The 1,153,433-nt window shown below is 41.2% G+C and overlaps 2 protein-coding genes, 1 long non-coding RNA gene and 3 pseudogenes across 4 annotated transcripts; 4 read left to right on the forward strand and 2 right to left on the reverse strand.

The window, feature by feature from the left end:
- Positions 1-48,047: 48,047 nt before the first annotated feature.
- On the reverse strand, positions 48,048-248,564 carry LOC137283499 (kelch-like protein 3). Its single transcript, XM_067815032.1, has 12 exons — positions 248,382-248,564; positions 217,581-217,788; positions 201,564-201,792; positions 182,863-183,038; positions 173,166-173,262; positions 140,158-140,424; positions 139,773-139,890; positions 122,667-122,864; positions 108,090-108,191; positions 104,071-104,199; positions 80,996-81,136; positions 48,048-49,386 (listed from the first exon to the last, which is right to left on the reverse strand). The coding sequence occupies exons 2-12, from the start codon at positions 217,730-217,732 to the stop codon at positions 49,211-49,213; spliced, it is 1,785 nt and encodes a 594-aa protein (XP_067671133.1). The 5' UTR covers positions 217,733-217,788; positions 248,382-248,564; the 3' UTR covers positions 48,048-49,210.
- LOC137283222 (uncharacterized) lies at positions 193,461-195,782 on the forward strand (annotated as a pseudogene).
- A 66,995-nt stretch (positions 248,565-315,559) lies between the features above and the next one.
- LOC137283530 (cyclin-dependent kinase-like 2) lies at positions 315,560-882,055 on the forward strand. 2 transcript variants are annotated; one of them, XM_067815087.1, is made up of 16 exons: positions 315,560-315,826; positions 358,177-358,379; positions 375,423-375,617; positions 414,142-414,320; positions 447,290-447,402; positions 478,792-478,931; positions 484,064-484,336; positions 515,271-515,602; positions 540,897-541,117; positions 677,673-677,855; positions 730,402-730,521; positions 752,687-752,722; positions 793,230-793,405; positions 799,669-799,843; positions 833,226-833,308; positions 881,603-882,055. In XM_067815087.1, the coding sequence occupies exons 2-16, from the start codon at positions 358,212-358,214 to the stop codon at positions 881,711-881,713; spliced, it is 2,505 nt and encodes an 834-aa protein (XP_067671188.1). In that variant the 5' UTR covers positions 315,560-315,826; positions 358,177-358,211; the 3' UTR covers positions 881,714-882,055. The 2 variants fall into 2 exon arrangements, with proteins under 2 accessions (XP_067671188.1, XP_067671189.1); XM_067815088.1 differs by lacking the exon at positions 375,423-375,617.
- On the forward strand, positions 333,371-340,191 carry LOC137283531 (uncharacterized; annotated as a pseudogene).
- Positions 737,733-744,447, reverse strand: LOC137283223 (uncharacterized; annotated as a pseudogene).
- Positions 882,056-892,810: 10,755 nt separating the features above from the next.
- LOC137283532 (uncharacterized) lies at positions 892,811-896,035 on the forward strand. Its single transcript, XR_010956860.1, has 2 exons — positions 892,811-894,300; positions 894,847-896,035. It is a non-coding gene; the product is annotated as an uncharacterized lncRNA (long non-coding RNA).
- The last annotated feature ends 257,398 nt before the right edge of the window (positions 896,036-1,153,433 follow it).

Below are 1,153,433 nucleotides of genomic sequence, written 5' to 3' on the forward strand. Positions count from 1 at the left end.
TTGGTGATGGTCACCGACTGGCGCACGGCTCTGGCTCCTAATGGCTCTCTCAATCTTCTGAAAGGATCTAATTTTCTGCCGTACATTGTTATATATAAATGAAATATATTTTTAATACTAAATAATGGATGAAGACATACCTATGGATGATATGTGGGACGATAGTGCCCAGGCATTCAATGATGACCAGGAGACCTCATTCTCGCAAGGTGGCTCACTCATGGAGGGCGCCGTCGACGATTATTACAACGCAGTTGAAAATAAATCCAAACTCAAGCCGTTGGGAAGGAACTATTCCAGGTTTACCCTCGATAGCAATGGCACGCTGCGTTTGAAGGCTCACCCGGAGATCGATCTCGTGCATAAACGCACGAGAGAACCGCTTGCTTTATCAACACTGAGCAGTCGACATGGGAGTAACTTTGTCCGCGATGAACTAGGCTTCATAGATTACGGTGGCGCGCGACCTAAGCAGTATCCTCCGAAGTTAGTTCAAAGTCTGGAAGGCATCAGGGACGCCACATCGGATCAAAACATGACTTATGATATTGAAAAGGTGTTGGCCGACTACAAGAACAAGCCCTTCCCGGGTCTCGAAATTACCTTTCGGGAACTGAAGGGGTTGGACCTGTTGATGCAAACCATTCGTGGTCAGCTCTGGAAAAGCACGGCCAAAATGAGTGAGATAGACGACCACATCGCCTATGAAAAGGAAAAACTCGGTGAAACTGAGGACGAGTCTATGAAAGTCACCATCGAGGAACGAATACGTAATTTGGAAGATGAAAGGCAGACCTGGTTGGAGACAGCGTCCGGCTACAAAGAAAAGCTTAGATCCCAGACCAACCGTGTGCGGGAAACCATCAATCAAGTCCTCCACCGAGACACCACGTTAGCAGACAGGATTCGGATATTGTTCCGGGAGCAAGGGATCACCATCGCCAGCATTCTGACTGCATTGGGTTTCATCATATCAACCCTGGTGGTGTCACTGACAGGGCCTGCCGGCGGCGGAGTTCCCCCCACACCTGCCGGCGGCGGTGGGGTTAAAGACTGGATAAAAAAACTCGGGGAACGCCTAGCTAAACTAGCTGGTAAAGCCGCCGAAGCCCTTCCCGGCATCCTGGGTAGCATCGTCTCGTGGTTGTTGGGCGCTCTGGCTAAAACTGCCACGTGGCTCAGTCAAAACCTGTGGGCAGCCATCGTCGCCGTGGCGGGTCTGGTGTACGTAGCGGCTAAGAAATTTTTAACCAAATAAGTCCCAAAGCTACCCCACCAACCACCAGGGCCGTTTTATTATCAATATGATTGGAGGCCTGAATATGGGGGTGTGTGGGGGGTACCCCCACATGAACTTTAGACTCCGGGGGTGGCGCCACTATACCCGTTTCACGTGGTGGGATGTGTGGGATATAGGGGGTGTTAATATCGGGGTTGATACCCAACTTTTGATCCGCCGTGGCTATGACTATTTTGTTGTTATAACCCACCACTTTTTTTACTCTCAGTTGCATATCACTCGGAGCCATATACAGCCCCACGCCGAACACGTAATTGACTTTCGATCTGGCGTATTCTAACACGTTTTGGTAACGGTCGATGGCCCGCGGGAGATCAACTGGAGAATTGATAGCATCCTCAACGTTGGCAACGAACTGTTTCTGAGTGTCGTAAGCAGTTCCCTTACCGAGGATGTTGGAACGCGTCATCGACTGCGCACCCAACAGCGCCCACACGTACGTTCGAATCGAGTCGTTCAAGCGTATTGTACCAGCACGAGTGAATTCTTTCGATGTTTTTGAGATCATTTTAGTCCAGGCTGTGGCTGCATCAGGATTGGTTTGCTTTATACAGCTGACATGGATCTTTTCATTCGTTGTGGGGCCTGTAAATGTATGACGGTTTGGGTTGTATGAACCATCTGCAGAACCGGCCATATATGTTCCGGACCTGTAGAAGTACACGAGAACTATACCGAGACCATGGTTCACACCAGGAAGGCGAAAGTCTTTATTCGTTGGAATCTCAAACTCCCCACAAACACGTTCATAAGCGCGTTTATCATAGGGGTTATTCGTCATACTCCACGCTTTATCTTGGGGAAGAGGAGCACTTATTTCCTTCAATATTCGTCTCGTTTGATAATAAATATGAAACAAAATGACTACCTTACTCAGTTCATCTATACCGTAGTCTAGTGTCACACCCGACCCTGTCGTCGCACACCACACAGCAAAGTTGAGTTGGTTCTGCCAAAACTGCATTGGGTTTTGATTCCAGTTTACCACCGCCTGCGCGTTATTAACGGTCACGATATAGTTTTCAAAGATATTAATAAAGGTTGCTTTAAACCCCGTACTACCTACCACCACGATTTTCAAGTGGGCTAAGTCCATATTATAATATATAAATTATATATTATAATATGTACATAACACTTCCAGGAATAACGAGCGGTGAGGCCGTTCAGCTGACGCACGCGATCGATAATACGTCAGGCCAACTCGAAGTCGCACTCTGCGATATCACCTACCTACCGCAATGGACTAACATCAACGCCAGCAACAATAAGCTGTTCGTCAGTGGAACTCGCAGTCAGATAACTGACGGCTACTACAGCGTGTGCTCTCTAAACGACGAGGTCTTCAAACCCCTGGGAGCCGAACTCAAGATGAACGACTCAAACGGCACAGTGGTGTTAATCAACAACGGAAGAACCTCCTTGAGGCTCGGCCGACCATTAGCGAGGATACTCTGTATGTCTCCTGACGAGATAAAACCAACAACAACCGTCACAGGCACGAAGTTACCCGACCTAGTACCGTACCGAGAGCTGTACATTCATCTCGGTCAGGTGAGCACAACGTACAACATTCAAGGAGGTCACCCTTCCACTATACTGAGAGCAGTGCCGGTGAAAACTGAGAAATACAACGACGGTAGAACCGAGTCGTTTTCACCACGGCAGTATAAGAGATTAACCCAGGGCAACATACCTGAGCTGATAATATCGGTGTTAGATATAAATCATAATCCTGTAAATATAGGATACCTCAGCTTAACGCTTCATGTAAAATGACCAGCGCACAAGGGCCCGGAGTGAAAAAATGCGTCAATATCGGGATCTCCGACCTCGGAGACACGCGCGGTTTCGACGCTCCCGGAGTAGATGGTAAATTGTACGCCTTGCAACTGAAAAACAACATTTACAAACGCGTTGAAGTCCCCTCCGGTGGAACCCTAAATGATATAGTAGATACCACAAGAGCAAAAATCAACACTAAGTACGCCCTTGTCAACACCGGTAATAACTGGATAATATACCCATCGTTCGGGGGTAAACTGTTCGACTTAGACGATGTTGAGAGCACTACCGTCGCCCGAAACAAGCCATATATGCTCGTCTTCACCGAAGATGATAAGTGGGTGTTGTTACCCGATAACGACTGGTTTCTCAATATTAGGCTCGGCTCCCCCTACGTGTTTACTGATAACAAAGACAACCACCTAAACAAAGTCGTGAACAATGGAACCCTGCTCGTGGCTTACGTCCCAACTCAGAGACGTAGCGTAGTCGTCAGCCCACTCAACACTATGGCAGCCCACATGCTATCGAGTAAACCAGCCATACAAAACGTGACATTACAGTTGGTGTCTGAATTCGAAGGCGTGGTCAGTATACTAGAGAGTCTACCGGCAAACTCAACACTGATCATCAAAGTCTACCTAGGGGAACCATCGGGGAATGATGTCGAGATCGTGAAGGGGATCAAACTCGGGTGGGGGAAACGACACCAGTATCAAGTTTGCAACGTTTACGTGCGGGTGAGTGTCGGCTCCAACACCAGTCTGCAGGGGGTCAACGTGATCGTGGAAAACAAGATATCACTAACCAAGATCTTCCTGCCTGACAACATACACTTCATGGGTATGAAGTTCACCCCTGAATTATTATCAGAAAACCAGTTGGAAATTATATCGTAATAGTATAATAATGACCAGTCATCCCAACACTACGCTTAACGACCTAGGAGATACGGAGGGATTCGATCAGCCTGGTGAGGAAGATGAATTATATATCCTGCACTTCAAAGACAACGTGTACAGACGGGTGTCGTTATCAGATTTTAAAGAGCCCAAATGGCTGATCAACTTAACATTCGCCTCACCTTATATCACATTAAAAGAGGGGGTGGGAGGATTGGAGTTGGTCTCTAAGATTAGGAATAACGGTATCTGGCCCGGGATTTCATTCCGGAGAGTGAATTACGCATGATAACTCTTGGTATCGAAAAAAATATGTTAAAGTCTGTAGCAAAAAATAAATTAACATTTAGCAATAATACTTATAGCAGATATCTTGATAGAATATTAGTCCCTTTCACACTCATCATAGAAGTCTTCTTTTCCTATTTAGACAATGAAAACACCTCAAGAGTACACCAAATTTTACCCGGGGTGTCAATACACTGGTTTGACGAACACCTAGACCAATATTGTCGTATTGTTATACAACAGGATCACGCGGACCCTATAAACCGCTTAATAAGCCTCAGTGGGGTTTTTATTACAACAGGAAATTCTATTAGACTCTCACCTATTACCCTGACTAATAGTCTAGATCTTGTAGACTTCAAATTCATTAATAGACTTTTAACTGAAACCCAATTAAAATATCTTTCATAATATATATTATAGGATGGGTCTGTACCCAGTCGTAGAGGAAGTAGCGAAGACGCTGGAAACTGTAGATGGGTTCCGCTTGAGGCAGTTATGTGATGTGAAACGCCAACTAGAACAAGACCGTGACACGCGGAAAGCACTATGTAAAAAGTACCATAGAGCTTTCAATATCGTGGACGGGGCTGACACTACCCTTATGGTAACCAGCATGGGACTAGGGGCGGCAGGCGTTGGGTTGTTGGCTACCATCGTGGCCGCACCTATAGTGCTAGGTATTGAAATAACGGCTGGGGTGGCAGGGGTGTTAGGGTTGGCGCTTAAGTTAGTATCACGCAGACTGCATCGTAAGGCATTGAAACACGACGAGATCAGGGTTCTGGCCGAAGCAAAGCTCAACACAGTAAGTGGGCGTATTTCCACGGCACTCTCTGATAGTAAGATCTCAGAAGAGGAGTTTCGTTCAATCCTCTCTGAACTCACAAAATATAACGGAATGAAACAAGATATTCGGTCCAAATCTCGTAAGTCTGCTATCAGCGAGGACGAGAAAAAAAAGTACATAGAACAGGGGATACAAAAAGCCCAACAAGCCTTTATTATGAACACCAAAGAGATCATAGGCGGTTCACGTTAAACTGTTTCATTGATATAAACGTGACATAGGCACAGTGTTACCTCCAACACACGTTAAGTAGTAGGGGTAATAGTAGCAAGAGCTAAGGGCCCAACCAAGGCCTTATTTAATAAATAAGGCTTTGTAGAGACTTTTCTTGAAAGTGTTTTAAAACCCCCATTGTATATACTACTACTCAAGCAAGTCCATCTGGGTCAAATCCATCATTACAAAACCCATCACCAAAACACCTACATTCTCAGACAACCCCTACCTAGACACACTTATTACACGACTTATCACCGGCAACACCAACCTAAATTACAACCTACACGGACAAAACAGACACCCAGATGGACTCTGCCCACACTGCAAAACAAAAGAAACAATATCACACATACTCACCGAATGTAAACAACAACACACCAACATCATACAACTACACAACTCAATTCCACCAAAATACCACTATAACACACACCAACTACTCAACCCGGCTAACCCAAAACTCAATTTCAATGCTGTAGCAACCTTCATACTCAACTCCTCCATAGCACACAAAATCTAAAACCGAAAACTTTTCTCCACAATATCCTTCACCCACGACCGCCATCTTACCTCTCGCCTGTACCGTAAGCCACCTAACGGTCCCACAAGCCGGTGTTCGGTCGTCTTCTCCGACGTCCGCGCCCTGCCTCACTCAAACTCCCCCACCGTCAATCCGCTTACCCCCTCCCGCAGCCTCCCAAATTCCCAGCTCAGTTTTAACCTTTTTATCCATCCAAATCTCCCCCCTCTCTTTTTAAAATATTTTATTATATACAAACGATATATTTATACCAAAAACAATATATTTAAACAACATATTTATACCAAAAACACATTTTACCACCCACCACCATGTGTTACACACAACCTCACCACCACCCCCCAACCACTGTACATATACCACCCTAAATTCTTCACCCCCCACCCCAACCGCCCTCATCTACACTATATCTTACCATATACACCTATTTATATACCCAAAACATTTTAATCCCCACGTCCCAACATTTTATCCAGGCCACCAATCTTATCGCCATAACTTTTAACACCATAGGCCTAGGCCTTACCGTCCTTCTACCCCACCCCCATATTTCCAATTTGTTTTTCTTTTTTTACTCCCCTTATCTAACTTCATACAGCTTAACTGTATAACTCAACTTCACCCCATATGCTATACCATCCCCACCCACATTACCCACCCACCCCCTATCTCCCATACTGCTCCTCCCCCTCCCCCACCCCAACTTTATAACCAACTATCTACTTTCCCAACTTTCTAAACCTATATCAAAATTATAAATACCCTCCCTTCTTTATTTCGGCAACCTACCACCACGGTCCTCCAAATTCTCTAGGTTTACTCCCAACATTTATCATTTTTTAGGGTAGGTGGTTTAAATTCATTACCACTTTTCATCATTTAGTCACCCCCACCTACCCCGTCGGCGACATTGGCTAAGTGTTAGAAGCCGACGTAAAATCCATTGAAACTGAAACTGTCAAGTCACTCTGCATCTGAATAAACCTTGGAACGCTAGCAACTCTGATGTCATCATTATCCTGAATGCATCTGTTTTACTTTAAGGTAAGACATTTTTCATGGTTGTTTCTATGTTCGTTTTATTACGTGTTGAAAGTGTTTTGTGATTACTGTTTTAGATGTCGGTAACTTCAAATCATATATATTATTTTAGATGTTCGGCTAATAGACTTACGTTCATTGCTTTAGTTGTCGTTCAATATATTGTGAAATTGTTAAAAGGTTTGAAACCCCGGAAACATGTGTACACTTACACGTATGTAAAACTATTATGTATGTTGTATAACACTTGTATTGAAATGAGTACGGTGGTGCGTAAAGGCACTACAGTAAAAAATCTACAATACGTATAATAGTTAATGTTGCATTATTTTAAGCTGAGGTTACCAACAGAAATCTAATGTGTTGTCGTATGTTTGTGTATTGTATGTGCCATTCTGTAAACTTTAAAACATGTTCCAGCACGGTATTACACAAAAGTATATTGTCCAACGTATGTTGATGTTTTGACAAGTATAATGTTATGTATATGAGTACAAATGTTCATATCAGTTATTTGTAATAATGTACCTCATCATGTGTTCATATACATATGTATATTTAAATATATATATATAACTGAATTGAAATATTTATGTAATGTTTAAAACGTTGATGTTCTGCTAGGCTTGATAGATATGAAGATGGATATTATATGTTCAAGTCAATTGTAATATTGTATGATTGTTCTCATATCTTCATATATTGATTTGAATTGAAATGTTTATTAACCACTCTGCATCTGAATAAACCTTGGAACGCTAGCAATGTCATCATTATCCTGAATTCATCTGTTTTACTTTAAGGCGAAAAATCCGTGAGACAGCACGTGCTCATCTATGCGATGATGCTGTATATAGTTTTGTTGCTGTCGATGGCCTTGGGGCTTGTATGTTGTCTGTTGATGATCAAACTGGACTGACTGTGAGCGTTGATTATTCACTGGAGTGAAATACTGAATGTTCTGAAGTCCATGAAAAATGATAAAAGTCCTGGTATTGACGGATATCCAATAGAATTTTTACAATTTTTCTGGAATGATCTGGGTAAATGGATTCTCCGTTATATACATCAAACATTTTAAAATAACCACTTAACCCTAACCATGAACAGGGGGATAATAACCTGCATACCTAAGCAAGGTAAGGATAGAACACGGCTAAAACATTGGCGCCCTATATCCCCCCTAATCTCTGTGTAATTATTGCTTTTGTATCACTAATAGACTGAAATGTACGCTAGACTATTTCATACAAGATAACCAGACTGGTTTTATTCCAGGTAGGTGCAAAAGCAAAAATATAAGACTTCTGTATGACATCATTTTTGAGACAAGAAAACAAAATATCAAAGGTTTCTTGCTATTAATTGATTTTGAAAAGGCATTCGATACTGTTTCAAAACCTTTTTATTTATGCTGTCATGAAAACGTTTGGATTTGGCACAAATATACTAAAATGGATCACTCTTTTGACAAGTAACGCCACGTCATGTGTCATTCAAAACAGCCACCTGTAAGACTTTTTTTTCTAACTCAAGAGGCTGTCGACAAGGTGATCCAATTTCACCGTACCTCTTCCTCTTTGTTACTGAAATTTTTATGCATTATGATTCGTGAGAACAGAGAGGGTACTGTGTTCATATGTAAGGAATATAAATTAGGTCAATACGATGACGATACTCAACTTTTCTTGGATGGCACTGATACTAGTCTCAAGGCTGCTATAGACACACTGTCTCTATTTTATAAAATTTCAGGTTTGAAAATTAATGTGGAAAAAACTAAAGCAATATGGCTAGGACCTGTGGTCAACAGTAAGGATATCATCTACAGGGAATTCACGTTAGACTGGGTTTCTGAAAATTTTGAGGTTTTAGGTATATTTCTGAATGCCAACTTGAAAAAAAGACTGATTTCAATTTCGAAGATTTTAGGAAACTGGCAAAGAAGGAAGTTGACTCTTATGGGGAAAATTACTGTTATAAAAACTCTGGCTCTCTCGTCTCTGGTTCATATATTTACGGCTTTACCCAATCCACATGAAACGTTTATTAAAGACTTGGAGCAAAGGTTCTTCTCTTTTGTATGGAACGGAAAGCCAGGTAAAATAAAGAGATTAACGCTGAAAAAGACCATATGGAAGGAGGAACTATGATGACAGATATTACCTCTTTTATTGACTCACTCAAAATAGCCACCCTAAAAAGATCTTTATCGAGAGCTATCTGTAACAACCCCTGCAACATTCCTGTGAGATCTCTATTCCAGTTAGGAGCTAATTTTGATCAGTTCATGAAAGTGGATAACCCATATTGGCAAGATGTTTTTTCAGGCATGGAAGAAATACAGATCTTCTTTCAAAATTAATCCAGATGATTTCCAGAAAATACTTCATGAACCGCTATGACTGAATCATCAGTTTGCAGATTCCTCCTTTTTGATTTATAACTGGTTTAAAATGTGCGTGATATATGTGACTCTGACGGGTTTCGATCATTTAGTGAATTTAAAGCTAGATTCCCAGTTAAGGGTACCTTTTTAAATTATAATAGACTATTGAAAAAATATTCCCTGGACTTGGAGAACTACAATGAACAATCATAAAGTCGGAAACCAAAATCTTGGTATCAATGAAACGATTTTAACGTTGCTTACATCCTTTCAAGGTTGCAGAATCTTTTATGATAAGTTGATTAGAACTGATAAATTGCCTAAAGTTTGCAAGAAATGGGAAATTTTAACAAATATTTATACATCCTGAGACATTATTTTTTCTAAACTATAGAAAGTGTACAAAATACATTAAACTGTTAGATTTTCAGTATAGATTTATTCATAAAGTTATCTATACAAGAAAAGAACTGATAAAAATGAAGATAATAGGCAATGACTGCTGTACATTCTGTAAAAAAGAATCTGAAAACATTGTACATGTGTTTGCATCTTGTGACATCGTTCGGACCTTTTGGAATGACTTAAGTCTCTATATTAAGAATACTGTTAATATTAACATTTTATTCACAGATTTTGTAATATTATTAGGGATTATCCTTTTGTTAATAATATCATTCTTGCTGGAAAACGGTTCATATACCTAGCTGGTATAAATGAGAGAAAGCCTACTCTTGATAACTTTTTATGCGACTAATTATCGAAAGACACCTAGCCAGGAAAAATAACACTATGACAAATTTCCAGCAAAAATGGCCCACGGAATTAACACTACAACTGGCAACCTAGCTATTTGTATCTAGTGTGCAGTATATATTACCCACCGCATGTATCTTGGATATGTAAATGGTGCTAACTTCGGATGTAACTTCTTGCCCAGTGTACCTGTGATGTTTATGTCATGTTGGGTGAGTGAGTGAGTGAGTTTAGTTTACGCCGCACTCAGCAATATTCCATCTATATGGCGTCCGTCTGTACATAATCGAGTCTGGACCAGACAATCCAGTGATCAGCAACATGAGCATCGATCTGCGCAATTGGGAACCGATGACATGTGTCAACCAAGTCAGCGAGACTGACCACCCGATCCCGTTAGTCGCCTCTTACGACAAGCTGAGTCGCCCTTTATGACAAGCATGGGTTGCTGAAGGCCTATTCTACCCCGGGGCCTTCACGGGTCTTATGTCATGTTGGCCACGCCTATATTACACTATATTATTACATAAATGTCATGTAGCTTGAATGTACCTTTTCACTCAGGACGTTTTGAGAACTGCTTTTCATGTTTTGAATGTATTTTATTTGAATATGTATACAGAGCCATTATGAAATAGCAATATATTGTGATATTACCGTGTCAATACCTGTAGCATCCTCGTACATCTGTATTCGCACAAAATGGGAATTGCATTTGTGTAACAGCCTTTCTGAAATGAATATAGCTCATATGACTCTGGTGACACATGGTGCAATTATTGTTACAAATCTCCTGTACATCCGTATTCTTGTCTGAAGATGCAACTATGTAACTGCCTCACTGAAATGAATAAAATATTATTTTAAAAAAAGTATGTTAGAAGCTTGACATAGGATCGTTGACTTTCGAGTGATCCCGACAACAATGGGCTCTACTGGGATGGCATAGACAAACCCATCCCCTCGCCTCCCAGATCACCAAAATTGAAAAACAAAACCACATAGCCATTAACGAAGGGAACTAAACGATCGTACACAGAATCAGCTTAATGAACAGATGTAAGACAATCAATTTGTTCATAATCCAGAAAGGCGACAGGTATCACTACTCACTCTTAAAAAGTCTGAGTCTGTTGCACGACCAATCCAAACATGGGGGAAAAACAATTTTCTAAGAGATATCTGCATGGCTTCACGCGAACCAAAATGCAACCTGCTGGACTTGCACCAGGAGGATTGCCATGGTGTGGGACAGATGGCCCTTCGAATTGACATGCCTGATGAAAACAACCTTATGCCTTATGTCATCTACGCCAACTTAAAAGCCCTCATCAAAAACATTGACACCGTCGCTCCGTCCTTGGAAAAAAGTTTCATGTACAAAATGCGGGAATGCAAAACGTGCAGGTTCAGCTATGTGGTTGTTCAATGTGACAGACAAACGGATGCTCCCATGATCTAACAGAGTATTTCTCACATCCTTACGAAGTGAAGAGAAATCCATCAAGGAAACGCTGCGCACTGCTGTCACCATGCGAGCTCATGAGATATCAAGTCATTGTCATATGTGCCATAAACACATTAAATGGGATGTTGTGAGAGATCACTGCCATGTCACCAGTCAGTACGAAGCCACCACTCATCCCGTGAGCAAAACGAAGGTTACTAGCAACCTCAAACCCATCAAAATCCCTGTGATGTTTCACAATCTTTGTGGTTACGATTCCCACATACAGGCCCTTGCAAAGGCTGACAACAACCTAACATGCATCTCCAATAACATGGAAACGTAATCTCCTTCTCCTTAGATGGTCTTAAATTCATCAGTTCCTGCTGTCGTCGCTGGAAGATCTAGTGATGAGCAATGACTTCATCATAACCTGGCGATACATCAATACTGAGACTCGATCTCAGCTGCAGAGGAAGGGTGTCTACCCCTAAGAATACATGGATGGCTGGTCCAGGTTCGAAGAGACGCGATTACCTACATTCGACCTATTTTACAGCAACTTGACTGAGTCAGATATATCCCAGGACGATTACGCGCACGCCCTCAACATGTAGGACAAACTGGGCTGCAAGAATTTGGGCGGTGACCATGACCTGTACTTGCAACATGACGCGCTACTGATGGCCAATGTGTTGAGATATTCAGGAAAATGTGCCTGAAACAGTAGTGCCTAGACCATGCGTGGTATTTCTCTACTGATGGTCTCTCTTGGGAAGCTGTGTTGAAAATACCAGCTGAGGCTGAAACTGGTCACAGACTATGACATACACCTATTCATTGAGAAAGAGCTGCTAAGCATGGTTTTCATGACCTCCAAACAGTATGCGAAGGCCAGCAACAAGTATTCAAAACGCTACAACCTGAGCAAACCCACCAATGACATTATTTATCTCAACGCCAACAATACCTACGGCTGGACCATGAGACAGTATCTACCCACCTAGGGTTTTGAATGGGTTTCAAATGTTGACGTCACAAGCATTGCACCGAATTCAAACAAATGCTATATCCTTGAAGAGAACTTGACTATCACACTGAATTACACAAGTCACACAACAGTTATCTGCTTGCTCCTAAATAGTTGAAGGTCAAGTCAGACTACATGTCTGAATATCAACAAAACTTGCTGGGAATAACAAGCTTGCTATCATGGCAAAACTCATACCGAACGTGATAATATTCTCAGCAAAAATGAAAACTTGACACTCATTATTTTTCAAACAGTGTTTTGAAACTTTTCTTGAAAGAGTTCTTGTTGTGGTTATGGTTAAATCCATTGTCAAGGGCATTACGTCACACATTCATTCTACAGGTCGGGCCTATGTTGCAAGGGGGAGAGCACTGTATGCTAAAATCATGTATCCATGTCCCACAAGTCATGTGACCTATTGGTACATGTGCAATTGATCTCAGAGTAGAGTGTCATCTCAGAAAAACATGGTTTTATGGTTAATTATTTGTTAATTTACAATGCCACGACTGTCAAACATTCATCATGAACATGTCATTGGCATGCTGAGTACGTGAATGTCCGTCACTGATGTTGCAAAAAGGGTTATGGGATGCAGTCGACAGACCATCCATAATCTCCAGACACGTGTCCATCAAACTGGCACCACAGCTGACCGCCCTGGTCCTGGTCGACCACGTGTGACGTCACATGCAGAAGACCGACAGATTGTCTTACGTCATTTGCGTAATCGGTTTGTCACATCCACTGGGAATGTATTGTTTGGAGGTCGAGTGACTGCCCAAACCATTTGAAATCGCCTGTGCTCTGCTTGTCTTCATGCACGGCGACCATGTCGTGCACCAATTCTAACCCATTTCTATCGATGTCAACGTCTTCTCTGGGCACGATGGCACCTGAGGTGGACCCAGTGAGATTTGAATAGGGTTGTGTTTAGTGATGAATCAAGGTTCACATTAACCTTTGCTGATGGAAGGGTTAGGGTTTGGAGAAGACGAGGAGAACGCAATGCCCAGTGTTGCGTACAGGAAGTGGATCGATTTAGGGACGGTAGCGCTAAGGTTTGTGGTGCTATCAGCGGTCATGCTCGATCCCGACTCATTGTCACCTTGGGAAACCTTAATGCGGCAGCATACAGGGATCAGGTGCTCGTTCCAGAGCTTTTGCCATTTATGGCAGCTCATGGCCCAGGTCTGACTTTCCAAGAGGATAACGTCAGACCTCATACGGCCAATTTAACGAATTTCCCCAGGAACGCTGGCATCAGTATCATGTAGTGGCCCTCAAGGTCTCCCGACCTCAACCCCATAGAGCATGTGTGGGATGTGTTAGGCAGGCAGCTTTGTCAAGTAAGGAACCCTCCACAAAATTTGCAGGAGCTTGGTGCCATGTTGGTACAAATATGGCGGCTCATTCCCCAAGCTGTGTTCAGACGCATCATCCAATCCATGAGGAGACGTTGTATCATTGTATTACCCTGGGGAAAGTTTGGGCAAGGCTAAAGTTTCCCCACCTAGGCCCAAGTTTCTCCCTCTTTAACCTAGTATATTGTGTTCAGGGACAAGTTTCCCCGGGGAAGGTTTGCCTAGGGGGAAAGTTTGGTCTGTTACACAGGTACCATATGTTGGCAGCAGAGCCATTATAATATGCCTATGTTGTAATTTGTACCATGTTGGACGTTGGAATGTAGACCACATGTTGACTGTCGAGCAGTTAAATACAGTAATGTTGGAACATATACCATATGTTGTATTTAGAGACGTTACCATTTTGAAACTTTGAAATATATGCCATAATTAAGCTGCAAGCAATTATAACTTGGTAATGATGGGATTATCATTGGCAGTTATGATCTCGTATACAGAACATCCCAAATGTTTTGGTGGCAGAAATTTGGCAGAACATAATGAATTGCTAGTGCCTATGTTTATGTGATTTATGCTGCTTTTGTTAACTGAGGTGTTATAGAATTGGTGTAACAGCGGTAGAGGGTTTACAAGATGTAAAGAGATTTGGTGTGACAGTTGGAAGTAATCACTTGGACCAAACGTGTCCAAGGAATACTCATGCTAACGCAAGTAGGAAAGAAGTGATTTTCAAAGCCTTACACATTCACAAACACACTGATGGGGGAAACCTACTTTCCACATAATTAACTGATATCAGGTAAAGGTAAAGATGCCTCTGTTACAGAAGAGTATGAATTTAATTGTCCGAATCTTGGTTGTTATGTAACTTAAGTGTCATAATGTGTCTATACAATGCAGGAAAATAATTACACAGTTACAGTGATCATAGTGAAGATATTGCATGTTTATTTTACAATTTGTACAATACTTAATGCTCGAAAATCACAATCAGGCTTATGGTGTTAACACTTTCATCCACTGAAATAGAAATGTTAAAATAGAGACGTATTGATACAGATGGCAAGATTTCATCGTCATTTTTTTTGCATCACAATTGGTGCAACAATGTTTGACATGGATAACCTGCGGTAACCTGAATCTTCTTCTTCTTAGGATCAAGGTTCAAAATTCTCTAGTCTTGTATCATAGGAAAGGGGTAAGAATATTGATCTTATTAATCTTGAGATCACCTGATCTTGATAGAGTATAATATGTCTTGGACATTCTTTAAAACAGCATAAGTTAACCACAGTTACGTAAACAGACATGTTTCATCAGTTTGTTTCTATTTTTTTCAGCAAATATCAAAACATGTTGACAAGATAAATTCATGGAAACAGTTACACTTTTCATGCAAATCATAGCTTGTGGTGGAAAAAACTGAGGCCCATAACTTAAAACGAGTGTTTAAGAGTAAAAAGAAAATCCTGTGTATCCTGGAGTACTGTAAATTCTCATTATCAGTTCCGGATTTATGTGGTCAGTACACGTTGTGATATAAGATTTTGTATTTGTAAACAGGAAGTCATCTTCATTTCCCTCCTGTCACGATTTGGAAATCACAAACTTCAAGAAGTGTTTGTTCTTATAAAAACATGTTTCCTAGAAAAATTTGGATATCAATATGGAAATAAACCGTTAAAAAAAATAACTGTGAAAGCCCATTTCAGGTACAACTTTACATCAAATTTTCAGTGGTTTTAATTCAAAGTCTCCAAAGGGATGTAGAATATTCTTTCAATTCAAGAATAAGATTAATTTAACTTTTAATTGTTTGATGAAAAAAGACAAAAGCAGTCAAATGCGGAACATTTCCTGACAAAAACTTTAGCACAGTCAGACATGAACTTCAGTATTAGATCAGTATCAGCTGTTGGTGTAAACAATTCACCATCCTGTTTGTCCGGACTTTGGGTATCACAAATATTGATGTCATTGCGCACAATTGACCTGCGATGATAGTGATGTGTCAAATGCTGAAACATAAATGAAAAAGATGTGGAATCACAATTTGTCCCATCTTTTATCATTCAATTCTATCTATTAATATACAATTTATAGTTTCAATTTTTCAGATTATGCTATCTCACAACTTACACTTATCCCAGGGTTAGACAGTGGGCCACAATGACTTCCAGGGTGATCCTGAACAATGTAGTGTTTGGACACAACCTTCATACAAGACAAATGGATGCAGGTATGCTTCCCCTAAGCACAATTTACAAGCAACACCCCCCTCCCCCGTCACCCCTAATTAAAGTTTTTTTACAAGCATTCATCCAGTCCCTGCTTCAAGAAGGCAAGGGCTCCTCAGACACCAACCATGGGTAGATGAAAGAAAAGCAAACTTTTAACGTTAAAACTGACCCTCATTCCTGTACCTAAGTTAAGTCCAAGGATGAGCCTGACATCTTAATAGTCAGGACACAACGAAATCCACTGGAATTTGGGAACTTCTAGTTCTGAACCCATAATGATGAGAATAACAGACTGATATAAGTTCAAACTTTCATTCAGTATGTACAAGGAAACAGTAACGCATAAGCAGAAACGTCCTTTAACTGATTTGGTAGGCCTATGTAACAGACAGGTCTTGCAGGCAATGTGAAGAGAAGACAGCATCCAAACCCCAGAAGCAACCTTGCACAATGGATGCCAGGGAACAGTTGCTATGGAGGACTATAATCGATCCAAGCGCACAAGTTCCATTCCCATAAGGATTGGAGGCGACTAGAGGATGTAAACCTGGAAAAAGTGTAGGCCTGCAGGATCGTGGCAAACATCAAAAGGGCGAGTGGAGTCTGGGAATGTCAGTTTTGAAGCTGATGAAAAGGGTATGAGGAGGTGTTTCCAACTTGTCAAGGTCCCAAGACTGAGGATCTGAGATCAAAGACACAAACTTCGGTAGTTGGTGGTTGAACCTCGTGGCAAACGGGTCTATTTGGAGTTGTGATAACGGGTAGACCATCAATTGGAAGATGTGAAGAAGCAGCTTGCACTCAGATAGGCAGTTTGAACAGGACAAGGCACGGGTGATCACATTCTTTACTATGGGTATGTGTCTGGCTCTGGTGATGATGTTGAATGAGTCGATAAATAGTAGTGTTCAATTAGCCGAGCTACCACAACAGTATCGATGGAGTCCTGAATGTAGTAGGTTCAATGCATGGAGTCAGTTCACATTGTAAACAGACAGATAATGGTCATGCTATTGGAGATCTCGAGAAAAATTGGTTCGCCAAACTAAGTGAGGGTCTGCCAGAATGTTTGCAAAGTTGATGTAATGATAGGATGAAAAAAATAACAGCAATCCCGGGAACGTTTGTTAGGGAGAGGACAATAAAATTGGTGCCAGATGACCACCCAGACAAAACTGGAGTAACCTGTGAACTGAGGGCTTACTAAGAATGGCATCGTTCATCACCACTGGCAATTAAATGCTGGGATTGTTACGTGCGGGACCAAGACAAGTCTGTCATACTCCCTGTGATCATCAATATTCTCCAATACACAAACAGTTGTCTGCCATCTGCAAAAGTGACACTCAATACAACAGTAACAAATACCTGGACAATACAGTCTTTTTATGTTAGCTTGACCAGTCACAATCCATAAAATCCGTGCTAAGGGATGCTAGCTACTTGACGGCGCTTCCAACTTGTCAAGGTCCCAAGACTGAGGATCTGAGATCAAAGACACAAACTTCGGTAGTTGGTGGTTGATGTAAGGCAATTGGTATTTGAAAGAAGAACTGAATGATTTAAAAGGTATCAAATTTCAACTCACATTAAAGATGACACTAGAGAAACAACAGGGGAATGATGCAACACAACCTGATACTATCAACTCTTCTATTGACAGGTCATTCAAAAAAAATTGTGAATCACTAGAACGTTTCACTAATATGGGGTCTGGTTGGGTTACTGTTATGATTAATATAGTCTACATTGATATAGCAAACTATAAACCGTTGAGAGGTGGAACGTACTTACACCTGCCTAAGTATTTTAAGAACAAGCACGCTATGGTTAACGTTAAAAATTGTGGTAATGATTGTGGGAGGATAGCGGTAAGATCTGCTAAATTTCCTGCTGAACATCATTCTGACAGACTTTCCCGTTATCCGGAAGATGGTGGGATAAATTGGGAAGGTATAGATGAACCCACCCCTATATCTCAGTGGACAAAAGTTGAAAAACAGAACTTAGACAGACTTAGCCATAAACGTATTTGGTCACGAAGGTAATAACGTAATAGTGCACAGGATAAGCCCTTTAATGTATAAGGATGGTCGTAAAACGATCAATTCATTAATGACACAACAAGGTGAAAAGGTCAAGTGAGTTTATTTAGTACAACTATACAAGTTTACACAAGTACAATGTTCGAAATTTGTAGACTCAGTGGAAATCACAAAAACATATAACATTCATTTAACAGTTGGTGGTAATCCGGAGAACTTAGTGAGGTAATGTGACAATCCATTGAACAAGTCATTTCTTAGGTCCATTCCATGTTTTACAAAGAGAGATAATCTAAATATTGCATCGACATCGTTTGAGGATAAAATAGAAACAACCCCTATTTTACTCGTCTTAGATAGGAAGCGCTCTGGTATATATTTAGTTCGTAATTCAGCATAATAGGGACAGTCAAAAGTAAAATGTATTTCGTCTTCTATAGCAGAGTTACATAATGGACAAATTCTTTGCTTTCTTTCAAGTGATATGTTCCGTCTACAATTAATCATTAGTTTTGACAAGCCAAGTCTATATTTCATATATATATTTCTTAGGTTATTATTGGTTAAAACAGATAGATATTTTTCTGGTTCTAATAAAGTTTTAAACGTTTTGTACAGATCATAACGTGAACTGTTTTCTAAGTTAGATTGCCATCCTTGGTAGAACATATTTATTGCTACTTTACGGAAATCATTTAGAAATAGGTATAGATCGCCAACAGATTGATTTAGCCAAACAAACCCATAACCATGCGAAAATAGTAGTGTCCTTACATGCAAAACCCATGTAACCTTAACGATGCTATCTAGATGAGTAAGCATGTTTTAGGCTATTTTCGGAAGCCGATGTTCTGGCATATGGGTGATATTTAACCAGTATCTTAGACATTTTATTTGTGAATTTATATAAAGTGGGCATCTTCCACATTCTCCATATATCATGTTTTTTGGAGTTGCTAATCCAACACAAAGAAACTTTTTACATACCAGTAAGTGGATTCTTTCTATGCATTCAAATCTTTTGTAACCCCGACTTTGGATCCATATACAATAAAATTGGTTGTATTTGGGTGTCAAATAATTTGAAAAATATAACAGATGTAACAAGTCCAAGTTTATGCGAAATCAACATCATATTAAGTAAAGCTTGTTTTCCTCCTAGTACCAAGTCAGAAATGCATTTGTCCATATTTAGTGTTGAATTAAAAATTATACCAAGATATCTATAACCATTAACTACATTAATTCGTTGTCCATTTACGTACCATCTCTTTTCAAAAGTTAAAGGGCCTTCCTTTCTGAAAGCAATAATTTCCGTATTATCTAAATTTACAGATAAATTCCATTCTTTAGTGTATTTATCTAATACATTCAACTGATTTTGTAGGCCAATAACTGTATCAGAAGGTAAAATAACATCAGCAGCAAAAAGGAGCATAAGGATTTCTAGGATGTCGGGATACATCTGTACACCATGCTTACTGTTGCTTGAAATTTCATGATATAATTCGCTAATGAAAAACAAAAATAGAAGAGGACTCAATATGCATCCCTGACGTAAGCCGGAGACGGGCAATCGAAAAAGTCAGTAATGCCAAAGTCACAACGCACACATGATTTAATATTTGAATACATTCATTTTAATACATTAAACATTTTCCCTTGTGGCTCAGCCTTTTCCAAACGATACCATAATTTATAACGATCGACTGTATCAAAGTAACTAGACTACTCGATAAGAGGCCTGTAGACGCGATCTGTATGAAATCTGTTGTATCTCAGCCATCTGCAGCACCCACATGGGTGTGGGGTTCCCCATGAAAAAAGCAATTCCAGACTGAGCACGCGTTAGATATCTATACCAATGAGGTGAATACGAGGGAGACACCCGTAAGTGTGCGACAGATCGTGTCTGGTCTATGAAAACGTATATTATCAATCAGGTGGATATAAAAGCTGGGGAACCTAACCTGTACTTCCTGTAAATGGGCCGCGTAGAGTGTTCGTACGTGAGGAATTACGAATCATACCTTGATCTTAAACAGGCGTTTAACTTCTTTGATGTAGTCATTTTTTCTTTTCATAAATAAGCTGAAACCGCTTTCTATCAGCGCCATGCTCTTTGCATGACCTTTCACCCCTATACCAGACACTGAACATGTGTAATTGATACTATCTTTACGATGATCAGAACAATAACCCTGGGATTTGCTCATTTTACCACAAATTTCGTTTTTCCTCATAAGTACCCAGTTGCGAACGTGTCTCATTTTGTGATATACTAATATGTGTGATTATTCTAATTGTTTCATGATTAACACTGTCACCGCTAAACCAAGTATGACGAAGATCAATTCGCGATCTTTCTGACCCTCTGAAGGGGTGTAATACTGTGTCATGGTTGGTTCATTTAATGCTTCCAGTTGTTTACCCGTTAATATGTAGTATTCTTTCATATCTTCGTCAACGTCTGTGAAAGTTCTGACGGCACGGTTTTCGCGCTGGAGTTGATTATTGATAAAATCTAGTCTCTTCAAACGTCTCTTAGCGTATTCAGCCTGTGCGGCTTGTAGCTTTTCCGCACTTATGTTGCGTCGCTTTCTCTCCGCCTCTATCTCAGCCTCGTTTGACTCTCTCAATTATGGAAACAGGAAATTACCCCCTGAAAATGCTAGGGCATTCACTAGAGCCCCACCCATCATCATTGCTACCTTGTCATATACATTACTTTAAAATATTTTCAGGTATAATGCCTTTCTTTACAAGAACATCCTTGGTGGCCATTGCCATACCAATGTTCATAGTAAGCATAAACATATCTTGCATGTCAAAGTCGAGTTTTACAGTCGGTTGCTTGATGATCATTTTAGTCACCCGAGCGTACCCTACTACTAACCCGGAAACCACCGATGTGTGGTATGCGTCGTTAACGAACGTTTTCCCCTCAGACATAATACATATTATCATATATAATTATAATTATGACATAATAAGAGGGTCTATGGGGGACACCCTCATACCCCCACTAGGGGTGACTTGCGTTACAGGGGTGTGGGGTGAACCCACTGGTTGTGGTGTGCATGGGGTGTGGGGCTTGCCCTGCCGCAGGACATATAATGAAACAACAGCAGCAACTACACCACCTACGGCTATCCACAATGTTTAAGTATTTTTTCTGCCTGGCTATGGCGTTTCTTCAACCAGTCTCAACTCTTTTTGGGTTCTTCTTCTTGGTGACTTGCGTCACTGGTTCTGCAAAGGAGACATGCCGCCGGCTGTCCGTCTAGCTCTCCACCATCTGGCTGTCCGCACGACCTTCCATCTTGTATAATAGTATTGTTATTATTTGTTTTATTAAATTTAGGGTGAGGTTAGCAACTCAAAGTCAAGTGTGATACAAAACCTGTTCCCGTATGCTTCGGCGATTGCTTTTTCACAGTTCGGTAGTCTGGTTGTTTCTTCTGGTGTGAAGGCGTACCCGATACGTAAACCTATTCGATCTTTTGCTGCCCAATCCCTGGTATACATTGTTTTTGCGTTCTACCTCACTTTTCCACAGGTCTGTGTAACAGTAATATATATCGCTGTCGTCTATGCTAAGCACCTCGTTGCCGTTAATTTTTATAATGATTTTCTTGACTATAGCACGACCCATGTTATTCACTAGCTCGTTAGTCGAAGTCAAAGTGATGTTAAACGCCAATCGTGCCGTACCAGGTACTATGACGTCGTTATCAACCAAGTTTGGGAGTCTAACCAACAGTGTTTGCTTCTGGTCTGTCTTGCTGGGGTTGTTTGTAATAGTAACCAACTTGCGCACAGCTTTGACGCCTAGTGGCTCTCTTAATCTTCGAAAAGAATTTAGCTTTCTATCGTATGACGTTATATATTATCAATACTTAAAATAATATAATTTTAAAACTATGGATGATTTTGAGATGGAAATTGGTTTAAATTTCCAATGGGGGAACTGTACGGTCTAGTTGAAGCCGTGAAACGCGTACGCGGTGAACTCGTGAACAACATGGGAAAACTGAACGAACTCAAAGCTCGTGAAAAAACCAAACTCAGCAAAACGGAAGATGATGATATGAAGCGTCGTATCACGGAACGACAAAGCAATTTAGAAGATGAGAGACGCACGCGATTAGAATCTGCTTCCTCGAATCGTGAACAGCTTCGATCCCAGATCAGCCGCATACGAGAAACAATCAGTAGAAAACTGAGTGAGGATACAACTTTAGCCAACAGGATTCCTTTATTGTTCCTTAACCAAATAAGCTTGGGGATATCCCCACACCCCTGCTATGGAATTTTAAACCATATAAGACACAAGCCGACCGCGACACCTCCGACCCTCCGACAGCCAGCGCTGTTTTATAATCGACATGCCACTGGTTTAACACCTGCACAGCAGGTCGGCCGTGTGTTTGTTTAACCCTTGGCTCTGGTGGGGGCGCGACTTGCAGTTCCGCAGGATTTCTGGGGGTGTTCTAGTCTAGTGTCACACCCGACCCTGTCGTCGCACACCACACAGCGAAGCTGAGTTGGTTCTGCCAAAACTGCATCGGTTTTTGATTCCAGTTTACCACCGACTGTGCGTTATTGATGGTCATGATATAGTTTTTAAAGATATCAATAAATTCGGACTTATGCATGCCATTGATAACATGTCTGGCCAACTCGAAACAGCACTATGCGATATCACCTACTACCCGCGATGGATCGGAAATAAGAATAATCATAATGTGTTGACGTCAATAATTCACAAAACGCAATAGAAGATGGTTACTACAGCGTGTGTTCTCTCAACGATGAACTTAAAATAGACGACTCAAACGGAACAGTGATGCTAGGGCTGACATCACTTGCAATAGATCCTGGCCAGAGCATCAATGGTATGGATCTACCAGATCTAATTCCATACCACGAGCTATACGTTCATCTCGACCAGCTTAGCGCAACGGATAATATACAAAGTGAGCGTCCTTCCACGTTGTTGAGGGCCGTCCCGGTTAAAACAGAAAAATACAATGAGGGTCGCACTGAGTCATTTTCATCGCGTCAGTATAGAAAATTAACAAGAGGTATTGTTCCCGAATTAAGAGTATCGATTTTAGATACAAAAAATAATACTGTACTGTAAATATAGGGTACCTAAGCATAGCATTGCACATACAAAATGGCTAGTAATCAAGGACCAGGAATGCGAATAAAAAGATGTATTATTACAAGTTTATCAAACCTAGGTGATACTAGAGGGTTCGATGACACAGGAATAGATGGTAAAATATACGCTTTTAAGCTTGTAAACAACATTTACAGACGCGTTGAAGTTGCCGCCGCTTCTGGTGGTAATTTTAACCTAGATACATCAGGATCTGACATCAACACACGATATGATATAGTTCGCAACGATGCTGATGAATGGTTAATACGCCCATCATTTGGTGGTAAATTGTTTGATTTAGAAGACTTTGATAGGCCTACAATCCTTCAACAAAACAAACCATACCATCTAATACGCACTGACGACAAGTGGACAATGTTACCAGCTCAAATCAACTGGCTTCTCAACATAACACTATTTTCACCATACGTTTTCATAGAAAACAAAGACGTAAACAGTGGAATCATGCACGTGGCTTAAATCCCATCGCAAAGACACAGTGTAATTAATCATCACACCAATCTCGAATTGACCAGTCTTTAAGCTGTCATATAAGCCCAGGGATAACGCAGTATTACAGTTGATGTCTGAATTCGATGGTGTGACCACCCTCCTAGAAAACCTAGTGGATGGTACCATGCTGGGGACCCACAGCAGAGCGATATTGAGATCGTTAAAGGAGTCAAACTCCGGTGGGCTGAAAAATACCAGACACATATACCAGTCTGCAAGGTGTCACAGTGACAGTGGAAGACACTATATTTCTAACCAAGATTTTCCTGACCGAGCACGTCAGTTTTATTGGTATGAAGTTCATACATGAGGCATTACCAGAAAAACTATTGGAAACTATTTTCTAACAGTATTATATAAACAATGGCATACAATGTAACACTCGGTGATCTAGGAGACACAGAGGATTTCAATTTACTTGGTCAGGAAGACACCCCGTACATCTAATATTCTAAAGAGAGAGTATACAAATGAATGCCACTAGCAGATTTTAAAGAACCTGAATGGGTTAAAACAGGGAGCCTATATAGAGAGTGTTATAGAGTATCCCTGGTTAAAATAACACTAACCAACTCTTACATCATTCATAATCAAGTTGGTGACGTTTCCAAAGTTATTAACGGCATCCTTCTCACATACTTTATACCTGGAGAAGAATTTTCTATAAAAGTGTTATGAATACCAGATTACATTGGTGGCAACATGTTAGTCCCAGCCAACTCGGTGTGACCACCCTGTTTTTGTAACTCAATCGAATTCCAACGTGGTTATTATTTTTCACCTTGTGATGCAGGTCCATTTTGCATAAATCCACACACAACGCTAATTATAGACATATATCTCGCAGAGAGTCCCACCGACCCAATAAAACTTTTCGATGATTTTATAATAATTTGGTATAAAAAACACGAGAATAAACGTTGTCGAATCACAGTGAGACAAGGCATTTCACTATCAACAAGCCTCAATGGGATTCGTATTTTTAATCGCGGAGATTTTCATATCTCACCCATTTACCTATATAATAATTTAAACCTTATAGGCTTAAATATATCAATGAAAAATTAAATGACATATAATTAGTAGTATAGGGAATGGGGGTTCTGGCTCACTTTCAAGAAATGTCTCTACAAAGCCTTATTTACTAAATAAGGCTTTGGTGGGCCCCTTAGCTCTTGCTACTATTACCCCTACTACAAAAAAGTTGGCGGTAATTACTGTGCCTTGGTAGGAGGTAATACTGTGCCGTACGGTACGATCAATAATTCTTCTCTTACAAAACCCCTACCCGGCCCATCCCTCAAGTAGTACAAGTTAGGTTCGTTGGCTTTTATATCCACTTTATCTATGTTGTAAGTTTTGACTGACCATATAGGATCGGTGGCTCGTTTACGGCTATCGCCCTCGTGTTCCCCTATGTTATGTTTATATCGATGAAACAGTTTAACGTGAACCGCCTACGATCTCTTTGGTGTTCATAATAAAGGCTTGCTGGGCTTTTTGTATTCCCTGTTCTATGTACTTTTTTTTCTCGTCCTCGCTGATAGCAGACTTACGAGACTTGGATCGAATATCTTGTTTCATTCCGTTATATTTTTTGAGTTCAGATAGGATTGAACAAAACTCCTCTTCTGAGATCTTACTGTCAGAGAGTGCCGTGGAAATTCGCTCACTCACTGTGTTCAGCTTTGCTTCGGCCAGAACCCTGATCTCGTCGTGTTTCAATGCCTTACGATTAAGTCTGCGTGATACTAACTTAAGCGCCAACCCTACCAACCCTGTCACCCCAGCCGTTATTTCAATACCTAGCACTATAGGTGCAGCCACGATGGTAGCTAACAACCCAACGCCTGCCGCCCCTAGTCCCATGCTGGTTGCCATAAGGGTAGTGTCAACCCCGTCCACGATATTGAAAGCTCTATTGTACTTTTTACATAGTGCTTTCCGCGTGTCACGGTCTTGTTCTAGTTGACGTTTCACATCACATAACTGCCTCAAGCGGAACCCATCTACGGTTTCCAACGTCTTCGCTACTTCCTCTACGACTGGGTACAGACCCATCCTATAATATATATTTTGAAAGATATTTTAATTGGGTTTCAGTTAAAAATCTATTAATGAATTTAAAGTCTATAATTTCTAGACTATTAGTCAGGGTAATAGGTGAGAGGCTAATAAATTTTTCTGTTGTAATAAAAACCCCACTGAGGCTTGTAAAGTGGTTTATAGGACCCGTGGTATCCTGTTGTATAACAATACGGCAATATTTGCCTTTGTGTATGCTAAACCAGCTCATTAACACCTCGGGTAAAATTTGGTGTACTATTGGGGGGTCTCCATTGTCTGAATACTCAAAGAAGACTTCTATGATGAGTGTGAAAGGGGGGAATATTATTTCAGGATTACTAAATGTTAATTTATTTTCGAAGAAAGCCGATAACCCATTTTTGTAAGTTTTTATTAATCCCCTCTCCGGAATGAAATCCCCGGGCCAGATACCGTTGTTCCTAATCTTAGAGATACGCCCCGTATCTGCGTCTATTGTGATATAAGGTGAGGTGGGTGTTAAGTTGATCAGCCATTTGGGTTCTTTTAAATCTGATAACGACACCCGTCTGTACACGTTGTCTTTGAAGTGCAGGATGTAAAATTCATCTTCCTCACCAGGCTGATCGAATCCCTCCGTATCTCCCAGGTCGTTAAGTGTAGTGTTGGGATGATGACTGGTCATTATTATACTATTACGATATAATTTCCAACTGGTTTTCTGATAATAATTCAGGGGTTAACTTCATACCCATGAAGTGTATGTTGTCAGGCAGGAAGATATTGATTAGTGATATCTTATTTTCCACGATCACGTTGACCCCCTGCAGACTGGTCTTGGAGTCGACACCTATCCGCACGTAAACATTGCAAACTTGATACTGGTGTCGTTTCACCCACCCGAGTTTGATCCCCTTCACGATCTCGACCTCATTCACCGATGGTTCCCCTAGGTAGACTTTGATGATCAATGTTGAGTTTGCCGGTAGACTCTCTAGTATCTTGACCACGCCTTCGAATTCAGACACCAACTGCAATTTCACGTTTTGTATGGCCGGTTTACTCGATAGTATGTGGGCTGCTATAGTGTTGACTGGGCTGACGACTATGCTACGTCTCTGAGTTGGGACGTAAGCCACGAGCAGGGTTCCATTGTTCACGACTTTGTTTAGGTGGTTGTCTTTGTTATCCGTGAACACGTAAGGGGAGACGAGTCTAATATTGAGAAACCAGTTGTTATCGGGTAACAACACCCACTTGTCATCTTCGGTGAAGACGAGCATATATGGTTTGTTTTTGACGACGGTAGTGCTCTCAACATCGTCTAAGTCGAACAGTTTACCACCGAACGATGGGTATATTACCCAATTATTATCACCGGTGTTGACAAGGGTGTACTTAGTGTTGACTATTGCTCTTGTGGTATCTATCATATCACTTAGGGCTCCACCGGAGGGGATTTCAACGCGTTTGTAAATGTTGTTTTTCAGTTGCAAGGCGTACGATTTACCATCTACTCCGGGAGCGTCGAAACCGCGTGTGTCTCCGAGGTCGGAGATCCCAATATTAACGCATTTTTTCACTCCGGGCCCTTGTGCGCTGGTCATGTTACATGAAGTGTTAAGCTGAGGTATCCTATATTTACAGGATTATGATTTATATCTAACACCGATATTGTCAGCTCAGGTATGTTGCCCTGGGTTAATCTCTTATACTGCCGTGGTGAAAACGACTCGGTTCTACCGTCGTTGAATTTCTCAGTTTTCACCGGCACTGCTCTCAGTATAGTGGAAGGGTGACCTCCTTGAAGGTTATACGTTGTGCTCACCTGACCGAGATGAATGTACAGCTCTCGGTACGGTACTAGGTCGGGTAACTTCGTGCCTGTGACGGTTGTTGTTGGTTTTATCTCGTCAGGAGACATACCGAGTATCCTCGCTAATGGTCGGCCGAGCCTCAAGGAGGTTCTTCCGTTGTTGATTAACACCACTGTGCCGTTTGAGTCGTTCATCTTGAGTTCTGCTCCCAGGGGTTTGAAGACCTCGTCGTTTAGAGAGCACACGCTGTAGTAACCGTCAGTTATCTGACTGCGAGTTCCACTGACGAACAGCTTATTGTTGCTGATATTAATGTTAGTCCATTGCGGTAGGTAGGTGATATCGCAGAGTGCGACTTCGAGTTGACCTGACGTGTTATCGATCGCGTGCGTCAGCTGAACGGCCTCACCGCTCGTTATTCCTGGAAGTGTTATGTACATTTTAGAGTATATATACTCATTATATAATAGTTTTAAAATGTATTCCCCTGGTGTGTTTTACCCTAAACTGGATGTAGATTTCTCCCCCATGAAGATTGTGGTTGCTCCTGAGTTGTATTTCAATGCCCAGCTTTTAGATGTGTTCGATAAGTATAAGCTTTCGGTGACTAACATTGAGGCAGTCCACGCGTGGTTCAACAACCCTATGCAGTTCTGGCAGAATCAATTAAACTTTGCTGTGTGGTGCGCTACAACGGGGTGTGGTGTGACATTGACCGACACTCGGCGTGGACCGCTGAGTCAGTCTGTGTTCAAGTTCCACGTGTACTACCAGGTCAGACGTATCCTTAAAGAGATCAGCGCACCCCTCCCACAGGACAAAGCGTGGGACGCAACAAACAACCCGTACGATAGACGGGTCTACGAACGTATTTGCAACGAATTCGAAATAGACCCGAAGACGGATTGGCGTTTGCCGGGGCTGAACCACGGGTTGGGTATTCCTTACGCTCATGGGCTCTCGCCAAAAGCATTTGACAAACATATACTAACAAACTTTATGAAACGAAAAATGTTTAGTCCTGGGAATTTTTTCCGTGAATTAGATGAAATTGTTCCTAAACCTGCCAAATATGGACCACAACCAGTGAAAGATGCCAGTGATGATTTAGTGAGACGAGGTATACTTCGGCAGGACTTGGCTTTGTCGAGTAATGAATGGAGGGATGATCGTATGGACTTTAAAGGTGGTGTTGCTTTCACAATCCAGAAAGTGGAGCAGTCAACCGCAGACGGGTGGAAAATGTTCATGCTGGACACGTCGAAAGGATTCACTCGTGCCGGGATAGTCAGGTTGAACGACTCGATTCGAACGTACGTGTGGGCGCTGTTGGGTGCGCAGGCGCAAACGCGTTCCAACATTATCGGTAAGGGAACTGCTTTCGACACTCAGAAACAGTTCGTTGACAACGTTGAGGATACTATCAATTCTCCAGTTGATCTACCGCGGGCCATCGACCGTTACCAAAAAATGTTAGAAAACGCCAGATCGAAAGTCAATTACGTGTTCGGCGTGGGGTTGTACATGGCGCCGAGTGATATGCAACTGAGAATAAAAAAAGTGTTGAATTATAACAACAAAATAGTCATAGCCACGGCGGACCAAAAGTTGGGTATCAACCCCGATATTAACACCCCCCCTAGCCCACACACCCAACCACGTGAAACGGGTATAGTGGCGCCACCCCCGGAGCCTAAAGTTCATGTGTCCCCCACACACCCTCATGTGTATGTGGGGGTACCCCCCTATCAGCAGCATATTGATAATAAAACAGCCCTAGTGGTTGGTGGGGTAGCTTTGGGACTTATTTGGTTAAAGATTTCTTAGCCGCTACGTACACCAGACCCGCCACGGCGACGATGGCTGCCCACAGGTTTTGACTGAGCCACATGGCTGTTTTAGACAGAGCGCTCAACAACCACGAGACGATGCTACCCAGGATGCCGGGAAGGGCTTCGGCGGCTTTACCAGCCAGTTTAGCTAGGCGTTCCCCGAGTTTTTTTATCCAGTCTTTAACACCCCCACCGCCACTTGGAGTTCCCCCGCCGCCGGCAGGCCCCACAGGTGTTCCCCCTGTCAGTGACACCACCAGGGTTGATATGATGAAACCCAATGCAGTTAGAATGCTGGCGATGGTGATCCCTTGCTCCCGGAACAATATCCGAATCCTGTTGGCTAAAGTTGTATCCTCATTCAGTATTCTATCGATTGTTTCCCGAATACGACTGATCTGGGATCGAAGCTGTTCACGATTCGAGGAAGCGGCTTCCAATCGTGTACGTCTCTCGTCTTCTAAATCGCGTAGTCGTTCATTGATACGACGCTTCATATCATCGTTTTCAGTTTCGTTGAGTTTGGTTTTTTCCTTAGCGATGTGCTCATCGATTTCGTTCAGTTTCCCCATGTTGTTCACGAGTTCTCCACGCACGCGTTTCACGGCTTCGTCTAAGCCGTACAGTTCCCTTACCGGAAAGTCAAACCCCGGTAACGGTTTGTCCCAGTAGGTGCTCAACAGTTTTTCTATGCTGTCTGAGGCTTCTGTAGCACGCTGTGGTGTCATTTCATCTCTAGTGGTGAGGTGGGATCTGGTAGCTTGCAGATCTTCTTTAACGACCTTAGGTATTGCACCACCGTAATCATTCATGTTTAGATTTGTACGGATAAATTCGACACCATGGCGGCTGGCTAGAGTTGACAAGGCCAGTGGTTTTTTATTGCTCTTGTTAAAGAGGTCAACCCCTGGGTCAGACTTAAGACGTAGAACACCCTTTGTATCAATAAAAAAATTCTTATGGTATCGACCCTGTGGTTCAACGTAGTTTTTATCTCTTCTTAAACTTTCGTAATAATCATTTACCGTTGTTTCCAAGAGTTCTTGGTTCAATGGCGAACTAGTAAATGAGGTCTCCTGCTCATCATCGAATGCCTGGGCACTAGCGCCCGGTATCTCCGTCATATCTATATCTTCATCCATTAGTATTAAAAATATATTTCTTTTATATAACAATGTACGGCAGAAAATTAGATCCTTTCAGAAGATTGAGAGAGCCATTAGGCGCCAGAGCCGTGCGACAGTCGGTGACCATCACCAACAATCCCAGCAAGATAGACCAGAATCAAACTCTGCTGGTTAGATTTCCAAACCTTGGTGAGAATGACCTCATTGTACCAGGCACTGTTCGACTGGCGTTCAATATCACGTTGACCTCCGACAACGACAAACGCGAGCTAGTGCGGAACGTGGGTCGAGCTATCATCAAGAAAACGACCGTCAAGATCAGCGGTAACGAGGTGCTGAGCATCGACGACAGTGACGTGTTTCACTGCTACAGGGATCTCTGGAAAAGCGAGGGAGAACGAGTCAATGATGTGTACCAGGGCATCAGCAAATCAACCCGGGCGCGCATAGGGTACGTCTTCACGACAGACCAGCAAGACAAGCTATCGGACGGTGAAAAGGCCATCGCTCTAGCATACGGGAATCGATTCTGCGTGCCGCTCGACTTCGAGTTGCTCACGGGACACGCGCCGTTTTACCAGGCCGCGCTGGGTGATAGGCTCGAATACGAGCTCACGTTTAACGACTATAGCAAAGTAGTGCGTACGCCGAACGGTGATGAGGCCAGTTATGCCATAGACAACATCTCTCTGGAGGTCGACATGGTCACTAGCCCTGAGCTGGCCAGGCAGGTTCGAAGCCAGTACTCTGGGAAGATGGCTATCCTGTACGATCGCGTACTGAGGCATAGGTCAGTCGTGCGAGATAAGAGCGACACTGTGTGGAATATCAACCTGAACGTGCCGGCGCGATCGATGAAAGGTATCCTGGTCGTCCCCGTGGAGGATTACGATCCATTCCGGAGGGACAGCGAGAAGTTTTTCAACCCCGAGATTGAAAAGGTGGAAGTGACCATCGAGGGCGTGCCCAACCAGCTGTTCAGTCATGGTATGAGACCACACCAGCAGTGGGATGAGATAAAAAAGCTACCAGTGGGGGACTACATAACAAAGGACCTGGACCTCGGCTCCGTGCAGATCGGTGAATACCTGACCACCAAGTACGCCCTATGGTTGGACATGCGATCCACGGATGATGATAAACTGCACGGCAGCGGGCGTCGTATAGATAACGGCAGCGAAGGGATAACCATCCAGATTACTAAGAAGGCTCAAACCGCTGGTAAGTTGAAATTATATCTGTACGTTATTATGGACGCGCAACTTAATATAGACAATGGGAGATTCGTGCAAGCCATCTACTGATGGGGGGTACCCCCCCACACCCCCCAACAATAAACAGTCCCCCCACACCCCCCAGGGGTACCCACAACTACCCACTGACCCACACTGCGCCATAGTGTGCGGGCAGACTGGCTGTGGGAAGACCGTTTTCGTCTTGGATATGTTGGAGGGTTACTACAAGGATGTGTTCGATAACATCGTTATCATGTGCCCTACTCTGAGCATGAATAAAACGTACGCGCGACCTTGGGTGATGACGGACCCGGACGTACACAAAATCGACCCTGGAACACGCCTGCAGGACTGGTTGAAAGCTCTTCACGAGAAATTTAAAGGGGAACCGACGCTGTTCATACTGGACGACTGCAGCGCTAATCGCGAGATAACAAAAAAGAGAGACATGCTATCGTACCTGGCCTTCTCCGGCCGGCATGCAAATCACAGCGTCTGGGTGCTAACGCAGAAGTTCAACTCGGTGTTGAAAGACCTCAGGGAGCAGACGCGATGGGTGGCCTTATTTCACTGCAAGGATAGGGATTCGTTCGAGGAGTGTTTGAGAGAGAACGATGTGATGAGTAAATTAGAACGGGAACGGGTGAAGAAACAGCTCGCTGAAACTAAACACGCTAAGCTCGTTCTAAAAACCGACCAACCAGTAGCATATATAGTATGCTAAAGCTAAGCTAAAGCTAAGCAAAGCTAAGCAAAGCTAAGCTAAAGCTAAGCAAAGCTAAGCAAAGCTATGATATTTGAAGTATTTGTCGTGTGCAACTTAACCTTCATTTCTCTGTGTTTTGCCTGTATCGGGTATTATATAGTTAAAACTAAATCTTACTTGTTATATTATAAGATGGAGTGTGAGGAATTGCTCAAACAGTTGTCGTTGGAGGGTTCCTCCACTGGGGGTGTGGGGGATTCCCCCAAGCGAGAGAAACTGGTGGCGTTGGCTGTTGGCGGCAAAGCCAAACATTACTTTGGAGACTACACTCCGGATAAAATTAACAAAATGCCAGCCGAAGAAATCGATAAGCTGTACGCTAGATACGAGTCTCGGCTCGGAGCAGAAATGACAAAGACAATAGGATCGGCTATGACCCAGATATACACCGGTATTGTGTCACATTTCCTTCCCATTCCACCAGAGCGCCGACTTTACCTGTGGGAGGACCTCGAGAAAGACCCTTTTATCGAACACGCCGTGAGCTCTATCAGCTGCGGGCTGTACCACAAATATGGTATGTTGTTGGCTCCAGTGACGGCGGCGATTATCACGGCAAAACATTGTCAATTTGAGAGAAAGAATAATAATAATAGTATAGATGGATGCTGCACAGGAAACCCCAGTGGAGGAGACCCCACCCCCAACAGTGAGTCCCGAGGTGACGGTGGAGACCAGGGAACCAGTGGGGGAAGTGACCCCCACAGTAACCAGACAGAAGAATCCTAAGAGAGTAGCTGCCGGTAAAAAACGGTGGTGTAACCAACATAAAGTGACCAACCCAACCCGACTGTTGTTGGCTGTAGGTGTAACTGCTGCCTTGGCTATCTCGTGGTTATACGTGGGGGTACCCTCCCACAGTGAGCCACCACCCAACAGTGAGCCCCCCACCCCCATGGTAGACCCGCATATCATGTTATAATTTTAATATTTTATATCATATACATAATGTCTGAGGGGAAAACGTTCGTCAACGACGCATACCACGATACAGTGGTCGCCAGTCTAGCCGTAGGGTACGCTCGGTTGACTAAAATGGTGCTTAAACAACCAACTATCAAGCTAGATTTCAACCTGCAGGATATGGGTATGCTCATAATGAACCTTGGTATGGCGATGGCCACAAAAGACATCCTAGTAAAACAAGGAATAATACCTGATAATATAATGAAATAAATATAAGGATGGCCACGATAGCTATGATGGTTGGTGGGGCGTTAGTGAATGCCCTGGCATTTTCCGGGAGTAATTTCCTCTTCTCGAAACTACGAGATGGGGCTGAAATACAGGAAGAAAGGAAGCGACACGATCTAGCTACTGAGAAATTACAAAGAGCACAGGCTGAGTACGCTAAAAAACGTCTCCAGAGGATCGATTTTATTAACGAGCAACTCACGCGTGAAAACCATGCCGTTCAAACATTCAACGATGTCGATGAAGCAATGAAAGAATACTACCTACTAACTGGTAAACAATTGGAACCGCTAAATAAACCCACACTCGCTCAGTACTACACACCATCCAAGGGACAAATGAATCGTGAACTGGGCTTCATAGTGTTGGGTATAGCAGCTACTGCGTTGGTTGCTAAGCAATTAAACTAAAATACCTATATAAGTAAACATGAGACCCGCTCCATACCGATGCGAATATATACTTATGGGGAAGACCGAGGCCTGTGGTAGGAAATGCAGGAATCAGGGGTTCTGTTGTTTCCATATGGGAAGTCCTAACTACACGTGTTCTGTGTGTGGTATCGGGGTTAAAGGGCACTACTGTCTATGTAAAGCTCACGGAGCGAACGTAGTCAGACATCAACTCATCTACGAGAATAAAAAAGGCTACATAAAAGAACGTAGGCGACTGCTCAAGATAGCCACTTAAGGGTTACCTCCCCTTACTGTGAACCAATTAGACATTAGTTCTCTTAGGTGTAAACACGATGTCTACTGTAAGCGAGCTCAAGCGGGTCGCAAAACAGAGAGGTGTGATCGGGTATTCTCGAATGCGGAAGTCAGCATTGTTGAGATTACTAGGTTTAGAAGCCCCTCCTACGGTAAAACAATTAAAAGCTCAAGCAAAACAGCTTGGGCACACGGGTTATTCAAACCTGGGGAGAGCCGGGTTAACCGCATTGTTATCACATGCCCCCGTAGCACGTCCCACTGTAAAACAACTGAAAGCCGAGGCACACGATTTGGGTTTAGGCGGGTATTCCCGTATGAGAAAACCACAGCTTTTAGAATTATTATGGCAGAATAGAGCTATTGACCTACAGTTCGTGAGCACTGAGCGCGCTGTAGGCAACTATTTGAGAGGTTGGCGCATGCACGTTGATAGAAACATAGACATTACAGATATCAAGCCTCTGATAGCTGATAAGGTCAACCAGGAACTAAATAATCTAGGAAGTATCAAGTTTCAGATCACAGTGAAAATGTCGCTCGATAAGCAGGTTGGGAGTACCACTGAGTATGTTCAGCCTTACTTCCGAGGTCAACAAGAGGTCGTCACACATGCAGAGACCATTGACGCATCAATCGATACAAGTTTTCAGCAGATACGAGAATACCTAGAACGCTATACACACTTGGGGTCCGGGTGGGCTGTAGATAAAATCGATAATGTCTATCTAGACATAGCTAACTACGTGCCGTTCAGAGGCGGGTCATACCTAGCCTTGCCTCCCTACTATAGGAACAAACATGCCATAGTAAACGTTAAGAATAGAGGAAACGATTGCCTGAGGTTAGCTATCAGGTCAGCCATATTTCCAGCTGGCAAGAATTCAGATAGGCTTTCTAGCTATCCCCAAGACGATGGGCTTAATTGGGATGGTATAGATGAACCCACCCCAATATCCCAGATCACTAAAGTAGAAAAACAGAATAATCTGGCTATAAATGTCTTTGGGCACGAAGGTAACACAACAATAGTACACAGGGTCAGCCCGGTGAAGGATCGTCAAGTTATCAATATATTCATGATCCAGCGAGGTGAAAAGTATCACTACACATGGATAAAACATCTCAGCCGGTTGTTGCACGACCAATCGGCACACAGAGAAAAGACCCACTTCTGTGAACGATGCCTACACGGTTTCAGTCGAGCTGATTTATTAGAATCCCACCGGGATGATTGTCAAGGTGTGGGGCAGACGGCCATACGAGTCGACATGCCTAAGGAAGGTGAAAATATCCTAAAATTCAGTAACCACAAGAACCAAATGTCTGTACCTTATATTATATACGCCGACTTCGAAGCCTTAGTTGTGGGTGGGGATTCCCCCACACCCCCTAGTGGGGGTACCTTTACCCACAAGACACAAGAGCATAAAGCCTGTTCGTTTGGATACATTGTCGTCCGTTGTGACGGGGAAACGAAAGCTCCGGTAGTGTATAGGGGCCCTGACGCGGCTGAAAGGTTTCTAAAGTGTTTGCAGGAGGAAGAAAAAATTATTAGGAATACATTGTATAGAATCGCTCCCATGCGTATGACCCGAGCCGACAGGCTAGCTCACGCTAGTAGCACTAACTGTCACGTGTGTGAATCACCACTTAACGGTGATTCGGTGAGAGATCACTGTCACATAACTGGTAAGTATAGAGGCGCCGCTCACAACGCGTGCAACCTCAAGCTTAAAATCAACCCTAAGACAATAAACATCCCCGTTGTCTTTCACAACTTGAGAGGGTACGACTCACACTTGATCATGCAGGCCATCGCGAAAATCGATGGTAATATAACGTGCATCCCCAACAACATGGAGAGATACATCTCCTTCAGCTTAAACGGACTTAGGTTCATTGACTCGTTTCAGTTCCTCCTGTCGTCACTCGACAGTCTGGTCAAGGCCAACAATACCTTCCCTATCACCGATCGATACACAGACGCCGAGACTAGACCCCTGCTTATGAGGAAGGGTGTGTACCCCTATGAGTACATGGATAGTTGGGCCAAGTTCACCGAGACCAGACTACCTCCTATTGACTGCTTTTATAGCAAGCTGAATGAGGCGTCCGTCTCACGAGATGATTACTCGCACGCGACTAACGTATGGAATAAACTGGGTTGTAAGAACCTGGGTGATTATCACGACCTGTACTTGAGGACAGATGTACTGCTGTTAGCCGACGTGTTTGAAACGTTTCGGCAGACATGTTTAAAGCAGTATAAACTCGACCCCGCATGGTATTACACCAGCCCAGGTCTGTCATGGGACGCCTTGCTTAAAAAGACCGGAGTTAATTTGGAATTGCTCACAGATTACGACATGCACCTATTCATTGAGAAAGGCTTGCGAGGTGGTATTTCCATGGCATCCAAACGATACGCGAAAGCAAATAATCAATACGTGAAAGGTTACGATCCTAACAAACCAACCAATCACATTCTATACCTCGACGCAAACAACCTGTACGGCTGGGCCATGAGCCAGTATCTACCTACAGGGGGATTCGAATGGGTACCCCACGTTGATGTTATGGAGGTTGCACCAGATTCGAACAAAGGGTATATCCTCGAGGTTGACTTAGAGTATCCCAAGGAATTACACACATCGCACAACAGCTACCCCCTGGCCCCCGAACGTATGAGGGTTAACCCAGACTGGATGTCTGAGTACCAACATAACTTGTCAGGTGGGCGTGTGACAGACGTTGAAAAACTCGTGCCTAACTTAATGAATAAGACCAAGTACATCGTTCACTATCGCAACCTACAGCTGTACCTGTCGTTGGGTATGAGGCTGACCAAAATACACAGGGTGCTCATGTTCGACCAGAGCCCATGGATGGAGCCCTACATCAGAATGAACACAGACCTACGAAAAAAAGCCACCAGTGATTTTGAGAAAAATCTCTACAAACTCATGAACAACTCGGTGTTTGGTAAGACTATGGAGAACCTGAGGAAACGCGTGACCGTGAAGCTGGTTCGGTCGAGTGAGGAAGACAAGCTCAGGAGATTGATAGCCAATCCGGCATTCAACCGTAGTAAGATATTCACAGACAACCTGGTTGCCATACACATGAAGAAAAGTCACATAAAATTCAACCGGCCTGTTTACGTGGGGATGAGCATCCTCGATTTATCCAAACACCTGATGTACGACTTTTACTACAACGAGCTCAAGAAACAGTACGGCGACAGGTGTGAAGTGCTGTACACTGACACGGATTCCCTGCTGATGGAGATTCGAACTGAGGACGTGTACGAGGACATGAAAAAACACCTTGATTTATACGACACCAGCGATTACCCTAAGACCCATACCCTACACAGTACGGTAAATAAAATAGCCGAGTACATAGGTTTGAGACCTAAGATGTACTCCATACTGAAAGCCGACAATAGTGAGATCCGGAAGGCTAAGGGGGTTAAGAAGTATGTGGTGAAACAACACATCAAACACGCCAGATTCAAGGAAGCCCTGTTCAAGACCCGTACCTTTAGACATAAAATGAACACACTTAGAAGTGATGGACATAAGATATACGGACTGACTATAAACAAGACGTCCCTGTCGCCTATGGACACGAAACGTTGGATAGCTATTGATGGGATAAACACATACGCGTATGGACATGAAAAAATTTGAGGCTATTTACTACAGCCCGCGTGGGTACTGGAAAGGAGCTAGCGCAGTAGATAAGCTAGCTAAAATAGCGCGAGTACCCCCGGAGGAAGCCAAAGCGTGGCTTGAAAAACAAGCCCTGTGGCAGATCTATTTACCGGCACCACGCTACGTGCCTAGAAGGAGGTTCGGTATTAACATACCTAATAGCGTTCACCAGGCCCCACGACAAGAGGTACAAGTATGCCTTAACCGTAGTGGACGTAGCCAGTCGTTATAAGGAAGCCGAACCCTTGACCACGAAAGATTTGGCCCAGGTAGCCAGAGGATTCGAACGCATATACAAACGCAGTCCGCTGACGTGGCCAACAGAGCTGCAAGTTGACCCCGGACGGGAGTTCATGGGTGCCGTGTCACAACTGCTAGCCAAACACGATACAAAGGTCAGGCGTGGCACGGCCGGAGCCCATCGCAGCCAAGCCATAGTTGAGAGATTTAATAGGACTTTGGCTGAGCGCTTGTTCGGCTATCAGTATGCTAGGGAGATAACCACCCCTGGAAAACGATCGACTGAATGGGTCACGAGGTTACCCAAGGTGGTGTCGGCAATCAACCATGAAGTCACCCGTCTCACCGGTAAGAAACCGGCAGACGCTATCAAACTAAAATCAATAGTTGCAGAGTCGGCCGCTCCATTGCGTGGGAAGGAGAAACAGATACCAGATAGGGCCCTAGTGAGGTATCTATACCAGCCGGGGGAACACGAGGGCGATAGCCGTAAGCGAGCCACCGATCCTATATGGTCAGTCAAAACTTACAACATAGATAAAGTGGATATGAAAGCCGACGAACCTAACTTATACTACTTGAGGGGTGGGCCGGGTAGGGGTTTTGTAAGAGAAGAATTATTGATCGTACCGTACGGCACAGTATTACCTCCTACCAAGGCACAGTAATTACCGCCAACTTTTTTGTAGTAGGGGTAATAGTAGCAAGAGCTAAGGGGCCCACCAAAGCCTTATTTAGTAAATAAGGCTTTGTAGAGACATTTCTTGAAAGTGAGCCAGAACCCCCATTCCCTATACTACTTAATTAAAAACTAATTTATAAACTACATTACAGATAAACAGAATGGGGTTGTATCCAGCCGTAGACGAAGAAGGAAATATAAAAGGAAGTGCAGATGGATTTCGACTGAAACAGATATGTGCTGTGACCCAGTTATCCATTTAGACGTTTGCGTAGTAAATGTTATAGCCTGGCTCACTGTGTCCACTGTGAGCTTGTGTGAATGGGAGACGGGTTGTGTCATTTTGGGTTTAGTGTTTTGAATGGGGGTCTATATCTTTGTTATTGATATTAATTAGTAGTTTAATTAATGGGGGGAGGGGGGGGGTCCAAAACCCCCATTAATTATACTACTAGTAGTCTGTAGTAATAGAACTCGGTGAAGCATCGTAAAGTATTCCTGGATAATCATGATCGGTTTGGTGATTTGGCTCAGTGATGGAAAGTCTGGAACAGTACTATGGTACAGTTCGGTCAGAGGATCTGGCTGGGTTTAGTCATCTGGATTGGAGTTGTGAACTTGATCAGGGCTGTGATCTGAATCAGTTCTGTGACCACATCCTGTTTCATGATCTGGATCATTGATGTGATCTGGACCAGTCCAGTGAATGTGTTTGAATGAATTAATGGCCTGGTGATCTGGATCTTTGATGTGATCTAGATCGATCCATTGATCTGCTTTGGGACTGTGATGTGGATGCTTCTGGTGATCTGGATTGGAATTGTGATCATTAATGCAATCAGAGCTTGATTACTGATTTGATCTGGATTGGTTCGGTGAACACATCTCATTCACTGATATGGATTGGAGTTGTGAGCTGGATAGTTGATGTGATCTGGATTGGGGTTATGATATGGATCAGTTCAATGATCTGGATCAGGGTGATGATTTGGATCAGTGTGGTGATCTAGATCAACATGGTAATCTGGATCGTCGGTTGGGTGATCTAAATCAGTGTGATGAGTCATAATGCGAATCCCAATGACGCTGTTGCAGCCATCTCCATTCAGTTCAATGAAACAGGAGGGGACAGTTTCTAGAAAGGCTGTCGATGGTCAGTGGGAAAGGGATCGATGATCTAGATTACAATCAAGTTGATCAAAGAACTCTTGAAACTGTATTATGTAACGAGCACCAAGCAACTCGTAATCACAACTATGCATACAGACGGAGGCGAAGAAAGATGCACCTGTAAAAGGAGATGAAAGTATTTAGATAAATAAGAATCCAACAAAATGCCAGTAAAAACTGTTCCGATGAAGCAACTTTTGCACACTGAGACACAATCATAGGGCATTGTATTTTTGGACACTTGGCAGGAGTGGGGCCAGTTTCTGCAGGATTTCTGCCTCTGTCTGAAATATTTGCAAACATACGTCTTGAATTCATCCTCGTTTAGGATAGAGCAATGTATCACACTGTTTTCTCAATCACATTGTCCAAGTGGTAATTGAGAGACAAAAAGGTCTTCTTGCATTGAGCACGAAAACTTATTATGTTGACAGTAGATCTGGTCTCCCCATAATGTCAAGGTGAAATCTATCATCGTGTAAAGCAGGTCCCTGCTGTTGTGCAACAAGAGAGAATAATCATTCAGAGGTTGTCACATGATCAGTTCCCACAAGCAGAGCAGCATGACTGGCACATGCAGATGTCAAGAGAGGCTTGTGGGAAAAAGTTTACAGTCATTCCATTTATATTCGGTTTGCAGTGAAAACGTAATGAAGAATGTGTTCTTTATTCTTTATTGATCTTACAGTGTGATGACAAATGACATACTATAAGCAACCTTAGAGGATAAATTTGTATCTTTCTCATGTTGTCATTGCAATACATGATTTTAAAGGGGCACTGATCCAGAGCAATTTCCGTGGACTAGTTGTTGCTTTTGTAATTGATTTTCTCCCATGAGTACTCAAATGATATCCTTGAATTATTCTTGACTAGTTGTAACCTCTTTTGTGGCACCAGTATGTGCAGTTGACAGTGTAAGTATAGACTGATCAACAAAAATGAAATATTCTTTTACTCTGTTATCATGATAATGAAGATAGAAATATTACAAAGGAAAATGTTTTAAAGTTTAACCAGTTGCCAGTGGTAAAAATGGTAGGACTGAGAAATAATGTCATTGCACATCTTAATATTTTGCTCTATGATCCTAATAAATTTGTAATATTATCGTATTTGTATGCAGTTTAAAACTTAAAGAAAAGCACATGATCAGTGCATAGTGAATTTACAACGTGACTGTAATATCTAGACATTTTATAGACATTTTATACATTGCCCGTGTGAATCACTAGGTTGAACTTAACTCTTCACAGTGCAAAAGAAATGAATAAATCCCCAAAACATTAAAATGAAAACAGACTACAGTTATAGCAACAGTGCCAGGTTATTATCTTCATCAGGAAGTATCCATCAACATCCACATAACGAAATCATATGCCATTCATCTGCAACTGGTAAATTATCCAGTGCAATGTCACATGTCTTTCAAAAGTTTTTCACATATGAAAGTGATATTGTTTGTTTTTTCATGCTAGAGTATCATTAAGTCTCATTGATCCATCATTCCTAAAACAAGAGTCATAATGACATAAGGTATTTGTTTCTAATATCTGCATATAGTGCACATTCCAGAACAAGAGTCATCATAAGATGACATATCCCCCCACATATTTGAAAGGACAAGTCATCTGACAGTTACCTGATGTTTTCTTAGACTAAGTTTGAATTGTTTCCATGGAAATCAAGGTGAACATAAATGCCATATATCTGTAAACAGCAAATGGCACCACTTCATGATCTGTCTCATATATCTGCCAAGATCTGTTGAAAGATATCAAATGGTTTTCGAGTTGTGCTGTGGAAACGAAGCCTATCCCTCTATTTTCAGACTAAGTAAGAATTGTTTCAATGGAAACCAGGAAAAATAAAAATGCCAAAACATTGTAAATATCAAAAGGCACCACTTTGGGGTTTGCCACAAATATCTACCAAGTTTTGCTGACAGATATTAGGACCGAAAAAGCTCTTCATATATCTATCAACAAAATATTACATAGTTTTTGAGTTATACTCCGCATACAAAATGATTGAAGATGGGCGGAGGATAAAAAAAATAATTAGTTTTGCAATAATGAGCAATCAGTCCATGTACTGGCAGTAAATGTTTTGAATTAAAGACATTTTTCCTTTACCAAGGCACTTTATGTCAGGGTGTGTTCAGTACAGATCACTAAATCTAAGCACATTAACACTACCTTTGGACAAATACACTGTACAAGGTAAAAGTAATTTATCAATCAGTATGTTATCGGTTAATCCTTTGATCAATGTCTGTTTTTGTAACTCAGCTTATAATTTCTTAAAGCTTTTATATGCACATATCACATAATGTGTAAAACATTTGCCACATTAGACTGTAATTACAATGTTGAATATTTATTCCATACACAAGAAATGCCAAACAGGAACCTTTGTCGGGTGATGCTAGTGGTGTTATACCCGTTAAAATTTCATTAACTGACCATCAAACGAATGATGACAAATTACATCTGTAGGCTTAAACCATCAAACATGTGTTACAGCAAGGAAGTAGTAATTGTATTGTGTGCATTTTCAATTGCCTGAAGAAACACTGACACTATTTTGAGGATATGAACTGAACTTCATTGTTGCATAAGAAATACATAAGCATTTGCTGTGTACTTAAATAAGTATACATTGTTTTACTTAACTTGGTAAGTTTGGCAAAGTGGGTTGTTTGGCTCATAAATCCAAATAAATGAAAAGTGTTTTTACTATCATAGGTAATAAACATAATATTTTTAGATGATATGATTAAATATCGAGGTAAAAAGAAACACAGATTATACCATCAAGGCATTAGAAAATCTGAAAGAGATTACACTGCTGGGATACTTGCATACAATCACCCAAGAACTACCAGGGATATTTTCAAATAACGACATATGATGGAAACCCACCCTTCCTAACGTCCCACTGTTTAAGTTGAACACAGGCAAACTGTAGCGCAAATGTGGTTGTGCAGTGTAGAGAAGATGACCAGTCTTCATATATGCGAGCGAAGCGAGCAAAGCTTGGCAACACTCTGTTTAGCTGGAAGCTGGCAGGGGTAATGGAGGCGAAGAATGAACTGAATACCATGAGTGGCGCTTAAAATGTTGAATAAAACATATTTCACGTGAGTAATTATTAAATTTGCGGTTGCAAATCGGAGAGCACAACCTAGTGAGGAAATGGGAGTGTACCTTTGATGGTGGCGACATTTTATTTTGACACAAAAAATACTTTTTGAACCGAAGCGAGGGAAGTGTGTTGCCAACCTTTGCTCGCTCTCGTATATGAAGACTGGTCATCTTCTCTACGCTGCGCAACCCCACTTGCGCTACAGTGTGCTTGTGAGTTGAAGTAATTCTGCCTAGGTGGACCATAGCCCAGTCCCTGTGTCTGTCATGGTCAAGAGCAGGTTCTGACCAGCTTGCAGCTAGGTTTCTAAATGAGACTGCTGGCGAGAAACATTAATCACTCTGGATCAGTGCCTTCTTTCCATATTCATTAGCAAATCCTAAACAAGAGGAAGATGAAAGGAAGACAACTCCATATGGAAGACCAACATCCTGGAGCGCAGGAATAACACCTCTTTCACTCTGTGTTACGGACAAAAAAGATGGTCAGCATAACTGTCAGATGAGGCTAAATATATATCTACAGAATACTAAGATTCCTATTTTCTATAATTCTGTCCATAACCACAATGTTTGCAAGATTCAATATAGAATTTTACATAGTGAATGCAGTAACACACAAAAAGAAAATGCCTCTACAAGCCTCTTGAGCACTTCCAGGAAAATGACCTTCACTTTCAATCTCAGCTAGGGGCGGTGGGGTAGCCTAGTGGTTAAAGCCCGCTCATCACGCCGAAGACCCAGGTTCGATTCCCCGCATGGGTACAATGTGTGAAGCCCTTCTTCTGGTTTCCTCCGCTGTGATATTGATAGAATATTGCTAAAAGCAGTGTAAAACTAAACTCGCTCACTCACTCTCTGCCAAGTGAAGCCCATTTATGGTGTCCCATGCTGTGATATTGCAAAAAGCAGCGTACACTAAACTCACTCACTCATTCACAGCCATGAAAGACCTTGAAGTCTAGATAGCCTGCAATTATATGAAGTTTTCACAGCTTCATAATGCTCAGGATATTGTAGACACACATGCATTTTTTTCTGTACAACAGATCAGCTGACCTTGACCTTCAATGTCATCCAATCATATTTGCGTGTGAGTTTAGTTTTACACCATATGGCAATCATACGAGGGTTGGCTGAAAAGTTCTCAGCCTGAGTGGTTTTTCCCCACCAGGTAGAGACAGGTGTTTGCCACCAATGAGGACAATCATTTAGTGAATCATAGACACAAGAACTACAAACGTACTAATAGTTTTATCTCAACTACAGCTCTTTTGGTAAACCTACCCTCTGAAATCATCAGAAATGGACAAAACTGAATACAGGGCAGTCATCAAGTACTTGCAAAAGAAAGGGATGTCCCCAACACAGATACATGCTGACATGGTCTCCACTCTAGGGGATGATGCTCCTTCATTTTCCACAGTAAAGAAGTGGGCTGCAGAATTTAAGCGTGGCAGACAAAGCCTTGATGATGACCCACACTCAGGAAGGTCTTCAACAGCAACCACTCCAGAAAACATCACGCGAGTGCTCGATATGTTGATGGATGATCGACGATTGACTACTCGACATATTGCCAGTGTAGTGGGCATCTCTCATGAGAGGGTTGAGCATATTATCACCAACGAATTAGGAATGACTAAAGTTTCTGCAAGATGGGTGCCAAAGCTCTTGACAGCAGAACAGAAACGTGTCAGGTTCCAGACGTCCCTTGACAATTTGCGTCGTTTTGAAGCAGATCCCAATGATTTTGTGGCACGATTTGTAACCATGGATGAGACCTGGATACATCACTTTCAACCAGAAACAAAACTACAGTCAAAACAGTGGAAGCATCCTGATTCACCAGCTCCGAAGAAAGCCAAGTCTGTTCCTTCAGCTGGAAAGGTGATGGCATCAGTCTTTTGGGATTCCAGGGGTATTCTGCTCATTGATTATCTTGAAAAAGGTCAAACTATCAACGGCAGATACTATGCTGATCTACTGAACCAGTTGCGAGAAGCAATCAAAGCCAAACGACGAGGGATGATCGCTAAAGGTGTCCTCTTCCACCAAGACAATGCGCCTGTTCACAAATCGGTGGTGTCCATGTCAACAATCCGCGATTGTGGCTTTGAACTCATTGACCATCCTCCTTATTCACCTGATTTGGCTCCTTCTGACTTCCACCTGTTCCCCAAAATGAAAAAGGAACTCATCGGTCGCCATTTTGCAAGTAATGATGACGTCATTTCCGCTGTGACTGATTTTTTTAGGGTAGCAGAAGAAGATTTCTTCCTGACTGGGATTCGGGCCTTGCAGCATCGCTGGCAAAAGTGTGTGAACTTGGAAGGGGACTATGTAGAAAAATAAATTACAAATGTGGACTTTGTAACTTTTTTTCACAGTGAGGCTTAAAACTTTTCAGCCATCCCTCGTATATGCAGCATTACTTGTTACAAATTAGTGTTTTAAATGTAACATATAGCACTGCAAATACTAATACTGCCAATGAAAATACTGTAATAGGGTGCATTAAATCTTACTTTTGAATCCACTGATGATGCAGCTACTTTTAATAATGATTAAACACTTGAATATAGAGATGAGATTTCAATCATCAAAAATAATTTTCTGTTTTTAATTGTTTACAAAGGAATGAATATTGAGCCCAGAAAACAGAAACAGTTTTTGTCTTGAGTTCTGTTTGATTGACCAGTACCAGGAACTTACTAAAAGATTCTTATCTATAAGAAAGTGCTGCAGGGGCTATGTTTTGTATGGCACCTTAGGCATTTTAGAGTTAACAACGGGACCATCACAGGTTTATAATAGATTACATCTCTCCACAGAATGTTAACCTTTAACTTTAATACCAGGTATGAGACCCACTAAAAACAATTTGGGGAGTGCGTTTAGCATTACTCTGCTTTCAGCAATATTCCAGCAATATCTTGTCAGAGGACATCAGAATGAGCTTAACACATTGTACCCATAAAGAGAGTCAAACCCAGATTTTGGCATGATGAGCAAATGCTTCAACCACTAAGCTATCCCACTGTCCCTGAATAAAATTAAACTTTCCCTAATTTTAAACAAAGCATGTTAAACCTAAGGCATCCCATTACCAAGTATTGGCAGCTTATTCAAGTTACAAATTTCTAAAAATTGCATTTTAAACGATAATTAGTTTTCAATTAACGGCCTCCCAATATGACATTATTACATGTCATGGTTAAGTAGCAAGCTATAAAACACAGAAATGGGATCCAAATGAATCTCAGTCTCTCATCATCTATGCAGCAGAAGTAAAATGAGAATTAATAAATGAACGTTGACACAAAATGGTTCATTATTTCACCTCAAAGAGCGCTGAACACATTAATAAGTTTATCTGTGCAAGACTTCTTGATGACTACATAATAGTTTGTCCTGCATGACTTGTAATGTTATCCAATCATGAGTAAAATGCCTGAAGTTAATACACTGATATATCACGGATTAAATATGTGTGTTATGTGTGCATTTAAAAGTCTTTCATTTACATGTTACAATCTGTGATGTAAATGAAAACAGGGAAGAAATCACAAAGTGATGAATGTCTCTGGTAAAACCCAACAAAATCTTGCTGACAAACACAATACAATGAACACACTATCAAATGTTTCTCATGTGCAACTTTTTACAATGAATTGCATTGCCTTAGGCAATTCTGCAAAATATATGATTTACTATTCCAGTGTATCATTGAAAGATCAGATCAATATCAGTGTACACATAAAGTTAACATGTCAGGCAACCAAGCCTGTTGAGATCAGTTCCATTACCAAACAACAGGAGACTCATCTCCACAGCAGTCAGAACTGAGCCCAACCAAAACGCATCCAGGAAATGCACTTCAAAAGTGGCATCTGCTGTGCTCAAACACTTATATCACAATAGAGCTTTGTACAAATATATCACATTGAAACCTATTCAGACTGGATTTTTACAAAATGCCAAGACACACAATCGTTGTCTTAACGAAGTAAACACTTACTTCAGTAAAAATGTTTCAACAGCAAAAACTCCAATGGTCTGTCACACCAGACATTGACTTAATTCTTAGTTGGTCGCAATCATTAAATCAGGTGTAGCTACGGATAAACAGACATGTTGTGAATGCACAGATACGCAAATTGTAGACTCATCTATGAATGCTATTATCCGAGTATTTTTCACAGATAGTTTGTTTAGCAAAGAGGTTGTATCCCATTAGTCATATGCCCACTTCTCATATGGCTACTAGGCACAAGGTTATGAACCGGATTATTTAAGACAACAAGGGTCATGGTCCCTATGATACAATGACTCATCCTTTTTCCTTCTGTCAGATTGAACTGATATTCAACTTTGCATACCAATTGTTTTGAATGTGTTCTTAGAAAAGCTGGGGAAGAATATATTTCCATTTCTGATTCGAATTAAAGTATTATGCAGATTTTAGGAAATATTATTTTTAAAAGTTTGAGACTACTCACATAGATTATTTAAGAGTAATAACATAAGTACTGATCTAAGCTCGAAGAATTGTCCTGTATTGGTCATTATGGCAGGTTTAATAGAAGTAGAGTATGTCACTTCAAAGTGAGGGAAGGTTTTGTTTCAAGGTCATCTTGACAACAAGAACTCTATAAAGGAACACTGTATTCACTGGCTGTGCATCATGAAGGGTTGCAGTGGCAGAGGACAACTCATATCAATCATGTCAGTGGGATATTTGTATCCACCAGAGATCTAACTTCAGTGAATGGTGAAAACAAATAGTAGTATTTCAGTATGTGACCAAAGTACAGAAGAAATGTTTGGATGTGATGAAATGTTTTATATATTTATACTGCTAATGACATATTTCAATGCATGGAACCACCTCATCCTCAGTGACTAATCCTTATCCAAACATCTTTACCTGTAACTCGTTAACCTAATCAATACAAATCTGCACGCCAATCAGTTGAAACCTGTACATAAGTTGAAGCTTGTACATCAATCAATCGAAGCCTGTACATCAATTAATAGAACCCTGTATATCTTGTTACCCATTGTTATCTGTCTACTGTTGTGTGTATATATACTACAACCCTTTAGTTTTACCCTCACTTCACCTGAAGAAGAGACTAGGAGCTGTCTTGAAACGTTTTGACCTTGTATAATAAAGAAGTTGAACCATAAAGCATTTTTAGTTTAAAAATAATCCACCATGACATGATGCATACGTATATAAGACGTATGACTGATGGGGTGACATCTGCAAGAAGGACATGAGCAAATATACATGTACTTGACATAGGTGACAGAGCTCACTCTAACACAAGGTACACTTGTTTAGACTATAAAATTCTATTTACCAAAACTTCATATTAACACTTATTCTTCATAAAGACCTCAGTCAACACAAAATGGTGTGCCAAAGCATCATAGACACCCATGCAAATTTATATGACTCTGCTTCTCATTCAAATTCAGTTATAGTACAAATCATCTCATCTGTGTTTACAAGTAGTTCTCATGTGTTGTAAGCAGTGGTATATTGTTTCTTGTTCATCTCATCTGAGAAAGTAGGATGCTGATGATTTTATAATGATGATCCTGGTGAAGCTGCTGCTGCTGCATAAAGAGCTATAAGATGGGCTTGTCTATCACAGTAACCCCAGCATAACTTCTGCCTGTCATCATGCTTGATGGAAGCAATGTCCATGTGTTAGACTTCGGGTCAAAGCATTCCACAGAACCCAAATTTGAAGATCCATCATCTCCACCTACTACAAACAACTGTCCACCATTGGCCACCACACCTGCAACAGCACATGCAGATAAATAAGGTGAGTTTCAGTGCTATGGTACTTATATCAAGTCAACTTCCTCAAAAACAAAACAACATTTACAAAATTTGCTGCTAGTATTCACTTACTGGCATACTGTAAATCTAACATAGGTAACATAGTGTCCATATAAATGCAACCCCTCCCTTGTCCAAGCGCAAGAATATTAATCGATGTTCGTGTGAAGTGTACAGAGATGTAATACATTTCCTTAATCCAACATTACATTAAGGGGATAAAATGGTAAATAGAAACGCTTATTGACACTGTTTACATGTTAATTCTGTTGACAGGCTATGTCTGTTTCCCCTACTTCCCTGTGTTGTCGATTGTTGATTTCCTTTCAAACTCTCAGAAACAAAGCCCATCCCTCCATTTTGAGATTTAGTCTGAATTGTTTCCATAGAAACCAAGAACATTTTGGTCTAAAAATATTGAACGTTTTTTAGTTATGCTCCGGCAACAAAATGATTACAGACGGATGGACAGACAGATGAGGCATCAATTATATTCCCCCGCATTACATGTTGGGGGGGATAACTAGAGTCGTCAGAAGATGACATATCCCACCGGCCCCCACATATTTGAAAGGACAAATCATCTGAAGGTTACTTGATGTATTCTTAGATATAGTTTTCATGAATTCCATGGAAACAATTAAAAAAATAAATGCCATATATCTGTAAACAGGAAAAGGCACCGCTTCAAGATCTGTCTCATATATCTGCCAAGATCTGTTGAAAGATATCAAATGGTTTTCGAGTTGTGCTCCGGAAACGAAGCCTATCCCTCCATTTTGAGACTAAGTCAGAATCGTTTCCATGGAAACATAAGAAAATAATAAATCACAAAAAACCTGTAGATAGCAAATGGCACCACTTTGGGTTCTGATTGATATATCTACTGCATTTTGCAGAAGAAATATTGAACAGTTTTTGAGTTTTGCTCTGAAAATGAAGCCCACCCCATCATTATCTTTGTATTTTATTTCAGTAAAACTTGATGAAAAATTGTCCCAGCCAGCTGCTCCATGAGAGTGGGAAGCATATTTTCTCTCGAACCAAATAACCTATCTGAAAATTCATGTCCGTCTAAGATACTAGCAGAGGAAGGGTAACTGAATTATGTTGCTCCTCTTAAATTCCCATTGTAATATTACAAACAATGTGAACAAGACCACATCGAAGATCGTTTTGATATTTTATAAACACAGAGATTGAAAATATTGAAATGAATTTGCTCACTGATAATCCTTCCTAATGTATTTTTCTATGTGTACTTTGCTGTGGAATCCTGATTTACAAACTTCCACAATTCTGGACTTCATGAACTGCCAGCATTTATATTCAGGTATATAACACCACCATACCACAAAGAAGATCCAAGATAGTCTGCACTTGTACACTGACCCATCTTCCACAAATAGGAAACCTGTGATGCAAATTCTTTGAATAGAGGACGCACAGCTATCCAACTAATTAATAGGTTTGAAATAGAAGTACACTAAAGAAAATAAAACTTTAAATTAACTTATTAAACTGCTAATTACTAACGAATCTAAGGAGAAAAGCATTTTGTCAATAAAATTACATATGGACATTATTGCTTCTTAAACAATGGTAATCTTTGTTTATTAGATTTGAGACCATATCCCTGGAGGACAAAACACTAATTCTGATCTATTTCCTATTCTGACATACCTACTAGTGTTATGTGTTATGATACTAGTAATGTTCACTTTCAGAATGATTTTTTTCGTAAATATATTATTTTACAAATGTCTTAACTTATTAAGCCCAAGAGCCACTTCACTACTTAACACCTGGAACCCTGGGCTGTTTGCCTGGCTCCCTGTGGCGCGACTTATTAGGGTTATTCACGCCTGATATCCCTGGCTTGTTTCAGGGATTACAGGAAACTGTCTCGTCATACAAGCAAGTCCTGATTGTTTAACTGTGTTGTAATGATATACGTTGAAAGAAAGCAGGTGTGAATACATGTACATATAATATATGCAACTTTTTATGTATTTTATGGCACTTTCTCTTGTATACCTTCAATGGATTGTACATATCTATACTTCCTTAACATGTGTATGTATTCTTGGTATGCGAGACACGAGTCATACTTAAACAGATTGTCCCTCTCATATCATTGTGTGAGGTCAAATTGTACAAAACTATGTAAGTGGCAGTAAACAAGAATTTACATAATGCTTAATAATAATATGTTGCTAGTGTATACTGTACATATTAAGGAAAGTACGAATACGCTAGTCTGTGACTTACATGGAGCAGATTCACAGTTTGTAAATTTGGTTCATCTAGATTTACCGCAGAAAACATGTTATCATACGAACATACATATATACATGTTGTATAATGCTTACCCTTTGCACATATGTAAGACAAGGAGTCATGGGATGGGGCTTCAAAGTTCTCGAATGGAACATTTTGTATCTCAACTGTTCAATATAGAGGCTGATTTGTTATCTATGACCAATCGTATGACCAATGAGATACCTGTCACAGCGGAAATGGCACTAAACAGCTTGGATACAGATTGATTATTCACTAAATCGTTGACCAATTAATACGCTGGATTTCGGTCTTGTCAACTTTAGCTATCATGAAAAGTTTGTGTATTAATTGCGAACATACATAATCGTAATGATGCATGAAATGTACACACAGTACTTATAAGCGCTTTGGCGAGTTTATTTTTCCTCAGAGATCAAAAACATGTTATATTGTTTATCAATAAGTAAAAGAAAGCGATTGAAATAATAATAATAATGAGGGTATTTGTAATGCTCTGAATTCCACACCACAGAAGGTCATGCTAAGAGCGCTACAATCCGATTATTACCCCGGACAACCCAATCCAACCACTGAGTAGAGGCAGTATTTTTTTGCACACTGTTACGCATGAACATCATAATTCAAGTTCATGTATTATAGAATTCAACAAGAGTCATCAGAAGATGACATATCCCCCCCGGCCCCCACATGTTTGAAACGACAAATAATCTGGGAGTTACTCATTGTTTTTTAGACTTTAGAAGTTTGAATTGTTTCCATGGAATTCATGGAAATTATAAATGCCATATATCTGTAACCAGCAAAGTCACAATTTCAAGATCTGTCTCATATATCTGCCAAGATCTGTTGAAAGATATCAAATGGTTTTCGAGTTGTGCTGTGGAAACGAAGCCCATCACTCTATTTTGAGACTAAGTCAGAATTGTTTCAATGGAAACCAGGAAAAATAAAAATGCCAAAACATTGTAAATATCAAAAGGCACCACTTTGGGGTCTGCAACACATATCTGCCAAGTTTCACGGACAGATAGTAAGAAGTTTTTGAGTTCTGCTCCGGAAACAAAACACACCTCTCACTTTTGAGACTAGGTCCGAAACATTTCCATGGAAACCGAGAAAATAATACATCACAAAAACCTGTACATAGCAAAAGGCACCACTTCAGCTTCTGACTGATATATCTACCAAGTTTTGCAGAAAAATACTGAACGGTTTTTGAGTTCTGCTCCAGAAACAAAACACCCCTCTCACATTCGAGACTAGGTCCGAAACGTTTCCATGGAAACCGAGAAAATAATATATCACAAAAACCTATTGATAGCAAAAGGTACCACTTTAGGTTCTGACTGATAAATCAACCAAGTTTTGCAGAAAAATATTGAATGTTTTTTGAGTTCTGCTCCGGAAACGAAGCCCACCCCACCATAAGACTAACACCAAAATGTTCCGTGGAAAAACAAAAAAAATATAAATGCCAAAAATCTGTAAATAGCAAAAGGCACAACCATAGGCTGAGATTACTATATCTATCAAGTTTGGTCTAAAAATATTGAACTGTTTCTGAGTTATGCTCTGGAAACAAAATGATTACGGACGGACAGACAGATGGACGAACAGATGAAGCGTCAACTATATCCCCCCGCATTACATGCTGGGGGGATAAAAAGTGACACGATACTGAATTATTATACTGTATCCCCCCCAAATATATATGAAGATGGGCATGCCTATATTCATATTGAAAGCAAATGAGGTTCAGAAGATTATAGAGGGAGGCATGACTCCATAAAACAGGTTGTCCAAGATAAAACAGTTCATTAGTTTGTTTTACACTTGTCATGGTACAACCCTTTCCACAAGGGCGTAACTGGACATACATTCTAACAGAGGTTGTCATTTCGAGGCTGAAAGAGGTGTTCAAATATCTCATTACTCTTAACAAATGTACTAAAAGGTTTCAGTGTTGCAATAACACTGACGCATATATCATATTATGTTATGAGTCGATGCAAGAGTTATCACTTGATATTCGATTATGTAACATTATCAATTTTAGATTTTTGAAAAAATAAATAGTCGCAATACTGTTAGGTCTATATTAGTAACTTCGTTTAATTCAAATCTATACAAATATGAATGAGTGAGTGAGTTTAGTTTTACACCGCACTCAGCAATATTCCAACTATATGGCGGCAGTCTGTAAATAATCGTGTCTGGACCAGACAATCCAGTGATCAACAATATGAGCATCAGTCATAGCATTTGGGAATCGATGACATGTGTTAACCAAGTCAGCGAGTCTGCCCACCCGATGCCATCATCTCTTACAAGAATAGTCACCTTTTATGGCAAGCATAGGTTGTTGAAGGCCTATTCTACCTCGGGACCTTCATGGGTCCAAACATGGATGAATTACTGTATTGTTATTTATGTCTACGATTCATTATATAATATATTAAAAGGTAAATTCAAAGTATTCTACTCTGAATGCTTTGTATGTCCTTGACATTTTGCATTTTGTTTTATATTTAGTAGGTAGTACTTGCATTTAGAAGGTTTTGTAGCCTTCTCACTGTTAATTCAATCAACTGGCAAAAACAGTATTATAGTATTCACTACCAATGACGAGTAACACTAACCTCTGTAACAATATCTCATAATCCCCTTTCTCACTGACATGTGTTCATTTACATGTATAAGCCTTTGACATTGAGTAGCAATTGTTATCATAACACTTCACATACTTCTTCTAATTAACACAAAAGGTAAACCCTCTTGTAAGAAAAGCTAATCTTTGAGTGAGTGAGTTTAGTTTTATGCCGCACTCAGAGCAATATTCCCGTTATATGGCGGCGGTCTGTAAATAATTGAGTCTGGACCAGACAATCCAGTGATCAACAACATGAGCATCAATCTGCACAATTGGGAACTGATGACATGTGTCAACCAAGTCAGCAAACCTGACCACCTGATCCCATCATCTCTTACAAGCATAGTCACCTTTTATGGTAAGCATGGGTTGCTGAAGGCCTTTTCTACCCCAGGTCCTTCACAGGTCAGCTAATCTTTGATCAGAACTATTAAATTGATTGAAATAATAGGTACAGTAGGAGTTTTAGAAGTTAGACGCATATGTAAGTCTCTCGCTGAATGAATGGTGCTTTTTGTTCCCTCCCATACATGGTTCTCGGAACATGTAGGTATGCATCTTGTAGATCTGTGCTGGCTAGATAGTCTGCCAGTCAGATGAGGAGTCTTAGTTGAGAAGGATGTAACATCTTAAAATGTTCTGGCATCTGTAGAAACGTTTTGTTGAATTCCTTCATGTTGTAAATCAGTCCGAATTTCTCTCTGGAATTCTTCTTCTGTACTAGGAAAGTTGGTGAGTAAAAGCCGGGCGTTAGACTCTGTGGCTGTATTACTTCTACTGCTCCCTTCTGCAACATTGTTGATATAGCATCGGTCAACTTGTCTAGTGGATTGTCTGCGTAGATGATGGGAGTTGGTAGTTTTGTGAGCGAGGGTGTATCCTCCAGTGGAATCCTGTAGCCGTCTCGCACAATATTCATGACATAATTATCGTTGAGGATTCCCCAATTTTGCCAGTAGAGTTGAAGACGTCCACCCACTTGAGACAGTTGTATGGGAACAGCTGGGGGTGGAAGACTCAAGTCATTCCGAAACTGATCTTCAGTGTTTATTTCCTCCACCGTCCCTAGACGTTCTTCCTGACGTCTGAGAGCATTTACTTCCTCCATATGGGTGACGAAATGAAGAAGACAATTTCTCCCCTCTATCGTAGAATTTCTTGTCCCTCGCTCTTTGAAGCCTGGAGAACTTGGACTTGCTAGTGCAACGCTGATTTGTCTGTTTAAGGACAGAAGTCAAAGTGCTGATGGATTTGATCATCATAGCTTCCCTTGAATCTTGCATAACCAATCTTGCTATCTCTTCAATCCTCCCTCCAAACACAGTAGGTGCAGACCATGGGGCTTGATACAAAGACTTTGTGAAGTTTTCACTCCATGACACGGCAGACAGGAGCCCGTCTCCGAAGTAAATTAAGACCCGCAGTAGTAGAGGCTAGATGTTTGGACATAAACTATTGATCCCTCATCTGTGTGATAAGTGCAGACAGGATCATCCCTTCTTCGTCATTAGCAGGATTGCTAAATTTTGTAATTAGAGTCTCGTTGATGGCTCTAGATCGAGCTAATCCGAAGAAAGTTCATCTTGTAGTAGTGTCAAGTTGCGACAGCCTCTTGTCTTTTTCTTTATAAAATCTGCTGCAAGTTGAGTTGATGACTTTATAACCTTTGTCTACATCAGGTGCTCTGATGAATGGTTCCATGTCATGAAGAGGGAAACGACATGCATTCAATGGTGGCACATGTTGCTGTTGAAACTTGGTTGCCGTCTTGAATGCTTTAGATCTCAGGGATCGTAGATAAAGGAGCTATCGGCGGGAATGTTAATGTATCAATGTCATCATTCTTAATTTTACACGTGTTGAATTCATTGGAATCCTTAGATGGTGAAACAAGGTTTAAGCCATCTGTGACCCATGATGTGACTTCTGAATCCGAGAAGAGGGCTTCTTCCAGTGAGAACTCTCAGTGGTGACTAAGTTTGTTCTTCCTAGAGTAAGACGAATTCATAGATCGCCGAAGATCCCGACTGCATGAATTTAAGTCTGAAGGGGAGGATGACTGCATATGGCGCCTTCTATGAACAGGGAAGACTGAAGGAGACCTTCTCCATCGACAAGTCAATCCGAAAGTGCACTCATGCGAGCACAGGATGTCAGTCCCCCGAGTATAACTACTCATGCGAGTGGACTCTCTTGGCATGGGTGTGTCTTTCTCTGTACTGTGACCCGATGACCGGGACCTGGATCTTCTGGAGTGCGTGCATGCATACACCTCTTCGTCATCTTCCGACGTGAGTGCAGGTCTAGATGAATGATCTCGCTGATTCGTAGTCGACATAGTTGACGAGTGCAGTCATCTTTCTTCTTCCAACTGTCGTTCCATACAATTCATCATCTGCATTGTAAATTGTTGCATGAAGACGCCTACGTCGAATGCCTGCGATGCGTGCAGTGACAACTATGTTAAAGAGTTGTCTACGATGCCCAAGGTTGCAGTCGACATCTGTGATGTCTGCTGTAGATGAAAAGGGTTCTAAGGCATTGATGATACTGTCGGTGTCAATCTAGTTGCTGACGCACGTTGATTATGTTGATTGATGCCTTCACTCTGTATCATCAACAAAGCCTCATGAAAAAATTGGCATTCTTCTAGCGGGACAATCTCTCTGCCGAATGATTTCTTCATCAAAGAAGGATGATTCTGCGATGATCTTGAAGACGAGGACTTCAGCTTCGACGACTTAGATTTCTTGGCCTGAGACCTGCCTCACCAGACGGTCTCTTCTGAGTCTTAAGAGACGACTCGACCAACCCTGGACACAACCTCGGAGTTACGCTGGCATATCACTGGAATGAATCTCAGCATCAATAATTAAACGGTTACCCGATTTTATTTCACCAGATTCACCCCCTGGAACCACCTGCAGAGGTGCAGTGATGGGGTGACTGTCCGCCTGCATTTCATGAATGCACAGGTTCTGATGGTGATATATGGAAAGTTTCAAGTTGCTAGGTTAAACATGAAGAAAGCATTCATCAATTATCAGCAGAACACATCTTTTCACATAGACAAATACTTTTCAAATATATTTCCATTTTTCCTATGAATGACAAACAAAGTTAATATGTATCACCAGTAGTACCCTGTGTGAAAAGAGGAAGTCATTCAGATCAAAACTGAACAAGTTATTGTACAAAATGTAAACCTGATATTCAGTGAAGTGATCGTGGGAGTACAGTGAACACATAATTCAGTGAATGGATGTTTGGAGTATGCAGTGATTGGAAATTTCTGTACACTTTTCTTAAAATTTATAGAAAATATGAAAAAAGTAGGGTTTTCGATGTAGCAAAGTATATTTTCAGTTTCAGCAACATGAATGAGGGGATTAGGTGTGAATATTGACCTTCTATGGATGACTTTCCTGCAGATGTCAATCACTGTGTGCAGAAACACAGAGATTTGCAAATAGAGACAATGACCATAACACTTAATAAAAACAAAGGCAATAATTCATATTTACCAAGCGTACACGTATGACAATGTATATCAAACCAACTTGAGGGTACTAAAAAGACATTACCTACCTGCAAAAACTCTACCCATCTAAATCACTACCCATAGTACCTTAAGCCATAGCTAGTCCCCTATGCAAACCGCAAACCAGAGACACATGTGAAAATTTGTCAGTGATGTCATTTGGTGGAAATATGCGCCATACTCTGATAGATATCCAGAAGCACCGGTCGTCGACGTTTAAAGGCAGCCAGACTCTGCTGTAGGCGACTTGCATTTCGTCCACCACTTACACCACTAACACCACGTCACAGGCAACAAGCGCATTCGAGAGGAAGTAGACATCATGACCAGTGGTCTCGTGTGCTCTTTACAGATGAAAACAGATTCAATTTGTACGTCAAAGGTGGTCGGCAGGGGAGAAACAGACAAGGCATTGATTGTATCTCCTCTCCACCTCCCCAGGATAACAAACCCATGTAGCCACTTTTTAGCATACACACAATACAAGTTGTTCACTGTCCAGGAGGCGAACATGGGTTGATGTATCCTGGATGTTGGTTTATGTTCACTATGTTCATTTTGAATTATTTGAAGCAAGGGTACAGGACCTTTTGTAGCCATTGCTAGAATTTGCTAAGAAACCAAATTTAGAGTTATCTCCCTTCCATCGCATTTGCCAAAATCAGTATTTTCCGTATAACAAACGTGACTCATTGTAACTCGAGATAAAGAATTACTACGGCGAAGTACCAAATAAGCCCGGCATTCCTAGTGGCAGGAAAATGTTACGCACATGTAAGCGGATCCCATTGAGAATAACAGAAATGCGCTCAGCCAATCACAAAGCGACATCTAGGCGTGAAATGTGATAATAAACATTATGATGACACCCTTAGTTCTATCATTTCTAATAAACGTTTCTAGGCTTGTGTTAGGCTGTACATCAATTGACCCTTTATTAATGATGACTGTAGTCAGTTCGCTCAAAAGAGGACGATGAATTTTAATCGAACACGGAAATTGTTAAACATAGCATACTCAGTGAAACGCTGATTATAATCAAACCATCATACCAACACTGTGAGGATTTTTTCTCCTAAAAATAAACGTTGTTTATCATATTAAAATATTCAAAGTTCACTGTTTGTTACGAGGGAGGAGTGCAGAGAAAGGGACAGCCACGTGTTCGTGAAGCCCACCCACAAGTGCTGAGAGAGTAATGTTTTCATTAACGTGTGTTGTGCCGTCTCAATCTTTTCTCGCACAATAGCTGGGACTTTAATTTCTGATTCTATGCCAATGAAGCTTAGATCCAAACAATGTATTTCAGTCATCTTCACTTCTACATGGTCCAGGCGCATGTTTGAAAAAGCTGTACAATACTGATCACTGCAAGAAAAAATACGATCACTGCAAGCATGCACAGTGGGTGTGTTCAGTCATTGGAACCCAATCACTTCACGATCACATTTAGATAGATAAAATGAATATTATGCATTCAGTAAGGCAAAGATATCACATATATGTGGAAAAGTCTATCATTAACAATATTGGCTTATTGTAAAATCAAACCATTAGGAAATAAACTTAGTATTTGTCTACGTGAAAAAGATATGTTCTGTCGATAATCGATGATTATCATCATGTTTCATGTTTAACCTACCAGCTTGAAACTTTCTATTTACAACCACCACATCCTGTGCATTCATGAAATAATATTTCAACCATACCGTTCGTGTTTCACCAATGGGGACTAGATTTTTAACACCGATCATACATTCACCACCAAAACAAGCACGCAATCTCTGCAAACACAGTCGAACAGTCACCCCATCACTGCATTCTGCAGAACAGTGGTTCCATTGGGTGGATTTAGACGTGGCTTATGTGAGCCGACATTGCTTATCTCCAGCATGTATGTGAACACACTGTAAATATAATAAGAAGTCTGCTTCAGACAACTTTGCACAAAATTTACGAGTATGAGCAGAACAAGAACTGACTAAGTCTCAGTTGATGTAATACGTGTTAGAAGAAGGCATAATATTCACAAATTTGCATAAGAATAATATATATATACAAGCCAAAAACCGCATACAACACAAATTTAGTTAGAAAAACCAGAAGAATGAAAGACTTATTGCTGTGTACAGGACCCCGGGTGCTTCCAGCTGCCTTCATCGAGGGATAGGGAGAGAGTGAAGTATCATGGCCGATAAGCTGACCATGCGTTGGAAAGGGAGGTAATACTTGGGTGAGTGTGATTTTACGTCTGCTTCTTTTAGAATGGAACTTCAAGGGATTTCAGGTGTTCCACTTCCTTCGCCAGGAAGAGGAGATCAGCAATTAAGCATGAGTCAGGATAAGGAAAAATAAATAAAGTCATGCCATGTGACTCGATGCATGGCTCGATACACCATTTAGAAATTTCACTTGCGCATCCAAACTGCAAAGTGTAACCTCATACTTGCGGCCATATTTATACCTATTTGCACAATGTCCATGTTCATATTTTACTGTTAAAAACAGACTTCACTTGGGAAATACACTGATGATCCAAACTGTCTTGGAGCAATGATTACACTGATTTTATGAAGTAATATGAAATTATCATACCAGACCCAGAATAATTTTGTTGTAGTGATACTACAAATATGGAATGATAAGGAATATCAAAACTACAAGTGACAGATAATTAATTGTTGAGCAGGAGGTGCAACTTGTGTCAGTCTGAGGCATCAAGGTAATCATGTAAGGTGGCACCATGCAGGGACAAATAGATTTCTTTTCCTTAAGCTCTGTAATGAGTGTTTTTTCACTGTCCAGTTTCTAGCTATTTCATTAAGATTTCAATTTGGAATTTTTCATTGCCATATGTTTGTGGCAAATACATATATCAAATGCTTCCAGACCCTTAACAAAAGAGCTCAGTCCTTAGCATTTTGTTATTCAAAGAAGACTGTTCTTGACATTTCTTGTTTTATGATGGTTTAGTCTATTGAACACTAAATAATTGGAGTATATCATTATCAGACACTTCAGCAAACAGCAACAATTATTGAAAGTTCAATAGATTCATTTCATATTATGACATTGGTCCTAAACCCAGGAAAAGATAATAAGGTAGGACAATTTCTATTTACAGATTATGAGGCCTTTGTTGTTTCTTTTTTCATCAAATGATAACATTTTCTGAAAAATGTACTGTTACTGCAACAACATAAATGACATTAGTTAATTCACCCAACAAAGAGGTACTGTTGAAACATCTATCCATATATTTTATGGTATACATGTAGTTGTATTAAAGAATTATGTAAATTTGTCAGTTTCCAACATCACTGAAAGACATTAATTAAAAATTTTATTTATTTACACATTGCTAATGCATTGACAGATCCTGAGTGTCTTTCCCCATGACTATTTGTGAGAGAAAAATACTTGTCATATTATTAATATCAATTAACATATGAAAATATATGAAAAGGTTTAATGTTAATAACCAGCTATCAAACATAAAGCATTGAAAAATCTATCATAATTATTCAGCAAGAACGTTAATTTATTGCATAAAATTATGAATGTAATTCAACTTGTTCTGAAGTGAGACATATAATTTTTGCATACATGTAATATGAACACAGTATTTATTGCAGAGTCCTGAATTTCATGTGTAACTAAAACTGCAATTGTTAAAATTTAAATATTTTAGATATTTAAATACTTATGTTACCATAGGACTTATGCATACTAACCTCAAGCTTCGCTAGAAGAGATCAGACAGTCGTTAATTCACCATTCCCTAAATGGCTACCTCATGTAATCCATGAATGTTGTCATGGAAGTAATGTGATCTCCCCACTCTCGCAAGCGTGAACAATCTAAAATTCACTTTTACTGGCAACAGGAAGGTCCAAAGAGTCCAAAGTGGGGAGTAGCATCCAGCGTTGGGAGGGAGTCACCGCCCTATGGTAAGGTAAGTATTTAAATATCTAAAATATTTAGATTTTAACAAATTTTTAACTTACCTTACCATAGGTCTTATCCATATGGCTTTGACAGATGGATGGTGGTGTGGACTTCATAGGACCATCCTTCAGCAACCAGAGCACATGCACAGGAGACCTGGGAAATCAATGCCAACAGTCAAAGGACAGACCTGGAAACAAGACAAAGAGTAACCCAAGGGAACTCCTTAGAAAAACGCACCCTGAGGGTGAGGTTAATCTTAAGACCAACAGTAAGTAAACGTAATTACCTAATGGGCGGATGGCCGGGTAAGTTGCTGGGCAACCAACCAACGGACCAAAAGACTGTAGCCCCTCCATGTCCTCCACCGCCAAGTCCCTCAGGTAGTGGGAAGCGAAGATGGTCAACGACTTCCAAAAGCCACCCTCCATAATCTATGGCACTGTACAATTCCTATGGAGGGCCATGGTGGATGCCAACGCTTCTAATCTCATGTGGGTTGTTCGCCACTGGGTGAGGAAGATGCTTGGCATCATAAACCGCCAAAATCGTGGAGCGGAGCCATGAGGCTCACTTCTGCTTTGCAGTTAGATGAAAATGGGATGAACAGTCTATTGCGGGAATGTCTCTTAGAGACCGACTTCCTGATATAACATCTAAGTGCTCTAACGGGACACAACAGCTCCTCCTCCAAGTCATGTTGTCCCAAGACTGAAGATAAAGGAGGTATGGAGAACAGCCTGTCTGGCTGTCCCGGGAGCTGGTTCTTGGCTACAAAGTCCCACAAGAGACCCAGGTGGGCTCATCCATGCCTTAACTGCTCAAACCGAACCTGCATGACGTCCAGGGCATGAATTTCACTAACTCTAGCCACAGTAGCCAAGGCTAGTAGAAAGACTGTCTTTTTAGATAAAAGTTCAAAAGAGGCTTCCTCTAAAGGCTCATATGGAGTTGTTGCAGGACGATGTTGATATCCCAAGCTTGAGGACGAAACTTGACTTTCTGGTCCTCCAATTTGAAGGAATTGAGTAGTGCAATAAGCTGTGGTACCTTGGAGATCTGTTTATCTGCTTTAATCGCCAAGACGGAGTTCAGAGCCGACAGATAAGTCCCCAAGGTACTGCCTCTGAGATGCTTTGAGTTGCGGAGGAACAAGAGGAAGTTCGCCACAAACTGTGGAGAGGCTGTCATTGAGTCTTGGGATCTTTGAGCACAAAACCTCTCAAAAGAATGCCGCTTGTCATCATATAACGACCTGGTGGATACACGATGTGCACGCTATGACACTCACCACGCGCCAGGAGTAGCCCTTAGCTCTTAGAGCCTTCTGCAAATGACCCAGCCATGCAGATGTAATCTCAGCTGCCGGCTGTGTGGATGTCGGAGCAGGTGTGGCCAGTCTGGGAGCTGGAACGTCTCTCCGCTGGTGAGACATTGTAGGTCAGGAAACCACTGTCTGGCTGGCCACCAAGGTGTGACCAAAAGCAGTCTCAGGCTCTGCGTCTGCTTGATTTTGGCAACCACTTCTGATAGGAGGACTGGAGATGGGAACGCATAAGCATCCAGGCCTTCCCACGACAGGGATTATCGCGTCGTCTGTGGGCCTACGACGGTAGACACATACATCGGCAACCGCTGGTTGAAGCTGGTAGCGAAAAGGTCCACCAGGGGTCTCCTGTGATGCAGAGAGAGCTGGCGAAATACGTCTGGATGGAGCATCCACTCCATCTGGGATGGTTTGCCGGGATGTGACAGAGCGTCTGCTAGAATGTTCTTGCAGCCGGAGATGTGTCGAACAGCGACTGCAATTCCATTGCTGTCTAAAAGATCTGCTAACTGGATCATCTGGTCCAACAGTTGTTTGGATCTGGTCGTGCCCTGGTTCCGTATTACCCAAACGACTGTGGTGTTGTCTGATGGTACCAAGAGTTTGGTGTTCACTAGTGTTGGTAACCAGTAATGCACTGCCAAGATGACGGCATGCAGTTCTATGTTGTTGATGTGACACTGTCTTTCGGCGCCTGACCACAGCTCTGAGGTTGTCTGGCCGTTCAGGTGAGCAGGGATGTGTCCTCGAACAGCTCGTGGTCGTGGCTGAAGTCTCTCAAACAAACACCGGCGCAGACGTTCGATTCTACCGTCCACCACTGGCTGGAGGTACCCATGCAGGTGCAGAGGCAGAAGGAACGCTGACTTGAGGTCATTCTCTCGGATAAACGGCACCAGGAACCTCTGCAACTGCCGTAACATGAGACGTCCTCTGACAGTTAGATCTTGCGCCAACGTCAACAGACCTAACAGCGACTGCCACTCTCTGAGGGACAGGGGTTGAGATAACCTCGATCTGCGAAAGCGAGAATCTTCCGCCACCGATCGGGAGGGACTCTGACAAGATTAAAAAATAACCCTCCGATGAAGGTCAGCTCCTGATGTTGACAATCCATCCCGATTGATGTAACAGGGGGGGGGTGGAGAAGTCCAACTGTATGTGTAGCAACTGAGGATTGCAGTGGTTGAGAAGACAGTTGTCTATGTATGGATCGAAATCTACTCCCCTGAGATGGAGAAACATGCAGCGTGATCCGAGTGAAAAGCCACGGGGCCGTAGAAATTCCAAACGGAAGCACCCTCCACTGGTAGTCTTTCCATTGAAAACAAACCTCAGGTACTATCTGTGGTGAGGGAATATGGGGACGTGTAGATATGTGTCTTGTAGATCCAGACTGGCTAGCCAAGCTCCAGGTGACAATTTGGCTCGGATCTGTTCCACTGATGTCATCTGGAAATGTGGAGGTTCGGGTAGATATAGGCTGTTGAAGGTTGCCGTATTGTGGATCTTACGCATTTTGTTGGAATTTTCGGTACTAGGAAGATGGGAGAGTAGAACCCCGGGGAGAGATGAGGCTCCAGCACTGTCTCTATGGCTCTCTTTGTCAACAGAATATTGATGTTCGATGCTAGGAGAGCTTGTTAATCTTGCGAATACACACATGACTGGGGAGCGGAAGTCAGCAGTGGAGTCCCGATTAATGGCAGTTTGTAGCCGGACTTTAGGATCTTGCTCACGTATGGGTCCCCCAGGAATGACCAGTTGGCCCAGAAGACCCCTAGTCAACCACCTACTGGAGTCGTATGGATCGGTACAACTGGGGGTGGGAGGGGTAGGGGAGCTTGCCCCTTCCTCTTCCGTGCGCTGAGGAAGTATCCCGACCGCGTTCCTGTGGCTTGCACTGGGTGTCGGCATCCTTGACACGACTGCGCCCTCTACCAAAGGAGGAATGGATTGACTCCCTCCTTGGGATGTACCTTTTCTTTCCACTGCCTCTGGCTCTGCCACGAAAGGCCGATCCCAAAGCCAAATGTTGATAAGGCCACCTCTGTGTTACTTAGCTCCACATGTTGTTTATATACTGCGGGGATCCTGTCATCAAAAAGGAACTTGGAGGTGAAAGGCGCACGAAGTAACTGGTGCTTGAACTCCTCCTGCCAACTACAAGCATCCAGGAAACCAAATGTTGATCCAGGAAACCAGAGCGACGTACCGATATAGTCATGGCCAAGGCCGCCCGCAAATGACCCAGAAGATCATGGAGCACCTTACCCTGCCAAGCAAAGATTGTAGTCAGGTGGTCAATCCTTGAGGCATTATCCTTGGATAAGTCATCGGCGCCACCGATGTCGCAGAAGCCAGCACGGAAACTGGCTTCAGCATGCGTTAAGTTCAGAGTCAATGGCGGCCAACTTGGAGTCTTGTACCTTATAGGAAGACTGGGAAGAGCCCAACAAGCATTTAAGAGATTCGTCCTGGATAATCCGACCTCCTAGATCTAGATGCCTTAATCGTTGGGTTTAAGGATAGTTTAGCAAAATCCTCATCTAAAAGGGCCACGGTGTCTGCCACTATAGGATGCGGTGGGATGAGCAGCTCTGGAGACAAGTGGATAGCCGCTGGGTTGCTAGAGTCCGCCGAAGGAGAAGGGCAGTCTGGTAGACAGTCAGCGATCCATTCGAAGACTGCTGGTAAGGGTAAATAAGTCCCGTCTTCATTGCCGGCATCCCCTGCCTCCTCATCATAATCTGGGAAAAAAAACTGCTCTTCTAAATCTTCCCAAGAGACAGACGTTGACTTACGCCAATGAGTAGACGAGGGTGGTGCCGAGCACCCGACTCCTTAGATGAAACCCAAGATGGCTCAGGTGACCACGAGTGCCGAGACCTTGATGAGCACCAAGGAGATCTCGATGCCTACCCCTATTAGCAGAATGGGAATCCTCCTCCAAAAGGCTTTGTGGGGATCGTGAGACAGAGCGAGAACGCCGACGCTGACCGCGGTGCGGAGTCCAGGAGTGTGATTTAGACCGTGACCTGTGCCGCGAGCTCTTCATCTAACTGGCACTGTAAGATCTCCTCTCTGGATAAAGTGTGAGAGACTAGAGATACGATAAGGTGCTGACGCTGGTCCAGGATCGGGCGTTGGGATAGGTACAGGCGCTGGTATCGGGATAGATGCTAGCGTAGGCAACAGTGCTGGCATAGGTATGAGCCCTGGCGTAGTCATCGGCGCTGGTACAGGCAATGGTGCTGGCGTAGGCATAAGTCCAGGCGTTGGGATAGGTGCTGTCATCGGTAAAGGCACTGGCGTAGATGACGAGGTCTTGAAGCAGCGCCGGGCATCAAGAGAGCATGCAAAAGTCTCTGAACCTCCGGATGGGACAGGGCGTCAGGTTGGGACCAGTCCACACGCGCTGTACTTCAGGGGATGAACGAGCAGGAGTCACGGATGACCGCCCAAAACCCGGCGTCAGTACCAACGCTGAAAGCGGTGGCAGTTCAGGGCCGTCTGGTAACGAACCTAAAGATGAAGCTGGAGATGAGTAAAACACTTCCTCCTAACAGCCAAAAAAGTCTTAAAGTGTGTCACTGATAAGACTTCACAATAGCGGCAATGATCGTCAATGGAGCAGGCATTCGAAGCAAAATCCGGACACCAAGGGTGAGGATCTTTGGCCGAATTCTGCCCCTTGCAAATAGTGCAAAACTGATGAGTCATACACAGTTAACTGCAACAGACAATACATCCACACAATTGAGACAAGGCTAGGAGGAGCAAAAAAACACCCCTATACCAAAAATGCAGCACCAGCGCACCCCCACTATAAAGTAGGCATGCCCATGAGCTTGTGACAGCGAAGGGCAAACAACCAAAATGGATGCCTGCGCTACATCGCAATGTAACACGAAAAAACATATAAAAACAGTGAAACATGGCCAAAAATACCAACCGACATGGAAACCCACATGCAGGAAAGAAAAACCAGCAAATTATAATACCCCCACGGACATACAAAAATTTTCAAAATGTAAGTGTCATATTTACAAGCATTTACAACGATTGTAAAGGTGATGTTTACAAGGCTTGTACATTTTTGTAAATTTAGGAAGGATTTTACCACTACTTCTTTCAATTTTGAAATTTCTCAAGAATCCCCATGACTCTGTAGACTTACTATTTTATTATTTCTTTTGTTAGAGTTCTTACTGTTGATTTGCATAATGGATCTTGCATGTGACATATTTATTCATGAAAACTGAAGGAATAAGCCATATTTTGTATAGTCCATTTGTGGTTTTTATCAATGCAACTGCGTCTGAAGACATGACATGAAAGACATGAAAGTTGATGTGTGTGGCCAGCATTGACCTATATACCGAATACTTGTGCCTGTTAAAACAGATGACTTGCCTTTGTTCATCATTCCAAGCTCATTCCGGTGATTTTTACCACTCTACTCAGTGGGAGCTATATGCATTTATGTTGATGCGCATTAACGGTGATCATGCAACTGGCGTATTCACGAAATGTCATAAACATGTCAATAGATAATTGGTTGTGTTGTCCATATGTTCGGATTGGAGCAAATACTCAAATGAATTAATAAATCATTGTGTAACAAGATTTATATAATCATTTACAAGAAGTATGTTACAAAATATTTAAATGGTAAATGCGTACCGGTCTATCATTTCTTTGGTTATGTTTGGCGTACATAAATTTTTAATTTATCATTCATACATAAAACATGACATACATAACTGTACACTCTGCTTTGCATTTGGTAATTGCGTAAATATAAGAAATTCTTAAAATGCTACACAATCATACATCATCAGTGTCAATAGTGATAGTTCATTGCATACACAATTGACTCAACAAGATGGGAAAAAACTTTTCCATACTCTGTCATGGTCTTCCTTTCTGCTTGAAGATGTTTTTGTCTCTAGTCTATGATTACTTTGGTGAGCATCCATAATTTTACCATCAAGACACCAAAAATAATTATCTTACCAATAACATTCTCATAAATGCTCTATATTGATAAAAAATTACTTTGTTACCTCTATGTGTGGAATCTTTAGAAGGGGGAAGTCAGATGTAATACGTATATATATATGGTTAAAACATATTTAACCATGAAGACGAATGGATCGGCAAACTAGCTTGAAGCTTATGTTAATGCCTCTCTAATGCACTTTACAAAGGTAAATAAACCAAAGTTCTAATACAAGATTATCATTTGACAAACCACGAGGTTAATTCTTCAATCATATTTAGTATCAAATCTAGAAGAAGCAGTGAAGAGGTAGGCAGATCTAAAGATGCATAGATTATTAAGGTAGGATAATTCACTATTTCCATATAAGATTGTCTGTCTTTAAGCTGTACCCATGTTTGTAATTCAAATTTATATACATGTGTGACAACACATGCTGCATTTAAATTTTGTATTGTATGTTGTATGGTACCAGTGTTGATATAAACTGTAAAGCTGTTCACAATCCCATTTCATTTTTCTGAATAAAAAACAAACACAATAAATAAGCTAATAAAATTGAGATGTGTAAATCATTTCCTCTGCTGGTGATGGCCGTGTGGGAATAGTTAAATGACCAAACCCAGTTGATCATGCCTTATAATCCTCTTACTCTTCAAATAAACACTTGGCAATGAGGATACCACTAGTGGGATTATTTGGCTGATTTGGGTTAGTGTTTTGATAACGCTTAGTCTTGATGAACGATAGTCTATTTCAACAACATGGTCAATAGGTAAAATTCGTATTAAAGTGAGATACCTTTATTTACATGTTTCACAAACCGCTGTGTACACGTGCACTGTCCATTGTATTTCTTGTTCCAAAGCATACAATATAGGAACGCTCATTTAGCTTGTGACATGCGTTAACAAGAATTAATGATGTAGACTCACAGGGTATGTATGCTGGTGAATGTAAGCAGTTTGAGAAAGGGATTTTAATCAGTAACATCGGGACTGTTAACAGGTAATTCAAGGCAGATGAAATCAGCAGAAAAAAAGTGTCTGCGTGTCTGAAATGAGCAGAAAGTTGGAGAAGTTACAGAGAGGAAGAGCAACTCAAAGTAATTTGATGACCTTTTGAGATCTAAATAAGCATATGAACACCCGGTGGGAAAATGCAACTGATCATTGCACACCAACATACGGACATTTTTGCTATCGTGAATTTGAGACTTTACATCTACAAAGCCGTTCAGAATGTCTGTCAGCGATATTTCTTCAGAGAGAACATTCAGCTCAGGTGAGTAATATTGCAGATGACGCAAGTATATTATTTGTAAAACCAGTAAGGCAATCCTGATGATGCCATGTGTTCCTTCAGCAGCATGGTTGTTGAGAAATCTTACACTCAAGACTACCATATCATTTAGCAGGGAGCTCAATACACAGAGTCGTAGAGTATCCCTGCATGTATAATTAGTATAAGACTGAGTTTGGACGTATTCTTAGAGACGTAAAACGTTGTGTTTTATGTTTTTAAGAGATAGCTTTCATCAAAAACAACAATGATGGGGCAATACAGACTAATCCCAGAATTCTTGCATATACGTATTTTGGGTTCCCATATCACACATCATTATATGGATGGAATAGTGACTTTAATAAATATAAACCCATTTACTCACAAAACATATCCTTTTCAACATCCCTAAGGAATTTCAAAATCAAATTTAACACAAATATATTTTAAAAACTAAATTGATTGTTTATTTCTTTGTAAATGTTTGTAACGTTTTCAGACAAGGTATTCTTATACGATGTTGTATTAGCAGTAATATCGACTTTATTTAAGACTTTAGTTGTAATACCTGCTAGTCATTTTGTTAGGTTTTTCAAAATGCTAATTGTATTTTTACCATGAATCTACTTTCACAGGCAACTGTGAGGCAGGCTCTACGGAATGCTGAGTCTTTAAGATGAATGACCCTAAATCCACCACAGACGTAAGAATATACTTAATATGATTCAGATACAGTAACTGCATGAGTTTCAATGCATTGAACCATTCAACAAGTAAAACTTCAGGTGTTCCTACAATAACCTTGACATGAACTTATCTTCACTGTGCTGACAATAAATTTAGAATTGTATTTTTTCAGGTTGGTAACAGGACAGAATAAGGACATCTTGGATTATGCATGGGATTTTGCCAAGGCGGTTAAACATGTTATTCTGCATGCTGAGTTTCAAGGTATTGCAGTTCTGCTTAATGTTCTGTCCTACATGCATCAATGCACAACAAAAAATGAGCACAACCCACTGTCATATAAATATGAATGCTCATTTCTTGAGCTCCAAACGTAACTTTTGTTGCACAGTCATATTATGCAACAAAATGTGATGTTTATGGGCGATTTTGTTTAACCGTTTGAATTGGGTGCATGTGTTTATTGACGACTTCTTGTTATAATTCTGTAATCACTGTATAATATATGTCAGTTTTATTGAAACATAAAGTTTCTGTCAGGGTATTGTATTTTGTTTGTTGCAGTGGCTATGACAAGATGTTTGCAGACAAAAAAAGGAAACCGTCTCAAGAAAGAAAAACAACCAAAACAAACACAATGACGTCATGAGAAAATATTCCAGAAAAACTACAGTAAGTAAACATAAAAATCAATTTAACTAACTTACGAGAATCAAGAATTTGATTAAACTGTTTTAAGAGGATGCACGTAACTTGGCTTACCATCAATTAACAAGGAAGAAGGCATGTTAATTAATGCATCTTAACTGAGATGATATCAATTAACAAGCAATTAGGCCATGATAATTAAGGAACCTTTACTGACATGACTTGCTCATCAATGAACAAGGGATTAGGCCTTGTTATGTGTTGAGGCTTTGTTCAAGGCTGGGAGATACAGTAACAATCACCCCACAGTATTAATCCGTGTGATCTTTCAAAGGAGAAAAAGGTTGTACCATACAACACCTGTGTTTTAATGCACTAAATACACAAGTATCAATAATACTTGCTATGAGATTATGAGAATAACCATTGATTCTATTCTGCAAGTATAAATATATACATATATTATCATATTGGCTGTTTTCTTCAGAAATCGAGTTGAAGGGATACGACAGGCAGACCTCCCCAGCCATAAGAAAGCAAAATATGAACAAGCATTAAAGAAGGCACAATAGATGCCATCAGAGGAAAGGGATGTGATGAAGATGACATCAAATATTTTATCGTAAGGCCGAAAATAGAATCCAGGGAGCTGATGGTGGCAAAAAGGCTTGCAGATGCAATTTTTCAGAAAACTACAAGCCATTCCAAAGGCCAGACGTGTCTATGGACCACCATCAAAATGAATTTGCAACCATGAAGGACGATCTTTCATGGGTGAAAACTGAATATGGAATGTTGTAGGACGAGTGAGAATAGTTTTACGCCACGAAACAGGACACCAGAAACTGGCTTCATCCATTATGCCTATCTGGACAATCAGACCTGATCTTTGACATGATGAGCAAAAACTTTACTACAATGCTACCCCATTGTTTTTGATAGTATATTTGATAATAATGTGTAACATATTTTCTGTAAATTTGTAAATGGAATGTTTTTGGATGAAATTTAATCTTTCTCTTTCTTGTTGTAATTGATAATTCCTACCCAAAGGTAAATACACATCTATTGTAAGCTTGACACTGTCCATTTGTTTTGGGACAATTTAATTTCGCATGAAAGACGAGAGTATTATATAAGTGAAACAAATTCCGCATCATAGAATACCATTTCCATCAACAGTGCAGCATTGACCATGGAGCACTATCAAGTGAACATAAACTTTATTTCAATGTTATGATATGCTAAATTCCTTGTTCACACGTCATAAACCAAATTCAGCACATTACAACTTTCACCACCTAAACAACCCACTCCTTGGCGCATTATCATGATGATGACACTGCAAGATACCAAACCAGCCTACAACTACAAACAATTTCAAAATGTTTTTTTTATCCAATAGAGATGCAGCAGAGTACTAATTATAGCAAGGGAAATGGAAGCAATGTGTCTTGCCAAATCTCAAATATGGTTCCTATGCTATGTCAACAAAATGACAATGCACAAAGTTGAACGAAGGTCATTCTGTGTTTTTACAGGCACGAGGTGGATAAGAACTTGCTAGTATTTGGCGTTACCATTATTGATCACGAGATAAAAAATAAAAAAATGAAATATCAACATGTCAAATATTCCACCACTATTAGTAATAGTAACATATATTCCATTATATCAGTTCTGCTGTTTGTTAGAAAACAAATAAATAAAATCATAAGTGTATAATCGCGATTCAAAAGTGCAATATTTTGTACTTGGGCTTAGTTTCCTTGAAACCCAGTCATAGCTGGTGGATGTGCACTCAAGTGTAACTACGGCTACCGATTGGCTGCTTCATTTGCTGATACGCTGAGGGCTCATTGTATGTTCAGAAAGATGATGTGTTTGATGGGCATTTCAGAACTATGGCGAGTCACAAGAAAGTAAGATTCTCTATGGATAAAAACTTTTTGGATTGTATTTGATGCATTGTTTCAGTATGGATTGATATACCATTGTCAAAGAAAATCATACACACTATGTTGTTATCCATAAAGAATGTATGTAGATATGTTGGGTTTTGTATATCCATCTCTGAATTTGCATTTGATCCAATCAAAAATCATCTCAGTAGAGATGGTGAACTACTGGAAACTGTCCATTCGTCCATGTATGAGGGGATGTCAATAAGTTTTGAGCCTTGCATAGAAAAACACAAAATATTGGTATGAATCACATTTATTTTTCAACATAGTCCGCTTGTGAGTCAGGACACTTGTTCCATCTTTTCTGCCAGGCACTGATGCCATCTCTGTAGAAGGCGCAATTTTGGTCCTCAAACCAAGCCTCAGTAGCAGCAATAAGCTCATTATCATCCTGAAATCTACAACCATGCAAGTGTTCCTTGAGATTTGGGAACAGATGGTAATCACTTGGTGCCAGGTCTGGAGAGTAGGGGGGATGCGTCAAGATTTCTCCCCCGCATTCCTGGACAGCAGCGGCTGCAACACGAGATGTGTGTACTGGAGCAATGTCTTGATGTAGGAGAATACCACGTCTGATCTTGCCCCGGCGCTTCTCCTTGATTGACTGTCATACTTGCCTCAACAAGTTAGCGTAATATTCCCCATTCATTGTTCTTCCTTTTGGTAAGTAATCTATGTGGATGGTGACTTTGCTATCCCAGAAGACTGTTGCCATTACCTTCTGCACTGATCTGGAGGCTTTGAACTTTCTGGTCCTGGTAGAAGTGACATGTTTCCATTTCATGGATTCTTGTTTGCTCTCAGGATCATAGTGGTGGATCCAGGTTTCATCACAGGTTACTAGCCTAAAGTGGAAATCTTCTGGATTCTTGTTGTATCTGGTTAGCATGGAGTTGCTTATGGTGACCCTTGATTGCTTCATTTCATCTGTAAGCATTCTTGGCACCCGTCTTGTGCACACCTTAGACATGACGAGATGTTCATGAAGAATTGTCTCGATGGATCCATGTGAAATGCCTGTGGTCTCCTCTAACTCGTGGAGTGTGATTCGACGATATTCCAGCACAAGTCTATACACTGTCAATGTTTTCCTGACTAGTGCTTGTTGTTGGGCGACCTGGACGGAGGTCATCTTCAAGACTCTCTCTACCATGCTTAAATTCATTGACCCATCGTTTGATGGTAGCAGATGAAGGGGAAGACTTCCCATAAACTGCTGAAAGCTTTTCTTCAATGTTCTTCGCTGAGTTTCCTTCAAGAACTAAAACCTTAATTACTGCTCTATACTCAATTTTATTCATTTTCACTGCCGTGAGGGGGGTCTCTTTCTGTCAATGTGACCTGTTCAATAACTTCTGAGAGTAGGATACCAAAACTTATATATCACATCAGCTACACCCCAAGGTTCAATGTCGTACCACAAGCTGTTCCTGGGTATGAAAAATGCTCAAGGCTCAAAACTTATTGACATCCCCTCGTACGAAGCAGGACTTGAAACTGACAAGCGTTTGCAGCAGTCATCCGAGAAAAATGGATGTAGTTTCTTTGCAACCCACAGACATAAAAACATGTCATATGTACAAGTATCACACCTGACTAATTACATAATGTGGTAGAGACAGGGCTCAGGTGCATGAGTCATAACAATTTATTTTGTTTATGGTGTATCATCTGATAGGTGTTAAGTTTAAATTGCATGTAGTCAATGATTGAAGCTGTGTATTGCATATTGTCTTTAGCAGACAGGCAGGCAGACATATAGGTGTCAATATACCAGACATTAAGCTTTCTCTGTGACAGAGGCTGCTTACCACAATAAACAATTTTTTTTTTTATGTAACGAGTAGATGATTTACTTGTTTGAGTACACAACCAAGATTAGACTACTGCTCACGACCTCATGCTCCGGGCATGCATACTGTTTCAAACTCTGTGAACCTATTCATTGCGCATGCGTTATGGGCGCAGCACAGCACAGCTGTTGAAACAACTTCTTCCCCCAACGCTGGGGGAAATTTTGTGAATCGCATGAACTCCGATTTTGTGTTTTTTGTTTCATCACATATTTTTTCTTTATAGGTTGAAATGGCATTTTTTATGATTTGTTTCGGTAACTGCATACCGAAAGGTATCAGAATCTGCAAAGTTGTGTTTTCCTTTTCATGTGTCCTTTAACTCATTAAGCCCTGGAGCCGCTCCACTGCCCAACACCTGGCACCCCTCGTGACTGCCTGATTGCTGTGACGAGGCTAATTAGTGCTAATCATGCCTGATTTCCCTGGCAGGTCTCGGATATGACAGGAAACTGTCTAGTCTCACAAACAAGTACTGATTATTTAATTGTGTCATAAAGATGTAAATGGGAAAGAGGCCGACGTGAATACATATATACCAGCATTTCATGTAATTTATTACTTGTGTCATACCCCTGTCTCATACCCCTTTGCCAGTGTGTGCTGTATTTTTATCAACACCTACGCGGTCTTTGTACGTACGAGATGAACTCATATACAAATTCCTCCAGTCTCTCTCATCGTATGGACTGAATTATAATATATTATTTGTAATAGAGTTTAAAAAGAGGGGGTCTTGCATTATCATCGTCTATATTTTTTGCCAATACATTGCTCGTGCTTACTGACTATTTCAAGGAAAGTATCAATAGGTGTGTAAGTAACATGGAGCATATAGAGATTTATAGTTTGTCACTTTGTTCATCTGAACTTAACGCTGCAAAATCACCATTCATACACATACATATTGCAAGACACATTTATCAACACTCAACGTTAAACAAAGCTTCCCATCATGCGATGTGATAAAGTTTTCCGAATGTAACGTTTTATATCTCACTCATTATATTGGCTGATACTTTGACCAATCGTATCGTGAGAACCTGTCACATAGGAAGGGCAAGGTGATGGGGCGTGGCCTAAATTTCTGAAGAGCACGTTTGGACACTCAAAGTGATAGGGTAGAGATTGATTATTGGCTTTATCGCTGACCAATGGCTGTGTTGTGTTTCGGCTGTATCAACTATCATGCAACAATTTGTGTATTGTAAACATAACATGAGTTACTGTAATGGTGTATGAAAGAAACACATAAGACATATGGGTGTAGACTGACACTATGATGAGTGTATTCGTTCTCTGATGGTGAACACACGTCTTAGTATTTTGGAAATGTAAAAGAATAACGACTGAAATGCAACAATTGAAGAGAATGAGTGAATTTGGTTTTACGGCGATTTAGCTATATTCCAGCAGTATCGCGTGGGCTTCACACATTGTGCCCAACAACTGACAAGAATGGTATACGGTACCATTTGTACAACACAACTAGTGCATAAAGCATTATTGTCCTTGAAACAAGTCTTTATGGTAGGCCTCAAAACAGTCAACGCACAAAAACACATCACAGCTGGAACATCTGCATTTGATGTCTCGACGTTTGCCAGTCCGTTTCATTGTATGTAAGACATACTTAAACCAAATGATGTCCCTCTCATATCATTGTGAGAGATTAAATTGTTCAAAACATCTATGTCACTGGCAGTAAAGACGAATTTACGCACATGCATAATAATCTATGAAAGAAGTGTTTTCGCTGATACATTGCTAGTGTATATTGAATATTTTCAGGAAAGTACTAATAAGCGAGTCTGTGACTTACATATAACAGATTCAGTTCGTCGCTTTGGTTCATCTAGATTTAAGGCAGAAAATATACGAACATACATGTATACATATTGTATAATGCTATTCCTTGCACATACATAAGACAAAGGGTCGTGGGATGGGCGTCATCAAAGTTCCCGAATAGGACGTTTTGTATCTTAACTGTTCAATATAGTCCCTGATTTGTTATCTATTACCAATCGTATCATGAGATACCTGTCACATTAGAAATGACAGGTGATGGGGCGTGGGCTAAATTTCCGAAGAGTATGTTCGGTCACTAGACAGCTTGGATACAGATTGACGATTGGTTAGATCGTTGACCAATCGATATGCTAGATTTCGGCTTTATCAACTCTAGCTATCATGAAAAACTTTGTGTATCGTGAACATACATAATCGTAAGGATGCCTGAAATGTACACGTAGGACTAACAAGCACTTTGATGAGTTCATTTTTTTTTTTGAAGCGCTCAAAGCGCTACAATCCGATTATTTTTACCCCGGATAACCCAATCCAATCATTGAGTAGAGATAGTATTTATTTCCGTATACTTTTTGCGCACACTACTTGTACATGAAACATAATGGCTTGCTGAACATTTCAATATAATCTATACATTGTTACGAATAAATATCATAATTCAAGTACATGTATTATAGAATTCAAAAAAGTAACACGATACTGATTTATTGTGATGTATACACTTGTAGTTGAATCTCCCCAAATATTTATGAAGATGGGCATACTTATATTTGTTTCGAAAGCAAACTAGGTTCAGAAGATTGGCAATGGGCGTGACTCCACAAAACAGGTTGTCCAATGATGTAACAGCGCATAAATTTGTTTTACACTTGTCACTGGACAAAACTTTACCTGGACATGCATTCGACCAGAGTCTGTTATTTTGAGGTTGAAAAAGGTGTTCATATATTAAGTGTTGTCTGATTGAATGATTATACGCATCAATTCCGTAACTGATATATTATCCTCCTTTTATTGACGATAGATCTGATACACGTGATCATTACACAGGATAAGGTAATTACAGAGATCAAATACAAACGTTTCTTACACAATGCTTATGTAAATTGCATTGAAAAATCACATTTCAAATAAGCATGAAACAGCTTGAACAAAATACCCCAGTTACCATTGTATGGTTTATGTGTACTATATATGTATATTATGAGTAGATGCAAGAGTTATCACTTCATATTTGATTATGTATTATTGTAAAAAATCAATAGACGCAAATGAATTACATGTAGGTCTAAATTAGTAACTTGGTTTATTTCAAATCTACACGAGTGTAATACAGTATTGCTATTTATGTCTACGATTCATTATATGAACTATTACAACGAATGAATGAATGATTCAATTTAGAAGAAGGTTTTGTAACCTTGTCACCGTTAATTCAATCAATGTGCAAACATAGTATCTTAGTATTCACTCCCAATGACGAGTAACAAACACGTACCTCCTGTAACAACATCTCATAATCCCTTTTCTCGCAGACATGTGTTCATCTGCCTGTATAAGCCCCCGACATTGCAAGCAATTGTTATCAAAACACATTAATAGTTCTTCTGATTAACACAGAAAGTAACCTCTTTCGTAAGAAAGGCTAATCTTTGATCATTACTGCTAAATTGATTGAAATTATAGGTACAGTATGAATTTAAAATGTAAAAACCCCAATACGCAGCTCTCGCTGAATGAGAGGTGCTTTTCATAACCCCCAATATGCGGCTCTTGCTGAATAAGAGGTGCTTTTTATTACCCCCTATACGCGGCTCTCACTGTGAGAAGCTAATTAATTTGCCGCATATAAGAGGCTCTCGGCCTTAATGAGTTAAGAAAGTTTCGTTCCATGAGATACCCTATCAAAATAATACAACATATCAATAATGCCCTATGTTCCAGGGTGGGCAGTTCTCTCTGGAGGTCTTGATGTTTCTTTTTCTTTGGGAGCAGTGTCTGGCCAGCACTATGTTGCACCATGTTCAATTTATTAATTTGAATCTTAAGTCCAACATGAAATTTATCATCTCGAAAACGTTGGGGTGGGCTTTTGCGACGAGTTACTATAACCTCCCATGCCAACCTCAAACCTGCTATTTGTCCTGGGCACATTTCTGTCATGGGGTTCCATTCCTGAAGGTTATTGTTTAGTTATGTTAAATACAGCAGTATGTGTTAACTACAACTAGCCCATATACAAAAGGTGTAGTCCCATGAAGCCTAAAATTAATCAGTTAGGTAGGTACATTTCATAAGGCTTATGGGACTTCATGCCTCAATGATTTTATGGGATTATGGTGGATTGTTGCTGGACTGACCCACTATTGACCACAGAAAGGAAGAATCAACAGAAACAACAAAAATCAAATATGATTGTGGAATATTTCAAAAGGTGAATTCTTTTCTAAACAGCTTGTGCGTAGTGAAAGAAACACCCATGCATCTTCACTCCACCGAACACTGTAGTAAGAGCATCAGCATCCTACCCCTAACAGAGTTAGGAACAGTGAACAGTGGTCTGTCCCACTCTTATTTCATGCCCCAATTACCTCATTAATTATGTTGTGGGGTCAAACTGTAATTAGCCTTTGGGATTTATTTGGTGTGAATTTGAGGCCTTGCAAACCGTTTTACCATCACCCACCAGGTATCTCCCCTTGTGGATCTTTGCAAATGGTAAATGTCTTGTAAATATCATCTTTCCAAAATTGTAAATGTATTGTAAACGTCATCTTTACAAAAGATTTACAAGCTTGTAAATGTGAACTTTTTTTCCAGTGCATCATGCCGCACTCACACACGACATGGGCGAACCCACCCCGAAGTGAGAGAAAAAGACAACACGAGGTAGCAAGATAAATGCAGTTAAATAATACTTTAACTTAACATACACACCTAAGGGATACAAACCATACCTACCCATCAGGAAACAAATGAAGTTGAACCACAACGTAGGTAAACTTAAAGCGAAAAGAAGTAAAAGTGATTTTTGGATTGTTCACGCTTGCGAGATTTTGGAGATCACGTCACTTCCGTGACTACATTCGTGGATTACATGGGGTAGCCATTTAGGGAATGACGAATCAACAACTGTCTGATCTCTTCTAGCAAAGCTTGAGGTAATATGCATAAGACCTATGGTAAGGTAAGTTAAAAATATATATTCCAGTTTAAACAATATGTATCATGTAGTTGCTACTACACTACATTATCACAAAAAGAAAAGCATGAATGTTATTTTGAAAAACAAATGCCACGCCCAAATGCGTGCACTTGTTGTTGAGGCTGATGTTTGTGAACGTTGTTGCGTTGGACCATGTGAAAAAAAGGAGACAAGCATCAACATGCATCACAATTATGTTTGCTATCTTCATATTTGATGTACAATAAAGTAATGGGCCTAATATGAACAATCCCTGTCTGTCACAACACATTCGGTGACTTTTGCACTTACCAGAAAACAAATTAGGTTTCAAAATCTTAATTTTCGTCTGTACCTTGCCATACTAAACAGAAAATGATAAATGAAACGCTTGTAGAATGAGAAATTCTCCCTCTTTCGCCAGGACCTGGATTTCACCAGGCCTTACATGGAAAAGTCCTGTAAACTTTCTTCTGATCAAATTAGCTATATTTTATGTTGCGGTTGGACGTTTGAATAAAAGGGTGTTGTTACTTCACTCATATTTTGCTCAGATACTGTGCAGAGTAGGCCTTCAGATTGTGTTTTTTAAACTTGAAAACGTTTTAAAATGTGTGACAAACTTAAGAACATCTACCAGAAAAGGAAACAATATCCACCACATTATGTCTTAATGTTATATGTTGTGCTATTTTGGTAGAAACTAACTGAAATCAGTGTTTACATTGTGTCATGTTTTTTTTGACTAAAAACATTTAGCAGAATCCATAGTGCAGTTACAAGAATTGTCCGTGTTTGTTTAATGAGCGAAGTCTTAAACTGCTGTTTGTTGTCATCTAATTGGTAATGATTTTGCACGTGTGCAAAAGTTTGTAAATTTGAGCAGACGTAGGTTTTGTGAAGGATTCGACATTTAACTGATCGTGGTGAGGCCTATAGCATTTCTTGATCTGCCTCAATTTGTTTTATCTTGACCGTATTGGTTTTGTTGAAAGTGCACATCAAATTGCAGCAATATATATTATAGATGTGTAGCGAGTGTGAATGGCATAATTGGAAGCATATCACATCACATCGTTTGACCCCTGAAACAAGTCTGAGAAATCCGCAAAGCATACCTGGCCTGCTGTTTGGCCCAAATTGACGCATGCGCCGTTTTTGATTGACAGACTGGATTGGTCTTATTAATAACCATATGTTTGAATTAAAATTTGGGGTACATGTTTCTGATGAGTTTATCTTTCATACAGCAAATTATTGTGATTGTCTAGAATTCCCGCTTAACAGTCTCCAGAGTAGTGCATTATTCTGCAGAGCAAGCTGACCTTTCCCTGAACTGGGTGTCAACACAAACACACCTGCATTTCTCCTGCAGAGATGCATGTCACCAACTTGCTTCCACATGTTGTTTTCTGGATCATAAACTTCCACACTCTTCCTCACAAGAGGACCGTCGTGACCTCCTACAGCATACAGCAAGCCATCTACCACACCAACACCTACAAGAAAAAATGGAATATATTGATGAGTTTGGCTGTGTTTCTGCGTGGAACCATCAATTCTGAATCTCCAATACACCATGTCTTATTAATCTTGACTAAGAAAGAAAGGAATGATTGAAACAAAATTTTGAGGGATATATGAAGGCTGGATCTGATGCCAAAGTAGATCCTATATTTGTGATGACATCAATTCATTGAACTGTATCATACTGTAACACCATTATCAAACTATAGCTGCTACAGTTAATTTAGCTCAACAAATTGACAAAAGAACGAAAAATCAAACATAGTTAATGTAAACCAAACTCTTGTTAACTCTCACAATCTTCTTCTTCAGCCAGACATAGTACCATTGAGTATAATCAAATACCTGTCACATTTTGTTCTCATATTTTGGTCTCATCATCAAGAGAGGTATTAGGGATAAAAACTGATCACATACATTTTAGATGAATAAGCATACATCTCTTCCAGTGTGCTACTTTAACCCATCTGTTAAAATGGGTCCAACATTTCTACACCAGTATCACCTGTCTATGGAACCGAACTGATTATCAGTTCAGACCACAAGATAACAAGTTGATTTCACAAGATAAGTCATGGCCACGAGATAAGCCACAGCCACAAAATAATAGGTCAGTTAGGTCAAAATGTTTATTCAAAATTATGCAGTATGCAATAGATACATAGTTTTGTCAACTTTGATATTATATTCTTCATTTAATATTATATAGTAATAGTTCTGCTGAGCTATTTCAGGTAGGTGGCGCTGCCTGCTGTGGTGACATATTCAAAGAGCTCTGAGATATATTCTTGAGTTTTGCTGTTAAACTGAGTTTATATTTCCGAAGTTTTGAAGATTTAAATTAGTGCTCAAATGTTGTATATATCAAAATGAAAAAAGCAATGATCACTGGGTTAGTTAACAGGAATCACCTATTCCATCAGCTCTACTGCACAACATTATTTGACAATATTCAAGATGTTGGACATCTTCAGCATTTCTTTTTATGGTATGAACACAACAGCTCACATTTCCACACTTTCTCATTGGATTACAGCATGAAACTTGATTTACCAAAGGAAAGTTTCACAAATGATGCTAAAAGGCAGAAAAGAAGGGGCTGAGACAATGTGTACAAGTCAGGAAAACCTGCCCTCCACTACCTGCAGTAGTCCATTCCAATGTCCGATCTTTGAGGCAACAACTACCCAAAGTTGAAATAAGTATCAAATACTTGTATGAATATCATGATTTATGTTTACCACATTTCACTGAAATGTGTCTGAACGACAGAATCCCCAATGATGTGCCACTGATCCAGGGCTTCAAAGATCTTATCAGACTGGACAGGGACAGGTGCATTATGGGCAACAAAGTTGAAGGCAGAGTGTGCATATATACTGAGTCAAAAAAAGAAACTTCACATTCTTTCTTCAGAGCACTATAAAAGAACAAGAGATGGTAAGATGGTTAAATTGACATTATTTCATTGCTGAGATCTGAGATGTACTTGATACACCGACAGTGCCACAATCAGTTCCATTAGGGTACACCGCCATTCCAAAACATGGACATTCGGCATGTCAATTCACAAGAATACAAATTCAAAAACTTCTCAGTTCAATATTGTGTATGGCCACCCCGCGCATTCACCACTGCCAAACACTGTCTTCTCATTGATGGCCTGATGCTTGTGAACACGTGGTTTGGGATTCTGCGTCACTGCTATTGCAATTTAGCATCTACAAATTCTGAAGTTGGTTCCTAAGACTGCGAAGCCTTCTCCCAAGTGCATCCCAAACGTGCTCAATTGGATTAAGGTCAGAGGACTTCAATGGCCAGTCCATGACGTTGATTCCAGCATTTTGAAGGAAATTTTGTGTCAACATGGCGATATGCGGCTGAGCATTATCATGCTGGAACTGTAGACCTGGGCCATCAGCCACCATGAAAGGAACAAGTTCAGGGGTGAGCACCTGGTCATTGTAAGCAGCAGTTGTGAGGTTTCCATGGATGACCAGAAGTCAGTAACGGTTGTTCCCACAGAATGCAAAAGCAAATCCAGCAAATTCCTGGAATTGTGCGGGCATTGTTTTGGGTTTCTCACATGGGTCCGTGGTTTGATGTAGGAAAAACAGGGCTTTCCCAAAGTAGGAATTCCCATGTAGACATAAAGGAAGTATGGAAAGTATGGTCTTGTTGGCAGCCAAGACCAAAAAGCGTTTTGGTTTTGGATCGACAAGACTCATATATAGGGGCAGGAAACCATGCCGCTGCTGGTCAAAGAAGAAGTACTGGTACTGCCTCAAAAGGTGACTTGAGACTGATCAAAAGTAGCAATATCTGGTCGTTCATGACTTCTACAACCCCATGGGGAACATCGAGACTTGTATGAAACAAACTACAAATATATTGGTTACAACGACAACAAATGGAAGAAAAAGAAGAGAACCATTTTGATATCCAGAGGGTGGGGCGGCTGATGGAATCAACCTAAAGATAGGTCTACATTCCATCCTTCTATGGAACTTGGAGACCCCCAATACATTGCACTAGTTTGTGGTGAATGCAACTTCTTGTTCATCTTTATGCTTTGATTTAGGGACTCGTGTCGCAAACATGACATAGGCACTCATAAAATGTCCTCTATTTATGCCATTCTGATCACCTATTGCATTCTTGCACTTTTGAACTTTTGATAAGCATCTTAGAACATGAAATGTTTAGAGTCTGATGTTGAGTGTTCAGGCTGGTGGAATCAAACTAAAATGCCTTATGGTTCAACTTCTTTATTATGCAAGGTCACAATGCTTGGTTAGATCCTTTTCTGTTCGACCTACGACCTGTAACTTGTCAAAGGCTGTTTGATTTTTATGACCGGTAAGTGTCGATCATGACTTTACTTACATGTCTACACCCCGGCACGTGACGAAAGAGTGACAGTGCTGCTTTGTATACATGCAACAAACTTGGGATTCCTTGGAATATTGTTTCCATCACTTGGGACTTGATTGTGGCAAAGCTTTTTTTCAAAGTGTATGAACACAAATCTCCAGCAGTGACAGTCTTGCATTGAAGCTAGCATAGAGCAGTGGTTCTAGTGGTTCAACTTTTTTAATCTACTTTTGAATGATGCTACAGAACATGGAGTGTAAGTGGCATAAATTTGGTGTTTCGTCTGACCGTTATCTTGTGAATTTCCCCTTCTAAATGGAAACAATTATCTCATTTCCCAGGTAGGCAAATGTTTACTCACATTTTGCTGCATATTCTGTATTGATTGGGATGTATTTTTGACAAGGCTTTCTGATTTATAAGTTAGATATTGTTTGTTTATGTTTGGGGCGGTGTATTGTAATTGAGTGAGTGAGTGAGTTTAGTTTTACGCCACACTCAGCAATATTCAAGCTATATGGCGGCGGTCTGTAAATAATCGAGTCTGGACCAGACAATCCAGTGACCAACAACATGAGCATCGATCTGCACAATTGGGAACCGATGATAAGTGTCAACCAAGTCAGCGAGGCTGACCACCTGATCCCGTTAGTTGCCTTTTACGACAAGCATAGTCACCTTTTATGGCAAGCATGGGTTGCTGAAGGCCTATTCTACCCCGGGACCTTCACGGGTCATATTGTAATTGAGTTGGAATATTTTCCTAATAGATAGTAATATGACTTTCCCTCATACTTGCAGAGGAAAAAATCACATAATGTGCATGTTTTCAAATTTTAATAAATGTTTTGTAAGTATTTCGTTCCAATGGTAGTCAAGATGAAGTAGTGTGGCAGTGTTGTATATGTGCTTAGTGAAGCGCCGTGAAGTCAAACACATTTTCGATCCAAATTCAGTCTAAGTAAAGTTATCCTCAGTACTTTTCGTTACACTCCATTCGCGCACACCTTTCAAAGTTTTTATCATGAAAAGGTTCATTCATACCTGAACGATTCCAAATGCTACTTAGCGTACGCTTGTTTCTAGGTGATGCACACGGTGTACGTACAACCATGACAACGGTAAAAAAACTCACATTTATACTGAAGGTTATCTATCATGTGTAAATGTTAAGAAATTCAGAACAGCATTATCACGTTTTCGTTGCTCATCCCATGATTTATTGATTGAAAAGGGGAGATTTATGAATATAAAAAGAGAAGATAGACTATGTAAATGTTGCACTAACAATGCAATAGAAGACGAATATCATTTCCTTCTTGTCTGTCCAGCATTTGATACACTACGTAGAAAATATATGAAAGAATACTATTTTGTACATCCATCGATTGCCAAATTCTCTTCACTGTTGACGTGTTCAAATGAAAAGGTAATCCAAAATATTGCAATTTTTATTCACAAAGCTATGCTATCCAGACAATTCTTCTATAAATGATATGTATATGGAGTGCGCCCTACAAATGATATAAAGATATGTGTGATATCGAGAAGTGAGTGATTTAGCATGATACTATATTACATTTGCTAAAATGTCATGTATATGATTTGATATGCCATTATATATGATGTACAAGCTGATCTTTGACATATGATATATAGGATATGACGTGAGACGATGATATGATGTATTATGATATGGTATGATACTATTTCCGATGTGAGAACATATATGATACGACATGACATGACATGGTACCATCTGATATCATATGATCTAATATGACGTGATACAGCATTATATGGTATGATATGACTCCATGATATTATACTACTTTATATCATGAGTAGTATGATGTGTGTTTTATACTATAGGCCTGAGGCCTTTCAGTATTGAAATAAATAAACTAAACTAGACAACGGTAAGTAAACAGTCGCTGAAAATGGTGTTTGGGGCAATATTCAAGGATGTCATTTTGCAGAAATGTTAGCTAATGGTAACCATGTCAACAGAAACCCCAACACATAACTGCAGGTCAAACAATTGTGTTTTATGCAGATTTCTGTTTGTGTTGAGATCAGTGTCAGTGACCTGAATATTTTAAAAGTCCCTCAGATCCCTAAATAGTAGCCGTTGTCTGATTGGTTAAATCTATTTCACTATCTCGCATTTGATTGAGTGACCGATTGGACGGTCATTGGTTGCTCAAAGGTTACCTAACGCGACCTTCTACTAGGTTTTGTTAGACTCAGTGGTGGAGTGTAACGAAATACACTGAGACTAAGTTTACTTAGACTGGATCCAAATTGATACCATTTGATTTTTTTTTATTGAACAATCAAATTCAAACATTTCACGAAACCATGGTAGGAAACATGCCTTATCATGATCAAATTGCTGAAAAGCACATTCAGACAACTGCTTTTACTGTATAGTTGTGTTAACATTTAACCAATTTTAAGTTTTCAAAGTTAAATTAGTTTTACAAAACATCACTTCATGTGTAAACAGTGTGGTAGAGTCATATGTTTACATTATATTAATTTGTGTAAATGTGGTATCATTTTAAAATAGTTTGGTTGAGGCAGTTTTAATTGGAGTAGGTTTTTCATTAGAGTGTGTATGGTATTTGTCTCTAGCTGGACCTGGGTACTATTATGTCATTATGGGAGAACAGGGCGTTGCTTTTTGATTATAAACGTTTTATGTAGGATGTGATATTTGTTAAATATAGTTATATTAAAAATATCATTCTTGTTTAGGTTATAATATTAACATGTGATGTGAAGATAAGAATGTGTTTTATGAATAGTATGAGTCAAAAAGTGTGTATTTATAGGCATGATGCTCTTGTTTATTGCATCAAGATCACTGTCATAAGTGTACTTGTAATAACTGAAATATTTTATGAGATTCAGGTGACACACAAGCATGAGTACCTACACAACAGCCATCTTTGTCAGCCATATTTTATATCTGTTGCTGGTAAATGTAATGTGTGTACCATTGGAGATATCATATCATTTAATAACTGTTTATTGTATATATTTCTATGAATATCACAGTACACATAATGTTGTGCTGTAGGGTATATGTATATCATGTAGGTTTCTTTTATAGAGTTGATTACTTAGTTGTGTTATGTTATTTATAGATGGGACATGATGTGAGGGTCTCTTAGGGTAGACACCATACCATTACCACATATTTGGTATGTATTTTATCCTTTTAATGCATTTGTATGTCATATTATCATTGCTGCCAATATGTGTGGAAATGTATGTATTTTCTCCTATGACTAATACTTCCAGACTGCAATTAACTGATGTTTTTTGTGAACTGCATGTGTTTATTGATTGTCTACTTGTCTATGCAGTTCAGGTAATTTGTATTAGTATATTGTGATTGTTTTATTGATTATATTTACTAGCATGTTACAGGGTGGAAACCAAAATTATATATCTATATATCTCTATATATCTCTCTATCTATCTATAGACCCGTGAAGGTCCCTGGGTAGAATAGGCCTTCAGCAACCCATGCTTGCCATAAAAGGCGACTCAGCTTGTCGTAAGAGGCGACTAACGGGATCGGGTGGTCAGGCTCGCTGACTTGGTTGACGCGTGTCATCGGTTCCCATTTGCGCAGATCGATGCTCATGTTGTTGATCACTGGATTGTCTGGTCCTGACTCGATTATTTACAGACCGCCGCCATATAGCTGTAATATTGCTGAGTGTGGCGTAAAACTAAACTCACTCACTCACTCACTATCTATCTATCTATATATCTACATACTACCCACATGTAATTATTACAATGAAACCAGATACTATCAACTCTTCTATTGACAGATCATTTGGGAAAATTCTAGAAATACTAGAATGTTACACTAATAGGTGGTCTGGTTGGGTTGTTGATATGATTAATATGATCTACCTGGATGTCGCAAATTATGTGCCCTTAAGAAGAGGGAAATTTTTACCAACCCCTAAAAATTTCGCAAACGCGCTACGGTTAATATTCCAAATATTCAAGGGGAAAATTGTATGAGGATATTGTTAAGAATCACTTTTTCAGTTATCCGGTAGATGATGGTATCATATGGGATGGCATAGAGGAACCCACTCCTCTCTCTCAGTGCACAAAAAACAGAATTCAGATTTGGCTATAAATGTATTTGGGCATAAAGGGAATAAACTCATAGTCCACAGGATAAGTCCTTTATTGTATAAGGAAAAAGCTAATATATTTCTAATACAAGAAGGTGAACAATGTCACTACACACCCATAACACATTTCAGCCGCTTGGTGATGATTGTTGGGGTGTAGGGGAGACAGCCATATGGGTAGATATGCCGACCCAAAAAAACAATATCTTGAAATTTATCACAAAAATCAGATGCCAGTACTATATGTAGCCGTGTGTATGTTGGTTCGGCTCTGGGCTGCTGCTCAAGACGACACAAGGCAATGGTGGTGATAATGAAGATTTATTTAATGTGGAATGAAGCAGTTGCTGAGACAAGTCCTGGAAAATGAAATGAAGTTTCCACCTCAGCAGCAACCAGTGAAGTGAGGTGGGTAACCGGTGGCCAAAGCAAGTCAGGACAGAAGGCACAATAGCCAATAAGAACATAGGTAGCACATCAAAGGAAGTCTTTGATGTGTCCTATTAATAGAAAAGGGAAACTCCCAAAGAATGGGTTACCTGGCTAAAAGAGAGGAGGTGAAGGGAAATCCTTGTTGACACTCCAGAAACAGAACAAAAAGGTGAAGTTGTACAGAGGTGGCATTCAACGGCAAGACACAGACAACATGGAACAAATGAACATTGAACAGATAATGCTGTCTATGAAATATGTGATGAATGATGTTTATGAAGTATGTTGTGAATTACAGCATTAATAAAACGCTGCTACACATACATTATCTACGCAGACTTTGAAGCTATTAAACCAATCGATACAGTGGCCCAATCCCCTAATAAAAACTTCACACAAAAAAATCAAGAACACAAGGCGTGTGGGTTTGGATATGTGGTTGTTCGTTGTGATGGCCAAACTAACCCTCCCGTCATTTATAGAGGCCCAGACGTGGCCCTCTTGGGTTGCAACAAGATCCAGACCGGGAATTCAAGGGTGCCTTGTCACAAATGCTAGCCAAACAAAATGTCGAGATAAGAAGGGGTGCGGCTTTTGAACATCGAAGTCAAGAGATTCAACTGCTCCTTAGCCGAACGTTTGTTTGCACACCAATTGTTACGGTTAAGAATTTACCATCACAACAATTTAAGAAATCCCCTTGTGAACCAGCAAAACAGGACAAAGACAAGTCATAAACATTAAAAATTCTGGTATTATGCAATGAGAGCAAGGTATACATTGTCAATTTCACAAGTCAATATAACAATGCTGATTACAGATACAATTCAAGCGAGACAAAATCTAAGTCAGTGGGTCACATAATACAATATAGCAAACTCACTAAAGTCTTGGTGTGAGAGAGAATCAACTATGGCAGAATGTTAACACAGCGATGGTTGCGACAGCAGATAATGTAGATTCAGGAGTTGAAGGGATTTTAAGCTTTGGCAGTAACTCCAGCAAATATGAATGAGTAAGAGTGTCGCCCTCCGCGCGGCAACCAGCCTTTATATATATTTACTAAGTCATTTCCCGAAAGTTCAGGCACAAACGAACATCATCAACACTGTAGAATGCCCTAGAACAAGTCTCCCGGAAGTAGAAACATAGAAAACTAGGAGCAGATAAATTCCGGAAAACCAGAATGCTAACTGTTGACCAGCTATTAAAACGAAATGTGACCCATCATAGCTATTATTCAAAACACTAAATGTTGTGACACAATAATAATTATTACTGAATTAATAACAAAAATATACAGAAAATACACACTCGTAACACAATATTCACATGACTTGCAGTCTGCTGTCCTCAGGCCTGTAGGACATCCCCACTGGGCACCAAACACAGAATGGGTAGACTATTTGGTGGTGACTTGCAGTCGGCTGGCCACAGGGGTGTGAGGCGTCCCCACTGGACCCCCACCAGGCCAGTTGACGCAATCCTTATGAAATGCATTGTATCAGAGGCAGCAGCACCCCGTCGGAAAAAAGGAAAAAAATCCAGATCGCGATCTCATTAGATATTTATATCAACCAGGTGAATACGAGGGAGACACCCGTAATCATGCTACAGATCCTATCTGGTCTATGAAAACGTACAATATCGATCAAGTGGATGTCAAAGACGGGGAGCCTAACCTGTACTTCCTGGAAAATGGGCCGCATAGAGGATTCGTACGTGAGGAATTACAAATCATACCTTGATCTTAAACAAGCGTTTAACTTAGCTGAGGTAGTCTTTTTTTTCTTTTCCTCTCTGAAGGAGTGTAATATTGAGACAACATGGTTCATTTAATGGTTCAAGTTGTCTACCCGTTAAAATGTAGTATTCTTTCATAGCTTCATCAAAGTCTGTGAAAGTTCCAACAGCATGATTTTCACGCTGGAGTTGATAATTGATAAATTCTAGTGTCTTCATTCGTCTCATAGCATATTCAGCCTGTGCGGCCTGTAGTCTTTCTATAGCTATATATAATGCTAAGGCATTCACAAGAGCCCCACCAACCATCATTGCTACTGAGGCCATATTATATACCTTACTTTAAAATATTTTCAGGTATAATACCTTCCTTTACCAGAATGTCCTTGGTTGTCATCGCCATACCAAGGTTCATAGTAAACATAAAAATATCTTGCAGGTCAAAGTCGAGTTTTATAGTCGGTTGTTTTATAATCATTTTAGTCAATCGAGCGTATCCTACTGCTAATCCAGAAACCCCCAATGTGTGATATGAATTGTTAATGAATGATTTTCCCTCAGACATAATAATATATAAATGGAAATATATACTTTTAATTATAACATAACATGAGAGTCAATCTCCACTGGTTGTCTTATCCCCACCAGGTGTGTGGTGGTGTCTTGTTGCAGTCGGCTGTCCGCAGGACCCCCCACTGGCTGTGGGTATGTGGTATGGGGTGAAATTGCCTGACCGGCAGGTCTCCCCCACTTCAACATATATAATGAAACAGAAGCAGTGACTACTACACCACCCATAGCCACCCACATGTAATTATTATTTTTTTTGTGCCTGACTATGGCATTTTTTCTACCAGCTTCAACTCTTTTGGGGTACTTCTTCTGTGTAAATCTGGTTAATAGTAGAACCTATGACTATTGTCATCATGGCAACAAGTTGTGTCTCATACCTAGTGTATAATTTATTTACATCCTCGTTTGACATTTTCTGAATTTTATCAGCAGTGATATTATCACCGAAACATTCCTTTCCCTTACCACCCACGACCAGCGTTATCAGTCTGTTTTGCTGTTTGTTGTCCTTTTTTCCCTCTGCGACTAACATCTGCTCTAGTAATTCATCGCACTCCATTTTATAATATAGTTATCTAGTTTTTATTTTCAAAAATTAATATCCAACATACACTAAACACAGCAAGATAAAGGTTAGGTTACACACAACTAGAATTTAAAAAACTGGCATTACTAAAAATTACATGTACTAGAAAATTACTAAAACATTACTAAAAATTACTGAACTGAACTTATTATTATGATATCGTTCTCTCTCAAACACTCCTCGAACTAATCCCTGTCCTTGCAGTGAAATGCCACCCAAAGCATCTGCTCCCCCAAATCTTTCAAAACTCAGTTGAATTTTTGTGTCAACACCCATATGCTGTACTTTGCATGTCGGCCAGAGAAAGCTAGGTACGATAGCATGTCTCTCTTTTTTGTTATCTCTCTGTTAGTGCTGTAGTCATCCAGGATGAACAACGCCGGTTTTCCTTTAAATTGGATGTGAAACAATGTTAAATATTCTTGTAGCCGTGTCCCCAGGTTGACTCTGTGTACGTCAGGGGCCGTCATCACCCAAGCTCTATCCTTGTAAATCTTGTTCATGCCTATAGTAGGGCATAGGATAATGATTTTATCAAATACTTCCTTATAATATCCCTCCAACAAATCCAGTACAAAAACAGTCTTACCACAACCCATCTGTCCAAATATAACAGCGCAGTGTGGATCGTGGTGCAGATTTTGAATCTGCCTGGCAAGATTTGGACTAGTCACCATGTTGAACTCTAATGAGATGTTGTCGATCACATAACTGGCAGCCTGATTGTCACTGTCCGGCATATGAATAACTTTGCTGTAATCATTGAATATGAGTTCATATTCCAGCCTGTCGCCCAATGCGGCTTGGTAAAATGGCGTGTGCCCAGTCAGCAACTCAAAGTCTACAAAACCTATTCCCATACGCTTCAGCGATTGCTTTTTCACTATTCGGTATTTTGGATGTCTCATTGTCTGTGAAGGTGTCCCTGATATACACTGTTTTCACGTTCTCCCTCACTTTTCCATAGGTCTGTGTAACAGTAAAACACATCACTGTCGTCTATACTAAGCACCTCGTCGCTAATTTTTATGGTGGTCTTCTTGACTATAGCACGGCCCACATTATTCATGAGCCTGCATTTCTCATTGGTTGAATCCAACTTGATGTTAAATGTCAATCGTGACATGCCTGGCACTATGACATCGTTCTCACCCAAGTTTGGGAATCTAACCAACAGTACTTAGTTCTGGTCTATCTTGCTGGGGTAGATCGTAATAGTAACTGACTGGCGCACGGCTTTGATGCCTAATGGTTCTCTTAATCTTTGAAAAGGACTTAGCTTTCTACCGTATGACATTATATATTACTATTAAATATAAATATAATTACAAAACTAAGGATGATTTTGAGATGGATGATTTTGGAGCTGCTGCTCCTCCTGATGTCTATTACCATGAAAATACTTCGTTTATTGGTTCACAAGCGCGGGCCTATATGTTATAAACAGCAGTAAATTATTACGAAGGATTAAAAAGCGATAAAAACTATGTCAAGTCTCAGGGTTGAGACTATTCAAACTTTACGATAGATGATACAGGCATTCTACGTCTTAGGGATAACCCGGAGGTTGACCTCTTTAAAAAGCATACTAGAAAACCACTTGCCTTGTCAACTCTATCCAGTCGTTATGGTACTGAATTTACCCATGAAAAACTAAACATGTATGATTATGATGGTGCAAAACCTAAAATGGACCCGAAGGTTGTTCAAGATCTGCAAACCACACGATCAGAATTGATTAGGGTGGGGATAACCCAAGGTGACATTATACACCGTGTTACAGAAGCATCGGATAGCATTGAAAAACTGTTGAGTAAATACTGGGATAAACCATTACCAGGATTTGAATTTACAATGAGGGAACTGTACAGCCTAGACGAAGCCTTGAAACGCGTATGCGGAGAACTCGTGAACAACATGTGAAAACTGAACGAACTCGATAAGCACATAGCTCGGGAAAAAAACAAACTCTGCGAAACTGAAGACGATGATATGAAACGTCGTATCACGGAACGTTTTTTTATTGATTGTCTACTTGTCTATGCAGTTCAGGTAATTTGTATTAGTATATTGTGATTGTTTTATTGATTATATTTACTAGCATGTTACAGGGTGGAAACCAAAATTATATATCTATATATCTCTATATATCTCTCTATCTATCTATAGACCCGTGAAGGTCCCTGGGTAGAATAGGCCTTCAGCAACCCATGCTTGCCATAAAAGGCGACTCAGCTTGTTGTAAGAGGCGACTAACGGGATCGGGTGGTCAGGCTCGCTGACTTGGTTGACGCGTGTCATCGGTTCCCATTTGCGCAGATCGATGCTCATGTTGTTGATCACTGGATTGTCTGGTCCTGACTCGATTATTTACAGACCGCCGCCATATAGCTGTAATATTGCTGAGTGTGGCGTAAAACTAAACTCACTCACTCACTCACTATCTATCTATCTATATATCTACATACTACCCACATGTAATTATTACAATGAAACCAGATACTATCAACTCTTCTATTGACAGATCATTTGGGAAAATTCTAGAAATACTAGAATGTTACACTAATAGGTGGTCTGGTTGGGTTGTTGATATGATTAATATGATCTACCTGGATGTCGCAAATTATGTGCCCTTAAGAAGAGGGAAATTTTTACCAACCCCTAAAAATTTCGCAAACGCGCTACGGTTAATATTCCAAATATTCAAGGGGAAAATTGTATGAGGATATTGTTAAGAATCACTTTTTCAGTTATCCGGTAGATGATGGTATCATATGGGATGGCATAGAGGAACCCACTCCTCTCTCTCAGTGCACAAAAAACAGAATTCAGATTTGGCTATAAATGTATTTGGGCATAAAGGGAATAAACTCATAGTCCACAGGATAAGTCCTTTATTGTATAAGGAAAAAGCTAATATATTTCTAATACAAGAAGGTGAACAATGTCACTACACACCCATAACACATTTCAGCCGCTTGGTGATGATTGTTGGGGTGTAGGGGAGACAGCCATATGGGTAGATATGCCGACCCAAAAAAACAATATCTTGAAATTTATCACAAAAATCAGATGCCAGTACTATATGTAGCCGTGTGTATGTTGGTTCGGCTCTGGGCTGCTGCTCAAGACGACACAAGGCAATGGTGGTGATAATGAAGATTTATTTAATGTGGAATGAAGCAGTTGCTGAGACAAGTCCTGGAAAATGAAATGAAGTTTCCACCTCAGCAGCAACCAGTGAAGTGAGGTGGGTAACCGGTGGCCAAAGCAAGTCAGGACAGAAGGCACAATAGCCAATAAGAACATAGGTAGCACATCAAAGGAAGTCTTTGATGTGTCCTATTAATAGAAAAGGGAAACTCCCAAAGAATGGGTTACCTGGCTAAAAGAGAGGAGGTGAAGGGAAATCCTTGTTGACACTCCAGAAACAGAACAAAAAGGTGAAGTTGTACAGAGGTGGCATTCAACGGCAAGACACAGACAACATGGAACAAATGAACATTGAACAGATAATGCTGTCTATGAAATATGTGATGAATGATGTTTATGAAGTATGTTGTGAATTACAGCATTAATAAAACGCTGCTACACATACATTATCTACGCAGACTTTGAAGCTATTAAACCAATCGATACAGTGGCCCAATCCCCTAATAAAAACTTCACACAAAAAAATCAAGAACACAAGGCGTGTGGGTTTGGATATGTGGTTGTTCGTTGTGATGGCCAAACTAACCCTCCCGTCATTTATAGAGGCCCAGACGTGGCCCTCTTGGGTTGCAACAAGATCCAGACCGGGAATTCAAGGGTGCCTTGTCACAAATGCTAGCCAAACAAAATGTCGAGATAAGAAGGGGTGCGGCTTTTGAACATCGAAGTCAAGAGATTCAACTGCTCCTTAGCCGAACGTTTGTTTGCACACCAATTGTTACGGTTAAGAATTTACCATCACAACAATTTAAGAAATCCCCTTGTGAACCAGCAAAACAGGACAAAGACAAGTCATAAACATTAAAAATTCTGGTATTATGCAATGAGAGCAAGGTATACATTGTCAATTTCACAAGTCAATATAACAATGCTGATTACAGATACAATTCAAGCGAGACAAAATCTAAGTCAGTGGGTCACATAATACAATATAGCAAACTCACTAAAGTCTTGGTGTGAGAGAGAATCAACTATGGCAGAATGTTAACACAGCGATGGTTGCGACAGCAGATAATGTAGATTCAGGAGTTGAAGGGATTTTAAGCTTTGGCAGTAACTCCAGCAAATATGAATGAGTAAGAGTGTCGCCCTCCGCGCGGCAACCAGCCTTTATATATATTTACTAAGTCATTTCCCGAAAGTTCAGGCACAAACGAACATCATCAACACTGTAGAATGCCCTAGAACAAGTCTCCCGGAAGTAGAAACATAGAAAACTAGGAGCAGATAAATTCCGGAAAACCAGAATGCTAACTGTTGACCAGCTATTAAAACGAAATGTGACCCATCATAGCTATTATTCAAAACACTAAATGTTGTGACACAATAATAATTATTACTGAATTAATAACAAAAATATACAGAAAATACACACTCGTAACACAATATTCACATGACTTGCAGTCTGCTGTCCTCAGGCCTGTAGGACATCCCCACTGGGCACCAAACACAGAATGGGTAGACTATTTGGTGGTGACTTGCAGTCGGCTGGCCACAGGGGTGTGAGGCGTCCCCACTGGACCCCCACCAGGCCAGTTGACGCAATCCTTATGAAATGCATTGTATCAGAGGCAGCAGCACCCCGTCGGAAAAAAGGAAAAAAATCCAGATCGCGATCTCATTAGATATTTATATCAACCAGGTGAATACGAGGGAGACACCCGTAATCATGCTACAGATCCTATCTGGTCTATGAAAACGTACAATATCGATCAAGTGGATGTCAAAGACGGGGAGCCTAACCTGTACTTCCTGGAAAATGGGCCGCATAGAGGATTCGTACGTGAGGAATTACAACTCATACCTTGATCTTAAACAAGCGTTTAACTTAGCTGAGGTAGTCTTTTTTTTCTTTTCCTCTCTGAAGGAGTGTAATATTGAGACAACATGGTTCATTTAATGGTTCAAGTTGTCTACCCGTTAAAATGTAGTATTCTTTCATAGCTTCATCAAAGTCTGTGAAAGTTCCAACAGCATGATTTTCACGCTGGAGTTGATAATTGATAAATTCTAGTGTCTTCATTCGTCTCATAGCATATTCAGCCTGTGCGGCCTGTAGTCTTTCTATAGCTATATATAATGCTAAGGCATTCACAAGAGCCCCACCAACCATCATTGCTACTGAGGCCATATTATATACCTTACTTTAAAATATTTTCAGGTATAATACCTTCCTTTACCAGAATGTCCTTGGTTGTCATCGCCATACCAAGGTTCATAGTAAACATAAAAATATCTTGCAGGTCAAAGTCGAGTTTTATAGTCGGTTGTTTTATAATCATTTTAGTCAATCGAGCGTATCCTACTGCTAATCCAGAAACCCCCAATGTGTGGTATGAATTGTTAATGAATGATTTTCCCTCAGACATAATAATATATAAATGGAAATATATACTTTTAATTATAACATAACATGAGAGTCAATCTCCACTGGTTGTCTTATCCCCACCAGGTGTGTGGTGGTGTCTTGTTGCAGTCAGCTGTCCGCAGGACCCCCCACTGGCTGTGGGTATGTGGTATGGGGTGAAATTGCCTGACCGGCAGGTCTCCCCCACTTCAACATATATAATGAAACAGAAGCAGTGACTACTACACCACCCATAGCCACCCACATGTAATTATTATTTTTTTTGTGCCTGACTATGGCATTTTTTCTACCAGCTTCAACTCTTTTGGGGTACTTCTTCTGTGTAAATCTGGTTAATAGTAGAACCTATGACTATTGTCATCATGGCAACAAGTTGTGTCTCATACCTAGTGTATAATTTATTTACATCCTCGTTTGACATTTTCTGAATTTTATCAGCAGTGATATTATCACCGAAACATTCCTTTCCCTTACCACCCACGACCAGCGTTATCAGTCTGTTTTGCTGTTTGTTGTCCTTTTTTCCCTCTGCGACTAACATCTGCTCTAGTAATTCATCGCACTCCATTTTATAATATAGTTATCTAGTTTTTATTTTCAAAAATTAATATCCAACATACACTAAACACAGCAAGATAAAGGTTAGGTTACACACAACTAGAATTTAAAAAACTGGCATTACTAAAAATTACATGTACTAGAAAATTACTAAAACATTACTAAAAATTACTGAACTGAACTTATTATTATGATATCGTTCTCTCTCAAACACTCCTCGAACTAATCCCTGTCCTTGCAGTGAAATGCCACCCAAAGCATCTGCTCCCCCAAATCTTTCAAAACTCAGTTGAATTTTTGTGTCAACACCCATATGCTGTACTTTGCGTGTCGGCCAGAGAAAGCTAGGTACGATAGCATGTCTCTCTTTTTTGTTATCTCTCTGTTAGTGCTGTAGTCATCCAGGATGAACAACGCCGGTTTTCCTTTAAATTGGATGTGAAACAATGTTAAATATTCTTGTAGCCGTGTCCCCAGGTTGACTCTGTGTACGTCAGGGGCCGTCATCACCCAAGCTCTATCCTTGTAAATCTTGTTCATGCCTATAGTAGGGCATAGGATAATGATTTTATCAAATACTTCCTTATAATATCCCTCCAACAAATCCAGTACAAAAACAGTCTTACCACAACCCATCTGTCCAAATATAACAGCGCAGTGTGGATCGTGGTGCAGATTTTGAATCTGCCTGGCAAGATTTGGACTAGTCACCATGTTGAACTCTAATGAGATGTTGTCGATCACATAACTAGCAGCCTGATTGTCACTGTCCGGCATATGAATAACTTTGCTGTAATCATTGAATATGAGTTCATATTCCAGCCTGTCGCCCAATGCGGCTTGGTAAAATGGCGTGTGCCCAGTCAGCAACTCAAAGTCTACAAAACCTATTCCCATACGCTTCAGCGATTGCTTTTTCACTATTCGGTATTTTGGATGTCTCATTGTCTGTGAAGGTGTCCCTGATATACACTGTTTTCACGTTCTCCCTCACTTTTCCATAGGTCTGTGTAACAGTAAAACACATCACTGTCGTCTATACTAAGCACCTCGTCGCTAATTTTTATGGTGGTCTTCTTGACTATAGCACGGCCCACATTATTCATGAGCCTGCATTTCTCATTGGTTGAATCCAACTTGATGTTAAATGTCAATCGTGACATGCCTGGCACTATGACATCGTTCTCACCCAAGTTTGGGAATCTAACCAACAGTACTTAGTTCTGGTCTATCTTGCTGGGGTAGATCGTAATAGTAACTGACTGGCGCACGGCTTTGATGCCTAATGGTTCTCTTAATCTTTGAAAAGGACTTAGCTTTCTACCGTATGACATTATATATTACTATTAAATATAAATATAATTACAAAACTAAGGATGATTTTGAGATGGATGATTTTGGAGCTGCTGCTCCTCCTGATGTCTATTACCATGAAAATACTTCGTTTATTGGTTCACAAGCGCGGGCCTATATGTTATAAACAGCAGTAAATTATTACGAAGGATTAAAAAGCGATAAAAACTATGTCAAGTCTCAGGGTTGAGACTATTCAAACTTTACGATAGATGATACAGGCATTCTACGTCTTAGGGATAACCCGGAGGTTGACCTCTTTAAAAAGCATACTAGAAAACCACTTGCCTTGTCAACTCTATCCAGTCGTTATGGTACTGAATTTACCCATGAAAAACTAAACATGTATGATTATGATGGTGCAAAACCTAAAATGGACCCGAAGGTTGTTCAAGATCTGCAAACCACACGATCAGAATTGATTAGGGTGGGGATAACCCAAGGTGACATTATACACCGTGTTACAGAAGCATCGGATAGCATTGAAAAACTGTTGAGTAAATACTGGGATAAACCATTACCAGGATTTGAATTTACAATGAGGGAACTGTACAGCCTAGACGAAGCCTTGAAACGCGTATGCGGAGAACTCGTGAACAACATGTGAAAACTGAACGAACTCGATAAGCACATAGCTCGGGAAAAAAACAAACTCTGCGAAACTGAAGACGATGATATGAAACGTCGTATCACGGAACGAATTAGTAATTTAGAAGATGAGAGACGCACGCGATTGGAATCCGCTACCTCGAATCATGAACACCTGCGATCCCAGATCAACTGCATACAGGAAACAATTGACAGAATACTGAACGAGGATACCATGTCGGTGGAAACGATCCGAATATTATTCCGAGAGCAAGGCATCACCATTGCCAGCGTTCTGACAGCACTGGGTTTCATCATTTCATCATATCGCTGAGTGGGGGAACCCCCAAATCCCTAAGTGGAGTTCCACCACACTGCGTGCCAAGTGGTGATGCCAGAGACTGGATAAAAAAACATCTGACATCACTCGGAGAGGCACTGGCTAAACTCACGGATAAGGCTGCTGCCTGGTATCCTAGGAAGTTTCATATCATGACTGCTCAGCACACTGGGTGAAACTGTCACGTGGCTTGGCCAAAATCTGTGGGCATTCATCATTGCTGTCGCTGGGCTGGTGTACATTGCAGTTAGGAGATTTTTAGCCAAATGAGACACAAGCCGACCGCAACCCCTCCAAAAACCAGTGCTGTTTTACGAACAATGTGCTGCTGACTGGACACCTACACCCTGAGTCGGGGAAGGTGCCCCACACCACCAGTGGGAGACACCTCCACACCCCCTGGTTTAAACCTTGGCTCTCCACGCTGGGGAAGATTAGCACTTATTTCCTTCAAGATACGTCTCGTTTGGTCATAAACATGAAACAAGATGACTGCCTTACTCAGTTTGTCTATGCCATAGTCTAGTGTCCCACCCGACCCTGTTGTCGCACACCCCACAGCAAATTAGTGTTGGTTTTGCCAAAACTGCATTGGGTTTTGATTCCAGTTTACCACCATCTGTGCTTTACTGACTTGCATTATATATTTTCGAAGATATCAATACAAGAGTCATCAGAAGATGACATATCCCCCCGGCTCCCACATGTTTGAAACGACAAATAATCTGAGAGTTACTCACTGTTTTTTTAGACTTTAGAAGTTTGAATTGTTTCCATGGAATTCATGGAAATTATAAATGCCATATATCTGTAACCAGCAAAGTCACAATTTCAAGATCTGTCTCATATATCTGCCAAGATCTGTTGAAAGATATGAAATGGTTTTCAAGTTGTGCTCTGGGAATGAAACCCATCCCTCCATTTAGAGAGTAAGTCTGAAACGTTTCCATGGAAACTGAGAAAATAATACATCACAAAAACCTGTACATAGCAAAAGGCACCACTTCAGCTTCTGATTGATATATCTACAAAGTTTTGCAGAAAAATATTGAACGGTTTTTGAGTTCTGCTCCGAAAACGAAACACACCTATCACTTTTCAGACTATGTCTGAAACATTTCCATGGAAACCGAGAAAATAATAAATTACAAAAACCTGTAAATACCAAAACGCACCACTATAGGTTCAGATTGATATATCTACCAAGTTCTGCAGAAAAATATTGAATGGTTTTTGAGTTCTGCTCCGAAAACGAAGCCCATTCCTCCATTTTGAGACTGTCCAAAACATTTCCATGAAGCCGAGAATATAATATATCACAAAAGCCTGTAAATAGCAAAAGGCACCACTTCAGGTTCTTACTGATATATCTACCACGTTTTGCAGAAAAATATTTAATGGTTTTTGAGTTCTGCTCCGGAAACAAAGCCCACCCCACCATTAGACTAACACCAAAATGTTCCATGGAGAAACAAAAATAAAATATATGCCAAAATTCTGTAAATAGCAAAAGGCACAACCATATGCTGAGATTACTATATCTATCAAGTTTGGTCTAAAAATATTGAATGGTTGCTGAGTTATGCTCCGGAAACAAGATGATTACGGACGGACGGACGAGGCATCGACTATATCCCCCTGCATTACATGCCGGGGGGATAAGAAGCTGTTTTAAAACTCGTGCCATCCGCATTCACTGTGATTTTCATGTGTGTGAAGTAGGTGGTGTTCATGTAGTTGTTTTTTTTGACGATGTAATATTTCTGAGTTAAAGATATCAATTTTAGATACAAAAAACAACACTGTAAATAAAGGGTACCTAAGTGTAACACTACATATACAAAATGGCTAGTAATCAAGGACCAGGAATGCGAATAAAGAGATGTATTAATACAAGTTTATCACACCTAGGTGATACTAGAGGGTTTGATGACACAGTAATAGATGGTAAAATATATGCTTTTAAGCTTATGAACAGCATTTACAAACGAGTTGAAGTTCCCTCCGGGGTGTCTGGTAATACTTTTACCCTAGATACATAAGGATCTACCAGCAACACACGATACGATATAGTTTGCAACAAAGCAGATGAATGGAGAATACAACCATCGTTTGGTGGTAAATTTAGTGATTTAGAAGACTTTGATTGGCCAAAAGAGACTTATAAAGGCACACCGTACTACCTAATACGCTCTAGCAACAGCAACAAGTGGACGATGCTACCAACTCAAATCGACTGGCTTCTCAACATAACACTAATTTCCCCATACGTTTTCATGGAAAACAAAGACTACTTAAAGAAAGTCATAAACAATGGAATCCTGCTTATGGCTTATGTCCCATCACAAAGACGCAGTGTAACCATCACATCAGTCTCGAATACAGCAACTCGCATGCTTTCATGTAAACCTGGGGAGCCAGCAGCATTGCAGTTGGTTACTGAATTTGATGGTGTAACCACCCTCCTAGAAAACCTCTCAGAGAATACCACACTGGCCATGCAAGTCTTCCTAGGTGAACCACCACAGAGCGATATTGTGATTGTGAAAGGAATCAAACCCTGGTGGGTTAATGGGATTAGGAGCAGTAGGAGTTGGTTGTTGACAACAATTGTAGCCACACCAGTGGTGTTAGGACTTGAATTAGCAGCTGTAGTGATGGGAACAGTTGGGTCGGTGTTTAAATTTGCATCCCGCAAATTGAATCGTAAAGCAAAGAAACACGCTGAAATTAGAATTCTTGTGGTATCAAAATTAAACATGATAGACGATCACGTTTCCGCAGCACTCAATGACAATAAAATCTCAGAAAATGAGTTTCGCTTGATTCTACGTGAACTAGAAAAATACAACAAAATGAAAGAAGTGATTTGATCAAAGGCTCATAAAACATCTTCTATAAGCGAGGATGAGAAAAAACAGTATATAAAACAAGCCCAACAGACATTTATTACGAAAGCAAACACCCTAATAGAAGATACACATTAAACTTAAACTATTATTAGAGATCTGTTCACACCTATATAAAATAATGAACTAGTGGTGGGCTGAAAATATATCTTTAGCTGATGTTGAGCCTCTGATTGTTAACAAAGAATTAGGGCACGACATCTATCAGTTAAAGGTTAATGAAGATGTATTCAAAGAGTATTTTCTGACTGAATTCATTGTTGATAGTTTACATATGTGTATATCAGGGTACCTAAACCACATGATAAGACAAGAATACAACACTGAGCCCATAATTGATATAGTTACTATAAATATAGCACATGATTACTGATAAGGCTGTAACCAGCTCTCAGCCGACGCATCGCGCACTGTGTGACCCAGGTCTCATCAGGTATCGATCGTGCTATGCATTGGGTCTCGTTGCCATAGAGCTATTATGTGATCACAATGTTGATAACACAGGAGGGGCACTCTCACACTGAGAGAAGGCACTGACGCAGTCCCCTTTGGGAGAATGCGCCTTCCATCTTTCTTAAATTCTAATCTGTGGGGAACACCCCCACACCCACTATATGTTAATGATTTCTCTAATTGTGTGTCACTGTGTAACCAGCTCTCAGCCGTCGTGCACTGTGTGACCCAGCTCTCAAGCTGGTATCGATCCATTCACATTTAAAAATTTGTATAGTATAAGAAATAGGCCAGCCCACAGTGGGGTTTGCCCCCATAGTGGGCTTGTGTGAATGAAGACGGGCTGTGCCTTTTGCTTTGGAGTTTGTGAAAAGTGGGGTCTAGATCCATATTATTGATAAGTATAAGGCTAATATTGAGTGTGATTTAGAACCCCCATTAACAATACTACTCCTTTAAAGCGTAGTGTTACTGTTACGAAGTCACTGGGAGAAGTGGCTATTATTAGATACACTGGAGTTCCGAAATTGATGATTTTTAATGGCCAAAAGTGTGTGATATCTGTGCAAAACTTAATCAAGAAATATTGAACAGTCTTTCAATTGTACTAGTGAAATAAAAAGTGATGTTTGGAAGGACAGTAACCATACCTGTTTCCTACCACCACCACCCATTAACTCACACAATAACACACCTTCAGGTTACAAAAGTCTGTTGCAATAAAGTCAGATTCCTTCAAGTGCTCACCTGCTCCACTTCGGCGACAGGACATCTCAGCAACATGCATCCATGTATCAGTCAGTGGATTGTAACACTCAACAGAACTCAGACACTGACGGGAGGCTCCATCATAACCTCCAACAGCATACAGCAACCCTGGAAAATATGCCTAGACACTGTAGCTTATATAAAACAAATAGTTCCCAAATACTCTGGATCTCCTTGACACATAGTCAGAGTATATTACATAAACAGACTAGTATATGTAGTGGGTGTACAGATACCTAGGTACCTTTAATGGATTATTTTGTGGTTAATTCCATTCCCTCGTGGGGTATGAATACTGGGGTACCATAGGGGCTTAATTGTTGTCTAAATGTACTCATAATGGATAGTAATGACTTTATGGAAAGGGTCTGTCATAAACTCATTGAGGTCAGCTAAGGAGTAGGTTGAGTACAGTGTGGTCATTTCTCTGGTCTTAAGGGTAAAATCGACTAAAGCATCCATGAGAAATTGTAACTGTTCGGTATCCGACAGACCTAACCTATCACGCAGGGTTGTGAACAGATCTCGATTAATCACTCGATGTAGGGCTGAGCAAATTTCAACTTCATCGATGCCCACCCCGATGTGACTGAACAACCGTTTCTTGATCAATCTCCATATGATGATAAATATCAATATGGGATCAAATCTTTAATAATACCATATCACAGGGTACAACAAGCAGTTCCTCTCGCACATATTCCCTACCTGGTCTGTCTTTCAGGTAATACAAATTTACTAGAATTTGTACTTTACTAAGAAAGTGTAATCTCTTATATGACATATGTTACATTTGACCACTTTATAAATGGCATCGTGAAATCATAGCTTTCAGCCATGGGAGGTAATCAAAGGTGTACACAAAACCCGCAGTCTATACTATCATTTGTCCCAGTTTTGTGGACGTTGCGGGGGCTGAGCAGGTTAGGTAGCTGACTTTGAATGCTGGTGATTAGATGCCTGACGCTGAGGGTGCGGGTTCGAATCCCAGATGGGACTCAACTTTAAAAAGCACTAGAATTTGCACTTTTTTAAGAAAGTGTAATAACAAATATAACACATGGTAAAATACAAACAGGGCTCATCTTCTTTGATATTTGATATCTGGCTGATTCAGCCATCACAGCATCAGAACATACTTACCCTGTCGTATACAGAATGGGAGCATGGGATAAGGTTTTATCAACGGTCCAATTTTTACAAAATGTGAGTAAAATCGTCCAAACGGTGTGAGACATGGACTTTGAAGTGAGCATGGGGTTGGAAGGTTTTTGGTTGTTAAGATTTGAAGACAATTTTTTCCAACTGGACTTTGAAAAAAAGAGAAACAATCGGTGCTAGTTTGAGAGTTCTGTTGTTGAGTTCTTGTGGGTAGAACTCAAATATCCACTTCAGTTAAAGAGATCTTCTTTTTTTGGTGGTTGTTTCAGAGTCTGGGTTGTCTCTGAGTTGGGTTATGATTTGGCATTGTAGATCATTCTGCCATGATGTTCTGCATTGAAAAGAAGTGCAACAGGTTTGTCGCACTTGTGTGTGATATCAGCATAGTGTTCTGTTAGTTGGATTCTGAAACATCTTTTAGTTTCACCTACATATTGTTTCTGGCAGTGTTTGCATGTAGGATGGTGTACTACATTGCGGGATTGGAAAGTGTAGCTTCGTAATTTGAAGGTGTGACAGAACTTGTGAAAGTGTCACTATTGCTTAGTGTTTTGCAGATTTTGCAGTTTGCTTCTGTCACACGTATTGTCGACAAGCTTGACTGTCTGTTCACTGATTTGTGGTAGTTGTCTTGGATGGATTTGACTAAGTGATCCATGAGGGTTTTGTTTTTGTGATGAGCAGCAATATGTGGCGAGGGAAAAGTGTCTGAGCCACTTAAAAGATGCTGACGTTTTCTGGCAATGGCATTGAGTTCCATGTTCATGGGATTATAGTTGCTAACTAGAGTGAGTGAGTTTAGTTTTACGCCACATAAACAATATCAATGCTGTCCGGTGAATCCCTGCACCTAAGCACATCAATTGCCCAAAATGGCAAACGTTTGCAACAAGTGAAAAATCTATGTCCTTAATTACGTGAATCACCAATACTAATACATACTTTATTGAATGCAAAAGTTTCAAAATGGTACTATGAATTTACTTCTCTGATTATTTCATTTCTAAAACATATGACAACAGCAATCAACATTTTGCCATGGTGATGTCAGGTACTTGTATGAATATCCATCAGGTCACCATGAACTTGTCAGCGACATGTGGGTGAGTGTGGCAGGTATTTATATTGATGAATTTCATAATTCATTCTCGTTTATAATTATTTGTTTAACAGTCAAGATCATGAAACTGAAACATCATTTCATCAAGTAACTACCACATGATTGCCCGTACTTCAAACACGCCAATGCTGTAGCACTGATAATCGCACAACTGCGTTGGCAATTTACTTCATTCCAAGACAGACAGGCACATGATGTTGTGCTTTTCCCAGGAATGGGGGAGGGCCATGCGAGTTAAGAGTTGTTAACGTATTTTGCTACAAGATATTCTATTGTTTATAAAGAAACAAAGTCCCAATTGTTTCCTAGGAAACTGGGAAAAATAAGAATGACGCAAATTTGTAAACAGCAAAAGACACGACTTTGGGGTCTCACTCACATATCTGCCAAGTTTTGCAGAAAGTTATTAAGAAGTTTTCCAGTTGTGTTCCAGAAATGGAGTCCATCCCTCCTTTGAGACCAAGTACAAATTGGTTCCATGGAAACCAAGAAAAATAAAGATAAAAAAACATGTAAATAGTAAAAGACATCACTTCAAGGTCTGTCTCATATATCTGCTAAGATCTACTGAAAAGATATTAAGAAGTTTTCAAGCTGTGCTCTATAAACGAAGGTCATCCCTCCCCTTTGAGACAATGTCCGAATTGTTTCCATGGAAACCAAGAAAATGATAAATCACCAAACTTAACAAAAGGCACTTCTTTAGGGTCTGCCTAACATATCTGCCAGGTTTTGCAGAAAGATATTCAGAGGTTTTTGAGTTCTGATCAGGAAACGAAGCCCACCCCACCATCTGACTTAGTCTGAAGCGTTCCCATAGAAACCCAGAATAAAGTCACAAAATCATGGAATTAGCAAAAGGCACCACATTGGGGTCTGCAACACATATCTGGCAAGTTTTGCAGACAGATATTAAGAAATTTTTGAGTTGTGCTTCGGAAATGAAACAGTCATCTCACTTTTGATACAAAGTCCGAAACGTTGCCATGGTAACCAAGAAAAGAATAAAATAACAAAAACCTGTAAATAGCAAAAGGCACCAGATTAGGTTCTGATTGGTATCTCAACCAAGTTTTGCAGAAAAATGTTGAACATATTTTAGTTCTGCTCCTGAAATGAAGCCCATCCCTCCATTTTGAGCATTTCCATAAACATTTCCGGCACATTTCCATGGAAACTGAGAAAATAATAAATCGCAAAAAAATGTAAATAGCAAAAGGCACCACTTTGGGGTGTGCCACACATATCTACCAAGTTCTGCAGAAGATATTAAAAAGTTTTCGAGTCCTGCTCCGGAAACGAAGCCCATCCCACCATTAGACTAAGACCTAAACATTCCATGGAAAAAGAAAACAAACAAAAAAAACCGCCATAAATCTGTAAATAGCAAAGGGCTCAACCACAGGTTCAGATTATTATATCTATCAATTTGGGTCTAAAAATATTGAACGGTTTTTGAGTTATGTTCCGGAAACAAATTGATTATGGATGGACGGATAGGCGGATAGACAGAAGACAGACAAGACATCAACTATAACCCCTGCACTACATGCTGGGGGGGATAAAAAAGAGAACAGCCGCACCCATTCCACATCTCCTGTTTGCTTTCATATGGTGCCATTAATAGCAGGCATTGAGTTGTAACCTCCCATAATTAGGCACTCACTGACAAATGTTGGGGAGCCACTGATGGCTATTATAGGAATGCTTCACTCACCTCCAACTACACCCACTCCAACACTGCTCCGCCGTGTGCTCATTGGAGAAATCATGCGCCACTCTCCAGTCCCAGGATCAAAATACTCAGCACTATCTAGACCTGCAAAAACACAGTAAACTGACGTTATACCATTCAATAAATACTGGGCATTATATCTCTCACTTTGAAATTCCAGTAATATTACAATATAATCATATTACATTATAAAAGAATACTGTCACCTTCTAGTGTTACTGTACAAACATTAACCCCTCTCCTACACCGTCACATTCTAGTGTTACTGTACAAACATTTACCCCTCTCCTACACCGTCACATTCTAGTGTTACTGTACAAACATTAACCCCTCCCCTACACTGTCACATTCTAGTGTTACTGTTCAAACACAAGAGTAATCTGAAGATGATGTATCCTCCAGCCCCTACATAAATGAAAAGACAAATCATCTGACAGTCACTTAATGTTTTTTCAGACTAAGTTTGAATTGTTTCCATGGAAATCAAAAAAACTATGAAAAATCTGTAAACAGCACCACTTCAAGATCTGTCTCATATATCTGCCAAGACCTGTTGAAAGATATCAAATGATTTTCAAGTTGTGCTCCAGAAACAAAACAGATCCCTCCCTTTTGGACACCATGATAAATAACAAGACACCAGCTTAAAGCATCAAGAGTCATCAGAAGATGACATATCCCCCCCGGCACCCAACATATTTAAAAGGACAAATCATCTGAAGGTTACTTGATGTTTTTTTATGTTTTGAAGAGTTGATGTTTGAAGAGTTTCCATGGAAATCATGAAAAATATAAATGCCATATATCTGTAAACAGCAAAAGATCTGTCTTCATATATCTGCCAAGATCTGTTCACAGATATCACATGGTTTTCAAGTTGTGCTCTGGAAATGAAGTCAATCCCTCCCTTTTGAGACTAAGACCGAATTGTTTCCATGAAAACTGAGAAAAATAAAATTGACAAAACTTTGTTAATAGCAAAAGGCATCATTTTGTGGTCTGTCTCACATATCTGCCAAGATTTGCTGAAAGATATTAAATAGTTTTATAAAAAAAGCCCATCCCTCCATTTTGAGATTAAGTCAGAATTGCTACCATGGAAAATGTAATTTTCTGCATAAAATTGATATTTTATACTTATCCTGACTCATGCTTAATTGCTTATCTCGTCTTCCTGGGGAAGGTAGTGGAACACCTGAAATCCCTTCAAGTTCCCATCTAATAGAAGCGGAGGTAAAATTCACACTCACCCATGTATTACCTCCCCCCCCCCCATGCACATGGTCAGCTGACCGCCATGATACTTCACTCTCTCCTATAATCGCCCGACACGAGAATACAAGAATTCACATGTCTGTGAGGGGCGGATGGGAGCACTTTCGTCATGAGTCAGGATATTTACAAAATATCAATAATCTACTATTCAAGGATGAGTCGCCTTCTTCGCTGAAAATCCCTTTTTCCTGGCGTATGCCTCAAAACATTTCCACTTGTCTCCATAAAGTATGCAAGTGGATTTCCATAAGGTGACTGCTTTTGCTGTTCTCGCCGAATATCCTCTGCATTTCAAACAAGTCTTAATATGGTCCATACGTGAAGACAAAGTAACGATGGTTGGCCCTGCATTTGCTTTGTGTGGGGGTGGATGAGAAGCTTCTTCCACTCTGGTAATTGTAGTGTTGGTTGTCCTAGCTCTTCTATAACTGTTGGAAACCAATCTCTCATTGGCCAGTAGGGCACGACCCAAATCAGTTGTAACCTCTTCATTGGGGGAAACTCGTATGCGTTTAGTCCTTCCCATGGATTGCTGAGAGCGTCCCTTGCCCAGGCTAAGGGATCTGGTACTGGCAACGCAAAGGTTGTTGTCTGTTTGTTGCTTGACTGATTAGTTGAAACGCTTCCCGATGCAGCATCCATTCTCTTAGAGATGGCTGAAGAGGACGAGATAGGGCGTCTGCCATGACATTGCAGGCTCCTGGTATGTGACATGCTTTTACTTGAAGATTCAGACTGTCAACTAAAATGAACAGTTGAAACGTTAGGTATAGCAGAGATAGTGATCTCGTTGAACCTTGTTTATTTATGTAAAAAGCTACCTTTGATCTGTGTGGATCATTAATAACTTGTCTCTCAATGCTGTCGACCGATGGTGGATGGCATGAATGACCACTTTCATTTCCAGCTGTTTGATGTGAAGAGCCTGTTCCAGATTCCTGCTCTTCGTTCCAGATTCCTGCTGTTACCTCGTTTCCTAGATGAGTTCCCCATCCTTGTAGAGATGTGTCTACATAGAGGTGGTTGTTGAATACCACTCTACCATATAGGTTCCTGTGCAGACATTAGATCAGCGAATCCACCATATCAGAAAAGGCTTCAGGCTGTCTGGGAGTAGAATCTGTCCTCTGTTGTCGAGATGAAAAATCGTTGTAACTGCAGTATTCCTCTTCTGGTCATATCTTGCTCTGATGTGAGGAGACCTAGTAGACACTGCTATTGTCAAAGTGTTGACGGAGAGAGTAGAACTTGCGTTATCATTTCTTGAATCTTGACCCACCGGTCCTCCAGAACTACAATCTGATTCGACGCAGTGATAGTAGTAGGCGTCTTCGTCTGGTCATATCCTGAGGTGTTGTGAGCAGATCGAGTAGACATTATCACTGACATAGTGATAACGGAGAGAATAGAACTTGATCTAGTCATCGGCTTGAAATTCGACCCATCGATCCTGGGACAGCAATGAATCAAATCCTGAGGAGTTAGATTCTCAAGTCATTCGAGCTGAGTTAGTAGCCTGATAGAGAAGTCCAACTGCAGACTGAGTTGACTTCTCCCATTGATGAACTTATATGCCATGAAGATGCGTCATTCTTCGTGTTCAGATCATCAACGCTGCATGTGTTGACCTTCCAAGGAAGTCTATTTATAGCTGGTTGTCCGATCAGAAACTGACATTCATTGCTGCAAGCCTCCTGATAGGCAACGTTGAGTCTGCTGTAGAAGATATCTTTGCCGTCTGAACAATCAAAGGACACTGCAGACTGCTAAACTAGCGTGTAAACGACATCATTCCATCGTTGAATGACTGTAGGTCAAATGTAGACGACTACCTAACACTGGAAAAATAACATCACATACTGTGCAGGGTGTTGTCTCTCGAGGACCAATCAGATTGTAGATGAAACATCACTGGCTTTCTTTACAAGGCGTTGTCTCTCGGGGACCAATCAGATTGTAGACATGACATCACCGGTGTAGCAGATAACTGATCATCGTAAAATATTGTTCAAACGGTGATACCCTTTCTAGAATTTAGGCTTGTCTGTAACCATGCTGTTTGGTGAACATGTGTCTTGATGAGTAAAGCGCATGAAAAAAACTCCCACCTCTTAAAGCTGATGTAGATAGACTGTCTTCCAGGTAGATGTGTCAGAATTTTTCCACCAAAGATAATACCGTCATCCCTTGTGATCAAAAGTGTAGTTTGCAGTGGTATGTTGCAGTCATCATGAAGAATCTTTGTGACGTATTCATCGTTGAGAATTCCCGACTTCTTCCAGTCGAATTGATGACATTCACCCACTGGAGATGGTTGTATGGGAACGGCTGAGGGTGGAAAACTCTAGTTGTTCCGACCCTGATCTTCAATGTTTACCTCCTGGACACTGCGGTATTAAACTTCTTATCTCTCGTTCTCTGGACTCTGGAGAACTTGGACTTGTTAGTGCAATGCTGACTTGTCTGCTTGAGTTGTCCGTTGTCAAAAGGTCGATGGACTTGATCATCATGACTTCTCTAAAGTCTTGGGCAATCATCCTTGCTACTTCTTCAATCTTGTCAAGGTGAGACTAGGTGTTTGGACGTATATTGCTGATCCTTCCTCTGAGTGACGAAAGTTGACAGGAACATTCATTCTTCCTCGTTCACAGGATTGGAGAATTTGTCATGAGAGTCCAAATCGAGCCTGTCCGAATGTCCTCTATCTTGTAAGATCTTTGCGTCGACTGCTGATGATCTTGTATGCCTCATCTACATCTGGTGTTCTGACGGAGGGCTCCACATGGTGAAGAGGGAAGCGATGAGCTTTGAAAGGTGACATATGTTGTTGCTGAAACTTGGATGCTGACTTGAATGCCGTAGATAACTAAGTCCAGACCATTCATGGTCCACATTATGACTTCTGAGTCCGAAAATAGGGCTTCCTCCATTGACAAATCATGATGGTGTCTAACTTTGTTCTTCCTAGAGTAAGATGAATTCATAGATCGCCGACGATCCCGAGTGTGTGAGTCTAAGTCCAAAGGGGAGGATGACTGCATACGCTGTGTTCTGTTAATAGGGGAGACTGAAAAAGACCTTCTCCATTGACGAGTCCATCCACGAGTGCACTCACGCAAGCGCATGATGTCACTCACTCAACTACTCGTGCAAGTGCACTCACTGGGACTAAGTCTCAGTTGATGAAATATGTGTTAGAAAAAGGCATAATAATCACAAATTTGTATAATAATAATATATATATACCAGCCAAAAACCGCATACAACACAAATTTAGTTAGAAAAACCAAAAGAATGAAATACTTATCGCTGTATACTGGACTCTAGGTGCCTCCAGCCGCCCTAGGTCGGGCGATAGGGAGAAAGTGAAGTATCATGGCAGTCAGCTGACCATGTGCATGGGAGGGAAGGTAAAACATGGGAGGGGAGTGAGAATTTTACGTCTGCTTCTTTTAGAAGGGAGCTTGAAGGGATTTCAGGTGTTCCACTACCTTCCCCAGGAAGAGGAGATAAGCAATTAAGCATGAGTCATCAAAACCTTCAAATAACAAAAGGCACCACTTTAGAGTCTCCCTCACATATTTGCCAAGTTTTGCTGCCAGACATTAAGAAGTTTTTGAGTTCTTCTCTGGAGACGAAACTCATCCCTCCATTTTGAGACTGAGAAAATAATAAATCACAAAAACGTAGAGTAAGACCAAAATGTTCCATTGAAAAACAAAAAAAATAAAAATGCAAAGATCTGTAAATAGCAAAAGGCACAACCATAAGCTCAGATTATTATATCTATCAATTTAAAACTTGTTGATTGTGGTAAGCAGCCTCTGTCACAAAGAAAGCATGATGTCTGGTTTATTGACACCTATATGTCTGCCTGCCTGCTTGTTAAAGACAATATGCAATACACAGCTTCAAACATTGACCACAAACAATTTGAACTTAACACCTTAACTACATCCCTTTTTCGCCGATGACTGGATCTGATGGAAACTGGTGTAAACTCTTGTCAGTCCTGCTTTGGACACGGACAAATGACAGTTTCCAGCCACACGGTAGTTCACCATCTCTACTGAGATGATTTTTGACTGGATCAAATGCAAATTCAGAGAACATGTATCTATAAAACCCAACATCTCAATACACATTCTTTATGGATAACAACTTCTTCTAGTGTATATGATTTTGTTTGACAACGGTATATGACTCCACATTGAAACAACACATCAAGCACAATAAAAGCATACTGGTAGGGTTGAAGCATATTGGGGTAGAGATACAAGTACAGCTCGAGCTCAATTTGAGCTTGTCATTACCAGCATAGCATTTTTCACAGAGATGTTCCTTCAATTTGGGAAATAGGTGAACGTTGCTTGGGGTCAGGTCAGGTGAATATGGGGGATGAGGAAGTTCTTCAAAGCCACATAGCTGTACTGCAGCCAATTGAGAGGTGTGAGACGAAGCATTACACTAGAAAAAAAGTTCACCTTTACAAGCTTGGAAATCTCTTGTAAAGATGATGTTTACAAGACATTTACAAGCTTGGAAAGATGATTTTTACAAGACATTTACAACTTGTAAAGATCCACAAGGGGAGATAACTGGTGGGTGATGGTAAAACGGTCCGCAAGGCCTCAAATTCACACCTAATAAATCCCAAAGGCTAATTACAGTTTGACCCCTGGACATAATTAATGAGGTAATTGGGGCATGAAATGAGAGTGGGACAGACCACTGTTCAGTGGAGAGTGGTCACTCTGTTAGGGGTAGGATACTGATGCTCTTACCACAGTGTTCAGTGGAGTGAAGATGCATGGGTGTTTCTTTCACCATGCGAAAGCTGTTTAGAAAAGAATTCTGACTCAGTATCCCACTTATTTTGTGTTTGGGAACAGTGAATAACAATACCATAAACAATATCACCTGTCACCTGCGATAATATGCTAAATGATAGAGATTGTGTTGTGATAACATAACACATGACAGTATATGTTGCTATGAATCATGTGGTCGATCCAACTTTTACCAATAGTACCAGTGATACAGATGGGATAGGTCACCTTTTGAAATACTTTACAATCATATTTGATTTCTGTTGTTTCTGTTGATTCTTCCTTTCTGTGGTCAGCCAACAACAATCCACCATATCCCATAAAATCATTGAGGCATGAAGTCCAATAAGCCGAGTGAACTGTACCTAACTGACTAATTTTAGGCTTCGTGGGACTACACCTGATGTACATAGGCTAGTTGCAGTTAACACATACTGCTATATTTAACATAACTCAACAACAACCTTCAGGAATGGAACTCCATGACAGCAATGTGCCCTGGACAAATAACAGGTAAGAGGTTGGCATGGGAGGTTAAAGTAACTTGTTCGAAAAACCCATCCCAACGTTTTCGAGGTGATAAATTTCATGTTGGACTGGGGACGCAAATTAATAAACTGAACATGGTGCAACAAAGTGCTGGCCAGACACTGTCCCAAAGAAAAAGAAACATCAAGACCTCCAGAGAAAACTGCCCACCCTGGAGCATAGGGCATTATTGATATGTTGTATTATTTTGACAGGTTATCTCATGGAACGAAACTTTCTAAACGGTCACATAAAAAAGGAAAACACAACTTTGCAGATTCTGATACCTTTCAGTATGCAGTTACCGAAACAAATCATAGAAAATGCCAATTCAACCTATAAAGAAAAAAAAACGCGATGGAAAAAAAATCCGCGAATTCAGAGTTCAAGCGATTCACTAAATTTCACCCAGCGCTGGGGGAAGAAGTTGTTTCAACAGTTGTGCTGCGCATGCGCAGTGAATAGGTTCGCGGAGCTTGAAACAGTATGCATGCCCGGAGTATGAGGTCGTGAGCAGTAGTCTAATCTTGGTTGTGTACACAAACAAGTAAATAATCTACCCGTTACATAAAAAAAACCATGTTGATTGTAAGAAGCAGCCTCTATCACAGAGAAAGCTTAATGTCTGGTTTATTGACACCTATATGTATGGCTGCCTGACTGCTAAAGACAATATGCAATACACAGCTTCAATCATTGACCACATGCCATTTAAACTTAACACCTATCAGGCTATACGCCATAAACAAAATAAATTGATTGATGACTCATGCACCCGAGTCCTGTCTCAGCCACATTATGGAATAAAGCAGGTGTGATACTTGTACATATTACATGTTTTTTATGTCTCTGGGTTGCAAACAAACTACATCCGTTTTTCATGGATGACTGGATCTCACGGAAACTGGTGCAAATGCTTGTCAGTTTCAAGTCCTGCTTTGTTCTTGGACGAATGACAGTTTCCAGTAGTTCACCATCTCTACTGAGATGATTTTTTATTGGATCGAATGCAAATTCAGAGATTTACAAAACCCAACATCTCTACATACATTCTTTATGGATAACAACATAGTGTATATGATTTTGTTTGACAACGGTATATCAATCCATACTGAAACGATGCATCATATACAATACAAAAAGTTGATATCCACAAAGAATCTTACTTTCTTGTGACTCGAAATACTTCTAAAATGCCCATCAAATACATCTTTCTGAACACACTATGGGTCCCACCTTATGAGCACTCGGCGTATCAGCAAATGAAGCAGACAATCGGTTGCCGTCGTTAAACTTGAGTGCACATCCACCAGCTATGACTGTGTTTGGTCTCCCGCGGGCTTCCTTACGAGGGACGAAAGTCCAAGTACAACCAGGGATACTCTACAATACTCTATATAGGCTCCCTGGTACAACATATTGCACTTCTGAATCGCGATTGTACGCTTGTAATTTCATTTATTTTCTTACAAACAGCAGAACTGATATAATGGAATATATGTTACTAGTACTTATAGTGGTGGAATATTTGACATGTTGATATTTCATATGTTTTGGGTTTTTTATCTGATCAATACTAGTAAGTTCTTATCCACCTTGTGCCTGTAAAATACACAGAATGGCCTTCGTTCGGCTTTGTGCATTGTCATTTTATTCATATGGCATAGGAACCATATTTGAGGTGTGGCGAGTCACACTGCTTCCATTTCCCCCGCAACTCTACTGCATCTTTCTTGGATGAAAAATTGGATAAAAAAACATTTTGAAATTGTTTCTGCTGAGTTGTAGGCTGGTTTGACATCTTGCAGTGTCATCATCGCGATAATGCGCCGAGGAGTGGGTTGTTTAGGTGGTGAAAGTTGTAATGTGCTGAATTTGTTTCATGACGCATGAACAAGGAATTTAGCATATCATAACATTGAAATATATTTGGTGTTCGCTTGATAGTGCTCCGTGGTCAATACTGCAGTGTTGATGGAAATGGTATTCTATAATGCGGAATTTGTTTCACTTTTATAATACTCATGTCTTTCATGCGAATTAAATTACCCCAAAACAAATAGACAGTGTCAAGCTTACACTAGATATTTATTTACAGATTACAACAAGAAAGAGGAAGATTAAATTTCATACAAAAACATTCCATTTACAAATTTACGGAAAATATGTTACACATTATTATCAAATATACAATAAAAAACAATGGGGTAGCATTGTAGTTGTGCATTCTTTAATACTGGTTCATATTTTGCTTTCTTATGGCTGGGGAGGTCTGCCTGTCGCATCCCTTCGACTCGATTTCTGAAGAAAACAGTCAATATGATTATACTTGCATTAAGTGAATGGTAAACCAATGTGAAAATAGAATCAATGGTTATTCTCATAATCTCATAGCAAGTATTATTGATACTTGTGTATTTAGTGCATTAGAACACAGGTGTTGTATGGTACAACCTTTTTTCTCCTTTGAAAGATCACACAGATTAATATAGACTAACAGCTAGTCTCTGAAATGAACATATTTTACTGAAAAAACGTTCATAGTGAAAAAAATAATGAAATGGAGCCCTGAGACTTTCTTCATTTTCTGAAGCTAAGGAAATCTAGACTTGCCACATTTTCTAGAATTGTGTGGGCTTTTGTGGATATATATACTTCAGGGTCTGTACGACAGACTAGGATTAATACTGTGGGGTGATTGTTACTGTATCTCCCAGCCTTGAACAAAGCCTCAACACATAACAAGGCCTAATCCCTTGTTCATTGATGAGGAAGTCATGCCAGTAAGGGTTCATTAATTAACAAGGCCTAATGCCTTGATATCATCTCAGTTGAGATTCATCAATTAACATGCCTTCTTCCTTGTTAATTGATGGTAAACTAAGTTACGTAGTGCATCCTCTTAAAACAGTTTCATCTAATTCTTGATTCCAGAAAGCTAGTTAAATTGGTTTTCATGTTTACTTACTGTAGTTTTTCTGGAACATTTTCTCATGACATCACTGTGTTTGTTTTGGTTGTTTTTCTTTCTTGAGACGGTTTCCTTTTTTGTCTGCAAACGTCTTGTCATAGCCACTGCAACAAACAAGATACAATACACTGACAGAAACTTTATGTTTCAATAAAACTGACGTATATTATAGAGTGATTACAGAATTATAACAAGAAGTCGCCACCAAACACATGCAACCGATTCAAACGGTTGAACAAAATCGCCCATGAACATTACATTTTGTTGGATAATTTTATTGTGCAACAAAAGTCACGTTTGGAGCTCAAGAAATGAGCATTCTTATTTATATGACAGTAGGTTGTGCTCATTTTTTGTTGTGCACTGATGCACATAGGACAGAGCATTAAGCAGAACTGCAATACCTTGAAACTCAGCGTGCGGAATAACAGGGAGAGCTGCCTTAGCGTCCTTATTCTGTCCTGTTTCCAACCTGAAAAAATACAATTCAAAATTTATTGCCAGCACAATGAAGATAAATTCATGTCGAGGTTATTGTAGAAACACCAGAAGTTTTACTTGTTGAATGGTTTAATGCATTGAAACTCTTGCAGTTACTGTATTTAAATCATATTAAATTATATTCTTACATCTGTTGTGGATTTAGGGTCATTCCTCTTACAGAGTCAGCATTCCATAGAGCCTGCCTCACAGTTGTCTGTGAAAGTAGATTCATGGTAAAAATGCAATTAGCATTTTGAAAAACCTAACAAAATGACTAGCAGGTATTACAACTAAAGTCTTAAATAAAGTCGAATTACTGCTAATACAACATCGTATAAGAATTTCCTGTCTGAAAACGTTACAAACATTTACAAAGTGATAAACAATCAATTTAGTTTTTAAAATATATTTTAGTTAAATTTGATTTTGAAATGCCTCAGCGATTTTGAAAAGGATATATCTATTAAGGTCACTATTCCATCCATATAATGACTTGTGATATTGGAACCCAAAATACGTATATGCATGAATACAGCGATCAGTCTGTATTGCTTCGTTATTGTTGTTTTTGATGAAACCTATGTCTTAAAACATAAAACAGAACGTTTTACGTCTGTAAGAATACGTCCAAAATCAGTCTTATACTAATTATACATTATAATTGAAATTACACGCAACCGGTAATCCTTCAGCTCAACCACAAAAAACAGCTGGTGTTACCTGGGGAATATATTCCACCCCCATAGCCTGATTAAGTCCCAGGAAGGATATTTATGACATGTCGTAAACCTTTGATCAGCCAATTAGTCGGGCTGTTGTTCTCATATCGTGATTCAATATACTAAACACTTTCCTGAATGGCAGAGATACTCTACGACTCTGTGTATTGAGCTCCCTGCTAAATGATATGGTAGTCTTGTGTGAAAGATTTCTCAACAACCATGCTGCTGAAGGAATACATGGCGTCATCAGGATTGCCTTACTGATTTTACAAATAATATACTTGCGTCATCTGCAATATACTCACCTGAGCTGAATGTGCCCTCTGAAGAAATATCGCTGACAGACATTCTGAACAGCTTTGTAGATGTAAAGTCTTCAGCAAAAATGTCCGTATGTTGGTGTGCAATGATCAACTGCATTTTCCAAACGGGTGTTCATATATGTATTTAGATCTCAAAAGGTCATCAAATTACTTTGAGTTACTCTTCCTCTCTGTAACTTCTCCAACCAAGAAATACCATGGACAGTGCACGTGTACACAACGGTTTGTGAAACATGTGAATAAAGGTATGTCCCTTTAATATGAATTTTACCAATTGACCATGTTGTTGAAATAGACTACTGTTCATCAAGACTAAGCGTTATCAAAACACTAACTCATATCAACCAAATAATCCCACTAGTGATATCCTCTTTGGACTGAAGTTGTTTATTTGAAGAGTAAGAGGATTATAAGGCATGCTCAACTGGGTTTGGTCGTTTAACTATTCCCACACAGCCATCACCAGCAGAGGGAATGATTTACACATCTCATTTTTTGTGTTTAATTATTGTGTTTGTGTTTGTTTTTTATTGAAAAAAAAAATGAAATGGGTTGTGAACAGCTTTACAGTTTATATTGACACCGGTACCATACAACATACAATACAAAATTTAAATGCAGCATGTGTTGTCACACATGTATGTAAATTTGAATTACAAACACGGGTAAAGCTTGAAGACAATTTTATCTGGAAATAGTGAATTATCTGATCGTAATAATCTGTCCATCTTAAGATCTGCCTACCCCTTCGTCACTTCTTCTTTTAGATTTGATACTAAATATGATTGAAGAATTAACCTCGTGGTTTGTCATATGATAATCTTGAATTAGTACTTTGGTTTATTTACCTTTGTAAAGTGCATTCCACACATACAAACTAATTGTATAAATATTGAGCATTTATGAGAATGTTATTGGTAAGATAATTATTTTTGGTGTCTTGATAGTAAAATTATGGATGCTCACCGAAGTAACCATAGACTAAAGACAAAAAACATCTTCAAGCAGAAAGGAAGACCATGACAGAGTATGGAAAAGTTTTTTCCCATCTTGTTGAGTCAGTTGTGTATAAAGTGAACTATCACTGTTGACACTGATGATGTATGATTGTGTAGCACTTTAACAATTTCTTATATCTGCGAAAGTTACCAAATGCAAAACAGAGTGTACAGTTATGTAAGTTATGTTTTATGTATGAATGATAAATTAAAAAATTATGTACGCCGAACATAAACAAACAAATGATAGACCGGCACGCACCATTTAAATATTCTGTAACATACTTCTTGCAAATGATTATATAAATCTTGTTACACAATGATTTGTATTAATTCATTTGAGTATTTGCTCCAATCTACATGTACTGACATCACAACCAATTATCTACTGACATGTTTATGAGATTTCTTCAATACGCCAATTGCATAACACCGTTAATGAGCACCAACATAAAAGGTCTAGTGACAGGTGTTATTTAGAGAATGCATATAGTTCCCACGGAGTAGAGTGGTGAAATCACCGGAATGAGCTTGGGATGATGATCTCGAACAAAGGCAAGACATCTGTTTTAACAGTCACAAGTACTTGGTATATAGATCAATGCTGGCCGTACACATCAACTTTCATGTTTTCATGCACCAGACGCAGTTGCATTGATATAAAGCACAAATGGACTATACAAATTATGGCTTATTCCTTTCCATTATTCCATTCAGTTTTCATGAATAAATATGTCACATGCAAGATCTATTATACATATCAACAGTAAGAACTCTAACAGAACCAAAAAAAATAATAAATTAGTAAGTATACAGAGTCATGGGGATTCTTGAGAAATGGCAAAATTGAAAGAAGTAGTGGTAAAATCCTTCCTAAATTTACAAAAGTTTACAAGCCTTGTAAACATCACCTTTACAATCATTGTAAATGTTTGGAAATATGACATTTAAATTTTGTAAATTTTTGTAAATCACCATTTTTTTTCTTGTGATTGTCATGTAAAATCAGAAATCCAGCTCCCAACATCTCAAGCTGTACTCGCTGTGCCCCAATATGCTTCAAAGATTTATACAAACTCTATTGAAAAAAATTAAACATAGTTCCACCTAGGAGGATAAGAACTAAAATATATACTAGAGACAGTATTTCGGAAATGCCAGACATACTAGTTGCAATTATATATACCATTGTTCTTATCAATCAGTCAGTATCAGTTTTTAACACAGGATGCTGATTGTGTGAAGTTGTACTAATTTATAGAACTGATTGTTAGGACTGCAGACCGATAAATATCTTGCATTAAGCATCAACTTTTAAAAATGTACTGAAAGACAATATTTATGGGAATTTTTTTGCATCAGGTACAGTTGCACTAGAATGAAGCCGACATGTGGCTTGTTCTTACAGCTTGTTCTTACATTCCCATGTATAAAAAATATACTACTAACAAAAAGTAGGGGAACACATTAAAATGTTACAGTCACATATGAACTTATACATGATGTCAGTTTACACCCTAAGGCAAGTGCGAACATCTGTCTTCCACATGCACTAAGCTGCTGTTGCGTTTGGTTGTGGGAATCAAACATGGTGCTTGTGTGTCTTAGCACCCTTGTTTTTCGCTATTTCTGACAATGTTTCATTTCACTCAAACACAACGAATACTGAATCAATTGTTACAATGCATCTTCTGACATGTCGTTTAAAGTTAGCATGAAGCACACAAAAAGTTGCATTTAGATAGAGCTATAAAAGACCTCACCACATTTAAGTTTATATATGACCATAAAAATTTAGGGTGTTCCCATACTTTTTGTCTGTAGTATATGTTACTCACAAGAAGCATTATACATTTGTATAATGTGAACTCAAACAGAAGAAAAGATGCTTAAAATTGGAGAGACAATGAAACAGGGCCTGGGGATCCTTGGCAACAGTGGAGCTGCAAGAGGTAGCAGTAATATCCATCCTAAATTTACAAAAAATTACAAGCCTTGTAAATATCATCATTACCAGACTTGTTTAATTTTGTAAATCATCTTTTTTTCTTATGATAGGTAGCAACTGGAATCATGAGTGGTGGGAAATGACTTTGTATGTGATGTATGAGGCTGTATCACACATGGCTGGGTAATGTCATGTTCATGATGTGGATAAATATACGGTAACTGTCCTTACAATGAGTTCAAAATTTTAAGCTGACATGACCTTAAAGCTGAGTATGCAAATTTTTGTTCCCTTTTCAAAAACTAGTTGTGACATAAAGTCTTAGTGTAAAGTATAAGAAGAAACACTTCAAGTAATTGTTTCCGCTGTCAGTTAAACATTCATAATATATCCAGGATTTAATCCCGTGTCCATAAACCACATTGTAACACAGACCCATTCAATTTATGATCACATTTACCCTTTAAAAATATTATGCATACCTGTTGAGCCATCAAATCCTCCAACAGCATAGATATAGCCATTGAGAACAGCTACCCCAAGTGTGCTGCGACGTGCTTCCATGCTAGGGCATGATGTCCAGGTGTCCTTCACTGGGTCATACACATCTACTGTACGTACACGCAGCGATCCATTAAAACCACCCACTGCATAAACTTGACTGTTGAGAACAGCTACACCTACAAAACAGGAATGCAAACTTTGCAACTACCATTAAATGTTACTGGGTTAATAACAATAATGCAAACGTCCACACACTTTTAAAAGGTCAATGAGATGAAAAATATTGACTAAAAGAGTCAGTCATAGGCACTTTGAAACAGGTGTGTTCCAGCTTTTAACTTATAGGCTGAGAAAGATTCAGAGAGGTTGATTTTTAAGGTAAAGAGTTCCAAAGAGTTGGTGCAACATAGGAGAAAGCTCTTTTCCCATACAAACCTAGGTGGAATTTGGGAACTTGTGGTGGGAGCTGAGTCTAGGACCAGAGTGATCTTGAAGGAATATATTCTCTGATGAGTTCAGTGAGATATTCTGGTGGTTGATTGTGGAGAAAGCTGAAAGTGATGCAGGGAGGTTTGATTCCCTGTCGGTAGCCAATGTAAGGATTTGAGAATAGGAGAGATGTGATCAGATTTAGTCTTCAGAGAAATAAGTCTTGCAGCAGTATTCTTTACTTTCTGTAGTCTGGAGATAATGTGTTTTCTGAGGCCAATTAACAGTCCTTTGCAGTAGTCCATTCTGGATGGTACATGACTGACTAGGATATCTGACTAAGATGTGGGCATATTCTGCTGTGATTACTTCATGTTTCCTATGGATCTGAGATTTAAGTAAAATGCTTTGCATAATCTGTTGACATGTTCCTGCAGTGAAAGGTCTGCATCAATCCAAACTCTGAGGTCTTTCACAAGTCTGGATCTTAACACTTGTGCTGAACCAATTGTGACTTCATTTCTGAGATCAGTTTGGTGATGCTTTCTGCCAACAATGAGAACCTCTGTTTTTTTCCCATCATTGAGCTTTAATGTTTGGTTGTTTATCCATGATTTTATTCTGGTTGTGCAGAGTTCTAGTTGTTGGATGGCTGGTGATTGTAACACAGGTGACAAAGGGTTTAAAAGTTTAGAGCAAGACAAATAGAGAATTTTAAGCTGTCGATGACAGACTGAGGATGATTTGTATACATGAGAAAGAGGACTGTACCTAGGATGGAGCCCTGAGGTAAACCATGCGAAAGAAAGGTCTTGCTGAAGGTCTTGCAACTCATACAAGTTCACTCATGTCTGTCAGACAGGACTGAGGCTTGAAATAGTTTAAAATCTGCATATAAACTTTCCACTCATCCTTGTAAAATTGTACTTGCTCTTTACATCATGCATCACAATGAATGTAAGTTTAAATTACTTTATTTCAAAATGTTTGCTGGGAATAAAACTACAATAAACATTACTTACTTTGTCTTCTACACAGGTACACACTTAAGCCTTTGACAAAATTGAATGGGGGATCTTTTTGTTGGGAGGGGCAATAACTCTCCTTTTGAAATGATAAAAGCGACGATTTAACTTCTCGCTTCCAGTCTGGTTCCCGACTCAAAGTGTGCTGCGACAACTTGCTACATGTAAAGATATAACCCAGCAAACACGTTGCTGAGGTCACCTTCATTGAAAAAACGATCGTTTACAACGAAAAGTCATTATTGTACACGTTTTGCTTTTTGCTTTGATTTTTAGTTTAGAAAGGCATCGTTTGTTTAATTTCCAAATGTAGTATGAACTGACATAATAGAAGATCACAGGGAAAACGCCATGAAAAGTTGCTGTATTGTCACAGCATTTCCTACGACTGAACATGAGACAGAGCAAGTCTCGGGTGTCGTAGCATCTGTGAAATAATTAAAATTCTTTTTTATTCTTTGTAATTCTTTAACTATTGCCACATTAAAATCTTACAAATTGTTCCTATACTACCACCGATTGCAACATAAAAGAAAATCGGAGATACATCTCCGGCAAAAGAGTATTCCTTGGAAGTTCTTTATCGAGAATTTGTGATCATTACACATCCCTGACAATTGAAGAAATTACGTATAGAATGTGACTGTTAGTTAGAAACATAAATATTACGTTTTCAGCAGCAGTTCCTCACTAATCTGAATCCATTTTGGTTTAAAATTCTGACACTACTGTTTGTTTTTATAAGTATAATGCATCTATTATCCAAGCTGTTATTCTGTTGCATCAGAAAAACCAGTCATCATATCTTGAAATAAATATTTACCCCTTGTAAAATATGTCTACCAGTCAGTGTTGTGCGTCTTGTTACATTTGTGAATTTAGTGATTCAATTCTTATAAAAGTTTAAAGCTCTTAATATATTTACAGAGATTTCTCACAACGAGCATGATAAACTGGCGGGCAAATGAAAGTATAGGTTTTTAATAATATTACATTTTGTACATTTGTGACAAAATGTGATGACAGTTTGTATAATAATGACTGCCTAAGTTCCCATTTATGGTTTCTATTGACAAAACGCAACTTATGGTCGTCATTCTGGAAATATTCAAGAAAATGGTAGAACATGTACAGAAGTCCAATTTCATTAAATGCTCGTGCAGTAGTCCAGTATAAATTGACTTCTCCGATGCTGCAATATCACAGCAACTGAAAACACACAAAAAGGATGCCACGTTTGACCCAGGAAGAAAGAGAGAGAGCTGTTGGAATGGCACAGATGGTAGCAACACATGTGCAAATTGCGAGGACTTTCCATTGCTCACCCCTGACAGTGTCCAGACTTCTACAACGTCACTGGCAGACTGGTACAACTCGAGACAGGCCCCGTAGTGGCAGACCACATATAACAACGCCCCAAGAAGATCGCTATATTTGGAGAATTCATGTTGTACTGCCATTTTTATTAACTCAACCACAGGGCATTATTTTCCAACATGATAATGCGAGACCTCACACTGCAAGAGTAACACAAAGCTTTCTGCAGCAAAACAACGTTCATGTTTTACCCTGGCCTGCCTGCTCACCGGATATGAATCCTATTGAACACTTATGGGACAACTTGGACAGACAAATTAAACTTCGGAGACCTGTTCCACATGATCGTCAAGAGTTGCAACGCGCACTTACAGAAGAATGGCAACGGATACCTAATGACGTCATCAGACGATTGCCTATGTCAATGAGGAGACGTATCCGAGCCTGTATTGACGTGGCAGGAGGTCATACACATTACTGACAGTGACCATGCTTCATTGTAGTGTGCTACTGATATTTGGTGTAACGAGAGATTTCAACAAAATGTGCTAATTCAACCCTTGTGTGTTTACTGGGCCATTATGGCATAAATGCAAACACTAAAGTTCTCTGTTTTATGTTGAGAATATCATTAAACATCCCTGAATCCGATAAAATAATGTAAACTGAACTATTTTTGTTTGTCTTTGTGTTATATGTTGTGAAAGTGTACCTATACTTTCTTTTGCCCGCCAGTTTATAATTCTGACCACCCAAGAGGATGTGAATCATAACATGACATTTCATATCTTTCTTGTTATGGTAACATTAAATTGACAAAATATTTCTCATGACAGACCATGTACTACCTAACTTTAACTAACTTTCTGATTATCATTCAACAGTTCTAAAAGAAAACTTTAGCTTATGTCTGTTTGTTAGGAATAAACACAGAAAATGTGTTTATTATCAAACATATGTTTTTGATGATATAAATTTGAATTTAACCCGACAATTATTATGTGAAGATACGTTGATGCATTTATTTATATTATAACAAATAACAGTACAATGTACAAGGACTGAATAAAGTCATGCATGTGTAATGTAATAAATTTAAGTATACATACACCAGCATACAAAGAATCAGATAGATTTAGAACATTGCACAGTGCAAATACAATGTAAAGTGGGAAAAGATTTTGACTTTATTGATATATCTGTGTTGGAATTTGAAAAATCAATATAATGCAATAAAACAGAAAGAGTGAGGTCTAAAAAAAAATATGAGCTTTTCCTTGACTGTTACAATAATCTGATCATTATCATGATGATCAGATGTATTTAGACTCTGCAGAAAAATGTAAACCATTTGATGCTGACAACACTTAACAGTACCATTTATATTAGAGATTGAAATTTATTATCAACATAAATATATGTATTGTATAGTTGTGTAATGAAAAATAACATTTTGAAAGTGCCCTTGAATGTGTACTTAACCTAATGGTAGTTTTGCTTCGTACATTTAATAAATTAATATTTTAATATTATTTCCTTTGTTAAAACTTAAGAAAAACATATTAATTTATACACTTAATTGAGGATAATTAAAATGCAGTCATTGTAGAAATTTGCAACATTTTTATTTATTATCTATCTATACAGTGAATTAATATTTCATGCATCACAAACTGTTACAGACATAAAAAATTACAGTAGGGATTTTAGTTATGTCCAATTTATCGCATTTGCAAGTTGGCTACATGTGGGCAATAACTGCCATAATTCATCCGTTACTGTTATTTTACAATTACTTCACCATTGTTTCTCACTTTCCTCTGTACCTGCTAAGTATATGTATTGTCAGAAATCGCAATCCCATCATGAACGACCCAATAAAATTTATATAACAAGACTTTCAGTGTTTCACATTTTGCGCATTGCATCAACTCCCCACCTTAGTGAATTTCAAGAATGCAGATATATCAGCCGTAATACTAAGATGATTTGAATACATATACAATGAAAATACACTGCAGTTTTAAATGTGTGATACTGAGACATCTAGTGCCAGACGTAAAGTACTGACTGCAAAACGTCAACAAAACGACAAAACATGACCTGAAAATGATCAGCTGATTCCAACGACTCATTTCAAACTGCCATTTTCATACTTGCAATGTAAGCAGTCATGCCTATCCCAGGTGTATCATAGAATCATGGAATAAATATTTCGAGGCATAACACTTGATGTATCATCTTAAAAGGGAAAAGATATGCTGTCCATGCACCAGCGTGAACGTTCCCAGTGACGGTAAAGGCTACACTAGTTAACTGTCTCTAAATGTAATAGTAATATGTATGGTTCACATCGTGCATACGACATGCACTGTCAGTTTAAGTTTGGACCATTCGGATCAGTACACCTAGCAGATTAGAAAGGGAAGATAAATTCAAAAAGATAGCCCATTCGTTCAACATTTAAGATCACTGAACAGAAAAATGGTAAAACAAAGGGAAATACTTCAAGGACTCTACTCAACACTCATGGCAAACTCAGTCATCAATGCTGTTTGAACAGAAGGCTTTTGTTTTCCAGTGTCATTTGTTTATACTAAGTTTCCTTTTATCATCCAGTTTCACAAACATAATCTTTTTCCTCTCTACATCACCCTGATCAACAAGAAACTCCCAAATATCTCATATAGATGATTTGTTACCAGTGACATTTCAGCGTTAATAGCAACAGGCCACTTACAACATCAAAACTAGCTCTAGTTACTTCCTTTGGCTTTGCAATATTACATGCAGTTAGGATTTGAAATATTTGAGAAAACAAGCGGAGTACAAATTACCATAATGGAAACTGTAAACCCAACAAAGTATGAATTAGTGAACTTTTCTCATTCAAAACATCAATTATACCTTGCAAATGCATTGACACATTGTACTAAATGTAATGAGTGAATGAGTGAGTTTAGATTTATGCCGCACTCAGCAATATTCCAGCTATATGGCAGCGCTCAGTAAATAATCAAGTCTTGACCAGACAATCCAGTGATCAACAACATGAGCATCGATCTGCGCAATTGAGAACCGGTAACTTGTGTCAACCAAGTCAGCGAGCCTGACCACCTGATGTAACAAAGTATAAGCAGACGACAACCAGAGGTTTTCAAGGAACGACTTTTATTTTCTTCATAACATCAGCCGGCAGGTCGATCAGGGGCATCAGAGGCAGGGCGAGGCAGGCAGAAGCAGGAGGAGGCCCTCTCGGCGAACTGTACTGTACTTGGCGAGCGTCAGTTCATGTCTGCTGGAGTGTGGGGTCTGACCCCCTTTTATCCAGCTCATCCCCCGCTTTGATTGATACGAGGGGAAGAGGCAACTGGCATATGGTTCCACTCATCTGGCAGGTTGATCCAGGTAGCTGGCAGGTCGATCCATCCAGCTGGCAGCTTGATCCAGGTGGCTGACAGGTTGGTCTGCGTGACTCCACCACACCAATCTTGTCCCCCATTAGTGTCGGGCGAGACGTTGGTCTCTAATCCCTGATAGGGCAAGTCACGGTCAGCCGGATCGCAAGGCAGCATTCATGTCGCGCCTGGCCTACCCCCCATTGTGTTACATTTGCCCCTTTGTATTCTGAAATTTTTTGGCAGAAAAATTTCATTTCGTTTACATGGTTATATAGTCTTTGCGTTGTGTTTTCGGCCGGATACGTATGCTACAGTCCGTTATCACTGATCACAGTTCACACAATTTCTCATGCATTCCCACACTATAAACACTTTTGGGAATAAACCGAACACTGGTTGTCCATGAGTCCTTCCTTGGACCCCAGTTGGGACACAGCACAGTCTGGTTCATGTCACTGTCGTCGTTAGTTGGGGTTAGCCAGTCACATCCAGACTTGGGTAGAGCTGCCGCACTACGGTGGCTGTTCCCGTCCTGTCCGTCCTTCCGGGCACGAGTGGTGCAGAGGCTATCCGCTCCCTGTCGGTGGTAACCGCACCTTCCGTTTCAACAGGCACCAACTCAAACTCGGAAGTAGCATGGGTGTGTTTTCCCCTCCTAATTCTTTTGGCTAGCCAGGGTTTGATAATTTTGGAATAGACAGTAACTGACACCATTATCAGTGCAAGTGACAATGCTACCATGACAAAAGACCATAAATAATTCCCCGTCCCCATTTCCTCAACAGTATCCATTGACTCTAATTGCTCAACCAAGTGTCCCATTGGAATCTTATCGAGGTGTCTTAACTTCTTTGGTAATTTAACCCTTGTAAGATCAAACGTCCTTCCTCGTAGGGGTTCCAGCAAAAGCATTTCCGTTATATTCAATGTATTGACCAAGTTCAGGAATTTGTCCTCAACATTATATCTGCTCTCATTTTGATAATAGGGCAATAGAGTCATATAGTCATTTGATGCAGAACAGGACTTTTTTAACCTTATCACATCCAAGGGAGGTTGCGCCGTTAGGGCATGGGGTCGTCTGACGTCACTTTCACAAACTATGGTGAAGTCCAATTTAGTACGCGTTGCTATGACCCACTGTCCTGTAGCCAGGTATTCGGCTAGAGGTAGAATAGCCTGAGGCATCACTTCTGTCCTGCAGAATCTCTTTATCTTTTGCTCATTTTTCATAAAGAGGGCAACTATACATAAGTGACTGAAGTTTATGGGGTATGCAGGACTTTGAATTTGACAGTAACCGACCATACTGGCAGTACACTCCTGCTTTTCTGTTTCTTTCAATAGCATGTACTTAGTACGCTTAGCGTTCACTGCTATTAGTTCTGCCTCCAACTTGTATTTAGCTATAGAATTTTGGAAACCATTTTCAGTGCTGTGAATTTCATTGGCCAGGATAGGAATAGGTAGGTTATGGGCTCGATATATCTCTACATGACCATCTAGATCTAAGAGAGGTAGAGAGACAACTATAACTATCTTATTGTCATAAAGCACTGTTGTACACTTAAGGGTCCTATAGAAATTCCATAACTCGCTTTCGGGATCACCGGCTAACTTGAACCTTGGGGGGAGACGAATTTTTACCTCTTGTAAGATAGTTAGCAACTGCGTGGGCGTTATTGTGCTAGGCGACATATGGCCCAGGGATAGCATGTTTAATTGTAAATGAAGGTGTTCCAAATAAGTGGCAAAGTTTCCTATTGTTTGTCTTAGTTCCTCTATTACCAATTCTATTTGTAGATAAGTCTTAACAGCCCACTCAAGGCTGTCTATGCGTACTCGGAAATGGTTGGTGACATTCCGGATTGAGCTGTCAACTTGTTGTAAGCTATCTACTATATTATTTATGGCATGACGATTTTCCCCAATTTGGACTCTGGATACGTTCAGGATGGTTAATCCTTCCTGCACTACATGCGCTAAACGAGCTTGGTTAGTGGCTAACTTATGTACATTCCTTTTGATACTACCCAGGTCCTCGTCTGACACTGTTCCGAAAAGGAAACTCAACGCTTTCCCGACAAAGGGTAGAAGCGACCTTTTGGGCCTCGACAGGTGGTGATATTCCAAAAAGTTTTCCTGAAGATTACTTAACGTGATATTCAAACTATTTATTTCTTGATCCAGTTTTATGAACATGCCGTCTATTCCAGCATAAGCAGCACTATAGTTCTCGTTGATTACCTTATGAATAACTAATGCCACGTCTGCAATATCCATTTGACCTTTGGATAGATACATTTGGTAAGGTTTTAGGTCTATAACAAAGGTGATTAGCCACTTAGATCTGGTGGTTGTCACGTCATTCAACTTTTGAAATATGATATTTTCGAACATCATGGTACTACTGGCTAGACCAATACATACAAAAAGAATTAGGACACCCATAACGATTCTCTGAAAACACAGAGGATAACAGATTGGTCTCGCGAAATACATGAGTTATAATTAACAGCCAGAACGATTCCTTTATATATGTATATATGTATATATATATGTATGCATATGCAGGTTTTGGTCAGTTGTCATAAGAAATCGTCCAGTGAATAAACATATCTATATGGGCATGTACATGTGGCATTACTGATATGTACATTGCAGTCGTAGCTAACCACCTATTGTGGAGCCTTACAATAGTTGGGCTACAGCTTCTAGTAACTTCTTAACGTGGTTACCAGGCTTAGGTTTCTTATCCGCTTCACCTTTCATGGTGACAGGGTTGCTATTGACGACGTTCACCACATCTTCCTGATGTGAGCTATCAGTATACTGGTCAGAGTCATAACCCCTGGTTATTTCTAGTTCCTCCTCCCACGTTGCCTGTTCGTGGTCTTTCATAAACCTAAATGTAGAATCGCTGACGACCCCTGTGCTGGTTTGATAAGCTATCATTCTTTTGGGTTTGAACCTGAATTGGTCAATACTGAATATTTTTCTATGCCTTTTATCCATTCCTTATACCTCTTGGGGTCCCCATCAAAATTCCTAAGTACCGCCGATATTCCTTGAGTCCCGATTTTAGCTGATAAGTTAGCTAAGTGTCCTGAAATCTGGTTGGTCAAACCTTGTGAGAATTCACCTATCTCCTGGTTAGCCATCATGAATGTTGGAGAGTACTAACAAAAACCCTGTCTACTCACTCGTTTCTCGTTGGGCCAGTGTCCACGAAACAGCACTGTGTCTTTTCTTGTCGGCAGTCCTTTACTTTGATGAGGATCCGTGTCACGGCACCAGTTGAAGAACCCACTGCATAGCCTATACTTGTAACAAAGTATAAGCAGACGACAACCAGAGGTTTTCAAGGAACGACTTTTATTTTCTTCATAACATCAGCCGGCAGGTCGATCAGGGGCATCAGAGGCAGGGCGAGGCAGGCAGAAGCAGGAGGAGGCCCTCTCGGCGAACTGTACTGTACTTGGCGAGCGTCAGTTCATGTCTGCTGGAGTGTGGGGTCTGACCCCCTTTTATCCAGCTCATCCCCCGCTTTGATTGATACGAGGGGAAGAGGCAACTGGCATATGGTTCCACTCAGCTGGCAGGTTGATCCAGGTAGCTGGCAGGTCGATAAATCCAGCTGGCAGCTTGATCCAGGTGGCTGACAGGTTGGTCTGCGTGACCCCACCACACCAATCTTGTCCCCCATTAGTGTCGGGCGAGACGTTGGTCTCTAATCCCTGATAGGGCAAGTCACGGTCAGCCGGATCGCAAGGCAGCATTCATGTCGCGCCTGGCCTACCCCCCACTGTGTTACACTGATTCCATCACCTCTTACAAGCATAGTCACCTTTTACGGCAAGCATGGGTTGCTGAAGGCCTATTCTACCCCTGGACCTTCATGGGTCGTACTAAATGTAAGAATTGTTAAAACATTAGGTAAAATCAAAGTTTGCACCTCGTCTGTTTCATGTAATTTTCAGTATAGTGTATGTGATAAAATTACAAGTATTTCATCAAACCTGGAAATGACCTAATAACAACAAAAAATATCACTGAAGATGAAAAGTTAAAGACGATAAACGATCGGTAATCACCAGCAGGGAATTCCCTATAGCAAAACTTATTCTGATTTGACAGCAGTAACATTCAAGTTGTGATGATTTTTCTCATTGATTATTTTTTTTTCAAAGCAGCCAATCACAATATTTGAAGCCTTTAGGTTACAAAAGCCATGCAGCACGATATCTGTTTGCGGGTTAGTTTTCGAGGAAATTGAAAATACTGATGATTGGGAATGACAATGTTAACTTAAATTTATTGTTTTGAAAAATAGTCGAAACATATTTTACTCATCAATAGAAGTGGACAAATATGCAGCATTGCCTGAGTCAACTGCCCATCTGAGGTCCTTCATGGATCTAAGTAGAAGAGTTTTGGTTGAGTGATGTGGTCCATATGCAGACTGGAATTTACTTTGAATGTTATTTTGAGACAGATGATCCATGAGTCTCTTTGTAATTGCTCACTCAATAAGTTTGGACTGAATGTACTTAAGTGGGAACACAGATCAAGTTCCTGTGGTTGTCATTCCAGGATCAGCTGCAGCTGGCCCCTGTGAATACATGATTGTGCCCACAACAGCTCCATTCCTTGTACTTAAGAAGCATCCCTAATTGTATGAGCAGCTTGATGGTTACCTGTGCATGTGAAGATGAAGGACAACTGGATCTTGCTGGACTGCACATCTGTGAACCCTGGAGCATCCTGGTGAAATAGATTGGTGAATCGAGCCAGTTTTGTGATGCAAGTGAGCACGCGTAAGTGAACTCCTCCATTCACTAGATGTTCTATGACACTCCAAAATGATCTGGCCTGATGAACTGTTTCGGCGACAAGAATACAAACAGGCATTAGTGCCGAAACAACTATGTGGATCGATTAGTGATTCTGTGTGGATCAAAGGTCAAGGGAGGCCGTAGAAACCTGGGATGCATTAAATTTAACATCTACAACCACACTAGTACCACCTTGGGGATCAAACCAGGTGAAGGCAGCATCCCTAAAGGCTTTCGTACATCTTCTGAGAGGTACAAATCAGATGAACGTGCATAAAATCCTTGCGGTGTGAGCTGATGATCATGCCCCTCCAATCCTGTGCACCCTGTGCAGCCAGTTGCTCTCTTAAAGTGTGAACAGATCCTCTGGGATCCTTATGGCTTTTGGCAGTCCATGTAGTTTTTCCAGTCAGTGCAGTCCATGGAAACAGTTTCTGTTTCTCCACCTTTCAGTATGCTCTTTGTGGCCTGTGTGGCAGGTGTCTTTCCCAACTTGACATGAAATCCATTGAAAGTAGTAATGGTAAGTTAATATGAACGATATCACTGATAGTCGAATGCTCTTTGACTGGAACTACTGGAAGTTTCTAGAAACTGTTCTCAAAACCATTTTTTCTTAGATTGAAAAAATATCACTTAGGTATAATGAATCTGAAAAGAAAGGGAAACTTTGTTCAAACAGTCACAAAACTAGAAAAATTATTAACGGAACAAGTTTCCCTAACATGCAGGTGATACAGCGTTGTCTCTCGGGTTTAGGCCAATGATATCAGCTTAAGTGACGAATGCCTTTTATTGGATGCTATCTTGTATACAGTACATGAAGCACAGTTGCTTACTACCTCCTGCAAATTATCATTGAAATCAAGTGGTATGTATGCATTGCTGAAACTAAGACACTTGTCCATGCTTTTGTGACATTATGGCTTGATTATTGTAATTCATTGCTGTCTGGATCAATTCAACTATGTCTGCGCAAACTTCAGAAGGTACAGAACTTAGCGGCAAGATTGATAAAAGGAACATGCAGACATGAGCATATTACACCCATCTTATAAGGCTTCCAGAAACTGATGTTCGTGTTTAAAGCTCTTCACCGTCTAGCCCCTCTGCATCTGAAACAGCTGTGGTCGGCTTCTCTTCAACAGCTAAATGCAACCAAAACAAGACCGACACTCCACGGTGACAAGAATTTTGCCAAAGCAGAAAGCAGGCACTGCACTCTGTCATTCAAATGTGAAAATGTGACTTAAAATGGAAGTAGTTTTTGCGTCAAGTCGCACAGCAGTATTCCTGCTCTGTGACAGCGGCCTAAAACAAACCAGACAATCATGAGATCGATGGAGAATAAAAGACTCGTGAATTTTGGAATATCTGCTGTTTAGAGCTTCCGATGCTTTTAAATTAAGAAACACTGTGGGACAGTTTGAGTGTCTCTGATCATGCATTTCTCTTGTAGCTGACTCAAAATATATGTGTTACTAAGAAAGTTTGGTTCACAATATCCATGACCAAATAAACATTTGTTCACTTCATAACAAAATGTACTGACAGTTTATCCTTCATATACAGTTTGGGATGTCAGTGGAATACTGTCATCAGAGGTAATTCTATTAGCCCGCTTGACAACTCAAGCACTGACAGCTATTACCGGAAGAAGCAGGACTTGACTAGGTAAATAGTTCATTGGGAAATTACCCAGGAACAGTTGACCAAACTCAATCATGTCCAAAACACTGATGAAACATGGATCGTGACCCAAACTAAGAAGTGAGCACAAACAACACAAGTGCTAACCTTCGAGTTCAAAACAAGCTTCTTACACCTTTTCATACAAATGTGTCAATCAAACTGCTCATGTTTATTTTATAAAATTGATTGATTTATGAATCTCCTCGGTCACTAATATCTGCCGATCAGTTTCTTTTTAAAGCATTCAAAACTTGCTATTATTAGCTCTTTTCCAAACATTACATTGTTATACTCTTGATCTGCATTGAATGCCGAAACATTCTTGACAACTCTTGTACCATTTCAAACTTTATCCAGTAAGCGATAGTACTTTTAACATTTACCATGCGCATATTTTTTATGCATAAAGTACTCAAACATATCGCCATCTCAGCGATACCACCAAACTACGAGAGGAGAAACGCATGTGCCTGCACAAGAAATATATGCATAATCATGCGTCGGATAAGAAGAGACATGAAATGTCCAACCACTGTGTCTGTATTTAGGCAGCTTGAGGGATGGGTCCCAGTAAAGGTTTGAACAACAATTTAAATTGCAAAAATCAGATACAAACATGATCGTTATCTCTTGTTCAAAATGAGGGTTAAGTAGTTTATTCCCACACTTTTCCCGAGTGTATGAGCGATTACACCAATTGCCCCTTTAGAAAGGCCCCCTCATTAAACTGCTGGCGTATTAGCCCATTCACACATTAAATATCGGAACAGCTGTTACATACACAAAAGCACATATATTTATACATATATTACTCAACTGTGAACAGAACCATTGAACATGCAGACTATGGTGAATGGTGGTGTGTAGTCCTGCGTAAAGATCTCTAGCTTGTCTCCATGAAACAGCTCGAAAGAGTGATTGAATAGGCGGCCACAATCGTCACATGCTCAGTGAGGATAATCTCATGCAACTTTTCACACATTCCCTTGCGTATCCCTGGGCCGTGATATTAAGAAGTGCCTATTTTCTTAATCTGTCGAAATTTGTGGGTTTTCAGAGCCAGTATTATTTATCCTGACTGGTACATTCGTTCAAGCCTTTTCGCATGATTCCCGCTGTCGACTGCCTTGAGCTGTGACCGACTTTGTTTCGCACTCTTTTCTTTCATTTGGGGCACGTCTCAAATGTAGTTTTGATTGGTTAGTAAAAAACAAGCTCCGTCAGCTGCCAGATGGTGCATTTTAGCGACTCGACATGTCAAGATAGGCACAAAGTCTGGAAAGTTTGAAAGCCGTAGCTCTTGTATTTTGAGTGCAGCAGATTTTGAGAGTAAAGCAGTTGGGATTTTGCTTGAAAAACAGCACCATAAACTTGAATCCAAAATAGCGGCCAAACAGTGCATATTTATTAAGCAACTCAACCCGTCCAGGTGAAATTCTAAACATTTTGATTGCACATCTGCACAAGAAATCTGGAACTCGTAGGATCAGCAGAGATATTTGAAGTTGAAATTGAAAACAATTCATTAATTTTGATTTATCTCCCCTTTGCTATTGGCCCTACATCCTTGAGATTTTAATGGGGAATATCTACACCTCGATGGACATCTGCTTGATTTTTTTCAAGCGATTCTGTCCACTGGTGCTCTTTGTAGCTCTGGTACAAAATCCAGCGGAACAACAAATAATAATAATAACAATAATAAAAACACGAACGATTACAATAGGTCTCCTGCTTAGCAGCAAGGAGCCCTAAATATATTGATCTTCTCTAATCTAACAGTTATCATTCAAGTAATGAGCAGAATAACTTGCTTGTTTAAGTGTTAGAAGATACACCGAAACAATGCTCTCACTGTAGTTAAGAAGCTGTTCCTTCCCATACAGTTATCCATCCTTACTGCTTCTAAATGCCTCTCCAAGAAGTTGTCACCAAAGCAGCTTGTCCGAGTAGGTAACTGTAGATGAATGAGAAGTTAGTGCTGCCACCTCCAAGTCATGGTGAAAGGATGCAGATTGAAGTATCAACTACATGTATATGTTTCACAATGCTGAGCTGAAAACCTGGGAGACAGGCTATTAACATGATAGCCACTACCAATGCTGGCCTAGATGAGCTTGATTGCTGGCAAACTGCATTACACCTTCATCTTCTTCACTCTCTGGGATGGCTATAAATCTGTTTGATAGGCCCCTTCAGGTTACTGAAAGGTTTCAGGAACACTCACAAGGCTTCCTCTGTGATGTACTTTGGCCCAGGAATAACAGGGCAGGGACTGACTGGATGAGAACAAACAGAGAAGACACAATACCTTAATATTGTCAGTGATGATGGCAGGCTTATCATCTTATCCTGACCTTTCTTATTACTGCCAGGTCAGACTGCTTATATGCTGCAGGTGTCCACATCGTGAGACAAAGGAACATGGCATCTCCACACGATCCCAACACTTGCCATGTGGATCATGAGGGAACATAAGATTAACAAAAAAACCCAATATTTTTATCACCCAAGTGGGGTGGAAGCCGAAATATATTTGCTGCCTTTAGATTTAGCTTTCTTAAGGTGGATCAGCTTTGACAAAACCTGAGAAAATTTATAGAAACAGAGAAGAAGTAAACACATATACCCCTCTGTGCCACAGTTTCCTGTCAAGTAGAGAAAGCTCCACAGAATAGTGTTTGGGGAGACTACTATGAAGTAAAAGTAGGAAAGCACATGATGAATCATTTAAAAATACTATTTATTGGGGCTGGCTGACTTCTAGTTATTTTTAAAGTGTGTCAACTGTGCCCAGATTTTCGTATTGCTCTGAAAGGAGATTAGGTGGCTGTAATGGATCTGAACAGTTGGCTGTGAAGGAGCCTCAAAAACAGTGTAGGTTTGGAGAAAGGTGACACAGATGTAGACAAAATTGAGCTGTTTGATTGACTTGTTCCAACCCCATAAATAATGGCACAAACAGTGTTGACCGCAATGATCCTTTACTTTTTTGAACCCCATAGTTCTCATGACCAATTTTTAAACATTTCATAGTCAATGCAATATTTGTGAAAGTAATATTAAAAGATTTCCTTCACTTAATGCCTTATGATTTAAATTACATATGATTGTCACTTTACAAATTCAGAATAAAAGCTCATGTTTCCGATTATAAGCCCAGGCTTCCACCTGGTGTTGAAGTTCATTTGTCCATAACCCTATTTTGCTTACATAAGCCCTGTGCTTGCTTTCGGAGAAACCCTGGTACTGATTAGGCATGCCAGTGTTGTCCCAACCTTTATGGTGAACAGGCATCAACTGCTGTCCAATCTTTTATTGTGAACATTCATCTTTTGGTTGTTCTGACCTTCATGGTGAAGAAACATCCACCTGCTGTCTTGACCTTGATGGTTAAGAGCATCCTCTTGCTGTCTTGACCTTCATGGGAAACAAGCATCCTCCTTCTGTCTTGACCGTCCTAGTGAATAGGCATCCTCTTGCTATCTTCACCTTAATGGTAAACAAGCATCTTCCTGATGTCTTGACCTTCCTGGTGAATAAGCATCTTGCAGCTGTTTTGATTTTTATGGTGAATAAACATCCTCTTGCTGTCTTGACCTTTGTGGTGAACAACCATCCTCCTACTATCTTGACCTTCATGGTGAATAAGCATCCTACTGCTCTCTTGACCTGGTGAAACAGGCATCCCCTGGCTGTCCAGACCTTCATGATGAACAGGCATCTTCCTACTGTTCTGACCTTCATATTTTTTCAACTTGAATCAGTGTCCAGATCAAACAGAATATCAAGATAAACATACAGCACTATCAAGACTGAGAGTGAAACAACAGGTATCCTCTTACGAAACAGGTAGAAGCAACCCTTGAGGGTTGTGAAATAATTCTACATACTCTAGAAGACAACTGCCTTTGCAGCTCTCAGACTCATGGGTGTGTGGAAGAGAGAAGGTAACAAATTCCAACATTCGACTTTAGATAATGGTGACAAGCTAAATAGGGCTACAAGGCTCTAAGGCACTTTTGTGCTTTGAGCTGTTTAGTCAGCAATATTCCAGCTATATGATGGCAGTCTGTAAATGAACAATCCTGCGACTGACATTATGAGCATTGATCTACACAAATGGTACATAATCACATGCATAAACCACATGCATAAGTCAATGAGCATGACCACCCACTTCAGTTTGTCACTGGTGAAGAGAAGAAAAGTGCTGCATAAAGGCAATGCTTTCAAAGGTTCTATAGCACTTTGTTCCAGCACTAACACACATCTGCTCTGAGTGATAACATAGAAATGGAGGACAAATACACAGACTGTTGTATTGTTTTTAACAAAGGTAATCAATGAGCACTTAGAAGTTAATGAAAGGATGTTACACTTACCACAGCGACACCTTCTTGTGGGCATCTCAGCCAACTGAAACCATCTGTCATCCTGGAAGTCATAGCACTCGACACTACGAATTGCTTTAGGAGCCTGGCCCCCAATCACAAGTAGCACCTGAAAGGAAACTCAATGTACAATGTAACATCAACATCCCTGTCATAGTATCATAGATACAATATCATAGGAACAATTTCAAACAAAATGTAAACAAAATTGTGATGATAATTAACTGTAGAAATTTCATAGAGTAATCTTGTAAACGTAAACAAATTTCAACTTCTTCTACAGTGTCAGTTGGTTGTACAGCAGAGTTTCAACTAATTTGGAATTGTTCAAATGTGATAGGCCTGCAAAGACCACCCAGGAACACTGAGAGTATACCTTTGGCAATCCAATAGGATTTCTTGGTTGCGTTCGTGGAGTTTTGAACATAACCTTTTGGTCACTTTTGAGCAGATGATATTTCATAGCCTCAATGAGGAAGTCTTTGCATCTACTATTGGTCTTGACCAGTGGCTCCTCTTCAACCCTTTGTACCAAGTATTCCTGCGTCATTAGAGGCAGACGCACATGCTCCAGTAACTGCTCAACCAATCCCTGCCTTGACCCCAAGTCATGCTGTACCCATGACATAACAGCCTCAAACACCTAAAACAAGACATTTATGGCTGAAAAATGTTAGCAGACTGCTTTGTCTGTGTTCAGAGCTGTCCCCTTGAATCTGATGTAATTATACAGCACATATAACAAAATACTACATGCATGATATGCTCCATTCAAAGGGTGGCACTAACTCTTCAACGATTAACTGCCTATAACTAAAACCTTCAGAAATACAACAGCATGCTCTTGCTCGAACCAACCTTGCTTGGCTAAATGAAAGGTAGATACTATTGTCAAATTGTTGTAAATAACTATTTGACATTTTACATCAAACCTATAAAAGTGTACTCAAAAAAAAAAAAAAAAATGGGTGATAATTTGAACACCACTCACAGAGTCCTTTCAATCAAAAGTATACTTAGAAAATGAAACCTTCCTGTGAGATGAAATTTGTTAGTCTGTCATCATATATAAGAGTATTCAGGGGTCACATGAAAAAAAGTGTGCATGTACATGGTCAAACATCATCTCTGAATGTACTCAAAGATAAGAGGGGGCACATTTTGAGGGTCATAATCTGAGAGGGCATGTAACTCCTCACCTGACAAAATTTCATCTTACTGGTAAGGCTTGTATAATTTTCTAATTCTAACAACCAATCTCTTGCTAGAGTTGTCCCATGAGATGTCCTTAGCCATCTACTTTGTTTAAAAACTCCAATAATTGTTGAACAAGCTAAATAACAAATATCATCAACTACTAATAATCCTGATCATCAAATCGTGTAAAAATATGAGTAAAATCAATCTTAACAATTCCTAAGACGACATATCAATGTACTTGGATAAGAAGATTGAAGCTGCAAGAAGGTCCATCTAAAACATGTAGTTATCTAACTGGTAGTGATGGAGACATCCTCACAGCCATGCACAATGCAGCTTCACATTCACAAGTCTGTGATGAATAGATTTTTAGCTGATTTCTTAAATTTTCCTGTATTATGCCTTGATGCATTTAAATCAGATTTTATGTCTCAGGATGATATACTCCACAATTTCCTCAAAACATTTGCACTTCTGTCCTGTAAGATAGAAAAAGGGATGATGAAGGTTCATGCTTGCCAAAAGGGTCCATATAAATAACTGTGTTATAGCCTGAAAACTGAGATACTATCGAAACTGACTGAAAGAACTCACCACTTAGATGACCCCTTTCAATCATGACTGAAAGAACTCACCACTTAGATGACCCCTTTCAATCTGCATATCGCCAACAGCATAGCACTGAAACTGCGCTCTTCTGAGTGTTGAATGCTCCGACTTATGAGAGGAATCTAGCATTATATGTCTTGCTGGATCCTTGTGTAGCCTTTGACACAATACAGCATAGCATAATAATTTCCAGCCTCAACATTGGACTCCAGGGAACAGAAATGAGTTTTTTTAAGTCCCACTTCAATGATAGGCATCAGACATGCTTGTGAATTTATCAGAACCTGTTCTGCTGTCTATCAGAACCTGTTCTATTTACATGTGGGGTGCCACAAGGGTCTGGCCTTGGGCCGATCTTTTTTAGCTGTATACAAGACAGCTTGCTAGAATCATTGACTGACACCAGGTGGGATGTCACCACAATGCCAACAACTCAAGCAATCCTTTGTTCTCTCTGTTCTCAGGATATTACGTCAAACAACAAACTCAACTATGACAAAACTGGGTGCCTCGTAGTTGGATCCAGGCTGAGGTGGTCCAAGGATGATATTACTACCATACCAATTGGAAGCTGTCTCATTAAGGTAACAGATGTAGTTAAAGATCTATGTGTCCTTGATTCTGATTTATCTTTGGAGAACTAATACTAACTAATACTAATACTAACTCATCATCAGCTCAGGGCCCTTGCTCCCTCTACATGCAGCCCAGACAGTGAATGGGACTTCTGCCAGGAAACACTGCCTAGTTGAACCCATCAAAAACTTCTTGGAGAATATGAAGGCTCCCCTTCACTGCAGCCTTCTGCATCACAAGTGTCAAAAGGGCAGTATTCCCGGTGGAAGACCCGGGCACTCTCATCTGTGCAGGAGGTACCAAAACAAGGGCACCAAGAACAATGGCAAGTCTGATGACAGTGTACTTGGGATGCAAGCACGATGTTTCAAAGGCGAGGTTTGCATATTTTTCATGCATTTCCTGAATCTTGCCAGTTATGTGGCTGTCCAATGGGATAGGACATTCAATGATAAAAATAAATTCATTAGCTTTATCAAAAAGGACAAGATCAGGTTTGTTTTCTGGAATTCTTCTGTACATGGGCCTTTTTTATAGAAGTTGTTTCAACTGCATTTAGAAGTTGGTGTAATCAAACTAAATTATGGTTCAACTTCTTTATTATACAAGGTCATAACATTTCGAGACAGTTCCTAGTCTCTTCTTCAGGTGAAGTGAGGGTAAACTAAAGGAATGTAGTATATATACACACAACAGTAGACAGATAACAATGGGTAACAAGATATACAGGTTTCTATTAATTGATGTACAGGCTTCGATAGTTTTACCCTCACTTTTCCTGAAGAAGAGACTAGGAACTGTCTCGAAACGTTGTTACTTTGTATAATAAAGAAGTTGAACCATAAAGCGTTTTAGTCTTTTTTATAAAAGTTTGAAAGCATCATTTTCAATCACGCTCTGGGCATGTTCAGGGTCATATTGTAATGATTGTTTATTGAAATGACCTATAGCAAGCCTATACAGTCATTAGTGCGCACTAATTTCTTTATCTGAAATGGACCATAACCAGCAGGAAGGGTCATAATCTGTGACGTGGATGTTGATTGGACGTTCTAGTGGTGCCTCGCTTGTTGATTGTTAGTTTGGTGCATGAGCAAAATCACGCATGGCAGATTCCGGCACTGTTTCCTTGGGTTTTGAGAAGAGCAGACGTGACTTTTGAGACCTTCTGGTGTGTGATGGCCATGGCTACCCACCTGAGTTTGAGGGGTGATGTGGATTTTCATTTAGTAAATCTAATGAAGGGTATGTGTATAACGGCGCTGGTAAGACGGTTTGAAGTATAAATTGCTCACTGTAATTTCTTTACTGAGTTCGTATCATTGTGGCATAGTAAGGTTAATAAAGTTTTGCTACTTCTTTTGCCACATTCCTGCATTAGTTAATAAACACTGGGAAAATTAATTTCTGTTTTGCTTTTATTCATAGGTTAATTAGATGTTTATGGCTAAAAGGTAGTTACAGGCTGTGTCATTACGCTCCTTTCCAAACCTGTTTATTTATTGTAATGTAATGTGCCCTTCCTTGGCACACACAGTATATCTTGAAAGACATGATGGCATGACCTGTTGCTTTTACTACCATCTCCACCATGCTTGTTACTTTGACGCCGAGCTCCACCCATGGAACAACCCTGAATATGAGAACATGTCCAGTGCGTTATGGAAAATGATGCTTTCAAACTTCTTTGGAATAGGCTCATTTACAGTCTCAGAAGAATTCCACCTAACCAACCTGATCAATTTTGAACAAATTCATTTGCCTGAGGTGAGACCACATGTAAAACATGTGCTTTAATTTGTTGTAAGGCTGCACTTAAATCCCTGAAACTCTCAGGAGTCAAGCTACCAAACATGGTCATCCATCCAAGGACCCTCAGAGCCAAACAGTGATTAATTTTGTGGCCTGATCTCTATGCACAGGATCATGTGCCATCACACACAGAATTTCAATGATGTATCTTGCATAGGTTCATATGGATCACTCTGTAGAGACTGTAGAACTAGACCAGGGTTTTACACAGCTCCTCAAAACTGGGAGTACTGGGGACTCATAGCATATTTTTGGGGAGTCCAATTTCCAAATTTGGGAGTCAATCAAACTCACGTGCATAAAATCAATGATCATGGATGCTTCCAATTTGATAATGATTTTGTAATAATATAGTTACTTTCAATGTTATTAGAATAATGATAATAATGACAGCAATATCAGATGACTACACATCACCTTTCAGTACTGCATGTTATTCAGATTAAACAACAACATGATAAACTAGAGAAACTGACATAGTGACAATGGAGAATATTGTTATTCTCACGACTGATAAGTCAGATCAGCTCCTTCACCCATTCAACACAGTAGACCGGAAAAATGGCCTGGCACTAGTCATATCAAAATGATCACATCAAAATGATACACAATTTTCAGAACCTAACTAACCTATGATTCTTTTATCAAATCTATCACAATGTCTGAACATACTTGTTAAATTTCAGATAACTATATTATCAACAGGGTTAACATTATAAACCATTTTCTCAATGTTATTGAAAAATGAATCTCTCGGACACATGCTTAGGCAATGGGTCCACATCAAAGTGTCAAGGAGCAAAGTAACTATGTTTTGAGAATATAATTAAACAAAGTGAATAAAATGAAGAATAACATCAACAACAGTACTTATAAAAGTTGTCAAACATACATAAGAACTTACTATCTTTTTTGAGCGATCGTTTTAATGCTAAATTATATGCACGAAACATTTTTGTCACAGGTCATAACCAAGCATGATATGTCCACCTAGTTCCATAATATGTACGATAAGTTATGTTTTGCCTAACACGTTCAGAATAGTGAAATTTTACCCCAAACTTTCATCTGAACGTTTAAGTTTTTTCTTTTACGAGCACAATAGCCATTGCCTTGACTAATCATGATCCTTATAGCAGACTGAAGGCAACAAGTGTCATTAGAAACAAATTTTTATCCAATAAAATCACTTCTTCCAACAGCAAAAAAATACTCTAGGCAAGGGTACAATTATATTGCCATGTTTAGAGCTCTTGAATGACACCCGTCATCTAAAAAATCGCCTCACGTTATTCATACAAAGCCTCAAAAACCAAGATATTTCCTGTTGTTGCATCACATTAGCGAGCAGAAAGCCATTGAATTTGGGAAAAAGACAACCATACATATTATTTGAGATATCTCTTGTAAAATAATTTTCTAATATTGCGTCCATAAGGATGCACTGGATTTTAGTTTGGCAGTCCTTCATCCATTTCCTCCCTGAAAGACTATCCTCTGCAATAATCCTTTGTAGATGAATCCATGGATGTCACTGGCATAAGTCCTTCCTTCATCACAACCTCCAGGCTGGAAATAGGTAAATGCTGTAACCTTCCAATTCCAAAATGTCCATCAACAGTGGATTAATCGGCAGATTGTCCGTGTCAGTATGGTCCAGCAGCATAGACCCCTTAAGCCAACCAACAAATCACCATGACTACCCATGGTTACAGTAACCATCTGCTGATGTCAAGCCCGTATCTCAATACCAGCTACAGCTGGAGGCGTTTATCCTGTGCAAGTGGACTGAGGGAGGACCACCACATCAAACAGAATAATCTTATGCAGCGCCAATCAAGGGACTCAATTTGCCTCTGTCAGTTTGATAGTTTCACTTCGTTCCTTATTTCAAATCTGGAAAAGACTAACTAATGCAGGTGCTGTACATCCTGTATAAATGAAAAAACAAAACAAACAAGGCCATCATAGCTGAGAGGTCCAACTGACAGAAAGCTTTCGGACACCATGAATTTAGGCTAGAAAATTTAGAGTCTGATGATATGCAGCTAAACCTCAATATGGAAAGAATATCGAATGCTATTGTAAGCATATCCACCAATGTGATACTACTGACTGATACTGTTGAAACTTGAAGCAGAAACTTAAAAACACTTTCACTCTGTCTGAATGTCTTGTATGTGCCGCATACAGAAAAATCATGAATGGTTTCAAAGAACAATGCTGTGACGCATAGTCAAGGGAGAAACAAGTAACTGCATACTCCATTGGCATACCACTAGGGCTATGACTTAGCTGAAATAGGATTTCTATTTCTGTATCTTAGTGGATAAAGGCAACAATTATGCAGAAGGAACACATACACTATAATTCTCAGTTTTAATATAAGCATTCTCTCATATAAAGATCATTTCAAGGCATCAGTATTCGTAATCTGATAATGGTTGCCATTCAAAGTTATGGAAATTTAATGTAAACAAAAACTATTTTTGAATAAAATTCTTAACGAGTCATCAGAAGATGACATATGCCCTCACACCATCACCCGACTTATCTCAAATATCTGCCAAGTTTTGCAGAAAGATATTAAGAAGTTTTCAAGTCATACTTGGGAAATCGAGCCTATCCTTCCATTTTCAGATGGAAGGATGAATTTTTTCCATTCAAACAAACAAAAAAAAAGAAGACAAAAATCTGTAAATACCAAAAGGCACAACTTTGGGGTCTGCCTCACATACCAGCCAAGTTTTATTGAAAGATATTGGGAAGTTTTTGAGTTGTGCTCCAGAAACAAGGCCCATCCATCCATTTTGAGACTAAGTCCGAATTGTTAGCAAAATGGACCTGTTTAGGTTCTGACTGATATATCTAATAATAATAGGGGAATTTTATTCCCTGAACTGAACGTACATCACCCAGTTAGGACTGACCCCCCGAAGCTGGTTTTCTTACTGGGTTACAGCAAGACAAGAAGAATTCAATCTTTCACTTCCGCAGCCCAGTCAGCCTTCCTCCGGTAGTCAAACCAACCTTACTGGATATGGGACTTGCCCCAGGGGACAATGCCATGCCCATGTATGCTTACCTGACGGAGCAAAATCTACTAGATCAACTCCGGTGGCTAAAACATCTCATGCCCCGAGAGCCAGTTCAACCCACAACTGGTGCCCATCAGGAACCTTTGCAAGAGCAAAATGCTCAAGTGGCAGCAGACCCAAAACTTCTTATGGACGTCCGTGTCAACCTCTTTCTTCTTCCTGGTGGAAACTCTTCCGAGAAAGAGCCAATTGGCCCCGAAATTTTGGACACTCATTCTTCCTCTTCTTCAGTTGCAGACCTTACCGAAAATCCTGTGTACATTTTGTTTACATCTATTTATCAGGAAATTTGTGATTTACCTTTAGAGAAACGGAGGCCAGTTAAACAACTAAACATGTCTTTTCCCCCAAATGAAATTGATTTACTTAATGAAATTATCTCTCTAAAACACCCTGCAGACTGTTCATTACATGAAGTAAATTGTTGTGTCTATGCTGCCGCTCGAACTTTGGAGGAGCTTCACACAGTTTCCAAAGAAAAATCTCCCAATACTAAGAACAATAAACCAAGAAAAAAACGGTTTCAAGTAAAACTAACAGAAACTAGAAAATATATTTCCTGGATAGAGCTGTGCCTGAAATTAAGATCATCAGGGAATCCCATGTCTAAACGAAAATTAAAATTACAGTACAAGACAACAAAAGAAAAGGTACTTCTCCAAGTTGTCGATTCCCTCGAGGCAAAAATAAAAATGTGGACTGAAAGAAAGAAAAAATGGGAAAAGAAAAACAAATTTATCAAACAAAATAAACTATTTAGAAATAATGAAATGCAATTTTACAGGCAACTCAAGACAAGTGGTGTTGATGAGCATGACAAACAGCCTCCCATGGCTGCCAATGAAAGGTTCTGGAAACAGTTGTGGTCTGTACCCGGCAACTGTAACCTGGAGGAACCATGGGTCAGTGATTATGACCATGCAATGCATGAGAAAGTAACTAGGTCGTTTGTCTGTTACATCTCACCAGATTGCCTGAAGACTTTTAAAAAGAAGTCCAAATCTAATACAGCTCCAGGGCCTGATGGCATTCGAAACCAGTATTGGAAACTGTTTCCCTGTGTCCAAGCACCATTACTTCACGGTTTCAATTCTCTTGTGGATACAGGTGATGTTCCTCCGTGGTTTTGCAAAGGTTGCACAATACTTCTCCCAAAAAAAGGAGACTTGACTGCTCCCAAAAACTTCCGCCCTATCACATGTCTATATACTTAATACAAATTATTCACAGGGTGTTTAACGAACCTCGTGTCATCTTATTGCTCGTCCAATGAGATAATTTACAGAGAGCAGAAGGGGGAGAAGAAGGGATGTTGGGGGTGCAAGGATCAACTTCTTGTACAGAAAATGATTTTGGAAGAGGCTAAAACATATCATCACAACCTCTCCATGTGCTGGATTGACTACAAAAAAGCATATGACTCTGTCCCTCACGAATGGATTCTGAAGTCTCTTCAGTGTATCGACCTCCCTGAGCAACTACTTGATTTACTCAAGTCTTTAATGAGTTGCTGGTCGACTCAACTTGAGATGTATTGCCAAGGAGAGGTGCAGACTTCAGAATCTATTCCAATCAGAAGGGGAATTTTCCAGGGGGACTCCTTTAGTCCTTTGCTTTTTTTGTCTGTCTCTAATTCCTTTGAGTTTTCTGCTCAATAGGAAGGAGGGTTACCATCCCTGGCCTCCTCAGCACAGATCCCCAACACCTCTTTACTCATCTCCTCTACATGGATGACATCGAGCTCCTTGCCAAAGGAGAGACCAATTTGAAAGAACAGGTTCTCCTTGTCGAGTCCTTCTTTAATGATATTGGCATGACATTTGGACTCGACAAATGTAATACTCTTCATCTGAAACGTGGCAAGGTAACTAATGATGGATCGGTCAGGTTACAAGGGGGAGGAGTTATTGAGCATCTTGTGGAAGATCAGGCCTACACCTATCTTGGAATGCAAGTTCGAGACAAGCTCCAAAATGCCCAAATTCAACATAAACTTTGGGCCGAAAATAAATCTCGTTTGAAGAAAATCTGGAGCTCCCAGCTAAATGCTCGAAACAAGGTAAAAGCCACCAGTACTTTTGCTGTGCCAGTCCTCTCCTATTCCTTTGGAGTAGTTGATTGGACAAAACAAGACATCCAGGGTCTTGACTGCCTGACCAGAAGGATCATCACATACCAATCAATTCAGGAGAACAGGGTTTGATTAATGTGGAACCTCTTCATGACAGAATTTTTTTGTGTACTTTTGCACATACATGTATTTATTTATCAGATGATCCTCTGGTGATGCATGTCAAGACTCATGATGAAAGCAAGGAATTCCACAGCTATTTTAAACGTGCCAAGGTTGTTGGACACAATTTGAAATTTGAAATTGATTTTGTTGATGGCGATGTACTGCTGGATGGTACAGTGATGGGAGTAAACCAGGTGAAGTCCTTCACCAAGTCTGCTCAGAGTCGGTCCTTTGTGGAGAAGCTGTCTGAGAAGCCATTGCACAGAGTGTAATGCAGTGTGTGGAACAGAACAGCAATCCAAATGACTCCTTCGCCTGGATGAAGTCGGCTGGTCTCAAATGTGAAACTGAGGGCTTCCTTTTTGCTGCTCAGGACCAGTCACTTCCCATTCGCAATCGCCAGAATGTTATTCTTAAAGAAAATATCAATATGAAATGTCGTCTTTGCAATGAATTTACAGAGACTGTCCAACACCTTGTCAGTGGATGCCCTTCCTTGGCACAAACAGCATATCTTAAAAGACATGATGGCATGGCTCGCTGCTTTTACTATCGTCTCCGCCATGCCTGTGGCTTTGACCCCGAGGTCCATCCATGGTACGACCCCGAACATGTCCACGGCATCCTGGAAAATGACACCTATAAACTTCTCTGGAATAGGCCAATATACAGCCTGAGACGAATTCCAGCCAACAAACCTGATCTTGTCCTCTTTGATAAAACCAATGAAATTATTTACATCATAGAATTTTCTGTCCCTTTTGACAGCAATGTGATTGGCAAGATTCAAGAAAAGCATGATAAATATGCGGACCTCGCCTTTGAAATGTCTCGCTTGCATCCCAAGTACACTGTCGTCAGGCTCCCCATTGTTCTCGGTGCCCTTGGTTTGGTATCTCCTGATCTCTCGGCGCAGATCAGGAGAGTTCCCGGGTTCTCCACCGGGAGCACAGCGCTTCTGACAATCTGGGTAATGCAGAAGGCTGCAGTGTTGGGGAGCCTTCATATTCTCCGACAAATTCTTGGTGGGTTCGTCTAGGCAGCGTTTCCTGGGAGAAGTCCCATAAGCTGTCTGGGCTGCGTGTAGAGGGGGTGAGGGCCCTGAGCTGATGATGAGCTTGACCAGCCTGACTGTGCCAGGATCACCCGAACCCTCTCTGCTGCATATCAATCTTAATCTGAAAATAATAATAGTGGGTATTTGTAATCCAATGCTCGCTCAATGTATATATGACATTACTAATATAAAAAAGGAATATAATTAAAAAATGAAGAAAGATCTAAGAGAAGGCTATGGAGAAGTAATGGGTTTTTAGAAGGGACATGAAAGAATTCAGCAGTGATTCAGCACATTTGATGTCTGACGGCAAAGAATTCCAAATCAATGCAGCGGTGTAGGTAAAGGTCCTCTGACCATAGGAGACAAGTCTGACTTTAGGTACTGTAAGCAAGTGTAGCCAGTTTAGGAAAATGAGAGACGAAGTGATGTGATCTTGCTTAGATTTTAGACATACAATACAGGCAGCAGCATTTTGAATTGTTTGAGGTTTCTGTAATTGCACAGAGTTTAATCCAGCGTCGAGGCTATTGTAATAGTCAAGTCTAGAAAGCACAAGGGATCTCACTAAGGCATGGGCACAGTCTGTGGTGATGTATCGGCGGATTGAGCTAATGATTCTGAGGTGTTGATGGCAGACATTACATAGATGGTCGATGTAGGCCTCAAGCGAGAGATTAGAGTCTATGTATACACCAAGGTCCTTGGCAACAGAGCAGTGTTGAATGACAGAGAGGCTACCTTGACACCTGAGACTCCATGACAATCCATGCAGTTGCCTATGGCTGCCGGCTATCAATAGTTTGGTCTTACTGTCATTAAGTTGAAGCATCCTAGATGTCATCCATCTCTTTATGTCAGACACACAGTCATCCACCATCTGCACGTCTGCCAAAAGTGAGCTCCGTCTCAAGATGGAAGAGCTGGGTGTCATCTGCATATCCATAGTGGCTGCAACAGTGCTTGTTGATAACTGCTGGTAGCGAGTTCACATAAAGCAGGAATAGAATTGGCCCAAGGACCCTTGAGGAACTCCATGGGATAACTCAAGTCTTGATGAAGTAAGACTTAACTGACACTTCTTGACTCAGACTTCATAGATATGACTGAAACCACCTCAAAGCAGTTCCTTTCACTCCATCTTGCAGATTCAGGATTTCTAATAGCTGTGCGTGATCCACAGTGTCAAACGCTGCACTCAGATAAATTAAGACAAGGGCAACCAAATTCTCGGAATCCAGGATATTTCTCAAGTCATTCACTAATCTTAGGAGAAGAGTTTCATTGCTACAGCTTTTTCAACGAGTTTTGACAGAAATGGTCGATAGCTTTTCAGTTCTGAACAATCCAATTTGTTGTTTTTAATCAGAGGCTTGACTATTGCATTTTCAAAAATTGAGGAAATGTGCCAGTTGAAATACTTGTGTTTATGATATCTGATGACCAGGAGTAGACAATCTAAATGATCCACAACAAGCTGTGTTGGCATAAGGTTAGAGGCACAGGTAGTCTTATTTGACTGCATAAGGGATCCTACATCCAAAAAAGAAAAGGGGTTAAAATCAATGAGACGTCATCCCACCCTCTTGAGCCACTGTCCTGCAGAGTGCAGTGATGGGGTGACTGTCCGTCTGTGTTTGCAGTGATCACGTGCTTGTTTTGGTGGCGAATGTATGATTGATGTTAAAAATCTACTCACCATTTGTGAAACACGAACAGTATGGTTGAAATATTAGCATTTCACGAAAGTAATGGATGTGGTGGTTATAAATAGAAAGTTTCAAGTTAAGTTAAACATGAAAGAAGCTATCGTTGATTATCGACAGAACATATCTTTTCATGTAGACAAATACTAAGTTTATTTCCTAATTGTTTGATTTTACAGCATTTCAATGACCCTATATTGTTAATGATACACTTTTGCACATATATATGACGTCTTTACCCAACTGAATGCATAATATTCATTTTATCTATCAAAAAGTGATCGGGTTCCAATGACTGTACACCCACTGTGCATGCTTGCAGTGATCATATTTTTTCTTGCAGTGATCGGTATCGTACAGTCTTTTCAAACATGCGCCTGGACCATGTAGAAGTGAAGATGACTGAAATATATTATTTGGATCTAAGATTTATTGGCATAGAATCAGAAATTAAAGTCCCAGCTATTGTGCCAGAAAGGAATGAGACGGCACAACACACGTTAATGAAAAAATAACGACAGCACATCTTAATGAAAAAATAATGGCACAGCACAAGTAAATGAAAAAAATTACTTTCTTGGCACTTGTGTGCGTGCTTCACGAATGCATGGTTGTCCCTTTCTCTGCACTCCTCCCTCGTAACAGTGAAATGTGTGAATATTTTAATATGATAGATTGTTAAACAAAATCCTCACAGAGATGGTATGAAGGTTTGATTATGATCAGCATTTCACTGAGTATGCTATGTTTAACAGTTTCCGTATGTGTTAGATTGCAATTCATCCTCTTTTGAGCCAATCCAACTATAGTCGTCATTCATAAAGAGTCAAATGATGTATAGCCTAACACAAGCCTAGAAAAGTTAATTAGAAATGATAGAACTAAGAGTGTCATTATGTTTATTATCACACTTCATCATGTATGATATATGGAAACTAGCGATATTTTGCGAATGCGATGGAAGGGAGATAACTCTAAATTTGGTTTTCTTGGCAAAGTCTAGCAATGGCTACAAGTCTTGTACCCTTGCTTCAAACAATTCAAAATTAACATAGGGAACGTAAACAAACATCGAAGATACATCAACCCATGTTCACCTCCTGGCCAGCGAACAACTTGCATTGTGTGTATGCTAAAAAGTGACTACATGGGTTTGTTATCCTGGGGAGGTGGGGAGGACATACAATCAATGCCTAGTCTGTCCGACAACCTTGGACGTACAAACTGAATCTGTTTTCATCTGTAGAGAGCACATGAAACCACTGGCCATGACGTCTACTCCATCTCAAATGCGCTTGCCTGTGACATGGTGTTAGTGGTGGATGAAATGCAAGTCATCTACAGCAGAGTCCAGTTGCCTTTAAACATCGACGACCGGTGCTCCTGGATATCCTTACATTGTTAACATTGGAGTGTTCTAGTAGTATAGGGAATAGGGGTTCTAAAACACTTTCACAAAATGTCTCTACAAAGCCTTATTTACTAAATAAGGCTTTGGTTGGGCCATTAGCTCTTGCTACTATTACCCCTACTACAAAATTACTGTGCCTTGGTAGGAGGTAACACTGTGCCGTACGGTACGATCAATAATTCTTCTCTTACAAATCCCCTACCCGGCCCATCCCTCAAGTAGTACAAGTTAGGTTCGTCGGCTTTCATATCCACTTTATCTATGTTGTAAGTTTTGACTGACCATATAGGATCGGTGGCTCGCTTACGGCTATCGCCCTCGTGTTCCCCCGGCTGGTATAGATACCTCACTAGGGCCCTATCTGGTATCTGTTTCTCCTTCCCACGCAATGGAGCGGCCGACTCTGCAACTATTGATTTTAGTTTGATAGCGTCTGCCGGTTTCTTACCGGTGAGACGGGTGACTTCATGGTTGATTGCCGACACCACCTTGGGTAACCTCGTGACCCATTCAGTCGATCGTTTTCCAGGGGTGACCATCTCCCTAGCATACTGATGGCCGAACAAGCGCTCAGCCAAAGTCCTATTAAATCTCTCAACTATGGCTTGGCTGCGATGGGCTCCGGCCGTGCCACGCCTGACCTTTGTATCGTGTTTGGCTAGCAGTTGTGACACGGCACCCATGAACTCCCGTCCGGGGTCAACTTGCAGCTCTGTTGGCCACGTCAGCGGGCTGCGTTTGTATATGCGTTCAAATCCTCTGGCTACCTGGGCCGAATCTTTCGTGGTCAAGGGTTCGGCTTCCTTGTAACGACTGGCTACATCCACTACGGTTAAGGCATACTTGTACCTCTTGTCGTGGGGTAGGAACAGTAGGTCTGCCTGGTGAATGCTATTAGGTATGTTAATACCGAACCTCCTTCTAGGCACGTAGCGTGGTGCCGGCAAATAGATCTGCCACAGGGCTTGTTTTTCAAGCCACGCTTTGGCTTCCTCCGGGGGTACTCGCGCTAGTTTAGCTAGCTTATCTACTGCGCTAGCTCCTTTCCAGTACCCACGCGGGCTGTAGTAAATAGCCTCAAATTTTTTCATGTCCATACGCGTATGTGTTTATTCCATCAATAGCTATCCAACGTTTCGTGTCCATAGGTGATAGTGACGTCTTGTTTATAGTCAGTCCGTATATCTTATGCCCATCACTTCTAAGTGTGTTCATTTTATGTCTAAAGGTACGGGTCTTGAACAGGGCTTCCTTGAATCTGGCGTGTTTGATGTGTTGTTTCACCACATACTTCTTAACCCCCTTAGCCTTCCGGATCTCACTATTGTCGGCTTTCAGTATGGAGTACATCTTAGGTCTCAAACCTATGTACTCGGCTATGGGCGTGCCAGCACACTCGTCCTTCATCTTACCTAGGACCTTTTTATTTACCGTGCTGTGTAGGGTATGGGTCTTAGGGTAGTCGCTGGTGTCGTATAAATCGAGGTGTTTTTTCATGTCCTCGTACACGTCCTCGGTTCGAATCTCCATCAGCAGGGAATCCGTGTCAGTGTACAGCACTTCACACCTGTCGCCGTACTGTTTCTTGAGCTCGTTGTAGTAAAAGTCGTACATCAGGTGTTTGGATAAATCGAGGATGCTCATCCCCACGTAAACAGGCCGGTTGAATTTTATGTGGCTTTTCTTCATGTGTAGGGCAACCAGGTTGTCTGTGAATATCTTACTACGGTTGAATGCCGGACTGGCTATCAATTTCCTGAGCTTGTCTTCCTCACTAGATCTAACCAGCTTCACGGTTACGCGTTTCCTCAGGTTTTCCATAGTCTTACCAAACACCGAGTTATTCATGAGCTTGTAGAGATTTTTCTCAAAATCACTGGTGGCTTTTTTTCGTAGGTCTGTGTTCATTCTGATGTAGGGCTCCATCCATGGACTCTGGTCGAACATGAGCACCCTGTGTATTTTGGTCAGCCTCATACCCAACGACAGGTACAGCTGTAGGTTGCGATAGTGAACGATGTACTTGGTCTTATTCATTAAGTTAGGCACGAGTTTTTCAACGTCTGTCACACGCCCACCTGACAAGTTATGTTGGTACTCAGACATCCAGTCTGTGTTAACCCTCATACGTTCGGGTGCAAGGGGATAGCTGTTGTGCGATGTGTGTAATTCCTTGGGATACTCTAAGTCAACTTCGAGGATATACCCTTTGTTCGAATCTGGTGCAACCTCTATAACATCAACGTGGGGTACCCATTCGAATCCCCCTGTAGGTAGATACTGACTCATGGCCCAGCCGTACAGGTTGTTTGCGTCGAGGTAGAGAATGTGATTGGTTGGCTTGTTAGGATCGTAACCTTTCACGTATTGATTATTTGCTTTCGCGTATCGTTTGGATGCCATGGAAATACCACCTCGCAAGCCTTTCTCAATGAATAGGTGCATGTCGTAATCTGTGAGCAATTCCAAATTAACTCCGGTCTTTTTAAGCAAGGCGTCCCACGACAGACCTGGGCTGGTGTAATACCATGCGGGGTCGAGTTTATACTGCTTTAAACATGTCTGCCGAAACGTTTCAAACACGTCGGCTAACAGCAGTACATCTGTCCTCAAGTACAAGTCGTGATAATCGCCCAGGTTCTTACAACCCAGTTTATTCCATACGTTAATCGCGTGCGAGTAATCGTCTCGTGAGACGGACGCCTCATTCAGATTACTATAAAAACAGTCAATAGGAGGTAGTCTGGTCTCGGTGAACTTAGCCCAACTATCCATGTACTCATAGGGGTACACACCCTTCCTCATAAGCAGGGGTCTAGTCTCGGCGTCTGTGTATCGATCGGTGATAGGGAAGGTATTGTTGGCCTTGACCAGACTGTCGAGTGACGACAGGAGGAACTGAAACGAGTCAATGAACCTAAGTCCGTTTAAGCTGAAGGAGATGTATCTCTCCATGTTGTTGGGGATGCACGTTATATTACCATCGATTTTCGCGATGGCCTGCATGATCAAGTGTGAGTCGTACCCTCTCAAGTTGTGAAAGACAACGGGGATGTTTATTGTCTTAGGGTTGATTTTAAGCTTGAGGTTGCACGCGTTGTGAGCGGCGCCTCTATACTTACCAGTTATGTGGCAGTGATCTCTCACCGAATCACCGTTAAGTGGTGAGTCGCACACGTGACAGTTAGTGCTACTAGCGTGAGCTAGCCTGTCGGCTCGGGTCATACGCATGGGAGCGATTCTATACAATGCATTCCTAATAATTTTTTCTTCCTCCTGTAAACACGTTAGAAACCTTTCAGCCGCGTCAGGGCCCCTATACACTACCGGAGCTTTAGTTTCCCCGTCACAACGGACGACAATGTATCCAAACGAACAGGCTTTATGCTCTTGTGTCTTGTGGGTAAAGATACCCCCACTAGGGGGTGTGGGGGATTCCCCAACCACTAAGGCTTCGAAGTCGGCATATATAATATAAGGTACAGACATTTGGTTCTTGTGGTTACTGAATTTTAGGATATTTTCACCTTCCTTAGGCATTTCGACTCGTATGGCCGTCTGCCCCACACCTTGGCAATCATCCCGGTGGGATTCTAATAAATCAGCTCGACTGAAACCGTGTAGACATCGTTCACAGAAGTGGGTCTTTCCTTTGTATGCTGATTGGTCATACAACAGCCTGCTAAAGTGTTTTATCCATGTGTAGTGATACTTGTCACCTTTCTGGATCATGAATATATTGATAACTTGGCGATCCTTCACCGGGCTGACCCTGTGTACTATTGTTGTGTTACCTTCGTGCCCAAAGACATTTATAGCCAGATTATTCTGTTTTTCTACTTTAGTGATCTGAGATATGGGGGTGGGTTCATCTATACCATCCCAGTTGAGCCCATCGTCTTGGGGATAATTAGAAGGCCTGTTTGGATTAGTGTCAGCTGGAAATAAGGCTGACCTGATAGCTAACCTCAGGCAATCGTTTCCTCTATTCTTAACGTTTACTATGGCATGTTTGTTTCTATAGTAGGGAGGCAAGGCTAGGTATGACCCGCCTCTGAACGGCACGTAGTTAGCTATGTCTAGATAGACATTATCGATTTTATCTACAGCCCACCCGGACCCCAAGTGTGTGTAGCGTTCTAGGTATTCTCGTATCTGCTGAAAACTGGTATCGATTGATGCGTCAATGGTCTCTGCATGTGTGACGACCTCTTGTTTACCTCGGAAGTAAGGCTGAACATACTCAGTGACCCCTGTGGGGCCCCCAACTTGCTTATCGAGCGACATTTTCACTGTAATCTGAAACTTGATACTTCCTAGATTATTTAGTTCCTGGTTGACCTTATCAGCTATCAGAGGCTTGATATCTATAATGTCTATGTTTCTATCAACGTGCATGCGCCAACCTCTCAAATAATTACCTACGGCGTGCTCAGTGCGCACGAACTGTAGGTCAATAGCTCTATTCTGTCGTAATAATTCTACAAGCTGTGGTTTTCTCATACGGGAATACCCGCCTAAACCCAAATCGTGTGCCTCGGCTTTCAGTTGTTTTACAGTGGGAGGTTTTGCTACAGGGGCATGTGATAACAATGCGGTTAACCCGGCTCTCCCCAGGTTTGAATAACCCGTGTGTCCAAGCTGTTTTGCTTGAGCTTTTAATTGTTTTACTGTAGGAGGGGCTTCTAAACCTAGTAATCTCAACAATGCTGGCTTCCGCATTCGAGAATACCCGATAACACCTCTCTGTTTTGCGGCCCTCTTGAGCTCGCTTACAGTAGACATCGTGTTTACACCTAAGAGAACTAATGTCTAATTGGTTCACAGTAAGGGGAGGTAACTCTTAAGTGGCTATCTTGAGCAGTCGCCTACGTTCTTTTATGTAGCCTTTTTTATTCTCGTATATGAGTTGATGTCTGACTACGTTCGCTCCGTGAGCTTTACATAAACAGTAGTGCCCTTTAACCCCGATACCACACACAGAACACGTGTAGTTAGGACTTCCCATATGGAAACAACAGAACCCCTGATTCCTGCATTTCCTACCACAGGCCTCGGTCTTCCCCATAAGTATATATTCGCATCGGTATGGAGCGGGTCTCATGTTTACTTATATAGGTATTTTAGTTTAATTGCTTAGCAACCAACGCAGTAGCTGCTATACCCAACACTATGAAGCCCAGTTCACGATTCATTTGTCCCTTGGATGGTGTGTAGTACTGAGCGAGTGTGGGTTTATTGAGCGGTTCCAATTGTTTACCAGTTAGTAGATAGTATTCTTTCATTGCTTCATCGACATCGTTGAATGTTTTAATGGCATGGTTTTCACGCTGGAGTTGTTCGTTAATAAAATCGATCCTCTGGAGGCGTTTTTTAGCGTACTCGGCCTGTGCTCTTTGTAATTTCTCAGTAGCGAGATCGTGTCGCTTCCTTTCTTCCTGTATTTCAGCCGCGTGATCATCTCGTAGTTTCGAGAAGAGGTAATTACTCCCGGAAAATGCCAGGGCATTCACTAACGCCCCACCGACCATCATAGCTATCGTGGCCATCCCTATATTTATTTCATTATATTATCAGGTATTATTCCTTGTTTTACTAGGATGTCTTTTGTGGCCATCGCCATACCAAGGTTCATTATGAGCATACCCATATCCTGCAGGTTGAAATCTAGCTTGATAGTTGGTTGTTTAAGCACCATTTTAGTCAACCGAGCGTACCCTACGGCTAGACTAGCGACCACTGTGGCGTGGTATGCGTCGTTGACGAATGTTTTCCCCTCAGACATTATGTATATATAAAAATATTTTAAATTATAACATGATATGCGGGTCAATAGTGGGGCCTGCCGGCGGCGTGGGGGGTGGTGGCTCACTGTGGGAGGGTACCCCCACGTATAACCATGTTATAACCACGGCAGCAGTTACACCTACAGCCAACAACAGTTGGGTTGGGTTGGTCACTTTATGTTGGTTACACCACCGTTTTTTACCGGCAGCTACTCTCTTAGGATTCTTCTGTCTGGTTACTGTTGAAGTGGTCTCCACCGTCACCTCGGGACTCACTGTTTGGGGTGTGGGGGGTACCACCACTGGGGTCTCCTCCACTGGGGTTTCCTGTGCAGCATCCATCTATACTATTATTATTATTCTTTCTCTCAAATTGACAATGTTTTGCTGTGATAATCGCCGCCGTCACTGGAGCCAACAACATACCATATTTGTGGTACAACCCGCAGCTGATAGAGCTCACGGCGTGTTCGATAAAAGGGTCTTTCTCGAGGTCCTCCCACAGGTAAAGTCGGCGCTCTGGTGGAATGGGAAGGAAGTGTGATACAATACCGGTGTATATCTGGGCCATAGCCGATCCTATTGTCTTTGTCATTTCTGCTCCGAGCCGGGACTCGTATCTAGCGTACAGCTTATCGATTTCTTCGGCTGACATTTTGTTAATTTTATCTGGAGTGTAGTCTCCAAAGTAATGTTTGGCTTTGCCGCCAACAGCCAACGCCACCAGTTTCTCTCGCTTGGGGGAATCCCCAGTGGGGGAACCCTCCAACGACAATTGTTCGAGCAATTCCTCACACTCCATCTTATAATATAACAAGTAAGATTTAGTTTTAACTATATAATACCCGATACAAACAAAACACAGAGAAATGAAGGTTAAGTTGCACACGACAAATACTTCAAATATCATAGCTATGCTTAGCATTTGCTTAGCTTTGCTTAGCAAACTATATATGCTACTGGTTGGTCGGTTTTTAGAACGAGCTTAGCGTGTTTAGTTTCAGCGAGCTGTTTCTTCACCCGTTCCCGTTCTAATTTACTCATCACATCGTTCTCTCTCAAACACTCCTCGAACGAATCCCTATCCTTGCAGTGAAATAAGGCCACCCATCGCGTCTGCTCCCTGAGGTCTTTCAACACCGAGTTGAACTTCTGCGTTAGCACCCAGACGCTGTGATTTGCATGCCGGCCGGAGAAGGCCAGGTACGATAGCATGTCTCTCTTTTTTGTTATCTTGCGATTAGCGCTGCAGTCGTCCAGTATAAACAGCGTCGGTTCCCCTTTAAATTTCTCGTGAAGAGCTTTCAACCAGTCCTGCAGACGTGTTCCAGGGTCGATTTTGTGTACGTCCGGGTCCGTCATCACCCAAGGTCGCGCGTACGTTTTATTCATGCTCAGAGTAGGGCACATGATAACGATGTTATCGAACACACCCTTGTAGTAACCCTCCAACATATCCAACACGAAAACGGTCTTCCCACAGCCAGTCTGCCCGCACACTATGGCGCAGTGTGGGCCAGTGGGTAACCCCAGGGGGTACCCCCCATCAGTAGATGGCTTGCACGAATCTCCCATTGTCTATATTAAGTTGCGCGTCCATAATAACGTACAGATATAATTTCAACTTACCAGCGGTTTGAGCCTTCTTAGTAATCTGGATGGTTATCCCTTCGCTGCCGTTATCTATACGGCGCCCGCTACCGTGCAGTTTATCATCATCCGTGGATCGCATGTCCAACCATAGGGCGTACTTGGTGGTCAGGTATTCACCGATCTGCACGGAGCCGAGGTCCAGGTCCTTTGTTATGTAGTCCCCCACTGGTAGCTTTTTTATCTCATCCCACTGCTGGTGTGGCCTCATACCATGACTGAACAGCTGGTTGGGCACGCCCTCGATGGTCACTTCCACCTTTTCAATCTCGGGGTTGAAAAACTTCTCGCTGTCCCTCCGGAATGGCTCGTAATCCTCCACGGGGACGACCAGGATACCTTTCATCGATCGCGCCGGCACGTTCAGGTTGATATTCCACACAGTGTCGCTCTTATCTCGCATGACTGATCTATGCCTCAGTACGCGATCATACAGGATAGCCATCTTCCCAGAATACTGGCTTCGAACCTGCCTGGCCAGATCCGGGCTAGTGACCATGTCGAACTCCAGAGAGATGTTGTCTATGGCATAACTGGCCTCATCACCGTTCGGCGTACGAACTACTTTGCTATAGTCGTTAAACGTGAGCTCGTATTCGAGCCTATCACCCAGCGCGGCCTGGTAAAACGGCGCGTGTCCCGTGAGCAACTCGAAGTCGAGCGGCACGCAGAATCGATTCCCGTATGCTAGAGCGATGGCCTTTTCACCGTCCGATAGCTTGTCTTGCTGGTCTGTCGTGAAGACGTATCCTATGCGCGCCCGGGTTGATTTGCTGATACCCTGGTACACATCATTGACTCGTTCTCCCTCGCTTTTCCAGAGATCCCTGTAGCAGTGAAACACGTCGCTGTCGTCGATGCTCAGCACCTCGTTACCGCTGATCTTGACGGTCGTTTTCTTGATGATAGCTCGACCCACGTTCCGCACTAGCTCGCGTTTGTCGTTGTCGGAGGTCAACGTGATATTGAACGCCAGTCGAACAGTGCCTGGTACAATGAGGTCATTCTCACCAAGGTTTGGAAATCTAACCAGCAGAGTTTGATTCTGGTCTATCTTGCTGGGATTGTTGGTGATGGTCACCGACTGGCGCACGGCTCTGGCACCTAATGGCTCTCTCAATTTTCTGAAAGGATCTAATTTTCTGCCGTACATTGTTATATAAAAGAAATATATTTTTAATACTAATGGATGAAGACATACCTATGGATGATATGTGGGACGATAGTGCCCAGGCATTCAATGATGACCAGGAGACCTCATTCTCGCAAGGTGACGAGCTCCTTAAGGACGCCGTCGATGATTATTACAACGCAGTTGAAAATAAATCCAAACTCAAGCCGTTGGGAAGGAACTATTCCGATTTTACCCTCAGCAATGGCACGCTGCGTTTGAAGTCTCGCCCGGAGATCGATCTCATGAATAAACGCACTAGAGAACCGCTTGCTTTATCAACATTAGCCGGTAAACATGGAAGTCAGTTGGTCCAAGATGAACTAGGTTTCATAGATTACGGTGGCGCGCGACCTAAGCAGTATCCTCCGAAGTTAGTTCAAGGTCTGGAAGGCATCAGGGACGCCACATCAGATCAAAATATGACTTATGATATTAAAAAGGTGTTGGCCGACTACGAGAACAAACCATTCCCGGGGCTCGAATTTACCGTTCGGGAACTGCGGGGGTTGGATCTGACGATGCAAACCATTCGCGGACATCTCGCGAAAAGCACAGCCAAAATGAGTGAGATAGACGACCACATCGCCTATGAAAAGAAAAAACTCGGTGAAACTGAGGACGAGTCTATGAAAGCCACCATCGAGGAACGAATACGTAATTTGGAAGATGAAAAGCAGACCTGGCTGGAGACAGCATCCTCCTTCAAAGAAAAGCTTCGATCCCAGGTCAACCGTATACGGGAAACCATCAATCAAGTCCTCTACCGAGACACCACGTTAGCAGACAGGATTCGGATATTATTCCGGGAGCAAGGGATCACCATCGCCAGCATTCTGACTGCATTGGGTTTAATTATATCAACCCTGGTGGTGTCACTGGTGGGAGGAACCCCTGTGGGGCCTGGAGGGTGGGGGAGTTACCCCCACACCCCCTGGCGGTGGTGTTAAAGACTGGATTAAAAAACTCGGGGAAGGCCTAGCTAAACTGGCTGGTAAAGCCGCCGAAGCCCTTCCCGGCATCCTGGGTAGCATCGTCTCGTGGTTGTTGAGCGCTCTGTCTAAAACTGCCATGTGGCTCAGTCAAAACCTGTGGGCAGCCATAGTCGCCGTGGCGGGTCTGGTGTACGTAGCGGCTAAGAAATCTTTAACCAAATAAGTCCCAAAGTTACCCCACCAACCACTAGGGCTGTTTTATTATCAATATGCTGCTGATTGGAGGCCTGAATATGGGGGTGTGTGGGGGGTACCCCCACATGAACTTTAGGCTCCGGGGGTGGCTCCACTATACCCGTTTCACGTGGTGGGATGTGTGGGATATAGGGGGTGTTAATATCGGGGTTGATGCCCAACTTTTGGTCCGCCGTGGCTATGACTATTTTGTTGTTATAACCCACCACTTTTTTTACTCTCAGTTGCATATCACTCGGAGACATATACAGCCCCACACCGAACACGTAGTTAACTTTCGATCTGGCGTATTCTAACACGTTTTGGTAGCGTTCGATGGCCCGCGGGAGATCAACTGGAGAATTAATAGCATCCTCAACGTTGGCAACGAACTGTTTCTGAGCGTCGTAAGCAGTTCCCTTACCGATGATGTTGGAACGCGTTTGCGACTGCGCACCCAACAGCGACCACACATACGTTCGAATCGAGTCGTTCAAGCGTATTGTACCAGCACGAGTGAATCCTTTCGATGTGTCCAGCATGAACATTTTCCACCCGTCTGCGGTTGACTGCTCCACTTTCTGGACTGTGAAAGCAACACCACCTTTAAAGTTCATACGATCATCCCTCCATTCATTACTCGACAAAGCAAAGTCCGGGCGTAGTTTACCTTGTTTCAGTACAAGATCACTGAGTTCTTTCACTGATCGCACGCCATCAGAAGGAATACCCAACCCGTGGTTCGGCCCCGGCAAACGCCAATCCGTCTTCGGGTTTATTTCGAATTCATTACAAATACGTTCGTAGGCCCGTCTATCGTATGGGTTGTTTGTTGCGTTCCACGCTTTGTCCTGTGGGAGGGGGGCACTGATCTCTTTAAGGATACGTCTGACCTGGTAGTACACGTGGAACTTGAACACAGACTGACTCAGCGGTCCACGCTGAGAGTCGGCCAATGCCACACCACACCCCGTTGTAGCGCACCACACAGCAAAGTTGAATTGATTCTGCCAGAACTGCATAGGGTTGTTGAACCACGCGTGGACTGCCTCAATGTTAGTCACCATAAGCTTATACTTATCGAACACATCTAAAAGCTGGGCATTGAAATACAACTCAGGAGCAACCACGATCTTCATGGGGGAGAAATCTACATCCAGTTTAGGGTAAAACACACCAGGGGAATACATTTTAAAACTATTATATAAATAAATATATATGTAATATGTACATAACACTTCCAGGAATAACGAGCGGTGAGGCCGTTCAGCTGACGCACGCGATCGATAACACGTCAGGCCAACTCGAAGTCGCACTCTGCGATATCACCTACCTACCGCAATGGACTAACATTAATATCAGCAACAATAAGCTATTCGTTAGTGGAACTCGCAGTCAAATAACTGACGGCTACTACAGCGTGTGCTCGCTAAACGACGAGGTCTTCAAACCCCTGGGAGCCGAACTCAAGATGAACGACTCAAACGGCACAGTGGTGTTAATCAACAACGGAAGAACCTCATTGAGGCTAGGCCGACCATTAGCGAGGATACTCGGTATGTCTCCTGACGAGATAAAACCAACAACAACCGTCACAGGCACGAAGTTACCCGACCTAGTACCGTACCGAGAGCTGTACATTCATCTCGATCAGGTGAGCACAACGTATAACATTCAAGGAGGTCACCCTTCCACTATATTGAGAGCAGTGCCGGTGAAAACTGAGAAATTCAACGACGGTAGAACCGAGTCATTTTCACCACGGCAGTATAAGAGATTAACCCAGGGCAACATACCTGAGCTGACAATATCGGTGTTAGATATAAATCATAATCCTGTAAATATAGGATACCTCAGCTTAACGCTTCACGTAACATGACCAGCGCACAAGGGCCCGGAGTGAAAAAATGCGTCAATATCGGGATCTCCGACCTCGGAGACACGCGCGGTTTCGACGCTCCCGGAGTAGATGGTAAATCGTATGCCTTGCAACTGAAAAACAACATTTACAAACGCGTTGAAGTCACCTCCGGTGGAACCCTAAGTGATATAGTAGATACCACAAGAGCAACAGTCAACACTAAGTACTCCCTTGTCAACACCGGTGATAATAATTGGGTAATATACCCATCGTTCGGTGGTAAACTGTTCGACTTAGACGATGTTGAGAGCACTACCGTCGTCAAAAACAAACCATATATGCTCGTCTTCACCGAAGATGACAAGTGGGTGTTGCTACCCGATAACAAATGGTTTCTCAATATTAAACTCGTCTCCCCTTACGTGTTCACGGATAACAAAGACAACCACCTAAACAAAGTCGTGAACAATGGAACCCTGCTCGTGGCTTACGTCCCAACTCATAGACGTAGTATAGTCGTCAGCCCAGTCAACACTATAGCAGCCCACATGCTATCGAGTAAACCGGCCATGCAAAACGTGAAATTGCAGTTGGTGTCTGAATTCGAAGGCGTGGTCAAGATACTAGAGGATCTACCGGCAAACTCAACACTGTTCATCAAAGTCTACCTAGGGGAACCATCGGTGAATGATGTCGAGATCGTGAAGGGGATCAAACTCGGGTGGGGGAAACGACACCAGTTTCAAGTTTGCAACGTTTACGTGAGGGTGGGTGTCGACTCCAAGACCAGTCTGCAGGGGGTCAACGTGATCGTGGAAAACAAGATATCACTAATCAATATCTTCCTGCCTGACAACATACACTTCATGGGTATGAAGTTAACCCCTGAATTATTATCAGAAAACCAGTTGGAAATTATATCGTAATAGTATAATAATGACCAGTCATCACCCCAACACTACACTTAACGACCTTGGAGATACAGAGGGATTCGATCAGCCTGGTGAGGAAGATGAATTATACATCCTACAATTCAAAGACAACGTGTACAGACGGGTACCGTTACCAGATTTTAAAAAACCTAAATGGCTGATCAACTTAACACCCACCTCACCTTATATCACAATAGACGCAGATACGGGACGTATTTCTAAGATTAGGAATAACGGTATCTGGGTCGGGGATTTCATTCTGGAGAGGGGATTATTAAGAAGTAGAAAAAATGGGTTATCGGCTCCATTCGAAAATAAATTAACATTTAGTAATCCTGAAATAATATTCCCCCCTTTCACACTCATCATAGAAGTCTTCTTTGATTATTCAGACAATGGAGACCCCCCAATAGTACACCAAATTTTACCCGAGGTGTTAATACGCTGGTTTAGCATACACAAAGGCAAATATTGCCGTATTGTTATACAACAGGATACCACGGGTCCTATAAACCACTTGACAAGCCTCAGTGGGGTTTTTATTATAACAGAAAAATTTATTAGCCTCTCACCTATTACCCTGACTAATAGTCTAGAACTTATAGACTTTAAATTCATTAATAGATTTTTAACTGAACCCCAATTAAAATATCTTTCAAAATATATATTATAGGATGGGTCTGTACCCAGTCGTAGAGGAAGTAGCGAAGACGCTTGAAACCGTAGATGGGTTCCGCTTGAGGCAGTTATGTGATGTGAAACGTCAACTAGAACAAGACCGTGACACGCGGAAAGCACTATGTAAAAAGTATAATAGAGCTTTCAATATCGTGGACGGGGCTGACACTACCCTTATGGCAACCAGCATGGGACTAGGGGCGGCAGGCGTTGGGTTGTTGACTACCATCGTGGCTGCACCTATAGTGCTAGGTATTGAAATAACGGCTGGGGTGACAGGGTTGGTAGGGTTGGCGCTTAAGTTAGTATCACGCAGACTTAATCGTAAGGCATTGAAACATGACGAGATCAGGGTTCTGGCCGAAGCAAAGCTGAACACAGTGAGTGAGCGAATTTCCACGGCACTCTCTGACAGTAAGATCTCAGAAGAGGAGTTTCGTTCAATCCTATCTGAACTCACAAAATATAACGGAATGAAACAAGATATTCGGTCCAAGTCTCGTAAGTCTGCTATCAGCGAGGATGAGAAAAAAAAGTACATAGAACAGGGGATACAAAAAGCCCAACAAGCCTTTATTACGAACACCAAAGAGATCATAGGCGGTTCACGTTAAACTGTTTCATCGATATAAACATAACATAGGGGCGATAGCCGTAAGCGAGCCACCGATCCTATATGGTCAGTCAAAACTTACAACATAGATAAAGTGGATATAAAAGCCGACGAACCCAACTTGTACTACTTGAGGGATGGGCCGGGTAGGGGATTTGTAAGAGAAGAATTATTGATCGTACCGTACGGCACAGTGTTACCTCCTACCAAGGCACAGTAATTTTGTAGTAGGGGTAATAGTAGCAAGAGCTAATGGCCCAACCAAAGCCTTATTTAGTAAATAAGGCTTTGTAGAGACATTTTGTGAAAGTGTTTTAGAACCCCTATTCCCTATACTACTGTTCTGTTGGAAGATCTGCTGCGTTAAGGGATTGGTGTCATAACGCAGTGTTAATCATGTGCCAATCATCTAAGACTACTGACTAGTTAGAATTCTTGAAATCTCTGTCGCAGTCTACCAACAGCACCCTGACTCACATGAAAGTGGATAGCAACCTACTGCTGAATTTGACCAGGCCTATGGTCTGACACTCTCACAGTCCCTGAACAACATTATTTTCCTTACATCCTAGCTTCACTGCAATGCTAAAGTCCTAAATGAAGCAAGTCTAGATTTCCCCTGGTTTAGAACCCCTGGTCTCCCTGGGGCTCCTTTTCAATTGTATAATAGGTTTGTTGGTTGCCATCAAAATTTATGATTATCTATTCAGAGACTAAGCGTTAGTCTAGGTCCGACACCTTTCAGCAAGTGTCAACAAATGGATTTTCATGTCGACATTTTGAATAAAATGTGTGTCATTTGAAACAGAATGTATCGGACATTAAAGAAATAAATGTGTTTTTCATACTGTTAAAAACCCACTTGTATATGTTTGACACAAAACCAAAGATTTTACAACTTTTAAGAATTGTTACTAATAGCTTTAGCCTTCCTTCAACACCATTACTGTGGCGGTTGGGTATCCTAGAAGTTAAAGCGTTTGCTCTTCACGCCAAACACCCAGGCTCGATTTCCTACATGGGCAGAAGGTGTGATGCCCATTTCTGGTGTTCCCCAACTTGAAATTGCTGGAATATCACTAAGGGCGGCGTAAAACTAAATTCACAATACTGATATTGATGATACTAATGACATGTAATTCTATTAATATATTTGGGACTACAAATATCCCTGAATACGCCTTATGAAAATTATTCAGAGAATACTTAAATTGTACAAAAGTATGAATTGTTCTCTTTCCACGTCTCACATGATTGATTGTATTTTCTCCACATTGTGGAAACCTTCCCTGTCTACATGTTTGTCTGTGTGGTGACCACTGATCAGTTTTTTTTGTTTTTTTTATAATATTTGATTTATTTCAGTGAAGCAGTTACATAGTTACATCTTCAAACAAGAATATGAATGTACAAGAGATCTGTAACAATAATTGCATCATGTGTTACCCAAATCATATGAGCTATATACATTTCAGAAAGGCTGTTACACAAATGTAATTCCCATTATGTGCGAATATAGATGTACGAGGATGCTATAGCACTACTGGCATAATATACTTCTAAAACATGTAGACAGTCTTCATTTGGGCGAGGCGGTTACGTAATTACCTCAGTAATTGTATGGGAATATAGGTGTACATAGGTATTGACATGGCATTAGCGTAATATATTTCTATTTCATATATAATGGCTCTGTATACATATTCAAATAAAATACATTCAAGACATGACCACTGATCAGTTGGTCAACAACAAATCTCTGTGAGTAGTTGTAAGTCTGTTAATGGAAAGTCGAAGTATGGTGCATATTTCCGCCAAATGACATCACTGATCAATTTTCACACTTTGGCGATACATCCATGAGTCTCTGGTTCGCGGTTTGTATAGGGGAGAAGCTGTGGTTTAAGGTACTATGGGTAGAGATTTTGTGTTTTTGCAGATGTATAATATCTTTTTTGTACCCTCAAGTTGGTTTGATATACATTGTCATACGTGTACGCTTGGTAAATATGAATTATTGCCTTTGTTTTTATTAAGTGTTATGGTCATGTCTCTATTTTCAAATCTCCTTGTTTCTGCACACAGTGATTGACAACTGCAGAAATGTCATCCACAGAAAGGCAATATCCACACCTAATCCCCTCTTTGCTACATTGAAAACCCTATTTATTTCATATTTTTGATAAATTTTAATAAAAAGTGTACTGAAATTTCCAATCACTGCATATTCTGAATTTCTGAATTATGTGTTCACTGTACTCCTGCGATCACTTCACTGAATGTCAGGTTTACATTTTGCACAATAACTTGTTCAGTTTTGATCTGAATGACTTCCTCTTTTCACAGAGGGTACTGCTATTGATACATATTAACTCTATTTGTCATTCATAGGACAAATGGAGATATATTTGAAATAAAATCGGTACTTGTCTTCGTGAAAAGATATGTTCTGCCAATAATCGACGATTGCTTCTTTCATGTTTAACCTAGCAACTTGAAATTTTCTATATATCATCATCAGAACCTGTGTATTCGTGAAATGTTAATATTTAAATGATATTGTTTGCGTTTCGCAAATGGTGACTAGATTTTTAAAACCGATCTTACATTCGCAACCAAAACAAGCACACGATCACTGCAAATGCAGGCGGATATTCACCCCATCACTGCACCTCTGTAACACAGTGGTTCCAGGGGGTGCATCCTTGGAACACAGATTGTTGGTCGTGCTGCTGATCGGTGACACAACAGGACAGACATTGTCTGATATCCACGATCTTGTCTTTAAAGAACTCATTAAATGACTCTGCGAGAGCAACAGGATCCAAAATATCTGGAAGTATACCATATATACCCGCGTATAATGCATGTTTTTCATACCTACAATGAGGGTCAAGAAGGGGGGTTGCATTATACACAGGATATAAGATCTTATGTTTTTCCGAACTGTTTCACTTTCAGTTTCCACTGACGATGTCAACCTGCGTTTGATACCCATCCCAGCACTTCATAAGAAAACTTCACATTTAGTCAGAAATAACTGTTAATATCCGAAATAAAGACCATTTGTATCTCGTTTCCTTGTTTTTAACGTATATTCTCTGTAAATAATGTTGAAATGACCATCGATCCAGATTTACTGTTCTATTGTCTTTGAGACCATATTTCGAAGTAACTGATATATCTGAGTGTGTACAATTAGTTTAGTTTTCCTCCGATTCCGTTCAGCAAGGCACCTGAGACGTTTGACTTCATGTACAGCCTCATAAAACAAAGCACATCCTGGTTTGCGCATGAATGTTCCCTGTTTCACTGGAGTATGTTTATCCAGCACTGTACGGAGAGCGGTGTTGTATAGTTGAATCAAGCCAGTTGCATCACCCATATTGGACTCAGACGTGATGATCTGAGACAGGTTGGAGGAAAATACATCTTTATCAATAGTTTTAAGATTTCTGCATGATCAGATTGATTTCTCCATATTCAACACAGCAAACATAGCACGGTGGTCAGTTACACAGCATGGTGGACAGATATAAGTTTGTTACAAGCTAATCTAATATATGATCTGATATGTGGGTTGGTTGGCAAATGTACTGTTTAGGACCATGGGAAGACAAAAGTGATTTTACTTTCAGCACATCTGATTTCTTGTTATCATCAAAGTGCACATTGAAATCTCCAACATAAATAATGTTTTCCTTTCATGAAGATGCCCAAAGACAAGCAAGACAATTGTAGAAATCAGAATGACTAAGCTTGTTTCTGACAGAAGGTAGTGGGCGATATAGACATACAGCCCTTACGGTTGTATTGAAAGATGATATCTTGATATTGAGATGTTCAAAGGGGGATGCATAAACATCGAGAGATGCACCTGACTGCACACATAAACTGTTTCTATGGATCACAGCAAACACCACCGCCCCTTCCTGTCCGGGCTACATGTTTAAATGAATAGCCATCTGGTATCATATCAGATTCTAGCCCCTCATCACCACTATCATACAACCATGTTTCAGTCAGAAACAGCATATCCAGATTTTCATCTAAGATTAAGACTGCAATGCCTTTGGTTTTGTTTCTCACTGACTGAGAGTTAAATGGGGCAACATGAATGAACTTACAAGCAGGCTTTGGATGAACAATTATCAAATTTGATTTGTTGATGCCCCTTTGACTGAGCATGGTTGATTGGGAAGTCGATGACTGAAAAAAACTTTCGTACTTTGTTGCGGCCACCTCTTCAACCCCTCTCTGCCTTGTTCCTAACACACAGACCCATTTGTCTGACTGTGCTGTAGACAGACCATGGGAGCTTGCAGGGTGTTACATTAGGTGTGTTGTTTTTTTAGTCAACTGGGCTGCCAGGTCTAAATGACAGCAGCTTGTCCCTATTGTATGTCATCCTCTGCTTGATAGCCATTATGTCAGTGGAGTTCACTGGGAGGGTATAGCCAGCTTGGATGATCTCACTGTTATTAAACTGGTATCAACCAAGTTTTCCACAAAAATATTGAATGTTTCTTGAGTTATGCTCCGAAAACGAAGCACACCCCACCTTTAGACTAAGACCAAAACATTCCATGGAAATCAAGAAAAATAAAAAAGCCAAAAATCTGTAAATAGCAAAAGGCTCAACCTTAGGCTCAGTTTGTTATAGCTCCCAATTTTGGTCAAAAAATACTGAACAGTCTTTAAGTTCCGGAAAACAAAATGATCACTGATGGACAGACAACCAGACAAGTCCATGGCTATATCCCCCGCATTACATGCTGGCAGGATAAACATAAAGGTGAAAAAATCTGGAAATATCAAAGGGCACCATGTTAGGTGCTGTTTGATATGTGTGCCAATTTTTGTTGAAAAATATTGAATGGTTTTGGAGTTATGTGCTGGAAACAAAACGATTACATACGGACTGACAGATGGACAGAAGACGAGGAGTCGACCTTGTTCCCCCCCAATGTATTACATGCCGTGGGGATAAAAATGGATTAAAAACAAATCAACACACTCAACGAGCATTCTTTAACAAGAAGATGACATATCCCCCCCCCAGTCCCACATAGTTGAAAGGGCAACTCATCTGACAGTTACTTAATGTTTTTTAAAGACTATGTTTGAATTGTTTCCATGGAATTCATGTAAAATATAAATGCCATATATTTGTAATCAGAGAAACGTCACCATTTCAAGATCTGTTGAAAGATATGAAATGGTTTTCGAGTTGGCCTCTGGAAACGAATCAAATCCCTCCATTTTGAGACTAAGTCTGAAACGTGTCCATGGAAACCGAGAAAATAAGAAATCATAAAAATCTGTAAATAGAAAAAGGCACCACTTTAGCTTCTGATTGATATATCTACCAAGTTTTGCAGAAAAATATTGAATGTTTTTTTGAGTTTCTTCCGGAAACAAAATGATTACAGATGGACGGACAGACGAGGCGGCGACTATATGCGACTATTACATGTCGGGGGATAAAAACCCAAACAGTGTCATTACATGATTCAGTTTCAAACTTATTAATGGATTGTTGACGTTGTATTCTGATGTAATATGCATTCTGGTCACTGGGGAAAATACCTACTATACTGAAGAAAATATGGTAGCTAATAGACCACCCCTCATCTTGCATGATTTGTGTACCATTTGTACTCTGACCTTGCACATCCACAATTGCAATTTCATGGGACAACTTTAGCACAAGGAAGATCTATTCAGAACACCCATGAGGAATATCGAAGTCAATTCTCTTGTGATTTATCTATTACAGACACACTTCATGCACAAGAATAAAATGCTAGCCACATTACCTGTTCTTCTGAAGTAACTGTGAGCCTGTCACTGGAGATTAGTCGAGCTACCTGGTTCTCAGACAGAGAGAGAAACTCATCATAGTGCACCACCTCACTAAAGAAAACAAAAGAAATTTATATATACTTTGACAAACATATATATGATAGGTTTTTATTAAACATGGAAACACTACCTTCAAAGGACATATGTCCCATAAAAAAATCAACTCTATTCACTTCCTGCCTTCTGTCGAACACAAGAGTATCATGAGACCGTGGTCCAAGGTGTTGAGTCGGGTCACTGGACGATGCCGTGAAACAAGAGTCATCAAAAGATGACATATCCCCCCGGCCCTCACATATTTGAAAGGACAAATCACCTGACAGTTACTTAATGTTTTCTTAGACTGTCTGAATTGTTTCCATGGAAATAATAGAGAAAATAAATGCCATATATCTGTAAACAGCAAAAGGTACAACTTCAAGATCTGTCTCATATATCTGCCATGATCTGTTGAAATATATCAAATGGTTTTTAAGTTGTGCTCCAGAAATGAAGCCCATCCCTCTATTTTGAGACTAAGTCCGAAACGTTTGTATGGAAACCCAGATAATGATTAATCACAAAAACCTGTAAATAGAAAGAAGCACCACTTTGGGGTCTGCTACACATATCTACCAAGTTTTGCTGACGGATATTAAAAAGTTTTTGAGTTCTGCTCTAGAAACGAAACACACCTCTCACTTTTGAGTCTGAAACGGTTCCATGGAAACCAAGAAAATAATGGTGAGTGTGTGAGTTGATATTTAATGTCACATCGAAAATATTTCCGCCATATCCTGACGTGAACATTTAACACTGAAATGGAATATATGTGTATTATAAAAACGTGTCGACAAAGGACAGTAAAAGAACTAGAATATCACAATTAGCATTAAAACTAGCGTAGAAAGTTAAAACTAATGTCATTATATGGACAATACAGTATGAAAACAGGCTATAAATCACCAACAACTGAAAGTTGATCACCACACTAGGGACCATGGGGACTTACAGTACCTTTGCTACCGTCATAGACCCTAGTTGGATTTACACCATCCCTTCAGCTGCCGGCGAGTGTACGGAATGCTCACCAAAATTAATACAACAAAACTACTGTGTTTGAAAAGCCTGGTAAGTTTACATTGACTTGAAAGTTTTGGGACTTATGTACCCTAGGAGGACAATCATTTCACAATACTTCAACCCCCTTTGACGATACAGCTACTAACAATTCCAGTTACTAATCTGAACTGCCAATATTAAAACGCATCTATCTACAGAACATATTACTCAAAATTCAACAATGAAATCAATTGCCTTTCAAAAACCAATAATTAAATGAGCACTGACTGTGTTAAAAACATTCTTAATGGTTTTTACAATAAAATACTTATCCTTTGGATGGAGAATTCAACAGTGTCAAGCAGGATATGCTTGAACGTGACTCATCACAAGGGACACAAAATGGAAGATCCTCACCTTTTAACAGGTATGCATGAGTATATCTTGTATGGCCAATACATCGTCATAAAACAACTGCATCAAATCTGGACTGACAGCCCAAGTAGGCATAACCAATATACAATTTTATTTCATATAATTTATTTACACCTACTTGGGTGTCCTACTTCTTCTGCATCAGATCACTGGTGTAAGTTCTAATGCTAGCTTTGTAATCAGTGTGCTGTTACATGGTAACAGGGTTGTATGAGGGCCGTTTTTATTTACTTTGTTCCCAGTCAGGGCAATGCTGAGGAACCAAAATGTGAGTGAGTGAGTGAGTTTAGTTTTACGCCGCACTCAGCAATATTCAAGCTATATGACGGCGGTCTGTGAATAATCGTGTCTGGACCAGACAATCCAGTGATCAAGAACATGAGCATCGATCTGTGCAATTGGGAACCGATGACATCTGTCAAGCAAGTCAGCGAGGCTGACCACCCGATCCCATTAGTCGCCTCTTACGACAAGCACAGTCGCCTTTTATGGCAAGCATGGATTGCTAAAGGCCTATTCTACCCCGGAACCTTCACGGGTGAACCAAAATGTAAGTGTTTATGTTTTATATCATGCGTAAGTCATCAATGTAACTTTTCAGCCCTTGTTTATGTCATGACAATCTTTATTTTTGTGTAAAATATTGTTGTTGAAAAAGCATATGGTCTGTATCTGGCTACTCGTGTATGTTGTGAATAGGAACTCTCATATCAAATCTTAGATTTTTAACTGTCAACAACTAACAGTTCTTCTGGAGAGATGTTGTAATATTTTAATATTCTGGATTCTTCGTAGTTATGATGACTGATTGTTAGCACTGCATGCGTCCAATCTGGATTCCAACTTTACTGTCAAAACATGATTTGTATTTGTTCTTACTCTTACAGCTTCTTACTCTTTTGCTCTTAGAAAATAAAGTGAGTGAGTAAATTTAGTTTTACGCAGCACTCAGCAATATTCCAACTATATGGGGGTGGTCTGTGAATAATCGAGTCTGGACCAGACAATCCAGTGACCAACAACATGAGCATCGATCTGCGCAGTTGGGAACCGATGACATGTGTCAACCTGACCACCCGATCCTGTTAACCGCCTCTTATGACAAACACTTAGAAAATAAAGAGATAATGTTTGTGATGCCCGAGCTTCGGACATTACAATCAAAGTATGGAATAAGAAGTGTTGTGACAGATTTGCTGAGTGCTGCTTTGATCGGCCATCGTGTTACCAGAAATGCCTTCGTGGCTGGGTAACCAACAAAAGACATTGTCGTACTGGCCAGCAGCAAGATCATTATACAATTCAATGATTTAACTTATAAGGGCATGTTTCCAAGAAATATTTTTTATAGCCTGAAGGCAAGAAAGATAACCTGAATAGATTATATACTGTTTATGTTTAGGGTGTCTTTGAGCATATTTAAGAGCTGTTAATATGGCGTTAGCTTCAGCTGTAAAAATAGAGCTGTTTTCTGGTAATCTAGAAGATATTGCTCTGGATCCAATGACAGTGGCACAAGCCACTGCGCCACCGTCCTTGGACCCATCTTTAAATAATGATTTATAATGGTTATATTTATGTTTTAATTGACTATATTGTTGTTTATACTGTATTTCATTCGCTAATGATTTTTTAAATGTAGTAATGTTATGTAAACTTGTGGCCTAACCAATTGCCAGGGAGGAGAAGAAAGAAGTCGGGATGGGGCTATATTTTCCAGCTCAATGCCGCCAGCAGCAAGAAATGGCTTAATTCTGTGCCCAAGAGGTGGAACAAGAGAAGATTTCTTGTTGCACAAACCTTCATAAAGAGGATTAAAGAGACAGTGGAATGCAGGATTAGACTTGTTAGAATGTAACTTTGTAATATATTGTAAGGATAATTTTATACGGCATTGGGAAAGACATGGTTCATCTGCCTCGATATAGAGACTGTCAACATGAAAAGTTCTGAAGGATCCAAGACAAAGTCTCAGGCCTTCATGGTGGACAGAATCTAAAAGTTTCAGGCTGCTTTTGCAGGCTCCACCATATACGATGGAGCCATAATCAAGTTTTCAGCGGACCAGTGATCTACATAGGTGAAGGAGGATAGTTGATCCCCTCCCCACTTTGAATTAGAAACGACTTTTAATAAATCCAGCACCTTCAGGCATTTAGTTTTTAGGGATTTGATATGGGGGAGGAAAGTTATATGTGAGTCGAAAATCAGACCCAAGAACTTGATCTCCTTAACAACTTTGATGGGAGTGCCATTTAAAAACAGTTCAGGGTCTTTATGTGGTTTGTATTTTCTACTGAAATGTATACAATAGGTTTTCAACTTAGAAAATTTGAAGCTGTTTTCAAGATAGCACATATTTATTTTATTTAAGCACAACTGCAGTTGCGGCTAAATAGCATGCATATTTTTACCTCAACAAGAAATATTAAAATCATCCACAAAAAGTGATCCATCAAAGGAATCATTCAAAACCTTGGATAAAAATAAAATTGATCTTGATACTAAAATCTTGATACTAAAAAGTGTTACAGACAAAATAATGCCTTGTGGAACACCCTGATCCTGATTATAATGGTCAGACAGGATTGAACCCATTCAGACTTGAAACTGCCTTTCTTTTAAAAACTGTGATATAAAAAAGAGGTAAACGACCCCTTAAACTGAAGTCATGTAAATCCTTTAAAATGCCATGCTTCCAGGTTGTATCGTATGCTTTCTCGAGATCAAAGAAGATCGATACTGCATGTTGTTTATGTACCAGAGCATTTTTCGACAAAGGATTCTAGTCGTATCAGATGATCAGTGGTACTACGATTTTTTCCTGAAACACACTGAATATTTGTTTTAAGACTTTTGGTTTCAAGATACCATGTTAATCTATTGTTTACCATTCGCTCCATGGTTTTACAGACACAACTTGTTAAAGAGATTCGTCTGTAGTTAGACGGATCAGTATGATCACGGCAAGGCTTCAGAATAGGAACTACAATGGCATTATGCCAGGAAGGTGGGAAATGACCTGAAGTCCATATTTGATCAAAAATTTCTAAAAGGATTTCTAAACATGATTCAAGCAAATGCTTCAAAAGCTGATAGTGTATGTTATCAGCCCCTGTTGCTGTATCATGAGCTTGCTCAAGGGCGGTATGGAGCTCATGTAACGAAAATAATTCGTTATAACCTTCACCGTTGTCTGAGTTAAAATTGATTCTTTTCTGCTCCTGTTGTTTCTGATACTTTTGAAACTCAGGAACATAATTAGATGATGAAGAATGTTTGGCAAGTGTTTCATCAACTTTATTTGCTGTCATCTTTATTAGTTAATACATTATCACCATCCTCCAGATGTTGAACAGTAGATTTTGATCCTTTACCTTTTATCCTTTGGATCATTTTCCACACCTTTGAAATTGGTGTGCGAGAATTTATTAGGGAAATATAGTTCCTCCAAGACTGACGCTTATTCAGTTTAAAGGCATGTCTCGCCTTGGCATTGAAGATTTTAACTTTGTTTAAATTATGGATTGTCGTATGTTTGCGAGAATATTTTTTTTCAGATTTCTTCCTACTTTTTCTTGCCTGTCTACACTCATTATTAAGGCATGGTTTGCGAATGTGTGGAGTTGCAGAGGACTGTGGAATTGTTCTGCCATGTCATTTAGTAAATCTGAAAACAACTGTACAGGATCTTGAGTGTTCCTGAAAAGATCATGCTTCAAGGATTCAACACACAGCATTGCATATAATGACCAATCTGCCCTTGGGACGTTCCTTCTTGAGACAGGTGGATCATCACCAGGGTTGCTTGTTTTGAGAATGGTGGAGAAGTGATCACTCCCACAGAGGTCATCATAGAGCGTCCACTCAAATTCAGTATACAAGTTCGAATCGGTAAGTGACAGATCCAGGGAAGAATATGTTCCCATAGCTGGATGCAGATAAGTGGCTGAATTGTTGAAAATGCATAAATTATTATCAGATATGAATTCCTTATGGATTTTACCTTTAGTATTAGTGTGGGCACTTCCCTAAAGCGGACTGTGTCCGTTAAGGTCACCCATGATGATAAATGACTTTGGAAGTTGATCATATTGATTTTGAAGATCTGACTCTGATATTAGAAGACGGAGGGATATACAAGCTGCACAGAGTCAATGCAATATGCAGGGTAAGTTGAACACCTACAGTTAGAAGATTGGTACTAAGTGGAACAAGGCTGTGTATTATACCCTACCATACTAAGATAGAAGCACCTCCAGTTGGTCTATCTCCTGGGGGAGAAAAGGAATGATAATCTCTGTGTTGTCGTAAAGTGAAGTTATCTGTAGATTTTTAATGTCTCTTGTAGACATATGGCTGATGGTTGAAAATCTTGTATCAGCAATTGTATCTCACTGAAGTTATTTTTTAATCCTCTGCAATTCCAATGCATTCATGTAGACAACTGAGTCATGGCGTCTTAGTTGGTGATCTCTCTCGTGAATGTGAAGAGGTTATGCTTTTCCGCCTATCCTGTGAGGATGGAGTCACCTCCATAGCTAGAGGCCCAAATTAGTTTTCAAGAGGAACCTCTGGAACTATTGGGACAACAGGTAGTTTATTCCTATTAATTCTTTTTCCATTCTACTTTTTAGATTTATCAATGGCTGGTTGCAAAACAGTCGTTTGTGATGTCTCGGATTCAGTTTCATCAGTCTGAGAACAAGATGTAGATTGAATAACGGTGGCAGTAGGTATAGTGGCTGAAACTGAAGAGACGGGTGTTGCTGACTTGACACAAGACAAGTCAGTCTGAGATGCAGTAGAGGACACTACCACAGAGCTGCCGTAGCATAGGTAATGTTTGCAGGAGTAGAGGTTTGATTTAGCATTTTTTTTGGCATCCATGTACTAGACATTTTTCATGCATTTAGGTTTTAAAATCTGTGATTCACACGGGAACATGCCAGGATTTGGAAGAAGCAGGATGTGCACCATTACAGTTTGCACACTTGTAATTTTTCTCGCAGTCGGACCGCCATGAAAATCGCCACAACGATAACATACGACAGAGTTCCGGCACAACTGTGAGCCATGTTCAAAATGCTGCCATTTGTAACATTGGAGTGGATTGGGGATATACAGAACCACCCCGATACTGAAGTAACCTGCTTTGATAGATGTTTGAAGTGAAGAGCAAGAAAAGGTCAAGAGACAGGTATTGTTTTTTGTAATAATTTCCTCTTTCTTAAAGGTGAACCATTTCAGTGCTGAAACTCCCTGATCCTGTAACTCTAAAGTCCTCAGACATATCAGCAAGGCAATGTGCCCTGTCATGGATAGTGCCATGGCAAGAGGTGAATGTTTTATGTATAGAAACACGAACCTCTATATTTGCAAATGTTATGATGGATAACAAATTTAGAGAGTGTTGTTTTCGTAAATATTCCACCAAAAGTGAGCCACTACGGAGACGAGTAACATTTTCACCTCTCCGCATATACCAGATAAAGCCTTTGAAATGGCAAAAGGATTGAGTTTGAGAGGAAGAAAATCTGCAGCTTCTATCACATGAAACCAAGCCCATGAGTCCATATTTTTCTGAATTTGATCTGTGGTGAGATCTATTTTGTCAAAACGTCTTTTCTTTTCGTGACGAGATGAACCAGCTTGTTGTTGTGTCATGATGGAAGGAAAATAATTCGGCGTCCATGCTCTCCAGCCACCATGGAGTGTCAACAAGGACGTTGTCAAATAGCATCGGGTATGCTAGATGCTGACAACAGGGATACAAGGATAATATAGTCAAGGGAGTATGACACGAATAGCAACATTTGTATACCAAATTAAATGCCAGGGTGGTTATGCCCATGACAAGATATTGGACATGTGCTGAATTTGGAGGTCAACATTAGCAGATTGGCCTTCTGGCACAGGAATCTAGGCAATTTAATTATATTACATGATAGAACATACAAATTTAAAGTTATCAATAATTTAAACAGTACAAATCAAAATGTGCAAGACCAAAAATGATAGGTGACTGGGCAAATATAATCACTATGCACAAGGCTTGGCGTGACCAGCAGATTGGTTGAACTGGGGCCATTCAATCACCTGTCTAGGTGAAGTCAGGGCCAAAGTTATTGTGTTGAGCAACAGAAACACAGTTCCAGTCCCCTGTTACCCTCAACAACCAGGATCCCTTCCTCCACCAACTCAGGGCTGCAACCCACAGCAAACGGGTTGGAGGACCAAATATCCCCACGGGTCCACAACAGGGGTGAACGGCTCATAGCATTACCTAGCACCCACCACGAGGAGGTGGTCCTTCACCGGTGCCCGAGAAGATAATAAATCACGAAAAGGCAAAAAAGCAAAAGGCACCATGTCAGGTTCTGATTGATATATTTACCAAGTTTTGCGGAAAAATATTGAATTGTTTTTTATTTCTGCTTCGGAAACAAAACCTATCCCACCATCAGACTAACACCAAAAGGTTTCATTGAAAAAAAAAAAAAAAAAAAAAAAATGCCAAAAATCTGCAAAAAGCAAAAGGCACAACTATAGGTTCAGATTATTACATCTATCCATTTTGGTCTAAAAATATTGAACATTTTTTTAGTTCTGCTCCGTAAACAAAATGAGTATGGACGGGAGGACGGACGGACAGACAGACTGAGGCGTCGACTATAACCCCTAGGATTACACGCCAGGGGGATAATAAAAACTTTGTAAATAGCAAAAGGCAGGGGGGGATAATAAAAACTTTGTAAATAGCAAAAGGGCACCACTTTGTGGTCTGCATCAAATATCTGTCAAGTTTTGCTGAAAGATATTAAATAGCCCATCCCTCTATTTTGAGACTGAATCATTTCCATGGAAACTGGGAAAATGATAAATCAGAAAAATCTGTGAATAGCAGAAGGCACCACTTTGGGGTCTGTCTCACATATCTGGCAAGTTTTGCTGAAAGATACATGAAGAAGTTTTCGCGTTGTGCTCCGGAAACAAAGCTTATCCCTCCCTATTTAGACCAAGTCTGAATCGCTTCCATGGAAAAATGATAAATCACAAAAATTCACATAAAAATGGTTATATCTCTGAAATTAAGAACAACAGGATCATTCTGGCATCTTTCATTCGAACTGATTCCATACAAGTTACATGAATACCAGGTCACACTGGCAACATGTTAGCTTCAATCTCCTGTGGTTCATTCTTAAAGTTCGAATTACCCAGCTACCAACACGATTTTGTGATTATCAAATCAGATACCACATTCATCACAGAAGTCTGTCTCGGATACTATCATAATGGTTCAGACCCTTTATTTGGGTTGTAAATATTCTGGGAAGAAAGACACAAATACCAATGTTTTCATACAGCTAGGGCTGACACCATTAGTACAACTCGATGGGGTCTGTGCTTTAGTCCTAGATTCCCCCATAAGAGCCTCACATATTTTCCTGAACGATAATATAAGTCTTATAAACCTCAAATACATTGATGAAAAATTAACTCAAAAACAATCAAATTTATCTTATAATATATAACATATAAACACAGTATGGAACTGTACCCAGTGGTAGATGAAGTAGCAAAAACACAGGAAACACTGTAGACGAATTTCATTTGAGACAGTTTTGTGACAAAACAGCAGCTAGGACAAGACTGCGGCATATGGACAGCATTATGTAAGAAATGCCATAGAGCTTACAATTTCTGCAATGGGGTCAAAACCACCCTTAACGCAACCAGCATGGGATAAGAAGCGATAGGTGTCAGGTTGTTGACCACCATTGTAGCCGCACCTATAATGCTAAGCATTGAAATAACAGTGTCAGGGTTGGTGGGGGCTGGTGTTTAAGTTTGCACCTCGCAAATTACATCGTAAAGCACTGAAACATGACTAAAATTAGAACTCGCAAAATATTATATAAATAAACAGATAAAGCTTTACAGAGGCATTTGTCAAAAGTGATCTCGTACCCTCATCATATATACTGCCAAAAATACATGAAGGCTGTGATATTTTTATTTAATAGAAGCCACAAAGACAAATTAAACACAGAAATCTGTACTTTTTAAAATGTTTGAATATAATCATGATAAGCTCAGTGACAGGCACATTCCTGTCACCATTGTGCTCACTATACATCGATGAGGGGCCTTATGAAGTGTTGTACTCACGTGAAGTGTTGCTCTGTGTAGGTCTGAGCATAGTTATTTAGATCTGTGCATGCATGAAGATCAGCAAAGTCACGTATGCCCAGTGAGTTGGAAGGATGTAGCTGTGCCTGCAGGAACTCACAGCATGCTTCTCGCACTTCAGTCATCTGCAGGATGTTGGCTGCTGGCAGTAGAGTCTGAAAACATAAAGAGATGTGTCATTAACGTCAATTTATATTGCAGTTAGGGCTCAATATACCAGTTGTATACTTGTCATCTGGATATGGCCCATTCTTAATCATACAAACCAGTGGTTGATATAAGCTAAACTGGAAATTATTCGCCATGAAAGAATTATTTAGAGCTGCATTCATCCTCGATAATCTCCTGACCTAAATTACTGATTTTGATACAAGAAGAATGAGCATGTCTTTAATGGGAATGCAGAAGATTTGGCCAGTTTGGAAGCTTTAGATTTGGTTTTCCTGCAGTTGCCATCAAACACGTTTTTGATGGCCAGTAAGGCATGACAAAATTCAGTTTCAGATCCTTGTCAGCACAAACTTTTGTAAGGCTTTTAGAATGAGGAGTGATGATGGGAATATGTACGAGAACTTTCCAGGATACTGGAAGCACATTGATGGTTCATGCCAGTGAGATATGAAAGTAGTTATCTATTTGTTGCAAACAGGTCTATCAACAGACAACCTAGGTCCTTAACTACCAGTTGAAACACTTGTTTGCTTGTTTGTTCAACCAATAACTTAAAAGACCTTCATTGGACTGTTTATATATGATACTGTAATTTTTGCAATTACAGAAATGTATAGATGAGAACTAAAAAACATTCATAGCATTGATGAAACATACAACTTTATGGATTACAACTTCTTCTTTATTGCATTGAGTAACGTTTTGATGTAGATTCTTACATGGTGAGACATACATGGTATGTTGGAAAATGGTCCTGAGGGTTGGAGAGCTAGAGAAGATGCTTGGGTAGGATGGAAGTCCTACAGACTCTCTTGAGTCAAGCTATCAAACACGTTTACCCATCCATAGACTGTCCGAACTTAACTTCAACTGATTCATGATCTGAATTCTGTACACAGGACCTGCCAATGATTACATATTTGTCACTGATACAGAAATACTGTTTAAGAAATGTACCAAATTCTTTTCTTTTTGTAATGTTCACATAGAAAAATTGTAGAATCTTCCAGATAATCACTCCCTAAGCAGTAAAATGATACTTTTAAGAAGTATCTATGACAAGGTAAAGATGTGTGTTAGAAACAATAATAAATCTGACACCTATGAGAGCTAAATATAAGTAAGAATAGGTTGTATCTTGAGCCCTTGTTTATTTTTATTCTCTTTCAGTGAACTAACACTACAGATTCATGAGAACTTGTTCAAATGGTATTCAGTTACATGAAGATACAGTACAACTATATCTTTTATTATTTGCTGATGGTATCATTCTTTTTCTCTAAAACTATTTGTGGACTACAAGCAGCAATACAGAAGCACGCAAAATGAAAACAAACAGTAAATAAAGATAAAACTAAAATAATTGATTGAACAGTGGAGGTACACTTGCTGCAAGGAGAAATGGTATTACAAAGGTGAAATGTCAGAATAACTAGATCCTACAAATTCTTATTTATTTCACAAACCACCTACCATGGTCCTTACATGTCAGATATGCATCAATACAAGCAAAGAAAATACTAGTGCATATAATAACAACCAGTACTTCAGTCTCCCCATCTCAGCAAAAATATCCTTTGAAATAATCATTCTGACTGTCTGACTGACAATAACTTTGAAAGTAGTAAATTACTTGTTTAAGATTTTCCATTTTTATGATTTTGTTTGAAAGAAATGGAAAAGGTAATTGGGTCACAGATGTTAAAAATTGATTATACTCAGTAAGAAAAGTTTAGCAACAACCAATGAAACCATCCACAGAAAAAATAGAAATGAGGATATGAATCACTGCATCGTTTCACACTTTGCTTTGACCATTTTTTCATAACAAAACTTAAAGAAACAGTTGTGGCGTCAAAACGAAGAGGAAAGCCAGTGCACTATAAAGTTAGAGACTGGGTCGGTGAAATTCACCCATGCAAACAATAAAGGTCATTATCTAGCCTCATGTAGGAATGTCGAGTTTTGATTGGTCCACGTGACTCTGATAAAATACCATGTACATCCATCATGATCCGCCAGCGGGAGTATACTCCCGCTGCGAAAGTCATATCCTTCCGCTACGCCTCGGTGACGACGCGAGAAGTGAGAAAAGCGTGCATCGACAAGCCTTAAGTAACATACGGTGTATTGAGGTCAAACAATCAGCTGGTGTCAACATGGCAGCAAGTCGATTCGATGCGTGTTGTTTTGTTTTGATTTAGTGAAAACATTCAGCTAGATAAATGTGTTATCACATCGTGTCGAGGGAAATACAGGGTTTTATCAGTCCCTCGTAGGGTTGTATTCCCTCATAAGGTTGTATAATACAACCTTACTCGGGACTGATAAAACCCCATATTTCCCGAGACACGATGTGATAACTTATAGTATCAAGTATGTCAGCCTTCAGTTTGCTGTCCTGCCATATAAAGTTATCTCCTGATTATGATGGAGACATTGAGCAGGATCTGGTGCACTGGCAACTCTGTAGACATAAAATGTAACTATGGTGGACCTGAAAATATCTGGCCACCTGTCATAAGTTCATCCCAGCCCTCAGCATTTCAATAGTGTCATTTCTGACATTCCCCTGTGATGCCCCATTGTGTTAGAATCTTGTGAAATGTTTTTTTTTATCTGATAGTAATCATATACAGGACAGTAATCAGTTCGGATGTGTGCAATTGTTTTCAAAATGATTTTAAAGACTGAATTACTGCAAGTTAAATCACATGCAGTGTAGCCCAAAGGATGCACTTGCGTTTTGTACAGATCAATTTGGTGTGTTTGTACGATGTCACATGCTAGTTATTACCGATATTGTTAAACTTTTGCTAGTGAATATATTTTCTCCTGGTTTCAGTCATATAAGGCTAGAACAGGGCACTGACTCCCATCCAGATTTTCTCATACACGACACAAAAGTTACAAGATATGCATCTCCAGAATTGGCCTCACTATGACCTGTATCCAAAATGTTTAAACAATCTATAATGAAACCTATTTATCATCTCTGAATGTTAAGAAATACAGAATCATACTTGTAAAATTTCATTGCTCATCCCATGATTTGTTCATAGAAACAGATATACTGGAATAAAAAAAGACCATACAATATGTAGAATGTATGATTGATGACAAATATTTTCTTTGTGACTGTCCAGCCTACCCCACTTTGAGAAAGAACTATAATAAGAAATATTAACCTCACACACAACATCTGTAAAAATTGTCAATGTTCGTGCATCATGCCTTTATGTACCCTGTATTGCTAAATAATAGTATTGTCTGTACACTGTGGCCTATTATACACCGTAGCATCACGTGACCATACTGTGTGCCTAAAAAGTGTCTTGAGCGGTTTCGTACGGTGTCTTCAGTTTCGGTAGTTTCTTCTGCACGTGGGCCCCACGTAATACCACACAATTTTTACCACACAATTAAGTAGTTGTTTAATAATATTGTAATTATGTAGTAGTAGTGTCATGAGATGTAACCTGGAAAGTTACAAACCCCATAATGTAAATTTGTATATGTCTTGATGTTCAAGCGTTTCAAACAATCGACAATCAAACATTTGTCGTGGTGGGGAGGTTTGCATGTCTCAATGGCCCTTTGGGTTATGCCAGCTGGAACACAGGTTCCTGGCAGGGCTTTTCAACTACTTTGAGTACAGTGGCCCAGAAAAATCAATCATTCAAGCTGAATGATGTTAAGCACATGTCAACACTGCTATATGTGACATTGACATTGCACCCTGGCATCATGTATTGAACATGTCAAGAAGGTGGAGAAAGAGTACTGGCTCAAAGATGGCTTGAAGGAGCCAACAGTTAATCCAGTTGTCATGGACACATAAAATTATCATGAAAATATAAATATTAACTATCTATATGCTTAAAGCTATTAGAAATGCATTGCTTAATTAAGTTCTAACCAGTGGTAGGCTGATTAATGATTTAGTGTAAATATACTTTCTGTGTTCTTTAAATGCATTTCCACTTAGGTACTTCATAAACAAAATATGACATCAACATTACAAATTAAAAGATTTTATCTTAGGCATGCAATTACTATTGTTATCATAGCCATGGAATTATGATTAGTGTTATAATAATTATAATATTTAGATCTACGAATGATATTATTAATAACAGTTTATTAAGGTGAAATGAGATACGAATAATGACAGGATTAAATAATATAACAATTTTTATTAAATGTAATTTTTTATACTTACCTGGTAGAAAGCCTACATTGCCCGCTTGAGTGGCACTTAATCAATTCCTCTCATAACACATTCTACACAAAGTAGAGACACGAGGTCAACATACAGGTAAGTATAAAAAATGACATTTAATAAAAAATGTTATATTTTTTACATACTTATTAGGTAAGAAAGCCAACATTGCCCAGAATGGCACAGAGGCGGAGGGCTGAGATGCTAGACCTCGCCCGTGTGTCTCTACTTAAAGAAGGACCAAGAAACCCTGAAGGGAGCGACCTTGCGGAAGCATCCGTCCCCACACTAGAGGGTGAGCAGGACACGAACTGCTGCCCAGACACCTCCGCTAAGCAGCCTGGAAGCGGACGGCAACCCCAGAATGAAATCCCAACACGATAAAAGGCAGCACAACACCGAAGGATTGGAGATAAACAGCGGAAGTGTTTATTAGCACAAACAAAGGTGGGGAGCTGAGGTCCCCAGCATAGGACCTATCGAGAGGTGGAGGAATGTAGTCCTTTTAAGGAAGAGGAACACCGTGCTGACTCAAAGGGTGAGGAGCCCCCGTTCTTTGCTGATGCAGACCCTCCGTCTGCGGCCTCAAATCTCAGGAGGTCCGTCTGAAGAGCGTGAAGCTCCGATATTTGGGCCGCTGAGGCCATGGCCACTATAAAGATGGTTTTGACAATGACCCCGAGGAGGGGAGCCTCGTCCAGACTTGAGGTGTTCAAGGACCACCGCCAAATCCCACTCAGGATCCCTCGGCTTGCGTCGACCCTCCGCCTGTCGCAAAGACTTGATTAGTTCCCTCAGCACCAAAATGTCCAGTCCCGGCGACCTCTTCCTTACAACGGAGATGATAGCTGCCAGATTGGTGTTAATGGACGAGGCCTTCAGCCCTCTGACGTTGCGCAGGTGAACCAGATAGTCAGCTATCTGGGGCAGTGTGGCAAAATCCACCTCCACGCAGGTCCTCACAGGAGGTGGAAAAGGAGCCCCACTGTAAGTCGTACAGCTCTGTGAGGAAGCCAGGGCAGGGGCTACTTGCTTGGAGTATCCGCTCTTCCAGAGCCCCTTTTGAATACAAGCCAAACGTGCAGATCGAATACCTGAGGGTTTTCATGAACGCATCCACTTGGCTTGCTTAGGAGTAAGTCCCTCCGGAGAGGGATCTGAATAGGATCCTGCAGACAAAGTCTGTGAAGGTGAACGAAGCAGGATCGAGCGGGCCACACGGGAGCCACCAGTAGCAGTCTGATGGACTTGGTGGTCTGAAGTTTGGCCACTACCTGTGCTAGAATCACTGGTGGAGGGAAGGCATAAGCGTCCATCCCTTCCCATTCTAATCATAGTGCGTCGAGGGCCCAGGGCGCTGGGTCCGGCACTGGGGATACATAAATCGGGAGCTGGCAGTTCAGCCTAGAGGCAAACAGATCCAACATGGGCCTGCCGAACTGGAGACAGAGGGACTGAAATGTCCGCGGGTTCAGTTGCCACTTCGTTGAAGGAGGCATGTCCGGCCGGGAGAGAGCGTCTGCCAGGACGTTCTTGGCTCCTGGGATGTGAACTGCGCGGATGCTCTACCAGTTTGAACAGACGGAGTGTCAGGTCTAGGAGAGGAGTGGTTCTGGTTGAGCCTTGTCAGTTGATTGTCCAGGCTGCGACCAAGCTGTCCGTGTGGACCAGTAAGGTCTGGTGATTGAGGGGAACGGACCAGTGGCAGATGGCAAGCCAGTTGGCTTTGCACATTGATGTGTCGGTCCTTCTGGTCTGCTGACCAGGTACCTGCCATCTGGTCCGACCCCAAGTGAGCGCCCCATCCTTGGGTGGAGGTGTCCACAAAAAGGTGACTGGTCGGGGGAGGTATCCTTAGGGGAACTCCTCTGGGGACGTTGTTGTCCACCTGCCACAACGTGAGAAAGTGTCTGAGGTGAGGTGGGAGAGTTATAGGGTGAAGACAGTGGGTCTCCCTGACGTGCTTGTTGAGGATCACCTGAAGGGGTGGGAGCATCAGCCTCCCCCTGACGATCATGTCCTTGGCGCACATCAGGAGGCCCAGTATCCGCTGCCACTGCCTGAGGGAAAAGAGCTGTGATAGTGCACGAGTCATTAGGGATGCTAGCCTTGTCATCTGCTCCTTGGGTACAAAGGCCTTGAAGGCTTTTGTATCCAGTATGGCGCCTAGGCATTGGAGAGAGGTGATGGTACTAGATCCGACTTCTCCAGGTTCACTAACCACCCTCGGCGTCGGAGGATGTGGATGACGAGGTCCCGTTGCGCCTCGAGAATGGAGGGCAAAGGGTTGTGAGCGAACCCATTGTACCTGGAGTTCATGGAGGAACTGGACGATCACACGAGTGAATAGCCATGGGGCGGAGGAAATCCCGAACGGAAGGACATTCCATTGAAAGTGCCTGCACCCCCAGCATGAAACGGAGGTCACCAAGTGAACTGGGATGTGCAGGTACGCATCCTGGAGGTCAAGGGACAAGGGACTGATGGAATGGTCAAGAGTCAAAAATATGGTGGCTGTTCGAGGCAGGAGGAGTTGAACTCCTTCAGGTCGTGAATCAGCCGCCATTTCCCCGAGTTGCACTTGGACCTGACAAAAACAGGGAAATAGCACCCGGGAGTCAAATCCTGAAGGGGGATTTAATGAACTGCCACCTTGGAGATGACAGACTCCACCTGTTCTAAGGTGAGTTGGAACCTGAGCGAGTCCATCTGACGTTCCACTTGAGAGCTAGCTAGAGGGGCGGAGAGGAGATCGGGATGCGGAAGCCCCGCTCCAGGATCCGACACACAAACGGGTCTAGTCCTAGATGACACCAGTTCGGGACAAAGAGGCTCAGACGGCCGCCAACGGGCCCGTCGAGCGGAGGAAGGATAGGTGATGGAAAGACTGGTGGGCACAAGAGTCAATTCTTCTTGGGGGTCCACATACCCTTGGTCCATTTCCGGGGAGTGCCCTTGGTGGGGGTTTGGAAACCCTGGTTAGCCTGGCTGAGCTGGTTAGACTGGTTTGTGGGTCCTCGGCCACGACCTCCGAACCGAAAGTCCACCTTCCCCGTCTGCTTCCTAGGAGTGGACTGGTCCGCTGGAGGACCTCCCTGACGCTTGCGGGGGGTGGAGCCTGCGGAGGGTCCGCCACTTGCCATGATCCGATTGGTTAGATCCTACTGCTGAATCTCATGTCAAGTGCAGAGGGCTTCTGGGATCCCCCCCCCCGAACAAAGTGTTTGCGGACACTGAAGCATGACGGAGGGAATCCCTAATCTCCAGAGGGAGATTTGTACGCCCCAGGAAGCCTTCCTGTCTCAGGTTGATAATGGCGGCCGAAATCCTAGCAGCTGATAGGGTGACTTGTGCCACTCCACCGGAAAAAGCTCCAAATGCCCTATACAGAGGCTCCTCACTCTGCTCCATCCCCGCCTCCATTGGCAAAAGTGGCCATAGCTTGGCAGGAGTGAGCAACATAGTTGCTAAGCCCCACGATGGATCTAGCCTCCTTGTCCAAATGGATGAGGTGATTGTCTGACACCTTGTGGGGCACACCTGCAGATGCCACTCGAGAGATGTCCGCTTCCAAGGAGGAAGGATCTTGTGGAATGGGCGAATTCGCCACCTGAAGCCTAATCCTCTGTTTATCCAAGAGGAGCTGAGTGATAAGGTGACCTGGTCCGGAGGAGGTAACAGCCTCTTCAATTCCTTAGCAGCTGCTTCGAGGAAGCGGTGTGGAGGGTGAACCTTCCGAGAGGAGAGAACCGAGTCAGAACAGGACAGAAGGACTCTCCGCTCGCCCTGGACGCGGCAGAAGGTTGGTCCTCTACCTCTGCCAACACCACGCCAGTGTATTCGGCAATAGCCTCCAGCCTAGAAGCAGAGTCAGAGACTGGAGGGTTAGGTTCCGGAAGGGTAGGGTCGCTGTCCTCCCCGACCTCTTCCGGAAGGATGGGAATACGAGGAGGGTCTCTTATGTCAATGAAATCCCGAGGACGGGAGGACCTGGGAGAAGGAGAGGGAACAGGCGCCTGGAGCGGAGTGGAGCGGAGCGGAGTGGAGCGGAGGGTTCAGAGGAGCCTGATGGCTTGGACAGACCAAGGCGTTGGTCGAGGATGGATTCCACTAGCCCTTTAACTGAAAGTAGAAGTCTCTCCCTGTCACAAGACTTCTTCACATTTTTATCCTTCTTCCTCTCCTTCTCCTTCCTCATCTCCGGTGATACAGCCACATCCTCCCTCAGGACAGGCCGAAGAGGAGAGCAGGAATGGGAGTGAGAAACGCTCCTCTCTGGCATATACCTAATGGAGCCCGACTCAGTTCAGACTGAGTGTCGAACTCCTCTGCCTCCTCGGGAATAACTAACTCCTCAGAGACGGAGGGAGAAGGAGGACGGAGGTGGGAGGGATGCACCAATCATCTGGACGACGCCAAAGAAATGGGCGAACCTGTGGAAGGTGACGCCTTCTTCTGGTAAGCACTCACTCTTCTTAAGTACTGCCAGGTACTGACGAAAGTCCCGCTCAGATAGGACCTCGCGCGTAAGTGTTATCCGAGGCGCAGGGGCTCTTGCAAAGCCTACACAAGGTGTGAGGTCCCACTTAGCCGATTTCCGAGTGCCGCACTGAGTGCAGAAGGAGGCAAATACCATGGTGGAACGAACGAAAGGGTTCGCTACTAAGGGGAGACGTCTGTTTAAGCTCCAAGGAGGAGAGACGTGTAACAGGCGAAGGGTCCGATCAGACGGAAGGTTTGCCTATCTAAAGACAGAAGAACTGCCTAAGGAAGGATCCACCTAGGCGGATGGTCCGTCTGTCCTCCGCTACTCCGCACAGAGGCTGAGGGCGTTTGATAGCTAAGAGAACTAACGGAGGGTTCGCCTGTCCTCTGCCTCTCCATCAAGGCGGAAGGTCCGCCTATCCGCTAGCGAGGAAAGTGAAAGTCTGACAAGGGCTCGAGCACATGAGCCACACAAGCGCAAGCCGAGACACAATCGGGACGCCTGTGTCACACGTGCAAGAGGGACGTCAGCTGACGAGTGAAATTGTCAGCAGACCCACCAACAACAAGCAAGAACTAAAGAGAAATCTTCCTAGTCGCAGGTGACTAAAAGCCCCCGAAACTGACTAGAAGAGAGGGCCTAGTAGAAAGAGAGAAAGGTGCAAAAAACAACGTACACTACTTTATTCATGCACACAAGATAGAGCGGCCAAGCAACACATCCTGACTTGCTCGTCTGTAGTAAGGGAATGACGGGTACAGGTCATGTCGTGACCTGGGTGACCTACCACCCGTATGTTGACCTCGCGTCTCTACTTTGTGTAGACTTGTGTTAGGAGAGAAATTGATCAAGCAACACTCAAGTGGGCAATGTTGGCTTTCTTACCTGATAAGTATGTAAAAAATATATTTAAAATAGGAAATGACAAAGAAGGCCTGTGAGGTAGGAAATAATAAACAAGGACTGGGAGGTAGACGCAGGTATTCGGTAGCGGAGGAAATAAGTACTGAAGTAGGTCATTAGAGCTTGTTGGGGCAAGTTGAGAGGATTCACAGATAATGTACAGGGAAAATGACGGTACTATCAAGATGCAGCAACTTGTCCGCGGACCTCGGTACCAGTTCGTAGTATACCACAATACATACATGGTTAGGAGATAGAAAGCAAAAGGCCCCACATCAGGTTCAGATTGATATATCTACCAAGTTTTGCAGAAAAATATTGAACGGTTTTTGAGTTCTGCTCCGGAAACAAACCCACCCCACCATTAGACTAACACCAAAACGTTCCATGGAAAAACCAAAAAAATAAAAATGCCAAAAATTTGTAAATAGCAAAAGGCACAACCATAGGTTCAGATTATTATATCTATCAATTTTGGTCTAAAAATATTGAATGGCTTTTGAGTTGTGCTCCAGAAACAAAATGATTACGGACGGGCAGATGGCCAGACGAGGCGTCGACTATATCCCCCTGCATTACATACCAGGGGGAAAAAAAACGGGTCCACATGCATTTCATGCCAAGCTATACATGAAAAAAGCTGCTAAGGCTTGTTATTTCAGTTCAGTGAGGGTTGTTATCTCCCTTGAAAATGAACTCCCTCCCCCCGTTGCAACTCTTTTGTTCACTGAAACAATAACAAGGTAGTCAATCCTACATCCAGAGAGGCAAAATGGAGGACCTGTTACCAATGACATGGATGGAGTGAAAGAAAAAACTTCAAAGTCTGCTTATCGACACCATTGTTGTGTTTGCAGGAGAATCTAACTATTGTGTGAAGATCATGAATGAAAAAAGTGTCACACTTCACCTCTGTCCAGCAAAGAAGATCTTACAAAAGGCTTGGTTATGGTAAATACAAACTGTCAGTAAACAGTTTCAGTTCAGCGAAAAGAATGACAGATTATGTTCATCACATTTCAGTAATCGCAAATACATTGCTTCTAAAAGTTTGCAGACTGTATTTATCCCGAAATATGGATTTACTGAGTGACAAGATGAGAAAAAATGTTTTCCATAGCTACTTTTCCAAAAACCTTGGTCCCCAACATCTACACATTTGTATATATTTATTCAGACTAAATGCAATCAAAATCTCTAAACATATCAAGTAATGTAAAGATACTCTTTTCACTTTCAAAAAGCTGAAACAATATTTGCATTGGGTTGTTTGTTAATTTTTTATCTAAGATGTGAAATGACAAACTACTCTTTGTAAATCATGTTTCATTTTCAACCTGTGTTCAAGTTCTAAAATTACTGGTTTTATTCAGCATACATTACTTAATGTGTAATTCATTCAAATGTTTTACTTTACCAGTCATTTGTATGGAACATATCTAAACAGGTAGCAAATTCTGGCATTAATCACATGCTTCCTTTTTAGCAGGTAACTGAAGAGACGTTGAAGAAATCACTTTTCCTGAGAATGCACATTCTGATAATGATTCAAGTGTTCCTATTAATGACATCAGTGTATTCACATGTTGTGGATCTTTTCCACAGGCTTCAAGTATGCTCCACGACTACTGTGGACCAATGGGTACATTACATATAAGCATATGTGTCAATAAATATGAGCAAACATAGGAGTCATTCAGAGGATAAGTTCATTCAAGTGTGCAGACCGACAATACTAATACAGTTTCATTTGATTCTTGTCAGACTGACACAACCAATGAAATATTGACTTTTAGAAATGTGTGGATTCAAGTATGTAGACCTGACACAGCATTTGAGGACATATCACATTCCGATGATAAGTGTATGTTCTGCACGGGTATCTCTAACAGAAAAACATTTGAGGCACTTTTTGATGAAATGAATAATGTAGAGGAACATACACACAGAACTGGTAGTGGGGAGAGCAGTCGAAGGCCTCAGATTTTGAGGACTATTGATGAATTGTTTTTAATAGTTTTTGTTAATGCAAGACCACAAAACTCGCATCAACAGGGTTTATTATGCAGACTTCAGAAATTACAGTTTATACATGGCTGAGACAGAAGACAGACTTGACAGATGAGTTGAGTTGAGGTTCAGAAAACTACAACAAACAATAACTTTCAATGAAATTTGGAAAATGTACAAATTTCACAGTATATAAAATTAAATACTTCATTGGAATGATATGTGAATGCATGAGTCAAGAGCACAATATGCAAAATTAACAACAAATTTGCAAATAATTGTGTAAAATATGTTAACAGTTTTTGCACTAACCAATTGACATTTTGGCCTATAAAAATTTCAATGTAATTTAGACATTGCATAACCTAGCAATGAAAAGATACAGTACTCAAATGTGTGTCTGTACATAGTTCAGCTGACAGTCTCCTGGGTGACAACCAGGCAGTTTGGAGGTCCAATAAACACTGACAAGCATGTGCTCAAAATTGCATGAGCTTTGGAGAGGTCATGATGTGAACTTTGACTGATGTGACCTGTGAGCTTTGATATTACACATGAAGGGTAAGGCCACAGATCAGTGGAAATTTACTGGCCACATGTAAACATTTACACTTTTGAATGATAATTTGAATGGAAATGAACTTCAAATATTGACAAAGCGTTTTTGTTATTGGACCACCATGGATAAACTAATTAACACAAACTGTAACAGTTTAGAAAACAACTTCATTTTGTACAGTTTATACATTGAAATGTATGTAAAGAAATCTTGCATTTACAGTTTTCATGCGTTTGCAATTAGATCTACTTAATGAAGACTTAGGAGATAGACTTAAAGTTTCTAAATCCATCTGCAGTAACATTACTAATTATTGGATTTCATGCTGACATGTTAAGCTGTTGTTCCTTATTGCGTGGCTTTCAAAACATGTTGGTGAGCAGACAGTGCCAAACAAGTTCGAGATTAAATATTCTGATTGCAGAGTCATCATTGACTGTACTGAGATCTTTACAGAAACTTCACAATCACAATTTAATAAAACCCTTCTGGTATTATCACTTTTGTGTCTGATTTGTGGTCTGGGAGCATTACTAATGAACACTTGACAGAACAATGTGGAATTATGAGGAATTTTGAATATATGTGACAGTGGAGATTCAGTTGTGGCAGACAAGGGCTTATTCAGCTCAGATCTGATAATTCTAAGAGGCATGAAATTAATAATGGGACAGATCCAGATTTAAAAATAACAGGAGACCAAGTGGCTAATCTTAGAATTGATGTAGAGAGGTCAATGGAAAGGGTGTGCACTGTACTGGTAATGCCTATTACAATTGCAAAGTAGGCGTTAATTTGGAAAATTTGTGCTGCATTATCTTACTTGCAACCATCACTTGTTAATGTTGAAGAAGATCTACTAATGTGTTGTACTGTCATTGATCTCTGAAATGATAGATGTTACTGTTAGGCATGGTTTAAGCTTCTTGCTCCTTGTTGCAATTAACTGGGTTTTTTCTCTCTTTTTTGTGACTGATAACATGACAATGCAGTTATCTTGTGTAATGTAGACATGTCGATTTCCTTTGGTAGGCCTGAGGATGTAGATAGCAAACACTGAAATTATTCTGCTAAAACATTTAAGATAACAAGATAATCTCTTGATGCATGATGTTAGCTAAACTTGAGTAAATCAATCAGTGACATTGACTGAACAGGATATATACAGCAAATCTTGAGTGTCGTTGCAATGTCATTGTGGGCAGCAGCTGCCCATATTGAGACTTGTACAAATGTACCTGTATGTTGTCAACACGATCAAATAAATATGACAAGATGATAAAGTGAAGCTGGATTTTTATTTGTAAGTCTTCCTTTCTGTACTGTCAACAAGAATGGTTGTACATTCCCTTGAATGTTCACAAAATCTGTGGACATTTACCATCATTATACAGTTTTTCAAGTCTACTGGACCGTTTTCTGGATGTACATGGCTCCACATTTTCACACAATTTATGCAATCTGTGACCTCTTGGGACTCAATTTCCTCTTTTGTGGTCTGTTCCACTTGCACTGAGTAATTAACCAGCATGATATCCTCCTCCTTGTGAGACATATCTACAAGTGCATAAAAAAAGCTGCGATGTGGTTGCAGGCTTCACAGGTATCACAGTTTTCCTTGGATGGAATCAGTCTTCACTTGACATAACATTGGGAGTCATCAGTGTCAATTTCAATGTATGTGATGGTGTTTACGTGACAGTCTTTCATAAAACATTTATATTTCAATTGTTGTTTTACTTTGCCTTTGTTTGAGGGAATCAAAGGTTCTGCTCAAAACTAAATACAGTAGAACATGGATAGAATGAACTCCAAGGGACCAAGAAATTTAGTTTGCTATATCTGTTGTTCGTTATTCACATTTGACTGCCATCTTGGATTGTACAGATGTAGAGATAAGTATATGCTGAAGCTACAAATCTTTATTCTTGCAAACTGACATAATCTGTCAATCCAAGGGGTCCTAGTCAAAAGGGCTGCATGACAAAAGGGCCGCAAAATGAAAAAGTCAAAAGGGCCACAAGAAAGTCAAAAGGGCCGCAAACCCCTAGTCAAAAGGGACGCATCAAAAAGTCTAAAGGGCCGCATCAAAAAGTCAAAAGGGCCTCAGACTCCTAGTCAATATGGTCATATATAAATAAAATAATAATAATAAACTTCGGGCCGAGTATAAATCTCGTTTAAAGAAAATCTGCAGCTCCCAGCTAAATGCTCGAAACAAAGTCAAAGCCACCAATACTTTTGCTGTGCCAGTCCTCTCCTATTCCTTTGGAGTAGTTGATTGGACAAAACAAGACATCCAGGGTCTTGACCGCCTGACCAGAAGGATCATGTCTGATAACAGAGCACACCACCCTCGTTCCTCTCTTAATCGTTTATACATGCCCATCAATTCAGGAGGTCGGGGTTTGATTAATGTGGAAGATCTTCATGACAGAATTCTATTGTGCACTTTTGCACATATTTATTTATCAGATGATCCTCTGGTGATGCACGTCAAGACTCATGATGAAAGCAAAGAATTCCACAGCTACTTTAAGCGTGCCAAGGTTGTTGGACACAATTTGAAATTTGAAGTTGATTTTGTTGATGGCGATGTACTGCTGGACGGTACAGTGATGGGAGTAAACCAGGTGAAGTCTTTCACCAAGTCTGCCCAGAGTTGGTACTTTGTGGAGAAGCTGTCTGAGAAGCCATTGCACCGAGTGTACATGCAGTGTGTGGAACAGAACAGCAATCCAACCAACCGACTCCTTCGCCTGGATGAAGTCGGCTGGTCTCAAATGTGAAACTGAGGGCTTCCTTTTTGCTGCTCAGGACCAGTCACTTCCCACTCGCAATCGCCAGAATGTGTTTCTTAAAGAAAATATCAGTATGAAATGTCGTCGTTGCAATGAATTTACAGAGACTGTCCAACACCTTGTCAGTGGATGCCCTTCCTTGGCACAAACAGCATATCTTAAAAGACATGATGGCATGGCTCGCTGCTTTTACTATCGTCTCCGCCATGCCTGTGGCTTTGACTCCGAGGTCCATCCATGGTACGACCCCGAACATGTCCACGGCGTCCTGGAAAATGATGATTTTAAACTTCTCTGGAATAGGCCAATATACAGCCTGAGACGAATTCCAGCCAACAAACCTGATCTTGTCCTTTTTGATAAAACTAATGAAATTATTTATATCATTGAATTTTCTGTCCCTTTTGACAGCAATGTGATTGGCAAGATTCAGGAAAAGCATGATAAATATGCGGACCTCGCCTTTGAAATGTCTCGCTTGCATCCCAAGTACACTGGCTCCCCATTGCTCTCGGTGCCCTTGGTTTGGTACCTCCTGATCTCTTGGCGCAGATCAGGAGAGTGCCCGGGTTCTCCACCGGGAGCACAGCCCTTCTGACAATCTGGGTAATGCAGAAGGCTGCAGTGTTGGGGAGCCTCCATATTCTCTGGAAAGTTCTTGGTGGGTTTGACTAGGCAGTGTTTCCTGTGAGAAGTCCCATTTGCTGTCTGGGCTCCGTGTAGAGGGGGTGAGGGCCCTGAGCTGATGATGAGCTTGACCAGCCTGACTGTGCCAGGATCACCCAAACCCTCTCGGCTGTATTTCTATCTCAATCTGTAAAACATAATAACATAATAATAATATCAGAAAGAAAAAAATGACAAACAATATATTATGTAATGGTTATACATTTCACTTCAGTATCAAGACACTTCCCATTTATCATTATGATAAATATAATGTCAGGACTAGTACAGGACTAGTATGCACAAAATATACACCGTGTAGATGTAAAATATTATACAATGATAAGTTCGAAAAAGAAGTTATTATTATTTTATTTATATATGGCCCTATTGACTAGGAGTCTGAGGCCCTTTTGACTTTTTGATGTGTCCCTTTTGACTTGTTGATGCGTCCCTTTTGACTTGGGGTTTGCGGCCCTTTTGACTTTCTTGCGGCCCTTTTGACTTTTCTGGCCCTTTTGTCACGCGGCCCTTTTGACCCATTCCCAATCCAAGCACTAATGCAATTAAAATCTAAATGACCTAACCTAGATGCCAATTCACTTGCCTTAATCTGCAACATGGGACCATGTTTAAAAGAATGTTCTCACATCTAGCTCCTTGAAACCATTTGTAGACAGCATCTTCTACATCTTGGTGATTAGCAGCTCTTAACTTTTTGTGGGCGGGGGCCAAAATCAATAGACACAGATTTTGCAAAAATAGATTTGCGATTCTTAATGATGGAACTAAAATTGCATTTAGGAATTCCAAAGTCAAAAGCGATGTTTGTCTTAGATTTTTACACCTGAATCTACAGCCTGAATTATCTGAAGCTTGTTGTCAAAGGTGATACCTTTACGTCTGCGTGACATAATTATGCAAGTGAAATGAAGACCTGTATACCAGTCAAGCCTTTAAACACGATACGTTTGTTTTCTTAATTAATTAATGATCATCAAACAATGTTGATTTTCTGCCAACAAAGTTGATGTATACCACTGAGTGGCCAAGATGACACTGAGTGAGTTCGCTAATCAAGTTGACATTGAGTAGTGAGTTCACTAATCATGTCAGTAATTAGAACTTGGGGGTAGTGAATCAGTTTGCTATAGCCATTAATTCGCTACTTGTTATTCGCATTAAATTTTAATGATTTTACAAAAGCACTATTTACAGGACTTTTACTTTGTTTGCGATGTCCAAGTACGCGATATCCATGTTCTACTGTAGTTGTACAAATTATACAAACTTAATCGTAAAATTGGAATGTTCTCAACACTTGAATCCCACTTTTGTATATCTGACCCTTCATGAGGTAATAAATTGGGTCGCCTTGCTTTCTTGGTTCTCTCTGATGTCAACTTCCTGAATCCCGCTTAGAGGCCAAAGACCACATTTTCCAATTACGCACGCATGAATGAGAAACCCTGCCTTGTCACGCACAAGAAGTCTATCCAGGTCATTCATTATGCTTTGCTTACTTTCCGCCATTTTGACACAAATATTTTGCTCCCTTGAAGTGGGAAAAACAAGAGTCATCAGAAGATGACATATCCCCCCAGCCCCCACATATTTGAAATGACAAATCATTTGAAGATTACTTGATGTTTTCTTACATTAAGTTTGAATTGTTTCCATCGAAATCATGAAAAATATAAATGCCATATACCTGTAAACAGCAAAAGGCACCACTTCAAGATCTGTCTCATATATCTGCCAAGATCTGTTTAAAGATATGAAATGTTTTTGGAGTTGTGCTCTGGAAACGAAGCCCATCCCTCCATTTTGAGACAAAGTCAGAATTGTTTCCATGGAAAGCGGGAAAAATAAAAATGCCAAAAAGCACCACATTGCGGTCTGCCTCAGATATCTGCAGTTTTGCAGCAAAATATTGAACGGTATTTGAGCCGTGCTCCAGAAAGGAAGCCCATCCCTCCATTTTGAGAGTAAGTCCAATATTAAATCACAAAAAACTGTAAATAGCAAAAGGCACCACTCTGGGGTCTGCCACACTTATCTACCAAGTTTTGCAGAAAAAACATTGAACGGTTTTTGAGTTCTGCTCTGGAAACAAAGCCCATCTCTCCATTTTGAGACGAAGTCCAAAACATTTCCACGAAAACGGAGAAAATAATAAATCACAAAATCCTGTAAAGGTCACTTTGTGATCTGCCACACATATCCAACAGCTTTTGCTGACACATATTACAAAGTTTTTCAGATGTGCTCTGGAAGCGAAACACACTTCTCACTTTTGAGTCCGAAATGTTTCCATGGAAACCGAGAAAATAATAAATCACAAAAACATGTAAATAGCAAAGGGCACCACTTCAGGTTCTGATTGATATATCAACCAAGTTTTGCAGCAAAATATAGAATGGTTTCTGAGTACTGCTCCGGAAACAAAACACCTCTCTCACTTTTGAGACAATGTCCGAAACATTTCCATGGAAACCGAGAAAATAATAAATCACAAAAACCTGTAAATATCAATATAAATAATGAAAGAACATCCTATGGAAGTACCACAGTGGTTTTACTCACCTAGAAACAAACCCAATGTCAGAGGATATAACTGTGTATCGCTTGTGTGAGTTGTTGATGAGGCATATTTTGTTTCCACCTTACATGATTGTAATGAAGTCAGAAAATGTGTGATATTTTGTGATAAGGAGCAATTAACAATTTTCATGACCTACTAACATATTACAGTCATAACAATCCTAAGTTATGACAAACAGACTACTAGTTCACACAAAAGAGACTGGACAAAAGAAGCAATCTGCACACAATTAAATACACTTGTGTGACACTACATACCTGCACATTATCTTCAGTTACATGGATTTCTGAGGTGTAGACAAATTCGACAAGAAGGGATAATGCTTTTGGATCTATTTCTTGTAGAATGATGCGATTTGCTTTTGCTTCTGCCATCTCTCCAGTAAACATAGCATAGAAATATTGACTGCAGGAAGACAGGATTGCTTTGTGTGATGGAATCTCCACCGAGTCCACTACAAGCACAATGTCGCATAACAGTCCATGTCTGAAATAAAGTAAATTCATCTTAGTTTGTTATAACATCAAAATTATGTCAAAAGCAAAGGATTAGGACTATTGTAAAATAAACAAGCGTCATCAGAACATGACATATGCCCCGGCCCCCAAATGTTTGAAAGGACAAATAATCTGAGAGTTACTCGTTGTTATTTTAGACTAAGTTTGAATTGTTTCCATGGAATTCATGAAATTATAAATGCCATATATCTGTAAACAGCAAAGGCACAATTTCAAGATCTGTCTCATATATCTGCCAAGATATGTTGAAAGATATGAAATTGTTTTCGAGTTGTGCTCTGGAAACGAAGCCCACCCCTCCATTTTGAGACTAAGTCCTAAACATTTCCATGGAAACCAAGAAATTAATACATTACAAAATCCTTTCAAAACCAAAAGACATCACTTTGGGCTCTGCCACACATATCTAGAAAGCTTTACTAACAGATATTAAGAAGTTTTTGAGTTCTGCTCTGGAAATGAAACACACCTCTCACTTTTCAGACTATGTCCAAAACATTTCCATGGAAACCAAGAAAATGATAAATCACAAAAACCTGCACGTAGCAAAAGGAACCACATCAGGTTCTGATTGATATATCTACCAGGTTTTTGCCGAAAAATATTGAACGGTTTTTGAGTTTTGCTCCAGAAATGAAGCCCAGCCCACCATCAGACTAACACCAAAATGTTCCATGGAAAAACAAAAAAAATATAAATGCCAAAAATCTGTAAACAGCAAAAGGCACAACCATAGGCTGAGATTACTACATCTATCAAGTTTGGTCTAAAAATATTGAACGGTTTCTGAGTTATGCTCCAGAAACAAAATGATTACAGACGGAAAGATGGACGGACAGACGAGGCGTCGACTATATCACCCCGCATTACATGCTGGGGAGATAAAAAGATGTTTACACTGCACTCGAACACTGAAGTACTCTTATCCCAATTCCTTCATAAAATCAGAAATATAAAAGTTGTGCTCTGGGAAGGAAGCCATCCCTCCATTTTCAGACAAAGTCTTAAACGTTTCCATGGAAACTGAGAAAATAATAAATCATAAAAACCCGTACATAGCAAAAGGCACCAATTCAGCTTCTGACTGATATATCTACAAAGTTTTGCAGAAAAATATTCAACAGGCTTTTGAGTTGTGCTCTGGAAACGAAACACACCTCTAACTTTGGAGACTATGTCTGAAACATTTCCATGAAAACCAAGAAAATAATAAATCACAAAAACATGTAAATACCAAAACGCACCACTTCAGGTTCTGACTGATATATCTACCACGTTTTGCAGAAAAATATTGAACAGCTTTTCAGTTCTGCTCCGGAAACAAAACACACCTCTCACTTTTCAGACTACGTCTACCAAGTTTTGCTGATAGATATTAGGAACTTTTTGAGATGTGCTCCGGAAATTAAACACACCTCTCACATTTGAGACCAAGTCTGAATCGTTTCCATGGAAACCGAGAAAATGATAAATCACAAAAACCTGTAAATAGCAAAAGGCACCACTTCAGATTCTGATTGATATATCTACCAAGTTTTGCAGAAAAATATACAACTGTTTTTGAGTTCTGCTCCGGAAACGAAGCTCACCCCACCATAAGACCAACACTAAAATGTTCCATGGAAAAACAAAAAAATAAATAAAAATGCCAAATTCTGTAAATAGCAAAAGGCACAACTATAGGTTGAGATTGTTACATCTATCAAGTTTGGTCTAAAAATATTGAACGTTTTCTGAGTTCTGCTCCGGAAACAAAATTATGGACGGACAGACGAGGCGTCAACTATATCCCCCACATTACATGCCAGGGGAATAAAAATTGGCCTTTTGGGGAGGACCTCATCCAAAACACACTATTGTCTATACTACCGTGGGTGTGTATGCAAAATTTGAGCAAACTCGTCAGAATTATTTTCGAGCTATGGACTTTTAAGCGAGCACAGTGTAGGTCTGGGGAAAAGTCTTTTTCGGCTGAATTTTGAAACAAGAGTCATCAGAAGATGACATATTCCCCTGGCCTTCACATATATGAAAGGACAAATCATCTGACAGGTACTTGATGTTTCCTAAGATAAAGTTTGAATGGTTTCCATGGAAGTCATGAAAAATATAAATGCCATATGTCTGTAAACACCAAAAGGCACCACTTCAATATCTGTCTCATATATCTGCCAAGATCTGTTGAAAGATATAAAATGGTTTTGGAGTTGTGCTCTGGAAACGAAGCTCATCCCTCCATTTTGAGACTAATGGAATGGAAACCAGGAAAAATATAAATGCCAAAACATTGTAAATAGCAAAAGGCACAACTTTGTGGTCTGCCTCAAATATCTGCCAACTTTTGCTGTAAGATCCTGAATAGTTTTCGAGTTGTGCTCCGGAAACGAAGCCCATCTCTCCATTTTGAGACAAAGTCAGAAAATGATAAATCACGAAAGTCTGTAAATAGCAAAAGGCACAACTATACGTTGAGATAGTTAGATCTATCTATGAGGCGTTGACTACATCGCCTGACATTACATGCCGAGGGGATAAAAAGAGAGAAACATTGGTGTCAGTCGCACACGAGAGAGTGTTACCTTGAACGCATGGTGGGTGATGCATAAGGAACTGTGTCACTAGGTACGATCATCAACTCCACTGTGACGAACACTCTCTGAAGTCCGTCTTACAAGTGGTACAACTTGGGTTCACCGTCTTCAATGCTGACCAGGTCGACATTGTATGTTTTCATTGACCATATCGGATCGGTGGCACATTTTCTGCTGTCTCCTTTGTATACGTCCGGCTGGTATAAGTACCTAACACTGACAAAGTTGGGTAATGGTTTCTCTTCTGTTTTATAGCATTCTGTCGCCGCCGGTGATGATTTGACAGATTTCATTTTGAGGGCTTCAACGGGCATCTTGCCCAGGAGTCTGGTGACTTCATTGTCAATGGGGTTCACCACTCTCAGCAAGCATGTGACCCATTCTGTACTTCTGTTTCTGAGATCGATTAAATCCTGTGAGTACTGATGCGAGAGTACCTCAAGGATCTGTTCTAGGCCTGCTCTTGTTCAGAGTCTACATTCTACCAATCAGTGACATCACAAGAAGTCAGGGCCTCCAATTCCACTTGTACACGAATGACAATCAACTATGCGTTGATCGAAGCAATACATGCTCGCCATGGCATCCTACAACTGCAACTGGTTTGTACTGCCAATATAAGAGAATGGCTCTTACCTAAAGATAAACAACAGCAAAACCAAATGTTGAACTCTTGGATCCAAGCAAACAGTTTAAAAAACTCCAACCATCATCCTGTGTCAGAACCAGCAAATGCAAAGTACCGGTGTCAGCCAGTGCCAGAAACCTTCGGCCATCATGTCCATGGAACAGCAAGTTAACCACCTCTAAAAGGCCTGTTTCTTCCAAATTCGCACCATCAGCAAAAGTAAGGTACCTGCAGGACACAAGTACAACTGAACTCAGGATGTAAACTCTCGTCACTTCCCATCTTGACTACTCCAACACTCTCAGTTTCAACATCTCTGCCTCTCTTATGTCAGAACTTCAAAAAATTCAAAATGCAGCAGCTCAACTAATCTTGAGAACAAAAACGATCTGATATCTCCCCAGTTCACACATCTTCCCACTCGCTTCCCATCAAACAACACATCAGCTTCATCATGTTCCTGTTCACCTTTGTGACCATGAGTCATTAGCTTTTAAATGGGATGGAAGAGTTTTTAGATGGCGTGTTTTACCATTGGGTTAAGGAAGGATGACAATATATGGATGAAAAACCTTTTTATTACTACGAGAGCGACAGTTTGGTGTAGGTTTTACACCATTATCAAGCAAGTGATGCATGATAACGGTGCTAGAACCTACAAAGATGATGCTTGATAACGGTGTTAGAACCTACACGCACGCACGCACGCACGCACGCACGCACGCACGCACGCACGCACGCACGCACGCACGCACGCACGCACGCACGCACGCACGCACGCACGCACGCACGCACGCACGCACCTCCCAACTTCATGAAAACTCAAGGAAAAGGCTGGCAAGATTACAGAAATGAACAGAAACTTAAATTTAAAAAGTTTGGAGCATGTAACTTCATGTATGATGATAAAAATTGACAGAACATTTTACAGTATTCCATCATTTCAAACATTGGCACTGATTAGCTGGAACTGTTTCTTTTGTTGAATATTTTCCCAGGTTTTGTGAGATACCTTGCCCAGTCAGCACAACAAATGGATGTAGTGTATCTAAATGACTTTGTTTCTGTGATGGATGAAAAAAGATTATGCATTAATGGATTTAGATGGATAACAGAAAAGTCTTTGATAGTTTGCTGCTGTTTATTAAATAATTGATGAAAAAGAATTTATTTCATCCTGATTGAAAGAGTTGGTTGGGAATCTGAAGAAAAAATCAAAGATTATGATAATGTGTGAGGGGAGAAAATCTGTGATAAATTATGAATTGATCCAGCTATTGTTGCCATTCATGTTTTCATGTCAGAGGAATATATGTAACTCGATCATGATAAATACTACCCAATATATTTCCTATTTGCAATTTGCATCCTTTGAAAACTGTATTATAAATTCATCAGAATTAGAGTTTGGAGCTATTGTAAATGTGTCTATTAGACTTGAATTTGAATTAACTGAACTCCAGGTGTTTTTTATTTATTTGGGTTACTTGCTTGCTGTGGTGTGAATCCTGATATGTTAATCTGATAATATAACCTCCATAAAACAGTTTTCAGTTACAATGGTACAGAATAAATACATCAGATCTACAATACATCAATTCTGACAGTTGATTCAAATATTCCATATGCAGGTACCATAAGTTCATTAAGGTTACCTCCAATTCAGTCAAGAAAGAAATTGAAAAAATCATCCAGTTTTGTCTTGCACTTTGTGTCCAACTCATGTTGACTGAAATAAATATTTTCTTAATGATGACATGGCGATTCATTTTTCCCCTGTTACTGTAACATGCATGCAGTCATATCAGTTATGATATGTGCACATCACCATCACCAGTGTAAAACAAATGCATGAATAAATACGCAAAATAAGATTCAATAGGACAAAACATTTTAAACAGAAAATATCCCAAACAAATAATTTTATAGCATAAATAAACAATTTTGTTTGGTTCCAATCCATTCAAGGAGAGCTATCATAATAGCTCGGTAATATTAATTATAATTTTGATTACCCAGCTCAAGAAACCTCTGGGGCTTTATCATTATTCACATTGTTGAGGAGAAGTCAGGCGAGGTGTTTCCTGTAGTGCGCCTTGAATGTTCGAATAATTTGTTAATCTCACAATTGCAGAGTTATGACTAGCAGCATTGTCCACGTGACCTCATCTGCCTATCAGAGTGAGCAGCCAATCACTGAAGAGGTCAGACTTCATCCAGGCTTTAACGTTGAACCTGTAGCAAGCATACACCTCCAGATTGAAATCACTTCCGAAATATTGTGGTCTTCTTGATTTGCCAATAACAAACAGTTTTATCTCAACAGACCCAGTTGTATTAGCACACAGATCAACAGTTCTCTCTTTTGATCTTTTCGTTCCTCCAACTGCTTTCGAAGCCAAAGTATAACTTGGACCCAAATTGTAGAAAAGACCAGTCTCATCCAAGTTAAAAATGTCCTCATTATCAAAATTGTCCAAAACTTTCTTCAGGTCCACTCTCCTATTCACAACTGCATCTTTATCTGCACTAGCAGCCTTGTCTCAGTAATTCTTCTTTGAAATGTTATAATGAGACTTGAAATGTGACAGCCATCTCCGTGAATATGCGAAGTCCACAACATTTACCTTTTCTCTGATTTCTTTGGCCTTTTTTGTCAGAATTTGATCATTTACTGGCACATTTCGATTTCAAACATCGCTGAGCCACAGATAAACAGCTTGTCCAAGTTTCTGATGTTTCTCGAGTGTGATGAGTGCAAAGAATGATTTGGCGTGCCAAGCCATTTGTCTTTTTGCTTGATTACGTAGCCAACTGTCGACTTTCCAATCACATGTCCCAAAACTGGTCCAAAATGTTTGCTTATGTTTTCCAAGCTTACTTTGGGATTCAGTTCTTTGTAAAGACAAATCTCTTTCTTTTCCTTGGCTGTCACTGCACAGCGCTAGCATTTAGTAGGTTGACTAGCCATTGTTGACACCAACTGACTTGAATATTGACTCACAGCACTTGTATTGCTTTGACATCTTGACCGTTGGAACTCAGTGGTTAACTAGTGTCAGCTAGGCCTAATAATGACTACGAATACCTTGTGAACCGGTCATTAATCCGGATGAGCAGACCGTGTTTTGTGTCAAAACATGGGACTCACACGCTTCACCTCACATGGTCAGCAGTAGATCAAAGCTGTGTCCAGATATGCGAGTCAATTATGTGTTGATTTAGTTGGTTGGTTTGCAAAATATACCATCCAGAGACAGAAACTGATTATCCGTTATAGACAGTCACTGCTTTTTCTAAAAATTGACTGGGAGGCGAGGTTTCCAGATATCTGGCGTCCAGGTATCGGAGGTCTCACTGTATTTGAATCCAGGTCACGAAATATGTTGAGTCTTTCGCTTTGTTCATATGTTGATAAAGTAAACGAGAATGAGTTCCCTTGGTAATATATCCACTATCATGACTTCAGAGTAGGTTCCCTTCATAACTTCTGCGCAACATCGTGAACATTAACCTAGATTTTTAAGTCACATGACTTATCGTGATATTAAGTGAAGAACAGTAATTACTCTCCCTTGAATCCTTGGATATGCTTCAGAAAAGTATTTGTAACCCTCTCCCATTCCTCCACGATTTTCCTGGACTAATGGACAGTTCTGTAGTGTGCTGTTCAATGGAAATTTGAAACCAGGAAGTACAGACTGAGATTTGTCACCATTATGCAAATGTGTCCTTGTCCAATTCAACCTTGTTTTGGTACATATATGAATATTCATGAGGCCTTATTAAGAATGGGCTATAGCAATAAAGCCGTTGTTCATCCATATATTGTCATCCTTCCTCACTATTTCAACTTTTAAATGCCTTACAAAGAAGTCATTTGGGTTAAGGCCATGTTATTTCTTCCAATTCCTCAGATCTATAATCCAGAATCTTCACTCTGATGGCCTTAGATCCGTTGTTATTGTAGATGATTTTATACATATGATCAGATCATATAGTTGCTGATACTCTTGTAGATTTGTGTTCAAAAGTCAATTATGACACAATTACTTCAGATCCTTCTCAATGTGTGGAGAATTTCAGGTTTACAATACATGCAAATACTGAAACTGGTTTGGTTGAGAGCTAGTTTCACACTACTCAGTACCAGTGAAACTTTGTACTCCCTTCTGTCTCTTACATGTGATGCTGCAGATGAACTGCAGTGGTGGTTAGATTCCGTGAACAATATGTATTGCCAAGAAGTATAAAACATGACTGCTTAGATAATATAGGATGAGGTGGTACTCTTCTCATATCTAAGAAGACACTACCAAAATCTGGCAACCGGAGTTCAGACATTTGAAGCAAGTCATCCAACTTCAGGGAGCTGTTTGTTAAATTGATGGTGCTAATGCCTTTTATTCTGCACATTCACAGACTGTATATACATATTCTCACTGAAAACAGTTTGACTCGTCAACAAGGGGGGGGATCCCTCTTGCCCTGTACACTAAGCCTCATTCTTTTTCAGAAAAGTCCTCTTATGGGTACATATAAGCATTAAAATGTCCATTTCAAAATCCTTTAACAGGTGAACTTATTTGAGAGATATTATGAGAAAAAGTGTCCCCTAAGAACAGTAGAGTGACATCAGTCAGTTTATAATTATTGCTTTATTGTTTATATGTTTTCTGCTTTACAGTTCCTGCTAGTAAAACTGTCACAGGATGGTCATAAGGGGTGCCTCAGGTGTTCAATGATCAATGATGTTTATAACTGACGTCCTTGCGTTAATAGTTTCCAGTAACATTATGTTCTGTTACACACATCTGCGTTTCATATGTATACACACAACATGTTTCATGGTGACCAAAGTTGTGTTTTTTGCCTGGGATTAACACGCTTTTTTTCACGCATACAGATTTTATGTTTTTCACAAATCTGCTTCAGGCAGGGGATAATATTTGATGAAAGGTATGTAAGGTTGTAAGGAAATCCCATTTTACCCATTTTATCTTCCCCACCACCTACACCTCTGATACAAACAATATTGGTACACCAATAACAATTGATTTCATATCTATCTATATATGCTTATAGCAGTAGCGGACTTCGAGAAAGGAGATTGGTACTCAGACACAGCCTGAGCTTTGCACCTGTTACGGTACAGAGATCCCTGACGCTCATAGCTCATATCTCAGCTTGATGTCTATCAATGCTGGTGAGTGTGATGCTGTTCAATGTGACTGAGTTACTGATAAACATCAATGCTCCGAGGTCTACTTGTGCACACCAGGGGATCATTGCATTGCCAGGCTACTCCAATGTGTCTCAGGACCAGGATCAGACTCTATGAACTCTATGACTCTAGCACCAACCTGGGCTTTGGCCCCAGTACTAGACAGATCCTCAGCCAAGAAGCTGTTCAGGTAATGAAGCTGCTGATCACTTTGAGACTCCAAGGTCTACCCATGTACACCATGGGAACCCTGCATTGTCAAAATAACTCCAATGTGTCTCGCTGACCTGAGTACACATATTGGACAGAATGTCCGAATGAACCCAAAACATTCACACGAACATACCACTTGAACACTGTGGGTAGCGCTTCATGAAAACGCGCATCACGCGCAGACGCTTGCATCAGTGTGCACGGCCACTGGTGCAGGTAGAGTTTAGATGTTTTCGTTAGGGCAGCCACGCTGTCGGGGACTGTCTCGCATATAGTGCCAAATCAGGGCACAATTGTTAGAAGTCAGACAAAGACTTCAATTTAAACCACATGGTGGTTCAGTGGTCACATGAAGACCGTGTCGTGTATAGTGTCAAATTAGGACATGTTGGGGGATAGAAAGACGTTGAAACATTTCGCTGATTCAAAGGTATACAAGTAAAACTGCATGAACTTTGAAAAATGTTGAGTTATTTTTCCACTGCTGCTCAACACATATGGATATCTATGTATGTATGGGCATTTATATAGTGCTATAGGCAGTGTCTAACTATGCTCAGTGCATTTTTGGAATATTTATTTATGTCTTGGGATCAGGGTTTGAATATGAACTACTGAATTTCAGCTCTGTATATGCTCTGAACCTCCTGAGTAGCACTGACCCGTACTTTTGCACACTAGGAGTTCAGGTCTTGGTCTGATGTCTACAGACACTTTGACTAAGAGTGAGTGAGTGAATGAGTTTAGTTTTACGCCGCACTCAGCAATATTACAGCTAGATGGCGGCGGTCTGTAAGTAATCGAGTCTGTACCAGACAATCCAGTGATCAACAACATGAGCATCAATCTGCACAATTGGGAACCGATGACATGTGCCAACCATGTCACCATGTCTGACCACCTGATCCCGTTAGTCGCCTCTTACGACAAGCATAGTTGCCTTTTATGGTAAGCATGGGTTGCTGAAGGCCTATTCTACCCCGGGACCTTCACGGGTACTTTGACTAAGAAGTGTAACTGGCAAAACTTTTCCCAAGGAAGCTTTGGCCTAGGCCAGATCCTCAAAGTGGAAAGTTTATATCAGGTAAAAATGCCCTTGCTACACTGGGTATACCATCACCTCGACGCTCCGAGGTCTGTCTGAGTGCTAGAGTTACATTGATTTATCAGGCTACTCCTACGTGCCTGGAATTGAGGTTGAGACTGGAAGTTGATTTGAGCATCAGCTCTTTTCTCTACTTTTAACTTAACAATAATTAGGTTGACCAGTGAGACCTTGGGTGTTGTCCACAACAAAGGCCCAAACATTGGAGGTCCTCCCGGGGAAGCCTGCTTCAAAAATTTCAAAATATCAGTTATGGCTTCACAAACTTGGTTTCCGTTACAAAAAAGTAGGCTCAGAAAATAGACGTGCACTGTGCGAGAGGTCTGACATTGTTCAACTAAGAAACCAGTACTTACGCACAATTTGAAAGAAACATACAGAGGGTTACGAGCCTGTATATTTAGACGAGATATGGGTAAATGCTTCCGATACCACAGGGACACAATGGTTCGCTAGCGCCTCTTCAGAGTCCTGTGCCAGAAAATTACCACTTGGCAAGGGAGAGCAACTGATCCATGGTGGTTGCAAGAGTCAGGGATTCCAACCTGGCTGCTCCCTAGTCTTCATGGCAAAATCTAAAGACAACCGAGCTTATCCTTCCGAAATGAACGGGATGGTTTTCTTAGAATGGGTACAAAGTCAATTGGTACCATCACTGCCACCCAAACAGTCTGATTGTCATGGATAATGCTCCATGTCATAGCGTTCAAGTACCTAATACAAAGGCCCCAACATCTAACAGTAAGAAGGGGGACATGATAGAATGGTTGCAAAAAACAAAGCAATATTGTATCCAGAAAAAGCAACCAAACCTGTTCTGTATGACATCATAAAGTCAAATAAAACCACACCTGTCTTTAAGGTTGATGAGTACCTTACAGAACATGGTCATTCAGTTTTGGGATTGCCACCCTATCATTGCGATTTAAACCCAGTAGAATTCATTTGGGATATCATGAAATCGGATGTTGGCAGGCAAGATGTAACATTCAAACTTCGGGATGTACAGACGATTGTTCAACAGTCAATAGACACCATCACGCAGAAACATGGCAAAAGTGCGTTGAGAATGAAATAGAAAGACATTATTGGGAACAAAATGGACTGGACCATGCCACCATCAAGTCAGTCATCATCAGGGTAGACTCTGACGACAGTGACACCGATTCGGACAACAGCGTCTTCTGAAAGTGGCAACACCAACTCCCATTGAACATCTCAAGTGATAACCAGATTACAGCTTTTGATATGACCCCATCTTCACAACACACATTTGTTGATTACCTGGCTGTTCTACCAGCAAGTGCCCCATCCCACAAAATAGCCAAAGGTGACAAGAAAATGATGATCATTTGTTAAACAACTTTTTTATTCGGGTGTCCCAAATTATGAGACACATCATCAGAGTTGGTCTGTTGATTTCATGTGACTGTGCAAAATTTGGTTTTGTTGCACTTATTAGATTTTGTGGTAGTGAGCAATTCGTCGGTCTCAAATGGAATCAAACGGACTGTAAATGGTATCATTCTGCAAAGAAGTCTTGGAAGAAATGCCTTTCGACATTGAATGAGTCATTGCACAAGAAGGATAAATACCCAGAAATTCATCCTCCTTTTTTTTGTACTAACTGAACTCTCCAGCGAAAAAGCGATAATTGGATCAGTGCCAGCTTTGCCCCCATAAGATCATTACCAATCAACAAATCGACACCCGGAACTGAGAGAGTGAAGAACACCAACTTTCACCTCCCCTGAAATCAGATCTGAAGCCAGATTCACAAAATGGAGAGGAGCAGAAGAATTGCCACCTATATACTGAAGCAAAACATCTGAGTGCATCAGAGCAAGAGTCATCAGAAGATGACATATCACCCCGGCCCCCACATATTTGAAAGGACAAATCATCCGACAGTTACTTATTGTGTTTTTAGGTCTGCCACACATATCTACCAAATAACACTGACACATAATAAGAAGTTTTTGAGTTCTCCTCCGGAAACGAAACATACCCCTCACTTTTGAAACTAAGTACGAAACGTTTCCATGGAAAACGAGAAAATAATACATCACAAGATCCTGTACATAGCAAAAGGCACCACTTCAGGTTCTGACTGATATATCTACCAAGTTTTGCTGAAAAATATTCAACAGTTTTTGAGTTCTGCTCCGGAAACAAAACACACCTCTCACTTTTGAGACTATGTCCGAAACATTTCCATGGAAACCAAGAAAATAATACATCACAAAAACCTGTAACTACCAAAAGGCACCACTTTGGGGTCTGCCACACATATCTACCAAGTTTTACTGACAGATATTAAGAAGTTTTTGAGTTCTGCTCTGGAAACGGAACACACCTCTCACTTTTGAGAGTAAGTCCGAAAAAGTTACCATGGAAACTGATAAAATAATAAATCACAAAAGCCTGTAAGTAACAAAAGGCACCACTTTAGGTTCCGATTGATATATCTACCAAGTTTTGCAAAAAAAACATTGAATGGTTTTTGAGTTCTGCTCCGGAAACAAAGCCCATCCCTCCATTTTGAGACTAAGTCCAATACATTTCCATGGAAACCAAGAAAATAATAAATCACAAAAACCTGTAAATACCAAAAGGCACCACTTCAGCTTCTGACTGATATATCTACCAAGTTTTGGTGAAAAATATTGAATGGCTTTTCAGTTCTCCGGAAACGAAACATACCTCTCACTTTTGAGACTATGTCCGAAACGTTTTCACAAAAACCTGCATCTAGCAAAAGGCACCACTATAGGTTCTGATTGATGTATCTACCAAGTTTTGCAGAAAAATATTGAACGGTTTTTGAGTTCTGCTCCAGAAACGAAGCCCAGCCCACAATAAGACTAACACCAAAATGTTCCGTGGAAAAACAAAAAAATATAAATGCCAGAAATCTGTAAATAGAAAAAGGCACAACCATAGGCTGTGATTACTATATCTATCAAGTTTGGTCTCAAAATATTGAACGCTTTCTGAGTTATGCTCTGGAAACAAAATGATTATGGACGGGCGGACGGACGGACAGACGAGGCATCGACTATATCCCCCTGCATTACATGCCGGGGGGATAGTAAGCATCCTGAGCTTTTCCCTTCAAAACAGTTTGCAATAACATAGTCCATGACTCCCTAGGCCACTTGAGATTTGCAGTAACTTTCTCAAAGTATTTGTCTACTTCTTTCTCAATAAAAGGGGGTACAAGTCAAGCATGCCTTGCAATGTCAAATGAGGAAGAATCACAAACTTTCTCATTTCCCTTTCTCCTTTTTCTCTCTCTTTTTCTATTTCAATCCTTTTCAGTTCTATTTCTAATTTTTTTCATTTCCAACTGGTCTGAATATTCCTCTGGCACCATTTCCAAAACATCATCTTCAAAAATTCTCTCATCAATATAGTGATTCAACTTAGTTTTCAAAATCTGAAATTTCCTCATTGCAAGTTTGGCATCAAGTATGAGATATAAAGAAATTTGCAATAAATCTGATTTCCTCAACTGACTAATTGTCTCAGAGTCAGGGGACAATACAAATTTCTCGAGTTCAAACGCCATTTTGCTGGTTCCACAATTAACTTGTTGCAAAATTGCAAAAATTTGAAATAAATTTCACAAATGGTCTCAAAAGTCAAATGAATTCTATCCCGGACGAGCCCCCAATTTTGTTACAGTACATTCCTAACCGTGACAAAGTTATGACCACACAATCTTACAGATGTTCTAGACTTAAAATCTTAGCCTAAGGTAATCAGAACTCCACTGTAAGACAAACCATTCACTAAGACAAGGGTTATGTCTAGACAGGTTAATAAGCTGCTCTGATGAGGTAAACATGTCATCACCTACAGTAAAATAACATTATGCAAACACCAGTTGAGATTCGTTAAAGATCTAGCCCAGAGTAAGCAATCAAGCATCGAGTAAATGTGACAACAAGATTAATGCCACTTAGAATAGGATTAAAAGATTAAGTACTCCCCGTGTCTGGTCATTGAAGTTGTTCTGGTAGGACACAGCCCATTTTGTTTATTCTGTATTTCATTGGCTATTGTAGGTTACACCCATTTTTGCATCAGTCAGCAAATCATAATCTTTGTATTGTTTCAATTGCAGTTAAATAGTCTCAACCTCCATTTGTCCATCAGTAGGGTTTAGACTCCCAACACAGGTTAGATCTAGCCCTCAGCCAAGAGGGTTGTACCAACTCTCTGTGGCCACCCTTGTTATTCTATCTCTTGTAAATAAAATTGTAATTAGCTTCTTGTGACTTCGGACTCTTTGCTGAGTTAATTCCCCCAAGCAAACCAGCATGCCAGTAAGATAAGGGATTTCACTGGTACCCTCACCCTCACTTAGGACCAAGACCCATATCACAACAGTTGTCTAGCCCACCAAAGTTTATTCAGTTCACGATTTCAACTTTGCGCAATGCTGACAGTTCGCCTAGGTAGACTTGGATGACCAGCGTGGAATTCGCAGGCACATATACTTGGACATTGGCCAAATTGTTGAATTCCGAGACCACCTACAAACTCATCAACGCATCATGGGTGTTCTCAATAGCGTGTGGAATATTCTATTTCTCGACATTGCGCTGAGGATCATACTGCATCTTTGTGTAGGGGCGTAAGCCAAGAGCAGCGTTCCCTCATTCATGACTTTCGTTAAGTAGTGGTCTTTGTTTGGAGTGAAAATGAGGGGAGAGCCACACATGTCAATAATTCGATCAATTTGACTGGACAACAGCACCCATTGGTGAAGACATGCAGTCAACATCTTTTGGGTTTGCATTTGTGGAAGGCTTTTGTAGCAGACCCTTCTGTCTCATATATCTGCCAAGATCTGTTGAAAGATATGAAATGGTTTTTGAGTTGTGCCCTGGACACGAAGCCCATCCCTCCATTTTGAGACCAAGTCCGAACTGTTTCCATGGAAACCGGAAAAAATAAAAATGACAAAAGTTTGTAAATAGTTATGAAATGGTTTTTGAGTTGTGCCCTGGACACGAAGCCCATCCCTCCATTTTGAGACCAAGTCCGAACTGTTTCCATGGAAACCGGAAAAAATAAAAATGACAAAAGTTTGTAAATAGCAATAATTTGGGGTCTGCCTTAAATATCTGCCAAGTTTTGCTGAAATAGTTTTCGAGTTGTGCTCCGGAAACAAGGCCCTTTCCTCCATTTTGAGACGCAGTCCAAATTGTTTCCATGGAAATCCAGAAAATTATAAATCACAAAAACCTGTAAATAGCAAAAGGCACCACTTTGGGGTCTGCTACACATATCTAGAAAGTTTTACAGACAGATATGAGGAACTTTTTTACCTGTCCTCTGGAAACGAAACACACCTCTAACTTTTGAGCTATACTCTGGAAACAATGATTACGGATGGACAGACAGACGAGGTGTCGATTATATCTCCCCGCATTACAAAAATATGAAAATAGCAAAAGGCACCACTTTGTGGACTGCCTCAAATATCTGCCAAGTTTTGATGAAAGATATTAAGAAATTTATTGGTTGTGGTCTGGAAACGAAGCCCATACCACAAATCTGAGACAAAGTCAGAATCATTCCATGGAAACCCTGAAAATGATAAATCACAAAAATCTGTAAATAGCAAAAGGCATGATACAAATGTTGCATGTTTTTTTAGTTATGCTCAGGAAACAAAAAGATTACAGATGGACGAACAGAGACAGATGAAGCATTGACTATATTCCCCACATTACATGCTGGGGGGATAAAACATCTAAAATGCAGGATAGTAGAAATGTTGGTAAGCTGATAACTAGGGAATAGATGTGATCCAGTCAGTACTCAAAATCACTAAAAGCACACAGAGTTTCCGATACATCTTTGCTGTGAGTGAGAAAGACTATGCTTTAACTGTACAGCTGTATCATTCCAACAACATGGCATGGAACACAAAAAAATGACTGACTGCCTCAACCAATTAGCTACAAAAAGTGCATCATACTTGCGCATCTGATTGAGTGATTCAAATGCCTTCTGTGTGTGCTGGGGATGTCTGAATGCTGGGCGGTCCCGACCTGAAGCCAGGATCTTTGGCCTGACTGCACCATCCATGATGTGCTCTTGTTCAGATTCTGCCTCCAACAGGGCAGTCATGTGACCAGCAAATTTACTTCCCCTTTCAAAAGTTCCTTTGGATGTCAAAGAAGTATCTGAAGAAAAGAAACATGCTATACTATATTGGTACAGAAAGTCTATGATGAGGAAAAATATAACAATCAAACATTAAACCACATTTCCATACGACAAAAACCTCATTGTAATCTAGCAAAACTATACCCAATTCAGCTATACTAATGATCTTGAAAAAAAAACAATACATGCATAACAGATTTGTGGATGAACAACTTCTTCATTCAAGTGATGCAACATTTCAATACAGATTCTTGCATCATTGTCAAGCAAGAATCTGTATCAAAATATCACATCATCTGAATGGGCAATGTTTTTGTTGCAACTAACAAGATTCATCAGAAGATGACATATCCCCCTGCCCCTACATGTTTCAAAGGACAAATCATCTGATAGTAACTTGATGTTTTTTTAGACTAAGTTTGAATCATTTCCATGGAAATCATGAACAAGAGTCATTAAAAGATGACATATTCCCCGGACCCAACATGTTTGAAAGGACAAATTATCTGAAGGCTACTTGATGTTCTTTTAGACTAAGTTTGAACTGTTTCCATGGAAATCATGAAAAATATAAATGTCATATATCTGTAAGCAGCAAAAGGCACCACTTCTAGATCTGTCTCATATATCTGCCAAGAAAGATATTAAATAGTTTTCGAGTTGTGCTCCAGAAACGAAGCCTATCCCTCCATTTTGAGACTATGTCCAAAATGTTTCCATAGAAACTGAGAAAATATTAAATAAAACAAACTGTAAATAGCAAAAGGCACCACCTTAGGTTCTCACTGATATATCTACCACATTTTGCTGAAAAATATTGAACGGTTTTTGAGTTCTGCTGCGGAAACGAAGCCCATTCCTCCATTTTGAAACTAAGTCCAAAACATTTCCATGGAAAATGAGAAAATAATACGTCACAAAAACATGTACATAGCAAAAGGCACCACTTTGGGGTCTGCCACACATATCTACCAAGTTTTACACAAAAATATTGAACGGTTTTTGAGTTCTTCTCCGGAAATGTAGCCCGCCCCACCATTAGACTAACACCAAAATGTTCCATGGAAAACCAAAAAAAACGAAAATGCCAATAGGTTGAGATTATTATATCTATCAAGTTTGGTCTAAAAATATTGAACACTTTCTGAGTTATGCACCGGAAACAAAAGGACGGACAGACGGACGGACGGACGGACAGATGAGGCGTCGACTATATCCCCCCGCATTGCATGCCGAGGGGATAATAAAAATGCCAAAAATCTGTAGATAGCAAAAGGCACAACCATAGGTTCACATTATTATATCTATCAATTTAGGTCTAAAAATATTGAATGGTTTTTGAGTTATGCTCTGGAAACAAAATGATTGCAGACGGACAGGCAGACGAAGCGTCAACAATATTTCCCTGCATTACATGCCGGGGCGATAATGATATAAGCGATTGTCCAAATTCTCACTTCCAGTCTGGTTCCTGACTTAAAGTGCTCTGGAACAACTTGCAGAGCCAAGTAAATGCGTTGCCGTGGTCACCTTCATTGAAAAAAGAATCGTTTACTATGAAAAGCCATTAACTGACACGTTTTGCTTTGATTGTTAATTTGGAAAAGCATCTTTTGTTTTATTTCCAAACGCAGCATGAATTGACACGATAGGAGATAATGGGGAAAACTCCATGAAAAGCCGGTATATTGTCAGGGCATTTCCTGCGTCAGAACACAAGGCAGTAATTCTTTAACAATTGCAACATTAAAGTCTTACAAATAATTCCTGTATTACCACTGATCTCATTGTAAGACACATCACTGTCATTGATGCTCGACTCCTCATAGCCATTGATGTTGATGGTTGTTTTCTTGACTGATCTCAATGTGAGACAATGTAAGTCATCAGACCCCTACATATTTCAAGGGACCAAATCATCTGACAGTTACTTGAGATTTTTAGACTAAGTTTGAATTGTTTCCATGGAAATCAGAAACCAAGATGGCAAATCCCCCCGACCCCCACACATTTGAAGGGACCAAATCATCTGACAGTTACTTGAGGTTTTTTAGACTAAGTCTGAATCGTTTCCATGGAAATCATGAACAAGAGTCATCAGAAGATGACATATCCCCTCGACCCCTACATATTTCAAGGGACCAAATCATCTGACAGTTACTTGAGTTTTTTTAGACTAAGTTTGAATCATTTCCATGGAAGTCATGAAAAATAAAATTGCCACATATCTGGAAACAGCAAAAGGCACCACTTCAAGATCTGTCTCATATATCTGACATGATCTGTTGAAAGATATGAAATGGTTTCCGAGTTTTGCTCTGGAAAAGAAGCCTATCCCTCTATTTTGAGACTGAGTCAGATTTATTTCCATGGAAACCAGGAAAAGTAACAAGACTCATCAGAGAATGACATATCCCCTCGGCCCCCACCATATTTGAAAGGACAAATCATCCAATAGTTACTTATTTTGTTTTTAGACCAACTATGAATTGTTTCCATGGAATTCATGAAAAATATAAATGCCATATATCTGTAATCAGAAAAAGTCACCATTTCAAGATCTGTCTCGTATATATCTGCCAAGATCTTTTCAAAGATCTGAAATGGTTTTCGAGCTGTGCTCCGGAAACGAAGTCAGCAACATGTTCATGGAACTGAGAAAATAGTACATCAAAAAAAGGAAATAGCAAAAGGCACCACTTTGGGGTCTACCACACATATCTACCAAGTTTTACTAAAAGGCACCACTTTAGGTTCCGATTGATATATTTACCAAGCTTTGCTGGAAAATATTGAATGTTTTTTTAGTTCTCCTCCGGAAACGAAGCCCATACCTCCGTTTTAGACTAAGTCCAAAATGTGTCCATGGAAACAAAGAAAACGGTAAATCATAAAAACCTGTAAATAGCAAAAGGCACCACTTTGGGGTCTGCCACACATATCTACCAAGTTTTACACAAAAATATTGAACGGTTTTTGAGTTCTGCTCCGGAAATGAAGCCCATCCCTCCATTTGGAGAATAAGTCCGAAACGTTTCCATGGAAACTGAGAAAATAATAAATCACAAAAACATGCAAAATACCAAAAGGCACCACTATATGTCCTGATTGATATATCTACCAAGTTTTGCTGAAAAATATTGAATGGTTTTTGAGTTCTGTTCCGGAAACGAAGCACATCCCTCCATTTTGAGAGTAAGTCCGAAACATTTCCATGGAAACCGAGAAAATAATAAATCACAAAAACATGTAAATACCAAAAGGCACCACTATATGTCCTGATTGATATATCTACCAAGTTTTGCAGAAAAACATTGAATGGTTTTTGAGTTCTGCTCCAGAAACAAAGTACATCCCTCCAAAGTACAACGTCCGAAACGTTTCCATGGAAACCAAGAAAATAATAAATCACAAAAACATGTACATAGCAAAAGGCACCACTTCAGCTTCTGACTGATATATCTAGAAAGTTGTGCAGAAAAATGTTGAATGTTTTTTGAGTTCTGCTCCGGAAACGAAGCCCACCCCACCACAAGACTAACACTAAAATATAAATGCCAAAAATCTGTAAATAGCAAAAGGCACAACCATAGGCTGAGATTACTATATCCATCAAGTTTGGTCTAAAACGTGAACGGTTTCTGAGTTATGCTGACGGGCGGACAGACGAACAGACAGATGAGGCAGTGACTATATCCCCCCGAATTACATGCCAGAGGGATAATAAAACCTACAACCACTGTCACAGGCATGAAATTACCTGACCTCATTCTGTACCATGAACTGTGTACTCATCTCGATTAGCTGAGCACGATGGACAACATTTAAGGTGAGCACCCTTTCACGCTGCTGAGAGCTGGGCTGGTGAAAACGGAAAAGTAGAACAATGGCAGAACCAAAAGGTTTACAAATGCATGGATGTCCACGCCGTCAATGACGACGTTAACTTTGGTGACATCGTCAATACCACAGCACATGACAACAACACCTGGTACAATGCAGTAAACAATAAGGAGGACCAATGAAAGATATCCCCAGCCTTAAGCGGTAAGCTGTTCGTCCTAAACGATGTCAAGTGCTTGCTCATCGTTCGAAACAAGCAACAAGAAACCAGTCTGCATGAAGTCAGTCAGCATCAAATCAGATGCCACACTTGTCATAAATGTCCGTCTCAGAAGAGACCCTGAAAAGGGTTCAGAACTAGTACTTTTACATTCGTTTACTACACATTTGGGAGACATGAGCGGTGTCCAATGTCACCTTATCATCGTAAAAATACAGCCAAAATGGGGTTTTATATTCACCTCAGTAATAATAATTGTTGGTTTCTAGGTTTCATAAAATATCACTTCAAAACGATAATTTAGAATCTTCCTATATTCCTGTTTAATTCTGTTGACAGTTGAGGTATTCGACGTTATAGGTAGATTCTATGTGAAGATTGACTGTAATACAATCAATCCAACTTAAGTAAAGGCAGTCAGTCTCACATATGAATACATGTTCATGCTTCTACCATGACAATTACACTTTCAAAGTTAGAAATGGAATATCTAGTAAAAGGAAATGTAATTGATATCACTGGATACGTGTAAAATGATAATTTACCGTTTATATGCTGGAGTGTCGAAATGATGGTCCGGAGCATGGCGAATCGAAAACATGAGAAACACAAAACAGAATTATCTCCCTTTGAGAGCTACAAGAATGCAGAGTGCACACCGCTAAAATTTTGATAAAAAACAAACAAGAATAAATTCAAAATTCCTACAATAATATAATAATAATAATGCATATTTATATATGAGCGCCAATCTACTTCGACAGTCATGCTCAAGGTGCTACAGAGTCAAGTATGTACATATGTACGGAAGTGGTACTGGAGCACATTAAGGGAAACACTGCTGGAAGAAATGTGTTTTGAGTTTTGACTTGAACACGTCAAAATTGTCAACAGTTATGAGATTATACGAAGGAGAGTTCCGGAGAGTAGGAGCTGCATAGATGAAAGAACACTGTCCAAAAGTTTTCAGTCTAAAGCTGGGCACAGTGAGCAGGTCCTGGCTGTTGGAACGAAGATTGTGTGAATTATAGTATGATGATAACATGTTAGACATGTACTGAGAAGCAAGTAGGTCAAACACAGTATCTTGTGCTTGATCCTGGCTTTGACTGACAACTAGTGAAGCTCCTCCAGTACTGGGCTAATATGGCAGCGTTTAGGGAAATGATAAATGATGCAGGCGGGAGTGTTTTGGACTTTCTGGAGTCTGTCACAGAGTTTCTGTGGAATGCCAAACAATACACTGTTGCAATAATCCAATCTTCAAGTTATGAGGGCTCTGACCAAGGCATGGGTAGCATCCACTGAGAGATAGGGACGTATGTTACTGATAGAACGAAGATGAAAGTGACAGGTTTTTCAGATCTGAAAGACTTGAGCTTCCATTGAAAGTGAGGAGTCGACGACTATACCAAGATCTTTTGCAGTGGAACAGACAGGGACGACAGCATCAGCTACTGTCACAGATTTGGCAGGGATTTTAGACAGCAGGTGTTTGGATCCAATCGGAAGAGCTTCGGTCTTGGTGTCATTTAGTTTCAGCATATGGTAAACCTAGATAGGGTTTGTGTACATATAAATACACCTGTTAACCTCTCACTTATTTCCCTAAACAATAATCTGTACCTTATAAACTTCAAATACAATTCTCAAGAATTAAATGAAACACAATTAAAAAGTTTCTTATAACATATATATACACTGACACAGGATGGGACTGTACCAAGACTTAGAAGAAATAACGAAAACACTGGAAACTATAGATGGATTTCGTTTGAGACAATTATGTGACATAAAACATCAACTAGAGCAAGATCGTGACATACAGGCAGCATTATGTAAGAAATACCATACAGCTTTCAATTTAGTGGACAGGGCTGACACAACCCTTTTGGCAACCAATATGGGATAAGAAGTGATAGGTGTCGGGTTGTTGACCATCACTGTAGCCACACCTACAGGTTCCACTACACTATATCAATATCACATGCAGCCCGAGCAAGGACCGTATGGAAACAGCTCAAACAGACAGAGGCCTGTGACAGCTGTGATTGGATGAAATTGTGTAAGATGTGTATGTGTTTTAAAAGCACATCCACCCTGTTATTAAAACTGACCACAATTTTAAGTATTTAGTACTGTCATTTTTATCACCATGGGTTATGCTTATGTGTGAACATATATTTTGAAGTAGGTGACATTCAGTGCGGAGCTGGGGGTTGATGTGTTCCGCTTCCTGTGCTTGGCAAATGTGCCAGACAAGTTGGCCACAACTTGTGTTTTATTGTAGCTTAGAGGCCAGACTGTGCTCATGTGTACATGGAGTGGCTGTTGATAGCCTGGATATTTTTAAAAAAAATATAATGTTACTATAGAAGTCTGTGGGAAAATATTTGGTGTTGTGTAACCTTATAGTGCTAAGCATTGACATAACAGCTGGGATGTCAGGGTTGGTGGGGGTTGGTGGGGGTTGGTGATTAGAACTCTATCCGAAGCAAAGTTAACCCATTCAACACCATAGGCCAAGATGTCATGAGTTCCCTGACACCATAGGCCTGTATACCGGCCAGGTAGTAGTCGCATCAAAGTAACATATAATTTTCAGAACCTAACTAACATATGATTCTTTTATCAACTCTATCACTTTTCACTGTGTCTGAAAGCACTTATCAAATTTCAAATGATCAAATATTTTAGACAGGATTAGAATTATAATCCATTTTTCGCAATGTTTTTATAAAAATACAATTACCAGACACATGCTTCAGCAATATGTCTATTTCAAAGTTGTCAAAGAGTAAAATAACAATGTTTCAAGATGATAATGATAATGATGATAACAAATTGAAGAACCTCAAAAATACAATCAATAACAGCACTCATAAAAGATATCAAACGTACATCATAACTTACTATTTCCATCTTTTTCTTGAGCAATTGTGTGTAATGTAATTCAAGTGGCATCTCGGCTTTCGTTGCCTCAAACATCGTCTCGGACATGATGTTTAATGCTAAAATACATAACCTAGCATGGTATGTCCACTACATTCCATAATATATGTACAGGTGGTGATATTTGCGTAACACGTTCAGAATAGTGTGATTTTATCCAAAACTTTCACCTAACTCTCAAAGTTTCCATTTAGGATGTCGGCATCCATTGCAGCAACATGATTGGATGTCTTAGGTCATGTGTACGATTTTGACCAATCACACTCCTCATAGCAGAATGTGGCAGGAAAGCGTCATCAGAAACCAGTCTTTATCCAATAAAATTGCTCTTACAACTGTGAAAATACTCTTGATAAGGACACAGTGATAATGGTGATGCTCGGAGCTTTGGAACGATAACCACCATCAAACAAATTGCCTCAACTGTCACTCGTACGAAGCTTCCAAAACAGAGTTATTTCCTGTTGTTGCACATCGTTACAGAGCAGAAAGCCACTGACATTGGGAAATAGAGGACCATACATAATATTTTTTAATCTTTTTATTATAATGTTCCAATTACGTGAAAATTAAAATATCAATAGAGAAAGGTAAGGGGATACTAAGACATGTTTGTGGTTTTTCTGACCATTAAAAATGTGTAAGTTTGAATTTTCATTAAATATTAACTTATTTACATTGTAGTTGCATTATTTGAATAATATAATGAATAAAAAACATTCCATATTCATAAACAGAAGGATTATACCTTTCAAATGATGTATGACATGTAGTAGTATTAAGTATTTATGAGTTGACATTTCTTTTGATAAACACAGGCTTCATCTATGACCTCAGAGTCTCTGAGAACTCGGTGTCATGGTAGTAAATGCCTCTGGTTGATTGTTGAAAAACTTAAACACAATAGATGACTATATTTCAACAGACAGCATAATCTCGGAGGAAGAGTTTTGTTGAGTATTCTCTGAAAATATCGCAGAATGAAAGAAGGGTTTCGAACCAAGTCTCATTTAAAACACTGCCATCAGCGAAGACTAGAAAAAAAAAATACATAGAACATACAACAAGCCCAACAAGCCCTCATTACGAAAACCAAAGAAATCATAGGCAGTTCACATTAAATTGATTCACTCAGATCAACACAATCGAGTAACTAGGAAGTTGGCGGGGCGAGCAAAATGTGGTATACACACCAGTGGAAAGAGATATGAACCCGGTCTTTTGTCAGAAGTGATCTCATAATGCTATTGAATATACTACTAATGTTGTTCCCCATATGTCACAGCCATAATTCACGGTGCTGGAAACAAATGCGTGGAACAACTGATCAGCGCGAGACATAAAATGCTATTTCCGAAAGTTGGAAAACTGTACATTCATTGCTTTTAATCCTTTAGCGACTGGTGCCTTCAAACATATTTTACAGTTTACGTTCGATGATATAACATTTCCAAGATTGTTAAATTCATTAACAGTCTCCAGATTTTCCAAGAACCAACCAACAACAGAATCCAGACTTAGTCATCAACGTATTTGGACACAAAAGCAATAACATAATAGCACACAGGATAAGTCCTTTCTTGTATAAGGATTCTTGTAAAACGATCAATATATTAACAATCCAAGAAGTTGAAAAATATCACTACACGTTGATAAAGTATTTTAGTCGACTGTTGTGCGATCAATTGAAACACAGGGGGAAAAAACACTTTCGTGAAAGGTGCCTTCATGGGTTTTCTTGGGCCAAACTGCTCGATTCGCACAACGTTGCTTGCCTAGGTGTAAGGGAGAAAGCCATATGAATAGATATGCCAAGAGAAAACAACAACATCTTGAAATATATCAACCATGAAAATCAAATGCAAGTGCCATATATTCCCAACACTAACTTTGAAGCTATCAATAAACCAATCAATACCATAGCTCCATCCACTGATCAGAGTTTCACACAAAAAATGCAAGAGCACAAAGCGTGTGGGTTGGGATATGTGGTCATTCGTTGTGATTGTCAGACTAACCCTCCCATTATTTATATAGGTCCAGATGTGGCGGACAAATTTCTAAAGTGTTTACAACACGAGAAAACGATCAAGAAAAAACTGTACATCAATATACCAATGCGTATGATCCAAGCAGACAGAAAAGCCCAAAACAAAAGCACACATTGTCACTTGTGTGGTTAACCTCTGAATGGTGATCACTAGAGATCACTTTCACATTACTGGTGAATACAGAGGTGATTCACGCTTGATTATGCAAGCTATTTCATTCACACTTGATTATGCAAGCTATTTCATTTTCAAAGGTAAGAGGCAGCATATCCTGTATCCCCAACAATATGGAAAGATATATATCCTTTTTGCTAAATGGGTTGAGATTCATAGATAGTGTTCAGTTTCTGTTGTCGTCTCTAGACAGTTTGGTCAAGGCTAATAACCCAGACGACTTGGCTATAACCAATCATTACACAGAGGAGGCAACTTGAGCTCTGCTGCTATGTAGAAGCATCTACCCGCATGAATATATGGATGACTGGTCGAAGTTCAACGAGACACAGTTCCCTTGCACTCACCACTTCCATAGCAAACTGTCCGACGCGTCTATCAGACAATACGATTACAAACAAGCAAAAAATGTATGAGAAAAACTGGGTTGTAAGAATGTAGGGGATTACCATGATTTGTATTTGAAAACAGACATGCTATTGCTGGCCGATGCATTTGAGATATTCAGACAAGAGTCATCAGAAGATGACATATCACCCCGGCCCCCACATATTTGAAAGGAGAAATCATCCGACAGTTACTTATTATGTTTTTAGACCAAGTATGAATTGTTTCCATGGTATTCATGAAGAATATAAATGCCATATATCTGTAATCAGAAAAAGTCTCCATTTCAAGATCTGTCTGGTATATCTGCCGAGGTCTTTTGAAAGATATGAAATGGTTTTCAAGTTGTGCTCCGGAAATGAAGTCAGCAACAATAGCAAAAGGCACCACCTAAAGTTCTGATTGATATATCTACCAAGTTTTCCTGAACAATATTGAACGGTTTTTGAGTTCTGCTCTGGAAACGAAGCCCACCCCACCATTAGACTAACATCAAAATGTTCCATGGAAAAACACAAAAAACAAAAATGCCAAAATTCTGTAAATAGCAAATGACACAACTACAGGTTGAGACTATTATATCTATCAAGTTTGGTCTAAAAATATTGAACTTTTTGCTCCGGAAACAAAATGATTATGGACGGACAGGCGGACTGGCAGACGGACGGATGGACGGAGGGACAGACAGATGATGTGTCGACTATATCCCCCTGCATTACATGCCGGGAGGATGAAAAAAAGTATTCTATCAAAAAAGCAGACGACGCTGAAATAAGGAAGGCTAAATGGGAGAAAAAGAATGTGGTAAAACCACATATCAAACATACCCTCTACAAACAGACCATATTCAAGAAGAATACGTTCAAACACCAGATAAACAAGCTTCATAGCGACAGGCACAAGATATACGGGTTGACTATAAATAAGACGTCTTCATCACCGATGGATACAAAAACAATGGATAGCTCAAGATGATATCAAAACCTACGCTTACGGTCATAAAAAAAACTAAATTTACATATATATTTGATGGAGAAAATTTACTACAGTCCGTTTACCAAAATTAGCTAAAGCTGTACATGTTTCAGAAGAAAAAGCCAAAGCCTGGTTACAAAAACAAGCTATATGGCGAATCTAACTGCCAGCACCCAAATATATGCCGATGAGAAAATTCGGTATTCATACACCCAATCAATTTCACCAGGCAGACGTGTTGTTTCTTCCACACGACAGGGTGAGAGGTAAAACCTACAAGTATGCCCTGACAGTTGTAGACGTGGCCAGCCACTATAAGGAAGCCATTAACCATGGAAGACTTGGACCAAGTAGCACAAGCATTAAAGCGAATATACAAGCGCAGCCAGCTTATCTGGCCTGATTTATTGCAAGTCAATCCAGGCCAGGAATTCATGGGATCTGTGTCGGAACTGCTAGCCAAGCACAATGTAGAAGACACTGTGAGGTGGGCTCTCATCGAAGTCAAGTTACAGTCAAGAGATTCAATTACTCCATAACCGAACGGTTGTTTTCACACCAATATTCACATGATTCGGCAGAAACCTACCAACAGAAACCCTGAATGGGTAGAACAACTTCCACGGGTGGTTGACTTTATAGAGTAGAAGCAATCCATATGAATTCCATTGAATCAGAGCAAGCAGCACCACGTCATAAAAAGGATCAAAATTCCAGATCACATGTTTGTAAGATATTTATATCAACCTGGTGAATACAAGGGAGACACCTGTAAACATGCTACAGATCCTATCTGGTCTATGAAAATGTACAATATCAATCAAGTGGATATCAAAGACGGGGAACCTAACCTGAACTTCCTGGAAAATGACCACTTCAAGCGTCCAAGTGTTTTAACAGTTCAGGGCGAAAGTGTGCTTTATTACACTATACATGGTGGTAGAACGAACTGTATTTCTTAATTATTTACCAATGCATTGATAATAGTTTAGATATAATATTTTGATCTGTAAATAAATCAGTACTCACAGTATGTTTAACATCATGAACAGGTTGATATGACACTGTCACATTGTCAGTAGTGTTGACCCAAACACCTCCATGTTGGGATTCATGTTGGGCGATGGAGATATATAGTATGATGGCTTTTGAATAGTTCTCAACACCTGGCAATACATCCGTATCAAACATGACAGTTCTGATCACCTACAATTCAGGTATTCGTTATCTAAGGTATTTGACAACAACAAAGGACAGCAAAAGAAAATTCTACATGGTGAGCAACAACTAACATTAGGGAAATTTGAAAGATAAAGTTATTAACCTTATAAAAAATTTAACTTGCTAAGTTCAAGCACACAACAGTCATTAATTATTTCATTCCCAATCAGTCTGCAGTAAATAAACACTCAGTTACTCACACTGTCAAGATCAGTATTTTACTTCACACTGTAAAAGCTGCTTATGAACATGTAACGGATCAACTGAACACCTGTGGGTGGTTGGGGTCACAGAATGCATGTGGAGAACAGTTACAGTACATGTGGTTTCTTGCTGGAATCATGCCTCAATCAAGACGAGTCATGCCTCAATATGTTTCATAGATACAATTACTCAGTTTAAAGCAAAATGTTTAAACATGTTGTATACTTTTAGGTCTCATGGATAGGATTAAACATGTTTTAAGTTTTGATGTTGTTTATTCTGCACATAAATCTAGCTTTGCAAACACGGCCTGTGATTTGTATTTGGTACTTTTGCAAACGCAGTCTATGAAATGCATCTTGTGAATGCAGTCTGTAAAATGTGTTTTGTAGTTTTCTTACCTTGACACACAGTTTACAGTTCATGTTGTGGGTGTATATATGTTAACTTTCAGATACAGGTGATATCTTTTATTCAGGTACACTTGTAAAATCTGAATTTCACCTATACTGAGAATGTGTTATGATAACAAACAAAGATTCCTTGTAAGTAAGGAAGCATCGTATATGAGGGAAAGCATATGAAATTATATAATGAATATACTTGTGTTATTCCACTCCTGTTATGTGAATGACATGCACTGACTTGTACAGGAGTGAGATCAGTCCAATGGACACATGGTACCACAACAAGAAAGAAGAACAGTTGGATGGACTGATGAAGGTACAAGGAGGGGGTGAACAGTAGGAAAGACTAACATGACCGTGGTCATTAGTTAAATGAACTGAGTGTTAAACAGAATATTATAGACAGTTAATTGATTGTAGCTTATATTGCTAACAATGTAACATAGATATGATATGATATGATATAGGATATTTATATAGCGCACATATCCACCCTCTAATGCATGCTCAAGGCGCTGGTATTTTCCCCTTGATCACTGAATGTCAATCTCAACAGCACATTGTATTTTAATCTCAACTCCCTGGGGAGTATACACTTCTTGCTCCCACTTGGCGCCCTGATTTTATTGAGGCACTCTCATCCTAACGAGGTACAGTAGTATAGGGAATGGGGGTTCTAAAACACTTTCAAAAAAAGTCTCTACAACGCCTTATTTACTAACTAAGGCTTTAGTTGGGTCCTTAGCTCTTGCTACTATTACCCCTACTCTTAACGTGTGTTGGTAGGAGGTAACACTGTGCCGTACGGTACGATCAATAATTCTTCTCTTACAAACCCCCTACCCGGCCCATCCCTCAAGTAGTATAAGTTAGGTTCGTCGGCTTTCATATCCACTTTATCTATGTTGTAAGTTTTGACTGACCATATAGGATCGGTGGCTCGCTTACGGCTATCACCCTCGTGTTCCCCCGGCTGGTATAGATACCTCACTAGGGCCCTATCTGGTATCTGTTTCTCCTTCCCACGCAATGGAGCGGCCGACTCTGCAACTATTGATTTTAGTTTGATAGCGTCTGCCGGTTTCTTACCGGTGAGACGGGTGACTTCATGGTTGATTGCCGACACCACCTTGGGTAACCTCGTGACCCATTCAGTCGATCGTTTTCCAGGGGTGGCCATCTCCCTAGCATACTGATGGCCGAACAAGCGCTCAGCCAAAGTCCTATTAAATCTCTCAACTATGGCTTGGCTGCGATGGGCTCTGGCCGTGCCACGCCTGACCTTTGTATCGTGTTTGGCTAGCAGTTGTGACACGGCACCCATGAACTCCCGTCCGGGGTCAACTTGCAGCTCTGTTGGCCACGTCAGCGGGCTGCGTTTGTATATGCGTTCGAATCCTCTGGCTACCTGAGCCGAATCTTTCGTGGTCAAGGGTTCGGCTTCCTTGTAACGACTGGCTACGTCCACTACGGTTAAGGCATACTTGTACCTCTTGTCGTGGGGTAGGAACAGTAGGTCTGCCTGGTGAACGCTATTAGGTATGTTAATACCGAACCTCCTTCTAGGCACGTAGCGTGGTGCCGGCAAATAGATCTGCCACAGGGCTTGTTTTTCAAGCCACGCTTTGGCTTCCTCCGGGGGTACTCGCGCTATTTTAGCTAGCTTATCTACTGCGCTAGCTCCTTTCCAGTACCCACGCGGGCTGTAGTAAATAGCCTCAAATTTTTTCATGTCCATACGCGTATGTGTTTATCCCATCAATAGCTATCCAACGTTTCGTGTCCATAGGCGACAGGGACGTCTTGTTTATAGTCAGTCCGTATATCTTATGTCCATCACTTCTAAGTGTGTTCATTTTATGCCTAAAGGTACGGGTCTTGAACAGGGCTTCCTTGAATCTGGCGTGTTTGATGTGTTGTTTCACCACATACTTCTTAACCCCCTTAGCCTTCCGGATCTCACTATTGTCGGCTTTCAGTATGGAGTACATCTTAGGTCTCAAACCTATGTACTCGGCTATGGGCGTGCCAGCACACTCGTCCTTCATCTTACCTAGGACCTTTTTATTTACCGTACTGTGTATGGTATGGGTCTTAGGGTAGTCGCTGGTGTCGTATAAATCGAGGTGTTTTTTCATGTCCTCGTACACGTCCTCGGTTCGAATTTCTAACAGCAGTCAGTGTCAGTGTACAGCACTTCACACCTGTCGCCGTACTGTTTCTTGAGCTCGTTGTAGTAAAAGTCGTACATCAGGTGTTTGGATAAATCGAGGATGCTCATCCCCACGTAAACAGGCCGGTTGAATTTTATGTGGCTTTTCTTCATGTGTAGGGCAACCAGGTTGTCTGTGAATATCTTACTACGGTTGAATGCCGGACTGACTATCAATCTCCTGAGCTTGTCTTCCTCACTCGACCGAACCAGCTTCACGGTCACGCGTTTCCTCAGGTTCTCCATAGTCTTACCAAACACCGAGTTGTTCATGAGCTTGTAGAGATTTTTCTCAAAATCACTGGTGGCTTTTTTTCGTAGGTCTGTGTTCATTCTGATGTAGGGCTCCATCCATGGGCTCTGGTCGAACATGAGCACCCTGTGTATTTTGGCCAGCCTCATACCCAACGACAGGTACAGCTGTAGGTTGCGATAGTGAACGATGTACTTGGTCTTATTCATTAAGTTAGGAACGAGTTTTTCAACATCTGTCACACGCCCACCTAACAAGTTATGTTGGTACTCAGACATCCAGTCTGGGTTAACCCTCATACGTTCGGGGGCCAGGGGGTAGCTGTTGTGTGATGTGTGTAATTCCTTGGTATACTCTAAGTCAACCTCGAGGATATACCCTTTGTTCGAATCTGGTGCAACCCCCATAACATCAACGTGGGGTACCCATTCGAATCCCCCTGTAGGTAGATACTGGCTCATGGCCCAGCCGTACAGGTTGTTTGCGTCGAGGTAGAGAATGTGATTGGTTGGCTTGTTAGGATCGTAACCTTTCACGTATTGATTATTTGCTTTCGCGTATCGTTTGGATGCCATGGAAATCCCACCTCGCAAGCCTTTCTCAATGAATAGGTGCATGTCGTAATCTGTGAGCAATTCCAAATTAACTCCGGTCTTTTTAAGCAAGGCGTCCCACGACAGACCTGGGCTGGTGTAATACCATGCGGGGTCGAGTTTATACTGCTTGAAACACGTCCGCCTAAACGTCTCAAACACGTCGGCTAACAGCAGTACATCTGTCCTCAAGTACAGGTCGTGATAATCACCCAGGTTCTTACAACCCAGTTTATTCCATACGTTAGTCGCGTGCGAGTAATCATCTCGTGAGACGGACGCCTCATTCAGCTTGCTATAAAAGCAGTCAATAGGGGGTAGTCTGGTCTCGGTGAACTTGACCCAACTATCCATGTACTCATAGGGGTACACACCCTTCCTCATAAGCAGGGGTCTAGTCTCGGCGTCTGTGTATCGATCGGTGATAGGGAAGGTATTGTTGGCCTTGACCAGACTGTCGAGTGACGACAGGAGGAACTGAAACGAGTCAATGAACCTAAGTCCTTTTAAGCTGAAGGAGATGTATCTCTCCATGTTGTTGGGGATGCACGTTATATTACCATCGATTTTCGCGATGGCCTGCATGATCAAGTGTGAGTCGCACCCTCTCAAGTTGTGAAAGACAACGGGGATGTTTATTGTCTTAGGGTTGATTTTAAGCTTGAGGTTGCACGCGCTGTGAGCGGCGCCTCTATACTTACCAGTTATGTGGCAGTGATCTCTCACCGAATCACCGTTAAGTGGTGAGTCACACACGTGACAGTTAGTGCTACTAGCGTGAGCTAGCCTGTCGACTCGAGTCATACGCATGGGAGCGATTCTATACAATGCATTCCTAATAATTTTTTCTTCCTCCTGCAAACACTTTAGAAACCTTTCAGCCGCGTCAGGGCCCCTATACACTACCGGAGCTTTCGTTTCCCCGTCACAACGGACGACAATGTATCCAAACCCACAGGCTTTATGCTCTTGTGTTTTGTGGGTGACCAAGGCTTCGAAGTCGGCGTATATGATATAAGGCACAGACATTTGGTTCTTGTGGTTACCGAATTTTAGGATATTATCACCTTCCTTAGGCATGTCGACTCGTATGGCCGTCTGCCCCACATCTTGGCAATCCTCCCGGTGGGATTCTAATAAATCAGCTCGTGTGAAGCCATGTAGGCATCGTTCACAGAAGTGGGTCTTTTCTCTGTGTGCCGACTGGTCATACAACAGCCTGCTAAAGTGTTTTATCCATGTGTAGTGATACTTGTCACCTCGCTGGATCATGAATATATTGATAACTTGGCGATCCTTCACCCCGCTGACCCTGTGTACTATTGTTGTGTTACCTTCGTGTCCAAAGATATTTATAGCCAGATTATTCTGTTTTTCTACTTTAGTGATCTGGGATATGGGGGTGGGTTCATCTATACCATCCCAGTTGAGCCCATCATCCTGAGGATAATTAGAAGGCCTGTTCGGATTAGTGTCAGCTGGAAATAAGGCTGACCTGATAGCTAACCTCAGGCAATCGTTTCCTCTATTCTTAACGTTTACTATGGCATTTTTGTTCCTATAGTAGGGGGGCAAGGCTAGGTATGACCCGCCTCTGAACGGCACGTAGTTAGCTATATCTAGATATCTACTTCCTAGGTTATTTAGTTCCTGGTTGACCTTATCAGCTATCAGAGGCTTGATATCTGTAATGTCTATGTTTCTATCAACGTGCATGTGCCAACCTCTCAAATAGTTGCCTACAGCGAGCTCAGTGCGCACGAACTGTAGGTCAATAGCTCTATTCTGTCGTAATAATTCTAAAAGTTGTGGTTTCCTCATAAGGGAATACCCGCCTAAACCCAAATCGTGTGCCTCGGCTTTCAGTTGTTTTACAGTGGGACGTGCTACGGGGGGATGTGATAACAATTCGACTAACCCGGCTCTCCCCAGTTTTGAATAACCCGTGTATCCAAGCTGTTTTGCTTGAGCTTTTAATTGTTTTACCGTAGGGGCTTCTAAACCTAGTAATCTCAACAATGCTGACTTCCGCATTCGAGAATACCCGATCACACCTCTCTGTTTTGCGACCCGCTTAAGCTCGCGTACAGTAGTCATAGTGTTTACACCTAACATAACCAATGTCTAATTGGAGTCTATCTTGAGCAGTCGCCTACGTTCTTTTATGTAGCCCTTTTTATTCTCGTAGATGAGTTGATGTCTGACTACGTTCGCTCCGTGAGCTTTACATAGACAGTAGTGCCCTTTAACCCCGATACCACACACAGAACACGTGTAGTTAGGACTTCCCATATGGAAACAACAGAACCTAGTCCTGCATTTCCTACCACAGGCCTCGGTCTTCCCCATAAGTATGTATTCGCATCGGTATGGAGCGGGTCTCATGTTTACTTATATGGGTATTTAATTTAATTGCTTCGCAACCAACGCAGTAGCTGCTATACCCAACACTATGAAGCCCAGTTCACGATTCATTTGTCCCTTGGATGGTGTGTAGTACTGAGCGAGTGTGGGTTTATTGAGCGGTTCCAATCGTTTACCAGTTAGTAGGTAGTATTCTTTCATTGCTTCATCGACATCGTTGAATGTTTGAACGGCATGGTTTTCACGCTGGAGTTGTTCGTTAATAAAATCGATCCTCTGGAGGCGTTTTTTAGCGTACTCGGCCTGTGCCTTTTGTAATTTCTCAGTAGCGAGATCGTGCCGCTTCCTTTCTTCCTGTATTTCAGCCGCGTGGTCATCTCGTAGTTTCGAGAAGAGGAAATTACTCCCGGAAAATGCCAGGGCATTCACTAACGCCCCACCGACCATCATAGCTATCGTGGCCATCCTATATTTATTTCATTATATTTTCAGGTATTATCCCTTGTTTTACTAGGATGTCTTTTGTGGCCATCGCCATACCAAGGTTCATTATGAGCATACCCATATCCTGCAGGTTGAAATCTAGCTTGATAGTTGGTTGTTTAAACACCATTTTAGTCAACCGAGCGTACCCTACGGCTAGACTGGCAACCACTGTGGCGTGGTATGCGTTGTTGACGAACGTTTTCCCCTCAGACATTATGTATATGATATAAAAATATTTAAATTATAACATGATATGCGGGTCGACAGTGGGGGGTACCACCTCACTGTTGGGGGGTACCACCTCACTGTGGGAGGGTACCCCCACGTATAACCATGTTATAACCACGGCAGCGCCTACAGCCAACAACAGTCGGGGGTTGATAATTTTATGTTGGTTACACCACCGTTTTTTACCGGCAGCTACTCTCTTAGGATTCTTCTGCCTGGTTACTGTTGGGGGTTCCTGTGAAGGGGTCACTTCCCTCACCTCGGGAGGGGTCTCATGTGCAGCATCCATCTATACTATTATTATTATTTTTTCTCTCAAATTGACAATGCTTTGCCGTGATAATCGCCGCCGTCACTGGAGCCAACAACATGCCATATTTGTGGTACAGCTCGCAGCTGATAGAGCTCACGGCGTGTTCGATAAAAGGGTCTTTCTCGAGGTCTTCCCACAGGTAAAGTCGGCGCTCTGGTGGAATGGGAAGGAAGTATGACACAATAACGGTGTATATCTGGGTCATAGCCGATCCTATTGTCTTTGTCATTTCTGCTCCGAGCCGGGACTCGTATCTAGCGTACAGCTTATCGATTTCTTCGGCTGACATTTTGTGAATTTTATCCGGAGTGTAGTCTCCAAAGTAATGTTTGGCTTTGCCGCCAACAGCCAACGCCACCAGTTTCTCTCGCTTGTCATCATCCACTACCCCAGACAATTGTTCGAGCAATTCCTCACACTCCATCTTATAATATAACAAGTAAGATTTAGTTTTAACTATATAATACCCGATGCAGACAAAACACAGAGAAATGAAGGTTAAGTTGCACACGACAAACACTTCAAATATCATAGCTATACTTAGCATTTGCTTAGCTTTAGCTTAGCTTTGCTTAGCTTTGCTAAGCTTTGCTTAGCTTTAGCACACCCTATATGCTACTGGTTGGTCGGTCTTGAGCACGAGCTTAGCGTGTTTAGTTTCAGCGAGCTGTTTCTTCACCCGTTCCCGTTCTAATTTGCTCATCACATCGTTCTCTCTCAAACACTCCTCGAACGAATCCCTGTCCTTGCAGTGAAATAAGGCTACCCATCGCGTCTGCTCCCTGAGGTCTTTCAACACCGAGTTGAACTTCTGCGTTAGCACCCAGACGCTGTGATTTGCATGCCGGCCGGAGAAGGCCAGGTACGATAGCATGTCTCTCTTTTTTGTTATCTCGCGATTAGTGCTGCAGTCGTCCAGTATGAACAGCGTCGGTTCCCCTTTAAATTTCTCGTGAAGAGCTTTCAACCAGTCCTGCAGGCGTGTTCCAGGGTCGATTTTGTGTACGTCCGGGTCCGTCATCACCCAAGGTCGCGCGTACGTTTTATTCATGCTCAGAGTAGGGCACATGATAACGATGTTATCGAACACATCCTTGTAGTAACCCTCCAACATATCCAACACGAAAACGGTCTTCCCACAGCCAGTCTGCCCGCACACTATGGCGCAGTGTGGGTCAGTGGGGAGGTGGAGGTCAGTAGATGGCTTGCACGAATCTCCCATTGTCTATATTAAGTTGCGCGTCCATAATAACGTACAGATATAATTTCAACTTACCAGCGGTTTGAGCCTTCTTAGTAATCTGGATGGTTATCCCTTCGCTGCCGTTATCTATACGGCGCCCGCTACCATGCAGTTTATCATCATCCGTGGATCGCATGTCCAACCATAGGGCGTACTTGGTGGTCAGGTATTCACCGATCTGCACGGAGCCGAGGTCCAGGTCCTTTGTTATGTAATCCCCCACTGGTAGCTTTTTTATCTCATCCCACTGCTGGTGTGGTCTCATACCATGACTGAACAGCTGGTTGGGCACGCCCTCGATGGTCACTTCCACCTTTTCAATCTCGGGGTTGAAAAACTTCTCGCTGTCCCTCCGGAATGGTTCGTAATCCTCCACGGGGACGACCAGGATACCTTTCATCGATCGCGCCGGCACGTTCAGGTTGATATTCCACACAGTGTCGCTCTTATCTCGCACGACTGATCTATGCCTCAGTACGCGATCGTACAGGATAGCCATCTTCCCAGAGTACTGGCTTCGAACCTGCCTGGCCAGCTCCGGGCTAGTGACCATGTCGAACTCCAGAGAGATGTTGTCTATGGCATAACTGGCCTCATCACCGTTCGGCGTACGCACTACTTTGCTATAGTCGTTAAACGTGAGCTCGTATTCGAGCCTATCACCCAGCGCGGCCTGGTAAAACGGCGCGTGTCCCGTAAGCAACTCGAAGTCGAGCGGCACGCAGAATCGATTCCCGTATGCTCGTTCTCCCTCGCTTTTCCAGAGATCCCCGTAGCAGTGAAACACGTCGCTGTCGTCGATGCTCAGCACCTCGTTACCGCTGATCTTGACGGTCGTTTTCTTGATGATAGCTCGACCCACGTTCCGCACTAGCTCGCGTTTGTCGTTGTCGGAGGTCAACGTGATATTGAACGCCAGTCGAACAGTGCCTGGTACAATGAGGTCATTCTCACCAAGGTTTGGAAATCTAACCAGCAGAGTTTGATTCTGGTCTATCTTGCTGGGATTGTTGGTGATGGTCACCGACTGGCGCACGGCTCTGGCTCCTAATGGCTCTCTCAATCTTCTGAAAGGATCTAATTTTCTGCCGTACATTGTTATATATAAATGAAATATATTTTTAATACTAAATAATGGCTGAAGACATACCTATGATGGAGATGTGGGATGATACTATGGATGATACAGGGGCCGAGCAGGAGACCTCATTCTCGCTAGGTGACGCACTCATGAAGGAGGACGCCGTCGACGATTATTACAACGCAGTTGAAAATAAATCCAAACTCAAGCCGTTGGGAAGGGACTATTCCAGGTTTACCCTCGATAGCAATGGCACGCTGCGTTTGAAGGCTCACCCGGAGATCGATCTCGTGAATAAACGCACGAGAGAACCGCTTGCTTTATCAACACTGGGCAGTCGACATGGGAGTGACTTGATCCGCGATGAACTAGGTTTCATAGATTACGGTGGCGCGCGACCTAAGCTTCCTCCGAAGGTCCGTCAAGATCTGCAAGCTTATGATATTAAAAAGGTGTTGGCCGACTACGAGAACAAGCCCTTCCCGGGTTTCGAACTTACCTTTCGGGAACTGCGGGGGTTGGACCTGTTGATGCAAACCATTCGTGGTCAGCTCTGGAAAAGCACGGCCAAAGTGAGTGAGATAGACGGCCACATCGACTATGAAAAGGGCAAACTCGGTGAAACTGAGGACGAGTCTATGAAAGCCACCATCGAGGAACGAATACGTAATTTGGAAGAGGAAAGGCAGGTCTGGTTGGAGACAGCGTCCGGCTACAAAGAAAAGCTTCGATCCCAGACCAACCGTGTGCGGGAAACCATCAATCAAGTCCTCTACCGAGACACCACGTTAGCAGACAGGATTCGGATATTGTTCCGGGAGCAAGGGATCACCATCGCCAGCATTCTGACTGCATTGGGTTTCATCATATCAACCCTGGTGGTGTCACTGACAGGGGGTACTGTGGGGGGAACTCCCACACCCCCCGGCGGTGGTGTTAAAGACTGGATAAAAAAACTCAGGGAAGGCCTAGCTAAACTGGCTGGTAAAGCCGCCGAAGCCCTTCCCGGCATCCTGGGTAGCATCGTCTCGTGGTTGTTGGGTGCTCTGGCTAAAACTGCCACGTGGCTCAGTCAAAACCTGTGGGCAGCCATCGTCGCCGTGGCGGGTCTGGTGTACGTAGCGGCTAAGAAATTTTTAACCAAATAAGCCCCAAAGCTACCCCACCAACCACCAGGGCCGTTTTACTATCAATATGCTGCTGATTGGAGGCCTGAATATGAGGGGCCACCTCCTGTGGTGTTGGTTGAACTTTAGACTCCGGGGGCGGCGCCACTATACCCGTTTCACGTGGTGGGATGTGTGGGATATAGGGGGTGTTAATATCGGGGTTGATACCCAACTTTTGATCCGCCGTGGCTATGACTATTTTGTTGTTATAACCCACCACTTTTTTTACTCTCAGTTGCATATCACTCGGAGCCATGTACAGCCCCACGGCGAACACGTAGTTGACTTTCGATCTGGCGTATTCTAACACGTTTTGGTAGCGTTCGATGGCCCACGGGAGATCAACTGGAGAATTGATAGCATCCTCAACGTTGACAACGAACTGTTTCTGAGCGTCGTAAGCAGTTCCCTTACCGAGGATGTTGGAACGCGTCATCGACTGCGCACCCAACAGCGCCCACACGTACGTTCGAATCGAGTCGTTCAACCTGACTACCCTGGCATTAGTAAACCCTTTCGACGTGTCCAGCATGAACATTTTCCACCCGTCTGCGGTTGACTGCTCCACTTTCTGGACTGTGAAAGCAACACCACCTTTAAAGTTCATACGATCATCCCTCCATTCATTACTCGACAAAGCAAAGTCCTGGCGTAGTATATCTCGTTTCAGTAAATCATCACTGACTTCTTTCACTGGTCGCCCCCCATCATAAGGAATACCCAACCCGTGGTTCGGGCCCGGCAAACGCCAATCCGTCTTCGGGTTTATTTCGAATTCATTGCAAATACGTTCGTAGGCCCGTCTATCGTACGGGTTGTTTGTTGCGTCCCACGCTTTGTCCTGTGGGAGGGGGGCGCTGATCTCTTTAAGGATACGTCTGACCTGGTAGTACACGTGGAACTTGAACACAGACTGACTCAGCGGTCCACGCCGAGTGTCGGTCAATGTCACACCACACCCCGTTGTAGCGCACCACACGGCAAAGTTGAATTGATTCTGCCAGAACTGCATAGGGTTGTTGAACCAAGCGTGGACTGCCTTGACGTTAGTCACCGAAAGCTTATACTTATCGAACACATCTAAAAGCTGGGCATTGAAATACAACCCAGGAGCAACCACGATCTTCATGGGGGAGAAATCTACGTCCAGTTTAGGGTAAAACATTTGAAACTCTTATATAATGAGTATATATACTCTAACATGTACATAACACTTCCAGGAATAACGAGCGGTGAGGCCGTTCAGCTGACGCACGCGATCGATAACACGTCAGGCCAACTCGAAGTCGCACTCTGCGATATCACCTACCTACTGCAATGGACTAACATCAACGCCAGCAACAATAAGCTGTTCGTCAGTGGAACTCGCAGCCAGATAACTGACGGCTACTACAGCGTGTGCTCTCTAAACGACGAGGTCTTCAAACCCCTGGGAGACGAACTCAAGATGAACGACTCAAACGGTACAGTGGTGTTAATCAACAACGGAAGAAACCCCTTGAGGCTCGGCCGACCATTAGCGAGGATACTCGGTATGTCTCCTGACGAAATAAAACCAACAACAACCGTCACAGGCACGAAGTTACCCGATCTAGTACCGTACCGAGAGCTGTACATTCATCTCGGTCAGGTGAGCACAACGTACAACATTCAAGGAGGTCACCCTTCCACTATACTGAGAGCAGTGCCGTGAAAACTGAGAAATACAACGACGGTAGAACCGAGTCGTTTTCACCACGGCAGTATAAGAGATTAACCCAGGGCAACATACCTGAGCTGATAATATCGGTGTTAGATATAAATCATAATCCTGTAAATATAGGATACCTCAGCTTAACGCTTCATGTAAAATGACCAGCGCACAAGGACCCGGAGTGAAAAAATGCGTCAATATCGGGATCTCCGACCTCGGAGACACGCGCGGTTTCGACGCTCCCGGAGTAGATGGTAAATCGTACGCCTTGCAACTGAAAAACAACATTTACAAACGCGTTGAAGTCACCTCCGGTGGAACCCTAAGTGATATAGTAGATACCACAAGAGCAACAGTCAACACTAAGTACGCCCTTGTCAACACCGGTAATAACTGGATAATATACCCATCGTTCGGGGGTAAACTGTTCGACTTAGACGATGTTGAGAGCACTACCGTCGCCCGAAACAAGCCATATATGCTCGTCTTCACCGAAGATGACAAGTGGGTGTTGCTACCCGATAACGACTGGTTTCTCAATATTAGGCTCGGCTCCCCCTACGTGTTCACGGATAACAAAGACAACCACCTAAACAAAGTCGTGAACAATGGAACCCTGCTCGTGGCTTACGTCCCAACTCAGAGACGTAGCGTAGTCGTCAGCCCACTCGACACTATGGCAGCCCACATGCTATCGAGTAAACCGGCCATACAAAACGTGACATTGCAGTTGGTGTCTGAATTCGAAGGCGTGGTCAGTATACTAGAGAGTCTACCGGCAAACTCAACACTGATCATCAAAGTCTACCTAGGGGAACCATTGGGGAATGATGTCGAGATCGTGAAGGGAATCAAACTCGGGTGGGGGAAACGACACCAGTATCAAGTTTGCAACGTTTACGTGCGGGTGGGTGTCGGCTCCAACACCAGTCTGCAGGGGGTCAACGTGATCGTGGAAAACAAGATATCACTAACCAAGATCTTCCTACCTGACAACATACACTTCATGGGTATGAAGTTCACCCCTGAACTATTATCAGAAAACCAGTTGGAAATTATATCGTAATAGTATAATAATGACCAGTCATCGTCCCAACACTACGCTTAACGACCTAGGAGATACGGAGGGATTCGATCAGCCTGGTGAGGAAGACACCTTATATATCCTGCACTTCAAAGACAACGTGTACAGACTGGTGTCGTTATCAGATTTAAAAGAGCCCAAATGGCTGATCAACTTAACACTCGCCTCACCTTATATCACAATGGACGCAGATACGTGGCAGATCTCTAAGATTAGGAACAACGGTATCTGGTTCGGGGATTTCATTCCGGAGGAATCAGTACTCATGAAAACTACTGATACCGAAAAAAATAGGTTAAAGTCTGGAAAAAAAAAAAAATTAATATTTAGCAATAATCCTTATGGCATAGGTCTTGTTGATAGAATATTATCCCCTTTCACACTCATCATAGAAGTCTTCTTTTATTTAAACAATGAAAACACCTCAAGAGTACACCAATTTTTACCCGGGGTGTCAATACACTGGTATGACGAACACACAAACAAATATTGTCGTATTGTTATACAACAGGATACCCCCACGGGTCCTATAAACCGCTTAATAAGCCTCAGTGGGGTTTTTATTACAACAGGAAAGTCTATTAGCCTCTCACCTATTACCCTGAGTAGTAATCTAGAACTTGTAGACTTCAAATTCATTGATAGACTATTAACTGAAACCCAATTAAAATATCTTTCAAAATATATATTATAGGATGGGTCTGTACCCAGTCGTAGAGGAAGTAGCGAAGACGCTGGAAACCGTAGATGGGTTCCGCTTGAGGCAGTTATGTGATGTGAAACGCCAACTAGAACAAGACCGTGACACGCGGAAAGCACTATGTAAAAAGTACCATAGAGCTTTCAATATCTTGGACGGGGCTGACACTACCCTTATGACAACCAGCATGGGACTAGGGGCGGCAGGTGTTGGATTGTTAGCTACCATCGTGGCTACACCTATAGTGCTAGGAATTGAAATAACAGCTGGGGTGGCAGGGGTGTTAGGGTTGGCACTTAAGTTGATATCACGCAGACTGCATCGTAAGGCATTGAAACACGACGAGATCAGGGTTCTGGCCGAAGCAAAGCTCAACACAGTAAGTGGGCGTATTTCCACGGCACTCTCTGATAGTAAGATCTCAGAAGAGTAGTTTCGTTCAATCCTCTCTGAACTCACAAAATATAACGGAATGAAACAAGATATTCGGTCCAAGTCTCGTAAGTCTGCTATCAGCGAAGACGAGAAAAAAAAGTACATAGAACAAGGGATACAAAAAGCCCAGCAAGCCTTTATTACGAACACCAAAGAGATCATAGGCGGTTCACGTTAAACTGTTTCATCGATATAAACGTGACATAGGCCGGGTAGGGGGTTTGTAAGAGAAGAATTATTGATCGTACCGTACGGCACAGTGTTACCTCCTACCAACACACGTTAAGAGTAGGGGTAATAGTAGCAAGAGCTAAGGACCCAACCAAAGCCTTAGTTAGTAAATAAGGCGTTGTAGAGACTTTTTTTGAAAGTGTTTTAGAACCCCCATTCCCTATACTACTAGGTACCCATCTGCAACTGGGTGGACTGGGACATATAATCACAGTACTTTGTCCAAGTTTACTGCACATTGCTGTACCCGCAACTAGGTGTGTGCACGTATTTAAGTGGCCACCATCTGGTCATCTACCAACGGATTCATGGGTTCTTTCGAGTGCACAGGGTTGTGTGCTGTACACTAGGGGTTGTGACAACACAGAAAGAGTCTGCACATAATGCTGACTCAAAGGATTTTACACCTGATCACAGGTGGTCTCGATCCCGACACCTCAACCTCGCTGGATCACTAGTCTGGCGCCTTAGCCAGCTCGCCCACCGCGCCCCACATAGGACTTTTGCACTAGGATGAACTCATGTCCTATCAAACAAATTAACTTTAATTAAAAGCCTGCCTGTCTGCCCGCCCACCCACCCGATCGCAGGGATCGGGTGGTCAGGCTCGCTGACTTGGTTGGCGCATGTAAATTGCGCAGATCGATGCTCATGTTGCTGATCACTGAATTGTCTGGTCCAGACTCGATTATTTACAGACCGCCGCCATATAACTTTAATATTGCTGAGTGCGGCGTAAAACTAAACTCACTCACTCACTCACTTTACATAAAATCAGGGGCCGGCAAATGGACTGGAAACGCAAGTGGATAGCTAATTCAGTGTCATAACCACTTTTTCCCCCAGCGCTCGGGGAAATTTAGTGAATTATTTGAACTCTGATTTCGCAGGCTTTTTTTTTCATCATGTTTTTTTTCAACTTTACAGGCTGAATTTGCATTTTTGATGATTTGTTTCTGTAAGTGCATACCAAAAGGTATCTGAATCTGCAAAGTTGTGCTTTACGTTGCATGTGACCTTTAAGAGAAATAAATTGCGCTTCAGGAAATATTGAAATAACAAGGGACTTCCAGTCCCATACACTCTTTCAAAACACCATGTAACTAATAATATCTGTAAAGGCTAGCAAACAGTTAACATCAACACATGGCTGTATGGCTTGCACATTCGGTTTGAGTTTAACTCTCATAGCTTATCGCTTTTGTGATGTGTCAATGTGTGTAATACTACTGGCTAGCGACAAGTTATTGCCGCATACCAGTTATCGCCACTTTCTCTATATGGCGCATGCGCTGATCTGACTGTGTCAATTTCATTGTTTTTCCAAGAGGAATTTTCAGATAGATGTTGGATACCCTATAACCTTTCCATGGTTAGTAAACGAATATTCAAACCATCAGATAGAAGTTTGTTTTTCTCTAAAATGGTAATAGCGGGGTCGGGGGGATGTCACGTGATCGATAGGGTGGGACTGTAACTTAAAAAAAAAAGTCTTAAAAAGTTACACCGACGTGTAACTTGTGTTTCTAGTTACAAAGCAACATTTTCCTATATGGTTTTGTATAAAATTTCACATAAAAGATAAATACAACTGCACTTGAACATGTCCATGTTTTTGTCAATCTTTTTCTTCTTCTTACCAGGGATACTCAACAACTCTATATAGGCTCCCTGTTCTTACTGACATCTGACAACGGCTAATCTCAGTGGATTTCAGTCCTTGTCAGTTGAATTTGTGATGTACTTGCGTTGTGTGAATTTTAATTTAAAATACTTACCAGATTTGCATATTGTTTCAAAAGACTCAAACTAAAACAGATTCCATAATAATCATCCGGTTATTTCATTGAAACTTTGTCATAACAACGACCACAACAAAACACAACGAACCACTTAAGAACTTTTATTTGTTTTAGTTTAAAATAACATGAAACAGATACAAATCTTATTTAAAAATTATAATATCAACTGTATTTCTTTTATTTATTTTACAAACGCCTACCAATATACAGTAGAATGCTTTTTTAACGAACACGGATATAATGAACTGACGGCTATAGCAAACTGTTTTAAAAGTCCCGAATAAACCACTATATGTTATCATATAAAAAAGTCGTGAATAACGAATTCTCTATAACGAACTTACTCGCTATAGAGAACTGATTTGCAATCCCCACGTGTCCCGGGTAACACTAATTAACGGTGTGAATAACGAACTGAGTGAACTCAATCAGTGTCATTGCCAGTTAGCGATGCTCACTTGGAAATCCTTGACAGTTCCAGTTAACACTAATTAATGGTATGAATAGTCAATTGAGCAAATTCAATCAGTGTCAATTAGCAGTGCTCACTTTGAAATCTGACCAATAAGTTAGAAGTCAAAGCACACTCCAGTTTTTACACCCATGTGAAATTGTAGTTTGCATTATTAACCAATCAGATTGCCGGAGACCCTAAAGCCCATCGCTGACGACCTAGTTTTGTATACTTCTGGCACAGCAGCTCAGTCTTTGGCAATTTGATAGAAAACGACAAGTGCATCCCCTCAAAAGGCCTGTGTATATGCCTCGCACACACGAAACGTGGACAGAAGCTTTTGATACTCGTGAGACTTTTAAAATACGATACCACGATACATTCAATGACGAATGCATAGTGATGAGTGACCTGTGTAAGATTACTGACTTTGTAGTGAAAAGAACGTAATATGAATGAATGTACGAATACACTGAGTAGGAATGTGTTGTACTGCATTAGTGTGTTTTACTGTTCTACCAATGGATTTTCGCAAATAGCAAACTACGGATATAACGAACTATTTTTAGTGGTCCCTTGTAGTTCGCTATAAAAGTATTTTACTGTATTGCAATACATACGTGTTTTGTCTACAAAATTCACCAACAGTCAATACAAGTTAATATAAAGAGAATATATCTGTTGGTCCAAGATCAGAATATCAGTTAAGCTGCATGCTTAAAACTTAAACAATCTGGCGTGATTTACATTTTGGTTTCCTTTCACTAACACATATCCACAAACAAAATTTCAGTTCGATATGACAGGTAGAAACAATTCAATGAGGTGAATAAAACGTCCACAAAATCAGCTCATATCAGTATTCGTGCACTTTCAAATGAGAGTAGGGTTTGCTCTTTCAAATTTCAGTTTTAAAATAAAATATCATTAATGAAATGGGCTCAGGATGTCAAGGTTAGAAAGACAATTTAGTTTGAATTTTACGTATATTTGGTGAATAACGTGAACTATTCGAAAGTGGCGATAACTGTTTCTGTTAGTTGTTTGGAAAGCACAGTATGTACTACCGCGCTTCCTGTTGGAAGCGTAATAGAAAAACATGATCGGCGACTGTACACAAGCAGGACACATCGGTGAATAGCTAATCTATCACCATGAAAACTTCTATTTCATTTGGTTGAGGAAGTACTGGGGAAAACGTGAAAGACCGCTAAAATATGGCGATAACTGGTCGCTAGCCAATACAGATGTACACATTAGAAATTGCCATAGCCATGACATACATCAGTCAAAGTGTGGTCATTCTTGAAATGCTGAAAGCAAAATATAACAGAAATTTTGTATTTGCAGCTGAGATGATTCATGACACATGCAAAATAAACAAGATCAAATGAAAATTATGTTCAAGACAATTTTTCTAGCAGCACCAAACTGACAGTGTAAGTGTATGGAAACAGTGCACAGTAACGAATGCTTATGTCCACTGACCATACGTTTACATAAACTATTAATACCTGCATTGCTTATGATTATGAAATTTGCTGCTTTAAATGTCGAATTTTGTCAGTTTGTCACTCGCATCAGCAAATAATGAACAGAACTCACACCATAGCCTCTGATATTCGTGATATCTTCACAAAAAAAGCGTTAATGGCTATTACATGGTGAAGGGTGAGTCACAGAAGAGTGTCATTAATAACAATAATAATATTTGAGTTGAGGTATGCAGTTTGCGTGCCGATTATAAACGTTGGTAATGTGATCTATTATAGCAAATCAAAACAAATTCCACGGCACGAATCTCGTCCAATGTTATAATAATCTGTTCAACTTACGAGTCTATTGTCCTTGATATCACCAAGCGGGCCGTGCCGGATTTAGTTCAGACACCATTATCCAACGAATTAACAAACTTTTTCCGTCAGAAAAGCAAGCACAGTAATGAACAGCCGAAATGTTCAATCATAGTTGCCATCAATCAACAAGTTCTTTCCAATTTCTCAGGCAGCGGAAGCGATAGAGTTATCTACCCTTGGTTGTATTTGCTCAAATAATCATGTACTTCATTTCCAGGAACTACATGATGACCTTTTCGGGGTCGCCGTGTTGGGGATGGGGTGTGTCTTTTAAAGACAAAGGTACATTTGGTGTGTATCCTTGGTACGTTTTAAGCAACCCCAAACCAAGTCAGTAGAACTATACTGCTTAAAGAAACAAACATAATTCAATCACAAAATATATCAACATATGTCATATTTGGGATTTCACTTCCTCGGTAAAGTATAAATTCTATTACCTTTTAGGTTGAGTCCCATTCGGGATTCGAACCCGCACCCTCAGAGTCAGGCACCTAATCGCCAGCACACAAAGTCAGCAGCCAAACCCGCTCAGCCACCGCGAGGAAGTGAAATCCCAAATATGACATATGTTGCATTTGACCACTTCCTAAATGGCATCGTGTAATCACAAAATACATCATTCATATTTACATATAACGTACATTTCCGATTATGAAACTACAAATAAACAAAATAATAAGCATGCAATCGCAAATGAAAACTGGAGCATTTTGTAGTTAAGAAATACAGTTCCCTCTACCACCATGTATGGAATAATAAAGCACGCTTTCGCCCAGAACTATAAAGTTAAGGCACGAGAATGCGTGAGACCTGATTTCGGTTAGGGTCGACCAAAATAGGAAAACTTGCAACTATTAATCCGTGAGGCTATATAACATATAGATTGTAGATTATCCCTGCATTAATGAACAATGTGGTGGATATTGTTGCTTTCGCTCTTAGATATTCTTAAATTTGTCACACATTTTAGGATGTTTTCAAGTTTCAAAAGCACTATTTGAAGACCAACAATGCAATACAGTATCTATAAGGGAACAGGTCAAAATGGCTACACTGACTCTAGTCAAACTGACCACACAAAAAAGGTCAAAATGGCCACAACCCCAAGTAAAAATGACCATACCAAAATGTCAAAATGACCATGGAAAAAGGTCAAAATGACCGTACGTTATTTGTTTCATATTAATGAGCATTAAGTTGTTCTTTAAAAGGTTTCTGAATTGATACTTTGGGGTTGTTACTTACATAACATTTTGAGATTTATTTATCCTGTACTTTGAGATTTTCTTATAAATCCTCTCAATGCTACTGTGGAACCCATTCGACAGGAGTGCAGGATAATGACATCTCCAAATAAAACTTGCAACAATTATTCAGTGAGTCGGATTTATGTGTCATATGAATTATTTATGGAATGTACAAATTCTCAGCTTTATAAACATATAATCTTCAACATGCATAAGTACCTTAAAACGAAATGCCTCCGAATTAAAAATGTGATCGCCAAATTTCTCGGCACACGGTCGAAAATAACGGCCATTGTAAAGCAAAAGTCACTGTGTTCTGTAATCTGATTGGTTGAAAAATATGATCAAATGGTATTAAATTCCCGGAAACTGCAAGACTATTCACTGCGTATTGACCTCGCAAACAATAGACCGATCCAGTCTGTCAATCAAAGCTGGCGCATGCGTCGATTTCGGCCAGTCAGCAGGCCGGGCGCACATTGTGGATTTGTCAGACTTATTTCGGGGGTCAAACGAAGGCTCCGAAGCGATGAGCTTCGAATTATGCCGTTCACACTCGCAATATCTGTTATACATTGCTGCGATTTGATGAGTACCTTCAACAAACCTTTTTTTGGTGAAGACAAAAAAAGTGAGATTGATCAAGGAATGCGATAGGCCTCACGATCAGTTAATTGTCGTCAACGTCGTTCTGGAAACCTACGTCTGCTCGAAGTTGAGAATTTGCATGAATTTCCCCACTTTCGCACATGTGCAAAACCATTACCAGTTAGATGACAACAACTAGCAGTTTAAGGATTCGCAAGTGTCATAAACACGGATGTTTTTTGTGGCTACAAAACTGTTTTTGCTTATCGTTTTAGTCAATACTGGGCATTGGTTTGGTTAGACAATAAAGCTGAAACGAGACGGGCGAGAAGGCCGTGACACAATGTAAACAAATCTGATAGCGATGTGATTTCGGTTAGGGACGACCAACATGGTAAAACTTGTTACATTAAAAAACAATATGATAATATGGTTGCCTTCGATCTTAGATATTCTTAAATTTGTCACACATTTTATGATGTTGTCAAGTTTCAAAAGCACAATCTGAAGGGCTACTGTGCAGGACACTATCTGTTATTAGCTCAAAATATTTGAAGAGTAATATTTTTAATTCAAAGGAACAGTGTAAGCAGATGTTTATCACGCAATATCCAAAATATGAAAAGCATTTTAAATGAGTGTCTATAAAACCATGCCTTAAATATTTCGGAATTTCCATAAAGAGATGTGGATCGAGACGAAAAATATGCGAGAAGAATAGTCTAGTGACTTTCTGGAATATTGGAGGGAATTAAACAAAATTGTATTTCTTAACTAAGAGAATATTATTTGTTTCTAATTTTTGTTACAATATATTTTTTTTTCATGTAGGAGTGGTACATTTGTACACTTTAGGAAAAATACAGTCAGTAAAACTGTCATTTTAATTACTTCAATGGAAATGATAGCAAGATATCTTGTAAAAATCTTGCATCCTTTAGTAAACGTAGAAAGGTAATAAAATAAATAGTAATATAGTCAATTATAAGTATACCTAACTGAGTGACATATTCGATTCATGTGGTTCAAAAGCAGAAATAGGGATACTTAGACAAGACTAACAGACATGTCATGGCAGAGCAATAGCTTGGCTCTAGTTTCTTGGCTCCTTAGTAAATTAGTTTCTGCTTTAAGATGTTTAAAATATATATGTGTGTGTGTGTATGTATGTGACATATATAGACAGTGTGTATATATATAGACACACACACACACACACACACACACACACACATACATACATACATTTATATAATAATACACCCTGGTGAGGCATTATTCAGCCTTGTAACAGAAAAACTTACAAAATTACAGTTGACTATTCATGTATATTGGAAACACACATTCAACACAGATTTGATGTGATGCTTCTTAGAAATCACCAGCTTTTGAGGAGGTTACCAATGTTTCATGACAGAGCCAAAATGGTGTTTATTAAGATGGGTTCTGTTCAGGGATTTTATTGTTTCTGAAAGATGGGTCAGTGTACAGGTGCAGAGTGTATCTTGGATCTTCAGTGTTATGGTGGTTTTATGTACCTGAACATAAACGCTAGCAGTTCATGAAGTCCAGTATTGTGAAAGTTTGTAAATTAGGATTCCACAACAAAGTACACACAGAAAAATAAACTGAAGAGGATGATTAAAAAAATATATTTCCATATAATCAATGTCATTTAAGGATGGTGTACAGATTTCAAGACGGAAATTTTATAGAGATTTACTGAAGATTAGCTGCTGAATATTTGCTTCTGACTATGTTTCTACTAGTATGGAAATATTTTTCTGGTTTGTTACTCAAAGGTATAAACCCATGATTTCACATAGGTGATTGAACTAATTTGAACATCGGATAAGAGATCGAACTGAAGGCTCCTCGCGCAGTGTTGACAATCTATTTATAGATACCGAAACGATCTGCAACTTGAACATGTGGTTGTGATCCCGGTTTATTATAGAATTACGATGGGAGTCTAGAGGTAAAAAAACAAATAACACACTTCAGTTTCACTTCCCTGCTAGTATCTTAGACGGACGTGAAATGCCGGATAGATTAATTATTTCGAAAGAAAATACGCTTCCAACACGCAGCCGCTGGCCGAGACGATTTTTCATCGGTCATATAACTCATTTTCACTCGCTAATTACTGTCTGTCAAATAAGATATATTAAATATAAAATACGCAAAACTTTCCCCTTTAGATATCATTCATAAACTACGGATACTAAAGTACCACAAGCAGAATTCATCAACACCGTTCTCAATGTACATACGTTTCACCTGCGGTGACGCCATTGTCAGAGGTTGTACCCCTAAACGTCCAAAAACGGAGTGGGCGGGGCTTATCGGCCCGGACTGGATCGGTCTATTGTTTTGTCGAGTTATCAACAGTGGTGACGTCATTCAAATCCTATTGTGACGTAAAGTCAGAATGACGTCACAAATGAGCAACTCCAGACGCTACCATGGGAACCAGCTGAAACGGCCTGCTGATGACACTTCACTGCTGTACCGTAGTCGGTGGAAACGAATGCAGACAGTAAAACCCTTTGGTTTACTTTTGTGTTTACAATGTTCATAAACATCATGGCCTACCTTTAGAATACAGCACCACAAACGTTAAAGACACGCCATAATACTATTTTACGTAATTGCAGGTGATTTTGTTCAAAAGCACGTTCTTGAAACAATTAAGGATTGACTTTGTATTTCTTTCGTTGCATTGAAGTATGAAACTAAAAACCAATGTACAAACTGTAAACCAAGGTGCAAACTGTATGAATCCGCGTAGCGGTTTCTTACAAAAGTTTGCACATTGGTTTTTAGTTTCATACTTCAATGCAACGAAAGAAATAGAAAGTCAATCCTTATAATTAAATTCAGCAACAAATACTATACCCTGTCAACAATATTTTCTTTAAACATAATCAAATTCATCGAAAGAGATATCTTTGTTACCACCGATTAACATTTTCGGTGTAAGAATTCGGTAATGGCGTGACATGACTCAGGTGATCATTTACATAAAATGACACGCCTGCCAAACCCTTAGCCAATCAGCATAGAGCACCCCCAAACAACTGTCAATCAACCAAGCTAACATCGGTCGGCGAATCAGAGTGGAACAACTCAACGTGACGCGTCCCAGTATCGGCAAAGTTTCAAGTTCAAACGTTTGAATTACTACCTGCAAACTGAAAGAGACAGTTTGAAAAGTGAGAAATGGAAATGAAGCCCGATGATATGAAGTTAGTGGAACTGAGATTGTAGTATTTGCGCAAGTAGAAAGAGGCTGTGATGTGACTGGGATTGCGATGCCATGAACTGATGTTCCAACGTGCGCATGCTCTTGTCGAGGCGTTGCAACGTTATTAACGTTCACGGATAATTTTGAGTTGTTTGTTTTAGTTAACCACAATGTGTCACTTCCATGTTTACCCAAAGTTCATTAAGGTACCCGAGTGCAAGGGAATATGGCAAGCCGTTTTCACTTTTATTAAGGTATTATAGATATCTTGAATTGTTTTAAAGATATCTTAAACTGAATTGAAGATATCTTGAATTGAATTGAAGATATCTTGAATTGAATTGAAGATATCTCGAATTGAGATAATTATTGATAATTGATCACGAATTGAATTAAGGATATGTTGAATCATATTAATGATATCTTAAAAAGAATTAATGATATCTTGTTTTGAATTAGAGATATCCTGAAATTAATTGAAGATATCTCAAACAGAGAAAATATATTAAGGGATTACAGATATCTGAAATTGTTTTAAAGATATCTCGAATCGAATTGAAGATATCTTAAATTGCATTAGAGATATTTTGAAATAATTTAAAGATATCTTGAATAGATTCAATTTCAAGATATCTTCAAATACTTCCGGCTACATATCCTTAAATACTTCCGGTTCGGAAAATGGCTGGTGACCATGCATGTACACCTCGCACATGCCGAGAGCCGAGAAGCCGTCTTGTACTGTCAAGGCATGATCCTGCATCGCGGCCGAGAACACCGCTTTTGTACATCCAACCCAGATTCGTCGCTACATGGCCGAAATAATGCCAATGCGACGTAAAAAGTCACCACAACCCTCTTAAGATTCTCGTGGCCGACTACCCCTCGTATTTTCTCGTGACTTTCTAGAAATATTTCACGTAGGGTTTTGACTAAAACGTTGATATCGATGTACTCCCAGATATCATATTTTATGACCATGAATTTAGATAATAAGAGGCCGGTAAACCGTTCAATTCTTGTATCAACGGTAGCGAGGTGGCTTGCTGACATGTTGTGCGCATGCGCCAAGTTTCTATAGTCCGTTTCTGTATGTGTTCAGCATTGGCGGCACGCAATGCTAGCAAATATTCCCCAAAGTTAGATTTCAAAATCCAAGCAAACTTAAATTCACGATAAGCAATTCAATAGTAACTGTTATTACAGTCATGAAGTGCATTTCTCTGGACAGACTCACCGGGTGTTTACATTACAGTTTCACTGACCCGTGTGCCAAATCACAGAGCAATGTTCTAAAGAGCTGTGGTTGTGAGACAATATTTGTATATTAAAATTTGTACATTTAAATCAAAGCTGTTTAGACAATAAGAACCTGGGAATCCATTAGCTTTATCTCTAATATCAATATGTTTATACCTTTAACGGGAATCAGGTTAGATGTATACTAATCAACATACATATACAACGATCTGATTAAAATGTGCGTCAGAAAAAGACAAATATATTAACTTAAACATATACTCTATAGTGTGTGTGTGTGTGTGTGTGTGTGTGTGTGTGTGTGTGTGTGTGTGTGTGTGTGTGTGTGTGTGTGTGTGTGTGTGTGTGTGTTGTGTGGGTGGGTGTTGTGTGTGAGGGGAGTGTTACAATTGTATAAATCATTTATTGGCATCGTTACAAATGAAAACTGTCGTTAAAACTACTCATTTCGACATTTAAATGCCTTAAATCGACCTTTTTGACAAATTTTAGCTCGCGATTCAACCAATCGGAGGGGTGGCCTCCGTGAATTAATGTGATTTATACCTATGTGGGGCACTGTAGAATTCATGTACATTTCCGAGGATAAATTGTCTTGTTTACTGGTTTGTCTAAACACAATTTCTCAAACTGAATTTAACCCGTGACGACACGATTTTTGAAAAAAAAATGTAGCAGCGCCCAGTGGCTAACATCCGCCAGTCTGAGAATGAATGCCATTAAGGTGTATTTCCACCGAGTAACAAAATCTAAAGTACTTTCTGCTGGTAGTAAAATACGCATTTAATTGGTGTCCTATAGGATTTTGCAGGACAATGATTAAAATATAACAATTTCACTCTTGAAAGCGAGGTGAGTGTCAAACTCCCTTTGGTCATTAAGCATTTACTACAACTAGTTGGTACTTTTGTGTTTTTGTTGGTTTTTTTGTCGTGATCAAAAGAAATCTTAAACAGCATTTTCTATCTTTAAGCAAGGGAGGGTCCAGCCATCGGATTTAAAATATACCACGGGCTTCTTCAACGCTCGCTTCACAAACAACCAATTAAGCAGGAACTGCGGGTCCGACGGATGTTTGTGCATGTTGACACCGTCACCCGACCCCTGGTTTGAGGGCATAGGAATGATTGCATGTTTTTGTTGACGTCGAGAAATCAGCAAAATTACGGACTTGTTACACATTTTATATACATGTGTAAAGGTAACCGAAAACCCTTCCTTACATGACGTCACTATGGCAAGCCGTTTTCACTTTTATTAAGGTATTAAAGATATCTTGAATTGAATTAAAGATATCTTAAACTGAATTGAAGATATCTTGAATTGAATTGAAGATATCTTGAATTGAATTAAAGATATCTCGAATTGAGATAATTATTGATATCTCCAATGAAATTAAAGATATCTTGAATTGAATTAAGGACATGTTGAATCACATTAATGATATCTTAAAAAGAATTAATGATATCATGCATTGAAATAGAGATATCTTGAAATTAATTAAAGATATCTCAAATAGAGAAAATATGTTAAGGGATTACTGATATCTGAAATTGTTTTATAGATATCTCGAATCGAATTGAAGATATCTTAAACTGCATTAGAGATATCTTTAAATAGATTAAAGATATCTTGAACAGATTCAATTTCAAGATATCTTCAAATACTTCCGGCTACATATCCTCAAATACTTCCGGTTCGGAAAATGGCGGGTGACCATGCATGCACATCTCGCACATGCCGAGAGCCGAGAAGCAGTCTTGTACTGTCAAGACATGATCCTGCATCGCGGCCGAGAACACCACTTTTGTTCATCCTACCCAGATCCGTCGCTATATGGCCGAAATAATGCCAGTGCGACGTAAAAAGTCACCACAACCCTCTTCAGATTCTCGTGGCCGACTACCCCTCGTATTTTCTCGAGACGTTCTAGAAATATTTCCCGAGGGGTTTTGACTAAAACATTGATATCGATGTACTCCTAGATAATTTCCCTGTACATACATTTAACTGTCATATTTTATTACCATGAATTTAGATAATAATAGCCCGGTAAACCGTTCAGTTCTTGTATCAATGGTAGCGAGCTGGCTTGTTGACATGTTGTGCGCATGCCCCATGTTTCTATAGTCCATTTCTGTATGTGTTCAGCATTGGCGGCACGCAATGCTAGCAAATATTCCCCAGAGTTAGATTTCAAAATCCAGGCAAACTTAAATTCACGATAAGCAATTCAATAGTAACTGTTATTACAGTCATAAAGTACGTTTCTCTGGACAGACTCACCGGGTGTTTACATTACAGTATCACAGACCCGTGTTTCAAATGACAGGGCAATGTTCTAAAGAGCTGTGGTTGTGAGACAATATTTGTACTTCATTTAAATCAAAGCTGTTTCGACAATTAGAACTGGGGAATCCATTAGCTTTATCTCTAATATCAATATGTTTATACCTTGAATGGGAGTGTTACAATTGTATAAATCATTTACTGGCATCGTCACAAATGAAACCCGTCATTACAACTACTCATTTCGACATTTAAATGCCTTAAATCGACCTTTTTGACAAATTTGAACTCGCGATTCAACCAGTCGGAGGGGCGGCCTGATTTATTCCTATGTGGGTCACTGTAGAATTCATGTACATTTCCGAGGATAATTTGTCTGGTTTACTGGTTTGTCTAAACCCAATTGCTCAAATTGATTTTAACCCGTGACTCCACGATTTTTGAAAACAATGTAGCAGCGCCCAGTGACTAACATCCCCCAGTCTGAGAATAAATGCCATTAAGGTGTATTTCCACCCAGTAACAAAATCTAAATTACTTTCTACTGGAAGTAAAATACGTATTTAATCGGTGTCCTATAGGATTTTGCAGGACATTGATTAAAATATAACAATTTCACTCTTGAAAGCAAGGTGAGTGCCAAACTCCTTTTGGTCATTAAGCATTTACTACTACTAGTAAGTACTTTTTCTGGGTTTTTTTTTGTCGTGATCAAAACAAATCTTAAACAGCATTTTCTATCTTTAAGCAAGAGGGGGGTCTAGTCATCGGATTTAAAATATACCACGGGCTTCTTCAACGCTCGCTTCGCAAACAACCCACTAAGCAGGAACTGCGGGTCCTATGGATATTTGTGCATGGTGGCACCATCACCTGACCCCTGGTTTGAGGGCAAAGCAATGATTGCATGTTTTTGTTGACGTCGAGAAATCAGCAAAATTACGGACTTGTTACACATTTTATATACATGTGCAAAGCTAACCGAAAACCCTTCCTTACATGACGTCACAGCGGTTCGCTGCAGTGCTGTGGCGACAGATGTACGTAACCTGTTTGTGGTTTCGTTATAGCGGACAAGAATCAGACGACCTTTTGGCTACTTTTAATCACTCGGTATTAACTAACCACAAGTTTTTCAAAGAATGAATTTGGTGTTCCGCACAAAACTAACCAGAAGTCTTTTATATGTTAATGGTTAAAAGTGTATGTGAAAAAACGGCGAAAATGAATGCTCGAATGAACACTGCGCACCGCCACTGTAGAACACTATCAGAAACAGACTGTAAGAATGTGGCGCATTGCCACACGTGTTAGCTCGGTAGCGTTGATACAGGAACTGACTCAAAATACTAGGTAGAATCTGGGTAGAATTCATATAGGCGGTGTTTTCGGCCGCGATACAGGATCATATGTCTTGACTGCATCTCGGCTCTTGGCATGTAAGAGCTGTACATGCATGGTCACCAACCATTTCCAACCGGAAGTATTTACGGATATGTAGCCGGAAGTATTTGAAGATATCTTGACACCGTTACAATTAAAGATATCTATAATACATTTCAAGATATCTCTAATTCAATTCAAGATATCTTCAAATCAATTCAAGATATCTGTAAAACAATTTTAGATATCAGTAATAGCAAGAATTGAAGATATCAATAATTGAATTAGAGATATCTCTAATTGAATTGAAGATAACCGTAATACAATTGTGGATATGTACCGATCATTTCAAGATATCTAGAATTGAATTCCAGATATGTTGAATTGAATTCAAGATATCTTGAATTAATTTCTAATACAATTATGTACACTATGATCGTAATTGTTTTGCAGATATCTTTAAAACATATAGAGATATCACGAAATATTATCTTGATATCTCTATAACATTTTGAGATATCAATAATTCTATTTGGGATATGTAAAATTAATTAGAGATATCTTCAATAATTTACAGATATCTTTAAATCATTATTGATATCTTTAAATATAATGCTGATATCTTTAAAACAATTGAAGATATCTATAATTCCTGAATATATGTGAAAACGGCTTGCCATACGTCACAGCGGTTCGCTGCAGTGTTCTGGCGACAGATGTACGTAACCTGTTTGTGGTTTCGTTAGCGGGGAAGAGGGAAGCAGACGACTTTTTGGCTACTTTTAATCACTCGGTATTAACTAACCACAAGCTTTTCAAAGAATGAATTTGGTGTTCCGCACAAAACTAACCAGAAGTCTTTTATATGTTAATGGTTAAAAGCGTATAAAAACCACAGAAGTTTACTCGTTCTTTGAAAGTGAAAAACGGCGAAAATGAAAGCTCGAATGAACATTGCGCACCGCCACTGTAGAACACTATCAGAAACAGACTATAAAAATGTGGCGCATTGCCACATGTGTTAGGTCGCTAGCGATGATACAGGAACTGACTCAAAAAATTACGAGGGGTAATAGACCTCGAGAATGTGGGTAGAATTCATACAGGCGGTGTTTTCGGCCGCGATACAGGATCATGTCTTGACCGCATCTCGGCTCTCGGCATATAAGAGCTGTACATGCATGGTCACCAACCATTTCCAACCGGAAGTATTTACGGATATGTAGCCGGAAGTATTTGAAGATATCTTGAAACCGTTACAATTCAAGATATCTTTAATACATTTCAAGATATCTCTAATTCAAATCAAGATATCTTCAAATCAATTCAAGATATCTGTAAAACAATTTTAATATCAGTAATAGCAAGAATTGAAGATATCAATAATTGAATTAGAGATATCTCTAATTGAATTGAAGATATCTGTAATACATTTGTGGATATGTACCGATCATTTCAAGATATCTAGAATTGAATTCCAGATATGTTGAATTGAATTCAAGATTTCCTGAATTAATTTCTAATACAATCATGTACACCATGATCGTAATTGTTTTGCAGATATCTTGAAAGCATTTAGAGATATCACGAAATATCATCTTGATATCTCTATAACATTTTGAGATATCAGTAATTCTATTTTGGATATGTGAAATTAATCAGAGATATCTTCAATTATTTACAGATACCTTTAAATCATTAATGATATCTTTAAATATAATACAGATATCTTTAAAACAGTTGAAGATATCTGTAATTCCTGAATAAATGTGAAAACGGCTTGCCATAATGGAATTCCGCTCACTGATGTTTCATCTCTACCAGCCATGTCATTACAGAAACCCAACGATGTTGCGAGTTTCCAGTTCCCGGCGGATGGGCAATTTTTCGCAAGCACCAGTTTTAAATATTTTTATTTTTTTTACTAATATTCTCATATTTCTTTGTATTAGGAGGTGCTGAGGTGTTATATTTTGTGTATTTATATGTTTTGAATTTTTAAATATAGTAAGAATGTCTTACATTGGTCACATTGCGCAATGTTTTATTATTCGCAGTTTTGGTCAATTAAAATAATCTAAATATATTATATATTTCGGTTTCAAACTTAACTATTTGGATCAAAGGAATTATAACTGTAAACTAATATACATACATATCTTTGTCATTCAGTAATTTGCACCATTACAAGGAAATATTTATTTTTCGAAGCGGTAAGAATTCATTACACTGAATACGTCACCCACTTTCGTGCCGGTTCGGTGAGCGTATTCTATTTATTAGAATTATTCCAAGGGTTAGGGTTAGGGTTAAGTTTAGGGTTTAGGGTTTAGGGTTTAGGGTTTAGGGTTAGGGTAAGGGACCTAATCCAATATAGTAGGTAAATGTATGAGTACCAATTGTTTTCCTTTTCCATTTTTGATACTGTTCACAAAGAAAAACGGGAGACCAAAAACGTTAAAAGTTAAATAAACGATGAAATGGTTTAATGTCGTTTAATGAAATTTAGGGCTGATGGAAATCGGCCTCCAGCAACTTTCACCTCTAGATCTACGTATTTTCAGTAATGATTCGATGTCTAACTCACCCTCGTGCCGTCACCAAACATGCCCATGTCTCAAACTACTGGGTTCCCTACAACTTATTTCTGTCACGAAAGCACACAAGCACGCCATTCATGCATGCACCGTGAAATCAACATCTGACGCCTGACGTCAACAACCGTTTTCAGTTCGAACCATATCGGCTCATTCAACACACCATGGTATCTTGTGGATTACGGAATAGGACGATCGTGCCAAATGATATCGGGACCATTCGGCAACCATCAGTAGATTGAAAGCACGAGGCACCAAGTCTACCCGTAACCTTCGTAATTGTCCGCAACCTATTCGACTCTTTCCGTTCATTTCCGTGACGTCACAGGAATGACTAGCTAAATCTGCACATTGTGCAACAATGTGGACGTAGCTCAGTCGGTTAGCTGTCGGGCTAACAATCTGAAGGTCGCGGGTTCGCGTCCGACGGGTTCTCTCAATCTGGTTGCCTGTCTCACTGACATGTGACCTACGGCTGGGAACGTCCTCACGAGAAATTGTGGTGCTGAATTCTAAAGGTGCTCCGACTTGGTGCCTCGTGCAGCAGGCCGGGTGTGCATTGTGGATTTGTCAGACTTATTTCTGGGGTCAAACGAAGCCTCCGAAGCGATGAGCTTTGAATTATGCCGTTCACACTCGCAATATCTGTTATACATTGCTGCGATTTAATGAGTACCTTCAACAAAACCATTTTGGTGAAGACAACAAAGACACACTTCGCAAGTGTTATAAACACGGATAAATTTTGTAACTACAAAATTGTTTTTGCATAACGTTGTAGTCAATACTGGGCATTGATTTGGTAGACCATAAAGCTGAAACGATGCCGTGACACAATGTAAACAAATCTGACAGCGATCTGATTTTGGTTAAAGAAGACCAAAATGGCACCATTTGTTACATCAAAGAACAATGGCATGTATATGGTTGCCTTCGATCTTACATATCCTTAAATTTGTCACACATTTTATGATGTTGTTTTGTAGAGCGGTGTCGGGTATTACCGAACAAGCGGCCGTCACTGAACAAAATTCTGTGACAGTGCACAATTTATCTTTGTATTCTTCATATTTGTATATTTATTTGTATGTATGTATTTTGTATATGTTTGCCACATATATCTTTCTGTGAGTTCACATTCATTTTGAAGAGTTGCAATTTTGAAATGTCACATTAATTAGCCTTCATGTCATGGTTCAAACTGATGTAACGCACCTGGCAAGAATAATTAACACAGGCCATATACCATTGAACATGTCACTCTTAAAACTCAAGCTATTGTTTATTGCACTAGTAAATGTCTTAAAGACACGTGGTATAGACATCCAGATCACAACTGCAATAAATCCAGTCTAAATAACCCCAAGCTAATTAGCCCCAACTACTGTTGTCACGGCCAGGTGACATCAGCTGTAGGAAGTTGTAAAACAAACAGTAATTAAGTCGGTGTAATAATCCTGTCACGGTCACGTGACTACCCTTCCAAAATTCATTTCGGCTTGTTCAATCAGTAACCAATAGTAAAAATATCCGATCTTGGTCAACCAATCAAAAGGGTAATTAAAACACCGATTGTACCTTTTTGGCCAATCACAAAAGAATTCCAACATTGATCAGTGGTGTTTCGGCTATAAAAAGAGGTCAGTGATTTCTTGTCTACACACTTGACCTCACAATAAATGTTGAACATCTCCCTGACTGATCATTGACTTACGGAATTCTACATTCTATTTAAAGGTCACATGCAACGTAAAACACAACTTTGCAGATTCTGGTACGTTTCGGTATGCACTTACCGAAACAAATCATATAAAATGCCAATTCAACCTATAAAGTTGAAAAAATCGCGATGAAAAAAAAGCCCGCGAAATCGGAGTTCAAACGTTTCACTAAATTCCCCCCAGCGCTGGGTGGAAAACTGTTTTCAACTGCTGTGCTGCGCTGCGTCCATAACGCATGCGCAGTGAATAGGTTCGCGGAGCTTGGAAACAGTATGCATGCCCAGCGTTGTGAGCAGTACTCTAATGTTGGTTGTGTACACAAACAAGTAAATAATCTACTCGTTACGTAAAAAAGCTTGTTGATTGTGGTAAGCAGTCTCTGTCACAGAGAAAGCTCAGTGTCTGGTTTATTCACACCTGTATGTCTGCCTGCCCGTCTGCTAAAGACAACATGCAATACACACCTTCAATCATTGACCACGTGCAATTTGAACTTAACACCTATCAGACTATACGACATAAAGAAAGTAAGTTGATTTATGACTCGTGCACCCGAGTCCCGTCTCTGCCACGTTATGTAATTAGGCACGTGTGATACACATGACATGTTTTTATGTCTGTGGGTTGCAAACAAACTACATTCATTTTTTTCGGATGACTGGATCTGACGGAAACTGGTTCAAACTCTTGTCAGTTTAAAGTCCTGCTTTGGTCTTGGACGAATGACAGAATCCAGCCACGCAGTAGTTTACCATCTCTACTGACATGATTTTTGATTGGATCGAGCGCAAATTCAGAGAACATGTATTTTCAAAACCCAACATCTCTATATACACTTTTCATGGATAACGACTTCTTTTAGTGTATATGATTTTGTTTGCCAACAATATGTGAATCCATACTGAAACGACGCATTAAGTACACAAACAGAAGTTATTATCCATAAAGAATCTTACTTTCTTGTGACTGGCTATACTTCTAAAATGCCCATCAAACAGATCATCTTTCTGTGCACACAATGAACCCTCAGCATATCAGTAAATGAAACAGCCAATCGGAAGCCGTCGTTGCACTTGAGTGCATATCCACCCGCGATGACTGGGTTCGGTCTCCCGAGGGCTTCGTTTCGGGGGAAGTAAGCCCAAGTACAAAATATTGCACTTTTGATTCGCGATTGTACGCTCATAATTGTGTTTATTTGTTTTTTTTAAAAGCAGCAATGTATATTATATGTCATGAATAAGTGATAAATGTGTTTTAATTATGTTTGATTTTTTGGTTGCATGTGACCTTTAAGGTAAGCTTTCTTGTACAACTCTGATATTATATTATTTACTGCCATGACTAAAATGTCTTATTTATGAATAGAAAGTGGCAATATCATGTATATAGTGTCTTTGCATGAACATCGTCATGCATAATGTCAAAGTCGTTACTGACTGTGTAATACTGTCTTTGCATGAACATCGTCATGCATAATGTCAAAGTCGTTACTGACTATGTAATATTGTCTTTGAATGAATATCATCATGCATAATGTCAAAGTCGTTACTGACTATGTAATATTGTATTTGCTTGAACATCGCCATGCATAATATCTCAGTCGTTATTTGAACATGTAAGTGAAGTAGATGTACTGTCATGGATTAGTTGTGCCTGTGTTGCACTCATGTATGGACACATTAGATGTACTTTGCATCATCATTATGCTAATAGTGAACTAAAGTGAATATTTGATTCAATAGCAAATATCATTTATATATGTTTTACATAACGACATCTGAGGCACAATTGAGATATGTGTTAAAAGGATTTGTATGAATGTGCTTTCCCATTCTGATTAGTATTTGATGTTATGTTGAAAAAGGAAATGTTATAACTGTTACAGATTTAAGCTCGACCATTTGAGACGCTAATTCCCCATCAAAATGTGTATATTCGATTATTGTTTAAATATCTTTTATGTATATGTATTTATGTATTACACACTTGACCTCACAATAAATGTTGAAACATCTCCCTGACTAATCATTGACTTACGGAATTCTACATTCTATTTAAGGATCTAAGCTGGTTACCCCACACGAACCAGCTGACAATTCCATCCCCGCATATAAAGATATTGTGAGGTTCGTTTTGTGTATTTATTTGTGTTACGAGTGATGAAACATCGGGGGAATTACTAACTTTGGCGTGATGTGATGTTATCAGTTCTGTAATACCCGGCACCGCTCTGTGTGGAATCTAGCGTTAATTCAGTGACATTCAATGTGTGCCGAAAGATGTACCTGTATTTTATTTGTACCACTTCATTCCAGTAGGTCGTCATCGAACCATTCCGGTTTTAGATCAAATTCCTCCTCTCCGAATATTTCGTAGAAGGTACCAAGGTGAACATCGCCTATGTCTAATTCAAACGATATGTTTGTTTACAAACAAAAAGGTCAGCGAGTGCTATGTATTCATACGCAGGTGAAGCGATCGACGTGTAATTAGCGGTCCTTTGATTTAGGTTTAAGGACGGTCACGTGCAGCAGTCAACCAATCAGAATCGAGTATCTCACAATGTCGTGCTAGAATGTGGACTTCGCTCAGTCGGCTAGCTGTCGGGCTAACAATCCGAAGGTCGCGGGTTCACGTCTCACTGACATGTGACCTACGACTGGGAACGTCCTCACGAGAACTTGTGGTGCTGAATTCTAAAAGTGCTCCAACATCATGTGTTGGCCAATTTCCGGGTGTTATTGAGTATTTGAGGAACGGGAATGCATTTGGAACCGACGGTGTCAGCCGGAGGTTTCATATGAAACACTCCCGTGCTTTAAATACTCAATAACACCCGGAAATTGGCCAGCACATGATGTTTATCTCCTAATTGTTGACTTTCATGCACACCACGTCGAGTGGTACCCAGTCTAATATTTTTTTGATAGTTTTTGTTCTTTGACGAAGAGAAAGCTCACAAGTTTCCCATTTTCTAAAAATTGGTAACTTTCTGCTTAAATAATTATAAACAAAACCAATCTCAATGTTACATCATCGATCGGACGAACAGGAACGATCATGGCAACGGCGGTAAACAAACAAGTCCACATGCATCGTGATGCCGATGAAAATGTGCCATCCTTTTGATATATCCAACTATTTTATCTGGAATCAATTACATGGTGTGAATAGGTAAATGTTATTGTCTCTGCACAGAAATTACACTATCTAGCGAGTTTATTTTGAATTTGTTTGATAAAACTTCCAACACTTACAATGTTGACAGCCGTAGGTGACCCGAAAGGGCGTGGCCAACCTTGCGGTTTTTCTAAGTGACATGACACGAAGGATGTTTGAAAATACGCGGTCATAAGCAGAATATGAACTCATATACATTGAAAGAAAACGACTCGGTACCTATATAATGCAGATCATGAAACAATATCACAACATTTGTAATTGAACCCACCCTTTATGAAACCGGAAGCGCGTACACGGCATGGAACTCTTGGAGGTAAAATATAAACGAGTTGTTGCTTGTGGTGTAGTATTTTTCCTCAAGTTAGCCGTCGATGTATTGATCTTTAGTTTAGCAAATCCGAAGTCGATGATTTTCGCGGTCTATTTTTTTCAAAGAATGTTCTGGCATGGGGAGGCTTATAAATTGTCAGTGTGTCGTAACAATAACATTATATTGTTCTGTGAATATCGTCACAAGAAGTACAATTTTGATGATTGAAGATGTCATGAATGAAATCATTTTTCTTTTCGCGGAAACGAAAGAAAACAGAGCTAGTGTGAGAATGTAACGTAAATGGATTTCATAAAAAATGACTGCTTAGAAAATAATTGTTATCGTCTTTGTGAATCAGTATTTATTTTGCGTGTTTTTGCAAAATTTAATGAACACTTGAAATTAGTACTCATGAATGTTTAAAAAGTCATGTAGTGTTATTCTGCTATTTTCATGACATGACACGTTTAAATACACGCAATAGTGCCATTTCAGTAAGACCTGTGATGACATCGAAAATATGATTTGTTTACCTACTTTAAACCTACTTTAAAACATTTTTGTTTACATTAATAATAAATTCAGATGTCTTATTGCATGTGGGGAATGGAATGGACATTAACAAAATGTTAACTGACACTGTCAAACTCTCCTAAAACTATAGTGTAAAACTGTCACAAAGTGTTCTAAAACACCTTTCCAGTTTTGTCAAATAGTAAGATCCACAAGAAAGAAAGAAGTTATGGAACTATAACCCTCAAGCATCAATGGCGTATCAGATCAGATCGGTAATATGTCATATGTTTCACACACCTCAAATACATCCTAACATTTTGTTTTAGATTATGGAATTATCACTGTTACTTGCAAACACATTTCACCTGATAGTATATTCCCCTCATATGAATTACAGGTGTATGTGAAAGATGTTTTTGAGGAAGTAACTAGGAATACTCAAACAACGGCGTATAGCATTTCAGTGGCGAAATGTCATATTTTTTACACATCTCAATTACACCCTAACAATCATAAAACTGTTACTATTTCTTGCAAATAGCTTTCAACTAAAGGTGTGGACTATGAGGACGCCGCACGAGCTGCTGCCAGGACAGTCTTCAACTGCGAGTGGAAGGGTTGCTTCTTTCATTATGCCCAGTGCATATGGAGAAGAACCCAACAGGCTGGTCGTCAAGTCGACTATTCCAACAACCCTGAGGTGAAGACCTTCATCAGCCGTGTGGCAGGTCTTCCATTAGTGCCCTCCCAACAGGTAAGCTATTTTCTTTATGAATCAAGTAAGAAGAATTAAATTAAAGCTGTTGAAACATATCCATAAAACGTTGTTGCAACTAACCAATCAATCATTCTTTCAAATTTCCAGGTGGAAGACCATTGGTTAGATATATTGGATGCCATGCCAGAGACTGACGGATGCCGGCGAGTTGCCAATTACGTCACGACCAACTGGATTGAGGGACCTCTTCACCTTCAGCAGTGGAACCATCACGACACAAACGGTCAACGGACCAACAACAATCTTGAAGGTTGGCACAACAGGTTCAAGAAGCTGGTAACCAAGGCCCACCCGAATATATTCGACTTCATCACATTTCTTCGAAAAGAGCAGTCAACCTCTGAAACCCTTCTCCTTCAGTATGTAGGAGGAATGAAGAAGCCGCCGACGAAGAAGAGGTACCGAAACATTGAAGCCCGATACCAGTTCTTGAAAATGAGACTTGCGAACAACAACATCATGTTGATGGAATCCACGGACTCCTGTGGTCATCTCCTCGCAAGCCGAAGTCATGTAAATCACTTAAAATGCCATATTTCCACGTATTGTGATATGCTTTTTCGAGATAAAAGAAAATAGACAGAGAATGTTGTTTATTAATTAATGCGTTTATAATGATTCCAGACGCACTAGGTGATCGACAGTACTTCTATTTTTAAGGAAACCACACTGTATATCTGAGGTTATTAGTTTCCACATACCAAACAAGTCGATTATTTATCATGCGTTCCATGGTCTTGCGAAAACAGCTAATTTGTGAAATCGGTCGATAATTGGACGGATCGGTATGATCACGTCCAGGTTTAGGTATTGGTACTACTATGGCGTCACGCCATGAAGGAGGAGAGTTACCCGATGTCCAAATATCATCAAAAATAGTCAGCAGAGTTTGAAAACAGGATTCTGGTAAGTGCTTCAGGAGTTGATAATGTATGTTACCAGCCCCTGTAGCAGTATCGTGGGCTTTTTCAAGAGCGGTATCGAGCTCCTGAATAGAAAATAGTTCATTATAGTCTTCCCCATTATCAGAACTGAAGTTAATAGTTTTCGTTTTTTTGTTGTTTTTGGTATTGCTGCAACTTAGGTACATAATTAGAAGAGGATGAGTGTTTAGCGAGGGTTTCACCCAGTTTATTTGCAAAATGTGACTTATCTGTAAGTAATTGATCTCCATGTTGAAGATGATGGACAATAGATTTAGTACCTTTACCTTTGAGTTTGTGGACCATGTTCCATACCTTGGACATGGGCGTCCGAGAATTTATTTTGGATACATACTTTTGCCAAGATTGGCGTTTGTTCTATTTAAAAGGACGCCGCGCTTTAGCATTTAAATTTTTTAATTTATTTAAATTATGAACCGTGGGATGGCGACGGAAATAATGTTCTGCTTTCTTCCTTGCCTTCCTAGCTTGTTTGCAGTCATTGTTGAACCATGGTTTTCGAATATGTGGAACTGCAGAGGAATTTGGTATACACTCATCCGCTATGGAGTTCAGTTCATCAGAAAATCATTTAATAGCATCAGGAACGTCAATAAAACGTCCAGGTTTAAGTTTTTGAGCACACAGTGTTTCACATAAAGCCCAGTTAGCCTTTTAAAAATTCCGCCTTGATGATGGAGGAACATCAGATGGAGTTACAGATTTTAGTATGGTAGGAAAATGGTCACTTCCACAGAGGTCATTGTGGACTGACCATTCGAATTCATTTAATAGTTCTGATAAGTCGAGAGCAGAATAGGTTCCTGTACCAGGGTGTAAATACGTGTTGGAACCATCATTATAAATACATAAATCATTGTCAGAACAAAAGTCATCCAACAATTTACCTTTAGTGTTTGTAGTTACACTACCCCAGAGTGGGTTGTGCCCATTTAAATCTCCCATTATAATACAGGGCTTCGGGAGTTGGTCATATGGAGCTTGAAGATCAGTTTTGGCAAACGTCGAAGACGGCGAAATATAAAGAGAGCATACTGTAAACACTACATGTAAAGTACTTGTCACTGCAACAGCCTGCATATTAGTAATAAGTGAAACAGGGCTTTGAATAACGTTTTGTCTGACTAGAATGGATGACCCGCCAGTGGCCCTATCACCCGGAGGACAATGTGCAGTTATTAACCCCATGGCCGAACTTTTGGCATTTGAAGCATCGAAGAGGGTTTGGAATGTACATTTCAACGTTGATGTTACAGTATCCTGGTTTTAGTGATTTTGGAACATTTGGAGTGAGTGAGTTAATGTTTAACGTCACATCGGCAATATCTCATCCATATCGTGACGAGAACATTTAACAATAAAAAAGATCATATGCACATTATAAAAACCCGTCAGGGAAGGACAGTAAAACGGGTGCCGGTCAAATCGCCCCAGCGACAAAACGCCCCAGCAAATTTGGTCAAATCTCCCCAGATATTTGGTCAAATCGCCCCAGTGGGGTAGTCAAAACGCCCCAGTTTATTCAAAATGGTCTGATATATGCCATAAATTCATGGTTTTGTCAACTTCCATACTATATTCTTCACATAATATTATGTGTTATATTATTAGTAATATCCCATGCCTAGGTAACACCGTAATACAAGTTATTTGGTAAAGAATTACAACTGTATATAACTTCCATGTTACAGCCTTCACATAATACTATGTAGTAATGTTTCTGATAAACATTTAACTAGTAAACTGATAAGAGCAAAAGTAATATTCATGGATAGACAACACTTATAACATCAATTATTTGCATGTTATCTATGCTTTTGTAAATTACAAGAATTAAATGAAAGGCTTGTATAAAATGTTTTTTGGCTGTAAATGCACAGTTTTTGTCAGCAAGTATGGGACTTAATACATATCAAAACAATCTAATACTGTTGTCAAAAAGTGAGGCCGTAAATTCATAGGTTTGGTCAACAAGTATGGTATAATACTTATGAAAACAAGAGTCATCAGAAGATGACATATCCCCCAGGCCCTCACATGTTTGAGAGGACAAATGATCTGAGAGTTACTCATTGTTTTTTAGACTACGTTTGAATTGTTTCCATGGAATTCATGGAAATTATAAATCCCATATATCTGTAACTAATAAATCACAAAAACCTGTAGAGAGCAAAAGGCACCACTTTGGGGTTTTATGGGCAGATATTGAGTTCTGCTCTGGAAACGAAACACACCTTTCACTTTTCAAACTAGGTCCAAAACGTTTCCATGGAAAACGAGAAAATAATACATCACAAGAACCTGTACATAACAAAAGGCACCACTTAAGGTTCTGACTGATATATCTACCAAGTTTTGCAGGAAAATATTGAACGGTTTTTGAGTTCTGCTCTGGAGACGAAGCCCACCCCACCATAAGACTAACACCAAAATGTTCCATGGAAAAACAAAAAAAAATATAAATGCCAAAAAATCTGTAAATAGCAAAAGGCACAACCATAGGCTGAGATAACTACATCTATCAAGTTTGGTCTAAAAATATTGAATGGTTTCTGAGTTATGCTCCGGACAGGACAGGTTCCCTTATACCCTTTACATGCACCATCTGCAAAGAGACACTGATGGAAAGCAGTCCCATAGACCACTCATTTCATGGACGAGTGGAAAGCATGATGTTATGATTACACAGTGCCAAACAAACAACTATGCATTTACAGCATTTACAATAAATATTTTATACAAACCTTTTAGTGTATTCAGATTGTAATTCTTTACCAAATAATTGGTATTACGGTGTTGTATAGGCATGGGATATTACTAATAATATAACACATAATATTATGTGAAGAATATAGTTTGGAAGTTGACAAAACCATGCATTTATGGCATATATCAGACCATTTTAAATAAACTGGGGCATTTTGACTACCCCCTGGGGCGATTTGACCAAACCTGGGGAGATTTGACCAAATATCTGGGGCGATTTGACCAAATTTGCTGGGGCGTTTTGTCAGTGGGGCGATTTGACCGGCACCCCAGTAAAACAACTAGACCATCACAAATGGGATTAAAACTAGCGTGGAAAGTTAAAACTAATAGCACTATTCGGACAATACAATATAAAAACACGCTATAGAATGCCAACAACTGAAGGTAGACTACCATATTACTAGGGACCATGGGGACTTACAGTACCTTTGCTTCCTGCATGGACACTAGTTGGATTTACACCATCCCTTCAGCTGTTAACAATTTAGTCACATCTAGCCTCAAATTAAAAATACACATATACTACGATTAAAACAGTGGAAAGTCTAAACCACATGGAATGTTTTGGGACTTACGTACCCTCTCAGGAGGACAATAGTTTTACGGTATTTCAACCACCATTTAGGGTACAGCCACTAACAATTCAAGTTACTAATCTAAACTACCATAAATTAAAATGCAACTATCTACAGAACATAATAATCACAATTCAGTTATGAAATCAATTTCTTTTAAAGATCCAAGAATTAAATGAGAACTTACGGTGGTAAAAAGGTTGTTGGATATTTTGTGAATCATTTTGCTGGGTTGTGAAGAAACATGTAGTTTTTTATATATTTTTTGTGTGGTGGTATGCTATGATCATTTAAGAAAGGGTTATCTCCCTTGGACCGCCATGTACCCTTTTGAGAATCACAATGAAAAACAGCTGGCTGACAACGAAGGAAACCAACGTGATTTTTGTGACTGAGAATGTGAGTGTACTTAACGCAAACCAAGCACATCATCGTGTCAGCATGTCAGAAGTGTATTTCTTATGTATCAGCCGCCAAAATAAAACTTAATTCGCAGCCTCAGGTCTGAATTCGTCATGTTCTCTCACGAACAAAGGTCCTTAATTGTTTTTACATTGAAATATTTATCCCTTATGATACAGAATTCAAAAAATAAGTCAAGCAGGATATGCTTCACAGTGGTTCTGTCATCACAAGGGATGCAAAACGGAGGATCCTCACCTTTTAAAAGGTATGAATGAGTATATCTAGTATGGCCAATACGACATTGTCTTAAAATAACCTCTTCAAATCTGGACTGACAGCCCAAGTAGGTGTAACTAATATACGGCTTTATTTCATGTAATTTATTTATACCTACTTGAATGTCCCACTTCTTTTGCATCAGATCTCGGATGTAAGTTCTAATGCTCGCTTTGTAATCAGAGTGTGGAATAAGAAGTGGTGTCACAGATTTGTTTAGTGCTGCCTTGGCAGCAAGATCTGTCATTGTGTTACCTGAAATGCCTACATGGCTGGGTAACCAACAGAAGACGATGCCGTATTGGCCAGTAGCAAGATTATTATACAATTCAATAATGCCCATTAAAAGTGGATGTTTACATGATAAATTTTTAATTCCCTGAAGACAAGAAAGAGAGTCTGAAAAGATTATATATTGTTTACGTTTAGTTTGTCTTTGAATATATTTATGAGCTGTTAATATGTCGTTAGCTTCTGCTGTAAAAATAGAACTATTATCTGGTAATCTAGAAGATATTGTTCTGGATCCAATGACAATGGCACAAGCCACTGCGCTACCGTCCTTGGACCCATCTGTAAATAAGGATTTATAATGGCTATATTTATGCTTCAAATGATTATATTCTTGTTTATACTGTAATTCATTCGTTTCTGATTTTTAAATGTAGTTCATGTTAGGTCAATTTTGTGGCCTAACCAACTCCCAAGGAGGAGAAGAAAGAAGACGGGAGGGAGCTATGTTTTCCAGCTCAATGCCGGCCGAAGGAAGAAAGGGCTTAATTCTGTGCCCTAGAGGTGGAACAAGAGAAGACTTCTTGTCGTACAAATCTTCATAAAGTGGATTGAACACAGAGTTATATGCAGGGTTAGATTCATTAGAGTGTAATTTAGTAATGTATTGTAAAGATAATTTAATACGACATTGCGCAAGAGATGGTTCATCTGCCTCAACGTAGAGACTGTCAACAGGTGAAGTTCTGAAGGACCCAAGACAAAGTCTCAGAACTTCGTGATGGACAGAATCCAAAAGTTTCAGGCTGCTTTTGCAGGCTCCACCATATACGATGGAGCCATAATCAAGTTTTGAGCGGACGAGTGATCAATATAAGTGAAGGAGGGTAGTCTGATCCCCTTCCCACTTTGAATTAAAAATGACCTTTGATAAATCGAGTGCCTTCAAGCATTTGGCTTTTAGGGATTTAAAACACAGCTGCAGTTGCCGTTGAGTAGTATGCATATTTTTCCCACGACAAGAAATATTAAAACAAGTAAGGATCCACAAATAAAGATCCACCAATTGAATCGTTTAAAACTTTTGATAAACTATTTATCTTTATACTAAAAAGTGTCACTGACAAAATACTGCCTTGTGGAACAACCGGATCCTGATTGTAATGATCAGACAGGGTAGAACCCACGCAGACTTGAAATTGGCTGTTATTTAAAAAGTTTGCTATGAATTCAGGCAAACAACCTCGTAAACCGAAATCATGTAAATTTCTCAAAATGCCATATTTCCAGATTGTGTCATATGCTTTTTCGAGATAAAAAAAGATAGACACAGCATGTTGTTTATTAATTAGTGCATTTTGGACAAATGATTCCAGTTGCACTAGGTGATCAACAGTACTTCTATTTTTAAGGAAACCACACTGAGTATCTGTTATGAGGTCATTTTTTTCCAAGTACCAAACAAGTTGATTATTTATCATGCGTTCCATGGTCTTGCAAACACAGCTAGTTAATGAAATCGAATGAAAATTGGATGGATTGGTATGATCACGTCCAGGTTTAGGTATTGGTACTACCACGCCCTGAAGAAGGAAATTTTCCGGAAGTCCAAATATCATCAAATATATATAACAGCGTCTCTAAACAGGATTCTGTGCATCAGGAGTTGATAATGTATGTTATCAGCTCCTGTAGCAGTGTTATGAGCTTGATCAAGAGCAGTATGGAGTCCATGAATAGAAAATGTTTCATTATAATCTTCCCCATTTTGTGAATTGAAATCAGTAGTTTTCTTTTCTTGTTGTTTTTGATACTGCTGGAATTTAGGTACATAATTAGAAGAAGAAGAGTGTTTAGCGAGGGTTTCACCCAGTTTATTTGCAATATCTGATTTATCTGTAAGTAATTGATCTCCATGTTTAAAATGGTGGACACTATATTTAGTACCTTTACCTTTGAGTTTGTGGACCATGTTCCATACCTTGGACATGGGCGTCCGAGAATTTATTTTGGATACATACTTTTGCCAAGATTGGCGTTTGTTCTATTTAAAAGTACGCTGCGCCTTAGCATTTAAAACTTTAAATTTATTTAAATTATGAACCGTGGGATGGCGACGGAAATAATGTTCTGCTTTCTTCCTTGCCTTCCTAGCTTGTTTGCAGTCATTGTTGAACCATGGTTTTCGAATGTGTGGAACTGTAGAGGAAGTTGGTATACACTCATCAGCTATGGAATTCAGTTCATCAGAAAAACATTTAATAGCATCAGGAGCATCAATGTAACGTCCAGGTTTAAGTTTTTCATCACACAGTGTTGCAAACAAAGCCCAGTTAGCCTTAGTTAAAGTTCCGCCTTGATGAAGGAGGTACATCTGATGGAGTTACGCATTTTAGAATAGTAGGAAAATGGTCACTTCCACAGAGGTCATTGTGGACTGACCATTCGAATTCATTTACTAGTTTTGAATTTGTGAGTGACAGGTCGAGAGAAGAATAAGTTCCTGTACCAGGGTGTAAATATGTGTTTGAACCATCATTATAAATACATAAATCATTGTCAGAACAAAACTCCTCTGGTAATTTACCTTTCGTGTTTGTAGTTACACTACCCCAGAGTGGGTTGTGTCCATTCAGATCTCCCATAATAAGACAGGGCTTTGGGAGTTGATCATACAGCGCTTGAAGATCGGTTTTGTGAAACGTTGAAGACGGAGAAATATAGAGAGAACATAATGTAAACACAACATGCAAAGTTAGTAGCACTGCAACGGCCTGAAGATCAGTAGTAAGTGAAACAGGGCTATGGATAATGTTCTGTTTGACTAGAATGGAAGAAGACCCTCCCGTGGCCCTGTCACCCGTAGGTGAAAAGCAATGATATGCCTTGTAATGACGCTGGTCAAAAGTTTCTGTCTGTTTTGAATAGGTCTCCTGCAGACAAAAAGCTGGTGTTAATTCCTGGACTAACGAATGATAATTAGTCCTTAGACCTCTACAATTCCACCGTAAAAGATTATTCTGATAACCTATCTTTTTGTGGGTTTATTGGGGATCTACCTGCTCCTTTTTGGTGGGCGACAAGCAGTGAGCTCTAGAATGGACGTTTTCACACACGTCCATGTCATCAAGCGATCCATATTTGTTGAATAACTGAATTGTTTTTTTTGTGACCCTTTCGGGGCTCTCCCACTGAGTATTTTTGAAGAATCTTGCTGTTTCTTACCTTTGGTTTTAGTGAGACTTTGCTGAGACTTTGTCGATGAAAGAGAAGATGGTTCTAGATCAGGGGATGTTTCTAATTGAATTTGGGACGTACCAGGGAGTGATTCTCGTGTATGAGTAGATGTAGCGGGTGAGAAAAGGTTAGGGGAATCCTTTTTGACCAAAGTCAAGTTTGTCTCACAGCTAGTGGATACTGTAAGTACTCTAGATGTTGTTTCTGGCATTCTTCTGGCAATGGAAGCATAGCTTTCTGCATGTTCTAAGCTTGGTACTTGTCTCTATGCATCAGCAAAGCTGATGCTTTGTGTGAACTTTAAATTTATTTATTGCCATCTGCTGTTTCCAAACAGGGCACTCTTTAGAATAAGATGGGTGATTCCCTGAGCAGTTGGTGCATTTTGTAACAGAACTGTCACAATCCTCTGTTGTGTGTGTCTTTTCACCACAGCGAGCACATACGCCATGGTTATTGTTTTTCCATTTCATCATCCGAGCTCCCCACCCAAGACAGAGTATCACAGGGACAATGCTAGAGCAATCGGGTCTCCAGCTGTAGCACCAATGATACCCGGATGATATACTCCAGCAGAAAAATAAAAAAATTAAAAGGTTAATTATTCCACCAGACTGGCCCATGAGCCACCGCCTTCTGGGCATATGACTCTAGGCAAAAATGTGAGACTATTTGAAATTTTGACCTGTTCAACCTGTCTCCCTCTTGTTTCAAGTGGATCGTTCTGTGGGGCGTTCCCAAGTATGCAAATTGGGGTCATTTGTCAGGTCGTGGATCATCTCATAGGTGCTTACCAGTATAAGTTTACTATTCCAGTGCAGCAGTACTACGTGCAGCATACACTAATAATAAACCATCAGGCTGTCTCTAATCATAAATTTATTCCATCAAGTAACCGTTATCACTTGCACTATCATGTACAGTGATGTGGGCACCTGTTCCTAGAAATTTGTCAGCATCAAATTCTGTTCACTTTCCTTCTGGTTAACTTCATTGTTGTTTTCTTCACATCCATCAGAATAAATGCAATTGATTCTTATACCCCAACACCCCAACATACATCTGTGGCTGCTCTGAATATAATATAAAGGTATGCATGTAGAAACTGGAACCTTTTGGAAATACTGCATTACAAACAAATGTCCGCTTATGAGGTAAAAGGCACAGAAAAAGGGACTTTTCTTCACAGGGCAAGAAATACATGACAAGTTTTTGGCATGCATGACATGTCCTGCTGGAACACCAGTGCTTCCTTGTTGACTTGAGTGAGTGAGTGAGTTTAGTTTTATGCCGCACTCTTGTTGACTTGAACATTAGCCACGCAGTTACAGTTATTAGAAAACGTGAGGAAGCACATTCTGATCCTGCAGATTTGATGACTGATTGCCAATATGATGAGAAAACTGACAGAAGATGTGGTTACAATAGGTAACTATTTTATTCATCACGTGACCTAGACCAGAAATGGAAAAACGCCTTTAATACCTACAGTTTATTAAATCTGAAGATTTTCTCTGGGCTGATGATAGTAAATTGCATTTCAAACTTGTGATTAACTTCTGAATGTACTGGATCAACAATTCTATTTTTCAGAGATTTTTAACTATTTTGTGTCACATGACCTTGACCAGAAATGGAATAACACCTTTAAAACCTATATTTGATTGAATTTGAAGATGTTATCTGGGCTGATGATAGTAAATTGCTTTTCAAATGTGTGATTAACTTCTGAATGTACTTGGTCAATAGTTTTAATTTTCAGAAAGTTTTAACTATTCTATTTGTCACATGACTTTGACCAGAAATGGAATAACACATTTAAAATCTACAGTTTATAGACTTTGAAGATTTATTCTATTCTATACATTTTATCTATTTTTACCTATAAATCCAGCAAAGCTGCATGACACAGGGTAATTGATGTGCCCACTTGCTAAACTAAATGTTAAATCTACAAATTCAACATTGCCGCTGCATACAGTTCATAATGAATTCACTTGAGCGCAAAAAATGACATCAACTGAATTCCTAGCTGTCTGCAAATTATTGATCTGGACTTGGGGAGCAACCCAACATGGGATGAATGGTAAACAACCTATGAACATATGAAGTTATTTATTAATAAAAACATTTGTTATTAATGTCATGTTAACATGAAGGGAGCAAAATATAAGAAAAAGATAAAAGTATTAAACCTGAAAATAAAAATGCTTTATTGGACAGTTATGGCTAAAATGTCAATACATCAATACAGAAAGTGCTAACTATATCAAATTGTCAAAAGAAGCGTACCCGTTCACATGTGAACTGTCAAATACATTTAGTCACTGAATGGAAAAATGACAAATGTGTCATTAGCCATGCCACTAAAGAGCTGAGTGAATTGTCTGATTGTTACTATGGCATATAGTGTTCATGAATTACTGCCATTAAGTACTGGTAGTAAGGGTTCACAGAAAGCTGAGCAAATAATGCCTCACCTGTGGAAACTTGCAAGTCAAATACATCTTTTCTGTGTTTGTGTCTCAGCAACAGTTACATAGCATTATATACCTCAATGCTCATGTAACATTATTTCAACAGAGTTGGTTTTTTATTTCTGAGGAACATCCCGGGAAGAGTTAGCAGGACCTTGCAGACTCAGATAGCACCCTCCTATCAGGGCAGTATTCCAGATAACATCCTCCTACGAAGATGTTATCAAGAATAATGCCCTGATAGGAGAATGTTATCTTGTCTATGAGGCCTTGTTATCGCTTCTGACAAATACAACTGAATAAAAACAAACTTCTCTTCTTTCTCATCTGCCTTAAAAGCTTCAGGTTCGAAGTTCAGTTAATTTGAGGATCATAGTTTCAGCGACGCTAGAATATGTCTCGACTGCGTTATGAAGGAAAGGTCAGCTGCTGGAATGGGGGCTTCATCAAGAAGGCAGACGGAAGTAATAAGTTTCGCCGAAGAAGAGACATTGTGGGAAACACAAGTATTGGGAGATCATTTCCCTCAAAAACTTCTAGACACAGTGCTATATTTAACCGGTATGATTACAATTCATTTTAGTTCAATAAAATTATCACAATAAAAACTTTTTCTGTCAGTGAGGATGACAAAACTACATTTACAATATCTTGTGACTTCTCATGCGTAAAGCACTTGCATAATATGAAGAATAGATGTTAGATGTAAAAGGTACTGAGGTGGAAGAAAGCATTGTAACCTCCGGATGCACAACAACCCGCAAATTAGTGGGTCACACACTGATGACATTGGCTGAAGGTACCTAAGGTACGTTGAAGACGCCTCAAAAACGAACCCTGGAGGTTCCAAAAGACGTAAGGGCGTATGAAAACCTGGCTAGACCGGACCGCTGCTGTGTGCGAATATACAAATCACTTTGGTATGAATTGAGAAAAATATAATTCGTTTTACTGTTAAATAGTTTTACTGTTCTGATATTGCTATTTATGTCAGTTTATTTTACTTGAATACTTCGTAACATTTGGTAAAAATAGTCCAAGTACAACATATCACGAAATTTTGCTTTCATCGAGTAAAGAAAAATGTTGATATCCAATATTCCGGATTCTTTTAATTTCGCAAAGCATTCCAAGTTACTTATTCTAATAATATTCAATTTGTATTCACAGCCCGGAACGCACACACTAACACCAAGGACGCCTCTTTTGACACCATTGGGGAAAAAGAAACCATGCATTTGGTTCCCCAGTGTCCCAGTTGGACACAACAGCCTGCAAGAAACTGTCAAACGTATCTGCACTTCCGCTGGTGTACATGGCAAGAGAACATACATATACAAGAGAACGAGTGACGACCAGAAAGCCGTGGTTTCAGAAATACTCGCCAAATCCCGTAAACAAAAATCCCCTGCAAACACAGACGTGGACAAGATGTCCAAAACGACAGTAAATCTGATAAAGAGGGATGCCTCCAAAATCACCACAGAGAGTCCAGCAGAGACCAATGTTACTATAACTGTGTTAATTTTTACCTGTTTTCTCTTCAAGTTGTATCAAAATTCAAAACTATTCTTCAATTTGTATTTAACTCAAACTAGCTGCTTGGGTACAGGTAGTTGTGTAACATTACTTTTCGCCTCAGGAAGCAAGCCGCCACAACTGGTCAAGCGACACCAGGAGTAATTAAATGTTAGATCACCTTTCATCCCAGACCAGGTGCAGGGCTTTGTCAACGCTGGGGTCCTGACAGAATAGTTACGGCTTTAGTATACTTTAGTATAATTTGACAAAGAAACCAGCACAAACTGTGACATTAAAGCGGCATTGGTAATCTTTGATTATCTAACTTTCACTATTTCGGTATTCAGCGCTAAGCATCTGTCCTCCAAAACTTGCATAACATGTCCAGCATGTGATAAATTCTATTATCAAAACCGGTAACCCCAACATGCGCGTGGGAACTTGCCTTCAGATTCGAACAGGAGGTCTCGGGTATGTAAGTGGGATGGTTACACAACTGAGATCCCTCTCTGTTTTCGAAGGTAAGTCACTTCTACTTTTCTTACATTAAATCTTGCTTCAATTCCAAAACTTTGCTTGAACAATGAACTTACGCTACTTTTAGTCAAAATCCTAAAATGCCGTTCGAAATCACTAGTTTGTTGCTGTATTTCATTCAAGTAAATTGTATCATCAAGTATAGCACTAAGTATCATATAGTTGGTATACAGTATAGGTTTATCTTAAAGCTTAGGATATAGCTCATTCTTGTACGGGGTCGTGGATGCTGAAATAGTTTACAACACATTCAACCTGTACAACGTTATTGAAGCATTCCCAATTGATACAGATATATCCTTGTCATATACACTATTTGCCATGTATGTTATATGTACGATTTTTATTTGTCATGTTACGCCAGAAGCTTATATATATTTGCGTTCAAGATATCCAGTTTGTGACTGCATATGTTCTAGAATATAATAATACTTTATGTAAACCTATCTAGCTAAACGCGCACATTCTGGCAACGTCTTATAAATATATGTTCATGTAATGTGCACACATTATCATGACGCTGCGGCGATGTAGTAGTAGTCTAGAATAGTTCAAAATATACAGGCAAGTTTCCTTAATATCAGTCTCAGTATAAAATAATCAGAGAGTATCCACATTTCATTATAAGACATATATTAGCAGAGAGTATCCACTTTTCGTTATAAGACACATATTATTGTAATCATCAAGCCGTCACGGTCAGGCAAACACATGGGCGTCAGGGCAGTATGTAAATTGTGAGGCTCAACATCATCGTCAGCATGGCAGCTGTAAACTTAAGTGAACCGCTTCGTTATTTATTGCCATGTATGCCAGTTATCGTTTCATTTGGAAATCAAAATGTTTCAAATAAATTATCACGTTGAAGTATTTACATAGATTGACCCTCATTTACTCTATTTACTCTAATAGTCGACAATGATAAAATTGTAATAGCTGTCACTGTTCAATCAAGTATTCGAGTCACCTTTATTCTTAAAGTAAAAATTTAATGACTAATCCTTTAGGTTCGTCAGTGAATTATAATTAGTCATTTATAAGTATTGCATCATAACATCTATGACGTTAATTACTTGTCTTACCTAGTTCTTCTCGAATATTCAGTGACTGCAACTGATTGACCTGATTCATTGATTGTTCTGTTTATTGATTGATTGGTATATTGATTTATTGATTGTCTAAAGAATAAAGATTTTTGCTTTGCTTGAGATCCCTCTCTGTTTGTTTTTGAAGGCATGGAGATCCCGAGCTTAATTCCCCCAATACACAAGTTCTAGGGTTTAAAACAGTCACACACACACAGACACTGTTTTATTACCAACAACAACGACATGAAACCACGTCCTGTAATCGTCTTTAATTTCAGTTAGAAATAAATAATGTATATTGCATACAGCGAAGATCAGGGATAGTGGCTTCCATAATTCTTCCTGACTTCACACAAGAAGTATTTCAAACTTGTGCTCAGTTCCCTTTGTTAAACAGCTTGAAGTAAGATAAAAATTGTCACTCACTGAACGCTGCATTCTCTCTGCTTGCAACCCCTAAATAACAACAAGGCCCTTTCGTTTTCCCTTTTCGTACTTTTTTACAAACTGTCATCCAATTTAGCTTGTACCACTTCTTCTGACAAAGGCGCACCAAAGTGGAATATGAAATCAACGTCGTCAGTTTGAGATTTTTCACAGTATTTCGCCTGTGTCAAAAACAACTCCTCGCAGTCAGACATTGAATGAAACTGGCGCGTGCAGTTGTAACGAATCGTATTTCGCTGGCAGTACAGAAACTTAGAACGTGAAACCAGTCTTCGCAAATGAGTATTAGGTGATTGACTAAGAAGTGTGTTGATTAAAGAAGAATGAGTATGAATAATATGCCTGCGATAGCTCTGGTTTTGAAAATGTGGCGGTTCCAAATTAAACATGATTTGTACATTCCAAACTTTTGTACGATGAGCTTGATGATTACTGTTGCCTTCTGCACCCAAAATAATTTCAGCAAGCCTTAATTTATATAGCATGTCCATGTTGCACAACCTACAGTGTTCGACACTGACCAAAGTGTGTCTGTGATCCAACGTACCATCCTACAGAAAAGCGATTACTTACAGACCGCCGCCATATAGCTGGAATATTGCTGAGTGCGGCGTAAAACTAAACTCACTCACTCACTCACTCCTACAGAAAAAGTTTGGATTCAGATATCGTTGCTTCCAAAAAGATGAATATAAGCTTACTTTACATCTAACCTGTACACTTGTTGTACTTCCAAATTAATGATGTTAATAATATTCAAAAATAGTGGTAATCAGCATCATGTCACAAGTACAATGAAACAAGGGTCATCACAAGACGACATATGCCCCCGGAGCCCACATATTTGAAAGAACAGTTACTTAAAGGTTATAGTCCAGCTTGATGTATTTCTAGACTAATTCCAAATCGTTTCCATGGAAATCATGAAAAATATAAAAGCGTAAAAGTCGGTAAAAGGCACCTCTTCAAGATGTGCTTCATAAATCTGTCAAGTTCTGTTGAAAGATATTGAATGTTTTTGAGTTGTACTTCAGAAGTCTGAAGCATTTCCGCAGAAACCAAGAAAAGTAAAAATGACCAAATTCTGCCGAAATAGCAGAACACGCCACTTTAGATCCTGTTTGAAACATGTGCCCTTTTTGGTTGAAAGATATTAAATGTTTTTTGAGTTTTTCCACTTGAAACCAAATGATTACGGTCAGACAAACGAGGCGACAACTATATTTATATCCACCTGCATTTCTTGCTGAGGGATAAGAATTTAGTGAATCTCACATTCTTAATAATACTGTTGCAAGTTTAAACAAAACACCAAGTTTTAACTATGTGTTTGCTTTTTCGCATTTTACTTATAGTTAGGTGAGATTTACTGGATGACAAGATATCCTCTATGTATAAAATCTATTGAGTAAATTCTGCTTCAGAAACTAATTTTTTCAAGAGAATACCTCAGTTCACCAACTTTCTTAAAACCATCAATGTGTGGTTTTACCCCCAGATAATGACATTTATACGAATTTAACTATTAATAGCAAGAAGTCAAAAACAGTGTTTGTAACAGTATTTGACTGATAAGTTCAGCAAAGCTTCATATTGAATACATGGTCACATTTCTGTGCCAACCATCCATGGAAGTTATTCCAAAATATATCTACAAACGGACACTTCAAAAACAAGTGAATTATAGTTTCTTCAACAGAAAGTGTAGAGATTATTGTCTCTTTTATATTATTTTGTAGGAGAAGGAAGTAGTGGAAAGAATTTTATGAAACAATCTGTACTGGAACCACCTGGGTTTTGTTGTGAGTTTTGTTTCTTCTGTGGCCTGAATTTCTTTAAAATAGATTTTGACCCATTCAACATCTGGTTTTACCATTTGATCCGAGATTAGACTATCATCTTGCCGCAGACAGAAGCTTGCGACACACAGGTCATACTAAGGGGGACAGATGTAAATTGTTTTTCAATAGATTTTTCAAATAATATTTCAATGCACTCAATACCCCATGGTATTCCAGGTACAAGGATTCAAAAAGAAAGTAACTTGTCTTGACTAATTGTCCACTTACCCTGATTTTAATGACATAATCATGGTGTTGTTATGAAAGAATAAATCATCATGGTACTAGTGGACTATTTATTGAGAAGTGATTATTGCAAAGAAAGATAATTCTACTTCATCGTCATTGTGAAATTTAATGGTTACAGTTTGAGGAAATATGAAACGAAATCCAAGTTTATTTTCTGTTTGAAGCTATAACCAGAAATTATCAATCAAGAAGTCCATGGACAAGTACCATTATTTGTTTGCTCAAAATTGTTGAACATCCCACTGATGCATTAACGGCAATCGTAATGATTATAAAACGTTTCAAAACGAAAAACAAACAAACCATATATTACCCAAATCCTTCAAATCCATTAAACCCTTATCTTCTATATTCATAACAATGGTCAAAACATATCAGATGTATACAACTTGTACACATGAAACTGTGTTATGTGTAAGATTACACTTTCTCAGTAAAGTACATTCTAGATCTGTTGTGGGTTCAGTTCCATCCAGGGTTTGAACCGACACTCTTCACCAAATCACCAACATACAAAATCAGTGCTCCAAGCAACTCAGCTGTGAACATCAGTTATGGCTCTTGGTCAGCATTGTATTATACATGCTCTGAAAAGTGTAAAGTTTGAAATGTAAAGGACATGACAACTAAATGACAGTTCACACATGGTACTCAACAAAACAGTTTGCAAAAGAAAATCATTTATGTGATAAAAAGCTAGTGTTTCTTATTCAATGTATTTTGCTGTTAACATCAGATTATTCTAACAAGTGAAATGGATACCTACAAGCATTTGTGAAAATGACTTATTTGTTGCATGAAATATTATGAAACTACTTAAGTCAGTAATGCCTTGTCTTCCTATTTGATGCTTATATGTACACTTATGACCCTTCTGCAGCTGTCCTTAAACCCACAGAAAGGTTTGAAGATAGATAAATCTGGAAACATCTGCACTAGGCAAATCTATGATTTATGTACTCTATATGTACATGTCACCTCTCAGAAAAATACATGAGTCGTCAGAAGACGAATACCTCTGGTCCGCATATATTTGAAAGAACAAACCATCTGACAGTTACTTTAAATCCAACTTGAATTTTTTCAGACTAAATCAAGTCCATGGAAATCATGAAAAATATAAATACCAAAACGTCTGCAAATAGCATAGGGCATCACTTTGGATGCCTCACATTTCTGCCATTTTCTGTTCAAACATACTGAAAGGTTTTCGAGTTGTGCTTTCGAAGTTAACCCTTCCCTTTTGAGACTAATTCTGAATGGTTTCCGGGACAAAATAACAATGACAAAAATCTTAAGGTTAAAAGGCTCCATCTTAATGTCTGTTTAATATATCTACCAATATTTGCTAAAAAATATTTAACAGCTTTTGAGTTGGTCTCTTTAAACAAAATCATTATGGACAGACAGATGGACAGACAGATGAGGTGTTGACTATAAATGTGTGGCAATAAAAGGGTACCGGATGAAGCATCAATACTTTCTCCTGTCCAACATATCCATAAAGAGGAGAATTGTTGCATTGATAGATCTATTGGATAGAAATAGTGTCAATTTCATCAATGCTTTGCAATATGTATTTTTGCGTTAATGAAGAATATGTTTTATATTATCATACAGATACCATGGGATTTTACTTATTTGTCATGAAAGAAGGTGGTCATGTGATAGTTCCAGGCAAAGGCATATTTTGAATATCGAATAATGTGTAAACCTAAAAACTTGTAACTACGTAACTTCCTGTTCATTTATGGTCAGTTGTTTGCCTTCCTCTACTGACATCATAGTCAGTCATAGAAGAGTATGCTACATTAAAGGAATATGGTTTTGATACTCATGACCTCATGTGATTGTGTAAAAAAAATTGCTTCAACAACCCCACACTCAACAACCCCAAATTTCATACATATGGCAGTTTTAAAAAACATGACAAAAATATAATCCAGATAACTTAAAAAGTATTTTGGTTACTCTTCTAAAAAACCTGTGTGGACCCGGGACAGAATGTGTCCACAGCATGCCATTGCTTGTCGTAAGAGGCGACAAAATTGAGCAACCTGTTTGCCGTGGGTTGCGTCCCTTGTCGGCGGAGGGCGGGATCCTGGTGGTTAAGGGCAGTTGGGCTTTTAACTGCGTTCCATTTGCCCAGCACACCACTTCGGCCCTTACTTCACCTAGACGGGTGGTTGAATTGGCCCGATTCAAATAATCGTCTGGTCATGCCAGGCCCTGTGCATGGACTATGTATGTGTCATTGCACAAATTTGATTTCAAATTGTTGTGAATTTCGGTCTTGGCACTACTGTTGATCTGTAACTTTTTCGATTGTGAATTATCCAAATTATGACTATATGAACTTTGCCTAGAGTCTTATGCCAGAAGGCGATGGCTCATGGGCCAATCTGGTAGATTAATTATTTATAATTCTTCTACTGCAGTATATCATTCGGGTATCCTTGGTGCTGAAGCTGGAGGCCCAGTTGCTTTAGCATTGTCCTTGTAATACTCCGTGGTGGGTGGGGAGCTCGGATGATGAACCATATGACACCAACCATGTCTTATGACATACCCCCCCAAAAAAAAACCCCGAAAAAACAAACCAAACAAAACAAAATAACAACAAAACGTCAGCTTGAAATTGATCCTGTTGATACTGACCATAGACCGTCTCTATCGATTGAGTATTGGCCACGTTTTCTTGTTATTGAGACTCCAGACAAGACACCATTAAAGCTGAACCCTTTCACAGTATCTAAGGGTATTCAAGGTATTACTGGGGATGTTAAGAACATTCGACGCTTACGTTCGGGTGCGCTGTTAATTGAATGAGGAAAAAGACAACAATCAACCAACCTAATGAACATTAAATCTTTTGTGGGCATTCCAGTCATGGTCTCTCCTCATAAAACCTTGAACACAAGCAAAGGTATCGTGAGAGATCGGGATCGATTGTTTGATGATATGTCAGACCTTGATATAGCATCAGAAATGAAGGATCAAGGTGTGCTCTATGTCAAGCGCTTTTCAACTCGCAGAAACAACGAAACTATCAAAACAAATACGTATCTGTTTACTTTTTCATGTCCAAAGGCTCTGAAATCGGTGAAGGCAGGCTACTGCAACATCCAAGTTGATACCTACATCCCCAACCCGCTCAGGTGTTTCAGATGCCAGAAATATGGACACAGTGTAAATACTTGCACATTGTCTGTTATGTGTGCTCACTGTGGTGAGAAAACACACACAACAGAAGATTGTGACAGTGATTTCAAAAAATGCACCAACTGCTCTGGCGACCATTCCTCATTTTCTAAACAGTGTCCTATTTGGAAAGAACAAATGGAGATAAACAGAATAAAGTTCGCTCAAAATATCTCCTTTTCTGAGGCAAAGAAAATGGTAAAGAGAGAAAGTTATGCTACAGTAGCGAAACATCATCGGAGTCTACCTCTAAAATAACAAAATCATCCATAAGCTGCCAAACTACCTTGACTTGGGTAAATTGTGATTCTCCACAGCTTTTCTACCCTGCTATATCATCTCAGACTGAGGATTTACTTCCTGGTAGATCAAAGTCATCTTCTGATCACAAATCATCATCATCTCAGTCACACTGAAAATCTCAATCGACAGCTGATAGTCAACAAACTGCTAAAGGTAAATCTAAGCCTAAGCCTGATGCTTCAAAACAACAAAGTGGCAGAGCTCCTAAGGGGTCACAAAATAAATTCAATTGTTAAATAAATATGGGTCTCTTGAAGACATGGACGTTTCTGAAAACGTCCATTCTAGGGCACATAGCTTGTCGCCCTCCAAAAGAGTGTGGGGTAGATCCCCAATAAATTCCCCCAAAAGATAGTTTATTCCAATAACATTTACAGTGGAACTGCAGAGGACTGAGGACTAATTTACATGAATTACAGCTATTAGTCCAAGAGTTTATACCTTCAGCGATATGTCGCCAAGAGACATATTTAAAACAAACAGATACTTTTGACCTTCGTCATTTTAATGCATATCATTGTTTTTCACCTCCGGGTGATAGAGCCACTGGCGGGTCATCCGTTCTAGGCAAACAAAACGTTATTCAAAGCCCTGTTTCACTTAATACAGAAGGCTGTTGCTGTTGCTGTGAGAATTACTTTACATGTAGCGTTTACGCTATGCTCTCTCTATATTTCACCGTCTTCAACGTTTGCCAAAACTGATCTTCAAGCTCCATATGACCAACTCCCGAAGCCCTGTATTATAATGGGAGATTTAAATGGGCACAACCCACTCTGGGGTAGTGTAACTACAAACACAAAAGGGAAATTATTGGAGGACTTTTGTTCTGACAATGATTTATGTATTTATAATGATGCTTCCAACACATATTTACACCCTGGTACAGGAACCTATTCTGCTCTCGACTTGTCATTGACAAATTCAGAACTATTAAATGAATCTGAATGGTCAGTCCACAATGACCTCTGTGGAAGTGACCATTTTCCTACTATACTAAAATCTGTAACTCCAACTGATGTTCCTCCATCATCAAGACGAAATTTTAAAAAGGCTAACTGGGCTTTATGTGAAACACAGTGTGCTCAAAAACTTCAACCTGAACGTTTTATTGACGTTCCAGATGCTATTATATGCATTTCTGATCAACTGAACTCTAGAGCTGATGAGTGTATACCAAATTCCTCTACAGTTCCACACATAAGAAAACCATGGTTCAACGATGAGTGCAAACAAGATAGGAAGGCTAGGAAAAAGGCAGAACATTATTTCCGTCGCCATCCTATGGTGCATAATTTAAATAAATTAAAAATTTTAAATGCTAAAGCACGGTGTACTTTTAAATAGAACAAACGCCAATCTTGGCAAAATTATGTACCTAAAATAAATTCTCAGACACCCATGTCCAAGGTATGGGACATGGTCCACAAACTCAAAGGTAAAGGTACTAAATCTACTGTCCATTCTCTTTAACATGGAGATCAATTGCTTACTGATAAATCAGGTATTGATAATAAACTAGGTGAAACCCTTGCTAAACACTCTTCCTCTTCAAATTATGTACCAAAATTCCAGCAATATCAAAAACGAGAAGAAAAGAAAACTTTTAATTTCAATTCTGATAATGGGGATGAAATGTTTTCTATTCATGAACTCCATATTGCCCTTGATCAAGCTCATGACACTGCTACAGGAGCTGATAACATACATTATCAACTCCTGAAGCACTTACCAGAATCCTGCCTAGAAACTCTCCTAAATATTTTTTATGATATTTGGACATTGGATAACTTTCCTCCATCATGGCGTGACGCCATAGTACTACACATACCTAAACCTGGACGTGATCATACGGATCCATCCAATTATCGTCCGATTTTATTAACTAGCTGTGTTTGCAAGACCATATAACGCATGATAAATAATAGACTAATTTGGTACTTGGAAACAAATAACCTTATAACTGATATACAGTGTGGTTTCCGTAAAAACAGAAGTACTGTCGATCACTTAGTGCGTTTAGAATCATTTGTGAAAAACGCACTGATTAAAAAACAACTATGTCTATCTTTTTTTATCTTGAGAGGGCATATGACACAACCTGGAAATATGGCATTTTGAGAGATTTACACGATTTCGGCTTGCGAGATCGTTTGCCCAATTTATAGCCAAATTTTTAAATAACAGCCAATTTCAAGTCCGAGTGGGTTCTACCCTGTCTGATCATTACGGTCAGGATCATTGTGTTCCATAAGGCAGTATTTATCTTACCTTGTCCTTCAACAAACTGGGACATAATCCCTGTGACACTTGTTAATTAACCATTCTTTGGTGAAGTTGTGATCTGGGCCGAGCTACGTGTTTCGGTGACGCCCACCATTTTAACTTTGTGACAGCCAGCCTATGTCGTAATGGGGATACCGCTACTTTTGACTCAGATTAGTGTTTTGCATTATAAGTTTACGTAATCTTGTGAATTACGAACAGAAGAACCCAGAATTGTATTTGATGATATGTAAGTTCATCTTGCAAAGCCGATGTTAATTCTGACAATGGGAACTATGTGATTCCCACTGTTGTATTCATACGCTATGTTCAGCATTATTATTTATGAACATGTTTTCTATAAATACGACTTTCAGTGCCACTGTCAAATTGTATGAGCGACTGAGTCATGTTGTTAAACATCTTATGTGTCGGATAAGCTCCAATTGCCTTCTGACATCTGTAATCTTCCTCTTTGAATTATCCATCATTGTTCCCAGTCAACGTCGCTCGTTGTTATTGCGTCCCCCTGAGCTGGCAGCAAGGACGTAGCAGGATGTAGAGAGATGCATAATCTTATGATACTGGAGGGCATTTAATGAATTAATTACGCGTAATTAATTGGTGGGTAAAAATAGTCATTTTTGTACCAGATTACCTTCTGAGGTAATGTTGTGAAAGCAGATCCCTCAAAAGAATAAGGACATAACGGGACGTAATATCTCGTGATTTGATTGGTCTAGAACTGGCATGTGACCATTTTCCCGCACCTATAAATATGATGCGATCCAGTTTGGCAGTCTACAGGTCAGTCTCAAACTAAGGGCAGATAATTCAGCCCGAAAGTTCCCCTTGTCCTTACAATTATAATAGCTGATGCTATAAACAGACTGCACTTTTCGAACACAGACACAAATTATTATCTTAATAACCATCGAGTTATTCAGATTACCAAGTAAAAAAGCCATCACTATATCTACATAACAGTGACTACCACTGAAGCCATAGGTCATACTTTTATTGCCCTAACACTGGTCCATGCACATAAACCTTAAGCTTGAGAGGGATCTACTTAGTGAAAAAGAGCATTCTGCTGAAAAATATATTTATACCCATGAATAAACAGCTATTTATTCATTGAAAAGAAGTGTTTGACATTTCCTGAAAACAAGACTGTCAAGGTTTATTGAAAGGTTGAGTCCTGGCCACCACAAACTGGTGTCAGAAGTGGGATGTTTATATATGTAAACATCCTTGATACGAACCAAAAGACTCACCAGTAACAAAATGGCTACAGTATCTCCAGACACTGAAGTTTCTTTTGGCAAATGTCAGCAAACTACAGCAGAAGAAAGACAAGGGGACATCTCTTTTGAGGAGGATATACTTTACGAAGTTAATGAAGAGGCTGAATCAGCTGATGAAGAGCCAAGCAATTCCAGTGGAGACATAAGGGTGCACCACAGGAATGATGTAACTCCAAGAAGGCCAATGGCCATTCCGAGAAGAAGAGCGCCTTTCACAATTAGGCCAGATTTCTTTGATGGGACAATAGACTGGGAAGAGTACCTGTCCCATTTCAAGAATTGTGCAGAACCAGGTGACTGGCCCATGGATCAGCAACTTTTAGTGCTTGCTGCCAGCTTGAAGGGAGTTGCTAGGACGTTCTACATGGGACTAGCACCACACCAGAAGAGATCACTACATATGCTTGTCAGGAATCTCAATCACCGGTTTAGGAGTGAAAGACAACAGAGCTTATGGCTTTCAAGGCTAGAAGTCAGACAGAGGCAGAATGCACAATCAATTGCAGCTCTTGCTGATGACCTGAGACAGATGACCCAAAGGGCATATGTAAACTTGGATAGCAGGGCACAGGAGGCTATTGCCCTTTATCAACTGTACAAGCCTGTTTCACCAGAGCTCAAGTTTCATTGCATTGACAGAGGATGCAGGACACTTTCAGAAGCTGTGGAAGTGATTGAAAGGTTTGAAGCATTAGCTGGTGACCACTGAGAAAAGATGATGTACTGAACAAGATCATGGCAAGGTTAGAGAAGTTGGAAAGGGGTACAACTTTAGATATGAAAAGAGAAACGATCGACCTCAAAGTCAAAGGACTTGTTTCATCTGCAAATCAAGGGAACACTTTATGAAGGACTGCCCTTTATACAAAAGATGCCAAGAACAGATGTCCATAGTTAACGCTGACACTGCTAGGATGCAGGGAAATGCCTTCCTGTCGACTCAGTAGGCCATGGGGAGACAGGGAATTCAAGGCCTAAAGATGCTGGCATCCGAGTTGGACTGACTGGAAACACTCAAGAGGGTAGGGATAATGGGTTTTATATCCAAGGTGTTGTGTATGGTGTAGAAGCAAATGTCCTTATTGACAGTGGGTCAACAATGACAATTTTATCAAAGAGAATCTTTGACAAGATCAAGTTGGATGATGCTCCATTTCTAGAGCAAGGGGCCATCAAAGTTACAGGAGTCAATGGAGCAGCTTTAAAGGTTGAGGGGCTTGCTGTCATGGACATTATTCTTGATGGGCACAAGTACACTCATCCTATCTTTGTGTGTGAAGTTTTTCCAGATGCAATACTGGGTCAAGATTTCCTTCTGAAGCATGTGGGTGTCATTGACTACAAACGTCTGAAGCTCAATTCAAGGGATTCTTCCTGAAGCTGCTGGATTGCTTCTGAGGCTGAAATGAGCTGCCGTGTTAAAGTGAGTGAGACCACACTTATTCCACCTCATTCTGGAGCTTGGATCACCATGAAGATACCAAAAGCAAATAAACTCGCTCCTGTTGGTGTGATAGCAGGGAAAAAGGACCTTCCACCAGGATTACATGTACTTGATTGCATAGTAGATACATCTGAAGAGGTCCAGAGAATAAATGTCCTCAACTTCAGTTCGGATGAAGTTACACTCCACTGTAACACGCTTGTGGGATTAGCCGAATCACTGTATATTCAGAAAGAAGAACAAGACAGATGTGCTTCAGTCCACTGCAATGCCAATGTTGATGCTTCAAGTTCACAGTCTACACACCTGCCTGAGCACCTCAAGGACCTTTGGCAAAGAAGCTCCCAACATCTCTTTATTAATGAGAGTGAAGATTTGGCAGTTCTTCTTGCAAAATATCAACAAGTCTTCGCAACATTATCAGCTGATCTTGGAAGAACTTCACAGGTGGAACACCGTATTAATACTGGGACAGCCTGTCCCATTAGATGGAGGCAACCTTTAGGGAAGCGGGAAATCGAAAAAGAAGAGATCCAGAAGATGCTTGAACGGGGAGTAATTGAACCTTCAACCAGTGCCTGGGCATCCCCTGTGGTCCTAGTGAGCAAAAAGGACGGAAGTATGCGCTTTTGTATAGATTATCGCTGTTTGAATGATGTCACAGTTAAGGATGCATACCCCCTACCAAGGACTGATGACTTGATGCCTTGGCAAATTCAAAATGGTTCAGCATGATGTACTTAAACTCAGGATTCTGGCAGATTGGTGTGGCAGACGAAGACAAGGAGAAAACTGCGTTCACAACTGGACTTGGACTCTATCACTTTACCGTGATGCCATTCGGATTTATCAAATGCACCATCAACTTTTGAGAGACTTATGGAGCAAGTGCTCTGAGGTCTGCAATGGGAAGAGTGTCTTCTCTTTATAGACGATATTATTGTTGGTGCTAAGGATGTGCCACAAGCTTTGCTGAGGTTGGAATATGTCTTTCAACAACTACAACTGGCCAGGTTGAAGCTGAAGCCATCAAAGTGTATCTTCTTCCAGAAGCGAGTGAGATTCCTTGTCCACATAGTGTCAGAAAAGGGTATAGAAACAGATCCCGAGAAGATAGATGCTGTACAGAACTGGCTGGTGCCCAAAACGACCAAGCAGATGAGAAGCTTCCTCGGATTATGTTCCTGTTACAGGAAATTTGTGGAAAAGTTTGCCCAAATAGCCAAGCCATTGTACCAACTAGTAGAAAAGAAGGCAGCATTCTCCTGGACAGAAGAGTGTTCAAATGCCTTCCAACACTTAAAGGAAGCACTGACTTCAGCACCGATTTTGTCGTACCCTATTCCAGGAGTCAAGTTCGTCTTAGACACAGATGCAAGTGACAAAGCAACTGGAGCTGTACTCTCGCAAGAACAGGATGGAGCAGAGAGGGTCATTGCCTACATGAGCAAGTCCTTGAACTGTCATGAAAGGAAGCACTGTGTAACACACAAGGAGCTCCTTGCTGTGGTGAATGCTCTTAAGCACTTCCAGTCATATTTATATGGGCAGGAGGTCTTACTCAGAACAGATAATGCAGCTGTCAGCTGGATGCGCAATCTGAAGAAGCCAACAGGACAAGTGGCAAGGTGGCTTGAAGAACTAGGGAATACAACCTTACAGTTATCCACAGGCAAGGTAGAAAACACCTAAACGCTGACGCTCTGTCAAGGAACCCATGCAAAGCCTGCCTCAGACAGGAACAAGAACAGAATGCAGAAGACTCTTCGGATGAAGAAGGAAGTCATGTGGTCACAGATGCCAGTAGACCACAAGTGAGTAGTTTTACTGCAGTCAACCGAGCAGTCACAAGGAGCCGAGAGATTGACCTACTGAACCATCAATTTCACTGGAAGGATGGACACTTCCAGAAATTAGGCAGAGGCAGTTGGCTGATGAAAACGTTGGGATGCTCCTCACTGCCAAAGAAGCAGGAGAAAAGCCACCGTGGAAGGAAATCTCCCATAAGTTGTCCACTATCAAGACTCTTTGGAGACACTAAAATGTTCACTCTGGAGTGCTATATCACACATGGTTGGAGGATGACAAATCCAGGCTGCAATTAATTGTCCCCCAAAGCTTGAAAGATGATGTCTTGAAGTACTATCATGACATCCCATCCAGTGCACACCTAGGCAGAGAAAAAACTACTGGCCAGGCCTCAAGGCTGAAGTAGAGAATTACTGTCAGACATGTGATCGTTGCACAGCAAAGAAACAGCTCAAGGGACCTCTTAAGGCCCCGCTAGGAGAATACATTGTTGGGGAGCCCATGGAGCGAGTTGCAATGGACATCCTTGGACCTCTCCCCTTGACAAAATCAGGACATCGTTTCGTACTTGTCATAAGTGATTGTTTCACTAAGTGGGCCGAAGCTGTTGCCATTCCAAATCAGGAAGCTGTCACAGTTGTTAAAGCTTTTGTGGATGTTTTTATTAGTAGATTTGGTGTGCCAATGCAGACCAGGACCACAAGCTACAGGCCACACTCAAATGGAGCTGTGGAAAGGTTCAATAAAACTCTTGCAAAGATGCTGACAATGTACTGTGAGAAGGATCAGAAGTGATGGGATGAGTTCTTGCCTCAAGTTATGATGGCTTACAGAGCTTCGATGCATTCCAGTACAGGGTGCTCACCTAACAAAATGGTCTTTGGGAGGGAGATAGTTCTACCCATGCAAGCAGTCATAGGCAGGCCAGAAGAACTTCGGGATCAGGCTGATGTTGAAACGTATCTATTAACATTGGAAGATAAGCTGAAACAAGCGCATGAAGTGGGCAGACGATCCCTGAAACAAACGGCAGAATATAGGAAGAAAAACTATGATCTCAAGGCCAAGGGGCGAAGTCTTAAAGAGGGACAAGCTGCATGGCTCCACAACCCTGTCCGGAAAGGTGGTGTCTGCCAGAAGCTGACTTCGAGTTGGAAAGGACCCTATCTCATTGAGAAAAGAATAGACGATGTCACTTACCTTGTGAGAAGGGCTCCCAAGCAACCTTCCAAGGTGTTCCATGTGGACCGTCTGCTACTCTACAGAGGGAGGAACCTTCCTTTGTGGATCAAAGATGTCAGCAGTCAATTTCAAGGAACCAGTAGATTGACACTATGTCAAAACGTCAGAAGTTTATGTTTATTGTTAACAATGTTGGTGTTTTATTAACATGTAAATATACTGTTAGAACAAGGTGAAGAAAAAAAAGGATCTTGAACTGAAGCAATGAAGTCATTTCTTGCATGGACTGCTCTAATAAATCGTAGGGAGCTGAACTAGGACTTGAAGCTTCTAAGGGTGGAACCTTAACTTATGTCATCATACAGCGCCAGATATTTGCAAACAGAAAAAAACATATTGATGGAAGTGCTGCAGCGAACAATGACGGATCCATCATGTAATGCAGTAAGACTAGGCTTGATCACCCTGGAACCTGCTGGCTTGATGTTGTTTATCATTCTTTCTGTGGCATTTGATCTGGGCATCGTATGAGAACGGAGTACACAAAACAGATGGAGGTGACTCATGTAGAGACAGAAGCTGTGCTGTCTCCTGTGATGCTTCAGCTTTTATTAGGGATCTGTGCAAACCAGAGTCAGGGTGGTAGAGTTGACCTTACAACATAAACAATAGTGTAATGGAATGTGATGGCATTTATAACAGAATTATATGCTGCTTTACTGGGTGTGTGGAACATCCTAAAACAAAATATTTCTGTTACAGAATACACTATCCAAGATGGCAAGTAAATATGAATGAGGACTTGGCGCCTGTGATAAGTCTTTCCAGACGAAGAAAGAGCTCAAGAATCACCTTGCTGCTGCACCCCATCGCAAGCTCAAGGTTGCCTGCATCTTATGCCCAGCATATCAGTCATTCGCTAGGGTTTCAGAGTGGAAACGACATTGTGATGCCAAGCACAAGATTCAGCTCTAAGACTTGGACCCCGACTTCGCATCTGAGAGCAATGCTGCCTGGTTTGCCCTCAACCCAGCAGTGCACAGGAGGGTGGTACCTGCTCCAGCTTGGAATACACCTCTATCAAGTTCCACACGGGAAATGGTCCGTCTTTGGGCATCCACCCAAGGAAGTGCACCAAGGACAGAGGAAGAATGGGAAGAGGGATGGGAGACCCTGAAGGCTGATGCGAACAAGGTAGAACCTACGGAATCAATCGAAGTCTCAGATGTCCTGTCAATCATCACTGAAGGCAACATCAGCATCGCACAGGAGGAGGAGACAGAAACCGTGGAATACGATCCCTTAAGCAGCCAGTGTGATACATCAACTGATCTGGAACTGAAAAATATCACTCTTCAAAACGGCAGCACCACAGCTTTGTTCTTTACCCCTGGAGGTGGATTTGTTTATGAGGCTTCCATTAGTGAAGAGGCAATCGCAGACGGATGAGGGTTCTCGGCACGGCAGAACACGTTAGACAACCTAGTGGACAGGGCAAGCGACTGGAGGGTGGACAGTTGGAAACCCAAAGAGCCACTTTGGCATCACTTCTTGGAATCCAGAAGAGCCTTATCACCAACATCACCCACTGGACCTCTCCATTCTCATCAACAGCAATGACACCAAAGTCTCGGACGACGAGAACCCCAGAGAGGCATCAAAAAAGATCACGTTATACCAGTAGGTCCCCACGGAAGGTTTCCACCAAGTTTCCCAGAAGAACTGAGGGTACAGACCACCAACAACCTAGCTCTCCCATTGGCCCAGGGAAGAAGATACAGCAAGAGAAGCCAGGAAGATTCTGTCTGTTGGATGCATGCCGTTGTTACCCTCCACATGGAGAGACGGGACAAATCACCTCATCCATCTCTCAGCTGGCACCAGAAACATCACTTGGCACCCTCGGAGCTGGGAGACCCTCAGCCCAGACCAGAGACTCCTCCAATGGGAATTCGCTGCCATGACTCTAAAGGAAGGCCTTCAAGGACGAGTTTCAAGGATTGACAGGAGTCTCCTCCACGACAGGTGGAATATGCTTGCACTCTCTGGGACAGCTATCCACTCTGAGGACCATTCATCATCTAGGAAATCCCGAATCTACAATTATCGGATGTTGCTGGACATTTCCCAGGGAAGGATCAGTGTTCAGACAGCCAGAGCCACGATCCTGATGTATCAAGCAGCCCAACGTCACAGGACCACCGACACAGATGGGATTGTTCGCTCTATTGAGGCAGAGAGGATCGGTCTCCCTCTGGAGGTTGACTAATGGGTCAGGGGACCTGACCTTTGAAGAGGGGGGTGATGTGATGGCCATCACGAAGATTGAGAAATTATTTTTTCCAGTTAAATTGCAAAATTCATAAGATACGAAAGCTTGTAAATGATTAGTGATTACGAGATATCTTTTTATGTAGTTCCCTTTTGTAATTTTCATAGTTAATGGCAGTGCAGAAATTATTACCGTAATTATCATGTAATTAGTTTTGCGAGTATAAACTAATATTATTGGCAACCTCGTTTTCACATAATTCAGTGTTTTGAAATCTCTTTTTGGTAAGAAATCTGTCAAAGATCGTAGCATGTTGTTTCAAGCATTATAATGTATTGCCATTCGAAAAATATCATAAGCTATTGCCATCACATTATGCTACAGTTGTACTTTGTAAGAGTCAATGTCGACAACGTCGCCTGTCAAAACGATCTTGTTTACATTTTCAAGCACTTTTGAATTGACCACACTTTTTTTTATATTTCCTTGTTCTAAGCATCCAGTTTCGAAACAGATATGGATTAATCTTACCTTGTCCTTCAACAAACTGGGACATAATCCCTGTGACACTTGTTAATTAACCATTCTTTGGTGAAGTTGTGCTCTGGGCCGAGCTACGTGTTTTGGTGACGCCCGCCATTTTAACTTTGTGACAGCCAGCCTATGTCGCAATGGGGATACCGCTACTTTTGACTCAGATTAGTGTTTTGCATTATAAGTTTACGTAATCTTGTGAATTACGAACAGAAGAACCCAGAATTGTATTTGATGATATGTAAGTTCATCTTGCAAAGACGATGTTAATTCTGACAATGGGAACTATGTGATTCCCACTGTTGTATTCATACGCTATGTTCAGCATTATTATTCATGAACATGTTTTCTATAAATACGACTTCCAGTGCGTATTTAACATCTTATATGCCGGATAAGCTCCAATTGCCTTCTGACATCTGTAATCTTCCTCTTTGAATTGTCCATCATTGTTCCCAGTCGATGTCGCTCATTGTTATTGCGTCCCCCTGAGCTGGCAGCAAGAACATATCAGGACATAGAGAGACGCAATCGTTGATCTTATGATACTGGAGGGTATTTAATGAATTAATTACGCGTAGGGAAATGCCTTCCTGTCGACTCAGTAGGCCATGGGGAGACAGGGAATTCAATGCCTAAAGATGCTGGCATCCGAGTTGGACTGACTGGAAACACTCAAGAGGGTAGGGATAATGGGTTTTATATCTAAGGTGTTGTGTATGGTGTAGAAGCAAATGTCCTTATTGACAGTGGGTCAACAATGACAATTTTATCAAAGAGAATCTTTGACAAGATCAAGTTGGATGATGCTCCATTTCTAGAGCAAGGGGCCATCAAAGTTACAGGAGTCAATGGAGCAGCTTTAAAGGTTGAGGGGCTTGCTGTCATGGACATTATTCTTGATGGGCACAAGTACACTCATCCTATCTTTGTGTGTGAAGTTTTTCCAGATGCAATACTGGGTCAAGATTTCCTTCTGAAGCATGTGGGTGTCATTGACTACAAACGTCTGAAGCTCAATTCAAGGGATTCTTCCTGAAGCTGCTGGATTGCTTCTGAGGCTGAAATGAGCTGCCGTGTTAAAGTGAGTGAGACCACACTTATTCCACCTCATTCTGGAGCTTGGATCACCATGAAGATACCAAAAGCAAATAAACTCGCTCCTGTTGGTGTGATAGCAGGGAAAAAGGACCTTCCACCAGGATTACATGTACTTGATTGCATAGTAGATACATCTGAAGAGGTCCAGCGAATAAATGTCCTCAACTTCAGTTCGGATGAAGTTACACTCCACTGTAACACGCTTGTGGGATTAGCCGAATCACTGTATATTCAGAAAGAAGAACAAGACAGATGTGCTTCAGTCCACTGCAATGCCAATGTTGATGCTTCAAGTTCACAGTCTACACACCTGCCTGAGCACCTCAAGGACCTTTGGCAAAGAAGCTCCCAACATCTCTTTATTAATGAGAGTGAAGATTTGGCAGTTCTTCTTGCAAAATATCAACAAGTCTTCGCAACATTATCAGCTGATCTTGGAAGAACTTCACAGGTGGAACACCGTATTAATACTGGGACAGCCTGTCCCATTAGATGGAGGCAACCTTTAGGGAAGCGGGAAATCGAAAAAGAAGAGATCCAGAAGATGCTTGAACGGGGAGTAATTGAACCTTCAACCAGTGCCTGGGCATCCCCTGTGGTCCTAGTGAGCAAAAAGGACGGAAGTATGCGCTTTTGTATAGATTATCGCTGTTTGAATGATGTCACAGTTAAGGATGCATACCCCCTACCAAGGACTGATGACTTGATGCCTTGGCAAATTCAAAATGGTTCAGCATGATGTACTTAAACTCAGGATTCTGGCAGATTGGTGTGGCAGACGAAGACAAGGAGAAAACTGCGTTCACAACTGGACTTGGACTCTATCACTTTACCGTGATGCCATTCGGATTTATCAAATGCACCATCAACTTTTGAGAGACTTATGGAGCAAGTGCTCTGAGGTCTGCAATGGGAAGAGTGTCTTCTCTTTATAGACGATATTATTGTTGGTGCTAAGGATGTGCCACAAGCTTTGCTGAGGTTGGAATATGTCTTTCAACAACTACAACTGGCCAGGTTGAAGCTGAAGCCATCAAAGTGTATCTTCTTCCAGAAGCGAGTGAGATTCCTTGTCCACATAGTGTCAGAAAAGGGTATAGAAACAGATCCCGAGAAGATAGATGCTGTACAGAACTGGCTGGTGCCCAAAACGACCAAGCAGATGAGAAGCTTCCTCGGATTATGTTCCTGTTACAGGAAATTTGTGGAAAAGTTTGCCCAAATAGCCAAGCCATTGTACCAACTAGTAGAAAAGAAGGCAGCATTCTCCTGGACAGAAGAGTGTTCAAATGCCTTCCAACACTTAAAGGAAGCACTGACTTCAGCACCGATTTTGTCGTACCCTATTCCAGGAGTCAAGTTCGTCTTAGACACAGATGCAAGTGACAAAGCAACTGGAGCTGTACTCTCGCAAGAACAGGATGGAGCAGAGAGGGTCATTGCCTACATGAGCAAGTCCTTGAACTGTCATGAAAGGAAGCACTGTGTAACACACAAGGAGCTCCTTGCTGTGGTGAATGCTCTTAAGCACTTCCAGTCATATTTATATGGGCAGGAGGTCTTACTCAGAACAGATAATGCAGCTGTCAGCTGGATGCGCAATCTGAAGAAGCCAACAGGACAAGTGGCAAGGTGGCTTGAAGAACTAGGGAATACAACCTTACAGTTATCCACAGGCAAGGTAGAAAACACCTAAACGCTGACGCTCTGTCAAGGAACCCATGCAAAGCCTGCCTCAGACAGGAACAAGAACAGAATGCAGAAGACTCTTCGGATGAAGAAGGAAGTCATGTGGTCACAGATGCCAGTAGACCACAAGTGAGTAGTTTTACTGCAGTCAACCGAGCAGTCACAAGGAGCCGAGAGATTGACCTACTGAACCATCAATTTCACTGGAAGGATGGACACTTCCAGAAATTAGGCAGAGGCAGTTGGCTGATGAAAACGTTGGGATGCTCCTCACTGCCAAAGAAGCAGGAGAAAAGCCACCGTGGAAGGAAATCTCCCATAAGTTGTCCACTATCAAGACTCTTTGGAGACACTAAAATGTTCACTCTGGAGTGCTATATCACACATGGTTGGAGGATGACAAATCCAGGCTGCAATTAATTGTCCCCCAAAGCTTGAAAGATGATGTCTTGAAGTACTATCATGACATCCCATCCAGTGCACACCTAGGCAGAGAAAAAACTACTGGCCAGGCCTCAAGGCTGAAGTAGAGAATTACTGTCAGACATGTGATCGTTGCACAGCAAAGAAACAGCTCAAGGGACCTCTTAAGGCCCCGCTAGGAGAATACATTGTTGGGGAGCCCATGGAGCGAGTTGCAATGGACATCCTTGGACCTCTCCCCTTGACAAAATCAGGACATCGTTTCGTACTTGTCATAAGTGATTGTTTCACTAAGTGGGCCGAAGCTGTTGCCATTCCAAATCAGGAAGCTGTCACAGTTGTTAAAGCTTTTGTGGATGTTTTTATTAGTAGATTTGGTGTGCCAATGCAGATACACACTGACCAAGGCTCTACATTCGAATCCAAGCTTTTCAATGACATCTGCAACTTTCTGCAGATTCAAAAGACCAGGACCACAAGCTACAGGCCACACTCAAATGGAGCTGTGGAAAGGTTCAATAAAACTCTTGCAAAGATGCTGACAATGTACTGTGAGAAGGATCAGAAGTGATGGGATGAGTTCTTGCCTCAAGTTATGATGGCTTACAGAGCTTCGATGCATTCCAGTACAGGGTGCTCACCTAACAAAATGGTCTTTGGGAGGGAGATAGTTCTACCCATGCAAGCAGTCATAGGCAGGCCAGAAGAACTTCGGGATCAGGCTGATGTTGAAACGTATCTATTAACATTGGAAGATAAGCTGAAACAAGCGCATGAAGTGGGCAGACGATCCCTGAAACAAACGGCAGAATATAGGAAGAAAAACTATGATCTCAAGGCCAAGGGGCGAAGTCTTAAAGAGGGACAAGCTGCATGGCTCCACAACCCTGTCCGGAAAGGTGGTGTCTGCCAGAAGCTGACTTCGAGTTGGAAAGGACCCTATCTCATTGAGAAAAGAATAGACGATGTCACTTACCTTGTGAGAAGGGCTCCCAAGCAACCTTCCAAGGTGTTCCATGTGGACCGTCTGCTACTCTACAGAGGGAGGAACCTTCCTTTGTGGATCAAAGATGTCAGCAGTCAATTTCAAGGAACCAGTAGATTGACACTATGTCAAAACGTCAGAAGTTTATGTTTATTGTTAACAATGTTGGTGTTTTATTAACATGTAAATATACTGTTAGAACAAGGTGAAGAAAAAAAAGGATCTTGAACTGAAGCAATGAAGTCATTTCTTGCATGGACTGCTCTAATAAATCGTAGGGAGCTGAACTAGGACTTGAAGCTTCTAAGGGTGGAACCTTAACTTATGTCATCATACAGCGCCAGATATTTGCAAACAGAAAAAAACATATTGATGGAAGTGCTGCAGCGAACAATGACGGATCCATCATGTAATGCAGTAAGACTAGGCTTGATCACCCTGGAACCTGCTGGCTTGATGTTGTTTATCATTCTTTCTGTGGCATTTGATCTGGGCATCGTATGAGAACGGAGTACACAAAACAGATGGAGGTGACTCATGTAGAGACAGAAGCTGTGCTGTCTCCTGTGATGCTTCAGCTTTTATTAGGGATCTGTGCAAACCAGAGTCAGGGTGGTAGAGTTGACCTTACAACATAAACAATAGTGTAATGGAATGTGATGGCATTTATAACAGAATTATATGCTGCTTTACTGGGTGTGTGGAACATCCTAAAACAAAATATTTCTGTTACAGAATACACTATCCAAGATGGCAAGTAAATATGAATGAGGACTTGGCGCCTGTGATAAGTCTTTCCAGACGAAGAAAGAGCTCAAGAATCACCTTGCTGCTGCACCCCATCGCAAGCTCAAGGTTGCCTGCATCTTATGCCCAGCATATCAGTCATTCGCTAGGGTTTCAGAGTGGAAACGACATTGTGATGCCAAGCACAAGATTCAGCTCTAAGACTTGGACCCCGACTTCGCATCTGAGAGCAATGCTGCCTGGTTTGCCCTCAACCCAGCAGTGCACAGGAGGGTGGTACCTGCTCCAGCTTGGAATACACCTCTATCAAGTTCCACACGGGAAATGGTCCGTCTTTGGGCATCCACCCAAGGAAGTGCACCAAGGACAGAGGAAGAATGGGAAGAGGGATGGGAGACCCTGAAGACTGATGCGAACAAGGTAGAACCTACGGAATCAATCGAAGTCTCAGATGTCCTGTCAATCATCACTGAAGGCAACATCAGCATCGCACAGGAGGAGGAGACAGAAACCGTGGAATACGATCCCTTAAGCAGCCAGTGTGATACATCAACTGATCTGGAACTGAAAAATATCACTCTTCAAAACGGCAGCACCACAGCTTTGTTCTTTACCCCTGGAGGTGGATTTGTTTATGAGGCTTCCATTAGTGAAGAGGCAATCGCAGACGGATGAGGGTTCTCGGCACGGCAGAACACGTTAGACGACCTAGTGGACAGGGCAAGCGACTGGAGGGTGGACAGTTGGAAACCCAAAGAGCCACTTTGGCATCACTTCTTGGAATCCAGAAGAGCCTTATCACCAACATCACCCACTGGACCTCTCCATTCTCATCAACAGCAATGACACCAAAGTCTCGGACGACGAGAACCCCAGAGAGGCATCAAAAAAGATCACGTTATACCAGTAGGTCCCCACGGAAGGTTTCCACCAAGTTTCCCAGAAGAACTGAGGGTACAGACCACCAACAACCTAGCTCTCCCATTGGCCCAGGGAAGAAGATACAGCAAGAGAAGCCAGGAAGATTCTGTCTGTTGGATGCATGCCGTTGTTACCCTCCACATGGAGAGACGGGACAAATCACCTCATCCATCTCTCAGCTGGCACCAGAAACATCACTTGGCACCCTCGGAGCTGGGAGACCCTCAGCCCAGACCAGAGACTCCTCCAATGGGAATTCGCTGCCATGACTCTAAAGGAAGGCCTTCAAGGACGAGTTTCAAGGATTGACAGGAGTCTCCTCCACGACAGGTGGAATATGCTTGCACTCTCTGGGACAGCTATCCACTCTGAGGACCATTCATCATCTAGGAAATCCCGAATCTACAATTATCGGATGTTGCTGGACATTTCCCAGGGAAGGATCAGTGTTCAGACAGCCAGAGCCACGATCCTGATGTATCAAGCAGCCCAACGTCACAGGACCACCGACACAGATGGGATTGTTCGCTCTATTGAGGCAGAGAGGATCGGTCTCCCTCTGGAGGTTGACTAATGGGTCAGGGGACCTGACCTTTGAAGAGGGGGGTGATGTGATGGCCATCACGAAGATTGAGAAATTATTTTTTCCAGTTAAATTGCAAAATTCATAAGATACGAAAGCTTGTAAATGATTAGTGATTACGAGATATCTTTTTATGTAGTTCCCTTTTGTAATTTTCATAGTTAATGGCAGTGCAGAAATTATTACCGTAATTATCATGTAATTAGTTTTGCGAGTATAAACTAATATTATTGGCAACCTCGTTTTCACATAATTCAGTGTTTTGAAATCTCTTTTTGGTAAGAAATCTGTCAAAGATCGTAGCATGTTGTTTCAAGCATTATAATGTATTGCCATTCGAAAAATATCATACGCTATTGCCATCACATTATGCTACAGTTGTACTTTGTAAGAGTCAATGTCGACAATGTCGCCTGTCAAAAGGATCTTGTTTACATTTTCAAGCACTTTTGAATTGACCACACTTTTTTTTATATTTCCTTGTTCTAAGCATCCAGTTTCGAAACAGATATGGATTAATCTTACCTTGTCCTTCAACAAACTGGGACATAATCCCTGTGACACTTGTTAATTAACCATTCTTTGGTGAAGTTGTGATCTGGGCCGAGCTACGTGTTTTGGTGACGCCCGCCATTTTAACTTTGTGACAGCCAGCCTATGTCGCAATGGGGATACCGCTACTTTTGACTCAGATTAGTGTTTTGCATTATAAGTTTACGTAATCTTGTGAATTACGAACAGAAGAACCCAGAATTGTATTTGATGATATGTAAGTTCATCTTGCAAAGACGATGTTAATTCTGACAATGGGAACTATGTGATTCCCACTGTTGTATTCATACGCTATGTTCAGCATTATTATTCATGAACATGTTTTCTATAAATACGACTTCCAGTGCGTATTTAACATCTTATATGCCGGATAAGCTCCAATTGCCTTCTGACATCTGTAATCTTCCTCTTTGAATTGTCCATCATTGTTCCCAGTCGATGTCGCTCATTGTTATTGCGTCCCCCTGAGCTGGCAGCAAGAACATATCAGGACATAGAGAGACGCAATCGTTGATCTTATGATACTGGAGGGTATTTAATGAATTAATTACGCGTAATTAATTGGTGGGTAAAAATAGTCATTTTTGTACCAGATTACCTTCTGAGGTAATGCGTCTTCCCCTTTATTTCAGTGGTTGTGAAAGCAGATCCCTCAAAAGAATAAGGACATAACGGGACGTAATATCTCGTGATTTGATTGGTCTAGAACTGGCATGTGACCATTTTCCCGCACCTATAAATATGATGCGATCCAGTTTGGGTCATTCTGACTTTGGCAGTCTACAGGTCAGTCTCAAACTAAGGGCAGATAATTCAGCCCGAAAGTTCCCCTTGTCCTTACAATTATAATAGCTGATGCTATAAATAGACTGCACTTTTCGAACACAGACACAAATTATTATCTTAATAACCATCGAGTTATTCAGATTACCAAGTAAAAAAGCCATCACTATATCTACATAACAGTGACTACCACTGAAGCCATAGGTCATACTTTTATTGCCCTAACACTGGTCCATGCACATAAACCTTAAGCTTGAGAGGGATCTACTTAGTGAAAAAGAGCATTCTGCTGAAAAATATATTTATACCCATGAATAAACAGCTATTTATTCATTGAAAAGAAGTGTTTGACTTTTCCTGAAAACAAGACTGACAAGGTTTATTGAAAGGTTGAGTCCCGGCCGCCACAATACTATTGAACGACAACTGCAGCTTTGTTTAAACAAAATAAATAAATGGTGTCTTGAAAAACGGCTTTAAATTTTCTAAATCCAAAACTAACTGTATACATTTTTGCAGAAAATATAAACCACATAAGGACCCTGAACTATCTCTAGATGGCACTCCGATCAAAGTTGTAAGGGGGGCCAAGTTCTTGGGCCTAATCTTTGACTCCCATTTAACATTTCTGCCTAAATATCAAGTCCCTTAAAAATAAATGCCTGAAGGCTCTTGACTTGTTGAAAGTTGTTTCCAACTCAAAGTGGGGAGGGGATCAAACAACCCTCTTACACCTATATCAATCACTGGTCCATTGGAAACTCGACTATGGCTCCATCGTATATGGTGGAGCCTGCAAAAGCAACCTTAAACTTATTGATTCTGTCCACCATCAAGGCGTAAGACTTTGTCTTGGGTCTTTCAGAACTTCACCTATTGATAGTCTCTACTTTGAGGCCGATGAACCATCTCTTACTCAACGTCGCATAAAATTGTCTTTACAATACGTTACTAAATTAAATTCTAATGAATCTAACCCTGCCTATAACTGTGTGTTCAATCCCCTTTATGAGGATTTGTATAACAAAAAGTCTTCTCTTGTTCCAACTCTTGGGCACAGGATTAAAACCATTTATTTCTTCTGCCGGTATTGAACTGGAAGCATATCGCCTTCCCGTCTTCTTTCTTCTCCTCCTTGGCAATTGGTTAGGCCACAAGTTGACCTAACATTAACATCATTTAAAAAATCAGAAACAAATGACTTACAATATAAACAAGAATATCATCAATCAAAACATAAATATAGCAATTACAAACCCTTATATACAGATGGATCCAAGGACGGTGGTGCAGTGGCTTGTGCCACTGTCACTGGATCCAGAGCAATATCTTCTAGATTACCAGATAATAGTTCTATTTTTACAGCAGAAGCTAACGCCATATTAACAGCTCTTAAATATATTCAAAGGCACCCTAAACGTAAATAATATATAATCTATTCCGATTCTCTTTCTTGTCCTCAGGCTATTAAAAATATTTCTTGCAAACGTCCACTTTTAATAGAAATTATTGAATTGTATAATGATTTTGCAACTGGCCAATCTCCTGTTGGTTATCCAGCCATGTAGGGATCTCTGGTAACACATTGGCTGACCTTGCTGCTAAGGCAGCACTCAACAAATCTGTGACAGCAATGCTTATTCCTTACAGTGATTACAAAGCGAGCATTAGATGTTATATCCGTGATCTGATGCAAAAGAAGTGGGATACCCAAGAAGGTATAAATAAATTACATGAGATAAAATATTACATTGGTTATACCCACTTGGGTTGTCAGTCCAGATTTGAAGAAGTTATTTTAAGACGATGTCGTATTGGCCATACTAGATATACTCATTCATATACTTTAAAGGGTGAGGATCCTCCATTTTGTATCCCTTGTGATGAGAAAAACACAGTCAAGCATATTCTGCTTGACTGTGTCGAATTCTCCATCACAAGGGATAAATATTTCAATGTGAAAACTGTAAAGGATTTTTTTACAAACGTTAATTCTCATTTAATTATTGTTTTTTAAAAAGAAATTGATTTTATGGTTGAATTTTTAATAACATGTTTTGTAAACAGAAGCATTTTAATTATTGGTTGTTTAGATTTTGTAACTAGAATTGTTAGTGGCTGTACCCTCAGAGGGGGTTGAAGTATTGTAAAATTATTGTCCTCCTGAGAGGGTACGTATGTCCACAAATATTCAAAGTAAATTCTAAATTTCCAGGTTTTTAATTGTAGAATAAATGTCTTTTTATTGTATGGCTAGATTTCACAAATTGCTGACGGCTGAGGGGATGATGTAAATCAAGCTAGGGTCCATGCATGTAGCTAAATTACTGTAATTCCCCTGGTCCCTAGTATGGTGATCTACCTTCAGTTGTTAGCAATCTATAGCCCATTTTTACATTGTATTGTCCTGTATAGATAAATTGTTTTAGGTATAGTTACTAGTTCTATATTCTACTCTGTGATATCCTAGCTGTTTTACTGTCCTTCGCTGACAGGTTTTATAATAGACATATATTTCATTTTAGTATTAAATGTTCTCGTCACGATATGGCTGAGATATTGCCGATGTGACGTTAAATATTAACTCACTCACTCTTCTAATTATATATCTAAATTTCAGCAATATCAAAAACAACAAGAAAAGAAAACTATTAATTTCAATTGTGATAATGGGGAAGATTATATTGATCAAGCTCATGACACTGCTACAGGAGCTACTAACATACATTATCAACACCTGAAGCACTTACCAAAATCCTGTTTAGAGACGCTCTTACCAATTTTTGATGATATTTGGACTTCCGGGAAATTCCCTTCTTCATGGTGTGATGCCACAGTAGTACAAATACCTAAACCTGGACGTGATCATACGGATCCATCCAATTATCGTCCGATTTCATTAACTAGCTGTGTTTGCAAGACCATGGAACGCATGATAAATAATCGACTAGTTTGGTACTTGGAAACTAATAACCTTATAACTGATATACAATGTGGTTTCCGTAAAAACAGAAGTACTGTCGATCACTTAGTGCGTTTAGAATCATTTGTGAAAAACGCACTGATTAAAAAACAACTATGTCTATCTTTTTTTTCTTGAGAGGGCATATGACACAACCTGGAAACATGGCATTTTGAGAGATTTACATGATTTCGGCTTGCGAGGTCGTTTGCCCAATTTATAGCCAAATTTTTAAATAACAGCCAGTTTCAAGTCCGAGTGGGTTCTACCCTGTCTGATCATTACGGTCAGGATCATTGTGTTGCATAAGGCAGTATTTTGTCAGTCACACTTTTTAGTATAAAGATAAATAGTTTATCAAAAGTTTTAAACGATTCAATTGATGGATCGTTATTTGTGGATGATTTTAATATTTCTTGTCGTGGTACAAATATGCATACTATTGAACGGCAACTGCAGCTGTGTTTAAACAAAATAGATGAATGGTGTCTTGAAAATGGCTTCAAATTTTCTAAATAAAAAAACCAACTATTTCTAAGTGGCACCCCAATCAAAGTTGTCAAGGAGGATAAGTTCTTGGGACTTATTTTTTATTCACACTTGACCCTTTTGCCCTATATTAAATCCCTAAAAGCCAAATGCTTGAAGGCACTCGATTTATTAAAGGTTGTTTCTAATTCAAAGTGGGAAGGGGATCAGACTACCCTCCTTCACTTATATAGATCACTCGTCCGCTCAAAACTTGATTATGGCTCCATCGTATATGGTGGAGTCTGCCAAAGCAACCTTAAACTTATTGATTCTGTCCATTACCAAAGTCTAAGACTTTGTCTTCAGAACTTCACCTATTGACAGTCTCTACGTTGACGCCGATGAACCATCTGTTACACAACGTCTTATTAAATTATCCTTACAATACATTACTAAATTACACTCTAATGAATCTAACCCTGCATATAACTGTGTGTTCAATCCACCTTATGAGGATTTGTACGACAAGAAGTCTTCTCCTGTTCCACCTGTAGGGCACAGAATTAAACCCTTTCTTACTTCGGCCGGCATTGAGCTCCCTCCCGTCTTCTTTCTTCTCCTCCCAAATTGTGGCAGTGGTGACTTTATCCTCATCTGTTGTCAAATTTACCAGTTTTACAAATTTAGAAGCCAGGCAACAATTACTGTTATGGTACTTAATGAGTACCATAGCTGATTGTTTTTTATAGTAAACCGATAGCGAATGAAACAGTTAATCACTTTTGTGAACTATTGGATATTATCATATAGATTGTTATTATATACACCCAGGGGCAAAAGAAACGATACCAAACTTATAAAAGTCATAAATGGTGTTTTTTTACGTTGATATTATGAGAAATTATGGCTAAGAACATTCACCCGAACGCAACAAGGCTGGCGCAATGAAAGAAGGATGCACGTGCAAAACAAGAAGCTAGAAAAATTAATTTATTCACAATAGTTTAGTGCACGTGGACGCATGATACACGTGACTATATTCGGTATGAAAGCACGTAAAAATGTTTGTCGACATCTGCATTTTGCGACCATGCCGGGATTATCGACAGTAGAGAGAGAAAGGGCAATTGGCATGATCCAGCTTGGCGCCACCCACACTCACGTCGCAATGATCTTCTGTTGCAACCGACTTACAATAACCAGGCTAATGACCCGTTACAGACAGACAGGCAGGACACAGAACAGGCCGAGGAGTGGCAGACCTCGGGACAGTCTTATTTACAGACGAGAGCAGATACCTCCTGAACAGACCTGACGGCAGCCAGCGAGTGCATCGACGCAGAGGAGAGGGAGGGCACGTTGCTGCGCGCAGGTGGTTGAGCCGTTTGGAGGAGGAGGCGTTATGGTGTTTTGAGGGATATGTGGTGACAGAAAGACAGATCTGGTTGTTGTGGATGGGAATTTGAATGGACAGCGTTATATCGACCAAGTGCTTCGGCCAGTTGTTCTACCCTTCCTGCAACAGAATCCACGACCCGTCTTTCAACAGGACAACGCCCCATGTCGTGCAGCTCAACGTGTTCAAGGCTTTCTCAACGCTAGCAACGTTGTTGTCCTGCCATGGCCATCACGCTCTCCGGATCTTTCACCCATTGAGCATTTGTCGGACCATCTTGGGAGACAGATTCGTGCGAGACAAGTTGCCCCAGTGGACAGGCAAACCCTGTAATAAAACAATTGTTTTGCTTTCCACAGGGACATGCTAGTACATCATAATTAATATTGGAACTAGGCTGTTCTCCGATTTCATGCTGAAACGTGAAATGTGAAACGCACAAAACAGCCTTGAATTTGGGGTCAAATCATAGACGGCTGGAGTCAATACCATGTGTAGATTGTGGACTAAATGAAATGTCAATAAAGTTCAGTGTCTTTCTTGTGACCTTTCATTAAAGCTATCACAAGTCACACTGAAAAAATTAACACAGACAGAACAGCCCATCTAGAAAAGGCACTATATCCTCCTATTTTCCTTCCTGGGCATGGTAAAACTTAAGAGGGTTAATACAAGTGGCTGAAGAGAAGTGACCCCAGTTTCGCACCAAAGGTAACATACCTGAAAACTTGTCAGCGCACAGTCATCAGATTAGAAAAGAAGCAACTAAGTATTAAAAATTATGTTGGCTGAAATGAGAGAGAAAAATGAATGACATGTTGAGTCTAGAGGGAGTTGTGCATGGTGAAAAGGATGGGTTGGGGCCTTTACATCAGTTTGAAACAGCCAAGAGGGTGCAGGGAGGGGCCAAGACATCATTGTGCATTTAAGGTTTTCTGTGCACTTTGCTGTTACGCTGAGGACTCATTGTGTGTACAGAAAGATGATCTGTTTGATGGGCATTGTTTGTGACAATATGGCGAGTCACAAGAAAGTAAGATTCTTTATGGATAACAAGTTCATTTACTGTACTTGATGCGCCGTTTCAGTGTGGATTCATATACCGTTGTCAAACAAAATCATATACACTAGAAGAAGTTGTCATTCATAAAGAACGTATATAGATATGTTGGGTTTTGTAAATACGCGTTCTCTGAATTTGTGTTCGATCCAATCAAACATCATCTTAGTAGAGATGGTGAAATGCTGCTTGGCTGGAAACTGTCATTCGTCCAAGTACAAAGTTTGCACCAGTTTCAGTCAGATCCAGTAATCCGAGAAAAATGGCTGTAGTTTGTTTACAACCCGCTGACATAAAAACATGTCATGTGTACAAGTATCACACCTGCCATACCTACTAATGCGGCAGAGACAAGACTCGGGTGCACGAGTCATAAATCAGTTTGTTTTGTTTATGGCGTCTAGCCTGATAGGTGTTAAGTTCAAATTGCATATCAGCAATGATTGAAGCTGTGTATTGCATGAGCAGACAAGCAGGCAGACATATAGGTGTCAATAAACCACACATTGAGCTTTCTCTGTGGTAGAGGCTGCATACCACAATCAACAAGCCTTTTCTATGTAACGAACAGATTATTTACTTGTTTGTGTAGACAACCAAGATTAGACCACTGCTCACTACCTCATACTCCGGGCATGGGTACTGTTTCAAGCTCCGCGAAACTACTCACAGCGCATGCGTTATGGGCGCAGCGCAGCACAGTTGTTGAAACCACTTTTTCCCCCAACGGTGGGAGAAATTTAGTGAATCGTTTGAACTCCGATTTCGCGGGCTTTTTTTTCATAGCGTTTTTTTTTTCAACTTTATAGTTTGAATTGGCTTTTTTGATGATTTGTTGCGGTATGTGCATAACAAAAGGTATCAGAATCTGCAAAGTTGTGTTTTAAGTTGCATGTGACCTTTAACATGTTTTGGGAGGGAATGCGGCTGTGTATCATTTATTCTTTCATTCATTCACATATGTACTTCTTTCTTTTATTGTTTCTTTCATTCAGTCACATAATTCTTGCTGTTAAATCTTACTATAATTCATCGATTGATTCATTCATTGAGTCATTCTAAAATTCCGACTGATGCAATAATCTGGCTGAAGTTCTGTTAAACACGTGAAGTAGCGCTGGGAACGAGCCAAGTCACTGTGTGCGTTGGAGCATGATGAGGCACACGTTAACTAGGACAAATGGTAAAGAAAGCAACTGACCGACCTATCCCTGTTGTAGATTATCTTTGGTTTAACCTAGCAACTTGAAACTTTCTATTTTATACCACCACATCCCGTGCATTCGTGAAATGCTAATGTATACGGAGAGAAATCACATCAGAAATACAATGAAGATCATATGATTACATCAAAAGTAGGGAGAGACTCCGACATGTTTCCATCGTTCCCTTAGTACTGGTGGACTGTCTACGTTTGCAGTACACATCTTGTACATGTACCATACTACAGTAAGAGTGAATTGTGATCTATCACTTTCACTCAGTGAAGTTAGGATTGCAGGGCAATAGATTTAGTGTCAAATCGCCATCAGACTTATTGTGAAGAAAAATACTGAAGTCAATTGGTTCAATATTGGAAGTTCACACCACAGATCATCCCGCACTTCAGATGTATATTCACACGACGTTATCAGGCCCCACTAAGTAATTGAAGGAATTACAGCAAATTTGAAGGAATAGCATCTCAAATGTAAACAAACGCAGCCCACTCGCGAAACAATTGCAGCCATATCGGCAATTTAACGGTAATAACAGAAACACCATGTCGGAAGCAATGTCGGTAATACTTAAAACACGCTCGGCCATCTTCGGAGATTTATCGGCTCACTTCCGTGATTTGTCGCTCGCGAACGGAAACTCACGCAGCAAAACATGGCGTCGTTCGAAGAATTCGACAGTATGGTCGACGTCCAGGAAGATCTGACGGCGAATTCCACGCTGGTTATCTAAGTCTTACCTTGGCACAACACCAGCAGAGAAATCGTGAAAAGGATCAAACTCCGGTGGACCCAATTAACAAAAAGCAATACTACGTTTGCTCTATTTACCTATGGGTGAACATGATTGCTTACATCAGTCTGCAGGGAGTCATGGTGACCATGGAAGACACTATATCCCTCAATACACTAGGTTCAACAGTCCAAAATCGATTAGGTCATACGCAGGTTACAGACAAGGTGTCAAACATGACGTCATAAAAACAAAATGGCCGCAATACCAACAAATTCTCTTCCTTTTTAAAAGGAAAACAGTGTTCCTCAAAGAAATGCATTATGTTAATTAGTTTTGCTTGTAATAAGTATGTATTAGAGCTGTTGCAGTCAAGCGATCTGTTAGGAGTGTTGTAGATACTTTGTGGTACATGCATAAATTGAGTGGTTAGCTACTATAGGTTGATTGGAAGATCATAACCAACTGTTATGCTAGAAGTGAGGTGCTGCATCTGTTGTAGACGAATTCCATTTCTTTCTGTTTTGTCCTTATGAAACACGCACAAAACTTTTTGTGCAACAATATCATATCAGTCATTCCCATGATAAAATTGTCTCAATAATGTCAGCAACATATTCTGTTCGTGTAAAGGAGTTATTGTTTCTCAAAGAAATACTTTGTGTTAAGTTCATTGTAGATCGATATATATCTTGCGTGACGATTTTGGTATCTTATCGATATCACTATGGGCAATGAGTCCTCAAATGCAAATAAACTTGTCACTTGTCACTTGATTTCGCTCTCTAAACATGAATTATTGTCATCAGTAAACAGTCAAAGTTTTCAACTCCTAAGACCTTAGGTGAAATGAGACTCCACAGTAACACAGCTACAAACATAAATTTCCCTCTTTCACTAACAGGGAATGTGTGTCCCATAGAAATCAGTAATTTCATGAAATCCTGTGAGATTGTAGGGAATATATGAAATTCCTGGGGGTTTCGGCATAATTATAGCTACGCTTAGTTCATATGAATAAACTCGTATTACAGCCAAGGCCTACATCGAGCACACCTTGGTATAGTGCGAAGTCGTCTAGTTATATGCTGGACTAAGCTACGCTTTGAGTGGGATTAGTAAGATCAACAAAAGTGAATAACAATAGACACATCAATACTTCGTCATAGATTTTTCTGTACAAAATAATTTGAGATTGCATCTTGGGATTGTACGTGCGCTTTCCTCACCAGGGATATGGGGTTGGGGTGGGTGTCTATATTTAGCTTGCTCATCACGTGATAAGCTCTTCCATTTGACCTTCAGCTTCCCTTCGGTAGGTACGATATCTTCTAATAATGATAAATGTAAACATACAAAATTTGTTGCATTATATTTATGTATATAAGAACAATTATAAAATCATAATTAAAAAATTAAAATTTTTGAGAAACCATTTCAGTTTTTCATTTCAATAATATATTTGATACCGAAATGTAACAGCCTTCTGTTTGTTGTCATTGGCGACAACTGCTTCCTGTTCGCGTATCACTAACGAAGGGAGCCCACTTCATGCGATTTATATATGAGCGGCGATTTGCAAGAGGAGAAACTTCCATCTTCGTTGCGGGGTAATCATGTAGATATTGAAAAGAATACTATGCAGTAACGGTAGCAGCATCTCACAAATCATCTCTAGATCTATTAGATGTGAAGGATTTCCAATCACTTCCGCCGGAAGTTCTACAACCATAAACAACTCTGAAGACCACAGTGAAAGGTATTTTCTAAAATGATTTTTGAAAAAATAAATACAATACTAAATACACTTAAATTCACCAAAAACTGCACCATTCTGCGTTAACTGTGTTGTGGAATCTTATATATTCATTGAGGATTCCTCCGTAAATTTCAGATACACGTACCTCAGTTCAGCTCAATGGGTCGTTGGCACTGGTGCTGTAGATATTATAGATAATATTATGTACTCAGGGACGAATCTAGTCTCCATTGAGCCGGGATTTTTTAACTAATCTGAACTGCCGTTCTGTTTTATAAGTGCATCAGATTGCGTTTTTATAAGTAACGACCATACCCATGCAGCTGTGACTATTCCGCTGCATTTCAGTTACAAATTACGGAAAGACCCATCCCCATTTGAGTTTCAGTCTAGTCAAAAGATATCATCAGAATATATAATTCCTCATCTGACAATGATGTGTTTTAATGTGTTGTTTTAATTGTATCTTAGCAAAATTAAAAGGCATCTTCAACTTGTAAATATTTTTACTCATAGTTACAATTTAGGAGGGGATACGGGTGGAAGTCATACAAAAAGGACAATTGCTAGTTGAAACTCACAGGAAAGAAATGTTAGATGTTGAGTAAATTGCGTTGCCTTTTTTCTTGCTTACTCATAGTTACAATTTAGGAGGGGATACGGGTGGAAGTCATACAAAAAGGACAATTGCTAGTTGAAACTCACAGGAAAGAAATGTTAGATGTTGAGTAAATTGCGTTGCCTTTTTTCTTGCTGACTTGTAGATGTAAGTAGATGACATTCAAGGCAATTCCGTACTTACTTCTGGGGAAAATGGCGTCTGTTCCTTTAATGCATAGATTAGGACAACATGATTTGATTTCTAGAAAAGCTATATCAAGGTTTATTAAATGAAAATATGAAAACCAAACATACCGAATTTTTGGATTACTACACCGAAAGCTAAATACAGTTCTACTAGTACCGTTGTCTACCCCTACATGTAGCAGTGACATTGTCACTTTGTATGAGTGGGTAACAATATTATTCGTGGTATTATCTTTGCCTGTTCTATGTGAAGGCCATGTTGAAGAATATACATGTCATGTACATTTTGTGTTAATGTGAATTTTTGTCATAACCTTTAAGATTTTGATTGGCTGATCAGTTTATCTGCCTCATTAATATCATACCTCATGGTATCTGGTGGTGTCAATTACATTCTGAGAGCTGAACGTGGGGTTGAACTAGAGGAGTCATCAGGGTCTAGTCACCTATTGCAGTCAAGTAAATGTTTAAGAGTTGCTTTCTCCTGTAGATAGGTACTCTTCTTCCAGTAACGAATAAACAGATTCACACCCTAACATAAGCATGCTTACCGCATGTTCACCACACAACACAATAACATAAGCCCTTCCCTACTTAGGTCCTTTTGTCTTCATAGCCATCTTGGGCAATCTGCTAAGCTTTTCACTTTTACACATTAAAAGGTTTGTGTTCACTCCACATATCATCATCAGTGTGTTGATATGTCTTGGACATATTTTTCCATAAAGTTTTTGGATTGCACTCTGAGATAATTTGGCTATTTTATTCACTTATTGTTCATGCAGTATCATATTTGGACATATCTAGTAGTTGTTTGCTAGTTTCAAATGCATAGTACTGTGAATTTGGTGTTCTTATTGGTGTAAATGGTCCAATAAATCCTCTGCGTTCATTATAATGTAATATTAATAACATGATACATAAAATGCAAGGTTTACTGTATGATGAACGGATGAACACAAGTATAGCTTTGTAATCATAAATGGGCGAATGAAAATGAGCACGAATGAATGAATGAATCAGATCTTATTTGTGCATTGTTTTATATCTTGCTCAGTTACAGCTGAATTTATTATGTTTGAATACTGTATCATTGCTGAGGATTCTTTGTATATGTTCGTTATTAGCATGTCTGTATATATTATTATTATCTTCTCTACAGACAAGCATTTGATACAGAAACAACAGCATACCCAGGTGTGAAATAAACCTAGGCCCACACACTTGGGTTATTGTTTTCACCTATACACATCTCCAATAAAACATCAGCCATTGAAGAAACAACAAAAGTAGCTTCTGTTGCCTGTGCATGACTGACACAGCCCTGCTACATTAGTGCTGACATGTTGTGCCATTATGAGGCCTCTGTTTGCCCAGCTAAACAGGCCACATATTTAGACTGGATGACTCTCTAGTCACAATGCTTAAAGATGTAAGTACTGATATTAATCACGTGAAAACACAGTTGTAAAAATACAAAAGAAGCATTACAACTGAAAGTGTAAGCAGCAAGACAGAAATGATTGTGTGCATTGTCATTCATAACATTCAGCTCGATGAAAATGTCAAGTATGTATATCAATGTTGACATACGTATGACATCTCTATCGGGAAGCGACTGTCTAAAAATGGCGTGTTCATCAGCACAAGTACACTGGAAGCAAAGCATATGTATATGCATAATTGTGACTTTTAAGTAGCCTGACATATTCTGACAATTCAGCTTGTTATTTTCATCTTGTTTTCATTGTGATTGAGGGCAATAGTCAGAAATGAGCAGAAGTGCTGTCATTGTTGTCAGTGAGTTTGCATCAGATTTGGCATCATGCATACAGAAACTATGAAATGCTGTGTTTAATCGGGGAAATAAGTGGAATACACCTATTTTTATTTAACTATCTCTTGATACAATGCTCTTCAGATGCATATTCGAAAATGTACTAGCAAGTGTATGCAACGAGTAGGCGAACGGATCATTCACAAAATGAGAAAATGGTACACAGTGTAAAATCTGTGCTCTGTTTACATTTGAAACTAGGGGTCCTTTCACTCTGCGATACCTTATATATTTTGCTAGACTTCACTGAGACACTTTGGTTTTGTCATTTTATTTTGAACTGTATGAGGAATTCAAGGATTCATGAAAGGAAGATGGTTTTTAATTATAGTTGTGATGTAATGAGCAAAACATAACGGACATACATGTGACCTGATTTGGTAAACACACTAGCTGAAAGTTCAGCTCTACATTCATGTAGGTTCCTGAACATTCCCAGCAATTCAAATTGGTTCATAGACGATGTTTCAGAACAATCATTAGTGATTCAGCCAGACAATAAATGTACCAGTGATCACAGTGATATGTTTTTCTTTTGAATTTGATTTGTTTTCTTTGGATTTTTTTCTTTATTTAAAACCAATTCACCTTGTGATATTTAACATTGAATTAAGACATACTATAAATTATGAAAGAAGCAATGAATGCTGATTCAATGTCAAGACTGGCTAAATTCACAAGTCATGTAAGTTTCACTAAATTTGCCCTGTCATGAGCGAATGATAACATAGGAAAACAAATTTCAGAGTTCAAAACTGCAAATTGTATATACTACTCAAAATAATCCAAGGAACACCAAGGGTTTTTATGATAAAGAAAACATATGATGGGATGGAAATTGAATTTTAATGGTGGTTATGGTCAATTCACTGCAGAAACTAAATCAGATGAATTCAGACCAAACACAAGCAGTGTATGGACACAATGCATCTTCTGCCGTGATAGGGGTCACTCCCCAAAGTAACAGGAACTAGAGTTTTGACCCTTACCCGTTGCCCCAACTCGTCCCACATGTGTTCAATGGGCGTTTTATCGGGTGAATAGGTCGGCCATTGCATAATGTTGATGTTTTGTTGCAGGAAGTCAGTGACCACTCTCCCACAGTGCGGTCGTGCGTTATTGTCCTGCAAAATGGCTGCTTGACCAATGGTTTTTAATGCTGGAATAATGAGCGGTCACAAAATCTCATCCCAATACCTTATGGCAGTCAGATTCCCTTGGATGTGATGGAGAAGAATGAGATGACCATTGCTGAAGCCTCCCCACACCATAACTGATCCTCCCCCAAACCTGCGTCATTCCCTAATGTTTAAGTCAGAAAACCTCTCACCTGGATGTCTGTATATGTGAATACGGCCATCACTGTACTAGAAAAAAACAAAATCTAGACTCGTCAGTGAAGAGCACATTGTTCCACTGATGCCTATTCCAACGCAAATGGCCTCTGGCCCATGCTAAATGGTTGACTCTGTGATGTGGAAGCAGTGGTGGACGTACAGTTTGCTCTCACACAGACGGTTCCTGGTAGTCTGATCTGAGACATTGACGTCTGCATTTCGGAGGAGACTTCTAAGGGTGTTTGCAGTGTTCTTTGCAGCAATACTGTGATGACGATGAATCTGTCCTGTCTTCGAGTTGCTCATTTGTGACGTCATTCTAACTTTACTTCACAATATGATTTGAATGACGTCACCACTGTTGATGACACAACAAAACAATTGTTTACGTGTCAATACGCGGTGAATAGTCTTTCAGTTTCCGGGAATCTAATACCATTTAATCATGTTTTTCAACCAATCATATTACAGAACACAGTAACTTTTAGTTTACAATCATGGATGACCTGGGCGGCGTTGTTAACAGACTTCTCCAGTTGTCTGGAAATGAACCCATAATCTGTGAATAACCGAGGGTGAAACATTTAGCATTCTCACTGCCTCACTAATCTGTGTTCCAAACATTGCTTATAAGGTGAATTTATGCATGATGTTCAGGGAGATTTGCACTATAATGTGCACTGGATGGTTTGGGTGTATTTGGGAGAATAACACCCACGGAAACCTAACATTTGAAACTCAAAATTGCGGAAAAAATGTGTACCTTCTAACTTCCAACCCTTCAAATTTCTGTTAGGTTATCATCCTAACATAACGTGACCTTTAAACCCTTACCAGTTGTCGATCAAATGCAGTCATTACTTTGCACCAATCTCTGTAAATTTTCCAGCATATCAACCAAGAGCATCTGACCCAAAATTTCCTCTGTTCCTGGATTCTTTTGAGTAGTATATCTGCTGGATGTATTTGAATATCGTTTCAACATGTTGCATAATGGCTGCATGTGATCTCCTAACAGTAACACTTGTGTAGAGGCTTAAAAAGTGGTATCCTACACTAAATCAGGTTCCTATGTGAATATTATTCAAACAATCCAAACCTTTCACTGAATAAAAATGCATATTGTATATCAATGTATGATATGATGTTGAACGACAGTATATATAGATACTGAAATTACTTTCACGAAAAAAAATCTGAACGATACGTAAAATATACATCATATTAGTGAATGTGTAATGGGAAGGATTGGGCAATTATGTTTACTGTTGTTCAACAGAACCTTTACCTCAAAGAAATTGCCTAATATGTGCAACAATTGGCGTCTCAATACTGGCCTTCGCGAAACATGATTTTGTAAACACTATCCAGTATGTCAGAAAGTGCAGATTGGCATTCATGTAAGTGTCTTTTCTAAAACATCCCAACCGATTCTGGGTTCAATGGCTATGTTTCAGAATTATTGTTACTGGTTACATGAAAACTTGATATCAATGATCATTAGTACGTCATTTTTGAAATTCAATACCTTCAGTAATTATCTGATTTTTTATCTCAAAACATATATCAAAAACCGCTGTGAATCACAAGTTTGTACAGTGTGAAAATTTATGACATTTACGATGAAGCCAGTTTTGAAAAGTTATTTTGAGTACTTTAACTGTGTCTGAGATAATAGTGGATGGTATCAAGAAACAGGGAATTTCAGGAGAGACTTATCACATTAGTGCAGTGTCCTAAGGTAGGTGGTATCTGACTGCTTAGGTAATCTGACCAGTGCTTTGTTATTGAGGGACAGGAACATGAGTACAGGTATCTTGTACTGTGTCCGGTAGTGTACTGGAAGCCAGTGAAGGTCCTGCATGACTGGCTGTATGTGGTCGAATTTCCTCTTCCTGCTGACAATTCTGTCTGAGGTGTTCTGCACTTGTTGCAGTTTCTTGATCAGGTAGTTGGGAAGCCTGAAGAGGAGAGTAGTCCAGGCAGGATGCTATATATGTCTGGACGAGTGAGATGGCTGAATGATGCAAGGCGCTAGCTAACTGAAGGTGAATGAAATGCAGATCTTCGCAGTGGTCGTCTCATCTAGAGGGTTGTGCTGTGTGTGTTGCCTTGGCTGTAATGATGTATAGCTGCCTGACAATCAAAGTGGCAGTTGTCGTACAATAGTCGCTACTGTCTCAAACGTTGCTATGAGCATCTCTCGGCTAATCAATCATGGATGGCTAACTAGTGAGGGGATAGCTCTCTGAAGGTGAATCAAACACAGCTCTCAGCAGTCCTCCCAGAGACTCACCTGGCTTATTGACTAGAAAGTAGAGAGTTGTTTTCAGCTGAATGAAATGCAGCCCTTGGCAATCCTCTATGTTGATCTCCGCAAAGCAATTTCCAATTCCTTTTTCAGTAATTGGGGCCATAGGCTCAGAGTACAAACAGATTTACACAATATATATATAGGTGAACACTGAAGAGTGCAATGTATGCAGGTGACAATGCATAAATAAATGCTGAAGTAATTGACAAATTGTGCTTGATGTTGGAGTTGTCTCCCTTACATCATGAGTCAAGATACTGCTTCCTCACTGCCAAGGCTTTGAAGATAAATTCTGCTAATAAAGACTGGTTCTCAAAATTCATGATATATATAAACTTAATTTCATCTGACAGCGTATATGGGATATTTAACAGATGAACACGAAGATCATGATACTGGGGGCAAGTTATAAGAAAATGGATTTCATCCTCAAGGATAATACTGTTGTATACAGACTCACAGAATTTACAAACACTCTCTTCTATTGCAATTCCTGTCCATCTCCCTGCTTCAATTGCAAGATTATGATTAATGCATCTGAATCTTATAAGCGCAGTTCTATGTCTTGTTTGCACCACCCTGAAATAGATTCCATTTCCAGTGAAGATTTATATTTGTGATAGAGAGATAACTTTCTGGTTTCTTTTTTATTAGCCAACTAGTTCTGTTTCCAACAATCAATAACTTTTTGTTTGAAGAGATTTAAGAAGAGTATTTTATCTTCAACTCCTTGATTTTTCCCTCACAATGCCGAACCCATAGGAAAAAAGTAAGTATCTTACTGAAGAGGCCCAGGTTTTTCTTCCTGTGCTGTCCAGAGCACACAGTATTGAACAACATGCTTTAGGATAACGTTGGCTGGACATACATAAAAGCTTAAACCAAAAGTTCAGCAATCTGCACATCTGACCAATGAATAGCTGAAATTCTCTATAGTTCTATATAAATGACTGAGTTGTTTGCACTAGATTTAACTGAATGAAAGCTTTTGCAAAATTTCATACGAATGCTTTCACCACAGTAAGATTCTTCAAAGCCACAAATTTCCGAAGCATAGTTAAGTACTGGTACAACCATTTTGTCGAACAGAAAGAGCGCATCTTTGGTTTTGAGTTTAAATTTGTTTACAAAATTCAAAAGAGTATACATGGCTTTATCCACTTGCTGTGCAAGAGTTTTTCTAACGAAACTCCATGACAGTGAATGTGAAATAGATTCCCAGATACTTATAAGAACTGACTACTTCGATCTCTTGCAACTTCATACACCATTTCTCATTTATTTTCACAACTCCACCTCTTCTGAAAACAGTAATTTTGGTTTTACTTAAGATGATCTTCATTCCGTATCAGTCACAAAATTCCACAGGAGTGTCAATGGTTTTCTTTAATCTTCCAACACATTCACTCACATTTGAAATATCATCAGAAAACATCAGAGAAGTAATGTTGTCAAAAACATTGTTTACAAAAATTCCCTTGCAGTCTTTGACCTTGCACATAATCGTTAATTCATTGATTAAAAGAGTAAATAAAAGAGGACTAATCATACAGCCTTGACGGGTGCCAACCATGCAGGAAAATTAGTCTGTTAAAGTCAGTTTTTCTGCAAGAACACAGGATTTCAGTTGATCATACATAGATGATATAACTCTAAACATTTTCCCACTTAGTCCATGATGTAGAAGCTCATATTTCATGATGTGGTGCTGCACACTGTCAAATGCTTTAGTGAAGTCAATAAATATACAGAAGAAGCGACTTTTTGATTTGGATAGATACTTCTGGGCTAGGGAATAAAGAGTAAAAATATGGTCCACAGTATCTCTACCCTGTCTGTAACCACACTGTTCTTCACCCAGAATTTCCTTATCTTCACACCAAGCAACTAGTCTGTTTTTTTTTGTAAACACTTTCCCATCACTGAGAGAAGTGAGATACCTCTGTAATTGTTGGGGTCTGACTTTGTACCTTTCTTATGCAAAGGATATACAATTGCTTCACTCCATTCTGCAGGGACGATTTCAGAGTTAAGCACACTATTAAATAACTTATGGAAGTACAGTGTAAGCTCAGCAGACCCATGATTAAGATGTTCATTCAATACCCAATTAGGACCAGCACACTTCCCACTAGAGAGATTTCAGAGGGTAAATTCTATTTCCTGAAAAGAAATTTCAGTGCCTAAGCCGTCATTAAATACAGAATACTCCTCTTCTGGAATGATTTCTGCAGAATTGTAACCAAACTGTTCATTTACCATTTCAAAGTACTGCCTCAAAGTGTCTTGCTCATGGTTATCTAAGTCACTGCAAATGTCAAAGTGGATGTCTTGAAGCAGAGTTTTAAAGTAACTATGCCATTCATCTTTTGTAATGGAACTACACTGACTACTGCGGCGAATAAAAAACTTTACTTTCCTCCATAATTCTTTTGTGTCAAAATTGTTAGTGGGTAGAAGATCAGTTAATGTGATGTTTTGGCGTTTTTCATACAGTCTTTCCTTTTGACAACACAACATTTTAAAGTTATTTCTAGTCAGACGATAATTAAAAAAATCTTTTTCTCTCCGGTCAAATAAAAATTATCTAACAGATCATATTTTTCTTTCTTTCAGTATCCCACCAGTCAGACTGAGAGGCATAAGTACATGAATTAAACTTGTTACATTCCACACTGCACTGCTGAAGATGTGATAGCTGATGTTAATAAAATTTGAGCACCATTAATAGCACTCAATGGCATCTTCAAAAGAGGGAGATTGCATTTCAATTTTCCTTTATATTCTTTTATGCACACTACCCTTCCAATGTAGCTTATCGCATGCATGAGTGTTGCAAGCAGTGGATTGAGACGAAGTAGACATATTTAGATTTAAGGAGCAAGATACAGGAAAATGGTCTGACTCATCATTTTGTAGGACCTTGAAATTTGAGGCATAGCTAAATATACTTGATGTTAACAGGATATAGTCTATCACACTTTTACCCAAATGAGAGACAAATGTGAAATCTCCATTATTATCTAGTAGCGATCTCCCATTTAGCATATGTATTCCAAAGCTTCTACACATTCCTAGGAGCGACCTTCCAAATGAATTCACAGTTTTATCCTTCGAAGTGCGCTTTTGATTGAACCAATCACAATCATATTTGACATCAACATACACACAGATCAAATATGAAATCCTGCTCCTCTCCCACTCGAGCATCATTCATATCTCCCATTATTATCACATCACATGCTCTACCATCCACTATTAACTTGTCATGACGTAAAGTTATTTTAGACTTTGTACCGCAGACCTCTCTAGCCCTTTCCATGTAGAGATAGAGATTGCGATGCTTGTCCCATACTTCCTGACTGAAATCTTCTTTTATGTTGACTGCTGCTGATGCAACACCTGGTCCAGCCTTGTGTTTCTTCCTGTAATCACGAAAGGCCTGCAATACAGTTTATGCTTGAAACGTCCGAACTGAACACAAATTATCCTAGAAGAACCAGGAATCTTCTTGCCTATTTGTGATACTCTTTCGATGGGGAACTCTTTATCTTCTACAGCTTGGGGTATATCAAGCTCGTTAACAAGAAAGTCTCGTACCTTGTTTTCTGTTTCCGTCCAAGATTCACCAGTGCTTTCTTCTAGCCCCGTAACAATTACGTTGTTCCGCTTCAAGGCATCCTCCGGTTTGCAAACCTTTGCCTTCTTCGCCTTCAAATGCCTGTTCTCCTCTTGCAATTGTTCCACATTTCTAAGGGTTTTCACACATTCTCCCGTCTGTTTCTCGAACTTGTTTACATCAGACCGGATGCTGTCACAATTACGGTCGAATTATTAAATAAATTATAATTATAAAATATAAAACCACCCCTACCGTGAAAGAGCTAATCAAGGAAGCCCGCGAGCGCGGTATGAGAGGGTATTCACGTATGAGGAAGTCTGAGCTCATTGAATTACTAAAGGAACAAACCCGTGTAGAATTACAATTCACACCTACTGAGTGTGCTATAGGAAAATATTTGAGGGGTTGAAAGATGGAAGTTCAAAGAAACATAAACTTTGGTGATATAAGACAATTGGTATTTCATAAAGTGAATGAAGAACTCAATGATTTAAGAGATATTAAATTTCAACTCATGTTGAAGATGACACTAGAGAAACAACAGATGGATGGACCTACTGAATACACTATTGTTTACTTCAGAGGTAATCAGGAAGTTACAACACAACCAGATACTATCAACTCTTCTATTGACAGGTCATTTGAAAAAATTCGAGAAACACTAAAACGGTACACTAATAGGGGATCTGTTTGGGTGGTTGATAAGGTTAACATGGTCTACCTGGATATAGCAAACTATAAACCGTTGAGAGGAGGGAACTCTTTACCAGCCCCTAAATATTTCACAGACAAACGAGCTATGATTAATATTCCAAATATTCAGGGGGAAAATTGCATGAGGATATCATTAAGAATTATCAAATTTCCACCTAAGATAAATCCATGCAGACTTTCCAGTTATCTGGTAGATGATGACATTATTTGGGATGGTATAGATGAACCAACCCCTATCTCCCAGTGCACAAAAATAGAAAAACAGAATCCAGATTTGGCTATAAATGTATTCGGACATGAAGGTAATAAACTTATAGTCCACAGGATAAGTCCTTTATTATATAAGGAGGGTAGAAAAACAGCTAATGCATTTCTAAAACAAAAAGGTGAACAATGTCACTACATACCGATAACACATTTCAGCCGCTTGGTGTTCAACCAAACAAAACACTAGGAAAAGAAAAACTACTGTGAAAGGTGCCTTCACAGGTTTTCAAGAGCAGATCTGCTCGATTCACACAGGGATGATTGTCGAGGTGTAGGGGAGACAGCCATACGGGTAGAGATGCCGACCGAAAACAACAATATCTTGAAGTTTATCAACCACAAAAATCAGATGCCGGTACCATACATTATCTACACTGACTTCGAAACTATTATTAAACCAATCGATACGGTGGCTCCATCCCCTGATAAAAGTTTCACACAAAGTTCAGCAGTACGAGGCGTTTGGGTTTGGGTACGTGGTTGTTCGCTGTGATGGTCAAACTAACCATCCCGTTATTTACAGAAGCCCAGATGCGGCTGAGAAATTTCTTATGTGCTTAAAAACATGAGGAGGAAGAGATCAAGAGAAAATTATGTAATATAACTCCAGTGCGCATGACCCGAGCAGATAGGGAGGCTCACATTAAAAGCACACATTGTCATGTTTGCTGTAAACCCCTGAATTGTGACTCAGTGCGAGACCACTGTCACATGACGGAAATACAGAGGCGCCGCTCACAATGACTGTAACTTGAAGATACGCATAAATCCCAAGTTTATTCATGTCCCAGTGGTGTTTCACAATTTACAAGGATATGATTCACACTTGATTATGCAAGCTATTTCAAAGGTAGAAGGCAACATATCCTGTATCCCAAACAATATGGAGAGATATATATCCTTTTCACTAAATGGTTTGAGATTTTAGATAGTGTTCAGTTTCTGTTGTCATCTCTAGACAGTTTGGTCAAGGCAAATAACCCAGACGACTTGGCTGGAACTAATCGATACTCAGAGGAGAAAAGTAGAGCCTTGTTGTTACATAAGGGTATTTACCCATTTGAATATATGAATGACTGGTCCAGGTTTAATGAAACAGAGTTACCTCCAGTTGACCACTTCTACAGCAAGCTGTCAGACGTGTCTGTCTCACAACAGGATTACGAACATGCAAAAAATGTATGCGAAAAACTAGGTTTTAAGACGCTAGGTGATTACCATGATTTATATTTGAAAACGGACGTGTTGTTGCTGGCAGATGTGTTCGAGATATTCAGGAAAACGTGTTCAAAGCAATATGGGTTGGACCCTGCATGGTATTATTCGATCCCTGGGCTATCGTGGGATGCCCTACTGAAGAAAACGGGTGTGGAGTTATTATTATTGACTGATTACGATATGCATCTGTTAATTGAGAAAGGGTTACATGGGGGTATTTCCATGGTATCAAAATGTTATGCTAAAGCTAACAACAAGTATGTGGAAGGCTATAACCCTAATAAACCTTCAACTCATCTACTCTATCTTGATGCTAACAACCTGTACAATGCTAACAACCCACGGGTGGGTTTGAATGGTGTGGGGCTTTACCCAACGGGAATGTTGCGGGTATTGCCCCGGATTCTCCCACTGGTTATATACCTGAAGTTGACTTAGAATACCCAAAGGAAATGGATAGTCTCATAACAGTTACCCCCTGGCACCCGAACATTTGAAGGTTAATCCAGACATCAATCTTTCTAAGATTCCTTGGAGGACTGTGGCTACAAAACGGACGCTCTTTTACTGTTTTTTTAGTCTTTCTAATCTTTTTAATCTTTCTCTTTCAGCTGGTATTTAGACATTTGCTAATACACCAACCCATATCGGCTGGCCTGCCCGCTGTGGGCTTGTGTGAGGTGGGTTTTATGGGGGATTACCCCCACACACCCCACTATCGAGATCGAAACACATAAGTAGTAGAAGGGATGGGGCGTTCTAAATCACCCCTGCATGAGCCAAAAGGATTTTTTAGACACCATAATCACTTTATGTGGAAGCAGACGGGTAGTGCCTGTTCTTTCGGAGTTTGTGAAAAAGGGGTATAGATTCACGTTATTTAGAAGCCCCATCCCTTCTACTACTGCTCGGCTCGCTAGAGTTGCCTCCTTTGTCTTGATTATAGCTTGTCATTTGCAATAAAGGTTTTTTTTGGCAAGTTCAGATTACCTAGTGTCTGGACCAGGATTTTGTTCAGTACTTCCACATATTATGAGCAGCATACAACACAAAAATGTTAATCTTACAAACAGTCCGATAGGGACAGGTCACCGTCTGCTTTGACTACAAAAGATGACTGACATTCCAGTAACGCTGCCACCAGCAAAAAGCCCAACTGCTGAGCTCCACTGCATAATATCTGTTCCCATATTAATATTGTTGCACCTGGAGACTTATGAAATACAGTTCACTCTACCACCATGTATAGTGTAATAAAGCACACTTTCGCCCTGAACTATTATAGTTAGAGCTTTAGCGTTATAATAGTTAAGGGCGAAAGTGTGCTTTATTACACTATACATGGTGGTAGAGCGAACTGTATTTCTTTTCTAAGATGCCATATTCAATAACTTCTAAGCCTAATTTCGATTAATCTATGGCAGGAAACAAATGACGGTGTCTGTGACCTAAATTAAGAATCCTCACACAGGTCTAACTGACGCGCTGTTCTTTTAACGTGTCACTCCCTATGTTAAGACAAATAGAAACACAAATGATGAACAGTTTGGTGATGGCTTGTGTTTGGGTTAAATATCTTCTCTAGATCATTTTAATTACATCCGTGTTTCTCTTAAACCATAAGAGGCAATATGACTGCCTCATTTCTACTCCGAACGCAAGTTTAGATCAGTACATTTAGAGGAAGTCAAGCAACATTCCACGATTGCATTGTGGGAATGTAAACATTGCCAACATTACCGTGTCTCTGTAAGATTTTGAGTCGAACTATGAGACATTTTATCCGTCTGAAAACATAAACGTAATGTTTTCGCAGTGATGTTGGCTGTTTGGTGCAACTGCAAACCAAGAAATGGGATGCAACGAATCAGTTTACTGTGGAAGGCTGTATGAGGTGATGGCAGCTGACATCCATCGTGACGTTGGTTACATTGTGACGTAATGCAAAAAAGTTAGATTACAGGGGGGCAGACTGGAATGGCGCAGTGAAGTCAACACATTGGGACGTAATGCAAAAAGTGCACATTATCGTCTGATAAAGTATTGTCGGCGCCTTTGATCTTTCACCGAAGCATCTTAGAATACCAAATAAACAGTTCATTTATATTTGGGCCATTTGCTTTTCATTCATCAAATTACGGAAAGTTGCGGAGCTCTCGCGGACCCGACCTGCCTGCACAGCGCCACCTACCTACCTCAAAGCAATTTATCGTGAATCTTCTTTGTAGATGATAATTTTTTTGGTTTTTGTGAGGAAGGCTTCTCAGACCTGTTGCCTCCTTTGTTCTATGAGTTTTTTTCTCTCCTTTGCAAGGGCACTTATGAGACTTGGTTTGAATGTCTTGTTTCATTCTCTGTGGTATTTGACTTGGAACTCTACTTCTGAGATTTTGTGAGTGCATCCATGATTTGGGGATTTGTGTCTGTGAGCATGGTGGAAATATGATCCTCTATCGTGTTGAGCTTCGATTCGACCAGAAGTCTGATTTCGTTGTGTTTCATCGCTTTGCATTGCAGTCTGCGAGACACGTAGTTGAGCGCCAGTCCAATCAACCCTGTGGCTCCACCATGATTTCAATGCTCAGCTGCACAGGCACTGCAATGATGGTAGACAATCCGCGCCTAATCCTAGCCACACCTATTTCCATGCCAGTCGCTATCAAGGCGGTGTAATTGATGGCCCTGTCATCTGTGCTGTACCACAGATATGGCACGCTTTTGGATCTGTTGACCGCGATGAAGCACTGTTGATTTAAAGAATAAGAAAATGAGGACTATATCAACAGCGCACAAGATGTCCTCGGAGGGAGATGAAAACAGTGCTGCCCCGCCACCACCTCAACAAGAGATGTAGGAGGAAGGAGAGGGAGTCATTGATACTGTATCCTGAAAATAAAAGAAGAATCCGAAGAAAGTAGCTGCCTGTTTGCAAAGGCTGGTTAGCCAAACAGCAAAAGAAAAACAACAAAGCTCTGTGGGTCCCGTACACAATAACCGCCGCACTGATGGTCATTGCCGCAATCGCATTTCTACTCCCAACGGACGGCTCCCCCACTGGAACCACAGCATCATGTCATGTTAAAAACAAAATGTCCTAACTTTCGTCAACACATACATACGAAATGATCACGATGATGCTCGGTGGGGAATTGGTCAGTGCTCTGGCTTTTTCTAGCAGCAATTACTTTTTCTCCTTATTGCGAACGTTGAACATGGCTGAAGTGGAAGCGGAACGGAAACGTCAAGTTGAGGCTGTGGAAAAACTGCAGGCTGAGTATGCCCCAAAACGCACCCAACCTCATTTCGACCCACAGCAGGCAAACTCTGATGACTGATGCCCGAAACATAAGGACAGACACAACCACCAACTGCCTCCCTATCGATACTCTTGGAGATCTTCGAATCGAACAACTCAACTTGCAAGTGCTGCGCCGTCGACCACTGTGCCGTCAGCAAGATTATTTTTGGAAAAACAGACATAGAGTACAAGCCTCAGGATCGCATCCCGCTGGAGCATCCCGCTTAGACCAAAATTGATAAATATAATAATCTCAACCTATAGTTGTGCCTTTTGCTATTTACAGAGTTTTGGCATTGTTATTTGTTTTGTTTTTCCATGGAACATTTTGGTGTTAGTCTGATGGTTAGTGTTAGTCTTCGTTTCCGGAGCAGAACTCAAAGACTATATTGTACTATTTCTATTTCTATATTTTTCTGCAAAACTTGGTAGATATGTCAATCAGAACCTAAAGTGGTGCCTTTTGTTACTTACAGGTTTATGCGATTAATTATTTTCTCAGGTTCTATGGAAACATTTTGGACTTGGTCTCAAAAGTGAAAGGTGTGTTTCGTTTCCGGAGCAAAACTCAAAAACTTCTTAATATCTGTCAGTGTAACTTGGTAGACGTGTGGCAGACCCCAAAGTGGTGCCTTTTGCTATTTTACAGGTTTTTGTGATTTATTATTTTCTTGGGTTCCATTGAAACGTTTCGGGCTTAGTCTCAGAGGGAGGGATGGGTTTCGTTTCTAGAGCAGAACTTGAAAACCATTTCATGTCTTTCAGCATATCTTGGCAGATATATGAGACAGATCTGGAATTGGTGACTTTTTCTGATTACAGATATATGGCATAAATAACTGTCAAATGATTTGTCCTTTCAAACATGTGGGGGTTGGAGGGATAGGTCATCTTCTGATGACTTTTGTTATTTTTTTTGTTTTTCCATGGAACATTTTGGTGTTAGTCAAAACTTGTTACATACATCAATCAGAACCTAAAGTAGTGCCTTTTGCTACTCACAGGTTTATGTGATTTCCTACTTTCTCGGTTTCCATGGAAAGGATTCAGACTTAGTCTCAAAAGTGAGAGGTGTGTTTCATTTCTGGAGCAGAACTCAAGAACTTCTTAATATCTGTCAGTGTAACTTGGTAGATATGTGTAGCAGATCCCAAAATGGTGCCTTTTGGTATTTACAGGTTTTTGTGATTTATTATTTGCTTGGTTTTCATTGAAATGTTTCGGGCTTAGGCACAAAATGGACAAAACGACACAAACAAATGCAATGAACAAGATAATTCTTTCAAGTATGTGTGCCTATGCATTTAAAAAAGTGTACAAATCAGTTTCATTAATATTTTCAGTTTTACTTATAAGGTTGTATTAAATCGCTGTATATTAACCTGTTCATATCAAATTGCAGTATATGTCCCAACATATTGAACATTGTACATCACAGGATCTAAAGCACATGTTGTAGTAATGGCTACGTGTGGTCTTCTAACACTTGTGTAGAGGCTTGAAAAGTGGTTTGGTACACTTACTGAGTCAATTTCCAATGTTAATATTACTCAAACAATCAAAAGCTTTCAAAGAATATAAAACACATATCTTATGTCCACATACAATATGATTTTGAACAAGGATATATGTAGATACTGAAATTAGTTTCATGAAAAAATATCTGAACGATATGCAAAATATACATCACAATACTGAAAGTGCTTTCGGAATGATATGGCTATTGTGTTTACTCTTGTTCAACCGATCTTCACCTCAAATAATTGCCTAATACGTGTAACAGTGCTGACGTGTGACATTACTAGCGATGACCAATTTCTTTTAAAATGACAGCTTAGCTGACGAGGGTACACAGGGTTTTGTGAGGACTCTTTCCTTGATTCAGGGATCTTTTGTACATAAATGTGAGATGTAAGTAATCAGAATTATTCTGACTATCTGTATATTGTTAAATGTTTTTGTCGGTTACATTGTAAATGATGGGAGAAGCTGGAAATGCTGACAAATACCATTGCTGTTCTGCATGATTTTGCATGAACACTATGCAATATGGTGGAAAGTGCACTTCAGCGATTGTGTAATGGGGTTCGCTGGCGATTTTTTTCTTCATATTCGTACATTCTGTCGAAAATGCTGCAGTATTGCTCTGTACCCGGTTGTACCAACTCTGGAGGACACAGATACCCATCTGATTCTGATTTATGACTGAAGTGGCGTGTGGCTGTGTGGCGAGTCGAAAGACGAAGAAACTTTGGCAACCCAGGAAAGCTGACATTGTGTGTCAGTTACACTTCACAGCAGAGGACTACACGGTAACGTTATTAGGTATGAATCAAGACTTTAAATGGGAAAGAGTTCCGCCCGTACTTCGCACCCCTATCAAAAGCCCAAATGACAAACTGACTTGCATACCTCACCCTAAATATACATTCAGTAAACAAGAACAGGTATGAAAAAAAAAACAATTAATGAACTTATTTTAGTGTTTGAATATTACACCGGGGAAGGTGGAAATATTCTATGTGAAAAGAGCGGGGTATGGGCGGAACTCTTTCCTTTAAACGCAAAGTTATTACAATTATTGTTACTCATTTGTACTGTTCATTCCAATTTGCCTTAGTGTAAAGTGTAGTAAAGAAAGTGTACTAGATCTAAAGACAAGTATTGTGGTTCCATCATGATTGCTTATTGGTTAGACTTCCGCCTGTAACCCTCCTTGTTGGTTAAGGGTGTGCACGTTCTCGCCCAGTTGTGTCATGAAATTGTGTTAAAATAAATGACCATTGAAAAGTGTGCACCCCCCTCCCTTTCTCACTAGTGTGCACCTCCACCCCCTCATAATGTTGTATTCGCCCCTTTGTGAGATGTGTAAGTTTACTGCAATTTTCATGAAGTTTCAGTGTTAACAGTGTGAATTTTCTTCTGGTGTTCTTGTTGTTCCATGAGTTCATCTGTGTTGCTATGTTTTGTTTTTTCTCCATTTTGGGAGTTCCTTTCTAGAACTGGACTCGAAAACTGGACGCACATGTGCCTAGAGACAGACATGTAAATTGTGTAGTACACAAAGGATAGTGAATGGAAGCCAGACACGTACAAATAAAGGGGGTTACAATGAAGGAATTACAATGGAGGATGAGATGTTTATACAATTGATTGGGCTTGGTAGAGGAGTGCATCATAAGCACATGGAATGAAATATCCTTGGTCACGGTTGATGATGGGCTTGTGGCGTTTGATGTGAATGGCTTCAGTGAGCTTGCGTTTGGTGAAGTCTGTTTGGTTGTTGGATTGTGATGTCAGACCACTCTATTTGATGATTAGGGTTTTCTTTGATGTGGACCGAGATGGCTGATTTGCTGTCTGAATTAGTAACAGAGGTGCGATCTTCTTTGACTCGAGTTTTGATGGGTTGTGATGTTCCACCAATGTAGCTTTGTCCACAATCACAGTTTATTTTATATATGACACATTTCGGTTTGTTGTTGTTGACAGTGTGTTGTTTTCGTCCGTTAGCATGGAGGAGGTTGTTGAGGCTGGGGGACGCTGAGAAAGTTGTGTCAATGTTAGCTTCTTGTTTCAAGAGCCGGCTGATCTGATGCGATATTTTTCCAATGTAGGAAGTGGATATCTTGATTGGGGTTGATTCTGGTTTAGGTCTTTTGGTAGGGGTTGACAGTGTGGTTTCAATGGTTCGGTTGACTATTTCAGGCGGGCACTGGTTACGTTCTACAAAGACTTTCCTCAGGTGTTTAATTTCTTCATGTAGATTGGTTGAACAGATGTTTTTGGCTCTTCTGAGCAATGTGGAGATGACGCCGGTCTTGACTTTGGGGGGATGGTTGGACTTGTAGTGGATGTATTGATCTGTATGGGTAGGTTTTCTGTACACATAGGTCTGAAGTTGTTACAGGAGGTGCGGGATACAAGGACATTGAGGAAAGGTAGTTGGTTGTTGTGCTCTGTTTCAATGGTGAATTTGATGCGGGGATGTAGTTCGTTGAGATGGGTGAGAAGCTGAATAGGATCTTGCTCAGGTTGAAGGACAATGAAGGTGTCATCCACTTTGCGGTACCAGCAGGAAAGTTTAAAGGGTGCTGTTTCTAGAGCTTTCTCTTCAAGGTTGGTTATATAATGTTCCGTTAGGATAGGGGATAGTGGGGAGCCCATAGGTAGGCTATGGACTTGCTCATAGATGTCATCACCCCAGGTGAAATAGGTGGAGTTGATGCAGGCGGAGGTGAGGCTGATGATAGAGTCGGTAGGGAGGCTGGTGTTGAGGGGTTGTTGAAGATTGCAATTCTGTGGCGTAGTGCCCGGAGAGCTTCTTCACGAGGTACATTGGTGAATAGATCCACAGCGTCATAACTGATCATGGGGCCTGGGTTTCCAGAGCACAACTCGAAAGCCATTTAATATCTTTCAACAGGTCTTGGCAGATATATGAGACAGATCTTGAAGTGGTGCCTTTCGCTGTTTACAGATGTTGGCATTTATATTTTTCATGACTTCCATGGAAACGATTTAAACTTAATCTAAGAAAACATCAAGTAACTGTCAGATGATTTGTCCTTTCAAATATGTCAGGCAAGGGGGATTTGTCATGTTCTGATGACTCTTGTTAAGTATATCACACATTGTATTCATAATAGAATCAACTGAACAAACCAAAAATATTATTTTTCTTTATCCTGACTCCTCCTCCCTGGTGAAGGTAGTGGAATACCTGAAATCCCTTGAAGTTCTCTGCTAAAAGAAGTGGACACAAACACACTAACCCATCGGTAGCCTCCCTTTTCCTGCCAAATTGGTCACACGACTAACCATGCTTGTTACTCTGTCCTCATTGCCCGACGAGGTCAGCTGGAGGCAGCAATACGGCCCCGATATGGCGATAAGTCGGTCCTTTAAATTTATGTTGTATGCAGTATTTGGCTTATGTATATGCATCGTAATTTGTTAAATTTGTGATTGTTGTGTCTTTATTTAGCACATATTTCATCAACTGACACTTAGTCTCAGTTGAACTCGTGTTTGCAGCGTAGATTACGGCTGTCAGCGTTTGACCCACACTTTGTTTGTCTGGCATGTAAGCCCATGTGCTCTTTTACTATTTATTGTAAATTTTATAGAAATTTATCCGATTCAGGCAACGTCAGCTTGCATTAGCCATGTTTAAATTTGGTAACCATTTATCAGTTTCTGCTGAGTTTCATGCTGAGTCGTCCCCTAGACCACAGAAGAGACAGAGCTGTCGCAGTCTAAGAAGTCTAGATCGTCATTGTCCACAAAGTCCTCTTCATCAAAGTCATCATAGAATCAACATACTTCGACGCTTCTGAGGAAATAGGTGCCATCAGATGTCGGGCCGTTCGTCCAAGGATGGAAGAGGAGGTAATTATTTAAGATCAGCTTCGTAGCGACTGGAGTCTTCCACCCCCATCCATTCCCATACAACCGTCTCAAGTGGGTGGACATCTTCAACTCTACTGGAAGAATTGGGGAATTCTCAACGACAAATACATCACGAAGATTCTTCGAGACAACTACAAGATACCACTGCAAACTCCACCTCCGGTCAGAAGAGGTGATGGTATTATCTTCAGATGAAAAATTCTGACACATCTGTCTAGAGGACAGTCTGTCTACATCAGCTTTAAGCGGCGGGAGGTTCTTTCGTGCAGTTTTACTCATCTAGACAGATGCTGTCCAAACTGCATGATTACGGATAAGCCCGAATGTTAGCAAGGATATCACTGTCTGAACATGATTTCAGGATGATCAGTTGACTGCTACACCAGTGACGTCATGTCTACAATCTGACTGGTCCCCGAGAAACAATGCCTATCTCATTTACATACTTTCAACGCTGGAAGGATGCCGATTCCTCACTAGATTAGCAGTTCACAGCGTCATTTCTTTCTTCAGGAAGCATAGAGGTCTTCTAACAGCAGATTCAACGTTGCCTTTCAGGAGGCTTGCAGCAATGAATGACAGTTTCTGATCGGACAGGCAGCCAGCTTTAAACAGACTTCTTTCGTATGTCAACTTGCTTATAATGTACAGTGTTGACAATCCGAAGACAAAGAATGATGCATCTTCACGGCATACAAGCTCATCACGAGAGAAGTCAACTCAGTCTACAGTTGGACTTCACTGTCAGGCTACTAACTTGGATGACTTGTGAATCTAAATTCCTCGGGATTTGATTCATCACTACATTTAAATACGTCGCTGCCCTAGAGGATCAGTGGGTCAAATTTCAAGCCGATGTTAGAACAAGTTCGACTCTCTCCATTACCACTATGACAGTGACAATGTCTACTCGGTCTGTTCATATCACCTCAGGATATGACCAGACGAAGATGCCTTCAAGTACATCTAAGACAGTGGTTCCTGAGTCACGGTTTCATGTCCTGACTGGTTTACAATGCTGGACATCTTGAGACCACGCCCGCTATTGTGGACTTGCCAGTCGAATGTTTGCGGAGGAACTTATATCTTAGAGTCGGCATTCAACAACCATCTCTACGTAGACACGTCTCTCCAAGGATGGGGTGCCCATCTAAACAACTAGGTTGCAGCAGGAATCTGGTAGAAAGAAGATCGAGGTCTTCACATCACAGAGCTGTTATACTGAGAGCCTGCAAAGCAGCAGTATTGGAACCTCTGCGAGCTTCCAACCCACATGAAGTCAGAGCCTTAGCCTCTACACTAGTTCTACACGGGAATTGCTTGCTATCAGCTATAATGGAGGGCTGTTTTGGGGGAGTCAAACACAGTGTTTGCCAATCATTATCTACGAGACATAGCCACAGAGGACATCACTGGCATTCATCAGTTTGAGCTTCTCGTCTTTGCGCAGTAATTAATGGTTCCTCGAAGGTGCTGAGTTTACTCACCCATTAATCATGTGACTTGTGGAGACCAGACGTTCTGCAGAGTGTAATGGTGGAAAGTCCGTGTGCATGTCTTGAACAGACTAGCATTATGACCCTGTACTTGTAAAGAAGATACTCATACATGAAGAAGGGTCACAACTCGTCTTGATTAGAATATCTTGACATTCAGTTACTAGCAGGACACTAGTTACTTTAGATATCATGTTCCAGTCAACAAAGCCTTCTTCAGAAGACAAGTTCGACAGGATGTGATCCCCCCGGAATTTAGAGATGAATATTGGAAGAACAGGAGCGAATTATCACCGTTACAAGTTCCCGTTAGGGGGGGAAATATTGGACGTAATTTGGACAGCCAGCAGAATTCAGCGTGGCCTCATTCTTTAAGCTATGAAGTATGAGTCAGGATAAGGAAAAATATTTAATTTTCTAATAAAATTCATATTTTATACTTATCCTGACTCATGACGAAAGCCCTCCCTTCACAGGCATGCTGAATTCCAAAATTCTCATGTCGGGCGATTTTATAAGGAGAGAGTGACAAGCATGGTTAGCCATGTGACCAATTTGGCGAGAAAAGGGATGCCACTGGTGGGTGAGTGAGTATGTTTACGTCTGCTTCTTTTAGAAGGGAACTTCAAGGGATTTCAGTTATTCCACTACCTTCACGGGGGAGGTGGAGATAAGCAATTAAACATCAGTCAGGTTAAGTATAAAATATCATTATTATTCAGAAAATTACATGCTTGAGATTTTAATCTGTAGTCAGTGTCATTTGACAAATTATTTCAAATGAAATAACAGTGAATTCTATTTAATATCCTTCCAACAAAATAATGCTATTACACAGTAAGTGACAATCACAATTTAACATTCAGTGAAGATGGGATCAATTAAATTCAACACTTTAATTATCTTTTAGGCGAGAGAAGACGGTTGAAGCTGGATGCTGTACCTTCGATCTTCACTCACACCACATGAACATCATGTCAACCCGAGAAGAAACGCCAGCAGAGGGAGACAGAAGTCAGTGAAGCCATTGAAGATGTTCGGATGGAAATCGTCGTTGACCCTTCAGATTCTAATGTGTTTAGCACTAATGATCCAATGTGTAACAGTAACCTTTGTGATAGTTCATTGCAGGATGAACAAGTTCAGTGTAGCCTTTTGGGTAAATATAGCACTGACATATATATAAATAACTCTAAGACTGTCCATTTTTATACTGGTTTTCTGAACTATGATCATTCCATGTTCTTTTTTCACTCAATTGTGCCAGCTGCCTATGAGCTGAATTATCAATGTGTGTATTTGTCACCTAAAGAGCAACTGTTTTTAACTTTGATGAAGTTGTGTCAGGCAAAGGGAGATATTGAATTAAGTTTGTTTTTCAATGTATCAGAGTTCACAGTGTCATTAATTATTATTACTTGGATAATCTTTTTGTATTTTCAATTAAAAGAAATGAATATATGACCATCAAGATAGACTGTTGATCACCATATGCCTGAAGATGTTGGTAAAACATTTGCTACTACAAGGGTGATATTAGATGCCACTGAAATCCAGAAACCCTGTCATGTGGATGCACAGAGCATAACACGGTCTAGCTATAAGCACAATAATACCATGAAGACTGTGACAGGCTGTGCAGTTGGGGATGCTGTTTCCTTCATATGTGATTCATTTGGGGACTTGTGCAGTGACCGACAAATAATTGAAAAATCTCCCCTAGTTGACCCTTCTTTAGGAATGTTTGATAAGAAAGAGAGCATAATGGCAGATAGGGGTATTTTGGTACAAGCTCAGGATCTACATGTCAGTACACCCACAACACTTAAAGGTAGATCCCAACATGAGCCTCACAAGATTGTGAAACATTGCAGGATTGCATCTTAAAGAATTGATGTTGAAAGAATGATTGTTCCCAGCAAAACTTTCAAAATTTTGAAAAAGAATCTTCCACCTAGTAAAGTAATGCTTGGGTCTAGAATTATGTATGTCTGCTTAGCCATTTAAAATTTCAGTAATTCCATAGTAAATGAGTCAGCTTAATTTGAATTGTATTTACATTTAAATGACTATATTTATGAAGGACCATTTGAAGTGAGAGTGCTGTTCAGTCATGAGACGATTCGATATGATCTAATAGGATTTCTGTACTGTACAGCGTAAGTGATACTGAGAATTGGTTTGTATTATTAGAGACTTGCGATGTTTAATCTCAGATATAAAAACTTGACTGGAACAAAATAGACCTATCATATATCAAATTATTTGAGAAGTGAGACAAGTAATTGAAGCCTTCCTTTTTCAGGTAAGTGAAACAAAAACACAACAAAATTGATATAGATATAAGATGACTTTGTTACAATATTCACACCAATAATGCAGGTATAGAGAATGATGACATACAGTTGTGAACCCTACCCTCAATATATAGAGGTTATACTACTTTGTTTACAGTATGATTGCCTTAATGTTGGTATTTCCCAAGCAAGAGAAATAATTTTTCCTTATCCTGACTCTTGCTTCATTGCTTATCTCCTCCTCCCTGGCGAAGGTAGTGGACTACCTTTAATCCCTTGAAGTTCCCTTCTAAAAGAAGTGGACGTAAAGTACATTCACCCACCAGTAGCCTCCCCTTTCACTCCAAATCGGTCACATGATCGACCATGCTTGTCATTCTTTCCTCATCGCCCGATGAGGGTGGCTGGAGGCAGCTGGGGTCCCAGATACGGCGATGTCTTTCAATTATTTAGGTCCTTTAACTAAATTTATGTTGTATGCAGTATTTGGCATATATATATGCATCATAATTTATTAAATTTGTGATTGTTGTGTCTTTATTTAGCACATATCAACTGAAATTGTGTTTACAGTGTAGATTACGGCTGTCAGCGTTTGACCCACACTTCGTTTGTCTGGCGTGTAAGCCCATGTGCTCTTCTACTATTCATTGTAAATTTTGCAGATTCAGAATTTACTTTATGTATTCAGTCTGTTCACATACGTGCAAGGGACAGGCAACATTGGCTTGTATTAGCCATGTCTAAATTGGGTGATTTAAAATGGGGTAACAGAGGAGAACTTCAACAGACACAGGGTCGTAAGAAGTCTAGATCATTGTCATCGAAGACGAAGTCCTCTTCATCAAAAGTCATCGCAGAATCAACAGACTTCGACGAAGAAAGCCTTCAGTGAAGAGATTGTCCCTCTACAGGAACGACATATCTATCACCGTTGATCCTACACGAGCAGAATATGAACTGACATAGACAACTTTCGTCATCACCTAGATCGGCCCTGACTGCATTGTCACCGCCCCAGAACCCTTACGAGGGTCGTCAGACAACGCAGACTTTGTCAGCAGCCTCGGTCATTGCGGTTACAACTCTACGAGTCAGCCGTAAGTACACTGAACGAAGCCGCTCGATGCAGGTGCCTTCATGCTGCAGTTCGTGATGAACATGATGAGCTTGATGGAGTGGTGTTTTGAAGAAGAACGAAGACTGCAATCTTCAACTACGTCAACTGCTGCTCCAGGTGAGCACTCAGCTAGATCTGCACTCACACCAGAGGATGTAGAGGAGGTGTATGCACGCATCCGCTCAAGAAGATCGTCATTGTCATCCTTGTCATCATGTCACAGTCCAGAGAGAGATCCACCCACGTTGAGTGAGTGCACCCTCACAGGTGAGTGCGTTCACGTGAGTGACTAAGCTCATGTGAGTGAGGACAATCACTTGGATTAGTGCACTCACAGGTCTACTCGTCAACGCAGAAGATCATCATCAGTCTCCCCAGCTCTGTTAAGGCGCTGTCGGCACTCGTCATCCCCTTCAGACTTGGACTTACATAAGAGGGATTGTCGGCATCCATTGAATGCGTCACACTCACGGAAGGATGAAGATAGGTACTACTGATCGTCATCTCAGGAGGAAGCCCTCTTCTCGGACCCTGAAGTTATGTCATGATCCCAAATGATGTGGACTTAGTCTTGCCATCGCCATCAAGTCCATCGACACCTTGACATCGGTGCTCAAGCAGACAAGTCAACACTACACTAACAAGTCCAAGTTCTCCAGAGTCCAGAGAGCAAGAGATAAGAAGTTTAACTCTCGAGGAGACAAGTCATCTTCTTTTTGTCGCCCCTCTGGAGGAAATAGATGCCTTCAGATGTTAGGCCGTTCGTCCAAGGATGGAAGAGGAGATAAACATTGAAGATCAGGTTTGGAATGACTGGAGTCTTCCACCCCCAGCCATTCCCATACAACAGTCTGAAATCGGTGGACGTCTTCAACTCTACTGGAAGAATTGGGGAATTCTCAATGATGACTACGTCATGAAGATTCTTCGAGATGGCTACAAGATTCTGCTGGAAACTGCACTGCCACTCACATCAGTACCAGTTCCCATCGTGTATGCAGACTGACACCATATCAACGCTGTTGCAGAAGGGAGCAGTAGAAATAATACAGCCACAGAGTCTGACGCCCGGCTTTTACTCCCCAGTTTTTCTGGTACCGAAAAAGAAATCCAGAGGAAAATTTTGGCTCATATACAACATGAAATTTTGGTTCATATACAACATGAAGGACGTGGAGTTCAATCCTGGACCTGGACCAGAAACCCGTAACAGTTCTTCTGCTTCAAAGCAATTAAAACTCATGTCTTCTGATGCTGGTACCAGTTCTGAATTTGAGAGACTTCTTGCGGAAATTAAGGGGGTCTCTACTAAAGATGATAGCCACCAGGCAGACCTATCATCTAAACTGTCTGTTATGTCAGAGTCCATTACTTCACTTACTGAGCATATGAATAATCTTACATCTAAATGCAATTCTCTGGAAATAGAGAACAAAACTTTGAGAAATGACCTCTCGACACTTGTGAGTAAAGTAGATTATTTAGAAAATCAAAGCCTTCGTAATAATTTACTCTTCCGTGGCGTTCCTAGAACAAGTCGAAATGAATCATGGGACAACTGTGAGAACCATGTACGTAAAATGATAAGGGAAAGTTGAAAATGGATGACTCTATGATAGATATTGAAAGATGTCATCACATAAATAGTGGTAAATCTATAATTGCAAAGTTTAGAGATTATAGCGCAAAGGACTTGGTCTTACGAAATGGTAAACATTTGAAAAATAGTGGTATAAGCATGTCTGAAGATTTTTCTCTAACTGTCCGAAATAAACATAAAAAGTTAAAGGTAGAAATGGACAGAGCATGGAGCCAAGGAGAAAAATGTTGATTAAGATTTGATGAATTGGTATTTGAAAATGGCCTTGTTTTAACATATGATTTAGAAAAGAACTGTGCTGTTGAAGTCGCCAAAACGCAGTCCTACTCAACCGTTACAACAGATTCTTGTGCACAACAAGAGCACAGGTCCGAGTCAGGTTTCATGTGAATATCACGACACGGAATTTCACTCACCATGTCATGAGCGTCAACGTGAGTGGAGATAGCATGTAGGCCGGGTCAGAGGTTTTGCATCTGGTCATTGTTTATCATTACTAACGTGGAATGTTCATGGTCTTGCAAACAAAATTTTCATAGAATTTTGCACTTCGTATGACATTGTCAGGTTCACAGAAGTATGGAGAAACTATTCGAGCGATGCAATAGAAGAACAGTTCACGGATTACACAGTATATCGACATGTAAGAGAATATAATACTAGAGGTGGAGTTCTGTTACTGATAAGAAGCATCTGGCAAAATGGAATTAAATATGTCTAATGGAATTAAATATGTTAATACTTCCTTTAGCGATAGCATTTATGTTCTTCTTGACTCAAACATATTTGGCTTCCCAAGAGATGTTTTACTTGGTATCGTGTATGTACATCCTTATGCATCCTCAGCCAAGACTGATACTGTGACTGGGATTGATTTCATTTAGTCTTGCCTTATACAGTTGTTGTCGCTTTTCGTTGACGTTGATGTAATAATTGCAGGTGATGTGAATGCCAGAACGGGTTTGCTGAACGATTTTATTTTACATGACGATGATAAAAGTGACCCTTACATTAGTATTTTGAATGACATGACTTAAGGCGATTGCTTTAGATCTTTAAGGAGGTCAAGAGACAATGAAGTAAACACTTACGGTACAGATTTGATCAATCTTTGTTGTTCACTTGGAATTCATATGTTAAATGGTCGCTTTCCTTGAGGTGCTAATGGTAGTTTTACTTGTCATACACAGAGCGGTGGAAGTCTGGTTGATTACATTTTGTTCTCCAGTCAAATATTTGATACAATTGAAAACTTTGAATTGGTCATCCGCACCGAATCAGATCACTTTCCCCTATTATGTTTCTTCAGTAGATAGGAAAATAATGTTAGCGAAGATGAAGGGAATGTTTATCAGATTGATAGATATAAATGGAAGCCGTCAAATTCTGAAATATTTCTTAAATCTCTTAGTGTACGGACATCACTGTTGCAAATGAACGATTTTTCTGCTTTATCAAATAAGCACAAAGATGAAGCTGGTAATAAACTTATAAACATTGTCCAAGAAAGCGGAAAAGACGCAAAGATGTTAATGAGCAATCGAGTCACTAAGAAAGTAAGTGTGGTATGGCATGACCAGGAGAGTAAAGACATGAAGAAAAGAAAGCATTCAGGATTAGATAAATTTTTAGTTACAGGAAACTTCAACCATCTTACTGAATTTAGAACTACTAGAAACAAATATAGGAAGTGTGATTTGTACAATGAAGCTACAACTAAACAGTTACTGCAGTCATCTAAGGATGACAACTATAAAACATTCTGGTTGGGTGCTAAGTCATTACTAGGCAAACCGGTTACGCAGGCTACATCTATCAACAGTTTGCAATGGGTTGACTACTTTAAAAATATTCTGAATATTAAAGATGTTAACATAGACGAAGATTTTATAACCTATGCCAAGCAGTATGTATTGGAAAAAGCTTTCTCAACGATTAATGATGACTCTAGTAATATTCTAAATAAAGAGATAACCATAAACGAAATAACAAATGCATTATCAGCTTTAAAGCTTAGCAAATCATGTGGTCCTGATGGACTACCTCCAGAAATGTGAACACACGGAGGTAATATTTTATTACCTTATTTACATGTACTGTTTAATAGGATCTTTAACTCTGGAGACTTTCCCTCTGCATGGCCACAGAGTGTAATCTTCCCACTACACAAGAGGGGGAACAAAAATGATGTTAATAACTATAGAGGTATTTCCTTAATGGACATATGGGGGCAAATTTTCACTTATATTTTAAATGAAAGAATGAAATCATTTGTTGATGTATATAATATAAATCCAGAATGTCAAGCTGGATTCCGGTCAGGTTATTCAACTGTTGATAATGTTTTCACCCTGCAGGCTTTAATCCAAAAATATTTGTGTAAGTCTAAGGGTCGATTTTATTGTTTAAATGTTGATTTCCATAAAGCATTTGATTGTGTAAATAGAGATTTACTAAGGTATGTTCTTTCTCAAAACAACATTCGGGGTAAAATGCTTTCAATAGTGCGTGATATGTACACTAAGTCTTATTTCAGCTGTGAAACTATCAGAATGTAGTATTTCGGAATATTTTAACTCCTTGAGCGGTGTACGCCAAGGATGTATACTTAGTCCATTACTATTCAGTATGTTTGTAAAACAACTTGAAGAGGATCTTACATTGTTGGACGAATGAGGTATCTTTGTTGGAGTACATGTTTTAGAGCTCTTTTTACTATTCTATGCTGATGATTTATGTCTATTCTCTGACAGTGTTATAGGTTTACAAAGAAAGATTAATATTTTATCAAAATTTTGTGGTTTAAAGGTTAATTTTACAAAAACAGAGGTAATTGTTTTTCGCAATGGAGGTAAATTAAAGAAGACCAAAAATTGGATGTTTAACCATGTAAAGTTGAAAACCACAAGCTATTACAGCTATATATTACAGTTATATTTGCAGTGACTCTATAATAAGATGTGTTAAGTACTGGTGTAAACTACTGTTTATTTATCTCAGACAAACCTATATTATGTTAAAAAGCATGGACGATCATAATTGCAAGTCATGGGTCACTGAAGTGAAGCATTGATGTATTTTGTGGTTTTAGCTATGCGTGGAATTTTCAGAATATTGTGAACACTGACTTATTTGTTAAACAGTTTTCTCAAAGAGTCAAAGATTGTAACATCCAGTGTATATGTTCTATGTTAAATGAACATTCTAATTTAGAGTTCTATTCATGTGTAAAAAGTGTGTTTAACATGGAATCATATGTGTCAACTTTATATAGTAGAGATTTAAGAAGATATTTATCACTTTTAAGATTAGGTGAATTAAACATTACAAAGAATACAGGCAGAAGGAATAATTTCCCAAGAGATTTAAGGTTCATTTCATACTTATTTGCCCACAATACAATGATTTACGAACAAGATATATGTTAAATATTGTCTGTAAAGATTCCATCTCTCTAACCTGCCTTCTGCAATGTGAAAACAGCAACTATTTATATATGTATGCAAAATATGTTAAGGAAGCTTTGATGCGACGCAACACACTATTATTGTAAATGTAAATGAATTCAACAAGAAGTTTCTACTGAAACCAGAGCACTTCAAGATGATACATCTTCCTCAACTAAGACTCCTCATCTTAGCAGATTATCTCGCCAACATCGACCTAAAAGATGCATATCTACACATCCCAATACATCGAGAATCCAGGAAATATCTGCACTTCCTTTTCAACAGTCAACACTACCAATGGACGGTCCTACCATTTGGAATATCTTCGGCCCATGGTTATTTACTCAGGTAAACAAGCCCATCATCAACTATCTACACCAGAGAGGGCTACGCAACTCTTTCTACCTGGGCGACCTCATACAAGCTCATTAAGAGAAAAATCAACTCAGACTGCAGTTAGACTTCACCATCAGGCTATTAACACAACTGGGATGGTAAGTAAATCATCTGAAGTCTGAATTTGGAACCTCAACAAGATCTCAAGTTCCTCAGGATTCGTTTCATCACCTCATTGAATCAGATTGTCGTCCCAGAGGACTCATGGGTCAAGATTCAAGACATGATAAATCAAGCACTGCTCTCTCCATTGACACTTCGACAATGGCAGTGTCTCCTAGGTCTTCTCAAGTCAGCTCAAGCTATGACCAGAAGAGGAAGACTGCAGCTGTGCCCACTACAACGCTTCTTGAATCTTCATCTGAACAACAGAGGTCAGATTCCACTCCCAGACAATGTAAGCCCTTTCTGCTTTGGTGAACTCGCTGGTAGAATATCTGTGCAGGAACCTATATGTTAGAGCCGGCATTCAACAACCATCTCTACTTAGACACATCTCTCCAAGTATGGGGAGCCCATCAAGACAATGAGGTTGCAACAGGGACCTTAAAGAAAGTAGATCGAGCTCTTCACATCAACCAGTTGGAGATGAAAGCGGTGATTCATGCCATCCGTCACTGGTTGACAACACTGAGAGACAAGCTACTGATGATCCACACAGACAGCTCAACAGTGTTCTTCTACATAAACAAACAAGGGTAACAAGATCTCCATCTGTACTACACCTGACGTTTCTACTCTTTGACATGGTCAACAGTCTGAATCTCCAAATAAAAGCATGTCACATAGCAGGAGCTTGCAACATCAAAGCAGACGGTATATCTCAACCGCTTTGTCCATCACCAACAGAGTGAATGCTGCATCAGGAGGCGTTTCAACTAATTAGCCAGACATTCAGATCGTCACAAATAGACTTATGTGCAACAAGGTTCAACAAACAGACAACAACCATTGTATAACCGGTACCAGATCTGTTAGCCTGGGCAACAGACGCTGTCAGCATCCCGACTAAATGCATTTGTGTTTCCCCCTCCAGTGCTGCTACAACTGATTTTGGTTGCACCTTACTGGCCAACAAGACACTGGTTTCCAACACTTATAGAAGAGTTAGGACAAACAGAGAAAACTGGCACAAATGATTTTGGTCGTGCCTTACTGGCCAACAAGACACTGATTTCCAACACTAGAAGAGTTAGGACAGCGAGCGCTACAACTACCAGATTGGAAAAATCTTATCGTCCATCACCACACAAAACAGGAGCACGGCAACCCATTTGCATTCCGACTTCACGTATGGACCGTATTAAGACCTGTTTAAATCAGAGGATACTGTAGATATATCTCACACATACAAAGTCTTGAAGACGTTTCAAGCAACTGTTTATTCCTATATCTACTGAGACACCTACGGAAGTATCCCGCATCACTATGTCAGTGTGGGTCAGAGCTGTTATATTGAGAGCCTGTAAAGCAGCAGGAACCTCCGCGAGCCTCCAACCCACATGAAGTTAGAGCCTTGGCCTCAACACTACCCCTACATGGAAATTGCTCACTATCAACTATAATGGAGGGCTGCTTTTGGAAGACAAATGCGGTGTTTGCCAACATTACCTATGAGACATAGGCATTCTCTCGTCGTTGCACAGCAACTAACGGTTCCTCGAGGGCGCTGAGTTCACTCACCCATGATTTGTGGAAGACGTGACTTGTGGAAAGTTTATGTGCACGTCTCAAACATACTAGCATGAGTGATTATGACCCTGTTCTTGTAATGAAGATACTTGTACTTGATGAAGGGTCGCAGCTAGTCTTGATTAGAATATCTTGACATGCAGTTGCATCAGACACTCGGTCTGCTCACGTCACCTCAGGATATGACCAGACAAAGACGCCTTCAACTGCGCCTATGACAGTGGTTCCTGAGTCACGGTTTCACATCCTGTCCGGTTTACGACACTGGACATCTTGAGACCACACCCACTATTGTGGACTTGCCAGTCGAATGTCTGCGCAGGAACTTATATGTTAGAGTTGGCATTCAACAACCATCTCTACGTAGACACGTCTCTCCAAGGATGGGGTGCCTATCTAAACAACTGGGTTGCAGCAGGAATCTGGAAGAAAGAAGATTGAGGTGTTCACATCACAGAGCTGTTATACTGAGAGCCTGCAAAGCAGCAGTATTGGAACCTCTGCGAGCCTCCAACCCACATGAAGTCAGAGCCTTAGCCTCTACACTAGCTCTACACGGGAATTGCTTGCTATCAGCTATAATGGAGGGCTGTTTTGGGGGAGTCAAACACAGTGTTTGCCAATCATTATCTACGAGACATAGCCACAGAGGACATCACTGGCATTCATCAGTTTGAGCTTCTCGTCTTTGCGCAGTAATTAATGGTTCCTCGAAGGTGCTGAGTTTACTCACCCATTAATCATGTGACTTGTGGAGACCAGACGTTCTGCAGAGTATAATGGTGGAAAGTCTGTGTGCATGTCTTGAACAGACTAGCATTATGACCCTGTATTTGTAAAGAAGATACTCATACATGAAGAAGGGTCACAACTCGTCTTGATTAGAATATCTTGACATTCAGTTACTAGCAGGACACTAGTTACTTTAGATATCATGTTCCAGTCAACAAAGCCTTCTTCAGAAGACAAGTTCGACTGGATGTGATCCCCCCCGGAATTTAGAGATGAATATTGGAAGAACAGGAGCGAATTATCACCATTACAAGTTCCCGTTAGGGGGGGAAATATTGGACGTAATTTGGACAGCCAGCAGAATTCAGCGTGGCCTGACCCACCGCCGTTTCTGTGGGATTCTTTAAGCAATGAAGTATGAGTCAGGATAAGGAAAAATATGTAATTTCTTTAATAAAATTTATATTTTATACTCATCCTGACTCATGACAGTAGCCCTCCCAGCTGAGTGAAAGGGGAGGCTACTGATGGGTGAGTGTATTTTACGTCCACTTCTTTTAGAAGGGAACTTCAATGGATTTCAGTTATTCCACTGCCTTTGCCAGGGAGGAGGAGATAAGCAATTAAGCACATGTCAGGATATGTAAAAAATATCAATTTTATTTAGAAAATTACATTTTTCACCTGCATAGGTATTAATATCCAATATGATGCCACTGACCATTTAATCTGCAACAGTTGAACAAGTAAGAACTTGGTATCAAGTTACATTGACATTTTCATCTCTAAAACAAGGTAATACGGTACACATGTAGCATGAATTTTAGACTTTGTCAGGTTAGTTTTATTGCATGAGATCATGATCATCACATTGTGTTGAATCTATTGAATCTGTCAGTGTTAAGTTTTGTAATGTATGTAATAAAACTTGGGACAACAAATTTGTCCAACAAAATGTCATGAACATTTGATCTAGACTTAATTCAATTTGCAGAATATATAACCTCTTATAATCTCTATAATAATTATTAGATGTTTGACGGGCATTTAGAGGTTAGTAGGGTAATATAAGTATTAGCATTGTTACTACTTATCACTACATTATTATATGTATTACACAGGGGTTCAATTTTTTTTTTAAATTTCAGGAAAGTAACTTTCGTTTACAGTGCGACTTTGACCATCTTGCATCTAGTGGCTCAGGAAGATGGATGACTGTGCCACGGAAATCATCATTCTGATCATATGCGTTCATTCTGCAACACAAATGTCTTGTGATAAGAAGGTTATCATGACTGGTGTCAGGGCTTTAATAAAAAGACTTATAAGATATTGTCTGACAGAAAAATAATTATATTTAATAATAATAATAATAATAGGGAATTTTATTTCCTGAACTGAACGTACATCACCCAGTTAGGGCTGACCCCCCGAAGCTGGTTTTTCACTGGGTTACAGACAGCCAAGAAGACTTTAATCTTTCAACTCCGCAGCCCAGTCAGCCTTCCTCTGGTAGTCAAACCAACCTTACTGGAGATGGGACTTGTCCAAGGGGAAGGCACAGAACCCGGCCAAGAATATCTTGGTCACAACATCTAAAATCCACACTACTTGAGTGTGCGAAGGTGACTGGATGGCCTGATAATCCACGTATTAATGGCAAGTCGCTTCAGCTGCATTGGGACAATGCCATGCCCATGTATGCTTACCTGACGGAGCAAAATCTCCGAGATCAACTCCGGTGGCTTAAACATCTAACGCCCCGTCAGCCAGTTAAATCCACAACTGGTGCCCGTCAGGAACCTTTGCAAGAGCAAAGTGCTCAAGTGGCAGCAGACCCAAAACTTCTGATGGATGTCCGTGTCAACCTCTTTCCTCTTCCTGATGGAAACTCTTCCGAGAAAGAGCCAATTGGCCCCGAAATTTTGGACCCTCAATCTTCCTCTTCTTCAGTTGCAGACCTTACCGAAAATCCTGTTTGTATTTTTCCTTTCTATTTATAAGGAAATTTATGATTTACCTTTAGAGAAATGGAGGCCAGTTAAACAACTAAACGTGTCTTTTCCCAAAAATGAAATTGATTTACTTAATGAAATTATCTCTCTAAAACATTACATTACATTAAAACTGTTCATTACATGAAGTAAATTGTTGTGTCTATGCTGCCGCTCGAACTTTGGAGGAACTTCAAACAGTTTCCAAAGAAAAATGTCCCAATACTAAGAAAAATAAACCAAAGAAAAACCGGTTTCAAGTAAAATTAACTGAAACTAGAAAATATTTTTCCTGGATAGAGCTGTGCCTGAAATTAAGGTCATCAGGGAATCCCATGTCTAAACGACAAAAGGCAATTTGGAGAAAATTAAAATTACAGTACAAGACAACTAAAGAAAAGGTACTTCTCCAAATTGTCGATTCCCTCAAGGCAAAAATAAAAGTTTGGACATAAAGGAAGAAAAAATGGGAAAAGAGAAACAAATTTATCAAACAAAATAGACTATTTAGAAATAATGAAAAGCAATTTTACAGGCAACTCAAGACAAGTGGTGTTGATGAGCATAACAAACGGCCTCCCATGACAGTTGCCAATGAAAGGTTCTGGAAACAGTTGTGGTCTGTACCCGGCGACTGTAACCTGGAGGCACCATGGGTCAGTGATTATGACCATGCAATGCATGAGTAAGTAACTAGGTCGTTTGTTACATCTCACCAGATTGCCTGAAAAGTGTCATTAAAAAGTCCAAATCTAATACAGCTCCAAGGCCTGATGGCATTCGAAACCGGTGTTGGAAACTGTTTCCCTGTGTCCAAGCACCATTACTTCACTGTTTGAATTCTCTTGTGGACACAGGTGATGTTCCTCCGTGGTTCTGCAAAGGTCGCACAATACTCCTTCCCAAAAAAGGAGACTTGACTGATCCCAAAAACTTCCTCCCTATCACATGTCTAAATACTCAATACAAATTATTCACAGGGTGTTTGACAAACCTCGTGTCATGTTACTGCTCTTCTAATGACATAATTTACAGAGAGCAGAAGGGGGCGAGGAAGGGATGTTGTGGGGTGCAAGGATCAACTTCTTGTACAGAAAATGATTTTGGAAGAGGCTAAAACGTACCACCGCAACCTCTCCATGTGCTGGATAGACTACAAAAAGGCATATGACTCTGTCCCTCACGAATGGATTCCGAAGTCTCTTCAGTGTATTGACCTCTCTGAGCGACTACTTGATTTACTCAAGTCTTTAATGAGTTGCTGGTCGACTCAACTTGACATGTACTTGCAAGGGCAGGTGCAGACTTCTGAATCTATTGCAATCAGAAGGGGAATATTTCAGGGGGACTCCTTCAGTCCTTTGCTTTTTTGTCTGTCTCTAAATCCTCTTAGTTTTCTGCTCAACAGGGAAGAAGGGTACCATCCCGGACCTCCTCAGCACAGATCCCCAACACCTCTTACTCATCTCCTCTACATCGATGACATCAAGCTCCTTGCCAAAGGAGAGACCAATTTGAAAGAACAGGTTCTCCTTGTCGAGTCCTCCTCTAATGATATTGGCATGACTTTTGGACTTGACAAATGTAATACTCTTCATTTGAAACGTGGCAAGGTAACTAATGATGGATCGGTCAAGTTTCAAGGGGGAGGAGTTATTGAGCATCTTGTGGAAGATCAGGCCTACACTTATCTTGGAATGCAAGTTCGAGACAAGCTCCAGAATGCCCAGATTCAGGATAAACTTTGGGCCGAGTATAAATCTCGTTTAAAGAAAATCTGGAGCTCCAAGCCTAATGCACGAAACAAAGTCAAAGCCACCAATACTTTTGCTGTGCCAGTCCTCTCCTATCCCTTTGGAGTAGTTGATTGGACAAAACAAGACATCCAGAGTCTTTACTGCCTGACCAGAAGGATCATGTCTGATAACAGAGCACACCACCCTTGTTCCTCTCTTAATCGTTTATATATGCCAATCAATTCTGGAGGTCATGGTTTGATTAATGTGGAAGCTCTTCATGATAGAATTTTATTGTGTACCTTTGCACATATTTATCGGATGATCCTCTGGTGATGCACATCAAGACTCATGATGAAAGACAGGAATTCCACAGCTATTTTAAGCGTGCCAAGGTTGTTGGACACAATCTGAAATTTGTAATTGATTTTGTTGATGGTGATGTACTGCTGGACGGTACAGTGATGGGAGTAAACCAGGTGAAGTCCTTCACCAAGTCAGCCCAGAGTCGGTCCTATGTGGAGATGCTGTTTGAGAAGCCACTGCATTGTGTGTATATTCAGTGTGTGGAACAGAACAGCGATCCAGCCGACTTCATCCAGGCGAAGGAGTCGGTTGGATTGCTGTTGCCTCATTTGTCTCAAATGTGAAACTGAGGACTTCCTTTTTGCTGCTCAGGACCAGTCACTTCCCACTCGCAATCGCCAGAATGTGATTCTTAATCAAAATATCAATATGAAATGTCATGTTTGCAATCAATTTACAGAGACTGTCCAACACCTTATCAGTGGATGCCCTTCCTTGGCACAAACAGCTTATCTTAAAAGACATGATGGCATGGCTCGCTGCTTTTACTATCGTCTCTGCCATGTCTATGGCTTTGACCCCGAGGTCCATCCATGGTATGACCCTGAACATGTCCAGGGCATCCTGGAAAATGATGCTTTCAAACTTCTCTGGAATATACAGCCTGAGACGAATTCCTGCCAACAAACCTGATCTTGTCCTTTTTGATAAAGCCAATGAAATTATTTACATCATAGAATTTTCTGTCCCTTTTGACGGCAATGTGATTGGCAAGATTCAGGAAACGCATGATGAATATGCGGACCTTGCCTTTGAAATGTCTCGCTTGCATCCCAAGTACACTGTCATTGGGTTCCCCATTGTTCTCGGTGCCTTTGGTTTGGTACCTCCTGATCTCTTGGCGCAGATGAGGAGAGTGCCCGGGTTCTCCACCGGGAGCACAGCTTTTCTGACAAACTGGGTAATGCAGAAGGCTGCAGTGTTGGGGAGCCTCCATATCCTCCGGAAAGTTCTTAGTGGGTTCAACTAGGCAGTGTTTCCTGGGAGAAGTCCCATTCGTTGTCTGGGCTGGGTGTAGAGGGAGCTGATGATGAGCTTGACCAGCCTGACTGTGCCAGGATCACCCGAACCCTCTCTGCTGCATTTTAATCCTAATCTGTAAAACATAATAATAATGATAATTATTTAATGCTTGTATTATGATGTTTAGATAAATACAAATTCAGCCTGTTATTAGTATTGTGACCAATAGGACAACTAGGAACAGATACCACCCATCAAAAGTTTACACTCACTTAATGCACTCACTTCGTGTTATGTATACATATATGGTTCCATTTAAGATGAACTGGACTAAAATGCTTTCAAATGCAGGAAAGTATTTGCAAATATCATGCATATGAACAACTACGTTTTGATGCAGTTTCATTGTTTTGATGACAATCTCTTCAATGTTGCGAGTCAGCTTATGTAAAAATGGTACCTTTAAACAGTATGGAATATTTTGCAAAAGTTTAGAACAGTTGACTGAAGTAAGTAGCTATATTTACATTTGTGGGTTTTGATGGGTAGTAGCGAAACATCATAAATTTCAAAGGTCACATGCAACGTAAAACACAACTTTGCAGATTCTGATACCTTTAGGTATCCAGTTACAGAAACAAATCATGAAAAGTGCCAATTCAGTGCCAGTTGAAAAAAACGCGATGAAAAAAAAGTCTGTGAAATCGGAGTTCAAGCGATTCACTAAATTTACCCCAGTGCTGGGGGAAAAACTGGTTTCAGCAGCTGAGCTGTGCTGCGCTCGTAACACATGCGCAGTGAATAGGTTCACAGAGCTTGAAACAGTATACATGCTCGGAGTATGAGGCTGTGAGCAGTAGTCTAATGTTGGTTGTGTACACAAACAAGTAAATAATCTGCTTGTTTCATAAAAAAACCTTGTTGATTGTGGTAAGCAACCTCTGTCACAGAGAGAGCTCAATGTCTGGTTTATTGACACCTGTATGTCTGCCTGCCTGTCTACTAAAGACAATATACAATAGACAGCTTTAATCACTGACCACATGCAATTTGAACTTAACACCTATCAGGCTATACGCCATAAACAAAATAAATTGATTTATGACTCATGCACCCATGTCCAGTCCCTGTCACATTATGTAATTAGGCAGGTGTGATACTTGTACACATGACAAGTTTTTATGTCTGTGGGTTGCAAACAAACTACAGCCATTTTTTCGGATGACTGGATTTGACAGAAACTTGTCAGTTTCAAGCCCTGCTTTGTACTTGGATGAATGACACTTTCCAGTCATGCAGTAGTTCACCATCTCTGCTGAGATGATTTTTGATTTGATCGAACTCAAATTCAGAGAACATGTATTTACAAAACCCAACATGTCTGTATACATTCTCTATGGATAACAACTTCTTCTAGTGTATGTGATTTTGTTTGACAACAGTATATAAATCCATACTGAAATGATGCATCAAGTACAATAAAAGAAGTTGTTATCCATAAAGAATCTTACTTTCTTGTGACTAGCCATATTTATAAAATGCCCATCAAACAGATCACCTTTCTGTACACCTAATGAGCCCTCAGCATGTCAGCAAATGAACCAGCCAATCGGAAACCGTCGTTACACTTGAGTGCACAGCCACCCACTATGACTGGGTTCGGTCTCCAGAGGGCTCCGTTTCGAGGGAAATAAGCCCAAGTACAAAATATTGCACTTTTGAATCGCGATTGTACGCTTATAATTTTGTTTATTTGTTTTTTAACAAGCAGCAATGTATATTAGATGTCATGAATAAGTGATAATTGTGTTTTAATTATGTTTGATTTTTTTGTTGCATGTGACATATAACTAGTTAATTGTATAGACGATATTGTATAGACACAGATTACAAGTGGGTTTTTAGTCTGGATTATTTCTTTCTAAAATTTGTTTATTCCAGAATTCAGCTAGGACTGTGAAATAAAGTTTCAAGGTTTTTAAAGTGTGAAACTGGGATAGTACTATTCCAAAAATATATTTAATTAGTACTTGTTTAAACAATACACAATTAATTTTGGCAGTTTCAACCATTTGTGTGCCTGAACCTTGGTTGTCTTCAATAGGTATTTGTATGAAAGCAAAATGACGTTATTTTTTAGTGTGATAAAGATCTCAGTATGGATTGTAAACGACCCAGCATGGTTCTGCACATCATCAAACGTTCTGTTCAGTGTGTCAAGTTACCAATGAAAAAGAAATAATTTCCCACAATATAAATAATATTTACAGATCGGTTTAGTTGAAATTCATTCCCTGATGTATTTACCTGAGACACTGAGTTGCAGAAAATATATGTTACATACAATCAATTGGAAATTTTCTCTAAATTTGCCCTGTGTTCAGTCAAGTAACAAGTGTCTAGTTTGTACAGTGCAGACACTGTACCGCTTTAGTGATACTGTGTGACAATGCAGTTATATCCCAAAATATATCCTGTGTATTAGGTTTGTAGCTATCAAAACATACAGATATTATCACGGCTACATTCTAGCATAAACAGTCGCAATGGAAGACATGATACAGCGGTTAAAGAATGCTGACTTCTTAGCAGCGAGGCAAATAAGAAATGCTTGATGTCAGTGATCATTAATATGCTATTTTTGAAATTCAACACTCACAGACTTTTTATCCAATTTTCGCATTTCAAAACATACAGCAAATAATGCTGTTAATCGCGATTCTGTATTGTGTGAAAAATGGTGACATTTACGATGAAGCCTAATTTGAAAGGCAATTTTAAGCACTTTAGCTTGGTCTGAGATAATAGTGGATAGTATCAAGAAACAGGGAATTTTCCACAGAAATCAAAACTGTGAAGTATATATATGTGTGTGATATATTTAGAATTTTATTGGACTTCAAAGTAGGGGTGGAAGAGGAAGAACATACGTGTCCCTGTGGCATCGAGAGGGTTAACAATAGGGTGATCCCTGATCAGGGAGATAATTCAGTGATAGGTAAGGTATACCACTAGGAATAGCTATGACTTTTGGATCCGCCAATGTACATGGAAAATAACACTGTCTGCATCCGCCTGCTTTCTTCTGTGTTTTCATTTATTCGTGCAGTTGTTATACTTCATCCTTTCACTGTTTGAAGGGGTTTGTGTTTTCAATGTAAATATCTTTTTCTTAGTATTCACATGTGTTACACTTGCCATGTTTCAGACCTAATTGAATGATTCCATTTAAAGTATTCAAAATACATTATTTGTACCTGCATCCAATCAACAGTAAGGGTGATTGTGACACCATACAGATGTTGCCTTTAGGATTTCCTGAAGGTATGCACTACTTCTTGTTAAAGCATAATCTGATAGAGGCATAATGTAATACAGGACATAAAAAGATTCTATGTTTAATACTTAGCATGTATTACATGTCTAAGTACCCTCTTTTTGAACAATATTTTCACTCCTACTTTAGGCGGGTTCAAGAAAACTCAGTGATTACAGAGGGTATGAGATGTAACTGTTATGACAGGAAGCATCTTTGAGATACTACTGGTATGTATGAAATACATTCTCTTGACGTCTCCTCTCCTTGGATACTTTTGACCTAGACTCAAGAATATGCACATGCATACTGCAATTCTGCTTCAACATTAACAGATTATATTCTGATATTCTAATTTCTTTTACAGCAATTCCTCCACATGGCATAGTACCTGTAAGAACAATGGAAAAATATGAAAACCTTGGCTTAGTTGGAGAGGGGAGTTATGGGATGGTTCTAAAGTGTCGTCACAAAGAAAGTGGGCAACTTGTTGCTATCAAGAAGTTCTTGGAAAGTGAAGATGATAAAATGGTGAAGAAGATTGCTTTGAGAGAAGTGCGCATGTTAAAAGTAAGTATGGTACACTTCTAGGTTCAAAAGTATTGACTGACCATTTAGAAGTCTTGTCAGAATTTGACCTCTATGGCTGCCACACAACAGAGAAGTAACATCAGTTATATCTCCAATACAATATGGAATTATCTTTTTATCGTTTTTACTTTAATTAGTTGGTCTGATTAAAAAGCCCAAACAACTTATAATAGTCAAGAACCAAATCAAATATGATTGTGAGTGACCTTTGCGTAAAGTTATGGTTGCAGTGCTCAAAATTGAGGTGTTGCCATTTGTTTCTCAAGGCAGTTCTGACATGTTGATAGTTCCTTATGGAATTTTAATCAGCAGGTTTACTTTGCACTTTGAGAGGGGGAAGACCATGCTCTTGTGATGTTTTTCTTCCTATTGGGTTTTCCAAGCGCTCTGTCAAGAGTTATATACCTGATGTAAGGGCAGGAACCTCGTAATTCTTTTTCATAGATTCTTCTTGGGTACATAAAAGCATTAAACTGTCCATTTTAAGTTCCTATGACAGTTGTAACAATATTTGAATGAAATATTTACAAAACAATAAACTACATTTTGTCTTGTTCAACCACCCCTACAGAGCCACAGACCCCTCCCAGCCAAGAGCAGGTAACTCTAATCTGTAACTGTTAACTAGTGTAATGTATTAACAGACCGGAAGTTTATAGGCTTACAAGGCATTGGCGCATGAGTGGATGTCCGAGAGTTAGCTCCACTTATTTCTGGCAGATGTATCTTCAGTCAAGTGAAGTGAAAGCACATGGTGTGCAAAGATGTAGAGTGTGTTGGCAAACTGATTAAAACCAATTAACATTGGTAGCAGAGAGTAACCATAGAATTGGGCATGGAAAGTTAAAGTGATGGGAGTGGGGTGGGGGGCAACAGAAACTGGCCACATTCTACTATATGCCACTTAAGTTTGAAAGTCAAATGTATGACAAATTGAAGACTGAGATAACAATATGGCGGAAAATTACTGAACTAAAACCCAAGAAGCAGGCTTTAGCAGTAACATTATCATTGTCAGGTAAGGCAAGAGACAAAGCACTAGAAATTCCACCCAGATATTTAGATAGTGAAAATGGAATGGACTTCTCCGTAAAACCTCGGATGGTGCATTCTTGAAAGAAAAGAAAGAAAGTGCACATGATGATTATTCAAACTTCAAGAAATTGGACAGTCTGAAAATGACTGAATATATTTTGGAATTTGAACAGAGGTACAACAGTTCAAAATAGTTTGATATGATTCAATCAGATGCAGTATTAGCATTCAATGTATTGGACAATGCAAACTTATATGTGAAAATTAACACTCACAGTATGTGGTGATTTGTCATTTGTTTCCATGAAGAGTGCCATGAAAAGAATCTTCGATGAACCAGAACACAGGAACAGAGGCTATATAAAACAAGAATCTGCATATTTGACCCAATATATGTTGTGACAGAGGAATCGAGGTTATGACAAGGAACCCTATAACAGGAACAGTTCAAGCTCAAGCAGCTCACAGAATAATGCACCAGCAAGAGCTACAAATTCTACAATTGGATAAAGGACTGTCAAGAGAGAAAAGAATCAGTTCGCCTTGGGAAAGGAATTTATCCTGACAATGTGCCTGATAGTCTTGAACATTGTAACATCACACTGTTCACAATAGAACAGAACAAGACAGAGGTTGAATTTTTTGTCATGGAATTTCAGGGGTCGGCAACCATTGATACGGCCCAAGAACTTTCTTTGGACAGAAGTGACTTGAAAGTTTCATGTCTGTAATAATGACCAAGATAGAAATTTGGTAAAAAAGAAACCGAGCAAAAAGGCATTCAAATTTGGTCATGGAAATATTGTGTATTCTTATCAAACTGTTTCTTATCAGACTGTGATTGTGAAGTTAGAATCTGAAGTGGTGCCTGTTTTCGCTCTGTATAGGTTTTTATGATTTATTATTTTCATGGTATCAATGGAAACGTTTCAGACTCAAAATGGAGGGATGGGCTTCGTTTCCGGATCAGAACTCAAAATCTGTTCTTTATTTTTCTGCAAAACGTGGTAGATATACCAATCAGAAGCTAAAATGGTGCCTTTTGCTATTTATATTTTTCTGGGTTTCCATGGAAACGTTTCAGACTTAGTCTCATCAAGATAGAGGGATGGGCTTTGTTTCCGGAGCACAACTCGAAAACTATTCAATATCTTACAGCAAAACTTGGCAGATATTTGAAGCAGGCTACAAAGTGGTGCCTTTTGCTATTTACAATGTTTTGGCATTTTGATTTTTCTTGGTTTCCATGGAAACAATTCTGACTTAGTCTCAAATGGAGGGGTATTCTTCGTTTTCAGAGCACAACTTGAAAACCATTTGATATCTTTTAACAGATCTTGGCAGGTATATGAGACAGAGCTTGAAGTGGCGCCTTTTGCTATTTACAGATATATGGCATTTATATTTTTCATGGCTTCCATTGAAATGATTCAGACTTAATCCATGAAAATATCAGATGATTTGTCCTTTCAAATATGAGGGGGGCTGGAGGGATATGTCATCTTCTGATGACTCTTGTTTACTCATTGTTTACATTTTCCATGCTCAATAACCTTTTCTGTTGCATGTGGAGAAAATATCAAAGCGGGAGCCTTTGAGGAATAGTGCACTCTCAGCCTCCAGTCCAGGGCTGACTCTGCCAAGGTGTAATATATCTCCTCAAACTGTACTCTGACATTAGTCTGTCTCATGGTAACTGGACCATATTATTTTCCCTACCCCTGCCTACACTGCTAATGCTCTAAATAGGTTTGTTTGATATTATCAGAATTATATATTCAGAGATTAACCCCTGGATGACACAGGGACATATATGTCCTTCCTCTACATGCCTCACTTTGAAGTCCAATGAAATTCTAAGTATACCACACATATATAAATACTTCACAGTTTTGAATTCTGCAGAAAATTCCCTGTTTCTTGATACCATTCACTATTATCTCTGACCAAGCTAAAGTGCTTAAAGTCGCTTTTTTAAAATAGGCTTCATCGTAAATGTCGTCAACTTTCAAAGTGTACAAAATCGAGATTCACAACGTTATTTGCAGTATGTTTTGAAATGTGAAAATCGGATAATTACTGGGAGTAATGATTTTCAAAAATTGCATATTAATGATCACTGATATCAAGTTTTCATGTAACCAGTAATGATAATTGTGGAACGTTGCCGATGAACCCAGAATCGGTTGGGATGTTTTTGAAAATACACTTACATGAACGCCGAAGTGCGCTTCCCGCCATATTGGATAGTGTTTACAAAATCATGTTTCGAGAGGCCAGTATTGAGACGCCTATTGCATCATGTATACTTCATAGCTGCAGCAAATGCATCATTGAATTCCCCAAGCATCTTAGAATAAAATTACAAATGGTCTTTGTCACCAATACTAGCTGTCTAGACAAAATGAAACGAAATATACTTGGTATGAAAACGAACGCTGTGCTCGAAAGACAGCTCTTGATTGAAACGTAAACATAGAAAAATTCCAATTTTACCCTACGTAGCATTTTCGGAAATTTTCCAACATCTAGCCGTTTAATCATTGCTTACAATGGTTTATTACACTTAGTATATTCAGGGGAAGAGTATCGTAGCAAGAAAAAGCAAATTGAAATAGATACAATGAAATCATTTGGTAATTCATAAGAAACTGTCAAACTTTGAGTGCAGTGTGACGCCATGACTGATGCAAAATCACGCAGAACGACAACGGTACTTATTGGCATTTCTGGCTTCTTCCGTCATTTACAATGTAAACAATAAAAACATATAACAATACACAGATAGAATAATTCTGGGCCCACTTGCACAAAACGATCTTAGAGCTACAATTATTGTAAATCCTTAAGATTGCAATCTTAGGCTTCGGCTACAATTGCCATCCACTTGCACAAAGCGATTGTAGGCTAAGAACATTGTAAGTTACAATCAAAACTTACAATTGGTTCTGACCAGTTGTAAGGAGCTAAGATCATTGTTTTCAGTAGCAAAATGGCATCCAAGTTGGTGTCAATTTCACGCAGATATTTAGCTTTACGTTTGGGGATTGCTTTTATATTGCATAAAACTGTATGATTCGCCTTGACACTTCAGTGACACGAAGAATGCAACATTGATATAACATCAGAAATATCGTTATTTGCGGTATTGAACAACATCATTATTGAGTCAATATCATAGAGTACAATTCTCACTCGATTCAGTGTTGGAAAAAGTATGAACACCATACATTTTTGATAAACAAGGAAAGGATAGTAACGAAAGGTGTCTGCATGCGATTAGCAGTGGCCATGACCTTTTCAATAACTCAGGGGCAGCTAATTTTAGTTTTTACGCAAGATGGGAGTGGTTTCCCTTTGCAGATTATGCCGTTGCCGTGAAATCTGCCATGCCCAAATTCAATGCATGTTCTGTTGTGACAGAACAGATATCCACATATTTCTTTTCGGTTGATGATTTTGTCTTAGTTTATCATTGAAATAATCTACAGTTGGATAAAGTACAAAATTGTGTTTTTTTCTACTTGTAAAAATTGAATCTGATGAGAGACAAGAGTTTTAATCTATGCATTTTAAGTATAATACAAGTATTTTTCAAAGGGGAAAAATACACTACCTGGGGTATGTGAAATTTATATAAAATGTTTCTTTTAACAAAGCATTTAGGTGTTATATCATAAGGAAATCGTATTTATGTGTTATCTTTTATTTTCATGATTATTATGTCAATAACTCAAGACCTAATCTGTTAATATATTTGTTTGTATTTCAACATTTGCATAAAACATATTTCTGTGGTTGCAGTATCACATGTTTAGTTCATAAAAAAATTAGAATGTAGAAAAATTAGAGAATAACCCCTGAGGTACGAGTAATTATGCGTTACCTTCTACGTTATCGTTTCCATCTTCAACGTTATTATTTCCTCAAAGATTTGTGGGTTGGGGTTGCTTGTTTGTATGTTTTTTTCGTTTTGTTATGAAAAATCTGCAAGGTGTGATTAAAGAAGAAATGTCATTTGTGTGCAGTAACCAGTTCCATGTTGTATTTGTGCTGCATGCTATGCGCACTTGAAGACAACTGTAGACAGTAGTCGAAATTTCTACGTCCAACGTTGAAGAGTTGGATCTTAGTTAAGATCGTGATCTTAAATCCATGCTGTCTTAAGATCATCTTTGTGCAAGTGGATTAGGGCTATTGTATGGTGATTGTAAAGTTGATTGTAGGGACCTAAGATTGATCGTAACTAAGATTGCTCAGTGCAAGCGGGCCCTGATTACTTACATCAGACATTTATGTGAAAAAGATCCTTGCAAAATCCTGTGTACCCTTTTCAGCGAAGCCGCCATTTTTAAAGAAATCGGTCATCGGTAGTGATGTCACACGTCATCATTTTTGCACATATTAGGCAATTTCTTTGAGGTGAAGGTCGGTTGAACAAGAGTAAACACAATGCCCATACCATTCCGATTGCACTTTTAGGATTGTGATGTATATTTTGCGTATCATTCAGATATTTTTTCATGAAACTGATTTCAGCATCTACATATATCCATGTTCAACACCATATCATCTGTGGATATAAGGTATGCGTTTTAATTCTTTGAAAGCTTTTGATTGTTTGAATAATATTTACATGGGAAATTGACTCAGTAAGTGAACTATACCACATTTTAAGCCTCTACACAAGTGTTGGAAGATCACATGTAGCCATTACTGCAACATGTGCTTTAGTTCCCGTGATGTACAATATTCAATACATTGGAACAAATATTGCTGTTTCATATGAACAGGTTAAAAAACAGCAATTTAATTCCAACTTAAAAGTAAAACTGATAATATTAATGAAAATGATTTGTACATTTTATGAAATGTAGGGGAATACATACTACTATTTAAAGGAATAGTCTTGTTCATTGTATTGGTTTGTGTCGTTTTTAGAGACAAAACAATTATGAATATTGATTGACCAGGTGTGAGTTTGTGAAAAACGTTTCATGATTCATTATCATTTTTTTTCGATAATAAAGTCAATTCAAATTTGATTAAAATATATCTGATGGCAGAATATCTAACTCAAACAGTATTTATACAAAAATTGTTAAAAATATATAAACCAGGTCATGCCTTAATTTGGACAAGCCTTACGTCCATATTCTAATACTTCTGTACTGAAAAAGCGATCTCTTTGTACCTTTCATTGCATACTTATAAAGTGAACTGATTTCATAATCACAAGAAGAAAAGTCTGTTTCCTAAATGAATACTCAATGAATATTCAGGTGTTGTGAAATTTAATTTACGCTAAATTGATGCTAGACAGGTGCGCATGCTGCTCACAATAAGATATGTAGTAAAACCGTGTAATTGTTGATATATTCAAGACACTATTTCAGTGATAAAACCATTCATTTTATATTTTGGCTAAAAAGTGTAGAATTCTGACGCAGAAGCTGAGATCTTTTACACACTGAGTGCAAATTAGGTTAGATATACAAATCTGCAAACCAGAGTCGTCTTTTTCCGACGTCACAAAATGCACAAAACGTGCTGTGACGTCAGCTAAAATGTCGCATTATTTTCAGTTATTTCGTTACATTTGAAAATGTGGCTGTTACTCCGTTAATAATGATGCAAAATTAATAAAAATAAATCTACACAAACAGGAGAATATGGGAATCTAAGAACTAAAATATGCATCGGATAGGGACATCCAAATTGCTATTACCTGCTTTTTGATGTAGTACACTGGCATCTTTTCTTACAAATTGTGAATCTACCAAAAGGTATCCTCTCACATTGGGGAACTTTGTATTGGAATAGTTTCGTTCACTGTGAACAAAACATAACGAAACTATACTGTGAGTATTCACAGCAAATTCTCTCCATGTGATCTGAGTTACATTGACCTAATGTAAACCATAGCTGAGTTATGCCCCCTTATCTTTATACGTGCATGACCTCTCTTTCGATGTTTGACGTCATAGAAGAAAATCCATTTTTGACATTTATTGCAGGTCATTTTTGATTTCGTGACATACATCCATTTCATATACACTTATGTCGTTCAGATATCAAGCTGTATTTTCTTCACTCACACTTTCCGTAAAGATGCCAAATTAAAAAAAATCGTAGCAGAGTGCTTTTATTGGTGCACGATAAAAAACTGAGAAATTTACTGTTTTTCAACACACACAAAAGTTTTGGACAACTTTTAGCAGTGTCTATTTCTCAAACCCCTGAGGTAGCCGCAGTTATATTTATACCAACGGATAGGAAATTACGTATTCTACTTTTCTGTGCAATTTTATAGCCGTACGCAGATCAAGTACCATGCGAGCGCGAATCTCGCACAACGTTCACTTTTCAAACCTTACGAAAATGTGCGCCTGAAAAAAAACTCAGCATCCAGCGGGTTAGACATTAGTCTATTCTAATGAGCACAAAATGTGTAAATATAAGGGTTCAGTTCACGGGTTTTATGACACATTTATTAAATGCCATATGTAAATGGTACATGAACATTTGTTTAATTTTGTCTTGACCATCACCAGGTAATCAAAATTTCAAACTTACTGCTATGCCATCGTCACATTCCATATTCTATCCAATCCATATAGTCACTGTATCCTGCTTGGGAAAGACAACATGTTTTCACTCAATCCCACGTGACAAATGTCAACAGAAATTACATGTCAGTTGATGGTTTTTCATCATAAATGATAGTCTCTTGAATGAAGGTGACCAGGGCAATGCGTATCCTGGGTTCTGTCTTTACATGTAGCAAGTTGTCGCAGTGCACACTGAGTCGGGAACCAGACCAGAAGTGAGACGACTCACAACAAAAAGATCACCCACTGGATGAGTTAGCCGACACCAAATAACTTCTCTGACTTGACTGACATCGGCTTGTATATACAAGATTGTAATTTTTGTAATCTCATGGAAACAAATTTCCTTCCTAAGTCATTGTGTGTATTTATGAGATGATGACATCATATGATGACAGCTATAACAGGGAATGGTCCGAACTGACAGGCATAATATTTGTCATGCCAGCATTCAACTCATCAGAATTTGACTGTATTAATGTGGAAGGCGGCTTTTCAAGTGGCGATGACATCAGTTAGGGTTGTGTTTTGCTACATCTAATTCATATGCTTCAGCCCTGACCATTGAGGAAATCTATTCCTTGGCTATTTGGAAACAGAAACGTACATTCATGCATCACTATCAGTTTGACAGACACTGCAGCAAGCATGCTTGGTTTGATCAGTCAGTTCTCACCAGTATGGAGGGTCCTAACCCTCTATTATGAATGATCTTTTGAGGTTTTACACTCTCTGCCTTATTTACTTTGGTGACTGGTTTTAAGAAACTCTTTCTACCCTTTTCCTTGGTGTCATGTTTATGATGGGTTTCTTTATTCCAGTTTCAGTGCATTACTTTGTACTGCACTCAAACAATTTTTCCCATAGAATCAGAGACTGGTTCACACTGTCACCCGTTTGGCTGTGGTTGACACATGACCAGGTAAGTGAGACTATTTATAGTTTGGGAATTCCTGTTGTTTTTGGATCTGGTTTGCAAGACAGAGTGTCACTCCCTAGATTCAATCCTTAGGAATCTGTCTTATGCTTATATATGTATGTATCCCAAGGAGGATCTCAGTGAAAAAAGAACTGATCAAACCTGTAGAAGTTGCAGATTCTTTGAATAGAGTTCTCCTCAGGGTACAGCCATCCATGTCCCCACATTCGGTCTGATTCAGCATGAAAGTGAAATATGAGGTTGTAGCCTGCTCTTGGCTGTGAGGGGTCTGTGGGGCCCTGTGAATGGTTGAACAAGACAAAAATGTAGTTTTTGTTTTAGAAATATTTATTCAAATATTTTATTACAGCTGTTGTACGAACATAAAATGGACAATTTAATGCTTATGTGTACACCAAGGAAGACTCTGTTCAAAGAATCTGCAATCTCAACAGGTTTGTTCGATTTTCCACCACAGCTGTAACTTAGTAAAGCTTCAGGTGGTTGGCAAATATTTCTTACATGAACGACAACCTGTGCTAATGTTTCATGATACATGTTCTGATTATACAATGCCACTTGAAAAGTTGTCAAATATAACATATGGTATGTTTGTGGTTACACTTTTTTACCCAAGTACACCCCTGTGTCCAGACTGTGGACATTGTGTACCCGTCTGGTATGTGTAAATTGCCACAGCTTCCACAACTGAAAGCTATGATAGCACAATGGTCAGATGTAGCATTTGTTATCTTTGGGACTTCACATCCTATCTCACAGTATGCACTTCTCTCTCCTACTTCTGCCATGGCATGGGAACATGCCGTAGACAAAGTTGAACAAAATCTGGCCTCTCTTCCATTCTTGGACACACCAGTCATCCCTGTAAAGCATGCTTAATGCTCAGGAAGATCACATGACATTCCACTTTTGTCATTCTCTTTTTTGTTTCACTCAGATGTGGACGTTGAAGGTTGTGTCTGACACTTGTCTTTTCTCTCAATATGGGAAGGAATAATCATTCTATGTGGAAGAGGAAACAATGTGATTGCTTCCGGAATTTCGAGTGGGAGCCATTCAAGAGGTGTTCAGTCCGTGGTTTGTTTTTTTTTCCCCAGAGAACGTATTTCTTGTTGCCCACATAGTGGTTGATGGCACTGCACTTCCAAGTCGAGTTGTCCAATTTGAAGATGGTGTGGAGTTCTAAGATGGCCATGAGGCAGTCTGTACATCGACTGTGACTGTCCTTGGATTCAGAGTTTCCCAGGCGCAGGTAGAAATTGTTTGGATGGGTAGATGCAGATGAATTCAACTATTTTGCATCTTCTATGAACCTGCAAAAGCACAGCAAACAGAGTTCCAGAATCTGGCGAGGGATGTGGTAGCGCTCGTAGAAGATGTGACCCGATCATTCCATAATTTGTTTCTCTTGGTCAGAGAGCAAGACGTGGGGACAATTCTCCAGGAGGGTCTCGTAGACTTGTGCCTTGTCGGAGATGCCCTGAATTCGCGTATATAGGGCTTGTGATATGTGGTATTTTTTCTTTGCTTCCCGAAATTCAAAAGACTCAATCGGATCTTGGCATAGGCTTCATGTGATAGCTTGGTTCCTAGCATTGTTCTATGCCTATGTTTACCTGTATGTCTCTTACTGAGGTGCACCTTTGCCGGTGGTTTTCCTTGGTCCAGTTGTTTTTCCTGGATTCCATTTTGTTTCCTTATGCTTATTTAAGGTTGGTAGCAGGCAAGAGACAGATAGGGGCCATAGGAGGGTCCCTCAGCTTCTAACAATCACTTCAGATCAGTTTGACACTCCCACTTGGTTTGGTGTTCCAGCATAGTGCACACCTCACGTTTGGTTCGGCCATTCAAACCAGTGTGCCACTCCCATTTGGTTCAGCACTGTGCCGCACCTGTTTGGTTTGATGCTTCAGCGCAATGTGTGACTCTCGCATGGTTCGGCACACTGCTCCCATTTGGCTTGGCACTTCTCTGAGTAGGTTCGGTGCTTCTGTACAGTGTGGCACACTCTCTTTGTTCTACGGTCTCAGCTATATCTAAAAGTACAGTGAATTCTGACGGTTTGTTGATTCCTGTGTCGCACCCCCTCACCAACCTGTTTCGATATCACTTCAACAGACTTTGTCTACTCCTATTACGCCATCTACGTTGGTGATCTCATCTCAGATGATTGCAACGGCTCCAACTACATCTCCCCAACCTAGTATTCATATAGAGAGGAAGCTGTCTAACTGGCACTAAGTGGGACTGAATAAATCATCCAGTTTACAAAATTTGGCGGATTGAAGAACTGATGATAAATGTTCAAGACACAAATGGGACTGAGATTTTATACCGGATTTTATACCGGAGATGTTATACTTGCCAGATTGGAGAAATGCTGGTTTTGACAGCTTCCACTGTATCTTGTGACCATGTATGGGATAGTTCTGGGGCCCATTTCACAAAGCCCTCTTACCAGTCCAACCTTGTAAAATAGGTCGTAGACCACCTCTTACATTTTCAAGCCCAGAATGTACGAGGGGAAGTCAATATGTTCATAGAACTCGATATAAAACAGAACACAATGGTTGTGATATTGGTTTTATTTTTCAATATAGTCTCCTTGAACCCCATTTTGCCCATTTGTCTTTGAGACTGTCTATGCCCTTGAAATAGAAGTCTTCAGATTGGTCCCTCAGCCACTCCTCTGTTGTTGTCTTGAGGTCATCATCATTGGCAAATCTTGTTCCACGCAAGTGAGATTTCAAATTGCGAAACAGATAGTAGTCGCTGGGGGCCAGATCTGGACTGTATGGGGGATGGTTTAGTTGTTCGAAGCCACATTGTTGAAGAGAAGCTTGTGCAACACGGCTCTTGTGGACTGGTGCATTGTCGTGGAGAAGCATGACTCCAGCTGTCAACTTCCCACGCCTCTTCTCTTTGATGGCCGCTCTCAATCTTTTCAACAAGTCAGCATAGTAAGCCCCTGTGATCGTAGTTTTAGGTGGTTTATAGTCTATGAGAATCACACCCTTTGAATCCCAGAAAACAGTTGCCATGATCTTGCCAGCAGAAGGTTGTGTTTTGAACTTCTTGGGTGCAGGAGAATGCTTGTGCTTCCACTGCATGGATTCTTGTTTGGTTTCGGGATCCCAGTGATGAATCCAGGTTTCATCCCCAGTAACCAGACGAGCATGAAAGTTATCAGGATCAGCGTTGTAGATGTCCAACAGCTCACGACTGGATTCAACTCTCTGGTGACGATCATGTGCATTTAGGTTACGAGGGACCCATCTTGCGGATACCTTGGACATGTGCAGGTGTTCATGGATCACTGTGCAAACACTTCCATGTGAAATGCCACACTCTGAAGCTATCTCATCCACCTTTATTCTCCGATCGGACATAATTAAGCGTTGGATCCGGGCAATTGTATCTTCTGTAATGGCTTCAGAAGGTCTTCCTGACCGTGGGTCATCTTCCAAGGAGCTGCGACCTCGCTTAAACTCAGCTGACCATTTTGCCACAGTGGAATATTGAGGGGCTTCCTCGCCATACACATTGATCATGCGTTTGTGGATTTCGGTTGCATTCACACCTTCTTTAGTGAGAAACTTGATAACTGCACGAAACTCAGTTTTGGAGGTTTCCATGATTTGTGCAGGGTAATCGTCTTTTAAATTCTCTAACTTTCAAGTAAATGCTCGAGGAAGGTTGGGTATCAGTATACAGAGTCACAGATGAATCAACTCAATAATGACACCAATGACAACATCACCAAGGATATATCAGCACCCACTTCTATGAACTTATTGACTTTCCCTCGTAGGACCACGACTGACCTGTTGTAAATGCTTGAGGAGGTTGTACACACTACTCACTATAAAGATGACGTCAATGATTATGGTACTGCAAGTGATTAAAACACGCTAACTAATAAGGCTTGAGAAATTTTGAGACACACTTGATGATCTTGAGATGATGTCGAGATACAGATTTCCAAGGCATGTTGTTTTTTAACTGTGCAGAATGTTAGAGACCATTTTTGACTCAATACAAAATCATGCTTCACAGCATTATTTGGTGTACAGTGTGATTTCAAATGTGAAAATTTTTTATTTTTTAATTTAAAAAATAACATGCTAATGATCACTGATATCATGTTTTTCATGATATTACCAATGATAATCCGAAACACTGCTGATGAACCTAGTATTGGTTGGGATACTTTCGAAAATTCGAAACTCACACGAACGCCTTAGTTCGCTTTCCACCGTATTTGATAGTGTTCACAAAATCTCGCTTCGCGAAAATCGGATAATGACTATGATTATTTAATGTACAAAATAACATTCTAATGATCACTGATGTCGGTTTTTCATGTTATTACCAATGATAAATCCGAAACGCTGCCAATGAACCTAGAATCAGTTGGGATGCTTTGGAAACTATACTCATACGAAAACCTTAATTAGTGTGCTTTCCGCCATATTGGATATTGTTTACAAAATCTCGTTTCGCTAAGGCAGGTATTGGGACGCCTGTTACATCACAAATATTCCATAGTCAGCTGTGACAAATGCATCACTGAATTCCTTGTACATGTTAACATGATATTACATCTGGTCTTTGGCACCAATACAAACAGTTTAGATAAAATGAAACGAAACATTGGTTGTGAAAACAAAGACTGCATGGTTTGAAATGTAAACAAACAAATATTCCAATTTTACAGTGTTAACTTTTTTAAAAATTTCCAACATCGAACCAACTGTTCATTGCTTTGAATGGCTCATAACTGGAGAGAGGAAATTAAAAATAGGTAGAATGCAAAATTTGATCTACTTCATATGCAATTGTTACAATTTTCATGCAGCATGATGCCATAGCAGAAGCAAAATCACACAGAATAACAATGGTCATTATCAGCATTTCTGGCTTCTTACAATCTTCTTACAATGGAAATGATGAAAACATAACAATACACAGATAGTCATTCTGTTGACATATCATGTTTAAGTTCAAACGATCCCTGAATCAAGGGAAGAGTACTTGCAAAATTCTGTGTACCCTCTGTGTACTCAGCGAAGCCACCATTTTGTAAGAAATCGGTTGTGATGTTGGTGCGCAGTGGAATTGAAAAGTTGTGTGTACTATTTGGGGAACAAAACGTGATTCTCTTGGCTATAACTGTATGAAATAATCTAACCAACAAACATGGGTAACTAAACGTGAATCTCTTATAATGGGGAAAGAAACTTAATATGAAACTTTAAATTCTATTATCTATACTATCTATTAGTATTCCAAGATTGCTGCTCTGTTACAGCTACATATGGGCTACTTCTAATTTAATGAACTGTCTGTTCAAAATTCTATTTAACTATGTAACTGCATCCTACCTGGGCAAGCTAATACAATCGTGACGAACAGTCACCTTACTGAAACAATCCTGTACAACACACTTATCGACTCGTCATTGTCCCACGTGGTCAAGATCACGTGGTCTGCTCGCACATGAAAAATCATGCTTCTCTGTGATCTGCGAAACATGGTGCGTTTGTGCGATCCGTCCATATGTTTGGCCTCCAGACCATACCCCCCTCCATGATTGACCTTTGTCAATCATAGACTGAAACTTGTTTGTCTAAAAACTAACCCAAGCTATTTGCTTCACTCGAAGATGCCCATTCAAATGGGCATACTTTGTTTGCTGGTCTTTTCAAAACTGTCTGTTTAGTCCTAACATCAACAACACGAACATGGCCATCCTCCCCTGGATAGATCGTTAATATTCTGCCAAGTTGCCAGTTTCCACGAGGCGCATCAGGAGATATGACTAAAACAACATCTCCAACTTGAAGATCCTTATGAGGAGAGAACCACTTTCGTCTAGTGTTGAGACTTGGTAACCATTCCCTCATCCACGGGCACCAAAAGTGACGCACCAACTCCTGAACTCTTCTCCACCGTTTACGTGGGTTGAAATCTGTTGTGTCAACTGTGTCAGGTGCGAACTCCCCGCCCACCTGTCCGTGTAAGAAGTGATTTGGTGTGAGAGGTGTACTGTCATGAGGATGAGCCGACTGGTAAGTTAAGTGGCGAGAGTTGATAAGCGCCTCTGCTCCAGTGAAAGCTGTCATCTCCACCACTGAGAATAGCAAATATGGCACGCTTTGCAGCCTTTATCATGGTTTCAAACACCCCTCCGAAATGTGATGCATGAGGGGGATTGAAGCACCATTTTATTCCTTTGTTTGCAAGTGAATGTCTAACTGTACTCTCATCAGTGAGGAGCAACAGTTCCTTCAATTCTTTAACAGAACCAACAAAGTTGGTACCATTGTCAGATACTACCAGCTCAGGAAGCCCTCTTCTGTTTACCATTCGATAATAGGCATTCAGAAAAGAGTCCGTATCCAAGCCATAGGCCATTTCCAAATGTATAGCTCTAGTAGACAAGCATGTAAACAGACAGAGGTAACGCTTCTGTCTTTGTTTTCTTCTACCTTGAACGGTCAGGAAAGGCCCAGCGAAATCTACTCCACTCTGTGTAAAGGCTCAAAGTGAACCTCCCATTCTCATCTTAGGCAAGGGCGCCATAATCGGTTGAACTGGCCTTGTCTTATTTAAATGGCACCTTGCACATTTCGACTCCCAAGACCGAATCGCTTCCCTGCCAGAGATTATCCAGTACTTCGTTGAAAGCGAAACTAAGATTTGGTTTGTTCCAGCAATATGCTTACCTTCATCATGATAATGTTTGATAATAAGCGTCGTCACCCAGCTGTTCTTTGGCAAAATAATTGGAAATTTAGTATCATGTGGCAAATATTCAGCATATTCCAAACGTCCCTTCAACCTCATCAGTCCATTGTCATCCATCTGGGGATGAAGGCCATTAGGCCATTTCTTTGAGGTGAAGGTCAGATGGACACAATTGTTTCAGATTACATTTTCAGAACTATGATGTATATTTTGCATGTGGCCCAGATATTTTTTCATGAAAGTAATTTTAGTAACTACATATATCCTTTAGCCTTGCTCAATATCATATCATACATGCATATAGGGTATTTCTTTTTATTCTTTGAAAGGTTTTTATTGATTGAATAAAAGTTACCAAAGAAGTTTACATATTTAGAGTAGTGGAACATATTTAAAGTTTTACACAAGTGTTAGTAGGTCAAATGTAGTCATAAGGGCAATATGTTAGTCTGATGTACAATATTCAATACATCGAGATTGTATTGCAGTTTTATATGAACAGGTTAACGGACAGTGATTTTATTCAACCTTATGAGTCAAACCTTATTTGTAAACTGATGATATTAATGGAAATGATTCATACATGTTAACTTGTAATTTTCAATAGAATTTAGTGAGGGAATCCATTTATTACAATAAGATAACCTGTACTTTCAGTTAAAAACATGACATTTGCATTGTTACTGAAACTGTGTTTTTATTTTGAAATACTTTGGGAATGACAAGATCCGCAGGTGCCTATTTGGTTTCTCTGTATGTGTTGCTTTGCAAAAAAGTACCTCTTAAACGATGTACAACATTTAGGACCCAGTGGTACAACATGGATTTGATGTCTTTATGAAACAGTCGTAAAGGAGGTGGGAAGAGGGTCATATGGGCTACAACCTCCTTGGGAGGCTTTTGTGAAATGCATCTGCTAACTAATGTGTATCTTACAGTTTAGTATATAACTGAAAAAAGACAACATGGCCATGGTAAACATCTTTGATATAAAGGTAGCTATGAACATGAAAATCTCTGTTTGACAGCTATGCTGGGCTGGGCTTACATTTTCTCAAAATGGACGAGGTCAAATGAGAGTGCTTGTAAATGTATTGTTAGGCAGCTGGAATGTTGCAGTTGTATTGCATTGAACATGTAGGATCATTATGTGGAGTCACAGTGTTTACGAATGGTGTTTCAAAGCAACAGGACATTGAGTCCTGTAAGTTTAAGATGTCTGTCTGACACACTGAAAATTCATAGGACCCACAGACTAAAATTAAACACACATTTCAGATTTAACATTTCTCGTAATTGGCATTGAAATTATTAACATTATACAATGACAAACATTATAAACATAAATTTATGAACAGTGAATAAGTGTGACATGCCACAAATAACAACTTCAGACAAAGTCACTGTAATATATTCAGTCAGACACTGGGGCCAGCAGGTTGGGGACTTCTGTCTGACCATTGCCAAATCTGCGAGATTTGTCAGAGGGTCAGACACTATTCGTGAACACTGGAGTCAAAGTTAATTTTTTTATAGACATTGGTTAGGTTAGCAGTCACCTCATTTGACTTGATAAATATACAGTTGAGTAGACTTTGTCTTGTTTCTTATGGTGAAGGAAGTACTTTTCCTCAAACTGATCTGCATGTGTTCTGCAAAAGACATTTATGTTTCTTTCTTTTTCAGCAACTTCGCCATGATCATCTTGTGAATCTAATAGAAGTATTCCGAAGAAAAAAAAGACTGTACCTCGTCTTTGAATTTGTTGATCATACAGTTCTGGATGAACTGGAAAAATGCCCAAATGGACTTGATGAAAATACCGTTCGCAAAATTTTATTCCAAGTTCTGAAAGGAATTGAATTTTGCCACACACATAATGTAAGTACTGAAAGAGCTATTTGAAGGAACAATGTATTGACTAACCTGACTTCAAGTGAAATGAGCTTTTGTTGTGTGCTGTACTTCATCTGTACTTCATCTGGTTGTCTGTTTTTAACATTTACCGAGCAGAACATTGTGTTTATCTTTGAAACATAATTTGTAATCACATGCCCCATCAAAATCCAGTTTCCTGGTTTGAATGGTATGATCTTTCAACTCTTCACTAATATCTTACTAAAATGTTGGCTTGTTAGCCCTCGTTAGTTTGTGTCATATCTGTCTTGCCATTGTTGTTAGCATTCAGTGAGTCAATTAGCATCTCACAAGCCAAGGACCATAGAAGCTGAAACATATGGCAGCAAGCTTTTTTTTCACTCTGAAAGTGCAGGGTTTCTTCGCATTTGTCGAGAGAAAATGTACTTACTTTTTCATACTGCCCATGGGTCATGCTTTATACTTTAGTTATAATTTCAATATTTGATATTTACTTTTGAAATCAGCTGGTATGAGATTGGCAGCTGACACCTTGCAATGCACGTGTGCTGCCCACACAACCCATTTTGTGAAGAAGACAAAGTTCACACTGACAAACAATCTCATTCTTCACAGTGACCCTTCATAGCTAGTGGACAATAAGCGAAGGGTCAGGGGTTCAGAACCAGGTGTTGGCATTACATGTTGGAAATTATCAATAACATCATGTTTTACAATCGCATTCAGTGACGGCAAGACAGATGCACAGAAAAAAAATTCCAATTTGGAAGTATCATATTTCCCAAATTTCCACAATTTTCTAAAATTGGAAAGATGATATTTACAAGGCTTGAAATTTTTTTTTGAAATTTAGGAAGTATTTTACTGCTGCTTTTCGCAGATTCTCCTTTGCCCAAAGATAGACCATTCCAATAAGTTGTTATCTCCCCCTAATTTATTATCTCCCTTTGAGAACTCTTTCACACAAAGGGTGCTTGAGTAAAATTACTTAAACGTTTGAAATCCAATTTTGCGGGTTTGTTTTCATCATGGATACTGAAAGGTATCAGGATCTGCAAACTTGTGTTTTACATTGCATGTGACCTTTAAGTTAAGCAACACTGAGTTTGAGAGGATGGATGACCATGTTTGGCAACTCAACTCCAAATGAGTTTATGACATCAGTCCTGCCCCACAACAAAGAACGTTATACATACAGTGTTCCCAGAAATTATTGAGAAAATCTTTGTTTTTTTTCTAATGATGCTAAGATTGGAAAAAGGGCTTTCACTATGCACTAAGCATACTAAATAAGGGAGACAACTCTTGAAGGCTTAGAAGGCAGCTCATTACGTCAAGAGTTATCTCCCTTGTCTGAGCAGACGGCTTCCTGTGTTGACATGGCAGAATTTACAGCAAGAGAGAAAAGAAAGCTCGTTCTAGATGATTTTGAAAGGGGTGAGGCTGATGCTAAAGTGTTAGCTTGTAGACATGGTATTCCTCTGTCTACAGTATACAGAACTTTGAAGAATATCCAAACAGGAACCGGGATAGAGCACAAAGCAGGGGCAGGTCGGCCTAGGAAATTCAGTGTTGTGGATCGCCGAAGACTTGAGCAGATTGTGAGTAGGGGCAAATTGAACAGTGTTGAGAACATCAGAAATGAAATGATTAGCAGAGGAAGTCCTCAGGTATGCAATGAAACAGTTAGGCAGGAATTACAGAGACTTAATTGGGTGAAAAAACGTGGAATTCCCTCGCCGTTGATGAAAGATGCACAAAAGGAAAAACGTTTAAACTGGTGTCGGGCTCATGAAAATCAAGATTGGGATAACATTTTCTTTTCAGATGAAAGTTCTGTTTGGCTTTTCTCTAATTGTGTGAAAATTTGGACCAAAGATACTGTCAAACCTATCTACCAGCGACCAAAACATAGCCCGAAGTTTCACATGTGGGGTGGCATATCGGCTCGCGGAGTGACGCCATTGTGTGTTTTCACGGGAAACTTGACAAAAGAAAGATACGTTGACATTCTAAATGGTCACCTTCTTCCGATAGCACAAACATTGTATGAAGATGATTGGATTTTCCAGCATGATAATGACCCAAAACACACTGCGCGCTACACAAAACAGTGGTTGTCGGGCGAAAATGTTCAAGTTTTAGACTGGCCCAGTTACAGCCCAGACCTAAACCCAACTGAGAATGTGTGGAGAGTCATGAAGGACAGAATAAACCAAAAGGGACTGAAAAATATTGAAGATATGAAGGCCGAGGTGGTCCAATATTGGGATACCCTGTCACACGATTACCTACATACTTTGATGGGTAGTGTGCCTAGGCGTATTCAGGCATGCATTGCTGAGCGAGGAGGTCTAACAAAGTACTAAAACAAGACTGAGACTGTAAAAGGATGATGTTTTAACATGTTTATGTAAGTAAAACGCCACAAGTTAATAAACGTAATGAGTTACATGACGCAACATGATTCTCAATAATTTCTGGGAATACTATATGGTCACACTTTAGGCAAATATATTTATTTTCCACCCGGCATGTAATGTGTTGGTCTAATGGTGGGGTGGGGTTCGTTTCCGGAGCAGAACTAAAAAAAGTTCAATATTTTTCTGCAAAGCTTGGTAGATATGTCAATCAGAACCTAAAGGGGTGCCTTTTGCTATTTACAGGTTTTTGTGATTTATTAATTTTTAAACTTATCCTATCTCACGTTATGCATCTCTCTTCCACAGCAAAAATAACTTTGTTTCCAGACACCGGAAACCTAACTGAAACAAAATGGAAACTTAAGTTTCAGGTAGCTTTCCGGATCGTTTCTTTACGTTTCCATCAAGTTTCCGGTAAATGGAAACTCACAAGTTACCCACAATCTGGTAGGGCTCCAGTGAGTTTCCATTACCCAGATTCCAGTAGGGGCTCCAGTGGGTTTCCGTTACCCAGATTCCAGTAGGGATCCAGTGCGTTTCCGTTACCCTGATTTCTCTGAGACTCCAGTTGGTTTCCGTTACCCAGATTCCGGTAAGTTTCCACTGGGTTTTAGTTACCATCATTCCAAAGAGGTTCCATATGTTTTCCACTATTCTCTACTTTCAGATAGTTTCAGGTACTTAATTCAATTAGGTTTCCCACTGATTTCCGTATCTATGAAATACATTAACCATATTCAGTAGGTTTCAATTAATCAGAATTTGTGTGGCTATATTTGGTTTTATAATTGGTTATTAGCATGCAGTGATTACCATATGTCCACATGATCGATTATTGTGTAAATTATATGACATAATACATTCAAATACATGTTCACTTCAGTTTTCTCAACACCACCTGGACATAAAATAAAAATCAGTCGATCAGTTGGTTTCTCTTCATTCATCATAAACACTGATTTAGAAACTGTCATCAAAGTTTGCTCAATAGCACTAACATGTAGGAATACACACACATAACAAAAATAGTACCACCTATATTTACACCACATTGTCTTCATAGTGTGTCTGTGTTTCAATGTTGCAAATATGCATTGTCACAAATCAAAAAATCCTGTCAGTAGATTTCTCTTTATTCAGAGAGGAATGACTTGCCCACTCACAAGCACATAAACCACTTACACACATGCATATTTATAGTTATTATTTATCATTTTCCTAGGAACAAGGTTCAAAACCTACATGTTTGGAATGTGTGATGGAATGATGACTCAGAAACAGAATCTTTAGTTGTTGCTTTCCTAAACATAGTGAACGCACTATCCTTAACTATCCTGAATCATATTCTCAATGATCAGGCTGGAAGATCTTTAGGTGGCAGGGACTGAATGCATTCTGTTAGGTGGCGTTGCAAGGTCTTCATTTTTGCCCTGGCTCTGGAACACGCTGGAGCCATTCGTTCATTGTCTTGTAAAGTCTTACAGTGTAGCAGCTCCTCGCATTCCCATTAAACTCCAACAGAGAAGACAAGGTTACAATCCTCTGTGTCAAACTCCACAGGCGATGTCAATTCTGGGGTTATGACTACAGCCACATCCTGTTTCCTTTCTCAGTCCAGTCAATAGTAGCTAGATTCTTCATGCGCTGTTGGGGTTTCTGAAAAAAAAAAAAACTAATGCATAAGTTATGTCCATCATATATTCTAGGGAGCGATGCTTGGTCTAATTAGATAGTGACACATTACGATTATTGGTAATGACTTGAGATAAGAAAAGTTATTTTATTGCAGTTATGTTGTGATGTAACAATAAGCAGCACAAATGTCAGAAAAATGGGTGTTTCAAACCCTGGTGTCAGGTAGTGTATATAAACTGGTACAAGTGGTATTAAGTAGTCCAGTTTCAGGAACTTACAGATTCTTTCTTTTATTTTAGCATCCCCCGTTTGATTTCCATTCTTTCCTGCCTTCTGTCATGTCGATGGTAGAAATTATGCACCACGCAAATCTGCAAACTGATAGTGATAAAATTAAACATAATCAAAACAACTATGAAGAAGGGGGTTTGAGAATGGTTGATGCTAAAACATTTATGGATACTTTGAAGTTATCTACTTTAAGACAATATGGAAAAAGATGTGATAAGGATAATCCATGCAATATACGTTTCAAAGACATTGAAATTACATTAAGATTTATATAACCTTTTAGCAGGATGTGCTGAAAGCATGGCAGGTATTTTAGATATATTATCATGTCGAGCAAGAATAAAATTTGGAGAAAGTCATTTTACCTTAAATAAGTCCGAACTTTTCCATGATTCTTCTCACAACATTCTGAAACATAAAGAGACACACATTTGGATTATGAACATATGTCGATTGGTAGTATTTTCCATTTATTATCATGAACTAATTATTTCATCAATACTTCACTTGTTAATTTCCTGCATATTAGTATTAGTACCATTTCAGACTCAGCGTACAGGTACATTTTAATGTCACATCAAAATGCAATACCTACATCAATCACCGTGACGGAAGTTGAAATGAATGGTTACTGTAAAATAACGTTTCATTCGATACAAACTGAAAATTCCATCTGAAACTCACCTGACAGGGATGGGACACTGTTAATTTTTCTGCCCTGGGTGTCCGTTGCGATCGCTCTAAGGTTCCCAGATCCTTAGTTCCAAAGCTTCAATTGTGAAATACGTTGCCATATCTCAAGAAAATTGTAGCAAGTATACAGACTGCAATCTCTACTACCTCACTCTCACAGACCAAACTTCAAAACAAGTATGAAGTTTTTCCAATCTCGCGCTTGTACGTTTGAACAAAGATGGCGGCATTTCAAACAAAGACTCATGGGTGCTCAATTATTTTCTAAATTCTATTGTAAACATGTCACTTGTCTGCTTACCCTTCATAGTTTTAGAAAAACAGTGATAACTGCAACATTCACACATGATACTTGATTCTTTTAAAATATACTACAAAAACAGCATACGAACATGATTCATACATACATGATACTCGCATTTTCGTCACCATTTTTCTAATACACAAAAAACAATGCATACACTATTCGCACATGATACATGACACCTTTATATTATAATGAAAAAAAAAACATCATTAAACACAGATCACTGTCAGCTGCAGACAGTAATAGCTGCTGGGGCTAAGAGCCAGTTAATACCTTGTCACAACACGCCCCCAATAAATTGTCAGGTGCTCGTTGAGAAGATACACCAATGCGTAAAACAAACCTGAAAAAAGGCACATGACACGGAACAGGTCTTTTGTCAGCTGCTAGTGAATAGCATATCGCTGGACTCTTTCGTGTGAATATTGATGGGTACATTCCTCGAACAAGGTAATAGCCTAATGGTTAATGTTAGCTTGTTTTAAGTTTGATATCTATGTTTTGTTTTCATTTTTCTTGTAATACCATTTTAACTGCATTTCAATTTTCTTTTCACCATGAAGTTCTTCTAGGCAAGACAGACAACAAGTTACAGTTTGGGCAAATGTGTGTGAAATATGATCCACTTATATTTTATGTACCCTAGAACAAACTCTTAACATTCTGTTATGATATGGATCTCGGGTCCAAGTGAGGGTACCAGTGAAATCTCCTTATCTAACTGGCGTGCTGGTTTGCTTGGGGGAATTAACTCAGCAAACAGTCCAAAGTCACAAGAAGCTAATTACAATTTTATTTACAAGAGACAGAGTAACAAGGGTGGCCACACAGAGTCGGTACAAACCTCTGGGCGGAGGGCTAGAGCTGACCTGTGGGAGTCTAAACCCTACTCATGGACAAATGAAGTTGGAGACTATTTAACTCATTAAGCCCTGGAGCCGCTCCACTGCCCAACACCTGGCACCCTTCGCTGACTGCCTGATTGCTGCGACGAGGCTAATTAGTGCTAATCATGCCTGATTTCCCTGGCAGGTCTCGGATATGACAGGAAACTGTTTCGTCTCACAAACAAGTTCTGATTATTTAATTGTGTCGTAAAGATGGAAAAGAGGCCGATGTGAATACATATATTACAGCATTTCATGTAATTTATTACATGTGTCCCTTATACCCCTTTGCCAGTGTGTGCTGTATTTTTATCAACACCTACGCGGTCTTTGTACGTACGAGATGAACAAATATACAAATTCCTCCTGTCTCTCTCATCGTATTGACTGAATTATAATATATTATTTATAATAGAGTTTAAAAAGAGGGGGGAACTTGCATTATAATCGTCTACATTTTTTGCCAATACATTGCTCGTGCTTACTGACTATTTCAAGGAAAGTATCAATAGGTGTGTAAGTAACATGGAGCATATAGAAATTTATAGTTTGTCACTGTGTTCATCTTAACTTAACGCTGTAAACATACATCACCATTCATACACATACATACTGCATGATACATTCATCATTACTCGATGCTAAACAAAGCTTCCCGTCATGTGATGGTATAAAATATCACGAATGTAACGCATTATATCTCATTTACTCATTACATTGGCTGATACTTTGACCAATCGTATCGTGAGAACCTGTCACATAGGAAGGGCAAGGTGATGGGATGTGGCCTTACTTTCTGAGGGGCACGTTTGGTCATTCAGATTGGATTTTTTTATTGTATTGTTGACAAGTGGATATGTTGTGTTTTGGTTGTATAATCTAACTATCATGTAACAATTTGTGTATTGTCTGATATCGTATCGCTATCAAGGTTCACCAGACTGCACCCATGTGTGCATATACAGTACAGAGAATGAAGCGGACGTAGCACCATCAAGTGGGTTGTCCGACAAAATAACAACACATGTTTATTTTACGCTTGTCCCGGGACAGTGTGTTCAATAAGGGAGTAGGGGTGTGGCTACGTATAAATTTTACCGGAGACTGTTGTTTCAAGACCAATAGTAGCGCTAAATAATCTTATTACTGTAGTCTGAATGATGATACGCAAGGGTATCAATACCATGACTAATATGCTGTCCTGCTTTTACTGATGATGGATCAACGGAATTAGTGTGCCTTTCTTCACACATGTTTGGAATCTTTGTATGTAAGACATACTTAAACCAAATTATGTCCCACTCATATCATTGTGTGAGATTAAATTGTTCAAAACATCTATGTCAATGGCAGTAAAGACGAATTTACGCACATGCCTAATAATCTATGAAAGAAGCGTTTTCGCTGATACATTGCTAGTGTTTACTGAATATTTTAAGGAAAGTACTAATAAGCTAGTTTGTGACTTACATATAACAGATTCACAGTTTGTCACTTTAGTTCATCTAGATTTAACGCAGAAAATATACGTTATCGCACGAACATACATGTATGCATATTGTATAATGCTATTCCTTGCACATACATAAGACAAAGGGTCATAGGGTGGGCGTCATCAAAGTTCCCGAATAGGTCGTTTTGTATCTTAACTGTTCAATATACTCCCTGATTTGTTATCTATGACCAATCGTATCATGAGATATCTGTCACATTGGAAATGACAGGTGATGGGGCGTGGGCTAAATTTCCGAAGAGTACGTTCGGTCACTAGACAGCTTGGATACAGATTGACTATTGGTTAGATCGTTGACCAATCGATATGCTAGATTTTGGCTTTATCAACTCTAGCTATCATGAAAAGTTTGTGTATCGTGAACGTATATAATCATAAGGATGCCTGAAATGTACACGTAGAACTAACAAGCACTTTGACGAGTTTATTTTTCTTTGAAGCACTCAGAACGCTACAATCCGATTATTTTTACCCCGGATAACCCAATCCAACTATTGAGTAGAGATGGTATTTATTTGCATATACTTTTTGCGTACACTACTTGTACATCAAACATAATGGTTCGCTGAACATTTCAACTTAATCTGCCCATTGTTACGAATAAATACCATAATTCAAGTACATGTATTATAGAATTTAAAAAAGTAACACGATACTGATTTATTGTGATGTATACACTTGAAGTTGAATCTCCTCAAATATTTATGAAGATGGACATACTTATATTTGTTTTGAATGCAAACGAGGTTCAGAAGATTGACAATGGGCGTGACTCCACAAAACAGGTTGTCCAATGATGTAACAAAGCCTTAGTTTGTTTTACACTTGTCACATGACAAAAGTTTACCTGGACATGCATTCGGCCAGAGGCTGTTATTTGAGATTGAAAGAGGTGTTCACATATCTCATTTAGTGTTGTCTGATTGAATGATTATACGCATCAATTCCGTAACTGATATATTATCCTCCTTTTATTGACGATGGATCTGATACACGTGATCATTACACAGCCTAAGATAATTACAGAGATCAAATACAAACGTTTCTTACACAATGCTTATGTAAATTGCATTGAAAAATCACATTTCAAACAAGCATGAAACAGCTTGAACAAAATACCCCAGTTACCTTTGTATGGTTTATATGTACTATATATGTATATTATGAGTAGATGCAAGAGTTATCACTTCATAATCGATTATGTATTATTGTCAACTTTAAAAATCAATAGTCGCAAATGAAATAGGTCTAAATTAGTAACTTGGTTTATTTAAAATCTACACGAACATGAGTGTAATACAGTATTGCTATTTATGTCTACAATTCATTATATGGACTATTACAACGAATGAATGAATGATTTAATTTAGAAGATGGTTTTGTCACCGTTAATTGCAAACATAGTATCTTAGTATTCACTCCCAATGACGAGTAACAAACACGTACCTCCTGTAACAACATCTCATAATCCCTTTTCTCGCAGACGTGTGTTCATTTGCCTTTATAAGCCCCCGACATTGCAAGAAATTGTTATCAAAACACATTAATAGTTCTGATTAACACAGAAAGTAACCTCTCTCGTAAGAAAAGCTAATCTTTCATCATTACTGCTAAACTGATTGAAATTATAGGTACAGTACGAATTTAAAATGCAAAACCCCCAATACGTGGCTCTCGCTGAATGAGAGGTGCTTTTCGTAACCCCCAATATGCGGCTCTCGCTGAATAAGAGGTGCTTTTTATTACTCCCAATAAGCGAATCTCACTGTGAGAAGCTAATTAATTTGCCGCATATACGCGGCTCTCGGCCTTAATGACTTAACTACAATTTAAACAATACAAAGATTCTGATTTGCTGACTGATACAAAAATGGGTGTAACCTACAATAGCCAATGAAATACAGAATAAACAAAATGGGGTGTGTCCTACCATTACAACTTCAGTGACCAGACAGGGGGAGTACTTAATCTTTTAATCCTGTTATCTAAGTGACATTAATCTTGTTGGCACATTTACTGGATGCTTGATTGCTTACGCTCGGCTGGATCTTTGACGACCCTTAACTGGTGTTTGCATAATGTTATTTTACTGTAGGTGATGGCATGTTTACCTCATCAAAGCAGTTTATTAACCTGTCTAGACATAAACCTTGTCTTAGTGAATGGTTTGTCTTACAGTGGTGTTCTGATTACCTCAGGCTAGGATTTTAACTATGAAATTGTGTGGTCATAACTTATACCTTTTTCAATAGAATGTATGTGAGATAAGCTTTCCTACTTTTGAGAGGAGTCTTGTCTAAGCTATTACTGATACAAGATGAAACTAATATTCTATATTCATATTTTCCAAATATTTGAATGCTAATATATTGCTTGTACTGGTTACAATTTATAATGAATTTTTTTATGAATTATCATTTCATGGTATGAATTATCATTTCATGATAACTTCCCCTCTGTCTGAAAAAGTTTGGTCCCCGAACTTGTACAAAAGAAAATATGGACAATGGTGAAAATTTAGTTGATGGACACTTGCATCATAATGTTAGAATAATAGATGACAGTTAAATATATTATTGTCTCTCTCTGTCTCTCACAGGTTCTTTTTGCTGTCGTCAGGGTGTCAGGATGTGGAATCTGGCTTGTCTTGGCTAGGTGTGCTGGTTCTTGATGTTTCCAGGAGGCCTTGTGATGGTTCCACATCCTAATTTTTGGAGTCGACTTGTCTGTTATCCCATGCAGACAGATGATTTTTATGAAAAATACAAAACAAATGAGAGTTAGTTAGTGGCAATGATATACATGTAACTTATTTCGATTTGTTCAGAATATGTACGTAAGGATATTTTGCCCTGAAAATACATTGTCTATTAGTAAAATGTCTCTTATATGAAGTCAAGACCTGGAATCAGGCATAGGCAATGTACATGGATTAGTAATTTTCTCCTGTTAGGAGAGAAATGTTATGTAGATGCAAACATATATACATGTGCTTGTGCATTTAACAAGTGCATTTGTTCATTGAGCTCATACAAGTACATTTTGTTTGGTACCATTAGTTACGCACTAATTTGAACTAATTTTATTTTATTTTGGCTTTGGTTTACTTAATTGAGTTTACTTCGCTCAATTTGGTTCATTTAGCATCAGTCCAAGCTGCATACTGGCTCATTTTCGGTTCAGTTTAGTTCCGTTTTGCATTGGTTTTGTTCATTCCGTTTTTGGCACGCTGTATTTCGTTTTACGTTTTGCATTGTTTAAGGTTTGTTCCATTACGGTACGACGTATTTCGCTGTCGTTTCGCAATAGGTTTGTTTCGTTTCAGTACGGTGTACTTTGTTTTCTTTTCGCGCTAAGTTTGTTTTGTTTCAGTGCAGTGTACTTTGTTTTCGTTTCGCGATAAGTTTGCTTTGTTTCAGTACAGTGTACTTCGTTTTTGTTTCGCGATAGGTTTGTTTCGTTTCTGCACTTCAGTACTTCATTTCACATTTGAGATTGGTTCATCAGAACAATGCCCAAAACTTTGTTGTGATGCAAATAACTCAGGTGATCAGGCTGATGTCATTTGTTCACAACTAGTGTCTTCAGGTAACACAATGTGAAATGACACGACAACAAACCTTAATATTATTAACAAGGAATTAGCTCTTATTTGAGATGGTACTGTAAAAGAATATCCTGTACTCTTCGCAGAAATATTGATATCTCACGACCAGATGTGCATGTTGCATACGCTCCATTGAATGGTTGGGAGATTCTGTCATCTGTTGTTGAATAATAAAGAAAGTCTGCGCTTCTAGCGAAATTTCCGTAGAAAGTTGGATCTCGGCAGGGGTGGTACGATATAGTGTTTCGGCTGGATTTGAAAACTGGAGAGTCATCATCTTGATAATGTTCTTCAGGGGTGGCAGTTTTGAGCATAAATTTGACATCTTCATAGCTCTCATTGAGGTAGTCCTGCATGAGATGGAGAGGAACACATTCAAAGTGAACTGTATCATAAGTATAATCATCATGGACATTAGCAGGCTCATTGCAAGAACAATAATAGTTGTTGTCAATAGTGACTGAGACAAAGCACTCTCCTTGACTTATTTCAATGGCCGAAACTTCCGTTATTGCCTCATGGACTTGGCGTGTGTGTTTTGGATATGGGTCTGTATTCAATCCTGGGACTGCTATGGTCGATTGCTGTTTGGCTATGGTTGAGTGCCGTTTGAAGTTCTGTGACAGAACATTTACTGATTGATTTTCTTCTGCTGATTCTTTTTGATTGAAGAATTTGTGATTTTTGAGTGGCCGTTTTTGCCGTTTTCCTGACATGTTTTTCTTCACGTGAAATTCTCTTCGAATTGCATCTGGAATGCTGCTGCCATATTCCCGTGTATTTCCTCTTTCTGGATCCTTCCATTTCACCCTGTAGTAGATTTTGTTGTTTGCTCTCTTGGAAGTAAGAATTGAATGAATGTCATCAGGATTGAAAACCTTGTCTTCTTTGCTTGACATTGGTTATTGGGTTGGTTGTTCAATCTGACTTGATTCTGATTGTGGCCTTGATTTGGGCTGATGATGTTGCCTGTTTACTCCTCGTTTTCCCTTGTTTATATTTCCTTTTCCCTTGGTGGATTTACTCGGGCCTGGTTTGTTCTGCTCCTGGTTTGGAACTCTTGTACTAGGTCCTGCTTTGCTTTACTGTATGCCTGTCTTCTTTTTGATTCTAGACCTTGGATTGCCTGCCTTAGTTTTAGAATTGAGTTCTGTACCTGTGTTTGGTTGATCATTGGTTGAACTTGTTGACTGGGAATCCTTGCTGTCGAGCTGTGGGTTGTTCACATGTCCCTCGTTGTCATCTATGACGTCTGAATCCATATTATTGTTGTTGTTCAGGTATGGTTCTGGCGGATACTGTGGACGATCAGCTGGATTGAAATGTGGCTTCAGGCGGTTGGCATGGACCTGTGGTTTGTGTAATTTGTCGTCAGGACTTTGCGCAATTTGTACGTGAAATTTGGACCTAAATGAACAATGTAGTAACTGCTATACCACTTTTTGGTTAATTTGTTGCAAAGGCCTTTTTCTACTTTTTGACAGTATAGCCAAACTCTTTGACCCGGGGAGAAATCTGGTTCTTTAGCCTTACGATTATATTGTTCAGAATACACCTCCTTTGCACGAGCTGTGTTTTCTGCTGCAATTGTCCTTGTAATTTCTAGCTAGTCAAGTAAAATTGAAAGGTAACTTTTGTTGTTGTGGCCTAAATTTTCCTTTGGAATTAACGATACATCTTGTGGAGCTCTCATTTCTCGTCCGAAAAGCATAACGAAAGGGGACTTTCGAGTGGATGAATTTTGAGCCATCCGATAGGCCATCATAATGCATGGAAGAAACGGGGGCCAATCATTTTGAGTTTTGTTACAATAGGCTCTTAGTGACTGATTGATGTAGGAATTGAGCCTCTCTACACAGCTGTTTGTTTGGGGATGGTATGGGCTAGTATGAGTGAATTTGATAGCCAAAGTGCACAAATAGCTTGGATTAATTTCGACATGAATTTCTGACCTCTGTCTGAAATTAAGGTCCTTGGGGCGCCATACCGACAAAATATTTCTCTTACGAGAACATCTGCTACCTCTGTGGCTTCTTGGGTTCTAAGGGGAAAGGCTTCACACCATCTTGATGCTGCATCGGTGATGACCAGAATCAACTTGTACTTGTCTGGTGTAGTTGGCAAGGGACCAAGGATGTCAACATGCCATCGGGTGAAGACTTCTTCTACAGGTAGTGGACGTAGGGGTGCCTTCTTGCTGTGATAGTGCCTCTTGGTTTGTTGACATACCTCACATGTCTGGACGTATGTTGCGATTTCGCTGTACATCTTGGGCCAGAAGTATTTTGGTCTCATGGTGTTGTGCATCCTTTCCTTCCCATGGTGACAACCGCCAAACTCAGAATCGTGGTAGGATCTCAGGACCTGTTTCCTGAGAGTTCTTGGAACTGCCAGCTGTTTAATAAACTTGTCTGCGTGACCCTTCTGTCTCTGTGGGACAAATCTATAGAGTATTTCATCATCAATTTCAAAGGTAGTGGCTTCAAGTAGAATCTTGTGGCGATCTTTTCATCTTCTGGAAGGACATCATCTTCTTTGTAGTCAAAAATCTGTGTGAAATCTGGACAGATCCTTTGTAGATGACGTAAGTTGGGATGAGAATTAATAATTTCCTCGATCATTGTAGCTTTTGTGACATCATCACTGGTGGCATGTAATGCTGCAACAACATTTGCTGGTACTGTTTGGTAGTCCTCCTCGTATTCAAAGGTGACAGACCAATGAGATGTCTGTGATTCAGAATCCACCTGATTAATACTTACTAAACTATCACTCTCAGTCTGAGTGGATCGGGTGACTTGTGAGGATAAATGTGGGCTTGCTGACATTGTGGTATTGCTTCTTTGCCCAAGTGAAGTTGCTGTAAAGACTGTTTTCTTGGCATCTTCTTCTATTATATTGTGCTCATATTCCCTGCGTGAGAGTGCATCGGCATTCGTGTTAGCTTTGCCACTGCGATGAACAATATCGAAAGTATAGGTAGATAGTTCTAGCGACCATTGACCTAACCTACCTGTGGCATCCTTGATGGATTTGAGCCATTTCAAAGCGATGTGGTCTATGTAGACAGTGAACTGGAATTTGCAAGGTATGGATGAAGTGATTTGATGGCTTCAACCAGAGCTAGGCCTTCTTTTTCCGTAATGCTCCAGTTCTTCTCGCTACCATGAAGAGCTCTTCCGCCAAAAGCTATAGGATGCTCATTATTCTTTTCATCTTTTTGACTTAATACAAACCCTATGCTCAAATCGCTGGCATCGGCTGCGAGGAAGAATTCTTTGTCAAAGTCTGGATAAGCTAGAACAGGTGTGTTACACATAGCATGTTTGAGTGTGTTAAATGCCTGATCACACTCGAGAGACCACTGGAATTTTGGTTTCTTTCCAGTTTCTGCCTCTGAATGCTTCTTTAAAGGTCACATGCAACGTAAAACACAACTTTGCGGATTCTGGTACCTTTCGGTACGTATTTACCGAAACAAATCATAAAAAATGCCAATTCAACCTATAAAGTTGAAAAAAACAAGATGGAAAAAAAGCCCGCAAAATCGGAGTTCAAACGTTTCACTAAATTCCCCCCAGCGCTGGGGGGAAAACTGGTTTCAACAGCTGTGCTGCGCTGTGTCCATAACGCATGCGCAGTGAATAGGTTCGCGGAGCTCGAAACAGTATGCCTGCCCAGCGTCTGAGGTTGTCAGCAGTAGTCTAATCTTGGTTGTGTACACAAACAATTAAATAATCTTCTTATTACGTAAAAAATACTTGTTGATTGTGGTAAGCAGTCTCTGTCACAGAGAAAGCTCAGTGTCTGGTTTATTTACACCTATATGTCTGCCTGCCTGTCTGCTAAAGACAATATGCAAAACACAGCTTCAATCATTGACCACGTGCAATCTGAACTAACACCGATCAGACTATACGACATAAAGAAAATAAGTTGATTTATGAGTCCCGTGTATGCCACATTATGTAATTAGGCACGTGTGATACACATGACATGTTTTTATGTCTGTGGGTTGCAAACATACTACATTCATTTTTTTCGGATGACTGGATCTGACGGAAACTGGTGCAAACTCTTGTCAGTTTCAAGTCCTGCTTTGTACTTGGACGAATGACAGATTCCAGCCTCGCAGTAGTTGACCATCTCTACTTACATGATTTTTAACTGGATCGAGCGCAAATTCAGAGAACATGTATTTTCCAAACCCAACATCTCTCTGTACATTCTTCATGGATAACGACTTCTTTTAGTGTATATGATTTTGTTTGACAACAGTATATGAATCCACACTGAAACGACGCATCAAGTACACAAAAAGAAGTTGTTATCCATACAGAATCTTACTTTCTTGTTACTGGCTATACTTCTAAAATGCCCATCAAACAGATCATCTTTCTGTACACACAATGAACCCTCAGCATATCAGCAAATGAAACAGCCAATCGGAAACCGTCGTTACACTTGAGTGCTAAGACTGGGTTCGGTCTCCTGAGGGCTTCGTTTCGGGGGAAGTAAGCCCAAGTACAAAATATTGCACTTTTGAATCGCGATTGTACGCTAATAATTTTGTTTATTCGTTTTTTTAAAGCAGCAATGTATATTATATGTCATGAATAAGTGATAAATATGTTTTAACAATGTTTGATTTTTTGGTTGCATGTGACCTTTAACAATGCATTCAGTGGCAATGCTATTTTAGCATAATCTTTCACATACTTTCTGTAAAAGTTTGTGAGGCCTAAAAACGAACGAACCTGTTTTTGTGATTTGGGTACTGGGAAGGACTTAATTGCTTCAACATTTTTGTCATCAACTTGGACACCTCCACATGATAAGACATGACCGAGAAATGAAACCTTGTCTGTTGCAAAATTGCATTTTGATGGCTTCAGTGTTAAATTTGCCTGTTTGAGGTAGTAGAAGACTTGCTCCAAATGTTGGATATGCTCCTCAAAGTTTTTGCTGTAAATTATCAAATCATCAATGTAGATCAGTGCAACTTTAAAAAGCAATTTCCTTAGCACTTTGCTCATGAGTTGCTGAAAACAAAGTGGAGAGTTAGATAAACCCTGTGGCAAACGTTTGAATTGATATAGGCCTTGATGGATGACAAAAACAGTTTTATGCTTTGAATCTTCATGTAATGGCTCTTGGGAAAAGCCGTTGGCAAGATCTAAAGTGGAGAAAATTGTAGCTTGGCCATTGCCGATGTGATCAACAACATCGTCAAGAACAGGAAGTGGCCATGACATTGGTAAGGTGACAGAATTCAACTTCCTGTAATCACAAACAAATCTGTATGAGCCGTCACACTTTTTAACTAAAATGATGGGGGCTGAAAACATTGAAGTGGATTCCTCAATTAAATCATATTTGAGAAAATCTTCTACCAGTTCTTCAGTGACTCTTTGGAGATGGGGCAATTGCCGGTAAGGCCTACTCTTAACAAGGGGATGGTTACCCGTGTCAATGACATGCTCGTGCATGTCAGTCTTGCCTAAGTCTGCAAGGCTTGTGGAAAACATGTCTCTATTTTGTCCTACAAACCTGAGTAGTCTTTGTTGCTGGTCAGGCGTCAGTTGTGTCTTGGTCAGATCAAACCCTAAATTTTGAGCAACTTTGACATAATCCCTAGAGTCATTGTCAGTCTTCTTATTTTCAGCGCTAACTATACTTACAAATGGCTGGTCACAGTCAATGTCAAAGATAGAGTGTCTGTCAATGTAACTTAATTTCCTTACAACTGTGCCTTTGTCTAAAACTTTTTCTTCTTGGGAAGGATTCATTAGCCTAAATGTAGTAGCTTTCTTGTGTGCTTTCGAGAGGGTCCTACCACCTGCTATTTCAGAACGATTGAATTATCTTTTGCCTCGGGCAGTCTTACCTTGAAATGAATTTCACTCTGAGGGGGGGATATAAATTTGGTCTATTGTTTTTGCTAATCCACTAATTTCTTGATCTGGATTGGTAATGAAGTTAATATACTGCCTATCTGAAGTGCTGCTGCCTATTATGAGGGAATGGCAGCTATAATCTATGACTGCATCATTGTCATTGAGGAAGTTTTCACCCAGCAGGACTGACTGTGGTAATGAGGGCAGGACATGGAATTCTTGTGAAAATTCCTGATCTTCAATGACAAAATCTAAAACAACTGAACCCAACACTTTGCGCAGTTCAAAGCCAACACCCTGAATGTGTGGAAAGGATGAGTTTCCAAGTACAGGGTTGTTGAAAGCTTTGTTTAGAAAAGCAGATGAAATGCAACAAATGAATGCCCCTGTATCTATTAAACAAGTTGTTGTTTCAGTGGCAAGTGTTACCTGAATTACACTTTTGGCAAGGGGCGTAACTAAGGACACAGTAGGAATTTCACTTCCAAAGTTACTTTCCATACCAAACTCCATATTGGCCATGACACCTTATAGTATGTACCGTACTAAAATGAAGAAAGACAAGAAATCAACAATGTAAACTGTACTTACAATTTTTGACGACTTTTTCTTCCTTGTTTGGTGTCTTTACAGGAGTTGGTGGTCCTTAATCCAGTGCTGAGATCAGAGGTGGATGCAGTCGCTTGTTATTCCACATGTTCTTGTAGCTGGTTGTAGTTAGTTCCTGGGCTCCGAGGTTCCGAAAATCGTTGATTCTCCGCGAACTGTTATGATATGGATCTCGGGTCCAAGTGAGGGTACCAGTGAAACCCCTTATCTAACTGGCGTGCTGGTTTGCTTGGGGGAATTAACTCAGCAAAGAGTCCGAAGTCTCAAGAAGCTAATTACAATTTTATTTACAAGAGACAGAGTAACAAGGGTGGCCACAGAGAGTTGGTACAACCCTCTGGGCTGAGGGCTAGAGCTGACCTGTGGGAGTCTAAACCTTACTCATGGACAAATGAAGTTGGAGACTATTTCACTACAATTTAAACAATACAAAGATTCTGATTTGCTGACTGATACAAAAATGGGGTGTGTCCTACCATTACAACTTCAGTGACCAGACAGGGGGAGTACTTAATCTTTTAATCCTGTTATCTAAGTGACATTAATCTTGTTGGCACATTTACTGGATGCTTGATTGCTTACGCTCGGCTGGATCTTTGACGACCCTTAACTGGTGTTTGCATAATGTTATTTTACTGTAGGTGATGGCATGTTTACCTCCTGTCTAGTTTATTAACCTGTCTAGACATAACCCTTGTCTTAGTGAATGGTTTGTCTTACAGTGGTGTTCTGATTACCTCAGGCTAGGATTTTAACTATGAAATTGTGTGGTCATAACTTACACCTTTTTCAATAGAATGTCTGTGAGATAAGCTTTCCTACTTTTGAGAGGAGTCTTGTCTAAGCTATTACTGATACAAGATGAAACTGATATTCTATATTCATATTTTCCTAATATTTGAATGCTAATATATTGCTTGTACTGGTTACAATTTATAATGAATTTTTTTATGAATTATCATTTCATGGTATGAATTATCATTTCATGATAATTCACTTAAACAGATTTGTTGTGTCTTGTATTATGTTGCTGTACAAAATATAATTCTGCCCCAGAACGTTCACGAACATATTGTTCTTTTTGGTACAGTTATATGTAATGTGCCTGACCACTCCCAGTTACTGTATATCAGTATGTACCACGTTGAGAAATATCACAAATGGAAACTGAAACCCAATGGTTCCTTACTGAGTAATTCTTAAGCTTAAGAGTTTTCCTAAGTTTCCCAAACAAGGCCTAAAAGAGACTGAGTAGAATCTTAAGTTTCCATATTCTTTCAGTTAGGTTTCCGTTGTCCTGAAGTAAATATTAGTTTATGTGACAATATGCTCTATTTGAATTCTGGCGCACAGAAACACTGTGATCACAAAGCACATGGGCAGTTTAATGTAGGTTTCTGGATATATGCAATTTGAGTCACATATATTTTTCTACAATCATTTTATTCAAGATCTCACTAATGGAAACCATCGATGATCTTTTCCAGTTGTTTTATGCAGTGGAAACTAACAATGATACTTTCCATTTCTGGAAACTAACCTTGTTGGTTTCCGACAGTTTCCAGATGCTGAAAGTAGTCTTGATACTTTCGGCCACAGGAAACTGCCGTAAAGAAACAACAGTAGTTTCCATGAACTTATATGATTTAGCATACCTATCTGACATTTTTCATGTAGGTTTCCGGAAATCTCGAAATCTTGTTATTTTTGCTTTGTTATTGTCTTTCAAAACTAGTTTGCAAAGGCAACAGTATGTAAATATAGTCCCCAGTGGACCAGCACCAAGCTAAGTTTGTCGGTTCAGATACCCGGAAATGTTTTTTTTCCTCAATTTCTGGATACAGAAACCTAGCGGAAACCTACATTACCCAGTATCTACTAGGTTCCCGCAACAGCGGAAACCAAGTTCTTCTTACTATGAATGTTTCAACGAACTGAAACCAAGTGGAAACTCATAAAGACAGTTTCAGTCGCAGAAATATGATGGAAACTAAGACTTGTTAGTTTCAGTTTTGTAAACTATACGGAAACTCTCATTGCATGTTTCCATATACTGAAACCCAGCGGAAACCTACATTACCCAGTATCCATTGGGTTTCCGCAAAACGGAAACTAAGTTATTTTTGCTGTGTTCTTCACTTCGACCATGTGTGGAAATGTGTTGTCAGCTAAGTTGAATCAAATCGTCCTGGCCTTTGACCACCCGACCTCTGCACCCGCCATAGACACCTGTCAGTCATCTTGCTCGTGCAGCCGTCTCAACTGATCATGTGACGACTTGTACTTGTCATTCTCTTTCTTGTCACACCGCTGTGTGGACGCTTGTTGTCTCTCTTGAAGATATAAGTTGGAATTGTGATTAAACATGGGTGGATCTAAAGAGAAGGTATCTAAGAAGCGTTAACATTGCAGTCAATGTAATAAGAACTCAGCAGCAGACCCTCACAACTTAGGTGTGGATTGCATAGGCATTTGTGATAGGTCTAACAGATGTATGCATTGTGAATAGTTAGACGACGAGGAATTTTCTCTGTATCAGAAGGTAGCTAATAGACGGTCATCTGATAGAGATCGTCGGCGAGCAGAAGATGGGTCATCTGCTCCTAAAAAGCCGAGGAAAGAACGACACAAATTAGTTGCTAGACAGTCATCTTCGAAATCAGCAGATGAAGCTTTTTTGAATGAGGCATCCCACTCATACTTGAGTGAGAATTTGAGATGATTGTTTTGTCCTAGTAATTCAGAGGCCTCGCAGGATGTGGGCGAATCGTCATTGCCGTCACCACGTACGGTGGTTTTATGACAACCACAACCTTCATTTCGTCCAGCGTCTATTGTGACGATACCACAGTATTCATCGATTCACCCGACCGATCCACTGACTCACGAACTCTCTAGTGCGATTAGGTCTACCACTCAAGGCCACGATGTGGTTGCAGCTCAGCTGATTGAGTCCGATTCGGCGATTCACTTAAGTGGCAGGGGTGGAATCAATTTGGCGTTTTCCCATCCACTTCATGTGAACGCTTCGATTCACTCTGAAGTGATGCGCTCTCAACAACAGCTTCGTTTGGATGCGGCGCTCACTCAACCACTTATAGTCTATTTGGCGATTCACTCTAAAGCAGGGCTTCCACTGCAACAGGGCAGTCTCGGTTCAGTGCTTCCTCAACCATATTGCTCCAGTGCAGCGTTGTATTCTGAAGCGCCGCTCTCTCGACAGCAGTATGGGTTCAATGCGGCTACTCCACATGTATTGACTGCAGCTGTCAGGGCACCATTCGTAACTTGCTCTATGTTTTACTCAGGCATGACTGGTTCATTACATAGCGCTCTGCAGTTTACATCAATGCCTTTATCAAGACCTACTTTGTTGGTCTCCTGGGCGCTGGTACCAGAGACTGTAACATCGCAACCCATGGATTTTGATGCGTTTGTGGTGCTCCGACGATACGGCAGCGACGCTTCTGTTACATTACCCTCTTCTTTACCGATTCACAACTCTGTAGGTGTTCATCGGTCTGTCACCCCGTCTCCTTCATCTGATGCTCGGCGAGTTCGGATGTCAGCATCAGTGCGGCAGACACACCATCTTTACTGGTGTGGATTGCTTACAATTTGCAACTACAGCAAAGCGTTTAGCTGGCAGACATGTTATCAACGTTCTCTATGAAGACGGGATTTTGTTTCTGTTACTTTTGCCCCAAAGCCGTGTTGTACATTTGCTAAACTGAGGAAGATAAAGGATGGTTTTAGCGCTCCCTGGTTCAGTCTGGCATCTACGCATGTGCACGAATTTTCATCCATCTTGTTGTTAGGGTCTAAACAGAGGTCTTATTCTCCCAGTGAGTTGGTTCATTTAGACGGGACCATTCGTAAGTTCATGGCACCACTCAACATGATGCTAACAACATCATCCTGTATGTGATTGCGCATTTTTTCTCCTACATCACTGCTATGTGTCAAAGATGACCTCTACAGCTATCTTCCTGGAAGGATAGGGTCTGAACAGATTTATTTCACCAACCTTGGTCTGGTAGTTCGCTTTTCAATGGGGCTTTTAGAGAAGTGGCTAACAAGCTCAGTCAAGAGTCAAGGTCATCTACAAGTTTCAGTTGAGCTCTTGAAGTATCAGAGATTACAGGTGAAGGAATGTATGGGACAGTGGCGGCCAGCTCGTTATGAACCCACCAACCCAGACTCAGGGACTGGATCCTCTTTTCGGGGGAAATGAAGCAGAGGTCACGCCAATCATCAGCATTGCTCCTCTAGCACTCAGAGGACATCAGGCATTTCGAGCAGTCCTGCAACAGGAAGTGGGATAAGCAGTGACTGCATGACATCAGAGCAGGACTGGGTACTTCCGCCCCCAGTCGTGCCTACCCAGTCTTCACCAGTAGGTGGAAGGCTTGGAATTTGTGCACAAAATTGGACCATTCTGGAAGACCCTTACATGTTAACCACTCTGTCCAAAGGTGTTCAACTCCCGGTTGTGGGAAATCCTTCCTTAACACGGTTACCAGAACCCAGAACATATCCAGTTCAGCAACTGGATGTCTTGCGAACCACAATAGATATGTTACTCCAGAAGCTTACAATAGAGTCCCTGGGACAGACTCCAGTCAATCCAGGATTTTATTCACTGATTTTTCTAGTCCTGAAGAAGGATTCGGACAAGTTGAGGCTAATTTTCAACATGAAGATATTTAACAAGAGGTATCTACAGGCTCCTACTCACATTTCCGGGTGGTGTCAGTAGCTCTTTTAAGAACAGTCATTAATTCGGGGTATTACAGGGTCTGCAGGATGCGTATCTGCACATCCCGATTTTCCCAGCTCATCGCATGTTTCTTTGGTTTGTTTTCGAGGGCACCCACTACCAATGGCGGGTGCTCCCATTTGGAATTTTTCGGGCCCGTGGCTATTCACATGGGTCACGAAGCCAATCACCAGCTTTCTGCATCACAAGGGGGTAGTCTTTGAAGCGAACGATTGCATTCAAGCCCAGACCGATTGTGCTGTTCTGCGTCACATGGAGTTCACGATGCAGTTACCTCACCACTTCGGTTGGTTAGTCAATCTGCAGAAGTTGGAACTGATTCCTACTCAGCGCCTTCAGTTCATTGGGGCAGTGTTTGACACAGAGGTCAACAAACTGTTTGTTCCGAGGGAGCGTTTCAGCAAGATGCAATGCTTAATTCCTCTTGCGTTAGTTCAGCCCAGGAACTCTTGGGTCTGCTTTCGTCATCTCAGGGTTTAACCCTCCGAGGTTAGCTTCAACTCCGGCCATTGCAACTGTTTCTAGCTCCACATATCAGGAGGGGCGTTCCGTCTGCACTGATCACGCTACCCATGGAGCTTCACTCTCATCTACTGTGGTGGATGCAAGAGTTGAATATTTGCGGCGAAGTTGTTTTAGAGCCGTTTGTTCTATTTCACCATCTGTATGTGGATGCGTCTCTACAAGGGTGGGAAGCTCATCTTCTCGATGAGCAAGCGGCGGGGCAGTGGTTTCTCACAGACCGCACCTGTCACATCAATGTATTAGAGCTCAGGGCAGTAATTTGGGCCATCAGTCATTGGCAGTAACAGCTACGGGGACGTCCTTTATGGTTCGATTGGACAACGCAGCGGTCGTGTGGTACATCAATCAGATGGGATCAACAGGGTTGCCTCAACTTCTACGATGGACGCAAGAATTCTTCGACCTGGTGGTCTCTCTCCAAATATCGGTTCGGGCCAATCATATTCCAGGGGTCAATAATGTCATGGCAGACTCTCCGTCACATCCGAAGCATCCATCCCCAACGGAGTGGAAGTTGCATCCAGAGATGTTCAGGACTGTTTGTCTCCCATTGACGAAGCCGACAGTAGACCTGTTCGCCACCAGATTCAACCATCAGCTGCACCAGTTCGTGTCTGCGATTCCAGACCCGTTGGCTCCCACAATTCCGTGAGATGGTCTCAACGCATACATGTTTCCACCAATGGCCCTTCTTCCACATATGCTTCTCAAGCTGCGTACGACTCTGCAGATGCTGCTGCTTTTAGTTGCGCCCTACTGGCCAGCGAGGAGTTGGTCCATAGATCTTCTAGAGCTAGCTGAACCAGATCCAGTTCCACTTCCCTACCGATTCATCCTACTCGTTCATCCGCACTCCCAGTGAACTACATTGGTCTCCATTAATGCTTCATCTGCATGTTTGGCACATTTACATCGGTTGTTAACTGCCAAAGGTTATTCTTCGTGTGTTGCGTCTGCTATCACAACAGCGCATCATACTTCTACGAAATCTGTCTATAATGACAAGTGGAAGAAATTTGAATCATACTGCAGAATAAAAGGCATAATGTCTCCCACCACAGCATCGCCTCAGGTGGCTGCAGAGTACCTTCAGCACTGTTGATCCTCTAGGAAGCTGAAGGGGTCTACTTACCTAGCCACTCTTAACACAGTTATTGTCTCAAAATGCAGGGATGGGCTTCGTTTCTGGAGCAGAAAACAAAAACCGTTCAATATTTTTCTGCAAAACCAGGTAGATATATCAATCGGAACCTAAAGTGGCGCCTTTTGCTATGTACAGATTTTTGTGATTTATCATTTTCTCGGTTTCCATGGAAACGTTTCAGACTTTGTCTCAAAAGTGAAAGGTGTGTTTTGTTTCTGGAGCACATCTCAAAAACTTTGTAATATATGTCAGCAAAAGTTTGTAGATATGAGTGGCAGACGCCAAAGTGGTACCTCTTGCTCTTTGCATGTTTTTGTGATTTGTTATCTTCTCGGTTTCCATGGAAACGTTGTGGACCTAGTCTCAAAATGGAGGGATGGGCTTTGTTTCTGGAGCACAACTCAAAAACTTCTCATTATCTTTCAGCAAAACTTGGCAGATAATTGACGCAGACCTTAAAGTGGTGCATTTTGCTAATGGCAGATTTTTGTGATTTATCATTTTTCCAGTTTCTACAGCTACGGTTATGGACAAGCTTGAGTGGTAGAAAGGGTATCACCATTTGAACAAGATTTCACAATGATCAGATGACTGCTACACTGGTGACATCACGTCTACAACCTGATGGGTCCCCTAGAGACAACGCCCTGCGCAGAATGTGATGTTATTGTCCCAGTGTCAGGAAGTCGTCTATGTTAAACTTTCACACTTGCAATGATGGAAAGATGTCGATTACACATCTAGATTAGCAGTCTACAGCGTCATTTGATTCTTCAGACGGCATAGAGGTCTATAACAGCAGAGACAGCGTTGCCTATCAGGAGATCTGCAGCAATTAATGACAGTTTCTGATTGGACAGGCAGCCGAGTCTATAAATAGACTCCCTTCGCATGTCAACTCGCTCATAATGAGCTTGGCTGAGGATCTGAAGACAAACAAGGAAGTATCTTCATGGCACACAAGCTCATCATGAGAGAAGTCAACTCAGTCTATAGGTGGACTTCACTATCAGACTACTAACTCAGCTCAGATGACTTGCGAATCTAAAATCCTTGGGATTGGATTCATCCTTGCGTTGAAATATATCGCTGTCCCAAAGGTTCAGCGGGTCAAACGTCAAGCTGATGTCAGAACAAGTTCTACTCTCTCCATTATGATCAGACGAAGACGCCTACAGCTACGTCTGTGACAGCGATTCCCAAGTCACGGTTTCAAGTCTTGACGCTACGACACTGGACATCTGAGATATTACACGCTTTGGTGGACTCCCCGGACTCAAAGGCCTGCAAAGAAACTTTAAGTTACAATCTGCAGTCAACAACAATCTCTTTGGAGACACGACTCTCGAAGGATGAGGTGCCCATCTAAACAGTGAGGATGCAGCAGGAATCTGAAAGAAGGAAGATTGCTTTTCCCATCAACCAGTTGGAGATGAAAGTGGTGATGCATGTTATCCACCACTGGTCGACAACACTGAAAGACAAGCTACTGATGATCCACACAGACAACTCACCAGTGGCTTTCTACATTAACAAGCAAGGGTCAATGAGATCGCCATCTCTACTGCACTTGGCGTTTCGACTCTGTGACATGATTGACAGTCTCATTCTCCAAATAAAAGCATGTCATGTACCAAGAGTCTGCAACATCATGGCAGACGCTTTATCTTGTCCTCTTTGTCCATCACCAACAGAGTGGATGCTGCATCGAGAGGTATTTCAACTAATCAGCCAGTCATTCGGATCACCGCAAATAGACTTTTTTGCAACAAACAGACAACAACCTTTGTATCACTAGTACCAGATCCGTTAGTCTGGATAACAGACGCTGTCAGCATCCCATTGGAAGGACTAAATGCATTCGCATTTCCCCCCACCAGTGCTGCTACCAAAAGTCATCGAAAAAATAAAACAGATCAGGAGGCTTTGACTTTGGTTGCACCTTACTGGCCAACGAGACATTCCAGCACTCATAGAGGAGTTAGGACAACCAATACTATAACTAGCACATTGGGAAAATTTTTTTGTCCATCCCCACACTAAACAGGTACACAGCAACCCATCTGCATTCCGGTTTAACGTGTGGAACGTATCAAGTTGTTACCTGAGCCTTGCACCCTTTATGATGACAAGTGGAAGCGGTTTGAGACATACACCAAGAAGAAAGGCTTCACAGCGATGAAGACAACACATCCACAGATACCAGAATATTTATGTCGCCTACGATATTCCAGAGGCCTGATAGGCTCTACATTATCTACATACTTGGCAGTTCTCAGCTCAGTCATCACTATGGAAATGGGGACCAAGCTGATTAAAGTACCCGAGCTACTTGCTTTGTTACGCTCCTTCAAGTTGGAAGATCAACAACGTAGATTTAGACTCCAGCATCATACTCATCATGCTCCAACATCGTACTCCAACATCTCACAAGTGATGCATACGAGCTGCTTGACCGGACCTCACGTGAACTGCTAACTTGCTTTCGCCTACAACTGCACGAATGTCAGAAATTCATGCTCTAGACTTCAACTGCATGAGTTTTGATGCCAGGTCAACCAGACTGACAATTCCACATACCGGCACTATCTTTAATTCCTGGACCCCATGATACTCAAGATTTATCATTATGTCCAGTCAGATCATTTAAGATGTACATCGCACATACCTAGTCTAGAAGGCAACGTTTCAAGCACCTGTTTATCCCTATATCTACTGAGACACTTACGGAAGTATCCTGCATCTCAGTGTGGATCAGAGCTGTTACATTGAGAGACAATAAAGCAGCAGGATTGGAACCTCCGTGAGCCTCCACCCCACATGAAGTCAGAACCTTGGCCTCTACTCTAGCGCTAATAATGGAGGGCTATCAACTATAATGGAGGGCTGCTTTTTTAAGTTGCTCAGCAACTAACAGTTCTACGAAGGCGCTTAGTTCACTCGCCCAATTTTATCACGTGACTTGTGGAAGCCAGATACTCTGCGGAGTATGATGGTGGAAAGTCCATGCACATGTCTTAAACAAACTAGCATGAGTGATTATAACCCTGTACTTGTAATGAAGATACCTGTACACGAAGAAGGGTAGCAACTAGTCTTGATTACAATATCTTGACAATTTGTTGCATCAGAAACTAGCAGGATACTAGTTACTTTCAATGTCACACATTCCAGTCAGCGAAACCTTCGGCTGAAGATAAGTTCAGCTGGATGTGATCACCCCAGAATCTACAATGAATATTAGAAGAGCAGGACTGTATTATCACTATTACAAGTTCCCGTTTGGGGGGAGAAATTATTGGACGTAATTTTGACAGCCAGCAGAACCCAGCTTTGCCTGACCCACTGCCGTTTCCGTCGGATTCTCTAAGCAATTTACATTTGCAAAATTGATATTTTATACTTTTCCTGACTCATGACAAAAGCCCTCCCAGCCGCCCCTTATAGGCACGCTGAATGCCTATATTCGCATGTCGGGCAATATACAAGGAGAGAGTAACAAGCATGGCCGGTCATGTGGCCTAGGGTGCATGAAAAGGGTGGCTACACATGGGTGAGTGTATTTTACGTCCGCTTCTTTCTAGAAGGGAAATTCAAGGGATTTCAGGTGTTCCACTACCTTCGCCAGGGAAGAGGAGATAAGCAATTAGCATGAGTCAGGATAGGTATAAAATATCAATTTTATTCAGAAAATTACATATTAATATTATGGTATAGCTACAAAACTCAACCATCAACTGTCTAATTCTGACCATAATGCTGATGTTCAAAATATGTATGATTATGCTGATGTATTTGAACTTATTTATGTTATATATGTAAGGCCATAATGTGGTCCACAGGAATTCTAATTTAAACACTGGAAGGTTAGTTTGCATCTATGATCGTGACTATGTAGCGAGTCTGGTTCACATATTATTCTTACCAATGTCTCCTGGTCTATTGAAGCATACTATGTGTCAATTTGATTCATGTATTGGTGTAAATAAAACTGACATTTACATTCTTCAACAGCATTTCAGTTAACTCTGATTTGATATTTATGACACGACACACCTGGTACTATGTGAAAATTGAGAGCTCAGGCTGATACCGATGAAGTATTGGTGCACCTTCCCCTCAGTTACTGTATAGGGACAGTAACATGCCATGCACCCTCATGTCTTGTGTGTACCTTTCTGCATGGCTCATGTCTGAATTCCACCTGACTGATAATAATAATAGCTCAGCCAGTCACTGAGACACTTTAACATACAAATATATATATTATATAACCCACTCACACTCTGACCTTGGTGGACTGAAGAAACAAGTTATTTCAGTATATCTGGGAAATAAACAGCATGTATACTGAGTGGTTAGGTTTGTCCAAGCCAGGGTCTGAACAGCTGAATTCTACAACTGTCCATGACTGAAAATAAGGCTTTCCAATAGAAATGAAAATTATGACAAGTACTTTTTAATGTCATTCAGTGTGTGACATTGCCACTGATGATATTATAATGTATGTCATAAACAATGAACAGGATGAAAAGACAGGAAAATGTTTACATCAGCATTGATGTGAAACAACAGAGGATTGAGAAGTGAATAGTTTTGAAGTGAATTTTAGGGATAGCATGTAAACAGTGCACAGAACTGGGTTTTTAAACTTGATCTAATAAACACAGTTGAGATGGACAACTAAAGTCATTTATGTCCTTACACAGTATACAAACGCTTTCCTAGTTTTACATGATTTGAGAAAAGCTCTGACAGAGTGGCTTTCACATAAACGTCATTCAGTAGGCAGACACAGCTCTCCCAGAATTTTGAATCAAAGTGTATTCTTTCAACGTGACAATCCTTCACTGGCTTCCGAGTTCATATGAAAAAATAACACCACTTCATTTGTCATTGTACTTGGCAACAGTACATGTGACTTACTTTCAATTTAATTTCTCCATTGAGGATCTTCGGCTGCCTGATGTACTGTGGAAAGTCACCACTTCTATGGACGCTTAATTTCAAGAAGGCCCCTTTCATTTCCAGTATGAACAACACCATCAGGACTGGATCCAAGATGAGGATGCTCTTGTCGCACAAAGAAACCACTTTTGCATTTCTGTTATGTTTTCTCAGCAGATTTGCATATATTCACCTTGCACCCCATCTCAGAGCATCATTATGAAAGGATGAATATGAAAAAATGGTTTTTACAGCATTATCAATGCATGTTGATGTTTTCAGTTTACAGACAAGGCCAAAATTAGAAAAGGTTAATTGCCCTTTCCTTTCTGAGCTCCACAATTTACTGTTGGCTTGTCCACGTTTGTTCTTCTCATTTATTACAGTGTTCTGCGGAGTGAGACAGGGCACTGAAATATTTCGAAAAATGCCAGATACACTCTTCATTTTTCAAATCACATGTGTCTGCATAGTTGAAATCAATTGAATGGAGTGCAGGTATCGTTACATGGGATTTTATGGTCATGTTGACAACAGACTCTTTAGTTTGTAACCACCCTTCATGTGAAAAATGTTGGCGCAAATCTATCCACATTTATTGGTTTAACCATTGATTTACCTGTAACATTAATTGCATTTTGCCTTGTTGTAGTTGTCTTCTTATGTTCTATCCACTTGTGTTTTGTGAATGTGATATCTTGTGATTTAACAGGGCTCAACTTGCATTTTCATGGCTGGTTCCATTTGCATTCTTTTGAAGTAGATGCATGTTATCCTTCAAGTTTCTTTTCTGATATGTCAACATAGAGGTCAGCATGGTTGCATGATTCATCTTCACTGAAACAGATACAAAAACACCTAATTCCATATCCAGTTAGGTAAATAAAATACACTGTACTATTGTAGGATTACATTTTACTAGGAGACATTTTTGCATACCTAAGCTAGGATACGTTTTTGCACATATAAGGAACACATGTGCATTACCCATGCCAGCAACGAACCCATCAACGTTATTTAGTTATCCATTTCAAAGTTGAAGTCCTGAACAATCATGAAATCATATATATATGTATAAACAGGTGTGACCCGTGAAGGTCTCGGGGTAGAATAGGCCTTCAGCAACCCATGCTTGCCATTAAAGGTGACTGTGCTTGTCGTAAGAGGCGACTAACGAGATCGGGTGGTCAGACTTGCTGACTTGGTTGACATATGTCATCGGTTCCCAATTACGCAGATCGATGCTCATGTTGTTGATCACTGGATTGTCTGGTCCAGACTTGATTATTTACAGACCGCCACCATATAGCTGGAATATTGCTGAGTGCGGCGTAAAACTAAACTCACTCACTATAAACAAGTGTAGCTTGTTTTCAGTAAATTGAATTCACACTTCTGGCCCCGATTTCTCTCAACCCAAACAAATTAGATAATCTATTCAAGATTGTTTTCAGTTCATTCTGAAAAATGAGTTTTCTCAAATTTGAGTAGAACTACTTACCCAGCAGTGCAGTTGCAAGCAGCAGCATGTACTCGTCATGTATCCTTTGACAAGAATACACAGACATAATAATCTGGCTTCTGGTTCATACTCTGAGTTAGTATGGAAGGAATCACTTTGGCACTGACATAACAATGAGAACAATCTGCGAATATGTGGTTGATATTGAACTGAATGTATGTGTTTATCTTCATAGAATACTTTTGCTTTCAACTGATCGCTTAAAACCAAATAATTATACAAATCACTTCAATTAAATGATGGCATAAGTTCAACACTGCTATTCCAGCCATTTTTCAAGTGTAATGGGTCAAGTAAAAGTTCCCCTAGTGGTGACAGAAACTTCTTAAATCGTCTTTGTTTCACACTGAGTACACCGATTGTACTTGCATTTTCGATCGATCATTTGCCAAGATCACTTACACCGTTGGCACGTAAAATTAGATCCGACTTGTTCCCTAAAATGTATTCTCCGTGATTCCATAAGTATGTTTACAGTTCACATACATTCAATTTATCAAACTTCAGATTCAGGTCTTTCTCTGCTGTTGACGCCATTTCGAACTGAAAACATCTCCGGAAGTGGCCTTGAGGAAGGGACATAACACATGAAAGGGGAGATAAGAACTTATTGGAAAGGACAATAGCCATGAGCATATAGACTTAACTACTAGCATTCCACTTATCTTTTGTAATGTTCTTACAGGCTATACATAAATGATCATGCATTTAATTTGACATATCTGTTCATGAGAACTGCAAAAATAAGCATTTGTGATTTAAATTAATGTAACTGCATCTGATGTGTGAAGAGACACATTTTTGAAAGTTGGGATTGTGTTTAAAGTACATATAAGTGTTTCCTGTTTGTTGTCCTATGCGATCACTTTGGAATCAATTCTATATATTAGTATCACTTCAGTCATCTGCATCCTTTTTTTTTCTAAGTGTCAAAAATTTATATTGACTGTTATATTTGCCTGTAGTATGGCCAACATTTTCCTAAATACTATTTTAATTGTATGCTTTATTTATTATTCACAGAGGCGCAAATAATTTTCCCTGTCACGGTTTGAATAAACACAAATTACATAAACCTATGTTACATCATGGATTAAATCAAAGTTTACTGGACACACTGACTTACAGGACAGTGTTTATTACATGTCACAAAAGAGAACCCTTGCCAGTGAGTAATAGGTTTATTGTTGTAGAATATAATCTCTAATTGGTACCCTCTAATTAGCACCTGCCACAAGGGATGGACCATTTAGGTTTTTTTTCGTTGATTAATCAACAGTCAACAGACCATGAAATGTTGTTTAAGACTGTAGGCGAATTTATGTTTGTGGTCAGAGACAGTGTGGTTCATGACCGGGAAGACTAAAATCGTGATGCATCTCAGTTTAGTGAGTGTAGCCTTTGCGGTACTTGCAAACTTGCAATGCAAGTTGTGGTTGAATGAACTCATCGTGCCTCACTTAGAGGCTTTGACAACTTTCAAAGAAAACAGGGTTAACATGGACACCATATTTTGGCACATTTAAAAATATACATAAAGATATTTACACAAGCTGAAAGATTTATTTCTGCATTGTAATAGCCATTTATTACTCACCGGTTGAAGATATCACTGTTCAATAGTAACATATGATGTCAAAGCATAGTTATGATGAAACAATGCTAACTGTAATTCTTCAGCACATGCCGAAAACAAAACAATGTCATCTGCATACAATAGTGCTAATTTTATGTAAATGCTAAGTTGTTCCTCAACAAAACAATTTACAGTACCAAGCACATTTACAAGCGTTCACATAAGAAAGGCATCAAGGTCATTAAGGTAGGGAGCAAATAAGAAAGGGGATCAATTTCCACCCTGTGTACAGCCAGTACCACAGTGGAAGAGTAGTGGATTTAATTTGTCGGTACCTATTGTATGTTGTCTTCAAGCATTTGCTGCTTATGTTACTACAATCATTTTAATCCATACACCATTTCTCCAAACAGTATCAAAGGCTTGGTCTGATGTAACTGAGTAGCGAAGATTCAGGTAGAACTCCCAACATGGAGTATGTTTCTGTCTGGCATCATATCTTTAGCTTTGGCGGTACTTCCCTAATTCCTTGGAAATTAGCTCTCCTGGGTAATCTGAAATATAAATATCAGACTTTCGGAGACATCTAAAAAATAAATTTTAGCCTTCCCAGCACGACACCCATGGTGTTATGCAATTAGTGTATTCATGAAACATCATGAACTTGTTAATCGATAATTTTTCCTTGTCCTGACTCATGCTTAAGTGCTTATTTACGATGAACCACCACTGATTCTACACAACAAGCAGAATATCAACCGGCAAAGACAACTTTTGCCTTCATCTAGATCGGCCCCAACTACATCGTGACCATTCCTGAACCCTTGTGAGAGTCATTAATCTACGCAGACTTCGTCGGCAGCCTCGATCATCACATCAGACATCTCTCAGACATCAGAAGTCTATGTCACTACACACATCTTGGCCTTTCGATGAAGCAGTTCAGCATGCACAAGGTGAGCTTGATGGAGCGTCATTTTGAAGAAGTGCAGAAACTACAATCTTCAACTACGTCAACTCTGCACTCAACTAGATCTGCACTTCCACCAGAGGATTAAGAAGTGCCGTATGCACGCACCTGCTCAAGATTTTCACCGTCATCTTTGTCATCCCATTGCCTTCTTGAGAGAGATCCACCCACACACTCATCTAGTGAGTGTACCCGCACGGGTGAGTGCACTCACAGGTCTACACAGAAGACCTTAATCAGTCTCCCCAGTTCGTTGAAGGCACCGTCAGCACTTGTTGTTCCCTTCAGACCCTGACTCACACAGAAAGGATCATCGGCATTCGTCAAATGCGTCTCACTCAAGAAAGGATGGAGACAAATTTTACTGATCATCCTCTCCGGAGGAAGCCCTCTTCTCGGACTCTGAAGTCACGTCTTGGATCACATCCAAGGACTCCAATGAAGCCATCACTTATGTAATGATGAATGAGTACATCGACATGTTAATGTTTCCGCCGATAGCTCTGATATCTACGATTCCTGAGACTGGCATTCCAGTCAGCAACCAAGTTTCAGCAACAGCGTATGAAACCTTTCAAGGCTTGTCTTTTCCTCTTCACCATATGGAGCCCTTTATCAGAGCACCAGATGTAGATGAATCATACAAGATCATCAGTGATGTCCCCAACAGATCTTACAAGATAGAGGACAAGTGCTCAGCACCACTACGAGACGTACCTTTTCCGCAGAGCTATCAACGAGACTTTCATCTCAAAGTTCAGCGACCCTGCCAACAAGGAAGAGAGAATGATCTTGTCGGCACTCATCACACTGAAGAAGGATCAGCACTTTATGTGCGAACACCTCGCCTCAACTACTGCGAGATGGAATCTACTATGTCGAGAAGGTCTCTTGTCGGCCTCATCTTGGAGTGAGAATTTTACAAGGCCCTCACAGGCACGCTGAATTCCAAAATTCTTATGTTGGATGATTCTTATAAGGAGAGAGTGACAGGCATGGCAGGTCATGTGACCAGTTTGGCATTAAAGGGACGTTTCCGGTGGATGAGTGTATTTTACGTCTGCTTCTTTTAGAAGGGAACTGCAAGGGATTTCAGGTACTGTAAAATCATTTAATTTCGCGCGGCTTAATTTTCACGGAAACAGAAAAATTGACTAATGCGCACGGTTTAATTTTCGCGCATCATCAAAGTACAGAAATCACGAGAGTATAACACAGGAAACTGTAAACTGTAAAGAAAACACTGACCCTAGCTGGCGTCCTGTCACCTGCCTAATTAGCTGGGGAAACATGGGCCTTCCGCTATGTTGAGACACGCAATGGAGCACTGAAGAATCCATGTTGAGATTTGTGTAAGAAATCATTGACCCATATGTGACCTCGACCCATGACACGCTTGGGCAATCAGCTACTCAGAAAGCTCTGTGCACGTGTACCAGTATTGTCAAACCACTACATGCGCAATGGATTATCCAGACCTACAACAACATATTCAAGAGGAAGGATTTAATCCAAAGCGGATTCCGCCAAGCTAGACTTTTGGACTAATTCACTAGTAGCAGGTGACGTGACATTTTTAATTTAGGAAAGTCGTGTGTATCGTGTCAGTCAGAGACACTGAAAATGACATGTGTTGAATCAACTGTTTAATTTGTTTTTATGTATCTTTTTGTTTCACTGAGTCATGAATGAATGAAGTGTACTTGTAGTCAAATTACTAGCAATACAAAACTAAAACTCAAAGCTCTTTGTTTGTTTTTATTTCCACAATTTATCATAATTATTCGCGGAGGTTTTATTTTCGCGGATAATTTTTCTGCGCGAAAAGCACGAAAATTAAACCCCCGCGAATAATAATGATTTTACAGTATTCCACTACCTTCGCCAGGGAGGAGGACATAAGCAATTAAGCATGAGTCAGGATAAGTATAAAATATCCCAAATGAATTCCTTCTTAAAACATTCATTATGCAACTAATTAATTTGGTCTGTTGCAATAATAGGTGACCAAATGTTTAATACATTATTCATTTTAGATCACATTGAAGAATTTCTAGAGAAATCAGTAGACATGTTCATATCACAGATGATTCCAGAGACAAAAAGGTAGTTTATGAAAAGCATTAAATTCCAAAATAAGCAAGCCAATCTGATCCCTAATGCTCAGGTATTACCACCACTTATATGACAACAGTTTGAGAAGGTGTCAGCTCTCAAAGCCAACCTTTCGATCTTTTTTAGGCTCAGGATGTCAGCAAACAGTATGCTTTGAAGGTAGGGTGCTGCTTTAGCACATAACTCATCTCCTGTGACATGTTGCTACAAGACTGGTGGTTGATGGAAGTGAGTATATCTCACGTGGAAGGCGACTGTGTCAAAACATAGACAAAATAATCATATGAACAACACTGAATCCAGAACAATTTCTATGCACTGGTTGTTGCTTTTGCTATTGTTTTACTCATAGAATTCTTGACAGGTTTGTGACCTCTGCATTGCCCACGCATGCGCAATTGATAGTATAGGTATAGATTGATCAACAAAGACACAGAATCTTCAATTAGATGCAAATCACACATTTTACATATTCTGTCATCTTTTTTTATTCCAATATACCTACATGTATCTATATACAAATCATGGGAGAAGCAACAAAATTTTAGAAGGGTGATTCTATATTTCCGAACATTCAATACTTTCATATAGATCATTTAAACATTCTGCGCAATTTGGTCCCCCGTTCGACCAAGTAGGGTTTGTTCCAAAAATGTCAACATCTGAGTCTGTTCAGTGTAAAAAGAAGTTAAAACTCGGACAACTTTGCATTCCCATCAGAGAAGGAAGTGTAATAATTTCAACTGTGAAGATTTTATCAATCTGCAATGTTATCATCTCCATGTTCCTCAAAATTGTCCATATGTCCAAATATTTTTACATCATTTAACAAAAAGTACCATAAAATAACGCTTAAATTGTGGTACAAACATTTGACCCAATTGTGCAGAATCGCAAACCTGACACTGGGAACTATGAACATAGGTTTGAAGCTTAATACAATAGGGGGCTGGTGTGCTACATCCCAATATCAAATTTTCAAGATTAGACTCATTAGATTAGACACAACAAACATTAATGACTACAGTCTGTTCGTCTCTGCCGTCTTTGATGATATTTATGCCATTCTCGAGCTTTTTTGTAGCTGATATGCATGTTTTGTTTCCATTTCAATGATTAGTTTTTCGTTATAGGGGGTTTGTTTCAGTTTTAGAGGATATTGCGGCAGTGGCGTTGCTGATGATTTTTGTTCTGTTTTGGTGATTTATTTGCCATTTGTATATTAGGCATGGTATTGTGCAGCTTTGCAGAACCATAGAGGAACATCACCTGTCTCCACAAGAGAATTAAAACAGTGAAGTAACAGGGTTTTGACACAGGGGAGCAGTTTTCAATCCCGGTTTCGCATTGCCATCAGTCCATAGAGCTGTGTTAGATTTTTTTTGATAACTTTCTTCACACAATCGGATGAGATGTAACAAACAACCTAGATATTTTCTCATGCATTGCATGGTCATAGTTGCCGGGAATGGACCACAACTGTTTCCAGAACCTTTCACTGGCATCCATGGGAGGCCGTTTATCATACTCACTTTCACCACTTGTTTTCAGTTGCCTGTTTTTCATTCTTTCTAAAAAGTTTATTTTGTTTGATAAATTTGTTCTTCTTTTTCCACTTTCCTTTCTTTCAGGCCAAATTTTTATTTTTGCCTTCAGGGAATCGACAATTTGGAGAAGTACCTTTTCTTTTGTTGTCTTGTACTGTAATTTCCTTTGCCTGTAATTTCCAAAATTGCATTTTGACATGGGACTCCCTGATGATCGTAACTTCAGGCATAGCTCTATCCAGGAAATATTTCTTCTAGTTTCAGTAAGTTTAATGAGAAACCAGTTTTTCTTTGGTCTTTTGTTGGTATCATTAGATGTGTTATCTTTAAAAACTGTGTGAAGTTCCTGCAAGGTTCAAGCAGCAGCATAGACACAGCAATTTACATCTTCTAATGAACAGTCTGCAGAAAAAAGAGGAAGAGTGAGGGTCCAAGATTTCAGGGCAAGTTGGCTCTTTGTTGGAAGAGTTTTTGTCAGCAAGAGGAAAGAGGTTGACACGGATGTCCCTCAGAAGTTTCGGGTTTTTGGGCATTTTCCCAATGCAGCTTAAGCGACTTGCCATTTATTCATGGATTTTAGATGTGGATTTTAGATGTTCCGACCAAGATATTCTTGGCCGGGTCCTGTACCTTCCCCTGGGGCAAGTCCCATCTCCAGTAAGGTTAGTTTGACAAGCGGAGGAAGGCTGACTGGGCTGTGGAGGGAAAAGATGTTTCGCTCCTTGTTTGTCAGTAACCCAGTGGAAAACCAGTTTCACGGGGTGAGCCCTAACTGGGTTCGGGGTTCAGTTCAGGGAATAAAATTCCCCAATCTAGGAACCCACCATGGAGAGGCATACATCATCAGGCCCTTATGTTTTACAAATTGAGACAGAAATGCAGCAGAGAGAGTTGTATCTGTTGTACCCAATGTCTTTAAATTTGGTGACAGCCTACAATCCGAGGATTATGCAGACACCTGTTGATTTGGATGACCTTGACCAACCTCCTTTCAAACTCTTGTTAACACAATATCTTATGAACTGTTGTATGCAATGTATTCAAATTTAATGAGAGCCTACATTTGGAAGTTACGTAGATACCATTTAATTTGGATGACCTTGACCTTATTTTCAAGGTCACCATGACACTTTGAACACATATTCAAACGCTTGTTAACCTGATCCCCTTGTAGTTGTCCAGCTTTATTTTAGTAGACAGCGGACAGTTTGGGGATTACCATGCTTACAATCTAAAGCCTAAATCTAAAGTCATTCTTATGAAATATCAGGTTTTATTGTCCCCTCAAGAGACAGCATATACCAGTCATTTCAGGCAGTGAAGTGAATATGTAGTAACTATTTCATGCTTAGTGGCGGGGGACATCACCATATTAGTGGCAAACACTTGTATTTCTTAGTATTCAGCACCATTCTTCGGCTTGTTTCTTTGCCTCACTCACTTTGAACAAGATCCTTTTTAAGTATGGAAATTTAGTGAAGAATTTGACAATTGTTTATTTAAAGCTGCCATGTAAGTAGCATGTGTGTTTTGTTTCAGATCATTCATCGTGATATTAAACCTGAAAACATCCTCGTCAGTAAATCTGGAGTGGTGAAATTGTGTGACTTTGGTTTTGCACGGACTTTGGCTCAGCCTGGAGAAACATACACAGATTATGTGGCCACCCGCTGGTACAGAGCTCCAGAACTGCTTGTTGGGGACACAAAGTATGGCAGGTATGGGTAAGACTACTTATTAAGGAATACCTTCCACCATCTTTGAAAGCAAGCGAGTTTACTTTTGGTTAGGTTTAGGGTAATGTTTAAGATTAACCAGAACTTCAGGTAAGACATGTACTCAATAAAAATCATATTTACTCAATTACAAATTTGGGAGTACAAAAACGCGTCATATCACTTAAAACTCAATAGGTCTATAATACCTTGCGTACTTTACTCAATCAATTAAATTTACTTGTGTATGCTTCCTTGTGGTGCCCAAACTCTATAACAGCATTAGCTAATGGTAGGCGGTGCCAATGTATACATATGCTATTATGGCCATAGTCACTGTCCGGGTTTACTCTAGTAGCCACATGACTTCCATGTTGAGTATTCAGAAATGTCTGCCAAATGTTTGGCAATATGACAGCTACTAAAAACATTCAGTCTATTTGAGATGCATATATATTTATACATTTAGACGAGTTAAGTACCTAATATGGAGTAGAAACTTTTCTTTTAACTAGTCGGAGTGTACAAAATTCTAGTTAGTCCTCAAAAAATGCAATTACTCATACATCAACAGACATTGTAAACCAAAAGTCACTGTGTTCTGTAATCTGATTGGTTGAAAAACATGATCAAATGGTATTAGATTCCCGGAAACTGCAAGACTATTTACTGCGTACTGACACGTAGAAACCTCGCAAACAATTGTTTTGTTGCGTCATGAACAGTGGTGACGTCATTCAAATCATATTGTGACGCCGTCGGTTCCAAATGCATTCCCGTGCTTCAAATACTCAATAACACCCGGAAATTGGCCAACACATGATGTTTATCTCCTAATGAGAATAAATACTCAGCTGCTTGAAAAATTATCTGGAGCTCTGATTAACGTTAGAAAAAGGGTGACTTGTCACTAAACAATATGGCTGGTAGGTATCCGGTATTCTGTAGGTGTAGCTAGATTTGTAATATGATATATACAATGTTTACTTGTTTTGCTAATTCCATATATTTGTCGTATTTTGTTATGTATATGAATACGAATGCCAACTATGTGTGCAGCGAGTTATCTCCCTTTCATCATGCATGTAACTGCAGTTACTGATAATAAACTGTCTCGTACCTGCCACCCAAGTGTTTTGTTGTGTTGTGAGTCGCTGTTGTTGGTATAGGTATATCTGTGTCGGAACCTGAGTCTGCTACACTAAAGTGGCAGTGAGGATAAACACTACCACTATGCAAGTCAGCTATTAACTCCGTTGGAACACAAGATGTGCACTGGGTGGTAATATTTCATAAATATTTCATGAAGTTTGAATTCAGCTCTCTGCCATTTCCTTTTTTCTCTCCCATGTGCGCACACCACATGCTCTGGGGAGACCAGCATTATAGACTGGGATTTCATAGTCGGGAATATTTATGAACTGTTTTTTTTTTAGAAGAAATGATAGGGAAAATGTGATGATTGGACTACTTACTGCAAGAGATTAGAACAGTATTTTATCTTCAGTGAAATTTTGCCAGACAAGAGAGTTGCTGCACTGTTGAGTTTGGTAGGAGGGAAGACTTACAGCTTGTTGCAAAATTTGACTGCACTGGCTAATCTTGCGGAGAAAACTATAGAACAGTTAAAGGACCACTAAACTCAATTTTTTGGTATTCTTTTTATCACTGTATATGAAAGACTTCTGGTTAGTCATAAACGAAACACGGAGTGAGCATGTGGAAGCCAGTGGTATATACTAAATCGGATGGTTCGCCCCCTACCACGCTTCCAGGATAGAAAATGGCAGTTCAAGTTTCATGGAGTTTATAAAATAAAGACTGCTTACTACACATTGCTGACCAAAAGGATTTTGCATAAATATAACGCTTTCTTCCTTGGACGCGAGGTTATGGTCGAAGTGCCAATATTATCGTAAATAATTAAGAAATACAGTTCATTCTACCACCATGTATAGTGTAATAAAGCACACTTTCGCCCTGAACTATTATAGTTAAAGCACGAGGACGCTCGAATATTATATCAGCCCCCGCCTCGATTCACTCGAAAAGTGAAATTCTTATGTTATAAGCAATGTCATGTAAAATCATATTGTCCATCAATAAAATACATATTTTACTACCAGGGAAAAGTAATTTTGATTTTGTAAGTCGGTGAAAACAAACTTAAATAGCATTTATCTTCACACAGGGCACCGACATTTTTTAAAATGGCACGGGCTAAAAGCCGGTTAGAATTATTGAGATTATGGTTTGTTTTCATCAAGTTAGAAAATCCAAACTATTTTTTACCAGTAGTTAAATGTGTATTTGAATCATGGCCAAAAGGATTTTGCATGACACAACTTGTAACATAACAATTTCTTCCACGGCAGCAAGGTAGGGGTCGAAGTGACATTGATATTGCTATAAATGTAATTATCTTGCTCACCACCTCGCTTCCATGAGTGAAATTGTTATGTTATAAGCAATGTCATGCAAAATCCTATTGTCCATCAATAAAATACATATTTTACTACCAGTAGAAAGTAATTTTGATTTTGTAAGTTGGTGAAAACAAACTTAAATTCTCAGACAGGGCACCGCCATTTTTCAAAATTGTGAAGTCACAGACTAAAGTCCATTTGAATTAATGAGATTATGGTTTGTTTTCATCAAGTTAGAAAATTGAAACTACTTTCTACTAGTAGTTAAATATGTATTTGAATCATGGCCAAAAGGAGTTTGCTTGACATAACTTGTAACGTAACATAAGTGAGGTCGGGGTCGAAGTGAAAATACTGCACGATACATTTCTAAATTTCTAAATTTACTTGGTTTGTAAACGTTCACTCATCAGTATGTAGACACTTGTTAATATACGTCTCTATATTTGGTCTCATGATCCTAATTACTTTATAATCATACTTGTATGGATTTTGAAACTTAACAGAAAGAAGCGATCTGCGAATGTATAACATGAATGTAATATCTAGACATTTTATAGTTTGCCTGTATGAATCATAATTCGTACGCACGCCCTAGTGTATGTCGTCTGTATCATTACAACTTCATGATGAAAACAATGATTCTGTTGAAAGTTACGACAACTTAATGAAAACAAAATGCAAATATTAAAATTAAAACAAATTAAAGTTATAGGAGCAATGTCAGGCTATTACCTTGTTCGAGGAATGTATCCATCAATATCCACAAAAACGAGCGATGTGTAAATCACCTGCAGATTTCCCAAGTGATGTGTCTTTCAACAATCGAATATACAAAATGTATCCTTTCAGGTTTTTCACATTGCTGTATAGTCTCATTGCTCACCCAAGATAGCACACCTGGCAACTAATTGCATAATGTGCGTCATTGTTTTAAAAAGTAAAAGTAATTAATTAGCCAATAGTCAATCAATGTATTGGTGGTTAATCCTTTGAAAGAAAGGTGGTGTTTTTACACAGACACAGATACTACAGAGTGTATTCAGTATAGAGTAGTAAATGTACATACATAAACACTACTTTTTGACAAATCCCACATTTAAATACGCCTAAAACTAATTATTCAATCAGCGTGTTATCGGTTAATCCTTTGATCAATCCAGACTCAAGAAATGCCAAATGGGGGCTTTTGTCGGGTAATCTAAGTGGCATTATCACTAATTCTACCTGTTATAAATTCATTAACTGAGCATCAAGTGAATGATGACAAATAACGTGTATGTTTATACCACCTAACACGGGCCTAGCGACACCAAGTGATTTTGACAGAATCATCTATGAAAACAAGGGTTTTAACTCGAAAACTAGGCAAAGCAGGAGACAAAACAATGTCATAGTAGATTGTGAGAACATAGGGCTTTCATTTTTCACAACAGCTTTTGCAATTTCAGGTTTGTACAAACCTGTAAACGAAATAATTTACCCCCTGAAATGTAGATGAATTCTGCACAGTCCCTCATTTCTGTACCTACTATTACATCACGGAGACGTGCCGCTCTGATTGGTTGAAATTTCCTTTGCGGCTGAGAATTATGCACTGTTGACAAAAAGGTTGATTTAAGGTATTTAAAGATCGAAATGAGCAGTTTTAATTACGGGGTTTAATTTATAACGATGTCAACAAGTGATTTTGCATTTGTACCCTATTAGAGCGTATGTGACCTTTAATGGAACTTTTGAGAGATCACTTGTGTCCTAAGCCATTACTGAACGTTTCTGTTTTTATATGAGAGATCAGCTACCTACAGAATCTGTGTCTGAATATCATGCAGAATTGAAGAAACTGATTAGAACATGTAAGTTTGGCGGATTTCTCGAAGATGCACTGCGAGATCGCTTTGTATGTGGAAACAAAAAGAATCCATCCAGAAACACACTGTCAATTGCTGTCGCCATGGAAACTGCATCTAAGGACACTAGAGAACTTCGAGGTGGAAGCCACAATCAACTATGTACAGTTTCAGAACAGAAGTAGAGGGGAGAAGAAAAAGAACATAGCAAGCAAAAAGAAACCATGTTGGAGATGTTGTAACAAGGGACATTCAGAAGATAAATGTCTATTCAAGGATGAAACATGTAATGGATGTAAACAGAAGGGACATATAAAGAGAGTTTGTAAGAATGTGAAATCCTCTTGTAAGAAGATCTTAAACCCTTGCATGCCGAGTTTATTTTTCAGGCGCACATTTTCGTAAGGTTTGAAAAGTGAACGTTGTGTGAGATTTGTGCTAGTGCGGTTCTGGATCTGCGTACGACTATAAAATTGCACAGAAATGTAGAATATTTAATTTCCTATCCATTGGTATAACTATAACTGCAACTACCTCAGGGGTTTGAGAAACAGACACTGCTAAATGTTGTCCAAAACTTTTGTGTGCGTAAATTTCTCCATTTTGATTGTGTACCAATAAAAGCAATCTGCTATGATTTTTTTAATTTGGCATTTTTATGGAAAGTGTGAACAAAGAAAATACAGTTTGATATCTGAGCGTGTATGAAATGGATGTATGTGGTAATGCATAGGTAAGGGGCCATAACTCAGCTATGCTTTACATTAGGTCAGTGTAACGCATGGAGAATATGTGTATGAAATGGATGCATGTGCATAATGTCATGCGCACAAAATAAAAAATGACCTGCAATAAATGTCAAAAATGGATTTTCTTCTATGACGTGAAACATCGAAAGAGAGGTCATGCACGTATAAAGATAAGGGGGCATAACTCACCTATGCTTTATATTAGGTCAGTGTAACTCAGATCACATGGAGAGAATTTGCTGTGGATACGGACAGTATATTTTCGTTATGTTTTGTTCACAGTGAACCAAACTTTTCCAACACAAAGTTCCCCAATGTGAGAGGATACCTTTCGGTAGTTTCACAATTTGTAAGAAAAAATGCCAATGTACTACATCTGAAAGCAGGTAATAGCGATTTGGATGTCCCTATCCGATGCATAATTTAGTTCTTTAGATTCCGCTATTCTCCTGTTTGTGTTGATGTATTTTGATGAATTTTGCATTATTAATAATGGAGTAACAGCCACATTTTCAAATGTAATGAAATAACTGAAAACACTGCGACATTTTAGATGATGTCATGGCATGTTTTGTGCATTTTGTGACGTCGAAAAAAGACGACTCTGGTTTGCTGATTAATATATATCTAACCTAATTTCCTCTCAATGTGTAAAAGATCTCAGCTTCTCAGGCAGAATTCTACACTTTTTAGACAAAACACAACATGAATGGTTTTATCACTGAAATAGTGTCCTGAATATATCAACAATTAGACAGTTATCTTATTGTGAGCAACAACCTGTCTGGCATCAATTTAGTGTAAATGAAAATTTCACAACACCTGAATATTCAATGAATATTCATGAAGGAAATAGACTTTTCTTCTTATGATTATGTAATTATTTCACTTCATAAGTATGCAGTGAAAGGTACAAAGAGATCACCTTTTCAGTACAGAACTGTTAGAATATGGACGTAACGTTTGTCCAAATTAAGACATGACCTGGTTTATATTTTTTTAACAATTTTTGTATAAATACTGTTTGAGTTAGATATTCTGCCGTCAGATATGTTTTAATCGAATTTGAATTGACTTTATTATCTAAAAAAATGATAATCATAAAATGTTTTTGACAAACTCACACCTGGTCAATCAATATTCATAATTGTTTTGTCTATAAAAACGACACAAACCAATGCAATGAACAAGACAATTTCTTTAAATATGTGTGCCTCTACAATTCATAAAATGTACAAATCATTTTCATTAATATTATCAGTTTTACTTATAAGTTGGAATTAAAACGCTGTTAATAACCTGTTCATATGAAACTGCAATATTTATACCAATGTATTGAAAATTGTACATCAAAGTTAACTAAAGCACATGTTGCAGTAATGGCTACGTGTGATCTTCCAACACTTGTGTAGAGGCTTAATATGTGGTATAATACACTTACTGAGTCAATTTCCCATGTAAATATCATTCAAACAATCAAAAGCTTTCACAGAATAGAAACGCATACCTTATATCCACATATGATGTGGTGTGGAACATGGGTAAGTGTAGATACAGAAATCAGTTTCATGAAAAAATATCTGGATTCTGGATTCATCGGCAATGTTTCAGAATTATCATTACAGGTTACATGAAAACTTGATATCAGTGACCTTTAATATGCTATTTTTGTATATTTGTATATTTGTGGCATCCAGGGGGTTAAAGAAGAAGGGTCATGCTGTTGAAGATTGTGATCACAGAAGTGACTGTGATTAAGCATATGTGATGAACTTAGATGATGATGACACAATATGGGTACAAACGCTCATCAATGATAAACCAGTCAAGATGGAGCTTGATACTGGAGCTTCCCTCTCACTCATCTCCAAACAAAATTTTAATGGGTATTTTCCTGGAGTACCACTAACAGATATTGACGTTCATCTGAAGACTTACACAGAAGAAAAAGTTTCAACTGTGAGACAGGTGACTGTCCATGTTAGGATACAGAACACAGAGGGAAACGTGGTTGAGGGTGACATCGACCTCATCGTTTTGAAGAGGGGAGGTTCACCACTTTTCAGAAGAGACTGGATAAAGACTTGAGATCGATCAAGCAGATCAGTGCTATCAACCAAGATTACTAACAGAACAAGAGAACAGAAACATTGGTATCGTCGGTTTGCATAAATATTTGAACCAGGTATTGTAACACTACCTTCAGTTAAGGCCAAGTTAACCTTTACAGAAGATGCACAACCCAAATTCTGTAAACCAAGGCAAGTACCTTTTGCCTTGCACCCTAAAGTTGAAGCAGAGTTAGAAAGGCTTGAAGCCAATTTGATATTATCCTGAGTGAAGAGGCTACACCCATTACTCCAGTCATAAAATGTTCGCAAGAAGTGAGAATTTGTGGAGATTTTAAAGTGACTGTAAACCCTCAGCTTAGAATAGAACAGTTTCCTCTACCAAGGATTGATATCTTCACAAGCCTTTCAGGGCCCACTTGCACAAAACGATCTTAGAGCTACAATTGTTGTAAATCCATAAAATCGCGATCTTAGGCTTCGGCTATAATCGCCATCCACTTGCACAGAGCGATTGTAGGTTAAGATCATTGTAAGTTAAAATCAGAACTTCCAATTGGTCAGAACCAATTGTAAGGAGCTAAGATCATTGTAGGCAGTAGCAAAATGGCGTCCAAGTTGGTGTCAATTTCATGCAAATTATTATATTTATGTTTGGGGATGGCTTTCATATTGCATAAAACTGTATGATTCGCCTCGACACTTCGGCGACACAGAAAATGCAACATTGATTTAATGTCAGAAATATCGTTATTTGTGGTAGTGAACAACATCATTATCGAGTCGAATCATAGAGTACAATTCTCACTCAATTCAGTGTTTGAAAAAGTATTAACACCATACTTTTTTGATAAACAAGGAAAGGATAGTAACGAAAGGTGTCTGCATGCGATTAGCAGTGGCCATGACCTTTTCAATAACTCAAGGGCAGCTAATTTTAGTTTTTACGCAAGATGGGAGTGTTTTCCCTTTGCAGATTATGCCGTAAAATCTGCCATGTCCAAATTCAATGCATGTTCTGTTGTGACAGAAGAGATATCCACATATTTCTTTTTGGTTAATGATTTTGTCTTAGTTTATCATTGAAATAATCTACAGTTGGATAAAGTACAAAATTGTGTTTTTTTCTACTTGTAAAAATTGAATCTGACGAGAGACAAGAGTTTTAATCTATGCATTTTAAATATAATACAAGTATTTTTCAAACAGGAAAAATACACTAGCTGGAATATGTGAAATTTGCATGAAACAGGTTTTTTTAACAAAGCGAAAAAAATAATTATCAAGAAACACTCTCACAGTCATATCACACTTTCATATCTTTACAAATCTAATGCCTTTGGGATATATATGGGATTTTACTCCAAATAACACCGATTCCAAACTATGTTCAACTGACAGCCACTGACAAATCATGTTACATTTAGGTGTTATATCATAAGGAAATTTTATTTATATGTTATCTTTTAATTTCATGATTATTAGGTCAATAACTCAAGACCCAATCTAATAATGTATTTGTTTGTATTTCAATATTTGCATAAAACATGATATATCTGTGGTTGCAGTATCACATGTTTAGTTCATAAAAAAATTAGAATTTAGAAAAATTAGAGAATAACCCCTGCGGTACAAGTGATTATACTTGTTACCTTCTACGTTATCGCTTCCTTCTTCAACGGTGTTTCCTTCAAAGATTTGTGGGTTGAATCCGTGCTGTCTTAAGATTATCTTCGTGCAAGTGGATTAGGGCAATTGTATGGTGATTGTAAAGTTGATTGTAGGGCCTAAGATTGATTTGTAACTAAGATTGCTCTGTGCAAGCGGGCTCAGGTTGTTACGTGTGTGTATTTTCTGTATATTTTGTTGTTAAATAAGTAATTATTATTATTGGGTCACAACGTTTATTGTTTTGAATAATAATTATGTTGGGTCACATTTTGTATAATAAATGGTCAGCACAGCACTTTTAGGATTTTGGGCAGCAGGTTTTCCGGAAATGCTTAAGAGTTACCTTCTCTTGAGTTTGTTTTGATTATTTGACTTCCGGGAGACATTATTCTAGAGCTTACCATGTTGGTGGCGATGTTCATGTGTGCTCCAACTTTCGGGAAATGACTGAATGTATATATAAATGCTAGCTGCTTAGTTGGAGACGGACATATTCACATTACTGGAATAGCATCATCAGTCACTGCCAACGTTAGATCTACATAACCGCCATCAGACCACTGGCTGTGTTACATTCTGCATAACTTTCTCTTTCGCACTAAGACTTTTGTGAGTTTGCTATATTATATTTTTTGACCCATTGCCTTAGATTTTGTCTCATTTGTATTGTGTTTGAAATCGGTATTGTGAAATTGACTTGTGACTTTGTATAACTTGCTCTCTTTGCTTATTAATAATACAAAATTTGAATGTTTTAGTCTTGTCTTTGTTCTATTTTGCTGGATTCACAGGGGTTTCTTACATTGTTTGTCACGGCAAATTCTTAACCGTAACAAGGTGGAACACGCTTTAGCAAACTTGACTAGAGAAATGCTTACCTACAGATGGAAGTTGAAGATTCCATGGAACTTTTAACATTCAACACCCATAAAGGACTGTTTCAATACAACCGTCTTGTTTTTGGAATAGCCTCAGAAACTGCTATATGGCAGAAAGCTATTGATCAAGTCCTTCAGGGCATACCAATGACGACATGATCAGAACTGGTCATAGTGATGGTGAACATCTTGACTATTTAGAATGCCTTTTTCAAGAGACTGAAGGATAACAATCTACATGTAAACAAAGAAAGGTGTGAATTCTTCAAAGAGAAAATCCAGTACTGTGGCCATGAGACTGACAAAGGTCTGCACAAGTCTTCAGACAAAATCAAGGCAACAGAGGATGTACCCAAACCACAAAATGAGTCACAAGTCAGATTTTTTTCAGGACTAGTCAACTACTATCACAGATTCCTACCAAACATCTCATTAGTTCTTCATCCTCTTAATAACTTGCTTTAACACAAGACAGAATTAAAGTGGGACAGGAAATGTGACATTACTTTTGAACATCAGAACAAGTGTTGACTCGCTGTGATCCAGCTAAACCTGTTCGTGTTGCCAGTCATGCTTCACCATGTGGGTTCAGAGCTGTGATGTCATGTATTCCCTGATGGAAGTGAATGGCCTATAGTATTTGCCTCTCGTTTACTCAGCAAAGCAGAGCAGAACTATTCCTAAGGAAGCACTGAGTATTGCTAGAAGCTATGTATGGTGGCCCAACATGGACTCCCAGATGGAACAGATGGCCAAGACCTGTCGGGAATGCCTGGAGACAAGGAAGAATCCACCGACAACACCTGTACACCCATGGCTATAGCCTACAGCTACATGGGAAAGAGTGCACATAGATCTTCCTGGACCTTTTATGGATAGAATGTTTATGGTTACAGTGGATGCATATTCCAAATGGCCAAAAGTGGAAATCAACTACTGCTACAGCGAGTCTCAGGCCTACGCCAGAGGTTCGTTCGTCATGGAATACCGGACAACATAGTCCGCAAGAAGTCATAGAAGCGCAAATAGCACACTTTCTCGACGTTACATTGACCAGCTGCTTGATAACAACGGCAGCTGATTACAACTCCAGTATGGAGATGTCATATGAAATTCAGCGTGACGTCCTGAGATCAGTAGTGAACAATAGTATGACCATCGAATCAGCCATTGCAGATAGTGCCAAGGCAAGGGGTAATATGAGTGTGCAGCATTAGGAATAGTGAGGAGGAGTGTTGTGTATGTGAATACAAATGCCAACTGTGTGTAGCGAGTTATCTCCCTTTCACTGTGCATGCATGTAACTGCAGTTCCAGTAATAAACTCATCTTGTACCTGCCACCCGAGTGTTTGGTTATGTTGTGAGTCACTGTTGTCCGTATTAGTATATTTGTGTTGGAACCTGAGTTCAGGGACACTAAATATTTAACTGGTAATCACACATCATATGTGAAATGAGACTGTAGTCCATTTGTCATTGATGTTTATTTGTGTAAGGCACATGAGTAGAGGATACTTTGAAGTTTCTTGTTTATATCACAGAGTGACTTATAATGCTCTGGTTTTACAGCTTGTAATTATCACTTCTCAACAACATATTGTAACACACAGCTAAAAACTGCTTGATAATTACTAGCAGAAAAACAGCAGAAAAAATACACGAATGCTGTCACCAGTCTCAAAATGTGCCAAAATGAATACCAGATGACATTTCTAGGAAATTTTTAACAAGGACCTAAGAAATTGTAAATGTTGAAAGTAGTGTAATACAGAGGGATCACACAACATGTATATTAAGGCCAATGACAGGTTTATTAATTAAACTTCAAACTGAAAGTCTTATGCAATGTCTCGACGTGATACTGGCTGCCATCTGTGCTGGATACATTGCTTGTAATCCTGCATGGTCATGACTCTAGAATCTGGTATTTGCATTAATCTGACCCCTTCTCGATTGATATACCTGGACTGTTAAAACAGACTGATGTGTCAAACCTGTTCCCTCTGGATTATGGTTGCCTTTTATCTCTGTCTACCACTGAGACATACAGAAATGGAAGTAAAATTTTAAATCAAATCATAAGTATCCCTAGTGGTTTTCTAATGTAGACAAGTGATTTTCTCCCCTTTTGGTGACATCACAGCCTGGCTGTTTGCAAACACTCATAATTCGTCTGCATGGGCCTGGTAAAAGACATTCTCCTGATTTGGAATTGATTAAAGTGTTCGTCAGTTTTTCAATATTCATCAAACTTTATGAAGGTCAGTTGTATGTTACCCGAGGGTTTTTTGGTGTTATACCCTTTGGTGTTATTCTCACACACTGGTTCTCAGATATTACCTAGTTCTCATGGATGACACTCAACAGTGGTTCACAAACTTGCTGGAAGAACTTATTAGTTTCTTGTACAACTCCAAACACTATAAGTTCATCTAATCCACGAAATGATGCCTTCAGCATCAAGAGATTAGCCCCACAGATGAACAGAGACCAAGGGGTTTACCTACCCAATGCCTGGGAAATCAATTAGACACGAGACTTCACTAATCATCTGCTATCCACAGTATCAGCATCATCCCACCCTTAGTATCCTAGTTTTTGTATTGTTAGTCTATCATCCCCCCACTATTGTACACCTATCAATACATTGGCTCCTCCTGATTAATCCATTGTAACAACTCCATACCAGCTTTTGTATATTTTAATCCTCTTTTTCATCTGCTATGTTTCAATTGTATATACAGGCTTAAATCACCTCTCTGGCTTCATGTACTTTACTAGTATATATATCCTGTTTAACTGTTAGTTAGCATCCACCTGACGAAGGGGCAAGGAATAGCCCAGAAATGTTGTGAAAACAATAAAGAAGAAGCTGACATCCATAACATTTTCTCGTATATTAGAATACCGACTTCTAAATGCCTCTCAAAAACCTCTTCATCTAATCCATTCCCTCAATATACAGAGAGATCCTCTCAAGTCAGTCTTGGGACTTGGAATAGCACCCCACTCCGGGACAAGTTTCAGAATAGACCTCATGACAGTTTTGTCTCCTCCCCCAAAACAATGTCCTACATCATACAAATATGACTCCTATCCCATCTGAATAATAAATTAATAATAAGTTTCCGTTTCCAGGACTGTCCCATCAAATTCTTTTATACTGGACAAAATAATTTAGGGATACTGGTATTTTTATGATTGATGTTTCATCTGATTGTCAATGAATAAATAGATTATTAGTCATAATTTCAAAATTTACATATATCCCAACTATTTTTGTCCAATATAGTTATGAGATGACTTCGTTGATTAGTTTTATCCCATCCATCAACCATACGTTGACTTATCTAAGATATATCTAACTAATTTTTCAGAATGGTAGCTACTTAATCAAATCATTCTGGATCCACTGTGTCTCTTTTTTTTGACAAACTAACTATCTATATTCCAAACTCAATCCACTCAATTGTATACAGTCACAAGATTTGATCTTTGAAATTTCTGACATTTCCTTGGTGGTTCAACAACAAACTAATGATTGGTAATCAAACACCTTTCTACTCAGATTGGTACAAGAAAGGAGTAAGGTTAGTCAAAGATCTACTGGATAAAGATGGAAAATATTTATTTCTTATCTTATCAAAGTGTGATCAGTTGTGTTAAACACGTGCAAAAATATTACATTCTTGCTACCCTTAATTAAGACCACATAACATTAGAACTGCACCTTACTACATTCATAAACAAATACAGTCTGATAAGGGAAGCAAGTTGTTTTATATCACTCTTCTCCCGTCAAAATTCAAGAAATCAGCCTCAAATTTGAAATGGGAATCTAACATTGATGAATCAGATTGGAGAACTTACAATGTTATTCCATTTAGATGCACACAGAGTACAGAATTAAGATGGTTCCAAATGAAAATCATTAACAATATCTTAGGCACAAACTATTATCTAGCCTCATGTAAAAATGTCGAGTTTTGATAAAATACTCTGATAAAATACCATGTACGTCCATCACGATCCGCAAGCGGGAGCATAAAAGTCGTGTACTCACCCATATGTAGCTATTGTAAAATTTCCAGTGAAACTATTTTACACCTTTTTTGCGACTGCAATGTGATTGGAGAGTGGCTCATGTCTGATGCTGGAATAAGAATTAAACTTACCCCACAAACCATACTATTTGGATTAAAGGAAAATTGAAATGATCCTTTGAATATATTTTTGCTTCTTAATAAACAATCTATCGCAACCGAAAATATGGAATAATACTAGACCAAAAGAATATCTTTAGAATCTGCTTGCACTGGCACTAATTTTACCAAATGAACCTACCCATGAATCTAACCTGCACAAGGTGCAAGTCAATCTTTGAGATATACATCAGCAATAAGTCTAACATTATAAGCATACAGTTTTGAAATTTCGATAGTACAGCTGGGTTCTTGTCATAAGCTACACCCACCTGGTGCAAGCAGGATTGACAATTCATAGAAATTGTTTTTCCCCAAGGAAAGTGAATCAATAAGAATTCTGTTCCTCTGGTTATTGCACTTTCCAAATGACGCTGACCTTCCTACTTTATACTTTTCTAAATGTTTATCAAATGTATAGAAAGATTTTAATTCTAAATATCCTGGGTATTATTATATCATTGGTTTATACTCAACAATTGCATTTATCATATTTGTGTGAATTTATGTGATATTTCTATTTGATTACTGAAAAACATCATGTTGGAATCAGTCTGATACTGAACAGACCATTTGCTTATTGACTTTAGAGATCACATATACCCTAGTAGGGTACAAATACAAAATCACTTGCTGACATTGCTATACATGAAACCCTGCCAGAAAAACTACTCATTTGGACCTTTAATTAACTTAAATCGACCTTTTTTTTTTTGACCTTTTTGTCAACAGTGCACAATTATCAGCCGCAAAGGAAATTTCAACCAATCGGAGCGGCGCGTCTCCGTGACACAATGAAAGGTATAGAAATGAAGGTCTGTGCAGTATTCATCTACATTTCAGCAGTTAAACTATTTCGTTTACAGATTCGTACAAACCTGAAATCGCGAAAGCTGTTGTGAAAAATGAAAGCTATATGTTCTCGCAATCTACTATCATTTAGTTTTGTCCCCTGCTTTGCCTAGTTTTTTGAGTTACAACCCTTGTTTTCATAGACGATTCTGTCAAAATCACTTGGTGTCACTTACTAAGGTTATAATCCATGTTAGGTGGTATAAACCTACACGTTATTTGTCATCATTCACTTGATGCTCAGTTAATGAAGCAACGCCACTTAGATTACCCGACAAAGGCCCCCATTTGGTATTTCTTGTGTCTGGATCGACCAAAGGATTAACCGATAACACGCTGATGAATAATTAGTTTTATGTGTATTTAAATGGGGGATTTGTCAAAAAGTAGTGTTTATGTATGTACATTTACTAATCTATACTGAATACACTCTGTCATGATGTGTCTATGTAAAAACAACACCCTTCCTTCAAAGGATTAACCGCCAATACATTGATTGATTGCTCATTATTGGCTAACTAAATAACTTTTTTAAAAGAATGATGCACATTATGCAATTAGTTGCCAGGTGTGCTATCTTGGGTAACCAATGAAACTATACAGCAATGTGAAAAAACCTGAAACGATAATCACATTTTCGTATATTAGACTGTTAAAAGACACATCACTCGGGAAATCTGCAGATGAATTATATATCACTCGTTTTTTGTGGATATTGATGGATACATTCCTCGAACAAGGTAATAGCCTGACATTGCTCCTATGACTTTAATTTTAATATAAGCATTTTTGTTTTTATTAAGTTGGTGTAGCTTTCAACAGAATCATTGTTTTTGTTGTGAAGTGTAATAATGCAGACGACATACACTAGGGCGTGCGTGCGAATTATGATTCATAAAGGCAAACTATGAAATGTCTACATATTACATTTCTGTTATACATTCACAGATTGCTTCTTTTTATTAAGTTTCAAAATGAATACATGTATGATTATAAAGTAATTAGGATTATGAGACCAAGCATAAAGACGTATATTGACAAGTGTCTGCGTACTGGTGAGTGAACGTTGCAAACCAAGTAATTTAAGCAAGTGAAGAAATTTATCGCTTCGACACCGACCTCACTTAGATTATGTTACAGGTTGTGTCATGCAAAATCCTTTTGGTTATGATTCAAATTCTCATTTAACTACTAGTAAAACGTAGTTTTGATTTTCTAACTTGATGAAAACAAACCATAATCTTACTAATTCCAATGGATTTGACTTCCCAATTTGTTGTTTTCACCAACTTACAAAAGCAAAATTACTTTCTGCTGGTAGTAAAATATGTATTTTATTGATGGACATTATGATTTTGCATGACATTGCTTATAACTATTTCACTCTTGGAAGTGAGGTGGAGGTCAATATCATATTGCTTGCAATACAAATGTCACTTCGACCCCCACCTTGCTTCCTTGGAAGAAGTCCTTGTGTTAAAAGTTGTGTCATACAAAATCCTTTGGCCATGATTCATATACATATTTAACTACCAGTAAAAAGTAGGGTCCGGTGGAAATCTGTGCATAGTGACACCATCCCCCGACCCCAAGGAACAATTGACGGCAACACAACAATTCGGGATGTCTTTGGTGACGTTGAGAAATCAGCAAAATGACGAGCTTCCTATACATTTTCTATACATTTAACTGAAAATCGTTCCTTCTATGACGTCACTGTAGGGCTCTGGCGACAGTTACATAACCTGTCTGCGGTTTCGTTTGCAGGCGAGAGAGAAGCAGACAGCTTTTTAGCAACTTTTGAGCACTTGGTAGTAATTAACCACAAGGGTTTTTTATAAAAAAATGGTGTTCCATTTATAAATAATCAGAAGTCTTTCATATGCAGTGATAAAAAGAGTACAAAAAAATTGAGTTTAGTTGTTCTTTAAAATGAAATTTTCTGAAAATGATCATCATAAAAGTACATACTGGAAACTCAACAATTCACTGTTAAGGGATTCAGATATTTTTTGTCTGATAAAAGAAACCATTGTGATGTTTTCAAACAATATGCTCTGTCATTGGATCATCACAGTGATATTGAGGTCAACTTGGGTGAAATTGATTTTACTGTTAACAATCAATTGTTTTTGGAAACTCTACTAATGGAAAGCAGGGGAAAGTCTGTTTCATACTTTTCATTTTTGGAAAAAACATAAATCGTCAAAAGAACAAAATTTATTATATATCTTAAAATGGGACAGAAACCAACTTATCATTTTGTAAGGAACAAAAGGAGGGAATTAGTAGAGATTCACAAAGCTAAAATGGAGGGCATTATTATTCACTCAAGAGCTTGGTGGATAGACAAAGGGGAGAAAGTTAGCCATTATTTTTGCAATCTAGAAAACAGGAATTTTGTGATTAAAGGTACAAAACTGATCAGCCCGCATCAAACAGGATTCATGTCTAACAGATATATTGGTGATAGCATAAGATTAATATACAATTTAATGAATTACACAGAATCTAATGATATTCCTGAAATGTTATTTTTATTAGATTTTGAAAAGGCATTAGATTCTGTCTCCTGGTCATTTATCAATAAGTCACTCGGCACGACTTCGATGTTCAGATGTAAACAAACTACAGGGGCATGACTTGTGACACTCTCCTAGAGTGACTATCTTTTCCTAAAAACATAAGCTTTTGCCCCGACAACACCTCATACCTAAACGCATTCAACACGGGTGGTCAAAGATGGATAAGTATAAATATGTAATAGTAGAAACTAAAAACAAATCTCACCGAGACGGGCGCTTCTTCCAACGACGCCATGTTTTGCTGCGTGAGTTTCCGCTCGCGACCGAAAAATCTCCGAAGATGGCCGATCGTGTTTCCAGTATTACCAACATTGCTTCCGATAGGGCCGATGTATTTCTGTTATTACCGCTAAATTACCAATATCGCAGCAATTGTTTCGCGAGTGGGCTGCGTTTGTTTACATTTGAGATGCAATTCCTTCAAATTTGCTGTAATTCCTTCAATTACTTAGGGGGGCCTGAAAATACTGTCTGATGTCTGAAGTACACAGGTATATATTAAATTAGTTTGTGTTCTTATGTATAACGTTATACACTTGATCTTAAAAATGACTTGTGTTGAAATGGATTTTCTTCTACCACGTCAAACAATGATGGAAAGGTCATACTCTTATATAGATAAAAGGGCATCACTCTGCTTTGCTTACACTAAGTCATTGTAACCCATATCACTTGGGGAGAATTTGCTGTGGGTTAGGATGCTAACTATTTGTGGTGTTTGGTAGTCAAAACATCTGTGACAAACGTGCATCTGGGCAATGATTAAATACATCATTGTTTTGTCAATAAAAGAACAAAAACAAAAACAAATCAATGAACAAGACAATATTCCTTTGAAAATGAGTGCATATACATTCAATGAAATAATTAAATCATTTTAAATAGTTTTGTGAGTTTTACTTGGGGATGAAATAGATCAATGTCAATAACGAAAATACATGTAGTACATCTCTGCTAAACACGAAATATGCATAAATAGTGAAAGTGTAATCTGCAGAAAGGGCAATTCTGTTTTAAACTGCTAAAAAAAAAAATGAAACTCATTGGTAGTATTTAAACATGTAACTTTTTCGAATTTGAATAATTGGTGTCAATGTCACATGTCTATGGTGAACGCTGTCTGCAAACATTTCCAAGTTTAAATCAATTGTCACTGAGGACAACCCACCAAAATGCACCAAAATTTGTTTTCCTCAGTATATGCAATAAATTATGAAGAAATTCATGCATTTCCTTTTGCATGCACATTCCATGCTTTATTTCCAATAAAAGGACAGTTGACAACCTTAAATTTGGTATTTAAGTAATGCCTAGACTTACTGAGGCTCAGCGCATCAATGCGATTGGTCATTTGGAAGCTGGGGAGTCTCAGTCTGTGATTGCAAGGCAAGTGAACATGTCACAGAGTACCATAACACTTTGGCATCGCTACCAGCAGCAAGGGAGTAGTATAAGTAACAGCAGTTCTGTACCACATTCCAGATCCCTAGCACATTTGCAGGGGAAACCAAAGGTACACTACATCTGAGACTAATTATACAACTACTTTTCGTCTGCAAAACTGTTCACATGTAACTTTACAGAGGTGAATAATTCTGCCAAATTTATAGGGGTACCCCATCTTTCACTAACTCCGAATGCCTGTGTGCCTTCACATAAGGCTGGTTTGTTCACATAAGATTTAAAAACTTCGATGTGGGGACAAACCCCACAGTGGTGGTGGCCTATTCCCTTTACTACTCAAATGTTTAAATGTGAACTAGCGGGGCATGATTGATAAAGTGAGTGCACTGGCTGAGAGCTGGGTTACACAGTGCATACGACCTTACACGATTGATAAAGTCCACGTCAGGCTTACCCCACTCTATGAACAGGGGGTGGGGTGTATCCCCCATATTGACTTCAGCGAAACAGTTTTATGTGTATCTTCTATTATTCTGTTGGTTTTCGTGATAAATGCATGTTGGGCTTCTTGTATCCCTTGTTTTATATATTTTTTTTTTCTCGTCCTCACTTATAGAATATGTTTTATGAACCTTTGATCTAATCTCAATCTTCATTTTTTTTTATTTTCCTAGTTCACCTAGGATCAAATGAAACTCTAATTTCATAGTGTTTCTTTGCTTTACGATTCAGTTTGCGGGATACACATTTAAACACTGACCCAACTGTTCCTGTCACCACAGCTGTTAATTCAAGTCCTAACACCACCGGTGCGGCTACGATTGTTGTCAACAGCCCAACTCCTACTGCTCGTAGTCCCATGCTAGTTGGCATTAGGGTGGTATCAGCACAATCTATGTAGTTTAAGGCTCTATTGTATTTTTTATGTAGTGATGAGTATCGCGCTCTTGTTCTAGCTGGTGTTTTATTTCACATATCTGTTTCAGTCGAAATCCATCTGTGCTTCCATTAATGTTTCCTTCTTCATCTATAGCTGGATACAGCCCCATTTGGTTTGTCTATAATATAGTTTATAAATTAGTTTTTAATTATCTGTCATTTAATTTTTGACTGATATATTTTAAGCCTATAAGGTTTACATTATCGTACAGGTAGATTAGTGAGATGTTAATAAGTGTGTTTTCATCCATAATAGTATGAATACGAACACCATCGAGGCTTATTGATTGCTTATAGCCTTGTCTTACTATGATTTGACAGTGTTTATTCTCATGCCTTTTAATCCAAAATATTCTAAGACCATCTAAAAGTATTCTTGGCTCGGAAATTTCTGTGAGATATATGTCTATAATTAGTGTTGTGTGTGGTTTCATACCATATGAATCCAGAAATAAATCACGTTGGTAATCGTATATACTGTGAATGACTAAACTGGCATTTGAGTCGTCTGGTGCTTGCATGTTGCCGGTGTAACCTGGTATTAGTAACACTTGTATCGAATTATCTTTTAAGGGATTAAAGGAAGTGAGATGGATGCCGTTCTTAGTAATTTTGGAAATGAAATCGTTTTGATTAAAAACGATGTAAGGGTTGGTTAGTGTTATTTTAATTAACCATTCAAGTTCTGTAAAATCTGCAGGTGGCATTCGTTTGTATACGTTATCTTTAAAGTATAAGAGGTTCGGGGTGGCTTCCTCAGGTAAATTGAATCTCTCTGTGTCTCCTAGATCACGGAGTGTTACATTGGAGCTTACTATTGTTTATAAAACTGATTGAAAACAGTTTCCAATTGTATTTCTGATAATGTCTCAAGAGTGAACTTTAAACTAACAAAATTGATGTGCTCAGATAGAATAATCTTGGTTAGAGATACAGTGTTTTCCACTGTTACTGTGACACCTTGCAAACTGGTATGTGAATCACACCCCCACCCTCACGTAAATTGAGCAAACGTGGCTCTGGTGTTTTTAACCCACCGGAGTTTGATTCCTTTCACGATCTCAATATCGCCCTGCGATGGCTCACCTAGATAGACCTGAATGACTAGCATGGAATCTGCTGGAGGCTTTCCAGGATGGTGGCCACACCGTCGAATTCAGTAACCAACTGTAATGCTGCGTTCTCTCAGGGTTTACACTGCGTCTTTGTGATGGGACGTAAGCCATGAGCAGGATGCCGTTGTTTATGACTTTGTTTAGGTAGTGGTCTTTATTTTCCATGAAAATGTATGGAGACATTAGTGTAATGTTGAGAAGCCAGTTGATTGGAGATGGTAACATCATCCACCTGTTGTCGTCAGTGAGTATTAGATAGTACGGTTTGTTTTGAATGATGTTCGTTGTTCTGTCAAAGTCTTCTAAGTCAAGCAATTTACCACCGAATGATAGGTATATCCTCCATGCATCTGCGTCGTTGCAAACTATATCGTATTGTGTGTTGCTGTCAGATCCTAATGTATCTAAGTTAAAAGTTTTACCAGATTCACTGATGGTGGGAACTTCAACGCGTTTGTAAATGTTGTTTATAAGCTTAAAAGAATATATTTTACCATCTATTCCTGTGCCATCAAACCCTTTAGTATCACCTAGATCTGATAAATTTGTATTAATGCATCTTTTTATTCATATATTCCTGGTCCTTGATTACTAGCCATTATTGTATATGCAGTGTTACGCTTAGGTGACCTATCCTTATAAAATTGATATTTTTAATTCAGAAATATTACCATTTATAAATTTTTTATGTTGACGTGATGACTCGGTGCGGCCCTCATTGTATTTTTCTGTTTTAACCGGGATAGCCCTCAACAAAGTGGAAAAATGGCCATTTTGTATATTATCTGTTGGTTGTGCTAAGCTGTTCGAGATGAACGCATAGCTCATAGCATGGAATTAGCTCTGGCACACCAAAACTAGTGAAGGATTCACCAGGTAATAATTCAATTTCTGGTGGAAGAAAATATCCTAGTATATCCGTGAACTCTTCACCGAGTTTCAGTGTGTTTTTTTCCATAATTGTTTAACGTCACTCTTCCATTTGAGTCATTTATTGTAAGTTCAGCTCCTATGGGTTTGAAAACTTCATTGCTGAGAGAACACATGCTATAGTAACCATCAGTTATTTTGTTTCACATTCCATTGATGAACAACTCATGACTTTTGTGGTTGACGTTTATCTTTTTAGTAGGTGATATCGCATAGTGCTATTTCGAGTGGGCCAGATGTGTTATCAATGGTGTGTACAAGTTGAATGCTCTCACCATTCATCATATCCAGAAGCGTAATGTACATATTATAATATAAATTATATATAATAATAATATGCATAAACCCAAAGTACATAACCCCAAAAACGATAAGATAAACGCCTCTGACTTCACACACATGAAAATCGTGGTGAATGCAGATGGCACGAGTTTTAAAAAGCCTTTATTGATATCTTCAAATTCTATATCATGCAAGTCAGTAATTCACAGGTGGTGGTAAACTGGAATCAAAACCCAATGCAGTTTTGGCAAAACCAGCTCAACTTAGCTGTGTGGTGTGCGACGACAGGGTCGGGTGTGACACTAGACTTAGGCATAGACAAACTGAGTAAGGCAGTCACCTTGTTTCATGTTTATTACCAAACGAGACGGATCTTGAAGGAAATAAGTGCTGATCTTCCCCAAGATAAAGTGTGGAGTAAGTTCGATAACCCGTATGATAAACGCACATACAAACGTATTTGTGGGGAGTTCATGATTCCCACGAATAAAGACTTTCGACTTTCCGGTGGGGCCCACATACCATACATTTACAGGCCCCACAATGAATAAACAGATCCATGTCAGCTACATAAAGCAAACCGATCCTGGGGCAGCCACAGCCTAGACGAACATGATCTCAAAAACATCAGAGGGGTTCACTTGTGCTGGCACCATCCGCTTGAACAACTCTATTCAAACGTACGTGTGGGCTGTGTTGGGCTCACAGGTGCAGACACGCTCCAGTATCATAGTTCGTGGAACTGCTTACAGGAACAATTCATGGCTAATATTGAGGATACAATAGCATCGCCGGTAGATCTACCTAGCACTATAAAACGATACCAGGACACATTACAATATGCCAGGTCAAAAGTAGACTACATGTTTGGTGTGGGATTGTACATGGCTCCGAGCACATGCATCTGAGAATCAATAAAATAACGGGCTACACCAATGAAATTATCATTGCCAAGGCCGACCAAAATTTGGGTGTTAATGCTGATATAAACGTCTCCCACATACAACCATCAACACATACTGGTGAAACGGGTATAGTGGAATCACGACCAGAGCCAGGGAGTGTGGGGGAATTGAAATTGCCTGACTGGCAGGTCTTCCCCACAATGCAGGCATCCAATCAGCAGCATATCGAATATACAACGGCGCTGGTGGTCGGAGGTGTCGCGGTCGGGTTGTGCCTTATTTGGTTAAAAATTCCCTGGCCGCAACGTACACCAGCCCAGCCATGGCGACGATGATGATTTTGACCAAGCCACGTTTGAGTTTTACCCAGCGTGCTGAGCAGCCATGATACGATGCTTCCTAGGATACCAGGCAGGGCTTCTGCGGCCTTACCAGCGAGTTTAGCCAGGGCTCCTCCAAGCGATTTCCGATGTTTTTTTATCCAGTCTCTGATGTCACCATATGGTTTGGGGTGTGGGGAGGCCACACTAGGGGAACCTCCTCCAGTAACAGATGCTACAATAGTTGATATGATGACGCCCAATGCCGTCAGAACACTGGCAATCGTGATACCTTGCTCTCGGAATAACATTCAGATCCTGTCGGCCAACATGGTTTCCTCGTTCAGTACTCTATCAGTTGTTTCCCGTATGCAGCTGATCTGAGATCGCAACTGTTCACGATTCAAGGAAGTGGATTCTAATCGCTTGCGTCTTCTAAATGTGCTCATCGAGTTCGTTCACTTTCCCCATATTGTTCACGAGTTCTCCGCATATGTGTTTCAAGGCTTCGTCGAGGCTGTACATTTCCCTCATTGGGAAATTAAACCCTGGCAACGGTTTGTCCCAGTAATTACGCAACAGTGTTTTTATGCTGTCCGACGCTTCTGTAGCACACTGTGTAATGTCATCCCGCACTTCTACTCAGTTCGGATCGTGTGGTTAGCAGATCTTGAACAACCTTCGGAGGTATGGGGTGTGGGGCAAGCCCCATCTTAGGTTTTTCACCACCAGAATCATGCATCTTTAGGTTTTTATGTATAAAATCGGTACCATGGCGACTGGCTAGAGTTGAAAAGGCGATTGGTTTTCTAGTGCGCCTGTTAATGATGTTAACCTCTGGGTTATCCTTAAGACATAGAATACCCTTATCATTTATGGTAAACTTTGAATAGTCTCGAACCTGTGGCTCGGCGTACTTTCTATCGCTTTCTAAACCATCATAATAATCGTGTTGTTTTGAAAAGTTGGTCGCTCAATGACGAACTAGTAAACGAAGTATCTTCATCATAATCAACATCAGAAGGAGCAGTAGCTCCAAAATCGTCGATCTCAAAATCGTCCATAGTTTTGAAATGATATTTTTATTAAATATTAATATATAATAATGTCATATGGTAGAAAAATAAATCCTTTCTGAAGAATAAGAGAACCACTAGGCGTCAAAGCTGTGCGTCAGTCGGTTACTATTACGAACAACCCCAGCAAGGTAGACCAGAACCAAGTACTGTTGGTTAGATTCCCAAACTTGGGTGAAAACTCATAGTGCCAGGTACAACATGATTGGCGTTTAACATCACATTGACTTCAACCGATGACGAACGTGAGTTTGTGAATAATGTGGGCCGTGCTATAGTCAAAAAGACCAGCATAAAAATTAGTGGTAATGATGTGCTTAGCATAGACGACAGTGTTGTATATTACTGTTACACAGACCTGTGGGAAAGTGAGGGAGAACACGACAACAGCGTTTACCAGCAGAAAATCGAATAAGTTAAGTATTGGGTATGCCTTTACGCCAGAAGAGACAGCCAAACTATCGAAAATTGAAAAAGCAATCGCCGAAGCGTGTGGGAATAGGTTTTGTATCCCGCTTGACTTTGAGTTGCAAACTGGTCACACTCTGTTTTACGAAGCTGCATTGGGTGACAGGCTGGAATACGAACTCACGTTCAATGATTACAGCAAAGTCATTTGTACACAGGGTGGTGACGTTGAGGCTAGTTACGAGAAAGACAACATCTCATTAGAGTTTGACATTGTGACTAGTCTGGATCTTGCCAGGCAGATTTGAAATCAGTACTCTGGGAAAATAACCATCCTATATGATAGGATACTACGAAACAGAATGATAGTATGTGACAAGAGCGACACAGTATGGAATATCAACATGAACCTTCCAGCGCGATCGAGGAAAGGCATGTTGATCATACCCATGGAGGAATACGGTTCATACACAAGAGACAGCGGGAAATTTTTCAACCCAGAAATCACCAAAGTAGAAGTGACCATAGAGGGAGTGCCTAATCAGTTATTTAGCCATGGAATGAAAGCATACCAGCAGTGGGATGAAATAATGAAGCTACCGGTGATCAAACGAAACTCAATAGTCGACAATGTGGCCAGTGAATTGGATCTATACTCCGTAATTATCAGGGATAACCAAACAAGAAAGTATGCGTTATGGTTGGATATGAGATCGACAGATGTTAACGCTCTACACGGTTGTGGCCATCGTATCGACAATGGAAGCGAGGGGATAACTATTCAAATAACAAAGAAGGCTCAAAGACCTGGTAAATTGAAATTATATTTATATGTAATTATGGATGCGCAACTTAATATAGACAATGGGAGATTCATGCAAGCCATCTATTAGTGGGGGTGTCCCCACACACTATGTAACTATAGGGGGTCCTGCGGACAGCCGACTGCAAATCACCCCCGCTATAAGGGTCTGCGGTCAGCCTGACCCCCAGTGGGGGTTATCATTGTCTCCCCCATGATCCACACTGCGCTATAATGTGCGAGCAGACAGGTTGTGGCAAGACCGTTGGATTTGTTGGAGGGATATGATAAAGAAGTATTTGATAAAATCATTATCTTGTGCCCTACTATAGGCATGAACAAGACTTAGAAGGATAAAGCTTGCGTGATGATGGACCCAGATGTACACAGTCATCCCAGGGACACGCCTACAAGAGTATTTAACCAATTTAAAGGAAAACCAACATTGTACATCCTAGATGACTGCAGCGCTAAGAGAGAGATAACAAAAATGAGAGACATGCTGTCGTACCTGGCTTTCTCTGGTCGGCACCCTAGACCCCAATTCTAAATCGTGTGAATATTGGTGTGCAAACAAACGTTCAGCCATGGAGCGATTGAATCTCTCCACTATGGCTTGGCTTCAAAGTTCTCCTGCCGCGCCACGCCTCGCCTCACCTCGACATTGTGTTTCGCACCCATGAATTCCTGACCTGGGTGGACTTGCAACTTAGAGGGCAATGTCAGCCGACTGTGTTTGTATATGCATTCAAATCCGCTGGCTACTTGTGTCGCATTCTTCGCGGTCAAGGGTTTGGCTTCCTTGTAGCGGGTGCCTATGTCAACAACTGTCAGTGGTTTTACCTTTGGAAGAAACAACAGGTCGGCCTGGTGAACTTGATTAGGGATATGAATACTGAATTTTCTCCTGGGTATATATTTTGGTGCCGGTAAGTGTACTTGCCACATAGCTTGTTTTTGTTACCAGGCTTTGGCTTTTTCTTCCGAAACAGTGCAGCTTTAGCTAATTTTTTAATAGCATCTGCCCCTTTCCAATATCCTTGTAGTGTTGTAGTAAATAGTAAATTTTCTCCATTATATTTCTGTTGCTTAAATATTTAGTGGGGGCACAACCCCACACCCCCAAGGATCAAGGAGTGACTGTAATCATAGGTATTGACACCATCCGAAGGTATCCATCGTTTTGTATCCATTGGTGATAGAGACGTCTTATTCAAAGTCAACCTGTATATCTTATGCCCCTCACTATGAAGTATGTTCATCTGGTGTTTGAATGTTTTCTTCTCGAATAGGGTCTGTTTGTAGAGGGTATGCTTGATATGTTATTTCACCACGTTCTTTTTCACACCCTTAGCCTCTCCATGGGGTGGTCTCTCTGGTAATCACTGGTGTCGTACAGGTGTATATTGGATTTCATATCCTCATACACATCCTCGGTTTGTATCTCCATCAGCAGTGAATCAGTATGCGTGTACAACACCTCACAGGTGGGGGCACCCACCACACCCCTATCCAGATATTGTTTCTTGAGCTCGTTGGACAGGTCTCGAATGCTCATAACAACATAGATGAGTCAATTAAATTAAGTTTAATGTGATATGTATAGCTTCCAAGTCATCATCGAATATAGTACTTCTGTTGTACACCAGACTCGCTATCAGTTTCTTAATCTTGTCTTCCTCGTTTGACCAGACTAGCTTCACGTTAACACGTTTTCGTAAAGTTTGTACAGGTTTTTCTCAAAGTCGTTAATGGCCAGCTTTCACATATCCATGTTCATCCTGATGTATGGTTCCGTCCATGGGCTCTGGTCAAACTTCAATATTCTATGTACTTTAGTCAGCTTCATACTCAGCAATAGATACAGCTGTAAATTACAATAGTGAACGATATACTTTGTTTTGTTCATCAAATTCGGTACCAGTTTTTAAATGGGGGAGGGGGACACCCTACCGAGCAAGTTATGTTTGTACTCAGACATCCAGTCTAGGTTAACCCTCAACCATTCAGGTGCTAAGGGGTAATTGTTATGAGACTGATGCAATTCCGCTGGGTACTCAAAGTCCACTTCGAGTATATAACCCTTATAAGAATCAGGTGCAGTGCTCATGACATCTGCCAGTGGGGACACCTGGCTGGACCCATTTGAATACCCCTGTCGGTAGATAATGACTCATAGCCCAGCCGTACAGGTTGTTTGCATCGAGATAGAGTAGGTGGTTTGCAGGTTTATTAGGGTTGTAGCCTTCCACATACAATGTTAGCTTTAGCATAACGTTTCGGTACCATAGAAATACCACCGTGTAACCCTTTCTCAATAAACAGATGCATCTCGTAATCCGTGAATAATTGTAACTCCACACCTGTTTTCTTAAGTAGGGCATCCCATGAGAGCCCAGGACTCAAATAACACCATGCCGGGTTCAACCCGTATTGTTTCGAACACGTTTTTCTGAATATCTCAAACACATCTGCAGTTTTCAAATATAAGTCATAGAAATCACTTAGATTCTTACAGCCTTTTTTCCCATACATTTTTCACATGTTCGTAATTGTCTTGCGAGACAGACGCATCTGACAGCTTGCTGTAGAAGCGGTCAGTGGGAGGTAACTCTGTCTCATTAAACTTTGACCAGTCATCCACATATTCATATGGATAAATACCCTTATGTAGCAGCAAAGCTCTAGTTTTCTCTTCTGTGTACCGCTTAGCTATTGCCAAATCCTTCGGGTTATTGGCCTTTACCAAGCTGTCTAGAAACGACAACAGAAAGGATATAAATCTTTCATATTGTTTGGGATACAGAATATGTTGCCTTCTACCTTTGAAATAGCTTGCATAATCAAGTGTGAATCATACCCATGTAGATTGTGAAATACTACCGGGATATGAATAAGTTTAGGATTTATCCTTAACTTCAAATTTCACTCATAACTGTGAGCCGCATCTCTGTATTTACCAGTAATGTGACAGAATCACCATTCAGCGGTTTATGACACACATGACAATGCATGCTTTTGTTGTGGGCTTTCCGTTCTGCTTGGGTCATACACATTGGTGTTTTGTTGTACAATTTTTTCCTGATCGCTTTCTCTTCATGTTGTAAAGCCTTTAGGAATTTCCCATCTGCGTCTGGGCCTCTATAAATAACGGCACAACAAATGACCACATACCCACACGCTTCATGCTGTTCAACTTTTTGATGAGGGGATTGGGCCACTGTATCGATTGGTTTAATGATAGCTCCAAAGTTGGTGTAGATAATGTATGGTACCGGCATCTGAATTTTGTGGTCGATAAATTTCAAGATATCTAGAAAACCCATGAGGGCACCTTTCACAAAACAGTCAGCTGAAATTCTTAATTCGTGTGGAGTGATATTTTTCACCTTGTTGTACCATAAATATATTGATTGTTCTATGCCCATCCTTATATAATAAAGGACTTATCCTGTGTAGTACTATGTTTTTACCTTCGTGTCCGAATACCTTTATAGCTAAGTCTGGATTCTGTTTTTCTATTTTTGAGACCTGAGATATAGGGGTGGGTTCATCTATACCTTCCCAATTTATCCCATCATCTTCTGGATAACTGGAAAGTCTGTCAGAATGTTTTTCAGCAGGAAACTTAGCGGATCTTACCGCTACCTTCATACAATTATTACCACGGTTTTTAACGTTTTTTCTTAAAATACTCAGCCAGGGGTAAGTACGATCCACCTCTCAATGGTTTATAGTTTGCTATATCCATATTAATCATAACAATAACCCAACCAGACCCCATATTAGTGTAACATTCACAGTAGGGTTTTTTAGATATTATACCCCTAATAAATTTAGTAACTCAGGTTTCCTCATATGAGAATACCCCCTTATTTCATGTTCACATGCTTGCTTTTTCAACTCATGCACTGTAGTCATGGTACAGGATTCACACTATATGTGAATCATTTCTCTAATTGTATGTCACTGTGTAATCAGCTCTCAGTTGGCACGCTCACTTTACCGATTGTGCCCGCTAGTTCACATTTAAACATTTGAGTAGTAAAGGGAATAGGCCACCACCACTGTGGGGACAAACCCGACATCGAAGTTTTTGGACCTTATGTGAACAAACCAGCTTTATGTGAAGGCAGATGGGCATTCGGAATTTATGAAAGAAGGGGTTTGATGTTTTCCTTGTATACATTTCTAGCAAAGCCTTGTGTTATGAGCACAACGTTCGTTTTCATCCCCAATATGATTCGTTTTCTTCTACCTAGTGACTTGGTATTTGTGACTAAGACTATTTGGAATTTGATTCAAAATTGTATGAGGAATTCAGCGATCCATTTGTTACAAATGAATAAGAAAAATATGTGATGTAATAGGTCTCCTTTTTTTTGTAAGCAAAACACTGTCCAGTATGGCAGAAAGCTCACTTCGGCATTCATGTCCGTGTATTTTCCAAAACAACCCAACTGATTCTGGCTCTTCACAGGTGCAGAAATATTTGTTTTTGTTCTGAAGTTTAGCTGTGAAAATGCCATTTTGACAGACAACCAAGAGTGAAGTTTTCGTGTTAACTTCAGGGAATTGTGGGAAATATATTTGGGAATCCCAGAATTTAATGAAAATATTTACATTAGGACGTTATTAGATAAAGATGTGCTAATAAGTGGTTGATACAACCATTTTTAATGATGCTATTAACTAATGATGCATTAATGATTTATTGTATCAAAAGTGTTTAAAGCTGGCATTAAGCAGTAAAGCAAGGATACAACCAGGATACATAATGCAAGGATTGGGAAAGGCAGGGCCATGGACCATTTTGCATATTAGAATAAGAAATGGCCCTTTAAAACTTTGAAGTTTACTATTCATAGAAGGGCAGTGGCCTAATCAAAATTCAGAAAGTGGCTAATAATCCTGAAAATGGCCCATTTTCAAAGTTATCTATCCCAATACCAGTAATGGCATATGTATTCATTTTGAGTTATTTGGAAGATATTTGACAAAAGGGGTGTCCCAAAAGTTGTGTTGACAACACTATAAGTACGGGTGACTATCATGGGGGAATCAACTGTTATAATAATGATGGTTTGTTGCAACATACTATTGCTATAGCAATAATTTATTATGACCAACTATCGCAATACTATTGCAATATTTGTTTCTCCTTGAATTGTCCCATTTGGAGTTATTTCCCAAATTAATGTACAGTTTATATGAAATAAAAAAACATGCTTTAGTAGTTCAATCTCTTTTGATAACTGACAAGAAACTTGAAACCCAGATTAAGTTGGATTATGAGGTAACAGGGTGGATAGCTCTAAATCAAAGTGAACAGTTCTGTTACTTCCAGTATTTTGAGCTGCACACTTATCAACTTAAATTAATTACTAAACTATCTATGGTCACATATTGTAACGGTGTAGCTACATTTGCTTTGAAACCAGTGATTAGTGTGCTCGGCAAGTTGTGTTACAACCACAGTTTTTATTGCTCGTGCCCACCTTTATGTTATGTTAGTTTGTAGCCCACTTCTCATAGTATCGTTACATTAGTGTTAGTGTTAAGCAAGTTTTGGATACACCGAGAGTTTAACGTTTTCTTAGTCCGTTACTATGGAAGTAGTGGAAAAGAACAAAACTACTTTATAATTAAATATATCTTTTGCACGTAGGAGTTAGTAAAATCGTCTCATGAAGTTAGATAGGTTAGTTTCAGATCTTTCCATACATATATGATGAAAGATGCTATCATTCTTGCGTACAGGCAGGAGAAGGCAATTAGAGTATTTTAGAAGCACAGATTTACTAGCGAAGTGAATCTTGACTGGCAGTGAGAGGTTGTTTTCTGTGATGTCCGCTTCGGTCATATTTAAGCGAAAGGACCAAAATAGTATGGGGTCAGTAGATCATAAGCATGTAAACAAAACACACCGTCAGCCAGGCACACGTCAGTCAAATTGGATACCTAGTGGAATATGTATTGGACACTTGGGAATTTACACTCTGGAAATGGAACAGTCGTTTTAAAACTGAGTGAGTACCTTCTCTAGTGTTTGCCAAGTCGGGGGAAGTGTGACTGCCAAGTGTCAATCTGAGCATATTGAATTTTCACATTGCTGACCATTAGCCTTTGAAAACTTAGAGTTGGCCTGCGTAAATTAGTGTACTGCCTATTGCCAATCAGAGCATATTGTAGTTTTCAATCACTGACCTTTACATTTGAAACCGTAGAACGTGACGGCATATTAGTTAGGCATCCGTATATAGTAAGAGCCTGATAGTTGCCTTGTTAAACTGCATTTATTCGTGACTGGTCGAATGATGTTGAAGTTTCCATAGTCTGCCTGTGAGTTGTCGATGTTTCCGTTAGAGTGTTGTTTTCACCCTTGATAGTGAGTAACTACCTCATTGTTGTAGGGCAGAGTGAAGTATCTCTTATAGTTGCTTTTAGGCTGGTTCATGTGACTCTGTCGTATGACTACCTGTTGATCGTCAGGAATTTGTAGGACACATCTGCATAATATTCTTCTGTGACGAAACGATGTCAAACCTCATGTAGTCTTGCGCTGGTTCTAATACAATTTCTGAAATTCATCGACCTTTTTGCATGCTGTTTTCCACGTTTAAGCTGTCTACAGGGTCTAGGCCTGCTAGATAGATTGTTGAGTGACTGATAGTGCATTCCACCATAACAGACATACTATCAATAGTTTTTAATTTCTACCATAGATTAATTGCTATCAGAGACTCAACAATTGCAATTCATTGATTGTTCAATGCATCGTTACAGCTCTAACTATAAGTATAAAGAAGTGTGGATCCCAAGACTCCACCAGTAGAACTTCTTATCGAGGTTGATAGACAGTGGACATATAAAAAATATCAGAGATTGACATGTCTCCGAAGTAATGAAAAGCGAAGTCTGTCTAAATTACAAAAAAAAATCCCTCTTTGTGAATGTCACTGCTCTTGTTTTGTGAGGTTCGGAAACAACTAGTGGTGTTAGCACTGCAAAAGTGTAAGTCATTAGAATCACAAAATGCATCTGCTGTGAAGGCTGTAGAAAGGGGTATCGAGAGATATTTATTACTCTCTCCTGAAGTGGCAATAGATATCATCAGTGCTATGACAGACAGAGGGAAGGCTCTTTCCTCAAAATAATGGGGAATCTATCCATCTATTTCAGCAACTGGTTCTTCATGATTAAGCATTGAATGAATTGCCCTTAAATGCTTTCACATAGGTTCTCAGGCCATTACATTTCCCCTTCCCAGTTCATTCTGAAGCATCATTAGCAACAAGGACAGGTTGTGTATGTGAACAAAAACTGAAATAACAGCAACATAACAATCATTGGTTAAACTGATATTTATTATAAAATAATACTCAATTGGCTGTGAAATTTGGAGGCTAAATATCGCTGTCTTCTGTTGGGGGCAAAAGTTGTGCTGTTATGTAATGTGAACTTTGCACAGAATTTAAGTATTCATACTTGCTTTTAATGTTTTACAGGGCTGTGGACATATGGGCAATAGGGTGCTTACTTGCAGAAATGCTGACTGGTGAGCCACTTTTCCCAGGAGATTCTGACATTGACCAGCTGTACCATATTGTCAAGTGCTTTGGTAAGTGTGTTGAAATAACATTTGTCAAAGCTACATGTATGAACATAAGGTAAAGAATCATAGTATTCATGCTAGTGCCTCAGTGGTTTTGTCACCCCCACTCAAGTTAACACTATAAAGTAATTATTATCCCCCTGTAATGCAAGGGGATATAGTCAATGACTCATCTATCCATCTATCCCTCTGTAATCATTTTGTTTCCGGAGCATAACTGAAAAAATGTTCAATATTTTCCGATATAATGATCTGAACCTAAAGTTGTGCCATTTGCTATTTTACAGATTTTGGGCATTTTATTTTTTTTGTTTTTCCATGAAACGTGTTGGTCTTAGTCTAATGGAAGGATCTGCTTCTTTTCTGGAACAGAACTAAAAAAAAACGTTCAACATTTTTCTGCAAAACTTGGTCAGAACCTAAAGTGGTGCCTTTTGTGATTTATTATTTTCTCAATTTCCATGGAAATAATTCTGACTTAATCTCAAAATGGAAGGATGGGCTTCATTTCCAGAGTAGAAGTCCAAAACTTCTCAATGTCTTTCTGCAAAACTTTGCAAATATGTGAGGCAGACCCTAAAGTGGTGCCTTTTGCTATTTACAGATTTTTGCGATTTATTTTATTATTTTCTCGGTTTCCATGGAAACATTTCGTTTCCGGAGCAAAAAGAACTAAAAAAACGTTCAATATTTTTCTGCAAAATTTGGTAGATATACCAGTCAGAAGTCAGTAGTGTTATCAGTCAGAACCTAAAGTGGTGTCTTTTGGTATTTACAGATCTTTGTGATTTATCATTTTACCATTTTTCATGGAAACGATTCAGACCTAGTCTCGACAGGGATGGATTAGCTTCATTTCTGCAGCACAAAACTTCTTAATATTGTTCAGCAAAACTTGGCAGATATTTAAGACAGACCTTAAAGTGGTGCCTTTTGCTATTTACCAAGCCTTGGCTTTCTTAGTATTTTCCCAGTTTACATGGAAACAATTTTTTACTTTGTCTCAAAATGGAGGGATGGGCTTCGTTTCCAGAGCAGAGCTCAAAAACCGTTCAATATTTTTCTGCAAAATTTGGTAGATATACTAGGCAGAACCTAAAGTGGTGCCTTTTGCTATTTACAGGCTTTTGTGATTTCGTATTTTCTCAGTTTCCATGGAAACGTTTCGGACTTTGTCTCATAAGTGACAGGTGTGTCTCATTTCTGGAGCACTACTCAGAAACTTCCCAATATCCGTCAGTAAAACTTGGTAGATATGTGTGGCAGACCCCAAAATGGTGCCCTTTGGTATTTACAGGTTTTTGTGATTTATCATTTTCTGGGTTTCCAGAGAAACAATTTGGACACAGTCTCAAATGGAGGGATGGGCTTTGTTTCCGGAACAGAACTTAAAAATTTCTTGAATATCTTTCTGCAAAACGTGGCAGATATGTGGGGTAGACCACAAGGTGGTGCCTTTTGCTATTTACAAAGTTTTGGCATTTTGATTTTTCCTGTTTCCATGGAAACTATTCGGTCTCAGAATGGAGGGACGGGCATCGTTTGCAGAGCACAACTCGAAAATCATTTCATATCTTTCAACAGATCTTGGCAGGTATATGAGACAGATCTTGAAGTGGTGCCTTTTGCTGTTAATAGATATATGGCATTTATATTTTCCATGATTTCCATGGAAATTATTCAAACTTAATCTAAAAAATCATCAAGTAGCTGTCAGATGATTTGTCCTTTAAAATATGTGGGGGTCAGGGGGATATGTCATCTTCTGATGACTCTTGTTTCAAAAAGAAAAATACACAAAGCATATTTCTTTTCAATACATTACCTCTCTTTAAATGTCCAATTTAAGGTTACTTGCCCATGAAATTTTTATGTTTAACAATAGACATCTTAACTGTCAGCTGTCTGGTTCAAAAGAAGGATGAAAACATCTTCTTTACTGTGTGTAGTGACTAATTACACCAATTTTACAAATGTCTTAGCTAAAAGTTGCACCGTTCCACTAACCGATCTTAGGCCAATCATAACCAGTCTCATTCTTATGATCCGATCTAAGCTTATTGCGAGCTATCTCTTATTGCATAGTATAGCAGACGATGGAAGTTGTACTGAATTTCAGAAATAACCTATTAATGACCACTGACAATGGTTTTTCATGAAACCACTAATGACAGTTCTGAAACATTGCCGATGAACCTAGAATCGGATGGAATGTTTGTGAAAATACACTTACATGGACACCAAGTGCGCTTTCCATCATATTGGATAGTGTTTACAAAATCCCATTTCGCGAAGGCCAGTATTGAGACATGTATCACATCAAGTATATGTCATAATCACCTGCTACAAATGCATCACTGAATTCCCCATACATTTAATAATCAAATTACAAGTGGTCTTTGTCACAAATGCCAACTTTCTGGATAAAATGAGACGAAAGATATTGGGGGTGAAAATGAATGCTGTGCTGAAAACAGGAAAGTCTGGTAATGATAAAGTTTTATACCTAAGTTTAAAATAATGAAGTTTAACACATTAAAAATACTTAATTATTAACACACTGTTATATATATATGCTGCAAGTTGTCATGCCTCAGCTTCATTCTTTCACATGTTGCTTATTGTACTATTGTTGTAGTTAAATCATCGTAGATATCAAGGCACAATAAAATGTGATTCAAGTTTTTGGTTTTCCTTCATGGCTGTATTCAAATTCTGGAGGTTAATATCCTTGAGATGTTGAGAAAAAATCAGTAAAAAGGTATTCATAACACTTCATAACCCCCAATTTAAATAGTAAAGTTCTGACATTAAAAGCCTTTTATAACAATTCGTAAGGTGTCTGTCCTCTGGCATGTGTAGCAGTTTCAACCAATAAGTGATGCAGTTTTTCATTCTGTACTGTTAGTGGTAATCTTCTTAGGTCACCAAGTACAGCAGAGTTGCAAGTTTCACTTCCCACTTCTACAGTCTTCTGACAAAAAAGCAGTTCATGTAGTGTCTGAGGTGGTGGAGTGTGTTGGCGCAAATGTTGGTCAAGACATTGCAAAATCTCATCTCTTTAGCGATGCCCATTCATTGCACCTGCCACTTGCACAAAACTGTCCAGCCCACTCCATGACACTTCCACCACCAAACCTATTGCTGCTATACACAGTTATTGGTGTGACATTCATTTCAACGTCTGAAGCCATCTTCAAAGAAACTGAGACTCATCTTAGAACAAAATTGTCCTCCATCTTGCCCCTGCCCACGTCCATCTCACTTGGTGTCTGTTACTTTATAGATGTTTATGTTGACCTGGTATTCTGGCGAAAAAGTCTGGCTTCACATAGCCTGGTCTGAGATTTGGCACAGTCCAGGGATTTGGGTTACTAACCTGAGTGTGTCATTAACACTCCCATTATTCTAATATCGGGTTTGAGATGGTCTGTCTGGACACACCAAAGTTCCCTGCCACCTCATGCTGCAATGCCCCTCCTTGTAGCAAAGCTGTAGTGTTGTGTAGTTATTGTTCAGTGGTTTTCTTTTTCCACATGTAGGGATTCAGCATGGATTGGTTTGTGTTAAATATTTTCCTAAAATTCAAATTGTTTCTATGTCATGTTTCTATTTTTGATGAGTATATATGAAGTACAGTTCATATGATCATTTTTGATGGCACAGTGATACTTGTTAAGTTTGAGTGACCTTCAGTGAAGATGAAGGCCACTGAAAAATAGCTGGAACACTGGATTTGTACATCTCTAATGGCATGTTTGTAAAAGCTCGTGTGTGCCTATAATCATGTAAGAATAATCAAACATGTGAGTGGTTGACAGTGAGGGTCAAAGTCAATAAATCATAATAGTTTGTAATCCTTGTTAAACTACAAGGGAAAGTAATTGGTCTTGGAAGTGTTTTATTAGCATAACTGACCAAGGGAAATTAATTTAAGTAAAAACAATAAAATTATACTTATTATGACAATCTCCATCATGCCTAATACATTACATGCATATTAAATCACCCTTCACTACAGTAGTTAATTATAGTGCAGTTGCATCTGGTGTCAGAAATTGAAACATGTCCACTGGAGATACAGTCATACTGCAGATTCGGTTAAACTGCGGGGTAATCAGTGGCTCCCATAAAAAAAGTTTAACTTGGCATTGTGTAATCATAGAGCAGTGCCAATTTACACTTATTAGATGGCATCGTGTAATCATAGCTTTCGGCCGTGGAAGCCATGCCAATTTACACTCATCAGAGTGGCATCATGTAATCATAGCTTTCAGTTGTGGGAGCCATGCCAATTTACGCTTATCAGAGCTACATCGTGAAATCATAGTTTTCGGCCATGGGAGCCATGCCAATTTACACTTATCGGAGTGGCATCGTGAAATCATAGTTTTCGGCCATGGGAGCCATGCCAATTTACACTTATTAGATGGCATCGTGTAATCATAGCTTTTGGTCGTGGGAGCCATGCCAGTTTACACTTATCGGAGTGGCATCGTGTTATCATAGCTTTCGGCCATGGGAGCCATGCCAATTTACACTTATTAGATGGCATCATGTAATAATAGCTTTTCGGACGTGGGAGTCATGATAAATTTACACCTATTAGATGACATTGTGTAATCAGAGGTTTCGGCCGTGGGAGCTGTGCCAATTTACACTTATCAGAGGTGGAAGTCGCAGTGGCTGAGCAGGCATGGCAGCTGACTTTGTGTGCTGGCGATTAGTTGCCTGACTCTGAGGGTGCAGGTATGAATCCTGGATGGAACTCAACCAAAAAGGTACAAGAATTTGTACTTTGCTAAGAAGGTGAACTCCCAAATATGATATATGTTGCAATTGAGCACTTTCTAAATATGGCATAGTGTAATCACAATTTGAACTGTGATCACACACCTTCTCAACATCAAAAATAGCTCATAAACAAATCTGCTGTTGCGCTCTAGTAAATAATGTAAACTAGTGAAATTCAGTGCGGATGGCAACTGGCAGTGGTTATCGTACATATCCATTGTGTTGCAGATGCTTAAAACATGCAGGGTTTTCTCAAGAATAATCATACTAACATCGCAGTAGTAACTTATGAAACACAACACATGCCATCAGTTGAGTTACAACAAGAACCATCAAACTGTGCTATAGCGTGATTAAACACAATCATCTGAGAACGTATGGTGTCAGAAAACACATTTTATTTAATGAAATTACCTCATTCCATATGCGCGCAACTTCCGCCTACCACATTCGTGAGGGTCCCTTTTTCGCACTCACGATAGCACCAATTTCACATTATTCTTAGCAATCACAAACAGATTACAGCCCATAATCCATGGATTCCAAGACCTGCGTTATTGACTCATTGATGTCATTTTTAACAATTAAATGGCCAACATTTTGTTGCGAGTACCGCGGGAAGTCAATGGTGTCTTGTCATACCTTCTCCTATGTAAAAGTTATCTAGAGAGGTAATGGCCTGTGCTCATTGTTATGTTTAATATTTTTGCAGAAAACATGCATTATATACTAACCCGAAAGCAATATATAGCTTGACTCATTAAGCCCTGGAGCCGCTCCACTGCCCAACACCTGGCACCCCTCGCTGACTGCCTGATTGCTGCGACGAGGCTAATCAGTGCTAATCATGCCTGATTTCCCTGGCAGGTCTTGGATATGACAGGAAACTGTCTAGTCTCACAAACAAGTACTGATTATTTAATTGTGTCGCAAAGATGGAAAAGAGGCCGATGTGAATACATATATTACAGCATTTCATGTAATATATTGTCCCTTATACCCCTTTGCCAGTGTGTGCTGTATTTTTATCAACACCTACGCTGTCTTTGTACATACGAGATGAACAAATATACAAATTCCTCCTGTCGCTCTCATCGTATTGACTGAATTATAATATATTATTTATAATAGAGTTTAAAAAGAGGGGGGAACTTGCATTATAATCGTCTACATTTTTTGCCAATACATTGCTCGTGCTTACTGACTATTTCAAGGAAAGTATCAATAGTTGTGTAAGAACATGGAGCATATAGAAATTTATAGTTTGTCACTTTGTTCATCTTAACTTAACGCTGTAAACATACATCACCATTCATACACATACATACTGCATGATACATTTATCATTACTCGATGCTAAAACAAAGCTTCCCGTCATGTGATGGTATAAAACATCACGAATGTAACGCATTATGTCTCACTTACTCATTATATTGGCTGATACTTTGACCAATCGTATCGTGAGAACCTGTCACATAGGAAGGGCAAGGTGATGGGGCGTGGCCTAAATTTCTGAAGGGCATGTTTGGTCACTCAGATTGGATACATTGATTTTTTATTGTATTGTTGACCGGTGGATATGTTGTGTTTTGGTTGTATATTGTAACTATCATGTAACAATTTGTGTATTGTCTGATATCGTATCGCTATCAAGGTTCACCAGACTGCACCCATGTGTGCATATACAGTACAGAGAATGAAGCGTACGTAGCACCATCAAGTGGGTTGTCCGACAAAATAACAACACATGTTTATTTTACGCTTGTCCTGGGGCAGTCCGTTCAATAAGGGAGTAGGGACGTGGCTACGTATAAATTCTACCGGAGACTGTTGTTTCAAGACCAAAAGTACCGCTAAATAATCTTATTACTCTAGTCTGAATGATGATACGCAAGGGTATCAATACCATGACTAATATGCTGTCCTGCTTTTACTGATGATGGATCAACGGAATTAGTTGCTACATGTGATAATTACAGAGAGGTGTCAAGAAACTTTCAATAGCACATAAAGTAAGGGATTATGTAAGTGTGCCTTTCTTCACACATGTTTGGAATCTTTGTATGTAAGACATACTTAAACCAAATTATGTCCCACTCATATCATTGTGTGGGATTAAATTGTTCAAAACATCTATGTCAATGGCAGTAAAGACGAATTTACGCACATGCCTAATAATCTATGAAAGAAGCGTTTTCGCTGATACATTGCTAGTGTTTACTGAATATTTTAAGGAAAGTACTAATAAGCTAGTCTTACATATAACAGATTCACAGTTTGTCGCTTTGGTTAATCTAGATTTAACGCAGAAAATATATGTTATCGCACGAACATACATGCATACATATTGTATACTGCTATTCCTTGCACATACATAAGACAAAGGGTCATAGGATGGGCATCATCAAAGTTCCCGAATAGGTCGTTTTGTATCTTAACTGTTCAATATACTCCCTGATTTGTTATCTATGACCAATCGTATCATGAGATACCTGTCACATTGGAAACGACAGGTGATTGGGCGTGGGCTAAATTTCTGAAGAGCACGTTCGGTCACTAGACAGCTTGGATACAGATTGACTATTGGTTAGATCGTTGACCAATCGATATGCTAGATTTCGGTCTTATCAACTCTAGCCATCATGAAAAGTTTGTGTATCGTGAACATACATAATCGTAAGGATGCCTGAAATGTACATGTAGAACTAACAAGCAATTTGACGAGTATATTTTTCTTTGAAGCGCTCAAAGCACCACAATCCGATTATTTTTACCCCGGATAACCCAATCCAACCATTGAGTAGAGATAGTATTTCTTTGCATATAGTTTGTGAGCACACTACTTGTACATCAAACATAATGGCTTGCTGAACATTTCAATATAATCGGCACGTTGTTACGAATAAATATCATAATTCAAGTACATGTATTATAGAATTAAAAAAAGTAACACGATACTGATTTATTGTGATGTATACACTTGAAGTTGAATCTCCCCAAATATTTATGAAGATGGGCATACTTATATTTGTTTTGAAAGCAAACGAGGTTCAGAAGATTGACAATTGGCGTGACTCCACAAAACAGGTTGTCCAATGATGTAACAGCGCATTAGTTTGTTTTACACTTGTCACAGGACAAAACTTTACCTGGACATGCATTCGGCCAGAGGCTGTTATTTTGAGGTTGAAAGAGTTGTTCACATATCTCATTTAGTGTTGTCTGATTGAATGATTATATGCATCAATTCCGTAACTGATATATTATCCTCCATTTATTGACGATGGATCTGATACACGTGATCATTACACTGGATAAGATAATTACAGAGATCAAATACAAACGTTTTTTACACAATGTTTATGTAAATTACATTGAAAAATCATGTTTCAAATAAGCATGAAACATCTTGAACAAAATACCCCATTTACCTTTGTATGGTTTATGTGTACTATATATGTATATTATGAGTAGATGCAAGAGTTATCACTTCATATTCGATTATCGTATCATTGTCAACTTTAAAAATCAATAGTCGCAAATGAAATAGGTCTAAATTAGTAACTTGGTTTATTTCAAATCTACACGAACATGAGTGTAATACAGTATTGCTATTTATGTCTACGACTCATTATATGAACTATTACAACGAATGAATGATTTAATTTAGAGGAAGGTTTTGTAACCTTATCACCGTTAATTCAATCAATGTGCAAACAGAGTACCTTAGTATTCACTCCCAGCGACGAGTAACAAACACGTACCTCCTGTAACAACATCTCATAATCCCTTTTCTCGCAGACATGTGTTCATTTGCCTGTATAAGCCTCCGACATTGCAAGCAATTGTTATCAAAACACATTAATAGTTCTTCTGATTAACACAGAAAGTAACCTCTCTCGTAAGAAAGGCTAATCTTTGATCATTACTGCTAAACTGATTGAAATTATAGGTACAGTACGAATTTAAAATATAAAATCCCCAATACGCGGCTCTCGCTGAATGAGAGGTGCTTTTCATAACCCCCAATATGCGGCTCTCGCTGAATAAGAGGTGCTTTTTTTTACCCCCAATATGCGGCTCTCGCTGTGAGAAGCTCATTAATTTGCTGCTTATATGCGGTAATTTCACAAGGTCTGATGTATCATTTCATATAACTTAAAACATACTTACAGTTGTACTTCTATAAACATCTCACACATAAGTGATCACAATTTACACCATGTATGCATCTGACGTGTTTGTAAATGTGTATGCTGTATATTTATATTTTGGAGGAGTCCAGATATTTCTTCTTGCTAAAACTCCTTTTTACCTGCACGAGATATTTTGCCATTCAATGGCTCTTCAGGTTTAGAATGAAAACTAAGTGTTGTCGCACAACTATAATAGCTATGTCGTCATCATAGGTATGATGATACACGTCAGTGACAAAGCGGGAGATGTAAAACGCAGTCAAGGGCGGCATTAGGGTTATGTTTGTGATGTCAATATGTCCTTAACGTAACTAGAAACAATAGTGATAGAGTTACATTGAGAAGGTTACAAAATTATACTGTTGAATTGAGCTGAGGTTTAAGCAGCCTTATGAACATTTGTTCTTTTTCCATCTGTAATTGTTTAACATTGTGAAACAGTTGATAAAACTGAAAGGTATTCAACTGGCCATTCATGCTTTCAATTTATACATCACACATTATGATCACCCGAAGTGTTGGCAAATGAAGTTGCACCAGCAGCAAAATGACAGACAAAGAAATACTCTTGCTGAGAAGCAAGAATTTATTTATATGCCAAACTAGTCCCCACCACTGATAAGTGGAGGGAAAATACGATCCAACTGAAAAGTAGGACCCCTAAATTTAGAACATTGTTTTAATATGTTTGAGCCTCCGAGAATCCCGCCAAAGCACACACGTGCCGAGCCCACAAACATGACCATTAACTCACCAGGTTGCTTCCCCACCATAGCTTGCCTTTTCCCAGGTACCTCTATCTAAGTAGATTTCAAAGCAGCCAGCACAGCACTGTCAAGGTCTTTGACAAACACTTGCACCCCCATGTGGGGAAAGATGAAAACATGGAGCTGTTTACTCTTACAATTTCATGCCCTATTTGCACGCCCCCCAAGCTCCCTCATGTGGTTCTCAACTCGCCTGTTAAGGGTCTTGCGGGCGCCCACGATGACCGAAAATGATGTTACACCGCTCCAGTGGTGACAGGGGAGCATGTTCGACCACATGATCCTCGTGTTGGGCAGCAGTAGCTGCACCCGCAGCAGCGACTCATAGATTTTGAGGTACAGTAAGCTCGTCTTGATCTGGACCATGTCATTTGATCAGTCTAAGTAAACTTAGTCTCAGTGTATTTCGTTACACTCCACCAATGAGTCCAACAAAACCTAGTAGAAAGTCGCGTCAGGTAACCTTTGAGCAACCAATGACCATCCAATCAAACGCGAGAAGGTTAAATAGATTTAACCAATCAGACAACTCCTACTATTTAGGGATCGGAGGGACTTTCAAAATATTCAGATCACTGACACAGATCTCTCCACAAACAAATCCGCATATAACACAATTATTTGACCTGTATATATGCTTTGGGGTTTCTGTTGACATGGTTACTATTAGCTAATATTTCTGCATGATGACATCCTTGAATCTTGACAAAAACACCATTTTCAGCGACTGTTTACTCAATGTTGTCATGGTTGTACAAAAGCCGTGTGCATCACCTGGAAGCGAGCGTAAGCTAAATAGCATTCGGAATCTTTCGGGTATGAACCTTTTTGAGATAAAAAGTTCAAAAGGTATGTGCGAATGTGCATTTTCGCGATTTGGTAAGCTGTGCTCTGATTGGTCAATCTCAAAGGTTACCTGACGCGACCTCCCATAAGGTTTTGTTAGACTCAGTGGTGGAGTGTAACGAAAAATACTGAGACTAAGTTTACTTAGACTGGTCATTTGATCCACTTGATACACATGCCTGGCAGATGTGTCCAGTGTCACAGTGACGGCAATGCCTGGCTGTCAAACCGAGGTCTGGACGAGCTCCCCTACCCTGACAAAATCCAAAGAATGCGTCACAGAAAACAGCTTTGAAAAGACATGGCTCATAGAAACTGGTGCACACAGCTGGAAGATTATGGATTATTAACTTTAACTAATCAACAGTGATTGGTCACGTGACATGCCAACAAGTAACTTATACACCGAGAAGTGGTCAGTGCAATCCTGACACCCATTTAACTTTTGAAAGGATGATAGTGTGGAGATGTATGTTTTGGCTGTACGGCTGGAGTAATGCTTGACTGACAGATATGAAATGAAATGCACAACCTGGTCAATTGGGGCCGGCCAAAGTGGGGACAGTTCATGCACTTGTCTGAAGGTGTGGAACGTCTGCAAGCTCATGTTGTATGTCGACCACTTGTTCGCTGACATAGACTTGTGTAGGAATCGATGGACCTCCCGATCTAGAAGTCCTGGATCCCGTCCGTGAGGGGTGCTGGTGCACATTTGCGGAACTGGTCCACTGAAATCTCAACAGAGAGTCAGCTATAACATTGTCATGGGAACTGATATATACAGCTTTGAATGTGATATTATACTGCAAGCAATACAGAACTAACCGACGTACAAGTGACATAGTACGAGGGACACAGCAAGACTGTTTATTGATAATATGAATGCCTGCTTGATTGTTGCAATTAAACAGTATTCGTTTGTTGGACAATGACTCACCCCAAATTTGGACTGACAGTACAATAGGGAACAATTCCAACAGTGTCATATCTTTCGTCACGCCTTTCTCTATCCACTGCTGCAGCCAGCGCTCACATGTCCACTTACCCTGGTTGTAAGCACCAAAATCTACACTGCCTGCTGCGTCAGTGAAAAGCTGTGTGGCCGTGTTTGATGTCCACACTGGACTCTGAAAAACTGATATGCCATGAAAGTGTTCAAGAAACTGTAACCACAATACCAAGTCGTCCTTGATGCCCATCGTGAGCATCAGTGAAATGGAGACTTCAACTTGCACATCTCGTCAATGAGCCGTCGACAAAATGCCCGTCCCATGGGAATGGCACGGCTGATGAAATTGAGTTTACCCACTGGAGGTCCCATATGATTCGCACTCAGCCACCCTCTGATCTGTGTGGTTGCCTAAACAATTTTGTCTTGTGGGATTTGAGTCCAGCTCCAGGCCCAGGAAAGTAATTTTGGTTGTAGGTTGAACATATTCCCTGTCAGGAAGTCGTCCAGATAATGCATCACCTCCTTGTTTGGGAGATTGTGGAGAATGCACCATTGCAAAAACATGCTGAATCTTTCGAAAATAGCGTATGAAATAGAGCACCCGAATGGCAGACATTTATCAAAGTAGTACTTGTCGTTAAACTGAATGCTGAGCAATTCAAAATCCTGGGGATTGACTGGTATGATGCTGAAGGCTGATTTGATGTCATACTTTGCAAGGAGGGCGCCCATTCCCAACCTTTGTACCATCTCCACAGCTTCATTAAAGCGTGAATATGAAACAACATTCTTGTTGTTTAATGTTATCATTAATAGAATCACCTTGTGGATATGATAGGTGGTGAATCAAACAGAAAATTTATCTGCTGATCCACCATCTATCTTCTTAGGAATGAGTCCAATCGGTGATACCTGTAATGCAGGAAATGGTGGATTATCAAAGGGGCCAGCCATTCTACCTAGACCTCTTTATTCATTTTTTAAATAACAACCTCCGCTCCCACCGTGCCTGTTACTGATGAGAGATTTTTGGACATTCTGGAGACCTGGGTTCCCTGAAACTTAAGCTTAAAACCATGCAGAAAGCCCTCATACAATGAATGTGCATCTGCGGGGTTAACCTGTTGAAAAACTGGGTTAAATTCTACCCTAAGTACGGGGCATGGGAGTGCATAAATGTATATTTCATCATTACGTACCACGTATAGAATAGCTGTGTATCGGTTAGTCTTGTAGCACATTGTTTCACTAGCCTCTGTTACAGGATAACTTTCCGACCGGGGTGACTGTTCATCATAGCGCTAGATACATTGGGTAGGCCATGTGGTTGTTGCTAAATATGTTGTGTAGGCTCTGATTCGTGGAAACATCCGTGATCAGTGGGTGAACTTTGACCCATGTCGGCGGTCGTTCTAGAGTGCTATATAAGTGACTTGGCTTTCCGTCTTCAGTTGTCTAGCTTCGGTCAACCGAGTAACATCAGTTAAAATTGCCCATCAGATCCTGTTTCAGGGTCATTCCCTCCCTAAGTGTAGGAAATGAACTAGGATTTACAGCTTTTGGGTAACGTTTGTATAAGGACAGGGTTGGTTTAGGGGTGGCTTAAAAGTAAAAGTTTAACTTATCTGAATCAACCAGTTGATGCAGTAGTGTGTCATTTATCAGCTGTTAAGTTTTTGTTTGTATTTTTCTACATAATCTGTTTTGTAATAAATTATTGTCAGTTGTTAGCTTATTTCTGTTATTTTCCCTACTTGCTTGATTAACGAACTGGTTACTGAGTTTGAAAGTAATGAGAACACATCAGTCTGAAACACTACATTTTTAAAAATACACAAAGCACAGTCCAATGAAGGTTGATTAACATCTTGTTCCTACCTAATTATTTCTCAAACTCAGCTGTCACTGGGCGAAGGTAACAAACATCAAAACCACGCCTATTACAAACCAATGAATACGAGTGAAGAGACTCCAACATGTTACTTACGCTGACTGGAGTTGGTGCTCGAGACGTTTTGTCTACATTGCTGGGATGAACGGGGCTGCTAATTTGTACCGGTGGAAGCTGACGTTCTGACGTTAATGGTCCGCATATAATGTATGACATCATTGGTAACCAAGCGACATGATTTGGTGGCATATAACAGAATGCGGAAGTAAACACGACAACACGGAAGTAAATGTGAAAGCTGGAAGAGAATAGTTTTGATAACCGCATTTAGTGTTAATCACTAAAAGTAATTATGTCGGTTTTGATAGTAAATAGTTTCTTTTCACAAAATGTGTTCTATAAAATATTCCATATGTAACAGCAAGAAGAGTGTGCAAGAGCAAATATTTACTACAAGCCAGTGGACACATATTAATACCTGCAATTCAAGTCATCTCACCCGTAGCACACAAAAATAAATATTCCACATGCAGTGGCAGTGACACAAAACAGGGTATTGCTGTCTCCTGATGTCCATGGTAGTCAGTGAATCTGGCATGTCTGTGGTTGCTGCAATGAAGACCCTTTGTTCAACTCTACTTGTAAACTTGTGTTTAAATGGTCCCTTCTATGGTTTGGTGTATTTTGGATACATAGTTGGAGCTGTACCCAAAACAGCTGACAAGTGGGATCCCTTGCCATTCTGTGATTAAATTGTTGATCATACACCCTCCAACCATCTCTGCCAAAGCGCCAGGCAGCATTGCATATGGACTCAGTGTAGGACAACATTCCCTGTAACACACTAGGTGAAAAATGTTTTGACATGTAAATCGACATATAGATATGGAATGCCGATGTCCATGCACCAAGGGTGATTGGCTTACCCTGCACTTGCTGGCAGGAGATGTCGTATTTTTTGGATACATAGTTGGAGCTGTACCCAAAACATACAGACCAATTATTTAGAAAGTATCCACAATACAGTATGCTTACACATCAGTTGAAATCTATTTTCGTTCGCTATACTAGCCACATCAAGAAATTGTGCATTGATAAAATACGATCCCAGTTGATAAGTATGATAGTAATGTCAAAGGTACATATAAACTTTAATGGAGGGATCATGAGACCATAACAAGTCAGGAGAATTTCAACTTAAAAGTCAATCACAAAGACATCACACAAAGTCCACAAGCGGGACAAGGGTCAAATGACCATGTCCCCTGCTCAATGACGTGTATGTCCTCCATTGGTATTTAGAACAGCAGTGCATCGACGATGAATAGAGTCTATCAAACGTGCAAAGAAGGCTTGTGGGATGTCACGCCAGATTCTCTCATGTTCTGTTATCTGGTGAATGAGGAAGACGGCATCGACATCAATCCAACATGCTTAATAGGGTAGAGATCTGGTGAATTTGCAGGCCAAGGCAGTAAGTCAATCAGATCCCTGTAGCACACACCAGTTAAGTTGCCCTGAACAATCACCAAAGGAGTTCTTTGGCATGCTGTAATTCCATCCCGAATCATCACAAAAGCGATTCCTCTCTAAGACACAGGCCTGTGTATAATGTTTTCCCATGTGTCAATAGACACATTGACATCCATCATTAGGGGAAATGTTAAACCTGGACTCATCTAAAAAAAAACTACATTTCTCCACCAAAACATGGGTCTACGGACATGATTTCGGCACCACATTCAGCAAGCTTGTCGATGACGTGTCAGGATAGGTCATATGGTGGGATGTCGTGGTCTGATCCCATGATGAGGTCAACGTTATGGAACTGTGTCGGGTGAATACAGCGAAGTCCTGAGATGGTCCCGACAGACATTACTGCAGTCTGAAACCTGTTGTGAAGATGGGTCACCCTTATCATTCTGTCTTTGCGATGTCACAAGTGGACGTCCAGAATGTGGCCGATCGATGACGTCATTTGTGTTCTGGTAGCGTCTCACCAGTGCAGAAATGGTGTTCCAGTGGCAGTGGAAATGTGCAGCCACTTGTTGTTAAGACATTCCCCTATGGACCATTCCAATAGTCTCATGGCATTGTGCAGATGTTAGCCTTGGCATGCTATGCGTTTCAATAGCTGTTTAACTTTTTGAATGATCGTAAGGGCAGGGGTTAAGCTTTCCAAAGTGACAGTATTCATTTGCTCTGTTTCTCCTTCAAAGAATGCAAATGCTTTCAATCAACTTGTAGAAATACCAATAAAGAACAGGTAGGTTTTATGATCAGTGATCGATAGGCCAATCACCCATGATTATGTTTAGATGAAGTTTTAATTGATTGCATGCCTTAGCAGCATAGCAATCAGCAAAGCAGGCAGGGGTGTACACCAAACTGTCCGTCCTTGTCAAGATATATTGTTGTATGAAGCGTTTCAAGTTGGGGTGGGGGGGTCATCTCAATTTTCTTTTTAAATCTTTCATTCTCATGAAGTGCTGTGATCTGAGCACCATAAACCTCTAATCCAAACAACCAGAAGGTTGTAGAATTCTCATTAGACTGGTAAGAAGACTATCATGTTATGGTGATAATGTAAACAGTAAAATTTCTTTTGAATAGGTGCCTTTATCACGAGAGCAAGGCACAGCTGAATGCACATGTTTACTTAATCTTTGATAAAATTTTCAGCAGTGGGGCAGCCTAGTGGTTAAAGGTTAGAGCGTTTGCTGTCATACCTGAGTCCCAGGTTTGTTTCCTTACAACCCATGAAGGTTTGGATTAGAATATTGACCTTCAGTAACCAAGGCTTGTAAAAGGTGACTAATGGGATCAGGTGGTCAGGCTCACTGACTTGGTTCACTCATCGGTTCTCAGTAAGGCAGATCGATGCTGATGTTGATCTCTGGATTGTCTGGTTCAGACTCAATTATTTACAGACCGCTGCCATATAGATTGGATATTGCTAATTGTGGCATAAAACTCACACAGCCCACATGTAGTGTGAAGCCCATTTGTAGTGTGCACAGTGATGTTGGAATAAAGCGATGTAAAGTCATACTCACTCATTCTGAACCAACCCCATGGTGTAATACTTGGAATGTCTGTCCAGAGTGCCTTAGGTCACGGGTTTGTTCCCTAGCCGCGTGAAACCAAGCAATGATAAAATATGGTACTAGTTGGTCCCTGGACAAGGACTGGTTGGCTCAGGTGAGCTAGCACTATAAACTCAGCTCAGCGATTTAGTTCGGTTCTACAAAACAACACCATGATGAAGCGATCTTATTTTCATTGTTGGAAAGTTGGCAATAGACATTAAATATTGTCTGACTGTGACATCCACCAAAGGATACATACAGTCAGGCCTGTAATGAAGCCAAGGAAGTCATTATCAGCAATCATGGAATGTGAAGATTTCCTTGAAGTATCATCAGATTCATTTATCTTTTTTGTGTTTTTCCGTGGAATGTTTCGGACTTGGTCTCAAAATGGAACGATGGGCTTCATTTCCGGAGCAGAACTCTAAAACCCTTTCAATATGAAGTCTTTGAATGTCATTTAGAAGTGAAAATACATAAGAATGAAGATTTTTATGGATATCAACTTCTTTATGAGAGAACACAACGTTTCGGAGTTAATGCTTACTCCTTCATCAGGTGATTGAGAAAGGGATACAGAGGTGTATTTATATGTACAGGTAAAACAATAACAAAGTAACAAGTGGAATGAGTTAACGAAAGCTAGTATAAACAAGCACTGATGGGAAGGCGATAGTTAAGATAACAATGATGGAAGCCAATGGTAATGCATTACAGTTGATTGGATATGTTTACATAACATGATTGGGGATAAGGATGGAAGCCAATGGTGATACATTACGCATGATAGGATGATGTACATAACACACGATAGGGGGTGAGCATGTTTACATGAGGGTTGGTGATGTTCAAACACAAGTATGTACTCGGGTAGATAGGCTATACATGAATTACATAGATAGAATGTACACAGGTAGATGAGATTAATTTATCAATAAGTCCCAGGCACTTGGTAGGTACACTCCTTGGTCGCGGTTGATGGCTGGTTTCTGTCTCCGGATCTCGATGGCCTCTTGCAGTTTCCTTTGGCGCCAGTTGTTGTTGTTGGTAGATAGTATCCTAGTGTCCTCCCATCGAATTGAGTGTTCAGGGTTCTTGAGAATGTGTTCAGAGATGGCCGATTTCTGGTCGAGTTTCCTGACTGAGGTCTGATGTTCCTTCATTCTGGTGTTGATTGGTCTCAGCGTTTCTCCAATGTATAGGTCGCCACAGTTGCAAGGGATCTGGTAGATGCATCCTCTCGGGTTAGGGTGTTAACAGCTGGGTCCTTTACCGTTGGCTTTTAGGTAGGTCTTGATGGTCTTGCCACTGGAGAAGGTGACATCGATGCTGGCTTTGGTCTTGATGAGGCGTGATATTTGATGACTAATGGGGCCAAGGTAGGGTATGGTTACTCTGATGGGTGATGGAGAAGGTTTGGGGCGGGGTTCTCGGTCCTTAAGGGTCTTGTTGATGGTGGCTGTGACGAGCTGGGGAGGGTAACCGTTGAGTGTGGTGAATGTCTTTCTGAGGTGGTCCAGTTCATTGTTTAGGGCATCGGGGTGGCAGAGGGCTTTGGCACGTCTGGTAAGGGTGGCGATGATAGCTTGCTTGATCTGAGGGTGGTGGCAGGAGTTGTAGTGGATGTACTGGTCGGTGTGCGTCGGCTTGCGGTAAACTGAGGTTCTAAGTCCATCGTCTGTGGTGTGGAGGGATACATCAAGGAAGGGCAGGTGTTGGTTGGTCTCAGTCTCCATAGTGAACATGATTCTTGGATGTTGGTCGTTGAGGTGGTTGAGGAGCTCATTGGGGTCGTTGTCATAGGCGATGGTGGTGAAGGTGTCGTCGACTTTGCGGTGCCAACAGAGGGGCTGGAACGGAGCTGTGGAGAGGGCTGCTTCCTTGAAGGAGGTCATGAAGATTTCTGTAATGAGAGGAGAAAGAGGTGAGCCCATGGGGAGACCGTGGATCTGCTTGTATATCTTACCATTGAATGTGAAGTAGGAGGTGTCAAAGCAGCTGCGGGCGAGGTTGATGATGCTGTCTATGGTGAGCTGGGTGTCCAAGTCATCTATCTGGTTGGCTAACTTGCTGCGAAGGATGTCCAGGGCTTCTTCTAGTGGGATGTTGGTGAAGAGGTCCACGACGTCGTAGCTGACCATGGTGCCTGTGGGGTTGGATTCTTTCAGCTGGTTGACAAAGGATGAAGAGTCGCTGATGTAGGACTTGCCATCTTTGCCAAGTGGAGCGAGGAGACGTGTGAGGAACTGGGCGGTGTTGTAGAAAACTGAACCTCTTGAGCAGACTAGGATCCGGGCTTTGGGCGGGTTCTTGTGGATCTTGATGGTGGCTCTTCCGTATGGGGCTTGGGAGTTGATAGGGTTCAGCTGGTTGAAGATGATGTCGTTGATTTCTCTCTTCTCATGGAGGTCCTTCAGGGTTTTCTTGTGTTGTCTTTCCAGTCTGGCCGTCGGATCTTTCTTGATATTGAGGTAGGTGGTGGTGTCTGAGAGGCTGGTGTTGACGAGCTGGAGGAATTCCGGGGTGTCCATGATGACTGCTGCTTTGCCCTTGTCAGCTTCGGTGATGGTGATGCTGTCATCCTTCTTGAGTTCGGTGATGGCCTGTCTCTCTTGGTGCGTGAGGTTGGGGCGGGGCTTGGGAGCTTGCTTGATGGTGTCTATAATCTGGTGTCGGAGGTAGTCTACGTAGCCATTGGGAGCCAGTTGTTGAAGTCCACTTTCAATGCTGGTGATGAAGGCATCTGTGTTGATCTTGGCGGCGACTGGGACATACTTCAGGCCTTTAGCAAGGAGGGATGTCTGAGATGGTGTGAGAGGCTTGCTGCTGAGGTTGATGACTGTCTTGAGGTTGGTGTTGTTGTTGTCAGCTTCGGGAATGTTGGAGGTGGAAGGACGTTGTAACTGCGTTGTAACTGCGTTGCAACCGCGACCAAGGAGTGTACCTACCAAGTGCCTGGGACTTATTGATAAATTAATCTCATCTACCTGTGTACATTCTATCTATGTAATTCATGTATAGCCTATCTACCCGAGTACATACTTGTGTTTGTACATCACCAACCCTCATGTAAACATGCTCACCCCCTATCGTGTGTTATGTACATCATCCTATCATGCGTAATGTATCACCATTGGCTTCCATCCTTATCCCCAATCATGTTATGTAAACATATCCAATCAACTGTAATGCATTACCATTGGCTTCCATCATTGTTATCTTAACTATCGCCTTCCCATCAGTGCTTGTTTATACTAGCTTTCGTTAACTCATTCCACTTGTTACTTTGTTATTGTTTTACCTGTACATATAAATACACCTCTGTATCCCTTTCTCAATCACCTGATGAAGGAGTAAGCATTAACTCCGAAACGTTGTGTTCTCTCATAAAGAAGTTGATATCCATAAAAATCTTCATCCTTTCAATATGGAAACGATTTCAACTTAGTCTAAAACAACATCAAATAACTTTCAGATGATTTGTCCTTTCAAATACTGTAAATCATGAAATTAATGCGAACGTTTTATTAATGCGAAAAATGCATCTGTACATGTGTCGCATTATTAAAATGACGCATTTCAGTCTGGGGGTGTACTTTTGAATAAACGTCAGAAAACGGAAATCTCTTCCTTTCATTGACACTACTTAATACCTATTGAAATTATTCATCGGCAAATTTTGTCACTAAGCAGAAGTGTTGACACTACACACTACACCAGTCAATACAGGTCACCTCCTCATTACAGGTATCGCAAGTCAGTTATCACTGGTTACAATAATCACTGTCAATTGTTCAAAGTCATTGAAGCACATCAGCCAGACCGGACATTCTCCAGCCACACAGGATCGTTTAGCGATCTTTGCTCACCTTTGCAATCACGGCCTCCATCCATTTGGCATGTAGAGGCTTCATCACACTTATTCGTAAATCCACAAGTATGACCTTTTTGGAACCTGTCAAATTGTCTGACACTTTGTTGGCATACCAATTAATAAATTGGTTCTTCATGGTCACCATTATTTGTTGTCATAAGACAAGTAGTAGCAAGCCATCACGTGATCAAACATGGCAGCGTAATCAAAACATCGTCAGCTCCATTCCATTCAATGCTTAACAAGTTCAATTCAGGTAACTAGTGTGTGGTAATAAGAAATGAAAAGAAAATGAACAACAAAGAACCAGGGTGTCGCATTTTCTGATTGACACAGCTTCCTGAGCTCGCATTAATTTCATGATGCATTTTAGACAAGACCTTTGCACTCGCATTAAATTCATGACGCATTAATTTCATGATTTACAGTATGTAGCGGCAAGGGAAATAAGTCATCTTCTGATGACTCTTGTTTTGTTTGTTTATTTACACTTATTTTCAGGTACATGCAGTCAATAAGTGATGTTGGTAGGTACAACTGTGCTGATATCCATGGTATATAAGACAGTAGTATTTCTATAGGAAAAGGTAACCTAAAGCCAATTAGCACAATAACGTTGGTGTGTGTGCATGGGCACAAAATTTTCCATATAGTGCTGGCAAAGTGCATGTTGAATAAACATTCTTGTATTATCATAATACTTAGTTATCATCCTTTTCACATGACTGATAAAGGGTACAATTTCTACTGTGTATAAGGATAACTTGTTTCACAAGTATTTCAGCATTAATTGGATTATTATTTTTCCCTTTGATCCCAAGCAAGACAGTTAAGAGCCATGACTGGAGGTTTTTCAAGATATTTTGAACAATTTCACAGTTCCAAAGGAGATGGGTAACAAATTTACAAAAAGTACAAATGGGAGAGTCTATATACTTGATCTTAAACAAACAAAAACTGTTTTGTAGGTAGAATAATGTGCATAATTCTGTATTGTAACCAGCTTATATCAGAAATATAAATGCATTTCCATTAAATATTTTCCATTTCTTTGGTAGGTTTACATTCAAGCTGTCCCAGTTTATAGTATTCTGTTTTAAATTTGGGGCACAGGAGTGTTTCATAGAAATATTTGCTACCCTTTTGCACTATATTTTAGTGTAGACAAATTGCAAGGGTGTGTCGTTTCAGTGCTCAGAGTTGTGAAATGTGAAATATTTGCCCATAACTTGATATCTCTTACCAAAATTTTCCTACCCAAAAACATACATTTTATGGAGTTGAAATGTACACCTGAGAAATTAACAGAAAAACAATTGGAAATTATTTTATAACATTTTATATAGCCAATGAACAATCATCATCCCAACATCACGCTTGGTGATCTAGGCGACATGAAGGAATTCGATCTGCCCGGTGAGGAAAACACCTTGTACTGGCACACTTTAGAGAGCCCATATGGTTGATCAACATGTCCCTCACTGCACCTTACATCTTGTTTAATGGTTACGCCTCTGAAATTAAGAACAACGGGATCTTTCTCACATCTTTCATTCTAGTTTTTAAATGAGTACAACTTTTGTGAATACCAGGTGACATGGGCAACATGTTAGTTCCAAACTATGACTAGAACAAGACCAAGATATACGTAGAGATCTGCATGAAAAACACCACAGAGCTGTCAATTATGTTGACGGCGTCGATACTGCCTTGGTGGCTAAAGGGTATGGGGTTAGGCGCAGTTGGTGCTGGGTTGTTGTCCACCATCATGGCTGTGCCTGAGGTGCCATGTATAGAAATAGTGGCCGGATAGATGGAGTTGGTGGGGTTGACCCTCAAGTACGTGTCACACAAACTGCAACGTACAGCGTTGAAACATGACAAAATGAGAGTTCTAGCCGAAGCCAAGCTCAACACAAAAGACGACCATATTTCTACTGCACTCACCAGTAACAAAATCTCATCAGAGGAGTTTCATTTGGTACTCTCTGAACTTGCCAAGTACCACAGGATGAATCAAGAGATTTGAACCAAGTCTCGTAAAAGCAGTACCATCAACAAAGACGAGAAAAAAACAATCCATAGTACATTGGTTCTTCTAAAAAGGTCAAAACTTCAGGAAAAAACAAGTACTGACCAGGAAAAGGTTAAGTGACGAGGTAGGCAAAACTTCAGGATCGACCTGATAAACCGAGTACATTACTGTCGATCTTCAGTAGTGCAATCAGTTGCGGTACAGGCTTATGGTGTGCAGTTGCGCAGCTGTGCATTGTGTGTTCGTATCCCGCAACTTTCATGTAGCGAGGGACTTGAGGCCCTTGCATCTTTCATGAGCAAGGGATCACGATCATATCAGTTGGATCTCTGAAAAGGGCCTAGCTGAGCGGGCACTGTCATGGAGAGAGAAGGCACCAACGCAGTCCCTCTTGGGAAAAGCGCAACTACCAGGTTTCTTATATTCTCCTTGGGAGACTGTGGCTACAAACGGACCCTTTTAATAATTTTATTAATCTTTCTATCTTTCTGGCTAGTAAATTTGGGATGCGAACAAAAAGTGGTCGGTGAAACGAATTGGAGGGTAAAGGGGGATTCAAAGGCTTCGTTTGATAGATAGCGGCTTATATAAGACATGGTCCCAAACCCCTGTTGTATATACTACAGCTTGAGCATGCTACAATACTGTCAAACACTTACTGAAAATAGCATTTTTGTCAGCATTCAAGGATGTCAGCTTGTGGAAATATTGACTAATGGCAAATGTGTCGTCAGAAAGCCCTAAGCATATATACTGTGGGTCAAATATATGTGCTTTATGCAGATTTTTGTTTGTTGAGGGATCAGTGTCAGGGACTGGGGAATTTTGTTTCCCACGAAACTCAAAACAGAAGCTGTTGTCTGATTGGTTTAATCCGTTTGGCCACCTCTGGTTTGATTGGACGGTCATAGGTCACTCAAAGGTTACCTGACATGACCTCCTACTAGGGTTTGTTAGATTCAGTGTTTGAGTAGCAATTAATACTGAGACTAATTTCACTGAGATAGAGGAAGTTGTCAAAATGTCAACTCATCAGGCATTGAAGACTAAAATACTAACTGACTTAAAGTGGCTTAATTGCGTTGATGAAACCACTCAATAGCACCTTGACCCTGAGGATGATAAGGTGAGGAGAAAATAAGTTTAACACCAAGTATCTCTGACACTTGCCTGAATAATTTGGAGGTAAAATTTGTGCCTCTGTCTGACTGTATCTCTGAGGGTAACCCTGTCATTGTGAAGTACTTGATCAGTGTTTTAGCCACTAGTGCTGCGGTAACTTTCCTTAAAGTTATAGCTTCAGGGAAACGTGTGGTTAAACACATGACTGTTAAAATATATTGGTTCCCCTCTCATGTTTTAAGAAGCGGTCCTACAATGTCTATCTGTACTCTAGTGAATGCTTCCTGTACTGGTATGCTATGTAATTTCGCTGGCGGGATAATCTGGTTCGGCTTGCCCACGACTTGGCAAGTATGACATGTTTTACGGAATTTCTCAGTGTCAGCAGAAACAGCGGGCCAGTAGAAATCTGCTACAATTCTCTCATAGGTCTTAGTCCTACGTAAGTGTCTTGAGAATAAACCCCCTTGAGCTAAGCTAAGCAATTGGTCCTTGAGCGCTGTGGGAACTACAACCTGCTCTCTCTGCTCAAACCAATTCTCCCCTAATTGAAAATTTTATGAACTGGAATTGAGTCATACTTTCCACCTAGTAATCGCTACTGTCTTTCCAGTATCAGTATAATCCAACAAATCGATTGCACTCCTTCAGACAATTGAACAAAAAGCACCTGTATCTCTGAATACAGTCATTTAACGTATCAGTTTCACAGTTGCCAACTTTCCCTTGAGACATGAACTTACTGAAGTTTAATGCAGGCCTGATCACATCAGAATCCCTAGGGTTTGCATCTATTTGCACAAAAGCAACAGCCTTGTCAGCCTCCTTCATGATTACAAGATGCCTTAACTAATCAAAATCACCGTCAACTTGCTCTGATTGTTGCCACAAATCAAATGCTTCAGTGATTTTAGCTAAGTAATCACAGTGCGACTCTTAAGATTCTTTTCTCATCTCACAGAACCGCTGTCTATGGGCCTCACTCGTAAACTTGTAAGCCAACTTCACAGAATTTTTCACAATCTCATAATTGTTTTTGTCTTCACTACTGAGAGCACAATAAGCAGCATTTTGACTGTAAGATGAGACAGCAATATTCTCTTGGCCACTGTAAAGATTCTGCCACGCTCAAATAGACCAATCCAGTCTGTCAGTCAAAGCTGGTGCATGCATCGATTTCGGGCAATCAGCAGGTTGGGCGCGAATTGTGGATTTGTCATTCTTATTTCCGGGGTCAAACAAAGAATCTGAAGCGTTGTGCGTGGAATTATGCCAATCACACTCACAATATCTGTTATACATTGCTGTGATTTGATGAGTGCCTTCAACAAAACCATTTTGGTGAAGGCAAAAGAAATTGAGGTGGATTAAGGAATGCGACAGGCCTCACGATTAGTTAATTGTCGGCATCATCGTTCTCGAAACCTACGCCTGCTCGAAGTTGAGAATTTGCATGAATTTCCACATTTTCGCACATGTGCAAAACCATTATCAATTAAATGACAACAACTAGAATTTTGAGGCTTCGCAAGTGTTTTAAACACGGATAATTTATGTAACTACAAAATTATTTTTGCTTAACATTTTAGTCAATACTGAGCATTGATTCTGTAGATCAGAAAGCTGAAACAAGACGGCAAGAAAACTGTGACACAATGAAAACAAATCTGACAGTGATGTGATTTCAGTTAGGGACGACCAAAATCTCAAAACTTGTTACATTAAAGAACAATGTGATGGATATGGGTGCCTTCAACCTGACATGTTCTTCAATTTGTCGCACATTTTATGATGTTGCAGTACACTATCTGTTAATAGCTCAAAATATTTTAGAAGTAATATTTTTTATTCAAAGGGACAGTGTAAGCAGATGCCTATCACGTAGTATCCAAAATATGAAGGGACGGTGTGGTAGCCTAGTGGTTAAAGCGTTCGCTCGTCATGCCAAAGACCCGGGTTCGATTCCCCACATGGGTACAATGTGTGAAGCCCATTTTCTGGTATCCCCCGCCGTGATATTGCTGGAATATTACTAAAAAGCGGCGTAAAACTAAACTACTCACTCACTCACTCACTCACTCACTCACTCACTCACTCACTCACTCACTCACTCACTCACTCACTCACTCACTCACTCACTCACTCACTCACTCACTCACTCCAAAATGTGAAAAGCATTGATTGAGTGTCTATGAAACCATGCCTTAAATATTTCGGAATTTCCGTAAAGAGATGTGAATCGAGACAAAAACTATGCGAGAAGAATAGTGACTTTCTGGAATATTGGAGGAAATTAAATAAAGTTGTATTTCTTAACTAAGAGAATATTATTTGTTTTAATTTTTGTTACAACATAAATTTGTTCATGCAGGAGAGGTACAATGGTACACTTCAGGAATATTACAGTCATTAAAATTGATAACAAGATATCTTTTAAGTGAGTGAGTGACTGAGTTTAGTTTTACGCCGCACTCAGCAATATTCCAGCTATATGGCGGCGGTCTGTAAATAATCGAGTCTGGACCAGACAATCCAGTGATCAACAACATTAGCATCGATGTGCGCAATTGGGAACTGATGACATGCGTCAACCAAGTCAGCGAACCTGACCACCCGATCCTGTTAGTCGCCTCTTACGACAAGCTGAGTCACCTTTTATGGCAAGCATGGGTTGCTGAAGGCCTATTCTACCCCGGGACCTTCACGGGTCAGATATCTTTTAAGAATCTTGCATCCTTTAGTAAACGTAGAAAGGTAATAAAAAAAAAATAATAATAATATAATCAATTGTAAATACTTGTACCTAACTGACTGACATATCAGAGTCATGTGGTTTGAAAGCAGAACCAGGCATACTTAGGCTACACTACAGACATGTCATGGCAATAACTTGGCACTAACTTAGTTTCATGGCTCCTGATTTAAGATGTTTTTTAAAAAAAAGTGAAATATTCCGTAATAAGATTAGTCTGAAAGTAATTACTCGTATCGTAACTCATATAAAAGTTATTTCAACATCCAGAGAGTTTGAAAAAAAACGACAACAGCAAATTCTACGTTTTGGCCACACCCTGGTCAGACATTATTCAGTCTTGGAACAGAATAACTTACAAAGTCTCTTTTGACTATTCATGTAACTGGAATGAATATTGCAACATACTTTTAACCCAGATTTGATGTAATGCTTCCTAGAAATCACCCGCTTTTGAAATTACCAATGTTTCATGACTGAGCCAAAGTGTTGTTTATTAAGACAGACAAATTGTTCAAGGTTTATTGATGCATGGTTATATGGAAAATCAGCTTCATCATAAATTGCACACTGGTTTGCAGTGTGCAAATGCTTTAGACATTTTCCTAAAGTTTTGTTATGACTTTTACCACATTTTGAAACATCTTTAACATGTTTTTGCTGACATTACTAAGTCTTCCAGGAAAGGAAATAGATCAGATTTCGTGCTATGTCCTCTAGAGATATGGTCTCGGATATAATATAACAAAGATTACTAGTGTCATTGTTTAAGAAGCAATGATGTCCATTTGTAATTTTATTGACAAAATGCTTTAACTTTTGAGATATTCTTTGCACCTTATGTCCATTAGTAATTATCCCTGAAGAAACCTAGTTAATTGTAACTGTGGATCCTCTGTACAGAGATTTTACTGTTCCTGGAAGATGGGTAAGTGTACAGGTGCAGAGTGTATCTTGGATCTTGTTTGTGTTATGGTGGTGTTATATACCTGAACATAAACGCTGGCAGTTCATGAAGTCCAGTATTGTGGAAGTTTGTAAATTAGGATTCTACAAAGTACACACAGAAAAATATATTATGTGTCATTTTAGGATGGTGCAGTAATTTGAAGAGGGAAATTTTACTGAGATTTGCTAAGATTAGCTTCCGAATATTTGCTTTTGGGTATGTCCAGATACATTTACAAGTATGGAAATATTTTACTGCTTTGTTAATCAAAGGTATAAACCCATGATTTCCCATACATGACTGAACTAAATTTGAACATCAGATAAGAGATCGAACTGAAGGCTTCTCGCGCACTGTTGACAATCTATTTATAGGTACCGATCTGCAACTTGAACATGTGGTTGTGTTCATGGTTATCATAAAATTACAATGGGAATTTAGAGGGGGGAAAAACAAAATACTTCAGTTTCACTTCCCTGCTGGTATCTTAGACGGACGTGAATTACCAGATAGATGAATCATTTCAAAAGAAAATATGCTTCCAACATGCAGCCGCTGGCCAAGACAATTTTTCATCTGGCATGTAACTCATTTTCACTCACTAATTATAGTCTGTCAACTATGATATATTAAAAGGGATTAAAAATAAAATATGTATAACTTTCCTCTTTAAATATCATTCACAAACGATGGTGCCACAAGCAGAATTCATCAACACTGTTCTCACCAGCAGTGATGCCATTGTTATTAGTCAGAGGTTGTCCCCGCTAAAGTTAGAATACGATGTGGGCAGGGCTTATCGGCCCAGACTGGATTGGTCTATTGGGAGAAAAACTGATCTAGTTCTGCTTCATTGAAATATGGTACAGACTGATAACACTCATGCCTCCTTAACCTATCCCCCTGTGACCTCCGATCTAACTCTGCATCTGCTCTCTTCTTTTCCATTTGGAAATTCATCCAATCCCTCTCTAACTCTGCCTGTCTCTTTCTCTCCTGAGCCTCAAACATTATTTTTTCTGCTCTCTTATTTTCCTTGCTTCTTCTCTCTCTCTCTCCTTCTCTTCTGCGTCTAACTTTCTAAGCTCTAATTGTTGTTCAAAAGTTAAGTTTTGGGTTAGACTACCCGAGCCTTCACTACTTTCAGATTTAATTTCTTCGCTCTGGTCTAATTCTTCCTGCTCAGTATGTTTGCCATCATGACCAAACAACTTTTCAATTAAGAATTCTCTCAATGCTCTGCCTTTTGTCTTAATCTCCAAAGGAATTTCAATATCATTTCTGACAGCTAATTGTGCGAACTCTGATACTTTAGCATGCCTAATCTCTGCGATGTTCATCATTCACATCGATCCCAAGACGTCATGTTTAGTGCCTATTTTCATCAACCATCAAAAACCAATACCCATTATTATAATTCCCAGGATTAGCTCTCGCTAATTACTTCACACACGCACATTGCTAAGAGACACACACGTCAGTCACCTAGTTCAAATTACCGGAAAACATTGGCCAGCATCATGACACCTAATATTTTAACACAACCTCTCTACAGCAGAACATCACTTTTTTTTTTTTTCATGGCAATATATATATATATATATATATATATATATATATTTTATTCATTCAACTCAGTAGACAGATACACAAATAAATGATGCAACAGCACAAGTACACAATAAGACAAAAGTTCATATGGATAGAAATTATACATGCTGGATATATGGCAGCAGTGGTGACCATTTTCTGTCAAATTGTAACATTTTTATTATTCTTAGTAGCAATAAACTTTTCAGTCTACTTCAGTATTAACTCTCACTAGTTACTACTGTATACATATTAATCCCGGACGAGCCCCCCCAATTTTTCCGTTAGTTGAGAAAGGTGTTGGTATGTTACGGTGGAATGCATTAATAGTCATTCAACAGTCTATCTGGCAGGCCTATACACCTGGAGATAGCCTAAACGTGAAAACAACACGTAACAAGGTGGATGAACTTCTAAAATTGTATCAGAACCAACGCAAGACTAAATGCAGCTTGACATCGTTTCATCAGAGAGGAATATTATGCAGATATGTTCTACAATTTCCTAATGGTTAACAGGTAGTCATATCACAGAGTCACAACATGAACCTGTCTACAGGCAACTACAAAATATTTCACCCTGCCCTACCTACAACAACAAGGTAGCTACTCACTGTCACGGGTGAAACAACACTCTGCGGGAAATATTTACAACTCATGGGCAGACTATGGAAACTTCCATATCATTCGACCAGTCATGAATAAATGCGGTTTAACGAGGCAACTATCAGGCTATCACTATGTAAGGCTAGCCTAACTATTATGCAGACACATTCTACGTTTTCAAATGTAAAGGTCAGTGATTAAAAACTGCAATATGCTCTAATTGGCCCTAGGCAGTACACTAATTATTATGCAGGCCAACTCTAAGTTTTCAAAGGCTAATGGTCAGTAATATAAAACTTCAATATGCTCAGATTGACACTTGGCAGTCGCACTTTCCCCAACTCAGCAACACAAGAGAAGGTACTCACACAGTTTAAAAGACGACAGTTCCATTTCCAGAGTGTAAGTTTCCCCAAGTGTCCAATATATATTCCACTAGGTATCCAATTTGACCTAGTGACTGAAGTATGTGTTGTTTACATGCTTATGACCTACTGACCCCGTACTATTTTGGTCCTTTCGCTTAAATATGACCGAAGCGGACGTCAGAGAAAACAACCTATCGTTGCCAGTCAAGATTCACTTCATTAGTAAATCTGTGTTTCTAAAATACTCTAATTGCTTCTCATGCATATACGCAATAAAGCTAACATCTTTCATCATGTATTTATATAAAGATCTGAAACTAACCTATCTAACTTCATGATATGATATTACCAACTCCTACGTGCAAAAGAGATATTTCATTGTAAAGAAGTTATTTTTCTCTACTTCCGTAGTAGCAGACTGAGAAAACGCTAAACTCTCAGTGTATCAAAAACTCACTTAACACTAACAATAATGTAGCGATACTATGAAAAGTGGACTACAAACTGACATAACCTAAAGGTGGGTGCGAGCAATAAATACTGCAGTTAAAATACAAATTGCTGAACACACAAATCATTGGAATGAACAGCCGCCATTTTTAATGCAAATTTAGCTATACCGTTACACCCACTGTCTGCATAAGATAGAATCCTATACATACAGAACTGGATAGCACATACCGTTACAGAAACGTGTGTATATGTATATATGTATGGCTGCTTTGATGTAAGTATTCCTATCCACTCTAAGCAATCTGTCATCAAGAAATTGAAGCAATTGTTTGAAACTGTCCCCATATCACCCACAGTAGCTGAGCAGTTATGAATACATGTATAACCTTTGGAGAAAGCTATTGAGAAAATCTGCATTATATCCTTCCTACCAATAATCTCAGTATATAACCTTTCTCACTATCTTTAGACTAGGTTTTACATTTCTAACAATAACCATTCGACTTTATGAGCATCAGTGTAAGGCTATGAATCATCCTGTAGGGTTCGTTTACAATAGGCGTATGAAGCAAGCCAGCATCTGGCTATGTTTGACTCAGTTTCCCTTTCAATGGGGTTTACAATAACATTCTTTTTCCTATAATATAGTCCTGCATGTCTTGGAAGAATATCAAATTTAGTCTATGCTTTTTCACTTATAACCTCAGACAGGATGAAACAATCATGTCACATTCCTAGCTAGTGCCTGTCTGACTGTATTTAGCCAAGGGATTCCCTGTACTATATATACTATATATTATAGTTTCTATAATAACCTCGGCTCCATTGCTCATGTGGGGCTCAACCTCCATTTTATATTCTCCAGATGTCTACTCTGAAAAAGCTGACTCTGAGTGTTAAAGGAAATATGATGTTTTTACTTGTATGAAGAATTGAATAAAATATGTCGAGGGTCCAATATCGAAAATCAAAATATCGAAAGTCTCGGTGATTGTTGCAGCCCTAATAGAGAAACAACCTGGAAAAAAAATATTATACATGATTATACAATGAGTCAGTGATCAATGCATATGGAAGAAAGTCATCAGTTTGATGTTATTTGTTCTTTGCAGGAAATTTGACCCCACGTCATAGAGAGGTTTTTTTACGTAATCCTCTGTTTGTTGGCATGAGATTACCAGAGGTTAGAGAAGTAATTCCTCTAGAAAAAAAGTTCAACAGGATTTCCTCTTTGTCACTGGACCTGCTGAAGGTAAGTAGTTCCATTGGTTTCCTTTTACACTGAGCACCCAAATACAACTTGCAATAATTATTTATTTAACATGTCTTTATTTTATGTGTGATTTGAATTATGTATAGAATGCACTAATTCACTTTCTAAATATATAATCTTCACTTAGTTTATATGGTACCCAGTCTTAATTTTTTTCTTTCTAATGTAATATTTGTTCATAATATGGTCAATACTTTTTGACCTGAAGAGAAAACACTGAAGTTTCCCACTTCCTGAAAATTAGTAACTTTCAGTTTCAGTTTGAAAATACACACTCGTAAGCAGAATCTGAACTCATATACATTGAAATTAAAGCAAGGTGTATGACTACACAGGGCCTGTGTATCTTGGTTACGTGTTTCATACAAAGTGTACTCATCAGACGGAGATGCTGGAGGTGTGCGTGCCTTTTTATGGAGAGAATCTCAGTGGTGGTGTTCTTTGTGACATCCCAGGAGTGTTCTCATGCTGTGACGTCATGGCGGGGTGTGTGATTCCAATTTGGATTAGTGTGAGAACAGAGTGAGTTTTGTGACTATTGTCAGAAGGATAATCTGACGACTGTTTATAAATAAGGTATTTGTAATTGAGATTTATTTACAAATAAATGGGTGAAACATCATGTGTGTTTGTTGTGTGGAATGGCTGCTCTCTTAGTTAGAGAGTTGGGGTCCCGAGTTATCAGCTTGATAACTGGGGAGAAAAAACAACTGCTAGTGAATGAGTTGCTCTCTATAAAATTAAGTGATTGGGTTAATCTAGGTATACAAAAAGTTTTTTGTACAGGTAAATATATTGCACTCTCATGCAGCTGCAACTTGCTAGTTTGCCCCACTTTCCATTGCCAACTCAGTTAGTGTTAGCAGCATTGATGTTCTTAAAATGTCCAGATTTAATCTCCTGGTACTCTTTAAGGATATTATCCAGGTGTGCGGATTTGGGTTGAGTGTAGTCGGCTTCACTGGGGTGAATCCTGTTGGGTACATCAGCCCGATTTTGTTGACGGTACACAGCCCATAGCACAGTAATTAGCTCACTTTAATCAATGGTGTGAGACCAGTTGTGAAACAGCGGGACTGGTGTGAATCATGCATATGTGGCTTGCCCTGTGGCTGGGTGCTTTCAGACGTTTTTCCAGCTACTGGTGGTGACTTGACTGGGTCCTGGTTTGGACAATGAGGTAGGGCCAATCTTCTGCCAGTAGTTAGAGGTGTCAAGCTCAGAGCCATGATTGCAGCGGATATGTGCCAAACAATCGTCTTTACGACTGTAGTTTTTGGCACAGATAATGCACTCATGTCTAGCATCTGTGTGCTTGCTGTTTACATGGCGTGCAAGGGACACATCGTGCAAGTGTATGGCATTTTGTCCATGTTGGACATCAGGGTTTGTTGTGTATACGTTATCAGGGGCATTGGTGGTTGTCTCAGAGTCCGGATTGTCTTTGAGTTGGGTTATGATTTGGAATTAAAGATCATTTTTGCCATGATGTTCCGAATTGAAGTGAAGTGCGACAGGTTTGTCGCGCTTGTGTGTGATATCAGCATAGTGTTCTGTTAGTTGGATTCTGAAACATCATTCGGTTTCACCTACATATTGTTTCTTGCAGCGTTTGCATGTGAGGAGGTGTACTACATTACGGGACTGGCAATTGTAGCTTCGTGTTCTGAAGGCATTTTTGGTGACGGAACTGACGAAAGTGTCACTGTTGATTAATATTTTGCAGATTTTGCAATTTGCTTTGTCGCACGTATTATCAACAAAACTGACTGTCCACTGATTTGTGGTAGTAGTCTGGGACAGGTCAAAGTGGCTTTGACTAAGTGATCCTTTAGAGTTTTATTTTTGCGGTAAGCAGCAATATGTGGTGAGGGAAAAGTGTGTAGGCAGATGTCTGAGCCACTTAATAGGTGCCAGCGTTTTCTGACAATGGCATTGAGTTCCATGTTCACGGGATTATAGACACTAACTGGAACCATTCTGTTGTTTTTTCATGGTTCTTTCACGGGGGAGGATCAGAGAGATTTCCTGTCCTTCAAGTCGGACCTGGTTTTGTTTTGTTGTATGTATATTTCTTTGGATACCCTCATTTTAAGTAGTAGTTGATAAGGTTGAGGCTATGTTTTTCTTATTCCTCAGGAGTTGAACAAATGCGTTTCAATCGTAGAAATTGACTGAAAGGACCTTTCATTTTAATATGTCTAGGGTGACAAGTAGTATTATTAATAGCGGCTCTGGACCATGCCCATTATATAAGCTACATAATATCAATAACGCGATCTAGACCCCCTTATTCACAAACTCTGAAAAAGACAGACACAGCCTGTCTTTCTTCACAAAAGCCCACTGTGGGGGTTGCCTCCACTGTGGGCCGCCCTATTTCCTTTAGTACTCAAATGTTTAAATGCGAATCAGTCAGATTCAGCTGAGAGAGTTGGTTACAACCTCACACAATCGATAAAGTGACAAGCAAATAGAGAAATGATTTACATATAGTATGAACCCTGTAACATGACTACAGTGCGTGAGTTGACAAAGCAAGCACGTGAACACAGAATGCGAGGGGATATTATTTAGGGGAAAGGGGAATTAAGGCATTTCCAGTAATTTTTTATTTATTTATATATTTTTTTAGCATTAAAGATCTTTGGAGGCAATATGTTTTTGTGTTCTTTTATTTAACATTATTGATTGTTCATTTTATTTTTGGAATTTGAAATAAATGTATTTTGTTTGTAAAATCTTGAGTTTGGTTGTCATTATGATGTTAAACCCCTGAATCCTTAGAACCTGAGGACCCGAAACAGGATCTTCCTGTTACACATTCTTTAAACAAGGGGTAACTTTGGCCTAGGCAGGGAAACTTTAACCAAGGCTGAACTTTCCTTGGGGTAAGAATATCCTATCAACAAACTTCTCAGGGAAAGTTTGGCCTAGGCCTGATTCTCCCTGGGGAAAGTTTAGACTGGGGGGAGAAATGGCCTGCTACATCGGCACAATATCAAGGAGACTATACCGTAACAACAAAATTCTATGTTCGTATGAACACACACTGTCCTTCAAATGGGTGTCGGCTCAGGAAGTCAACCTTTGGATTGTTTGTAACACTCAAGACACAAAGCGGTAATCTTTGAAGCTTGGGTGTTAATTTAGCACGTGGCTAATCTCCTGTAACCTGTTATAGTAACCCTGGTGGTGGATGGAAGAAGAAATACATCTGTAGGAAATGAGACACCAGTTTCAAAATGAAATGTTAACTGTTAGACAGTTTGCTGATTCTCATCTTTTCCATCTTTGAGAAATCTGTAATGTACTGTATAAATGTGTATGTATCTTGTAACATAAGTATTTATAGTTCCTATCAAATGTAGCATAATTAAAGCAAATCTGTTTAGTCTATCATTTCAACTCATGTGCACATTCTGTGTATTTTATTTTTTGTATTTTGCATTTCAGTGTTTATATATTACAGTGAGATTGTGAAATCAATCATTTCATGAAAAGGCTAAAAGGGTCAGCCATTTCAAGTCATTTTGTGTAAACAAAATTCAATATACTTCAATCATTTCATGATACAACAGATGAAACTATTGTGGCAGTGATTGTTATATACTACGCACATAAAGAAACTGTACATACAAAAATTTTAAATTAAAATTTATCAAACCTGTGTAAACACTTAAAGATTTAAACGCAGAGGTTAGTGACATGTATCCAACATGCATGCATGGGCCACGTTCCGTGATGTCAGTGGTTTCGTCCTTGAGAAGTGTAATATGTTGTTGCATGTGCATTCCAAGAAAGAGAATTAGATCAAATGAATGCCATGCAATATTGTCACTTTGGAAAGTTCAACCCCTGCCCTTGTGATCGTTCAAAAAGTTAAACAGCTATTGAAATGCATAGCATGCCAAGATTAACACCTGCACAATGACATGAGGCCATTGGGATGGTCCGGTGGGGAATGTCTTAACAGAAGTGGCTACACATTTTCACTGCCACTGGAACACCATTTCTGCACTGGTGAGACACTACCAGAACACAAAAGACATCATCGATCATCCACTTGTAACAACGCAAAACAGGACAGATGGATAAGTGTGACCAATCTTTACCACATGTTTCAGACTGCCCGGTCCATCTCAGGACTTCACCCCAACACAGTTTCACAATGTTTACGCCATCGTGGGATCAGACCACAGCATCCCACCATATGACCTATCCTGACACAACATCATGAACAAGCTCGCTTGAAATCATGTCCATAGACTCATGGTTTGGTGGAGAAATGTTGTTTTTACTGATGACTCAAGGTTTAACATTTCCCATAGTGATGGATGTCAAAGTGCCTATAGACGCGTGGGAGAACGTTATGCACAGGCCTGTGTCTTGGAGACTAATTTGTGGTGGTGGTGGTTCCGTGAAGATTTGGGGTGGAATAACAGCATGCCAAAGAACTCTTCTGGTGATTGTTCAGGGCCACTTAACTGGTGTGGGCTACAGGGATCAGATTCTTCAACCTGTGGCAATTCCTTTTATGCAACGTGATGGGCCTGGGTTAATATTCAAACAGCACAATGTCTGCCCGCATACAGCAAGGGTTGTAATGGATTTCTTGCAACACCATAGTGTTGACTTACTGCCTTGGCATGCAAATTCACCAAATTCGTTGTTGATGCACTGCTATTTTCAGTGCCGATGGTGGACATACCCATTATTGTGCTGGTGACATGGTCGTTTGACGCCTGTCCCGCTTGTGGACTCATGACGTCATTGTGATGGATTTTTCAATTGAATCTCATCTTGTTATGGTCTCATGATTCCTCTGTTAAAGTTTATATGTACCTTTGACAGTGACATTGTAGTTTTCAACTGGGATAATATTTTGACAATGCACAGCTTCTATATGTATACTTCAGTTTGGCTTTGAAGCATTTTCACCTGCTTGTTTGACACTTGCTATGTCCAGAGCAGCCACACCTCACAAACCCCTGTAAACCAGCAAAATAGATGCAATGAAATTTCCTGAAATAGCTCAAGTATATTGATTGTTGTTGCAAAAAATGAGTGAGTTTTTATCATTGAGAAACATGGATTTTTATCTGTTTTAGCAATGTCTCCGCCGGGATCCTGATGACAGACCAACTTGCTCTGACTTGTTAAAACATGAGATGTTTGTAAAAGAAGGCTTCTCCTCCAAGCTCAGCAATGATCTCAAGCAAAAGATCCATCGTGAATATCACGACAATCCCCTGCTGAAAAACCAGAGCACATGGGAGAGCACTATCACAGAGAATATTGATAATACTGGGCGAAATATCAAGAAAAAAAAGAAAAATGAAAATCGATCTGAGAATAAAGAAAGAGAAACAAAAGACCCAAAGGTAATTTTAGCAGAGTTGAACTCTGCCTTCCTGTAAATTTTTTGCATGATCTTTCTCAATGAAAAGATGTATTTTTCTACATCATTTAATGTAAGGGTATTGAGCTAACAACTCTGATACAAAAGTGTCAACTCTAATGTCTCTTATCATTATTCAGAGAATGTCATGTTTCAGTTTCAAAAGTCCACTCAAAATGAAGAAAAACATATGAATGTCATATTGATTAATTTTTTGTCACTAATATTTCTTGATTTGATTAATGTTATGTATTCAAGCTGTTCCACCTTCAAAAGAACCTCGAAAAAAATTAAGTTCAAATGCGTGGCAAGATAAGGCTGTTTGTCTGCTCATGTATGATGTAGTCATTGTGTAAAATGTTAGACATACATCGCAAACTCTGACCATTTGTTTGAAAGACTGATTAAAACTGATTATACATTTTTTTCCTTATCCTGACTCATGCTTCATTGCTTATCTCCTCTTCCCTGGCAAAGGTAGTGGAATCCCATGAAGTTCCCTCCTAAAAGAAGCGAACGTAAAATACACTCACCCATTGGGAGCCTCCCTTTTCCTGCCAAAACAGTCACATAAGTAACCATGCTTGTCACTGTCTCCTCACCGCGCGACAAGGTCGGCTGGAGGCACATGGGGTCCCAAATACGACGATAAGTCTTTGAATTATTTTGTCCATTTAGCTAAATTTATGTTGTATGCGGTATTTGGCTTATGATTATGCGTCATGATTTGTTGAATTTGTGATAATATTGCCTGTATATAGCATGTGTAGATTATGGCTGTCAGTGGTTGACCCGGACTTAGTTTGTCCAATGTGTAAGTCCATCTGTTCTTCCACTGTTCGCTGTGAATTTTGCAAGGATTTGTCTGATTCACAGTTTGCTTTAAATGTTCATTCTGTTCGTAGACGTGCAAGGGCTGGCAGCATCAGCTAAATCATATATGATTTAGTTATGTCTAAATCAGCTGATTTAGCCTCAGGTAACCACTGAAATTCATTCTAGTGATCGGTCAAGCATGTCTCAGGGGCTATGTCTTGGTTCCAGCGAGTCGTCCCCTAGACCACAGAAGAGAACCTCAACTGAGACAGGGTCGTCACAGCCTAAGAAGTCTTGGTCATCGTCGTCGAAGACATTGCTGAATCAACATGCTTCAACAATGAAGAAGTCCTTCAGCAACGAGATCGTCCCTCTGCAGGAACAGCATATCTATGATGAGCCACTGCTGATTCTACACAACGAGCAGACTAGATCCCATCCTACTGCATTGTCACCGTTCCTGAGCTCTTGCGAGGGTTGTCAAACTACGCAGGCTCCGTCAGCAGCCACAGTCATTGCATCAGACAACTCTATGAGTCAGACGTCACTATATACAACTCAGGGACACCGGCGCCTTCATGCAGCAGTTCACCACACACATGATGAGCTTGATGGAGTGTCGTTTGAAAGAAGTGCGGAGACTACAATCTTCAACTACGTCAACTGCTGCTCCGTGTGAGCACTCCACTACATCTGCACTCATTCCTGAGGATGAGGAGGCATCATGTGCATGCATCCACTCAAGGAGATCGTCGCCATCATCTGTGTCATGCTGTCACAGTCCGGAGAGAGATCTACCCACACACTTGTCGAGTGAGTGCACCCAAATGGGTGAGTACGCTCACACTCGCATCAGTGATTGTGCTCACGTGAGTGAGGACACTCGCTCATGTGATTGCACTCACGAACGGTCTTGACTTATACTCGCCATCCAAGGACTCCAACGATGTCAACATTTATAGGATGAAGAAGGAGGACATCGACATGTTAACGTTTCTGCCACTAGCTCCGATATCTATGATTCCTGACACATTATCTGCAGCATTCAAGTCAGCAACCAACCAGATCACCAGATGTAGACAAATCATACAAGATCATCAATATCCCCCGCAACAGATATTACAAGATAGAGGACAAGCGACTTCCTCACTTGGACAATCCTACTAAACGCACATTTTTAGCCCCCTTTTTATTATGTAATGCAGGGGGATATAGTCAACACCTCGTATGTTTATCAGTCCATCCGTAATCATTTTGTTTTCGGAACATAACTCAAAAACCGTTCAATATTTTTAGACCAAAATTGATAGATATAGGTAGGCCTTTTGCTATTTACAGAGTTCTGGCATTTTTATTTTTTTGTTTTGTTTTTCCATGGAACATTTTGGTGTTATTCTGATGGTGGGTGGGCTTCGTTTCTGGAACTCAAAAAACGTTCCATATTTTTCTGCAAAACTTGGTAGATATATCAGTCAGAGTGGTGCCTTTTGCTATGTACAGTTTTTTTTTTTATTTATCTTTTCTTGGTTTCATAGAAACGTTTTGGACTTAGTCTCAAAAAGTGAGTGGTGTGTTTCATTTCCAGAGCAGAACTCAAAAACTTCCTAATATCTGTCAGTAAAACTTGGTATATATGTGTGGCAGACCCCAAAGTGGTGCCTTATGGTATTTACAGAGTTGTGGCATTTTTGTTTGTTTTGTTTTGTCCATGGAACATTCTGTATGCATGCTAGTGCCTCAGGGGTTTTGTCACTCCCATTCAAGTTAACTCTGTAAAGTAATTATTATCCCCCGGTAATGCAAGGGGATATAGTCAATGCCTCATCTGTCCGTCCGTCCATCTGTTACCATTTTGTTTCCTGAGCATAACTGAAAAAATGTTCAATATTTTCAGACCAAAATTGATAGATATAATGATCTGAACCTAAAGTTGTGCCATTTGCTATTTACAGATTTTTGGCCTTTTTATTTACTTTTTTTTTTCCATGAAACGTGTTGGTCTCAGTCTAATGGTGGGGTGGGCTTCGTTTCCGGAGCAGAACTCAAAAACCGTTCAATATTTTTCTGCAAAACATGGTAGATATATCAATCAGAACCTTAAGGTATGCCTTTTGCCATGTACAGGGTTTTGAGATTTCTTATTTTTTCAGTTTCCATGGAAACGTTTCGGACTTAGTCTCCAAAGTGAGAGGTGTGTTTCATTTCCAGAGAAGAACTCAAAAACTTCTAAATATCTCAGTAAAACTTGGTAGATGTGTGTGGCAGACCCCAAAGTGGTGCCTTTTGGTATTTACGGGTTTTTGTGATTTATTATTTTATCGGGTTCCATGGAAACGTTTCGGACTTAGTCTCAAAATGGAAGTATGGGCTTCGTTTCCGGAGCAGGACTCATTCAATACTTTTCTGCAAAACTTATACTAACATATATTTGATGCAGACTACAATGTCTAAAAAAACATTAAGTAACTGTCAGATGATTTTCCCTTTCAAATATTTCAGAAAGTTCAATTTCCAAGTTCAGCAACCCTGCCAACAAGGAAGAGAGAATGATCTTGTTTGCTCTCGTCACTCAGTAGAAGAATCAACAATTTATGTCCGAACACCTTGCCTCAACTACAGTGGGATTGAACCTACTTCATCGGCAAGGTCTCCTATCAGCCTCATCATGGAGTGAAAGTTTAGGAGGCCCTTATATCAAGCCCACTGGGGAGTGCCTACAATTATTGATAGGAAAATTGAAGAGGTAGCAAGGTCCATCGCCCAAGACTCCAGTGGAGTCATGATGATGATCAAGTCCATCAACATCTTGACAACGGTGCTCAAGCAGACAAGTCAATGCTACACTCCGTCTCAAGTGGGTGGACGTCTTCAACTCTACTGGAAGAACATCAATGAAGATTCTCCGAGATGGCAACAAGATTCTGCTGGAAGCTACATCTCTGGTCACAAGAGTACCATCGTTTATGCAAAAGATCAACTAGACAAGCTGACTGATGCCATAACAACGCTGTTACAGAATGGAGCAGTAGAAGTAATACAGCTGCAGAGTCTGACTCCCGGTTTTTACTCCCCATTTTTTCTGGTAGCCAAGAAGAATTCCAAAGAGGAATTTTGACTCCTATACAATATGAAGGAATTCAACAAGAAGTTTCTACAGAAACCAGAGTTCTTAAAAATGATACATCTTCCAACTAATACAACTAAGGCTCGTCATCCCACCAGCGGACTATCTCGCCAGCATCTATGTACTGGATGCTTATCTACACATCCCGATCGAAAATCCAGGAAATATCTGTGCTTCCTCTTCAATGCTCAGCACTACCAATGGATGGTTCTGCCATTTGCAATATCTTCGGCCCTGTGGCTATTTACTCGTGTAACCAAACAAGTTGTCAGTTATCTACTCCTGAGAGGACTATGCAGCGCTTTCTACCTGGATGACAGCATACAAGCTCATCAAGAGAAAACTCAACTCAGACTGCAGTTAGGCTTCACCATCTGGCTAGTAACACAACTGGGATGGTTAGTAAATCATCTGAACCTCAACAAGATTTCAAGTTCCTCGGGATTAGTTTCATCACCACATCAAATCAGATTGTTGTCCCAGCACCAGGAATCTGGAAGAAGGAAGTTAGAACTTTTCACATCAACCAGTTAGAGATGAAAGCGGTGATTCATATTATCCATCACTGGTTGACGACACTGAGAGACAGGCTACTGATGATCCACACAGACAACAGTGGCCTTCTACATAAACGAGGGTCAACGAGATCTCCATCTCTACTACACCTGACGTTACTACTCTTCGACATGGTCGACAGTCCGAATCTCCAGATAAAAGCATGTCACATACCAGGAGCTTGCAACTTCATGGCAGATGCTTTATCTCATCCTCTTCGTCCATCACCAACAGAGTGGATGCTTCATCGAGAGGCGTTTCAACTAAACAGCCAGACATTCTGATCCCTGCAAATAGTCATATTTGCAACACGGTTCAACAAACAGACAACAACCATTGTATCATCGGTACAAGATCGAGAAAATCAGACGAAACTGCTACAACTGATTTTGGTCACGCCTTACTGGCCAACGAGACTTTGGTTGCCAATACTTATAGAAGAACTGGGACAAAGAGTGCTACAACTACCGGATAGGAAGAATCTTCTCATCCATCCGCACACCAAACCGGCACAAGGCAATCCATGTGCATTCCGACTTCACGTATGGACTATATTAAAACGGTTTGAGACATACACCACGAAGAAAGGATTCACAGCTATGAAGGTGACTCATCCTCAAATAGCGGATTATCTATGTCATTTATGACATTCCAGAGGTCTGAATGACTCTACATTATCTACATACTTGGCAGCCTTCAGTTCTGTTATCACTGTGAAAACAGGGATCAAGCTCACTAAACATCTCACAAGTGATGCGTACGAGCTGCTTGACAGGACTTGATTTGAACTGCACAAGATTTGATTCAAGTCATCAAGAGACAGTACATCTGGGTCTAAGATGGGACTTTATTGCGAAGAATCAACTGCCAGGTCAACAGGATAGACAATTCCACATACCGGCATTACCTCCAATCCTTGAACCTCATGATACGCAAGATTTATCATTATGTCCAGTCAGGGCACTGAAGATATATCTCACATGTACCAAATCTAGAACACAACGTTTCAAGTGCCTATTTATCCCTATATCTACTGAGATCCCTACGGAAGTATTCAGCAACATTATCTCAGTATGGATCAGGGCTGTTAAAAGGAGGGCCTATAAAGCAGCAAAACTGGAGCCTCCGCGAGTCTCCAACCCACACAAAGTCAGAGCCTTGGCCTCTTCACTAGCTCTGCATGGAAATTGCTCGCTATCAACTATAATGGAGGGCTGCTTTTGGAAGTCAAATGCGGTGTTTGCCAACATTACCTATGAGACATAGGCATTCAATGGCATTCATCAGCCTCTCGTCGTTGCACAGCAACGAACGGTTCCTCAAGGGTGCTGAGTTCACTCACCCATTTATCGCGTGACTTGTGGAAGACGCTCTGCAGAGTATAATGGTGGAAAGTTTATGTGCACGTCTCAAACATACTAGCATGAGTGATTATGACCCTGTTCTTGTAATGAAGATACTTGTACTTGATGAAGGGTTGCAGCTAGTCTTGATTAGAATATCTTGACATGCAGTTGCATCAGACACTCGGTCTGCTCACATCACCTCAGGATATGACCAGACGAAGACGCCTTCAACTACGCCTATGACAGTGGTTCCTGAGTCAAGGTTTCACATCCTGTCCGGTTTACGACGCTGGACATCTTGAGACCACCCCCGCTATGGTGGACTTGCCAGTCGAATGTCTGCGCAGGAACTTATATGTTAGAGTTGGCATTCAACAACCATCTCTACGTACACACGTCTCTCCAAAGATGGGTTGCCTATCTAAACAACTGGGTTGCAGCAGGAATCTGGAAGAAAGAAGATCGAGGTCTTCACATCACAGAGCTGCTATACTGAGAGCCTGCAAAGCAGCAGTATTGGAACCTCTGCGAGCCTCCAACCCACATGAAGTCAGAGCCTTAGCTTCTACACTAGCTCTACACAGGAATTGCTTGCTATCAACTATAATGGAGGGCTGTTTTGGGGGAGTCAAACACAGTGTTTGCCAATCATTATCTATGAGACATAGAGACGTAGGACGTCACTGGCATTCATCAGTTTGAGCTTCTCGTCTTTGCGCAGCAATTAATGGTTCCTCGAAGGTGCTGAGTCTACTCACCCATTTATCACATGACTTGTGGAAACCAGACGTTCTGCAGAGTATAATGGTGGAAAGTCTGTGCGCATGTCTTGAACAGACTAGCATTATGACCCTGTACTTGTAAAGAAGATACTCATACATGAAGAAGGGTCACAGCTCGTCTTGATTAGAATATCTTGACATTCAGTTACTAGCAGGACACTAGTTACTTTAGATATCATGTTCCAGTCAACAAAGCCTTCTTCAGAAGACAAGTTCGACTGGATGTGATCCCCCCAGAATGTACAAAGAATATTGGAAGAACAGGAGCGAATTATCACTGTTACAAGTTCCCGTTAGGGGGGGAAATATTGGACGTAATTTGGACAGCCAACAGAATCCATCGTGACCATCTTTAAGCAATGAAGTATGTGTCAGGATAAGGAAAAATATGTAATTTCTTTAATAAAATTTATATTTTATATTCATCCTGACTCATGACAGTAGCCCTCCCAGCTGAGTGAAAGAGGAGGCTACTGATGGGTGAGTGTATTTTACGTCCGCTTCTTTTAGAGGGGAACTTCAATGGATTTCAGTTATTCCACTGCCTTTGCCAGGGAGGAGGAGATAAGCAATTAAGCACATGTCAGGATATGTAAAAACTTATATGTTAGAGTTGGCATTCAACAACCATCTCTAAGTAGACACGTCTCTCCAAGGATGGGGTGCCTATCTAAACAACAGGGTTGCAGCAGGAATCTGGAAGAAAGAAGATCGAGGTCTTCACATCACAGAGCTGCTATACTGAGAGCCTGCAAAGCAGCAGTATTGGAACCTGTGCGAGCCTCCAACCCACATGAAGTCAGAGCCTTAGCCTCTACACTAGCTCTACACGGGAATTGCTTGCTATCAACTATAATGGAGGGCTGTTTTAGGGGAGTCAAACACAGTGTTTGCCAATCATTATCTACGAGACATAGCCACGTAGGACGTCACTGGCATTCATCAGTTTGGGCCTCTCGTCATTGCACAGCAACTAACAGTTCCTCAAAGGCCCTGAGCTTACTCACCCATTTATCACATGACTTGTGGAGAGCAGATGCTCTGCGGAGTATATGGTTGAGAGACCATGCATACGTCTCGAACAGACTAGCATGAGTGATTAAGACCCTGCACTCGTAATGAAGATACTCTTACACGAAGATGGGTCGCACCAAGTCTTGATTTTAATATCTTACATGCAGTTGCATTAGATACTAGCAGGATGCTAGTTACTCTACATAGCATCACATTCCAGTCAACGAAGCCTTCCTCAGAAGACAAGTTCGGCTGGATGTGATTCCCCCGGAAAATACAGAGAGTAGTGGATTAACAGGACTGAATTATCGCTGTTACAAGTTCCCGTTAGGGGGGAAATATCGGATGTAATTTTGACAGCCAGCAGAATCCAGCGTGGCCTGACCCGCTGCCGTCGGATTCTGTAAGCAATGAAGCATGGGTCAGGATAGGGAAAAATATGTAATTTTCTTGATAAAATTGATATTTCATACTTATCCTGACTCATGATGAAAGCCCTCCCAGCTGCCCCTCGCAGGCACGCTGAATTCCAAAATTCTTATGTCGGGTGATTTTATTAGGAGAGAGTGACAAGCATGGTTAATCATGTGACTGTTTGGGCAGGAAAAGAGAGGCTTCCAGTGGTTGAGTGTATTTTACGTCCCCTTCTTTTAGAAGGGAATTTCAAGGGATTTCCTGTATTCCACTACCTTCTCCAGGGAGGAGGAGATAAGCAATTAAGCATGAGTCAGGATAAGTATAAAATATCAAATTTTTAACTTACCTTACCATAGGACTTGTGCATATTACCTCAAGCTTTGCTTAGATGAGATCAGAGAGTCGCTGATTCACCATTCCCATCAATGGCTACCTCATGTATCGACGAATGTATAGGCATGGAAATGGCATGATCTCCTGAACCGCGCAGGCATGGACCTTTCAAAATTCACTTTCACTTCAAGCGTCCTACTGATGTTTGTTAGGTTTGCTATAGTTAGAGTTTCTACCTACTACCTTGTGTTCAGGTTATTACTACATGGTAGGTATGTTTATTTCTTTGATGTTACGTGAGTGCAGAAAAGAATTAACTTCACTTACCTGGCTACCTCAGGTGCAATTGTCACTTGTTTTTCAATGTGGGTGTTTTTTCACATCTCAGCTGAGTTTTAGTGGTTTCTGCACGGTGTACGTAGTTCCTACACCATCTTATTCTTGTATTTTCACCATGTTTTATCCTTCAGCTGATGGTAGCTAGATGGATTCGACAGTGTCCGACGCTGACGTCGTTTGCAGTGTAGTTCCTACACCATCTTATTCTTGTATTTTCACCATGTTTTATCCTTCAGCTGATGGTAGCTAGATGGATTCGACAGTGTCCGACGCTGACGTCATTTGCAGTGTAGTTCCTACACCATCTTATTCTTGTATTTTCACCATGTTTTATCCTTCAGCTGATGGTAGCTAGATGGATTCGACAGTGTCCGACGCTGACGTCGTTTGCAGTGCCAAGGCCAAGCCCGCCGGCGACGCAGTTTCCGATGTCCTCTACATACTGCATCCCATGTATATCTGCGTCACATGTTTCATCATGGGAGGCAGACTTGCAGAGACAACTTATGGAAGAACGAACTCAGCGCATTGAAGTGGAACGTTCCTGGTATACCAGGAACTCGCACTCTAGCTCTCCCCATCGTCGGAGGTGTCAATTGCCTCGTCATTTCTGTCATCACTGGTCAAGATCTAGGTCCAGGTCTCCAACAGAAAGGAATTGGTGTTACTATAGGTCCAGGCCACAGTCTCCCTGATGTTCTTCCTATCCTCGGTGTTCTAGATCCCCAGCTGGGAAGCATTTGTAGTCGACGCCTTTGCCTCAACTTATGGTGCCGTCCTCGTCTTCTCATTGCTTGAACTACTGTCATGGGATGATGCTGAAGAACGTATTTTCTGCCCGGATTATAGCAAAGAGCCATCGGAAGACATTGATGATGGGGGTACTTATCTTACTCCCTCTGCCATATAGGAGTGGATAGCTGACAGATTGCTGAATTGCCCATCACCACCGTCAGAGTCATTGGACCCGAAGGCTATTCGACTTTCACCGGAATTAATTCTGCCGCCGCAACCTATGGTAGCTGATACCATTGTGTCGTTAGGTGATGACTTCGCCAAGCTGTCACTTAACCCAATGATTAGAGCGCCTAAATCTCGCAAATCAGAATAGAAAGTACATAGTCTGGACTTTGCAGATTTGGGAGCGGCACATGATGAATCCCTGAAGCACTTATCCGTGTCATCGTCTTACAAGGTGCAAGATGTCAAGTTACTAGCCACTGATACGGAATTGAGGCGGATGCTCAAGCCGGTTTCAGTGTTGGCTTCAGCTACTTTGGCAGCAGCATTTGACCTCACAGAGGATACTTCCTCTCGGATTGATCACTTTGCAACGTTATTTCAATGGCAAGGCAAGGTACTACACAACGTACGGCATTAGCGATGACCACCACTGTGTGATGTACTGGCTACTTGGACCTGTGCGCATGGCAAGAGGAGTTCAAAAGGCAACTATTATGGGCTCTCTTTGCGTCCAGGCTTTTGTTTGACGTTAAAATTCCAGAAGTTTACCGACAACATGCAGAGCTCACAAACACAGAGGTCTCTTTATCTACTTTCAAGGCTCTGAGTTCTGCCTTTCATGGCAGGCAGTCATCCGTGGAAAAGGGAAACGCCCACCCCTCCCACCCCCCAGTCATGCCTGTTCACCCGACACTCGTAGGTGGGAGACAAGGGATCTTCTGGCCCAACTGGACAAACCTGGAAGACCACTATGTCATGAACATCTTGAGGATCAGTTACAAACTGCCGATTGTTGCTCCACCGCCACTAACATCTGCACTTTAGGTACGAGTGTACTCTCATGAACAGCAGGTCCTCCTTTGAGACAATATTCAAGCGCTTTTGGAAAAACAAGCTATGGAGACAGTTCTAGACTCCAACCACTCCCCAGGGTTCTACTCACCCATCTTCCTTGTCTCCAAGAAGGATTCGGACAAACTTCATGGCAATTTTCAATCATCCATACCTGACCTGCTGCATGCCAAGCTGCCTCCCAGGACATGGCTAGCTTCCCTTCATACCATGTTCCAATATTCTGCTGGAAGTTCCTTCGGTTCATCTTCAGTGGGGTGCACTACCAGTGGAAGGTCCTCCTGTTTGGAATTTCTACAGCCCTGTGGCTGTTTACGCGGATCACTTCTCCGATTGCCTGATTCCTGCATCTGAGAGGGATCGACTTCGACCCCTACATACACAATTGCCTCCGTAACAACTTTGAGCCTAAGCTGCTTCTCAGACAGATGGACTTCACCACTTGCCTCCTTCAGCAACTGGGGTGGATAATCAACTGCGAAAAGTTGCATCTAGTGCAGTCGCAAAAACTGACATTTATCGGAGGTCTATTCATAACACATTCCAGCTTGGTCAGTCCCTCCAGTCTGTTGGGAGAAGATTCGCAAGTTCGCAAATTGAGGCCTCTATCAACCTCTGACCCTCAGAGAGTGGCGGTCTCTGCTGGGCCTCCTGACTTCGGCTCAAGACCTGACCCACAGGGGTCGCCTCATGCTTCGGCCACTTCAGTGTTTTCTTCTACCCTTTATTCAAAGGGACTACTTACGTGTGAGGTTTATGTTACCTCAGCATCCACATCTGTACCTCCATTGGTGGACTGTCCCGTCAAACGTTTGCACCGGCGTCTTTTTGTCTTTGACAGAATACACCCACGATCATGAGCTGTTCATAGATGTGTCACTGCAAGGATGGGGTGCCCATCTCAATGGGCAGCCAACTCAGGGCTGTAAAAAAGGCAGAATAAGGTTGGCACGTCAACAACCTTGAGATGAAAGCGGTTATTCTGGCAGTCTGCCACAGGATACCTATTTTGAAGAACTCAAAGCTCCTGATAGTGTTGGACATTTCCACGGTGGTATGGGTTACTCGGAATCAGGGAACTACCAGGTCGAAGAAACTGTTAGACCAGATGTTTCTTCTCGCAGATCTACTGGACAGCAACAACGTCATAGCAAAGGCTCGTCACATTCCGGGCTGCAGGAACGTGTTGTCCGATGATCTGTCCAGACCTGGAAGACCGTCCCCAACAGAATGGATGCTCCACCCAGAGGCGTTCCAACTGATAGATCTGTTCGCCACAAGCTTCAGTCATCAGTTTCCATTGTATGTGTCTCCACTTCCGGATCCAGCAGCTTGGTCAGTCGACGCCATGTCCCTATAATGGGAAGGACTGGACACTTATCCTTTTCCACCTCCTGTTCTACTTCCGGTCATCATCAGCAAAAATCAGACAGACAGAGAAGATTTGTCTGCTTTTGGTCGCGCCTTGGTGCCAACCAGATCATGGCTTCCAGAGCTGCACCATCTTGCCAACAGACATGTCCTTCAACTTCCAGATTGGCCCAATGTACTGCGCCATCCCCACAGTCATCAGTTACGTCCTGACCCGATGAGGTTTCATCTGCATGGATGGGTCATTTGCAGAGGGCTCTGAGAGTTAAGGGATATTCTACTCGAGTAGCTGAAGTCATTGCTCAAGCTCACCATATCTCAACTAGATCTTTGTATGATGATAAGTGGATGTCATTTTAGAAGTTCTGCACCCAGAAGTGTCAAGATCCGTCATCGGCATCACCACAGTTTATTGCCGAGTTCCTTTTTTTCCTTTTTTCCTCTAGACATCTTAAGGGAAGTACCACTGGAACTTATTTGTCGGCGCTGAACTCGGTTCTAGCTGTCAAATGTGATAGGCAAGTCTCTAATGTTCCAGAACTTATGCCCATGCTGAAGGCTTTCAAGCTGGAGGATCAGAAGATCAGATTTCGCCCTTCAGCATGTGATCTCAACATCATCCTCCAACATCTTCATGACCGTCCCTACGAACCCTTGGAGATGGCTTCATTTGAAGATTTATCCAGGAAAACTGTATTTCTGTTCGCTTTGACTACCGCTGGCAGGGTTAGCGAAATTCATGCCTTGGATGTCACTCAGATAAGATTTGAACAATCCCGCCATGGACATGCTCATTTAGGCTTACTGTGGGACTTAATAGCGAAGCATCAGTTACCAGGTCACCCCGATAGGATGTTCTCCATTCCTCCTCTCCCAGCGATCATGGCACCAGATGATGTTCAGGAAGAATTGCCCTGCCCTGTTCGTGCTTTAAAACTTTACGTTACCAAATCAGCTCCTAAGAGACGAGTTCAGAAGAGATTATTCATCCCTTTCTCTTCTGCGCGCAAGTGTGAGATAAACAGGGATACCATGAATTCCCTGGTTGCGATCTACGATTCTGGCCACCTACGATTCTCAATGTTTACTGCATCCTACGGCTCACAACCCTCATGAGATTAGGGCACTGGCTTCCACAATGGCTCTCCATAGGAACTGTACCGTACCAGCTATCATGGAGGGCTGTTTTTGGAGATCGTCTATGGTTTTCACCAGCCACTACCTACGAGACTTGGCAGTGGAAGAAGTGGAGGGGCTACAGTTCTTTGGTCCTCAAGTGGTTGCCCAACAGCTTACCTGGCCTTCCAATCATTAGGCAACTACTTATACTTACCATTAGGTCTTATGGTTCTCCTTCATATTGTGCTATGATCGGCTCCATTGAGTACCTTGAGTTACTATCTGTTTTCATGTTACAGGATGGTTCCTGTGCCTGACTGCAGTGGTTTCTCATGACTGCATGACATGGGCTGGAGTCAGCTGATTTGGTCCTCTGGAGCCCGACACCGCCAACCTACTGCCAAAGCCATATGCATAAGTCCTATGGTAAGGTAAGTTAAAAATTTGTTAAAATCTAAATATTTGAGATATTTAAATACTTACCTTACCATATGACAGTGATTTCCCTCCCAACGGTGGATGCTCCTTGCCTCTCTGGGCTCTTTGGTCTGGGTTTCTCTGCAGTAAAAGTGAATTTTGCAAGGTCCTCACTTGTGTGTGGTTCAGGAGATCATGCCACTTCTGTGCCTATACATTGGTCGGTACATGAGGTAGCCATTCATGGGATTGGCGTATCAACGACTGTCTGATCTCATCTATGCGAAGCTTGAGGTAATATGCATAAGTCCTATGGTAAGGTAAGTATTTAAATATCTAAAATATTTAGATTTTAACAATTTTATACAGAAAATTACATCTCAGAACATCACATTTAACTAATTATGCTGCTAAAGTAAGAATGGATTTACATTTATTATCATTTTTCTTTTATTCCTATTATTTTCTGGTTTTGAAAGTAATATTCTCCAAATTTGTTATGTTCATGGTCGTTTTGTTTCCAGAGCATAACTCAGAAACCGTTCAATATTTTTCTGCAAAACTTGATAGACATAATGATCTCAACCTATATGTGCCTTTTGCTATTTGTTTTGGCATTTCTATTTTTAGTTGTTTTTCCATGGAACATTTTGGTGTTAGTCTAATGGTGGGGCGGGCTTCGTTTCCGGAGAAGAACTCAAAAACCGTTCAATATTTTTCTGCAACACTTGGTAGGTAAGTGTAGCAGACCCCAAAGTGGTGCCTTTTGCTATTTACAGGTTTTTGGTGATTTATAATTTTCTGGTTTTCCATGGAAATGTTTCGGACTTGTCTCAAAATGGAGGAATGTGCTTCGTTTCTGGAGCAGAACTCAAAAACCGTTCAATATTTTATGGCAAAACATGGTAGATATTTGTGGCAGGCCCCCAAAAGGTGCCTTTTGCTATTTACAGCTTTTTGTGATTTATTATTTTCTGGGTTTCCATGGAAATGTTTCGGACTTAGTCTCAAAATAGGGGGATGTGCTTCGTTTCCGGAGCAGAACTCAAAAACCGTTCAATATTTTTCTGCAAAACTTGGTTGATATATCAGTCGGAACCTGAAGTGGTGCCTTTTGCTACTTACATGTTTTTGTGATTTATTATTTTATCTGTTTCCATGGAAACATTTCGGACTTACTCTCCAAAGTGAGAGGTGTGTTTCGTTTCCGGAGCAGAACTCAAAAACTTCTTAATATCTGTCAGTAAAACTTGGAAGATATGGGTGGCAGACCCCAAAGTGGTGCCTCTTGGTATTTACAGGTTTTTATGATGTATTATCTTCTTGGTTCCATAAACACGTTGCTGACTTCATTTCTGGAGCACAAATCAAAAACCATTTCATATCTTTCTGAAGATCTTGGCAGATATATGGGACAGATCTTGAATTGGTGACTTTTTCTGATTACAGATATATGGCATTTATATTTTTCATGAATTCCATGGAAACAATTCAGACTTGGTTTAAAAACACAATAAGTAACTGTCATATGATTTGTCCTTTCAAATATGTGGAGGCCAGGGGGATACGTCATCTTCTGATGACTCTTGTTTCAGATGATAATATACAGAGGTTAATGCGGGACTTTTAAAACAGTTCACTATAGCAGTCAGTATGTTACATCTGTGTTCGTTATAAAAGTATTCTACTGTACTATTCAGCTTTTATTGAGGATGGATCAGTAGAAAACAAGTTCATTGATACACTTGATAATTACACCAGATTTGATACTTACAGAGATCAAATACACATGTTTTACACAATGTTCATGAAAATTGCATAGAAAAGTGACGGTTCAAATAAACCTGAAACTTTCAACAACTTGTACAAAAATGCTTGAAATACCACTGTGTGGTTTACGTGTAATAATGTATATTTCTTCTGTCTGTGTCTAAGAAGTTGAATTACCAACTCTCTGTGTTTTGTAACAAATGTAGTGAAAGATTTCATTGTTGTAATAACACATACATGTATATATATTTGACGCAAATGTGCAGCGTATCACTTCTTATTTGATGAGGTAACATTATCAACTTTAGATTATGGAAAATATTTTGTTACATTTCAGTAAGCTATAAACTAGTAAGTTAAGTAAGGTCTAATCTATTCAATCTTCAGTGTATAATTATTATTTTTGTTTATACAATATATTTCATTATGAAACATGACAATGTAATAATACCTAAAATGTAAATTTTAACTATTCTACCATATTTTGACTCTTTGTGTGTCCTTGAAATTGTGTATATTATTTCCAATTTACTGGACAGCTGAAGCAAATGTAATCTTCAGTAATCTTTAAACCAAAACATCTAATTCAATCAATGTGCATAAGAAGTATTATAGTATCCATTCCCAATGAAGAGTGAAAGACACTTACCTCTGTAAAAATATCTCATAATCCCCCTGTTGTTGCACATGTACGTCTCTCACCTGAATAAGAGGTGCTGTCTGTTGTTGCTGCGAGGAGTTAATTAATTCATTGAACATGTGCGGTTCTTGGCCTTAATGAGTTAATGGCTAATGAAGACTCAGATCTTCCAGTCAAAGATCAGGGCTTTGTTCCTCAAAATGATTGTAATACTACAACAGTTTTTAATCACTACAATACATGCAACGTAAAACACAACTGATACCTTTTTGTTTGGACTTACAGTAGCAAATCCTCAAAAATGCAAATTATAAACTTATAAAGTTTATAAATAACGCAATGAAAAAAACCCCAAGATATCAGAGTTCAAATGATTCATAAAATCCACTCCAACTGATGTGAAAAGTACTTTCAACAGTTGTGCAGTGCTGCACTGCATACATAGTGCATGCGCAGTGAATGGGTTCATGCAGCTTGAACCAGGATGCCCAGATTATAAAGTCATGAGCAGGAGTAGTCTAATCTAGGCTGTGTTCACAAACAAGTAAATAATGTGCCTGCTACATTAAAAAAGAAAACAAAAATAGACATGTTTGTGGTGACATGCACCCACTGTCACAGACAAAACTCAATGTCTGTTTTCTTGACACCTCTAGGTTTGTCTACCTGTCTGCTAATGACAATATGCAATACACAATGTCAGTCATTGACCACATGTAATTTGAACCTATGTGGCTTGTGCTCCATAAACAAAGTGCTGACTGTGCATATTGGCAAATGGACCAATGGTTACACTTGAATGCTCACCCATCTCGTGTGCTTCGTTTCCTAACAATGTTGTGCTGTTCAAAATGTTTGAATGTAATGCACAGAAATATATTTTGTGTCTCAGAAAGTTATCCTTATATCCATTTTCAAACACTTTTTTTTTCAATTAGATATAAAAATGTGTGAAATTCAATACTGCATATATTTTATCCAATGTAACCTACTTAGAGCTTACAGTTTGACATGGGTCATTGTTTTCAAAGGGTGATTGTCATTTTTTGGAGAGTGGATGCCATTTTCTGACAAATAGGACCTGTGTAACAAACCTGATCCAATGTCTGTTTTAATTTACATTGGAATATATTGAATGGAACCAGATATGTATTTAGAGATATAGGCTTTCTAAATTGTTTAATGTTTCCTCACAGTGATCATTATTTTCCAAAGAAAATAACAATGTCTATACATTTAGGGGAAAATTGTATTTGTTCATATATTTTTCCCAATTTTTGAAATATAATCATGCGGAACCCTCACAAATTGTATATCAAAATGTTTGAAATTGAATACCAAACATATTTTGCCCCATGTTTATGTCTAATGCTTATAGTTTTTGCTATAACACAGTTTTTGTAGACTGATGGTTGGATTAAAGAAAATGGCGTCCATCTTTGCAGATGGCTGCCAAAAACTTTTAACTGGGCATGGGAGGTGTCCATCACATGGTTTAATTAAATACATACCTTAAGCTGTATGAAAATCATAGTGATTGTTAGCTCCTCAGTTTGGTAGTCAACTCCTTATTTTCAAGATCTAGCTCATGGATTATTAGGGCATTGTACAAAATCTACTGTCAAAATGATATCTCCTAGGGGATATTGTCTGATCTCACACAAATAATATCTCCTGTGAAGCACAGGTTTGGATGATGAATTCATTTAATGACTTCATAAAAGTAAGATGAACCTAGAAGAATATAACCATACATATACTAGGAAACATATGTCTGAGGACACACATGACGAAAGGACTGACATGTCTTTGTTAGGAATCTGTGTTTGAGAAATTAATAAATTGCAATTTGTGAAATCAAAGTGGAAAAGACCACTTATATAGGCAATTCACAGAGAATTGCAAACTTTGCAATCACTAAACTATATTATTGAATGCGAGGCTATGAATTCTTTATTTACAAAACTGAAAGGGAACAGTATCCCAACATGTAGATAACATTCGGTCGAATGAGAGACCACACTTTCCAAGATAGCAAGCCTGACACTGAGAACTATGAACAGAATTTTGAAGCTACAGTAGTGGGTTGATGCATTATGTCCCTTTTAAGATTTTCAAGGTTAGACTCATAGTGATGAAAAACATTATTAACTCATTAAGCCCTGGAGCCGCTCCACTGCCCAACACCTGGCACCCCTCGCTGACTGCCTGATTGCTGCGACGAGGCTAATTAGTGCTAATCATGCCTGATTTCCCTGGCAGGTCTTGGATATGACAGGAAACTGTCTAGTCTCACAAACAAGTACTGATTATTTAATTGTGTCGTAAAGATGGAAAAGAGGTCGATGTAAATACATATATTACAGCATTTCATGTAATTTATTACATGTGTCCCTTATACCCCTTTGCCAGTGTGTGCTGTATTTTTATCAACACCTACGCAGTCTTTGTACGTATGAGATGAACAAATATACAAATTCACCCTGTCTCTCTCATCGTATTGACTGAATTATAATATATTATTTATAATAGAGTTTAAAAAGAGGGGGGAACTTGCATTATAATCGTCTACATTTTTTTGCCAATACATTGCTCGTGCTTACTGACTATTTCAAGGAAAGTATCAATAGGTGTCTAAGTAACATGGAGCATATAGAAATTTATAGTTTGTCACTTTGTTCATCTTAACTTAACGCTGTAAACATACATCACCATTCATACACATACATACTGCATGATACATTTATCATTACTCGATGCTAAACAAAGCTTCCCGTCATGTGATGGGATAAAATATCACGAATGTAACGCATTATATCTCACTTACTCATTATATTGGCTGATACTTTGACCAATCGTATCGTGAGAACCTGTCACATAGGAAGGGCAAGGTGATGGGGCGTGGCCTAAATTTCTGAAGGGCATGTTTGGTCACTCAGATTGGATACATTGAATTTTTATTGTATTGTTGACCAGTGGATATGTTGTGTTTTGGTTGTATATTCTAACTATCATGTATCAATTTGTGTATTGTCTGATATCGTATTGCTATCAAGGTTCACCTGATTGCACCCATGTGTGCATATACAGTACAGAGAATGAAGCGTACGTAGCACCATCAAGTGGGTTGTCCGACAAAATAACAACACATGTTTATTTTACGCTTATCCCGGGACAGTGTGTTCAATAAGGGAGTAGGGGCGTGGCTACGTATACATTTTACCAGAGACTGTTGTTTCAAGACCAATAGTAGCGCTAAATAATCTTATTACTGTAGTCTGAATGATGATACGCAAGGGTATCAATACCATGACTAATATGCTGTCCTGCTTTTACTGATGATGGATCAACGGAATTAGTTGTTACATGTGATAATTACAGAGAGGTGTCAAGAAACTTTCAATAGCACATAAAGTAAGGGATTATGTAAGTGTGCCTTTCTTCACACATGTTTGGAATCTTTGTATGTAAGACATACTTAAACCAAATTATGTCCCACTCATATCATTGTGTGGGATTAAATTGTTCAAAACATCTATGTCAATGGCAGTAAAGACGAATTTACGCACATGCCTAATAATCTATGAAAGAAGCGTTTTCGCTGATACATTGCTAGTGTTTACTGAATATTTTAAGGAAAGTACTAATAAGCTAGTCTTACATATAACAGATTCACAGTTTGTCGCTTTGGTTAATCTAGATTTAACGCAGAAAATATATGTTATCGCACGAACATACATGTATGCATATTGTATAATGCTATTCCTTGCACCTACATAAGACAAAGGGTCATAGGGTGGGCGTCATCAAAGTTCCCGAATAGGTTGTTTTGTATCTTAACTGTTCAATATACTCCCTCATTTGTTATCTATGACCAATCGTATCATGAGATACCTGTCACATTGGAAATGACAGGTGATGGGGCGTGGGCTAAATTTCCGAAGAGTACGTTCGGTCACTAGACAGCTTGGATACAGATTGACTATTGGTTAGATCGTTGACCAATCGATATGCTAGATTTTGGCTTTATCAACTCTAGCTATCATGAAAAGTTTGTGTATCGTGAACATATATAATCGTAAGGATGCCTGAAATGTACACGTAGAACTAACAAGCACTTTGACGAGTTTATGTTTCTTTGAAGCGCTCAAAGCGCTACAATCCGATTATTTTTACCCCACATAACCCAATCCAACTATTGAGTAGAGATGGTATTTATTTGCATATACTTTTTGCGTACACTACTTGTACATCAAACATAATGGTTTGCTGAACATTTCAATTTAATCTGCACATTGTTACGAATAAATACCATAATTCAAGTACATATAGAATTTTGAAAAAGTAACACGATACTGATTTATTGTGATGTATACATTTGAAGTTGAATCTCCCCAAATATTTATGAAGATGGACATACTTATATTTGTTTTGAAAGCAAACGATGTTCAGAAGATTGACAATGGGCGTGACTCCACAAAACAGGTTTTTTTCCAATGATGTAACAGCGCATTAGTTTGTTTTACACTTGTCACATGACAAAAGTTTACCTGGACATGCATTCGGCCAGAGGCTGTTATTTTGAGGTTGAAAGAGTTGTTCACATATCTCATTTAGTGTTGTCTGATTGAATGATTATATGCATCAATTCCGTAACTGATATATTATCCTCCATTTATTGACGATGGATCTGATACACGTGATCATTACACAGGATAAGATAATTACAGAAATCAAATAAAAACGTTTTTTACACAATGCTTATGTAAATTGCATTGAAAAATCACATTTCAAACAAGCACGAAACTGCTTGAACAAAATACCCCAGTTACCTTTGTATGGTTTATGTGTACTATATATGTATATTATGAGTAGATGCAAGAGTTATCACTTCATATTCGATTATGTATTATTTTCAACTTTAAAAATCAATAGTCGCAAATGAAATAGGTCTAAATTAGTAACTTGGTTTATTTCAAATCAACACGAACATGAGTGTAATACAGTATTGCTATTTATGTCTACGATTCATTATTTGGACTATTACAATGAATGAATGATTTCATTTAGAAGATGGTTTTGTAACCTTGTCACCGTTAATTCAATCAATGTGCAAACATAGTATTTAAGTATTCACTCCCAATGACGAGTAACATACACGTACCTCCTGTAACAACATCTCATAATCCCTTTTCTCGCAGACATGTGTTCATTTGCCAGTATAAGCCCCCGACATTGCAAGCAATTGTTATCAAAACACATTAATAGTTCTTCTGATTAACACAGAAAGTAACCTCTCTCGTAAGAAAAGCTAATATTTGGTCATTACTGCTAAACTGATTGAAATTATAGGTACAGTACGAATTTAAAATGTAACAACCCCCATACGCGGCTCTCGCTGAATGAGAGGTGCTTTTTGTAACCCCCAATATGCGGCTCTCGCTGAATAAGAGGTGCTTTTTATTACCCCCAATAAGCGACTCTCACTGTGAGAAGCTAATTAATTTGACGCATATACGTTGCTCTCGGCCTTAATGAGTTAACCAAAGCCTATTCATCTTCCCTTGCCACCAGTTTGGACAACTTTTATGCCATTTTATGCTCTTCAACCGTTCTTGGGCACTCTTGTAGCTGATCACTATTGCAGTGATTTTTGTTCTGTTTTGGTGTGTATGAGTTTTGATGATTTGTCGACTTAGTATATCAACTTTATATTTTTTTTGTGTTTTTCCATGGAACATTTTGGTGTTAGTCTTATGGTTGAGTGGACTTCGTTTCCGAAGCAGAACTCAAAAACCGTTTAATATTTTTCTGCAAAACTTGGTAGATATATCAGTCTGAACTTATAGTGGTGCCTTTTGATATTTACAGGTTTTGTGATTTATTATTTTCTTGGTTTCCATGGAAATGTTTCAGACATAGTCTCAAAAGTGACAGATGTGTTTCGTTTCCGGAGCAGAACTCAAAAACTTTTTAATATCTGTCCATAAAACTTAGCAGATATGTGTTGCAGACCCCCAAAGTGGTACCTTTTGCTCTCTACAGGTAAATGTGATTTATTATTTTCTCGGTTTGCATGGAAATGTTTTGGACCTAGTCTGAAAAGTGAGAGGTGTATTTCATTTCCAGAGCAGAACTTCTTAATATCTGTTAGTAAACTTTCTAGATATGTGTGACAGACCACAGAGTGGTGCTTTTTGGTTTTTAAAGGATTTTGTGATGTATTATTTTCTTGGTTTCCATGGAAACGTTTTGGACTTTGTCTCAAAATGGAGGGGTCGGCTTCGTTCCCAGAGCACAACTCGAAAACCATTCGATATCTTTCAACAGATCTTGGCAGATATATGAGACAGATCTTGAAATTGTATCTTTGCTGGTTACAGATATAAGGCATATATAATTTCCATGAATTCCATGGAAACAATTCAAACTTAGTCTAAAAAAACAATGAGTAACTCTCAAATTATTTGTCCTTTCAAACATTTGGGGGCCGGGGGGATATGTCATCTTCTGATGACTCTTGTTATTTTTTATCACATGACACCCGTCTGTCCCCTTCCTCTCTGCATTTTCAACCATATCATTCCTCACAACGTCTTCTGTCTTTTCAGATAAGCAGAAATGTGATTTGACACTAACCTGAAATGTGTCCATTGTTGTTGTGGCCATACTCATCATTGATGTTTCAGTCAGGTGAAACCATATAAATGAAAATGCATCATTTTTGTAACCCAACAATTTATGTCACACATTCATTTCATGTTTCATGCTTCCACCTGGTTGCCTTTTTGCATTTACACAACACTTTTGTCCCTGGTTATCCCCCCGGCATGTAATTGGGGGATATAGTTGAAACCTCGTCTGTCTGTCCGTCCGTCTGTCCATCCTATCCATCCTTCCGTAATCATTTTGTTTCCGGAGCAGAACTTAAAAAAAACGTTCAATATTTTTCTGCAAAACTTGGTAGATCTATCAGTCAGGTGCTAAAGTGGTGCCTTTTGCTATTTACAGGTTTTTGTGATGTCTTATTTCCTTGGTTTCCATGGAAATGTTTCAGATGTTTACATTTTTTTTTTTTTTATTTTCTCGGTTTCCATGGAAATGTTTCGGACTTAGTCTCAAATGTGACAGGTGTGTTTCGTTCCCAGAGCCCAACTCAAAAACTTTTTAATATCTGTCAGCAAAACTTAGTAGATATGTCTGGTAGGCACCAAAGTTGTGCCTTTTGCTATTTGCAGTTTCTTGTAATTTATCATTTTCCATCCCGTGTGGACCCGGGACAGAATGTGTCCACAACACCCCATTGCTTATTGTAAGAAGCTACTAAATTGGGCAACCTGTTTGCCGTGGGTTCCAATCTGGTAGTTTAATTATTTATAATTCTTCTACTGGAGTATATCATTCGGGTATCCTTGGTGCTGCAAGCTGGAGGCCCGCTTGCTTCAGCATTGTCCTTGTGATACTCCGTGGTGGGTGGGGAGCTCGGATGATGAACCATATGACACCAACCATGGCTTATGAAGTACCCAACAAAAAAACAAAACGTCCACTTGAAATTGATCCTGTTGATACTGACCACAGACTGTCTCTATCGATTGAGTATTGGCCACGTTTCCTTGTTATTGAGACTCCGGACATGACACCATTAAAGCTGAACCCTTTCGTAGTATCTAAGGGCATTCAAGGTATTGCTGGGGATGTTAAGAACATTCGACGCTTACGTTCGGGTGCGCTACTGGTTGAGTGCAGCAAGAAATAACAAGCATCCAATCAGATGAGTATTGAATCTTTTGTGGGCATTCCGGTCACGGTCTCTGCTCACAAGACCTTGAACACTAGTAAAGGTATCATCAGAGATAGTGATCGATTCTTTGCTGATATTGACATTGCATCAGAAATGAAAGATCAAGGTGTGCTGTATATGAAGCGCTTTTCAACCCGAAAAAACAATGAAACATTCCAAACAAATACCTGTCTGTTTACTTTTTCATGTCCAAATGCTCCTAAATCAGTGATGGCAGGCTATTGTATGTTTAACATACAAGTTGATACCTATATCCCCAACCCACTCAGGTGTTTTAAATGCCAGAAATATGGACATGGTGTGAATACTTGCACATTGTCTGTTGTGTGTGCTCACTGTGGTGAGAAAACACACACAACAGAAGATTGTGACAGTGATTTAGAAAAATGCACCAACTGCTCAGGCAACCATTCATCTTCTTCGAAACAGTGTCCTATTTGGAAAGAGCAAATGGAGATAAACAGAATAAAGTTTACTCAAAATATCTCCTTTTCTGAGGCAAAAAAACTGGTAAAGAGGTCTGATCTTTCAGAAAGTTATGCTACAGTAACAAAAACATTATCGGAGTCTACCTCTAAAATAACAAAATCATCCACAAGCTGCCAGACTACCTTGACTTGGGTAAATTGCAATTCTCTACAGCTTTTGTACCCTGCCATATCATCTCAGACCAAGGAATCACTTCCTAGTACATCAAAGTCTTCTTCTGATCACAAATCATCATCATCTCAGTCACACTCAAAGTCTCAATCGACAGCTGATAGTCAACAAACGGTGAAAAGTAAACCTAAGCCTAAGCCTGATGCTTCAAAACAACAAAGTGGCAGAGCTCCTAAAGGGTCACAAAATAAAATTCAGTTGTTTAATAAATATGGGTCTCTTGAAGACATGGACGTTTCTGAAAACGTCCATTCTAGGGCACATAGCTTGTCACCCTCCAAAAGAGTGCGGGGTAGATCTCCAATAAATCCCCCCAAAAGACAGTTTATTCCAAAATATTGTACAGTTGAACTGCAGAGGATTGAGGACTAATTTACATGAATTACAGCTATTAGTCCAAGATTTTACACCTTCAGCGTTATGTCTCCAAGAGACATATTTAAAACAAACAGATACATTTGATCTTCATCATTTTAATGCATATCATTGTTTTTCACCTCCAGGTGATAGGGCCACTGGAGAATCATCCATTCTAGTCAGACAAAACGTTATTCAAAGCCCTGCTCCACTTATTACTAATATGCAGGCTGTTGCAGTGAGAATTACTTTACATGTAGCGTTTACACTATGCTCTCTTTATATTTCACCGTCTTCGGCTTTTGCCAAAACCGATCTTCAAGCTCTGTATGATCAGCTCCCGCAGCCCTGTATTATAATGGGAGATTTAAATGGACACAACCCACTCTGGGGTAGTGTAACTACAAAAGCTAAAGGTAAGTTGTTGGAGGACTTTTGTTCTGACAATGATTTATGTATTTATAATGATGCTTCCAGCACATATTTACACCCTGGTACACGGACCTATTCTGCTCTCGACTTGTCACTCATAAATTCAGAACTATTAAATGAATCTGAATGTTCAGTCCACAATGACCTCTGTGGAAGTGACCATTTTCCTACTATACTAAAATCTGTAACTCCAACTGATGTTTCTCCATCATCAAGGCGGAATTTTAAAAAGGCTAACTGGGCTTTATATGAAACACTGTGTGCTGAAAAACTTAAACCGGAACGTTTTATTGACGTTCCCGATGCTATTAAGTGTTTTTCTGATGAACTGAATTCCATAGCTGATGAGTGTATACCAATGTCCTCTGCAGTTCCACACATTTGAAAACCATGGTTCAGCGATCAATGCAAACAAGCTAGGAAGGCAAGGAAAAAGGCAGAACATTGTTTCCATCGCCATCCTATGGTGCATAATTTAAATAAATTAAAAATTTTAAATGCTAAAGCATGGCGTACTGTTAAACAGAACAAACTCCAATTTTGGCAAAATTATGTATCCAAAATAAATTCTGGGACACCCATGTCCAGGGTATGAAACATGGTCCAGAAAATTAAAGGTAAGGGTACTAAATCTACAGTCCATCATCTTAAACATGGAGATCAATTACTTACTGATAAATCAGGTATTGTGAATAAACTGGGCGAAACTCTCGCTAAACATTCTTCCTCTTCTAAGTATATACCTAAATTTCAGCAATATCAAAAACAACAAGAAAAGAAAACTATTAATTTAAATTCTGATAATGGGGAAGATTATAATGAAACTTTTTCTATTCATGAACTCCATACTGCTCTTGATCGAGCTCATGACACTGCTACAGGAGCTGATAACATACATTATCAACTCCTGAAGCACTTACCAGAATCCTGTTTAGAGACGCTCATATCAATTTTTGATGATATTTGGACTTCCGGGAAATTTCTTTCTTCAAGGCGTGATGCTATAGTAGTACCAATACCTAAACCTGGATGTGATCATACGGATCCATCCAATTATCATGCGATTTCACTAACTAGATGTGTTTGCAAAACCATGGAACGCATGATAAATAATCGACTTGTTTGGAACTTGGAAACAAATAATCTCATAGACAGATATACAATGGGGTTTCGTAAAAATAGAAGTACTTTAAAATCATTTGCTAAAAACGCGCTGATCAATAAACAACACACTGTATCTGTCTTTTTTTATGTTGAGAAGGCTTATGATACAACATGGAAATATGACATTTTAAGGGATTTACATGACTTCGGTTTGTGAGGTCGTTTGCCTGAATTCATAGCCAACTTTTTAAATGACAGACAGTTCCAGGTCCGTGTAGGTTCTACCCTGTCTGATCATTACAATCAGGATCAGGGTGTTCCACAAGGCAGTATTTTGTCTGTCACTCTTTTTAGCATCAAGATCAACAGTTTATCTAAAGCTTTAAACGATTCAATTGATGGATCGTTATTTGTGGATGATTTTAATATTTCTTGACGCAGAAAAAATATGCATACTATTGAGCGGCAACTGCAGCAGTGTTTAAACAAAATAGATAAATGGTGTCTTGAAAATGGCTTCAAATTTTCTAAATCAAAGACCAATTGTGTACACTTCTGCCGTAAATATAAACCCCGTAAAGACCCAGAACTATTTCTAAGTGGCACCCCTATCAAAGTTGTCAAGGAGGCTTATTATTCTTGGGACTTATTTTTGATTCACATTTGACCTTTTTGCCGCATATTAAGTCCCTAAAAGCCAAATGCTTGAAGGCTCTCAATTTATTAAAGGTTGTTTCTAATTCAAAATGGGGAGGGGATCAGACTACCCTCCTTCACTTATATAGATCACTCGTGCGATCGAAACTTGATTGCGGCTCCATCGTATATGGTGGAGCTTGTCAAAGCAACCTAAAACTACTTGATCCTGTGCACCACCAAGGCCTAAGACTTTGTCTCGGTTCTTTTAGAACTTCTCCTATCGAGAGTCTATACATCGAGACTGATGAGCCTTCTCTCAACCAACGCTGTATAAAACTATCTTTACAGTACATTATAAAATTAGCTTCTAATGAGTCTAATCCTGCATTTAATTGTGTCTTTGATCCTCTTTATGAGGATTTGTATAACAAAAAGTTTTCCCTTCTTCCGCCTTTTGGTCTCAGAATTAAGCCATTTCTTGCTGCTTCTAGTATTGAGCTGGAAAATATAGCTCCTTCCCGACTTCTTTCTTCTCCTCCTTGGCAATTGGTCAGGCCCCATGTGGACCTAACATTAACTGCATTTAAAAAATCAGAAACTAATGGATTACAATACAAACAAGAATATAATCAATTAAAACATAAATATAGCAAATATAAATCGTTATTTAAAGATGGGTACAAGGACGGTGGCGCAGTGGCTTGTGCCACTGTCATTGGATCCAGAACAATCTCTACTAGATTACCAGACAACAGTTCTATTTTTACAGCTGAAGCTAATGCCATACTAACGGCTCTTAAATATATTCAAAGACATCCTAAACATAAACTGTATATAATATATTCCGACTCTCTTTCTTGCCTTCAGGCTATTAAAAATATTTCTTGTAAACATCCACTTTTAATTGAAATTATTGAATTGTATAATAATCTTGCTACTGGCCAGTGCGACATCGTCTTCTGTTGGTTACCCAGCCATGTAGGGATCTCTGGTAACACATTGGCTGACCTTGCTGCTAAAGCAGCACTCAACAAATCTGTGTCACCACTTCTTATTCCTTAAAGTGATTATAAAGCCACCATTAGATCTTATATCCGTGATCTGATGCAAAAGAAGTGGGACACCCAAGTAGGTATAAATAAATTACATGCAATAAAACCCTATATTGGTTATACCAACTTGGGTTGTCAGTCCAGATTTGAAGAGGTCATCATGTGACGATGTCGCATTGGCCACACAAGATACACGCACGAATATATACTGAAAGGTGAGGATCCTCCGTTTTGTATCCCTTGTGATGAGAGAGTCACGGTCAAGCATATCCTGCTCGACTGTGTTGAATTCTCCATCACAAGGGATAAATATTTCAATGTCAAAACCATCAAGGACCTTTTTATCACTGTTAGTTGTCATTTAATCATTGTTTTTTTAAAGGAAATCGATTTCATGGTTGAATTTTGAGCAATATGTTTCTGTAGATAGATATATGAGTCTAATGAGTCTAATCCTGCATTTAATTGTGTCTTTGATCCTCTTTATGAGGATTTGTATAACAAAAAGTTTTCCCTTCTTCCGCCTTTTGGTCTCAGAATTAAGCCATTTCTTGCTGCTTCTAGTATTGAGCTGGAAAATATAGCTCCTTCCCGACTTCTTTCTTCTCCTCCTTGGCAATTGGTCAGGCCCCATGTGGACCTAACATTAACTGCATTTAAAAAATCAGAAACTAATGGATTACAATACAAACAAGAATATAATCAATTAAAACATAAATATAGCAAATATAAATCGTTATTTAAAGATGGGTACAAGGACGGTGGCGCAGTGGCTTGTGCCACTGTCATTGGATCCAGAACAATCTCTACTAGATTACCAGACAACAGTTCTATTTTTACAGCTGAAGCTAATGCCATACTAACGGCTCTTAAATATATTCAAAGACATCCTAAACATAAACTGTATATAATATATTCCGACTCTCTTTCTTGCCTTCAGGCTATTAAAAATATTTCTTGTAAACATCCACTTTTAATTGAAATTATTGAATTGTATAATAATCTTGCTACTGGCCAGTGCGACATCGTCTTCTGTTGGTTACCCAGCCATGTAGGGATCTCTGGTAACACATTGGCTGACCTTGCTGCTAAAGCAGCACTCAACAAATCTGTGTCACCACTTCTTATTCCTTAAAGTGATTATAAAGCCACCATTAGATCTTATATCCGTGATCTGATGCAAAAGAAGTGGGACACCCAAGTAGGTATAAATAAATTACATGCAATAAAACCCTATATTGGTTATACCAACTTGGGTTGTCAGTCCAGATTTGAAGAGGTCATCATGTGACGATGTCGCATTGGCCACACAAGATACACGCACGAATATATACTGAAAGGTGAGGATCCTCCGTTTTGTATCCCTTGTGATGAGAGAGTCACGGTCAAGCATATCCTGCTCGACTGTGTTGAATTCTCCATCACAAGGGATAAATATTTCAATGTCAAAACCATCAAGGACCTTTTTATCACTGTTAGTTGTCATTTAATCATTGTTTTTTTAAAGGAAATCGATTTCATGGTTGAATTTTGAGCAATATGTTTCTGTAGATAGATATATTTTAATGATTGGTAGTTTAGATTAGTAACTTGAATTTTTAGTGGCTTTACCCTCAAAGGGGGTTGAAGCATTGTAAAATTATTGTCCTCCTGAGAGGGTACGTAAGTCCAAAAACATTTGATGTAAATTTTAGTCTACCAGGTTCTTAATCGTAGTATTCGTGTTATTTTAATTTTGACTAGCATTTCATACACTCTCCAGCGGCTGAAGGGATGATGTAAATCCAACTAGGGTCCATACAGGTAGCCAAGGTACTGTAAGTCCCCATGGTCCCTAGTATGGTGATCTACTTCCAGTCGTTGGAGATCTATAGTCTGTTTTTATATTGTTTTGTCCAGATAGGGATGTTAGTTTTAACTTTCCACACTGGTTTTAAATTGTAACTGTGATATTCTAGTTGTTTTACTGTCCTTTGACGACAGGTTTATTTATGAAATACACATCTTCCATTTCAGTATTAAATGTTCTTGTCACAATACGGCTGAAATATTGCCAATGTGACGTTAAATGGTAACTCACTCACTCACTATCATTTTCCCACTTTCCATGGAAACGATTTGGACTTTATCTCAAAGTGGAGGTATGGGCTTCGTTTCCGGAGCACAACTCAAACTTCAAACTTCTTAATATCTTTCTGCAAGACTTGGCAGATTTTTTAGCCAGACCCCAAGGTGGTGCCTTTTGCAGTTTTGGCATTTTTACTTTTCCTTGTTTTCATGGAAACAATTCAGACTTTGCCTCAAAATGGAGGAACCGTCTTCATTTCTGGAGTACAGCTCAAAAAGCTTTTCGTATCTTTCAACAGATCCTGGCAGATATATGAGACAGATCTTGAAGTGGTGCCTTTCGCTGTTTACAGATATATGGCATTTGTAGGTTTCATGAATTCCATGGAAACAATTCAGACAAACAAAATAAGTAACTGTCAGATGATTTGTCCTTTCAAATATGTGGGGGCCGGGGGGATATGTCATCTTCTGATGCCTCTTGTTATTCTGTCAGCAAAAATCATGTATGATTCATGCCGACATGAGAACTTCTTGTATAGTATTCATTATGTATGAATATAAGCAAAAGTGAAAGATGTGACAGTGTTTCTTTTTTTTTACACTACACAGTTACAGAGTATATATACTGTATATGACTGTAGATAAGCCACATTTTGAGTACCCCAAAAATGCAGTCTGTAGAAGGGGATTGCTTATCCACAGGTTACGCTTTTGTCAAACCTTTTTCTGATGGTAAGAAAGTGCTTCATTTTGATGAACAAGTGAAAATGACAACAAGTTTCAAGTAAACATTACAAGATTATGGACCTTTTTAGTTTAGGGAACAGAAGATATGCATCAAAGTGAGCTATATTGCCATGACACCACTATTAGTTATCTGTAATATTTGCAGCAGTCATAATGATTTCTTGATTTTTATGCTTATTATTCTTATGTGGTAGGAATCAAAAGATAACACTGAAGAGAAAGTGAAGAAGGGTGAGAAGATTCATAAGAAAGTTATATCCCCAAAAGCCATTGAGAAAGAGGTGCCATCAACACCAGTAGCAACAACTGTGGCAGCTGTTGTGACAGGCAGTAAGACTACACTGACTCAAGCACCTACACTCTCTCACATCTCATTGGAAGATGATTGCTCAGAAAAAGAAAGGGACCAGGAAACAGAAGAAAGTGCTGGTAGTAATCAGGTTCCTCTTATTACAACAAGTATTCCACCAATCAACCAGGCATTTCAGAATGTCAACACAACACAGTCAATTCCATCTCTTGGCAGGTGAGTTACCTGAGTAGATTGTTTTTACTTCATTTGCCAACACCCATAAGCAGCACATCAACAGTTTTGTGCCTTTGCAGTTAGCAATATTTCAACCACACACAGGCATTTTTTAGCCTGAGCTTTGAAAAAAATCTGAGCTTATCTCATAGCATGTCATCCTCCATAGGTGTTTAAACGTCTTTCCTGAAATTGCTTGTTTAAAATTTATGTAGATGGATTTCATTATAAGAAATTTCAAGTTTCCTACAGGCATCAAAATTGGAATGCCAGTAAGAATGCTTAAAAGCCACGAATGTTGGACTAAACGAACACATGAAATCTTCTCCTCTAAATCTAAAAGTCCCTGATGACAAATATGGCTGTCCATTATGATCTTCTGAAAAATCACCTGACTAATGTGACTGAAACTTTACATGCTTGTTCTCACAAGTGATTGGTTTAAATCTGATTTTGAAGACAGCTTTTGTGATTCATTTAGGTGTACCTACCCTCTTGAAAAAAGAATTGCTCATGTCACAATCCATTACCACTTGTTTAATAACAAACTGGGTAAAATCATTGAAGGGGTGAGACAAGAAATCACAGGAGAGATTTCAAATCTATGGTATAAACACATAGTTCATCTTATTCTAAATAATAAATAACAGGTAGAAGGATTCAGTTAGTTTCCACAGACAACTTAAATATTAAAGTAAAGTCAGAAATGTTTGGAAAATACTTTTTGGCTTCAGTATCAATTTGATGAATTGGACACAAGATAAAAGCACATGTATGAATTTACCTTATTGAATATTAAAGCTCTGATGAAAAAAAAAATGCCCTTGAGGGATGATTTCACAGGAGGACATTTTGACATTTTAACAACATTTGTAAACATACTCAGTACAAAGTGCAGTTTTGAAATACAGACTATAATTATTCACATAGTCTCCACTAAATTACATAAATGATTGTAAAAAATTTGGGTTTTTTAAACATCTATATGTGAAAATGTTGGATGTTGACCATCAAACTAGCAAGGTTAAGGACTGACCAAGGTCAGATCAACCCCTCAGATCTGACAGGTTGAGGATTGGGATTTAGCAAGCTACAAATGGCATCCTGAAGCACCTGTGGCTCCCCAATAGACGTCTGTGCAATAGGACTGAAAGAAACTACATCAAGGCACTTGGGATGAGGGAAGGAAGGGTCCAACCTTGACCAGTCTCCATAAGAGAGCTCATTTAGAGTGGTCATGGCAGGAGACACCAGAATTTGGCTTCACACATTGTACACATGTGGGGAATCAAACCCACGTATTTGCTGTGATGAGTGAATGCTTCAACCACTAGACTACACCACCGTCATATGGGTTAGGGTTCATTGGTCTGATGAGATTCACTTTTTATTGCACATCATAGCAAGTCTTGAAAATCAAGGACATTGCCTAAGAACATCATTTCAACAGTTCCTGATGACGGTGGAACTGTCATGATGTGGGGTTGTCTCTCCCATGATTGTAAACTGGCATGGGTAACTGTTTGTGGAAATCGTGATGGGGACCATGACATCTGGGACATTCTGGATCCTGTTTTTGTGCCCCATTTTGACAACCACCTATTAGCCACTTGCCCTATATTGATGGATGACAATGCTGTACCACATCATCCCCAACTTGTGACAGTTTATGTCAAACAATGCTGTAAGCAAACTTCCATGCCCTGATGTGAGCCCAGATCTGAACCCATTGGAACCTGTCTTGGCCATTCTTGGACATCGAGTGCAAGCACTGAATCTGCATGTACAAGATCTGGCATGTTTGGAAGCAGCTGTGCACGGGGAACATCAGCAACTGCCTCTGGAGCAAATCCAGAGATTCATGCCAAGCATGAGGAAGTGTGTCAAAGCAGTAATCTGTGCACAAGGTGGATATGCAAGCTGTTAAGAGTTTTCATGTGATTTGTTGTCTGAAGGTGAGAGAGAACTTTTTCAGACTGAGAGACGCTCCCCTCTCCCATTTTGGAACTCTGCAGCCCCAGAGTTGTACATGGATACATTTTGTTGACAAAACATCATTGACACTTTCATGTCATTTTGTAAATTAAGATATTACAAAGTTTCATGATTTTTTCGTTACTGTAGGCAACAATGGAGTTTAATCTTTCCAGTATACGTACTGATGGTAATGGTTCCTGGCAGTTTGAAAAAACTGGGCAGAGGGGTGGTTGGGGGTGCTTATTTAAGTTCCATGTGTACAGATAGTGTAGTAGATTTGGTATAATGTAAATGTTAACAGTAGTGTAGCTTGAGGTGTGGCATCTTGGAAAATTAACCGTAATTGATTTACCTGTACCTGATAGGCTTGTATCCATTGTTTCACTTTTGCGGGGATCTTTTGGAGTTGCTTCATTTGGGAGGATATAGAGTGTCTGACATACCTAGACCACATGGTGAAGGCCTTATCGGTGGTCAGGTATGTGACTGAGGCATGTAACTTGCTGATTGCTTTGCCTGGCCCAATGGCACAGGCTTTCCATGACGATTCACATTGTTCCATGGTCAAAGGTCAATTCACTGCATAAGTGACCTGGCTTTCAGTGTCAGTTATTATGGTGAGCCATACAGGTACCATATACCATTAAGGTCCTGAGGTCTTGACATCAAGACTACCTCCAAGGTGTTTGTAGTTAAAGTGGAACTTGAAAACAAAGTATTTATGATGAATTAATGTTAGGTTGGGAAGGGGGACATTAGTGTAGGAATGAATCGTGTTAGGAATTAACAGCGCATGTCGGGATTGGCAATTAAAGGGATAGGTCGGGAGGAGTAAGTTATATGTGTGAATGAGTAAAATGTTGTTTCGATACGTTTTTGTTTTGTTTTCAATAAATGCTTTTCTGTTAAGATTTTTTGTGTTATTTTCCATGTGCTTAAAGTCCAATATTAGAACTAGAATCTGAATTACGAACAGCGGGGATGGACAACAATATTTGCATAATCAACAAAATCACACAACGCAAAGCCTAATCTTGTCTGTTGCCATTTCCCCCACACTGTATAAATCCCATAATTCCACTGTCACTGGGTGCTCCCCAGGGGGTCCCTATTACAATAGTAAATGTAATCACTGTGCTTCTTCCGGGGATGGCAAATTTGCTGACTGTGACTATTGCTGACTATTTGCAATGCAAAACAAAAAAATGAACAAAACAATTAAGTCTTAAGATCATTGTCCCAGTCGTCATCCTCTACAAAGAATAATATTGAATATTGAACGGTTGGATGAATCTGTGGTTGTTCCGATACACTCCTCTGAAGAGGGCATTGATATTCAATCCATCAATTTGAATTCTTGTTTGGCGCGACTGTTTGGACAAGGTCTGTAGAGGCGTTTAGGAATGTTGCACATGAAAGGTTGAAGGTTGAACAGAATAATCTGGGAAGAAGAAGTCACCAATCCTGAAGTCTGCAACAACTACCACAAGGTTTGCAAACCCTTCAGCTGTAGAAGAGGACAATTAGACCTGCACACAGGGTTTCTCGGAATAGTACAAACCTCACCAGATGTGCAAGATCTTCTGTTCTTTAAGCAGGCTTCGACTATGCAACATCAGGTGACAGACTGGTAATCAGCATTCACATAGCTACCTATGCTTTCTCAAGTGATGATGTGCATCATACCGAAAGCAACACAGGCTTTCATGCAACCTCGGGCATGGATTGCATATGGATTGCCCATCTCTTCACCTTGAAGACATTGAGACATATATTTTAGATCTGATAAAGCTAGACCTGTGAAAATTCAGGTTAGAATTGGAAATCAGCAATCCATGATTATTGTAAGAAACAACAAATGGTATTGGGTGGTCAGATTCACTAACTTGGTTGTCACATGTGATTGTATCCCAGTTGCTTAGATTGATGCTCATGAGCAGTACAGCTGATCACTGGGTTGTCTGGTCCAGACATGATTATTAGCAGAGTGCTCTCATATAGCTGAAATATTGCTGAATTGGGTGTCAAACAACAAGCAAACAAATCTGATGGTTCCTGTGGAATCTTTTTTTCCTTTTGCAGAAAGAGAGACATTTCAGTAATAGGCCATTGGCCCAAAGTACATTCATGGTAAAAGGTTACATATGTTTTAAAAAAAAAAAAAGATCCAAAATAAGAGTGAAACAAAGGTGTCATTTCCATATAGTGCAGTGGAAATCTGCAATAAAGGAGATAGGTCTACCAGAGGTATATAGCAAGATGTATTTGGTTTTCCAAAACAATGTGGCCAGACTTGAAAGTGTCAGGCAATATGTCATTTTGGTTACCATTTCCAGGGTACCATGCTATTTATCAGAAAACATGACAGCTATATATAAAAGAATGTTTCATCACTACAGTTGGTGGTTTTATCAGTTTTGAGAATGCATGTGATGATCCAAGTACTGCTCCACTGAACTATGTAAAACAATAAGGTCAAGTTCAAAGGTGAAGGTCACAGCAACACCCTGTGTTGCTATTCTTTGCTTGAAATTCTGTGTTTAGCATCTCGTCTTTCTTAACTAAAGTATGGAATGCATAGAGCACAGTGTATTTGGCATCATAAGACTCCTCAAAGACTTTCTGACAAAATACATTTCATACCAGTAATTATTAGGGCATGTGCGATTCAGGGCATTTCCATTTTTAATTATGTCACAGGATGCATTATATCCTGTACGTTTATGTAACGGAATATTACTTTTCCGGAATGTTATTGGTATTAATGATATCCTGCTCCATGTGTGGTAAATATGTGTACGTAAACACCTTCAAGGTCAAAGGTCAAGGTCACATTTATCAATTTTGTAGCAGACATAGACTAATATTGTTGGTGTGTCAGCACAAATAAAACCAATTGCATTGGTGCAGAGCTCAGAGTCTCTAGTATATTAAACCAAATGTTGCCAAAATATAAAGACTTGTACAAAATGTGTCAGGGGCTGTCACCGTGACAGCCAGATCTTTCAATGACATTCTGTATGAGAATGAATCAAAGATAACAGTAACACTTGATCCATATGTTTTAGGGATTGCTTGCATAACATACAACTCAACCATTTACAAATATGGACATGGACATGCAAATTGTTTAAAGGTCACGGTCAAATGAACATGCTTTCTAATGTGAGATGTATAGCATACAGATTGTATTTTATAAATTTTTCACACACATACACACACTCACGCACACACACACATACATAGTCTCTACAGATGGAATAATCCTTTTTTAAATCTTAATATACGAGGGGATGTCAATAAGTTTTGAGCCTTGAGCATTTTTCATACCCAGGTGTGAGAGCCTATGGTATGACATTGAACCTTGGGGTGTAGCTGATGTGATATATTAGTTTTGGTATCCTACTCTCTTATTGAATAGCTCACATTGACAGAAAGTGACCCCCCTCACGGCTGTGAAAATGAATATAATTGAGTATAGAGCAGTAATTCAGTTTTTAGTTCTTGAAGGAAAGTCGGGGAAGAACATTGAAGAAAGGCTTTCAGCAGTTTATGGGAAGTCCTCCCCTTCATCTGCTACCATCAAACGATGGGTCAATGAATTTAAGCATGGTAGAGAAAGTCTTGAAGATGACCCCTGTCCAGGTCGCCCAACAACAAGCACTAGTCAGGAAAACATTGACAGAGTGCATAGACTTGTGCTGGAAATCGTCAAATCACACTCCACAAGTTAGAGGAGACCACAGGCATTTCACACAGATCCATCGATTCTTCATGAACACCTCGTCATGTCTAAGGTGTGCACAAGATGGGTGCCAAAAATGCTTACAGATGAAATGAAGCAAACAAAGGTCACCATAAGCAACTCCATGCTAACCAGATACAACAAGAATCCAGAAGATTTTCACTTTAGGCTTGTAACCTGTGATGAAACCTGAATCCACCACTATGATCCTGAAAGCAAACATGTCACTTCTCCCAGGACCAAAAAGTTCAAAGCTCCATATCAGTGCAGAAGGAGTAGTATATACAATGGGGGTTTTAAAACACTTTCAAGAAAAGTCTCTACAAAGCCTTATTTAGTAAATAAGGCTTTGGTTGGGCCCTTAGCTCTTGCTACTATTACCCCTACTACTTAACGTGTGTTGGAGGTAACACTGTGCCTATGTCATGTTTATATCGATGAAACAGTTTAACGTGAACCGCCTACGATCACTTTGGTGTTCGTAATAAAGGCTTGCTGGGCTTTTTGTATCCCCTGTTCTATGTACTTTTTTTTCTCGTCCTCGCTGATAGCAGACTTACGAGACTTGGACCGAATATCTTGTTTCATTCCGTTATATTTTGTGAGTTCAGAGAGGATTGAACGAAACTCCTCTTCTGAGATCTTACTATCAGAGAGTGCCGTGGAAATACGCCCACTTACTGTGTTGAGCTTTGCTTCGGCCAGAATCCTGATCTCGTCGTGTTTCAATGCCTTACGATGAAGTCTGCGTGATACTAACTTAAGCGCCAACCCTGCCAACCCTGCCACCCCAGCTGTTATTTCAATACCTAGCACTATAGGTGCGGCCACGATGGTAGCCAACAACCCAACACCTGCTGCCCCTAGTCCCATGCTGGTCACCATAAGGGTAGTGTCAGCCCCATCCACGATATTGAAAGCTCTATGGTACTTTTTACATAGTGCTTTCCGCGTGTCACGGTCTTGTTCTAGTTGGCGTTTCACATCACATAACTGCCTCAAGCGGAACCCATCTACGGTTTCCAGCGTCTTCGCTACTTCCTCTACGACTGGGTACAGACCCATCCTATAATATATATTTTGAAAGATATTTTAATTGGGTTTCAGTTAAAAGTCTATCAATGAATTTGAAGTCTACAAGTTCTAGACTACTAGTCAGGGTAATAGGTGAGAGGCTAATAGACTTTCCTGTTGTAATAAAAACCCCACTGAGGCTTATTAAGCGGTTTATAGGACCCGTGGTATCCCGTTGTATAACAATACGACAATATTGGTCTATGTGTTCGTCATACCAGTGTATTGACACCCCGGGTAAAATTTGGTGTACTATTGGGGGGTTTCCATTGAATAAAGACGTAAAGAAGACTTCTATGATGAGTGTGAAAGGGGAGGATATTCTATCAAGATTACTGCTAAATGTTAATTTATTGTTTGGCCAAGCACTTAACCCCTTTTTTTCGTGACCAATAGATTTTATGTGTACTAATTCCTTCTCCGGAATGAAATCCCCGGCCCAGATACCGTTGTTCCTAATCTTAGAGACCAACGCATTGTTTAATGTGATATAAGGTGAGGCGAGTGTTAAGTTGATCAGCCATTTGGGCTCTTTTAAATCTGATAACGACACCCGTCTGTACACGTTGTCTTTGAAGTGCAGGATATATAAGGCGTCTTCCTCACCAGGCTGATCGAATCCCTCCGTATCTCCTAGGTCGTTAAGTGTAGTGTTGGGATGACTGGTCATTATTATACTATTACGATATAATTTCCAACTGGTTTTCTGATAATAATTCAGGGGTGAACTTCATACCCATGAAGTGTATGTTGTCAGGCAGGAAGATCTTGGTTAGTGATATCTTGTTTTCCACGATCACGTTGACCCCCTGCAGACTGGTGTTGGAGCCGACACTCACCCGCACGTAAACGTTGCAAACTTGATACTGGTGTCGTTTCACCCACCCGAGTTTGATTCCCTTCACGATCTCGACATCATTCCCCGATGGTTCCCCTAGGTAGACTTTGATGATCAGTGTTGAGTTTGCCGGTAGACTCTCTAGTATACTTACCACGCCTTCGAATTCAGACACCAACTGTAATGTCACGTTTGGTATGGCCGGTTTACTCGATAGCATGTGGGCTGCCATAGTGTTGAGTGGGCTGACGACTACGCTACGTCTCTGAGTTGGGACGTAAGCCACGAGCAGGGTTCCATTGTTCACGACTTTGTTTAGGTGGTTGTCTTTGTTATCCGTGAACACGTAGGGGGAGCCGAGCCTAATATTGAGAAACCAGTCGTTATCGGGTAACAACACCCACTTATCATCTTCGGTGAAGACGAGCATATATGGCTTGTTTCGGGCGATGGTAGTGCTCTCAACATCGTCTAAGTCGAACAGTTTACCCCCGAACGATGGGTATATTATCCAGTTACTACCGGTGTTGACAAGGGCGTACTTAGTGTTGATTTTTGCTCTTGTGGTATCTACTATATCACTTAGGGTTCCACCGGAGGGGACTTCAACGCGTTTGTAAATGTTGTTTTTCAGTTGCAAGGCATACGATTTACCATCTACTCCGGGAGCGTCGAAACCGCGCGTGTCTCCGAGGTCGGAGATCCCGATATTGACGCATTTTTTCACTCCGGGCCCTTGTGCGCTGGTCATTTTACATGAAGCGTTAAGCTGAGGTATCCTATATTTACAGGATTATGATTTATATCTAACACCGATATTATCAGCTCAGGTATGTTGCCCTGGGTTAATCTCTTATACTGCCGTGGTGAAAACGACTCGGTTCTACCGTCGTTGTATTTCTCAGTTTTCACCGGCACTGCTCTCAGTATAGTGGAAGGGTGACCTCCTTGAATGTTGTACGTTGTGCTCACCTGACCGAGATGAATGTACAGCTCTCGGTACGGTACTAGATCGGGTAACTTCGTGCCTGTGACGGTTGTTGTTGGTTTTATCTGGTCAGGAGACATACCGAGTATCCTCGCTAATAGTCGGCCGAGCCTCAAGGGATTTCTTCCGTTGTTGATTAACACCACTGTGCCGTTTGAGTCGTTCATCTTGAGTTCGGCTCCCAGGGGTTTGAAGACCTCGTCGTTTAGAGAGCACACGCTGTAGTAGCCGTCAGTTATCTGACTGCGAGTTCCACTGACGAACAGCTTATTGTTGCTGGCGTTGATGTTAGTCCATTGCGGTAGGTAGGTGATATCGCAGAGTGCGACTTCGAGTTGACCTGATGTGTTATCGATCGCGTGCGTCAGCTGAACGGCCTCACCGCTCGTTATTCCTGGAAGTGTTATGTACATATTATAATATATAATTTATATATTATAATATGGACTTAGCCCACTTGAAAATCGTGGTGGTAGGTAGTACGGGGTTTAAAGCAACCTTTATTAATATCTTTGAAAACTATATCGTGACCATTAATAACGCGCAGGCGGTGGTAAACTGGAATCAAAACCCAATGCAGTTTTGGCAGAACCAACTCAACTTTGCCGTGTGGTGTGCGACGACAGGGTCGGGTGTGACACTAGACTACGGTATAGACGAACTGAGTAAGGCGGTCATGTTGTTTCATATTTATTATCAAACGAGACGAATATTGAAGGAAATAAGTGCTCCTCTTCCACAAGATAAAGCGTGGAGTATGACGAATAACCCCTATGATAAACGCGGTTATGAACGTGTTTGTGGGGAGTTTGAGATTCCAACAAATAAAGACTTTCGCCTTCCTGGTGTGAACCATGGTCTCGGTATAGTTCTCGTGTACTTCTACAGGTCCGGAACATATCAGGCCGGTTCTAAAGATGGTTCATACAACCCAAACCGTCATACATTTACAGGCCCCACAACGAATGAAAAGATCCATGTCAGCTGTATAAAGCAAACCAATCCTGATGCAGCCACAGCCTGGACTAAAATGATCTCAAAAACATCGAAAGAATTCACTCGTGCTGGTACAATACGCTTGAACGACTCGATTCGAACGTACGTGTGGGCGCTGTTGGGTGCGCAGTCGATGACGCGTTCCAACATCCTCGGTAAGGGAACTGCTTACGACGCTCAGAAACAGTTCGTTGCCAACGTTGAGGATGCTATCAATTCTCCAGTTGATCTCCCGCGGGCCATCGACCGTTACCAAAACGTGTTAGAATACGCCAGATCGAAAGTCAATTACGTGTTTGGCGTGGGGCTGTACATGGCTCCGAGTGATATGCAACTGAGAGTAAAAAAAGTGGTGGGTTATAACAACAAAATAGTCATAGCCACGGCGGATCAAAAGTTGGGTATCAACCCCGATATTAACACCCCCTATATCCCACACATCCCACCACGTGAAACGGGTATAGTGGCGCCACCCCCGGAGTCTAAAGTTCATGTGGGGGTACCCCCCACACACCCCCATATTCAGGCCTCCAATCACATCGATAATAAAACGGCCCTGGTGGTTGGTGGGGTAGCTTTGGGACTTATTTGGTTAAAAATTTCTTAGCCGCTACGTACACCAGACCCGCCACGGCGACGATGGCTGCCCACAGGTTTTGACTGAGCCACGTGGCAGTTTTAGCCAGAGCGCCCAACAACCACGAGACGATGCTACCCAGGATGCCGGGAAGGGCTTCGGCGGCTTTACCAGCCAGTTTAGCTAGGCGTTCCCCGAGTTTTTTTATCCAGTCTTTAACCCCACCGCCGCCGGCAGGTGTGGGGGGTGTGGGGGGAACTCCCACAGTACCCCCTGTCAGTGACACCACCAGGGTTGATATGATGAAACCCAATGCAGTCAGAATGCTGGCGATGGTGATCCCTTGCTCCCGGAACAATATCCGAATCCTGTCTGCTAACGTGGTGTCTCGGTGGAGGACTTGATTGATGGTTTCCCGCACACGGTTGGTCTGGGATCTAAGTTTTTCTTTGTAGCCGGACGCTGTCTCCAACCAGGTCTGCCTTTCCTCTTCCAAATTACGTATTCGTTCCTCGATGGTGGCTTTCATAGACTCGTCCTCAGTTTCACCGAATTTTTTCTTTTCATAGACGATGTGGTCGTCTATCTCACTCATTTTGGCCGTGCTTTTCCAGAGCTGACCACGAATGGTTTGCATCAACAGGTCCAACCCCTTCAGTTCCCGAAAGGTAATTTCGAGACCCGGGAAGGGCTTGTTCTCGTAGTCGGCCAACACCTTTTTAATATCATAAGTCATGTTTTGATCCGATGGGGCGTCCCTGATGCCTTCCAGACTTTGAACTAACTTCGGAGGAAGCTTAGGTCGCGCGCCACCGTACTCTTCGAAACCTAGTTCCTCTTGGACAAACTTAATTCCATGTTTACCGACCAATGTTGATAAGGCAAGCGGTTTTCTCGTGTGTTTATGCATGAGATCGATCTCCGGGTGAGCCTTCAAACGCAGCGTGCCCTTCCTATCGATAATAAACTTGGAATATTCCCTTCCCGACGGCTTGAGTTTGGATTTATTTTCAACTGCGTCGTAATAATAGTCGACGGCGCCCTTAATGAGTTCGTCACCTTGCGAGAATGAGGTCTCCTGGTCATCATTGAATGCCTGGGCACTATCGTCCCACATATCATCCATAGGTATGTCTTCATCCATTAGTATTAAAAATATATTTCCTTTATATAACAATGTACGGCAGAAAATTAGATCCTTTCAGAAGATTGAGAGAGCCACTAGGCGCCAGAGCCGTGCGCCAGTCGGTGACCATCACCAACAATCCCAGCAAGATAGACCAGAATCAAACTCTGCTGGTTAGATTTCCAAACCTTGGTGAGAATGACCTCATTGTACCAGGCACTGTTCGACTGGCGTTCAATATCACGTTGACCTCCGACAACGACAAACGCAAGCTAGTGCGGAACGTGGGTCGAGCTATCATCAAGAAAACGACCGTCAAGATCAGCGGTAACGAGGTGCTGAGTATCGACGACAGCGACGTGTTTCACTGCTACGGGGATCTCTGGAAAAGCGAGGGAGAACGAGTCAATGATGTGTACCAGGGCATCAGCAAATCAACCCGGTCGCGTATAGGGTATGCCTTCACGCCAGACCAGCTAGACAAGCTATCAGACGGTGAAAAGGCCATCGCTCGAGCATACGGGAATCGATTCTGCGTGCCGCTCGACTTCGAGTTGCTCACGGGACACGCGCCGTTTTACCAGGCCGCGCTGGGTGATAGGCTCGAATACGAGCTCACGTTTAACGACTATAGCAAAGTAGTGCGTACGCCGAACGGTGATGAGGCCAGTTATGCCATAGACAACATCTCTCTGGAGTTCGACATGGTCACTAGCCCGGAGCTGGCCAGGCAGGTTCGAAGCCAGTACTCTGGGAAGATGGCTATCCTGTACGATCGCGTACTGAGGCATAGATCAGTCGTGCGAGATAAGAGCGACACTGTGTGGAATATCAACCTGAACGTGCCGGCGCGATCGATGAAAGGTATCCTGGTCGTCCCCGTGGAGGATTACGAGCCATTCCGGAGGGACAGCGAGAAGTTTTTCAACCCCGAGATTGAAAAGGTGGAAGTGACCATCGAGGGCGTGCCCAACCAGCTATTCAGTCATGGTATGAGACCACACCAGCAGTGGGATGAGATAAAAAAGCTACCAGGGACAGTGGGGGGAGCCCCACATTATATAACAAAGGACCTGGACCTCGGCTCCGTGCAGATCGGTGAATACCTGACCACCAAGTACGCCCTATGGTTGGACATGCGATCCACGGATGATGATAAACTGCACGGTAGCGGGCGCCGTATAGATAACGGCAGCGAAGGGATAACCATCCAGATTACTAAGAAGGCTCAACCCGCTGGTAAGTTGAAATTATATCTGTACGTTATTATGGACGCGCAACTTAATATAGACAATGGGAGATTCGTGCAAGCCATCTACTGATGGGGGGTACCCCCCACTCCCCACTGACCCACACTGCGCTATAGTGTGCGGGCAGACTGGCTGTGGGAAGACCGTTTTCGTGTTGGATATGTTGGAGGGTTACTACAAGGATGTGTTCGATAACATCGTTATCATGTGCCCTACTCTGAGCATGAATAAAACGTACGCGCGACCTTGGGTGATGACGGACCCGGACGTACGCAAAATCGACCCTGGAACACGCCTGCAGGACTGGTTGAAAGCTCTTCACGAGAAATTTAAAGGGGAACCGACGCTGTTTATACTGGACGACTGCAGCGCTAATCGCGAGATAACAAAAAAGAGAGACATGCTATCGTACCTGGCCTTCTCCGGCCGGCATGCAAATCACAGCGTCTGGGTGCTAACGCAGAAGTTCAACTCGGTGTTGAAAGACCTCAGGGAGCAGACGCGATGGGTGGCCTTATTTCACTGCAAGGACAGGGATTCGTTCGAGGAGTGTTTGAGAGAGAACGATGTGATGAGCAAATTAGAACGGGAACGGGTGAAGAAACAGCTCGCTGAAACTAAACACGCTAAGCTCGTGCTCAAGACCGACCAACCAGTAGCATATAGGGTGTGCTAAAGCTAAGCAAAGCTTAGCAAAGCTAAGCAAAGCTAAGCAAAGCTAAGCTAAAGCTAAGCTAAAGCTAAGCAAATGCTAAGTATAGCTATGATATTTGAAGTGTTTGTTGTGTGCAACTTAACCTTCATTTCTCTGTGTTTTGTCTGCATCGGGTATTATATAGTTAAAACTAAATCTTACTTGTTATATTATAAGATGGAGTGTGAGGAATTGCTCGAACAATTGTTGGTACCTGGGGTAGTGGATGATGATAAGCGAGAGAAACTGGTGGCGTTGGCTGTTGGCGGCAAAGCCAAACATTACTTTGGAGACTACACTCCGGATAAAATTCACAAAATGTCAGCCGAAGAAATCGATAAGCTGTACGCTAGATACGAGTCCCGGCTCGGAGCAGAAATGACAAAGACAATAGGATCGGCTATGACCCAGATATACACCGGTATTGTGTCATACTTCCTTCCCATTCCACCAGAGCGCCGACTTTACCTGTGGGAGGACCTCGAGAAAGACCCTTTTATCGAACACGCCGTGAGCTTTATCAGCTGCGGGCTGTACCACAAATATGGTATGTTGTTGGCTCCAGTGACGGCGGCGATTATCACGGCAAAGCATTGTCAGTTTGAGAGAAAAAACAATAATGGTATAGATGGATGCTGCTCCCGAGGTGACGGAAGTGACCACCTCACAGGAACCAGTGAGGGTACCCCCCACACCCCCAACAGTGAGGGAAACCCCCACAGTGAGGGAAACTCCAGTGGAGGAGACCCCTTCAGTGGGGGTACCCCCAACAGTAACCAGACAGAAGAATCCTAAGAGAGTAGCTGCCGGTAAAAAACGGTGGTGTAACCAACATAAAATTATTACAGTGACCAACCCAACCCGACTGTTGTTGGCTGTAGGCGTAACTGCTGCCTTGGCTATCTCGTGGTTATATAGTGAGGGAAACCCTCACCGTGAGGTGGTACCCCCCACCCCAACACAATTAGAGGTCGACCCGCATATCATGTTATAATTTAAAATATTTTTATATATACATAATGTCTGAGGGGAAAACGTTCGTCAACGACGCATACCACGCCACAGTGGTCGCCAGTCTAGCAGTAGGGTACGCTCGGTTGACTAAAATGGTGCTTAAACAACCAACTATCAAGCTAGATTTCAACCTGCAGGATATGGGTATGCTCATAATGAACCTTGGTATGGCGATGGCCACAAAAGACATCCTAGTAAAACAAGGGATAATACCTGATAATATAATGAAATAAATATAGGATGGCCACGATAGCTATGATGGTCGGTGGGGCGTTAGTGAATGCCCTGGCATTTTCCGGGAGTAATTTCCTCTTCTCGAAACTACGAGATGATCACGCGGCTGAAATACAGGAAGAAAGGAAGCGGCACGATCTCGCTACTGAGAACTTACAAAAAGCACAGGCCGAGTACGCTAAAAAACGCCTCCAGAGGATCGATTTTATTAACGAACAACTCCAGCGTGAAAACCATGCCGTTCAAACATTCAACGATGTCGATGAAGCAATGAAAGAATACTACCTACTAACTGGTAAACGATTGGAACCGCTCAATAAACCCACACTCGCTCAGTACTACACACCATCCAAGGGACAAATGAATCGTGAACTGGGCTTCATAGTGTTGGGTATAGCAGCTACTGCGTTGGTTGCGAAGCAATTAAATTAAATACCTATATAAGTAAACATGAGACCCGCTCCATACCGATGCGAATACATACTTATGGGGAAGACCGAGGCCTGTGGTAGGAAATGCAGGAATCAGGGGTTCTGTTGTTTCCATATGGGAAGTCCTAACTACACGTGTTCTGTGTGTGGTATCGGGGTTAAAGGACACTACTGTCTATGTAAAGCTCACGGAGCGAACGTAGTCAGACATCAACTCATCTACGAGAATAAAAAAGACTACATAAAAGAACGTAGGCGACTGCTCAAGATAGACTCCAAATAAATGTTTTACTCAGCCACATATTTTTATCAAGGGTTACCTCCCTTTACTGTGACCCAATTAGACATTGGTTATGTTAGGTGTAAACACTATGACTACTGTACGCGAGCTTAAGTGGGTCGCAAAACAGAGAGGTGTGATCGGGTATTCTCGAATGCGGAAGTCAGCATTGTTGAGATTACTAGGTTTAGAAGCCCCTCCTACGGTAAAACAATTAAAAGCTCAAGCAAAACAGCTTGGATACACGGGTTATTCAAACCTGGGGAGAGCCGGGTTAGTCGAATTGTTATCACATACCCCCGTAGCACGTCCCACTGTAAAACAACTGAAAACCGAGGCACACGATTTGGGTTTAGGCGGGTATTCCCGTATGAGAAAACCACAGCTTGTAGAATTATTACGACAGAATAGAGCTATTGACCTACAGTTTGTGCGCACTGAGCGCGCTGTAGGCAACTATTTGAGAGGTTGGCGCATGCACGTTGATAGAAACATAGACATTACAGATATCAAGCCTCTGATAGCTGATAAGGTCAACCAGGAACTAAATAATCTAGGAAGTATCAAGTTTCAGATCACAGTGAAAATGTTGCTCGATAAGCAGGTTGGGGGCCCCTCAGGGGCCACTGAATATGTTCAGCCTTACTTCCGAGGTAAACAAGAGGTTGTCACACATACAGAGACCATTGACGCATCAATCGATACCAGTTTTCAGCAGATACGAGAATACCTAGAACGCTACACACACTTGGGGTCCGGGTGGGCTGTAGATAAAATCGATAATGTCTATCTAGACATAACTAACTACGTGCCATTCAGAGGCGGGTCATACCTAGCCTTGCCCCCCTACTATAGGAACAAACATGCCATAGTAAACGTTAAGAATAGAGGAAACGATTGCCTGAGGTTAGCTATCAGGTCAGCCTTATTTCCAGCTGACACTAATCCGAACAGGTCTTCTAATTATCCTCAGGAAGATGGGCTCAACTGGGATGGTATAGATGAACCCACCCCCATATCCCAGATCACTAAAGTAGAAAAACAGAATAATCTGGCTATAAATGTCTTTGGGCACGAAGGTAACACAACAATAGTACACAGGGTCAGCCCGGTGAAGGATCGCCAAGTTATCAATATATTCATGATCCAGCGAGGTGACAAGTATCACTACACATGGATAAAACACTTTAGCAGGCTGTTGTATGACCAATCGGCACACAGAGAAAAGACCCACTTCTGTGAACGATGCCTACATGGCTTCACACGAGCTGATTTATTAGAATCCCACCGGGATGATTGTCAAGGTGTGGGGCAGACGGCCATACAAGTCGACATGCCTAAGGAAGGTGATAATATCCTAAAATTCGGTAACCACAAGAACCAAATGTCTGTGCCTTATATCATATACGCCGACTTCGAAGCCTTAGTTGTGGGGGATTCCCCCAAACAAGAGCATAAAGCCTGTGGGTTTGGATACATTATCGTCCGTTGTGACGGGGAAACGAAAGCTCTGGTAGTGTATAGGGGCCCTGACGTGGCTGAAAGGTTTCTAAAGTGTTTGCAGGAGGAAGAAAAAATTATTAGGAATACATTGTATAGAATCGCTCCCATGCGTATGACCCGAGTCGACAGGCTAGCTCACGCTAGTAGCACTAACTGTCACGTGTGTGACTCACCACTTAACGGTGATTCGGTGAGAGATCACTGCCACATAACTGGTAAGTATAGAGGCGCCGCTCACAGCGCGTGCAACCTCAAGCTTAAAATCAACCCTAAGACAATAAACATCCCCGTTGTCTTTCACAACTTGAGAGGGTACGACTCACACTTGATCATGCAGGCCATCGCGAAAATCGATGGTAATATAACGTGCATCCCCAACAACATGGAGAGATACATCTCCTTCAGCTTAAACGGACTCATTGACTCGTTTCAGTTCCTCCAGTCGTCACTCGACAGTCTGGTCAAGGCCAACAATACCTTCCCTATCACCGATCGATACACAGACGCCGAGACTAGACCCCTGCTTATGAGGAAGGGTGTGTACCCCTATGAGTACATGGATAGTTGGGTCAAGTTCACCGAGACCAGACTACCCCCTATTGACTGCTTTTATAGCAAGCTGAATGAGGCGTCCGTCTCACGAGATGATTACTCACACGCGACTAACGTATGGAATAAACTGGGTTGTAAGAACCTGGGTGATTATCACGACCTGTACTTGAGGACAGATGTACTGCTGTTAGCCGACGTGTTTGAGACGTTTAGGCGGACGTGTTTCAAGCAGTATAAACTCGACCCCGCATGGTATTACACCAGCCCAGGTCTGTCGTGGGACGCCTTGCTTAAAAAGACCGGAGTTAATTTGGAATTGCTCACAGATTACGACATGCACCTATTCATTGAGAAAGGCTTGCGAGGTGGGATTTCCATGGCATCCAAACGATACGCGAAAGCAAATAATCAATACGTGAAAGGTTACGATCCTAACAAGCCAACCAATCACATTCTCTACCTCGACGCAAACAACCTGTACGGATGGGCCATGAGCCAGTATCTACCTACAGGGGGATTCGAATGGGTACCCCACGTTGATGTTATGGGGGTTGCACCAGATTCGAAAAAAGGTTATATCCTCGAGGTTGACTTAGAATATACCAAGGAATTACACACATCACACAACAGCTACCCCCTGGCCCCCGAACGTATGAGGGTTAACCCAGACTGGATGTCTGAGTACCAACATAACTTGTTAGGTGGGCGTGTGACAGACGTTGAAAAACTCGTGCCTAACTTAATGAATAAGACCAAGTACATCGTTCACTATCGCAACCTACAGCTGTACCTGTCGTTGGGTATAAGGCTGACCAAAATATACAGGGTGCTCATGTTCGACCAGAGCCCATGGATGGAGCCCTACATCAGAATGAACACAGACCTACGAAAAAAAGCCACCAGTGATTTTGAGAAAAATCTCTACAAGCTCATGAACAACTCGGTGTTTGGTAAGACTATGGAGAACCTGAGGAAACGCGTGACCGTGAAGCTGGTTCGGTCGAGTGAGGAAGACAAGCTCAGGAGATTGATAGCCAGTCCGGCATTCAACCGTAGTAAGATATTCACAGACAACCTGGTTGCCCTACACATGAAGAAAAGCCACATAAAATTCAACCGGCCTGTTTACGTGGGGATGAGCATCCTCGATTTATCCAAACACCTGATGTATGACTTTTACTACAACGAGCTCAAGAAACAGTACGGTGACAGGTGTCAAGTGCTGTACACTGACACGGATTCCCTGCTGTTAGAAATTCGAACCGAGGACGTGTACGAGGACATGAAAAAACACCTCGATTTATACGACACCAGCGACTACCCTAAGACCCATGCCATACACAGTACGGTAAATAAAAAGGTCCTAGGTAAGATGAAGGACGAGTGTGCTGGCACGCCCATAGCCGAGTACATAGGTTTGAGACCTAAGATGTACTCCATACTGAAAGCCGACAATAGTGAGATCCGGAAGGCTAAGGGGGTTAAGAAGTATGTGGTGAAACAACACATCAAACACGCCAGATTCAAGGAAGCCCTGTTCAAGACCCGTACCTTTAGGCATAAAATGAACACACTTAGAAGTGATGGACATAAGATATACGGACTGACTATAAACAAGACGTCCCTGTCGCCTATGGACACGAAACGTTGGATAGCTATTGATGGGATAAACACATACGCGTATGGACATGAGAAAATTGAGAAAGTTTGAGGCTATTTACTACAGCCCGCGTGGGTACTGGAAAGGAGCTAGCGCAGTAGATAAGCTAGCTAAAATAGCGCGAGTACCCCCGGAGGAAGCCAAAGCGTGGCTTGAAAAACAAGCCCTGTGGCAGATCTATTTGCCGGCACCACGCTACGTGCCTAGAAGGAGGTTCGGTATTAACATACCTAATAGCGTTCACCAGGCAGACCTACTGTTCCTACCCCACGACAAGAGGTACAAGTATACCTTAACCGTAGTGGACGTAGCCAGTCGTTACAAGGAAGCCGAACCCTTGACCACGAAAGATTCGGCCCAGGTAGCCAGAGGATTCGAACGCATATACAAACGCAGTCCGCTGACGTGGCCAACAGAGCTGCAAGTTGACCCCGGACGGGAGTTCATGGGTGCCGTGTCACAACTGCTAGCCAAACACGATACAAAGGTCAGGCGTGGCACGGCCGGAGCCCATCGCAGCCAAGCCATAGTTGAGAGATTTAATAGGACTTTGGCTGAGCGCTTGTTCGGCCATCAGTATGCTAGGGAGATGGTCACCCCTGGAAAACGATCAACTGAATGGGTCACGAGGTTACCCAAGGTGGTGTCGGCAATCAACCATGAAGTCACCCGTCTCACCGGTAAGAAACCGGCAGACGCTATCAAACTAAAATCAATAGTTGCAGAGTCGGCCGCTCCATTGCGTGGGAAGGAGAAACAGATACCAGATAGGGCCCTAGTGAGGTATCTATACCAGCCGGGGGAACACGAGGGTGATAGCCGTAAGCGGGCCACCGATCCTATATGGTCAGTCAAAACTTACAACATAGATAAAGTGGATATAAAAGCCGACGAACCTAACTTGTACTACTTGAGGGATGGGCCGGGTAGGGGGTTTGTAAGAGAAGAATTATTGATCGTACCGTACGGCACAGTGTTACCTCCAACACACGTTAAGTAGTAGGGGTAATAGTAGCAAGAGCTAAGGACCCAACCAAAGCCTTATTTAGTAAATAAGGCTTTGTAGAGACTTTTCTGGAAAGTGTTTTAAAACCCCCATTGTATATACTACTGAAGGTAATGGTGACAGTCCTCTGGGATAGCAAAGGCGTCATCCACATAGATTAATTACCAAAAGGAAGAAGAATGCATGGGGAATATTATGCTAACTTTTTGAGGCAAGTGTGACAGTCAGTCAAGGAGAAGCGCCGGGCAAGATCAGACGTGGTATTCTTCTACATCAAGACAATGCTCCAGTACACACCTCTTGCGTTGCGGCCACTGCTGTCCAGGAATGTGGGTACGAAATCTTGCCGCATCCCCCCTACTCTCCAGACCTGGCACCAAGTGATTACCATCTGTTCCCAAATCTCAAGAAACACATGCGTGGTCGTAGATTTCAGGATGATAATGAGCTTATTGCTGCTACTGAGGCTTGGTTTGAGGACCAAAATGGTGCCTTCTACAGAGATGGCATCAGCAACTGGCAGAAAAGATGGAACATGTCCCTTGACTCACAAGGGGACTATGTTGAAAAATAAATTTGGTTCATACCAATATTTTGTGTATTTCTATGCAAGGCTCAAAACTTATTGACATCCCCTCGTAAATGTATGGTTAGTACCAGGTTCTTTGTTGGTTTGTTCTTTAATGTCAAATGATCATGCTCGATAACCACTGAGGACTGTGCACAAACAACAGTCTTGACGCCTTCCACAACAGACTAAACCAGACCTTGCCCACCCAAACATCTACACGTTCATCACCTCATCCTCAAGTGCAAAGACCCAGCCAAACTTTCCCGGATCAACTTCGGTGCAGCTTACTTTCTCCCTCTGTCCGTAACAAGTATGGACTATCCCATGCTTCACTAATAGGTAATAGATGTGTGCAGTGAACTATGATCTTATGTGTTTTGGGGTGTGTAACAAATAGGAGGATACCCTATCAACTCATCAAAGATCCTCATCAGTGGTAATCCACCATTATGTAAACATCCTCATCATTGATATCCTCCACTTATGATGTATACCCTAGATTTCACTACCTCTTGTGTATTTTGCAGGCTTCAATTGTTATGCTTTTATAAGCCCACATGTCTGGCTTCCTATTTCCTCTAACTTGTATATATGCTCCTCTAACATCTTGCTGTTCATTACTTGTTTGATATCTGTGACAGAACCAACACTGAAATGTCACTGTCATAGCAAGAAAGAAGTTGTTCATCCTTCCCTACAACCTCCCATGTCTTTGTTGACTATTCACTACTCTACCTCTTATAAGGAAACCTGCGCATTTAACATGTGTACCCATCATTGTCACATATCTCTCACGACCTGCATGCTTTCCATTCACTCCTATACCACACAGACCCCAAATACAGTTCAACCAAAATAACATCTCACACATACAATTAAGCCACGATAATATAGGATTTTGATAGCATGACTGTGATCTTTCACAGAATCCATGCACTCCACTTCCAAGCAACATAGGTGTTTGTTGCTCACATGGCAATGAATAGCTTTCTGATGAGCTTTCAAGTCCTCTCGTGTCATACGCATAGGTTCAATGTTGGATATACTGCCCCTAATAAATTCAACATGGAGCTGATTTGGTGCACAGCCACATTATTTTTCTTGTGTCCAAGGGCGCTGATGGCAAAATTATTTGGCTTTCGGCACCAGGAGCCCTGATCTGTCTTTGAGTACCTTGTAGTTCACTACGTCCGAGTAAGCATCATTTATATTTCCCAGCACCCACCTGGAACCCCTTTGCGTCCATCATTCCAAGATTCATGTGTTTTTTCTGACAACATACCAATCATTGAAATGGAGTTGAATTGAAGAATTACATCTAGTTTGCTTTGAGAAATATGGCTTTATGTGACTGCTGTCCACCTGTTGTTTGTGGAGCGGCATTTTCATCAAGCTGGTATTTTATACTTTTCAGATAGTCCAGCTCTGCGTTGATCTTGGTGATCAAGGGTTTAATGCAATAAGCATGCTAACCTTGTCTTTCAAATGTCTTGATTGTATCCCAAATACGAGGGTTGGCTGAAAAGTTCTAAGCCTCACTGTGAAAAAAAGTTACAAAGTCCACGTTTGTAATTTATTTTTCTACATAGTCCCCTTCCAAGTTCACACACTTTTGCCAGTGATGCTGCAAGGCCCGAATCCCGGTCAGGAAGAAATCTTCTTCAGCTACCCTAAGAACATCAGTCACAGCGGAAATGACGTCATCATTACTTGCAAAATGGCGACCGGCGAGTTCCTTTTTCATTTTGGGGAACAGGTGGAAGTCAGAAGGAGCCAAATCAGGTGAATAAGGAGGATGGTCAATGAGTTCAAAGCCACAGTCGCGGATTGTTGACATGGCCACCACCGATTTGTGAACAGGCGCATTGTCTTGGTGGAAGAGGACACCTTTAGCGATCATCCCTCGTCATTTGGCTTTGATTGCTTCTCGCAACTGGTTCAGTAGATCAGCATAGTATCTGCCATTGATAGTTTGACCTTTTTTTTGTTTGCCTGTCTCACTGACGTGACCTACGGCTGAGAACGTCCTCACGAGAAATTGTGGTGCTGAATTCTAAAGGTGCTCCCATTTTTTTTCTTCATCTATTCTATCTAATAAACAACATTAACCAAGAATAGGCGACATCCAATTATGATAAACAACGAAACATGACATATTTAAACCAATGATTGGAGATTTTTCTTCCATAAATAACCTCTGAGGGGAAGTGCAGCATTACCCCAGCCATAACGTTAGTGCTGACTATTACAGCTATGTCATTAAAAAAAAAAGAAATGCATTAATAAGGTATAACAGTTTTTTACAAAAACTAGATAAATTTCAACAGGATGGACAAACATTTTTTGCACATAACACTCGCATCTTAAATCTATAAATCTATGACGCTAAAGGGGAGCTGTAATAAAACCACCGTAATAACTACTACACAGTTTCATCCTCATCCTTGTGGTCTTTGTCAGTATACGAGGGTTGGCTGAAAAGTTCTAAGCCTTACTGTGAAAAAAAGTTACAAAGTCCATGTTTGTAATTTATTTTTCTAAATAGTCCCCTTCCAAGTTCACACACTTTTGCCAGTGATGCTGCAAGGCCCGAATCCCGGTCAGGAAGAAATCTTCTTCAGCTACCCTAAAAAAATCAGTCACAGCGGAAATGACGTCATCAAGTTCTCAGTCTGAGTGGTTTTTCCCCACTAGGTAGAGACAGGTGTTTGCCACCAATGAGGACAATCATTTAGTGAATCATAGACACAAGAACTACAAACGTACTAATAGTTTTATCTCAACTACAGCTCTTTTGGTAAACCTACCCTCTGAAATCATCAGAAATGGACAAAACTGAATACAGGGCAGTCATCAAGTACTTGCAAAAGAAAGGGATGTCCCCAACACAGATACATGCTGACATGGTCTCCACTCTAGGGGATGATGCTCCTTCATTTTCCACAGTAAAGAAGTGGGCTGCAGAATTTAAGCATGGCAGACAAAGCCTTGATGATGACCCACGCTCAGGAAGGCCTTCAACAGCAACCACTCCAGAAAACATCACGCGAGTGCTCGATATGTTGATGGATGATCGACGATTGACTACTCGACATATTGCTAGTGTAGTGGGCATCTCTCATGAGAGGGTTGAGCATATTATCACCAACGAATTAGGAATGACTAAAGTTTCTGCAAGATGGGTGCCAAAGCTCTTGACAGCAGAACAGAAATGTGTCAGGTTCCAGATGTCCCTTGACAATTTGCGTGGTTTTGAAGCAGATCCCGATGATTTTGTGGCACAATTTGTAACCATGGATGAGACCTGGATACATCACTTTCAACCAGAAACAAAACTACAGTCAAAACAGTGGAAGCATCCTGATTCACCAGCTCCAAAGAAAGCCAAGTCTGTTCCTTCAGCTGGAAAGGTGATGGCATCAGTCTTTTAGGATTCCAGGGGTATTCTGCTCATTGATTATCTTGAAAAAGGTCAAACTATCAATGGCAGATACTATGCTGATCTACTGAACCAGTTGCGAGAAGCAATCAAAGCCAAACGACGAGGGATGATCACTAAAGGTGTCCTCTTCCACCAAGACAATGCGCCTGTTCACAAATCGGTGGTGGCCATGTCAACAATCCGCGACTGTGGCTTTGAACTCATTGACCATCCTCCTTATTCACCTGATTTGGCTCCTTCTGACTTCCACCTGTTCCCCAAAATGAAAAAGGAACTCGCCGGTCGCCATTTTGCAAGTAATGATGACGTCATTTCCGCTGTGACTGATGTTTTTAGGGTAGCTGAAGAAGATTTCTTCCTGACCGGGATTCGGGCCTTGCAGCATCACTGGCAAAAGTGTGTGAACTTGGAAGGGGACTATGTAGAAAAATAAATTACAAACATGGACTTTGTAATTTTTTTTCACAGTGAGGCTTAGAACTTTTCAGCCAGCCCTCGTACACCTCCACTTTAGCAAGGATTTCAAATGACACATCAGTACACTTAATCCCATTCTTAATACAGGTGCACTTGATGAATTGAAGTACTGCTTCAGGAGTTGGGATTCCATTCATCCAGCAAACAATCAGATCACTTCATTGTATTCCAGCCAGGTTTGGAATATCTGAGCATGGACAAAGACTCTGCTTCCAGATATGTGACTGGTTGTTTGAATGAGATACGTGTTTTTGAAGAGGATCATGACAAGAAAGAAGCAGCTGTGATTCCATTCTCAGCTGATCTCAAGATCTCAGCAAACTTAATCAGCTGTTGAAAATAAACCAGGCTCAATCTTAAATACTACGCTGCCACCATACAGGCTACACTGGTTACGTAACGACCTGAGACATACGTTCAGGGGCTTTTCAAGGCGTTTCTTCTCCCTGTGTATATATAGGTGCCCTGGTTAGAGATAGTATTCTATGAGTTTTCATCATTTATCAAAATACTTCATAATCCTGCAAATGCAAACCAAAAATTTTGTAATATTGCTGTAATTACTCCAGGAAATATGTTCTTTTGTTTTCACTGACATACATCCATACATACTGTCCATAGTAAGTTGTGCAAGTAATATTGAGTTGCTTTAATATACTGGTAGGGATATCTTTAAACAAGAATTACAGGCTTATTTCTGTTGTTCAAACTTTTATGCTGTTTTTCAGTACCATAGCTCTTAACACAAGTTAAGCGTTAAGCCTTTGGGGTGAGTTCAGGGATGAAGTTTTGCATTATATACAAACACCTTTTATGCTGCTTGTTGAATATCATAACCAGGCCGTTATTTCTGTGACAGGAGCAGTGACAAAATCACAAAGAAACATCATCAAGGAAATGTGAGCAAAAAGCAGCTCTCAACACACCACAGTATCACAATCAGTCCACAGCCACTACAAGCTGAGAAAAGTTGTATGTATGACAAGAATCTTACCTACCATGATCGCAGCAGCAAGAATCGACCTGTAGAGAAGAAGGATGAAAAAGGTGTCAGTCTGCCAGAGGTGAAAGGTGCAGAAGGTTAGTTTTTGAGATTTTTAAGTCCTCATTGATTGCATTATGTTGCATGAAAAATTGTTTAGATTCGTCAAAAGACACTTAAGGAAGCTATTTACAAGGATAATTTGTATCGATTTTCCTATTTCTGAATGTGTTCATATGGATGCTGTGAGTATGACTGATGAGACTTGTCAGTGAGCAAAAAAAATTCACATTAAAGCATTGTTCAACCAAGATACACCACTCAGTCCCCAGAATTGTTATGATCATGTGACTAATAGATTAAACAAAATAACATGTTATTCTTTCTTGATTTAAAAGTTGTATTGTCTTTGAAGATTTAGACACATTTGCAGTCACTTATGTTGAGTAAAATACATGTAAAACATGAACTTTTAGTCTCCAAAGTGAAAAATCTATTGTCCTGTCCTGCAAATTTGATGTCAGGAATTGAGATGAAGGGTGTAGGGTAGAGTAATAGCAGGTGGGGTAACACTGTCTGCTCCCTTGAGGGTGACATGTGGTGGTCAACTGCATAGACAGTAAGTTGTAAAGAAAATCAATTTTCAAACGTCTATTCGAGGATCTACCTCTAGCTGTACAAACTCTAGCAAGGTCTACAGGTACTATTCCACATCAAAATGATTGATACTGGTTTGTATCGGGCAAGTATTGGACTGTTTGTTCAACCCAGGGGTACACGACAGGTGAGCACACTCAACACTCATTACACTCGAATCACACCTGGGATGGATATGCCACTTTGTACATCTGTTTGTACCATATTTCTGACATTACATCTGCTCCATCTGCTCTGCATCCATATGTGGAGAAATTCTGCTCACACAATCATCAAGTAGTGATTTTTTCAATGAGTTTGTCATCTGTAAACAAATGTGTGATGTCACAACCGTAGACAATCTCTCATCAAAGTGTCTTGATCCTCTTAGACATTCAAGTTTTGATCACCAATCCCCATGCATTTTGTGGACTTCAGTTATGTTATATGACTTGCCCTATCAACGAAATTTGAATAAGATAAACATACGTAGTGTGTTTTCGTGTGATGTCACCATGTCTCGCTATGACCCAGGGAATGGCTTACAAGATGATTCATGTGCACTGGCTTGGAGTAGGGCCGAGTGTGCTGTGAGTGAGCTGTCATCAGGGGCCATATCTTAAGTCATTTCCCAAATAATTATGTGTTCCAATGATGTTGAAATGAATCCTAGTCCCCTGTCTCTGAAAGATCTCCAGAATTCTATTGTCAGTGAAAGATGACCTCACTTCCCAGATCGTTGATTTAAAAGGCCAAATTACCCTAATCCTCTCTAAATGCAACAAACGAGTCAACTGTAACTGAGCTGCAGAAAGAGGTAAATGATGTTAAGGGTTATTTTGAGGTTATGTACAGCGACTTTGATGCTATAACAGAAACAGTGGACTCAATGGCTGAACGTCTTGCTTGTATGGATGAGGAACTTGATAAATTAGAAGCTTTTAGCTGGCGTGAAAACATAATCTTGAATGGCATAGTGCTGTTTTATGCGCATTGTCTTGGCAAGAAGCAAGATGTTATAAACAAACCACGGCCAATGATAGCAAATTTGCCTCTGTCTGACGATAAGGTCCGTGTGTTGAAAGCTCTACACATACTTAGAGTCAGTATTTACGGTATCGCTAATTACTTAACCAAACGTCAACGTCAGCAAATCCAGAGTCTGAAAAACACTGACATATTCAGTTTCTCTAAAAATGGTAGACTTGTTACTAAACGTCGCATTCAGCTTGCCGTGTGTGTGGAAATTTCACTCGTAAAGAGAAAGTGTTATCAGTGGGCAAGAAGCTGGAACCAGCCAATAGGACAATGGCCAAAGCCTGGACCACATTTCACAGGGATCTTCTACACAGCTCACAGATATTTCTGTGTTTTCTACACTATGTTGGAACAATAATGGCCTGATTTTAAAGCCTATTTAAGTAACTTCAAGATAGTTTGGCTTCTGGAGACCTTTGTTAGTACACTAGTAAATCCACAGTGGCTTGATGGCTACTATATTTATAACACTCCAGCTGTAAAGCTGTCGGAACACTGTGGCTTGTCTGGTGGCATTTGTGTCTGTATCCATCAGTCACTTTCCTGATTTATCAAAATAATCAACACGAATGTTGCCAGTCTACTTTGCATAAAACTTAAGAATGAAGCGTTTTCACTTAATAGGGACATAGCTTTGTTGTGCACATATATCCCACCAGACGGGTCATCATATTACGCTAGATATCACACTGATTGCCTCATAAATCAGATTGAAATTTTCGTATTAGAAAATCTAACTGATCTCCAGGACTTGCATATAGTTGTTTGTGGTGACATGAACGCGAGAACAGGAGAGGGGAATAAAGTTCCAGTTAAACTTGATACACGGAGTGCTGAACACATACAGAGATGACGTCTAGGTGTCAAACCGGACGTCACATGACAAGGTGATCAATAAATTTGGGTGTATACTTCTTGACTTTTGCTATGCTCTACAGCTTTATATTGTAAATGGAAGAGTTGTTTGTGACATGGAAGGGGAATGTACATATATAGGCTAGCAGGGTTGCAGCGTTAATGATTATTTTATATGCACTCCATCTTTCTTTCAGTATATTGAGAAACAAAACATTGGTGACCGATCTGAGTCTGATCACTCCCCATTAGAAGTGACCTGTAATTTTGCATGCACACTCCTCCAGTAGAAATCCATCTAGAAGAGAAAATTGTGTGGAATGATTCACCCAAGGATACATTATTATCCATCTTGCGACCCAAACTATCTCTGTTGCATGATGAAATCACTGATACGTTAGATACTGATATAGAACTGGCAATAAGCGAATTTGTCAAAACTATTTTAGAAGCCACACAGTGTATGAGGAAGATGACTAACCCTGACAGGAAACCTAAAGTGAAACTTAACAAAGAATGTAGAGCAGCTAAACAACGTGCTAGAAAAGCATTTAGAAGATTTAGATGTAATCGCTCTGATAACAATCAAGTTTTATATAGAAAGGAACAAAATAAATATACAGCTTTCTGGAGACAATTCAAAATAAACCAGTGCAAAAACAACCTAAGAAAGTGAAACGACTGTTTACATAGCCTATCCCTTTTCTGGAAATGAGTCCGCTCACTCAGACAAAAATCAGGCCCCAGTAATCAGATATCAAAATCAGAATGGTTTGTCCATTTTAAGTCAGTCTTTAAGAATGACAGTATCTTTCAGATTATCCAGAATGAAGATATCTCTACAGATGACTCACCCCCTATTCTCGATGAGATAGGCAGACAGGTGCTAGACTGTCATATTACAGACAGTGAAATTTTGAATGCCATTAATATTCTTAAATATGGTAAATCACCTGATCCTGATCTGGTTCTTGTGGAAATGTTGAAATGTTCAAATTCTGAAATTATGCCTTTTCTTAGTAAATATTTTAACAAAATATTCAATGATGGCTACTCTCCAGAAGTCTGGACACGCTCAATTATTGTTCCAGTTCATAAAAAGGGAGATGTAAACAACCCAGACAATTACAGAGGTATATCATTGATGAGTATTTTAGGTAAAGCTTTTACATCTATAATAGACTTACACTGTGGGCAAACATGCTCGATAAAATTCCTGAATGTCAAGCAGGATTCAGAGAGCCCTATTCCACATCATACCATATTTTCACCACATATACAATCATTCAGAAATGTTTATCTCGACTCAAATCTAAATTACATGTTGCATTTGTTGATTGTGAAAAGGCGTTCGACTCAGTTGATCGTTCCAAACTATGGTTTTGTCTTAGAAATGCTGGCCTGGGAGGCAAATGTACACCATGTTTTAGTCATTGTACTCAAATATCAAAGCATGTGTACGCAGTCAAGATGGTTTAACTGATTTTTTGACTGTCCAATTGGTTTAAGGCAAGGATGTATTATGAACCCTATCCTGTTCTTTTTCTTCATTAACGAGTTATATAATGATATTTTGCTGCAAGGTAAACATGGTGTCCAGTTATTTCCTAACATTATCAAAACATTTATGTTACTTTTTGCAGACGATGTAATTTTGGTATCAACCTCAATTACTGAGTTACAAAACCAGCTAAACATGCTAGAAAGATAGTCTTCAGAATGGTCGCTATCAGTAAATCTTGAAAAGACTAATATTGTGGTATTTAGAAAAGGTGGTCCCCTCTCTTTGAAGGAAAAGTGGTGTTTTAATTCTAAACCTGTTAATGTCATAAATCATTATAAATACCTTGGTGTGAAAGATGCCTTCACAGGTTTTCTAGAGCCGATCTGCCTGATTCACACAGGGATGATTGTCGGGGTGTAGGGGAGACAGCCATCAGGGTAGATATGCCGACAGTAAACAACAATATCTTGAAATTTATCTGCCACAAAAAAACAGATGCCAGTACCATACATTATCTACGCCTACTTCGAATCAAAGTTATACTCAGAAAAATCAAGAACATGGGGCGTGTGGTTTTGGGTATGTGGCTGTTCATTATGATGGCCAAACTAACCCTCGTGTTATTTATAGAGGCCCAGATGCGGCTGAGAGATTTCTTCAGTGTTTACAACACGAGGAGAGAGAGATCAAGAGAAAATTACACCTTTCTAAACACCTGATGTATGACTTCTACTATAAACAAGCTAAAGAAACAAAACTGTGATAGGTGTGGTGTGTTGTATATGGATACTGACTCCCTGCTGATGGAAATTCAAACCAAGGATGTGTATGAGGATATGAAAACCAATATACACATGTACGACACCAGTGACTACCCAAGAGACCACCCCATACACAGCCAAGAAAATAAGAAAGTCGTAGATAAGATGAAAGACGAATGTGCTGGCACACCGGTCGCTGAATGCGTGGAGTTGAGACCTAAGATGTATTCTATGAAGAAAGCAGACGACACTGAAATAAGAAAGGCTAAGGGGGTGAAAAAGAATATGGTGAAACGACATATCAAGCATACCCTATACAAACAGGCCCTATTCGAGAAAGAAACATTCTAACACCAGATGAACATACTCCGTAGTGACGGGCATAAGATATTCGGATTAACATCAAAAAGACATCTCTATCACCGCAGGACACAAAACGATGGATAGCCCCTGATGCTGTCAATACCTATGCTTACGGCCACTCATCAATCGGTGGGGGTGACTTGCAGTCAGCTGTCCCCACTAAATATTTAAGTAATAGAAGTATAATGGAGAAAGTTTACTATGGCCTGCAGGGATATTGGAAAGGGGCAGTCGCTATTAAAGTATTAGCTAAAGCCGCTACTTGTAGTTTCTCTGTGGCTATTTTGTGTCGTTTACGTTCCTCCTTTATCTCATCCTCATTTGACTCTCTCAAATGTGAAAACAGAAAATTACTCCCGGAAAATGCTACTGAGCCCCACCAACCATCATTGCTACTGTAGCCATGCTATATATATTACTTTAAAATATTTTAACCCCACAACATGTCTAATGAAACAACAGCAGTGGCTACTGCACCACCTACAGCTATCCAGTGGGGTGTGGGGTACCCCCACATATTATGTTTATTATGCCTGGCTAAGGTGTTTTTTCTACCAGCCTCAACTCTTTTTGGGTTCTTCTTCTTGGTGACTTGTGTCACAGGGACTTGCAGTCGGCTGTCCGTCTGGCTGTCTATCACATGGTTGTCCGCAGGACCCTCCATCTTTTACAATATTGTTTTACAGAGTAAGATTGCAATGCAGCAGAGAGGGTTTGGGTGATCCTGGCACAGTCAGGTCAGTAAGGCTCATCATCAGCTCAGGGCCCTCGCCCCCTCTACACGCAGCCCAGACAGCAAATGGGACTTCTCCCAGGAAACACTGCCTAGTGGACCTCACCAAGAACTTTCCGGAGAATATGGAGATTTCCCAACACTGCAGCCTTCTGCATTACCCAGATTGTCAGAAGGGCTGTGCTCCCAGTGGAGAACCCAGGCACTCTCCTGATCTGCGCCAAGAGATCAGGAGGTACCAAAGCAAGGGCACCGAGAACAATGGGGAGCCTGACGACAGTGTACTTGGGATGCAAGCGAGACATTTCAAAGGTGATTTCCGCATATTTATCATGCGTTTCCTGAATCTTGCCAATCACATTGCTGTCAAAAGGGACAGAAAATTCAATGATATAAATAATTTCATTGGTTTTAGCAAAAAGGACAAGATCAGGTTTGTTGGCAGGAATTCATCTCAGGCTGTATATTGGCCTATTCCAGAGAAGTTTATAGCTGTCATTTTCCAGAATGCCCAGGGTTGTACCATGGATGGACCTTGGGGTCAAAGCCACAGGCATGGCGGAGATGATAGTAAAAGCAGCGAGCCATGCCATCATGTCTTTTAAGATATGCTGTTTGTGCTAAGGAAGGGCATCCACTGACAAGGTGTTGGACAGTCTCTTTGAATTCATTACAAAGACTACATTTCATGTTCACATTTTGATTAAGAATCACATTCTGGCAATTGCGAGTGGGAAGTGACTATTTGAAGTTTACCTCAGATGATTATAGCATTCTACGTCTTAAGGATAACCCTGAGATTAACCTAATTAATAGTCACAGTAGAAAACCACTCGCCTTTTCAACTCTAGCGAGTCGCCATGGTGCGGAATTTATACGTGAAAAACTAAACATGTCGGATTATGGCGGTGCAAAAGCTAAATTACCCCATAAGGTCGTTCAAGAGCTGCAAATTGCACGATCTGAAATGAGTGACCTGCAGTCGGCTGTGGACAATGAAGACATTACACAGCGTACCACAGAAGCATAGGACAGCATCGAAAAACTGTTACATAATTATTGGAACAAACCGTTGCCAGGGTTTAAATTCCCAATGAGGGAAATGTATGGTCTAGACGAAGCCTTGAAACGCGTACACGGAGAACTCGTGAACAACACGAGCACATAGCCCGTGAAAAATACAAACTCACTGAAACGTAAGACAAGGATATGAAGTGCTGCATCACAGAACGACTACACAATTTAGAAGATGAGAGATGCATGCGATTAGAATCCGCTTCCTCGAATCATGAACAGCTTGCCGCAGATCAGATCAGCCGCATTCGGGAAACAATCGATAGAATACTGAACGAGGATACATCGTTAGCCGACAGAATCCAAATATTGTACCATGAGCATGGCATCACCATTGCTAGCGTTCTTACGGCATTGGGCTCTGGTCATATCACTGACAGGAGGTTCCATGGGAGTTTCCCCAAGTGGTGTCACCACGCCGGGTGGTGGTGATATTAGAGCCTGGATAAAAAACAAAAGCTAAACAAAAAGCTAGAACAGTCCTGCTTAAATAAGGTGGTGACATGCGGTTAACCTCACTTAACCAAATAAGGTGACCTGCGGGTAACCTCACTTAACCAAATAAGGTGTTAGCCAAATAGGATGATCTGCGGTTAACATCACATAACCAAATAAGGTGACCTGCGGTTAACCTCACTTAACCAAATAAGGTGTTAGCCATATATAGCACAAACTGACCTCTGACAGTCAGCGCTGTTTTATAATCGATATGCTGCTGATTTAACAACTGCACAGCTGGGTGGACTGTGGGGGGATACCCCTACAACCCCAGTTTAACTATTGGCTCTGGTGGTGGCGCAACTTGCAGTCTGCTGCCCATAGGGCCCACAGGGGTATAGGGGGTTACAACCCCATTTATATTGGCATTAACACCCAACCTTTGATCAGCTGTGGCGATGATAATTTCATTGTTGTAGCCCGTTATTTTATTGATTCTCATACATATGTCACTCGGAGCCATGTACAATCCCACACCGAACATGTAGTCGACTTTTGACCTGGCGTAACGTGTCCTGGTATCGTTTTATAGCACTAGGCAGATCAATCGGTAATGCTATCATGTCCTGAATGTAAACCACAAATTGTTTCTGCGTGTTCGTCAGCGGTTCCACTACCTATGATGCCGGAGCGCGTCTGCATCTATGAGCCGAGAATAGCCCACACATACGTTCGAATAGAGTCGTTGAAATGGATGGTGTCAGGACGAGTGAAACCCTCAGATGTTTTTTATATCATTTTTGCCCAAACAGTGGCTGCCCCAGGATCCGTTTGCTTTATGTGGCTGACATGGATCTGTTCATTCGTTGTGGGGCCCGTAAATGTATGACAGCGGGGGTTGTATGTGCCATCTATTGAACTGAGCCTAAACGTTCCAGACTTATAGAAATGCACGTAGACTTTACCAAGACTGTTGTTCACACTGGGAAGATGAAAGTCTTTATTTGTGGGAATCATGAACTCCCCACAAATTTGTTCGTATGCACATTTATCATACGGGTTATTGGTCATATTCCATGCTTTATCTTGGGGGAGAAGAGCACTTATTTCCTTCAAGATCCATTTCATTTGATAATAAACATGAAACAAGATGACTGCCTTACTCAATTTGTCTATGCCGTAGTCTAGTGTCACACCCGTCCCTGTCGTCGCACACCACACAGCGAAGTTGAGTTTGTTCTGCCAAAACTGCATCGGGTTTTGATTCCAGTTTACCACCGCCTGTGTGTTATTGACGGTCACGATATAGTTTTTGAAGATATCAATAAATGCAGTTTTAAAACTGGTGCAACCTGCAGTATGGGGGTCCCCACAAGACACCACGATTTTCATGTGTGTGAAGTTGGAGGCATTTATGTTGTCGGGTTTATACATTTTATTATTATATATAATTTATATTATAATGTGTACATTATGCTTCCAAATATAGCAAATGATGAGACCATTCAACTTTTACATGCCATTGATGACACATCTGGCCAACTTGACATAGCACTATGCGAAATCACCTGCTACCCGCAAAGGACAAACATCAACCACCTAACTCATGAGTTGTTCATCAATGGGATACGAAACAAGATAAATGATGGTTACTATAGTGTGTGTTCTCTCAACAATGAAGTTTTCAAACCCATAGGAGCTAGTCTTAATATAATTGACTCAAATGGAAGTGTGAGGTTATACAGTGGAGAAAACACAATAAGGTTCAATGAAAAGTTTTTCCGAATTTACTAGGGTTACTTTCAGGCGAAGAACTATTACTTCATGAATCCATCACTAGTAATTTTATGCTAAGTCTGATTCCATGGTATGAGCTATGCATTCATCTGGATCAGTTTAGCACAACAGATAATATACAAAATTACCGTCTTTCTACACTGTTGAGGGCTGTCCCGGTTAAAACAGAAAAATACAGTGAGGGTCGCATTTAGTCATTTTCATCATGCCAGTATAAAAAAAGTAACAAGTGGTAATATTCCTGAATTAAAGGTATCAATTTTAGATACAAAAAACAATACTGTAAATATAGGATACCTAAGTGTAACACTACATATACAAAATGGCTAGTAACCAAGGGCCAGGAATGTGAATAAAATGATGTGTTAATACAAGTTTGTCAGACCTAGGTGATAGTAGAGGGTTTGAAGACACAGGAATAGATGGTAAAATATACGCTTTTAAGCTTATGAACAACATTTACAGACGAGTTGACGTTCCTGCCACTGGTTTTGGATCTGGTAGTACTTTTAACCTAGATACATCAGGATCTGACAGCAACACATGATACGATACAGTTTGCAACAATGTGGATGAATGGAGAATATGCCCATCATTCGATGGTAAACTGTTTGATTTAGAAGACTTTGATAGACCAAAAAACATTGTTCAAAACAAACCATACTATCTAATATTCACTGACGACAACAGGTGGATGATGTAACCATCTAAAATCGACTGGCTTCTCAACATAACACTAATTTCCCCATACGTTTTCATGAAAAACAAAGACCACCACCTAACCAAAGTTGTAAACAACGGAATCCTGACACAGTGTGATCATCACACCAGTCTCGAGTAGAGCAGCCCACAGTGTAAACCTGGAGAGAGCGCAGTATTACAGTTGGTTACTGAATTCGATAGTGTGTCTACCATCCTGGAAAGCCTCTCGGAGAATTCCATGCTGGTCATTCAGGTCTACCTAGATGAATCATTGCAGAGCGATATTGAGATCGTGAAAGGAATCACACTCCGGTGGGCTGAAAAACACCAAGGTCGCGTTTGCACAATTTATGTGTGGGAGGGGGGAGGGGGTGATTCACGCACTAGTTTGCAAGGTGTCACAGTTTTAGTACACTGTATCTCTAACCAAGATTTTTCTAACCGAGCACATCTAGGAGACACAAAGAGATTCAGTTTACTTGGTGAGGAAGCCACCCCATACCTTTTATACTTTAAAGATAATGTATACAAACGAATGCCACTATCAGATTTTACAGAACTTGAATGGGTAATTAAAATTACACTAACCAACCCCTACATCGTTTTAAATCAAAATGATCTCATTTTCCAATCTGCATACTTCTCACATCATTTAATAACTTAAAAGATAATTCTATACAAGTGTTACGAATACCGGGTAACATTGGCAACATGCTAGCACCAGTCAACTTGAATGCCAGTTTTAGTCATTAAGAGTATATACGATTACCAATGTGATTTTTTTCTGGATTCATATGGTATGAAACCACACACAACACTAATTATAGACGTATATCTCACAAAAATTTCCGAGCCAAGAATACTTTTAAATGGTCTTAGAATATTTGGGTTTAAAAAGCATGAGAATAAATGTTGCCGTATTGTTATAAGGCAGGGATACCAACCATCAATAAGCCTCGATGGTGTTCGTATTATGGATGAAAACACACCTATTAATATCTCCCCCATTTACCTGTACGATAATTTAAACCTTATAAGCTTAAAATATATCAAACAAAAATTAGATGACATATAATTAAAAACTAATTTATAAACTAAATTGTAGACAAACAGAATGGGGCTGTATCTAGCCGTAAATGAAGAAGGAAACATTAAAGGAAGTGCATGGGATTAGGAGCAGTTGGAGTTGGGCTGTTGACAACAGTCATAGCTGCGTCCTGGTTGTGTTAGGACTTGAATTAGCAGCTGTGTTGACAGGAACGGTTGGGTCGGTGTTTAAATTTGTATCCCGCAAATTGAATCATAAAGCAAAGAAACACAATGAAATTAGAATACTTGCTGTGTTAAAGTTAAACATGATAAAAGGTCATGTTTCCACTGTGCTCAGTGACAATAAAATCTCAAAAGGGGAGTTTCGTTTGATCCTAGGCGAACCAGAGAAATACACCCAAATGAAGAAGGAAATTCGATCAAAGGTTCATAAAACGTATTCTATAAGTGAGGATGAGAAAAAAAAGCACATAAAACAGGGGATACAACAAGCCCATTTATCATGAAAACCAACGGCATAATAGAAGATGCATGTTCTACTGTTTCGCTGAAATCAGTATAATGGGGGAGTCCTGCAGACAGCTGACTGCAAGCCACTGCACCACCACCTGCTTATTCATACTATGAGAGATTTGTTCACACCTATGCATAATAATGGAATTGTGGCGGGCTGAAAACATATCTTGGATTGATGCTGAGTCTCTGATTGTTAACAAACTCGGAAGAGTTAAGGCAAATTTTTCGTCTATCTATTGACTATTGTTATTAATGAAAAGGTCTACAAAGAATATTTGCCAACTGAATCCCTTGCTAATAGTATATATCCAGATTTAAATATATGGGTAGCCTTCTTCTTACTCTCAATAAGAGAACTAGATTATGTTTACACTTTCCCTATAATCAATATAGTTACTCTGCATAAAGCACATAATTACTAGTAAGGCTAGACAGACACATGCCCTACATTTCATTGTGCTCAGCTAGGCACACACTGTGTAAATCATTTCTCTAATTGATTGCCACGCGACCACGCCAGCCAGCCAGACAGTATCAATCAATTCACATTTAGACATTTGTGAAGTAAAGGAAATAGGCCAGCCCACAGCCAGACGGCTGTCTGCTGTAGGCTTGTGTGGAGGGAGACGGTTTGTGTCATTTTGGGTTTGGAGTTTTTGAAAGGTGTTTTCACTCCCTGGGACTCTGGATGATAATCACTAGACTTAACCTGCTTAATAACTAACTGGTACACCTTAGACATAAAATTTGAGCCCTGATCAGACTGAACAACATCTGGCAAACCAACTAAGGTGAAAAACTTGATCAATGCCTTGACAATCACAGGAGCAACAATCCTACAAAGCGGAATTTCTTCAGGAAATGTGGTAGAAGCGCACATGATTGTGAGTAGATACTGATTACCAGACTTAGTCTTTGGTAGTGGACCAACACAATGAATAATCACTCTACTGAAAGGTTCCCAAAAGCTGGTATTGGTTCCAAGGGAGCGGAAGGAATTTTCTGATTTGGTTTTCCAACAGTTTGGCATGCATGACAGGTCTTGCAAAATTCAGCCACATCATGTCTCAGACTGGGCCAAAAGAAATGTGCCAATAATTTCGGTACCACAATTTGATGGTACAATTTCCACTCATCCTAAGCAGGAACATCTGGCAACCTATATTTCCTCATCAGAACACCATCCTTGTAGCAATAACAAACTGGAACCTTGCTAACCTCCTCAAAAGAAACAGCCTTACTAGCCAACTACTGCACTTCAACATCCTTACTCTGTGCACTAGTAAGCTGCTCTCTGGAAAGAGTATGTTCTCCACCTGACAAACTATCTGACTTATCAAGAAGTCCTGAAGAGCTACTACTCCCTGAAGATAACTCATCTGTCTCTACCTCACACAAAATGATCCATGAATGTACCTGACAAATCATAAATGGTATAATTCTGCAAAGAAGTCTTGGAAGAAATGTCTTTCGACATTGAACAAGTCACTGCACAAGAAGGAAATACCCGGAAATTCATCCTCCAACTTTTCTGTACTAACTGAACTCTCCAGCAAAACAGTGACAATTGGATCAGCACCAACTTTGGACCCCATAAGATCATTACGGATCAACAAATCAACACCCGGAACTGGGAGAGAGTCAAGAACACCACTAAGAAAGTGAAATCCCAAATATGACATATGTTTCAAGAACACCAACTTTCACCTCACCTGAAATCAGATCTGAAGTCAAATTCACAAAATGGAGAGGAGCAGAAGAATTGCCACCTATACCCTGAAGCAAAACATCTGAGTTAGCTAAAGACTCATCAGAAAAAGGCGAAATATTTGTCAAAATCAGAGATAGAACAGCTCCAGTATCCCTCAAGATAATAACAGGCTGTGGGGTAGAATTATCTCCCATAAGTGACACAGAACACTTAGAAACAAAGGGCAAAAACTCCTTCCAAACTACAGAATCTGGGGACTTGCTCTCACAAACAAAACTCTCCTCTGAACCACCTGGAAAGAAAGGCTTAGGTGCGATGGGCACAAAAGCATTTGGGGAACCTGTTGCCTGATTTCTAAGCTGGAGTTTGTAACATGCAGAAATCAAATGACCTGGCTTCTTACAATATGCACAAACAGGATCAGAACCACTGGTATTCTTAGGCTTAGACTGAAATGTATGTGACTGCTTGCCACTAGAATTTGAACCTGTTCTAACACCACTGTAACTCTGGAAGTCTTAACCGGGGAAAAGCCATTTTGGCCAGAAAACTTTGTATTACCCGGAGACCTAAAAGAACTCTTGTGAGTCCAACAATAATCATCTGCCAACATTGCTGCCTTATGTAAGTCATCAACCTTTTGTTTATCCAAGTAAGTCTTAAGGTCAGAATGAACACTCTGCTTGAAATCTTCCATCAACAGTAACTGCCTCAAACTATCAAAATCTGTGACCTCCTTATACCCACACCACCTGTCAAACAATGTTTCTTTTTCTCTAGCAAACTCTACGAAAGTCTCATTGTCCCTTTTGTGAGCATTTCTGAATTTCTGATGATAAGCCTCATAAGCTATCAAAAGTGTACTCTTGACAAGATCATCATCTGAGCTTTGTCGTACTGACAAGGCTGAATAAGCATCCTGAGCTTTTCCCTTCAAAACAGTTTGCAATAACATAGTCCCTATGCCACTTGAAATTTTCAGCAACTTTCACAAAATGTAGAAAATATTTTTCTACTTCTTTCTCATTAAACGGGGGTACAAGCCTAGCATTCCCTGCAATGTCAAATGAGGACGAATCTAAGGGCTGAAAAGCGTTTTCAAGTTTTTTCAACTTAATTTCTCTGTCAATTGCCATTTTTCAGTTCTTCTTGTTTTCTATTTTCTTCATTTTGAATTTGTAACTGAATTTCAAATTTCTTTATTTCTAATTGATCTGAACATTCTTCTGGCACCATTTCCAAAACATCATCTTCAAAAATTCCTTCATCAATATAGTGATTCAACACAAGTTTAAAACAATTTGAAATTTCCTTATTGCAGGTTTGGCATCAACTGACTAATTGTCTCAGAGTCAGGGGACAATACAAACTTCTCAAGTTCAAACACCATTTTGCTGGTTCAACAATTAACTTGTTGCAAAATTGCAGAAATTTGGAATATATTTCACAAATGGTCTCAAATGTCAAATGAATTCTATCCCAGACGAGCCCCCAATTTTGTTACGGTTAAGAATTTACTGTGACAAACGATGTAAGAAATGCCCTGTGAACCAGCAAAACTGAACAAAGACGAGTTTAAAACATTCAGATACTGTATTATTTAGCAACAAGAGAGCAAGTTATACAAAGGTCAGAAGTCAACATCACAATGTCTATTTCAAACACAATACAAGTGAGACAAAATCTAAGGCAGTGGGTCACAGAATATATTGTATAGCAAACTCACCTTAGTCTTAGTGTGAGAGAGAAACAGTCGTGCAGAATGAACACAGCGAATGGTCTGACAGCAGTAGATCAGGCGTTGATGGATAAAGCTTTGGCAATATAACTCCAGTGAATGTCCGAATGTGTGTACCTGTGTCCCACACAGAACACAGCAACTAGCCTTAATATATAATTTCAGTCATTTCCCGATAGTACGAGCACCTACAGTCATCGCCGACAACATAGAATGCCCCAGAATAACCTCCAGGAAGTATACAAACAGGAAGTCAAAGGCAGATAATTCCTGCTGCCAAAGTCCTAAAAATGTGGATCATCGATTATACAAAATGTGACCCATTATAATTATTATTCAAAACACTAAACATTTTGAGCCAATAATAATGTATTACTGAATTAATAACAAAATATACAGAAAATACACACTCATAACAATATTATTTTTTAAAAATTACAACTAGATTGCTTTTTCATAAAATGGAGTGTGATTAATTACTAGAACAGATGTTAGGTGCAGAGGAGAACAAGCAGTGAGACAGACTGATAACATTAGCTGTGTGTGGTAGGGCAAAACAATATAACATAACTGCTGATAAAATTCAGAAAATGTCAGAGAAAATAAATTATACGCTAGGTATGAGACACAACTCGGGACCGAGATGACAAAAGTCATAGGTTCTACTATTTCCCAGATTTACACCAGTATGGTGTCACACTTTTTACCAATCCCACCAGAATGTCGACTCTATTTATGGGAGGACTTAGAGAAGGACCTGTTTATCAGTAATGCCTTGAGCTATATCAGTTGTGCTTTGTATCATAGATACGGTATGTATCCAACTTTGATGACCGCAGCAATCATCACGGCAAAGCATTGTAAATTTGATTAAAGAAAAAAATATTAATATTATTATACAAGATGGATGCTGCCCAGGAAGAGATAACCAAGATTCCGGAGCCGAGTCCTGCGGACAAGCTGAGTAATATGGACAGCAGACTGCACCAGGAGCCAGTGACGCATATTACCAAAAAATGCCTTAGCTAGGCACAAAAAGATAATTACACATTGTGGGTGACCTAGGTGTTGTAGTAGCCACTGCTGCTGTTTCATTATATATGTTATTTAAACTAAAGTGGGGGTATCCCCCAACCCCCCAACCCCCCAACCCCCCAACCCCCCAACCACAGCCCCCAGTGGACCCTCATTTTATGTTATAATTAAAATTATATTTCCATTAATATATTATGTCTGAGGGAAAAACATTCTTTAACAATACATACCACGCATTAGTGGTTTCCGGATTAGCAGTAGGATACACTTGGTTGACTAAAATGATTATAAAACAACCAACTATAAAACTCAACTTCGACCTGCAAGATATTTTCATGCTTACTATGAATAGTGGTTTTGCAATGGTCACCAAGAGCATTCTGGTAAAGCAAGGTATTACACCTGAAAATATGTGTAAAGTAATATGACCACGATAGCAATGATCGTTGATGGGGCTCTTGTGAATGCCCTAGCATTTTCTGGGAGTAATTAAGAGAGTCAAATGTGGCTGAGGTAGAAGCGGAACAAAAATGCCACAATATAGCCGTAGAAAAACTGCAGGCCGCACAGGCTGAATATGCTAATATGAGACGAATGAAGAGACTAGATTTTATCAATGATCAACTTCAACGCGAAGGTCATTCTGTTAGAACTTTCAAGGACGTCGATGAAGCTATGACAGAATACTGCGTGTTAACAGGTAAACAACCTGAACCATTAAATGCATCAACGATATCTCAGTATTACACTCCTTCAGAGGGTCAAAAAGATCGTGAGTTAGTCTTCATGGCACTTGGTTTAGCAACGATAGTGTTAATTGTTAAACAATTAGACTAATTACACAAATTGTTATATCAATGAGATCAGCACCGTATATTTGTCAATGGGTACTTATGGGGAAAACTGAAATTTGTGGTAAAAAATGATGCACATAGGGCTATTGTTGTTTTCACAATAAAGGTTAAACTAACTATACATGCTCGGTGTGTGGTATAGGAGTTAAAGGTCATTACCGATTATGTAAAGCCCATTGTGCGGATAAAATACAATTTCAGCTTATTTACAAGAAGAACAAAAACTACATCTACGAAGTTAAGTGTTTGTTCAAGATAATGGTATAAACATATATGTTTTTATCCCTGTGGTATGATTTGTAATTCCTCGCAAACGAATCCTGTACGTGGTCCATTTTCCAAGAAGTTCAGGTTACGTTCCCCATCTTTGATATCCACTCGATTGATATTGTACGTTTTCATAGACCAGATAGGATTTCATACAGATTGCTTTGACTGGTCTCTTACCGAGTAGTCTTGTTACTTCGTGGTTCATGAGTTAACACGTTTTCGTAAATTCTCCATCGTTTTGCCGAATAAATTTGCTCATTAATTTGTAAAGGTTTTCTTGAAGTAGTTGGTGGCCAGCTTTCTCAGGCCCATGTTCATTCTGACGTATGGTTCCATCCAGGGGCTGTGGTCAAACTTCAGTATTCTATGTACTTTAGTCAGCTTCATGCCCAGCGATAGATACAGCTGCAAATTACGATAGTGAACGATATACTTTGTTTTATTCATCAAATTCGGTACCAGTTTTTCAACATTTGCTGCCGGTCCATCCATCAGGTTATGTTGGTACTCAGACACCCAGTCTTGGTTAACCCTCAACTGTTCGGGTGCTAGGGGGTAACTGTTGTGAGATCTATGCAATTCCTCTGGGAAGTCCACTTTGAGTATATAACCAGTGGGGGTATCTCACACACCCCCAGTGTTTATCACAGATTGAAAATTACTGTCAGGCACACATTTGAAAACACCTGTGGGCAGATATTGGCTCATGGCCCAGCCGTACAGGTTGTTGACATCGAGGTAGAGTAGGTGGGTTGTAGGTTTTCTGGGGTAACCTTTCGTAACCTTTCACATACTTTGTTAGCTTTGGCATCACATTTTGATACCATAGAAATACCACCGCATAACCCTTTCTCAATAAACAGATGCATAGCATAATCGGTGAATAATTCTAACTCCACACCTGTTTTCTTCAGTAAGGCAACACGTTTTTCTGAATATCTGGAACACATCTGCCAGCAGCAACACATCTGTTTTCAAATATAAATCATGATAATCACCAAGATTCTTACAGTCCAATTTATCCCATACATGTTGCGTGTGTGTGTAATTGTCTTGCGAGACGGACGCATCAGACAGCTTGCTATAGAAGCGGTCAATCGGAAGTAACTGTGTCTCATTAAACTTGTATTCGTATGGATAAATACCCTTGCGCAAAAGCAAAGCTCTAGTTTTTTCTTCTGTGTAACAATTAGTTATAGCCAAGTCGTCTGGCTTATTAGCCTTTACCAAACTGTCTAGAGACGACAACAGAAACTGAACATTATCAATGAATCTCAGCCCATTTAACGAAAAGGATATATATCTTAACATATTGTTTGGCCTTCTACCTTTGAACTAGCCTGCATAATCAAGTGTGAATCATAGCGGCGGAGATTATGAAACATGATGGGGATGTGCATCAATTTCGGATTTATCTGTAACTTCAAGTTTGCATGCATTGTGAGTGGTCCCTCAGTATTTCCCGGTCATGTGACAGTCATCTCACACTGAATCACCGTTCAGAGGTATACTGCAGACATGACAATGCGTGCTTTTGTTGTGTGTTTCCCGATATGCTAGGCTCATGTGCATTGGTGTTTCGTTGTTTACTTTTTCCTTGATCTTCATTTCGTAAACACTTCAGATATTTTTCAGCTGTGCCTGTCCCTCTATAAATAACTTAACTGGGGGTTTAGTTTTACCATCACAACGAATGACCACATACCCAAATCCACATGCTTCATGCCGTTGGACTCTTTGTGTGAACCTTGTATTAGTGAATTTGGCTACTGTGCTGATTGGTTTCACGATAGCTTCGAAATCGGAGTAGATGATGTATGGCACCGGCATTTGATTTTTGTGATTGTAAAAATTCAATATATTATAGGGTTCTTTTGGCATCTCTATCCATATAGCCGCTTCCCCCACTTCCAGACAATACTTTCAGTGTGAGACAAGCAGATCCAGCTTTGAGAATCCGTGAAGGCACTTTTCACAGAAGTGTTTCTTCCCCTTATATTTTGATTGATTGTACACCAAGCAGCTGAAATGTGTTATTGTTATGTAGTGACATTGTTCACCTTTTTGTATTAGAAATATGTTAGCCATTTTTCTACCCTCCTTATACAATAAAGGACTTATCCTGTGGACAATGACCTTTTTCCCTTCACATCCAAATACATTTGTAGCCAAATCTGGATTCTGAATGGTCCCATCATCTTCCGGATAACTGGAAAGTCTGCATGGATGTTTCTTGGTTGTAAATTTGGTGACTCTTAACACTATCCTCATGCAGTTCTTCCCTGTATTTGGAATATTAACCATAGCGTGTTTGTCTGCGAAATATTTAGGAGTGGGTAAGGATCTCCCCCCTTTCAATGGCACATAATTTGCGATATCCAGGTAGACCATGTCAATCTTGTCAACCACCCAACCAGATCCCTGATTAGTGTACCGTTCTAATGTTTCACAAATTTTTGCAAATGACCTGTCAATTGTGGAGTTGATAGTTCCTGAGTTTGTTGTAAGTTCCTGTTTACCTCTGAAGTAAACATTGGTGTATTCAGTTGCTCTATTCACCTGTTGTTTCTCTAGTGTCATATTTAACATGAGTTGAAATTTAATACCTCTAAAATCTTTCAGTTCTTCATTCATTTTATCAAATACCAATTGTTTTATATCTCCAACGTTTATATATGGTTGAACTTCCATCTTCCAACCTCTCAAATATTTTCCTATAGCAAGCTCAGTAGGTGTGAATTGTAATTCTATAGGTTTTTGTTCCTTCACTAATTCAGTGAGCTCAGACTTCCTCATTCGGGAATACCCCCGCATTCCACGTTCACAAGCTTACTTTATTAGCTCTTTCACAGTAGGTGTCTTTTGATACTTTAAACCTAATAAATCTGGTAACTCATGTTTCCTCATACAAGAATACCCTCGCATTCCACGTTCACGAGCTTGCTTTTTCAACTTGTACACTGTAATCATGTTGCAGTGTTTATACTACATGTGAAACAATTGTCTAAATGTACATCAAGGAAGTGATATACTGCCATTGCCAGAGCTATCACGTGATCACAGTGCTCATAAGAGGATAGACCCATTAAACCGAGATTATTGCTCTCGGACCTGAGTAGCTCAAGCAGTTAAGGTGCGGGCTTATCGTGTCCAGTTGTGCAGCTGTGCATTGTGAGTTCGTATCCCACCGGGCCTCAGTTTGACTTCCTTGCCCAATTTCGTGAAGGGTCCTTGCTGAACAAGCGGTCCTTGTTTATCATTTCGAGGCAAGGTATCACGATCGTATCAGTTGAGTCACTGAAAAGGGCCTTTCTGAGCGGGGCACTCTCATGGCGAGAGGAGGCACCAATGCAAACAAATCTCCCTTGGAGGACTGTGGCTACAAAATAGACCCTCTTTCTTTCACTCTTTTATTTTTATCCCCCCAACATGTAATGTGGGGGGATATAGTCGACGCCTCGTCTCTCCGTCTGTCCGTCCGTCCATAATCATTTTGTGTCCGCAGCAGAACTCAAAAAACGTTCAATATTTTTCTGCAAAACTTGATAGATATAGTAATCTCAGCCTATGGTTGTGCTTTTTGGTATTTACAGATTTTTGGCATTTATTATTTTCTTGGTTTCCATGGAAATGTTTCAGACATAGTCTCAAACGTGAGAGGTGTGTTTCATTTCCGGAGCAGTACTCAAAAACTGTTCGATATTTTTCTGAAAAACTTAGATATATCAGTCAGAACCTGAAGTGGTGCCTTTTGCTATGTACAAGATCTTGTGATGTATTATTTTCTCGGTTTCCATGGAAACGTTTTGGACCTAGTCTGAAAAGTGAGAGGTGTGTTTCGTTTCCAGAGCAGAACTCAAAAACTTCTTAATATCTGTCCGTAAAACTTTCTAGATATGTATGGCAGACCCCAAAGTGGTGCTTTTTGGTTTTTTAAGTTTTTTTGTGATGTAATATTTTCTTGGTTTCCATGGAAATATTTCGGACTTAGTCTCGAAAAGCATTTCATATCTTTCAACAGATCTTGACAGATATATGAAATTGTGACTTTGCTGGTTACAGATATATGGCATTTATAATTTTCATGAATTCCATGGAAACAATTCAAACTTATTCTGAAAAAACAATGAGTAACTCTCAGATTATTTGTCCTTTCAAACATTTGGGCACAGGGGGGATATGTCATCTTCTGATGACTCTTGTTCAATCTTTCTGTTGGAGGGAAACCCTCCACATCCTCTGTTGAAACACATAGAGTAGTATAGGGAATAGGGAGTTTTGGTTCACACCCATATAAGCCCTAGAAGTTGAAAGGATTTTTTGGACCCCAAAGTCACCCTTATGTGAAAGTAAGTGGAAAGTTTAAAAAGAGGGTCTATTCCCTATTCTACTCCGTCTGTCCATCTGTCCGCAATCATTTTGTTGCCGGAGCATAACTCAGAAACCGTTCAATATTTTTAGACCAAACTTGATAGATATAATAATCTCAACCTATAGTTGCCTTTTGTTATTTACAGAGTTTTGGCATTTTTTTTTTTTTCTCTTTCCATGGAACATTTTGGTGTTAGTCTAAAGGTGGGCTTCGTTTCCAGAGCAGAACTCAGCAACCGTTCAATATATTTCTGTGAAACTTGGTTGATATGTGTGGCTGACCTCAAAGTGGTGCCTTTTGCTATTTACAGTTTTTTGTGATTTATCATTTTTTTGGTTTCAGTGGAAACGTTTCGGACTTAGTCTCAAAATGGAGGGATTGGCTTCGTTTCTGGAGCAGAACTCAAAATCTGTTCTCTATTTTTCTACAAAACTTGGTAGATATACCAATCAGAAGCTAAAATGGTGCCTCTTGCTATTTACAGGTTTTTGGAATTTCTTAGTTTCTCGGTTTCCATAGAAATGTTTCGTACTTGGTCTCAAAATGGAGGGATTGGATTTATCATTTTCTGCATAACTTGGTAGATATATCAATCAGAATCTGAAGTTGCACCTTTTGCCATTTACAGGTTTTTGGTGATTTATAATTTTCTGGTTTTCCATGGAAATGTTTCGGACTTGTCTCAAAATGGAATGATGAGCTCCGTTTCCGGAGCACAACTCGAAAACTATTCAAAATCTTACAACAAAACTTGACAGATATTTGAGGCAGACCACAAAGTGGTGCCTTTTGCTATTTACAATGTTTTGGCATTTTTATTTTTCCTGGTTTCCATGGAAACAATTTTGACTTAGTCTCAAAATGGAAGGATAGACTTCGTCTCTGGAGCACAACTCGAAAACCATTTGATATCTTTCAACAGACCTTGGCAGATATATGAGACAGATCTTGAAGTGGTACCTGTTGCTGTGTACAGATATATGGCATTTATATTTTTCATGACTTCCATGGAAACAATTCAAACTTAATCTAAGAAAACATCAAGTAACTGTCAGATGATTTGTCCTTTCAAGTATGTGGGGGCCGGGGAGGGATATGTTATCTTCTGATGACTCTTGTTCAATGATATCATCAGCTCATTACAGGACAAATTTAGTGAAAATGACATGGCTCTTAGATCTAGCCAGCCTTGACAATAAATCACAATTCATTGCGCCTTTTGTAATTATCCCCCCGATGTGCGCTTAGCTTGAAACAGGGGATAGTTAAGGTCACAAGTGGACTTTGACCTTTTACCCTTGTGAGGGCGATATCTCAAGAACCATAAGCAGACTTTTCTTCATATTCAACACCAAGCTTATTCAAGGGAAGGTGGACAAAATCGATTTGGTGACCTTGACTTTATTTGCAGGGCCCAGGAGATTTTGAGAACCTTCACTTAATTTTCAAGGTCAGAGAGACACTTTGATGGTTTCAGCATGTTGCAGCGGGGGATTATGTCACCATAGTGACAATGCTTGTTTATAGTATGTCTTAATTAATGTCAAATTACACAGGGAGTATCAATTTATGAAAAAAAGAAAATCCCCAGTGAATGTTCTGAACATCATCTATAAACTGAGAATCTCTGAGAATATTTAGGACACTACACGAACGTCAAAGTGAACTTTCTGTCAGAGTGTTTACAAAATCATGTCACATGCATGTCCATTGTGTTTTTCCCATTACATCACAACTATAATTCAAAACCATCCTCCTTACATGCATCCTTGAATTCCTCATACAGTTCAAAGTAAGATGACAAAGGGTCTTTGTTATCAAAACCAAGTGTCTCAATGAAATCTAGCGAAACATATCAGGTGTCATGCTTTGAAAGGATCACTTGTTTGAAATGTATCTCATTTGAAATGCCGATCTCAGATTTTACACAGTGTATTGTTTTCTCATACTGTGAGTGATTCGTTTGCCTACTTGTTGGATACAATTGCTCATACGCTTCAGAGAATGCATCTGAAGAACATCATAGCAAGTGATAGTTAAATAATAACTGGTGTATTCCATTTATTTCCATGTTTCAACACAACATATCATAGTTTTCATAAGTGTGACACCTTCACTGATGAAAACATGCACACAAAAATGATGGCACTCCTCCTCATTTCTGACTGTTGCCCTTGATCAGAGTGTAAAAAACAAGACAAACATAACAACCTGGAGATTGTCAGAATATGTAGGACAACATCCATGTCACATTTATGACACAACAAAACAATGAAAGTTTCCTTCCAAACATCCTGCATATTCGTGTCGATGAACATGCCATTTTGAAATCGCTTTCCAACAGTGATGTCATATATGCGTCAGCATGGTCATACATATTTGACATTTTCATTGAGTGAGGCTATGAAGGAAAATACGCACAATCATTTCTATCTTGCTGCTTACACTTTCAGCTGTAATGCTACTTTCATATTTTCACATCTGTGTTTTCCTCTTTTGGTTTTGGTACTAGACAGGAGATCAGTCTAAATCAGCTGTCACAATTACGTCATTATCAAATGGAGGTAACTGTTGCCTGTTTGGCTTGCAAACAGAAACCTCATAATGGCATAACATTTCAGCACCTATGGTACGGGTTATAGATCCACTGTAAGAAAAATGAGTACATATTTTCCAACTTTGATATTAAGTAAATTCATGTTAGTTCACATAAGAGAAAAGTGATTTTTTCATGAACACTTCCCCTACAAATCTTAACACCCTGACTCACTAATCAAATTAGATAAGAAATCAACAGAGTAATTGAAGAAGACTTTTTCTTCTTGGTTGATGACTACAGGAGTTGGTGTCCTTAATCCATTGCTGAGATCAGAGGTGTGTCAACGTATGGTGTACGGTGACTGGAGAATTAGCTCATGATTTTGATGAACATTACGTTGACAAAGATAAATGAATACGTTGATGAAGTCAAAGGCATAGTTTAGTTCGAACTTCTTTAGTTCGTTTCACAAGATATGACAAACAAGTATACATGAATGAGGTGAGCAGACTTCCAGCTCAACCCCAGGGCCTTTACTGTAAGTGGCATATTCCTGTGAGCGGTCGTCCCTGCACAGACAGTTGGAATACCGGACTCCACACTCACGTTCTGATGTGTTCAGATGTGAGTATATATACAGTTTTTAACAACAATGGACTGGCAAAGATTCAGCAATTGACAGATCGAGAAACAATAGTACTTTCTTCTACAGTTGATGAGATGACAGACACAGCCAAGGGGGATGACCAATAAAGGCCATAAATGTCATATACGGTAATTAATGGGAGTGACAAAGAGGAACAGGGTAGCTGACAAAAAAAGTACTCTGCCGTAGTGATAAAGATTAAGAATGGAGATTGAATAAGAATGACTACATCGGGCTACATAGTTTTTGGTCTCTAGAAATATTTCGAAATGCCTGTCCTGAAGTAAACACTATAACAGGTGGATTCCTTCACTTGTTATTGTATATGTTCTTGTGTAACTGGTTGTAGTTAGTTCCTAAGCTCTGAGGTTCTGAAAATTGTTGATTCTCCGCCAGTTATTATGATTAGAGTCTCAGGTCACAATGAGGTTCCTGTTGAAATTCCTATTCGTTCTGGCCTGCTTGTGGGGAATTAGCTTAGCAAGGAGTGTAAAAGTCCCAAGAGGCTGATTACAACTGTATTGACTAGAAGCAGAATAACAATGGTGGTCACAGAGAGTCAGTACAACCCTCTGGGCTGAGGGCTAGAGATGACCTGTGTTTGGAGTTTAAATGCTCTCAATGCAAATCCTATAATGGCTAAAAACAAGAGGTCATATGAATTGAGAGATTTGTTTAGTTTCTAAGGGGAAACAACTCCTTCAATACTATATTTCTGTCAAGGCTAATTTCAGAGCCTGTTTCAAGACTAGCGATAAAGGCCAACTTGTCAATCTTGAGATTGAAAATGCTTACTTCACCCTACTAGGGGATACCGGTAGCCAGGTATCTATAGTATCCCCTGCCACAAGTGAAAGTTTGTGAATGTGATGGCATTCTTGGAGTAGATGTGTTGGAGAGACTTGAGGGTCTGGTTGACGTTGCTTGGTCGAGAATCTGGTTGCTGGGCAGTTGGTTGGTATGGTCCCAATGGTTAAATCAGAAACCACTGTCACTGATGCTGATGACATTCACATTCCACCTCACTCCGTTTCCTGCATCTAAGTTTTCTTGCCCTGAGTTAATCAAAAAACGATCTCAGTGCTTGTTGAACCTTGTAAAGACGTACTTTTCACACAAGGTTTAATGATAGGTAACTCCATAGTTCATAATGAAACTAAAGCAGCCACGGTTAAAGTCATTTATGTTTTAGACAGTGAATACATTTTAACTAAGGGGAGACTTATTGGTCAAAGTTACAGAACTAAAGTCACAGAAACTAACATAATCCCAAGCAGAGTTTCTAAGGTTAGATTGTTAGAGCAAGGTGTTATTTACCATATTTACCATATTCTGCACAATGGACCTTCAAACGGGGTATTGGCAAGTGGAGATGGACCGTGGAGATCGAGAGAAAATAGCTTTTGCCACACGTTCAGCACTCTACAAATGAAATGTCTTCGTTTGGACTTGCCTTGAGGTTCTATTTTGAGGCTAATGGAAACAATCCCGAGAGGCTTACAGTGGAGTCAGTGTTTCTATTTTATTTACAATATAATTGTCATTGCAAATTCCTTTGATGAGTCACTTTTACAGCAAAAATCTGTTTTGGGCCAGTTGTCTGTAGCAGGTTCAAAGTTAAAGCGTCATCTCTTCAGAGAGAAAGTCAACTTTCTTGGCCATGCCATTTCTGCCGACGACGGGGCTAACACCCAGCCAGAGAAAATAAACTGAAGTTAGATTGTGGTCTGCTCCTAAGACTCACAAAAAGATTTTAAGATTCCTGGAGCGTGCAAATTATTATCGGAGATTTATCAAAGAGGAAATTGGAGCTGTCCTGTCATGTCCCAAGATCAAAATGGCAGGGAAGTGGTTTTAGGTTACTACAGTAAGTGTCACACCCCGGCAGAGAAAAAACTGTTGTGTTACATACCAGGAGTTGCTAGCTGTAGTTACAGCACGTCGGTGCTGGTATCCCTATGTCTTTGGCAGGTCAGTGACTGTGAGAACAGACAACTCTCTTGTAGTCTGGGCCAAGTGAATAAAATGATCAGTGAACCAAATTGCTCACTGGCTTCAAGAAATTGGTAATAATGATTTGACAGAGGTTCACTGACCTGGCAGGAAGCATTGGAATGCTGATGCCTTGGAGCTGTCATCCCTGTGAGCAGTGCCCACAGTGAAATTCCTGACACCAATGCTGTCTTTTCAGCTTATCAATAGATCCCAATCTGCAAATCAAAATGATATGGGTTTCCCCACTGCTGCCACCATAAAACTGTAACAGTCCAGGGCCCCGTTTCACAAAACTCTCGTAAGCCTAAGGTCTCGTAACTTTTCTCGTAGCATTCGTACCTCCTATACTGTAACATAGGAAGCAGGAATGATACGAGAAAACTTACGAGACCTTAGGCTTACGAGAGTTTTGTGAAACGGGCCCCAGGAGGTGACTGGAGAGGTACTAAGACATTTGGATAATGGGAATCTCTCTCATGCAGTCACAGCAACACGTTTTAACTCTTAAATAATTTCACAAGTATTAAAGTTACCACCCCTAAAATTTGTTATATGCAATACATTGTTTGTATCGTCTAACAGTAATTATAATGTACAATCACATTGCCCAGAGTGGTACTACAGCTAATAAATTACCTGCACATGTAGATAAACAATGGAAAAGGCAAGATTTTACAAGTGCTTCATTACTCATTAAGTTTGGTGCCTCTGTATTTGTTTCTTTTGGTTTCAAAATTGTCTCTCTTGGAATTTTTACTGCTTTATGAACAGCATTTCAGCTACCCCACATGGACATCCTCGTAGTTGATGATACTTCTTCAATTCTTGTAATCTCACATTTCTTGTGTTCACATTCGAAATAGTAGTACTCTTCTTGCCATTGCACATGGAGTATTTATTTGTGCCGCAGATGACATAAATTGAATTTAAACATAGTATTTAAGAGACATATTCAGCTTGTTGAATCATTAATGTGGACTTTACACCTCATAACTTATCCTAGTTATTGCCCTTTGCAATAAGTCTGTCAATGATTTAAGTGTGTATGAATATATTTACTTATACTGTGACAAATACTACACGTACATACATGAATTCAGTTGTTCTTTTGACCAGGTATCCTAATCCATTACAGGTACTCAACTGTCGTTATTGTGATGTTTACCTCAACGGTAACAGTTGAGTACATGTGCAGGCATGTGCCTAACGCCTTGCATTCTGTAATCATCGCGTAGAAAGAGAAAAGATACTGCTGTTTTAATACACAGATACTGTTTATACTTTGTGAAACATTCAGTCTAATATCTTTTATCAGTGTGGTTCAGCTGTGTTTAATTGCACTTGCATTGTATCCTGATCGATAATCCCAAAGTTTTCTTTGTATTTAGGTTTTTCATTTCAGAACATTATGAATGAGTTTTCTCACTTATTTTCATGTTTTGGTGTTTGGTTTTCTTTGACAATAGAAAAAGCATTGTAGCTAGATATTGTATCAAAACAGAAACTACTATGTGTGAAACTTTTGACCTTGATGGTGTATGCCTGGTATACCATTATGTACTACCATTTCTTATTTGATTACAAATTTTATTTGATTACAAATGTATGGATTTTGATGTCAGTTGAAATATCACCATACAGACAGGCAGTGGGTATTTTTGCTGCAGCTCTCCATTCCAACCATTCATGTAAATTTGCACTTTATCTACATTTATTAAAATTTTGATATATGTATAGAACATGCATTTCATTGATGTTTTCACAATTGATAATGTGTCCAATCCCAATGCCTAAAGATTATGTATTTTCATTATATTTTTGTTATTAATTAAGTAATTATTATTATTGGGTCACAACATTTAGTGTTTTGAATGTTAATTATGATGGGTCACATTTTGTTTTAATAGATGGTCAACACTTTTAGGATTCTGGTTTTCTTGAATTTTTCTGCTTCTAGATTTCGATGTGTTTACTTCCAGGAGACTTATTCTAGGGCATTCTACAGTGTTGACGATGTTCGTTTGTGCCCGAACTTTCAGGAAATGACTTAGTAAATATATATAAAGGCTGGTTGCTGTGCGGAGTGTGACACGCACACTCATTCATATTTGCTGGAGTTACCACCAACGCTTTATCATCAAAACCCATCAACACCTGACCTACATTATCTGCTGTCGCACCGATTGCTGTGTTGACATTTTGCATAGCTTTTCTCTCTCACACCAAGACTTTGGTGAGTTTGATATATTGTATCTTGTGACCCATTGACTTAGGTTTTGTCCCTCTTGAATTGTATTTGTAGTCAGCATTGTTATATTGGCTTGTGACTTTGTATACCTTGCTCTCGTTGCATAATAATAATATCTGAATATTTTAGACTTGTCCTTGTTCTGTTTTGCTGGTTCACAGGGCATTTCTTACATTGTTTTTCACGGTAAATTCTTAACTGTAACACCATTTAAACATCCACAACCTTATAGAGAAATTAGATAGTTTAAGAACTGAACTCAGACACTATGATGTAACATGTCTAAGAGAAACTTGGTTAACTTCCAATTCAACCAACATCAACATAGGAATTGCTGGCTGTAGCAATCTAAACATGGACATGGATATAATCGACATATATCAGAAACATCCAAGGGTTCATGCGGTCATTATAACAAAGACATTATTCCCTATCTTTTTATATGTCAGAACTATACGAATCTAAGGACAACTATGTATTTTTACACTCAAGGATATGATGTTAAAACTACTTCGTATGGTAACGGCGTATTGAATAACACAACTCATTACACCAGTTCATTTAAAAAAGTAACCGTTTTCTGTGATTACCACCTCTATATGTGTATCCTCAATGTAAGACAAGCTTGATTCAACTTGATTTGCTGCATCAAGCAACAATCATATGTTACATGATCTTAATATTATTCTTTGTTGTTGAACTGTTTCATCTATGTATCCAGTTATTGGAATAATTTAGAGTGCTGGAGCGATGGTAATATAAGACACATGTCTTGTTTGCCTATCCAGATTTCAGCATGTTTTGGTGTAATAAAAATATGTTCAAACCACGTGAATTGAAATGCAGGTATTGATGCATGTCCATCGGCTTGTAGTTAATATCCATTTTCAGTTGGTTGCCTTGTTTTGTTTTGTGACATGTTTTCATGAGGAAAACCTCCAGTGATAGGTCTAAATGATAGGTCTTTGGGATTCTTCACTTCCACATATTGACAATTCTGTTCCATTATAGCTTTGTTTATTTCTTGACGTTTGTGCATTTTAGGTAGACTATAAAGTTAACAGTCTAAGGATTGTAATTTGATAAATAATCTTGTTCCTTTTGATGGAGCTCACCAGGATATCGTTTTACTGCTTTTATATTTTCTTCACAACATACCATCAGTCTATGAAGAATTAAAGCAAACATTGTAAACCAAAAGTCACCGTGTTCTGTAATCTGACTGGTCTGTAATCTGACGCTGTCGGTTCCAAATGCATTCCCGTGCTTCAAATACTCAATAACACCCGGAAATTGGCCAACACATGCTGTTTATCTCCTAAATAGACTCTATAAAACACCCAATCAGTTTGTTATTACAACTTGATCTCCTTGTTTATTGGCTTCATCACCAGTCTCATTTGTTGTTCCAAGTCTCTTACTGGTCTCTCCCTATGATGTATCAGTTCCTAGTTCGTCAAAACATACTATGTATATATACTTCTCATCATCTGGTTGTATTCACTCTTAGCTTGATAAGGATGTAAGAACCTACATAGAAATGTTGTTCTATGCAATAAATAAGAAGTTGTCATCCATAAAGTTGTATGTTTCATTTTTACTACAGCTCTGTTTGAAACTTTTTTTTCATAGGTGTGTGAAGACAAAAACAAGAGTTGTGTTTACAACAGTAACAGTCAGGTGGTCTGGCGTCATCATTCTCCCCATTCTTTCCCCCTCCTCAGCTTCAGATACAGGTTGATCTGTCAGTTCAGCCTTAGCACTCCTCAGTCAGTTCACTGCTCCTTGGGGTCCGAGAAACATCAGAGAGAGGGTGTCAGAAAATGGCCCTCCTTCTTTGTGTCACCTGGATAGAAGAAGTCTTTTATACTTTTATGTCAATAAACAGTAGAAATTCTTTGATTCATAAAATTACTAACATTACTGACATAAAAACTATACATTTAACGCATCACTAGTAGGGCTATATTGTACATTACATTAAACTGAAAGTACACACCTACCTTTCATATCCCAGATGTAAGACTGGATGAGGATTTTTTTTCTTGGATGAGCATATGTGAAAATAAGTTATAAAATAATGACATTCCGATTTAGCCAATGTCACTCCACTAACTACAATGGGTAATTACACTTTTAACAATTTTTTTTCACTCCTGTTAATTGTCTTGATATATAAATACCACCCTGCTATCAGATGGGTGAAAATCGTCCGATTAACATGTGACACCCAAACATGATGACAATCTTCTTTCACAGAAACCTGTGGGGATGATAGGGAAACAAAAAGGGGCAGTCCTTTCATGCCAATTCATGGTCTGTACAGATCGATTCCTTCCCTATACGTAGATTCCTCTGGCTATCTGCACACTCTTTCACGACGCAAATTTTCCCTGACCCACAATCGCAACCCTACTTTTGTGCTTAAGCACATTTTCGAAAAAAAAAAGACCCAGCTAGTTCCCAGATGCCAAATGTCAATAACTGAAGTGGTTACCAATCCAACAATGGATAAGATTTTGTTACTAACACACAGATCTTTATATAAGGAGGACTTTCCCATCCACATGAGAGAAATTGTCAATGAGTACCAGCCTTCAAGATCTCTAAGATCTGAAAGAAATCGTTTCTTGCGTATTCCTGTGACCAAAACCAAACTCTGTTGCATCGATGTCTCATCCTCTCAAACTCACTTAAAAATCTTCCTTTTCTCTGGAGTCTTACAGATTTGTCTCAGCACCATTGAACAACAAGTGGGAAAGCATGCGCGTTATAGATATTGTTATTATCATTGTTATATTTACACATTGAGATTGAAATGCAGCAGAGAGGGTTCAGGTGACCCTGGCACAGTCAGGCTGCTAAAGCTCATCATTGGCTCAGGGCCCCCACCCCCTCTACACGCAGCCCAGACAGCGAATGGGACTTCTCCCAAGAAACGCTGCCTAGGAGAGACTCTGGATGTTCAATCAACTACTCCAAAGGAATAGGAGAGGACTGGCACAGCAAAAGTATTGGTGGCTTTTCAGTTTGCAGCCGCTTAATGGCAGATGACACTAGCACCACCATAAGGAGGGATAATTGAGAGCAGCATGGAGCACTGCTCTGTGGAAACGTCTATACTGAAGTACATAATTGTACTTACACATTTTATGCACAGTATTAGTTAGTGGGATGAAAGTTTTGGGTAATCTTAATCTGAAACAAATTGTGAATTCAAGGGGATTCTCAGGTTATTGCCTGGGAAAGTGAAATCTGGAACAAACCTCCTCAATTAGGTTTCACTTTCGTCACGCTCTTTTGCAGTGATGATCTTTCCCTACAAAAATAATCTATAGCTCTGAAAACACCTCACACCTAAACGCATTCAACACGGGTGGTCAAAGATGGATAATTATAATAATTAATAATTCAGTAACTAAAAAATAACTCACCGAGACGAGTGCTCCTTCTTAGTGTGAGTTTCAGGATGCGACCAACAAATCACGGAATGGAGCCGAGTATTCTCCGAAGATGGCCGAGCATGTTTCAAGTATTACCGACATTGCTTCCGATAGGGCCATCGTGTTTATGTTATTACCACTGAACTACTGATATTGCTAATTGTTTCGCGAGTGGGCTGCGTTTGTTTTCATTTGAGATTCAATTCCTTCAGATTTGCCGTAATTCCTTCTGTTACTTCAGGCCTGGATCTGCTCCAGTCCATTGGATGGCAACTTCCACATCGGACTGTTCTCGCTGGAACACTTTAAAGACCTAAAAAATGTTCAGATGGCTCTTCCTGGCAAGCTTGTTTATCCTGTGGTTCCATCCCTTGTTGGTTCAATGTCCAGGATTGCCAAAATGGTTCCAAACTTTTGCTCTGAACTGGCGACCAACCACCCATATTGTCGTAACGTAGTCCATTGAACATAGTCCCAGGCTTTTGGATCTGAAGGACTGTCAGCGATGGTATCAATCCAGACGTCACAGACCTTGTCCAAGAGGACCAGAGACTAGGCTGCATCTCTCCTCACTTGTATTAAGCAAGACCTTTCTCCTACACACGGCACCAAATTGCTTGGGAGAAATGAAAGAAACATCCTCGAAGTAGGGTGTTGGGAAATACACTTCTGCTTGGACTTGAAGGCCTCCATTTCCATCTCAAATTGCACTGGCTGATGGGTGTGGTGCAACTGTAAATAAATAAAATTAATTAAATGAAACAGGCAGATAAGTCAAACAAGTCAAATGAATATAAGTAAAACAATTTTAAGTCAAATCGGATATACATTTGATGAATTTGATCATTCATGATAATACTAGCTGCAAGATTCCTTGAAGGATGTCATTTTGGCGAATCACTGATGCTTTGCATCTGGTGACTACACAGCTTCAATATTTCTTCTCTTGGATGGTTTTCTTTCACCGATCCTTAAACTTGTCATAGAAAAAGTGCAGGCTCCCTCTAAGTGTGTCAGTAAGTGTAACCCTGACCTGTGCATTTGCCTGATTAGGAAAAATTCAGTGAGCGTTTTTTTGTTGAGGGGCATTTCAATCTTAGTTATTTTCAGTTACCTCAATTATAAAGAAAACCTGATTTATTCATCTACTGTATCTTTATATGAAACAACTCCCATTCAGTTACGTCTCCACTCAGCTTACTCAGGAAACAGGAAACTTCATCTGGGTTAAAAGGCCCTTAGACAGAAGTAATTTGAAGTACAGTAATCCAATGTTTTCATACCAGTTCATCTGCATGGCTCTTCTAGCACAACTTTGGTTTTTGCTTTGCCAGGAGTAGGGATTATTGAAATTTCGCTTTTCCCGGCTGACATCAGCAAGGTCCTCCCTAGGTGGTCTGAAACTCAGCTTGTTGGGTTACTGATGCCAAATGGGATCTGATAATTATTCATGATAATTAAAATAGCACTGGCTAGACAACTGAGAGTTAGATTTGCTTTCTCTTTAAACTAAAAAGTTATGTATGCTTTAATTGATATGTTAAGGCCAGAACATATGTATGGTATTTTTTATAGACTTTCAAATTTCAAGCCAATATAAAATGTGATCATATTCACAATGCCTAAAAAAAAAATTTTGTTGAATTTTATTGTGTTTTTACCATTAAAAAAATAAATACAATTGGCCTGGCTAAAATGAGATATTTCATTATTTTATTCTGCTGAGACCTTAATGTATCCTAGAGGCAGTGGATAATCTAATAGTTAAAGTGTTCAGTGATCATGCTGAATACCTGGACTTGATTGGCCACATCTGTACATTGTAGAATGCCCATTTCTGGTGTCCCATGTAATATGGCTGGTATACTGCTAAAAGCGCTATAAAATTCACTCACTCACTTTTGTATACTGTTCACTCCAGTGAAATCATTTGGGACTGATTTTGACTGACAGTTTGTATCAACTAAAAGAATATAACACAATAAGGCATCATGCTCCACAATAACTTAAACATACCTGTTACTATTTCTGATGATGTGAAAAATATCTTGTGAGACATGGAGTTTAGTAAATCCACTAACGATTTGATTTTCTCTTTTATTTTAGTGTTTCCATCAAAATACAGAGACAAGCAAGTTGTGAAAAAGTCAAACATTGCTACGATTCCTCACATCACCAACTTGGATCCTTTTCCTTCTTCCAGCCAGGTAGATATTACTGCTTTATTAGTGTTAAATTAACAGTCACATTTTCAGCAAAACCAGGCTTTTGGATGAGCAGTCACAGAGATCCGAGAAAAACTTTGGCATGTTGTCTGTCAATTAATATTGAGCTTCAGTCTGAAATGATAGATATAATAATCTGAACCTATGGTTGTGCCTTTTGCTTTTTACAGATTTTGGGCATTTTTATTTTTATTTTTTGTTTTTCCATGGAACTTTTTGGTATTAGTCTAATGATGGGGTGGGCTTCGTTTCCAGAGCAGAACTCAAAATACATTCACTATTTTTTGGCAAAACTTGGTAGATATACCAATCAGGACCTACAGTGGTGCCTTTTGCTATTTACAGGTTTTTTGTGATTTATTTTTTTCTCGGTTTCCATGCAAACATTTTGGACTCTCCATAGTGAGAGGTGTGTTTCGTTTCTGGAGCAGAACTCAAAAGCTTCTTAATATCCGTCAGTAAAACTTGGTAGATATGTGTGGCAGAGCCCAGAGTGATGCCTTTTGCTGTTTACAGGTTTTTGTGATTTATCTTTTTCTGGGTTGCATTGAGACGATTTGGACTTTGTCTCAAAATGGAGGGTTAGGTTTTGTTTACAGAGCAGAACTCAAAACTTCTTAATGTCTGTCTGCAAAACTTGGCAAATATGTGAGGCAATCCCTAAAGTGGTGCCTTTTGCTGTTTACAGATTTTTGTGATTTATCATTTTTATCCTCCTGGCATGTAATGCGGGGGGATATAGTCAACACCTCGTCTGTCCGTCCGTCCGTCCGTCATCATTTTGTTTCCGGAGCATAACTCAGAAACCGTTCAATATTTTTAGACCAAACTTGATAGATATAGTAATTTCAGCCTATGGTTGTGCCTTTTGCTATTTACAGATTTTTGGCATTTATATTTTTTTTGTTCCATGGAACATTTTGGTGTTAGTGGGCTTCGTTTCCAGAGCAGGACTCAAAAACCATGCAATGTTTTTCTGCAAAACTTGGTAGATATATCAATTGGAACATAAAGTGGTGCCTTTTGATACTTACAGATTTTTGTGATTTAGTATTTTCTCAGTTTCCATGGAAACGTTTCGGACTTGCTCTCAAAAGTGACAGGTGTGTTCTGTTTCCAGAGCAGAACTCAAAAACTTCTTAATATCTGGCAGTGTTCCTTGATAGATATGTGTGGCAGACCCCAAAGTGGTGCCCTTTGCTATTTACAGGTTTTTATGATGTACTATTTTCTCGGTTCCATGAACATGTTGCTGACTTCTTTTGCGGAGCACAACTCGAAAACCATTTCATATCTTTCAAAAGATCTTGGCAGATATATGAGACAGATATATGGCATTTATATTTTTCATGAATTCCATGGAAACAATTCAGACTTGATCTAAACACAAAATAAATAACTGTCAGATGATTTGTCCTTTCAAATATGTGGGGGCCGGGGGGATATGTCATCTTCTGATGACTGTTGTTCCATTTTCCATGGAAGTGATATGGACCTAGTCTAAATAGGGAGGGATTGGCTTTGTTTCCAAAGCACAACTTGAAAACTTCTCAATATCTTAAAGCAAAACTTGCCAGATATTTGAGGCAGACCTTAAAGTGGTGCCTTTTGCTATTTGAAGGTTTTTGTGGTGTTATCATTTTCCCAGAAATGATTCTGACTTAATCTCAAAATAGAGAGATGGGCTTCGTTTTTGGAGCACAACTCAAAAACTTCCAGCAAAACTTGGCAGATGTGTGAGGCAGACCACAAAGTGGTGCCTTTTTAGAAACTTTTGGCATTTCTATTTTTCCCGGTTTCCATGGAAACAATTCAGACTTTGTCTCAAAAGGAAGGGGTGGACTTCGTCAGGCGGCGGTTATGTAGATCAAGCATTGACGTAGAGGTAGATATATACTGGTACTCCAGTAGTCTGTGTGTATATCTGTGTCCAACAACACAACAACTAGACTTAATATATGAAGTCAACAATTCCTGAAAGTTTGAGCACTTACAACCATCGCATCTAACATGGAATGCTCTCGATCACCCTCGTGTTTACCTTTTTCAAAAGGAGGTAACTCTATAGAACTACCTTAAATGCCTGCTGATAAAACACTAGTGGCACAGAACATTTATGATATGAAATGTGACCCATGATAATTATCATTCAAAACACTATGAGTTGTGTGACCCAGTAATAATTATTGCTTAATTAATAATACAATGTACAGAAAATAAACTCTCATAACACTCTCCCCCTTAAGGAAAAGTAAGTTTCACAGAAACATACATACACCATCATCAAGTCATAATACAGTTACAGCCTGGAAAGTGCATTAGCACAAACATTGTCTTTTCTTCTAATGTGTTTGATCACAAGATTTAACCCTTGCAAGGATAAACTCTTTGGCTCTTGTTCTTCATTTAATGAAGTAAAGTCAAGGGATTGTGATCAGTGATTACTTCAATTTCCAAAGTAGTGGTGCCTAGATACAGTTCAAACTGCTGTAAAGCTAACAAAAAGACCTAGTGTCTCTTTCTCAATTGTAGAATAATTTCTTTGGTGCTTGTCAAATTTCTTTGAAAAACAACAAACTGGATATTCAATTCCTGAATCATCCTCCTGAATCAAGACAGCACCTGCACCTACATCCCTTTCATCAATTTGCAACTTAAATGCTTTCTCAAGATTTGGTGCCTGCAATACTTGAGAATTCATGAGTATGGCTTTGACTTTTTCAAATGCAGTCTGACAACGGCTATCCGACTGAAATTTTACCTTCCCCCCAAAAAAGATTGTAAGTGGTAAGTGGTGATACAACATAATAATTATCGTTCCAAACACTAAGAGTTATGACCCAATAATAATCATTTATAATTTTTTACTTACCTTACCTTAGGTCTTATGCATATTACCTCAAGCTTTAAACAGTCATTGATTCACCTTGAATGGCTACCTCGTGTACCTCGTGTATTGATGAATGTACAGGCACGGAAGTGATGTGATCTCTGTACCTGAGGAAGTGCGGGTGATCTAAAAATCACCTCAAGTTCGGATGTGTTGTTGGTTTGCTTATTTTCAGACCACCTATCATTTGTGATTAAAGTTGTTACTTTTTCATCGGTAGGTATGTTTCTTTATTCCCTATTTTATGTGTGCATAAAGATGAAGTTTTTTCACTTACCTAGCTACCTTGTGTTGTTCATTGCAATGTGGGTGTTTCCCACATCATTTTCTTGGTTATATGGGTATTTGGTTAGTTTCCTAGTTCCTTGGCTTTCTTCTCCTTTGTACTCCATATTTCAGCCGTGTGTTTCCATTATGGCTGCTATATTTTGTTGTTTTTGTGGCATGTTTCGCTCACATTGTGGGGGCAGCCATCTTGTTTGTCTCGCTCAGCTGTTTTGCATAGTGGGGCATGCCTATTGTACGCGCAGGGGTGTTTTGCTACACTTTTTGTGTAGGTTTTTTTTGTCAACGTAATATATATACGTTTTTCCCTTTTTGCATGTTACAGTGTTTGTGCATGGCTCACCAGTTTTGCACCATTTGTAAAGTCCTGAAATGAGCCAAGGATCTGCACCCTTGGTGTCCCAATTGTGCGACGGTTACTTGCACCTTGGACCAACATTGCCATCACTGTGCGGCTTTGTCAGCTACTGATTTCAAGACCTTCTTAGCTGTCAAGAGGAAACGCTTCACACAGCATCAGCCTTAGAGATCTCACAGGAGTCAGCAGTGCCTGTGTCACGGTCACTGGACCATCAGCTAAGCAACGCCATCATAGACTTGTCAAGGCCTGATGCGCAGTCTCATCTGGAGGTGCAGAAACTGCTAAGTTCCTTGCTTCTACCTAATCCAACGCTGATGCCAGCGCCGATGCGTACATTGGTCTCAGCCTCCACTTTGCCATCTTTAACGCCAACATTCATGCCAGCGCCTCAGCATAAGCCATCCTGCACGTCAACGCCAATACCAAGCCAGTGTCTACCTGATGCCGACGAGGGCGTCCACATGGAGTTCATCTTACATAATCCCTATCTCTAGGGAGGAGAGATTTGCAGTGTCAGTTAGTGGAGGAGACTGCTCGTCACTTCAAATCTGAATGCTCACAACACTCCAGAAGATCGCGGTCTCGTAGCCCCCATCAGAGCTAGATCTCAACGTCGATCTTCTGAAGGGGAAAGACACTCAAGATCTCTCACTTGGGGGAAGCGTGACCACAGGTCCAGATCGACATCGCTGCTGCACTCTCTTTGACGTCGTTATTCCCGTTTGCCGGATGTGGCTCTTGTTTCCAGGAAGGACTCTCCCCAGCTGTCCACTACGCAGGGTGGTTCCTTACCTTCATCTTCCCAATGCCTAGCTTTGCATGCCGGCTCGTGGGAGGATCTGGAGGAGTGATTCGTCTCTCCTGATTATGATGAGGATATGTTAGATGATACTGACCATGGCGGCACCTATTTACCACCTTCAGCAATTTATGTGTGGATCGTCAACAGGCTTCCAGATTGTCTATTGCCATCAGCCGATAACAGTGACCCATTGGGTATTAGACTGTCCCTGGAACTTTTGATACCTATGGTTGCCGACGCTGTTGCTCTCTTAGACGCAGACTTCTCTCAATCCTACATTTGAAGCTCAAGGAAGGCGGACTATAAAGTTCACAGTCTGGATTTTCCCAATACTGGTGCTATGTTGGACGAATCATTGAAACGTTTATCAGTTCACCTCAGTCATCATACCAAATTCAGAATTCCAAGTTGGTAGCTATTGACACGCGGGTGTTGAAGCCTATATCTGTACTTGCTTTGGCCATGTTGGTGGCAGCTTGGGATCTGACGGAAGATAATGCTTCCAGGATTGAACATTTCTCAATGCTTTTTGAATGGCAGGGGAAAGTGTTTCATGATGTACTTGCACACTTACGAGCAGCATTGGCCATGACTTCGACTTTATGCCATTCCGTATTCCTAGAAGCTTGTTCCTGGCAGGAGGAATTCAAGGGCCAACTGTTAAGAGCTCCCTTTACATCCAGATTCTTATTTGACAACAGAATCCTGGAAGTGTATCGGCAGCACACAGAGCTCTTTCCACGTTCCATGTTAGAAGTCCTAGGTTCTGCTTTTCATGGGAAGCCAGTGACCAGAGACAGGGGTAAATGCCGTTATGTCCCGAGGAGAGAGGCCATACAGACTTCCTTTGCCAGAGGCCATGGACGGAGGAGAAGCAACACCGATGGTGACAGACGACAACAAGAGCATGCCCGTGAGCCTCCCATGACGCCCGGTAGGAGTAGGGACAAGCGCAAGGTTTGGACTCGAACGACTGGGAGCTCCCAGTTTGCCTGATGCCTGTAGGCAGGAGACTAGGCGTCTTCTGATCCAATTGGAAAATCCGAGATGACCCCTTTGTTACCAACATCCTGTCAATCACCGTGTCCCATCTGCTGACGTTGTCGCCCAAGTCACGCGTATATTCTCAGGTACAACATGCTCTGTTAGCAGAAAACATTCAAATATTACTAGCCAAACAGGCAATAGAGACAGTGTGAGATCCCATCTTTTTAGTACAGAAGAAAGACTGAGACATGATCCACAACATGGCAGCATTCAACAGACTTTATCTGGAGCAGATTTGGGCCAAACTAGCACCCAGAGCATGACTAGCCAGACTGGAACTCCAGGATGCATACCTCCACGTACCAATTTACCATCGTCACAGGAAGTTCCTGAGGTTTGGCTTTTTAACTCAGATTCCTTCCCCAATCTCCCTGTTTCTACATCTGAGGGTTATAGAGTTCGACCCCAACATAGACAACTCCCTCCTTAACAGCCTCGACCCTCAGTTGCCACATAAACAACTGGACTTTGCCAGTCGTCTTCTACAGCAACTGGGGTGGATGATCAATGTCAAGAAGTCGCATCTAGTCCCATTGCAGGAGTTGACAATTTTAGGGGGGTTGTTTCTGACACACTCCAATCTTGTCAGAATCCCTCAGGATCGGTGGTCGAAGATTCTCAAGTTTGCTCATCCCTTGACCCTTCTGGAGTGGCAGTCCCTGTTAGGTCTTCTCACTTCAGCCCAAGACTTGACACTCTGGGGACATTTGATGCTTCAGCCACATCATTCAAGTGCACAGTCTGCAGGTCAGAATTCTTCTGCCTTTACATCTCCATCCTTATCAGTGGACAGTCGAGTCGAATGTCTGTGTCGGAGTCTCTTTGACCGACAGCCCGACTGACCGAGAGTTGTTTGTCGACACATCTCTTCAATGCAGGGGTGCCCATCTCGGTGGCCAGACCACCTCAGGGCTGTGGTCAGGTGCTAAAAGAGACAAGCTGTGATCCTAGTGGTACGTTATTGGACACCACTTCTGAGGTATTCCACTCGGTTGGTTTCATCCGACAGTTCCACAGTGGTGTGGATGATTCGCAATCAGGGCACAACCAGGTCACAGCAGCTATTGGACCAGATGTTTCTGTTAACCAGACATCTATACAAAAACATCGTAACAAGGACTCGGCATATTCTGGGATGCAGGAATGTCCTTGCAGACACTCTGTCATGACCTGACAAGCCATCCCAACAGAATGGATGTTCCATCTGTAAGCCTTTCAGGTGTTGTGCGTCAAACATGGTCGCCCCCTAACAGACCTATTCACGACCAGTCTCAGTCGGCAGTTGCCTCTGTTCATGTCTCCCATTCCAGAGCCGGAAACTTGGGCATTCGACATGATGTCTCTGTCATGGGAAGGGCTGGACGCCTATGCCTTCCCACCTCCAATTCATCTTCTAGCAGTCGTAGCTAATACATCTGCTTTTAGTTGCCTCCCTGGGAGCCAACCTGGTCATGGTTCCCAGATCTGTGAAGTGTTGCCAATGAAAATCTGCTGCCCTTCCTGGATTGGCCGCATCTTCTATGCCATCCTCACAGCCATCAGTTGCACTACGACCCTCCTTGGTTTCATCTTCATGGCTGGTTCATCTCTTGACAGCTTTGAAGGCAAAGGGCTATTCTGCGTGGGTAGCTCATAGCTTTGGCTTACCGGGTGTCGACTAGATCCTTGTAAGATGACAAATGATCTTCTTTTGAGAAATTTTGTCATCTGAAGTCAATAGATCCATTCAAGGTTTCTCCTCAGATGATAGCTGAGTTTCTTCTGTATCTTTGGAAGTCCAGACACCTTAAAGGCAATACTATTTGGACAGCCTTGAATTCAGTTCTGTCAGTGACATGCAAGTTTCCAAGGTGCAAGAACTTATTGCTATGCTTAAGAAAGTCAAGCTCCGCCCTCCAGCTTGGGATTTAAATAACGTTCTACGGCATTTTAGAGGTTCCCCTATGAGCCTTTGGACAAGGCCTCCTTTTAGGATCTTTCCAGAAAGACAGTGGTTTTCTTCGCTTTGGCCAGTAAGTGAACTTCATGCTCTGGATGTCAAATGTGCATGTAGGATTAGTTTGGGACTTCATTGCTAAGAATCAACTTCCTGTTCAGCCGGACAGGACGTTCTCTCTTCCTCCTCTTTCTTTGATCATGGGGCCTCATGACGCAGAGGAAGAAGTCCAGTCAGTGCATCGAAGTTGTATATTACATGATTGGCTTCCAGGAGGCTTTTTAGGAAAAGGTTATTCATCCCTTTTTCTTCTTCTACTAAAGGGGAAGTCAACGAGAACACTGGCACTTTGGCTTCGTCAGACCATTTTGTTAGCCTACAATGCTGTGAATCTCCCTCAACCTTCAGCTAATAATCCGCATGAGATTAGAGCACTAGCCTCCACCATGGCTTCACATAGGAATTGCACTGTCCCAGCCATTATGGAAGGCTGCTTTTGGAAGTTGACTTGACTTTGCCACTCATTACCTGAGGGACTTCGGTGTTTTGGTTTTCCTTCGGGTTCCTTGAGTTACTTGTTGTCTCAGGTGTCAGGATGACCCTGTGACTGCTTGTAAGCTTGCTCCTGGATCCCTTATGGCATGTGGACAGAGTTACTTGGGATGGGCCTTTTGGAGCCCGACACCGCCATCCTTCTGTCCAATCCATATGCATAAGACCTATGGTAAGGTAAGTTAAAAATTTATTTACCATAGGGCAGTAATTCCCTCCCAACCTTCTTAGCTGTCAAGAGGAAACGCTTCACACAGCATCAGCCTTAGAGATCTCACAGGAGTCAGCAGTGCCTGTGTCACGGTCACTGGACCATCAGCTAAGCAACGCCATCATAGACTTGTCAAGGCCTGATGCGCAGTCTCATCTGGAGGTGCAGAAACTGCTAAGTTCCTTGCTTCTACCTAATCCAACGCTGATGCCAGCGCCTCAGCATAAGCCATCCTGCATGTCAACGCCAATACCAAGCCAGTGTCTACCTGATGCCGACGAGGGCGTCCACATGGAGTTCATCTTACATAATCCCTATCTCTAGGGAGGAGAGATTTGCAGTGTCAGTTAGTGGAGGAGACTGCTCGTCACTTCAAATCTGAATGCTCACAACACTCCAGAAGATCGCGGTCTCGTAGCCCCCATCAGAGCTAGATCTCAACGTCGATCTTCTGAAGGGGAAAGACACTCAAGATCTCTCACTTGGGGGAAGCGTGACCACAGGTCCAGATCGACATCGCTGCTGCGCTCTCTTTGACGTTGTTATTCCCGTTTGCCGGATGTGGCTCTTGTTTCCAGGAAGGACTCTCCCCAGCTGTCCACTACACAGGGTGGTTCCTTACCTTCATCTTCCCAATGCCTAGCTTTGCATGCCGGCTCGTGGGAGGATCTGGAGGAGTGATTCGTCTCTCCTGATTATGATGAGGATATGTTAGATGATACTGACCATGGCGGCACCTATTTACCACCTTCAGCAATTTATGTGTGGATCGTCAACAGGCTTCCAGATTGTCTATTACCATCAGCCGATAACAGTGACCCATTGGGTATTAGACTGTCCCTGGAACTTTTGATACCTATGGTTGCCGACGCTGTTGCTCTCTTAGACGCAGACTTCTCTCAATCCTACATTTGAAGCTCAAGGAAGGCGGACTATAAAGTTCACAGTCTGGATTTTCCCAATACTGGTGCTATGTTGGACGAATCATTGAAACGTTTATCAGTTCACCTCAGTCATCATACCAAATTCAGAATTCCAAGTTGGTAGCTATTGACACGCGGGTGTTGAAGCCTATATCTGTACTTGCTTTGGCCATGTTGGTGGCAGCTTGGGATCTGACGGAAGATAATGCTTCCAGGATTGAACATTTCTCAATGCTTTTTGAATGGCAGGGGAAAGTGTTTCATGATGTACTTGCACACTTGCGAGCAGCATTGGCCATGACTTCGACTTTATGCCATTCCGTATTCCTAGAAGCTTGTTCCTGGCAGGAGGAATTCAAGGGCCAACTGTTAAGAGCTCCCTTTACATCCAGATTCTTATTTGACAACAGAATCCTGGAAGTGCATCGGCAGCACACAGAGCTCTTTCCACGTTCCATGTTAGAAGTCCTAGGTTCTGCTTTTCATGGGAAGCCAGTGACCAGAGACAGGGGTAAATGCCGTTATGTCCCGAGGAGAGAGGCCATACAGACTTCCTTTGCCAGAGGCCATGGACGGAGGAGAAGCAACACCGATGGTGACAGACGACAACAAGAGCATGCCCGTGAGCCTCCCATGACGCCCGGTAGGAGTAGGGACAAGCGCAAGGTTTGGACTCGAACGACTGGGAGCTCCCAGTTTGCCTGATGCCTGTAGGCAGGAGACTAGGCGTCTTCTGATCCAATTGGAAAATCCGAGATGACCCCTTTGTTACCAACATCCTGTCAATCACCGTGTCCCATCTGCTGACGTTGTCGCCCAAGTCACGCGTATATTCTCAGGTACAACATGCTCTGTTAGCAGAAAACATTCAAATATTACTAGCCAAACAGGCAATAGAGACAGTGTGAGATCCCATCTTTTTAGTACAGAAGAAAGACTGAGACATGATCCACAACATGGCAGCATTCAACAGACTTTATCTGGAGCAGATTTGGGCCAAACTAGCACCCAGAGCATGACTAGCCAGACTGGAACTCCAGGATGCATACCTCCACGTACCAATTTACCATCGTCACAGGAAGTTCCTGAGGTTTGGCTTTTTAACTCAGATTCCTTCCCCAATCTCCCTGTTTCTACATCTGAGGGTTATAGAGTTCGACCCCAACATAGACAACTCCCTCCTTAACAGCCTCGACCCTCAGTTGCCACATAAACAACTGGACTTTGCCAGTCGTCTTCTACAGCAACTGGGGTGGATGATCAATGTCAAGAAGTCGCATCTAGTCCCATTGCAGGAGTTGACAATTTTAGGGGGGTTGTTTCTGACACACTCCAATCTTGTCAGAATCCCTCAGGATCGGTGGTCGAAGATTCTCAAGTTTGCTCATCCCTTGACCCTTCTGGAGTGGCAGTCCCTGTTAGGTCTTCTCACTTCAGCCCAAGACTTGACACTCTGGGGACATTTGATGCTTCAGCCACATCATTCAAGTGCACAGTCTGCAGGTCAGAATTCTTCTGCCTTTACATCTCCATCCTTATCAGTGGACAGTCGAGTCGAATGTCTGTGTCGGAGTCTCTTTGACCGACTGCCCGACTGACCGAGAGTTGTTTGTCGACACATCTCTTCAATGCAGGGGTGCCCATCTCGGTGGCCAGACCACCTCAGGGCTGTGGTCAGGCGCTAAAAGAGACAAGCTGTGATCCTAGTGGTACGCTATTGGACACCACTTCTGAGGTATTCCACTCGGTTGGTTTCATCCGACAGTTCCACAGTGGTGTGGATGATTCGCAATCAGGGCACAACCAGGTCACAGCAGCTATTGGACCAGATGTTTCTGTTAACCAGACATCTAGACAAAAACATCGTAACAAGGACTCGGCATATTCTGGGATGCAGGAATGTCCTTGCAGACACTCTGTCATGACCTGACAAGCCATCCCAACAGAATGGATGTTCCATCTGTAAGCCTTTCAGGTGTTGTGCGTCAAACATGGTCGCCCCCTAACAGACCTATTCACGACCAGTCTCAGTCGGCAGTTGCCTCTGTTCATGTCTCCCATTCCAGAGCCGGAAACTTGGGCATTCGACATGATGTCTCTGTCATGGGAAGGGCTGGACGCCTATGCCTTCCCACCTCCAATTCATCTTCTGGCAGTCGTAGCTAATACATCTGCTTTTAGTTGCCTCCCTGGGAGCCAACCTGGTCATAGTTCCCAGATCTGTGAAGTGTTGCCAATGAAAATCTGCTGCCCTTCCTGGATTGGCCGCATCTTCTATGCCATCCTCACAGCCATCAGTTGCACTACGACCCTCCTTGGTTTCATCTTCATGGCTGGTTCATCTCTTGACAGCTTTGAAGGCAAAGGGCTATTCTGCGTGGGTAGCTCATAGCTTTGGCTTACCGGGTGTCGACTAGATCCTTGTAAGATGACAAATGATCTTCTTTTGAGAAATTTTGTCATCTGAAGTCAATAGATCCATTCAAGGTTTCTCCTCAGATGATAGCTGAGTTTCTTCTGTATCTTTGGAAGTCCAGACACCTTAAAGGCAATACTATTTGGACAGCCTTGAATTCAGTTCTGTCAGTGACATGCAAGTTTCCAAGGTGCAAGAACTTATTGCTATGCTTAAGAAAGTCAAGCTCCGCCCTCCAGCTTGGGATTTAAATAACGTTCTACGGCATTTTAGAGGTTCCCCTATGAGCCTTTGGACAAGGCCTCCTTTTAGGATCTTTCCAGAAAGACAGTGGTTCTCTTCGCTTTGGCCAGTAAGTGAACTTCATGCTCTGGATGTCAAATGTGCATGTAGGATTAGTTTGGGACTTCATTGCTAAGAATCAACTTCCTGTTCAGCCGGACAGGACGTTCTCTCTTCCTCCTCTTTCTTTGATCATGGGGCCTCATGACGCAGAGGAAGAAGTCCAGTCAGTGCATCGAAGTTGTATATTACATGATTGGCTTCCAGGAGGCTTTTTAGGAAAAGGTTATTCATCCCTTTTTCTTCTTCTACTAAAGGGGAAGTCAACGAGAACACTGTGGCACTTTGGCTTCGTCAGACCATTTTGTTAGCCTACAATGCTGTGAATCTCCCTCACCCTTCAGCTAATAATCCGCATGAGATTAGAGCACTAGCCTCCACCATGGCTTCACATAGGAATTGCACTGTCCCAGCCATTGTGGAAGGCTGCTTTTGGAAGTTGACTTGACTTTGCCAGTCATTACCTGAGGGACTTCGGTGTTTTGGTTTTCCTTCGGGTTCCTTGAGTTACTTGTTGTCTCAGGTTTCAGGATGACCCTGTGACTGCTTGTAAGCTTGCTCCTGGATCCCTTATGGCATGTGGACAGAGTTACTTGGGATGGGCCTTTTGGAGCCCGACACCGCCATCCTTCTGTCCAATCCATATGCATAAGACCTATGGTAAGGTAAGTTAAAAATTTATTTACCATAGGGCAGTAATTCCCTCCCAATGCTGGATGCTCCTCCCCACTCTGGGCTCAAAGGACCAAGCTTTCAGTAAAAGTGATTTTTGGATGGCCCACGCTTGTGCCGGTGCAGAGATCACATCACTTCTGTGCCTATACATTTGTCGATACATGAGGTAGCCATTCAAGGGAATGGCGAATCAATGACTGGTTGATCTCTTTTAGCAAAGCGAGGTAATATGCATAAGACCTAAGGTAAAGTAAGTATTTAAATATCTAAAATATTTAGATTTTTATAAAATTAATAATACAATTTACAGAAAATAAACTCTCTCAACATATCAAACAGATCTTGAAGTGGTGTCGTTTACTATTTGTTGGAATTTATATTGTTCGTAATATCCATGGGAAAAAAAATCAAGTTGGACTTAAATTCAGATGAATTGTTTTCAAATTTATTAGGACTGGGGTGATTTGTCATCATCTGATGACTTTGGTTTTACTTTAGTAATGTATTCAGTATCTCTGAGCAGTGAATTATTGAATTTGTAATAAGTTCCTTTTTTCTCCTGATAGGTCATATCAAGTCATATCAAAAGTTCAAAAGTAACCATAAAATAGTCCGACCTATAGACTGTTATGATATTAGAATTAGTAATGTAACAAAACAAATCCTCAGATTTAAAGAAATAACCTGGACCTGGTTGTATCAGACTTTAATGAAGCATTAACATTCATTGATTAATGTATCATTAAATTCTGTTGTGCTAACGTTTTAATGACATCGTGTTGTTAGCACATAATTAACTTGGTGAAGGTCCTGGGGTATCATTAGAGCATCATTAACTTCCTGGAAAAGGGGAAATTGCACCAGAATTTCATTTGCACAGCACTGGATCCTCCTACCACAGCTATAAAATGCAAATACTTAGGCAGTTTGAAAAATAAACACTGCTATATGTGATCCTGAATTGTGTTGTGCGTAAAATAACAGAAGATGTCTCTGCGTTTTATAGTGCACTGATAAAAGTACTGTGCTACTATATTTTTAATTTGGCATCTTTACAGTAATCCAGGACAATATTGAAATTAGTTTCATATCTCAACAATATGTAAAATATACAATATTAATGAAAATGCAATCCGTAAGACAGGGTGTTTACTCTTAAATTTATCTTATATTATTCAAATGACTTTTACCTTAAAAAAATAGCCAGATGTGCACATATGATGTGACGTATGACATCACTGCCATTGACCGTTTTCTCATAAAATGGCGGCTTCGTGGATATTGGTACACATGATATTGCGAGAGAATGTTTGTCCTTAAATGTATTATGTAAGTGGTCACTTTTATAAGACTTGACACTTCTGAGATAATGTTCCTGAAAGATATCAGATGAACTTTTCGGATATATTTTTTCAGAAACAAGACAGTGCAGTCTTTCATTTTCAGGAAGGTATATTTCCAGACTAGAGGTATATAATTTTTACTTATCCTGCCTCATGCTTAATTGCTTATCTCCTCCTCCCTGGTGAAGGTAGTGGAGTACCTGAAATACCTTGAAGTTCCCTTCTAAAAAAAGCAGACGTAAATACACTCATCCATCGGTAGCCTCCCTATTTTCTGAATAAAATTGATATTTTATATTTATCCTGGCTCATGACGAAAGCCCTCCCAGCCGCCTCTCACAGGCACACTGAATTCGAAAATTCTTGTGTTGGGCGATTTTATAAGGAGAGAGTGACAGGCATGGTTAGTCATGTGACCACATTGGCGGGAAATAAAAATATCTCGCAGTAGTAACTAATCATTTGAATGTATGAGTGTTTGGACTGCAGTATATTGCACTATTTCATATTTTTCAACAATGTTTTGTATACCGAGTATTTGCTTATATTTCCCTCTTATTTATATTACTTAGGATAGTGTCGGTCAGGACCGTGAAAGCAGCTTCCCAAATGTCTAACAGTCACAATTTGGTGGAGCACAGTTTATACTACACATCCAGACAATCATGATGTTTCTTTGGAACTGCACAGCCACCATTTCAAGTAGCAGTTTTCCAAGGAAAGAAATACTACTGGAGTGAAAGCTGCAGTAATGGAAGATAAACCAGTCAGGTGATAAACCACCATTGGTGTACATGCATAATCTTTCAGTCAGTCAGTTTTACTTATGAAACCAATGAACTATTCGAAGTAATCCTCATTAAAGTAGTTTGTAAGAAGTGCCAAGAAAGTTATACATACTACCCCTCAAAGGTTTACTCACTAGCGCAAATGCAGCCAACTGTTCCACACAATATTTTGTAGAATATTCCATACAGTTTAATGGTAATATTTATACATGAACTAATGTATTGTAAGACAAATTCTAACAATGAAAAATAATTGATGAAACTCAGTGAAGAGTGTTTTTAAATACTAAACTTTTGACGGGTATTATGTTATGGTTCTCTGGAGACAATTATTCTTTTATGACAAGTATTTGTTTCAGTTGAGACAAGCATGTTTGTTTAGCAGAAAGTTTGGTGTATTGCCGTGGAGTCATTATCTGAAACCTACCTTTTAATAACACAACAGTTGTATTTATGAAACCAGTGTGTCTGTGTGAAGCCCTTCAAAGCCCTGTTGATGTTAAATATTACATCAGCATTCATATTTGCAAGATATTATATTATTTGGCTGTTAGAATTTGTGCACTTGGTGCTTGTCAGTATCTTACTCCACCTGAATTTTCATTTCAAGTGTCTATGGCATTACACCTTTGTCAGCTATAAAGCATTATATTCATAACATTTGCTCTGAAACCACAAGGGCCATGAAGTTGAAATGGAATTACCAGTGGTATCTCATAACTATGCTCACAGAAGTTTTTGTTCCGGCCCATTACTCAGTCATTTCATGCATATGTCATAATGAACTTTGGGTAGGTATGTATGTATGTGTTTGGATACCATATTTGCTGTGCAAGCATATCCTGACCAACTTTGTGCAAGGCCTAGATTTTCGAAGCTCTCTTAGCACTAAGATAGTCGTAAGTTAATGTGAATGTATGGCATTTACGACTATCTTAGAGCTAAGAGAGCTTTGAAAATCTGGGCCCTGATCTGCAAGTACTCATTGTAAGCAAACTGTAATTAGTCTGATAATTAGAAAATATTCTTGCATATATTTCTTTTTCAATACACATGATTTTATTATCATTTGAAATATTGCTGTATGTTTGGGGCTTTTGATTCATGTCAGTCTTTCACTTTTTGGAGTCAGTATTTGGTCAGTATCAAATGGCTTTTGAATTGTCCAAGCATTACAGTAAGCTATCTGGTGATGCAACAAATGCTATACTGGGATGTATTTCTTTATTTTAGCTTACCTGACTGAAAGTTGAATGAATCAGATTAATGTTTACATTTTCATTATCTCCCCTGAGACTGTAAGATCTGTGGAGCTGAAAGTCTGTATGACTGATGACACCTGTGGTGTCTTTCGTCAGCTTGATCAACCTGTGGCCTTTGACTTTCATGGTTCGCATTTTTTGTAGTGTTACTGCATTATGACATCTCCTTTGAAACTACAAGAGCTGTGACACTAAACTTACCAAACATGATTAACGCTATGATACACGAATGCTATGATAACGAACAGTTTTGCTCTGAATGAAATCCATGTGGTGATGAATTCTCAAAACATCCATATTGTATCAACATAGATTCAATCCCGCATATCTCCCAAATTTGACAATCATACATTGAAACTACAGTTCCCCTACTTACTTTCAAGGGTATAGTATATTTCCATATACAGCAGAATTTTAGAACAATTTTACAACCACCTACCCCCCACCCCCAGGAGCATATAATTGTTGCCTTGTCTGTCCATCCATCTGTCTGTAATCATTTTGTTTCCGGAGCATGACTAAAAAACCATTCAGTATTTTTAGAGCAAAATTGGTGGACTTAACAAACTGAATGTAAGGTTGTGCCTTTTGCTATTTACAGATTTTTGGCATGTCTATTTTTCTTGTTTTTCATGGAAACGTTTTGGACATAATATAATGGGAGGAGTGGGCTTCGTTTGCAGAGCATATTGAAAAAACTATTCAATATTTTTCTGCTAAGCTTGGTAGATATATCAATCAGAACCTAAAGTGGTGCCTTTTGCTATTTACATTTGGGCAGTTGTATTTTTCCTTGTTTCCATGGAAATGATTTGGATTTAGTCTCAAAAGGGAGGGATGGGTTTCATTTCCAGAGCATAACTCGAAAACCATTCAATATCTTTCAACAAAACTTAGCATTTATGAGTCAGATCTTTAAGTCGCACTTTTTCATGAATTCTATGGAAACAATTACAATTAGTCTAAAAAAACATCAAGATATCAAGCAACTCTCAGATGATTTGTTCTTCCAAATATGTGTGGGTCGGGGGATATGTACATCAAAGTACCACTTCATGATGTCATACGGGATATCATTTTAATTACGTAGATCCACGAATCATGGTTATCCACAAATTTAGTTTACCATTTTGTAAATATATGCATGGAAACAAATAAAGGGAATACATGAAACTGCAAGTGCTCCTTTATTTATTTCCAGAAATTCACTTACAGTGCAATACATACCTTCTGAAGAAACCTGGAAAAAGATAAAGGGACACTTGTACTTTCAGATGTTCCTTTATTTGTTTCCATGAGTATATTACCACCATGACAGCAATATTTAGACATCAATGAATAGCTAAGACAAACAAATGTAAAAGAAATATTGAAATTTGATGGAAGTTGAAATGGTAGGGGAGATAATTTTAGAGTCTAATATTGTTAACTTCCACACCATGAACTTGAATGAACAGGTATCACAGTCCTATAATCTGATTCCAGCCTCCTCACTATAGAAATATATCTCCATTTACCTGCTCAGCATTAATTCAAGATAAAGATACATAGTGCTCTCTGGATCCTTAGACTCAGATTATGGTTTGAATGAAATTTGACTGTCGTGAATTGACCTGTTCAAAGCAAGAGTAGCTTTTCGTTGTCTTTGGACTGATGTAATTGTGAACACTACAAAGGCTAAAATGCCACAGGCAGACTGGTCGTAATTTGTCACACTTATAAACCATTGTTAGCGAAATACATTTCAGTATGTCATTGCTTGCACATGTTGTGTTATTAATATTTCATATTGCATTGCTGTAAATGTATTTTTCTATTATCTGATCTGTCTGTATGTTTATGCCTTGTTATCTCAAAATATATAAGGATATTTTGAAGCTAAAACATTTGTGTTGTGATTACACTAGATGTCTCTTGCATTTTCAGCAGAAGCTCTTTTCACTTTCAGTTATCCATAATGAGTTGTGCAAGTGTCATAGCAGCAAACATATTTTCTTTCTTGAGTGTACGTTTGTCAACAACAAAATATTTTCTGAGTTGACATGGGACATTACTGTGTATGTTGTGCTTTAATTAAATCTTCAGTTTTATCAAGAAAAGGTGTGTTATTATCCTGAGACTCTGAAGGACAAAATGTATGTTATTTATTTGGTTACCTTAGTTTCACAAAGTAACATATCAGTTAAGTTGGGCTTGCTTAAGACCCAGTGTGATGTGCATTGTAAACCAAAAGTCACTGTGTTCTGCACTCTGATTGGTTGGAAAACATGATCACATGGTACTTGATTCCTGGAAACTGCAAGACTATTCACTGCACATTGACACGTAGAAACATCGCAAACAATTGTTTTGTTGTGTCATCAACAGTGGTGACGTCATTCAAATCATATTGTGACGTAGAGTTAGAATGATGTCACAAATGAGCAACTCCAGATGCTGCCAAGGGAACCAGCTGAAACGGCCAGCTGATGACACTTGACTGCTGTATTCGTACTCAATGTAGACGAGTGCAGACAGTAAAACCCTTTGGTTTACTTTTTTGTTTACAAAATGTGTCTGTTTCAAATGCATTCCCCTGCTTCAAATACTAACTAACACATGAAAATTGGCCAACACATGATGTTTACCTCCTAATTGTCTTCTTGCAAGAGTGGCCACTTTCAGATCATCAAGATGTTACACATGTCTTGTTGCAGACACAGGCTTAAGGAGATGCACAGATGATTTGAGGTGTCTTCAGTGCTTGTCTCTTTAACTGAAAGAAAGTCCTCTCTTCAAGGGCAATAGGAAGATGTGAAAATGACTGAGGCATTAATATCTGTGGTTTTAGAAGACAAGAGGCCATGAGAAGTGAAAGAAAAGTTCCAGATGTAAATTACATGCTTATTTGCTGTTCTTTTTTTTTTTAATCATATGATTTTAATTTTCAAGACAAAGAGGTCATGTTTGACCAAAGATTTATAATCATTATTTCTGATGACTTATAGGCAGAAACAGTTTCCAGGCCATGAGGCCATAAAGGGTCAGATCTAAGTTCTGGAATCTTAATCTTAGCTTGACACAGTTGATGAGATACACATTTGTCATTGTATGATATTATTCAAGTAATTGATTTCAGGAGTCTCACGCTGTCATGAACCTTTATATCAGTGGTGTCTGGTGTGCATACTACTCAAGCTTCTGTTTTGGTGCATATGCTGGCCTCCATTGCATAGTGAACTGTACCTGGACTGGCCACGATTAAATCAATCAAACAGTCTGGACAGATAAGGCATTAGAACCGACATAATTCTTACAGATATGAGACCTATTTTGCCCAAAGGGACCTTGTGACACACCTGCTCAGGACAGGTGTATTTGGCTTCGACATTGGCGGACATTGGCGGACATTGGCGGAACAGGTTCACCACAGCATCCTCTACAACATCGGTAGTGCCAGGACTCGGAACAATTTCTGATCAGACTGTGAAGAACCGCTTACGTTAGGCTAGTATTCGTTCACGAAAAACCTTTGCGCGGACCTGTCCTTACACGTCAACTTTGGCAACAACGCAGACAGTGGAGATGCCAACATCACCCCTGGCCACTATAAAGGTTGAGAACTGTTATCTTCAGTTATGTCATGTTACATGCTGTGACCTCCCGACATAAGAGCATGTGTATATCAAGGTCTTAACGAACACTTCGCTGCAAATTGTGTACACTAAGTGGACAGATTTGGTAGTGGAAGTGTCATGGTTTGGGCTGCCATGTCATGAAGTGACAGGACAGATCTCATTCAGGTCCAGGGCAATTTGGCAATTTGTTTAGCTTGTTTCATGGTCATGGTGACCCCTTCTACTAATAAGGATTGTTTTCTGAACTGTCTGAAAAAAATAATTTTGTATTAATATAGTGTCTACAAGTTCTCAGATATAAAAGAGAAAAAGTGCTCTATCATCAGATAGTAGTAATGCTAAAAAAACTCCCATGGTCCCATTCTTTATCTCATAAGTCAGAGGCTAAATCTAAGTTGATATCAAGATCTAAATCTCAAGCCTTTCATCTGGATATTTAAAGGTCACATGCAACGTAAAATACAACTTTGCAGATTCTGATACCTTTTGGTATGCACTTACCGAATCAAACCATCACAACTGTCAATTCAACCTATAAAGTTGAAAAAAACGCGATGAAAAAAAAGCCCGCAAAATCGGAGTTCTAAAGACTCACTAAATTTCCCCCAGTGCTGGGGGAACAAGTGGTTTCAACAGCTGTGCTGCGCTGCGCCCATATGCAGAGTGAATAGGTTCATGGAGCTCAACAGTATGCATGCCCGGAGTATAAGGTCGTTAGCAGTAGTCTAATCTTGGTTGTCTACACAAACAAGTAAATGATCTACTCCTTACGTCAAAAAGACTTGTTGATTGTTGTAAGCAGTCTCTGTCACAGAGAAAGCTCAATGTCTGGTTTATTGACACCTATATGTCTGCCTGCCTGTCTGCTAAAGACAGTATGCACAGCTTCAATCACTGAACACAAGCAGTTTGAACTTAACACCTATCAGACTATACGCCATAAACAAAATAAATTGATTTATGACTCATGCATCCGAGTCCTGTCTCTGCCACAATGTAATTAGGCAGGTGTGATACTTGTACACATGACATGTTTTTATGTCTGTGGGTTGCTACATCCATTTCTCTCAGATGACTGGATCTGACAGAAACTGTTGCAAACTCTTGTCAATTTCAGTCCTGCTTTGTACTTTGACGAATGACAATTTTCCAGTCACACGCAGAAGTTCACCATCTCAACAGAGATCAGATTTGATTGAATCGAACGCAAATTTAGAGAACATGTATTATCAAAATCCAACATCTCTATATACATTCTTTATTGATAACAACTTCTTCTAGTTATATGATTTTGTTTGACAACGGTATATGAATCCATACTGAAACGACGTATCAAGTACAATAAATGAAGTATCCATAAAGAATCATACTTTCTTGTGACTCGCCATTCTTCTAAAATGCTCATCAAACAGCTCTTTCTGTACACACAATGAGCCCTCAGTGTATCAGCACGTGAATCAGCCAATCAGAAGGCGTTGGTACACATGAGTGCACATCCACCCACTATGACTGGGTTCAGTCTCCTGAGGGCTTCGTTTTGAGGGAAGTAAGCCAAAGTACAAAATATTGCCCTTTGGAATCGCAATTGTAAGCTTATAGTTTTGTCTATTTGAATTTTTACAAGCAGCAATGTATATCGTATGTCATGAATAAGTGATAATTGTGTGTTAATTATGTTTGATTTTTTGGTTGCATGTGACCTTTAAGCAATATCTGAGTTATTCTCTTCATTCAAAACTGAATATCAAGCCTCAGTCACCTGGATATCACCTTTTTATGAGACTAGTAATTTACAGCAAGATGAACTTGGGTCACACCAACTGGGTTGATGATGGCAAGAGCAGAGGTATAAGTCACCATCTATGAAACTCAGGGGTGCTTTACCTGGAAAAGAGGGTATCACACTCTGATCCCCAGATGGGGAAAAGCCAAGGGCTTTTAACAATACACTGAAGTGCTGTCACATAACCTTAGTTTTGAGTAGCAACATTTTATATTGATAGATAAAGCCTGCAATAAGAATTACACAATGCTGAAATGTATATATATTGATGAAGTAACAGTTTCAGGTAGTGTATTTTTCTGGCCCTGCATCAGAATTCATCACGAAAATCACCACCAAATCGTGGGAATGTATGCACAGCTAATAGCTGTTGCCGGCTCTGTATACAAGACAAATATATGCTGTAATCTTTATCCCTGCACATAATACAATGCAAAGCAAAACCAAATTAGAATGAAATGGTAAATGAACTTGTTTTGTAATGTTTAATTGCAAATTTACTGTCTCTAATGACTAAATTGTCAAAAACATTTCACATAAGTGGAACCTATAGATAAGCGGACACCCCTTTCTACAATCCAGATTGAGGGGCCCAGATCTGAAGAATTTCCTTGTGATGCTGCTGTTGCAGCATGGAAAGCTAAGAAAGTGAAATGTTTATCTCACAAGTTTAAGAAACTTCATCCAAATAGTTAAGCATTGTTTTGACCACATCAACACTACAGTAAATAGCTATCTTTAGTTAATGTATGATCCCCACTACTTGGTGTCAGGTCCCCATCTTTGTTAATAGGTAAAGGTATGTTGCCCTTAATCCAAAATTCTTGGATTCCCAGACTACACAGGAACCAGAAGTCACATCACAGGAACCAGAAATGGCGCCATGGGACCAGAAGTGACATCAGCAGACTGGAAATGATGTCAGTCAACAGACATCAGCGTACTTTCAATGTACAATTGTCAAAATTGGGAAATAAATGGGATTGAATCAATGTTGTTGCAATGAGAATGAATGCTTTGAGAATGCATCACCACATGCATTTCATTCAAAGCATGGTTGGTTGTTCAGTTATTCCCCTTGTTAGGTGACAGGAATACAATTTTCAGTCAGTAGTGTGAGATTTCACCCTGAAAACCCTGATCATGCACAGACACAAGAAAAATATCAGAAAAAATGGTCTACAGTGATTTATCGACCTGCCTGAACAAAATTGGGTTCTTGCTAGCAATCTCTCCTTCATTCTTTGGTCAGACAACAAGGAAGATCTGTTGCTTTGCCCAGTCATAGCCTTGAGTATCTACATTGCTAGGGCCACCCAAAACTACAAAAAACATCTCTTCATCCCACTCTCTACAGCTTCTTTGGCAGAAGTCTCTCAAATGACCTTGGCATCCTGGATGAAGTCAACCATTCTAAAGGCTTACACCTTCAGTGGACTTTTAGTACTGTTAGAAGTAAAACAAAACTGTTTTCGGCTGTTACAAATTTACACCCCTCAAATTTACGAGTTTACTTCATTAAATAGAGGAGCAGAGAATGTTTTGTTGTTTGTTTGTGTGAATCATGGATACATGGATTCATTACAGAACTTTTCCTGGAAAACAACACTTCTTTAAAAAAACAATCATTTCATTTTTGATTGATTTGTTTATACAGTCATATGCCATCTACTTTGGTTATAGTAATTTTACAACGTTTCAGACATCAAAAGAGTATGATACCTGAGAGCCATAGAAAAGCATCGTATTTTATGTTGCAAAATACATGGTGGCATGACCACCCGAAGATTGCAAGGAGTGGATATTGTTAATTCTGCCATGACTTCAGTAAATACTGGATTGTGATTAGTTAATCAAAGTCATTCACAGGTATATGATCACGTTCTATACCTCTGATTTTCCAACACTTTAGGTATTTGTTTAAAATCTGAATAACACGTGTTCGGTTTTAAGTCAAATTTAGAGCTATTACAATTTCATTATATTTCAACCAATCACAGCGTAGATTGTGATCACGTGAGATAGCGATAGCAAATCCGGAGTCAGTGCGATGCGTATCCTCCAGGAGGAAGACATGGGTGATTAAGCTCTGACTATTCAGTGATTTGATCTAAGCCCATTTCACTCACAGTGCGTATAATTACCAATCGAGTTTGATCATCCACTCCAAGTGCGTATAATTACCGTTAGAGTGGTCAACAATACGTATACTGGAAGAGCAGCGATTCTCAACCATTACCCCTTGGGTGTCAGCCAAGATGGCGGACGACATGGTTTCTGCAGAGTACACGCCCAAAGGCTGTGGGTTGACCGCACCAGACCGACTCCACATAGACCGTACTGACCCTACACCAAACAGTGTCACGGAAGGTGGTAGACAACATCAGGACCCGAATCCTATGGGAGCACCAGCAGATCCTGGACATTATTCTTCACTTTGTGACATCCTCGCTGAGAACCCTGTGGGGTCCAGCATTGCCGCCATGGACAGTCCTCTCGAGACAGGTCCGGACTCGGCCTTGGTACAATTGATGCAGCAGAACTCTGACACTCATCAACTCATGGCGGAAATGAGTCAGTCTATTTCCTCCCTTGGAGCTACTTTGACAGCTCTGTTGTCACCAAGTGCTTATCTAGCTGGGCTAGTGCTACCATTACCCGCACTCAGCAAGAGGAGGAGGGGGAGGCCAGGGGGCCGAGAGCCGAGCGGTCTGACGACAATGTCAGCGCGGCCATGGAAGAACTCTTTGATGATGCCGCCTCTAGGGCTGCAGCCACTGACTTGGATCCTGTCGATGAGCCATGTGATTTTTTGGATACCCTTCTGCAGGACTATGGCAACACTGATATCCCAGGACCATCAATACAACCAAGGCTAGCAGAGGCGATGAACAACATGATGTTCAGGAGAATGCCTGAGGAAAAGTTGAGGGAAAAACTTTCCGATTACAAGTCCCCTCAAAATTGTGAACTGCTCAAAGTCAGCAAAGTCAATCCAGAAATCTGGGATAAACTGAAATCACAGGAACGGTCCAATGACCTCAGAATCCAGAAGCTTCAGAACCCTATCATCAGAGCAACAGTGCCCATGCTAAACATAGCCAGTGACATTCTCAAGGTTAAGAACAAGGAGATGTCGGTTCAACAGTTAGACATCAAGGCATTGGAGAAACAGGCGACAGATGCCATCAGTTTGTTAGCTCAAGTGAACACTGAGTTAAACTTAGACAGAGGTCGACCCTACCACAAGCGGAGGCCGGAGGGGTGGCGACACTAGCAAGTACTGCTGCTGAGGTGAGCTCATTACGCATCCCTAACAATGTGTTTATTGCTGGTAGACTACGTTACCATGTCCGTCACTGGCAACACCTGTCATCTGAACCCGCCCTCACCTCAGACGCGTCCGAAATTGGCTGGGGTGCTACCCGCGGAACTCAGTCTACTGGCGGCCGATGGTCACGTGACGAAACGGTTCAACACATAAATTACCTTGAACTACTTGTCGCGTTCTTGGCACTGCGCACTTTCTGCTCTAATGAACGCAAATGTCACATTAGAGTTAGGATGGACAATACCACGGCTGTCAGTTACATGTGCAATATGGGTGGTAAGAAACCACAGCTTGACAGGCTTGCTAAAGATATATGGATATGGTGTATACAGCGGGCTGTTTGGCTGAGTGCGTGTCACATTCCCGGTAAAGACAATGTGATTGCCAACAGAGAATCAAGACTGGTCAGGGATAATACTGAGTGGTATTTGGTTGAACGTGTGTTCCATGACATATGTAGATTGTTGGGTACACCTGAAATTGATCTGTTTGCATCAAGACTGAACAACAGACATGTTTCGTGGCCAGATACGTTTCGTGGAAGCCAGACCCAGATGCATGTGGCACTGATGCATTCACAATTACTTGGAATACTTATTTCCCTGCTTTCCCGCCTTTCAGCATACTGAAGACAGTCGTCCAGAAAGTGGAGGAGGACCAGCCCAAAGGACTGCTAGTAGCTCCATTGTGGCCGACTCAGCCATGGTCTCCCCGACTCCTCAGACTACTCACCCAAGTACCATTCGTCCTTCCGCCAGTATCCCAGATACTCCGCTTTCCTCAAAACGAGTCTGCGAGACATCCACTCAGCAGAATGAAACTTGCAGTGTTTCCTGTATCAGGCAATCTCTCACACGGAGAGGAGTTTCGGACAGAGCTGCCGGTGTTATCCTACAATCCTGGCGCAAATCCACCACTAACCAGTACTCAACATATATTCGGAGATGGATTGAGTTTTCTAATAAAAGGGAAATTGATACGCTGTGTCCATCTGTGAGTGAAGTGTTGGACTTCCTTACCGAGCTGTACGAGTTGCATAACCTGGGATACAGTGCCCTCCCGAACTTGACAGTTTCACCCGCCCTTCTTGTGGACACGGTTTCAAACTCTTTAAAGTCTGACTCCGGATTCACTATCGCTATCTCACGTGATCCCTCCTACTTGTGATTAGTTTCATATAATCTAGATCAACCTTCAACTTACAGGTAACTCTCGTTTAATCTTCGATTATATACCTCTGATTTTCCAAAACAGAATGTTTATCTCCTAAATATGTTGGGACATGACAGATTCTTCCCTGTTTTAATTACTCAATGGGATTATCATATCTTAGCTGTTATATCAACCCCTGGCCAAACCTCAAACATTGTCTGCTTCATCCATCCTGGTTTTGCTTTTGAAGTGACCCACCTACCTGTTTCTTTTTATACTGACAGTGAAACTCATGGTCGCTACTATCCTTAACAGTTTCAGCATGAAAGTTACTATTTTTTACATCAGGTATCGTTTATAATGAAGTTAAGACTAATTTCAGCTTTATTATAGCCTTAATGATGGCTTTATACAGACACTGTTCGTTGATGTTTCATCTAGTTGTGTCATCATGGGAGATGGTTCTGTATACGTAGCAGGTGCTGGCCAGACTAGAGTTGCAAGACATTACTTTACTGAGTCTTTCTGTAAATTAGGGAGAGGCAAGTCCTTTTGTCGTGAACAAAAGTTGCCACTAAAAACCAAAATACTCAGGAGTATCTGAACTCTCAGTGAGTCTTCTGTTGTGAGCAAAGGAGTTGAGGGCAACTCGCTCTCAATCAGCAGTTCTGTAGTTCTACGTCAGGTCACACACATAACAGAGCTTCTTATGCATTTATGTATTTATCTTGTCACAGTTCAATTGCAGACACTGGGTAATCTGCGAACCCTCCATCCTACCCTGGGATAAGTAAAACAGATGAGAGAGGATAAGTTTTAAAATGTGTAAATTTTACGATAAATTCTGTACTTATAATACTTATCTTACTTATACTTATCCATTATTGCTTCCATTATAATACTTATAATGAGGTGTTGCATTGGGTCTACAGAGATGTTAATGGCAATGATAAGTTTCACACCACACAGTCCATCATGACACAGTCTTACTCTCTTCATACAGCTGAGGCGAATCTCCAAACATGCAGCCGCCATGGCAGAAATGCAAGTGTAATGTCTAACTCAGTTTTGGTTTGTTTAAATGTGCCATCTCAACAAAGACACAGTAGCACTTACCTGATTGTTGTAAAACATTGCCTAATTAGGATTAACAGATTTAAGCATGAATACCATTCTCCATATATTCTCAATTACTTGGGTGAAACAACCCCTAATATCGGCTGAATTAACCTAGTTTGGAATTGGGATGAAACAACCCAGTGTAGCAGGCCATTTCTTCCCAATCTAATCTTTCCTCAGAGAAAGTTTAACCAGCAGGAAACTTTGGCATGTTACACTGATTGAAACTACTTGGGGTCAAACGAACCAGAACCATAAAAATATATGATTCTTCATATTTCAGCTGCACCTTTTTCTTTCTTTTTACCATTCATAAGACAGTATTCTGGGATTATGCATTGCATGATCTAAATCCTGTTCATCTTTGTGTGTCATGTGTATTGAACATGTGTAATCAATGAAAAATGGCATCGACGATCTCACTTAAGTGAGGCATACTTCAGTATTATCAAGTGAGTGAGTGAGTTTAGTTTTACGCCGCACTCAGCTATATTCCAGCTATATGGCAGCGGTCTGTGAATAATTGAGTCTGGATAAGACAATCCAGTGATAAACAACATGAGCATCGATCTGTGCAATTTGGAACCGATGACGTGTCAACCAAGTCAGCAAGCCTGACCACCTGATCCCGTTAGTCGCCTTTAATGGCAAGCATGGATTGCTGAAGTCCTATTCTACCCCGGGACCTTCATGGGTCAGTATTATCAATGTTTGTGTGAACTTGCACACATTTAGTGAACAAAACTAATCATTTGTCTTACAGTCTTATCACAATGTGGTTTCTGAGGTAGAAGTGTTCAAGGGTATTATTGTTTCTGTGTCAGAATGTTTGGCATATAGATATTTATTATCATGATATATTTTTAAATCTAAAAGTAAAACACTTTTGTCCCTTTGATATGTGTTTGGTTTGAACATAATATTTATGTATGTGCAATGTTTGAACTGTTACTAATTTTTGCTTCAATTGTGGTTTGTTTTTGTATCAAATGGATCTGTAATCAGCCATCCACAGAATGTCAAATATACCATCCAGTATTATAGAAATGGTCTTATATGTTTTTATCATTAAAGTATACACTGTTTGTTATTGTCCAGTCTTCTCTTTCACTATCTTGTGACTAAGCAGATATAATAGTTTCAATGTTGATGGTTCTGAATTTGAATTGTCTCATTTAGTTATTATGGAGTGTTTCTATCTTAAATGTTTTGTTACAGATGCTTATTGTACAGGACAACACAGTATTCAGAGGCATGGGTCACAAATACACTCTACCACCACAAAGCAGAAAGGGAATATTAGGACAGTGTTTGTCCTCCATCCACTAATCCATTTTTCACTTGGGACAAATTCTCTTAAAGAAAATAATTAACACAGAGAACTGAAATTTTCAACACTTAGGTACCTGGTAACAATCTAAACCCTGGAGTCCTTGGATGGGTGACCATGTTTGGCAGCTTCACTCTAAAGTGTTTGTTAAAAATTGCTTCTGTTCACCCAGCAGAAAATAATAATTTTAATAATAATGATATCTTACTGCACTTCCAGTGAGATAATTTACAGAGAGCAGAAGGGGGTGAGAAAGAAATGTTGGGGGTGAAAGGATCAACTTCTTGTACAGAAAATGATTTTGGAAGAGGCTAAACCGTATCACTGCAACCTCTCCATGTGCTGGATAGACTACAAAAAGGCATATGACTCTGTCCCTCACGAATGGATTCTGAAGTCTCTTCAGTGTATTGACCTCCCTGAGCGACTACTTGATTTACTCAAGTCTTTAATGAGTTGCTGGTCGACTCAACTTGAGATGTACTCGCAAGGAGAGGTGCAGACTTCGGAATCTATTCCAATCAGAAGGGGAATTTTCCAGGGGAACTCCTTCAGTCCTTTGCTTTTTTGTCTGTCTCTAAATCCTTTGAGTTTTCTGCTCAACAGGGAGGAAGGGTACCATCCCGGACCTCCTCAGCACAGATCTCCAACACGTCTTACTCATCTCCTCTATATGGATGACATCGAGCTCCTTGCCAAAGGAGAGACCAGTTTGAAAGAACAGGTTCTCCTTGTCGAGTCCTTCTCTAATGATATTGGCATGACATTTGGACTCGACAAATGTAATACTCTTCATTTGAAACGTGGCAAGGTAACTAATGATGAATCGGTCAAGTTACAAGGGGGAGGAGTTATTGATCATCTTGTGGAAGATCAGGCCTACACCTATCTTGGAATGCAAGTTCGAGACAAGCTCCAGAATGCCCAGATTCAAGATAAACTTCGGGCCGAATATAAATCTCGTTTAAAGAAAATCTGGAGTTCAGAGTTAAATGCTCGAAACAAAGTCAAAGCCACCAATACTTTTGCTGTGCCAGTCCTCTCCTATTCCTTTGGAGTAGTTGATTGGACAAAACATGACATCCAGAGTCTTGACCGCCTGACCAGAAGGATCATGTCTGATAACAGAGCACACCACCCTCGATCCTCTCTTAATCGTTTATATATGCCAATCAATTCAGGAGGTCGGGGTTTGATTAATGTGGAAGCTCCCCATGACAGAATTTTATTGTGTACTTTTGCACATATTTATTTCTCAGATGATCCTCTGGTGAAGCACGTTAAGATTCATGATGAAAGCAAGGAATTCCACAGCTATTTTAAGCGTGCCAGGGTTGTTGGACAAAATTTGAAATTTGAAGTTGGTTTTGTTGATGGCGATCTACTGCTGGACGGTACAGTGATGGGAGTAAACCAGGTGAAGTCCTTCACCAAGTCTGCCCAGAGTCGGTCCTTTGTGGAGAAGCTGTCTGAGAAACCATTGCATCGAGTGTACATGCAGTGTGTGGAACAGAACAGCAATCCAACTGACTCTTTCGCCTGGATGAAGTCGGCTGGTCTCAAATGTGAAACTGAGGGCTTCCTTTTTGCTGCTCAGCACCAGTCACTTCCCACTCACAATCGCCAGAATGTGATTCTTAAAGAAAATATCAATATGAAATGTCGGCTTTGCAATGAATTTACAGAGACTGTCCAACACCTTGTCAGTGGATGCCCTTCCTTGGCACAAACAGCATATCTTAAAAGACATGATGGCATGGCTCGCTGCTTTTATTATCGTCTCCGCCATGCCTGTGGCTTTGACTCCGAGGTCCATCCATGGTACGACCCTGAACATGTCCAGGGTGTCCTGGAAAATGCCAGCTACAAACTTCTCTGGAATAGGCCAATATACAGCCTGAGACGAATTCCAGCCAACAAACCTGATCTTGTCCTTTTTGATAAAACCAATGAAATTATTTATATCATAGAATTTTCTGTCCCTTTTGACAGCAACGTGATTGGCAAGATTCAGGAAAAGCATGATAAATATGCGGACCTCGCCTTTGAAATGTCTCACTTGCATCCCAAGTACACTGTCGTCAGGCTCCCCATTGTTCTCGGTGCCCTTGGTTTGGTAGCTCCTGATCTCTTGGCGCAGATCAGGAGAGTGCCCGGGTTCTCCACCGGGAGCACAGCCCTTCTGACAATCTTGGTAATGCAGAAGGCTGCAGTGTTGGGGAGCTTCCATATTCTCCGGAAAGTTCTTGGTGGGTTCGACTAAGCAGTGTTTCCTGGGAGAAGTCCCATTCGCTGTCTGGGCTGCGTGTAGAGGGGGTGAGGGCCCTGAGCTGATGATGAGCTTGACCAGCCTGACTGTGCCAGGATCACCCGAACCCTCTCTGCTGCATTTCTATCTCAATCTGTAAATAATAATAATAATGAAAATAAAATGTCTCGCTTGCATCCCAAGTACACTGTCGTCAGGCTCCCCATTGTTCTCGGTGCCCTTGGTTTGGTACCTCCTGATCTCTTGGCGCAGATCAGAGATCACCCGAACCCCCTCTGCTGCATATCAATCTTAATCTGTAAAATAATAATAAAAATACACGTACATCACCCAGTTAGGGCTGAACCCCCGAAGCTGGTTTTCTCACTGGGTTACAGACAGCCAAGAGGAAAGTTTACATTCACTTCTGCAGCCCAGTCAGCCTTCCTCCGGTAGTGACACCAACCACACTGGAGATGGGACTTGCCCCAGGGGAAGGCACAGAACCCGACCAAGAATATCTTGGTCAAAACATCTCAAATCCACACTACTAGACTGTGCGAAAGCGACAGGATGGCCTGAAAATCCACGAATTAACGGCAAGTCATTTAAGCTGCATTGGGACAATGCCATGCCCATGTATGCTTTCCAGACGGAGCAAAATCTCAAAGACCAACTCCGGCGGCTAAAACATCTCGTGCCCCATGAGCCAGTTCAACCCACAACTGGTGCCCGTCAGGAACCTTTGCAAGAGCAAAGTGCTCAAGTGGCAGCAGACCCAAAACTTCTTATGGACGTCCGCGTCAACCTCTTTCTTCTTCCTGGTGGAAACTCTTCCGAGAAAGAGCCAACTGGCCCCGAAATTTTGGACCCTCACTTTTCCTCTTCTTCAGTTGCAGACCTTACCGAAAATCCTGTAAATATTTAGTTTACTTCTATTTATGATGAAATATGTGATTCACCTTTAGAGAAACGGAGGCCAATTAAACAACTTAACGTGTCTTTTCCCAAAAATGAAATTGATTTACTTGATGAAATTATCTCTTTAAAACTTCCTGCGGACTGTTCATTACATGAAGTAAATTGTTGTGTCTATGCTGCTGCTCGAACTTTGGAGGAACTTCACACAGTTTCCAAAGAACAATCTCCCAATACTAAGATCAATAAACCAAAGAAAAACGGGTTTCAAGTTAAACTAACAGAAACAAGAAAACATATTTCCTGGATGGAGCTGTGCCTGAAATTAAGATCATTAGGGAATCCCATGACTAAATGACAAAAGGCAATTTGGAGAAAATTAAAATTACAGTACAAAACAACAAAAGAAAAGGTACTGCTCCAAATTGTTGATTCCCTTAAGGCAAAAATAAAAGTTTGGACTGAAAGAAAGAAAAAATGGGAAAAGAAAAACAAATTTATCAAACAAAATAAACTTTTGTAACCTGGAGGCACCATGGGTCAGTGATTATGACCATGCAATGCATGAGAAAGTAACTAGGTCGTTTGTGTGCTACATCACCAGATTGCCTGAAAAGTGTCATTAAAAAGTCCAAATCTAATACAGCTCCAGGGCCTGATGGCATTCGAAACAGGTATTGGAAACTGTTTCCCTGTGTCCAAACACCATTACTTCACTGTTTTAATTCTCTTGTGGATACAGGTGATGTTCCTCCATGGTTCTGCAAAGGTCGCACAATACTCCTTCCCTAAAAAGGAGACTTGACTGATCCCAAAAACTTCCGCCCTATCACATGTCTAAATACTCAATACAAACTATTCACAGGGTGTTTAACAAACCTCGTGTCATCTTACTGCTCGTCCAATGAGATAATTTACAGAGAGCAGAAGGGGGCGAGAAAGGGATGTTGGGGGTGAAAGGATCAACTTCTTGTACAGAAAATGATTTTGGAAGAGGCTAAGACATACCACCGCAACCTCTCCATGTGCTGGATAGACTACAAAAAGGCATATGACTCTGTCCCTCACGAATGGATTCTGAAGTCTCTTCAGTGTATTGACCTCCCTGAGCGACTACTTGATTTACTCAAGTCTTTAATGAGTTGCTGGTCGACTCAACTTGAGATGTACTCGCAAGGAGAGGTGCAGACTTCGGAATCTATTCCAATCAGAAGGGGAATTTTCCAGGGGGACTCCTTCAGTCCTTTGCTTTTTTGTCTGTCTCTAAATCCTTTGAGTTTTCTGCTCAACAGGGAGGAAGGGTACCATCCCGGACCTCCTCAGCACAGATCTCCAACACGTCTTACTCATCTCCTCTATATGGATGACATCGAGCTCCTTGCCAAAGGAGAGACCAGTTTGAAAGAACAGGTTCTCCTTGTCGAGTCCTTCTCTAATGATATTGGCATGACATTTGGACTCGACAAATGTAATACTCTTCATTTGAAACGTGGTAAGGTAACTAATGATGGATTGGTCAAGTTACATGGGGGAGGAGTTATTGAGCATCTTGTGGAAGATCAGGCCTACACCTATCTTGGAATGCAAGTTCGAGACAAGCTCCAGAATGCCCAGATTCAAGATAAACTTCGGGCCGAGTATAAATCTTGTTTAAAGAAAATCTGGAGTTCAGAGCTAAATGCTCGAAACAAAGTCAAAGCTACCAATACATTTGCTGTGCCAGTCCTCTCCTACTCCTTTGGAGTAGTTGATTGGACAAAACAAGACATCCAGGGTCTTGACCGCCTGACCAGAAGGATCATGTCTGATAACAGAGCACACCATCCTCGTTCTTCTCTTAATCGTTTATATATGCCAATCAATTCAGGAGGACGGGGTTTGATTAATGTGGAAACTCTTCATGATAGAATTCTAGTGTGCACTTTTGCACATATTTATTTAGCAGATGATCCACTGGTGATTCACGTCAAGACTCACGATGAAAGCAAGGAATTCCACAGCTATTTTAAGCGTGCCAGGGTTGTTGGACACAATTTGAAATTTGAAGTTGATTTTGGTCATGGTGATGTACTGCTGGACGGTACAGTGATGGGAGTAAACCAGGTGAAGTCCTTCACCAAGTCTGCCCAGAGTCGGTCCTTTGTGGAGAAGCTGTCTGAGAAACCATTGCATCGTGTGTACATGCAGTGTGTGGAACAGAACAGAACAGCAATCCAACCGACTCCTGCGCCTGGATGAAGTCGGCTGGTCTCAAATGTGAAACTGAGGGCTTCCTTTTTGCTGCACAGGACCAGTCACTTCCCACTCGCAATCGCCAGAATGTTATTCTTAAAGAAAATATCAATATGAAATGTCGGCTTTGCAATAAATTTACAGAGACTGTCCAACACCTTGTCAGTGGATGCCCTTCCTTGGCGCAATCAGCATATCTTAAAAGACATGATGGCATGGCTCGCTGCTTTTATTATCGTCTCCGCCATGCCTGTGGCTCTGACTCTGAGGTCCATCCATGGTACGACCCTGAACATGTCCAGGTCGTCCTGGAAAATGATGCTTTTATACTTCTCTGGAATAGGCCAATATACAGCCTGAGACGAATTCCAGCCAACAAACCTGATCTTGTCCTTTTTGATAAAACCAATGAAATTATTTATATCATAGAATTTTCTGTCCCTTTTGACAGCAATGTGATTGGCAAGATTCAGGAAAAGCATGATAAATATGGGGACCTCACCTTTGAAATGTTTCGCTTGCATCCCAAGTACTCTGTCGTCAGGCTCCCCATTCTTCTCAGTGCCCTTGGGTTGGTACCTCCTGATCTCTTGGCGCAGATCAGGAGAGTGCCCGGGTTCTCCACTGGGAGCACAGCTCTTCTGACAATCTGGGTTATGCAGAAGGCTGCAGTGTTGGGGAGCCTCCATATTCTCCGGAAAGTTCTTGGTGGGTTCGACTAAGCAGTGTTTCCTGGGAGAAGTCCCATTCGCTGTCTGGGCTGCGTGTAGAGGGGGTGAGGGCCCTGAGCTGATGATGAGCTTGACCAGCCTGACTGTGCCAGGATCACCCAAAACCTCTCGGAAACATTTAAATCTTAATCTGTTAAACATAATAATAATAATTGCATTTATATAGCGCATCATTCACTTGTCAGTGCTCTGTGTGCTTAGGATGGAAATTGACACTTGAACAGATCTGTTTTGAGGGCAGTCTTAAAAGATGTTAAGTGAGGTGTTGGTTTTGAGTTCAAGAGGTAGCGCATTCCATTTCATTGCTGCATTGAAAGCGAATGACTTTTTGCCAAAATTGGTTTTGATGTTTGGGACTTTCACAAGCATTTGGTTTTGGGATCTCAGTGAGCGTGAGGGCTGATACAGGAGCAGTAACTCTGTGAGGTATCCAGGGGCCAATCCGTTAAGACACTTGTATGCCATTACAATAGTTTTGTTGTCAGTTCTTGCGGTAATTGGTAGCCAGTGTAAATGTTTTAGTACTGGAGTAATGTGATCAGTGACTTTAGAGTTTGTAATGATTTTTGCAGCAGTATTTTGGAGGACTTGAAGGCGGCATAGCTTATCTTGGTTGACATTGTTGAGAAGGCTGTTGCAGTAATCGACTCGGGACATTTTATCCAATAAGCAGGAATTCTGTTTTACTTTCATGAAGTTTCAATAAGTTTTTACTCATCCATGTCTGAATGTCATTGCAAGAATCAGAGAGAGGGTCCAAGGATGGCACAGCTTCCATGGTAGGGAATGAAGAATAGATTTGGTTGTCATCTGCATATTGATGCTGGTTGACTTGATGCTTGTCTGCTATTCTTCCAAGTGGTGTAGTATACACAGAGAACAGCACTGGTCCTAACACAGAACCTTGTGGGACAACACTCTTGAGATCTGGCACCCGTGGCGAGCCACCTCCTCGTGGTGGGTGTTGGGTAACGCCAAGAGCTCGCCGACATCCCCGTAGTGGACCTGGGGGGATATTTGGTCCACCAACCCGTTTGCCGTGGGTTGCAGCCCTGTGTCGGCGGAGGAGGGGATCCTGGTGGTTGAGGGCAATAGGAGCTTGCAACCGTGTTCCTGTTGCTCAATACACCACTTCGGCCCTGACTTCGCCTAGACGGGTGGTCGAATAGGCCTGGTTCGACCAATCGGCTGGTCATGCCAAGCCCTGTGCATGGGGCATTATTATATTTATCAATGCAGATATATCATTTGGAATCGTAAATTTGGACTTGGCTTTATAATCTAAAACATTTTGAATTTGAAGTATGTTGTTCTGTAATTTGCCTAGAGTCCTATGCCAGAAGGCGGTGGCTCATGGCCCAATCTGGTAGAATTATTAATCTCTTAATTCTTCTGCTGGAGTATATCATCCGGGTATCCTTGGTGCTGCAAGCTGGAGGCCCGCTTGCTTTAGCATTGTCCTTGTGATACTCCATGGTGGGTGGGGAGCTCGGATGATGAACCATATGACACCAATCATGGCTTATGAAATACCCCCCCAAAAAAACAAACGTCCACTTGAAATTGATCCCGTTGATACTTCTCATAGACCGTCTCTATCGATTGAGTATTGGCCACGTTTCCTCGTTATTGAGACTCCGGACAAGACACCATTGAAGTTGAACCCTTTCGCAGTATCTAAGGGCATTCAAGGTATTGCTGGGGATGTTAAGAACATTAGACGCTTGCGTTCGGGTGCATTGCTAATAGAGTGTGGCAAGAAACAGCAGACAACCAATCTGATGAACATTGAATCTTTTGTGGGCATTCCGGTCACGGTCTCTGCTCACAAGACCTTGAACACAAGTAAAGGTATCGTCAGAGATCGTGATCGGTTGTTTGCTGACATGTCCGAGCTTGATATAGCATGCGAAATGAAGGATCAAGGTGTACTGTATGTGAAACACTTTTCCACCCGAAAAAACAATGAAACAATCCAAACAAATACCTATCTGTTTTCTTTTTCATTGCCAAATGCTCCCAAATCAGTAAAGGCGGGTTACTGCAATATCCAAGTTGAAACCTACATCCCCAACCCGCTCAGGTGTTTTAAATGTCAGAAATATGGACACGGTGTATCTACCTGCACATTGTCTGTTGTGTGTGCTCACTGTGGTGAGAAGATTAACAAAATAAAGTTCACCCAAAATATCTCTTTTTCTGAGGCAAAGACACTGGTGAAGAGATCTGACCTTCTAGAAAGTTATGCTACAGTAGCAAAATCATCATCTGAATCCAGCTGTAAAATAACAAAATCATCCACAGGATGCCAAACTACCTTGACTTGAGTCAGTTCCGACTCCCCACAGGTTTTATACCCTGCTATATCATCCCAGACTGAGGAATCACTTCCTACTACATCAAAGTCCTCTGATCATAAGTCATCTTCACAGTCACGCTCTGAGTCTCATTCAACAGCTGATAGACAACAAATTGTTAAAACTAAACCCAAACCTAAGTCTGATGCTTCAAAACAACAAAGTGGCAGAGCTCCTAAGGGGTCACAAAATAAAATTCAATTGTTTAATAAATATGGGTCTCTTGAAGATATGGACGTTTCTGAAAACGTCCATTCTAGGGCACATAGCTTGCTGCCCTCCAAAAGAGTGCGGGGTAGATCCCCAAAAAATCCCCCCAAAAGATAGTTTATTCCAATAATATTGTACAATGGAACTGCAGAGGATTGAGGACTAATTTACATGAATTACAGCTATTAGTCCAAGATTTCACACCTTCTGCGTTATGTCTCCAAGAGACATATTTAAAACAAACAGATGCATTTGACCTTCGTCATTTTAATGCATATCATTGTTTTTCGCCTCTGGGTGATAGGGCCACTGGCGGATCATCCATTCTAGTCAAACAAAACGTTATTCAAAGCCCTGTTTCACTTAATACTAATATGCAGGCTGTTGCAGTGAGAATTATTTTACATGTAGCGTTTACGCTATGCTCTCTTTATATTTCACCATCTTCGGCTTTTGCCAAAACCGATCTTCAAGCTCTATATGATCAGCTCCCGAAGCCCTGTATTATAATGGGAGATTTAAATGGCCACAACCCACTCTGGGGTAGTGTAAATACAAACACTAGAGGTAAATTGTTGGAGGATTTTTGTTCTGACAATGATTTATGTATTTATAATGATGGTTCGAACACATATTTACACCCTGGTACAGGGACTTATTCTGCTCTCGACTTGTCACTTACAAATTCAGAACTATTAAATGAATTCGAATGGTCAGTCCACGATGACCTCTGTGGAAGTGACCATTTTCCTACTATATAAAAAGCTATAACTCCATCTGATGTTCCTCCATCATCAAGGCGGAATTTTACAAAGGCTAACTGGACTTTATATGAAACACTGTGTGCTGAAAAACTTAAACCCGAAATTTTTATTGACGTTCCTGATGCTATTAAATGTTTTACTGATGAACTGAATTCCATAGCTGATGAGTGTATACCAAATTCCTCTGTAGTTCCACACATAAGAAAACCATGGTACAACGATGAGTGCAAACAAGCTAGGAAGGCAAAGAAAAAGGCAGAACATTATTTCCGTCGCCATCCTATGGTACATAATTCAAATAAATTTAAAATTTTAAATGCTAAAGCGCGGCGTACTTTTAAACAAAACAAACGCCAATCTTGGCAAAATTATGTGTCCAAAATAAATTCTCGGACACCCATGTCCAAGGTATGGAACATGGTCCAGAAAATCAAAGGTAAAGGTACTAAATCTACTGTCCATCATCTCAATTGCTTACTGATAAATCAGATATTGCTAATAAACTAGGTGAAACCCTTGCTAAACACTCTTACTCTTCAAATTATGTACCAAAATTCCAGCAATATCAAAAACAAGAAACAAGAAAACTATTAATTTCAAGTCTGATAATGGGGAAGATTATAATGAAACGTTTTCTATTCATGAACTCCATACTGCTCTTGATCAAGCTCATGACACTGCTACTGGAGCTGATAACATACATTATCAACTCCTGAAGCACTTACCAGAATCCTGCCTAGAAACTCTTCTCAATATTTTTGATGATATTTGGACATCAGGTAACTTTCCTCCTTCATGGCGTGACGCCATAGTAGTACCCATACCTAAACCTGGACGTGATCATACGGATCCATCCAATTATCGTCCGATTTCATTAACTAGCTGTGTTTGCAAGACCATGGAACGCATGATAAATAATCGACTAGTTTGGTACTTGGAAACAAATAACCTTATAACTGATATACAGTGTGGTTTCCGTAAAAACAGAAGTACTGTCGATCACTTAGCGCGTTTAGAATCATTTGTTGAAAACGCACTAATTAATAAACAACATGCTGTGTCTATCTTTCTTTATCTAGAAAAAGCATATGACACAAAATGGAAATATGGTATTTTAAGAGACCTACTTGACTACGGCTTGCGAGGTCGTTTACCTCAATTTATAGCAAATTTTTTACATGACAGACAGTTTCAAGTTTGAGTGGGTTCTACCCTGTCTGATCATTACAATCAGGATCAGAGTGTTCCACAAGGCAGTATTTTGTCTGTCACACTTTTTAGCATAAAGATAAACAGTTTATCAAAAGTTTTAAACGATTCAATTGATGGATCGTTATTTGTGGATGATTTTAATATTTCTTGTCGTGGGAAAATATGCATACTATTGAACGACAACTGCAGTTGTGTTTAAACAAAATAAATAAATGGTGTCTTGAAAACGGCTTTAAATTTTCTAAATCCAAAACTAACTGTATACATTTTTGCAGAAAATATAAACCACATAAGGACCCTGAACTATCTCTAGATGGCACTCCCATCAAAGTTGTAAAGGAGGCCAAGTTCTTGGGCCTAATCTTTGACTCCCATTTAACATTTCTGCCTCGTATCAAGTCCCTTAAAACTAAATGCTTGAAGGCTCTTGACTTGTTGAAAGTTGTTTCCAACTCAAAGTGGGGAGGGGATCAAGCAACCCTCTTACACCTGTATCGATCACTCATACGTTCGAAACTCGATTATGGATTCCATCGTATATGGTGGAGCCTGCAACAGCAACCTTAAACTTCTTGATTCTATCCACCATCAAGGCCTAAGACTTTGCCTTGGGTCTTTCAGAACTTCACCTATTGATAGTCTCTACGTTGAGGCTGATGAACCATCTCTCACTCAACGTAGTATAAAATTGTCTTTACAATACATTACTAAATTATATTCTAATGAATCTAACCCTTCCTATAACTGTGTGTTCAATCCCCTTTATGAGGATTTGTATAACAAAAAGTCTTCTCTTGTTCCACCTCTTGGGCACAGAATTAAACCATTTATTTCTTCTGCCGGTATTGAGCTGGAAAGTATATTGCCTTCCCGTCTTCTTTCTTCTCCTCCTTGGCAGTTGGTTAGGCCACACGTTGACCTAACATTAACATTTTTTAAAAAATCAGAAACAAATGACTTACAATATAAACAAGAATATCACCAATTAAAGCATAAATATAGCAATTACAAACCCTTATTTACAGATGGGTCCAAGGACGGTGGCGCAGTGGCTTGAGCCACTGTCATTGGATCCAGAACAATATCTTCTAGATTACCAGATAATAGTTCTATTTTTACAGCTGAAGCTAACGCCATATTAACAGATCTCAAATATATTCAAAGACACCCGAAACGTAAACAATATATAATCTATTCCGATTTTCTTTCTTGCCTTCAGGCTATTAAAAATATTTCTTGCAAACATCCACTTTTAATAGAAATTATTGAATTGTATAATGATCTTGCTACTGGCCAATAGGACATCGTCTTTTGTTGGTTACCCAGCCATGTAGGCATTTCTGGTAACACACTGGCTGACCATGCTGCTAAAGCAGCACTCAGCAAATCTGTGACACCACTTCTTATTCCTTATAGTGATTACAAAGCCAATATTAGATCTTATATCCGTGATCTGATGCAAAAGAAGTGGGACACCCAAGTGGGTATCAATAAATTACATGAGACAAAACCTTACATTGGTTATACCCACTTGGGTTGTCAGTCCAGATTTGAAGAGGTTATTTTGCGACGATGTCGTGTTGGCCACACTAGATACACTCATGCGTACCTGTTAAAAGGTGAAGATCCTCCATTTTGTATCCCTTGTGATGAGAGAGTCACGGTCAAGCATATTCTGCTTGACTGTGTTGAATTCTCCATCACAAGGGAGAGTGAGTATTTTAAAGTATTTTACAGTTAAAACAATTAAGGATCTTTTTACCAGCGTTAATTCTCATTTAATTATAGGTTTTTTAAAAGAAATTGATTTTTTGGTTGAATTTTGAATAATATGTTTCTGTAAATAGATGTATTTTAATGACTGGTAGTTTGAATTAGTAACTTGAATTGTTGGTGGCTTTACCCTCAAAGGGGGTTGGAGTATTGTAAAATTATTGTCCTCCTGAGAGGGTACGTAAGTCCACAAACATACAAAGTAAATTCTAAATTTCCACGTTTTTAATGGTAGTATAAGTGTATTTTTATTGTATGGCTAGATTTCCGAAATTGCTGACGGCTGAGGGGATGATGTAAATCCAGCTAGGGTCCATGCAGGTAGCAAAAGTAGTGTAAGTCCCCATGGTCCCTAGTATGGTGATCTACCTTCAGTTGTTGGCAATCTATAGCCCGGTTAAATATTGTATTGTCCTCTATAGATAAATTGTTTTAGGCATAGCTACTAGTTTTACATTCATTTCTGTGATGTTCTAGTTGTTTTACTGTCCTTCGTCGACTGATTGTTATAATACTCATATATTCCATGTTAATGTTCCGTTCCCGTCACGATATGGCTGAAATATTGCCGATGTGACATTAAATTTTAACTCACTCACTCACTCTTGAGATCTGTTGGCCTTGTTGTTTTGCTCTCAATCCTAATTACTTGGGATCGATCTGTTAGGTAAGACTGCAGCCATGAAAGAGCAGTGCCCTTGACTTTCAGATCATTTTCCATTCTTGACAACAGTGTGTTATGGTCAATGGTGTCAAAGGCCGCCAAGAGATCTAGAAGAAGCAGTGATGAACCATTTCCTTTGTCTGCTTCTGTTAGAATGTCATTGGTGACTTTTATGAGTGCTGTTTCAGTGGAGTGGTTTGGTCGGTAAGCAGACTGATGTTTGTCAAGCAGGTTGTGTTTCTTCAGATGTTCAGAGAGGCAGGTACACACAGCCTTCTCGAGCACCTTAGAAAGAAATGGGAGATTTGATACGGGTCTGTAGTTGTTCATAGTATTTGGGTCCAGGTTGCTTTTTTTCACGAGGGGTCTCACCAGATCTTATTTGAAGGCTTTAGGGAACTCGCCTGATGATATCGAGAGATTGATAATGTTGGTTATTGGAAGGACTAGAACCTCCAGGCATGATTTCACAAGTTATGTTGGTATAGGGTTGAGCTCACAGCTCTTATTTGGCAGAAGCTTAATAATCTTTGTGATTTCATCAGTTGAGAAAGGTTGTATTTCATCAAAATAGCTGAAAGTAGCTGAAGTAGATTCATCACACTGGTTACCTGGAGTGGATGTACTGTCTAGCGTTGAAGCCTAAGTTACTAATTTGCCGTGAATACTCTCGATTTTCTCTCTGAAGAATTCTGCGAAATTCTCAGCAGCTTCTTGAGGAGATTGGTCCTCAGGTAGTATAGAGTTCTTGTTCTATTTCTCAAAAATCCAATTGAAATAAATGTCAATTCCTCTAATTTATTCTTCAAAAATGCTGAAGTCTGAAGATTGACTGAAATAACAAAAAACAAATCTTAAGTTTCTGTCCACAGTGAACTATAGAAAATGGCTGACATCCATTCACTGACAGAGTTACCTCCAAAAGCAAATAAAGACACTCAAAATTACCAAATCATAATAATGCTACCCAAATATATACAACAATAAGCTGGAGTACATACCATTTTGTTTGACCTCCACATCCATCCAATCTAGTGTGAGACACTCTCACTGCCCAACTCTCTCAATCATGTGCCTCTCAGTCACCCATGTGCTTCCCAGATACCCATCAAGAGTTACCCGACTTATCTTAGCCAAGGTAACTGAATCACCTCATAAATCCCTCTCTCTATCACTTCATAAATCAATCAATCAATCTCTCTTTCTCTCTGTGTGATATTGTCACATGGCTATAACCAAACATTCTCATTCTTACTTTATAACTCCTATGCACATTTTTATACATACATTAACTCACACTTTCATAATTTGATACTAACACTCAAAAACCTACACACTTAGCACAAACTTAGTACACATATCATTTGCACTCAATACACTCACTCATGCTACCTAAATGCAACCACTCTAGACATTCATACCAACTTATACACAAACAAAATTAACCTGTTACCTGGCACACTACAGGTAGGTTGGTATCAAAGGATTTGTTACACACTTTGGAGTAGCGAGTCGGTGTAGCGGTTTAGGGTTGGCCTCTGCATCAAGCACCTTGGTGTTAAGGTACTCAATCTTAGCCCGTCTAATGGAATGATTCACCTTGATCCTCTGTGAGACTTACATCGAGTGGTGTATTTCCAGGCCTGTCCTTTTCCATTGCTTTTCAAGCATTCTCCTTTTTTTTTTTTGACTTAATATCGTCTGTGCTACCATGGCGAGCTTGGTTTCACGGATATAATCTTGGTTCTAAGAGGGGCGTGTTTGTCTAGAAACAAAACAAATTTGTATCTGAAATTTTGAAGCATGACACCACAGACAAGGAAATTTGGCAGCTGCACCAGAAATGCCGTACACCTTGGATAAGAAATCATAATCACCAAAGAGAAAGATTCTAAGGTGTTTTCCGTGCCAAGTCTGGCCATTAAGTTGTTTGATTTGCTCATGGTATGGTAAAAGTGCTATTTCTAGATTTTTTCTGGTGTCCTTTGCCTAAAAAATGTTGAAAATGACAGTATTGTGTTTTGAATTCGGTCATGAAAGATTTGCTATTTGTAAACTGAGTTTCAATGAACCACCGCCGTGGTCACCTCCTATTTTCAACCATATTTTATCCTCTGGAATATGTTGGGAGTGCCACGTTAGTTGACCTGAATCATGGTAATCATTGAGAAGTTCTGTTACGAATTTAGGCAAATCTTTCACATATGCCATTGGGACATCTGATTTTGCGCGTTCACCATCTTCGTTGGTTGTTTCCATTTCAATCATTTTGGAGTCAATATGTGAACTTAAAATTTGAGACTGTTCTTTTCTCTCAAATGTTTCATTTTCAAATTTCACGCCTAGTTTTGACATTAACTTCTTTTGTTTTCAATATTGCGTCCAGGAAAGTCCTAAGCAAGCCTTAATCGCAAGCCCATATCTGGAGGAAGCTCTCAGTATGCTTCTAATGCCCGCTTTTTGGCAAATATTTTCATGTTTTTTCATGGGAATACTTTTCAACTCGGATGAAAACTGGGTTGTGTGGTCTTTTTCTCCAGCTAAAATTGATCTTAATTTTGAAAGTTCCTGAGAACGCCTTCGTTTTAAAGGGCTCTTGGCCACTGAAGACACTTTCCGTGCTTTCTTTACATGTTGAAAACACAAGGGCTGTCCTTTTGTTTTACATTCGTAGAGTTCTCGAGTTACTGCTACATTTAGCTTTCTCTGAACTAAATGGGTTTGTAATTTTTCTTCAAATTTCGAAAGTGGTTCCATAACTGGTTTATTCAGACATTCAATTATGGACTGTTCACATGGTTTGTCCAGACACTGGAATGGTGACGTTTGAGCCTCTTTGAATTCCTTCCTGGGATGGGGTGGTGCAGCATGCTCTGTCACCAGCGAACTGGGACCCTCACATGCACCATGTGCCATGATTTCTAATCCTTGATTTGACATTTCATCATCATTTGCCCTTTTCTGTCGGTATTTTTTTGGCCTTCCTCCTTTACTTTGAGTTTTAAATTGTTTACATACCCAGTCATTGTCACATTGCTTCACATCCCACAGATTTTGAAATTTATCTCCTTTGATGGTATTCTGCATTTTCCTTTGTTTGTGAGTGAATGTCCTGATGTAACAGGTCCCACAGAAAAGCTGTGGGTGGAAACTATTGTAAGATAATACATCAATACCATAGACATGATACAGTCTGTCAGAGTACTTCTTACATGGCCTAGCAGTACTCTTTTTACCAAATATTGTAAGTCTACCGGCACATATTCGGCACAATAATTCCAGTTTTTTAAAGTGATCTACACATATTCTCTCCATTTTGAGTACAAATTCCAATGAAAATATCACTTAAACTTGCTCCATAAAGAATACACAAAATGCAGCTTCAAACTTTCTCCGCAGTACTACTAGAATCATCAACAAATAGCTTACTCTCTCTACCACAGTGTATGAATGAAACCTATGTTTGTGACAGATTCATGTGAAAACCAACCCTGCTTGAATAAACTGTGTTAATTTCATCTGAAAGATGGTAATTGGGGGTTTACAGCAGTGTAAACAGTTCCCTGCAGAAAACCCAGATAAGATAATTGGGACACTACAACTAAACATACTTTTCAGTTTTACAGGATTCCAGACTGGGTTTCTTTACTGTGACCTACCTTGTCAAGATTTCTACAGACAGTCATTAATCTTCATTTATGGTTTGTCACAAAGTAATGGGTTAAGATACCACCAATTATGTTAATACAAACAATGTTAGAGTGGAGAAATAGTGTAAGTTAAGCTTGAGATGGACAGGGTTGCTAGCATGGTCGCCATCTTTAAATGATGATGCCAGCCATAGGAACGGTTAGTACACCCATGTGCAAGCCGTGACTCATTACTCTTCTTGCTCTCAGCAGAAGGCAGACTAAAGAGCCTGCCTGAGCCAGATATAAACAGCTGTGTACCAATCTCCTCAACTTACCAAAGGTGAGAAAGGATCTAGGAGCAGAATGCTTTGAAAAGAGGTAATTGGAAATTCAATGCTTCCCTGACGTAACTGTCCAGAGAGTAGAGGTCACTGATAGTGACCAAACCGAAGAAACTTGCTATGAGCTGGGAAGATCGGGATGCGCAGATATGCATCCTGCAGATCGCGACTGACCATGTAATCCCCTGGCTTGATGTTGAGTGGAGCCATGATCTTACGAGTGGTCCCATCTAAATGAACCAACTCATGATCCTCAGCCATAAAGGGAGAATAAGAAATCTGCTTAGACCCCAACAACGAAATATCATCATCAACAAGTGGAGATGAAAATCCATGCACATGTGTAGATGCTAGACTGAACCGGGGAGCACTAAAACTGTCCTTTATCTTTCTCAGGTTAGCAAACTCTGTGTCAAGTGACGCTGCTAACTGCATAAAACACAGCCTTGGGAGAAAAGTTATTGAACCAAAATCCCCCGTCTTCACAGACAACGTTGATAACATGTCTGCCAGTGATTCCCTTCCATGGGTTGCGATGTTACCATCTCAGGAGACCAGCAAAATAGGTCTTGATAAAGACATCGATGTAAACTGCGGAGCGCTATGCATCGAACCAGTCACGCCTGAGTAACTCGTAGAGCAAGTTACTAACCGTGCCCTGACAGCTGCAGTCAATACATGTGGAATAGCCATCAACACAAGAGGCACAATCCTAAGCACCTCACAGCCGACTGTATGTGCACTAAGCGCTGAAGTCGAAACAACATGAGAAATAACCACTCTGTGATCAAACACCAAACCGAAGTCACCCCAAGTAAAGCGCCGCATCGAACCCATACTGCTGTTGACAAAGCGGCGTTTCAGAATACAGCGTCACACTGCAGTGACATGGTTGAGGAAGCACTGAACCGAGACTGCCCTGTTGTAGTGGAAGCCCTGCTTTAGAGTGAATCGCTGAATTGGCCATATGTGGTTGAGTGTGTGCCGTATTAAAACAAAGCTGTTGTTGAGAGCGCATCACTTCAGAGTGAATCAAAGCGTTCACAATAAGTGGAAGGGAAAATGCCAAATCGATTGCACCCCTACCACTTAAGTGAATCGACGAATCAGACTCAATCAGCTGAGATGCAACCACTTCATGGCCTTGAGTGGTAGACTGAATCACACTGGGGAGTTCGTGAGTCATTGGATCAGTTGGGTGAATCGATGAATACTGCGGTATTGTCACCGTAGAAGCCGGATGCATTGAAGGTTGTGGCTGTGATAAAACCACCTTATGTGGTGGCGACAACGATTCACCCATGTCCCGCGAGGCCACTGAATTGCTAGGACAAAGCAATCGTCTCAAATTCTCACTCAGGTATGAATCCGAGGCCTCATTCAAACAAGCTTCATCTGCTGATTTCAAAGGTGACCATCTAGCGACTAATTTGTGTCGTTCTTTCCTCGGCTTTTGAGGAGCAGATTGCCCATCTTCTGTTTGCTGATGATCTCTATCAGACGACCATCTATTAGCTATCTGCCGTTACAGAGAAAACTCCTTGTCGTCTAACACTTTGCAATACGTACATCTGTTAGACCTATCACAAATGCCTATGCGATCCACACATAAGTTGTGAGGGTCTGCTGCTGAGATGTTTCTGTTACATTGACCACAACGTTTATGCTTCTTAGATACCTTCTCTTTAGATCCACCCATGTTTATTCGCAATTCCAACTTACATCTTCAGAGACAACACGCGTCCATACTCTGGTGTGACAAGAAAGAGAACGACAAGTAGAAGTTATCACATCATCAGCTGAGACGGCTGCTCGAACAAGATGACTGACAGGTGTCTATGGCGAGGGCAGAGGTTGGGTGGTCAGAGGCCAGGAAGATTTGATTCAATGTAGCTGACAGCATGTTTCCACACATGGTCGAAGTGAGGAAGAGAGACGCATAACGTGAGATAGGATAAGTTCAAAAATAAGAAGGATTGCTGATGATGGTATTACTACTTATGCATATGGACACAGAGGATTAGAGGTTCATACCACTGATAAATACATAATATATATAATTTACTACAGTCCAGGGGGGATGTAGGAAAGGGAAAGGAGCGACCCAAAAGACAAGCTACAGAAGGTTAGGTACCTGAAAATGTTGCTAAGGACTGGTTAAAAAAACAGGCAATGTGACAAACATATTTGCTGGCCCCATGAGAGTTTGATATTTCTGTGACTAATCAAGCACATCTAGCCGAACTCTTGTTTCCTCTGCATGACAAAGTAATCATTAAACATGTACATATGTCTTAACCATGGTTCATGTGGTTAGCAGATATATGGAAGCTGAGCAATTAACAATGAAAGATTCAAGTGAAGTGGCTCGTGTACTAACTGGACAGCATCTGATGGGATGGTGACTTCTTGTTTGCCTCTGGGTTTTCAGATGTTGATTGTCAATATTAGAACTTGTTGTCATCCTCAAGTCTCTGAGACAGCATGTGCTATGGGCACAAATCTCAACTCTATTGCTTTGGTGTCTTCCAGCAACACCAATACTGTAAACTGTCTTTAAATTTTCGCGAGTGATGGTCACTAAACCTTTTCGCGCTTTCTTATTTTTGCGAGGTGATCTTGTTACAGGGGCGTCTCTGAATGTTTTTACATGACACGCAGATGCGTGACCATTGAGCTGTTATAAAATAAACAGATTTGTGAAGTGATCTAACAACAAATTAATGTAATTGATTGCAGAATTAATCCTTTTTAATTAGGTGTTAAAGCAATGAAAATAGAACGTGACTGAGCCGTGTTAATCCAGATTAGCCCAACGGTGACACGTGATTGAGCAATGACACCTGTATTGTTTTTGTGTTGTTCACTTACCTGAATAGAGTGTATGATATATAGTCTGGTTCATGATTATTGAGAATTTTTCTTCTTACTTTGAGCTATCCTAACACCTCAACTGATTCACTGATACTTAAAACGAAGTAATGGTATAAGGGAGGTAACTCATGTTGGCCTACTGAGTATGGTACAATTAGAGTTACCTCCCCTGAATTTGTAGCAGATGTCATTTTCCTCAGGACTGTCAACAATGTCTGCTGAAGATAAAAGAAGGTTGATTTTTGAGTTGTGTAATCAAGGAATTGATGATGTAAATACATTGGCAGAGAGAACAGGAACTCCTCTTTCTACTGTGTATAGGATTAGGAAGAATGTGTGCAAGCATTCGATTAATTATTTTTTCATATTTGCACGCATAAGTGTTAAGCCCATCGATGGCAACCCATCATTTCATGTCTGTGGGAGACAGCGAGGTCTTGTTGATCATCAGCCCATATATCATGTGTACACAGCATGTTCATTCAGTATTTGAACATTTTGTTCTTGAGCAGTATAATTAGAACCACCATTAATTATCCTACTAATTAATATCATTAACAAAGATCTAGACCCTTTCCCATAACACCCAAACTGACATGATCCGTCTCCCTCCACACAATGTCACTGTAGGTGGCAGTATGGCCTATTATTAGACTACACTGAATGTCTAACTGGAAAAACTAGGCTACATAGTGTGCAGTCGACTGACCACAACCTATTAGAGAAATGACCTACTTAAGGTATGAACCTGGCAATATGCCAGTGATATGTGAATTAAGAATGAGAGCGAGGGACCTTGGTTTGGGGGGGTACTCTCGCATGAAAAAAGCTGAATTATTAACCTTTTTAAATTTAACATATCAAAAACCTCTTACTGGTAAAGATTAAAAAAAATCAAGCGTGTGAAAGGAGGTTGCGAAATTATTCACGTATGAGGAAGTCTGAGCTTATTGAATTACTAAGTGAACAAGCACCTATAGAACTGCAATTCACGCCTACTGAGCATGGTTTGGGGAAATATTTGAGAGGGTGGAAAATGGAAGTTCAAAGAAACATAGACGTTGAAGATGTTAGGCAATTGGCATTTGAAAAAGTGAATGAAGAACTGAATGATTTAAAAGGTATTCAATGTCAACTCGCGTTAAAGAGAAACATCAGGGGAATGATGCTATTGACCAGACCATTGTTTACTTCAGAGGTAATCAGGAAGTTGCAACATTGCCAGATACCATCACTGACAGGTCATTCGAAAATATGGGGTCTGGTTGGGTTATTGTTATGATTAATATGGTCTACCTGGATATAGCAAACAATAAGCCATTGAGAGGTGGAACATACTTACCCCTCCCTAAACATTTTAAGGACAACCACGCTAAGGTTAACGTTAAAAATCGTGGTAATGATTGTTTGAGAATAGCGATAAGATCTGCCAAATTTCCATCTCAAACACATTCTGACAGACTTTCCAGTTATCCGGAAGATGATGGGATAAATTGGGAAGGTATAGATGAGCCCACCTCCATATCTCAGGTCACAAAAGTTGAAAAACTGAATCCAGACTTAGCCATAAACATATTGAAAATGTGATAATGCACAGAATAAGCACTTTAATGTTTAAGGATGGTTGTAAAATGATCAATATATTTATGACACAACAAGGTGTAAAATGCCACTACACATGGATTAAGTATTTCAGCCGACTGTTGTGAAAACACTTTTGTGAAAGGTGCCTTCATGGGTTGTCTGGGGCTGACCTAGTCGATTCACACAGGGATGATTGTCGAGGGGTAGGGGAGATGGCTATACGTGTAGATTTGCCGAGAGAAAACTACAAGATCTTGAAGTTTATCAACGAAGAAAATCAGATGCCATTACCATACATTATCTATGCAGACTTTGAAGCCATTATTAAACCAATATGATACGGTAGCTCCATCCCCTAATCAAAGTTACACTCAGAAGAATCAAGAACATCAGGCATGTGGTTTTGGTTATGTTGTTGTTCGTTGTGATGGTAAAACTAACCCTCCAGTCATTTACAGAGGCCCAGACGGGGCTGAGAAATTTCTCCAATATTTACAGCATGAGGAGGTAGCAATAAGGAAAAAATTGAGCAGCATAACTCCAATGAATATGTCCCAGGTAGATAGGGAGGCCTATTTCAAAAGCATGCATTGTCATGTTTGCAATAAACTTCTGAATGGCAATTCAGTGAGAGACCACTGTCATGTGACAGGGAAATACAGAGGTGCAGCCCACAATAACTGTAATCTAATGCTATGCATAAGCCCCAAAATTATTCATATTCCAGTGGTCTTTCATAATTTACGAGGGTATGATTCACATTTGACTAAGCAAGCTATTTCAAAGGTACAGGGAAATATTTCCTGTATCCCAAACGACATGGAGAGATATATATCCTTCTCACTAAATGGGTTGAGATTCATTGATAGTGTTCAGTTTCTGTTGTCGTCTCTAGACAGCTTGGTAAAGGCTAATAACCCATACGACTTGGCTATAACTAATTGATACACAGAAGAGAAAACTAGAGAATTGCTGCTATGTAAGGGTATTTACCCGTATGAATACATGGATGACTGGTCTAGGTTTAATGAGACAGAGTTACGTCCCATTGACCGCTTCTACAGCAACCTGACTGACGCGTCTGTCTCATAAGAGGATTATGAATGCGCCAAAAAATTATGGGGAAAGCTGGGCTGTAAGAATTTATGTGCCTTACTGAAGAAAACGGGTGTGGAGTTAGAATTATTCACTGATTATGATATGCATCTGTTTGTTGAGAAAGGGTTACGTGGGGGTATTTCTGTGGTATCAAAACGTTATGCTAAAACTAACAACAAGTATGTGAAAGGTTACAACCCTAATAAACCTTCGACTCATCTCAATGCTAACAATTTATATGGCTGGGCTATGAGTCAATACCTACCAACAGGGGGATTTGAATGGGTGCCTGAGAGTAATTTTCAATCTGTTGTTGGGGTATCCTCCACTTCTGATAAGGGTTATATATTAGAAGTGGACTTAGAATACCCAGAGGAATTGCATACTTCACACAACAGTTACCCCCTGGCACCAGAATGTTTGAAGGTTAATCCTGACTGGATGTCTGAGTACCAACATAACCTGATGGGCCCTGCGGGCAGCCGAGTGGGGTGTGGGGTAAGCCCCACTGTTGAAAAATTGGTACCAAATTTGATGAATAAAACAAAGTATATAGTACACTATTGTAATTTACAACTGTATCTATCACTGGGTATGAAACTGACTAAAGTACATAGAATGCTGAAGTTCAATCAAAGCCCATGAATGGAACCCTACATTAGGATGAACACGGACTTGAGAAAGCTGGCCACTAACGACTTTGAGAAAAATCTATACAAAATCATGAACAACTCTGTATTCGGTAAAACGATGGAGAATTTATTAAAACGTGTCAGTGTGAAGCTAGTCATGTCGAGTGAGGAAGACTAGACCAGGAAACTGATAGCCAGCCCAGCGTACAATAGAAATATTATATTCGGTAATGACCTAGTAGCTATACATATGAAAAAGAGCAACATTAAACTTAATCGACCGGTCTATGTCAGCATGAGCATTCTAGACCTTTCTAAACACCTGATGTATGACTTCTACTATAATGAGTTAAAGAAACAGCATGAAAATAGGAAATTGCCTGACCGGCAGGTCTGTGAGGTGTTGTACACGGATACTGATTCACTGCTGATGGAGATTCAAACCGAGGATGTATATGAGGATATGAAAGCCAAAATAGATATGTACGACACCAGTGACTACCCGAGAGACCACTCCATGCACAGCCAAGTTAATAAAAAAGTCTTTAGCCGGATGAAAGATGAATGTGCAGGCACACCAATCGCTGAATGCGTGGGGTTAAGACCTAAGATGTATTCTATCAAGAAAGCCGATGATGCTGAAATAAGAAAGGCTAAGGGTGTGAAAAAGAATGTGGTGAAAAGACATATCAAACATACCCTGTATAAACAGGTCCTGTTCGAGAAAAAAACGTTCAAACACCAAATGGACATACTCCATAGTGATGGGCATAAGATATACGGGTTGACATTAAACAAGTTATCTCTGTTACTGCTAGACACAAAATGTTGGATATCCCCAGACGGTGTCAATACCTATGCCTACGGCCACGTGGGGGTCCTCCGGACAGCTGGGGGTGTGGGGTCCCCCCACTAGATATTTAAGTAAGTAACATATAGTGGAGAAAATATACTACAGTCCGTGTGGATACTGGAAAGGGGCAGACGCTATTAAAAAATTAGCTAAAGCCGCATGTGTCTCGGAAGATAAGGCTAAAGACTGGTTGAAGAAACAAGCCATGTGGCAAGTATACTTACCGCCACCAAAATATATACCCAGGAGAAAATTTGGTATCCATATCCCTAATCAAGTTCACCAGGCCGACCTGTTGTTTCTTCCAAATGACAGAATCAGGGGTAAATCATACAAGTATGCACTGACCATTGTAGATGTAGCCAGTTGCTACAAGGAAGCCAAGGATGCAACACAAGTAGCACGTGCATTTGAATGTATATATAAACGCAGTCAGGTGACGTGGCCTTCAATGTTGCAAGCTGACCCAGGTCGTGAATTCATGGGTGTTGTGACACACCAAACACAATGTTGAGATAAGGAGGGGTGCAGCCGGGGAACATAGAAGTCAAGCCATTGTTGAGAGATTCAATCGCTCCTTAGCCGAACGTTTGCTTGCACAGCAATACTCACAAGACCTGGAAGTGGGGGACACCCCCACACCCCCAGGTGACTTGCAGCTGACTGCAGGTCTCCGCAGGACCCCAAACACTGAATGGGGAGTATGACTTCCTCGTGTGGTTGACTCAATGAATCGTGAAGTAACTAGATTACTTGATAAGAGACGCAATTCCCATGAAATCCACTATAGTTGAGGTAGCCGCACCCCGCCGTAAAAAAGAAAAAAAGGATTTCAGATCGCACCATTGTTAGGTATTTATATCAACCCGGTAAACGCGCTACAGATCTTGTCTGGTCTATGAAAAAATATAATATCAATCAAGTGGATGTCAAAGCCAGGGAGCCAAACCTGTATTTCCTTGTGAATGGGTTGACTAGAGGTTTCGTGCGGGAGGAATTACAAATCATAATGGGGGTCACCCCACCTTGATCTCTAACAGGCGCTTACATTCCTTAATGCAGTCCTTTTTCTTATAAACTGAAACCGTTTTTTATCCGCGCCATGTTCTTTACATAAACAATAATGGCCATTCAACCCACTAATCAAAATGTCACCCGAATCAACACACACACATGGCAAGTCTTGAAGGATACACTCTGTTGGAAAATAGCAGGGGCAGCTGATATGCCAAAAGGGAGATGACAATATTGATTGAGTCCTTGATGTGTGTTGATTGTAGTGAGTTCTCTCGATTCTTCTCTCAGAACCAATTGCTGGTATGCATTGCTGAGGTCAAGCTTTGTAAATGATTTCCCACCTGATATGGATGCAAATATGTCCTCAATCATGGGAATAGGGTATACTTCTGGCTTATAGCAACCTGATTGACAGTGAGTTAATAATCTCCACAAATGCAAACTGATTGATCAGCCTTCACCACAGGCACAATTGGTGCCGCCCAGTCTGAATGTTTAACACTCTTGACGACACCCAACTGTTAAAATCTATCAAGTTCCTTCTCCACCTTTCCACGAAGCGAGTAAGCCAAATTCCCATGTCTGAAAACACGTGGTTTGGCTGGTGCTGATATGTACGTCTATTGAAACTTTTACATCTCCCATCTCTCCCAGGTCCTCACTGAAACAGAGTAAGTGGTGAGAATATCTTGTAGCTCAGTGCTCTCTACTCTGAAGATCGATCCCCTATCTAAGTTAATATTGTTACGGTTAAAAATGTACCGTGACAATCAATGTAAAAAATCCCCTGTGAACCAGCAAAACAGATCAAGACAAGTTTAAAATATTCAGATAAAGTATTAAGGCAATGAGAGCAAGTTATACAAAGTCACAAGTCAATTTCACAATATCTATTTCAAATACAATACAAGTGTGACAAAATCTAAGGTAATGGGTCACAAAATATATTGTATAGCAAACTCATCAAAGTCATAGTGTGAGAGAGAAACAGTCATGCAGAATGTAACACGGCGAGTGGTCTGGCAGCAGTAGATGAGGCGTTGACGGATTTGTTGGCCTGAATGTGTGTCAATCTGTGACCTCCTTAGACCCACACCACCTGTCAAACAATGTTTCTTTTTCTCTAGCAAACTCTACAAAAGTCCCATTGTCCCTTTTGTGAGCATTTTTGAATTTCTGACGATAAGCCTCAGGTACTAACTCAAAAGCTTTCAAAAGTGTACTCTTGACAAGATCTTAGTCTGAGCTTTGCTGTACACACAAAGCTGAGTAAGCATCCTGAACTTTTCCCTCCAAAACAGTTTGGAATATGACTCCATGACTCCCTAGGCCACTTGAGATTTTCAGCAACTTTCTCAAAATGTAGAAAATATTTGTCTACTTCTTTCTCATTTAAAGTGGGTACAAGCCTAGCATGCCTTGCAATGTCAAAAGAGGAAGAATCTGAGGTCTGAGACAGGTTTTCAATTTTTTTCAGAGGAATTTCTTTGTCAGTTTCCAATTTCTTCAATTCTAATTCCTTTCTGTCTCTCCCTTTCCTTCTCCATCTCAAACTTTTTCATTTCCATCTCTTTTTCCATTTCTAACCTTTTCAGTTCTAATTTTTTCATTTCCAACTGATCTGAATATTTCTTTGGTACCATTTCTCAAACATCATCTTCAAAAATTCCCTCATCAACATAACAATTCAACAGAAATTTCAAAATCTGAAATTTCCTTATTGCAGGTTTGGTATCAAGTTTGAGATGTGAAGAAATCTGCAATAAATCTGATTTCCTCAACTGACTAATTGTCTCAGAGTCAGGGGACAATACAAACTTCTCAAGTTCAAACACCATTTTGCTGGTTCCACAATTAACGTGTTGCAAAAATTTGAAAAAAATTGAACAAATGGTCTCAAATGTCAAATGAATTCTATCCCGGACGAGCCCCCAATTTACACCTCACCTGAAAACAGATCTGAAGACAAATTCACAAAATGGAGAGGAGCAGAAGAATTGCCACCTATACCCTGAAACAAAACATCTGAGTTAGCTGAAGACCCATCAGAAAAAGGCAAAATATCCTTCAAAATCAGAGACTGAAGAGTCCCAGTATCCCTCCAGATAATAACAGGCTGTGGGGTAGAATTATCTCCCATAAGTGACACAGAACCCTTAGAAACAAAGGGCAAAAACTCCTTCCATACTACAGAATCTGGAGACTTACTCTCACAAACAAAACTCTCCTCTGAACCACCTGGAAAGAAAGGCTTAGGTGCGATGGGCACAAAAGCATTTGGGGAACCTGTAGCCTGATCTCTAAACTGGAGTTTGTAACATGCAGAAATCAAATGACCTGGCTTCTTACAATATGCACAAACAGGATCAGAATCACTGATAGTCTTAGGCTTAGACTGAAAAGTATGTAACTGCTTGCCACTAGAATTTGAACCTGTTCTAACACCACTGTAACCTGCATGTCCTGAAGTCTTAACTGGGGAAAAGCCCTTTTGGCCAGAAAACTTTGTATTACCTGGAGACTGAGAAGAACTCATGTGAGTCAAACAATAATCATCTGCCAATATGCCTTATGTAAGTTGTCAATCTTTTGTTCATCCCAACAAGTCTTAAGGTCAGCATGAACACTCTGCTTGAAATCTTCCATCAGCAGTAACTGTCTCAAACCATCAAAATCTGTGACCCAATAATAATTATTACTTAATCAATAATAAAGTATACAGAAAATACACACTCGTAACAATATTCTGCAACCAGTTTCGGCCAATCAAGCTTGGGGTTTTCCCTTTCACTCCAGTTAGTGACACATCAGATTTCTGCTTCTCATACTGAATAGTGACATTAGCCATTCCAAGAATTGGAATTCTTTCACCTGTATAGGTTCTGGGAACCACATTCACTGGGGTTAATGGTGGTGGGCTGTCCCACAGTGTTAGGTAAGTATCTTCACTGATTACTGATGTTGCTGCTCCTGTGTCTATCTCCATGTTCAAACTGCTACCATTGATTGAAATGTCTGCCATGTACGGATCTAACTTCACCGAACTTGTACCAACCTTGAACAAGTCTGCATCATTCTCTGAATAATAGTCATGAGACTCTGATTCCTCAAATGACAGCTGATTTGTCAGTTGGTTTCTCCTCCCTCCTTAGTTGAAACATCTATGGCGAGAAGTAAAAACTGTATAACTGTATGTCCATCTCGCTGTGAACTTGCCTGAGAACCACGACACACACATGCCAAGTGTACTGGTTTATTACATGAGCGACACACAGCTGCCTTATGCCAACAGTCTAGCACACGATGACCTGGTACGCCACAATGGGGGTTGTAATGGGGTTCTTGTGGGTACTTGACTGTCTGACGAAAGTATTGCGAGAAGGCTGACGGCTAGGGGAACGGACATGATGAACTTGTGTTGATGTGGCATCGCACTTCATAGCCTTTACATTCTTCTCTGCAAACTCCATGCCTTGTGCAAGAGCAAAAGCCTGTTCATAGTCTATAGTTTTCTCACTGAAAAGTCTCCTGTATGGCATCATGATTTATTCCATAAACCAACCAGTCCTTCAAGGAGCCATCCAAGTTATCACCAAAATCACATGTCAGTACCAGTCGTCATAACTCTGACACATATGCTGCTACTGTTTCTCCTTCATGTCTGTCTCATTTATTGAATTTCAACCTTTCAACTATAACTTAAGTCTGTGGATGTTGATGTGCTCTCATGTCTAAAAGTTGTTTAAAAGTCATGTCACCCAGCTTCCTCCGTGCACACAAATTCCAAAATAGTGAATATGATTTCTTGCCCTCTTCTCATCATTCGTTATCCCTCTAGCTACAAAGCAATGGGAAAGTCGCAGTTGTCAGTGTCTCAAAGTTTCCAAACTACTTACCTTGACTGAGTCGCCATTTTGTCTCGCATCCGTACCTCGTGGTCACTCAATGAAACGTTTTCACCTGTTTGTAGCCTTGACACTCAATGACAGTTTCATATTTTTCTCGTCACCAATTCATGTGGTGTCCAAGTGGAGCAAACACTATCTTCTTACAGAAAGACTTTAATTATTAAGAAATGACACGATACATCACGGGACAAGCATCGGACGCTCTGTCCTGCAACCGGGGCTTGTGTGCAAGAAAACGGACATCAATCGGCACCTACCTACGAACCTTAAACACAACATGAATATAGCGAAGCATTCCTAAAATGACCATGATTTAACCACAACAACTATCCACAAGCTGTAGAGAGTCTGTTCTTGACACTCCAATATCAAGTCCTGTGACAGTTCATCCATCACACTTAATTGCATGTTTTTCCAGATGATCTTCTCATAGTTTGGTACAAAATGCATGCAGACCTGTTTTTTGTAAATAACTCTTCATCCAATGATCCAATCAATCTCAAACTTTGCAAGTGGATGTTTTGTTCAGACAACCTAATCACATTGCAAATCACCAATATTATGCATTTGTATGAAAGAATCTGTCCATGTAACTGTCAAAAAAATAAATAGCAGAACGTAGATTGCTTGCAGAAGGAGGGAGCCTATGACCTGTAACAGTGGCAGTGTTGGGTCAGAAAGGTCAATGCACGTGCAATTCATGATAGTTACCTGTGCACTGCACAGTGATAGACCATTTGGATCATTCACATTGACTGCTTCTAGCTGTCATCATGACGACTTATTCAGATGATGCTAAACGTTTAATTAGAAAGGTGCTTAATTTTTTCAAAAAAAAAGAGCAAACCGATTTATAAGGTGTCGGATTACATGAAAAGTACATCTTTTGCTCTTGGCATGAAAAAGAACAACATGCTAAAAATTGTGAGAAATAAACCCACAACCGATAAACAAAACCTTGTACAAAAGGTAGGCATCCAAAGTAAGATTCTTCTGACATCAGGGTCATCAGAGATGTCATTTGCCGGCTATTTGCTAGAAATGAACACCTGTCCACAAGAAAGTTAAAACACATCCTTGCAGAGGATCATGACATTGATGTTTCTAGGTTTATGCTCAAATTTGGATACAAGTACAAGAAGGTAGCAAACCAGAAACTTGTAATGTGTGAGAGATCTGATATTGTGAAAAAAAAAGTGTAACTATCTGAGAGAAATTAAGCAGGCAAGAGAGAGTAGGTTCAAACCTATATATCTGGATGTGACCTGGGTCAATGCAAACCATACTGCTGCCAGACAGTGGCTACCTATTCATCCCAGTGATGGTAGAAAAATACCAACTGGCAAAGGTGAACATGGTTGAAGGTTTATCACTTATTCATGACATATGACATACATTGCTGCTTGTGCAATGGGGATGGCTCGACAACAGAAAACCAAGCTCCATTGAGGCTGTAGTTTGGATTTATTGCTGTAGTTGACTAATAACACAAGTCTGAAACAATGTATGTGAATACATAAATCTCCATCAAAATAACCCTTTTTATCACATTCAAGTTATTGCACATTGTTCAGATAACAATGGTTCCACTACCACTGAACATATAAAAAGAACTCAAATAAATGGACATCACAAAATTAATGGTTCAGTTACATAATGAGATTCTTAGAAGTGCAATTATGGAACACTTTTGGCATATTCCAAACAACGAAATATCAGATTGTCTTACTATCTATGGAACAACTTGCATCAAACTGTCCACATGTTGTGAGGCACCAGAATTATACACCTGATCCAAGGACCTAAAATATGTATGCCTTAATTAGCATAGAAATGGAAATATCATTCTCACCAGAAAAGTAAACGTACAATCTGTTAGGCCTCAAATATTAAAGGGGCACTGATGCGGAGCAAATAATGTTTCTCGCAAACGTTCTAATAATGAAACCAAACTGCAAATTGGTCAGCGCCCGCTCCCTCGACTGTGACAGACAAAAGGACAGGGCTCCTGTCCATATTAGCAGAATTTCTTCACCTAAACAGTCAGGAGGCTGGATGCCCATCATGTAAAAATATCCATAGTATTCCTTGTCTGATCGTAACAAAATATCCCAGCAGTGTAGTTTTTTCGGATGCTTGGATGGTATAGTGACTGATCCAATTTGATCCCATTTCTGTGTTTTTAACCTCTATATTTAATCATCTTATTTGAAAATATGATGTCTACAGGCACGTAGGAAGCCATTTGTTTCAGTCCGAAAGATTGCAATGCTTTATATTTAGATAGTTTTGAGTGTTGGTTCAGGTGTGATAGCAAATATCATACGTAAATTTTTGTTGCTATGGTAGCTACCCTGGTTTATTATTTATGATAATAAAAACACACAGTTGATTTATTTGAATTCTTTGGTAGAGAAATCTGAAAATCTTCTTACGTAAAAAACACCAACTTAATACAGCTATTTACCAAAGTACACACCAAATGCCTGTATGTATTCCTTATGTAACAAAGTTCCTTTGGTATCCTAACAACAATTTCGGCCCATAAGTGTTTTCTGGCTGCATGCGACACAGAGATTACATCTTCCTTGCTGTAACTCATGTTTGATGGTGTAAACCTACATGTTATTTGTCATCATTCTCTGGATGGTCAGTTAATGAATTCATAACAGGTATAACTAGTAGTAACACCACTCAGGTTACTCAACAAAGGTTCCCATTTGGCATTTCTCCTGTCTGGAGTAAATACTGAACATTATAAATTAAGATCTGTAATGGCAAATGTATTGTATGTTATGTAATATGTGCATGTAAGTGACGCAAGAGGGTTTATCAGCTGAGTTACAAAAACAAACATCGATCAAAGGATTAACCGATACTTTTATCTTCTACAGCGGATTTGTTTAAAGGCAGTGTGTGTAGTTGTACTAATCTATACTGACTGCATCCTGTCGAAAAAAAGTGAATGTAAAAACAACATCCTCCCTTCAAAGAATTAAGTTGATTGATTGATTGCTCATTATTGGGTAACTATATTACTTAGAATGGCAGACATCATACAATTAGTTGCCAGGTGTGCTATCTTGGGTGACCAATGAGAGGTTTATCAGGTTTTCACCAATGTGAAAGACATGAAACGAAGTGTTACTTTTTTCGCAAATTAGACAGTTGTAAGATACACGACATACAGTAGGATTATTTACCAGCTGCAGATGAATGGAATACAGTCGTGCCCTGTATATCCGAACGCTTGTGTTTTTATTGAAATCGTCCGGAAAAGCAAATTTTCGGATGTCTGAATCACGGGTCATATATACAAAGAAACGTACAAATAAACGAACATAGTAGGCATCAGACATAATCTTTATTGATTACATAGTGCATTATATCAGTGCATACAAATTACAGTGTCTCATACCTGTTCATGCTCCCTTGAAAAAGTCTGTCATAGCCTTCTGCACTGGCTTTGTAGAATAGCGAGCGGACTTTACTTTAAGTAACAGTTCAAGGTTCTCACTGTCGCCAGCACACTCGTAATAGCTAATCAGCTGATCAAGGCAAACACGAGCTTAGTTGTGAGACATGGGTAGGGGAGGTGGCACTTGCTCAACTTCGTCATCATCATCATCCGCCTCGCTGTCGGAACACACTGCTTGGAGGATGTTGGTGTCATTCAAAGACTCGCCGGTCACTTCGTCACTGTCAACATTGACAAGATCATCGGTACTGACAGTCACAGTTGCAACTTGTGCATATGATCGTAGTGCATCTCGAAGTTCTGGCAAGGCCATGTCTTCTTGTGGGTCCTCACTTGATTGGATAATATCCACATGACGAAAGCAGTTCGCAATTATCTTTTCTTCTCATGCTTCAAAGACTGCCGACTTCTTTCATGTTATGGCACGCAAGGCCCTCGGTAATCCCGTGTGTACACATACAGTGCTCAGACATCCGGATATACGAGACAAACAATGTACATAAATTGGTGTTTTGTATGTGAAAATGACCGTACGGTTACGGAAACCGGATTTCCAGTTAACTGAGTAATTTTACAACGTTGTGAATTCGTTTTAAGGAATTTTCATTTGGAAGGCGAGTTTTCAGGGTATTTGAAGTTGGGATATACGTAGCACGACTGTATTGTTCTTTTATGTGGATATTGATGGATACATTCCTGAACAAGGCAGTAGCCTGACATTGTTGCTATAAAATTAGTCTGTTTTACATTTATTAGTTGCATTTTGTTTTAATTTATTTGTTGTAGCATTCAGCAGAATTTATATGACAGAAAACACAAACTAGATTACATATGTCTGTGAAATAGGATCCACATTGGTAATCTATACAATGTATAAATGTTGCTGTCATGTTAGAAATTTACTATTATAAGTATAAGCAGACCTTGTGTTTTCTTTTATTAATTTTCAAAATCATACAAATATGACAATAAACTAATTAGGGTTATGAGACAAAATACAGAGACATACATTGGCTTTGTTATTTTCCCAACCTAATAGTTTTTTACCATTTCAACCACTGGCAGATAAATTTGTAATGACGTAAAAATGACTTCACCTTAGTTGATCTGTCTATAATTAAACTCTCAATTGCGCATACAGACTGCGCAGCAGAGGTCACGAACCAGTCACGAATTCTGGGATATCATCTGGGTACTCACGGGAGAAAAACAATAACAAACGTTTACACCAGTCGACAGAAATTGCTCCACATCAGTGCCCCTCTAATCTGAATCAATTGTAAGTGAAATTATTGACAACAACTTCAAACCCTGAGTCAAAATATACCTCAACCAAATACATAAATTCAGCTACAATAAATACTGAATGATCTTTCAACAATTAAACATATTTTTGTAGTTTGTTCCTTTTATGTAAAATCAAATATAACTAACCTGAATTCCACCAAAGTCAATATCTTCTTCCCATGACTTTCAAACCACCTTGCCCACTTGGCAGAAAGACAGCAAGTGAACAAATTTCACACTTTCCAAGTGCAACTAAATTCAACATTCAATCAAGATGCTGCATATCTTCAGTCAATGAAAACCAAGGACAAAACAGCAGGCCTTACCTCATTAAAACTTGGCTTATTTGCATAGGAACTATTGTTCAGATGTAAACAACTTCCGTGGGCATGATTTATGATGCTCTTTTGCAGTGACGATCTTTTCCTAAAAAAATAATTTATAGCTCCGACAACACCTCATACCTAAACGCATTCAACACGGGCGGTCAAAGATGGATGATTATGAAAATGAAAACAGTAGAAAAAAAAAAAACTCATCGAGATGGGTGCTCCTTCCAGTGACGCCATGTTTTGATGAGTGAGTTTCAGGACATGACCGACAAATCACAGAACTGAGCCGAGAAATCTTCGAAGATGGCTGATCTTGTTTTAAGTATTACCGACATTGTTTCCAATTGGGGCGTTGTGTTTATGTTATTACCGCTACACTACCAATATCGCTGCAATTGTTTTGCGAGTGGGCTGCGTTTGTTTACATTTGAGATGCAATTCCTTCAAATTTGCCGTAATTCCTTCCATTACTTGGGGGGCCTGTTAGTAATTTGCTTGAACTCTGATTTTGCTGGCTTTTTTTTCATCGCGGTTTTTATAACTTTTTAGGTTGATGGGGCATTTGTTTCAGTAAGTGCATGCCGAAAGGTATCAGAATCTGTAAAGTTGTGATTTACGTAGCATGTGACCTTTAATCGTTCTTCATGCTGGTTCTCACCGTGGATTCCTACCTGGGTGTGATCTGGTATTTAGGTCAAAGAGCACAGATGGTAGGGACTATTATACAGAAATGATCTCAATGGTTTTCACACAGTATGTTGAGGAGCAATTGTTGCCAACCCTGCCTGACAAAAATCTTGTTGCCATGGATAATGCTCCCTATCACAGTGTTCCAGATCCAAACAATAGGTGCCCAACTTCCAATACAAAGAAGGCCACTAAACCACAGTTTTACTCTTCGATTAAAACTAACAAACCTCCACCCTCATATATGACTGACAACATGCTATGCCAACACAGCCATAAGGTCTTGAGATTACCACCGTACCACTGTGATCTCAACCCAGTCGAACTTATCTGGGGAGACCTCAAAAGTACAGTGGCCCAGAAAAATCAATCATTCAAGTTGAATGATGTCACTCACATTGTCAACACTGCTATAATTGACACTGACATTGCATGCTGGCATGCATGTATTGAACATGTCAAGAAGGTGGAGAAAGAGTACAGGCTCAAAGATGGCTTGAAGGAGCAAACAGTTAACACTGATGACACCTCTGTGGAAGAATGGAGTGAACTTGATGTAGTTTAATTCTGTTATTATATTTACAGATAATAATAGTATCCAGCCAGATATGCTCAAAGAAATATAAATTCTTTTGACAATGACAGCATCAACTAATACCAACGACTTACAGTGTAAAATGAAACAGTCATCTCTCATAAAATTATCATGAAAATATAAATATTAACTATCCATATGCTTAAAACTATTAGAAATGCATTGCTTAATTTGGAATGTGAACAACATCAAAACATAACACTTTTGTCTTCATTATATATTTTCTTCAATGAGAGTGCATGATTGTGTGTGCTTGTGTCCGAGGGAATAGGGCTTTAAAGGTTGTTGAGTTCTAATCATAGGTGGTCTGATTAATGATATAGTGTAAATATACTTTCTGTGTTCTTTAAATGCATTTCCACTTAAGTACTGCATAAACAACATATGACATTACCATTACAAATTTAAAAATTGCAACCAACATGATAATTCTGACAAATGGGTTTTGTGGTTGAACATGTTGAACAACTCAGAGAAACAAACTCTGTGAGATGGTTAACAGTTGGTACCCTGTTCACGACCTGTGACACCTCTGCATACCTGTCACGTGCAGAGCTGACTTACATTGACAAAAGTTTACCTTTCTGACCAAACATTGCCGCTGTTACAGGTCATTGGCTCCCTCCCTCTGCAAGGAGTCTGCAGTCTGCTGTTTATTTTGTTGACAGTTACATAGACAGATTCTTTCATACAAATGCATAAAATCAGTGATTTACAATATGATTAGGTTGTCTGACAAAACATCCACTTGCAAAGTTTGAGATTGATTGGATCATTGGATGAAGAGTTATTTACGAAAAAATGGGTCCGTCATGCATTTCATGCCAATCTATACAGCCATGTTGGAGGCAAGTATATCCAGTCAAGTTTTTTCCAGCATTACACAGTAAAGTATCATGACAAGAGTCAACATACCCCGTAAGTAATTACTTATTGTTCTGTTATGAAAACACTACCCAATAATCAAAGGGTCTTGAAATAACATCTCAAAGTAATAAATAAAATAACCCCAAAACATTGCTAGTGTAATTAAACAGCTCAAAGTAATAAATAAAAAAACAGTTCAGGATAAAATTAAAATATGTTAAAAAGTATTTAAATAAAAAAACATCTCAAACTATCAATGAATAAGTAACAATTTCAAAGCATCAGTTAGGAAAGTACTTCAAAATCAAACATCAAGTTTTGTGTGATATAACTTCTTTTGTCATTTTTACACCTTGATATCAAGTAATAACAAACAATTCCAAAACAGAAAAAATAACGTATGGACATTTTGGCGTTTTTTTGTGGCCAATTCGTCGCTTGGCCATTATCACCTGTTCCTAACAGCATCACGTATACTGTCCACGTTTTGTGGCTTGTTTTTAATACCCGGTCAGTTTGTTACTGATGCGCAAATTCGTTTTAATGTACTGCATCAGTTTCAGTATTACTTAGACCCGTTTGTAGTCAGCTCAAGATTTGCTGCCAGGACTAAACTACATGTTTAATATCTCGTCCCTTTTGTTAAAAATACCATGAAACATATCATAACTGGTATCGTTATCTTAAAGTATTCGTGGGCCGTATTCGTTTGAGTGCGGGTCAATTTCAGAAGAACAATATGAAGTATCCGTATCGTCAACTGGGTTCCTGTCTCCTTCGGAGTACTCTTTATTCTGTGGAGGAAAGTAACTTTCACAAGCAAATTCCGATTGGTTCCCATTGGTCATCAACATTCAAGATGGCGTCTGAATCAGGTGTAGATGACTTTACACTATATCAAGTAAATTAATGTGACATAATGTTGACACAACACAGTTCTGTAAACTTCTGTATCTTGTCTTTTAGGTTCAGCGCTAAAAAGTAACACAAGTAATCCAATATTTCGTTTTTGATATTATCCACGACTCGTTGACATGCACGCTGGAAGAGAGATTTGGGTTTGTTGATAGGTTCGATTCCACCCAGTCAGCTGTATGACTGTACGACTGGTTTCAGTTGAAATTCAAGACAAGTCACAACGAAGACTTTAATGGCAGTTGATAATTCATTTCAAACGCGTACACGTGAAGGTTCATCGACCTAAAGCTTCACTAAAGATACAAGAATAAGTCCCTCGGGGAGTCTTGCACTGTACCGTGCGCACTAACCCTAACCCCTAACACAAACGCTAAGGATCGTAAAGGGGGGTGCCCAAGGGCTAATGATCGTAGAGGGGGTGCCCAAAGGCTGAGGATCGTGCTGCAGCGCAGACTCGCTATAGTGGGATACACGCTGTGACTGCTGATCATCGCTAGCCCGGCTCATCAGAGATTAATGTTTCTCACCACCACCACCGTCCTCCTCCTCCTCCTCCTCCTTTTTAATACCATGAGTTTACAAATACATGCAAAGGATGATGGGGGTATTTTTCAAAATCTATGGCATTTCAGGTTATGGATTGAAAGAGTTGCAAATCCAGCAATTATGTATATATTAACTAATTATTTCGTACTGACAGACATTATGATAAAAAGGAATTTACATAGGCTTTTGTAATTGCTTTACAGTATGAGTTCAAAATAGGACTAACATTTTATGATAGTTAGGATTGTTTACAAAATATTTCTTTAAATACATATTTCTGGAATCAATAAATTTGTTGCATTGAATAATGAAACTCATCTCCGATCATCTCCAAGGGACACAGTGGACAAAATTGTTCTTTGTGAGGGAATATTTTTCCAGTGACCTGTTTTATGGGTAATTTATGATTGATAGTTTTAAATTTGATGAAAATATAACTATGCTTTGTTCGAATTACCTTGGAACCATCCCAAGCTGAACTGGCCCGTGATATTTGACCCAAAACCAGCCCCAAGAAGTAAACATTTCTACACTGACATATAGCACATAAATCCCACGTCATGAATTCACGTTTCACCTTTGTTCTGCCAAAGTTTCCAGCAAGGAATTCACAGATTATGTCGTCCTTCATATTTTCTCACGTTTCCATGTGTGGAACATTTGTCAATATTTTCAACACAACTTAACCACCTTTCACAGTGTGAATTCTGCTAACATTATGAAAATTAAAACATTATTCAGCTCCAAATTAAACTCTTATTTTACCACGTCGTGCTGAGCGATTAAAGCGAATATGTATTTTTTAAAATTTCTTTGAACGCATGATCTTGAGTGAATTAATGTACATGTTGTCTTAGCATATGCTCTTACTTGACACTGATTGTGTTGTATGTTCTGATTATCTTGAGCATATTAATTGACATGTTGTCCTATGCATGTGCTTTTACTGGACATCAGTTGTGTTCACTTAGTGTCAACTGTACTGTATACTGTTATCTTCACCTTGTGTATATTCTTATAAAAGACATATATCACTTTAACTCATTTTTATGCAATGAATTGATTGAAATCTTTCCGTCTGTTTGTATATAATGAATTAATTGAAATCTTTATGTCTGTATATATATAATAAATTAATTGAAATCTTTATGTCTGTGTATACATAATAAATTAATTGAAATCTTTATGTCAGTATATATATTTATCCTCCCGGCATGTAATGTGGGGGGATATAGTTGACGCCTCGTCCGTCCACAATCATTTTGTTTCCGGAGCAGAACTCAGAAACCGTTCAATATTTTTACACCAAACTTGATAGATATAGTAATCTGAGCCTATGGGTGTGCATTTTGCTATTTACAGATATTTAGCATTTATATTTTTTTTGTTTTTCCATGGAACATTTTGGTGTTAGTCTTATGGTGGGGTGGGCTTCATTTCCAGAGCAGAACTCAAAAACCATTCAATATTTTTCTGCAAAACTAGGTAGATATATCAGTCAGAAGCTGAAGTAGTGCCTTTTGCAATGTACAGGTTTTTGTGATTTATTATTTTCTCTGTTTCTATGGAAACGTTTCAGACTTAATCTCAAAATGGAGGGATGGACTTCGTTTCTGGAGCAGAACTAAAAAAAACGTTCAATATTTTTTGGCGGAACTTTGTAGATATATCAATTGGAACCTAAAGTGGTGCCTTTTGCTACTTACAGGTTTTTGTGATTTATTATTTTCTCGGTTTCCATGGAAACGTTTCGTACTTACTTTCAAAAGTGAGAGCTGTGTTTCGTTTCTGGAGCAGAACTCAAAAACTTCTTAATATCTGTCAGTGTTACTTGGTAGATATGTGTGGCAGACCCCAAAATGGTGCCTTTTGCTATTTACAGGATATTATGATGTATTATTTTCTCGGTTCCATGAACACGTTGCTGACTTCATTTCCGGAGCACAACTCGAAAACCATTTCATATCTTTTAAAAGATCTTGGCAGATCTATGAGACAGATCTTGAAATGGTGACTTTTTCTGATTACAGATATATGGCATTTATATTTTTCATGAATTCCATGGAAACAATTCTGACTTGGTCTAAAAACACAATAAGTAACTTTTGGATGATTTGTCCTTACAAATATGTGGGGGACGGGGGGAATATGTCATCTTCTGATGACTTGTTTGGCCTGGATAATATTAGATTTTCTGCTATTTGCATAGGAATGATTGTTACTGAAAACAACACCAAGGTATTTATATTCGTTTCCAGCTCGATGCTGTCTTGTCCAATCATAAAATTATTATTTCCTTTAGGGCCCTTCTTAACGAGGACTACAATTTTGGTCTCTTGTGTATTTGTGGATAGCTGTTTTTCCAAACAATAGTTGTTAAAACAATCTAATGAATTTTGTAATTCTTTTTGATCATCTGATAATTTGACAGCATCCAGTGTATGAAATAGCATCTACCCTGCGGCCCACTGCTTGCTAGTTACATCGCGGGCTTACAACTTTATTTTATAGGCAGCCCTGTGGGCCAATTCATTTTTCATGGGTATATATTTTACCATGTCTCTGAATCATAGACAAGAACTACAAACGTACTAATAGTTTTATCTCAACTACAGCTCTTTTGGTAAACCTACCCTCTGAAATCATCAGAAATGGACAAAACTGAATACAGGGCAGTCATCAAGTACTTGCAAAAGAAAGGGATGTCCCCAACACAGATACATGCTGACATGGTCTCCACTCTAGGGGATGATGCTCCTTCATTTTCCACAGTAAAGAAGTGGGCTGCAGAATTTAAGCATGGCAGACAAAGCCTTGATGATGACCCACGCTCAGGAAGGCCTTCAACAGCAACCACTCCAGGAAACATCACGCGAGTGCTCGATATGTTGATGGATGATCGACGATTGACTACTCGACATATTGATAGTGTAGTGGGCATCTCTCATGAGAGGGTTGAGCATATTATCACCAACGAATTAGGAATGACTAAAGTTTCTGCAAGATGGGTGCCAAAGCTCTTGACAGCAGAACAGAAACGTGTCAGGTTCCAGACGTCCCTTGACAATTTGTGTGGTTTTGAAGCAGATCCCGATGATTTTGTGGCACGATTTGTAACCATGGATGAGACCTGGATACATCACTTTCAACCAGAAACAAAACTACAGTCAAAACAGTGGAAGCATCCTGATTCACCAGCTCCGAGGAAAGCCAAGTCTGTTCGTTCAGCTGGAAAGGTGATGGCATCAGTCTTTTGGGATTCCAGGGGTATTCTGCTCATTGATTATCTTGAAAAAGGTCAAACTATCAACGGCAGATACTATGCTGATCTACTGAACCAGTTGCGAGAAGAAATCAAAGCCAAACGACGAGGGATGATCGCTAAAGGTGTCCTCTTCCACCAAGACAATGCACCTGTTCACAAATCGGTGGTGGCCATGTCAACAATCCGTGACTGTGGCTTTGAACTCATTGACCATCCTCCTTATTCACCTGATTTGGCTCCTTCTGACTTCCACCTGTTGCCCAAAATGAAAAAGGAACTCGCCGGTCACTATTTTGCAAGTAATGATGACGTCATTTCCGCTGTGACTGATGTTTTTAGGGTAGCTGAAGAAGATTTCTTCCTGACCGGGCCTTGCAGCATCGCTGGCAAAAGTGTGTGAACTCGGAAAGGGACTATGTAGAAAAATAAATTACAAACGTGGACTTTGTAACTTTTTTTCACAGTGAGGCTTAGAACTTTTCAGCCAACCCTCGTAGCAAGATGATGTCTGTATGTTTGGTTCATGATCAATCAAGCCGTAATTCCACAGATCAGCCAACCCTTTTATCTAACACTAAACTTGATTGGTATAAAGAATGCTTTCAGCAACCATGTCGTTTTTGTTACATTTGCTGTTGCCCATGTTTACTTGTTTACAAGGAGAGTTACAAATCACCTGTGCTAATTGCATGAAGAACATGTAGAGACCATTCACAACATTGTAGTGACACTAAATGAATCAACATGGACCACCAAGCTGTGCTTTGTAAAATTTGCTTTTCCATATGTTTAATAATAATAAGTAATAACAATAATAATAGTAATAACAATAAGTAATTCTTTGATAAGAGTATTTTAACACCATAGCTAAGTTTCCAATTTGTAACACCGGGCTGGTTACATGTTCACAGGGCCAGCAACATTTTTCAGTTAATCAGCCCGGTGGGCTTCCTGGTATTTTTAGGTGTTTCATACACTGTAATATTATTGTAAGTGTTACTGAAGAAGCAAGTTTTTTAAGTCATTTAAGTACAGTGCAAATAGTAAGGGGGATACATTTTCTCCATGTCGTACTACATTTTTGCGAAAAAAGTACTGAGAGTATTGTGTTCTATGCAGGATTTAATACCTTGGTAGATCGATTTTATTATGTTAAATTTATTACCACTGATATTGTAGTTTAGCATTTTTTTCCCCCAGAGAATTGGTCTGCCAATATCAAATGCCTTTCTAAAATCTCTAAAGGCGCAAAATAGTTTCTGCTTACTTTTCTGCAGTATATCTGAAAGAGTATGAAGAGTATATAGATATGATCAATGGTAAAAAAAAAACCTTCCTGAAACTAGCTTCATTATTTAGCAGTATCTTCGTGTTATCAGCAAAAGTGGTTAGTCTACTGTTGATGATAGATGTAAACAGCTTACTGATACAGCTTGTGAACGTTATAAGATGATACTTCGATGGTTCATCTGAGTCACCTTTATTTTTGAATGAAGGTTCTATAATACCCACTAAACACTTATCAGGGAACACACCCGACTGTAGGACAAGATTGAAAAGTTTTTCAAGTGTGGGAACAAACATACATTTTGAGGACTTAATATATGTATTATCCATATTATCAGCATCAAAGGCTTTGTCATTTTTAAAATTGTCTGTTGCTTTTAATATCTCTCCCTGAGTGATGGGTGTGTTGAAGTCGCCGATGGCTTCCTCATCTGCAGCTTCATTGGGTCTGTCGTTCATTTCCTGGAAGTAAGCAAAAAGCTTGTCAAGAGTAATTTGTTCATCTTTAGTTTCTTTTGAGAAAGAATTTATGACTTTCCAAAATTCCTTTGGCCTTTTTATCCCCCCGTAATCATTTTGTTTCCGGGGCATAACTCAGAAACCATTCAATATTTTTAGACCAAACTTGATAGATATAGTAACCTCAGCCTATGGTTGTGCCTTTTGCTATTTACAGATTTTTTGCATTTATATTTTTTTTGTTTGTCCATGGAACATTTTGGTGTTAGTCTTATGGTGGGGTGGGCTTCATTTCCAGAGCAGAACTCAAAAACCGGTCAATATTTTTCTGCAAAACTTGGTAGATATATCAATCAGAACCTAACGTGGTGCCTTTTGCTGTGTACAGGTTTTTGTGATTTATTATTTTATCGGTTTCCATGGAAATGTTTTGGACAAAGTCTCCAAAGTGAGAGGTGTGTTTCGTTTCCGGAGCGTGACTCAAAAGCCGTTCAGTATTTTTCTGCAAAACTTTTTAGATATGTCAGTCAGAACCTGAAGTTGTGCCTTTTGCTACTTACAGGTTTTTGTGATTTATTATTTTCTTGGTTTCCATGGAAACGTTTCGGACATTGTCTCAAAATGGAGGGATGGGCTTCATTTCCAGAGCAGAACTCAAAAACCATTCAATATTTTTTGGCAAAACTTGGTAGATATATCAATCCGAACCTATAGTGGTGCCTTTTTTGATTTCTTATTTTCTTGGTTTCCATGGAAATGTTTCAGACATAGTCTCCAAAGTGAGAGGTGTGTCTCGTTTCCGGAGCAGAACTCAAAAGCGGTTCAATATTTTTCTGCAAAACTTGGTAGATATATCAATCAGAACCTAAAATGGTGCCTTTTGCTGTGTACATGTTTTTTTTATTATTATTTTCTTGGTTTCCATGGAAACGTTTCGGCACATAGTCTCAAAAGTGAGAGGTGTGTTTTGTTTCCAGAGCAGAACTCAAAAACTGTTCAATATTTTTTGGCAAAACTTGGTAGATATATCAGTCAGAAGCTTAAGTGGTGCCTTTTGCTATGTACAGATTTATTGTGATTTATTACTTTCTCAGTTTCCATGGAAATGTTTCGGACATAGTCTCAAAATGGAGGAATGGGCTTTGTTTCTGGAGCAGAACTCAAAAACCATTCAATATTTTTCTGCAAAACTTGGTACATATATCAGTCTGAACCTATAGTGATCCCTTTTGGTATTTACAGGTTTTTGTGATTTCTTATTTTCTTGGCTTCCATGGAAATGTTTCAGACAGAGACTCCAAAGTGAGAGGTATGTTTCGTTTCCGGAGCAGAACTTAAAAACCGTTCAACATTTTTCTGCAAAACTTGATAGATATATCAGTCAGAAGCTGAAGTGGTGCCTTTTGCTATGTACAGGATCTTGTGATGTGTTATTTTCTCAGTTTCCATGGAAACGTTTCGGACATAGTCTCAAAATAGAGGAATGGGCTTTGTTTCTGGAGCAGAACTCAAAAACCATTCAATATTTTTCTGCAAAAGACTTCGTTCCCAGAGCACAACTCGAAAACCTTTTCATATCTTTCAACAGATCTTGGCAGATATATGAGACAGATCTTCAAATTGTGCTTTGCTGGTTACAGATATATGGCATTTATAATTTTCATGAATTCCATGAAAATAATTCAAATTAGTCAATCCCATAGGGGATATGTCATCTTCTGATGTCTCTTGTTTACTTTATTTTACGACGTTATTCAATGCTCTTTTGCTGTATTTAATATTTGGGTTCTATTGGCAAGACTGCTGTGCTGGTTATGAATTTTCCTTGCTAGATGATATATTTTTCTAGCCAGCTTACATGTATATCCAAGCCAATCAGACTTTGAATGTATATCTTTCTTTACTTTTCTTTTTAAACTTAATGATTTAACATCCGAGTCACATAATAATGTAGACAACATGTCGGTAAAACCATGAATATCAGTAGTGGTACATGCCTCATGCAAAAGACTAGCTGCTGTCTGGCTGAGGGCTGCAGTAACCTCCCTGTCTAGGTTAGCAAGGAATGAATTGTCACAGGCTGCCACCATCTGGGTCTGTCTGTCTGTCTGACTCTGTACCTCGGGTGGTCAGTCGAAGTAGACTTAGTCTCAGTGTATTTCGTTACATTCCACCACTGAGTCTAACAATACCTAGTAGAAGGTTGCATCAGGTAGCCTTTGAGTGAAAAATGACTGTCCAATCAAACGCAAGACGATTAAATAGATTCAACCAATCAGACAACTGCAACTATTTAGGGATCGGAGGGACTTTCAAGATATTCAGGTCACTGACACAGATCTCTCCACAAACAAAAATCCGCATATAACACAGTTATTTGACCTGCAGTATATATGCTTTGGCGTTTCTGTTGACATGGTTACCATTAGCTAATATTTCCGCAAGATGACATCCTTGAATATTGCCCAAAACACTATTTTCAGCGACTGTTTACTCACCGTTGTCATGGTTGTATTACGCAGTGTGCATCACCCAGAAGCGAGCGTACGCTAAATAGCATTCAGAATCATTCGGGTACGAACCTTTTCAAAATAAAAAGTTCAAAAGGTATGTACGAATGTATTTGGTAAGCTGTGTTGCTAATGAAATGCACTGAGGATAAGTTTACTTAGACTGCTCGGGTGGTGGGACGCGGTTAAAGGTGAACAGCATCGAGTCATTGCTATGTCATCCATTTACAATGAATAAATTATTAACTATACACAGTTTGATAAATCTGTGTCCATATTTGTTAGAAATTCTGTCACTGTTAACTCTTAAGCGGGATACCGTTCTGTTGTAGTGTAAGTGCATGATTCATGTAAAGGTCCAGGTCTTTGTCCATTTCAGTTCCATCAGGTGTATACGTTATGTAGTCAGGTATGGTCTTAGTACGAGCTTTTAAATCTCCAAAAACGCATATCAAATCTGAAGTATTACTCAGTTCAATTACTTCCTTTTCAAAAACCTTCATTTTTCATTTGAGGAATATCAAGGATTTTCATGGGGAATATAGATCACAACAAAATAAGCATCTTGTGCTTGGGTAATAGTGTTTCTTATCTTGAACCATACTTGGGGTCATTATCCATTGTGCAGTCTTTATTAAAGAAACAACACCATTATCGGGGTGCTATACCTCCAGATTTGCAAAGGCTCTTTTAAACGTTTCTATTATTCATAAACAGATTATATCCAGAAATATCTATCTTACCATACTCGTTGAGCTTGGTTTCCTGTAGTCGAATAAAGTCATGTTGTGAGACATAGTTAATAAAATGCGAGCAAATGAGTTTCATTCTTAGACCACATACATTTAATAATAAGTGAAATCTTTCTTTGTTTGCTTTTGGATTTATAAATATACAAGTGACGGCTGTATTGTTGGTTTGGGATATTTATGATACACATAGTCCATGGGAGACGTGTTGTTTGATGGTGTAGCAGATCGTTTTCTGTGAAGTAGACTTGTGAGCTTGTGAATGCCCATGACTTGCTTCTACCATCCTCGATATCTCCAGGGTTTACGTTCTGATAAGTTTCCACTATACCCTGGATGCATCTAGAGGTCTGCCCAATGATTTTATTACCTCCCTTTGCTATCTCTGCTTTCTGACAGTAGCCAATCAGCAAAGCGGCCGTTACAACCGATTTTGTCAGAGTCAATAAAGATAGTGGTTGCAGCTGCGAAGGTTTGTTCGCAGTGTGACTCAGATTTCGGGGAAATGATACAAACAGACAGACGGGTCTGAAACTTTAAAAAATATATGCAAGAACTCCTTCTACCTCTTTCAGGGAACCTTTACATGGTTTGTATTGCTAAGTTTAATCGGCTAGATAATTTAATAAGGGAAAGTGAGTTGTGATTGTTCCACTCAACTTCCAGCATAGACACCTGTTTGGATAAAAAGCCAGCCAAGGGAGATAATAAATTCATCGGGCTGTAGATGCATCCAGGGTATAGTCGAGATCCATCGGAATATATACCCTGGAGATATCGAGGATGGCATGTGCAGGCCATTTAGATTTCATGTGACATTTGAGGTCTGAGTGCTTCTCACTGGCTGGGGTGTAATGTTGAGCGTTTTGACTGGATACATGGGTTTCATACTATTCAGCATTGGGCCGTGTTGTAGACAAGTAGATGCGTTTACCCTCTATGAATAGGCTGTCACCAACCATACTACACTTTTTGTTTTCTGAGTTTGCTGCCTTGAATAATGACATTAAAGATCTATGTCTCTGTACAATTTCTTGTGGGTATTTGGGATTCACCCCATATTGTGTTACAAATGTAGACCTTTAAGATTGGGTGGGGCAGCTTTCTGAACTGTGAACTTTCTGAACTATTTCACAATCTTTGTTAAAATCAAACTTGGCTACTATGTGGAGTGGTTTGTTGTCATCTGTGTTTCTGACTCTACCAATGCAATGTTTTCTCCCAATACACATTGCCTCTATAACAGAGAATCTTTGTATAAGTTCAACACTGTGTGTGAGCACATGGTTACCGTGTGGAGCCCTGTTTGTAACTGGCGATGTCAACAAAGGCATCTTACCTTGAGGTGTACCATCAAATATGAGGTGTTGTGGTTGGAATTAATGAACCATTGGGCTATATATCATCTGTAGTGTAACACTACATGACTTCAACAAGTCAGGTTCTTCTCGGTTTAACTACAAGCAAATGACGGAACTGTCTGGGCGATTTCTTGGGTAAGAGCAATTTATTAATTAAAGGACTTTTTACATTACTAGACTATCTGCACAATGAGTCCCCAGTATATCAAGGCCATGTACTGGTATGACTGCCGAGATGCTCAGCTCTCACTGCCCTTCCTTGATGTATGGTTCTGAAGCACACTAGCAATAAACTAAGTTCTGCAGTATACCGGAAACCAACCCACACAGACCAGTAACTTCACTTCGCTTCCAACCACCCAAGCCAAGTCAAGATAGGAATCATCTCCACTCGAGTAAGATGAGTCCACAATATCTGTTCCACCAAGCAACACCTCACCTCACCAACAGCTTGTGCAACAAACCATACAGAACATCAACGACAAGACAGAGGAATCTACACATTCACAGTCTGCACCCTTTGTCATCAGCCTCCCTTACCATGGAGGTGTCAGCCACAAAGTCTAGAGACTCCTAAACAGGCCAGTGTACATGCTGTCTTCAAAAGAAACAACACCATCCTGAACACCATCAAAGTGAGTGGCAAACCACCTACCAGCCAGAAACAACAATCACTCAGACCAGTTTACCAATCAAAGAACACTAGACCTCAGTATCTAAACTTGACTCAAAATCAGCCCTATCAGATCACATAATAGACAGTCCTGACCACAGTATCCAGTGGAACAGAACCCAAACACGAGCAACCAACCTCAAAGACTTTCCAAGAAGCCATCCACATCAAAGGACTATATCCACCAATCAACATTGACCAAGGTTATTTCATACCTCTGGCATACTATGAACTCATTAAAGATCCTCATTATTGAAAATCCCCTGCTTATGTATACCACTGGCTTCACTACCCCTTTGTGTATTTTGCAGGCTTTGTATGTAACCCTCCTGTCAAAGCCCATGTGTTGTTATTGTTGTCTGGCTTCCTGTCCCAACCAGACTGTACAATATCCTCTAACTTGTATATATGCTCTTTCCATGCCTTCAAAAGTATATCATTTTGTTAAATGTCTTAAATGGTCTTTAATAACAAAGTCTTTGAATTATTTCTTACAAGTCTGAGCATATCAGTTATAATGAACACTCACACATTTCAATGTCTAACATGTGACAATATTCCATTGATGAGACATGAATAAAATGTCAGGGGACTGTGATCTATTGAACAATCTAAGAAAATAACTATTCACTATTATGCAATCTTAACACCCGATAAGCAATTTGCTTCAATATACATTCAGAAAAGACATGCAATCATGTGACAGAACTAGTCTATGTGAACAAAACTACAATGCCTGTAATCCAGCTATCAAGTTTTAAAATATGCTTAACCAGAATGTATTTTTACATCTGCCATGATACAAATAAACTATACTGATTGTCCAACAAGTGCAATAAATGTCCAATAAATCTTTTGACGTCTGCATCTGGGTTTATGCTAATATTTTCAGAAAAGTTTCCTTCTGTGGAGAATAATTTAATATGTTGTGTTACTTTAGTATTCAAAATTTGTGTGAGGGACACATGTTCTCTTTATTTCTTTGAAATGTAATTTGTGTCCTTATGTTGTTGTTGTGTGACCTTATAGTGACTTTCCTCATCCTCCTATTATTGGTGTTTTATAGATTTATGTTAATTACCCAAAGAAAACCCCATTACAGTCATTGTGCTAAGGTACTCAATATATTTCGTTACACCTAAGAGCTTCTGTTCAGTTTTGTCATGCAGAATGAAGTTCAGCATACATTTTATGGAAATACTGTGAGTTTGCCCAACAAAACCAGGTTTCCAAATGACCGTATATTGTTTATTTCAAGTGTCCTTACAGGACTTACAACAGTCCTTTAAAGTAATCAGGTAGAGAAGTGAACTGTAAGATGTAATCATTATGTTTATATCAGTTAGATTTCACATAATTTGTGCAAAGCTGACATTTATTTATTTCTGATTTGGGATACAACTATGTATGGTCTTGAAACCAGGTTTGTTGAAAGTTTCTACTTTTCTCAGTATTTTTACTTTTCTTAGTATGGCACCTGCAAAAGATTTTCTCCCATTATTTAGTGCATGGGGTTACTGATATACTATGATATGACTTTAAAGCAAATTCATACAATGTTTCTACTTTAAGTACATTGCATGTTTCAAATATTGTGGTGAGTAGCATTATACAAGAATCATAACTGCTGTGAATTGTGAAATAATTCAGGCCAATGATAATAATACCCATCAATTTTGTGAATGTTAACAGCAATTTTATGGATAGCAACTTCTTGAGTTTATTTTCATAACGTTTCAGGGCTTATCCTAGCCCCCTCATCAGGTTGAGCCCTAGATCTCTGTTGATCTCTAATCTTCTAATGAAGATTGACTCAAGAAGTTTTCTTTTCCACTAATCATTGACCTTGGACGCCAAGATTTGAGAGTGTGATAGAGTGATTTTGATTTTTAAGAATGTGTTCTGAGAGTGCAGATTTAAGGTCAGATTTATCAACTGAAGTCTTGTGTTCTTTTAATCTAATGTTGAAAGGCCGACAAGTTTCTCCAATGTAGCTGCTTCCACAATCACAAGAAATTTTGTATATACATCCTCTGGAATTGGACTCATTCTATTGGCCCACCTTAGCCAGGGCTGACTGTGCTGTCATCCTTTATCATCTCCAAATCCCCCTTAACACATTTGTGGGATATGCTCTGTCGATGAGTGCCACTCATCATCCATGTGAGGACTTGACAGAATCGGGTGTGGCACTTCAAGAGGAATGACAGGATTTCTCAAGTTGACATTGGGCACCTAATTAGGTGTATAAGACTTTGATGTCATTCTTGGTTGGCCGCTAATGGTGATTCATCCCATTATAAACCAATCTGTGACATTTGGGTTACCACCCCTGGTGAACTTTGAAGTGTCCAAAAAGAGCATCTGCATCTTTGTCAAAGTTAATTTGTTGGAAACTAGTGTTATATGTCCTTCTTTACACATGAACATTGTTTCCCCATTGATAATTAAATATACATTTGCTTTTATTAGTCTCAACGTTTCAATATCCCCCTACTTTTTGTGAGCAGTATATGAAATAAACCCACTGAAGACATACCAATGTAAAGCTGAATACAAAGGTAAGGTTGAACACCAGTTCAAGCAGTGCAATCTGAGACAAGCATGGCAGGGGATAGAGACAATGATTAGCAACACAAAGCAATGTTAGGACATTGTTGAAACAGACATCAAGATCTTTGCAGAAGAATTGAATTTATTTTAGAGAGAGGACATATACCATATCATCGAACATTTGCACACTTCTGGACACTGAAGATGACATCCTACAGAGTTTCAACATCATAAAGTCTTGGAGATCAGACAAACTGGATGGTATTGTACTTTAGGAGTGTACAACAACTGGCTTCACTCATCTCAGCAACGTACACAAGCATCTCGAGACCCCCAGGTTCTACATTAGAATACTGTTCATTGACTTTTCTATAGCCTTCAACAGGATCCTACTGTACATCATGGTAAGAAGGCTGCAAACCATAGGGGTAAATTCACAACTGATGAGATGGATCAGATATTTCCTCCATGCAAGAAGTCAACAACAGTTTTTTTTCTACATGAAGGTGTTCAATACAGGAGTGCTGCAATGTTGTGTCACCAGTCCTGTTCACTCTATTCACCACTGCCTGCAGTAGTGTAGAACTGTATAAATGTGAAGTTTGCTGCTGTTGCAGCCATTGTTGGTTAGATGTAACTTTGTATGAGTTCGAATCAGAGAATCAATAATATAAAGAATTTCACATCATGGTGTGCAGAGAATGCTTTCATCTTAAAAGACATGAAAACTGTGTATTGATTCCAGGACTAACTCCTCAGCAGTACCACTTGTGTTCATTTATGATAAACCAATTGAGACAGTTACTTCATGCAAGTACCTGGGAATTGATAGCATGTTAATGTGGAATAGCAACACAGGTGCATCTCTATTTAATTCACAAACTGCAATCTTTTAATGTTTTTCAATCTGTTATGATGTTTTGTACTACCTTTATGCAGAGTATACTGACTTATTCTTCTCAGTGCTGTTTCGTGTCTCTTTCAGTTGAAAACAAATTAAAATTAACGAAATTTGAAATACAGCTAGCAAAATAGCTGGGATCACTTTTGATAGTCTTCCACTCCTCTATTAGTGGCAAGTACTGTGAACGTCCGAATAAAATAATTAATGACTCAACACAATATTTAAATCTGTAGTGTAAGCTTTTACTTTCAGGCCACTGCTACACAGTGCCAATCACCAAGACTTAACAAGCTTGACTCCCTTTTGTACCTCAAAGTATTGTAATTTTAAACAAATGTTGGATGTCCAGTTATCATCTGATTCATTTAATTAATTTCAAGTACATATTGTCTCTATTCATGTTTTTAGTGATTGCATATACTACCTGTCAAAGGTTTGGACTTGCTTAAATCACTTACTACATGTTATGCACATATCTGTGCATTTGTGAACCAACTGCAAGTCTGTGCAGATGAATGTCAAGATAATTATGCAATTTGCTGAAAAGCATGTGCAAATATCATGCATTGTGAACAGCTGCATTTTGGTGTAAAGTTTTGTTAAGAATTCATCAATTTTCACTGAGTTTCATCATTTATTGAACTCATGACAATAATCTTTTCAATGTTAGGATTCATTTCATGTGTAAACAGTACCTTGAAACAGTAGGGAATATTTATCAAAATTTAGTTTAGAACAGGTGCCCAAAGGTAACTGTCTATATTTTACGCTAGAGAGTGTAAATTTTAATGGGTAGTGTATTTTATTTTGTTATTCTCAAGCTCTGTGATAACAAAGTAATAAAGTATTGCCTGTTCGCCTGTCTTCATATATGGACCCTTTGTTTATACAGAGCATTTTATAATATGTACCAATGAACAAGTTCTTGTAAAAATCCTGAGGGACCATTGCCTTTGAAGAACAATAAACCCCAAAAGTCCTCAGGTCTTCTGATATATTGTTGTATGATAACTAGTTGATACTAGGTTCCAAGTATCACACTGGAACATTTAACCATACATAAAAATAATATATTTTTCATGACATACCTCATCCACATTGAAAACTTTTGCCAGTGATGTTGGAATGGTTTGGTCCTAATTTCATAGATATCCTTTTCTTTGCTGTCCAAAACATTCTTTACAGCTGTTGCAAAATCATTGCTTAAATCAAAATGGACTGAGTTTTCAGCTCTCCTTATATCTGGCAACAGATGGGAACCTGACACATTCAGATAAGGATTGTAGCTACTGATTTGAGCACTGGTGAGAGTTTAATTTTCTCATTTTTCCATTGTTATAATTACCTCAAACTTTCAGCATAATATGCTGGTTATTTTCTGAGAGTCTAGCATGATGACACACTTGGTATCCCAGATGCAGTTGGTATGAAAATTAGGTAATAATATTTCCTCAGAATATGACATTCACTATGATTCAGTCAATCCACTGTCAGTCTGTGGTGGAGGGATAGCGTAGTGGTTAACACGTTGACTCATGCCAAAGATGAGGGTTTGATTCCCCACATGGGTGCAGTGTGTGAAGCCCATTTGTGGTGCCCCATTTCATGATAGTGTGGGAGTAATGCTAAAAACAGCATAAAACCATGTTCATGGAAGGTATACAGCCCATGTGTAAAGTAGGATGAAGCATTTTGAGGCAATGTGGCAGTAATATATGTTTTTGATACTAGTTGAGCAAAATCACAATGCCACACCTGCCTACCTGGCGTATTTTGGCATATTTTGTAATTATTTTTTTATGATTAAATACTAAAACACACCTACAATGCAGATTGTATGCCAATCAGGTTATATTCATCAAAAAATAGTTTCATCTCACACTGTATTTCAGCTTTTAGTATTAACCATCATTGAGAACGTTGTCATCAACATACATACCTGAGTCCTACCGATATATTCTGATTGCTTACGAAAGGCAACAGCATGGATGACCAAGCCTTTGACAAACCCTGGATTCGAACATAAAAAATTATGCATCGATCAGAAGTTTATTGAGAAATATACTGCCATCCTCGGAATAAGCAGGTCAGCTATTGTACTGTATTGTACTGTGTACATTTTCCTGTGCAGACGTTAATGTTGCGCATTTGAGAGACATGTTGGAAGGAGCCTGATCATATTCCTTATGAGATTGTACATTTTTGCATCTCAAAATACACTTTTTAGCCAACATGAATACACTTTGAAGGCAAGTGAGGTATGGAGGTCAGCAATGCTTCTCTTACATAGTTTTAACATTTTGTTATGTTGTTTTGATCTTCCACCAAGTTGGACATCTGCTATTGATCTAAGCTCCATGTAACTGGCTGCAACAAACAGGTTTCTCTCAATCAGTGTCTGTAGCCGTGGCTAATTTTAGTGAGCATCTCTCCTTTTGAGGCCTGCAAGGACAAGCAATGAAATCCTGTGGAGATATTGAGGAAATATTGATGATAAGTCTCTGACCAGTCTTATGAATCAGCCTGATGTAACAACCCCGTGGGTAGCTCAGGGACTGCACCAAAGCAAGAATTTGTCCCACTGTCATGTTCTGGAAATGATGGAACAGAGGTGCCAGATTTGTAAAATTTCAGTAATTTTCAGTGTTGATGCTTTCACAAGTACATCAGAATTACTCTCACCCACTTCCCCACTCTTCAGTTTCTACATGACAGATGCTCAGAAAGAAGTATGTTGAAGAACAAGATGCTGTTTGTTGCTGTTTACTTGTCAGCTGATTGCAAAGTCTTCTGTTGAAAATTCTGAAGATTATTATGCTTATGTTTGCATGTTTGCATGTTTGCAGCCCAAATACCTTCTTTCCTCTATGCAGGATCTAACAAACACAGCTCTTTACCATAGGCCATACCTTTAACCAAATGACTGCTCCATTTTCCATCTTTCTTATGCTTCATCTTTGCAGACACCTTAAATGGTGCTGTCTAACATCAGGAGACTTATGCATTCAAGAGACATACAACACAACGATTGCAAGGTACATTGGCAAGCAAGGGTTGGCTCACTCCCCGACTGTGCTAACTTTTTGATTCTTCCAAGCTGAAGAGGATATTCTCTTGGAGGCCTTGATTCCTCACACTCATGGAGGAAGGAACAGACTCTTGTACCAATAAGGTGAAGCCATCTATTGACAGAGTGCATGTTGCATCCAGATTTGTGACCATCTCTGCAAGTCAAACGTATTTGCTGTAACGTGGAGCCTCCAACTTCCATCTTACTTGGCTGCATTTCCAGATTCCACCACACCTTAGGAATAGGATTGCAGTCTTATGGGAGGGCCTCAGGTCTGATGTGTTTCTGAGGCAGTTTTGAAAGCAGGTAGGACTTTTACACAGCCACAAATGATGGCAAGTGGTCCTTTAAGGCCTTTTTGGCTTTCTTTTCTTAAGCTGGATCCTCTTCACAGACAGGTGATATGGCACAAACACATTGCTGGGTTCCACCATTGCTTTGCACATTGCATCTTCTGCCTAAGGGCCAGAGTGCTACCAGATGACACAAGATTTTGCCATTATTCATGTTGTGTAACGGCACTAGCTACACATGGATAGCCATGTGGTAATGTTGATGTTTATAACATGATGTCACTTATGACATCACCATGCCACATGCATGTGCCCTTCTTTGCATTGGTGAATAAATAGCCTCTGTGTTACGTCACATGAGAATACAATTACGCTTTCAGGTTGGTCAGACATGTTGTTTTGAGGCCATTCTACAATACACATTTTGAACTTACAGTGCAACAGGGTTATGTACCATGGGGAATGTGAGTGATACTACCCATGAAAGTGAGGGATACAATTCAACGTGAACTACATTCTGGACATTATGGTATTGTAAAGATGAAGTTGGTTGCAATGAGCTGCATGTGGTGGCCTCAAGTTGATGATAACATCAAATGATTAGCCAAGTCTTGTTATTAATGCCAACAAGTACAGCCTGTGCCTCGTACGTCTCATGTTCACCTGTGGTCATGGCCATCAAGACCCAGGCACAGAGTTCACTGAGACGTTGCTAGACACTTTCAGAGTAGTAGTTGTGGATGCATACTCAAAGTGGGTAGAAATCATCATTAGTGCATGGGTCAGCATCAGCAGATGCAACAATGAGAGTTCTGAGGAAAGTGTTCTCTCAGTTCGGAATACCTTGACAATGGGCCTTAGTTTGTATATGACATTTTTTAAACATTCCTCAGAGAGAATATAATATGGCATATTTTTCACCCTGCTACTGTTGGTCAAGCAGAAACAGTGGCACAGTCATTCAAATGAAGCATGAAATCAGCCAAAGACTCTGTTCAGAAAAGACTTGACCAGTTCCTTCTATGTTATAAATATCTAGCCCACATTGTACCATGAGAGAGACCCCAGCAAAGTTGTTTCTTGGAAGAGAAATCAGGACACGACTGGACTTGGTGCATCCTGATGTCCAGGATACAGCACATGACTGACAACCTTTCCATGCACTGGTAAAAGCTCATGCACAGACTGGTGCAAGACATTATGACATGATGGTCCAGGGTCGGATACTCAAGCATCACACTGATCAGCTGAGAGGCCGAGAAGCCATTAATGGTGACATTGGTGAGAATTCTCATGGAGCAAAGACGTGACATTAGAAACTAGTAGAGACATTAGAGACTAGTTGGATATACCCATGTCATCTGCAGCTCCAGTGAACCAGGAGCTAAGTGGCAACCCAGCGGTACCATGTGAACCTTGTTGTTCTACAGATGTGAACCTGAGACATTCATCTCATCTCAGAAAGGCCACAGAGAGACTTGGTTTATAAACTATTAAAAGTGTTCAAGGTGCAGTAACATTCTTCAATTATGTTTCACTTTCTATTTAGTAGTATGAAATTGGACTTGAAATTGGATGTAGTATGTTTACATGTAAGAGTAAACTGACTGCGGAGGAATTTAGAACAATTCAAGTAGAGCTCTTGTTTAATAATATACAATTGGAAAGATATTGGAGATGTTTTATTTCTTGTATGTTATGTTAAACAAACACATTTCACATTTTCACATTTTAAAAGTTTATTGTTCCACAAACGATTAGGCAGTATTAGGGGAGGTGTTGTATAACGGCTCTGGCTACACGTGGATAGCCTCAAGATAATGTTGTTGCATATGACGTCATTACATGATGTCACTAGTAATGTCACCTCACCGCATATGTGGGCTTTTTTAGCCTCAGTGAACAAATGGTTTTCTGTGTGAGAAGTGCTTCATTGTCTGATTCGCTTTGCTATTCAAGTCTATGTTCAGACGTAACAATTTAGGGATACAACCTGGAGGATCAGGGAAAAAAATTCAGCTCAATACATGAGGTCTAAACATGGTTCTCAAGTACCATGGTTCTCATCTATGAACATTTAGAACAGGCTTCTTTTGAGAATCGTACTATCAAAACATGTTTTCTTCTTGCATTTTCTTACGTAACCCTGCTCGGCAAGATTAATGCTTTGGATGTGACCAGGATCATATTTGATCAGCATCATCAAAGCCGTGTCCATCTCAGACTTACATGGGACATCACTGCTATAAATCAGTATCCTAGTCACCCAGACTGATATTGGAGCACTTTTGGAATACAGCACCAGAGTACGTTAGGGTTAGGTTAAGCATACAGGAATCTTTTCAGTTGGTTCATGAATAATCTCTATATTGTGATGATGAGGACTATGTTTATGCTGCCTATGAGGGCGATGGTGACAATTTTGACAATGAATGTTATGAGAATGCTAGTAATGATTTTCTGTCTTGTGCCAATCCATTTCAATCATTGAATGACAATTTGACTATTGCACCCTTTGTTTCTATTGTTGAGGATGATGATTTAAGTGCAATGAGGGACAGACTGGGTTTGTCTAAAGGACTGGGATACAGCAGTCAACCGACAATTGGCTAAAGTAGTGGAACCGCTGTTTAATCTAAAAATTAGATATAACAGGGACAGTGAAAAAGTCGATGATAGATTGAAATCTCATAGAAAACTGGAAAATTGCATGTCTTTGAATGTCACCGAGTTAAATAAAATCATTTGGGGACAATTTGTCCGCCTATTACAAAAATTCTGATGAAGCATTACAGAAAGTACAGTCAGGCATTATCAAGGGTGCAACAGCTATTCCCAAGGTGGTTGACATTTTGTTTACAAGTAAATCTGTCCTAGATAACCAAGTGTGTGATGACATGAAATTGTTGCAAGGTATAAGGTAAGGAATGTTGGGATATTGTAACAGTGATCTTGTCACATGCCTAAAGGATGCACTCAAGGGAGAGTTAAAACCCAAATTTAGACCAATTTGTTCCACTTTGTCAGAATCAACTCTGAAGTTATTGTTTGGAGAGGATGTAGTGAAACAATTAAGAGATGTTGGTGTGGTGCATCAAGTTGAACAAAGGGCCTCATTTGTGAGATGAAGATCTTGGTTTCATCCATATCAACAATTTTAGGATGGGGATGATATCCCAGGAGGACAGACTGACATCGAGGGAAGTCCATATAAACGATTTAGGTGAGCATGACTTGGTTTCTGATCATGGTTTGGTTTTAGACCTTAGTGCAGGGAAACTGATAGCATGTTTGGATGCATGGCAACAAATCAGGAATGACAAACATGTTTTGAACATCATATCTGGCATGAAAATAGATTTTTCTCATGGAAAGCCTGAACAACTGGTAGAACCAAAGGTAGGGAAGGAAGGCTAGGTGTGATAGTATTTCTGATTTTGAAGATCAGAATATTATTGAACAATCAGAGGAGGAGTGTGATCAAATGTTTTCTTTCGTCAAAATCATAGTCAAGGTAATGCCTTGAATTTTATGCAACCTGGCACCGATTTCTCGAAACAAACTTAAATGTGAGTTTTGACTTAAGCTCAAGTTTTTGCTCAAATTTGAGAAAACGCAGGAACATGCATTTTCCAGAATGAACGAAAATTGTATCAAACTCTAAGTTAGTAGACAATCTGAGTTTGATGGGCAGATTTCTTTAGTTGTTTTGACATTTTTATTTGAAAAAATGCAGTTGAGTTAAAAATTCAGCTGTTTCAAATTGTCAGCTCACTTTGAGATTTGACTGAAAACTTATGTTTGTTTTGCAAAATCGGTGCGTGGTTGCTACATGACAAATATTGACTTGATGGAGTGCATACTATTCAATCAGTGTTCATGAAGATTTTCAGAAATATCTAAAATTCTGATGGAATGAAAAACTCTTCCAGTGGTTTACCTGCTTGCCTATGAGTTTAAGTTCAGCTCCTCGTACATTTACTAAAATTATGAAACCCATCAATTCTTCACTCCTTGCAATGTGTATCATGGCTTGGTTACATTGATGACAATTTTATAATCAACATAAGCAAAAGGGGATTGTCCCAGCAGACTGTCATGTGCTGCAATGCATTTAAAGACCTGGAGTTCACAGTGATTGTTGACAAATCGCAGTGTGAATCATTGCAAATTATGAAATTTCGTGAGTTTTGGTTAGACTCTTGTCAGATGTCTGTATTGATCGATGCTAGTAAGGCACAATATATAGCTGATACAAGGAGACTGTTGTTGAGTGCAAGACACCCTAGTATTCGTTCTGTGGCACGTTTCACTTTACTCACTCTTGCCTCTTTTTCGGCTGTACCTTTTGGCAGATTACATTACAGACATCTTGAAAGAGATATGATCTCTGTATTGACACAAAATGATTTGAATTTTGACAGACCTATGATATTTTCTGGTAAGTAATGAGGATGTCGGTTGATGGATTGAAAATACCCCCTTAACCTGATAATTTTGATTTTTTATTCAAACTGATGCTACGCAGATTGGCTGGGGAACATGTTGTGACCATGAGAAGGGACAGGGTTGATGGTCGGAGGATAAATGCAATGATCATGTTAATATCTTGGAATTGAAAGCTGTTCAGTTAGGACAGTAATCTTTTGAGAATGTACTTATTTGACAAGGTTGTACACATTCAATGTGACAACTTGACTGCTGTGTCTTACATGAAAGAAGTGGGAGTTATGCATTCTGCAGTATGTAAGGAACTGGCTAAAGCAATTTGGATTTGGTCTCTTGAATAAATATTGGTCTAATGATTTCTCATATTCCAGGGATTGACAATATATATAAATGTAATGTAATTCTATCAACCAGCCATGAGTGATAAGGAGGTAACATGCCCTCCCTAATATCCCTACCAAGATATTGGAGGTGTTGGAATCTGTTTAACATTGTTAAAACTGATGTCTGCACGTACATCATGCATGAGGTGGCCAGAGTAAAATGACAGCATCTGGTGTGACCACCAAGAGCATTGATAACAGCTTGCTAGCAGCAGTCCGTAGAAGTGAAGAAATGCAGATTGGTGTCTCAAGAAATGTTTTGATACTGTTGCTGATGTGCTGCATGCAGTTTTTGTATGTCTGTCCCATTACAATGACACAAGCATCTATTAAGAGTATCCCATAGATGTTCAAATTGTGTGATCGAGCAAGCCCTGGAAACACTTGTCCGTCTGTCTGTAGGTACTTTGTCCGAAGCATATCTCCTACACTATTCATGGTAATTTTACCAAACTCAATACACATGTCAAGCATGATCCTACATCCTACATGTGCCTTTTTGGGTTAGACCCAGGTCTGACATTTTTTGTATGTGTGTGGTTTCCATGGAAACATGACTGTGACTATGAGGATGTCACCTTGTCCGGTGCAGATCTGAACTATAGATGTTAACTTCATCAAACTTGGTACACATATCAGGCATGATCCCTAAACGTGCCTTCAGGGGCTTAGACCCAGATATGAATTTTATTTGTTCGCAGTTTCCATGGAAACATGACTTAGGCTGTGACTTTGATGATGAGGATGTCATCAGGCTCGGAGCAGATCACGTTAACTATACATGCTAGTTTCATCAAACTTGGTATATATGTCAAGCATGACCCATAGATGTGCCTTGGGGATTAGACCCAGGTGTGAATTTTATTTTTTGTGGTTTCCATGGAAACATGACTTAGGCTGTGTCTTTGATGATGAGGATATCAGCTTGTCCAGAGCTGATCTTCCAAACTATACGTGCTAGCTTCTTGAAACTGATTTTTTATTTTCAATGGTTTTTAGAAGCATACATTACAGGATCGTGCATGTAGGCAGCTAAACAGTACAGTGCTATTTATCTGAGTTACATAACATGTAAAACGTACACAAAATTAGAGGTTAATATACATCTATCCTAACAACAAGTGTAATGTTGACCAGTATTAAAAAAACATTTGTTCAGTACCATTTGATAAATGGAGATATTTGGTAGCATCACAATGCTTGATAATTTCCTTTTTAATAAAATTGATATCAAGCAAATGGTTTCCAGAAGCACATATGAATATATTTTGTTTTGCTTGAATTATTATTTTCACCATTAATTCCAAACAAATTTTTTTCCAACGTAAAGTTTGCTGATAGCTGAACAGCATGAAGCCATTTTGTTACTTCGATACATATTTTCTTTTCATGCTTACTTTTCTAAAAGAGGTGGTCAATAGTTTCTAGATCTTTTTGACAAAAGGAGCAAAGAGGTGATTCTATGGATTTTTTTTTATAGAGAAAAGATTTTGTTGGTAAAATATGGATGATCCTATATTGCAACCACCTACGTTGGGTACATTTATTTGGGATAATGTTGTAAATCATCCATTCTTTATAAGTGAAGTGTCTGTCTGAAGTAAGTTCACATTTGGAATAACATGGTAACGCTATGAAGGATTAATTCAAAAGAGTATTACATTTATTTCCCCAGGATTAGTTTATGTTTGTTAAATAAGGGACAGATAGGACAGATGGGATTTTGCAGAGGTTCTGAAAATTTGTAAATTTTGTGCTTGTGTGCATATGACCTTACTGCTTTGATACCTTCAAAGGGTAGAAAAATGATTTTTATTTGATATTTTGTTAAAAAAATTCTTTGAATGTTAATAACCTACATTCCTCATGTATAATATCATTAACAAATAGCTACTCCTTTAGTCTTCCAGTTTATATACATTATCAGTTTGTCATCAATAGTTATGTTGGAGTTACCGCAGATAGTTTGACTTTTAATTTGGTTTTCTGATAACAGTTTTGATTCATATTTTGAAAGACAGTAAAAACATCTTTCCAAATTCTGTTGGATAAATTAGGCGTACATATTTCTATAATTTGCTCATTTGTTTTTCGATTTTTGCAGTTTTGTTTTTATAATTATCTTCAATCATGGTTCTCAAGATCAATAGTAAAGTTAATTCCTAGAAGACTAAAATCGAAGTTGTATTCTGTACAAGGTTTGTAACATCATCTCTTTTTTTGAACCAATTCAAAGAATACAAGAATAGTAAATTGTTTTACCTCGAATCGTAAAAAGTAAAGTCTCCCACAGTAACTGTTCATTAATGGAGTACATGGAAGGAATGTTTTCATCTGCTACTGCATAATCACTGAGCATTGTTTTAAGAGTTTCCTTTATAAGATCGACCTCCCCTAGGTCAAAGGTTAATCCTGCCATTCCTTGAATGTACACAATCACTAGACAAAATAGTTCCCTCCCACATGTTCCGAAGTTGTATTCTGTACAAAGTTTGTAACAGCATCTCTTTTTTGAACCAGCTCAAATAAGTTTTGTCTTGACAGTGTTCTCCTTTAAACAAGAAAAGCGTGCAAATATTTGCATGACATTCAGAACTGCATAGAGGCATTTTTCAGATCCATCTAATGTAAGAGTACTGTCATCGGCAAACTGCAACAGAATATATGCTATGTTACTGATACTAAGTCCTTTAATTCTAGCATTGTTACATTACATTATACCTAATATTTCCACACAAAGGATAAACAAGTATGGTGCAACAGGGTCTCCTTGGCGACACCCACATTTAATAGTAAAAGGTTCTGTAGCAAAAGCATTGACCATAATCCTAGATTCTATATCATCATATAAAGTCTTAATCCATCTGATAATGCCTCAACCAAAGTTAAAAATTGATAGTGCCTGTATCAAATAATGTCTGTCAAGTGAGTCAAATGCTTTTTCAGAGTCTACTGACAAAAGTAGTCTTGGTATCTGATGGGTCTGTGTGTGTTCCCTTAGTTCATAGATCAATCTAGTAACTTCATCTATGAATCTCCCTTAGGAAGTGTTTAATAAGGATTTTTGTTGCCAATGTTTAAGGTATTTCTGAGGCTTATTTCCTTCAGGGATACAAATTATGAGACATTGCTTTTGGGTTATTGACAAGTTAGCTTTCTATCCAGTATTTAGTGATTTTAGCAGAAAACGGCCCAGATTTTTCCAGAAGAATTTTAGAAATTCTGCTGTAAAGCCATCAGGACCAGGATTTTTTATCATTTTTCATTGTTCTTAATACTATTGACAGTTCAGATAATGTTAATTCTCCTTCAAGACTCTCAGATTCTGCTTTTTTTAGTCTAGGTAAATCAACATCCTTGAAGTGGTCAATCATGTTAATCTGATTATTGTTTTGCCCTGCATATAATTTTTCGTAAAAAAGTTTAGTTTCGTGTTGTATTGCATCATTATCTGTAATTATTTTACTACTTGTCCAGAAAGTGTCTTGATTTGAGTTTTAGGAGATATTTGCTTGTTTTTTCACCATGTTCAATCCATTTTCCTTTCAAGCTTATCACCATTACTTTAATCTTAATATCATTAAAATCATCCAAATTGTGTTTAACTGTATTAATTTTTTTCAGTATAGTTTGTTTTTCAGCATGATAGTGTGATAGATCTAAACTTTCCTCAAGATTTTCTGTCTCAAGCTCCAGCGATTTCTCTTTTTTAGCACATACAAGAATAGTAAATAGTTTTACCTCAAATCGTAAAAAGTAAAGTCTCCCATAGTAGGAATGTTTCATCTGCTACTGCATAATCACTGAGCATTGTTTTAAGAGTTTCCTTTATAAGATCAACCTCCCCTAGGTCAAAGGTTAATCCTGCCACTCCTTGAATATACGCTATCACTAGACAAAATAGTTCCCTCCCACATGTTTGTTACTGACTAAATCTGACAATGATGAATAAATCATAGTGTAACAGTTAGAATGAATCGTTATCAGAAATGAGTAGGCAGCTGCAAGTGATAATGGCCCTCTGATTCCTTGCTAATGGACCATTAACAGTTCAGTTGTCAAATGACGCCACAGCGGTTGATGTAATAACCCTCCATAATGAAATCATAAATCACGTTCCATGATCTAACAGTGATGGGTCAACAGCCCATTGCGAGCAAGTTGTTTGATCTTACAACTGTTTATGATACTGTTCTGTCTTTTTTAACCCAAATTCCATCCGCTTTTTGCGGGATAGGTGAGTTAATTGACCTTTGGCTTCTGCTAATGACAGTGTCCGAAAAAAACAGCATTACCCCATTATTGTAGGGATGCATTCGAGGTTTTGGTCAGTTGGTTTTCAAACTATGACCATATATTCTGATTATACAGTCAGAAATTTATAGCTTTGGCCCATCAGAAGGCGTGTTACATACTAAGTTGAATTTGAATGTAGATTTGTTTGTGGCAGATATTTTCCTAAAATGCAAATTGTTCATATGTCAAGTTTCTTTTCTTAGAAGAGTATAGTTATCATACTATTAATCAGATGTCATATTTTCATTTTTCCATGAATATGCTATGATACAAAATATATCCCCTTTAATCCCCAGGATGTTGACGAGATATATGTACTGGTGTAGCATCGGGCAGTTAATAAAAAACCTCGGGCTTCTGCAGTAGAATAGGTCTTCGGCAATCCAAGCTTGCCTTAAAAGGTGACATGCTTGTTGTAAGAGGCAACTAACGGGATCGAATGGTCAGGCTCACTGACTTATTTGACACATGTCATCAGTTCTCAGTTGTGCAGATCGATGGTTATGCTGTTGATCACTAGACTGTCTGATCCCGACTTGATTATTTACAGACCGATGCCATGTGGCTGGAATGTTTCCGAGTGTGGTGTAAAACTAAACTCACTCACTCACTCATATCATGCTGTTTATTATCTGATATTTGTTGTGATTATAGTAATGGAACATTATTCACATAACCTTGTTTACTAATCCATTCAGAGATCCAGGGGCCAAGTATACCCTGTATCAAACCTTTTGAATTTGCAACAAGGCACCACAGTTGAATGATAAATAAGTAAAATGACTGAAATATAAAAGTAACTACAGGATAATATAAAATAATACTATTGATATGATATATGATAAGGTAAAGAAACGTTTTGTTACATTAAATTATTTGATAATTTGGAAATAGGGAACTGTGTTGGGTCAATCATGATTATTTTCTGAGTGGTTATTTTTATTTTAGTACTTATATCACAGAGATACTTATTGATACAAAACGATTTCCTGTCAAGCGAAAGGCTCTACTACGTACATCACAATAAGATTGATGTTTCATCCTTAGTTGTTTGGTATTGAACTGAAAGAAATCATCCATTTTCCTCACTCTTACTCCTTAAATTTATTTCCAGATTTAGTTTCCCATAAATATGGTATTGCCCATCACCAAGAGCTGTTTTTATCTATTTTTCTTGTGGTTCAATCACTATAGCATTCTGGATTAAGGACTGACATGGCATGTGTTCATTTCTGACTTTTTCGAGATGAACATAAACATGAAAACAAGGCTGGGGAAGAAATAGCCTGGGGTAGGTCGGAATCTCCTCCTTTTGATGTAAGAACAAGAGTTGGAAAGAAGTATCCTTTAAGTTGAGTCAAAGGTGGGGAAAATTTGGCCTAGGACAAACTTGACACAGGGACGATTAAGCCTAGTGGGGGAAAGTGTATCCCTCCTGTGCTAATTCGTCTTTTCCGGAGCAGAACTTTTAAAAACATTTAATATTTCTTCACCAAACTTGATATGTCTGGTGGCATAGTGGTGCTTTTTGATTTCAGATTTCTGAATAAAATATTTTTTGCATTTCCATGGTAACAACTTTGACTTCTGCAGAAATTGCTAGCAGTGCTCATTTCTTGGGCAGAACTTTAAAACCATTCAATGTTTCATCTCCAAACTTGGCACATGGATAGTTGTAAACTGGAGCCTTTTGATAGTTTTGGATTCCTGAATAACGTGGAAGTCGCGGTGGCAGAGTGGGCTAGGTGCCTGACTTTGTGTGCCGGCTATTAGGTGCCTGACTCTGAAGGTGTGGGTTCGAATCCACTAAGAAAGTGAAATCCCAAATATGACATGTTGAATGAAAATCTTATTCACTTGGAATGACCTGTGATAGTTCCAATAAATGTAATAAACCTATAAATGGTTGGGATGTTTTGTTAAATATGAATGCTGAAAAGAGCTTTCTGTCATACTGGATAGTGTTTACAAAATCAATTCGCAAAGACTGGTCATGAGATGCCTATTACATTTCATATGATTCACATTCAACTGTGACACATACACCCCCTGAATTCCTCATGAAATTAAGAATGAAATCAAAATGAACACTGAGTGTACATTTTTCAATCGTAAACAAAACAAAAAATTCAGACTGCACATTCTTTTTCAGAGGTCTTCTTCAGGGTACATATATGCATTTTCAATGACTGAGAATGGTTACGTCCTTATTCATTGAATTTTGAACAGTCAGACCAGGCTTGAGTGATTCTGTGCTAATTGGTTGAATTTCAGACCACATTAACACACTGTGAGAATCTAAGTTAATTAGTTAAGGGTTTGGCTTTTATTGGATCAGACTACTTGTCAGATAAGGAATCAGATGTTTGCAATGAAGTATCATTGGTTTGTTTTATTATTTAATTATAAAACTGTGAGTAAAGGTGTTAGTACAACTTGAAATTAATCTTAACTATCTTTTTGTAGGTTCTGATATAAGGAAGCGGGTGTTTGCAGTACATTTTGATTTCCCAGTTTGTTTTAAGGATCTCTTCATGTATGAAAACATGTCAAATGTGTAGCATTTCACAGTTGGCAGTATGGCAATTGCGACTGTTCGGGTACTTTTTCTTTCAAATTCACGAGGTTCCAGATACACTTACCATAGAGGCTTCAAATACACATCCAACAAGGCAAGGAATGACAAGAACGGAAGAATAACTCTCTTCCACACACTTCATTGTATCACCTCTGTGAGAAGAATGTTGTAAGCACTTTTCGAACAATATTACTAAGACCCACCTAGACTTAGATGGAACTGTTCCAGCCACCATTCCACAACTCTCACATTCCTCCTCATCTTGACAATTTTATACCCTTATATGAGGCTGAAGTTAAAAAATCATTGCTCAATCAAAACAAACCTGCATTCTGGATCCCATTCCAACAGTTTATGCTTGAATTCCTGGATATTCTTTTGCCAGTTTTTACCAAGAAGATGAACCTCAGTCTTTCCGTTGGTTATGTCCCATCTTCTTAAAAAACTGCTTCATTGAAAACTATACTGAAGAAGAATGGACTAGATACTGTAGATCTAGCTAACTATAGACCCGTATCTAACCTTTCCTATGTGTCGAAGCTCTTGGAGAAGGCTGTGAAGACTCTTCTCAACTTGTCTGCTGCCTTTGACACTTTAGACCGCAGTAAGCTCATTGTGTGTTTACAGAAGCGTTTTGAGCTATGTGGTAACATGTTACAGTGGTTTTCATCATATTTGAAAACAGAACACAGTTTGTTCTCATTGATGGTGTCGGATCAAGTTTGCATGAAGTTCTTTATGGAGTTCCACAAGGGTTAGTCCTGGGACCCTTGGTATTTACTCTTAACACAACCTTTGTGAGCTGATCAACCAGCATTCTGTAAATCACCACTGCTATGCAGATGACACTCTGCTCCAGAGGTGATTTTCTCCTAATCAGTCCAAAACTCAGATAGCTTATGTTTCACAGTGCATTTCTGATGTGAAATCCTGGTTGTTCATCAATAAGCTAAAATTGAATGACAACAAAACTGACATCTTGCTGACCAGTTCAACCATGAATCGGGCCATGGTTAAAGTGGACTCAATCAAGATTGGTAATTCCGTGCTACAACAGTAAAAAATGTAAATACCATATGCCGCACATGCTACTTCCATGTGAGGAACATTGCCAACATCCATCACCAGTTGACATGTGATGCATTATACCATTTGGCTCGACCCACTATCCTCTCACGGTTGGATTACTGTAACAGTCTACTGGGTAATGTACGTCAGGATCTTGTCACCAAATTACAGTGCATTCAGAATGCAGCTGCACGGACCATAACCAGTCACACATCACACCATTCCTTGTCAAACTACAGTGGCTGCCGATCAAAGCAAGGATCGAATATAAGACCTTGTGCATCACACACCGTTTCATAATTGGTTCGGCTCCATCCTGCTTGTCAAACTTGGTGAAAGAGTATGTTCCATCTCGCTGACTCAGATCAGCCAACAATTCACTGCTCAAAATTCCCACAGCCAAACTGAAAACCTTTGGACACAGACGCTTCTCATTCACATCTGCCTTTCTCTGGAATGATCTGCCTGTCTTTATTAAAAATACTGAAACACTGTCAAAACTGAAAACTTTCCTCTGCCGAAAATATTACCCTGATGTCTAGGCTGCTGTCTTATCAAGAGCGCTGCGAGCAATCACTTGGTGTTTGGACACTGCTATGAAATATGACATTATTGTCATTATTATTATTCACAGATTCTGTAGAATATGAAGGCTCCCCAACACTGCAGCCTTCTGCATTACCTAGATTGTCAGAAGGGCTGTGATCCCGGTGGAGAACTCGGGCACTCTCCTGATCTGCGCTATGAGATCAGAAAGTACCAAACCAAGGGCACCGAGAACAATGGGGAGCCTGATGACAGTGTACTTGGGATGCAAGCAAGATATTTCAAAGGCTAGGTCCGCATATTTATCATGCTTTTTCTGAATCTTGCCAATCACATTGCTGTCAAAAGGGACAGAAAATTCAGTGATTTTAATAATTTCATTGGCTTTATCAAAAAGGACAAGATAAGGTTTGTTGTCTGGAATTCGTCTCAGGCTGTATATTGGCCTATTCCAGAGAAGTTTAAAAGCATCATTTTCCAGGACGCACTGGACATGTTCAGGGTTGTACCATGGATGGACCTCGGGATCAAAGCCACAGGCATGGTGAAGACAACAATAGAAGCCGCAAGCCATGCCATCATGTCTTTTAAGATATGCTGTTTGTGCCAAGGAAGGGCATCCACTGACAAGGTGTTGGACAGTCTCTGTGAATTCAATGCAAAGACATTTCATGTTCACATTTTGATTAAGAATCACATTTTGATGATTGCTAGTGGGAAGTGACTGGTCCTGAGCAGCAAAAAGGAATTGCTGGATTGTTGGATTGGTGTTCTGTTCCACACACTGCATGTACACATGATGCAATTGCTTCTCAGACATCTCCTCCACAAAACACTGACTCTGGGCATACTTGGTGAAGGACTTCGCCTGGTTTACTCCCATCGTGGTACCGTCAAGCAGTACATCACCATCAACAAAATCAACCTCAAATTTCAGATTGTGTCCAACAACCTTGGCACGCTTAAAATAGCTGTGGAATTCCTTGCTTTCACCAGAGGATCATCTGATAACTGAATATGTGCAAAAGTACACAGTAAAATTCTACCATGAAGAGCCTCCACATTAATCAAACCCCGACCTCCTAAATTGATTGGCATATATAAACGATTAAGAGAGGAACGAGGGTGGTGTGCTGTGTTATCAGACATGATCCTCCTGGTCAGGCGGTCAAGATTCTGGATGTCTTGTTTTGTCCAGTCAACTACTCCAAAGGAATAGGAGGGGGCTGGCACAGCAAAAGTATTGGTAGCTTTGACCTTGTTTCGAGCATTTATCTCTGAGCTCCAGATTTTCTTTAAATGAGATTTATACTTGGCCTGAAGTTTATCTTGAATCTGGGCTCTCTGGAGCTTGTCTTGAACTTGCATTCCAAGGTAGGTGTAGGACTGATCTTCCACAAGATGCTCAATAACTCCTCCCCCTTGTAACCTGACCGATCCATCATTAGTTACCTTGCCACGTTTCAAATGAAGAGCATTAAATTTATTGAGTCCAAATGTTATGCCAATATCACTAGAAACTACCCTTGCAGTTCCTACTTTCAAATTTCAAGTATAATTAAATCCATACTGGAGGAAGTATGAACTTAAACAATACCACGCTCCTATTTGTAATTGCCGCAAAAATTGGATTGCTTACGGTAAAAGCCACTGCGCGGATGACAAATATTTTAGTGAACATAAACAAGCTAAACGTACATTTTGCAGAAACTGTTCAGCTAAGCAGCTTTACAGAAATGAAACATTTGACAAAATTTATCAAGCAGCTGAAGTAGGCATCCAGGAGTACTTTAGAGCTACAAAAAGGTTGAAAGGGAAAAAGGGAGCAAACACAGTCATAAACTTATAACGGTGAGTCCAGTAACATGCAGGAAGGTACATTTAATCTCTTTCCCAGGTACTTCAGTTACTTGTCTGTACCTCAGAGCATGTTGATAAGTTTGTAGAAGATACTGTATGTAACCCTGTAAACAACGAGAATGATTCTGGAATTCTCTCCCTGTTTACTGAAGATGAGGTACTTGATACAGTAAAACGTCTTACAAACAGCAAATCTCCAGGTCCAGATGATATTTCATAAGAACATGTAAAAAATGCTGGTCTGTCTGTTATTGGTCATATTGTGTCATTCAATGCCTTTGTATCGTTTGAGTTAGTACCAAATAATTTTAGTGTAGGTAATGTTCTACCAATTCACAAGGGATAAAAGCAAGCATGATCCATGTAGCTTTATAGGTATCACTCTTGCATCTAACCCTAACCCTGGTTTTATGAAGAGTGCAGGGGCGGAAACGGCAGCGCTTACGCTAACTACAAATATTGCGTGCTATGTGGAAAGAAATTCACCAGTTTATTGTGCCTTCCAGGATAATAAGAAAGTGTTTGACAGAGTTTGGTTGAATGGACTCTTCTATAAGCTTTTCAACTTTGGAATTCGAGGTAAGCTATGGCGACTTTTATACACCATGTACATATCAATGCATACTCAGGTGGACTTTACAGTTTGCTTGATGTTGTGCATAAGTATGCGCACACATGGCACTTGCATTTTAATGCATGGAAGAGTCTATTTCTTTTATTTGGAGATACAAAAAGAAATGTCCATCCTAAAATATGTATGGGGGATAAGGAAATACCTTCTAGTACACATGTAAAATTTGCTTGTCTCCAAATCCATTCATCCGGTAGACCTATAGAACATACGCACTTCTGTATGTGAAAGGCTAGGATACTCTTTAATGCCAATAAGAACCAAGCCTATGTTTTGGTTTCTCAACCCACTTTGTTGTGTCCATATTTGGGAAACAGTTATTCTTCCATTGTGGTCTGTATTCATGTAATGTATGGACTCGCTTACTTGAAAAGGAATATGATATGCTGGAAACTGGTCAAAACCAGTTTTGTTAAGAGTATCCAAGGCTTTTCGAAATGTGGATCATTCGCAATAGCCAGAGACAGTCTCGCCCTGGTCACACTACGAAGATATATGCACCAGAGAGCCTTGCTATTTCTCTGTAAACTATGTAACAGCGTTATTGAATTTATGTTTAAGAAAGTGCTTGTGCAGAGACTTTGTCAGTACAGACAGACTTCATCACTGAAGAAAGTGATTTAGCATGTCATCACCAGCTTTCATATGCTTAATCTAGTAACAATGTACGACCTACATATACACGACTATCTAAACCAATCTTCCTTCTTAATGCATGCTGAGTTGTCTGTACTGGTTACAGAAAAAATACTTAAAGCTGAGGAATCATATGTTGCTTCTGTGACAAAGTCAAGACTTAATCTTGAACGATATCTGACGGTAAGACATCTTAAAAATGTTCACAGACTGTGGTCTGCATGTTATACAATGCCAGAATGTTTCTATAATATTGTTGCACTTCTGCATATCAGCACACTTAGCATTCAGTCTCTTGAGTGTGAATGTGGCATATTTGCTTATGATATTGTGAAACGTGTATTTCTACACTGTTCTCTCTTACAGAGTTGTAGAAACGATTTGGTTGAGTCGCTAGTTGACATTCTAGATGTTGACACTTATGTCAGCCTATGGAATGATGAAGACCTTCAGCTTGGTGGCCTACCAAATGTATATGCTCAAGAACTTGACCAAGAAATGTGGCGTAAATGTATAAAACTAATAGCAAACTCTAAAACCCTGGCTGTATTAACTAAAATACTTGTTCTAATTTTGACTGTGACATTCTGTAACCTGTAAATACACATGTATATGTTACTACCTGCTGTATCTTTGACCTCGGAGGAAGTATAGATTGTCTGTCTGTCAGTCTGTCTCCAGGCATTGCCAATCCTTACCAACCAAATTGTATTTCATCTCATCCAAGACGGGAAACTCACCAAATTTTCGGCAACTGGTGTGTGTCAGCCCGGTCCCTAATCCTTTTGCCTCGGCTGTTGACGCACTTTCCATTCCATCGTATGACATGATTGCATTTGCTTTTCCTCTGATTAACTGATTCTGGAAGTCTTCTCGAAGCTGCTACAACGTCCATGTGTGCTTTATCTTGAGGCTCCAGATTTGCTGATTCGAACATGGTATCCGTTACTTCTGGATCTTCTTGTGGTTGAACCATTGATACTACCTCATTGGCCCTATCTGTTGGCTCAACCAGGATCATCACTTCGGTACTAGAACATTTCAGCACTTGTCTGCACATGTGGAAGCTATGAATTCTCCCTTGGAGGCACAGGGATTTACCCCTCCTGCTATGGACACCATCTCTGCCTATCTGATCCTCAACAGCTCTCTTGTATGATTCGCAGTGGAAATGTTTCTCTCAGTGACAACAATGGTGACAGCTCCTTGGAAATACAATTTCAATTCCTATGATTGCTGAATTCCTTCTTTATCTTCGTGAACCCATGAAACTGTTGAGGGTCATTGTTTGTAATCTTGCAAGGTCTTGCTGTGGGCCTAGAAGTCTCTCTCCATGGATTGAGTCACTCATTTCGACTTGAGGACCTCACAACGCCATCAGTGTTGCAAACTTGGGACGTGGAGTTAGACTTCCAATCATTATTGAAAATATGTAGATCTAGAGGTGAAAGTTGCAGGAGGCCTATTTCCATCAACCCCAAATTTCTACATTAAAACATTTCATCGTTTATTTAACTCTTGACGTTTTTGGTCTCTTTGTGAACAAAGTATTAAAAATGGAAAAGGAAAACAATTGGTACTCTTGCATCAACCTACTATATTGGATTAGGTCCCTTACCCTAACCCTAAACCCTATGAATAAACTCAGTTTTCTTGTAATATTAGTTTACAGTGATAATTCATTTGATCCAAATAGTTACGCTTGAAACCGAAATATAAAATATATATAGGTTATTTAAATTGACCAAAACTGCGAATAATAAAATATTGCAAAATGTGACCAATGTAAGTCATTCTTACTAAATTTAAAAAATACAAAATATATATACACAAAATATAACTCCTCAGCACCTCTTAATACAAAGAAATATGAGCATATTTGTCAAAAAAGAAAAAAAATTTTAAAACTGGTGCTTGCGAAAAAATTGCACATCCGCTGGGAAGTACTACTGGAAACTTCATTGGGTTTCTGTAATGAAAAGGCTGGCAGAGATGCAACATCAGTGAGTGGAGCTTAAACACACTTGCTGAGCATGACAAACTTGTTGCTATGTTGGCGTTAAGAACATGCTTTTGAAAAAAATCACCTGCAATTATGTAAAGTAGTATTATGATGTGTCTTTAAAGTTTGTGGTGCTAAAGCTAGAATAAACTTGATAGATATAATAATCTCATCCTATGGTTGTGCCTTTTGCTATTTACAGATTTTGGCATTTTTATTTTTTTTTGTTTTTCCATGGAACACTTTGGTGTTAGTCTAATGGTGGGATGGGCTTTGTTTCCAGATCAGAACTCAAACACCGTTCAATATTTTTCTGCAAAACTTGGTAGATATATCAATCAGAACCTAAAGTGGTGGCTTTTGGTACTTATAGTGTTTTGTGATTTATTATTTCCTCGGTTTCAGTGGAAACATTTCGGACTTAGTCTCAAAATGGAGGGATGGGCTTCGTTTCTGGAGCATAACTCGAAAACTATTCAATATCTTACAGCATAACTTGGCAGATATTTGAGGCAGACCACATAGTGGTGCCTTTTGCTGTTTAAATACTCTGCATAAGGCTAACTGTTGGTAAGTCTTGAAATACATAGTAATGTGAGTATTAACTGTTTTAGATAAAAGTCCTCCATCTGAAGAGTGTAAGCCTGTCAGAGAAACTCCAGATATGCTGACCAAAAGCAATTCCAATGCCAGCTCAAGTTTAGCAGTGAGTGAAGAAAGTCCTGATCCTGGTGGCTCAGATGTAGCAACGAGAGGAATCATCACAGACTCAGGAAATGTACTAATGCAAGAAACAGGTATATTTGAATGTCATTCTGCCTTGCATATTGAATTACTGATAATTGCTTTTGATACCGATTGGAAAATGAAATTTAGGACTTGTGTCCCCATCCACATCTCACCTAAACACAGCTCGTTCATAATCAACCCTTCCACAAACATACAGAAGTGAGGGAGTTTAGTTTTATGCCACACACTCTGCAATATTCCAACTGTATGGCATTGGTCTGTAAGTAATTGAGTCTGGATCAGTAGTATAAGTAATGGTTGCACGAGACCAGTTCAAACTAATAAGTAATTAAAATCAATAACAAAGATCTAGACCCCCTTTCAAAAACACAAGATGCCAAATGGCACAACACGTCTCCCATTCACATAAGCTCACAGTGGAAGGGCGGCAACCACTGTGGGCTTGTATTCCCTTTACTACAACACGTCTAAATGGGGAATCTAAGCCCAAAATGTCTAAGCTTTTCAAACCAGACAATCGTGCATCAATTCAAATTGAAAGTGTTAAGTAATCTAACACTAACGAGAGAGTCACGTCATAATGGGAGTTCCCTTAGAAACTGGAAGCAGGTTTTCAGTAACACTATTCAAAGATGCATTGCGAACCAGGTTCTCGCATCGTTTGAACGGGGATGCTCTCTCATTTACCATGACTAACCCATCTTGAAGTGAGCTATGGGAGCGACCTCCATATGAGAAATCAACACTTCCATTATTCTCATACAGTCGGGTTTACAACCATCAGTCAGCCGCCATTGCTAGTGTCTCTCAGATCTATTTTAATCTAACACTATTGAGTGAGTCACGTCATAATGAGAATTCCCTTAGTCACTGAGATCTGGTTTCAGTAACTCTATTCAAAGATACATTGCGAACATCAATAGACCAGGTTCTCGTATCATTTGAATGGAGACACTTTCTCATTTACCATGACTTACTCAATTCAAAGTAAGCTAGGGAGCAACCTCCATATGAGACATGTACATTTCCATTATTCTCATACAGTCAGGTTTAGAACCATCAGTCAGTCTCCCTTGCCGGTGTCTCTCACTAACACAGTGAAGGGTGACAATCACTGTGAGCCGGTTATTCCCTTACTACACATATCTCTAAATGGGAAATCAATCGATAACTGGGTCACAGCAGTGAGCGGCCGCGTCGGCTGACAACCAATTAGACAAATGTTTCACATAAGGTATGAACCTTGTATCATGGCAAGAGTGTGTGAGTTGAGATTGACCTTGAAGGGCCTTGATATGCGGGGTTACTCTCGGATGAGAAAGTCTGATTTACTAACTTTATTAGGTATAACATATTAAAATCCTCCTAATGTGAGAGATTTAAAAAGACAGGCACATGACAGGGGGTTTGCGAAATTATTCACGTATGAGAAAGTCTGAGCTTATAGAATTACTCAATGAAAGGCCCCTATGGAATTACAATTCACGTCTACTGAGCATGGTATAGTGAAATATTTGAGAGGGTGGAAGATGGAAGTTCAAAGAAACATAGACGTTGAAGATATAAGGCAATTGGTATTTGATAAAGTGAAGATGAGGAACTGAATGATTTAAGAGGTATTACACTAGAGTAACAACAGGGGAATGAAACAACTGACCAGACCATTGTTTACTTCAGAGGTAACCATGAAGTTACAACACAACCAGATACTATCAACTCTTCTATTGACAGATCATTTGAAAAAATTCAAGAAACACTAGAATGTTACACTAATAGGGGGTCTGGTTGAGTGGTTGATAAAGTCAATATGATCTACCTGTATATAGCAAAACATAAACCATTGACTGGTGGGTCATACTTACCCCTGCCTCAGCATTTCAAGAACAAATAAGCTATGGTTAACGTTAAAGCGTGGTGATGATTGTATGAGGATAGCAATAAGATCTGCTAAATTTCCAGCTCTAACACACAGACTTTCATGTTACCCGGTAGATGATGGGATCAATTGAGAAGGTATAGATGAACCAACACCTATATCTCGGGTCAACAGGATAGAGAAACAGGATCCAGACTTAGCCATAAACGTATTCAGGCACGACGGTAAAAACGTAACAGTGCACAGGATAAGCCCTTTATTGTATAAGGATGGTCGAAAAACGATTAATATATTTATGATACAACAAGGTGAAAATTGCCACGATGTATGGATTAAGTATTTCAGCCGGCTGTTGTATGATCAAACAAAACACAGGGGAAAGAAACACTTTTGTGAAAGTTGCCTTCATTGGTTTTCTAGGGCTGATCTACTCGATTCACACAGGGATGACTGTCGAGGTGTAGGGGAGACAGCTATACGTGTAGATATGCCGACTAAAAACAATATCTTGAAATTTATCACCCACAAAAATCAGATGCCAGTACCATACATTATCTATGCAGACTTTGAAGCCATTATTAAACCAATATGATACGGTAGCTCCATCCCCTAATCAAAGTTACACTCAGAAGAATCAAGAGCATCAGGCATGTGGTTTTGGTTATGTTGTTGTTCGTTGTGATGGTAAAACTAACCCTCCAGTCATTTACAGAGGCCCAGACGCGGCTGAGAAATTTCTCCAAAATTTACAGCATGAGGAAGTAGAGATCAGGAAAAAATTGTATGACATAACACCAATGCATTTGACCCTAGCAGATAGGGAGGCCTATAACAAAACCACGCATTGTCAGGTATGGTGTAAACCTCTGAATAGTGATTCAGTGAGAGACCACTGTCACGTGACAGGGAAGTACAGAGGTGTGGCTCACAATGAGTGTAATCTCAAGCTACGGATATACCCCAAGCTCATTAATATTCCTGTGGTGTTTCACAATTTACGAGGATATGATTCACACTTGATTGTGCAGGCTATTTCAGAGGTAGAAGGCAAGATATCCTGTATCCCAAACAACAATGAGAGACATATATCCTTTTTGCTAAATGGGTTGAGATTTATTGATAGTGTTCAGTTTCTGTTGTCGTCTCTAGACAGCTTGGTAAAGGCTAATAACCCATACGACTTGTCTATAATTAATCAATACACAGAAGAAAAAACTAGAGCCTTGCTGCTACGTAAGGGTATTTACCCGTATGAATACATGGATGACTGGTCTAGGTTTAATGAGACAGAGTTACGTCCCATTGACCGCTTCTACAGCAACCTGACAGACGTGTCTGTCTCTCAATTACGCCCATGCTAAAAATGTATGGGAACAACAAGGCTGTAAGACGCTAGGTGATTATCATGATTTATATTTGAAAATGGATGTGTTATTGCTGGCAGATGTGTTTGAGATATTCAGAAGAATGTGTTCAAAGCAATATGGGTTGGAACCGACATGGTATTATTCTAGCCCTGGGCTATCGTGGGATGCCTTACTAAAGAAAACAGGTGTGGAGTTAAAATTATTCACTGATTATGACATGCATCTATTTATTCAGGAAGGGTTACGTGGTGGTATTTCCATGGTATCTAAACGTTATGCTAAAGCAAACAACGAGTATGTGAAAGGATACAACCCTAATAAACCTTCAACTCATCTACTCTATCTCGATGCTAACAACCTGTACGGATGGGATATGAGTCATTATTTGAATGGGTGCCTGAGAGTAATTTTCAATCTGTGATAAACAGATAAACACTGGGAGTATGGGGTGTGGGGTGTGGGGTGTGGGGTGTGGGGTGTGGGGTGTCCCCACTGGGGGTTTCCCCCACTTCTGATAAGTGTTATATACTGGAAGTGGACTTAGAATACCCAGAGGAATTGCACCAATCTCATAACAGCTACCCCCTGGCACTTGAACGTTTGAGGGTTAACCCTGACTGGATGTCTGAATATCAACATAACCTACTTGGGGGTAAGGGGACTTGCAGTCGACTGTCTGCAGGACCCTCCAATGAAAAATTAGTACCGAATTTGATGAATAAAACTAAGTACGGTGTCAATACCTATGCCTACGGCCATATGGGGGTAACCCCTGATACCCCCTAGCCGACCGCAGGTCACTCCTCTATAGATATTTAAGTAAGTAACATATAATGGAGAGAATATACTACAGTCTGCGTGGATATTGGAAAGGGGCAGACGCTGTTAAAAAATTAGCTAAAGCCGCATATGTCTCGGAAGATAAGGCTGAAGAAACAAGCTATATGGCAAGTATACTTACCACCACCAAAATATATACCCAGGAGAAAATTTGGTATCCATATCCCTAATCAAGTTCACCGACCTGTTGTTTCTTCCACATGACAGAATCAGGGATAAAACATACAAGTATGCACTGACCATTGTAGATGTAGCCAGTCGCTACAAGGAAGCCGAATCCTTAACCGCCAAGGATGTCACGCAAATAGCATGTGCATTTGAACGTATATACAAATGTTGCAAGCAGACCCAGCAGAATTCATGGGTGACTTGACACCACGGTTTACCTAACACAATGCAGAGATAAGGCGGGGTGCGGCTGGTGAACATAGAAGTCAAGCCATAGTCGAGAGATTCAATCACTCCTTAGCAGAACGTTTGTTTGCACACCAATACTCATGTGAGCTGCGGAGATTCCAGAACGCTCCATTGTTAGATATTTATATCAACCTGGTGAATACGAGGATGACACCCGTAAACGTGCTACAGATCCTGTCTGGTCTATGAAAAAATATAATATTGATCGAGTGGATGTTAAAGATGTACAAAGATAAGATGTTAAAGATAACCCCACCTTGATCTTTAACAGGCGCTTACTTTCCTTAATGTAATCCTTTTTCTTCTCATAAATAAGCTGAAACCGCTTTTTATCTGCGCCATGTTCTTTACATGAACAATAATGGCCTTTCACCCCTATATGACACACCGAGCATATGTAATTAATACTGTCTTTACGATGATGAGAACAATAACCGGGATTGTTACTCATTTTACCACAAATGTCTGTTTTCCCCATAAGTACCTAGTTGCAAACATGTCTCATTTTGTAATATTATATATGTGAGATTAGTCTAATTGTTTCACGATTAACACTGTCGCTGTTAAACTGAGTATAATGAAGATCAGTTCGCAATCTTTCTGTTTTTCTGAAGGAGTGTAATATTGTGTCCATTTTGGTTCATTTAAAGTTTCCACTCTCTTAGCCGTTAATACATAGTATTCTTTCATAGCTTCGTCGACGTCTGTGAACAATCTAATGGCATGATTTACGTGCTGTAGTTGATTATTGATAAAATCTAGTCTATTCAAACGTCTCTTAGCATATTCAGCCTGTGCGGCTTGAAGCTTTTCTACAGCAATATTGTTCAATATTTCTCTCCACCTCTATTTGGTCATTTGACTCTCTCAAATGTGCATTCACGAGAGCTCCACCAACCATCATTGCTACCGTTGCCATTATATTACTTTACCAAAACATCCTTGGTGGCCATCGCCTTACCAATGTTCATAGTAAGCATAAACATGTCTTGCATGTCAAAGTCAAGTTTTATAGTCGGTTGTTTTATAATCATTTTAGTCACCCGAGCGTACCCCACTGCTAATGCACAAACCACTAATGCGTGGTAGGCGTCGTTAACGAATGTTTCCCCTCAGATATAACATATAATATGAGATATAATTTTAATTGTAACATAATATGCGGATTAATGGGGGGACTTGCTGTGGCCTATTGTGGGGTATCCCCACCTGGCTGTTCAGGGGTGTGGGAAACTGATTTGTTAGTTGCCCGCAGGGCATATAATGAAACAACAGCAGTGGCTACTACACCACCTACGGCTATCCACTTGTAATTGTTATGTTTATTATTGTGCCTTAGCAAGGCATTTTTTCTACCAGCCTCACCTCTTTTTGGGGGTCTCCCCACTTGGGATGTCTCCACTTGGGGTGTCTCCACTTATGGTGTCCCTTCCACAGGTTTCTCCACTGCATGACTCTCCACTACTGAGCTGTCTGTCATATGGCTGTCTGCAGGACCTTCCATTTATAATAGTGTAACAAAAATTCAAGTCTGATCTTGGCTTCAAGTACAGAGATAATCAAGCTCTCAGCTATCACTGTGATTCCAGCCAAGATACCAGCCTCATGCTGCATTTAATTAAGGTGACATACCTTTGTGTAGTCGGCATCCAAACTACAGTATCAATAATAACAGTAATTTCCAATGCAAGTAACGTCAGTCAAGTTTACAGTTGCCATGTTGGATATTCTGACGTCACGTTTGTGTATCATGTGACTCTAGATCACCTAAAAATAGAGCTGTCAAGTTTAGCGTCAGTGTGGCAAATTTGACTTTCTCAAGCAAGGTAGGGTTCCAGGGTTACGTCACAGCTTAATTCTCATTTTCTCATTATGGGACATTTTTATTGTGTGACTTTTAATCAACAAGGATATTGTTAACACTTGGTCTGCTCTCTAAGTATGTAGTTGTAGTTAGGTGATTATTATTACAGGGTATTATTGGAATCGTCTACAGCCGAGACTTATGTTTTTCAATGCATTTTAAGTGGGATTTAGCTTTATTCATACTCGTATCACATTTTGACAGCTGTTGGAGGTGTGGCCACCTTGTCATTCATTCCGGATCACGTGACTTCCGAATACGTTGTTTACATTATCTGGATCAAGTTCAGGTTGCTGCAAGTTCATACACTTTCCAGTTTGAAAGTTTATTGTACAGTTTAATTCATGTAACAGCCAGGAGCCTCAATCAAGACTGCCATACAGCATTGCAAGACTTCTACAATCACGAAGACACGGGTTGACAAGCAAGATATCCAGTCCGGATGACAGTCCAGGTGACAGTTTATTGTTCATGTAATGAACATGGCACAGATCGTGCATTTTCACTATTTTCAGTTTAGTGCTCATTAAATAAAATCATTATTGGAACTTTATCTACTCGTTGTGTGATTCTTCTGCATATCGCCAGTTTCTTCATTCTTTGTCTGTTAGGTTCTTGTGATATATTTTCACAGAAATTCGTCTCCGAACCCTGGTATTTATTATGTCACATTGTGTGACTGGTGGCAGCATCCATTATATTTGTGTAGTTTGTCTGCTAGTATTTTTGACTAGTCCTTGGCCGTTCCATTACAATATTATTGTTATTATTTGTTTTATTAAATTTACAATACTTTGCCGTGATGATCGCTGCAGTCACTGGAGCTAGAAACATACCGTATTTGTGATATAAAGCACAACTTATATAACTCAAGGCGTTATTGATAAACGGGTCCTTCTCTAAGTCCTCCCACAAATAGAGACAATGTTCCGGTGGGATTGGTAAAAAGTGTGACGCTATGCCGGTGTAAATCTGGGTCATAGTAGAACCTATGACCTTTGTCATCTTGGCCCCGAGTTGTGCCTCGTATTTAGCGTATAATTTATTGATTTCCTTGTCCGACATTCTCTGAATCTTATCAGTGGTGATGTCACCTAAATATTGCTTTAACTTACCACCCACTACGAGCGTTACCAGTCTATCACGCTGTGTATGTACCGCTGAGTTCCCCTCTTGAACCAACAACTGCTCTAGTAATTCATCTGCCTGCATATATAATGATACTCTAGTTTTTGTTTTTAAAAAATAATAACCAATATACACTACACTAAACACGCAGAGATAAAGGTTAAATTACACACGCCTATAAATTCTAAAACCATGGGGGTGACCCCCATACCCCCGTCACCACAAGCCATTACTAATATTTACTAACATTTTATTAAAAAAACACAGGTCATTACTAAAGTTTACTAACATTTACTAAAAATTACTAGGTAATTACTAAGCCGACAGCAGGTCATTACTAAAATATTACTAACTATTACTAGGTCATTAGTAATATTTACTAGGCCGACTGCTAGGTCACCCACCACTCCACTGGCTGGTCGGTTTTCGACACAAGCTTGGCGTGCTTCATTTTAGCGAACGAATCCCTGTCCTTGCATTGAAACAATGCTACCCAACGCGTCTGCTCCCTCAAGTCTTTCAACACCGAGTTGAATTTTTGCATCAGCACCCATATGCTGTGATTCGCGTGCCGGCCAGAGAAGGCTAAATACGACAGCATGTCTCTCTTCTTTGTTATTTCTCTGTTGGCGCTGCAATCATCCAGGATGAACAGGGTCGGTATTCCTTTAAAATGATTGTGAAAATATTTTAACTCGTTAAGCCCGAGAGCCACTTCACTGCTCAACACCTGGAACCCCGTGCTGATTGCCTGGCTGGCTGTGGCGAGACTAATTAGGGCTTTTCACGCCTGATATCCCTGGCAGGTTTCAGAGATTACAGGAAATTGTCTCGTCATACGAGCAAGTCCTGATTACTTAATTGCGTTGTAAAGGTATATGTTGAAAGAAAGCAGGAGTGAATACATGTCATATATCTAAAGTTTTACGTAATTTTATAGCACTTTCTCTTGTCGACTTTTGGTAGTGTGTGCATGTGTATTTTGTTAAGACATGTTTGTATTCTTTGTATGTAAGATGCACTTAAACAAATTGTCCCTCTTATATCATGTCATGATCAATGGTGGTAAAGAAGAATTTACACACATACCTAATAATCTTCTTTGAAAGAAACATTTTCGCTGATACGTTGCTAGTGTATACTGAATATTTTAAGATAAGCACTAATAAGCAGTATTAGTGACAGTTTGTCATGTTGGTTCATCTAGATTTAACACATATTGTATACTGCTATTCCTTGTACATACATAAGACAAAGGGTCATGGGATGGGCATCATCAAAGTTCCCAAACAGGACGTTTTGTGTCTCAACAGTACAATTTAGTGGCTGATTTGTTATCTATGACCAATTGTATCATGAGATACCTGTCACATAGGAAATGACCGGTGATGGGGACGTGAGCTAAATATCTGAAGAGCATGTTCGGTCACTAGACAGCTTGGATACAGATTGACTATTAGTTAGATCGTTGACCAATCGATATGCTGGATTTCGGCTTTATCAACTCTAGCTATCATGAAAAAGTTTGTGTATCATGAACATACATAATCTTAAGGATGGCTGAAATGTACACGTAAGACTAACAAGCACTTTGACAAGTTTATTTTTGTTTAAAGCGCTCAAAGCGCTACGATCCAATTATTTTTACAACGGATAACCCAATCCAACCATTCAGTAGAGATAGTATTTATTTGCATATACATTTTGCGCACACTACTTGTACATCAAACATAATGGCTTGCTGACACTTGTCAATATAATCTGCACATTGTTACGAATAAATATCTTAATTCAAGTACATGTATTATAGAATTGAAAAATGTTACACGATACTGATTTATTGTTATGTACACACACTTGCAGTTGAATCTCCCCAAATATTTAGGAAGATGGGCTTACTTATATCTGTTTTGAAAACAAACGAGGTTAAGAACATTGATAATTGGAGTGACTCTGTTCAATGAAATAACAGCGCATTAGTTTGTTTTACACTTGTCATGGGACAAATCTTTACCTAGACATGCATTCTGTCAGAGGCTCTTGTGAATGAACCGTAATAATCCACGGGTATGATCAATAACCCTTTCATCGATCGTAGCGGCACATTCAAATAGATGTTCCAAATTGTGTCGCTCTTATCGCATTGTATCATTCTGTGCCTAAGTATCCTGTCATAGAGTATGATCATTTTCCCAGAGTAGGAATTTCGAATCTGCCAGGCAAGCTCCGAACTAGTTACCATGTCGAACTCCAAGGAGATGTTATCGCTCTCGTATGTGCCTTCATCACCGTTTGGTGTACGCACGACTTTGCTGTAAACATTGAACGTGAGTTCGTATTCCAGCCTGTCACCCAAGGCTTGGTAAAATGGTGCGTGTGAGGTTAACAATTCGAAGTCAAGTGGGATGCAAAACCTATTCCTGTACAGTAGTATATACAATGGGGGTTCTGGACCACTTTCAAGAAATGTCTCTACAAAGCCTTATTTAGTAAATAAGGCTTTGGTTGGGACCTTAGATCTTGCTACTATTACCCCTACTACAAAAAGGTTGGGTGTCTATGAAACAGTTTACCGTGTATTGGTTGGAGGTAACACTGTGCCGTACGGTACGATTAATAATTCTTCTCTTACAAACCCCCTACCCGGCCCATCCCTTAAGTAGTACAAGTTAGGTTCGTCGGCTTTCATATCCACTTTATCTATGTTGTAAGTTTTGACTGACCATATAGGATCTATCGCCCTCGTGTTCCCCCGGCTGGTATAGATACCTCACTAGGGCCCTATCTGGTATCTGTTTCTCCTTCCCACGCAATGGAGCGGCCGACTCTGCAACTATTGATTTTAGTTTGATAGCGTCTGCCGGTTTCTTACCGGTGAGACGGGTGACTTCATGGTTGATTGCCGACACCACCTTGGGTAACCTCGTGACCCATTCAGTCGATCGTTTTCCAGGGGTGACCATCTCCCTAGCATACTGATGGCCAAAGTCCTATTAAATCTCTCAACTATGGCTTGGCTGCGATGGGCTCCGGCCGTGCCACGCCTGACCTTTGTATCGTGTTTGGCTAGCAGTTGTGACACGGCACCCATGAACTCCCGTCCGGGGTCAACTTGCAGCTCTGTTGGCCACGTCAGCGGGCTGCGTTTGTATATGCGTTCGAATCCTCTGGCTACCTGGGCTGAATCTTTCGTGGTCAAGGGTTCGGCTTCCTTGTAACGACTGGCTACGTCCACTACGGTTAAGGCATACTTGTACCTCTTGTCGTGGGGTAGGAACAGTAGGTCTGCCTGGTGAACGCTATTAGGTATGTTAATACCGAACCTCCTTCTAGGCACGTAGCGTGGTGCCGGCAAATAGATCTGCCACAGGGCTTGTTTTTCAAGCCACGCTTTGGCTTCCTCCGGGGGTACTCGCGCTATTTTAGCTAGCTTATCTACTGCGCTAGCTCCTTTCCAGTACCCACGCGGGCTGTAGTAAATAGCCTCAAATTTTTTCATGTCCATACGCGTATGTGTTTATCCCATCAATAGCTATCCAACGTTTCGTGTCCATAGGCGACAGGGACGTCTTGTTTATAGTCAGTCCGTATATCTTATGTCCATCACTTCTAAGTGTGTTCATTTTATGTCTAAAGGTACGGGTCTTGAACAGGGCTTCCTTGAATCTGGCGTGTTTGATGTGTTGTTTCACCACATACTTCTTAACCCCCTTAGCCTTCCGGATCTCACTATTGTCGGCTTTCAGTATGGAGTACATCTTAGGTCTCAAACCTATGTACTCGGCTATGGGCGTGCCAGCACACTCGTCCTTCATCTTACCTAGGACCTTTTTATTTACCGTACTGTGTATGGCATGGGTCTTAGGGTAGTCGCTGGTGTCGTATAAATCGAGGTGTTTTTTCATGTCCTCGTACACGTCCTCGGTTCGAATCTCCATCAGCAGGGAATCCGTGTCAGTGTACAGCACTTCACACCTGTCACCGTACTGTTTCTTGAGCTCGTTGTAGTAAAAGTCGTACATCAGGTGTTTGGATAAATCGAGGATGCTCATCCCCACGTAAACAGGCCGGTTGAATTTTATGTGGCTTTTCTTCATGTGTAGGGCAACCAGGTTGTCTGTGAATATCTTACTACGGTTGAATGCCGGACTGGCTATCAATCTCCTGAGCTTGTCTTCCTCACTCGACCGAACCAGCTTCACGGTCACGCGTTTCCTCAGGTTCTCCATAGTCTTACCAAACACCGAGTTGTTCATGAGTTTGTAGAGATTTTTCTCAAAATCACTGGTGGCTTTTTTTCGTAGGTCTGTGTTCATTCTGATGTAGGGCTCCATCCATGGGCTCTGGTCGAACATGAGCACCCTGTGTATTTTGGTCAGCCTCATACCCAACGACAGGTACAGCTGTAGGTTGCGATAGTGAACGATGTACTTGGTCTTATTCATTAAGTTAGGCACGAGTTTTTCAACGTCTGTCACACGCCCACCTGACAAGTTATGTTGGTACTCAGACATCCAGTCTGGGTTAACCCTCATACGTTCGGGGGCCAGGGGGTAGCTGTTATGTGATGTGTGTAATTCCTTGGTATACTCTAAGTCAACCTCGAGGATATACCCTTTATTCGAATCTGGTGCAACTCCCATAACATCAACGTGGGGTACCCATTCGAATCCCCCTGTAGGTAGATACTGACTCATGGCCCAGCCGTACAGGTTGTTTGCGTCGAGGTAGAGAATGTGATTGGTTGGCTTGTTAGGATCGTAACCTTTCACGTATTGATTATTTGCTTTAGCGTATCGTTTGGATGCCATAGAAATCCCACCTCGCAAGCCTTTCTCAATGAATAGGTGCATGTCGTAATCTGTGAGCAATTCCAAATTAACTCCGGTCTTTTTAAGCAAGGCGTCCCACGACAGACCTGGGCTGGTGTAATACCATGCGGGGTCGAGTTTATACTGCTTGAAACACGGCCGCCTAAACGTTTCAAACACGTCGGCTAACAGCAGTACATCTGTCCTCAAGTACAGGTCGTGATAATCACCCAGGTTCTTACAACCCAGTTTATTCCATACGTTAGTCGCGTGCGAGTAATCATCTCGTGAGACGGACGCCTCATTCAGCTTGCTATAAAAACAGTCAATAGGGGGTAGTCTGGTCTCGGTGAACTTGACCCAACTATCCATGTACTCATAGGGGTACACACCCTTCCTCATAAGCAGGGGTCTAGTCTCGGCGTCTGTGTATCGATCGGTGATAGGGAAGGTATTGTTGGCCTTGACCAGACTGTCGAGTGACGACAGGAGGAACTGAAACGAGTCAATGAACCTAAGTCCGTTTAAGCTGAAGGAGATGTATCTCTCCATGTTGTTGGGGATGCACGTTATATTACCATCAATTTTCGCGATGGCCTGCATGATCAAGTGTGAGTCGTACCCTCTCAAGTTGTGAAAGACAACGGGGATGTTTATTGTCTTAGGGTTGATTTTAAGCTTGAGGTTGCACGCGCTGTGAGCGGCGCCTCTATACTTACCAGTTATGTGACAGTGATCTCTCACCGAATCACCGTTAAGTGGTGAGTCACACACGTGACAGTTAGTGCTACTAGCGTGAGCTAGCCTGTCGACTCGGGTCATACGCATGGGAGCGATTCTATACAATGTATTCCTAATAATTTTTTCTTCCTCCTGCAAACACTTTAGAAACCTTTCAGCCGCGTCAGGGCCCCTATACACTACCGGAGCTTTCGTTTCCCCGTCACAACGGACGACAATGTATCCAAACGAACAGGCTTTATGCTCTTGTGTCTTGTGGGTGAAGGCACCACTGGGAGCCTCGCCGGCGGCACCACTGGGGGGTGTGGGGGTTTCCCCCACATCTAAGGCTTCAAAGTCGGCGTATATGATATAAGGCACAGACATTTGGTTCTTGTGGTTACTGAATTTTAGGATATTATCACCTTCCTTAGGCATGTCGACTCGTATGGCCGTCTGCCCCACACCTTGACAATCATCCCGGTGGGATTCTAATAAATCAGCTCGGGTGAAGCCATGTAGGCATCGTTCACAGAAGTGGGTCTTTTCTCTGTGTGCCGATTGGTCATGCAACAGCCTGCTAAAGTGTTTTATCCATGTGTAGTGATACTTGTCACCTCGCTGGATCATGAATATATTGATAACTTGGCGATCCTTCACCGGGCTGACCCTGTGTACTATTGTTGTGTTACCTTCGTGCCCAAAGACATTTATAGCCAGATTATTCTGTTTTTCTACTTTAGTGATCTGGGATATGGGGGTGGGTTCATCTATACCATCCCAGTTGAGTCCATCGTCTTGGGGATAGCTAGAAAGCCTATCTGAATGAGTGCCAGCTGGAAATAAGGCTGACCTGATAGCTAACCTCAGGCAATCGTTTCCTCTATTCTTAACGTTTACTATGGCATGTTTGTTCCTATAGTAGGGGGGCAAGGCTAGGTATGACCCGCCTCTGAATGGCACGTAGTTAGCTATGTCTAGATAGACATTATCGATTTTATCTACAGCCCACCCGGACCCCAAGTGTGTGTAGCGTTCTAGGTATTCTCGTATCTGCTTAAAACTGGTATCGATTGATGTATCAATGGTCTCTGTATGTGTGACGACCTCTTGTTGGCCTCGGAAGTAAGGCTGAACATACTCAGTGGCCCCTGTGGGGCCCCCAACCTGCTTATCGAGCGACATTTTCACTGTGATCTGAAACTTGATACTTCCTAAGTTATTTAGTTCCTGGTTGACCTTATCAGCTATCAGAGGTTTGATATCTGTAATGTCTATGTTTCTATCAACGTGCATGCGCCAACCTCTCAAATAGTTGCCTACAGCGCGCTCAGTGCGCACGAACTGTAGGTCAATAGCTCTATTCTGTCGTAATAATTCTACAAGCTGTGGTTTTCTCATACGGGAATACCCGCCTAAACCCAAATCGTGTGCCTCGGCTTTCAGTTGTTTTACAGTGGGAGGTTTTGCTACGGGGGCATGTGATAACAATGCGGTTAACCCGGCTCTCCCCAGGTTTGAATAACCCGTGTATCCAAGCTGTTTTGCTTGAGCTTTTAATTGTGTTACCGTAGGAGCTTCTAAACCTAGTAATCTCAACAATGCTGACTTCCGCATTCGAGAATACCCGATCACACCTCTCTGTTTTGCGACCCTCTTCAGCTCGCGTACAGTAGACATAGTGTTTACACCTAAGAGAACCAATGTCTAATTGCTTCACAGTAAAGGGAGGTAACCCTTTCACGTATTGGAGTCTATCTTGAGCAGTCGCCTACGTTCTTTTATGTAGCCTTTTTTATTCTCGTAGATGAGTTGATGTCTGACTACGTTCGCTCCGTGAGCTTTACATAGACAGTAGTGTCCTTTAACCCCGATACCACACACAGAACACGTGTAGTTAGGACTTCCCATATGGAAACAACAGAACCCCTGATTCCTGCATTTCCTACCACAGGCCTCGGTCTTCCCCATAAGTATGTATTCGCATCGGTATGGAGCGGGTCTCATGTTTACTTATATAGGTATTTTAATTTAATTGCTTCGCAACCAACGCAGTAGCTGCTATACCCAACACTATGAAGCCCAGTTCACGATTCATTTGTCCCTTGGATGGTGTGTAGTACTGAGCGAGTGTGGGTTTATTGAGCGGTTCCAATTGTTTACCAGTTAGTAGGTAGTATTCTTTCATTGCTTCATCAACATCGTTGAATGTTTGAACGGCATGGTTTTCACGCTGGAGTTGTTCGTTAATAAAATCGATCCTCTGGAGACGTTTTTTAGCGTACTCGGCCTGTGCTCTTTGTAATTTCTCAGTAGCGAGATCGTGCCGCTTCCTTTCTTCCTGTATTTCAGCCGCGTGGTCATCTCGTAGTTTCGAGAAGAGGAAATTACTCCCGGAAAATGCCAGGGCATTCACTAACGCCCCACCGACCATCATAGCTATCGTGGCCATCCCTATATTTATTTCATTATATTATCAGGTATTATTCCTTGTTTTACTAGGATGTCTTTTGTGGCCATCGCCATACCAAGATTCATTATGAGCATACCCATATCCTGCAGGTTGAAATCTAGCTTGATAGTTGGTTGTTTAAGCACCATTTTAGTCAACCGAGCGTACCCTACTGCTAGACTGGCGACCACTGTGGCGTGGTATGCATCGTTGACGAACGTTTTCCCCTCAGACATTATGTATATGATATAAAATATTAAAATTATAACATGATATGCGGGTCTACCGTGGGGGTGGGGGGCTCACTGTTGGGTGGTGGCTCACGGTGAGGGTTTCCCTCACGTGTATATAACCACGAGATAGCCAAGGCAGCAGTTACACCTACAGCTAACAACAGTCGGGGGTTGGTCACTTTATGTTGGTTACACCACCGTTTTTTACCGGCAGCTACTCTCTTAGGATTCTTCTGTCTGGTTACTGTTTGTGAAGGGGTCACTTCCCTCACCTCGGGACTCACTGTGGGGGGTACCTCCACTGGGGTTTCCCTCACTGGTTCCTGTGTCACCTCGGGAGCAGCATCCATCTATACTATTATTATTATTCTTTCTCTCAAATTGACAATGTTTTGCCGTGATAATCGCCGCCGTCACTGGAGCCAACAACATACCATATTTGTGGTACAGCCCGCAGCTGATAGAGCTCACGGCGTGTTCGATAAAAGGGTCTTTATCTAGGTCCTCCCACAGGTAAAGTCGGCGCTCTGGTGGAATGGGAAGGAAGTGTGATACAATACCGGTGTATATCTGGGTCATAGCCGATCCTATTGTCTTTGTCATTTCTGCTCCGAGTCGGGACTCGTATCTAGCGTATAGCTTATCGATTTCTTCGGCTGACATTTTGTGAATTTTATCCGGAGTGTAGTCCCCAAAGTAATGTTTGGCTTTGCCGCCAACAGCCAACGCCACCAGTTTCTCTCGCTTGGGGGAATCCCCCACACCCCCAGGTACCAACAATTGTTCGAGCAATTCCTCACACTCCATCTTATAATATAACAAGTAAGATTTAGTTTTAACTATATAATACCCGATGCAGACAAAACACAGAGAAATGAAGGTTAAGTTGCACACAACAAATACTTCAAATATCATAGCTATGCTTAGCATTTGCTTAGCTTTGCTTAGCTTTGCTTAGCTTTGCTTAGCATACTATATATGCTACTGGTTGGTCGGTTTTTAGAACGAGCTTAGCGTGTTTAGTTTCAGCGAGCTGTTTCTTCACCCGTTCCCGTTCTAATTTGCTCATCACATCGTTCTCTCTCAAACACTCCTCGAACGAATCCCTGTCCTTGCAGTGAAATAAGGCCACCCATCGTGTCTGCTCCCTGAGGTCTTTCAACACCGAGTTGAACTTCTGCGTTAGCACCCAGACGCTGTGATTTGCATGCCGGCCGGAGAAGGCCAGGTACGATAGCATGTCTCTCTTTTTTGTTATCTCGCGATTAGCGCTGCAGTCGTCCAGTATGAACAGCGTCGGTTCCCCTTTAAATTTCTCGTGAAGAGCTTTCAACCAGTCCTGCAGGCGTGTTCCAGGGTCGATTTTGTGTACGTCCGGGTCCGTCATCACCCAAGGTCGCGCGTACGTTTTATTCATGCTCAGAGTAGGGCACATGATAACGATGTTATCGAACACATCCTTGTAGTAACCCTCCAACATATCCAACACGAAAACGGTCTTCCCACAGCCAGTCTGCCCGCACACTATGGCGCAGTGTGGGTCAGTGGGTAGTTGTGGGTACCCCTGGGGGTCTCCCCCACTAGTAGATGGCTTGCACGAATCTCCCATTGTCTATATTAAGTTGCGCGTCCATAATAACGTACAGATATAATTTCAACTTACCAGCGGGTTGAGCCTTCTTAGTAATCTGGATGGTTATCCCTTCGCTGCCGTTATCTATACGGCGCCCGCTACCGTGCAGTTTATCATCATCCGTGGATCGCATGTCCAACCATAGGGCGTACTTGGTGGTCAGGTATTCACCGATCTGCACGGAGCCGAGGTCCAGGTCCTTTGTTATGTAATCCCCCACTGGTAGCTTTTTTATCTCATCCCACTGCTGGTGTGGTCTCATACCATGACTGAACAGCTGGTTGGGCACGCCCTCGATGGTAACTTCCACCTTTTCAATCTCGGGGTTGAAAAACTTCTCGCTGTCCCTCCGGAATGGATCGTAATACTCCACGGGGACGACCAGGATACCTTTCATCGATCGCGCCAGCACGTTCAGGTTGATATTCCACACAGTGTCGCTCTTATCTCGCACGACTGATCTATGCCTCAGTACGCGATCGTACAGGATAGCCATCTTCCCAGAGTACTGGCTTCGAACCTGCCTGGCCAGCTCCGGGCTAGTGACCATGTCGAACTCCAGAGAGATGTTGTCTATGGCATAACTGGCCTCATCACCGTTCGGCGTACGCACTACTTTGCTATAGTCGTTAAACGTGAGCTCGTATTCGAGCCTATCACCCAGCGCGGCCTGGTAAAACGGCGCGTGTCCCGTGAGCAACTCGAAGTCGAGCGGCACGCAGAATCGATTCCCGTATGCTCGAGCGATGGCCTTTTCACCGTCCGATAGCTTGTCTTGCTGGTCTTGCGTGAAGACATACCCTATGCGCGCCCGGGTTGATTTGCTGATGCCCTGGTACACATCATTGACTCGTTCTCCCTCGCTTTTCCAGAGATCCCTGTAGCAGTGAAACACGTCGCTGTCGTCGATGCTCAGCACCTCGTTACCGCTGATCTTGACGGTCGTTTTCTTGATGATAGCTCGACCCACGTTCCGCACTAGCTCGCGTTTGTCGTTGTCGGAGGTCAACGTGATATTGAACGCCAGTCGAACAGTGCCTGGTACAATGAGGTCATTCTCACCAAGGTTTGGAAATCTAACCAGCAGAGTTTGATTCTGGTCTATCTTGCTGGGATTGTTGGTGATGGTCACCGACTGTCGCACGGCTCTGGCCCCTAATGGCTCTCTCAATCTTCTGAAAGGATCTAATTTTCTGCCGTACATTGTTATATATAAATAAAATATATTTAAATACTAATGGATGAAGACATAGATATGACGGAGATGCCGGGCGCTAGTGCCCAGGCATCTGATGAGCAGGAGACCTCATTTACTAGTTCACCATTGAACCAAGAACTTTTAGCAACAACGGTAGATGATTATTACGAAAGTTTAAGAAGTGATAAATACTACGTTGATCCACAGGGCCGATACCTTGATAATTTTTTTATTGATACAAAGGGTGTTCTACGCCTTAAGTCTAAACCAGAGGTTGACCTCTTTAACAAGCGCAATAAAAAACCACTGGCCTTGTCAACTCTAGCCAGCCGCCATGGTGTCGAATTTATCCGTGAACATCTAAACATGAATGATTACGTTGGTGCAATACCTAAGGCCGTTGTTGAAGATCTGCAAGCTACCAGATCCCACCTCACCACTAGAGATGAAATGACACCACAGCGTGCTACAGAAGCCTCGGACAGCATAGAAAAACTGTTGAGCACCTACTGGGACAAACCGTTACCGGGGTTTGACTTTCCGGTAAGGGAACTGCGCGGCTTAGACGAAGCCGTGAAACGCGTGCGTGGAGAACTCGTGAACAACATGGGGAAACTGAACGAAATCGACGAGCACATCGCTAGGGAAAAAACCAAACTCAACGAAACTGAAAACGATGATATTAAGCGTCGTATCAATGAACGATTACGCGAGTTAGAAGACGAGAGACGTACACGATTGGAATCCGCTTCCTCGAATCGTGAACAGCTTCGATCCCAGATCAGTCGCATTCGGGAAACAATCGATAGAATACTGAACGAGGATACAACTTTAGCCAACAGGATTCGGATATTGTTCCGGGAGCAAGGGATCACCATCGCCAGCATTCTGACTGCATTGGGTTTCATCATATCAACCCTGGTGGTGTCACTGACAGGGGGTACTGTGGTGCCTGCCGGCGGCGGGGGAACTCCCACACCTGCCGGCGGTGTTAAAGACTGGATAAAAAAACTCGGGGAAGGTCTAGCTAAACTGGCTGGTAAAGCCGCCGAAGCCCTTCCCGGCATCCTGGGTAGCATCGTCTCGTGGTTGTTGGGCGCTCTGGCTAAAACTGCCATGTGGCTCAGTCAAAACATGTGGGCAGCCATCGTCGCCGTGGCGGGTCTGGTGTACGTAGCGGCTAAGAAATTTTTAACCAAATAAGTCCCAAAGTTACCCCACCAACCACTAAGGCTGTTTTATTATCAATATGCTGCTGATAGGGGGGTACCCCCACATGTATATGGGGGTGTGTGGGGGGCACATGAACTTTAGACTCCGGGGGTGGTGCCACTATACCCTTTTCACGTGGTTGGATGTGTGGGATATAGGGGGTGTTAATATCGGGGTTGATACCCAACTTTTGATCCTTCGTGGCTATGACTATTTTGTTGTTATAACCCACCACTTTTTTTATTCTCAGTTGCATATCACTCGGAGCCATGTACAACCCCACGCCGAACACGTAATTGACTTTCGATCTGGCGTATTCTAACACGTTTTGGTAACGGTCGATGGCCCTCGGGAGATCAACTGGAGAATTGATAGCATCCTCAACGTTGGAAACGAATTGTGTCTGAGCGTCATAAGCAGTTCCCTTACCGAGGATGTTGGAACGCGTCATCGACTGCGCACCCAACAGCGCCCACACGTACGTTCGAATCGAGTCGTTCAAGCGTATTGTACCAGCACGAGTGAATTCTTTCGATGTTTTTGAGATCATTTTAGTCCAGGCTGTGGCTGCATCAGGATTGGTTTGCTTTATACAGCTGATATGGATCTTTTCATTCGTTGTGGGGCCTGTAAATGTATGCCGGTTTGGGTTGTATGAACCATCTTTAGAACCGGCATAATATGTTCCGGACCTGTAGAAGTACACGAGAACTATACCGAGACCATGGTTCACACCAGGAAGGCGAAAGTCTTTATTCGTTGGAATCTCAAACTCCCCACAAACACGTTCATAAGCGCGTCTATCATAGGGGTTATTCGTCATACTCCACGCTTTATCTTGGGGAAGAGGAGCACTTATTTCCTTCAATATTCGTCTCGTTTGATAATAAATATGAAACAAAATAACCGCCTTACTCAGTTCGTCTATACCGTAGTCTGGTGTCACACCCGACCCTGTCGTCGCACACCACACAGCAAAGTTGAGTTGGTTCTGCCAAAACTGCATTGGGTTTTGATTCCAGTTTACCACCACCTGCGCGTTATTAACTGACACGACATAGTTTTCAAAGATATTAATAAAGGTTGTTTTAAACCCCGTACCATCTGCATTCACCACGATTTTCAAGTGTGCTAAATCCATATTATATTATATAAATTATATATTATAATATGTACATAACACTTCCAGGAATAACGAGCGGTGAGGCCGTTCAGCTGACGCACGCGATCGATAACACGTCAGGTCAACTCGAAGTCGCACTCTGCGATATCACCTACCTACCGCAATGGACTAACATCAACGTCAGCAACAATAAGCTGTTCGTCAGTGGAACTCGCAGTCAGATAACTGACGGCTACTACAGCGTGTGCTCTCTAAACGATGAGGTCTTCAAACCCCTGGGAGCCGAACTCAAGATGAACGACTCAAACGGTACAGTGGTGTTAATCAACAACGGAAGAACCTCATTGAGGCTCGGCCGACCATTAGCTAGGATACTCGGTATGTCTCCTGACGAGATAAAACCAACAACGATCGTCACAGGTATGAAGTTACCCGACCTAGTACCGTACCGAGAGCTGTACATTCATCTCGGTCAGGTGAGCACAACGTACAACATTCAAGGAGGTCACCCTTCCACTATACTGAGAGCAGTGCCGGTGAAAACTGAGAAATACAACGACGGTAGAACCGAGTCGTTTTCACCACGGCAGTATAAGAGATTAACCCAGGGCAACATACCTGAGCTGACAATATCGGTGTTAGATATAAATCATAATCCTGTAAATATAGGATACCTCAGCTTAACACTTCATATAAAATGACCAGCGCACAAGGGCCCGGAGTGAAAAAATGCGTCAATATCGGGATCTCCGACCTCGGAGACACACGCGGTTTCGACGCTCCCGGAGTAGATGGTAAATCATACGCCTTGCAACTGAAAAACAACATTTACAAACGCGTTGAAATCCCCTCCGGTGGAACCCTAAGTGATATAGTAGGTACCACAAGAGCAACAGTCAACACTAAGTACGCCCTTGTCAACACCGGTGATAATAATTGGGTAATATACCCATCGTTCGGGGGTAAACTGTTCGACTTAGACGATGTTGAGAGCACTACCGTCGCCCGAAACAAGCCATATATGCTCGTCTTCACCGAAGATGACAAGTGGGTGTTGTTACCCGATAACAACTGGTTTATCAATATTAGACTCGTCTCTCCCTACGTGTTCACGGATAACAAAGACAACCACCTAAACAAAGTCGTGAACAATGGAACCATGCTCTTGGCTTACGTCCCAACTCAGAGACGTAGCGTAGTCGTCAGCCCAGTCAACACTGTGGCAGCCCACATGCTATCGAGTAAACCGGCCATACAAAACGTGAAATTGCAGTTGGTGTCTGAATTCGAAGGCATGGCCACTCTACTAGAGAGTCTAACGGCAAACGCAACACTGATCATCAAAGTCTACCTAGGGGAACCATCGGGGAATGATGTCGAGATTGTGAAGGGGATCAAACTCGGGTGGGGCAAACAACATCAGTATCAAGTTTGCAATGTTTACGTGCGGGTGGGTGTCGACTCCAAGACCAGTCTGCAGGGGGTCAACGTGATCGTGGAAAACAAGATATCACTAATCAATATCTTCCTGCCTAACAACATACACTTCATGGGTATGAAGTTAACCCCTGAATTATTATCAGAAAACCAGTTGGAAATTATATCGTAATAGTATAATAATGACCAGTCATCATCCCAACACTACGCTTAACGACCTAGGAGATACGGAGGGATTCGATCAGCCTGGTGAGGAAGATGAATTATACATCCTGCACTTCAAAGACAACGTGTACAGACGGGTGCCGTTATCAGATTTTAAAGAACCTAAATGGAATATCAACTTAACACTCGCCTCACCTTATATAACAATGGACGAAAATGAGTGGGTCTCTAAGATTAGTAACAACGGTAGCTGGATCGGGGATTTCATCATTCCGGAGAGGGGATTCATGATGTCTATTAATTCCGTAAATAGGTTAATGTCTGTAGGAAAAAAAAAATTAACATTTAGCAATCGTTTGAGTAATATAAATATTGTTGAGATATATTCCCCTTCCACACTCATCATAGAAGTCTTCTTTTATTTAAGCACTGAAAACAACTCAAGAGTACACCAAATTGTACCCGGGGTGACAGTACGCTGGTATGACGAACACCTAGGTCAACATTGTCGTATTATTATACAACGGGATACCCCGGGTCATATAAAACGCTTAATAAGCCTCAGTGGGGTTTTGATTACAACAGGAAAGTCTATTAACCTCTCACCTATTACCCTGACTAGTGGTATAGACCTTGTAGAATTCAAATTCACTTATGGACTATTAACTGAAACCCAATTAAAATATCTTTCAAAATATATATTATAGGATGGGTCTGTACCCAGTCGTAGAGGAAGTAGCGAAGACACTGGAAACCGTAGATGGGTTCCGCTTGAGGCAGTTATGTGATGTGAAACGTCAACTAGAACAAGACCGTGACACGCGGAAAGCACTATGTAAAAAATATAATAGAGCTTTCAATATCGTGGACGGGGCTGACACTACCCTTATGGCAACCAGCATGGGACTAGGGGCGGCAGGCGTTGGGTTGTTAGCTACCATCGTGGCCGCACCTATAGTGCTAGGTATTGAAATAACAGCTGGGGTGGCAGGGTTGGCAGGGTTGGCAGGGTTGGCGCTTAAGTTAGTATCACGCAGACTTAATCGTAAGGCATTGAAACACGACGAGATCAGGGTTCTGGCCGAAGCAAAGCTGAACACAGTGAGTGAGCGAATTTCCACGGCACTCTCTGACAGTAAGATCTCAGAAGAGGAGTTTCGTTCAATCCTCTCTGAACTTAAAAAATATAACGGAATGAAACAAGATATTCGATCCAAGTCTCGTAAGTCTGCTATCAGCGAGGACGAGAAAAAAAAGTACATAGAACAGGGGATACAAAAAGCCCAGCAAGCCTTTATTATGAACACCAAAGAGATCGTAGGCGGTTCACGTTAAACTGTTTCATCGATATAAACATGACATAGGCACAGACGTTAAGTAGTAGGGGAACACGAGGGCGATAGCCGTAAGCGGGCCACCGATCCTATATGGTCAGTCAAAACTTACAACATAGATAAAGTGGATATGAAAGCCGACGAACCTAACTTGTACTACTTAAGGGATGGGCCGGGTAGGGGGTTTGTAAGAGAAGAATTATTAATCGTACCGTACGGCACAGTGTTACCTCCAACCAATACACGGTAAACTGTTTCATAGACACCCAACCTTTTTGTAGTAGGGGTAATAGTAGCAAGATCTAAGGTCCCAACCAAAGCCTTATTTACTAAATAAGGCTTTGTAGAGACATTTCTTGAAAGTGGTCCAGAACCCCCATTGTATATACTACTTGTACGCTTCAGCGATTGCTTTTCTCTATCCAGTATATTGGCTAACTCATCTGCTGTGTAGGCATACTAGATGTGTATCCTGTTCGATCTTTTGCTGCCCAGGCCCTGGTATGCACCATTGTCATGCTCTCCCTCACTTTTCTACAGGTCGTCATAACAGTAATATATATCGCTGTTGTCTCTGCTAAAGCACCTCATTACCACTAATTTTTATGGTTATTTTCTTGACTATTGCACGTCCCAGGTTATTCACGAGCTCGCGTTTATCATTGCCCAAAGTCAACTTGATGTTAAAGGCCAATTGCGCTGTATTTGGCACTATGACATCGTTTTCACCCAAGTTTGGGAATTGAACCAAAAGTACTTCATTCTGGTCTATCGTGCTTGGGTTGTTCGTAATGGTAACCGACCGCTTTGATGCCTAGTGGTTCTCTTAATTTTCGAAAAGTATTTAGCTTTCTACCGTACATTATACATATATTATATATAATTTTATATGGATATTGAAATGGATGATTATGGTCCTGGTCCTGTGTAAGTGCAAGTCCCTGCGGATGTGGAACTGCAAGTCAACCCACTTGATGAAGATACTTCATTCACTAGTTCGCCATTGAGCAGCCATTCAACTTTTGAATACAGCAGTAGACGATTATTTTGATGCATTAAAAAACGATAGAAACTACATTGAGCCAATCCGAGACTATTCAAAGTTTACCTTAGATGAATATGGCGTTCTGCGTTTTAAGGATAACCCAGAGGTTGATATCATGAACAAGCGCACAAGAAAACCACTCGCCATGTCAACTCTAGCCAATCGTTATGATGCTGAATTTGTTTGTGATAGGCTAAATATGCCGGATTACGTTGGTGCAAAACCTATATTATCCCCAAAGGTCATTCAAGACCTGCAAACCTTATGATCTGAATTTGTTGCAGTCAGCCATCCGCTGGACCCCACTGACATAACAGAAGAGTCGGACAGCATAAAAAAACTGTTGAGTAAATACTGGGATAAACCGTTGCTGGGGATTAAATTCCCAATGAGGTCAACTGTATAGTCTAGACGAAGCCGTGAAACGTGTACGCAGTGAACGCGTGAACAACATGGGGAAACTTAATGAATTAGATGAGCACATCGCTCATGAAAAAGTCAAACTCAGTGAAACATAAGATGATGACATGAAGCGTCGTATCACGGAACGAATTAGCAATTTAGAGGAACAGCTTCCTCAAATCGTGAGCAGCTTCGAACACAAATCAGTCGGATACAAGAAACAATCGATAGAATACTGAACAAGGATACAACCTTAGCCAACAAAATACGAATATTGTTCCGTGAGCAAGGCATCACCATTTCCAGCATTCTAACAGCATTAGGCTTCATTATATCTACTATTATAGTATCAATAACTGGAGGGGGAGCCCCAAGTGGGACCCCTAGTGGTCTCAGGATTTCTTCAATGTATAGGTCGCCACAGTTGCAAGGGATCAGGTAGATGCATCCTCTCGGGTTAGGATGTACACAGTTGGGTCCTTTTCCGTTTTAGGTAGGTCTTGATGGTCTTGCTACTGGAGAAGGTGACATTGATGCTGGCTTTGGTCTTGATGAGGCATGATATCTGATGACTGATGGGGCCAAGGTAGGGTATGGTTACTCTGATGGGTGATTGAGAAGGCTTGAGGTGGGCTTCTCGGTCCTTGAGGGTCTTGTTGATGGTGGCTGTGATGAGTTGGGGAATGTAACCGTTGAGTGTGGTGAATGTCTTTCTGAGGTGGTCCAGTTCATTGTTTAGTGCATCAGGATGGCAGAGGGCTTTTGGCACGTCTGGTAAGGGTATCGATGATAGCTTGCTTGATCTGAGGATGTTGGCAGGAGTTGTAGTGGATGTACTGGTCGGTGTGCGTCGGCTTGCGGTATACTGAGGTTCTAAGTCCATCGTCAGTGGTGTGGAGGGATACATCAAGGAAAGGCAGGTGTTGGTTGGTCTCAGTCTCCATGGTGTACTTGATTCTTGGATGTTGGTCGTTGAGGTGGTTGAGGAGCTCGCTGGGGTCGTTGTCATTGGTGATGGTGGTGAAGGTGTTGTCGACTTTGCGCTACCAACAGAGGGGCGGGAACGGAGCTGTGGAGAGGGCTGCTTCCTTGAAGGAGGTCATGAAGATTTCTGTAATGAGAGGTGAGCCCATGGGGGGACCGTGAATCTGCTTGTATATCTTACCATGAAATGTGAAGTAGGAGGTGTCAAAGCAGCTGCGGGCGAGGTTGATGATGCTGACTATGGTGAGGTGGGTGTCCAAGTCATCTATCCTGTTGGCTAACTTGCTGCGAGATGGTAGCTGGTGATCTTGGACATCCTTTGCATCATCAAGACGCCTCATCAAGACCAAAGCCCGCATCAATGTCACCTTCTCCAGTGGCAAGACCATCAAGACCTACCTAAAAGCCAACGGTAAAGGACCCAGCTGTGAACACCCTAACCCGAGAGGATGCATCTACCAGATCCCTTGCAACTGTGGTGACCTATACATTGGAGAAACGCTGAGACCAATCAACACCAGAATGAAGGAACACCAGACCTCCGTCAGCAAACTCGACCAGAAATCGGCCATCTCTGAACACATTCTCAAGAACCCTTGACATTCAATTTGATGGGAGGACACTAGGATACTATCTACCAACAACAACCACTTGTCATTCCACAAAGGAAACTATAAGAGGCCATCGAGATCTGGAGACAGAAACCAGCAATCAACCGTGACGAAGGAGTGTACCTATCAAGTGCCTGGGACTTATTGATAAATTAATCTCATCTATCTGTGTACATTCTATGTATGTAATTCATGTATAGCTAGTCTACCAGTGTACATCCTTATCAACTTGTGTTTGTTCATCATCAACCCTCATGTAATCATGCTCATCAACCCTCATGTAAATCCTGTACATCATCCTTAATCCCCAATCATGTGTTATGTAAACATCATCCAATCATGCGTAATGTATCACCATTGGCTTCCATCCTTATCCCCAATCATGTACGTCGTCCTTATCCCCATCTGTGTTATGTAAACATATCCTATCATCTGTAATGTATTACCATTGGCTTCCATCATTGTTATCATAACTGTCGGCTTCCTATCAGTGCTCGTTTATACTGGTTTCCAGCTTTCGTTAATTCATTCCACTTGTTACTTTATTGTTTTACCTGTACATATAGATATAGCTCTGTACCCCATTCTCAATCACCTGATGAAGGAGTAAGCATTAACTCCGAAACGTTGTGTTCTCATATAAAGAAGTTGATATCCATAAAAATCTTCATTCGCCACAAATTGTTTCTGCACGTCTTAAGTGGTTCCCTTACCTATGATAATGAAGCGCGTCTGCGATTGGGCGCTGAGAATAGCCCACACGTACGTTCAAGTAGAGTTGTTCAAGCGTATTGTACCAGCGCGAGTGAAGCCTTTTGATGTTTTTGAGATCATGTTAGTCCAGGCTGTGGCTGCCCCAGGATCGGTTTGCTTTATGTGGCTAACATGAATCTGCTCATTCGTTGTGGGACCTGTAAATGTATGACGGTGGGGGTTGTATGTACCATCTATAGAACCGAGCCTATTTGTTCTAGACTTACATGAAAGAACACGTAAACTTTACCGAGACTGTGGTTCCCACCGGGAAGACGAAACTCTTTATTTGTTGGAATCATGAACTCCCCACAAATACGTTCAAATGTGCGTTTATCGTACGGGTTTGTAGTTATACTCCATGCTTTATCTTGGGGGAGAGGAGCGCTTATTTCCTTCAATATCCGTCTCATTTGATAATAAACATGAAACAAGATCACTGCCTTACTCAGTTCGTCAAACCCATAGTCTAGTGTCACACCCGACCCTGTCGTCGCACACCACACAGCAAAATTGAGCTGTTTTGCCAAAACTGCATCAGGTTTTGATTCCATTTTGCCACCACCTGTGTGTTATTGACGGTCACGATATAGTTTTTGGCATTATAGTGGGGACACCCCACCCCCATGTACATTACGCTTCCTAATATAACAAACGGTGAGACATTTCAACTTACACATGCCATTGATAACACATCTGGAAATCGCACTATGCGATATCACCTACTACCCGCAACAACATCAATCGCGAGAAAAATCATAAGGTTTTCGTCGATGGAAACTGGTTCTTCATACCTGATGGTTACTACAGCATTTGTTCTCTCAATGATGAAATTTTCAAAGACTTGGGAGCAAAACTTATAATAAGTGACTCAAACGGAACATTGGCGTTAGACAACACCAAAGGATGAACCACTGGTGTTAGGATTTACAAGAGGGATTGACTACTCAAAGGAAATAACCCCTGGCACAACAATCATTGGTTGGGAATTACCAAATCTAATTCCATACCATGAATTGTTCATTCATCTAGACCAGCTTAGCACAACGGATAATATACAAAGTGGTCGTCCTTCCACGTTGTTGAGAGCCGTCCTGGTTAAAACAGAAAACTGTATTGAGGGCCGCACAGAGTTATTTTCATCGCATCAGTATAAAATGTTAACAAGTTGTAATATTTCCAAATTGAGGGTGTCAATTTTAGATATAAAAAACAAAACCGTAAATATAGGATATCTGAGCATAACACTGCACATAAATGGCTAGTAATCAAGGACCAGGAATGCGAATAAAACGATGTGTTAATTAATACAAGTTTGTCAGATTTAGGTGATACTAGAGGGTTCGATGACACAGGAATAGCTAGTAAAATATACGCTCTTAAGCTTGTAAACAACATTTACATTGAAGTTGCCGCCGCTTCTGGTGTTAATTTTAACCTAGATACATCAGGATCTGACATCAACACACGATATGATATAGTTTGCAACGATGCTGATGAATGGTTAATACGCCCATCATTCGGTGGTAAATTGTTTGATTTAGAAGACTTTGATAGGCCTACAATCCTTCAACAAAACAAACCATACCATCTAATATGCACTGACAATGACAAGTGGATGATATTACCAGCTCAAATCAACAGGCTTCTCAACATAACACTATTTTCACCATACGTTTTCACAGAAAACAAAGACCACTACATAAACAAAATTGTAAACAGTGGAATCATGCACTTGGCTTACGTCCCATCACAAAGACGCAGTGTAATCATCACACCAATCTCGAATAGACCAGCCTTTATGCTGTTGTGTAAACCAGGGGATAACGCAGTATTACAGTTGGTGTCTGAATTCAATGGTGTGACTACCCTCTTAGAAAACCTAGTGGATGGTACCACGCTGGCCATGCAAGTCTTCTTAGGGGAACCACAGCAGAGTGATATTTAGATCAAGAAAGGAATCAAACTCTGGTGGGCTGAAAAACCCAAGGATAATATTTGCTCAATTTACATATGGGTTGGAGGTGACACACACACCAGTTTGCAAGGTGTCACAGTGACAGTGAAGACACAATATCTCTAACCAAGATTTTCCTGACCGAGCATGTCAATTTTATTGGTATGAAGTTCATACACGAGGCATTACCAGAAAAACTATTGGAAGCTATTTTCTAACAGATATGTAAATAGTGGCAAATTGTTATAACAGATATATGAACAATGGTCTTATACATTAAACAAGAAAAATTCCGATTTTACACTGCGTAGCATTTTAGGAAAATTTCCAGCATCCAATGGCTCAATAGCTTAGAATATTCAGGGGAACAGCATCGTAGCAAGAAATAGCAAATTAAATAGAGGTACAATGAAATCATTTGATAATTCATAAAAAACTGTCAAACTTTTTGTGCAGCGTGACGCCATGACTGACAACGGTACTTGTCGGCATTTCTGGCATTTTTAAAGAAATCGGTCATCGGTAGTGATGTCACACGTCAACATTGTTGCACATATTAGGCAATTTCTTGAAGTGAAGGTCGGTTGAACAAGAGTGTACACAATGGCCATATCATTCCGATTGCACTTTCAGTTTTCTGATGTATATTTTGCATATCGATCAGATATTTTTTTCATGAAACTGATTTCAGTGTCTATGTACATCCGTGTTCAACACCATATCATATGTGGATATAAGGTATGCGTTTGTATACTTTGAAAGCTGATTGTTTGAATGATACTTACATGGGAAATTGACTCATTAAGTGTATTATACCACATTTTAAGCCTTTACACAAGTATTGGAAGCTCACACGTAGCCATTACAGCAACATGTGCTTTAGTTAACTTTGATGTACAATATTCAATACGTTGGGATAAATATTGAATTTTCATATGAACAGGTTAATAAACAGTGATTTAATTCAACCTTGCAGGTTAAACTGCTAATATTAATGGAAACGATTTGTACATTTTATGAAATGTAGAGGCACACATATTTAAAGGAATTGTCTTGTTCATTGCATTGCTCTGTGTCATTTTTATCGACAAAACAATTATGAATGTTGATTGACCAGGTGCGAGTTTGTCAAAAAAAGTTTTAGAATTAATTATCAGTTTTTAGATAATAAAGTCAATTCGTATTTGATTAAAACATATCTGATGGCAGAATATCTAACTCAAACAATACTTAAAAATATATATATCAGGTCATGTGCTGATTTGGACAAACCTTACGTCCATATTCTAATAGTTCGATACTGGAAATACAATCTCTTTGTACCTTTCATTGCATGCTTATAAAGTGAAATACTTACATAATCATAAGAAGCAAGGTTTGTATCCTAAATGAATATTCAATGAATATTCAGGTGTTGTGAAATTTTCATTTACGCTAAATTGATGCCAGACAGGTGCGCAGGTTACTCACGATGAGATATGCAGTAAAACTTAATTTTAAGTCTTAATTGTAGACACATTCAGGGCAATGTTTCAGTGGCAAAACCATTCATTGTATGTTTTGTCTAAAAAGTGTTGAATTCTGTCACAGAAGTCGAGACCTTTTACACATTCAGTGGGAATTAGGTTAGATATATCCTAATCAGCAAACCAGTGTCTTCTTTTTCCGACGTCACAAAATGCACAAAACATGCCATAACGTCAACTAAAATGTCGCGTTAGTTTGAGTTATTTCATTAATTTGAAAATGTGTCTGTTACTCCGTTATTAATAATGCAAAATTCATCAAAATATATCTACACAAACAGGAGAATATGGGAATCTAAGAACTAAATTATGTATCGGATAGGGCCATCCATTGGTATCTTTTCTGTCAAATTGTGAAACTACCAAAAGGTATCCTTTCACATTGGAGGACTTAGTATTGGAATAATTTAGTTCACTGTGAACAAAACATAACAAAAATATACTGTCCGTATCTACACCGAATTCTCTCAGTGAGGTCTAAATTACATTGACCTAATGACCTAATGTAAACCATAGCAGACTTATGCCCCCTTATCTTTATACGTGCATGACCTCTCTGTCGACGTTTGACGTCATAGAAGAAAATCGATTTTTGGCACATATTGCGGCTCATTTTTTATTTTGTGCGTATGACGTTATGCATGAGCATATAAATCCAGTTCACATATACTTATGGCGTTCAGATATCAAGCTGTATTTCCTTCGCTCACACTTTCCGTAAAGATAACAAATTAAAAAAATCGTAGCAGAGTGCTTTTATTGGTGCATGATGAAAAACGAAGAAATTTACTGTTTTTTAACGGACACAAAAGTTTTGGACAACATTTAGCCGTTTCTATTTCTCAACCCACTCAGTTAGTCGCAGTTATATTTATACCAACAGATAGGAAATTAGATATTCTACATTTCTGTGTAATTTTATAGTCGTACGCAGATCCAGGACCACGAGAGCGCAAATCTCGCACAACGTTCACTTTTCAAACCTTACGAAAATCTGCGCCTGAAAAAAAACTCGGCATCCAGGGGGTCAATCCCCTCAGAAGATAATTCTGCACAATTGTTACAAATACCAGATTACACTGGTGGCAACATGCTAGCGCCAGTTGACTCCTATGCTAGGTTAGACATTCATTGTATATACGTTTACCAAAGTCTTTATTTTACAGAAGTAAGAGTTAATGGATATTTTATGAAACCGTGCACAACACTAATTATTGACGTATTTGTCACAGATACCACCAGGTTAACAAAACTTCTAGAATGTCTTGAAATAATTTGGGAAAAAAAAATATCGGAATCAGGCCCCTCTAAGTAATTGAAGGAATTACAGCAAATTTGAAGGAATTGCATCTCAAATGTAAACAAGCGCAGCCCACTCGGTCGTGAGCGGAAACTCACGCAGCACGAAGTCGTGCCGATGATTGCGAACATCATGAACGTGCGCCATGAAGAAGTTTATGAGCCATAATTTTTCTTTCTATGAAGTGCAATTGACAAATTTAAACATATTTTACAAAAAAATGATGTTATGTCTAGCGCACGTTCATGATCATCGGCAGGGGCATGACTTGTGACACTCTTCTAGAGTGACTATCTTTTCCTAAAAACAAAAGCTATTGCCCCGACAACACCTCATACCTAAACGCATTCAACACGGGTGGTCAAAGATGGATAAGTATAAAAATGTAATAGTAGGAACTAAAAACACAACTCACCGAGACGGGTGTTTCTTCCAACTACACCATGTTTTGCTGCGTGAGTTTCCACTCGCGACCGAAAAATCTCCGAAGATGGCCGAGCGTGTTTCCAGTATTACCGACATTGCTTCCGATAGGGCCGATGTGTTTCTGTTATTACCGCTAAACTACCGATATCGCTGCAATTGTTTCGTGAGTGGGCTGCGTTTGTTTACATTTGAGATACAATTCCTTCAAATTTCCTTCAATTACTTAGGGGGGCCTGAGAATAAACGTTGTAGATTTATAATAAAACAAAGAGGAGATCATGATCAATATGTAACCCTTGATGGGGATTATTTTCATATTCGTCGACCAAAAAAACAACTTAGTATCTCACCCATTCACCTGTACGATAATGTAAACCTTATAGACTTTAAACGTATCGATCAAGACTTATCTGAGTTTGATTTAAAAAATAATTTATAAACTATATCATAGACAAACAGAATGGGGCTGTATCCGGCCATAGATGAAGAAGGAAATATTAAAGGAAGTGCAGACGGTTTCGTCTGAAACAGATATGAGAAATAAAACGTCAGCCAGAACAAGAACGCGATACCCGAGCAACACTACATAAAAAATACAATAGAGCCATAAACTACATAGATGGCGCTGACACCTTCCTAATGACAACTAGTATGGGATTAGGAGCAGTAGGAGTTGGATTGTTGACAACAGTTGTAGCCATGCCGGTGGTGTTAGGACTTGAATTAGCAGCCATTGTGGCAGAAGCGGTTGTATCCGTATTCAATTTGTATCCCACAAACTGAATTGTAAAGCAAAGAAACACGATGAAATTACAATACTTGCTGTATCAAAATTAAACACGATAGAAGACGTTTCAACCGCATGATGTTTCAACCGCCTTCAATGACAACAAAATCTCAGAAGAGGAGTTTTGTTTGCTCATAAGCGAACTAGAAAAAAACAGCAAAATGAAAAATGAGATTAGATGAAAGGTTCATAAAACATATTCTACAAGTGAGGATGAGAAAAAAAGTACATAAAACAAAGGATACAACAAGCCCGACAGGCATTTATCACGAAAACCAATGACCTAATAGAAGATACACATTAAACTGCTTCGCTGAACTCAATATAATGGGAGAGACCCCCATACCCCACAGCCAACTGCAAGTCCTAGTAGACAGCTGAGTGGTAGACAGCCAGCTGCAAGCCACAGCACTGCCACCTGTGTATTCACACTATTTGAGATTCGTTCTCACCTATGCATAATAATGGAATTGTGGCGAGCTGAAAACATAAATCTGTTTGGTGCCGAGTCCCTGATTCTTGACAAGCTCAAAGAATTAGGGCATGGTGACTATCTACTGACTATTGTTATTAATGGAAAGGTCTACAAAATGAATGTACTGACTGAAGCCATTGTTAATAGTATAGATCCGAATTTAAATACATGGGTAGTTTTCTTCTTACTCTGAATAAGAGAACATTATGACGTCTTTGATCCCATAATCAATATAGTTACTCTTAACAAAGCACATGTTTACTGATATGGTTACACAGACACACACCCTATATTTTTTGTGCTCTCAGCCGACGAGACACAGCACACTGCTGTGACCCAGTTATCAATCGATTCCCCATTTAGAGATGTGTGTAGCATAGGGAATACAAGCCCACAGTGGTTGTAACCCTTCCACTGTGAGCTTGTGTGAATGGGAGACAGGTTGTGTCATTTGGGGTGTTTTTGAAAGGGGGTCTAGATCTTTGTTATTGATATTAATTGCTTATTAGTTTGAACTGGTCTCACGCAACCATTACTTATACTACTGGATCAGACAATCCAGTGATCAACATCATGAGGCAACTGTGCAATTTGGAACCGATGACATGTGTCAACCAAGTCAGCCTGACCGCCCGATCCCTTTAGTTGCCTCTTGTCAAGCATGGTGAAAAATCCATCAGGTCGCTTTTTAGTCAGCTGTACTGTTTATCAATGTCTAGCAAAAATCAAAACCTATGTATTTCCCACTATCCCTCATTACAAAAATGCAGAGCAACACAGTCCTCAGTTAACTGGGTTGCCTATAAATTTAAATCTGGGCTTTGTGACAGTTAATGCCTCAGTCATCTGCACAAGACAGGTCCACACTTTGTTAATCCTCAGGGTACTCAGGTAGCAGGATATGCTGACTGACAGGTCTGACTGATCTGCTGACCATCTACATTCACGGCAGCTGTTCCACTTGTATTCATGTTCCACTTACCCTACCAACTTGCCAGGAAGCTCTAACATTGTATTGGTTTACAACCATTATGGCATCCCCACATGTATTGTCATTGTGATCTTTCCGATCATTCCGCCATTTCTGCCTCACTTATAGCTTAGGTAAGTAGTCACAAATTAAATCTTTCCAGCAAAAAACTTGACTGTGCTACCATCTGCAGTGTCAAAGTATCTCATCTTTTGGATACACAACCTGTGGCATAGTACTGTCTCTGCAACTGTTCAAAAGAATGTTTGAAGTCACTGGGTCAATGTTGTTCGCATCGGATGACACAAAGCCCAAAGGCTTTGAGTTTAGCATTCCTTCTACTTCGGCCAATACAGTCTGAAGTACTGGTTCCATGATACTTTGATCTCCAAGGGCAACTCGACTTTCATACTTTACAGATTTAATTTCTCTCTCTCGTATACCTCCAAAGTGTGGAGCACTTGGCGAGTTAAAGCAGAAGCGAATCTTCTTTTGAGTAACTTCTGTTGTCAGTGATGGCACCGTTTCTGCCCATGTCCCATTGCGTTCTTTGACTCCTCCTTTGAAATTGGTTCCAGTGTCTGACCAAATCTCAAATGGTTTCCCTTGATGTGCTAGAAAACATTGTAGTGCCATCAAGTAAGTGTCAGTGTCCATTTTGTCAAGTAGGTCGAAATGAACTGATTGGGTAGTCATAAATTTGAATATGCTATTGTGTCATCACAATGTTCCATTATTCCTGTTTTATAACAAGTAACATTTCCTTTCAAGGTATCGACTCTATGCCGGTGTAGATCTGCGTCAGGAATGATTGTACAATTTTTGTCATCTCAGCACCAATCAGGGCTCCGTACCTGGTGTACAGTTTATTTATTTCTTCGGCAAGCATTTTCTGAATTTTTTTAGGAGTAGTATAGGGAATGGGGGTTTTGGATTGCAGCTGCCTAAATACTAAAAGCACTGAACATTTATTATATGAAATGTGACCCAGAATAATTATTGCTCAAAACACCAAACATTGTTACCCAGTTATAATTATTACTTAATAATAATACAATTTACAGCAAAAAGTCATCACATGTCTCATAACAGACTAGCAATGTTGATGACGGTCAGGGCATACATTTTGCGTTACACCCTGTTGTGTGGGAGAAACAGGAGGTTTCCACGTACCCTCGCAGACTGTAGTAAATTTTCTCCAGTGGTCGTTTTATTGCATGCATACTAGATGTGTGTTTAATTTACTGAGTTGGTATGTGCACGTGTCGGTAGGTGTAAGTAAGTGTTGACTCCATCAATGAAACTCTATCATTTCATGTCCATGGGAGACAGCAAGGTCTTGTCCATTGTCAGTCAGTGTATCTTGTGTCCATGGCTTCTCAGCATGCTCATTCGGTGCTAGAACATTTTCTTCTCGAACAGAGATTGCTAACATTTGACATGCTTGATGTGCTTTTTCACCACACATTTCTTGACGCCTTCCTGATTCCGTTGTCATTGGCTTTCTTGATGGAATACATCTTGTGTCTTAATCTGACGTAATTGGTGATCTGTTTGCCGGCTTGCTGGTCTTTCATCTTGCCAAGCAGCAGGTGGTATTAGGGATAGTTTTTGGTGTCATACAGATGCATGTGTTTTTTTATGTCTTTCTACACGTCTTCGGTTTGAATTTCTGGGAACGTTGACATGTTTTCTCAAGCTCTCCATGGTCTTGCCGAACACCAAGTGTTGTGCGAGTCGTGCAGGTAGTCTTTGTGTGAATCCGGCGTGAGGCTCTCAATGTCAATGGTACTGTTTCAATAGTACTGTTTTCCACAGGATTTCGGAGCTTCAGGTTTCAGTCGTTGTGGGTAGAGCCTTGGTACTCGCCAGTGACATACTATACTACTAGATATTTGTACAGTGCCGATATCCAGTTGGTTCAACTTCTCAAGGGCGCTTTGTTTTTCCCTAGATCATAGGATGTCCAGCACAATGGCACATAGTATTTTCAATCTCAACTCCCTGGGGATCATACAACTCTTGCCACCTACCAGACGCACCGAGTTAATGTGGCTTTACCATCCTTATGACGTACCCTCTCACAGCTGGGTGGACTGGGACAGATAGTCACAGTACTTTGTTTACTGCATGTTGCTGTACCCGCAACTAGGTGTTTGCACGTATTCGTGTGGCCACCATCTGGTCATCTACCAACGGATTTGTGGGTTCTTATAAGTGCACAGGGTTGTTCACTGCACGTTAGGGATTGTGACAACACTGAAAGAGTCAGCACACAAAGTTGACTCCAAGGTTTTTACACCCGGTCTATCCCGGCACCTCCAAGCTCGCTGGATTATTGCCTGGCGCCCCTGTGGCAGTGATCTCACCATCCTGGGGTCCATTGCACAGGCATCGTGGCAGTGAGCTCTCCAGTCATCTTGGGTCATGCACATGGGGGTGATTTTGTTCCTTTTTTTCCTGATGATTTTCTCTATGCATCGCAAACGCACAAGAAACCGTGTCAGGACGTCAGTAGAGCAGTTGTTTTCCCGTCACATGGAACGACAACGAACCCGAACAAGCAGGCTTCGTGTTCTTGCGTTTTGTTCACGAAACTTTGATGATGGGTCGATGGGTTTGACAAGGACATCGAAGTCGGCATAGATGATGTGAGGTACAAACATCTGAGGTTTGTGGTTGCCGAATTTCAGGATGTCGTCTTTGTTGGGCATGTAGATTCTCTGCCATGCCTCGGCAATCCTCCTGGTGCAGTTCCAAGAGGTCGGCACACGTGAAGCCGTGCAGGCACTGCTCGCAGAGGCTGTTTCTTTTCCCTGTATTTTGATTAATTGTACAGCAGTCGGTTGAAATGTTTGATCCATGCATAATGGTACTTGTCATCTCGCTGAACAACGAATAAGTTGATGGTCTGGTGTCATTTATTGCCCACGAGGAGGCTGATCATGTCGGAATATGTTGATGGCGATGTGATTGTTCTGTTTTTCAATTTTGCTGAACTCAGAGACAGGAGTGGGTTTGAATGAATGTCATCAGGATTGAAAACCTTGTCTTCTTTGCTTGACATTGCTTGTTGGGGTTTTTGTTCAATCTGACTTGATTCTGATTGTGGCCTTGATATGGGCTGAATATGTTTCCTGTTTACTCCTCGTTTTCCCTTGTTTGTATTTCCTTTTCCCTTGGTGGATTTACTTGGGCCTGGTTTGTTCTGCTCCTGGTTTGGAACTGTTGTACTAAGCCCTGCTGTGCTCTCCTGTATGCCTGTCTTCTTTTTGGTTCTTGTCCTTGGATTACCAGATTTAGTTTTGGATTTGAGTTCTGTACCTGTAGATGATTCATCATTGGTTGAACTTATTGCATGGGAGTTATTGCTGTCAAGCTGTGGATTGTTGACTTGTCCCTCGTTGTCATCTATGACGTCTGAATCCATATTGTTGTTGTTGTTCAGGTATGGTTCTGGTGGATACTGTGGAGGATCAGCTGGATCGAAATATTGGCATGGACCAGTGGTTTGTGTAATCTGTTGTCAGAACTTCGGCGCAGTTTGTACGTGAAATTTGGACCTACATGAACAATGTAATAACTGCCAAACCACTTTTTGGTTAATTTGTTACAAAGGCCTTTTTCTACTTTTTGACAGTATAGCCAAACTCTTTGACCTGGGGAGTAATCTGGTTCTTTAGCCTTACGATTATATTGTTCAGAACACACCTCCTTTGCTTTAGCTGTGTTTTCTGCTGCAATTGTCCTGAAAAGCATAAGGAAAGGGGATTTTTGAATGGATGAATTTGGAGCCATCCGATAGGCTATCATAATGCCTGGAAGAAACCGAAGCCAATCATTTTGAGTTTTGTTACAATAGGCTCTTAGTGACTGATTGATGTAGGAATTGAGCCTCTCTACACAGCTATTTGTTTGGGGATGGTATGGGCTAGTATGAGTGAATTTGATAGCCAAAAGTTCACAAATAGCTTTGATTAATTTTGACATGAAGTTCTGACCTCTGTCTGAAATTAAAGTCCTTGGAGCGCCATACCTACAAAATATTTCTCTCACGAGAACATCTGCTACCTCTGTAGCTTCTTGGGTTCTAAGGGGAAAGGCTTCACACCATCTTGATGCTGCATCGGTGATGACCAGAATGAACTTGTACTTGTCTGGTGTAGTTGGCAAGGGACCAAGGATGTCAACATGCCATTGGATGCAGACTTCTACAGGTAGTGGACGTAGGGGTGCCTTCTTGCTGTGATGGTGCTTCTTGGTTTGTTGACACACCTCACATGTCTGGACGTATGTTGCGATATCTCTGTACATCTTAGGCCAGAAGTATTTTGGTCTCATGGTGTTGTGCATCCTTTCCTTCCCATGGTGACAACCGCCAAACTCAGAATCGTGGTAGGATCTCAGGACCTGGTTCCTGAGAGTTCTTGGAACTGCCAGCTGTTTAATAAACTTGTCTGCATGACCCTTCTGTCTCCGTGGGACAAATCTGTAGAGTATTCCATCATCAATTTCAAAGGTAGTGGCTTCAAGTAGAATCTTTTGGCGATCTTTTTCATCTTCTGGAAGGACGTCATCTTCTTTGTGGTCAAAAATCTGTGTGAAATGTGGACAGATCCTTTGTAGGTGACGTAAGTTGGGATGAGAATTAATATTTGCCTCGATCATTGTAGCTTGTGTGACATCATCACTGGTGGCATGTAATGCTGCAACAACGTTTGCTGGTACCGTTTGGTAGTCCTCCTCGTCTTCAAAGGTGACAGACCAATGAGATGTCTGTGATTCAGAATCCATGTGATTAATACTTACTATGCTATCATTCTCAGTCTGAGTGGATTGGGTGACCTGTGAGGATAAATGTGGGCTTGCCGACGTTGTGGTATTGCTTCTTTGCCCAAGTGTAGTTGCTGTAAAGACTGTTTTGATTCTGGCAGTTAATATTGTGCTCATATTCCCTGCGTGAAAGTGCATTGGCATTTGCGTTAGCTTTGCCACTGAGATGAACAATATCAAAAGTATAGGTAGACAGTTCTAGTGACCATCGACCTAACCTACCTGTGGCATCCTTGAGGGAATCATCTTTTGTCTCAGGCAGTCTTACCTTGAAATGAATTTCACTCTGAGGGGGGATATAAATTTGGTCTATTGTTTTAGCTAATCCACTAATTTCTTGATCTGGATTGGTAATGAAGTTAATATACTGCCTATCTGAAGTGCTGTTGCCTATTAGCTGCATCGTTGTCATTGAGGAAGTTTTCACCCAGCAGGACTGACTGTGGTAATGAGGGCAGGACATGGAATTCTTGTGAAAATTCCTAATCTTCAATGACAAAATCTAACACAACTGAACCCAACACTTTCTGCAATTCACGGCCAACACCCTGAATGTGTGGAAAGGATGAGTTTCCAAGTATAGGGTTGTTGAAAGCTTTGTTTTAAAAAAGCAGATGAAATACAACAAATGGATGCCCCTGTATCTATTAAACAAGTTGTTGTTTCAGTGCCAAGTGTTACCTGAATTACACTCTTGGCAAGGGGCGTAACTAAGGACACAGTAGGGATTTCACTTCCATAAAAGTTACTTTCCATACCAGACTCCATATTGGCCATGACAACATATAGTATGTACCGTACTATAATAAAGAAAGACAAGAAATCAACAATGTAAACTTGTACTTACAATTTTTTAAGAAGCTAATTACGATTTTATTTACAAGAGATTGAATAACAAGGGTGGCCACAGAGAGTCGGTACAACCCTCTGGGCTGAGGGCTAGAGCTGACCTGTGTATGGAGTCTAAATCCTACTGATGGACAAATGGAGTTGGAGACTATTTAACTACAATTTAAACAATACAAAGATTCTGATTTGCTGACTGATACAAAAATGGGTGTAACCTTCAATAGCCAGTGAAATACAGAATAAACAAATATGGGGTGTGTCCTACCAGAACAACTTCAGTGACCAGACAGGGGGAGTACTTAATCTTTTAATCCTATTCTAAGTGGCATTAATCTCGTTGGCACATTTACTGGATGCTTGATTTGTTACTCTGGGCTATATCTTTAAGGACCCTTAACTGGTGTTTGTATAATGTTATTTTACTATAGGTGATGGCATGTTTACCTCATCAAAGCAATTTATTAACCTGTCTAGACATAACCCTTGACTTAGTGAATGTTTTGTCTTACAGAGGAGGTCTGATTACCTCAGGCTAGGATGTTAACTTCAGAACATCTGTAAGATTGTGTGGTCATAACTGCCAAAATCTTCATTCACCTTCAGTAAGCCATTGCCTCACAAGTCTGCCAGCCATACATCCTTACTGACTATCAAAAATTCATTCACCTTCAGACGGCTCTCGCCTCACTACAAGTACATCCCAACAAGATGCTAGCAAGACAGCTCGAGAGACTGCCGAAGGCTGCTTTTCATTTGGCTTAAACACATGTCCCCTCGCTAATATATAGAAGTCCGACGATACTGGATTTAGTCCTGACAAGGGTCCAGTTTGAAAAAAGTCTCTGTTCTCAAGGAAGAAAGTGAACCATACAATCTCTCAGAAGCATCACAGAAGTTCTCTGGATGCAGTTCTTGAGCGATGTGCAAGGGTGTGTAACATCTGGGTAACCTGATTCACACTGTGTCCTTCAGTTCACTTTCCCAGATTTCCCACAGTTCACATAGGGTTCCTGATTCTAGTGGTGCACTCCAGTCCCTTTTCTCGTTCCAAAGGTCCTGAACAATACACTTTGCTCGTGCAGTGTATGGTGTGGTGTACCCAAGCAGGTCAGGATGCGGTATATGACCCTCGAGCAGTTATATGGTATGGTATTCTACTTGAAGCGAAGTTCATCCAATTCACAGTGCCATACTCGCAAGGCTGACAATCATCAAGGGTCAGTCACAATTCACAATCTGAGGACCTGTCTTCAGGAGGCACTCCTGATACCACATTGGACATATTACTTGCCCATTATCTGAGGTGGAATCCTCCTTCATGTGGCAAGGTACTTTTTCAGTGGACAAGGTCTTTAGCTTCAGTAGATACACTTTGGAGACAATTGTCAACATAACAGGCATTTGTGACAGATTGGTAGACATTTTCATTTCTGACTGTATGATCACTCACATGTTTCCTGAGTGCGTAAGTAGCACAACAAGGGCTACAAGTTGTTCCGAAAGGCAAGACTTCCCACATCCCGGTCTCTGTCTTCTAGATCATACCATATGAATCCCAGGAGAGGCTTGTCCGTGTCAAATATTCTCACTTGGTGGAACATCCCTTTAATATCCCCTGAGATTGCCACCAGGTTCTGCCGAAATCTCAATAATATACCAAGTAGAGATGATCCAAGCAGGGGACCTTGAAGGAGCTCCTTGTTCAGATTCTGTCCATTAGTAAAGGCTTCCTTAATAGGGAATTGTATGCACTGATTACTCCTTGGGGAGATTACAAGGTCAATGAATAAACCATCACATGTAAATGGGTCTCATCTGAATGTGGTCAACAGGTTCTTATCCCTGGTTGTATGAAGTCCTAATTGCCTCACAAGAGAAGCCATAAGCATAGTCCTTTGAGACACACCATCCAGAATGGCATGAGCATCTAGACAAGTGTTATTCGGTCCATGAAACATAACTTCTATAATCTGCATCGTCAAGTATGGTCTTGAGGGCTGATCAATGTAAGCAGGGGGCCGGTCCACCTCTGTACAGAAAACTCTTGGCCATATTTAGAAGAATTTTGTAGATTATCAACAATAATTAATTTCTTAGTAAAGCACTTTGAGCACGTGAGGTTTACGCCAATCTATCCCCTGGAATCCCAGAGTACCTTTCCTAATGGGTACTTCTACAAATACCACAAGGGGAGGTAGCTCCCTCAAATAGCATTTAGGGAGATCAGAAGGAAAAAAAACCCAAAAACATGTTTGCTTGGACTTTAGTTTCAGGTTTCAGGTTTCAGGACAAGTTTCAGGATTGATGATCAAGTTTCATCATTTTGATGATATTCATATTTCTTCTGGTGTATTAATTGTATTTGAATTAACAACTTTTTGTTTCCTAGTTTTACAGTTGCTTTGCTTTTGCCATAGCCATTTGCTAGACAATAGTACCCTTGTTCAGTATGTGACTCCTATAGTGTCAGCAGGAGAAAATGTTTTTGAATTGTTAGATGAGATTAATGCAAGTGCACCAATGTGGATTTGGAGACATATCTCATTATTTTCCTTTATCCGGACTCACACTTATTGCTTATGTCTCGGTCCAAAGTGATAGCAGGCAACGGTAAGAGACAGCCTGCAAAACCTGAGTTAGCCTTGTTATTATCTTCTGGGAATGCGATAAATCCCTCACTAAATAATTTACATTCACCACTGGAGTTCCTCACAGAGGATTCCCCAGTTTCTGCCTCTCATAGTGTAGTAGTATTGAAGACATCTACCACTGACTATGCAACCGGCAGCACAAGAGCAGTCTACAGTGACAACATTCAGGCACCCCTATAACATCCTTCCACCTATGTTGGACCTTCTTAGACGTCAGGGTTCACAAACCCTAATACTCTTTCTCACTCAGAGTTTGTGAATGCTCTTCCATCAATGAACAACCACACCTTTGCGAACCCACCAATTATATCATCTACTAGGATGTTTCCAGCTTCCTTCCTGAATGTCCTTGGATATCCAGTATATCCTCTCGTGAACCCATCAACATCCTTCTTGAACCAACCCAACCTAGCAAACATGTCATCAGTTCTGACTACTCGGCAAATTGCTCTCCTATATTTAGCTGTTCACTGAGGGTTCAGCTACCATAAGATACAGAGGATATTACTATAATGCTTGGTTTTCTAAATGATGGAATGATGTTAAGCCGATGTGCCCCCCCCCCCCCCCCCCCATCTATTGCAGTACCATATTGTTGTGGCCATCACATAGTGGGTAAACATTGGAAATGACTTTCTTGTGTGACAATAGTTGACATTATAAATAGGGGCCAATCCAAATGCCTAGGTACTGTGGCTCTTATGCCTTCACTAACACATCACACAGACACTGGTAACTCTTTAGAGCTAGTCATGTGCAAGGGTAGCTTAACAACATAGCTGACTCTTTTCAGTGTTCCCAACTGGCATACCTCTAGTCTACCCCTTAAGCTACATCGTGAAGACTTTCTTGACTAGCATCAGATTCAGCTATCTACAGGCCTGCCAAGTAAGCAGCCTGTTCAACGAGGCACACCTAGGATACCTGAACAAGCTAAAGGCCTTGTTGCATGAATATCAAAGGTTGACTTTCTGTTACCTACTGTATTCTACTGTATTCTTTGTGACATTGTTAGGAAGCTAATATCTGATGTGCTTAATCCTTTTACCGACCTGAGGCCCGTTTCACAAAACTGTCGTAAGCCTGAGATCTCATAAGTTTTCTCGCAGCCATTGTACAGTATTTTCCTGTAACACGGGAGCTAGGATGCTACGAGATAAGTTACGAGATCTTAAGCTTACGATAGGTTTGTGAAACGGGCCTCTGGTAGTAGAATGAACATCTGTTGTGGCTTTTTTTAGAATTTCTCAGGTGCAGAGAAATTACTTGTGGCATTACATTAAACCCAGCTTATAACCAGTGTTTGCAAGACAGATCCCTCTCAGCAAGTTACTTCTGTGTCTTTGTTACTGTACTATAACCAGGACATTTAGAGTTAGAAAGTTTATAAGACATTGATAAATATATAAGGAGAAATTGAAGTTAAGTTAGGAAGGGTCAATGCATTAACCAAGTAACCAAATTTTATGGATTCACTTTTCCCGGGGGAAATGGCGATTTCTCTGAAGTAACATAAAACTAAGACTTTGTGATCATACATGATTAGGCAAATGGACATTCGGATACTAATGGTCAGTGTGTCAATAAAAGGGACACGCAGAGGATCGGAAATAATTTGTTTAAGTATCTTCTGGCGCCGACCAGTCTGAAATATTATTTGATATTTTGTCAGGTATGTCAATGTTTGGCTGATGAATGGCTAAAAGTTGATTAACGAAGATGTTTTACACTGGAAGAATTTGATGGTACTGATAAAGTCTTGAAAAGGGACTAATGAAAGTAACTAATTATTAAGATTGGGTATGAGTCATTTTTGTATGACGTAGGACATTATTTCGGGGGGAGGAGCCTAAATTGTCATGACTTCTATTTTGTTAGTTGTCCGGTGAGTGGTGCGCAATTCTGGGCCCCACCGTTGACTTGAGAGGTTCTCTCTGTATATTGAGAGAATGGCTCAGATGAACTTATAGTATCAGAAGTTGTGCAAGAAACCAACAAGTTCTTCCAGGACGTTGTAAACTAATGTTGTGCTTAGACCAGAAACTATGAAATATTTGAGGACCTTTGTTTGTGAAAAACGATACCAAAAAATAAAAGGACTTGAACGCCAAACTGGACTTATCCTTGAGTATACCATCTGACTACATCATCCCCAGACAAAGAGTGGAGGAAATACAGATTGCCTTGGGAGAAGGGTAAAACACCCGACACCCTCAGGTAACAGTACACTGCCTCATCAAATCAGGAAGCACATCATCTCGTGGCTTTACATAGGCCTGTTTCCACCAGACAACTGTGTGGAATGTTACGTAGAGATTCCTTATTTGTTAGTGCTCCCAAGAGTCCACATAGCCGATAGGTATTCCTATGTCACGTGTGTTGTGCTCTGACTAACTGATCTGAATCCTTCATTATACAGAGGTAGAGCAAGCTTTGTGTATTCTTAAACATTGCCATTTTTACCTCACGTGTAATGCATTACAAACACCAGTGCCTGCCACTTTGCTATAGTTGCTCAGCTGGCATCCTACTACCATTATGTTGGGCAGTTACCCCTCAGCTTCATTTGTCATGTGTAAATATTAGTCCAACGTAGCTTTTGCATATGTATCTTTAGTACTTAACAGTACCGGAAATACGCCAATATATATATATACTCTGGGTTTTTGCTCCATCTTGCCTTTGCTTTATGCTCCCACCCTCCTGCCCCTGCTTCTCCTTTAGTCATGAGTACTACTTGCATGCAAGTGAGCTTACACCAGCTGCTATATATTAATACACACCTGCTACAGCTGCCATATGGGTAATTATATTTACATACAAGTGAGCTTACACCAGCTGCTATACAGTAGTATACACCTGCTCCAGCTGCCATATGGGCAATTATATTTATGCACTGACTCCATCCTAGCTGTCATACAGGCAAACATACCTATGTGCCGATCTCCACCAGCTCACCAGCTACCATACAAGTAAACATAACTACCCTATACTGGGAGATTTTCAAGTTACTAAAATTTTGAGGTTTATGACCCCCAGAGCTTTCAAGGTTTAGGGACCTTAAGTATATAAATATTTTAGACAAACTTAATTTCGAGGTTATAAGGTATTCTTTACATTTATTTAGGTTTGTAGTATCACTTACATACTAGTCAAACCATTTTGATGCAGATTTCCAGGGTCAGCTGAACTATAAGACTGGCTTATCTTCTGTCATATATGGTACATGTCTTTACTTTTTTCTGAACATCACCGTCAACTTCCAGAACTCTAGACAACTCACAACCAAGCCATCCCTTTTTATCTTCATTTTCAAGGTATTGTCATGTAGTGCACCTATTTTTAACTGTGGCCAGGCACCCGTGAACGGCCACCTCCTCCTGGTGGGTGCTGGGTAACGCTGAGAGCCGTTCACCCCCGTTGTGGACCCGGGGGGATATTTGGTCCACCAACCCGTTTGCCATGGGTTGCAGGGAGAAAGGGATCCTGGTGGTTGAGGGCAGTAGGGGACTGTAACCGTGTTCCTGTTGCTCAATACACCATTTTGGCCCTGACTTTGCCTAGATGGGAGGTTGAATGGGCCCGGTTCAACCAATCGGCCGGTCATGCCAAGCCCTCTGCATGGAATATATATATATGTATATGTCATTGCACAAATCATATTTGATAATTTTGGTCTTGGCCTATTTGTTCATCGAGATTTTCTGATTTTGAAATGCATTTTTGAAGTTCTGAACTTTGCCTAAAGTCTTATGCCCAGAAGGCGGTGGCTCATGGGCCAATATGGTGGATTAATTATTGATAATTCTTCTACTGGAGTATATCATCTGGGTATCCTTGGTGCTGCATGCTGGATGCCCGCTTGCTTTAGCATTGTCCTTGTGATACTCCGTGGTGGGTGGGGAGCTTGGATGATGAACCGTATCACACTAACCATGGCTTATGAAATCCCAACAAAAAACCCAAAACGTCGACTTGATATTGACTCTGTGGATACTCACCACAGACCGCATCGATTGAGTATTGGCCGGGTTTTGTTGTGATTGAGACAAGACACCGTTAAAGCTGAACCCCATTGCTGTATCCAAGGGTATTCATGGTATTGCTGGGGATGTTAAAAACATTAGAAGCTTACGTTTGGGTGCGCTGCTAGTTGACTGCTGAAAAAGGCAACAATCAACCAACCTGATGAACATGAAGTCTTTTGTGGGCATTCCGGTCACGGTCTCTGCTCACAAAACTTTGAACACGAGTAAAGGTATCATTAGAGATCGGGATCAATTGTTTGATGATGTGTCGGGCCTTGATATAATATCAGAAATGAAGGATCAAGGTGTGCTCTATGTCAAGTGCTTTTCAACTTGGAAAAACAATGAAACCATCAAAACCAATACATATCTGTTTACTTTTTCCTCTCCAAATGCACCCAAATCAGTGAAGGCAGACACCTGTAACACTGAAGTTGATACCTACATCCCCAACCCGCTCAGGTGTTTTAAATGCCAGAAATATGGACACGGTGTGACTACTTGCACATTGTCTGTTGTGTTTGCTCACAGAAAACACACACAACCGAAGATTGTGACAGTGATTTTAAGAACTGCACCTATTGCTCAGGCGACCATTCCTCATTTTCTAAACAAATGGAAAGAGCACATGGAGATAAACAGAATAAAGTTTACCCAAAATATCTCTTTTCTGAGGCAAAATAAATGCTAAAGAGGTATGATCTTTCAGAAAGTTATGCTACAGTAGCAAAGACATCATCTGAGTATAGCTCTAAAATAACAAAATCATCCAAACTAAGTTGATGGGTAAATTGCGATTCTCCGGAGCTTTTGTACCCTGCTATATCATCTCAGACTGAGGAATCACTTCCTTTCTTCTTCTGATCACAAATCATCATCATCTCAGTCACACTCAAAGTCTCAATCGACAGCTGAAAGTCAACAAACTGTTAAAAGTAAAACTAAGCCAAAGTCTGATGCTTCAAAACAACAAAGTGGCAGAGCTCCTAAAGGGTCACAAAATAAAATTCAATTGTTCAATAAATATGGGTCTCTTGAAGACATGGATGTTTCTGAAAACGTCAATTCTAGGGCGCATAGCTTGTCGCCCTACAAAAGAGTATGGGGTAGATCAACAATAAATCCCCCAAAAGATAGTGTATTCCAATAATATTGTACAGTGGAACTGCAGAGGATAGAGGACTAATTTACATGAATTACAGCTATTAGTCCAAGATTTTACACCTTCAGTGATATGTCTCCAAGAGACATATTTAAAACAAACATACATTTGACCTTCGTCATTTTAATGCATATCATTGTTTTTACTCTCCGGGTGATAGGGCCACAAAACATTATTCATAGCCCTGTTTCACTTATTACTAATATGCAGGCTGTTGCAGTGAGAATTACTTTACATGTAGCGTTGACACTGTGCTCTCTCTATATATCGGTGTTTCCGACGTTTGCCAAAACTGATCTTCAAGCTCTATATGACCAACTCCTGCAGCCCTGTATTACAATGGGAGATTTAAATGGGCACAACCCACTCTGGGGTAGTGTAACTACAAATGCTAAAGGTAATTTGTTCAAGGACTTTTGTTCTGACAATGATTTATGTATTTATAATGATGGTTCGAACACATATTTACACCTTGGTACAGGGACCTATTCTGCTCTCGACTTGTCACTCACAAATTCATAACTACTAAATGAATTCGAATGGTCAGTCGACGATGACCTCTGTGGAAGTGATCATTTTTCCTACTATACTAAAATCTGTAACTCCATCTGATGTTCCTCCATCATCAAGGCGGAATTTTGAAAAGGCTAACTGGGCTTTATATGAAACATTGTGTGCTGCAAAACTTAAACCTGAACATTTTATTGATATTCCTGATGCTATTAATGCTTTTCAGATGAATTGAATTCCATAGCTGATGAGAGTATACCAAATTCCTCTGTAGTTCCACATAATCGAAAACCATGGTTCAACGATGACTGCAAACAAGCTAGGAAGGCAAGGAAAAAAGCAGAACATTATTTCCATCGCCATCCTATGGTGCATAATTTAAATAAATTTAAAATTTTAAATGCTAAAGCGAAGCGTACTTTTAAAGACAACAAACGGAAATCGTGGCAAAATTATGTATCTAAATAAATTCTTGGACACCCATGCCCAAGGTATGGAACATGGTCCAGAAAATCAAATGTAAAGGTACTAAATCTAGTGTCCATCATCTGAAACATGGAGATCAATTGCTTACTGATAAATCAGATAAACTGGGTGAAACTCTCGCTAAACACTCTTCCTCTTCAAATTATGTCCCTAAATTCCAGCAGTATCAAAGACAACATGAAAAAAGAACTATTAATTTCAACTCAGAAAATGGGGAAGATTATAATGAATTATTTTCTATTCATGAACTCTATAATGCTTTTGATCAAGCTCATGACACTGTAACAGGAGCTGATGACATACATTATCAACTCCTGAAGCACTTACCAGAGACCTGGTTAGAGACGCTCTTAGGTATTTTTGATGATATTTGGACCTCGGGTAAATTCTCGTCTTCATGACATGGTGCTATAGTAGTACCAATACCCAAACCTGGACATGACCATATGGATCCATTCATTAACTAGCTGTGTTTGCAAAACCATTGAACACATGATAAATAATCGACTTGTTTGGTCCATGTACATGGAAACAAATAGCCTTGTGGTTTCAGTAAAAACAGCAGTATCACCTAGTGCGACTGGAATCATTTGTGAAAAATGCACTAATTAATAAACAACACGCTGTATCTATCTTTTTTTTATCTCAAATCATATGACACAACCTGGAAATATGGCATTTTAAGAGATTTACATGACTTCGGCTTGCGAGGTTGAATTCATAGCCAACTTTTTAAATAACAGACAATTTCAAGTCTGCGTGGGTTCTACCCTATCTGATCATTACAATCAGGATCAAGGTGTTTCACAAGGCAGTATTTTGTCTGTCACACTTTTTTGTACAAAGATAAACAGTTTATCAAAAGTTTTAAACGATTCAATGGCACGCCAATTAAAATTGTGAAGGAAGCTAAGTTCTTGGGTCTAATCTTTGATTTACCCTTAACATTTTTACTGCATATTAAATCCCTTAAAACTAAATGCCTGAAAGCACTTGACTTGTTGAAAGTGGTTTCAAATTCTAAATGGGGACGTTATCAAGCTAACCTTCTCAAGCTAACCTTCTCCATCTATATCGATCACTCGTGCATTCTAAACTTGATTATGGCTCCATCGTCTATGGTGGAGCCTGCAAGAGCAACTTAAAAATAAAATTATTAGTTTCTGTCCATCATCAAGGTCTAAGACTTTTTCTTGGCTCCTTTCGAACTTCACCTGTTGATAGCCCTGTATGTCGAGGCTGATGAACCATCTTTTGAGCAGTGACATATAAAATTTTCTTTACAGTATGTAACAAAACTATATTCCAATGAGTCCAACCCTGTATATAACCGTGTTTTCAATCCTCTGTATGAGGATTTATACAGTAAGAAATCTTCTCTTGTTCCACCTCTTGGTTTAAGAATAAAACCACTTATTTTTGCTGCCAGCAATGAGTTAGATAATATAGCCCCTTCTTGTTTTCTTTCTTCTCCTCCTTGGCATTTAGTTAGGCCCAAAGTGGACCTAGCACTGACCACATTTAAAAAGTCAGAAACTAATGAATTACAATATAAACAAGACTATAATCAATTTAAACATAAATACAGCAATTATAAATCCTTATTTACAGATGGGTCCATGGACGGTGGCGCAGTGGCTTGTGCCACTGTCATTGGATCCAGAACAATATCTTCTAGATTACCAGATAACAGCTCTATTTTCACAGGTGAAGCTAATGCCATATTAACATCTCTTAAATATATTCAAAGACACCCTAAACATAAACAGTATATAATCTTTTCAGACTCTCTTTCTTGCCTTCAGGCGATAAAAAATATTTCATGTAAACATCCACTTTTAATTTAAATTATTGAATTGTATAATGGTCTTGCTACTGGCCAATACGACATCGTCTTCTGTTGGTTACTCGGGCATGTAGGCATTTCTGGTAACACAATGGCTGATCTTGCTGCCAAGGCAGCACTCAACAAATCTGTGACAACACTTCCTATTCCATACTCCCTTTACAAAGCTAGCATTAGAACTTGCATCTGTGATCTGATCGTATTGGCCATACAAGATACACTCATGTATACCTGTTAAAAGTTGAGGATCCTCCGTTTTGTATCCGTTGTGATGAGAGAGTCATGGTGAAGCATATCCTGCTTGACTGTGTTGAATTCTCCATCAAAAGGGATAAGTATTTTACAGTTAAAACAATTAAGGATCTTTTTACTAGCGTTAGTTCTCATTTAATTATTGTTTTTTTTTAAAGAAATTGATTTTTTGGTTGAATTTTGAGTAATATGTTGTGTAACTAGATGCATTTTAATGATTAGTAGTTTGGATTAGTAACTTGACTTGTTGGTGCCTGTACCCTCAAAGGGGGTTGAAGTATTGTAATATTATTGAGAGGGTACATAAGTCCAAAAACTTACGGGCCTGTGTGAACTTACCAGGCTTTTTAAATGTATAATTCTTCTTGTTTTAATTTCGGCTAACTTTTCCTACAATCACCAGCAGCTGAAGGGATGGTGTAAATCCAACTGGGGTCCATGTAGGTAGCAAAGGTACTTAAGTCCCCATGGTCCCTAGTATGGTGATCTACCATCTGTTGTTGGCGATCTATAGCCTGTTTTTTTATATTGTATTGTCTAAGTAGTGATATTAGTTTTAAATTTCCATGCTAGTTTTAATTCGAATTGTGATATTCTAGTTGTTTTACTGTCCTTCGCTGACAGGTTTTATGATGTACATATGGTATTTTTCATTGTTGAATGTTCTCGTCACGATATGGATGAAATATTGCGGATGTGACGTTAAATGTTAACTCACTCTCTCACTCATTAACTGTGGCCATGTGTGCAAGTGAGACTACTGTGCTTGCAAGTGCTTTGCAAAATCACAAAATACTTCATAAACATTTACTGAAATTATATTTCCTACATGTGTATATTCACATTAACTATTGTATTTACTTGCTGCAGATGTGTTGCCAAAAGGATTCAGTACAAATATGACAAATATTGTTTTGTTTTCATTTTCAGATAAAAGTGTTGAAAACAGTGTTGAATTCAAAGTGATATTTAACAAGCAGAAATATGATGTGAATTTTCCACTGGAAAGTACAGTATCCCAGCTCAAAGCTCATGTGCAGTCTCTAACAGGTGAGGGTATAATTTGATTGATTGTTTTTGATTAGGAGCAAACACGCCTTTGATGTTGTGGTAGACAATGTAAAACCTTCGCGAAGGGGGAAGAAAATCCGGAGGGGCAGAGTCCTGAGGGATTTCCCAACACAGATGGTTTTACATTGTCTACCAAAACCAATGAGAAGTGTTTTCTCTAACAGTGATGGATAATATCAATGTAGTGATTGTTTGATGAAGCTACACAACAGTAACTGAAGCGCAAGTAAAATTATTTTAATAACAGTAACTATAAATAGATAATTCAACACTACTAACTTGTTGGCCTGGTGGCCGTGTTTTAGAGTGTCTGCCTAAAAATCTGACAGTTGCAGTTCCAATTTTGCTTTGGGAAACGTTTACACTTTGAACTTAATCTTGAACGATATTCTTCAATTGATTTCAAACACTCATATTTCATTTGAATGTTGATGTTCATATAGAGTTAGGAAAAGATAACTATAAAAAGTAAAACCTGGGAAGAGGTCTTACTTACAAAACAAAACCTCAAATGCTGTTTGGGAAAATCAAGAGATGACCTAATATATAGAGTGAGGAGCAAACCTCAGCTTTATATATACAGCCAACACCCAGGTGACAATACAGATTATGAAATTTGGTGGAAAAATGATGTTCGGTGTGAACTTCACAATGACAAAAAATGTTGGAACAGAAGTATGGGTCATGAATTATCATATGTGATTTTATGACATTGTGGCTTGGCTTAACAATTCTTCAGTTTAGTTCGATTAGGTGTTAGTTAACTCACTTATTATCTAACGAAATGTCTGAAGTGTAAGAATCAATTGAAGTTTTTGTGCATGTGTTCATGGATGTACCTGGACATAGAAATTTAGTGATCATGCAGTAGATGTAGGTGATGTGGAAGCAACAGCCCAAGTTGTTTGATTTCAATCAGGCTAAAAGCTCTGATGAAGGAAGTTCAATTAATGCTGGACAGTGTCGTTACATGTAGCAAACTCTGCCGTAATAACCAGAGTCTGTAGTTAGATTGTATTTACAGATGCTTTTCAGGCATGAAATAAATGAATGAAGCTTCTATAACTAACTCTTACAGAACAGCAAAAATCAGTGATTTCACTGACAGAATTGGTCAAGCAAAGCATATCAATTTCAGCCATATCAAGGAGCCTGGTTCACATGAATGTGTTATTTTTAGGTATAATGATGTTATACTGATATGAGTTTATGGGTTCAGTATCTGTTGAAATGTTTAGAATATCAGTAGATTAATACTCAGTTATTGTTGAGTTATACATTACAGTAGGTGGAGTGTCCTGTGAAAAGCAACATCATACAAAATATTTATATCTTTTGATTGATTAAAATCATACAAAGTGACAAACTGAAGGTCGGTAACAGGTTATTATCAAAAGGTCAAAAATTACAATGACAAAAACAATGTTTCAAAAATGGAGATGGGCCTACTGTGAGTAAAGAGAAAATCAATACCACATTACTTGGATGACTTATTTGAAAGACAATTAGGAATTAAGTTTTGGGCAGAAAAGGACCCCTCACAATGTATGTGATCTTGGTGAGGTAAGGTCCATGTTGACAATGTCAACAAATTTTGGAAATCTTCATGGTATTTCCTGATCAATCCCTGCAGAGTGAATGCAGAACCTTGCACCTTTATAACCTACTTAAACTTCTCCCACATTCTGCTTTATGCATCGCTGTCAATCACAGCAGTCTTTATTTGATCACCATATACTGTCTTGAAGGTATGGCTCTTTGGGTGTCCAAAATAATCCAGCAGAGCTTCAAGCTTCTCATTTCCCTCAGCTTTAACTGAGAGAGTGACTTAACATTTAATGTTACATCAGCAATATCTCCATCTCCATCAGGCAGTTGCTCCACCTTGACAATCAAGCATCGACCTACAGCTGTTAATCACCTCTCACCTTGCCCCTCCAACCTCTTGCGACCTATGTTCACACAGATCTAAAATTAACTTCATCTTCTCCCTTGCTAATGAATTTCTACCTTGATATCATTATTAATCACATCATAACTTAAAAATGTTATGGGATCCTGTTATAATTTGTCTCCCATTACACCTCAGTTACCAATACATATGTTATATATTAACGATCTTCATATCAGTTATGTAAATGTGTATCAGAATTTTATGCCTATAATACATCAAGGAGTTGTGACAGCTAATTATACACTAAGGTAATTATGCAACAGATGATAGCAGTGATGCTGCATCATGAGGCTTTTGATTGGATATAGCAAACTTATGTTTAGCTTTGGCTTTTTTGTATATTACTGTTGAAGTGCTCGTAGTTACAGTGAACTAAATTATAGATTCCTTTGGAATTTGTCATAACCATTGTTTACTGATTTATGTGTCATGAAAACGTACAAATAATGTGTACAATGATCTCTGCCTCTTGGCGATGTTTTCAGTTTAAGCACTACCAAAGTCTATCCTGCCTATACTGTAACAGAGGGAGTACTAATGCTACAAGAAAAATTGTGACATCTTAGGCTTACGAAAGCTTTGTGCAATGAAGCCCAGGGCTCGGTTGTTCAAAACTTGCTTACCATATAAGTGCAGTTAACAACAACAGTTAATACAACTAATTGTTTGTTGACAACGCATAGAATATGTGTGCAAATTGTTTGAGATGGAGAGTGCAGTTCGAGACTGAGATAGAAAATTTATATGTTTGGGTGATCTTGGGACTAGTTTCCAGATTCGAGATATCGTGTGTATGTGTGTCTCAAACTTCGATATGTAAATGCAAAAATAATTGTAAATATATAAGAAGAGGTTGGGACCAGAGATTTTGTTCGAGATATGTAGAAGAATCTCGATTCTGGAGTTCGAGATCCAGTGAGTTTACTGTACTTGTTATTCGTCTACTGGCTAGCGACCAGTTATCAGTGCATACCAGTTATCGCCAACATCTGAAGAGCTTCCATAGACACATTGACACATCACAAAAGTGTCAGGCTATAAGGGTTAAATAATATGCCTTAATTTCTTTATCATCCTTCACATTTTTTTTGATTGAAGCAAATCATCCTTTAAAATGCAATTATAATTGACAAAAACTTTATTAGCATAAATATTTCTCTTGCAACTGTATAGGAATGTGTAGGAAAATAAACAAAACATTATTATGTATCTTTTTCTGTTGTAAGTGATATGCAGGCATACTTCATAGTCAATTTGAGTAAATGATACCTTTTTGTCACAACAAGTACAACAATATCTCATTGTTGTATTACATGATAATGTTTGGAATTTTAAACTTATTTAATAACAATATCTGAATGCTAATGTTATCTACTGATAGGTTCTTATATGGAATACAATAGCATAATAGTATTTCTCTGCCGAATTCCTTCACTGTTCCATAATACACTTGTGAAATATAATACATGTTTTCCATCCTTGAAGACATTGAAAAGAACTAATGGAGGTTCATCGAATTAGTGAGTATATGTTCATATGTCATACATTGCAACTTTTGACAGTGGAGTGAAAGGTGAGCGATAGGTTATGTGGTAATTCAAAGATTCTTTAAGACTGTTTCTAAGATGCTTCGGCGAAAGATCAAAGGTGCCAACAAAACTTTATCAGACGATAATGTGCACTTTTTGCATTATGTCACAATGTAACCGATGGTGACGATGGATGTCAGCTGCCATCGCCTCGTACAGCCTTCCACAGTAAACTGCTTCGTTGCATCCTGTTTCTTGCTTTGCAGTTGCATCACACAGTGAACATCACTGTGGAAGCATTACGTTTATGTTTTCCGACGGATAAATGTCTCATAGTTCGACTCAAAATCTTACAGAGACACGGTAATGTTGGCAATGTTTACATTCGCACAATGCAATTGTGGAATGTTTCTTGACTTGTCAGCTTCCTCTGAATGTACTGATCTAAACTTTCGTTGGTAGTAGAAATGAGGCGGTCATATTGCCTTGTATGGTTTAAGAGAATCGCGGATGTAATTAAAATGATCTAGAGAAGATATTTAGCCTGAACATAAACCATCACCAAACTGTTCGTGATTTGTTTTTCTAGTAACCTTTGTCTTAAAGTAGGGGGCTGACACGTCAAAAGAACAGCATGTCAGTTAGACACCGTCGTTTGTTTTCTGCCATAGATTAATCGAAATTAGGCTTAGAAGTTATTGAATATGGCATCATACTTAAACTATAATAGTTCCTTAAATCTGTCTAAGTGTAACTCCTATGTGTAATTTTCTGAATTTGTGAATCTTCTATCCACGGACAACATACTTCTGCTTTTATTATTATTTTCATGGATTTATCATATTTTATTTATAGCTGTGCTATAGTTTCTCATAAAAATGTTGTCTGGAGTACCACACAGAACTCGGACCATATGTCCTTGAGATATATTTGCAAACAGCTGGAACCAGTTATGTTAACCTCATAGTTAAGCTTTGACAGCAACATTAGCTAATGGTATGACTAACCATGTACATGTTTTGAACCATGCTTATTTATTGTTTGGTTAGCTAACGAATTTAACTGGCTGTTATGAGTTAATCAGTGGTTAAGATGACCAAGTATTTAACAACCTGGCCTTGGTCAAGATATGCAGCAATGGTGATAAGGCTGGGTGTATCATATTACCTGTTTTAAAGGAGAGCAGCTCTTTCCATGTATATTCTTAAGGTACTGAACATTTATATAAGCATAATGGATGGGTATATGAAAATTTGAGAAAGTGCTGCATAGTGTAAAGTCCATTATTATACATAGGTGTGAACAAATATCTATTAGGGTGATTACTTCCGTATTCTGAGGATGGTGACTTTGGAGTCTAAAAAATATTTTCAACTTCGAGAAAGCCCACAGACTAGAAAGATTAGAAAGAATAAAAAAAAGCAGTAAAAGGGTCCATTGGTAGCCACAGTCCCCCATGGGAGAATTTAGGAAAGATGGAAGGCGCATTCTCCCAAGGGAAAAAGAGCCACATAAAACTTAATCGACTGGTCTGTGTCGGCATGAGTATTCTAGGCCTATCCAAACACCTGATGTATGACTTTTACTATAACAAGCTCAAGAAACAATATCCGGATAGGGAAACCCCCACTTGTGATGTGTTGTACACGGATACTGACTCCCTGCTGATGGAAATTCAAACCGAGGACGTGTACAAGGATATGAAAAACAATGTACACAGGTACAATACCAGTGATTACCCGAGAGACCACCCCTTGCACAGTCAAGTCAACAAAAAGGTGTTAGGTAAGATGAAGGATGAATGTGCTGGCACACCAATCGCCGAATGCGTTGGGTTGAGACCTAAGATATATTCTATCAAAAAAGCTGACGACACTGAAATAAGAAAGACTAAGGGTGTAAAAAAGACTGTGGTGAAACAACATATCAAGCATACCCTCTACAAACAGGCCCTATTCTCCTAGTGGTGAGAAGAAAACATTCAAACAACAGATGAACATACTTTGTAGTGACAGGCATAAGATATACAGGTTGACTGTAAATAAGACGTCTCAATCGCCGATGGATACAAAACGATGAATACCTTCGGATGGTGTCAATGTACGGTCATAAAAATATTTAAATGACATATACATAATGGAGAAAATTTACTGCAGCCCGCGGGGATATTGCAAAGGGGCAGACGCTATTAAATAAATTAGCTAAAGCCAGATGTGTTTCGGAGGAAAAAGCTAAAGCCTGGTTACAAAAGCAAGCTATATGGCAAGTATACTTACCGGTACCAAAATATAGACCCAGGAGAAAATTCAGTATTCATATCCCTGTTGTTTCTTCCACATGATACAGTTAGAGGTAAAACCTACAAGTATGCCCTGACAGTTGTAGACGTAGCCAGCCGCTACAAGGAAGCCGAACCCTTGACCTTGAAGGATTCGACACAAGTAGCCCGTGGATTCGAACGCATATACAAACGCAGTCCGCTGACGTGGCCCTCTAAGTTGCAAGTTGACCTAGGCCAGGAATTCATGGGTGCCGTGTCACAACTGTTAGCCAAACACAATGTTGAGATAAGGTGGGGTGCAACAGGGGAACATCAAAGTCAAGCCATAGTGGAGAGATTCCGTTCCATAACCGAACATTTGTTTGCACACCAATATTCACGAGATTTAGAGGAGTGGGGCAAAACCCCACCAAACACCAAATGGGTGGTACGACTTCCTTGGGTGATTGACTCTATGAATGCATGAGGTAACTAGGCCACTCCGGGATGTGAGACCAGTCAATGCAATCCATCTGAAATCCATTGCAGTGAAGGCGGCAGCACCCCCTTGTTAAAAAGAAATTCCAGATTGCGCACTCGTTAGATACTTATATCAACCAGGTGAATACGAGGGAGTAAACACCCGTAAACATGCTACAGATCGTATCTGGTGTAAGAAAACGAACAATATCGATCAAGTGGATATAAAAGATGGGCAACCTAACCTGTAGCCTGCGACCTTGTTGTATCGCAGTACTTAGCATATCCGTAATCGTCAATAGAATTTGGAACTTGTGTGGCCTGTTTCATCATGAAATCCAATTAACTTGACATTTAATCAGTACATTTGTGAAGAAAATATTATTTTAACTTTGATAGTGTTTCAGCGAGGGCCATTTGACGAACGAAGCCGGTTAATATTTACCAAAGGAGATGACGCCATAGTATCGCGGTAAACACTAAAACTCGGACTGCAAAGTGAAATAGGGAAAGAAAATGAAATTTCTTTATCTCAGTGTGAAAACGGTTGAGATATTTCTTGGCTATCCAGGTTACACAAAACTGTGTCCATAATGAAACAGTATCCCGGGAAATCACCATGCTTCCAAAAAAAGAATGCACAAATGTTCAATCAAATTAGTTTCACAGTCATATAGAGAATTTATTCACAATGTGGACAGAGAAATTCACTGTGGCGCCTCACACAAGTGATGTCAGTGCAAAATAACAAATGGGTCCAGTGCTGACACTTGTCACACTGAGCCCATTTCACTAAGACAAGATAGGGAAGGGTCCTCATGGCTGGAGGACTGTTCTTACCACAAACACAACAGTTTTTCATAGTCATCATCAGATGCATGGGAAGAATCTACATGGTATGCCGATGGACCAGTCTGTGGACTGGAAGTAGAAGTGTTTGGTACTGCTATTGAAGGTTTGTTTTTCTTTACTGGAGGAACAAATTCTTTCTTTTGAGTGTTGTTTTTTTGTTGATTTCATGATGTTCACATTTTTCTGTTTGTGGAGGTTTCCTCCAACATCCTGAAGTGATTTTCTTCTCCTCAAAGACCTTGTGTGCTCTCTGTGAAAATGATGATGGACTAGTAGCTGATGCCTGTGATGAGGACGGTGGAATGCTCGCTGATATCCGTGAAGCTGATGGTAGAATGCTAGCTGATGCCTGTGAAGATGATGCTGGAATGCTAGCTGATGCCTGCACTTCATTTTCCTTATTCTGATTCTGATTCTGATCTTGTACAGCAGTATAGATATTAGCCGGTGAGACCAGCAGATATGCATGATTGCAGAGAGGGAAGATGCCAGATTTTCTGAATGCTAAAGTTAGGTTTTCTGGAGAGAGGGCTTTCAAGAATGGTTTAGCTGTGAGCTTGGCAACTTTATACTTTGTGATCTTCATTCCTGGATTCTGTTGAAGAAAGAGCTAGCATTCTCAGTTGTACATACATGTAAAGGGTCCAAATACAGCAACATCCAGTAGTTGTGTGATGTGGCTTGTGTGAAGTGGCAGCACGAATAAAGTTATGTTGTGCATTTTCGCCCATTCCACAAGCGTCAAAGAAACATGTGATCTATTCCCGTCAAAGAGAAGAAAAGTCTTAGGTCCTGACGGATCTGCTGAAATACCAGCATACTTAATGAAGTGTTTGGTCAGATAGTCCTGAAATATATTTGTGTTGGACCAACCACTCACTGACATGGAACCAGAGGAACCTGATGGAGCACCTTTTAGCAAGTCATTATTCCATCTCTTCACAGGAAATACATAGAAGGGGGGGATGTAATTTCCTACAGCATTACCTCCTCCAATGATGGTTACTGTAGAGGACCTTGGTGGTTGACATGTAGCATCACATACAATCTTGGGTGGTGCGTGTTCAGATGTCACACCCATTTCATCTAAGTTAAAGACACCTTCAGACTTGTCATGTAAACCATGAAGCGTCATGAGGGTGGCCAATTCTCTGAAGTATGCAGAGAGGAATTCTTAAGATGCATATTGAGCTTGCGACATTGAGAGTTTTTGAGGTTTTGCCAATTTCAAGTCAAGTCAGCGTCTCAGGAAACCATAAAACCAGTTGTCACTCAAAGGTTTGTCGGTTGGTGTTTTTTTACCTTGAGTGACTGCAAAGTCAGCAGAAAGATATTGTACATTATGTTTGGTGTACCCATAGCCTATAGAAGACATGTATTTAACGTGTTCAACTAACTGTTTCTCCGCTTCATGGGAGAGAAGGGCTGTGCACCAACTGCAGCATTACCCCTTGTCTTGTCCCAAAGAGTTGACTCCGGAACACCATACTGGCGCGCAACACGATAAACTGACATCCCAGTCTGGGTGGCAGCTAATGCTTGTTGCAAACTAATGGGATCATACTTTCGTCTTGCCTTAGCAGGAAAATTGAGTTTTCTCTTAGCTTGGCGAAAATTTGAAAAAATATTATTTTTTAAATTGAAATCATTATTTCAAAAATGATTTCCTTTTAAGAATATTTGAATAAAAAACAGAAAAGAATATTTCAGAAAATTTAATGTCTTAAAATTATTTCATTTTCATTGTAATGTTTTTTTATATTTCATATATTGTTTGATTTTATACATGATTTCAACCATATTTCAATGCAAAATATGATGGTAAATAATGAGAGAATTTGAATATATAATTATGCGTACAAGAGTACAATAAAATTTTTTCTTAAGGTCTATTTTGTTTGAGTGTGCAAATTTATTTTCATTGATCAGGGATCATTTTACATTTTCTTTCCTTATTTGTATTACAACTTTGGGCATCCACAGGTAGATTAATATAGCTCCTAACGTCACTTCCGTTACCTTATATGGCATCAATAAGACGCAGGCGACCTAGTTCAGATCAAGTGGGAAGGGTCATAAACGACACATAAATATTGGATGGGGTTGAAACAGATTCCAAAAGATTCCGGACTGTTAACATTTCTCCTGCATAATATATATGAAGATTTGATACATTGTGCTTGTTTTCCAAAATGTAAACAAGCGACTGATGTCTGACTGCCAATTTACATATGCAAATGACCACTAGGAGGCATGTCTCGAGCGGAAAACCGGAAATACTGTTTGCCGCGATACCATGAATGAAGCAATACAACAAGGTCCGAGTGTACTTCTTCGAAAATTGGCCATGTAGAGGATTCGTTCGCAAGGAATTACAAATCATACCTTGATCTTTAACAAGCATTTAACTTCGCTGATGTAGTCTTTTTTCTTCTCGTAAATAAGCTGAAATTGTTTTTATCCCCCTGGCATGTAATGCGGGGGGATATAGTCGACACCTCGTCCGTCATCAATCATTTTGTTTCCGGAGCATACCTCGGAAACTATTCAATATTTTTAGACCAAACTTGATAGATATAGTAATCTCAGCCTATGGTTGTGCCTTTTGCAATTTACAGGTTTTTGGCATTTATATTTTTTTGTTTTTCTATGGAACATTTTGGTGTTAGTCTTATGGTGGGATGGGCTTCGTTTCCGGAGCAGAACTCAAAAAGCGTTCAGTATTTTTCTGTAAAACTTGGTAGATATATCAATCAGAACCTAAAGTAGTGCTTTTTGCTATGTACAGGTTTTTGTCATTTAATATTTTCTCGGTTTTCATGGAAACGTTGCACACATAGTCTCAAAATAGAGGGATGGGCTTCGTTTCTGGAGCAGAACTCAAAAACCATTCAATGTTTTTCTGCAAAACTTAGTAGATATGTCAATATGAACCAATAGCAGTGCCTTTTGGTATTTACAGGTTTTTGTGATATATTATTTTCTTGGTTTCCATGGAAATGTTTCAGACATAGTCTCATAAATGAGAGGTGTGTTTCGTTTCCGGAGCAGAACTCAAAAACCGTTCAATATTTTTTAGCAAAACTTGGTAGATATATCAGTCAGATAGCCCTTTGCTATGTACAGGTTTTTGTTATTTCTTAGTTCCTCGGTTTCCATGGAAGCGTTTCGTACTTAGTCTCAAAAGTGAGAAGTGTGTTTCATTTCCGGAGCAGAACTCAAAAACTTCTAAATATCTGTCAGTAAAACTTGGTAGATATATGTGGCAGACCCCAAAGTGGTGCCTTTGGCTATGTACTGTTTTTTCTTATTTCATAGTTTATCTGTTTCTATGGAAGCGTTTCGTACTTAGTCTGAAAAGTGAGAGGTGTGTTTCGTTTCCGTGGCAGAACTCAAAAACTTCTTAATATCTGTCAGTAAAACTTGGTAGATATGTGTGGCAGACCCCAGAGTGGTGCCTTTTGCTATTTACATTTTTTTCTGATTTATTATTTTCCCTGTTTCTATGGAAATGTTTCGGACATTTGTGAGTTATTATTTTATCGGTTTCCATGGAAATGTTTCGCACTTACTCTCAAAAGTGAGAGGTATGTTCCATTTCCAGAGCAGAACTCAAAAGCTTCTTAATATCTGTCAGTAAAACTTGGTAGATATGTGTGGCAGACCCCAGAGTGGTGCCTTTTGCTATTTACATTTTTTTCTGATTTATTATTTTCCCTGTTTCTATGGAAATGTTTCGGACATTTGTGAGTTATTATTTTATCGGTTTCCATGGAAATGTTTCGCACTTACTCTCAAAAGTGAGAGGTATGTTCCATTTCCAGAGCAGAACTCAAAAGCTTCTTAATATCTGTCAGTAAAACTTGGTAGATATGTGTGGCAGACCCCAAAGTGGTGCCTTTTGTTATTCACAGGTTTTTATGATGTATTACTTTCTCTTTTCCGTGAACACGTTGCTGACTTTGTTTCTGGAGCACAAATCAAAAACCATTTCAGACCTTTTAAAAGATCTTGGCAGATCTATGAGACAGATTTTGAAATGGTGACTTTTTCTGATTACAGATATATGGCATTTATATTTTTTTAATGAATTCCATGGAAACAGTTCAGACTTGGTTTAAAAACACAATAAGTAACTGTCAGATGATTAGTCCTTTCAAATATGTGGGGGCCGGGGGGATATGTCATCTTCTGATGACTCTTGTTTATCCGCACCATGGGCTTTACATAATCTGTAATGACCTTACACTCGTATACCACACACCGAGCATGTGTAGTTAGTATAGCCTGTAAGAGGATAACAACAATAACTGTACCACAAATTTCACTTTTCCCCATAAGTACCCATTGACAAATATGTGGAGCTTTTTTCATTTTTGTGATATAATAATTTGTGTAATTAGTCTAATTGTTTAACTATTAACACTGTCGCCGCAAAACCTAGTGCCACGACTACCAAATCACGATCTTTCTGACCCTCTGAAGGAGTGTAATACTGAGAAATCGTTGGTTCATTACCTAATGGTTCCAGTTGTTTACCCGTTAACATTTAGTATTCTTTCATAGCTTCATCGACGTCCTTGAAAGTTCTAACGGTATGACCTTCACGTCTGAGTTGATCATTGATAAAGTCTAGTCTCTTCATTCGTCTCGTAGCGAATTCAACCTGTGCGGCCTTCAGTTTTTCAACAGCTAAATTGTGTCGTTTTCGTTCCACTACTACCTCAGCCGCGTTTGACTTTTTTAGTTGAGAAAAACGGAAATTACTCCTGGAAAATGCTACGGCATTCACAAGAGCCCCACCAACCGTCATTGCTACCGTGGCCATATTATATACATTACTTTAGAATATTTTCAGGTATAATACCTTGCTTAACCAGAACGTCCTTGGTGGCCATCACCACACCAATATTCATAGTTAGCATAAAAATATCTTGCAGATCGAAGTCGAGTTTTATAGTGAGTTGTTTTATAATCATTTTAGTCACCCGAGCGTACCCTACTGCTAATCCGGAAACCACCAATGCGTGGAATGCATTGTTAACGAATGATTTTCCTTCAGACATAATTTATATTAATGGAAATATATAATTTTAATTATAACATAATATGAGGGTCGATTTCTGGGGGTCCTGCGGACAGCCAACTGGCTGGGATGTCCCCGCTAGGGGTATTGAAATTACCTGACTGGCCGGTCTCCCCACAACATACATATTGAAACAGCAGCAGTGGCTACTACACCACCTACAGCCACCCACATGTAATTATTTTTTTAGTGCCTTGTTAAGGCATTTTTTCTTCCAGCTTCAACTCTTTTCTGGTTCTTCTTGGTGACACGCGTCACTGGCTCCTGGTGTAGTCGACTGTCCACAGGACTCTGCTACGGTGTTTCATCCTTGGTTATCTCTTCCTGGGCAGCATCCATCTTGCATAATATTATTATTATGTTTGCAGATTAAGATTGATATGCAGCAGAGAGGGTTTGGGTGATCCTGGCACAGTCAGGCCGGTAAGGCTCATCATCAGCTCAGGGCCTCACCCCCTCTACACGCAGCCCAGACAGCGAATGGGACTTCTCCCTGGAAACACTGCCTAGTCGAACCCACCAAGAACTTTCCGGAGAATATGGAGGCTCCCCAACACTGCAGCCTTCTGCATTACCCAGATCATCAGAAAGGCTGTACTCCCGGTGGAGAACCCGGGCTCTCTCCTGATCTGTGCGAACAGATCAGGAGGTACCAAACCAAATGCACCGAGAACAATGGGGAGCCTGATGACAGTGTACTTGGGATACAGACGAGACATTTCAAAGGCGAGGTCCGCATATTTATCATGCTTTTCCTGAATCTTGCCAATCACCAAAATTCAGAAAATTCAATGATATAAATAATTTCATTAGTTTTATCAGGTCAGGTTTGTTGGCTGGAATTCGTCGCTGTATATTGGCCTATTCCAGAGAAGTTTAAAAGCATTATTTTCCAGGACGCCCTGGACATGTTCAGGGTCATACCATGGATGGACCTCGGCCACAGGCATGGTGGAGACAATAGTAAAAGCAGTGAGCCATGCCATCATGTCTTTTAATATATGCTGTTTGTGCCAAGGAAGGGCATCCACTGACAAGGTGTCGGACAGTCTCTGTGAATTCATTGCAAAAACGACATTTGATACTGATATTTTCTTTAAGAATAACATTCTTGTGATTGCGAGTGGAAAGTGACTGGTCCTGAACAGCAAAAAGGAAGCCCTCAGTTTCACATTTGAGACCAGCAGACTTCATCCAGGCGAAGGAGTCGGTTGGATTGCTGTTCTGTTCCACACACTGCATGTACACACGATGCAATGGCTTCTCAGACAGCTTCTCCACAAAGGACCGACTCTGAGCAGACTTGGTGAAGGACTTCACCTGGTTTACTCCCATCACTGTACCGTCCAGCAGTACATCGCCATATATTGTTATTATTATTTTTTTACAAAGCACAACTGATATAGCTCAAGGCATTATCGATAAACAGGTCCTTCTCTAAGTCCTCCCACAAATAGAGTGGATGTTCAGGTGGGATTGGTGAAAAGTGCGATGCTATTTCTGTGTAAATCTGGGTAATAGTAGAACCTGTGACTTTTGTCATCTCGGCTCCGAGTTGTGCCTCATACCTAGCATCTAATTTATTGATTTCCTCGTCTGACATTTTCTGAATTTTGTGAGCAGTGATGTTTTCTTCTAAATATTGTTTTCCCTTACCACCCATGACTACCAGTCTGTCTCGCTGCTTGTTGTCCTTTTGTTCCTCTGCAACTAACATCTGCTCTGGTAATTCTTCACACTCCATCTTATAATATATTACCCTAGTTTTTATTTTCAAAAAATAATATCCAACATACACTAAACACATAGAGGTAAAGGTTAGGTTACACACGACTAGAACTTCGAAAACAGATATCTTACTAAACTGTTACTAACATTTACTAAACTATTACTAACATTTTTATTAAAAACAAAGGCCGGCCGCAGGTCATTACTAAACTATTACTTGGTAATCCACTCGCTGGTTGGTTTTCATCACGAGCTTGGCATGTTTAGTTTCAGAGAGCTGTTTCTTCACCCGTTCCCTTGTGATTTACTAATCACATCGTTCTCTCTCAAACACTCCTCAAATGAATCCCTGTCCTTGCAGCGAAATAATTCCACCCAACACGTCTGCTTCCTCAAATCTTTCAACACTGAGTTGAATTTTTGTGCCAGCATCCAGATGCTGTGATTTGCTTGCCGGCCAGAGAAGGCCATGTATGACAGCATGTCTCTCTTTTTTGTTATCTCTCTATTAGCACTGCAGTCATCCAGGATGAACGTCATCAGTTTTCCTTTAAATTGTTTGTGAAACAATGTTAAATACTCTTATAGACGTGTACCCGGGACGACTCTGTGTACGTCTGGGTCCATCATCACTCAAGCTGTATCCTTGTAAGTCTTGTTCATGCCTACAGTAGGGCACAAGATGATTTTTTCAAATACTTACTTATGATACCCCTCCGACAAATCCAGCACGAAAACAGTCTTCCCAAAACCCGTCTGTCCACATATAATAGCGCAGTGTAGACTTGTGGGGGAGACACCCATACCCCCAATGGACCTGGCCGACCACAGAGCCCTATAGTTATTCGGGATGTGGGGGTGACTTGCAGTAGGCTGTCCGTAAGACCCCTCACTAATAGATGGCTTGCATGAATGGCCCATTGTCTATATGGAGTTGTACTTCCATAATTACATATAAATGTAAATACAATTTACTGGATGATTGAGCCTCCTTCGTTATTTGAATGGTTATCCCCTCGGTTCCATTGTCAATGCGGCGCCCACTACCGTGTAGACTGTTAATCTATCAATCTCATATCCAACCACAACGAGTACTTTGTTGTTAAGTAATCACTGATATTCATGGAGGATAGATCCAGGTCACTAACCACGTTGTTGACTATTGACTTTCGGTAGCTTTATTATTTCATCCCACTGCTGGTATGCTCTCCATTGCATGGCTAAATAACTGATTAGGCACTCCCTCTATTGTCACTTCTACTGGGTTGAAAAATTTCTGTCTCTTTTGAAATCGTCATATTCCTTCACGGCTATGATTAAAATACCTTTCATCGATCGCACCGGCATGTTCATGTTAATATTCCATACCGTGTCGCTCTTGTCACGCACTATCATTTTGTGTTGCAGTATCCTATCGTACAGGATGGTCATTTTTCCAGAGTACTGATTTCGAATCTGCCTGGCAAGATCCGGACTAGTCACCATGTCGAACTCTAATTAGATGTTGTCGATATCGTATTCATCCTCAAGATCGTTTGACGTACGCATGACTTTGTTGTAATAATTGAACGTGAGTTCATATTCCAATCTGTCACCAAATGCGGCTTGGTAAAAGGGCGCGTGTCCAGTTAGCAACTCAAAGTCAAGTGGGATACAAAACCTGTTCCCATATGTTTCGGCGATTGTTTTTTAACTATTCAGCATTTTGGCTGTCTCTTCTGGTGTGAAGGCGTACCCGATACATAACTTATTCGATTTTCTGCTGCCAATTCCCTTGTACACACTGTTGTCACGTTCTCCTAAACTTTTCCACAGGTCTGTGTAACAGTAATATACATCGCTGTCGTCTATACTAAGCACCTCATTGCCACTAATTTTTATGGTGGTCTTCTTGACTGTAGCACGACCCACATTATTTACGAGTTCCCATTTGTTGTTGTCTGAAGTCAATGTGATGTTAAACGCCAATCGTGCCGTCCCTGGCACTATGATGTCATTCTCACCCAAGTTTGGTAATCTAACCAACAGTACTTGGTTCTGGTCTATCTTGCTGAGGTTGTTGGTAATAGTAACCGACTGGCGCACTGACGCCTAGTGGTTCTCTTAATCTTCGAAAAGGATTTCGCTTTCTACGGTATGACATTATATAGCAATATTTATAATATAATATAATTTCAAAACTATGAATGATATTGAAATGGATGATTTTGGAGCTACTGCTCTTCCTGATGTTAATTACGATAAAGATACTTTGCTTACTATTTCACCAATGAGCGATGAACTATTGAAACCAGCAGTCGACGATTATTACGATACTGTTCAAATTTTTTTATAGATAAAAAAGGCATTCTACGTCTTAAGGATAACCCGGAGGCTGAGCTCTTTAAGAAATGCACTAGAAAACCACTCACCTTGTGAACTCTAACCGGTCATCATGGTTCTGAATTTATCCGTGAACATCTAAACATGCAGGGTTACGGTGGTGCAAAACCGAAGATGGAGCTTGCCCCTCCAAAGGTTGTTCAAGATCTGCAAGCTACCAGATCCCAACTGTGGAGGGGTCTCCACACCTCCAGTGGTGACATTACACGGCGTGCTACAGAAGTGTTGAGTAATTACTGGGACAAACCGTTGCCGGGGCTTAAATTTCCAATGAGGGAACTGTATGGCCGAGATTAAGCTTTGAAAACATGTACGCGGAGAACTCATGAACAACATGGGGAAACTGAACGAACTCGACAAGCACGTAGTTCATTAAAAAAACAAACTCAGCAAAACGGAAGACGAGGATATGAAGCGTCGTATCACAGAACGAATTAGAAATTTAGAAGATGAGAGACTTGCACGATTGGAATCCGCTTCCTCAAATCGTGAACAGCTGCGATCCCAGATCAACAGTTATCCCAGGGAAACAATTGATGGAATATGAATGAGGATACCACGGTGGCCGACAGGATACGAATATTGTTCCGAGAGCAAGGCATCACCATTGCCAGCATTCTGATGGCACTGGGCTTCATCATGCCAACTATTGTACTATCTGTTACTGGAGGGAGTTCCCCCAGTGGGGTTCCACCACACCCCACACCGAATGGTGACGTCAGCGACTGGATAAAAAAACATTTAAAATTGCTAGGGGAGGCCCAGGCTAAACTCACAGAAGCCCTGCCCGGTATCCTAGGAAGTATTGTATCATGGCTGCTCAGCACGCTGGGTAAAACTGCCACGTGGCTTGGTCAAAACCTGTGGGCAATCATCATCGCCGTGGCTGGACTGGTGTACAGGAACGTGGCTGCTAGGGAATTTTTAACCGAATGAGACACAAAGCAATCGCGACCCCTCTGACAACCAGCGCTGTTTTACGTCTGTATGCTGTTTGTTAGATGCCTGCACTTTAGGGGTGACTTGCCGGTCAGGCAATTTCCATGATTTGTACATCTAATCCATGATTTGCCCCAGGTAAACGCCAGTCCGTCTTCAGATCAACGCGGAATTCATTACAAACTCGATTGTATGCCCGTCTATCGTACAGATTGTGTATTTCATTCCATGCCTTATCCTGAAGTATTGGTGAGCTTATTTCTTTGAGAATACGTCTGACATGGCAGTACACATGAAATATAAACACAGATTTACTCAGTTTATCCCATCTAGTGTTTGTCAACGTCAAGCCGCATCCAGATTTTCATGTTGTGAAGTCGGAGGCATTTATGTTGTCGTTTTTGGGGTAACATACTTCAAGTTTATACATATTATTATTATTATGTATAATTTATATTAGAATATGTACATTACACTTCAGCATAATATGAATGGTGAGACCGTTCAACTTATACACGCTATTGATAACACATCTGGATAACTCGAAATAGCACTATGCGATATCACCTACTACCCAAGATGGACAAATGTTAAAGACAAAAATAATGAGTTGTTCATCAGTGGAGTGTGAAACTAAATATCTGATGGTTACTACAGTATGTGTTCTCTCAATGATGAAGTTTTCAAACCCTTAGGAGCTGAACTTAAAATAAATGACTCAAACGCAAGTGATATTAGAGACAACCACAAGGGACAAAACATACTGAGACACAGTCAACCATTGGGAGAGATACTAGGAGATCTTTCAGATTTTGAAATACCCCCTGGTTATTCTACTCTAGTATTTATGTACCAAATCTAGTTTTCATGCTATGAGCTATGCGTTCATCTCGATCAGCTTAGCACAATGGATAATATACGAAATGAACGACCTTCCACGTTGTTGAGGGCTGTCCTGGTTAAACCAAAAATACAATGAAGGTCGCATCGAGTTATTGTCATCGCGTCAGTATAAAAAATTGACAAATGGTTATATTTCTGAATTAGAAATATCAATTTTAGATACAAATAATTATACTATAAATATAGGATACCTAAGCGTATCACTGCATATACAATAATGGCTAGTAATCAAGGGCCAGGAATGAGAATAAAAAGATGCATTAACACAAGCTTATCAGATCTAGGTGATACTAGAGGGTTTGATGACACAGGAATAAATGGTAAAATATACGCTTTTAAGTTTGTAAACAACATTTACAGACGCGTTGAAGTCCCTGCTGCTGGTGAATCTGGTAATACTTTTAACCTAGATACATCAGGATCTGACAGCAACACATGATATGATATAGTTCGCAATGACAAAGATGAATGGAGAATATACCCATCATTCGGTGGTAAATTGCTTGATTTAGAAGACTTTGACAGTACAACGAACATCATTCAAAACAAACCGTACTATCTAATACTTACTGACGACAACAGGTGGATGATGTTACCCTCTCACATCAAAGATAACACTAATTTCTCCATACGTTTTCATGGAAAACAAAGACCCCTACCTAAACAAAGTGTAACACTACACGAGTCTCTTAGTCAGGTTTTCCAGGTTTCTCGACCAAATGACGAACGCCAGGGGTGGTTTCCTCAACAGCAGCGATTTTATTGGTTACATGAGATATATAAACAGTATATACAACAAGTTACCAGTCCATATGGTCAAGGTACTGGGCAGGCCGGCGAACCGACCTGTACGTCTTGTTCGGACGGCAGAGAAGCTCAGTTCTGTCTGGCCCTCAGTCAGGGGGCTTTTATCCATAGCCCTCTGTTGGCGGGTCACGTATCGGTCAGTGGTCATTAAAACTACTAGTGTCAACTTGTCCATCACCGTGAGTGATGTTGGTAATTAATACCCTTTAATGAGCTGTTGACTCTTAGTAAACTCTGCACACAAACAATTTTACGGCTTTGAAATCTTGTCTGTAAACTGTACACAAACAAGTTGATGGCTTTGAAATCTTTCCTACAGACATTTATGGTCACTGTGGGTCCCGTGCGGTGGCCCTGGGGTGAACTTGTCCTACAAGCTTGTCAGACTTCATCTTTCTGTATTTGACCACTGGCCGATCTGTGTGACCGACCACATCGTGAAAATTACTTGGGCCAGGCTTAACTTTGTTACACAAAGTTGTAAACAAAGGAATCCTCTTATGTCCCATCACAAAGACACAGTGTAACCATCACACCAGTCTTGAGTAGAACGGCCCACATGCTTTCATGTAAACCCGGAGAGAATGTGGTATTACAGTTGGTTACTGAATTTGACGGTGTGGTCTCCATCCTGGAAAGCCTCTTGGATACTTCCATGCTGGTCATTCAGGTCTACCTAGGTGAACCATTGCAGAGTGATATTGAGATCAGGAAAGGAATCAAACTCCAGTGGGCAAAAAAAACAACAGAGCCGCATTTGCTCAATTTACGTGCGGGGGGTGGGGGGTGGTGGGGGTGATTCACACACCAGTCAGCAAGGTGTCACAGTGTTAGTGAAGACACTGTATCTCTAACCAAGATTTTTCTATCCGAGCACATCAATTTTGTTAGTTTAAAGTTCACAGTTGAGACATTATCAGAAAAACAATTGGAAACTATTTTCTAACAGTTTTATAAATGATGGTAAGCTCCAGTGTAACACTCCGTGATCTAGGAGACACAAAGAGATTCAGTTTACCTGGTGAGGAAGCCACCCCGTACCTCTTCTACTTTAAAGATAATGTATACAAACGAATGCCACTGGCAGATTTTACAGAACTTGAATGGTTAATTTAAATAACACTTACCAACCCTTACATCATTTTTAATCAGAATGATTACATTTCCAAAATTACTAACAACGGCATCCTTATCACATCCTTTAATCCCTTAAAAGATAATTCTATGCTAGTGTTACGAATACCAGGTCACACTGCTGGCGCCAGTCAACTTGAATGCCAGTTTAGTCATTCACAGTATATATGATTACCAATGTGATTTTTTTCAGGTTAAAATAATGGTATAAAACACACAAAACACTAATTATAGACGTATATCTCACAGAAATTTCCGAGCCAAGAATACTTTTAGATGGTCTTAGAATATTTTGGAAGTAAAAGGCATGAGAATAAATGTTGTCGAATCATATTAAGACAAGGCTATAAACCATCAATAAGCCTCGATGGGATTCATATTATTAATGAAAACACACCTATTAATATCTCACCCATTTACCTGAACAATAATGTAAACCTTATAGGTTTAAAGTATATCAATAAAAAATTAAATGATAGACAATTAAAAACTAATTTATAAGTTATATCATAGACAAACAGAATGGACTGTATCCAGCCGTAGATGAAGAAAGAAATATAAAGGGAAGTGTAGACGGATTTTGATTGAAAGAGATATGTGAAATAAAACATCAGCTAGAACAAGAGCGTGACCTTCGGGCATCACTACATAATAAATACAGTAGAGCTTTAAACCACATAGATGGTTCTTATACCACCCTAATGGCAGCTAGCATGGAGTTAGGGGCAGTAGGAGTTGGGTTGTTGATAACAGTCGTAGCCACACGGGTGGTGTTAGGACTTGAATTAGCTGTAGTGACAGGAACAGTTGGGTCGGTGTTTAAATATGTATCCTGCAAATTGAATCGTAAGGCAAAGAAACACAATGAAATTGGAATTCTTGCTGTATCAAAGTGAAACACAATAGAAGATCATATTTCCACTGCACTAAATGACAACAAAATCTCAGAAGAGGCGTTTCATCCTAGGTGAACTAGAGAAATACAACCAAATGAAGAAGGATATTAAAACATCTTCTATAAGTGAGGATGAGAAAAAAAAGTATATAAAACAAGGGCTACAACAAGCCCAACAGGCATTTATTACGAAAACCAACAGTATAACAGAAGAAACATGTTAAGCTGTTTCACTGAAGTCAATATGAGGGATACCCCACCACCACCTGTTTATAGAGAGTAGTATAGGGAATACTTGAAAGGATTTTTTTAGACCTCAAAGTCACCATCCTCAGAATACGGATGTAATCACCCTATTGCATATTTGTTCACACCTATGTATAATAATGGGCTTGTGGTGGGCTGAAAATAAATCTTTGACTGACGTCGAGCCTCTGATTGTTAACAAACTCAAAGAATTAGGGCATGGCATCTATCAATTGACTATTGTTATTAATGAAGATGTCTTCAAAGGGTATTATCTGTTGATAGTTTACATATATGTGTATCCGGCTACCTAAACAACATGATAAGACAAGAATACGACACTGAGCCCATAATCGATATGGTTACTCTGAATATAGCATGTGATTACTGAGCCCTCACTTTATCAATCGTTTGCATTTAAACATTTATATTTTGTTTAGTATAGGAATATTTTGGCCACTCCCACATCGATGTTTTTAGACCATATTTGAACAAACCAGCCTTATGTAAAGGCGGATGGGCAGTACCTTTTGTTTTGAGTTTTGAGTTTGTGAAAAGTGGTCTAGATTCATGCCATTTTCAATTATATAGCTTATATGGGCAGTGATTTAAAACCACCATTACTTATACTACTGTTGTTGACATTATGTGTACTGCGGGGTTATATTTGCAAATACATTTTACTGTCATGATGATAACTTAAAAAAATAGCGTATTTTAAATAACCCAAATATTGTGCACCTTCATACATGTAGTGTGTTGTGTCATTTGTGTTTCATTGTGATTTCTTGGTGTCTCCAATTGAGATATTGCATGAATATTGCTAAAAAGAAAAGATATACAACCAAACTTACTTCCTTACATTGTGATGTACAAGATACAATTGACTTGACTGTGTGTACTTTTGGTTAGTAACTGTACATAATGCTTGTTGATTTGCTGTTTGCAGGTGTCCCAGCAGCTATGCAGAAGTTGATGTATAAAGGTGAGCAAAAAAAAGGTTCAGTTAGTTTAGGTGAGGTGGCTAATTTATGAACACATTATCTATTTGTGCAGTGTCATTATTCACTTCTGTGGTGTATAGCTAAACTCACTCATTTTTTACTTCCGCTCTTTAGCCCAGAACTGAGAATGTGGCTCTCCACTTGACTAAACCATTGTACCTACAGAATTACTTTCATTTTCAGTTTCCTTCTCATTATCCACCCGGCATGTAATGTGGGGGGATATAGTCGACGCCTCGTCTGTCCATCCGTCCGTCCCCCGTCCATCCATTCGTCCATCCGTAATCATTTTGTTTCCGGAGCATAACTCAGAAACCGTTCAATATTTTTCGACCAAACTTGATAGATATAATAATCTCAACCTATAATTGTGCCCTTTGCTATTTACAGAGTTTGGGCATTTTTATTTTTTGTTTGTTTTTCCATTGAACATTTTGGTGTTAGTCTTATGGTGAGGCAGGCTTTGTTTCCGGAGCATACCTCAGAAACCGTCTTTCGTGATTTACCATTATCTCCGGTTTTTGTGATATACTATTATCTCGGTTTCCATGGAACTGTTTCGGACTTTCTCAAAATGGAGGAATGGGCTTCGTTTCCGGAGCAGAACTCAAAAGCCGTTCAATATTTTTCTGCAAAACTTGGTAGATATGTGTGGCAGACCCCAAAGTGGTGCCTTTTGGTATTTACAGGTTTTTGTGATTTATCATTTTCTCAGTTTCCATGGAAACGGTTCAGACTTAGTCTCAAAATCTAGGGATGTGCTTCGTTTCCAGAGCAGAACTTAAAAACCTTTCAATATTTTTCTGCAGAACTTTGTAGCTATATCAGTCGGAACCTAGCGTGGTGCCTTTTGTGATTTTTTGGTTTGTTGGTTTCCATAGAAGCATTTTGTACTTAGTCTCAAAAGTGAGAGGTGTGTTTTGTTTTCGGAGTAGAACTCAAAAAAACTTCTTGATATCTGTCAGTGTTACTTGGTAGATATATGTGGCAGAACCCCAAGTGGTGCCTTTTGCTGCTTACATGTTTTTCTGATTTATTATTTTCTCCGTTTTTATGGAAATGTTTCGGACATAGTCTCAAAATGGAGGGATGTGCTTCGTTTAGGACCTATTCTGAAAAGTTAGAGGTGTGTTTCATTTCCAGAGCAGAACTCAAAAACTTCTTAACATCTGTCCATAAAACTTGGCAGATATGTGTTGCAGACCCCAAAGTGGTGCCTTTTGCTCTCTACAGGTTTTTGTGATTTATTATTTTCTCGGTTTCCATGGAAATGTTTCAGACTTGGTCTCAAAATGGAGGGGTGGGCTTCGATTCCAGAGCAGAACTCAAAAACCATTGAATATGTTTCTGCAAAACTTGGTAGATATATCAATCAGAACCTATAGTGGTGCCTTTTGCTATGTACAGGATCTTGTGATTTATTATTTTCTCCGTGGGGCAGTGGGGTAGTCTAATGGTTAAAGCGTTTGCTCGTCAAGCCGAGGACCCGGGTTCGATTCCCCCCATGGGTACAATGTGTGAAGCCCATTTTCTGGTGTCCCCCGCCGTGATATTGCTGGAAAATTGCTAAAAGCGGAGTAAAACTAAACTCACTCACTCACTATTTTCTCCGTTTCCATGGAAACATTTTGGACCTATTCTGAAAAGTGAGAAGTGTGTTTCATTTCCAGAGCAGAACTTAAAACTTCTTAATGTCTGTTAGTAAAACTTTCTAGATATGTGTTGCAGACCCCAAAGTGGTGCCTTTTGGATTTTAAATGTTTTTGTGATGTATTATTTTCTTGGTTTCCATGGAAACGTTTCAGACTTAGTCTCAAAATGGAGGGGTGGGCTTCGTTCCCAGAGCACAGCTCGAAAACCATTTCATATCTTTCAACAGATCTTGACAGATATATGAAATTGTGCCTTTGTTGGTTACAGATGTGTGGCATTTATAATTTTCATGAATTCCATGGAAACAATTCAAACTTAGTCTTAAAAAAACAATGGGTAACTCTCAGATTATTTGTCCTTTCAAACATGTGGGGGTCAGGGGGATATGTCATCTTCTGATGACTCTTGTTAAACTATTTCGGTCCTTTAACTAAATGTATGGTGACAACCTATTAGAGAAATGACTTACATAAGGTATGGACCCTGCAGTATACCTACAATACTTGGTTTGTGGGGATTCTGTCGTATGAGGAAGTCTGAATTACTAACTTTATTAGAAACACAGAGTTTCAAGATATTTATAGGATATTAAATGAGCATTCTCTTTTATATCAAGTTTATGAGCGAGTGACAAACCAAAATTATTTCACAAGGGACATAAACTTGATATGAAAGAGGAACGAGTTTTGTATCCTATTTATTAGCCACGTTCTAAAAAGTGAAAATATCGTTAAAATAAAGCAATATTTTCCTTTCCTCTATAGAACCATGTAACGCGGATTAATACATCATATTGGTGATTGGAATGTCAACCGCTTCACTCCAGGAAAACGTACGCTGCATAGAGTCAATGTATTTCCTATATGGCGCCTAATCACAAGAAAATAAACAAGTTAAGACAGAATACAGTCGTAATCAAAATTTAAATCTTTTCAGTTGAAGATTTGTTTTCAAAAGCAATAATATGATTCATCAAAACACTTGCGAAGTGTAAATATTTTTTACCTAAATCTTGCCTGAACGTCAGTCGGCCATCACTGTTGGGCTAGTCGTCATGTTGAGAAGTGTTCACAAAGAAGAAGATTCTAGGGAGCATTTAATTAGGCGCAGCAAACTCAACAGCAAAGATGAATGTGAATAACAGGGAATTGTATGTCTCAAATAGTTGAGCTTAATGTTCTTCATCGTAGGACGAGTTACTGTATGTAATTTGGCGACGCTTCGTGCATAATGCCAGTGACGCCTTCTCATCTCGGTTTGGAATTCCCACTTGTCGAGAATCGATGTTTATGTTGAAGACTCCACCGAAAATTGGGTCTGAAAACACAGCCTACAACCTCGAAACAAAGACAATTTCAAGCCTATTGTGTTCAGATTCTGGGAAGTGCTTTGACCCCTACATAAGAAACCACAGGGAGCATGGCAGTAACAATATGTTTGTGCGGGAGGACGCGAATGGATGCGGCTGACAGTGGCAGTGATAGAGATACAAGAGCGCCGCTCGTCGTTTGATGTTGTGTGTTACTGTGCAGTCCTGACAACATACTCGCAGAAGGTATTCAATCTCTTGATAACATTCACAACTCTTCCAACCAATTGTCCGTCAATTTTTACGAAATCAGTAACTTTCACGGGGGACGCCATGTTTGTTTACACTCATGAGAGGCCTACTAGACGTATTTGTTTACGTATTTTTATAGATTGTTTTCTTTTCGTTTTTATTACAGAAACTTGAGTTATCATAGAATTGAAAATAATGCTAGTAACCACACTAAATGAAATAAATTTTGTCTAATTCCCTAGAAGTGTTTTCGTTTTACATGCTCTCAGGTGTGAAAACTTGAATGAAAATCATGAATGGAATGAGTGATGAAAGTAGTACCAGTAATGTCAAAGTTCACATACTAGCCAATCAAATCACTCAAAGGTGTTACGACACATGTGTCATAACGCTTTGTTATGAAACACTTTTACGAAGTACCACGTGGGTAATAAAAAACGATAGGTATTTGATAAAGTAAATGAAGAACTGAATGATTTAAGAGGTATTAAATTTCAACTCGCATTAAAGATGACCCAAGAGAAACAACAAGGGAATGAAACAATTGGCCAGACCATTGTTTACTTCAGAGGTAATCAGGAAGTTACAACAACCAGATACTATCAACTCTTCTGTTTGACAGATCATTTGAAAAAATTCGAGTAACAGTAGAATGTTACACTAATAGGGGGTCTGGTTGAGTGGTTGATAAGGTTAATATGATCTTCCTGGATATAGCAAACTATAAACCATTGAGAGGTGGATTCTACTTACCCCTGCCTCCGCATTTTAAGAACAAACAAGCTATGGTTAACGTTAAAAATTGTGATGATTGCATGAGGATAGCGATAAGATCTGCTAAATTTCCAGCTCAAACACATTCTGACAGATTTTCCAGTTGTCCAGAAGATGATAGGATCAATTGGGAAGGTATAGATGAACCAACACTATCTCTCAGATCAAAAGAATAGAAAAACACAATCCCGACTTAGCCATAAACATATTCGGACACGAAGGTAAAAATGTAATAGTGCACAGGATAAGTCCCTTATTGTATAAGGATAGTTGTAAAACAATTAATATATTTATAATACAACAAGGTGAAAAATATCACTACACCTGGATTAAGTATTTCAGTCGACTGTAAGATCAATCGAAATATAGAGGGAAGAAACATTTTTGTGAAAGGTGCCTTCACGGGTTTTCTAGAGCTGATCTCGATTCACACAGGGATGATTGTTGAGGTGTAGGGGAGACAGCCATAAGGGTGGACATGGCGACTGAAAACAACAATATCTTGAAATTTATCAATCACAAAAATCAGACGCCAGTACCATACATTATCTACGCCGACTTCGAGGCTATTATTAAACCAGTCGATATGGTGGCTCCATCCCCTAATCAAAGTCACACTCAGAAAAATCAAGAACACAAGGCGTGTGGGTTTTAATATGTTGTCGTCCATTGTGATGGTCAAACTAACCCTCCTGTTATTTATAGAGGCCCAGACTCGGCTGAGAAATTTCTTATTGTTTACAACATGAGGAGAAAGAGATCAAGAGAAAATTACACAACATAACACCAAGGCATATGACACAAGCAGGTCGTATGGCACACATCGAAAGCACACATTGTCATGTATGGTGTAAACCTCTGAATGGTGATTCAGTGCGAGACCATTGTCATGTGACAGGGAAATACAGAGGTGCAGCTCATAGTGAGTGTAACTTAAAGCTTCGAATAAATTCTAAGCTTATTCATATCCAGGTGGTATTTCACAATTTACAAGGGTATGATTCACACTTGATTATGCAGGCTATTTCAAAGGTAAAAGGAAACATATCCTGTATCCAAACAATGTGGAGAGATATATATCCTTTTCGCTAAATGGGTTGAGATTCATAGATAGTGTTCAGTTTCTGTTGTCATCTCTCACTTGATGAAGGAAAATAACCCAGATGACTTTGTATAACTAATTGATACACAGAAGAGAAAACTAGAGCCTTGCTGCTACATAAGGGTATTTACCCGTATGAATATATGGATGACTGGTCTGGGTTTAATGAAACAGAGTTACCTCCCATTGACCGCTTCTACAGCAAGCTGTCAGATGCGTCTGTCTCTCAAGACAATTACAAAGACGCTAAAAATGTATGGGAACAACTAGGCTCTAAGAATCTAGGTGATTACCACGATTTATATTTGAAAATGGATGTGTTGTTGCTGGCAGATGTGTTCGAGATATTCCAGAAAACACGTTCAAAGCAATATGGGTTGGGCCCCACATGATATTATTCAAGCCCTGGGCTATCATGGGATGCCTTATTGAAGAAAACAGGTGTGGAGTTAAAATTTGTTGAGAAAGGATTACGCGGGGGTATTTCTATGGTATCTAAACATTATGCTAAATCTAACAACAAGTATGTGAAAGCATACAACCCTAATAAAGCAACAAACCGCCTACTCTATCTTGATGCTAACAACCTGTACGGTTGGGCTGTGAGTCAATATCTACCATCAGGGGGATTCGAATGGGTCCAGCCGACTGTGAGTCCCCATGGGGATGTCATGAGTTTTGCACCTGATTCTGATAAGGGTTATATACTCGAAGTGGACTTCGAATACCCAGCAGAATTACATCAGTCTCACAATAGTTACCCACTAGCACTCGAAGGGTTGAGGGTTAATCCCGTCTGGATGTCTGAATATCAACATAACCTAATGAATGGACCTCTAGCAAATGTAGTTAAATTGGTACCGAATTTGATGAATAAAACAACGTATATCGCTCACGATTGTAATTCACAGCTATATCTATCGCTGGGTGTGAAGCTGACTAAAGTACATGAATACTGAAGTTCAATCAAATCCCAAGGATTCTATTATGTCGTTGGTTCTTGTACTTATGTCGTTGGTTTTTGTAATAAATGTTTGTTGGGCTTGTTGTATCCCATGTTTTATATATTTTTTTTTTCTCTTCCTCACTTATTACAGACCTTTTTTTATGACGAATCTTTTCTTTCACTTTATTGTATTCTTTTAGTTCACTTAGTATTAAACAAAACTCTTCATCTGAGATTTTATTGTCATTGAGTGCGGTAGAAATATGATCTTCTATAGTGTTTAACTTTGCCTCAACAAGGATTCTAATTTCATCGTGTTTCTTTGCTTTATGATCCAATTTGCAGGATAAAAATTTAAACACCGTCCCAGCTGGTCCTGTAATTATAGCTGCAAATTCAAGTCCTAACACCACAGGTGCGGCTACGATTGTTGTCAACAATCCAACTCCTACTGCTCCTAATCCCATACTAGTTGTCATTAGTGTTGTATCAGCACCATCTGGATGGAACCATATATTAGAATGAACATAGATCTGAGAAAGATAGCTATTAATGACTTTGAGAAAAACCTGTACAAACTCATGAACAACTCTGTATTTGGAAAAACGATGGAGAATTTAAGAAAACGAATTAATGTCAAGCTAGTCCGGTCAAGCGAGGAAGACAAGTTCAGGAAACTGATAGCCAGCCGTGCATACAATAGAAGTACTATTTTCGATGATGACATGGCAGCTATACATATGAGAAAGAGCCACATAAAACGTAATCGCCCTGTTTACGTAGGTATGAGCATTCTAGACTTATCCAAACACCTGATGTATGACTTTTACTATACCATGCTAAAGCAGCAGTATGGAGACAGATGTGAAGTGTATATGGATATGGATTGATTATTAATGGAGATTTAAACAGAGGATGTGTATGAGGATATGAATATCAATATAAACCTGTATGATACTAGTGACTACCCGAAAGACCACCCTATGCACAGCCAAGTCAACAAAAAGGTCTTAGGTAGGATGAAGGATGAATGTGCTGGTACACCAATTGCTGAATACGTGGGATTGAGACCTAAAATGTATTCTATCAAGAAAGCAGACGATGCTGAAATAAGAAAGGCTAAAGGTGTGAAAAACAGGTGTGGTAAAATGGCATATCAAGCATACCCTATACAAACAGGCGCTTTGAGAAAAAAACTTTCCAACACCAGATGAACACACTTCGTAATGATGGGCATAAGATATACGGATTGACTTTAAATAAGATGTCTCTATCGCCGATGGAAACAACTGGACACTCCTTGATCTCTGGTGCTGTCTGCAGGACTGGTCATAAAAATATTTAAATAACATATATATAATGGAGAAAATTTACTACAGCCCGCGAGGATATTGGAAAGGGACAGTCGCTGTTAAAAAATTAGCTAAAGCCGCACATGTTTCGGAAGAAAAAGCCAAAGCTTGGTTACAGAAACAAGCTATATGGCAAATATACTTAGCTGCACCAAAATATATACCCAGGAGAAAATTTGGTATTCATATCCCTAATCAAGTTCACCAGGCTGACTTGTTGTTTCTTCCACATGACACGGTCAGAGGTAAAACCTATAAGTATGCCCTGACAGTTGTAGATGTAGCCAGTTGCTATAAGGAAGCCGAACCATTGACCATGAAGGACGCGACACAAGTAGCACATGGTTTCGAGCGCTTGTACAAACGCAGTCCGCTGATTGCAAGTCAATCCAGGTTGAGAATTTATGTGTGCTTTGTCACAACTGCTAGCCAAACACAATACCAAGATATGGAGGGGTGCAGCCGGAGAACATCGTAGTCAAGCCATAGTTGAGAGATTCAATCCCTCCATAGCTGAATGTTTGTTTGCACACCAATATTCACGTGATTTAGAGGATGGAAAATGGGGGCGTGGGGGTATCCTCTACACTGAATGTGTAGTGTGACTTCCTCGGGTGATTGACTTTATGAATCACAAAGTAACAAGACAACTCGATAAGAGACTAGTCGAAGCAATCTGTATGAAATCCGCAGCAGCACCCTGTAGAAATTTTTTTTTTTTAAATTCCAGATCGCGCGCTTGTTAGATATTTATATGAACCAGGTGAATACGAGGGAGACACCTGTAAACGTGCAACAGATCCTGTATGGTCTATGATATCGATAGAGTGGATATCAAAGACAGGGAACCTAACCTGTACTTCTTGGAAAATGGACCATGTTGAGTATTTGTTCATGAGGAATTACAAATCATCCCACAGGGATGAAAACAAATTATACATCTATCTTTAACAAACGTTTGACTTCGCTGATGTAGTCTTTTTTCTTCTCATAAGTAAGCTGAAATCGTTTTTTATCCGTGGGCTTTACATAATCGGTAATGACATTTAACTCCTATACCACACACAGAACATGCATAGTTAGTATAGCCTGTACAGTGAAAATAACGATAACCCCCAACTTTGCTTCCCTTACCACAAATATCAGTTTTCCCCATAAGTACCCACTCACAAGTATATGGCGCTGTTCTTATTTTTTATATAATATTTTGTGTAATTAATCTATTTATTTAACGATTAACACTGTCACTGTTACCCCCAGTACCACGAATACCAACTCACGATCTTTCTGACCCTCTGAAGGAGTGTAATACGGAGAAATCATTGGTATTCTTTCATAGCTTCATCGACATCCTTGAAAGTTCTAATGGAATGATTTTCACGCTGGTGTTGAGTATTGATAAAATCTAGTCTCTTCATTCGTCTCATAGCGTATTCAGCCTGTAGTTTTTCTATGGCTATATCATGTCATGTTTGTTCTGCTTCTACCTCAGCACCGCTTGACCCTCCAAATTGTGAAAATAGAAAATTACTCCTGGAAAATGCTAGGGCATTCACAAGAGCCCCACCAACCATCATTGCTACGGTGGCCATATTATATTTAATACTTTAAAATATTTTCAGGTATAATACCTTGTTTTACCAAAACGTCCTTGGTGGCCATCACCATACCAACATTCATAGTAAGCATAAAAATATCTTGCAAATCGAAGTCGAGTTTTATAGTCGGGTGTTTTGTAATCATTTTAGTCAACCGAGCATATCCTACTGCTAATCTGGAAACCACTAATATGTGGTATGCATCATTAATGATTGTTTTTCATCAGACATAATATATATGAAGGAGAATATATAATTTTAATTATAACGCAATATGCATCATTAACAATTGTTTTTCCCTCAGACATAATATATATTAAGGAAAATACATGATTTTAATTATGACATAATATGAGAGTCGATAGTAGGGGAGACCCCTACACCCCCTCGGCTGTCCGCAACTGATTGTGTGTGGGGTGGCTTGCTGTCAGCTGTCAACAGGACCAGGTATAATGAAACAACAGCAGTAGCTACTATGCCACCTACTGTCACCCACGTGGGGTACCCCCACGTGTAATTATGTATATTATGCCTTGCTAAGACATTTTTCCTACCAGCTTCAACTCTTTTTGGGTTTTTCTTCATGGTGACTTGTGTCACTGGTTCCTGGTGCAGTCTGCTGTCCACAGGACTGTCCACAGGACCTGGCTTCAGTGTTTCCTCTTTGGTTATCTCTCCCTGGGCAGCATCCGTCTTGTATATTATTATTATTATATTTTGTATTATCAACTTTTACAATGCTTTGCCGTGATGATCGCTGCCGTCATCGGGGCTAGATACATTCCATATTTGTGATACAAAGCACAACTGATACGGCGCAAGGCATTATCTATAAATGGGCCCTTCTCTAAGTCCTCCCACAAATAGAGTTGACGTTCAGGTGGGATTGGTAAAAAGTGCGACGATATGCTGGTGTAAACGTGGGTAATAGTAGAACCTTTCACTTTTGTCATCTCAGTTCCGAGTTGTGCCTCATACCTAGTGTATAATTTATTGACTTTCTAATCTTACATTTTCTGAATTTTATCAGCGGTGATGTTTTCTCCTAAATATTGTTTTCCCTTGCCACCAACAACTAGTGTTACCAGTCTGTCTCTCTGCTTGTTGTCCTTTTGTTTATCTGAAACTAACATCTGTTCTAGTAATTCATCACACTCCATTTTATAATATAGTAATCTAGTTTTTATTTTTAAAAAATAATATCCAACATACCCTAAATACATAGAGATGAAGGTTAGGTTACACACAACTAGAATTTCAAAAACCGACATGTATACTAGAATTTACTAAAAATTACTAAAACGTTACTAAAAATTACTAAAATTTACTAAACTATTACTAAAGAATTACTAACTATTACTAACATTTACTAACATTTACTAAAATGTTATTTAAAAACAAAGGCCGGCTGCAGGCTATTACTAAACTATTACTTGGTAATCTACTGGTTGGTTGGTTTTCAACACGAGCTTGGCATGCTTAGTTTCAGCGAGCTGTTTCTTCACCCGTTCCCATTTTGTTTTACTCATCACATTGTTTTCAGTCATCCAGGATGAACGTCGGTTTTCCTTAAAATTGGTTGTGAAAAAATTTTAAACACTCTTGTAGACGTGTACCCGGGTCGATTCTGTGTACGTCCAGGTCTGTCATTACCCAAGATCTATCCTTGTAAGTTTTATTCATGTTTATAGTAGTGCATAAGATAACTATTTTGTCAAATATGAATATATAATACCCCTCGAACAAATCCAGTACAAAAGCAGTCTTACCACAACCCGTCTGCCCACATATTATGGCGCAGCGCATTGTGCATGGTGAGTGGGGAAACCCCACACACCCCTGTGAAGTCTTGCAAACAGCTGACTGCAGGTCAGTAGATAGCTTGCACGAATCTTCCATTGTCTATATTAAGTTACGCATCCATAATTACATATAAATATAATTTTGATTTACCATATGATTTAGAATTCTTCGTTATTTGAATTGTAATACCCTCAATCTCAAATCCAACAATAATGCGTATTTTGTGGATAAGTAATCACCAATATTCACGGAGTATAGATCCAGGTCACTGACAATGTTGTTAACTATTGAGTTTCGTTTTATTGTTGGTAGCTTCTTTATTTCATCCCACTGCAATCAAATAACTGATGGTAATTCGATATTTTTTGCCGAGTCCCTGGTACAAACCATTGTTGCGTTCACTTTTACTTTTCGATAGGTCTGTGTAACAGTAATACACATTGCCATCGTCTATACTAAGCACCTCATTACCGCTCATATTTATGGTGATCTTCTGAACTATAGCACGACCCACATTATTCACGAGTTCATGTTTGTCATTTTCTGAAGACAACATGATGTTAAACGCCAGTCGTGCCGTCCTTGGTACAATGATATTGTTCTCACCCATGTTTGGGAATCTAACCACAAGTAATTGGCTCTGGTCTATCTAACTGGGATAATTTGTAATAGTAACCGACTGACGCACGGCTTTGATGCCTAGTGGTTCCCTTAATCTTCAGAAAGCTTTAGCTTTCTACCATATGATATTATTATATATTTATATTACTATGATATAACTTCAAAAATATGGACGATTTTGAGATGGATGATTTTGGAGCTACTGGTCCTCCTGATGTTGATGTTGATGAAGATATTTCATTTACTAGTTTATCATTGAGCGAACAACTATTGAAAACAACAGTAGATGATTATTACGAAGGATTAAAAAATGAGTCTCAGGGTCGAGACTTTAAATTTTACCATAGATGATAAGGGCATTCTATGTCTTAAAGATAAACCGGAGATTGATATCATTAGCAGACGCAATAGAAAACCACTTGCCTTATCAACTCTAGCCAGTCACCATGGTACCAATTTTATCCGCGAAAAACTAAACATGCAGGATTGTGGTGGTGCAAAACCTAAAATGGGGAGTCTTGTGGACAGCTGACTGCCAGTCCCCCTGGAGGTCATTCAAGATCTGCAAACTACCAGATCTGAACTAAGAGTGGGATACCCCATGACGACATAACACAGTGTGCTACAGAAGCATCAGACAGCATTGAAAAATTGTTGAGTAAACACTGGGATAACCATTACTGGAATTTGAATTTCCAGTGAGGGAACTGTACGACCTAGATGCAGCCTTGATACACGTACGCGGACAACTCGTTAACAACATGGGGAAACTTAACGAACTAGACAAGCACATAGCTAGTATGCTCACCACACTTGGTAAAACTGTCACGTGGCTTTGTCAAAATCTGTGGGCATTCATCGTCGCCTTGGGTGGGCTGGTGTACGTTACAGCTAAGGAATTTTTTACCAAATAAGACGCAAGCCGACAGCAATACCTCCAACAACTAACGCTGTTTTACTATCTCTATGCTGCTGATTGGACGCCTGTTCGGTAGGGGATACCCCTGGTTTAACCCTTGGCTCTGGTGGGGATTTCAGTATACCCGTTTCACCAGTATGCGTTGATGGTTGTATGTTGGAGACGTTGATGTCATCGTTAACATCCAATTTTTGATTAACTGTAGTGATAATTATTTCATTGTTATATCCCGTTATTTTATTGATTCTCAGATGCATATCACTCGGAGCCATAAATAATCACGCACTGAACACATAGTCGACTTTTGACCTGGCATATTGCAACGTGTCCTGGTATCGTTGATGCAATAGCATCCTCAATATTAGCCACGAACTGTTTCTGCGCGTTGTAAGCGGTTCCACTACCTATGGTACTGGAGCGTGTCTGTGATTGAGCCCCGAGAATAGCCCGCACATATGTTGTAATTGAATTTTTCAAACGAATAATACCAGCACAAGTGTATCCTTTCGATGTATCCAGCAAAAACAGTTTCCAATCATCTTCTGACCCGGGAGGCTGCTCCACTTTTTGGATGGTGAAAGCAACATCGCCTTTAAAATTCTTACGATCATCTTTCCATTCATTACTCAACAGAGCAAAGTCCTGCCTAATTATACCTCGTATCAGTAAATTATCACTGGCATCTTTCATTGGTTTTGGACCATATTTGGTAGGTTTAGGAACAATATCATCTAAGGCATGGAAAAAATATTACGCAACATTTTTCGTTTCATAAAGTTTGTTAGTAAATCTTTTTTAAATGCTTTTACCGAGAGCTGATCGCTGTAAGGAATTCCTAAACCATGGTTAAGACCTGGTAAACACCAATCGGTTTTAGGGTCAATTCCGAATTCATTACAAGTCCTTTTGTAAGCATGTCTATCATATGTGTTGTTTGTTACATTCCATGTCTTGTCCTGTGGAAGTGGAGCGCTGATCACTTTGATCATACGCCTAATCTGGTAGTATATGTGAAACGTGAAAACTGATTTACTCAAGGCATCAGGCCTAGTGTCTGTCAGCGTCAGACTACACCCAGTTGTAGCGCACCATATCACGATATTGAGTTGGTTCTGCCAAAACTGCATCGGGTTATTGAACCACGCATGGACAGATTTCTCATCAGTGACTAATAGCTTATACTTTCCAAACGCATCTGCAAACTGGGTTTTCAAATACGAACCATCTACATCGACTAAGATTTTCATGTGTTTTTTGGATAACATACTTCGGGTTTATACATATTATTATTACATAATATAAAAATAAAATAATATGTACATTACTCTTCCGGATATAAGTAGCAGTGAGGCTGTTCAACGTACACACACTATTGATAATACATCTGGGCAACTAGAAATAGCACTATGTGATATAACCTACTACCCAAGATGGACAAAATTAATAAAAATAATAATAAGATGTTTATTTGTGGAGTCAGACACCTAATAACCGATGGATACTACAGCTTTCTCTCAACGATTAAATTTTCAAACCCTTATAAGCTCAACTTAAAATAAATGACTTAAACGGAACAGTGGTGTTGCTTAACAACAGTCCAACAACACTGAGACTAGGCTGACCATTGGCAAATATACTAGGGCTACCATCAGAAGAAATAAAACCTAATATTACCGTCTCCGGTAGGAAATTACCAGAGCTAGTTCCATACTGCGAGCTATATGTTCATCTTGATCAGATTAGCACAACGTGTAATATAAAACTTGAAAACCTTTCCATATGGTTGAGGGCTGTCCCGGTTAAAACAGACAAATACAATGATGGAAGAAATGAGTCATTTTCATCAAGACAGTATAAAAAATTCATAAATCGTAATATTTCTGAATTAATAATTTCAATTTTAGATACAAAAGATAATGCTATAAATATAGGATACTTATGCGTGACACTACTTATACAAAAATGGCTAGTAATCAAGGCCCAGGAATGCGAATAAAAAAATGCATTAATGTTGGTTTATCAGACCTAGGAGATACTAGTGGGTTTGATGACTCAGGAAAAGATGGCAAAACATACACCTTTAGGATTATGAATAACATTTACAAACGCTTTGAAGTTCCCACTGTCCTGTGGTGATTCTGGTGGTTCTTTTAAGCTAGATACATCAAGATCTATCAGCAACACATGATACGATATAGTTGCAACGACGAGGATGAATGGACACTATACCCATCTTTCGGTGGTAAATTACACAATTTAGAAGACTTTGAAAGAATAAACATTGAAGAAAACAAACCGTACTATCTAATGCTCAGTGATGACAAGTGGGTGTTGTTACCTTCTCGAATCGATTGGCTTTTCAACAAAACACTAAGTTTTACCATACGTTTTCACGGAAAACAAAGACCACTACCTAAACAAAGTTGTAAATAATGGAATCATGCTCATAGCTTACGTCCCATTACAGAATGTAATCATTAAATCAGTCTCGAATATGGCAGCCCACAAGCTAAACCCGGGGAGAAGTATTGCAGTTGGTTACTGAATATATCAGTTTGTATTCCCTAAAGGAAAAACTACCAGAGAATTCGGCCATACAGGTCTACCTAAGTCAACCAAGATTTGAACCTATTGAAATTGTGAAAGGAATCAGACTTGCTTGGGAAACAAAGCAACAGAATCGAGTTTGTTCTATTGATGTGCGGATGATGCATGAATCACAAACAAGCCTGCAAGGTGTTCGCGTTAACTTAATAGACACTATATCTCTAACCAAGATTTTTCTATCCAGTCACTTAAATTTTATTAGTTTGAAGTTCACATTATCAGAAAAACAATTGGAAACTGTTTTCTAACAATTATATAAACAATGGTTAGCAATCACTCCAGTGTAACAGTCGGTGATCTAGGTGACACAAATCAATGTAATTCACCTGGTGAAGAAGGCAACCCATATCTCCTATACTTTAAGGCAACGCATGCAAACGAATGCAGATTTTACAGAGCTTGAATGGTTAATTAAAATAACACTAACAAACCCTTACATCTTTTTTAATCAAAATGATTTCGTTTCCAAAATTACTAACAACGGGATACTTCTCACATCCTTTAATCCCTTAAAAGATAATACTATATTACGAATACCAGGTAAAACTGGAAACATGTCAGCTCCGGTCAACTTGAATACCAGTTTAGTCATTCGCAGTATTTACGATTACCAACACGATGTTTTTTTCAGATTCAAATTATGGTATGGAACCAAACACCACATTAATTATAGATGTATATCTCTTGGAGAGCCCATGGAGAGACGTACATCATCAGGCCCTTATTATTACAGCTGCGTCCCATAAATTTGTGGAATCGTCAGATATAACGGAGTAAACATACGTTTAAAGAAAAATATGAACGAGAGGTTGGTAATAATGATATATTTATGAAATATAATCAGTAACATGTCGCCCCACCTTTTGCAGTGACTACAGCCCCACCTTTTGCAGTGACTACAGCCTACAGTGACCACTCTTTTTGACATATTACGGTAAAAGGTAGATTTTGGTAAACTATACCAGTGTTTTTGGATGGAGGTCCACAGCCCATCACTTGATGTTGGAGAGTCTCTAGTGACGTTTTTACCGATGATGTCCCAGACCGACTCAATGGGATTCATATCCGGCGAATTCCTGGGCCACGGTAAAACCTGGATGCCTTTGGCAGCTAGGAAATCAGTAGTTGATTTCGAAGCATGGGCAGGGGCATTGTCCTGTTGAAAAATGAATTCTTTCTCAGGAAATGCGAGACAAAGACCATGAATATCTGTGTCATTGATTATAGTTTGCTGATATCGAAGACTGTTCAATGTTCCAGTCACCTTTTTCAGCACACCTGGGCCATTTGCAGATATCAGTCTCCACACGTGAACTTGAGGCGGATGTTTCATGGTCGTTTGCAAACAATATGGACGGAATCTTTCGTTTATCAAACGTCGAATCTTCATTCTCCTTTGGTTGCTGAAACACATGAAGATCGATTCATCCGAAAACAGTATCTTCCATTGTGGCACTCCAAAACGTCTCACCTTCCATGCCCACAAGAGTCGACATTTTCGTTGCACCTTGTTTAGCAGAGGTTTTCATGCCGGTACATAGCAACCTATCCCAAATCTATGCAGCCTGCGAGAGATCGTCATCCTACTGACATACCTGCCCAGTGTCTGCTGCAGCCTACACTGAATTATATTCAGGGTTGAATATCTTTCTTTGAGACATTGTCTCCTGATGCACCGGTCTTCTCGATGTGTCGTACATTTTGGCCTGCCAGATCTCGACAGGTCCTTCATGACACCTGTTTGCCTGTATTTCTTGTTCAGCAAACACATTCCACTCACTGACACCTTCAAATTATTCTCCTTGGCCAATGAAGTCCCATACCCCTTAGAGGAATTAATCCTCGTCCTTTCCATAACGGTCCAGTTTCGTCACTTTTTACCACCCATTTTCTTTCAGAAAACATGATTTTTATAGTGAAAAGGAGGTAGAGGAATTGGAAAGAGATACTGTAATTTACACAAATATCACTGAACGTGCAAAGAATGTGTCTAAAGACAATTTTGACTATATATTATGCTTCCTTCACAAAAGGCTTATATCCCCCGAAATGGCAAGTAACTTTCACAAATGTAAGTGCAATAGTATGTTGTAACACTTAGAATTTCAACAGTTAATTATTAACATAGGTAATGAACATAACTCACCTCTCCTTGACAGCTGTGGTCCCCAGCTGTGGTAAATTATCTCATTAGAAGAGCAGTAAGATGACATGAGGTTTGTCAAACAAACCTTAGAACACTTAGAATTTCAACAGTTAATTATTAACATAGGTAATGAACATAACTCACCTCTCCTTGACAGCTGTGGTCCCCAGCTGTGGTAAATTATCTCATTAGAAGAGCAGTAAGATGACATGAGATTTGTCAAACAGCCTGTGAATAATTTGTATTGAGTATTTAGACATGTGATAGGACGGAAGTTTTGGGGATCAGTCAAGTCTCCTTTTTTTGAAAAGGAGTATTATGCGACCTTTGCAGAACCATGGAGGAACATCACCTGTGTCCACAAGAGAATTAAGACAGTGAAGTAATGGTGTTTGGGCGCAGGGAAACAGTTTCCAATACCAGTTTCAAATACCATCAGGCCATCATTATGCCATCATTATTATGTTTTACAGATTAAGATTGATATGCAGCAGAGAGGGTTTGGGTGATCCTGGCACAGTCAGGCCAGTAAAGCTCATCATCAGCTCAGGGCCCTTGCCCCCTCTACACACAGCCCAGACAGCAAATGGGACTTCTCCCTGGAAACACTGCCTAGTCGAACCCTCCAAGAACTTTCCGGAGAATATGGAGGCTCCCCAACACTGCAGCCTTCTGCATTACCCAGATTGTCAGAAGGGCTGTGCTCCCAGTGGGGAACCCAGGCACTCTCATCTGCGCCAAGAGATCAGGAGGTACCAACCCAAGGGCACTGAGAAGAATGGGGAGCTTGACGACAGTGTACTTGGGATGCAGGTGAGACATTTCAAAGGTGAGGTCTCCATATTTATCATGCTTTTCATGAATCTTGCCAATCACATTGCTGTCAAAAGGGACAAAAATTCTATGATATATATAATTTCATTGGCTTTATCAAAAAGGACAAGATCAGGTTTGTTGGCAGGAATTTGTCTCAGACTGTATATTGGCCTATTCCAAAGGAGTTTAAAAGCATCATTTTCCAGGACGCCCTGGACATGTTCAGGGTTGTACCATGGATGGACCTCGGGGTCAAAGCCACAGGCCTGGGGGAGATGATAGTAAAAGCAGCGAGCCATGCCATCATGTCTTTTAAGATATGCTGTTTGTGCCAAGGAAGGGCATTCACTGACCAGGTGTTGGACAGTCTCTGTGAATTCATTACAAAGACAACATTTCATGTTCACATTTTGATTAAGAATCACATTCTGGTGATTGCGAGTGGGAAGTGACTGGTCCTGAGCAGCAAAAAGGAAGCCCTCAGTTTCAGATTTGAAACCAACCGACTTCATCCAGGCGAAGGAGTCGGTTGGATTGCTGTTCTGTTCCACACACTACAATTACACATGATGCAATGGTTTCTCAGACAGCTTCTCCACACAGGACCAACTCTGAGCAGACTTGGTAAAGGACTTCACCTGGTTTGCTCCCATCACTGTACCGTCCAGCAGTAATTCGCCATCAACAAAATCAACTTCAAATTTCAGATTATGTCCAACAACCTTGGCACGCTTGAAACAGAATTCCTTGCTTTCATCGTGAGTCTTCTCATGCATCACCAGAGGATCATCCTATAAATGTGCAAAAGTACACGATAAAATTTTATCATGAAGAGCCTCCACATTAATCAAACCCCGACCTCCAGAACTAATTGGCATATATAAATGATTAAGAGAGGAATGAGGGTGGTGTGCTCTGTCATCAGACATGATCCTTCTGGTCAGGTGGTCAAGACTCTGAATGCCTTGTTTTGTCCAATCAACTACTCCCAAGGAATAGGAGAGGACTGGCACAGCAAAAGTATTGGTGGCTTTGACTTTGTTTCGAGCATTTAGCTCTGAGCTCCAGATTTTCTTCAAACGAGATTTATACTCAGCCCGAAGTTTATCCTGAATTTGGGCATTCTGGAGCTTGTCTCGAACTTGCATTCCACGATAGGTGTAGGCCTGATCTTCCACAAGATGTTCAATAACTCCTCCCCCTTGTAACTTGACCGATCCATCATTAGTTACCTTGCCACGGTTCATATGAAGAGTATTACATTTGTCGAGCCCAAATGTCATGCCAATATCATTAGAGAAGGACTCGACAAAGAGAACCTGTTCTTTCAAATTGGTCTCTCCTTTGGCAAGGAGCTTGATGTTATCCATGTAGAGGAGATGAGTAAGAGGTGATGGGATCTGTGCTGAGGAGGTCCGGGATGGTAACCCAGAAAACTCAATGGATTTAGAGACAGACGAAAAAGCTGAAGGACTGAAGGAGTCCCCCGGAAAATTCCCCTTCTGATTGGAATAGATTCAAGTTGAGTTGATCAGCAACTCATTAAAGACTTGTGTAAATCAAGTAGTCGCTCATGGAGGTCAATACACTGAAGAGACTTCAGAATCTATTCATGTGGGACAGAGTCATATGCCTTTTTGTAGTCTATCCAGCACATGGAGAGGTTGCAGTGGTATGTTTTAGCCTCTTCCAAAATCATTTTCTGTACAAGAAGTTGATCCTTGCACCCCCAGCATCCCTTTTTCGCCCCATTCTGCTCTCTGTAAATTATTAGAAGAGCAGTAAGATGACATGAGGTTTGTCGAACAGCCTGTGAATAATTTGTATTGAGTATTTAGACATGTGATAGGGCGGAAGTTTTGGGGATCAGTCAAGTCTCCTTTTTTGGAAAAGGAGTATTATGCGACCTTTGCAGAACCATGGAGGAACATCACCTGTGTCCACAAGAGAATTAAGACAGTGAAGTAATGGTATGTGGACGCAGGGAAACAGTTTCCAATACCGGTTTCAAATACCATCAGGCCATCATTATGCCATCATTATTATGTTTTACAGATTAAGATTGATATGCAGCAGAGAGGGTTTGGGTGATCCTGGCACAGTCAGGCCAGTAAAGCTCATCATCAGCTCAGGGCCCTTGCCCCATCTACACGCAGCCCAGACAGCGAATGGGACTTCTCCCTGGAAACACTGCCTAGTTGAACCCACCAAGAACGTATTATTATGTTTTATCTTTTAAGATATGCTGTTTGTGCCAAGGAAGGGCTTCCACTGACAAGGTGTTGGACAGTCTCTGTAAATTCATTGCAAAGACGACATTTCATATTGATATTTTCTCTAAGAATAACATTCTGGCGATTGTGAGTGGGAAGTGACTGGTCCTGAGCAGCAAAAATGAAGCCATCAGTTTCACATTTGAGACCAGCTGACTTCATCCAGTCGAAGGAGCTCATCTCAAAAACTTCTCAATATCTGTCAGTTAAACTTGGTAGATATATCAGTCAGAACCTAAAGCGGTGCCTTTTGCTATTTACAGATTTTTTGTGATTTATTATTTTGGTTTCCATGGAAATGTTTTGGATTTAGCCTCCAAAGTGAGAGGTGTGTTTTGTTTCCGGAGCACAACTCAACAGCTGTTTAATATCTGTCAGCAAGTGAATTTGGAGCATCCTACTTTGAAAGTAAGTTGGCACATATCAATAATATGTTCTGGAGATGTTGCTTTCAATGTTTTGTAGATTTAGATAAGAAACATAAACCAGAAACTTTTAGAAGTTTCCTGACTGAACCCTTTTTTCACACTTCAGAATTAACGAAAAGACAGTGGCATGATAGGGGAATCTCCCAAGTATTTGACATTGTTGATGGCAATAAGGAGTTCTTGTCTTTCAATGACTTCATTGAAATGTATGATGTTTCTTCTTCATTCTTCGAGTATTTTGGTGTTGTAAATAATGTTAAACAGTCTCTGAAAACTCTTCAGTTAGTTAAAGACCCTAAAGATTCTGCTGAAGACCACCGTTGTGTTGTAAAGAAAATATGCATGTACAGTCAGGATCAAAGCATGTTTATTATTCATTCATATCAACTGATGTCAGGGTCAGGAGAAGTGGGATTTTCAGTTTACAAATCTGCAATGAAACAAAATTTACCCTAAGATCTATAGCACATCACAGGAGGTTAAACCCTGTTGGTTCCAATGCAGAATTGTCAACAGAATATTATCAACAAATACTTTTCTTTTTAAACTCAAATATTCAGTGAGTGATCAATGTGAGTTCTGCAATAAACAGACAGAAACTAGCGTGCAGTTGTTATGAGAATGTAACTTAGTTAAGAATTTTGCGAATGACTTTCTTCACTTGATACAAAAGTGTACTCAAGTTTCTAATTTGAATCTGTCTGTTGAATTGGTCTTGTTTGGTGTCAAAGAGAATGTTGTTACAGATAAGATATTTGATTTCATTTTGTTACTTGCCAAGTTTTTGGTTTATAAATGCAAGTTTCTTAAAGTTAAACCTCTTTTTCATGTCTTCAAAAAAGAGGCTTTTGCCAGATATAAAATTGAAAAGACCATAGCACTTAGCAATTGCTCTTCAGCAAACCTTTACAAAAACTGGATGCTTTACCACACTCTGTTTTCTGAACTGGAAACAAATGAGCACTAATTTTTTGCCAAATTTCAACCTGAATCAAACTGTTTGTTTTTTGTGTGTAACTGTCTTGATCACATATCAAACTAAATCCTTTTTGTATCTGCTGGGTCATATGTATGTGAATGTTTGTGCCATGTGCATGTTCAACTCTAAAAAGCAGATATTCTCTAGTACAATATACTGCTTAAGATCATCTGGATCTGTTATGCATCATGTAACAATTTGATCTGGAATAAAAAAAAAAATATCTGTCAGCAAAACTTGGTATGTTTGTGTGGTAGCCTTTTGCTATTACAGGTGTTTGTGATTTACAGTGGGAGTGGTCCAAACCGGCACTCATCTGAAGAAGTAATCTGGTTAGACAAGATGCCGGATTGTAGAGCTGATATAAACATACAAGTCATGATTGGGATTGAGATTTTATGCCAGTGTTGACAACTTGCTGGGTTGGACAGATGTCGTTTTTGACAGCTTCCACTGTATTATTTTCTCAGTTACTCTTCGTTTCCAGAGCACAACTCGAAAACCATTTCATATCTTTCAACTGAACTTGGCAGGTATATGAGACAGATCTTGAAGTGATGCCTTTTGCTGTTTACAGATATGTGGCATTTATATTTTGCATGATTTTCATGGAAATTCAAATTTAGTCTAAAAAGACATCAAGTAACTGTCAGATGATTTGTCCTTTCAAATATGTAGGGGCCTGGGGGATATGTCATCTTCTGATGCCTCTTCTTCATAGATGATTTTTCTTTTATTTTTTAAGTTGTTTATAGTGTTTGTTAGTTCTTATGTTTTCGGATTTTCAGACCCCAGGTGGTAGTTTGCAAAGTAGGTTTGCTTCAGGAATCAATGGTCTCCAGTTCAGTGTCGCTTACGGTCTTGAAGCGATTCCTTTCTCCTTGGGAAATAATGTAAATGTATTTTAAGTACATTGATGTTTTTTAAAATAAATTTCATTTCAAGTTTAGTTCATATTGTTTTATGCTTTGTTTTGGAGTAGCAACTGTATGCAGTACAGTTGTAGAATCTTGTGTAATTTTAGTGACCCTGAATGTTTGTTAACAGATGTACCTGTCTTCTCTTGTTGAGAAATTTCATTTATGTGAGTTGATTCCAGTAGGTCATCATCGAACCATTCTGATGTTAGATGAGATTCTTCTCCAAATATCTCGTACAGGCTACTGAAGTGGAAATCACCAATGTCTGATTCAAATGACCTGTTTGTATACAAACAATAGGGTCATTGAGTGTATTCATAAACAGGTAAGATGGTCCATGTGCAGTTAGCAGTCCTTGTATTCAGGTTTAAGGATGGGCACGTGCATCAATCAGCCAATCGGAATTGAGTATCCCACAATGTCTTGCTAGAATTTAGCATATCCTACTCTGTGGATCTGACAAAAGGGGGAATCCAGCATTTTGAAAGTATCGAAAAATACATCTAATGGCATGTGAAAAGGTTCTCGGTGTGAGACAGTCAACACCAGCGTGTATGGTATATGGTGAATGTGTGAGATATCTTTCGTATATCAATTCTTATATTAGATGCATAAAATATTGTATGTATGCATGAAAACAGACTACCTGAAAAGGTTTACAATATGCTTGTTCATCTAGGTGAGTTGGGTAAAGTAACATGGGCATCTCATGTAAGAAATCTATTTTCTTTTGGTTTTGGTCTTGTGTGGCTAAATCAGTTAGCTTGCAGTGTGAATCTCTTTTGTAACACTGCCGAGAAACAGCTATCAATATGTTTAATCAAGATTCAGTTTTTGATACTAGCTCGCAATATCATTCCTGTAGCTTGTTTAAAATTCCACTCCAAACTGAAAAATACCTTTCACAATTAACATTCAGAAAATTGAGAAATTCATTAGTATGATTTGGCTTAGGCCTGTCAAACTTAATGATTAATGAAGGATGCTATATTTCTGTCGACAAATATAAAAGAATTGAATGGAAAACAAAATTCAGTTTTTGTTTGTCCATCTTTCATGAAATTACGTAAACAATATATTCCTGAATGTTACCTCTCCAAGTCATCTACTGTAGCATTTAAAAAAATCCTGTGTTAACTTAAAACTGTCACAGTTCATTCACAATGAACTGTATTCTAAAGGTGCTCATCACAATGCAATGTCTAAATGTGATACAGGCGTCTGAAAGGCTGCATTTACATTGAATGAAATGTAAGATTGGAAACCAGTTCTGGTCCTTGCTCCAATTGCTGCATCCCATATGGTGTTCAGATGTCTTGTCAGACCCCTGTCAGTTGTGAAAGGGGTGGGCATGGTGTCTGTTGAAGATCTGCTTGGGGGTTAGGTTCCGGATCCAAGCAATCAGTAGTCAAGACAGAGTCAGCAATTTGATTACAGACACTAGGCATGTGTTTAGCATGTACAACAAAATTATGAGAAACAGCCAGAGAAGTTAACCTGCAGTAGTATTATTAATAGCGGTTCTAGACCACACACAGTGTACATAAGCTATATAATATCACTAAGGCGATCTAGACCCCCTTTTCACAAACTCCAAAACAAAGGACACAACCAGTCTTCCTTCACACAAGCCCACTGTGGGGGTTGCCTCCGCTGTGGGCCGGCCTATTTCCTTTACTTCTCAAATGTTTAAATGTGAATTGATCGATACTGGCTGAGAGAGCAGGGCTGAACAAATCCACTCGTCCGCTCGTATTTACGAGTGGTACCTCATGTCGGGCGAGTACCTTTTTTTTTGCTGTCAAATAAAGCATATAACGTCTTCAATTTATTAAACAAAGTAATTTTACTAGCCATTTAAGAATCGAAAACGTGCACTAATCAACAACAGCGTACTAATATTGATCGTGTCGCTTATGCCAATAATAAATCAATAACAGTGTTAAATACATAAGGAGGTAATTCTACTATTGCTATTGTCGTGGATGTAAGGGGCTTGTTGCTAGCATTGACAAACTCCAGCATGAACATTCGAAAGTATGTGGGAGGGACAGGAGATGGGGAAAAGAAAACGGAAGAAAAACAAATTCAACAAAGAAAGCTAAGTCAAAAGAAATATGACAGAGAAAAACGAAAACGTTTAGTACAACCAAGGTTTAAGGAATTTAAGTGGGCGAAATTTAGCGAGTTGGAAGATGAATTATTTTGTATTCCATGCCGAAAATACCCCAAACTGTCAGATCCAAAATGTGGACTTGTGATAGGTCTTAGAGATAAATTTAGGAGGGAGACACTGAAATTCCACGACAAAAGTAGGAAGCACATTCAGTGTTGTGAACATGAGAAAGTCGTTGAAAATCCACAAACAGCACAATACACTAAGTCAATGCAGAAAGTTGACAAAAAAAACAGCGTGATCTATAACAAGCTTTTTACAACAGCTTATTATGTTGCCATGGAAGGGGAACCTTTTTCAAAATTTGCGAGTTTTTGCCAATTACAGTCCAAGAATGGCCTCTCCCTTGGAACAAACTATTTGAATAGGAATGCTTGTGCGACTTTTGTACAATCCATAGCAAATGTAGTGAAGGAAAATACAGCTAGTGAACTTGAGAAGTGTAGATTTGTCAGTGTCTTATCAGATGGCTCAACTGACAGTGCTATAACTGAACAAGAGATTGTATATGTGAGGTACGTCACTGATGATGGTGTACTGAAGACTAGGCTTGCAGATATTGTTGACCTTGAACATGGACATGCAAAAGGTGTAAAAGATGGAATTTTTCAGGGGCTTAGTTCTGTGGGACTGTCAAAAGAAGATCTTTCGAGAAAGTTAGTCGGAATCAACACAGATGGTGCTTCAGTTAATCTTGGAAAGAAAGGAGGAGCAGTAAAACTGATTATTGATGAGCTGAAAGAGGAGTATAACGCTGCTGGTTGTGAGCAGTATATTACGTTTGTGCATTGTATTGCTCATAATTTGGAACTGGCAGTTTGTGACACAAAGAAGGAGTGCAATTATTTGAAGAATTTTGAAGATGTTCTGAAAGGAATTTTCAAGCTGTACTATTATTCTCCCAAAAGAAGAAGAGAACTCTATGTTATTGCAGAAAATCTTGACAAGGAACTGAAACATTATGGAGGAATCAAAGAAGTGAGGTGGGTAGCAAGTCAGCACAGAGCTTTGAAATCTCTGCTTGACATTTTTGAAGTAACTGTTGTACATCTGGGTGAGATTGCTTCTGGAAAGGATGAATCTTCAGCAAAAGCCAGAAACTACTTAGCAGAGTTGAAAAGTAGAAGATTTCTGAAGATGTTACATTTCATGATTGATTTCACTGATCTTGTAAGTGAAGTTTCCAAGGCTTTTCAAATGAAAAAGTCACTCATTTCTGAAGTTAAAAGAAGAATAGAGACACTAAGGGAGAAATTTCTGAAAATGAAGTCAAATATAGGACCAATGTGTGAAAAGATTCTTGAAGAAAGCAAGGAAGGAAAGTTCAGAGGTAAAGAGATCAGAACTGAGAAAAGAGGAAGACCAAAACAGACACAACATGGTGATGATGATGATAACTTCAACAAGGATATAGACTGTGTTCTTGACTCAATTTATATTGATCTTCAGGAGAGGTTCATCAAACACCTTGGTGGAGAACCACACTCTCTCTTCAGTGTGTTTAATTTCAGGAAGTGGCCAAACTATGAAACACAGCCTGATGAATTCAGGGAATATGGAGATGCTGAGATTCAGAAGCTTGTGAAGATCTACAGCCCTCTCCTGACAGATGAAGAAAAAACAAAGGCTGTGGATGAGTGGCTTGACCTCAAGATGTACATGAAGGACTTAATGAACCAATCACTTATTGATGCTTATGAATTTTTAGTTTGCAGTGGTCCTGATAGAGAAAGCAACCTTACCAACATCTTTCCTCTAGTTAACATCATGTTGACAGTATCACCAAGCACAGCTGACTGTGAGAGAGGCTTTAGTCGGATGAATAGGCTGAAAACAAATCTGTAAAATTCCATGAACCAAGATACATTGAGTAACTGTTGCGGATAAACATAGATGGACCATCATTTGAAGAATTTGAACCCCAGAAGTCAATAATCAACTGGCTTCATTGTGGAAAAGGCATTAGACATGTACATGGACATAAATGTCCAGAACCAAAGCCAGAAAAGGTCACTGTGTCTGAAGAGACCGTCACCCCTGTTGATGAGGTTCACAATTGAAATTGAATAACTGAGGAAAATGAACATGGAACATTCTCAGTGCTTTTTGTTGATTTTATTCAAGTATTTTAATTTATGTTTATTTTTAATTTACATCTGCTCTAGTTTTATGTTGGTTCAATCCCATTGTCACTACAGTGATGTAATTTCATGACAATTAAAAACCAGTTACCTCACACATCTGTTGTCATTTTTAATACTTGAACTTCCATTTGGATCCTTGCCAGAAGGTATAGAATAATGTTTGTTCACTGACTATATTAAAGACAATAACACAATCTATAGGAATCAATATCTTTTATTCAAGAAAACACATCATGATCATGGTGAGATTGCAGATTATTTCAGTTAAAAAGTAGGACGAGTGAAAATCTTGCAGGATGAGTACCAAAAAAAAAGTACTCGCCCTGCAGGGTGACTGAAGTTTTCAAAATTTGTTCAGCCCTGGAGAGTTGGGAGTCACACTGTGTATAAAGTCTGTGCCAGCTGAGAGTTGGTTACAACCTTATCAGTAATCATGTGCTGTATTCAGAATAACTGTATCGATTATGGGCTCAGTGTTGTATTCTTGTCTTATCATGTCGTTTAGGTAACCAGATATACACATATGTAAACTATCAACAATGAATTCAGTCAGAAAATACTCTTTGAAGACATCTTCATTAATAACAATAGTCAATTGATTCTTTGAGTTAGTTAACAATCACAGGCTCAGCATCAGCCAAAGATATATTTTCAGCCTGCCACAAATCCATTATTATCGTAGGTGTGAACAATCTCTAATAGGGTGATTTCTGAGGAGTCTAGAAATTCTTTCAACTACTCTCTATAAACAGGTGGTAGGGCAGATTGGCAGTCGGCTGTCCACAGGACCCCCTGTATTGATTTCAGCAAAACAGTTTAATGTGTGTCTTCTATTATGCTGTTGGTTTTCGTAAGAAATGCCTATTTGGCTTGTTGTATCCCTTGTTTTATATACTTTTTTTTCTCAGCCTCACATATAGAAGATGTTTTATGAACCTTTGATCAAATCTGTTCTTTCATTTTGTTGTATTTTTCTATTTTGCCTATGATCAAACGAAACTCATCTTCTGGCGTTTTATTGTCAATGAGTAGGGTTGAAACATGATCTTTAGTCATGTTTAACTTTGCGCCAGCAAGAATTCTAATTTCATCGTATTTCTTTGCTCTACAATTCAATTTGCAAGCAACAAATTTAATTACCAACCCAACTATTCCTGTCACTACAGCTGCTAATTCAAGTCCTAACACCACCAGTGTGGTTACAACTGTTGTCAACAGCCCAACTCCTACTGCCCCTAATCCCATGTTAGTTACCATTAGGGTGGTATCAGCACCATCTATGTAGTTTAAAGCTTTGTTGTATTGGTTATGTAGTGATGCCAGAGTATCACACTCTTGTTCTAGCCAATGTTTTATTTCACATATCTGTTCCAGTCGAAATCCGTCTACACTTCCTTTAATATTTCCTTCTTCATCTATAGCTGGATACAACCCCATTCTGTTTGTATATAATATAGTGTTAGAATTATTTTTTAATCATCTGTCACTTACTTTTTCATTGATATATTTTAAGCCTATAAGGTTTAAATTATCGTACAGGTAAATGCTTGAGATAGAAATATCTATGTCATCCATAATATGAATTCCATCGAGACTTGTTGATGATGGAAAGCCTCATCTTATTATGATTCAACGTTTATTCTCATGCCTTTTATACCAAGTTATCCAAAGACCATCTAAACGTTTTATTGGACTGGTGGGACTCTCTATGAGATATACATCTATAATTAGTGTTGTGTAGGATCTTGTACCATAATGACCAGAAAAATAAAGACGTTGGTAACCATATACAGTCAGGCCGCGTTAGTCCGGACCCGGACAATCCGATTTTCATGATATCCGAACAGTAGCTGGCTGTAACCAATCTTGTTTACTATATAAACTCATTACTTGTTGATTCATTAATCCGATGCTTCAGTCTCCGTATCCGGATGTTATTTAGGGGTAACAGATTGGCTAGTTACACATGGTTTTGCTTCATTAATCTGTCACCTGACTTCAATTGTAATTGTTAACTGAGGTGACACTTCTGAGTTGAGGATGTCATTAGTTTGTGATTTTAATCAGTTAATAGGTTTCACTTTTGTTTAGTTTGAGTAATACCTGTCATGTTTCCTTGCTGTATAAAATACGGATCGCGTCAAAATGAGATCAGCTGCACTTGACACCTGTCAGTCACAATGGCAAGTCCCGCCCCTAAGCGTAAAACGATGGGAAATTACTGCCGCACATAAAGGAGAAATTTGTAGATACAAAGAGAAAATTCCTAAAGCCAAATGAGAGCCTATATGGACTCTAAGATAAATTATTTTGAGTGTGTTGGAGTTGACAAACAGACTGTTATTGGAGATTTCTTTCAACACAAGTCAGTGATTGGTATGTGTAATACTATAAATAATCTATTCAGACTGTCAAGATCACAGATGATTTCGTTTATATAATTAGTTTATGGTACTGTAAATAGATGTAGTATGGTATTGTTAGAGTGTGTTATATATTGTTGGGAGTTGTTGTTAGATTATGTTCGGTAATACTATGGGAACAGGGTTATGTTCAGGGAAGCGTGACCAGGTATGGCCAGAGAGCTGGGGTGTTAATTTGTAAACAATAGAGAGGTGTTGAGTAGCTTGGGTATGGGAGGTCAATATAAATAGTGAGGAAGGGTAGTAATCTGCACAGTCAGCCAGAATCACCACTGTGTTCACCTGTATGGGTTCAACTTTTGTATGGGATTGCATCTCACGCTGGCTGGCGTAAGTTTTTATTATCATTATTACTTTTGTATTTATTGATTGAGTAGATGTAGCAAGAAATTGTTTTACTGATGTAGTATTTCTAGATATATGTGCATATTGTAACACTATATAGCCACAAAGCCATTCAAAATTTGAATGTTATCGTTCCACAAAAACTGTTCCACTTTCAAATATGTAAATCGGAGTAAAGTACATGCATAAAGTATAAGACATTGACACATGTCTTACTGAGTAACTGTAGTTACTTATATTGTATTGTAGTGTCCCGGAACTGGCCGGTTATCCTTAAAGTAAGGAGAGGGGTATTATCTCCGCCTGTAAGGAGACAGACAAGAGTCTTCCCTGTTGTACAAGGAGCATGTATCTCCTAGTAATGTGAGATGTGGATGGCACAGCCATCAACCATTACACAGGCCCCTTAAACTCCGTGAGGGAAACCATCGCCTGGGTGTGAGGGATACCACACAAATACCATGACGTCACCAAGTGGAACCAAAGTGCACTGACATTCTGATTACATTGTAAAGAGAAAGTGTTCTCTCTGAGTGGCAAATTCCTTTATTGTTATTTAGTTCAATTGTTTAGTTTCTGATTGGGATTATATGTAATCATTATCTATATTAGTGAGGGTATTAGGATTTTAGTGTAGTTAGTAGTAGTAGTAGTAGTATTAGAACTTTAGCAATTTAAGTGGTAGACAGAACTGTATATGTAGCTAGGTTAGGTAATTAGATTAGTTAGTTGTATTTGCACCTGTAGAATTAGTTTAGTATAGGTATTGGGGTTACTTATATCTTAAGGGGAGGAATAAAGTTTTGCAAAACAAACTATTCTTCTGTTGTGGTTACTTTGGTATGTGACATTTTGGTGGCAGCGGTGGGATAATTAGATTATTTGTCACTATCAAAGGGAACCCTAGTTGTGTTCTGTAGCGCATTTGATGTAGCGTTGTTGATTGTATATCGCTGCAGAATCTTTGTGTCCATAAAGAAGGGTTAGAACATACGGCACCACTTCTGCGTCCTTGAGTGTATGATTTGGAATTCAAGGGTGGAGGGTGTATTGTGGTTATTGGTCAGTTAAGGCCATTGGTTCGTCGTGAACATTTTGAACATTGGGATATATGGGAAATCACCTCCGGTTTTATTCTTGGTAGGATCCCTATTTATTCCAGACAGTTTGACTTTTTGTGTACCCTGCTTTGCCCTCATACAGACAATTATGGACATTGACAAACTTATCAAACTGGGTCAGAGTTTAGGGTATGAGAAAGATGATTTGAGAGTGTTTGTGAAAGAGCAAATGGAGTTGGAGAATGAGAAAGAAAAGGACAGGCTCGAACGGGAGGAAAGAGCTAGGGAGCGGGAGATTAAAAAGTTAGAACTGGAGGAAAGAAAGGAGAAAGAAAGGTTAGAATGGGAACGAGAGAGAGAACGATTAGAATTGGAGAAAGAAAAGTGTAAAATACAGTCAAATGAAAGAATAGAACTAGCCAAGTTAGAAAAGAGTGCGGCAGGAAATCAAGAAGGGCAGGTAGGAGAGAATAGATCGGCAGCCATTCCCAAGATGCCTAAAATGCCTCCATTTGACGACCACAATGACAATATTGATGCATATCTGCAAAGGTTTGAACGTGTAGCTACAGCGCAAGGCTGGGACCCGTCCCATTGGGCAGCTTACCTGTGTACTCTGCTGAAAGGTAAGGCTTTAGAAGTATACTCCCGGTTAAATGCCTTTGAGGCTGAAAATTACAATGCAGTTAAAACTGCATTACTTAAACGCTATGAAATGACTGAGGATGGATTCCATCAGAAATTTAGGACTGCTAAAACTGAAACAGGTGAGATTTTCACACAATTTGTAGTTAGAATTGAGAACTATTTCAACAGATGAATTGAACTAAGTGGTACACAAAAGACGTTCGAAGGTGTGAGAGATTTGCTGCTGCGTGAACAGATTTTGAATGTGACTGGAAGGGATCTGGGTATATTCTTGAGAGAGAGAAAGCCAAAAGACGCGATGGAAATGGCTAGACTAGCAGAGCAATTTATAGAAGCTAGAGGTACGAGTCATGGAAGATACAATAGACCAGTTATTCCAGGTCAAACTGACAAGCAGGTTTCCAAAGGGAAAATAGTCGAGGGTAGCGCATCAGGTAAACATGGTACTTGTTCCAAACAATTTGTTCCTATTAAGGAAAGGACATGTTACAACTGCAATCAAACTGGGCATTTGGCAGCACAGTGCAAGAAACCCAAGTTTAAAGTGGCAAGTATCCAGGTGAGTGAAGACAACACAAACATGTCTCTAATACATCCAGATAACACAAAAGTAGAGCCCTGTATACATGAAGTTCTAGATGGTGATGCAGCAACTTCAGAGGAGGTTACTAAAGCAGATGTAGCCTCAGGGAGTGTGCTTACCAAAGATCACCGCATGCCATTTTATCAGGGAAAGGTAAACGACACTCCAGTAGATGTGCTTAGAGACACGGGATGTAACGGTGTAATAGTGAGGAGGTCAATGGTAAAAGATGCATGTTTGACTTCAGAAACACAATCTTGTAAATTAGCAGATAGCAGGATCTTGACACTTCCGGTAGCATGGATTACTGTAAATACGCCCTTTTACACGGGTATGGTGAGAGCAGCATGTATGGACACACCAATCTGTGACTTAATATTAGGCAATATTCCCGGAGTTAGAGAGCCAGGAGATCCAGACTTGATGTGGGATAAGCAGGACATTAAAACAGTAGGTGCTGTAGAGACAAGGAGCCAGAGAAGAGTACGCCAAGTAGGCATGGAACCCTTGAAGACATTGGAACCTGTTGGGTTGACACTGAGTCGAGGTGAGTTCGTATCCCTACAACATCAGGATTCAAGTCTGAACAAAATAAGAAAATTAGTGGAAGAAGGTAAGATTAGGGAGACCCGACATAGTACTTCCTCTTACTTTGTGGAGAATGATATGCTGTATAGGAAGCATACTTCCAATAAAATGGACAATGGTAAACAAGTTGTACAGGCAGTAGTACCGGTTGGATTGCGCACACAGGTAATGAAGGTATGTCATGAAGCACTGATGGGTGGACATCTTGGAATCAAGAAGACTCTAGATAGGGTAATCTCACAGTTTTATTGGCCAGGAGTAATTGGTGATGTCAGAAGACATGTTCAGTCTTGTGATATTTGTCAACGTACCATGCCGAAGGGAAAGGTAAGGAAAATACCACTGGGACAAATGCCATTAATTGAAGTGCCATTTGAGAGGGTAGCTGTTGATTTGATTGGTCCATTGTATCCTGTCACAGACAAGGGTAATAGGTATATACTGACGGTGGTTGATTATGCAACACGATACCCAGAAGCAGTAGCTTTACCCAGAGTAGAGACGGAATATGTTGCCGAAGCTCTGTTCGAGATATTCAGTAGGGTTGGTATCCCCAAGGAGATATTAACAGACATGGGAGCCCAGTTCACGTCAGGCGTGATGAAGGAGGTAAGTAGACTATTGTCCATACATCAGCTTACTACTTCCCCTTATCATCCAATGTGCAATGGCCTAGTGGAGAAGTTCAATGGAACCTTGAAGACGATGCTGAAACGGATGTGTGCAGAACGACCAAATGACTGGGACAGGTATGTACCTGCTTTGTTATTTGCTTACCGAGAGGTACCTCAAGAGAGTTTGGGTTTTGCCCCATTTGAACTCTTATATGGACGCACTGTGAGAGGACCAGTACAGATTCTGAGGGAAATCTGGACAAGAGATATACCAAATCCAGAGGTAAGAACCACATATGAGTATGTGCTAGATCTTCAAAACCGTCTTGAGGAGACTATTCACGTAGCACAGCAAGAACTTCAAAAGAAAGCATGTAAATACAAAAAGTTCTTTGATGTGAAGTCCAAGCCAAGAAAAATGAAGGTTGGTGATAAAGTATTAATTCTGTTGCCCACTGATTCAAACAAACTGTTGCTGCAGTGGAAAGGGCCATATGAAATACTGGATACCTTTGGCATTGGCAATTACAGAATACAGGTTGGTAACAAGATTAAAACCTATCATGCCAATCTACTGAAAAGGTACATTGAGAGAGAGGAGGTCAAGGACACAGCTGTATGTGACGTCAGCATAGCTCAACTTGTGCATGTCAGTGCTGGTCTGGTGGATGTCAAGGCTGAAGAGGTGAGTATGTTAGACATAGCTTCACCTTCTTTAGTTTCTAAGGAAACGTATCAGGATGTAGACATTTCTGAAGATTTGACAGAGGAGCAACAAAATGAGGTGAAGGAGCTCATAAGTGAATTCAAAGATGTACTGAGTGATTTACCAGGGAAGGTAGATTGTATGGAATATAAGATCAAGCTGACATGTAATGAGCCTATACGATCCAAGCCCTATCCACTTCCTCATCATATGAGAGATGTTGTAGCTAAGGAGATACAGCTAATGTTAGACATGGGGGTGATAGAACCTTCTCAGTCACCATATGCATCCCCCATTGTACTTGTGAAGAAGCCTGACTCGACTTACAGATTTTGTACCGATTTTCGCAAACTGAATCAGGTGACCGTATTTGATGCCGAACCAATTCCATTAGCTGATTCCATCTTTGCACGGTTACGGAACTGTAAATATCTTACCAAAATTGATGTAAGCAAAGCATATTGGCAGATTCCAATGGAAGAGAGTAGCAAAGAACTGACAGCATTTATAACTCCTGATGGATTATACCAATGGAAGGTGATGCCATTTGGAGTAGTTAATGCACCTGCAGTATTTTCCCGACTGATGAGACAAGTATTGCACAACATACCAAATACAGACAACTTCATAGACGACATCATAGAAGGAACTGAGAACTGGTCACACCACATGGTAAGTCTGAGAGCAATATTTACGAGGTTAAGACAATTCCATCTTACAGCTCGACCTTCAAAGGTAAAAGTGGGATATAAACATCTGGACTTTTTAGGGCACAAGGTGGGTAGTGGTCTAATTCAACCAGAAGGTAAGAATGTAGAAAAGATCCTAAATGTGGAGCGACCTCAAACCAAGAAACAAGTGAGAGCGTTGTTGGGACTGACCGGGTACTACCGGAAATTTATCCCAAACTATGCAGCCATAGCAGTTCCGCTAACTGATCTCACAAAGAAAGGAAAGCCAAACAAGGTAATATGGACAGAAAGCCAGGAATTAGCTTTCACTACGTTAAGAACCCATATGTCAAGTTTTCCTATCTTGAAACTACCCGACTTGAAGAAACCATTCTTGGTAAGAACAGACGCTTCTGACGTTGGAATCGGAGCTGTACTGCTACAAGAACAGGAAGGTGAGCGATTTCCAATATTGTTTGTGAGTCGGAAGTTAGTAGATCGTGAGAGAGCGTATTCTACAATAGAAAAAGAGTGATTGGCTATTGTGTGGGCAATACAGAAGTTAGAAAGATATCTGTATGGGAGAGAATTTATTTTGGAGACTGACCATCAGCCCTTAATATGGATGACCAAGGCAAAAATGACCAATGGACGAGTGATGAGGTGGGCCCTGACTTTGCAACCCTACAGATTTCTAATTCGTGCAATCAAAGGAAGTGAGAATGTTGGGGCTGATCTCTTGAGCCGGTGTTCACCCTAGTCATACTATGTGTATGGCAGTGTGTAAATAATGTACTCTCTGCATATCCAGATTATTTGTCAGCAGTTATTTCTTATGTATTACTGTGCTATTGTACATTTAGACAATTGTGTTTTATGATATTTATGCATTAAAACAAACTTAAATGTGATCTTGAGTGTAATATATAATTGTACTTGTGTACAATTACTTGAAGAGGGGAGTGATGTCAAGATCACAGATGATTTCGTTTATATAATTAGTTTATGGTACTGTAAATAGATGTAGTATGGTATTGTTAGAGTGTGTTATATATTGTTGGGAGTTGTTGTTAGATTATGTTCGGTAATACTATGGGAACAGGGTTATGTTCAGGGAAGCGTGACCAGGTATGGCCAGAGAGCTGGGGTGTTAATTTGTAAACAATAGAGAGGTGTTGAGTAGCTTGGGTATGGGAGGTCAATATAAATAGTGAGGAAGGGTAGTAATCTGCACAGTCAGCCAGAATCACCACTGTGTTCACCTGTATGGGTTCAACTTTTGTATGGGATTGCATCTCACGCTGGCTGGCGTAAGTTTTTATTATCATTATTACTTTTGTATTTATTGATTGAGTAGATGTAGCAAGAAATTGTTTTACTGATGTAGTATTTCTAGATATATGTGCATATTGTAACACTATATAGCCACAAAGCCATTCAAAATTTGAATGTTATCGTTCCACAAAAACTGTTCCACTTTCAAATATGTAAATCGGAGTAAAGTACATGCATAAAGTATAAGACATTGACACATGTCTTACTGAGTAACTGTAGTTACTTATATTGTATTGTAGTGTCCCGGAACTGGCCGGTTATCCTTAAAGTAAGGAGAGGGGTATTATCTCCGCCTGTAAGGAGACAGACAAGAGTCTTCCCTGTTGTACAAGGAGCATGTATCTCCTAGTAATGTGAGATGTGGATGGCACAGCCATCAACCATTACACAGGCCCCTTAAACTCCGTGAGGGAAGCCATCGCCTGGGTGTGAGGGATACCACACAAATACCATGACGTCACCAAGTGGAACCAAAGTGCACTGACATTCTGATTACATTGTAAAGAGAAAGTGTTCTCTCTGAGTGGCAAATTCCTTTATTGTTATTTAGTTCAATTGTTTAGTTTCTGATTGGGATTATATGTAATCATTATCTATATTAGTGAGGGTATTAGGATTTTAGTGTAGTTAGTAGTAGTAGTAGTAGTATTAGAACTTTAGCAATTTAAGTGGTAGACAGAACTGTATATGTAGCTAGGTTAGGTAATTAGATTAGTTAGTTGTATTTGCACCTGTAGAATTAGTTTAGTATAGGTATTGGGGTTACTTATATCTTAAGGGGAGGAATAAAGTTTTGCAAAACAAACTATTCTTCTGTTGTGGTTACTTTGGTATGTGACACAGACATTGCATTGATTGATTGTTACGTTAATATTCAAGCTGTTATGTCTACAAACTGTAATAAAGTCATTTGATGCGTGCATACGTTTGTATGTTCTTGTCTCAATATGGCAAAGGGAAGTAACTCTCCTGAAGTGGTGTTTGCTTCGGTAGTCCATAAGTTTCAATATCCGAACGTTTTTGATGAAAAACAGAAGTGTTCAGACTAACGTGGCCTGACTGTATAGTGTGAATGACTGAACTGGCATCTGAGTTGAGTGGAGCTAACATGTTGCCAATGTTATATGGTATTTGTAATACTTGTATAGAATCATCGAATAAGGCTATAAAAAAGGTGAGAAGGATGCCGTTGTTAGTAATTTTGGAAACTAGATCATTTGATTTAAAATAATTTAAGGGTTGGTTAGTGTTATTTTAATTACCCATTCAAGCTCTGTAAAATCTGCTAGTGGTATTTGTTTGTAGACATTATCTTTAAAGTATAAGAGGTACAGGGTGTCTTCCTCTCCAGGTAAATTGAACTCCTTTGTGTCTCCCAGATCACCAAGTATTATGTTGGATGCCATTATTTATATAATACTGTTAGAAAATAGTTTCAAATTGTTTTTCTGATAGTGTCTCATGTATGAACTTTAAACTAATAAAACTAATATTCTCAGATAGAAAAATCTTGGCTAGAGTTACAGCTTTTTCCACTATCATTGTGACACCTTGCAGACTAGTATGTGAATCACCCCCACCCGTACGTAAATTGAGCAAATGCGACCCTGGTGTTTTTTAACCCACCAGAGTTTGATTCCTTTCATGATCTAAACATCACTCTGCGGTGGTTCACCTAGTAAAACTTGCATGGTCATCATGGTATTATCCGAGAAGCTTTATAGTAACCAACTGCAATACCGCGTTCTCCCCAGGTTTACACAACAGCATGAAGACTGCTCTACTCCAGGCTGGTGTGATGATTATGCTGCGACTCTGTGATGGGACGTAAGGGTTCCGTTGTATACTACTTTGTTTAGGTAGTGGTCTTTGTTTTCCATGAAAACGTATGGGGAGATTAGTGTTATGTTGAGAAGCCAGTTGTTGTCGTCAGTGTGTAGTAGATGGTATGGTTTGTTTTGATAAATATCTGTAGGCCTATCAAAGTCTTCTAAATCAAAGAATTTACCACCGAACGATGGGTATATTAACCATTCACCTGAGTTGTTGAGATATATATTATAAAATGCGAGGCTGTCAGATCCTGATGTATCTAGGTTAAAATTACCACCAGATGCAACAATGGTGGGTACTTCAACTCGTTTGTAAATGATGTTCATAAGCTTAAAAGTGTATATTTTGCCATCTATTCCTGTGTCATCAAACCCTCTACTATCACCTAAGTCTGATAGACCAACATTAATGCATCTTTGTATTTGCATTCCTGGTCCTTGCTGATTGGCCATTTTGTGTATGCAGTGTTACACTTACATGCCCTGTATTCACAGCATTGTTTTTGTATCTAAAATTGATATCTTTAACTCAGAAATATTACCATTTGACAATTTTTTTATACTGACGTGATAAAAATGACAGAAAAAAGGGACAGAAAGATCATGAATTGGCCTTCGTCATACATGGTTTAGAGGTTACAGTGTTAATGGTTAAACAGTTAGACTAATCACACAAATTAGTATATCACAAAATGAGAACAACTCCACATATATGTCATTACCCTAAGTCTGGGTTCTGTTTTTCTACTTTTGACCACTGAGAGATAGGGTTTGGTTCATCTATACCATCCCAAATAATACCATCATCTACCGGATAACTGAAAAGTCTGTTGGGGTGGTTTTTAGTTGGAAACTTAGCCACTCTTACTGATACCCTTTCACAATAATCACCATGATTTACAACGTTAACTATAGAGTGTTTGGCAGCGAAAAATCTAGGGGTGGATAAGTGTGATCCACCTCTCATTGGTTTATAGTTTGCTATATCCAGGTAGACCATATTTATCATCTCAACAACCCAACCAGACCCCCTATTAGTGTAACAAATTTTTTCAAATGATCTGTCAATAGAAGAGTTGATAGTATCTAATTGTGTTGTAACTTCCTAATTACCTCTGAAGTAAACAACAGTTTATTTAGTAGCGCCATCCGCCTGTTGTTTCTCTAGTGTCATCTTTAACGTCAGTTGAAATTTAACACCTCTTAAATCCTTCAGTTCTTCGTCTACTTTATGAAATACCAATTGTTTTATATCCACAAAGTTTACATTTCTTTGAACTTCCATCCTCCAACCTCTCAAATATTTTCCTGCAGCATGTTCAGTAGGCGTGAATTGTAATTCTACAGGGGCTTGTTCCTTTAGTAATTCAATGAGCTTAGATTTCCGCATGCGTGAATACCCTTTCATACCGTGCTCGCGCTCTTCCTTGATTAGTTCTTTCACAGTAGGGGTGGTTTTGTATTTTACACCTAATAAAGTTAACAATTCACACTTTCTCATACAGGAATAACCCCACATACCACTTTCACGTGCACGCTTCTTCAACTCATGGACTGTAGCCATGTCACAGGGTTCATACTATATGTGAACCATTTCTGTAATTGGTTGTCACTTTATTGACTGTGCATGCACTGTGTGACCCAGCTCACATTTAGACATTTGTTTAGTCTAGTGAATAGGCAAGCCCACAGCAGATGGCCGACTGCTGTGGGTTTTGTGAATGCAGACGGGTTGTGTGTGTGTTATGGTATTTGTGAAAATTGGGGGTCTAGATCTATATCATTGATAAGTATAAGGCTTATATAAGATGTGGCCCAAAACCACCAGTAATAGTAATACTTCAAGTGAATGATGGCAAATAACATGTAGGTTTATACCACCTAACACAGATTACAACCTAGCGACACCAAGTGATTTTGACAGAATCACCTATGAAAACAAGGGTTGTAACTCGGAAACTAGTCAAAGCAGGAAACAAAACTAAATGATAGTTGATTGAGAGAACATGTAACTTTAATTCACATTTCATTTATAACAATGCCAGTGAATGATATATGTATGTGCACCCCCTATCACCCCCTCTGTGTGTGTGTGTGAGACAGAGAGAGAGAGTATGAGAGAGAGTGTGTGTGAGAGAAAGAGAGAGATTGACTCACATTGTACATGTGAGTACATGTACATGTATGCCCCTAATTAAAATCTTGCATAGTCAACAGTTGTTCATTTCACGTCGTAATGTAGACTATGCCACATGCCGTAATTCTTACATGTTTACTATGAACAATATGAGAGAGAGAGAGAGAGAGAGAGAGAGAGAGAGAGAGAAGCAATATATTGTGAATCTTCTTTGATAATAATTTGTTTGGTTTTCGTGAGGAAGGCTTCTCGAGCCTGTTACCTCCCTTGTTCTATGATTTGTTGGGGTTTGTTTTCTTCTTTCCTGAAGACTTCCTGCTTCATTTTCTGGTATTTGGCAAGTTCTGAGACCACCAAACGAAACACCTCATCTGAGATTTTGCTGTCCGTGAGCACAGTGGAAATATGATTTATCGTGTTGAGCTTCAATTTGGCCAGAGCTCAGATTTGGTCATGTTTTGTCGCTTTGCGTTGCAGTCTGCAAGACGCGTACATGAGTGCCTGTCCGATCAGTCGCTGCCTATTGTTGTTTTAATTAATCCCACATATTATGTATGTCTAGAGGGTGTATGACTAATGGGAGTATGACAAACGGGATATGACCTGGATGACAGTCCATACTGATTGCTTCCAAAATCCAAGTGTGACCATGACACGTTCATTTACATTATTTGCACTGAAAAAGAGTATTAACTTCAGTTGCTAATGGCACTTTGTTTCATTTTAGGTTTGATAAAGGATGACATGACATTAAAAGACTTGAAAATTTCAAAAGGAGCAAAAGTGATGGTGGTTGGTTCAACGTTAAATGATGTTTTGTCTGTAAGTGCCCCAAGTAAAAAAGAGATACAAGAAGAAGCTGCTGCATCTACTGAATCTAAACAACCTCTGTGTCAGCAAAAGGTAAGAATATTGAAGGTCATGTACCAAGAGTTCACTGAAGATAGAATGAATGGTCAGGCAAGGGGGAGACAACTCTATTATGATCAATCAGAAAATGCCTGTGAATCCTCTGCCTCTGCTATTTCACTGCCATAGACATCATTGTTAATAATTCCAAGAATACTGCCTCTTTTATATCACTGCCATACATTCTGTATTTTGGCTGCAATCACACAAATACTTATCATTCAAATTTTCAGTAGAAGTCTGCATCACAATGAACTACTCACAAGTAGTTGTTATTATAATAGTATTGCTAATCAGCATCCAACCTCTCACCTTGTGCGTGGGTCTTCAGCCAGACTTCTTAATTAGATTTTATTATTATGTGAAACTAGTTGTGAACACTTAAGACATTTGTTTCGGTAAACAAGAACCAAGATGGCATCCACAATCTGTACGCCAGCCTGTAAATCAGTTGAGTAGTCCACTGTTTAAGTGTATAAACTGTCTCCTGTACTGAAGAAACTTCTTACAGGTTATGCTCTTACCCAGCCAAGACAGTCATCAAAGCTAGCCAACACCTTTCAGAATCCTGAGGGGAAGGTGGGCTGGACCATTAAAGGAATCGAACATTCTGTCAACCATGCACAGTTCAGATGGGACTTAACCATCTAATCACAGATCCTCATGTTCATTGTACAGTATCTGTGTGGACACAGGAGCCTTAAAGATCTGGATGAGGATTGATCTTCCTTAACCCATGCTTGTCATTAGAGACAACTAATGTGATCAGTTGGTGAGGCTTGCAGACTTGGTTGTCATTGTATCTAAGTGCTTTGATTGATGCTTATGTTGTTGATCATGTAAGTCACTGTAATCAATTCACACAGTCAACAGGACATAATCATACTTGGGTTATGGCTACCCATGATGAGGATGAATGGAACAGTCATTGTTGTCTTGTTTAAGATATTTTTCAAGTGTCAGACCTTGTCATATCAAAGGTTAAACTACCTTCAACTAACATCTCGCTGTCAAGACACAAGTTTATTGAGACAGTCATTGAGACCCTTCTTTCCAACAATAGATGAAACAGATTCATTCAATAGAGATGACATAACCAACGGGACAGAACAGTTTCTATACCCATGGTAGTACTCATTTTGCTACCATGAATTTCTTTGTCCTGGAGCTTTTAAGGTGATTATAGGGGTGTGGTGGGCAAGCTGGCTAAAGCACCAACCTGGTGATCCAGCAAGGTTGAGGTGTTGGTATTGAGTCCGCCTGTCTGAAAACCTTCTGGTCAACTTTGTCTAAATGACAAAATTTGGAGAAAAATAAAATTACAGTACAAGACAACCAAATAACAGGTACTTCTCCAGGTTGTCTATTCCCTTAAGGCAAAAATAAAAGTTTGGACAGAAAGGAAGAAATGGGAAAAAAAAAATTTCCAACAAAATAAACTTTCTAGAAATAATGAAAAGCAATTCTACAGGCAACTTAAGACAAGTGGTGATGGTGGGCATGCATATGATAAACAACCTCCCATGGATGCCAGTGAAAGGTTCTGGAAACAGTTGTGGTCTGTACCCGGCAACTGTAACCTGGAGGCACCATGGGTCAGTGATTATGACCATGCAATGCATGAGAAAGTAACTAGGTCGTTTGTCTGTTACATCTCACCAGATTGCTTGAAAAGTGTCCTTAAAAAGTTCCAGTCTAATACAGCTCCAGGTCCTGATGGCATTCAAAACCAGTATTGTTCCCGTGTCCAAACACCATTATTCCACTTTTCATTTCTCTTGTGGACACAGGTGATGTTCCTCCACAGCTCTGCAAAGGTCGCACAATACTTCTAACCAAGAAAGGAGACTTGACTGATCCCCAAAACTTCCACCCTATCACATCTTTGAATACTTAATACAAATTATTCACAGGGTGTTTGACAAACCTGGTGTCATCTTACTGATTATTTTCCGGGATACAACTTATTTTCATAGATGATTTGATCATGGCTCAAAAACATATTTCACTACAAGAAGAAGGTTGTTTGATTTTTTAACTTCTAAACAAACCATAATCTAACTGATTCTCAAACTGACTATAGACCGTGACACCACGATTTTAAGAAATGGCAGCACCCTGTCACGAACATCCACTAGTCTATAAATGCTATTTAGGATTGTTTTCACCATGTTACAAAATCTAAACTACTGTTTATTGGTAGCAAAATATGTATTTGATCAATGGACAATGAGATTTTGCATGACTATGCTTATAACATAAAAAAATTCACTCTGGAAGCAAGGTGGATGTCAATATACTACTTACAACATTATTGTCACTTCAACCATGACCTCGCTTCTGAGGAAGAAATCATTATTTTACAAAATATGCAAAATCCTTTTGATCGTCAAGCATTTACTACAACTAGTCACTGCAGGGCTCTGACTCTTCCCCTGCATATTCTAAACGTATTGTGCCATAGTAAGCAAATGATTAGACGGTTGGATGTCAGAAAATTTCCAAAATGCTACGTAGTGTAAAATCGGAATTTTTCTTGTTTACATTTCAAGCAGTCTTTCAAGCACAATGTTCATTTTCACGACTAATATCTTTCATTTTGCTTATCTAGACAGTTCATATTGGTGACAAAGACCATACCTAATCTGATTCTGAAATGTATTGGGATTTCAGTGATGCATTTGTAGCACCTGACTATGAAAAGATATGATGTAATTGGCGTCTCAATAATGGCCTTTGCCAAACATGATTTTGTAAGCACAATCCAATATGGCGGAAAGTGCTTTTTGGCATTTGTGTAAGCATAGTTTCAAAAACAAATGTCAATTTGCCTATTTCTTGACATCAACAAAGACATGCCAGATTGTTGTGTTGCCCTCAAGCACATCTGATTCATCAGCAACGTTTTGGTATTATCATGAGTGTTTACATGAAAACATGATCATTAATATGCTATTTTTGAAATTCAATTATCTCAGTAATATCAGCTTTTCACTTTATAAAAATACAGCATTTAATGCTGTAAATCGCAATTTCGTCTTGTGTCCAAAAGGATGACATTTACTATGAAGATTATTTTGAAAGGTATCACGCAACAGGATATTTCCTGTAGAATTTGAAACTATTCAGTATGTTTGTGTTTGTGATATATTTAGAAATTTATTGCACTTCAAGATGTGGCACCCATGGGGTTAAAGTGTTCAGTAAAACAAAAATGTTGTTCACAGGTCCCTCGGACACCATGGGTTGATGTATCTCGATGTTCGTTTATGTTCCCCCTTGCCCTTCAGGCTCTGGGAACATAAACAAACATTAAGGGTACATCAACCCATACCCCACTCATGACCAGTGAACAGCTTATATTGTTCACCTTACCTGATGCGAGGATTTATCTAGATACAGCTTTTAACCATGTGGAAATAACATTTGAATGGTATGTTGGAGAGATAGCTTGTTATCACCTTAGCCTGGTATTTTTCTGTATACTATTACTGAATTTAGTGAAAATATATCGTCGACACTGAGTCCATCTGTAATCATTTTGCTATCCCCCCGGCATGTACTGCAGGGTGTATAGTCAAGGCCTCGTCTGTCTGTCTGCCCGTTTGTCTGTAATCATTTTGTTTCTGGAGCATAACTCAGAAACCGCTGGAGCAAAACTCAAAAACCATTCAATATTTTTCTGCAAAACTTGGTAGATATGTGTGGCAGACCCCAAAGTGGTGCTTTTTGCCATTTACAGGTTTTTGTGATTTATTATTTTCTTGGTTTCCATGGCGGCCTTTCAGACATAGTTTCAGAATGGAGGGATGGGCTTCGTTTCTGGAGCACAACTGGAAAACCATTTGATATCTTTCAACAGATCTTTGCAGATATATGAGACAGATCTTGAAGTGGTGCCTTTTGCTGTTAACAGATATATGACATTTATATTTTTCATAATTTCCATAGAAACAATTCAAACTTAGTCTATTAAGTAACTGTCAGATGATTTGTCCTTTCAAATATGTGGGGGCCGGGGTTGGGGGTGTGTGGGGGTGGGGAGGGGAATAGATCATCTTCTCCTGACTCCTCTTTCTGGAGCATAAGTGAAAACCTGTTCAATATTTTTTCAATAAGAATTAGTATGTCTCGCAAATGAGACCTAAAGCGGTGCCTTTTGCTTATTTACAGATTTTGTCACATATCTTTCACTCGGTTTCTATGGAAACAATTTGGACAAGATTGGAAGGATGGGTTTTATTTCCACAGCGCAACTTTAAAACCATTCGTGATCTTTTGAGATAATTTGGCAGACATATCAGAAGTACCCTTTTGCTATTTCAAGGTTTTTTGCCTTTTTCACTTTTCTTGGTTTCCATTGAAACGGTCTGGACTTAGTCTCAAAAAGGAGGAGTGGACTTTGTTTCCGGGTCTAAATGATGTAGTCTCAAAATGAGGGATGGGCTTCATCTCTGGAGCACAATTTAAAAAACTTACTATATCTTTTAGCAATACTTGTCAGATGAATGAAGCAGGTGCTAAAGTTGGGCATTTGCTATTTAAAGACTTTTGGCATTTATATTTTTAATGATTTCAATGAATGAAAGTTATTACAGATCCCTTCACCCAAAATGTGTGGGAGAGAATAAAGAAGCTTAGTATCTTGGTACTCTAAAGCCATTTTAAGACCTAAGTGAAGTTTTTTTGGACTGATTAATGGCAATTGCAGAGACAAATGAAGGTTGTCTAACGCACTCATCTAGTAAAGTGCCAGCAAAGCCGCCTAAGTCACAGGCCACACAGGCAGCTTTGATAATTGTCTGGGGCTCTGTGGTACAAGATTGCCTGATCTCTGCATTTATATATTTCATGATTTCCATGCAAAACATTTTGGACTTTTAAGTTACTGTCAGATGATTTGTTCTTTGAAATATGTGGCAACCAGGAGGATTTATCATTGTGTTTATTTTCCTTTTGATTGCATTATAATACTGTAAATCATGAAATTTTTGCGAGCACGATATTTTTGCGAAAATTGTGAATGACTTGAGCTCGCAAAATATCATGATGCAGTTTGTTGGTAGAATACAACAACTAATAATCAACAAGCAACGTGTCCTATCATCGATTTATTATTTACCAGTTCATTATAATAATAACAGATCTAGATAATACATCAATTAAGCAATGACAACATCGTGAAGACAGATTAATTACTGGCATTCCTTGTACTCACATGTCACATGTTCAGCAATTTTTGAACAAAAGTCACTCAGTTAGTACGTCTGATAGTCCAGACAGGCGCCAACCACGCAACACTCATTCTTTGTTCTTAGATACTGTTTGAATTGCTGAGACCATCCAGCGGGCGTGGACAGGTTTCATGACACTGATCCGGAGATCAACGGGTCAGGTAAACCTAACGGCTGGCGCTTAGTAACAGTAACAAACTTCAACATGATTGTGAAGTGTATGTCTGTTTAAAATTTGACACATTATTTATACCTTGCTTTTGAGTCCACTAATTTAATAGAGTCATGCCATTTAATTTAATCCCTTTGAACTGTTTTAAGCTTATCTGGCTTATACAGAGTGTTGTTTTTAGGAAAACATCACTGATTGCATACACGCGGAAGTACTCCACTGAACTGAGTTCAAGATTAGTGGCAAACTTTAATATGTGATTGGATTTACTTCAGTTAGAACTTTTAGATGCAAGTAAACTTTGAAACTGTCAAACTAAACTAAAAATGTTTTGAGAATTAAGCAAGTCGCAAAAATATCATGACGCAAAAAAGTCTGTTGGTCGCCACTCGCAAAAATATCGTGATGCAAATATTTCGTGATTTACAGTATATACTTGTTGTGGGTCTATAATTAATAATGAAAATGGGTATAAATGTTACTCTGTGATAGTTTATTTTGAGGAAATAATGATAATTGCACCTTTCCATATTTCCAAATATCTTTCTAGTTTAATAACTAGCCACAGATTCCAGCTTTGAGAGATAAAGTTTGATGTTTAATAGATTGTCCTTAATAAGTATTTGGTTTAGTAGATGACTTGTGTCTCAGTTCAAACTAGATGACATGTTTTTATGCCTTTTCTGCAACAGACAGGTAAATATATGGCATGTGACACAGTCATGTGTGTGTGTATCTATTGAATTGACAAATGAGTGCAGGTAATGTAAGATACGAGTATAAGAACACCACTTTATTATGCCACCAAAGTGTTTTCATACTGTTTTGTCACAAGGTTGTTTATATTCCAGTTACACAAAAAGGTTTTGGAAAAGCATGGTAAACCTGATGATGTGATGCCTGGCATTAAGAATGTTCGAGAGCCTTTACCATCATTCCCTCTGTCTGGCATGTACAACAAGGCTGGAGGAAAAGTCCGTCTCACTTTTAAACTTGAACAAGATCAGTTATGGATAGGAACCAAAGGTAAGTTACCGCAATTGTTGTGCTTAAAGCATATTGATGAAAGATCAGATATTGTTATAACAATATAGGAAGACCTCTCAGCTGTCTCCACAAACCTTACAAGTTATACCTTTGATTAATGCATGTATAATAATTGAAATGTCGACATAATAATCTCAAACAATATAGCACAAGCGCCTGGCATCCACTGTTAAATGGATTAATACCAGTGAAGTACATCTTCTTCAAGTTCATGGCCTTTGAGAAAATGTGATCTCCACAAGGTCCCCATGAAGATTGCTTGGAATGTCTTCAATCGCAATATTCCTTTGTCTCCCAATATGACAGCATTTGAGAAATATGTGATGGCAATAAGGAAAGGTCAAAAGAAGAAAATACCCAAGAAGCGTCCTTTTGCTCCAGCATGTGAGGGAAAGAATAAAGAAGCATAAATCCATCAAATATATTGGTACTCTAAAGCCATTTTAGACCTTAGTAAATTTAGTAAAGGTGTTAGGGACTGATTGATTGTGATTGCAGAGACAAATGAACATCTAATGCACTCTGTGGTACAGAGGTTGCTTCATTCCCACAATTTACACTCAAGAGCTTTAACGAACTACTACTTAGACTCTAAGACACCAACTGTGTCTTACTGTATCACCTGATATGAAAAACATGTTATATTCACAACAGCAAACTTGTCGTTTATTCAATGGCTAGTAAGAAGAAACATTGGCGGTTTTCAAGTCAGGAGGTGATAGGAAGGTCCAGAGAGCCTTGACTTCAGTTTCCTCTGAGACTCCACCAAAGCAAGCCTTGTCAGTTGGGTCCTCACAGGTAACAGGCCATGTGGGGCCTACAGAATAAATTCAGGGGTGTTCATCTGTGTCAGGACAACCGCGAGTAAGTTTAGTTTTACGCAGCACTCAGCAATGTTAAAACTATATGGTGGCAGTCTGGGAATAATAGAGTCTGGACCAGAGAATCCAGTGATTAACAATATAGCATAGATCTGCGCAATTGGGAACCGATGACATGTGAGTCTGACCACCTGATCCTGTTAGTCACCTCTTAGGACAAACATGGGTGGCTGAAGGTCTATTCTACCTCGGGACCTTCACAGGTGTCAGGACAACAAGAACAAACCAAAGACTCTATCCAAAGGAAATGTTTTCATCTATTGAAGTTACATATTTCCTTCTTTTTCGAACATTTTTAAGTTAAATGCACATCATAATTTATGGCTGTTTTTGTTAATATATTAGCACTGAATACAGCAAGAAACACACCCTCTGAGAACATGTGAATATGTGGATATCATGCACACACCTCTCGTGAAATCGAACATGCATGAATTGTCACCGCCATTAGTGGGTATAAGACTCACAGTTGGGTCTATCACTCTTTGTTCAACAATGACACGTATAACTCAAATTGAAAGAAACCAGGCTAATGGATGTTTGGAGGCTGGAGTGCTTGTCCAAAATGTTGCCTGTCATGTTGATGTAAACATAACCATTATTTACTGACTCCAGCATCAATAACACTACACAGAACAGAGATGACCTTCCTCGGAGTGGTTGTCTCTGGGTCACGACCTCTCGACAAAATCGGCACATTTCCAGTCAATACCAGATACATACTTAACGTGTTTACCATGTGAAAACTTAATAAATAATGCCATTAGTCTTGGTAGCCAATGAAATGTGTTCTCAGTTTTGTGTTTATCTGACCCTGTTTGTATTTCCTGTATTTAATATTGAAAATTACATACATGTTCTTTGAACTTGACTTGCATTACGCCCACGCGCCCACACACACACACAACCTCTGTCCTCTTCCCAAAACAAACTCTTCTGCTGAAGAGGCAATTGGACCCCAAATGTTTTACCCTCACATTTCCTCTTCTTCAGTTGCAGATCTTTCTGAAAGTCTGGTGTATATTTTATTTCATTCTATTTATGATGAAAATCTGCTGTACCTTTAGAAAAACGAAGGCCAATCAAACAGACAAATATATCTTTTCCCAAAAATGAAATTTATTATATTATTATTTATTAAATGACACTATTTCTGTGAAACTTTTGAAGTTAATTGTTGTGTCTGTGCTGTCGCTTGAACACAGTTTCCAAAGAAAACTCAACCAATACTGGGAACAATGCACCAAAGAAAAACTGGTTTCAAGTAAAATTAACGAACTAGAAAACACATATTTTTCCTTATCCTGATTCATGCTAATTGCTTATCTCCTCTTTGCTGGCAAAGGTAGTGGAAAACCTGATATCCCTTGAAGTTCCCTTCTAGAAAGAAGCGGACGTAAAATACACTGGCCAATGTGTAGTCTCCCTTTTCCCTAGGCCACATGACTGGCCATGCTTGTCACTCTCTCCTTATCGCCCGACGTGGGCAGCTGGAGGCACCTGAGGGTCCCAATACGGCGATAAGATCTTTCTTCATTTTAGTCTTTAAACTAAATTCTGCTCGTATACGGTATTTGGATTTGTATATGCAGTTATGTTATCAAATTTGTCATAATTATGTCACATTATGCATGTATTTCTTCACTTGAGACTTAGTCCCAATTGATGAAATCGTGTCTACTATGTAGATTGCGGCTGTCGGCAGCTGATCCTCATTTCAACTTGTCCGATATGCCATATGTTCTTCTAATAATCGTAAATTTTGCGTAGTATTGTCCGATTCAGAATTTACTGTCTATACATGGTCTGTTTACAGATGTGCTAGGGACAAGCAACGGCGGCTGGCATTAGTCATGTCTAAAACAAGTGATATAAATTTGTATAATTTGTTAACTAAGTTTGTTACTGAGATTCATTCCAGTGAAATGTCTGGTGTTTCTCCGGGGCTGTGTCTGGGGTCCAGTGTGTCGTCCCCTGTATCTCAGAAGAGGTCTTTCTCAGAAGCAGGGCCGCCTCAACCAAAGAAGTCTAGGTCATTGAAGACGAAATTATCTTCTTCGAAATCATCGCAGAAATCGTTTGGAGAAGAAATCGTCCCTCTACATAAACGACTTATCTTCTACAAACCACCATTGATTCTACATGTAGATATCAACCAACACAGTCATCGGATGACATCTAGATCTACCCCAATGGCATCTTCTACACCTCTCAACCTGGAGGAAAATCGTCAGACAATGCAGACCTCAACAGTAGACAACTTTACTGCTCAACTGTTACTACAAGTGACATTTAGAAGAGGAGAGACGACTGGACTCGTCATCATCATTGACTACAGCTTGGCATGAGCACTCACCTAGAGCGGCACTCACACTGGAGGATGAAGAGGACGTGTATGCACACACTCGAGGGAGATCGTCATCAGCATCCCCCTCTTCACGTCGCAGTTGAGAGAGAGATCCAACCACGCCGAGTGAGTGCACCTGCTTGGGTGAGTGCACTCACAGGTCTACTCGTCAGTGAAGAGGATCCTCATCAGTCTCCCTAGGAGTGAGGAGTCACGCTGGCATGAGTGCACTCGCACCAATGAGGATTCCAGTTGCGTGAGTGCACTTGCGGGTTCACTCGTCAACGCAGAAGGTCTTCGTCACCCTCCCCAGTTCATCGAAGGTGCTGTCAACATCCCTTTAGCCATGGACTGTTATGGAATGTTTCACTCAGGAGGCATGAAGATCGACATTATCAAGCGCCGTTATCAGAGGAAGCCATATTTTTGGACTTTGAAGTTACATCATGGATCACGAATGGACTTGACTTAGCTTCACCATCCAAGGACTCCAATGAACCTAATACTTACATGATAAAGGATGGCGACATTGATGCACTTACGTTCTTGCCATTACCTCTGATATCTACCATTCCTGAGATGTTATCTACAGCCTTTAAGGCGGCAACCAAGTTTCAACATCATGTACCGTCATTCAACGTTCGTCACTTCCCTCTTCATCGTATGGAGCCCTTCGTCAGAGCACCGGGCGTCGATAAAGCCTCATCTAGTGTGGGACTGAATCTACTTCGTCGACAAGATTAATGAAGTAGCAAGGATGTACACCCAAAACTCCAGAGAAGTCATGGTGATCAAGTCCATCGACACCTCGACAACGGTGCTCAATCAGACAAGTCAGTGTTACACAAACAAGTCCAAGTTCTCCAGAGTCCAGGGAAAAGAGGTAAACATTGAAGATTAGGGTCTGAAAAACTGGAGTCTCCTACCTTCAGCCATTCCCATACAACTGTCTAAAGTGGGTGGACGTCTCAATTGGGGAATTCTCAACGATGAATATGTCACCAAGATTCTTCGAGATGACTACAAGATACCACTGCAAACTACACCTCCATCACAAGAGATGATGGTAAAGAATTCTAACACATCTACCTTGAAGACAGTCTGTCTACATCAGCTTCAAGCGGCGGAAGTTTTTTCGCTCGCTTTACTCATCTAGACACGTACTCGCCAAACAGCAGGGTTACGGACAAGCCTGAGTGCTAGAAAAAGTATCACTGATTGATCATTTGACTGCTACACCGGTGATGTCACGTTTACAACCTGATTGGTCCCAGAGAGACAACGCCCTGCTGGTGACATCACGTCTTCAATCTGATTGGTCCCCGAGAGACAATGCCCTGCCGCTGATGTCATGTCTTCAATCTGATTGGTACCTGAGAGACAACGCCCTGCACAGAATGTGATGTTATTGACCCAGTGTCAGGAAGTCGTCTATGTTAAACTTTCACACTTGCAGTGATGGAAAGATGTCGATTACACACTAGATTAGCAATCTACAGCGTCATTTGATTCTTCAGACGGCATAGAGGTCTTCTAACAGCAGATCCAGCGTTGCCTATCAGGAGATCTGCAGCAATGAATGACAGTTTCTGAAGGGACAGGCAGCCAGCTATAAATAGACTCCCTTTGCATGTCAACTCGCTCATAATGAGCAGGGTTGAGGATCTGAAGACGAAGAATGACGTATCTTCACGGCATACAAGCTCATCATGAGAGAAGTCTACTCAGTCACAGATGGACTTCACGATCAGTCTACTAACTCAGATGACTTGCGATTTTCTTGGATTGGATTCATCACTGCATTGAAATATAACGCTGTCCCAGAGGTTCGGTGGGTCAAAGTTCAAGCCGATGTCAGAACAAGTTCTGCCCTCTCGTTCTGTTCACGTCAGCTCAGGACATGACCAGACGAAGACGCCTACAGCTAAGTCTATGACCGCCTACAGTGTTGGATCTAGGATTTGACCAAAGTGGATCAAAGTGGCCCACTGTTTTAAAATCAGTGGGCCACTCATGTATTGACAGTGGGCCACTGTTTTGTGAGTCCTTCCTAACTGTTATGATCTTATAAAGACAATAAACAATATCATATTTTTTTAAATGTCTTCTTATTAACTTCAATGATGTACAGCAATACTTGGAATGAAGACTAGATGAGACATCTCACCAATAACTCAGCTGTCTAAGACTTGAAGATTCTCCTGTCCACTTTCTTCTTCCACTTCTCCAAAGCTCGCACATAGTCAAACTCATCTACCTCCTTGCCCTCTAGTTTTATCAACATCAGTGTGTTCAGCCTCTCAGCACACAGTCTGTTTCTTGCAGGGTTGTGGATGTTGTTCTGGCAGCTGAAGCCACGCTCACAATCAGCTGTTTGCAAGGGCATTACAAGAGCAAGCCTAGCTAGGGTCAGGAGGTTTGGAAACATGGATTTGTGATGTGCACAAATCTCAGTCCAAAGTTTACTGAAATTGTTCCTTGCATACCTTTCCTTCAGAACAACTCTCTTCAAAATGTCCCACTCACACAGAGTTCATTGTTGGCCTTGCTAACATATTCTCCATTCCCTGTCCGATCAGAACCATAAAAGTCAGTCAGAATTTCTATTTCCTCCTTTCCATAGTTGACAAGATCCTCTTCAGACAGCATGCTTATACTCCTTAGTCCCTAACACTAAAAGCAGTAGAGACACTGACCGATTCTTTAGGAAACCTCTTTTCTCTGTCTTGGAGAGCATTCAAAAATTTGTCCCTGATTTCCTCTGATTTCTTTACTTGGTAATGATGTAACTTCTCTCCCTAGTAGTTAGCTATCACATTGTCATTTTCTTTTTTAAGAATCAGTTTATCTTTGATCAGTAGCTGATTGTGGCTTTTGCCAGTGAGTGCACTTTTCAAACATGACAGACATCCCTCAACTGCTGGTTGCACACATGAAACATCAAGATCTACTTTTTGGAATACCAAACTCAATTCAGTAAACCTGGGGATCACATCCATCATCACATGGAGCATGAAAATGAACTTGTAATCTGTGAGGTTGCCCAGTTGTTCCTCTTCCTTTGAGCTCTCCTTGTCAATCTTTTTGAAAATCTCACTAGAGACCTCCATGTCTTGTACACAGTGAAAAGTGCATTGTACATAGCAAACCACCTGATCTTGTGGACTTCCTTTACTTTTATTTGGGGGTCATCCAATAATTTCTGTACCTCCGCAAGTTCTGCAACTCTGCAGGCTGATTTCTTAAAATAATAAAAATAAGTCTTTGAGAGTTTTCTGAAACACTTTTCCAACATACTCCACTTCGTCAGCTGCCTTTGATGTGCACAAGTTAAGTCTGTGTGCCACACAATGAATTTACAACATGGGGACTATCATCCTACAGGAGTTTGGCCACTCCAGATTTCCTTCCAGTCATCACTGACGCTCCGTCTGTGCCAAGTGCAATGATGTCACTAATTTCAATTACTCTTGACTGCATAAATTCTTTCATGTGTTTGTAAATGACTTGTGCAGTTGCTCGTGAACCCTTTAGTTCGATGTTTCCAAGAAAAATAGTTTCTTGTTGCATGTTTTCAAACACCATTCTTCCATAGATAACATTAATGTCTGTACTCTCATCTGTCACAACAGACTTAAACACTGATGACCTAAGTTTCATGTCAATATCTTCTGTAATAACATCCACAAATGCATCCTGAAACTGATCAGCAGTTTCCCTTGAGGTATATGTTGCATTTTTACCAACACCTAATGACAAAATATCTTCACATCCTTGAAGTTTACACAATGATACAAGAGAAGGGTACTTGCAACTTGCAACACCTTCCTTGCACAGCCAATATGTGCAACACATTGTGGCAACGATACTTGCTGATTTTTGAGAAATTGCTGTTTCTGTCGCTTTAATAAAGTCAATTTTTAACTTACCTTACCATAGGTCTTATGCATATTACCTCAAGCTTCGCTAGAAGAGATCAGACAGTCGTTGATTCGCCATTCCCTAGATGGCTACCTCATGTAATCTACGAATGTAGTCACGGAAGTGACGTGATCTCCCCACTCGCGCAAGCGCGAACAATCCAAAAATCACTTTTACTTCTAACGTTCGTCTGTTTGAACTTTTTTTGGTTCGCTTAGTTTACCTACTTTGTGGTTCAATAAAGTTGTTCCTCACGGGTAGGTATGGTTTGTATCCCTTAGGTGTGCGTGTTAAGGTAAGTAATCATTTAACTGCACTTACTTTGCTACCTCGTGTTGTTTTTTTCTCTCACTTCGGGGTGGGTTCGCCCGCGTCGCGTGTGAGTGAGGCATGGCGTCCGTGGGGGTATTATATCTTGCTGGTTTTTCTTCCTCCATGTGGTTTCCATGTCGATTAGTATTTTTGCCCATGTTTCACTGCATTTATACATTTTTTCGTGCCACGTTGCGATGTATGCAGGTAGCCTTTCTGGTTGTTTGCCCTTCGCTGTCACGAGCTTACGGGCGTGCCTACTTTATAGTGGGGGTGCGTTGGTGCTGCATTTCTGGTGTAGGGGTGTTTTTTTCTACCTCCTAGCGTTGGTTTCCACGCATTGTTATGTCTTGTTTTGTTACAGTTAACTGTGTATGTCTCGCCAGTTTTACACTATCTGCTAGGGGCAGAAATCGGCGAAAGTTCCTCACCCTTGGTGCCCGGATTGTGCGTCTCTAGCCTGCTCTTTTGACGGACGCTGCCAGTACTGCGAGGCGTTATTGGTGGCGGATTTCAAGACTTTATTTCGGCTAAGAGGAAGCTTTTTGCACAGCAGTAGAGAAGGATGTCGTCTCCAGCGTCGTCGTTGGGATCTCTGCCGGACGACCCTGACTTACAACCGCCTTCAGCGACTGTGCCGACGCCTGGGATGGGGCGTTTGTCCGTGATGCCTGTATGTTTGTCCCCGGAACCACCTCGCCTGGATTACATCGTGGATCTGTTTTCATCCAGATGCCTTGTCTCATCCGGAAGTCCAGAGGTTCCTGCGCTCCCTGCTGACGCCCGGTGCTGCTGCGATGACAGCGTCTATCCCGACACCAGCACCTATGCCGACACCAGCGCCTATGCCTACGTCAACGCCTATCCCGACACCAGCGTTTATGTCTACACCATCGCCTGTACTTACGCCAACACCTATGCCTGCACCAGCGCCTATCCCGACATCAGCGCTTATCCCGTCACCAGCGTTTATGTCTACACCATCGCCTGTGCTTACGCCAGCGCTTATGTCAACGTCAGCGCCTATCCCGACGTCAGCGCTTATCCCGACGTCAGCGCTTATCCCGACACCGGACCCTGTGCCAGCGCCAGAGCCTGCGCCTTACCGTACACCCAGGGTGTTGCATACGTTGTCCAGGGAAGAGGTTTTGCACGACAGTTGGATGAAGGGCGTGCTCGGCACTTAGAGACCGAGCGCTCTCGTCGCAGATCACGCTCCAGGTTCCCTGGGAGTTGGCGATCCTGTACCCTCCACAGTAGTCTTTGTCGGCGCTCTCGGTCAAGCTCACGGTCCCTGCGTCGCTCTTTTGAATGAGGACTCTCGCTTTACTACCAGGTGAAGACGTTGCTTGCAATCCCAGTCCATATCACCTCGGCGCTCCTCCAGATCTCGGCGTTTGCGGTAGCCGGAACCATCTTGGATCCCGTCCAAGGAATCTGCTGCTCATGCATTGACTTCGTCTTCTACACTGTGGCATGATTCGAATTCCGTGTCCTGGGAGGACCTGGAGGAACAGGTTTTTTGCCCGGACTTCGACGAGGAGGTGACGGCGACGGTGATGGCACTTAACTACCCTTATCAGTTGTCTTCAAGTGGACTGCTGACAGTTTACCGGACTGCCCTTCGCCTTCGGTTGATTCCAGCAACCTTGCAGCAATTCATTTATCGCCGGAGCTACTCATCCCGCTGTTGTTAAATGCGGTCTTTGCGAAATTGTCATCTAATCCGAATTTCAAGCGTGTAAGTCCAGGAAGTCAGATTACAAGATACACAGCCTGGTTTTCGCGGACAGCGTGGCTGTCCTGGGTGAATCTCTGTAGCAGTTATTGGGCTCCTCGCAGCACTCTTACAGAGTGCAGGATTCTAAGCGGGTGGCCATGAAGACTGAACTCAAGCGGATGTTTAAGCCGTTGTCTGCGCTGGCGTCAGCTACATCGGCGGCGGCGATGGACTGGTCTGAAGACAACGCCTCGAGGATCAATCACCTTACCAGGTATTCCTATGCCGGTAGGCGGGAGACTGGGTGTCCTTTGGAGGGACTGGTCGCATCCTCGAAGATCCTTACGTTACAGATTGTCTACATAAGCCTCAAGCGGAGAAAGTTTTCTTTCACTTGCTTTACTCATTTTGTCACGAAGATTCTTCGAGACAACAACTAAGTGCCACGTCTAACTACACCTCGTGATTACAAGAGAGGACGGCATTTATCTTCGGGGAAAAATTGCCAACACATCTACCTGGAAAGCTATTGTCTACTTCAGTTTCAAGCGGCGGAACAGTTTTCGTGCGCTTTACTCATTTATACACGTGCTCGCCAAACAGCATGGTTACGGTCAAGCCTACAGGCTAGCAGGGAAACACAGTTTACAAGATTTCATGATGATCAGTTATGTGCTACACCGGTGATGTCACATCTACATTTTGATTGGTCCCCGAGAGACAACGCCCGCAAAGGATCCCAGGGTCATTACATCTACTATCTGATTGGTCATCGAGGGTCAATGTTTGCGTAGGAACTTACATATTAGAGCCGTCATTCAACAACCATCTTTAGGTAGACACGTCTCTCCAAGGATTGAGTGCCTGTCTAGTCAAGGAGGTTGCAGCAGGATTCTGGAAGAGTAGAGTTCTATCTCTTCACATCATCCAGTTGAAGATGAAAGCGTTGATGCATGTCTATCATTGGTTGACAGCACCGAGAGACAAGCTACTGATGATCCTTACGGACAACTCTATGGTAGCCTTCTAGGTAATCAAGGGTCAATGAGGCCTCGACTTCTACTACACTTCTTGTCGTTTCTACCCTTCGACGTGGTCGAGTCTGATCCTCCAAATAGAAGTATCTCTCATACCAGGAGCCTGCATCTTCATGGCAGACACCTTATCTCGCCCCCTACGTATATCACCAACAGAGAATACTGTGTGTCGAGACACTTTCAAATAATCAGCTTCTAGAGTGGGACCAATTGTTGTACCATCCTCACAATCGGACACTGCACCTGCACCGCTGCAATTTCATCTTTGTGCCTGGACCATCTGTGAAAGTCTTGAGGGCCAAGGGGTACTCATCTCAAGTGGCGAAGTTAATCGCCCGGGAGCACAGGATTTCCACTCAGTGGACCTGCAGGCGTGGACGATCGATGTGATGTCCCTGTCGTGGGAAGGTCTGGACGCTTACTCGTTTCCACCATCGGCCCTTCTCTCAGAAGTGGTCACCAAGGTCAAGCAGACTCAGAACCTGCGACTGCCTTTGGTCGCGCCTTGGTGGCCAGCCAGGTCATGGTTCCCCAACCTGCGTCGTCTCACCAGCAGAGAGTCGTACCAGCTTCCAGATTAGTTACGTCTGCTTCGACATCCGCACAGTCGGCAGCTTCATCTGGACCCACTGAGATTTCATCTTCATGGTTGGGTCATCTGCAGAAGGCATTGAGAGTTAAGGGCTAGTGAGTGGCAAGCGTCCAAGTTTGTGTGCATCGTATGTCCGCAAGGTCCTAATATGACGACAAGTGACGCTCATTTGAGAGTTTTTGTGTTCAAGACCGCAAGATCCTATGACAGCTTCTCCACAGTTTTTAGCGAACTTCCTCCTGTTCCTGCATAACTGCAAGCATCTTAGAGGCAGTACTTTGGGGACTTATCTGTCGGCTTTGAACTCCTTCTTGGCGATTAAAGCGGATAAACAGATTTCCAAGAAACCACAGCTTATTGCGCTACTCAAGCCTTTCAAATTGGAGGACCAGAAAGTTAAGCTTCATCCTCCAGCTTGGGACCTCAACATCGTCCTACAACATCTTAGAGGACCTCCGTATGACCCTTTAGAGGAAGCCTCCTTCATGTATTTCGTCTAAAAGACGGTCTTCCTTCTAGCGTTGGCTACAGTTAGTGAAATTCATGCCCTGGACGTCACACATGTTCGCTTTGAGCAGTCAAGGCATGGACAAGCCTCCTTGGGTCTCCTGTGGGATTTTGTGGCCAAGAATCAGCTTCCTGGACAGCCAGACAGGCGGTTCTCCATTCCTCCTGCATTTTCAGTCTTGGGACAACATGCCTTAGAGGAGGTGCTGCTGTGTCTCGTTCGAGCCCTCAGATGTTACATCCGGAAGTTGGCTTCTAAGAGACGTTCCCGTAAAAGAATGTTCATCCCACTTTCGACTACCTGCAAGGGGAGGTGAACAGGAACACAGTCGACTTATGGCTTCGATCTACGATCCTAACAGCTTTTGATGCCAAGCATCTACCTCATCCGGTGGCGAACAACCCACACAAGATCAGAGCGTTGGCATCTACCTTGGCCCTCCATAGTAATTGCACAGTGCCACAAACTATGGAAGGCTGCTTTTGGAAGTGGTCTACTGTCTTCGCTTCCCACTACCTGGGGGACTTGGCAGGTGATTACATGGAGGGACTACAGTCCGTTGGTGGTTGCCCAGCAACTTACCCGGCCGGCCGCCCTTTAGGTAATAACACTGTTTCTTACCGTTGGTCTTAAGATTAACCTCACCTTCAGGGTGCGTCGGTTTTTTCTTTGGAGTTCCCTAGGGTTACTCTTTGTCCTGCTTCCAGGTTTGTCCTGTGACTGTTGACATGGGTCTCCCAGGTTCTCCTAATGCATGTGCACTGGTTGCTGAGGGATGGTCCTCTGGAGTCCACACCACCATCCATCTGTCGAAGCCATATGCATAAGACCTATGGTAAGGTAAGTTAAAAATTTATTAAAATCTAAATATTTTAGATATTTAAATACTTACCTTACCATAGGGTGGTGACTCCCTCCCAACGCTGGATGCTCCTCCCCACTCTGGACTCTTCTGACCTTCCTGTTGCCAGTAAAAGTGATTTTTGGATTGTTCGCGCTTGCGCGAGTGGGGAGATCACGTCACTTCCGTGACTACATTCGTAGATTACATGAGGTAGCCATCTAGGGAATGGCGAATCAACGACTGTCTGATCTCTTCTAGCGAAGCTTGAGGTAATATGCATAAGACCTATGGTATGGTAAGGTAAGTATTTAAATATCTAAAATATTTAGATTTTAATAATTTCGTTGAAGGAAGTTCTTTTTGGCAGTCTTATGATCAAGTAATTTCTCATGTCTAGTCAAAGTCGACGATCTATAATTCTTGCAAGATGTCGTCAGTGTATTACAAAAGTTACAGCTTTTACAAAGTTTGCAACTTATTATTCCACTTGCCTCATCATACTCAAGCCAATCATATTTCTTTAGCCACTTGTTCCGAAATTTGTGCTCAAATTTTCGTTTTCTGGCCTGTGGAAGATTTTCTTCGCAACTGTCACTTTCGTCAGAATTAACATTGAGTTCATCACTATCACGCACGTGGTCTCCATTATCGCGAATTTCTGCACTGGAAACATTTGAATTAACTTCACTAACATCTTGCGTTTTGTGAAAGAAGTCCGTGTTTCTTCTTTTTTTTTCTTACTTGACGACATGCCTTTATCAACGTGATAACATGACTCGAACTTGGAACGCTGCCGTTACTTCGCTCGACGATCTGGCCTCATTCGCCGTTTCCAAGAAAAGTGCGAGGTACAACGGATATTGGCGAACAATTACGATCATTTCTGTATGGGAACAATAAACCCGTCTTTCCGAGTTCCCAACATACACCGAAATGATTCCGAATGCTTAACATTAAATTTGACCAATGAAAAAATCACTTGGACATCACTGCGACATCCAGACGTGTCTGGGCCGCATGTTCTTGGAAAAGTGCTATTTATAGCTCGGTATTTCCAATTTAGGGAGCAATGGCAAGTAAAAGTTTTTAATTCATATAGTTTCGCTACGCGTTAGCAACGAATATATGCGTGAAAATAATAACTCGTGTGTACCATGTAGCGCACACATGAAATATCACTGCGTCATTTTTCTATTTTACTGCGTAATTACGCAAAAACGTGCTCTAGATGCAACACTGGGCCTTGGGCACTAAAAAGAGAAGCTACACATGCGTGAGCGTATTTTACGTCCGCTTCTTTCTAGAAGGGAACTTCAAGGGATTTCAGGTGTTCCACTACCTTCGCCAGGGAAGATGAGATAAGCAATTAGCATGAGTCAGGATAAGTACAAAATATCAATTTTATTCAGAAAATTACATTTTCTGGATAGAGCTGTGCCTGAAATTAAGATCATCAGGGAGTCCCATGTCTAAATGACAAAAGGAAATTTGGGGAAAATTGAAACTACAGTACAAGACAACAAAAGAAAAAGGTACTTCTCCAAATTGTTGATTCCCTTAAGGCAAAAATAAAAGTTTGATCGAAAGAAAGCAAAAATGGGTAAAGAAAAACAAATTCATTAAACAAAATACACTTTTTATAAATAAAGAAAAGCAATTCTACAGGCAAATTAAGACAAGTGGTGATGGTGGACATGATAAACAACCTCCCATGGATGCCAATGAAAGGTTCTGGAAACAGTTGTTGTTTATACCCGGCAGCTGTAACCGCACCATGGGTCAGTGATTATGACCATACAATGCATGAGGAAGTAACTAGGTAATTTGTCTGTTACATCTCACCAGATTGCTTGAAAAGTGACACTAAAAAGAGCAAATCTAAAACATACCCAAACTTCTTATGGATGTCCGCGTCAACTTTTTCCATCTTCCTGATGGAAACTCTTCCAACAAAGAGCCTCTTGGACCCGACGTTTTGAGCCCTCCCGACGTTTTGAGCCCTCACTCTTCTTCCTCAGTTTCAGTTCTGTCTGAAAATCCTGTTTAAATTCTGTTCAGTTCTATTTATGAAGAAATTTGTGATTACCTTTAGAGAAACAGAGGCCAGTTAAGCAACTAAACATGTCTTTTCTCCAAAATGAAAATGATTTACTTAATGAAATTATCTCTTTAAAACTTTCTGCAGTCTGTTCATTACATGATGTAAATGCTGTGTCTATGCTGCTGCTTGAACCTTGGAGGAACTTCACTCAGTTTCCAAAGACATGTAATGATACAACAAAAGACCAAAGAAAAACTGGTTTGTTGTAAAACTTGTGAAACTAGATGAAATATTTCCAGGATAGCGCTATGCCTGAAGTTAAGATCTTCAGGGAGTCCCATGTCAAAACGGCAAACTTTAAGGCAATTTGGAGAAAATTGAAATTACAGTACAAGACAATAAAAGAAAAGGTACTTCTCCAAATTGTTGATTCCCTTATACCAAAAATACAAGTTTGGACTGAAAAAATGAAAAAAATGGAAAAAGAAGAACTAATTCATCAAACAAAATAAACTCTTTAGACATAATGAGAAACAATTCTACAGGCAACTTAAAACAAATGATGATGGTGAGATGAAAGACCAAAAACAGCCTCCCATGGATGCCAGTCAAAGTTTCTAGAAACTGTTGTAGTGGGTACCTGGCGACTGTAACCAGGAGGCCACACCACGTATGCTCATAGCACAAACAATCAATAAGGCATTATTAAGTCCATTGATAAAGAACTTTTGGGCGAGAAAGGCCTAGAGAAATTTCTTATAGATTTCATGGTTGGAGATATCTTAAGTTCATCAGGGAGGGAATTCCATTTGACCAATGTCATATATTGATATGACTTGTAGCCAAATGATTAGAGGTTCCACTATGGTACACAGAGCAGATAAGCCAGTGATGACTGCAAAGTTCTAGTTGGCATGTACAGAGAGAGGAGCTCTTGAAGATACACAGGTGCAATGCTGTGAATGGACTGATAAGTAAGTGTAGGGATCCTAAAGCCAGGGACAAGAAACTCGAATGGCGACAAGGGATCTTGTCTTTGCTCATCAGGCAACTGCAGGAGTACCTTTGGAAGAAGCCGCTCCTTCAGAGGTGCAAGAGGTGGGAAGCACTGAAGATCATGTTTGGAATGACTGGAGTCTTCCATCCCCAACTGTTCCAGTGCAACTGTGCGTGGATGTCTACAACGGTCTTGTGAAAAAATGGGGGATTCTACAAGACGACTACATCCCACAGATACTACAGACAGGCTACAGAATTCAGCTGAGGGCTTCACACTGCTGACAAAGAGATCCGGTCATCATCAGCTTTGCAGAAGATGAAGCAGAGAAGCTAGCAAAAGCCATGAAGTCCTTACCAGAGAAAGGTGCAGTCGAGGAGACAGATCAGCCCCATCTCAGGGCCGGATTGTACTCCCAATTTTTCTGGTGCCAAATAAGAATTCAAAGGAAAAGTTCAGTTCATCTCCAACATGAGGAAATTCAACAAGGATGATTTCCTCAGACTTAAGCGATTCAAGATGGTCCACCTACCTCAACTCCAACATCTCATTATTAGGTTATCTCTCCAGCATACATCTTCAGGATGCTTATTTACACTTACGATACATCTAGAATCAAGAAAATGTATATTCTTCCACTTCAATGCTTCACTTGCAGTGGAACGCCCTGCCATTAGGAATAATGTCAGCCTCTTCGTTGTTTACTCAAGTAACCAAGTCCATTGTTACTTACTACATCATCAAGAGCTACACAGTGCCTATGACTTGCATAATTTGATTCAAGTTGGTCACGAAATGAGTCAACTCAGTCTACAACTGGACCTGACCACTAGACTGCTGATACAACTAGGATGACTTGTCAACCTACTAAAGTTGGATGTAAAACCAAAGCAGGATCTACAATTCCTGGGAATACAACTTCACACCACTGAATTGTCATCCCAGACCATTGCTGGGCTAAGATCCAAGCCATGGTATCTCAAGCACTACACTCTCATAGTTACTACTATGAACTTAGCAGTCTTCTTGGACTACAGTTAAGCCCATTACAACTGTTCCTGAATACTCACCTAGACAGCTTGGATCTGATAGGCCTACTGGACACGTTGAAGCCATACCTGTTATGATAGACTCATATGTCATATGACAGATCGAATGTTTGCGAGGAACCTATTTGACAGAGCTTGACTGCAGCATTCATCTGTACGTCGATGGATCGCTTCAGGGATGGGGTGCCCACCTCGACAACATAAAATTATAAGTCAGAAATTTCTTCTTCACATTAGTCAGTTGGAGATGAAAGCTGTAATCAACACCTTACTACACTATGTGTATTGAGGAACAAACTGCTCATGGTCCATATGGACAACTCCAAAGTAGTGTTCTACATAAACAGACAGGGATCAACTAGATCATTTAGTCTACTAAAGGTCTTCTTTCACCTGTGCAACATTGTTGGTGACTTGAACATCTACATAAAGGCATGTCACATTCTGGGAGCAAGGAATACCTTGGCAGATGCTCTATCTCATTCACTATAGCCATCTGTGACAGAACAGATGTTACACCCAGAAGCATTTCTCCTTGTCAGAGACTGGGATCTCCACACAGAAACCTGTTTGTGACAAGTTTCAACAAACAGTCACCATCATTCGTATCTCCAGTGCTGGATCCACTTGCATAGTCAACAGACACCTTCTGCATATCTTGAGGTGAGCATGTTTATGCATTTCCATCTCCAGTAGAGGACAAGGATGCAACTAACTTGGTTGAACCCTATTGGCCAGCTAGAGAATGGTTTCCCATACTCATAAAAGAACCCATAGAAGTTCACCACTAAAACCACCAGAATGGCAGAATCTTCTCGCCCATCCTCCCACCAAAGAAGCGCATTGGAATCCATTGTCATTCCAACTTCACTCCAACTTCACGTATGGACTATATCAAAGCTTGCTAAAAGAAGGAGGATATTCCGCCAGAGCAGCAAAGACTGTAACCTTTGCTCTACGCAGATCTGCTTGTACTCTGTATGACAACAAATGGAAGAGATTTGAGACATATGATGGATGGGTTTTACGGCATCAAAGGCCTCACATCCTCAAGTGGTGGAATGTTTATGTCATCTACGACAGACTAGACAACTGAAAGGTTCAACCTACTTGGCTGCTGTCACCTCAGTTATCACCATGAAAATTGGAATAAAACTGATCAAAGTGCCAAAACTACTAGCTGGTTGAAGTTGGAATACCAACAACAGAAATTTAAGGCACCAGCTTGGGATTTAAACGTCGTTTTGGAACATCTCACCAGTGATATATTTAGAGTGAAGATCCTTTGAATTATTAACACATAAAATGCTGTTTCTGCTTGCCCTAGCAACAGCAACAGGATGTCAGAAGTATATACATGTATTGGACTTTTTTCAGAAAAGATTTGACTAAAAACATCATGATATTGTACATCTATGACTTAGATGGGATTTTACTGCAAAGCTGCGAAGAATCAACTACCAGGTCAACCAGACAGACAATTCCACATCCTGGCATTATGTACAGTCCTTGGTCCACAGCATACACAGGACTTATTTTTGTGCTTTGTTAGAGCCTTAAAGTCACAGCTCTAAGTCTACACTCACTCTACATGGATATTGCTCCATAATGGAGGGATGCTTTTTGAAATCTGACACAGTGTTTGACAACCAGAGATACTGCCACTGGAGACATCACAGCCATTCACCAAATTAGGCCACTGGTTATAGCACAACTCTACCGGTTCCATAAAGGCAGTTAGTAAATCTTAACTTTTTATCATATGACTTGTGGAGACCAGTGCTCTAGGGAATAAATGGTTGAGAGTCCATGAGCACATCTAGAACAGGCTAGAGTGAGGTGTTATGACCCTGTACTTCTAAACAGAAGATACTCACAAATGAAGAAGGGTGGCAACTTGTCTTGATGGGAAGATCTTGATGTAAAGTTGCATTATATAGCTAGCAGGATGCTAGAAGCAGACTGATGTTGAAATAACAGGATAAAAATAGTGCCGTCATAGGTGCCATGGGGGAAAATACAGGACCTACTTTCAATAGTCAGAGAATCCAGGATGTGGCCTGACCCACCACTGATTCCATCAGATTCTGTTAGCACAGCAAGCATGAGTCCGGATAAGGAAAAATATGTAATTTTCTGAATAAACGTGATATTTTATCCTTATCCTGGCTCATGATGTCAAGCCCTCGCAACCTCCCCACTTATGGCACATCAGATCACCCTGTAGGTTCACATGTTGGGCATATTCGGAGTGAGTGACAAGTATGTGACTTGAAAGGGTGCCAAACAATAAAAGGAAGTTACCTGTGGGTGAGTGTGATTGTATACCAACTTCAGGAGAGGGATTTCAAGTGTTCCACTTAGAGGGAGGAGGCAAGCATAATAAATACAAGCCAGGTTAAGTGTAAAATATTAATTTTATTCAGAAAATTACATTTTCAGCATTAACTTTTAAACCTGCAAATCTAGCAAAAATGAGATATTGTGTTCCTTGCAGCATAGAGATTTTTCAGACCCATCTAATGTGCCGATTGTGACAAATTGTGCCAGTAGAGATTTTTTGTTGCCTATTTGAATTCCTTTTATCTTACTTTTATTTCTCATCATGATTGTTAAGATTTTGGCACCAAGAATAAATATATAGGAAGATATTTAGACTCACTGACAACAACCTCTTGTGACACTGAAAAAAGGGGTTGCAAACCCATTTACTAAAACACCAGACTCAATATCTGCAGAAAAGAGTTTCATCCAATGCCTTTTCAAAATCAGTGAATACTAGTAATAGTAAACCTGGTATCTTGTGAGATTCCGTGTATTCTAGCGTATCTTGTATAATCTTGGTTAGTTTACGAATATATCTACCTTTCACAAATCCTTTCTCATCTTCATGAATACTTATTGGCAGAATTGGTTTTAAATATATTAGCATGTTGTACTTAAAAAGGGAGATGAGTCACATTTATCATCTTTTAATATACAACTTATCAAGCCATCCAAATGGGAGTGGTTCCCTGTCAGGAAATTTGTCAAACCTGGACCCTAATCCTGTTGACTCTGCACTAACTCACCACACAGTAAAAGCAAAAGACCTTAAAAAACGTATTAGAAACAGATGCCAGCATTACCTATGGAGGTATTCCAATATCCATTGGGCACACATTTGTCAACTTTTGTAGAGAATCATCATGAGTGACCAGTGGATTCTCAAGACCATCAGAGTGTCTCAAGTTGCGAGAGACTGCCAATGGTGATATATCTGGTGGGAGACCACTATCTGTTCAGGGAACTAAATTTTTTTTGCATCAATGGCAGCGATAGAGAAGCTCCTTGGATAAGAAAGCTGTAATCATGTTGAACCCTTTAGACCCTTTTCTAGTATTCCTGGAAACCAAAATGGATTCAAGACACAAGAGGATGATCACTGATCCAAGAACCTCAGGAAGTGTATTAGACGACCCACGTTTCTGCTGGAATCCATACAGAATCTCAAACAAACAATTTCCATAAGCAACTCTATGGCTATTGACCATCTTAACATATTAGTGTATCTCAATCTTCAAGTTTTTCAAGGTTTTGAGACACCTCTCTAGATGACTGTCAGTATCTTTGAGATTTCTTCTAAACTTCTGGTACATCAGGAAAAATAAGCCCAAGAAAGTACAAAAGTACACAGGAGCCATATTCAACCTCTACTAATACATTTTCAAGAGTTGAGAATAAACATACTTTGAACAAAGGTATGACAAAACAGTCATTTTGGTTTCGTCAGTGAATAGTATTTTTATGTGGCGAAGAAAATAAGGTCACTGTTGGCCAGTTTTATGAATGTGATCTCTACATTTTAAAAATGAAAGATTTCAATTTAAAATGATGCTGAAATAGTTGTTATGGTCAACTCTTTCCATTTTGCATGATCACTAGTATGAGGATGTAGTGGTTCCTTATTTCCAGAAAAATCAGACCACCATTTACTTAGTTTTCTTTACATTAAGAAATGTGAAAATGTCCTGAAAACATCTGTTAATCTCACTCTGATTCCAATCAGATATGTACATGAGAAAGTTATGTGGTCAAAAATACATACATGCATACTCGAAGGCAAGTTTTATACTGAACCACAAAAGAAACATCACAGTACCAACAATTTTGCCAGATACGTTTCATCTTAATTTTAATTATTTTTCATTTTTTATGTTTTAGCTAGACCTGTGTTGTAGCCAATGTTCAAGAAAATGTGCATTCAGGTTCTGCATTTGATAAAAAACTTGTCGTGAAAACGCAGTTACTAAAGTAAAGACAGGATGAGGTTTTTGTGCATATTTCATGAAAATGACGTGTGTGCATCCTGAGGTGTCATTCCGATAAGAAGAGACACCAAACATGCACAAAATCATTAACTGTTCGACAGTAGTGACACGCCACGATTTTAATGGAACAGAGGGACCAATCTTTAGGAAGACTAAATGCAGACCAGACTGCTAGACATGTTCCAAATCATTCTTCATGTTTGAACAATATACCGCCTATATATAATATAATAATATATAATGAGCAATTTGAAGTACAGCTGACCATCCTTGCAGTGGCAGACCGTCTGTGATCAAAATCAGTGGGTCACACATCATCGGAATTGGTGTCAGTGAGTGGCAGACTGTATTCTGCTCCAATGAAAGCTGGTATTGCGTCTTGATGGCTGACACCAGAGTGAGATTGTGGCAACAACACAGGGATTGTTTTTCAGATGATTTTGTCCTGGAAAAAGACTTGTAGGAATTTTAGAGGTGTTACAGAATATTGTTCCTGGTAGATGACATGGTGCAATATCTGCCAGCAACACTGATCAAGCACAAAGACCCTTTGTCACGCCACATTTTGGTTATCGTGGTTTCCACATGAGCAACTAGAGGTTTTCTCTGTCAACCTGGCATACAAACCCCTCAATGGCCTTCCCTCAGTCCAGGCTTAACTTCTGTAGAACACTTGTGGGACAAGATTCAAAGGAGGAGGCTAAGTGATGTGAGACCAAGACCGACAACTGCAGCTGAACTCCCTCAGGCATATCACCGAGTTTGGGTGCAAGTTCCTATAGCCTTCATCAACCATGCAATGCTGTTATCAACACTCACAGAGGCCATACACATTATTGATTTTTGGATCACACTGTCATGCCACCTGTTGTAATTTTGTCTTGTGATCTTTTGAAATTCATCTTTAATTTTTGATGATCAAACATGCCAATTTTGAAATCTTTCTGGCAATGATTACGTTATTTACACATGTTTGCATTAAGCTGATTTCCAATTTAAAAAACATGGTGACAATGTCTTTTTTTGCAGGATAGTGTAGCAGAAGAAATAATGTTTCTGTTTTCATGGCAGTGTAGTTTTGGGTAGTGTGGTCCAAATAAATAAAATTTTAGGAAAACACTATCGAACAGCTTCTAGCTCTGTGTTTGAACATGTAAGCATCATTTAGAGCAGCAATGAGATTTTGATTCCATGGCTAACACAAATATAACACATTTTGTACAATACGCATCTATATCAGTGCTCCCATTGCTCATGAGTCAGGACAGGAGATTTCGGCAGTTACTTCAGGGGAAGATGGAAGAAAACCAATTGCCACCACAAAAAAAAAAAAAAAAAAAAAAAAAAAATGAAATGTAAAGTAAAAGTGGTTGGACATAGGGGAACAGTTGCCAGTACTGGTTTCAAATGCCTTCAGGCCCTGGTGATGTAATAACGTACTGTCAGAAATAGAATTTGTTTTGTCCACATTTATATCCACAATGAATGTAGTTAACTTTATAAATGGCCATTTTTAAATTAGTCTTAGTTTCATTATAAATGATAGCTGTAATGAAAACTAATAAATTTGACACTAAAACTGTTATGGATGTACCTATCATGGAGCCTCACTAACGCTATATTTCACACTTTGTCATGTGCAGTCACAAGCATGGCTCTTGATATGGATATATACATTGATTGCTAATGTCTAGAAGTATTTTGTGTAAGAGAGGGAGAATGAGAAACCTCTCTTACCGATATAACAGGGTGTATCATTGAACTAGTGCTGTCCTAGTACTGTAGGTAGTCATCTCAAAAGCCAAACCAGGATGCAAACACAAATTGGATAAGGGGATCATAATGAGTGCAGTTTTATGACAATAAGATACCACCAATGTTATACCATCAGGGAAGAGATCAATGTTCCCATTAATGTATCTAAAACAACTCTAATTGCTGCTATCACTCTTATTGAAATGGGGTTTAAGTAGAAAATGGGGAGATGATCATGGAGTCTTTCATGAAAAGCATTCAATCCTCACTCTCAGGTCAAACAATCCCAGAAGCATCATTGAATATCAGGAATGTCCTTTCCCCCTCTATACACAGCCCATACAGCAAATGGGACTTCTCCCAGGAGAACCTGCCTGGTCAAACCCACTGAGAAGTTTTAGGAGAATATGAAAGCTCCCTCCACCACTGCAACCTTCTGTTACCCAGAGTGATCCTGGTGGAAAAAACCTGGTCACTCTCCTGATCTGCACCAAGAGATCAGGAGATTCCAAACTATAGCCAAAAGAGAATAATGGGGAGTCTGACAACAATGTACATGGAATGCAAGTGAGACATTTCAAGAGGTCCACAAGAGAGGTCCGCATATTTAGTATGCTTTTCCTGAATCTTGCCTATCACATTGCTGTCAAAAGTGACAGAAAATTCAATGTTACAAATTAATACATAGGCTTCATTAAAAAGGACGAGACCAGGTTTGTTGTCTGGAATTCTTCTGAGACTGTATATGGTCCTATTCCAGAGAAGTTTACTAGTATTATTTTTCATGATGCCCTGGACATGTTTAGGGCCATTCCATGAATGGACGTAGAAGAAACCATGTCATCATGTCTTTCAAGATAGCAACGATACAAATAAATAATAATAATAAGAAGAAGTGTTCTTGTATAGGGCACAAATCAAACTGCAAGGCAATTTCTCTAGGCGCTAAAGTATTTTTCCCTCGATCACCGGATGTCAATCTCAACAGCACATCGTATTTCATTCTCAACTCCCTGGGGAGTATACAACTCTTGCTGCCACTAGGCGCACCGAGTTTATTGTGGCTCTCTCATCCTAACGAGGCACCCAGTTGACAGCTGGGTGGACTGGGACACAGTCACAGCACTTTGTCCAAGTTTACTGCACGTTGCTGTACCTGCAACTAGGTGTATGCACGTGTTCATGTGGCCACCATCTGGTCATATACCAACGGATTCATGGGTTCTTTTAAGTGCACAGGGTTGTGTACTGTACACTAGGGATTGTGACAACACTGAGAGAGTCTGCACACAAATACATTGGCTTCCTCTAAAAGGACGAGATAAGGTTTGTTGTCAGGAATTCTTCTGAGGCTGTATATGGTCCTATTCCAGAGAAGTTTACAAGCATTATTTTTCATGATGCCCTGGACATGTTTAGGGCCATATCATGAATGGACCTAGAAGAAACCATGTCATCATGTCTTTCAAGATAGCAATGATACAAATAAATACATTGGCTTCCTCCAAAAGGAAGAGATCAGGTTTGTTGTCTGGAATTCTTCTGAGGCTGTATATGGTCCCATTCCAGAGAAGTTTACAAGCATTATTTTTCATGATGCCCTGGACATGTTTGGGACCATCCCATGAATGGACGTAGAAGAAACCAGGCCATCATGTCTTCCAAGATAGCAATGATACAAATAAATACATTGGCTTCATCAAAAAGGACGAGATCAGATTTGTTGTCTGGAATTCTCCTGAGGCTGTGTATGGTCCTATTCCAGAGAAATTTAAAAGCATTATTTCTTCATGATGCCCTTGACATGTTTGGGGTCATACCATGAAAGGACCTAGTAGAAGAAACAAACCATGCCATGAACTCTTTCAAGATATGCCGTTTGCGCCAAAGAAGAGTATCCATAGACAAGATGTTGGACAACCCCTGTAAAGTCATTGCAAATTCAACATTTCATATACTCATGCTAATAATGCCAAATGTCGAAGAATGCTCAGGAGATGGCACAAAATGTGCCATAATTTTCACATGCATGTAAGCTGGTACATTCACTCAAATACAACTTGTCAACTCAGTAGCATGTAAAGCACATGCTTTTTACACATCGATACCCGTGCGTACTTCGATACACACAAACCACACTGAAAATGAACTATGCTGTTGTCAGACCATAAATCATCCGCCTGTGCCTTTTGGTGTTGAAACTTAATGTCCCTGCAATGCTGAAGCCAACGTCCACTGACATATGGAATCAAATCATTGGAATGAATCGAGCAGGTGCAACAAATCGCACGATCAGTCTGCAACTTAACACTAGCAAAAGAACTCCCCTGTCGAAAAGATCATGAATTCTTCCTGAAGAATTCATGAACATTAAATGAGACACCTACTTCCTGAAGAGTTCATGAATTTTCTTCATGAAGAGTTCATGAACATTAAATGAGACAACTACTTCATGAGTTCATGAATTTTCTTCACGAGGAGTTCATGAACATTAAATGAGACATCTACTTCATGAAGACCCCCTGAAATGTTCATGAAGACTTCCTGAAGAGTTCAGCCTTTTTCTGCAACACAAATCACATAATCTGACCATGCCATGCAAGTTGGCAGGCAACATATAAATTCATCACCATGAGATGTAACATAACATAAATATCAAGCGGCAAAGAGGACACAAACAGAAAACTAGATTTTGATGGGATTTCCTTTTTATTCAAATCTTCTGCAGAAAATTCTGATTAATTATTTACAAACAACACAAGAACCTGTATCCAAACATATTGCTCTAGAATTAAACCTGTCATCCATACATACTTGTTCTATCTTTACTACAGCTTGGATGTCAATATGCCTGCCTGCAGGAAAATGAACTTATTAGGAACACCATTTCATGCAGTAGATTGTAATATACAATTTCAGAAAGTGTAATCCCTTCAAACTATATGTTTTTTAAGTAGACAATGAGAGTCACAACCAACGGAGAATTTACAACAGGGCCTAAAATCATCTAACTGGAAGTTGTACATGGGGCATCACAATTAATCTCAGAAAAAACAGGATGGAAGAACCTTCAGGAAGAGCAGTGGTAACGTCACTGAAGATGCCCACATTGGTTTAAGAATAGTTAGTGACTGAGTGAGTTGAGTTCCAGCATATTATCACGACAAGGAACAGAAGAGAGGGGCTAAATGCATTGTACTCATGTGACGAATCAAACCCAAGTCTTCAGTGTGAACACTTTGGCTCAGGAATATAATCATCGAGCAGAACTTCGTCTTTGTTTTTCAACATTTGCATGATGAGGACGATTTCCTCAGAATTGTCCAGTGGAAATCTGAAAAACATTGTAACCAACAACATTTAATGACAGTCTTTACATTTCAAAGAGTCTAAAGTAAATATTGAAACTTTGTTGTTTAAAAAAAAAAATAATTGCTCAAAATGTTAAGTATATATAACTTGTTTCAGATAGTTTAATTATAATCAGGTGAAAAATTATTTTAAATGATTTATTCACACTGAGGACCTTAACATATTTTTTTAATACAAAGAGTCCATCTATATCAAGTAACAAAACTGGCTTCTAAACCACTAGTCTACATTCATATCAAAATATATTCTGAAATATCAGCATTTCCCAACACTTAAACTAATCAGCACATCATAATATAGAAAAACGTATCTTCATGTAACTGAACCTATTTCCAACTTAAAGGTCATATGCAACCAAAAAATCAAACATAATTAAAACACATTTATCACTTATTAATGACATAGAATATACATTGCTGCTTTAAAAAAAAGATAATAAACACAATTATAAGTGTACAATTGCGATTCAAAAGTGCAATATTTTGTACTTGGGCTAACTTCCCCCTAAACGAAGCCCTCGGGAGACCGAACCCAGTCATAGAGGGTGGATATGCACTCAAGTGCAACAACGGCTTCCGATTGGCTGTTTCATTTGCTGATATGATGAGGGTTCATTGTGTGTACAGAAAGATGATCTGTTTGATGGGCATTTTAGAAGTATAGCCAGTCACAAGAAAGTAACATTCTTTATGGATAACAACTTCTTTTCGTGTACTTGATGCGTCGTTTCAGTATGGATTCATATACTGTTGTCAAACAAAATCATATACACGAAAAGAAGTCGTTATCCATGAAGAATGTATATAGAGATGTTGGGTTTGGAAAATGCATGTTCTCTGAATTTGCGTTCGATCCAATAAAAAATCATGTCAGTAGAGATGGTAAACTACTGCGTGGCTGGAATCTGTCATTCGTCCAAGTACAAAGCAGCACTTGAAACTGACAAGAGTTTGCACTAGCTTCCGTCAGATCCAGTCATCCGAAAAAAATGAATGTAGTTTGTTTGCAACCCACAGACATAAAAACATGTCATGTGTATCACACGTGCCTAATTACATAATGTGGCAGATAAGGGACTCGGGTGCACAAGTCATAAATCAACTTATTTTCTTTATGTCGTATAGTCTGATAGGCGTTAAGTTCAAATTGCACGTGGTCAATGATTGAAGCTCTGTATTGCATGTTGTCTTTAGCAGACAGGCTGACAGACATACAGGTGTGAATAAACCAGTCACTGAACTTTCTCTGTGGCAGAGACTGCTTACCACAATCAACAAGTTGTTTTATGTAACGAGTAGATTATTTACTTAATTGTTTGTGTACACAACCAAGGTTAGACTACTGCTCATGACCTCAGACGCTGGGCATGCATACTGTTTCAAGCTCCGCGAACCTATTCACTGTGCATGCGTTATGGACGCAGCGCAGCACAGCTGTTAAAACCAGTTTTTCCCCCAGCGCTGGGGGGAATTTAGTGAAACGTTTGAACTCTGATTTCGCGGGCTTTTTTCATCACAATTTTTTCAACTTCATAAGTTGAAATGGCATTTTTTATTTGTTTCGGTAAGTGCATACCGAAAGGTACCAGAATCTGCAAAGTTGTGTTTTACGTTGCATGTGACCTGTAAATAAATGACTAAACATTGTGGCACATTCACTTTTAATTTACAATCGGTAATTATTCCAAAATTGAATACAAAAACGACAGAGAGAACATGAAATATCCCTAAAAGTGCCTATGGCAATTATCTCCCTTTTCATTATCATTTGAAATTTTGTTGTTTCTAATCTAAGCTAAACAAGCTTAGCACCAAACTAGAACCTTGAACTTTGAAACCATCTGCATGTGCTCAGATAACACAACTCAGATTTTTAAGTCACCAGCGTTACATGCCCCTGTGTAAGTCCCATCGTACACAAAGCTCACATTATCATTCAGTACACATTACTGACTTTCTGTTTGAGACTCGGAGATACACACTGTGTAAAAACAACACTTGATACACTTCTATATGTTTAAAAAATGTTTCTGTCATTCTCCTCAAAGAGAGTTACTTATCCCTTCACCTATGTTGTTTTTGTATATGCATATTCCGGCACTGAAAATAATTTCAAAATTGTTGTTATTTAGCCTGCGACCTTGTTGTATCGCGGTACTTAGCATATCCATAATCGTCAATAGAATTTGAAACTTATATGGCCTTTTTCATCATGAAATCCGATTACCATGACATTTAATCAGTACATTTGTGTAGAAAATATTATTTTAACTTTGATAGTGTTTCAGCAAGAGCCATTAGACGAACGAAGCCGGTTCATATTTACCAAAGGAGAGGACTCCATCGTATCGCGGTAATTTCTTTTCTCCCCTCAATGTAAAAAAGGTTGAGATATTTTTTGGCTATCCAAATTGCACAAAACTGTGTCCGTAATGAAACATTATCCTGGGAAATCACCAGGCTTCCAAACATAGAATGCACAAATGTTCAATCAAATTAGTTTCACAGTCATTTAGAGAATTTATTCATAATGTGGACAGAGAAATTCACTGTGGCGCCTAAGACACAAGTGATGTCAGTGCAAAATGACAAATGGGTCCAGTGCTGACACTTGTCACACTGAGCCCACTTCACTATGACAAGATAGGGGTGGCAGCAAATGCTTGTTGCAAGCTAACAGGATCATACTGTCGTCTTGCCTTAGCAGAAAAATAGAGTTTTCTCTTAACTTTGCGACATTCCTGAATAAATATGATTTTTTAAATTGAAATTATATTTTCAAAAATGATTTCTTTTTAAGAATATTTTAATAAAATAGAGAAAAGAATATTTCAGAAAATGTAATATCTTAAAATATTTCATTTTCATTGTAATGTTCTATATTATTTGATTTTATACTTTAGGCATGATTTCAACCATATTTCAATGCAAAATATGATGTTAAATCATGAGAGAATATGAATAAATAATTATGTGTACAGGAGTACAATAAAATTCTTTCTCAATTTCTATTTTGTTTGAGTGTGCAAATTCGCTTTCATTGGTCAGGGTTCATGTTACATTTTCTTTCCTTATTTGTATTACAAATATTGCCATCCACCGGTAGATTAATATAGCTCCTAATGTCACTTCCGTTACCTTAAATGGCATTGATAAGATGCAGGGGCGGTATTCTAAAAAAGTCTAAGATTTCTCTTAAGTTTTGTCTTAAGTTTTCAAAAATTGACTTAGCTAAGTCAGAAACTTAAGTTCGTATTCATAAAGTGACTTAGTCAAAAACTTAGCTGAGTCGGAGGTTAAGTCGATCATAAACTTAAGTTCTTGGCCGCGGTGCGTGCGCATCGTTGCTAGTGGGAAAATACCAGCAACGGAAAACTTCCGGTGGAACTCTTTAATGCAAGAAAATAAAAAGTGACGTCAAGCGGGGATTCCCTTCTGTCATCTCTGCGGGACTGGGAAAATGTATAAACCGTGCCACCATAGTAGGGGCGGACAAAGCTTCAACAGTCGTGTATATCACACGTGAAACGCTCGGTTGACTCAACCCGTGATCATCCCCATTACACAATTGAAACTTGCCTGTTGCCAGAAACCTCAAAGTTACTAAGAGCTTTGTTGTTGCATCAATAGCATGATTCCGTCCAGTCAGTGGCTGTATTTGTGCTCCAATAAGTTGCAATAAAAACCTAATACCTTGTTGATTCAGTCTGTATCTTCTAAGTAGTTCCTCGTTATTCATATCATTGAATCTGTTGGATCTTGGTAAATATACACGCTGTGCGGCTGCCATTTTGGTTAGACTTAAGTTGAAATCCTATATTTAAGCCTACATGGGTGCAGGCTTAAGAACTAAGTCAAAAAACAACAAGACTTAAGTCTAAAACTTTTATTGAATATGACTAAGAATAAAGAAGTGATTTAAGACAAAACTTAAGTTTTTCAAAAAAAACTTAAGTCATTTTTATAGACTTAAGTTTTTTTTATAGACTTAAGACTTTTTTAGAATACCGCCCCAGGCGACCTAGTTCAGATAAGTGGGAAGTGTCATAAACGACACGTAAATATTATTGCAATTATTTCATGGATGGGGTTGAAAGAGATTCCAAAAGATTCCAGAATTTAATGTTAACATTTCTCCTGGATAATACTTATAAAGATTTGATACATCGTGCTTGTTTTCCAAAATGTAAACAAGCGACTGACGTCTGACTGCCGATTTACATATGCAAATGATCTCTAGGAGGCGTGTTTCGATCGGAAAACCGGAAATACCGTTTGTCGCGATACCATGAATGCCGCGATACAACGAGGTCCGCTCATGGAAATCAACTTGGGATGCATCCATGGGCAGTTAATCTAGTCGATTCCTTTATCTTGAGCCAGTTCTTGACATATCCATCGTTGTATTATCCACGAAATCCGTGAATCACAAATCCATTAGTGATATTCATCACCTGAATCGTTGTCTGTTCATTTGGCGCCTCCTGCCTCGCTGCGCGCGCTCGAAGACAGCAGCAATGGCGTCATGCCGGGAAACGGTCGCGTCTTTCCTTATCGAATGTTGCAAGTTTGAAGTAAAGACATTTTTTGACAGAAAAGAAAAATTAAGTGTTAACATAAACCCTTAGATCAGGCATAAATCGCGTCTATAAATAAAATAAGCTTTATGAAAATTTTTATCCGGTCTTGAAGTCGCAATAGATTCGGAAGAACGAAGGGCGTGGTAGTTTTGGCGCGAAAGTCGGTACCGAGTATCTCGCGATCGAGTTACTTCATCATACCAACAGTGTATAATTTCTCATCTTATTGACAATTAATTTCAAGAATTACAATATTTAGGTATGAATATCGAAATTAGAACTTATCAAATACATGGCGTATTATTGTCAACGGCGGGGATCCCGTAAAAAGATGTTCTGAGTTCACGTTTCTTCGTCGATCATAACGTGGAAGAATAGTTTATGCACATGTCCCGGGTCGTAAATTTTATTTCATTAGTCTAAACTGACTTAGTTTTAGTGTCATATCGTGCTGGACAGGGAGTGACAGTGGAATGTGTTCTAAAATCGAGAGCGTTGAATGTTTTCAACGAGTAGATCTACTTGCGAGTATAGACAGCTGCCAGAAGCATGGCGATATCAAAATATTTTTCCACATTTCTTTTATTTCTGGTACTGAGTCGACTGTTAATGTTTTTTTACTGTCGTATGTTTTTGCTTCGTTATACGCTTTGCGTAAAGTATCTGCATGCATGCCCTAAATCGACCCGTGAAGGTCCCGGGGTAGAATAGGCCTTCAGCAACCCATGCTTGCCATAAAAGGCGACTCAGCTTGTCGTAAGAGGCGACTAACGGGATCGGGTGGTCAGGCTCGCTGACTTGGTTGACGCGTGTCATCGGTTCCCAATTGCGCAGATCGATGCTCATGTTGTTGATCACTGGATTGTCTGGTCCAGACTCGATTATTTACAGACCGCCGCCATATAGCTGTAATACTGCTGAGTGCGGCGTAAAACTAAACTCACTCACTCACTCACTCATGCCCTAAATCACGGGGGAGATTCAATGAAATGAGACGATTTGGACAGGAAAATTTAGTTTATGAAGTATATATGAATAAGAAAGACAAGTAGAAAACTTCCACAGTACCAACTGGTTACGCAGCTATTTTAAGAAGGTAAGTTTTACCTTGAACTGTCCCTATATTACTAAAACAACTGTTAGGCACAGAATCGTTAAGCATTCTTTCATGCATTGTTTGTTGTATTTATTATGAAACAACAACAAAAGTTACTAGACAAACACTAGTAATGCCACGAGTGGCAGGATTAACAGATAATTTAAACTTATTTAAATATGTTGAAAATGTATTTATGCCTCATCTGTAATTGTTTATGTGACAACTTATCTAAAATGAATAAAAGAATTGTAGCTTGTAATTTTTATTCTTTATTTTCTTTTTAATGTAGTTTACTCTGGAAATTTGTAGTGAAAAAGATTAGATTTACTTCATGAACAAAAACGTCATGAAGTAACATATAACTTCATGAAGTTGACCAAGTCTTCATGAAGTGTCGTCATGAAGTAACATATAACTTCATGAAGTGTGAAATAACTTCATGAAGTTGAAGAAGTCTTCATCAAATGTCTTCATGAAGTAACATAAAACTTCATGTGTGAAATATCTTCATGAAGTTGACGAAGTCTTCAAGAAGTGTCTTCATGAAGTAAGTTCATGAAGATTGAAGCTAAAGTTGAAGACTTCATGAACTGTTCATGAAGACTTCATGAACTCATGAACTGGGTTTTGCAGGGGTCCTCAGAGAAACTCCATCGAACACAACAGTCAGTAACTCCAAGGAAATCCACAGGTCGCCCTCAGAAAACCACGCAATGTGATGACCGTGGACTCTTCTGTTTGGTACATCGCAACTGCCGTATGTCTTCAACATCACTGAGGGACAGATGGGGTCACCTTAGTAACGTCAGACTTAGCCGTCAAACTGTGAAAACAGACTGTTTGAAAGAGGCTGCAGAGCTAGAAGACCTCTGCGTCAACCATTCCTGACTGCAGAACACAAGCGGTTTATGTGTTCTGTGGGCCAGGCAGCATAGTAACATCAGACTGCAGCATTGGCATCACAGCATCTTTATGGATGAATCACATTTCTTGTTAAACAGGATGGATGGGTGCAAGTACGTTGACGAAACGGAGAAGGGTTCAGGGATGACTGTGTTGAGGGTTTCATTCAGGGTTGAGGTGGATCTGCACTTGTGTGAGGTGGCGTTCACTATAATGGTAAAACTGAGTTACTGGTTCTACAGGAGAACATCAATCAGTGGACCTACCAACATGTCCTTGAACACACTTGCCTGCCACATGGTCGCTTGTTTATGGCAATAACTTTTTGTGACAAGATGATAACGCTTGTCCTCATCGTGCTCGAGCAATTGATGATTTCCTGGTGACGGAAGGTGTGAACAGACTACCCTGGCCTGTCAAAAGCCCTGACATGAATCCCATTGAGCACATGTGGGACTGTTAAATAAGGAAAATGGATCCTCCTCCATCAAATATAGACAATTTGGAGACATCATTGGTGAGAATTTGGAACAATGTGGCCCTACAAGATGTCAACAAACTCATTAACAGCATGCCAACCCAGATTATAGCCCTTATTGACGCACAAGGGGGAGCAACACATTACTGACATTACACAAATCTTTTTGAATGATCAGACTCTTTTTCTGTCAGTGTCTTGACAGTACACGTTTCATTTTGTTAAATTGCCCCAAACTGTTAACATTACGTCTTGGCAAGTAGCAACTCTATACATATTCTTCATTTAACATGAAAATAATTTCCTGGTAGAGGCACTTGATTGGCTTGTGTTGCATGGCCATGTATTTATGATGATGACAAGTTAATGCGAGTATTAAATCTTTGCATTTCTATCATGTCTTCTGTGTGTTTTTCTACATTTTCCAGTCCTATAAATAAAAACAAAATGGATGACAACCTTTGTTGGCATGAGTATATGATGATAATGATTGTTTGATGAATTTAAATCAAGAAGTCTGGTGAATGATTATTGTTGTTATTCAGTATATTTATGCTCTCTTACCATGTATTATTTATCTTTTCTATTTATCTGGGTTTTTTTGGTTTTTTTGCAGATAGAACAGACAAAATACCTATGAATTCCATCAAAACTATAGTTTGTGAACCGTTAGATGGTCATGAAGAATATCACATGATGGTATGTATACTTCAAAGTGACAATATGTTCTTAAAGTGGAGACCTTTGGTCTATACATTCTATACAGTACACTCGCATATTTGGTGAATCGAACCGGAGCCCTTCATGAATTCAGTTCATTATTTATGGTCACCAGAACCAAGTATGAATGAATATTTACATTTTTCTATTGGAACAAGTTTTGCTTGAGCCCTTATGTCCTTTTTCAAAGTGAGATATACAAGAATGCAATATGTGCTAGCCTTGCAGAAGTGCAAGTAATGTCAGTTTGCAGTGACATGGTACTGTGGACTACAACTATTATAGAGGATACTAAATGACCTGTGTAATGCCATTTTTATAAAATGAGTGAATGATTTGGTATCAAATGAGCAAAAGCGAGTTTGATACTAAATCTTTCATGAGTTTAATGAAAATGGTATTTCATGGAAGCGAGTGTAGTATTCTGTTTATTACTTTCAACGCAAACTGACAGAAACTGCGGCTACAGTGTGAGGACAGTTTTCCTCGAGTCCAACAAGGTCCAGTACCATTAGTATTGTGATGACATAACTCTGAACCCTTATGATGTCATACATCTAGCAGTAGTACACTAGTGTAATACTGCTGTAAAATTATTACACTGCAGTATCTTCCATGGGCGTGTAATAAAGTCTGTTACACACCAAATTTTATTGTCATGTCAGATCGCTGGTTATTACTATGACCAATTAACTGTCAGCATGAGGGTTTCCATATTGTGCATCGATTACTTCAATATCATGTTGTATTCATAGATAATTAGTCGTATTTGTTACCCAATATTTGTGATATGTATCATATTCACCACATACTGTATTCATTGCAGCCCTAATACATAGTCATGCCATCATTATCCCGTGGTATGTACCACACTTGTCACAAATTCATAGTACATTTAACAAATTTATAGTAGATGCAATGGGATTAACCAATTTGTACAGAGTGTGTATTCACTTGTTAGGGGCGATGGGATTAACTGATCAGAGCATTAGGGGTATGCTGGTCAGTGGGGTGTAGGGAATTGTTCTACTGATTACAAAACAGGTGTGGGAAAATGTCATCAGGGGTTTTGCCCTGATGGGGAAATGTCCTACACTCATGTTATACAAGGGGATACAATAATCAACATGTCTGTGAAACTATACTGAACCACAAAAGAAACATTGCATTTCAAAACCACATGCAAAATGGTGTTTTTGTTATGATTGTATCATTTTGCTAACTTGGTTTTCAATCAAAATTGCCATTCAATGCCAACACCAGTGTATGCTTGCCCATCTGGAAGAAGGAAAGTTTTTCACAAGTGTTTATTTGGGCAATCTACATAGTCTGCCAGATGCCCAACAATTTGCTCCCAGATTTCTCTTGCTTCAAAATTGGGAATGATTTCGTTTGCATCGTAAAGCCATTCTAGGTCTCAACCCAAGAACACTACCCATATTGTCTAGAATTGTTAGACTGTTAGACTGTCCGACTCCATAGAAGAAAAGTCTTCATGCTGTCGGAAACCATGTCTCTTCCAAAGGTATTGCACTAGTCGCTTGTGATCCAGCATCCCAGAAAAATCTCTTGTATAGTTGATAGAATGCAGCACAATGCCGTGTACAGGTAGTTACAGGTAGTTATTTATTTTTAATATTTTATTTTTGAATCCCTGTTACAAGAAAAACTAAACAGCCAGGGGACTGCTCAGTCGCTGAATAGAGAGTAATGTAATGGGATACAGGTGCTATTTTTTTTACAAAAACAAGACAATCTTATCACTCACCATCCACACAAACACAAGATCATTAATTATCAAACATATTAATACAGAATATAATTAGTTCAGTCATCTTTAAATAAGTCATGATATAAAAGCCATTTAGTATAAAATTTGGCTTTACAACTTTTGTTGAAGAAAATACATTTTTCAATAGTATATCTCAATTTCAACTCCCTTCTGAATTGAGCAACATTTGGTAAAGCAGAATTGAGCTTGCATTTACACAGGGAATATTTTCCCAATAATGTGAACAAGTAAAAAACAGGGTCAGTGAAAACATTTTTCTTACAGCCAAATACTATCAGCTCCGTAGTGAGTGTGAGATTATGTATGTGATCACAACCTTCTGTTAACCCTGATAAAAATGTTGACCAAAAGAATTGCACGAATTCATATTCATAAAACAAGTGGCAAGAAAATTCCTTTTCTTCATTACAAAATTAAAATAAATCTGAATCTTTAAATCTTATTTTCTTAAGAAATGTATTGGTAGTTAAAATTCTATGGAGTATCCTCTACTGAAACTATCTCAGTTTGGTGTCTTGTGTTGATTTAAATAATTTTAAGAAAATACAGTTTCAGTCAAGACCACACTGGAAATGCTCTTGCCACTTTAACTGTGCTCTTGATGTTCCTGTTTGAAGAACAGAGAATGTAGTAATAGGCTTTAGAGCCTTTGATGATTGAAAGTAACAGCTGAGTAATTGGTGCACACTGTCCAGTGTTTTCTTTCACTATTGGTAAGCCAGCAAAATGTTTTCTTATAGAGTTAATGACACCATTATATTAAAAAAAACCAGACATTCATCTGATACCTTCCAGTAAAATCAACCAGAGACAGATAACTGCCATTTTCATCAACAAGATCACAAATCTGAAAGATACCTTTTTGGAACCACTCTTCATAAAAAATAGTTTCCTTATTGACAACGATATTGCTATTATAAAATATGTGATCAGGCAAGAAATCTTGAAAATTATCAGGTTTAATTTTACTTGAAAAATCACAAAAAGCATTAAAACAATCAATCCAGAAAGCTTTTTCTAGATTGCTGACTATTTCTTTCAAAAATTCTTTGCCATGCCTATTGCTAAATTTATAGCTACATTTGGAATAGCTTCCAATATATTAAATATATTTCAACTTAGGATCCTTAGCGACTAGTTTCCTCATCCAAGTCACCTTCAAAGCTCTGACATATCAAATATATTAATCATGCCCAATCCATCCTCTTTAACCAGACACTGAGCTTTCTCTGTGACAGAGACTGCTTACCACACATCAACAAGTTGTTTTACGTAATGAGTAGATTATTTACTTGTTTGTGTACACAACCAAGATTAGACTACTGCTCACGACCTCAGATGCTGGGCATGCATACTGTTTCAAGCTCTGCGAACCTATTCACTGCACATGCGTTATGGACGCAGCGCAGCACAGCTGATGAAACCAGTTTTCCATCCAGTGCTGGGGGGAATTTAGTGAAACGTTTGAACTCCGATTTCGCGGGCTTTTTTTTCATCGCGTTTTTTTCAACTTTATAGGTTGAATTGGCATTTTTTATGATTTGTTTCGGTAAGTGCATACCGAAAGGTACCAGAATCTGCAAAGTTGTGTTTTACGTTGCATGTGACCTTTAAGATTCTGTTTACCCATTTATTCATCACCTGTTTTAATTAAAAACGTTTTGAGCTAAAATTGTAACGAAGAATGTGTGAAATATTTGTGCTAAGAGTAACACCTAAAACCTTGAATGTTGAGGGGTTCCCTTGAAGTTTTAAATGAGATAAATATCTTTTTGCACTGTTTTTCATACTGCCAATATATATTACTTGGGATTTTTCATAATTAATCTTCAAAATTGACATACTGGCAAAGACAGCGATTGAACAACAGCTTGAAGAGAACTTTTGTTCTCATCAAGAAGAAAGTCAGTATCATCTGCATACTATGAAATTAAATACTCTGTACCGTTTACATGTATGCCTTTTGTATCCTTGTTTTCATGCACTATGCCTCCCATTATTTCCACACACAGCAGAAAAATATACAGTGACAAGAGGTCTCCTTGTCTACAGCGCCTTAGAACCTCAAAAGAGGAGGATATTTCACCATTTATAGTAATACAGGATTTAGTATCGTTGTAAAAATTTCAATCCATCTTATAAAAGGCAAAGCCAAAGAAAAATTATGATAAAAAGTCCATGAAACCGGATCAAATACTTTAGTAAAATCAACTCTTAATAACATACCTGGAATATTTTGTGATTCTGTAAAAACTAAAGTATTATAAACAATTCTTATGCGGGGGGATATAGTCGACGCCTCGTCTGTCTGTCTGTCCGTCCGTCCGTAATCATTTTGTTTCCGGAGCATAACTCAGAAACCGTTCAATATTTTTAGACCAAACTTGAAACATGTAATGATCTTAACCTATAGTTGTGCCTTTTTCTGTTTACAGAGTTTTTGGCATTTTTATTTTTTTGTTTTTCCATGGAACATTTTGGTGTTAGTCGAATGGTGAGGCAGGCTTCGTTTCTGGAGCATAGCTCAAAAACCGTTCAATATTTTTCTGCAAAACTTGGTAGATATGTGTGGCAGTCCCCAAAATGGTTCCTTCGGTATTTCCAGGTTTTTGTGATTTATTATTTTCTGGGTTTCCATGGAAATGTTTCGGACTTAGTCTCAAAATGGACAAATGGGCTTCGTTTCCGGAGCAGAACTCAAAAACCGTTCAATATTTTTCTGCAAAACTTGGTAGAAATATGAGTCTGAACCTGTAGTGGTGCCATTTGCTATTTCCAGGTTTTAGTGATTTATCATTTTCTCAGTTTCCATGGAAACATTTTTGACTTACTCTCAAAAGTAAGAGGTGTGTTTGGTTTCCGGAGCAGAACTCAAAAACTTCTTAATATCTGGAATATTTTGTGATTGTGTAAAAACTAAAGTATCACAAACAATTCTTATAATGTCACCAATATATCTATTGGACATAAATCCAGTTTGCTCACTATGAATTAGAATAGGTAGAACTTTTTCAAGCCTTTCTGCAATGCTTGAAGAAGCCATTTTGTACACTACATTAAGTAAGGAAATGGGCCTCCAATTTCTGAGAAAACGCTAAGGTTTATCACCCTTATGTATACACATAATGACACCTAATTTTTGTGTGATGGATAACTCACCAATGTCGATAGCACTATTGATTGACTACAACACAAAAAACCCAAATCAATCCAAAACATCTTGAAGAATTCTGCAGTAAAACCATCTGTACCAGAACTTTTGTTGTTTCTCACACTTTTCAAAGCCTTCCATAATTCATCATTTGTCATGTACCCTTTCTAGAGAATCTGAAACAGCTTTATCCAAGACCGATAAATCTTCACTGAGAGTCCTTGTTGCAAGAGTAAAGATTTTCCAAAAAAGACTTTGCTTCTTCTAGGATATCACTAGACTCATATAAAACAGATCCATCAGTTCTTTCGATTTTGTCACAGTTTAGCTGACAAAATTTCTGTTTTCTAAGTTACAAAAATAACTGGTAACTTTCTCTCCCTCATCAATCCATTTGGCCCTTGATCTAACAAATATCCCTTCCATTTTTATCCCCCTGGCATGTAATGCGGGGGGATATAGTCGACGCCTCATCTGTCTGTCTGTCCATCCGTAATCATTTTGTTTCCGGAGCATAACTCAGAAACCGTTCAATATTTTTAGACCAAACTTGATAGATGTAATGATCTCAACCTATAGTTGTTCCTTTTGCTGTTTACAGAGTTTTGGCATTTATATTTTTTTTGTTTTTCCATGGAACATTTTGGTGTTAGCCGAATGGTGGGGCAGGCTTTGTTTCCGGAGCAGAAATCAAAAACCGTTCAATATTTTTCTGCAAAACTTGGTAGGTATGTGTGGCAGACCCCAAAGTGGTGCCTCTGGTATTTCCAGGTTTTTGTGATTTATTATTTTCTGGGTTTCCTTGGAAATGTTTTGGACTTAGTCTCAAAATGAAGGGATGTGCTTCATTTCTGAGCAGAACTCAAAACCATTCAATATCTGTCTGCAAAACTTGGTAGATATGCCAATCAGAAGCTGCAATGGTGCCTTTCGCTAGTTACAGGTTTTTGTGATTTCTTATTTTCTCGGTTTCCATGGAAACGATTTGGACTTTGTCTCAAAAGTGACAGGTGTGTTTTGTTTCTGGAACAGAACTCAAAAAATTCTTAATATCTGTCAGTGTAAGTGTAACTTGGCAGATATGTGTGGCAGACCCCAAAGTGGTGCCTTTTGGTATTTCCAGGTTTTTGTGATTTATTCTTTTCTGGGTTTCCATGGAAACATTTCGGACTTAGTCTCAAAATGGAGGTATGGACTTTGTTTCCGGAGCAGAACTCAAAAACCGTTCAATATTTTTCTGCAATTGAGTCTGAACCTGTAGTGGTGCCTTTTGCTATTTCCAGGTTTTAGTGATTTATCATTTTCTCAGTTTCCATGGAAACATTTTTGACTTACTCTCAAAAGTATCAGGTGTGTTTGGTTTCCGGAGCAGAACTCAAATTCTTAATATCTGTCAGTGTTACTACGTAGATATGTGTGGCAGACCACAAAGTGGTGCATTTTGCTATTTACAGGTTTTTATGATGTATTATTATTATTCCATGAACATGTTGCTGACTTCGTTTCTGGAGCACTACTCGAAAACCATTTCATACCTTTCAAAAGACCTTGGCAGATATATGAGACAGATCTTGAAATGGTGACTTTTTCTGATTACAGATATATGGCATTTATATTTTTCATGAATTCCATGGAAACAATTCAGACTTGGTCTAAACACACAATAAGTAATAGTGAGATGATTAGTCCTTTCAAATATGTTTGGGTCGGGGGATATGTCATATTCTGATGACTCTTGTCATGTTTGTCAAACATTCCAATTCTTTTTCCAACTCTTTTTTTTGTAGTATCAAGAATTTCTACATCTTGAGAGTGTTCTAAATTTTCAATTTGTATGTACAGTCATGTTCTTTCTTGGAGAGATAGACTTCGTTTCCGGAGAAAACCATTTGATATCTTTCAACAGATCTTTGCAGATATATGCGGCAGATCTTGAAGTGGTGCCTTTAGCTGTTTACAGATATAAGGCATTTATATTTTTCATGACTTCCAGGATGGCCTTCGTTTCCGGAGCACAACTCAAAAAAGTCTAAATCTCTTTCTGCAAAACTTAGTAGATATGTTGGGGAGACCCTAATTTGGTGCCTTTTGCTATTTACAGATTTTTGTGACATATGTGGCAGATCCCAACATGGTGCCTTTTGCTATTTACAGGTTTTCGTGATTTATGATTTTCTGGGTTTCCATGGAAACGTTTCGGACTTAGTCTCAAACTGTAGGGATGGGCTTCGTTTCTGGAGCATATTTTCTGGGTTTCCATGGTAACGTTTTGGACTTAGTCTCAAAATGTAAAGATGGGCTTCATTTCCGGAGCACAACTCAAAAACTATTCAATATTTTACAGCAAAACGTGGCAGATGTTTGAGGCAGACGACAAAGTGGTGCTTTTTGCTATTTACAATATTTTGGCATTCTTGTTTTTCCTGGTTTCCATGGAAACAGTTCGGACATAGTCTCAAAATGGAGAGATAGGCTTCATTTCTGGAGCACGTGCGGAAAACCATTTGATATCTTTCAACAGATCTTGGCAGATAAATGAAACAGATCTTGAAGAGGTGCCTTTTGCTTTTTATAGATATATGGCATTTATATTTTTCATGATTTCCATGGAAACAATTCAGACTTAATCTAAGAAAACATCAATTAACTGTCAGTTGATTTATCCTTTCAAATATGTGTGGACCGGGGGCATAAGTCATCTTCTGATGACTCTTGTTTCATTTCCCAGGCAGTGATTTATAACCACTTTACACTTGGGTGGCATGTCGAATCTTGAAGGATGAATGGTGTAGCTGAAACCTGAATAATGAAATGGTAGATTAAATAATTGACAGAAGGAAGAACGGCGTAGACCAAAGGCTATGATGGCGGCAATACTGGCTGAAAGCTAACGACATATGACATATGCAAAATTGATGACGTTGCATGTGTGCATGTGCAAAAGAAAAAGCAGAGGTAGATAATACAATTAAAGCTTCGCATCCCTGCCATAAAGGCATTTAGTTTTTAGTACTAAATGCTAACAACTGGGAAAGTTGGTGATTACATTAAAAATGTATATAGTTTGACTATAAGCAATTGTCGTTTGGCAAAAATTCTGCAGTAATACATAGTGGATCTGGTTTCCTGTTCCCAACACTACTTCTGTGGATGAGAGCCATCATACCTCAGTCCTCATTGCCATGGACTCTACAGTTGTTCCCTGTATCAAGGGAACAGGTCAAAAGGGTCCCATATAAAAAAATAATAGTAATAGGACCCTGTATGAACATTTTTGGAGGATCACAATCTCCAGAACTGATGATGCTCATGAGACTACCACTGCCAGACACAATCCTTTGAAATTGCTTGCCTTCTCATGACAGAATAGATTCTTCATCTGGAAGCATTCAATCAGCTTTCCCCTGGCCCCTGGAACAGCCTCACATAGACTTGTTTGCTACTCTCTCTCAGCTACAAACATGTCAGTCCAATCCCCAGTCCTCATTTGCAAAAGATGCCATGTTATCTTCATTTGAAAACATTTGATGTTTTGAGGCCAACAGAGGTGTTTGATCTTTTGGTTGGGCGATGCCTCCCTGAGAAAGAATTCTATATAAAGCATGGAATTGTTTGGAATCCCTTGGCTCGAAAGCATGGAAATGTTTGGAAAGCCCTTCTTGGAACATTCTGTCTTTGAATTCAAGTACCAACTGTAAACTCACCATTTAGACTGATCAGTTTGCTAGCAGATTGCCCACCATTTTTGGGATGAGGCTTATGATCACACTCCTTTGTTGTATGGGGATTAAAGTTTAGATGAGTTAAGAGGACTTTCATTATAAAATGTTCACAAACACATAGGGAGAAACCAGGATGATATCATTAGTGAGGATGAGCTGGTACAACATGTTTTTAGAGAGACCTCGGGTTTCGGGTGGTTTTTTGGTGACTCATCACCCATTTGTTGTCTTGGTGTACGAGATTGCACTGCCTGTATTTTTAAGAGACCTCCAGTCTTGACATCATCAAAATTTCCTAGGTTACCCCCACCACTACCACCTTGGATGACTTCCACTCGGCTGTAAATACTGTTTATTAATTGTAAGCTGTAAGAAGCATGAACCCAAGGCTTAAGATCATGAGGGTCAAACATTTTCTCATTCTCATGGCTGTTCTCAGACCCAAAGATTGAGTCACTGTTGTTTGACGTGCAGTGTGATGCTGAGCTATCCTGTGTAAATGGGATTATATTGTTTATCCATTCAGTGATGCCTCAGGTTAATTGTACTTTTCACCTGCCTGGCTCTCAGCAGCGCAGAAGGGCGTTCACCCATCCAGGTTGTCTGTCGTGCTCAGCAGGTCAAGATGAACATACAGTTCATGGTAAGGGATAAGGCTGAGCAATTTTGAGTCTGTGATGGTCATAAGTCGTTAACCGGAGTGTTCTCGCCAAGTTTTGTGCTTAGTTTGATGGGTTGGTTGTGTTCGTCAACTAAGGCGTGCCATCATGAGTTTCAGACTGGCTCCGACTGGTTTTAAACATTTCATCATGCAGCACATGTTTTATTGCCACATTTACTACCAGATCAGATGCATCCTGAAAGAAATCAGCACCCCAATTCTGCATGGGATGCAGTAAACAATCCATGTGATCAATGGGCTTAGAAACGTATATGCGGTGAATTCAATATCGATCCAAAAACGGATCTAAATCACGTGTTGGGCATAATTGGTTTAATTCATAACTGAACACCGTGATCTCTGTCGATAGTGCAAGCAGCTTTCTCGTGTGTCTGTTCATGAGATTGCTCGTGAACGTGTTCTCCTCGTCATCGTTGTGCAAGGGGTCTTCATCTTCCCCCAAATCGTCCATCAGAATATCATCATAATCACCACCTTAGGCGATGATTAAATATATCTGAACACATATTATATATTTTAAATTTTAGAAAGATGACCTTGCAATACGGACAAAAACTAGACCTTACCCCTGGCGATCAACGCTGTGCGTCAATCGGTGATCACCAACACATGCACGATCGATGCGAACCAAACGCTGTTTGTGCCGGCTCACCTGTCCTTCCAGATTGGTTTGGAATCCTCTGGAGAACGGTCAGCAAACAGGAAAACATGAGATATCAGGGCATTTGCCTGCTTGAGCATCCATCGACACTATTGCAGGTGAGGTATGCTTTCGACCAACCCGATCTTGCCGCCATGTACCATACACCATTGACAATATCTCATTGGAGTTTGACAAGGTGACAAATCTGGGATGGGCTCAACAAATTTGCAACCAGTATATGGGCAAGTTAACCAACCTGTACTGGCTGTGTCTCCAGAAGAATGTTGTGATCAAGAGTGACACGCTGTGGAACATCTGAACATCCCCCACGCGATCAATGAAGGGCATTATGATCCTTCCAGTGGGAGAATTTCAGACTTTTCGAAGGGTCAGCAAAAAGTATTGGAACCTGAAGATTCTCAAGGTTGAGGTGGCCATGCCCAACCAGCTGTTCAGCCAAGCTATGTGAGCTTACCATCAATGGGATGAGATCTGAAAGTTGGACATCAAGCACCCGTTGGAGATCAATGCGATTGTCAATGACCTCAGCCTCGCCTCCTCAGTGATTGGGGAGCATGTGACCAACAAGTATGCACTGTGGCTGGACATGCGGTCCTCAGAAAATGATCAGTTGCACGGCAGCGGGCATCGCATCAATGACGGCTGCAAGAGGATCACCATTCAAATCACTGAGAAGGCTGAAAGTGCCCATGATCATGGATGCGCAGTTTAATATATAAAATGGACGATTGGTACAAGCCATCTATTGATATTGAGCTACCCCTGGATCCGTATTGCGCTATAGTGTGCGGTCAGACAGGATGTGGTGAAATGGCTTTCATCGTGGACCTCCTGAAAGGATACTATAGGGACATATTCGATCACATCGTCATTCTCTGCCCAACATTGCAGGTGAACAAGACACACATGGACGTGCACAGGGTGATCCGGGAACACGTCTGTAGGACTGGTTGACCCCTTAGCACGGCAAGTTGAAAGGGGAGTCAGCAGTGTTCATCCTAGATGACGTCAGTGCTAACAAGGACATGGTCAATAAATGAGATATGCTGTCCTTCTTGGGCCGGCACATGCACAGCGTTAGGGTGCTGATGCAAAAATTGAACTTGGTGGTTAAAGACCTGTGTGAGCAGACGCGATGGGTGGCCCTGTTTCACTGCAAGGACAGGGATTCGTTTGAAGAATGCTTAAGAGAAAATGATGTGATTCAGAACAAACAAGAATGCGACCGTGTGAAAAAAACCGAAACGAAACATGCCAAACTCCTATTAAAACCCATAGCATATGAAGTTCAGTAGCTGAAACAACATTCAAGTAAAATAAATTAAGCCACATTATGGATTGCATGTTCAAAATTTTTGTGGTGTGTCAACTGACTTTCCTATTGCTGTGTTTCGCGTGCGCAGGATATTATTTTGATATTAGATTAGTTTGCTGTATTATGAGATGGAGTGCAGTGAACTGCTTGATAAATGATGGAAAACAAACATCAAGTGTGACAGACTGGTGGTCGGTGGCAAAGCCAAACAATACCTCTGCGTGGATCTCACTCCCTGCAAAATTCAAGAAATGTCCATCGAAGACATCGACAATTTGTATGCGCCCGACTCTGCGTCAAAATGACAAAAACCATAGGATCGACCATGACGCAAATCTACGTCAGCATCATGTCGTATATATCCTTCTCATTCCATCGGAATGTTGCTTGCACATATGGGAAGACCTGTTCATGAGAAAGATCTGTTCATTGGTGACGTGATGAGCACCTTGAGCTGCGACCTGTTTCATCAATATTGGATGCTGCTGGGTCCTCTGACTGCAGCCCCAAAATAACCAAAAACCAAAAAAACCACCGAATACTGTAGCGTGTCAACTACATGTGCGAATCGTGCGGCAAAGGCGTGAAATGCCATTATCGCTGCTGCAAGGCCAACGGAGTGGATGTGGTCTGAGGCCGTCTCATTGACAAAAAGAAACTACCTCATTGAACACAGCCGACTGCTTAGGATCAAAATCTGACATAATGATCAGGAAATCGTTTTTTATAAATCTTTTATCGTTCTGAAAGTGACTATCCAATTAATAGCAAGACATACTTTGCACACCAAAGTCTTAGAGATTTGAAATGTGAAAACCTCAAAACCCTATTAGAGATTTGACTTCACATTTGAACATAGCAAAACTCAAAACCCTATTAGAGGTGTGACTTTGCATCTGAACATGGCAGAACTCAAACCTATTAGAGATTTCACTTCTGAACATAGCAGCAGTGCCAACCGTTCCAGAACTGAAAAAGCTTGATAAAGAACAAGGAGTGACAAATTACTTCCTTTTGAGGAAACCTCAGCTGACACTCCTCCTCGCGGACCACCTCCTATGGTGAAACAACTCAAGCTCCTGACGAAGGAGGGTGGGCTTGGGTTATTTTCGCGCGAGGAAAGCCAAGCTACTCGAACAGTTAGAGGAACACAAACCACTAGAACTGTAACCAGGCATGTCGTAGGTAAGTATCTGAGAGGATGGGGATGGATGTCGACAAAAACATCGATGTCGACCACACCAAACCTCTGATCACTGGCAAAGTGAGTGAAGAAGTGAATGATCTGGGAAGACTCAAATTTCAACTCATGGTGAAAATGTCGCTAGACAAACAGCAGACAAATGACACCACAGTGTACGTCCAGCCTTACTTCAGAGACAATCAAGAAGTTGCGACTCAACCTGTCTGTCTGTCTGTCTGTCTGTCGAAGTGTCCATCAACACCTCGTTTGCAATAATATGAGAAACACAGGATTGCTACACATGGGCTTGGGTTGGGCCTTAGACATGATCAAGATGGTCTACCTGGATGTAGCCAAGTACGAACCTTTCAAAGGAGGGTGTGACCTCCCACCTAACTACAAGAAGAAGCATGCCAAAATCAGTGTCAACCACAAAGGCAACAATTGCATGAGGATTGCAATTCAGTCCACACTGTTTCCAGCCAACACAAATTCGAACAGACCTTTGAGGTATCCCAAGAGCAAAGGGCTCAACTGAGATGGCATAGTCAAACCCACACTCATCTCCCAGATCCCCAAACTCAAAAAACAGAATGACTCATCGCCATCCACGTGGTCTGACATGAAGGGAACGCAACTGTTGGGGTTGTCGGTTTTCACCAGACTTTCAAGAGACAATGGCATGAACCAAATGCTGTCAACAGATTTCAGAGCTTTCAAGGAGAACGAGATGTATTTTGGCCATGTTGATGGAAATGCACATGATTTTGCTGTCGACCTTCTCGATGGCCTGCATGATCAGGTGGGTCTGGATCCCACATGGTATTTCATTTCCCCTGGTCTCTCTTGGGACGTCTTGTTGAAAAGTAGCTGCTGACGGATGACGACATGCTCCTGTTCATGCAAAAAGGCTTGCAAGGCGGGATTTCCATGGCCTCGAAACGATACACAAAAGCCAACAACAAATACATGAATGGCTGTTATCCAAATCAACCTGCCAACTATCTCCTGTACGGGCCATAAGTACATAAGTCCTCTTCCCAGTGGAGGATTTGAATGGTTCTCCTTGCCCAAGACGATCGATGTCGAGAGCGTCATGATGGATTCAAACAAAGGCTCCATCCTCAAAGTGGATTTGGAGTACCCCCAAGAATTGCGCAAATCACACAGTAGTTATCCGCTGGCTCGTGAACAGTTGACAATGAATGGAGACTGGATGTCGAAATATCAACACGAGTTGCCTGGAGAACGAAGCTGGCCATCGTGGAATAACCCGTCCCCAACTTATGCACAAGAATAAATACCTGCAGCTGCATCTGTTTAAGGGCATGAAACTAACGAAAAATACCGAGCACTCAAGTTCGATCAAAGTCCTTGGATGGAGCCTTACATCCGAATGAACACTGATTTGTGCAAGGTGGCCACCAGCAATTTTGAGAAAACCTTGTACAAGCTCCTGAACAAATAAGTGTTCGGTAAGATGATAGAAAACACATTGATGAGCTTCGACAAGCTTGTCAGATTCACCGATGAAGACAAACTCATTGCCACCCCTGCGTTCAACCGTAGCAAGATATTCCGTGACGGCTTGGCCACACTGCACATGATCAAAAGCCAGATCAAATTCAACGAACCCATTCACATGGGAATGAGCATCCTTGTTAGTCCAAACACCTGATGTACGATTTCTACTACAACAAGCTCTCAAAGCAGTACAGCGAAATGCTGTACACAGACATGAATAGTCTGCTCATAGAAATTTGCCTCGAGGACATGTATGAAGACATGAAGAAACACATGCACATGAAGATCACCGAGAACGTCCTCTTGAGATCCAAGGTGTCTTCCATCAAGAAAGCCAATGCCGCTGAATGCTGGAAGGCAAAAGGCTTGAAAAAACTCAAAGAAAATTCCACATTTTGACGCCGAATCGCGTTCGCCAAGCCAACCTCCTGTTTTCCCACAGAACAGGGTAAGATGCAAAACCTACAAGTACGCCCTGACTATTGTCAACATCCCCAGTGACTACAAAGAAACTGAGATGCTGACGACCAAATAGTTCAACGAAGTCACCAAAGCCTTGGAACGTATATACAGACGTAGTCGCTTGACCTGGCTGACCATGTTGCAAGTCAATCCTGGACTCAAGTTAATGGGACACATCACAGCTGCTGGCCAAACATGACATCAGCGTGAGATGAGGTGTGGCGGGAGCTCAATGCAGCCAAGTCATTGTTGAGAGATTCAATAACATGCTTGCCGAATGCTTGTTCTCACTTCAGTACTCGTGGGATTCATTCGATTCTGGAAACAGAACCACAGAATGGGTCACACGCTTGCCACGCGTGGTGGATACCATCAGGCACAAAGTCACCAGACTCATGGGCAAGAGAGCATCAAAATGAAGTGCGTTGAATCGTCAATGGCAGCATGGCATCGCAATAAAATGGAAGAGAAACCATCACCTGACTGGGTCAGGATTAGGTACTAATACGAGCCAGGCAAATATGAGAGAGACAACAGAAAACGTGCCACAAATCCAATATGGTCCATGAAAAGGTACAACTTTGTCAACATCAAAGATGGTGAAGCCAACTTTTACCACTTGTAAGACAGGCTGCCGAGAGCGTTCGTCAGAGAGGAGTTGATATTCGTACCTTGCGACTCTGTCCCTTACACATCACCCACCATGAGATGATTGTTCAAGTTAATCTTGTCTCATGTGCAACTCACCCTGACACCAATTGTTGTTCTCTTTTTCTCAAAGTCCAACCGAAAACATTATGTTCACTCTAACAACAACAACAAAAAAAAGACTTTTCTCAGGCCGAATTTTTAAAGTGGGCCCTTGGGAAGGACGTGATCCAAAACCACTATTGGCCATACTACTAGAGAAATTAAGCAAAAATGTGATAATTTTTTCCATTCCTGTGGAAATGTTTCATCTGTATGGCTATTTATTACTCGCCTGTTGAAGATACTGCAGTGTAATATTTTTACGGCAATATTGCACTAGTGTAATACTGCTTGACGTATGATGTCAAAATGGTTCAAAGTTGTGATGTCACAATGCTAATGCTGATGTTGCAATTTTACTAGCCCTTGCTTGACTCGGAAAGCTGAGAGTGGTCACACTGTAGGCAATTTTGCAGCAGTTTCTGTCAATTTATGCTGGCGAGTAATAAACAGAATACTATACTCGCTTCCGTGAAATACCATATTTATTAAACTCGTCAAAGATTTAGTATCAAATCATTAACTCGTTTAATAAAAATGGTATTACATGGAAGGTCGTTTAGTATCCTCTATGTATTACTTTTTCTCTTTTAAGATGGCAGTTTTGTATCTATGTTCAAGGGAGATCAGTCTCCCATTGAACAACAACTTGATAACCAGTTACAAAGTACAGAATGTTTGAGAAAAACAGTTGTTGAGACCATTATTTGTGTGGTTATCAAAATATCCCAGTATGTGGTCAACAGCAACTTTATTGCTACATTTAGAGCAAAAACTGACCCTGTACTTGCACAGCATCTCAAATTTGGAGATCCCAGAGTAAGATTACTTGTCTCCCCTCATACTAGTCAGATCCATGAAGATCTCATCAAGAAGTGCAGCAAACCCCCTGCTTCATGCTCGTTGCAGATGTTGTATCAACAATGGAACAGATTGGCATTTGCATGATGTTCATACATTCTCAATTGCAACCTGATGGTACACTTGAGGTCAGGGAATGTTTGCTTGGCTTTCCCAAGGCTGAATGCTCAACTGGAGAGGCCTTGACACAGAACTTTAGAATGAACAGCATTAGAAAGCCGTTTCCTTGACATATAACAAAACTGAAAGGCCAGGGTCACAATGGCATTTTGTGCTCAAACACATGCAGTAACTTGGAACTATGGAGGTTGTTTATGTCTGAAAATAGGAAACCTCCGGGAGCATGACTTTTGACGCTGTTTTGCAGTGACGATCTTTTCCTAAAAAAATAATCTATAGCTCCGACAACACTTCACACCTAAACGCATTCAAAAGATGGATAATTATAAATATGAAAATAGTAGAAAATAAAAACAAAACTCACCGAAACGGGTGCTCCTTCCAGTGTCGCCATGTTTTGATGTGTGAGTTTCAGGACGCGACCAGCAAATCACAGAACGGAGCCAAGAAATCTCCGAAGATTGCCGAGCTTGTTGCAAGTATTACCGACATTGTTTCCACTATGGGCGTTGCTGATTAGTTCAAACCTGAATGACATGAATCAAGGAGAAGTTGCAAACCTTCTGTGAGCCAGGATGGTCAGCACGAGCTGATGCCTTGTTTACTTCTTGAGCTGCTTTGACGTTGTTAAAACATAGACATAGGAGATAACATAGCATGAAGCCATCTCAACAACATTCTCAGGTTTGATTTTAACATAAGTTCAGTGATAGCTGAACATGTTCACTGTTGTTCTTTCCAAATTTCTGCAAAGAAGTCTGTTGATTTTGTGGAATCAAAAGTTGTCAAAAATGTGCCCAGAGGCGGTGATGATGAAGTATGGACAGAACTTTTTCAGAAAGCTGTTGAAATCAGAAAAAAGCAAACCATTGATGCAAAGGTCATTTGGTTTGCTGGATAGATGACAGCAGTATAGAGTCAACGTTCCAAGCTGAGACACCCCATGTCTACTACAAGAGGGCACAGTACGTGCTTCTTGTGGATCACCTGTTTTCAGAAATACAAGATCAACTGGTTGGTCAAGAGAGATGCTTCCTCACACTTAGTCTTATCCCTTCAAACCTACACACCCTGACTGTATATGTACAGCACAAGATCCTGGATCATTATGCTGCTGAATTGCCCTGTCATCAAGGAACAGGAAATGAAATACTTGGATGAGTCATTAAGTGGAGCAATGAAAACATAAATCCAGCAACCATTCTGGAAATGGTGGTAGGTATTAATCAAGATGTCATCCGTAACATGTACTATGTTAGCCATTCTGCTGACAATGCCTGTCATAACTGTAACTGCTGAACACTCAATTTCCATAATGGGATGTGTAAATGCATTTGTCAGTGTGACAGCATCGGTTTATCAGCCTCTCTTTTATCAGTTGACACAAGGACTTCCCAGTCAGAGTTCATGAGGTCACTGGAAAACTTGCTGAAATAAATACTCGCTTGGCCTTTCTGTTGAAGAAATGAATTTGAGAAGTATTGGGCCTGAGCCATTTATCAGATGTATGTGAAGAGATGCTTTATTCAGTTGAACTTTTTGCTTTAACATCAACCCCCAAGATTATTAACAAACCTTTTAAACTTCTGTTTGAATCAACCTCATGCATATGAATGTTGTTGTACTCCACATTCAGTGTCACCTGGCAGTCTTTGCAACAGCATCTCCAGTAGATGTTATTATTTTTTATTTTCTTAAACATACATGTAAAGGTGCTACAAATGAATTTGTGTCCACCCTAAGCATTGTCAGTGAACTGAATGTCAACTTGAACATTAGCCATAATTACGAATGATGAAGTTTTTGAGCTTTTTTATCATAAATATGCATGATTGTGACATTTGTTAATCTTGACCAGTTTGTTTTTAAATGAACACACCAATTTATTGTCACCAGATTTATCGTTCAACTTGTGACTGCATTTTGTTGTTTGAAGGAAACACTACTCTGTAGGGGTACACCACCAGCACCACAGTAAAGACCGGACGAGTCCCATTTTGCTTACATCCCATTTTGTCTGCAGAAAAGTTATGGATTAGAAAATGAACCTCTATTGAGAGAATGGACTTGACTTCGTGGAATTAAAGAGGATCAGTTTCACAATGTATGAGTGAAAAGATAACTATATTATTGTCTTTAAAGGTAGTCAACTTATAATCAGTGTTGGCATAGAGATTAAGTCTATGAAGATCAAAAGTAGCAGTGAAATACTTACAGCAGTTTGTAATTATAAACAAATGTTTTCTCTACTTCACACAAGCTCTTTGGCATCAAGTATCTTAGAGACATCTAGCTCCTACCTACAAGACAATTCCAGTGGTCCAGTCACATGTTCATAGAGCAGCAGCCCTTCCACTCCTTCCGCTCAACCAAGATGTCTGGGTCGACATCTCTGTTGACAGATGCAAGATTTCCACCACATCTCTGGAATCAACACAACAATACTGGTCCCAGATCAATCACTGACCTGGTAGGCTTCCATAACGATCAGAAAAAAGCACCAACCAAACCTTCATAAATATATAACAGCTATCAAGAAGATTGAATCCACCAACAAGTTCACTAGCCTTCAGAGTGACCATGGTGCAACAACTCAGCCACGCTTACGAGCTTACAGAGATCTTGACCAATGTGTGGAAGAACATCACCTATTCAGTTCCTGGATGCAGGAGATCACTTATTGAAGCTTCAATAAACTCAGAAATCCATGAACTCAAGTGCAGTGTACTAGTTAACAGCCAGTGCCAATTTTATTATTGTATCATTTGCTATGACTAATATATGAAGGAAAAACATTTTTTTTATTTTGATGAGTAGTATATACAATGGGGGTTTTAAAACACTTTCAAGAAAAGTCTCTACAAAGCCTTATTTACTAAATAAGGCTTTGGTTGGGCCCTTAGCTCTTGCTACTATTACCCCTACTACTTAACGTGTGTTGGAGGTAACACTGTGCCGTACGGTACGATCAATAATTCTTCTCTTACAAACCCCCTACCCGGCCCATCCCTCAAGTAGTATAAGTTAGGTTCGTCGGCTTTCATATCCACTTTATCTATGTTGTAAGTTTTGACTGACCATATAGGATCGGTGGCCCGCTTACGGCTATCACCCTCGTGTTCCCCCGGCTGGTATAGATACCTCACTAGGGCCCTATCTGGTATCTGTTTCTCCTTCCCACGCAATGGAGCGGCCGACTCTGCAACTATTGATTTTAGTTTGATAGCGTCTGCCGGTTTCTTACCGGTGAGACGGGTGACTTCATGGTTGATTGCCGACACCACCTTGGGTAACCTCGTGACCCATTCAGTCGATCGTTTTCCAGGGGTGACCATCTCCCTAGCATACTGATGGCCGAACAAGCGCTCAGCCAAAGTCCTATTAAATCTCTCAACTATGGCTTGGCTGCGATGGGCTCCGGCCGTGCCACGCCTGACCTTTGTATCGTGTTTGGCTAGCAGTTGTGACACGGCACCCATGAACTCCCGTCCGGGGTCAACTTGCAGCTCTGTTGGCCACGTCAGCGGGCTGCGTTTGTATATGCGTTCGAATCCTCTGGCTACCTGGGCCGAATCTTTCGTGGTCAAGGGTTCGGCTTCCTTGTAACGACTGGCTACGTCCACTACGGTTAAGGCATACTTGTACCTCTTGTCGTGGGGTAGGAACAGTAGGTCTGCCTGGTGAACGCTATTAGGTATGTTAATACCGAACCTCCTTCTAGGCACGTAGCGTGGTGCCGGCAAATAGATCTGCCACAGGGCTTGTTTTTCAAGCCACGCTTTGGCTTCCTCCGGGGGTACTCGCGCTATTTTAGCTAGCTTATCTACTGCGCTAGCTCCTTTCCAGTACCCACGCGGGCTGTAGTAAATAGCCTCAAATTTTTTCATGTCCATACGCGTATGTGTTTATCCCATCAATAGCTATCCAACGTTTCGTGTCCATAGGCGACAGGGACGTCTTGTTTATAGTCAGTCCGTATATCTTATGTCCATCACTTCTAAGTGTGTTCATTTTATGCCTAAAGGTACGGGTCTTGAACAGGGCTTCCTTGAATCTGGCGTGTTTGATGTGTTGTTTCACCACATACTTCTTAACCCCCTTAGCCTTCCGGATCTCACTATTGTCGGCTTTCAGTATGGAGTACATCTTAGGTCTCAAACCTATGTACTCGGCTATGGGCGTGCCAGCACACTCGTCCTTCATCTTACCTAGGACCTTTTTATTTACCGTACTGTGTATGGCATGGGTCTTAGGGTAGTCGCTGGTGTCGTATAAATCGAGGTGTTTTTTCATGTCCTCGTACACGTCCTCGGTTCGAATCTCCATCAGCAGGGAATCCGTGTCAGTGTACAGCACTTCACACCTGTCACCGTACTGTTTCTTGAGCTCGTTGTAGTAAAAGTCGTACATCAGGTGTTTGGATAAATCGAGGATGCTCATCCCCACGTAAACAGGCCGGTTGAATTTTATGTGGCTTTTCTTCATGTGTAGGGCAACCAGGTTGTCTGTGAATATCTTACTACGGTTGAATGCCGGACTGGCTATCAATCTCCTGAGCTTGTCTTCCTCACTCGACCGAACCAGCTTCACGGTCACGCGTTTCCTCAGGTTCTCCATAGTCTTACCAAACACCGAGTTGTTCATGAGCTTGTAGAGATTTTTCTCAAAATCACTGGTGGCTTTTTTTCGTAGGTCTGTGTTCATTCTGATGTAGGGCTCCATCCATGGGCTCTGGTCGAACATGAGCACCCTGTGTATTTTGGTCAGCCTCATACCCAACGACAGGTACAGCTGTAGGTTGCGATAGTGAACGATGTACTTGGTCTTATTCATTAAGTTAGGAACGAGTTTTTCAACGTCTGTCACACGCCCACCTAACAAGTTGTGTTGGTACTCAGACATCCAGTCTGGGTTAACCCTCATACGTTCGGGGGCCAGGGGGTAGCTGTTGTGTGATGTGTGTAATTCCTTGGTATACTCTAAGTCAACCTCGAGGATATACCCTTTGTTCGAATCTGGTGCAACCCCCATAACATCAACGTGGGGTACCCATTCGAATCCCCCTGTAGGTAGATACTGGCTCATGGCCCAGCCGTACAGGTTGTTTGCGTCGAGGTAGAGAATGTGATTGGTTGGCTTGTTAGGATCGTAACCTTTCACGTATTGATTATTTGCTTTCGCGTATCGTTTGGATGCCATGGAAATCCCACCTCGCAAGCCTTTCTCAATGAATAGGTGCATGTCGTAATCTGTGAGCAATTCCAAATTAACTCCGGTCTTTTTAAGCAAGGCGTCCCACGACAGACCTGGGCTGGTGTAATACCATGCGGGGTCGAGTTTATACTGCTTGAAACACGTCCGCCTAAACGTCTCAAACACGTCGGCTAACAGCAGTACATCTGTCCTCAAGTACAGGTCGTGATAATCACCCAGATTCTTACAACCCAGTTTATTCCATACGTTAGTCGCGTGCGAGTAATCATCTCGTGAGACGGACGCCTCATTCAGCTTGCTATAAAAGCAGTCAATAGGGGGTAGTCTGGTCTCGGTGAACTTGACCCAACTATCCATGTACTCATAGGGGTACACACCCTTCCTCATAAGCAGGGGTCTAGTCTCGGCGTCTGTGTATCGATCGGTGATAGGGAAGGTATTGTTGGCCTTGACCAGACTGTCGAGTGACGACAGGAGGAACTGAAACGAGTCAATGAACCTAAGTCCGTTTAAGCTGAAGGAGATGTATCTCTCCATGTTGTTGGGGATGCACGTTATATTACCATCGATTTTCGCGATGGCCTGCATGATCAAGTGTGAGTCGTACCCTCTCAAGTTGTGAAAGACAACAGGGATGTTTATTGTCTTAGGGTTGATTTTAAGCTTGAGGTTGCACGCGCTGTGAGCGGCGCCTCTATACTTACCAGTTATGTGGCAGTGATCTCTCACCGAATCACCGTTAAGTGGTGAGTCGCACACGTGACAGTTAGTGCTACTAGCGTGAGCTAGCCTGTCGACTCGGGTCATACGCATGGGAGCGATTCTATACAATGCATTCCTAATAATTTTTTCTTCCTCCTGCAAACACTTTAGAAACCTTTCAGCCGCGTCAGGGCCCCTATACACTACCGGAGCTTTCGTTTCCCCGTCACAACGGACGACAATGTATCCAAACCCACAGGCTTTATGCTCTTGTGTTTTGTGGGTGATGGGAGCCTCGCCGGCGGCACCACTGGGGGAATCCCCCACAACTAAGGCTTCGAAGTCGGCGTATATGATATAAGGCACAGACATTTGGTTCTTGTGGTTACCGAATTTTAGGATATTATCACCTTCCTTAGGCATGTCGACTCGTATGGCCGTCTGCCCCACACCTTGACAATCATCCCGGTGGGATTCTAATAAATCAGCTCGTGTGAAGCCATGTAGGCATCGTTTACAGAAGTGGGTCTTTTCTCTGTGTGCCGATTGGTCATACAACAACCTGCTAAAGTGTTTTATCCATGTGTAGTGATACTTGTCACCTCGCTGGATCATGAATATATTGATAACTTGGCGATCCTTCACCGGGCTGACCCTGTGTACTATTGTTGTGTTACCTTCGTGCCCAAAGACATTTATAGCCAGATTATTCTGTTTTTCTACTTTAGTGATCTGGGATATGGGGGTGGGTTCATCTATACCATCCCAGTTGAGCCCATCTTCCTGAGGATAATTAGAAGACCTGTTCGGATTAGTGTCAGCTGGAAATAAGGCTGACCTGATAGCTAACCTCAGGCAATCGTTTCCTCTATTCTTAACGTTTACTATGGCATGTTTGTTCCTATAGTAGGGGGGCAAGGCTAGGTATGACCCGCCTCTGAATGGCACGTAGTTAGCTATGTCTAGATAGACATTATCGATTTTATCTACAGCCCACCCGGACCCCAAGTGTGTGTAGCGTTCTAGGTATTCTCATATCTGCTGAAAACTGGTATCGATTGATGCGTCAATGGTCTTTGTATGTGTGACGACCTCTTGTTTACCTCGGAAGTAAGGCTGAACATACTCAGTGGCCCCTGTGGGGCCCCCAACCTGCTTATCGAGCGACATTTTCACTGTGATCTGAAACTTGATACTTCCTAGATTATTTAGTTCCTGGTTGACCTTATCAGCTATCAGAGGCTTGATATCTGTAATGTCTATGTTTCTATCAACGTGCATGCGCCAACCTCTCAAATAGTTGCCTACAGCGCGCTCAGTGCGCACGAACTGTAGGTCAATAGCTCTATTCTGTCGTAATAATTCTACAAGCTGTGGTTTTCTCATACGGGAATACCCGCCTAAACCCAAATCGTGTGCCTCGGCTTTCAGTTGTTTTACTGTAGGCACCACCACTGGGGTATGTGATAACAATTCGACTAACCCGGCTCTCCCCAGGTTTGAATAACCCGTGTATCCAAGCTGTTTTGCTTGAGCTTTTAATTGTGTTACCGTAGGAGGGACTTCTAAACCTAGTAATCTCAACAATGCTGACTTCCGCATTCGAGAATACCCGATCACACCTCTCTGTTTTGCGACCCGCTTAAGCTCGCGTACAGTAGTCATAGTGTTTACACCTAACATAACCAATGTCTAATTGGGTCACAGTAAAGGGAGGTAACCCTTGATAAAAAATATGTATGAGTAAAACATTTATTTGGTGTCTATCTTGAGCAGTCGCCTACGTTCTTTTATGTAGTCCTTTTTATTCTTGTAGATGAGTTGATGTCTGACTACGTTCGCTCCGTGAGCTTTACATAGACAGTAGTGTCCTTTAACCCCGATACCACACACAGAACACGTGTAGTTAGGACTTCCTATATGGAAACAACAGAACCCCTGATTCCTGCATTTCCTACCACAGGCCTCGGTCTTCCCCATAAGTATGTATTCGCATCGGTATGGAGCGGGTCTCATGTTTACTTATATAGGTATTTAATTTAATTGCTTCGCAACCAACGCAGTAGCTGCTATGCCCAACACTATGAAGCCCAGTTCACGATTCATTTGTCCCTTGGATGGTGTGTAGTACTGAGCGAGTGTGGGTTTATTGAGCAGTTCCAATCGTTTACCAGTTAGTAGGTAGTATTCTTTCATTGCTTCATCGACATCGTTGAATGTTTGAACGGCATGGTTTTCACGCTGGAGTTGTTCGTTAATAAAATCGATCCTCTGGAGGCGTTTTTTAGCGTACTCGGCCTGTGCCTTTTGTAAGTTCTCAGTAGCGAGATCGTGTCGCTTCCTTTCTTCCTGTATTTCAGCCGCGTGATCATCTCGTAGTTTCGAGAAGAGGAAATTACTCCCGGAAAATGCCAGGGCATTCACTAACGCCCCACCGACCATCATAGCTATCGTGGCCATCCTATATTTATTTCATTATATTATCAGGTATTATCCCTTGTTTTACTAGGATGTCTTTTGTGGCCATCGCCATACCAAGGTTCATTATGAGCATACCCATATCCTGCAGGTTGAAATCTAGCTTGATAGTTGGTTGTTTAAGCACCATTTTAGTCAACCGAGCGTACCCTACTGCTAGACTGGCGACCACTGTGGCGTGGTATGCGTCGTTGACGAACGTTTTCCCCTCAGACATTATGTATATATAAAAATATTTTAAATTATAACATGATATGCGGGTCGACCTCTAATTGTGTTGGGGTGGGGGGTACCACCTCACGGTGAGGGTTTCCCTCACGTGTATATAACCACGAGATAGCCAAGGCAGCAGTTACGCCTACAACCAACAACAGTCGGGTTGGGTTGGTCACTGTAATAATTTTATGTTGGTTACACCACCGTTTTTTACTGGCAGCTACTCTCTTAGGATTCTTCTGTCTGGTTACTGTTGGAGGTTCCTGTGAAGGGGTCACTTCCCTCACTGTGGGGGTTTCCTCCAGTGGAGTTTCCCTCACTGTTGGGGGTACCCCCACTGGGGTTTCCCTCACTGTGGGGGGTATCACCTCGGGAGCAGTATCCATCTATACTATTATTATTTTTTCTCTCAAATTGACAATGCTTTGCCGTGATAATCGCCGCCGTCACTGGAGCCAACAACATACCATATTTGTGGTACAGCCCGCAGCTGATAGAACTCATGGCGTGTTCGATAAAAGGGTCTTTCTCGAGGTCCTCCCACAGGTAAAGTCGGCGCTCTGGTGGAATGGGAAGGAAGTATGACACAATACCGGTGTATATCTGGGTCATAGCCGATCCTATTGTCTTTGTCATTTCTGCTCCGAGCCGGGACTCGTATCTAGCGTACAGCTTATCGATTTCTTCGACTGACATTTTGTGAATTTTATCCGGAGTGTAGTCTCCAAAGTAATGTTTGGCTTTGCCGCCAACAGCCAACGCCACCAGTTTCTCTCGCTTATCATCAGTGGGGGAGACCCCAGGTACCAACATTTGTTCGAGCAATTCCTCACACTCCATCTTATAATATAACAAGTAAGATTTAGTTTTAACTATATAATACCCGATGCAGACAAAACACAGAGAAATGAAGGTTAAGTTGCACACGACAAACACTTCAAATATCATAGCTATACTTAGCATTTGCTTAGCATTTGCTTAGCTTTGCTTAGCTTTGCTTAGCTTTAGCACACTCTATATGCTACTGGTTGGTCGGTCTTGAGCACGAGCTTAGCGTGTTTAGTTTCAGTGAGCTGTTTCTTCACCCGTTCCCGTTCTAATTTGCTCATCACATCGTTCTCTCTCAAACACTCCTCGAACGAATCCCTGTCCTTGCAGTGAAATAAGGCCACCCATCGCGTCTGCTCCCTGAGGTCTTTCAACACCGAGTTGAACTTCTGCGTTAGCACCCAGACGCTGTGATTTGCATGCCGGCCGGAGAAGGCCAGGTACGATAGCATGTCTCTCTTTTTTGTTATCTCGCGATTAGCGCTGCAGTCGTCCAGTATGAACAGCGTCGGTTCCCCTTTAAATTTCTCGTGAAGAGCTTTCAACCAGTCCTGCAGGCGTGTTCCAGGGTCGATTTTGTGTACGTCCGGGTCCGTCATCACCCAAGGTCGCGCGTACGTTTTATTCATGCTCAGAGTAGGGCACATGATAACGATGTTATTGAACACATCCTTGTAGTAACCCTCCAACATATCCAACACGAAAACGGTCTTCCCACAGCCAGTCTGCCCGCACACTATAGCGCAGTGTGGGTCAGTGGGCAGTGGGGGGTACCCCCCATCAGTAGATGGCTTGCACGAATCTCCCATTGTCTATATTAAGTTGCGCGTCCATAATAACGTACAGATATAATTTCAACTTACCAGCGGGTTGAGCCTTCTTAGTAATCTGGATGGTTATCCCTTCGCTGCCGTTATCTATACGGCGCCCGCTACCGTGCAGTTTATCATCATCCGTGGATCGCATGTCCAACCATAGGGCGTACTTGGTGGTCAGGTATTCACCGATCTGCACGGAGCCGAGGTCCAGGTCCTTTGTTATATAATGTGGGGTCCCCACTGGTAGCTTTTTTATCTCATCCCACTGCTGGTGTGGTCTCATACCATGACTGAACAGCTGGTTGGGCACGCCCTCGATGGTAACTTCCACCTTTTCAATCTCGGGGTTGAAAAACTTCTCGCTGTCCCTCCGGAATGGCTCGTAATCCTCCACGGGGACGACCAGGATACCTTTCATCGATCGCGCCGGCACGTTCAGGTTGATATTCCACACAGTGTCGCTCTTATCTCGCACGACTGATCTATGCCTCAGTATGCGATCGTACAGGATAGCCATCTTCCCAGAGTACTGGCTTCGAACCTGCCTGGCCAGCTCCGGGCTAGTGACCATGTCGAACTCCAGAGAGATGTTGTCTATGGCATAACTGGCCTCATCACCGTTCGGCGTACGCACTACTTTGCTATAGTCGTTAAACGTGAGCTCGTATTCGAGCCTATCACCCAGCGCGGCCTGGTAAAACGGCGCGTGTCCCGTGAGCAACTCGAAGTCGAGCGGCACGCAGAATTGATTCCCGTAAGCTCGAGCGATTGCCTTTTCACCGTCCGATAGCTTGTCTAGCTGGTCTGGCATGAAGGCATACCCTATGCGCGACCGGGTTGATTTGCTGATACCCTGGTACACATCATTGACTCGTTCTCCCTCGCTTTTCCAGAGATCCCCGTAGCAGTGAAACACGTCGCTGTCGTCGATGCTCAGCACCTCGTTACCGCTGATCTTGACGGTCGTTTTCTTGATGATAGCTCGACCCACGTTCCGCACTAGCTCGCGTTTGTCGTTGTCGGAGGTCAACGTGATATTGAACGCCAGTCGAACAGTGCCTGGTACAATGAGGTCATTCTCACCAAGGTTTGGAAATCTAACCAGCAGAGTTTGATTCTGGTCTATCTTGCTGGGATTGTTGGTGATGGTCACCGACTGGCGCACGGCTCTGGCGCCTAGTGGCTCTCTCAATCTTCTGAAAGGATCTAATTTTCTGCCGTACATTGTTATATAAAGGAAATATATTTTTAATACTAATGGATGAAGACGTACCTATGGATGATATGTGGGACGATAGTGCCCAGGCATTCAATGATGACCAGGAGACCTCATTCTCGCAAGGTGACAAACTCATGAAGGGCGCCGTCGACGGTTATTACAACGCAGTTGAAAATAAATCCAAACTCGAGTCGTCGGGAAGGGAATATTCCAAGTTTACCATCGATAGGAAGGGCACGCTGCGTTTGAAGGATCACCCGGAGATCGATCTCATGCATAAACGTACGAGAGAACCGCTTGCCTTATCAACATTGGCCGGTAAACATGGAATTAAGTTTGTCCAAGAGGAACTAGGCTTCGAAGAGTACGGTGGCGCGCGACCTAAGCTTCCTCCGAAGTTAGTTCAAAGTCTGGAAGGCATCAGGGACGCCCCATCGGATCAAAACATGACTTATGAAGTAGTATATACAATGGGGGTTTTAAAACACTTTCAAGAAAAGTCTCTACAAAGCCTTATTTACTAAATAAGGCTTTGGTTGGGCCCTTAGCTCTTGCTACTATTACCCCTACTACTTAACGTGTGTTGGAGGTAACACTGTGCCTATGTCACGTTTATATCAATGAAACAGTTTAACGTGAACCGCCTATGATCTCTTTGGTGTTCATAATAAAGGCTTGTTGGGCTTTTTGTATCCCCTGTTCTATGTACTTTTTTTTCTCGTCCTCGCTGATAGCAGACTTACGAGATTTAGACCGAATATCTTGTTTCATTCCGTTATATTTTGTGAGTTCAGAGAGGATTGAACGAAACTCCTCTTCTGAGATCTTACTATCAGAGAGTGCCGTGGAAATACGCCCACTTACTGTGTTGAGCTTTGCTTCGGCCAGAACCCTGATCTCGTCGTGTTTCAATGCCTTACGATGCAGTCTGCGTGATATCAACTTAAGTGCCAACCCTAACACCCCTGCCACCCCAGCTGTTATTTCAATACCTAGCACTATAGGTGCAGCCACGATGGTAGCCAACAACCCAACACCTGCCGCCCCTAGTCCCATGCTGGTTGCCATAAGGGTAGTGTCAGCCCCGTCCATGATATTGAAAGCTCTATGGTACTTTTTACATAGTGCTTTCCGCATGTCACGGTCTTGTTCTAGTTGGCGTTTCACATCACATAACTGCCTCAAGCGGAACCCATCTACGGTTTCCAGCGTCTTCGCTACTTCCTCTACGACTGGGTACAGACCCATCCTATAATATATATTTTGAAAGATATTTTAATTGGGTTTCAGTTAAAAGTCTATCAATGAATTTGAAGTCTACAAGATCTAGACTACTACTCAGGGTAATAGGTGAGAGGCTAATATACCTTTCTGTTGTAATAAAAACCCCACTGAGACTTATTAAGTGGTTTATAGAACCCCCGTAGGTATCCTGTTGTATAACAATATGACAATATTGGTCTAGGTGTTCGTCAAACCAGTGTATTGACACCCCGGGTAAAATTTGGTGTGCTCTTGAGGTGTTTTCATTGTCTAAATAGAAAAAGAAGACTTCTATGATGAGTGTGAAAGGGGCTAATATTCTATCAAGATATCTGCTATAAGCATTACTGCTAAATGTTAATTTATTTTTTCCTACAGACTTTAACTTATGTTTTTCGATACCAATAGTTATCATGTATAATTTACTCTCCGGAATGAAATCCCCGACCCAGATACCGTTGTTCCTAATCTTATAGATCAATACATCTGCGCCTAATGTGATATAAGGTGAGGCGAGTGTTAAGTTGATCAGCCATTTGGGCTCTTTTAAATCTGGTAACGGCACCCGTCTGTACACGTTGTCTTTGAAGTGCAGGATGTATAATTCATCTTCCTCACCAGGCTGATCGAATCCCTCCGTATCTCCTAGGTCGTTAAGCGTAGTGTTGGGATGACTGGTCATTATTATACTATTACGATATAATTTCCAACTGGTTTTCTGATAATAATTCAGGGGTGAACTTCATACCCATGAAGTGTATGTTGTCAGGCAGGAAGATCTTGGTTAGTGATATCTTGTTTTCCACGATCACGTTGACCCCCTGCAGACTGGTGTTGGAGCCGACACCCACCCGCACGTAAACGTTGCAAACTTGATACTGGTGTCGTTTCCCCCACCCGAGTTTGATTCCCTTCACGATCTCGACATCATTCCCCGATGGTTCCCCTAGGTAGAATTTGATGATCAGTGTTGAGTTTGCCGGTAGACTCTCTAGTATACTGACCACGCCTTCGAATTCAGACACCAACTGCAATGTCACGTTTTGTATGGCCGGTTTACTCGATAGCATGTGGGCTGCCATAGTGTTGAGTGGGCTGACGACTACGCTACGCCTCTGAGTTGGGACGTAAGCCACGAGCAGGGTTCCATTGTTCACGACTTTGTTTAGGTGGTTGTCTTTGTTATCCGTGAATACGTAGGGGGAGCCGAGTCTAATATTGAGAAACCAGTCGTTATCGGGTAACAACACCCACTTGTCATCTTCGGTGAAGACGAGCATATATGGCTTGTTTCGGGCGACGGTAGTGCTCTCAACATCGTCTAAGTCGAACAGTTTACCCCCGAACGATGGGTATATTATCCAGTTATTATTACCGGTGTTGACAAGGGCGTACTTAGTGTTGACTGTTGCTCTTGTGGTATCTACTATATCACTTAGGGTTCCACCGGAGGTGACTTCAACGCGTTTGTAAATGTTGTTTTTCAGTTGCAAGGCGTACGATTTACCATCTACTCCGGGAGCATCGAAACCGCGTGTGTCTCCGAGGTCGGAGATCCCGATATTGACGCATTTTTTCACTCCGGGCCCTTGTGCGCTGGTCATTTTACATGAAGCGTTAAGCTGAGGTATCCTATATTTACAGGATTATGATTTATATCTAACACCGATATTATCAGCTCAGGTATGTTGCCCTGGGTTAATCTCTTATACTGCCGTGGTGAAAACGACTCGGTTCTACCGTCGTTGTATTTCTCAGTTTTCACCGGCACTGCTCTCAGTATAGTGGAAGGGTGACCTCCTTGAATGTTGTACGTTGTGCTCACCTGACCGAGATGAATGTACAGCTCTCGGTACGGTACTAGGTCGGGTAACTTCGTGCCTGTGACGGTTGTTGTTGGTTTTATCTCGTCAGGAGACATACCGAGTATCCTCGCTAATGGTCGGCCGAGCCTCAAGGAGGTTCTTCCGTTGTTGATTAACACCACTGTACCGTTTGAGTCGTTCATCTTGAGTTCGGCTCCCAGGGGTTTGAAGACCTCGTCGTTTAGAGAGCACACGCTGTAGTAGCCGTCAGTTATCTGACTGCGAGTTCCACTGACGAACAGCTTATTGTTGCTGGCGTTGATGTTAGTCCATTGCGGTAGGTAGGTGATATCGCAGAGTGCGACTTCGAGTTGGCCTGACGTGTTATCGATCGCGTGCGTCAGCTGAACGGCCTCACCGCTCGTTATTCCTGGAAGTGTTATGTACATATTATAATATATAATTTATATATTATAATATGGACTTAGCACACTTGAAAATCGTGGTGGTAGGTAGTACGGGGTTTAAAACAACCTTTATTAATATCTTTGAAAACTATATCGTGACCGTTAATAACGCGCAGGCGGTGGTAAACTGGAATCAAAACTCAATGCAGTTTTGGCAGAACCAACTCAACTTTGCTGTGTGGTGTGCGACGACAGGGTCGGGTGTGACACTAGACTACGGTATAGACGAACTGAGTAAGGCAGTCATTTTGTTTCATATTTATTATCAAACGAGACGAATATTGAAGGAAATAAGTGCTCCTCTTCCCCAAGATAAAGCGTGGAGTATGACGAATAACCCCTATGATAAACGCGCTTATGAACGTGTTTGTGGGGAGTTTGAGATTCCAACGAATAAAGACTTTCGCCTTCCTGGTGTGAACCATGGTCTCGGTATAGTTCTCGTGTACTTCTACAGGTCCGGAACATATCAGGCCGGTTCTAAAGATGGTTCATACAACCCAAACCGTCATACATTTACAGGCCCCACAACGAATGAAAAGATCCATGTCAGCTGTATAAAGCAAACCAATCCTGATGCAGCCACAGCCTGGACTAAAATGATCTCAAAAACATCGAAAGAATTCACTCGTGCTGGTACAATACGCTTGAACGACTCGATTCGAATGTACGTGTGGGCGCTGTTGGGTGCGCAGTCGATGACGTGTTCCAACATCCTCGGTAAGGGAACTGCTTACGACGCTCAGAAACAGTTCGTTGCCAACGTTGAGGATGCTATCAATTCTCCAGTTGATCTCCCGCGGGCCATCGACCGTTACCAAAACGTGTTAGAATACGCCAGATCGAAAGTCAATTACGTGTTCGGCGTGGGGCTGTACATGGCTCCGAGTGATATGCAACTGAGAGTAAAAAAAGTGGTGGGTTATAACAACAAAATAGTCATAGCCACGGCGGATCAAAAGTTGGGTATCAACCCCGATATTAACACCCCCTATATCCCACACATCCCACCACGTGAAATGGGTATAGTGGCGCCACCCCCGGAGTCTAAAGTTCATGTGGGGGTACCCCCCACACACCCCCATATTCAGGCCTCCAATCACATCGATAGTAAAACGGCCCTGGTGGTTGGTGGGGTAGCTTTGGGGCTTATTTGGTTAAAAATTTCTTAGCCGCTACGTACACCAGACCCGCCACGGCGACGATGGCTGCCCACAGGTTTTGACTGAGCCACATGGCAGTTTTAGCCAGAGCGCCCAACAACCACGAGACGATGCTACCCAGGATGCCGGGAAGGGCTTCGGCGGCTTTACCAGCCAGTTTAGCTAGGCCTTCCCCGAGTTTTTTTATCCAGTCTTTAACACCACCACCGCCGCCGGCAGGTGTGGGGGGAACTCCGCCGCCGGCAGGCCCTGTCAGTGACACCACCAGGGTTGATATGATGAAACCCAATGCAGTCAGAATGCTGGCGATGGTGATCCCTTGCTCCCGGAACAATATCCGAATCCTGTCTGCTAACGTGGTGTCTCGGTGGAGGACTTGATTGATGGTTTCCCGCACACGGTTGGTCTGGGATCTAAGCTTTTCTTTGTAGCCGGACGCTGTCTCCAACCAGGTCTGCCTTTCATCTTCCAAATTACGTATTCGTTCCTCGATGGTGGCTTTCATAGACTCGTCCTCAGTTTCATCGAGTTTTTTCTTTTCATAGGCGATGTGGTCGTCTATCTCACTCATTTTGGCCGTGCTTTTCCAGAGCTGACCACGAATGGTTTGCATCAACAGGTCCAACCCCTTCAGTTCCCGAAAGGTAATTTCGAGACCCGGGAAGGGCTTGTTCTTGTAGTCGGCCAACACCTTTTCAATATCATAAGTCATGTTTTGATCCGATGTGGCGTCCCTGATGCCTTCCAGACTTTGAACTAACTTCGGAGGATACTGCTTAGGTCGCGCGCCACCGTAATCTATGAAGCCTAGTTCATCGCGGACAAAGTTACTCCCATGTCGACTGCTCAGTGTTGATAAAGCAAGCGGTTCTCTCGTGCGTTTATGCACGAGATCGATCTCCGGGTGAGCCTTCAAACACAGCGTGCCATTGCTATCGAGGGTAAACCTGGAATAGTTCCTTCCCAACGGCTTGAGTTTGGATTTATTTTCAACTGCGTTGTAATAACCGTCGACGGCGCCCTCCATGAGTGAGTCACCTGAGAATGAGGTCTCCTGGTCATCATTGAATGCCTGGGCACAATCGTCCCACATATCATCCATAGGTATGTCTTCATCCATTAGTATTAAAAATATATTTCCTTTATATAACAATGTACGGCAGAAAATTAGATCCTTTCAGAAGATTGAGAGAGCCACTAGGCGCCAGAGCCGTGCGCCAGTCGGTGACCATCACCAACAATCCCAGCAAGATAGACCAGAATCAAACTCTGCTGGTTAGATTTCCAAACCTTGGTGAGAATGACCTCATTGTACCAGGCACTGTTCGACTGGCGTTCAATATCACGTTGACCTCCGACAACAACAAACGCGAGCTAGTGCGGAACGTGGGTCGAGCTATCATCAAGAAAACGACCGTCAAGATCAGCGGTAACGAGGTGCTGAGAATCGACGACAGCGACGTGTTTCACTGCTACGGGGATCTCTGGAAAAGCGAGGGAGAACAAGTCAATGATGTGTACCAGGGCATCGGCAAATCAACCCGGTCGCGCATAGGGTATGCCTTCACGCCAGACCAGCTAGACAAGCTATCAGACGGTGAAAAGGCCATCGCTCGAGCATACGGGAATCGATTCTGCGTGCCGCTCGACTTCGAGTTGCTCACGGGACACGCGCCGTTTTACCAGGCCGCTCTGGGTGATAGGCTCGAATACGAGCTCACGTTTAACGACTATAGCAAAGTAGTGCGTACGCCGAACGGTGATGAGGCCAGTTATGCCATAGACAACATCTCTCTGGAGTTCGACATGGTCACTAGCCCGGAGCTGGCCAGGCAGGTTCGAAGCCAGTACTCTGGGAAGATGGCTATCCTGTACGATCGCGTACTGAGGCATAGATCAGTCGTGCGAGATAAGAGCGACACTGTGTGGAATATCAACCTGAACGTGCCGGCGCGATCGATGAAAGGTATCCTGGTCGTCCCCGTGGAGGATTACGAGCCATTCCGGAGGGACAGCGAGAAGTTTTTCAACCCCGAGATTGAAAAGGTGGAAGTTACCATCGAGGGCGTGCCCAACCAGCTGTTCAGTCATGGTATGAGACCACACCAGCAGTGGGATGAGATAAAAAAGCTACCAGTGGGGGATTACATAACAAAGGACCTGGACCTCGGCTCCATGCAGATCGGTGAATACCTGACCACCAAGTACGCCCTATGGTTGGACATGCGATCCACGGATGATGATAAACTGCACGGTAGCGGGCGCCGTATAGATAACGGCAGCGAAGGGATAACCATCCAGATTACTAAGAAGGCTCAACCCGCTGGTAAGTTGAAATTATATCTGTACGTTATTATGGACGCGCAACTTAATATAGACAATGGGAGATTCGTGCAAGCCATCTACTGATGGGGGGTACCCCCCCACACCCCCCAACAATAAACAGTCCCCACTGCCCCACCTCCCCACTGACCCACACTGCGCCATAGTGTGCGGGCAGACTGGCTGTGGGAAGACCGTTTTTGTGTTGGATATGTTGGAGGGTTACTACAAGGATGTGTTCGATAACATCGTTATCATGTGCCCTACTCTGAGTATGAATAAAACGTACGCGCGACCTTGGGTGATGACGGACCCGGACGTACACAAAATCGACCCTGGAACACGCCTGCAGGACTGGTTGAAAGCTCTTCACGAGAAATTTAAAGGGGAACCGACGCTGTTTATACTGGACGACTGCAGCGCTAATCGCGAGATAACAAAAAAGAGAGACATGCTATCGTACCTGGCCTTCTCCGGCCGGCATGCAAATCACAGCGTCTGGGTGCTAACGCAGAAGTTCAACTCGGTGTTGAAAGACCTCAGGGAGCAGACGCGATGGGTGGCCTTATTTCACTGCAAGGACAGGGATTCGTTCAAGGAGTGTTTGAGAGAGAACGATGTGATGAGTAAATTAGAACGGGAACGGGTGAAGAAACAGCTCGCTGAAACTAAACACGCTAAGCTCGTGCTCAAGACCGACCAACCAGTAGCATATATAGTATGCTAAGCAAAGCTAAGCAAAGCTAAACAAAGCTAAGCTAAAGCTAAGCAAAGCTAAGCAAAAGCTAAGTATAGCTATGATATTTGAAGTGTTTGTCGTGTGCAACTTAACCTTCATTTCTCTGTGTTTTGTTTGCATCGGGTATTATATAGTTAAAACTAAATCTTACTTGTTATATTATAAGATGGAGTGTGAGGAATTGCTCGAACAATTGGTACCTGGGGGTGTGGGGGGTACCCCCACTGGGGTCTCCCCCACTGATGATAAGCGAGAGAAACTGGTGGCGTTGGCTGTTGGCGGCAAAGCCAAACATTACTTTGGAGACTACACTCCGGATAAAATTCACAAAATGTCAGCCGAAGAAATCGATAAGCTGTACGCTAGATACGAGTCCCGGCTCGGAGCAGAAATGACAAAGACAATAGGATCGGCTATGACCCAGATATACACCGGTATTGTGTCATACTTCCTTCCCATTCCACCAGAGCACCGACTTTACCTGTGGGAGGACCTCGAGAAAGACCCTTTTATCGAACACGCCGTGAGCTCTATCAGCTGCGAGCTGTACCACAAATATGGTATGTTGTTGGCTCCAGTGACGGCGGCGATTATCACGGCAAAGCATTGTCAATTTGAGAGAAAAAATAATAATAATAGTATAGATGGATGCTGCACAGGAACCAGTGGAGGTACCCCCCACAGTGAGGGAAACCCCAGTGGTGGTACCCCCAACAGTGGAGGAGACCCCTTCACAGGAACCCCCAACAGTAACCAGGCAGAAGAATCCTAAGAGAGTAGCTGCCGGTAAAAAACGGTGGTGTAACCAACATAAAATTATCAACCCAACCCGACTGTTGTTGGCTGTAGGCGTAACTGCTGCCTTGGCTATCTCGTGGTTATATACACGTGAGGGAAACCCTCACCGTGAGGTACCCCCCAACAGTGGGAGGGTAACCCCCAACAGTGGGGGTGTGGGGGTACCCCCACAGTCGACCCGCATATCATGTTATAATTTTAATATTTTATATCATATACATAATGTCTGAGGGGAAAACGTTCGTCAACGACGCATACCACGCCACAGTGGTCGCCAGTCTAGCCGTAGGGTACGCTCGGTTGACTAAAATGGTGCTTAAACAACCAACTATCAAGCTAGATTTCAACCTGCAGGATATGGGTATGCTCATAATGAACCTTGGTATGGCGATGGCCACAAAAGACATCCTAGTAAAACAAGGAATAATACCTGAAAATATAATGAAATAAATATAGGATGGCCACGATAGCTATGATGGCCGGTGGGGCGTTAGTGAATGCCCTGGCATTTTCCGGGAGTAATTTCCTCTTCTCGAAACTACGAGATGATCACGCAATACAGGAAGAAAGGAAGCGACACGATCTCGCTACTGAGAAATTACAAAGGGCACAGGCCGAGTACGCTAAAAAACGCCTCCAGAGGATCGATTTTATTAACGAACAACTCACGCGTGAAAACCATGCCGTTCAAACATTCAACGATGTCGATGAAGCAATGAAAGAATACTACCTACTAACTGGTAAACGATTGGAACCGCTCAATAAACCCACACTCGCTCAGTACTACACACCATCCAAGGTACAAATGAATCGTGAACTGGTCTTCATAGTGTTGGGTATAGTAGCTACTGCGTTGGTTGCGAAGCAATTAAATTAAAATACCTATATAAGTAAACATGAGACCCGCTCCATACCGATGCGAATACATACTTATGGGGAAGACCGAGGCCTGTGGTAGGAAATGCAGGAATCAGGGGTTCTGTTGTTTCCATATAGGAAGTCCTAACTACACGTGTTCTGTGTGTGGTACTGGGGTTAAAGGACACTACTGTCTATGTAAAGCTCACGGAGCGAACGTAGTCAGACATCAACTCATCTACGAGAATAAAAAGGGCTACATAAAAGAACGTAGGCGACTGCTCAAGATAGACTCCAATTAAATGTTTTATTAAGGTTACTGTGAACCAATTAGACATTGGTTCTCTTAGGTGTAAACACTATGACTACTGTGCGCGAGCTGAAGCGGGTCGCAAAACAGAGAGGTGTGATCGGGTATTCTCGAATGCGGAAGTCAGCATTCTTGAGATTACTAGGTTTAGAAGCCCCTCCTACGGTAACACAATTAAAAGCTCAAGCAAAACAGCTTGGATACACGGGTTATTCAAACCTGGGGAGAGCCGGGTTAACCGCATTGTTATCACATGCCCCCGTAGCAAAACCTCCCACTGTAAAACAACTGAAAGCCGAGGCACACGATTTGGGTTTAGGCAGGTATTCCCGTATGAGAAAACCACAGCTTGTAGAATTATTACGACAGAATAGAGCTATTGACCTACAGTTCGTGCGCACTGAGCGCGCTGTAGGCAACTATTTGAGAGGTTGGCGCATGCACGTTGATAGAAACATAGACATTACAGATATCAAGCCTCTGATAGCTGATAAGGTCAACCAGGAACTAAATAACCTAGGAAGTATCAAGTTTCAGATCACAGTGAAAATGTCGCTCGATAAGCAGGTTGGGGGGCCCACAGGGACCACTGAGTATGTTCAGCCTTACTTCCGAGGTAAACAAGAGGTCGTCACACATACAGAGACCATTGACACATCAATCGATACCAGTTTTCAGCAGATACGAGAATACCTAGAACGCTACACACACTTGGGGTCCGGGTGGGCTGTAGATAATGTCTAAAATCGATAATGTCTATCTAGACATAGCTAACTACGTGCCGTTCAGAGGCGGGTCATACCTAGCCTTGCCTCCCTACTATAGGAACAAACATGCCATAGTAAACGTTAAGAATAGAGGAAACGATTGCCTGAGGTTAGCTATCAGGTCAGCCTTATTTCCAGCTGACACTCATTCAGATAGGCTTTCTAGCTATCCCCAAGACGATGGGCTCAACTGGGATGGTATAGATGAACCCACCCCTATATCCCAGATCACTAAAGTAGAAAAACAGAATAATCTGGCTATAAATGTCTTTGGGCACGAAGGTAACACAACAATAGTACACAGGGTCAGCCCGGTGAAGGATCGCCAAGTTATCAATATATTCATGATCCAGCGAGGTGACAAGTATCACTACACATGGATAAAACACTTTAGCAGGTTGTTGTATGACCAATCGGCACACAGAGAAAAGACCCACTTCTGTGAACGATGCCTACATGGCTTCACACGAGCTGATTTATTAGAATCCCACCGGGATGATTGTCAAGGTGTGGGGCAGACGGCCATACGAGTCGACATGCCTAAGGAAGGTGATAATATCCTAAAATTCAGTAACCACAAGAACCAAATGTCTGTGCCTTATATGATATACGCCGACTTCGAAGCCTTAGTTGTGGGTGGGGATTCCCCCAGTGGTGCCGCCGGCGAGGCTCCCATCACCCACAAAACACAAGAGCATAAAGCCTGTTCGTTTGGATACATTGTCGTCCGTTGTGACGGGGAAACGAAAGCTCCGGTAGTGTATAGGGGCCCTGACGCGGCTGAAAGGTTTCTAAAGTGTTTGCAGGAGGAAGAAAAAATTATTAGGAATGCATTGTATAGAATCGCTCCCATGCGTATGACCCGAGTCGACAGGCTAGCTCACGCTAGTAGCACTAACTGTCACGTGTGCGACTCACCACTTAACGGTGATTCGGTGAGAGATCACTGCCACATAACTGGTAAGTATAGAGGCGCCGCTCACAGCGCGTGCAACCTCAAGCTTAAAATCAACCCTAAGACAATAAACATCCCCGTTGTCTTTCACAACTTGAGAGGGTACGACTCACACTTGATCATGCAGGCCATCGCGAAAATCGATGGTAATATAACATGCATCCCCAACAACATGGAGAGATACATCTCCTTCAGCTTAAACGGACTTAGGTTCATTGACTCGTTTCAGTTCCTCCTGTCGTCACTCGACAGTCTGGTCAAGGCCAACAATACCTTCCCTATCACCGATCGATACACAGACGCCGAGACTAGACCCCTGCTTATGAGGAAGGGTGTGTACCCCTATGAGTACATGGATAGTTGGGTCAAGTTCACCGAGACCAGACTACCCCCTATTGACTGCTTTCATAGCAAGCTGAATGAGGCGTCCGTCTCACGAGATGATTACTCGCACGCGACTAACGTATGGAATAAACTGGGTTCTAAGAACCTGGGTGATTATCACGACCTGTACTTAAGGACAGATGTACTGCTGTTAGCCGACGTGTTTGAGACGTTTAGGCGGATGTGTTTCAAGCAGTATAAACTCGACCCCGCATGGTATTACACCAGCCCAGGTCTGTCGTGGGACGCCTTGCTTAAAAAGACCGGAGTTAATTTGGAATTGCTCACAGATTACGACATGCACCTATTCATTGAGAAAGGCTTGCGAGGTGGGATTTCCATGGCATCCAAACGATACGTGAAAGCAAATAATCAATACGTGAAAGGTTACGATCCTAACAAGCCAACCAATCACATTCTCTACCTCGACGCAAACAACCTGTACGGCTGGGCCATGAGTCAGTATCTACCTACAGGGGGATTCGAATGGGTACCCCACGTTGATGTTATGGGGGTTGCACCAGATTCGAACAAAGGGTATATCCTCGAGGTTGACTTAGAGTATACCAAGGAATTACACACATCACACAACAGCTACCCCCTGGCCCCCGAACGTATGAGGGTTAACCCAGACTGGATGTCTGAGTACCAACATAACTTGTTAGGTGGGCGTGTGACAGACGTTGAAAAACTTGTTCCTAACTTAATGAATAAGACCAAGTACATCGTTCACTATCGCAACCTACAGCTGTACCTGTCGTTGGGTATGAGGCTGACCAAAATACACAGGGTGCTCATGTTCGACCAGAGCCCATGGATGGAGCCCTACATCAGAATGAACACAGACCTACGAAAAAAGCCACCAGTGATTTTGAGAAAAATCTCTACAAGCTCATGAACAACTCGGTGTTTGGTAAGACTATGGAGAACCTGAGGAAACGCGTGACCGTGAAGCTGGTTCGGTCGAGTGAGGAAGACAAGCTCAGGAGATTGATAGCCAGTCCGGCATTCAACCGTAGTAAGATATTCACAGACAACCTGGTTGCCCTATACATGAAGAAAAGCCACATAAAATTCAACCGGCCTGTTTACGTGGGGATGAGCATCCTCGATTTATCCAAACACCTGATGTACGACTTTTACTACAACGAGCTCAAGAAACAGTACGGTGACAGGTGTGAAGTGCTGTACACTGACACGGATTCCCTGCTGATGGAGATTCGAACCGAGGACGTGTACGAGGACATGAAAAAACACCTCGATTTATACGACACCAGCGACTACCCTAAGACCCATACCATACACAGTACGGTAAATAAAAAGGTCCTAGGTAAGATGAAGGACGAGTGTGCTGGCACGCCCATAGCCGAGTACATAGGTTTGAGACCTAAGATGTACTCCATACTGAAAGCCGACAATAGTGAGATCCGGAAGGCTAAGGGGGTTAAGAAGTATGTGGTGAAACAACACATCAAACACGCCAGATTCAAGGAAGCCCTGTTCAAGACCCGTACCTTTAGGCATAAAATGAACACACTTAGAAGTGATGGACATAAGATATACGGACTGACTATAAACAAGACGTCCCTGTCGCCTATGGACACGAAACGTTGGATAGCTATTGATGGGATAAACACATACGCGTATGGACATGAAAAAATTTGAGGCTATTTACTACAGCCCGCGTGGGTACTGGAAAGGAGCTAGCGCAGTAGATAAGCTAGCTAAAATAGCGCGAGTACCCCCGGAGGAAGCCAAAGCGTGGCTTGAAAAACAAGCCCTGTGGCAGATCTATTTGCCGGCACCACGCTACGTGCCTAGAAGGAGGTTCGGTATTAACATACCTAATAGCGTTCACCAGGCAGACCTACTGTTCCTACCCCACGACAAGAGGTACAAGTATGCCTTAACCGTAGTGGACGTAGCCAGTCGTTACAAGGAAGCCGAACCCTTGACCACGAAAGATTCGGCCCAGGTAGCCAGAGGATTCGAACGCATATACAAACGCAGTCCGCTGACGTGGCCAACAGAGCTGCAAGTTGACCCCGGACGGGAGTTCATGGGTGCCGTGTCACAACTGCTAGCCAAACACGATACAAAGGTCAGGCGTGGCACGGCCGGAGCCCATCGCAGCCAAGCCATAGTTGAGAGATTTAATAGGACTTTGGCTGAGCGCTTGTTCGGCCATCAGTATGCTAGGGAGATGGTCACCCCTTTAAAACGATCGACTGAATGGGTCACAAGGTTACCCAAGGTGGTGTTGGCAATCAACCATGAAGTCACCCGTCTCACCGGTAAGAAACCGGCAGACGCTATCAAACTAAAATCAATAGTTGCAGAGTCGGCCGCTCCATTGCGTGGGAAGGAGAAACAGATACCAGATAGGGCCCTAGTGAGGTATCTATACCAGCCGGGGGAACACGAGGGTGATAGCCGTAAGCGGGCCACCGATCCTATATGGTCAGTCAAAACTTACAACATAGATAAAGTGGATATGAAAGCCGACGAACCTAACTTATACTACTTGAGGGATGGGCCGGGTAGGGGGTTTGTAAGAGAAGAATTATTGATCGTACCGTACGGCACAGTGTTACCTCCAACACACGTTAAGTAGTAGGGGTAATAATAGCAAGAGCTAAGGGCCCAACCAAAGCCTTATTTAGTAAATAAGGCTTTGTAGAGACTTTTCTTGAAAGTGTTTTAAAACCCCCATTGTATATACTACTTATGATATTAAAAAGGTGTTGGCCGACTACGAGAACAAGCCCTTCCCGGGTCTCGAAATTACCTTTCGGGAACTGAAGGGGTTGGACCTGTTGATGCAAACCATTCGTGGTCAGCTCTGGAAAAGCACGGCCAAAATGAGTGAGATAGACGACCACATCGCCTATGAAAAGAAAAAACTCGGTGAAACTGAGGACGAGTCTATGAAAGCCACCATCGAGGAACGAATACGTAATTTGGAAGATGAAAGGCAGACCTGGCTGGAGACAGCGTCCGGCTACAAAGAAAAGCTTAGATCCCAGACCAACCGTGTGCGGGAAACCATCAATCAAGTCCTCCACCGAGACACCACGTTAGCAGACAGGATTCGGATATTGTTCCGGGAGCAAGGGATCACCATCGCCAGCATTCTGACTGCATTGGGTTTCATCATATCAACCTTGGTGGTGTCACTGACAGGGGTACTGTGGGAGTTCCCCCCACACCTGCCGGCGGCGGTGGGGTTAAAGACTGGATAAAAAAACTCGGGGAACGCCTAGCTAAACTAGCTGGTAAAGCCGCCGAAGCCCTTCCCGGCATCCTGGGTAGCATCGTCTCGTGGTTGTTGGGCGCTCTGGCTAAAACTGCCACGTGGCTCAGTCAAAACCTGTGGGCAGCCATCGTCGCCGTGGCGGGTCTGGTGTACGTAGCGGCTAAGAAATTTTTAACCAAATAAGCCCCAAAGCTACCCCACCAACCACCAGGGCCGTTTTATTATCAATATGATTGGAGGCTTGAATATTGGGGTGTGTGGGGTTACCTCCACATGAACTTTAGACTCCGGGGGTGGCGCCACTATACCCGTTTCACGTGGTGGGATGTGTGGGATATAGGGGGTGTTAATATCGGGGTTGATACCCAACTTTTGATCCGCCGTGGCTATGACTATTTTGTTGTTATAACCCACCACTTTTTTTACTCTCAGTTGCATATCACTCGGAGCCATGTACAGCCCCACGCCGAACACGTAATTGGCTTTCGATCTGGCGTATTCTAACACGTTTTGGTAACGGTCGATGGCCCGCGGGAGATCAACTGGAGAATTGATAGCATCCTCAACGTTGGCAACGAACTGTTTCTGAGCGTCGTAAACAGTTCCCTTACCGAGGATGTTGGAACGCGTCATCGACTGCGCACCCAACAGCGCCCACACGTACGTTCGAATCGAGTCGTTCAAGCGTATTGTACCAGCACGAGTGAATTCTTTCGATGTTTTTGAGATCATTTTAGTCCAGGCTGTGGCTGCATCAGGATTGGTTTGCTTTATACAGCTGACATGGATCTTTTCATTCGTTGTGGGGCCTGTAAATGTATGACGGTTTGGGTTGTATGAACCATCTTTAGAACCGGCCTGATATGTTCCGGACCTGTAGAAGTACACAAGAACTATACCGAGACCATGGTTCACACCAGGAAGGCGAAAGTCTTTATTCGTTGGAATCTCAAACTCCCCACAAACACGTTCATAAGCGCGTTTATCATAGGGGTTATTCGTCATACTCCACGCTTTATCTTGGGGAAGAGGAGCACTTATTTCCTTCAATATTCGTCTCGTTTGATAATAAATATGAAACAAAATGACTGCCTTACTCAGTTCGTCTATACCGTAGTCTAGTGTCACACCCGACCCTGTCGTCGCACACCACACAGCAAAGTTGAGTTGGTTCTGCCAAAACTGCATTGGGTTTTGATTCCAGTTTACCACCGCCTGCGCGTTATTAACGGACACGATATAGTTTTCAAAGATATTAATAAAGGTTGCTTTAAACCCCGTACTACCTACCACCACGATTTTCAAGTGTGCTAAGTCCATATTATAATATATAAATTATATATTATAATATGTACATAACACTTCCAGGAATAACGAGCGGTGAGGCCGTTCAGCTGACGCACGCGATCGATAACACGTCAGGCCAACTCGAAGTCGCACTCTGCGATATCACCTACCTACCGCAATGGACTAACATCAACGCCAGCAACAATAAGCTGTTCGTCAGTGGAACTCGCAGCCAGATAACTGACGGCTACTACAGCGTGTGCTCTCTAAACGACGAGGTCTTCAAACCCCTGGGAGCCGAACTCAAGATGAACGACTCAAACGGCACAGTGGTGTTAATCAACAACGGAAGAACCTCATTGAGACTCGGCCGACCATTAGCGAGGATACTCGGTATGTCTCCTGACGAGATAAAACCAACAACAACCGTCACAGGCACGAAGTTACCCGACCTAGTACCGTACCGAGAGCTGTACATTCATCTCGGTCAGGTGAGCACAACGTACAACATTCAAGGAGGTCACCCTTCCACTATACTGAGAGCAGTGCCGGTGAAAACTGAGAAATACAACGACGGTAGAACCGAGTCGTTTTCACCACGGCAGTATAAGAGATTAACCCAGGGCAACATACCTGAGCTGATAATATCGGTGTTAGATATAAATCATAATCCTGTAAATATAGGATACCTCAGCTTAACGCTTCATGTAAAATGACCAGCGCACAAGGGCCCGGAGTGAAAAAATGCGTCAATATCGGGATCTCCGACCTCGGAGACACGCGCGGTTTCGACGCCCCCGGAGTAGATGGTAAATCGTACGCCTTGCAACTGAAAAACAACATTTACAAACGCGTTGAAGTCACCTCCGGTGGAACCCTAAGTGATATAGTAGATACCACAAGAGCAACAGTCAACACTAAGTACGCCCTTGTCAACACCGGTAGTAACTGGATAATATACCCATCGTTCGGGGGTAAACTGTTCGACTTAGACGATGTTGAGAGCACTACCGTCGCCCGAAACAAGCCATATATGCTCGTCTTCACCGAAGATGACAAGTGGGTGTTGTTACCCGATAACGACTGGTTTCTCAATATTAGGCTCGGCTCCCCCTACGTATTCACGGATAACAAAGACAACCACCTAAACAAAGTCGTGAACAATGGAACCCTGCTCGTGGCTTACGTCCCAACTCAGAGACGTAGCGTAGTCATCAGCCCACTCAACACTATGGCAGCCCACATGCTATCGAGTAAACCGGCCATACAAAACGTGACATTGCAGTTGGTGTCTGAATTCGAAGGCGTGGTCAGTATACTAGAAAGTCTACCGGCAAACTCAACACTGATCATCAAAGTCTACCTAGGGGAACCATCGGGGAATGATGTCGAGATCGTGAAGGGGATCAAACTCGGGTGGGTGAAACGACACCAGTATCAAGTTTGCAACGTTTACGTGCGGGTGAGTGTCGGCTCCAACACCAGTCTGCAGGGGGTCAACGTGATCGTGGAAAACAAGATATCAATAACCAAGATCTTCCTGCCTGACAACATACACTTCATGGGTATGAAGTTCACCCCTGAATTATTATCAGAAAACCAGTTGGAAATTATATCGTAATAGTATAATAATGACCAGTCATCCCAACACTACGCTTAACGACCTAGGAGATACGGAGGGATTCGATCAGCCTGGTGAGGAAGACGCCTTATATATCCTGCACTTCAAAGACAACGTGTACAGACGGGTGTCGTTATTAGATTTAAAAGAGCCCAAATGGCTGATCAACTTAACACTCACCTCACCTTATATCACATTAAATAATGCGTTGGTCTCTAAGATTAGGAACAACGGTATCTGGGCCGGGGATTTCATTCCGGAGAATGAATTCGTACACATAGAATCTATTGGTCACGAAAAAAAGGGGTTAAGTGCTTATCCAAACAATAAATTAACATTTAGCAGTAATCTTGATAGAATATCCTCCCCTTTCACACTCATCATAGAAGTCTTATTTACGTCTTTATTCAATGGAAACCCCCCAATAGTACACCAAATTTTACCCGGGGTGTCAATACACTGGTATGAAAAACACATGTACCAATATTGTCGTATTGTTATACAACAGGATACCACGGGTCCTATAAACCGCTTAATAAGCCTCAGTGGGGTTTTTATTACAACAGGAAAGTCTAATAGCCTCTCACCTATTACCCTGACTAGTAGTCTAGAACTTGTAGACTTCAAATTCATTGATAGACTTTTAACTGAAACCCAATTAAAATATCTTTCAAAATATATATTATAGGATGGGTCTGTACCCAGTCGTAGAGGAAGTAGCGAAGACGCTGGAAACCGTAGATGGGTTCCGCTTGAGGCAGTTATGTGACGTGAAACGCCAACTAGAACAAGACCGTGACACGCGGAAAGCTCTATGTAAAAAGTACCATAGAGCTTTCAATATCGTGGACGGGGCTGACACTACCCTTATGGTAACCAGCATGGGACTAGGGGCGGCAGGCGTTGGGTTGTTAGCTACCATCGTGGCCGCACCTATAGTGCTAGGTATTGAAATAACAGCTGGGGTGGCAGGGGTGTTAGGGTTGGCGCTTAAGTTAGTATCACGCAGACTGCATCGTAAGGCATTGAAACACGACGAGATCAGGGTTCTGGCCGAAGCAAAGCTCAACACAGTAAGTGGGCGTATTTCCACGGCACTCTCTGATAGTAAGATCTCAGAAGAGGAGTTTCGTTCAATCCTCTCTGAACTCACAAAATATAACGGAATGAAACAAGATATTCGGTCCAAATCTCGTAAGTCTGCTATCAGCGAGGACGAGAAAAAAAGTACATAGAACAGGGGATACAAAAAGCCCAACAAGCCTTTATTACGAACACCAAAGAGATCATAGGCGGTTCACGTTAAACTGTTTCATTGATATAAACATGACATAGGCACAGTGTTACCTCCAACACACGTTAAGTAGTAGGGGGTAATAGTAGCAAGAGCTAAGGGCCCAACCAAAGCCTTATTTAGTAAATAAGGCTTTGTAGAGACTTTTCTTGAAAGTGTTTTAAAACCCCCATTGTATATACTACTTGATGCAAAACGCATTTTGTCTACATATGCTTTTGATTAAATTAAAGGAAAACTAAGGGAGATTCCATTTATATCTGAAGGGGGTAACTTATTACTCATGCATGAAATAACAGTCACCATACCATAAACTGTTGCTTTAAGACTGTATGTGAAATGGGAACAAACAAACTGACAAACTGAATGCATATAATATTATATGAAAGGGTGAAGCTGTTGGTGAACATCACATTATTGTCAGTAAGCAACTGCATGGTATCCCTTTTGAGACTTCAGGTGACAGCGAACTCTGTCAATGAAAATATGACATTTGAGATGCATAATCACAAGATATGTTGATTAACTTTTTAAATCCAGTCACTGTTCTGTTGGGATTGTTTAATGCTTAGAAAAATTAATGTGTTATATTCTTGTAAGCTAAGCTAGAAACGACCAATCAGTTGTAAAAAAAATACTCCACAATATAATTTCAAAGAAATTTAAAACAAGTGATTGCTATTGCCATCACATAACATCTTGATCAGTCATCACTAAGGCCTCCTGCATTTGTGCTACAGCAGGGGCAGTGTGGTAGTCCTGTGGTTAAAGCATTTGCTTGTCATGCCAAAGACCCTGGTTTGATTCCCCACATGAGAACAATGTGTGAAGCCCCTTTTGTAATGTCCCCCCGCTGTGCTGGAATATTGCTAAAAGCCCTTACTCTTGCTACAGCAAATGACTTCGCTAAAACCAAATTTTGTAAGAAAGTTGTAATAAGTATCATATGTGAGGCTTCATGAGGTTTCCTTTGATTGTCAACAAGGGTTTGCCTTACTGGTTTGAAAAACTCAGTTTGTAGAGTTGTCATTATAATTGTATCTGGTACATAATCATACAGGCTGATATAAAGAGACCATTCAGTCTTGGAGTGTTTTTTCTTGTTAAGTGTTGCTTTCATCTTTTTGTTACTTTTGTTGTCAACATATTAAGCGGTGGCTACACCTACTTGGCACTGAAATAATTTTTTGGCTGATTATTTTCGGCCATGAAGACATAAATGAAGTATTCCCTATCCCTTTTTGTAGCATAATTTTACTGTTGCACCATGCCTATATTTGCAGGGTATCCAGTTAGGACCTACAGAAGCATCCAGGTATTGGGTGTATTGGGTGCCAGCACAGTTTGTGGAAGCCATCAAAGATGCAGTGTTGGGGAAGTGGCAGTACTTTTAGCAGAGAAGATAAGGCATGTCTCACAACAAAGTTGCATCAGATGTGCTTGGTCATCATGCATAGCAGGGCGCGTGTTACTTTAACGCTATTAATTATTTCTGGCAATCTGTGTTATGTTTGAATTTCTGATGAAAGATGTGTTTCTGATAATAAAAGCCTATGTATACATTTTTCTTTATCTGCAACCCATTTGACAGTGTATTGCTGCTCATATGTAGGCAAAATTCCTCAGCATGTAAAAGGTGCCTGACCTATGGCTGGTGATAAATTGCATAGTGATGACTTTGAATTCTTGTACATCCTGTGTACCAATAAAAGAAAATATTCCCATTTTGACTACTATTCACAATGGTTCTTGCTTATGTTAAAGAATCAGATGCAGGTCTACTTCAGAGAGGTAGGAAAGATAAAAATTGTACACTCCTTTAGCAATGCATGGGTGAACTACAGAGTTGCTAAAATAGGTAAGAAGCTTTGTTCTGGGAAATTTAGATTGATAATTGCAACCATGTTCCTGGATGGAAATGAGCAACTTGAAGGAGAAAGACCTGGGTGTTTGGGATGTCCCTGGAAAGACCCTGAGGAATACTTCAGTAGGTAAGATTCTTGCAATAATTGTGTAGTTTGTGCCAACAATAGTATAAAATGAAGATGCCCACCTTCATGTGGATTTCAGAGACCTTCAGAGTTGGATTTGCGTGAAAACATGTTGATAGTCATCATATTCTTTCAAATTTAGTTTCATACGCTTGACATGTTTTGAAAATGTCTGAAACTGTTTGCCTGACACTTTGGTACTGAAGTGCAAGATCGTTTTGAGTAGGCCGAAGAATTACATCACGTGTGTACGTCCCAAGTCTTGTTCACACGATATCTCATGAACTATTGTACCCAATGTTTCAAATTTGATGACAGCCTACATTGGGGAATTACACAGACACCAGTCAATTTGGGTGACCTTGATCTTATTCTCAACGACACCAACTCGTCAAACTCTTGTCACCCTGATATCTCATAAACTGTTGTACACAATGTTTTCAAATTTGGTGAGAGCCAGCATTAGTGGATTGCACAGACAGCAGTTGATTTTGTTGACCTTGACCTTATTTTCAAGGTCACCCTGACTCTTGATCGTATTTTCAATGACACCACAAACTTTTAGACAATTCTTCAAACTCTTGTTAAGCTGATATCTCATAAAATGCCTATATTGGGCATTAGGTAGACACCAGTCGATCGGGATGATCTTATCATAAAGGTCAACTCGACTCTTGATGACTTTTCAATCTGTTCTTAACCTGATATCTCATGCACTGTTTTACACAATGTCTGTAAAATTTGGTGACAGCCTACATTGGGGGATTGCATCGACATCAGTTGATTTTGGTGAACTTGATCTTATTTTCAATGTGACCATGATATTTTGTCTACTTTTCAAACTTATGTTTATGTGATTCCTTATAAAACATTGCAGCCAATGTCTTCCATTTTGTTGACAGCCTACATTGGGTGATTATGCAGGTATTTTAATTTCTCGCATCTTGTGTGTGACCAAAAAATAGTGGCGGGGGACATTGCCACATTAGTAGCAAACACTTGTTCATAATACAAATGACACGTGTCGTTCATCAGTTATTCCTTATCCATATTCCGTTTATCAGGTGACATCAATGAGCATAATGCTGATGATAGTCCACTGTTTTCAGTCAATCAACACTACTTGAGGGCATGTAAATGATCATAGATTAACTAGCTTCTGCTTGGATCAAATTCTCCTGGTTTTGAAGGGCTTCCATTGTATATGTTTTGTGCCAACAGTCTAATTATGTCAACTAACTGCCAGGTGGTAAGTCACTACTCCTTTGACCATGTCAGACACAGGGACTGCACAACTGTCAGAATGTCTTCAACCTAGACAATGAGATGATAAGAACAATGGATGACCTTCATATGCTTGGTAGTTCTAGCCAGTATTATTATTCTAGGGGTACACACACATATGCGGCTTAGAGGCTTATTATCCCCTTGGCATGTAATGCCGGGGGGATATAGTTGACGCCTCATCCATCCAACCATAATCATTTTGTTTCAGGAGCATAACTCAAAAAATGTTCAATATTTTTATACCAAAATTGATAGATATAATAATCTGAACATATGGTTGTGCCTTTTACAGATTTTTGGCATTATTATTTTTGTTGTTTTTCTATGAAAAGTTTTGGTTTTAGGCTAATGCTTTAGTGGGCTTCATTTCTGGAGCATAACTCAAAAACCATTCAATATATATCTGCAAAACTTGTTACATACATCAGTCAGAACCTAAAGTGGTGCCTTTTGGTATTTACAGGTTTTTGTGATATATTATTTTCTTGGTTTCAATGGAAACGTTTCAGACTTAGTCTCAAAATAAAGGGATGGGCTTTGTTTCCGAAGCAGAACTCAAAATCAGTTCTTTATTTTTCTGCAAAACTTGGTAGATATACCAGTCAGAAGCTAAAATGGTGCCTTTTGCTAGTTACTGGATTTTATGATTTCTAAGTTTCTGGGTTTCCATGGAAACGATTCAGACTTTGTCTCAAAAGTGAGAGATGTGTTTTGTTTCAGGAACACACATCCAAAAGTTCCTAATATCTGTCAGCAAAAGTTGGTAGATATGCCAATCAGAAGCTGCAATGGTGCCTTTCGCTAGTTACAGGTTTTTGTGATTTCTTATTTTCTCGGTTTCCATGGAAACGATTTGGACTTTGTCTCAAAAGTGACAGGTGTGTTTTGTTTCTGGAACAGAACTCAAAAAATTCTTAATATCTGTCAGTGTAAGTGTAACTTGGCAGATATGTGTGGCAGACCCCAAAGTGGTGCCTTTTGGTATTTCCAGGTTTTTGTGATTTATTCTTTTCTGGGTTTCCATGGAAACATTTCGGACTTAGTCTCAAAATGGAGGTATGGACTTTGTTTCCGGAGCAGAACTCAAAAACCGTTCAATATTTTTCTGCAATTGAGTCTGAACCTGTAGTGGTGCCTTTTGCTATTTCCAGGTTTTAGTGATTTATCATTTTCTCAGTTTCCATGGACTTGGTAGATATACCAGTCAGAAGCTAAAATGGTGCCTTTTGCTAGTTACAGGATTTTATGATTTCTAAGTTTCTGGGTTTCCATGGAAACGATTCAGACTTTGTCTCAAAAGTGAGAGATGTGTTTTGTTTCAGGAACACACATCCAAAAGTTCCTAATATCTGTCAGCAAAAGTTGGTAGATATATCTGGCACACCTCAGAGTGGTGCCTTTGGCTCTTGACAGGTTTTTGTGATTTGTAATTTTCTGGGTTTCCATGGAAACGTTTCGGACTTAGTCTCAGAATGGAGGGATTTGCTTTGTTTCCGGAGCACAACTCAAAAATTTATAAATATCTATCTGCAGAGCTTGGCAGATATGTAGGGGAGACCCTAAAGTGGTGCCTTTGCTATTTACAGATTTTTGTGATACATCATTTTCCCAGTTTCCATGGAAACGACTCTGACTTAGTCTCAAAGTGGGCTTCGTTTCCAGAGCATAACTCAAAAAACGTTCAATATTTTTCTGCAAGCTTGGTAGATATATGTGGCAGACGACAAATGCTCCAAGAATGGTGGAGCAGTAGCTTGTGCCACAGTCATTGGATACAGAAGCTAATGCCATATTAATGGCTCTTAAATATATTCAAAGACACTCTAAACATAAACAGTGTATAATCTATTCAGACTCTCTTTCTTGCCTTCAGGCTAGTGAAAATATTTCTTGCGAACATCCACGTTTTATTGAAATTATTGAATTGCATAATGATCTTGCTACTGGCCAATATGACATTGTCTTTTGTTGGTTACCCAGCCATGTAGGCATTTCTGGTAACACAATGGCTGATCTTGCTGCCAAGGCAGCACTCAACAAATCTGTGACACCACGTCTTATTCCATACACTGATTATAAAGCTACCATTAGATCTTATATCCATGATCTGATGCAGAAGAAGTGGGACATCAAAGTGGGAATTAATAAAAAATTACATGCAATAAAACCTTATATTGGTTATACCTGCATCGGTTGTCAGTCCAGATTTGAAGAGATCATCATGTGGGCAATGTCATATTGGCCATATGAGATATACCCCTGAATACAAGGTGAGGATTCTCCGTCCTGCATCCCTTGTGATAAAATAATCACTGTCAAGCGTTTCTTGCTTGACTGTGTTGAAAAATCCATCACAAGGGATAAATATATCCAATCACAAACTATGTCTGCTGGCAATTAGGTGCCTGACTCTGAGGGAGCGGGTTCAGATCCCAGATGGGACTCAACCGAAAAAGTACTAGAATTTGTACTTTACTAAGAAAGTGAAATCCCAAATATGATATATGTTCCGTCAAATTCAAATTCTCTGCTATTTTGATTGTAGTACATGTGTCCTTTTAAATGTATGGCTAGATGTAACTAAATTGCTAATGACTGAGGGGATGGTGTAAATCCAGCTAGGGTCCATGCTGGTAGCAAAATTAATGTAAGTCCCCATGGTCCCTAGTGTGGTAATCTACCTTCATTTGTTGGGAATCTATAGCCCATTTTTATATTGTATTTTCCTCTATAATTAAACTGTTTTAGATTTAATTACTAGTTTTACATGGATATCTGTGATATATACTAATGGTTCTACTGTTCTTCGTCAACAGGGTTTTAGTTCTTTATATTCATTCATTCTACAGTGTCATAACTACTTGCTCTCATCATGATATGGCTGCAGTATTGCCGATGTGACAATAAATATTAACTCACCCATTCACTCATGACCTGTAGAATAGGTCTTCAGCAACCCATGCGTGCCACAAAAGGCAACCAGTGGATCATGTGTTCAGGCTCGCTGACTTAGTTGACACGTCATAGGTTCCCAATTACACAGATCGATGCTCATGCTGTTAATCACTGGATTGTGTTCCTGACTCAATTATTTACAGACCGCCTCCATATAGCAGGAATATTTCTGAGTGCAGCTTCAAACTAAACTCACTCAGTCTCATATTATTGCTCTAACATTAGACAGTTTGGATGTTGTTATTTGTTTTATGTATTTATTCATTTGCTGTAGCATTCAACAAAATCATTCAACTTACTTTTTTTTTCGCCATAAATTTCTTCATGGACAATATGCACTCAGTTGTATTCAGAGCATGAGTGTGTGAATTATGATTCACTTAGTCAATGTATTAAATATGTTATTAGTATGAAGTTTGAAAGTGCATAAACATATAATAAATACAATTATACTAGGACTATAAGGCAAAAATACTAAGATATTTGTTTATTGGTCATTCTAAAAGTTGGTTAGTCAAAAATGAAACAAAACTTTATGGATTACAACTTCTTGTTAATTACTTTAAGTGATGTTTTGATGTAGAATCTCACATCGTTATCAAGTTAAAAGTCTTATATACCCGATTGATATGTTGTCACAAACAGCAGATTAACATTGACAGAAGCATGTAATAGAGTAACAAGTGGTACACAATTGGATGAGGCCAGTAGGGAATCAGAACAACTGTAACAGGCATGTTCTGTGTCTCTTGTGTAACCTTCACTCTATATGTGTGTTCCTGCTTTGCATTGTTTTTTTTCCTGTCCCACGGCTATGTTTACCACAAGAGAGTTAACTCCTGATGTATACCTATCCATCCATCAACAAAATTCTCGTCCACGCTGTTTCCCCAGTTTCTGGATGCGGCCTTGTGATTCAGGACATACAAGGTATTTCATTTCACCATTTTATTGACAAAGAAAACAAAGCCCAAAATAAACAATGCAAAAACCATTACCAGAATCAAAAAAAATTATCAGGCACAATTTCCCATTCCCAAACCAATACAGGCCTGAAATAAATACTACTGCTAAATAAATCCCTAACACTAAATACCTTTATTCCCTGACAAGCCACCTTACTATGTCCTTCACTGTGAGAGAGGGGTCATCTGTATCGTCAAGAAACAAGGACTGGTCTGTCTAGGAACAAATATACGGGCCTGTCCCATTAAGCGCAGTGCAGACACCCACCTCTGGAATGGAACCTTCAAGTGCATGCAGTTTATCGTGGCACCTAAAACAGCAAGCCAAACCTCACAAAGCAGTGACAGTCATCACCCACATGTCTCTGCAAACACTGGTAAGAAAACCCTTTTGATATTGCCAGAATTTATCATTCATACCCTGAACTAATATAATATAAAAAACACACACACATCTATAATAACTAGTCCCCACTACACAACAAATAGTACTAGTGATGAAGCCAATGATGAAGGGGATTAAGTAGTAACAACAAATAGACACAGTGCTTTGATACTCTATAGTTTGACTTGTTCTTCACATCCCGATGGTATATAGTATATTTGGTCTCTAAAGATCAAAGGTTTGCGTCAAATTTCAGTGGCTTCGAGCAGTTTCCTTTTTGTGAAGTCCAGATTTTTCCTTGACAAAATCTGACAGGCCAGATTTGCTGTCTGCCTTGGCTATAGAGGTTTTATGTTCTTTTATATGGGTTCCTGAGCAATATTCAAAACCTTTCGATATTTTTCTGGAAAACTTGGTAGATATACCAGTCAGATCCTAAAGTGGTGCCTTTTGCTATTTACAGGTTTTTGTGGTTTATTATTTTCTCGGTTTCCATGGAAACATTTCGTTTCCAGAGCACAACTCAAAAACCTCCAAATACCTGTCAGCAGAACTTGGTAGATATGTGTGGCAGACCCCATTGTTGTGCCTTTTGCTATATACAGTGGTTGGGATGGGCCTCGTTTCCTGAGCAGAATTTAAAAACTTCTAAATATCTTTCAACAAAACTTGGGAGATATGTGAGGCAGACTCCAAAGTGATGCCTTTTGCTATTTACAGGTGTTTGTCGTGCTTATTTTTCTTGGTTTCCATGGAAACGATTTGTACTTAGTCTAAAAAGTGAGGAATGGGCTTCATTTCCAGAGCACAACTTGAAAACCATTTGATACCTTTCAAAAGGTCTTGGTAGATATATGAGACAGATCTTGAAGTGGTGCCTTTTGCTGTTTACAGATATAAGGCTTGGGGAAAAAAAGCCAAGAATCTGTAAACAGCAAAAGGCACAACCATAGGTTCAGTTTATTAAATCTACCAATTTTGGTCTAAACATATTGAATGGTTTTTGAGTTATGCATGTACACATTTTGTAAGTGCAATACATACAAGGCGTTTGCCATTCCAGGTTGATGAAATCCTTGCCTGTCCCTGAGATCAAGGTATGCAGTTTGATTTGGAGTGGACGCGTTGCCCATGGTTATGCTTATTATAAGTAAGTATCCTCCCTGCATGTAATCATTTTGTTTTCGGAGCAAACTCAAGAACCGTTCACTATTTTTAGACCAAAATGGATAGATATAATAATCTAAACCTATGGTTGTGCCTTTTGCTATTTACAGATTTTGGGCATTTTTATCCCCCCAGGTATGTAATGCGGGGTGATATAGTTGACGCCTCTTCTGTCCGTCAGTCTGTCCATCCATCCGTCTGTCCATAATCATTTATTTTTAGACCAAACTTGATAGATATGGTAGTGTCAGCCTATGGTTGTGCCTTTTGCTATTTAGAGAGTTTTGGCATTTATATTTTTTTTGTTTTTCCATGGAACATTTTGGTGTTAGTCTTATGGTAGGGTGGGCTTTGTTTCCGGAGCAGAAGTCAAAAACCGTTCAATATTTTTCTGCAAAACTTGGTAGATATATCAATCAGCATCTAAAGTGGTGCCTTTTGGTATGTACAGGTTTTTGTGATTTAATGTTTTCTTGGTTTCCATGGAAATGTTTTGGACTTACTCTCAAAAGTGAGAGGTGTGTTCCGTTTCCGGAGCAGAACTCCAAAAACTTCTTAATATCTGTCAGTAAAACTTGGTAGATATGTGTGGCAGACCCCAAAGTGGTGCCTTTGGCTATTTACAGGTTTTTATGATGTATTATTTTCTCGGTTCCATGAACATGTTGCTGACCTCGTTTCCGGAGCACAACTTAAAAACCATTTCATATCTACGAGACATATATACGAGACAGATCTTGAAATGGTGACTTTTTCTGATTACAGATATATGGCATTTATATTTTTCAGGAATTCCATGGAAACAATTCTGACTTGGTCTGAAAACACAAGTAACTGTCAGATGATTTGTCCTTTCAAATATGTGGGGGCCGGGGGGATATGTTATCTTCTGATGACTTGTTAAATAAGTTCATGCATGTGAAGAAAACTGATCTGTAACAAATTATACAAAAACAAGTGTGATAACAAAATACATCAGTTAATAAAACTAACAAATATAAAATAACACACAATGGTTTAATCTTTTTGTTAAGATAAATAATCTGTCAAAACGAAATGAGATCTATAGATGGTGATGAATAAATATAAAGTATATTTATATATAGAAATCTATATCAAAGTAAAGTGACAACAGGTTATAAAAGTAAATTATATGTTCCTTAAATTTAGATTAAAAAAACATGATATTATAAATTTTTAACTTACCTTACCATAGGACTTATGCATGTTACCACATGCTTCGCTTGGATGAGATCAGACAGTCGTTGATTCGCCATTCCTATGAATGGCAACCTCATGTATCAATGAATGTATAGGCATGGAAGTGGCATGATCTCCTGAACCGCGCAAGCGTGGACCTTTCAAAATTCACTTTTACTTGCGTTCAGACGTTTGTTTGGTTCGCTATAGTTTCTGCCTACTACCTTGTGTTTTGATTATTATTACACGGTAGGTATATTTATTTGTTTGATGTTACGTGAGTGAAGAAAAGAATAACTTCACTTACCTGGCTACCTTGTGTGCACTTATCACTTGTTTTTTGATGTGTATATTTCGATGTGTGGTCTCCTCATGGTATACATAGCTTTGGTTAGTTCCTGCACCATCTTATTCTTGTTTATTCACCTTATGGTGGATATAATTGCTATTTCTTCTCTCGTAGCATATCTTTGGTTATGGGGGCAGCCATCTTTGTTGTTGTCTCTGCCCCGCCTTTGGGCATAACTATTTTTACATGCCAGGGGGATATAGTCGATGCTTCGTCTGTCTGTCCGTCTGCCCATCTGCCCATCCGCCATCTGTAATCATTTTGTTTCTGAAGCATAACTCAGAAACCATTCAATATTTTTAGACCAAACTTGATAGATATAATAATCTCAACCTATAGTTGTGCCTTTTACTATTTACAGATTGCTGGCTTTTTCATTTTTTTGTTGTTTTTCAATGGAACATTATTTAATCTAATGGTTGGGTGGGCTTCAAAAACCGTTCAATATTTTTCTGCAAAATTTGGTAGATATACCAATCAGAAGCTGCAATGGTGCGTTTTGCTCTGTACAGGTTTTTGTGATTTATTATTTTCTTGGTTTCCATGGAAACATTTGGACTTAGTCTCAAAATGGAGGGATGGGCTTCATTTCCCGAGCATAGCTAAACTACCGTTCAATATTTTTCTGCAAAACTTGTTACATACATCAGTCAGAACCTAACGAGGTGCCTTTTGCTATTTACAGGTTTTTGTGATTTATGATTTTCTCAGTTTCAATTTAAACGTTTCGGACTTAGTCTCAAAGTGAGAGGTGTGTTTTGTTTCCGGAAGAAAAAACTCAAAAACGTATTATCTTTCACCAAAACTTGGTAGAAACGTGTGCCAGACTCGAAACTGGTGCCTTTTGCTATTTACAGGTTTTTGTTATTTATTTATGTTTTAGGTTTCCATGGAAACAAAGTGGACGAAAAATCACAGGATATGCACTTTAATATGGTTCCCTTTAACATTTTTATGCAGGTTTAGGAAAATAAAGATTCTTTGATCGGGTTGTGTCATTTCTTTTTTCCCTCAGATTTGTCTATTACCATTGGATAAACATTAAGTTGTTAGTGTCATTTACATATCTACTACTTTTGACATAGATTACAACCTTTTACATCAATGCGACTATGACACTCCAAGTAGCCTACATCCACGCAGTGAGTGCCAGTAACATGACCATGGCACTCCAAGTAGTCTACTTCCATACAATGAGTTCCGGTAACATGAACAGCATGATGGAATATTAAGGTGATTATATTTTGAATATTTTGGTGTGATCCTTTTCTATTCTTTGGTGGTTGGTGTTATGTAATCCTGCACCTTAAATCTGCACTTTCCCCGTCACTTTATTATTGTCCTCTAGTCTCTGTCGTCCCCCAATATCTTATTTAACCTTGCTTTTAACCTATCTAGATACTCCCAGTCACTGTTAACCATAGTCTCTAGTTGTAAAATCATGCTTTTATGCTTCATTACCTGAGCAAATTCTTGCTTTTCATGGCTAAAGGGCTACAGTTAATATTGCATTTTTTTTTTTCCTCATCACAAACCTCGACAACCTTCCTCATCAGCAACCTTATTATTAGTGAAAACACTGCAGATGTTTTATCCTGTCCTTGGTAGTGCTGTTTCTATTTCGACTCTAAAACAATAACACTTTAATAAAGGCTTTTTGTTCCCGCATTTGTGTACAATTACAATAATAATTTAGCATTTTAAGCTCTTTCAGGTGAATGTCCAGTGATAATATATTTTGAAATAGCTGCCTGATGGTATTGTCAGCTTGGGCATCCATCAGACATGCCATGTTTTTGCTGTTCACTTGCTGATGATTGGAATGGCATGCAAATGAAAACTCAACCTTGATATAGTCAAACAAGTGATTCTTTTCACGCATTTTCTTCATCCTACTGCTTTTCACAAATCAATCCCAATTGAACCAAAAAATGACCAAGTTATTTTTGGTATTAATTTGTTATGGATGTCGGCGACGGATTTAGTTAGTTCTAGGGATATCATGGATTAACAATCATCCCACAATACACAATCCAAACGATCAAATGAAAACAGCCAGTCTCTGGGAACTCCACCAAAATTTCAAGGATCCTGCCTATCTCCCATAAGCAGCCTCGCTAAGGTGCCTAGGTTGTCAACTCACATCTTGACAAATCTCCGTTCCAAGGTGGTATCGGCTCTGGAAGATGGAGAGGTCTCATTGAGTGCTGGACTGTATGAGTTATCTCAGAACAATCATGCAGATGCACTCCAACATCTTGGAAGGTGCTCTGATCATTTATCAACTATAAGTAAGCAGTTCAATGCAGATATGATGTCAGCTCAAGACCAGTTCGCTCACCTTCAGTGAAGAGTTGGTGTTGAGTGGGCTTGAGTGTATGCAGACTTTCTTGCATAAACAACTTTCACAAAAGAGAAAGACTGATGGATATGATTCTGAAGACATGGCTCTGTTGTCAGTGTCAACGAGTGATTATGACATACCAACTGCTACAGCTACATCAACAGCTGCTACAGTTTCTTTGCATACAAAAGAAGCACATGTTGATAGTGATAATTAGACCGATCTTGTATTGTGACAGCAAGTTAATCACCAACATTATGTTCAGTTTCTTCTTCTTTTGTTTGAACCTAGTGATACTAGTTTGTTATTTTCATTTGCATTTTCTTTTTCATTGCAGAAAGCTGTAGGGACTCAAATATCATGTCTCAAGTTGGTTGTCAGCTTTTTACCAGTGTTGGTTAAGCTTTTGTATGTATTGAAATTCTTTAGTGCTTTTGTTTTAGGTTGCATATCTAAACAGTAGTACAATCACATCTAGAACGATATCAGCCACATACTAAGGTACTGCATATTCCATGGAAATTTTTTTTAACAGATCATATCTCTCACTTTCTTTTTCACATTTGTGCTTTGAATTCCTATTTTCTTTTCCTAAATTCACAAAGGTTAATTCAATCTCTTAAGACAGGATGCCATGAAAAGAACGGATAAAGAAACTGAGTGATCAACAGAGGAAGAGATCTACCTCATCCTCATCTAACCAGGCTACCACATGTACCAGGCCTCCCTCACCTGCTCGGTCTACCAAGTCAACCACACCTGCAAGAAAGCCCACCTCACCTACCAGATTTGTCAAGTCCACCACACCTACCAAGTCAACCTCACCATCCAAATCTACCACCTCAGCCACACCCACCAAGCCAGCCTCGCCTACCAGATCTCCCAAGTCACCCACACATACAGAGTCAACAACACCTACCAGATCTACTAAGTCAACCACACCTATCAAGTCAGCCTCACCTGCCAGATCTACCAAGTCAGCCACAATTATCAAGCCAACCTCACCTACCATGTCTTCCAGGTCAACCACATCTACCAGATTTGCCAAGTCAACCACACCTACCAAATCAACCTCACCTACCAGACCTGCCAAGTCAACCACACCTACCAAGTCAACCTCACCAACCAAATCTATCTGGTCAACCACACCTACCATGTCAACCTCACCTACCAAGTCAACCTCACCAACCAGATCTACCAAGTCAACTACACCTACCAAGTCAGCCTCACCAACCAGATCTGCCAAGTCAACCACAACTACCAAGTCAACATTACCGACCAGATCTACTAAGTCAACCACACCTACCATGTCAACCTCACCAACCAAGTCAAGTTTGGGTGTGTACATACATTGCCCAACCCTTCTTACCATCTCCATGCTCCAGTGGATATTCCACTTGGGGAGTAGACGATCGGGGATTTGATGCCTGTCTGCATCCTACCATAAGATGGTACTTGTTACCTTCCCTTTTACCTGGCATCAAGTGAATGAAAAAGTTCTGGTCTACTCAGTATACTGTGTCTGAGTGGGTTATTCATATCAAACATCTCCATGGTATCTCAGTTGGTATATTGGTTTTAGTCTGCAGTAATACAAGCATCCTGCATACAAATCACTTTATAAGTGTAATAATCTTAAATGATACCTTAAACCACACACTAACTGCCGGAGTGTGTTTTTTGTCCTAGTCAATAATCAAGTACTCTATATTTTGTACGGATTCCATGATCAATGTAAGATTTGTATTTCATGCTACTGATATTCAGATATCTGTATCAAACTTGCAACTATCATCTGTAAGCAAAATTAGATTTGTTTATGGTTTTACATCGCTAACATGACTTAAGTGTATTTATTGTAATTTATTTTCTATTTACTTACAGAACCCAGGTGTACATGAAGAATCCTTTACTCACCTGAACCCAGATGAAGTCCTGCAGAGTATGGTCAGCGTTGACACAAAGGACTATGTAACTCAGCTCCTAAATGCACAGTTCCTCACATCAAGACAATATAGGCCATCCTGCCTCTATGTACTGACCCTCAACAAGCAGCAGCAACATGAAAAGGTTCCAAGACATGTGGATTATGTGCAGATACACTTTCCTAATGCTCACTATCTTGTCTATTCTCAAAAAGATAGAGAACTGTTTGTATATGACAGTATGTAGAACATACAGCATGTTTATTCGCTTTGTGCACAATTAGAGGTGCTCTATGAACATGTTAATCCTGCTCAGGTTCATTACAAATTGCCTCCGTTACAGGGCAATACAAACATGAATGCCATGTTTGTAACTGCAAACGCCTTGACAAAGTTGATGGTTGATGATCCCATGAACCACAGATGGTACAAGCATCTCATGCAAACTCATCTTAGAGACTGTTTGATAGATTGGCAAATTAGGCCCTTCCCTCTGGAAACATACAATAATCGTCCTTTTATAACTGAAAAACCTGCGAATGATGTGTCTTTGATCAGTTATTTTCAAGACCAGAAACTGCTTCAGACAAAGAAATCTATGCTCAGCCAAGTATCACCATGTGATTTGAGAAAAATACGGCAACAGCAGATAAAGAAAGCAGTTAGAAAAAAGAGGCTTGATAATGAGTATCAACAGAAACAAACTCAAAAACAATGAAACACAAGAAAGAAGAAGTAAAAGAACTGATTTTGTCTATAAACGAAAAGAACTTGACAGAGAATGAGAGGGAACGAAACGAAAGAGAACCAATGCCACTTATAGATGTCAAGAAGCTAAAAGAGAAACAGAGAGCAGGATCAAAAGAGAGCTGATCCGGCTTACAGACACCAAGAAGCTGAAAGGGAAACAGAAAAAAGGAAACAGAAGAGAACTGATCCCTCATATAGACACCAAAAACCTCAAAGAGAAAGAGAAGGGACGATAGAAAAGACAGCTGATCCAGTTTACAGATGCCAACAAGCTGAAAAGGAACGAAAGAAACAAAAGAGAGCTGATGCCTCTTAAAAACGCCAAGAAGCTGAAAGGGAAACAGAAAAAAGGAAAAAGAAGAGAACTGATCCCTCATATAGACGCCAAAAAACTCAAAGAGAAAGAGAAGGGACGATAGAAAAGACAGCTGATCCAGTTTACAGATGCCAAGAAGCTGAAAAGGAGCGAAAGAAACAAAAGAGCTGATCCCTCTTAAAAACGCCAAGAAGCTGAAAGGGTAAGAGAAGGGAGGATAGAAAAGAGAGCTGATCTGGCTTTCAGATGCCAAGAAGCAGACAGAGAAACAGAAGGGAGGATCAAAAAGAGAGCTGATCCCTCGTACAGACACCAAGAAACTCAAAGGGAAACACCCACAAAGCGACAGAAACTCAGTACGAATTTACTTTTCCATATAATGGAAAGACAGAGAGAAACAAGAGATAAAAGAGCTAGGAGAGCTTTAGACAGAAACTTTAGAACATTAGAGCTGGCTTATGATAGATCTGCCAGGAGAAAAAAGACCACAGAATACTGAAGTTAGGCAGCAAGAACAAGTTCATGATAAATTAATGAAGAGAAAGAAAAGATCTCATGAAACTCTAGATCAGCTTGTTCAGTCTTTTCACAAAGTCCAAGGTCCAACATACGTCTGTACATGTTGTGGGGAATTCTGTTGTCCTGGCAACATCAGTAAGATCATCACCCATAGCAGAAAACTGTATTGGAGGAATACTCAGTGAAAAAGGCAAAGAGTGGATCTGCAACACATGCAGGAAACATATAAAAAACAACAAGATCCCTCCATGTGCCGTAGTTAATGACATGGCATTTCCTGATATTCCTCCAGAACTTGCAGGACTGCACTCGCTTGAGCTACACCTGGTGGTTACCAGAATTCCTCTCATGAAGATCTTTCAGGCACCCTGAGGACGTCAATTTAAGGTTCACAGTGATATGGTCAATGTGCCCTCCAATGTTGTTCTCGAAGATCAGGATGGCACTGTATAAGTGAAACTAAAGAGACGACATTCCTATAAGTCAGCTGTCATAAACAAGAACATACGGCCACACAAAGTCATGATGGCCGCACAGTGGCTTGTGGAAAACAGTCTGTTGTACAAGAGAGAAAACATTACCCTTGATGACAATTGGACCTACCAGCCCACAGAGGTTGAACCTGAAGATAACAGCGCTACTCTCAGTCCACAAGATGAAGAGACATCACATCAGATGAAACATTCAACAAAACAGATACTCTCACTCATACTCTACCACAGGATGACTGGAATGAAGTGACTGACACTGACATCCATGGGAGGAAAACTGACACAATGCTTACTGACCCAAATTTTGTAAAAGCTGATGAAAGAAGCAATATTTGGTGTTTGCTCCTGGACAGTATAGCCAACTTGTGTCAGTTTTTAAAGATCTGTATTGTGAAGAACTTTCATTGCCTGGGATAATCTGTGGTCATCCCAGAAGTACAAAGAGACAAACTAATATCTACTGTAGTGAAATAGTAAAGTCTGAGTTGTGACGCTGAGATCGCAGGGTAGCAAAATGTGTGGACAACATTTTCTTTAAAGGTCACATATACTCTAATAGGGTACAAATGCAAAATCACTTGCTGACATCATTATAAATGAAACCCCATCATTAAAACTGCTCATTTTGATCTTTAATTACCTTAAATCGACCTTTTTGTCAACAGTGCACAATTCTCAGCCGCAAACGAAATTTCAACCAATCAGAGCGGCGCGTCTCCGTGACGTAATAGTAGGTATAGAAATGAGGGTCTGCGCAGTATTCATCTACATTTCAGGGTTTAAACTATTTCGTTTACAGGTTTGTACAAACCTGAAATCGCGAAAGGTGTTGAGAAAAATGAAAGCTATATGTTCTCACAATCTACTATCATTTAGTTTTGTCTCCTGTCTGGATCGATCAAAGGATTAACCGATAACATGCAGATTGAATAATTAGTTTTATGGGGATTTAAATGGGGGAGTTGTCAAAAGGTAGTGTTTATGTATGTACATTTACTAATCTATACTGAATACACTCTGTCGTATCTGTGTCTATGTAAAACAACACCCTTCTTTCAAAGGATTGACCACCAATACATTGATTGATTGCTCATTATTGGCTAACTAAACAACTTCTGGAAATGAATGACGCACATTATGCAGTTAGTTGCCAGGTGTGCTCTCTTACCAATGAAACTATACAGCAATGTGAAAAACGTGAAATGATACATCATGTTTTGGTATATTAGACTGTTAAAAGACACATCACTTGGGAAATCTACAGATGAATTATATATCACTTGTTTTTGTGGATATTGATGGATACATTCCTCGAAGAAGGTAATAGCCTGACATTGCTCCTGTAACTTTGATTTTTATGTTTGCATTTTTGTTTTTAATAAATTGTCATAGCTTTCAACAGAATCAATGTTTTCGTTGTGAAGTGTAATGATGCAGACGACATACACTAGGGCATGTGTGCAAATTATGATTCATAAAGGCAAACTATGAAATGTCTACATATTACATTCCTGTTATACATTCGCAGATCGCTTCTTTTTATTAAGTTTCAAAATGCATACAAGTATGATTATAAAGTAATAAGGATTATGAGACCAAGTATAAAGACGTATATTGACAATTGTCTACATACTGGTGAGTGAACATTACAAACCAAGTAAATTTAGCAAGTGAAGAAATTTATTGCGCAATATTTTCACTTCGACCCCGACCTCGCTTAGGTTATGTTACAGGTTGTGTCATGCAAACTTCTTTTGGTAATGATTCAAATACATATTTATGTAGTTTTGATTTTCTAACTTGATGAAAACAAACCATAATCTTATTATGATAAGAGTCTCGGGGTCCAAATGAGCGTACCAGTGAAATCCCTTATCTAACTGGCGTGCTGGTCTGCTTGGGGGAATTAATTCAGGTTCCGAAGTCACAAGAAGCTAATTACAATTTTATTAGCAAGAAATAGAATAACAGGGGTGGCCACAGTCGGTACAACCCTCTGGGCTAAGGGCTAGAGTTGATCTAAGTTGGAAGTCTAAACCCTTCTGATGGACAAATGCAGTTGGAGCTATTTAACTAAACTTGAAACAATAAAAAAAGGTTGTGGCTCGTTAAAAGATACAAAATGGGGGTGCCCTATAATAGCCAATGAAATACTGAATATACAGAGAGGGGTGTGACCTACTGGAATAACCAGGCAGGGGGGAGTGCTCTTAATCCTATTGATCCTATCTTAAGTGGCATTAATCCTGCTGGCACATGTACTGTATGCTTGGGCTAGTTCTATCCAAGCCTGTTTTGATGTGTCAATTATAATAGCTTGGATTACAATAGATGTGCTTCACTGGGCCATGGCTTAATGACCTTAATTAAAAAATGTTGTCACACTGTTGTACTAATGATATGTTTTCTTCAAAGAAGCTTATTAAACTGTCTAGACTCAGCTTTTGTCTTAATGAATGGTTTGTCTAACTGTGGCATTTTGAATATCTCAGGCTAGGATTTATGTACAAACATCTTTAAACAATGCACTTGTAATTTTAAACCCTTGTGGATTTGTAGATCTAGAAATTAGTTCTTGCTTTAAGCTTGTGTCTTCCTCTAAGCTGTCACTGATCATGATGAAATTAATATGCTATGTGTATATTTTCTTAATATCTGAATCCTAATGTATAATGCTTGTAGTGGTAATAAATGAATTTTTGTATAAATTATTATTCCATGATAATCTCATTAATTCAAATGGGTTTGACTTCACAATTTTCTAAAATGGCAGCACCCTGTGCACCATGAATGCTATTTAAGTTTGTTTTCACCGACTTACAAATGCAAAATTACTTTCTACTGTAAGTAAAATATGTATTTTATTGATGGACAATAGGATTTTGCATGACATTGCTTATAACATAACAATTTCACTCTTGGAAGCGGTCAATATAAGGGGTCAATTTAATATTACTTAAGATAATATTGTCACTTCGACCACAACCTCGTTTCTGAGAAAGAAAGCGTTATATCCATGCAAAATCCTTTCGGTCAGCAATGTGTAGTAAGCAGTCTTTATTTTATAAACTCAATGAAACTTGAACTCAATTTTCTAACCTGGAAGTGTGGTAGGGGGGCGAACCATCCGATTTAGTATATACCACAGGCTTCCACAAAGCTCACTTGCACACACTAACAACCAATTTAAGCACAAACTACGGAGTCTGGTGGAAATCTGTGCATAGTGACACCATCACTCAACCCCAAGGAACAATTGATGGCAACACAACAATTCGGCGTGTCTTTGGTGACGTCGAAAAATCAGCAAAATGACGAGCTGCCTACACATTTTCTATACATTTAACTGGAAATCGTTCCTTCTGTGACGTCACTGTAGGGCTCTGGCGACAGAGTTACGTAACCTGTCTGCGGTTTCGTTTGCGGCCGAGAGAGAAGCAAACAGCTTTTTAGCAACTTTTAAGTGCTTGGTATTAATTAACCACAAGTGTTTTTTTTTTAAAAAAGTGGCGTTTCGTTTATGACTAACCAGAAGTCTTCCATATGCAGTGATAAAAAGAGTACCAAACTGTTGTGTTTAGTGGTCCCTTAAGACGAAAAAAATTCAAATGCAGCTCATCTATGGGAAGATTCAGATTGCCATCAGAAAGTACGAACAAAAATACAAGAAACTTACAGCTGGAGATCTTAAAAAGGAAGGTGCAATTTCCAATCTTATACATCTGGATGAAGGCTACAGACTGTTCCAGTCTGCTAGAGGACCTCCACCTTGCCTTGCTAAAGCCGAAAAAGATCTTTTTGCTATGATCAGGTTCCTTGGATCAGCTACATTCTCCATGAGTTTTATAGCAGCTCAAACTAGATGGGCTCACCTCTTGAAAATTCTGTCTAAAACTGTGGATGGAAAAGAATTGAGCGATGATGATGTGGAAGCAAGACAAGTGCCATCTGATACAAAGTGACTCGGCTCCAGACATTTTCATCATTCAGTTAAGTGCCCCCTCAAGTTTTTGCGCAGTGACCTACACCCTCTAGGTGGACCTCTTAAGGACTACTTCTACCAGGTAGAATACAAGCATCGTGGCTTCCCACACATACACATGCTGTTGTGGGTGGATGGTGCTCCTCGCTATGAACAAACACAGGATTCAGAACGGAAAGTTGTAGAATTTGTTGACAAAATCATTTCCTGCTCATCTGATCATGATCAAGCTGATATGCAGATTCACAGGCATTCAAGAACATGCAACAAGGGCTCCAACAAGTGCCACTTCAACTATCCTCAGCCACCTCTAAGGAGAACTAGTTCTGACACCCATTGAAGATCCATCAGCAAAGGAAGAACCTAAAAAATGCTATAAGATCATCAAAGCCCATCTTGATGAAATGAAATTGGGAGAAGAAGTTGAATTGATGAGTTCTTGGGTAAACTGAAAATATCAGAAGAACAGTATATGTTGGCTTTAAGGTCAACCATTTCAACTCCATGTCTGTTCCTGAAGCGATCACCAAAAGACATTTGTGTAAATGCCTACATTCCAGTATGTCTTACAGCCTGGCGGGCAAATATGGATGCTCAGTTCATCCTTGACATTTATGCTTGTGGTATGTATGTAGTTGGATACATATCTAAATCTCAAAGAGGGATGAGCTTACTTCTCGACAGAGCCTGCAAAGAAGCTCAAGAAAAGGGGAGTGGAATACGTGAACGAGTCAGTTTCATAGCTAACAAGTTCACCAACAATGTTGAAATTTCAGCTCAGGAAGCTGTAGATTCTACACACTGAGAATGGAACTGGGAGATACAAAGCTCATCATAATAGATGAGATCTCTATGGTTGGACTTTTTACTGTCATACACAGACGTATGCAAGACATTATGGCATCTAGTGAGGATTTTGGAAAGGTGTCAGTCATATGCTTTGGAGATCTGTTCCAGTTCAAGTCTCTTTTCGACTGTGTTATGTTTTCCAATGATGTTGATGGGATTAATGCACTGGCTACTAACTTGTGGCAAAAACATTTCAGAATGTATGAACTCACTGAAATCATCATCAAAGAGACTCTGTCCACTTCACACAGATCCTCAATAGACTTGGAGGAGGTGCACATACAGCAAAAGACATAGAGGTTCTTGAAACCCATTTATGTGATGTCTTCATGCCAAACTATCCAATATATGCTCCACATCTGTTTCTGGAAAATTCTCTGGAATGATGATGCATTTGCGAGGTCAACAAAGATGAAAACAAATTGCAAGGCCCATGACGGTGTCGTTGGAGATGTTTCAAGTGGAGAGACGCATGAAAAGCCAGATTCCAGACAATCCCTCAAAGACAATGCATCTCCACACCAACCTAAAAGTTGGTCTTGATCTAAATTTTGATGTTTGTACGAATATCAACACAAAAGGTGGCATGACAAATGGAGCCTCAGGTATTCTCAACAAGTTGCGAGAAAAGGTGTAATATGGATGCAGTTCGCAACTGACAAAGTTGGACGGCAGACCTGACTGGACAATCAGTGTTTGTACACATGTGGAATTCACAAGCAATGGACTCCTATTGTTCCAGTTTGCAGAGAGTTGAAAGGAGGTCGCAATGGAGATAAAATGCGCACTCAATATCCTCCCAGGTCTTCTGCTGCCAAGACCTTTTACACAGCACAAGGTGAAACATTCACTGAAATAGTTGTTGATTTCTCAGTCACAAGTTGAAGAATATGTCAACCATTTTTTGAACATGCACAGTATGTGGGCCTTAGTAGGGTGACAACATTAGAAGGTCTCAATATTTTTAACCTGAACAAAGAAAAAATTGCTGTCAGTGCGCAAGTGAAGACAAATGGAATGTCTGAGAATCAAGCGAGATCAAGTGCGAGTTATGAGCTGCAAAGTAAACCAATTTATTCAATGTCCAACTCCATCATTTGTGACAACAATGCTAGATCACTCCACAAGCATTTGGTTGACTGTTTGAATGATTCCAACATTCAAGCAACAAATGTCTGCATCTTCTCTGAAACTAGAATCTTTCCATCTGAACTTAACTCTTGTTACCAGATGCCAGGTTTCAAACTCTTTAGAAATGATGAAATGCCTCATCCACTTCATCACATGGCTCTGCAGTTTATCACAAGAGGGATCCAGTAAGTATATTCACAATGAACAGGGCTGGCATTGAGCTGACAGTTAGCATTCCAACAGAAAGGCCAGATTTAACAATCATTGGTGTTTACAAACGTATAGAGATCTCCACATCCACACTGACATATGTCCTAACAAAGATGGCGAAATCCATCACTACTGCACATGCTGTGGTTTCAGGAGATATAAACAGTGATCTTAAGCAACATCCACCTCTTCAGCTTCCTGCAGGATATAAGCAATGCATTAAAGGACCAACTACAGACTACAGAGCCTCACTGGATTACATCTATACCAATCTGCCAGATGGATCGTATGAGACAGGAAAAACAAACACATACTGGTCCGACCACAAGGTTACTTAGATTTCACTGCAATAATGATATGTTGGATTGTGAGGAACTGAAAGCAACTTCTTGGGAGCATTGACTTATTTTAATTTTTGAGGTATGGAGTTGTATGGATAATATTGTGGAAATACCATGACAACATTCTAATTCACTAGATTCACTGACAAACAACAGAAGATCCCTTTGAAAAGTGTGCTATATTATTGTGTGGGTGTCTCGTGGACATTATATGGATAATATTGTCCCAGTGCCATGAGAAAGCTCTAATTGTATCTAGTCTATGATTCTGTTGATTCATTGGCAAACAATAGAAGATTGTGCCATATTATTATGTGGGTATCCTGTTTGCATCATATGGATATTGATGGGGTAGCAGCTGAACTCTATTCCTGTTATGTGCTGTGAAATAAGTCTCTCTGAACTATGAGAAAACATGAAAGCTTTGGCAGAACTATTCACAAGTTTGTGTCATTTTTATTTTTCCCAGTTTCCATGGAAACAATTCAGACTTAGTGTCGAAAGGGAGGGATGGCCTTCGTTTCTGGAACACAACTCAAAAACCATGTGATATCTTTCAGCCGATCTTAGCAGATATATGAGACAGATCTTGAAGTGGTGCCTTTTGAAATTTACAGATATATGGCATTTATATTTTGCATGATTTTTCCACACAGGCAATGCAAACTTACTTTAGAAGAACATCAAGTAACTGTCAGGTGACTTGTCCTTTCAGATGTGTGGAGGCAGCGGGGATATGTCATCTTCTGATGACTCTTGTTCCTTTACGGGGGTTTGTCGCATTCCTTGTGTAGGGGTGTTTTGCTAGGCGAGTTTTATAGTTTTTCTTGTTTGTTTGTATGTTGCAGTAGCTGTTTATGACTCGACAGTTTTGTACTGTGTGTAAAGTCTTAAAAGTCAGCAAAGGACCCCTACCCCTGGTGCCCAGACTGCGCCACCGTTTGCTGCTCACTTGACCAGCATTGTCTACATGGCAAGCCCCTGTCAACGGAAGAGTTTAAGACCAGCTGGGGACTGTGCTCCTGGACTGTGTCCGACGCCAACACTCTTTGCAGGGCTGAGGCCTACGCTGACGCCGCCACCGATGTCTCCTGGATACCGCATCATGTGTGTATATTTGTCACACGTTTCATCACGGGACGGGGACTTGCAGAGACAACTTACGAGCTCGGCGCATTGAAGTGGAACATTCCAGGCGTACCAGGAAGTCGCGCTCTAGCTCTCCCCGTCGTCGAATGGCATTCCCGATGTCACCAGTCAAGATCTAGGTCCAGGTCTCCAGCAGATAGGGATTGGCGTTACTATAGGTCTAGGACGCGGTCTCCCCATCCTCAGCGTTCTAGATCCCCAGCTGGGAAGTCGTTGCAGTCGGTGCCTTTGCCTCAAAGTACGGTGCCGTCTTTGTCTTCTCATCGTCTTGAACCACTGTCATGGGATGACACTGAAGAATGTTTTTATTTTCAGATTATAACGAAAAGCCATCAGAAGATATTGATTATGGTGGTACTTATTTTCCTCCCTCTGCCATATATTAAGCTGTATCTTAACCCAAAGATTAGAGCGCCTGAATCTCGGAATACAAAGTACATAGTCTGGACTTTGCAGATTTGGGAGCGGCACATGATGAATCCCTGAAGCGCTTATCAGGTTTCGTGTCATCGTCTAAGAAGGTGCATGATGCCAAGTTAATAGCCATTGACACGGAATTGAGGCAGATGCATCAGTGTTGACTTCAGCTACTTCGGCAGCAGCATTTGACCTCACAGAGGATAATCCTCCTCGGATCGATCACTTTGCAACGTTATTTAAAAGGCAAGAAAAGGTACTACACGACCTACTTGCTCATCTGCGCGCACTGACTACCACAGTGCGATGTACTGGCTCCTATTACGGGCTCCCTTTGCGTCAAGGTTTTTGTTTGACGACAAAATTTTAGAGGTTTACCGTCAACATGCAGAGCTCACAAACACGGAGGTCCCTTTATTTATCTTCGAGGCTCTGAGTTCTGCCTTTCGTGGCCGGCAGTCATCTCGTGGAAGAGGAAAACACAGCTACATCCCCTGCAGACAGTCTATTATATCTGTGTTTGCCAGAGGGTGAGGCCTCAAAAAGTCCCATCAAGTGCCATCACAAGTGGTCAGATACAGAACAATGTTGGCACATCAACAATCTTGAGATGCAAGCGGTCATTCTGGCAGTCCGCCATTGGATACTGTAAATCAAGAAATCAACTCGAACGATAAATTAATGCGAAAAATGTGCTTATTTGTTGTTCGCATTATTTTTTAAACACATTTCAGTCTACTTTTTCAACGTGATAATAACTGAAGACAATTAAAGTGACGATTCAAAATTTTATTCTTGCAGACATGAGCACTTACACAGCAATAAATAACATTCAAATTCAGTTTCTGGTACTCACAAAAGTGTCATCTTCGAGTCTGTCCCAGTGAACCTTTAGAGATGGCTTCATTTGAAGATTTATCCAGGAGAACGTTTTTTCTGTTAGCTTTGGCTACCGCTGCAAGGGTTAACGAAATCCACACTTTGGACGTCACTGGAATAAGATTTGAACAGTCCTGACGTGGACGTGCTCATTTAGACTTACTGTGGGACTTAATAGCGAAAAATCAATTACCAGGTCAGCCCGATAGGATGTTCTCCATTCCTCCTCTCTCAGTGATCTTGGCACCAGACGATGTTGAGGAAGAATTGGTCTGCCCAGTTCGTGCCTTAAAACTTTACATTGCCAAATCAGCTCCTGAGAGATGGGTTCAGAAGAGATTGTTCATCCCTTTCTCTTCTGCGTGCAAGTGTGAGGTAAACAGGAATACCATGAATACCCTGGTTGCAATCTACGATTCTGGCCAGCTACGATGCTCAAGGTTTACAGCATCCTACGGCTCACAACCCACATGAGATTAGGGTACTGGCTTCCACAATGGCTCTCCATAGGAACTGTACCATATCAGCTATCATGGAGGGCTGTTTTTGGAGATCGTCCATGGTTTTCACCAGCCACTACCTACGAGACTTGGCAGTGGAAGACGAGGAGGGGCTACAGTCCTTTGGTCCTCTAGTGGTTGCCCAACAGCTTACCCGGCCTGCCAATAATTAGGTAAGTACTTAAACTGACCATTAGGTCTCATGGTTCTCCTTCATATTGTGCTATGTTGGCTCAATTGAGTACCTTGAGTTACTATCTGTTTTCATGTTACAGGATGGTTCCTGTACCTGACTGCAGTGGTTTCTCATGACTGCATAACAAGGGTTGGGGTGAGTTGGTTTGGTTCTCGGGAGCCCGACAAAGCCAACCTACTGTTGAAGCCATATGCACATGTCCTGTGGTAAGGCAAGTTAAGAATTTGTTAAAATCTAAATATTTTAGATATTTAAATACTTACCTTACCATAGGACAGTGATTTCCCTCCCAATGTTGGATGCTCCTCCCCTCTCTGGGCTCTTCGGACTGGGTTTCTCTTCAGTAAAAGTGAATTTTGAAAGGTCTGCGCTTGCGCAGTTCAGATCATGCCACTTCCGTGCCTGTACATTCATCGAAACATGAATAACGAATCAACGACTGTCTGATCTCATCTAAGTGAAGTTTGAGGTAATATCCATAAATCCTATGGTACGGTAAGCATTTAAATGTCTAAAATATTTAATTTTAACAATATTGTCACATATTGAGAATAAATAGATATTGCCATATACTTACTATAAATAATTATTTTTATGAAGCTTTGATTACACAAGGCCGTTTACAAAGTGGTCAAATGTAGCATGTCATATTTGCTGAGTACGGGCATGTAATTTCAAGAATTTCAATGTCTTGCAATCAGGAGTGGATTCAAGGAAGCAGAAATTATTGTTGAATACTAGTCCACTCTCATATAGTTCTAAATACCTCTTCTTAGCCCATACGTCGTTGTTCTTCCCATAGGAAAGAGATACTGAATGAATAGAAGTCTTTGGACAGTTGAGAAAAGAGAGTATAGGTTTCTTCTTTCTATAACCTGTAAGGCAATTAGATCTCCTCTCTTTACAAAACCGACTCTCAGTCTGTCCTCTTGTTTCTTCCTCTATTTTCCCAGGATCTGTAAGTTGATCTTCATATCTATGAGACAGGTGTACTGGTGGCACTCCTTGATAGGGGCATACATAGTTGATACTGCAGGTGATCTCCGCTTTAGTCTGATAATAAGAAATTAAATAATAAGAACTAATAACTTTAAGCACTGACACATTCTTCATATGTATTTCATTCCAAATTACTAATTAGCCTTATATTTTTCATTACACGATGCCTTTTAGAAAGTGGTCAAATGCAACATATGTCATATTTGGGATTTCGCTTTCTTAGTAAAGGACAAATTCTAGTACTTTTTTCGGTTGAGTCCCATAGAAAGTGAAATCCCAAATATGACATATGTTGCATTTGACCACTTTCTAAATGGCATCGTGTAACCATAGCTTTCGGCCGTGGGAGCCGTGCCAATTTACACCCATCAGAGGGGTACACAAAGTACGCAGTCTGGGCTACCAGTTGTCCGACTTTCATTTTTGTGGAAGTCACGGTGGCTGAGCAGTCTAGGCGGCTGACTTTGTGTGCTGGCGATTAGGTGCCTGACTCTGAGGGTGTGGGTTCGAATCCCGGATGGGACTCAACCGAAAAAAGTACTAGAATTTGTACTTTACTAAGAAAGTGAAATTCCAAATATGACATATGTTATATTTTTCAGTCATCACTCCACTTGAGCAACACCAGATTGTCCAAATTCAGAATCTGAGATACCAGGTAGAAGGTCAGGGGCAACAGACCAAGGGCCTGAAGAAAATTTTGAAGCAAAAAGCTAAAGAAATTGTAGAGCTGATGGAGGAACTTATGAAATATGGAAAGATTTAATGTGACCATTGTCGTAGAGAAATCAGGGAAACTCAAGGTTTTGTTTAAATACTACAGAGGCGTTACCTATGTCAGGGTTCTTAACTTATTGGCCTTCCTTCTGCCAAGTTATGATGCATCATGTTTGCAGTATGAGAAACGTCGTCATGACATGAAGTCTTTATCTAATACAGATTGCTTGTTCCTGACTCTATGTCGACTGCACCACAGTTTTGGAGTAAAAGACCTTCCTGTGTGTTTCAGCTTGTCACTGTCAAGTGGTGTAATATTCAATACCTGGATTGAACACATTGTAAACATTGCCAACATTACCGTGTCTCTAAGATTTTGAGTCGAACTATGAGACATTTTATCCGTCGGAAAACATAAACGTAATGTTTCCACAGTGCTGTTGGCTGAGTGGTGCAACTGCAAACCAAGAAACGGGACGTGACAAAGCATTTTACTGTGGGAGGCTGTACGAGGCGATGGCAACTGACATCCATTGTGACGTCAGTTACATTGTAACGTAATGCAAAAAAGTTCGATTACGAGGGGGCAGACTGGAATGGCGCAGCAACGTCAACACATTGTGACGTAATGCAAAAAGTGCACATTATCATCTGATAAAGTATTGTCGGCGCCTTTGATCTTTCGCCGAAGCATCTTAGAAGAATGAATAAATGTATGAATAAAATGGATTTTCGTGAACAGCAAACTACAGATATAATGAACTAATTTCAATGGTATAGAATTCCTGCCTCTCAGTTCAAGAAAATCAATCAAATTTGGACTGTTTGTTCATACATAACTCTTTCCCAAATTGTGTTTGTAACCGACAAAAGTTAGAATAACATGTTTCACTATTCTCAAAAGCTGTTTTTATACATGAAACATTTTATGCCGAAATAGATAACATGTGTATAACTGAATTGTCCATTCTGATGCCAGTAAAGGGTGTAGTTTTGTGCAGATGATAAGAATATATGTTGTTGCATTGTGTCATATGAACGTGAAATAATCATAATTTCATTTTCATGAAATGTTAGTCTTGTTACTAAAAACAAGATTTACTGCCTGTAATGTATTGTCTGTTTGGAGGAACAGGACCCACATCTTCATAGATTAAAATATTATCTGATATGACAAGACTGATCCCAGTTGAACATCTCCAAGTGGAGTGTTTACAGTGGGTGCATCTCTCTGTAACATGTATTGCAATCGGGTACCCTCAAGTTCCTGTGGCACTAGGATGTCAGTGTTGCTGACATGTGGAAGCCTGCAACAATATTCATCTAAATTGATATTTCTGACAAATCGTTATCTGGGCAAATGAGAACATACAGTTTCTGAAAATTGAAAAATTAATCTTTAGTTCAATGCGTGTATGCTCTTTATAGACCACCAAGACCTACCAAATTGCACCTGTTTTAGTGATTAAGTGCAAAACAGTTTTCACAATTCAGAAGTGACAAATTGAAAAATCTAAAAGTATTTTCAAAACATCCATACCTTGTGGCACAATAAATTTGACAAATGATTGGCTTCCTTTTCCTCCTAAGGGAAAGAGGTCGAGCCACAATGACTTGATCTTGTTTCCCCTGGGAATCAGTGCCACTGTTGTAGGAGGCTCGTGCAACTGTGTTGTTCAGGAATATACGTGAAATTGTGAATATAATTGCATCAAGAAACATATATAATCCAGTATCATGTTTCTTATTTTTTATCAAAATGAGCATATAATTATATAGGCCTAATCACAATCTAAGTTCTATTTTCAGTAGATCCCAACTTTTAATTTTATTAAAGCAATAATTAATAATACATTCTGTGCTAGGTATGGTGTCTCATTAATAAAGTTTACTTCTCAAATCGTATATCACTTGGCCTATGTGTGACATTTAGAGGATGATCGAAAAAATTTAATTTAATGGATCAATTTATGTTACTTACTGGGTGGAAAAATGTTCTTTTTGCCTATAGTATATGTAAATACAAAAGTGTAAACGCTTGTGATATTTCTGCTGCCAAACTTCAATAGAACTAGATATCTTGATTTATATCAGTCATGACCATGTAACAGCATATGAACTGTCACTACAGCATTGTCAGTATTGAAGTGACAGTTTTGTAATGTATCAGACTCTGGTTTTAAGTGGTTTATGTGAGGATTTACCGATTTCTTACCAATGACATACTTACCTGCTTACAATAGCTGTCAACAATCTTCTCTGTCCTCAAATGGAGGGTATTCAAGCATCAATGTCAGAGGTGTTGTCATGGCTATAAACTCGCATGTCATGGACATAGCCCTGCGACAAAATAGTTCAAGCCTTTCTGTTTCAATTTCTGTGTTATCTGGCAAAAATGCAATGTATTCAGAACTGTCAACAGGCAATTGGTTTTTGCCAGTGTATGCGCCATTTTGACAGCTCAGCATCCGAAAGCTTGGGAGACGTAGAAACAGTAACGGAGCTTGGTGCAAAAGCTGGAACCATGTATCTGTGTGTATAGCTGAACTACAATATGATGTCATAATGGTTTACATTTATGACGTCACAATGCTAATACCCTTACGACTTCATAACTGTAAACCTTTATGATGTCATATGACTTACACTCAGCTGAAAGTCATCACACTGCAGGCAGTTTTGATCATTAGTTCTGTTGATGAAACGTGATGGCAGGCATGACAGAAACACCTGCAGACATAACTACACACACACTCACCTACCTACACACACACCTACAGACACTACTACCTCCACACACACACCTACCTACACATACTCACACCTACACACATACACATCCCTACATGCACCTATACGCACACCTACCAACACACACACGTACACACACAGCTGCCGACAGACACACCTATCTACACACACACACCTACAGGCACACCTGCCCACACACACAGACACAAGCACCTACCTACACACAAACCTACCTACACACACACACCTAACTACACACACAGACACCTATAGACACATGCATGTACACACACACCTACCTACACACAACCCTACCTACACACACACACCTACCTACAGACACTACTACCTAAACACACACCTACCTACAGGCACTACTAGCTACACACACCTACACACACACTTACCCCCAGGCACACACACACACCTACAGACACTACTACCTACACACACACCTACCTACACAAACGCCTACCTACACACACACCTACACACACCTAGAGACACAACTACCTACACACACACCTACCTACACACACACGCCTACCCATACACACACCTACAGACACAACTACTTAAACACACACCTCCTACACATACAAAAACCTAAACACACGTACACACACCTAAAGACACACACCTAGAGACTCAAATTACCTACACACACACACCTACAGACACACATCTACACACACACCTACTAACACACAAATACAGACACACCTACCTAAACACAACCCTACCTACACACACCTACAGACACTACTACCCAAACACACACCTACCTACACATCCACAAACCTACACACACACATACTCCTACACACACACCCCTACACACACAACGCTACCTACACACACACCTGCAGACACAACTACCTACACACACACACCTACCTACACATACACACACCTACAGACAATACTACCTCCACACACACACACCTACACAACACGTGTGTGTGTCTTTAGGTGTTTGTGTAGGAGTAAGTGTGTGTGTCTGGGTTTGTGTATGTGTAGGTAGGTGTGTGTTCAGGTAGTAGTGTCTGTAGGTGTGTGTAGACGTAGGGTTGTGTGTAGGTAGGTGTGTCTGTGGATAGGTGTGTGTGTAGGTAGGTATGTCTGTAGGTGTCTGTAGGTAGGTGTGTGTTTAGGTAGTAGTGTCTGTAGGTGTGTGTATAGGTAGGTAGGTGTGTGTGTATTGAGAGTTGTGTGCCTGTACGTGTGTCTGTGTGTATGTAGGTGTGTCTGTGTGTCTTTAGGTGTGTGTAGGTTTGTGTCTGTGTAGTTAGGTGTGTGTGTAGATAGGGGTGTGTATGTAGGCAGTAGTGTCTGTAGGTGTGTGTTTGGGTAGGTGTGTGTGTAGGTAGGTTGTGTCTGTGTAGGTAGGTGTGTCCGTATTTGTGTGTTTGTAGGTGTCTGTGTGTTTAGGGGTGTGTGTGTGTAGATGTGTCTTGGTAGGGGTGTGTGTGTGTCTGTCGGTAGCTGTGTGTAGGTTTTTGTGTGTTGATAGGTGTGTGTGTAGGTGTAGGGGTGTGTGCGTTGGTGGGTAGGTGTGTGTCGAGGTAGTATTGTAGGTAGGTGTGTGTGTAGGTAGGTGTGTGTTTGTAGGTAGTTGTGTCTGCAGGTGTGTGTGTAGGTAGTGTTGTGTCTAGGTAGGTGTGTGTGTGTGTAGGAGGTGTGTGTGTCTAGAGGTGGGTAGGTTTGTGTCTATATAGGTACGTGTGTGTTTAGGTACCAGTATCTGTAGGTGTGTGTATAGGTAGGCATGTGTGTACGTAGGGTTGTGTGTAGGTATGTGTGTGTGTAGGTAAGTGTGTGTGTGTAGGTACGTGTGTCTCTAGGTAGTAGTGTCTGTAGGTGTGTGTAGGTACGTGTCTGTGTAGGTAGTAGTGTCTGTGGGTGTGCGTGTAGGTGTGTGGGTAGGTACCTGTACCTGTAGGTGTGTATGCCTGGTGGTAGGTGTGTGTGTACGTGTGGGTGTCTTTAGGTCTTTTGTGTGTAGGAGTAGGTGTGTGTGTAGGTATGTGTGTAGGTAGGTGTATGTATAGGTAATTGTTTCTGTAGGTGTGTGTTTAGGTACACACACCTATCGCCAGTGACACTACTACACCCACACACCTACAAACACACCTACAGACACTACTACCTACACACACACCTACAGGGACACAAACCTACCTATACAAACACCTACAGACACTACTACTTACACACACACACACACACACACCTACAGGCACACCTACTTACACACAAACAATGCACACACACATCTACACACACACACGTAAAGACAACTACACACACATACCCACACACACACCTACCTATACACACATACAGACACACCTACATACATACAGGTACCTACATATAGACACCTACCTACACACAACCATACCTACACACACACCTACCTGTACACACATCTACAGACACTACTACCTACACACACCTACCTAGAAACACACGAACCTACACACACCTACACAGGCTCCTACTCCTACACACACAAACACCTATAGACACATGTACACAGCTACTTCGAGGGACACTCACCGACAGACACCGGTACATACACACACACGTACTTAAACACACACCTACAGACACACCTAGACACTACTACCTACCTACACCGAAAATTACACACACACACACCTACACACACCTATGTACCTACACACACACTTAAACACACAGACACACCTGCACACAAAGACCTACCTACAGACACACCTACACACACAAGTACACTGATACCTACCACATCTACACACACACAATTACACCTACAGACACACGTCTTCACACACACCTAAATACACACAGACCTACATACAGACATCCACATATGTACACACACACAGACCTACACTTACGCACACACACCTGCACACAAACTCACACACACCTACCTACACACACATACACACCTGCACATGTACCTACCTACACACACACACCTCCACGCCTAAATACACACACTTACACACATACCTCCACACATACACTGTACCTACACACACCAACACACACCCCTACGTACCTACACACACACACACCTACACACACCTACCTACATATACAAAATTACAGACGTAAACAGACACACCTAAATACACCCACCCACATACATACAGCCACACACAGATCTACTCTTACACACTTACACAGACACCTACACACAAACACACAATCCTACATACACAGTTACACACATTTACACACCTCCCTACACAAGCACACACCTGCACATACACCTACCTGCACACAGATCTACACGCTTAAATACACACACTTTCACACATACCTTCACATGTACACACATGCACACCTACACACACAAATAGAATCACACAGTCACATGTACGCACAAACTCACACAGCCCTACACACACACCTAAATACACACACACCTAAATACACCCACCCACATCCAGACCTATACTTACACACTTACACACACACGTATACGCAAACACACACGGACCTTCATACACACAGTTACACACGTTTACACACCTCCCTGCACAAGCATACATCTGCACATATACCTACCTACACATACACCTACATGCTTAGATACACACACTTGCACACATACCTCCACACGTACACACACGCACACCTCCAGACACTGATACCCACCTACACAGACACACACAAATGCACACAGTTACACCTACGCACAAACTTACACACACCTACGCGCACGCACCTCCACACACAGAATCTACACACACTATGTACCTACCTACACACATATACCTACACACACACGCACCAACACACACAGAGTTATGCCTACACACACAAGGACAGACCTATGGCTACACACACAGACACCAAACAACACACAACTACACACACACTTACACACACACATCTACACATACACCTACCTACACATACACTTACATACACACACTTAAATACACACACAATACCTACACACACACCTACGTACATACAGAGACACACCTATGTACATACAGAGACACACCTAAACACACACACACCGACACACACATAGTTACGCCTACACACACACGACAGACCTACAGCTACCCACAGACACCAACCAACACACACCTACAAACACAGACGTACACACACAGTACCTACACACACACCTACGTACCTGCACACAGAGACCTATCTAAGCACACACACATCTACACACACACCTACATACACACATTTACACACCTCCCTACACAAGCACACACCTGCACATATACCTACCTACACACACCTAGACGCCTAAATGCACACACTTACACACATACCACCACACGTACACACACGCACACCTTCACACACTGGTACCCACCTACACACACACACACCTACAAACACAGTTACACCTACGCACAAACTTACACACACATACACCTACACGCGCGCACCTATACACACACAGTTACGCCTACAGACAGGACAGAACTACAGCTACACACACAGACACCAACCAACACACACCTACATACACACTTACACACACACCTACACATACACCTACCTACACTAACATCTACATGCACACATTTAAATACACACACAGTACCTACACACACCTACACACACAGTACCTACAGAAACACCTACGTATCTGCACACAGAGACCTACCTAAGCAGACACACAGTTACACCTCCACGCAAACATCTACACACAGACCAACACCCACACGTACACACCCACACTTACACACACCTACCTACACACACAATCATACTCCTAAATAGACACAAACCTAAATACATAGATACACCTAAATACACACACCCACATACACACACAGACCTACACTTACACACACACCTACACACAAACTCACACAGACCTAGATACACACAGTTACACACATTTACACACCTCCCTACACAAGCACACACATGCACATATACCTACCTAGACACACGCCTAAATACACACACGTACACACATAACTCCACACGTACACACATGCACACCTCCACACACTGATACCCACCTCCACACACACACACACACACAAATAAAAACACACAGTTACACTTACGCACAAACTGACAAACACCTACGCGCACGCACCTACACAAACAGAACCCCACACACACACCTTCCTACCTACACACACACACCAACACACACAATGTTACGCCACCACACACAAGGACAGACCTACAGCTACACACAGACACCAACCAACACACATCTACACATGCAGACCTACACATATACCTACCTACACACACCTATATACACACAATTACACACATTTACACACCTTCCTACACAAGCACACACCTGCACATATACCTACCTACACACACCTAGACGCCTAAATCCACACACTTACACACTTAAAACCACACGTAGACACACGCACACCTACACACACTGATACCCAGCTACATACACACAGCTACAAACACAGTGTTACACCTACACACACATCTACATACACGACTAAATACACACAGACACACCTAAATAGACACACCCACATACATTCACACCCACAGACCTACACTTACACACTTACACACCTATACACAAACACACAAGAATCTACATACACAGAGACTTACACACATTTACACACACCCTTACACACGCACACACACATACACCTGCACATATACCTACCTACACATACACCTAAACCCCTAAATACACACACGCACACACATACCTCCACACGTACACCTTCACACACTGATGCCCACCTACACACACACACACACAAATAAAAACAGTTACACTTACGCACAAACTTACACACACCTACGCGTACGCACGTACACTGAAAGAAGCTACACACAGACACCTACGTACCTACACACACACACACCTACAAACACAGAGTTACACCTACACACACCTACACACAAACTCAAACAGACCTACACACACACCTAAATACACACACAATAAATATACACACCCACATACATACACACACACTGACCTATACTTACATACTTACACACACACCAATACGCAAACACACACAGTTCTACATACACACAGTTACACACATTTACACCTCCCTACACAAGCATACAACTGCACATATACCTACTCACACACACCTAGACGCTTTATTACACACACTTACACACATACCTCCACACACTGATGCCCACGTACACACACACACCTACAAACACAGAGTTACACCTACACACGCATCTACATACACGACTAAATACACACAGACACACCTAAATAGACACACCCACATACATTCACACCCACAGACCTACACCTGCACATATACCTACCTACACATACACCTAAACCCCTAAATACACACACTTACACACATACCTCCACACGTACACACACGCACACCTTCACACACTGATACCCACCTACACACACACACACAAATAGAAACACACAGTTACACTTACGCACAAACTTACAGACACACACCTACGCGTACGCACGTACACTAAAAGAAGCTACACACACACACCTACGTACCTACACACACACACACCTACAAACACAGAGTTACACCTACACACACCTACACACAAACTCAAACAGACCTACACACACACACACACACCTAAATACACACACAATAAATAAACACACCCACATACATACACACACACAGACCTATGCTTACATACTTACACACACACCCATAAACGCTTAAATACACACACTTACACACATACCTCCACACGTACACACACGCACACCTCCACACACTGATACCCACCTACACACACACACAAATAAAAACACACAGTTACACCTACGCACAAACTTACAGACACACACCTACGCGTACGCACGTACACAAAAAGAAGCTACACACACACACCTACGTACCTACACACACACACACACACACCAACACACACAATGTTACGCCAACACACATGAACAGAAGGAAACTGATGTTTTCGTTTGTAGCGTGGGTTAGCGCGCCCGAATGCACCCGTCGCTGTGCGTACATGCACGTGGGTTGAAATATCCCGTGCATTTCGTGGATATAGCTGGCGACAGCGTTTATGAGTTGAAGGCTGGCAGTTGGTTAGAGGACTGTTGCGGGACAAAGACGTCCGTATAGAGTACTAGCCTGGGGGTTACAGTTAAATTAGAATTAAGAATAGCTTCCATTATCGGGAAGACATTTTATACAGAAGTCTTAGCATTCACATTATCGGTGAATGTGAAGTGTGTAGGGATTTTTCATTGGTTTTACCGCTTTGTTTCAGTTTGGGTGCATTAAATGCTCAGACATAATTTTTTTGACTTTTCGTTTATTTTATAAATGGGGAATAACAACTGCCTCATTCCCATATGGTAGCAGAGCGTGGTTTCAAGCGGTAAGTCAGTTAACTAAACGGTAAGTCAATAATTAGTCATGTCTGACATTCAGGAGAAAGGTTCTATAAAGAATGGCAAAATAAATCCCCAAGAACCAAACGGGTCTCAGTCAGAACTTGAGAACATTTTGAAACTGAAACAACTAAAAGCCAATGCAAAGTCAACATTCACCAAAGCTAAAAACAAGTTGTACAGTCAACTAGAATCGCCTAATCAACCATCTCGTACAGACATTAGAGATGGCATGAATAAAGTGAACGAATGTCAGGTGAAAGCAATCAATGTTATGACAAAACTCACTTTGGCTTATGCAAAGAATCAGCAGGGCGAAAATGTTAGGAAAACAGAACAAGAACTTAGTCATCTTGAAGATGTAACTAATGCTGTGATTGAACAGGCACAAGCTCACTTAGATAATAATACAGATGCAACATCTACGTCAAGTAGGGGACTTCCTGGATTGTTTAAATCTGGACAACTATCTGCTCAAAGTGAACCAAGCGTTCACAACAAAGCCACCAAAAAACATTTTGTTCAAAACAAAGCACAGGAAAACACGCCTTGTTATGAAACTGAGTCGCACAATCATGCAATAGGAACTGTTTTATGGAAACAACTCAAACGTTTGAGTTTCCATCCCAATATTTTCTGGCGATGTAAAATCTTACGAAGGTTGGAAAGCTGCTTTTCTGACATGCATAGACCAGGCACCAGCGACTGCTGAATACAAGCTATTGCAGCTGAGGCAATATCTGGCTGGGGACGCTTTGAAAGCAATTCAAGGTTTGGGACATAGTGCTGTGGTCTATGATACTGCGTTAGAACGTCTAGATAGGAAGTATGGTGGTAAAAGGCGTCAAGTAGCGTTACAGTTAGAAGAAGTGACAAATTTGAAGCCTATTTGCCCAGGCTCTGTGAGAGATGTTCAAAAATTTGCCGATGTTTTAGACATTGCTGTCGTTAATTTGAGAGAAGCAGATAGAGGAGAAGAATTAGGTAATGGGTTATTGTATGCCACACTACAAAGGAAACTGACAGAATCTATGGTAGCTCAGTACCAGAGGTGGCTTCATGATAGAGATAGACAAGCGACAGTCGAGACATTGAGGGAATGGGTACTTCAGGAAGCTGAATACCAAACAATAGCTGCAGAAACAATGCATGGTGTTTGTGATAGGAGCAAAAGAAAAGAATCGTGCTCGTTTGTCGGTGAGATAGGACAGAGTAGAAAGTCATACAGGGATGTTGTATGCAAGGTTTGTAGTGAACAGCATGTGTTTTGGAAATGTAACGTGTTCAAAAACATGACTGTTTCCGAGAGATGGAACACTGCAAAGAAACTGAAATTATGTTTCCGTTGTCTTGTTTGCAATCATCGTGGAGCACAATGTAGACACACATATCGGTGTGGGATCAATGGGTCTGTGAAAACCCATAACAGGCTTTTACATGATGACACACTCAAAACAGATTATTCAGAACGCAATCTGGACTTGAAACATGGTTCAGTTGCGAATAGGGAAAATGCTCAGGTACGTTCTGTAACGAAAGGTCATGATCAGGTGTTTTCTGAAAGAGTGCATGCAACTGTACCATTGGATAATGACCAGCCTCTCATAGCACTTAGGACAGTCCCAGTAATACTGAAGAACGGGAATAAAAGGATTCGTGTTAACGCATTGTTGGATGATGCAAGTACGAGGTCCTATATCAATGCTGATGTGGTTTCCGAATTAGGGATGCAGGGTTCAATAGAGAAGATATCTGTGAGTGTTTTGAATGGTAAGAAAGAAACATTTGAGACGAGACCTGTCACATTTGGGATTGAAAGTGTGGATGGTACAGTGAATGAGGACATGTCTGCATTGACTACGACTAGGGTTACAGGCGACCTTCAGGTGATTGACTGGCAGAAGTACAGACACAAATGGGGTCACCTAGAAAACATAAGCTTTCCTAACGTTGGGCGAAGTCCAATAATTGATCTCCTGATAGGAATTGACAAGGTGCATCTGCATCAGTCATGTGAAGATATGTGTGGGGAAATAGGTGATCCTATTGCAAGGAGAACGCCCCTTGGATGGACATGCATAGGCAAGCTCTGCAGTCAAGCTATCCCCCAAACACACTGTGCATATACATATCATGCATACAGCAAAGACAGTGACTTATGCTCCCTTGTGAAATCATTTTGGGAAATTGAAGAGATTAAGAATCCTCTCAAACCCCTTACACCAGATGAAGAGCAAGCTCTTCACAAAGCACACGATACCTTACTTTATGAGAATGGCCGATACCAGATTGGTGTCCCCTGGAAGGGTACTCCATCATTGCCAAATGACTATGATATGGCATTCCGTAGGTTGCTTAGCACTGAAAAGAAATTATCCAAGGACCAAAACATAGCATTAGCCTATGACAAAATAAGCTCGCAATATGTTGAGAAAGGCTATGTCCGTAAAGTAGAACGTCGGGATTCAAGAGAAGGTGTGTGGTATCTTCCTCATTTCCCAATCTTGCGCCCAGATAAAGCCACAACAAAAGTCCGCATAGTTTTTGATGCTTCAGCAAAGTTTCAAGACACATCACTCAATGATGTAATCAGTCCAGGTCCGAAGCTTCATTGTGAACTCTTTGATGTGCTGATACGGTTCAGGAGAAAACCAGTAGCCCTTATTTGTGATATTGCAGAGATGTTCTTGCAGATCAAAATCTCCCCACAGGATAGACCATACCGCAGATTTCTCTGGAGATCTATGAATAGATTTTCCTTCTGAGGTGTACGAGTTCAGTCGTGTTGTATTTGGAAACACCTCTTCTCCATTCCTGGCTCAGTATGTAACTCAAGAACATGCTAAGAGACATGCGGCAGATCTCCCTCTGGCCGCTGAAACGGTCATGAAATCCACCTACATGGATGACAGCATGGACTCGGTAGAGAATGTCGATGAAGGCATAGAACTGTACAAAGAGTTAACTCAGTTATGGTCTAGTGCTTCAATGCATGCTCGAAAATGGTTGTCCAATTCACTGAAAGTACTAGATAACATCCCCGAAGAAGACAGAGCTTCCGAGATTGATCTTTCAAAGGGCCATTTGCCATCTGTAAAAGCTCTTGGGCTCATGTGGATTGCTGAAAAAGACATTTTCACATTTAAAGCAGGAACGTTTATTCAAAAAGAAACAACCAAGAGAGGGTTTCTTCGGCAATTGGCAAGACTATTTGATCCGCTAGGATTCATAGGACCATTCATCATCACAACCAAGATTCTGTTACAGGAAATGTGGTTAACAGGACATGACTGGGATGATGAATTGCCCCAACACCTGCAACAGAAAATAGACAAATGGTTAGTACAATTGCAAGAAATACAATGTGTTCAGGTGCCAAGATGTTTGCGTCTAGACGCTGAGGTTTGCTCAGTATCAATTCACACCTTTGTTGATGCATCACAGGATGCATACGGAACTGTTGTATATTCCGTTTATACTTACCTGGACGGGAAAAAATCTAGCAGGATAGTTGCTGCAAAATGTCGTGTCGCTCCGTTGAAAGCTTGTAGTATACCACGCCTTGAACGCATGGCAGCTATACTTGGTCTCAGACTTACCTGTGAAGTAGTCAAGATCCTTCAGGTAGAGATTGAAACAGTTACTTTCTGGTCAGACAGCATGAATGTCTTGTGCTGGATTAAAAACAACAGTCGTACTTTCAAACGCTTTGTTGCCAACAGAATTGGTGAAATACACAGCATCACAAATCCAAATCAGTGGCGACACATACCTTCGGCAGAAAATCCTGCAGATCTTCTTTCAAGAGGTGTGATGGTTTCTTGTCTGATAAACAACCAATTATGGTGGTATGGACCTATGTTTCTGCTTGGACCAGAATCTGAATGGCCATCAAACAAAGCATTGTCGCTTGACATGTTAAAGGATGACAAGGAAGCAAAAACTAACAAGAATCATGTTGCTCTAGTTGTGGTACAGAAACCTTATATTGAGATGTTCAGACTTGAACCGTCAAAATTCTCCAGCTGGAGAAAACTCACACGTATCAATGCGTGGGTATACAGATTCTTATATAACTGTTCCACTTCGGGTGAATACAGAATAAAAGATGAACTTACAGCAGAGGAAATAGAAGAGTCTGAACACAGAATCATTGCCAATGCACAGGAGGAGTCATTTTCAGTAGAATATGCTGCTTTGCAATCAGGAAAGGCGCTGCCTTCCAGTTCTAAACTCCTTACACTCCAGCCACAACTAGATGAAAATGGAGTCATGAGAATGAGTGGGCGCCTAAGAGACGCGGAATGTTTGCCTCTTAGAGCAAGATTTCCCATAATTGTGCCTCGCAAAAGTTGGGTGACAAAGCTTATCATTAAACAGTATCACGAAGACGGTAAACATGTTCTGGGCACGAATCAAACATTGGCCGCAGTGTCGGGTTCATACTGGATTATCTCAGGACGAGAAGCTATACGAGAATGGGAAAAAGAATGTGCTAGATGTCATAGGGCCAAAGCAAAACCTGTTTGTCCATTGATGGCGCCATTACCGAAAATGAGACTCCAAAAGTCACTCCGTGCATTCAGCCAGACAGGAGTGGATTACGCTGGCCCATTTATCACAGTGCAAGGCAGAGGAAAGGCACGTCAAAAACGTTATTTGTGTCTATTCACATGTTTAACTACACGAGCCGTTCACCTGGAAATGACATACAACTTGGATACAAGTGCATTTCTAAATGCTTTCTACAGAATGGTAAAATCGGCGAGGTCTACCACATTAGGTAATATCGGACAATGGAACCAACTCCGTTGGTGCCGTTAAAGAACTCAAAGAACTTTTTCACAAGCTGGATCAGGATGCTGTTCAACGTTCCATGGCTAACCGAGGAGTAAAATGGCACTTCAACTCTTCATACTCGCCTCACTTTGGAGGGGTATTCGAGACGATGATTAAGTCGGCTAAACGTGCTATCTTCGCTATCCTAGGGAATGGTGATGTCACAGACGAGGAGCTGGAAACTGCATTTACTGGAGCTGAATCGCTGATCAACTCGCGTCCTCTCACCTATCAGTCGACTCATCCCCAAGATGTGATTCCTCTGACACCGAATCACTTCCTGCACGGCCAGATCGGAGGAGTATTTGCTCCAGAATCCGTCGACACTACAGATTACCATCCAAGAAGGCGCTGGAGACGTATCCAGGAACTGATGAGACACTTTTGGAAGCGGTGGATGAAGGAATGACTCCCAACTCTGAATCCAAGGCGGAAATGGAGAACTCAAAGCAGAGACCTGTGTGCCAACGATATTGTTCTTGTGATTTCTCCGGACACTCCACGAGGACAGTGGCCCCTTGGCAGGATTGTGAAGACATATCCAGGACGAGACGGACATGTTCGTGTGGTGGATGTACGAATCGGACAATCGGTGATTACCAGACCAGCAAACAAGATTTGTCCACTGGAGTGGTCATCTGAGAATTGTGATACAGATTTGTGACTTCAGATACATTGGATACAGCAGCGTCGATTTTGCAACACGGATTCTGTGGATTCTCTAACATCGGATTATGTGATACTGGATTCTGTGAAGACACTGGATTCTGTGGATTGTAACAATAGATTATCCGGATTCTGGGACTTTGGCTTATGTGACATCAAGATTGACACTGAACTGTGAACTGTGAGTCTTGAACTTTGACTGTGGAGTGCTATATGAACTATGTGAACTGTTTGAGATTATATAACTTGTTATAAACATTACAGGATATTGGAGGATTAGTAGATAGTATTGATTTCAGCCTGTAAGTTTGGAAAGTATTTAATTTCTGTTTATAGGAGATAGAGATACTAGCATTGTATTGAAATTGATTGAATGCTTGTGTTGTGTTGACAGGAATCTGTCAAGGAGAATGGTATGAACAGAAGGAAACTGATGTTTTCGTTTGTAGCGTGGGTTAGCGCGCCCGAATGCACCCGTCGCTGTGCGTACATGCACGTGGGTTGAAATATCCCGTGCATTTCGTGGATATAGCTGGCGACAGCGTTTATGAGTTGAAGGCTGGCAGTTGGTTAGAGGACTGTTGCGGGACAAAGACGTCCGTATAGAGTACTAGCCTGGGGGTTACAGTTAAATTAGAATTAAGAATAGCTTCCATTATCGGGAAGACATTTTATACAGAAGTCTTAGCATTCACATTATCGGTGAATGTGAAGTGTGTAGGGATTTTTCATTGGTTTTACCGCTTTGTTTCAGTTTGGGTGCATTAAATGCTCAGACATAATTTTTTTGACTTTTCGTTTATTTTATAAAAGGGGAATAACAACTGCCTCATTCCCAACACACAAGGACAGACCTACAGCTACACACAGACACCAACCAACACACACCTACACACACATCTACACACACAGACCTACACATATACATACCTACACACACCTATATATACACAATTACACACATTTACACACCTCCCTACACAAGCACACACCTGCACATATACCTACCTACACACACCTAGACGCCTAAATGCACACACTTACACACATACCACCACACGTACACACACGCACACCTTCACACACTGATACCCACCTACACATACACACACACCTACAAACACAGTTACACCTACACACACACCTGCACACAAACTCAAACAGACCTGCACACACACACCTAAATACACACACAATAAATAGACACACCCACATACATACACACACAGACCTATACTTACATACTTACACACACACCTATACGCAAACACACACAGTTCTACATACACAGTTACACACATTTACACCTCCCTACACAAGCACACAACTGCACATATACCTACTCACACACACCTTAACGCTTAAATACACACACTTACACACATACCTCCACACGTACACACACGCACAAGTTCACACACTGATACCCACCTACACACACACACACAGATAAAAACACACAGTTACACCTACGCACAAACTTACAGACACACACCTACGCGTACGTACGTACACAAAAAGAAGCTACACACACACACCTACGTACCTACACACACACACCAAGACACACAATGTTACGCCAACACACACAAGGACAGACCTACAGCTACACACAGACACCAACCAACACACACCTACACACACATCTACACACACAGACCTACACATATACCTACTCACACACACCTAGACGCCTAAAAACACACATTTACACACATACCTCCACACGTACACACACGCACAAGTTCACACACTGATACCCACCTACACACATACACACCTACAAAGACACAGTTACACTTACGCACCAACTTACAGACACACACCTACGCGTACGCACCTACACAAACAGAACCTACACACACACACCTACGTACCTACACACACACACCAACACACACAATGTTACGCCAACACACACAAGGACAGACCTACATCTACACACAGACACCAAGCAACACACACCTACACACACACCTTCACACACACCTACACACACAGACCTACACATATACATACCTACACACACCTATATACACACAACTACACACGTTTACACACCTCCCTACACAAGCACACACCTGCACATATACCTACCTACACACACCTAGACGCCTAAATGCACACACTTTCACACATACCACCACACGTACACACACGCACACCTTCACACACTGATACCCACCTACACACACACACACACCCACCTACAAACACAGTTACACCTACACACACACCTGCACACAAACTCAAACAGACCTGCACACACACACCTAAATACACACACAATAAATAGACACACCCACATACATACACACACAGACCGATACTTACATACTTACACACACACCTATACGCAAACACAGACAGTTCTACATACACACAGTTACACACATTTACACCTCCCTACACAAGCATACAACTGCACATATACCTACTTTCACACACCTTAACGCTTAAATACACACACCTACACAGATACCTCCACAGGTACACACACGCACAAGTTCACACACTGATACCCACCTACACACACACATACAAATACAAACACACTGTTACACCTACGCACAAACTTACAGACACACACCTACGCGTACGCACGTACACAAAAAGAAGCTACACACACACACCTACGTACCTACACACACACACCTACGTACCTACACACACACACCAACACACACAATGTTACGCCAACACACACAAGGACAGACCTACAGCTACACACAGACACCAACCAACACACACCTACACACACATCTACACACACAGACTTACACATATACATACCTACACACACCTATATACACACAATTACACACATTTACACACCTCCCTACACAAGCACACACCTGCACATATACCTACCTACACACACCTAGACGCCTTAATGCACACACTTACACACATACCTCCACACGTATACACACGCAAACCTCCACACACTGATACCCACCTCCACACACACACATCTATAAGCTCACACATAAATACACACACACATACACAGAGAGAGAGAGAGACCTACACTTACACACTTACACACACCTCTGTACACAAACACAGACGGATGTACACACACATTTAAACACCTACTTACAAACACACACACACACCTACCTCCCTACACACATCTAAATACACGCACACAGACACACACACTTACACACATACCTCCACACGTACACACACGCACAAGTTCACACACTGATACCCACCTACACACATACACACCTACAAACACACAGTCACACCTACAAACACACGTACGCGCACGCACCTACACAAACAGAACCTACACACACACACTAACGTACCTATACACAGACACCCCAACACACACATGTTGCGCCAACACACACAAGTACAGACCTACAGCTACACACAGACACCAAGCAACACACACCTACACACACATCTACACACGCAGACCTACACATGTACCTACCTACAGACACCCACATACACACAATTACACACATTTACACCCATCCCTACACAGCACACACCTGCACATATACCAACCTGCACACACCTAGACGCCTAAATGCACACACTTACACACATACCTACACACGTACACACACACGCACACCTTCACACACTGATACCCACCTACACACACACACCTACAAACACAGAGTTACACCTACTCACACATCTACACACACATCAACCTACACAGACACACCTAAATACACACACACCTAAATAGACACACCCTGATACATTCACACGCACAGACCTACACTTACACACGTACACACATACCTATACACAAACACACATGGATCTACATACACACAGAGTTTCACACATTTACACCCCTCCCCCTTACACACGCACACACATAATTGCAGACATACCTACCTACACAGTCACCTAAACCCCTGTATACACACACTTACACACATACCTCCACACCTACACACATGCACACCTTCACACACTGATACCCACCTAAACACACACACAGACCTAAAAACACACAGTTACACCTACACACACCTACACACAAACTCAAACAGACCTACACACACACCAAAATACACACACCGAAATAGACACACCCACACACATACATACACACACAGACCTACACTTACACACTTACACACACAAATATACGCAAATAAAAACGGACCTACATACACACAGTTACACACATTTACACACCTTGCTACAAAAGCATACACCTGCACATATACCTACCTACACACACACCTACACGCTTAAATACACACTTACACACATACCTCCACACGTGGACACGCACACCTTCACACACTGATACCCACCTACACACACACAGACCTACAAACACACAGTTACACCTACGCACAAACTTACACACACCCACCTACACACACACCTACGTACCTACCTACACACACACACCTAAACACACACGCACCAACACACACAGAGTTACGTCTATACACAGCACCGACCTATAGTTACACACACAGACACCAACCAACACACACCTACACACTCACTTACACACACCTACACATACACTTACCTAGACACACACCTACATACGCACACTTTAATACACACACAGTACCTACACACACAGTATCTGCACACACACCCATGTACATACAGAAGCACACCTACGTACATACAGAGACACACCTAAACACACACACACACCGACACACACAGAGGTACGCCTACACACACACGAGAGACCTACAGCTAACCACAGACACCAACCAACACACACAGACACACACACCTACACACACAGTACCTACACAAACACCTACGTATCTACACACAGAGAACTACCTAAGCACACACACAGATACACCTCCACGCAAACGCCTACACACACACACCACCACACACACGTACCCACACACACAATCACACACCTAAATATACAATAACCTAAATACCCAGACACCTAAATACACACACCCACATACACACACAGACCTACACTTGCACACTTACACACACACCTACACACAAACTAACGCAGAACTACATAAACACAGTTACACACATTTACACACCTCCCTACACAAACACACACCTCCACATATACCTAACTACACACACACATACACGCCTAATTACACACACGCACACCTACACACACTGATACCCACCTACACACACACCTACGCGCACGTACAGACATAAACAGAACCTACACACAAACACACACAGATCTACCTACACACAGGTACACACATTTACACACCTCCCTACAAAAGTATACACCTCCACATATACCTACATACACACACATACACGCTTAAATACACACACTTACTCACATACCTCCACACGTACACACACGCACACCTACACACACTGATAACCACTTACACACACACACCTACAAACACACAGTTACACCTACACACATCTACACACCTACCTACCTATAAAAACACACCTAAATACACACAACCACATACATACACACACATAAGTACACTTACACACTTACACACACACCTATACACAATCAGACACTGATGTACATACACACACGTACACACACATTGACACACCTACTTACACACACACCTACCTACCTACACACACTAACCTAAATACACGCACCCAGATACATAACCACACAAACAGACTTGCACTTACACAGGTATACACACACTTACACACACCTACCTACACACAAACACACACAGATCTACATACACAAAGTTACACACATTTACACACCTCCCTACACAAGTATACACCTGCACATATACCTACATACACACACATACACACTTAAATACACACACACACACATACCTCCACACGTACACAGACGCACAACCTTACTCTCTGATACCCACCTACACACACACCTACAAACACACAGTTACATCTACACACACACCTACGCGCACGCACTCACATAAACAGAAACTACACATACACACACCTACGTACCTACACACACACACACCAACACACACAAGGACAGACCTACAGCTACACACAGACACCAACCAACACACACCTACACACACATCTACACGTGCAGACGTACACACATACCTACCCACACGCACTCACATACACACAATTACACACATTTACACACCTCCCTACAAAAGCACACACCTGCACATGTAGCAACCTGCACAAACCTAGACCCACAAATGGACACACTTACACACCAAACTCCACACGTACACACACACACACACACACCTACAAACACACAGTTACACAGGTACACACCTCCCTACACACACACACACCTGTGCATGTACCTAACAACACACACCTACACGCCTAAGTACACCCATTTACACACCTAACTCCACACGTACACACACACACACCTATAAACACACAGTTACACACACAGTTACACACAGTTACACACCTCCCTACACACACACACCTGCGCATGTACCTAACAACACACACCTACACGCCTAAATACAACCATTTACACACCTAACTCCACACGTACACACACACCTACAAACACACAGTTACACACTTACACACACAGCTACACACAGTCACACACCTCCCTACACACACACACACCTGTGCATGTACCTAACAACACACGCCTACACGCCTAAATACACCCATTTAAACACATAACTCTACACGTACACACAGACCTATAAACACACAGTTACACAAACAGCTACACACAGTTACACACCTCCCTACACACACACACCTGCACATGTACCTAACAACACACACCTACACGCCTAAATACAACCATTTACACACCAAACTCCACACGTACACACACACACACCTACAAACACACAGTTACACACACAGCTACACACAGTTACACATCTCCCTACACACACACACCTGCACATGTAGCTAACAACACACACATACACGCCTAAATACTCCCATTTACACAACTAACTCCACACGTACACACACACACCTACAAACACACAGTTACACACACAGTTACACACAGTTACACACCTCCTAACACACACACACCTGGACAAGTACCTAACAAGACACACCTACACGTCTAAATGCAACCATTTACACACCTAAGTCCTCACGTACGCACACACACCTACAAACACACAGTTACACACACAGTTACACACATCCCAACACACACACACCTGCGTATGTACCTAACAACACATACCTACACGCCTAAAAACACCCATTTACACACCTAAGTCCACACGTACACACACACACCTACAAACAGACAGTTACACTCAGGTACACACCTCCCTACACACACACACCTGCGTATGTACCAAACAACACACACCTACACGCCTAAATACACCCATTTACACACCTAACTCCACACGTACACACACACACCTACAAACACACAGGAACAGAGTTACACACCTCCCTACACACACACACCTGCACAAGTACCTAACAACACACACCTACACGCCTAAATACAACGATTTACACACCTAACTCCACACATACACACACACATCTACAAACACACAGTCACACAGCTACACACACAGTTGCACACAGTTACACACCTCCCTACACACCTCCCTACACACACACCTGCACAAGTACCTAACAACAAACACCTACACGCCTAAATACACCCATTTACACACCTAACTCCACACATACACACACACACACCAACAAACACACAGTTACACAGCTAAACACACAGCTACACACAGTCACACACCTCCCTACACACACACACCTGTGCATGTACCTAACAACACACACCTACACGCCTAAATAGAACCATTTACACACCTAACTCCACACATACACACACACATCTACAAACATACAGTAACAGCTACACACACAGTTACACACGGCTACACACCTCCCTACACACCTCCCTACACACACACCTGCACATGTACCTAACAACACACACTTACACGCCTAAATACACCCATTTACACACCTAACTCCACACATACACACACACACACCTACAAACACACAGTTACACAGCTAAACACACAGCTACACACAGTAACACACCTCCCTACACACCTCCCTACACACATACACCTGCACATCAACCTAACAACACACACCTACACGCCTAAATACACCCATTTACACAACTAACTCCACACGTACATACACACACACCTACAAACACACAGTTACACACAGTTACACACACGTACCCAGCTCCCCCCCACACACACACACCTGCGCATGTACCTAACAAGACACACCTACACGCCTAAATACACCCATTTGCACACCTAACTGCACACGTACACACACACACACACCCCTACAAACACACAGTTACACAAACAGTTACAAACAGATACACACTTCCCTACACACACACACCTGCACATGTACCTAAGAATACACACCTACACGCCTACATACACCCATTTACTCACCTAACACACGCACACACACACACAGACCTACAAACACACAGTTACACAAACAGTTACAAAGAGTTGCACACCTGCCTACACACACACACCTGCGCATGTACCTAGCAACACACACCTACACGCCTAAATACACCCATTTACACAGCTAACTCCACACATACACACACACATCCACAAACACACAGTCACACAGCTACACGCACAGTTACACACAGTTACACACCTCCCTACACACCTCCCTACACACACACCTGCACATGTACCTAACAACACACACCTACACGCCTAAATACACCCATTTACACACCTAACTCCACACGTACACACACACACACACACCTACAAACACACAGTTAAAGAGTTACACACTTACACACACAGTTATACACCTCCCTACACACACACCTGCACAAGTACCTAACAACACACACCTACACGCCTACATACACCAATTTACACACCTAGCTCCACACGTACACATATACACACCTAAAACACACAGTTGCAAAGTTACACAAACAGTTACAAACAGTTACACACCTGCCTACACACACACACACCTGCGCATGTACCTAACAACACATACCTACACGCCTAAACACAACCATTTACACACCAAACTCCACACGTACACACACACACACCTACAAACACACAGTTACACAAACAGTTAGACACAGTTACACACCTCCCTACATACACACACCTGCGCATGTACCTAACAACACACACCTACACGCCTAAATACACCCATTTACACACCTAACTCCACACATACACACACACACACCTACAAACACACAGTTACACAGCTAAACACACAGCTACACACAGTCACACACCTCCCTACACACAAACACCTGTGCATGTACCTAACAATACACGCCTACACGCCTAAATACACCCATTCAAACACATAACTCTACACGTACACACAGACCTATAAACACACAGTTACACAAACAGCTACACACAGTTACACACCTCCCTACACACACACACCTGCACGTGTAACTAACAACACACACCTACACGCCTAAATACAACCATTTACACACCTAACTCCACACGTACACACACACACACCTACAAACACACAGATACACACACAGATACACACAGTTACACACCTGCCTACACACACACACCTGCGCATGTACCAAACAACACACACCTACACGCCTAAATGCACCCATTTACACACATAACTCGACACGTACACACACACACCTACAAACACACAGTTACTCAGCTACACACCTCCCTACACACACACACCTGCACAAGTACCTAACAACACACACCTACACGCCTAAATACACCCATTTACACACCTAACTCCACATGTACACACACACACACCTACAAACACACAGTTACACACAGTTACACACACGTACATAGCTCCCACCCACCCACACCTGCGCATGTACCTAACAACACACACCTACACGCCTAAATACAACCATTTACACACCTAACTCCACTCGTAAACACACACACCTACAAACACACAGTAACACAGTTACACAAAAAGTTATACACAGTTACACACCTCCCTACACACACACACACCTTTGCATGTACCAAACAACACACACCTACACGCCTAAATACACCCATTTACACACCAAACTGCACACGTACACATATACACACCTATAAACACACAGTTACACACAGTTACACACCTCCCTACACACACACACCTGAGCATGTACCTAACAACACACACCTACACGCCTAAATACACCCATTCACAGAACTAAGTCCACACGTACACACACACTCACCTACAAACACACAGTTACACACACTTACATACACGTACACAGCTCCCCCCCCCCCCACACACACCTGCGCATGTACCTAACAACACACACCTACACGCCTAAATAGAACCATTTACACACCTAACTCCACACGTACACAGTTACACACACCTATAAACACACAGTTAGACAAACAGCTACACACAATTACACACCTCATTACGCACACACCTGGGCATGTAACAAACAACACACACCTACACGCCTAAATACACACATTTACACACCTAACTCCACACGTACACACATACACACACCTACAAACACACAGTTACACAAACAGTTACACACAGTTACACACCTCCCTACACACACACACCTGCACATGTACCTAACAACACACACCTACACGCCTACATACACCCATTTACGCACCTAACACACGTACACACACACACACCTACAAGCACACACTTACACAAACTGTTACACACAGATACACACCTCCGTACACACACACACCTGCGCATGTAACTAACAACACACACCTGCACGCCTAAATACAACCATTTACCCACCTAACTCCACACGTACACACATACACACCTACAAACACACAGTTAAACACACAGTTGCACACAGTTACACACCTCCCTACACACACACCTGCGCATGTACCTAACAACATACACCCATTTACACACCTAACTCCAAACGTACACACACACACACAAACCTACAAACACACAGTTAAAGAGTTGCACACTTACACACACAGTTACACACCTCTCTACATACACACCTGCACAAGTACCTAACAACACACAGCTACACGCCTAAATACATCAATTTACACACCTAACTCCACACGTACACACACATACACATACAAACACACAGTTACACACAGTTACACACACGTACACAGCTCCCCCGACACACACACCTGCACATGTACCTAACAACACACACCTACACGCCTAAATACAACCATTTAAACACCTAACTACACACGTAAACACACACACCTACAAACACACAGTTACACAAACAGTTAGACACAGTTACACACTTCCCTACACACCTCCCTACACACACACACCTGCACATGTACCTAACAATACACACCTACACGCCTAAATACACCCATTCACACAACTAACTCCACACGTACACACACACACACCTGCAAACACACAGTTACACAGTTATACACCTCCCTACACACACACACCTGCACAAGTACCTAACAACACACACCTACACGCGTAAATACAACCATTTACACACCTAACTCCACACATACACACACACACATCAACAAACACACAGTCACACAGTTACACAAACAGTTAGACACAGTTACACACCTCCCTACATACACACACCTGCGCATGTACCTAACAACACACACCTACACGCCTAAATACACCCATTTACACACCTAACTCCACACATACACACACACACACCTACAAACACACAGTTACACAGCTAAACACACAGCCACACACAGTCACACACCTCCCTACACACACACACCTGTGCATGTACCTAACAACACACGCCTACACGCCTAAATACACCCATTCAAACACATAACTCTACACGTACACACAGACCTATAAACACACAGTTACACAAACAGTTACACACAGTTACACACCTCCCTACACACACACACCTGCACATGTAACTAACAACACACACCTACACGCCTAAATACAACCATTTACACACCTAACTCCACACGTACACACACACACACCTACAAACACACAGATACACACACAGATACACACAGTTACACACCTCCCTACACACACACACCTGCGCATGTACCTAACAACACACACCTACACGCCTAAATGCACCCATTTACACACATAACTCGACACGTACACACACACACACCTACAAACACACAGTTACTCAGTTACACACCTCCCTACACACACACACCTGCACAAGTACCTAACAACACACACCTACACGCCTAAATACACCCATTTACACACCTAAGTCCACACGTACACACACACACACCTACAAACACACAGTTACACACAGATACACACACGTACATAGCTCCCACCCACCCACACCTGCGCATGTACCTAACAACACACACCTACACGCCTAAATACAACCATTTACACACCTAACTCCACTCGTAAACACACACACCTACAAACACACATTAAACACAGTTACACACACGTACATAGCTCCCCGCCCCCCCCCCCCCCCCCCACCTGCACATGTACCTAACAACACACACCTACACGCCTAAATACATCAATTTACACACCTAACTCCACACGTACACACACATACACATAGAAACACACAGTTACACACAGCTACACACACGTACACAGCTCCCCCCCCCCCCACCTGCACATGTACCTAACAACACACACCTACACGCCTAAATACAACCATTTAAACACCTAACTACACACGTAAACACACACACCTACAAACACACAGTTACACAAACAATTAGACACAGTTACACACTTCCCTACACACCTCCCTACACACACACACACCTGCACATGTACCTAACAACACACACCTACACGCCTAAATACACCCATTTACACAACTAACTCCACACGTACACACACACAGACCTGCAAACACACAGTTACACACAGTTACACACACGTACACAGCTCCCCCCCACACACACCTGCGCATGTACCTAACAACACACACCTACACGCCTAAATACAACCATTTACACACCTAACTACTCACGTACACACACACACACACACCTACAAACACACAGTTACACAAACAGTTACACACAGTTAGACACTTCCCTACACACACACACCTGCACATGTACCTAACAACACACACATACACGCCTAAATACTCCCATTTACACAACTAACTCCACACGTACACACACACACATACAAACACACAGTTACAAAGTTATACACCTCCCTACACACACACACCTGCACAAGTACCTAACAAGACACACCTACACGCCTAAATACAACCATTTACACACCTAGCTCCACACATACACACACACACATCTACAAACACACAGTCACACAGCTACACACACAGTTACACACAGTTACACACCTCCCTACACACCTCCCTACACACACACACCTGCACATGTACCTAACAAAAAACACCTACACACCTAAATACAACCATTTACACACCTAACTCCACACAAACACACACACATCTAGAAACACACAGTTGCACACACAGCTACACACAGTTACACACCTCCCTACACGCACACCTGCGCATGTTCCTAACAACACACACCTACACGCCTAAATACACCCATTTACAGAACTAACTCAACACGGACACACACACACACCTACAAACACACAGTTACTCAGTTACACACCTCCCTACACACACACACCTGCACAAGTACCTAACAACACACACCTACACACCTAAATACAACCATTTACACACCTAACTCCACACAAACACACGCACATCTACAAACACACAGTTACACAAACAGTTACACACAGTTACACACCTCCCTACACACACACCTGCGCATGTTCCTAACAACACACACCTACACGCCTAAATACACCCACTTACAGAACTAACTCAACACGTACACACACACACACCTACAAACACACAGTTACACACAGTTACACACACGTACACAGCTCCCCCCCAACACACACCTGCACAAGTACCTAACAACACACACCTACACGCCTACATACACCCATTTACACACCTAACTCCACACGTACACATATACACACCTACAAACACACAGTTACAAAGTTACACAAACAGTTGCAAACAGCTACAGACCTCCCTACACACACACACCTGCGCATTTACCTAACAGCACATACCTACACGCATAAATACAACCATTTACACACCAAACTCCACACGTACACACACACACACCTACAAACACACAGTTACACAAACAGTTACACACAGTTACACACCTCCCTACATACACAAACCTGCGCATGTACCTAACAACACACATCTACACGCCTAAATACACCCATTTACACACCTAACTCCACACGTACACACACACACACCTATAAACACACAGTTACACACAGTTACACACCTCCCTACACAGCTCCCTACACACACACACCTGCGCATGTACCTAACAACACACACCTACACGCCTAAATACACCCATTTACACACCTAACTCCACACGTACACACACACACACCTACAAACACACAGTTACACACACAGCTACACACAGTTACACACCTCCCTACACACACACACCTGCACATGTACCTAACAACACACACCTACACGCCTAAATACACCCATTTACACACCTAACTCCACACGTACACACACACAGCTAGAAAGACACATTTACTCAGTTACACACCTCCCTACACACACACACCTGCACAAGTACCTTACAACACACACCTACACGCCTAAATACACCCATTTAAACACCTAGCTCCACACATACACACACACACATGTACAAACACACAGTCACACAGTTACACACACAGTTACACACAGTTACACACCTCCCTACACACCTCCCTACACACACACACACCTGTGAATGTACCCAACAACACACACCTACACGCCTAAATACACCCATTTACACACCTAACTCCACACGTACACACACACACCTACAAACACACAGGAACAGAGTTACACACCTCCCTACACACACACACCTGCACAAGTACCTAACAACACACACCTACACGCCTAAATACACCGATTTACACACCTAACTCCACACATACACACACACATCTACAAACACACAGTCACACAGCTACACACACAGTTACACACAGTTACACACCTCCCTACACACCTCCCTACACACACACCTGCACAAGTACCTAACAACAAACACCTACACGCCTAAATACACCCATTTACACACCTAACTCCACACATACACACACACACACCAACAAACACACAGTTACATAGCTAGACACACAGCTACACACAGTCACACACCTCCCTACACACACACACCTGAGCATGTAACTAACAACACACACCTACACGCCTAAATACAACGATTTACACACCTAACTCCACGCATACACACACACATCTACAAACATACAGTCACACAGCTACACACACAGTTACACACGGCTACACACCTCCCTACACACCTCCCTACACTCACACCTGCACATGTACCTAACAACACACACTTACACGCCTAAATACACCCATTTACACACCTAACTCCATACATACACACACACACCTACAAACACACAGTTACACAGCAAAACACACAGCTACACACAGTAACACACCTCCCTACACACCTCCCTACACACATACACCTGCACATCTACCTAACAACACACACCTACACGCCTAAATACACCCATTTACACAACTAACTCCACACGTACATACACACACACCTACAAACACACAGTTACACACAGTTACACACACGTACCCCGCTCCCCCCCCCCCCCCCACACACACACCTGCGCATGTACCTAACAACACACACCTACACGCCTAAATACACCCATTTGCACACCTAACTGCACACGTACACACACACACACACCCCTACAAACACACAGTTACACAAACAGTTACAAACAGATACACACTTCCCTACACACACACACCTGCACATGTACCTAAGAATACACACCTACACGCCTACATACACCCATTTACTCACCTAACACACGCACACACACACACAGACCTACAAACACACAGTTACACAAACAGTTACAAAGAGTTGCACACCTGCCTACACACACACACCTGCGCATGTACCTAGCAACACACACCTACACGCCTAAATACACCCATTTACACACCCAACTTCACACGTACACACACACACACACATACAAACACACATTTACACAGTTATACACCTCCCTACACACACACACCTGCACAAGTACCTAACAACACACACCTACACGCCTAAATACACCCATTTACACAGCTAACTCCACACATACACACACACATCCACAAACACACAGTCACACAGCTACACGCACAGTTACACACAGTTACACACCTCCCTACACACCTCCCTACACACACACCTGCACATGTACCTAACAACACACACCTACACGCCTAAATACACCCATTTACACACCTAACTCCACACGTACACACACACACACACACCTACAAACACACAGTTAAAGAGTTACACACTTACACACACAGTTATACACCTCCCTACACACACACCTGCACAAGTACCTAACAACACACACCTACACGCCTACATACACCAATTTACACACCTAGCTCCACACGTACACATATACACACCTAAAACACACAGTTACAAAGTTACACAAACAGTTACAAACAGTTACACACCTGCCTACACACACACACACCTGCGCATGTACCTAACAACACATACCTACACGCCTAAACACAACCATTTACACACCAAACTCCACACGTACACACACACACACCTACAAACACACAGTTACACAAACAGTTAGACACAGTTACACACCTCCCTACATACACACACCTGCGCATGTACCTAACAACACACACCTACACGCCTAAATACACCCATTTACACACCTAACTCCACACATACACACACACACACCTACAAACACACAGTTACACAGCTAAACACACAGCTACACACAGTCACACACCTCCCTACACACAAACACCTGTGCATGTACCTAACAATACACGCCTACACGCCTAAATACACCCATTCAAACACATAACTCTACACGTACACACAGACCTATAAACACACAGTTACACAAACAGTTACACACAGTTACACACCTCCCTACACACACACACCTGCACGTGTAACTAACAACACACACCTACACGCCTAAATACAACCATTTACACACCTAACTCCACACGTACACACACACACACCTACAAACACACAGATACACACACAGATACACACAGTTACACACCTGCCTACACACACACACCTGCGCATGTACCAAACAACACACACCTACACGCCTAAATGCACCCATTTACACACCTAACTCCACACGTACACACACACACCTACAAACACACAGTTACTCAGCTACACACCTCCCTACACACACACACCTGCACAAGTACCTAAGAACACACACCTACACGCCTAAATACACCCATTTACACACCTAACTCCACATGTACACACACACACACCTACAAACACACAGTTACACACAGTTACACACACGTACATAGCTCCCACCCACCCACACCTGCGCATGTACCTAACAACACACACCTACACGCCTAAATACAACCATTTACACACCTAACTCCACTCGTAAACACACACACCTACAAACACACAGTAACACAGTTACACAAAAAGTTATACACAGTTACACACCTCCCTACACACACACACACCTTTGCATGTACCAAACAACACACACCTACACGCCTAAATACACCCATTTACACACCAAACTCCACACGTACACATATACACACCTATAAACACACAGTTACACACAGTTACACACCTCCCTACACACACACACCTGCGCATGTACCTAACAACACACACCTACACGCCTAAATACACCCATTCACAGAACTAAGTCCACACGTACACACACACTCACCTACAAACACACAGTTACACACAGTTACATACACGTACACAGCTCCCCCCCCCCACACACACACCTGCGCATGTACCTAACAACGCACACCTACACGCCTAAATAGAACCATTTACACACCTAACTCCACACGTACACAGTTACACACACCTATAAACACACAGTTAGACAAACAGCTACACACAATTACACACCTCATTACGCACACACCTGGGCATGTAACAAACAACACACACCTACACGCCTTAATACACACATTTACACACCTAACTCCACACGTACACACACACACACACCTACAAACACACAGTTACACAGACAGTTACACACAGTTACACACCTCCCTACACACACACACCTGCACATGTACCTAACAACACACACCTACACGCCTACATACACCCATTTACGCACCTAACACACGTACACACACACACACACCTACAAGCACACACCTACACAAACTGTTACACACAGATACACACCTCCGTACACACACACACCTGCGCATGTAACTAACAACACACACCTGCACGCCTAAATACAACCATTTACCCACCTAACTCCACACGTACACACATACACACCTACAAACACACAGTTAAACACACAGTTGCACACAGTTACACACCTCCCTACACACACACCTGCGCATGTACCTAACAACATACACCCATTTACACACCTAACTCCACACGTACACACACACACACAAACCTACAAACACACAGTTAAAGAGTTGCACACTTACACACACAGTTACACACCTCTCTACATACACACCTGCACAAGTACCTAACAACACACAGCTACACGCCTAAATACATCAATTTACACACCTAACTCCACACGTACACACACATACACATACAAACACACAGTTACACACAGTTACACACACGTACACAGCTCCCCCGACACACACACCTGCACATGTACCTAACAACACACACCTACACGCCTAAATACAACCATTTAAACACCTAACTACACACGTAAACACACACACCTACAAACACACAGTTACACAAACAGTTAGACACAGTTACACACTTCCCTACACACCTCCCTACACACACACACCTGCACATGTACCTAACAATACACACCTACACGCCTAAATACACCCATTCACACAACTAACTCCACACGTACACACACACACACCTGCAAACACACAGTTACACAGTTATACACCTCCCTACACACACACACCTGCACAAGTACCTAACAACACACACCTACACGCGTAAATACAACCATTTACACACCTAACTCCACACATACACACACACACATCAACAAACACACAGTCACACAGTTACACAAACAGTTAGACACAGTTACACACCTCCCTACATACACACACCTGCGCATGTACCTAACAACACACACCTACACGCCTAAATACACCCATTTACACACCTAACTCCACACATACACACACACACACCTACAAACACACAGTTACACAGCTAAACACACAGCCACACACAGTCACACACCTCCCTACACACACACACCTGTGCATGTACCTAACAACACACGCCTACACGCCTAAATACACCCATTCAAACACATAACTCTACACGTACACACAGACCTATAAACACACAGTTACACAAACAGTTACACACAGTTACACACCTCCCTACACACACACACCTGCACATGTAACTAACAACACACACCTACACGCCTAAATACAACCATTTACACACCTATCTCCACACGTACACACACACACACCTACAAACACACAGTTACACACACAGATACACACAGTTACACACCTCCCTACACACACACACCTGCGCATGTACCTAACAACACACACCTACACGCCTAAATGCACCCATTTACACACATAACTCGACACGTACACACACACACCTACAGACACACAGTTACTCAGTTACACACCTCCCTACACACACACACCTGCACAAGTACCTAACAACACACACCTACACGCCTAAATACACCCATTTACACACCTAACTCCACACGTACACACACACACACCTACAAACACACAGTTACACACAGATACACACACGGACATAGCTCCCACCCACCCACACCTGCGCATGTACCTAACAACACACACCTACACGCCTAAATACAACCATTTACACACCTAACTCCACTCGTAAACACACACACCTACAAACACACATTAAACACAGTTACACACACGTACACAGCTCCCCGCCCCCCCCCCCCACCTGCACATGTACCTAACAACACACACCTACACGCCTAAATACATCAATTTACACACCTAACTCCACACGTACACACACATACACATACAAACACACAGTTACACACAGTTACACACACGTACACAGCTCTCCCCCCCCACCTGCACATGTACCTAACAACACACACCTACACGCCTAAATACAACCATTTAAACACCTAACTACACACGTAAACACACACACCTACAAACACACAGTTACACAAACAGTTAGACACAGTTACACACTTCCCTACACACCTCCCTACACACACACACCTGCACATGTACCTAACAACACACACCTACACGCCTAAATACACCCATTTACACAACTAACTCCACACGTACACACACACAGACCTGCAAACACACAGTTACACACAGTTACACACACGTACACAGCTCCCCCCCACACACACCTGCGCATGTACCTAACAACACACACCTACACGCCTAAATACAACCATTTACACACCTAACTACACACGTACACACACACACACACACCTACAAACACACAGTTACACAAACAGTTACACACAGTTAGACACTTCCCTACACACACACACCTGCACATGTACCTAACAACACACACATACACGCCTAAATACTCCCATTTACACAACTAACTCCACACGTACACACACACACATACAAACACACAGTTACACAGTTATACACCTCCCTACACACACACACCTGCACAAGTACCTAACAACACACACCTACACGCCTAAACACAACCATTTACACACCTAGCTCCACACATACACACACACACATCTACAAACACACAGTCACACAGCTGCACACACAGTTACACACAGTTACACACCTCCCTACACACCTCCCTACACACACACACCTGCACATGTACCTAACAAAAAACACCTACACACCTAAATACAACCATTTACACACCTAACTCCACACAAACACACACACATCTAGAAACACACAGTTACACAAACAGTTACACACAGTTACACACCTCCCTACACACACACCTGCGCATGTTCCTAACAACACACACCTACACGCCTAAATACACCCATTTACAGAACTAACTCAACACGGACACACACACACACCTACAAACACACAGTTACTCAGTTACACACCTCCCTACACACACACACCTGCACAAGTACCTAACAACACACACCTACACACCTAAATACAACCATTTACACACCTAACTCCACACAAACACACGCACATCTACAAACACACAGTTACACAAACAGTTACACACAGTTACACACCTCCCTACACACACACCTGCGCATGTTCCTAACAACACACACCTACACGCCTAAATACACCCACTTACAGAACTAACTCAACACGTACACACACACACACCTACAAACACACAGTTACACACAGTTACACACACGTACACAGCTCCCCCCCAACACACACCTGCACAAGTACCTAACAACACACACCTACACGCCTACATACACCCATTTACACACCTAACTCCACACGTACACACACACACACCTATAAACACACAGTTACACACAGTTACACACCTCCCTACACAGCTCCCTACACACACACACCTGCGCATGTACCTAACAACACACACCTACACGCCTAAATACACCCATTTACACACCTAACTCCACACGTACACACACACACACCTACAAACACACAGTTACACACACAGCTACACACAGTTACACACCTCCCTACACACACACACCTGCACATGTACCTAACAACACACACCTACACGCCTAAATACACCCATTTACACACCTAACTCCACACGTACACACACACAGCTAGAAAGACACATTTACTCAGTTACACACCTCCCTACACACACACACCTGCACAAGTACCTTACAACACACACCTACACGCCTAAATACACCCATTTAAACACCTAGCTCCACACATACACACACACACATGTACAAACACACAGTCACACAGTTACACACACAGTTACACACAGTTGCACACCTCCCTACACACCTCCCTACACACACACACACCTGTGAATGTACCCAACAACACACACCTACACGTCTAAATACACCCATTTACACACCTAACTCCACACGTACACACACACACCTACAAACACACATTTAAAGAGTTACACACCTCCCTACACACACACACCTGCACAAGTACCTAACAACACACACCTACACGCCTAAATACAACCATTTACACGCCTATCTCCACACATACACACACACATCTACAAACACACAGTCACACAGCTACACACACAGTTACACACAGTTACACACCTTCCTACACACCTCCCTACACACACACAGATGCACATGTACCTAACAACACACACCTACACGCCTAAATACACCCATTTACACACCTAACTCCACACGTACACACACACACACCTACAAACACACAGTTACACACACAGCTACACACAGTTACACACCTCCCTACACACACACACCTGCACATGTACCTAACAACACACACCTACACGCCTAAATACACCCATTTACACACCTAACTCCACACGTACACACACACAGCTAGAAAGACACATTTACTCAGTTACACACCTCCCTACACACACACACCTGCACAAGTACCTTACAACACACACCTACACGCCTAAATACACCCATTTAAACACCTAGCTCCACACATACACACACACACATGTACAAACACACAGTCACACAGTTACACACACAGTTACACACAGTTGCACACCTCCCTACACACCTCCCTACACACACACACACCTGTGAATGTACCCAACAACACACACCTACACGCCTAAATACACCCATTTACACACCTAACTCCACACGTACACACACACACCTACAAACACACATTTAAAGAGTTACACACCTCCCTACACACACACACCTGCACAAGTACCTAACAACACACACCTACACGCCTAAATACAACCATTTACACGCCTATCTCCACACATACACACACACATCTACAAACACACAGTCACACAGCTACACACACAGTTACACACAGTTACACACCTTCCTACACACCTCCCTACACACACACAGATGCACATGTACCTAACAACACACACCTACACGCCTAAATACACCCATTTACACACCTAACTCCACACGTACACACACACACACCTACAAACACACAGTTACACACTTACACACACAGCTACACACAGTCACACACCTCCCTACACACGCACACCTGTGCATGTACCTAACAACACACGCCTACACACCTAAATACACCCATTTAAACACATAACTCTACACGTACACACAGACCTATAAACACACAGTTACACAAACAGATAAACACAGTTACACACCTCCCTACACACACACACCTGCACATGTACCCAACAACACACACCTACACGCCTAAATACAACCATTTACACACCTACCTCCACACGTACACACACACACACCTACAAACACACAGTTACACACACAGTTACACACAGTTACACACCTCCCTACACACACACACACCTGCGCATGTACCAAACAACACACACCTACACGCCTAAATACACCCATTCACAGAACTAAGTGCACACGTACACACACACACACACCTACAAACACACAGTTACATACACGTACACAGCTGCCCCCCACACACACCTGTGCATGTACCTAACAACACACACCTACACGCCTAAATAGAACCATTTACACACCTAACTCCACACGTACACAGATACACACACCTATTAACACACACTTGGACAAACAGCTACACACAGTTACACACACAGTTACACACAGTTACACACCTCCCTACACACACACCTGCGCATGTACCTAAGAACATACACCCATTTACACACCTAACTCCACACGTACACACACACATACAGACCTACAAACACACAGTTAAAGAGCTACACACTTACACACACAGTTACACACCTCCCTACATACACACCTGCACAAGTACCTAACAACACACAGCTACACGGCTAAATAGATCAATTTACACACCTAACTCCACACGTACACACACATACACCTACAAACACACAGTTACACACAGATACACACACGTACACAGCTCCCCCCCACACACACCTGCGCATGTACCTAACAACACACACCTACACGCCTAAATACAACCATTTACACACCTAACTACACACGTACACACACACACACACCTACAAACACACAGATACACACAGAGATACACACAGTTACACACCTCCCTACACACACACACCTGCGCATGTACCTAACAACACACACCTACACGCCTAAATGCACCCATTTACACACATAACTCGACACGTACACACACACACACCTACAAACACACAGTTACTCAGTTACACACCTCCCTACACACACACACCTGCACAAGTACCTAACAACACACACCTACACGCCTAAATACACCCATTTACACACCTAAGTCCACACGTACACACACACACACCTACAAACACACAGTTACACACAGATACACACACGTACATAGCTCCCACCCACCCACACCTGCGCATGTACCTAACAACACACACCTACACGCCTAAATACAACCATTTACACACCTAACTCCACTCGTAAACACACACACCTACAAACACACATTAAACACAGTTACACACACGTACACAGCTCCCCGCCCCCCCCCCCCCCACCTGCACATGTACCTAACAACACACACCTACACGCCTAAATACATCAATTTACACACCTAACTCCACACGTACACACACATACACATACAAACACACAGTTACACACAGTTACACACACGTACACAGCTCCCCCCCCCCCACCTGCACATGTACCTAACAACACACACCTACACGCCTAAATACAACCATTTAAACACCTAACTACACACGTAAACACACACACCTACAAACACACAGTTACACAAACAATTAGACACAGTTACACACTTCCCTACACACCTCCCTACACACACACACCTGCACATGTACCTAACAACACACACCTACACGCCTAAATACACCCATTTACACAACTAACTCCACACGTACACACACACAGACCTGCAAACACACAGTTACACACAGTTACACACACGTACACAGCTCCCCCCCCACACACACCTGCGCATGTACCTAACAACACACACCTACACGCCTAAATACAACCATTTACACACCTAACTACTCACGTACACACACACACACACACCTACAAACACACAGTTACACAAACAGTTACACACAGTTGGACACTTCCCTACACACACACACCTGCACATGTACCTAACAACACACACATACACGCCTAAATACTCCCATTTACACAACTAACTCCACACGTACACACACACACATACAAACACACAGTTACACAGTTATACACCTCCCTACACACACACACCTGCACAAGTACCTAACAAGACACACCTACACGCCTAAATACAACCATTTACACACCTAGCTCCACACATACACACACACACATCTACAAACACACAGTCACACAGCTACACACACAGTTACACACAGTTACACACCTCCCTACACACCTCCCTACACACACACACCTGCACATGTACCTAACAAAAAACACCTACACACCTAAATACAACCATTTACACACCTAACTCCACACAAACACACACACATCTAGAAACACACAGTTACACACACAGCTACACACAGTTACACACCTCCCTACACGCACACCTGCGCATGTTCCTAACAACACACACCTACACGCCTAAATACACCCATTTACAGAACTAACTCAACACGGACACACACACACACCTACAAACACACAGTTACTCAGTTACACACCTCCCTACACACACACACCTGCACAAGTACCTAACAACACACACCTACACACCTAAATACAACCATTTACACACCTAACTCCACACAAACACACGCACATCTACAAACACACAGTTACACAAACAGTTACACACAGTTACACACCTCCCTACACACACACCTGCGCATGTTCCTAACAACACACACCTACACGCCTAAATACACCCACTTACAGAACTAACTCAACACGTACACACACACACACCTACAAACACACAGTTACACACAGTTACACACACGTACACAGCTCCCCCCCAACACACACCTGCACAAGTACCTAACAACACACACCTACACGCCTACATACACCCATTTACACACCTAACTCCACACGTACACATATACACACCTACAAACACACAGTTACAAAGTTACACAAACAGTTGCAAACAGCTACAGACCTCCCTACACACACACACCTGCGCATTTACCTAACAGCACATACCTACACGCATAAATACAACCATTTACACACCAAACTCCACACGTACACACACACACACCTACAAACACACAGTTACACAAACAGTTACACACAGTTACACACCTCCCTACATACACAAACCTGCGCATGTACCTAACAACACACATCTACACGCCTAAATACACCCATTTACACACCTAACTCCACACGTACACACACACACACCTATAAACACACAGTTACACACAGTTACACACCTCCCTACACAGCTCCCTACACACACACACCTGCGCATGTACCTAACAACACACACCTACACGCCTAAATACACCCATTTACACACCTAACTCCACACGTACACACACACACACCTACAAACACACAGTTACACACACAGCTACACACAGTTACACACCTCCCTACACACACACACCTGCACATGTACCTAACAACACACACCTACACGCCTAAATACACCCATTTACACACCTAACTCCACACGTACACACACACAGCTAGAAAGACACATTTACTCAGTTACACACCTCCCTACACACACACACCTGCACAAGTACCTTACAACACACACCTACACGCCTAAATACACCCATTTAAACACCTAGCTCCACACATACACACACACACATGTACAAACACACAGTCACACAGTTACACACACAGTTACACACAGTTACACACCTCCCTACACACCTCCCTACACACACACACACCTGTGAATGTACCCAACAACACACACCTACACGCCTAAATACACCCATTTACACACCTAACTCCACACGTACACACACACACCTACAAACACACAGGAACAGAGTTACACACCTCCCTACACACACACACCTGCACAAGTACCTAACAACACACACCTACACGCCTAAATACAACGATTTACACACCTAACTCCACACATACACACACACATCTACAAACACACAGTCACACAGCTACACACACAGTTACACACAGTTACACACCTCCCTACACACCTCCCTACACACACACCTGCACAAGTACCTAACAACAAACACCTACACGCCTAAATACACCCATTTACACACCTAACTCCACACATACACACACACACACCAACAAACACACAGTTACATAGCTAAACACACAGCTACACACAGTCACACACCTCCCTACACACACACACCTGAGCATGTAACTAACAACACACACCTACACGCCTAAATAGAACCATTTACACACCTAACTCCACACATACACACACACATCTACAAACATACAGTCACACAGCTACACACACAGTTACACACGGCTACACACCTCCCTACACACCTCCCTACACACACACCTGCACATGTACCTAACAACACACACTTACACGCCTAAATACACCCATTTACACACCTAACTCCACACATACACACACACACCTACAAACACACAGTTACACAGCAAAACACACAGCTACACACAGTAACACACCTCCCTACACACCTCCCTACACACATACACCTGCACATCTACCTAACAACACACACCTACACGCCTAAATACACCCATTTACACAACTAACTCCACACGTACATACACACACACCTACAAACACACAGTTACACACAGTTACACACACGTACCCAGCTCCCCCCCCCCCCCCCACACACACACCTGCGCATGTACCTAACAACACACACCTACACGCCTAAATACACCCATTTGCACACCTAACTGCACACGTACACACACACACACACCCCTACAAACACACAGTTACACAAACAGTTACAAACAGATACACACTTCCCTACACACACACACCTGCACATGTACCTAAGAATACACACCTACACGCCTACATACACCCATTTACTCACCTAACACACGCACACACACACACAGACCTACAAACACACAGTTACACAAACAGTTACAAAGAGTTGCACACCTGCCTACACACACACACCTGCGCATGTACCTAGCAACACACACCTACACGCCTAAATACACCCATTTACACACCCAACTTCACACGTACACACACACACACACATACAAACACACATTTACACAGTTATACACCTCCCTACACACACACACCTGCACAAGTACCTAACAACACACACCTACACGCCTAAATACACCCATTTACACAGCTAACTCCACACATACACACACACATCCACAAACACACAGTCACACAGCTACACGCACAGTTACACACAGTTACACACCTCCCTACACACCTCCCTACACACACACCTGCACATGTACCTAACAACACACACCTACACGCCTAAATACACCCATTTACACACCTAACTCCACACGTACACACACACACACACACCTACAAACACACAGTTAAAGAGTTACACACTTACACACACAGTTATACACCTCCCTACACACACACCTGCACAAGTACCTAACAACACACACCTACACGCCTACATACACCAATTTACACACCTAGCTCCACACGTACACATATACACACCTAAAACACACAGTTACAAAGTTACACAAACAGTTACAAACAGTTACACACCTGCCTACACACACACACACCTGCGCATGTACCTAACAACACACACCTACACGCCTAAACACAACCATTTACACACCAAACTCCACACGTACACACACACACACCTACAAACACACAGTTACACAAACAGTTAGACACAGTTACACACCTCCCTACATACACACACCTGCGCATGTACCTAACAACACACACCTACACGCCTAAATACACCCATTTACACACCTAACTCCACACATACACACACACACACCTACAAACACACAGTTACACAGCTAAACACACAGCTACACACAGTCACACACCTCCCTACACACAAACACCTGTGCATGTACCTAACAATACACGCCTACACGCCTAAATACACCCATTCAAACACATAACTCTACACGTACACACAGACCTATAAACACACAGTTACACAAACAGTTACACACAGTTACACACCTCCCTACACACACACACCTGCACGTGTAACTAACAACACACACCTACACGCCTAAATACAACCATTTACACACCTAACTCCACATGTACACACACACACACCTACAAACACACAGATACACACACAGATACACACAGTTACACACCTCCCTACACACACACACCTGCGCATGTACCAAACAACACACACCTACACGCCTAAATGCACCCATTTACACACATAACTCGACACGTACACACACACACCTACAAACACACAGTTACTCAGCTACACACCTCCCTACACACACACACCTGCACAAGTACCTAACAACACACACCTACACGCCTAAATACACCCATTTACACACCTAACTCCACATGTACACACACACACACCTACAAACACACAGTTACACACAGTTACACACACGTACATAGCTCCCACCCACCCACACCTGCGCATGTACCTAACAACACACACCTACACGCCTAAATACAACCATTTACACACCTAACTCCACTCGTAAACACACACACCTACAAACACACAGTAACACAGTTACACAAAAAGTTATACACAGTTACACACCTCCCTACACACACACACACCTTTGCATGTACCAAACAACACACACCTACACGCCTAAATACACCCATTTACACACCAAACTCCACACGTTCACATATACACACCTATAAACACACAGTTACACACAGTTACACACCTCCCTACACACACACACCTGCGCATGTACCTAACAACACACACCTACACGCCTAAATACACCCATTCACAGAACTAAGTCCACACGTACACACACACTCACCTACAAACACACAGTTACACACAGTTACTTACACGTACACAGCTCCCCCCCCCCACACACCTGCGCATGTACCTAACAACGCACACCTACACGCCTAAATAGAACCATTTACACACCTAACTCCACACGTACACAGTTACACACACCTATAAACACACAGTTAGACAAACAGCTACACACAATTACACACCTCATTACGCACACACCTGGGCATGTAACAAACAACACACACCTACACGCCTTAATACACACATTTACACACCTAACTCCACACGTACACACACACACACACCTACAAACACACAGTTACACAGACAGTTACACACAGTTACACACCTCCCTACACACACACACCTGCACATGTACCTAACAACACACACCTACACGCCTACATACACCCATTTACGCACCTAACACACGTACACACACACACACCTACAAGCACACACTTACACAAACTGTTACACACAGATACACACCTCCGTACACACACACACCTGCGCATGTAACTAACAACACACACCTGCACGCCTAAATACAACCATTTACCCACCTAACTCCACACGTACACACATACACACCTACAAACACACAGTTAAACACACAGTTGCACACAGTTACACACCTCCCTACACACACACCTGCGCATGTACCTAACAACATACACCCATTTACACACCTAACTCCACACGTACACACACACACACAAACCTACAAACACACAGTTAAAGAGTTGCACACTTACACACACAGTTACACACCTCTCTACATACACACCTGCACAAGTACCTAACAACACACAGCTACACGCCTAAATACATCAATTTACACACCTAACTCCACACGTACACACACATACACATACAAACACACAGTTACACACAGTTACACACACGTACACAGCTCCCCCGACACACACACCTGCACATGTACCTAACAACACACACCTACACGCCTAAATACAACCATTTAAACACCTAACTACACACGTAAACACACACACCTACAAACACACAGTTACACAAACAGTTAGACACAGTTACACACTTCCCTACACACCTCCCTACACACACACACCTGCACATGTACCTAACAACACACACCTACACGCCTAAATACACCCATTCACACAACTAACTCCACACGTACACACACACACACCTGCAAACACACAGTTACACAGTTATACACCTCCCTACACACACACACCTGCACAAGTACCTAACAACACACACCTACACGCGTAAATACAACCATTTACACACCTAGCTCCACACATACACACACACACATCAACAAACACACAGTCACACAGTTACACAAACAGTTAGACACAGTTACACACCTCCCTACATACACACACCTGCACATGTACCTAACAACACACACCTACACGCCTAAATACACCCATTTACACACCTAACTCCACACATACACACACACACACCTACAAACACACAGTTACACAGCTGAACACACAGCCACACACAGTCACACACCTCCCTACACACACACACCTGTGCATGTACCTAACAACACACGCCTACACGCCTAAATACACCCATTCAAACACATAACTCTACACGTACACACAGACCTATAAACACACAGTTACACAAACAGTTACACACAGTTACACACCTCCCTACACACACACACCTGCACATGTAACTAACAACACACACCTACACGCCTAAATACAACCATTTACACACCTAACTCCACACGTACACACACACACACCTACAAACACACAGATACACACACAGATACACACAGTTACACACCTCCCTACACACACACACCTGCGCATGTACCTAACAACACACACCTACACGCCTAAATGCACCCATTTACACACATAACTCGACACGTACACACACACACCTACAGACACACAGTTACTCAGTTACACACCTCCCTACACACACACACCTGCACAAGTACCTAACAACACACACCTACACGCCTAAATACACCCATTTACACACCTAACTCCACACGTACACACACACACTCCTACAAACACACAGTTACACACAGATACACACACGTACATAGCTCCCACCCACCCACACCTGCGCATGTACCTAACAACACACACCTACACGCCTAAATACAACCATTTACACACCTAACTCCACTCGTAAACACACACACCTACAAACACACATTTAACCAAAGTTACACACACGTACACAGCTCCCCGCCCCCCCCCCCCCACCTGCACATGTACCTAACAACACACACCTACACGCCTAAATACATCAATTTACACACCTAACTCCACACGTACACACACATACACATACAAACACACAGTTACACACAGTTACACACACGTACACAGCTCCCCCCCCCCCACCTGCACATGTACCTAACAACACACACCTACACGCCTAAATACAACCATTTAAACACCTAACTACACACGTAAACACACACACCTACAAACACACAGTTACACAAACAGTTAGACACAGTTACACACTTCCCTACACACCTCCCTACACACACACACCTGCACATGTACCTAACAACACACACCTACACGCCTAAATACACCCATTTACACAACTAACTCCACACGTACACACACACAGACCTGCAAACACACAGTTACACACAGTTACACACACGTACACAGCTCCCCCCCACACACACCTGCGCATGTACCTAACAACACACACCTACACGCCTAAATACAACCATTTACACACCTAACTACACACGTACACACACACACACACACCTACAAACACACAGTTACACAAACAGTTACACACAGTTAGACACTTCCCTACACACACACACCTGCACATGTACCTAACAACACACACATACACGCCTAAATACTCCCATTTACACAACTAACTCCACACGTACACACACACACATACAAACACACAGTTACACAGTTATACACCTCCCTACACACACACACCTGCACAAGTACCTAACAACACACACCTACACGCCTAAACACAACCATTTACACACCTAGCTCCACACATACACACACACACATCTACAAACACACAGTCACACAGCTGCACACACAGTTACACACAGTTACACACCTCCCTACACACCTCCCTACACACACACACCTGCACATGTACCTAACAAAAAACACCTACACACCTAAATACAACCATTTACACACCTAACTCCACACAAACACACACACATCTAGAAACACACAGTTACACACACAGCTACACACAGTTACACACCTCCCTACACGCACACCTGCGCATGTTCCTAACAACACACACCTACACGCCTAAATACACCCATTTACAGAACTAACTCAACACGGACACACACACACACCTACAAACACACAGTTACTCAGTTACACACCTCCCTACACACACACACCTGCACAAGTACCTAACAACACACACCTACACACCTAAATACAACCATTTACACACCTAACTCCACACAAACACACGCACATCTACAAACACACAGTTACACAAACAGTTACACACAGTTACACACCTCCCTACACACACACCTGCGCATGTTCCTAACAACACACACCTACACGCCTAAATACACCCACTTACAGAACTAACTCAACACGTACACACACACACACCTACAAACACACAGTTACACACAGTTACACACACGTACACAGCTCCCCCCCAACACACACCTGCACAAGTACCTAACAACACACACCTACACGCCTACATACACCCATTTACACACCTAACTCCACACGTACACATATACACACCTACAAACACACAGTTACAAAGTTACACAAACAGTTGCAAACAGCTACAGACCTCCCTACACACACACACCTGCGCATTTACCTAACAGCACATACCTACACGCATAAATACAACCATTTACACACCAAACTCCACACGTACACACACACACACCTACAAACACACAGTTGCACAAACAGTTACACACAGTTACACACCTCCCTACATACACAAACCTGCGCATGTACCTAACAACACACATCTACACGCCTAAATACACCCATTTACACACCTAACTCCACACGTACACACACACACACACCTATAAACACACAGTTACACACAGTTACACACCTCCCTACACAGCTCCCTACACACACACACCTGCGCATGTACCTAACAACACACACCTACACGCCTAAATACACCCATTTACACACCTAACTCCACACGTACACACACACACACCTACAAACACACAGTTACACACACAGCTACACACAGTTACACACCTCCCTACACACACACACCTGCACATGTACCTAACAACACACACCTACACGCCTAAATACACCCATTTACACACCTAACTCCACACGTACACACACACAGCTAGAAAGACACATTTACTCAGTTACACACCTCCCTACACACACACACCTGCACAAGTACCTTACAACACACACCTACACGCCTAAATACACCCATTTAAACACCTAGCTCCACACATACACACACACACATGTACAAACACACAGTCACACAGTTACACACACAGTTACACACAGTTACACACCTCCCTACACACCTCCCTACACACACACACACCTGTGAATGTACCCAACAACACACACCTACACGCCTAAATACACCCATTTACACACCTAACTCCACACGTACACACACACACCTACAAACACACATTAAAAGAGTTACACACCTCCCTACACACACACACCTGCACAAGTACCTAACAACACACACCTACACGCCTAAATACAACCATTTACACGCCTATCTCCACACATACACACACACATCTACAAACACACAGTCACACAGCTACACACACAGTTACACACAGTTACACACCTTCCTACACACCTCCCTACACACACACAGATGCACATGTACCTAACAACACACACCTACACGCCTAAATACACCCATTTACACACCTAACTCCACACGTACACACACACACACCTACAAACACACAGTTACACACTTACACACACAGCTACACACAGTCACACACCTCCCTACACACGCACACCTGTGCATGTACCTAACAACACACGCCTACACACCTAAATACACCCATTTAAACACATAACTCTACACGTACAGACAGACCTATAAACACACAGTTACACAAACAGATATACACAGTTACACACCTCCCTACACACACACACCTGCACATGTACCCAACAACACACACCTACACGCCTAAATACAACCATTTACACACCTACCTCCACACGTACACACACACACACCTACAAACACACAGTTACACACTCAGTTACACACAGTTACACACCTCCCTACACACACACACACCTGCGCATGTACCAAACAACACACACCTACACGCCTAAATACACCCATTCACAGAACTAAGTGCACACGTACACACACACACACACCTACAAACACACAGTTACATACACGTACACAGCTGCCCCCCACACACACCTGTGCATGTACCTAACAACACACACCTACACGCCTAAATAGAACCATTTACACACCTAACTCCACACGTACACAGATACACACACCTATTAACACACACTTGGACAAACAGCTACACACAGTTACACACACAGTTACACACAGTTACACACCTCCCTACACACACACCTGCGCATGTACCTAAGAACATACACCCATTTACACACCTAACTCCACACGTACACACACACATACAGACCTACAAACACACAGTTAAAGAGCTACACACTTACACACACAGTTACACACCTCCCTACATACACACCTGCACAAGTACCTAACAACACACAGCTACACGGCTAAATAGATCAATTTACACACCTAACTCCACACGTACACACACATACACCTACAAACACACAGTTACACACAGTTACACACACGTACACAGCTCCCCCCCCCACACACACCTGCGCATGTACCTAACAACACACACCTAAACGCCTAAATACAACCATTTACACACCTAACTACACACGTAAAAACACACACCTACAAACACACAGATACACACACAGATACACACAGTTACACACCTCCCTACACACACACACCTGCGCATGTACCTAACAACACACACCTACACGCCTAAATGCACCCATTTACACACATAACTCGACACGTACACACACACACCTACAAACACACAGTTACTCAGTTACACACCTCCCTACACACACACACCTGCACAAGTACCTAACAACACACACCTACACGCCTAAATACACCCATTTACACACCTAACTCCACACGTACACACACACACACCTACAAACACACAGTTACACACAGATACACACACGTACATAGCTCCCACCCACCCACACCTGCGCATGTACCTAACAACACACACCTACACGCCTAAATACAACCATTTACACACCTAACTCCACTCGTAAACACACACACCTACAAACACACATTAAACACAGTTACACACACGTACACAGCTCCCCGCCCCCCCCCCACCTGCACATGTACCTAACAACACACACCTACACGCCTAAATACATCAATTTACACACCTAACTCCACACGTACACACACATGCACATACAAACACACAGTTACACACAGTTACACACACGTACACAGCTCCCCCCCCCCCCCCACCTGCACATGTACCTAACAACACACACCTACACGCCTAAATACAACCATTTAAACACCTAACTACACACGTAAACACACACACCTACAAACACACAGTTACACAAACAGTTAGACACAGTTACACACTTCCCTACACACCTCCCTACACACACACACCTGCACATGTACCTAACAACACACACCTACACGCCTAAATACACCCATTTACACAACTAACTCCACACGTACACACACACAGACCTGCAAACACACAGTTACACACAGTTACACACACGTACACAGCTCCCCCCCACACACACCTGCGCATGTACCTAACAACACACACCTACACGCCTAAATACAACCATTTACACACCTAACTACACACGTACACACACACACACACCTACAAACACACAGTTACACAAACAGTTACACACAGTTAGACACTTCCCTACACACACACACCTGCACATGTACCTAACAACACACACATACACGCCTAAATACTCCCATTTACACAACTAACTCCACACGTACACACACACACATACAAACACACAGTTACACAGTTATACACCTCCCTACACACACACACCTGCACAAGTACCTAACAACACACACCTACACGCCTAAACACAACCATTTACACACCTAGCTCCACACATACACACAAACACATCTACAAACACACAGTCACACAGCTGCACACACAGTTACACACAGTTACACACCTCCCTACACACCTCCCTACACACACACACCTGCACATGTACCTAACAAAAAACACCTACACACCTAAATACAACCATTTACACACCTAACTCCACACAAACACACACACATCTAGAAACACACAGTTACACACACAGCTACACACAGTTACACACCTCCCTACACGCACACCTGCGCATGTTCCTAACAACACACACCTACACGCCTAAATACACCCATTTACAGAACTAACTCAACACGGACACACACACACACCTACAAACACACAGTTACTCAGTTACACACCTCCCTACACACACACACCTGCACAAGTACCTAACAACACACACCTACACACCTAAATACAACCATTTACACACCTAACTCCACACAAACACACGCACATCTACAAACACACAGTTACACAAACAGTTACACACAGTTACACACCTCCCTACACACACACCTGCGCATGTTCCTAACAACACACACCTACACGCCTAAATACACCCACTTACAGAACTAACTCAACACGTACACACACACACACCTACAAACACACAGTTACACACAGTTACACACACGTACACAGCTCCCCCCAACACACACCTGCACAAGTACCTAACAACACACACCTACACGCCTACATACACCCATTTACACACCTAACTCCACACGTACACATATACACACCTACAAACACACAGGTACAAAGTTACACAAACAGTTGCAAACAGCTACAGACCTCCCTACACACACACACCTGCGCATTTACCTAACAACACATACCTACACGCATAAATACAACCATTTACACACCAAACTCCACACGTACACACACACACACCTACAAACACACAGTTACACAAACAGTTACACACAGTTACACACCTCCCTACATACACAAACCTGCGCATGTACCTAACAACACACATCTAAACGCCTAAATACACCCATTTACACACCTAACTCCACACGTACACACACACACACCTATAAACACACAGTTACACACAGTTACACACCTCCCTACACAGCTCCCTACACACACACACCTGCGCATGTACCTAACAACACACACCTACACGCCTAAATACACCCATTTACACACCTAACTCCACACGTACACACACACACACCTACAAACACACAGTTACACACACAGCTACACACAGTTACACACCTCCCTACACACACACACCTGCACATGTACCTAACAACACACACCTACACGCCTAAATACACCCATTTACACACCTAACTCCACACGTACACACACACAGCTAGAAAGACACATTTACTCAGTTACACACCTCCCTACACACACACACCTGCACAAGTACCTTACAACACACACCTACACGCCAAAATACACCCATTTAAACACCTAGCTCCACACATACACACACACACATGTACAAACACACAGTCACACAGTTACACACACAGTTACACACAGTTACACACCTCCCTACACACCTCCCTACACACACACACACCTGTGAATGTACCCAACAACACACACCTACACGCCTAAATACACCCATTTACACACCTAACTCCACACGTACACACACACACCTACAAACACACATTTAAAGAGTTACACACCTCCCTACACACACACACCTGCACAAGTACCTAACAACACACACCTACACGCCTAAATACAACCATTTACACGCCTATCTCCACACATACACACACACATCTACAAACACACAGTCACACAGCTACACACACAGTTACACACAGTTACACACCTTCCTACACACCTCCCTACACACACACAGATGCACATGTACCTAACAACACACACCTACACGCCTAAATACACCCATTTACACACCTAACTCCACACGTACACACACACACACCTACAAACACACAGTTACACACTTACACACACAGCTACACACAGTCACACACCTCCCTACACACGCACACCTGTGCATGTACCTAACAACACACGCCTACACACCTAAATACACCCATTTAAACACATAACTCTACACGTACACACAGACCTATAAACACACAGTTACACAAACAGATACACACAGTTACACACCTCCCTACACACAGACACCTGCACATGTACCCAACAACACACACCTACACGCCTAAATACAACCATTTACACACCTACCTCCACACGTACACACACACACACCTACAAACACACAGTTACACACACAGTTACACACAGTTACACACCTCCCTACACACACACACACACCTGCGCATGTACCAAACAACACACACCTACACGCCTACATACACCCATTCACAGAACTAAGTGCACACGTACACACACACACACACCTACAAACACACAGTTACATACACGTACACAGCTGCCCCCCACACACACCTGTGCATGTACCTAACAACACACACCTACACGCCTAAATAGAACCATTTACACACCTAACTCCACACGTACACAGATACACACACCTATTAACACACACTTGGACAAACAGCTACACACAGTTACACACACAGTTACACACAGTTACACACCTCCCTACACACACACCTGCGCATGTACCTAAGAACATACACCCATTTACACACCTAACTCCACACGTACACACACACATACAGACCTACAAACACACAGTTAAAGAGCTACACACTTACACACACAGTTACACACCTCCCTACATACACACCTGCACAAGTACCTAACAACACACAGCTACACGGCTAAATAGATCAATTTACACACCTAACTCCACACGTACACACACATACACCTACAAACACACAGTTACACACAGTTACACACACGTACACAGCTCCCCCCCCCACACACACACACCTGCGCATGTACCTAACAACACACACCTAAACGCCTAAATACAACCATTTACACACCTAACTACACACGTAAAAACACACACCTACAAACACACAGATACACACACAGATACACACAGTTACACACCTCCCTACACACACACACCTGCTCATGTACCTAACAACACACACCTACACGCCTAAATGCACCCATTTACACACATAACTCGACACGTACACACACACACCTACAAACACACAGTTACTCAGTTACACACCTCCCTACACACACACACCTGCACAAGTACCTAACAACACACACCTACACGCCTAAATACACCCATTTACACACCTAACTCCACACGTACAAACACACACACCTACAAACACACAGTTACACACAGATACACACACGTACATAGCTCCCACCCACCCACACCTGCGCATGTACCTAACAACACACACCTACACGCCTAAATACAACCATTTACACACCTAACTCCACTCGTAAACACACACACCTACAAACACACATTAACACAGTTACACACACGTACACAGCTACCCCCCCCCCCCCACCTGCACATGTACCTAACAACACACACCTACACGCCTAAATACATCAATTTACACACCTAACTCCACACGTACACACACATACACATACAAACACACAGTTACACACAGTTACACACACGTACACAGCTCCCCCCCCCACCTGCACATGTACCTAACAACACACACATACACGCCTAAATACAACCATTTAAACACCTAACTACACACGTAAACACACACACCTACAAACACACAGTTACACAAACAGTTAGACACAGTTACACACTTCCCTACACACCTCCCTACACACACACACCTGCACATGTACCTAACAACACACACCTACACGCCTAAATACACCCATTTACACAACTAACTCCACACGTACACACACACAGACCTGCAAACACACAGTTACACACAGTTACACACACGTACACAGCTCCCCCCCCCACATACACCTGCGCATGTACCTAACAACACACACCTACACGCCTAAATACAACCATTTACACACCTAACTACACACGTACACACACACACACACACCTACAAACACACAGTTACACAAACAGTTACACACAGTTAGACACTTCCCTACACACACACACCTGCACATGTACCTAGCAACACACACATACACGCCTAAATACTCCCATTTACACAACTAACTCCACACGTACACACACACACATACAAACACACAGTTACACAGTTATACACCTCCCTACACACACACACCTGCACAAGTACCTAACAAGACACACCTACACGCCTAAATACAACCATTTACACACCTAGCTCCACACATACACACACACACATCTACAAACACACAGTCACACAGCTACACACACAGTTACACACAGTTACACACCTCCCTACACACCTCCCTACACACACACACCTGCACATGTACCTAACAAAAAACACCTACACACCTAAATACAACCATTTACACACCTAACTCCACACAAACACACACACATCTAGAAACACACAGTTACACACACAGCTACACACAGTTACACACCTCCCTACACGCACACCTGCACATGTTCCTAACAACACACACCTACACGCCTAAATACACCCATTTACAGAACTAACTCAACACGGACACACACACACACCTACAAACACACAGTTACTCAGTTACACACCTCCCTACACACACACACCTGCACAAGTACCTAACAACACACACCTACACACCTAAATACAACCATTTACACACCTAACTCCACACAAACACACGCACATCTACAAACACACAGTTACACAAACAGTTACACACAGTTACACACCTCCCTACACACACACCTGCGCATGTTCCTAACAACACACACCTACACGCCTAAATACACCCACTTACAGAACTAACTCAACACGTACACACACACACACCTACAAACACACAGTTACACACAGTTACACACACGTACACAGCTCCCCCCCAACACACACCTGCACAAGTACCTAACAACACACACCTACACGCCTACATACACCCATTTACACACCTAACTCCACACGTACACATATACACACCTACAAACACACAGATACAAAGTTACACAAACAGTTGCAAACAGCTACAGACCTCCCTACACACACACACCTGCGCATTTACCTAACAGCACATACCTACACGCATAAATACAACCATTTACACACCAAACTCCACACGTACACACACACACACCTACAAACACACAGTTACACAAACAGTTACACACAGTTACACACCTCCCTACATACACAAACCTGCGCATGTACCTAACAACACACATCTACACGCCTAAATACACCCATTTACACACCTAACTCCACACGTACACACACACACACCTATAAACACACAGTTACACACAGTTACACACCTCCCTACACAGCTCCCTACACACACACACCTGCGCATGTACCTAACAACACACACATACACGCCTAAATACACCCATTTACACACCTAACTCCACACGTACACACACACACACCTACAAACACACAGTTACACACACAGCTACACACAGTTACACACCTCCCTACACACACACACCTGCACATGTACCTAACAACACACACCTACACGCCTAAATACACCCATTTACACACCTAACTCCACACGTACACACACACAGCTAGAAAGACACATTTACTCAGTTACACACCTCCCTACACACACACACCTGCACAAGTACCTTACAACACACACCTACACGCCTAAATACACCCATTTAAACACCTAGCTCCACACATACACACACACACATGTACAAACACACAGTCACACAGTTACACACACAGTTACACACAGTTACACACCTCCCTACACACCTCCCTACACACACACACCTGTGAATGTACCCAACAACACACACCTACACGCCTAAATACGCCCATTTACACACCTAACTCCACACGTACACACACACACCTAGAAACACACATTTAAAGAGTTACACACCTCCCTACACACACACACCTGCACAAGTACCTAACAACACACACCTACACGCCTAAATACAACCATTTACACGCCTATCTCCACACATACACACACACATCTACAAACACACAGTCACACAGCTACACACACAGTTACACACAGTTAAACACCTTCCTACACACCTCCCTACACACACACAGATGCACATGTACCTAACAACACACACCTACACGCCTAAATACACCCATTTACACACCTAACTCCACACGTACACACACACACACCTACAAACACACAGTTACACACTTACACACACAGCTACACACAGTCACACACCTCCCTACACACGCACACCTGTGCATGTACCTAACAACACACGCCTACACACCTAAATACACCCATTTAAACACATAACTCTACACGTACACACAGACCTATAAACACACAGTTACACAAACAGATACACACAGTTACACACCTCCCTACACACACACACATGCACATGTACCCAACAACACACACCTACACGCCTAAATACAACCATTTACACACCTACCTCCACACGTACACACACACACACCTACAAACACACAGTTACACACACAGTTACACACAGTTACACACCTCCCTACACACACACACACCTGCGCATGTACCAAACAACACACACCTACACGCCTAAATACACCCATTCACAGAACTAAGTGCACACGTACACACACACACACACCTACAAACACACAGTTACATACACGTACACAGCTGCCCCCCACACACACCTGTGCATGTACCTAACAACACACACCTACACGCCTAAATAGAACCATTTACACACCTAACTCCACACGTACACAGATACACACACCTATTAACACACACTTGGACAAACAGCTACACACAGTTACACACACAGTTACACACAGTTACACACCTCCCTACACACACACCTGCGCATGTACCTAAGAACATACACCCATTTACACACCTAACTCCACACGTACACACACACACACAGACCTACAAACACACAGTTAAAGAGTTACACACTTACACACACAGTTACACACCTCCCTACATACACACCTGCACAAGTACCTAACAACACACAGCTACACGGCTAAATAGATCAATTTACACACCTAACTCCACACGTACACACACATACACCTACAAACACACAGTTACACACAGTTACACACACGTACACAGCTCCCCCCCCACACACACACCTGCGCATGTACCTAACAACACACACCTAAACGCCTAAATACAACCATTTACACACCTAACTACACACGTAAAAACACACACCTACAAACACACAGTTACACAAACAGTTACACACAGTTACACACCTCCCTACACACCTCCCTACACACATACACCTGCACATGTACCAAACAATACACACCTACACGCCTAAATACACCCATTTACACAACTAACTCCACACGTACACACACACACACCTTCAAACACACAGTTACACACAGTTACACACACGTACACAGCTCCCCCCCACACACACACCTGCACATGTACCAAACAATACACACCTACACGCCTAAATACACCCATTTACACACCTAACTCCACACGTACACACACACACACACACGCACACACACACCTACAAACACACAGATACACACACAGTTACACTCAGTTACACACTTCCCTACACACCTCAATAAACACATACACCTGCACATGTACCCAACAACACACACCTACACGCCTAAATAGACCCATTTTCACAACTAACTCCACACGTACACACACACATAGACAAACACACAGTCACACAGTTACACACACAGTTACACACAGTTACACACCTCCCTACACACACACACCTGCACAAGTACCTAACAACACACACCTACACGCCTAAATACACCCATTTACACACCTAACTCCACACATACACAGAAACACAGGTACAAACACACAGTCACAAAGTTACACACACAGTTACACACAGATACACACCTCCCTACACACCTCTCTGCACACACACACCTGCACATGTACCTAACAACACACGGCTACACGCCTGATTACAGCCATTTACACAACTAACTTCACACGTACACACACACACCTACAAACACACAGTTACACACAGCTACACACAGTTACACACCTCCCTACACACACACACCTGCGCATGTACCTAACAACACACACCTACACGCCTAAATACACAAATTTACAGAACTAACTCCACACGTACACACACACACCTACAAACACACAGTTACACACAGTTACACACACGTACACAGCTCCCCCCACACACACACCTGCGGATGCACCTAACAACACACACCTACACGCCTAAATACAAACATTTACACACCTAACTCCACACGTACACACACACACACCTATAAACACACAGTTACACAAACAGTTATACACAGTTACACACCTCCCTACACACACACCTGCGCATGTCACTAACAACACACACCTACACGCGTTAATACACACATTTACACACCTAACTACACACGTACACACACACACACCTACAAACACACAGTTACACAAACAGTTACACACAGTTACACCCCTTCCTACACACACAAACACCTGCACATGTACCTAACAACACACACCTACACGCCTACATACAACCATTTACACACGTAACACACGTACACACACATACACCTACAAACACACAGTTACACAAAGAGTTACACACAGTTACACACACAGCAAAAATAACCTGGTTTCCGCAGTGCGGAAACCTGATGGAAAGTGGACTGAAACTTAAGTTTCCACCAAGAATCCAGTGAGTTTCCGTTCTTTTACACTGAGTTTCCGCAATGACGGAAACTGTCAATTACCCACTTTCTAAGGGTTTCCGCACGGTATCCGTTACCCATGCTCCAACAAGTTTCCGTTGAGTTTCAGTTAAGTTAGAGATCCATCAGGTTTCCGCAGGGTTTCAGTCACCAAGACTCCATCAGGTTTCCGCAGAGTTTCTGTTGCCAGAAAACTTTCCACAGCATTTCATTTACTCGGGTTCACAGGAGTCATTCAATGTGTGTCATTGCATATAACATTCTTGTTACTCCTAGTTGGCAAAGACAATATAAGGAGTTTGTGTACAATCATCACGTATACATAAAGAAAAACAAAAGATACAATAAGATTCACTGTTTTATTTTCAGACAAATATGGATCAAACATTTATCTAATAAATAATAAAAAGATATAGCACTAGAAAACAGATCAATATTTGTCACTTATGACAAAAATATTTCTAAAAACATGCTATAACAGTTGCATCCCTTGACTCCTCCTGCACCTCCTCACGCTGACACAGAAAAACACACCCCAGTCAGTCAATGCTAAACATATAATAACACACACCATGCAATACAATACAACAATGAAATAAAATGCAATAAAGAACTTAGGTTACATTGAAAGTACAAAAAATGTATTTAAAGTAAATAAAGGTCTCTTGGAAAATAGATAAAAATTAAGATTGAATAAAATTGTATTAATTGAAATACAATCAGAATATCAAAACTATTAAAGTTTTACATTGAGAATAATTCAAATTTAGTTGATCACAGATAAAATTACGTTCATGTGATCGATTAGCTATTTACTAGCCCACTTGGGCATCCTTGAGCGGATATCTCTGTCATTGTAGTTGGATGCCGCATCCTGGTCTTCATGTTGGCCTTAGCTTTGGTGGTGGCGTTGAAAATTGTGGCTGAGTCCAGTGCAGACATCTTGAGTTTAGATTCCCAGGTAAAGGGGTAAGAGAGCAATGAATTGGCATCTTCTTCATCACTCACAACTGGTGAAGTCATTTCCAAGGTAAGTATAGTTGAAACCCTTTCCTTTCGTCGATCTGGCCAGTCAATAGTTTTCAGGCTTTTCATGCGCAGTGCAATTTTCTGAAAATTAAACAAAAATCAATCAACAGATAAACCATAATGCCAAGATGGATTGCAAATTATTAAAAAGGAAGTGTCGTGAAAAATTATTTACTTCATTAATCACCCCAACACAAGTTAAGCAGTTCATCACATTTAATGACATATCCCATTTTCTTATGGACACACAATCTGTTGCTCTGAAGTGACATGAAGTCACTGAAGTGTAATAACATGTTTATATATCACCATTAACTGACTTGATTCTTATGTTATGATTTATGAAATTATGATCTGAATCATGTGTTACATATCTTAAGAATGTAAAAAGCAATAATCCGTAAACAGTTTAAATGTATATTTCCGGAACTTAGAATCTGTCACACATTGTAATGAGAAGAATTGTTACATGTTATTATTCGAATAGATATACTTACGGATTTCATTCTTTTTGGTTTTTTTGTTTTTGTTTGCTGCTGTTCTGTGTGACACTTTCTTTCCGGTTTCTTGTCTACTGAGATCATCAAGCCTGTTCCGCCACTCTACACACTCTACAAAGCGCTTCTGAAAATAAATGTTTAAAGTACTATACAGCATGTTTCACACATTTTAGTTCATCTGTTAGGCAAAGGTATTTATATATGCCATGCTGGCTTGGTTACTGAAGTTAACATCCATAAATCTGTCTTTACACTATTATTTAAATCATTAACTATTTATAATGACAGGCAGGTGAGTGAAAATTACCTTCACAAGATCCTATTGACCATCCTTGGTCGTGATATAGTCACTTGTTTCTTTGACTACTATATTCATAGAGTCCTCGTCATCGGCTTTACTGAAATAAAAACAAATGTCATTTTTCTTGCACTTCATTCAATCATGCATTCAATACAATGTCTATTAAAATTAACGATCGTCAGTGAAAATTATACAACCAAGTAAACTGCAGATTTATAACTTTGAATACATATATTGTTCTGAAAGTTTACCATTTTGTAGTTAAATGATTTAAAATAACTTCCAAAAAGGCTAACCATCCTTTGTGTTATTTCGTGCAAATTCTATGTACATCCTGTTTGCCAAAGTTATGCAACCGGTAAGTGAACAACTGACATAAAGATCATGATAAAAGAAGTTATATCACATGACATAACCTTGCAGCAATTAAGCATTGTAAAATCAAGGGGTCAGTTTGATGGCAATTTCACACACGTGTAATGTTAAACTGATTTAGTTTACCGGCTATTCAAATCCATTTGCAAATGATACTTTCATGTATTTTTCATTTTGAGAAAACGTACGTAGGGAAGTGAATTAATGAAATATTCAAAGTGAAATTACCTAGTAACATGAGCACATACCTTCGATAGACAAGGGTGATCCTCCAGGAGCAGTCGTGTCCAGATTTTTCTCACAACAGCCTAAAAGATTAAATCAAATACGTTAAATATAACAGGTATATATATATGATTATGCTCAACACGTATGTATTAAATTATTGAAAAATTACATGAAATTTTAAATGTATCCTACGCAGAGCTAACAGTTTCTTATATGAATTTAGTGTTTGCCTCAAATAGTTCAGAAACACATCTGACCCCTCTGAGCGAATTTGGGGGTAAACAATTTCATTTCACTAATGATCCAGGATTGCATTTAATAAATTACACCGAAATGTTGCCATTGTAAAAGCCCATAATTTTTATCATTCTTTAAAATATATCTGAATTGGTGAAATACATCTTGCAATACCCAGTAAACCCATGAGTGAACCACTACACATGGCGGATCTTTTTGATGCAGATCGTAATTCATCCCCACACACACACCTTTTGTACAAGTGTTAACCGAGTTGCAACGCTAAAATTTGCAAACTATTAACAGGAGCACTAAAATCAAAAGTCTGCCCCTTTAAACTTAAATAAATACTTGTGGTTAGTACTAAGATAGTTACTTACAAATACAAGCTTGGTGTATTCTATACCATGTCGATCTATTGAAATGGAATATAAACAAACTTATTTTTCAGGCCTATTTTACTTAGATTTAACGATAACATTTAAAAATAATACCAGCGAAAATATACATTCGCGGGATAAACTTTATAATCTATCCGGATTTCTGTCATTAACGCAATATTTCTTTAAACGTTATTTACAATAAAATACCCTCGGTCTTACCTGACACATCCGAGGTACTCCGAGTTGCTCGCATCCGTTCTCTGCTTTCTTCTCCAAGTCGCGAATTCTTTCGTCGAGTGCTTTTGGGGGAAAATGAGGTGGCCATGGCAAAGTTTACACGACGCAGCCATCTTATGCTTAAAGTTTTGAAAAATAATTGCTAGGAAAACAAATTTGTTCCTACCCGCCAAACAAGATGGCGTCTCGCTAGCACTCACGGGAAATAGACAGTTTTGTCATTGTGTTTTTTTAAATAAATCTAATGTGACCATTTGACATTAGATTTCCTCGTTCTACAACAAAAGAGGAAGGTATACCCTGTTGTGAGTTGTTTTGTTAACAATTAGATAGTCTCGCGTGGACGTGATCCTGTCGCCATTCGTTTATTTGTTTACATTGCCGACATCAAAGGGGAGTGTGAAAAGTGGAATTCAGCGGATTGAATGTAAGTACTCAAAGTGACATCAGTGAGCAGTTATGGTTTTAGCAGTCTTTTCATCGCATTAGCGTCACTGATTGCTTTTTCTCAGTGTCAAACATCAATATGTAGACCTTGTGATTATTAACAGTGATTAATTGTGAAAACATGTTCACCTTACTTTAACATGCCCGAGCGTCATGAGTCCTACTGATTTAGCACTCATGGGAAACTTTATTGTGGCAAATAAGTTATTTTCTAAAATCCTGTCAGGAGAAGGTAGTATCCGGATATATTTCTGCTGGATGGACCCCCCCCCCCCCCCCCCCACGTACCATGTAAGTAATTTACGCACTGTGCTCACAAAATTGTTTGTTCTTTTCAGTTATACACCCAGATGTACTATCCCTATCTACCCTTTAAGTTAACTTTACTACTATTACTAATATAATTTGGTGATGTGTCACGATTTCTTTGAAACCTTAATTCATTTGTCAATGTGAATGAAGAATGAAGCACAATCCCACTGACCCTTTGGCTATGATTTGTACATAATTTCTGTAGACTATTCGTGGCACTTTCTGCTGCAGGGACACAGTTCTTTGTGGACATTGCGACAAGTAATTGTCAAGAAAAACAGCCTAAAATCACGAGAAATACGTTTCTGAAATATGGTTGGTTTCTACAATATTTGTTTTAACATGGGTACCCAGAGATATTCCGCATATATGTCTTCGTTATATCTATTCATATAATCTGTACTCCAGAAATATTTCAACCAAGTCACATCATACATTTATTAGTTCATCAAATTATCTAGTATCTTATGTTCTGTGTCAGTTCTGTGTATGCAGTTGTACCAGTTAATCAGTTTCATGGTTTGATATTTGTTTTATAAGCATTAAAACCTTGTCCATCAGTACATGTTGCATGTGTTAGCCCTACAATGCATTGACATTATCATCACACCTCAAGTTTCATATTTCTGAAAGAATCGTTGTGTCAGTTATTTGATTTACAGATATGGATTGTGGACCAACAAACTCGGAGAATGATGCCCGGTCTTTTATAACAATATTATTCATATAGCTTTATAATGAAGCTGACACTATGTTAATACATACAACAAACCTTTTTGACCTCACTCAAAGTGTAACTGTACATGGATTCAAGCATAATATATACATATATATTTAAAATTCCAGGAGAAATACGGCTTTTCTGTCCTCACTGCCAGACGTCTGTTTAAAAAAAAACACGTTATCTCCATCTCCGTAACAAGATGTTTCATCAGGTTAGTCATCAAAGAATTTTTAGATTTCACTAAAAATCGAGTTTGCACTGTCACTTTGCTATCCATGTTTAATATATTTAATGTATGTATCATACATGTAACTGTAATAACTGAAAGTGAGCAAATGGTAATACGTATTTAATATTTGTAATACATGTTATCTGCATTATCATATATATTGCTGTGTTTCATTCATTGAATTGTCTCTCAGTTGAATTGATGATTCAAACTGAATGTCCTTTTCCTTTCCAGACACTGACAGTGACCAAGATATTAACAGCACATTCAAGGTTTGCGAGCTATTACCACCACAATGTGAGAGCCTGATTGATTCGGATTCAGATGTTTCGCCAGATATTAACCAGGACTCGCATACAGCAACAAACATCTACAGAAGAACAAAGCACTTTGTGTAGTGACTAGCTCGTCTTCATTCAGTGTGCCAACTTCCTGAGCAATGCTTGTGTGCAGAGAATTCTGTTACTCTTCTCTGAGCGCCCCAGTTTCTTAATACAGCGAATTGTGTACTACTGCAACTGCCCTGTTGCATTAAAATGTGAGCTTTTCTAAGAAATGAAACAGTTGGATCAAAATATTTCCAGCGTTTGTTTTTTGTTCAAATAAATATGTAATAAATATAACAAGATAATACAACATATTTCAGCTTTCTAAACTAAGCGAACTCTCATTGTCATCTTCCTTGTACAGAAACCTAGCGGAAACCTACATTACCCAAGATCCACAAGGTTTCCGCAAGACCAGAAACTTACTCACTCCAGCTATAAAGGTTTCAGTAAACTGAAACTAAATGGAAACTTCCAACTACAGTTTCAGTTGACGGAAACATGACGGAAACTAAGACTTGTTAGTTTCAGTTGTGGAAACTATGCGGAAACTCTCATTGCGCGTTTCCTGAAACTGAAACCTAGCGGAAACCTACATTACCCAGTATCCATCAGGTTTCCGCAAGAACGGAAACCAAGTTATTTTTGCTGTGACACCTCTCTACACACACACACCTGCCCATGAACCTAACTACACACACCTACACGCGTAAATACAACCATTTACACACCTAACTCCACACGTACACACATACACACCTACAAACACACAGCTACACACACAGTTACACACAGTTACACACCTCCCTACACACACACCTGCGCATGTACCTAACAACATACACCCATTTACACACCTAACTCCACACGCACACACACACAGTTAAAGAGTTACACACTTACACACACAGTTACACACCTCCCTACATACACACCTGCACAAGTACCTAACAACACACACCTACACGCCTAAAAACACCAATTTACACACCTAACTCCACACGTAGACACACAGACACCTACAATGACACAGATACACACAGTTACACACACGTACACAGCTCCCCCCCCCCACACCTGCGCATGTACCAAACAACACACACCTACACGCCTAAATACAAAAATTTACACACGTAACTACACACGTACACACACACACCTACAAACACAGTTACACAAACAGGTACACACAGTTACACACTTCGATACTCACCTCCCTACACACACACACACCGGCGCATGTACCTAACAACACACACCTACACGCCTATATACAACCATTTACACACCTAACTTCACACATACACACACACACATCGACAAACACACAGTCACACAGCTACACACACAGTTACACACAGTTACACACCTCCCTACACACACACACCTGCACATGTACCTAACAACACACACCTACACGCCTATATACACCCATTTACACACCTAACTCCACACGTACACACACACACACCCACCTACAAACACACAGTTAAAGAGTTGCACACTTACACACACACTTACACACCTTCCTACACACACACCTGCACAAGTACCTAACAACACACACCTACACGCCTACATACACCCATTTACACACCTAACTCCACACGTACACATATACACACCTACAAACACACAGTTACAAAGTTACACAAACAGTTACAAACAGATACACACCTCCCTACACACACACCTGCGCATGTACCTAACAACATACACCCATTTACACACCTAACTCCACACGTACACACACACACACCCACCTACAAACACACAGTTAAAGAGTTACACACTTACACACACACTTACACACCTTCCTACACACACACCTGCACAAGTACCTAACAACACACACCTACACGCCTACATACACCCATTTACACACCTAACTCCACACGTACACATATACACACCTACAAACACACAGTCACACAGTTACACACACAGTTACACACAGTTACACACCTCCCCACACCTCCCTACACACACACACCTGCACATGTACCTAACAACACACACCTACACGCCTATATACACCCATTTACACACCTAACTCCACACGTACACACACACACACACACACCTACAAACACACAGTCAAAGAGTTGCACACTTACACACACAGTTACACACCTCCCTACACATACACCTGCACATGTACCTAACAACACACACCTACACGCCTATATACACCCATTTACACACCTAACTCCACACATACACACACACATCTACAAACACACAGTCACACAGTTACACACACAGTTACACACAGCTACACACCTCCCCACACCTCCCTACACACACACACCTGCACATGTACCTAACAACACACACCTACACGCCTACACACACCCATTTACACACCTAACTACACACGTACACACACACACACACACACACCTACAAACACACAGTTACAAAGTTACACAAACAGTCACAAACAGTTACACACCTGCCTACACACACACACCTGCGCATTTACCTAACAACACATACCTACACGCATAAATACAACCACTTACACACCAAACTCCACACGTACACACACACACCTACAAACACACAGTTACACAAACAGTTAGACACAGTTACACACATCCTTACATACACACACCTGAGCATGTACCTAACAACACACACCTACACGCCTAAATACACAAATTTACACAACTAACTCCACACGTACACACACACACCTACAAACACACAGTTACACAAAAAGAAACACACAGTTACACACCTCACTACACACACACACCTGCGCATGTACCAAACAACACACACCTACACGCCTAAATACACCCATTTACACACCTAACTCCACACGTACACACACACACACCTACAAACACACAGCTACACACACAGCTACACACAGTTACACACCTGCCTACACACACACAGCTGCGCATGTACCTAACAACACACACCTACACACCTAAATACAAGCATTTACACACCTAACTCCACACGTACACACACACAGCTACAAAGACACAGTCACTCAGTTACACACCTCCCTACACACACACACCTGCACAAGTACCTAACAACATACACCTACACGCCTAAATACACCCAATTACACACCTAACTCCACACGTACACACACACACACCTATAAACACACAGTTAAACAAACAGTTACACACAGTTACACACCTCCCTACACACACACACACCTGCGGATGTAGCCAACAACACACACCTACACGCCTAAATACAAAACTTTACACACCTAACTCAACACGGACACACACACACCTACAAACACACAGTTGCACAGTTACACACACAGCTACACACAGTCACACACCTCCCTGCACACACACGCCTGTGCATGTACCGAACAACACACACCTACACGCCTAAATACACCCATTTAAACACATAACTCTACACGTACACACAGACCTATAAACACACAGTTACACAAACAGTTACACACAGTTACACACCTCCCTACACATACACACCTGCGCATGTACCTAACAACACACACCTACACGCCTAAATACAACCATTTACACACCTAACTTCACACATACACACACACACATCGACAAACACACAGTCACACAGCTACACACACAGTTACACACAGGTACACACCTCCCTACACACACACACCTGCACATGTACCTAACAACACACACCTACACGCCTATATACACCCATTTACACACCTAACTCCACACGTACACACACACACACACCTACAAACACACAGTTAAAGAGTTGCACACTTACACACACACTTACACACCTCCCTACACACACACCTGCACATGTACCTAACAACACACACCTACACGCCTACATACACCCATATACACACCTAACTCCACACGTACACAAATACTCACCTACAAACACACAGTTACAAAGTTACACAAACAGTCACAAACAGTTACACACCTGCCTACACACACACACCTGCGCATATACCTAACAACACATACCTACACGCATAAATACAACCATTTACACACCAAACTCCACACGTACACACACACACACCTACAAACACACAGTTACACAAACAGTTACACACAGTTACACACCTCCCTACATACACACACCTGAGCATGTACCTAACAACACACACCTACACGCCTAAATACACAAATTTACACAACTAACTCCACACGTACACACACACACCTACAAACACACAGTTAAACAAAAAGTAACACACAGTTACACACCTCACTACACACACACACCTGCGCATGTACCTAACAACACACACCTACACGCCTAAATACAACCATTTACACACCTAACTCCACACGTACACACACACACACCTACAAACACACAGCTACACACACAGCTACACACAGTTACACACCTGCCTACACACACACAGCTGCGCATGTACCTAACAACACACACCTACACACCTAAATACAAGCATTTACACACCTAACTCCACACGTACACACACACAGCTACAAACACACAGCTACACACACAGTTACACACAGTTACACACCTCCCTACACACACACCTGCGCATGTACCTAACAACATACACCCATTTACACACCTAACTCCACACGTACACACACACACACACACCTACAAACACACAGTTAAAGAGTTACACACTTACACACACAGTTACACACCTCCCTACATACACACCTGCACAAGTACCTAACAACACACAGCTACACGGCTAAATACACCAATTTACACACCTAACTCCACACGTAGACACAGATACACCTACAATGACACAGATACACACAGCTACACACACGTGCACAGCTCCCCCCCCCCCCCACACACCTGCGCATGTATCCAACAACACACACCTACACGCCTAAATACAAAAATTTACACACGTAACTACACACGTACACACACACACCTACAAACACACAGTTACACAAACAGGTACACACAGTTACACACTTCCCTACACACCTCCCTACACACATACACCTGCACATGTACCCAACAACACACACCTACACGCCTAAATACACCCATTTTCACAACTAACTCCACACGTACACACACACACACACCTGCAAACACACAGTTACACACAGTCACACACACGTACACAGCTCCCCCCCCCACACAAACCTGCGCATGTACCTAACAACACACACCTACACGCCTGAATACAACCATTTACACACCTATCTACAGACGTCCACACACACACACACCTACAAACACACAGTTACACAAACAGTAACACACAGTTACACACCTGCCTACACACACACACCTGCGCATGTACCTAACAACACACACCTACACGCCTAAATACACCCATTTACACACCAAACTCCACACGTACACACACACACATAAAAGCACACAGATACAAAGCTATACACCTCCCTACACACACACACCTGCACAAGTAGCTATTAACGCACACCTACACTCCTAAATACAACCATTTACACACCTAACTCAACACATACACACACACATCTACAAACACACAATCACACAGCTACACACACAGTTACACACAGATACCTATCTCCCTACACACCTCCCTACACAGACAAACCTGCACATGTACCTAACAACACACACCGACACGCCTAAATACAACCATTTACACACCTAACTCCACACGTACACACACACACACACACACCTATAAACACACAGTTAAAGAGTTGCACACTTACACACACAGTTACACACCTCCCTACACACACACCTGCACAAGTACCTAACAACACACACATACACGCCTACATACACCCATTTACACACCTAACTCCACCTGTACACACATACACACCTATAAACACACAGATACAAAGCTACACAAACAGTTAGAAAGAGTTACACACCTGCCTACACACACACACCTGCGCATATACGTAACAACACATACCTACACGCCTAAATACAACCATTTACACACCAAACTCCACACGTACACACACACACACCTACAAACACACAGTTACACAAACAGTTACACACAGTTACACACCTCCCTACATACACACACCTGCACATGTACCTAACAACACACACCTACACGCCTAAATACACCCATATACACACCTAACTCCACACGTACACACACACACACCTACAAACACACAGTTACACACAGTTACACACACGTACACAGCTCCCCCCCCCACACACCTGCGCATGTACCTAACAACACACACCTACACGCCTAAATACAAGCATTTACACACCTAACTACACACGTACACACACACACACCTATAAACACACAGTCACACAAACAGTTACACACAGTTACACACCTCCCTACACACACACCTGTGCATGTACCTAACAACACACACCTACACGAATAAATACACCCATTTACACAACTAACTCCACACGTACACACACACACACCTACAAACACATAGTTACACACACAGCTACACACAGTTACACACCTTCCTACACAGACACACCTGCACATGTACCTAACAACACACACCTACACGCCTAAATACACCCATTTACACACCTAACTACACACGTACACACACCCCTACAAACACACAGTTACACAAACAGTTACACACAGTTACACACTTCCCTACACACCTTCCTACACACATACACCTGCACATGTACCTAACAAAACACACCTACACGCCTAAATACACCCATTTACACAACTAACTCCACACGTACACACACACACACCTTCAAACACACAGTTACACACAGTTACACACACGTACACAGCTCCCCCCCCCACACACACACCTGCGCATGTACCCAACAACACACACCTACACGCCTGAATACAACCATTTACACACCTAACTACACACGTACACACACACACACACACACCTACAAACACACAGTTACACAAACAGCTACACACAGTTACACACTTCCCTACACACACACACCTGCACATGTACCTAAGAATACACACCTACACGCCTACATGCACCCATTTACGCACATAACACACGTACACACACACACACCAACAAACACACAGTTACACACACAGTTACAAACAGTTACACACCTGCCTACACACACACACACCTGCACATGTACCTAACAACACACACCTACACGCCTAGATACACCCATTTACACACCTAACTCCACACGTACACACACACACAAACACACAGTTACACAGTTATACACCTCCCTACACACAAACACCTGCACAAGTACCTAACAACACACACCCACACGCCTAAATACAACCATTTACACACCTAACTCCACACATACACACACACACACATCTACAAACACACAGTCACACAGCTACACACATAGTTACACACAGTTACACACCTCCCTACACACCTCCCTACACACACACACCTGCACATGTACCTAACAAGACACACCTACACGCCTACATACACCCATTTACACACCTAACTCCACACGTACACATATACACACCTACAAACACACAGTTATAAAGTTACACAAACAGTTACACACCTGCCTACACACACACACCTGCGCATTTTGCCTAACAACACACACCTACACGCATAAATACAACCATTTACACACCAAACTCCACACGTACACACAGACACACCTACAAACACACAGTTACACAAACAGTTACACACAGTTACACACCTCCCTACATACACACACCTGCGCATGTACCTAACAACACACACCTACACGCCTAAAAACACCCATTTACACACCTAACGCCACACGTACACACACACACACCTATAAACACACAGTTACACACACAGTTACACACAGTTACACACCTCCCTACACAGCTCCCTACACACACACACCTGCGCATGTACCTAACAACACACACCTACACGCCTAAATACACCCATTTACACACCTAACTCCACACGTACACACACACACACCTACAAACACATAGTTACACACACAGCTACACACAGTTACACACCTTCCTACACAGACACACCTGCACATGTACCTAACAACACACACCTACACGCCTAAATACACCCATTTACACACCTAACTCCACACGTACACACACATACCTACAAAGACACATTTACTCAGTTACACACCTCCCTACACACACACACCTGCACAAGTACCTTACAACACACACCTACACGCCTAAATAGACCCATTTACACACCTAGCTCCACACATACACACACACACATGTACAAGCACACAGTCACACAGCTACACACACAGTTACACACAGTTACACACCTTCCTACACACCTCCCTACACACACACACCTGCACATGTACCTAACAAAAAACACCTACACGCCTAATTACACCCATTTACACACCTAACTCCACATGTAAACACACACACCTACAAACACACAGTAACACAGCTACACCCAAAGTTACACACAGTTACACACCTCCCTACACACACACACACCTGTGCACATACCCAACAAAAAACACCTACACGCCTAATTACACCCATTTACACACCTAACTCCACACGTACACACACACACCTACAAACACACATTTACAGAGTTACACACCTCCCTACACACACACACACACCTGCACAAGTACCTAACAACACACACCTACACGCCTAAATACAACCATTTACACACCTAACTCCACACAAACACACACACATCTACAAACACAAAGTCACACAGCTAAACACACAGTTACACACAGTTACACACCTCCCTACACACCTCCCTACACACCTCAAAAAACACAGACACAGATGCACATGTACCTAACAACACACACCTGCACGCCTAAATACACCCATTTACACACCAAACTCCACACGTACACACATAGACACCTATAAAGACACAGTTACAGAAACAGTTACACACAGTTACACACCTCTCTACACACACACCTGCGCATGTGCCTAACAACACAAATCTACACGCCTAATTACACCCATTTACACACCTAACTCCACACGTAAACACACACACCTACAAACACACAGTAACACAGTTACACACACAGTTACACACAGTTACACACCTCCCTACACACACAAACACCTGTGCATGTACCCAAAAACACACACCTACAAGCCTAAATACACCCATTTACACACCTATCTCCACACGTACACACACACACCTACAAACACACAGTTACTCAGCTACACACCTCCCTACACACACACAGCTGCACAAGTACCTAACAACACACACCTACACACCTAAATACAACCATTTACACACCTAACTCCACACAAACACACACACATCTATAAACACACAGTTACACAAACAGTTACACACAGTTACACACCTACCTACACACACACCTGCGCATGTTCCTAACAACACACACCTACACGCCTAAATACACTCATTTACAGAACTAACTCCACACGTACACACACACACAGACACCTACAAACACACAGTTAAAGAGTTACACACTGAGACACACAGTTACACACCTCCCTACACACACATCAGCACAAGTACCTAACAACACACACCTACACGCCTACATACACCCATTTACACACCTAACTACACACGTACACATATACACACCTACAAACACACAGTTACAAAGTTACACAAACAGTTACAAACAGGTACACACCTGCCTACACACACACACCTGCGCATTTACCTAACAACACATACCTACACGCATAAATACAACCATTTACACACTAAACTCCACACGTACACACACACACACTTACAAACACACAGTTACACAAACAGTTAGACACAGTTACACACCTCCCTACATACACACACCTGAGCATGTACCTAACAACACACACCTACACGCCTAAATACACCCATTTACACAACTAACTCCACACGTACACACACACCTATAAACACACAGTTACACAAACAGTTACACACAGTTACACACCTCCCTACACACACACACCTGCGCATGTACCTAACAACACACACCTACACGCCTACATACACCCATTTACACACCTAACTCCACACGTACACATATACACACCTACAAACACACAGATACAAAGTTACACAAACAGTTCCAAACAGTTACACACCTGCCTACACACACACCTGCGCATTTACCTAACAACACAAACCTACACGCATAAATACAACCATTTACACACCAAACTCCACACGTACACACACACACACCTACAAACACACCGTTACACAAACAGTTAGACAAAGTTACACACCTCCCTACATACACACACCTGAGCATGTACCTAACAACACACACCTACACGCCTAAATACACCCATTTACACACATAACTCCACACGTACACACACACACCTACAAACACAGGTTACACACACAGCTACACACAGTTACACACCTGCCTACACACACACACCTGGGCATGTACGTAGCAACATACACCTACACTCCTAAATACACCCATTTACACACCTAACTCCACACATACACACACACATGTACAAACACACAGTCACACAGTTACACACACAGTTACACACAGTTACACACCTCCCTACACACCTCCCTACACACACACACCTGCACATGTACGAAACAACACACACCTACACGCCTAATTACACCCATTTACACACCTAACTCCACACGTAAACACACACACCTACAAACACACAGTAACACAGTTACAACCAAAGTTACACACACAGCTACACACCTCCCTACATACACACACAAACCTGTGCATGTACCCAGCAACACACACCTACACGTCTAAATACACCCATTTACACACCTAACTCCACACGTACACACACACACCTACAAACACACAGTTACAAAGTTACACAAACAGTTGCAAACAGCTACAGACCTCCCTACACACACACACCTGCGCATTTACCTAACAGCACATACCTACACGCATAAATACAACCATTTACACACCAAACTCCACACGTACACACACACACACCTACAAACACACAGTTACACAAACAGTTACACACAGTTACACACCTCACTACATACACAAACCTGCGCATGTACCTAACAACACACATCTACACGCCTAAATACACCCATTTACACACCTAACTCCACACGTACACACACACACACACCTATAAACACACAGTTACACACAGTTACACACCTCCCTACACAGCTCCCTACACACACACACCTGCGCATGTACCAAACAACACACACCTACACGCCTAAATACACCCATTTACACACCTAACTCCACACGTACACACACACACACCTACAAACACACAGTTACACACACAGCTACACACAGTTACACACCTCCCTACACACACACACCTGCACATGTACCTAACAACACACACCTACACGCCTAAATACACCCATTTACACACCTAACTCCACACGTACACACACACAGCTAGAAAGACACATTTACTCAGTTACACACCTCCCTACACACACACACCTGCACAAGTACCTTACAACACACACCTACACGCCTAAATACACCCATTTAAACACCTAGCTCCACACATACACACACACACATGTACAAACACACAGTCACACAGTTACACACACAGTTACACACAGTTACACACCTCCCTACACACCTCCCTACACACACACACACCTGTGAATGTACCCAACAACACACACCTACACGCCTAAATACACCCATTTACACACCTAACTCCACACGTACACACACACACCTACAAACACACATTTAAAGAGTTACACACCTCCCTACACACACACACCTGCACAAGTACCTAACAACACACACCTACACGCCTAAATACAACCATTTACACGCCTATCTCCACACATACACACACACATCTACAAACACACAGTCACACAGCTACACACACAGTTACACACAGTTACACACCTTCCTACACACCTCCCTACACACACACAGATGCACATGTACCTAACAACACACACCTACACGCCAAAATACACCCATTTACACACCTAACTCCACACGTACACACACACACACACCTACAAACACACAGTTACACACTTACACACACAGCTACACACAGTCACACACCTCCCTACACACGCACACCTGTGCATGTACCTAACAACACACGCCTACACACCTAAATACACCCATTTAAACACATAACTCTACACGTACACACAGACCTATAAACACACAGTTACACAAACAGATACACACAGTTACACACCTCCCTACACACACACACATGCACATGTACCCAACAACACACACCCACACGCCTGAATACAACCATTTACACACCTACCTCCACACGTACACACACACACACCTACAAACACACAGTTACACACACAGTTACACACAGTTACACACCTCCCTACACACACACACACCTGCGCATGTACCAAACAACACACACCTACACGCCTAAATACACCCATTCACAGAACTAAGTGCACACGTACACACACACACACACCTACAAACACACAGTTACATACACGTACACAGCTGCCCCCCACACACACCTGTGCATGTACCTAACAACACACACCTACACGCCTAAATAGAACCATTTACACACCTAACTCCACACGTACACAGATACACACACCTATTAACACACACTTGGACAAACAGCTACACACAGTTACACACACAGTTACACACAGTTACACACCTCCCTACACACACACCTGCGCATGTACCTAAGAACATACACCCATTTACACACCTAACTCCACACGTACACACACACACACAGACCTACAAACACACAGTTAAAGAGCTACACACTTACACACACAGTTACACACCTCCCTACATACACACCTGCACAAGTACCTAACAACACACAGCTACACGGCTAAATAGATCAATTTACACACCTAACTCCACACGTACACACACATACACCTACAAACACACAGTTACACACAGATACACACACGTACACAGCTCCCCCCCCACACACACCTGCGCATGTACCTAACAACACACACCTAAACGCCTAAATACAACCATTTACACACCTAACTACACACGTAAAAACACACACCTACAAACACACAGATACACACACAGATACACACAGTTACACACCTCCCTACACACACACACCTGCGCATGTACCTAACAACACACACCTACACGCCTAAATGCACCCATTTACACACATAACTCGACACGTACACACACACACATACAAACACACAGTTACTCAGTTACACACCTCCCTACACACACACACCTGCACAAGTACCTAACAACACACACCTACACGCCTAAAAACACCCATTTACACACCTAACTCCACACGTACACACACACACACCTACAAACACACAGTTACACACAGATACACACACGTACATAGCTCCCACCCACCCACACCTGCGCATGTACCTAACAACACACACCTACACGCCTAAATACAACCATTTACACACCTAACTCCACTCGTAAACACACACACCTACAAACACACATTAACACAGTTACACACACGTACACAGCTCCCCCCCCCCCACATGCACATGTACCTAACAACACACACCTACACGCCTAAATACATCAATTTACACACCTAACTCCACACGTACACACACATACACATACAAACACACAGTTACACACAGTTACACACACGTACACAGCTCCCCCCCCACCTGCACATGTACCTAACAACACACACATACACGCCTAAATACAACCATTTAAACACCTAACTACACACGTAAACACACACACCTACAAACACACAGTTACACAAACAGTTAGACACAGTTACACACTTCCCTACACACCTCCCTACACACACACACCTGCACATGTACCTAACAACACACACCTACACGCCTAAATACACTCATTTACACAACTAACTCCACACGTACACACACACAGACCTGCAAACACACAGTTACACACAGTTACACACGTACACAGCTCCCCCCCCACATACACCTGCGCATGTACCTAACAACACACACCTACACGCCTAAATACAACCATGTACACACCTAACTACACACGTACACACACACACACACACCTACAAACACACAGTTACACAAACAGTTACACACAGTTAGACACTTCCCTACACACACAAACACCTGTGCATGTACCCAAAAACACACACCTACAAGCCTAAATACACCCATTTACACACCTATCTCCACACGTACACACACACACCTACAAACACACAGTTACTCAGCTACACACCTCCCTACACACACACAGCTGCACAAGTACCTAACAACACACACCTACACACCTAAATACAACCATTTACACACCTAACTCCACACAAACACACACACATCTATAAACACACAGTTACACAAACAGTTACACACAGTTACACACCTACCTACACACACACCTGCGCATGTTCCTAACAACACACACCTACACGCCTAAATACACTCATTTACAGAACTAACTCCACACGTACACACACACACAGACACCTACAAACACACAGTTAAAGAGTTACACACTGAGACACACAGTTACACACCTCCCTACACACACATCAGCACAAGTACCTAACAACACACACCTACACGCCTACATACACCCATTTACACACCTAACTACACACGTACACATATACACACCTACAAACACACAGTTACAAAGTTACACAAACAGTTACAAACAGTTACACACCTGCCTACACACACACACCTGCGCATTTACCTAACAACACATACCTACACGCATAAATACAACCATTTACACACTAAACTCCACACGTACACACACACACACTTACAAACACACAGTTACACAAACAGTTAGACACAGTTACACACCTCCCTACATACACACACCTGAGCATGTACCTAACAACACACACCTACACGCCTAAATACACCCATTTACACAACTAACTCCACACGTACACACACACCTATAAACACACAGTTACACAAACAGTTACACACAGTTACACACCTCCCTACACACACACACCTGCGCATGTACCTAACAACACACACCTACACGCCTACATACACCCATTTACACACCTAACTCCACACGTACACATATACACACCTACAAACACACAGATACAAAGTTACACAAACAGTTCCAAACAGTTACACACCTGCCTACACACACACCTGCGCATTTACCTAACAACACAAACCTACACGCATAAATACAACCATTTACACACCAAACTCCACACGTACACACACACACACCTACAAACACACCGTTACACAAACAGTTAGACAAAGTTACACACCTCCCTACATACACACACCTGAGCATGTACCTAACAACACACACCTACACGCCTAAATACACCCATTTACACACATAACTCCACACGTACACACACACACCTACAAACACAGGTTACACACACAGCTACACACAGTTACACACCTGCCTACACACACACACCTGCGCATGTACGTAGCAACATACACCTACACTCCTAAATACACCCATTTACACACCTAACTCCACACATACACACACACATGTACAAACACACAGTCACACAGTTACACACACAGTTACACACAGTTACACACCTCCCTACACACCTCCCTACACACACACACCTGCACATGTACGAAACAACACACACCTACACGCCTAATTACACCCATTTACACACCTAACTCCACACGTAAACACACACACCTACAAACACACAGTAACACAGTTACAACCAAAGTTACACACACAGCTACACACCTCCCTACATACACACACAAACCTGTGCATGTACCCAGCAACACACACCTACACGTCTAAATACACCCATTTACACACCTAACTCCACACGTACACACACACACCTACAAACACACAGTTACAAAGTTACACAAACAGTTGCAAACAGCTACAGACCTCCCTACACACACACACCTGCGCATTTACCTAACAGCACATACCTACACGCATAAATACAACCATTTACACACCAAACTCCACACGTACACACACACACACCTACAAACACACAGTTACACAAACAGTTACACACAGTTACACACCTCACTACATACACAAACCTGCGCATGTACCTAACAACACACATCTACACGCCTAAATACACCCATTTACACACCTAACTCCACACGTACACACACACACACACCTATAAACACACAGTTACACACAGTTACACACCTCCCTACACAGCTCCCTACACACACACACCTGCGCATGTACCAAACAACACACACCTACACGCCTAAATACACCCATTTACACACCTAACTCCACACGTACACACACACACACCTACAAACACACAGTTACACACACAGCTACACACAGTTACACACCTCCCTACACACACACACCTGCACATGTACCTAACAACACACACCTACACGCCTAAATACACCCATTTACACACCTAACTCCACACGTACACACACACAGGTAGAAAGACACATTTACTCAGTTACACACCTCCCTACACACACACACCTGCACAAGTACCTTACAACACACACCTACACGCCTAAATACACCCATTTAAACACCTAGCTCCACACATACACACACAGACATGTACAAACACACAGTCACACAGTTACACACACAGTTACACACAGTTACACACCTCCCTACACACCTCCCTACACACACACACACCTGTGAATGTACCCAACAACACACACCTACACGCCTAAATGCACCCATTTACACACCTAACTCCACACGTACACACACACACCTACAAACACACATTTAAAGAGTTACACACCTCCCTACACACACACACCTGCACAAGTACCTAACAACACACACCTACACGCCTAAATACAACCATTTACACGCCTATCTCCACACATACACACACACATCTACAAACACACAGTCACACAGCTACACACACAGTTACACACAGTTACACACCTTCCTACACACCTCCCTACACACACACAGATGCACATGTACCTAACAACACACACCTACACGCCTAAATACACCCATTTACACACCTAACTCCACACGTACACACACACACACACCTACAAACACACAGTTACACACTTACACACACAGCTACACACAGTCACACACCTCCCTACACACGCACACCTGTGCATGTACCTAACAACACACGCCTACACACCTAAATACACCCATTTAAACACATAACTCTACACGTACACACAGACCTATAAACACACAGTTACACAAACAGATACACACAGTTACACACCTCCCTACACACACACACCTGCACATGTACCCAACAACACACACCTACACGCCTAAATACAACCATTTACACACCTACCTCCACACGTACACACACACACACCTACAAACACACAGTTACACACACAGTTACACACAGATACACACCTCCCTACACACACACACACCTGCGCATGTACCAAACAACACACACCTACACGCCTAAATACACCCATTCACAGAACTAAGTGCACACGTACACACACACACACACCTACAAACACACAGTTACATACACGTACACAGCTGCCCCCCACACACACCTGTGCATGTACCTAACAACACACACCTACACGCCTAAATAGAACCATTTACACACCTAACTCCACACGTACACAGATACACACACCTATTAACACACACTTGGACAAACAGCTACACACAGTTACACACACAGTTACACACAGTTACACACCTCCCTACACACACACCTGCGCATGTACCTAAGAACATACACCCATTTACACACCTAACTCCACACGTACACACACACACACAGACCTACAAACACACAGTTAAAGAGCTACACACTTACACACACAGTTACACACCTCCCTACATACACACCTGCACAAGTACCTAACAACACACAGCTACACGGCTAAATAGATCAATTTACACACCTAACTCCACACGTACACACACATACACCTACAAACACACAGTTACACACAGATACACACACGTACACAGCTCCCCCCCCACACACACCTGCGCATGTACCTAACAACACACACCTAAACGCCTAAATACAACCATTTACACACCTAACTACACACGTAAAAACACACACCTACAAACACACAGATACACACACAGACACACACAGTTACACACCTCCCTACACACACACACCTGCGCATGTACCTAACAACACACACCTACACGCCTAAATGCACCCATTTACACACATAACTCGACACGTACACACACACACATACAAACACACAGTTACTCAGTTACACACCTCCCTACACACACACACCTGCACAAGTACCTAACAACACACACCTGCACGCCTAAAAACACCCATTTACACACCTAACTCCACACGTACACACACACACACCTACAAACACACAGTTACACACAGATACACACACGTACATAGCTCCCACCCACCCACACCTGCGCATGTACCTAACAACACACACCTACACGCCTAAATACAACCATTTACACACCTAACTCCACTCGTAAACACACACACCTACAAACACACATTAACACAGTTACACACACGTACACAGCTCCCCCCCCCCCACATGCACATGTACCTAACAACACACACCTACACGCCTAAATACATCAATTTACACACCTAACTCCACACGTACACACACATACACATACAAACACACAGTTACACACAGTTACACACACGTACACAGCTCCCCCCCCCACCTGCACATGTACCTAACAACACACACGTACACGCCTAAATACAACCATTTAAACACCTAACTACACACGTAAACACACACACCTACAAACACACAGTTACACAAACAGTTAGACACAGTTACACACTTCCCTACACACCTCCCTACACACACACACCTGCACATGTACCTAACAACACACACCTACACGCCTAAATACACCCATTTACACAACTAACTCCACACGTACACACACACAGACCTGCAAACACACAGTTACACACAGTTACACACACGTACACAGCTCCCCCCCCACATACACCTGCGCATGTACCTAACAACACACACCTACACGCCTAAATACAACCATGTACACACCTAACTACACACGTACACACACACACACACACCTACAAACACACAGTTACACAAACAGTTACACACAGTTAGACACTTCCCTACACACACACACCTGCACATGTACCTAACAACACACACATACACGCCTAAATACTCCCATTTACACAACTAACTCCACACGTACACACACACACATACAAACACACAGTTACACAGTTATACACCTCCCTACACACACACACCTGCACAAGTACCTAACAAGACACACCTACACGCCTAAATACAACCATTTACACACCTAGCTCCACACATACACACACACACATCTACAAACACACAGTCACACAGCTACACACACAGTTACACACAGTTACACACCTCCCTACACACCTCCCTACACACACACACCTGCACATGTACCTAACAAAAAACACCTACACACCTAAATACAACCATTTACACACCTAACTCCAAACAAACACACACACATCTAGAAAAACACAGTTACACACACAGCTACACACAGTTACACACCTCCCTACACGCACACCTGCGCATGTTCCTAACAACACACACCTACACGCCTAAATACACCCATTTACAGAACTAACTCAACACGGACACACACACACACCTACAAACACACAGTTACTCAGTTACACACCTCCCTACACACACACACCTGCACAAGTACCTAACAACACACACCTACACACCTAAATACAACCATTTACACACCTAACTCCACACAAACACACGCACATCTACAAACACACAGTTACACAAACAGTTACACACAGTTACACACCTCCCTACACACACACCTGCGCATGTTCCTAACAACACACACCTACACGCCTAAATACACCCACTTACAGAACTAACTCAACACGTACACACACACACACCTACAAACACACAGTTACACACAGTTACACACACGTACACAGCTCCCCCCCAACACACACCTGCACAAGTACCTAACAACACACACCTACACGCCTACATACACCCATTTACACACCTAACTCCACACGTACACATATACACACCTACAAACACACAGTTACAAAGTTACACAAACAGTTGCAAACAGCTACAGACCTCCCTACACACACACACCTGCGCATTTACCTAACAGCACATACCTACACGCATAAATACAACCATTTACACACCAAACTCCACACGTACACACACACACACCTACAAACACACAGTTACACAAACAGTTACACACAGTTACACACCTCCCTACATACACAAACCTGCGCATGTACCTAACAACACACATCTACACGCCTAAATACACCCATTTACACACCTAACTCCACTGTACACACACACACACCTATAAACACACAGTTACACACAGTTACACACCTCCCTACACAGCTCCCTACACACACACACCTGCGCATGTACCTAACAACACACACCTACACGCCTAAATACACCCATTTACACACCTAACTCCACACGTACACACACACACACCTACAAACACACAGTTACACACACAGCTACACACAGTTACACACCTCCCTACACACACACACCTGCACATGTACCTAACAACACACACCTACACGCCTAAATACACCCATTTACACACCTAACTCCACACGTACACACACACAGCTAGAAAGACACATTTACTCAGTTACACACCTCCCTACACACACACACCTGCACAAGTACCTTACAACACACACCTACACGCCTAAATACACCCATTTAAACACCTAGCTCCACACATACACACACACACATGTACAAACACACAGTCACACAGTTACACACACAGTTACACACAGTTACACAGCTCCCTACACACCTCCCTACACACACACACCTGTGAATGTACCCAACAACACACACCTACACGCCTAAATACACCCATTTACACACCTAACTCCACACGTACACACACACACCTACAAACACACATTTAAAGAGTTACACACCTCCCTACACACACACACCTGCACAAGTACCTAACAACACACACCTACACGCCTAAATACAACCATTTACACGCCTATCTCCACACATACACACACACATCTACAAACACACAGTCACACAGCTACACACACAGTTACACACAGTTACACACCTTCCTACACACCTCCCTACACACACACAGATGCACATGTACCTAACAACACACACCTACACGCCTAAATACACCCATTTACACACCTAACTCCACACGTACACACACACACACCTACAAACACACAGTTACACACTTACACACACAGCTACACACAGTTACACACCTCCCTACACACGCACACCTGTGCATGTACCTAACAACACACGCCTACACACCTAAATACACCCATTTAAACACATAACTCTACACGTACACAGAGACCTATAAACACACAGTTACACAAACAGATACACACAGTTACACACCTCCCTACACACACACACCTGCACATGTACCCAACAACACACACCTACACGCCTAAATACAACCATTTACACACCTACCTCCACACGTACACACACACACACCTACAAACACACAGTTACACACACAGTTACACACAGTTACACACCTCCCTACACACACACACACCTGCGCATGTACCAAACAACACACACCTACACGCCTAAATACACCCATTCACAGAACTAAGTGCACACGTACACACACACACACACCTACAAACACACAGTTACATACACGTACACAGCTGCCCCCCACACACACCTGTGCATGTACCTAACAACACACACCTACACGCCTAAATAGAACCATTTACACACCTAACTCCACACGTACACAGATACACACACCTATTAACACACACTTGGACAAACAGCTACACACAGTTACACACACAGTTACACACAGTTACACACCTCCCTACACACACACGTGCGCATGTACCTAAGAACATACACCCATTTACACACCTAACTCCACACGTACACACACACACACAGACCTACAAACACACAGTTAAAGAGCTACACACTTACACACACAGTTACACACCTCCCTACATACACACCTGCACAAGTACCTAACAACACACAGCTACACGGCTAAATAGATCAATTTACACACCTAACTCCACACGTACACACACATACACATACAAACACACAGTTACACACAGTTACACACACGTACACAGCTCCCCCCCCCCCCCACCTGCACATGTACCTAACAACACACACATACACGCCTAAATACAACCATTTAAACACCTAACTACACACGTAAACACACACACCTACAAACACACAGTTACACAAACAGTTAGACACAGTTACACTTTTCCCTACACACCTCCCTACACACACACACCTGCACATGTACCTAACAACACACACCTACACGCCTAAATACACCCATTTACACAACTAACTCCACACGTACACACACACAGACCTGCAAACACACAGTTACACACAGTTACACACACGTACACAGCTCCCCCCCCACATACACCTGCGCATGTACCTAACAACACACACCTACACGCCTAAATACAACCATGTACACACCTAACTACACACGTACACACACACACACACCTACAAACACACAGTTACACAAACAGTTACACACAGTTAGACACTTCCCTACACACACACACCTGCACATGTACCTAACAACACACACATACACGCCTAAATACTCCCATTTACACAACTAACTCCACACGTACACACACACACATACAAACACACAGTTACACAGTTATACACCTCCCTACACACACACACCTGCACAAGTACCTAACAAGACACACCTACACGCCTAAATACAACCATTTACACACCTAGCTCCACACATACACACACACACATCTACAAACACACAGTCACACAGCTACACACACAGTTACACACAGTTACACACCTCCCTACACACCTCCCTACACACACACACCTGCACATGTACCCAACAAAAAACACCTACACACCTAAATACAACCATTTACACACCTAACTCCACACAAACACACACACATCTAGAAAAACACAGTTACACACACAGCTACACACAGTTACACACCTCCCTACACGCACACCTGCGCATGTTCCTAACAACACACACCTACACGCCTAAATACACCCATTTACAGAACTAACTCAACACGGACACACCTACAAACACACAGTTACTCAGTTACACACCTCCCTACACACACACACCTGCACAAGTACCTAACAACACACACCTACACACCTAAATACAACCATTTACACACCTAACTCCACACAAACACACGCACATCTACAAACACACAGTTACACAAACAGTTACACACAGTTACACACCTCCCTACACACACACCTGCGCATGTTCCTAACAACACACACCTACACGCCTAAATACACCCACTTACAGAACTAACTCAACACGTACACACACACACACCTACAAACACACAGTTACACACAGTTACACACACGTACACAGCTCCCCCCCAACACACACCTGCACAAGTACCTAACAACACACACCTACACGCCTACATACACCCATTTACACACCTAACTCCACACGTACACATATACACACCTACAAACACACAGTTACAAAGTTACACAAACAGTTGCAAACAGCTACAGACCTCCCTACACACACACACCTGCGCATTTACCTAACAGCACATACCTACACGCATAAATACAACCATTTACACACCAAACTCCACACGTACACACACACACACCTACAAACACACAGTTACACAAACAGTTACACACAGTCACACACCTCCCTACATACACAAACCTGCGCATGTACCTAACAACACACATCTACACGCCTAAATACACCCATTTACACACCTAACTCCACTGTACACACACACACACCTATAAACACACAGTTACACACAGTTACACACCTCCCTACACAGCTCCCTACACACACACACCTGCGCATGTACCTAACAACACACACCTACACGCCTAAATACACCCATTTACACACCTAACTCCACACGTACACACACACACACCTACAAACACACAGTTACACACACAGCTACACACAGTTACACACCTCCCTACACACACACACCTGCACATGTACCTAACAACACACACCTACACGCCTAAATACACCCATTTACACACCTAACTCCACACGTACACACACACAGCTAGAAAGACACATTTACTCAGTTACACACCTCCCTACACACACACACCTGCACAAGTACCTTACAACACACACCTACACGCCTAAATACACCCATTTAAACACCTAGCTCCACACATACACACACACACATGTACAAACACACAGTCACACAGTTACACACACAGTTACACACAGTTACACAGCTCCCTACACACCTCCCTACACACACACACCTGTGAATGTACCCAACAACACACACCTACACGCCTAAATACACCCATTTACACACCTAACTCCACACGTACACACACACACCTACAAACACACATTTAAAGAGTTACACACCTCCCTACACACACACACCTGCACAAGTACCTAACAACACACACCTACACGCCTAAATACAACCATTTACACGCCTATCTCCACACATACACACACACATCTACAAACACACAGTCACAGAGCTACACACACAGTTACACACAGTTACACACCTTCCTACACACCTCCCTACACACACACAGATGCACATGTACCTAACAACACACACCTACACGCCTAAATACACCCATTTACACACCTAACTCCACACGTACACACACACACACCTACAAACACACAGTTACACACTTACACACACAGCTACACACAGTTACACACCTCCCTACACACACACACCTGTGCATGTACCTAACAACACACGCCTACACACCTAAATACACCCATTTAAACACATAACTCTACACGTACACACAGACCTATAAACACACAGTTACACAAACAGATACACACAGTTACACACCTCCCTACACACACACACCTGCACATGTACCCAACAACACACACCTACACGCCTAAATACAACCATTTACACACCTACCTCCACACGTACACACACACACACACCTACAAACACACAGTTACACACACAGTTACACACAGTTACACACCTCCCTACACACACACACACCTGCGCATGTACCAAACAACACACACCTACACGCCTAAATACACCCATTCACAGAACTAAGTGCACACGTACACAGATACACACACCTATTAACACACAGTTACATACACGTACACAGCTGCCCCCCACACACACCTGTGCATGTACCTAACAACACACACCTACACGCCTAAATAGAACCATTTACACACCTAACTCCACACGTACACAGATACACACACCTATTAACACACACTTGGACAAACAGCTACACACAGTTACACACACAGTTACACACAGTTACACACCTCCCTACACACACACGTGCGCATGTACCTAAGAACATACACCCATTTACACACCTAACTCCACACGTACACACACACACACAGACCTACAAACACACAGTTAAAGAGCTACACACTTACACACACAGTTACACACCTCCCTACATACACACCTGCACAAGTACCTAACAACACACAGCTACACGGCTAAATAGATCAATTTACACACCTAACTCCACACGTACACACACATACACCTACAAACACACAGTTACACACAGTTACACACACGTACACAGCTCCCCCCCCCACACACACACCTGCGCATGTACCTAACAACACACACCTAAACGCCTAAATACAACCATTTACACACCTAACTACACACGTAAAAACACACACCTACAAACACACAGTTACACAAACAGATACACACAGTTACACACCTCCCTACACACCTCCCTACACACATACACCTGCACATGTACCAAACAATACACACCTACACGCCTAAATACACCCATTTACACAACTAACTCCACACGTACACACACACACACCTTCAAACACACAGTTACACACAGTTACACACACGTACACAGCTCCCCCCCACACACACACCTGCACATGTACCAAACAATACACACCTACACGCCTAAATACACCCATTTACACACCTAACTACACACGTACACACACACACACACACGCACACACACACCTACAAACACACAGATACACACACAGTTACACTCAGTTACACACTTCCCTACACACCTCAATAAACACATACACCTGCACATGTACCCAACAACACACACCTACACGCCTAAATAGACCCTTTTTCACAACTACCTCCACACGTACACACACACATAGACAAACACACAGTCACACAGTTACACACACAGTTACACACAGTTACACACCTCCCTACACACACACACCTGCACAGGTACCTAACAACACACACCTACACGCCTAAATACACCCATTTACACACCTAACTCCACACATACACAGAAACACAGGTACAAACACACAGTCACAAAGTTACACACACAGTTACACACAGATACACACCTCCCTACACACCTCTCTGCACACACACACCTGCACATGTACCTAACAACACACGCCTACACGCCTGATTACAGCCATTTACACAACTAACTTCACACGTACACACACACACACCTACAAACACACAGTTACACACAGCTACACACAGTTACACACACAGTTACACACAGTTACACACCTCCCTACACACACACCTGCGCATGTACCTAACAACATACACCCATTTACACACCTAACTCCACACGCACACACACACAGTTAAAGAGTTACACACTTACACACACAGTTACACACCTCCCTACATACACACCTGCACAAGTACCTAACAACACACACCTACACGCCTAAAAACACCAATTTACACACCTAACTCCACACGTAGACACACAGACACCTACAATGACACAGATACACACAGTTACACACACGTCCACAGCTCCCCCCCCCACACCTGCGCATGTACCAAACAACACACACCTACACGCCTAAATACAAAAATTTACACACGTAACTACACACGTACACACACACACCTACAAACACAGTTACACAAACAGGTACACACAGTTACACACTTCGATACTCACCTCCCTACACACACACACACCGGCGCATGTACCTAACAACACACACCTACACGCCTAAATACACCCATTTACACAACTAACTCCACACGTACACACACACACCTACAAACACACAGTTACACACACAGCTACACACAGTTACACACCTGCCTACACACACACACCTGCGCATGTACGTAGCAACACACACCTATACTCCTAAATACACCCATTTACACACCTAACTCCACACGTACACACACACAGCTACAAAGACACAGTTGCTCAGTTGCACACCTCCCTACACACACACACCTGCACAAGTACCTAACAACACACACCTACACGCCTAAACACACCCATTTACACACCTAACTCCACACATACACACACACACATGTACAAACACACAGTCACACAGTTAGACACACAGTTACACACAGTTACACACCTCCCTACACACCTCCCTACACACACACCTGCACATGTACCAAACAACACACGCCTACACGCCTAATTACACCCATTTACACACCTAACTCCACACGTAAACACACACACCTACAAACACACAGTAACACAGTTACAACCAAAGTTACACACACAGCTACACACCTCCCTACATGCACACACAAACCTGTGCATGTACCCAACAACACACACCTACACGCCTAAATACACCCATTTACACACCTAACTCCACACGTACACACACACACATACAAACACACAGTTACAGAGTGACACACCTCCCTACACACACACCTGCACAAGTACATAACAACACACACCTACACGGATAAATACAACCATTTACACACCTAACTCCACACATACACACACACATCTACAAACACACAGTCACACAGTTACACACACAGCTACACACAGTTACACACCTCCCCACACCTCCCTTCACACACACACCTGCACATGTACCTAACAACACACACCTACACGCCTATATACACCCATTTACACACCTAACTCCACACGTACACACACACACACACACACCTACAAACACACAGTCAAAGAGTTGCACACTTACACACACAGTTACACACCTCCCTACACACACACCTGCACATGTACCTAACAACACACACCTACACGCCTATATACACCCATTTACACACCTAACTCCACACATACACACACACATCTACAAACACACAGTCACACAGTTACACACACAGTTACACACAGTTACACACCTCCCCACACCTCCCTACACACACACACCTGCACATGTACCTAACAACACACACCTACACGCCTACATACACCCATTTACACACCTAACTACGCACGTACACACACACAGACACACCTACAAACACACAGTTACAAAGTTACACAAACAGTCACAAACAGTTACACACCTGCCTACACACACACACCTGCGCATTTACCTAACAACACATACCTACACGCATAAATACAACCATTTACACACCAAACTCCACACGTACACACACACACACCTACAAACACACAGTTACACAAACAGTTAGACACAGTTACACACCTCCCTACATACACACACCTGAGCATGTACCTAACAACACACACCTACACGCCTAAATACACAAATTTACACAACTAACTCCACACGTACACACACACACCTACAAACACACAGTTACACAAAAAGTAACACACAGTTACACACCTCACTACACACACACACCTGCGCATGTACCTAACAACACACACCTACACGCCTAAATACACCCATTTACACACCTAACTCCACACGTACACACACACACACCTACAAACACACAGCTACACACACAGCTACACACAGTTACACACCTGCCTACACACACACAGCTGCGCATGTACCTAACAACACACACCTACACACCTAAATACAAGCATTTACACACCTAACTCCACACATACACACACACAGCTACAAAGACACAGTTACTCAGTTACACACCTCCCTACACACACACACCTGCACAAGTACCTAACAACATACACCTACACGCCTAAATACACCCAATTACACACCTAACTCCACACGTACACACACACACAACTATAAACACACAGTTAAACAAACAGTTACACACAGTTACACACCTCCCTACACACACACACACCTGCGGATGTAGCCAACAACACACACCTACACGCCTAAATACAAAACTTTACACACCTAACTCAACACGGACACACACACACACCTACAAACACACAGTTGCACAGTTACACACACAGCTACACACAGTCACACACCTCCCTGCACACACACGCCTGTGCATGTACCTAACAACACACACCTACACGCCTAAATACACCCATTTAAACACATAACTCCACACGTACACACAGACCTATAAACACACAGTTACACAAACAGTTACACACAGTTACACACCTCCCTACACATACACACCTGCGCATGTACCTAACAACACACACCTACACGCCTAAATACAACCATTTACACACCTAACTTCACACATACACACACACACATCGACAAACACACAGTCACACAGCTACACACACAGTTACACACAGTTACACACCTCCCTACACACACACACCTGCACATGTACCTAACAACACACACCTACACGCCTATATACACCCATTTACACACCTAACTCCACACGTACACACACACACACACACCTACAAACACACAGTTAAAGAGTTGCACACTTACACACACAGTTACACACCTCACTACACACACACACCTGCGCATGTACCTAACAAGACACACCTACACGCCTAAATACACCCATTTACACACCTAACTCCACACGTACACACACACACACACACCTACAAACACACAGCTACACACACAGCTACACACAGTTACACACCTGCCTACACACACACAGCTGCGCATGTACCTAACAACACACACCTACACACCTAAATACAAGCATTTACCCACCTAACTCCACACGTACACACACACAGCTACAAACACACAGCTACACACACAGTTACACACAGTTACACACCTCCCTACACACACACCTGCGCATGTACCTAACAACATACACCCATTTACACACCTAACTCCACACGTACACACACACACACACACCTACAAACACACAGTTAAAGAGTTACACACTTACACACACAGTTACACACCTCCCTACATACACACCTGCACAAGTACCTAACAACACACACCTACACGCCTAAAAACACCAATTTACACACCTAACTCCACACGTAGACACACAGACACCTACAATGACACAGATACACACAGCTACACACACGTGCACAGCTCCCCCCCCCCACACACCTGCGCATGTATCTAACAACACACACCTACACGCCTAAATACAAAAATTTACACACGTAACTACACACGTACACACACACACCTACAAACACACAGTTACACAAACAGGTACACACAGTTACACACTTCCCTACACACCTCCCTACACACATACACCTGCACATGTACCCAACAACACACACCTACACGCCTAAATACACCCATTTTCACAACTAACTCCACACGTACACACACACACACACCTGCAAACACACAGTTACACACAGTCACACACACGTAAACAGCTCCCCCCCCACACAAACCTGCGCATGTACCTAACAACACACACCTACACGCCTGAATACAACCATTTACACACCTATCTACACACGTCCACACACACACACACCTACAAACACACAGTTACACAAACAGTAACACACAGTTACACACCTCCCTACACACACACACCTGCGCATGTACCTAACAACACACACCTACACGCCTAAATACACCCATTTACACACCAAACTCCACACGTACACACACACACACCTATAAACACACAGTTACACAAACAGTTACACACAGATACACACCTCCCTACACACACACCTGTGCATGTACCTAACAACACACACCTACACGCCTAAATACACCCATTTACACAACTAACTCCACACGTACACACACACACACACACACCTGTAAACACACAATTACACACAGTTTCACACACTTACACAGCTCCCTACACACACACACCTGTGCATGTACCTAACAACACACACCTACACGCCTAAATACACCCATTTACACACCTAGCTCCACACGTACACACACACACACGTATAAACACACAGTTACACAAACAGTTACAAACAGTTACACACCTGCCTACACACACACACCTGCGCATGTACCTAAGAACACACACCTACACGCCTAAATACACCCACTTACACACCTAACTCCACACGTACACACACACACACCTACAAGCACACAATTACACAGTTACACACACAGTTACACACAGTCACACACCTCCCTACACACACACACCTGTGCATGTACCTAACAACACACACCTACACGAATAAATACACCCATTTACACACCTAACTCCACACGTACACACACACACCCACCCACAAACACACAGTTACACACACAGGTACACACAGTTACACACCTGCCTACACACACACACCTGTGCATGTACCTAACAACACACACCTACACGCCTAAATACACCCATTTACACACCTAACTACACACGTACACACACCCCTACAAACACACAGTTACACAAACAGTTACACACAGTTACACACTTCCCTACACACCTTCCTACACACATACACCTGCACATGTACCTAACAATACACACCTACACGCCTAAATACACCCATTTACACAACTAACTCCACACGTACACACACACACACCTTCAAACACACAGTTACACACAGTTACACACACGTACACAGCTCCCCCCCCCACACACACACCTGCGCATGTACCCAACAACACACACCTACACGCCTGAATACAACCATTTACACACCTAACTACACACGTACACACACACACACACACATACAAACACACAGTTACACAAACAGCTACACACAGTTACACACTTCCCTACACACACACACCTGCACATGTACCTAAGAATACACACCTACACGCCTACATGCACCCATTTACGCACACAACACACGTACACACACACACACCAACAAACACACAGTTACACACACAGTTACAAACAGTTACACACCTGCCTACACACACACACACCTGCACATGTACCTAACAACACACACCTACACGCCTAAATACACCCATTTACACACCTAACTCCACACGTACACACACACAGCTACAAAGACACAGTTGCTCAGTTGCACACCTCCCTACACACACACACCTGCACAAGTACCTAACAACACACACCTACACGCCTAAACACACCCATTTACACACCTAACTCCACACATACACACACACACATGTACAAACACACAGTCACACAGTTAGACACACAGTTACACACAGTTACACACCTCCCTACACACCTCCCTACACACACACCTGCACATGTACCAAACAACACACGCCTACACGCCTAATTACACCCATTTACACACCTAACTCCACACGTAAACACACACACCTACAAACACACAGTAACACAGTTACAACCAAAGTTACACACACAGCTACACACCTCCCTACATGCACACACAAACCTGTGCATGTACCCAACAACACACACCTACACGCCTAAATACACCCATTTACACACCTAACTCCACACGTACACACACACACATACAAACACACAGTTACAGAGTGACACACCTCCCTACACACACACCTGCACAAGTACATAACAACACACACCTACACGGATAAATACAACCATTTACACACCTAACTCCACACATACACACACACATCTACAAACACACAGTCACACAGTTACACACACAGCTACACACAGTTACACACCTCCCCACACCTCCCTTCACACACACACCTGCACATGTACCTAACAACACACACCTACACGCCTATATACACCCATTTACACACCTAACTCCACACGTACACACACACACACACACACCTACAAACACACAGTCAAAGAGTTGCACACTTACACACACAGTTACACACCTCCCTACACACACACCTGCACATGTACCTAACAACACACACCTACACGCCTATATACACCCATTTACACACCTAACTCCACACATACACACACACATCTACAAACACACAGTCACACAGTTACACACACAGATACACACAGTTACACACCTCCCCACACCTCCCTACACACACACACCTGCACATGTACCTAACAACACACACCTACACGCCTACATACACCCATTTACACACCTAACTACGCACGTACACACACACAGACACACCTACAAACACACAGTTACAAAGTTACACAAACAGTCACAAACAGTTACACACCTGCCTACACACACACACCTGCGCATTTACCTAACAACACATACCTACACGCATAAATACAACCATTTACACACCAAACTCCACACGTACACACACACACACCTACAAACACACAGTTACACAAACAGTTAGACACAGTTACACACCTCCCTACATACACACACCTGAGCATGTACCTAACAACACACACCTACACGCCTAAATACACAAATTTACACAACTAACTCCACACGTACACACACACACCTACAAACACACAGTTACACAAAAAGTAACACACAGTTACACACCTCACTACACACACACACCTGCGCATGTACCTAACAACACACACCTACACGCCTAAATACACCCATTTACACACCTAACTCCACACGTACACACACACACACCTACAAACACACAGCTACACACACAGCTACACACAGTTACACACCTGCCTACACACACACAGCTGCGCATGTACCTAACAACACACACCTACACACCTAAATACAAGCATTTACACACCTAACTCCACACATACACACACACAGCTACAAAGACACAGTTACTCAGTTACACACCTCCCTACACACACACACCTGCACAAGTACCTAACAACATACACCTACACGCCTAAATACACCCAATTACACACCTAACTCCACACGTACACACACACACAACTATAAACACACAGTTAAACAAACAGTTACACACAGTTACACACCTCCCTACACACACACACACCTGCGGATGTAGCCAACAACACACACCTACACGCCTAAATACAAAACTTTACACACCTAACTCAACACGGACACACACACACACCTACAAACACACAGTTGCACAGTTACACACACAGCTACACACAGTCACACACCTCCCTGCACACACACGCCTGTGCATGTACCTAACAACACACACCTACACGCCTAAATACACCCATTTAAACACATAACTCCACACGTACACACAGACCTATAAACACACAGTTACACAAACAGTTACACACAGTTACACACCTCCCTACACATACACACCTGCGCATGTACCTAACAACACACACCTACACGCCTAAATACAACCATTTACACACCTAACTTCACACATACACACACACACATCGACAAACACACAGTCACACAGCTACACACACAGTTACACACAGTTACACACCTCCCTACACACACACACCTGCACATGTACCTAACAACACACACCTACACGCCTATATACACCCATTTACACACCTAACTCCACACGTACACACACACACACACACCTACAAACACACAGTTAAAGAGTTGCACACTTACACACACAGTTACACACCTCACTACACACACACACCTGCGCATGTACCTAACAAGACACACCTACACGCCTAAATACACCCATTTACACACCTAACTCCACACGTACACACACACACACACACCTACAAACACACAGCTACACACACAGCTACACACAGTTACACACCTGCCTACACACACACAGCTGCGCATGTACCTAACAACACACACCTACACACCTAAATACAAGCATTTACCCACCTAACTCCACACGTACACACACACAGCTACAAACACACAGCTACACACACAGTTACACACAGTTACACACCTCCCTACACACACACCTGCGCATGTACCTAACAACATACACCCATTTACACACCTAACTCCACACGTACACACACACACACACACCTACAAACACACAGTTAAAGAGTTACACACTTACACACACAGTTACACACCTCCCTACATACACACCTGCACAAGTACCTAACAACACACACCTACACGCCTAAAAACACCAATTTACACACCTAACTCCACACGTAGACACACAGACACCTACAATGACACAGATACACACAGCTACACACACGTGCACAGCTCCCCCCCCCCACACACCTGCGCATGTATCTAACAACACACACCTACACGCCTAAATACAAAAATTTACACACGTAACTACACACGTACACACACACACCTACAAACACACAGTTACACAAACAGGTACACACAGTTACACACTTCCCTACACACCTCCCTACACACATACACCTGCACATGTACCCAACAACACACACCTACACGCCTAAATACACCCATTTTCACAACTAACTCCACACGTACACACACACACACACCTGCAAACACACAGTTACACACAGTCACACACACGTAAACAGCTCCCCCCCCACACAAACCTGCGCATGTACCTAACAACACACACCTACACGCCTGAATACAACCATTTACACACCTATCTACACACGTCCACACACACACACACCTACAAACACACAGTTACACAAACAGTAACACACAGTTACACACCTCCCTACACACACACACCTGCGCATGTACCTAACAACACACACCTACACGCCTAAATACACCCATTTACACACCAAACTCCACACGTACACACACACACACCTATAAACACACAGTTACACAAACAGTTACACACAGATACACACCTCCCTACACACACACCTGTGCATGTACCTAACAACACACACCTACACGCCTAAATACACCCATTTACACAACTAACTCCACACGTACACACACACACACACACACCTGTAAACACACAATTACACACAGTTTCACACACTTACACAGCTCCCTACACACACACACCTGTGCATGTACCTAACAACACACACCTACACGCCTAAATACACCCATTTACACACCTAGCTCCACACGTACACACACACACACGTATAAACACACAGTTACACAAACAGTTACAAACAGTTACACACCTGCCTACACACACACACCTGCGCATGTACCTAAGAACACACACCTACACGCCTAAATACACCCACTTACACACCTAACTCCACACGTACACACACACACACCTACAAGCACACAATTACACAGTTACACACACAGTTACACACAGTCACACACCTCCCTACACACACACACCTGTGCATGTACCTAACAACACACACCTACACGAATAAATACACCCATTTACACACCTAACTCCACACGTACACACACACACCCACCCACAAACACACAGTTACACACACAGGTACACACAGTTACACACCTGCCTACACACACACACCTGTGCATGTACCTAACAACACACACCTACACGCCTAAATACACCCATTTACACACCTAACTACACACGTACACACACCCCTACAAACACACAGTTACACAAACAGTTACACACAGTTACACACTTCCCTACACACCTTCCTACACACATACACCTGCACATGTACCTAACAATACACACCTACACGCCTAAATACACCCATTTACACAACTAACTCCACACGTACACACACACACACCTTCAAACACACAGTTACACACAGTTACACACACGTACACAGCTCCCCCCCCCACACACACACCTGCGCATGTACCCAACAACACACACCTACACGCCTGAATACAACCATTTACACACCTAACTACACACGTACACACACACACACACACATACAAACACACAGTTACACAAACAGCTACACACAGTTACACACTTCCCTACACACACACACCTGCACATGTACCTAAGAATACACACCTACACGCCTACATGCACCCATTTACGCACACAACACACGTACACACACACACACCAACAAACACACAGTTACACACACAGTTACAAACAGTTACACACCTGCCTACACACACACACACCTGCACATGTACCTAACAACACACACCTACACGCCTAAATACACCCATTTACACACCTAACTCCACACGTACACACACACACACAAACACACAGTTACACAGTTATACACCTCCCTACACACAAACACCTGCACAAGTACCTAACAACACACACCCACACGCCTAAATACAACCATTTACACACCTAACTCCACACATACACACACACACATCTACAAACACACAGTCACACAGCTACACACATAGTTACACACAGTTACACACCTCCCTACACACCTCCCTACACACACACACCTGCACATGTACCTAACAAGACACACCTACACGCCTACATACACCCATTTACACACCTAACTCCACACGTACACATATACACACCTACAAACACACAGTTATAAAGTTACACAAACAGTTACACACCTGCCTACACACACACACCTGCGCATTTTGCCTAACAACACATACCTACACGCATAAATACAACCATTTACACACCAAACTCCACACGTACACACACACACATACAAGCACACAGATACAAAGCTATACACCTCCCTACACACACACACCTGGACAAGTAGCTATTAACGCACACCTACACTCCTAAATACAACCATTTACACACCTAACTCAACACATACACACACACATCTACAAACACACAGTCACACAGCTACACACACAGTTACACACAGATACCTATCTCCCTACACACCTCCCTACACAGACAAACCTGGACATGTACCTAACAACACACACCGACACGCCTAAATACAACCATTTACACACCTAACTCCACACGTACACACACACACACACACCTATAAACACACAGTTAAAGAGTTGCACACTTAGACACACAGTTACACACCTCCCTACACACACACCTGCACAAGTACCTAACAAGACACACATACACGCCTACATACACCCATTTACACACCTAACTCCACCTGTACACACATTCACACCTATAAACACACAGATACAAAGCTACACAAACAGTTAGAAAGAGTTACACACCTGCCTACACACACACACCTGCGCATATACGTAACAACACATACCTACACGCCTAAATACAACCATTTACACACCAAACTCCACACGTACACACACACACACCTACAAACACACAGTTACACAAACAGTTACACACAGTTACACACCTCCCTACATACACACACCTGCACATGTACCTAACAACACACACCTACACGCCTAAATACACCCATTTACACACCTAACTCCACACGTACACACACACACACCTACAAACACACAGTTACACACAGTTACACACACGTACACAGCTCCCCCCCCCACACCTGCACATGTACCTAACAACACACACCTACACGCCTAAATACAAGCATTTACACACCTAACTACACACGTACACACACACACACCTATAAACACACAGTTACACAAACAGTTACACACAGTTACACACCTCCCTACACACACACCTGTGCATGTACCTAACAACACACACCTACACGCCTAAATACACCCATTTACACAACTAACTCCACACGTACACACACACACACACACCTGTAAACACACAATTACACACAGTTTCACACACTTACACAGCTCCCTACACACACACACCTGTGCATGTACCTAACAACACACACCTACACGCCTAAACACACCCATTTACACACCTAGCTCCACACGTACACACACACACACGTATAAACACACAGTTACACAAACAGTTACAAACAGTTACACACCTGCCTACACACACACACCTGCGCATGTACCTAAGAACACACACCTACACGCCTAAATACACCCACTTACACACCTAACTCCACACGTACACACACACACACCTACAAGCACACAATTACACAGTTACACACACAGTTACACACAGTCACACACCTCCCTACACACACACACCTGTGCATGTACCTAACAACACACACCTACACGAATAAATACACCCATTTACACACCTAACTCCACACGTACACACACACACCCACCCACAAACACACAGTTACACACACAGGTACACACAGTTACACACCTACCTACACACACACACCTGTGCATGTACCTAACAACACACACCTACACGCCTAAATACACCCATTTACACACCTAACTACACACGTACACACACCCCTACAAACACACAGTTACACAAACAGTTACACACAGTTACACACTTCCCTACACACCTTCCTACACACATACACCTGCACATGTACCTAACAATACACACCTACACGCCTAAATACACCCATTTACACAACTAACTCCACACGTACACACACACACACCTTCAAACACACAGTTGCACACAGTTACACACACGTACACAGCTCCCCCCCCCACACACACACCTGCGCATGTACCCAACAACACACACCTACACGCCTGAATACAACCATTTACACACCTAACTACACACGTACACACACACACACACACCTACAAACACACAGTTACACAAACAGCTACACACAGTTACACACTTCCCTACACACACACACCTGCACATGTACCTAAGAATACACACCTACACGCCTACATGCACCCATTTACGCACATAACACACGTACACACACACACACCAACAAACACACAGTTACACACACAGTTACAAACAGTTACACACCTGCCTACACACACACACACCTGCACATGTACCTAACAACACACACCTACACGCCTAAATACACCCATTTACACACCTAACTCCACACATACACACACACACACACAAACACACAGTTACACAGTTATACACCTCCCTACACACAAACACCTGCACAAGTACCTAACAACACACACCCACACGCCTAAATACAACCATTTACACACCTAACTCCACACATACACACACACACATCTACAAACACACAGTCACACAGCTACACACATAGTTACACACAGTTACACACCTCCATACACACCTCCCTACACACACACACCTGCACATGTACCTAACAAGACACACCTACACGCCTACATACACCCATTTACACACCTAACTCCACACGTACACATATACACACCTACAAACACACAGTTATAAAGTTACACAAACAGTTACACACCTGCCTACACACACACACCTGCGCATTTTGCCTAACAACACATACCTACACGCATAAATACAACCATTTACACACCAAACTCCACACGTACACACACACACACCTACAAACACATAGTTACACACACAGCTACACACAGTTACACACCTTCCTACACAGACACACCTGCACATGTACCTAACAACACACACCTACACGCCTAAATACACCCATTTAAACACCTAACTCCACACGTACACACACATACCTACAAAGACACATTTACTCTGTTACACACCTCCCTACACACACACACCTGCACAAGTACCTTACAACACACACCTACACGCCTAAATAGACCCATTTACACACCTAGCTCCACACATACACACACACACATGTACAAGCACACAGTCACACAGCTACACACACAGTTACACACAGTTACACACCTTCCTACACACCTCCCTACACACACACACCTGCACATGTACCTAACAAAAAACACCTACACGCCTAATTACACCCATTTACAAACCTAACTCCACATGTAAACACACACACCTACAAACACACAGTAACACAGCTACACCCAAAGTTACACACAGTTACACACCTCCCTACACACACACACACCTGTGCACATACCCAACAAAAAACACCTACACGCCTAATTACACCCACTTACACACCTAGCTCCACACGTACACACACACACCTACAAACACATAGTCACACAGTTACACACACAGTTACACACAGTTACACACCTCCCCACACCTCCCTACACACACACACCTGCACATGTACCTAACAACACACACCTACACGCCTATATACACCCATTTACACACCTAACTCCACACGTACACACACACACACACACACCTACAAACACACAGTTAGAGAGCTGCACATTTACACACAGAGTTAAACACCTCAATCCACACACACCTGCACATGTACCTAACAACACACACCTACACGCCTATATACACCCATTTACACACCTAACTCCACACATACACACACACATCTACAAACACACAGTCACACAGTTACACACACAGTTACACACAGTTACACACCTCCCCACACCTCCCTACACACACACACCTGCACATGTACCTAACAACACACACCTACACGCCTACATACACCCATATACACACCTAACTCCACACGTACACAAATACTCACCTACAAACACACAGTTACAAAGTTACACAAACAGTCACAAACAGTTACACACCTGCCTACACACACACACCTGCTCATTTACCTAACAACACATACCTACACGCATAAATACAACCATTTACACACCAAACTCCACACGTACACACACACACACCTACAAACACACAGTTACACAAACAGTTAGACACAGTTACACACCTCCCTACATACACACACCTGAGCATGTACCTAACAACACACACCTACACGCCTAAATACACAAATTTACACAACTAACTCCACACGTACACACACACACCTACAAACACACAGTTACACAAACAGTTACACACAGTTACACACCTCACTACACACACACACCTGCGGATGAAGCCAACAACATACACCCATTTACACACCTAACTCCACACGTACACACACACACACACACCTACAAACACACAGTTAAAGAGTTACACACTTACACACACAGTTACACACCTCCCTACATACACACCTGCACAAGTACCTAACAACACACAGCTACACGCCTAAATACACCAATTTACACACCTAACTCCACACGTACACACACACACACACACACCTACAAACACACAGCTACACACACAGCTACACACAGCTACACACCTGCCTACACACACACAGCTGCGCATGTACCTAACAACACACACCTACACGCCTAAATACAGGCATTTACACACCTAACTCCACATGTACACACACACAGCTACAAAGACACAGTTACTCAGTTACACACCTCCCTACACACACACACCTGCACAAGTACCTAACAACACACACCTACACGGCTAAATACACCCAAATACACACCTAACTCCACACGTACACACACACACACCTATAAACACACAGTTAAACAAACAGTTACACACAGTTACACACCTCCCTACACACACACACCTGCGGATGTAGCCAACAACACACACCTACACGCCTAAATACAAAAATTTACACACCTAACTCAACACGGAAACACACACACATACAAACACAGAGTTACACAGTTACACACACAGCTACACACAGTCACACACCTCCCTGCACACACACGCCTGTGCATGTACCTAACAACACACGCCTACACGCCTAAATACACCCATTTAAACAACACACAACTCTACACGTACACACAGACCTATAAACACACAGTTACAAAAACAGTTACACACAATTACACACCTCCCTACACATACACACCTGCACATGTACCTAACAACACACACCTACACGCCTAAATACAACCATTTACACACCTACCTCCACACGTACACACACACATACCTACAAACACACAGTTACACACACAGCTACACACAGTTACACACCTCCCTACACACACACACCTGCGCATGTACCAAACAACACACACCTACACGCCTAAATACACCCATTTGCACACCTAACTCCACACGTACACACACACACCTACAAACACACAGTTACTCAGTTACACACCTCCCTACACACACACACCTGCACAAGTACCTAACAACACACACCTACACGCCTAAATACACCCATTTACACACTTAACTCCACACATACACAGAAACACATGTACAAACACACAGTCACAAAGTTACACACACAGTTACACACAGTTACACACCTCCCTACACACCTCTCTAAACACACACACCTGCACATGTACCTAACAACACACGCCTACACGCCTGATTACAGGCATTTACACAACTAACTTCACACGTACACACACCTACAAACACACAGTTGCACACAGTTATACACAGTTACACACCTCCCTACACACACACAGCTGCGCATGTACCTAACAACACACAGCTACACGCCTAAATACACAAATTTACAGAACTAACTCCACACGTACACACACACACACCTACAAACACACAGTTACACACAGTTACACACACGTACACAGCTCCCCCCCCACACACACCTGCGGATGTACCTAACAACACACACCTACACGCCTAAATACAAACATTTACACACCTAATTCCACACGTACACACACACACACCTATAAACACACAGTTACACAAACAGTTACACACAGTTACACACCTCCCTACACACACACCTGCGCATGTCAGTAACAACACACACCTACACGCGTTAATACACACATTTACACACCTAACTACACACGAACACACACACACACCTACAAACACTCAGTTACACAAACAGTTACACACAGTTACAACCCTTCCTACACACACACACACCTGCACATGTACCTAAAAACACACACCTACACGCCTACATACACCCATTTACACACGTAACACACGTACACACACACACACCTACAAACACACAGTTACACAAACAGTTACACAGAGTTACACACCTCTCTACACACACACACCTGCCCATTTACCAAACAACACACACCTACACGCGTAAATACAACCATTTACCTACCTATCTCCACACGTACACACATACACACCTACAAACACACAGCTACACACACAGTTACACACAGTTACACACCTCCCTACACACACACCTGCGCATGTACCTAACAACATACACCCATTTACACACCTAACTCCACACGTACACACACACACACACACCTACAAACACACAGTTAAAGAGTTACACACTTACACACACAGTTACACACCTCCCTACATACACACCTGCACAAGTACCTAACAACACACAGCTACACGCCTAAATACACCAATTTACACACCTAGCTCCACACGTAGACACACACACACCTACAATGACACAGATACACACAGATACACACACGTACACAGCTCCCCCCCCCCCCCCCCCACACACACACCTGCGCATGTACCTAACAACACACACCTACACGCCTAAACACAAATATTTACACACGTAACTACACACGTACACACACACACCTACAAACACACAGTTACACAAACAGGTACACACAGTTACACACTTCCCTACACACCTCCCTACACACATACACCTGCACATGTACCTAACAACACACACCTACACGCCTAAATACACCCATTTTCACAACTAACTCCACACGTACACACACACACACCTGCAAACACACAGTTACACACAGTCACACACACGTACACAGCTCCCCCCCCCCCACACACCTGCACATGTACCTAACAACACACACCTACACGCCTAAATACAACCATTTACACACCTAACTACACACGTACACACACACACACACCTACAAACACACAGTTACACAAACAGTAACACACAGATACACACCTGCCTACACACACACACCTGCGCATGTACCTAACAACACACACCTACACGCCTAAATACACCCATTTACACACCAAACTCCACACGTACACACACACATATACAAACACACAGATACACATCTATACACCTCCCTACACACACACACCTGCACAAGTAGCTATTAACGCACACCTACACTCCTAAATACAACCATTTACACACCTAGCTCAACACATACACACACACATCTACAAACACACAGTCACACAGCGACAAACACAGTTACACACAGATACCTCTCTCCCTACACACCTCCCTACACAGACAAACCTGCACATGTACCTAACAACACACACCGACACGCCTAAATACAACCATTTACACACCTAACTCCACACGTACACACACACACACACCAATAAACACACAGTTAAAGAGTTACACACTTACACACACAGTTACACACCTCCCTACACACACACCTGCACAAGTACCTAACAACACACACCTACACGCCTACATACACCCATTTACACACCTAACTCCACCTGTACACATATACACACATATAAACACACAGATACAAAGCTACACAAACAGTTAGAAAGAGTTACACACCTGCCTACACACACACACCTGTGCATATACGTAACAACACATACCTACACGCCTAAATACAACCATTTACACACCAAACTCCACACGTACACACACACACACCTACAAACACACAGTCACACAAACAGTTACACACAGTTACACACCTCCCTACATACACACACCTGCACATGTACCTAACAACACACACCTACACGCCTAAATACACCCATTTACAGAACTAACTCCACACGTACACACACACACACCTACAAACACACAGTTACACACAGTTACACACACTTACACAGCTCCCTACACACACACACCTGTGCATGTACCTAACAACACACAGCTACACGCCTAAACACACCCATTTACACACCTAGATATACACGTACACACACACACACGTATAAACACACAGTTACACAAACAGTTACACACAGTTACACACCTGCCTACACACACACACCTGCGCATGTACCCAACAACACACACCTACACGCCTAAATACACCCATTTACACAACTAACTCCACACGTACACACACACACACCTACAAGCACACAATTACACAGTTACACACACAGTTACACACAGTCACACACCTCCCTACACACACACACCTGCGCATGCACTTAACAACACACACCTACACGCCTAAATAAACCCATTTACACACCTAACTCCACACGTACACACACACACACACACACCTACAAACACACAGTTACACACACAGCTACACTCAGTCACACACCTCCCTACACACACACACATGCGCATGCACTTAACAACACACACCTACACGCCTAAATACACCCATTTACACACCTACCTACACACGTACACACACACCTACAAACACACAGTTATACAAACAGTTACACACAGTTACACACTTCCCTACACACCTCCCTACACACAAACACCTGTACATGTACCTGACAACACACACCTACACGCCTAAATACACCTATTTACACACCTATCTCCACACGTACACACACACACCTATAAACACACAGTTACACACTTACACACACACTTACACACAGTTAAACACCTCCCTACACACACACATCTGCGCATGCACCTAACAACACACACCTACAAGCCTAAATACACCCATTTACACACATAACTCCACACGTACACACACACACACACCTACAAACACACCGTTACACAGTTACACACACAGTTGTACACAGTTACACACCTCCCACACACACACACTTGCACATGTACCTAAAAACACACACCTACACACCTAAATACACCCATTTACATACCTAAGTCCACACGTACACATATACACACCAACAAACACACCGTTTCACAGTTACACACACAGTCACACACATCCCCCACACACACACTTGTACATGTACCTAAAAACACACACCTACACACCTAAATACTCCCATTTACACACCTAACTCCACACGTACACACACACACCTACACACACACCGTTACGCACTTACACACACACTTGGACACAGTTACACACCTCCCTACACACACACACCTGCGCATGGACCTAACAACACACACCTACACGCCTGAATACACCCATTTATACAACTAACTCCACACGTACACTCACACACACCTACAAACACACAGTTACACACAGATACACACACGTACACAGCTCCCCCCACACAAACACCTGCGCATGTACCTAAGAACACACACCTACACGCCTAAATACAACCATTTACACACCTAACTCCACACGTAAACACACACACCTACAAACACACCGTTACACAAATACACACACAGTTACACACACAGTTACACACCTCCCTACACACCTCCCTATATACACACCTGCACATGTACCTAAGAACACACACCTACACGCCTAAACACACCCATTTACACACCTAACTCCACACGTACACATATACACACCTACAAACACACAGTTACAAAGCTACAAAAACAGTTAGAAGGAGTTACACACCTGCCTACACACACACACCTGCGCATATACGTAACAACACAGACCTACACGCCTAAATACAACCATTTACACACCAAACTCCACACGTACACACACACACACCTACACACACACCGTTTCACACTTACACACACAGTTACACACAGTCACACACCTCCCTACACACACACACCTGCGCATGCACTTAACAGCACACACCTACACGCCTAAATATACCCATTTACAAACCTAACTCCACACGTACACACACACACCTACAAACACACAGTTACACAAACAGTTACACAGAGTTACACACCTCCCTAGACACACACACCTGCGCATGTACCTAACAACACACACCTACACGCCTAAATACACCCATTTACACACCTAACTCCACACGTACACACACACACCTACAAACACACAGTTACACAGCTACACACCTCCCTACACAAACACACCTGCGCATGTACCTAACAACACACACCTACACGCCTAAATACACCCATTCACACACCTAACTCCACACATACACACACACACCTACAAACACAGAGTCACACAGCTACACACACAGTTACACACAGTTAACTATCTCCCTACACACCTCCCTACACAGACAAACCTGCACATGTACCTAACAACACACACCTACACGCCTAAATACACCCATTTACACAACTAACTCCACACGTACACACACACACACACCTATAAACACACAGTTACACACAGTTACACACACTTACACAGCTCCCTACACACACACACCTGTGCATGTACCTAACAACACACACCTACACGCCTAAATACACCCATTTACACACCTAGCTCCACACGTACACACACACACACGTACAAACAGACAGTTCCACAAACAGCTACACACAGTTACACACCTGCCTACACACACACACCTGCCCATTTACCTAGCAACACACACCTACACGCCAAAATACACCCATTTACACACCTAACTCCACACGTACACACACATACACCTACAAGCACACAGTTACACAGTTACACACACAGCTACACACAGTCACACACTTCCCTACACACGCACACCTGTGCATTTACCTAACAACACACACCTACACGCCTAAATACACCCATTTACACACCTAACTCCACACGTACACACACACCCCCCCCTAGAAACACACCTTTACACAAACAGCTACACACAGTTACACACCTGCCTACACACACACCTGTGCATGTGCCAAAAAACACACACCTACACGCCTAAATAGACTCATTTACACACCTAACTACACACGTACACACACACCTACAAACACACAGTTACACAAACAGTTACACACAGTTACACACTTCCCTACACACCTCCCTACACACATACACCTGAACATGTACCTAACAACACACACCTACACGCCTAAATACACCCATTTACACAGCTAATTCCACACGTACACACACACACACACACCTACAAACACACCGTTACACAGTTACACACACAGTTGCGCACAGTTACACACCTCCCACACACACACACTTGCACATGTACCTAAAAACACACACATACACACCTAAATACACCCACTTACACATCTAACTCCACACGTACACACACACACACACCTACACACACACCGTGACGCACTTACACACACACTTGGACACAGTTACACACCTCCCTACACACACACACACTTGCGCATGGACCTAACAACACACACCTACACGCCTAAATACACCCATTTACACAACTAACTCCACACGTACACTCACACACACCTACAAACACACAGATACACACAGTTACACACACGTACACAGCTCCCCCCATACAAACACATGCGCATGTACCTATGAACACACACCTATACGCCTAAATACAATCATTTACACACCTTGCTCCACACGTAAACACACACACCTACAAACACACCGTTACACAGTTACACACACAGTTACACACACAGTTACACACCTCCCTACACACCTCCCTACACACACATCTGCACCTGTACCTAACAACACACACCTACACGTCTAAATACACCGATTTACACACCTAACTTCACACGTACACACACACACACACACATACAAACACACAGTTAAAGAGTTACACACTTACACACACAGATACACACCTCCCTACACACACACCTGCACAAGTACCTAACAACACACACCTACACGCCTACATACACCCATTTGCACACCTAACTCCACACGTACAGATATACACACCTACAAACACACAGTTACAAAGCTACACAAACAGTTAGAAAGAGTTACACACCTGCCTACACACACACACCTGCGCATGTACCTAACAACACATACCTACACGCCTAAATACAACCATTTACACACCAAACTCCACACGTACACACACACAAACCTACAAACACACAGTTACACAAACAGTTACACACAGTTACACACCTCCCTACATACACACACCTGCGCAGGTACAAAAAAACACACACCTACAAGCCTAAATACACCCATTTACACACCAAACTCCACACGTACACACACACACCTAGAAACACACGGTTGCACTTTAACACACCTCCCTACACAAACACACCTGCGCATGTACCTAAGAACACACACCTACACGCCTAAATACACCCATTTACACACCAAACTCCACACGTACACACACACACCTACAAACACACAGTCACACAGGTACACACACAGGTACACACAGCTACCTACCTCCCTACACACCTCCCTACACAGACACACCTGCACATGTACCTAACAACACACACCTACACGCCTAAATACACCCATTTACAAACCTAGGTCCACACGTACACACACACACACGTATAAACACACAGTTGCACAAACAGTTACACACAGTTACACACACGTACACAGCTCCCCCCACACAAACACCTGCGCATGTACCTAACAACACACACCTACACACCTAAATACAACCATTTACACAACTAACTCCACACGTAAACAAATACACCTACAAACACACAGTAACACAGTTACACACACAGTTACACACAGTTACACACCTCCCTGCACACACACACCTGTGCATGTAACTAACAACACACACCTACACACCTAAACACACCCATTTAGACACCAAATTCCACACGTGAACACACACACACCTACAAACACACAGTCACACACAGTTACACACACTTACACATCTTCCTACACACACACACCTGCGCATGTACCTAGCAACACACACCTACACGCCTAAATACACCCATTTACACACCTAACTCCACACGTACACACACACACACGTATAAACACACAGTTGCACAAACAGTTACACACAGTTACACACCTGCCTACACACACACACCTGCACATGTACCTAACAACACACACCTACACACCTAAATACACCCATTGACACACCTAACTCCACACGTACACACACACACCTACAAACACACAGTTTCACACAGTTACACACACGTACACAGCTCCCATAACACACACCTGCGCCTGTACCTAACAACACACACCTACACGCCCAAAATGCACCCACTTACACACATAACTCCACACGAACACACACACACCTACAAACACACAGTTGCACAGTTACACACACAGCTACACACAGTCACACACCTCCCTACACACACACACCTCTGCATGTACCTAACAACACACACCTACACGCCTAAATACAACCATGTACACACCTAACTCCACACGTACACACACACACACCTATAAAACACACAGCTACACACACAGCTACACACAGTTACACACCTGCCTACACACACACACCTGTGCATGTTCCTAACAAAACATACCCACACGCCTAAATACACCCATTTACTCACCTAACTCCACACGTACACACACACACCTATAAACACACAGTCACACAAACAGTTACACACAGTTACACACCTCCCTACACACACACACCTGCGGATGTAACTAACAACACACACCTACAGGACTAAATACACCCATTTACACAGCTAACTAAACACGTACACACACACACACACCTACAAACACACAGTTACACACTTACACACACAGTTACACACAGTTACACACACCCCTACACACACACACGTGTGCATGTACCCAACAACACACACCTACACGCCTAAATACACCCATTTACACACCTAACTCTACACGTACACAAACACACCTACAAACACACAGTTACACAGTTACACACCTCCCTACACACACACACCTGCACAAGTACCTAACAACACACACCTACACGCCTAAATACAAACATTTACACACCTAGCTCCACACAAACACACACACAATTCTACAAACACAAAGTCACATAGTTACACAAACAGTTACACACAGTTACACACCTCCCTACACACACACACCTGCACATGTACCTAACAACACACACCTACACGCCTAAATACACCCATTTACACAACTAACTCCACACGTACACACACACACCTACAAACACACAGTCACACACAGTTACACACACTTACACATATTCCTACACACACACACCTGCGCATGTAACTACCACCACACACCTACACACCTAAATACACCCATTTACACACCTAACTCCACACGTACACACACACACCTACAAACACACAGTTACACACTTACACACACAGCTACACACAGTTACACACCTCCCTACACACACACACCTGTGCATGCACCTAACAACACACACCTACACGCCTAAATACACCCACTTACACACCTAACTCCACACGTACACACACACACACACCTACAAACACACAGTTACACAAACAGTTACAGACAGTTACACACCTCCCTACACACACACACCTGCGCATGTACCTAACAACACACACGTACACGCCTAAATACACCCATTTACACACCTAACTCCACACGTACACACACACACCTACAAACACACAGTTACACACTTACACACGCAGCTACACACAGTTACACACCTCCCTACACACACACACCTGTGCATGCACCTAACAACACACACCTACACGCCTAAATACACCCATTTACACACCTAACTCAACATGTACACACACACACACACCTACAAACACACAGTTACACAAACAGTTACAGACAGTTACACACCTCCCTAGACACACACACCTGCGCATGTACCTAACAACACACACCTGCACGCCTAAATACACCCATTTACACACCTAACTCCACACGTACACACACACACACCCCTAGAAACACACCTTTACACACACAGCTGCACACAGTTACACACCTGCCTACACACACACCTGTGCATGTGCCAAAAAACACACACCTACACGCCTAAATACACTCATTTACACACCTAACTACACACGTACACACACACCTACAAACACACAGTTACACAAACAGTTACACACAGTTACACACTTCCCTACACACCTCCCTACACACATACACCTGCACATGTACCTAACAACACACACCTACACGCCTAAATACACCCATTTACACAGCTAATTCCACACGTACACACACACACACACACCTACAAACACACCGTTGCACAGTTACACACACAGTTGCACACAGTTACACACCTCCCACACACACACACTTGCACATTTACCTAACAACACACACGTACACACCTAAATACACCCATTTACATACCTAAGTCCACACGTACACACACACACCTACAAACACACCGTTACACAGTTACACAAACAGTTACACACAGTCACACACATCCCACACACACACACTTGCACATGTACCTAAAAACACACACATACACACCTAAATACACCCACTTACACATCTAACTCCACACGTACACACACACACACACCTACACACACACCGTCACGCACTTACAAACACACTTGGACACAGTTACACACCTCCCTACACACACACACACTTGCGCATGGACCTAACAACACACACCTACACGCCTAAATACACCCATTTACACAACTAACTCCACACGTACACTCACACACACCTACAAACACACAGTTACACACAGTTACACACACGTACACAGCTCCCCCACACATACACATGCGCATGTACCTAAGAACACACACCTATACGCCTAAATACAATCATTTACACACCTAGATCCACTCGTAAACACACACACCTACAAACACACCGTTACACAGTTACACACACAGTCACACACACAGTTACACACCTCCCTACACACCTCACTACACACACACCTGCACATGTACCTAACAACACACACCTACACGAATAAATACACCGATTTACACACCTAACTCCACACGTACACACACACACACACACATACAAACACACAGTTAAAGAGTTACACACTTACACACACAGATACACACCTCCCTACACGCACACCTGCACAAGTACCTAACAACACACACCTACACGCCTACATACACCCATTTACACACCTAACTCCACACGTACAGATATACACACCTACAAACACACAGTTACAAAGCTACACAAACAGGTAGAAAGAGATACACACCTGCCTACACACACACATCTGCGCATGTACCTAACAACACATACCTACACGCCTAAATACAACCATTTACACACCAAACTCCACACGTACACACACACAAACCTACAAACACACAGTTACACAAACAGTTACACACAGTTACACACCTCCCTACATACACACACCTGCGCAGGTACAAAAAAACACACACCTACAAGCCTAAATACACCCATTTACACACCAAACTCCACACGTACACACACACACCTAGAAACACACGGTTGCACTTTAACACACCTCCCTACACAAACACACCTGCGCATGTACCTAAGAACACACACCTACACGCCTAAATACACCCATTTACACACCAAACTCCACACGTACACACACACACCTACAAACACACAGTCACACAGGTACACACACAGGTACACACAGCTACCTACCTCCCTACACACCTCCCTACACAGACACACCTGCACATGTACCTAACAACACACACCTACACGCCTAAATACACCCATTTACAAACCTAGGTCCACACGTACACACACACACACGTATAAACACACAGTTGCACAAACAGTTACACACAGTTACACACACGTACACAGCTCCCCCCACACAAACACCTGCGCATGTACCTAACAACACACACCTACACACCTAAATACAACCATTTACACAACTAACTCCACACGTAAACAAATACACCTACAAACACACAGTAACACAGTTACACACACAGTTACACACAGTTACACACCTCCCTGCACACACACACCTGTGCATGTAACTAACAACACACACCTACACACCTAAACACACCCATTTAGACACCAAATTCCACACGTGAACACACACACACCTACAAACACACAGTCACACACAGTTACACACACTTACACATCTTCCTACACACACACACCTGCGCATGTACCTAGCAACACACACCTACACGCCTAAATACACCCATTTACACACCTAACTCCACACGTACACACACACACACGTATAAACACACAGTTGCACAAACAGTTACACACAGTTACACACCTGCCTACACACACACACCTGCACATGTACCTAACAACACACACCTACACACCTAAATACACCCATTGACACACCTAACTCCACACGTACACACACACACCTACAAACACACAGTTTCACACAGTTACACACACGTACACAGCTCCCATAACACACACCTGCGCCTGTACCTAACAACACACACCTACACGCCCAAAATGCACCCACTTACACACATAACTCCACACGAACACACACACACCTACAAACACACAGTTGCACAGTTACACACACAGCTACACACAGTCACACACCTCCCTACACACACACACCTCTGCATGTACCTAACAACACACACCTACACGCCTAAATACAACCATGTACACACCTAACTCCACACGTACACACACACACACCTATAAAACACACAGCTACACACACAGCTACACACAGTTACACACCTGCCTACACACACACACCTGTGCATGTTCCTAACAAAACATACCCACACGCCTAAATACACCCATTTACTCACCTAACTCCACACGTACACACACACACCTATAAACACACAGTCACACAAACAGTTACACACAGTTACACACCTCCCTACACACACACACCTGCGGATGTAACTAACAACACACACCTACAGGACTAAATACACCCATTTACACAGCTAACTAAACACGTACACACACACACACACCTACAAACACACAGTTACACACTTACACACACAGTTACACACAGTTACACACACCCCTACACACACACACGTGTGCATGTACCCAACAACACACACCTACACGCCTAAATACACCCATTTACACACCTAACTCTACACGTACACAAACACACCTACAAACACACAGTTACACAGTTACACACCTCCCTACACACACACACCTGCACAAGTACCTAACAACACACACCTACACGCCTAAATACAAACATTTACACACCTAGCTCCACACAAACACACACACAATTCTACAAACACAAAGTCACATAGTTACACAAACAGTTACACACAGTTACACACCTCCCTACACACACACACCTGCACATGTACCTAACAACACACACCTACACGCCTAAATACACCCATTTACACAACTAACTCCACACGTACACACACACACCTACAAACACACAGTCACACACAGTTACACACACTTACACATATTCCTACACACACACACCTGCGCATGTAACTACCACCACACACCTACACACCTAAATACACCCATTTACACACCTAACTCCACACGTACACACACACACCTACAAACACACAGTTACACACTTACACACACAGCTACACACAGTTACACACCTCCCTACACACACACACCTGTGCATGCACCTAACAACACACACCTACACGCCTAAATACACCCACTTACACACCTAACTCCACACGTACACACACACACACACCTACAAACACACAGTTACACAAACAGTTACAGACAGTTACACACCTCCCTACACACACACACCTGCGCATGTACCTAACAACACACACGTACACGCCTAAATACACCCATTTACACACCTAACTCCACACGTACACACACACACCTACAAACACACAGTTACACACTTACACACGCAGCTACACACAGTTACACACCTCCCTACACACACACACCTGTGCATGCACCTAACAACACACACCTACACGCCTAAATACACCCATTTACACACCTAACTCAACATGTACACACACACACACACCTACAAACACACAGTTACACAAACAGTTACAGACAGTTACACACCTCCCTAGACACACACACCTGCGCATGTACCTAACAACACACACCTGCACGCCTAAATACACCCATTTACACACCTAACTCCACACGTACACACACACACACCCCTAGAAACACACCTTTACACACACAGCTGCACACAGTTACACACCTGCCTACACACACACCTGTGCATGTGCCAAAAAACACACACCTACACGCCTAAATACACTCATTTACACACCTAACTACACACGTACACACACACCTACAAACACACAGTTACACAAACAGTTACACACAGTTACACACTTCCCTACACACCTCCCTACACACATACACCTGCACATGTACCTAACAACACACACCTACACGCCTAAATACACCCATTTACACAGCTAATTCCACACGTACACACACACACACACACCTACAAACACACCGTTGCACAGTTACACACACAGTTGCACACAGTTACACACCTCCCACACACACACACTTGCACATTTACCTAACAACACACACGTACACACCTAAATACACCCATTTACATACCTAAGTCCACACGTACACACACACACCTACAAACACACCGTTACACAGTTACACAAACAGTTACACACAGTCACACACATCCCACACACACACACTTGCACATGTACCTAAAAACACACACATACACACCTAAATACACCCACTTACACATCTAACTCCACACGTACACACACACACACACCTACACACACACCGTCACGCACTTACAAACACACTTGGACACAGTTACACACCTCCCTACACACACACACACTTGCGCATGGACCTAACAACACACACCTACACGCCTAAATACACCCATTTACACAACTAACTCCACACGTACACTCACACACACCTACAAACACACAGTTACACACAGTTACACACACGTACACAGCTCCCCCACACATACACATGCGCATGTACCTAAGAACACACACCTATACGCCTAAATACAATCATTTACACACCTAGATCCACTCGTAAACACACACACCTACAAACACACCGTTACACAGTTACACACACAGTCACACACACAGTTACACACCTCCCTACACACCTCACTACACACACACCTGCACATGTACCTAACAACACACACCTACACGAATAAATACACCGATTTACACACCTAACTCCACACGTACACACACACACACACACATACAAACACACAGTTAAAGAGTTACACACTTACACACACAGATACACACCTCCCTACACGCACACCTGCACAAGTACCTAACAACACACACCTACACGCCTACATACACCCATTTACACACCTAACTCCACACGTACAGATATACACACCTACAAACACACAGTTACAAAGCTACACAAACAGGTAGAAAGAGATACACACCTGCCTACACACACACATCTGCGCATGTACCTAACAACACATACCTACACGCCTAAATACAACCATTTACACACCAAACTCCACACGTACACACACACACACCTACATACACACAGTTACACAAACAGTTACAAACAGTTACACACCTCCCTACATACACACACCTGCGCAGGTACCAAAAAACACACACCTACAAGCCTAAATACACCCATTTACACACCAAACTCCACACGTACACACACACACCTACAAAAACACGGTTACACTTCAACACACCTCCCTACACAAACACACCTGCGCATGTACCTAAGAACACACACCTACACGCCTAAATACACCCATTTACACACTAAACTCCACACGTACACACACACACCTACAAACACACAGTCACACAGCTACACACACAGGTACACACAGCTACCTACCTCCCTACACACCTCCCTACACAGACACACCTGCACATGTACCTAACAACACACACCTACACGCCTAAATACACCCAATTACAAACCTAGGTCCACACGTACACACACACACACGTATAAACACACAGTTGCACAAACAGTTACACACAGTTACACACACGTACACAGCTCCCCCCACACAAACACCTGCGCATGTACCTAACAACACACACCTACACGCCTAAATACAACCATTTACACAACTAACTCCACACGTAAACAAATACACCTACAAACACACAGCTACACAGTTACACACACAGTTACACACAGTTACACATCTCCCATACACACACACTTCCACATGTACCTAACAAGACACACCTACACACCTAAATACACCCATTTACACACCAAATTCCACACGTGAACACACACACACCTACAAACACACAGTCAAACACAGTTACACACACTTACACATCTTCCTACACACACACACCTGCGCATGTAACTAACAACACACACCTACACACCTAAATACACCCATTTACACACCTAACTCCACACGTACACACACACACACCTCTATAAACACACAGTTACACACAGTTACACACACTTACACAGCTCCCTACACACACACACCTGTGCATGTACCTAACAACACACACCTACACGCCTAAATACACCCATTTACACAGCTAACTCCACACGTACACACACACACACGTATAAACACACAGTTGCACAAAGAGTTACACACAGCTACACACCTGCCTACACACACACACCTGCACATGTACCTAACAACACATACCTACACACCTAAATACACCCATTGACACACCTAACTCCACACGTACACAGACACACCTACAAACACACAGTTTCACACAGTTACACACACGTACACAGCTCCCATAACACACCTGCGCCTGTACCTAACAACACACACCTACACGCCCAAAATGCACCCACTTACACACATAACTCCACACGAACACACACACACCTACAAAAACACAGTTGCACAGTTACACACACAGCTACACACAGTCACACACCTCCCTACACACACACACCTGTGCATGTACCTAACAACACACACCTACACGCCTAAATACAACCATGTACACACCTAACTCCACACGTACACACACACACACCTATAAAACACACAGTTACACACACAGCTACACACAGTCACACACCTCCCTACACACACACACCTGTGCATGTACCTAACAACACACACCTACACGCCTAAATACACCCATTTACTCACCTAACTCCACACGTACACACACACACCTATAAACACACAGTCACACAAACAGTTACACACAGTTACACACCTCCCTACACACACACACCTGCGGATGTATCTAACAACACACACCTACACGACTAAATACACCCATTTACACAGCTAACTCCACACGTACACAGACACACACCTACAAACACACAGTTACACACTTACACACACACTTACACACAGTTACACACACCCCTACACACACACACGTGTGCATGTACCCAACAACACACACCTACACGCCCAAATACACCCATTTACACACCTAACTCTACACGTACACAAACACACCTACAAACACACAGTTACACAGTTACACACCTCCCTACACACACACACCTGCACAAGTACCTAACAACACACACCTACACGCCTAAATACAAACATTTACACACCTAACTCCACACAAACACACACACACATCTACAAACACATAGTCACACAGTTACACAAACAGTTACACACAGTTACACACCTCCCTACACACACACACTTGCACATGTACCTAACAACACACACCTACACGCCTAAATACACCCATTTACACAACTAACTCCACACGTACACACACACACCTACAAACACACAGTCACACACAGTTACACACACTTACACATATTCCTACACACACACACCTGCGCATGTAACTACCACCACACACCTACACACCTAAATACACCCATTTACACACCTATCTCCACACGTACACACACACACCTACAAACACACAGTTACACACTTACACACACAGCTACACACAGTTACACACCTCCCTACACACACACACCTGTGCATGCACCTAACAACACACACCTACACGCCTAAATACACCCATTTACACACCTAACTCCACATGTACACACACACACACACCTACAAACACACAGTTACACAAACAGTTACAGACAGTTACACACCTCAATAGACACACACACCTGCGCATGTACCTAACAACACACACCTACACGCCTAAATACACCCATTTACACACCTAACTCCACACGTACACACACACACCTGCAAACACACAGTTACACACTTACACACACAGCTACACACAGTTACACACCTCCCTACACACACACACCTGTGCATGCACCTAACAACACACACCTCCACGCCTAAATACACCCATTTACACACCTAACTCCACATGTACACACACACACCTACAAACACACAGTTACACAAACAGTTACAGACAGTTACACACCTCCCTAGACACACACACCTGCGCATGTACCTAACAACACACACCTACACGCCTAAATACACCCATTTACACACCTAACTCCACACGTACAAACACACACCTACAAACACACAGTCACACACAGTTACACACACTTACACATATTCCTACACACACACACCTGCGCATGTAACTACCACCACACACCTACACACCTAAATACACCCATTTACACACCTAACTCCACACGTACACACACACACACCTACAAACACACAGTTACACAGTTGCACACCTCCCTACACAAACACACCTGCGCATGTCCCTAACAACACACACCTACACGCCTAAATACACCCATTTACACACCTAACTCCACACGTACACACACACACCTACAAACACACAGTTACACACAGTTACACACACGTACACAGCTCCCCCCACACAAACACCTGCGCATGTACCTAAGAACACACACCTACACGCCTAAATCCAACCATTTACACACCTAACTCCACACGTAAACATACACACCTACAAACACACAGTAACACAGTTACACACACAGTTACACACAGTTACACTCCTCCCATACACACACACTTCCACATGTACCTAACAAGACACACCTACACGCCTAAATACACCCATTAACACACCAAATTCCACATGTAAACACACACACACCTATAAACACACAGTTACACAGTTACACAAACAGTAACACACAGTTACACACCTCCCTACACGCACACCTGCGCATGTACCTAACAACACACACTTACACGCCTAAATGCAACCATTTACACACCTAACTCCACACATACACACACACACATCTACAAACACATAGTCACACAGTTACACAAACAGTTACACACAGTCACACACCTCCCTACACACAAACACCTGCACATGTACCTAACAACACACACCTACACGCCTAAATACACCCATTTACACAACTAACTCCACACGTACACACACACACCTACAAACACACAGTCACACACAGTTACACACATTTACACATCTTGCTACACACACACACCTGCGCATGTAACTAACAACACACACCTATACACCTAAATACACCCATCTACACACCTAACTCCACACGTACACACATACACACACACAAACTCACAGTTACACACTTACACACACAGTCACACACCTCAAACACACACACACCTGCGCATGTAACTAACAACACACACTTACACACCTAAATACACCCATTTACACAACTAACTCCACACGAACACACAGACACACCTCTACAAACACACAGTTACACACAGTTACACACACTTACACAGCTCCCTACATACACACACCTGTGCATGTACCAAACAACACACATCTGCACGCCTAAATACACCCATTTACACACCTAACTCCACACGTACACACACACGTATAAACACACAGTTGCACAATCAGTTACACACAGTTACACACCTGCCTACACACACACACCTGCACATGTACCTAACAACACACACCTACACGCCTAAATACACCCATTTACACACCTACCTCCACACGTACACACACACACCTACAAACACACAGATTCACACAGTTACACACACGTGCACAGCTCCCCCCCGCACACACCTGCGCATGTACCTAACAACACACACCTACACGCCTAAATACACCCATTTACACACATAACTCCACTCGTACACACACACACCTACAAACACACAGTTACACAGTTACACACACAGCTACACACAGTCACACACCTCCCTTCACACACACACCTGTGCATGTACCTAACAACACACACCTACACGCCTAAATACAACCATGTACACACCTAACTCCACACGTACACACACACACACCTACAAACACACAGATACACACACAGCTACACACAGTTACACACCTGCCTACACACACACAGCTGTGCATGTTCCTAGCAAAACATACCCACACGCCTAAATACACCCATTTACACACCTAACTCCACACGTACACACACACACACCTACAAACACACAGTTACACACTTACACACACACTTACACACAGTTACACACCTCCCTACACACACACACCTGTGCATGTATCTAACAACACACACCTACACGCCTAAATACAACCATATACACACCTAACTCCACACATACACACACACACATCTACAAACACATAGTCACACAGTTACACAAACAGTTACACACAGTTACACACCTCCCTACACACACACACCTGCACATGTACCTAACAACACACACCTACACGCCTAAATACACCCATTTACACAACTAACTCCACACGTACACACACACAAACACCTATAAACACACAGTTACATACACTTACACAGCTCCCTACACACACACACCTGTGCATGTACGTAACAACACACACCTACACACCTAAATACACCCATTTACACACCTAACTACACACGTACACACACACACACCTACACACACACCGTTACTTACTTACACACACACTTACACACAGTTACACACCTCCCTACACACACACACCTGCACATACACCTAACAACACACACCTACACACCTAAATACACCCATTTACACACCTAACTCCACACGTACACACACACACACCTACACACCTAGTTACACCCATTTACACACCTAACTCCACACGTACACACACACACACCTACAAACACACAGTGACAGAGTTACACACACACTTACACACAGTTACACACTTCCCTACACACACACACACACCTGCACATACACCTAACAACACACACCTACACACCTAAATACACCCATTTACACACCTAACTCCACACCTACACACACACACACCTCCCTTCACACGTACACACCTAAAAACACCCATTTACACACCTAACTCCACACGCACACACACACACACACCTAAACACACACCGTTGCCCACTTACACACACACTTACACACAGTTGCACAGCTCCCTACACACACACCTGCGCATGCCCCTAACAACACACACCTACACACCTAAATACACCCATTTACACACCTAACTCCACACCTACACACACACACACCTACACACCTAAATACACCCATTTACACACCTAACTCCACACGTACACACACACACACCTACAAACACACAGTGACAGAGTTACACACACACATACACACAGTTACACACCTCCCTACACACACACACACCTGCGCATGCACCTAACAACACACACCTACACACCTAAATACACCCATTTACACACCTTACTCCACACGTACACACACACACACCTACACACACACCGTTACACACTTACACACACACTTACACACAGTTACACACCTGCCTACACACACACACCTGCGCATGTACCTAACAACACACACCTACACGCCTAAATACATACATTTACACACCTAACTCCACACGTACACACACACACACCTACAAGCACACAGTTGCACAGTTACACACACAGCTACACACAGTCACACACCTCCCTACACACACACACCTGCACATGTACCTAACAACACACACCTACACGCCTAAATACACCCATTTACACACCTAACTCCACACGTACACACACACACACCTAGAAACACACAGTTACACACACAGCTACACACAGTTTCACACCTGCCTACACACACACACCTGTGCATGTACCTAACAACACAAACCTACACGCCTAAATACACCCATTTACACACCAAACTACACACGTACACACACACACCAACAAACACACAGTTACTCAAACAGTTACACACAGTTACACGCTTCCCAACACACCTCCCTACACACAAAAACCTGCACATGTACCTAACAACACACTCCTACACGCCTAAATACACCCATTTACATATCTAACTTCACACGTACACACACACACACACACACACACACCTACAAACACACCGTTGCACAGTTACACACACAGTTGCACACAGTTACACACCTCCCCCCAACATACACTTGCACATGTACCTGACAACACACACCTACACACCTAGATACACCCATTTACATACCTAACTCCACACGTACACACACACACCTACAAACACACCGTTACACAGTTACAGACACAGTTACACACAGTCACACACCTCCCTACACACACACACTTGCACATGTACCTAAAAACAGACACCTACACACCTAAATACACCCATTTACACACCTAACTCCACACGTACACACACACACACCTACACACACACCGATACACACCTGAGTACACACACACACCTGCACATATATCTAACAACACACACCTACACACCTAAATACACCCATTTACACACCTAGCTCGACACGTACACACACTCACACCTACAAACACAACGTTACACAGTTACACACACACTTACACACAGTTACACACCTCCCAAACACACACATTTGCACATGTATCTAACAAGACACACCTACACACCTAAATACACCCATTTACACACCTAATTCCACACGTACACACACACACCTACAAACACACACTTACACATTTACACACACAGTTACACACCTCCCTACACACACACACTTGCACATGTACCTAACAACACACACCTACACGCCTAAATACACCCATTTACACACCTAACTCCACACGTACACACACACACCTACAAACACACAGTTACACAGTTACACACCTCCCTACACAAACACACCTGCGCATGCACCTAACAACACACACCTACACGCCTAAATACACCCATTTACACACCTAACTCCACACGTACACACACACACCTACAAAGACAGAGTCACACAGCTACACACACAGTTACAGACAGCTACCTATCTCCCTACACACCTCCCTACACAGACAAACCTGCACATGTACCTAACAACACACACCTACACGCCTAAATACACCCATTTACACAACTAACTCCACACGCACACACACACAAACACCTATAAACACACAGTTACATACACTTACACAGCTCCCTACACACACACACCTGTGCATGTACGTAACAACACACACCTACACGCCCAAATAGACCCACTCACACACCTAGCTCCACACGTACACACACACACGTATAAACACACAGTTACACAAACAGTTACACACAGTTACACACCTGCCTACACACACACACCTGCGCATGTACCTAACAACACACACCTACACGCCTAAAAAAACCCATTTACACACCTAACTCCACACGTACACACACATACACCTACAAGCACACAGTTACACAGTTACACACACAGCTACACACAGTCACACACTTCCCTACAAACACACACCTGTGCATGTACCTAACAACACACACCTACACGCCTAAATACACCCATTTACACACCTAACTCCACACGTACACACACCCCCCCCCCCTAGAAACACACCTTTACACACACAGCTACACACAGTTACACACCTGCCTACACACACACCTGTGCATGTGCCAAAAAACACAGACCTACACGCCTAAACACACTCATTTACACACCTAACTACACACGTACACACACACCTACAAACACACAGTCACACAAACAGTTACACACAGCAACACACTTCCCTACACACCTCCCTACACACCTACACCTGCACATGTACCAAACAACACACACCTGCACGCCTAAATACACCCATCTACACAGCTAATTCCACACGTACACACACACACACACACCTACAAACACACCGTTACACAGTTACACACACAGCTGCACACAGTTACACACCTCCCACACACACACACTTGCACATGTACCTAACAACACACACCTACACACCTAAATACACCCATTTACATACCTAAGTCCACACGTACACACACACACCTACAAACACACCGTTACACAGTTACACAAACAGTTACACACAGTCACACACATCCCACACACACACACTTGCACATGTACCTAAAAACACACACATACACACCTAAATACACCCACTTACACATCTAACTCCACACGTACATACACACACACACCTACACACACACCGTGACGCACTTACACACACACTTGGACACAGTTACACACCTCCCTACACACACACACACTTGCGCATGGACCTAACAACACACACCTACACGCCTAAATACACCCATCTACACAACTAACTCCACACGTACACACACACACACACCTACAAACACACAGTTAAAGAGTTACACACTTACACACACAGATACACACCTCCCTACACACACATCTGCACAAGTACCTAACAACACACACCTACACGCCTACATACACCCATTTACACACCTAACTCCACACGTACAGATATACACACCTACAAACACACAGTTACAAAGCTACACAAACAGTTAGAAAGAGTTACACACCTGCCTACACACACACACCTGCGCATGTACCTAACAACACATACGTACACGCCTAAATACAACCATTTACACACCAAACTCCACACGTACACACACACACACCTACATACACACAGTTACACAAACAGTTACACACAGTTACACACCTCCTTACATACACACACCTGCGCAGGTACAAAAAAAACACACCTACAAGCATAAATACACCCATTTACACACCAAACTCCACACGTACACACACACACCTACAAACACACAGTCACACAGCTACACACACAGGTACACACAGCTACCTATCTCCCTACACACCTCCCTACACAGACACACCTGCACATGTACCTAACAACACACACCTACACGCCTAAATACACCCATTTACAAACCTAGGTCCACACGTACACACACACACACGTATAAACACACAGTTGCACAAACAGTTACACACAGTTACACACACGTACACAGCTCCCCCCACACAAACACCTGCGCATGTACCTAACAACACACACCTACACGCCTAAATACAACCATTTACACAACTAACTCCACACGTAAACAAATACACCTACAAACACACAGTAACACAGTTACACACACAGTTACACACAGTTACACATCTCCCATACACACACACTTCCACATGTACCTAACAAGACACACCTACACACCTAAATACACCCATTTACACACCAAATTCCACACGTGAACACACACACACCTACAAACACACAGTCACACACAGTTACACACACTTACACATCTTCCTACACACACACACCTGCGCATGTAACTAACAACACACACCTACACACCTAAATACACCCATTTACACACCTAACTCCACACGTACACACACACACACCTCTATAAACACACAGTTACACACAGTTACACACACTTACACAGGTCCCTACACACACACACCTGTGCATGTACCTAACAACACACACCTACACGCCTAAATACACCCATTTACACACCTAACTCCACACGTACACACACACACACGTATAAACACACAGTTGCACAAACAGTTACACACAGTTACACACCTGCCTACACACACACACCTGCGCATGTCCCTAACAACACACACCTACACACCTAAATACACCCATTGACACACCTAACTCCACACGTACACAGACACACATCTACAAACACACAGTTTCACACAGTTACACACACGTACACAGCTCCCATAACACACACCTGCGCCTGTACCTAACAACACACACCTACACGCCCAAAATGCACCCACTTACACACATAACTCCACACGAACACACACACACCTACAAACACACAGTTGCACAGTTACACACACAGCTACACACAGTCACACACCTCCCTAGACACACACACCTCTGCATGTACCTAACAACACACACCTACACGCCTAAATACAACCATGTACACACCTAACTCCACACGTACACACACACACACCTATAAAACACACAGCTACACACACAGCTACACACAGTTACATACCTGCCTATACACACACACCTGTGCATGTTCCAAACAAAACATACCCACACGCCTAAATACACCCATTTACTCACCTAACTCCACACGTACACACACACACCTATAAACACACAGTCACACAAACAGTTACACACAGTTACACACCTCCCTACACACACACACCTGCGGATGTAACTAACAACACACACTAAATACACCCATTTACACAGCTAACTCCACACGTACACACACACACCTACAAGCACACAGTTACACACTTACACACACAGCTACACACAGTTACACACCTCCCTACACACACACACCTGTGCATGCACCTAACAACACACACCTACACGCCTAAATACACCCATTTACACACCTAACTCCACACGTACACACACACACACCTACAAACACACAGTTACACAGTTACACACACACTTACACACAGTTACACACACCCCTACACACACACACGTGTGCATGTACCCAACAACACACACCTACACGCCTAAATACACCCATTTACACACCTAACTCTACACGTACACAAACACACCTACAAACACACAGTTACACAGTTACACACCTCCCTACACACACACACCTGCACAAGTACCTAACAACACACACCTACACGCCTAAATACAAACATTTACACACCTAGCTCCACACAAACAGACACACACATCTACAAACACATAGTCACACAGTTACACAAACAGTTACACACAGTTACACACCTCCCTACACACACACACTTGCACATGTACCTAACAACACACACCTACACGCCTGAATACACCCATTTACACAACTAACTCCACACGTACACACACACACCTACAAACACACAGTCACACACAGTTACACACACTTACACATATTCCTACACACACACACCTGCGCATGTAACTACCACCACACACCTACACACCTAAATACACCCATTTACATACCTAACTCCACACGTACACACACACACCTACAAGCACACAGTTACACACTTACACACACAGCTACACACAGTTACACACCTCCCTACACACACACACCTGTGCATGCACCTAACAACACACACCTACACGCCTAAATACACCCATTTACACACCTAACTCCACACGTACACACACACACACCTACAAACACACAGTTACACAGTTACACACCTCCCTACACAAACACACCTGCGCATGTCCCTAACAACACACACCTACACGCCTAAATACACCCATTTACACACCTAACTCCACACGTACACACACACACCTACAAACACACAGTTACACACAGTTACACACACGTACACAGCTACCCCCACACAAACACCTGCGCATGTACCTAAGAACACACACCTACACGCCTAAATCCAACCATTTACACACCTAACTCCACACGTAAACATACACACCTACAAACACACAGTAACACAGTTACACACACAGTTACACACAGTTACACTCCTCCCATACACACACACTTCCACATGTACCTAACAACACACAAATACACGCCTAAATACACCCATTAACACACCAAATTCCACATGTAAACACACACACACCTATAAACACACAGTTACACAGTTACACAAACAGTTACACACAGTTACACACCTCCCTACACACACACCTGCGCATGTACCTAACAACACACACTTACACGCCTAAATGCAACCATTTACACACCTATCTCCACACATACACACACACACATCTACAAACACACAGTCACACACAGCTACACACACTTACACATGTTCCTACACACACACACCTGCGCATGTAACTACCACCACACACCTACACACCTAAATACACCCATTTACATACCTAACTCCACACGTACACACACACACCCACAAACACACAGATACACACTTACACACACAGCTACACACAGCTACACACCTCCCTACACACACACACCTGTGCATGCACCTAACAACACACACCTACACGCCTAAATAAACCCATTTACACACCTAACTCCACACGTACACACACACACACACCTACAAACACACAGTTACACAAACAGTTACAGACAGTTACACACCTCCCGAGACACACACACCTGCGCATGTACCTAACAACACACACCTACACGCCTAATTACACCCATTTACACACCTAACTCCACACGTACACACACACACCTACAAACACACAGTAACACACTTACAGACACAGCTACACACAGTTACACACCTCCCTACACACACACACCTGTGCATGCACCTAACAACACACACCTACACGCCTAAATACATCCATTTACACACCTAACTCCACATGTACACACACACACACACCTACAAACACACAGTTACACAAACAGTTACAGACAGTTACACACCTCCCTAGACACACACACCTGCGCATGTACCTAACAACACACACCTACACGCCTAAATACACCCATTTACACACCTAACTCCACACGTACACACACACACCTACAAACACACAGTCACACACAGTAACACACACCTACACATATTCCTACACACACACACCTGCGCATGTAACTACCACCACACACCTACACACCTAAATACACCCATTTACACACCTAACTCCACACGTACACACACACACCTACAAACACACAGATACACACTTACACACACAGTTACACACAGTTACACACCTCCCTACACACACACACCTGTGCATGCACCTAAAAACACACACCTACACGCCTAAATACACCCATTTACACACCTAACTCCACACGTAAACATACACACCTACAAACACACAGTAACACAGTTACACATACAGTTACACACAGTTACACTCCTCCCATACACACACACTTCCACATGTACCTAACAAGACACAAATACACGCCTAAATACACCCATTAACACACCAAATTCCACATGTAAACACACACACACCTATAAACACACAGTTACACAGTTACACAAACAGTTACACACAGTTACACACCTCCCTACACACACACCTGCGCATGTACCTAACAACACACACTTACACGCCTAAATGCAACCATTTACACACCTATCTCCACACATACACACACACACATCTACAAACACACAGTCACACACAGTTACACACACTTACACATGTTCCTACACACACACCTGCGCATGTAACTACCACCACACACCTACACACCTAAATACACCCATTTACACACCTAACTCCACACGTACACACACACACCTACAAACACACAGATACACACTTACACACACAGCTACACACAGTTACACACCTCCCTACACACACACACCTGTGCATGCACCTAACAACACACACCTACACGCCTAAATACACCCATTTACACACCTAACTCCACACGTACACACACACACACCTACAAACACACAGTTACACAGTTACACACCTCCCTACACAAACACACCTGCGCATGTCCCTAACAACACACACCTACACGCCTAAATACACCCATTTACACACCTAACTCCACACGTACACACACACACCTACAAACACACAGTTACACACAGTTACACACACGTACACAGCTCCCAACACACAAACACCTGCGCATGTACCTAAGAACACACACCTACACGCCTAAATCCAACCATTTACACACCTAACTCCACACGTAAACATACACACCTACAAACACACAGTAACACAGGTACACACACAGTTACACACAGTTACACTCCTCCCATACACACACACTTCCACATGTACCTAACAAGACACACCTACACGCCTAAATACACCCATTAACACAACAAATTCCACATGTAAACACACACACACCTATAAACACACAGTTACACAGTTACACAAACAGTTACACACAGATACACACCTCCCTACACACACACCTGCGCATGTACCTAACAACACACACTTACACGCCTAAATGCAACCATTTACACACCTATCTCCACACATACACACACACACATCTACAAACACACAGTCACACACAGTTACACACACTTACACATCTTCGTACACACACACACCTGCGCATGCAACTACCACCACACACCTACACACGTAAATACACCCATTTACACACCTAACTCCACACGTACACACACACACCTACAAACACACAGATACACACTTACACACACAGCTACACACAGTTACACACCTCCCTACACACACACACCTGTGCATGCACCTAACAACACACACCTACACGCCTAAATACACCCATTTACACACCTAACTCCACACGTACACACACACACACCTACAAACACACAGTTACACAGTTACACACCTCCCTACACAAACACACCTGCGCATGTCCCTAACAACACACACCTACACGCCTAAATACACCCATTTACACACCTAACTCCACACGTACACACACACACCTACAAACACACAGTTACACACAGTTACACACACGTACACAGCTCCCAACACACAAACACCTGCGCATGTACCTAAGAACACACACCTACACGCCTAAGTCCAACCATTTACACACCTAACTCCACACGTAAACATACACACCTACAAACACACAGTAACACAGTTACACACACAGTTACACACAGTTACACTCCTCCCATACAGACACACTTCCACATGTACCTAACAAGACACACCTACACGCCTAAATACACCCATTAACACACCAAATTCCACATGTAAACACACACACACCTATAAACACACAGTTACACAGTTACACAAACAGTAACACACAGTTACACACCTTCCTACACACACACCTGCGCATGTACCCAACAACACACACTTACACGCCTAAATGCAACCATTTACACACCTAACTCCACACATACACACACACACATCTACAAACACATAGTCACACAGTTACACAAACAGTTACACACAGTCACACACCTCCCTACACACAAACACCTGCACATGTACCTAACAACACACACCTACACGCCTGAATACACCCATTTACACAACTAACTCCACACGTACACACACACACCTACAAACACACAGTCACACACAGTTACACACATGTACACATCTTCCTACACACACACACCTGCGCATGTAACTAACAACACACACCTACACACCTAAACACACCCATCTACACACCGAACTCCACACGTACACACATACACACACATAAACTCACAGTTACACACTTACACACAGTCACACACCTCAAACACACACACACCTGCGCATGTAACTAACAACACACACCTACACACCTAAATACACCGATTTACACAACTAACTCCACACGAACACACACACACACCTCTACAAACACACAGTTACACACAGTTACACACACTTACACAGCTCCCTACATACACACATCTGTGCATGTACCAAACAACACACATCTGCACGCCTGAATACACCCATTCACACACCTAACTCCACACGTACACACACACGTATAAACACACAGTTGCACAATCAGTTACACACAGTTACACACCTGCCTACACACACACACCTGCACATGTACCTAACAACACACACCTACACGCCTAAATACACCCATTTACACACCTAACTCCACACGTACACACACACACCTACAAACACACAGTTTCACACAGTTACACACACGTGCACAGCTCCCCCCGCACACACCTGCGCATGTACCTAACAACACACACCTACACGCCTAAATACACCCATTTACACACATAACTCCACTCGTACACACACACACACCTACAAACACACAGTTACACAGTTACACACACAGCTACACACAGTCACACACCTCCCTACACACACACACCTGTGCATGTACCTAACAACACACACCTACACGCCTAAACACAACCATGTACACACCTAACTCCAGACGTACACACACACACCTACAAACACACAGATAAACACAGCTACACACAGATACACACCTGCCTACACACACACAGCTGTGCATGTTCCTAACAAAACATACCCACACGCCTAAATACACCCATTTACTCACCTAACTCCACACGTACACACACACACCTATAAACACACAGTCACACAAACAGTTACACACAGTTACACACCTCCCTACACACACACACCTGCGGATGTAACTAACAACACACACATACACGACTAAATACACCCATTTACACACCTAACTCCACACGTACACACACACACCTACAAACACACAGTTACACACTTACACACACACTTACACACAGTTACACACCTCCCTACACACACACACCTGTGCATGTATCTAACAACACACACCTACACTCCTAAATACACCCATTTACACAACTAACTCCACACGTACACACACACAAACACCTATAAACACACAGTTACATACACTTACACACCTCCCTACACACACACACCTGTGCATGTACGTAACAACACATACCTACACACCTAAATACACCCATTTACACACCTAACTCCACACGTACACACACACACACCTACACACACACAGTTACACACAGTTACACACACGTACACAGCTCCCAACACACAAACACCTGCGCATGTACCTAAGAACACACACCTACACGCCTAAATCCAACCATTTACACACCTAACTCCACACGTAAACATACACACCTACAAACACACAGTAACACAGGTACACACACAGTTACACACAGTTACACTCCTCCCATACACACACACTTCCACATGTACCTAACAAGACACACCTACACGCCTAAATACCCCCATTAACACAACAAATTCCACATGTAAACACACACACACCTATAAACACACAGTTACACAGTTACACAAACAGTTACACACAGTTACACACCTCCCTACACACACACCTGCGCATGTACCTAACAACACACACTTACACGCCTAAATGCAACCATTTACACACCTATCTCCACACATACACACACACACATCTACAAACACACAGTCACACACAGTTGCACACACTTACACATCTTCGTACACACACACACCTGCGCATGTCACTACCACCACACACCTACACACCTAAATACACCCATTTACACACCTAACTCCACACGTACACACACACACCAACAAACACACAGATACACACTTACACACACAGCTACACACAGTTACACACCTCCCTACACACACACACCTGTGCATGCACCTAACAACACACACCTACACGCCTAAATACACCCATTTACACACCTAACTCCACACGTACACACACACACACCTACAAACACACAGTTACACAGTTACACACCTCCCTACACAAACACACCTGCGCATGTCCCTAACAACACACACCTACACGCCTAAATACACCCATTTACACACCTAACTCCACACGTACACACACACACCTACAAACACACAGTTACACACAGTTACACACACGTACACAGCTCACAACACACAAACACCTGCGCATGTACCTAAGAACACACACCTACACGCCTAAGTCCAACCATTTACACACCTAACTCCACACGTAAACATACACACCTACAAACACACAGTAACACAGTTACACACACAGTTACACACAGTTACACTCCTCCCATACAGACACACTTCCACATGTACCTAACAAGACACACCTACACGCCTAAATACACCCATTAACACACCAAATTCCACATGTAAACACACACACACCTATAAACACACAGTTACACAGTTACACAAACAGTAACACACAGTTACACACCTCCCTACACACACACCTGCGCATGTACCTAACAACACACACTTACACGCCTAAATGCAACCATTTACACACCTAACTCCACACATACACACACACACATCTACAAACACATAGTCACACAGTTACACAAACAGTTACACACAGTCACACACCTCCCTACACACAAACACCTGCACATGTACCTAACAACACACACCTACACGCCTGAATACACCCATTTACACAACTAACTCCACACGTACACACACACACCTACAAACACACAGTCACACACAGTTACACACATTTACACATCTTCCTACACACACACACCTGCGCATGTAACTAACAACACACACCTACACACCTAAACACACCCATCTACACACCGAACTCCACACGTACACACATACACACACATAAACTCACAGTTACACACTTACACACAGTCACACACCTCAAACACACACACACCTGCGCATGTAACTAACAACACACACCTACACACCTAAATACACCGATTTACACAACTAACTCCACAAGAACACACACACACACCTCTACAAACACACAGTTACACACAGTTACACACACTTACACAGCTCCCTACATACACACATCTGTGCATGTACCAAACAACACACATCTGCACGCCTGAATACACCCATTCACACACCTAACTCCACACGTACACACACACGTATAAACACACAGTTGCACAATCAGTTACACACAGTTACACACCTGCCTACACACACACACCTGCACATGTACCTAACAACACACACCTACACGCCTAAATACACCCATTTACACACCTACCTCCACACGTACACACACACACCTACAAACACACAGTTTCACACAGTTACACACACGTGCACAGCTCCCCCCGCACACACCTGCGCATGTACCTAACAACACACACCTACACGCCTAAATACACCCATTTACACACATAACTCCACTCGTACACACACACACACCTACAAACACACAGTTACACAGTTACACACACAGCTACACACAGTCACACACCTCCCTACACACACACACCTGTGCATGTACCTAACAACACACACCTACACGCCTAAACACAACCATGTACACACCTAACTCCAGACGTACACACACACACCTACAAACACACAGATACACACACAGCTACACACAGTTACACACCTGCCTACACACACACAGCTGTGCATGTTCCTAACAAAACATACCCACACGCCTAAATACACCCATTTACTCACCTAACTCCACACGTACACACACACACCTATAAACACACAGTCACACAAACAGTTACACACAGTTACACACCTCCCTACACACACACACCTGCGGATGTAACTAACAACACACACATACACGACTAAATACACCCATTTACACACCTAACTCCACACGTACACACACACACCTACAAACACACAGTTACACACTTACACACACACTTACACACAGTTACACACCTCCCTACACACACACACCTGTGCACGTATCTAACAACACACACCTACACTCCTAAATACACCCATTTGCACAACTAACTCCACACGTACACACACACAAACACCTATAAACACACAGTTACATACACTTACACAGCTCCCTACACACACACACCTGTGCATGTACGTAACAACACACACCTACACACCTAAATACACCCATTTACACACCTAACTCCACACGTACACACACACACACCTACAGACACACCGTTACACACTTACACACACACTTGCACACAGTTACACACCTCCCTACACACACACACCTGCACATACACCTAACAACAAACACCTACACACCTAAATACACCCATTTACACACCTAACTCCACACGTACACACACACACACCTACACACCTAAATACACCCATTTACACACCTAACTCCACACGTACACACACACACACCTACAAACACACAGTGACAGAGTTACACACACACTTACACACAGTTACACAAGTCCCTACACACACACACACACGTGCACATACACCTAACAACACACACCTACACACCTAAATACACCCATTTACACACCTAGCTCCACACCTACACACACACACACCTCCCTTCACACGTACACACCTAAATACACCCATATACACACCTAACTCCACACGTACACACACACACACCTAAACACACACCGTTACACACCTACACACACACTTACACACAGTTACACACCTCCCTACACAGACACCTGCGCATGCACCTAACAACACACACCTACACACCTAAATACACCCATTTACACACCTAACTCCACACCTACACACACACACACCTACACACCTAAATACACCCATTTACACACCTATCTCCACACGTACACACACACACACCTACAAACACACAGTGACAGAGTTACACACACACTTACACACAGTTACACACCTCCCTACACACACACACACACCTGCGCATGCACCTAACAACACACACCTACACACCTAAATGCACCCATTTACACACCTAACTCCACACGTACACACACACACACCTACACACACACCGTTACACACTTACACACACACTTACACACAGTTACACACCTGCCTACACACACACACCTGCGCATGTACCTAACAACACACACCTACACGCCTAAATACATACATTTACACACCTAAGTCCACACGTACACACACACACACCTACAAGCACACAGTTGCACAGCTACATACACAGCTACACACAGTCACACACCTCCCTACACACACACACCTGCACATGTACCTAACAACACACACCTACACGCCTACATACACCCATTTACACACCTAACTCCACACGTACACACACACACACCTAGAAACACACAGTTACACACACAGCTACACACAGTTTCACACCTGCCTACACACACACACCTGTGCATGTACCTAACAACACAAACCTACACGCCTAAATACACCCATTTACACACCAAACTACACACGTACACACACACACCAACAAAGACACATTTACTCAAACAGTTACACACAGTTACACGCTTCCCAACACACCTCCCTACACACAAAAACCTGCACATGTACCTAACAACACACTCCTACACGCCTAAATACACCCATTTACATATCTAACTTCACACGTACACACACACACACACACACCTACAAACACACCGTTGCACAGTTACAGACACAGTTACACACAGTCACACACATCCCACACACACACACTTGCACATGTACCTAAAAACACACACCTACACACCTAAATACACCCATTTACACACCTAACTCCACACGTACACACACACACACCTACACACACACCGATACACACCTCCGTACACACACACACCTGCACATATATCTAACAACACACACCTACACACCTAAATACACCCATGTACACACCAAAAACTCGACACGTACACACACTCACACCTACAAACACAACGTTACACAGTTACACACACACTTACACACAGTTACACACCTCCCAAACAGACAAATTTGCACATGTATCTAACAAGACACACCTACACACCTAAATACACCCATTTACACACCTAATTCCACACGTACACACACACACCTACAAACACACACTTACACATTTACACACACAGTTACACACAGTCACACACCTCCCTACACACACACACCTGCACATGTATCTAACAACACACACCTACACGCCTAAATACACCCATTTACACACCTAACTCAACACGTACACACACACACCTACAAGCACACAGTTGCACAGTTACATACACAGCTACACACAGTCACACACCTCCCTACACACACACACCTGCACATGTATCTAACAACACACACCTACACGCCTTAATACACCCATTTACACACCTAACTCCACACGTACACACACACACACCTAGAAACACACAGTTACACACACAGCTACACATAGTTTCACACCTGCCTACACACACACACCTGTGCATGTACCTAACAACACAAACCTACACGCCTAAATACACCCATTTACACACCAAACTACACACGTACACACACACACCAACAAACACACAGTTACTCAAACAGTTACACACAGCTACACACTAACCAACACACCTCCCTACACACATACACCTGCACATGTACCTAACAACACACTCCTACACGCCTAAATACACCCATTTACATATCTAACTTCACACGTACACACACACACACACACACACACCTACAAACACACCGTTACACAGTTACACACACAGTTGCACACAGTTACACACCTCCCCCCAACATACACTTGCACATGTACCTGACAACACACACCTACACGCCTAAATACATACATTTACACACCTAACTCCACACGTACACACACACACCTACAAGCACACAGTTGCACAGATACATACACAGCTACACACAGTCACACACCTCCCTACACACACACACCTGCACATGTACCTAACAACACACACCTACACGCCTAAATACACCCATTTACACAACTAACTCCACACGTACACACACTCACACCTACAAACACACAGTTACACAGTTACACACCTCCCTACACAAACACACCTGCGCATGCACCTAACAACACACACCTACACGCCTAAATACACCCATTTACACACCTAATTCCACACGTACACACACACACCTACAAAGAGAGAGTCACACAGCTACACACACAGTTACAGACAGTTACCTATCTCCCTACACACCTCCCTACACAGACAAACCTGCACATGTACCTAAGAACACACACCTACACGCCTAAATACACCCATTCACACAACTAACTCCACACGTACACTCACACACACCTAAAAACACACAGTTAGAGACAGTTACACACACGTACACAGCTCCCCCCACACAAACACCTTCGCATGTACCTAACAACACACACCTACACGCCTAAATACAACAATTTACATACCTAGCTCCACACGTAAACACACACACCTACAAACACACAGTAACACAGATACACACACAGTTACACACAGTTACACACCTCCCATACACACACACTTCCACATGTACCTAACAAGACACACCTACACGCCTAAATACACCCATTTACACACCAAATTTCACACGTAAACACACACACACCTATAAACACACAGTTACACAAACAGTTACACACAGTTACACACCTCCCTACACACACACCTGCGCATGTAATTAACAACACACAGCTACACGCTTTAATACAACCATTTACACACCTAACTCCACACATACACACACACACATCTACAAACACATAGTCACACAGTTACACAAACAGTTACACACAGTCACACACCTCCCTACACACACACACCTGCACATGTACCAAACAACACACACCTACACGCCTAAATACACACATGTACACAACTAACTCCACACGTACACACACACACAACTACAAACACACAGTCACACACAGTTACACACACTTACACATCTTCCTACACAAACACACCTGCGCATGTACCAAACAACACACACCTACACACCTAAATACACCCATTTACACACCTAACTCCACACGTACACACACACACACCTACAAACACACAGTTACACACTTACACACACACATACACACAGTTACACACCTCCCTACACACACACACCTGCGCATGCACCTAACAACACACACCTACACGCCTAAATACACCCATTTACACACCTAACTCCACACGTACACACACACACACACCTACAAGCACACAGTTACACAAACAGTTACACACAGTTGCACACCTCCCTAGACACACACACCTGCGCATGTACCTAACAACACACACCTACACGCCTAGATACCACCATTTACACACCTAACTCCACACATACACACACACACATATACAAACACACCGTCACACAGTTACACACACAGATGCACACAGTTACACACCTCCCTACACACACACACCTGCACATGTACCAAACAACACACACCTACACGCCTAAATACACCCATTTACACAACTAACTCCACATGTACACTCACACACACCTACAAACACACAGTTACACAGTTACACACACAGCTACACACAGTTACGCACCTCCCATACACACACACTTCCACATGTACCTAACAAGACACACCTACACGACTAAATACACCCATTTACACACCAAATTTCACACGTAAACACACACACACCTATAAACACACAGTTACACAAACAGTTACACACAGTTACACACCTCCCTACACACACACCTGCGCATGTAGTTAACAACACACACCTACACGCCTAAATACAACCATTTACACACCTATCTCCACACATACACACACACACATATACAAACACACCGTCACACAGTTACACACACAGTTACACACAGTTACACACCTCCCTACACACACACACCTGCACATGTACCAAACAACACACACCTACACGCCTAAATACACACATTTACACAACTATCTCCACACGTACACAAACACAACTACAAACACGCAGTCACACACAGTTACACACACTTACACATCTTCCTACACAAACACACCTGCGCATGCAACTAACAACACACACCTACATGCCTAAATACACCCATTTACACACCTAACTCAACACGTACACACACACACCTACAAACACACAGTTACACAGTTACACACCTCCCTACACAAACACACCTGCGCATGTGCCTAACAACACACACCTACACGCCTAAATACACCCATTTACACACCTAACTCCACACGTACACACACACACCTAGAAACACAGAGTCACACAGCTACACACACAGTTACAGACAGTTACCTATCTCCCTACACACCTCCCTACACAGACAAACCTGCACATGTACCTAACAACACACACCTACACGCCTAAATACACCCATTTACACAACTAACTCCACACGTACACACACACAAACACCTATAAACACACAGTTACACACACTTACACAGCTCCCTACACACACACAAATGTGCATGTAGCTAACAACACACACCTACACGCCTAAATAGACCCATTTACACACCTAGCTCCACACGCACACACACACACACACGTATAAACACACAGTTACACAAACAGTTACACACAGTTACACACCTGGAAACACACACACACCTGCGCACGTACCTAACAACACACACCTACACGCCTAAATACACCCATTTACACACCTAACTCCACACGTACACACACACACACATACAAGCACACAGTTACACACACAGCAACACACAGTTACACACCTGCCTACACACACACACCTGTGCATGTACCTAACAACACAAACCTACACGCCTAAATACACCCATTTACACACCTAACTCCACACGTACACACACACACACCTACACACACACAGATACACACTTACACACACACTTACACACAGTTGCACACCTCCCTACACACACACACCTGCGCATGCACCAAACAACACACACCTATACGCCTAAATACACCCATTTACACACCTAACTCCACACGTACACACACACACACACCTACAAACACACAGTTACACAAACAGTTACACACAGTTACACACCTCCCTAGACACACACACCTGCGCATTTACCTAACAACACACACCTACACGCCTAAATACAACCATTTACACACCTAAGTCCACACATACACACACACACACATCTACAAACACACAGTCACACAGATACACCAACAGTTACACACACACTTACACACCTCCTTACACACACACACCTGCACATGTACCTAACAACACACACCTACACGCCTAAATACACCCATTTACACACCTAACTCAACACGTACACACACACACCTACAAACACACAGTTACACAGTTACACACCTCCCTACACAAACACACCTGCGCATGTACCTAACAACACACACCTACACGCCTAAATACACCCATTTACACACCTAACTCCACACGTACACACACACACCTACAAACACAGAGTGACACAGCTACACACACAGTTACAGACAGTTACTTATCTCCCTACACACCTCCCTACACAGACAAACCTGCACATGTACCTAACAACACACACCTACACGCCTAAATACACCCATTTACACAACTAACTCCACACGTACACACACACAAACATCTTTAAACACACAGTTACACACACTTACACAGCTCCCTACACACACACAAATGTGCATGTAGCTAACAACACACACCTACACGCCTAAAAAGACCAATTTACACACCTAACTCCACACGTACACACAGACACACACGTATAAACACACAGTTACACAAACAGTTACACACAGTTACACACCTGGATACACACACACACCTGCGCATGTACCTAACAACACACACCTACACGCCTAAATACACCCATTTACACACCTAACTCCACAAGGACACACACACACCAACAAACACACAGTTACACAAACAGTTACACACAGTTACACACTTCCCTACAAACCTCCCTGAACACATACACCTGCACATGTACCGAACAAAACACTCCTACACGCCTAAATACACCCATTTACACACCTAACTCCACACGTACACACACACACCTATAAACACACAGTTACACACTTACACACACACTTACACACAGTTACACACCTCCCTACACACACACAAATGTGCATGTAGCTAACAACACACACCTACACGCCTAAATACACCCATTTACATACCTAGCTTCACACGTACACACACACACACACACACACCTACAAACACACAGTTACACAGTTACACACACAGTTGCACACAGTTACACACCTCCCCCCCCACACACTTGTACATGTACCTAACAACACAAACCTACACACCTAAATACACCCATTTACATACCTAACTCCACACGTACACACACACACCTACAAACACACCGTTACAGAGTTACAGACTCAGTTATACACAGTCACACACATCCACACACACACACTTGCACATGTACCTAAAAACACACACCTACACACCTAAATACACCCATTTACACACCAAACTCCACACGTACACACACACACACCGACACACACCGTTACACACCTCCGTACACACACACACGTGCACATATATCTAACAACACACACCTACACACCTAAATACACCCATTTACACACCTAACTCCACACGTAAACACACACACCTACAAACACAACGTTACACAGTTACACACACAGTTACACACACAGTTACACACAGTTGCACACCTCCCATACACACACACTTCCACATGTACCTAACAACACACACCTACACGCCTAAATACACCCATTTACACAACTAACTCCACACGTACACACACACACACCTACAAACACACCGTCACACAGTTACACACACAGTTACACACAGTTACACACCTCCCATACACACACACTTCCACATGTACCAAACAACACACACCTACACGCCTAAATACACCCATTTACACAACTAACTCCACACGTACACTCACACACACCTACAAACACACAGTTACACACAGCTACACACACGTACACAGCTCCCGCCACACAAACACCTGCGCATGTACCTAACAACACACACCTACACGCCTAAATACACCCATTTACACAACTAACTCCACACGTACACACACACACCAACAAACACACAGTTACACAAACAGTTACACACAGTTACACACTTCCCTACAAACCTCCCTAAACACATACACCTGCACATGTACCGAACAAAACACTCCTACACGCCTAAATACACCCATTTACACACCTAACTCCACACGTACACACACACACCTATAAACACACAGTTACACACTTACACACACACCTACACACAGTTACACACCTCCCTACACACACACAAATGTGCATGTAGCTAACAACACACACCTACACGCCTAAATACACCCATTTACATACCTAGCTTCACACGTAGACACACACACACACACCTACAAACACACCGTTACACAGTTACACACACAGTTGCACACAGTTACACACCTCCCCACCCCCACATACTTGCACATGTACCTGACAACACAAACCTACACACCTAAATACACCCATTTACATACCTAACTCCACACGTACACACACACACCTACAAACACACCGTTACAGAGTTACAGACTAAGTTACACACAGTCACACACATCCCACACACACACACTTGCACAGGTACATAAAAACACACACCTACACACCTAAATACACCCATTTACACACCTAACTCCACACGTACACACACACACACCGACACACACCGTTACACACCTACGTACACACACACACCTGCACATATATCTAACAACACACACCTACACACCTAAATACACCCATTTACATACCTACCTCCACACGTAAACACACACACCTACAAACACAACGTTACACAGTTACACACACAGTTACACACACAGGTACACACAGTTGCACACCTCCCATACACACACACTTCCACATGTACCTAACAACACACACCTACACGCCTAAATACACCCATTTACACAACTAACTCCACACGTACACACACACACGTATAAACACACAGTTACACAAACAGTTACACACAGTTACACACCTGCCTACACACACACACCTGCGCATGTACCTAACAACACACACCTACACGCCTAAATACATACATTTACACACCTAACTCAACACGTACACACACACACCTACAAGCACACAGTTGCACAGTTACATACACAGCTACACACAGTCACACACCTCCCTACACACACACACCTGCACATGTACCTAACAACACACACCTACACGCCTTAATACACCCATTTACACACCTAACTCCACACGTACACACACACACACCTAGAAACACACAGTTACACACACAGCTACACATAGTTTCACACCTGCCTACACACACACACCTGTGCATGTACCTAACAACACAAACCTACACGCCTAAATACACCCATTTACACACCAAACTACACACGTACACACACACACCAACAAACACACAGTTACTCAAACAGTTACACACAGCTACACACTAACCAACACACCTCCCTACACACATACACCTGCACATGTACCTAACAACACACTCCTACACGCCTAAATACACCCATTTACATATCTAACTTCACACGTACACACACACACACACACACACACCTACAAACACACCGATACACAGTTACACACACAGTTGCACACAGTTACACACCTCCCCCCAACATACACTTGCACATGTACCTGACAACACACACCTACACGCCTAAATACATACATTTACACACCTAACTCCACACGTACACACACACACCTACAAGCACACAGTTGCACAGATACATACACAGCTACACACAGTCACACACCTCCCTACACACACACACCTGCACATGTACCTAACAACACACACCTACACGCCTAAATACACCCATTTACACAACTAACTCCACACGTACACACACTCACACCTACAAACACACAGTTACACAGTTACACACCTCCCTACACAAACACACCTGCGCATGCACCTAACAACACACACCTACACGCCTAAATACACCCATTTACACACCTAATTCCACACGTACACACACACACCTACAAAGAGAGAGTCACACAGCTACACACACAGTTACAGACAGTTACCTATCTCCCTACACACCTCCCTACACAGACAAACCTGCACATGTACCTAAGAACACACACCTACACGCCTAAATACACCCATTCACACAACTAACTCCACACGTACACTCACACACACCTAAAAACACACAGTTAGAGACAGTTACACACACGTACACAGCTCCCCCCACACAAACACCTTCGCATGTACCTAACAACACACACCTACACGCCTAAATACAACCATTTACATACCTAGCTCCACACGTAAACACACACACCTACAAACACACAGTAACACAGATACACACACAGTTACACACAGTTACACACCTCCCATACACACACACTTCCACATGTACCTAACAAGACACACCTACACGCCTAAATACACCAATTTACACACCAAATTTCACACGTAAACACACACACACCTATAAACACACAGTTACACAAACAGTTACACACAGTTACACACCTCCCTACACACACACCTGCGCATGTAATTAACAACACACACCTACACGCTTAAATACAACCATTTACACACCTAACTCCACACATACACACACACACATCTACAAACACATAGTCACACAGTTACACAAACAGATACACACAGTCACACACCTCCCTACACACACACACCTGCACATGTACCAAACAACACACACCTACACGCCTAAATACACACATTTACACAACTAACTCCACACGTACACACACACACAACTACAAACACACAGTCACACACAGTTACACACACTTACACATCTTCCTACACAAACACACCTGCGCATGTACCAAACAACACACACCTACACACCTAAATACACCCATTTACACACCTAACTCCACACGTACACACACACACACCTGCAAACACACAGTTACACACCTACACACACACATACACACAGTTACACACCTCCCTACACACACACACCTGCGCATGCACCTAACAACACACACCTACACGCCTAAATACACCCATTTACACACCTAACTCCACACGTACACACACACACACACCTACAAGCACACAGTTACACAAACAGTTACACACAGTTGCACACCTCCCTAGACACACACACCTGCGCATGTACCTAACAACACACACCTACACGCCTAGATACCACCATTTACACACCTAACTCCACACATACACACACACACATATACAAACACACCGTCACACAGTTACACACACAGTTACACACAGTTACACACCTCCCTACACACACACACCTGCACATGTACCAAACAACACACACCTACACGCCTAAATACACCCATTTACACAACTAACTCCACATGTACACTCACACACACCTAAAAACACACAGTTACACAGTTACACACACAGCTACACACAGTTACGCACCTCCCATACACACACACTTCCACATGTACCTAACAAGACACACCTACACGCCTAAATACACCCATTTACACACCAAATTTCACACGTAAACACACACACACCTATAAACACACAGTTACACAAACAGTTACACACAGTTACACACCTCCCTACACACACACCTGCGCATGTAATTAACAACACACACCTACACGCCTAAATACAACCATTTACACACCTATCTCCACACATACACACACACACATATACAAACACACCGTCACACAGTTACACACACAGTTACACACAGTTACACACCTCCCTACACACACACACCTGCACATGTACCAAACAACACACACCTACACGCCTAAATACACACATTTACACAACTATCTCCACACGTACACAAACACAACTACAAACACGCAGTCACACACAGTTACACACACTTACACATCTTCCTACACAAACACACCTGCGCATGCAACTAACAACACACACCTACACGCCTAAATACACCCATTTACACACCTAACTCAACACGTACACACACACACCTACAAACACACAGTTACACAGTTACACACCTCCCTACACAAACACACCTGCGCATGTGCCTAACAACACACACCTACACGCCTAAATACACCCATTTACACACCTAACTCCACACGTACACACACACACCTAGAAACACAGAGTCACACAGCTACACACACAGTTACAGACAGTTACCTATCTCCCTACACACCTCCCTACACAGACAAACCTGCACATGTACCTAACAACACACACCTACACGCCTAAATACACCCATTTACACAACTAACTCCACACGTACACACACACAAACACCTATAAACACACAGTTACACACACTTACACAGCTCCCTACACACACACAAATGTGCATGTAGCTAACAACACACACCTACACGCCTAAATAGACCCATTTACACACCTAGCTCCACACGCACACACACACACACACGTATAAACACACAGTTACACAAACAGTTACACACAGTTACACACCTGGAAACACACACACACCTGCGCACGTACCTAACAACACACACCTACACGCCTAAATACACCCATTTACACACCTAACTCCACACGTACACACACACACACATACAAGCACACAGTTACACACACAGCAACACACAGTTACACACCTGCCTACACACACACACCTGTGCATGTACCTAACAACACAAACCTACACGCCTAAATACACCCATTTACACACCTAACTCCACACGTACACACACACACACCTACACACACACAGTTACACACTTACACACACACTTACACACAGTTGCACACCTCCCTACACACACACACCTGCGCATGCACCAAACAACACACACCTATACGCCTAAATACACCCATTTACACACCTAACTCCACACGTACACACACACACACACCTACAAACACACAGTTACACAAACAGTTACACACAGTTACACACCTCCCTAGACACACACACCTGCGCATTCACCTAACAACACACACCTACACGCCTAAATACAACCATTTACACACCTAAGTCCACACATACACACACACACACATCTACAAACACACAGTCACACAGATACACCAACAGTTACACACACACTTACACACCTCCTTACACACACACACCTGCACATGTACCTAACAACACACACCTACACGCCTAAATACACCCATTTACACACCTAACTCAACACGTACACACACACACCTACAAACACACAGTTACACAGTTACACACCTCCCTACACAAACACACCTGCGCATGTACCTAACAACACACACCTACACGCCTAAATACACCCATTTACACACCTAACTCCACACGTACACACACACACCTACAAACACAGAGTGACACAGCTACACACACAGTTACAGACAGTTACTTATCTCCCTACACACCTCCCTACACAGACAAACCTGCACATGTACCAAACAACACACACCTACACGCCTAAATACACCCATTTACACAACTAACTCCACACGTACACACACACAAACATCTTTAAACACACAGTTACACACACTTACACAGCTCCCTACACACACACAAATGTGCATGTAGCTAACAACACACACCTACACGCCTAAAAAGACCAATTTACACACCTAACTCCACACGTACACACAGACACACACGTATAAACACACAGTTACACAAACACACAGTTACACACCTGGATACACACACACACCTGCGCATGTACCTAACAACACACACCTACACGCCTAAATACACCCATTTACACACCTAACTCCACAAGGACACACACACACCAACAAACACACAGTTACACAAACAGTTACACACAGTTACACACTTCCCTACAAACCTCCCTGAACACATACACCTGCACATGTACCGAACAAAACACTCCTACACGCCTAAATACACCCATTTACACACCTAACTCCACACGTACACACACACACCTATAAACACACAGTTACACACTTACACACACACTTACACACAGTTACACACCTCCCTACACACACACAAATGTGCATGTAGCTAACAACACACACCTACACGCCTAAATACACCCATTTACATACCTAGCTTCACACGTACACACACACACACACACACCTACAAACACACAGTTACACAGTTACACACACAGTTGCACACAGTTACACACCTCCCCCCCCACACACTTGTACATGTACCTAACAACACAAACCTACACACCTAAATACACCCATTTACATACCTAACTCCACACGTACACACACACACCTACAAACACACCGTTACAGAGTTACAGACTCAGTTACACACAGTCACACACATCCACACACACACACTTGCACATGTACCTAAAAACACACACCTACACACCTAAATACACCCATTTACACACCAAACTCCACACGTACACACACACACACCGACACACACCGTTACACACCTCCGTACACACACACACGTGCACATATATCTAACAACACACACCTACACACCTAAATACACCCATTTACACACCTAACTCCACACGTAAACACACACACCTACAAACACAACGTTACACAGTTACACACACAGTTACACACACAGTTACACACAGTTGCACACCTCCCATACACACACACTTCCACATGTACCTAACAACACACACCTACACGCCTAAATACACCCATTTACACAACTAACTCCACACGTACACACACACACACCTACAAACACACCGTCACACAGTTACACACACAGTTACACACAGTTACACACCTCCCATACACACACACTTCCACATGTACCAAACAACACACACCTACACGCCTAAATACACCCATTTACACAACTAACTCCACACGTACACTCACACACACCTACAAACACACAGTTACACACAGTTACACACACGTACACAGCTCCCGCCACACAAACACCTGCGCATGTACCTAACAACACACACCTACACGCCTAAATACACCCATTTACACAACTAACTCCACACGTACACACACACACCAACAAACACACAGTTACACAAACAGTTACACACAGTTACACACTTCCCTACAAACCTCCCTAAACACATACACCTGCACATGTACCGAACAAAACACTCCTACACGCCTAAATACACCCATTTACACACCTAACTCCACACGTACACACACACACCTATAAACACACAGTTACACACTTACACACACACCTACACACAGTTACACACCTCCCTACACACACACAAATGTGCATGTAGCTAACAACACACACCTACACGCCTAAATACACCCATTTACATACCTAGCTTCACACGTAGACACACACACACACACCTACAAACACACCGTTACACAGTTACACACACAGTTGCACACAGTTACACACCTCCCCACCCCCACATACTTGCACATGTACCTGACAACACAAACCTACACACCTAAATACACCCATTTACATACCTAACTCCACACGTACACACACACACCTACAAACACACCGTTACAGAGTTACAGACTAAGTTACACACAGTCACACACATCCCACACACACACACTTGCACAGGTACATAAAAACACACACCTACACACCTAAATACACCCATTTACACACCTAACTCCACACGTACACACACACACACCGACACACACCGTTACACACCTACGTACACACACACACCTGCACATATATCTAACAACACACACCTACACACCTAAATACACCCATTTACATACCTACCTCCACACGTAAACACACACACCTACAAACACAACGTTACACAGTTACACACACAGTTACACACACAGGTACACACAGTTGCACACCTCCCATACACACACACTTCCACATGTACCTAACAACACACACCTACACGCCTAAATACAACCATTTACACACCTAAGTCCACACATACACACACACACACATCTACAAACACACAGTCACACAGATACACCAACAGTTACACACACACTTACACACCTCCTTACACACACACACCTGCACATGTACCTAACAACACACACCTACACGCCTAAATACACCCATTTACACACCTAACTCAACACGTACACACACACACCTACAAACACACAGTTACACAGTTACACACCTCCCTACACAAACACACCTGCGCATGTACCTAACAACACACACCTACACGCCTAAATACACCCATTTACACACCTAACTCCACACGTACACACACACACCTACAAACACAGAGTGACACAGCTACACACACAGTTACAGACAGTTACTTATCTCCCTACACACCTCCCTACACAGACAAACCTGCACATGTACCTAACAACACACACCTACACGCCTAAATACACCCATTTACACAACTAACTCCACACGTACACACACACAAACATCTTTAAACACACAGTTACACACACTTACACAGCTCCCTACACACACACAAATGTGCATGTAGCTAACAACACACACCTACACGCCTAAAAAGACCAATTTACACACCTAACTCCACACGCACACACACACACACACGTATAAACACACAGTTACACAAACAGTTACACACAGTTACACACCTGGATACACACACACACCTGCGCATGTACCTAACAACACACACCTACACGCCTAAATACACCCATTTACACACCTAACTCCACAAGGACACACACACACCAACAAACACACAGTTACACAAACAGTTACACACAGTTACACACTTCCCTACAAACCTCCCTGAACACATACACCTGCACATGTACCGAACAAAACACTCCTACACGCCTAAATACACCCATTTACACACCTAACTCCACACGTACACACACACACCTATAAACACACAGTTACACACTTACACACACACTTACACACAGTTACACACCTCCCTACACACACACAAATGTGCATGTAGCTAACAACACACACCTACACGCCTAAATACACCCATTTACATACCTAGCTTCACACGTACACACACACACACACACACACCTACAAACACACAGTTACACAGTTACACACACAGTTGCACACAGTTACACACCTCCCCCCCCACACACTTGTACATGTACCTAACAACACAAACCTACACACCTAAATACACCCATTTACATACCTAACTCCACACGTACACACACACACCTACAAACACACCGTTACAGAGTTACAGACTCAGTTACACACAGTCACACACATCCACACACACACACTTGCACATGTACCTAAAAACACACACCTACACACCTAAATACACCCATTTACACACCAAACTCCACACGTACACACACACACACCGACACACACCGTTACACACCTCCGTACACACACACACGTGCACATATATCTAACAACACACACCTACACACCTAAATACACCCATTTACACACCTAACTCCACACGTACACACACACACACCTACAAACACAACGTTACACAGTTACACACACAGTTACACACACAGTTACACACAGTTGCACACCTCCCATACACACACACTTCCACATGTACCTAACAACACACACCTACACGCCTAAATACACCCATTTACACAACTAACTCCACACGTACACACACACACACCTACAAACACACCGTCACACAGTTACACACACAGTTACACACAGTTACACACCTCCCATACACACACACTTCCACATGTACCAAACAACACACACCTACACGCCTAAATACACCCATTTACACAACTAACTCCACACGTACACTCACACACACCTACAAACACACAGTTACACACAGTTACACACACGTACACAGCTCCCGCCACACAAACACCTGCGCATGTACCTAACAACACACACCTACACGCCTAAATACACCCATTTACACAACTAACTCCACACGTACACACACACACCAACAAACACACAGTTACACAAACAGTTACACACAGTTACACACTTCCCTACAAACCTCCCTAAACACATACACCTGCACATGTACCGAACAAAACACTCCTACACGCCTAAATACACCCATTTACACACCTAACTCCACACGTACACACACACACCTATAAACACACAGTTACACACTTACACACACACCTACACACAGTTACACACCTCCCTACACACACACAAATGTGCATGTAGCTAACAACACACACCTACACGCCTAAATACACCCATTTACATACCTAGCTTCACACGTAGACACACACACACACACCTACAAACACACCGTTACACAGTTACACACACAGTTGCACACAGTTACACACCTCCCCACCCCCACATACTTGCACATGTACCTGACAACACAAACCTACACACCTAAATACACCCATTTACATACCTAACTCCACACGTACACACACACACCTACAAACACACCGTTACAGAGTTACAGACTAAGTTACACACAGTCACACACATCCCACACACACACACTTGCACATGTACCTAAAAACACACACCTACACACCTAAATACACCCATTTACACACCTAACTCCACACGTACACACACACACACCGACACACACCGTTACACACCTACGTACACACACACACCTGCACATATATCTAACAACACACACCTACACACCTAAATACACCCATTTACATACCTACCTCCACACGTAAACACACACACCTACAAACACAACGTTACACAGTTACACACACAGTTACACACACAGGTACACACAGTTGCACACCTCCCATACACACACACTTCCACATGTACCTAACAACACACACCTACACGCCTAAATACACCCATTTACACAACTAACTCCACACGTACACACACACACGTATAAACACACAGTTACACAAACAGTTACACACAGTTACACACCTGCCTACACACACACACCTGCGCATGTACCTAACAACACACACCTACACGCCTAAATACATACATTTACACACCTAACTCAACACGTACACACACACACCTACAAGCACACAGTTGCACAGTTACATACACAGCTACACACAGTCACACACCTCCCTACACACACACACCTGCACATGTACCTAACAACACACACCTACACGCCTTAATACACCCATTTACACACCTAACTCCACACGTACACACACACACACCTAGAAACACACAGTTACACACACAGCTACACATAGATTCACACCTGCCTACACACACACACCTGTGCATGTACCTAACAACACAAACCTACACGCCTAAATACACCCATTTACACACCAAACTACACACGTACACACACACACCAACAAACACACAGTTACTCAAACAGTTACACACAGCTACACACTAACCAACACACCTCCCTACACACATACACCTGCACATGTACCTAACAACACACTCCTACACGCCTAAATGCACCCATTTACATATCTAACTTCACACGTACACACACACACACACACACACACCTACAAACACACCGATACACAGTTACACACACAGTTGCACACAGTTACACACCTCCCCCCAACATACACTTGCACATGTACCTGACAACACACACCTACACGCCTAAATACATACATTTACACACCTAACTCCACACGTACACACACACACCTACAAGCACACAGTTGCACAGATACATACACAGCTACACACAGTCACACACCTCCCTACACACACACACCTGCACATGTACCTAACAACACACACCTACACGCCTAAATACACCCATTTACACAACTAACTCCACACGTACACACACTCACACCTACAAACACACAGTTACACAGTTACACACCTCCCTACACAAACACACCTGCGCATGCACCTAACAACACACACCTACACGCCTAAATACACCCATTTACACACCTAATTCCACACGTACACACACACACCTACAAAGAGAGAGTCACACAGCTACACACACAGTTACAGACAGTTACCTATCTCCCTACACACCTCCCTACACAGACAAACCTGCACATGTACCTAAGAACACACACCTACACGCCTAAATACACCCATTCACACAACTAACTCCACACGTACACTCACACACACCTAAAAACACACAGTTAGAGACAGTTACACACACGTACACAGCTCCCCCCACACAAACACCTTCGCATGTACCTAACAACACACACCTACACGCCTAAATACAACCATTTACATACCTAGCTCCACACGTAAACACACACACCTACAAACACACAGTAACACAGATACACACACAGTTACACACAGTTACACACCTCCCATACACACACACTTCCACATGTACCTAACAAGACACACCTACACGCCTAAATACACCCATTCACACCAAATTTCACACGTAAACACACACACACCTATAAACACACAGTTACACAAACAGTTACACACAGTTACACACCTCCCTACACACACACCTGCGCATGTAATTAACAACACACACCTACACGCTTAAATACAACCATTTACACACCTAACTCCACACATACACACACACACATCTACAAACACATAGTCACACAGTTACACAAACAGTTACACAGTCACACACCTCCCTACACACACACACCTGCACATGTACCAAACAACACACACCTACACGCCTAAATACACACATTTACACAACTAACTCCACACGTACACACACACACAACTACAAACACACAGTCACACACAGTTACACACACTTACACATCTTCCTACACAAACACACCTGCGCATGTACCAAACAACACACACCTACACACCTAAATACACCCATTTACACACCTAACTCCACACGTACACACACACACACCTACAAACACACAGTTACACACTTACACACACACATACACACAGTTACACACCTCCCTACACACACACACCTGCGCATGCACCTAACAACACACACCTACACGCCTAAATACACCCATTTACACACCTAACTCCACACGTACACACACACACACACCTACAAGCACACAGTTACACAAACAGTTACACACAGTTGCACACCTCCCTAGACACACACACCTGCGCATGTACCTAACAACACACACCTACACGCCTAGATACCACCATTTACACACCTAACTCCACACATACACACACACACATATACAAACACACCGTCACACAGTTACACACACAGTTACACACAGTTACACACCTCCCTACACACACACACCTGCACATGTACCAAACAACACACACCTACACGCCTAAATACACCCATTTACACAACTAACTCCACATGTACACTCACACACACCTACAAACACACAGTTACACAGTTACACACACAGCTACACACAGTTACGCACCTCCCATACACACACACTTCCACATGTACCTAACAAGACACACCTACACGCCTAAATACAACCATTTACACACCAAATTTCACACGTAAACACACACACACCTATAAACACACAGTTACACAAACAGTTACACACAGTTACACACCTCCCTACACACACACCTGCGCATGTAATTAACAACACACACCTACACGCCTAAATACAACCATTTACACACCTATCTCCACACATACACACACACACATATACAAACACACCGTCACACAGTTACACACACAGTTACACACAGTTACACACCTCCCTACACACACACACCTGCACATGTACCAAACAACACACACCTACACGCCTAAATACACACATTTACACAACTATCTCCACACGTACACAAACACAACTACAAACACGCAGTCACACACAGTTACACACACTTACACATCTTCCTACACAAACACACCTGCGCATGCAACTAACAACACACACCTACACGCCTAAATACACCCATTTACACACCTAACTCAACACGTACACACACACACCTACAAACACACAGTTACACAGTTACACACCTCCCTACACAAACACACCTGCGCATGTGCCTAACAACACACACCTACACGCCTAAATACACCCATTTACACACCTAACTCCACACGTACACACACACACCTAGAAACACAGAGTCACACAGCTACACACACAGTTACAGACAGTTACCTATCTCCCTACACACCTCCCTACACAGACAAACCTGCACATGTACCTAACAACACACACCTACACGCCTAAATACACCCATTTACACAACTAACTCCACACGTACACACACACAAACACCTATAAACACACAGTTACACACACTTACACAGCTCCCTACACACACACAAATGTGCATGTAGCTAACAACACACACCTACACGCCTAAATAGACCCATTTACACACCTAGCTCCACACGCACACACACACACACACACGTATAAACACAGTTACACAAACAGTTACACACAGTTACACACCTGGAAACACACACACACCTGCGCACGTACCTAACAACACACACCTACACGCCTAAATACACCCATTTACACACCTAACTCCACACGTACACACACACACACACATACAAGCACACAGTTACACACACAGCAACACACAGTTACACACCTGCCTACACACACACACCTGTGCATGTACCTAACAACACAAACCTACACGCCTAAATACACCCATTTACACACCTAACTCCACACGTACACACACACACACCTACACACACACAGTTACACACTTACACACACACTTACACACAGTTGCACACCTCCCTACACACACACACCTGCGCATGCACCAAACAACACACACCTATACGCCTAAATACACCCATTTACACACCTAAATCCACACGTACACACACACACACACCTACAAACACACAGTTACACAAACAGTTACACACAGTTACACACCTCCCTAGACACACACACCTGCGCATTTACCTAACAACACACACCTACACGCCTAAATACAACCATTTACACACCTAAGTCCACACATACACACACACACACATCTACAAACACACAGTCACACAGATACACCAACAGTTACACACACACTTACACACCTCCTTACACACACACACCTGCACATGTACCTAACAACACACACCTACACGCCTAAATACACCCACTTACACACCTAACTCAACACGTACACACACACACCTACAAACACACAGTTACACAGTTACACACCTCCCTACACAAACACACCTGCGCATGTACCTAACAACACACACCTACACGCCTAAATACACCCATTTACACACCTAACTCCACACGTACACACACACACCTACAAACACAGAGTGACACAGCTACACACACAGTTACAGACAGTTACTTATCTCCCTACACACCTCCCTACACAGACAAACCTGCACATGTACCTAACAACACACACCTACACGCCTAAATACACCCATTTACACAACTAACTCCACACGTACACACACACAAACATCTTTAAACACACAGTTACACACACTTACACAGCTCCCTACACACACACAAATGTGCATGTAGCTAACAACACACACCTACACGCCTAAAAAGACCAATTTACACACCTAACTCCACACGTACACACAGACACACACGTATAAACACACAGTTACACAAACAGTTACACACAGTTACACACCTGGATACACACACACACCTGCGCATGTACCTAACAACACACACCTACACGCCTAAATACACCCATTTACACACCTAACTCCACAAGGACACACACACACCAACAAACACACAGTTACACAAACAGTTACACACAGTTACACACTTCCCTACAAACCTCCCTGAACACATACACCTGCACATGTACCGAACAAAACACTCCTACACGCCTAAATACACCCATTTACACACCTAACTCCACACGTACACACACACACCTATAAACACACAGTTACACACTTACACACACACTTACACACAGTTACACACCTCCCTACACACACACAAATGTGCATGTAGCTAACAACACACACCTACACGCCTAAATACACCCATTTACATACCTAGCTTCACACGTACACACACACACACACACACACCTACAAACACACAGTTACACAGTTACACACACAGTTGCACACAGTTACACACCTCCCCCCCCACACACTTGTACATGTACCTAACAACACAAACCTACACACCTAAATACACCCATTTACATACCTAACTCCACACGTACACACACACACCTACAAACACACCGTTACAGAGTTACAGACTCAGTTACACACAGTCACACACATCCACACACACACACTTGCACATGTACCTAAAAACACACACCTACACACCTAAATACACCCATTTACACACCAAACTCCACACGTACACACACACACACCGACACACACCGTTACACACCTCCGTACACACACACACGTGCACATATATCTAACAACACACACCTACACACCTAAATACACCCATTTATACACCTAACTCCACACGTAAACACACACACCTACAAACACAACGTTACACAGTTACACACACAGTTACACACACAGTTACACACAGTTGCACACCTCCCATACACACACACTTCCACATGTACCTAACAACACACACCTACACGCCTAAATACACCCATTTACACAACTAACTCCACACGTACACACACACACACCTACAAACACACCGTCACACAGTTACACACACAGTTACACACAGTTACACACCTCCCATACACACACACTTCCACATGTACCAAACAACACACACCTACACGCCTAAATACACCCATTTACACAACTAACTCCACACGTACACTCACACACACCTACAAACACACAGTTACACACAGTTACACACACGTACACAGCTCCCGCCACACAAACACCTGCGCATGTACCTAACAACACACACCTACACGCCTAAATACACCCATTTACACAACTAACTCCACACGTACACACACACACCAACAAACACACAGTTACACAAACAGTTACACACAGTTACACACTTCCCTACAAACCTCCCTAAACACATACACCTGCACATCTACCGAACAAAACACTCCTACACGCCTAAATACACCCATTTACACACCTAACTCCACACGTACACACACACACCTATAAACACACAGTTACACACTTACACACACACCTACACACAGTTACACACCTCCCTACACACACACAAATGTGCATGTAGCTAACAACACACACCTACACGCCTAAATACACCCATTTACATACCTAGCTTCACACGTAGACACACACACACACACCTACAAACACACCGTTACACAGTTACACACACAGTTGCACACAGTTACACACCTCCCCACCCCCACATACTTGCACATGTACCTGACAACACAAACCTACACACCTAAATACACCCATTTACATACCTAACTCCACACGTACACACACACACCTACAAACACACCGTTACAGAGTTACAGACTAAGTTACACACAGTCACACACATCCCACACACACACACTTGCACAGGTACATAAAAACACACACCTACACACCTAAATACACCCATTTACACACCTAACTCCACACGTACACACACACACACCGACACACACCGTTACACACCTACGTACACACACACACCTGCACATATATCTAACAACACACACCTACACACCTAAATACACCCATTTACATACCTACCTCCACACGTAAACACACACACCTACAAACACAACGTTACACAGTTACACACACAGTTACACACACAGGTACACACAGTTGCACACCTCCCATACACACACACTTCCACATGTACCTAACAACACACACCTACACGCCTAAATACACCCATTTACACAACTAACTCCACACGTACACACACACACACCTACAAACACACCGTCACACAGTTACACACACAGATGCACACAGTTACACACCTCCCATACACACACACTTCCACATGTACCAAACAACACACACCTATACGCCTAAATACACCCATTTACACAACTAACTCCACACGTACACTCACACACACCTACAAACACACAGTTACACACAGTTACACACACGTACACAGCTCCCCCCACACAAACACCTGCGCATGTACCTAACAACACACACCTACACGCCTAAATACACCCATTTACACAACTAACTCCACACGTACACACACACACACACACATACACTCACAGTTACACAGTTACACACACAGTTACACACAGTTACACACCTCCCATACACAAACACTTCCACATGTACCTAACAAGACACACCTACACGCCTAAATACACCCATTTACACACCAAATTCCACACGTAAACACACACACACCTATAAACACACAGTTACACAAACAGTTACACACAGTTACACACCTCCCTACACACACACACCTGCGCATTTACCTAACAACACACACCTACACGCCTAAATACAACCATTTACACACCTAACTCCACACATACACACACACACATCTACAAACACACAGTCACACAGATACACCAACAGTTACACACACACTTACACACCTCCCTACACACACACACCTGCGCATTTACCTAACAACACACACCTACACGCCTAAATACACCCATTTACACACCTAACTCCACACGTACACACACACACACCTACAAACACACAGTTACACACTTACACACACACTTACACACAGTTGCACACCTCCCTACACACACACACCTGCGCATGCACCTAACAACACACACCTATACGCCTAAATACACCCATTTACACACCTAACTCCACACGTACACACACACACACCTACAAACACACAGTTACACAAACAGTTACACACAGTTAGACACCTCCCTAGACACACACACCTGCGCATTTACCTAACAACACACACCTACACGCCTAAATACACCCATTTACACACCTAACTCAACACGTACACACACACACCTACAAACACACAGTTACACAGTTACACACCTCCCTACACAAACACACCTGCGCATGTACCTAACAACACACACCTACACGCCTAAATACACCCATTTACACACCTAACTCCACACGTACACACACACACCTACAAACACAGAGTGACACAGCTACACACACAGTTACAGACAGTTACTTATCTCCCTACACACCTCCCTACACAGACAAACCTGCACATGTACCTAACAACACACACCTACACGCCTAAATACACCCATTTACACAACTAACTCCACACGTACACACACACAAACACCTTTAAACACACAGTTGCACACACTTACACAGCTCCCTACACACACACAAATGTGCATGTAGCTAACAACACACACCTACACGCCTAAATAGACCCATTTACACACCTAACTCCACACGTACACACAGACACACACGTATAAACACACAGTTACACAAACAGTTACACACAGTTACACACCTTGATACACACACACACCTGCGCATGTACCTAACAACACACACCTAGACGCCTAAATACACCCATGTACACACCTAACTCCACACGTACACACACACACCAACAAACACACAGTTACACAAACAGTTACACACAGTTACACACTTCCCTACAAACCTCCCTAAACACATACACCTGCACATGTACCGAACAAAACACTCCTACACGCCTAAATACACCCATTTACACACCTAACTCCACACGTACACACACACACCTATAAACACACAGTTACACACTTACACACACACTTACACACAGTTACACACCTCCCTACACACACACAAATGTGCATGTAGCTAACAACACACACCTACACGCCTAAATACACCCATTTACATACCTAGCTTCACACGTACACACACAGACACACACACACACCTACAAACACACAGTTACACAGTTACACACACAGTTGCACACAGTTACACACCTCTCCCCCACACACACTTGTACATGTACCTAACAACACAAACCTACACACCTAAATACACCCATTTACATACCTAACTCCACACGTACACACACACACCTACAAACACACCGTTACAGAGTTAAAGACTTAGTTACACACAGTCACACACATCCACACACACACACTTGCACATGTACCTAATAACACACACCTACACACCTAAATACACCCATTTACACACCTAACTCCACACGTACACACACACACACCGACACACACCGTCACACACCTCCGTACACACACACACCTGCACATATATCTAACAACACACACCTACACGCCTAAATACACCCATTTACACACCTACCTCCACACGTAAACACACACACCTACAAACACACCGTTACACAGTTACACACACAGTTACACACACAGTTACACACAGTTGCACACCTCCCATACACACACACTTCCACATGTACCAAACAACACACACCTACACGCCTAAATACACCCATTTACACAACTAACTCCACACGTACACACACACACAGCTACAAACACACCGTCACACAGTTACACACACAGTTACACACAGTTACACACCTCCCATACACACACACTTCCACATGTACCAAACAACACACACCTACACGCCTAAATACACCCATTTACACAACTAACTCCACACGTACACTCACACACACCTACAAACACACAGTTACACACAGTTACACACACGTACACAGCTCCCCCCACACAAACACCTGCGCATGTACATAACAACACACACCTACACGCCTAAATACACCCATTTACAAAACTAACTCCACACGTACACACACACACACACGTATAAACACACAGTTACAGAAACAGTTACACACAGTTACACACCTGGATACACACACACACCTGCGCATGTACCTAACAACACACACCTACACGCCTAAATACACCCATTTACACACCTAACTCCACACGTACACACACACACCAACAAACACACAGTTACACAAACAGTTACAGACAGTTACACACTTCCCTACAAACCTCCCTAAACACAAACACCTGCACTTGCACCGAACAAAACACTCCTACACGCCTAAATACACCCATTTACACACCTAACTCCACACGTACACACACACACCTATAAACACACAGTTACACACTTACACACACACTTACACACAGTTACACACCTCCCTACACACACACAAATGTGCATGTAGCTAACAACACACACCTATACGCCTAAATACACCCATTTACATACCTAGCTTCACACGTAGACACACACACACACACCTCTACAAACACACCGTTACACAGTTACACACACAGTTGCACACAGTTACACACCTCCCCCCCCCCCCACATACTTGCACATGTACCTGACAACACAAACCTACACACCTAAATACACCCATTTACATACCTAACTCCACACGTACACACACACACCTACAAACACACCGTTACAGAGTTACAGACTCAGTTACACACAGTCACACACATCCCACACACACACACTTGCACATGTACCTAAAAACACACACCTACACACCTAAATACACCCATTTACACACCTAACTCCACACGTACACACACACACACCGACACACACCGTTACACACCTACGTACACACACACACCTGCACATATATCCAACAACACACACCTACACACCTAAATACACCCATTTACATACCTACCTCCACACGTAAACACACACACCTACAAACACAACGTAACACAGTTACACACACAGTTACACACACAGTTACACACAGTTGCACACCTCCCATACACACACACTTCCACATGTACCTAACAACACACACCTACACGCCTAAATACACCCATTTACACAACTAACTCCACACGTACACACACACACACACACCTACAAACACACCGTCACACAGTTACACACACAGATACACACAGTTACACACCTCCCATACACACACACTTCCACATGTACCAAACAACACACACCTACACGCCTAAATACACCCATTTACACACCAAATTCCACACGTAAACACACACACACCTACAAACACACAGTTACACAGTTACACACATAGTTACACACAGTTACACACGTCCCTACACACACACACACACACACACTTGCACATGTACCTAAAAACACACACCCACACGCCTAAATACACCCATTTACACACCTAACTCCACACGTAAACACACACACCTACAAACACACAGTTACACAGTTACACACCTCCCTACCGAAACACACCTGCGCATGCACCTAACAACACACACCTACACTCCTAAATACACCCATTTACACACCTATCTCCACACGTACACACACACACCTACAAAGACAGAGTCAAACAGCTACACACACAGTTACAGACAGTTACCTATCTGCCTACACACCTCCCTACACAGACAAACCTGCACATGTACCCAACAACACACACCTACACGCCTAAATACAGCCATTTACACACCAAACTCCACACGTAAACACACACACCTACAAACTCACAGTTACACACAGTTACACACACGTACACAGCTCCCCCATACACACAGTTGCACACCTCCCATACACACACACTTCCACATGTACCAAACAACACACACCTACACGCCTAAATACACCCATTTACACAACTAACTTCACACGTACACACACACACACCTACAAACACACCGTCACACAGTTACACACACAGTTACACACAGTTACACACCTCCCATACACACACACTTCCACATGTACCTAACAACACACACCTACACGCCTAAATACACCCATTTACACAACTAACTCCACACGTACACTCACACACACCTACAAACACACAGTTACACACAGTTACACACACGTACACAGCTCCCCCCACACAAACACCTGCGCATGTACCTAACAACACACACCTACACGCCTAAATACACCCATATACACAACTAACTCCACACGTACACACACACACACACACACATACACTCACAGTTACACAGTTACACACACAGTTACACACAGTTACACACCTCCCATACACACACACTTCCACATGTACCTAACAAGACACACCTACACGCCTAAATACACCCATTTACACACCAAATTCCACACGTAAACACACACACACCTACAAACACACAGTTACACAGTTACACACACAGTTACACACAGTTACACACCTCCCTACACACACACACACACTTGCACATGTACCTAAAAACACACACCCACACGCCTAAATACACCCATTTACACACCTAACTCCACACGTAAACACACACACCTACAAACACACAGTTACACACCTCCCTACCGAAACACACCTGCGCATGCACCAAAGAACACACACCTACACTCCTAAATACACCCATTTACACACCTATCTCCACACGTACACACACACACCTACAAAGACAGAGTCAAACAGCTACACACACAGTTACAGACAGTTACCTATCTGCCTACACACCTCCCTACACAGACAAACCTGCACATGTACCTAACAACACACACCTACACGCCTAAATACACCCATTTACACACCAAACTCCACACGTAAACACACACACCTACAAACTCACAGTTACACACAGTTACACACACGTACACAGCTCCCCCATACACACAGTTGCACACCTCCCATACACACACACTTCCACATGTACCAAACAACACACACCTACACGCCTAAATACACCCATTTACACAACTAACTCCACACGTACACACACACACACCTACAAACACACCGTCACACAGTTACACACACAGCTACACACAGTTACACACCTCCCATACACACACACTTCCACATGTACCTAACAACACACACCTACACGCCTAAATACAACCATTTACACAACTAACTCCACACGTACACTCACACACACCTACAAACACACAGTTACACACAGTTACACACACGTACACAGCTCCCCCCACACAAACACCTGCGCATGTACCTAACAACACACACCTACACGCCTAAATACACCCATATACACAACTAACTCCACACGTACACACACACACACACACACATACACTCACAGTTACACAGTTACACACACAGTTACACACAGTTACACACCTCCCATACACACACACTTCCACATGTACCTAACAACACACACCTACACGCCTAAATACACCCATTTACACACCAAATTCCACACGTAAACACACACACACCTACAAACACACAGTTACACAGTTACACACACAGTTACACACAGTTACACACCTCCCTACACACACACACACACTTGCACATGTACCTAAAAACACACACCCACACGCCTAAATACACCCATTTACACACCTAACTCCACACGTAAACACACACACCTACAAACACACAGTTACACACCTCCCTACCGAAACACACCTGCGCATGCACCAAAGAACACACACCTACACTCCTAAATACACCCATTTACACACCTATCTCCACACGTACACACACACACCTACAAAGACAGAGTCAAACAGCTACACACACAGTTACAGACAGTTACCTATCTGCCTACACACCTCCCTACACAGACAAACCTGCACATGTACCTAACAACACACACCTACACGCCTAAATACACCCATTTACACACCAAACTCCACACGTAAACACACACACCTACAAACTCACAGTTACACACAGTTACACACACGTACACAGCTCCCCCATACACACAGTTGCACACCTCCCATACACACACACTTCCACATGTACCAAACAACACACACCTACACGCCTAAATACACCCATTTACACAACTAACTCCACACGTACACACACACACACCTACAAACACACCGTCACACAGTTACACACACAGTTACACACAGTTACACACCTCCCATACACACACACTTCCACATGTACCTAACAACACACACCTACACGCCTAAATACAACCATTTACACAACTAACTCCACACGTACACTCACACACACCTACAAACACACAGTTACACACAGTTACACACACGTACACAGCTCCCCCCACACAAACACCTGCGCATGTACCTAACAACACACACCTACACGCCTAAATACACCCATATACACAACTAACTCCACACGTACACACACACACACACACACATACACTCACAGTTACACAGTTACACACACAGTTACACACAGTTACACACCTCCCATACACACACACTTCCACATGTACCTAACAAGACACACCTACACGCCTAAATACACCCATTTACACACCAAATTCCACACGTAAACACACACACACCTACAAACACACAGTTACACAGTTACACACACAGTTACACACAGTTACACACCTCCCTACACACACACACACACTTGCACATGTACCTAAAAACACACACCCACACGCCTAAATACACCCATTTACACACCTAACTCCACACGTAAACACACACACCTACAAACACACAGTTACACACCTCCCTACCGAAACACACCTGCGCATGCACCTAAGAACACACACCTACACTCCTAAATACACCCATTTACACACCTATCTCCACACGTACACACACACACCTACAAAGACAGAGTCAAACAGCTACACACACAGTTACAGACAGTTACCTATCTGCCTACACACCTCCCTACACAGACAAACCTGCACATGTACCTAACAACACACACATACACGCCTAAATACAGCTATTTACACACCAAACTCCACACGTAAACACACACACCTACAAACTCACAGTTACACACAGTTACACACACGTACACAGCTCCCCCATACACACAGTTGCACACCTCCCATACACACACACTTCCACATGTACCAAACAACACACACCTACACGCCTAAATACACCCATTTACACAACTAACTCCACACGTACACACACACACACCTACAAACACACCGTCACACAGTTACACACACAGTTACACACAGTTACACACCTCCCATACACACACACTTACACATGTACCTAACAACACACACCTACACGCCTAAATACACCCATTTACACAACTAACTCCACACGTACACTCACACACACCTACAAACACACAGTTACACACAGTTACACACACAGTTACACACAGTAACACACCTCCCATACACACACACTTCCACATGTACCTAACAAGACACACCTACACGCCTAAATACACCCATTTACAAACCAAATTCCACACGTAAACACACACACACCTATAAACACACAGTTACACAAACAGTTAGACACAGTTACACACCTCCCTACACACACACACCTGCGCATGTACCTAACAACACACACCTACACGCCTAAATACACCCATTTACACACCTAACTCCACACGTAAACACACACACCTACAAACACACAGTTACACACAGTTACACACACGTACACAGCTCCCCCATACACACGGTTGCACACCTCCCATACACACACACTTCCACATGTACCTAACAACACACACTTACACGCCTAAATACACCCATTTACACAACTAACTCCACACGTACACACACACACACACCTACAAACACATCGTCACACAGTTACACACACAGATACACACAGTTACACACCTCCCATACACACACACTTCCACATGTACCTAACAACACACACCTACACGCCTAAATACACCCATTTACACAACTAACTCCACACGTACACTCACACACACCTACAAACACACAGTTACACACAGTTACACACACGTACACAGCTCACCCCACACAAACACCTGCGCATGTACCTAACAACACACACCTACACGCCTAAATACACCCATTTACACACCTAACTCCACACGTAAACACACACACCTACAAACACACAGCAACACAGTTACACACACAGTTACACACAGTTACACACCTCCCATACACACACACTTCCACATGTACCTAACAAGACACACCTACACGCCTAAATACACCCATTTACACACCAAATTCCACACGTAAACACACACACACCTATAAAAACACAGTTACACAAACAGTTACACACAGTTACACACCTCCCTACACACACACACCTGCGCATGTACCTAACAACACACACCTACACGCCTAAATACAACCATTTACACACCTAACTCCACACACATACACACACACACATCTACAAACACATAGTCACACAGTTACACCAACAGTTACAAACACACTTACACACCTCCTTACACACACACACCTGCACATGTACCTAACAACACACACCTACACGCCTAAATACACCCATTTACACAACTAACTCAACACGTACACACACACACCTACAAACACACAGTCACACACAGTTACACACACTTACACATCTTCTTACACACACACACCTGCGCATGTAACTAACAACACACCTACACACCTAAATACACCCATATACACACCTAGCTCCACACGTACACACACACACACACATACACTCACAGTTACACACTTACACACACAGATACACTCCTCAAACACACACACACCTGCGCATGTAACTAACAACACACACCTACACACCTAAATACACCCATTTACACAACTAACTCCACACGTACACACACACACACACCTCTATAAACACACAGTTACACACACTTACACACCTCCCTACATACACACACCTGTGCATGTACCTAACAAGACACACCTACACGCCTAAATACACTCATTTACACAACTAACTCCACAGGTACACACACACACACGTATAAACACACAGTTGCACAAGCAGTTACACACAGTTACACACCTGCCTACACACACACACCTGCGCATGTACCTAACAACACACAGCTACACGCCTAAATACACCCATTTACACACCTAACTCCACACGTACACACACACACCTACAAACACACAGTAACACAGTTACACACACAGTTACACACAGTTACACACCTCCCATACACACACACTTCCACATGTACCTAACAAGACACACCTACAAGCCTAAATACACCCATTTACACACCAAATTCCACACGTAAACACACACACACCTACAAACACACAGTTACACAAACAGTTGCACACAGTTACACACCTCCCTACACACACACACCTGCGCATGTACCTAACAACACACACCTACACACCTAAATAGACCCATTTACACACCTAACTCCACACGTAAACACACACACCTACAAACACACAGCTACACACACGTACACAGCTCCCCCATACACACAGTTGCACACCTCCCATACACACACACTTCCACATGTACCTAACAACACACACCTACACGCCTAAATACACCAATTTACACAACTAACTCCACACGTACACACACACACACCTACAAACACACCGTCACACAGTTACACACACAGTTACACACAGTTACACACCTCCCATGCACACACACTTCCACATGTACCTAACAACACACACCTACACGCCTAAATACACCCATTTACACAGCTAACTCCACACGTACACACACACACACCTACAAAAACACAGTTACACACTTACACACACACTTACACACAGTTGCACACCTCCCTACACACACACACCTGCGCATGCACCAAACAACACACACCTATACGCCTAAATACACCCATTTACACACCTAACTCCACACGTACACACACACACACACCTACAAACACACAGTTACACAAACAGTTACACACAGTTAGACACCTCCCTAGACACACACACCTGCGCATTTACCTAACAACACACACCTACACGCCTAAATACACCCATTTACACACCTAACTCCACACGTACACACACACACACCTACAAACACACAGTTACACAGTTACACACCTCCCTACACAAACACACCTGCGCATGTACCTAACAACACACACCTACACGCCTAAATACACCCATTTACACACCTAACTCCACACGTACACACACACACCTACAAACACAGAGTGACACAGCTACACACACAGTTACAGACAGTTACTTATCTCCCTACACACCTCCCTACACAGACAAACCTGCACATGTACCTAACAACACACACCTACACGCCTAAATACACCCATTTACACAACTAACTCCACACGTACACACACACAAACACCTTTAAACACACAGTTGCACACACTTACACAGCTCCCTACACACACACAAATGTGCATGTAGCTAACAACACACACCTACACGCCTAAATAGACCCATTTACACACCTAACTCCACACGTACACACAGACACACACGTATAAACACACAGTTACACAAACAGTTACACACAGTTACACACCTTGATACACACATACACCTGCGCATGTACCTAACAACACACACCTAGACGCCTAAATACACCCATGTACACACCTAACTCCACACGTACACACACACACCAACAAACACACAGTTACACAAACAGTTACACACAGTTACACACTTCCCTACAAACCTCCCTAAACACATACACCTGCACATGTACCGAACAAAACACTCCTACACGCCTAAATACACCCATTTACACACCTAACTCCACACGTACACACACACACCTACAAACACACAGTCACACACAGTTACACACACTTACACATCTTCTTACACACACACACCTGCGCATGTAACTAACAACACACCTACACACCTAAATACACCCATATACACACCTAGCTCCACACGTACACACACACACACACATACACTCACAGTTACACACTTACACACACAGATACACTCCTCAAACACACACACACCTGCGCATGTAACTAACAACACACACCTACACACCTAAATACACCCATTTACACAACTAACTCCACACGTACACACACACACACACCTCTATAAACACACAGTTACACACACTTACACACCTCCCTACACACACACACCTGTGCATGTACCTAACAAGACACACCTACACGCCTAAATACACTCATTTACACAACTAACTCCACAGGTACACACACACACACGTATAAACACACAGTTGCACAAGCAGTTACACACAGTTACACACCTGCCTACACACACACACCTGCGCATGTACCTAACAACACACAGCTACACGCCTAAATACACCCATTTACACACCTAACTCCACACGTACACACACACACCTACAAACACACAGTAACACAGTTACACACACAGTTACACACAGTTACACACCTCCCATACACACACACTTCCACATGTACCTAACAAGACACACCTACAAGCCTAAATACACCCATTTACACACCAAATTCCACACGTAAACACACACACACCTACAAACACACAGTTACACAAACAGTTGCACACAGTTACACACCTCCCTACACACACACACCTGCGCATGTACCTAACAACACACACCTACACACCTAAATAGACCCATTTACACACCTAACTCCACACGTAAACACACACACCTACAAACACACAGCTACACACACGTACACAGCTCCCCCATACACACAGTTGCACACCTCCCATACACACACACTTCCACATGTACCTAACAACACACACCTACACGCCTAAATACACCAATTTACACAACTAACTCCACACGTACACACACACACACACACCTACAAACACACCGTCACACAGTTACACACACAGTTACACACAGTTACACACCTCCCATGCACACACACTTCCACATGTACCTAACAACACACACCTACACGCCTAAATACACCCATTTACACAGCTAACTCCACACGTACACACACACACACCTACAAAAACACAGTTACACACTTACACACACACTTACACACAGTTGCACACCTCCCTACACACACACACCTGCGCATGCACCAAACAACACACACCTATACGCCTAAATACACCCATTTACACACCTAACTCCACACGTACACACACACACACACCTACAAACACACAGTTACACAAACAGTTACACACAGTTAGACACCTCCCTAGACACACACACCTGCGCATTTACCTAACAACACACACCTACACGCCTAAATACACCCATTTACACACCTAACTCCACACGTACACACACACACACCTACAAACACACAGTTACACAGTTACACACCTCCCTACACAAACACACCTGCGCATGTACCTAACAACACACACCTACACGCCTAAATACACCCATTTACACACCTAACTCCACACGTACACACACACACCTACAAACACAGAGTGACACAGCTACACACACAGTTACAGACAGTTACTTATCTCCCTACACACCTCCCTACACAGACAAACCTGCACATGTACCTAACAACACACACCTACACGCCTAAATACACCCATTTACACAACTAACTCCACACGTACACACACACAAACACCTTTAAACACACAGTTGCACACACTTACACAGCTCCCTACACACACACAAATGTGCATGTAGCTAACAACACACACCTACACGCCTAAATAGACCCATTTACACACCTAACTCCACACGTACACACAGACACACACGTATAAACACACAGTTACACAAACAGTTACACACAGTTACACACCTTGATACACACATACACCTGCGCATGTACCTAACAACACACACCTAGACGCCTAAATACACCCATTTACACACCTAACTCCACACGTACACACAGACACCAACAAACACACAGTTACACAAACAGTTACACACAGTTACACACTTCCCTACAAACCTCCCTAAACACATACACCTGCACATGTACCGAACAAAACACTCCTACACGCCTAAATACACCCATTTACACACCTAACTCCACACGTACACACACACACCTATAAACACACAGTTACACACTTACACACACACTTACACACAGTTACACACCTCCCTACACACACACAAATGTGCATGTAGCTAACAACACACACCTACACGCCTAAATACACCCATTTACATACCTAGCTTCACACGTACACACACACACACACACACACACACCTACAAACACACAGTTACACAGTTACACACACAGTTGCACACAGTTACACACCTCTCCCCCCCACACACTTGTACATGTACCTAACAACACAAACCTACACACCTAAATACACCCATTTACATACCTAACTCCACACGTACACACACACACCTACAAACACACCGTTACAGAGTTAAAGACTCAGTTACACACAGTCACAAACATCCACACACACACACTTGCACATGTACCTAATAACACACACCTACACACCTAAATACACCCATTTACACACCTAACTCCACACGTACACACACACACACCGACACACACCGTCACACACCTCCGTACACACACACACCTGCACATATATCTAACAACACACACCTACACGCCTAAATACACCCATTTACACACCTACCTCCACACGTAAACACACACACCTACAAACACACCGTTACACAGTTACACACACAGTTACACACACAGTTACACACAGTTGCACACCTCCCATACACACACACTTCCACATGTACCTAACAACACACACCTACACGCCTAAATACACCCATTTACACAACTAACTCCACACGTACACACACACACACCTACAAACACACCGTCACACAGTTACACACACAGTTACACACAGTTACACACCTCCCATACACACACACTTCCACATGTACCAAACAACACACACCTACACGCCTAAATACACCCATTTACACAACTAACTCCACACGTACACTCACACACACCTACAAACACACAGTTACACACAGTTACACACACGTACACAGCTCCCCCCACACAAACACCTGCGCATGTACATAACAACACACACCTACACGCCTAAATACACCCATTTACACAACTAACTCCACACGTACACACACACACACACGTATAAACACACAGTTACAGAAACAGTTACACACAGTTACACACCTGGATACACACACACACCTGCGCATGTACCTAACAACACACACCTACACGCCTAAATACACCCATTTACACACCTAACTCCACACGTACACACACACACCAACAAACACACAGTTACACAAACAGTTACACACAGTTACACACTTCCCTACAAACCTCCCTAAACACATACACCTGCACTTGTACCGAACAAAACACTCCTACACGCCTAAATACACCCATTTACACACCTAACTCCACACGTACACACACACACCTATAAACACACAGTTACACACTTACACACACACTTACACACAGTTACACACCTCCCTACACACACACAAATGTGCATGTAGCTAACAACACACACCTACACGCCTAAATACACCCATTTACATACCTAGCTTCACACGTAGACACACACACACACACCTCTACAAACACACCGTTACACAGTTACACACACAGTTGCACACAGTTACACACCTCCCCCCCCCCCCCACATACTTGCACATGTACCTGACAGCACAAACCTACACACCTAAATACACCCATTTACATACCTAACTCCACACGTAAACACACACACCTACAAACACACCGTTACAGAGTTACAGACTCAGTTACACACAGTCACACACATCCCACACACACACACTTGCACATGTACCTAAACACACACACCTACACACCTAAATACACCCATTTACACACCTAACTCCACACGTACACACACACACACCGACACACACCGTCACACACCTACGTACACACACACACCTGCACATATATCTAACAACACACACCTACACACCTAAATACACCCATTTACATACCTACCTCCACACGTAAACACACACACCTACAAACACAACGTAACACAGTTACACACACAGTTACACACACAGTTACACACAGTTGCACACCTCCCATACACACACACTTCCACATGTACCTAACAACACACACCTACACGCCTAAATACACCCATTTACACAACTAACTCCACACGTACACACACACAGACACACCTAGAAACACACCGTCACACAGATACACACACAGATACACACAGTTACACACCTCCCATACACACACACTTCCACATGTACCAAACAACACACACCTACACGCCTAAATACACCCATTTACACACCAAATTCCACACGTAAACACACACACACCTATAAACACACAGTTACACAGTTACACACATAGTTACACACAGTTACACACGTCCCTACACACACACACACACACTTGCACATGTACCTAAAAACACACACCCACACGCCTAAATACACCCATTTACACACCTAACTCCACACGTAAACACACACACCTACAAACACACAGTTACACAGTTACACACCTCCCTACCGAAACACACCTGCGCATGCACCTAACAACACACACCTACACTCCTAAATACACCCATTTACACACCTATCTCCACACGTACACACACACACCTACAAAGACAGAGTCAAACAGCTACACACACAGTTACAGACAGTTACCTATCTGCCTACACACCTCCCTACACAGACAAACCTGCACATGTACCTAACAACACACACCTACACGCCTAAATACACCCATTTACACACCAAACTCCACACGTAAACACACACACCTACAAACTCACAGTTACACACAGTTACACACACGTACACAGCTCCCCCATACACACAGTTGCACACCTCCCATACACACACACTTCCACATGTACCAAACAACACACACCTACACGCCTAAATACACCAATTTACACAACTAACTCCACACGTACACACACACACACCTACAAACACACCGTCACACAGCTACACACACAGTTACACACAGTTACACACCTCCCATGCACACACACTTCCACATGTACCTAACAACACACACCTACACGCCTAAATACACCCATTTACACAGCTAACTCCACACGTACACACACACACACCTACAAAAACACAGTTACACACTTACACACACACTTACACACAGTTGCACACCTCCCTACACACACACACCTGCGCATGCACCAAACAACACACACCTATACGCCTAAATACACCCATTTACACACCTAACTCCACACGTACACACACACACACACCTACAAACACACAGTTACACAAACAGTTACACACAGTTAGACACCTCCCTAGACACACACACCTGCGCATTTACCTAACAACACACACCTACACGCCTAAATACACCCATTTACACACCTAACTCCACACGTACACACACACACACCTACAAACACACAGTTACACAGTTACACACCTCCCTACACAAACACACCTGCGCATGTACCTAACAACACACACCTACACGCCTAAATACACCCATTTACACACCTAACTCCACACGTACACACACACACCTACAAACACAGAGTGACACAGCTACACACACAGTTACAGACAGTTACTTATCTCCCTACACACCTCCCTACACAGACAAACCTGCACATGTACCTAACAACACACACCTACACGCCTAAATACACCCATTTACACAACTAACTCCACACGTACACACACACAAACACCTTTAAACACACAGTTGCACACACTTACACAGCTCCCTACACACACACAAATGTGCATGTAGCTAACAACACACACCTACACGCCTAAATAGACCCATTTACACACCTAACTCCACACGTACACACAGACACACACGTATAAACACACAGTTACACAAACAGTTACACACAGTTACACACCTTGATACACACATACACCTGCGCATGTACCTAACAACACACACCTAGACGCCTAAATACACCCATTTACACACCTAACTCCACACGTACACACACACACCAACAAACACACAGTTACACAAACAGTTACACACAGTTACACACTTCCCTACAAACCTCCCTAAACACATACACCTGCACATGTACCGAACAAAACACTCCTACACGCCTAAATACACCCATTTACACACCTAACTCCACACGTACACACACACACCTATAAACACACAGTTACACACTTACACACACACTTACACACAGTTACACACCTCCCTACACACACACAAATGTGCATGTAGCTAACAACACACACCTACACGCCTAAATACACCCATTTACATACCTAGCTTCACACGTACACACACACACACACACACACACACCTACAAACACACAGTTACACAGTTACACACACAGTTGCACACAGTTACACACCTTTACCCCACACACACTTGTACATGTACCTAACAACACAAACCTACACACCTAAATACACCCATTTACATACCTAACTCCACACGTACACACACACACCTACAAACACACCGTTACAGAGTTAAAGACTCAGTTACACACAGTCACAAACATCCACACACACACACTTGCACATGTACCTAATAACACACACCTACACACCTAAATACACCCATTTACACACCTAACTCCACACGTACACACACACACACCGACACACACCGTCACACACCTCCGTACACACACACACCTGCACATATATCTAACAACACACACCTACACGCCTAAATACACCCATTTACACACCTACCTCCACACGTAAACACACACACCTACAAACACACCGTTACACAGTTACACACACAGTTACACACACAGTTACACACAGTTGCACACCTCCCATACACACACACTTCCACATGTACCTAACAACACACACCTACACGCCTAAATACACCCATTTACACAACTAACTCCACACGTACACACACACACACCTACAAACACACCGTCACACAGTTACACACACAGTTACACACAGTTACACACCTCCCATACACACACACATCCACATGTACCAAACAACACACACCTACACGCCTAAATACACCCATTTACACAACTAACTCCACACGTACACTCACACACACCTACAAACACACAGTTACACACAGTTACACACACGTACACAGCTCCCCCCACACAAACACCTGCGCATGTACATAACAACACACACCTACACGCCTAAATACACCCATTTACACAACTAACTCAACACGTACACACACACACACACGTATAAACACACAGTTACAGAAACAGTTACACACAGTTACACACCTGGATACACACACACACCTGCGCATGTACCTAACAACACACACCTACACGCCTAAATACACCCATTTACACACCTAACTCCACACGTACACACACACACCAACAAACACACAGTTACACAAACAGTTACACACAGTTACACACTTCCCTACAAACCTCCCTAAACACATACACCTGCACTTGTACCGAACAAAACACTCCTACACGCCTAAATACACCCATTTACACACCTAACTCCACACGTACACACACACACCTATAAACACACAGTTACACACTTACACACACACTTACACACAGTTACACACCTCCCTACACACACACAAATGTGCATGTAGCTAACAACACACACCTACACGCCTAAATACACCCATTTACATACCTAGCTTCACACGTAGACACACACACACACACCTCTACAAACACACCGTTACACAGTTACACACACAGTTACACACAGTTACACACCTCCCCCCCCCCCCCACATACTTGCACATGTACCTGACAGCACAAACCTACACACCTAAATACACCCATTTACATACCTAACTCCACACGTAAACACACACATCTACAAACACACCGTTACAGAGTTACAGACTCAGTTACACACAGTCACACACATCCCACACACACACACTTGCACATGTACCTAAACACACACACCTACACACCTAAATACACCCATTTACACACCTAACTCCACACGTACACACACACACACCGACACACACCGTTACATACCTACGTACACACACACACCTGCACATATATCTAACAACACACACCTACACACCTAAATACACCCATTTACATACCTACCTCCACACGTAAACACACACACCTACAAACACAACGTAACACAGTTACACACACAGTTACACACACAGTTACACACAGTTGCACACCTCCCATACACACACACTTCCACATGTACCTAACAACACACACCTACACGCCTAAATACACTCATTTACACAACTAACTCCACACGTACACACACACACACACACCTAGAAACACACCGTCACACAGATACACACACAGATACACACAGTTACACACCTCCCATACACACACACTTCCACATGTACCAAACAACACACACCTACACGCCTAAATACACCCATTTACACACCAAATTCCACACGTAAACACACACACACCTATAAACACACAGTTACACAGTTACACACATAGTTACACACAGTTACACACGTCCCTACACACACACACACACACTTGCACATGTACCTAAAAACACACACCCACACGCCTAAATACACCCATTTACACACCTAACTCCACACGTAAACACACACACCTACAAACACACAGTTACACAGTTACACACCTCCCTACCGAAACACACCTGCGCATGCACCTAGCAACACACACCTACACTCCTAAATACACCCATTTACACACCTATCTCCACACGTACACACACACACCTACAAAGACAGAGTCAAACAGCTACACACACAGTTACAGACAGTTACCTATCTGCCTACACACCTCCCTACACAGACAAACCTGCACATGTACCTAACAACACACACCTACACGACTAAATACACCCATTTACACACCAAACTCCACACGTAAACACACACACCTACAAACTCACAGTTACACACAGTTACACACACGTACACAGCTCCCCCATACACACAGTTGCACACCTCCCATACACACACACTTCCACATGTACCAAACAACACACACCTACACGCCTAAATACACCCATTTACACAACTAACTCCACACGTACACACACACACACCTACAAACACACCGTCACACAGCTACACACACAGTTACACACAGTTACACACCTCCCATACACACACACTTCCACATGTACCTAACAACACACACCTACACGCCTAAATACACCCATTTACACAACTAACTCCACACGTACACTCACACACACCTACAAACACACAGTTACACACAGTTACAAACACGTACACAGCTCCCCCCACACAAACACCTGCGCATGTACCTAACAACACACACCTACACGCCTAAATACACCCATATACACAACTAACTCCACACGTACACACACACACACACACACATACACTCACAGTTACACAGTTACACACACAGTTACACACAGTTACACACCTCCCATACACACACACTTCCACATGTACCTAACAAGACACACCTACACGCCTAAATACACCCATTTACACACCAAATTCTACACGTAAACACACACACACCTACAAACACACAGTTACACAGTTACACACACAGTTACACACAGTTACACACCTCCCTACACACACACACACACTTGCACATGTACCTAAAAACACACCCCCACACGCCTAAATACACCCATTTACACACCTAACTCCACACGTAAACACACACACCTACAAACACACAGTTACACAGTTACACACCTCCCTACCGAAACACACCTGAGCATGCACCTAAGAACACACACCTACACTCCTCAATACACCCATTTACACACCTATCTCCACACGTACACACACACACCTACAAAGACAGAGTCAAACAGCTACACACACAGTTACAGACAGTTACCTATCTGCCTACACACCTCCCTACACAGACAAACCTGCACATGTACCTAACAACACACACATACACGCCTAAATACAGCCATTTACACACCAAACTCCACACGTAAACACACACACCTACAAACTCACAGTTACACACAGTTACACACACGTACACAGCTCCCCCATACACACAGTTGCACACCTCCCATACACACACACTTCCACATGTACCAAACAACACACACCTACACGCCTAAATACACCCATTTACACAACTAACTCCACACGTACACACACACACACCTACAAACACACCGTCACACAGTTACACACACAGTTACACACAGTTACACACCTCCCATACACACACACTTACACATGTACCTAACAACACACACCTACACGCCTAAATACACCCATTTACACAACTAACTCCACACGTACACTCACACACACCTACAAACACACAGTTACACACAGTTACACACACAGTTACACACAGTAACACACCTCCCATACACACACACTTCCACATGTACCTAACAAGACACACCTACACGCCTAAATACACCCATTTACAAACCAAATTCCACACGTAAACACACACACACCTATAAACACACAGTTGCACAAACAGTTACACACAGTTACACACCTCCCTACACACACACACCTGCGCATGTACCTAACAACACACACCTACACGCCTAAATACACCCATTTACACACCTAACTCCACACGTAAACACACACACCTACAAACACACAGTTACACACAGTTACACACACGTACACAGCTCCCCCATACACACGGTTGCACACCTCCCATACACACACACTTCCACATGTACCTAACAACACACACCTACACGCCTAAATACACCCATTTACACAACTAACTCCACACGTACACACACACACACCTACAAACACACCGTCACACAGTTACACACACAGATACACACAGTTACACACCTCCCATACACACACACTTCCACATGTACCTAACAACACACACCTACACGCCTAAATACACCCATTTACACAACTAACTCCACACGTACACTCACACACACCTACAAACACACAGTTACACACAGTTACACACACGTACACAGCTCACCCCACACAAACACCTGCGCATGTACCTAACAACACACACCTACACGCCTAAATACAACCATTTACACACCTAACTCCACACGTAAACACACACACCTACAAACACACAGTAACACAGTTACACACACAGTTACACACAGTTACACACCTCCCATACACACACACTTCCACATGTACCTAACAAGACACACCTACACGCCTAAATACACCCATTTACACACCAAATTCCACACGTAAAAACACACACACACCTATAAAAACACAGTTACACAGTTACACACAGTTACACACCTCCCTACACACACACACCTGCGCATGTACCTAACAACACACACCTACACGCCTAAATACAACCATTTACACACCTAACTCCACACACATACACACACACACATCTACAAACACATAGTCACACAGTTACACCAACAGTTACAAACACACTTACACAAATCCTTACACACACACACCTGCACATGTACCTAACAACACACACCTACACGCCTAAATACACCCATGTACACAACTAACTCAACACGTACACACACACACCTACAAACACACAGTCACACACAGTTACACACACTTACACATCTTCTTACACACACACACCTGCGCATGTAACTAACAACACACCTACACACCTAAATACACCCATATACACACCTAGCTCCAGACGTACACACACACACACACATACACTCACAGTTACACACTTACACACACAGATACACTCCTCAAACACACACACACCTGCGCATGTAACTAACAACACACACCTACACACCTAAATACACCCATTTACACAACTAACTCCACACGTACACACACACACACACCTCTATAAACACACAGCTACACACACTTACACAGCTCCCTACACACACACACCTGTGCATGTACCTAACAAGACACACCTACACGCCTAAATACACTCATTTACACAACTAACTCCACAGGTACACACACACACACGTATAAACACACAGTTGCACAAGCAGTTACACACAGTTACACACCTGCCTACACACACACACCTGCGCATGTACCTAACAACACACAGCTACACGCCTAAATACCCCCATTTACACACCTAACTCCACACGTACACACACACACCTACAAACACACAGTAACACAGTTACACACACAGTTACACACAGTTACACACCTCCCATACACACACACTTCCACATGTACCTAACAAGACACACCTACAAGCCTAAATACACCCATTTACACACCAAGTTCCACACGTAAACACACACACACCTATAAACACACAGTTACACAAACAGTTACACACAGTTACACACCTCCCTACACACACACACCTGCGCATGTACCTAACAACACACACCTACACACCTATATAGACCCATTTACACACCTAACTCCACACGTAAACACACACACCTACAAACACACAGCTACACACACGTACACAGCTCCCCCATACACACAGTTGCACACCTCCCATACACACACACTTCCACATGTACCTAATAACACACACCTACACGCCTAAATACACCAATTTACACAACTAACTCCACACGTACACACACACACACCTACAAACACACCGTCACACAGTTACACACACAGTTACACACAGTTACACACCTCCCATGCACACACACTTCCACATGTACCTAACAACACACACCTACACGCCTAAATACACCCATTTACACAACTAACTCCACACGTACACTCACACACACGTATAAACACACAGCTGCACAAACAGTTACACACAGTTACACACCTGCCTAGACACACACACCTGCGCATGTACCTAACAACACACACCTACACGCCTAAATACACCCATTTACACAACTAACTCCACACGTACACACACACACACACCTACAAACACACCGTCACACAGTTACACACACAGTTACACACAGTTACACACCTCCCATACACACACACTTACACATGTACCTAACAACACACACCTACACGCCTAAATACACCCATTTACACACCTAACTCCACACGTAAACACACACACCTATAAACACACAGTTACACAGTTACACACCTCCCTACAGAAACATACCTGCGCATGCACCTAACAACACACACCTACACGCCTAAATACACCCATTTACACAACTAACTCCACACGTACACACACACTCCTACAAAGACAGAGTCACACAGCTACACACACAGATACAGACAGTTACCTATCTCCCTACACACCTCCCTACACAGACAAACCTGCACATGTACCTAACAACACACACCTACACGCCTAAATACACCCATTTACACAACTAACTCCACACGTACACTCACACACACCTACAAACACACAGTTACACACAGTTACACACAGTTACACACAGTTACACACCTCCCCCCACACAAAACACCTGCGCATGTACCTAACAACACACACCTACACGCCTAAATACGAACATTTACACACCTAACTCCACACGTAAACACACACACCTACAAACACACAGTAACACAGTTACACAGACAGTTGCACACAGTTACACACCTCCCATACACACACACTTCCACATGTACCTAACAAGACACACCTACACGCCTAAACACACCCATTTACACACCAAATTCCACACGTAAACACACACACCTATAAACACACAGTTACACAAACAGTTACACAGTTACACACCTCCCTACACACACACACCTGCGCATGTACCTAACAACACACACCTACACGCCTAAATACAACCATTTACACACCTAACTCCACACATACACACACACACATCTACAAACACATAGTCACACAGTTACACCAACAGTTACAAACACACTTACACACCTCCTTACACACACACACCTGCACATGTACCGAACAACACACACCTACACGCCTAAATACACCCATTTACACAACTAACTCAACACGTACACACACACACCTACAAACACACAGTCACACACAGTTACACACACTTACACATCTTCTTACACACACACACCTGCGCATGTAACTAACAACACACCTACACACCTAAATACACCCATATACACATCTAGCTCCACACGTACACACACACACACACACATACACTCACAGTTACACACTTACACACACAGATACACTCCTCAAACACACACACACCTGCGCATGTAACTAACAACACACACCTACACACCTAAATACACCCATTTACACAACTAACTCGACACGTACACACACACACACACCTCTATAGACACACAGTTACACACAGTTACACACACATACACAGCTACCTATTCACACACACTTGCACATGTACCTAACAACACACACCTACACGCCTAAATACACCCATTTACACAACTAACTCCACACGTACACACACACACACGTATAAACACACAGTTGCACAAGCAGTTACACACAGTTACACACCTGCCTACACACACACCTGCGCATGTACCTAACAACACACACCTACACGCCTAAATACACCCATTTACACACCTAACTCCACACGTAAACACACACACCTACAAACACACAGTAACACAGTTACACACAGAGTTACACATAGTTACACACCTCCCATACACACACACTTCCACATGTACCTAACAAGACACACCTACAAGCCTAAATACACCCATTTACACACCAAATTCCACACGTAAACACACACACACCTATAAACACACAGTTACACAAACAGTTACACACAGTTACACACCTCCCTACACACACACACCTGCGCATGTACTTATCAACACACACCTACACGCCTAAATACACCCATTTACACAACTAACTCCACACGTACACACACACACACCTACAAACACACCGTCACACAGTTACACACACAGTTACACACAGTTACACACCTCCCATACACACACACTTCCACATGTACCTAACAACACACACCTACACGCCTAAATACACCCATTTACACAACTAACTCCACACGTACACTCACACACACGTATAAACACACAGTTGCAGAAACAGTTACACACAGTTACACACCTGCCTACACACACACACCTGCGCATGTACCTAACAACACACACCTACACGCCTAAATACACCCATTTACACACCTAACTCCACACGTAAACACACACACCTACAAACACACAGTAACACAGTTACACACACAGATACACACAGTTGCACACCTCCCATACACACACACTTCCACATGTACCTAACAAGACACACCTACACGCATAAATACACCCATTTACACACCAAATTCCACACGTAAACACACACACACCTATAAACACACAGTTACACAAACAGTTACACACAGTTACACACCTCCCTACATACACACATCTGCGCATGTACCAAACAACACACACCTACACGCCTAAATACACCCATTTACACAACTAACTCAACACGTACACAAACACACACCTACAAACACACCGTCACACAGTTACACACACAGTTACACACAGTTACACACCTCCCATACACACACACTTCCACATGTACCTAACAAGACACACCTACAAGCCTAAATACACCCATTTACACACCAAATTCCACACGTAAACACACACACACCTATAAACACACAGTTACACAAACAGTTACACACAGTTACACACCTCCCTACACACACACACCTGCGCATGTACCTATCAACACACACCTACACACCTAAATACACCCATTTACACACCTAACTCCACACGTAAACACACACACCTACAAACACAGTTACACACAGTTACACACACGTACACAGCTCCCCGATACACACAGTTGCACACCTCCCATACACACACACTTCCACATGTACCTAACAACACACACCTACACGCCTAAATACACCCATTTACACAACTAACTGCACACGTACACACACACACACCTACAAACACACCGTCACACAGTTACACACACAGTTACACACAGTTACACACCTCCCATACACACACACTTCCACATGTACCTAACAACACACACCTACACGCCTAAATACACCCATTTACACAACTAACTCCACACGTACACTCACACACACGTATAAACACACAGTTGCAGAAACAGTTACACACAGTTACACACCTGCCTACACACACACACCTGCGCATGTACCTAACAACACACACCTACACGCCTAAATACACCCATTTACACACCTAACTCCACACGTAAACACACACACCTACAAACACACAGTAACACAGTTACACACACAGATACACACAGTTACACACCTCCCATACACACACACTTCCACATGTACCTAACAAGACACACCTACACGCATAAATACACCCATTTACACACCAAATTCCACACGTAAACACACACACACCTATAAACACACAGTTACACAAACAGTTACACACAGTTACACACCTCCCTACATACACACACCTGCGCATGTACCAAACAACACACACCTACACGCCTGAATACACCCATTTACACAACTAACTCCACACGTACACAAACACACACCTACAAACACACCGTCACACAGTTACACACACAGTTACACACAGTTACACACCTCCCTACACACATACACCTGCGCATGTACCTAACAACACACACCTACACGCCTAAATACAACCATTTACAAACCAAACTCCACACGTAAACACAAACACCTACAAACACAGAGTAACACAGTTGCACACAGAGTTACACACAGTCACACACGTCCCGACACACACACACACCTGTGCATGTATCTAAGAAGACACACCTACACGCCTAAATACACCCATTTACACACCAAACTCCACACGTAAACACACACACACCTATAAACACACAGTTACACAAACAGTTACACACAGTTACACACCTCCCTACACACACACCTGCGCATGTACCAAACAACACACACCTACACGCCTAAATACAACCATTTACACACCTAACTCCACACATACACACACACATCTACAAACACATAGTCACACAGTTACACAAACAGGTACACACAGTTACACACCTCCCCCCACACACACACCTGCGCATGTACCTAACAACACACACCTACACACCTAAATACACCCATTTACACACCTAACTCAACACGTACAAAGACCCACCTATAAACACACAGTTACACACTTACACACACACTTACACACAGTTACACACCTCCCTACACACACACACACCTGCGCATGCACCTAACAACACACACCTACACGCCTAAATACACCCAGTTACACACCTAACTCCACACGTACACACACACACACACACCTACAAAAACACCGCTACACAGTTACACACACAGTTGCACACAGTTACACACCTCCCACACACACACACTTGCACATGTACCTAACAACAGACACCTACACACCTATGTACACACATTTACATACCTATTTCCACACGTACACACACACACCTACATAGACACCGTTACACAGTTACACACACAGTTACACACAGTCACACACATTCCACACACACACACTTGCACATGTACCTAAAAACACACACCTACACACCTAAATACACCCATTTACACACCAAACTCCACACGTACACACACACACACTTACACACACACCGTTACACACCTCCGTACACACACACACCTGCACATATATCAAACAACACACACCTACACACCTAAATACACCCATGTACACACCTAACTCCACACGTACACACACACACACCTACAAACACACCGTTACACACTTACACACACACTTACACACAGTTACACACTTCCCAAACACACACATTTGCACATGTACCTAACAAGACACACCTACACACCTAAATACACCCATTTACACACCTAACTCCACACGTACACACACACCTACAAACACACAGTTACACAGTTACACACACAGTTACACACAGTTACACACCTCCCTACACACACACACTTGCACATGTACCTAAAAACACACACCTACACACCTAAATACACCCATTTACACACCTAACTCCACACGTACACACACACACACCTACACACACACCGTTACGCACTTACACACACACTTGGACACAGGTACACACCTCCCTACACACACACACCTGCGCATGGACCTAACAACACACACCTACACGGTTAAATACACCCATTTACACAACTAACTCCACACGTACACTCACACACACACCTGCAAACACACAGTTACACACAGTTACACACACGTACACAGCTCCCCACACACAAACACCTGCGCATGTACCAAAGAACACACACCTACACGCCTAAATACAACCATTTACACACCTAACTCCACACGTAAACACACACACCTACAAACACACCGATACATAGTTACACACACAGTTACACACACAGTTACACACACAGTTACACACAGTAGCACACCTCCATACACACACACTTCCACATGTACCTAACAACACACACCTACACGCCTAAATACACCCATTTACACAACTAACTCCACACGTACACACACACACCTACAAACACACCGTCACACAGTTACACACACAGTTACACACCTCCCTACACACACACACCTGCGCATGTAACTAACAACACACACCTACACGCCTAAAAACAACCATTTACAAACCAAACTCCACACGTAAACACAAACACCTACAAACACACAGTAACACAGTTGCACACAGAGTTACACACAGTCACACACGTCCCGACACACACACACACCTGTGCATGTATCTAACAAGACACACCTACACGCCTAAATACACCCATTTACACACCAAACTCCACACGTAAACACACACACACCTATAAACACACAGTTACACAAACAGTTACACACAGTTACACACCTCCCTACACACACACCTGCGCATGTACCTAACAACACACACCTACACGCCTAAATACAACCATTTACACAACTAACTCCACACGTACACTCACACACACACCTACAAACACACAGTTACACACAGTTACACACACGTACACAGCTCCCCACACACAAACACCTGCGCATGTACCTAAGAACACACACCTACACGCCTAAATACAACCATTTACACACCTAACTCCACACGTAAAGACACACACCTACAAACACACCGTTACACAGTTACACACACAGTTACACACACAGTTACACACACAGTTACACACAGTTGCACACCTCCCATACACACACACTTCCACATGTACCTAACAACACACACCTACACGCCTAAATACAACCATTTACACAACTAACTCCACACGTACACACACACACACCTACAAACACACCGTCACACAGTTACACACACAACTACACACAGTTACACACCTCCCTACACACACACACCTGCGCATGTAACTAACAACACACACCTACACACCTAAATACACCCATTTACACACCTAACTCCACACGTACAAACACACACCTATAAACACACAGTTACACACTTACACACACACTTACACACAGTTGCACACCTCCCACACACACACACTTGCACATGTACCTAACAACACACACGTACACACCTAAATACACCCATTTACATACCTAACTCCACACGTACACACACACACCTACAAACACACCGTTACACAGATACACACACAGTTACACACAGTCACACACATAACACACACAGACACTTGCACATGTACCTTAAAAGACATACCTACACACCTAAATACACCCATTTACACACCTAACTCCACATGTACACACACACACACACACCTACACACACACCGTTACACACGTCCATACACACACACACCTCCACATATGGCTAACAACACACACCTACACACCTAAATACACCCATGTACACACCTAACTCCACACGTACACACACACCTACAAACACACAGCTACACAGTTACACACACAGTTACACACAGTTACACACCTCCCTACACACACACACTTGCACATGTACATAAAAACACACACCTACACACCTAAATACACCCATTTACACACCTAGCTCCACACGTACACACACACACACACCTACACACACACCGTTACGCACTTACACACACACTTTGACACAGGTACACACCTCCCTACACACACACACACACCTGCGCATGGACCAAACAACACAAACCTACACGGCTAAATACACCCATTTACACAACTAACTCCACACGTACACTCACACACACACCTACAAACACACAGTTACACACAGTTACACAAACGTACACAGCTCCCCCCACACAAACACCTGCGCATGTACCTAAGAACACACACCTACACGCCTAAAAACACCCATTTACACACCTAACTCCACACGTACACACACACACACGTATAAACACACAGCTACACACACTAACACAGCTCACTACACACACACACCTGTGCATGTACCTAACAACACACACCTACACGCCTAAATAGACCCATTTACACACCTAGCTCCACACGTACACACACACACACGTACAAACACACAGTTACACAAACAGTCACACACAGTTACACACCTCCCTACACACACACACCTGCGCATGTACCTAACAACACACTCCTACACGCCTAAATACACCCATTTACACACCAACTCCACACGTACACACACACACACACCTATAAGCACACAGTTACACACACCTCCCTACACACAGTTACACACCTGCCTACACACACACACCTGTGCATGTTCCTAACAACACAAACCTACACGCCTAAATACACCCATTTACACACCTAACTACACACGTACACACACACACCAACAAACACACAGCTACACAAACAGTTACACACAGTTACACACTTCCCTACACACCTCCCTACACACATACACCTGCACATGTACCTAACAACACACTCCTGCACGCCTAAATACACCCATTTACACACCTAACTCCACACGTACACACACACACCTATAAACACACAGTTGCACACTTACACACACACCTACACACAGATACACACCTCCCTACACACACTCACCTGCGCATGCACCTAAGAACACACACCTACACGCCTAAATACACCCATTTACATACCTAACTTCACACGTACACACACACACACACACACCTACAAACACACCGTTACACAGTTACACACACAGTTGCACAGAGTTACACACCTCCCCCACACACACTTGCACATGTACCTAACAACACACACCTACACACCTAAATACACCCATTTACATACCAAACTCCACACGTACACACACACACCTACAAACACACCGTTACACAGTTACAGACACAGTTGCACACAGTCACACACATCCCACACACACACACTTGCACATGTACCTAAAAACACACACCTACACACCTAAATACACCCATTTACACACCTAACTCCACACGAAAACACACACACCTACAAACACACCGTTACACAGTTACACACACAGTTACACACACAGTTACACACAGTTGCACACCTCCCATACACACACACTTCCACATGTACCTAACAACACACACCTACACGCCTAAATACACCCATTTACACAACTAACTCCACACGTGCACACACACACACCTACAAACACACCGTCACACAGTAACACACACAGTTACACACAGTTACACACCTCCCATACACACACACTTCCACATGTACCTAACAACACACACCTACACGCCTAAATACACCCATTTACACAACTAACTCCACACGTACACTCACACACACATACAAACACACAGTTACGCACAGTTACACACACGTACACAGCTCCCCCCACACAAACACCTGCGCATGTACCTAACAACACACACCTACACGCCTAAATACACCCATTTACACACGTAACTCCACACGTAAACAGACACACCTACAAACACACAGAAACACAGTTACACACACAGTTACACACAGTTACACACATCCCACACACACACACTTGCACATGTACCTAACAACACACACCTACACACCTAAATACACCCATTTACAAACCAAACTCCACACGTACACACACACACCTACAAACACACCGTTACACAGTTACACACACAGTTACACACAGTTACACACATCCGACACATACACACTTGCACATGTACCTAAAAACACACACCTACACACCGAAGTACACCCATTTACACACCTAGCTCCACACGTACACACACACACACCTACAAACACACCGCTAAACAGATACACACACACTTACACACAGTTACATACCTCCCAAACAGACACATTTGCACATGTACCTATCAAGACACACCTACACACCTAGATACACCCAATTACACACCCAACTCCACACGTACACACACACACCTACAAGCACACAGTTACACAGTTACACACACAGTTACACACAGTCACACACATCCCTACACACACACACTTGCACATGTACCTAAAAACAGACACCTACACACCTAAATACACCCATTTACACACCTAACTCCACACGTACACACACACACACCTACACACACACAGTTGCGCACTTACACACACACTTGGAGACAGGTACACACCTCCCTACACAAACACACCTGCGCATGGACCTAACAACACACACCTACACGGTTAAATACACCCATTTACACAACTAACTCCACACGTACACTCACACACACACCTACAAACAGACAGTTACACACAGTTACACACACGAACAGAGCTCCCCCCACACAAACACCTGCGCATGTACCTAAGAACACACACCTACACGCCTAAATACAACCATTTACACACCTAACTCCACACGTAAACACACACACCTACAAACACACAGTAACACAGTTACACACACAGTTACACACACAGTTACACACAGTTGCACACCTCCCATACACACACACTTCCAAATGTACCTAACAACACACACCTACACGCCTAAATACACCCATTTACACAACTAACTCCACACGTGCACACACACACACCTACAAACACACCGTCACACAGATACACACACAGATACACACAGTTACACACCTCCCATACACACACACTTCCACATGTACCTAACAACACACACCTACACGCCTAAATACACCCATTTACACAACTAACTCCACACGTACACTCACACACACCTACAAGCACACAGTTACACAAACAGTTACACACAGTTACACACCTCCCTACACACACACCTGCGCATGTAACTAACAACACACACCTACACACCTAAATACACCCATTTACACACCTAACTCCACACGTACAAACACACACCTATAAACACACAGTTACACACTTACACACACACTTACACACATTTACACACCTCCCTACACACACACACCTGCGCATGAACCAAACAACACACACCTACACGCCTAAATACACCCAGTTACACACCTAACTCCACACATACACACACACACACAGACCTAGAAAAACACCGCTACACAGTTACACACACAGATACACACAGTCACACACATCCCCCACACACACACTTGCACATGTACCTAACAACACACACCTACACACCTAAATACACCCATTTACATACCTAAGTCCACACGTACACAGACACCTGCAAACACACCGTTACACACCTCCGTACACACACACACCTGCACATATATCTAACAACGCACACCTACACACCTAAATACACCCATGTACACACCCAACTCCACACGTACACACACACACACCTACAAACACACCGTTACACAGTTACACACACACTTACACACAGTTACACACCTCTCAAACACACACATTTGCACATGTACCTAACACGACACACCTACACACCTAAATACACCCATTTACACACCAAACTCCACACGTAGACTCACACACCTACAAACACACAGTTACACAGTTACACACACAGTTACTCACAGTTACACACCTCCCTACACACACACACTTGCACATGTACCTAAAAACACACACATAAATACACCCATTTACACACCAAATTCCACACGTACACACACACACACCTACACACACACCGTTGCGCACTTACACACACACTTGGACACAGGTACACACCTCCCTACACACACACACACACCTACGCATGGACCTAACAACACACACCTACACGCCTAAATACACCCATTTACACAACTAACTCCACACGTACACTCACACACACACCTACAAACACACAGTTACACACAGTTACACACACGTACACAGCTCCCCCCACACAAACACCTGCGCATGTACCTAAGAACACACACCTACACGCCTAAATACAACCATTTACACACCTAACTCCACACGTAAAGACACACACCTACAAACACACCGTTACACAGTTACACACACAGTTACACACACAGTTACACACAGTTGCACACCTCCCATACACACACACTTCCAAATGTACCTAACAACACACACCTACACGCCTAAATACACCCATTTACACAACTAACTCCACACGTACACACACACACACCTACAAACACACCGTCACACAGTTACACACACAGATACACACAGTTACACACCTCCCATACACACACACTTCAACATGTACCAAACAACACACACCTGCACGCCTAAATACACCCATTTACACAACTAACTCCACACGTACACTCACACACACCTACAAGCACACAGTTACACACAGTTACACACACGTACACAGCTCAACCCACACAAACACCTGCGCATGTACCTAACAACACACACCTACACGCCTAAATACAACCATTTACACACCTAACTCCACACGTACACACACACACCTACACACATACCGTTACACACTTACACACACACTTACACACAGTTCCACACCTCCCTACACACACACACCTGCTCATGCACCTAACTACACACACCAACACACCTAAATACACCCATTTACACACCTAGCTCCACACGTACACACACACACCTACACACACACCGTTACACACTTACACACACACTTACACACAGTTACACACCTCCCTATACACACAGACCTGCGCATGCACCTAACAACACACACCTACACACCTAAACACACCCATTTACACACCTAACTCCACACGTACACACACACACCTACACACACACCGTTACACACTTACACACACACTTACACAGAGTTACACACCTCCCTACACACACACACCTGCACATACACCTAACAACACACACTTACACACCGAAATACACCCATTTACACACCTACCTCCACACGTATACACACACACACCTACACACACACACCGTTGCACACTTACACACACACTTACAAACACTTACACACCTCCCTATACACACAGACCTGCGCATGCACCTAACAACACACACCTACACACCTAAATACACCCATTTACACACCTAACTCCACACGTACACACACACACCTACACACACACCGTTACACATTTACACACACATTTACACACAGTTACACACCTCCCTACACACACACACCTACGCATGAACCAAACAACACACACCTACACGCCTAAATACACCCAGTTACACACCTAACTCCACACGTACACACACACACTCACCTAGAAAAACACCGCTACACAGTTACACACACAGATACACACAGTCACACACATCCCCCCCACACACACTTGCACATGTACCTAACAACACACACCTACACACCTAAATACACCCATTTCCATTCCTAAGTCCACACGTACACAGACACCTGCAAACACACCGTTACACACCTCCGTACACACACACACCTGCACAAATATCTAACAACGCACACCTACACACCTAAATACACCCATGTACACACCCAACTCCACACGTACACACACACACACCTACAAACACACCGTTACACAGTTACACACACACTTACACACAGTTGCACACCTCTCAAACACACACATTTGCACATGTACCTAACACGACACACCTACACACCTAAATACACCCATTTACACACCAAACTTCACACGTAGACTCACACACCTACAAACACACAGTTACACAGTTACACACACAGTTACAGTTACACACCTCCCTACACACACACACTTGCACATGTACCTAAAAACACACACATAAATACACGCATTTACACACCTAACTCCACACGTACACACACACACACCTACACACACACCGTTACGCACTTACACACACACTTGGACACAGGTACACACCTCCCTACACACACACACACACACCTGCGCATGGACCTAACAACACACACCTACACGCCTAAATACACCCATTTACACAACTAACTCCACACGTACACTCACACACACACCTACAAACACACAGTTAAACACAGTTACACACACGTACACAGCTCCCCCCACACAAACACCTGCGCATGTACCTAAGAACACACACCTACACGCCTAAATAGAACCATTTACACACCTAACTCCACACGTAAAGACACACACCTACAAACACACCGTTACACAGTTACACACACAGTTACACACACAGTTACACACAGTTGCGCACCTCCCATACACACACACTTCCAAATGTACCTAACAACACACACCTACACGCCTAAATACACCCATTTACACAACTAACTCCACACGTACACACACACACACCTACAAACACACCGTCACACAGTTACACACACAGATACACACAGTTACACACCTCCCATACACACACACTTCCACATGTACCTAACAACACACACCTGCACGCCTAAATACACCCATTTACACAACTAACTCCACACGTACACTCACACACACCTACAAGCACACAGTTACACACAGATACACACACGTACACAGCTCAACCCACACAAACACCTGCGCATGTACCTAACAACACACACCTACACGCCTAAATACAACCATTTACACACCTAACTCCACACGTACACACACACACACACCTACACACATACCGTTACACACTTACACACACACTTACACACAGTTACACACCTCCCTACACACACACCTGCTCATGCACCTAACTACACACACCAACACACCTAAATACACCCATTTACACACCTAGCTCCACACGTACACACACACACCTACACACACACCGTTACACACTTACACACACACTTACACACAGTTACACACCTCCCTATACACACAGACCTGCGCATGCACCTAACAACACACACCTACACACCTAAACACACCCATTTACACACCTAACTCCACACGTACACACACACACCTACACACACACCGTTACACACTTACACACACACTTACACAGAGTTACACACCTCCCTACACACACACACCTGCACATACACCTAACAACACACACTTACACACCTAAATACACCCATTTACACACCTACCTCCACACGTATACACACAGACACCTACACACACACCGTTGCACACTTACACACACACTTACACACACTTACACACCTCCCTATACACACAGATCTGCGCATGCACCTAACAACACACACCTAAACACCTAAATACACCCATTTACACACCTAACTCCACACGTACACACACACACCTACACACACACCGTTGCACATTTACACACACACTTACACACAGTTACACACCTCCCTACACACACACACCTGCGCATGAACCAAACAACACACACCTACACGCCTAAATACACCCAGTTACACACCTAACTCCACACGTACACACACACACACACACCTAGAAAAACACCGCTACACAGTTACACACACAGATACACACAGTCACACACATCCCCCCCACACACACTTGCACATGTACCTAACAACACACACCTACACACCTAAATACACCCATTTCCATACCAAAGTCCACACGTACACAGACACCTGCAAACACACCGTTACACACCTCCGTACACACACACACCTGCACATATATCTAACAACGCACACCTACACACCTAAATACACCCATGTACACACCCAACTCCACACGTACACACACACACACCTACAAACACACCGTTACACAGTTACACACACACTTACACACAGTTACACACCTCTCAAACACACACATTTGCACATGTACCTAACACGACACACCTACACACCTAAATACACCCATTTACACACCAAACTCCACACGTAGACTCACACACCTACAAACACACAGTTACACAGTTACACACACAGTTACTCACAGTTACACACCTCCCTACACACACACACTTGCACATGTACCTAAAAACACACACATAAATACACCCATTTACACACCTAACTCCACACGTACACACACACACACCTACACACACACCGTTACGCACTTACACACACACTTGGACACAGGTACACACCTCCCTACACACACACACACACCTGCGCATGGACCTAACAACACACACCTACACGCCTAAATACACCCATTTACACAACTAACTCCACACGTACACTCACACACACACCTACAAACACACAGTTACACACAGTTACACACACGTACACAGCTCCCCCCACACAAACACCTGCGCATGTACCTAAGAACACACACCTACACGCCTAAATACAACCATTTACACACCTAACTCCACACGTAAAGACACACACCTACAAACACACCGTTACACAGTTACACACACAGTTACACACACAGTTACACACAGTTGCACACCTCCCATACACACACACTTCCAAATGTACCTAACAACACACACCTACACGCCTAAATACACCCATTTACACAACTAACTCCACACGTACACACACACACACCTACAAACACACCGTCACACAGTTACACACACAGATACACACAGTTACACACCTCCCATACACACACACTTCCACATGTACCTAACAACACACACCTGCACGCCTAAATACACCCATTTACACAACTAACTCCACACGTACACTCACACACACCTACAAGCACACAGTTACACACAGATACACACACGTACACAGCTCAACCCACACAAACACCTGCGCATGTACCTAACAACACACACCTACACGCCTAAATACAACCATTTACACACCTAACTCCACACGTACACACACACACACCTACACACATACCGTTACACACTTACACACACACTTACACACAGTTACACACCTCCCTACACACACACACCTGCATATACACCTAACAACACACACTTACACACCTAAATACACCCATTTACACACCTACCTCCACACGTATACACACACACACACCTACACACACACCGTTACACACTTACACACACACTTACACACAGTTACACACCTCCCTACACACACAGACCTGCGCATGCACCTAACAACACACACCTACACACCTAAACACACCCATTTACACACCTAACTCCACACGTATACACACACACCTACACACACACCGCTACACACTTACACACACACTTACACAGAGTTACACACCTCCCTACACACACACACCTGCACATACACCTAACAACACACACTTACACACCTAAATACACCCATTTACACACCTAACTCCACACGTATACACACACACACCTACACACACACCGTTGCAAACTTACACACACACTTACACACACTTACACACCTCCCTATATACACAGATCTGCGCATGCACCTAACAACACACACCTACACACCTAAATACACCCATTTACACACCTAACTCCACACGTACACACACACACCTACACACACACCGCTACACATTTACACACACACTTACACAGAGTTACACACCTCCCTACACACACACACCTGCGCATGCACCTAACAACACACACCTACACACCTAAATACAACCATTTACACACCTAACTCCACACGTACACACACACAAACACCTACACACACACCGTTACACATTTACACACACACTTACAAACCGTTACACACCTCCCTACACACACACACCTGCGCATGCACCTAACAACACACACCTACACACCTAAGTACACCCATATACACACCTAGCTCCACACGTACACACACACACCTACACACACACTGTTACACACTTACACACACAGTTACACACCTCCCTACACACACACACACCTGCGCATGCACATAACAAGTCACACCTACACACCTAAATACACCCATTTACACAACTAACTCCACACGTACACACACACACACCGTGACACACTTACACACAACTTACACACAGATACACACCTCCCTACACACACACACCTGCGCATGCACCTAACAACACACACCTACACACCTAAATACACCTATTTACAAACCTAACTCCACACGTACACACACACACACCTACACACACACCGCTACTCACACACACACATACACACAGTTACACACCTCCCTACACACACACACCTGCGCATGCACCTAACAACACACACCTACACACCTAAATACACCCATTTACACACCTAGCTCCACACGTAAACACACACACACCTACACACACACCGTTACACACTTACTTACACACTTACACACAGTTACACACCTCCCTACACACACACACCTGCGCATGCACCTAACAACACACACCTACACACATAAATGCACCCATAAACACACCTAGCTCCACACGTACACACACACACCTACACACACACTGTTACACACTTACACACACAGTTACACACCTCCCTACACACACCTGCGCATGCACCTAACAACACACACCTACACACCTAAATACACCCATATACACACCTAGCTCCACACGTACACACACACCTACACACACACCGTTAAACACTCACACACACACTTCCACACAGTTACACACCTCCCTACACACACACACCTGCACAAACACCTAACAACACACACCTACACACCTAAATACACCCATTTACACACCTAACTCCACACGTACACACACACACCTACACACACACCGTTACACACTCACACACACACTTACACACAGTTACACACCTCCCTACACACACACACCTGCGCATGCACCTAACAACACACACCTACACACATAAATGCACCCATAAACACACCTAGCTCCACACGTACACACACACCTACACACACACCGTCAAACACTCACACACACACTTCCACACAGTTACACACCTCCCTACACACACACACACCTGCACAAACACCTAACAACACACACCTACACACCTAAATACACCCATTTATACACCTAACTCCACACGTACACACACACACCTACACACACACCGTTACACACTCACACACACCGTAACACACAGTTACACACCTCCCTACACACACACACCTGCGCATGCACCTAACAACACACACCTACACACCTAAATACACCCATATACACACCTAGCTCCACACGTACACACACACCTACACACACACCGTTAAACACTCACACACACACTTCCACACAGTTACACACCTCCCTACACACACACACCTGCGCATGCACCTAACAACACACACCTACACACCTAAATACACCCATTTACACACCTAGCTCCACACGTAAACACACACACACCTACACACACACCGTTACACACTCACACACACACTTACACACAGTTACACACCTCCCTACACACACACACCTGCGCATGCACCTAACAACACACACCTACACACATAAATGCACCCATAAACACACCTAGCTCCACACGTACACACACACACCTACACACACACTGTTACACACTTACACACACAGTTACACACCTCCCTACACACACCTGCGCATGCACCTAACAACACACACCTACACACCTAAATACACCCATATACACACCTAGCTCCACACGTACACACACACCTACACACACACCGTTAAACACTCACACACACACTTCCACACAGTTACACACCTCCCTACACACACACACCTGCACAAACACCTAACAACACACACCTACACACCTAAATACACCCATTTACACACCTAACTCCACACGTACACACACACAAACACCTACACACACACCGTTACACATTTACACACACACTTACAAACCGTTACACACCTCCCTACACACACACACCTGCGCATGCACCTAACAACACACACCTACACACCAAAGTACACCCATATACACACCTAGCTCCACACGTACACACACACACCTACACACACACTGTTACACACTTACACACACAGTTACACACCTCCCTACACACACACACACCTGCGCATGCACATAACAACTCACACCTACACACCTAAATACACCCATTTACACACCTAACTCCACACGTACACACACACACACCGTGACACACTTACACACAACTTACACACAGATACACACCTCCCTACACACACACACCTGCGCATACACCTAACAGCACACACCTACACACCTAAATACACCCATTTACACACCTAACTCCACACGTATACACACACACACACATACACACACACCGTTACACATTTACACACACACTTATACACAGTTACACACCTTCCTACACACACACACCTGCCCATGCACCTAACAACACACACCTACACACCTAAATACACCCATTTACACACCTAGCTCCACACGTACACACACACACCAACAAACACACAGTTACACAAACAGTTACATACAGTTACACACCTGCCTACACACACACACCTGCGCATGTACCTAACAACACACACCTACACGCCTAAATACATTCAAATACACACCTAACTCCACACGTACACACACACACCAACAAACACACAGTTACACAAACAGTTACACACAGTTACACACCTGTCTACACACACACACCTGCGCATGTACCTAACAACACACACCTACACACCTAAATACACCCATTTACACACCTAACTCCACACGTACACACACACACCTACACACACACCGCTACACATTTACACACACACTTACACAGAGTTACACACCTCCCTACACACACACACCTGCGCATGCACCTAACAACACACACCTACACACCTAAATACAACCATTTACACACCTAACTCCACACGTACACACACACAAACACCTACACACACACCGTTACACATTTACACACACACTTACAAACCGTTACACACCTCCCTACACACACACACCTGCGCATGCACCTAACAACACACACCTACACACCTAAGTACACCCATATACACACCTAGCTCCACACGTACACACACACACCTACACACACACTGTTACACACTTACACACACAGTTACACACCTCCCTACACACACACACACCTGCGCATGCACATAACAAGTCACACCTACACACCTAAATACACCCATTTACACAACTAACTCCACACGTACACACACACACACCGTGACACACTTACACACAACTTACACACAGATACACACCTCCCTACACACACACACCTGCGCATGCACCTAACAACACACACCTACACACCTAAATACACCTATTTACAAACCTAACTCCACACGTACACACACACACACCTACACACACACCGCTACTCACACACACACATACACACAGTTACACACCTCCCTACACACACACACCTGCGCATGCACCTAACAACACACACCTACACACCTAAATACACCCATTTACACACCTAGCTCCACACGTAAACACACACACACCTACACACACACCGTTACACACTTACTTACACACTTACACACAGTTACACACCTCCCTACACACACACACCTGCGCATGCACCTAACAACACACACCTACACACATAAATGCACCCATAAACACACCTAGCTCCACACGTACACACACACACCTACACACACACTGTTACACACTTACACACACAGTTACACACCTCCCTACACACACCTGCGCATGCACCTAACAACACACACCTACACACCTAAATACACCCATATACACACCTAGCTCCACACGTACACACACACCTACACACACACCGTTAAACACTCACACACACACTTCCACACAGTTACACACCTCCCTACACACACACACCTGCACAAACACCTAACAACACACACCTACACACCTAAATACACCCATTTACACACCTAACTCCACACGTACACACACACACCTACACACACACCGTTACACACTCACACACACACTTACACACAGTTACACACCTCCCTACACACACACACCTGCGCATGCACCTAACAACACACACCTACACACATAAATGCACCCATAAACACACCTAGCTCCACACGTACACACACACCTACACACACACCGTCAAACACTCACACACACACTTCCACACAGTTACACACCTCCCTACACACACACACACCTGCACAAACACCTAACAACACACACCTACACACCTAAATACACCCATTTACACACCTAACTCCACACGTACACACACACACCTACACACACACCGTTACACACTCACACACACCGTAACACACAGTTACACACCTCCCTACACACACACACCTGCGCATGCACCTAACAACACACACCTACACACCTAAATACACCCATATACACACCTAGCTCCACACGTACACACACACCTACACACACACCGTTAAACACTCACACACACACTTCCACACAGTTACACACCTCCCTACACACACACACCTGCGCATGCACCTAACAACACACACCTACACACCTAAATACACCCATTTACACACCTAGCTCCACACGTAAACACACACACACCTACACACACACCGTTACACACTCACACACACACTTACACACAGTTACACACCTCCCTACACACACACACCTGCGCATGCACCTAACAACACACACCTACACACATAAATGCACCCATGAACACACCTAGCTCCACACGTACACACACACACCTACACACACACTGTTACACACTTACACACACAGTTACACACCTCCCTACACACACCTGCGCATGCACCTAACAACACACACCTACACACCTAAATACACCCATATACACACCTAGCTCCACACGTACACACACACCTACACACACACCGTTAAACACTCACACACACACTTCCACACAGTTACACACCTCCCTACACACACACACCTGCACAAACACCTAACAACACACACCTACACACCTAAATACACCCATTTACACACCTAACTCCACACGTACACACACACAAACACCTACACACACACCGTTACACATTTACACACACACTTACAAACCGTTACACACCTCCCTACACACACACACCTGCGCATGCACCTAACAACACACACCTACACACCTAAGTACACCCATTTACACACCTAGCTCCACACGTACACACACACACCTACACACACACTGTTACACACTTACACACACAGTTACACACCTCCCTACACACACACACACCTGCGCATGCACATAACAACTCACACCTACACACCTAAATACACCCATTTACACACCTAACTCCACACGTACACACACACACACCGTGACACACTTACACACAACTTACACACAGATACACACCTCCCTACACACACACACCTGCGCATACACCTAACAGCACACACCTACACACCTAAATACACCCATTTACACACCTAACTCCACACGTATACACACACACACACATACACACACACCGTTACACATTTACACACACACTTACACACAGTTACACACCTTCCTACACACACACACCTGCCCATGCACCTAACAACACACACCTACACACCTAAATACACCCATTTACACACCTAGCTCCACACGTACACACACACACCAACAAACACACAGTTACACAAACAGTTACATACAGTTACACACCTGCCTACACACACACACCTGCGCATGTACCTAACAACACACACCTACACGCCTAAATACATTCAAATACACACCTAACTCCACACGTACACACACACACCAACAAACACACAGTTACACAAACAGTTACACACAGTTACACACCTGTCTACACACACACACCTGCGCATGTACCTAACAACACACACCTACACGCCTAAATACACTCATTTACACACCTAACTCCACACGTACACACACACACACCTACAAACACACAGTTTCACACAGTTACACACACGTACACAGCTCACCCCACACACACCTGCGCATGTACCTAAGAACACACACCTACACGCCTAAATACACCCATTTACACACATAACTCCACACGTACACACAGACACACCTACAAACACACAGTTACACAGTTACACACACAGCTACACACAGTCACACACCTCCCTACACACACACACCTGTTCATGTACCTAAAAACACACACCTACACGCCTAAATACAACCATTTACACACCTAACTCCACACGTACACACACACACACCTACAAACACACAGTTACACACACAGCTACACACAGTTACACACCTGCCTACACACACACACCTGTGCATGTTCCTAACAAAACATACCCACACGCCTAAATACACCCATTCACTCACCTACCTCCACACGCACACACACACACCTATAAACACACAGTCACTCAAACAGTTACACACAGTCACACACCTCCCTACACACACACACCTGCGGATGTAACTAACAACACACCTACACGACTAAATACACCCATTTACACACCCAACTCCACACGTACACACACACACACCTACAAACACACCGTTACACACCTCCCTACACCACAGACCTGTACATATACCTAACAACACACACCTAAATACACCCATTTACACACCTAACTCCACACGTACACACACACACACCTACAAACACACAGTTTCGCAGTTACACACACACTTACACACAGTTACACACCTAACCTACACACACACACCTGTGCATGCACCTAACAACACACACCTACACGCCTAAATACACCCATTTACACACCTAACTCCACACGTACACACAGAGACACCTACAAACACACCGTTACACACCTCCCTACACACACACACCTGCACATATACCTAACAACACACACCTACACACCTAAATACACCCATTTACACACCTAACTCCACACGTACACACACACACCTACACACACATCGTCACACACTTACACACACACTTACACACAGTTACACTATCTCCCTATACACAGAGACCTGCGCATGCACCTAACAACACACACCTACACACCTAAACACACCCATTTACACACCTAACTCCACACGTACACACACACACACCTACACACACACCGCTACACACTTACACACACACTTACACAGAGTTACACACCTCCCTACACACACACACCTGCACATACACCTAACAACACACACTTACACACCTAAATACACCCATTTACACACCTACCTCCACACGTATACACACTCACACCTACACACACACCGTTGCACACTTACACACACACTTACACACACTTACACACACCGCTATACACACAGACCTGCGCATGCACCTAACAACACACACCTACACACCTAAATACACCCATTTACACACCTAACTCCACACGTACACACACACACCTACACACACACCGCTACACACTCACACACACACTTCCACACAGTTACACACCTCCCTGCACACACACACCTGCACATACACCTAACAACACACACCTACACACCGAAATACACCCATTTACACACCTAACTCCACACGTGCACACACACACACACCTACACACACACCGCTACACATTTACACACACACTTACACACAGTTACACACCTCCCTACACACACACACCTGCGCATGCACCTAACAACACACACCTACACACCTAAATACACCCATTTAGACACCTAACTCCACACGTACACACACACAAACACCTACACACACACCGTTACACATTTACACACACACTTACAAACCGTTACACACCTCCCTACACACACACACCTGCGCATGCACCTAACAACACACACCTACACACCTAAGTACACCCATATACACACCTAGCTCCACACGTACACACACACACCTACAAACACACTGTTACACACTTACACACACAGTTACACACCTCCCTACACACACACACACCTGCGCATGCACATAACAACTCACACCTACACACCTAAATACACCCATTTACACACCTAACTCCACACGTATACACACACACACATACACACACACCGTTACACACTTACACACACACTTACACACACGTACACACCTCCCTACACACACACACCTGCGCATACACCTAACAACACACACCAACACACCTAAATACACCCATTTACACACCTAACTCCAGACGTACACACACACACACCTACACACAGTTACACACCTCCCTACACACACACACATGCGCATGCACCTAACAACACACACCTACACATATAAATACACCCATATACACACCTAGCTCAACACGTACACACACACACCTACACACACACTGTTACACACTTACACACACAGTTACACACAGTTACACACCTCCCTACACACACACACCTGCGCATGCACCTAACAACACACACCTACACACATAAATGCACCCATATACACACCTAGCTCCACACGTACACACACACACCTACACACACACTGTTACACACTTACACACACAGTTACACACCTCCCTACACACACCTGCGCATGTACCTAACAACACACACCTACACACCTAAATACACCCATATAGACACCTAGCTCCACACGTACACACACACCTACACACACACCGTTAAACACTCACACACACACTTCCACACAGTTACACACCTCCCTACACACACACACCTGCACAAACACCTAACAACACACACCTACACACCTAAATACACCCATTTACACACCTAACTCCACACGTACACACACACACCTACACACACACCGTTACACACTTACACACACACTTACGCACAGTTACACACCTCCCTACACACACACACCTGCGCATGCACCTAACAACACACACCTACACACCTAAATACACCCATTTACACACCTAACTCCACACGTACACACACACACCTACACACACACCGTTACACACTTACACACACTGACGCACAGTTACACACCTCCCTACACACACACACCTGCGCATACACCTAACAACACACACCTACACACCGAAAAACACCCATTTACACACCTAACTCCACACGTATACACACACACACACATACACACACACCGTTACACATTTACACACACACTTACACACAGTTACACACCTTCCTACACACACACACCTGCCCATGCACCTAACAACACACACCTACACACCTAAATACACCCATATGCACACCTAGCTCCACACGTACACACACACACCAACAAACACACAGTTACACAAACAGTTACATACAGTTACACACCTGCCTATACACACACACCTGCGCATGTACCTAACAACACACACCTACACGCCTAAATACACTCATTTACACACCTAACTCCACACGTACACACACACACCAACAAACACACAGTTACACAAACAGTTACACACACTTACACACCTGTCTACACACACACACCTGCGCATGTACCTAACAACACACACCTACACGCCTAAATACACTCATTTACACACCTAACTCCACACGTACACACACACACCTACAAACACACAGTTTCACACAGTTACACACACGTACACAGCTCACCCCACACACACCTGCGCATGTACCTAACAACACACACCTACACGCCTAAATACACCCATTTACACACATAACTGCACACGTACACACAGACACACCTACAAACACACAGTTACACAGTTACACACACAGCTACACACAGTCACACACCTCCCTACACACACAAACCTGTTCATGTACCTAAAAACACACACCTACACGCCTAAATACAACCATTTACACACCTAACTCCACACGTACACACACACACACCTACAAACACACAGTTACACACACAGCTACACACAGTCACACACCTCCCTACACACACACACCTGTTCATGTACCTAAAAACACACACCTACACGCCTAAATACAACCATTTACACACCTAACTCCACACGTGCACACACACACACCTACACACACACCGCTACACATTTACACACACACTAACACACAGTTACACACCTCCCTACACACACACACCTGCGCATGCACCTAACAACACACACCTACACACCTAAATACACCCATTTAGACACCTAACTCCACACGTACACACACACAAACACCTACACACACACCGTTACACATTTACACACACACTTACAAACCGTTACACACCTCCCTACACACACACACCTGCGCATGCACCTAACAACACACACCTACACACCTAAGTACACCCATATACACACCTAGCTCCACACGTACACACACACACCTACAAACACACTGTTACACACTTACACACACAGTTACACACCTCCCTACACACACACACACCTGCGCATGCACATAACAACTCACACCTACACACCTAAATACACCCATTTACACACCTAACTCCACACGTATACACACACACACATACACACACACCGTTACACACTTACACACACACTTACACACACGTACACACCTCCCTACACACACACACCTGCGCATACACCTAACAACACACACAAACACACCTAAATACACCCATTTACACACCTAACTCCAGACGTACACACACACACACCTACACACAGTTACACACCTCCCTACACACACACACCTGCGCATGCACCTAACAACACACACCTACACATATAAATACACCCATATACACACCTAGCTCAACACGTACACACACACACCTACACACACACTGTTACACACTTACACACACAGTTACACACAGTTACACACCTCCCTACACACACACACCTGCGCATGCACCTAACAACACACACCTACACACATAAATGCACCCATATACACACCTAGCTCCACACGTACACACACACACCTACACACACACTGTTACACACTTACACACACAGTTACACACCTCCCTACACACACCTGCGCATGTACCTAACAACACACACCTACACACCTAAATACACCCATATAGACACCTAGCTCCACACGTACACACACACCTACACACACACCGTTAAACACTCACACACACACTTCCACACAGTTACACACCTCCCTACACACACACACCTGCACAAACACCTAACAACACACACCTACATACCTAAATACACCCATTTACACACCTAACTCCACACGTACACACACACACCTACACACACACCGTTACACACTTACACACACACTTACGCACAGTTACACACCTCCCTACACACACACACCTGCGCATGCACCTAACAACACACACCTACACACCTAAATACACCCATTTACACACCTAACTCCACACGTACACACACACACCTACACACACACCGTTACACACTTACACACACTGACGCACAGTTACACACCTCCCTACACACACACACCTGCGCATACACCTAACAACACACACCTACACACCGAAAAACACCCATTTACACACCTAACTCCACACGTATACACACACACACACAAACACACACACCGTTACACATTTACACACACACTTACACACAGTTACAAACCTTCCTACACACACACACCTGCCCATGCACCTAACAACACACACCTACACACCTAAATACACCCATATGCACACCTAGCTCCACACGTACACACACACACCAACAAACACACAGTTACACAAACAGTTACATACAGTTACACACCTGCCTATACACACACACCTGCGCATGTACCTAACAACACACACCTACACGCCTAAATACACTCATTTACACACCTAACTCCACACGTACACACACACACCAACAAACACACAGTTACACAAACAGTTACACACACTTACACACCTGTCTACACACACACACCTGCGCATGTACCTAACAACACACACCTACACGCCTAAATACACTCATTTACACACCTAACTCCACACGTACACACACACACCTACAAACACACAGTTTCACACAGTTACACACACGTACACAGCTCACCCCACACACACCTGCGCATGTACCTAACAACACACACCTACACGCCTAAATACACCCATTTACACACATAACTGCACACGTACACACAGACACACCTACAAACACACAGTTACACAGTTACACACACAGCTACACACAGTCACACACCTCCCTACACACACACACCTGTTCATGTACCTAAAAACACACACCTACACGCCTAAATACAACCATTTACACACCTAACTCCACACGTACACACACACACACCTACAAACACACAGTTACACACACAGCTACACACAGTTACACACCTGCCTACACACGCACACCTGTGCATGTTGCTAACAAAACATACCCACACGCCTAAATACACCCATTTACACACCCAACTCCACACGTACACACACACACCTACAAACACACAGTTTCACACAGTTACACACACGTACACAGCTCACCCCACACACACCTGCGCATGTACCTAACAACACACACCTACACGCCTAAATACACCCATTTACACACATAACTGCACACGTACACACAGACACACCTACAAACACACAGTTACACAGTTACACACACAGCTACACACAGTCACACACCTCCCTACACACACACACCTGTTCATGTACCTAAAAACACACACCTACACGCCTAAATACAACCATTTACACACCTAACTCCACACGTGCACACACACACACACCTACACACACACCGCTACACATTTACACACACACTTACACACAGTTACACACCTCCCTACACACACACACCTGCGCATGCACCTAACAACACACACCTACACACCTAAATACACCCATTTAGACACCTAACTCCACACGTACACACACACAAACACCTACACACACACCGTTACACATTTACACACACACTTACAAACCGTTACACACCTCCCTACACACACACACCTGCGCATGCACCTAACAACACACACCTACACACCTAAGTACACCCATATACACACCTAGCTCCACACGTACACACACACACCTACAAACACACTGTTACACACTTACACACACAGTTACACACCTCCCTACACACACACACACCTGCGCATGCACATAACAACTCACACCTACACACCTAAATACACCCATTTACACACCTAACTCCACACGTATACACACACACACATACACACACACCGTTACACACTTACACACACACTTACACACACGTACACACCTCCCTACACACACACACCTGCGCATACACCTAACAACACACACCAACACACCTAAATACACCCATTTACACACCTAACTCCAGACGTACACACACACACACGTACACACAGTTACACACCTCCCTACACACACACACCTGCGCATGCACCTAACAACACACACCTACACATATAAATACACCCATATACACACCTAGCTCAACACGTACACACACACACCTACACACACACTGTTACACACTTACACACACAGTTACACACAGTTACACACCTCCCTACACACACACACCTGCGCATGCACCTAACAACACACACCTACACACATAAATGCACCCATATACACACCTAGCTCCACACGTACACACACACACCTACACACACACTGTTACACACTTACACACACAGTTACACACCTCCCTACACACACCTGCGCATGTACCTAACAACACACACCTACACACCTAAATACACCCATATAGACACCTAGCTCCACACGTACACACACACCTACACACACACCGTTAAACACTCACACACACACTTCCACACAGTTACACACCTCCCTACACACACACACCTGCACAAACACCTAACAACACACACCTACATACCTAAATACACCCATTTACACACCTAACTCCACACGTACACACACACACCTACACACACACCGTTACACACTTACACACACACTTACGCACAGTTACACACCTCCCTACACACACACACCTGCGCATGCACCTAACAACACACACCTACACACCTAAATACACCCATTTACACACCTAACTCCACACGTACACACACACACCTACACACACACCGTTACACACTTACACACACTGACGCACAGTTACACACCTCCCTACACACACACACCTGCGCATACACCTAACAACACACACCTACACACCGAAAAACACCCATTTACACACCTAACTCCACACGTATACACACACACACACAAACACACACACCGTTACACATTTACACACACACTTACACACAGTTACAAACCTTCCTACACACACACACCTGCCCATGCACCTAACAACACACACCTACACACCTAAATACACCCATATGCACACCTAGCTCCACACGTACACACACACACCAACAAACACACAGTTACACAAACAGTTACATACAGTTACACACCTGCCTATACACACACACCTGCGCATGTACCTAACAACACACACCTACACGCCTAAATACACTCATTTACACACCTAACTCCACACGTACACACACACACCAACAAACACACAGTTACACAAACAGTTACACACACTTACACACCTGTCTACACACACACACCTGCGCATGTACCTAACAACACACACCTACACGCCTAAATACACTCATTTACACACCTAACTCCACACGTACACACACACACCTACAAACACACAGTTTCACACAGTTACACACACGTACACAGCTCACCCCACACACACCTGCGGATGTACCTAACAACACACACCTACACGCCTAAATACACCCATTTACACACATAACTGCACACGTACACACAGACACACCTACAAACACACAGTTACACAGTTACACACACAGCTACACACAGTCACACACCTCCCTACACACACACACCTGTTCATGTACCTAAAAACACACACCTACACGCCTAAATACAACCATTTACACACCTAACTCCACACGTACACACACACACACCTACAAACACACAGTTACACACACAGCTACACACAGTTACACACCTGCCTACACACGCACACCTGTGCATGTTGCTAACAAAACATACCCACACGCCTAAATACACCCATTTACACACCCAACTCCACACGTACACACACACACCTACAAACACACAGTCACTCAAACAGTCACACAGTTAGACACCTCCCTACACACACACACCTGCGGATGTAACTAACAACACACACCTACACGACTAAATACACCCATTTACACACCCAACTCCACACGTACACACACACACCTACAAACACACCGTTACACACCTCCCTACACCACAGAGCTGTACATATACCTAACAACACACACCTAAATACACCCATTTACACACCTAACTCCACACGTACACACACACACACCTACAAACACACAGTTTCGCAGTTACACACACACTTACACACAGTTACACACCCAACCTACACACACACACCTGTGCATGCACCCAACAACACACACCTACACGCCTAAATACACCCATTTACACACCTAACTCCACACGTACACACAGAGACACCTAAAAACACACCGTTACACACCTCCCTACACACACACACCTGCACATATACCTAACAACACACACCTACACACCTAATTACACCCATTTACACACCTAACTCGACACGTACACGCAGACACACATACACACACCGTTACACAGTTACACACACACTTACACACAGTTACACACCTCCCTACACACACACACACACCTGTACATATACGTAAAAACACACACGTACACACCTAAATACACACATTTACACACCTAACTCCACACGTACAAACACACACACCTACAAACACACCTACACACACTTACACACACACTTACACACAGTTACACACCTCCCTACACACACACACCTGCGCATGCACCTAACAACACACACCTTTACACCTAAATACACCTATTTACAAACCTAACTCCACACGTACACACACACACACCTACACACACACCGCTACACACTTACACACACATATACACACAGTTACACACCTCCCTACACACACACACCTGCGCATGCACCTGACAACACACACCTACACACCTAAATACACCCATTTACACACCTAGCTCCACACGTATACACACACACACCTACACACACACCGTTACACACTTACACACACACTTACACACAGTTACACACCTCCCTACACACACACACCTGTGCATGCACCTAACAACACACACCTACACACATAAATGCACCCATATACACACCTAACTCCACACGTACACACACACACCTACACACACACTGTTACACACTTACACACACAGTTACACACCTCCCTACACACACCTGCGCATGCACCTAACAACACACACCTACACACCTAAATACACCCATTTACACACCTAGCTCCACACGTACACACACACCTACACACACACCGTTAAACACTCACACACACACTTCCACACAGTTACACACCTCCGTACACACACACACCTGCACAAACACCTAACAACACACACCTACACACCTAAATACACCCATTTACACACCTAACTCCACACGTACACACACACACCTACACACACACCGTTGCACACTTACACACACACTTACGCACAGTTACACACCTCCCTACACACACACACCTGCGCATGCACCTAACAACACACACCTACACACCTAAATACAACCATTTACACACCTAACTCCACACGTACACACACACACCTACACACACACCGTTACACACTTACACACACACTTACGCACAGTTACACACCTCCCTACACACACACACCTGCGCATACACCTAACAACACACACCTACACACCGAAATACACCCATTTACACACCTAGCTCCACACGTATACACACACACACATACACACACACCGTTACACATTTACACACACACTTACACACAGTTACACACCTTCCGACACACACACACCTGCCCATGCACCTAACAACACACACCTACACACCTAAATACACCCATATACACACCTAGCTCCACACGTACACACACATACCAACAAACACACAGTTACACAAACAGTTACATACAGTTACACACCTGCCTACACACACACACCTGCGCATGTACCTAACAACACACACCTACACGCCTAAATACACTCATTTACACACCTAGCTCCACACGTACACACACACACCAACAAACACACAGTTACACAAACAGATACACACACTTACACACCTGTCTACACACACACACCTGCGCATGTACCTAACAACACACACCTACACGCCTAAATACACTCATTTACACACCTAACTCCACACGTACACACACACACCTACAAACACACAGTTTCACACAGTTACACACACGTACACAGCTCACCCCACACACACCTGCGGATGTACCTAACAACACACACCTACACGCCTAAATACACACATTTACACACATAACTCCACACGTACACACAGACACACCTACAAACACACAGTTACACAGTTACACACACAGCTACACACAGTCACACACCTCCCTACACACACACACCTGTTCTTGTACCTAAAAACACACACCTACACGCCTAAATACAACCATTTACACACCTAACTCCACACGTACACACACACACACCTACAAACACACAGTTACACACACAGCTACACACAGTCACACACCTGCCTACACACACACACCTGTGCATGTTCCTAACAAAACATACCCACACGCCTAAATACACCCATTCACTCACCTACCTCCACACGCACACACACACACCTATAAACACACAGTCACTCAAACAGTTACACACAGATACACACCTCCCAAACACACACACCTGCGGATGTAGCTAACAACACACACCTACACGACTAAATACACCCATTTACACACCCAACTCCACACGTACTCACACACACACCTACAAACACACAGTTACACAGTTACACACACAGTTACTCACAGTTACACACCTCCCTACACACACACACTTGCACATGTACCTAAAAACACACACATAAATACAACCATTTACACACCTAACTCCACACGTAAACACACACACCTACAAACACACAGTAACACAGTTACACACACAGTTACACACACAGTTACACACAGTTGCACTCCTCCCATACACACACACTTCCACATGTACCTAACAACACACACCTACACGCCTAAATACACCCATTTACATACCTAACTCCACACGTACACACACACACACCTACAAACACACCGTCACACAGATACACACACAGATACACACAGTTACACACCTCCCATACACACACACTTCCACATGTACCTAACAACACACACCTACACGCCTAAATACACCCATTTACACAACTAACTCCACACGTACACTCACACACACCAACAAGCACACAGTTACACAAACAGTTACACACAGTTACACGCCTCCCTACACACACACCTGCGCATGTAACTAAGAACACACACCTACACACCTAAATACACCCATTTACACACCTAACTCCACACGTACAAACACACACCTATAAACACACAGTTGCACACTTACACACACACTTACACACAGTTACACACCTCCCTACACACACACACCTGCGCATGAACCAAACAACACACACCTACACGCCTAGATACACCCAGTTACACACCTAACTCCACACGTACACACACACACACACACCTAGAAAAACACCGTTACACAGTTACACACACAGATACACACAGTCACACACATCCCCCACACACACACTTGCACATGTACCTAACAACACACACCTACACACCTAAATACACCCATTTACATACCTAAGTCCACACGTACACACACACACACCTACAAACACACCGTTACACAGTTACACACACACTTACACACAGTTACACACCTCTCAAACACACACATTTGCACATGTACCTAACACGACACACCTACACACCTAAATACACCCATTTACACACCAAACTCCACACGTACACACACACACCTACAAACACACAGTAACACAGTTACACACACAGTTACTCACAGTTACACACCTCCCTACACACACACACTTGCACATGTACCTAAAAACACACACATAAATACACCCATTTACACACCTAACTCCACACGTACACACACACACACCAACACACACACCGTTAAGCACTTACACACACACTTGGACACAGGTACACACCTCTCTACACACACACACACACCTGCGCATGGACCTAACAACACACACCTACACGCCTAAATACACCCATTTACACAACTAACTCCACACGTACACTCACACACACACCTACAAACACACAGTTACACACAGTTACACACACGTACACAGCTCCCCCCACACAAACACCTGCGCATGTACCTAAGAACACACACCTACACGCCTAAATACAACCATTTACACACCTAACTCCACACGTAAAGACACACACCTACAAACACACCGTTACACAGTTACACACACAGTTACACACACAGTTACACACAGTTGCACACCTCCCATACACACACACTTCCAAATGTACCTAACAACACACACCTACACGCCTAAATACACCCATTTACACAACTAACTCCACACGTACACACACACACCTACAAACACACCGTCACACAGATACACACACAGATACACACAGTTACACACCTCCCATACACACACACTTCCACATGTACCTAACAACACATACCTGCACGCCTAAATACACCCATTTACACAACTAACTCCACACGTACACTCACACACACCTACAAGCACACAGTTACACACAGTTACACACACGTACACAGCTCAACCCACACAAACACCTGCGCATGTATCTAACAACACACACCTACACGCCTAAATACAACCATTTACACACCTAACTCCAAACGTACACACACACACACCTACACACATACCGTTACACACTTACACACACACTTACACACAGTTACACACCTCCCTACAAACACACACCTGCTCATGCACCTAACTACACACACCAACACACCTAAATACACCCATTTACACACCTAACTCCACACGTACACACACATACCTACACACACACCGTTACACACTCACACACACACTTACACACAGTTACACACCTCCCTATACACACAGACCTCCGCGTGCACCTAACAACACACACCTACACACCTAAACACACCCATTTACACACCTAACTCCACACGTACACACACACACCTACACACACACCGTTACACACTTACACACACACGTACACAGAGTTACACACCTCCCTACACACACACACCTGCACATACACCTAACAACACGCACTTACACACCTAAATACACCCATTTACACACCTACCTCCACACGTATACACACACACATCTACACACACACCGTTGCACACTTACACACACACTTACACACACTTACACACCTCCCTATACACACAGACCTGCGCATGCACCTAACAACACACACCTACACACCTAAATACACCCATTTACACACCTAACTCCACACGTACACACACACACCTACACACACACCGCTACACACTCACACACACACTTCCACACAGTTACACACCTCCCTGCACACACACACCTGCACATACACCTAACAACACACACCTACACACCGAAATACACCCATTTACACACCTAACTCCACACGTGCACACACACACACCTACACACACACCGTTACACATTTACACACACACTTACACACAGTTAGACACCTTCCTACACACACACACCTGCGCATGCACCTAACAACACACACCTACACACCTAAATACACCCATTTACACACCTAACTCCACACGTAAACACACACAAACACCTACACACACACCGTTACACATTTACACACACACTTACAAACCGTTCCACACCTCCCTACACACACACACCTGCGCATGCACCTAACAACACACACCTACACACCTAAGTACACCCATATACACACCTAGCTCCACACGTACACACACACACCTACACACACACTGTTACACACTTACACACACAGTTACACACCTCCCTACACACACACACACCTGCGCATGCACAAAACAACTCACACCTACACACCTAAATACACCCATTTACACACCTAACTCCACACGTACACACACACACACCGTCACACACTTACACACAACTTACACACAGATACACACCTCCCTACACACACACACACCTGCGCATACACCTAACAACACACACCTACACACCTAAATACACCCATTTACACACCTAACTCCACACGTATACACACACACACATACACACACACCGTTACACACTTATACACACACATACACACACGTACACACCTCCCTACACACACACACCTGCGCATACACCTAACAACACACACCAACACACCTAAATACACCCATTTACACACCTAACTCCAGACGTACACACATACACACCTACACACAGCTACACACCTCCCTACACACACACACCTGCGCATGCACCTAACAACACACACCTACACATATAAATACACCCATATACACACCTAGCTCAACACGTACACACACACACCTACACACACACTGTTACACACTTACACACACAGCTACACACCTCCCTACACACACACACCTGCGCATGCACCTAACAACACACACCTACACACCTAAATACACCTATTTACAAACCTAACTCCACACGTACACACACACACACCTACACACACACCGCTACACACTTACACACACACATACACACAGTTACACACGTCCCTACACACACACACACCTGCGCATGCACCTAACAACACACACCTACACAACTAAATACACCCATTTACAAACCTAGCTCCACATGTACACACACACACACCTACACACACACCGTTACACACTTACACACACACTTACACACAGTTACACACCTCCCTACACACACACACCTGCGGATGCACCTAACAACACACACCTACACACATAAATGCACCCATTTACACACCTAGCTCCACACGTACACACACACACCTACACACACACTGTTGCACACTTACACACACAGTTACACACCTCCCTACACACACCTGCGCATGCACCTAACAACACACACGTACACACCTAAATACACCCATTTACACACCTAGCTCCACACGTACACTCACACCTACACACACACCGTTAAACACTCACACACACACTTCCACACAGTTACACACCTCCCTACACACACACACCTGCACAAACACCTAACAACACACACCTACACACCTAAATACACCCATTTACACACCTAACTCCACACGTACACACACACACATACACACACACCGTTACACACTTACACACACACTTGCGCACAGTTACACACCTCCCTACACACACACACCTGCGCATGCACCTAACAACACACACCTACACACCTAAATACACCCATTTACACACCTAACTCCACACGTACACACACACACCTACACACACACCGTTACACACTTACACACACACTTACACACAGTTACACACCTCCCTACACACACACCTGCGCATACACCTAACAACACACACCTACACACCGAAATACACCCATTTACACACCTAACTCCACACGTATACACACACACACATACACACACACCGTTACACATTTACACACACACTTACACACAGTTACACACCTTCCTACACACACACACCTGCCCATGCACCTAACAACACACACCTACACACCTAAATACACCCATGTACACACCTAGCTCCACACGTACACACACACACCAACAAACACACAGTTACACAAACAGTTACATACAGTTACACACCTGCCTACACACACACACCTGCGGATGTACCTAACAACACACACCTACACGCCTAAATACACTCATTTACACACCTAACTCCACACGTACACACACACACCAACAAACACACAGTTACACAAACAGTTACACACACTTACACACCTGTCTACACACACACACCTGCGCATGTACCTAACAACACACACCTACACACCTAAATACACCCATTTACACACATAACTCCACACGTACACACAGACACACCTACAAACACACAGTTACACAGTTACACACACAGCTACACACAGTCACACACCTCCCTACACACACACACCTGTTCATGTACCTAACAACACACACCTACACGCCTAAATACAACCATTTACACACCTAACTCCACACGTACACACACACACACCTACAAACACACAGTTACACACACAGCTACACACAGTTACACACCTGCCTACACACACACACCTGTGCATGTTCCTAACAAAACATACCCACACGCCTAAATACACCAATTCACTCACCTACCTCCACACGCACACACACACACCTATAAACACACAGTCACTCAAACAGTTACACACAGTTACACACCTCCCTACACACACACACCTGCGGATGTAACTAACAACACACACCTACACGACTAAATACACCCATTTACACACCCAACTCCACACGTACACACACACACACCTACAAACACACCGTTACACACCTCCCTACACCACAGACCTGTACATATATCTAACAACACACACCTACACACCTAAATACACCCATTTACACACCTAACTCCACACGTACACACACACACACCTACAAACACACAGTTTCGCAGTTACACACACACTTACACACAGTTACACACCTAACCTACACACACACACCTGTGCATGCACCTAGCAACACACACCTACACGCCTAAATGCACCCATTTACACACCTAACTCCACACGTACACACAGAGACACCTACAAACACACCGGTACACACCTCCCTACACACACACACCTGCACATATACCTAACAACACACACCTACACACCTAAATACACCCATTTACACACCTAACTCCACACGTACACACAGACACACATACACACACCGTTACACACTTACACACACACTTACGCACAGTTACACACCTCCCTACACACACACACCTGCGCATACACCTAACAACACACACCTACACACCGAAATACACCCATATACACACCTAACTCCACACGTATACACACACACACATACACACACACCGTTACACATTTACACACACACTTACACACAGTTACACACCTCCGTACACACACACACCTGCGCATGCACCCAACAACACACACCTACACACCTGCACATACACCCATATACACACCTAGCTCCACACGTACACACACACACCAACAAACACACAGTTACACAAACAGTTACATACAGTTACACACCTGCCTACACACACACACCTGCGCATGTACCTAACAACACACACCTACACGCCTAAATACACTCATTTACACACCTAACTCCACACGTACACACACACACCTACAAACACACAGTTTCACACAGTTACACACACGTACACAGCTCCCCCCACACACACCTGCGCATGTACCTAACAACACACACCTACACGCCTAAATACACCCATTTACACACATAACTCCACACGTACACACAGACACACCTACAAACACACAGTTACACAGTTACACACACAGCTACACACAGTTACACACCTCGCTACACACACACACCTGCGCATGCACCTAACAACACACACCTACACACCTAAATACACCCATTTACACACCTAACTCCACACGTACACACACACACCTACACACACACCGTTACACACTTACACACACACTTACACACAGTTACACACCTCCCTACACACACACACCTGCGCATACACCTAACAACACACACCTACACACCGAAATACACCCATTTACACACCTAACTCCACACGTATACACACACACACATACACACACACCGTTACACATTTACACACACACTTACACACAGTTACACACCTTCCTACACACACACACCTGCCCATGCACCTAACAACACACACCTACACACCTAAATACACCCATGTACACACCTAGCTCCACACGTACACACACACACCAACAAACACACAGTTACACAAACAGTTACATACAGTTACACACCTGCCTACACACACACACCTGCGCATGTACCTAACAACACACACCTACACGCCTAAATACACTCATTTACACACCTAACTCCACACGTACACACACACACCAACAAACACACAGTTACACAAACAGTTACACACAGTTACACACCTGTCTACACACACACACCTGCGCATGTACCTAACAACACACACCTACACGCCTAAATACACTCATTTACACACCTAACTCCACACGTACACACACACACCTACAAACACACAGTTTCACACAGTTACACACACGTACACAGCTCACCCCACACACACCTGCGCATGTACCTAACAACACACACCTACACGCCTAAATACACCCATTTACACACATAACTCCACACGTACACACAGACACACCTACAAACACACAGTTACACAGTTACACACACAGCTACACACAGTCACACACCTCCCTACACACACACACCTGTTCATGTACCTAACAACACACACCTACACGCCTAAATACAACCATTTACACACCTAACTCCACACGTACACACACACACACCTACAAACACACAGTTACACACACAGCTACACACAGCTACACACCTGCCTACACACACACACCTGTGCATGTTCCTAACAAAACATACCCACACGCCTAAATACACCCATTCACTCACCTACCTCCACACGCACACACACACACCTATAAACAAACAGTCACTCAAACAGTTACACACAGTTACACACCTCCCTACACACACACACCTGCGGATGTAACTAACAACACACACCTACACGACTAAATACACCCATTTACACACCCAACTCCACACGTACACACACACACACCTACAAACACACCGTTACACACCTCCCTACACCACAGACCTGTACATATATCTAACAACACACACCTACACACCTAAATACACCCATTTACACACCTAACTCCACACGTACACACACACACACCTACAAACACACAGTTTCGCAGTTACACACACACTTACACACAGTTGCACACCTAACCTACACACACACACCTGTGCATGCACCTAGCAACACACATCTACACGCCTAAATACACCCATTTACACACCTAACTCCACACGTACACACAGAGACACCTACAAACACACCGGTACACACCTCCCTACACACACACACCTGCACATATACCTAACAACACACACCTACACACCTAAATACACCCATTTACACACCTAACTCCACACGTACACACAGACACATATACACACACCGTTACACACTTACACACACACTTACGCACAGTTACACACCTCCCTACACACACACACCTGCGCATACACCTAACAACACACACCTACACACCGAAATACACCCATATACACACCTAACTCCACACGTATACACACACACACATACACACACACCGTTACACATTTACACACACACTTACACACAGTTACACACCTCCGTACACACACACACCTGCGCATGCACCCAACAACACACACCTACACACCTGCACATACACCCATATACACACCTAGCTCCACACGTACACACACACACCAACAAACACACAGTTACACAAACAGTTACATACAGTTACACACCTGCCTACACACACACACCTGCGCATGTACCTAACAACACACACCTACACGCCTAAATACACTCATTTACACACCTAACTCCACACGTACACACATACCCCTACAAACACACAGTTTCACACAGTTACACACACACTTACACAGCTCCCCCCACACACACCTGCGCATGTACCTAACAACACACACCTACACGCCTAAATACACCCATTTACACACATAACTCCACACGTACACACAGACACACCTACAAACACACAGTTACACAGTTACACACACAGCTACACACAGTCACACACCTCCCTACACACACACACCTGTGCATGTACCTAACAACACACACCTACACGCCTAAATACACCCATGTAGACACCTAACTCCACACGTACACACACACACACCTACAAACACACAGTTACACACACAGCTACACACAGTCACACACCTGAGTACACACACTCACCTGTGCATGTTCCTAACAAAACATACCCACACGCCTAAATACACCCATTCACTCACCTACCTCCACACGCACACACACACACCTATAAACACACAGTCACTCAAACAGTTACACACAGTTACACACCTCCCAAACACACACACCTGCGGATGTAGCTAACAACACACACCTACACGACTAAATACACCCATTTACACACCCAACTCCACACGTACACACACACACCTACAAACACACAGTAACACAGTTACACACACAGTTACTCACAGTTACACACCTCCCTACACACACACACTTGCACATGTACCTAAAAACACACACATAAATACACCCATTTACACACCTAACTCCACACGTACACACACACACACCAACACACACACCGTTACGCACTTACACACACACTTGGACACAGGTACACACCTCCCTACACACACACACACACCTGCGCATGGACCTAACAACACACACCTACACGCCTAAATACACCCATTTACACAACTAACTCCACACGTACACTCACACACACACCTACAAACACACAGTTACACACAGTTACACACACGTACACAGCTCCCCCCACACAAACACCTGCGCATGTACCTAAGAACACACTCCTACACGCCTAAATACAACCATTTACACACCTAACTCCACACGTAAAGACACACACCTACAAACACACCGTTACACAGTTACACACACAGTTACACACACAGTTACACACAGTTGCACACCTCCCATACACACACACTTCCAAATGTACCTAACAACACACACCTACACGCCTAAATACACCCATTTACACAACTAACTCCACACGTACACACACACACACCTACAAACACACCGTCACACAGTTACACACACAGATACACACAGTTAGACACCTCCCATACACACACACTTCCACATGTACCTAACAACACATACCTGCACGCCTAAATACACCCATTTACACAACTAACTCCACACGTACACTCACACACACCTACAAGCACACAGTTACACACAGTTACACACACGTACACAGCTCAACCCACACAAACACCTGCGCATGTACCTAACAACACACACCTACACGCCTAAATACAACCATTTACACACCTAACTCCAAACGTACACACACACACACCTACACACATACCGTTGCACACTTACACACACACTTACACACAGTTACACACCTCCCTATACACACAGACCTCCGCGTGCACCTAACAACACACACCTACACACCTAAACACACCCATTTACACACCTAACTCCACACGTACACACACACACCTACACACACACCGTTACACACTTATACACACACGTACACAGAGTTACACACCTCCCTACACACACACACCTGCACATACACCTAACAACACACACTTACACACCTAAATACACCCATTTACACACCTACCTCCACACGTATACACACACACATCTACACACACACCGTTGCACACTTACACACACACTTACACACACTTACACAGCTCCCTACACACACACACCTGTGCATGTACCTAACAACACACACCAACACACCTAAATACACCCATTTACACACCTAACTCCAGACGTACACACATACACACCTACACACAGATACACACCTCCCTACACACACACACCTGCGCATGTACCTAACAACACACACCTACACATATAAATACACCCATATACACACCTAGCTCAACACGTACACACACACACCCACACACACTGTTACACACTTACACACACAGTTACACACCTCCCTAAACACACACACCTGCGCATGCACCTAACAACACACACCTACACACCTAAATACACCTATTTACAAACCTAACTCCACACGTACACACACACACACCTACACACACACCGCTACACACTTACACACACACATACACACAGTTACACACGTCCCTACACACACACACCTGCGCATGCACCTAACAACACACACCTACACAACTAAATACACCCATTTACACACCTAGCTCCACATGTAAACACACACACACCTACACACACACCGTTACACACTTACACACACACTTACACACAGTTACACACCTCCCTACACACACACACCTGCGGATGCACCTAACAACACACACCTACACACCTAAATGCACCCATTTACACACCTAGCTCCACACGTACACACACACCTACACACACACCGTTAAACACTCAGACACACACTTCCACACAGTTACACACCTCCCTACACACACACACCTGCACAAACACCTAACAACACACACCTACACACCTAAATACACCCATTTACACACCTAACTCCACACTTACACACACAGTTACACACCTCCCTACACACACCTGCGCATGCACCTAACAACACACACCTACACACCTAAATACACCCATTTACACACCTAGCTCCACACGTACACACACACCTACACACACACCGTTAAACACTCACACACACACTTCCACACAGTTACACACCTCCCTACACACACACACCTGCACAAACACCTAACAACACACACCTACACACCTAAATACACCCATTTACACACCTAACTCCACACGTACACACACACACCTACACACACACCGTTACACACTTACACACACACTTACGCACAGTTACACACCTCCCTACACACACACACCTGCGCATGCACCTAACAACACACACCTACACACCTAAATACACCCATTTACACACCTAACTCCACACGTACACACACACACCTACACACACACCGTTACACACTTACACACACACTTACACACAGTTACACACCTCCCTACACACACACACCTGCGCATACACCTAACAACACACACCTACACACCGAAATACACCCATGTACACACCTAACTCCACACGTATACACACACACACATACACACACACCGTTACACATTTACACACGTACACTTACACACAGTTACACACCTTCCTACACACACACACCTGCCCATGCACCTAACAACACACACCTACACACCTAAGTACACCCACATACACACCTAGCTCCACACGTACACACACACACCAACAAACACACAGTTACACAAACAGTTACATACAGTTACACACCTGCCTACACACACACACCTGCGCATGTACCTAACAACACACACCTACACGCCTAAATACACTCATTTACACACCTAACTCCACACGTACACACACACACCAACAAACACACAGTTACACAAACAGTTACACACAGTTACACACCTGTCTACACACACACACCTGCGTATGTACCTAACAACACACACCTACACGCCTAAATACACTCATTTACACACCTAACTCCACACGTACACACACACCTACAAACACACAGTTTCACACAGTTACACACACGTACACAGCTCACCCCACACACACCTGCGCATTTACCTAACAACACACACCTACACGCCTAAATACACCCATTTACACACATAACTCCACACGTACACACAGACACACCTACAAACACACAGTTACACAGTTACACACACAGCTACACACAGTCACACACCTCCCTACACACACACACCTGTTCATGTACCTAACAACACACACCTACACGCCTAAATACAACCATTTACACACCTAACTCCACACGTACACACACACACACCTACAAACACACAGTTACACACACAGCTACACACAGTTACACACCTGCCTACACACACACACCTGTGCATGTTCCTAACACAACATACCCACACGCCTACACGACTAAATACACCCATTTACACACCCAACTCCACACGTACACACACACACACCCACAAACACACAGTTACACAGGTACACACACAGTTACACACAGTTACACACCTCCCTACACACACACACTTGCACATGTACCTAAAAACACACACATAAATACACCCATTTACACACCTAACTCCACACGTACACACACACACACCTACACACACACCGTTACGCACTTACACACACACTTGGACACAGGTACACACCTCCCTACACACACACACACACCTGCGCATGGACCTTACAACACACACCTACACGCCTAAATACACCCATTTACACAACTAACTCCACACGTACACTCACACACACACCTACAAACACACAGTTACACACAGTTACACACACGTACACAGCTCCCCCCACACAAACACCTGCGCATGTACCTAAGAACACACACCTACACGCCTAAATACAACCATTTACACACCTAACTCCACACGTAAACACACACACCTACAAACACACCGTTACACAGTTACACACACAGTTACACACAGTTGCACACCTCCCATACACACACACTTCCACATGTACCTAAAAACACACACCTACACGCCTAAATACACCCATTTACACAACTAAATCCACACGTACACACACACACACCTACAAACACACCGTCACACAGTTACACACACAGATACACACAGTTAGACACCTCCCATACACACACACTTCCACATGTACCTAACAACACATACCTGCACGCCTAAATACACCCATTTACACAACTAACTCCACACGTACACTCACACACACCTACAAGCACACAGTTACACACAGTTACACACACGTACACAGCTCAACCCACACAAACACCTGCGCATGTACCTAACAACACACACCTACACGCCTAAATACAACCATTTACACACCTAACTCCAAACGTACACACACACACACCTACACACATACCGTTGCACACTTACACACACACTTACACACAGTTACACACCTCCCTATACACACAGACCTCCGCGTGCACCTAACAACACACACCTACACACCTAAACACACCCATTTACACACCTAACTCCACACGTACACACACACACCTACACACACACCGTTACACACTTATACACACACGTACACAGAGTTACACACCTCCCTACACACACACACCTGCACATACACCTAACAACACACACTTACACACCTAAATACACCCATTTACACACCTACCTCCACACGTATACACACACACATCTACACACACACCGTTGCACACTTACACACACACTTACACACACTTACACAGCTCCCTACACACACACACCTGTGCATGTACCTAACAACACACACCAACACACCTAAATACACCCATTTACACACCTAACTCCAGACGTACACACATACACACCTACACACAGATACACACCTCCCTACACACACACACCTGCGCATGTACCTAACAACACACACCTACACATATAAATACACCCATATACACACCTAGCTCAACACGTACACACACACACCCACACACACTGTTACACACTTACACACACAGTTACACACCTCCCTAAACACACACACCTGCGCATGCACCTAACAACACACACCTACACTCCTAAATACACCTATTTACAAACCTAACTCCACACGTACACACACACACACCTACACACACACCGCTACACACTTACACACACACATACACACAGTTACACACGTCCCTACACACACACACCTGCGCATGCACCTAACAACACACACCTACACAACTAAATACACCCATTTACACACCTAGCTCCACATGTAAACACACACACACCTACACACACACCGTTACACACTTACACACACACTTACACACAGTTACACACCTCCCTACACACACACACCTGCGGATGCACCTAACAACACACACCTACACACCTAAATGCACCCATTTACACACCTAGCTCCACACGTACACACACACCTACACACACACCGTTAAACACTCAGACACACACTTCCACACAGTTACACACCTCCCTACACACACACACCTGCACAAACACCTAACAACACACACCTACACACCTAAATACACCCATTTACACACCTAACTCCACACTTACACACACAGTTACACACCTCCCTACACACACCTGCGCATGCACCTAACAACACACACCTACACACCTAAATACACCCATTTACACACCTAGCTCCACACGTACACACACACCTACACACACACCGTTAAACACTCACACACACACTTCCACACAGTTACACACCTCCCTACACACACACACCTGCACAAACACCTAACAACACACACCTACACACCTAAATACACCCATTTACACACCTAACTCCACACGTACACACACACACCTACACACACACCGTTACACACTTACACACACACTTACGCACAGTTACACACCTCCCTACACACACACACCTGCGCATGCACCTAACAACACACACCTACACACCTAAATACACCCATTTACACACCTAACTCCACACGTACACACACACACCTACACACACACCGTTACACACTTACACACACACTTACACACAGTTACACACCTCCCTACACACACACACCTGCGCATACACCTAACAACACACACCTACACACCGAAATACACCCATGTACACACCTAACTCCACACGTATACACACACACACATATACACACACCGTTACACATTTACACACGTACACTTACACACAGTTACACACCTTCCTACACACACACACCTGCCCATGCACCTAACAACACACACCTACACACCTAAGTACACCCATATACACACCTAGCTCCACACGTACACACACACACCAACAAACACACAGTTACACAAACAGTTACATACAGTTACACACCTGCCTACACACACACACCTGCGCATGTACCTAACAACACACACCTACACGCCTAAATACACTCATTTACACACCTAACTCCACACGTACACACACACACCAACAAACACACAGTTACACAAACAGTTACACACAGTTACACACCTGTCTACACACACACACCTGCGTATGTACCTAACAACACACACCTACACGCCTAAATACACTCATTTACACACCTAACTCCACACGTACACACACACCTACAAACACACAGTTTCACACAGTTACACACACGTACACAGCTCACCCCACACACACCTGCGCATTTACCTAACAACACACACCTACACGCCTAAATACACCCATTTACACACATAACTCCACACGTACACACAGACACACCTACAAACACACAGTTACACAGTTACACACACAGCTACACACAGTCACACACCTCCCTACACACACACACCTGTTCATGTACCTAACAACACACACCTACACGCCTAAATACAACCATTTACACACCTAACTCCACACGTACACACACACACACCTACAAACACACAGTTACACACACAGCTACACACAGTTACACACCTGCCTACACACACACACCTGTGCATGTTCCTAACAAAACATACCCACACGCCTACACGACTAAATACACCCATTTACACACCCAACTCCACACGTACACACACACACACCCACAAACACACAGTTACACAGGTACACACACAGTTACACACAGTTACACACCTCCCTACACACACACACTTGCACATGTACCTAAAAACACACACATAAATACACCCATTTACACACCTAACTCCACACGTACACACA

This window comes from Haliotis asinina, chromosome 5 (genome assembly GCF_037392515.1).
Source record: "Haliotis asinina isolate JCU_RB_2024 chromosome 5, JCU_Hal_asi_v2, whole genome shotgun sequence".
In the NCBI taxonomy this organism is placed as follows: Eukaryota; Metazoa; Mollusca; class Gastropoda; order Lepetellida; family Haliotidae; genus Haliotis; species Haliotis asinina.

What these genes read in the sequence shown, in the direction of transcription:
- LOC137283530 (XM_067815087.1), top strand. Translation starts at nt 358,212, where the DNA reads ATGGAAAAATATGAAAACCTTGGCTTAGTTGGAGAGGGGAGTTATGGG. An exon ending in GGGGACACAAAGTATGGCAG is followed by an intron (nt 414,321 to 447,289) that starts GTATGGGTAAGA and finishes AATGTTTTACAG; the next exon opens with GGCTGTGGACATATGGGCAA. An exon ending in GCAGAAGTTGATGTATAAAG is followed by an intron (nt 752,723 to 793,229) that starts GTGAGCAAAAAA and finishes GTTTCATTTTAG; the next exon opens with GTTTGATAAAGGATGACATG.
- LOC137283499 (XM_067815032.1), bottom strand. Translation starts at nt 217,732, where the DNA reads ATGACTGCCCTGTTGGAGGCAGAATCTGAACAAGAGCACATCATGGAT. An exon ending in TCACTCAATCAGATGCGCAA is followed by an intron (nt 201,793 to 217,580) that starts GTATGATGCACT and finishes ACTTTATTTCAG; the next exon opens with ACATGGACTGTTATGCGACA. An exon ending in CAGTTACTTCAGAAGAACAG is followed by an intron (nt 140,425 to 173,165) that starts GTAATGTGGCTA and finishes GTCTTGTTTTAG; the next exon opens with GTGTTTGAGGCTGTTATGTC.